The sequence below is a fragment of the Balaenoptera borealis genome (genome assembly GCF_965194805.1).
Source record: "Balaenoptera borealis genome assembly, chromosome: 10".
Taxonomy (NCBI): Eukaryota; Metazoa; Chordata; class Mammalia; order Artiodactyla; family Balaenopteridae; genus Balaenoptera; species Balaenoptera borealis.
This window is the reverse complement of record NC_138874.1, coordinates 88695237-89683999: the sequence shown is the minus strand read 5'-3', so window position 1 is coordinate 89683999 and position 988763 is coordinate 88695237. Positions and strand designations below refer to the sequence as shown.

Genomic DNA, 988763 nt, shown 5'->3' with positions numbered 1-988763 from the left:
TGTCAGTTGCTTCATTTGCAAATATTTTCTCCCATTCTGAGGGTTGTCTTTTGGTCTTGTTTATGGGTTCCTTTGCTGTGCAAAAGCTTTTAAGTTTCATTAGGTCCCATTTGTTTATTTGTGTTTTTATTTCCATTTCTCTAGGAGCTGGGTCAAAAAGGATCTTGCTGTGATTTATGTCATAGAGTGTTCTGCCTATGTTTTCCTCTAAGAGTTTGATAGTGTCTGGCCTTACACTTAGGTCTTTAATCCATTCTGAGTTTATTTTTGTGTATGGTGTCAGGGAGTGCTCTAATTTCATACTTTTACATGTACCTGTCCAATTTTCCCAGCACCACTTATTGAAGAGGCTGTCTTTTCTCCATTGTATATGCTTGCCTCCTTTATCAAAGATAAGGTGACCATATGTGCGTGGGTTTATCTCTGGGCTTTCTATCCTGTTCCATTGATCTATATTTCTGTTTTTGTGCCAGTACCAAACTGTCTTGATTACTGTAGCTTTGTAATATAGTCTGAAGACAGGGAGCCTGATTCCTCCAGCTCCATTTTTCATTCTCAAGATTGTTTTGGCTATTTGGGGTCTTTTGTGTTTCCATACAAATTGTGAAATTTTTTGTTCTAGTTCTGTGAAAAATGCCAGTGGTAGTTTGATAGGGATTGCATTGAATCTGTAGATTGCTTTGGGTAGTAGAGTCATTTTCACAGTGTTGATTCTTCCAATCCAAGAACATGGTATATCTCTCCATCTATTTGTATCATCTTTAATTTCTTTCATCAGTGTCCTATAATTTTCTGCATACAGGTCTTTTGTCTCCTTAGGTAGGCTTATTCCTAGATATTTTATTCTTTTTGTTGCAATGGTAAACGGGAGTGTTTTCTTAATTTCACTTTCAGATTTTTCATTATTAGTGTATAGGAATACAAGAGATTTCTGTGCATTAATTTTGTATCCTACTACTTTACCAAATTCATTGATTAGCTCTAGTAGTTTTCTGGTAGCATCTTTAGGATTCTCACTGTATAGTATCATGTCATCTGCAAACAGTGACAGCTTTACTTCTTCTTTTCCAATTTGGATTCCTTTTATTTCTTTTTCTTCTCTGATTGCTGTGGCTAACACTTCCAAAACTATGTTGAATAATAGTGGTGAGAGTGGGCAACCTTGTCTTGTTCCTGATCTTAGTGGAAATGGTTTCAGTTTTTCACCATTGAGGATGATGCTGGCTGTGGGTTTGTCATATATGGCCTTTATTATGTTGAGGAAAGTTCCCTCTATGCCTACTTTCTGCAGGGCTTTTATCATAAATGGGTGTTGAAATTTGTCGAAAGCTTTCTCTGCATCTATTGAGATGATCATATGGTTTTTCTCCTTCAATTTGTTAATATGATGTATCACGTTGATTGATTTGCGTATATTGAAGAATCCTTGCATTCCTGGAATAAACCCCACTTGATCATGGTGTATGATCCTTTTAATGTGCTGTTGGATTCTGTTTGCTAGTATTTTGTTGAGGATTTTTGCATCTATGTTCATCAGTGATATTGGCCTGTAGTTTTCTTTCTTTGTGACATCTTTGTCTGGTTTTGGTATCAGGGTGATGGTGGCCTCGTAGAATGACTTGGGGAGTGTTCTTCCCTCTGCAATATTTTGGAAGAGTTTGAGAAGGATAGGTGTTAGCTCTTCTCTAAATGTTTAGAATTTGCCTGTGAAGCCATCTGGTCCTGGGCTTTTGTTTGCTGGAAGATTTTTAATCACAGTTTCAATTTCAGTGCTTGTGATTGGTCTGTTCATATTTTCTATTTCTTCCTGGTTCAGTCTCAGCAGGTTGTGCATTTATAAGAATCTGTCCATTTATTCCAGGTTGTCCATTTTATTGGCATAGAGTTGCTTGTAGTAATCTCTCATGATCGTTTGTATTTCTGCAGTGTCAGTGGTTACTTCTCCTTTTTCATTTCTAATTCTATTGATTTGAGCCGTCTCCATTTTTCTCTTGATGAGTCTGGCTAATGGTTTATCAATTTTGTTTATCTTCTCAAAGAACCAGCTTTTAGTTTCATTGATTTTTGCTATTGTTTCCTTCATTTCTTTTTCATTTATTTCTGATCTGATCTTTATGATTTCTTTCCTTCTGCTAGCTTTGGGGTTTTTTTGTTCTTCTTTCTCTAATTGCTTTAGGTGCAAGGTTAGGTTGTTTATTCGAGATGTTTCCTGTTTCTTGATGTAGGCTTGTATTGCTATAAACTTCCCTCTTAGCACTGCTTTTGCTGCATCCCATAGGTTTTGGGTTGTCGTGTCTCCATTGTCATTTGTTTCTAGGTATTTTTTGATTTCCCCTTTGATTTCTTCAGTGATCACTTCGTTATTAAGTAGTGTATTGTGTAACCTCCATGTGTTTGTATTTATTACAGATCTTTTCCTGTAATTGATATCTAGTCTCATAGCGTTGTGGTCCGAAAAGACACTTGATACGATTTCAATTTTCTTAAATTTACCAAGGCTTGATTTGTGACCCAAGATATGATCTATCCTGGAGAATGTTCCATGAGCACTTGAGAAAAATGTGTATTCTGTTGTTTTTGGGTGGAATGTCCTATAAATATCAATTAAGTCCATTTTGTTTAATGTATCATTTAAAGCTTGTGTTTCCTTATTTATTTTCATTTTGGATGATCTGTCCATTGGTGAAAGTGGGGTGTTAAAGTCCCCTACTATGATTGTGTTGCTGTTGATTTCCCCTTTTATGGCTGTTAGTATTTGCCTTATGTATTGAGGTGCTCCTATGTCGGGTGCATAAATATTTACAATTGTTATACCTTCCTCTTGGATCGATCCCTTGATCATTATGTAGTGTCCTTCTTTGTCTCTTGTAACAGCCTTTATTTTAAAATCTACTTTGTCTGATATGAGAATTGCTACTCCAGCTTTCTTTTGATTTCCATTTGCATGGAATATCTTTTCCCATCCCCTCACTTTCAGTCTGTATGTGTCTCTAGGTCTGAAGTGGGTCTCTTGTAGACAGCATATATATGGGTCTTGTTTTTGTACCCATTCAGCCAGTCTGTGTCTTTTGGTGGGAGCATTTAATCCATTTACATTTAAGATAATTATCGATATGTATGTTCCTATTCCCATTTTCTTAAATGTTTTGGGTTTGTTATTGTAGGTGTTTTTCTTCTCTTGTGTTTCTTGCCTAGAGAAGTTCCTTTAGCATTTGTTGTAAAGCTGGTTTGGTGGTGCTGAATTCTCTCAGCTTTTGCTTGTCTGTAAAGGTTTTAATTTCTCCATCAAATCTGAATGAGATCCTTGCTGGGTAGAGTAATCTTGGTTGTAGGTTTTTCTCCTTCATCACTTTAAGTATATCCTGCCACTCCCTTCTGGCTTGCAGAGTTTCTGCTGAAAGATCAGCTGTTAACCTTATGGGGATTCCCTTGTGTGTTATTTGTTGTTTTTCCCTTGCTGCTTTTAATATGTTTTGTTTATATTTAATTTTGGATAGTTTGATTAATATGTGTCTTGGCGTGTTTCTCCTTGGATTTATCCTGTATGGGACTCTCTGTGCTTCCAGGACTTGATTAACTATTTCCTTTCCTATATTAGGGAAGTTTTCAACTATAATCTCTTCAAATATTTTCTCAGTCCCTTTCTTTTTCTCTTCTTCTTCTGGGACCCCTATAATTCGAATGTTGGTGCGTTTAATGTTGTCCCAGAGGTCTCTGAGACTGTCCTCAGTTCTTTTCATTCTTTTTTCTTTATTCTGCTCTGCAGTAGTTATTTCCACTATTTTTTTTTTTTTTAATTTATTTTTTTGGCTGTGTTGGGTCTTCGTTTCTGTGCGAGGGCTTTCTCTAGTTGCAGCGAGCGGGGGCCACTCTTCATCGCGGTGCGCGGGCCTCTCACTGTTGCGGCCTCTCTTGTTGCGGAGCACAAGCTCCAGACGCGCAGGCTCAGTAGTTGTGGCTCACGGGCCTAGTTGCTCCGCGGCATGTGGGATCTTCCCGGACCAGGGCTCGAACCCGTGTCTCCTGCATTGGCAGGCGGATTCTCAACCACTGCACCACCAGGGAAGGCCCTATTTCCACTATTTTATCTTCCAGTTCACTTATCCGTTCTTCTGCCTCAGTTATTCTGCTATTGATCCCATCTAGAGTATTTTTAATTTCATTTATTGTGTTTTTCATCATTGCTTGGTTCCTCTTTAGTTCTTCTACGTCCTTGTTAAATGTTTCTTGCATTTTGTCTCTTCTATTTCCAAGATATTGGATTATCCTTACTATCATTATTCTGAATTATTTTTCAGGTAGACTACCTATTTCCTCTTCATTTGTTAGGTATGGTGTGTTTTGACCCTGCTCCTTCATCTGCTGTGTGTTTTTCTGTCTTCTCATTTTGCTTATCTTACTGTGTTTGGGGTCTTCTTTTCACAGGCTGCAGGTTCGTAGTTCCTGTTGTTTTTGGTGTCTGTCCCCAGTGGCTAAGGTTGGTTCAGTGGGTTGTGTAGGCTTCCTGGTGGAGGGAACTAGTGCCTGTGTTCTGGTGGATGAGGCTGGATCTTGTCTTTCTGGTGGGCACGTCCACGTCTGGTGGTGTGTTTTGGGGTGTCTGTGGCCTTATTATGATTTTAGGCAGCCTCTCTGCTAATGGATGGGGCTGTGTTCCTGTCTTGCTAGTTGTTTGGTATAGGGTGTCCAGCACTGTAGCTTGCTGGTCGTTGAGTGAAGCTGAGTCTTGATGTTGAGATGGAGATCTCTGAAAGATTTTCGCCGTTTGGTATTATGTGGAGCTGGGAGGTCTCTTGTGGACCAGTGTCCTGAAGTTGGCTCTCCCACCTCAGAGGCACAGCCCTGATGCCTGGCTGGAGCACCAAGAGCCTTTCATCCACACTGCTCAGAGTAAAAGGGAGAAAACATAGAAAGAAAGAAAGAGGATAAAATAAAATGAAATAAAATAAAGCTATTATAAAGCAAAGCTATACAAACAAAATCTCACCCAGAAGCATACACATATACACTCACAAAAAAAGGAAAAGGGGAAAAATTAATATATCCTGCTCCCAAAGTCCACCTCCTGAATTTGGGATGATTCGTTGTCTATTCAGGTATTCAACAGATGCAGGCACATCAAGTTGTTTGTGGAGTTTTAATCCGCTGCTTCTGAGGCTGCTGGGAGAGATTTCCCTTTCTCTTCTTTGTTCGCACAGCTCCCGGGGTTCAGCTTTGGATTTGGACCCGCCTCTGCATGTAGGTCGCCTTAGGGCGTCTGTTCCCTGCCCAGACAGAACAGGGTTAAAGGAGCAGCTGCTTCGGGGGCTCTGGCTCACCCAGGCCTCGGGGAGGGAGGGGTACAGAGGAGGCGGGGCGAGCCTCCGGCAGCCGAGGCCGCCATGACGTTGCACAAGCCCGAGGCGTGCCGTGTGTTCTCCCGGGGAAGTTGTCCCCGGATCACGGGAGCCTGGCAGTGGCGGGCTGCACCGGCTCCCGGGAGGGGCGGTGTGGAGAGTGACCTGTGCTCGCACACAGGCTTCTTGGTGGCGGCAGCAGCAGCCTTAGCGTCTCATGCCCGTCTCTGGGATCAGCGCTGATAGCCGCGGCTCGCGCCCGTCTCTGGAGTTCGTTTAGGCGGCGCTCTGAATCCCCTCTCCTTGCGTGCTGCAAAACAAAGAGGCAAGAAAAAGTCTCTTGCCTCTTCGGCAGCTGCAGACTTTTTCCCAGACTCCCTCCTGGCTAGCTGTGGTGTGCTAACCCCTTCAGGCTGTGTTCACGCCGCCAACCCCAGTCCTCTCCCTGCGATCCGACCAAAGCCCGAGCCTCAGCTCCCAGCCCCGCCCGCCCCGGCGGGTGAGCAGACAAGCCTCTCGGGCTGGTGAGTGCTGGTTGGCACAGATCCTCTGTGAGGGAATCTCTCCGCTTTGCCCTCCGCACCCCTGTGGCTGCGCTCTCCTCCGTGGCTCCGAAGCTTCCCCCCTCCGCCACCCGCAGTCTCCGCCCGCGAAGGGGCTTCCTAGTGTGTGGAAACCTTTCCTCCTTCACGGCTCCCTCCCACTGGTGCAGGTCCCGTCCCTATTCTTTTGTCTCTGTTATTTCTTTTTTCTTTTGCCCTACCCAAGTACGTGGGGAGTTTCTTGCCTTTTGGGAGGTCTGACGTCTTCTGCCAGCGTTCAGTGGGTGTTCTGTAGGAGCAGTTCCACGTGTAGATGTATTTCTAATGTATCTGTGGGAAGGAAGGTGATCTCCGCGTCTTACTCTTCCGCCATCTTGCCCTATCTGCCCTGTATTACTTTTTAAAATATAAAAATAACAATAATTAGGCATACTACCTTTGACATTTCTGACTAATTTTTAAAAAAATCATATGTGAAATCTTATTTTTCATAGAAATCCAAAGATATTGACTGAGAAAGACTTGCAAAGGATAAAGCTCAATACAAATGGTCCCAGCTAAAAGTTACCTTCTTTTCATAACAAATTCTTATCATCCAGAGTGGAAATAGCCCCTTCCTAGTTTGAGACTAAACAGGCCTTAGTGGGTTGCCGCTCACATAGGCTGCCTTTCACACTTTCTGATGGGAGTGTGAAACAAACCTGCTACTGCCTTAAAATACACCAGATCTTGTGCACTACAAGCTGCCTCTTGCATGGGCTGCTTAAGAGACAGAAGGAAGGTTTAATCTAGAGAGGAAACATTGAGGCATTTATTGGAAATGTAGGGGAAAGAGTGAAGAGCTGTCAGGCATGTGATTGTTTCTGTTAAGCATTGGCAAAAAAATATTCTCACTTTGTCCTGACATTTAGATGTCTCTCCTCTCCTAGCCTAAGCTCCTCAGCACAAAGGTACCTGTTATCCTAAGGGTTCTCCCACCTCTTTTTGGTCACAGGACTTAATCATCCTTTATCAAGGATGATAAAGGATCTTTATCAACCTAACACCTTTATCAAGCTTTAGAGTTACAAAGGGATTTCATATCTATTGCTTCATACACACACACAGAGCCCTGTGAAGCAGATATAATAATAACCATTTTACAGATCAGGTGAAATGACTGGTAAAACTTCTTTGGACTCTAGGTTGATGCTCCCTCACTCCACGGGGTTGACCTGTACCAAAACAGCAGCTTTCAAAAATATTCAATTAGGAATTTAAAAACCTAAATTTCTGATATAAAGTATTACATTCCCATTGAAAATAAAGTTTTAATGCAGAAAAGCTTACATAAAAATAAACTATAACCCCACCAACCAGAGATAAACACTGTTAATATTTTGACACATTTCCTTTTTTATCTTCTACATAGATAACCGAGAAACACACACACACACATATATAATTGAATACATATTATGCATACAAGTTTAGTCTGCTTCTGTCACTTAACATATCAAGAACATTTTCCCTAATGTAATAAAAGTTCTTTCATAAACATAATTTTTAATGACTGATGCTGTTACATTATTGGATATATTATATTGACAGAGACAGAACTGTAAGAATGATATCATTTCTAGTTACACCAGCTCTATTATTAACAATGTTAGGCTTCCAACTCACTTTTCTGGACCCACTTCCTTATCTGTGAAATGAAAGACAGTTTTAAGGTCTCTACCCTTTCATGAGTCAATGAGTAAGGACTAATGTACACCAGGTGAAGATAATCTAGAGAGACTGAGTACTTTTCCTTTTCTGAACAGGAGGTTCTGGAAAAGTACTGGGTTTCCAAAGCTCTACTGTAGCTGAAAGGATTCCTGGGGACAGGTTCAGGCAGTGTGATTCTAGTAAGGAAGAGCTGCCAAAAACAGCCCCCCAGAATCTGAATGTTGACTATCTTCCTAGCTTACAAAATGAGCAAGTCCTCACTTCCCAGAGAGATGAAGGAAATGACACTTATCTTTAATCTCATGACTCTGCTATCTCAGAATGTACGTATTTAAATGCTTTTGTTTATTTCATTACCTGTTCATTCATCAATAAATACTTGTTAGTCAACAAAGGGCCAGGCCCTGTGCTAGATGTTATACATAGACAGATACCATCCTTGCCATCACTGAGTTTAGATTCCACTGAGGACGACAGACGTGAACCAGAAACTGCCTACCTATCTAATTAATTAATTACTCCCATGAAAGAGATGTCAAAGTGCCATGCAAGTATATAATCTGAGGACAAAGAGGAAGGTCTGGGCAGACTATACCCAAAATGAAATGAAATGAAAATGGAAGAATTTATACATTAGGGAACATGAAAAATATATTTTGTACCTTCTATTCTTTTTTGTAATACTTTTAAAACTATGACAATGTATTAGTAATATCCCTAATAATATAACCTGTTGACATTTATCAAGTGCTTACCATGTGCCAAGTATATTATCCCTTTTAATCCTCACAATAGATGAGAAAACTGACGCTCAGAATGGGTAACTTTGTGAAAGTCACGTTGCTGGTGGGTAGTGGAGCCCCGTTGGATACACAGTCTGAATCCAGAGACTATAGTTTAAAAAGTTAAGAAAATAATGCCAGCTAACACTTACATAAGGTTTACTATGTATTAGGCATAAGTCAACTCATTTAATTCACATAAGAACTTTTGGAAGTAGGTGTTATTATTATTTTCACTTTATATGAGAAAGCTAAGCTACAGAGAGATTAAGTACCATGGTGGCCAAGATTATGCAACCAGTGGCAGAAGCACTGCCACTATACCACACAATTTTACATGATACTGTACTATAGCTACCTGTCATATTTTTGCCCATTTACATACATCATCTTACATAGTTGCACACATAATATTCCTAAAACTGTAGTATTCTATTTCTTTTCATTCATCATTATAGCATGGTTTCCCTCATTAAAACTATTTGTGAACATGTTTTTCCTTTTTTCCTCCCCACCCCCATACTCTGTTGTTCTTGTTGTTTATTTGTTGGTTTTATCACAGGCACAAAGGATTGAGTTAATCATCTTCCTCAGTTCATGGGCTTTGAAAAGGCCTCCTCCACTCCATCCTAATCCCAATCCCATCCCCTCCCCTTTCAGGCAGCCATTCCAACTTTTTGATATGTCCTTAAAACAAGTATACAATATTGGTTTGTGTGTATTTTTTCTTTTATTGCAATATGACTCACATACCATAAAATTCACCCTTTTAAGCTATACATTTCAGTGGTTTTTAGTATATTCATAAAGTTGTGCAGCCGTCATCACTTCCTAATTCTAGAATATTTTCAGGCACCCCCAAAAGAAACCCTTACCCATTACCCATTACCATTAGCATGCTTCTCTTCCCCTGACCCAGCCTTTAGCAACCACTGATCTACTTTGTCTGTGCTTTTAATTTTCACTTGTTCTGTTTATCACATTTTCACTCAACACTATGCTTGTAAAATCTCTCCATGTTGCTGAATGTACGCCTGGTTTGATGTTTCTAAATGCTGGGTGGTCTTCCACAGTGTATAGCCATAACATTAATTTCATCCATTCCCTTAGAGATGGACACTTAGATTGCCATCAACTTCCCACTACCACCAACAAAGCCACAGTGACATCCTTACCATTCCCTACTGGACCAGTGGGGGATTCCTCTGGGATGTACCCACTGTGGGACTGTTGGGTCACAGTGTATACATATACTTAATTTCACTCAGTACAGCCAGATTACTCTCCACCAATAGTGCCTGAAGTTTCCTGTTTTCCTACATCTTAGCCTACACTTAGTATTATTCACTTTCCAAATTTGGCCAAGCTAATGGGCATGAAGTGCTATCTCATTTAAAAAATTGGAATGTCTCTGATTTCTAACAACTTTGAGCATGTCTTTATATATTTGTCAGCCTTTCGGGTGTGAAGTTGAATGGAAAGGGCTAAAGTTTGGAGCTGGCATTAAAAGTACATCTGCTCTTTTATAGGACATATATTCAACAGTGCTTCATATCTGAAAACGTTAACCCATGCTTTACTCAGCTTGAAGCCCTGGACCAACTCAGACAGAAGCATGGAGATGGAGCTTCCTGATAGAGCAAGGGTAAAACAGCCTGGACTTGTTAATGTCTACAATAAACAGTTAATTGTGGGGACCTCCCTGGTGGTGCAGTGGTTAAGAATCCACTTGCCAATGCAGGGGACATGGGTTTGAGCCCTGGTCCGGGAAGATCCCACATGCCGTGGAGCAACTAAGCCCGTGTGCCACAACTACCAAGCCTGTGCTCTAGAGCCCGCAAGCCACAACTACTGAGCCCGCGTGCCACAACTACTGAAGCCCACGTGCCTTTAGCTCGTGCTCCGCAACAAGAGAAGCCACCACAATGAGAAGCCCGCGTGCCACAATGAAGAGTAGCCCCTGCTCACCGCAACTAGAGAAAGCCCGCGCACAGCAACGAAGACTCAACGCAGCCAAATATAAATAAATTAAAAAAAATTATATTAAAAAAGCCTACACAAAACAGTTAATTGTGTGCACAGCATTTCTCAGACATAGGCATTTCTATCAGTTAATAAGAGAAGCTCCTGCCCAGGGCAGGGAGAGTTTTTTTCCCCAAAAAATGTCAAGAGCTTTTTAGGGGAACGATTACTCTTTAGCATCTGGGCAGTCAGAAGCTTGGTCCCACTTTGGTCACGAACTAATCAGTTCATTCAACACCTGAATCAAGAAATCCAGTGGGGGGTACCAGCCTGGGTCACAAAGAGTTGAAAGCGGGGGCAATAACCTCCAGTCAAACAGAAAAAAAAACCCCCACTGAAGATGTTTTCTTTACTGAGAGGGGGTGGGAATTGAAGGCTATTAATATGTAATTGGCTTGTGTATTGTTTTCCAGGATAATTTGGTTCTCAGATGGGCAGGAGAGAAAGTCAGTCTTATTAAGACAGTCTTTAATTCAGGCAAACGTTAATTTTTTTCTTTGTAGATCAATGATTCTCAAATTTTTTATGCATAAAAATCACTTGGGAGTTTTTTTTTAACAGATTCTAGAAGGATACACAGGAAACTGCTAACAGTGGTTGCCTCTCTGAAGAGAAACTGGTAGTTGGGCAACAGGGATAGAAGAGAGACTTTTCCCTTTTTTTAAAAAAATAAATTTATGTATTTATTTATTTATTTTTGGCGTGTTGGGTCTTCGTTTTCTGTGCGAGGGCTTTCTCTAGCTGTGGCAAGCGGGGGCCACTCTTCATCGCAGTGGGCGGGCCTCTCACTATTGTGGCCTCTCTTGTTGTGGAGCACAGGCTCCAGACGCGCAGGCTCAGTAGTTGTGGCTCACGGGCTTAGCCGCTCCGCGGCATGTGGGATCTTCCTGGACCGGGGCACGAACCCGTGTCCCCTGCATTGGCAGGCGGATTCCCAACCACTGCGCCACCAGGGAAGTCCGAGACTTTTCCCTTTTGATCTTTTAAATTTTGTACCATTAACATACATTTCCTATTCAAAAACAATTTACATTTAATTTTAAAATGCACATTCCTATCTCTATTTTGATTCTGTGGATCTGGAATAGGACCCAAGAATCTGCATTTTAACAAGCATCTCATGTGGTTCCAATACAGCTGACTATTGGTTCACTTTTTGAGAAACAATGATATAAAAGAGTGGTTTTTAAACTTTTTTGGATTTACACACCCCTATGAATTTCTAATGAAAGCTACGGGCCTCTCCCTAGAAAACTGCACATGTACTCAAGGACACAATAATGTGAATATGTTGTGAATACAATTGCAGGCATTCATGCCATCCAGTGGCATCGTGCCCATCCATGATCCTTATGTTAGGGGCCCCTGATATAGAGATTTTGTTCTATATAATGGCAAGGAGTTTGCTTTTTTTTTAAAGAGAGAGAAATTCACAGAATTGAGAAGATTTTTAAGTGGGTGAATGCGTGTGTGCATGTGTGTGTGGGTGCATGTGTGTAAGAAAAGAGCACAGGCAATTACTACTTTTGATGACAGGGTTCCTTCTCCATTTCTAGAACCAGTTCCTAATTAATAAAGGAACAGAAGATGGATTCCTCAACAATTCCCTTCCAGCTACATCCTGTCCACAAATATGCTAATGAAATTTGCAGATGACCCCAAAAGAGGATACGCTCCAAACACCAGGAAAGCCAAAGAAATTACATAAAACATTAGCAATATGGCAAAGGGAATGACACTCAACTTGGAAAAATTTCAAGTTGAGGCATCTGGGGAAAAGTAATTGGAAAGAAAATTTTTCATGGGGAGGGCAACACCTGGAAAATAGTAATGTCTGTAAGAGGCCCAAGGGTGATGCTAAATGGCAAATTAGATAGATGTCTGTTGTATAATATTGTGAGAAAAATATAGCAGTGACCTTTTGTCACAAAGCACGGAGATAATGGCTCTTTCTGTTTGGCCCTAGTAAGATAGCACCTGGGATGCTGTTTTTGGTTTTGGACACTTCATTAGTGGAAAATTGTTGATTAGCATTTGGGAATTTGGAGGCAAGAAACAAGAAACAATTAAAAGCATACATTTGACACGATTCACCCATTCAAACAACAGCACAGAGCGAAAGAGGAAAAATGAAACTCCGCATTTAAATTGTGTTGCTGAGAAATCAAAGAAATCAAAAGTCTCTTCATTTCAACTTCAGCATAGAACCACTGATTGTTGGAGCTGCGAGGGACTTTGGAGATGAATTTTGCTAAACTTTAATTAAGTTCCTTTAATTAAGTGTCCTTTCATTTCAGCTTAAAGAAACCACTTCAGCAATTCTTGCAAGGAAGGTCAGTGGTGATCAATTCCCTTAGCTTTTGTTTGTCTGAGAAGAGATCCATATGTATATAACAGAAATCTGATTGTATCAATCCTCTGCTTCCAATGGCTCTCTATTGCTTATGACATGGCTTATCAAAATCCTTCTCTCTGCTTCATCACCCTGCTTCTCAAGGGTGGTAAGTGGCAGAGCTGGGATTTGAACTCATGTAATTGACTTTCAGAGCCAATATTCTTAACAGCTTGCTTGCATTGTCCCAGCAGTCAGCCATATTGAATGTCCTTCATCATCTCCCATGAACTATGCTTTTTCATGTCTTTAGGCTTTGCTACATGCTGTAGCTTATGCCTGGACTTTCCTCTGTCCACTCTCTTGGCTTGGAAAACCCCTCCATATTTATCTTTCAGATCTTAGCTTTGAAGTTTCTTTAAGAAGCTTTACGTGATTCCCCAAGTCTGAGTCAGAAGCCCCTGCCCTATAGTCCTATAAATTCTTTTTCTTCCCCAACATATAACTTATTTGTTGTATTATAATTGCCAGTTTATTTACTTACCTCTTTGACAAGAATTTGAATTCTGTGATTTCAAGGACTGTGATTATTTTATACATCATTATATCCCCAGTGCATACAGTAGGCACTAGTAACATATTTGTTGTAAAAACGAACAGAAGATTCCATTCTGCAAGTTTTAGAACTTAATACTGGGGGTTGGGAAGAGAATACTATAGTCATCTTCCTGTTTGGATCTCTTGCGGGGGCGATTCAAAGCACAACCTAAAAAGAACTCAAAGGCAGCGGAGATGCTCAGGAGAGATAGAAAAAGAGGGACCTGGGATGAGTGGAACCTGGTGCTGCTTTGCTTCTATTGTTTTCCTCTCCACGGCCCTTCTTTGCAGGTGTTATCAAACCCCTATCAAACCTATTTTGGCTGGGTGGGGCCAGGTGCTTCCTCACAGCCGGGAACATCTCGCGGTGCTTCATCAATCGCGAGAGCGGCGCGCAGCCGCCTCATAGCCCCGAAGGCTTCCGCGCTGGGTCATTGAAAGTTCAGGAACTTTCCGTAGGTCTTCGAACGTGCAGTGACCTCCTAACACATGTTCCGTCTCTGCTTGACTTTCTGCGGGGCCTGGAACACGGGACTGGAACCGACGAAGCCTGCGGAAGAATGGTGGTCGCCTGACTGGAGCCCCCTGAGGGGAAGAACCTCCGCGAGTGAGGAAGAGCCGGCAGGGCCTAGCGGGCGTTGCCGGGAGTGGCCACCCCAGGCCCGATGCGGGCCTGTGCCCTCTGACAGGCGGAGGAGAAAAGGGAAAGGCGGTGTTGGGGAGCGAAAAAAGAGGGACCCAGGAGGGGAATATTTTTCTCGGTCAGCAGTGGGGAAGAGTCCCAGGGTCGATGGACAGAGGAGGCCACCGAGTCGACACACGACCCTGGGCTGCGGAACCCTGGGCTGAGGTCGGAGAGCAGCAGGCGGCGGCTCAGAAGGCAGGTGAGCAGCACCCCTTTTGAGGACTCCTGGAGGAGCTAACGTAGGAGGGGGTATCCCGAGAAAATACGGACTTCCTGCTAATGAAGGGGTAACTGAGAGCACAATATTTGGGGTATGGCCTTGAGGGGATCAGATTTATGCTCACCGTACGGGAAGACCATGGAAAATACTGGTTGTATTTGGACTTAGACATGATGCGATCGGGTGACCCTTTATGGGACTGAGCGGGTGGGACTCAGCTGAAGAAACTACTTGTTATAAAATGTAAATATAAAATCACCATAGAAATAACTCCAGCACTGGTTGCGAATCTCCAAGCTTATTTGCTTAGTCTGAGTCCAGAGATGTAGCTGTATTTATTTCTTGCTCGCCCTCATTCTATTTTGTCCCCCTTCCCTTCTTCCCTTCCTCTTTTCACTCCTCCCCTTGCTTCGTCTCCTTATCACTACCTCCTTCCTGCCATCAAACCAGGAGTTCTTAACCTTAGAATTATGGTGGTCCGCGAACCACAATGGAAAGAAAATCATATTTGTTTAACATCTAAATAAAAATTTGCGTCTTCATCAATTATGAAAGTGATCGTAAACCACAGGAATATTAGCAGTACCCATGACTCATCAATAGATGAGTGGTTGAAAATCAAGTGGTTTTGACAGTACCTGTACCTTTGCCATCAGAGAAATCACAGATATCATTCACATTGTGGTATGTAGAAATATTTTTGCTCATTGCTATAAAATTATGTTATTTGATTGCCACCTGATGTTTTATTCAGTGCATTAACACTGAAGTATACTATATCATTAACTTAAAAAAATATTTTGACAACTTAGTACAATGTAATTCATTTTCTTTGCATACTTCTTATCCATTCCTGATTTTGCTATGGTGCATAGAAGGAAAACTGGTGCTGATCTTGAGACAGTGAATGACCCAAATCACTGGGCCACAAATCTTTTTCCAATTTAGGTGGTTTCCAGTTCTTTCTTTCAACAAAATAGAAGGAAGACCTAATGTAGTTGTTAACTGATAGATAATTAAAAGTAATTTTTAGTAATAGGTCAGTGTAGGATTTTTGGCACATAACTCTGGAGATCAAAGAATTATGTGCTGTTACCATAGCAAAATAATTATTCCTAATTACTTACTTATGTAAACAAGCTTTCTCAGAATTTATATTTAAAAATAAATAATATAGGAAAGGGATTGATTTTGTACATTTACTGTCAGTAAAAGCATGGATCCATAAAATAAAAGACACATTCCTCTCACTAAGAGATATGGTGTGAATACAGTTTTTATTATGTTTAATATTTATATAAATTTTATTATGTTTACGCTGTTTTGCCCAATTGGGTGTTAATACTAATTATAATGACAGTGCAATTAAGAAGAAATTTTTTAATAGTCTGAGCCTCCAGAACTATGAGAGGATAAGTTTATTTTGTTTTAAGCCAACAAAGCTATGGTAATTTGTTACAGCAGCCAGATGAAATTAATAATAGGGTTTATAGTGTATGCACTTGTTCAGTTTTAGTAGATACTGCCAAATAGTTTTCCAGAGTGGTTGTACCAATTTACACTCCCAGTAGCAGTGTATGAAAGTTCTGGTCCCTCTACATCAAGGGTTGGGGGTTAGATATTGAAGAACCAGATAGTATTTTAGGCTTTGTAGGCGGTATGGACTTGTGGCAGTTACTCAGCTCTGCTATGGTAGCATAAAAGAAGCCACAGACAGTGCGTAAATGAATGAGAGGGGCTGCATTCCTATGAAACTTTATTTACAAATAAGGTGGTGGTGGGTCTTATTTTGCTGACCCTTGCTCTGTGTCTTCACCAGCACTGTAATTTCTGTCCTTTTCATTTTAGCCATTCTTGTAGTGTGTAGTGGTATCTCATTATGGTTTTAAATCACACATCTCTGATGACTAATGAGGTTGAGCATCTTTTCAAGTGTTGACCACTTAGATATACTCTTTTGTGAAGGATCTGTTCAAGTGTTTTGCTAATTTTTAAAATACAGTAAGTCCCCTACATGTGAACCTTCAAGATGCGAACTTCTAAAGATGTGAACGTGCCTGCCAGCCCCTGTATGCCAGCTGTTGTACTGCACTATTGTACTTTTCAAGGTACTGTACTGTAAGATTAAAAGTGTTTTATTTTTTGTGTTTGCTTGGTTTTATGGACGAATTATTTGTGTGAAAAGTATTATAAACCTATTACAGTACAGTACTATATAGCCGATTGTGTTAGTTGGGTACCTAGGCTAACTTTGTTGGACTTAAATTGGACTTACGAATGCGCTCTCAGAACGGAAGTTGTTTGTATGTAGGGAACTTACTGTACTGGTGTGAGATGTAATCCACATACTATCAAATTTGTCCTTTTTTTTTTTTTTTAAACTATGGCCCCAGAGGTCCAACTTTTTTTTTTTTTAATTTTTTATTTATTTATTTATTTTTATTTTTGGCTGTGTTGGGTCTTCGTTTCTGTGTGAGGGCTTTCTCTAGTTGCGGCGAGCGGGGGCCACTCTTCATCGCGGTGTGCGGGCCTTTCACTGTCGCGGCCTCTCTTGTTGCAGGGCACAGTCTCCAGACGCGCAGGCTCAGTAGTTGTGGCTCACGGGCCTAGTTGCTCCGCGGCATGTGGGATCCTCCCAGACCAGGGCTCAAACCCGTGTCTCCTGCATTGGCAGACAGATTCTCAACCACTGCGCCACCAGGGAAGCCCAAATTTGTCCTTTTAAAACTATACAAGTCAGTGGTCATAAGTATATTCACAGAGTTGTGTTACCATCACCACTACCTAATTTCACAGCATATTCATCACCCCCCCACAAAAGAAAACCCCATGACCATTAACAATTACTCTCCATTCCTTCTACTCCTAGCACCTGGAAACCACTAGTCTACTTTCTGTCTCTATGAATTTGCTTATCCTGGACATTTCATATAAGTGGAATCATAGAATATGTGATCTTTTGTGTCTGGCTTCTTTCACTTAGCTAATGTTTTCAAAGTTCATCCGTGTTGTAACATGATTAGTACTTCATTCCTTTTTTTCTTTGTTTAACAATTTCATTGGAGTATAATTGCTTTACATTGTTGTGTTAGTTTCTACTGTATAACAAAGTGAATCAGCTATATGTATACATATATCCCCATATCCCCTCCCCCTTGCGTTTCCCTCCCACCCTCCCTATCCCTCCCCTCTAGGTGCTCACAAAGCACCGAGCTGATCTCCCTGTGCTATGCGGCTTCTTCCCACTAGCTAGCTATTTTACATTTGGTAGTATATATAAGTCCATGTCACTCTCTCACTTCATTCCAGCTTATCCTTCCCCCTCCCCATGTCCTCAAGTCCATTCTCTATGTCTGCGTCTTTATTCCTGTTCTGCCCCTAGGTTCTTCAGAACAATTTTTATTTTTTTAGATTCCATATATATGTGTTAGCATATGGTATTTGTTTTTCTCTTTCTGACTTACTTCACTCTGTATGACAGACTCTAGGTCCATCCACCTCACTACAAATATCTCAATTTCGTTTCTTTATATGGCTGAGTAATATTCCATTTTATATATGTGCCACATCTTCTTTATCCATTCATCCGATGATGGACATTTAGGTTGCTTCCATGTCCTGGCTATTGTAAATAGAGCTGCAGTGAACATTTTGGTACATGACTCTTTCTGAATTATGGTTTTCTCTGGGTATATGCCCAGTAGTGGGATTGCTGGGTCATATGGTAGTTCTATTTTTAGTTTTTTAAGGAACCTCCATACTGTTCTGCATAGTGGCTGTGTCAGTTTACAGTCCCACCAACAGTGCAAGAGTGTTCCCTTTTCTCCACACCCTCTCCAGCATTTATTGTTTGTAGACCTTTTGATGATGTCCATTCTGACTGGTGTGAGGTGATGCCTCATTGTAGTTTTGATTTACATTTCTCTAATGATTAGTGATGTTGAGCATCCTTCATTTGTTGGTTGGCAATCTGTATGTCTTCTTTGAAGAAATGTCTATTTAGGTCTTCTACCCATTTTTGGGTTGGGTTGTTTGTTTTTTTGATATTGAGCTGCATGAGCTGCTTCTGTATTTTGGAGATTAATGCTTTGCCAGTTGCTTCGTTTGCAAATATTTTCTCCCAGTCTGAGGGTTGTCTTTTGGTCTTATTTATGGTTTCCTTTGCTGTGCAGAAGCTTTTAAGTTTCATTAGGTCCCATTTGTTTATTTTTGTTTTTATTTCCATTACTCTAGGACGTGGGTCAAAAAAGATCTTGCTGCGATTTATGTCATAGAGTGTTCTGCCTATGTTTTCCTTTAAGAGTTTTATAGTATCTGGCCTTACTTTTAGGTCTTTAATCCAGTTTGAGTTTATTTTATTTTTATTTTTTTAACATCTTTATTGGAGTATAATTGCTTTACAATGGTGTGTTAGTTTCTGCTTTATAACAAAGTGAATCAGTTATACATATACATATGTTCCATGTCTCTTCCCTCTTGCATCTCCCTCCCTCCCACCCTCCCTATCCCACCCCTCTAGATGGTCACAAAGCACAGAGCTGATCTCCCTGTGCTATGTGGTTGCTTCCCACTAGCTATCTATTTTACGTTTGGTAGGGTATATATGTCCATGCCACTCTCTCACTTTGTCACATCTTACCCTTCCCCCTCCCCATATCCTCAAGTCCATTCTCTAGTAGGTCTGTGTCTTTATTCCCGTCTTGCCACTAGGTTCTTCATGACCTTTTTTTTTTTCCCGTAGATTCCATATATATGTGTTAGCATACTGTATTTGTTTTTCTCTTTCTGACTTACTTCACTCTGTATGACAGACTCTAACTCCATCCACCTCACTACAAATAACTCCATTTCGTTTCTTTTTATGGCTGAGTAATATTCCATTGTATATATGTGCCACATCTTCTTTATCCATTCATCCGATGATGGACATTTAGGTTGCTTCCATGTCCTGGCTATTGTAAATAGAGCTGCAATGAACATTTTGGTACATGACTCATTTTGAATTATGGTTTTCTCAGGGTATATGCCCAGTAGTGGGATTGCTGGGTTGTATGGTAGTTCTATTTTTAGTTTTTTAAGGAGCCTCCATACTGTTCTCCATAGTGGCTGTATCAATTTACATTCCCACGAACAGTGCAAGAGTGTTCCCTTTTCTCCACACCCTCTCCAGCATTTATTGTTTCTAGATTTTTTGATGCTGGCCATTCTGACCGGTGTGAGATGATATCTCATTGTAGTTTTGATTTGCATTGCTCTAATAATTGGTGAAGTTGAGCATCCTTTCATGTGTTTGTTGGCAATCTGTATATCTTCTTTGGAGAAATGACTATTTAGGTCTTCTGCCCATTTTTGGATTGGGTTGTTTGTTTTTTTGATATTGAGCTGCATGAGCTGCTTGTAAATCTTGGAGATTAATCCTTTGTCAGTTGCTTCATTTGCAAATATTTTCTCCCATTCTGAGGGTTGTCTTTTGGTCTTGTTTATGGTTTCCTTTGCTGTGCAAAAGCTTTTAAGTTTCATTAGGTCCCATTTGTTTATTTGTGTTTTTATTTCCATTTCTCTAGGAGCTGGGTCAAAAAGGGTCTTGCTGTGATTTATGTCATAGAGTGTTCTGCCTATGTTTTCCTCTAAGAGTTTGATAGTGTCTGGCCTTACATTTATGTCTTTAATCCATTTTGAGTTTATTTTTGTGTATGGTGTTAGGGAGTGTTCTAATTTCATTCTTTTACATGTAGCTGTCCAGTTTTCACAACACTACTTATTGAAGAGGCTGTCTTTTCTCCATTGTATATTCTTGCCTCCTTTATCAAAGATAAGGTGACCATATGTGCGTGGGTTTATCTCTGTGCTTTCTATCTTGTTCCAATGATCTTTGTTTCTGTTTCTGTGCCAGTACCATACTGTCTTGATTACTGTAGCTTTGTAGTATAGTCTGAAGTCAGGGAGCCTGATTCCTCCAGCTCCGTTTTTCTTTCTCAAGTTTGCTTTGGCTATTCGGGTTTTTTTTGTGTTTCCATACAAATTGTGAAATATTTTGTTCTAGTTCTGTGAAAAATGCCATTGGTAGTTTGATAGGGATTGCATTGAATCTGTAGATTGCTTTGGCGAGTATAGTCATTTTCACAGTGTTGATTCTTCCAATCCAAGAACATGGTATATCTCTCCATCTGTTTGTATCTTTGATTTCTTTCATCAGTGTCTTATAGATTTCTGCATATAGGTCTTTTGTCACCCTAGGTAGGTTTATTCCTAGGTATTTTATTCTTTTTGTTGTAGTGGTAAATGGGAGTGTTTCCTTAATTTCTCTTTCAGATTTTTCATCATTAGTGTATAGGAATGCAAGAGATTTCTGTGCATTAATTTTGTATCCTGCTACTTTTCCAAATTCGTTGATTAGCTCTAGTAGTTTTCTGGTAGCATCTTTAGGATTCTCTATGTATAGTATCATGTCATCTGCAAACAGTGACAGTTTTACTTCCTCTTTTCCGATTTGGATTCCTTTCATTTCTTTTTTTGTCTCTGATTGCTGTGGCTAAAACTTCCAAAACTATGTTGAATAATACTGGTGAGAGTGGGCAGCCTTGTCTTGTTCCTGATCTTAGTGGAAATGGTTTCAGTTTTTTACCATTGAGAACAATGTTGGCTGTGGGTTTGTCATATATGGCCTTTATTATGTTGTGGTAAGTTCCCCCTTTGCCTACTTTCTGGAGAGTTTTTATCATAAATGGGTGTTGAATTTTGTCAAAAGCTTTTTCTGCATCTATTGAGATTATCATATGGTTTTTATCCTCCAATTTGTTAATATGGTGTATCACTTTGATTGATTTTGTATATTGAATCCTTGCATTCCTGGGATAAACCCCACTTGATCATGGTGTATGACCCTTTTAATGTGCTGCTGGATTCTGTTTGATCGTATTTTGTTGAGGATTTTCACATCTATGTTCATCAGGGATATTGGCCTGTAGATTTCTTTTTTTATGACATCTTTGTCTGGTTTTGGTATCAGGGTGATGGTGGTCTCGTAGAAGGAGTTTGGGAGTGTTCCTCCCTCTGCTATATTATGGAAGAGTTTGAGAAGGATAGGTGTTAGCTCTTCTCTAAATGGTTGATAGAATTCACCTGTGAATCCATCTGGTCCTGGAGTTTTGTTTGTTGGAAGATTTTTAATCACAGTTTCAATTTCAGTGCTTGTGATTGGTCTGTTTGTATGTTCTGTTTCTTCCTGGTTCAGTCTCAGAAGGTTGTGCTTTTCTAAGACTTTGTCCACTCTGGGTTGCCCATTTTATTGGCATATAGTTGCTTGTAATAATCTCTCATGATCCTATGTATTTCTGAAGTGTCAGTTGTTACTTCTCCTTTTTAAATTTCTGATTCTGTTGATTTGAGTCTTCTCCCTTTTCTTCTTGGTGAGTCTGGCTAATGGTTTATCAATTTTGTTTATCTTCTCAAAGAACCAGCTTTTAGTTTTATTGATCTTTGCTATTGTTTCCTTCATTCTTTTTCATTTATTTCTGCTCTGATCTTTATGATTTCTTTCCTTCTGCTAACTTTGGGTTTTTTTTGTTCTTCTTTCTCTAATTGCTTTAGTTGTAAGGTTAGGTTGTTTATTTAAAATGTTTCTTGTTTCTTTAGGTAGGATTGTATTGCTATAAACTTCCTTCTCAGAACTGCTTTTGCTGCATCCCATAGGTTTTGGGCCGTGGTGTTTTCATTGTCATTTGTTTCTAGGTATTTTTTGATTTCCTTTTTGATTACTTCAGTGGTCTCTCGGTTATTTAGTAGCGTATTGTTTAGCCTTCATGTGTTTATATTTTTACAGTTTTTTCCCTGTAATTGATATCTAGTCTCATAGCGTTGTGGTCGGAAAAGATACTTGATACAATTACAATTTTCTTAAATTTACCAAGGCATGATATGTGACCTAAGATATGATCTATCCTGGAGAGTGTTTCATGAGCACTTGAGAAGAAAGTGTATTCTGTTGCTTTTGGATGGAATGTCCTATAAATATCAATTAAGTCCATCTTGTTTAATGTATCATTTAAAGCTTGTGTTTCCTTATTTATTTTCATTTTGGATGATCTGTCCATTGGTGAAAGTGGGGTGTTAAAGTCCCCTACTATGATTGTGTTGCTGTCGATTTCCCCTTTTATGGCTGATAGCATTTGCCTTATGTATTGAGGTGGTCCTATGTTGGGTGCATAAATATTTACAATTGTTATATCTTCTTCTTGGATTGATCCCTTGATCATTATGTAGTGTCCTTCTTTGTCTCTTGGAATAGTCTTTATTTTAAAGTCTCTTCTGTCTGATATGAGAATTGCTATTCCAGCTTTCTTTTGATTTCCATTTGCATGGAATATCTTTTTCCATCCCCTCACTTTCAGTCTGTATGTGTCCCTAGGTCTGAAGTGGATCTCTTGTAGACAGCATATATATGGGTCTTTTTTTTGTATCCATTCAGCCAGTCTGTGTCTTTTGGTTGGAGCATTTAATCCATTTACATTTAAGGTAATTATCGATATGTATGTTCCTATTACCATTTTCTTAATTGTTTTGGGTTTGTTATTGTAAGTCTTTTCCTTCTCTTGTGTTTCCTGCCTAGAGAAGTTCCTTTAGCATTTGTTGTAACTTTTGCTTGTGTGTAAAGGTTTTAATTTCTCCATCGAATCTGAACGAGATCCTTGCTTGGTAGAGTAATCTTGGTTGTAGGTTTTTCCCTTTCATCATTTTAAATATGTCCTGCCATTCCCTTCTGGCTTGCAGAGTTTCTGCTGAAAGATCAGCTGTTAACCTTATGGGGATTCCCTTGTATGTTATTTGTTGCTTTTCCCTTGTTGCTTTTAATATTTTTTCTTGGTATTTAATTTTTCATAGTTTGATTAATATGTGTCTTGGTGTGTTTCTCCTTGGATTTATCCTGTATGGGACTCTCTGTGCTTCCTGGACTTGATTGACTATTTCCTTTCCCATATTTGGATAAATTTCAGCTATAATCTCTTCTAATATTTTCTCAGTCTCTTTTTTTTTCTCTTCTTCTTCTGGGACCCCTATAATTCGAATGTTGGTGCATTTAATGTTGTTCCAGAGGTCTCTGAGACTGTCCTCAGTTCTTTTCATTCTTTTATCTTTATTCTGCTCTGAGGTAGTTATTTCCACTATTTTATCTTCCAGGTCACTTATCCGTTCTTTTGCCTCTGTTTTTCTGCTATTGATTCCTTCTAGAGAGTTTTTAATTTCATTTATTGTGTTGTTCATCATTGTTCATTTGCTCTCTATTTCTTCTAGGTCCTTGTTAAACGTTTCTTGTATTTTCTCCATTCTATTTCCAAGATTTTTGGATCATCTCTACTATCATTACTCTGAATTTTTTTTTAGGTAGACTGCCTATTTCCTCTTCATTTGTTTGGTGTGGTGGGTTTTTACCTTGCTCCTTCATCTGCTGTGTATTTCTGTGTCTTCTTATTTTGCTTAACTTACTGTGTTTGGGGTCTCCTTTTCGCAGGCTGCAGGTTCGTAGTTCCCATTGTTTTTGGTGTCTGCCCCCAGTGGGTAAGGTTGGTTCAGTGGGTTGTGTAGGCTTCCTGGTTGAGGGGACTGGTGCCTGTGTTCTGGTGGATGAGGCTGGATCCTGTTTTTCTGGTGGGCAGTACCACGTCCGGTGGTATGTTTTGGGGTGTCTGTGACCTTATTATGATTTTAGGCAGCCTCTCTGCTAATGGGTGCGGTTGTGTTCCTGTCTTGCTAGTTGTTTGGCATAGGCTGTCCAGTACTGGAGCTTGCTGGTTGTTGAGTGGAGCTGGGTCTCCATTGAGATGGAGATCTCTGGGAGAGCTCTCGCTGATTGATATTACGTGGGGCTGGGAAGTCTCTCGTGGTCCTGTGTCCTGAACTTGCTTCTCCCACCTCCGAGGCTCAGGCCTGACACCTGCGTGGAGAACCAAGACCCTGTCAGCCATACGGTGGATATATGATCTTGGATGACTTATTTCACTTCTTTCTTCCTCGCTTTCTTAATATGATTGTGGAGGCTTGGTGAATCCAAAATCTGATGTAGTAGGCTAGTAGGCCGGAGGCTCTGGGAAGAGTTGCACCCCAAATGAAGGTTGCTGGCAGAATCCCCTTCATTCCTTTTTATGGCCAGATCATATTCCATTGTTTTGGATACACTACATTTTGTTTATCCATTCATCAGTTGGTGGACATTTGGATTGTTTGCACTTTTGGCTATTTTGAATAAAGCTCCTGTGAACATTCATGTACGCATTTTTGTGTGGACATATGTTTTTAATTCTCTGGAGTATATACCTAGGAGTGGAATTGCTGGGTCATATTGTGACTTTTTGTTTAACATTTGAGGAACTGGCAAACTGTTTTCCAAAGCAGGTGAATCATTTTACAGTTCCACCAGCAATGTCTGAGGGTTTCAATTTCCATTAAGAGAATTTTGTAAAGACCAAAATAAATGGAAATCTGAAGATGCGACGTCTGGTGAATATGGCAAATGAATCAGAACTTCCCAGCCAAGCTGTAACAGTTTTTGCATGGTCATCAAAGAAACATGTGGTCTTGCGTTATCCTGATGGAAGATTACACGTTTTCTGTTGACTAATTCTGGACGCTTTTCATCGAGTGCAGCTTTCAGTTGGTCTAATTGGGAGCAGTACTTGTTAGAATTTATTGTTTGGTTTTCTGGAAGGAGCTCATAATAGAGGACTCCCTTCCAATCCCACCATATACACAATGTCACCTTCTTTGGATGAAGACCTGCCTTTGGTGTGGTTGGTGGTGGTTCATTTCTCTTGCCCCATGATCTTTTCAGTTCTACATTGTTGTACAGTCTCCAGTTTTCATCACCCATCACAATTGTTTCAAAAATGGAATGTTTTCATTACATTTCAGTAGAGAATCACACGTGGAAATAAGGTCAAGAAGGTTTTTTTCGCTTAACTAATGTGGAACCCAAACATCAAAGCAATTAACATAACCAAGCTGGTGCAAATGATTTTCAGTGCTTGATTTGGATATTTTGAGTATGTTGGCTGTCTTCCATGTGGTATAACATTGACTGTTCTCAGTTGATGTCTTGATTTGATCTCTATCAACTTCATTTGGTCTACCCGACCATGGAGCATTGTCCAGTGAGAAATCTCCAGCATGAAACTTCGCAAACCACTTTTGACACGTTTGATCAGTCACAGCACCTTCTCCATACATTGCACAAATCTTTTTTTGTGTTTCAGTTGTGTTTTTACCTTTCTTGAAATAAAGCATAATATGCCAAAAATGTTGCTTTTTTTCTTCCATCTTCAATATTAAAATGGCTTCACAAAAAGTCATCAGTTTTGATGTCTTTTTTTTAAATGTACACTGAAATGACAGCTGTCCTATACAATCTAACAAAATTGTTTCAAATGAAGTTAAAGACAACTAAGTGCTACTAGAGCCGTCTTACGGAAAAAACGAACAAACCTTTTGGCCAACCCAGTATATAAGAAACCATTGACTAATCCAAGGTTACAAAGATTCCCATCTATATTTTCTTCTAAGAGTTTTATAATTTCAGCTTGTACATTTAGCTGTTTGACCCATTTTGTTATTTTTATATGTATGGTGTCAAGGAAGGGCCCAACTTGACTCTCTTGAATGTGGGTATTTAGTTGTCCCAACATTTGTTGAAAAGACTGTTCTTTCCCCCATTGAATGGTCTTGGCACCACTGTTGAAAATCAGTTGACTATACATGTATGGGTTTATGTTTGAATTCTCAATCCTGTTTCATTGGTCTGCATGTCTGTCCTTACGCCAGTACCACACTCTCTTGAATACAGTGGCTTTGTAGTAAGTTTTGATGTCTGGAAGTGTCAGTCCTCTAACTTTGTTCTTTTTCAAGGTTGTTTTGGTCCCTTGCTTGTCACGTAATGCAAAAAAAAAAGCTGGGATTTTAATAGGGATTGAATTGAATCTGTAGATCAGTTTGGAGAGTATTGCCAACTTAACAATATGAAGTTTTTCAATCCATAAATATCAGAACAGGGGATGTCCTTCCACTTATTTAGGGCTTTTACAATGTCCTTTAACAATATTTTGTAGTTTTCAAAGTACAACTCTTGCACTTCTTTTGTTAAATTTACTCCCAAGTATTTTATTCTTGTTAATGCGATTGTGGATGGAATTGTTTTATTTTCATTTTTAGGTGTTTATTGCAAGTGTATAGAAATACAATCTATTTTTGTGTGTTGATCTTGTATCCTGCAACATTGCTGAACTTGTTTATTCTAATCGTTTTTTATTGGATTTCTTAGCATTTTCTTAGAATTTCTTATTTATATAAGATTGTCATCTGTGAATAGAGATAAGTTTACTTCTTCCTTTCAAATATGGATGCTTTTAAATTCTTTTTCTTGCCAAATTGTCCTGGTTAGGTTAGAACCTCCAGTAAAATGGTGAATAGGAGTGGTGAGAGCAGACATATTTGTCTTGTTTCTGATTATTAGGGGGAAAGTTTTCAGACTATCACCATTAAATATTATGTTAGCTCTGGGTTTTATGTAGATGTTCTTTATCATGCTGAGGAAGTTCCCTTCTATTCCTAGTTTATTGAGTGCTTTTATTAGGAAAGGATGTTGGAATTTGTCAGACGTTTTCAACTAAGATGGTCATGTGGTTATTGTCCTTTATTCTATATATATGGTTTATTTCATTGATTTGCATATGTTTATAATATTTTTTATATGTTGCTTTTTGCTCATTTTAAAATTGAGTTTGTGGATTTTTTCTGCTGTTGTTTTTATTTATAGGAGTTCTTTATATCTTCTCTTGGTGTTATAGCACTCTTAATGATGATGTACTTTAATGAGCAAAAGTTCTTATTTTAATATAATCCAGTTTACCTTTTTTCTTTATTGTTAACACTTTTTGTGTCTTATTTGAGAACTCTTTGTCTACTTCAAGATTATGAAGATGTTTTCCTATGTTTTTTTTTTTTTTTTTCTGAAAGCTTTGTTTAACTTTTCACATTTAGATCTGTAATCCATCTGGAATTGATTTTTAGGTGTTAGAGGACAAGGTTACTTTTATTTCCGTATGGACATTCAATTGATTTTTTCCTTACTGGACTGTCATCTTTTTTTCATGAATTTGGTGGCCACATATATGTGGGTATGTTTCTGGGCTCTCTGTTCTGTTCCAATAGTAATGAAAAAAAATGTTTTTTAATTCTTTATGCATTCAGTTCACCTCTGTATTATTTCATGGCTACTCTTTCTAGTTTAAAATTATTTGTCATAATTTTAAAAGTTAAGGTGAAATTTACATAATATAAAATTAACCATTTTAAAGTGAATGATTCAGTGGCATTTAATGCAGGTGTTATGTAAGTAACCACTACCCCTGTCTAGTTCCAAAACATTTTTATCACTCCAAAATAAAACCCCATACCCATTAAGCAGATACTCCCCATTTTTCTTTTACCCTCTTCACTTGAAAACTATCAATATGCTTTCTATCCCTGTGGATTCACTTTATGGATCCATTCCAGATACTTCATATAAATTGAATTATAGAAAGTGTTACTTTTTGTGTCTGGCTTCTCTCACTTAGCACAGCGTTTTCTACTTTTATCTGCATTGTAGCATGTATCATTACATTAGTTTTTATTTATACTTGTACAAATATTACACTGTCTTAATTCCTGGAGTTTTATAACAGGCCTTGTTATCTGGTAGTTCTCTAATTTTATTCTTTTTCAAGATTACTTTACTATTGTTGGTCCTTTGTATTTTCCTACACATTTTAGAATCAGCTTGTCTATTATACAAACAAACAAAAAACTCCGAACAAACAACAACAATAAAAAAACCTGGCCAGATTTTAACTGGGGTTGCATTAAATTTATAGATCTGGCTGGGGAGAACCGACAGTTTAACATTTTAACAATTCCAACTCATGAATATGGTATATGTCTCTATTTTAGTGTGTAAGAATCTCGCATGTCTTTAAAAAAACTTATTACTAGGCATTTGACATTTTTGATGCTGTTATAAACAGCACCTTTTCTTAAAATTTCAAATTTTATTTGTTGCTGGTATATGGAGATACAATTGATTTTTTTAAAATTTAATTTTATCTATTTTTTTATACAGCAGGTTCTCATTAGTTTACAATTGATTTTTAAGATAGTGACTTTGTATCCAGCTACCTTGCTAAATTCACTTTTTTTTTTTTTTTTTTTGGGGCCGTGATGCATGGCTTGCAGGATCTTAGTTCCCTGACCAGGGATTGAACCTGGGCCCTTGGCAGTGAAAGTGTGGCACCTAACACTGGATCGCCAGGGAATTCCCTAAATTCACTTCTTTTTTTTTTTTTTTTAATAAATTTATTTATTTATTTTATTTATTTTTGGCTGCGTTGCGTCTTCGTTGCTGCACGTGGGCTTTCCCTAGTTTCAGCGAGTGGGAGCTACTCTTGGTTGCGGTGCGCTGGCTTCTCATTGCAGTGGCTTCTCTTGTTGTGGAGCACGGGCTCTAGGCACGCGGGCTTCAGTAGTTGTGGCACACGGGCTCAGTAGTTGTGGCTCGCGGACTCTAGAGCACAGGCTCAGTAGTTGTGGCACACGGGCTTAGTTGCTCCGCGGCATGTGGGATCTTCCCAGACCAGGGCTCGAACCCGTGTCCCCTGCATTGGCAGGCGGATTCTTAACCACTGAGCCACGAGGGAAGCCCTAAATTCACTTCTTAATTCTAATAGTTTACCTGAAAATTCCTTTAGATTTTATACATCACAATCGTTTGGTGAATATTACAACTTTATCATTTCAATGCTTTTGCTTTCAATCCTTTTGCTTTTTAAAACTATTTGATTAATTAACTAATTTAGTTTATTGCATTGACACTGTTGAATATTTTTAGCTGGCATGCTTATTCATTCCTGATCTCAGGAGGGAATGTTTCTCCATGCTCCTATCGGCTATGATGTTTACAGTGAATTTTTTGGATTATTATTCTTATCAGATTAAGGAAATTATTTTCTATTAGTAGTTTTCTAACAGATTTATTTATGACTGTGTATTAAATTTTATCAAATTATTTTTCTTCAACTATCAAGATAATCATATGATTTTACTTTATTCTTTTATTCTATTAATGTGGTGAATTACCTTCTTATTTGCTTCTGTTTTTATCTATGTTTTATTGAGGTGAAGTTCACACAGCACACAATTAACCATTTTAAAGTGTACAATTCAGTAACACTTAGTGTATTCACAGTGTTGTGTAACCACTGGCTCTCCCCAGTTTTAAAACCTTTTCATGACCCCATAAAAACACCCTGTAGACATTAAATAATCACTCTCCATTCTCCTCTCCTCCCAACCCCTGTTAACTCTAATCTGCTTTCTGTCTCTATGGATTTGCCTATTTTGGATATGTCATATAAAAGTAATCATACAATATATGACCTTTGTGTTTGGCCTCTTTCACTTAGTATGTTTTGGAGGTTCATCCAAGTTGTAGCATGTACAAGTACTTTTTTCCTTTTTATAGCTGAATAATTATTTCATTGTATGGCTGTATCACATTTTGTTTATCCTTTCATCCATCGATGGACATTTGGGTTTTACTTTTTGGCTATTATGAATAATGCTGCTAAAAACACTCATGTACATGTTTCTCTGTGGAAATATATTTTCATTTATCTTGGATATATATGTAGGAGTAGAATTGCCAGTTCATATGATAATTCTGTGTTTAATTTTTGGGATCCTATAGACATTAAAAAGAAAATTGAAAGATACTATGAACAACTTGATTCCAATTAGTCTGAAAAGCTGGATAAAATAAACAATTTTCCTAAAAAATGAATACTCTGTAATCAAATATATATATATATATATTTTTTTTTTAATTAATTTATTTTATTTTATTTATTTTTGGCTGCATTGGGTCTTTGTTGCTGTGTGTGGGTTTTCTCTAGTTGTGGTGAGCGGGGGCTACTCTTAGCTGTGGTGCACAGGCTTCTCATTGTGGTGGCTTCTTGTTGCGGAGCATGGGCTCTAGGCGTGTGGGCTCAGTAGTTGTGGCTCCCAAGCTCTAGAGTGCAGGCTCTGTAGTTGTGGCGCACGGGCTTAGTTGTTCTGTGGCATGTAGGATCTTCCGGGACCAGGGCTCGAACCCATGTCCCCTGCATTGGCAGGCGGATTCTTAACCACTGTGCCACCAGGGAAGCCCTGTAATCAAATATTTTTATTTCATTTTCTCCTATAGTAATCTGTTAATTATGTATTCTTTTCCCATTTCAATTCTAGAGATTACAGCATACATTATTGACTTTATATAGTCTAATTAAACTTATTGCTTTTATCCTTTTTCTAATGCTCGAACCTCTGGTAAATAACACTTCGTATGTGTTGGCACAACTTGTTGCTGGAAGAATTAGGTGTGTCTTTTGTGACTCCATGGAGAAGGTACTCTTGGGAGCTTGCACCTGGTTTCCTCTGGACGTTGCCTCATATACCATTTCTCTTTATTTTGCTTTGAATACTTCTGCTGTAATAAATTATAGCCATGAATATGACTATAAGTTGAGTCCTGTGAGCCCTTCATGCAAATCTTTGAACTTGGGAGTGGTCTTGGGGACCCTCAACACAGATGTTGAGACTGGTGGTGGCATACATGATCAAGAGGGTATGAAAAGAATTATTACTTTTTGGGGGGTTTCTAGGGGGAGCAGGGCAGGCTCCCAACAGGTCCAAAAATGACTTGAGAGAACAAGGAGAGGTGATTGTCTTTTATTTTGATTAAGGGGTTGGACTGGAGTGAGGGATCTCAATTAGCCTCTCTGCTAATGGGTGGGGTTGTGTTCCTGTCTTGCTAGTTGTTTGGCATAGGGTGTCCAGCACTGTAGTTGGCTGGTTGTTGAGTGGAGCTGGGTCTTAGCATTGAGATGGAGATCTCTGGGAGAGCTTTCGACGTTTGATATTACGTGGGGCCGGGAGGTCTCTGGTGGACCAATGTCCTGAACTTGGCTCTCCCACCTCCGAGGCTCAGGCCTGACACCCGGCTGGAGCACCAAGACCCAGTCAGCCTCTCGGCTCTGCCTGGGGGCAACCTTGGAGAGCGTCCTGCGTCCCGCACCGCCTCCCCGGTCTCCGGGGCGCCACCCAAAGCCGAGTCACCAGCCCAGCTGTGTCTCAGATGTGCGTGCCTGGCCCCAGCCGGCCTCCCCTCGGAAGACCCCCTCCCCCCAGTACAGCTGCCTGCACCCCTCCCAGACCACTGCTTCTGGGTGGCTATGCTTCCTAGCTTTAGCTTTTATTGTGGAAATAGTGTGTGGATGGGGTGATAGTAGTTACCCATGGGCCGGGGCTTCTGTGGTTTGGAACTTCATGCCAGTGCCAAAGCGGGGAGCATGCAGGCTCTCTTGCTGGCTTGACTTTTTGTGAGGCACGAAGGTAAACAGGAGCAGTAAGGCTTGAAAGCTGCCAAAAACGGAGTCAGACTTTTTATTCCAGTGGATCTTTGATCAGTTTTAGAACATCCTCCATCATTATCTCTTCAAATATTGCTTCTGCCCCGTTTTATCTCTCTTGTTTTTCTGGAGCTGTAATTACATGTGTGTTATTAGATCTTTTGACTGTGTTCTACATCTCCATGTTCTGTTTATTCTTTCTCTTTCCCTTCATGTTCTCTTTCTCTTCTCTACTACCCCCAGCAGCCTTTTTTCTTTTTGTGCTTTAGTTTAGATATTTTCTATTGATTTCTCTTTGAGTTTACTTCCTGAGTTTGGCTAGGTAAATTTACTTTTAGACACATCCATTGAGTTCTTACTTTCATATATTTTATTTTTGGTATTAGAATATCCGTTTGATTCTTTATGTAAATTTCACTTTGTTGAAATTTTGTGTCTTTCACCTCTTTGTCCATCTTTTCCTTTCTTTTATTTAATATATGAATCATTTAAAGTCCTTGTCTGCTAACTCCAATATCTAGAGCACCTATAGCTTTGCTTTTATTGGTTACCAGTCAAGTGGTTATGGTTTCATATACCTAGTAATTTTTGTTTGAATGTCAGATGTTTTATATTAAACACACACACACACACACACACACACACACACACACACACACACACCAGTAACAACTTTAGAAGCTTCAGATAATGGAATCTTTTACCAGAGAAGTAAGATTCTAAGATGGTGGAATGGGGGTTACCGTAATCCTGTTGTAAACTTATTTAGGTCAAGACTGGTTTGCAGTTTTGGTCAGATCTAGTCCACCTTTGTTTTCCTTATTCCTAGGACATGGTCCTTCATGGTTTTTCACTGAGAGCATGAGGGGAAGGGGGGAGTCCTCTGTTTAGAACCAAGATGCTGAAGAAGTTTTCACTCTACTTTCCAGAGGTATTTGGATTAGCTTTCCACCCCATGAAGCTTCAAAATATCTCACATTTTTGAGGAAGAGACTGGCTGTGGGCTTGAGGTCTCTCAAGTCTCCAGTTTTGGTGCTCTGGTCCCCCACAACTGCCAAGACTACTGGTTTTTCTATTTTCTAGGAGCAGCTTTCTGAAGCCTGAATTCTTAGCCTCTAGCTGTGTCCATGTTGGAAAATGCGATGAGGAAAAAAGTGATAGTAGATGGCAGCATTAATCTATCATTCCCTCCAGGGCTTTTACCTCTCACTGGCTATATTCAAGGCCCTTTGTCTCCTAAGTATCCACAGACACTAGAAAATTCTACTCTGCTTTCTGGAAGTTTTGGCTTATCTTCAGAATTCAGCAAATACCTTGAGGAAGAAACTGGCCTTGTGTTTGAGACTTTTCAAATCTTCACTTTCGTCACTCCATCCCAAGCAATTGTCAGAGATTTGGCTCATTTCTCTGCCCTATAGTAACATTCCTGTGCTTGCCCCAATTCCAGATCTCAGCCACTAGCTTGTGCCCAGAAGTGACAGATGCCCCCCAAACACCGTAGATCCTAAGATTACCTCTGAATGGTTCTCTGCTCTCTGAAATTTTGTCCCTGATATTCCTTATTGTCTTTGCAGCTCTTTTTTTTTTTTGGCCGCACTGCAGGGCATGCAAGATCTTAGTTCCCTGACCAGAGATTGAACCCGTGCTCCCTGCAGTGGAAGCTCGGAGTCCTATCCACTGGACCGCCAGGGAAGTCCCACCTTTGCAGCTCTTTGATGCCTTTAAGTATATGATTTTTGTAATTTATCCAAATTTTAGTTGTTGTTAACCGGTAATATTTACCTGACTCAGACTACTTCATCCTACATGGAAACATAAGTGTTCAGAGGCCCATATTTAAAAAAAAAAGTCTTTTGGAGGGCTATGGAGCAACCTTTGGAAGACCACTAAACTAGAAAGTGATTAAATAGATAATAGTGTAGTGTGGTAAGTATTGTGGCTTGTTTAAGGGAGTAAGTGCTACCTAAACCAAGGTTAAAGGAACTAGATTTGGGGGGTCAGAGGACACTTTCTGGAGGCAGTGTTGTCTAAGATGATAACCTAAGTATTAAGCAAGAGTTAGTCAGACATAGTTGAGGGTAGATTTTTTGAAAATTTTTTGGGATCTCTTACCTTAGCTAACAGACTGCATCTGGCCATTACCTCAGACTTTCTGGATAGTTAGTCCTTAGCACTTGGAAACTGTATACCATGCTTTCCAGTGTTCTGAGGTCTGGATGTACCCATATCACACTTCTATCTGCTCTTCACAGTTGACCCACCTTTCCTAAAATCCTTATTATCTGACATAAATTTAGACATAAATTCTTGGAAACAGTGCATTTTAAATTGGATCTGCCAACGGATTCAACTTTGGGTTCTAATTCCGTGAGCCTAGGATAGCATTATTTCAAAGGAACTTTACTTCCCAGTGGAGTAGTTGAGTTTTGTAGGACACTGGAATAAGGAGAGGACAGGTTTGCTAAGGTCCCTTACCTGACCTTTGCTGTGTCAGAGAGGATGCAGCTTCTTTCAGAAGTCAGAGAGAGTGAAAGGTGTTTTCATAGTCCTTGAGGCTGTGAAGTTGAATATGGTACCTGGGAAGGTTTGTTTGTAAATCGGCTTTTTCTATATGTTCAGATACCTGTGTTCATCTTTCCGTCCTTACAAGTTAACTGGGATGGCCATAGGTAAAGCTGTTAAGTCATTAGTAACTTCGATGCCAAAGACCTTCCTTCTAAATTCCTTTCTCTTCTCAGTTTTACTCTTTCACCATAGAGATCAAAGAAAGGAACAATAGCTGTCTTTACAACTAGGTAGCCCACCAACACTTTTAAAGCATTTTCATGTATACTTTCTTTATAATCATCTTGTAAGTCTGGCATTTTTCTAGTGCAAAACAGCTCAGAGAAAGTAAGGGACTGCTTAAGGGACAATGATGGGCTTTTCTCTGTGTCCTTAGTAGGCCCAAAGTGGTCTGGTGGAGTCCAGAATATTTTAGACCCCATTTGGAAGATTTACTTTCATTGTAGTTTCTCTTATTCTGCCATTCCACAGCCCAGTGTTCTTAATGCATCTCCTACTGCTTTAAACCAAAGTTTGATCTGCTATCAGTCATTTATGAATTTGAATATGCTGGCTTAGCGGGGACTATTAGAGATCTGTTCCCAGAAATTACTTGGTGAGAAGACCTTCTGTAGATTTTAAACTGTTTTATATTTGTTGGTGTTTTTATTGCAGTCATACGCAATTTTATCAATGTGGATGCAGAGAAGGCTAGGGGAATTATGATCCTCGTAATACTATGTTGCTAGTGGTTAGGGTTGAGAAGGAGGAAGTAGAGGTACTGTTTGATACACAGATAAAACCTCAGTTTGGCTGATGTGCAGATCACTTTTCAGGGTTGGCATGGTGGGGATTATCTGGATATGGGAGAGAGATCTCTTGGGCTTTGAGGCCACTGAACTAGAGAAGTACAAATGGGTTCACATAGGGAAAGAGGAGAGAGATTTGCAGCTCAGCTTACTTGGAGAGGAGGAAGAAGTACCTTGATCAAGGCTAGTAAATAATACCAAAATTCTTTCCAATTTATTTTCACCTGAATTATCTTACTTGACCTTCACAGTACAGTTGACCCTTGAACAACATGGGTTCACTGTGTGGGTCCACTTATGCGCAGATTTTTTCCAGTAAATATGTACTACATGATTTGTGGTTGGTTCAGTCTGCAGATGTGGAACTGCAGATACAGAACAGAGGGCTGACTGTAAAGTTATAGGCAGATTTTCGACTGGGGTAAGGGGGAGTTGGCACTATTTATTTATTTATTTATTTATTTACTTACTTACTTACTTACTTATTTATTTATTTATTTATGGCTGTGTTGGGTCTTAGTTTCTGTGCGAGGGCTTTCTCTAGTTGCGGCGAGCGGGGGCCACTCTTCATCGCGGTGCGCGGGCCTCTCACTATCGCAGCCTCTCTTTGTTGCGGAGCACAGGCTCTAGACGCGCAGCCTCAGTAATTGTGGCTCACGGGCCTAGTTGCTCCGCGGCATGTGGGATCTTCCCAGACCAGGGCTCGAACCCGTGTCCCCTGCATTGGCAGGCAGATTCTCAACCACTGCACCACCAGGGAAGCCCCGGAAGTTGGCACTTCTAATCCCCAGTTGTTCAAGGGTCAACTGTAATTGTAGGATTTGTTTATATTCCCATTCTACAGATGAGACTGCTCTGCCTTGAAGGAGTTAAGTGAAATGTTTCAGGTTTTCCAGCCCAAGTCTTTCAATTCCAAAGCCATAATCTTTATCTGCTCTACCTTGCTGCCTTATTATTGTTATTTTTTTTTATAAATAGAATTTTGAAAATAAAGTATATCATTGGGATCTCTCTCTCTTTTTTTAAATAAATTTATTTATTTATTTATGGCTGCGTTGGGTCTTTGTTGCTGCATTTGGGGTTTTTCTAGTCGTGGTGAGCGGGGTCTACTCTTCATTGCGGTGTGCAGGCTTCTCATTGTGGTGGCTTCTCTTATTGCGGAGCACAGGCTCTAGGTGTGCGGGCTTCAGTAGTTGTGGCATATGGGCTCAGTAGTTGTGGCTCACGGGCTCCAGAGCGCAGGCTCAGTAGTTGTGGCGCACGGGCTTAGTTGCTCCGTGGCATGTGGGATCTTCCCGGACCAGGGCTTGAAGCCATGTCCCCTGCATTGGCAGGTGGATTCTTAACCACTGCGGCACCAGGGAAGCCCCCTCATTGGGATCTGTTTTAAGTAGAAGTATGGGTGTACTTTACAGTTGTCCCTTGTTTCAAATAAAAACTTAAATACAGTATTATAATTTGGAAAATATAGAAAAGAAGAAAAGGTTAAAAACCCATCTTTAATCTTTTTTTCTTGCCTTTTTTACATAGTTCAAATAATAACTGTGTTTATGTATAATTTTATTCTTGCTTTTTCCACTTAACATTACAACATAAACATTTTCAAAGTTTTAATAAACCATTCATAACCTAATTTTAATGGCTATTTGGTAGTCCATTGTGTGGATATACCATAATTCCATTTTGCTGAGGGACAGTATGTATAATGGTTAAGAACACAGAATATGGATTACTTGTGTTGTAATCCTGGTTCTACCACCTTTTAGCTGTCTGTATGACCCTGGACAATTTAATTTAGGTACATCAACTTCTCCATATTAGATAAAGAATATCTAATGGAGTAATGGAATATACTTTTATTTCATTAAAAGGAATGAAATAATGCCATTTGCAGCAACATGGATGGACCTAGAGATTATCATAAGTGAAGTAAGTCAGGAAGAGAAAGTCAAATACCATATGATAGCACTTATATGTGGAATCTAAAATACGACACAAATGAACATCTCTATGAAGCAAAAACAGACTCACAAATATAGAGAACAGACTTGTGGTTGTCAAGGGGGGTGGGGGAGGGAAGGATTGGGTGTTTGGGATTAGCAGATGCAAACTATTATATATAGGATGGATAAACAACAAGGTCCTACTGTATAGCATAGGGAACTCTATTCAGTATCCTGTGATAGACCATAATGGGAAAGAATATGAAAAAGAATGTATATATGAATAACTGAGTCACTTTGCTGTACAGCAGAAATTAAACACAACATTGTAAATCAACTATACTTAAATAAAATTAAAAAATTTTCCATTTTAAAATTTAGAACATGGTATCCACCTGTTAGAGGATTAAATAAGTCAACACATGAAAAACCCTTCAAATATTGCCTAATACAAAGTAAATGCTATTTAAATAAGGGATATTATTATCATTAATTTTCTGCTGATAAATATTTAGCTTATTTCAGTTTCTCATCTGATAAATAATGCTGTTACAAACATCTGTTCTTATAGATTTTTGTGGGACTTTGATTACTTAAAATAGATTGGATTGGAATTATCAAGTTAGAGTATATATATTAAAGTTTTGGTAGTTTTGTTGTTTATTTATTTATTTTATTTATTTTTGGCTGTGTTGGGTCTTAGTTGCGGCACTCGGGATCTTCACTGAGGCATGCGGGATCTTTCACTGTGGTGTGCGGGCTCCAGGGCGCATGGGCTCTGTAGTTGTGGTGCGCAGGTTCCAGAGCATGTGGGCTCTGTAGTTTGCTGCACGCAGGCTCTCCAGTTGAGGCGCACGAGCTCAGTAGTTGTGGCACAAGGGCTTAGTTGTCCCGCAGCATGTGGGATCTTAGTTCCCTAACCAGGGATTGAACCCGTGTCCCCTGCTTTGTAAGGCGGATTCTTTACCACTGGGCCACCAGGGAAGTCCCCGGAGTGTATTTTTTAAAGCTCTTGAGACATCTCATCAAATTGCTTTCCAAGTGTGTTGCTAATTTACAATTAACCCTCCCACTTGCAGTGTCAGAATGGTTGTAGCTCTGTCCTGTGAGTGCTGTTGGTAAAATGTAATAAACATAGCACAACTTTTCCTTGACACACACACACACACACACATTTTTAATTAGATTTATCTTCAATTAGAAATATAGCCCCAGGAACTATCATATATATATGAAAAGCCATTCTCTTGTAGATAGACTAATGTAGAAGCCATGTTTTCTGAGCATAGACCCAGAAGAAAGGGAGTTGATGGACAAAACAAATGTTTTATGTCACTAGGCTGATATTGCCTGATATATCTATCTCCACAATGGAGATCATCATGTCAGTGGAAAAATAATGATAATAAAATCACATTGAGCGCTTACTGGGTGCAGGCCCTTTATATATGATAAGTAATTTATACCTATTGTGTTATTTGAGGCTGTCAACTTTAATAATATAATAGCTAGTTATTTTACCACCAAAAGTGAGTCTATTTGGAAATAGCCAGAAGAATTACATTTTGGGATATGAGAACTATGGGGACCATTGGCAAATCCAGAGAACAAGGAAGGGGAACTTGCTTTTATAGGAAAAGGGGGGAGTTGGGAGGGACTGTAATAGCCAAAGAGTCCATTAGAAGAAGCTAGGAGTCCAAAGTATGGAGAGGCTTCTCATTGGTTAGGCTGCTACAATCTCTGGCTGGACTGCCCTCTGGTGGAGAGTAGTTTTCTTCTTCCTGCTTGATAGTAAAGTAGGCAACACCTTCCTGTCAGAGATGTAAGTATACCTCTCTTCCTGTTTGGAGTAGTTGATGAGGGGCATGAGAGCTCCCCCTGCAGGCCAGTTCTGACTCCAATTTTTAGCTGACATTTCTTTAGTTAATTCCACAGGCCTACAACAATTTATGAGGTAATATTATTACCACTGTTTTACACATGTGTAACTGGAGCTCTGACAGGCTGAGTAACTTTCCCTGCAAGTGTAATGCCCGTATCTGTATTCTTTACCACTACCCTATTTTGAGTATTGAAAATTGTTAGTTAAGAAAATTGTTAGTTACTCTCATTTGATATAATTTAAAAAACATAATCCACTGATCAGACAGTACTGTTGCATTCACCTGAGAGAAATATCCCTAGGGGTATTCTTGCTCTAAAAAATTTTGCCAGGAGGTGAAGACTAAGAAGGAAACCTGGAACCTCATTTGGAGTTTAAGGTGTTAGCCTTGCCCATCAGCAGTGGGCCTGGACAAGTATTTGTCCAGTCATATTGGCAAACGTTTTGGCTGGTGGACTTGGAAAATCACAGGGATAATCAGGGTTTGGACTGAGAGAGTAAGACATTGTTACGTTTCTCTGATCATATTTCCCTCTCCTTTCCATCTCCTGTAATTGGCCATAATCTGGGGCTGAGGTTTAAAAGATTGTAACTGTTATATTGTTAGTTAAAATCTAATTTTCTGTTTTCTTGATCAGTTTTTCAATTATTCTTCTGTGGCTATATACGGTTTTACATTGTTTAAAGATTAAAAAATACTTTTCCGGTATCTGTGTTTTCTTTTAAAATTGGAAGCTGTAAAAAAAAAAGTTGTTTTTCACTTGAGCATGACCCTTAATTGACTCCCTGCCTCCCTTACCCCTCTTTTTATAGGAGGAACAAAATGTTCTTATCCCCTTCCCCGAAACATACTTTAGGACTGGGTACACAGTCTCCTCAGATTTTTTAAAAATACCTTTTAAGTCATGGCTTGCTCAAGTTTTCAAATTCCTATTTTTGTATGACAAAGGCAAAGTATTTTAAATTTTATTTCTATGTGCATTATTCATCTTTCAAGACACAGTTCAAGTCCCATTCCCTCAATAAAGCCTTGCCTGACTGCTCTGGCCTATCCAATATTTCTCAATCCCAGCTCAACATTTGCTGTATAATCATGCACTGCTTTGTGAAATAGTTTACATAGTTTGCGTTTTTTTTGCTATTTACATCCTACAATAGTAGCGCTATTTTATTTTATATTTGTGGCCCTTTAGATTTAATGGTGGCTCTCAGATAGGTGTTGTATCTGTGTGTGTTGGTAGTGGTGGTGGATGGTAGCTGCTTTTCAGAAGAGGGTCACATCTTGGAAAAACATAGAACTTCTGGCCTCCTGCTTTAGCAAGTAAAGTAGAGATTACCAAATGAGTGGGGATAGACAGGGAAAAGTGAAAATGGAGAGGAAATTCCTCCTTGAACAAGGGTAGGGGGGAAGTGGGAACAGGGAAGATACATATCAGAAACTTCAGAGGTATGTGAGATATTTAGGTTTATCGAAAGAAATTTGAGAAGTATCACTTTAGAACTCTACTCTCCAATAAGGTAGCTACTAACCAACCACATGTGGCTTTTGAGCACTTGAAATGCACTTGAAATGTGGCTAGAATGAATTGAGGTGTACTATAAGTGTAAAATAAACACTGGATTTCAGACAGTATGAAAAAAAGAATGTCAGATATAAAATATCAATAATTTTTATATTAATTGCATGTTGAAGTGATAATATTTTAGATACATTGGGATAATTGTATTATTAAAAGTAATTTTAACTGTTTCTTTTTACCTTTTTTTAAAATGTGACTGCTGGAGAATTTAAAATTATATATGTGACTCATATTTGTGGTTCTCATTACATTTCTGTTGGGCAGTACTGCTCTAGAATGCAAATTCTGTGAGTACAGGGGCTGTCTCATTCATCTCTGTAATACCTAGCACCTAGCACAGTGCCAAGCACATGGTGAGCACTCCCTGAATGCTTGCTTAATCATATGTCTTTCCCTCCAACTAGATTACAAGCTTCTGACAACTCAGGATTGAATTTTAATGTTTTGAATACCTCCCCATAGGCTTAGTAGAGTGTTATACACATAGTAGGTATTCAGAACATATTTATTATTAGATGAATGAATAAAATAACGCTTTCTGATGGAAACTTCCCAAATGTTCACTTCCTCTGGTATTAGTTGGTTCCCAGCTGGTTTTCAAAAATTTCCAATGTGATATGTCTGGCTACTTGCCCCTTTCCTTTCCTCTCCTTTCCCCTTTCTTCTCCTTTCCCCTCTCCCTGTCCCTATAAACTCTTCTTTTTTTGGACATCTTCCAACCAACATGGTATGTAGGTCCTGACAACCTTTTATTTATTCCTTCTAAAGCCATTTAGTCAGCCCCCTCCTGTTTCTAGATTTTATTCCTCCTTGCAAATTTCAATTAAAGTTCACTGGATCTTGCCAAGGGCTGAGAGGAGGATCTAGCTTTCCTCTCTCTCTGCCCAGACACCTGCACAGGCCTTTCTCAGTGGAGCTCACTACAGTGTGATTTACTTGGCAGCTTGGAACCCTCTACAGGCCATTATCTTTTATAAGTAAATAACTAAATGGGACTGAGAACAAGAGAGAGAAAAAGAGAGAATGTGAGCCAAGGAAGAAAATGCACACAAACACACAGATAGTCTGAAGATCTGAGTGGTGGTGCCAGCCCTAGTCCTTACTAGGCGTGTAATTTTGGGGAGATCTCTGAGTCTCAGATCTTCATTAGAAAAAATTAAGGTGATAGGGTGATTTCTGTGTTCCCTTCTGGCACTAACACTCAGTGATTCTCTAACCACTAACCAGAGAGGGCAGAAAGAGAAACAAATGAAGATCAGACCATTGTGAATTCAGGATGGGAACTCCATTGGTTGACCCACCTTTTGTGACTTTGTGTGCTATATTATTCTAACATCCATGTTGTAAGTTCTCTTACTCTTTAATCCTACTTGTTATTCTTTCCTCCCTAGTATTACTTCTGGAAACAGAATATCTATAAGAAGGGGGCTCCTCCAGGGTTCACTTTAGCTCTAATTACTTACGGTTGTTCAACAATTGCTTTTTTTCCTCTTTTTAAAAAAATTATGTTAAAATATACATAACATCCTTTTTTTTAAACCATATTAACCATTTTAAAATGTATAGTTCAGTGGTATTAAATACAATCACATGGTTGTGCAGCCATCACCACCATCCATCCCCATAACTCTTTTCATCTTGTAAATCTGAAACTCTATACCTATTAAACAGTAACTCCCCATACTCCCCTCCCCCCAGCCCCTGGAAACCACCATGATACTTTCTGTCTTAATGATTTTGACTACTCTAAGTACCTCATATAAATGGAATCATACAGTATATTTCTTTTTTGTGACGGGCTTATTTCACTTAGTATACTGTCCTCAAGTTTCATCCATGTTGAAGCATATTGCAGAATTTCCTTCCTTTTTTAAGACTGAATACTTTTCATTTTATAAACCACATTTTGTTTATCCATTCATTTGTTGATGGACTCTTGGATTGCTTCCATGTTTTAGCTATTGTGAATAATAGTATTGCTGTGAACATGGATATAGATGTACAAATATCTCTTTGAGACCCTGCTTTCAATTCTTTTGGGTATATACCCAGAAGTGGAATTGGGGGTCATATGGTAATTTTATTTTTAATTTTTTGAGGAGCCCCCATCATATTTTCTACAGTGGTTGTACCATGTTACATTCCCACCTACAGTGAACAAGGGTTCCAGTTTCTCCACATCCTCAGCAACACTTGTTGTTTCCTATATATTTTTTTAATATTAGCCATTCTGATGGGTGTGAGGTGGTATCTCACTGCAGTTTTGATTTGTATTTCCCTGATGATTAGTGATGTTGAGCATCTTTTCATGTGATTATTGGCCATTTGTCTGTCTTCTTTGGAGAAATGTCTATTCAAGTCCTTTGCCCATTGTTTTTTTTTTTTAAATGTTGAGTTTCTTTAGGAGTTTTTGTTTAAATTCCTCTACTTTTTTTTTTTAATTTATTTACTTTATTATTTATGGGTGTGTTGGGTCTTCGTTTCTGTGCGAGGGCTTTCTCTAGTTGCGGCAAGTGGGGGCCACTCCTCATCGCGGTGCGCGGGCCTCTCATTATCGCGGCCTCTCTTGTTGCGGAGCACAGGCTCCAGACGCGCAGGCTCAGTAATTGCGGCTCACGGGCCTAGTTGCTCTGCGGCATATGGGATCTTCCCACACAGGGGCTCGAACCCGTGTCCGCTGCATTGGCAGGCAGACTCTCAACCACTGCGCCACCAGGGAAGCCCCCCTTTGCCCATTTTTGAATCAGATTGTTTTTTCATTGCTGAGCTTTAGGAGTTCTCTAAATATTCTGGATATTAATCCCTTCTCAGATACATGATTTGCAAATATTTTCTCCTATGCTGTGGTTTGCTTTTTTACTCTGTGGGTAGTATCTCTTAATGTACAAAATTTAAAAATTTTCATAAAGTGCAATTTGTCTCTGTTTTCATTGGTTGACTGTACCTTTGGTGTCATATCCAAGAAATCATTGCTAAGTCCGGTGTTGTGAAGCTTTCATCCTGTGCTTTCTTCTAAGAATTGCATTGTTTTAGGTCTTACATTTAGGTCTTTGATCCATTTATCCATTTTGAGTTAATTATTGTATATGGTGTTAGGTAAGGGTCCAATTTCATTCCTTTGGATGTGGATGTTCAGTTTTCCCAAAACCGTTTGTTGATAAGACTGTCCTTTTCCCATTGAATGGATTTGGCACCCTTGTAAAAAATCATTTGACCGTATATGTGAGGGTTTATTTCTGGGCTTTCTATTCTATTCTTTTGGTCTATATGGTCTTTATTCCAATAGCACACTTTTTTGATTACTGTGGTTTTGTAGTAGGTCTTGAAATCAGGAAGTGTGAGTCCTCCAGGTTTGTTCTTCTTTTTCAATATTGTTTTGGCTATTTCTGGTCCCTTGAAGTTCCATGTGAATTTTCTGCAAAAAATTCTGCAGAAATGTCATTGGGATTTTTTTTTTTTTTTTGTCATTGGGATTTTAATAGGGATTGCACTGAATCTGTAGATTGGTTTGGGTAATATTGACATTTTAACAGTATTCATTCTTCCAATCCATGAACATGGGATGTGTTTCCATTTATTTATGTTTTCTTTAATTTCTTTTAGCAATGTTTTAACTACAAACCATTGTAGTCAAACATTGTACTAGTCTTTCACCTCCTTGGTTAAGCTAATTCTTAGGCATTTTATTCTTTTTGATGCTATTGTAAATGGAGTTGTTTTTGTAATTTCCTTTTCAGATTGTTCATTGTTTGTGTATGGAGATGTAACTGATTTTTGTTTGTTGACTTTGTATCTTGCTATTTTGCTGAATTTATTTATTCTAACAGCTTTATTGTGGCGTCTTTAGGATTTTCTATGTATAAGATCATATTAACAGCAAATAGAGATAATTTTACTGCTTCCATTCCAATTTGGATGCTTTCCTCCCATTTTTCTTGCCTAATTGCTTTAACTAGAGCTTCCAGCACTATGTTGACTAGAAGTGGTGGAAGTGGGTATTTTTTTTTCTTTATTCCTGATCTTAGAGGGAAAACTTTCAGTCTTTTACCATTGAGTATTATGTTTGCTGTGGGTTTTTCATATATGGCTTTTATTGTGTGGAGATGGTTTCCTTCTATTTCTATTTTATGTAGTTTTTAAAAATTAATTAATTTATTTTTGGCTGCTTTGGGTCTTTGTTGCTGTGTGCGGGCTTTCTCTAGTTGCAGCAAGTGGGGGCTACTCTTCATTGTGGTGCGTGGGCTTCTCATTGCAGTGGCTTCTCTTGTTGTGGAGCACAGGCTCTAGGTGCGCAGGCTTTAGTAGTTGTGGCACACGAACTCAGTAGTAGTGGCTCTCAGGCTCTAGAGTGCAGGCTCAGTAGTTGTGGCGCATGGGCTTAGTTGCTCCACGGCATGTGGGATCTTCCTGCACCAGGGCTCGAACCCATGTCCCCTGCATTGGCAGGCAGATTCTTAACCACTGTGCCACCAGGGAAGTCCCATGTAGTGTTTTTATCACGAAAAGGTGTTGAATTTTGTCAAATGTTTTTTCTGCATCAATTGAGATGATCATGTTTTTTTTCCTTTCATTTTGTTGATATGATGTATTATTACATTGATTAATTTTTATATATTGAACTACCCTTGCACACCGGGAATTAATCCCACTTTGTCATGGTGTATAATCCTTTTAATATGCTGCTGAATTGTGTTTGCTAGTATTTTGTTGAGGATTTTTACATCATTGTTCATAAGGGGTATTGATCTGTAGTTTTTTTTTCTTGTAGTGTTTTTGTCTCGCTTTTATATCAGAGTTACACGGGTCACAAAGAATGAGGTAGGAAGTGTTCTCTCCTTTTAATTTTTTTGGAAAAGTTTGAGAATGATTGGTATTAGTTTTTCTTTAAATGTTTGGTAGAATTCACTAGTGATGCCATCAGGTCTAGGGCTTTTCTTTGCTGGGAGATTTTTGATTACTGATTCAGTCTCCTTACTAGGTATAGGTCTATTCAGATGGTCTATTTCTTCATAACTTAGTCTTGGTAGGTTTTGTGTTTCAGGGATTTTTCCATTTCATCCAGGTTATCCAATTTTTTGGCATACAGTTGCTCATAGTACTCTCTTATAATCCTTTTTATTTCTGTAGAATTGGTACTAATGTGACCACTTCCTGATTTTAGTACAGTCTTTTCTCTCTTTTTTTTTTTAGTCAATCTAGCTAAAGATTTATCAATTTTATTGAAATTTTCAAAGTGTCAACTTTTTGTTTCATTGATTTTCTCTACTGTTTTTCTGTTCATGATCTCATTTATATCTACTCTAATCTTTATAATTTCTTTCCTTCTGCTATCTTTGGGTTTAGTTTTTTCTTCTTTTTTGTAGTTCCTTCAAGTTGTAAAGCTAAGTTTTGGTTTGCAACCTTTCTTGTTATTTATTTATTTATTTATTTATTTTTGGCTGCGGTGGGTCTTTGTCACTGTGCATGGGCTTTCTCTAGTTGCGTTGAGTGGGAGCTACTCTTCATTGTGTTGCGTGGGCTTCTCACTGCAGTGGCTTCTCTTGTTGCGGCGCATGGGCTGTAGGCGTGTGGGCTTCAGTAATTGTGGCAAGTGGGATCAGTAGTTGTGGCTCTTGGGCTCTAGAGCACAGGCTCAGTAGTTGTGGCACACGGGCTTAGTTGCTCCACAGCATGTGGGATCTTCCTGGACCAGGGATTGAACCTGTGTCCCCTGCATTGGCAGGTGGATTCTTAACCACTGCGCTACCAGGGAAATCCCTTGTTTTTTCTTTATTTTCTTTATTTATTTATCTTTATAGAGCAGGTTCTTATTAGTTATCTATTTTATACATATTAGTGTATATATGTCAATCCCAAACTCCCAATTCATCCCATCCCCCCACTTTCTCCCCTTGGTAAGTTTTGATATGTTGTGTTTTCATTTTCATTCAAGCCTAAGTATTTTCTATTTTCCCTTGTGATTTCTTCTTTGATCCATTGGTCTTTTAAAAGTGTGATGTTTAATTTCAAAATTTTGTGAATTTTCCAGTTTTCTTTATGTTATTGATTCCTAACTTCATCCTGTTTTGGTCAGAGAAGAAACTTTTTATGACATTTATATTTTTAAATCTATTGAGACTTAATTTGTGGCCTAATATATGGTTTATCCTGGAAAATATCTCATGTATACTTGAGAAGAATGTGTATGTTGCTGTTGTTGAGTAGAGTATTCTGTATATGTCTGTTAGATCTGGTTGGTTTATTGTGTTACTTAAATTCTCTGTTTTCCTTACTTTTGTTTGTTTGTTCAATCTATTATTGTGAGTGGGGTATTGAAATTGTCAGTTTTTGCTTCTCATATTTTGATGGTCTGTCATTAGGTGTATAACTGTTTATAATTGTTATATCTTCTTGCTGAATTGAACCTTTTTTTTTTTTAATTAATTAATTAATTTATTTATTTTTGGCTGTGTTGGGTGTTCGTTTCTGTGCGAGAGCTTTCTCTAGTTGTGGCAAGCGGGGGCCACTCTTCATCGCGGTGCGCGGGCCTCTCACTATCGTGGCCTCTCTTGTTGCGGAGCACAGGCTCCAGATGCGCAGGCTCAGCAGCTGTGGCTCACGGGCCCAGTTGCTCCGCGGCATGTGGGATCTTCCCAGACCAGGTCTCGAACCCGTGTCCCCTGCGTTGGCAGGCAGACTCTCAACCACTGCGCCACCAGGGAAGCCCTGAATTGAACCTTTTATTAACATATAATATCCTTTTTCTCTTGTAACCTTTTTGACATAAAGTCTATTTTGTCTGATATTAGTGTAGCTACTCTTGAACTCTTTTGGTTACTATTTGTATGGAGTACGGTTTTCCATCCTTTTACTTTAAACCTTTTGTGTCTTTGTGTCTATAGTGAGTCTTTTATAGACAATATATAGATGGATCATGTATTTTTTAAATCCATTCTGCCAATTTCTGCCATTTAATTGAAGAGTTTAATCCATTTGCCTTTAAAGTAATTACTGATAAGGAAGAGCCTACTTTTGCCATTTAGCTATTTGTTTTTTATGTGTTGTATGTGCTTTTCATTCCTTGATTTTTCCACATACCTCATATTGTGGAGGAAATGAAAGTATCATGGTTTTAATACATAAAAGTACTTTTGGAATGTATACACATTATATGATTCAGTACCAAGGTGAGAGAGACTAGTTATCAAATGTTAAGTAGTCTTTAAGGGAAGTGGAACGTTCTTGAAAAAGATGAAGTTATTTAAGAGTTCATTTTAAAACAACAATTTATTAGACACTTAATATTTACAAAATACAGTGCTTGGCTCTGTAGGGATATAAAATAAAATAATAATGGCAGCCTCCATTTGTTTACCAAAGACAAGCACAGCGTTAAGCCATTTAAAATGTGAGTTTATTTGATCCTTAAAATTATCTTTTGGCGTTAAGTAGTGTTATTATTCTCTTGTTCCCTCACTACATCAACCAGTCTTCTTGGCTCTACACTTCCAAAATATATCCCATTTCAGTCTACTTCTTGGCATCTTTACTGCTACTACTGTAGTCCAAGCTCAATAATTTCTCATGTGACCTGCTGATCTCCCTACTTGCATTCTTATCTCCTTGCTATGATTCTCTCGCCACATAGCAGTCATCATGAACTCCCAGTAAGTTTCTATAAGGTTATGTCATTCTTCTGCTTAAAACCCTTCAATGACTTTCTGGTACATGTAGAATAAAGTCCAAACTCTTTACCATGATCTACAGGGTCTTATACAGTCTGTTCCTTGCTATCAATCTTAATTTAAATGAGACAGACTTTTTAAATAGGGAATCAAACAGAGTCAAAAGATTTATTACTTTAATGATTTCCTTTAATGATAAAGGAAAAAAAAAAGGAAATTCCAAAGGTCTTGTTCTTACTTAAAAAAGAACTCCCCAAGTACTATACTTTTCAGAAAACAGATAACAATTCAAATATTATTACAAGGGCAATGAATTATTAAATGAAACAATCAGAAATGGAGAATTTTAGAACTTATAGGTTACATTCACAGGACAAGGGAACAATGAACTGATTTCTTATGTTTTCATGAGTGATACTTTTATAATAACAGAAAACAGATGATACTATATATTTTCAAAGTGTCACAGTAGAAGAGTAAGTTGGATATATATATTTTAAAATTTATTTATTTAATTTATTTATTTTTAACTGTGTTGGGTCTTCGTTGCTGCACGCGGGCTTTCTCTAGTTGCGGCGAGCGGGGGCTACTCTTCATTGCGGTGCGCGGGCTTCTCATTGTGCTGGCTTCTCGTTGGGGGGCATGGACTCTAGGCGCGCAGGCTTCGGTAGATGTGGCTTGCGGGCTCTAGAGCACAGGCTCAGTAGTTGTGGCACACGGGTTTAGTTGCTCCGTGGCATGTGGGATCTTCCCGGACCAGGGCTCGAAGCCATGTCCCCTGCATTGGCAGGTGGATTCTTAACCACTGAGCCACCAGGGAAACCCTAAGTTGGATATTTTTGTGAGTGTTCTCAATATAACACCTTGTTAAATATAGTAATTACAAAAATAACAACAGTGATAAGTAACTTAGGTTATGTGCTGGGCACTATTCTAACTTCTTTATATTTATTAACTCTTAATCCTTGCAACAACTCATGAGGTAGGTATTTTTTTTTTTAATGTGTTTAAAATTTTTTTTATCATTTTACAGAGGATAAACTGAGGTAGCACAGGGAACTCTACTTCATCACGCTGTACAGTAGAACTAACAAAACATTGTGAAACAACTATACCCCAATTTAAAAAAAATAAATAAAAGAAAGTTTAACTATATAGATTTTGTAATAGTTTAGAGCCTTCTTGTGGCTGTAAGGTAAGAGAGAACACTTTTCTTTATTGACTTTTTGAGACTTCCTTCTCAAGTAGTTTTGAGGGACCATAGCTTCAAGGCTAAGCACTGGAATTCCATTAGAACTGAGAGAGAAGAATCAGATAACTCAGACCTGAGAATCGTAAAACTGTTGGTACAGAAAAGGGCAGAATAGAATTGTAACAAATACTTGTTGAGTGAGTGAATGGAATCTCATTTAACAGATAAAGAAATTGAGGCTTAGGGAATTTTAAGTGCCTTGTTCAAGTTCTCAGAGCTATTAAGTGTAGGAGTTTGGATTTTGAATCCAGAGCTGCAATTTTAACAACTGCCTAGCTTGCAACATGAGAGTGGTATGCTCACAGTTAACCATAACACAAGGAGAGAGGGATGTATTACATATACAGGGTAGGTAGTGATGGTAGGGAATGGTTCCTTAATTTGGGCAGAGGTTCTTTGCTTTTATGCTTCAAATTGTGGCTGTTTCACTGTTCCCCAGAGTCTGGGAATGGTTAAAGGGAAATTTTGTCATTGTTTAACTGCTGATGAAAGATGTGAAAGAGAGGTTGAAGTAATTATTAGATAGTTGAGATTTTGGAAATGAATCTCAAATATCCATTTTGTTTCTTTTCTATATAACAGGGGACATTTGAGGCTCTACTGCAGATGTTAAATAAATACAGGTGTGTTTTAAAAGATGTGGTGGCATTCAGTACCCTTAGCGATTTTGCCAAACTTCCCTTTTTGTCCATTTCTTCCATTGTTACCCTTCTTCAGATGATCTGGTTCATTCACTGCCCTTCTAATAGAGCTTTCATTTTCCCTTCCCAGAGCTCTTGCTTAATGGAGACTATAATCTCTCTTGTGATAAATCTGGAATATTCACAAACTCACCATCTTGGAGCTGGAAGGGACTTTGAAGAAATTGTGATCCAGAAAGCTGAAGAGACTTGTCCATCCAGGGTTACACAACAGTTAATGGCAAGGCTAGTCAAGAACCCAGTTCTCCTGAACTTGCAGTCACAGGCTCTGTGCACAGCTCCACTCTGCCTCACTTCTGGGTTGCTAGGAGCAGTCTCTAAAGAATATGCTGAGAGGGCCTCTGGGTCTCCTCTGACATCAACTTCAAAATATGTGCCAGTGTGATTTTCATATACAGAGTATGGGATTTTTCAAGAAAGTCACGTCTGTTTTATTTACTCAGTGTAGTCCCTGACAGCAGTATGCAAATATAGAATTTATTTAGTCTGCCTCCTCTGGTGACTTGCCAGTCGCTGAGCGGGAGGAACACATTTCATGTTTCCCATGGGTTTTGTTTGTCATAGCCTGATTTCCCATAATGAAAAGAGCCCTGGGTAGCCCCATATGGGATGAAGCTGGAGATTATTAAATGCTTCTGTCTTATGTACATTGTGCATTCATATTTACTTATGAAGTTCCTCTATGTATTAAATTTAGAACTTGCCAAAATCTACCACTCAAAAATTGGTTTCTTGGGTATTCTGATGAACCACAGTGTTTGACAAAGGAAAGTTTGCCTTCTAGTTACAGTGTAAGCAATTGGAACCTGGGTTTTATTTGCAATTTAGGAATCTTTCTTAGCGAAGTGTACTCCCTTGGGTAAAGAATAAAAGCCTTGATTCTTATTGAGAATTATGAATATTTTTACCTCTGTTTTTCCAGTACCAGTATATTCTTTTTCAGAATGGATGTTCTTGGTCCAAAAGTCCAGCATCATCCTACCTTTCTGTAAGTTGCTTGCAGCATTTCTCTAAGAGAGCTCATTTACGTGCTATCGCTTTCTGTGGTAGAGAACAATGCAACCTTTTCATGAAAAGAAACCATTTCTTCCTCATTTCTAATTGGTTCTGTCATTTATCAAAAAGAACAACAATTGCAACTCTGTTGTTCTGAAATGAGACTCTTTTCTGATGATAAACGAAGATCCAGGGAATTTATATGAGTTCAGTGACCAGGAGAGAAATAATGGTTTTTATAAATTGTGATTTTGATGACTTAATCAGTTATCTTTGGTATTTTGAAGTCTGGAATCTAAACAGGCATTTCTTTTCTTTCTTTCTTTTTTTTTTAAAAAGGGAAATAAGTGCCTAGAACATAGTCTCTTTTAAACATTACACTATTACTCTCTTCCCCTTTTGCAGAATACCTACTTGGTACTTCAGTAAAGGAATTATCTGAACCTTTCATATATTGAACACTACTGTGTGAGAGCCACTTTTACATACTTTAACTCATTTAATCTCCTCAACAACTTTATGAAGTGGTTATTTTTGTACTGATTTTTACTGATGAAGAAATAGATGGTTAGAAAGCCCAAGTAATTTGCCTAAGTTCACATAATGTGATAGAACTGGGGTTTAAACCCAGATTTGTTGATTTCTGTGGCGGTGAATGCTAATTGCCTATTTGGTATTCATCCTCTCCTCTTTTGTATAAACAGAACCCCAACTTTATATGAAGCGGCAAAAGACTGTATTTTTCAGCCTCCTTTTCAGCTAGGAGTGGCCATGAGACATAAGTGGAAATTGTTGGATGGGACTTCCAGGAATGACTCAGCTGACAGTTGTCTTTTCGCTCTTCTCATCTTTCCTGTCTAGAAATTAGATGTGATGGCTGAAATTCTAGTATGAACATGAGGGAACCTTGAAAATGGAAGCTACTTGTCAGTGCTAAGAAGTGGAAAAACAGAGGAGTCTGAGACCCTGATGACAATGTGGTGCTACCATAACAGCTCTGGACTGCCTACCTTCATGCTATGTTAATGAGAGAGAGAGAGGGAAAGAAACCCATTTGTCAGATCTGTGTAACAAGCAGCTGAATGTAGTTTCCTAATTAAGACAGACTTCAAGAACCATTCTACATTTAGTACACTAGACCAGTATGGCTGGTCTGCCTGCCATTTTTTGAATAGCTGAGTGACTAACTTTTTAAGTTCAGTACAGTCCAGTGTCTTACTATTCAAAGTGTAGTGGGTGGACTAGAGCATTGGCATCACCTGGGAGTTTGTAAGAACTGCAGCATCTCAGGCATGGACCTATTGAATCAGAGTCTGTAGTTTAAGAAGATCCCCATTTGTATGCCTATTAAAGTTTGAGAAACACTGGTTGCCTTATGGTCACAAGAAGTTCTTAACGGAAAGTGAATTTGTAAAGTATATTTACAGATATGCCTTGATTTATGCAACAGATGTATTTATGGTAAACAGTAGGGCAATCAAAGTTTTGTAAATTAAATCATGTTAAATACACCAGGACAGAGGGGCAATTCCTTTAAAATTTTTTGGGCTTGATATACTACTATGTGACAATTACTTGCATTAGTTCTTAAAACAATCCAGTGAATATGGGTATCATCATCATCATCATCATCACTACCATTACCGTTTACAAGTGAAGAAACTAGAGATTTGAAAGTTTAAGTAACTTGCACACTCTCCAACAACTAGTTTATGGCAAAACTGGGGCTTGGATTAAAATCTGTCAGATTCCAGAAGCTGTATTCTTAAGCATTTAAAGTGATCTCATGGTGTAGTCCTTCGTAAGATCTCTCTCTTTTTAAATGAAATGCCCTTTGATCTTTTTCCTTACAGATTTTGATACACTGAAGCAAGTTATGTAATAAATATAAGAATATAATAATGCCATTATTTATTAAACATCAGTTATTATGGCATTAACAGCATTATTTCTGCCAGAACCCTTTAATTGAACTTATATACAGTAATAATGATAATACTCAAAATAAAATCTGCATTTTGGAAGTTCCTAATTATCCTTCTTTGACCTTATAATTTAAATTTTATTTCTTTAAAAAAAAAATATATTTATTTATTTATTGGCTGCATTGGGTCTTAGTTGTGGCACGTGGGATCTTTCATTGTGGCACATGGGCTCTTCTTTGTGGTGCATGGGCTTGTCTCTAGTTGTGGTGCTTGAGCTCCAGAGCACGCAGCCTCAGTAGTTGTGGTGTGCGGGCTCTTTAGTTGTGGCGCATGGGCTTAGTTGCCCCGTGGCATGTGGTATCTTAGTTCCCTGACCAGGGATTGAACCTGTGTCCCCTGCATTGGAAGGTGGATTCTTAACCACTGGACCACCAGGGAAGTCCCTAAGTTTTATTTCTTAAACGATTATTTTTTCTGATTATGTAAGTAATATGTGTTTATTATAGGATGTTTTGGAAATATAGAAAATAAAAAGAATAACATAAAAATCCCTTGTAAACCCAGAAATAGCCACGTCTACCTTTCACAGTTTTTTATTCTGATATATGTATTGTTTTACACATATTCATTGTCAAAGTATTGTGAAGAGTCTTGCTGTTCCTAGTTTATTAAGTTCGGAGTTTTATATATCAGTTTTTCTTAAAGTGTGATGCACACATATTAAATTGTATTATATGATAGACTTCTTGATGATTCATCCTCTTCTTAGGAATTTGAGAATTTATATTTCATTGTATTGTGCATATGGCATTTACACTATTAAGAGTTAGCTAATTGTTCCAAAAACTACCAGGATTCCCAAGTGGTATTTCTATTATTAAATGTCTTAGAACATGGCGAATGGGGGTGGTATCTAAAGTACCCTCAGAAGTGGAAGGGCTTGTAGGGACTCTCACCTAGTGGGGAACCAACCCCCTTCCATTATCCTGTCTTTTCATGGTTTCATCCAGTGAGACTGAGCTCACTACCTCAGAAGGCATCCATTTCATTTTTGATGAACAACTTTGCTCAGTAGAGTTTCTTTAAACTGGGCCCAAACCTTACTCTCCTTTGTTTTATACCCGATGGTCCTAGCTCTGCTCTCCACAACAAAAAGAAGTACTTCAGCTTCTCTCTGATTTTTCTCAAAGTGGGGTGCAAGCATCTCAGGAGAATGAGATGATCTACCTTTTTATTTATGTTTTTGTATGCTTTTAATGTACATTCTTTGGTACAGGAATATATGTATATAATTCATAAATTAATAATGTATATTGATCTGTTAAAATATGGTCAGAAAGTTTAGAGACCACTCTTCTATCCTTCCAATCTCAGAAGTCTCTCTTTTATAGTCCTTTTTCCAGTTAAGTCTCCTGGGGCCTTTCTTCAACTACCTTCCTAAGATGCTGATTTTAGACTTCTACCACCTGGTTTCTCTCCCCAGAAGGTCTATAGCTTATCAGTATCCTCCAGATGTGGCCTACTCTGGTAGAACAACATTTTGTGAGGATAGACTCTAATATTACATTGTTCATTACATGAATTATTTAACTATCCTTTTATTGCTAGACATTTATGTTCTTTCCAACTTATGAATAATACTCTGTGCTCATATTTGTACTTGAATTCTTATGTATCATTCTGATTATTTCCTTAGGATAGCTTCCTAATTGGAATCATTCTATTAATAAATAACTATTTTAGGCATTTGATGTATATTGTCAAATTGCTCCCCAGGAAGATTAAATCACTTTATTCTTTCACTAGAAATATATGAGAGTGTCCAGTTATTATAGTCTTGGCAAAAATTAGTTATTTCCTTGGCATTAATATTTTATTTTACTATTTTCTAATTAAATGGACAAAATGAAATTCATTGTTGTTTTATTTTTAACTTCTTTGATTCTTAGTGTTCTAATTGTTTCTGTAATGAATTTATATTGCACCAAGTTCTGTCTCTTCTGTACGTCATTCTAAAAAAATTTAAAGTATTTATTGCATTAGACAGTTTTTTCCCAAAATTGAACATTTTAAGTTATGAGATTGTTATAGCTAACTTGCTGTAATGTTCATGGCAGCTAAGTGATACAATTAGAAAAATACTTTCAAACACCATTTTCCAGAAGTCTATTTACATAGCATGAGTTTCTTTCCAGAAAGCAGTTAAGATCCCATTTGTTAAGATGTCAACCTTACCTTGAAGGTGGTATGCGTGCGTGTGTGTGTGTGTGTGTGTGTGTGCATCTGAATATCAGCTATGTGTTTGTGTGTTTTAATATATGCAACACATACACATTTAATATGGCTTTTAATAAAAGCCATGGCAGAATACTGATGGCTTTTTTTAATTACAGAAATTATCACGAAACTGGAACACTTGTTTTTTTTCTTTTTTATAATACTTTTCAAAAATTGCTTAATTTTTAAAGTTTGACAACATTAAACATGTTTGCCATAGGACAATTGCAAATCACTATGTGATATAAAACATTTTTATATTCATAACCCATGTTTCTTTTCTATCCCATTGTGACTTTTAAATTAATTTTATTGACGTATAGTTGATTTACAATATTATATTAGTTTCAGGTGTACAACATAGTGATTCAAAATTTTTATAGATTATACTCCATATAAATTATTATAAAGTATTGGCTGTATTCTCTGTTCTGAAAATTATTTGTTCTGAACATTATTCACTATTTGCTAAATACCTTTTTTCCTTGATTTAATTTTTGGGCTAACAACAAATAAGTGAAAGAGTATTATTAATTAAGGCATCTCATAGAAGTAGATTTTGTCTCTGTAGGAATAAGGAAGAAGAAGCCTAATATTTGCAGGTTTGAATCAGTTTACCCATGATTTTAAAGTGCAGATTATCTGAAGAGAAGTGCAGGAACATTTTACTGCTGTAAAGTCGGGGTTTACTTTCTCCCAGGATCCTACCTAGCAAAATTGTTTTTCCCTTTGTCACAATACCACCTTCTTCTTCTTTTTTTAAAAAAATTATTCGAGTTGCTGTGTAAGCTTTGGGTACGTGTATGTTGTGTGTGTGTGTGTGTGTGTGTGTGTGTGTACTTTAAATGCCATAAAATGATAGAGATGATTGTTTTTATGCTATTTCTCCTCCCACCTCTTGGGGGATATCTTGGTTTGAATGGGGGATAAATTAACTTCCAGCAGTTTCCCAACATGTTTGCTTTAAATATTTTCCCTGTAATTAGATAAAAACTTACCAGATGATAGTCACTATCCATTTCTCCCTCTTTGTCTTAGTCTTTCAGAACTGACTTGGTGACTTGAAGGTTATGATTCTGGGTAATATAGCACCATAATTTAATATTTCTATTCCTAGCACATAATCTTACAATCATTGTAAATGGTTGTAGTCGTCAGTTTTGGCAGGTGTTAGTACATATATCACTGTCACTGGTTTAATAACCCCTGTAGAGAATAGAACTCAATATTGTTTCTTTTCTTCCTTTACTAACAGCAGTTACCCTATTTGCCAGTTACGGAATTTTTAAGACTCTAAATACAGATCAAAAACCCCCACAGATTTAAAAAAAACTCTGGAATGCATAAATGAGCATTATAAATATAATTTGGATGAAGCTATAAATGCTCAGGTGAGAGTACAGGGGAACAGAAGGAGCTAACAGGTTAACACATACATATGTTAAAAGAATTAGTGTGTAGTGAAAAAACCTGGACTGGAAGCAAAATTCCTTTCAAAGGTATGACTAGAAATTGTGCTACACAAGTGCCCAATTATGAAATTTTAACACTTTTTTGGGGTTTTGTATGCCAATGAAATAAAGGCATTTAGTGATACATAGACTAGTTCTTGGTTTGTAGGTAAATAGGCATTACTATGAAGCACTGAGCATGGTGTCTGGGTCATTGTAGGTGTTAGTAAATGGACCTTTTATGATTATTGTTCTAAGTAGTAATATTGTTACATATATGTGATAAAATAGTTCAAAAATTAGTTTTATTCATTTTCAACAAATATTTATTAGACATTTATTGTAAGCAAAGTACTACATGTGATAATAAGATGAATAAGATACTTTATTTTGGACATACAAGCTACTGTTACTAAAAATTACTTAATAAAACAAATTTTTAGTGTCTTTTTTTGCTGTTTTTTTTTAATATCTGTGTTCATGATACCATGAACTAGTGTTCAGTCATTAACATTATGCACATAGACACACACCTTCCATCCTATAACAATCTATTCCCTTCACTTCCAGTAAAAGGGTTCTCTTATAATCTCATGTCCTGAGAGATATTCTGGTCTGATGGAGCCTACTTGGGCTGGTACCTGGGATGAGGTTGGTTGTTCTAGGGGCAACACTACAGTCATTTCTCTGGGGGAGAGAGGATGAACACCCAGGAAGGATGCTGCTCAGCTGGAAAAAGGCAGTATTTTTTTTTTAACATCTTTATTGCAGTATAATTGTTTTATAATGGTGTGTTAGTTTCTGCTGTATAACAAAGTGAATCAGCTATACATAAACATATATCCCCATATCTCCTCCCTCTTGCGTCTCCCTCCCACCCTCCCTATCCCTCCCCTCTAGGTGGACACAAAGCACCAAGCTGATCTCCCTGTGCTATGTGGCTGCTTCCCACTAGCTATCTATTTTACATTTGGTAGTGTATATATGTCCATGCCACTCTCTCACTTCGTCCCAGCTTACCCTTCTCCTTCCCCGTGTCCTCAAGTCCATTCTCTACATCTGCGTCTTTATTCCTGTCCTGCCCCTAGGTTCTTCAGAACCATTTTTTTTTTTGAAAAAGGCAGTATTCAAAGTGAATGGGCTTTACGTATCCCTGGGATGGACCCTAGGAGCAAGAGGTGGGAGATGAGGATGGGGAAGATGGAGAGGAGGGGTCATTAAGATGGGTCAGGATTAAATAAAAAAGGAAGAAAGGAAGGAAGAGGGCTGTCCCTGGGATCCTTTCTGGCGCAGAAAACCTAAGCAGGTAATTATTAGTAGGGTGACCATAATACATTACAGTTTGTCCGGAGGAGTCCAGTTTATACCTTGGTCCTTGTGTACTTATTAATAGCATTCCCTTAGCTCTAAGTGTCCCAAGTTGGGTGATAAACTATATGGTCATCCTGACTTTAGGATGCTAAGGTGTAGGTGTCAAGAAATTTCTCATGGCTCATGCCATCTACAGGACCACCTACAGAGAGAACAGAGACATACTGGGGGATATAATAACAAAAAGTTAACTGCAGTCAATAAGGTAAACTTTAAACATTTAACTTCAACTTGTCCTCATCTCAATAGGAAAAATTAATTGAATTCAAAAGTGCTCCAATTCTTCAAGAACCATAATACTGGATTTTGGAGGAACTGAATTCTAGATCTAACTCAGTCAGTAACTTGCTATATGACTTTTCCTCTTTGGCCCTGCAAAAGCCTATGTTTCCACATCTATAAAATGAAGGAGTGAATTAAAGAATTTCTTAGGTCCCTTGCATTTCTGATATTAAATGATTATTTTTTCATGAAAAGTGAACTGGAAAATAGTCCCCTTGCAGAATTTTGTTCTAGTTAAAAAAGTTATATCCATGTAAGTGATATCACTAAGTCAGCTGTTGGTGAAGTATATTCCCCAGCTGAGTGTTGTGTGGTTTGACTTTATACTATATGAAGACTTGCTTCAGTTTGCTTTGTGGAAATTGAGGAAAAAAATTGTTTTTCAGACAGTGCCATCCTTGCTAGAGAATTTCATTACCTGCATTTAGCCTCCTAAGAAGTGATCTCAGACAGAAGGGAAGCTCTGAAAACATCTGGCTGCTCCCAGAGATGTTATCTCTTGCCAAGGCAGTTCTGATGAAGGAGGTGAAAGCCCCCTTTCTGTTTCCATGTCCATTGATTGATAGATTTCAGCTCAGGAGCTCCAAGCTTCATTTCTGTTCCTGTCTCCTTGAACTTCTTGCCTCATACTGTTAAAAGGCATTTAGCTATACTTTATACAAACGGTGTCAGAGAAGTTATATGACCCCAGATTGGTTAATGATCTGTTTGCCTTTATTTTCTATAAGGGCTTGCTTCAGACTGGATCTTAGAAGTCATGTCCCTGGCATCAGATATAGTGCACATATCCTCACTGGCCAGAGCATCATGGCTTCCTTTTTGTCCCTGCCATTAATGGTTACTCCCTCTCTCTGTAGCATTCATTTTTTAGAGGGTCAGTTACTGGATCATTTATCTGACACTCCATCCATCCATCTATCCATCCACTGGCTATCCGTTCATTTGCCCATTTTATATGTGCCCTGCCTAAAGATCTGTGTCAAGTAACTCCAGGAGAGAAAACTTACGTCCTTTGTTTCTCTTGGAAACTATTGGACCTGATTCTCCCAGGTTTTAGTGCCTAGATTTGAACCCTATTTTCTTGGATTCTGTTTTCTTTGTCTATAATTTGTTAAGCATTTACCTTTAACCTGCTTTATGGTCATTAGATATTTTTTAAATTTTATTTTATTATTATTATTTGGCTGCGTTGGGTCATCGTTGCTGCGCGCGGGCTTTCTCTAGTTGTGTTGAGCGGGGGCTACTCTTCGTTGCCATGCACAGGCTTCTCATTGCAGTGGCTTCTCTTGTTGTGGAGCACGGGCTCTAGGCATGTGGACTTCAGTAGTTGCAGCACACGGGCTCAGTAGTTGCGGCACGTGGGCTCTGGAGCACGCGGCTTCAGTAGTTGTGGCATGCAGGCTCAGTAGTTGTAGCTCACGGGCTTAGTTGCTCTGCGGCATGTGGGATCTTCTTGGACCAGGGGTTGAACCCATGTCCCCTGCATTGGCAGGAGGATTCTTAATCATTGTGCCACCAGAGAAGTCCATCATTGCATATTTTAATATTTTAATTTTTTTCTTTTTAAGAAACCTTTTAATGGAGAGTTTCCAAAAGATTCCCAGAATAGAATTATATAATGAACCCCATGTATCTATCACCTAGATTCAATAATTACAACATTTTGAGAATATTTTCAGCTATCTTCCCTCTCTCTTGTTTCTTCTAGAGTATTTTAAAGCAAGTCCCAACATGAAATTTTACTTATAAATACTTCAGGATGCATCATTAAATCTGAGGATTTTTTTCGTTTTTTAAACATTACTATGACAGCCTGAGTTTTGTTCCATCTTTGATGTTCTAGTTTTTGCTTAAAGGGAACTTTCATAATGGGAAGAGTTTAAAGAAGGAATGAAGGGGAAGTTGGAGTGTATATGTGGGGGCATGGGAGAGTAGCAGCGAAGGTCAGAGTTGTTGTTAAAGGGAATTTAAATCTGTCTTTTAAAATTAGATACAGGTGATCAGATGATTCAAACCCTAACTGGTTACCTGATATCACCATGTTACAGTTATTATTTAATCTCACTTGTAAGCAGATGCTTTTCTAGGGCTTCTCAACACAGGTCCAGAGCTTGATTATATTTTAATACATATTCCATTATGTACCTCTAAAAGATAAGGTCTTAAAAAAAAGCTATAATTATATAGTTACATCACCTATAGAACGATATCACATGAAAGAATTAACAGTAAGCCATTAGTATCAGCAAATAACCAGTTTTCCAGTTATCTCATAAATACTCTGGATTTTTTTCATTTTATTTGAATCATGTTGTGATTGGTTTATTTATGTATATTTATATATATGTGTGTCTGTAATTGAAGTATAGTTGATTTATAGTTGTAAACTAATGTTACATTAATTTCAGGTGTACAACATAGTGATTCAATATTTTTATATATTATACTCCACTTAAAATTATTATAAAATATTAGTTATACTCCCTGTGCTGTACATTACATCCTTGTATCTTATTTATTTTATACTTAGTAGTTTTACCTCTTAATTTCCTTCTCCTATCTGGCCCCCCCCATCTCCCCACTGGTAACCACTAGTTTGTTTTCTTTATCTATGAGCCTGTTTTGTTAATTTAGTTCACTTGTTTTATTTTTAAAATTCCACATATAAATACATGTTTTATTTATTTTTAAAATTCCACGTATAAATGAAAATATATAGTATTTGTCTTTGTCTGACTTACTTCACTAAGCATAATACCCTTCAGGTCCATTGGATGGCGTATTTTTTGTTTCCTTTAATCTAAAGTGCCTCCCCCTTTACAGTTGTGTGTGTGTGTGTGTGTGTGTGTGTGTGTGTGTGTGTGTGTAGAAGAAACTAGATCATTTGTCCTGTAGAAAGGAAACTGAGTCTGGATTTTCCTGTTTGCATTTCCTTGATGTTTAGTGGATTCCTTTGCCCTCTGTATTTTCCTGGGAACTGGTAATTGAGTTTGGAGATCCAGGTTCTTTTTTTGTTCCCTCAAGACTTCTTCATAGATAATGCTGTGTTCTTCTACCAGGTGGCACATCATATCTGACTGTCTTTCTTCTTGTAGTGATATTTTCCCAAGGATCCATGATTCCTCTTGGTAGGGAAATCTTTGCATTAAGGGTGCTCATTCCTACTGGGTTGGTCATTGTTTCTAGGCTAGTTCAGTGGATAGAACTAGGAAATACGATCTTTTAAAAAAAGATAAAATACATCCTGAATTCTTAGTAATACTTCTAGTTCAAATTCCATACTATAGGATTTTTTACTTAACCTCATCTTTTGTTTGTCTTTTAATGTTACATGATATTCTAATTCTTTTTCCTTCTTTGCTGAGAGCTCTGGTTCTCATGAATGCTGGATTTGATAGAATAAAATAGAATATTACATGAAAGTTAATTTGCTTTATCCCACATTACACACATAACAGTCTAAGAATAATAATACCAACACTACTGCCAATGATTATGACTACTATAGATGTATAAATTACTGGGCTTTAAAGTCACTTGAAATAGTTCCTCTGTGTGTAGTTATATCCCTATGTGGATACCTTTTAGGTTGCTTTGTTTCATTTTATTTTCAGTTTTTAATGGTTGCTTAAATTTTTTCTTTTATAATTAGATAAATTATTTACATGGTTCTAAGTCAAATCAGTAAAACAAGCTAATTAAAAAAGTTAAGAGAGAGCGATCAAGATGGTGGAGGAGTAGGATGTGGAGCTCACCTCCTCCCACAAATACATCAAAAATACATCTACATGTGGAACAGTTCTCACAGAACATCTACTGAACGCTGGCAGAAGACCTCAGACTTCTGAAAGGGCAAGAAAATCTCCATGTAACTGGGTAGGACAAAAGAGGGAAGAAAAGTTAAAAAGAGAGAAAGGAACCATGATGGGACCTGAGCCCCTGGGAGGGAGCTGTGAAAGACGAAATGTGTCCACACCCTGGGAAGTCCCCTCACTGGTGGGGAGATCAGTCGGGATGGAGGGGGAGCTTTGGAGCCTTGGAGGAGAGTGCAGCAACTGGTTTGCAGAAGGCAAAATGGAGAGAGACGTGCACAGACAGTTGGTACTGGTGCCCTGCGCTCTCCAGCCTGAGATGCTTGTCTGCTGGTGCAGGCGGAGGCTGGGTGCTGAAGCTCAGCTTTGGACGTCAGACCCTGAGAGAGGACTAGGGCTAGCTGTGTGGAGACAGCCTGAAGGGGCTGGAGTGTGGTGCAGCCACAACAGAGGGTGTACGTGGAAGAAGCCTGGGCCCATCAGAGAGGCAAGTTGACATTGTTGGGGACACATGAGGGGAGGGACAGGACCGCCGTAGAGCTTCTTTACCTAAGCACATGTGCTCAAGCAAGAGGATACTGCCTACATGAGCTCCAGGGGCAGGCATGAGCTGCTGCTGCTATCACGAGCCCCAGAAGCGGGTGCAGGCTCCCACCATTGCTGAGAAAAGCAGGAGCGAGTGCCAATTGCTGCCCTAACTGGTGCAGGCCCCAGGAGCACACGGAGGCCGCTGCATCTGCACACCCCCTATCAAGGGGATAACAGCCACCACATGGTGAAGAAAGAGGTGGAAAGCATCCAAACTAAAAACAGCCCTTGTGCCAAAAATGTTAAACCCACACAAGCTATGCCAGGATGCCCCTGCATATAAATAGCCTTCCAAGACTACAGTAGATAATTGTTTCTCCTAAACTCACAGAATAAGAGAAATATAAGTAAAATGAAAAAGCAGAGGAACCACTCCCACTTAAAAGACCAAGAGAATTCCCCTGAAGGAACAAAAAATGAAACAGACCTCTTCAGTCTAATAGACACTGGGTTCAAAAAGGAGGTAATGAAAATACTAAAGGAATTAAGAAAGGCTGTCAACAGAAATGCAGATTACTGTAAAAGGAACTAGAAACTATAAGGAAGAGCCAAGAAAAATGAGAAAATCCATTTGCCAAGACAAAAGCTGAGCTCAAGGCAATGAATAGCAGAATGAATAATGCAGAAGAAAGAATAAGTAACCTGGAAGATAGACTAGTGGAAATTACCCAATCAAAACAGCAGACAGAAAGCCAAATAAAAAAATGAAAGCAATATAAGAGACCTATGGGATAATATAAAGCATGCTAATCTATGCATAATAGAGATTCCAGAAGGAGAAGAAAGAGAAAAGGGGATTAAAAATGTATTTAAAGAAATTATGGCTAAAAACTTCCCAAACCTAAAGAAGGAAACAGATATCCAGATTCAGGAAGCACAGAGGGTCCCAAACAGACCTACGTCAAGACATATTATAATCAAGGTGGCAAAAATTAAAGAGAGGATGCTAAAGGCAGCAAGAGAAAAAGAGTTAATTACAAGGCAACTCCAATAAGGCTATTAGCTGATTTCTCTACAGAAATGTTGCAGGCCAGAAGGGAGTGGCAAAATATATTCAAAGGCTTGAAAGGGAAAAATCTGAACCTAGAATACTCTACCCAGCAAGATTATAATTTAGACTAGAAGGAGAGATAAAGAATTTCTCAGACAAGCAAAAACTAAAAGAATACAGCAATACTAAAGCTATCCTATTTTCTCAGACAAGCAAAAACTAAATACAGCAATACTAAACCTATCCTAAAAGAAATATTGAAAGATCTTCTCTAAATAGAAAGGAAGCAAGAAGATACAGAAAAGAGGAAATCACAATTGGAAAGTAAATCACTTAAATAAGTCAGTATACAGATCAAAAAGAAAAAAAAAAGTATTTGTGAAAGTGATGATAAACACAAGGAACAGCAAAAGGATAAACATGAAGATGTAAAAGAGGACATCAAAATCATAAAATGTGGGGAGGAGAGTAATAAAATGTAGATTCTTTTTTTTTTTTTTATAATGTGTTTGAGCCTATATGACTATCAGTCTAAAGCAAGCAGATATAGAAAGGGGTTAACATACTTGAGAAACAGGGTAACCACAAATCAAAAACATACGATAGATTAACAAAAATCAAAAGGAAGAGGGCACAATCATAAAATAAAAGGAAATCATCAAGCCACAAAAAGAAAAAGAAAGAAACAAAGAAGAAACAATCAACTGGAAAACAAGGTTTAAAATGGCAATGAATACATATTAATCAAAAATTGCCTTCAATGTCAAAGGACTAATTGCTCCAATCAAAAGACATAGAGTGGCAGACTGGATAAAAAATGAGAGCCTATCATGTGCTGCCTATAAGAGACCCACTTTAGGGCGAAGGACGCACATAGACTGAAAGTGAGGGGGTGGAAAAAGATACTTCATGCAAAAGGAAATGACAAGAAAGCGGGGGTTGCAATACTTATATCAGACAAAATAGACTTTAAAACAAAGGCCATAAAGAAATATAAAGAAGGAAACTATATAATGATGAAAGGATCAATACAAGAGGAGGATTTTACACTTGTCAACATATATGCACCTAATATAGGAGAACCCAAATACATAAAACAAATACTAACAGACATAAAGGGAGAAATTGATGGGAATACAATAATAGTAGGAGACTTTAACACCCAACTCACATCACTAGATCTTCCAGACGGAAGATCAATAGCAACAGAGATCCTAAATGATACAATAGAACTGTTAGACTTAATTGATATTGTCAGGACATTACATCCAAAAAAACCCAGAATACACATTTTTTTCCAGTGTACATGGAACATTCTCTAGGACTGACCACATACTAGGGCACAAAACAAACTTCAACAAATTTAAGAGTATAGAAATTATTTCAAGCATCTTTTCTGACCACCACAGCATGAAACTAGAATCAACCACAGGAAAAGAAATGAGAAAAAAACAATTACATGGAGATTAAACAACATGTTACAACTCACTATGGAGAACAGTATGGAGGTTTCTCAAAAAATTAAAAATAAAGCTGCCATGTGACCCAGCAATCCCACTCCTGGGCATATATCCAGAGAAAAGCATAATTCAAAAAGATACATGCACCCCAATGTTCATTGCAGCACTGTTTACAATAGCCAGGACAATGTCTCAGCAGAGGAATGGATAAAGAAGATGTGGTACATATATACAATGGAATATTGCTCAGCCATAAAAAGGAACGAAATAGTGCCATTTGCAGCGATGTGGATGGACCTAGAGATTGTCATACAGAGTGAAGTAAGTCAGAAAGTGCAAAACAAATATCATATAATATTGCGTATATGTGGAATATAGAAAAATGGTACAGATAAACTTATTTGCAAAGCAGAAATAGAGTCACAGATGTAGAGGACAAACTTATGGCTACCAAGGGGGGAAAGGGCGATGGGATGAATTGGGAGATTGGGATTGACATATATACACTACTATGTATAAAATAGATAAGTAATTAGAACCTACTGTATAGCACAGGGAACTCCACTCAGTGCTGTGTGGTGACCTAAATGGGAAGGAAATATAAAAAATAGTGGATATATGTATACGTATAACTGATTCACTTTGCTGCACAGCAGAAACTAGTAAAACATTGTAAAGCATCTATACTCCAGTAAAAATTAATAAGAAAAATAAAAAAATAAAAAAAGACATGAGACATAATATATACATCAAATGATCTATATGGAGGGGAATTGAACTTCTAGCTTGCTGCCGCTCCACATGAATGCCACTTGTGTATAGGGCATTCATGGGCACAGGTGTCCACTGGCAAAATGAGTCCCAACCTGCTCCCCAACAGGAAGCATGTAATCTGAAAAAAAAAGGTGGAACAAAAGGAAATGACCTGAGAAAGAAGTGGTAGATAGAGTAGAAACTGGGAGACACTAAGTTAACCACAACTGCACAAAGTAGGCATTCAATAGCTGCCTGATGAGTTGATTATTTGCTGAAAGCTTCATTTTATTTTCAGGAACATTTACTCCCATTTAGTTGGTTTAAATGAGTCTTAATGTAACTGACATTAAGCTATGGAACCAGCTAGCGGAAACAAACTCCTGCCTGTGTGCTCTGATGGATGAGATGAAAAAACAGCATTCCTAATTAACATTTCAAATTCCTGAGTGAAATATTCAACAAACTGTAATAAAAACCATTAAAAGAGTTCAAATTTCTACAAGCAAATTACCTCTTCTCTTGACCCCCTCTTTTAAATCAGGAGATAATAACTTTCTGTTTTTAAAGTTATTTTTTCTTGCATTTCTCACTCTGTAACCCAATATCCAATACTTGCTTTTCTGATACAAATATTGTACAGCTCATATTGATTTTACACCAGGAAAGGCATAGATAATATTTACCAATTTGGCAAAACAAACAAACAACTGAAAACATCAGTGGAGGTAAAATGGATAGTATAACACACTCATCATGTGTCTCCTTTATTTGGAACCTAGGAATGGGCATATGCTTTAGGTTTTCTTGTAATGTTTTGTGCGTGAGGGTACTAATCATCAACTATCCACCTACTTCCATTTTTCAAATTAGGCTTGTTAATGGTTTGGTGATATATATATGTTATTTACAATGCATTTCCATATTTTGAAGAAGTGACTTGTGTCTCTTTGGAATTTGAAGTACTGATTTGAAACAAAGATTTAACTCTCTCTCTCTCAAAAAAAATGCTACTAAAAAACCAATAGGTCAATGAGGAAATCAAAAAGGAAATTAAAAGATACCTTGAGACAAATGACAATGAGAACACAACCATACAAAATCTATGGGATGCAGCAAAAGCAGTTCTTAGAGGGAAGTTCATAGCGATACAGGCCTTCCTCAGAAAACAAGAAAAATCTCAAATAAACAAGCTAACCTACCACCTAGAAGAATTAGAAAAAGAAGAATAAACAAAACCTAAAGTCAGCAGGAGGAAGGAAAAAATAAAGATTAGAGAGGAAATAAATAAAATAGAGATTAAAAAACCAATAAAACAAAATCAGTAAAACCAAGAGCTGCTTCTTTGAAAGGGTAAACAAAATTGACACCCTTTGGCCAGGCTCACCAAGAAAAGAGAGAGAACACAAACAAAATAAGAAATGAAAAAGAAATACAAACTGATACTTCAGAAATACAAAAAACAATGAGAGTATTATGAACAATTATATGCCAACAAACTTGACAACCTAGAAGAAATGGACAACTTTCTAGAAACGTACAGCCCACCAAAATTGAATCAAGAAGAAATAGATAATTTGAATAGACCAATCACTAGAAGTGAAATAGAATCTGTAAATAGATTGTATGTTTCTAGGAATTTATACATTTCTTCCAGGTTGTCCATTTTATTGGTGTAAAGTTGTTCATAGTAATCTCTTATGATCCTTTGTATTTTCTGTGGTGTCATTTGTAACTTTTCTCATTTCTGATTTTACTGATTAGGGCCCTTTTTTTATTGATGAGTCTAACTAAAGGTTTATCAATTTTATTTATCTTTTCAGAGAACCAGGTCTTAGTTTCATTGATCTGTTCTATATTATTTTAGTCTCTATTTCATTTATTTCTGCCCTGATTTTAATGATTTTTTTCCTTCTAGTAAATTTGGGTTTTGTTTGTTCTTAGTTTTCTAATTCTTTTAGGTGTAAGGTTTGGTTCTTTATTTGAGATATTTCTTCTTTCTTGAGGTAGGTTTATATCACTATAAACTTCCCTCTTAGAACTGCTTTTGCTATATTCCATAGATTTTGGATTGCCGTGTTTTTATTTTCATTTGTCTCTAAGTAATTTTTGATTTCTCCTTTGTGTTTTCAGTGATTCATTGGTTGTTTAGTAGCATATTGTTTTTCCTCCACGTTTGTGTTTCTTATAGTTTTTTCCTTGTAATTGATGTCTAGTTTCATAGTGTTATAGTCAGAAGGATGCTTGATATGATTTCAGTGTTCCTAAATTTACTGAGGCTTGTTTTGTGGCTGAGCACATGATCTATCCTGGAGAAAGTTCCATGAGCACTTGAAAAGAATGTGTATTCTGCTGCTTTTGGATGGAATGTTTTATATTTATCTGTTAAGTCCACTTGGTTTAATGTGTCATTTAAGGCCAGAGTTTCCTTACTGATTTCTGTCTGGATGATTTGTCCACTGATGTAAGTGGGGCGTTAAAGTTTCCTACTATTACTGTGTTAATTTGAATTTCTTCCTTCATGTTTGTTAACATTTGCTTTATGTATTTAGGTGCTTCTGTGTTGGGTGCATATATATTTACAATTGTTATGTCTTCTTGTTGGATTGATACCTTGATCATTATGTAATGTCCTTCTTTATCTCTTGTTACAATCTTTGTGTTGATATCAATATTTCATCTGATATAAATATTGCTACCCCAGTTTTCTTTTTGTTTCAATTTACATGAAATACTCTTTTCTATCCCCTTACTTTCAGTCTGTATTTGTCTTTAGATCTGGAATGAATCTCCTATAGGCATCATAGATATGGGTTTTGTTTTTGTTTCCATTCAGCCACTCTTTGTCTTTTAATTGGAGCATTTAGTCTTTTGACATTTAAAGCAATAACTGATAGGTATGTACTTACTGCCATTTCGTTCATTGTTTTCTGGTTGTTTTTGTAATTTTTTGTTCCTTTCTTTTGCTCTCTTGTGAGATTTCATGACTATCTTTAGTAACACTAAAGATTTGGATTCCTTTCTCTTTTTGGTGTGTATCTATTATAGTTTTCTGGTTTCTGGTTACCATGAGTTAGATATATACTTGTATTTATATTTGTATTTAGTTGATGATTTCTTAAGTTTGAATGCATTCTAACAACCCTGCATTTTTACTTCTCCCCCCTCACTCCCATTTAATGTTTTTGGTCTCATATTTTACATCTTTTTGTTTTGTGTATTCCTTACCTTCTTATAGTGGATATAGATTATTTTTACTACTTTTATGTTTTAACCTTCCTCTAGTGTTATAAGTAGTTGATCTCCTACCTTTACTGCATGTTTGCTTTACAATGAGAGTTTTCCTTGCATAATTTTCATATCTACTTTTGGTCTTTTTTTTTTTTTAATTTATTTATTAATTGATTGATTTTTGGGTGTGTTGGGTCTTCGTTTCTGTGCGAGGGCTTTCTCCAGTTGTGGCGAGCGGGGGCCACTCTTCATCGCGGTGCGCGGGCCTCTCACTATCACGGCCTCTCTTGTTGCGGAGCACGGGCTCCAGACGCGCAGGCTCAGTAGTTGTGGCTCACGGGCCCAGTTGCTTCGCGGCATGTGGGATCCTCCCAGACCAGGGCTCGAACCCGTGTCCCCTGTATCGGCAGGTGGACTCTCAACCACTGCGCCACCAGGGAAGCCCTACTTTTGGTCTTTTGTTTTCCACTTAGAGAAGTCCCTTTAACATTTCTTGTAAAGCTGGTTTAGTGTTGTGAACTCTTTTAGCTTTGTGAAAAGTAAAATTCTTTTTTTAAACAATATCTTTATTGGAGTATAATTGCTTTACAATGTTGTGTTAGTTTCTGCTGTACAACAAAGTGAATCAGCTATATGTATACATATATCCCCGTATTCCCTCCCTCTTGAACCTCCATCCCACCCTCCGTATCCCACCCCTCTAGGTCATCACAAAGCATCGAGCTGATCTCCCTGTGCTATGCAGCAGCTTCCCACTAGCTATCTATTTTACATTTGGTAGTGTATATATGTCAGTGCTACTCTCTCACTTTGTCCCAGCTTCCCCTCCCCCCGCCGTGTCCTCAGGTCCATTCTCTATGTCTGCATCTTTATTCCTGCACTGCCACTAGGTTCATCAGTACCATTTTTAAGATTCCATATATGTGCGTTGTCATACGGTATTTGTTTTTCTCTTTCTGACTTGCTTCACTCTGTATGACAGACTCTAGGTCCATTCACCTCACTACAAATAACTCAATTTTGTTCCTTTTTATGACTAATATGCCATTGTACATATGTGCCACATCTTCTTTATCCATTCATCTGTCAGTGGACATTTAGGTTGCTGCCATGTCCTGGCTATTGTTAATAGCACTGCAGTGAACATTGTGGTACATATATCTTTTTGAATTATGGTTTTCTCAGGGTATATGCCCAGTAGTGGGATTGCTGGGTCATATGGTAGTTCTATTTTTAGCTTTTAAAGGAACCTCCTTACTGTTCTCCATACCAGCTGTATCAATTTACATTCCCTCCAACAATGGAGGAGGGTTCCCTTTTCTTCACACCCTCTCCAGCATTTATTGTTTGTAGATTTTTTGATGATGGCCATTCTCACTGGTGTGAGGTGATACCTTATTGTGGTTTTGATTTGCATTTCTCTAATGATAAGTGATATTGAGGATCTTTTCATGTGTTTTTTGGCAATCTGTATGTCTTCTTTGGAGAAATGTCTATTTAGGTCTTCTGCCCATTTTTGGATTGGGTTGTCTATTTTTTTGATATTGAGCTGCATGAGCTGCTTGTATATTTTGGAGATTAATCCTTTGTCAGTTGCTTCTTTTGCAAATATTTTCTTCCATTCTGAGGGTTGTCTTTTCATCTTGTTTATGGTTTCCTTTGCTATGCTCTAGGAGGTGGGTCAAAAAGGCTCTTGCTGTGATTTATGTCATAGAGTGTTCTGCCTATGTTTTTCTCTAAGAGTTTTATAGTGTCTGGCCTTACATTTAGGTTTTTAATCCATTTTGAGTTTATTTTTGTATATAGTGTTAGGAAATGTTCTAATTTCATTCTTTTACATGTAGCTGTCCAGTTTTCCCAGCACCACTTACTGAAGAGGCTGTCTTTTCTCCATTGTATATTCTTGCCTCTTTTGTCAAAGATAAGGTGACCATATGTGCGTGGGTTTATCTCTGGGATTTCTATCCTGTTCCATTGATCTATATTTCTGTTTTTGTTCCAGTACCATATTGTCTTGATTTCTGTAGCTTTGTAGTATAGTCTGAAGTCAGGGAGCCTGATTCCTCCAGCTCCATTTTTCTTTCTCAAGATTGCTTTGGCTATTCATGGTCTTTTGTATTTCCTTACAAATTGTAAAATTTTTTGTTCTAATTCTGTGAAAAATGCCACTGCCAATTTGATAGGGATTACATTGAATCTGTAGATTGCTTTGGGTAGTATAGTCATTTTCACAATATTGATTCTTCCAATCCAAGAACATGGTATATTTCTCCATCTGTTTGTGTCTCTCCATCTTTTATTTCTTTCATCAGTGTCTTATAGTTTTCTGCATACAGGTCTTTTGCCTCCTTAGGTAGGTTTATTCCTAGGTATTTTATTCTTTTTAATGCAGTGGTGAATGGGATTATTTCCTTGATTTCTCTTTTATTTTTAGTGTACAGAATGCAAGAGATTTCTGTGTATGAATTTTGTGTCCTGCAACTTTACCAAATTCATTGATGAGCTCTAGTAGTTTTCAGGTGGCATCTTTAGGATTTTCTATATATAGTATCATGTCATCTGCAGTGACAGTTTTACTTCTTCTTTTCCAATTTGGATTCCTTTTATTTCTTTTTCTTCTCTGAGTGCCATGGCTAGGACTTCCAAAACTATGTTGAATAATAGTGGCAAGAGTGGACATCTCTGTCTCGTTCCTGATCTTAGAGGAAATGCTTTCAGTTTTCAACTTTATTTTCATATTGAGTCTTCCTCTGGCAAGAGCAGTTTTTGCCTGTTTCTCAGCCTACATGGTTTTGTGTGCTTACTCTTCCTCTTTAATTGTATGACTTTGTTTTGATTCTATCATGGCTTGTACACAGTGGGTACTAGGTAAATATTTGATAACTTTTTTTTGTCTTCATAGAGTATGAGTAGCACATTACTTGTTTTTTGATTACCTGGTTAAAGCTCAGGTGGACCATGCCTAATTTTGTTTTCATGAATCTCCTGATTTTTACCACCTGGACATTCAGACTTCTTAGCAACTGGGAGTTTTTCTGAAGCTGGTGCTGGCTGTTGCTAGGTTTGAAATTGCTGCTTCATCTATCATTACTCTCACAAAGATGCGTAGACATATCTGTATGGATTAATTTTCATGATATTTCTGATTGGTCTATTCCATATTTTACAATTGCTTATTCACCATCAGTAACAGAAACTCTGTAACTCCGTATTGCTTGTAGTGTTTACTCAATTTCTATGTTCTTTGGCTTTGGAACTTCATTTTATTAATGACAGTAGTATCGTATTTTCCTTTCTCCCTTCTTTCCATGGGCTATGTTAAGTGCTCTGTGTTATGCATAGATGAGTTTTACTAAAATTTTAAAGAACTGAAGAAGTTTCAATACTTAAACATTAAAACATAGATAAATTTAGCCAAGAGGAACAGAGCAGGGCTAGTTCTGGCAACCTGTCCTAAAATAATGGAGCTCAGGTTCTATTTGCTGTCCTGTAAAGTAATGCTTCTCAGACTTCAAATGTGAATTTTAATCACTTGGGGAACCTGTTAAAATGTAGATTCTAATTTGGTAAGTCTGGGTGGAGCCCGAGATTCTACATTTCTAATTGCTCCCAGATGCTAATGCTGCTGGATCTGTGAACCACGCTATGAATAGCAAGGCCTTAAAGCAGAAGTATGATCTTCCTAGATATCCACTGAGCTATTAAAGCAAGTTTTGCCTTCCATTTGCATTTTTATGGGAATTAATTGTATGAAATATCTTAGAGGCAGCTGATTATTTATATTAAATATAAATATAAAATATAAATGACAGGAAGATCCATTTACACTTTTTAGCTTCATTAAGGATGGATTAAGAAACATTTAAATTAGGGGTTTAGTTTAGCTGTTAAACATTTTTCTGACATTACTAAGCATTTTATTGTTACATGTACTCTACAAATTACTGTAATATCTGTGTAAATTAGATTACTGTTTTTTTTTCACATATAAAGAAATTGAGATTCAGGGAAGTTGAACTTAAGGCTTCTTAGTAAATTGTAAAGCTGAGATGAATGTAAGTCTGACCTTGAAGCTCATTTGTTTGGCACTGTAGTAAGCTGCCTTCCTAAGATTGTTTTCCTGGGAAATGCGCTTTATATAAATGTTTAAACATGTCTTACAGACCCCTCTAAAGGAGTTTATATGTTTATCTCTTTGGGAAAATTAAGATAGTTTAGCTTTGTGAGTCTTTACAAAGTTCTATGAAGCTCACAGAGGTGATGAAAGAGGTATGTGAAAATGCACACACACACATTTACCTTAAATGAAATAAAATCTTGTAAGGAGATATTTTCTAATCTCTAAATCAAGGACCTGAAATAGATGATCTCTAAGATTCCTTCAAGCCCAGATATCATATGATATGTGTGACATTTTTGTTTTTTAAAATGTATTGTAAGATAGATGGGGGACTATAAAACATTTCCACCAGCAGATGGCACTCCAACATTTCTACAGCAGGCAAGCCTTAGCTATTCTCAAAGTAGAAACTACACAATACTAGGAACAGATAAAGAGGAAAGAGGAAAAAAAAAACCCCGAAACCCCAACTCATTAAAGTATGATATATTTCAGTTATTATTATGATGGAAAATTACATATACATTAAGTAATAGACCCCTATATAAACACAAATTAATGTTAAGTCATAACCTCTTATAGTACTCCACGGCACTTTTCACCAAACGCTATTGGACTTACCAAATGGATTTTTGTTAACTTGTTCATTTTCCCAACTGGCCTGTGAGGTTTCCAAGGGCAAAGATATTCTTTGGATCCCAAGGTGGGGAGGCCGACAATACTACCTAGCCTATAGTCAGCACTCAGTAAATATTTCTCCCTTTCACTCTCCAGAAAATAGGTTAAGAATGGCCTGGAATGCAGGAGAAGGTTTGTGAACATTGGTCCATGCAAAGCCTTTTGTTTTATTTTCCTCTTTCAGTGATTACCTTATAGGCATCAACTCTAATGTGTTTGATGTATGTCCTTTTGATATTTTTGTATGCTTGTAAAATATATTGTTTCATGTGTGTGTGTTTAATTTGCACTAATGTTATAATGCTATAACTATCCTTCTGGGATTTTTTTTTGTTTGTTTCTCATGTATCATTCTGTTTAAAGCCCATCCATGTTGTTGTACGTACATTTAGTTTGTCGCTTCTAACTGCTGCCTTCCTCATTTTACCTGTCCATTTCCCTTGTGCTGGACATCTAGGTGCCTGAAATTCCTTAATATTAAAATCAGTGCTTTACTGACCATTCTCATTCAAGTCCTTTTATGAGCCTTTTATGAGTTGTTTGGGAATTTATGCCCAGAGTGGGATTGCCAGGTTGTAGGGAATACACATATGTAATTTCACTAAATATTGCCATATCACTCTCCAGAATGGCTCAACCAGTTTATACTCCCATCAGCTTGCAAGAAGTTTCCTATCTCTCCACATCCACAATTAGTCATCCAATATTCACATTTTGCCAATCAGATGCTGTAAAGTGAAAAAATTTCTTTAATGAAGGAATAATCAGTTGAGAATCCACTAAAGCTACTAGGATATATGGTATTTACTTGCATAATTTTCCCCCTTTGAGGATGGACCCTCCATATCTGAACTTGCATTGTCTAACCTAGGAACAGAATAGATTCAAAAAATTTTTTTTGAATTATTCCTTAGTATTTGAACTCTTGCTCCTCATTATCTGAAACCTAGAAATCAAATAGATTCAAATAATGTGGTATGCCTTATCAACTAAATTTACTCCCCGAAACTAGAAACCAAATAAAGTTGTATAGCAAGGTATCCAGAATATGCTGAGGCCCCACTCCAAATCAATTACCAGAATATCTGGGGGTAGGCCCAGGCATGAGTATTTTTAAAAAGCTCCTCAGGTGATTTTAATGTGCGGCTGAGGCTGAGAATCACTGACCTAAACCCTCAAATTGATTTTATATCTTTCTGAAAGGGAAAAACATTTTTAAGTTTTTAAACATAGTATTATGATGGCTAGGCTTAAGAAGGTCAAAAGAGAAAGTTAAAATTTAAGTGTCTGATGAAAATGAAACATACTTTCTAAACGTCACGGGATGTCAATGTCTCTAGGTGACCAAAAGGAGTAGAAGAATTGGGAAATTTGTTGACTGTTTAGGTGGGTAAGGTTTAGCATAACTGGCATTCAATGAGGAAGGACTTGGATCTGCTTATGTGGGGACAAAACTACTCCAAAGAATTAGGGATCTAGATGTTAGTTCAGGCAGAGGCAAAATACTCAGCTGAGTAAGTATGTATAGATAGAGTGTATCAGCTGATTTTTGATTATTGAGGAGTGAACTGAACCTGTGGTAGGCTTTCTATTGTCATTATTTGTTTAACTCCCATTATTATGAGCTAAGCACATAATAGGGTATTTAAAAAGGTCAAAGTGTGCCGTTAGCCTAGGGACAAAAGAAAATATAATCATAGCTATTTACTTATGTGACACAGTTGTGTTCCAGGCAAATGTTTTATTACCGGCTCAACTTCTCAATGTTCAGACTAAAATAGGAGGTATATTGAGATAAATATATATGATTTATGTATTTCACTTCCTTAGAAATTATCTTTAGCATTAATTCTTAGGACTGTCTCACTAAGAAAGTGGTATAGTGGAAACTATATTACTCAGCCATAAAAAGAAACGAAATTGAGTTACTTGTAGTGAGGTGGATGGACCTAGAGACTGTCATACAGAGTGAAGTAAGTCAGAAAGAGAAAAACAAATACAGTATGCTAACACATATATATGGAATCTAAAAAAAAAAGGAAAAAGGTTCTGAAGAACCTAGGGGCAGGACAGGAATAAAGATGCAGATGTAGAGAATGGACTTGAGGACACGGGGAGGGGCAAGGGTAAGCTGGGACAAAGTGAGAGAGTGGCATGGACATATATACACTACCAAATGTAAAATAGATAGCTAGTGGGAAGCAGCCACATAGCACAGGGAGATCAGCTTGGTGCGTTGTGTCCACCTAGAGGGGTAGGATAGGGAGGGTGGGAGGGAGAAGCAAGTGGCAGGAGATATGGGGTTATATGTATATGTATAGCTGATTCACTTTGTTATACAGCAGAAACTAACACACCATTGTAAAGCAATTATACTCCAATAAAGATGTTTAAAAAAACCTTATAGTTATTTTAAGTATGTATAAACAACTTATAATTAATGAAGCTATAAAACATTTGAAAGGCAATTTGAATTTTTGTCCTGGGACATTATCTGTGAAAGTTCTCAGGTATTTTCAATAACAGACGTACCAAAAGTGTAGTTTTCAGTCAGTAGAGCTGGCTTAGTCTCAGGTTCTTCAAGAAATGGCATTTTGAGTTTTTTGACTCTCAGTTTCCTTACCTGAATTATGAGGATACAGCTTGTCCTTCTATGCTATGAGCATAAAATGGGATAGTATATAAATAAGTTATTATACTATTTTGAAACCTTAGATTTCAGGTGTAGGTGTATAAATTTCTTCCTACCTTATCCATGAAAATTATATTTATTTCCACGGTGAAACCCAATTAGTGACATTGATAGTTGAGTAGTAACTGTGTGTCAGGAACTAATACCTCATTTAATTCTCACAGCACACATGGAGGGAAGTGTATTTATGCATATTTTATAGATGGGGAAATTGGGGCTCAGCAAGAATAAATGACTTATTCACCAAAGGTTCACATGAGCAGACAGTAAGTTGTGAACTGGGTTTTAATCAAAGTTGTTTGAACTCCAGAGCTGGTACAATTTCCAGTATCGCATGATGCTTTTCAGGACTTAGCTGAATGTACAAAAGGCAGACAGGACATCTCTTCAATGAGTGTGACTAAGGACATGAATAATTTTAATGTATTTTTCTGTTACTTAGTTTTTTACCTATAGCAGTTTCTCAAATATCTGTCATCCCTACCTCCAAAAATGTTAAGGGATTTCAAACTGAACTCATTAATGAGTCAACTACATCTATTATGGTTATGATCTTCCCCACATAAGTTTACTGCTTGATGGTAACAGTGGGAACAAAAATCATCCAGCTCGAGTTTCTTATATAATAAGGTAGAACAATCATAGAGTTATAAATCCTCTTCCCCTTCAACTTTCCATATGGAGAAAGTGTTGCTATCCCTTGTTCCTCTAAGCAGGACAGAGAACACAGTCTTTCTCATTTCCTAGTACTGTCCTTTTTCCACTCCTGTCTCCCCTCTCCCAGTGGAAAATTGAAGGAGGCACATAAAACCTACTTAACTTTTCTTCCTTTGTCATATGCTAAACACAGGCAGAAGAGCCTGCAGGGTTAAAATATGTGGTACATACTCATTTTATTACTGCATTTATTGACATATTAGGTAGAGTTGACCTTTTGTTTCAAGTTTATCACTAAGTTATTTATATATAGCTTAATTCTTGCTCCAGTTGTCAATTAAGGGAATATATCTGTGGCAAGTGTGGGAGAAGGAATAAGAAATAACAAGAAACAAATAGCACAACTGTATAATATTTTAGGATTTATAAAGCACTTTCTCTATGCATAACTGTATTTGATTCTTACTCTACGATATTAATTTTACAGGGTAGGCAGCTATGACTTAGAACAGTTAAAAAAAATTACCTAAGGTAACAAAGCTAGAATCTGCAAAGATAGGACTTAAACTCAGGTCTTCCAACTCCTATTCCAAGGTTTTCCCATGAAAAGTTGGAACAAGTTGACAAGTTGTTAGAGGGAATGCAGTATTTTAGCCTAACAGTAGAGTGTGGTGGTTAAGACAGACATAATCTTTGGAGTCAGACAGCCCTGGGTTTCAATCCTTGCTGCCACTTATTAGCTGTGTACCATGAGAAAGTTGCTTAACAAGTTTGAGTCTCCATTTTCTTATATGTAAACTAGATGGTAATAATGAATTATATCTACCTCTCAGAGTTATTCAAGAAGATCAGTAAGATAATGGTCCTGAGCACCATGCCTGGACCATAAGATCTCAATAAATAGTTGTCATCATGGACAAATACACAGGCAGCAGTGACACAGTGGACTGGCTGCTATAGCTTCATGCTTCCCAGTCCCAGTTATGGTGGAAGGAATTTTTTTCTAGCTATTAGACATTTAGGTATAGTTCTCTCAGAAGGGGAAAGCGGGCATAGATATAACCATGGCTTTGAATGTTTAATAGAAGGAAAGGGAGTCAATGAGTTTGTGACAAGCTAAAAATGAGAAAAAAGCATAGGAGAGTGGAAAGAAATTATTGTAGTCAAGAGGACCATCATTAAAAAGTATGTACACTGTATGCTACAAAGTAGAATTTGGCCATAAAAACAGGATATATCATTAGTCCCAGCCACCAGTCCTAGTACCCATGTTGGTCACTGGCATATTTCCACTGCTCTGAGATGAAATGATAAAACATTATAGCGATTTATCATGAAGCTAAATTTATTCAGTTTACACACTTGCTCTTTATTTTGACATATTTCAGCTTTTTTTTTTTTTTTTTTGGATGTTAAAACGTTCTTTTCTTTTGGGAAAAAATAGTAATAAGTAGTTGACAGATTTAAGGTCCTTACTAGACAAAATAAAAATTTGGCAAATATTTGTCAGTTCTTCCACACTGATACTTATTTTGAAATCCTATTGTCTAGAAATCACTGGACCAGTTAATCTTCAAGATTTCTTACAAATCTGGGAACTTAGACTCCTAGATATTAAAAGAATTTATCTATAAGGACCATTCAGTAACACCAGGCAGAACATTTCCAAGGAGACTTCAGTGCATCTAGTTCCAAATAATTCACATTTTATACAGAGGCCTGATTCTTGTCCCCTAGGAAATTACAATCTAAGGCAGAACAGAGGTACAGATTGTTGTCACCTGGCACACAGAAGATAGGATAGAAACATCAATCTAATATACACAATAATAAGCTACTAACAGAATATAATTTAGGGTTAGATGAGAGGAAGACAAAAATCATGATATGGGGAGGGAGGTCCTATTTGTAAAGAGTAGCCCAGTGGAGAACTATACCCAAACCAGACTAAAGGACAAAACAATCAGGTCATCTCAGAGTCAACCAGGGCTATCTGGAACTCCTTAAATGTTACTGAATCACTCTATTTGCCTCAATGTCCCGAGGCTGGACATGCCTATAGAATTTCAGTGGCCAGACTAGAGAGATGGTTTTCATCAGGAATTAGGAAAAAAGCACTGTTTTATTGGGTTTGATTTTTATACTACATACAGGTTCTGGTGAAGACGTTAAATACTGGTTAAAGTAACTTAACTAGGCCACCAAAAAATTACTGAATGGTTAAGTTAGTAGCAAAAACTGTGGATAAAATTCATAATTAAGCAGATTCTCATTATACCCAAGTTCATTCTTAGTCACAAGAGTAGGTATTTTTGAAAGGCACATTAATTATAGACATCTAGTGGGTGAGTGATGTCTTTATTTCATTCAGGTGGTCTTCCTCTGGTCGCAATTAATGTGGCTTCTAAAAATACATTCAGTTGTAATCCAGAGGGTGTTTAGGCCCTTGGAAAATCTGGCTCCTTGTTAAAAATATGTAATTAGTTTTAATTTTGAATATAAGCAATGAACTAATGGCTTCTGAATTTGCAAGATAAGTATTTCCTAAAGGAGATAACCAGGAAAATGCTAATAACTGGGAAGACAACTTACTGAACAGAAACCTAACAGTTTACTGTGACAAATAAAAGTATGTATTTATTGTCACATTCTTCTTGAGAGCAGTATATGATTTTAGTGTGTTGAGCATGATTTGATTTACCATTAATTTAGCTCACTGGCATTTATTGAATGCCTACTAAGTGCCTGGTTCTGGCGATACAAAGATAAATAAAAACCTTTGTTCACCAGGCTGTCACCATCTCTAGGCGGTGCTCAGTGCACATTTAAAAAATACAATAATTTCTATTGAAACTCACACCATACCACACACCCCTACACAGAAACGCACACTATTTTAGAGGATCTAGGTATGTTAGAAATTTTCAGAAATTGAAGGAAGCAGGCCTTAGGGCCAGAGCCCACATCTAATTCTTCAGTATATTAACATCTTGGTTTTAAAAATCATTAAATAATATGCTTTGGGTTTTCTTTCTCCTTTGGCCTCATTTTATGGAGACCTTCTAGAAGGTCTTCATGGCGCTTCCCAGTCTAACCCAACCTAAGCTCTGTATTTCCTGGTTGCTTAGTTTGGTAGAAGCTCCTCCAGGAACTTCAGTTGAAAGTCATCTACTCCAGTCCTTTTCAGATTCCTTAATCCTATCTGAGAGGAGGGAAGGAGAGGCAGGTTGCCATTTCAGTGTTTTTCTGTGGCTGTGATACTGCCCTTGGCTCACGAACCCTTGGGGGAAACCTTGGCTCCGCATTTTAAGAGTTTTGCCTGTTTGATATCAGGAGGCCCTGGGAGGCTCCTGCGTACCCACACTGCGTAAAGTAGTTCTCTTCATCTGCCAAGTAGAAGCCCCATTTTGTTCCAGAAATAAGCTGAAAGTGGAGCCCGACGGTGTGACTGCAGCAAACCAGGCCTGGCCTCTTTCCCACGCTTTAATTGGGGACCCAGGGCTCCATCTGAGAGGTGCTGTGGGTCGGGGATCCATGAGCTAGGGCGGGTGGTACATCGCGCGGCTCCTGGCTGTTCTCCAGCATCCAGGAGCTACGTGCGGGGCAGATTCTGGCTTCGGCTCCGGGCCGAGTTTGAAAACCTGGTCACTCTGTTCTTCTCCAGCACCAGAAAGGCGCAGTTCCCTTCGGGAGGGATAATTATGCCCAGGGTGACCTAGAGGAGGGTCTGGAGGGGTAGCTCTGCTGTTGCAGTGGAGTAGAGTGGGCAAGCAGTGGCTCAGATGGGCGCAGCGCCGCCCAGACTAGCCAAGCACAGACAGGGTTGCTTTGACTTGGCCTAAGTCAGCATGTATAGAACCCCCAAGACACTTTCGCCTCAGCTGCAGGCAGAACGGAGCCACGCGCAGCCTGGGCCCTTTGCCCCTACGGGCGGATAAACCCTTTGACCTGGTCACTCTGTGTATTCCTTCTGGGACCTATCAGGTCAGAGGCGGCTTCTGTGTTGCTGCCCAGCGTGTCGCAGATGTCCATACTTGCGTCCATGGAGTCTCCGTCTGCCCTCGGTGCTTTGGCAGGAATCACAGTCGCCACCGCAGGACCCCTCTGCAACTTAACCAGCCTTGCTCTCGCTGCTTCAACCCAAAGGGAAGGGCCTGGAGCGGACGACATTCCTTGACCGCTGTCAGGAAAAACAGGCGCGCGACTGGTGCAGACCCTACTCCAGCACGCCCAGGACTGGCGCAGAGGCTTTCGCGTCGGGGTCGCAGCTAGAACTGCTCTCCCCAGAGCCTTGCCGGGAGGGAAGTAAAAACAAGACGTCCCGCCCGGTACCCCATATGTTACAACTGTACAGTTTCGATCCCTCCCTCCGCTTCCCGACCCTAGAGGGTTAAATCGGGAGGGTACAACGCCACCCCTTCCTCCTACTCCCCCTTCCCGCGCCCCGCCTCACCTTACCTTTAAAAAGTTAAAAAATGTCTGCAGTTGAAATCTCTTAAAGGGGCGGTGCTGGTGAACGAGTACTCTTGGCACGAGTCTCTGAGAAGGCTGGCTAGGGGCGTGAGTTCGCTCCACCAGCACCAAAACACTGAAGAAAAAAAAAAAAAAAAAAAGCGAGAGAGAGGGGGGAAAAAGGAAGGGAAAAAAAGGGGGGAAAAAGGCAGACAGACATACACTTTAGATAAGGACAATTAGTCACCAGTGAGACCCTGTAGGAAGAGAGGTTTAAATCAGAGGGATTTAATGAGGGTGCTCTGTGCCTTTCCTGAAGCCATGCCCTCCAGCAACTCCCGCCCCCCTGCGTGCCTAGCCCCGGTGGCTCTCTTCTTGGCTCTGTTGCTCCATCTCTCCCTTTCCTCCCAAGCTGGAGACAGGAGACCCTTGCCTGTAGACAGAGCTCCAGGTTTGAAGGAAAAGACCCTGATTCTACTTGATGTGAGCACCAAGAACCCAGTCAGGACAGTCAATGAGAACTTCCTCTCTCTGCAGCTGGATCCGTCCATCATTCATGATGGCTGGCTCGATTTCTTAAGGTAAGGCAGGGGCTTCAATGGATCATTTTTTAAAAAAGTAGCAACCCCCACCCCTTCCTATCCCCCCATTCCAAAGGGGGAAGAAGAAGAAAATAAGCCAAGCGGATCTCTCAAAGAGAAGAAAGGTTTTCCTCCTCCTGGAATATTTGCTGTGAGGCTGTAACTGGTGATTGAGAAAAGCAGTGTTTTCTATTAAGATGCACATGTTTGCAATGCAGAAGGCATTTCAGAAACTTACCAGTTATGACTGAAAAAATGTTGTGCTTACATATATCCACAATTAGCCTCCCCGTCTACTTCCGAAAAGAAACAAGAGGTTCAGGGCAGTTACAAAAGCGAAGAAAAAGATCTCGAACAACAAAGACCCGAGAGGGATGGGTGTGTGTGTGTGTGTGTGAGAGAGAGTGCCTGTCTGCGTGTGTCTGTGAGTGTTTAAGCGGGGATCGCACGAAAGTGGAATTTTCCACGAAAGATCGTTTCGTCAGTTCTTTCCCACTCCCAGACAGAAAATGAATCTAAGCAGAGGCTTGAGTGGTGAGCAAGTTGGTTCGGATTTTTAATTTTATATCCTCCTCTGTCCTTTCCAGACTTCAGGACTTTTTAAGATACTTTTTATAGACCGAATGGTCCCCCCAGTCCCTTCTCCTTAAATCTCCTGCGATAACTGCATAGTTTAGTTTTTCTTTAAAGAAAAAAGAAAAAAAGTCCTCGCTCCGGTCATAGCGTATATAAGAAGAGCGGAAAGTGTCCTAGAAATACTCCTGGGATGTTTCGGAGATCTGAATCCAGCACTGGTGGATTAGGAAGCCGGGAGTTTTGTGATCATGGACCCTGCATTACTCTAGGGCTTGGACTCTAATTGGGCTCACTCTCTCCCCAGTTGTTACTGTTCAGCAGTAAGGCAACCACGATCCCTTCCCAACAGGGACAGAGTTGCAGTGTAAAAAAAAAAAAAAAAAAAAAAAAAAAAAAGTCTACAATGTCGAATCCAAGTGTTGAGTTTTAAAAAATTCCCTCCAAATTAGAGCCTCAGCTGTGGGCTCCCTCGAAGAGCTCCGAGCGCTCTCAGTCTCACTTTTCTGTCCTGAGGCCGCGTCCGCGGCGCCTTTCCTGAATATCTTTCACTCTGCGAAATTCGAGTTTGCTTCTCGCGTGCGCCCGCCCCTCAGCTCTCCAGGTCTCCCCTGGCCTCGGCCAGGTCAGCGGACGCGGCAGGTAGCGGGAGGCGCTGTGTGGGGCGCTTCTTCCACGTGGAGCGAGCGTTGCGGGAGGACTGAGTGGTTGCTGTGGCCGCCGCCGAGGCCGTTTCGGTTCCTGCCCGCGACTCCGCTGGGAGGGCGGGAACAGCTCTGCGCGGCCGGATTCCTCCTCGGAAGCTCTTCCGTGCAGCAGCGCGCGTCTGTGAGCTCGTCCGGGAGGTGGGGGGCGACTACACGCCCCACTTGCATCGCGCTTCTCTAGCTACGCGGACTCCTTCGGGGTTCTTCTGCTTCTCACCTTAAAAAGAACAACAACAAACTTTCATGTTCTCGCTGAATGCTTGTCGCAGAAAAGATTGTGGAAGGCGGCTTTTCGGGGAAGAAGCCTTGGCGGGGCGCATTTGCATTGGCTGTGCAGGCTTCCGGCTGGAAGGTTGTTGGAAACGCCGTTTCTGCGGGGCCGGACTCGCGCGGATGTCTCCTCGCCCGCTGTGGGCCCACACGACGCCCGATTGCGCCTGCCGGGTAACGCAGTGCCGGAGTCCTCGGCCAAGCGATCCTTCCGGCTACTGGACTTCTCCGGGCGGCCACGACTTTTGTTAGAAACTCTAAAATTGGAGTCTCTGTTTTTTTCTTTGTTTTCTCCTATCACCGCCTTTAAGATACTCTTTAGTACCATTTGGATTGGATATTCAGAACCTGAAGCAGCAAAGCGTTAAAAATAATGTAGAGACCCGGAACTTAATAGCTGATGCCCTTAGCATCTGATTGCTCCTTCTCTACCCCTTCCCGAATTAGCAGAGGTTGGCTTTTGAAAAACCTATTTATGGAAATCCTGAACCTAAGTAGGTGTAAATGGTATTCTGATGCCCCTCGAGTCTCCTACTACGCGCAGGTTCCACATTTCGGCAAACTTCATTTTCCTCAGAGCTTCTAAATGGCCCCAAGTGGGAAGGAGAAAAGATGGAGCCCAACCCGGGGGGTGGAGAGGAGAACGTTACCTTTCCTGAGATCGGGCTGAATTATTTCAGGGACCAAAGAGGCATTGCTTTTACTGTGCAAGGCGGGGCTGGGGAGCGTTCTCAGAAAGGCAAGGATTTACCCCGGGCATTTCTCTTGCTCAGGGATTTGGGAGATGCATACAGTTGTTATAAGGTAGTGGAAAAGGAAAATCAGCTTTGGCATTAAAAAAAATCAACTTGACCTCAGGTGCCTGCTCTGAGAGAAAGAAGGCGGGTTTCACCTTCTCCATGGAGGTTGCGATGCCCCTGGAGCAGAGGAGGCATATCCCGTCTTTCAGCCCAGAAGTTTGGCAAAAATCGGAGCCCGGGGTCCGTGCGCTGCGCGTCTCCTCCAGGAGAGCTTTTCGGGCAGGGGCAGAAGCCTCGCAACTGCGCCTTAGTCCCGTGTTCTCAGCAGAAGGGTACCCCCCACCTTATGCACACACTGTTAACAAACACAATCTAAGTCTTTGTAAATACTACCTTTGGTGAGTGAGCATCGTCGGGGTGCCTGAGGGAGGGGGCCACGACCAGTTGGGCGCCGGAGGCGTAGCTCCCGGAGCCCCACGGCCCAAGACTGGGCGGGCTGGGGCGCCAGGCACAACTCCACAGAGAGTGGGAAGAGGGCCTTGCTGGTGCCCCGCGCCCTCTCGCTTGTCCCCCGGATCCTTTCCATTCTTCTTCTCTATCCCTGCAGCTCCAAGCGTCTGGTGACCCTGGCCCGGGGACTTTCGCCCGCCTTTCTGCGCTTCGGGGGCAAAAGGACCGACTTCCTGCAGTTCCAGAATCTGAGGAACCCGGCAAAAAGCCGTGGGGGTCCCGGCCCGGATTACTATCTCAAAAACTATGAGGATGGTGAGAAACTTGCTCCCCACTCTTGTGGGGTGGGGGAAGTTTGGGGAGTGGGAGCGAGCAATCGATATGTGTGCGTGTGGGGTGCAGATTTGGCGGAGCGCCAGGTTGAAGCTCACCTGAAAAACTGGTAGCTGTAGGCGAGGGGAAACTGGAGTGCGGGATTCCTGACGTGATTACACGGAGGGGGCTCATCAGGTTGTCCTTGTCCAGGCTGCCGGCCTTTCTTGGGCGGCTGGGTCTCAGAGGCCAAGAACTAGTAGCCGAAACTTATGACTGGCTAGTCCTATAGGGAGAAGGTGCAGTGGGTTTCTTGAGAAAATCCAGTCAGGCTCATAAAGGGGCAGGGTCACGTTTCCTTTCTAAAATTAAAGGAAGTGCCTTTTTGTTTTTCTTATTCTTTGCTTTCCTGAGATGAGGCTACGGAGGGCTTCAGCCTTTTTTGAATCCCACTCTAAAGTTTTCTGGAATAATCCTTTTTAGATTGGTCCATTGTTGGGAAGGTTTGAAACTTTTCACAGTGGGTTCTTCTTTAGACTGCCTAATCTCATAGTCGCACTTTTTTTTTTCTCAGTTTCAAAATGGGATTATAAATGCCAGCCTTTCCTGCCAGGATCAGATGAGTTAAGTGTTGGAAGGGCTTTTGAAAATGCCAGATCCTATTCCAGTGTGAGAGGCCAATCTTTTTACATTTGAACAGTCTCATTTTTACTAGGGAAAAATGAAAGTGGTATTTAAGAAAATTGTTTAGAGGGTTTGGTGTTAATAACTATGCACTTTCTGTGTGGGTAGAGGAACAGAGTTTCTTTCAAATGGGCAAGATGGCAATTGATGGGTCTTCACCCACTGAGGTTGTTTAGATTGGGTAGAAGAGGCATTAGTGTCCATTCCTGGAGAGCTATCTCTGCCCTGTTGTCCCTTCTCATAAATGAGCTACAGTTTTATTTTTAAAGTGCTCAGGGACATGTTCTCAGAGCTTCCTGGATTTTGTTACATCTTGTCCTTATAAATCAGCAAAACGAGGAAAAGTCCTTGTATTTTCTGGGGCTTTCAATGAACGGGAATTCTGGAGAGTTTGGATCTATTTCAAGGTTGGCTGAGAAACCTTTTTTTTAAAGTGCCAGACTGGAGAAAGAGGGCAAGGCTGAGGCTTCTTGAGTTTGAATCCTGAATTAGACTTACTCTTTTACAACATTGGCTAAGAGTGTAGGTGTTTAAGGCTACATCTTTTCAAAGGTAAATATCATTGCTATAAAAATGTGGGTTGCCAGTAGATTTTGCTGTCACTCATCATAAAATGCTGAAAGGTAAAAGATAATCCTGAACAGCAGCTCTGATGGTAATTTGACCTGGGGCTTTATAGCTCCCAGGGTCACTGTCAGCTCTGTATTCGGATACAAGAAGGGAGAATATTAATGGTTTTCCTGATGAAACAGCTCTTCTTTGAGTCCATTTGAACTACTTCCTCTTTAGTTTGTGAAAAAACTTGTAAGAGCCCCAGGGACCACTGTGGGAAAAAAAAAGACTATTATAAGTTTAGAAATTAGCCTTTTTCTCCCAAACTTGTACCTAGGATTGTATTACCTATTCATTGAGAGTGGGAGATATGCTTAAAATGAAGGATACAATTTGTTTCCCTTTGTACAAGGAGAAAGTGGGCATCATGGGGAGAAAAGGATATTGGCAGAAGGCCGTGCCCCATAAAACTTCATAGAATTAGGAAAAAACCAGAAATGGAAAAGATCTAAGAGGTCATCTTCAGTCCTCCCACCACTTCAGGGTTCAGTACAGGATCATTCCATATGGAATCCTTTTCTTGTTTTGTCCAACATGGTATTAAATATCTCTAGGAGTGTAGTTTTCACCAATCCTGTGGGAGAGAGTTTTTTTGTCCCATAGGTTTTCACCGGTAAATTTTTCCTGAATTTTCCCTTTATATTCTCTAAATATTTGATTACTCCTCTTTGCATTTTTTTAGACATTTACCTTCAAAATAATTTCTTTGTTGTGTCAGCTTCAAAAAAAGGTTTCCTCATAGCTGTTCTTTATCTAGACTACCTGGATTTAATTCTTTTAAAACTTTCTTTAAAGTCAGTCCTTCCAGACACTAATCTGTTTTATTGCTCCTAGCTGAACTCCTTTTGATTTATGTCTCCTTGGTAATAAGATGCTCTGAACTATATCAGTATTTGAGGCCTTAGCACAGTTAAAGAGAGTAAGAATGCCCTGTTTCTGCCCTTTGATGCTCACATATCCTTAAATCACCCATAGTGTCTTTGTTGTTGCATGTTGCATTGCAGAATTAAAGGCAAAAATGGTTTTTGTATAGCCTCAGCAATTTTGCTAATGTTATACTTCAGTTGTCACTTTTAATCCAGTGATAACTGTCATCATATAATGAGCCTCTTAAAATAATTAGGTCTTCTCAGTAGACAGCCCTGTAATAGGCATTTTGGCATAAGTACCTTATTTTTTAAAAAAGGGATGTATTGGCTTAAACATAATATAGAATAATAACATACATTTTGAATAATTAGATACAGCTACTGGCACATTATGAAATTGAGTGACATAGGGAATAGAATGTGGAATTTGGACTCAGAAAGCCTGTATTTCAGGCCTGGCTCTATCACTTATGAATATGTGGCCCTGGGCTTGCTGCTTCTCTGTAATATATGGATGTGATAATACCTGCTCTGCATTGCTTCTGGAGGGTTCTGAGAGGTATCTGTATAAAATATTTTGTCAACCGCAAAGCACTATGAAGGCTAAGTATTCCTACTTTTATTAAAGGCAGCTTCAGGAAATTTATAACATATATGTTTAATATTTTAAAGTGGGTTTAAGGAGTGAATAAGATGCGGTAGACCAAAGTTTATATAGAAGAAAGGAGATAGAATTAGGGAATTGTTTGAGAGGATTAAGAGAATGTAGGGAGAATTTTTAGGGAGAATTGTCTTTAAGGGATGGAGGTGAAGAACATAGGGTGGCTATTTTTTTTGTGTGGTAATGAAAGACGAGACTAATCTTTAGTTTTGTTATATACTAACATTAAAATGAACTGATAGTTCCAGCTTGGGTAACGTACACTTTTCTGGTTAATTCATTCATATTGCTACCTCGATGTGATTTTTTGTTGTTGTTTTCCCCTGAATTAATAGGGCAATTAACAAGTCATGTGGCTTATATTTTCCAAAAACTTTTAAAGCATATTAATGCAGCTGCATTTTCTCTTTCTAAAGTCACTGTTTGCATAAACTTTGGGAACTTCTCTAGTTAGTCCTTTAATACAGTTACCTATTCCACTCTTAGCGTAGGCAACTTGAACTTCATATAAACATGATGATGATGGAGGAAATAAAAAATAGGATTGTTCTTCATATTTTGGAGTCTTACCCTTTGCATCTCTATGGGATGTTATGCTTTTCTTGCTCCTAACAAAGAAATCTTGGGTTAATCTTTTGTTCTTAAGTTTATTTTGCTACAGTCTGCCTCTCTTTGTTGTATATTCAGTGTGCTTTATTTGTATGCCTGTCTCTTTACTGCCATAACCATATCTTTAATCAAGACATATACCATTTATTATGCACATCAAAAGCCAGCTTAATATTTCTAAAATATCGTATTCATCATGTCACTTTTTTGCTGGAAAACTTTGATCTTTTTTGGATTGCTTACAGAAAATGTTCAAACTCCTCACCTTGGCATTCAAAGCCTTTTTAAATCTCAGCTTACCTTTTGTACCCTATGTTTTCATATAACTTTTATTACAGCCCAGCTTGATTTTCACTGTTTCCTTAAAACACCTTTATCTCAACCCCCTTTGTTCAGCCATTCTATCTCTGCTTTAAATGCCTTTTTCTTGGCTCTGTTAAAATCTCACCACCCACTCCACCCAATTCTTGAAGACCCATTGCAAATGCTCCTTATTTTCACAAGCCTTTCCTGAACAGGTCATTTCATAGTTATCTCTTCTTTCTCTGGACTATTGCCGTTCTTTCTCATTATGTTGTTCTTTTGGCCCCTTCTGCCTTGTTTTGCTTTTTAACTTTACATATATATATATATATATATATATATATATATATATGAAAAGTTAAACATATATATATGTATTTTTGTTTTACCTTTTCAATTAGAATGCAAATTCTTTATAGGAAGGGACCATATCTAATTGTTGTATATCCTAAGATGTCTAGCATTATGTATGACACATAGTAGAACTTCCGCAAATATTTTTGGCTGCATACTAGGTTAAGAGCCTGTTAAAGGCACTGGAAAAATGGAGGTTACCAATGAAGAAATGAGTAAACACATACATAAAGATTCTATTCATTTTTCACCTTCAATGCATTTTCCCACGAAGTCCATTCTTAATATTTATTTTAATGACATACTTCATTATTTTAACTATGTACTCTTTATCTTTGGTAGTCTAAGTGTCTTGGTTTCATACTGTGCATTAAATCAACTTTACCACCTGATTTAAAGCCTTGCACTGGACCCACACTATTTTTTATTGTGTCTGTTTCTTCTTTGCCTTTACTTTTGCTTTTCTTGGTTAGCCTTACATAGTTTCTACACCTAATTTTCCAGTTCCCAAATTAATAGTACCTTTTCACAAGTTTAAATGTTTTTTCAATCTTCGTCTCCTGAAAATTTTCTCTTCTGAGAGCTTCTGAAATCCTAAATAATGAATGTGGAGTACACTTTGTAAACGTTAAGGCACTATACAACTATTATTATTGTTTTCCTTTCTCCAGGAAGTTTTCCTAGTTTTAGTAGAGGTGAGGTAGTTAATTCTTTATCTTTCTATTCCCATTCCATCAATCAAGACATATGACATAAGAACAGCACAACTGCCAAAATACATATTTGCCTTGAACTTATCCACCTTTCATTATCTCACTTTATTTTACGTAAATGTTTCTTGAAATCCAATTACATTTAACAAGTGTTTATTGATTACCTGCTCTGTGTTTAGTTTCATGCTGGACAAAATGCAGATTATCAAATAAATAAAAGATACAGTCCTATATCAACATTAGAGCACAGCAGTAATCATTGCTGTAGGCAAGATCCACTAATCAGTGTTAAAATAAGTAGGTGAAGTTTAAGGCAAAGCAGCATATTTGCATAGCCTCAAAGCATCTCTCTCATAATGTTAATTAATTAATTAATTATTGTGGTGGTTTTAGCATATGACCACCAATTCTTTGATACTTTTAGGATGTGGAACTTCTGTTTTCCCCTTGAGTGTGGGCTGGATTTAACAACTTGTTTCTAAAGAAGAGAGTCTATAAAGCAGAAAATAGTAACTTTACAGTGGAGAAGCTGTCAGATACCATTTCAACAAAGTGATCAAGGTTAACATCAGCAGATAGGTCATGTTGATATCATGTATTCCCTGATATCATGTGATGAGAAGGGCACTTCACCTTTGTGATATTCTTTCCCCAAATCCATAACTCTCTGTAAATATGAGAAAACATTAGTCAAATTGAAGGATACTCTACAAAATACTTGACTTTTCCCCTTCAAAAGACACTGTCTCTGCTATCAATGATCTAATAGCTTGTTAGTGAGATAACATTTATAATGATAAAACTGAAGAGTAACACAAAGACAATATAGAATGAAGTGCTGAGTGGAACAAAATAGTTTGCCAGGATGTGACAGGAAAAGTAGAGATGAATACTGGCCAGACTTAGGTGGGAGTTAGGTTGGGCCTTGTGAAAGATACCTAGACTTTGGAGAAGTAGAGATGAGAGAGGACATTTCATTCAAGGGAAAGAGCATGAGGCAAAGCCTAAATATGTGTTTGGGCAATAAGGAGACCACCTGCCTAAATAGAAGGTATATGTTAGAAATTATATTAGTTCATGTTGCTAGAAGCATAACAGATTCTTTTTTATAGAAGCCTATTTGCATATTTTTTGTTAATTCAGTAATGTTTATAATTTTAAAATTATGAAAAGCACATATTAGAAATTATTCTAAGAAAAGCTCATATTTCTAGAATTATGTCTAATTTGAATTTTAAGAAGTGCTAATGTATTTTTGTTAGCTCCAAAATATGTAATTAAAAAAGAAGAAAGTACATGTGTGAGAGTAAAGGTTGGTTGGGTAAATCCAGATCAGATGATGAGAATGTTGAATTTTAAGCATAGTAAAATGGAATTGGCCCTATAGGAAAATAGAGGCTAAGTTCTTTTACTCCATTGGAGAGGGGAAGGACATGTTTTCAACATGGATAATGACCTTACCCTCTCCCATTCTTCTTTTCCAAATCATTGCACACATTCATATACTCTAGCTAAAGTGTCTTATAACTGAACTTGATGAGGTTTGAGTTATGAAGCATGTTTGAAGGACAGAGAATTTAAAACTAAATTATTAATTTGTTTCTTATAGGGTATATAAAATAAAGGTTTTAGAATTTGCTTGATAATTTTTGTTACCCTTCCTTTTTTTTTTTTTTTTTTTTTTCCTTCTTTTACAGAGTAAAAACAGGCTACTACTTTGTAATATTTATTCATTCATGAGTTTACTCATTGAGCAGGCAGCTAGCTCCAGGCCCGTTTGATGCTGAGGCTGGGAGGCCCAGCTATGGTTGTCAAATTACATACTCCTGACCTCTTATCACTTCAGCAGCATCAGTCAAAAGCAGTTTCTAGAGATTTTTAGGCCAAGAAAAGCCTCCATTCCAAGGCCACTATTTGGCATTTCATGATTTGTCTGCCAGCAACTTTAGAAGGATTTGACATAATTTAATATAGTATTAAAGGGTGTCAGAAATCACCTGAAGTTTTATATATGTTTTATTCTGCCTTTTGGAAACAAAGTGGGTGCATTTTCTGTAATGTTTGAAATTTGGTACCAGGTCCTGAGTGCTAGTTGCAGCTCCCTGTACCCCTGTGAATTTGAATGTGGTATCTAAAGATATAGTTATCATGCCATTTAGTCACAGTTTAGTCATTGTGGATCTATATAGTGCTGGAAGTGGTAGAGAGGAGATCTGGAAACTCTGGTCTACTGCTTGTAGAGGTGGCTTAATTAATTTCAGTGAATCAGAAAGTCTAGTAAATAGGCCTTTCAATCACAACCACATTTGTATAATTTATCACCTGATCATTGGGGCTAAAGGTAATCCACAAACAGTTATGTGTTCCTGTACAACACAAATTGTGCTACTGTTGCCAATACCAAATATCACTGTTTATCTTGCCATATTTATTTATATTCTCTCTCCTGTTCTCCCAAGGCCTCCTGGTGGGATGGGTACGTCATGGAAGAAAAGAAGTTTCTTTCAAAATTCCCTGGGCCTGTTTAGCCTGCCAGTCACATGGTCTGGGCTCGTAGTCAGGAGCCTCTTCTGAGAATCCTTCATCAAAATGGATTAAATGTTAAGACTCTTAACTTCTGTGCTTCTTAGTACCTTAATCAAGTTTTCAGCTGTCTAGGTCTATGAGGCAATGGATTGGAACTCTGAACAGTGTGTGTGTGTATGAGACAGAGAGAGAGAGACAGAGACAGAGATAGAGCATATGAATATATGAGTATGAAAGAATTTGGTGTGTTTTATTTTTCACACTTGTCCATGGTGGGTGATGTAGGCAAAGTAAATACAATTTGTAGACTAGTGGCTAATACTATAAAACATATAGATACCTTGTTGAACTCCTTTGTCTTTTGGTTTCATGATCAGTTTTCTTCACTTTAGTACAGTGAAAAGCAGTGTAATTTTGCTTAATTCAATACATGTTTTTTAAATTATAAACCAAATGCCAAGTTTAGTCTAGATACTGGGGCTACCCAAGAGGAATAGAACATGAACTGTACTCTCAAAGTGCTCTGGTCTTACATATTCAATAGAATTTCTCAGTGGTCTTGAGTATCATCACTCTACTTTAGTCAGACTAATCTTTACTAAGTCTTTCCACTTTGCTCATAGTATACCCTCTATGAGCCTATACCCTTGAACACTCATTTTCTGTCTTGAATTAAAATTTTTACTTGTCCTTCAAAGCTCTGCCCAAGTCCCCTGTTTCATTAAGCCTTCTGCTGAGCCAATCCTCATTAATCCTCTCTCATTCTCCAAATTTTTCTGAAATTCTGCTCTGAATACTTGATCTAATTTAGTCCAAGTGCCCCAGAATTTATGTTTGATTGACTTAAGCAGACATCATTTTTGTCTCTAGGAATTTACAATCAAAACACACTGGGATTGACATACACATAAAAATTCATATAGATAACCATCATCACATTGCATGGAACAGACACATTAAGTCAAACAAAAATTTATGTTATTTACAAACCTTAATGCATGTGTTTTGCTTTTTGTGTGGTGAAGAATGAAGAGTGAAAAATATAAGCTGCATATTTAGAAAAGATGGGGTACATATCTGTATCTACATGTTTGTATTGAGGGAGGTGGGGATTAAACCAGTACCTTATTTTTTACATGCTCTGGAAAGGCAAAAACACCTTGAAAGATGGAAGATGAGAATGCAAAAGTTAAATTGCTCAGATTTGGGTCATTATCTTTGAAATACTATGGAAGAATGGATGTTCCCCCTGCAGCTTAATAATAGTAATAGTATAATAATATTACCTAACATTGTTGGGTGCTTCTTATGTGTCAAGTACTATTTTAAGGAATTTACATAGATTAACATTTAATCCTCTTATCAACCCTATGAGGAAAGTAATATTTTCCCATTTGACAGATGGGGAAACTGAGGCACAGAGTGGTTAAATAACTTGCCCAAGGCCACCTAGGTAAAGAGTTGGGGAGCAGGGACTCAATGACATCACCCATTAAACCTGAAGGCTTAAGCGGAGCCTGTGTTAATGAACTTGTTTTTCTACTAACTAAATGGGTCATTGTGCAAGTTGTTAACCTTCCTGAAGCCTTCCTTATCCACAAAATGAAGAAAATGGACCACATTGTCTGTTTGTAGCATCTAATTCTGAGATTCTGTGAGTCAAAGATATCAGACATACAAGGCATGTAGGAAATAATAGCAATGGGAACAAGATAGGATATATTCAAACGTTAAAGGATGTAGAACAAGCTGTAAGGGTTATAGAAGTTCAGAGAAGGAGATTAAGTGAGAGCTGGAGTAGTCAGGACAGGTGCCTAGGAGGAGGGAGCTTGACCTGGCCTTAAGGGTAACTAATAATAATGCTAATAACAGCTACTGTTTGTTGAGTTCTTACTGTGTTTACATATGGTATCTCATTTAATTCTTAAATCAATCTGTTGACAAACGTGTGAGCATGCACGTGTGTATGTGTGTGTATATGAAGAAATAGGGACTCAGAAGAGACATGTGACTTGCTTAAGGTCATAAGATCAGTAGTTAGTACAACCAGGATTAGAACCCAGTCCTATTCTCTCTTCACTGTGCTTAGATAAGAGGGATCCAGTCTTTGGTTCATTCACTATTTCATTTATTCATCTATTCATCTATCAGGCACTCAAAAGCCCTATACTAAGTATCATGGAGCAGTAAAAAAAATGTGTGCCATAGACCCTCCCTCAAAGGTCTAGTGGGTTAGGACACAAAATAGTTGTTAGGAAAAACAGCAAAAGAATAATCACAGGGAGGCACATGAACAATTGAAAGAGATGATTGTCACACTTTATGACATTTGAAGGAATAGGACAGAAACTGATCCAATGGAATAGAACTTATTAGTTCTATCCAATGGGATAGAACTATTTTGGAAGCAGATGAATTGAAAAGAATACTAGAAATGGATCAACAGTGTCATTGATGTAAGGGAAATGGCAGGAAAAAAAGCAGAAAAATAAGAATATTTGAAAAAGTTGTTGGAAAGTTACCATTAAATTATTGGGCAATTTTAGAATTACTTTGTTTTTATTTATATACTAGAACCATACTCTGCATTTTTCTTCTTTCAAGTTCTGAGGCCGGAGAAACCCTGTGAAGGATAAAGGGGACTGATAAGGGTGAAGTTTCAAGAAAACCCTTCCTTCATACCTCTCTTCCTTATCTTTCTCTTTGAAGTGAGAGTTTGTTAAACTCAAGTAGAGATCACTTTTATAGCCATTTAAAATGAAGAAACTATGCAGCAAAGAGGTTATATATTCTACACAAAGTAAGTAACTGTGCTGGTAAGTGGCAGAGCTGTGGCTGGATCCAGGACAGTCTCACTCTGAAGCTGGTGATTTTCACCACCCCCATTATAGCATAACAGCACAATATTCCTCATTCTTCTACCAAGACAGCTTCAAAGGCCTTTCCTCTAGGGGTTTATATTAACTTGAGTCTGATTTGAAAGTTTGAGAATGGGGCTAAATGAAAATTATGATTGTTTACCTCATGGCTCTTTCCATCTGGTTTGGGCAGTCTTCGTCTCCCATCTATTCTGTCATCTCTCTCTAAGGAAAATGGGTTCCCTTTCTCCAGCCTCTCTTCATCCTCCTGCCTCATTAATCTTTCTGAAGCTCCATGTTCTCCTGTCACTGCCTAGCTAGAAACCTTCAGGGTTATCCCTTGTCTAACTTAAATCCTCCTCATTCTCCTCCAGTTTTCCAAGGCCCTCTAGAGTCAGCCCACCTTCCTTGGCCAGCTTCTTCTCTCCTCTTCCCCACAGGAACCTGAGTTTATTCACAAGCAGATGGTGTAACTTCCTGTCACAGAGCTCCTACTCACTCTGCCATTCTCTTAATTTCTAACCCTCTGGATTTCTCACTCCATCATCTGTCTGCCCACTTTTTACCCACTTCTAAATTCTTCCTGCCTTTCAGAACCCTGCTCAAATTTGTCCTCCTTCTCTATGAATTCTTCACGATCTCATTTATTCATTCATGAAGTGTTTATTGAGCCTGAATTTCCAAGGTATTTGTTGTATAAAAATCACTCTTTTGGCTATTTTCATATTCTGCCTCAATGTTCTCAGGTGTCTTTTTGTGTGTGTTCATGTAAACTTGGCTCAACCCCTAGATTATACGTCACTGTGACAGCAGTGATTTTATCATTTTTGTTGTTGCTACAACATCTAGTAGCTGTCTTTTGCCTAGTAGTTCTTCAGTGTATACTTGTTGACTGATTATTTACCATTTATTGGGTAGCTTAATACACTAAAAAGAATAATAGCTCTTCCATTCATTGTTTCTGCTTTTTAAAAAATTCATAGTCTATTTCTGGTTAATGCTTAACTTCCTTATTCATATTTTTACTTTTAAAGTTTTAGACTTTTTATTTATTTTATTAATACCAATGAAATGCATGCTCATTAATATAAATGTAATAATACATATATCATAGATAGAACCACTTTTAACAGTCTGGCATGTACCTTTTTAGACCTTTTTCTGTGCATACATATGTATATAAAAATTTAAATGTGTAAGTGGAATTGTATTTTTGTACAACTTGCTTATCTAGATAACCTTTTAGTCAGAAATTATGGGCTGTTTTTCAGTGGCTAAAGAATAATCCATATGTGGATGAGTTGTAATTTAACCATTCTTTCTAATTCATTGGTACTTTTTTGCAAGAACTTCTCTGTTTGCTATTTGTCTGTAGTTTCTAACAAAGCAATGCTGTAGAATCATATCTTTTTTGTATTGGAACTTGATCTAAATTATTTATTTTCCCCAATGTCTTTTTAACCACCCTTGTCCATTTTAATCCTTTTAGCTATAATGCATTCTTTGAGCAAATGTCAAGGAAACAGTCACAGCAAAACTAACCCTGTGCATCAAAGTACAGTTTTCTTTTGTAAAACAAGTGATTTTAAAAGTTTTGGATACAGATAGAAAGTGACACTAAAAATATTTTGACTTTTTTGTTCAAATAGTATATCACTGTGTGATTTGAAAGAAATCCTAGCTGTCACTCATCTTGTTAAAGCTACTCTGTGAATTTGAATACTACTCAGCCAAAGAAGAGACATTTATAAAGACCTCACATAATGTTTTGTGAGAAACAGACTAAAGAAGGCAGAAGTAGCCATTTTTGAATAGCTCCCTAATCAGTTTGCAGGAGAAAAATAATCACACTTTACATTTGTAATGTTCTTTAAAATTTAAAGAACTATAGAACTATAGAACTAAAGAATAATAGAACTATAGAATTATAAAAACTCCTCTGATCCTCACAGGAGCTGTGTATAGTAAGTTTATTTTAAATTTTGGCATTTCTATATTATAAATGAGAAAACAGACTCAAGGAAGTTGCTCAGAGTAATACAGCTTTTAAGTGGCAGAACTGGGATTAGAACTTAGTACCTCTGTCTTCAAGCCTGATACTCTTAAATGAGGTATACACAGCTAATGATAATCCCTCCACTCTACTTCAGTGAACCAGGTGGGTACTTGTGTTCTGCAGTGTTTGGGCCAATCTGAAATAGGAAGGCTAGAATGGGCCTGTTGTTTCTCTGTGAGAGGCTGTGTTTGCTTGTAGGTGTGCTAGGCTCTAGTTTAGTCCCAGATTCTTTTTGAACTGTTCTTTATTGACAAACTTCTGGACAGGCTGCAGGATGCCATTTTTGTAGATTTGACACCTGAAACTCAGACTCCTTTGAGACTGGAATCCAAACCCAGCGTCAGGTTAGAACTAGTCCAGAGAATGGCACAGAGGGGACTTTTGAGAGTACTCTGTGGATGCCAGTATCACTGAGGAGACTTCCAACAAAGAATTTAAAAGCCTTTTAAGTTCAGACATTCATTAGCTATCACGGTGCATCCAGTGAGAGGGTTTCATTTACCACAGAGGAGGCCCGTACTGAGTTAAGCAGAGGAGCTGGAAATAGAACATGAGCTTTTGGTGATAGTCACTAAACCATGCACACTTTAAAAAATGTTTGTAATCACCATTGAGGTGAATCTTTGTGTATCTCTCAGTGCCCTAATAGGTACACTCTTTTCATCTGGGTGTTTATTTCTTTGCAATTGTTGAAAAAAAAAAAACCAGACTGTGGACTTATTTCCCTGGCCATTATGAATCCTCTTGGAGGAGTAGACTCAAGTTAAATTCACTGAGCTGTAGATTCAAAAGAAACTGTAGTCCAGGCTTAGCCAAGTTAAAACCCATAGGTGAAACTAAACATAACTTGAAACCATTAGAAAAATAAATGCTGTTGTTTCATAGAACAATTGTAGAAGCAAATGAATGATACCCCAGTCCAAAGGTCAGGATTTTCAACAGCTTGCAGCAGAAAACTTACACTTATTAAATGTCTTCACTAGGGGTTTTTGTGTTAGTGGATGACTGAGGTCTTTTGTTTCTTCTGTTTCCCTCATGGCAATAAAGTTGAAATTTAGAAAGCTTTCAAAATGAAATTTCTCATAGAAGTTATAACCACAGGTTTTAAGTTTTCATCACCTAAATGTGGAACAGAACAATTGAAAATTTGGGGGGAGGGGAAAAGAGGTTTGAGGACACATGTGGTGTGTATCAAGAATCAGTGTAAATCAGGAAGGTGTGGTAAGGGGGATTTCCTGTGTTACAGAACTGCTGAAATAGTGCTCCCCCACCCTCCATCAATACATTCCAAATTAAGGTGCTGGCCTTTTCTGACACCTTGCAGAGATGGTGCCCCTTACCTGACACACTGTAGTTTCCTTGAAGCTTCAATCAACAGTTGGTTGCTAAGAGAGCTCATCCTGGGGATAATGAGTTCTTTGGTTGTGTCCTTTCTTTTGTACCTCATGAGTTTGGCAGGTACCTACCTGTAGGATGGGGCCAGACTAGTATTTTGAGTCTGTTCTTTTTTATCCCTGCTATAGGACAATTCATTTCCAGTTTTCCAGGTCTGATAATAATAACTACCAATTATCGAGCACTTATACATCCCAAGTACTGGGCCAAAAGCCCTTCAAAGGTGATCAGATTTTTTCCTCACAACCCCTTGAAGCAGGTATAAACTGTCCCATTTGATAGAAGCTTAGAGAAGTTAGTGATTCTGGCTGCATTCCCCTAGCTAGGGGAGCTTTAAAAAAATGTTGGGTCCTAGGCTAATTAAATCAATCTCTGGTGGAGCCAAGGCATTGTGATTTTTAAAAATCTCCCCAGATGGTCTAAAGTGTACACCATGTTAAGAACCTCTGGGTGAAGTGATTTGCCTAAGGTACTTCAGCGCGTTTGTTGTGGAGTTCAAGTCTAGACAGTCTGAATCTAGAGACCAGGTATAGCAACTCTACTGAAGTAAAGCCTAAACTTTAATATTTGCAAATGAAGCAACTGACAAAGGATTAATCTCCAAAATTTACAAGCAGCTCATGCAGCTCAATAACAAAAAAACAAACAACCCAATCCAAAAATGAAACCTTTTTGATGCAATGCTAAATGTCCTTCCTGCCTGTTTGACTGCCTTTGGTATTTCTTACTTTTCCTTTGGTCTTATTGTTGCTGTCCTAGTCTAGACCATCTACTAAAATGGCAATCTCTTTTTTTTTATTATTAAATTTTACTGGAGTATGGTTGCTTTACAATGTTGTGTTAGCCTCCACTGCACAACAAAATGAATCAGCCATACACATACAGATATCCCCTCCCTTTTGGACTTCCCTCCCATTGGCAATCTCTTAATTGGTGTCAGTGGCCCTAATTTCTTTGAAAGAAAGACAGTAAACAGTTCTTGAGCACCTACCCTCTGCAAGGCACTTTATATTATATCTCATTTAATCCTTACCAGGCAGGTTTTCTCATCACTTCAAGTTGAGGAAGCTGAAGTTCAGGGAGGTTAAGTAACTTGTCCCAGCTTTACAACTAGGACTTGACAGAGTCAGAGTTTATGATTCTAAAATCTATGTTTTTTCAACAATACGTGGTTGCTTCCAGTACATTTTAGAATTTTATCATATCTAGTTCAGTGATGCGTACATAGTGGGTGGTCAAAAATGCTTGCTTACTTGTATTGAATTCCTGTTTTAACACATCCTTACAGCATTTAAAAGCCAGAGAAGGACTAATGATCCTCTTACTATAAAATAATGATGCCTAAGGACTCACTCCACACTTCATCTTAGAGTAGACCTCTGTCCCTGGTATCTCTGCCCTTCAGTGTGTGGTGGTGTTTTTTAAAATCACTATATACCCTGTGCCGAGCACAGGCCTGGCACATAGTAGGTGCTCGATAAATATTTGTTGAAAGAATAATGAATGAGTTAGGTTGTAATGGTCTTGAATCCATCAAAATTGAAAACGAAGGTCTTTAAATCACATACCTTGAGGGTAGTTGTCCTTCCAGTGGTTGTTTCTGGATCTGTGTTTGCAATCACCCCAGAGACTACAGAGAATCTATGAATCTAATGTAATAAAATATTCACATGCAGAAAATAGAGATCTTGAGGAGTTACAGCTTGCATGTGAAGAAGGAGCCCTCACATCTTGAGAGTCTTGCTGTCTTAGAGCAAGCTTGTTTACTCAGAAGGAAAAAAAAAATACAGGGAGAAACTAAAACAGACAAAAGCTAAATGGACAACTCTTAGTAATGGGATCATATCCTGGATTCTGTTCCCAGCCTGGCAGCTGATTTACTTGGCTGCTCCCAGCCCCTGGCTTACTCCCCCAGTAGTCTCATTTGCTTTACTAGTATAGGAGAGGGCTGTGGTGGGGGCATGGAGTGAGCATTGTGAAACCTTGATGACATTGGTAGGCTGATGAGTTACCACCATAGAGACCAGTGTCATGCTCATCCTTTGGCAGTCTTGGTTTTTTGGAAGTTGGAAGGGCTCTGGAAATACCTGTGAGCATAGTTTGAAAAGTGAAATTTTCTTGAGAATGAAGGAATATAGGGTGGGTTTTTGTTTTATGAATATTAACTGTTGATCCCTTTTCTGGGGTTTTTAGTCATGGTCAGGAGTATTTGGAGATGAAGGAATGCTATTCTTTTATCTTTTGTTTGTTTGTTTGTAACTGCTTAATACTTGGGAATTGATGAACTAAAAGTAATGATTATGTGCCATTGGGCCAATACCATTTCCAGTATACCAAGGCCATTTGGGAACCAGTTGTAAAAGGCATTCCTTGAGAGACGAAATTGGACTGGGATTTGGGATTCAATCGTCAAAGACAATCTGAGAGTTAACTTGAGAGTTAAGTCAAGGAGTTTGGGTTTTATCCTTTAGATAACAGAGAATCAAGGAAAGATTGTGATTAACAAAATTATATGTGATATTTCAGGAAGATTTATTTCATATCTCCTTACAGAACAGAACAGTGGTAGATTCCTAGCTGCAGAGGGACCAAGGAGAGGCTAGTGAAGATATCCAGGAGTGAGATGTGGACAGATTACATTAGTGAAGCAGCAGTGGGAAAGAAAAGGAATAGTTAGGGAGTCATTACAAAGGAAAAACTGACAGGACATGGTAATTGATTTGATATGGATAGTATCCTTTGCATTTACTTTGTGCTGTAGTTCTAACATGAAAGGGAGACTTTTTTTTTTTTTTAAGAAAAGAGATTCATTGGGATCAAACAGTGCTTATAAACTGAGGAATTAATAGCACTGGCATGGGCCAAACTTAATTTTAAAAAATTTAGTCAATGCAAAGCAGGCTTTTGGTTGTCAGTTCAACTGGAAACAATTCCCCTTTTCACTTCTTTTTTTTTTTTTTGCCTGACTTTTCTTTCAAAAGTCAAATAAAGCCAGACAGTTGGATAGTTGAGGATGGGGTTAAAAATGTTTTCTAAGTATTTGTACATAAACAGAAAGCACTTTTGTATTTTTCAGCCTTCCCCAGGTATTTGTGATGTATCTGTGTGACAGTTATGAATCTAGTTAACGTATAGGGGGAAAATCTTTCCTGTAGGTAATCTGCGCTCTTAAACCTGCCCCTTTGTCCTACAGTTATATATTCTTGCTTATAAATAGGGACTAGGTGAGTGAGTGGATAGCTCAGTTAATTGTCATCATCGTCATCGTCATTGTTGTTATCATCATATAGCTATTTTTATTACTAATGACTTGTATTAAACATTTCATGTGAGTCAGACATTGTACCCACATTATAACTACTATTTTATTTAATTCTTATAACCATCTTATGAGGTAGGCACATTTTTATTATGGGCACAGATGAGGAAACTCAGGCTCAGAGTTGTTAAATAACTTGTTCAAGATCACACAGCTAGTAAGTGGCAGAGCAAGGACAGGAAAAAGAGATCACTTTAACTCCAAATCTCTATTATACATGCCAAAACATTTCCAAGTGCATCTCCAGCAGACATGTGGGGATCATCAGTTTTAGAGCTAAAAATCAACAGCATAATATTATTATATCTCCTAAAGAGAAATCTGGTTATAGGAGCAAGGAATTATTTACAAACTGTTTGACATCATTTTTCTAGGTGCCTATCATTTTGCTATATAATGAACCGATTTCAGTAAGTCAGTGACTAATAGTAATGAGTTACTATCTGCCCAGGTAGGATTTAAAAAAAAATGGTAAAAAACATATAACATACAATTTACCATCTTAGAGCTAATATATTTGAATTTAGTAAAGTTGAAGAATACAAAATCAACATACAAAAATCAGTTGCATTTCTATACACTAACACTGAAGTATCCAAAAAGGAAATTAAGAAAACAATCTTATTTACAGTAGCATCAAAGAGAATAAAATGCTTAGGAATAAACTTAACTAGAGAGGTGAAAGATGTTTCACTGAAAACTACAAAACATTGATGAAAGAAATCAAAGACACAAATAAACGGAAACACATCCTGTGTTTATGGATCGGAAGACTTAATATTATTAAAATGTCCGTACTACCCAAAGTGATCTGTAGATTGAATGTAATCCCTATAAAATCCCAATGGCATTTTGGCATCTATTTCTATATAGAAATAGAAAAAACTGCCCTAAGAGTCATTTGGAACAACAAGAGACCCTGAACAGCCAAAACTATTTTGAGAAAGAAAAGCAAAGGTGGAAGCATCACAGGTCCTGATTTCAAAATATATTGCAGTAATTAAAACAGTATGGTACTGGCATAAAGACAGACGTATAGACCAATGGAACACAGTAGAGAGCCTAGAAATAAATCCATGCATGTACAGTCAACTAATCTTCAAGAAGGGTGCCAAGAATACACAATGGGGAAAGGATAGTCTCTTCAACAAATGGTGTTGAGAAAACTGGATATCTTCTATCCATATGCAAAAGAACAAAGTTGGACCCCTATACTGTGAACAAAATAAACTCAAAGTGGGTTAGAAACTTCTAAGTAAGACCGGAAACTGTAAAACTTCTGGAAGAAAACATAGGGGAAAAGCTTCATGAAATTGGTCTTGGCAGTGATTTTGTGGGTATAACACCAAAAGTACAGATGACAAAAGCAAAAAGAAAAGACAAGTGGGACTACATCAAACTAAAAAGTTTCTGCAAAGCAAAAGAAACAACAGGATAAAGAGGCAACCTACAGAACAGGACAAAATATTTGCAAACCATATATCTGATAAGGGGTTAATATCCAAAATATATTAAAAAAGTCCTCACTCAATAGCAAAAACCAAACAACCCAATTTAAAACTGGGCAAAGGACTTGAAAAGACATTTCTCCACAGAAGATATACAGATGGCCAGCAGATATATGAAGAGATGCTCAACATTACTAATTATCAGGGAAACGCACATCAAAACCACAGTGAGATATCATCTCACAGCTGTTAGGATGGTTATTATCAAAGAAACAAAAGATGACAAGTGTTGATGAGGATATAGAGAAACTGGAACCCTCGTGCACTGTTGGTGGGAATGTAAAATGCTGCAGCTGCTACAGCTGGAAAATAGTATAGAGGTTCCTAAAAAATTAAAAATAGGACTATTAGACCTTCCAGCAATTCCATTTCTGTGTATTTAACCAAAAGAATTGAAATCAGGATCTCAAAGATATTTTCACTCCCATGTTCATTGTAGCACAATAGTCTAGATACGGAAGCAACCTGAATGTCTACTGATGCATGAATGGGTAAAGAAAATGTGGTATATACATACAATGGAATATTATTCAGCCTTAAAAAGGAAAGAAATCCTGCGATATGCAACAACATGTATGAATCTTGAGGACATTACACTTAAAATTTTAAGAGAGTCGATCTCATAAAAATATTTCCATCTTAAAGATATTACAAAACCCTAAAATTTATTATATGAATACATTAGGGTTTTAAAGTGTTCTCTGTGAGTATTTTGGCATCCTTACTCAATTGTAAGACCTATGAAAGTGGAGTCTATGTCTTTTTTTCTTCCATACCCCATGCTTTTAAAATGGTAGAGGACTATACAGTAGATAGTTAATATTTTGGTTAATGGCTAGATTTATTAAATATGAGGAAGGAAAAGACATTCAAACTAATGGAAACTGATATTTTCAAACATTTACTGTGTGCTAGACAGTGTGCTAAATGTTTAGTATAGTTTGTGTCATTTAATTATTTATAAAATTCAAGATGATGTTGATAATGACAGCAACAAGGATGACGGTACTGATTCTGGTGACAGTTAACATTTTTGGGTGCTTACTATGTACCAGGTCCTGTGTACTTTACAGGTATTTGCTCATTAACTTATCATAACTCTATGAGCTAAGCACTTTTATTTCCTTATTTTCTGTGTAAGGAAACTGAGGCTTAACTTGTACCATAAATCAGCTATAGTCAGGTCATGAGTGGTGATTTGGTATTTCAATAAAATGACACCATCACATTAAATTGATGATGGTAGTTTAAATTTTATGGATTTTGGTGGGGTGGGGTTTCTTTCTATTTAACTTCTAAATTTGTTTTTTGTAGTCGTTAAGAACTATAGGCAGAAGCTGATTTTTATGTTTTTAGATGTTTAAAAACATGATGATGAAAATAATTTAACTTAGAGAGTGGTCCATGAGCGTTTCTTTTCTCCCTCTTTGTCTTTAAAAGGAGAGATATATCTGAAAGACACTACCAGGAAACGTCATAGATATTCTGACATTCTGTCCTCTGTCACAGCAGCATGCTACTCTCTGGGTCTAGAGATTAAAATAGTGGACTCCCAGCTTTTTTGACAGTGTACTTCTGATAGTAAAAACTTTTGAGCACACCCACAAATTTTGTTTGTGTGTTTATTTATTTGTAAATTATATATTTGTATCATTGTATTAATTATATGCTATGCTAATGTATCATATCAACAAAAACAGAAATTAAAACCAATTAAAATGAATAAATAGATGTCACTTTATTTTATCCTCACATTCCCGGTGCACACATAATCCATTATGGAGATTTTGGTGTAGAAGACAGAGTGTTTAACTACGATTCAGAAGACTGGGTTTTATTCCTGGCTCTTTTGCTCAGCCAAGTAATTTATTATTTCTGGGCCTCTATTTATTCTTACAACTTGAATGTCATAAACTGTTTTTTTCTGTAAACAGGTTATAACTTTGCTCTTTCTTACCATAGAGTTGGTCTAGGATTGTAGGTAATAACTAGGGTACTTACTATTTGTAGAAGTCAAGACATTTGAACATAATTCTTGCCAACAGTACCCACATTTTATTTGTGATGGGTTAATTCCTTGGGTTTTTTAGCAAAGGATGTTCCCATGATCCTGAATATCTATGAAATAAAGTTTAATTGTCAAATATCTTTGTCAAACAGCAGGTTAAAGCAAGTTAAATAGGTATTTTAAAAGAGCTTTTAATATACTAGTGTGCAGTGTAAATCTCGGAGAGAGGGAAAAAATATGTATTTCATGAGGCTAGTGTTCCACAGAACATGCTTTGAGAAACTTTGGAGTAAATGTGGTATAGCAGTTAAGGATATTGACTTTTAGAGTCAGACCCATAACTGAACTCTAGCTGTATGATCTTGAAAAAGTCATTTAATCTTGCTAGGTCTTAGTTTGTGTATCTGTAAAACAGAAATAATAAATAGCTAACATTTATTGAGCACTTCATTTAATCTTCACAGAAATTCTGTAAAATAGATTCTCTCATTATCTCTACTTTATAGATGTAGAAACTAAGGAACAAAGAGATTATGTAACTTCTCCAAGGTTACTCAGCTTATAAATGGTGAAGTTAAAAAATCTAGGTCACATAGTCTGACTCTAGATCCTGTGATCTTAATTATTACTCTATACTGCCACGTTGTGTTATTGTGTATGACATGATATTATGTCGTAACATTAAATGAGATGATATGTAAAGTATTAGCATGGTGCCCAATGCACAGTAGATACGTGTAACAAATGGTAGTTACTCTCTTCTTTTACATGTGTCATTACATGATTGCCCCATTAAGGGATCTGTGGCAGGAAGGACTCTGTACTGAATGAAGTTAGAAAAAAGTCCATAGGGAGGCAAGCATTGGGGGAAATAAGGGGTAACAGAAACATCTACCTAGGCTAGTTCTCAGAGGGTTGGAGGTACTCTCTTTGCTTCCTAAGCTGGCCAGAGCATCTCTTGAGCCTTCTGTGACTAAGAGAACAGTAAGAACTCCCCATCAGGCAGTGTGGTCAGTTAATTCAGAGGAAGGCAAGACATTCCTAGGATATTTCAAGGGTTTCCCTCTATCTCAAAAAGACCCACATGCTACTCCCTTTAGAGCCATAGTCAGAGCTCATTCAGAAGAATATTTTCAATATTAACAAAATAAACAGGCAAACAAAACAACAGAAAAAATCATGCCTGACATGGAATTGGTTACCTGTACCATCAGTCAAGTCAGTTCTTTCCGGATACTAACTTAGGTTTAAGCTGCACTATTCATGTGGGTTTGATGTCATTTTGTGTATAGGCCTCACTAGGCAATCATCAGACATTGCAGCAGAGAACATTTTATTAGAATCTTCGCACAATGTTTTTTTAACAAGGGCCTCTCCTCTCCTCCCAAACATGGATCTTTTCTTCCTCAATTGTCTATCTGATACGTAGAAAAGGAAAGGTAGGTGTCTCTGCCTTTTGGGGAAATGGAGAATCTACCATTTAAACTTGCTCTCATGTGTGTTTTGCTTTCTTGGCCTGTTTATACAAATGTAAGAAGCCAGAAGCTAGTGAAAATAAAAGTCATGAAGCTATCCATGGGACATGAAGAAGCAGCCCCCCTTGAATGATAAACAAGCTCAGCTGCAGGAAGATCTGTGGTCTGATATTCATTACTGAAAAACTTCCATTGGATGGATAGTTTGTCTAGATGAGTTAATTTTAAGAGCTCTCTGTCCTCTTAGAAATATACCATTCCAGATTGGCTGAAAACGTGTTTACTTTGAACATTCGTCAGTAATTCTGGGTCAGCCACCCCACAGCTTGGTTTGCTTTGGTGCCAGCTGCATGTGTCAGAAAAGTTAGTTAGATGGCTCTTGTTGCGTTAAAAGGAGGAAAAGTCATGTGGGGGAACAGGACTCTTGAAGAGAGAAGGGAGTGTGGAGTTTTCAGTTCTCCTCAGGATTGGGATGCTATGAGGGAAGACGAGTCCATATTCATCTGTAAGAAATTCAGGGGCTTTTTCCAAGGATAGCTCCTCATCTCTGCAAATGAACTTCCATTTTGATATTCCAAAAATATTTAAACAAATTATTTCACTTGTTCGAAGGCTCTTTTTCTACCCAGATTTACTCAGCCTTCCAAGTCCTATTTGAATCCTACCTTTACTCCTAAATTTTCTCTTACTGCAGTGGCTTTGTTAAGCCTTCTCTTGTCTGAAGTTCTGAAGCAGTAGGAAATAATAACCATTGCTCTTTTCCAATGTATTGCACTATTTGCTGGTGTTTCAAGTGTATTTAGTAGGTCTCTCAATTAGATTTAGGTGAGGAATTACCTTGTGAGTGGGTAGAAAAAGTGACAGCCTTTGCAAATGGTTTTGTAAAAAATGTCTTCTTCCTGCACCTCCTCTCTATCCCCCTTTTTGGAGATTCATCAATGCTGTTCCATTTTTCAGTAGTTTGTTCCTTTTCAGTCTTTTTTTAAAATTTATGTGGTCAGTTTTTTTAATTTGAGATATTCTAGTGAATGTACAGTGGTAACTCATTGTGTTTTCATTTGCATTTCCCTAATGACTAATGATATTGAACATTGTTTTATATATACTTATTCACCTTATATATTTTGTTTGGTGAAATTTCTGTTCAAGTCTTTTGTCTTTAAATGGGTTGTTTTTCTTATTAAGTTGTAAGAGTTTTAATATATTCTGGATACAAATCCTTTGTCAGATATTTGTTTTGTAAATATTTTCCCCCATATCTAGTTTGCCTCTTCATTTTCTTAAAATGTGTCTTTTGAAGAGTAAAAGTGTAAAGGGGGGGGGTCAAAAGATAAAAATAAATAAATAAAAAAATTAAAAAAATAATAACAGTAAAAAAAAAAGCCGTGCATCCTTCAATTAGTTGAATTCAGGTACACATCACAAGGTTCCACTTTTGCCTTGAGGACAAAAGGAAGCTCAGAGCCAGATTCACTGCTAAATCATACTAAGCCATCCTTTCCTTAACTTTCTGGGATGACCCATGTGCTTTGTGAGGGCAAGTGCTGATTGTGTTTTTGTATGTATTTTCAGCATGCCTGGTACTGCATCTGGTAATAGTAGTAACATTTATTGAGTGCTTACTACATGATAGGCAGTGTGCTAAGCATTAAAAAAGAAGTTTTTAATTTGATGAAGTCCAACTTATTTAAAAGCTAATTTGTGCTTTTTGTGTTCTAGGGTTTACAAGATGCATTTTAAGTGGTCAGAATCTACTTTCAATTAATATTACACAGTTACATGCATGGTGCAAGTACCATATTCTCCTTCCTCTCCCTCATGCCATCGATATCATAATTTCATTTTAATATATGCCATGCACAAAATCTGTTGTTCCTATTTTTCCTTGAATCATTCAGGTATCTCTTAAGAGTAACTAAAAATATTTATTCCTTTTCTGCCACTCATCAACTGTTTTTTTACATCCACTTTGCTTTTTTTCCTTCTGCCCAAGTACTTTCTTTAACATTTCTTTAAGAGTAGGTATGCTGACAATGAGTTTGAGAAAGTATTTCTCCTTTACCTTTGAAGGATATTTTTGCATAGTATAGAATTCTGGGTTCTGGGTTGACCTTTTCTTTTTTTCTTTTAACACTTGAAAGATTTCAATACATTTTCTTCCACGGTTTCTGATGACAAGTTTGATGTAATTCTTGTTCTTATTTTTTTTTTGACCGTGCTGCACAGCATTCGGTATCTTAGTTCTCTGACCAGGGATCAAAGCCGCACCCCCTGCAGCGGAAGCGTGGAGTCTTTAACCACTGGACTGCCTGGGAAGTCCCCGTAATTCTTATTCTTATTCCTCTGTAAGCATTGTATCTTTTTTTTCTAACTGCTTTTGAGATTTTCTCTTTGTCTTTGGTTTTTAGCATTTTGACTTTGATATGCCTACGGGTGTGTGTGGTGTGTGTGTGTGTGTGTTTGGTTATTGTTATTTATCCTGTTTAGTGTTATCTGAGTTTCTTGGATCCAGGCCTTGGCTTGTTGTCTGTCACTAATTTTGGAAAATTCTTAGCCATTATTCTTCAGCCCTGTTGTTCCTTTTTTTGCCTTCTAGGATTCCAGTTATGCATATAATATACCATTTGATATTGTTCTTCTGCTCTTGGGTTCTCTGTTTTTTTTGTTGTTGTTATTGTTCTTTTTTTTTTTCTCTTTGCATTTAATTTTGGTAATCTGTATTTGACTTGTCCTCTCTTGCTGGCTTGCATTGTTTCTGACAAAAAGTCTGCTGTACCTAATGTGTCTTTTTGCTCTACCTTTAAGATTTTCTTTTAATCTCCGTTTTTCAGCAATTTGATTGTGATGCGCTTTGGTGTTGTATTCTTCCTGTTTCTTCTTTTTAGGGTTGTCTGGGTTTATAGTTTTCATGTAATTTAGAAGTTTTGACCATTATTTTTTCAAGTATTTTTTCCTTTTCTTCTCCCATCCTGTTTTGGCACCAGTTACTCAGAGGTTATGCTGCTTAATATTGTCTGATAGCTCTGTGATGCTCCATTAAAATTTTTTCAGTCTTTTTTCTCCTTATGTATGTCATTTTATGCCATTAATTTTTTGCAGTGTCTGAGTTACTGATAATCTAATTCATATGCTTTTCATTTCAGTTACTATATTTTTTATTTCTAGAAATTAAATGTTTCTTTTTATATCTTTTATATCCCTCATTTTCACTCCTGTGCTTTCTTTTATCTTCTTAAACATATTAAATATACTTTTAAATAGTTTTTTCATATCTTTGGCTACCACCTTAATCATCTTTCTCATTTCTGTGTCTGTTTATATTTATTGATTTTTCTCCTGTTTATGGGTTATATTTTCTTGTTTCTTTGTATGATAGTAGTTTTAAACTGGATGTCAGACATTTTAAATTTTACATTGTTGGATGCTGGATATTTTGACGTTCCTTTAAATATTATTTGTCTTTTTGAGCAATGAAGTTAAGATCCTTGGGATCAGTTTGATTTTTTTTCAAGGCTTTCTTTTAAGTTTTGTTAGGGTAGTCTATGGCTAATTTGGCTTCTCTATTGTGGCAATACCTTTCTGAGGCAGTACTTTCTATATGTATACCCTTCTTACTCAATGCCTTGTGTGTTATGAGGTCTTTTCAGTCTGGCTGCCCAGAACATGAATTATTCCTGGCCCTGTGTGTACTGTGGTGATTGTTTTACTTACTCCTTCCTGGTGGCTCTTTTCCTTGCCTTGGTAGTTTTCTCACATATGCAAGGATGGCAGGAGACTCCACTGCAGATCTCTGGAGCTCATGTTCTTTGTGTAGCTCCGTCCTCTCCGGTACTCTGTTCTGTAAATTTTAGTTGCCTTGGCCTCTCCTAGCTCTGAACTCTGTCTCAACAACTCAGGAAGACTGCTGAGTTCTGTTTGGGTTCCCCCTTCTGTACTACAGCCTGAAAGCTCTCTCCAGGTTGTGAGATCAGGCACGATAGGACTCACCTTGTTTGTTTTTCCTTCTTCAGGAATCACTGTCCTGTGCTTTATGTTTTTATGTCTGAAACCATTGTTTCATGTATCTTGGTCCTTTTGTAAAGTTATTTAAGGTAGAAGGGTTAATCCGGCTTCTGTCATTCTAACATGGCTGGATACTGAAATTTGTGATATGATTCTGAGTTTCCCAGAATGTCTCCCTGTCCCCAAATATCTTCCTTGCTGCCTTTCAGGAGGCTTATAATTCCACTGTTAACTAATCATTAATTTGGATCTTTAGGTATTTCAATATTCTATTAAGATACAAACATGTCCCATAGAAAAGGAAGCATAACAGCACAAGTAGCTCACTAAATATTTATGGGGCATCTGAAAGCATAGAAATGTTATGGAAATAGAACTCTGGGTACCTGACCTCAGTCTGAGATCTACCATAAACTACTTGTGAACACTGGCCAACTTATTTAACTTGTCTGGGCCCAGTTTTATCATTTGTAAAATATAAGGGAGGTGGATTAGGTGATTAGCTGGAATAAGGATTAGTTGGCCTCTGGCTGAGAGCAGAAGTAGGCCAGTGCCTTACTCCTTAAGGAACTTAAATATAGTTGGAGAAATACAACTAAATTACCTTAAAACTCCAGCAAATCGTAAAGGACAATGTAGTAGAACATTATCTATGCTAAGTGCTCTGAGAGTTCAGATATGTTAACCTAAAAGGTTAATGTGTAAGGTCTGAAGGAGTAAGATAAGGCTTTGTGGCAAAGGTGGAACTCAGGTTGTTCCTTGAAAGATGGATATTTTTGGATAAGTCAAAGGGGACAAAAGTAAGGGGAATAAGATGTTCACCTTTGCTAGAAAATTTTCATTGTTTAGAGAGAGTTTAATCTTCTGAGACTGGATCAATTTCAGGATGTTATTTATGAAAATGGAAGTGATTGTTCTTTTTCCTGTATCACTAAGAGATAACAACAATTAACATTTTAATAGTGGTTATAACTCGATTATTTTGAGATGGTTATAATATTTTCAGGGTTAGGAGTTTTGCAGACACTTCCTAGTGTTTCTTAAACAGATATTAGATCTAATTTGTACCCCAAATAAAATTTACTAAAGTTCCTCATTATTACTCATCCTCTTGACTTCTCCTGTGTTCCATACCTTGGTTAAAGGCATCACTCTCTACCTGGTCTCTTAAGGAAAACTTTGAACTATTTTTTGTTCTTTTCTGAGTCTAATCTCCCATATTCACTTGGCCATCAGGTATAGTAGTCCTTAACTTAGGTCTTTAACATAGGTATAGTAGTCTTTAACTCTGGAATCCTCTTTCTTGCTACTGCTGTGCTGCCAGCCCTTACCTTTCCCTTGGAATATTATGACATATTAATGGTCTCTCTACTCCCCAGCTCTACTAATACATTTTTCATACTGCTATCAGAGTTATTCTCATGAATAACCTTCAGTAGGTCACTTCTCTGATTCAGAGCCTCTGACATCTCTTCAGACTCTGGAAGATAAAGCTAGAACTTTAAAGGCACTTATAAGTTTGGTCCCACCCTGTTTTTCCAGATTTCTTTCCACCCTACTGTACTCTAGTCTTAGTATTCTAAGTATGATATGTGGAAAAGGGGGAATATTCCAAGCAGGAAGTGGAATTAGCAAAGGCATGAAAATATATTTGTACTTGGATTCTCTAGCAGATAGACTTCTACTTATCCTTTAGTCAAGACTTGGCTAAGAAGTCATTCCCCTTTATTACACACTCCTGACTTCATCCTCTTTCCCTATTTATGCAGATTATAAGTGCTTACTACGTTGTTTCAGAGTTATTTCTATTCTTACTTGTTTGCGTAGTAGGCTGTGAGTTCCATGAGGGTAGGGACCAACATTTATTCATCTTTGCATTCCTGGTGTTTAATATAGTGTGTTGAGCACATTGTAGGAGCTGATATGTTTGTGTGAATTGATCACCGACACACATAACGAACACTCTTTCTTGAAAGCCTGGTCTTTTCCAGGACTCGAGTTCTGTAGGTCCCCTGTGGCTGCCACTAGGCGGCTCCAAAGCCATCCACATGAGGAAATTTGGTTTGCTTCCAAGTTAGGCAAGGAACTGATGATGCTTGACAAATCCTTATCAAAAGTTCGGATGTCTAAACCTTTGTTTTGATTTCTTTAGAATTCTGTTTTGTTTTTTGGTTGACTTTGACATTTAGCAGCTTTGGATTACACATTACCCTTTGGAGAACTTAAACCTAAATGATGTAAGCCAAGGATATAAACATTCTAGTCCTGGTTAGTCTACCCATACCATGGGGGAAGTCAACTTTCAAAGAAGCTAAGTTAGTTTTTCCAGGCACAGAATGAAGGCAAGTGCTACTGACTCTATTCTAGTGCCTAAATATTTCTTCTCTTCATCAGAAAGCAGGCATTAAGTGTAATTGTTGGCATCTGTCCTTGCCTGTCATTTATTTAGCTCAAAAGATTTGAATATATCAGATTCCAACAGAAATTGCCATCTAAGATTATTACTGCTCAGTGACCAAATATGCCAGACCATTGGCTCTTACTGGCATCATTACTGCTGCTTTGGTGCAGTAAATTCTAAATCATTTCTTAGAAGGTTATCTCTTCAGGTGCTTCTTGTTATTGGGATAACCTTAGAGCTTCTGAGTGGGTTTTACTGTTTGGATATGAGGAGGATGAGAGGAGCCCATTTGTACAGAGCTACATTGATCTCTTCATGCACCTCTCCCTTCTGTTTCTACATCTAACTTCTGTCTGTTCTTCATGCCTGAGTTCATCTTCTATGAGGGTTTCTCCAGGATGTAACATTCTCTCTTTTTTTTCTTTTTCTGAATTTAGACTAACTAAATCTTAGAGATGGAAGAACTTTAGTTCATGTAGTCCAGTCTTCTACCCAACATGTGAGTCATACCAAGTGAGGGTAAAAATGGCCCCAGATACATTGAGTAAACCAGCAAATGTCTTGGTTTTGGCCAAGGCTGATTATGTTGCTCTTCTTGTCTAAGCCCAAGTCCTTTTCTGAGAACAACTGCTTTACTTCAAGCTGTGTGTATCACTGCTAACAGCTACTTATTATTACATAGTTCTTCCATGAGGCAATTTATTTAGCACTTTTGTGAAGAATCAGTCAGGCCAAACAAAATATCTTTGTGGATGTAATCTTAGCAATTGCAGATGAATGAAAAGTAGATGTTATATATTCTTATACTTTGTATAGATTAATATTAGATCCAGTTCTGCAGGGACTCTCACTTGAAAATAGACTTCAGGTTGATTGGGTATGAGCCCTGTTGTGCAGATGAAAAATCAGGGCTGTGGTCAATACTGTGAGGATAGACTTAGAAATATCTAGCTGATGAATGATTTATGCTGAGTTATTGTGGAAAGTCTCTGCTTCTGGGTTCAACCTTCAACCCAATTATATTGCATGTTTTCATGAACATTCTTGGAATGGAACAATGGTGTTTTCATCTGGGAATGATGTAAAACTAGAGAAACACTGCACACCACAGAGGAGGGAGACAGCTGGAGCAGAGACTTAAATATTCATGGACATCTGCCAAGTATCGATATATATTTGCATACATTTAGTAGAAATGGATAAAAATACTTGCTAAGGCAGATTCTGCCACGGTGTCATTTATTCTGTTGGGTGACCTAGTAGGAAGAGCACCAGCAGTTAGGAGGCCTGGGTTCTAATCTTTGCTTGGTATAAAGTGCTGTGAAATCAAAATGCTGGAGAAATCACTTCATCCCTGACCCCATTTTCCTTATCTGTGAAATTTGAGGGATGGGATCTACCCATTCCTCTAGAGCAGGAGTCAGCAAAGTACAGCCTGAAGGCCAAATCTTGCTACCACTTGTTTTTGTCAAGTTTTATTGGAACACAGCCATGACCATTTATTTATGTATTGTCTATGGCTGCTTTTGCATTACAATAGCAGACTTGAGTAGTTGCAACAGAGGCTGTATGGTCCACAAAACCTAAATATTTGCTGTCTGGCTCTTTATAGAAAAAGACTGCCAACCCTGGCTCTAGAGCACATTTGAAAAAATTGTTGGGGGAAGAGGGGGTTCAATCACTGAGACTAGGGATGCTACTGGTATCTTGTTGGTTGAGGCCAAGAATGTCAAATGTCCTGCAGGGCAGGACATAAAGAACTGTCTTACATGAAATCTCAGTAGCTCCCTCCTAGGGATTTCTTTCCTATTTTTGATTCTAAGGAGAGCCACTTTTGAAAGCTGTGTCTCAACTCTTTTTAGGCCACTAAGGCAGCAGTTTCCCAAGTTAAGTGGGTTAGGAATTTTTTTAACCACTTCTCATAACATGAAAAAGAGTATCCACCAAGAATCTAAATCAATTGTTATGCTTAATGGTAAAGTGTTAGAAGCATTTTCTTTGAAATCAGGAGGAAGACAACAATACCCGCAGGCCACCATTGTGCTGGAGGTTCTAGCCAGCAGAATAATGTCAAGAACTTTGAAGGTTCTGAAGTTTTAACCTACTTGCAAGCTAACAAGGTAGCCTGCCAGTTTCATGGATGCTGGCAAAAGATATGAAACTCCTGTGTCAGACACAAAGGGGTTTATTTTTTACAGCAATAGCAGTGGCCAGAGTATCAGCAAATCTTTTGCATTGCTTTCTTGAGTCCCATTTCCCATAGGACAACAGGAAGACTGCTAGGTGATACTTGAACATGCAGTGGGTTATATAACAGGAGGGTAACCCTGAAATTAGGAAACCTGAATCGTTTATAGTGAGAAGTAACAGGCCTGCCCTTTATTCTGCAGGGAAATATTATCTTTATTATATTGGACATTAAGCATGCCTCCTCTTGGCTCTGAAGGGAGGCCCTATCTCTATCTTCTAAGACTGTTTAATATACAAACATCTTTGAAAAAATAACCTGGAAAAAAGGCAGCCAGTGTCTCTGATTGTAAGGTAAGCAGAAATGCAAGAGTTCTGTGTCTTCCAGCAAATAAGAAAAGTAAATAAATAAAATATATACGAATTAAAAAGGAAGAAGCAACCTTGTTTTTATTAGCAGATGTGTAATTATTTACCTAGTGAATTCATAAACTTCAAGTCACAGATGTCTAGAAATAATAAGAGAGTTCATCAAGATTGCTGGATTCAAGCTCTATATAGCAAAACCATTTGCATTTTTATAAACTAGGTACAAAAATTAGAATATATGATAAAAATGGTACTCTTTATAAAATTAAAAGCCATAGTACCTTTGAACATATTTAAGAAATGTTGCACCAAATTTAAATAGAGGATATTGTAAAGCTTTATTGAAAAACATAAGAGAAGGTTTACATGAAGATGCAAAATGTCATGGGTAGGAAGACTAAATATCTTGAAACTGTCTCGAAATTAATTTATAAATTTAATGCAGTTTAAACTCCTAAACTCCTACAAGCTGTGTGTGTGTGTGTGTGTGTGTGTGTGTGTGTGTGTGTGTGTGTGTGGTGTCTAACTTACTTAACAGGTTGATCATCTCAATATATGTAGAGAAAGCATTTGATAAAATTTAACATTCATTCATGATATAGACTCTTGGTAAACTAGGAAGAGTAAAGAACTTCCCTAACCTGATAAAAAGCATCTATAAAAATGCTGCAGTAACATCATTCTTAATAATGAAAGACTGGAATATTATCCATCTGAGATTGAGAAGGAGGCAGGATGTTCACTCTCACCACTCCTATTCAACATCATACTTGCACATAGTGCAATAAGGCAAGACAAAGAAATAAAAGGCATGCTGTTTGGAAAGGTAGACATAAAACTGTCTCTATTTGCAGATAACATGATAATCTACATTAGAAAAACCCAAAGAATCGATAAAAAATTTCTAGAACTAACAATGAGTTTACAAGGCTGCAGGATAGCATGTTAATGTACAGAAGTGAATCACGTTTCTGTAGCAGAATGAACATTGGAATCTGAAATTTCCAAAAATACCATTTATAATAGCACCAAAAGGTATAAATCTGACAAAATGTATGCAGAATATTTATGCTGAAAACTATAAAACAGAGGTGAAAGAAGTCAAATAAATGAAGAGAGTGATAACATGTTCATGGATTAGAGGACTCAATGTTGTTAAGACATCAATTCTCCCTAATATGTGATCAATATATTCAACTCAGTATAGAAAACCAAAGAAAACTCTTCTATAGGTGTATGTGTGAATGTGTATATATATATATATATATATATATATATATACACACACACACACACACACACACATATATATATATATATAATAATCTCTTGTCTAAATAAAGCTACTTAGATTAGCTGCTTTCTTTTCCAAGCCTTTAGTGTGGTTGTGTCATTCACTGTAATAGATTCATTTGTAAATCTACATTCCATCTTTTTATATATATATATATACACACACACACACATATATATATAATATATGTACATATATATTCTAATACACATAGACACACGCAGGAATTAGAATAGGCAAAAAAATTCTGAAAAAGAAAAACAAAGTTGAAAGATTCACATTACCTGATTTCAAGATTTATTATAAAGCTATAGTAATCAAGGGAGTATGGTATTGGTAAAGGAAACACACAGATCAGTGGAACAGAATAGAGAGCTTAGAAATAGATGCACACAAATGTTGTCAACTTATTTTTGACAGAGATGCAAAGGCAATTCAAGAGAAAGGAAGTCTTTTCAATAAATGGCACTGGAACAGTTGGAAGTTCTGCGAAAGATGAACCTTGATATATATCTTGTGCTTTATACAAAAGTTAACTCAAAATTGATCCTATACTTAAATATAAAACACAAAACTTATACAATTTCTAGAAGAAAAAGTAGGGGAAATCTGTGTGGCTATGGAATTAGTGAAAAGTTTTAAAATAACAATATCAAAAGTATGATCCATAACAGAAAAAAGTTGATAAATTAGACTTTATCAAAATCAAAAACTTGCTCTGTGAAATACCCTGTAAAGAGAATGAAAAAGGGAAGCCACAGACTGGAAGAAAATATTTTTAAAAATCACACATTTGATAAAAGAGTTACATCCAGAACTTATAAAGAACTCTTAAAATTAAAAAACTTAGAGACTGAATTAAAAAATGGACAAAAGTTATGAACAGATACTTTACCAGAGAAGATATTTGGATGGAAAGTAAGTATATGAAAATATGTTCAACATCATTGTCATCGGGGAATGGAAATTAAAACCACAATGAGATACTGCTACAAATCTATTAGAATATCTAACAAACAAAACAAAGCTGACAATACCGAGTGCTGTTGAGGATGTGGAACAATAAGAACTCTCATACATTGCTGGTGAGAATGCAAATTAGTATACCCACCCTGGAAAAGAGTTTGGCAATTCCCTATAAAGCTAAACATACACTTATCATATGACCCTCTAGTCTTGCTCTTAGAAATTTACCCAAGTCAATTGAAAACTTATGTTCACAGAAAAAGCCGTATGTGGATGAATGGGTAGACAAAGAGTGGTACATCCATTCGGTGGAATACTGTTCAGCATTAAAGGAGAATGAACTATTGATTCACAGCAACATGGATGAATCCTAAATGCATTTTGCTAAGTGGATGGAGACATATCCCAAAGGCTAAATATTGCATGATTCCATTGATAAGACATTCTGAAAAAAACGAAACTATTTTGGTTTTGGGACACAAACCCAAAACCAAAAAACAACAGATCAGTTTGCTAGGGGTGAGAGTGGAGAAAGGGATTGATAATGAAGGGGTGGCATGAGGGAGCTTCTTGGGTAATCAGACTGTTCTGTGTGGTGATGTGCTAATGGATACTTGATTCTATGCAATTGTCAAAACTCATAGAAATTTTATACCACAAAGAGTGAATTTTACTGTCCTCAAATTTAAAATAATCAACCAGGATGTTGGGAAACTTAAGATGGAATGTGGATTTACAAGTGAATCTTAATTCTGTTACAGTGAATGACACAACCACACTAAATGCTCGGAGAAGAAAGGATTTTAAATAAGAAGCTTTACTTTGGATTCTGCAAGGCTAATGAAAAAAGTACTGAACAGAAACACTGTACTGTAGTTGATAAATTTGTTTTTCATAGGAGTATGGAATAGCAATTCTGAAACTGCATTTTTTTTTTTACTGCTGTTGAACAAGTAAGTAAATATAATTGACGACAAGCAGGTTTCTCACTATTACAGAAAGAAATGACAAGCAAATGGGAATTCTAGAATGAACCCTTTGGTACTGGATTGGATTTGGAGACGTCAGTATGAACTAACGTATTCCGTTTTTTCTTCCTTTTAATGGTTATACAGATAGATACAGAAATAAATATAGACATGTGGGCATATATCAGTTAGTATGTACATATACACCTCCTATCTGTGTCTACTGAGAGGACCTAGAAGTAGTGATACCCTGATAGCAGCAAGCACATGTTGTGACCAGATCTTGATTTTTAAATACTATTCTCAAAAGGAACCAGGGCTCCTTGGAGAAGTGTATGATTCCAGAACTGGAGCAGGGAAAATACAAGGTGATCCTGGAACACTTGCAGTGTTAGAAAGTAAGGAAGTGCTTTAAAAAAAATGATGGGAGGACTTGAAGGGAAAGGGAGAGAGAGAGGAATACAAAGTGAGTGGGGATCAGAGACTAGAATATTAGGAAAATATATGGTTGACTAAGTCAGGGAAATTAAAGGACAAGCCAGTGGGGAGGATATGAGGGAGGTAATGAATACTTTGGCTTGGGGCTCCAGTCTCAGCACAGAGGCTCTTCTAGCATCTGTGAATCTTTTCAAGGGAATAGTTAGGATCTTCAGAATAGTTAGGTTCTTTCTTTTCCTGCTGCTGTTTATAGTGGCTGGATTGAAGCTAGGAGGGGAGGGAGTGTCTCTAGTCTTACCCTTGGTCAGTTTGTGTGAGAACAGCCCCCATTTTTTTTTTTTTTTTGGTATTTTCTGTAAATCTCAAACTCACGTTCTTTTGCCTTTTTCTTTTTCTTCCAAACTAAAAATTGGTCAACTAAAAAAAGAAAAAGAAAGGCCAGAGCCACAGGCAGGGCACAGGAAATACACTCATCACCCCCCCCCCCCGCCCCCCCACTTCCCTCCCTCTGGTCTTGGTTTGGAAGTGGCTTCATAGTCTTGTTATGGAAGAGTCCTTATCCTGTCCATTCTGTTTGTGGTCTTCTGTTGGCTATGTCCTGGGCTGGATATGCTTGAGGGACTGGATTGTGACAAAGCTAGGCTGCTGTTCTTCAGGCCTGCACCTTACTCTTCTGGATCTGGCACTGCAATAGCAGCATACAAAATTCTATCAAAGCTGTGATATCTAAACTCATATAATCTACAGAGAAAACTGAACATGGACTATATAACAATAGCTTTGCAGTCCCAAGGTTTTAAGGTGACTCATGTTTTGTTTTACTTTTTGAAAAACCCTATGATTCTGGTTATTTTTATTACTTAAAAATTTCTAATTGTAGTAAAATACACATAATAAAATTTACCATCTTAACCATGTTTAAATGTACAATTAAATGGTGTTAAGTACATTCACATTGTTGTGCAACCATCACCACCATCCATCTTCAGAACTCTTTACATCTTGTAAAACTGAAACTCTGTACCCATTAAAAAATAACTTCTTGTTCTCCCCTCCTCCCAGTCCCCTGGCAACCACCAATTCTACTTTCTGTCTCTATACATTTGACCACCCTATGTACCTCATACAAATGGAATCATGAGAGTATTTGTCTTTTTGTGACTGGATTATTTCACTTAGCATAATATATTCTAGGTTCATCCATGTTGTAGCATGTGTCAGAATTTCCTTCCTTTTAAGCCTGAATAATATTCCATTGTATATATACCACATTTTGTTTACTTATCTGTCAGTGGACCCTTGAGCTACTTTTACCTTTTGGCTATTGTGAATAATGCTGCTGTGAACATGCTAGGGGTGGTTTTGTTGGGTTGTACAGTAGGTTTAAATTTATCTTTTTAAGAAACTGCTAAAGTGTTTTCCAAAGTAGCCATGGCATTTTACATTCTCACCAGCAGCGTATGAAGGATCTGTCTCTCTACATACTTGTTAACACTTGGTATTGTCAGTCTTTTGGATCACAGGGGTAGCACCTTGTTGTGGTTTTAGTTTGCATTTTCCTAATGACTACTGATGTATAGCTTTTCATATACTTATTAGAAATTTGTATATCTTCTTTGGTGGAATGTCTATTCAGATATTTTGACCATTTTAAATTGGGTTGTTAATTTTTTTATTAAGTAGTATAATATATTTTATTGTATATATGATTTTCAAATATTTTCTCTCAGCTGTGTCTTTTCATTTTCTTAAAATTTTTTAAAATTGAAGTATAATTGATTTACAATGTTATATTAATTTCAGGTCTACAGATAGTGATTCAGTATTTTTATAGATTATACACCATTTAAAGTTATTATAAAATATTGGCTATATTCCCTGTGCTGTACAATATATCTTTGTAGCTTATTTATTTTATACATGGTAGTTTGTACCTCGTAATCCCCTATCCTTATTTTGCCTCTCCCTCTTTCCCTCTACCCACTGGTAACCACTAGTTTGTTCTCTGTGAGTCTTCTTCTGTTTTGTTATATTCATTCTTTTGTTTCATTTTTTAGATTATTCCATATATAAGTGATATTTGTAGTATTTGTCTTTCTCTGTCTGACTTATTTCACTTAGCATAAAACCCTCCAGGTCCATCCATGTTGTCGCACTATTAATTATTAATACTGAGTTGTATAAACTACTTATGTATTTTGGATATTAACCCCTTATCGGTCATATCATTTACAAATATTTTTTCCATTCAGTACGTTGTGTTTTCGATTTAGCGATGATTTCCTTTGCTGTGCAAAAGCTTTTAAGTTTAATTAGGCCCCAATTATTTATTTCTGTCTTTTCATTTTCTTAATAATGTCTTAAAGATTAAAATCTTTTCCTTTTGGTGAAGTTTAATCCATTATTTTTTTTTCACTGTGAATTGTACTTTCGGTGTTATAACTAAGAAATCTTTACCTAACCTAAGGAAACAGACTTTCTCGTACATTTTCTAGAAAATCAATAGCTTTAGTTCTTATATTTAGACATATGTCCATTTTGAATTAACTTTTTATATGTGGTATGAGGTTAAAAAGACTAAGTTCTTTTAAAACTTTATTTTGAAATAATGGTAGACTCATAAAAATTTGTAAAAATAGCACAGTAAGTTAACTAAACTACAGACTTTATTTGTATTTCACCAGTTTTTACACGTATTCATTTCGTGTGTGTGTGTAGTTTTATGAAATTTTATTACATACATGAATTTCTGTAACCAATATAACAATTAGAATACAGAACAATTTGCACCACATGAAAGCAACAACCTCATGCTACTTGTTTATCATCTGTTCTCTATTACTATAATTTTGTCATTTTGAAAATGTTGTATGAATGGAATTATACAGTATATAACCTTTTGAAATTGCCCTTCCTCCCCTGGTTTTGATAATTTGTGTCTTTTTACTTTGTCAGTCTAGCTTAAGGTTTTCCAATTTTGTTTATTTCAGAGAAGCAGTATTTTGTTTCATTGATTTTTTAAAAAATAAATTTATTTTATTTATTTTTTACTTTTGGCTGCGTTGGGTCTTCGTTGCTGCACGCGGGCTTTCTCTAGTTGCGGTGAGCAGGGGCTACTCTTTGTTGCAGTGCGCGGGCTTCTCATTGCAGTGCCTTCTCTTGTTGTGGAGCACGGGCTCTAGGAGTGTGGGCTTCAGTAGTTGTGGCACACAGGCTCAGTAGTTGTGGCTTGCGGGCTCTAGAGCGCAGGCTCAGTAGTTGTGGCACATGAGCTTAGTTGCTCCGCAGCATGTGGGATCTTCCCGGACCAGGGCCCCAACCCATGTCTCCTGCATTGGCAGGCTGATTCTTAACCACTGAGCCAGCAGGGAAGTCCTTTGTTTTATTGATTTTTCTCTGTTGTTTCTCTGTTTTCTATTTCATAAATTTCTGTCAGAAAAGAAATCAATAGAAATATTTATTATTTTCTTCTTTCTGCTTGCTTTTGTTTAATTTTTAATTTTTCTAGCTTCTAAGTGGGAACTTACATTATTGACTTGAGATTCTTCTTCCTTTCTAATATAGGTGTGTAAAGCTATAATTTTCTCTCTAAGCATTTAGGCGCTGTTCCATAAATTTTGATATTTTGTGCCTCCACTTTCATTCAGTTCAAAATATTTTCTAATTTCCCTTGTGATTTTTTGACCCATACATTATTTAGAAGTGTGTTGTTTAGTTTCTTAGTATTTGGGGATTTTCTAGAGATTTTCTGTTATGGATTCCTAATTTAATTCCAATGCTGTCAGAGAACATACTTTGTATGACTTCAGTCCTTTTAAATTTATGAGATTACTTTATGGCCTGGCATAGGAATATCCTGATTGTTTCATGTGTGCTTAGAAAGTATGTGTATTCTGCTTTTGTTTGGTGTATTCTATAAATGTCAGTAGGTCAAATTGGTAGATAGTATTTTTCATACCTTTGATACTCTTACTGTTTTTCTGTCTAGTTCCATCAAATACTGAGCGGAGTAGTGAAATCTCCAAGTATAATTGTTAAATTCCCCTTGCAGTTTAGTCAGATTTTGCTTCATGTATTTTGGAATTCACTTGTTATGTGTATATACATTTATGGTTGTTATATATTCCTAATATATTGACTCTTTTATCACTATGATCTGTCTCTATGTGTCTCCAGTAATATTTCTTGTCTTAAAAATAATTTTGTCTTGCACAGCAAAGGAAAGCATCAACAAAATGAAAAGGCAACTTACTGAATGGGACAAAATATTTGCAAATATATCTGATAAGGGGTCAATATCCCAAATATATAAAAACTCTTATAACTCTATAACAAACAAACAAACAGAAAAACCCCCAAAAATCTGATCAAAAAATGGACAGAAGATCTGAAGAGACATTTTTCCAAAGAAGACATACAGGTGGCCAGCAGGTACATGAAAAAATGCTTAACATCACTAATCATTAGGGAAATGCAAATCAAAACCACAATGAGATATCACCTCATATCTGTTAGAATGGCTATAATAAAAAAAAAACAAGAAATAACACTGTTGGTGAGGGTGTGGAGAAAAGGGAACCTCTGCACTTTGGTGGGAATGTAAATGGGTGCAACCACTGTGGAAAACTGTATGGAGGTTTTATGAGGAAACTCCATCCTCAAGTAGCTCTTTTCCTTATAGGACAGCTTCTGTTGCTACAGTTTTCTTATGTGTAATTGAATAGTATGTCTTTTGGTTATTCCTATAATGTTTGGCTTTCTGGATTTATACAGAATAAGTCTCTTATGTATGAAAGCAGGTCTTCTTTAGTTTTTTCTTTGCCAAGGTCAACACTCTCAGTTTTTTATCAGCTATTTGAAAAATAAAATTATTTCCTCTCTTGGTACTTTTCTTTGGATGCACTCCAAATGATTAGTATACTGCTGAGACTATTACAGCTGGAAGTGAATAATACCACAAGTAGCATACTAATAACAATAATAATACCTACCCTTTATAGAGCTCTTATTATGTTGCATGCATAGTGCTAAGTCTTCTACATCTCTACAATAACAGTAGATGAAGAAATTGAGGCTTACAGAGGTGCTTTTGTCTGTCACTTTTGCAACTAACAAGTGACCTTTATGCCAGAATTTGAGCCTAGGTTTGTTTAACTCCAACTCTTCACTATGCTGCCCTTGGCTGGCATAGAATGCAGTGTGGCCATGTTACCTCCTATATTCTGGATATTCTAGTTCTATTAATTTAGTCTGATTGCACTAATCCTGATTACAGTAATATCGTATTTGGTAGCATGTCACTGACTTGTATTAAGCTTATATTCAACTAAAACCTACAGATCTTAATAAGATCTTAAATATTCAAACTTCTGTCTGATTTGGTCTTCCCATCTGTGTAATTAACTTTCAGTATAAATGCAGTACTTTGTGTTCATGTCTTCACCCTACATTTTGGAGATTTCACTCTTAGTTTCTAGGGTCCCAAGATAATTTTGAATTTTGAGTCTACTATCTATGATATTAACTCTTTTCCTGGACCTGTGGCCTTGTACATCGTTGATAAGTGTCCTTGCTTTGTGCTTATCTAGTCTTTAATACAATTTCAAACAGATTAGGGTTGAATAAAGAGTCTATAGGGAGTTTGACCAAGATGGTGGAAGACCCTGAGCTCACCTCCTCTCATGGACACACCAAAATCACAACTATTTACAGAGCAACTGTTGATGAGAAAGACCTGAATCTAACTGAAAAGATCTTCTGCAACTAAAGATATAAAGAAAGAACCACAATAAGATGGGCAGGAGGGGTGGAGTTGTGGTATGGTCAAGACCCATACCCCTGGGTGAGTGACCTATAAAGGGGAGGATAAATAAAATAGCAGAGGTTCTTCTGAAGGAGCCATGGGTCTGAGCCCTTGCCTGAGGGTCCTGTACTGGGAAGATGAACCCCCAGAATGTTTGGCTTTGAAGGCCCGCAGGGCTTACTTTCAGGAGAACGAGAGGGCTGTGGGAGATAGAAACCCCACTCTTAAAGGGCACACACAATATCCCACACCTTCCAGGACCTAGGGCAGAAACAGTAATTTGAAAGGAGCCTAGGTCAGACCCGCCTCCTCATCTTGGAGAGCCTCTTGGAGAGGCAGGAGGCAACTGGAGCTCACCCTGGGGACATAGACACTGGCAGAAGCCATTTTGGGGAGCTTGTTATACCATGTGGACACTGGTGCTGGCAAATGCCAATTTGGAATTCTCCCTCTAGCTTATTAGCACTGGGACCTGGCCCCACTCCCAGCCTATTGGTACCAGTACTGGAATGCCTCAGGCCAAGCAACTAGCTGAGCAGGGACACAGCCCCACCCACCAGGAAGCAGGCTGCCTTAAGATCCCCTAAGCCCACAGCCACCCTGGGAGAAGGCCATGTCCACCAGAGGGCTGAGAACTGGGCCTGACACACCCCTGTTGCAGGCATTAACCTTGGGACACCCAGGGCCCTGCAGCCAGAGACCCCGGGACCAAGCTCTGTCCATCAGTGGGCCAACAGCAGCCCCAGGGCCACTGCAGCCCTGCAGCCTGCGTGGCAAGACCCAGCCCACCCACCAGCAGGCTGGAATAAGCTTTGGGACACTCTGGACCCTGCAACCAGCCCCACCCACCAATGGGCCAATACCAACTCCAGGACCTCCAGGGCCCTGCTTCCAGGTATCTTGGACATGGCTCCATCTACCAGTGAGCCAACATTAGCCCCAAAACTCCCAGGGCCTTGGCCCCACCCATCAGTGGGCTGACACCAGCTATAGGACACCTGGGCCCTTCAGCCAGCGACCCCAGAACTCAGCTCTGCCTGTCAGTCGGCTGGCTTTAGCCCCAGGACCCAGCTTCACCCACCGATGGGTGAGCACCAGCTCCAGGATCCCCTGGGCCCCAACTCCACCCATCAGCAGGTGGACACGAGTCTCAGGACCACCATAGCCTTGCAACCTGCTGTACCAGGACCCAGCCTACCCACCAGGCAGCCAACCCCAGCTCTGAGACACCTGAGGCCCCTCAGCCAGCTGTCCTGGGATCTGGCCCCACTCACAAGCAGGCCACAAGCTTTGGGACACCCTGGACTTAGCCAGCTGCATCAGGAGCTGGCTGCCTGCCAGTGGGCCAGCACCAATTCCAGGGCCCTGCAGCCAGAGATCCTAGGAGTCGGCTCTGCCCATCAGTAAGCCAGCAGTCACCTCTGGACCCCCTGGGCCCTGACCCCATCAAATAGCAGGCTGATACCAGCCCTGGGATCCTCTGGGCCCCAGCCCCACCAACTAGCAGGCCAACAGCAGCTCTGAGATACCTTAGATTCCTCAGCCAGCCACTTCATTATCCAGCTCCACTCATCAGCAGGCCAACACCAGCTTTGGGACACCCTAGAACCTGCAGCCAGTTGTGTCAGGAACCAGCCCCACCCACTGGCAGGACACACTAGATCCAGGAACCCAGGTCTCACAGCTACCAACTCCAGAACCTGGCTCTGCCCACCAGTGAACCAGCACTAACCCCAGGACCCCCCAGGGTTCCACAGACAGCCATCTTGTGACCCAGCTCCTCAACCAGCAGCTAGCAACCTCCACATAAGGCAGGGCCTGGCAACCAACTGAACTGTGGATAGCCATGCCTACAAGACTGCCCACAGCAGTCAGCCCTCCACAACAGAAGGACCCATGCGGCCCACATAGGGGACATGCCTAGAGCATACGGTTCTGGTGACCAGAGGGGAGTATGCTGCTGGGATGCATAGGATGTCTCCTACAAAAGGCCACTTCTCCAAGGCTGGGAAATGTAACCAACCTACCAGATATATAGAAATAAAAACAACAAATTAGGCAAGATGAGGCAACAGGAACAAGTTCCAAATGAAAGAACAAAATAAGACTTCAGAAGAAGAAATAAGTAAAGTGGAGATAGGCAATCTACCCAATAAAGAGTTCAAGGTAATGATTATAAAGATGGTCAAAGAACTCGGGAGAAGAATGGATCAATAGTATGAGAAGTTTGAAGTTTTAAACAAAGAGTTAGAAAATATAAAGACGAACCAAACAGAGATGAAGAATACGATAACTGAGGTAAAAAATACACTAGAAGGGATCAACAGTAGTTTAAATGATACAGAGGAACAGATTAGTGAGTTGGAAGACAGGGTAGTGGAAACTATTGAAGCTGAACAGAAAAGAAAAAAAAAGAAAGAAATGAAGACAGTGTAAGAGACCTCTGAGACAACATCAAGTGTATTAACGTTCGCATTGTAGGGTCCCAGAAGGAGAAGAGAGAGAGAAAAGGGCAGAGAACACATTTGAAAACTTAACAGCTGAAAACTTCCCTAACCTGGGAATGGAAACAGACATCCAGGTCCAGGAAGCACAGAGAGACCCAAACAGGATCAACCCAAAAGGACAACCCCAAGTCACATTGTAATTAGAATGGCAAAAATTAAAGATAAATAAAGACTATTAAAAGCAGAAAGGGAAAAGCAACAAGTTACATACAAGGGAACTCCCATAAGGCTGTCAGCTGAATTTTCAGCAGAAACTCTGTAGGCCAGAAGGGCATGGCATGATATATTTAAAATTATGAAAGGGAAAAACCTGCAACCAAGAATACTCTATCTGTCAAGGGTTTCATTCAGATTTGGAGAGATCAAAAGTTTTACAGACAAGCAGAAGCTAAAAGGGTTCAGCACCACAAAATCAACTTTACAAAACTGTTAAAAAGGACTTTTTTAGTGAAAAAGAAAAGGTCATAACTAGAAACATGAAAATTATGAAAAGAAAAAGTTCACTGGTAAAGGCAAATATATAGTAAGTGTAGTAAGTCAATGACATACAAAGCAAGTGGGAAGATTAAAAGACAAAAATAGTAAAATCATCTATATCCACTATAAGTAGTTAAGGGAAAAACACAAACATGTGGAAGGTAAACAGTATACTACTAGACAAGCAATGTATCACTGAAGTAATCAAAGAAGAAATAAAAAAAATACCTGGAGACAAGTGAAAATGAAAACACAATGATTCAAAATTAATGGGATATAGCAAAAGCAGTTCTAAGAGGGAAGTTTATAGTGATTCAAGCTTTACCTCAGGAAAGAAGAAAAATCTCAAAGAAACAAACTAACCTTACACCTAAAGGAACAAGAAAAAGAAGAACAAACAAAACCCAAATTTAGTTGAAGGAGAGAAATCATAAAGATCAGAGCAGAAATAAATGAAATAGAGACCAACAAAAAATAGAGAAGCTCAATGGAACTAAGAGCTGGTTCTTTGAAAAGCTAAACAAAATTGATGAACTTTCAGCTAGACTCATCAAGAAAAAAAGAGAGAGGGCCCAAATCAGTAAAACCAGAAATGAAAAAGAAGTTTACAACTGACACCACAGAAATAGAGAGGATCATAAGAGATTGCTATGAACAATTATACACTGATAAAATGGGCAACCTAGAAGAAATGGACAAATTTCTAGAAATGTACAATCTCCCAACTGAATCAGGAAGAAATAGAAAATACGAAACAGACCAATTACCAGTAATGAAATTGAATTGTAATAAAAAGTTCAAGACCAGTTGGCTTCATAGGTGGATTCTACCAAACATTTAAATAAGAGTTAAAACCCATCCTTCTGAAACTATTCCAAAAAATTGCAGAGAGAGGAACACTTCCAAACTTATACTATAAGGCCAGCATCACCCTGATACCAAAACTGGACAAAGATACCACAAAAAAGAAAATTACAATAGTTAACTGTATGAACATAGATGCAAAAGTCCTCAACAAAATATTAGCTAACTGAATCCAACATTATATTAAAGGATCATACACCATAATCAAGTGGGATTTATCCCAGGGATGCAAGGATTTTTCAGTACTTGCAAATCAATCAATGTGATACATTACATTAACAAATTGAAGAATAAAAGCCATATGGTCATCTCAATAGATGCACAAAATGCTTTGATAAAGTTCAACATCCATTTATGATAAAAAATCTCTAGAAAGTGAGCATAGAGGGAGCATACCTCAACACAGTAAAGGCCATTTATGACAAACTCATAGCTAACAGCATGTTCAATGGTGAAAAGCTGAACACATTTCCTCTAAGATGAGGAACAAGGCAGGATGTTTACTCTCACCACTTTTTTTTTTAATTCATGTTTATTGAGGTATAATTACATATAAGGAAATTCACCCATTTTATGTGTACAATTCAATGAGTTCTGACAGACCTATATGGTCATGTAACTACCACCACATAAAAATATGGCACATTCCATCACCTCCTGCAAACTTCCCTCATATCCCTTTGTGTTCAGTAATCTCCATTTCTCTTGCAATCACTGATCTGATTCCTGCACAATAGGTTTGCCTTTTCCAGAATGTCACTGTGATGGTTAATTCTATATATTGACTTGTATGGGCCAGAAGCGTGCCTAGATACTCTCACCACTTCTATTCAACATAGTTTTGGAAGTCCTAGCCACAGCAGTCAGAGAAGGAAGAGAAATAAAAGGAATCCAAATTGGAAAAGAAGAAGTAAAACTGTCACTGTTTGCAGATGACATGATACTGTACATAGAAAATCCTAAAGACACCACCAGAAAACTACTAGAGCTCATCAATGAATTTGGTAAAGTTGCAGGATACAAAATTAATATACAGATATCTTTGCATTTCTATATAACAATGAACTATCAGGAACAGAAACTAAGGAAGCAATCCCATTTACAATCACATCAAAAAGAATAAAATACCTAGGAAGAAACCTACCTAAGACCTGTACTCAGAAAACTATAAGACACTGGTGTAAGAAATTGAAGATAACACAAACAGATGAAAAGATAATTACGTGTTCATGGATTGGAAGAATCATTATTGTTAAAATGACCATACTACCCCAGGCAATCTATATATTCAATGCAATCCCTATCAAAATATCAATGGCATTTTTTTTCACAGAACTAGAACACAATTTTAAAATTTGTGTGGAAACAGAAAAGACCCTGAACAGCTAAAGCAATGTTGAGAAAGATGAACAGATCCAGAGGTATTATGCCCTGACTTCAGACTGTACTACAAAGCTACAGTAATCAAAACAGAATGGTACCTACACAAAAACAGATGCACAGATCAATGGAACAGAATAGAGAGCCCAGAAATAAACCCACACATTTATGGTCAATTAATCTATGACAAAAAAAGCAAGAATATACAATGGGGAAAAGCACTCTCTTCAATAAGTGGTGCTGGGAAAACTGGACAGCTACATGCAAAAGAATCAAACTGGACTACTTTCTCACACCATATACAAAAATAAATTCAAAATGGATTAAAGACCTAAATGTAAGATTGAAAACCGTAAAACTCCTAGAAGAAAACATAGGCAGAACACTCTTTGATATTAATCATGGCAATATTTTTTGGATCTACTAAGATAAAGGGAAACAAAAGCAAAACTAAACAAATGGACTTAGAAAGCTTTTGCACAGCAGAGGAAACCAGTGCGAAAATGAAAAGACAATCTACTGAATGGGAAAAAAATATTTATAAATCATATGACTGACGGGGTCAGTCACATGTGAGATTATATGTGTGTGTGTGTGTGTGTGTGTGTGTGTGTGTGTGTGTGTGTATCACATCACATCTTTATCCATTCATCTGTTGATAGAACAGTGGAATATTACTCAGCCATAAAAAGATGAAATCTTGCCATTTGCAACAACATGGATGGACCTGGAGGGTATTATGCTTAGTGAAATAAGTCAGAGAAAGACAAATACTATATGTTATCACTTATATGTAGAATAATCTAATAAACGAAAGAATGAATATAACAAAACAAAAAGACACAGATATAGAGAACAAATTAGTGGTTACCAGTAGGTAGAGGGAAGGCGGGGAGGGGCAAAATAGGGATAGGGGATTAAGAGTTACAAACTACCATATATAAAATAAATAAGCCACAAGGATATATTGTACAGTACAGGGAATATAGCCAATATTTTATAATAACTTTAAATGGAGTATAATCTATAAAAATATTGAATCATGATTTTGTAGACCTGAAATTAATATAGTATTGTAAATCAACTATACCTCAATTAAAAAAGATTCTATATTGCAAATCTATGTTTTCCCCGAACATTGTTGAAATGTACTTTTTAAGTCTAGGACGTTTGTTAGGCCATGCCCATTGTTTTCTTTCCTTACTATTCTTAATATTAGGTAATTTGTTCACTTTATTTCAAGGTTCTGGCTTAAATGACGTTGAGGATATCAGTTGTAATTATGCTTCTTCTACCTTCTGCGCAATACATTTGTTACATAGGAAATAGAGAGTTTAGTAGATATTCTACCCTTTGAATTAGACTTCTATTAGAAGATATCAGGATAATTGAAACCTCTTTTTCCTCTTTGTAGTATATTTTGGTACAAGTTTTGTAATGTTTTTTGGGAAAGTATCATCCGTATTTCTTTTCTGGATAGATCAGCTGTGGCATGCTACTGTATAGTATAAAAAGGTTTTCTATTTCCTCAGTTTTACTGTTTACTATACTTTACTATTAAGTTCTTGAGTTTCTATATAGGAGTAACTTCTGGAAAGATCAGTGGATTTGGCTTTGAAAATTTCTGGATTTGGGGACTGACCATGATACGTGAACTTGAGCAAGTCACTTACGCTTTGTGGACCTCAGTTTTTCCATATATAAATTAGGGATAATAATATTACTCATTATCATTTAGGATTACAAAACAGATTAGGATTTCAAAAATAGATGACTGACTATTAATGGTTTATACAAATAGTGCCTTTATGTTACATAACAAGAAACAAAAGATAAGCAGTCTAGCACAAGTATGGTAGCTCATTAATGACGTTAGGGGACTTAAGCTCTTCCCATCTTCCTGTTCACCACCCTTAGTGCGTAAGACCTTTGCCCTCTTGCTTCTTGATTCATTGCCACAAAATGGCTACTATAACTTTGTTTGTGTTTTAGGCATAAAGAATAGGAAGGACTAAAGGGCTGAAGGAAAAAAAACTGGTCTTAGTGAAGTTCTGTCTTTTAATTTGGCCAGGGAAGTCCTACTAGGGATGTGTGCCTGCAGCTCATTGGCCGGAAGCATGTTACATGGCCACTCTTTGCTTCAAGGAAAGCTGGAGAATTGTATATTTTAGCTCTTCAGTCTCTGTAGTAGAGGAAGGCAAAGGAGAAGGGATTGTGTTTAGGATTTGGCTCAGCTAGTCAACAATGTCTGCTTTCATCGATGGTTGGAAGGATTCAATGATACACTATATTTAAAAAATTTTACGGAGTGTAATTTAAATAGATGTATACTGTATTCATTATTCCTCTTACCTTCTATTGATGATCTTATAAACTAGAGTGTATTCTTAAATTTATTCTAATTTTGTATTCAAGGCTCAGAAAATCTATGAGATTATTACTTACTTGATTGTTAAATGAGTGCACCTTATTGCCTACATCCTAGAAATTGGTATAAATATGTTTAGGCATAAATATTGCATTATTTCCAACCAGCTCCTCTATTTTTATCTAAGAGTGAGTGAGGACCATTCTTACATCTGGCTAATCTTTGTCAACCACACATCCTAATGCTCAGAAGGTAGAAGTTGTCATGGGTTTGTTTTTATATCTGATCTTCTCTTTTAGGGCTCTTTTGATGTGTTTGAAAATCTTTTGCACAGAATGATGATCAACCCTTCATGTCACATGCCCTATTTTCTCTTAGGTGTCATTGATATTGCTTAAAGAGCCAAATCTTTCCTATTGGTACCATTGACATGGGCGTTAGTTTTTCTTTTCCAAAGCCGTTGGTGTCAGTAGTGGCAGAGCAGTTTTTTTATTTTTAGCACTTTTTTTCCCTAAAATCCTTTAGTTTGTTATGTAAAACTTGAAAGTTTCTAGAGTTGTCATTCTGATTGCTGCTGATAATATCATTTGTCCCTATGATAATCAGCTGAGTTATCTTTTAATTTGTAAAAATAAACAAATTACTTCAGGACATAAAAGGTCCCTGCTTTTTGGGCAGCATTCTAGATGAATGTTTGTTTTTGAGAAGGGCTGTTTTCTGGAGAATACATATGCTTTGAGTGAAAATCATACTGAAGTGTGAAAGGCAGCCTATCACGAATAGGAAAATAATTGGGAAAGAGGCAGTTCTCCAAAGTGACTCTAGCCCTACTCTTGCTTTCTTCAGTGACCCACAAAATACTTTTATATACTTTATATATTTAAAGGGCAATTAATGAGTCTGAGTATACTCAGAGGTACATGAAAAATAGCAGTAGAAGTCCTAAGCAGTCATACCACAGAATGGCAGCTTTCATTTGAGCTGAATGGGCTGGCTGGGGGATAAATTTGAAAACAGGCCAAGTATCCTGAATACACATGCTGGTGCTATCACCCAGTCCTACAGCCTGAAGTAGAGGGAATGACCTTCATAGTCACTAGTATTCAGGCAAAGTCATATTATTTTTCCCCATGGTAAAAGATGTTAAGAAAAGGGACCAGGAGGCACATAAGTCCTGGATGTGAGCTGAGAAGGGGAATGGAGGAGTGAGAATCTTAAATGAGGTCAGAGAAAGCTAAGAAACAGAAATCTCCAGAGAATTTGGAAATGACCAGAGAAACTTGTAGGATGCATCATGAAGCAGGAGACCCTTCAGGTTTATTATTTCTGAATCTCTTCACTTTGATGAAAATGCTGGTAGTTTATAAATTCTGTCATATTGGGTGCAACAGGACTTTGATGTATATATGGCTTTTGTTTTGTTTTGTTTTTTGCTGCCTGTCTTCTTTCTTTCTTTTTTTAGACATTGTTCGAAGTGATGTTGCCTTGGATAAACAGAAAGGCTGCAAGATTGCCCAGCACCCTGATGTTATGCTGGAGCTCCAACGGGAGAAAGCAGCTCAGATGCACCTGGTTCTTCTAAAGGAGCAATTCTCCAATACTTACAGTAATCTCGTATTAACAGGTAAGGTTATTGGCGTCGGCTGGAATCTTAGAGCACTGTAGATTGATGGTCTCTATCAGTTAGCAACTTGATGCTTGGGAGACACTAAAGTGGGATTCAGATGAGCTGCATCTGTCTGTCTTTTCCCACTTATCCCTTTTAAAATTGTGATGATTCTTATATTCATATAAAATATTTATTACATTTTGCAGATGTATTTTGGCTTGAGGTTATGGGCGGTTCAGCATGTGTGTTCTCAAAAGAGAGAACCAATGAAAACCTAACGAAGCCTTGTAAAAATATGACTTTTTAGATGTGTGCCAGTAGATTTGAGAAAATTACTAAATTTGGTGTCTAAGAAGCAGCTATTTTCCTCTTTCTGTGTATGCCCTTTCTGTGAACCCAGTGAATATAAAGATGAAATGTAAAAGAGATAATGATCCACAGGCAGAGCTGAGAATGTTCTATTCTTGGTGGAGTTTGAAAATATCTAGGGAATTTGCTTTTCTTTTTAAGAACAAAGAGGCTGTGAGACTGAGCCATACTCCTTTACATCCTTGGTTCTAGGAGGGAAGTGAATATATGTGAGAGCTCAAAGGAGAAACAACTTTTTGCAGGGCTGCTGCAGACTTTGCTGGTAAAGAGCATGTGAGTTGCATGCCTTTGTCAAGCTTTGGAAAAAAATTCTAATAGCACACTCTAATGTGAGAATCATGTAGGACTTGGATGAACTAAGAAGAGCAGTCTGAGTTACCTCCATTTTCTTAAGGGAATGCAAGGCAGATCTGCATTATATTGATGCAAATAAATTTTAATAAACCAAAGTGTGTGTTTTCCCTTGTGTATGAATATTAAAAAAATAAAAAGATGGAATGCCTGACAGGCTGTGAACATCTCACACTTATTTTTGTAAACTCCAAGTTAGGAAAATTTAAAAATTTTTTACAGGCTTCCTGGCATTTCACCAGGTTGCTTCCAGCAACCAGGTTGTTTTGCTTTTGAAAAAGCACAAGTCTCTTCTGACTCTATATCTGTACCTGGTGGAAAACTCAGCAGCATGAGATGAAAGCCAGGTTTAAATGTGGCTTTGGAGAGCAGAGAAGAGGATTATAGATTTCATAAGTATAGGCCCTATATTTTGTTCTTTGATAGGTCATTAAGGAAGGAAAACTTAAAAGTGATTTATGGCTAATAAATCCTAAATTGGTTAGTGAAACTGTGTTTAAGTTTAGATGTTTGGGAAGAACATATTTTTCTCCAAATTTCTTCAGTCTACCTCAAATATACAAATAGTACATGTATATAGTATTTTCCAATTCAGTTATTGGAAATGCAGTATTTTAAGCTATCCTTATTCTAATATTTTTAGGCATACATTAGAGATGTCAGACCCTGTGTTCTTTAATGTGGCATAGAAAGAGCTTAGGGTAATTCTGATCCTAAACTGTGCATCCAGAGTGTGGCTTGAAGGCATATTATCTTTGAAAACACAAGTGCTCTATTGAGTTCAATGGAATTTTTTCTAATTCTCAGTAACATAATCCCTTTGGATGTTTATTCTCAGTTCAAACTGTTGGAGTCAACATTGTCAACTTTTACCCTGACAAGTTGCTTACTTTCTACTAAACAAACTTACCCTAGAGAAGAGCCTCTTTCCTGCTCTCACTTCTCCCAAGCTGCTTCAAAGAGCCCTCAGGCATTTTCCACATTTTTCACCCAAATGCCTGTTGCAGAGGTGGTACCTTGCTGCAGACAGAGCATTTGGTGTGCCCTGGGTTGTTTACGTGAAAGTTCAAAAGGTTTTGGTGCCAGGTGTTGAGAAGAGATGGAGTCATTTCATTTTAGCACCAATGGTAAAACTATTTTAATATCCTTTAACTAAGTCTTTGATTTTACACAGTGTAGCTTTCTAATTGTTATGAAGTTTAATCCTTGATTTCTTGTATAAATTTTGAGAACATGGTCTCCAGACAGCTAAACATAATATTTAAACATAACTAAACTAACTTCTGTAAATATTTCCCTTTTCGGTGATGAATGTATATTGGTAAGGAGGGTGAGGTTGAAGGGGCAGAGACCTCTCAAATGAAGTGACTTTCTTTACCAACATGTTCAGAACACCTACCCTAGGATTTCTGCTTGGTGATGTTTTACTTATTTTGTATAACTCTGGCATAATGTTTGAAATGTCTGCCATGAAAGTATGTGGGAACAGGATGAGGAAACTGGGCCTCCAAAATCTCAGAAAGAGATCACTTTTTAATGTCTCTGCTCTCCCCTCAACCCCTCTCCCCAATTATTTACAGAATTTCATGTATATATGTAGCAGTGTATCATGATTGTTCCCTGTTAGTGGTCAGTTAGTGGTATAGTCTTTATTTTTAAATTGGACAACTAAGTTAACAGTAGAGGAAAAAAATTAATAAAGTGATTGAAATGTCAGTATAGTAAGAAATTAATAAAGTGATGGAAATGGCAGCTGCTTAAAAGCTTATTAAAAATGATGGCTCTTGCCCTTCACCTCACAAGCAAGCCCTCATTCTTAGGTGTTCCATCTTTAGCTGATCTGACTGTCAGCATTGAGGTGAGAGGTATGCCTTCATATTCTGCATTCTAGCTTGTGATCTCTCTTAAACAGCCATCCTTCAGATGAGGGCAAATGATATTCTAGCTTTGAGGATCTTCTGAATATTTAATAAAAGGAAAACAACTCTACAGTTCTAGTGACAACCCAGTTAATGGAAACAAGTGGTCCTCATTATACAATATTTTTTTAAAAATGGATTGTATTTTTGCATGATATTAAACATGTCTTAATATCTTCATGTGAATGATTTACATGGTATTGGAAATAATGTTAGCCTCACCTAATCTGGAAGGTTTTTGAAGTAAACTCTAAGGTTATGTGAAGGTGATGGAGGAATTCCAGGAGAACATCAGTGATAGAACTGTTTTAAATATGCTGCAGTTTTTCACACTGACTCACCAACACATGCATGTAATCTTGTCCTGTAGCTTCTTGAATCTGAGAGTATTAAATGTCACTGTGCATGTTACTCAAGGGATGATAAATGAAAGGGAGAGTTTGGTAGGTGACTTTAAGAAAGAACAGTGATCATGTCTTCTGTATCTTTGTGCTCTCATGATTCTTAATGTGATAATGCTCTATAAGTTTGTTGAAAATGTTCTGCTGTGTACACATTGTAAGTTCACTCAAAGACTACTTTTTAAGGGTTAATTTGGACATCTATTAAATAACTGTTTATAGGTATGAATTTAGTTATTTGTCTCCCCTCCCCTGGCGAACACCCCTCTTTTGAGGTATAAATTGAACTTTTGTGGCAGATGCCTATACTAAATCAAATGAAAAACAGAAAATAAAAAGTTAAAAGCCAGCCTTAAGGGGCAATACACTTTCTAGGATTTTCTTTAGAACATAAACTCCCAGAAGGCAAGGAATATTATATTTGTGTTGCATTCTTCATAGTAAGTAGAACATAGTGTATGATCCTGTAATGAAGTCAACTTTTAAAAAATTTGTGTTGTGAAGTCATCTAGTCAACTCTTGTTTCCAGGTAGCCTGAACCGTATAGCCATTATAAATGGATGGCATTACTCAAGATGCTTTCCAAAATTCCTTTATGAGGACTCTTGTTATGTTATTGTCTGCTACTTATGGTTTTGTACCTCTTCTTTCAGTCATTAGATTCCAAAATATACTGAGATTCCTGTGGTTAGCTTTATTTTATTGTATTACTGTGGTAAATGAATTGAGCAAAAGAGGCTCATACTTCCCTGTTGTGGCCAATCTTTCTAACTTCAGTCGAGCAAAGGGCTCAAATAAGTGTTCTTTCAGTTCTCAAAGGACTATATCCAGGTCTGTTTAATTATTTGCATTATATTCCATAGTATTGAATGTAACATACTTTATTTTACCATTTCCCTATTAATGTATATTAATTTCTATACATATTTACACATTTATTTCTGTAGAATAGATATCTGAAAGTGGATGTCTGGGTCAAAAGATACATATTTTTAAATTTTATGAATTCAGGTTTATTGAGGTGTAATTTACATTATAGTATAAATAAATTTGGACAGGTTAATATATTATAGAGTCATATAACTGTCATCACCATCAAGATATAGAACATTTCCATCACCCTAAAAATTCTTTTGTCTCCCTTGGCAGTCACTCTCCTTTCTCAACCTCCAGTCCTTAGCTGTGTCTGATCTGATATTTGTCCCTAAGTGTCATATCAATGGAAAAATAAATTAGTTGTGTGTGTTTGATTGTTTTCACTTAGCATGATTTTTTTGAGATTCAGTCATCTTTTTGCATATATTAGCAGTTCATTTCTTTTTGTTGCTGAGTAATATTTCATGTTAAGAATATCCTACAATTTATTTATCCATGCATCTGTTGATGGACATTTGGTTTATTTCTAGCTTTTGGTGATTATGAATAAAGCCAATGTAGACATTTACTCTCAGATCTTTGTGTTGACGTATGTTTTCATTTCTCTTAGGTAGGTACCTAGGAGTGGGATTGCTTGATTTTATGGTGCCTGTTTATAAGAAACTGTCAGACTGTTTTCCAAAGTGGCTGTACTATCTGGCATTCCACCAACAGTGTGTATGAGTTCTAGATACTCCATATCCTTGCCAATAATTAGCATTGTCTGTCTTTTAAATTTTAGCTATTCTAGTGAGTATGTAGTAGTAGTGTCTTTTGGTTTTAATTTGCAATTTACCTTATGACTAATGATACTGAGTATCTCTTCTTTGCTTATTTGCTATCTATATATCTTCTTTGGTGAAGTGTCTGTTCAAACCTTTTGCCCATTTAAAAAAAATAATGACTTTTGTTTTCTTACTATTGAGTTTTGAGAGTTCTGTATATATTTTGGGCTACAAGTCCTTTATCTGACATGCAATTTGCAAATACTTTTTTCCTCTGTGACTTGTCCTTTTATTTTTTAACAGCTTTTTTCAAAGAGCAGAAACTTTTAAATTTGATCAAGTCCAGTTTTGCTTTTATGGTTTGCATTTAAAATTTTAACGCATTCTGCCAGATAATTTTCAGAAAAGATTGTAGCAATTCCCATTCCCACTAGCCGTGTATGAGAGCAGTTATTTCTTAGCATTCTCATTAGCGCTGGGTATTAGTGCTCTTTTCAATCTTTTCCACTTTAACAGGTGAAAAATATTATCTCATTGTTGCAATTTTCTGGCCATAGCCAGGGCGAGTATATTTTCACATATTTATTGGTGATTTATATTTTCTGTTTTGTGAATTACCTATTCATATCTTTGCCTTTTAAAAAAATTGGGTGTTAATCTGTTTCTTATCAGTTTATAAGTGCTCTCTGTGAGTTAGGAATGTTAATCCTTTGTCCTATGTATTGCAAACCATTTTCTTCCCTGAATGTCATTTATTTTTCAACTCTTTTTAGTTTAGAGCTTTAATCTTTTACTATGACTGGAATTTATGTTTATATATAGTGTGATGTAAGCATGTAACATTGTTTTCTTCCAAGTAGCTAGCCAGCTTTGCATACACTGTTTTTTTTAAAATAAAACATTCTTTTGCCCCTGAGTTGGAACATCATATATGTTGTATATTATACTCCCACGTATATTTGTACCTATTTCTGAACTCTATGTTATGTTATTTTTTTATTCTTTATTTCTGTGCCAGTGTTATACTGTTTTCATGTCTGGTAAGGCTTATTAACCTTTGTTTTTCTTTTCTAAGGTTTTTACAGCTATTCTCATATAATTACTTTTTGAAATGAACTTTCATTTTCTCTAGTTAAAGAAAATTCATTGCTGGATTTTGATTGGAATTATATTCAATCTGTATCCTAATTTGGGAAGGATTGATATTTTTCTGATGTTAAGTCTTCCACTTACTATGATATATCTTTTCACTTGTTCAGTTCTTGTTTTATGTTGTTTGATAATATTTTATAATTTTTCTGTACCTTTCTTGTTAAATATATTCTTTAATATTTTATACTTTTGTTGATGTTGAAAGTGAATTTCTTTCTCTTTATAACTTATTTCCAGTATAAAGAGAAACTATTGATCAAACACAAAAGTAGATTTTTTCCATTTTCTAAATTTTTACCTACTGTTTTCCTTTTATTTTCTAAAAACCTCCCCAAAATATTGAAAAATAGTGATGATAGCTGCTTTTCACATGATTTTAATGAAAATGACTTCACTATTTCATGTGTATAAGCATCTGAATATTTATCCACTAAAACCAATCCCTTGAAAGTCAAAATATATTTTTTTCAAAATGAGAATGACTTTATTATTATTTATCATTATGATAGAGGAAAGATATTTTGATTAACATTCTTCTAGGCATCTCTCTATCCATACACACACATATATATAAGCCATAAATGTATAGGAAACACACATATAATTTTATACAAACCAGATTTATACAATATACATGCCTGTTATTTTGTAACATCCTTTTTCTTTCTTTTTTTTTTTTTGGTAACATCCTTTTTCTTAACAATATTTTGTAGACGTCTTTCTATATCAAAGAACATAGGTTCATATTCTTTTTAATGGCTACATTAGAATTGCATTATTGTATGAATATTTTGTAATTGTTTAACTGATCTTCTATTGATAGACATCAGGGTTGTCCCTAATTTTTAATGATTATAAATAATGTTGTGATGAACAGCATTGCATATCTTTGTGCAATTCCTGTAAGTATGAGCGCTATGTGAAAGGAATACACATTTAAAATTTTGATGCATTTAGTAAATGGACTTTCAGAAAGGTCATGCCAGTTTATACAGCGTATGAGAGAACTGACTTGTCTTTTGCTCATGCTGATTATTTCCATTCTTTTATCTGTGTTATTGTAATAGACAGTGATTGATACGGCATTGTTTTAAATTACATTTCATTGCTTACTAGTGAGGTTAATGATCTTTTTACATTCTTTGCCATTTTAATTTCTTCTGTGAATTGTACATTTCTTTAGCCTTTTTTTAATTGCGTTATTGGTCTCTCTCTTATTCAATAATAAGATCATTTTATATATTAGGGATAGTAATCTTTTGTCATGTATATTGCCAAAAATGTATTCTTGGGCTTTTAAAATTTGTCTTTGTTGTATTAATAGTTTAGTTGTTAAATATCGTATATTAACGCATGTATGTGGAACCTAGAAAAATGGTACAGATGAACCGGTTTGCAGGGCAGAAGTTGAGACACAGATGTAGAGAACAAATGTATGGAAACCAAGGGGGAAAAGCCACGGGGGTGGGTGGGGATAGTGGTGTGATGAATTGGGCGATTGGGATTGACATGTATACACTGATGTGTATAAAACTGATGACTAATAAGAACCTGCTGTATAAAAAAATAAATAAAATAAAATTCAAAAAAACCCCACTAATACTAAACTTTCTTTGGGTTATTTGTATGGAAATATGTTAATATTAATGTTTCAGACATTACATGAAATTCCTAAAAATCAAAAAAAAAATAGTTTAGTTGTTTTTCCATTTTGTTTTTCTTTTTTCTCTCTCCCTCCCTCTGTGCTTATCCTGCCAGGCTAGCAGTTTGGAGATTGTCTCTGTCCTGCCCTTGGTGTTACTATTCTAGAACCAGGTATTATAGTGGTGTTTGATTCTGCTCTGTGATGGTATTTGGGATGTTGTACATCTAGTTCCTGGGCCACAAGGCCTGCCTGAGTCCTAGGTGTCCTGTAATCCCTCTGACTCCTTCTCTCTGCTACTTCCTATCAACTGTTGCCTCTGGCCCTAGGCCAGCAGTGCCTTTTTTTTTTTTCCCCCCATTTAGTGAATCTGGCTTTAGTCCTCCATCTCTCCCAGGGCACCTTTTTATCTGCATTCTCTGTAAGTAGTTAAAACTACTGGCTGCTACTGTGACAGTGATGAGGTTGGCAGGTTTGGAACACGGTGGTCCCTTGGTGCAGAAATGTGCAAGTGGTTAGGCAGCTTTTAATTCCACCTACTGTATTGATTCAGCATGTGAGTTTTGGAATCAGACAGTCTGAGTTTGATTCTAGAACAGCCACTTTTCAGCTCCCTTACCTCGGGAAATTTTTTTTATCCTCTCTTTAGCTTTAATTTCCTCAGGCGATTGTATCTTACATACTTCAGAGAATTGTCTGAGAGTTAAATGAGGTTTTGTACATAATTCCTTAGCACAGTGCCTGAAACACAGTAAGTATTCAATATATGTTAGATTTTATTATTGTGATTAATCTTACTATGCTTTCAAATGCAAATGTTACTCTTGGGTAGCTTAGTTGCTTTTCTGGTACTGAAATCTCTCTGCTTTAAGACCTCAACTGACACAGTGTGGTAAGATAAAACCAATCAGAAATAATTTAAAAAAATTTTTTTAATATTTTTATTGGACTATAATTGCTTTACAATGGTGTGTTAGTTTCTGCTTTATAACAAAGTGAATCAGCTATACATATACATATATCCCCATATCTCTTTCCTCTTGCGTCTCCCTCCCTCTCACCCTCCCTATCCCACCCCTCTAGGTGGTCACAAGCACCGAGCTGATCTCCCTGTGCTAATTTTGAACTCTGCTGTTAGCTTGTGGTAGTTTCATGATAAATCTCCCAACCACTGTGAACCTTAGATTTCGTAGTTATCTAGGATGTGTGTAAGAATTAGTAAAATAAAGCATAAGTCACTAAGTCCCCTGGAAAATAATGGTCTGAAAATGTGTCATGTGTGGGATGCATTGTTCAAAATTTTTTGGTCAAGCATTTTGAGTTCTTGAAGGCATGATATTAAACTAGATGAATATTAGTTGGTGTTAGAATTATTCCTGAATACCCTAAAATGAAGATCTGAGTCTGAGCAGCACGTAAATTAGATGATACTTTACATATTTAGAATGAGCCCAATGCTATTAGTAAAACATGAAACGTCTGCATAAAAGTCAGTGGCTATACACAAATGCATAGTCATGAGGTTATATAGCACATGACTAGCAGTTCCCCTTTTCTCCAACTTTTGGTTTTAAGTACAAAGATATTTACTCTGTTACTTGTAAGTCCTCTTATGAACCATCACATAAGTGAAGTTTTCTTCAAACTCAGTTCTTATTATTATATTCAACAGACATAAAATTACATTTCAGTAAACATGATCAGAAAAAAGATAACATGGGAGAAAAGGATATAATTGCAAAAACTTCATTTTGTACATTAAAATCATTGTATTGGCAATAGTATAGAGAATCACTAAAGAATATAGTTTTTTAAAAATAGTGGTCATGTTCTGCTTCTCTCAAAATTAAACTTGGGAGCATTGATTGATTTGTTTCAAGTTGACGGAATCTTTGTCTTTATGAATCACAGAATGAACTTCCTTGTTTTCAGGAGTCTTTGTGTTAGGAGACTTGGGGAGATGATGATTACTTCTTGCTTTTCACCCATACTCTGCAGAAGATGACATTGGAAGGAGTCCTTTGAATTTATTTATACTTTAGCTCTCCTGTTTTCCACTATGAGAAGCAGTTTCTCATAAGTTCCTTCAGTTAGGTTGATGACATCATATCAAAACATAATCGAATAAAAGCAATTTTTTGGACAGTGAATTAAGTGCAGACAACTCTCTGCAAGTCTGGTTGAATCCAACAGTGGATTTTAGAGTATTTAGCTAAGTGATATTTAAGGTCCATGTGGGTGTGGGAGAGGATGTATAGGCACTCCAGGAGATGTGCAAGGAAATCCATTGAGAGGAGGAGTTTTGCTGATTATTAATTAGACAGTCATCTTGTCAGAAGATTATTAGTTTTGTACATTTTTTATTTATTCTGAGAATAGGGTGAGAATTTTCCTAATTGGGAAGAACTGACAATGTACCATCATCTGTTAATTTATTTTCAGTGTATTTAAACATATTGCAGTTCACATGTGCACAGACAAGTGGACTTAGAGGGATTTTTGAAAAGAAACTGGATTAAATATAATTCTAATAATGCCAGCACAAAGGAACAACAAGAAAATTGAAAAACCGACAGTTTATCTTTTAGTAAGAAATCTCTGTCAGCCACATAATGCAGTAAAAATAATCTTACAAGATGTCCAAAAAAAATGCCGAATTATCAAGAAGACTATTTGAAAATTGAAGTTGCATGTTATTCTTAACAATGTATCTTATTGAAAGTTTATATAATGCCCAGACATTATTATTAATACTATTTTAAAAATAGGAGCCAAAAGGTTTTGAACCATTATAAACAATAAACACAATTTAAAAATATTGCTGAGTAATTTAAAATTTCTATTTTGACCTCTGTTTTATAATGTAACTAAAATATTACTGCAGTAGGTGCATATGTAATATATGTATGTATTACATATATGTAATTTTATGTTATTATACATACGAGTTATGATAAAAATATTTTACCGATATGCAATAAAAAAATTTAGGGACCAGAAACCTATGAAGTCCTTGGTTCCTCACAGCAGCGTAGGAGAGTAGATATGAGCAGGAACTTTAGGGTTCAACAGACCGAGGTTTTGATCCTACACTTACCATGTACTGGTTGTGTGAACTTGGGCAAACTACTTAATTCCATTCCCATTTGTAAAATAGAGAAAATATTATCTTACATGGTTTGTGAGGACTAGATTAACTAATGTTATGAAGGGCTTAATAGAAAGCCATACACTCAATGAATGTTAGCTATTTTTGTTGTTATTATTTTAATTATTATTATTAATAAAGAGATTGTCCTTTCGGCAACCTTCCATAAATAAGCTCATGTCGGGCTTCCCTGGTGGCGCAGTGGTTGAGAATCTGCCTGCCAATGCAGGGGACACGGATTCGAGCCCTGGTCTGGGAAGATCCCACATGCCGCGGAGCAACTAGGCCCGTGAGCCACAACTACTGAGCCTGCGCGTCTGGAGCCTGTGCTCCGCAACAAGAGAGGCCGCGACAGTGAGAGGCCCGCGCACCGCAATGAAGAGTGGCCCCCGCTTGCCACAACTAGAGAAAGCCCTCACACAGAAACGAAGACCCAACACAGCCAAAAAAAAATAATAATAAAATAAATAAATTAAAAAAAAAAAAAAAAAAGCTCATGTCTCAGGTACTATCACAATGCAAAGTGAGAAAGAACTAAGTAGATTCCAAAAAGAGGTAAGTCCTTAATTTCATGATTATTGTCAGAAGTAAAGTTTTCCATGCATCTGTTTTGCGCGCGTGTGTGTGTGTGTGTGTGTGTGTGTAAGGGTCTAGATTTTGGAGCAAGTAGAGAGTTTATTGCAGAGATATAGGGGCAAGAGCACACAAACACACTTGCCCACTTGCCACACTTCTTCCCCAGAGCAGCTCTTGTCTCTGTCAGGGTTCTGAAGAGGAGAAATGCAACCATTCTACAATTTCTTTAGTCTTTGGACCATTTCCTTTGAATGTAATGGCTTCAGCCCTTGTAGATTACCTGTTCCTTTTCTTAGTACGAAGAAAAGTTGCAGATTTGCAGGTAAAACTTCATGTATTATCTGGGTAAGTGTGGAAGTATGGTGGGAGTAGTAAGTGATAAATTGTACTATGCAGCAGGGAAAAATAACAATTTATTTATTCGAATAGACATTTGATTGTCCTGTGGCTTATATTGTAAAATATATTGCTATTACAGTGATTGATGGTTGATGTATTAGGGAGAAAATTTTAGAGTTGAGAGATCTGGATTTCAGGTTTACCATTTGCTTCATGTGTATCCAGGGTAAGCTTCATCTTTCTCATTCATAAGTTTGGAATCACAGTATCTGCCTTTTGTCAGTATTCTTTCAACTCATATCTGAACACCTATCATTTGCTAGCACCATGCTAACCACTAGGGATATGTAGATGATAAGACTTGATCTGATACCTACCCTCCCTGGAAGTATAGTCCAATAAGGAGATAAACATGCAAACAATTATAGCTCACTGTGATTAGGGCTATATTAGAGGAATAGGAGTGTGAGTTGACCTAGGGGAATCAGAGGGGCCTTTATGAAGGAAATGGTGCTAGTGATCTCTGTTTCCTACTCTTACATTAAAATTCTGGTTAGCATGTGTTTCAGAAATTAAGGACCCTTTGGCAAACTAAAAGGCATAGGCACAGGAGAAGTTTTCTTCAAATTTGTTGGTAGCCTTTGATGCCTTCAGAAAAATGATTTAATCCATTTTGAGTTTATTTTTGTGTATGATGTTAGAGAATGTTCTAATTTCATTCTTTTACATGTAGCTGTCCAGTTTTCCCAGCACCATTTATTGAAGAGACTGTCTCTTCTCCATTGTATAGTCTTGCCTCCTTTGTCATAGATTAGTTGACCATAGGTGCATGGGTTTATTTCTGGGTTTTCTATCCTGTTCCATTGATCCATATTTCTGTTTTTGTTCCAGTACCATACTGTTTTGATTACTGTAGCTTATAAGTATAGTCTGAAGTCAGGGAGCCTGATTCCCCCAGCTCTGTTTTTCTTTCTCAAGATTGCTTTGGCTATTCGGGGTCTTTTATGTCCCCACACAAATTTAAAAAATTAAAAACTTTTTTCTAGTTCTGTGAAAAATGCCATTGGTAATTTGAAAGACCTAAATGTAAGACCGGATACTATAAAACTCTTAGAGGAAAACATAGGCAGAACACTCTTTGACATAAATTGCAGCAATACCTTTTATGATCGATCTCCTAGAGTAATGGAAATAAAAACACAAATAAACAAATGGGACCTAATTAAACTTAAAAGCTTTCAGACAGCAAAGGAAACCATAAACAAAATGAAAAGATGACCCACAGAATGGGAGAAAATATTTGCAAACGATGCGACCGATAAGGGATTAATCTCCAAAACTTACAAACAGCTCATGCAGCTCAATATAAAAAAAAACAAACAACCCAATCAAAAAATCTGCAGAAGATCTAAATAGACATTTCTCCAAAGAAGACATGGAGATGGTCAACAGGCACATGAAAAGATGCTCATCATCACTAATTATTAGAGAAATGCAAATCAACACTGCAATAAGGTATCACCTCACACCAGTCAGAACGGCCATCATCAAAGTCTTCAAACAATAAATGCTGGAGAGGGTGTGGAGAAAAGGCAGCCCTCCTACACTGTTGGTGGGAATGTAAACTGGTACAGCCACTATGGAAAACAGTATGGAGGTTCCTTAAAAAATTAAAAATAGAGCTACCATATGATCCGGCAATCCTACTCCTGGGCATATATCTGGAGAAAACCATGGTTCTAAAGGATACATGCACCTCAATATTCATTGCAGCGCTGTTTGCAATAGCCAAGACATGGAAGCAATCTAAATGTCCATCGACAGATGAATGGATAAAGAAGGTGTGGTACATATATACAATGGAATATTACTCAGCCAGAATGAAATGCCATTTGCAGTAACATGGATGGACCTGGAGATTATCATACTAAGTGAAGTCAGAGAGAGAAAGACAAATATCATATATCATTTATATGCAGAATCTAAAAGAAAAATGATACAAATGAACTTATTTACCGAACAGAAACAGACTCACAGACATAGAAAACAAACTTATGGTTACCAAAGGGGAAAGGTGGGAGGGGGTATAAATTGGGAATTTGGGATTGACATATACACACTACTATATTTAAAATAGATAACCAACAAGGGCCTAATGTACAGCACAGGGAACTCTGCTCAATATTCTGTAATAACCTAAATGGGAAAAGAATTTGAGAAAGAATAGGTATATGTATATGTATAGCTGAATCACTTTGCTGTACAACTGAAACTAACATAACATTGTAAATCATCTATAGTCCAATATAAAACAAAAATTAAAGAATTAAGTAATTTATAGGTAATATTTTGTTTCTGTACACTAAGTTTAGAGATATTACATGTAGGTACCTGCAGATATCATTTAGAATTAGAATTGTTGAGCAACTTGGAGGATCTCAATCTTTCTTCATTCTTGTTCTTTTTCTTTATCTCTTTCTTTTGCTTGTATGAGGATATACATCAGGGCCTCACCCTCTGCTTTCTCCCTTCAAGTTTTTATCCACCCTTATGGCTTGAACTGTCAGTAGAGGTGGGTCCTGATTTTGTGGGCTCTGTAGGTTATAGAATTTTATTTGCCCCCCCTTTAAGACAAAGGATACAACATTATAAACTCAAAATTACACACAAAAATTTATATGGAAAGGCAAGAGACCCAGAATAACCAACACAATACTGAGTAAGAACAAAGTTGGAGGACAGATACCACCTAGCTTCAAGACTTGCTATACAGCTACAGTAATGAAGATAATGTAGTGTTGGTGAAAGAATTGACAAATTAGGTAATGGGCTAGAATAGAGAGCACAGAAATAGACCCATACAAATGTCAATTGTTGAGAAACGAGGAAAGGTAATTCAATGGAGAACGGTTGGTCTTTTCAACATATTGTGCTGGGACAACTGGACCCTTCACCTTTCACAAAAGTTAACTCAATGAATCATAGACTTAAATGTAAAATGCTAAACTATGAAACTTCTAGAAGATAACATAGAAGAAAATCTAGGTGACCTTGGGTTTGGTGATGAGTTTTCAGATATAACATCAAAAGCATGATCCATGAAATAAAAAATTGAAAAGTTGTACTTCATTAAAATTGAAAGCTTCTGCCCTTTGAAAGACACTGTTAAGAGAATGACTATGTTGCTTCAGAAATACTCTGAATTCTTTTTTTTTCAATTTTATTTTTCTTTTTCAATTAAAAAAAATCCTTATTGGAGAATAGTTGCTTTACAATACTGTGTTAGTTTCTTCTGTACAGCAAAGTGAATCAGCAATGTGTATACATATATCCCCTCTTTTTTGGATTTCCTTCCCATTTAGGTCACCACAGAGCACTGAGTAGAGTTCCCTGTGCTATATAGTAGGTTCTCATTAGTTATCTATTTTATACATAGTATCAATAGTGTATATATGTCAATCCCAATCTCCCAATTCATCCCACCCCCCACTTACCCCTTGGTATCCATACGTTTGTTTTCCACATCTGTGTCTCTATTTCTGCTTTGTAAATAAGATCGTCTCTAATTTTTTCAGATTCCACATATATGCATTAATATATGATACTTGTTTTTCTCTTTCTGACTTACTTCATTCTGTATGACAGTCTCTAGGTCCATCCACGTCTCTACAAATGACCCACTTTTGTTCCTTTTTATGGCTGAGGAATATTCCATTGTTTATATGTACCACATCTTCTTTATCCATTCCTCTGTTGATGGACATTTAGGTTGCTTCCATGACCTGGCTATTGTAAATAGTGCTGCAGTGAACATTGGGGTGCATGTGTCTTTTTGAATTATGGTTTTCTCAGGGTATATGCCCAGTAGTGGGATTGCTGGGTCATATGGTCTATTTTTAGTTATTTAAGGAACCTCCATACAGTTATCCATAGTGGCTGTATCAATTTACATTCCTACCAACAGTGCAAGAGGGTTCCCTTTTCTCTATACCGTCTCCAGCATTTGTTGTTTGTAGATTTTCTGATGATGCCCATTCTAACCAGTGTGAGGTGATACCTCATTGTAGTTTTGATTTGCATTTCTCTAATAATTAGTGATGTTGAGCAGCTTTTCATGTGCCTGTTGACAAACTCCATGTCTTCTTTGGAGAAATGTCTATTTGGGTCTTCTGCCCATTTTTTAATTGGGTTGTTTGTTTCTTTAACATTGAGCTGCATGAGTTGTTTATATTTTTGGAGATTAGTCCTTTGTCCATTGATTTGTTTGCAAATATTTTCTCCCATTCTGAAGGTTGTCTTTTCGTCTTACTTATAGTTTCCTTTGCTGTGCAAAAGCTTTTAAGTTTCATTAGGTCCCATTTGTTTATTTTTGTTTTTATTTCCATTCCTCTAGGAGGTGTGTCAAAAAAGATCTTGCTGTGATTTATGTCAAAGAGTGTTCTTCCTATGTTTTCCTCTAAGAGTTTTATAGTGTCCGGTCTTACATTTAGGTCTTTAATCTATTTTGAGTTTATTTTTATGTATGGTGTTAGGGAGTGTTCTAATTTCATTCTTTTACATGTAGCTGTCCAGTTTTCCCAGCATCACTTACTGAAGAGACCGTCTTTTCTCCATTGTATATCCTTGCCTCCTTTGTCATAGATTAGTTGACCATAGGTGCATGGGTTTATCTTTGGGCTTTCTATCCAGTTCCATTGATCTATATTTCTGTTTATGTGCCAGTACCATATTGTCTTGATTACTGTAGCTTTGTAGTATAGTCTGAAGTCCAGGAGTCTGATTCCTTCAGCTCTGTTTTTTCCCCTCAAGATTGCTTTGGCTATTCGGGGTCTTTTATGTCTCCATACAAGTTTTAAGATTTTTTGTTCTAGTTCTGTAAAAAATGCCACTGGTATTTGATAGGGCTTGCATTGAATCTGTAGTGTACTTTGGGTAGTGTAGTCATTTTCACAATATTGATTCTTCCAGTCCAAGTACATGGTATATCTCTTCACCTGTTTCTGTAATCTTTGATTTCTTTCATCAGTGTCTTATAGTTTTCTGAGTACAGGTTTTTACCTCCTTAGGTAGGTTTATTCCTAGGTATTTTATTCTTTTTGTTGCAGTAGTGAATGGGATTGTTTCCTTAATTTCCCTTTCTGATCTTTTGTTGTTAGTGTATAGGAATGCAAGGGATTTCTTTGCATTAATTTTGTATCCTGCAACCTCACCAAATTCATTGATTAGCTTTAGTAGCTTTCTGGTGGCATCTTTTGGATTATCTATGTATAGTATCATGTCATCTGCAAACAGTGACAGTTTTACTTCTTTTTTTCCAATTTGGATTCCTTTTATTTCTTTTTCCTCTCTGAGTGCTGTGGCTAGGACTTCCAAAACTATGTTGAATAATAGTGGTGAGAGTGGACATCCTTGTGTTGTTTGTGATCTTAGAGGAAATGCTTTCAGTTTTTCACCACTGAGAATGATGTTTGCTGTGGGTTTGTCATATATGGACTTTACTATGTTGAGGTAGTGTCCCTCTATGCCCACTTTCTGGAGAGTTTTTATCATAAATGGGTGTTGAATTTTGTCAAAATCTTTTTCTGCATGTATTGAGATGACCATATGGTTTTTATTCTTCAGTTTGTTAATATGGTGTATCAAATTGATTGATTTGCCTATATTGAAGAATCCTTTCATCCCTGGAATAAATCCCACTTGATCATGGTGTATGAACCTTTTAATGTGTTGTTGGATTCTGTTTGCTAGTATTTTGTTGAGGATTTTGCATCTATAGTCATCAGTGATATTCATCTGTAATTTTCTTTTTTTGTAGTATCTTTGGTTTTGGTATCGGGGTGGTGGTAGCCTCATAGAGTGAGTTTGGGAGTGTTCCTTCCTCTGCAGTTTTTTGGAAGAGTTTGAGAAGGATAGGTGTTAGCTCTTCCCTAAATGTTTGATAGAAGTCACCTGTGAAGCCGTCTGTTCCTGGACCTTTGTTTGTTGGAAGATTTTTATTCATAGTTTCAGTTTCGTTACTTGTGATTGGTCTGTTCATATTTTCTGTTTCTTCCTGGTTCAGTCTTGGAAGGTTATACCTTTCTAAGAATTTGTCCATTTCTTCCAGGTTGTCCATTTTATTGGCATAGAATTATTTGTGGTAGTCTCTTATGCTGCATTGTATTTCTGCAGTGTCCGTGGTAACTTCTCCTTTTTCATTTCTAATTTTACTGATTTGAGTCCTCTCCCTCTTTTTCTTGATGAGTCTGGCTAAAGGTTTATCAATTTTGTTTATCTTCTCAAAGAACCAGCTTTTAGTTTTATTGATCTTTGCTATTGTTTTCTTTGTTTCTATTTCTTTTATTTCTGCTCTGATCTTTATGATTTCTTTCCTTCTACTAACTTTGGGTTTTGTTTGTTCTTCTATCTCTAGTTCATTTAGGTGTAAGGTTAGATTGTTTATTTGAGATTTTTCTTGTTTCTTGAGGTAGGATTACATTGCCATATACTTCCCTCTTAGAACTGCCTTTGCTGCATCCCAGAGGTTTTTGATCGTCGTGTTTTTGTTGTCATTTGTCTCTAGGTAATTTTTGATTTCCTCTTTGATTTCTTCAGTGATCTCTTGGTTATTTAGTAATGTATTGTTTAGCCTCCATGTGTTTGTGGTTTTTACGTTTTTTTCTCTGTAATTTATTTCTAATCTCATAGCATTGTGGTTGGAAAAGATGCTTGATTTCAATTTTCTTAAATTTACTGTGGCTTGATTTGTGACCCAAGATGTGATCTATCCTGGAGAATGTTCTGTGGGCACTTGTGAAGAAAGTGTAATCTGCTGTTTTTGGATGAAATGTCCTGTAAATATCAGTTAAATCTATCTGGTCTATTGTGTCATTTAAAGCTTGTGTTTCCTTATTAATTTTCTGTCTGGATGATCTGTCCATTGGTGTAAGTGAGGTGTTAAAGTCCCCCACTATTATTGTGTTACTGTTGATTTCCTCTTTTTTAGCTGTTAGCATTTGCCTTATGTATTGAGGTGCTCCTATGTTGGGTGTATATATATTTATAATTGTTATATCTTCTTCTTGGATTGATCCCATGATCATTATGTAGTGTCCTTCTTTGTCTCTTTTAACATTCTTTTTTTTAAAGTGTATTTTATCTAAAATGAGTATTGCTACTCCAGCTTTCTTTTGATTTCCATTTGCATGGAATATCTTTCTCATCCCCTCACTTTCAGTCTGTATGCGTCCCTAGGTCTGAAGTGGGTCTCCTGTAGACAGCATATATATGGGTCTTGTTTTTGTATGTATTCAGCAATCCTGTGTCTTTGGGCTGGAGCATTGAATCCATTCACATTTAAGGTAATTATTGATATGTATGTTCCTATTACCATTTTCTTAATTATTTTGGGTTTGTTTTTGTAGGTCCTTTTCTTCTTTTGTGTTTCCCACTTAGAGAATTTCCTTTAGTATTTGTTGTAGAGCTGGTTTGCTGGTGCTGAATTCTCTTAACTTTTGCTTTTCTGTAAAGCTTTTGATTTCTCTGTCAAATCTGAATGAGATCTTTGCCAGGTAGAGTAATCTTAATTGTAAGTTCTTCCCTTTCATTCCTTTAAATATATTTTGCCACTCCTTTCTGGCTTGTAGACTTTCTGCTGAGAAATCAGCTGTTAACATTACGGGAGTTCCTGTGTATGTTATTTGTCATTTTTCCCTTGTTGCTTTTAATAATTTTTCTTTGTCTTTAATTTTTGTCCATTTGATTACTATGTGTCTCGTTGGGTGTCTTCTTGGGTTTCTCCTGCCTGGGACTCTTTGTGCTTCCTATTTCTTTTCCCATGTTAGGGAAGTTTTCAACTATAATCTGTTCAAATATTTTCTCGGGTCCTTTCCCTCTCTCTTCTCCTTCTGGGACCCCTATAATTCTAATATTGATGAGTTTAATGTTGTCCCAGAGGTCTCTTAAGTTGTATTCATTTCTTTTCATTCTTTTTTCTTTATTCTGTTCTGCGGCAGTGAATTCCACCATTCTGTCTTCCAGGTCACTTATCCGTTCTTCTGCCTCAGTTATTGTGCTGTTGGTTCCTTCTAGTGTATTTTTCATTTCAGTTATTGTATTGTTCATCTCTGTTTGTTTGTGCTGTAATTCTTCTAGGTGTTTGTTCTTTAATTCTTCTAGGTCTTTGTTAAACATTTCTTGCGTCTTCTCGATCTTTGCATCCATTCTTTGTCCGAGGTCCAGGATCATCTTCACTACCATTATTCTGAATTCTTTTTCTGGAAGGTTGTGTATCTCCACTTCATTTACTTGTTTTTCTAGGGTTTTATCTTGTTCCTTCATCTGGTATATAGTCCTCTGCCTTTTGATTTTGTCTGTCTTTCTGTGTATGTGGTTTATGTTCCACAGGCTGCAGGACTGTAGTTCTTCTTGCTTCTGCTGTCTGCCCTCTCATGGATGAGGCTATCTAAGAGGCTTGTGCAAGTTTCCTGATGGGAGGGACTGGTGGTGGGTAGAGCTGACTGTTGTTCTGGTGGGTAGAGCTCAGTAGAAGTTTAACCCGCTTGTCTGCTGATGGGTGGGGCTGAGTTCCCTCTCTGTTGGTTGTTTGGCCTGAGGTGACCCAGTACTGGAGCCTAGAGGCTCTTTGGTGGGACTAATGGTGGACTCTGTAAAGGCTCATGCCAAGGAGTACTTCACAGTACTTTTGCTGCCAGTGTCCTTATCCCCATGGTGAGCCACAGCCATCCCCCACCTCTGCAGGAGACCCTCCAACCCTAGTAGGTAGGTCTGGTTCAGTCTCCTATGGGGTCACTGCTCCTTCCCTTGGGTCCTGATGCACACACTACTTTTTGTGTGCCCTCCAAGAGTGGAGTCTCTCTTTCCTCCAGTCCTGTTGAAGTCCTGCAGTCAAATTCTGCTAGCCTTCAAAGTCTGTTTCTCTGGGAATTTGTCCTTTCGTTGCCAGACTCCCAGGTTGGGAAGCCTGACGTGGGGCTCAGAACCTTCACTCCAGTGGGTGGACTTTTGTGGTATAAGTGTTCTCCTGTTTATGAGTCACCCACCCGGCAGTTATGGGATTTTATTTTACTGTGATTGCGCCCCTCCTACCGTCTGATTGCAGCTTCTCCTTTGTCTTTGGATGTGGGGTATCTTTTTTCATGAGTTCCAGTGTCTTCCTGTCGATGATTGTTCAGCAGTTAGTTGTGACTCTGGTGCTCTCACAAGAGGGAGTGAGTGCACGTCCTTCTACTCTGCCATCTTCTCAGGAAATTTTTAGAAGACATCCACTTTACAACATATAATAGTAACTGTTTCTCGCCTGCCCACTGCCGTGCCAAGGGGAGAGGGCAGGTGGGTGGACTGGCGGTGCTGTGTGCTCTGAATTTTTCTAATATTGCCATAATAACCAAATGCCTCTTAAAAGGTAATATAGGCTTTGTTTGCTCTGTAGGGATTCAGGTGCTGTATAAGTTCTTTAATCAAAGAAGGATGACTTTCTTTCCTATGGGAAAGAAAAACATTTTATTCAAGTTTCTACAATTTATGAAAAAACACAAGTACTGGAAAATATTTCAATGTCCCCAGTATGGATTGTCCCTGAAGGCAAAAGTTTGATCAGTTAGCCCAGAAGTGATACACTAAGAAGTGTGTAAAATCTAGACTATATAGAAGGATGAATTAACAAAGTAGAAGGGAGCCACATATTAAGGGCATTCTTAGTTTTAACAAGAAAGTTATTTAGCAACGCTGGACCTTATTTTTTCATTTGTAAAATAGTCAACAAAATATTACCTACTCCACAGGATTGTTGTGAAGAGTAAATAAGTAAAACACTTAGAAAAGTGCCTGACACATATTAAGTACTCAATAAATTTTAGTATTATTCAAATTTAGTATTATTTTCATACTAAAATAATATAGTAGTGTGCTGGATAAAAGAACAATCAAATTTTAAAATTACATACTATTTGTATAATTATTCAGTGGAGTGTTTTACAGCTGTTAAATTCATGGGCTTGTTTTTTATGAAAAGAAAAAATACTTATGGTATGATACTAAGAAAAAAAGCACCATATACAAAACCAACTGTTGAATGATCTCAACTTTGCTTCAAAAGGGAATGTATATAATTTTGTGAAGATTTCAATAAGATAAATAAAAAATACTGGGTATATCTGAGTCGTACATTATGGGTGATTTTAAATTTCTTCTTTATGTTTTTGCTTATGGACTTTACTCATCCATTAAGAAAATATTGCGCCATAAGGCAAAACCACATTATGTTGTATACAAGAAAAGTATTTTAAAATGTGATTCAGAAAGATTGAAAATAATAGCATGCAAAAAGTATACTAGGATGTCCACAGAAAAACTTGTACACAAATATTCAGTAGTCATAATAGTTAAAAAGTAGAAACCAAAATGTCCATCACGGGAGGAATAGATAAACAAAATGTGTTATATCCATACAGTGTAATATTATCTGACAATTAAAAAAATGTATCATGAACTTTGAAAACATCATGCTAAGCAAGTAACAAATGGCCACATTATTGTCTGAGTCCCTATATAGGAAACGTCCAGAATAGACAAATCAACAGAGATTAAAAAGTAGATCAGTGGCTACCTAGGGCTGGAGGCTTTGGAGAAAATGGGGAGTAACTGCTCATGAGTACAGAGCGGTACTTTTTGGGGTGAAGAAAATGTTCTAAATTCAAATGTGGTGATGATTGCATAATTCTGTCAATAAACTAGAAAACCATTGAACTGTATAATTTAAATGGGTGAATTTTATGGTATGTGAATTATATCTCAATAAAGCTGCTTAATACTAGGAAAATAACAAGAAAAAATTAGGAGACACAACAGAAGTACCAGGAAAAAGGAATGTTAGGCTAAAATTTATTAAATGAGACAAAACAAACGTTATCATTCTAATAGATACAAAATGCAGTGACAGTTGTGAATGTCTATATACCAAATAACCCAAAACAGTTTTCCTAAAGCAGAAATTTAAAGGACAAGAGATTTAAGAGATAAAAGGAAAATAATCAGAACATTAGCATTCATGACCACCTTTCAGTTCAACATAGATCACATAGACACCAAAAATATGTGTGGATATAGAAATGTGTATGTATATGTATACACATACACTTTTACTTTGAAATAGAGAATATATCATCTTTTGAAGTGCCCCAATGAACATTCTCTGAACTTGATTATAAAAAGTTCACAAAGAAAATCTCAGAATAGTCCCTAAAGAATAAATAGTATATAATGCAATAAAACTAGAAATTAACAAGAACAACAACAAAACCCTGCCCCAATGTGGAAATTTAAAAAAAACAAAACAAAACCCAAGAAATCTCTTTTAAACAATTTCTCAATCAAACAGAAAATGCGACCAAGCTAAAATTATAAGATTTCCAGAAAACAATGGTAATGAAAATACTAGATGTCAGAAACTATGGGATATAGCTAAAGCCGTGCTTGTAGGAAAATTTGGAACCTTAATTATCTCAGTAAAGAAAGAATGAAAATCAATGTACTAAATACTTAACTCAAAAAATTCAAGAAAAGAAAAATATATCTATACACATTAATAATAGTATGTATTTGCATAATGAAATTAAAAAACAAAACATAAGAAACAAAAGTGATTAGAGATGGACACAGGCAGGGGCATGGGATGAATAAAAGATTGAGAGGGAAACTTTATGTGTCATTTATGATGTTTTGTGTCTTACACTATGTGAATGCATAATTTATTCAAAAGTTTAAGGAAATTTTAAAAGTTTGTGTTATTAGTCTTTTTTTTTTTTCAGGAAAATATTTTCATGTAAAAACTCTAACAAGACAACTATGATGAATAGCTAGTTAATAGATCTGAGAGAGGAATTCTTGAGAGGTGGAAAGGGCTGTACTTTTAAAGAAACATCCTTTTTGGGACTTAACCTGGTGGCACAGTGGATAGGAATCCGCCTGCCAATGCAGGGGACGCAGGTTCGATCCCTGGTCTGGGAAGATCCCACATGCTGTGGAGCATCTAAGCCCGTGAGCCACAACTACTGAAGCCTGTGTGCCGCAGTACAGATTGGAACTTCTAATGTTTACCATGTAGTAAATTCTCTGGGATGTTTTAGGTGTTGAGTCAGGGGGAAAAGGTTGCATGGTTAAGCTGGTTTGGGAAATACTGAGTTAAAACCATTTTCCACTGAAGGACTTACCAGAGCCTTCAATGTGCTTATATGCATATGAATTTCAATGAGGGGATATTGATTATGGTTTTCCCTAAACTTATTTAACCAGTAACCCTTTCTCTACCCTCTTCCTTCCCACTTCCTCTACATGTCTTGAGACTTGGATGATCTGAAGAATGTACTTTCAAAAATACCATCTAAAAGTATTTGTTTGGAAACTTCAGGATTCTTAGCATTTGAAGCGCATGCAAGTAACAAAGATGAGAGTAACTTTTGAGTTAAATTAAAGAGCCTCTAAAAGGAAAACTCATAGAGAATTAAAAACCCGTAGTGAATTTTGTTTTAAGTTAATGAACAAAGTAACATTTCCTTTATTGAAAGTGAATATGATAAAAGGACAGAAAAAAAAAGTTGATATGGCAGAACTGTGACATCAAGAACATTTGAATTAGGGGACATAGTAATGACATTCACGCCCCCATAAAAAGGTAAATTAAAAACATCTGGGGCAGAGGAATATACTGGCAGAACTATCAGGAAACATCACAATAGGGAATGGAGCACAGAATACCAAATGGAACATGTGTAGGAGACTTTGTGCCCTTCCTTTTTAAATTTTAAATTAGAGCAACTCCACTTTATAAGGAAACAGAGAATTGGGCCAAAATTATAAGCAAGTAGTTGTTGCGACTTTAAAGAATTTTGTTATTTATTGATCGATAAAATAATCATGGAGTCGGGGGTTTAGTTTTTGCTCTGCAGGTACCAGCGAAGTGATTCTGGACAAATAACATAATGTTATTTACCCTTATTTCACAAGGTTCAGGGTCAGTGAAGTAGTGAATGTGATTCTCTGTGCTACATAGTAGGAGCTTATTAAATTTAATTGTAGCTCTGTGTCTCCCTGAGTACATAAAAGTAGGTTAGGGTATTTTAAAACTTCTATTTCATTTTCTAATTTTATGGGATATTACAAGAAGCTGTTAAGGACTAATAGTTTAAACGGAACAGTTTTGTCACTGATAGAAATGTTGGTCAGTAGATAACATCTCTGAAGGATTATTACCATCAAAAGAAGAAAATATAGTTTTGGTTTTTTAATCCCTAGTTAAAGTAAAATCCAGGTGTTTGAAATAAAAGATCATCTTGATTTAGGGAGAGTGCTCTGGGAGGGAGGCTGAGACAGATGGCTGCAGTGGGTTTTGAGGACTGATGGATTAAAGCAGTAGTTCTCAAACTTAAGTAACCATAAGAATCTACTGGGGAACTTGTTAGAAAAATACAGATTTATAGACCAGAGCCCCAGAGCTCTTGAGTGGAGGCGGGAAATTCCATTTTTACCAATAAACACCTCTGATGTTTTTTTATGCAGATAGATCTTTGATCACACTTTGAAAAAACTGAGCTATAGCCTGTATAAAACTGTCATAATAATGGTGAAATAAGATACAATAATGATGTACAAGTGAAAGGATGGTTTTTAGAAAATTTATTAATATTTTTACATATTTGATCACCATGTTAAATTCTTTGAAATAGTTTTCTTATGCTACTCATCTATTTATTGATTTATGTATTTCTCATTGAAACATGTATACTTAAATTTTGTGTAGCATTTATAGATAGTTAAATTTATGCTTATGAAGGGAGATTATTCTGGTAATGATTTATTGCTTTGGGGAAGTCTCGTTGCAATAGAATTTCCCAAAGGCTCCAGGTTCTTGAGCAAGTTCCCTCATTTATTCAGAACATATTTATTAGGGATTCAGTATGTGCCGGGCACTGTTTTAATTATTGCAGAATATAACAATGACCATATTAGAAAGGAAGAGAAAATAAGCTAAATGAACAAAATATATACTCTGTTAGATGGTGATAAGCGCTATGGAGAAAAATAAAAGCAGAAGGGAGCTAGGAGTGCTGAGATAGGTATGCCATTTTAAGCAGGGTGTTGAGAGAAGAACTCACTGAGAAAGTGACATTTGAGGAAGACCTAAAGTAGTTGGGAAGCAAGTCATACAGGTAACAGGGGAAGAGTGTTCCAGGCTGATGGAGCATCATGGGCAAAGACCCTGAGCCATGAGCATGTCTCCTATGTTCCAGGGACAGCCAGGAACCCAGTGTGGCTGGAGAGGTGTGAGCAAGGGGAATGTAGTAGTAGTGGGATATGTTCAGAGAATTAATGAGAATGGAGGTTAGGGAATTAAAGGATGGGAGGGGACAGTTAATTTATGGTCTTGGGAATTTTTCAAGTTAAAATAGTGATCCTAAAATAATCAGAAAGTATTGCATCATTCTGAGTGGGTTTTAATAATCTGGTTTGCCACACAAGATCGTTACTGCAATAAAATAATTTTCAAGGGCACATAAAATGTCTTATTCCTCTTTGAAAATCTAGTGCCTGCAAAGTAAGCATTTAATAAATATTTTGTTGAGCTGAATTTCTGAAATGGATTGTCAGAAATGCAGTTTGGGATTGAGATCTCCACATGAAGACTTTTTAGAAGAAATTATTCACAAGTTGATTTTGATAATAAATGCCAAAGTTCGTCAAGTTTTGATAATCAATTCTTGATGCGAACTCCTGGTCCTCAGATGAGTTAATTCAAGGCCTGCACAACCACAAAAACATTCCTTTTGGGTAAAAGATATGTCTTTCCCTTAGTAATTTTTTTTTTAAAGCGAATTATTTATTTATTTATTTATTTATTTATTTATTTATGGCTGTGTTGGGTCTTTGTTTCTGTGCGAGGGCTTTCTCTAGTTGCGGCAAGTGGGGACCACTCTTCATCGCGGTGCGCGGGCCTCTCACTATCGCGGCCTCTCTTGTTGCGGAGCACAGGCTCCAGACGCGCAGGCTCAGCAATTGTGGCTCACGGACCGAGTTGCTCCGTGGCATGTGGGATCTTCCCAGACCAGGGCTCGAACCCGTGTCCCCTGCATTGGCAGGCAGATTCTCAACCACTGCGCCACCAGGGAAGCCTCCTTAGTAATTTTTTAAACATTGTGTTTATTTTAGTTTTTAAATTATGTATTGCACCCATTCTACCAAATAGCATGTTTATGATCACTCCGGTTTGTTTTTTTTTTAAGTCTGGAACTTAAAAAATTGTAAATAAATCAGAGCTTAATTTTGAGTTTCTAAATCTTATTGAACTTGATGAATGGGTTAGTAGAAGGACCTATGTAACTTTATTGATTTTGCAGTTTGAGACAGTTCAAATAATGGACTGTTAGATATTGCCTGAAGCCAATGGAAAGCCACTGGATTATATTCATGAGAGTATCATTATTAGATTTAGAATTTAAAAGTATCATTCTGCCACCTGTGTGAAGAATGGATAGTATTCAAGACAGGGGGACAGGAGGCCAGAACAATGAGACTATTGCAATTGTTTAGGAAACAAATGAACAGGGCTAAAGATAGTGGAGCTGAAGAAGAAGGGAGAGACTCAAGAGTTAAGGAGATAGAATTGAGATGTCTTGGTGACTGAATGCGTATGTGTTTGTGTGTGTGCATGGGGGGGAATGTGGGTGGAGATCAGGCTAGGAAGAGTAAGGAGTATAGGATGAGTCTTGGGTTTCCAGGTAGTTCCAGTTTGCTACTTTACCAGTTTGTCTCCATTTGTATGCAGTTTCATAAATGTCCTGGAATTATTAGCATTTACAGTTCAATTCAGTGAAAAATAAATAAAAAACAGGAAGACTATAACAACTTAGTAGCTAAAGACGATCAAGTTTTGGAATTGAGTGCAGCTTTCATCCTAAAACTCCTAAAAACTGTTTTTAAAATTATCAGCATTAATTGTAATCTTAGTTTTTTTCTCTTTAACTAGGACATGGGTCTGGAAACAAATCTTCCTTTGGGCTGGTCTTCAGGGTAATAGTACACCAGGGAACGTAGAGGACTTAAAATCTAGTTCTTTCCTTGGGTCAAAAGGCTACACAGGAACCCACCCGGCTCTGAAGCTCTTCATTTGATCACAGCCTTCATGCATCATTTCTGGTGTTGTGTGCACATTGAAGAGAAAGAGAGCCAAAATCAAACCAGTCTTAACAAAGAGAATTTCAGCAGTCACATTAGGAGTATGCAGAGGACCGTCGTCTGCCCTCAGATGCATACCCAGAATTTCCATTGACGTCAGTACTTATTGCTCACACGTATCCAAGGGCAGGATCTGGCCCTTAGAAATTAAATTAAATAATTCCCTGTGTGGGATGCCAGAAAGTATCATAGATCTGCAGAGAGGGACAAGCTACAAACCATGAAAGGGAACTTTTTCTGTGGTAAAGTCAACATTGATGGATTAAGATGGCCCAGGGATGCAAAATATGGGCCTGGCTCATTACTGTTTAAGTTTACAAATATTTATGATCTGTAAATGTGTTTTCAAGAGTATGCATGAGTTTTCAAACATGCAGGAGATGGCTCTAGTGAAGTTTTGATCCTTTGCCTGTTGTATGCTTTTAAATACAATGAAATTAAAATTCTAAACCCAAACATTCCAAAATCATTCTCATTTTATAATTGAATTGGAATAATACAGAGAAAGAAAACTAACCATTCTCCAAACTAGTGCTACATTTCATCTCTTGTTAGATGTATTTTCTACAATGAAGTTGTCTAGAATTCGAGAATTGCTAGGGATCTTTTGGACTCTGGGAACAAAATGGGAAAATGGTACTCTGCATGGAAAATGGGAAACTGGTACTCTGCATGATCTTCTGATTTGCAGGTTGGTTGGAGATTGAGCTCTTGTCAGTACTCTTGTCAGTACTCAGAGAAATTGTCCTTTTTTTTACATAGTAGTAAATAGAAGGGAGTTTTCATTTTGTGATACAGATACAAAATGTGGAAAACACATTTGTTCTTTGAATGAAGGATTAGATTAGGATAATTTGTTTTCTGTAAGAAATTCAATTCAAATATGTACAGAGGTCACCATTTAAACTCTTCAGATTAAAGTACTCTTGTATATTACCATATTTAAGCTGTTTAATGCTGATTAATAATACTTCCTTTTCCCCAAATCTTCAATTCAGTTAAAGAAACATTTTTTGTGTGACTCCTTTAGGCCAGTCGCAGGGCTGGTACTCTGGGCTGAAAATCCAGTTCCAGCTATCCAGGTACTTAGCATCTGTTGATGGGGCAGACACAATACACTATGCACAGAAGACAAATGTGGTAAGTTCTATAATAGACATATAAACAAAATTCCAGGACAGAATTAAGTGGGAGGGGAAAAGTTCAATTTGCCTGCTATTTTGGAAGGGCCTCAAGTAACTCTGATCATCTGTGATGCACTTTGAAAGTAAGTGTGGTTTTCACTGATGACAGAGGTGTGGATAGGATAATGAGAACAGTGTTCCAGGTGGAGTGATAAGCCTGAAAAAGGAATTATATGAGTGCTTGATATGAGTATCGGGGAACAGTGAGGCATCTTGTGTGGTTAGAACACAGGGTGTATTGAGTAGTTATAGTAGAGATGAAGTAGTTGGGACCAACCTTTGGCCCCTGAATGCCAAGCTGAGGAATTTGGATTTTGCTATGAAAGCACTTCACACTTCTTAGTGTTTTTTCCCAATCTCAGTCCATATCAGGATAAAATTCCAGTCATTTCTCTTAATAAAAATATTTCAGATGTTATCTTTAAGCCTCTTCTACTCAATCCAGTTTATATTTTCTCTTTTTCTTTTAATACTTTTAATAAATGTGATTCTCTACCCATTCAGGAAAGTTTTAATATTGAATAAACAGGCTTATGAACCAGGATGATGGATATCATAGAAGGGATTCAAGGTGAAAACAGTGATGTGAAAATCTCTGGATGAGAAAAAGAGATGCATGATGCAAGTAGAAACAGATTTCAGCTCTTATCTTCTCATTTTAGAGATGATGTAGATTACTAGCACAGGCATGCGACTAAGCTCCAGCCTGGCATACTGTGGTGCTGGGAAATAATCTTGGGCCTCTGTGTTAGCCCCAGTGCACACACTTGGACAAATTACTCCACTTCTCTGGGCTTCATGTTCCTTATTTTGAAAATGAGGAGTTGGTCTAAATATTCTCCAGGATCCCTTTCTCTGCCATGATTCAATACTGAACAGTCATGTAGCAGTCTGTGTGTATATATATAATGGTTGTTTTAAGTTGCTGGTCTCTTAATTTCAAATGCAGTTCCCATTTCCTGCATTTGTACTCTCCTCACGGTTGCTGGTTTTGAATCATATTTGTGTGTGGATGATTTCCTACTTTTACTGTATGTTTACCTTTACTGGTGAGCTTTCCCATTTGTGATTTTCTTGTTTCTAGTTGTGTTCTCTCTCTCTCTCTCTTTTTGACCCCCGCCTAGAGAAGTTCCTTTAGCATTTAATTCAAAGCTGGTGTGGTGGTGCTGAATTCTCTTGGCTTTTGCTTGTCTGTAAAGCTTTGATTCTCTGTCAAATCTGAATGAGAGCCTTGCTGGGTAGAGTATTCTTTGTTGTAGGTTTTTCCATTTCATCACTTGAAATATACCATGCCACTCCCTTCTGGCCTGCAGAGTTTCTGCTGAAAAATCAACTGATAACCTTATGGGGATCCCTTGTATGTTATTTGTTGCTTTTCCCTTGTTGCTTTTAATATTTTTTCGTTGTATTTAATTTTTGTTAATTTCATTAATATGTGTTTTGGCGTGTTCCTCCTTGGGTTTATCCTGTTTGGGACTCTGTGCTTTCTGGACTTGGGTGACTATTTCCTTTCCCATGTTAGGGAAGTGTTTGACTATAGTCTCTTCAAATATTTTCTCAGAGCCTTTCTCTTTCTCTTCTTCTTCTTCTGGGACCCCTATAATGTGAATTTTGGTGCACTTAATGCTGTCCCAGAGGTCTCTGAGACTGTCCCAGAGGTCTCTGAGACTGTCCCCATTTCTTTTCATTCTTTTTTCTTTATTCTGTTATGTGGCAGTGATTTCCACCACTCTGTCTTCTAGCTCACTTATTCGTTCTTCTGCCTCAGTTATTCTGCTATTGATTCCTTCTAGTGTATTTTTCATTGCAGTTATTGTGTTGTTCATCTTTGTTCTTTAACTCTTCTATCTCTTTGTTAAACATTTCTTGTATGTTCTCGGTCTGTGCCTCCATTCTTTTTCCGAGATTTTGGATCATCTTTACTATCATTATTCTGAATTCTTTTTCAGGTAGATTGCTTATCTCCTCTTCATTTAGTTGTTCTTGTAGGTTTTTATCTTGCTCCTTAATCTGCAACATATTTCTCTGTCGTCTCATTTTGTCTAACCTATGGTGTTTGCAGTCTCGCAGGCTGCAGGATCGTAGTTCCTCTTGCTTCTGGTGTCTGTCCCCTGGTGGGTGAGGTTGGTCCAGGGGCTTGTGCAGGCTTCCTGGTGGGAGGGACTGGTGCCTGCCCTCTAGTGGGTGGAGCTGAGTCTTGTCCCTCTGGTGGGCAGGGCCACGTCAAGGGGTTTGTTTTGGGATGGCTGTGAGCTTAGTATGACTTTAGGCAGCCTGTCTGCTGTGTTCCTGTCTTGCTGCTGTTCCTGTTGTTTGGCCTGAGGCATTCCAGCCATGGGTCCTGCAGGCTGTTGGGTGGGGCTGGGTCTTGGTGCTGAAATGGGGACCCCTGGGAGAGCTCATGCTGATTAATATTCATGGGCCCTCCACTACCAGTGTCCTTGCCCCCACAGTGAGCTACAGCCAACCCCTGCCTCCCCAGGAGACCCTCCAAGACCCCTAGATAGGTCTAGCCCAGGTTCCTATGGAAGTACTGCTTTTTGCTGGCTTCCAGTGCATGTGAGACCTTGTGTGCCCTCTCTAAGAGTGGAGTCTCTGTTTTCCCCAGCCCTGTGAAGCTCCTGCACTCAAGCCCCACTAGCCTTCAAAGCTAAATGCTCTAGGGTTCTTCTTCCCAATGCCAGACCCTCAGACTATCTTGGAGGGCTACTTTTATGTGGGAACATCCCTGTGTAGCCTGCGTGGGTTTAATTATTTTTTTTATTTGGTGTGAGGGCAGTTTTTAGTATGGATGACTGTCACCTCTTACCTCAGTGTATGCTGGCCATTATCCCCTTGATAGGGGGTTTGACTGGTATTGTGGTGAGCAGAGCCTGCCCTCCTACACTGTTGGTGGGAATGTAAATTGGTACAGCCACTATGGAGAACAGTATGGAGTTTCCCTAAAAAACTAAAAATGGAGCTACCATATGATCCAGCAATTCCACTCCTGGGTATATATCTGGAGGAAACCATAATTTGAAAAGATACATGCGCCCCAGTGTTCATTGCAGCACTATTTACAATAGCCAGGACATGGAAGCAACCTAAATGTCCATTGACAGATGAATGGATAAAGAAGATGTGGTACATATATTCAATGGAATATTACCCAGCCATAAAAAGAATGAAATAATGCCCTTTGCAGCAACACGGATGGACCTAGAGACTGTCATACTGAATGAAGTAAGTCAGGCAGAGAAAGAAAAATATCATATGATATCACTTATATGTGGAATCTAAAAAAAATGATACAAATGGACTTATTTACAAAAGAGAAATAGAGTATCAGATGTCAAAAACAAACTTATGTTAACCAGGGGGGAAAAGGGGGAAGGAGGGATAAATTGGGAGGTTGGGATTCACACGTATACACTTCTATATGTAAAATAGATACCTAATAAGGGCCTACTGTATAGCACAGGGAACTCTAGTCCATACACTGTGATGGCCTGTGTGGGAAAAGAATCTAAAAAAAGAGTGGATATATGTATATGTATAACTGATTCACTTTGCTGTACACCTGAAACTAACACCACATTGTAAATCAACTATACTCCAATAAAAATTAAAAAAAAATACTGAGCAGTCAAGGCTGCACCTAGCAAGAGAGAACCCCTTCTTGGATTTTTCTTTGCTGCTGTGGGCAGTGCTGAGGCACATTAGCATTTCACTCTGGATGCACTCACAGATCCCTGCCTCTGGCCTGCTCTGCTCCCTCCCCTTGTCTCATACCTACAGGCCAGGAAGGGTGGTGGAGGAGATGGGAATGAGACATCATAGAGAGATGATGTACTAGACATAGAGAGGAAAATTGGTAGTCAAGGTGTACTTTGAGCTGGAGGTGTGAAGGATATGGACTGGTAGAGAGAGAACTACGAAATAGTTCTGATCTTTCTCACTGCTGAGTATGTTCCTTTTTAATGTACCTTCTGTGTGTCAGGCAATATTGACAGGGGCTGGTAGTGGGGGACAGTTTGTCCACTAGCTTGTTTTTGCAGATTCTACTCTCAACTTCTTTGTATATAATCTGCTGGCAACCAAAGGCATGCATTTATAAGAGGTGCTATCTCTGGGGTTACCAGTATTTTGTTTTTGTTTTTGTTTCTGTTTTTAGTATTTTGGTCCTTGAGAGAGAAAATTCAAATGGTTGGCCTCATTCAAATCAGTTTCTAACCAGTGGGGCCAACCTGCCCAGCAAAAGTGGTTCCCCAGGGAGGCTTAGTTTTGGCTTGTTTGCAGAAATAACTAACTTTAAAAATAACCCCCTGAGTAAAAGGGAAAACCCATGCCCTGTGAACATTTGGATCCTTCTTCTGTGAGGACCTTTGACCTACCTGGGAACTAATGGGCACCAAGTGGTTTGTTAATGAAAGGGGCCAATACATATTTGCATAGAAAAAAGGCCACTTTATATCTTAATTTCCTCCAGCATTTTCCATATGGTGAAAAAAGCCTGAAATCATTGTCATTGTCCTTAGTTCTTTGGAATTAAAAATATGGACTTCAGTGCTCATAAAAGCATGGGTTACCAAGAAAAGCAAATGCTTCTCTGTGGCATTCTGTTGACATTCTAGAAACATTACTCTGCTTAGTATTTATTTCAGGATGAGGAGGAATCGAGTTTTATGGTCCTCTCTGCAAAGGGCATAAGCCAAACAAATCTCAGACTTCTGACCTGGCTGTGAATGGCAGCCTTTTCCCAATAGCTGTACCTTATGTTTCAGATTGAAGATAGGGTGACCAGACCTGAAATGACTGTTGGGAGAAAACCTTGAGCAATTATTTAAAAAAAAAAACCTTTTGCACATTCCCATACAGCTTTGCAGGTTTTTCGTTCAGACTTGCAGATGAACAATGCCTTCTGGATCACAGGCGTTTTTCAGCCTTTCACAAATGTTCTCATTGTCTTTGTCATTTGTTATTTTTCTTTCCAGAAAAAGAAAAAAATTTTTTTCATTATTGACCCCCAAAGCGTACTTTTTGGAGAAAAAGAAACTCAGGGTCCCTCTCAACAAACACCTCTTTCCAAGAGAAATGAATGACAAGATGGTTGAGAAGGGATGGAGGGCTTTTCACTGCCTTCTGCATTGCCCATAGTGCACCCAGGAATAGTGTTGTCTGGATTGAGGAAGAAAAGATCTTTACTGCTTTTTAGTGTTCTCTGTGCCCTGGTCTATGTATCTTTGCAGTCTTTGTTCTTCTCATACTCTGTGAAACTACATTGTCCCCCATGTATGAGGCCTTTTTGAGTTCCTGAATCTAGGCATATTTAAAACCAAGACTTCTTCTCTCTTCCCTTCACCCTCTTTATCCTTCAAGCTTAGGCAGGAAACCTGGGGTACCATGTCATAATAAAAATAAAGAGGTGAAATAAATGAAAGTTTGCTGTAAATTGTGAAATGCTATTTAAATGTAAGATCTTATTAAAAATTTAATGGAGGGTTTGAAAAAAATCTCCTAGACATATTGTGTGATTTACTTTAAGTACTTGGAAATGCCCTATTTTTCACAGTTGCTTTTTATTCAGAAATTCTAATAGCGACCTTGAAGTTATCTAGTTCACACTTTCCTTTGGCCAGAAATCCACTTAAGGAATCTTAGAAAGATGGATCCTCTTTTCATCAAAGCCTGTAGAGTAGAAGAATCCATATCTCTTTTGGCAGCTTTTGCCAGTGCTTCACATCCCTTGAGATATGAATTCTTATCTTCAGTCTGAGGACCTTCTGCTCTAAACTGAAGGCTGTTTCTTTTGTCCCATTACAGTGGAAACAAGACAACCACTCACCATTATTAATGTAATATTCTTTTACATTCTAGAAGACTCAGCTTCTCTGGATGAAGTATATCTATTTTCTTTTAGATTTTCGATATAGTGGCTGTTTTCAAAACTTTATTCTTCCAAACATGTTCTCAATCTCCCAAATCTTATTTTAATTGCAGAGCCCCAAAGTAGAGATCTCTAATTAAAGTCATGATGAGCGCTGGAAGATTAATTTATTTCTTTGCTGTTCTTTCATGTGTGTTTCTATGTATAACAATCATATATATATATATGTATATTTTTTAATATATATATATATTTTGCTACCAACTGATATAATGTAGTTTCTGACATTCAGATATTTTTCTATTTTTCATGTTAAGGCCTTAGGATCTAAAATGTGAACTTTGAGGTTCCTAGGAAATAGGGTGGAAGTAATGATATAACTAATAGTATTTACACTCCTGTGAATTCATTTTTTAAATTCATTCAACAAATAATGTGTATTTAGTGTGTGCCAGGCACTAGAAATTTAGCAGTAGACAAAGATGGAAAATATCTCTGCCTTCCTGGAACCAACATTCTAGTCAATAATTTCTCACCCCCCAACTTTTTCAGTTGAAATTTGTATGGGCTAAGAATATAGCTGAGACTGGATATGTAACGTGGGTGATAGCAAGTCACCTGCTCGGCTATAATACAGAATATAACACAGAATAGCTAAGGAAGCAATGTCAGTTCAACTGATTGCCCAATATTCAGGAGCTTAACTGGAGTGTTCAGCCTTAGCAAAGACATAAAATAGGCTGTGCAGTAATTCTTCAGTTTGCAGAATGATAGGCCCTGTTATTGTTTCTAGTCTTCTGAAGGGCTGTGGGAGAAGGATTAACCATGGCCTTTAGGGTCTAGGGTCCTATGAAATATGATTGATACAATTTAAAAGGAGACATGCTTTAGTTCACTATATGGAAGGGCTTTGTAATAAAGCTGTCTGAAAATGAATGGGTAGCTTTGAGAGATTGTATCATCGTCATCACCAGCACCATCATCATCATCATCATCATTATTTTTTTAAGTAGAATAGTACTCTCGTAGCTACTTATTGAATGACTGATATGTCCAGGTAGTGTACTAAGAGCTTTAAAGGCATTCTTTTAAATCTTCAAACCATCCTGTGAAGTATCTTTATCCCTATTTTACAGTGAGGAACATGAGACTTACAGATTTTGTGATTTCCCCATTCTGCATCTAGGCTACATGGCTGATGGTGATGTTATAGGGAGATTGAAGCAGTACATGGGAGGAGGTAGACCACTATTCATATTTATATTGTACAATATGAGTTTTAAATGCAAGTATAAGAGCATTTAACTTGTAAGCAGAACCACAGATAGTATATGATTTGTATTTCATAGCTCGTATATGTATATGTATTTTGATCTTACTGCAACAATGGAAATTCTGTGCAGTCCATCTCTACAGTTTTTCCTTCACTTTCTGATAATGCACACATTCTACTAACATTCTCTACCTTTGGCTTACTGATGAATAAGGAAGAACTAAAAGGAAAAAGAACTGTAGGCTGTCCTATCTTTCCCTTTCTTTCCACGTCATCATTTTCATTGTAAGTGGTTGTATGTTAATACAGGGAAGGAATATGAGAAAGAAAGGATAAAATAAGCTTCCTTTGTTAGAGTTTCTTAGAATGCCACCTCCTTCTTCTTGCATTCAAAGCAGGTTCTGGTTTGAATGAAAAGTATGACTTCTCAAGGTTGTTAGTGCCTCCACTTAACTCTATCGTAGATGTAACATGCTTACTCTGGACTCACTTTGAGTCTTCCTGAACTCCCACATATTGTGGGTCCATCTGGGTTCTGTACTTGTAGAACAGCATGAAGGCTATATGTGGGGTGGCAAGGGATGGCGAGAGTTAGGGGTGGTGTGTGTGGGTTACACATATTGTGCTCTACTCGTGCACATACTGCATTGTCCCGTGGACTTCACTTATAAAACACAAGTTCAAAGATAAAATTATTAAGAATTGGTAAGCGTAGAGGTTAAACCAACCATAAGGCCCTCTGAGTATGGGCCCTTTGTGACTGTTTAGGTTGCATGCCTGTGAAGCTAATCCCGGATTCTTCACTCGCATTTATGATTCCTGGGATGAGATGACTCAAAGGTTGAACTCAATGGGGCCTGTTGACTGAAAGCACATACATGTGGCTTCTCAATGTGAATTAGGTTTCTCCCAACATGGCTGTTGGGTACCAAGTGGTAGAGTCCTTAGAGGGACCTCTCAGAGGACAAATATTCCAAAAGAACCAGGTGAAAACTTTTTGGCCTTTACTGACCTCATCTTGGGTATCACATATCACTTCTGCCCTACTCTATTGGTAGAAGCAGTCAAAAGACTCCTCTGATTCAGGGTAAGGGACATAGAGTCCACTTATTGATGGGAAGAGTGTCAACAAATTTGGGATCATGTTTTTTTTTTTTTTTTAATTTTAATTTTTTGTTTTTGGCTGTGTTGAGTCTTCGTTTCTGTGCGAGGGCTTTCTCTAGCTGTGGCAAGCGGGGGCCACTCTTCATCGCGGTGCGCGGGCCTCTCACCATCGCAGCCTCCCTTGTTGCGGAGCACAGGCTCCAGACGCACAGGCTCAGTAATTGTGGCTCACGGGCCCAGTTGCTCCATGGCATGTGGGCTCTTCCCAGACCAGGGCTCGAACCTGTGTCCCCCGCACTGGCAGGCAGACTCTCAACCACTGCGCCACCAGGGAAGCCCTGGGATCATGTTTTAAAACTGCTTCAGTGCTTAAAATTATCAGGCGCTCAGGTGTTTTAATACTCTCCTTTTTTCTCTCCTCTCTGTTCCCATTTCTTCCCATCTAGGTCTTTCTCTTTCTTCACCTCTCCTCCTCCTTCTTTTATTTACTCTCATTGCACCACACTTTCTCTTATCGTTGAATAGGAGAAAACAATCAGAGAGTTGGAGAGAATCATGAAAGTGGGTGAGAAACTAAGAAGAAGCGAGAAAGTGGGATTAGCACTTCTCTCTCCATTTAGCTATGTGAATTTCCAGCAGTATTTTAAAATTCCAGACACGTAGGTTATTTCCCTTCACTTCATCTCAGTCCCACCTTCATTTCAAGAAAGGTTGGTGGTTACACACATTTCCATTTCTTACCATTTATTTCTCATCTTTTTGCCTTTGAATATAAGTACTTCTGCTATCCCTGGTCTTGTGTTCTCTGCACTTCACTTCTCTCTCAAGTCTAATTACATTTCTTGACTCTTCTAGAATTCAAGCAGCATGGCTTCAAATATTCTATAACTAGCATTATATAAAAGAGATAGAAACTTATTCTAAGTAAACTGAAGCAAGATGTGGCTACAAGAGGAATTTTGGCCTATAAATGTGAAAAAAATCTCATTGTGTATTCTAAAAGAATGCATTTGGCAAGAACATGGACTTCAGTGGAAACTGATAGAGCTGGTTTGTATAAAGCATCTTTAACCCATCTGCCACTTGAATGATGGCTTCTGACTCAGTCTCCTTATTTCAAAGGATACCACTTGAGTATTGCCTTAAATCTCAAACAGCACTTATAAAACAGCACTTTGATTTGCTAAATGGAACTAAATCAGAAACATGTAGTCTTGGCATCACTCAGATTTACGAAACGATTCAGCAGTATCAGGATAATGCCAAGTAAAACAATGTGATGAACTCTAAACATTATTTTCTCACATACCTAAGAGTACTTGGTTCCAGGCTCTCCAGAATCAATGCCAAAGATACCCTCTCTCTGACAGAATCTATGGCTGTAAGAAGAAAATGTATCATGGTGTTTGTCCCAAAAGCCATTATTTTCCACATGCGATAGGCCCAGTTTTTATTGATTACTAGGTAATTAAGAAGCAACAAAAGCATTTCATCTTGGATTATTGTTTTTTTGGGCCAAGATAGTTCAAACTAGGTACATTAAAGTTGTGTTCCATAAGGTACATTAGGCTAACAACTTAAAATCCCAATGAAATTTTTTTCCAATTAGAAATTATCTTTTATCTCAGCAAGCTTAGACAAGTATTTTCATTTTTGCTGTATTTAGATAATTACAATATCATGTCCTTACCATTTTGTATTTCACTTTTCCCATGGATTATAACAGTGAGAAAGAACATTAGCTTTGGAGCCAGACAGATATGGATTCAAATCTTGGCTCTATCATGTACAGTCTCTATGGGTATGGTCAAGTTGTTTATCCACTTTGGTCCTCAGTTTGTTTATCTATAAAATGAAGATGACAACTGACACCCAAATGTAACTCTAATTCCGCATGCCTAGTCTCTGTGTAGTATTCTATTCAAAGAAATAGCAATTTAGCAGAAAATTGTAACCAAAAGTAATTAAGATATTTAGTCTTTAAAATACAAAATAAAAAATTTAATGGTTTATTGATATAAGTAAACAATTGATATACAATAAACTGCACATATTTAAAGCATAAAAGTTAATAAATTTTAACATTTATATACACCCATGAAGTCATCACCACAATCAAGATAATGAATACATCTATGTTCCCCCAAAGTTTCCTCATGCTCCTTTGTAATACTTTCCTTTCGCCCCACCCTGGCTCGCCCATACCTAGGCAACCACTGACCTGTTTTCTGTCATTATACATCAGACTGCAGTTTTAAAAATTTTATATAAATGTAATCATACAGGATGTACTGTTTTTTTGTTGGCTTCTTTCATTCAATATATTGTTTTGAGATTCATCCATGTTACCTTCCACTAGTATTGTATGGAAATTCTAATTGCTCCACATCCTTGTCAATACTTGGTCTGGTCAGTCTTTGTAATATTAGGCATTCTAATAGATAGGTAGTGGTATCTCACGGTGGTTTTAATTTGCATTTTCCTAATGAAAAATGGTGTTGAGCATATGATTATTTGCCACCAGCATATCGTTTTTGGAGAAGTATATGTTCAAATATTTTGCCCACTTAAAAAATTGGGTTGTTTATTTATTATTGAGATTTGAGGGTTTTTATACATATTTTAGGTAAAAGTCCTTTATCAGATACGTGATTTGCAAATATTTTGTCTCAGTCTGTTGCTTTCTTTATATTCTCTGGAGAGTGTCCTCCAAAGAACAAAAGTTCTTGATTTTGATGAAGTCCAGTTTATCATTTTTTTCCTTTCATGGGCCATGATTTTGGTGTTTGCTACATTCTCAATGCACAGAAAAACTTTAAAAAAAGTCTTTAGACGTCTCTCTCTAAATTGCTCTGGACAAAAGTACTGAAAAACCTTGCTCTGTACTTTCCCCAAATTGCCTCAATACCTTGATATGCAGATTCTTTTGTTTCTTTACCTCTACCCCACTTTCCCTGTCTTTATTATGGACAAAATGTCCCAATCTTATTTGTCCAAGTAAGCAGAGATTTTTTTTCCAGTTTACCAAATAAAAAGCTTCTACAGTTACAGTAGTTGCAGTGTCTACCTAACCCTCTTTAGGTGAGAACAAACATGGAGAATGTGAGCATTATATGAGAAGATACATGACAGCACTGAGTACTAAGTGAATGCTTGATAAGGCTATCATTATCATTGCCATTTTATGCTAATTTAGCTAAAGACTTTTCAGTATCACAACTGTGAAGTTGAGTATTGGTACTATATACCTATAACTATGGTGTACATATAATAAATGTACACATAAGAAGGAAGGAAAGAAAAAGTTCTTTTTTTGGAACATACTCTGAAATATAAGTTTTTTTTTTAAATTGGAAAATCCCTTATTTTCCATAGATTTAGTAACCTTACATATGAGATGTCACCTAAACCAATAAGAATGTCCAAAATCTATAAAGTGATTGAGAACTGAGAGGTCCAGCTCTGGTGACTTGATCCCAATATTGCCCTGCAAGCCAAAATATTTCAGTTACTAACTTTTCAGGGCAGAGACAGGAAAAAAAGTTTTCTTTTGGCCTTTTTAGGTAGCTATTCTCAATTTCCCCATGAGATAGCCTTAAATATTTAAAGGACTTTTGAGATCCAGGCTGGTTCTAGAGCTTTCTTAAGATGTTCTTGGATGACATTTCTAGCTTCTCAGATGGCCTTAAGAATCCATCTAAAACCCAGAGGTATCAGAACTAACTGAGGTCTGTGATCCTGGGTTCTCTTCAGACCAGGTTTAGAGAGTACTCTCAGGGGAACACTAGCCTCATACAATCAGTTGGGAATTATTCCCTTCTCCTCCATTTTCTGGAAGAGTTTGTGAAGGATTGGTATTATTTATTCCTAAATCTTTAAAAGAATTCACCAGTAAATCATTTGGATCTGGTCTTTTCTGTGAGTAAAAAAATTTTAATTACTAATTTAGTGTCTTTACTCATTTATAAGTCTGTTCAGATTTTCTATTTCTTCTCAAGTCAATTTTGGTCATTTGTGTATTTCTAGGAATTTGTTCATTTCATCTAAGTTGTCTAATTTGTTGACATAAAATTGTTCATAATACTCTCTTATAATTCTTTTGATTTCTGTAGGATCAGTGGTGATGTGTTCTTTTTCATTCCTTATTCTGGTGATCTGTCTTCTCATTTTTTTTCTTAGTGGGTCTTGCTAAAAGTTTGATAGTTGTTTACCTTTTATGAGGAGCATATTTTGGGGTTTTTTTTGGTTTTATTTATTTTCTCTGTTGCTTTTCTATTTTCTGTTTAGTTGATTTGCAGTCTAAATTTTATTATTTCCTTTCTTTTCTTTGCTTTGGGGTTGAGTTTACTCTTCATTTTCTAGGTTCTTAACGTAGAAGCTTAAGTTATTGATTTGAGATCTTTTTTCTAGCAGAGGCATTTAAAGTTATAAATTCCTAAGTATTGCTTAGCTGAAAATGGACAAATTCATTGCTGGCTATTTTTTACTTCAGAAGATATAGTAGCCGTTTTTAATCTTGGTTTGGCAGAGACTATCCAGATATTTGTTCTGTTTGGACATTGGGGTTGAATATTTACTGCTCTGCAAAAGCCACAATCTTTAGGGGCATATACACTGTTGCTGGGAATTCTGTTTTGCCCCAAACATTTGTCCTCCAGAGAAAGTCTTCAAAGCCATTTCTCCAGCTGTCTTCCTATACCTATTCACTTTCTGCCCTGCATTTGTGATTTTCTGTAACTTCTCATTTTACTAGTTCAGTTGTTTGCCATGATAATTTGAAGCTGAAGAGAGGAGAGGAAGTGAGGGATATAGTGTTCCAAATGATGAAAGGAACTGGAAGTTAGAAGACTTGAATTTTGTTCCCAACTTCACTAGTCACCAGGGTCAGACATTTATTTTGGATGGATGGGGTGATGTGATTTCAGAGGTGTCAAGAAGGCATTCTTCATACATTCATTCCTTCTTCCCACCCATTTTTGTCTGGTTGATGCCCCCTTACTCTTAAATCCTTGGCTTAGATATTTCTTCTAGAATTTCCCCACCCTTTGCACTTGGTGAGACCTCCCATCTTGCAACACCGTGTCTTAAATCTATCATAGCATTGACCACACTTCAGTGTAGCTGCTTGTTTATTTGTTTTCCATGTTTTCTGAGGACAGGGCCCATCAATTTGGTTCACACTGTATACAGTACCTGGCAATACTGGCTACTCAAGTCAAACTTTAAAAATCAGTTTCTGAAATTTAGCAATTACAGCTTTATTTCTTTGTATGTTTTTCACTCATCAATGTAAATTTGTTTTTCAGATCCTTTCCTGAAAGCAGGCTTTGCTGGGAGGGAGCTTGGGGTGCCTTGGGAAGCAGCACCACAGGAGAACTGGGCACAGAAAGGGGTAAAGGGCACACTAAAGGTTCCATTTGCCTCTGAGCTTAACATGGTTTATTGGAATTCTTGTTTTTTGATAAATTTGTAACATTTTTATATTACCTTCAATGATGAAATGGAAGGTGCGTGTGTTTGCTTATCTAACAAAACTGAGCTGGTGATCTTGTTGTACATCAGATAAATATATTCAAATTTAAAATGATCTGACAAACTGAGAAGAGGGAAGATATTAAAAGAAGGGAATTTCAGTTTGGGGTAATTACTTTAGAAGACAAGTAGGTCAGAGATGGCATCATGTTCTAGGAATAATATTAATGTCTGTAATATGCTTTAAGCATGAGAATAATAGTAAAAAATATAAGAATTGCTAAAATTTACAAGGACATTTTTCTCTGATTATACCCTTTTTAAAGAGAACTATAATTCTATACTTTAAAACTAGAGTTACCACATTTTTAAGCATATGGAATGCTTGACAACTTTTGTTTTCTTGACTTGAAAATAATTTTAAGTAAGAAATTTGGGTAAGAAATAATAACACTACATGTTTGTATATCACCTTAAATTCTTTTTGGTTGATAAAGTATAACTTAAGAATCATAACATCTATAGGTTGCTTTCTAATCTGCAAAACATTTTCTTTTTTTGTCTTTAAAAATTATGAAAGAAGTTTATTTGGTTGGAGAAAATTATAGGATATACTGTTCATATATTTATTATATATAATATATATAAAGTATATATATTATATATAAGTATATATAAAGTCTTTTCTCTATGTTCTCCAATGTCACTTCCTTGGAATGGATACCATCAACAGTGTGTAAACTTCTAGATCTTTTTCTAGTCACTATTTATACATATTTACATATGTGTATATAACATATATAGCAAAGGAATAAATGTAAAACATATATATATGTGTGCACATTTATTCACAATTAATTTAGTTATTTTAATGGACATCCTGGACATATATTTTTAAGAACTTATGACAGTGTTTGTTATTGATAGCTTACTAGCAGTATGATTGCCAGAGTAAAGGTTATTCACATTTTAAATATTACAGGCAAATTGTCTACCTACAAGGTATATACTGTCTCCAGCTGTATGAGAGTACCCTTTCCCCACACCCTTGCCAACATGGGTATTATCGATCTTTTACCTTTTTTTTCAAGTGGAAAAGTGGTATCTCCTTGTTTAGTTTGCAATTTCCTGATGCCTAACGAAGTTGAACATCTTGTATTTCTTTTGTGAATTGTCTGTGAATGCCTTGCAATTTTTTTCTATGTGTGGGTCATTTGTAATTTTCATATTGATTTGTAGAAGTTTTAAATTATTGGGATATTAACATTTTTGTTAAATATTTGTAATGAATATTTTGTCTCAGTTCAACATTAATCTTTTAACTTTGTTCATAGTGTCTTACAAATAATTCATTTAAATTTAGTCAAATATTCAAGATTTTCATATGTATTCTCATACAATCCTTAAAACAAATCTATAAAGGTAAGAAGCACTATCATCATTGTACACATGAGCTAGCTAAGATTTGTAGAGCTTAAGTGACTGGCCCAAGGAGCAAGGGATTACATTTAAGCCCGTACTGCTAAAAATGCACACCACAAGGGAAACTGTAGACGATAGGTGAATAGGCTAAGAAGCCACTGAACAAAGAAGTAGCCGCAGAACAAACTGACTGCTCTTCAGGGCCCAGCCATTTGAGCAGCAATCTTTAAGAGGGCTATGCCTAAAGCAGCAGTAATAGTTTTGCAATGGCCTCTAGTTGGTTATGATGGTACGAGGTGTTTTTAATTCCTTTGGCTTAGATTTGACACCCATTTCCCTTCCTCGACTCTCCTTGCCAACTTTGTTTTATGGCTCTTGGCTCAGGTCTTGGACATTAACTTTGCTTACTTCGTAACTTCTGGCTCTGACCATTGGCTGTGCCTATGGACAGATTACTGGCTGCAATCTCAGTGGATCCCCTGGTTCCAGATCTAGGATTTTGCCCCTAGTTCCAGGCCATGGTGGTGATACTGGGCTCTTAGATCTTTATATTAGTGAATGACAGAGAGATGGAGAGTTGCATTGGGGAAAATGCAACAGAAAATACTTTATTTCAAAATGCCCTCAAAATGTTTAATGAGGAAATTCAACTACCAGGTACCAAATATTAGTGAAGAAGTGGGGGTAGGTTGGAAGTGTGGTACATTTCATTCTTCTTTCTGACTGGAGAGAGCTCATTATAGGCAGTTTACTCTCTCAGCATGGATTGAAGTCATATAAATTCTCCTTAATCATTCTGTCACCTGGTGTTTGAGAGGAACAGGGGGACTAAAAGAAACTGGCATGCACCTCCTAGCCAATCTGAAATTTAGAAAGTAAAGTAAGTTATTGTCAAACAGAAAGCAAACTATGGAACATTGTGCATAGTATAATCCTATTGTTATAAAATGAAACGCTACCTTAGAATATTAATATCAGTTAGGATTCTAACTCATAAGCAGTAAAATCCAACTCTGGCTAACTGAGGCAGAAAACCTCTTGATAGGTATTTTGGTGACAGATTGATAGAAGTCCTGGAGCAATTTCTGCCCATTTCCCCTCCCCATCCCATTACCACCATGAGCTTACTATAAGCATATACAATCACTCTCTCTCATACCCATCAATGGGGAAAAGGCAAAATTTTCACCCTAATACTTCCCAGCAGATGGAAGTTTCTATCATGTAAGTTAATTTTGTTAACAAACATTTCTATTTGTTTAGGTATTGTTTGCATACAGTGTCTCATTTAATCCTTACAACAACCCTATTTACAGATAGGGAGTGTGACACACAGAGTTTAAGTAATTTGCCCAAGCTCACACCTAGTAAGTGGCAGAGCAGGGGGCTCTAGAGTCTGCCTTCTTTACCATCTTAACTGCTAGGCTGTGCTGCCTGTAATGGGTGAAAATATGGGAAAGGGTGAATGTTTTCTTTAACAATATCTACCATTTATTATAGCTAACATTTATTGAGTGTTTATTGTATTTCAGGACATGTACTATATACTTTACATGTAAAATGTTACTTATCTTCACAACAGTCCTTTGTGGAGGCATTATTATGATATCTGTTTTATAGATGTAAAACCTGAGGTTAGAGAGGTAAAGTAACTTGCTCAAGGCCATACGATCAGTAATGTCAATGATAGAATTGAAGCGTAGATCTGTGTGATGCCAGGACCTATAATATTAGCAGTTCTTTATACTGATAAAAAGCAAAACATAAAACCTAGCTGCATTTAGTCTTCTAAGTATTGAACTTATACTGAAAGGCAACTTTCAGAAATTTCTGAGAGAGTAACAAGAATGGACACACATCACTTAAGGACTTGGTGTGGAGGCAGTGTGGTGCAATGCACAGCATACTGGACCATCTGGGAGATAGGATACTAGGGTTGGAAACTTAGGCCTGCCACCAACTCATTATGTGAATTTGTGTTAAGTTAATTTACCTCTCTGGTTTGAAGACTTATATATGAAATTAATGCATAGGATTAGATAATCTCAAAGGATCTAATATTCATTGATTATTACCACACATTGATTATAAAGAGATATTCGGCTATCTTACAGTTTGGTTTTGCTTGGCTCTCCATTTGGACATTATACTGTCTGGGTCCTTTGGGGGTTATTTTCCAACTGATGGACTCCCTTTGCCATGGGCAGGCAGATTTCCTTCCTATCCAAGCTCCCTTCCTCCATCACCCTGTCCCTGGTACACCACCCTTCCTCTGAACATTTGGGTTTCATTTGTGCTGGGCTTTATGTGTAGGGCTACTTTCTTCTGTAAACCTTTACCCTAGTCCTCAGCCTTCTCTGAATTCCTGGATTATTTGTCATCTGTACCTCTTACCAGATACTTAGTTACCTTGAATTATTTATTATTACCCATGTTTGCATTTTCTCTAGAATTTTAAACACTACAAGCTCAAACTTTTAAATTCACATTTGACTTTCAACATAAAAGTATGTCCCCCAATGTATGCTGCTAGGACACTCATTTATGTCCATATTATTATTTTATTATGTCTTTTGTCATTTATTTCTTATATTTTACTATATTTGTAATGTGTTCTCTTTTTCTTTGGGGATGGTCCTTATTTTTTTATCCATAGTTTTTTTGGGGGGTGGGGTGGGTGGGTAGGGCGTTTTTTACATTTCATTATTGCCTTTTCTGGCATTTTTCTAATTTTGTTCTTGTTAGACAGGAAGTATTTTTTAAATATATTTTGAGGGTGGGGTTTTTCCTCATATAATTTCTCAAGCTTTCACTTTATTATATCTTGTGGGACTCCATATTGCTATACATTTTCATATATACTGAATTATGTGGAGTGATGTGGTTATTATATTACTGTTTTGTGTGTCTCTTATGCCTCTACAACTAGATTGTAAGTTTTTGAGGGCAGGACCATATCCTTAGTATCAGATCCTGACCTGATACCTTTATCTTGGAATGGTCCCTTCAGTGAAAACTCTGTGAAAAGTGCTATGCCAAAACTTATAGTTATAAATGATAAACTGTTCTTGCCTATTTTTATTTGTACCCAGAAATTTTTCCTCTTTGAAAATGAATTTGTTATTCTCAGCAAATAAGTCTACAGTAGTAGAGATGCTAATTTATTTGGGTGGACATGTTAGTGTTTTCATTAAAAAGAGAGAGAGAAGAGAAAAGAAATGTACTTATACCTATATTAACCTTTATTATCATCAAAGTAAAGCACTAGTAGATAGTTAAAAATGTTTGAGATTGTTAAGAAACTACCCTTTCTTGATGCCAACAAGAATGAAAGAAGATGCATAAGAATAGGCAGTGTAGAAAATTCTTGAAAGTTTAAAAGTGGAGAAGGAATTTATTTTAGATATACATTTATTTAGACCTCTGGCATGCTATACCTGAGAATGAAAAGTTTACCACAGCTACTCATGGTAGGCTGTAACACTTCAATTTTTAAAAAATCTACTCTGAGTAAGGAATCATGTGAGATTCTTGCTGTAACCATTGCACAGTTCTGGAACTGAAACTGGAATAATGCTCTTTATTGGTATTAAACAGGGATTGGCACACTATGGCCTATGGGCCAAATTTGGCCCACTGACTGTTTTTGTATGGTTTGCAAGCTAAGAATGGTTTTTATATTTTTAAATGGTTGAAAAAAATATCAAAAGAATAATATTTTGTGGTATGTTAAAAGTATATGAAATCCAAATTTTGGAATCCATAAATTGAAACAAAGCCATACTCATTCATTTACATATTGTCCATGGTTGTTTTTATTTTACAATGACAGAGTTGAGCAGTTGTGACAGCACCTGCATGACCCACAAAGCCTGAAATAATTTCTATCTGGCTTTTTACAGGAAAAGTTTGCTTTTATACTCCTGGTTTAAAGCAAGATAGAATAGGAGACTAAAAAAAAAGTTGGTTGGGGCAGAAATGAGGATAGAAGATGGAGGCATAATCCCTTTCCTCTACCTTTTATTCCTTCCTTTGCCCTTCCTGTTCCCCAACAAGCTCTATCTCTTTCTTTCACCCTCCCTTCTCCCATGCACCCCACTTCTGTTTTCACAAACATACATGTGAAAGAAAGAAAACCAAAGCCTTTCATTATTTTGAGGGTTTGCAGTTGCTCTTAATTTTTTAAATTATATTTTCCTTTACTGTTTTACATCTGGAGTTTGGACCATCTGGGAAAGAAAACTGGGGACCTCAGTATGTAGGCTCTCCATTTGGCAACAGCTGAAAGTAGTGCTAAGACTAGTCAAGAGGAGTGAAAATGAAAATGAAGCTTTGTTGGCCTGTATTGAGAAATTTGGACCAGATCCTACAGTTGGAGCACCATTTTTGACCATCGTGCTGGGAATCCTGTTTTGTTCCACTGCACAGAAAACCTTTGGGGTTAAACTCCTACATTCAATTCTTTGTGGGGAAACAACAATGCAAAACTAGGGGCTCAGTTTGGAGGAGAAGTTGAAACTGATTCAAACAAGGTTTCATTAACTAATTTGGGGAGAATTTAGAGCTGTTCTGAGCTATACAATTACTTCTTTTCTCATCTCCACTGGCACTCTGAGAATCAGATCACCTGGGGAAAGCAGATTTAAAAAATTCCAGATGGTGTGTGCAATGCTCCAGCTGTGGAGAATCTCTCCCAGTCAGGCAATCTGCCTTTCTGCCGGAACCCTCTAAAACTGTGCTGCCCATTTGTCATGCTTCTCCAATTGCAGCCTTCTGGATAGCTTCTCTTTGCCTTGTCTGATTCTTCCTTTCCAGTTTTTATCATCCCCCTCCATGAGCTAATGTAGTAACATCTCTTCATTGGCTATAAATCCATAGAAGAACCTGATATAAAATATGGTTTTGTGAAGGAAAATTGGAAAACATCTGTTTTTTACCCATAAGATTCAGTGTTCACTTGTCTCATATGACGACGTGACTGTTTGTGCATGTGTGAAAAAGAAAAGAAACAGGAAGAGCAGAGGGAAAGGCTAGCATGAGGGTGAGCAAGAAAGAATTCATGCACATGTTTTTGTAGCCAGCTGGGCAAAGTAAGTTAATCTCCTTGTCAGCTTGATTAGAATCCTGGGTTAATGTTGAGAAAGGTCAGTCTCACTGACTTGAATGACCTTGATGGGGCTACCAAAGAAGTGAGTGCTTGTGGATTGGTCCTGGACATTGTCTTGATGATAAGCTTTGTCTGGAGTTATTCCTAGCTTATGGTAGCAAGGCCTGAAAGCTTATGGGCATCTTTTGGGCTCCAGAGGGTTCAGGTGGGCTTTCCTTGGAAGTTGGACCCTGTGGAGAGACGAAGGGAAGAAGCAGATAGCAGATGAAACTCCATGTATTTGGCTGCCTGCTCTCTTTGTTGTGTCCTTCTATAGTGAATATGCCTTTCCTAATCTGTAGAATATTAGATGGGTAGATTTTGGAACCTTTCATTATACCTATGTTATAGTTGATAACTGGGTTCAGGTAAGGTGCATGGGTCACTTGAGTTTTATTTTACTTGGTACCTCTTCAAATCTAGATGGAAGATTACATAAATTGGCAGGAACTGAAATTCCTTTTTCCCTATTGTCACTTAAAAAATTGAAGTAAAATTTATATATCATAAAATGCAAAGGTCTTAAGTGTACAATTCGATTGGTTCTGATAAAAGTATGCGAATGTGTAACCACCACCTTAAACAAGATCTGAAACTTTTCCATCATCTAGAAAGTCCCCTGTTGTCCCTTTCCTGTCAATCCCCATCTCCCAAAGGCAACCACTGTTCTGATTTCTATCACCATGGATTATTTTGCTTGTTCTTGAACTTCATATGTACTCTTGTGTCTAGCTTTTTAGGCTTAACATAATGTTTCCAATACTCATCCATGTTGTGTGTATCAGCAGTTCATTTAAAAATTTTTCTGCGTTATTTTCCATTGTATGAATATCCCACAATTTATGCTTTCTCCTGCTAATGAACTTTTAACTTGTTTTCAGTATTATAAAGCAGAAAGTTTTAATTTGGTAAGTTCAACTTATCAAAATTTTCTTATATGATTAATGTTCTCTGTGTGCCATTTAAGAAACCTTTTGTCTACTCGTAAGGCCACGAAAATTTTATTCCATGTTTTCTTCCAGACATTTTATAGTTTTAGCTTTTACACTGAGGTCTAGGATCCATTTCACATTAATTAATTGTGTCAGGGAGAGGTTAATGTTCATTTTTCCTTATGTTTATCCAGTTATTTCATTAGCGTTTGTTGAAAACACTGTCCTTTCCCCACTTGATTATACATTTGAAGAGTTGGGTTGTTGGTCTGTAAATTTTTATTTTTGTAATGACCTTGTCAGATTTTGTTATCAGAGTTAAGCTGGCTTATAAAATAAGGTGGAAGCATTCTTTGCTATTTCTTGAGTTTGTGTAATGTTGATATTAAGTCTTCCTTGATTATTGATAGACTTTACCAGTGAACCCAGCTTGGCCTGGAGTTTTCTTTATATGAAATTTTTATTATAAATTTAGTTTCTTTAATACATATAGGCCTATTCAGTTTTTTAATTTCTTCAGTCATTTTTGTTGTGTGTTTTAAAGAAATTTTTAAAAATTTTATTTAAGTTGTTGAATTTATTGGCATAAATTTTTTCATAATATTACCATATTAATGTCTGTAGGATCTGTAGTGATGCTTCTCTTTCATTCCTGATATTGTTAATTTGTGGGGGGTTTTTTTTCTCTTTTTTTCTTAGTTATTCTTGCTAGGTGTTTATTAGCTTTATTAATCCCTTAAAAGAAAAAACTTCTAGCTTTGCTAGTTTTCTCTATCGTTTGCTGATTTTTGCTCTGATCTGTATTATTTCTTTCTCATGACTTACTCTGGATTTAACTTGCTCTTCTTTCACTGGCTTCTTAAGGTGGAAACTTATAATTAATATTAAATCTTTCTCTTTTCTCTAATTTATGAATTTAAAACTATAAATTTCTCCTTCAAGCATTGTTTGCCTGCATTCCACAAATTTTGATGTGTCATTATTTTTCAGTTTGAAGTATTTTTTAATTTCTCTAGTAATTTCTTCCTTGACCAATGGGTTATTTAAAAATGTGTTATTTAAAGTCTAACTACTAAGAGATTTTCTGGATATCTCATTATTATTGATTTCTAACTTAATTTAATTTTTTTTGTTGGAGAACACACTGCATAAATTTTCAATCTTTTAGATTTACAGTTGCTGTTTTTCATTAAAATTGTCAAGTTTTGGGCCATTAATTCTTCAAATATTTTCTCTGCCCCAGTCTCCAGGACTCAATTATATGTATGTTAGATAATTTCATATTGTCCCAAAGATCCATGAGGCTCTATTAAATTTTCTCAAAAATTTCTTTCCTCCTTTGGATTGGACTGAGCATGTATATATATATATATATATATATATATATATATATATATTTTTTTTTTTTTTTTTTTTTTTTTTTTGCATTTTAGGACAAATACTCTTTTATTTCTGTCAAACTGAATATACAATTATTGTTCCCTAGGCAACCAACGTTTGCTTATAACTACAATTTAATTTCATGTTAACAAAACACAGACAGTGAAAAGACAACAAATTGGATTATTTTTATTGCTCTGTCTTTAGGTTCACTGCTCTTTCTTCTATAATCTGCTCCTTAGCCCATCTAGTGAATTTTTCATTTCAATTCTAAAATTTCTATTTGCTTCTTATTTATTTATTATTATTTTTTGCAGTTTCCATTTCTCTACTGAGGTTCCTTATCCATTAACTCATTAAAACTATATTTTCTTTTAACTCTTTACATATTTATAATAGGTGATTTAAAGTCTTTGTCTGCTAAGTTCAACATCTGGCCATTTCTGATCTGCTTTCTATTGGTTAATTTTTGTTGTTTATTTATTTTTGACTATGGATGACATTTTCTTTTTTTTATGTACCTGGTGATTTTTAACTGAATACTGATACTGTGAATAAAAATATTGTAGTGTCTGGATTCTGTTATCTTTTTCTGAATAGTATTGATTCTTATTTTAACAGACAATTCAATTACTTGCTGGTCACCTTAAACTTTTGTAGATTTTGTTTTAGCTATTTTCAGATCTGTGGAAAGTCCAGGATGTTTCTCAAGACCCTCTACCTTGGGAGGACTTGACTTTCAAACTCTCTCTCCCTTGTGGATCTCATCAGGACTTGGTTTCAGGCTTTGTTAGTGTGGGTCTAGAGAGGTCTTACACTAAAGCTTCGTTTTTACTCCTGTGGTGTGGCCTTCTGGTGTCTCAACTGAATGCCAGGGATATTATCAAAGTATTAACAGGATCTCTCCACTCTGAAGCAGCCAGGAACTCTGCTTTTCCTCCAGCATTTCTTGTCCTCTAATATCCCTAGTTCCCTCTTAACTCCATAGTAATTGCTGTCTGGTAAATCTTGTATGGTCTCACTCTGAACATGAACAGTCTCACCCTGGGTCAGAGATTTACACAGGACCTCCCAGATGGACTCCTGAGGTCTCCTCTGCACAGCCATCCTTTCCTCTGTTACCATGCCTCATAGATTACAGCTACCTCAACCAACCTGAACTCTGATTTCTGCCTCCTCAGGTCAGTGGAATCAATCAACTTGACCTGTTCAGCCTCCAGTTCTCTGCACTGCAGTTGGGAAATTATATACAGTTAGAGAGCTGGGTGATCATGGGGCTCACCTAATGAATTTCCTTTCTCTCAAGGGTCTCAGTCATGTGCTGTCTTTTGTCCACTGCCTTAAAAATGTTGCCTCAAATAGTTTGTTCAATTTTATAGCTGTTTATGTCGGGAGGGCTGATTTACTACCAGTTACTCCAACATAGTTGGAAGTGGAATTCTAGGCACACAATTTTGCTGTTTGTTTTCTATTTGTCCTGCCTTTTTCCCCTTCTCCCTTTTATCTCCTTTCCTGTTTTCTTTTGGATTAATCAAAGTTTAAATGTTTCATTTTAATTCTTCTAATGACTTTTTAGCTATAACTTTGTATTATTTTTAAATGACTTTACTAGAGATTACAATATGGATCTTTAACTTATCCCATCTTAGAGTTAATATAGTACAATTTGCAATAAAATGTAAAAGTTTGTAATACTACAGTTCCATGTACAGCCCTATCCTTTTGTGATATAGTTGTTATATATTTTTACATCTACATATATTATAATCCCCATAATACAAAATTATAATTTTTTAATTAGGTAGTCAGTTTTTTCTCTTTATTGCGGTAAAAAGCACATATAAAATTTATCATCTTAACTATTTTTAAGTGTATAGTTCAGTAGTGTTATGTATATAATCAGTTGTTTTTTCCAGAAATTAATAGAAGATGGAAAATATCATCTGTTAAAATTATCCACATATTTACCATTTCCAGTCCTTTTTATTTCTCCTTGTATGTATAAATTTCCATCTGATGTAATTTTTCTTCTGCCAGAGAATTTCTATTAGCATGAAGTGTGTGCCCTTTTGAAGACAAATCCTCAAATTTTGTTCATATGAAAATATTTTTAATTATCCTTCGTTTTTGAAGGATACTTTACCAAGCTATAGAATTCCAGGTTGATAGTTTTCAATTTTTTAATTTTTTGTTTTTGTTTTTTTGTTTTTAAAACATATTGTTTTACTTTCTTCTGGCCATCATTCTTTCTGTTGAAAAGTAAGCTTTCATTTGTATTATTCTTCCTTTATATATAATGTTTCATTTTGCTGTGGCTGCTCTCAAGATTTTTTTATTACCTTTGTTTTTCTGCTCTTTTACTCAGATGTGCCTAATATGGCTCTCTTTTATGTTTTTCCTGACTTGGGTTAGGTGAGCTTCTTGGATCTAGAAGTCAGTGTTTTTCATCAAATTTGGGAATTTTTCATCCACTATATTTAAAAAAAATTTCGCCAGAATTTCATGCTTCTGAGATTCTTATTACACATATGTTCAACTATTTGATATTTTTCTATGTAGATACCTGAAACTCATTAATTTTGTCTGATCTTTTATTCTCTGTGTTCTTCAGAGTTAATACTTTTTATTGCCCTGTTTTTCAAGTTTGTGATCTTTCTGGGGATGCCTCCAATCTTTTGGTAAGCACATCTTTTGAGTTTTTTAATTTCAGATATTGTACATTTCTAGAGCTTTCATTTGGTTCTTTTTTATAGTTTATATTTTTCTGCTTAAATGTTCCATCTTTTCATCCAATATGATCACCTTTTCCTTTAGTCCTTGATCATATTTATAATAGCAGCTTTAAAGTACTTGACTGCTGTGATTTATGTCAAAGAGTGTTCTTCCTATGTTTTCCTCTAAGAGTTTTATAGTGTCCAGTCTTACATTTAGGTCTTTAATCCATTTTGAGTTTATTTTTGTGTATGGTGTTAGGAAATGTTCTAATTTCATTCTTTTACATGTAGCTGTCCAGTTTTCCCAGCACCACTTATTGAAGACACTGTCTTTTCTCCATTGTATATCCTTGCCTCCTTTGTCATAGGTTAGTAGAACATAGGCACATGGGTTTATCTCTGGGCTTTCTATCCTGTTCCATTGATGTATATTTCTGTTTTTGTTCCAGTACAATATTGTCTTGATTACTGTAGCTTTGTAGTATAGTCTGAAGTCAGGGAGTCTGATTCCTCCAGCTCAGTTTTTTTCCCTCAAGATTGCTTTGGCTATTCATGGTCTTTTGTATTTCCTTACAAATTGTAAAATTTTTTGCTCTAATTCTGTGAAAAATGCCACTGCCAATTTGATAGGGATTACATTGAATCTGTAGATTGCTTTGGGTAGTATAGTCATTTTCACAATGTTGATTCTTCCAATCCAAGACCATGGTATATCTCCCCATCTGTTTGTGTCATCTTAGATTTCTTTCATCAGTGTCTTATAGTTTTCTGAGTACAGGTATTTACCTCCTTAGGTAGGTTTATTCCTAGGTGTTTTATTCTTTTTGTTGCAATGGTGAATGGGATTGTTTCCTTAATTTCTCTTTCTGATCTTTTGTTGTTAGTGTATAGGGATGCAAGAGATTTCTGTGCATTAATTTTGTATCCTGCAACTTTACCAAATTCATTGATTAGCTCTAGTAGTTTTCTGGTAAAGTCTTTAGGATTTTCTATGTATAGTGTCATGTCATCTGCAAACAGTGACAGTTTTACTTCTTCTTTTCCAATTTGTATTCCTCTTATTTCTTTTTCTTCTCTGCAATCAGTCCTATGGCTAGGACTTCCAAAACTATGTTGATTAATAGTGGCGAGAGTGGACATTCTTGTCTTATTCCTGATCTTAGAGGAAATGCTTTCAGTTTTTCAACATTGAGAATGATGTTTGCTGTGGGTTTCATATATGTCCTTTATTATGTTGAGGTAGGTTCCCTCATGCCCACTTTCTGGAGAGTTTTTATCATAAATGGGTGTTGAATTTTGTCAAAAGCTTTTCCTGCATGTATTGAGATGATCATATGGTTTTTATTCTTCAATTTGTTAATATGGTGTATCACATTGATTAATTTGCGTATATTGAAGAATCCTTGCATCCCTGGGATAAATCCCACTTGATCATCGTGTATGATCCTTTTAATGTGTTGTTGGATTCTGTTTGCTAGTATTTTGTTGAGGATTTTTGCATCTGTATTTGTCAGTGGTATTGGTCTGTAATTTTCTTTTTCTTGTAGTATCTTTGTCTGGTTTTGGTATCAGGGTGATGGTGGCCTTGTAGAATGAGTTTGGGAGTGTTCCTTCCTCTACAATTTTTTGGAAGAGTTTGAGAAGGATGGGTGTTAGCTCTTCTCTGAATGTTTGATACAGTTCACCTATGAAGCCATCTGGTCCTGGACTTTTGTTTGTTGGAAGATTTTTAATCACAGTTTCAATTTCATTACTTGTGATTTATCTGTTCATATTTTCTATTTCTTCCTGGTTCAGTCTTGGAAGGTTATACCTTTCTAAGAATTTGTCAATTTCTTCCAGGTTGTCCATTTTATTGGCCTAGAGTTGCTTGTAGTAGTCTCTTATGATGCTTTGTATTTCTGCAGTGTCCGTGGTAACTTCTCCATTTTCATTTCTAACTTTATTGATTTGAGTCTTCTCCCTCTTTTTCTTGATGAGTCTGGCTAAAGGTTTATCAATTTTGTTTATCTTCTCAACAAACCAGCTTTCAGTTTTATTGATCGTTATTGTTGTTTTCTTAGTTTCTGTTTCATTTATTTCTGCTCTGACCTTTATGATTTCTTTCCTTCTACTAACTTTGGGTTTTGGTTGTTCTTTAGTTCCTTTAGGTGTAAGGTTAGATTGTTTATTTAAGATTTTTCTTGTTTCTTGAGGTCAGATTATATTGCCATAAACTTCCCTCTTAGACTGCTTTTGCTGCATCCCAGAGGTTTTGGATCATCGTGTTTTTGTTGTCATTTGTCTCTAGGTATTTTTTGATTTCCTTTTTGATTTCTTCAGTGATCTCTTGGTTATTTAGTAATGTATTGTTTAGCCTCCATGTGTTTGTGTTTTTTATGTTTTTTTCCCTGTAATTTATTTCTAATCTCATAGGGTTGTGGCTTAAAAGGTGCTTGATATGATTTCAATTTTCTTAAATTTACCGAGGCTTGATTTGTGACCCAAGATGTACTCTATCCTGGAGAATGTTCTGTGTGCACTTGAGAAGAAAGTGTAATCTCTTTTTGGATGGGATGTCCTATAAATATCAATTAAATCTATCTTGTCTCTTGTGTCATTTAAAGCTTGTGTTTCCTTATTAATTTTCCGTCTGGATGATCTGTCCATTGGTATAAGTGAGGTGTTAAAGCCCCCCACTATTACTGTGCTGCTGTCGATTTCCTCTTTTATAGCTGTTAGCATTTGCCTTATGTATTGAGGTGCTTCTATGTTGGGTGCATATATATTTATAGTTTTATATCTTCTTCTTGGATTGATCCCTTGATCATTATGTAGTGTCCTTCCTTGTCTCTTGTAACATTCTTTATTTTAAAGTCTATTTCATCTGATATGAGTATTGCTACTCCAGCTTTCTTTTGATTTCCATTTGCATGGAATATCTTTTTCCATCCCCTCACTTTCAGTTTGTATGCATCCCTAGATCTGAAGTGGGTCTCTTGTCGACAGCATATATATGGGTCTTGTTTTTGTATCCATTCAGCAAGCCTTTGTCTTTGGTTGGAACATTTAATCCATTCACATTTAAGGTAATTATTGATATGTATGTTCCTATTACCATTTTCTTAATTGTTTTGGGTTTGTTATTGTAGGTCTTTTCCTCCTCTTATGTTTCCTGCCTAGAGAAGTTCCTTTAGCATTTGTTGTAGAGCTGGTTTGGTGGTGCTGAATTCTCTTGGCTTTTGCTTGTCTGTAAAGCTTTTGATTTCTGCATTGAATCTGAATGGGATCCTTGCCAGGTAGAGTAATCTTGGTTGTAGTTTCTTCCCTTTCGTCATTTAAAATATATTGTGCCACTCCCTTCTGGCTTGTAGAGTTTCTGCTGAGAAATCAGCTTTTAACCTTATGGGAGTTCCCTTGTATGTTATTTGTCGTTTTTCCCTTGTTGCTTTAAATAATTTTTCTTTGTCTTTAATTTTTGTCAAGTTGATTACTGTGTGTCTCGGCGTGTTTCTCCTTGGGTTTAACCTGTCTGGGACTCTGTGTGCTCCTGGATTTGGGAGGCTATTTCCTTTCCCATATTAGGCAAGTTTTCAACTATAATCTCTTCAAATATTTTATCAGGTCCTTTCTCTCTCTCTTCTCCTTCTTGGACCCATATAATGCGAATGTTGGTGCGTTTAATGTTGTCCCAGAGGTCCCTCAGGCTGTCTTCATTTCTTTTCCTTCTATTTTCTTTATTCTGCTCTGTGGCTGTGAATTCCACCATTCTGTCTTCCAGGTCACTTATCCGTTCTTCTGCCTCAGTTATTGTGCTGTTGGTTCCTTCTAGTGTATTTTTCATTTCATTTATTGTATTGTTCATCTCTCTTTTTTCTTTAACTCTTCTAGGTGTTTGTTCTTTAATTCTTCTAGGTCTTTGCTAAACATTTCTTGCATCTTCTCATTCTTTGCTGCCATTCTTGTTCCAAGATCCTGGATCATCTTCACTATCATTATTCTGAATTCTTTTTCTGGAAAGTTGCCTATCTCCATTTCATTTAGTTGTTTTTCTGAGGTTTTTATCTTGTCCCTTTACCTGGTACATAGTACTCTGCTTTTTCGTTTTGTCTTTCTTTCTGTGAATGTGGTTTATGTTCCACCAGCTGCAGGATTGTAGTTCTTCTTGCTTCTGCTTTCTGCCCTCTTATGGACGAGGATATCTGAGGGGCTTGTGCAAGCTTCCTGATAGGAGGGACTGGTGGTGGGTAGAGTTGGGTGTTGCTCCAGTGGGCCAAGCTCAGTAGACTTTAATCCGCTTGTCTGCTGATGGGTGGGGCTAAGTTCCCTTCCTGTTGGTTGTTGGGCTTGAGGCGACCCAGCACTGGAGCCTAGAGGCTCTTTGGTGGGGCTAATGGTGGACTCTGGGAGGGCTCACACCCAGGAGTACTTCCCAGAACTTTTGCTGCCAGTGTCCTTATCCCTGTGGTGAGCCACAGCTGTCCACCACCTCTGCTGGAGAGCCTTCAACACTAGCAGGTAGGTGTGGTTCAGTCTCCTATGGGGTCACTGCTCCTTCCCCCTGGGTCCTGGTGCACACACTACTTTGTGTGTGCCCTCCAAGAGTGGAGTCCCTCTTTCCTCCAGTCCTGTTGAAGTCCTGCAATCAAATCCTGCTAGCCTTCAAAGTCTGTTTCTCTGGGAATTTGTCCTTCCGTTGCCAGACCCCCAGGTTGGGAAGCCTGATGTGGGGCTCAGAACCTTCACTCTAGTGGGTGTACTTCTGTGGTAAAATTGTTCTCCAGTTTGTGAGTCACCCACCCAGCGGTTATGGGATTTGATTTTTTGTGATTGTGCCCCTCCTTTGTGGCTTCTCCTTTGTCTTTGGATGGTGGGGTATCTTTTTTGTTGAGTTCCTGTGTCTTCCTGTTGAAGGTTGTTCAGCAGTTAGTTGTCTGTTTGTAGATTTTTTGATGATGGCCATTCTGACCCATGTGAGACGAGACCTCATTGTAGTTTTGATTTATATTTCTCTAATAATTAGTGATGTTGAGCATATTTCATGTGTTTGTTGGCCACCTGTATGTCTTCTTTGGAGAAAAGTCTCTTTAGGTCTTCTGCCCATTTTTTGATTGGGTTGTTTGTTTTTTTGATGTTGAGCTGCATGAGCTGTTTGTATATGTTGGAGATTAATCCTTTGTCAGTTGCCTCGTTTGCAAATATTTTCTCCCATTCTGAGGGTTGTCTTTTCATCTTGTTTATGGTTTCCATTGCTGTGCAAAAGCTTTTAAGTTTAATTGGGTCCCATTTGTTTATTTTTGTTTTTATTTTCATTACTCTAGGAGGTGGGTCAAAAAAGATCTGGGTGCGATTTACATCAGAGACTCTTCTGCCTGTGTTTTCCTCTAAGTTTTATAGTGTGTGGCCTTACTTTTAGGTCTTTAATCCATTTTGAGTTTATTTTTGTGTCTGGTGTTAGGGAGTGTTCTAATTTCATTCTTAAACGTGTCTTTTGAAGAGCAAAAGTTTTTACGATGAAATCCTGTTAATTTTCTTTCTTTTATGGTGTTTATCTGAGTATATCTTTATTTCACCTTCACATTTATAGTATAGTTTTGGTGGAGATGGAAACTCTGGTTGGTAGTTTTTCTCTTCCCAGCATTTTATGTCATTCCACTTCCCTCTGTCCTCTACTGTTTCTGATTCGGGTCACCTTTAATGGTAATTTGTTCTTTATATGATGGATAGTTTTTCTCTTGATACTTTGAAAATTTTCTCTTTGCCTTTGTGTTTCAATATTTGACTATGGTGTGTCTAGATTTATGTGTTTATCTTACTTTGGTGTCCTTGTGCTTTTTTGATATTTATATTAATGTATTTCATCATTTGGGGGCCCTTTTCAGCTCTTATTTTTCTGTCCCTTTCCTCTTTACTCTCCTCTGAGGTTTTCTTTACAGTCTATTGATATGATTGAGGTTGTCTTACAGGTCTCTGAGACTTTCCTCACCTGTCTTCAATCTTTTTTTTTTCTCTCTCCTTCATATTGGATAGTTTCTAGTGCTCTATCTGCTAGTTCACTGGTTCATTCTCTTGCTATCTCAAGTTTGCTGTTGAGCCCATTTCATGAATTTTTCATTATAGTTATTATACTTTTCAACTTTAGAATTTCCATATAGCTATTTTTAATATTTTCTATTTCTCTCTTGATATTTTCTGTTTGTTGAATAATTATCCTCATATTTCTCTTGAACTTCTTGAATAAACTTTTCAAAAATCCTTCGAATATATTTATAATTGTTACTTTGAACTATCATCTGTACATGCCTGTTGGCCAGGGATATGTGATGAGTTTATGTAGCTCTTCAGTGTCTCTTTCATTTCCAGGCTAACCTTGCTCAGTTTCTGGCTAGTCTGTCACTTGCATCAACTGACATTGCTTTTGGGGGAGAGTGTTTGCTGATCTCTTTTCCCACCATAGCTGGAAGCATTACTTGTCTTGATGTTTTAAGATCCTTATCCATATTACTGAATTTATTCCATTCTTCTTTCAGTCTGTAGGTTTATGTCTGCAAGATATTTTAAAGGTTATAGTTGAGTGAATTATTATATTAGTCCATGAATATCTTCCTGTTTTATTTACATACGAATGACAAGTTGACTTGGTATAAAAATTTGTGATCCCAGTTATTTCTCCTTAAATTTTGTAACATGTGGCTGTCTTGCATTTGGTGTTGTAGAGAAGAAATATGACTTTTGTTCCTTTGTATAATTTGTTATTGCTTGAATGATTTTAAGGATTTTTCTTTATTGTTTGTTTGTTTATTTATTTATTTATTTATTTATTTATTTAGGCCATGCCACATGGCATGTGGGATCTTAGTTCCTCAACCAGGGATTGAACCTGCGCCCCCCTGCAGTGGAAGCATGGAGTCTTAACCACTGGACCACCAAAGAAGTCCCCTTATTGTTTTAATTTCAAGCTAGAATACATCTAGGTATAAGCATTTTAAAGTTAATTTCGTCTAAAATTGAAATAAATTTAATCAGAAAGACATGAAATCTAAATTTAAAGAACAATAAAGTTTTACTGAAGTTCATAAAACTAGATTTGAATAAAATATAAGCATACCATATTTTTGGAGAGGAAAACTAAATGTTATTTCTTCCCAAATGCCATGTATTTCACCTTTCACCATATTAGGTGACACATAATGATATGTTTGCCCCACCATTAGTATGACAATTATAAATCTGAATCCCAAGAGGGTTTTGGGGGATGAAATTTGGTGTGTTGATTTTAAAGCTTATTTATAATAAGTGTATGAGAGTATCTGAGAAATTTATAATGGTAAGAATTTTAAAATACCAGATAGGTGAAGAAGATCAATGGCCTAAAAGAAGAGTCTAAAAAAACAAGTAATTGTATATGGAAATTTAATATATTGAAAAGGTTGTGACATTTCAATTCAATGAAGAATGATAGAGTTAATAAATTGTACTGAATACCAGAGTATGCAACTTGAAGAAAATAAATTTAGAGTTAATTTTATACTTCATATAATGTACAAAACTAAATTCTAGATGAATTGAAAATTTAATATAGCTCCTTTTGTAGCTATAGAAATGTTACAAAAATGTGGAAGAATATTTTTACAATTTTGGGTATATCTCTACAACTCATAGAACTTATTGCTAATAAAGGAAATGATTGGCAGATTTCACTACATCAGAATACTTTTGTCTTACAAAATACTATATAAAGTTAAAAGATGAACAATAGATTGAAGAAAATGGATGTGAAATAAAAAAGGCAAAAAGTTGATAAACATGTGTGAAGATGGACACTGCTGGTAGGAATATAAATTGGTATAAAACTTAAGAGGCACATTCTTAGCAATCCTAAATCCAGGACCCTATCTTAAAGAAATAATTCCATGAGTATTTTTTTTTTTTAATTTTTATTTATTTATTTGTTTATTTATTTATGGCTGTGTTGGGTCTTCATTTCTGTGCGAGGGCTTTCTCTAGTTGTGGCAAGCGGGGGCCACTCTTCATTGTGGTGCGCGGGCCTCTCACTATCGCGGCCTCTCTTGTTGCGGAGCACAGGCTCCAGACGCGCAGGCTCAGTAGTTGTGGCTCACGGGCCCAGTCGCTCTGCGGCATGTGGGATCTTCCCAGACCAGGGCTCGAACCCGTGTCCCCTGCATTGGCAGGCAGATTCTCAACCACTGCGCCACCAGGGAAGCCCCATGAGTATTTTAATATATATTTTCTTTGTACCATAGTTTAAAATAGCAAATTACTAGTATATGCACATCAATAGAATGATTAGATAAATTTGGTACATCTATTCAGTTGAAATACATACAGCTATTAAAAGGAATGCAGTAGAACTATATGTGTTGGTACAGCAAGATGCCTGTGATATATATTTAAATGAAAAATGCAATTTGAAGAACATCTGTAAAGCATGATCTAATTTTTACAAAAAGAAAAATATATATGTGAATATATATGTATATATATATGCATATATATATTACTCAGGAAAATATTGTGGAAGAATACATATTTTACAGTTAACAACAGTTGAATCTAGTACGTGGTTTTTAAGGGATGGAGGTAGACATTTACACTTGAAAATCATTTTGAAGAATAATTAAGGATAAGTAAATATATTTAAGATATAATTAAAGTGTAAAAAGTACAACCCTGACTCTTTAGTTTTTTAGTTTGGCCAGGTCAGAAATAAGACAGCTGGTTCAAAGAGCCAACTTTCTTCCTTTTCTTTTATTCCTTCCACTCTTAGCATTAACTTTCCTTTTCTACTGTTTAATTCCAGGACTCCCAGAGCCCACTTCCATTGAACTTGCTCCTTTTTTCTGTGCTGCTGTCCCTAGCTTGAACCTGCTATAACCCATAGCAATATGATGATCTTGCTAAAGCTATAACCCATAGCAATAAGATGATCTTGCTAAAGCTAAAGCTTGCTAAAGCTATCTTTCTACTTGGAAAGGCCAAACACAGAATCATGGCCCAGAGTACTGCCACTTCAGAGAGGAAATGGGAAATATATGTATTTACTGTCTTTCATTTGTATAGATTTTACATGCACTGTCTTGCTTGATTATTCCAATAGTTCTGTGAATTGGGAAAGGTAAGTATTCCCATTTTAATAGAGGCTAGACATGGTTGATGTGTTACTTGAGACAGCAAGTAAGGGAGTGAAACATAGATCTAGATATTTACTCTGTTAGAATGAGAGAATGACTAACACAGGAGGTGAAATAACTCTGAAGAGTAGGTAGAGCACTGGCTGGAATCAGAAACCTATGGCTTTGAACATTTCGTTTTAACACTTCAGATCTCTGCTTCACACTATTTTAAAAGATTAGTGAGAGTGGCAAACTCAGATGTCTTTAAGGATTAGACAAGCATTTAAATGAATGGAGCACAGGGCATAAGATTATAAAGGAGTAGAAACTGGTGAACTAGAGCTCATATGCTCCCTCCAAAGACTTTGAAATAAAAAAAAAAAATTAATACTGTTAAATTAAAGCAAGTCTGTTGACCAAATCCAGCCCATGGGCTTCCAGTTTATAACTCCTAGATTAGTTGATTTCTTTTCAAGTCTAGTATCATCTTGTAGCATAGAAAAGTGATTGAATGAAAGATGGGGAGCAGTTGGTAGAGGGTATTGAATTTATGATATGATTTGATTTTTAAAAACCTTTCGTTTGAGAAAATTTTAGTGATTAATGATATATACGAAGTTGCAAAGGTAGTACAGAGAGGTCCTGGGTACCTTTCATCTAGTTTCCCCACTAGCTACATATTACATAACTATAGTACAATATCAAAGGCAGGAAATGGACATTGGTGTGAAGTGTGTGCATAGTTCAGTGTCATTTTATCACATGGGTAGATTTGTGTCACTGTCACCACAATCAAGGTACATAACCGTTCTATCACCACAAAGATCTCTTTGTGTTACCCCTTTATAGTCACACCTACTCCATTGTGCCACCATGGATGTACTATGGTTCGGTTAATCATTCATCTATTATAGGACATTTTGGTCATTTCCAGTTTTTGGCTATTGCAGCTAATCTGTGAACAATTATGTACAGATTTTTTGTGTGGACATAGTTTTCATTCTGGGATAAATGTCCAAGAATGCAGTTGCTGGGTGATATGGTGAGTGTACATTTAATTTTTTAAGAAACTACTGAACTATTTTTCAGAGTGACTGTACCATTTTATACTCTTAATGGCAATGTTTCTTTGCATTCCTGCCAGCTTATAGTAATGTTACTATTTTTATTTTAGCTGCTCTAATAAGTATGTAGTGATATCATCATGGTCTTAATTTGCATTTCTCTAATGGCTGGTGATAGTGAATATTTTTTCATGTGTTTCATGTTTGCCATCTATATATCTTTCATGTCTTTTTTTCATTTTTGAAATTGGATTGTTTGTTTATTTTATTGTTGTGTTCCCTTGGAACTGTGAATATGTCATCTTGTATGGCAAGGGAGAATTTAAGTTGCAGATGGAATTAAGGTTGCTAATCAGTTGATCTTAAGATAGGGTAGTTGTTCTGAATTGTCTGGGTGGACTCAGTGTAATCATAAGGATCCTTAAAAAAGGAAGACCAAAGTGCAGGTGTAAGTCAGAGAGATTAGATGTGACCTACTGTTGTTTGTTTTGAAGATGGAGGAAGGAGTTTGTGAGCCAAGGAACGTGAGTGGCCTCTAGAAGCTGGAAAAAACAAGGAAGTGGATTCTCCTGTAGAGCTTCCAGAAAGGAATGCAGCCCTGTTAACACCTTAATTTTAGCCCAGCGAGACCCATTTCATATTTCTTATTGCTAGTAATATAAGGTAATAAATTTGTATTGTTTAAGCCACTTAATGTGCAGTAGTTTGTTACAGCTGAAATAGAAAAAGGATGTAAGTGGCAAGATAATTCTTCTACATCAAAAAGTGTTCATCCCACTATAGAATTTTTAAAAACTTTTAAAAAGCAGAGACATAAATATATGTTAAAATAGGTAAACATGAATTTGAAGTAAATGGGAGAGAGAGTATGTGGGGATACTGAGGTACTTAAATGAAATTCTTAAGGTTCCATGGTATTCACTTTGAAGATTGATTTTTAATGATTAGAGAGTGGTGTGTTTTCTGCTTTTGTAAACCCAAAGTTTCTTATGTGCTGATGTATTTTTTCTCTCTGTCTTATTTTTCAAGCAGTGGGTGAACAGAATGGGGACCTCATGCTCTCAAGAAGTAATGGAACAGGTTGAAGACATTTTCTAAACATTGCCCTATGTGCAAATGTGTGTCTGCTGAATCTAGATATAACAGCTGTTTCTCACTTTCTTACGATGTGCTCCAAACTTTCAGCAGTATCTATGAAAAACACCTTTAAAATGTCTTACTTATGATGTGGCAAGTGGAGATTAAGATTATTGTGCTTATACTTCAGCCAGATATATGTGGTGTGATTGATGAAGATACTCAAACTAAGACTAAAAGCCTAGGTTGACTCGTGCATATTTTGTGAATGTTGTGATTGCTCTCATACTTAATAAGGTATTGGAAATCCCAGGAACAAAAATCACCAATACCTTGCCATATTTGAACTTCTGGCATTCTCTACATAAGCCTAAAAAATGCTGAGCCTATTCCTATTTCATTGCCAATATGTCACATTTACCTTAGAGAATGGACCTAGTGACTTAACTACAAATTGTTTAACCTTGGATTCCGGGACTTTCACAGCCTTCCCTGTTTTGCCTCCCAGTAGTACCCTATAAATAATCCAAGTATTATCAAAACTGGTTGTTTTCTGGTCCATAAAACTGGTCCATACCTTTTCCTTTCTATACCTACCTCTACTTAGAATTCCCTCCCATCCTTCCTCCATCTTAGCCTACAGAAGTTTTAAGCATTTTTCAAGTCCCAGCTGAAATTCTGTCTCCTTACATGAAGTGTCCTCTTCTTATTCTTGGAAGGAATTTGTCACAGAGAGGTTAAAATACCGTGTCATGTATTATGGAAATTTGAGTATTTATAAACTCCTTATGATAGGGACTTTCTGAATTATTTTTCTAATTTCTTTAGGACCTAGTATAAACTTTAGGTTCTCAGGAGATATTGCATAAGGTTATATGAAATAACTGTTGGAGTAGGAAAACTAGGACAACTGACTTGGTTCACCCACATGGATAGTTCTTCACATTTGAAAACCAGCTTTTGGCATCTTATTTTCCGTGTTTATATGTGTGCCTTTTATTTTGCATTAATGTATTTTTACTCCTAACACACTGGTTTCATGTTTTTGACATGCAGAGTTCAAAGAACTAGACTATTTAAGAAAAAATAGTATATTAGTTTCCTTGGTGATGTTAATTTAGAACAAAGAAGGGGACTATGACTATGCTACATCTGAACTCATCTTATAATTGAAGAATGCCCAAGAAATTATTATTCTCTCTTAAGCCTTGGACGGCTAAGAGGGGTAAAAGATGAAAATTCTTCCAAGGGTTCTTGTCCTATTATGGGCAAATTCATTCTTGTTAAACATATTCTTATTTCTTCCTTCAGCTTCTCTAATTAACCAAAAACTAGCTTTCAAGTGAAACCAGATATATCTTCTACACATAACTCTCATTACCCCACTTCTATATATTCAAGGGGAAAGAATGGAGGGTTAGTCTCAACTATATTAATTCAACAAATATTCATTCAACATAAATGTTTATCGAGAACCTAGAACAGTGTCTAGCCCATATACCAGTGACTAAGACAAAGTCCTTGCCCTCACAGACCAATCATGTTGTGGGGACCTTTTCCAGAACATTTTCTCATTGAAAGTCCATGCTCTCTTATCTTCCTATGCTTTCCAAATCTTTGCTGACTTCAGCTACCATATTGGACTTAATTCTACCTTCCTTTGTTATAATTGACCTTATTTTTGCCATTATACTGCACTTTAGAACCCATGTTATCTAGATTCCCAACACTCTGGCCTCAATTCGCTGTCATTCTTAATCTTCATTCTTCGTCACTGTTCTTCATGGTCAGAACATGGAGCTTGCTATCAAAAGAGATTGGGGACTTCTGCTTTTGACCAAGAGGGAGCAATAGGGACTGGATTTATCTCCTCACCTGAAATATCTACCGTACCAGGCAAAATACATGAAAAAAAAGTTATGAAGACATAGCACATCAGGTAGCTCAGGACAGTGATCTCTGACAAAAGAAAACAAAAGAGATGAGCTCTATAATTGCACCAGCTTACTGCTTGTAGAGAGTTTCCAGTCTTCAATAGAAGGAGCAGGAAACCTCCCTCTTTGGTTTCCCTGAGATGAGGAGATTGAACTGGGAGTCCAGGAAGGCTGAGGTGGCTAGAGTTTACATCTGTACACAGAGATAGCTTCAAAGATATTCAGAGTGTCCCCACTGAGTTTTCAGCTGATTACTGACCAGCACATGTATGTGCTGAAACTGTCAGAAGCCAGGAATATCTACCCAAAAGAAGCAGAAGGAATAATATGTGGGGTTTACACAAATCTGGGAATAGTTAGTATTCTCACCAGCCATAGTTAAAAGCCTCATAATTAATGGGACACTGGATAAATTACTCATAAGGGTATTCCCTCATTGGTGGGGTAAAATCAGTATTGGATCAAAGGTTGCTCTGGTCCTGCTCAACAAAACTAAAAAGCAGGCATCAAAAGAATCAAACTGGTTCAAAGGGAGGGGCTCAGGAGAGTAACTGAGTTATTTATGTGCTCAAAGGCTCATCGCTGAGCTGGGTATTCATGAATCTGATCCTAAACACCATATTAAAAACTATCGGAACTGAACTGAGAACTATACCGCTGATGCAGTACTGTGCTTGTCAGAGGGGCTGGGGAGGCACACATGCAGAATATATTAAATAGCACTGTAAAGGCTTTGAAAACAGAACTCTCGTTGAAACCATAACCTATGGAGGACTGGTTTGGACTCTGGCCTGAACTCATCTGTGTTGATTGACTACTAAAACAAAAATACCAGTATTTTCCATAGAACTGAACAAGACCCAGAGTCTTATATCATATTATTCAGAATGTCCAGGATATATCCAAAATTATGCGGCATACAAATAACCAGGAAAATCTCAACTTGCATCAACAGATGCAAATGACAGGATGACACAGATGTTGGAATTATCTGACAAAAACTCTAAGGTAGCTATTATAATAATTCTCCAACAAGTAAAGGTGGACACTCTTAAAATAAATGGAAATATGGACTGTCTCAGTGAAGAAATAGAAAATATAAAGTAGAAGCAAATGGAAATTTTAGAACTGAAAAATATACTGACTGAAATAAAAAACTAACTGCAGAGGCTTAATAGCAGAGTGGAGATGACAGATGAAAGTATCAGTGAATGTGAAAATAGATCAAGAGAAACTATCCAATCTGAACAAAAGAGATAAAAAAGATTGAATAATAATTTAACAGATCCTCAAGGATCTGAGGATCCCAAAGTGTTTAACATTTGTGTCATCAGAGTCTCAGAGGGAGAGCAAGAGAAGTGTAGTGCAGAAAAAATATTTAAAGAAATAATGTCTGAAACTTATCGCATTTGAGGGAAGACATAATCCTGCAGATTCAAGAAGTTCAGAGAACTCCAAACAGTATAAACATAAAGAAATCTATACTGTCTACATCATAATCAATCTGCTGAAAACTTAAAGAAAGAAAAAATCTTCAAAGCAGCCAGGGAAAAATGATATATTATTTACAGGAGAACTGCAATTCAAATAATTGCAGGTTTCTTATCGGAAACCATGATGGCCAGAAAAAAGTGGAACAACATTTTTAAAGTGCTGAAAGAAAAGAACTCTCAACTCCAAACTGTATCAGGTGAAAATATCCTTCAGAAAAAAGGTGAAATAAAGACATTCTCAAACTAATGAAAATAATTCATTTCTTGGAAACGTCTTAAAAAACTGCTACAGTGAGTTCTTCAGACAGAAGGGAAATGGTACCAGAAGGAAACTTAGAAGATCAGAAATGGAGGAAAAGCAATAGAAATGATAATTTTGTTATGCATATTTTACCACAAAAAAAGCCCTAAAAGGATGGAAAAAATTACAGTCATTCCCAGTATCTGAGTGGTTCCAGGACCGCCTGCACATGGATACCAAAATGCAAGGTTGTTCAAGTTCCTTACAGTCAGACCTCTAAATCTGCAGGTTCTGTATTCTGTAGATTCAACCAACTGCAGATTGTGTAGTATTTTCAATATGCAGTTGGTTGACTCCGTGGACGCAAAACTCATGGGTATGGAAGGCTGACTGTGTATTGTGAAAACACTAATACAAAGAAATTTGCAGAGGCACATTAATATCAGACAAAGTAGATTTAAGAGAAGAGAAAATTACCAGGGATAAAGAAGGATATTACATAGTGATAAAAGGATCAATTTACCAAGAAAATATAACCATCCTAAATTTGTATGTACCTAATAACAGAGCTTCAAAAGACATGGAGCAAGAAATTACTAGGATAAATTTATTATTTAGATAAGTTACATTAAACATGATTCTGTTTATGGAAAATTGTACAAAATGTAGACTAATTGACAGCAACAGAAATTAGATCAATGGTTGCCTGGGTACAAGAGAGTAGGATTACCAAGGGGCACAAGGAAACTTTCAGGGATGATGAATATGTTCATTATCTTGACTGTAGTAATGGTTTCTTGTATATATCCTTATTTTAAAATTTATCAAATTGTATACTTTAAATATATGTTGTTTATTGTATATTGATTATGCCTCAATAAAGCTATACAGAAACTTAAAAGAGATAGACTGGAACAGCTCCAATCTTCCACATTTGCCTAGTTCATAGACTCTATATTTCTCCCTATTCCTACTCTTCTTCCCTACCAAATCTTCTGTTTATCTTTTTTGGATCCCTGGTATCTTGACCACTTCAAGTTCCTTCTTTGCTTCTTAGGATAGCCCCTTTCTGGGCATACATCAAAGAAAGTCAAGGGACTGAAGGAAGTTCTGGAATGTCTGACCTTACCATTCCAGCTGAGAAAAGAGAACCTAATCTAAAGGGAGAGGGTATGGGAAGGACAGATTGAAAAAAATGTTTTTTTGTTTTAAGATCTTGGATCTTGAAGTCACAAAACTGCCCAGTTATTTATAAGCTTGGTCTACTAGAAGGAACCAAAAAAAAAAAAAAAACCCACAAAAACAAAAATACAAGCATATTAAAAGATGCTCAATATCATTAGTCAGTAGGGAAATACAAATAAAAACCCCAATGAAATATACTTCACATTCACTAAAGTGGGCATAGTAATAATAATTTTTTAAAATGGAAAATAATTGTTGGCAAGGATGTGAAGAAATTGGAATTTTCATACAGTGCTGGTAAATTGTATGCTTATGGTCTGAATGTGTGATGTGCTATCTCTGGGATATGATCTGTAGTTTGTTTGAGTTTGTGTCATATGTGCTTGTATTTGTGCTCATTAAATGATTGTAGAAGGACTTTGTAAATAAGTGCTGTCTTTAGGACATTGTAAATTAGGGAGTAATGCAAAACAGAGGGCCCAGACCAGTGTTAGGACTCTAGAAGAGTCCTGGAAAGGAAAAAGTCTTCATTTCAGAAGATTATAATTAATTGGAAGAGTAACTTGTATAGCATAGAATATTAATAACTAATTAACACTTATATGAATATTCTGAAATTTGAAAAGCATTTTACCATATATAATCTCACTGGTTCTTATAATATCTCAGTGATGTAAGTGGCATAATACTTATTTCACGAAGGAGAAAACTACTTACATTTTAGTGCACTTAAGGCTAACCTAACGTATTTTTTGCTGGGTTAAAAATCACTTAATGCTACCATCAACAAGAGATGATCCTTTTCCTCCTAAATTTTTTCCGTTCTTTGAAGGGTAAGGTCCCTTCCTAGAGCTTTTGCAGTTCAAGGCAAACACTTGTCCCTAACCCCTTTCATCCTTTGGGATGAAGAAGCAATTGGATAGTCAGTATTGATTTGAAGACTACAAATACTTGCAGGGAGAAAATAATGCTGAACCAGACACCTTGTGGCTCAGTGAGAGAGCTCTTCAGGATAGGATGTATAGAATTCATGGACAGGCAATTGTGTGTATCCATTATGATGTGTACTATGTCAGGTATAGAGATTTAGAGACAAAATGCTGTTGGGAAATGTGAACTTGTTGATATGGATGGTTTGATAGTAATCTTCACTCTCTGTGTAAGCCTTGGCTATATTATTCTAAGTTGATGTTTTCTCATCTATAAAATAGAGTTAATAATAGTGCCTACCTCAAAGGGCTTCTCTGGAGGATGAAAAAATATCATGTGTACAAATCATTTAATATCAGACCTGATGTGGGGTAAGCAATCGACACTTATTAGCTATTAATATTAATAAATTTTCATGATGAAGACAAAGATTACATACTCTAGTAGTAGGAAATCTTTTAGAGGACACTTGGAAATGGAAGGAAGACTGTCATAAAGAACACCTTTAGATAGACAAAAAGGACTTGGAGGAAAGAGAGACTCACCCAGGGAAATCTCCATGAATGGACATAAGGACCACCAGCAGTGCAGCCTGACCTCAACTAAAAGGTCTTGGAAGAATAAGGGAGAAAAGATCTCTACTCCTAAGCAATCATGAAAGCAATGAGGTAGAGTATTCCCTGGGCTTGGGAATGGGACTTGAAGCAAGGGTGGAATTAGGGAAGGAAGCAACAAACAACAAACATCTTATCAGTGCATTCATCTTTGCCGGGCTGATTTAGGTAGTGAGATTCTGTACTTGAAAATCATTTATTCTAGATCATCAGACACCATTGTAATTAAATAGAATCAGAATTTAAATAAACAGACGTTTATCGAGCACTTCTTACTTGTAAGGCAATTTCTTGTGTAACTTTGTTAATCTTGATATGTTCAGTATAAGACAAAGCCCATGCTCTTCAGGCCCTTGCTTAAATGAGCAGATGAGTATGCAATGCAGGTGATCAGTTTTGGATAAGGAGTACTGCGAGAATTGACAGGGAAAGAAGTTCTTCCAGCAGCATGGTCTAAAGAAGAAAAAATACCTGAAATCACTTTTGAGTGTTACTGGTAATAGAAATCAATTAGGACAAAGTGCTTGGAGTCTTTGTTTTGGGGGACTGCCCAATTTGTTTATTCATATGCTTTCTATGTTGGATATAGCTACACTTTGAGCACTATATTGGTTTGCTGTTATATAACAAATTACACCAAAATTCAGTGTCTTTAAACAACAAATACTTATTATTATTCATAAGTCTGAAGGTGAGCTGCCTGGGGATTAGCTGATCCTAGACTTGGCTTGGTTTAATCACTTCTGCTCTTTGGACCAGAGAAATAACCTGAGTATATTCGTATGGTGATGGTAGAATACAAGAGAGCAGACGGAAACATGCAAGACCTCTTAAGGCCTAGATTCAGATATAGGTCACTGTCATATCAGCCTAAGTCTGTTGGCCACAGAAAGTCACATGGCCAACCAAACCTAGGATTGACTCATGGAAGTAGAGGACAGTGAGTGAAAATTTCTGAACAGTTATCTAATCTGTCAACCATAAGCTCTGAGAACACTGGCAAAGGCTCTTCAAAAACCCAAATAGTTTGGGGCCCATTACATTGATTTCCATGATGTAAGTTATGCCCCTGGCTAAAATTGGAACTTTGAACAGAACTTTCTATTTGCATACCAAATTAAAATTCACAGAGAACTTTCACATGTGTTATTTCAGAACTGCTTATTAATATAAGAAGAGATTATCATTCCTAAATTAAGGATCAGAGACATGAAATGGCAGTCCCAGGTTAATAATCTCTAGGGATGAATTGACAGGAATGGTTTCCACCTGATTTAATACAGAAGAAATTCTGAAGCATGGGTAGTTACATACTCAGGAGCCATCTTGGGCCCTTGATGCAGCAAGTAGTCCTTTGTCTTCTGATCAAGGGCAGAGAGATTGGAAGAATGGCTTCTACATCTTTCCTTCTCTTTGTCTGGAGTCTGGACTCTAGACTTAGAGAGAAACCATGTTTTTCTTTCTTTGACATCAGATAGGTGGAAACATTATTTTGGTTGCTTCTACAGTTTCCTCTCATTCCAAAAGCCTAGAAGGTTGGAACTGATTATTATTTTGCCTTTGAACATAACTAGATTTGAAAGCATTTGTCAACTAGTATTTGGCAGTGGTTAGAAAATACCTCAGTTGATATAATTCTAGTTTCACTTAGGATTGGTTTGGGTATGTGGCAGTTACTATTAGTTTTCTACCCAACAGCCATTCCTGCCCTTCTTCTTGTCTAAAAGAACCTCACTTTTGTTTAGGAACAGGCAGCTGTATGCTTCAGGGGAAGCCAATTCCTTCTCAACCTTAGGCAGGTGGATCTTAATTACTTTAAGTCAATCCTGGTAATTCTAATCTCTTTACCAGTGATTGATTTGGGAATGGCCAATGAGGTAAAAATGGAAATCTACTGGGGGGTTTCTGAGAAAGGTTTCTTCACGTTTAAAAGAAATGCACTGAGGAAAACCGTCCTTTTTCTGCCTCCAGACACCACTGTGTGAGGAGTGCTGCTCCTCACACAGAGCTCACACAGTAGCTGCTGCAGCCATCTTGCTACCATTTAGGGATATGCCTGAAGACAAAAGCCAACACTCTAAGGACAGCCGAGCAAGAATTGGAAATGATTTACATCATAGAAAATATCACTGAGCCACGGAATTAATCAACCCTAAAAACACCTTACTTTAAGATTCCTCTTTTTATGTGAGATACTACATTTACGTAGTGTTACACTACTTTGTTCTTGTTGTTTGCTGCTGAGTGTGACCTAATTAATTGAAAGTAGGACCCTGTAGTGAGGTACTCTACATCTTGCCTTGCCCTGACCCTCAAGGAGGCAATAAATATGGTGATCAGGAGCATGAGCTTTGAGTGTATTAGACCTAGGTTTAAATCCTGGATTTTGCCTTTTATTAGCTGAAGAACCTTGGGTAAGTAATCTAACCTCTCTAAGCTTCCTTTGTTTTCTTATCTGTGAAATGGGAATAATAATATTAGCTATTTTATAGGGTTATTAGGATTATGTAAATTAATGCATTCCAAGTCTTAAAATAGTATCTGTTACAAGCTATAAGTGCTCAGTAAATTTTTCTTATTTACTAACATTTGCAAATGCAGATTGATGCCACTGTCCACACAAGGACAGCTTGCTTCTCACCTGTGGAGACAAAAATCTAAGCTGTGAGAGGAGTTATATTTATTGGAGAAAGTTTTAGAGTTTACAGGAAATTGTAAAGCTCTTAATGGAGGGATTGGATAGCTGAGAGTTCTTTACTTCCATGTCCTTTCCTTCTCCTCTGAGAAGGAGGAATTGGACTACCTGATCCTGCTACCTTGACTTTTGAGGTAATGCTTCAGAGGGTCCTGACTCTGCTCTCCTAGCCAAGAAGCATTGTCCTGTGCCATAGTTGGTTGTTCTGGTTTGCCAAGTTATGTTCATGGCCTCTGTGTTCCCTGGCCCTTTAAGCTGAGCTGAGTCACCATTTTCAGCCAGTATTTGAGAAAGAAGCTTGTAGTTCTTCTAGAAAATCACTTAGATTGCCTCCCTTCACCTATCCCCAGGTATATCTCTTTTTCCTTTGGGGCAGGTTATCCTGGTCCCCCAAGAAACGCTATGTAGGCACTGCTGTCTTCTACTTTCACTAGTGTGGTCTTGGGTGTTCTTCATAACAACTTAGGAGACCTCCATGATGATGTCGCCTCTAGGTACCCTGCCCTCAACCATGCCTCCCAACACGCAAACATACACCCTCCTTGCCCTTCCCCCAGGTATGCCTTAGCAAAGAGCAAAGCATTTTATAGTTGTAGTAGAAGGTAAAAAGCTTGGAAAGCCCTGCTCTAGAGAAGCTGCTGTGAGACTGCCTCGGAAATAGAATGTCAGATCATCTTTCAGTCCAGGGGAAGAACTGTGAAATGCACTGGGGTATGGCCCGAAAGAGAACTGGGCTGGGAGCCAGGAGACCCGTTATTCTATAAAAGACTTACTGTGGGACTTTAGGAAGTCACTCTACCTTTCAATGTCTATTTACTCATCCTCAGTTAATACCTATACATTAACTGAAGTAACTTATTTAATAAGTATGAATATTTAATTTATGAATTATACATTCATTTGAATAATTACTTAGTTAATGTTTTATTATTTAATTAAGTGCCTGCAAGAGATCAGGGACCATGTCTGGTTCTACTCATTATTGTAACTGTTAGCACAATTCCTGACTCAGAATAAGTGGTCAAAAAATAATTATGACTGAAGAAATGAATCTATAGTAGAATAGGCTCTGGAAGAGGATCCCTAAAGTCCCTTTTGTTCTATAAATAAAGGGAAAATTATATTTCCTCATGCCCTCCTTAGTGTAAAACTGAATAGTGCTTCTTTGAGAAAGAATATAAGTGCCAGTGTATTTGAGGGGGGAACCATCTCGGTCCCTGAAGCATCAAGATAACTGGGGCATTTGAAAGAACTTTTGAGGAAAATCTGGCTATTTTAACTTGACAAGAGTGAACTTGGCAGGGCTAGAAAGTATATGCATGCATGCACTTATCTTAAAGACCAAGGTAGGATCATGTAAAAGTAAGACCATTACCTTGGACTATCTGGTATCAATCAGAAATAAGAGAAAGTCCAATTCCCTATGTGTTGAAATAAATTTGGGAGCTTCTATAAGAGTAATTGGGAAACTGAAGAATTCTGTAGAAGATATCGACCCCTATATGTGAGATGCCTCTGATGCAGAGGACATCTTGAAGTAATATACAACACTGATGACACTTCTTCAACACTTAGTAGATCTGACCTTTCCTTTCATCTGTCATTTTGCTGAATCACATGGCCTAGCAAGCAGCTAACACACTGCAGCCAAACCTAACAATTGCAGGCTGGAGACATATGCTCCCTCAGATTGATTAGTGATATTACCAGTGTTTAAACCCATTTCCTGTCACCTTGGAGGATGGAGGTTACTTGACAGGAAGTCATTCTGCTGTCATCCAGCAGGGCTGCCAGTGCAATTGTTTAAATTTGTCAGTGAGTAGAGAGGCAGCCGGCTTTACTCTGGTCTAAAGCTTTTGCACATGTTGAGTAACAACATAGCATTTAGCATATCATGGAAGCACCTAGTTTTGATACTAATGGAATGTGCATTTCCTTCAGATTTCTAAGTTCTCAAAGGTTTTGGCAAATGCTGACATGGAAACTGTTTTAGTTTAAAATGAGCCTTATTTTGTGCTTAAAGAGTCATTTTGCATTAGCTGCGTCTTGAAGTCGATTTTGAAAAATCACCTCTTTGGGGAATGGGCAAAAAAGAAGTCCCAAGAGGCAGCACATTTCCTCTAATAAATTCAAGCAGTTTTTTCTTTGTATTGAAGGTATTATTTGTCATACATTTTCCTTGTCATACTGAGCATTCCCAGACCATCATTTAAAACAGATTGGTAATTTGGCCCTTAATTTTGGCACCTGTACATCTTTTAAAGCTCTGGTCTGTGTTTGGATACTTAACTACTCTGTAAGTTAATACCCTTTTAGGGCCTGAACACCACCATTAACAGCAAATTGGCCTCCAGGATTCTGGATAGAATCATTTTTTTTTAAAATATCTTTATTGGAGTATAATTGCTTTACAATGGTGTGTTACTTTCTGCTTTATAACAAAGTGAATCAGCTATACATCTACCTATATCCCCATATCTCCTTACTGTTGCATCTCCCTCCCACCCACCCTATCCCACCCCTCTAGGTGGTCACAAAGCACCAAGCTGATCTCCCTGTGCTACGTGGCTGCTTCCCACTAGCTATCTATTTTACATTTGGTAGTGTATATATGTCCATGCCACTCTCTCAATTTGTCCCAGCTTACCCTTCCCCCTCCCCATGTCAAGTCCATTCTCTACGTCTGTGTCTTTATTCCTGTCCTGCCCCTAGGTTCTTCAGAACATTTTTTTTTAAATATTCCATATATATGTGTTAGCATATGGTATTTGTTTTTCTCTTTCTATTTACTTCACTCTGTATGAGAGACTCTAGGTCCATCCACCTCACTACAAATAACTCAATTTCATTTCTTTGTATAGTTGAGTAATATTCCATTGTATATATGTGCCACATCTTCTTTATTTCATTCATCTGCTGATGGACACTTAGGTTGCTTCCATATCCTGACTATTGTAAATAGAGCTGCAATGAACATTGTGGTACATGACTCTTTTTGAATTATGGTTTTCTCAGGGTATGTGCCCAGTAGTGGGATTGCTGGGTCATATGGTAGTTCTATTCTTAGTTTTTTAAGGAACCTCCATACTGTTCTCCATAGTGGCTGTATCAATTTACATTCCCACCAACAGTGCAAGAGGGTTCCCTTTTCTCCATACCCTCTCCGGCATTTATTGTTTGTAGATTTTTTGATGATGCCCATTCTGACAGCTATGAGATGATATCATTGTAGTTTTGATTTGCATTTCTCTAATAATTAGTGATGTTGAGCAGCTTTTCATGTGCTTCTTGGCCATCTGTATGTCTTCTTTGGAGAAATGTCTATTTAGGTCTTCTACCCATTTTTGGGTTGGGTTGTTTGTTTTTTTGATATTGAGCTGCATGAGCTGCTTGTAAATTTTGGAGATTAATCCTTTGTCAGTTGCTTTGTTTGCAAATATTTTCTCCCATTCTGAGTTGTCTTTTGGTCTTGTTTATGGTTTCCTTTGCTGTGCAAAAGCTTTTAAGTTTCATTAGGTCCCCTTTGTTTATTTTTGTTTTTATTTCCATTTCTCTAGGAGGTGGATCAAAAAGAATCTTGCTGTGATTTATGTCATAGAGTATTCTACCTATGTTTTCCTCTAAGAGTTTTATAGTGTCTGGCCTTACATTTAGGTCTTTAATCCATTTTGAGTTTATTTTTGTGTATGGTGTTAGGGAGTGTTCTAATTTCATTCTTTTACATGTAGCTGTCCAGTTTTCCCAGCACCACTTATTGAAGAGGCTGTCTTTTCTCCATTGTATATTCTTGCCTCCTTTATCAAAATTAAGGTGACCATATGTGCATGAGTTTATCTCTGGGCTTTCTATCCTGTTCCATTGATCTATATTTCTGTTTTTGTGCCTGTACCATACGGTCTTGATTACTGTGGCTTTGTAGTATAGTCTGAAGTCAGGGAGCCTGATTCTTCCAGCTCCGTTTTTCTTTCTCAAGATTGCTTTGGCTATTCGGGGTCTTTTGTCTTTCCATACAAATTGTGAAATTTTTTGTTCTGGTTCTGTGAAAAATGCCATTGGTAGATTGATAGGGATTGCATTGAATTTGTAGATTGCTTTGGGTAGTAGAGTCATTTTCACAATATTGATTCTTCCAATCCAAGAACGTGGTATATCTCTCCATCTGTTTGTATCGTCTTTAATTTCTTTCATCAGTGTCTTATAGTTTTCTGCATACAGGTCTTCTGTCTCCTTAGGCAGTTTTATTCCTAGGTATTTTATTCTTTTTGTTGCAATGGTAAATGGGAGTGTTTCCTTAATTTCTCTTTCAGATTTTTCATCATTAGTGTATAGGAATGCAAGAGATTTCTGTGCATTAATTTTGTATCCTGCTACTTTACCAAATTCATTGGTTAGCTCTAGTAGTTTTCTGGTAGCATCTTTAGGATTCTCTATGTATTGTATCATGTCATCTGAAAACAGTGACTGCTTTACTTCTTCTTTTCCGATTTGGATTCCTTTTATTTCTTTTTCTTCTCTGATTGCTGTGGCTAAAACTTCCAAAACTATGTTGAATAATACTGGTAAGAGTGGACACCCTTGTCTTGTTCCTGATCTTAGAGGAAATGGTTTCCATTTTTCACCATTGAGAACAATGTTGGCTATGGGTTTGTCATATATGGCCTTTATTATGTTGAGGTAAATTCCCTCTATGCCTAATTTCTGGAGGATTTTTATCATAAATGGGTGTTGAATTTTGTCAAAAGCTTTTTCTGCATCTATTGAGATGATCATATGGGTTTTCTCCTTCAATTTGTTAATATGATTTATCACTTTGATTGATTTGCGTATTTTAAAGAAACCTTGAATTCCTGGGATAAACCCCACTTGATCATGGTGTATGATCCTTTTAGTGTGCTGTTGGATTCTGTTTGCTAGTATTTTGATGAGGATTTTTGCATCTATGTTCATCAGTGATATTGGCCTGTAGTTGTCTTTCTTTGTGACATCTTTGTCTGGTTTTGGTATCAGGGTGATGGTGGCCTCGTAGAAGGAGTTTGGGAGTGTTCCTCCCTCTGGTATATTTTGGAAGAGTTTGAGAAGGAAAGGTGTTAGCTCTTCTCTAAATGTTTGATAGAATTCACCTGTGAATCCCTCTGGTCCTGGACTTGTTTGTTGGAAGATTTTTAATCACAGTCTGAATTTCAGTGCTTGTGATTGGTCTGTTTATATTTTCTATTTCTTCCTGGTTCAGTGTCGGAAGGTTGTGCTTTTCTAAGTATTTGTCCATTTCTTCCAGGCTGTCCATTTTCTTGGCATGTAGTTGCTTTAGTAATCTCTCATGATCCTTTGTATTTCTGCAGGGTCAGTTGTTACTTCTCCTTTTTCCTTTCTCATTCTATTGATTTGAGTCTTTTCCCTTTTTTTCTTGATGAGTCTGGCTAATGGTTTATCAATTTTGTTTATCTTCTCAAAGAACCAGCTTTTAGTTTGACTGATCTTTGCTATCGTTTCCTTCATTTCTTTTTCATGTATTTCTGATCTGATCTTTATGATTTCTTTCCTTCTACTAACTTGGGGTTTTTTTTTGTTCTTCTTTCTCTAATTGCTTTAGGTGTAAGGTTAGGTTGTTTATTTGAGATTTTTCTTGTTTCTTGAGGTAGGATTGTATTGCTATAAACTTCCCTCTCAGAACTGCTTTTGCTGCATCCCATAGGTTTTGGGCCATCGTGTTTTCATTGTCATTTGTTTCTAGGTGTTTTTTGATTTCCTCTTTGATTTCTTCAGTGATCTCCTGGTTGTTAAGTAGTGTCTTGTTTAGCCTCCACGTGTTTGTATTTTTTTTACAGATTTTTTCTTGTAATTGATACCTAGTGTGATAGCATTGTAGTCAGAAAAGATACTTGATATGATTTCAATTTTCTTAAATTTACCAAGGCTTGATTTGTGACCCAGATATGATCTATCCTGGAGAATGTTCCATGAACACTTGAGAAGAAATTGTATTCTATTGTTTTTGGATGGAATGTCCTATAAATATCAATTAAGTCCATCTTGTTTAATGTATCATTTAAAGCTTGTGTTTCCTTATTTATTTTCATTTTGGATGATCTGTTTATTGGTGAAAATGGGGTGTTTAAGTCCCCTACTCTGATTGTGTTACCGTCGATATCCCCTTTTATGGCTGTTAGCATTTGCCTTATGTATTGAGGTGCTCCTATGTTGGGTGCATAAATATTTACAATTGTTATAACTTCTTCTTGGATTGATCCCTTGATCATTATGTAGTGTCCTTCTTTGTCTCTTTTAATAGTCTTTATTTTAAAATCTATTCTGTCTGATATGAGAATTGCTACTCCAGCTTTTTTTTGATTTCCATATGAATGGAATATCTTTTTCCATCCCCACACTTTCAGTCTGTATGTGTCCCTAGGTCTGAAGTGGGTCTCTTGTAGACAGCATATATATGGATCTTGTTTTTGTATCCATTCAGCCAGTCCATGTCTTTTGGTGGGAGCATTTAACCCATTTACATTTAAGGTAATTATCAATATTTATGTTCCTATTACCATTTTCTTAATTGTTTTGGGTTTGTTATTGTAGGTCTTTTCCTTCTCTTGTGTCTCCTGCCTAGAGAAGTTCGTTTAGCATTTGTTTTAGAGCTGGTTTGTTGGTACTGAATTCTCTTAGCTTTTGCTTATCTGTTAAGGTTTTAATTTCTCCGTCAAATTTGAGTGAGATCCTTGTTGGTTAGAGTAGTCGTGGTTGTAGGCTTTCCCCTTTTATCATTTTAAATATGTCTTGCCACTCCTTTCTGGCTTGCAGAGTTTCTGCTGAAAAATCAGCTGTTAACCTTATGGGGATTCCCTCGTATGTTATTTGTTGTTTTTCCCTTGCTTCTTTTAATATTTTTTCTTTGTATTTAATTTTTGATAGTTTGATTAATATGTGTCTTGGCATGTTTCAGTTTGGATTTATCCTGAATGGGACTCTGTGCTTTCCGGACTTGATTGACTCTTTCCTTTCCCATATTAGGGAAGTTTTCAACTGTAATCTCTTCACATATTTTCTCAGTCCCTTTCTTTTTGTCTACTTCTTCAGGGACCCCTATAATTCTAATGTTGGTGCATTTAATGTTGTCCTAGATGTCTCTAAGACTGTCTTCAATTCTTTTCATTCTTTTTTCTTTATTCTGCTCTGCAGTAGTTATTTCCACTATTTTATCTTCCACGTCACTTATCCGTTCTTCTGCCTCAGTTATTCTGCTATTGATTCCTTCTAGAGAATTTTAAATTTCATTTATTGTGTTGTTCATCATTTGTTTGTTTGCTCTTTAGTTCTTCTATGTTCTTGTTAAGAATTTCTTGTATTTTCTCCATCCTATTTCCAAGATTTTGGATCATCTTTAGTATCATTACTCTGAATTCTTTTTCAGGTAGACTGCCTATTTCCTCTTCATTTGTTTGGTCTGGTGGGTTTTTACCTTGCTCCTTCACCTGCTGTATGTTTCTCTGTGTTCTCGTTTTGCTGAACTTACTGTGTTCGGGAATCCTATTCGCAGGCTGCAGGTTGGTAGTTCCCGTTGTTTCTGATGTCTGCCCCCAGTGGGTAAGGCTGGTTCAGTGGGTTTTGTAGGCTTCCTGGTAGAGGGGACTGGTGCCTGTGTTTTGGTGGATGAGGCTGGATCTTGTCTTTGTGGTGGGCAGAACCGTGTCTGGTGGTGTGTTTTGTGGTGTCTGTGACCTTATTATGATTTTAGGTAGCCTCTCTGCTAATGGGTGCAATTGTGTTCCTGTGTTGCTAGTTGTTTGGCATAGGTTGTCCAGCACTGTAGCTTGCTGGTTTTTTAATGTTGCTGGGTCTTAGCATTGAGATGGAGATCTCTGGGAGAGCTTTTGCCATTTGATATTATGTGGAGCCAGGAGGTCTCTGGTGGACCAGTGTTCTGAACTGTGCTCTCCCACTTCAGAGGCACAGGCCTGACCCCTGGCCAGAGCATCAAGACCCTGTCAACCACACGGCTCAGAAGAAAAGGTAGAAAGAAAGAAAGAAAGGAAGGAAGGAAGGGAGGGAAGGAGGAAGGGGGGAAGGAAGGAAGGAAAAATAAAAAACCAAGTTATTAAAATAAAAAAATTAAAAAGTAATAAAAAAGAAAGAAAGAAAAGATCAACCAGACCAAAAAACCAATCCACCAATGATAACAAGAGCTAAGAACTATACTAACAACAAACAAACAAAAAAGACAGACAGAACCCTAGGACAAATGGTAAAAGCAAAGCTATACAGACAAAATCACGCAAAGAAGCATACACATACACACTCACAAAAAGAGAAAAATGAAAAAATAAATATATATTTTAAAAAAGATGAAGAGAGCAACCAAATTAATAAACACATCTACCAATGATAATAAACTCTAAATACTAAACTAAGATAAATATAAAACCAGAAATCAATCAGTTGCATACAGCAAACCCCAAGTCTACAGTTGCTCCCAAAGTCCACTGCCTCAATTTTGGGATGATTCGCTGTCTATTCAGGTATTCCACAGATGCAGGGTACATCAAGTTGATTGTGGAGATTTAATCTGCTGCCCCTGAGGCTGCTGGGAGAAACTTCCCTTTCTCTTCTTTGTTTGCACAGCTCCTGGGGTTCAGCTTTGGATTTAGCCCTGCCTGTGCATGTAGGTCGCCTGAGAGCGTCTGTTCCCCACCCAGACAGGATGGGGTTAAATTAGCAGCTGATTGGGGGCTCTGGCTCACTCAGGCGGGGGGAGGGAGGGGTACGGAACGCGGGGCGAGCCTGCAGCGGCAGAGGCCAGCGTGACATTGCACCAGCCTGAGGTGTGCAGTGCGTCCTCCCGGGGAAGTTGTCCCTGGATCACCGGACCCTGGCAGTGGCGGGCTGCACAGGCTCCGGGGAGGGGAGGTGTGGGTAGTGACCTGTGCTTGCAAACAGGCTTCTTGGTGGCTGCAGCAGCAGCCTTAGCATCTCATGCCCGTCTCTGGTGTCTGCGCTGATAGCTGTGGCTTGTGCCTGTCTCTGGAGCTCGTTGAGGCAGTGCTCTGAATCCCCTCTCCTCGCACACCCCGAAACAATGGTCTCTTGCCTCTTGGGCAGTTCCAGACTTTTTCCCGGACTCCCTCCGACTAGCTGTGGTGCACTAGCCCCCTTCACGCTGTGTTCACGCAGCCAACCCTGGGGTCTGACCTCTGAAGCCCGAGCCTCAGCTCCCAGCCCCCGCCCGTCCTGGTTGGTGAGCAGACAAGCATCTTAGGCTGGTGAGTGCTGGTCGGCACCAATCCTCTGTGAGGGAATCTCTCCACTTTGCCCTCTGCACCCCTGTTGCTGCGCTTTCCTCCGTGGCTCCGAAGCTTCCCCCCTCCGCCACCCGCAGTCTCCACCCGCGAAGGGGCTTCCTAGTGTGTGGAAACTTTTCCTCCTTCACAGCTCCCTCCCAGAGGTGCAGATCCCATCCCTATTCTTTTGTCTCTGTTTTTTCTTTTTCTTTTTCCCTACCCAGGTACGTGGAGAGTTTCTTGCCTTTTGGGAAGTCTGAGGTCTTCTGTCAGTGTTCAGTAAGTGTTCTGTAGGAATTGTTCCACATGTAGATGTATTTCTGATGTATTTGTGGGGAGGAAGGTGATCTCCACGTCTTACTCTTCCACCATCTTGAAGGTCTCCCCTAGGATCATTTTTTATGTTTATTTATTTAATCTTTATTAGCCAAGGGTTGTCCAGCAGCTGTAAGGGAGTGTATTACCCATGAAGCTTGGAGGCGTGTTTAAATCTTTCCTTATAACTTCAGGTTGAGGAGGGGTTTGAGCATTGTAAGTACTTTGGGCTGCTTATGATTCTAACCTTTGTTTCTAGGCAGCCTTTAAAACCCAGCCACAAGTTGTTCCCATTCTCTGGCCTGTAGGCCGAATAAGTCCTAGATTTTCATAGCTGGAGGATACCACCGAGATCATCTGGTCAAAACCATTTATTTTACAGGTAGGGAAACTGAAGTCCAAAGAGGGGAAGTTTTTAAGCTGCTGGAGTCTTAAGTTATTTCTCTTAGCAGGTATTTGCTTTTCAGTGGAAGTCGCGTAATACAAATTCTTTAAGAACCAAGGGAAAGGATTTTTATTAATGGAGTTTCATAAACTGTCAGATGGTGGGGAGCTATTCCTGGACAGGGAAGCTCTTCAAGTAGGTGCCTATTTCATCTATTGTTCCTCTTTATTGGTACTAACTCCTCCACTGCTAGGGAGTAAGACTCTTTAAAATTAAAGAAGCTTCATTCCACATAATACCTGGGTATGCATATTTCAGGAAAACACTTAAGCACAGTGCCTGGCATGAAGTAGGTGCTACAAATGTGTACTGAAATCATATATCAAAATGGTTTTGGGTTTCCCTGGTGGCACAGTGGTTAAGAATCCACCTGCCAATGCAGGGGACACGGGTTGGAGCCCTGGGCCGGGAAGATCCCACATGCCGCGGAGCAACTAAGCCCGTGCGCCACAACTACTGAGCCTGTGCTCTAGAGCCTGCGAGCCACAACTGAAGCCTGCGTGCCACAACTACTGAAGCTTGTGCGCCTAGAGCCCATGCTCCGCAACAAGAGAAGCCACCACAATGAGAAGCCTGTGCACCACAATGAAGAGTAGCCCCTGCTCGCCACAACTAGAGAAAGCCCGCGCGCAGCAACGAAGACCCAATGCAGCCAAAAATAAATAAATAAATTTATTTTAAAAAATGGTTTTAAAGATTTTAATGTAATGAAAAGTAACATTCTATTGAAGAAAGAACATTTTAATTGAGTCCAGATTCCCAATCCTAATAATAGCTTATCCAAGCATGACTGATGATTGCTGAGTTGTCAATATTCTGAAATTGTGTAATTAACATTCATCCTCATGTGGGTTTTGTGTCTATTCTGAAGTATCTGACTAATCTTTTGCTGATTCTTGGTAGGGGTTGACATGAGAAAGGAATCTAGATTCTTAGCATTAGATGACTTCTTAGAGGTCATCTAGGCCAAACGGTTATCGAAAGCTTGCTTGATTTCTCTTTGCAGTAAACCTGCCAAATTGTTAACCAGGTTTTGCTTAAAGCACTTCCAAGATAGGGTGGCTCCTCATATCATGAGGTGATCCAGCCATCTTTGAACAGACTTATTAGAAAGTTATGCCTTTAAAAATAAGTTCTTATCTTTAGCAATATTATTAATCCCTTAAAATTTCTACCCATTGATGGTAGTTCTGATCTCTGCAATCAGGATAAGAGATTCCTCTTCCACAAGACTGCAATTCACGAGTCTGTTGTTTTGCAAACTTGGAGGATGTATTGTTAACATTATTCCTGCTTCTAAGGGAAGATGAAGATTCCTAGTTAGGCTGATTTGACGGTAATTTTTCTTCCCAAGTATGTTTTATTTACCTTTTATAATATTTTGTGCTTAAAGATTTTCAAAGTAGTAGTTAATAAACACATCTAGTTTCCTTCCTAGTCTTTTGACTTTTCAAAATCTTATTCCCCCAAATTCAAACCCCACCCAAAACTGAGTTTTGGATTATTTCTTTATGGGAGAACAACTGTGGTCACAACAGAGAAAATTCTAAAGGTCTACATTTAATAACTGGTCTTTGGATAATTCCACTTTTCAGTCCAAAATAAGTGAATAAATAGACAAGGATAGAGTGTATCACTTCTCTGCTTAAAAAGATTCAGTTAGTTGTGAATGTCTTCCATTTATGTCTAAATGTTACTGAGCGTAGTGTTACTCACAGTGTGATCCACAAATGGGCATCATCAGCATTACCTAGGAGCTTATTAGAAATGAATTCCCAGGCCTCACCCAGACCTACTGGATCAGAATCTCTGGTCTCCCAAATCTGTACTCTGATAACTTTTCAGGGGATCCTTAATGCACACTAAAATTTGAGATGCATTGGTGTTAACTTCTTAGACTGACATTCAACATCTACTGAAATGCACAAACAACCTTTCTTGCTCTTTCCTTATTATCTACTCCTAAGGTTTGCCCAAATCCAAATACTTGATATTCCTTCATAGATCCTTAACTTACTTTTCTACCAATTTTTGCTCACACCATTCACTCGGTTATGTATGTCCTTACTGCCTTTTTTTTCTTAAGGCCCAGTTCAAATGTGGCCTGTTCTATAAAGACATCAGGAAGTCCCCAACTATAAGTGGTTCCTTTTTCTAAAACTTTCACAGCAATGCAATTTGCATCTCCCTGCATATTACATTCTTCTCTAAATTAGAGTTGTTACTTATCTGTTCTCCAAACCTCCATTTACCTCCCTATTCCACCCTGACCATAAATTTTTAAGGAGAGCTCTCTTTTTAAATTTTTCCATGAGCATGTAGTCAGGGATCAGGGAGTTTGTTGAGCAAATGACATAAATTGCTGTCAATGGAAAAGCAAAATACTCAGAATTTAGAGATCTGGGTTCTGGTCCAGTCTCTGCCATCAGTCAATTTGATATCTGTGAGCAAGTCTTCATCTCTCAGGAAGTCGATGTTCTCATCAGTAAAGTAAAAGGGTTGGACTAGCTGGTTGTTTCCCAAACAGTGGTCTATAGATGAACGTCAGTCAGTGTGTGATGAAGTTTTCAGATATTGAGGATGAAATGAGAAAAAAGAAAAATGTAGTGAGTTTTTAATGAGGCTAAATTTATTTAATTTTTAAGTTCCAAGTTTATGTCCTTCCCACATTTTTGGTATTAAAATATCTATAACATTATGAAATGGTGCTGATAATTAGTGGTAGTAGCTATTTTAAATGACTTTATTTTGTTAAAGCAAATGACTACGAATAAATGAGCAATCCTATTTTGGTGCCCTCAATATTTATTTTTTTTGAAACGTTACTGGACCATGAAATCTGTAAATATGTGAATCACTGGCTCAGATGCTCTCCAAGTTTCCTCCCAGGGTTAACACTCTATAGTCTGTGAATTGTAGTTGGATCAGGTTTGGACACGAAACCCCTATGGAGAACCCAGGTGCTACAGCAACTGAAGTTTGGAATTCTACAAGAGACTGGCTGCCTTTGTCTCTGTGGTCCACTGTTGAATCAGTACTTCAGGATGGTGGCAAGGACATGTGGCTGCCAGTAACCCTGCTCTGGGGGGAGATAAAAAGCTGGCCCTAATGCTCTGGCCTCTTTTAAGATCCTCAGAAAAGCTCTGAAAAACTACATAATTGAACTAAAATGTAGATTTTAATAACCTCCCCCCTCCCCAACCTTGAAAAGTTTTTAGTTCACACTTGACAGGGCAGTAAGGAATTTAACAGGTATAAGTTAAGGAAATGGTGTCAGTTAATAGTAAGGAGCAATTTTTCTAAAAAGATGTATGTTTTCAGATATAGAACTGAATTCTATTGCAGTAATGAAAGGACCATTTAAGAAAAGCTTATCAAACTGTCCTCAGAATTGCTTCATTCTATTTGCATTTCAGTCTTTATATCCATTCCAGTCCCCCCAAGCACTGAGTCTGGCTGCTTTAGTGTTCAAGCACACTGACTCAGAGGCTTTCTGTATCTAATTTTACAGTAGCATATCTCTCGATTATTAACACATTAAAGGCAATATACTTCTAGCTTAGAAATGTGATACTGATTGGCTTTGGGCTATTTTATTTAAAAAATATTTTCCAAATGGGTCTGTGAATTGTTCAGTTTCTTTATTCAGGACTAAAGAAAACATTAATTCTGCCAGAAAAAGTTTGTCCAGCAAGGCAGAAATATTAGCGTCTTGGAATTTACCTGTCAATCTTATACTTTCATGTCATTTGCCTAGAAACAAGCCTACAAGCTAATTGACTTCTGTTCCTTTCCTCTTGGCCTCTCATTTTTCTGAACATAGAGACTCAAATTAAAACAAAGATAAAATTCCAGGGGAAACTGGCATTGATCAAGATTTGGATTAAATTAAATTAAGTGCTTTTTATTGAACTCAGCAGTATTATTAAAACCAGAAGGCTTTACCCTGGCTAATGTAAAAAAAGAAAACAATGACTCATACTGCAGCACAGATTTTATTGGGAAATTAAAGCACTCATTTTCTCTTATTTAATTAAAACTTTTGCAGACAAACACATGTAAACAAGATCAGGAGTTGGAAAGCAGTGAGGAGTCACTCTTTCTGGGCTCTGGTGCTTTGTGGGTTCTAGCTTTCAATTATAGGAAATTTAGGGGAAAAAATCTTATCTGGGAAGAAAATAGGAAGGCATAGTAGGATTTTCTTTTTTGGAGAGCATAAGTCAGACGGGTTGCCAAAGTGCTCCCTTATTTCTGTAGTGACTCGGAATTATGTATATAGGGAAAGGGGAGAAGGCAGCAACATAGTGTAGCATAAAGGGCATTAGCCAGGAAGTTAAACCCCCAAATCCTAGCTTTAGGTTCACTACTTAAAGGCTGGTTGGACTTGGGTAAGACACTTAACCTCTCTGCTCCTGTTTTCTCATCTGTAAAATAAGGGGCTAGATTGGATAGTCCCTAAAGGCCCTGCTCTCATTCTGTCATCTATTTCGATGTTTTGTTTTGTGCTTTGGGTGACCACCATGACCTACACTGAATATAGCAATTAACCTAGGCTGGCCCAGGCCAAATCTGGCCTGCCATCTATTATTATTATTTTTTTAAATTAACTAAAAAAGTCCATACTTTATTCAGATTTCCTTAGTTTTTACATATGTTCTTTTTCTGTTCAGGGTCTCACACAGGATACCATATTACATTTAGTTATCATGCCTTTTTAGGCTCCTCTTGATTGTGACAGTTTCTCAGACTTCTCTTTGTTTTTGGTAACCTTGACAGTTTTAAGGAGAACTGTCCTATTTTATAGAATGTCTCTTTATTGGGATTTGCCTCATGTCTCTCTCATGACTAGATTTAGGCTACCAGTTTGGGAAAGAAAACCACAGAGATAAAGTGCCATATTCTCATTGCAGCATATGAAGACTACACACTGTCAACATGACTTATCACTGTTGATGTGGACCTTGATCACCTGGCTGAAGTAGTGTTTGTCAGATTTCGCCTCTGTAAAGTTACTCTTTTTCCTCCTCTTTCCATAATATACTTTTTGGAAGGAAGTCCTTATGTGCAGCCCACACCTGAGTGGGGAGTTTTAATCCACCTTCTTGAAGATGGAATATCTACATAAATTATTTGTATTCTTCTACATGAGAGGTTCATCTCTTCTCCCTCATTTATTTATTCATTTAGTCATTTATTAATATCAGTATGGACTCATGGATATTTATTTTATTCTTTTGATTATAATTCAATGTTACTTTATTTCATTGCTCAAATTGTTCCAGCTTTGGCCATTGCGAGCTCTTTCAGTTGGCTCGCATATCCCTTTGACATATTCCGTGGTTGAGTTTGTGTTGCTATTACTGTTGTTGTTGAAAACTTCCTTTTGCCACCTGTTTTTGTAAATAAAATTTTAATGTAACACAGCCACACTCTTCTCTGACAGATTCTCTGTGGCTGCTTTTGCATGACAAAGGCAGAGCTATGTCAGTGCAATAGAGACTCTATGGCTTGCAAAACCTAAAATAGTTACTATCTGACCCTTTACAGAAAAGTTTTCTGACTCTTGATTTAAACCATTCTCTATGTTTTCCAGTGATGCATTATAGCTGTAACTTGATGGAGTATAATTTCCAGCATTTTCAGATTTAACTTTGTGTTATGTTTTTTTACTCAGAACATGATCTTGACTCTGAAGTATAATCACTAATGGTATCATCAACAAGCCTTCACTAAACACTCATGGGTTTGGGTAGCTATGTTCCTTTGGCTATGACTGTTTCCTTACCAGGGTACTTGACTAGTTGCAAGGTGCCTTTTCTGTCAGCAATTTTTTCGTTGAAAGGAAAAATTTAAATACTGAGTCTATTGTGTCTTTATTCCTTTTACTAACGTGGACTAAAAGAATTCATATAACCAAGGTCTGAGTTATTTAAATGGCTATGTCTTTGAGAAATTCCTTGATGATAGCACTAGGTCTGCCCCCATGGAAGCAGATAGGTAGAGAATTTGATGTGAAGTGAAGAATGTTGAGTTTCATACAAGTTCATCAAGCTTATTTCATTGGTAAATTTACTCAAATTGGAACCAAAGGTTTCAGTAGTGAAATATGAGTACACTAGCTCACTTCTCTTAAGTGTTCTCTAAGCCATATGTTCTGACCTATAGTGAGAGAAAATAAATCATCAGGCTCCATAGTGGTGTCATATGTCTCAACATCTGGATTTAGACATAAATCTTATTTCAATATGGTTTTCACACTCCAATATCATCATCTCACCAAATTAGTAAAGTTGTCAATAGAGGGTGATTAGAGAAATGGGGTGATTTATTTCAAATAATAAGTATATTAAAGTCCCAATGAAGCAACATCAGTGTTATAAATTCAAATTTCAGTTCAACCGTGTAATAACACAGATGGGAGTGGAGTGGACGAGGATAATACTCACATGCTTTCTCTGGTATATTGAGACTGATATCCTATATAACACCATGCACACAGGGGATAGGATTTGACCCACAGTATAGCCTGATTCAGATTATAGCATAGTGGTGCTTTATAATAGAATTTTACTATAAAAATAAAAATAATGGACTGAGAAAGTTAAAATTCTCCCAGGTACATTAAACTTAGCACGTAATATAAAGTCCTATTTCTTTTTCCTTTCACTGCCAATCTTTTCAAATATGTAGTCTGTCCCATAGCCTCCACTTTCAATCCACACTCTCATTAGTTCTCTGAAATCTGCCTTTTTCTCTGATCACTTGCCTGAACCATAACACTTGAAGATCACTATGACCTCCTAATTGCCAATTACAATTGTTTTTTTCCAGCCTTAGTTTCCTTGATTTGCATGCAAATTTGAGAATGTTTTGCCCCTCTGAATATGTGTGTGGGGTTTTTTTGTTTGTTTTGTTTGTAAAGTCTAGTTCTTAGACATTAGCTTTTGTCACTCTATGCAATTTTTGTTGCTGATTTTGTTCCCTACTTGGCTCATGGCAGATGGTGGTCAAATCTAAATCTCCAGCTTGATTTTTTCCTGGGTGATCATCTCCATCAAACATTTTCATGTGGTGTCTTGAGTTGTCTTAAGTTCAGTGTATCTTTGACCTGCTATGCCCTTTGGGCAGAATGGAAGGAAAGAAAGAACTTGTCCTTTGATAATGATTAATGAGTTTACAAGGTTGGAGTCTCTTTAGTATCTTCTGGTGTCCAGGAGGTGTTACTACAGCCTTATATGCACTGTGAAAGGGTAGAACGCATCTTTTGCATGAGTGGACCTCTTATTGTAGTATGGTAGTCTGGATACTAGGTATCTTTATCTGGCCTTTCAAATAGTGCATGCATGACTATCAAGGGGGAAGCATTGAAATTCAAGGTACAAATCCTTATGTACTCCTGAGAAGTGATGGGGAATTTCTGGAAGGCTGAGTGATCTGGTTCAATTGTTGGGTATGGGAAAAATGATTTGAGGTCTAGCATTCAGAACAGTTTAGAGCTAAACAAAGGAGAATCTATGTTTCCATAGATGTGAGACCAAGGTATGATGGTTATTTACAGTCATGTTCATGCCCTTCTTACAAGAAGCTTTCATAGGCAGATAGCGCTGGCCAAAAGCACATGAAGAAATCTGTGGTCTTCTTTCATGTCTTCCACATCTAGAATTTTCCTCTAGGTTCAACAAAAACTAGATGAGCTTTCCATCAGGAAGATATTTGAAGGCTATCACAGGGGGGAAAAAAGCACTCAAAAATTTCTCATTTAATTTAGCAAAACTAAAGAAATAAAACCAAAAATTTCATAAAGTACCTAAAAGGAGAGTCTTTGGATGGCAATGTGTTTGTCTGTACTCCCTTAACCCAAATGACAGCTTTCTCTGTTCTTCTGGCCTGTGGTGAAATATATCCAACTAAGTGCTGGCTTGACCTTCTGACATCAGGATAAAGACCTTGTTATATTTCAGCAGAGTTAAGCTCGTGTGCAGTTTAGTACCTGCAGGAAGGAATAGACCTCAGGAAGGAATGATTTGAACATGGATAGTGGGAGCATTTTTCTTGTTGTATTAGAAATAAACCAGTGCTCCTGATGGAAGGGAAAGGTCACTGTGCTGTGGGATGTGCCTTCTGTGAGATGAGGCTCTGACCACCAACGACACTTGTGCTTTTCATTACGACAGAGGTGTTAACCACATCGTGCTGGCTGTGCTCCAGCCTACGCCATTGCAGCCTTCTGCTTCTGCAGCCTTCCTTGTCTTCTCCTCAGTTGGCTGTAGAATTCTTCACTTCCTGTCCTAAACTTTTGTGAGGTGTCATGGCTGTTAAACAGCTGCCATGTTGCAGACCAGATGTCGCTGCACTTTAGTGTGCCTGAAATGTTCCTCCTATGAAATATTAGATAGTTTAAAAATCTGTTTTGAAGGTTTGTAAAACACTTAGGATCACTTCAGATAAGAAGGCTATTTGTATATTATTAAATTGTCCGTGAAAAATATGCCAAAGTATAAAATACAAAGGGTGGAAATACTGTAGTCCCTCAGTCTCTTGATTGTGAAGATAAGTTGACAGCTATTTTGAGGGGAACGAGTAGGTTATAATCCAATTAAGACTTTCAAAAATCTATAGCAAGGATTCTAATCAAAGACCTTTAAGATATAGTCATTGCATGGTATTTGGAGTGAGAAGGGTCTGTTTAGACTGAAGAAGGGACTTTATTTAGGAATAGGAAACAAAAGGAAGGAATAATGCATACTTATGTTATTTAAAAAATTGTTTTATTGAGGTATAATTTGCACAGAGTGAAGGACAAAGATCTTAAGAGAGCAAGTTTGATCAGTTTTCACAAATGCATACCCTTAAGTAACCCCATCCGTATCAGCACCCAGCAGTTTCCATCACCCCAAGTTTCCTTATACCCTTCGCCAGTCACTGGTCATACTGTCCCACCCTCAAACAACCTCTGGTCTGATTTCTCTCACCATAGATTGAGTTTGACTCTTTTAGGACTCCATATAAATAGACTTATGCAGCATGTACTTTTTTGCATCTGGCTCCTTTCACTCAGCATAACGTTTTTGAGATTCATCCATGTTGTTGTTTGTATCAGTGATTTGTCTCTTTTACTGCTGATACTTCATTATACGAATATACTACAGTTTGTTTATCCATTATCCTGTTGACGGCTATCTGGATTATTTCCAGTCTTTGGCTACTATGAATAAAGTTTCCACGAACATTCTTCTGGAAGGCTTATTTTAGACATACATTTTCATTTTTCTCATATAACTATCTAGGGGTGGAATTCTTGAGTCAAATGGTAGATAAATGTATGTTTCATGCTTTAAGAAACCGTTGAACTATTTTCCAAAGAGTTTCTACCATTTTATACTCCCACCAATAATGTACAAGATTTCTGGTTGTTCCACGTTTGCTCCAACATTAATTCTTTCTCATTTTATCAATTCTAGTCGATGTGGAGTGGTACCTCATTTTTAAAAACTTTTTATTTTCAAATAAGTTTGGATTTATAGAAGTTTCAAAACTTCCGTAAGTTTGGCTTCGAAAGTTCCTATAAACCCTTCACTTAGCATCCCTTAATGTTAACATCTTACATCTCCCTGGTACCTTGATCAAAACTAAGAGATTAAACTATAATGTTATGTCAATTATACATCAATAAAAAAATTAAGAGATTACACTGTTACAGTACTATTAATTGATCTATAGATTTTATTTGAATTTCCTCAGTTTTTCCACTATTGTCATTTTGTTGTTGTTGTTGTTCTAGGATCCAATCCAGGATACCATATTGCATTTAATCTCATCATGGTTTCGATTTAAACTTTTCTGGTGACTAATGATGATCGTTTTCTTGATGTGTTTATTGGCCATTTGTAGATTTTCTTTTGTAAAGTGTCCAGGTGTCTTGTCTTTTTTGAGGGGGGATTATTTGCCTTTTTATCATGGATTTAAAAAAAATATATTTTATTTATTTGGTTGCGCCAGGTCTTAGTTGCAGCAGGTGGGCTCCTTAGTTGTGGCTTGTGGGCTCCTTAGTTGCAGCTCACCTGCTCCTTAGTTGCGGCTCACCTGCTCCTTAGTTACAGTACGTGTGATCTTTAGTTGTGGCTGGCGGGCTCCTTGGTTGCAGCTGGTGGGCTCCTTAGTTGCGGTACATGTACTCCTTAGTTGTGGCACGTGTGCTCCTTAGTTGAGGCTCACCAGCTCCTTAGTTATGGCATGCGAACTCTTATTAGTTGCAGCATGCATGTAGGATCTAGTTCCCTGACCAGGGATTGAACCTGGGCCCCCTGCATTGGAAGCTCAGAGTCTTAACCACTGTGCCACCAAGGAAGTCCCTATCATGGATTTTTTTAAGAACTCTTTATTTGTTCTGAATATGGGTCTGTTGTCAGATATACATGTTGTGAATATTTTTTTCCAGTCTGTGGCTTGTCTATTTATTTTCTTAATGGTGTCTCTTGATGAGTAGAAGTGAATATTTATCTTAAGAGGGAAGTATGTTAGAGTTTCTATGGATCAGAAAAAAGACTCAGATATAATATTTTAAAAATTAATCTGGAGAGAAGAACATACAGTGACTTCTTCAAAGATATAGGTTGAACTAAGTTTGTCTGCACATTGAGATATAAACCTGAAGGGGGATATTTTAGGAATGGGCCTAATAATAATAATAGCAATAGTAATTGCTAGTACTTGTTGGGTGCTTACTATGTAGCAGACCCTTTGCTTATTGCTTTATAGGCATTATTTCATTTTATTCTAACAACAATCCTGTGATTATCTGCATTTAAAGGCAAGGAAACCAAGGCTTAAAGAAGTCAAATAATTTGTTCAAATTACAGTTAGAAAATGGTGAATTCAGGTAGTCTGACTCCAGAGCCTGCAGGCTTAGTTTCTATACTATCCAGACAGAAAGAAAGAAAATCTGTGAACTTCAGTGTGTGTGGCTATGGTCATAGAAGCCAAGTAATACTGCTTCCTGATATCACTGCTGTGGCAAAAGGTGTATATTGATAATTTTCTGGAAAACACTATTTTATTCTTGGGTAAAATAGATGATGCCCTTCTACCTAGAGCACCATGTGTAATTGTTTTGGATACCAAACTTCAAAATGATGGAATCAGAAAGATCGACTAAAATAATAGAGAGAGGAGGAGAATGTAGTGATGGAGATGTTCAAGGCCAAATTATGTAGATTGGAACTGATATATGAGGTGGAGAGGGAATATAACCAATATATAAAAGCATCCAGAGTATCAACAAAATGAGCATGGTCTTAGTCCTTGAATCCCAGGACTGTAGCATAAGAAGACTATCATTGAAGCTTCTTCCATGAATGGAATCTCAAGTAAAGTAAAAGGAAGAGTGCTTTTATACAACTTATGGAACTTGTTAACTGAAGGGGTAGCAAAGGGTGAAAATACGTTCAGAGGAAAGATTGAAAGGTTCAATGAATGACAGTTCCACGGATTATTTAGGGGAACCAGGCTGTGACAGAGAAGGGACAGGGCTTTGACGCTGATGTCCAAGAGGACAACTATGTTCGCTTTTAACAAATCTCAGTGTAAAACTTTAGGACATTCTGTATGCCTGAACAACTTGTCTTTTGAAGACAAGAATATGACACTGTATTTTGGTGTATGGCTCAGATGCCCTAGCCCTCTTCATCCTTTAAGACTCAGCTTTAAAAGCACCTCTGCTGTGAAGCCTTGCCCAACTTTTCCGGGAAGTCAGTTCCTCCCTACACAGTGCTTCTTCTTCTTTTTTTTTTTTTGGCTGCACCACATGGCATGTGGGATCTTAGTTCCCTGACCAGGGATCGAACCTAGGCCCCCAACATTGGAAGCATGGAGTCTTAACCACTGGACCACCAGGGAAGTCCCACTCCCTACTCAGTGCTTCTTGTAATTTTCTCTATTTTAGCACCAATTACAGTGCTTAGGCAATCTTACAGCCTAAATTTTTACTGGTAAATTGTTGGATGGCAAATCGTGAGGTCAAAGAGATCAAAATGGGGACAAAAAGGTATAATCGTCCTATGTATCCGGAACTAGAAAACTGAATATTGGTTAACTATAGTGATTCCCACAACTATTATCCCTATTGTGAACTAAGGCTCAGAGAATTTAAATAATTTATCCAAGGTCAAACAGCTGCAAAGAAGTATAGCCAGGATTGTAACTCTTTGCTGTTTATCTTCAAACCCCATGCTTTTAATCAGTACAATATGAAGACGTTTTGACTCCTGTATCACATTTTAATTTACTCCATACCTGGCTATCATGGAGAATACTTGTAGGGAAGAAGGATGTTACTCCTTTAAGTCCTTTGTGCCTCCTTAACAGGCATCATTCTACTCTTTCTTATATATACTTTCTTGTTTAATAAGGCCCTTGAGTGTAAGACTTTTCTTATCTTCATTATTTACTCTGTAGATGTAGCACAGCCTTGCACATAATAGGTGCTCAATGAAAAATTTATCAAATTGAATTAAATCTTTCTGTGCTCCAGTGATCCAACACAGAGGCTGGGCTGTGGCTTAGAAATAAAACTCTCATTGGCCTCAGCTTCCTTATAGATTTCTCCAGTAAATGATTGGCAGCAACATAATCTCCTGCCCGTGTTCTGGAATACATTAACATTTTCTATTTTAATATGTCTTATTTTGGCTCTTTTAGAGAATTATTGCTAAAGAAGTTCTATTACAAAACAGTTACCATGAAAAAACAGCTGTTTAAATTATAGAATTGGTTCTAAAGAAGGCAGAAAGTTAAAGGGAAAGGGGCTATTCTAGTCCCCTGAAGCCCAAGGGAACAATAAAATATTTTATACAGTAAATTTTATTTTTGTCACTTTTAACATTCATTTTTAAAAAATAGCCTTGCCTTACATATGAGTTTATCCTGTATTTAAGAATATGTGGTAACATATTGTTCTGTTTTTTGAAGAAATTAAAATCTGATTGGGAGCACAAGATAAAGTTAAAAGATGCAATTGATGAAAGATGCAATTTACTTTTTTTAATATGTATTTTATTTATTTATTTTCTTAATTTTTTTGGCTGTTTTGGGTCTTAGTTGCGGCACGTGGAATCTTCTTGGAGGCAGGCAGGATCTTTCATTGTGGTGCACGGTCTCTTCGTTGCAGCGCTCAGGCTTCTTTCCAGTTGCTGCTCCCAGGCTTCTCTCTAGTGTGGTGTGTGGGTTTTCTCTTCTCCAGTTGTGGCACACCAGCTCCAGAGTGCGTGGGCTCTGTAGTTTGCGGTATGCAGGCTCTCTCCTTGAGGTGCATGAGCTCAATAGTTGTGGCACGCGCAATTTACTTTTTTCTACATGAGTGGAAAGCAATCTATGTGTCTTTAGAGAAATATCTGTGGAACTGATGAAATGGAAGAGGTGGTTGAAACCTGGAATGGTCAGGGAGGGTTTTGTAGAGAGTGGAGTTGTCTGGGTGCAGCCTGCTTCAAAACTGCTCCCAAGCAGCTTTATGTGGCTGGAGAAAAACTCACCACATTGGTAACTAGTTTCACTTTAATATCATGATTATTAAGCTGAAATAGGTTTTGTTGATGCCCAGCAATCTTACTGTTTTTCTTGTCCATTCACTCTCCTATTCTCACTTTCTCTTCTCTCCTCAAACCAACAACACTTCTTTTTCTCCCTTTATCTTTTACTTTCATTGGCCATGTTTCATACAAACATGGATCCTTTAAACCTAAGTCAGACCATGTGATTCTTCTGCTCAAAATCTCCCAGTGGCTTCCCCTGTCTCTGAGAGTAATGTCACAGTTCGTAGAGTGGCCTACCAGGCTCTGGGGTCTGACATCCACCCTCCACCCCACCCCCTTCTGCCTGGTCACCATATGACCTTTCTCTTACTGTTCTCCCATTTGTTACCTTCACTGGCCTCCTTGCTTTTGCTTGAAAATACAGAGCATGCTCTTATGTAAGGGCTGTTTCATTAGCTATTCTTTTCCTTAGAAATTTCTTCTCTCAGATGCCTGTGTGGCTTGTCTCTCAGTGTTTTCAGGCCTATGTTCAAATGTTAAAGAGATTTCTCCTGGCCACCTATATAGAGTCCCAATCCCCACTCTCGCTACGGCACTCTCCAGCTCCCTTACTGCTTTATGTCTCTCTCTCTCTCTCTTCCTCTCTCTCTCTCTAAATATATATATATATATATATATATATATATATACACAAACTTGTTTATCCATTTAGTGATTTAGTGTCTGTCACCTCCCCTTTAAATGTAAGGGACTTTGTTTTATTTTGTGTTATATTCTCAGAGCCTACATGTTGAACACACTAAATTTTGAATGAATGAATGAATGAGTGAGTAGGCATTTGAAAAATGGGTAGACATTTGATAGATGAAGGCTAGGAAAGTCATTTCATGTTAAGAGAAATGGTATGAGGAAAAAGTAGAGGTGGGAATATGCATGATCAATTGTAGAGATAGTGAGTAGACCAGTATGACTGAGGCATTGGGCTTGAGTTGGGAAATGGTAGTACAAAATTTAGAAAGTTATGCTGGGGTTCATTGTGAAAAGTTCTGAAAAACAAACTTAAGATGTTTTATTTGTATGTGAAGTGATGTCAGGTTTTAGAAGAATGGAGTGTGTTTTTCCTGCCACAGGGACAGAATCCATTTTAGGCACATCCCATGGAAGCTTAACAATCTGTCCAGTGTCCCTATTACCAGAGCTCCAGAAGCTTGCCTTATTTTGGAATATAGATGAACAGATTTTAATTAATTTTCAGTTTTGAGCTGGAAGATAAATTTGACATACTGCTCAAACTAATACATGATGCTGTAAGTACTTTTGTGGCAAGAACCATTGTTTAGCACGTTGTCTAGTGTTTAGTAGGAGCCAGTAAATATTGTATACAAACTATTTGTTGAGTGGAAACAAGTCCCAGAGAATTTGAGTGACTTAACCTTAAGGTTACCTGACAGAGTAATTCCCAACTCTAGTCTTTTGGCAACTGTTCTTCATGGTTTCTTTACAGCAAGTAATTCAAGAGATTAACCACATAATCCAGACTCTAGACTTAGATTTTTTCCCCCCCTTAAATGATTAACTATTAAAAATACAACAGGGGGCTTCCCTGGTGGCGCAGTTGTTGAGAATCTGCCTGCCAATGCAGGGGACACGGGTTCGAGCCCTGGTCTGGGAAGATCCCACATGCCTTGGAGCAACTGGGCCCGTGAGCCACAACTACTGAGCCTGCGCATCTGGAGCCTGTGCTCCGCAACAGGAGAGGCCGCGATAGTGAGAGGCCCGTGCACCGCGATGAAGAGTGGCCCCTGCTTGCCACAACTGGGGAAAGCCCTCGTACAGAAACGAAGACCCAACACAGCCAAAAATAAAATAAATAAATAAAGAATTATAAAAGTATGTGCATAAAAAAAATACAACAGTATTTGTTTTATTTGAGGTAAATAACTAAATGAAATATACTTTGGATTAAAATGGAATGGAATAGAACTGTAAGCACAAGTTACTTTTCCCTAGTTGATTGCTTGTTAGGATTATAAACGTATCTAGAATGCATAGTGAATTTTATATACCATAACTTTTATCTTGGCCTCTGCTTGGTTAGTTACTGGCAACATTGACATTAGAATGCCACATCTGTTTCTAGGTGCTTAAAAACTCTTTTCTTCTGATTCTTGACTTTCTTTTATTCCTTCTTATCAAGAAAAAATGCAGTCTATTTCCTTTGCTTTAAGATATCAGACATTCAGTGACTTTACCCTAAAAACTGAGCCAGGAATCTGTTTGTCTCTATGAAACCCATTTGTCTTGTGTTAGGAAATGTATTGAGTTCATAGAGAAAACTTACTCCATAGAGCTTCCCCCTTGCACCTAGCTCTTTCATCTGTTTTTATTGTTTTTTTGTGTGTGGTTAATTTAAACATCTTATAACTTGGCAACCTTACATCCATCTCTCTTCTCCCTGCCCCAGATTCCTTACAAGACAGTGTCTCTGTTTCTCTGTGGGTATATTCTGTAGCAGTTGAATGAGAGATTTACATCACACTATTCAGATAAGCATACATTTTCATTTTTTATGACCTTTTATCTCTTTACCAGAATTTCTGATGGGGGCTAAGCCTTTTTTCTCTAAAAGATATTTTGAAACATGTATTGGTCAAGATGAAAGAAAATCTAATTTTTGAGGAAAAAAAGGGATAGAAGAGGTATTTTATAATGTTAGTAATTTGAAAACAGTTATTTAAGATGAGCATGGAGTTAGTGACCAGTCAAGTGAACAGTTCGAGGGAAGGAGGCCAGTAAGGAGGGCATTGTATAATCCAGGACTCATGTATTAGTGTTAAGGACATTTTAGAGAAATAGGAAAGACTGTATGAATGTAAGAATAGGATTGAGTTTTTTTTGAGGAGTAGTAAGGGAGAAATAAAAATAGTGGTACACATAAGGTACTTAGGGCAAACTGGTTTTAGATATATTGTGGGGGAAGAGGAGATGGGCATAGAGGTAGAAATAGCCACCAGGTAGATGACAATATTGGACAGGAAATTAGAAGAGATGTTAATATTGAAAATAGAGTTTTGAACTTTCAGTATTCTAGTGTTCTTTTACCGAAAGACTGTTTGGATCTCCTGGTGGAGCCATAGTGAGAAGGAACAGGAGGACTGAACATTTTTTGAGCCCATCAGTAAACTGGTTACTATACTAACTTTTCATAACTGTTATTTCAATGACTCTTACACTAATTCTGTGAGGGTAGGAGCCTCATTTTCCAGATGAGGATGTTAAGGGTCTTACTAGCACGTGGTGGAGCCAGGGTTAAACTCAGTATTTTGTTTCCAAAGTCCACACTTTTCCTATATATATCACACTGATCTGACGCCTAGGAATGGGAGAACTGGAAAGCAACTTTGGGGATAGAGATTAAGAAATACACAAGGATAGTAATTTGGGTTTTAGAGGGGTAGATGGAGAGCATGAAAGAGATGTCTAAGAAAGAAAACGGGGTGTTGCTTGGGCAGTGTGAGAATCTGATTGTTTCACTAGTAATATTTTATTCAAAACCAGGATATATAAATGTGAAATTGATTCTCCTTGAGATCTTTTTTCAGTTGTCTGGTGGCTGGTATGGTTGAGTTTTTTTCTCAATATTTCAATATTTTATGTTGCCACCTAACATAAACATATTCCCATCTTTGGCTGAAGATTCCATGAGGGAAGTCTAAACATTCTCTGACATAAATTGCATCAGTGTTTTCTTAGGTCAGTCTCCCAAGGAAATAGAAATAAAAGCAAAAATAAACAAATGGGACCTAATCAAACTTGCAAGCTTTTGCATAGCAAAAGAAACCATAAACAAAATGGAAAGATGACTTACGGGCTGTGAGAAAATATATGCAAATGATGTGACTGACAAGGACTTAATTTCCAAAATATACAAACAGCTCATACAACTCAATATCAAAAAACAAACAACCCAATCAAAAAATGGGTGGAAGACCTAAATAGGCATTTCTCCAAAGAAGACATACAGATGGCCAATAGGCACATGAAAAGATGCTCAATTATTAGAGAAATATAATTATTAGAGAAAATTAGTAGAGAAATCAAAACTGTAATGAGATGTCACCTCACACTGGTCAGAATGGCCATCATTAAAAAGTCTACAAATAACAAATGCTGGAGACGGTGTGGAGAAAAAGGAAACCTCCTACACTGTTGGTGGGAATGTAAATTTGTGCAGCCACTATGGAAAACAGTATGGAGGTACCTTAAAATACTAAAAATAGACTTGCAATATGATCCAGCAATCCCACTCCTGGGCATATATACAGAGCAAACTCTAATTCAAAAAGATACATGCACCCCAATGTTCATAGCAGCATTATTTACAATAGCCAAGACATGGAAGAAACCTAAATGTCTATCAACAGATGAATGGATAAAGAAGATGTGGTATATGTATACAATGGAATATTACTCAGCCATAGAAAAGAATGAAATAATGCCATTTGCAGCAACATGGATGGACCTGGAGATTATAATGCTAAGTGAAGTAAGGCAGAAAGAGAAAGACAAATACCATATGATATCACTTATATGTGGAGTCTAAAATATGACACAAATGAACTTATTTACAAAACAGAAACAGACTCACAGACATAGAAAACAAATTTATGGTTACCAAATGGGAAAGAGGGTAGGGGAGGGATAAATCAAGAGTTTGGGCTTAGCAGGTACAAACTACTATATATAAAATAGATAACAAGGTCCTACTGTATAGTGCAGGGAACTATATTCAATATCCTGTAGTAAACCATAATGTAAAAGAATATGAAAAAGAATATATATATATGTGTGTGTATATATACACATATATATTTATGTATAACTGAATCACTTTGCTGTACACCAGAAACTAACACAACATTGTAAGTCAAATATACTTCAATTAAAAAAAATTTTTTAAATAAAAATAAGAATCCATGAGGGATAGCTACTGAAATTGTCAGAATTTGGAAAGTTTGTAATTATAATATCCCATCACACTCCAAATTAGCAGCCAAATTGCAGCAGAGGTTGAGCCATAGAGGAAGAACATTTTGATTTGTCAGCCAGAATATATAGCTACTAGATAATAATATTGCCTTAACTGTTTATTTAATGTTAAAAGTTGAGCTGCGCAATATTAGGTTCAGCCACATGAAATTGCCAATATTCCACCATTCTTAACAAGAATAACAAAATAATAAAAGCAATAATTTAATGACATTACTAAATCCTTGTGATTTAGTAGGTTGGATGGTAGCAGAGTTCATATTGTGATTGAGGTCTCTCTGACTGTAAATGCCCTGCCTTTCAGTATACTAGATTGATTCCCTATGGAGAACTATGAAAATGAAGACACTTGTAGTAATAATTACCTGTCTGTGGTATTCTTCTCACATGGAATGTATTATTTACATTTTAATTAAGCCATGCAGAAATGGATATCTTGCCTCTCTAGCTGCAGGTACCTTCCTAATGTGGCTTCAAGTTTAGAATAACTTTCTTTATTCTGAGACCAATCTAATGTGGTTTTCCCTTTTTCTTTGCCTTGCAAACTCCTTCTCTAGACATTTTTTGCTTTTGTTGCTTAAATATCCTTTTGGAAAATAGGGAGGATGTCTGAAAGAGTATATCAGTAAGAAAGGATTTCTTTCTTTTCATTATTTCTTTTTAAATAAGCTACTATAGTAGCTGGTTTTATTTTTTATTTTTTTTTATTTTTTATTTTTGGCTGTGTTGGGTCTTCGTTTCTGTGCGAGGGCTTTCTCTAGTTGTGGCAAGCGGGGGCCACTCTTCATCACGGTGCACGGGCCTCTCACTATCGTGGTCTCTCTTGTTGAGGAGCACAGGCTCCAGACGCGCAGGCTCAGTAGTTGTGGCTCATGGGCCTAGCTGCTCTGTGGCATGTGGGATCTTCCCAGACCAGGGCTCGAACCCATGTCCCCTGCACTAGCAGGCAGAGTCTCACCACTGCGCCACCAGGGAAGCCCCTGTAGTAGCTGTTTTATAAAGTTGCCAGAAACATTGAATTAGGGAACACTGAGCCATTGCTCCTGGGGGAAATAAAAGCTCCTGTGAGCTTCTGGTCACATTTTCATCAACCAGTCAACACATAGCCTTGTTTTATATGTGTTTCTGTTTAAAGAAAGTACATATTTAATATGTACTTCCTACAAATAATTGTGTTGCCAAACTGAACTCAAGTCTACTTCCCCATGCACAGCAAAGCCAATCTACTAACACGTGGTTGTGATGAAGGAAAGTACAGCATTTATTGCAGGGCACCAAGCAAGAAGAATGGGCAGCTAATGCTCGAAAGACCCAAACTCCCTCATGGCTTTTAGGGAAGGGTTTTTAAAGAAAACATTAGGATGAGGGTTGTAGGGTATGTGATGAACTCATGGGCTTTCTTCTGATTGGTTGGTGTTGCAGTAACAGGGTGATGTTTTGGGAATTTTAATCATCAACCTTCTGGTTCCAGCCAGTCTGGGGTCTGTGTATTGATACTTGTGGTCAGCATGTAGTCACCATCCTCCACCTGGGTGGGGGGCTTAGTTTGTGTAGAACAACTCAAAGATATGCATCAGATTGTTATGTAGATCCCTTGAGGAAGAACTAGGACTCTGTTTTATTGCTGAACTATTGTTTAAGCCATCATTACTTTTCTTGATTGACTTTTTCTTTGTTTCTGCATTCCCTCACTTCTCTAATTGTTAACTTCTTGTGTCTGCTCTTTAGAACTTGTAGAAGGCCTAGGAGAGTAAAACTTTTTGTCTTCAAACAAGAAACAGGGGACATAGAGGGGCTTTTGCACCCAGGAAGGCCTTACAGGATCCTGCTCAATTTCAATTGTATCGAGTATTTCTTTATAATAAAACACTAGCTGAGAAGGTTGTAACATTTTCCTGACCCTGGGTAACGTGACTGTAAATTTCTTTGGCTTTCAGCCTCACCACTACACTTTTTAAAAATTGGTTGTCATCTCATGAATCCACAAATTTACTCACTTTTCCATCTTTTCCAGAGCTTCACCACACAATATTGATACATTTTAACACTGTCCAGAGTGGCCTTTCTCTTGAGGTACTGTATTACTGACTTATTAACATTGAACTCAAGACCAACAGAACCAGAACTCACTGCCTGATGGAAGCTTATCTGCTACATGTAGTTCCTCTGCAAGGCACATCACAGCTTTCTTGCACTTAGGTACACCAGAGAGCACTTTAGCGCCATGCTTGGGGGCCATGTTAAATAATGGTATCACCAACAAAAAGCACAAGAATGAGAAAAAAATGGCACAAAGTAGACTGAGAAAAGCATACTTGTTTACAGTTTGAGAGCTGAAACAAGGAGGCAGACCATCACCTTCTTTGACCTCAGTTGGGAACGTGCCAGTGGGACATCTAATTTTTTGCCATTGTGCACATGTCCGCAAATGAACACAGGAGCACCCTGAGTATTGACTTTGGGATTACAAATAAATTTTAGCAAATAGACAAATGTGCAAATACAGAATCAGCAAAAATAGCATCAAAACTGTAACTGGATTTATCACAAACCAGTTTTTGTGCATGGCAATTTTCAGGACTTTTATGCTGCTTTGAATGAATTAGGTAACATCTTAAAGTTACCACATTCTTTACTACTGTGTATTTCTCAGAGTATCCCTGTAAAGAAAAAATTTTGAATTTATTATCAGATTACTATTAGACAATCAGAAACTGAAATAAATTAGGTGATTATTTTAAAATCACAGAACAATCCACTGGTTAGTCAAAAAGCAACTGTGGCAAAACAGCACCAGACTGGCAGGGTGTTTTTTTTGCCCACTTCTGTTGGTACTACCCTACATCTCTGTTTTTTTTTTTTTTTTTTTGAGATCTTGCTGATGGAAAAATCGTTTCTTTGAGACTATAGCCTTTTTTCCTTTATTTCTTATGCCTGCTCAAGGGTACATGTTTATTGAGCAAGTTCTCATTGAAGGCTTTATCTAACAATATTTGCAGTTTTTAACATTTGTAACAAGTATGATGTAGTGGTTAAAACTTCAGGCTATGGAATTAAGCCTGGTTCAAATGCTGGTTCTGCCTTTTACTAGCTATGTGGATTTGGGCATAATATTTATCATCCCTAAATCTGTTTCTCCATTTGTAAAATTGGTGAAATAATAATAATATATTTTTATATATAGTAATTAATATATAATATATATATAAATAATCATTAGGTTGTAAGAGTTAAATGAGATAATTTGTATACAATGCACAGTACGCTAGGTACACATAAACATTTTATAAGAAGTATGTACAATATTATTATTACAAAGAACCTATTTTAAATGAGAACACAACAGTTCTCTAAAGCAGGAAGTGTTTGTATCACCTCTGTTATTTATTATTTGTTTTATAATGAAGTCTCAAAGAAGTTAAGTGACATGCTTCCCAGACTCCACCATCATGGAGCTGTCCCTCCTGTAAATATATAGTGAATACTGTTCTTCCACTGTTAGAGTATTAATTACAGGATAATATGATAAGTCACTCAAAATGAAATGTGGGCAAGGATTATGTTCATGTCTTCATAGTTGACTGCCTGATTGCCCAATTCATTGTCTGGCACATAGTAGGTCCCCAGTGTATGGTTACTGAATGAATAGATTAAATGCCAAGGTCACAATTTTTATGTCGTAAATCTGCCTGCTATTTTCTATTTCCACTATTACTTCCCAAAATTATTGCCATTGCACCCATGCTTCTTAGGCACTACACTAGACTGAAAAAGTAAAGACTATAAAGATACGCAAAACACAGTTCCTGTTCAAGGAGCTTGCATTCTGTTGCAGATAGCAGATGGATAGTGTATTAGCTTCCTGTGACTGCAGTAATATAATACGACAAAGGAAGTGGCATAAGACAATAGAAATTTATTCCCTCACAATACTGGAGCCCAGAAGTCCAAAATCAAGGTGGTGGCAGGACTGGCTCCATTTTAAAGCCCTAGGGGATGTTCTGTCCCTTGCCTCTTCCAGCTTCTGGTGGCTCTAGGTGTTCCTTGGTTTGTGGCTGCATCTCTCCAATCTTTGCCTCTATGGTAACATTGCCTCCTCCTCTTCTGTCTGTTCTCTGTGTGTCTCTTATTCACTTCTCACTGGACTTAGGGCCCACCCTGATACTCCAAGATGATCTCATTTCAAATTGTAAGTTACATCTGCAAAAACCCTTTTTTCAAATAAGGTGACATTCATAGATTCCAGGGATTTGATGTGGATATTTTAAGGGGCTATTTTAAGCCTTTCACAGCTAGCAGCAGCTGTCAACTTTGTTTTTATGGGGGTACAAACAGTTTCTTACTTCAGGTGTGAGAAATGATTATGTTGCCAACTACAAACAGGGAGATGGCAGTATGTACAAAACACAGCTCAGCCACGCTTAAAAGTTGTCTTTTTAAAGTATATTAAGTTTTGAATATATTCCTAGCTACCCATGCTAAGTTCTTATTGAGAAATTTAATACGCAGTTCTCCTCCTCACAAGCCCCCCACAACCCCCAGGAAAGATAGTGGAATACAGGCTCTGGTATCAGATAGCTTGGCTATAAATCCCTGGCCTTACCCCCATCATTTACTAGCCATGTGACCTTTTGTAAGTCTTGCCTGTGAAGTGGGAATTATAATAGTAACCTCATTGGGTTGTCATAAGGATTAAATGAGTTAATACGTGTAAAGCATTTAGTATAGTGCCTGGCACAGAGTGAACGCTTAATTAGTTAATATATATTAACTATTATTAGCTATTGTACTTGCCTTTGTTGGGGATACAGGAGAAATGTAAGACATGGTCATTTTCCTTGAGGTCTCTAAAATGATGTGGAAAATACAGGACTAACATAGCTGGGTTCTAGTTGTAGGATGAGAGACCGGTATTAAGGAGTCTACACTAGAGATTGTTATGGTAAATCTCACGTGAGATAAGGATGCCTGAACTGGTGCTGTGGTAGGGAATGGAGTAGAAGGGTGGGATAAATGAAGAGTTTTAATGGAAACGTGGACTAAGACTTGGCAACTTAATTTTACCTTGTTATGGGGGAAAAAACAATCTTTCTTAGTTCCACTCTATTTCTAAAACCAGTATTGATTAGCCTTTTTTTCTAAGGTGAATTAATTATAAGATTCCTTTCAGATCTCAAGTTTTCTGAATCTGAACTCTTCTGAGTTTTTAAGAAATCCACCAGATCCAACAATTTGTTTAGGTGAACCAAGTGCCAGAAGCCCAACATAGTTCCAACCTCTACTGTTGTCTGATCTATTCTCTGTTGAATAATCTACCCATATACCTACTCACTCGCACTCTTGTAGCTCTTGAAACACATGAACTGGGTCTCAAATCCCTCTATATGAGAGAGGACTAACTGAATAAATTATATATGCATACATTTTTCTATAAATACTTCTCTTTCCAATCCCTTTTTCTGATAGAAATACAGAGAAATAGTCAAGAATAAAGAAGAGCAAAGACCTTATGAAAGAGGTGGCTGTTGTTTCTTTTCTTTGAGCAGTTAGTGTGATCTTACAGTAGTTTTCTACTTTGTAATTATGCAGCAAAATACATACTTATTCAGCCAGATAGATGAACATTATATCAGCAACTGTTGTAGTTTCTCTGTTAAATCTAATAAAATTTCATGAAAAGCAATCACCCAAACAAAGTGAAAAAGAAATCAATTTAGGAAATAAAGTCGAGGATAAAATCAAAATTAGAACTTTATTTTCATAGTTCAGCCTTCATATAGTTGTTATGCAGTCAAAGAAGATAAATCTAATACTTCATCTGCTATAATGAACACCAGAATAACAAAACTAATAGTATTAAATTTTCCCATTAATAAAGGTTTGATGTTATCTTTATTTAGCATCAGTTCCCTGCCTCCAAAATAGTACATCTGTAGTCAATCTTAAGTTAGTGTTTGTAGCTGGAGAGATATTTATTAACAGTAAAAGGGAACAAGGCAATAAGATTTTTATTTACTTTATAATGAGTATACTGGTGCCTAAAGTTGAATTACTGGGCTTAATATAATTCGGAATTTTTCATGACCTCTTTCTGTGATCACTAGGTAATTTTTTGTCTATAAAGTTACTTCAGGCTTTCAAAATGTCACATTAAAGATATTTTATTTGGGATTTCAAATCATTCTCTTTGCTCACTCAAGCTCCTATAGACTTTGAACATCTCTTTTGTCACTATGTATATGTTTGGTAGTGTTGGTGGTGGGGATACGGAAGATGATCAGGATGAATACAGTTTTTTTAAAGAAATTATTTCATTTTTTGTTTATTTTGCTCATTAGAGGAAATTTGCAAAATACAGAAACATAGAAAGGAAGGTTAAAGACATTACCCAAATATCCTTCTGAAAAATTCCAATGAAAAACACAAGGCCCTTATTTTTACTCTTGGCAAAATGCTACATTCTTGTTTTTAGAACTTGTTCACACTTGGTAAGGCAAATTTGAAGTTTACCTTTTGTTATTACTAAGATGTGATCAAGACCATCTAGTTCAGAAGTACTATTTATACAGCAGATGCTTTTTAAAGTTTTGTAGGCCTGGGTATTTTACTTTGGAGGCAGTATCTTTACTATACATAAGAATTTACCTTCAGAAACAAAGTCATTTGTGAGCAGGAAATTCTTTGAACATTATCAGATGGTGATACATGGGAGGGATATTCTGAAATTAGTGTATGAGTTTGGATGGCAGCTTTCTTCTGAAAGATATTTCTTTCTTTGTATCAAAGTTGTGACTTGCAGTTGATCTAGATGGAAGATTGCTTATCAATTAAGGTAATTTTGACATGTAATTATGGTTATATAGCTCAAAATGTAGAAAATTACAAACACTGTCAATTTTGTGTTACTACTTTGTTGAGGGCTTTCTTGGCAAGGGTTATTACTATAGCTACTGATTGATGGAAGGCACAATAAACCTTAAGTTTATAGTTTATTAATGTAGTTTATTATCATTCTCACTTGATTTGTACAAATTATTACAAAATTATATTGTACAGTGGAAGTCACTGGAGGCTTCGTAAGAAAAAAAATTCACAGATTTTTTGTTTTTTGGTTGCTTAGTGAAATCTAGAATATATATGCAATTCAACACAATGGTGTTACTATCACATGACTTAGGAATTAATATATAAATTTATTATCTTAAAAAAATGATCATTTGTATCAAAAATGTTTTTGATCTCTAAACAAAGAACATGCCCACATGGGGTTGTCCCCCAAAATATGTATCTAATAAATACATTAAGAGATAACTGCATTAAATGGGACTATATTTCTGGGAACTAAAATATTTTCTGTGTTGCTGATTAGGGGTAGGACTTGATTAAATAGAACTAGGATGGTTGTCTTCCTTCTGCTGGAAATAATAAGCTTTTTGGGATAGGGGTTTAGGGGGTCCTTTGAGCTAACTAACAGAAGAGAGAAAGAAGGAAAGACAGTAGCAAAGTTGTTTTATTTATTGCATGAATAATGATGCAGTGTCATATAAACAGCTCAATGGAGCAGAATAGAGATCTCAGGGAAAGACCCGTGTGTATGTGTTACTTATATGTGATAAGGTGGCACCACAAATCTATGGGCCTATATGTGAAAGATAAGTCTATTAGATTAATAGAAGAAAGTTTAAGTGAATATCTGTGTGATCTAAGGGCTCAATAAATGACTTCTTAACAAATTTTAAACATAACCCATAAAGGAAACACTGATAAATTAAAATTAAGGATTTTTGTGCAATGAACCCTCCAGGGCCAAAATTGAAAGATAATAGAAGGAGAAAATATATTGGCAAAGTCTATAATCAACAAAAGATCAATATTTTGGGTATACTCCTGGAATCAACAAGAAGAGGAAAATAAGTGAAGGTACAGAAAATCTACTTAGGAGAAAAACCTAAAAGCTAATAAACATGTGCTCAAAATCATTAGTAATTTTGAAGACACACATTGTAAAAACAATGAGCTATTACTTTCTACATACTAGACTGGCAAAGTTAGAAAGTTTAACAAAGCCAAGTGTTGGCACGTGAGGGATACAGGAACCCTCGTGCAGTGCTAGTGGGACTGTAGACTGGGATAGATGTTATGGAGAGCAAATGAAAAGTATTCTTCCTCTCTTATTTTGAAATTCCACTCCTGTGTTTTTACTCCCATTGAAATTCTCATGTGGATTCATAAAGGGGCATGTACTAGGGTATTCACTGCAGCTGTTTTTGTGGTGGAGAAAGGTGGAGTGATTTGGGTGTTCACTACTGGAAAGGTGCATAGGTAAAATGAGTACAAAGAGTATTATGCAACAATTAAAAGCAACCAGTTTGTCGTTATACATAGCAACATGGGATGGATCATAAAAACATTGTGAAAGAAATAGTGATATAACAATACCATTTATGTGAATTAAAGATACATGCTCACAGGATAATACACATTTATAAAAGCATGTGCAAAGAAAAATATATAAAACAAAATTAAGTGGTTGTCTGTGTTCAGGATAGGGGGACTTTAATGTAGTATGGGTATAAAGAGAAATAAAAAAATAAATGCAATAAGAGAGGGGCTTTGCAAAGATCCTTGATGGTAATGTGTCATGAACTGAGTATAATTAATTCTACCCTCTGAACTTGAGATCACAAGTAAAATAAACAACAAAAACAATAACAGAAATTAAAAATAAAAAATAAAATCGTCCATAATTCCCCTACAAATTATATATTGTTTGAAAGAATGAATTTTGTTGTTGTTGTTAGTCTTTGTAACTCTGGTGCCTGGCACATAGTAGTAAGCAGTAGGTAAATTTTTGTTAGTTAAATGAGTAGAATGGATGGATGAATGAATACAACTAATTATTTTTCAGTGATCTTATGTTCCTTACAGTTATCTCCATGTTTTAAACTGCTCTGAATCAGGGAAATAAATATAGCCTCTCCATTTTGGTGGCTCTGCACATCATATCACAAACTGTTTTAATTAAATCAGAGGCTTTGTAAAATACAAATTTGATTACTTCCATGACTAAATGCTTTATTGGCTCCATTTAAGCTTTTAGGGGGAAAATGACATTTTAAAACTTAACATGCACATGATTTCTTCTGACTATATCTTTTTGCTTCATCCGTTTCCTCAAGCACCCTGAGCTCCATGCCATCAGGAATTTATTTCATTTCACAAATGTGACATGTTTTGTGACCATTTGCCTCTACACATTCTGGTCCTAGAATAATGCTCTTTCACCCAAGAAATTTACAAGGTGGTTTCAGATACTTGTGACAATCAAAAAAGTCTGTTTCAAGCCAGTTATTTATGTTAAGTCCTGGATTCAAGAGATGCAATGATAAGAGAAAAGAGTACATTGCTTAAATCAGCATGCTTTTTAGTATTAGCCCACTTTGTGCAGGGTTACCAAATCGTTAATTTTACACTAATCTAACCCTATCCTTGACTTCATTGAGCCAGAGAACATCCTGTAATAATAAAATATCAGAGTTGCAAGGGGCCTTTGAGGTCACTCTAATGCAAACCCTCATATCACTCGTCAGGGGCTGAAGGCAATAGGGGGACATTATTCTGTCTTCAGAATGTCATAATGTATTCTGTCTTCAATCAACGGTACTTTCTAGAAACCACATCATGCTGCTTCTTAGTTAACCTCAAATAAGGACAAAACATAAACACTTACCTGGAAAGATAAAGACAGGAACATAAAGAAGGTTAAAGTGCAGACTTGTCCATTTGCCACCTTGAGGCTTATGGGATTTTTCCTTTCCTATGGATGGGGGAAGTGGGCAAAAACATAGTTGGTACGGGCATCAGACCAATGCAACCATTAGCTATCTGAACTACAAATGAACAGTGGATTTTTTTTTTTCTGATACTGAAGAGCAGGTGGAAAAAGGAAAGGTTAGTGCAGAAAGTCCTCGGGTTACTAAGACTTGACTTATGTAAACTTGGCTTTACAGTTTTCCATAAGCCAAGATAAATTTTTCATGGTGCATAAACATATATGTCATGCTTACCCTTGAGTAGTTTGTTGTGTGAGGGATGAAAAGACCCAACAGGAGTCTCACTGAGAAGTCATATTCTCTCTCTCTCTCTCCTCTTTTAATTGCAGATAGTCAATTGTCTAGTAATGTAAAGTGACTTTGATTTATGCAAAAAAAAAAAAAAAAGAGTTTCCACAATAGTTACTTCATAAAAGTCAGGGAGTTTTAATGATAAGAAACCCAAATAGTGTAGCTATGGGGATCCAGACAGTGCTGATTACCCCAAAGGCAAACTAAACATATGCTTAGGGTGCTAGTGAAAATAGGTGCACCAGGTTTTAAAAACTAATAATATATTTTTTGAAAGTATAAAAGTGGCCACCATGGGGGAAATCAGAAATTTGTTCAGCTTTCTTACACTTTTTTTTTCCTTTACAGGTTGGTGTTGGTTTTATTTTGAATCACATGGTGGAAGATGTATAGGGAGGGGGGGGGAGTCCATAATTTTTCAGTCCTACAAAGGTTTTAGTCCCTAATCTGAAAAAATGATTATTCAAGCCAGGAGTAAATGAATTGAGTGTGTGATAGACTTGTTTCTAGTATTCCCAAAGACCTCAGAATTTCAATCTTGAGTGGATCAGGTACTCTTTCTCATCTTGCTTCTAGCCTCTGGTCAATTTGGAAAGACACCCACCATAATTGGGTTGTTTCTGAACTCTCCCAAGTTAAAAATCTTAACAAGGCATCTATCCATAACAAGTGGCGGTTTGGGGTCACTAGTGGTTACTCAACTGAATCATCATCCAAATATTTTACTTTATTTGCTTTACCAGTTCATTATTTAAATTATTTTTTTTTCCAAACTTAGCTTAGAGTCTGTCTGAGGCTTGACCACATGTGAAGTTTGACATTTTGAAGGTCAGCTGGTTTGAATTATTTGTGTGTAAGAGTCAACAGATTTGTTTTTTTTTCCTTTTAAACAGGGAAATGTCTATTGTTTTTTCCACTTGAAAAACTAAATAAAATGTACAAATATCTCATGGGCTTTCCTCAGACTTTCCCAGAAAGGTCTGTATTTGTCCTGAGACAGAGCATAGGGAAGTTACAACCTCAGATGGTCTGGAGACAGTTCACATTGCAATACCTGAAGGGTTAGATAAGGGGAAACCTATGGAAGGAAGACTTCCAGTGACTTAAGTGGAGAGAAGAAAATATCACTTCTTTGTGTCTGTGTTATAGCGCTCTACAATGTCATAAACTCCAATACAGAACCATATTTGGGACACGGCTGGGGTGGGCCTAATATGGTAATATGTGCTAAGCTGTTTCTGGGATATTCTGTTGCCTTTTGGTTTACAACTAGCTCTAGTATCCATATCATCTTTTTGAGCTTAAGTCTCCATGGAACTCTTGGCTAAAACTCAGAAGAAACCAGTTTGGAGTCTCCCACTTTCTTCTAACTGCTCTCTCCTATAAAGCATGATTCACGTGGCAGAGGATGATCTTATTAGAATGCAAGCAAGATCATACACTCCCTTGCATAAAACTCTAACTTGTTTCTCATAGTCTGGGAGAGCTCAGCTTGATCTGAATCCCAGCCTGGAAGGATTTAAATGTCAGCTGAGATGGGGAGAGGATTAGGGAGGGAGTGGACCAAGGGAGGCTGGCCATTGGTTGATAGAAAAGCTACACTTCAAAAAAGCACCATTTAACTACTCTTTTTGTCACCCTAGCAGCTTTCATATTGCTATCTTTGAAGTCTTTTCATTGTAGTATTAACAGCTGTAATTTAATATATTATTAGTACCTTAAAAAATGGCACTTTGGTAGAATATGCTGAGGGGAAGCAACTGCTTCCCCTTTTCTCCCACATTACTGTGTTTCAGTCTGGTCTCTTTCTGTTTCTCTACCTCATCTCTTTTTTCTGTTACTTTAATGGTCAAACTGTTTCTGCCTCAGGACCTTCACACAAGCTATTCCTTCTGCCTGAAGCTTTCCCTCCCTCTCTTTGCCTCGTCAACGTCTACTCATCCTTTAGAACTCAGTATAATCCAGTCCTCATCAAAGAGGACTTTCCATAAATGATTGAATAAATGCTGAGAGATACAAAGAGGAACAATGCAGAGTAGTGGCCCTCAAGGAGCATGTAATATTGCCAGGATGATACATTCTGAGTACATGAAAAGCTTATGATACAAAACAGCTAATAAATTAAGAGACCTGAGTGCTTAAAAGAGGCAGTGACTGTTTTTAGCTGAGGTTTTTGTTATGGACTTTACAGAACAGGTAGGTTTTGAAAAGAATTTGAAGGTTGCTAATATTGGTGTAGATGTTGAAGAGGGGCACAAGAAAATGGAAGAATTCCTATTTGGGAGAGGTGAATATGGGAGTTGGACTGGAGTGGAGAGACTGATTGGGGAAGAGAATTATTGAACTTTAGAGATAGAAAAGACCTTATATTCAGATTCAAATGGCTTTGAATGCCTACTGTGTATCAAGCATATTAATATTTGTTTACCTAATTTGCATTTAACCCAGCTGTATGAAAATACTATTACTTATCTTTATATTCTAGATAAGGAAATTGAGATTCATAGAGGTTAAGTGACTTGCCCAAGATCACACAACTAGCAAGTACCAGAAACTGGAATTTTAACTCTTACTTAGATTCTAGTTCTCTTTCTACTTCCCCATGCTACTTCTTACAGACAGTCCCAAAATAATAATCTTGGGTTAGAAATAGACTGTAGAGGACCTGAATGTGGAATCTGAACTTTATTTTTTTAGGCAACAGTATCTTAAAAAATCTTTAGTGATTTTTTTTGATCATGGGAATTTCATGATGAAAGTAATATTTTAGCAAGATTATTCTAGTAGGCATGTGCAGTGTAGGTGAGAAATGGAAGAGTTGAAATAATATGTGGCCCTATCTGGAAACTGGAAACAGGGGAAGCAAGTTACGAATATTAGGAAGAGAAGCAAGGAAGAATCAACAGTACTTGGTGAGGATTAAATATAATGAGCTGGAAAGAGAAGCCACAGGTGATTCCAAGATTTTGAGTCATCTATAGGTGAATGGTTTACCTCTATTAAAAAAGAAAAAGAAACCAGGGATTGATATTGATTTTGGGGAAAGTGTCATGAAATTGGATTATTTATATGATGCTAGCAAGACATATAATTGGACATGTTCTGCGGGCAGCTTAAGAAGATGTGACTGGAATTTGAGAGAGAAGTCAGAGCTTGAGAGATTTAATTAGTAATTGACTGATAAATAGGTAGCAAATGTCATGAATGCAGAAGAATTCTCTAGTAGAAAAGATTGGATAGTGAAGGGGAGTAAAATATGCCACTTTAGCTTATTGATTATTTTGGATTAAAGTTACTTAAGAAACGGCTGGTGCAAGAAGGACACCTGAACTTCCTTTGTCCCTCTGAAAGCAGGAAATAAATCTTCCATATGAAAGGTACCCTTCCTGTACCAGGAGGGTAAAAAGCATCCCTTACCACCAAACATAGGGAATTTAGGGTCGAGAAAGCTATATAAATGAACTTTGTTACTTTTTCATTAGTTTGCTACCCCAAACCCAAACTCCTTTGTTCTCATCAGTCCTCCACAAATTTGTTTTCTTGTCTGAAATGTATAAAAGCTGGCTACTTTGGTCACTTCTTTGTTCATATTTTTATGGGCTTCCATATGTACAAAATTAAGTTTGTTTTTCTCTTGTTAATCTGTTTTATGTCAATTTAATTATTAGACCAGCCAAAGAACCTAGAAGGGAAGAAGAGGAAGGTTCCCCCCCCCCCCGTACCACGCGCACACACACCTAATAGAGAAGAACAGAGGACTGGGAACAAATCCTTGGGGAATACTAAGATCTAGAGGGAAAAAGTGCGGGGCGGTACCTGAAGTAGTGGTAGAGTGATTAGAGGGTGGGAAAACCAGACGAGAGGAATACAGTGGAAGGTGCTTTAAGAAATCAAGTGTAATTAGCAATATGGCAGTGTCAGATGCTGATACTTGCAGATGATATGGTTTCTAAGTTATTATTAAAACAATAATCAAGTTATTAGCTAGGAAAAAGGCCAAAATTAAAGTAATGCCAAGGAATATCAAGTACCTCAATCTAATTCCACTTTCAATAAACTCATTTATTGATAATGTATAGCAGCTATTTTATTCCAAAGAGCTTAGGTCTCTGCTCAGAAATTTTGAAATAGGGATTGCTTATATTACACATTCACAAGAAGGGAAATAGAAAATAACTGAAATATAGAATAAAACACACAAAATTAGAAAAGACTTGGTGGCTGAGAGAAGAGCAAAATCAAAATTCAGGAAGATGATGGTCACAAGTCCCTGGATGGGCACTGGGATGGGGAAAAACTTTCATGTGGATTCATTTTGAGCTATGCAAGTGTTCCTCATTTAATAATAGACATGATTTTCTCAAATTGTGTGAATATTCACCTGTTTCCCATTGACTTACATTATAATGTGAAATATTTAATCTCCATCTGGCTTTGAATCTAGATAATAGACCCTGCTGTTCCTAATGAGTATTCTTTGCTAAGTCATTAACTTTATCTTGACCTATGGTCTCCAGTCTATAAAGGCATTTCTGAAGCCTTTTTCTAGCCCCCACAGTCTGTGGTTCTGTGACTAATTCTTAATTAGAAACTGCCACCATTGATGTTCTTCATCTAAAGAGACATTTGACACATCTTTTTTGAAACCCCTTAATGTATCTTTTTAAGTCATGGAATCCCCTACTAGGCAAAAGGCTATAAGAGGGCATTTGTACCCATACTTATGTATTTCTTGATGTTTCTACCTTTCTAGTCATTCATGTGACTGGTACATAGAAACCAAGTACAAGACAAGGTGGCACAAGAGTGAATGTAAGGATTAGTGAGATTAAAGGCAGGAACACAATTTCATACACAAATGCATTTTCAATGCTGAAAACAAACAAAGAAAAGAGACTGGAAGAAAACACTCTAAAATATTAATAGTAGTTATATGCTGGTGTGGGAATTATGGTTTATTTATTTTTATATTTTCAGATTTTTTTTGTTCTTTTGTTTTTATTTATGGCTGTGTTGGGTCTTCGTTTCTATGCGAGGGCTTTCTCCACTTGTGGCAAGTGTGGGCCACTCTTCATCGCGGTGCGTGGGCCTCTCAGTATCGTGGCCTCTCCCGCTGCGGAGCACAGGCTCCAGACGCGCAGGCTCAGTAATTGTGGCTCACGGGCCCAGTTGCTCCACAGCATTTGGGATCTTCCCAGACCAGGGCTCGAACCCGTGTCCCCTGCATTGGCAGGCAGACTCCCAACCACTGCGCCACCAGGGAAGCCCTATTTTTATATTTTATACCTTTTTTTGCCTTTGCTTTATGTATTGTCTATATTTTCTGCAATTATCATATTTTAACTTTTATAATCACAAAAGTGTCTTGTTAGTTGTTTGTACATATCCTAAAGGGCTTGCAAGATGGAAGGTTTTTTTCCCAAATTTTACTGAGAAATAATTGGCACACATCACTGTGTAAGTTTAAGGCATATAACATGATGGTTCAATTTACATATACTGTGAAATGATTACTACAACAAGTTGAGCTAACATCCATCTTATCATATAGCTACAATAAAAGTAAAAGAAAGGAAAAAGGCAAAAAATTTCTCCTTGTGTTGAGAACTCTTAGCATTTACTCTTTTAACAACTTTCTTATATATCATATAGCTGTAGTAGCTACAGTCATCATGTTGTTCATCACATCCCCCGTTCTTATTTATCTTATAACTGGAAGCATGTACCTTTTGACTACATTCCTTCAACTCCTCCCTCCCCTTCTGCCTCTGGTAACAACAAGTCTTATCTCTTTTCCTATGAGTTTGTTTTCCATTTGTTTGTTTGTTTTGTTTTGTTTTTAGATTCCACTTATAAGTGAGACCATACAGTATTTGTCTTTATCTGACTTTTTTTTTTAACATCTTTATTGGAGTATAATTGCTTTACGATGGTGCGTTAGTTCCTGCTGTATAACAAAGTGAATCAGCTATATGTATACATATATCCCCATATCTTCTCCCTTTTGTGTCTCCCTCCCATTCTCCCTATCCCACCCCTCTAGTTGGACACAAAACACCCAGCTGATCTCCCTGTGCTATGTGGCTGCTTCCCACTAGCTAGCTATTTTACATTTGGTAGTGTATATATGTCCATGCCATTCTCTCACTTTGTCCCAGCTTACCCTTCCCCATCCCCATGTGCTCAAGTCCATTCTCTAGTAGGTCTGTGTCTTTATTCCCGTTCTGCCCTTAGGTTCTTAATGACAATTTTTTTTTTTTTAGATTCCATATACATGTGTTAGCATACTGTATTTGTTTTTCTCTTTCTGACTTACTTCACTCTGTATGACAGACTCTAGGTCCATCCACCTCACTACAATTAACTCACTTTCGTTTCTTTTTATGGCTGAGTAATATTCCATTGTATATATGTGCCACATCTTTATCCATTCATCTATCGATGGACACTTAGGTTGCTTCCATGTCCTGACTATTGTAAATAGAGCTGCAGTGAACATTTTGGTACATGACTCTTTTTGAATGATGGTTTTCTCAGGGTGTATGCCCAGTAGAGGGATTGCTATGTTGTTTGGTAGTTCTATTTTTAGTTTTTTAAGGAACCTCCATACTGTTTTCCATAGTGGCTGTATCAATTTACATTCGCACCAACAGTGCAAGAGGGTTCCCTTTTCTCCACACCCTCTCTAGCATTTATTGTTTGTGGATTTTTTGATGATGGCCATTCTGACTGGTGTGAGGTGATATCTCATTGTAGTTTTGATTTGCATTTCTCTAATGATTAGTGATGTTGAGTATCTTTTCATGTGTTTGTTGGCAATCTGTATATCTTCTTTGGAGAAATGTCTATTTAGGTCTTCTGCCCATTTTTGGATTGGGTTGTTTGTTTTTTTGATATTGAGCTGCATGAGCTGCTTGTAAATTTTGGAGATTAATCCTTTGTCAGTTGCTTCATTTGCAAATATTTTCTCCCATTCTGAGGGTTGTCTTTTCGTTTTGTTTATGGTTTCCTTTGCTGTGCAAAAGCTTTTAAGTTTCATTAGGTCCCATTTGTTTATTTTTGTTTTTATTTCCATTTCTCTAGGAGGTGGATCAAAAAGAATCTTGCTATGATTTATGTCATAGAGTGTTCTGCCTGTGTTTTCCTCTAAGAGTTTTATAGTGTCCAGTCTTACATTTAGGTCTTTAAACCATTTTGAGTTTATTTTTGTGTATGGTGTTAGGGAGTGTTCTAATTTCATTCTTTTACATGTAGCTGTCCAGTTTTCCCAGCACCACTTATTGAAGAGGCTGTCTTTTCTCCATTGTATGTTCTTGCCTCCTTTATCAAAAATAAGGTGACCATATGTGCATGGGTTTATCTCTGGGCTTTCTATCCTGTTCCATTGATCTATATTTCTGTTTTTGTGCCAGTACCATACGGTCTTGATTACTGTGGCTTTGTAGTATAGTCTGAAGTCAGGGAGCCTGATTCTTCCAGCTCTGTTTTTCTTTCTCAAGATTGCTTTGGCTATTCGGGGTCTTTTGTCTTTCCATACAGATTGTGAAATTTTTTGTTCTGGTTCTGTGAAAAATGCCATTGGTAGATTGATAGGGATTGCATTGACTCTGTAGATTGCTTTGGGTAGTAGAGTCATTTTCACAATACTGATTCTTCCAATCCAAGAACATGGTATGTCTCTCCGTTTGTTTGTATCATCTTTAATGTCTTTCATCAGTGTCTTATAGTTTTCTGCACAGGTCTTTTGTCTCTTTAGGTAGGTTTATTCCTAGGTATTTTATTCTTTTTGTTGCAGTGGTAAATGGGAGTGTTTCCTTAATTTCTCTTTCAGATTTTTCATCATTAGTGTATAGGAATGCAAGAGATTTCTGTGCATTAATTTTGTATCCTTCTACTTTACCAAATTCATTGATTAGCTCTAGTAGTTTTCTGGTGGCATCTTTAGGATTCTCTATGTATAGTATCATGTCATCTGCAAACAGTGACAGCTTTACTTCTTCTTTTCCGACTTGGATTCCTTTTATTTCTTTTTCATCTCTGTTTGCTGTGACTAAAACCTCCAAAACTATGTTGAATAATAGTGGTGTGAGTGGGCAACCTTGTCTTGTTCCTGATCTTAGTGGAAATGGTTTCAGTTTTTCACCATTGAGAATGATGTTGGCTGTGGGTTTGTCATATATGGACTTTATTATGTTGAGGTAAGTTCCTCTATGCTTACTTTCTGGAGGGTTTTTGTCATAAATGGGTGTTGAATTTTGTCAAAAGCCTTTTCTGCATCTATTGAGATAATCTTATGGTATTTTCCTTCAATTTGTTAATATGGTGTATCACATTGATTGACTTGTGTATATTGAAGAATCCTTGCATTCTTGGGATAAACCCCACTTGATCATGGTGTATGATCCTTTTACTGTGCTGTTGGATTCTGTTTGCTAGTATTTTGATGAGGATTTTTGCATCTATGTTCATCAGTGATATTGGCCTGTAGTTTTCTTTCTTTGTGACATCTTTGTCTGGTTTTGGCATCAGGGTGATGGTGGCCTCATAGAAGGAGTTTGGGAGTGTTCCTACCTCTGCTATAATTTGGAAGAGTTTGAGAAGGATAGGTGTTAGCTCTTCTCTAAATATTTGATAGAGTTTGCCTGTGAATCCCTCTGGTTCTGGAGTTTTGTTTGCTGGAAGATTTGTAATCACAGTTTCAATTTCAGTGCTTGTGATTGGTCTGTTTATATTTTCTATTTCTTCCTGGTTCAGTCTCGGAAGCTTGTGCTTTTCGAAGAATTTGTCCATTTCTTCCAGGTTGTCCATGTTATTGGCATATAGTTGCTTGTAGCAATCTCTCATGATCCTTTGTATTTCTGCAGTGTCAGTTGTTACTTCTCCTTTTCATTTCTAATTCTGTTGATTTGAGTATTTTCCCTTTTTTTCTTGATGAGTCTGTCTAATAGTTTATCAATTTCATTTATCTTCTCAAAGAACCAGCTTTTAGTTTTACTGATCTTTGCTATTGTTTCCTTCATGTCTTTTTCATGTATTTCTGATCTGATCTTTATAATTTCTTTCCTTCTGCTAACTTTGGGTTTTTTTTGTTCTTCTTTCTCTAATTGCTTTAGGTGTAAGGTTAGGTTGTTTATTTGAGATTTTTCTTGTTTCTTGAGGTAGGATTGTATTGCTATAAACTTCCCTCTTAGAAATGCTTTTGCTGCATCCCATAGGTTTTGGGTCGTCGTGTTTTCATTGTCAGTTGTTTCTAGGTATTTTTTGATTTCCTCTTTGAGTTCTTCAGTAATCTGTTGGTTATTTAGTAATGTGTTGTTTAGCCTCCATGTGTTTGTAGGTTTTACAGATTTTTTCCTGTAATTGATATCTAGTCTCATAGTGTTGTGGTTGGCAAAGATACTTGATACGATTTCAATTTTCTTAAATTTACCAAGGCTTGATTTATGACCCAAGATATGATCTATCCTGGAGAATGTTCCATGAGCAGTTGAGAAGAAACTGTGTTCTGTTGTTTTTGGATGGAATGTCCTATAAATATCAATTAAGTCCATCTTGTTTAGTGTGTCATTTAAAGCTTGTGTTTCCATATTTATTTTCATGTTGGATGATCTGTCCATTGTTGAAAGTGCAGTGTTAAAGTCCCTTGCTATGACTGTGGTACTGTTGATTTCCCCTTTTTTGGCTGTTAGCATTTGCCTTATGTATTGTGGTGCTCCTGTGTTGGGTGCATAAATATTTACAATCATTATATCTTCTTCTTGGATTAATCCCTTGATCATTATGTAGTGTCCTTATTTGTCTCTTGTAACAGCCTTTATTTTAAAATCTACTTTGTCTGATATGAGAATTGCTACTCCAGCTTTCTTTTGATTTCCACTTGCATGGAATATGTTTTTCCATCCCCTCATTTTCAGTCTGTATGTGTCCCTAGGTCTGAAGTGGGTCTCTTGTAGACAGCATATATATGGGTCTTGTTTTTGTATCCATTCAACCAGTCTGTGTCTTTTGGTTGGAGCATTTAATCCATTTACATTTAAGGTAATTATCGAAATGTATGTTCCTATTACCATTTTCTTAATTGTTTTGGGTTTGTTGTTGTAGGTCTTTTCCTTCTCTTGTGTTTCCTGCCTAGAGAAATTCCTTTAGTGTTTGTTGTAAAACTGGTTTGGTGGTGCTGAATTCTTTTAGCTTTTGCTTGTCTGTAAAGGTTTTAATTTCTCCATTGAATCTGAATGAGATTCTTGCTGGGTAGAGTAGTGCTGAATCGTCTTAGCTTTTGCTTGTTGGTAAAGGTTTCAATTTCTCCATCAAATCTGAATGAGATCCTTGCTGGGTAGAGTAATCTTGGTTGTAGGTTTTTCCCTTTCATCACTTTAAATATGTCCTGCCACTCCCTTCTGGCTTACGGAGTTTCTGCTGAAAGATCAGCTGTTAACCTTATGGGGATTCCCTTGTATGTTATTTGTTGCTTTTCCCTAGCTGCTTTGAATATTTTTTCTTTGTATTGAATTTTTGATAGTTTGATTAATATGTGTCTTGGAATGTTTCTCCTTGGACTTATCCTGTATGAGACTCCCTGCGCTTCCTGGACTTGATTATTTCCTTTCCCATATTAAGGAAGTTTTCAAATATAATCTCTTCAGATATTTTCTTGTCTCTTTCTTTTTCTCTTCTTCTTCTGGGACCCCTATTGTTAGAATGTTGGTGCATTTAATGTTGTCCCAGAGGTCTCTGAGACTGACCTCAATTCTTTTCATTCTTTGTTTTATTCTGCTCTGCGGTAGTTATTTCCACTGTTTTATCTTCCAGGTCACTTATCCGTTTTTCTGCCTCAGTTATTCTGCTATTGATTCCTTCTAGAGAATTTTAAATTTCATTTATTGTGTTGTTCATCATTGTTTGTTTGCTCTTTAGTTCTTCTAGGTCCTTGTTAAACGTTTCTTGTATTTTCTCCATTTTATTTCCAAGATTTTGGATCATCTTTACTATCATTACTGTGAATTCTTTTTCAGGTAGACTGCCTATTTCCTCTTCATTCGTTTGGTGTGGTGGGTTTTTACCTTGCTCCTTCATCTTCTGCATATTTCTCTGTCCTCTCATTTTGCTTAACTTACTGTGTTTGGGTCTCCTTTTTGCAGGCTGCAGGTTTGTAGTTCCCATTGTTTTTGGTGTCTGCCCCTACTGGGTAAGGTTGGTTCAGTGCATTGTGTAGGTTTCCTGGTGGAGGGGACTGGTGCCTGTGTTCTGGTGGATGAGGCTGGATCTTGTCTTTGTGGTGGGCAGGACCACGTCTGGTGGTGTGTTTTGTGGTGTCTGTGAACTTATTATGATTTTATGCAGCCTCTCTGCTATTGGGTGGGTTTGTGTCCTATCTTGCTAGTTGTCTGGCATGGGGTGTCCAGCACTGGAGCTTGCTGGTCATTGAGTGGAGCTGGGTCTTAGCGATGAGGCGGAGATCTCTGGGAGAGCTCTTGCCAATTGATATTACCTGGGGCCACAAGATCTCTGGTGGTCCAGTGTCCTGAACTCGGCTCTCCCACCTCAGAGGCTCAAGCCTGACACCTGGCCAGAGCACCAAGACCCTGCCAGCTACACGGAGGCCCGGCAAAGGTGGAGTTCCTCTCCCTTGTAATTTGTAGACCGAGTTCCTGAAACTTGACCAAAGCACCAGCTGCCTTTCATTTCCTCAAACTCTGCTCTCGCTGTATAAACCCGGTGATGGAAAAGGCAGTTTTCCAATGGATCACAAATAGATAGCAGGCATTTGGAAGTACAGTTTGGAATGGGCTGCCTCTTTCCTCAGTCACTCCTTATGCTCCATGTCCAGGCTCCAGTTTGTGACCTAACTGTGAGTAGAGACTGGACCATGCCCAGAAGCAGCTGAGAGGCCTTGGCTGTGGTGTGCACTCCTGGGGCTGGCCGGCTAGCCATGGGCTTGTGCATGGCCGTGGAGACCAGTGACAGGAGTCAAAGTTCGCTGTGTGCAGATGCAGAGCTATAGATGTAGCTGTGGGCACAGGCGAGAGCACAGTGTCCGGATCTCCTTTATCACTTTTAGTTTACAGTCTACTTTGTCTGATACAAGTAGAACTACTTTTTGTTTGTTTGTTTGTTACCATTTGCTTGAAATGTCTTTTTCCATCCCTTCACTCTCAGTTTATGTGTTTCTTTAAGGCTAAAGTGAGTCTCCTGTAGGCAGCATTTTGTTGGATCTTGTTTTTCTTTTTTAAATCCATTCAGCCATTCTATGTCTTTTAATTGGAGGGCTTAATCTGTTTACATTAAAGTAATTATTGCAGGTAGGAACTTACTATTGCCATTTTGTTAATTGTTTTCTGGTTGTTTTGTAGATTCCTTGTTCCTATTTCTTATTCTGCTCTTGTTTTGTTTTGATGTCTTTTGGTATCAGTATTCTTTGACTTCTTTATTGTTTTCTTTTGTGTAATTATGACAGGATTTTCCCTTGTGATTACCATGAGGCTTACATAAAATATATTAAATTTATAACACCCTATTTTAACCTGGTGACAACTTAACTTCAATAGAATTTATAAACTTTACACTTTTTCTTCTTCTCCCCCTCACATTTTAGGTTTTTGCTGTTACAATTTACATGTTTTTTTAAAAATTGTAAAACTAATAACAGATTATTATATTGAATATTTATGGTTTTTTTACTACTTTTTAAAAAACACTTTAAAATAACAGTTGTAAGTGAATTATATACCACTACTAGCATATTGCAGAATCTAACTATGACTATATATTTATCATTACCAATGAGATTTACACTACCTTTTTATATTTTTATGATGTTAATTAGTGTTGTTTTACTGCCCCTCAAAGAACTCCCTTTAGAATTTCTTGTAAGGTAGGTCTGGTGGTAATGAACTCCCTCAAATTTTGTTTGTTCAGGAAAGTCTTTATCCCTCCTTTGTTTCTGAAGGACAGCTTTGCTAGGAATAGAATTCTTGGTTGATAGTTATTTTCTTTCTATGTTTTGAATATGTCATCCCACTCTTTCCTGGCATGAAATTTTTTTGTTGAAAAATCTGCTGATAGTATTATGCTGTTCCTTTGTATGTAACTTCTTTTTTCTTATTGCTCTTAAAACTCTTTTTTTTTTTTTGTCTTTAGTTTTAGACAGTTTATTTATAATGTGTCTTGGTGTAGCCTTGATTGTGTTCAACCTATTTGGTATCCTTTGGGCACGTGGATCTGGATGTCCATTTCTTTCCCCAGTTCAAGAAGTTTTCAGTCATTATTGCTTTAAATATACTTTCTGTCCCTTTCTCTCTCTGAAATTCCTATAATGCAAATGTTTCTTTTCATTGTTTTCTATAATTCCTGTAGGCTTTTTTTTACTCTTTTTCATTCTTTTTCTTTTTGCTCCTCTGACTGTTGAATGGGCTGTGCAGTTCTCTGTGTGCTCTGGTTAGGTCCTCTGGTCAGACAAGCTGAAGGCTGTGTTCAGCAATGAGTGGGGCTACAAATTAGATTTCCTGCCTGGGTGAAGTGGGAGAAGCAGCTCTAAAGCCAGTAAAGCTCTTTGCTTGTTGTCTTAACTCAAACTGACCTGCAGCCCAAGTTTCCTGACCAAACAGGGCCACTCACTTTGCTCTGCAAACTATCAGTGCTGCCTGCCTGCCTCTCAGCATGAGTGCTCCTGGGCTGTACAGCTTTCAGGAGTTGTCTCCAGCCCTTTTGGTCAGATGGGGCTATGTCTCCACACTCTCAACAGTGGTTGGGGCTATGTGTCAGCTCCCTTGCCTGGGTGGGAGGGGGAGGGGCTATTTCAGGCTTCTCTCAATTTACCAAACAGGCTGTCTGGTTGGGAGGGGCTGGGAGCTACTCTTAGCCTTGGCTATGAATTAATCCCCCTGCCTGAGCATAACATGGAAACACTCCATGCCCCAGAGCAGCTTTGCTCTAGGGGACGATCAGCTCTGCCCACCCACCTCTTGACTTGAGTGCCACTGGGCCACACTGCTTCCAGGAGTTGTCTCCAGCCCTTTTGGCCAGATGGAGTGGAAGTGGATGGAACTGTGATTCAGCTCCTTGTCTGGGCATATGTAAACTGAGCTCTAGGGCTGGCAAAACTCCTCATTTGAGGATCCAAATTAGGCAAATCTGCACCCCACTGAGTTCCCAGGTCAGAGTGCATCCCTGACTTGGTTCTGCAGATGAGCAAAGCCACTGGTTGGGATTACTACTTGGGCACTGCAGGTATGAACTTGGTCTGCCAAGACCGTGTGCTGGTTGTTGCAAGCCCCTCCCCTCTTCTCCATCACAGTCAGATTCCCAGTTGTTGAGCCCCACAGATTCCCCTGCAATCCCTGTGGTACAAGATCAGAGTAGGGACTCCCATAAAGTGACCCACAATGCTGGAGGCAGTGCTGTTTGTACCCCTGGGTTCTCTTTTCCCACTGGAGGAACTGGGGGCTTAGTGGTGCTGCACTGGTCTGGAGGAGGGACAATGCAGTCAACATGTAGCCACTTCTTTTACCCTTCCAATACAGTCTGTCTTGGTCTCTGTGGTTCAGGGGGGTGCTTTAGTCTCACCCCCATGTTCTAGGATTCTCTCAGTAGTGTCTTGTTCTTGAATAGTTATTAGTTCTTCTTCTTGTGAGGGTGAGCAATGTCAGGAACAATCTATGTCTCCATCTTGGTGATGTTACTCTCCCATGATAGAAGTTTAATAAGTCTATCTTTACTGTTTATTGACTGATATTTAAATAAAGTAATGAAGACCATGTGGTATAGAGAAAACCTTATGCTATTTGGGCCCTGAGGATCCTTAAAGTGACTACCAGTATTCTGCAGGTGGGATCAAGGTGAATCAGGTTCCCCATTCAACAAACATTCACAGAGAAATGTACTCTGTATAACATAGAGGGGATCTACAAATATGAGCAAGACTTCCAGGAGCTAACTCTATTTAGGGAAAATGAGAAATGTACATGACTACAATTCAAAGAGGATGAATTCAGGATGTATTAGAGGCACAAACAGGGCAGTGGAACTACAGATGAGGAAGATATTAGCTCTGGCTTAGGGTAGTAGAGGGATATATTTTTAAATGTTCTGTTTGCAGATTATATAATAACTAGTATCTCTTATTTCATCATTTTCAACCCACCTTCATAATTTCCTTTTTATCTGTATACCATTTTTACAGTTGATCCATCTTTTTAACTTTAATAATTCAAATAAATGAATTAAGAAAGTAAACTTTATCTTAGTGCTATACATGGAAAACCAGTTCACTCGCCATAAAAAGACAGTAACTAAAAATAAAAATGGTATAAACAAAATAATGTTATTAAATTCTATCTAGGTAATGTTGCCTGTTCCTTGGCTCTGAGTCTAAGTCCTTATAAAAAAATGCTTAGCAAGTGTTGGAGAGATGCTAATGACATATTAGCATGGCACTGAGACTTGTTTCTTAACAAATCAGAAAATCAGAAAAAGAATTGAAAATATTATAGAATGGCTTTCTCACTATGTGATTCAATGCTAATGATTTCTCTTACCATTCTTGGTACCAGTCTCACTTTTTTTAGACGTTCTTTGGTGAAGCAACAGTCCAGGTTTTAGGTCTGGTGGATATGATCCCAGTAGAAGAGAGGCAGATTTCATGGAAGAAGCCTCGTGTTTGAGGCTTTTGGTTGTCAGAATCTAAGGCAAGGATATTCCCATGGACAAACTGCACAGAAGCATACTGGTTTCTATGGTGGCAATAGAAAGAGGAGGAGGAAGACTTGCTTCTATTTTACAGTCTTATTTTTCTGCCCCTAGAACTCATTCTGGGTCTGGAAGTTAGGATGAACTGAATGCCATTTCTCATTTCTAATGAGATGAGCTCATTTCTAATCCCTTCTTTTTAGGTGTCTCCATCTAGAGGAAGGCGTCCACCCCCAATCATGAGTCTGCTTTAGACTATAAATGCATTTACAGATGTGAGTAATGGGTGCCTTTTCAAATGCAGATGATATTTATATACTGAAAATGGACTTCACTAGTGGGGTTTGCTGGAGTTTATCAGCTTCAGAAATACAACCTCTCAAATGTAGATCATTGAACACATTAGTATCATTTCACAAAACATTCTGGGGACCAACAGTCCTTTGATGCTTTGAAATCCAAGATAAATGCTGTCAGTCAAGATAGAAAATGATATTTCTTTATGGGCTAGACCTTTGAAGAGATACGGGTGTTGAAACTTGGCAGCACATCAGCAGCCACTGGAACTCCTTTCCACTAGCCATTTTTTTCCAGAGATAATTTTGACAAGAGACTGGAAAGAAGCCCTCTCAGTTCCCTGGGGAATATGAAATTACTAGATTTATAAGATTTATCTTGTTTGCCGCAGAAGAGCCCAACTTTGAGCTTGGTAAGAATTATAATTAGCAGAATGCAAAGTAATAATGAAACGACTTCCTTAGAAAGTATGCATTCACAACTCATGCTAATGTTCAGAAAACATGATCAATATCCTAGTCACCCTCCTCTCAGAATAATAATAGTAAATTTATTGGCTGCCATATTTTTAGTGCCTTTTCTGCTTAGTCTATTCCAGACACTGTGTTCTTCACTTCACACACATTATCTTTAATCTTCACATCAACTTTGTAAAGTAGATACTTCTCCCACTTTAGATGGAGAAATTGAGGTTCCTATGGAACTGGCCAAGATCATATAGCTAAGAATGCTGGGAGTCAATACCTCCTGATTTTACAAGTCTGTGTCATTAAATTTGGCTCCTAAATTTGACATGATACTACAGGTGAGGTGTGATAAGAATATAATCCAGTAGAGATATTATAAACTTTCAATATTAATATAAGTTTACATTTTAAATTAAATTTAAAATTTACATTTTAAATTAAGTTTACATTTTTCTCTCTCCTCCTTTCTACCCCCTCTGGCATATTAGCATCATGTAAGCATAAGAAGTTGTTAGAGCACAGGGTTTAGAGTGAGACAGATCTGGTTTGAGTCCAGCTCCATCACTTACTAGTTCTCAGACTTGGCAAGAGATTTAATCTTTCCAGTACTCAGTTTCTTTAACTATAAATCAGGTGTAATAATAGTGCCTCTCTCTTGAGGTTATTATTAAATGAGATAAGGTAATTTAAATGCTTATTAGCACATTGCCTAACATGTAGTAAATGTTCAATAATTACATGAATAATAATCATTATCGTTATTAATTTATTTAATCAAAGTTTGACTTTTCCTCTTGTGCTTCTCTTTTGTTCCATAGTTCTTTGAGTGATCTCCTTTTCTGTGTATATTTTTTTAAACTCCATTATCTGGTTGGCTAATCCCTGACTTAAACTTGTTCTCTACAATGCCCAGCCAGGTTCTACAAATGTGTTAAAATATGTCATATGCCAATTACTTGGCCTGGTTTAGCTATTGTATATGTATATAAATATATACAAATGTGTGTGTGTGTGTGTGTTTGAGTATGTAAGTGAGTGACATATAGAGAGACAATGAAAGGCCTTTGAAACACTAACCTTATAGGGCATTATTTTGTTAACAGCCCTACTGATCTCCTCTTGGAAATCCAGATCCATCTTTAAACAGCTAAGCTTTCTGGAGGGTCTGTGACTCAAATTGTCAAAGCTTACAGAGAGCAAATGCTGGAAGAAGAGACAGCCCCTCCAGCTGTTCCCTTTCCCCTCTTTGCATATGTGAACACTTCCCACAAACCCCTGTATGAAATGTGGGAGAAGCAGAAGGGAAATTGTTGAGCTGTTTATTTTATTGCAAACAAAGGTTAAGATAGTCTTTTCTGAATATTTTTCTTGGGAGCCAAGAATGAAATCTTATATTACTCCACCAATATGTTTATTTTGAGGGAATTTAAGATTAAACTACCTTGAATTGTATCTCTGTTCATGACACGTCTACATGATCTTCTTTAACCCAAGCACTCCAATGCAACAGTTGGGAAAATCTGCTAAGGAAGTAGGGGGAAAAGGAATGAGACTCAAGATTCAGAAGTCACTTTACTGATGGAGCATGTAGAATCAGAAGACTACTCATGACAAGGGAACTAAGATAAATCAGATGTTTGATGGTCTCAGATCTAAGGATGACCTTGTCCATCCTTGTCACAATGAGGATGGCCCTTTCAAGAGGACTGAAAATACTCCAGTCTAAACTTATTACTCTGGACTATTATAAGGTCTAATATGCCAATCTCCTGACTTCATTCTGTAGCACCCTTTCCCTCATTCAGTTTTCGCCAATGCCCTAGTTTTCTTTTGATTTCGAAGATACACAGAGTTCATTCCCACTTTAGGGATTTTGAGCTTGACCTTCCCTCTTATTGAAATGTCTACTTCGAAATCTTTTCATGGCTGCCTTCTTCTCATCACTGAGGCTTCACGCCATGTGTTAGCTGCTCAGAGAAGCCTTCCCTGACCACCTTTGACAAGAATGCTATTTGCTTCCCAATATTCCTTTTCCCTTTCTCCCCTTGTTAAGCACACTGGCATACAGCCAAACAACTATATTACCCAGGCTCCCTTGCAGCTAGATATTGCTCTGTTCTGACGAAAGAAATGTAAGCCAAAGTATAATGTGGTCCTTTGAAAACAATCCCTAAAAGGAAGGAAGTTCATCCTTCTTTCTCCCCATCTCAGTCCTGTTCCCTGGAACAGCAAGTGTGGTGACTGGGCTCTAGCAGCCATCTTCAATCATGGAGAAAAGGACATTCAGTAGGTGTGTTGGAGCAGAGATCTGGAAAGCCTGAGTGCCTGATGAATTTGTGAGTCTCTAAAGTAGTCATGAGTTGTCTACTTCCAGGCTTCTTTTAAATAAGAGAGAAATAAAATTCATCTCATTTAAGCCACTGCTATTTTTGGTTCTTTGTATATTCAGTCAAACCTACACAAAATTGTAGATTGCCTTGGGTAGTATGGTCATTTTGACAATACTGATTCTTCGAATCTAAGAACACAATATATCTTTCCATCAGTTTGTGTCATCTTCAATTTCTTTCATCAGTGTCTTGTAGTTCTCAGAGTACAGGTCATTTGCTTCCTTAGGTAGGTTTGTTTCTAGGTATTTTATTCTTTTTGATGCGATAGTAAATGGGATTTTTTCCTTAATTTCTCTTTCTGATCTTTTATTGTTAGTATATAGAAATGCAACAGATTTCTGTGTATTAATTTTGTATCCTGCAGCTTTACCAAATTCATTGATGAGCTCTAGTAGTTTCCTGGTAAAGTCTTTAGGATTTTCTATGTATAGTATCATGTCATCTGCAAACAGTGACAGTTTTACTTCTTTTCCAGTATGGATTCTTTTTCTTTCTTTTTCTTCTCTGATTGCTGTGGCTAGAACTTCCAAAACTATGTTGAATAAAAGTGGTGAGAGTGGACATCCTTGTCTTGTTCCTGATCTTAGAGGAAATGCTTTCAGCTTTTCACCATTGAGTATGATGTTAGCTGTGGGTTTGTCATACATGGCCTTTATGATGTTGAGGTAGGTTCCTTCTATGCCCACTTTCTGAAGAGTTTTTATCATAAATTGATGTTGAATTTTATCAAAAGCTTTTTCTGCATCTACTGAGATGATCATATGGTTTTTATTCTTTGATTTGTTAATGTGGTATATCACACTGGTTGATTTGTGGATACTGAAAAATCCTTGCATCCCTGGGATAAATCCCACTTGATCATGGCATATGATCCTTTTAATGTACTGTTGTGTTCGGTTTGCTAGTATTTGGTTGAGGATTTTTGCATACTATTTACAATAGCGAAGACATGGAAGCAACCTAAATGTCCACTGACAGATGAATGGATAAAGAAGATGTTAAATACACACACACACACACACACACACACACACACACACACACACACACACACTGGAATATTACTCAGCCATAAAAAAGAATGAAGTAATGCCATTTGCAGCAACATGGATGGACCTAGAGATTATCATGCTAAGTGAAGTAAGCCAGAGAGAGAAAGGCAAATATCATATGATATCACTTATATGTGGAATCTAAAAAAAAAAATGATACAAATGAACTTATACACAAAACAGAAATAGAACCACAGACATAGAAAATAAACTTATGGTTACCAAAGGGGAAAGGTCGGAGAGGAATAAATTAGGAGTTTGGGATTAACATATACACACTACTATATATAAAATAGATAACCAACAGTGACCTATTATATAGCACAGGGAACTATACTCAATATTTTGTAATAACGTATGAGGGAAAAGACTCTTAAAAAGAATATATATATATATATATATATATATATATATTCTGTGTGTATAACTATATATACTATATATGTATTATATGTGTATGTGTATTATATATGTATATAACTGAATCACTTTGCTGTACACCTGAAACTAACACAACATTGTAAATCAACTGTACTTCAATTAAAAAAAAAACCTGCATAAAACCAATTTAAAATATCACTCTCCTGCCTGCACACACCCTGATTTATCAACCATTACTCTCTGGCCTGTCTTCTTTTTATTTCTTTAAATGTTTATTTCTTTCTTTATTTAATTTTATTGGAGTGTAATTGATTTACAATGTTATGTTAGTTTCAGGTATACAGCAAAGTGATTCAGTTATACATATACATATATTCATTCTTTTTTAGATTCTTTTCTCATATAGGTTATCATAGAATATTGAGTAGAGTTCCCTCTGCTATACAGTAGGTCCTTGTTTGTTATCTATCTTATGTATACTACTGTGTGTATGTTCATCCCAAGCTCCTGATTTATCCTTCCCCCCACATTTCCCTTTTGGTAATCATAAGTTTGTTTTTGATATCTGAAAGTCTGTTTCTGTTTGGTAAATAAGTTTATTTGTATCATTTAAAAAAAAATTTTATTTATTTATTTATTTTTGGCTGCATTGGGTCTTCGTTGCTGTGTACGGGCTTTGTCTAGTTGCGGCGAGCGGGGGCTACTCTTTGTTGCGGTGCAGCGGCTTCTCATTGTGGTGGCTTCTCTTGTTGCGGAGCATGGGCTGTAGTGCACGGGCTTCAGTAGTTGTGACACATAGGCTCTAGAGCGCAGACTCAGTAGTTGTGGTGCACGGGCTTAGTTGCTCTGCGGCATGTGGGATCTTCCCGGACCAGGGCTTGAACCCAAGTCCCCTGAATTTTCAGGCAGATTCTTAACCACTGCACCACCAGGGAAGTCCCAATTGTATCATTTTTAAAATTAGATTCCACATATGAGAGATATCGTATGATATTTGTCTTTGTCTGTCTGACTGACTTTGCCTTATTAGTATGATAATCTCTAGGTCCATCCATGTTGCTGCAAGTGGCATTATTTTATTCTCTTTTATGGCTAAGTAATATTCAATTGTATATATACCACATTTTCTTTATCCATTGCTCTGTCGATGGACATTTTGGTAGCTTTCATGTCAATGAACACTGGGGTGTGGACTGTCTTCTTCATGGCACTTTTTAACAATTGGAAATTCTCATTTCTTTCCTTCTTTATTGTTTGTACCTCCCATCTAGAATGTAAGGTCTGTGCAGGAGGGACCTTATCTTCTTTGTTAACTATGGTGTCCTCAGAACTAAAAAATGTCTAGTAGGACACACAGACATAGAGAACAGACTTGTGGTTGCCAAGGGTGAGGGGGCGTGGGGGAGGGATGAATTGGGAGTTTGGGGTTAGCAGATGTAAACCATTATGTGTAGAATGGATAAACAATAAGGTCCTACTGTATAGCACAGGGAACTATATTCAATATCCTGTGATAAACCATAATGGAAAAGAATATGAAAAAGAATGTATATAAATGTATAACTAACTCACTTTGCTATATTGCAGAAATTAACACAAAGTTGTAAATCAACTATACTTCAATACAGTAAATTTTAAAAATGTCTAGTAGGTACTCCATAAAAAAATTACTGAGTGAATGAAATCTGTCAGCTAAAACTCCTACTCAGATCTGCAGTTGTCTCTGTAATTCTGTTTCTATGGTTGACCAGTCTTCCTGTGAATCATACCTTCTTTCTTTGGATATAGTAATGTATTGCATAACTCTTTCTAGACTTGGCATACCTCATTTTATTGTCCTTCACTTTACTGCGCTTTACAGGTATTGCATTTTTACGAATTGAATATTTGTGGCAACTCTGCATTGTTAGATGATGGTTAGCATTTTTTAGCAGTAAAATATTTTAAAATTAATGTATGTTCTTTTTTTAGACATAATGCTATTATGCAGTTAATAGACTACAGGATAGTGTAAACATAACTTTTATATGCACTGGGAAACCAAAAATTTGTGTGACTTGCTTTATTTCAAAAATTCACTTTAGGGCTTCCCTGGTGGCACAGTGGTTAAGAATCCGCCTGCCAATGCAGGGGACATGGGTTTGATCCCTGGCCTGGGAAGATCCCACGTGCCGTGGAGCAACTAAGCCTGGGCGCCACGACTACTGAGCCTGCACTCTAGAGCCCGTGAGCCACAACTACTGAGACCGTGTGCCACAACTACTGAAGCCTGCGCGCCTAGCGCCTATGCTTCCCAACAAGAGGAGCCACGACAGTGAGAAGCCTGCGCACTGCAACGAAGAGTAGCCCCCGCTCACCGCTAGTAGAGAAAGCCTGCGCACAGCAACAAAGACCCAACACAGCCAAAAATAAAAACAAATAAATAAATAAATTTATTAAAAAAAAATTCACTTTATTGTAACCAAACCCACAGTGTCTCCCAGGTAGTTTATCACTGATGATTTGATCCACTGAGTATGTGATACTCAATTTAACCTTTATTTCTAATTTTTTGGGGAGCATCTATTTTAATCTCTAAGTACTTTAAAAGATCAAATTTGAATTATTTTTAGTTTCACTACTATGTAACCTAAACTACATACATTAGAAAGAAACAGGGTGGAAAATGCTGTGTTTATGTTGTATTCACTTCATGTTTATAACTGTTGCCTCAAATAGAATGAAAGGTTTTTATTTCCTTTATTTCTCACTAATGTGCTAAATGGGACAAAGTTGGTACTTTCTAGAGCTGTGCTCCCAGGATCTCAGCAACTACATGTTGCTGACTTGTGTTCAGCTTGCCATCTCTTTTGACCCTATGCAGAAAAACACAGACCTCCCTAAAAATGAGTCAAAGGCAACAAACTGGTGAGATGAGAAAATGTTTAGAATACTTTGCAAGTAGTGGGAAATCAAGGGACACTTGTTAACTTTGAAATATTTTTAATGTTTTTTTCTATTGCCTATATTTAATAAAAAAATTACAATGAAATGTTCCTTTTGGCACCAGAGGAGGAAAACGAACAAGTACCTAGGACCAATGGTATTAACATGTATACATAGTCTCTGAGGAGAGATGATAAAATACGATGCCCTATACTCACCTTATAGGATCCAGAATGAGACCTCTGTACACATTACAGTAAGGGTAGATTGTGAAAGATAAGAGATTTCACAGTTTTGTTTGAGAGAAAGGGTTGTCAAGGAGGATTATGAGAATAGAAGGAAAGGCAGAGAAAATGGAAGAGGATATTTATTACTTCAGGTACTGAGCTGGAGAGCACAGCTCTCCCCGCGAAATACTCCTTCATTTCAGTGCCCTCAGCATTCATGCAGGGCTGCCACTTAGGGGTGTTCAGCAAGTGGTGAATTGAATAGAAAAATTGTAACCTGTCTCCTCTGTGTGGGCACCATCAACGTTACACCTTATCTCACATTTCAAGATGAAAGAAGCAGTCTCATTCATTATATTCCTTCATATGAATAAATAGGCTTTCTACACCAAAGTTACAATAGCCATATTAAAATATCTATATTAAAATCAATCTGTAAATTACTTTTCTATTACAGAAAAGTAAAAGCATAGGAAATTAAGAAACTTCAGAAATGTTGGAAAGTAATTTCAACCAGTTGATGACTTCTAAAGCTTAAAGCTTATTATGTTCTTCCTAACAAGTTAATGTTGTCATTTTTTAGGAAACCTTGGTATCTTGCTATCATGTTTAATCAACAAGATTTTTAGTTACATATTTGGTGACACTAGGGCTTCCAATAGAAGGGAAAAGGGAATGAAGATTTGGGGGCCTTCTCACTTTGCTGCCTGTAGCCCTTTCCAAACTCTTAGTGCTCTTTTCTTCCCACACCAAGTATCTTCTTAATGATAATAACGACTGTTTATTGAGTGCTTATTATAGATTTGACATTATACTCAGCACTCTGCTTGCATTACCTGTTTAATCCTGGCAAAAACCATGTGAATTTAGAAGAGGGAGAGAGATGTCTCTCTCTCTCTCTCCATGCACACCCACCGAGGAAAGGCCATGTGAGGACCAAGAGAGAAGGAGACTCTCTGCAAGCCAGGAAGAGAGCTCTCACCAGAACCCAACCATGATGGCACCCTCATCTTGGGCTTCCAGCCTCCAGAACTGCAGAAAATAAATTTCTGTTATGTAAGCCACCCAGTCTATGGTATTTTGTTATGGCAGCCTGAGCTGATGATTCAACTACTTTATCATCACAGCCTTTGTCCTCAGTGTCTGATTATTTTCTTTGGCCAGAGCAGCAGGAATTCTTTCAGTTCTTAAAAGAAAAGCAAACTGGGGACTTCCCTGGTGGCACAGTGGTTCAGTCCGCCTACCAATGCAGGGGACACGGGTTCGAGCCCTGGTCCAGGAAGATCCCACATGCCGCAGAGCAACTAAGCCTGTGTGCCACAACTACTGACCCTGTGCTCTAGAGCCCATGAGCCACAACTACTGAGCCCACACACCACAACTACTGAAGCCCACACGCGTAGAGCCCATGCTCCACAACAAGAGAAGCCACTGCAATGAGAAGCCTACGTGCCGCAACTAGAGAAAGCCCGTGTGCAGCAACGAAGACCCAACGCAGCCAAAAATAAATAAACTAATTAATTAATTAAAAAAAAAGAAAAGCAAACTGATCAATGTAATTCACATTGAGTTGTGAATGACTGACAAGTTTAACCTGAGGGAGGAGGTATTTGTCATTTTAAAGTGAGATTTGTTGCAGTCCCTCTCTCACTCCTTCTGCACCCTCTACCCCCAATCCTGGCTCACTTTGTCCAGCTACACACACACACACACACACACACACACACACACACACACACACATCCTTTTGAGCAAAGAATCCTTCCTCAATGTCCTTAACTTTCTTGACCACCCTCTTTTCACACACATGGAGGTGGTGGGACATGGGAAAAAGAGGTGATCTGCTTAGCATCTCACTTGTGAAAGAGAATCCACCTCTGACAGTAGATTGTTCTTTTCTGTCCATGACATATAAAAAACAAAATCTGGTAAAACATAATCAGGAAGAGGTCACTTGTCATCCCCCTCTATAACGAAGAACAGCAATTCAAGTCAGCAATTATTTGGTATAGGGTTAAGAGTGGTTAGGCTTTGGAATCAGCTACTCGGGCTTGAATCTTGGCTCCACAGATTATAGCTATGTGAACTTGGGTAAGACTTTACCTCTCCAAGCCTTCATTGCCTCATCTATATAACATGGAGTTTATGATAACTCTTCAAAGGGATGTGGGGATTTAGTTGGATAATCTATATTAAGCTTGTAGCAGAGAATCTGGTTATCTAAGTAGTCAATAAATGTTAGCTTTATTATTATTTACTAAGCACGTCCTGTAAAGGACACTTGGAAATACACAGAGAAATAATGCTCTGTTCCTGCCTGCGGGGAGCTTACAAATATGAATAACAGCGTGCAGGATTCCTGTGTGATTAAGGGACTCTCATAGACACCAAGCCTTTTAAAACATCTTCAAAATTCCTGTTTTCCAGAAAAGCTACTGTCATGCTTTTCTGTACACTCAGTTTATCTGTCTTCTTAAGCCTTTTGATGTCAGTTACACTAGGCTTTTTTGCATCTTTACTCCTAGCCCTGTGTACAATGTGGCCAAATATTATACCTCATGTATTATTTATTTTGTCACTTCCTTGGTGCTTCTCCAAAGCCGACCCTTTCCTTCCATGCAAAGGAGGGAGACTTCCTTGGAAGAACATCTAGTCCAAAGCCTCCACGTATCACATATGCTGACTTAGTTGTTCACAAAGTTAGTATGTTATCTCGAAACAAACAAACAAAACAAAACATCTCTGTATGAATGATCAGAGTATCTTAATGGTACCAGTTAGGATAGAAATACTTTTCTTCTCTTCTGTGTTAAAGCTAAGGCTGCAGTATTTCTGTAGTCATACTACTGTTGTCCAGACAGGGTTATTGCAGTGTGCTTTTGGTTTGAAAAAGAAAAGGAGCCAGTGCTTATCTCCTCATGCATATAAAATGTCTCTTTCACCTTCTAGCTCACTTTGCATCCCTCTTCCTTCTGTATTTAAACTAGTAGTATGCGAAAGGGGCCCACCACCACTTCTTGTCACTTGTATACTTGAAGGCCTGGTTTAGATAGCCTTTATGTGAACTTTCTTTCATTTCAGTCTCTAATTTAACGTGGCATGGAAAGCTAGACAGAGGTCGGTGCATGTGTAAACAGTGATGCCAGTATTTAGAACAACTAAAGGGGGAAAATGTCTAACCCACTTCTTAATGGGCTAAAAATCACAATGATACTATGTGGTATTTGGAAGAGGGATGAAAGCATGCTCATGACTTATTTGAATTGCTTATCCTCCTGAATGAGTTATTTCATGACTTATTGAATTGCTTATCCTCTTGAGTGAGTTATTTGAGATGGAAAGTTTGATTTGTTTATTGAGTGAGCACATGCCAATATTGCACTGAAAAAAAAAGGTGATGGTACATTCGGCCATCATACACTATCATAACAAAATGCCAGTTTGATTATGTTGTTTCTGGGATTTTGTAACTTTTAGAAAATCAGTTTTAGGGAAGTCAGTACAGCCACAGAGATAGTGAGAAACATTTGGAAATATTGATTAACATATGCAGGAAAATTGTAACTGATTCTTTGAAAAAAGACATTATCATTTTAGTATCATTTTTTCTTAATTCTTTTTAATCATTCAACAAGTATTTACTGAGTCTCTCCCAATGAATCTGAGACTTTATCCATTATAAGATGCATTATCATTTCAGGTGCCACTAGATTGGCAAATAACCTCTGAGGTGGCTCTCAATGATCCCCACCTCCTAATATAAATGCCCTTGGGTAATCCTTGAGTGCGGGCTGGACCTAAGGACTTGCTTCTAAAGAACAGAGAGAAAACAAATGGGATGTAACTTCATGACTAGGTTACAAAAGATCATGACTTTAATCTTGCTAAGACTCCCTCTATTTCTGGCATTCTCCTTTGTCTTTGTGCTTGTTTGTTCTGGTAAAGCAAGCTGTCATGTTGTGATATGCTCTATGGAGAGGCCCACTTCAGAGACCCTGAAGTTCAGAGACTCTGAGGCAGAAGACCCAGTTAAGCTGCTCCTGGATTATATATATATATATATATACACACACACACATACACATATATATACACATATATGTATGTATATATATATATATCTGGTATTTTTACAGCATATTTCTCTATTTGCCATACTTCTCTACCTTTCTGTTTAATGTTTTCACTTTTTATGACTTTTACTTAGCTGTTTGTTTTTGTTCCATGGCATGTAACTTGTCTTTAAAGAAAAGATATGTGCTTTGAGGCCAAAGCTTATTGACTTTGTAATCTTACTTAATTTTTCTTAACCTTAGGTTTCCTATGTGCAAAATGGGAATAATAATATCTGATATATTAGGCAGGACCTTTTTAGTTCAAGTGACAGAAACCCAACTCAGACTACCTTAGGTAAACAATAAAAGTAGAAATTTAAAAATTTATTGTTTAGGTAATTTCAGAAGGGGTGCAGTTGAAGTTCAGGGATTACTGACATCTGGGACTGCAGTGTCATAAGAACTGTCCCTTTTCATCTATAAACTCTACTATTTTCTGGTCAGTTTCATTTTCTCAGACTGACTTCTTTCACAAAGGCTGGAAACTTGGTTGCCAGCAGCTCCTACTTCTTATATCTCTGACCCAGCTTTGCCACCAGAAAGGGACTGAATTTCTTTTCCAAGATCCAATTTAATACCTGTCAAGGAAAGGCTGATTGGCTCACCTTGGGTTACACTGGTTGTGGGAAAAGGCAGAAGCCTATATTTGGTAACTCTCAAGGAAATTACCTGGTTATAATGTGTGAAGGGGGCATTATGCCATTTTTTGAAGGATTATTATGAGTTACAAATAAAAGTTCTTCTGTCGTACCTTGCTTACATTATTGTTGTTATTTTTCTATGAGTGTGAAAAGAATAGTCTCATCTGTATATGTGTAAAATAGAGACTGTAGTACGTGCTCTAGATTCATCACCAGCCAATTTTGAGAATTAGGCAGAATGAAATATTACAATGTCAGTGGTAAATGTAAAACAAGAGTTTAGGGTTATCTAATTGTCTCTCCTTAGGTACTATTGAATGTCCTCTAAAAAGTGTTTTGACATTGAAAACATTCAATATAAGATTAAAGAAAAACTGAGGAGGGAAAATAATTACCCACAATCCCATTTACTTAAAGTATTTTTGCATATTCCCTTCCAGGTCTCTTCCACATCCCCCAAACATACAGAGTTATAACTGTATTTACCTATACTTTCTATCCTGCTTTTAATATTATGTAATAAATATTTCCCATCTTTCTAGGTAGTAATCAGAATGATAATGTAATGGCTATATGCTATTCCATTATGTTGATGGAATCATAATTTACGCTGTACTTCCTATTTATTGGTTGGAGTGTACAATTTAATTTAATTTAATTTAATTTTGGCTGTTATAGATAATGTCACTTTACATTCTTAGTGTACTGTATTAAAATAGGTTGTATGAGCATAATATTGTTCACAAATAGGCAATTACAATACTGGCTAAGTGTTTAATAAATACCTGTTGCATGAGTGAATGTGTCAAAAAATGGATTCATGGAAGTAAGTAGACTTTAACATGTAAAGAACATTTGGCTGAGGTTAAAAGGAGAGGGAAAGTTATGTACACTTGAGAATTGTGGTGAGGGAGAGATGTGCTGCAATTAAGATGCTTTCTCTGTCAAGAACATTGACTTCTGTATCTGCCTGATCTGTGACCTTGGACAAACACTTTACTCTCCTGAGCCTCAGTTTCTAGAGGATATTTAAAGTTACTTTAAAATAAAAAATTATTTGACTGCTTGATGTTTAGAGTGTATAGACAGTCTGACCAAAGAGAGTTTATCAGTAATGCTTTCCTAAAACAGATTACAAAGAGCAAACTATAGTAATTGTGAGCAATTTAACTATCTTGATGGCTGCTGGAAGCTAGTGTCTGCCAAAGACAGGATATCTTATGAATCCATTGCATGTTTGATTGATTGTTTTATGTCTAAGAGAGTAAAGAAAGAAAGCAATGAAAGAATCTTTCTGTGTCATTCACAAATGTGATAAGTAGGTAAAGCTATCAGAAGATCAAGTGTGAGCAAAATATCATTTTTAAGGGAAAGGAATGAATTCTGGAAACAATAGAGTGATTTATATGTTCCAATATATGTAAAAACAATGTAGAGAATTATAAAGCTTGTACTTTGTGAACATTTAGAAGAAAAACTGGTGATCAGTAAGAGCCAACTTGTGTTAAGAAGAAACCCTGCCAAAGTAAATTTGGGTCCTTATTGGGTGGGGTTAGTGGCTTGATATATTGGAAAATCTCATACACAAAAGGTATATTGGTTTCAGAAAATCAGTTTACAAAGGCTTCCATGTCATACATCTTGTAGCTAAAACGATGTATTTGTACCTAAGTGAGTTTGCAGTCGATTGAGCAACCATTGTAGTATGACAGCAAAACAATTTAAGCAATGTTATGCTCCATTAATAGATGTGTAATGTCCATAAAAAGGGAAATAATTGTCCCCCTGATTATTAAAATTAACAGTGCTCAGGAAGGTCCTTGCCTCTCCAGGTGCTCTTTCCTTCTAAAGACAGCACTGTGGAGAAGATAAAAGAATAGATGTGCAAGCTTAAAAAGGTCAGGGATGAAGAAACTGAAAGCTAATTTAGGATTTTAGAGATGGATGAAGGCAAGATGGATGAAGGCTACTTAAGCCAAAAGGCAGGTATTGTGATAGTGTCAGACCGGGCAGTATGAGTGTATTATGGGTTTCCTAAGGAATGCTATTGTATCTCATTGACCTTTGAAATCCATTCTCACCCCTAGAGCCTAGCACATTATGCCTGGAACAGAGGAAATAGTAAACAATTACTGAATATATGATAAATGCAAATACATGAACAGGGTTGACTTCCAGCTGAGAACATGCCCTACCAATACCCCCATCTCTCAAGACCACTGAAACAGTGTAAATTATAATTTGCCCAAGGCAGTGCTACTGCCTCTGGGATTGTGCAAAGAGAATACTCCAATGGTAGAGTTTATAGACATCTTAACCAACTCTCCTTTTTAGATAGGGAAACCAAATCCCCAAAGAGACTAAGAGGCTTGTCCAAGATCTCATACCTAATTAGAAACACAATTGGTTTAGGAAATGCTTATCTCTTGATCCTAGTCCAACAAAGCTTTCCCTGCCTCTTTCCTGCCCTGCTGCTCTCTGCCTCAGCTGCTTCATAGGCAAGTCTTCTAATACATTTTCCACTTGAGCACTTGATGTAAATGGATTCCTGTCTATCACTCCTGAGCTCGTTCCCTACCTCCACTCTTTGCCTGCTAAACTGATTTTCATTCTTATTCTTGTGCATATTTTGCCTCTTGGTAGTGGCCTGCTGAGAGGCCTTTCCTGTACCCCTCACTGCTCCCAGTCTTGGATTTTAGTCCTCAACACTATCCTAATTCTTTTTCTCTTAGAAAGACAAAGATAATTGTTTTATTAGTTATGTATTGCTGTGTAACAGACTACCCGCAAATTAAGTGCCTTAAACTACAAACATTTATCATCTCAGTTTCTGTGGGAAAGGACTCTTGGAGATGCATAGCTGCGTGGGTCTGGTTTAAGATCTCTCATGAGGTTTCAGTCAGGATATTCACTGGGGCCATAGTCTCATCTGAAGGCTCGACATGGGGAGAATCCATTTACAAACTCATTCACATGGTGTTGACAGGCCTTAATTCCTCACTGGCTGTTGGTCAGGGGCTTCAGTTCCACACCACGTGGACCTTTCCATAAGTTGCCTGAGTATTCTCATGACATGGCAGCTGGTTTCTCCCAGAGGTGGTGAACTGAGAGAGAGAAAGAGAAACAGAGAGAGGGAAAAAAAAAGCCACTGTTTTTTATAATCCAATCTTGGAAGTGACATACCATCTGCTACATGTTATTTGTCACACAGACCTTCCTGGTACAGCGAGGAAGGAGAAGACTACACAAGGGTATGAATACCAGGAGGTGGGGATCATTGGGGTCCATCTTGGAGGCTGGCTACCACAAGAGTACAGGAGTGCTCTTTGGCAATGAGGTCCAAAAGCAATTAAAATTAAAGCTATTTTATGGGAGAATACACTCACGTAGTACAAAAATCAAAATAATATAAAAAATATTCAATACAAGTCTCCTATTCTTGCCCTCGTCCTTCCCCTTCTCATGGGTAACCATTTAAAAAAGTTTCTTATATATTAATTTAGAGCAGAGGTTGGAAAAAGATTTTTATAAAGGGTCAGATAGTAAATATTTTAGGCTTTATGGACCATACAGTTTCTGTTGCAACTACTTTAATTCTTTTGTTGTAGGATGAACGTACCCAAAGACAATAGTATGGAAGAGATCATTTCTGGGTGCCAATAAAACTTTATGGACACTGAAATTTGAATTTAAAAAATTTTTTCTGTATCATAAAATATTATTCTTTTGATTTTTTTAGTCATGAAAAATGAAAAAAAAATGCTTAGCTGTGGGTTGTATTAAAGCAGACTGATTTTGCCTACTAGCATTAGTTTGCCAACCTCTGTTCTAGATTTTCTTTATGCAAATACAAGCAAATATGAATATGTAGCTTTATTTTTTCTCCTTTAGGGACATTAAACAATTCTGGGTCACTCCAGAGCAAGCCCCCTATCTGTAGTCTCTCAAATTTTGGTTGTTGGAAATTCTTCTGGCAACTACCCTAGGTCTTCAACAGCCTTTCAGCATGTATACTTCTTCACAAAGCTGGGCCTCTCCTCCCCTTGTTCAGAATGAGGAAACTTTTAGCATGTATCTTGGATCAATAGGGCCAGAGGAGACCTTGGATATTATCTTGTCAACCTTCCTAATCCTTTATCCATTTTATAGGCAAGGCATCTGAAGTCTAGAGTTTTAAAACTTTTATTCTCTTCAAGGTAAGAGCTAGTACTACAACCCTGGTCAAGGAAAGCCTTACTTTGTTATAGGTCATAAGCAGTGGGAAAATGGAAGATTATAGAATATGCAGTGTCCACTGTCATTGAAGCTTTCAGTTTCTCTGTTCTGTTGGCATAATGACAGTGTTGTGTGTTTCTGGAACTTTGTGTCTGCTATGTGTGTTTACAAGAGCACGTTCAATGTACCCTGGGTATTAATGAGAATGTGGAAGGATGTTGATGGCTGCTAGAAGGCATTAGCGTCTAGGGAGGACTCAAAGGAGGGGGGTGGGTTTGTGGTAGAAATACGATATTTAGTGGTAACTGGATAAATAAAAGCTTGTTTGTATGTCTGGTTGGCTTTTTAAAAAAATTTAATTTGGGGCCAGGCTTTCAATGTCATGGAAAGAATAAGGATGAGTAAGGGTGAAGATGTATTATAACTTTCACTTAATGTGTCTTAATAGCTGCCGTTTTTTCACCTTGTGGGCTTGGTGGAAACAGCATACCTCAGATTTAGTGGTGCCTTGAAGACATTTTGATATATTGTTGTCATGACCATTGCTGTCAATGGTGGGAACATTGGGTGATTAGGAGGGAAGGCAATGAGAAGGTATTTAGACAAATAGGTTGGTGATGATTTAAATGGGCCAAACTTTTTCCACTACCTAAAGAGCTAATATGAAGCATGCCTCCTTTTTTCATGCTTCACACAGTGCTTGCTTACCATGGGGTACACTAAATCAGGATCTGTCTCCATAAGTGTGTAATCCTAGCTGTATTACACCATTGCCTTCCCTTAGTTCAGCTCTGTGTACTTTATGTGTTACACTGTTCTCTGGTCATATATTATTTTAATTTTGTTTCCTACCTTTAATTCTTATTTAGATCTTTTCTTGACTCATCCTATCAACTTTTAAACCTCCTCCTACTGGCTAAGAACCATTAAAAAAATTAGAGTTCTTTTATTATTTCTTTTCTGAGAGCAGTCATTTTATGGCTTCATAAATTCAAGCTACAACTACCATGCAAAAAGCTTGCTCTTTTGAGCCCTGTTTTCTAGCAGGGGAAGATGGAAAATAAATAATAAACATTATTGCTGAATAAATATAGTATTTTAAAAGGTAATGTAGCCTACTTCCACTTCCAGGAAGATAAGGTAGATATATTTTCCCCTATTTCTCTTGTTAAGTACAACTAAAAACCCTATAAGAAGATTCTGTAAGGTGGCGAGAAGAAGGCAGACAAGGACCCAAGGAATGACATAGTGGTGAGTTCCCTGTTTTCTTTTGCCTCATCCATCCCAGACTTGGAGTTGAAGAAGCTAGGAACCTTGAAAATGCCAGTGAAGGCAGTCCAAAAAGACCCAGCCAGTTTTCTCTAGCCAAAGGACCAGTAAAGAAATAACCTAGCCAGACAGAAAACTTTTAGATATTAACTGCTCTACTCCACCCAAACACCACGGAATAATTGTGCCTTCCCTTCCCCACCATGTTATCAAATGCTGATTGGGGAGCCTATACTTTCATCCTTGTGAAGCTCTAATACTATTCCCCAACCCCCTTGCCAGAGTAGGGAACTTGGACTTTCATCCCTACTGACTGGTAATGAGGCACTCCTCTCCTCCTCCACTGTGGTGTCAGTGGAGACTGTGGGAAACTAGAACTTGCATCCCCACCCAGCAGCAACAAAGAGCTCTGCTAAGATGTCAGTGGAGGCTAAATGCGTAACCTGGACTTTTACTTCCACCTGACAGTAATGAAGCAGTACCCTCATTTCCCCTACCAAAATGGTGTCAAAGAAAACGAAAAACAGCTAGTTAAAACAGAAATTTTAAAGAAGAGTCAGAGTCTCATAACAAAATATGAAAGTGTCCAGGTTTCAATGGAAAATTACTTGTCATACCAAGTACCAGATCTTGAATGAGAAAAGATAATCAGTAGGAAGTGTCTTAGTTTTTTTTTTTTTTTTTAATATTTTATTTATTTATTTATTTATTTATTTATTTATGGCTGTGTTGGGTCTTCGTTTCTGTGTGAGGGCTTTCTCCAGTTGCAGCAAGTGGGGGCCATTCTTCATCGCAGTGCGCGGGCCTCTCACTATCGCGGCCTCTCTTGTTGCGGAGCACAGGCTCCAGACGTGCAGGCTCAGTAATTGTGGCTCACGGGCTCAGTCGCTCCGTGGCATGTGGGATCCTCCCAGACCAGGGCTCGAACCCGTGTCCCCTGCATTGGCAGGCAGAGTCTCAACCACTGCGCCACCAGGGAAGCCCGTGTCTTAGTTTTTTATAAGGACACTAATCACATTCATGAGGGCTCCACCCTCATGATCTAATTACCTTTGGAAAGCCCCATCTCCTGATATCATCACATTGGGGGTTAGGATTTCAACATATATATTTTGGGGAAACACAAACATTCAGTCCATTGCAGATGCCAGCACTGAGATAGAGGAACTGTTAGAATTATCTGACAAAGATTTTAAAGTAACCATGATAGAAATGCTTCAGTGAGCAATTAGGAACATACTTGAAAAAAATGAAAAATAGAAAGTCTCTGCAAAGATATTGACAGTGTAAAAAAGAACCTAATGAGGAATTCCCTGGCAGTCCAGTGGTTAGGACACTGAACTTCCGTTTCAGGGGGCCCAGGTTTGATCCCTGGTTGGGGAAATAAAATCCTGCAAACTTTGTGGCGTGGCCAAAAAAAAAAAAAAAAAAAAAATGGAATATTTAAAACTGAAAAGTGCAATAACCAAAATAAAAGGGCACAGTGTATGTGCTCAAGAGCAGAATAGAAAGAACAGAGGGAAGAGTCAATGAACTGGAAAAAAGCAATAGAAAATACTCAATCTGAACAAATGGAGAAAATAACTAAAAAAAAACCCCAGAGCCTTGGGGACCTGAAGGATGATAACAAATGAGCTAATATTCCTGTGATTAGGGTTTTGAAAAGGGAGGATAAAGAGGGTGAGGCTGATAAAGTACTCAAAGATATAATGGCTGAAAACTTGGCAAAAGGTATAAACCTAGAGATTCAAGAAGCTATGTGAACCCCAAACAGGTCTAGCCTAAAGAAATGCACATCAAGACACATTGTAATTGCACTTCTGAAAACTAAAAACAAAGATCTTGAAAGCAACCAGAGAAAAGAAACACTTAACAACTACACAGAAAATTAGCAGGGTATAGAAGAACTCACTAATACCATCACCCAAGAGGATCTAATCTGCATTTATAGAACATTCCACCAACAGCAGAACACACATTCAAATGCCCACAGAACATATACCACGGTGGATCACATCCTGGGTCATAAAGCAAACTTAACAAATTTAAAAGAATTGAAATCATACAGAGTGTGTTATCCAACCACAGTGGAAACAAACTAGAAATCAATAACAGAAAGATAGGAGAAAAATCTCCAAATATTTGGAAACTAAACAATAAACCACACAGGAAATAATTCATGGGTCAAAAAGGAAATTTCAAGATGCTCAACATCATGAATCATAAGGAAATGCAAATTAAAACCACAATGAGATATCACCTCACACGTGTCAGAATGGCTATCATCAAAAAGAATACAAATAACAAATGTTGGCGAGGATGTGGAGAAAAGGGAACCCTTGTACACTGTTCATGGGAATGTAAACTGGTGTAGCCACTATGGAAAACAGTTTGGAGGTTTCTCAAATAAACTAAAAATAGAGCTGTCACATTACCCAGCAATTCCACTCTTGGGTATATATCCAAAAAACAAAAACATTAGTTCGAAAAGCTACAAGTACCCCAGTGTTCATAGCAGCATTACTTACAATTGCCAGGATATGGAAATAACTTGTGTCCATCAACAGATAAATGGATAAAGAAGATTATACACACACACACACACACACACACACACACAGAGGAATACTACTCAGCCATAAAAAAGAACAAAATTTTGCCATTTGCAGCAACATGGATGGATTTGGAGGGCATAATGCTAAGTGAAATAAGTCAGACAGAGGAAGACAAATACTGTATGATATCACTTATATGTGGAATAAAAAATACAACAAACTATTTAATATAACAAAAAAGAATCAGACTCAGAGATATAGAGAACAAACTAGTGGTTAACAGTGGGGATGGAAGGAGGGGCAATCTAGGGGTGGATGAGTGGGAGGTACAAACTATTGGGTGTAAGATAGGCTCAAGGATTTACTGTACAACACAGGGAATATAGCCAATACTTTGTAATAAATAAATGGAAAGTTACCTTTAAAATTGTATAAAAAATTTAGAAAAAATTTTAAAAAGGAAGTCTCAAGGGAAATTAAAAAAATACATTGAACTGAATGAAAATGGAAAAAAACCACAACATATCAAAATGTGTAGCACACAACTAAAGCAGTTCTGGGAGGGAAACTTACAGCACAAAATTCATACATTAGAAAAGGAGAAAAGTCTTCATTCAATACTGTAAGTTCCCATCTTAAGACATAGAAGAAGAGCAAAATAAACCCAAAGTAAGAGGAAGGAAAGAAATAAGGAGCAGAAATCAATTAAATCAAAAACAGAAAAACAAAAGAAAAAATCAACAAAACAAAAAGCTGATTATTTGAAAAGAGCAATAAGATTGATAGGCTAGTAGAACAGAAAAAGAAAAAGAGAAACATAAATTACCAATATGAGGAATGAAATAGGCTATCACTACAGTCCCTGCAGACACCAAAAGTACAAAGGAATAATACTAATAACTCTATACACATAAACTTGACAACATAAATTAAATGGACCAATTCCTCAAAAAACATAAACTACCACTACTCACCCAATATGAAATAGCTAACTTAAATAGTTGTGTAACTGTAAATATAATTAAATTCATAATTTAAAGACTCCATGTAAAGAAATTTCCAGCCTCGAATGGTTTCACTGGAGAATTCTACAGGACTTCTATGCAATTTCTCCAGAAAATAAAAGAGAAGGGACCATTTCTCAATTCATTTTATGAAGCCAATATGCCCTGATATCAAAACTAGAAAAACAAAGTACAAATAAAACTACAGACCAACATCCCTCATTAATACAGTTGCAAAAATTCTTAAAATATTAGCAAATAAAATTCAGCAATTTATAAAAAGAAATATACACTGTGATCAAGTGGGATTTATTCCAGGCATGTAAGGCTGATTGAGTATTCAAAAAGCAATCAGTGTAATCCACCATATTAAGGTACTAAAGAAGAAATATGATATATCAATTGATGCAGAAAAAGCATTTGTAAAAATTCAACACTTTTTTCAAGGCAAAAACTCAGAAAAATAAGAATAGAGGGGAACTTCCTCAACTTGTAAAGAGCATCTACATAAAAGACACAGCTAACATTATACTTAAAGGTGAAAACTAAATGCTTTCTCCCCAAGATTGGGAACAAGGCAAGGATGTCTGCTGTTAGCACTTCTTAATCAAGATAATGCTGAAAGTTCTAGCCACTGCAATAAGGCAAGAGAAGGAAATAAAAGCTATACAGGAGAGAAAGGAAAAATAGAACTATCTCTATTTGCAGATGGCATGCTTACCTCTGTAGAAAATATTAAGGAGTTTATAAAAAAAAAAAAACAACCAGCAAAAAACTAGAATTGAAAAGTGAATTCCGCAAGGTAGTAGAATGTAAGATCAACATATAAAATCTATTTTATTTCTTTATAATAACAACGGACATGTGAACATTGAAATGAAAAATACAATACCATTTATAATTACTCAAAAAAGTGAAATGCTTAGGTATCAATTTACCAAAACATGTACAGGACTTGTATGCTGAAAACTATAAAATACACATGAAAGAAACAAGAAAAGATCTAAATAAATGGAGAGACATGCCATGTTTGTTGATTGGAAGACAACATAATAAAATGTCAGTTCTCCCCAAATTAATATACAGATTTAACGTAATTCCTATCAAAATTCCAGCAAGGATTTTTTGTAGATACAGCAAGGTTATTTTAAAAGTTAAATGAAAAAACAAAGGAAGTAGAATAGCTGAAGTAATTTTGAAAAAGAAAAGCAAAGTGTGAAGAATCAGCTTACCAATTTCAAGACTTATTAGGTAGCTGTAATAATCAAGAATGTGTAGTAATAGCAGATGGATAGACGCAGATCAGTGGAAGAGAATAGAGACTGTAAGTAGCCCCACACAAATATGCCCAATTGATTTTTGACAAAGGTGCAGAAGCAATTCAAAGGAGGAAAGAGCCTTTTCAAAAAATGGTGCTGGAGCAATCGGACATCATAGGCAAAAAAGTGGGCCTTGGTCTATCTCACATTTTATACAAATATAACTTGAAATGGATTATAGACAAAATACAAAACATAAAAATAAACTTTCCAGAAAAAAAAATAAGGAAAAATCTTCAGGATCTAGGGCTAGGCCAACAATTCTTAGACTTGGCACCAAAAGCATGATCCATTAAAAAAATTATTACATCGCAGTTCATCAAAGTTAAAAGTTTGCTCTGTAAAAGTTCCTCCTAAAAGGATAAAAAGACAAGCTACACACTGGGAGAAAATATTTGCAAATCACATATCTGACAAAATAAAATATATAAGGAATTCTCAAAATTAAACATTAAAAAACCAAGCAATGCAGTTAGAAAACTAACAGAAGACATGACAAATACTTCACTTGAAGAGGATGTATGGATGGCAAGTAAGCAAACGAAAAGGTGTTCAGTACCATTAGCCAGTAGGGAAATGCAAATTGAAAGCACTGCACACTCATCAGATTGGCTAAAATTAAAAATAGCAACAACAAATGTTGGTAACAATGTGAAGAAACATACATTGCTGGTGGTAATGTAAAATGGCACAGCCATTCTGGAAAACATTTTGGCAGTTTCTTAAAAATACTAAACATGCAATCACCACTCAACCCAACAGTTGTACTACTGGATGTTATCCAAGAAATATGAAAACATGTTTACACAAAAACGTGTACATGATTGTTGATAGTAGCTTATTTGTAATAGCCCAAAATGCGAAACAGAACTTCCTAGATGTCCTTCAATGATGCATCCAAAGTAGCATACAATACTACTCAGCATGGAAATGAGCAGATAACTGGTACACACAACAACTTGGATGAATCTCCAGAAAATTATGCTGAATGAAAAAAAGTGAATCCTCAAAGATTACATATTGAATGATTCCATTTGTGTAACATTCTTGAAGTTACAAAACTATAGAAAGGAGAGCATATTAGTGGTTGTCAGGAGTTAAGTTGGGAAGGGGATTGGCATAGAAGGGAAATGGGTATGGCTGTAAAAGGAGAATATGAAGGATCCTTGTGATGATGGAAAAGTTCTGTATCTTGACTACAGGGAGCTCAGCTTGGTGCTCTGTGATGAACTAGATGGGTGGGATGGGGGGGTGGAAGGGAGGTCCAAGAGGGAGGGGATATACATATACAAATAGCTGATTCACTTCGTTGTACAGCAGAAACTAACATAACATTGTAAAGCAATTATACTCCAATAATTTAAAAGAAACAATGGATCACTGAAGAAGTCAAACAAGAAATCAAAGTATATTCTCATCAAAATGAGAACACAATGATCCAAAAATCTATGGGACATAGCAAAAACAGTTCTAAGAGGGAAATTTATAGCAATACAGGCCTATCTCAAGAAACAAGAAAAATCTCAAATAAAGAACCTAACCTTACACTTAAAGGAACCAGAAAAAGAAGAAGAAACAAAACCCACAATTAGCACAAGGAAAGAAATCATAGTGATCAGAGCAGAAACAAATGAAATAGAGACTGAAAAAAACAGTAGAAAAGATCAATGAAACTAAGAGCTGGTTCTTTGAAAAGATAAACAAAATTGATGAACCTTTAGCCAGATCCAGAGAGAGGGCCCAAATCAATAAAATCAGAAATGAAAAAGAAGTAACAACTGACGCCACAGAAATACAAAGGATCAGAAGAGACTACTACAAACAACTATACACCAATAAAATGGACAAGCTAGAAGAAATGGGCAGATTCTTAGAAAGGTACAATCTCCGAAGACTGAACCAGGAAGAAACAGAAAATATGAACAGACCGATTACCAGCACTGAAATTGAATCAGTAATTTAAAAAACTCACAACAGGTAAAAGTCCAGGAGCAGATGGCTTCACAGGTGAATGCTACAAAACATTTAGAGAAAATTTAACACCTATCCTTCTGAAACTATTCCAAAAAATTGCAGAGGAAGGAACACTTTTGAACCCATTCTATGAGGCCAGCGTCACCCTGATACCAAAACCAGATAACGATATCACAAAAAAAGAAAATTACAGACCAATATTACTGGTGAATTTTACATAGATGCAAAAAATCCTCAACAAAATATTAGCAAACTTCATTCAATAATATCTTAAAAGGATCATATACCATGATCAAGTGGGATTTATCCCAGGGATGAAAGGATGGTTCAGCACCCACAAATCAACCAATGTGATATACCACATTAACAAATTGAAGAATAAAAATGATATGGTCATCTCAATACATGTGGAAAAAGCTTTTGACAAAGTTCAACATCCACTTATCATAAAAACTCTTTACAGTGTGGTTATAGAGGGAACATACCTCAACATAATAAAGGCCATATATGACAAACCCACAGCTAACATCATACTCAGTGGTGAAAAGCTGAAAACATTTCCTTTAAGATCAGGAACAAGACAAGGATGACCACTCTCACCACTTGTATTCAACACAGTATTGGAAGTCCTAGCCACAGGAATCAGAGAAGAAAAAGAAAGAAAAGGAATCCAAATTGGGAAAGTAGTAAAACTGACACTGTTACAGATGACATGACACTATACATAGAAAATCCTAAAGATACCACTAGAACGTCTAAAAACTAAAAACTACTAAATCTAAATCTAAAAACTAATAGAGCTCATCAATGAATTTGGTAAAGTTGTAGGATACAAAATCAATATACAGATATCTGTTGCATTTTTATACACTTAGTAACAAACTATCAGAAAGAGAAATTAAGAAAATAATCCTATTAACAATCACATCAAAAAGAATAAAATACCTGGGAATAACTCTAAGGAGGTTAAAGACTTGTACTTGGAAAACTGTAAGACACCGACGAAAGAAATTGAAAACGGCATAAACAGATGGAAAGATATACAGTGTGCCTGAATTGGAAGAATTAATATTGCTAAAATGACCATATTATCCAAGGCAATCTACAGATTGAATGCAATCCCTATCAAAATACCATTGGCAAGAGCAGCCAAGATGGTGGAGAAGGACCCTGAGCTCACCTCCTCTCATGAGCAAACCCGAGTCACAAAAATCTGCAGAAGAACCAGCATTGGGAAGGACTGAAATATACCAGAAAAGATCTACAACTAAAAACATAAGGAAGGAACCGCAGTGAGACCAGTAGGAGGTGCAGACTCACGATATGTTTGAATCCCATACCCCCTGGGTAGGCAATCCACAAACTGGAGAATAATTATATTACAGAGGTTCTCCCACAGGAGTGAGCATTCTGAGCCCCATGTCAGGCTCCCCAGACCAGAGGTCTGGCACAGGGAAGAGGAGTCCCCAGAGGATTTGGCTTTGAAGGACAGCAAAGCTTGATTGCAGGAGCTACACAGAATTGGAGGAAATATAGACTTCACTCTTAAAGGACTCACACCAAATCTTATGTGCATCAGGACCAAGGGCAAAAGCAGTAAATTTGATAGGAGTCTGGGCCAGACCTACCTACTGGTCTTGGAAGGTCTCCTGGGGGGACAGAGGGTGGCTGTGGCTTACCCTGGAAGCATAGACACTGGCGTTAGATATATTGGGAAGTATTCATCTGCGTGAACTCTTCTGGAGGCTGACATCTTGCTTGGGTTATTAGCACCAAGACCTGGCCCCACCCACTAGCTGTAGGCTCCAATGTTTGGATGCCTCAGGCCAGACAACTAGCTGGGTGAGGAAACATGCCCATCCATCAGCAGACAGGCTGCCTAAAGACTTCCTGAGCCCATAGCCACCTCTAGACACTCCCCTAGACACAACACAGACCACCAAAGGGCCAAGACTGAGTTCCTCCCACCAGGAAGCCTGCACAAGCCTCTAGACTAACTTCACTCACTGGGGGCATACACCAGAAGCAAGAAAACTACAGTCCTGCAAACACAGGCCAGACACCACCCTGGGATCAGCTGGCCCCTGGCCCTTGGGTGATGAGACGAGTGTACTGTTGGGACGCATGTATTGTCTCCTACAGAGGGCTACCTCTCCAAGATCAAGAAATGTAACTGACCTGCCACAATATAAAAATACAAATAGCAATTTAGACACAATGAAGCAACAGAGGAATATGTTTCAGACAAAGGAACAAGATAAAACTCCAGAAGAAGAACTAAGTGACATGGAGATAGGCAATCTACCTGAGAAAGAGTTCAAGTAAGTGTCGTAGGGTGATCAAAGAACTCAAGAGTAGAATGGATGCACAAAGTGAGAAATTAGAAGTTATAAAAAAGGAATTAGAAAATATAAAGAATAACCAAAAAGAGATGAAGAATACATAATTGAAATGAAAAATACACTAAAAGGAATCAATAGTAGACTAAATGAGGCAGAATAATGGATCAGTGAGCTGGAAGACAGGCTAGTGGAAATCACTGCTGCCAAGCAGAAAAAAGAAAAATGAATTAAAAGAAATGAGGACGGTTGAAGAGACCTCTGGGACCATATCAGGTGAGCTAGTATTCTCATTATATGGGTCCCAGAAGGAGAAGAAAGAGAGAAAGGGCCTGAGAAAATATTTGAAGAGATAAGAGCTGAAAACTTCCCTAACCTGGGGAAGGAAACAGTCACCCAAGTCCAGGAAGCACAGAGTCCCATACAGAGCCAAGACACCTTGTAATTAAAGTGAAAAAAATTAAAGATAAAGAGAGAATATTAAAAGCAACAAGTGAAAAGCAACAAATAAGATACAAGGGAAGTCCCATAAGGCTATCAGCTGATTTTTCAGCAGAAACTCTGCAGGCCAGAAAGGAGTGGCATGATAAACTTAAAGTGATAATAGGGAAAAAACCTACAACCAAGAATACTCTACCCAGCAAGACTCGTGTTCAGATTTGATGGAGAAATCAAAAGCTTTACAGACAAGCAAAAGCTAAAACAATTCAGCACCACGAAACCAGCTTTACAACAAATGCTAGAGGAACTACTCTAGGCAGAAAAGACTACAACTAGAAACAGGAAAATTATCAAATGGAAAAGCTAACTGCTAAAGGGGAGCATGCAGTAAGGTAGGAAATCATCTGCACACAAAGCTAATAGGGAGGTTAAAAGCCAAACTAGTAAAGTCATTTGTATCCACAATAAGCTGTTAGGGATACACAAAACAATTAGATTAAAATATAATATTATAAACAGTAATCATGAGGGGAGAGTGTACAAATGCAGGGTATCTAAAATGCATTTGAAATTAAGAGATCAGCAACTTAAAAGAAGCACGTATATAGACTGCTATACAAAAACCTCATGGTAACTGCAGACCAAAAATCTATAATAGATAAGCACACAAAAAGAAAAAGAATCCAAACATAACATGAAAGATAATCATCAAATCACAAGAGAAGAGAACAAAAGAAAGGAAGAAAAATGATCTAGAAAAACAAATCCAAAACAATTAACAAAATGACAATAGGAACATACATATCAATAATTACCTTAAATGTAAATGGACTAAGTGCTCCAACCAAAAGACATAGATTGGCTGAATGGATATAAAAACAGGACCTGTATATATGCTGCCTATAAGAGACTCACTTCAGATCTAGAGACACATACACACTGAAAGTTAGGAGATGGAAAATGGTGTTCCATGCAAATGGAAATCAAAAGGAAGACGAAATAGACTTTAAAAGAAGACTGGTAGAAGAGACAAAGAAGGATACTGCATAATGATCAAAAGATCAATCCAAGAAGAAGGTATAACAATTGTAAATATATATGCATTCAACATAGGAGCACCATAATATATGAGGCAAATGTTAACAGACATATAAGGAGAAATTGACAGTAACACAATAACAATGGGGGACTTTAACACCCCACTTACATCAATGGACATATCATCCAGGCAGAAAATCAATAAGGAAACACAGGACTTAAGTGACACATTAGACCAGATGGACTTAATGGATATTTATAGAGCATTGGATCTGAAAGCAGCAGAATACAGGTGCCCATGGAACATTCTCCAGGATGGATCACATGCTGGGCCACAAAGCAAGTCTCAGTAAATTGAAGAAAACTGAAATCATGTCAAGGATCTTTCCCAACCACAACATTATGAGGCTAGAAATTAACTACGAGAAAAAAACCTGCAAAACACAGAAACACTGGAGGCTAAACAATATGCTACTAAACAACCAACCACTGAAGAAATCAAAGAGGAAATCAAAAAATACCTAGAGACAAATGAAAACAAAAACACAATGATCCAAAACCTATGGGACACAGCAAAAGCAGTTCTAAGAGGGAAGTTTATAGTAATACAAGCTTACCTCAGGAAACAAGAAAAATCTCAAACAACCTAACCTTATGCCTAAAGCAACTAGAGACAGAAGAACAAACAAAACCCAAAGTTAATAGAAGGAAGGAAATCAAAATGATCAGAGCAGAAATAAATGAAATAGAAACAACAACAACAACAAAACCCCAAAAAGCCAATAGAAAAGATCAATGAAACTAAGAGCCAGTTCATTGAAAAGATAAACAAAATTGATAAACCTTTAGCCAAACTCAACAAGAAAAAAAGAGAGCCCAAATCAATAAAATTAGAAATGAAAAAGGAGAAGTTACAACCAACACCACAAAAATACAAAGGATTGTAAGAGACTACTACAAACAACTATATACCAATAAAATGGACAAGCTAGAAGAAATGGGCAGATTCTTAGAAAGGTACAGTCTCCCATGACAGAACCAGGAGGAAATAGGAAATATGAACAGACCAATTACCAGCACTGAAATTGAATCAGTAATTTAAAAAACTCCCAACGAGCAAAAGTCCAGGAGCAGATGGCTTCACAGGAGAATTTTACAAAACATTTAGAGAAGAGTTAACAATATCCTTCTGAAACTATTCCAAAAAATTGCAGAGGAAGGAACTCTTCTGAACTCATTCTGTGAGGCCACCATCACCCATATACCAAAACCAGATAAAGATACCACATAAAAGGAAAATTACAGGCCAATATCAGTGATGAACATAGATGCAAAAATCCTCTACAAAATACTAACCAACTGAATCCAACAGTACATTAAAAGGATCAAGTGGGATTTATCCCAGCGATGCAAGGATTTTTCAATTCCTGCAAATCAGTCAATGTGATATACCACATTAACAAATTGAAGAATAAAAACTGTATGATCATCTTAATAGATGCAGAAAAATCTTTTGATAAAATTCAACACCCATTTATGATAAAAACTTCAGAAAGTGGGCAAAGAGGGAACATACCTCAATATAATGAAGGCCATGTATGACAGACCCACAGCTAACATCATACTCAATGGTGAAAAGCTGAAAGTATTGCCTCTAGGATCAGGAACAAGACAACCGATGCCCACTCTCACCACTTTTATTCAATATAGTTTTGGAAGTCCTAGCCACAGCAATCAGAGAAGAAAAACAAATAAATGAATCCAATTGTATGGTGATAGATTGTAACTAGAATTATTATGGTGATTATTTGGAAATGTATAGAAATATCAAATCACTGTGTTGTGTAACAGGGAGTAACATAGTGTTGTAGGTTTATTTCTCAAAAACAATAAACAATGAAACTCATAAAAAAGAGATTATATTTATGGTTACCAGAAGTAGGGATGGGGGGAGGGGGAATTGGATGGAAGCAGTCAAAAGGTACAAACTTCCAGTTATAAGATAAATAAGTAGTAGGGATGTAATGTACAACATGATAGATATGATTAACACTGCTCTATGTTATATATGAAAGTTGAGAGAGTGAATTGTAAGAGTTCTCATCACAAGGAAAGAATATTTTTTCTATTTAATTTTGTATCTATATACGATGATAGATTTTCACTAAGCTTGTGGTAAGCATTTCATGATGTATGTAAGTAAAATCATTATGCTGTACACCTTAAATATATGTATGTATGTCAGTTATATCTCAATAAGCCTGGATGAAAAAATGATTAATTAATGCTATAGAAAAACAAAGTAGGGCAGGGTAAGGGGCAGTGAGAATTCTAGATTTGCAGGGAGAAAGTATGATTTTAGAGTGGTCAGATTATGCTTAATTGAGACAATGACATTGGAGCAAAGATTTAAACAAGTTGGGGAGTTAATCATGTGCCTATCTAGGAGAAAAACCATTCAGATGGAAGGAAAAGCCAGTGTAAGCAGTAGCTTGATTGTAGGATTTATAATAAACTGCTTATATATTGTCTGCCTCTAGAATCTGAGTTTCCTGAAGACTAAGTCTATGTCTTATTTGCGTCTATATTTCCAGTGCCTAACCTGGCACATAGCCATAGAGTAAATACCTTAATTTTGTTCTTAAACTTAACTTTATTTTTCATTATATATAGATCCAACTCTCCCACTATTATCCCTAGAATTTTATTTATAATATAACAAGGAGTGTTACGATGTAACTTTGTTGTTGTGCAGGCGTATTTCATTACCAGAAACAAATAATCTTACTGTTTGCCAATCATAGATGCACTAAGAGCCCCGAGGAGGGGGCAAATCATTTTTGTTCCCTTTAGTTTTCCTGTCATTTCATAGAATATGATTCAGATAGGTGCCCAGAAGTATTTCATTTGTTTTCCTCCTTCCCCTCTTTTCTTCCTGACTCCTTCTCGTGGGTGTCTGTTTCATGTTGCTGCCACGTTTGTGCTCAACGATTGTGAGAATCCTCTCCCTGTGTGTCCATTCATCCTGTGTTTCAGAGTGGGACATCTCCAAGGCAAAGGCAAACATACTTGTTTTGCTTAGCCTGATGGCCTTTTGTAGCTTAACTTCAATTTGTCAGGCTCTGAGACACCCTACCTTCTACTAAGAAGTGAGGAGGGGTTACAAAGAAGTGGATAGAGTACACTATCCTGTCATTTTTGATAATCATAATGGTTGGATGTACTTTATATGAGCAGGAACAATGTACCAAGCACTGTGCTAAGAACATGACAAACATTATCTCTAGTAATCCTCAACTGCCTTACAAGGAACATACTGTTATGGTTCCTGCATATACTGATGAGGAAATGGAGATCCAGAGAGACTGAGTGGCTTGTTCAGGGTAATAGGGCAAGTAAATGGCAGAGCTGGGACTTGAACTCTTGTCTCCATAATATCAAAATCCGGATAGGACATCTCCAGATTTTTTTGTCAAGTTGGATTCATAGTTGAAACTATAGAAGTCACTCTAACTAGTTTAAGCATCAGGGGAATTTATTAAAGGATATTAGGTAGCTCACAGAATCTCTGGGAATGCTGGAAAGGTCCTAGATTTAGCCCTTTTCTTACAGCTGATCACTTGCACTTAGCACATAAATCTTTCCTCACAAATATTCACCTTACTAATTTATAGTGACCAACCCTTACCTTAAAAGAAGAGCATGAGCGTAGGTGACAGAACATCATCGAAAGTATTTCCTTAAGGTTCTTTTGCACCCGTGGGAGGAGGTCTCTGCACTGATTTCAGAAAATTTCCTCACAGGACACTGGCTCCAACTACTAGAGAATAGACTTTGAAAAGAGAAGGTCTGTGCTGATAAGTGATGTCACAGTTGGGCAAAGGAGTATGTGCTAATGAACCATGTAAAGCCCTAGTCACTAAAGTTGGGGTTTTACAGATGTGTTTTTATGGATCCTTATTTACCATGAACATTTAGATGGTAATTGGAGCACAAAGTCTGTTAAAATGGTTATTTCAGCTTTCCCCAGACCATCATAATCTTTTGGTAATCCCTCTTCTGGCCCTCTCCAGCTGGCTGCCCCTTATTTAGAGAGAGGCCAGCTTCCCTTTTGCTGTCATGAGTGAAGGCTGGGTCTTAATGTGTGGCCACTTACATAGCTTCTTAGCTTTCTAGTCAAAAAAGAGGCCAGATCACTTTATATGGTCACTGGCTTCGCAGATGTGGAGAGCAACTCGGTCCATTCCCAGAGCAGGTTTTCCCCCTGACAAGAATGACATAAATAATAGTAACTTCCAGTTACTGATTATTCAGTATGTGCCAGCAACTGTGCTAAATGCTCTATCTGCCTTGGCTCATTTAATCCTCACAACAAGTGCACAAGATAGGTACCGTTATTGTAATCAGTTTACAATTGAGAGAACTGAGGATCAGAGAGGAAAAAAATCTTGCCTAAGGTCACCCAGTTTGTGCACCTAGTGAAGCCAGGATTTAGACTCAAGTGTGTAGGAGTACAGAGCCTGTACAATTAACTATCATGCCAGGCTACTCCCCTTGACTAGAATTCTTGTGCGCTGACTGTGAGGCAATGTCATCCAGATATTCTCCTGGCAGCTGGATGAAGCTTCTTGTAGCAGGAAAGGCAAATTCTCCGGAGAAATAGATGAATGTTGTACTCAAGGGAAGACTATGTTGTCTGCCTGAATTGCTTGTGCTCCTGGAGCTCAAAGAGGAGGCTATGATTATTTAAGTTGAGAATTCACTTGGTTTAAAATGAAATTCTTATGGATAGAGTTTTCACTATTTTTAGTTCAATCTGGTTTTTATGGGAAGTTTAATCTAATTTAATTAAATCATATGAAATGTTAGTAAAAGATGTTCTGGAAGTTAGAATGGAACATATGACCTAAGGGAGGTGGGTTAGTCATTAGGAATAAAGTGTTTGTCTGTGAGGGCTGTTCAACACTGGGCCATTGTATCATCTCTGGAAAATCCTGAGGACTAGCTACATTTCTGTCTCCTGGAGATGGGTTAGGTGTGAGATTCTCTGTGGTAGGGCCTCATGTTTTCTTGTGATTCGTATTCTTTGTTCTTATAGTGTCTTTATTTGTTTTCTATATCAAAGATATTCTAATTCTAACCTTATAAAATGAGTTGGGTTATTTTCTCTGTCTTTCTAAGCTCTGAAACCATTTCATAGGGTTTGACTTTCTGTAAAACATTTGAGTCTGGTGTCTTTCCTGGGGGTAGATATTTCATTAGTAGTTCAATTTCTTTAAAGGTAACTGATTTGGGGAATTTATAATCCTTCTTGAGTAAATTTTGGTAATTTAAATTTTTCTTGAAAATTGTTCATTTCATCTGTTTTCACATATATTGGCATGGCTCATGTTTCCTAATTAAAAAAAAAATTGAAGTATAATTGACCTACACTGTGTTAGTTCCAGGTATAATTCTTATTCTTAATAAAATTACGTAAACAATTGTCTCAGTTCAGGTCCTCTGAGAAGCAGATAACAAGAGAGGAATTAGATATGTATGAGGTTTATTTGGAGAAACACCCATGAAGAGTAAGGGCAAAGGAGCAGGAGTAGGCAGGGAGAGCCTTCAGACAGTGATGCAGGTCTGACACCTGTGAAAGGATCAGGAGAAGGGAAGAAAATTGGTCAGGAAGAACTCAGACTGCTATGCAGTTCTGAGAAAGTCTTGACCAGGCTGATGGGAGTCTTTAGGCAAACGTTCCATGTTTGAGATAACAGCGTTGGGGAGATGGCCTAGCTCTGCTGCATCTTCTGTGCTTAGTCATTGCTTGGGAGCGGAAGGTGGGGGATGGGGTTGGGAGCATGGCCTCAGAGTGAATGCTGTCATGGATTTAAAGGTGCGGCAGCTGGAGGCTGTCAAATCGCTAGGCTTCTAGCAGTAGGTTCTCTTGAAGGGAGAGCTGAGTGGGGCATCTTCATGTCTGCCACAGTTACATATTGCGTTGCCAAACTGGGGTACTTCCCCAAAATTTACTGCTGCTGTCAAGTGAACCAAAAAGCAGACTTTCCATTTCAGTGATATTTTCCCTTACTTGTAAATCCTCTGGTATCAAAGTACATTGTTCATAAAAATCCCTTCATCTCTTCCTTTCTAGACACCATATCCAACTATCTGACTTTTTAGTTTCTGAAATCTATTAAAGCTATGCCATTTTGGTATCTAATAATTTTTCTAAGTGCTTCAAGTTTCTGTTCTGGTATGAGTAGAAAGAATACTCTTGTATATACTTTTCACTTTCACTTTTCCATAAATACTGATTAATCTAGAATGATAATTTTGTCTCTTGAATATTTTTAAAAATTGTTCTTTCTCTCCATTCCCTGTGCTATTAGATTAGCTCAGATCCCTCCTCCTCACTTCCTCGGATCATTTTAGTAGCTTTTTATCTGTTCTCTCTTCCCTTGTCTTGTTGCTGTTTCGTTCACCTTCTCTATAGGTACAAAACACAAATCTGACCCTTGTAGAAAACTTGAATGGCTTACTAGCATTAAGAGGAAAAAATTCCAAGCCACCTAGCATGACAAGTGAGAGAGGCAATTTATAACTCAACCCTCCTCACCTTGCTAACCTTATCACTTTCTCTTCTCCCCCATGTGCTTTCTATTCCAGTGCTACTGAATTGTAGTTCTGCGCACTGCATGCCTGTGTAATTCTCTTTTCTTTGTCTAGACTGTACTCTTTTGTGTCCATTTGGCATACTGCTACTAAAAATCTGGCCAGGTATCACATTTTCTTTGAAGCTTTTCCTGATTTCTTTCTAGAATTGATCACTTCATCTTTTGTATTCCTACTGAATCTCCTACCAGTCTCCATGTTTTGTATTATAATTATTTGTACCCTTTCCTCAAGGGCCCAGGTTGTGTCTTATTTTTCTTTACAACTCTTGTACCTAGCACAGTGCTTGGCCCATGAGAGGTGCTCATTAAATATTGGTGAACTGAACCAAAATTGAGTTACATTCTTAGTATTGCTCACAGTGTCTACCATACAGTCTCCTTGAACAAATATTTGTATTATGGGATGTAAATGAATAAGATGAAAATGTACTTAAGGAACCATTAGAAACCTCAATTTCAATATTCATTAACTGGACTTATTGTTGATGATGTTTAAATCTTATCATTTTCATTATTTGAAAGCAGTTGCCTTACTTGCCTTGCTAAGGGATCAACACCATTCATATATGTGTCACATGTGTATATATAAATATGGTGATGCAATAGGCAAGAATTCAGGGCCTTAGTTATCTGGCAAGCATGGCCCTGACATGATATCATTTTCATTTTCATATAATCTGTACCTTAATATTAGGTTGTATCTGCAGAAAAATGTCACTAATGATGTGTGACTGCTCTTCGTTAAAATTCCTGTGGGCATTGCCATCAGAAAGACTGAAAAAAAGAAATGAAACTTCCTTGCTAGGTGCCTACTAGAGTCTGTCCTTTACAATTGTTACAGTATGTTTATTTGCTCCTTCCTTCATTCATTTCCTTCATTCATTTATTCATTCATATTTCAGCCTACAGTGGTAAGTAAAAACAATCCACCAGAAAAATAATAGTAATAATAAGACTAGACGCCAGTTACTGAGTGCTCATTCAGGTACAAACTAGGTGACTTAATCCTCAGAACAGCTTTATGAGGTAGAAAATATTATTTTCATTTTAAAGATGAAGAATTGGACGCTCAGAGAAGTTAAGTGGTGGAGCTAGGATTTGAAGGCAAGGGTTAGTGCCTTGAAATAGCCCTATTCCATGATTGATTTCAGAATCATTTCCACCTACTCATCTGAAGATTGTTTATATTATTTATATTGCTGAGGTTTTTTTCCCACTCAATCCAGGAATCTGATGATACCAACTTCTAAATTAGATAATGGCATACAAAATTAAATCCTGAATCATAATCATATTTATTGGACAGCTAATATATATATAGTTAGAACATTTGTAATTTAGCTCTTATTTTACCAACAAGAATTGTTTCTCTTAAAAATGCTAGTGATTCTTCCTCAACTTTTCCCAGTTTTCAACCAGCTAATGGTAAATTGGGGTGGTGGGGATGGTGTCTGCATTTAAACTGACAATGATAGAATAGTCTTGTGTGGGTCTGTATGTGTATAACATTTATAAATGGCTTCCTTCTTCCCTACTTCCCCCACCAAAAAAGCAAGAACCGAAAAACCTGGCACAGTCTGGAATAGTTGCCAAGTCCCCAAGTGAGGTGCTTATTTTGCTTTTAATAAAGATAGACCACAGTATACCCCAAGGGGAACTTGAGTCAGACCTATGGCAGCCTTATTTCTTCCCAGTAGGAGGCATAGCAAGGAATGTTTCTGAGGATAGATGCTCCAGAGACATAGCAATGCTAATGTGGGAAGTGCTGACTGAGGAGGGGAGCAGGGGCGGAGCTCTCTGTAGAGGCAGGGGCCAGGCCTATGTGTTAAGGCTAATCAGAATAGGTGATCTGATGATCTCCCAGAATATAAACACTCCCAAACGTAATCGTTCTATTTATGTTGAAAGAAATCAAGAAACAAACTTTGTTATGTTATTTGGAATAAATCTGTGCAGATGGTAAGCAGAACCAGAAACTGTTTGAAGTTTTGTGACAAGCCAGGGGAAATAACCTTTCCTTTTTGAATGCACTTGATTTTATCAGATTGTTTACCTATCTGTCACAATAGAGTATAAAACCTAAATGCTTGTATAGACTGATATCTGAGAAATGTGTTCCTGGTAGCTGAGAAGTAACGAGAGAGTCATATATCATTTTTCTGCTCTTTGTTAAATGCAGTAATAAACTAGTTTTTCAAAAATCACCTAACTGGTTGTCAAATAGAGTGTGACAGTGGACAATTTTATAGCAAGGGGTAGACACTGTCTTTGAAACAAATTGCTCTCTTGCACCAGTATTTCATGCCCTGTGCAGATAAATCAAAAGCAATTTGTCACATTCTCAAAAATTCACTCCCATTAAGTTGTTAAACAAAGCAAGTAATTGCAGTACAGAGTTTTCTATTTTCTACTCTTCAACCGAAGGACACCATCTAGGCCTCTGACAAACCTGGATGGTTACTGTAGCTGGAGCAGAACTGGTTAAATCTTATTCTGCCTTCCAAAAGGGAGCTAAAAGTAATTGCAAAATATTTCGTCCCCCTTGGCTCTGTGTGTAGATTTAAAATTAAATTGGTTCTGGTTAGCAAGCTAGAACAGGGCAACTAAATTGAATTTTCTGAGGAATGTTGTGAATCCTATGTGAAATACACACACACACACACACACACACACACACACACACACACACGAAGTTTGTATATTTCCTGCTGTGCTTTCTTTTATACTCTGCTCTCTCCTGTCCATTATAATCTTTCTATATTCTCCTCCCTGTTGGTAAGGCCCGCCTCAATTTTATCTCATTTGGAGTTTTATTTGCACTTTTACCCATTCATATATCTCCAAAAGTTTGTCACTCCTTCTTCACACCCTTTCCAAACACTCTTCCTCTCCTTAAGGGCAAATTTCTCCCTTTCTTTCTCTTCTCACTCACACACTTTTCATGGAATGAGATTTTTGTTAGCATTTCATCAAGTTTGCACAGAGAAAAAGCAAACACAGAAAGACCAGTGACTGGAGCATGCGAAATTTTAGGCTGTTGGTTATGTTTTTAAAGCACAATCACAGACTTTTGGTGATGCTAACTTCCAGAGTTGATGACGACATTCTAAAGAAGATTCTAAAATTATCCCCTTAGAACTAAGTTTTTCCCGTCCCTCTCATTTTTCTTTTTTCCTTTTAACATTTTTTTGTTTTTACTGTGAAACTAATGCTTGCTCATTGTAGAAAAAATGGAAAATTCAGAAAAGTATAAAATTGTATCAAATTTTATTGAGGTATATAGAAGTGTATAGAAGAAAAATAATAATCTTACCATTAAAGATGAAAACAATGAATGTTTTGTCATATTTCCTTCCACTGTTTTTGGTTTTTTGTTTGTTTTTTAGTGTATAATACTTTCTATGCTGTTGAGATTATACTGTGTATATACTTTTTGATATTGCTTTAACTTTGGAAAGTTTTATAATAGTTTTAATTGATCTTTGATGAAGGGGCCTGGCCTTGGGGTGAAGTCTGCCACAACCTCCCTTCTATTATTTTCTGAATGCTTATCTAGCAGGACATCTGGAATGTGATAAAATTGACTTCAGTTTGGCAGCAGATGGATGCCCATTTTCTAAGCTCTTCTTCCTTCGCCCTTGAGTGTAGAGGGCAGGTACCTTAGTGCTGCCACAGTTCACATTTCTCAGCTTCCACTAGGGTGCTTTTTCATAGGACCTGGGCAACTTTTCTTATTAAGCATTCATTCTGTATGTAAAAAGATACTAGCTCAGACATAACATCTGATGTTACAGGAAGTTACTAAGTGTGGCTGCCCTGGATTAAGAAATGTTTGCTATTTGGCCTTTAGGCAACATATTGGAGCAATCTTAATTTTTATTTTATGGTTCCTTCCAGGAAGATAAATGCCCCAACTGATACTAAATTGTGTGGGTTTGAGGAAATCATAGTGTTTTTTGTTTTGTTTGTTTTGCCTCTTATTTTTCTTGAAGAAATAGCACTAGGTCTCACAATACTGAAGTCCTCCATTTTCACCTACTAAAATTTCATTTCCTTAACTGATCTTTTTGAGAAAGAGGAAAAAAATATTAGATGTTTACTTTATTCTCCTCAATTATTTGTGGATTTGAGGCTCCACCAGTCATTCAGTATGGTACTTTGCTGGCTTTTATTAAGAAATCATCCCCTTCTTTTTAAGTTCTCTAAATACTTCTCTTTCAAGAAATCTGTTTAAAAATTTTGAAGATCCATCTCAGATTCCACCAGTGAGAGCTTTAATTTCATTTTATTTGCTCTGATTCAGGCATTTCCAAGCCATGGTGGACAGTCAGTTGTCCACATCCCTGGGCTTTGTCAGTGGCATTTGGGTTATTCATTTGGGAAAGTTTCAGACTAGTTTTTCTCACAAATCAAGTGTCTTTATGGTGACATTTTATGATATTTCAGAAGGAAACCAAAAGCCAGAAATAGTTCAGTCTTCTCTGAGGGCAATTCTTTGTCCAAGTATTGTTGGGTCCTCCTTTGCCTCTACTGTGCACTAACTAAAGAGCCTTAATTGTTTATGTGTCTCTTACCCCTTAAGAGGAGGGGCCAAATCTTAATCTTTGTACTATCTCCTGTAGCTCCTAGCAAACAGTTTGGCAATGAGCACCAATTAATGTGCCGCCCCTAGAAAGCTGGGAACTACATTATGTCTTGGTCAAAGAAATACAATCCAAGTCTAGAGCAACATTTGGTGAGGTCCTTTTTCCTCTCCAAGCCACTTCTTCTATACCCAATAGACTTGTTTCTCATTGTTGTCTGATACTTTCCCCTCTGTCCCTCTCTTCTTTCTTGGCTAAGCTTTTCTTGCTTTTCTTCTGGTTTAATTCTCTCTTCCATTTCTGATTCTTCATCTTCTGCATCACAAAGACTAGAAAAATATTTTCTTGTGGAGATAGAAATTTCTTCAGAATGAAGAAATGTCTGATGGAAATTTAAATCCACAAAAATTGAGATGAATAAACAGCTAATAAATATTTTTCTCTTTCTCATATAATCATTGAGGGAAATGAAATTTTAGTAGGTGAATATCAGAGACCTGGTTCTATTTCTTCAACAAAAGTAAGAGACAAAACAGTACAAAAAACACTATAAATTTCTTAATCCCACACAGTTTACTATCAATTGGGACATTTATCTTCCTGGAGGGTGGTCACATGAAGCTGAGCGGGCAAAAACTTAATACCTTTCAGTTAAGCAAGGTCATAAAGGAAGACTCAATGCTCATGCCTTAAGACTTTTTTATTTTTAAAGATTTGTGATGTGGACCATTTTTTAAAGTCTTTATTGAACTTGTTACAATATTGCTTCTGTTTTATGTTTTTTGGCTGGGGGGCATGTGGGATCTTGGCTCCCTGACCAGGGATAGAACCCGCACCCCCTACGTTGGAAGGTGAAGTCTTAACCACTGGACCCCCAGGGAAGTCCCATGCCTTAAGACTTTTAACAAAGTAACCAATGTATTTTGCATTGAATTTGGTCTATTGGAAACATCACTGGATGATCAGCTGACCTGGGTTTAAGGTCTCTGTTCTGGGTCATTCTGAGTCTTAAATGTGGTATGTAATGTAGAAGCACTTTGCAAGCTACAAAGCAATACACTGACATTGAGTGATTACTCTTCTTCTGGGCCTGTCATCAGTAAATATTATCTATTATTATGTATGAAGAGGCTTAAACTCCCCAAGTCAACTATCAGTCTTAGGCTTTTACTTTAGTATCTTAGGTATGTTTTGCACCCCTATGTGTTTGATATTGAGTTTTCTAAGCACTTTTTAAGTAATTTTTATTCACAAAATAGGGTGATCTCTATCATATAAGCTTAGCTACAGTGGTGAAAGAGATCTTCAATAAATACTCGGCGGTTGTTGGGGATACAGGAAGGGAAAGGGAATTATAGTTTGTTGAACACCTACTATATGTCAGGCACTGTTTTATACTTTTATACCATATCTCATGTAATTCTCCCAACAACTCTGTAAAGCAGGTATTATTATCCAGACTGATTAGATAAGGAAAGTGAGGTTCCGCTAATTAATTCAAGATGACAAATGCTAGCAAGTAGTAGGATCAAAACTTAAACTGGATCTGTCTCCCGTCAAAGTCTCTCTACTATTCCCGGATGCCTCCTATTTCTACCAGGATGCCTGTTGCACTTGTGATATGTTACTGTGGAATAATATACAGTGTTTAGGCAAGGCAGTGTCAGAGCAAGTCCAATGACTATTGTTAATCACCCAGAAAAGCAGACTGAAGTGAGAGTTCTTTAAGGCTGAGAGCTGCTTCTTTACTTCTCCATCATCTTTTTTTTTTTCTTCAAAAATTTTCAATTGAGAACCAGAAAGAGCTCTTAACTTTAGTTTACAAACATTCAACAAAAGTACTAGTGTTAAAAATAATGTATAACATTCTACCTCCTTACTCTGGGTGTATTGGCCACATTGCCCTGAGACCCCAATTATGAATGCATACAAAAACACAAATCCAACTACCCTTCAAAATTTTCTGTGTTAATTACTTACCTTGCTGTCCATTTAAAACTCAGTCTGGATTGATACAGAAACTTGGGGAAGTTTGAGCACAATTATCATTTAAGCTTCTTTCTCCTCTCAGTTATACTCCTACCACCCTAGGTGGGTCTCTTAACCTTACTAATGGACTGCTGTGATAACCCTATGACAGGTCTCCTTGCCTCTGGTCTTTTTTCCTTCTGCTTAATCTAGATCAGTCTGTGGACCAAATCTGGTCTGTGGCCTGTTTTTGCACTGTCCTGAGAGCTACAAATAGTTTTTATGTTTTTAAAGTGTTGGGAAAAAAAAGAAGATGTGGCAGATCCTGACAGCCAAAGATATCTACTATCTGGCCTTTAACAGAAAAAAGTTTGCTGACCCTTGATCTAGATGATTTCTGGCAGATCAATCTATGGAAAAACCCCTCACAGAGACAATTAGGTATATGACATAATGGGATGAACAATAGCCCTGGACTACGGAGTCTTGGCTTCCAGTCCCAGGCTAACCTTCCTCTGTTTTGTTTCCTCATTTAGAAAGGGAAGTGGAATAATATGATCTTTAAGTTCTTTTTGTTTTAACATTCTAATATTGGTGTTTTTTAATTTTTAAAATTATATTAGTAATTTGTGTGAGAAATGTTTAATGTAGTATAGAATATATATGTATATATGTGTATTTTTAAAAATCTAGATGAAACTTTTCAAGCCTTTTGCACACATATGTGTACATACACATATAAATATATATCTACAAGTTCTTTCCAACTGAGAAATACATTGTGGATATCCTAACTTGTCAGTGCATAAAATATTTCATTTCTAAAAATGGCAGTACTGTGGTCTATTAACCCTCCAGGTGTGTGCCATGGCAAACGGAAATCTTGCACTTGTGCCTTGAAACGAAAAACTTTGCAAAGCACTGATTTGGGTTATTCCCCAGCCTTAATAAAAAGATGGTGTTAAGTTAATCCATATGGATGAGAGTTATTCTTTCTTTTCAAAGTCTTGTCTTCGTCAAACATGCCATGCTCGTTCTTGATCCTTGTTCACGTTATTCTGTCTTGCTTAAATGACCTGCCATATTACCTCACATCTATCCTGATCCTACCAGCTCTTCATCTTTATCTCTTTCTTTCTGGGAAATTTCACATCCCATTGCTTAATCCTAATTTACTCTGTTTACAGAATTCCTACTCTTTTTATCTCCTCTGTCATCCAGAAGTATAAGACTTGCCTTTTAAAGGGATTGCATATAAGGATGTTATTTCTGCCCCCAGTTTTTCCCAAATTACTTACTCAGAACATCTTCCTCTAAGTGAATAATACTGTTTAGTTTATTAAAGGCATATAACATTCTGAAAATTTTTATTCTATTCAACAAAAAATTATAAAATCCTAGATTTTATTGACTAGGGACATCGAACAATGATTTGTCTTTCTGAATGCTTTTAGGCAAAAAATGGCATCATTATCTCTATTTGACACAAATAGCAACAGAGCCTCCAAAAGATTCTATGATTTGTCACAATCTATGTAAACTAGCCATTCTTCCCTCTGGATTAGAGAAAATTAAGCAGGTCCTATATCTTCTCAGTTTCTAACACAGCACACAATACATATACGTACACAGAGGCAGTAACTTAGAGCATGAGTTTTGGTTTTTTTTTTTTAAGATGAGTGTTTTATTTAGATTTTTTTTTTTTGATGTGGAACATTTTAAAAGTCTTTATTGAATTTGTTACCATACTGCTTCTGTTTTACGTTTTGGTTTTTTGGCCGCAAGGCATGTGGGATCTTAGCTCCCCAACCAGGGATTGAACCCGCACACCCTGCATTGAAAGGCAAAGTCTTAACCACTGGACTGCCAGGGAAGTCCTGAGCATGAGTTTTAGAGTCAGAAAGACCTGGGTTTGGATCCTTACTTCTTCATTTTCTAGCTGTGTAACTTTAGACAAGTTACTTTATCTTTGTAAGCCTTGAGAATTTCTTTATCTATAAAATGGGCATAATAATAGTACTTCCTCATAGCACTGTTGTGAAGATTAAATACTTAAATACGCTATATGACATGATCAGCATAGCTCTTAACATAGAGTGAATTCAAATTATTGTTATTATAAATAGTATTATATGAGTAATCTAACGTCATTACCAAGTTCTAATATTCTAGCACTTTTAATTATTGGCAAAATCTTTTTATGTCTAATCTATATCCTCTACACTAAAATTTTACTTTCTATGCTTATAATGTTGGTTTTCTCCCTTTCAGTTGTCTTGAAATAAATAATTCCAATTCCTATCACTTTTACTCTAATGTTCCTTTGGCACCTCTGACTCTCCAGGTTTTCCATAGCTTGATATTCAGTTGTCAAGTACTGAGTTGAAGACTGTAAATGAGCAAGAATTTGATAAACTGCTTAGTATACTGGACTACCTAGAGACCTATGATGTTCCTAATATCATAATTTATTCACAGTGAAACTGCATGGCAGTGATTCAGTATCTCCTTGGCTTGCTGGTTGGGTTTCCTAGAAAGCAGATTCTGAGATAGAGATTAACATGGACAGAGTTCTCTGAGAAGTGCTCTCAGTATCAACACTTTGTGGGGAAGGAAAGGAGTCAGAATTGGGCAGAGGGAGAGGTTGGTCTGTGATAACATTCCAAACAAAGGCTCAGCAAACTAGACCAAAGCTCTGAAGCTGGGATGGTCTTTCAGAATTGAGGTGAGGGAGTCAGACCTTCAGACCCTAACATCAACCAATCATTGGATGCAGGCTGTCTGACCTTGGAAGAAGCAGCTCTTTTCAACCAAGGACAATTCCTGGAGAGAGCAGTCAGCTGAGGGTTGTTAGCTGGCAGCACTCCCAGCAGTCAGGGAAATAAGTCCTTCAGTCCTGAAGGGGGATCTAGTAGGTGCAACACAGCATCCATTACATCTTGTTTTGTTCAGTTGTTTCTCATAACCCTGAAGGGCATTGTCTTCCATTGTCTCTATTGAATGTCATTTATTTTTAGTTTCCAATTCTGTCTTCAGCTGTGTCCTTTTGGTCTTGGCTCAGAAACTCTGCAGTGCATCTGAACACAACAAAGGGCTAAAAATCTAGGGCAGTGACCCTCAACCTACTCCTTTCCAGCCTTTATTGAATAGTACCATGTTGGCACTATTTATAGCAACTAATTGAAAAAATCTTTATAACCAGCTTTCTAATGCTAATCTAAGAGGGAGGGCCACCAAAATGCAATGGATGATAGTAGCTACCGCCATACCTATAGGCTAGATAGATAGGAATCATTGGGGCCTGAACATTTACATAACGTCTAGGTTGTATAAATGAAATGCCTCCCTTTTCCTAAGTTTAATTTTGTTTTTTGTTTTTTTTTCTCCCCTTTCATCTATCAGTTGCTGGGCTCCAATCAGAAGTACCTGTTAGTAACCATGCTAAGTATTATATAGGAATAAATGTAAACATTTAGCCCATATATGTGATTGATGTTATTTGTGGTCTCTAAATATTCCTGTCTCTTATTTTATCCAGCTAAGTGAGAACTTGCAATAATGAATTAAATGTTAAAGACTTTTTTTGAAATATCTTATATTTGTATGTCATTAAGATTGAAATATATATATATCTCAATACATAAGAGTTGGGATATTGAAATATTACATGTCAAATAGTACTATTAACTATGTTATATTACTCTATTGTTTGAGATTGTAATTTAAGTTACTTGCCTATCTTTATTATTTTTTATTTATTTTTTTATTTTTTATTTTTTTTTTAAAGAAAACATTTTTAATCTTACAATACAGTATACCTCGAAAAGTACAGTAGTACCAGCTACATCACTGCTGCTTTTACGCTTGCCTCCAGACATCCTGGGCTTGAGATAAAGATACTGTACTCTATACAATACAGTACAGTAAAGTACACAAAAGCACAACCACTTGTAGAGGATGCACGCACGTGACAATGTACACCAGACACGTGAACTAACTTACGTGATTGGACATGGGAACGCACATTGGCACTTACTGTATTTAGTGTTCTGTTATTGAGCATTAAAATTGTTCTCAATTTTTCCTATAAAACAAATACTGTTATGAATATCCTTGTACATTAATCTTTGCTCACATCTTTATTTTCTTAAGATAAATTAATTGAAGTGGAATTGCTAATTTTTTTAACATCTTTATTAGAGTATAATTGCTTTACAATGGTGTGTCAGTTTCTGCTTTATAACAAAGTGAATCGGTTATACATATACATATGTCCCCATATCTCTTCCCTCTTGCATCTCCCTCCCTCCCACCCTCCCTATCCCACCCCTCTAGGTGGTCACAAAGAACCGAGCTGATCTCCCTGTGCTATGCGGCTGCTTCCCACTAGCTATCTATTTTACGTTTAGTAGTGTATATATGCCCATGCCACTCTCTCACTTTGTCCCAGCTTACCCTTCCCCATCCCCGTATCCTCAAATCCATTCTCTAGTAGGTCTGCATCTTTATTCCCATCTTGCCCCTGAGTTCTTCTGACCATTTTCTTTTTTCTTTTTTTTTTTTATTAGATTCCATATATATGTGTTAGCATACGGTATTTGTTTTTCTCTTTCTGACTTACTTCACTCTGTATGACAGTCTCTAGGTCCATACACCTCACTACAAATAACTCAGTTTCGTTCCTTTTTATGGCTGAGTAATATTCCATTGTATATATGTGCCACATCTTCTTTATCCATTCATCTGTTGATGGACACTTAGGTTGCTTCCACATCCTGGCTATTGTAAATAGAGCTGCAATGAACATTTTGGTACATGACTCTTTTTGAATTATGGTTTTCTCAGGGTATATGCCCAGTAGAGGGATTGCTGTGTTGTTTGGTAGTTCTATTTTTAGTTTTTTAAGGAACCACCATACTGTTCTCCATAGTGGCTGTATCAATTTACATTCCCACCAACAGTGCAAGAGGGTTCCCTTTTCTCCACACCCTCTCCAGCATTTATTGTTTGTAGATTTTTTGATGATTATTTGCCTATCTTTAATACAGACAATCTGTAGAGCCAACTTACTTTTACCATTATTATTATTTTTTATTTTTGACTTTATATGGATTTATTGGTTAACTTGTTCTTTAGCTTATAATTTATTCGGTATATTTTTAAAGATAAAGGAGGGGTAGAAAATATTCAGAGAATTCACAGTTTTTACCAGAAGCCACCATTGTATAGATAAGCAAAGATTAAATCAACCAGAGAACATACTGTTCTTATGCCTGTGCATGTAGCTGCTTAGTTCTTCGTTTGTGGGAGATTTGAAGTACAGTAGAACTTTGTGCTTAAATTATTCTGGGAGAGGACATTATCCTCACTGAGATAAATTCACTGTTACCTGTTAAAAGAAAATGCATGTAACTGATAAGAGTATGGCAAGGTTATAACTCTCACTAAAATTCCTCCTCACTTTCAAAGTTCTGCCTTCAATACCATGTTTTCTACCATACCTATGTTCAGTTCAAGCTTGCTGTCCAGTTGGCCTTTGTCTCTTCCAGCCATGATCTAACGCTTTGTCCATGTTATTCTCCATCTTCTCAGTCAGTCTTGAAATCATTACATTTCAAGATGTTTCCTTTTCTTCCAGAAACTATTAAAATTCCATCTGTTACTTTCAGTTACAAGAAAAATATTGTATTTATTTTTTCTCAGATCTTAGAGCACATTACTAACTTTATCTTATTTACTAATTTACAAAGAAAGTAGATGAAGCAACAATTATTTCTAAAATATTGTTATTCATGGTGTACTAAAATATATAGTTTACAAAATATTGTCATATTATGTTTTCATTTAATTATCACAATAATCTGGTGAGGTGGGTGGCATTTTCTCCATTTTACTGGGCCTCAGGGTAATTAAGTGACTTGTTTAAGATCACAAAGCTATTAAGCTACTTCCTTTAACCCAAGTTTTCTGGCTTTAAGTCTAACAGCAGTCTGTTCTCCCTTAGCACTTTTACCTGCTTCAATTATGGTACATGTTGATTTATATCTTAATTATGTGTTTACATATCTGCCTCCCTTAATAGACTGCAAACATTTTGAGGGCAGGCACTGGGACGTCTTATTTGACTTTATACCTTAGGTGCTTAATAGAGTGTCTGACATGACATAACTGCTCTATAAATTTGTCAAATGAATAAACGGAATCAGGAAAGCCTCACAAATTAATGTAGCTCAAGAACAAAGGTGAAATAAAACCCCAAAAGAAATCTGAGGAGTAGTTTTCCAGGAATATATAAGAAAACTTAAGTGCCTCTAAAACAAAAAGGCAAGAGAAAGAGTTGGTGAGACACTTCTTGACCACAGAGCTAATGAAGCATAGAGTGGAGAAGAGACCAGAGAGACTGGATAATTTTTGACATGGTTTCTAATTTTTTTAACAGCTTTTTTGAGGTATACTTTATATACCATATAATTCACTTATTGAAACTGTACAATTCAGTGACTTTTAGAAAAATTGCAAAGGTATTCATCTACCACCACCATCAATTTTAGAACATTTTTACTATTCCCCCACGAAAACCTGCACTCATTAGCCATCACCCCTCAAACACTCATCTCATCTAGCCTTAGGGAATAACTAACTTTCTGTCTCTATAGGTTTACTTATTCTGGACATTTCATATAGATGGAATTATACAATAAATGGTCTTTTATGATTGTCTTTGTTCACTTAGCATAATGCATTCAAGTTTTGTCCATTTTGTAGTATGTGTCCATACTTCATTCCTTTTTATGGCTGAATAATATTCTGTTATATGGATATACCATATTTGTCTATCCATTCATCAGTTGAACATTTAGGTTGTTTCTACCTTTTGGCTATTATAAATAATGCTATTATGAACATTGTGTTCAAGTTTTTATATGAGCATATGATTTTATTTCTCTTGGGTATATATCTAAGAGTGGAATTGTCAGATCACATAGTTACTCTGTGTTTAACCATTTGAGGAATTGTGAGACTGTTTTCCAAAGTAGCTGCACTATTTTACATTTCCACCAGCAGTGCATGAGAGTCCCAATTTCTTCATATCCTTGCCAATATTTGTTATTGTCATCTTTTTATTAGCCTTGATTTTTTTAATACAAAGGACTAAGGAACTGTGCTGAAAAGGTTAAGGAAGAGAACATCGCCATGAGACAGGGATATATAGGATTACCAATGTTATTTGAATATGTAAGAAGAAATCAACATCATAGACTATTTTTTCTGATATTTAAAAGATTACTTAACTGCTGGTTTTTTCAACATTGTATTATGAATATTTCAAACCTACAGCCAGGTTGACTGAATTTTACAGTGAACTCTCATATACTCACCACGTAGATTGTACCATTAACATTTTTATATACTTGCTTTATCACCTTTCTATCCATGCATCCATCCATTTATCCGTCTTATTTTGGGTGCATTTTAACATAAATTGCAGAAGTCAGTGTATTTCATTCCTAAATGTTTTAGCATGCATATCATTAACTAAAGTTTATTATTTGTATATAGAGTTTTCTTTAATGTCACACAAAATTTGCATCTAGAAATACACAAATAATAAGGATATATTGACTGAGTTTTAACAAATGCATACACATGTGTAACCCAGGTTATAGGGTTTTAAGTTAGAAAAGACCTTGGAGATCATTAGACTCCCTCCTCCCATTTTACATATAGGAAAACTGATGTCCAGAGAAGGGAAATAACTTGGTCAAAATCAAGGGAGGAATAGAGCATCCCAGCTTATCATGCTTTGACTCACGTTGTCATCCAGACCTTAGGTATTGAGGTTGCTATGATCCATACGCAGCCCCCTAACCTGATCGTAATCTTAGACTTTAATCTCATGCTTATCGTACATAGGCTTAAATGAAGCAGGGCTTTATATGTCAAGTAGTAAAGTTTCTTTTCTGAGCACTTCATGAAAAGAAAATAAGTTAAGACTCTGGGAAGTCTAACCAAGATCACAAATTAAATTCTCACTTCTTTCTCTAATCAAATACACCTTTATTTATGTACTTCCTAGTCTGTAAAATCATATTCAAGTACTACTTCTGCTAGAACTTTATTCCAAATCTCTTTTCTAATCCTTTTACACTTATTGTTTGTATCAGATAATGAATACCTCTTAAGTCAGCATTTAATGATTGTGAATTGAGATCCTAAGGCATATTTAATGCTGAAAGAAAAAAATGGATGACTGTGTGGATTGTGATTACATTAACAGTATAGCATTTTCAAGCAACCTAGATGTCATGTGCTCTGTAATTAAGTCTTAACAATTGAGGTACCTGTGTTGATTAGCCTGGTTAAGAAAGATAAGGAGAGCTGGTAATAATAACTGAGGATGTGCCATATGCCAGGCATTATGTGAAGAGCTTTACGTGCATTATCTCCTTAATTCCCATAACCCTCTTAGAGCTATTATTATGAATATTTTACAGCTAAGGAAACCGAGGCCTGGCAAGGTTAAGCAACTTGCTCAAGTTCACTATTAAATGATATGGCCAGAATTAAATTCCAGACCTGTCAGATCCCAGAGCCAATGTTAAGACAGCTCTGCTGTACTCCAAGACAGGTATCTTTGAATAGTCTCAGGCTGTCAATAATATTATATTAGGGCAACTGCTGAGAGTAGAACTTGGACCAAATATGGCCATTAGAGGGAAGTATATTTAGACTCAGCTTGGGAAGTTTTTCTGACAGAGCTGTCAAGAAGTGGACGAAGTAGCCTGCGTAGCTGCAGGCTTCAGACATGAAAAATATTCAGGCAGAGGTAGGTGACTGTTGTAGAGAGGATATTTGCATACAGTTGGAGATTGGATTTGTTCAGAGATTTCTTCCCCAGTACTGGAATCACTTGGAGGAAATTTTTTTTCAAACCAACTTTATTGAGGTAAAATTAACATAACAATAAATGTACCTGTTTTAATTGTACATTTTGGACAAATTTATACAGTCATGTAACCACCACCATAATCAAGACATAAAACATTTCAACAAGTCTTCAAAGTGCCCTTGTGCTCCTCCCCAGTGAATGCCCCCTCCATTCCCAGCCTCAAGCAAACACTAATATGCTTCTCTTACCATAGGTTAGATTGGTCTTTTCTAGAGTTTCATTATGAATAGAATCATAGTGTATGTTGGGTTTGGCTTTTCTCACTCAGCATAATATTTCTGAGATTCATTCATGTTGCATGTATCAGTAGCTCATTCCTTTTTATTGCTAAGTAGTATTCTTTTGCATGGGTATACCACAGTTTCTTAATTCATTCCTCTGTTGATTTATTTCCAGTTTTTGGCTACTATGAATAAAACTACTTTGAAGATTTATGTACCCATTTTTGTATGGGAATTTGTTTTCATTTCTCTTCAGTAAATAGCTAAGAGTGGAATTCATGGGTTGTATGGTAAATGTAAGAAACTGCCAAACTGTTCTTGAAGGTGGTTGTACCATCTTACAGTCCCACCAGCCTCATCCTAAAAATGAGGGTGATAATGATACCTACTTCATAGTATTGTTTGCAGGAATTATATGAGATAATGTACATAAAACACTAGGACCAGTTATGGCATTTGATAAGTACTCAAGTCAGCTAAACCCTCCTCCCTGCTCCAGGAGAGGGGGTGGCTCTACAAAGGTTTAACACCCAAAAATAAAAGTGTTAATGGCTTTTTCAACACTGTACTTCTTACTTCTGTTACAGAAGTTAGTCACCATTCTTGGCTACAGAGATAATTAAAATCATTCAGGGGAAATGAGACTTATCATAAGGCAATTTATTTTCAATGTCAGACAATTAACCCATTGATGAATTAGTTTGTGGTTTTTAGAAGTTGGGACTGAAACTGAACTCAGCAGAGAAGGCACTGGCCCAGTTGTGAATATCTTGCTTTTTCCTAAATTTATCTCCAAAGGAAAGTGGAGGGTTCTTCTACTCAAGAAAGGTCTGAGAGTTCATAAATTGGGAAATCAGGAGATAAAGGTTCATATTTGCTCATTTCTGATAGGTTTCCTGTACTTACTCCCATGCCTTGCACATGATAAGCCCTCGATAAATATTTGTTGAATTAAGTAGAAGACTGACTAGGTGGTGTAAGGATATATTGAAGAATTTTTATTCCAAAGCTCATTTAGGATCCTTGGGATTGTGATGGGGCTATATTAGGTTGTTTGTCATATTAGGTTGTGACCTTGGACAATTGAGGATTTGGATAATGCAACAGGGATATAGTATGCCTAATCCCAAGCGCCCTGTTATTTTCTCTAGCATTTACTTTACTTAAGTTTTTCTTTTTTCTTTTCACTTAATTTTGAAAAGAATATTTTTCAACTTTTTGCTTATCTTGTTTTACGTTCCCCATCCCTAGTTTTGTGTCTGAAAGATTTGTGGCGAAATGCTAGAAGTATAAATAATTCTCTCACACTCCCCATTTAAGAATGTAACAACTGTTAATTCCATTACTTACATTCCATGAATCAGTTAGAAACGAATGTTCTACATCTATGGGCTTTCAGCTGTACTGATTCTGTATGGTTTGAATTATTTATTCAGTTTATTTTTAACCCTTCTATGCTTATGGGATTACTTTGAAATTTTGATGACCTGCTTGTCAAATGTTTTTTGTGGGCTATTGTTGCTAATTTGGATATGATTCTCTTTTTTTGTTGTTTCTAAGTTCAGTGGATATTCAGTTGCTATTGGAGCAAATGGAGTGACCAGAAGAGTTTAAAATCTAGCTCTGTCAGTAAAATAGCCATGACAAAAGCATACCTTCTAATTACCCTGTGCACACAGTGTAGAAATGTGTAGGCTATTAGGATGTCCTGGGCTTGATGCCCCTTTTACAACCCCAAATGAGCCCAAACTGTCATTTATTAATGTTATCCTTTACCTGGAAGGTTTTTTCCTTTTGTTTTGTTTTATTCATATGTTTTTATCTACTGAATTAATTTGTAAAGTGCATTATATAACAATACCACGCTAATATTGAAAAAAGTTTTTAAAAAGAAAAAACCAGGATAACTCAATTTATGCAAATATATTTATCAACTCATTTTATTTTTCTGTGTTCTTTTCTAGTCCTTATATACATGTATGCACATTATTATATAGTTGAAATCATAATGTACAAGCATTTGGATCATGCTTTCTTAGCTTAGCATTATGTCATATGCATTTTCCCATGATATCATCTAACCCTTATGATAATAATTTCAGTGGCTTAATCCTCTATCAGGTTTTTAACCACTTTTCATTTATTGAACATTTAGATATTTTGCAGTTTTTTTCCATACTACAGTCAGAATTACCACAAATTATCTCATCAAATACCTTGTTTCTTCTTTAAAATTATTTCTCAAGGATAAATCTCCAGGAGTGAGGTTATTGGACCAAAACATAATAAAAAATAATGACATATGTCTTCGGCACTTTCCATGTGCTGGTTTGTCAGTGGAGCAGGCCTCTACCTGAATTTAACCTTCACAGTAACCCCCTTCAGATAGCTATATTATTATCTTTAATTTACAGATATTATAACTATGTTAACTTAGTAGGCATCGAAATCCTGCCACTTTGGAAACAACAAAACTGCAACTTGTAACCACTATCTGAGTCTCATGTTCTGGATGTATTTTACCCAATTGCTCTTCTTAAGAGTTATATTAATTTGTAGTAGTTCTCCACCCTGTCCTGTCCACCCAAACTGTGAACCTTAGAAAACTTTATGCATTCCCCTCCCCTCTGTCCCACTCTCTACTCAGTCTTGTTAATTTATTAAAAGCAAAAGATACCCCATAGTTAATCTATAATATTAGAGCTGGAAGAGAACTCCTGGAATATAATCTTACTGATAAATAAATTGAAGTTCAGAGTGAAGTAACTTGTTCAAGTCCAACTTGGGATCCTTGATTCCCTGGGCTAGTGCCACGTGCAGTGTACTTTGCTGCCATCCAGCTGTTCATGTCTTCCTTCTGTGTTCTGTTTCTTGTTCTCACCTGGTCCATGCCCACAGATACCAGCTATAAATGTTGCAGAGTAAGCCCAAGAATAAAAGTGTAAAAACCAAAACAAATCCAGTCTGTATGACTGAATCTCATTTCCAGTTCATTTTTATTGGAGAAGGGCCATGAGAAAAAATCTAAAACAAAAATCCATGTTGTTTTAGAAAAGAAAGTGATAGATATGACTAGATATGGCACTGGTATCACTGGTGAGATTACTAATTCTGAGGATGTGGCTCCAAATGACTAATTTTCACATATCTTTTAAGCAATTCCAGATTGAAAGGCATATCAAATTTAATTGGCTTCCCACAGTTCCTTGTTTTTAGTTAACAAGAGATTTACTAAGGCCTTATGGATTATAGAGAAACACCTTTTGCTATACGAATAAATTATGTGTGTTTCAGAGTGTTTATGCCACTCGGTGTGAGGAGGAGTAAAGGAGAGGGTAATTGAGAACTTAATATGTGCCAGATTTGTGTTTAACATACCTTTACTTACATAATCCTTAAACAGAGGATGTTATCATTCCCATTTTACAGATGGGAAAACTGAAGCTCAGAAAAATTAACTGACTTAGGGTCACAACAGAGAATTAAGAGGTGAGATGATATCTATCTGATTTCCCTACGGTTTCTTCTCATTGACACTCACTGACATTTTTGCCTTAATTTCCTAGTACAAAAATTGGGATAGTCAATTATAATTATCATTTATAATAAGTAGACAAAAATATTTATCCTTTTCTGACTTCAGAAAGGTGATTTCTGGACAATGATTCTAAGAGTTATGCTGAAGCAATTTCCTTAAATATGCAAATGTAAGTGATGAGAATCCATTAACAGATTTCAATGGAAAATAATGTAGAGATAATGGAAAGAAAAATCTATTTGCTAAATTTCCTTCAGGGCTAATTACCATATACTGCTGGGCTTTCTTTACCCTGATATGTGTGTGTGCGCGTGCGCATGCGCGCGCATGAACGTTTAAAGGTCTGTCTCTATTCTTTAACTTCTGCAACTGGTCTTTTTGTGTGTTTGAACTTTCATTTTAAAATTACTTTCCTTGTATTTCCCTTTGTCAGATTGTTTTCACCAAGGCTTACATTTCCTGTTTTCTAAAGGATACATTTGCGCCAAGTTTGGCAAATGCATGTTTTTCATCTCTCCCCCATGCTGCTTCTCTTACTTTACCCTCTGTAGGTTCTCCCTTTACATCTTCAAGACTGCATTATTTCTGACCCTCCTCCCTTTTTGCTTTTTCTGTTAGTTTCTGGTTGCTGAATTGTTTTTCTTCAAAGCCCATCCCCGTGAATATTGCTTGGATTAATCCTATTTTACTTTTAAACTCCCACCACACCTCAGATGCCCTTTCTTTCCTGACCACATGGCTTCACAGTGCCTCTCTGTTTAACCTTCTTGCTCCCCATTTACTAGACTCACTGATCCTGTGTTGTCCCACATGGTTCACATCTTTTAAACCAGAAACATCTGCAAGGGGAGGAGATGCTAATAATAAATAATTAAATTTAGCTCTTTCCATGTCTTAGACCTCTTTACCAATGCTATTTAGTTCTTTTACACAACAACAGAGTGGGTGTATAGCATCAAATTTTTTCCCACAGCAGAAACAGAGAGGGCTAGTGACTTGAAGAAAATGAGGTAAATTGAGATCCAACCCTGGAATTCATGCAGTTAATTATTAAAGCTAAAATTATGAGTCCTAGCTTTGACTTGGAAAAAAAAAACCATACTGTATGATTATGTTCTATAGAGCATGAATCAGAGGTGATATAGATTTTGTGATACAGGAAAACTCATTGTTTAGTATCTTAATCATTTGAAATTTGTGACTTTTTAAGCAATTAGCGCTGAGGCATTCCTTTGTGTTATCTCTATTAATTTACAAAGGAACCAAAGCCGTTAATTCTGCTTTGCCTTCTTTAGAAAGCAGAAGATTGAGAAGGATCTGACCATATTTTTTGTCTTTATATAAATATGAATAATTGCAAATGAGACCCATTGAAATTGGAAACAATTTTGAGACAGTTAGTTATACTATTATACCTTCCAAATTCATGATTCATCCTATCACTTGCCTCCTTAAAAATACCATTCTGGCTTCCCATGCACTGCTGAATTAAGGAAGTACTCCAGGAGCCATACCTGGCTGGCTCTACATTAAATATATCAATCTTTTCTTATGCTTTTCTGATCCTCTCAAACCTTTTCTCTTCCCTAATCTCAATATTGATAAGTTTACTCATCAGGCCATTCCAGTATTTAGTAGTAATCCTGGAACATGTTAAGAAGTCATGTTCATTCAACTATCTCTTCTGTGTATGGATGAACCTCACTATCCCTTCTAATGAATCCTTTTATCCCTCTCCTTTTATCCCTCTTTGTAGTCTTTGTGTTTGAGTCATTAACATGCATCTCTTCTGTCCCCTTGTAGACCTTTAACTCCTTGTTAAGGCATTATACTTAATAGATGCTCTATAAATTTATGTGGAGTTGGGCTTTTGTGAAAATATTAGATCTTTTAAATATTTTCTACTAAATTAGATTGGCATGCCTTTTATTTAGTCAAAGCAAATGTGGTTTTACCTTATATGTTTTGGATGTATCTATGTATATAGTTCACTATGCCCACTTTACAGATGAGAAAAGTAAGTATCAGAGATTAAATAATTTGTACAAGGTGATGGATTAAAACCTAAATTGATCTAACATTCAAGCCAATGAACAATCAAAGGAAACCCTTTGAGAACTTTTACTCACAGTAATAGAATATGCCTTTTCATCCTATCCCATTTCTTAAAATGATAATATCTGAATATACAAAAGTAGTCTTTAAAATCTGATACTTCATTTATAATTATTATAAAATATTTCCTATGTTCCTCATGTTGTACAATAATAACTATAACTGGAGTATAACCTTTAAAAATTTTTTTTAAATTTTATATTGGAGTATGGTTGATTTACAATGTTGTATTAGTTTCAGGTGTACAGCAAAGTGATTCAGTTTTACATATATCTATTGATTTTCAGATTCTTTTCCCATTTAGGTTATTACAGAATATTGAATAGAGAGGTCCCTGTGTTATACAGCACATACACGTTGATTATCCATTTTATATATAGTACTGTGTAAATGTTAATCCCTAACTCCTAATTTATGCCCCCCCCCCCCACATTTCCCCTCTGGTAACCATATGTTTGTTTTCTAAGTGTGTGAATCTGTTCCTGTTTTGAAATAAGTTCATTTGTATCATTTTCTAAGATTCCACATATAAGTGACATCATATGATATATGTCTTTGTCCATCTGACCTACTTCACTTAGTATGATAATCTCTAGGTCCATCCATGTTGTTGCAAGGGGCATTATTTCATTCTTTTTTATGGCTGAGTAATATTTCATTGTATATATGTAGCACATCTTCTTTATCCATTCCTCTGTCGATGGACATTTAGGTTGCTTTCATGTCTTGGCATTGTAAACAGTGCTGCAGTGAAGATTGGGGTGCATGTATCTTTTCGAGGTATGTTTTTTTCTGGATATATGCCCAGGAATGGGATTGCTGGATCATATGGTAGCTCTATTTTCAGTTTCTTAAGGAATCTCCATACTGTTCTCCATAGTGGCTGTACCAATTTACATTCCCACCAACAGTGCAGGAGGGTTTCCTTTTCTCCACACCCTCTCCAGCATTTATTGTTTGTAGACATTTTGTTGATGGCCATTCTGACCAGTGTGAGGTGACACCTCATTGTAGTTTTAATTTGCATTTCTCTAAAATTAGTGATCTTAAGCATCTTTTCATGTGCTTTTTGACATCTGTAGGTCTTCTTTGGAGAAATGTCTGTTTAGATCTTCTGCCCATTTTTTTTTTTGATTGGGTTGTTTGTTTTTTTTGATATTGAGCTGCATGAGCTGTTTGTATATTTTGGAGATGAATCCCTTGTCAGTCGCATTGTTTGCAAATATTTTCTCCCATTTTGTGGGTTGTCTTTTCGTTTTGTTTTTGGTTTGCTTTGCTGTGCAAGGCTTTTAAGTTTAATTAGGTCCCATTTATTTATTTTTGTTTGTATTGTCATTAACTCTAGAAGGTGGATCTAAAACGATATAGCTGTTATTTATGTCAAAGTTTGTTCTGCCTATGTTTTCCTCTAAGAGTTTTATAGTATCCAGTCTTAAATTTAGGTCTTTAATCCATTTTGAGTTTATTGTTGTGCATGGTGTTAGAGAATGTTTTAATTTCATTCTTTTACATGTAGCTGTCCAGTGTTCCCCAGTACGACTTATTGAAGAGACTGTCTTTTCTCCATTGTATATTCTTGCCTCCTTTGTCAAAGATTAATTGACCATAGGTGCATGGGTTTATTTCTGGGCTTTCTATTCTGTTCCATTGAGCTGTATTTCTGTTTTTGTGCCAGTACCATACTCTTTTGATGACTGTATCTTTGTAGTATAGTGTGAAGTCAGGGAGCCTGATTCCTCCAGCTCCATTTTTCTTTCTCCAGATTGCTTTGGCTATTCAGGGTCTTTTGTGTTTCCATACAACTTAAAAATTTTTTTTATTCTAGTTCTGTGAAAAAGGCCATTGGTAATTTGATAGGGATTGCATTGAATCTGTAGATCGCCTTGGGTAGTATAGTCATTTTGACAATATTGATTCTTCCTATCCAAGAACATGGTATATCTTTCCATCTGTTTGTGTCATCCTAAGTTTCTTTTATCAGCATCTTACAGTTTTCAGAGTACAGGCCTTTTGCCTCTATAGGTACTTTTATTTCTAGGTATTTTATTCTTTTTGATGCAAAGGTAAATGAGATTGTTTCCTTAATTTCTCTTTCTGATCTTTCATTGTTTTTGTATAGAAATGCAACAGATTACTAGGTATTAATTTTGTATCCTGCAACTTTGCCAAATTTATTGCTGAGCTCTTAGTAGTTTTCTGGTAGCATCTTTAGGATTTTTTATGTATAGTATCATATCATCTGCAAACAGTGACAGTTTTACTTCTCCTTTTCCAATATGGATTCCTTTTATTTCTTTTTCTACAGTGATTGCCATGGCTAGGACTTCCAAAACTATGTTGAATAAAAGCAGTAAGAATGGACATCCTTGTCTTGTTCCTGATCTTAGAGGAAATGCTTTCAGCTTTTCACCCTTGAGTATGATGTTAGCTATGGGCTTGTCATGTATGGCCTTTATTATGTTAGGTATGTTCCCTCTATGCCCACTTTCTGGAGAGTTTTTTTTATCAGAAATAGGTGTTGAATTTTGTCAAAATCTTTTTCTGCAACTATTGAGATGATCATATGTTTTTTATTCTTCAATTTGTTAATGTGATGTATCACACTAGTTGATTTGTAGATATTGAAAAATCTTTGCATCCCTGGGATAAATCCCACTTGATCATGGTGTATGATCCTTTTAATGTATTATTGGATTTGGTTTGCTAGTATTTTGTTGAGGATTTTTGCATCTATCTTCATCAGTGATATTGGCCTGTAATTTTCTTTTTTTGTGGTGTCTCTGTCTAGTTTGGTATCAGCGGAATGGTGGCCTCATACAATGAGTTTGGGAGTGTTCCTTCCTCTGGAATTTTTTTTGGAATAGTCAGAAGTTTTAGGTGTTAACTTGTCTCTAAATGTTTGATAGAATTTGCCTGTAAAGCCATCTGGTCCTGGACTTTTGTTTGTTGGGAGTTTTTAAATCACAGTTTCAATTTCAGTACTTGTGATTGATCTGTTCATATTTTCTATTGCTTCCTGGTTCAGTCTTGGGAGGTTGTACCTTTCTAAGAATTTGTCCGTTTCTTCTAGGTTATTCATTTTATTGGCATATAGTTGATTGTAGTTGTCTCTTATGATCCTTTGTATTTCTGTGGTGTCCATTGTAACTTCTCCTTTCTCCTTTCTAATTGTATTGATTTGAGCCCTCTCTCTTTTTTTCTTGATGAGTCTGGCTAAAGGTTTATCAATTTTGTTTATAGTTTCAAGGAACCAGCTTTGAGTTTCACTGATCTTTCCTATTGTATTCTTCACCTCTGTTTCATTTATTTCAGTTCTGATCTTTATGATTTCTCTCCTTCTACTAACTCTGGGTTTTGTTTGTTTTTCTTTTTCTGTTGCTTTAGGTGTAATTTAGCTTGGTTTTTTTTTGAGATTTTTCTTGTTTCTTGAGCTACAGTTGTATTTTAGAATTGCTTTTCCTGCGTCCCATAGGTTTTAAATCATTGTGTCTTTGTTTTCATTTGTCTCTAGGTATTTTTTGATTTCCTCTTTGATTTCTTCAGTGATCCATTGGTTGTTTATTAGCATATTGTTTAGCCTCCACGTGTTTTTGGTTTTTACAGTTTTTTTCTTGTAGTTGATTTCTAATCTCATAGCGTTGTGGTTGGAAAAGGTGCTTGATATGATCTCAGTTTTCTTAAATTTACTGAGTCTTGCTTTGTGGCCCAGCATGTGATCTATCCTGAAGAATATTTCATTTGCACTTGAGAAGAATGTGTATTCTGCTGCTTTTGGGTGGAATGCTCTATAAATATCAATTAAGTCCATGTGGTCTAATGTGTCATTTAAGACCTGTGTTTCCTTTTTGATTTTCTGTCTGGATGATCTGTCCACTGATGTCAGTGGGATGTTAAAGTCCCCCACTATTATCATGTCACTGTTGATTTCTCCATTCATGGCTGTTAGCATTTGTCTTATATATTGAGGTGCTCCTATGTTTGGTCCATATATATTTACAATTGTTATATCTTTTTCTTGGGTTGATCCCTTGATCATTATGTAGTGTCCTTCTTTGTCTCTTCTAACAGACTTTATTTTAAAGTCTATTTTGTCTGATATGAGTATTGATACTCCAGCTTTCTTTTGCTTTCCATTTGCATGGACTACGTTTTCCCATCCCCTCACTTTCAGTCTGTATGTGTCCCTAGGTCTGAAGTGGGTCTCTCGTAGACAGCATATATATGGTCTTGTTTTTATATCCATTCAGCCAGTCTGTGTCTTTTGGTTGGAGCATTTAATCTGTTTACATTTAAGCTACTATTGATATATATGTTCTTATTGCCATTTTGTTATTTTTTTTGGATTTGTTTCTGTAGGTCTTTTTTTCCCCCTTCCTCTTTTGTTCCCTTCTCTTGTGATTTGATAACTAACTTTAGTGTTGTGCTTGGATTCCTTTTTCTTTTGTGTATGTGTATCTATTGTAGATTTTCAGAATGTGGTTACCATGATGTTTTGATATAGCCATCCATATATATACACACAAGATAGTTTTAAGTTGCTGGTGTCTTAATTTCAAATGCATTTCCAATATCCTGTGTTTGTACTCTGCTCTTCTCACAATTGCTGGTTTTGATATCATATTTGTGTGTGGATGATTTCCTATCTTTACTGTATGATTACCTTTACTGGTGAGCTTTCCCATTTGTAATATTCTTGTTTCTAGTTGTGGCCTTTTCTTTTCCACCTAGAGAAGTTTCTTTAGCATTTGTTGTAAAGCTTGTTTAGTGGTGTTGAATTCTCTTAGCTTTTGCTTGTCAGTAAAGCTTTTGATTTCTCCCTTGAGTCTAAATGAGACCCTTGCTGGGTAGAGTATTCTTGGCTGTAGGTTTTCCCCTTTCATCACTTTAAATATACCATGCCTCTCCATTCTGGCCTGCAGAGTTCCTGCTGAAAAATCAGCTGATAACCTTATACGGATTCCCTTGTATGCTATTTGTTGCTTTTTGCTTGTTACTTTTATTATTTTCTCTTTGTCTTTAATTTTTGTTGATTTGATTAACATGTGTCTTGGTGTGTTCCTCCTTGGGTTTATCCAGTATGGGACTCTGTGCTTCCTCACTTGGGTGACTGCTTCCTTTTCCATGTTAGGGAAGCTATTATCTCTTAAAATATTTTCTCAGGTCCTTTCTCTTTCTCTTCTCCTTGGACCCCTATAATGTGAATGTTGGTGTGTTTAATGTTATCCCAGAGGTCTCTTAAACTGTCCTCATTTCTTTTCATTCTGTTTTCTGTTTCATGGCACTGATTTCCACCATTCTGTCTTCCAGCTCACTTATCCATTTTTCTGCCTTATTTATTCTGCTATTGATTTTTTCTAGTGTATTTTTTCATTTCAGTTATTGTATTGTTCAACTCTGTTCTTTATATCTTTCAGCTCTTTGTTAAACATTTCTTATGTCTTCTGGGTCTTTGCCTCCATTCTTTTTCTGAGTTCTTGGATCACCTTTACTATCATTCCTCTGAATTCTTTTTCAGGTAGATTGCCCATCTCCACTTTACTTAGTTGTTCTTCTGGGGTTTTATCTTGTTCCTTTGTTTGGAACATATTCATTCCTTTGTTGTCTCATTATGTCTAACTTTCTGTGATTGCAGTTTCTGTTCCATAGGCTGCAGGGTTATAGTTCCTCTAACTTCTGGTGTCTGCCCCATAGTGAGTGAGGCTGGTCTAAGAGGCTTGTCCAGGCTTCCTGGTGGGAGGGACCTGTGCCTGCCCACTGGTGGGTGGAGCTGGATTTTGTCCCTCTGGTGGGCAGGGTGTGTCAGGGGGTATGTTTAGAAGTGGCTGTGGGCTCAGGAAAGCTTTAAACAGCCTGTCTGCTGATGGGTGGGGCTGTGTTCATGCCCTGTTGGTTGTTTGGCCTGAGGTGTCCCAGCACTGGAGCATCAGTCTGTTGCATGGGGCCAGGTCTTGGTGCTACTATCCCAAGCCAGATGTCAGTCTTTAGATGAATACTCCCAGATATGTTCGCCACCAACTTTTATGTTCCAAGAGATAGCCAGGAGACCCTCAAAGACTAGCAGTTAGGTCTGGCCCAGGTTCCTATGAAGTCACTGCTTTTTCCCTGGAACCTGGTGTGCAAGAGACCTTGCGTGTACCCCCCAGGAGTGGTCTTTCTGTTTCCCCCAGTCTGGTGGAGTTCCTGCGATCAAGCCCCTCGGCCTTCAAAGCCAAATGCTCTGGTGGCTCTTCCTCCCAGTGGAAGACCCCCTGGCTGGGGAGCCTGATGTGGGACTCAGAACTCTCACTCCTGTCAGAGAACCTCTGTGATATAATTATTTTCCAGTTTGTGGTTGCCCGCTTGGCAGGTATGGGATATGATTTTATCTCAAACGTGCCTCTCCTACCATCTTGCTGTGTCTTCTTCTCTGTCTTTGGGTGTAGAATATCTTTTTGGTAGCTTCCAGTCTTTTTTGTTGATGGTTGTTCAGCAGTTAATTGTGATTTTGGTGTTTTTGTGAGAGGAGTTAAGCTCAAGTCCTTCTACTTCATCATCTTGTCTCCAGCCAGGGGAGTATAACCTTGATCGTGGTGATGGTTTCACAAATGTTTGCATGTGTGAATTGTATACAACCAGACCTCGAAGACATTGCAGGTTTGGTACCAGACCACTGTTTTTTCTTTTCCTTTGTGCTTTGTCTAGTTTCACTGGCTCATAGGGTGCTGCGTACAGAGGCCTCAAACCCAACACCTTCAGACCAAAGTCTCTAGTGCAAAATGGTTAGTGTATTTTGATATTAATACCTCAAAAGAAAATTTTCAGATTCTTTTCATTCTAAAGTTTTAACAGGATACTCATAAATTGGTTCTGCTTTTTTGCAGATTATGTGGATATTAAGGGAGAGTTTATTGTTCTGTAGCTGGTCTTTCATCTAAACTTTCAACAGCTTTCAGGGTGTTTGTTCTGTCTCTGGGCTATCACCATGGGCCCAGATGTGAAAATAATTTGGATAGTTTGAATAGAAAGACAAAACCAAAAAGAAAAAACTACAAATATATCATATATATATTTATATATTAATATACTCTGCAGAACTGAGTAGGCAGTTCCCAATTCTCTCAGACCTTAGCTCTGTCAATGTTATAGTATATATTTTCAGCCTCTATTCTACATATTTTAACTTCTTTTCTTCTAACAAATTAAACCTATGTTTCTAAGTCCTCGATTTATTTTCTATACTTTGCTTTACGTACTTCAAAGCATCATGGCAAACATTTCTATTCCTGCTTTGCCACCATTTTAACTATCTTTTTAATTCCCAACACCATCCTTCTTTTTCTCGAGTACCTCTCAACTCAGCTGTTCATTATTTGCATATCTTTCAGTGGTTATGGAACCTCCCCACCACTGCTCTTAAATTCACTTGGTCTAAAGCACCAGTGAACAATGTAGACTTTGTTGATTTCCTGAAGGAGTAGAGGAGAGAGTTTTTATCACTCATTCCACTGCCAACACCTTCAAAATCCCTATTAGATATTTCTAATCTTTAAAATCTCTCCTTAGCCTTGTTACCATCAAGGATTTTCTTCCCTTATTTTTTCTCCATACATTACTTAGTTTTCTTGTCTCCTTTCTCTACCAGAATTTCCATGAGAATTCTCAGCTCCTCATCACTTTATTATGCAAAATTATTGAGGTCAGTTCTAGCTCCTGTCTGCCAATTTACATATCTAAATCCATCACAGTGCTCAAAAAAAATACCAAAGTACCTTTAGTAGTAGGATCTATGTTGCTTACAAGGCATGATCTTCTTTTAATTCTTGACGGGTTCTTGCTCCAAACTCTAAGCATATAAAATATTTCTTTCAATTAGGTTCTGTGCTCTCCCCAAAAGAAGCAGTTTTATCATTTGCTAAGAGAATAAACAATTCTCTTTATTGTTATTACACCTAATAACTCTAATAGGAGGAGGTTAACATTAACATATTTTGGAATATATTCATTGGAAAAGGAAAGATATGCAAAAATCTGCCAATACTAGAATTTTGTCCAAAGTATTAGCTGTTGTGGAGGAATTCCTTTTGCGAGTGTTAGATAAGACAACATGTTATTAAGTGCAGTGTCTGGTTATTCTTATTGTTATTTATTATTCTTGTTTATTATTTTGTTTTGTAAATTTTATTTTAATTTTTTTAACATTTTATTTTTTTAATTTAATTTAATTTTAAAAAATCTTTTGGCCGCGAAGTGTGGCGTGTGGGATCTTATTTCCCCGACCAGGGGTCAATCCCACACCACCTGCATTGGAAGCATAGAGTCTTAACCACTGGACTGCCAAGGAAGTCCCTGTTGTTGTAAATTTTATTAGATACCAAACTATGATATGCAACAATCTCTAAAAAAAAAAAAATTTAAAACAGGACTCAGGTATGATGGAAAAATTTGGGGGTGATGAAAAAATTTTGGAAATAGTGATGATTAGTTGCATAACATTGTGAATGCAATTAATGCCACTGATTTGTACACTTAAAAATGGATAAAACGGAAAATTTTATGTTATATACTTTACTACAATAAAATTTTTTTTAATTTAAAAATATTAGAACACTAATGTCTAAATGAGTTTTAATCTCTTTAAAGTAGCTCTTATTAGAGGTCAGACACATACTACAATGATATTATTATCATGCTAAACATTTTTGTCCAGGGGAATTAGCTTCAGGCAGTTTTGTTAAGCCTTCATCAGAAGAAAATCAATTTCACTATAATGTAATTAGGAATTGTTCTTTTCTTTTTACTCCAAATGTAATTAGGTCATTTAGTCACAAACTTGCTTTACTAACTTGGCTCCAACTTGCTTTTGATTTATCACCAGTGAGACTGTTTAAAACAATATGCCTCAGGCTCAGAAGGCAATGTCCAAGGAGAACCAATGGTAGCAAATTTGTAATAAATATACATTTCTTAAATACTTGTGTGATCTTGGACAAGTCATTTCTCTTTCCCTCTGGGCCTCAGTTTCCTTCTTTAGTCTATTGTGTGGGGTACTGTCAAACTCTATCATTTAATGATCACAGTAGGAAATCAATAGTATATAAAAGTAATAACCTGAGGCAACTTGAGTTAGAGCTTCAAGACAGGGAAGAGATGAATGTTTATCAGGAGTATGACTTTATTCTATACTCTTGATTGTTTTTTAATGCTATAATTTAAATTTTAACTTTTTGGATTTGGAAAAATAGTTCTTGCAACCGCCATTTTATTAGGAGAGGCAAGTCTAAATTATATAGCTAAGAATAGGTATTGTGTTACGCAAAAGGCTATCAGGAAGGAATGAACTATCCAGTGAAAAATGGTTAATTGTGAATTTGAAACTCAAGTAGAACCCAGGAATCCAATGCTGTCCTTTTTTGTTACATTGCTTTTCAGTAATCAGAACCCAAATTCATGAATATATAATTTAATTGGCAACCAAGGCACCTGAGATGGCCTCATGTTCAGAAGGGTGCATAGCCATGAAGATAGGAGCTGGCTTTCAGGATACCAGTTTAGCTGCAGCCAGAGCTGAAGCCACAGTGTCCTTGAGAATCTCTTAGAAACAGGGTAGAGTAGTGGAAAAAGTACAGGCTTTAGAGTCTGATATGATCTAGGTTTACATCCTGGCCCTGCCATTTATAGTTCAGTGACTTCAGGAAAATGATCTCACTTTTTTCAACCTCACCTCCATATCTGCATGATGGAAATAATTCTACCTACTTTGCAGTGGTGTTGTCATGAGAAAGTGTATGCAGAGCATAGAGGCTCAATAAATGGGATTTTGATTATGTACCTGGTTTATTCTTTAGGGTTCATGGAAATGTAATTCTGACCTATACACCCCCACAAGCGGTTAAGGATGGGTAAAACATAACCCTCTTGGCTACATCCTAGCATAGTTGATATGGAAAGCACAGTTAGAAGCTGCATGCAAATGAGGGCCTTATCCTCTCACAGCAGGGCTAGACGGAGCCAGGTACTTTTCTTTCCTACCTTCACAGAAGTGTTGGTATTCCTGGATCTTGGTCTTTAAAAAGAAAAAAAAAAAAATCCTGTGTACTTTTTAGCTAAAATAACTTAGATTCTTAGGCATGTTGGAATAACTTAATAGTTTATAATGTTATTTATAATTTAGCAAATATTTTAAAGTTAAGATAATTATGTTACATAATTGTATTTAAGCTCATTTATTCCTTGCTTAAACAGATATTTATTAAATTCATGCTGAAAACATGATACTGTAGCGTTTAATTGGTACCTTGAAGGAAGGATTTAGACATGCAAATTTATCAGGGCAGGTCATTCCAAGCAGAAAAACAGCCTGAGCAGAGGATTCCAGGAAACTGGCTACTGTAGACAAGCAGGTAAAATGTTGCCTATCTTTGGTACAGTTGACAACACTGTGAACAGTAATCCACTGTGCCTTATTAGTAAAATCGAGACAATTTCTATTTTGAAAATAGTCTTAGCTCTTCAAGTTGAAAACCTGAAAAAGATGGGAACTCATTGAAGATATAAAATAATAAATACAAAAATGTAAAGATGTTTATGGCCCAAGCAATAAAAATCTATGAATCTGCTTCTCTCTCTTTGTTTATTTCCCTACCTCTATTCAGGAGAGAAAAATTAAAAAAAATCTAGGACGAATCTTTTCTATCTACCATTATATCAACTATTTAGGCATTTTGTTTAGATTTCTTTGTATGGGCTAGAATTAAAGACTAGTTAGGAAAAAAGTATTCAGCCTGGATGACAAGGAAGAACTATTTTTCCCCCACTAAAAAATGGAATACAATCAAATGCCTCTAAATGTACTGAAATAAAAGGGCATCTGCTCCACTCTGTCTGCATCTCTGTGGATAGAATGAATGTCCTCGTTTCGTTCCTGTGATGGAGAGATTACTAGGCTAAATTCTGGTGGTCAACATGAGATATATAATCCCAGCATTAGCCTGAGCCAGAGTTTCCCAAACTTCTGTCATTTACACCATCTTCATGATTTTTGCCATATCTACTCAATATCTCTTTATTCGTTGACTTAATATTTTTATTTAAAGCAACTTACATTTTTTACTTAAGTACTTATATTTACCTCACTTATATCTAAAAATCTCAGGTTTGATATGCTAGTTATATTTTAAAATTCACAGTAAAATTTAAAAGTTTGCCTATTTATCACCCAGAATCATCTCATGAGCCACCAGTCGAATACATCCAACATTTTGAGCAGTGGTTATTTCAAGTCACCCACTGACATTGCTGACTGGAATATCTCAGAAAATGATACCTGAAATGCGCCAAGAAAACTACAGCAAATTCTAGATATTATTTCTTGCCATGTCAGAATATGAAGCTGTCTTGTTTATCACTGTCACTTAGTACCTAGAACGGTTTCTGGAATGTGATAGATTTTCAATAAAAATCTTATGAATGAACTTATGAATAATTGAAGACCGAAATTCTTTCTTATCCTTTTACCCAGAAAATTTTAGAGTGTGGCTTCCATTGAAAGGATACCAGGTAGCATCTGCTTGTTTCATGTAGATAAACCAGAAAGGTCGAACCCGACCACAGTTTTCTTGGTGCCATCATAGTCAAAAGGGCCCCTATTTGACCTCACTGAATGCTGGAGTTTTGTTTCCCAAAGTATAGGACATATAATTTTAGGTTTTATGTGAATAGATTTCACATGGTTCATGTACATGACATTAAGAGATTGTCATACTGATTGAAGTAAGTCAGATAGAAAAAGACAAATATCATATGATATCACTTATATGTGGACTCTAAAAAATGGTAAAATGAACTTATTTACAAAACAGAAATAGAGTCACAGGTGTAGAAAATCTATCTGGATACCAGGGGGGGAAAGAGGGGGAGGGATAAATTGGGAAATTAGGATTGACATATACACACTACTATATATAAAATAGATAACTAATGAGGACCTACTATAGCACAGGGAACTCTGCTCAACACTCTGTAATGACCTATATGAGAAAAGAATCTAAAAAGAGTGGATATATGTATATGTATAACTGGTTCACTTTGCTGTGCACCTGAAACTAACACAACATTGTAAATCAACTATACTCCAATAAAAATTAAAAAAAAAAACTTCTTTCTGGCAGTAAAAAAAAATAACATTTGAATCACATAGTGAGGAAGTTATTCTAGTTTCAAGCCTCCTTCAGTTCTGTTTACATCAAGTACATCTTCTTAGTTTGGCTAAGAAGCTGAATATAAATACTTCAAAAGTCAGGCAACAATATATAACTAGATTTAAGAGCACTGTTTTCCCCTTTGTATCTTATGTATACATAAGTATATTATGGCGGTTAGGCAGACAGGCTTTGAAGTTACTCAGCCTGGACCGAAAATATCAGAGTGTGCTACCTATTTGCTGTCAGGTCTAGGTGGATTACTTAACTTGTCTGTGTCTCTGTGCTCTCAATTCTATATGGATCTAACAGTCACCCCCCTTCGTGGGGTTCATGGGAAGATCAAAAGAGCTAATACATGTAAAGCACTTAAAATAGTACCAAGTACTAGCAAAATAGTCACTGTTAACTGTTGTATTTATCAATATTTCTGGCAAGTGATAATAGTTTTCCATTAGAGTAGGAAATTAAATTTATGTTAAAATAATATTTAAAAAGCGTCAATGTAGAGAAAAATACTAAGTAAATACCAACATAGGTAGTAGGAAGCTGTAGCTAAAATCATGAGGGTAGATGACTAAACTTTGGAAAGTAGTATGCTAGATTATTAATTACAAGTGAATTAACCAGTTCTGGTAGAGCCATCAAGAGGTAGTGCCTCCCAAATTAAATGTTCCATGGAACTACTCCTAAGTTTACTGTGACCAGTGGACTTAGCACATAGCCTGGCACATAGCAAGCAAGAACTCTATAAATATTTGCTGAGTAATGAATGAGTGCAGATAATTGGTACATAGACTTATAGAATCTCCTTGGCTAAAAGTCGTCTTTTCTGTTTTACTTTTTGAGGAATATGTTGAGCCTATTTTCAGTTAATCTGTAACCCATCTCTAAGCAAACTTAGAGTGGGCTTTTTTTCAGTTATTTTCATAATAAAATGGCAAATTTGCCAGCTGTACATTAATAGTCAAAGTATATGGATTTTCTTGCAAGCAGCAGCAATAGAATATCTTCACTGCAGGCTCTCACTAGAGAGATTTGTCCTGAAATGTCACTTACACAACTGTTGCCACATAACTTAGCTGAGATCATTACGAGTTGAAGAAGATGGGCTAAAGAATATGCTCTCTCTACTTTTCTATGAATTTTAAGTTCTATTCTCAGACCAGATAAAACCAACAGATGAAGATTTATCTGAATCTTATTTTTTATTATCCTGTATATATGCTTTCATTGAATTTATATGTTATACCTCTGGACTTTAGTGGACATGACTGTATTAAAAAGAATGCTATTGAATATTTTATAAAACCATCCTCAGAAACATTGTTTATTTTGTTGTGAAATATTTATAAGAACATACTGTATGAATTTCTTTCAGAAGATGAGTTAGCATCCTTCATTTTATTATAAAATAAAATTTATTTGGTGGACTCATTGAGTTTCCCTTTTACTCCTAAGTGATAGGAAGTTTGGAACTAAAATTAATGTTCTTTTATAGTTACATACATTAGCCTAGATTTTAAAGGAAATATATGCTTCCTATCATTATTAATTTTATTTTAAATTTCTATTTTAATTAGATATTTTGTAGATGTCTTTTACTGTAAACCATCCACAATTCTGTTTGCAAGTAGGAAGTACTAAGAAGCAGTTTAGGTAGTGATAAAGCGCACATGCTCAAACTATCTGTGTCCAGATTCTGGCTCCATTGTGTCCCAGCTGTGTTATCTTGACATTTTACTTAAGCAGTCTGTCTCAGTTTCTCATCAATTGAATGGGAATAATAATAGACACCATCTCATAAGTTTGTTGAGAGGATTAAATCAGTTAATGCTTAGTATGGTGCCTGGCAAATCATAACTGAAAATAAATGCTAGCTGTTTTTCAAAAGTAATAAATGTGTTAAATTAAATAGTAAGTAGGATTTAATCATGGTGAAGAGTAAACCAATAAAGAATTTAAATAGTTGAAAGTCAACTGTGCAGTTTTTTCACTTTTAAAACCAATGTATGAATTATTTGTAGGATTGTGATTTGCCAAGGCTTGTGTCCTACTTTAGGTTGGGTAGCAGATATGAAATGAGTAAGAATATTTTGGGCAACTTTTAATTTATTCAATGTCTACCATGTTCCACATGTTGCTCTGGGCTCTGGGGATTCAGAAATGAACAAAATAAAATCTTAGCCCAATGGAAGTTAGCATTAGGTTTAAGAGCATATCAAGGGAAGAAGGATAGCTTTGGGGGGAAATAGAATCTAAACCACAGAGAATGCTAATATGTAGTAATTGCAAAGGAAAGTATGTGAGTTCTAGTCTTTAAAACTAACCTGGAACGTCTGCTTCCAGCCAAGATGGAATAATAGGAACCAGAATTATGCTCTTGATTTAAACAAGTAAAAAGCTGGACAAATATAGATAGGTTTCAGATTTTGGACAACAGGTAGTACAGGACTATCACTGAGAAAAGGGAAACAAATGTCTCCAACTTATTGCCTGCAAGTAGTTTCTAGGTCACAGCCATGTATACAATGCTATAGGAATGTATAATAAAGGGATATAATTTTTTTCTTGGGAGTCATAGAAGGCTTCCTTGAGGAAGTGATATTTATGCTGAGATCTAAAAGATTCATTTATTCATTCAACACATATTTATTGAACATCTGTCATGTTCATGAATTGTTCTAGGTGCTAGGGTGGCAGAGCTGAACAAGATGGACAAGGTAGGTAACTTGCTCTCATGGACTTATTTCTTGGTGATGAATAAGAGGTTAGGGGTGACATAACCATCTAACATTTTAGACTAAAGAAAGAGAAGCTTCAATGACCTAGAAGTGAGAGAGATCTGAGTATGTCCAAGCAGTTAAACATTTAGTTTGATTAGAATGGAAATAGAGGACAGGTGAAGAGCTATGATGAAGCTGGAGATTGATGCAGCTTGTCTTGATGCAGGGGTCAGAGCGTGAAGAGGGTTGTAGGCCATGCTGAGAATATGATGCTTTATCCCAGTGGTAATAGGAAACCTCTGATAGGAAACCTTCTTTAAGCAAAGAAGAGATTGAATCAATTGTATATTATTTAAAAATCACTCTGTATGAATTGTAAGATTTTTGTTCTAATTCTGTTAAGAATGCCATTGGTAGTTTGATAGGGATTGCACTGAGTCTGTAGATTGCTTTGGGTAGTATAGTCATTTTCACAATATTGATTCTTCTAATCCAAGAACATGGTATATTTCTCCATCTGTTTATGTCATCTTTGATTTCTTTCATCAGTGTTTTATAGTTTTCTGAGTACAAGTCTTTCACGTCCTTAGGCAGGTTTATTCCTAGGTATTTTTTCTTTTTGTTGCAATGGTAAATGGGAGTGTTTCATAATTTCTCTTTCTGATTTTTCGTTGTTGTTGTACAGGAATGCCAGAGATTTCTGTGCATTAATTTTGTATCCTGCAACCTTACCAAATTCATTGATTAGTTCTAGTAGTTTTCTGGTAGCATCTTTAGGATTTTCTGTGTATAGTATCATGTCATTGGCAAACAGTGACAATTTTACTTCTTTTTTTCCAGTTTGTATTCCTTTTATTTCTTTTTCTTCTCTGATGACGTAGAGGGGTGGGATATGGAGGATGGGAGGGAGGCTCAAGAGGGAGGGGATATGGGGACATGTGTATGCATATGGCTGATTCGCTTTGTTGTGCAATAGAAATTAACACAGTATTGTGAAACAATTATACTCCAATAAAGATCTATTTAAAAAAAACAGAATAAAAAAAAAATGATCACTCTGGCTCCAAGTCAAGAATGAATTGGAATGGGCAAGAGGCAGGGAGATCAGTTAGCAGGTTAATGCAGATGCCCCAGTGAGTAGCTATAGAGACTGGATTACAGTATGACAGCGAGATGGAAAGAAGTAAATGAGTCAGACAGGTTGGGTGCTAGATCAACTGTCTGGGGAGGGATGAAAGGGAGAGAGGGATGTGAGGGATTACATCCCTGTTTCTGTCTTCAGCAACTGGGAGAATGATGGCTTTTATTTATTTACTTATTTATTTCTGAAACGACAACTCTGAAGAAAGTATATTTGGGGGAGAATAAGTTCAACTTTTACATACCGCATTTGAGATGCCTAAGAAATATCCACGTGGAGTTGTCAAGGTAATGAATACACAAGTCTAGATGTGTAGACTCATCTAGAGACTACACTCAAGTGTAGTCTCATCTACACTCTAGATGAGAGTGCCAGCAAGATATGGGAGACTTCAGCATGTAGACAGTAATAGAAGTCATGGGTGTTGGTAAAAGTAGCTCTGTCCCCAACAACATGCATAAGCGTCTATGGTTTTGTTTTGTTTTTACTTCTCTGTATGCTTAGTAGTTGTTTTAAGGTATTCCACCCACATCTGTATTCTGTGAGAGATGCTCTTAGTTTTTTATTTCCTTTAGAGTACTTCCTACTTCTTCCTAGCTTCTTGTATAAACTTCTATACATAGTGCATGCACCATAAACACTTTTGATAGAGAAACCAGGAAGAACTATTCCTGTGCCAACTGGTGACTGGCAAGGATCCACTTTTCTCTCTAACAGGTATATCATTCCACATTTGAGGCAATAGGCATCTTAGGAATTACAGGAATTTTGAAGGATTTTTTTTCTTCTACCATGATGTGTATCCTAGCAAAACAAATATGCATTCCCTTATTGGATCAGGAAGCCAGGAATGTAGAGCTCTGGGAAATCCCTGAAGTAATGAGCTCTGCAGTGGGAAGACCCATGTGAATCATTTTCAGGCACGTTGTTTGAGCTTGTCCCCAAATTGGCAATGATTTTATGGAGCAAGCATCTTTGGCCTTGGTGGACCTCAAGAAAATAGACTTAAAGCTGAAAAATTTTGAGTTAATACTGGGAAACAACTGTGGCTGTGTGTGTGTGTGTGTGTGTGTGTGTGTGTGTGTGTGTGTTTGCGTGTGTGTGTGTGTGTGTGTGTGTGTGTGTAAGATGCATTTCTGCAGAATTCTCTTCCAACAAGGAACATGAGTTTTACATTACGGTTGTTTGCCTTTCTGTACATGACTTTGCCTTCAGTCTTTCTCCTGCTGAAGCTTCAGTGCTGGTCTACTCTGATGTTTCTTCAGTGCAGCTGGAGGCATGTCTTTTGGCAAGGTTCTGTGTTTATTATAATCTCTGTGATGTGCAGAAGTAAATTCTTCTTTAACTTTCTCTTTAAATACTTAGAATTATGAATGCGGTTTTAATTAAGGATTTCAAATTGAAACATTTCCTTTTTCTTAGGACAGTTTTTAGTTAGAATATTTTACAGTTTTGAGAAATACTAGATCCCCAACACACAAAGTGCAAAAAAAATGTCATCAGTCCCTCCTTTAAGCTGCCATGGTGTAGCTAAGGTAATAAGGTATGGGTTTGGGTCATGGTCACGACTAAGTAACTCTTTTTTCCCCTTTAAATGACTACAAGCTCTTGGCAGATTTGGAAAATCTTCCCTAAATAATATGTTGGGTGCTCCTTTATGTAAACTCATGCCTGTTAGGCTTAGGTCTTACTCCAGGTCTGGCTTTTCAGATCTGATACTTTTCCTCTTATAAGCTTATGACCTTGACAAGTCAGTTAGCCTTTGTAAACCTCAGGAGCTTCATATGTGTAACCTAGATGTTCTGCTCTTACCAGCTGCAAAATGAATACTCAAAATTAAATAACTCTATATGCTCAGCTTCCTTTTGGTTTTTAAATCCATCTGTCTATCATCTATCTATCTATCTATCTATCTATCTATCTATCTATCTATCATCTATCTATCTATCTATCTATCTATCTATCTATCTATCTATCTATCATCTATCACCTATCTATCATCTATCCATCTATCTATCTAAATACTCTTATAATTACATTGAAATAACTCTGCAGAGCTATTACAGAATCTGAGTAACAATTGTTGCCTCCAGGGGTTGGCCAGAGGCAAGAGGGAGACTTATTTTTCACTATATGTTTATCTTTTTGTACCATTAAATTTTTTTCCATGTTCAAGTATTACCTTTTAAAAAACAGCAAAGCAAAATCAATATGAATACAAGCTTCTATCTTGTGAATTGTGAGAATTATTTTCTATTATTTTAATCTGTCTTTTCAGATATTCCTAAGATTACCCTCCCCATCCTAAGTGGTCAATCCTCTTTGCTTTCAATGGAAAGTCTGCCATGCCAGCAAAGGATTTGTACCTGCTGCTGTTGCTGCTCTATCTCATAGTGTTGCTACTTTATTAGAGGACAGCTTGTAGGACCCACTAGTTCCTGCCCAGAAGCATTGCTTTGTTTGCTTCCAGATTTGAGCCTCCACCTTTTTCTCCCCACAGTCTCATGGCCTCAGCACAGGCTGCAAGCAGCTGCTCGGGAAGAACGCAGAAAGAATGATGAACTCATGGAATTGTCAGTGTTTTCAGGAGGTCTACTCTTGCAGAAAGCTGTCAGCTCCTTTTTTATGGGTAGGGATTCCACAGCTTCCCTGGATAGATATGGTCTAGTTGAGTCCTTCCATCCTATGTTGTCAGTATAACATTTCTCTCCCTGACTTGGATGAAGATAAAGTACATGTATGACATGACGGTGATAAAATCAGGATCCAAAAATATCTGAGTAGGCTGCAACTAAACTAAATTCAGCAAGATGGACTTATATATACATATAGCCAAATGATCTATCACTTACCGGGAAGAGATGTTTGAGCACCAGTCTGTATGAAAGAGAACTAGGATATTAGGTGAAAGTGATGGGCTACCAAAAATGTTAATGCCCAGGCTCTTTTAAAATAAGAATACCTAGAATGAGAACTCTATAATAATCCCATCCTGTTAGATCATAAATAAACTGTTACTTTCTGTAGCAACATCTTATTTTTGAGGGGGATAGTAACAAACTGCATTTATAGGAGAGTAACAAAAGTGGAGAAGAACCTGAATCTTTGTGATGATGTTTATTATGATAGCTAGCATTTGTTTACCAGTTGCTATGTACCAAACATTCTTTTAAGAGCTTGTATTAGTTTTTCTTGTGTAACTGTGGTAGATAAGATTATCGTTTAGTAAATATTCACTCCTCCCTCTCCCCAAATCCATTAGGAGAGTAAACTTTCCCACCCCATTGATTTTGAGCATGGCTATGTGACTTGCTTTGGACTCATGGTCTGCAGAGTTTACTTCCTTTCCTTTTGACTTTGGACTTGGGCACATGACTTTCTTTGACCAATGGTAAGCTAGTAGATGTGGTAGGCAGAAGCCCAGCTTTTTGTGTGTGTTTTCTTAGTTTGGTTTCCCCACTTACACTCCTGCTTTTCACCGTGACATGAACATGCCTTGGGTAGCTGCTGGTCTGAGAAGGACAGGACATATTTGGAGCAGACCAAGACCCAATCAGCAGCTTTTGGAGAAAATCCCAGCTAAGACTAGTGTAGATCAGCTGAACCTGAGTCAACCTGTAGATAAGAAAGCTAGAAATAATTGCTTATTGTTGTATGCTATTGAGTTTTGGGGTGATTTGTTATGCAGCATTATTGTGGCAATAGCTGATCAGTATTGTAACAGACAACCTCAAAGTCTCAATGGATTACAACAAAAAACTTTTTTTCTCAAAAGTCTGTGAATCAATTGTGGTTCTACTGGATTTGGCTGAGATAGGGTAGGTTTGGCTTCATAGTGAAGGTTGGGTTCAAGTCTGCTTTGTGTGTTTTCTTACTTTCCTTGTATTAGTGACTCCCTGGTGCCATATTCTTATGGAAGATCATTACAGCACAAGAGAGCAAGCAAACCATGCAAGCATGTTTAAAGTTTCTGATTAAGTAACTTCTGCTAACATTACATTGGCTAAAGCAAGTCATTTTGCTAAACCCAACATCACTGGTATAGGTAAGTATGCTTCACCCACAGTACAGGCCCTGCATACATGGCAAAGAAGATGAATGTATACTTCTAACACAGAGAGGGTATGAAAAGTTGGGAAAAGTGATTGTCCAATCTGCCCCAGTACTCTGCGCATAATTTATTTTAATATTTACAACAATACTATGGAATCAATACCATTACTATTTCTCTTTTACAGGTTGGGCAAACTGAGATACAGAGAGGATATTAAGTATCCAAATATCACACAGTCAATAGGTTGTTGTTATGGGATTTGAGCCTTTGGAGTGTGATGCCAAAGACAGTACTCTTCACCACTATGATTCACCTCTTCCCAAACCTGTCATATGAGCAATGTGTAAACGAATCAGAGCTGCTTTGCTTGGTGAGGGGAAGCCATGTGTTCACCATCCTCCTAGCTCTGAAGGGCTATCATATGGAAGAGAGAGATAAGATACCTTTCATGTGTCTTCAAAATGTAGTGCCCTTGGTAGGGGTAGTGGGTAGAGGGATCAAAGGGGTATAAATTTTGGCATAATTAAAGAAAACCTTTTAAACAATGAGAACTTCTCAAAGATGGAATGTATCCAAGCAGATACCTAGGTGACTACTAGGTATGGATGTTGTAGAGAAGATTCCAGGATCATATAGAGGATCAGGTTAACTTGAGAGAGGATTGAAACTTCAGGATCCTTCTAGCCAAAAAATTCTGTAATTCTATTAAAATGTAAATTGTTCTAAAAGTAGATATTCATTCACAGTTAATAAAAACTGAAAATGTAATAAAGCAGTAGTAATAAAGCAGAATTTGCCAATGTTTAAAATGGCTAGAAATTTAAAAACTTTTTAAATTTTATATTGAAGCATAGTTGATTAATCATGTTGTGTTAGTTCAGGTGTACAGCAGAGTGATTCAGTTATACATATACATGTATCTATTCTTTTTCAAATTCTTTTCCCATTTAGGTTATTACAGAATATTTAGCAGCATTCCCTGTGCTATACAGTAGGTCCTTCTTGGTTATCTGTTTTAAATATAGCAGTGTGTACATGTCAATCCCAAACTCCCATTCTATCCCTACCCCCGCACACCCTTCCCTCCTGGTAACCATAAGTTCATTCTTTGAGTCTGTGAGTCTGTTTCTGTTTTGTAAATAAGTTCAATTGTATAATTTTTTTTAGATTCCACATATAAGCAATATCAAATGATATTTATCTTTCTCTGTCTGACTTACTTCACTTGGTATGATAATCTCCAGGTCCAACCATGTTGCTGCCAGTGGCATTATTTCACTCTTTTTAATGGCTGAGTAATATTCCATTGTATATATGTACCACATCTTCTTTATTCATTTATCTGTTGATGGACATTTAGATTGCTTCCATGTCTTGGCTATTGTAAACAGCACTGCAGTGAACATTGGGGTGTGTGTATCCTTTTGAACCATGTTTTTCTCCAGATATATCCCCAGGAGTGGGATTGCTGGATCATATCGTAGCTCTATTTTCAGTTTCTTAAGAAACCTTCATACTGTTCTCCATAGTGGATGAACCAATTTACATTCCCACCAACAGTGTAGGAGGGTTCCCTCTTCTCCACATCCTGTCTAGCATTTATTGTTTGTAGATTTTCTGATGATGGCCATTCTGACTGGTGTGAGGCAAGACTTCACTGTAGTCTTGATTTGCATTTCTCTAATATATAGCGATGTTGAACATCTTTTTATGTGCCTATTGGCCATCTGTCTGTCTTCTTTGGAGAAATGTCTATTTAGGTCTTCTGCCCATTTTTGATTGGGTTGTTTGTGTTTTTTGTATTAAGCTGTATGAGCTGTTTGTAAATTTTGGAGACTAATTCCTTGTCGATTGCATCATTTGCAAATATTTTCTCCAATTCTGTGGGTTGTCTTTTCATTTTGTTTATGGTTTCCTTTGCTGTGCAAAAGCTTTTGAGTTTAATTAGGTCCCATTTTCTTATATTTCTTTTTATTTCCATTACTCTAGGAGATGGCTCAGAAAAGATATTGCTGAGATTTATGTCAAAGAGTGTTCTGCCTATGTTTTCCTCTAAGAGTTTTATAGTATCCAGTCTTATATTTAGGTCTTTAATCCGTTTTGAGTTTATTTTTGTGTATGGTGTTAAAGAGTATTCTAATGCCATTTTTTTTGCATGTAGCTGTCCAGTTTTCCCAGCACCATTTATTGAAGAGGCTGTCTTTCCTCCATTGTATAGTCTTGCCCCCTTTGTCATAAATTAATTGACCATAAGTGTTTGGGTTTATTTCTGGTCTTTCTGTCCTATTCCATTGATCTATAGTTCTGTTTTTCTGCCAATGCCATACTATTTTGATTACTGTATATTTGTAGTATAGTCTGAAGTCAGGGAACCAGATTCCTCCAGCTCCGTTTTTCTTCTTCAGGATTGCTTTGGCTATTTGGGATCTTTTTTGTCTCCATAATTAAGAAGCTTTTGCACAGCAAAGGAAACCATAAACAAGACAAAAAGACAACCCTCATGGGAGAATGGGAGAAAATATTTGCAAGTGAAGCAACTGACAAAAGATTAATCTCCAAAATATACGAGCAGCTGATGCAGCTAAATATCCAAAAAACAAACAACCCAATCTAAAAATGGGTGGAAGACCTCAATAGACATTTCTCCAAAGTAGACATACAGATTGCCAAAAAACATATGAAAAGATGCTCAACTTCACTAATCATCAGAGAAATGCAAATCAAAACCACAATGAGGTATCACCTCACACCACTCAGAATGGCCATCATCAAAAAATCTACAAACAATAAATGCTGGAGAGGGTGTGGAGAAAAAGGAACCTTCCTGCACTGTTGGTGGGAATGTAAATTGATACAGTCACTATGGAGAACAGTATGAAGGTTCCTTCAGAAACTAAAAATAGAACTACCATATGACCCAGCAATCCCACTACTGGACATATACCCTAAGAAGACCATAATTCAAAAAGATACATGTACCACAATATTCATTGCAGCACTATTTACAATAGCCTGGACATGGAAGCAACCTAAATGTCCATCAACAGATGAATAGATAAAGAAGATGTGGCACATATATACAATGGAATATTACTCAGCCATAAAAAGAAATGAAATTGAGTTATTTGTAATGAGGTGGATGGACCTAGAGTCTGTCATACAGAGTGAAGTAAGTTAGAAGGAGAAAAACAAATACCGTATGCAAAGATGTTAAAAATAAATAGATAAATAGCTATTGTAAGTAAAAACAAAAACAAAAACAAAACAAATACCGTATGCTAACGCACATATATGGAATCTAAAAAAACAGTACTGATGAACCTAGTGGCAGGGCAGGAATAAAGATGCAGACCTAGAGAACAGACTTTAGGATACGGGGGGTGGGGAGGGGAAGCTGGGACAAAGTGAGAGAGTAGCACTGACATATATACACCACCAAATGTAAAATGGATAGCTAGTGGGAAGCTGCTTCATAGCACAGTGAGATCAGCTCGATGCTTTGTGATGACCTAGAGGGGTGGGATTGGGAGGGAGGCTCAAGAGGGAGGGGATATGGGGATATATGTATACATATAGTTGATTCACTTTGTTGTACAGCAGAAACTAACACAACATTGTAAAGCAATTATACTCCAATAATGATATTTAAAAACAAAAAGAATCTTATGTCATGGTTTAAGTCAGCTATGCCCCATTCTATTATATTCCAGATGTGTGCAACAGATAACTTAGGCATGGGTTATTTATAACTGTGAGGTATAAAGGCAGTTCACTGAAGTCACTAACTAACCTCCTTGTCCCTCGCTGGAGCTCAGTTTCCTCTTATATAAAATAGGTGGTGTTAGGCTAGATACTCTCTAAAGACTTTAAACTTGTCTCTGATAGTCAGTGATTCTATATATTAAATATGAAGAATTTAAGGATTTATTATTTGCTTATTTTAAAAATAAAAGTAATTTGGTGCATCCAAAATTTACACTATTGTTCTTTTTTTTTTTTTAAATAACCCCATTTATACTCAGGAATCTAGAACAACTGTGCAAAACAAAGTTTGATTCCGTGTCTTTCTAGGTAATACACAGAATCTATCTTTTCTCCATTTTTCTCTTCTCCTGCTCATTCCTCTTCTCCATTGGATTTGTGACAAACTTTTAAGTTTAAAATTGGTAATTAAAACTAAAAACTCATAATAAAGATAGCATTTAAAGTTGTTACTAACTGCTTCAAGTTTTAAAGACTATTTTTAAACAGGAAAATATGCTAGAATATGTGTCTGATAGCAAATTCCAAATTCTCATGGAATTCTTGCCCAGGAGTATGTTCTGTGATGTGATAAACTGTAATTTGTTGACAGGTCACAATGCTAATGTCCTCCTGGGTTGAGGCCACATGACTATTGCATATGCATGTAAACAGCGGCTGTCAGATGAAAGTCAGAGGATGTCCCAAGACAAAAAAAAATAAAGTGCTTTGTGGCAACAAAAGCCACTGCCCTACACTTTATATTTTTCAGGAGAGAGGTCAAGGGACCAGCCTGTGTAATGATATTTGAACCTTCTCTTTCTGCTGAGTGTGTTGTTTAGAGTAGAGATATCAATTTCTTTTAACAGATGTGACTTGCTATGCTTAAGTGGCATTGTCCGTCACAAAAATTACTTATTACAGCAAATTATTAGCGGGATAGCTTCCTGAATTCTCTATATATTTAAAATTACATAGTTAATTATATAATTTCCCATAGAAATAAATGTGAAACTTTGTAACTATTGTAGAAAAATTTTGGCTTTAATGGTGCTTTGTGTTCTCCTAACCTTATCTCTACATAATAAAAGTAACTCAGGAGAAACTACACTCTCCTAAATTAGCAGCATGACATACTGTGGTAGTTGTCTAACATTCTTCAAAGCATTTTATCAGATCTAATTTTCTTGAATATACTTTTAAACATGAGTTCCACTACTAAGTGATGGGATAAACTTGTTATAAGTAAAAATTATTTTAAATTGCAAAGATGGCCACTGTTAAAATAACTACACAATAGTTACCAAAACATCTTACCCAAGTTTTAATGCACATTAACACTGTAGTTCTCACCTTACTGATATCATTGGCTGGTCTGTTTACCAGCTTAAATTGCATCACTAGGTAACAAATTATCAACTGTTTATAATTCACTTGGTCTGACAGCTTAGAAATTGTGTTTCTTGACCATTTTTTTCAAAGTTTACACATCAACTGAGACTTTATTTCTATTTTTATATCAAACATTTTCAGATTTAAATAATTCGAAATGCAATGGCACTGTACCTACATGATGCTCATAAATGGATGTATCCAGTAGTCAGGTTGGGATTCTTTGCTGGAAGATCTTCTTAAGAGGCAAAAAAGGGATTTGAGGTTCTTTGGGAGCTTCAGGGTCACAGAGCTTTCCCACCTTATGTTTCACATGATGGGCTCCAGTCTAAGGTAGAAGGTAAGCCCATTTATACTTGCAGAGAGAATAGCACAGAAATCGCATTCTTATAACCAATAAGTGGATTTAATTGATCATCCTGGTTGTATAAATGACAGCTTATACAAATGCACATACTGATAACTTCTTGTTGAAATGAAATGAAATACTGATGGACACCATTTTGCAAATGAAGGTCTGGAGGCAGTGATATGGGCGTCTTCCACCAATGATGTAGAAAGCTGGAAAGAGGGTCACTTCTACCCTAATAAGAAAAGACCAAATAATATAAAAAGTCATAGCTTTTCTTGAACCCACTTGTGAGCTTAGGTTGCAAGGAAATCATCTAGTTTTAAATCTGAGAGAACTGACCTACACGCAGAAGAGGGGGCCATCATCAAGTGGGTAAGATGAATTCAGGTAAAATTCTTAACAAATGGTTAAGTGTTGAATGTGGGCTAGGATGAGAGTGTAGAATCTCTGGGAGCTTCGGACACAAGGAGAGTTCAGACTCGCTTGCTGCCTCTTCTCCATGGACCTTTAGTGAGTGCTCACAAGAAAGTTTGGGAGTGTGGTGAAGTGGAGACTGAAGGAAGGGAGAGGCAGACACTGCAAGAAAGGTAAAAATTCCCAGTTGGACCCTTTTCCCCTAAGGAACAGGAGCCTTAAGGGGAAAGGGCAGCAAACTTTGTTACCACAGGGCACAGGCTAATCATACCTGACAAATAACAAGAGGAAAAAAGATTTTTACTTTTTGATGTAGGGATAGAAACTATGTTGGGTGCAGACTTCTAGAGGTCTTCTACCATTAGGGGAAGGGCAAGATCACTGAGAATTCTTTGCCTCTAAGACCTAGGAACACAGGGCTTGCCTAAGACCGAAGCTGGACAAGGACAGCAGAGAAACCTATTCCCATCCTCTCATCACTGTGTTATTGTTGTTGTTCGCTACATTTCCTACACTTTGGGGCAGGCGTTTTGGGTCAGTTCCATTTTTTACGTCACTGTCCCTGTTCTTATTACTGAGTAATAAAACAGTATCAATATACTCCTAGGGGTAGGGATGGACCTCTCTAAAGCTGAATTTAGAGACTTTCCAGAGATTCTTTCTGAGCCATAGGAGCACAAAGAAGGCCTAAAGCCATGGGTGGAGCAGGAACATTGAGAAAAATTTTCCAGCAGATCAGCCCCACCTTAAGCACAAGGTAAAGCTGGAGTGATTTGAAACTGGTGTCACCCTGATAGTAACCACCACCACAACAACAAAATCCCAACTCAACTCAGTTCCCTATTAGATTGACTCACCCCACCCCTCACCACTCTCCTAGCAAAGAATGGCATGCTCATCTCTAAGCATAAATGCTGTTTATCTCAGTCTCTACAGTTCTGCATACAATGCCTGGAATTTAGTCAAACATTATGAGAGACACACACACAAGCGAGACCAAATAGCTCTCTGTGAAAAGACAAATCAATCAGCAGAACCAGATGCAGAGATGATTCAGATGTTTCAACTATCAGACAGGAAATTTAAAATAACTATAATTAATGTGTCTAAGTCTTGGTTGGAAATGGTGGATAGTGTGCAAAAACAGATGGGGGAATTTTAGCAGAAATGGAAACTATAACAAAGAGTTAAATGGAAATTCTAGAAACTTTAAAAAAATTCTAGAAATTAAAAAAAAAAAAATAACCATGGTAACAACAGTGAAGAATGCCTTTGATGGATTGATCAGTAGACTCCACACTGCCAAGGAAAGAATCAGTGAACTTGAAGATATGTCAATAGAAATTACCCAGACTGAAACACAAAGAGAAAAAAATGTTAATAAAAATAGAGCAGAGCCTCTGAGAGCTGTGGGATATATCAAACAGTCTAACATGTGTATAATTAAATTTGGACTGAGAAGAGGGGGAAAACAGGGCTGAAGAAATATTTGTAATGACTGAGAGTTTTCTGTACTTTCAAAGGAAACAAAGACGTTCCATTTCAAGGAGGACATTGAATCGAGAGAGAAAGGGCACTGGAACCATCAATTATATAGCTGTCTAGCCCTAGTCACTTGGATGTTTGTAGGGGATGTTTGTAAGGATGGCACGGGTGGCAAAGAGATGAGAAAGAAATTGTGGGGAGGAGCTATTCCTTGGACTGAGATGAATGCTGTAGTTTAGGCCCAAACACTTCCTCAGTTGTCCTGTTATATACTAATTTACATCTTAGAGTTACATAATTTTTTTCTCAGATACTTAAAAAAAATGGAAATATTTAAGTAGATAACTTAAAAATGGTACCCTTATTGTATACATGGCACTATACCATGACTGAAAACTCAAAGATTAATGAGCCTCAGGTTCTACCCACAAGAAGTATATAATCTGTTAGGAGGGAGAAAGCATACTAGTTTTTAATCTCTTTTCTCTTTAAGTGCTACAAGAGAAACAATAATCTATTCCACTTTTTGGATGCACACTATATACCAGGCACTTGGTTAAGCATTTTATGCTAGCTTATTTTTTTAATTGTTATAAAAATTCCCTGGGACAGATATTCCCATTTTACAGAGGAGGAATTAAAGGGAAGTGGTGTTTTTTTGTTTGTTTTTTGTTTTTTTTGGCCACACTGTGCAGCTTGCGGGATCTTAGTTCCCCAACCAGGGATTGAGCCTAGGCCCCCAGCAGTGGAAGTGCAGAGTCCTAACCACTGGACCGCCAGGGAGTTCCCAAGAAAAGAGGTTTAAATTATTTTTTCAGTGTTACACAGCTAGTGTAGAGCCAGGATTTCGATCCAGACAGTTGAATTTAAGAGCTTCACGTTTTATTCATTATGTCATACTTCTCATCTTGTACAAAACATCATGCAAGATTTGAAAGAGAGATACCATATAATTAGTGGGCATATGAAAAGATCACATAAAGAACTAATATTTGAGATGGGAACACTTCAGAATGTGACATTTGAAAGAGGTGATATTTGAGATGATCTCTGACAAGTGTACCATAAGATTTGGACAGATTGGGGGGATTGGTTTGGAGGGAATGCCACAAACCAAAAGATGGAAGTGGGAAAGTACAGATCTTGTTCAGTGATTGGATGCTGGGCAGAGACTTATGATACACTTTCCTAAAGGACAATGCCATTAAGAACACTGTACAGTTATTGGGGTCTATAATGTAGAGGGTCTTGAATGCTACCTTAAGAAATTTTTTCTTGATTTAATAGGAAACAAAAGAATCCAAAGAAGACTTTTAACTAGCTTGTGGAATTTATTGTAGTGGAGCCCAACATATATAGACATCATCACAGAATGTGGGAGCTGAAAGGGATCTTAGAGATCAGCTAATTCACCCTGTCATTTACTAGATGAGGAGACTGAGATTTAAAGAGGAGAAATCACTTGCTTTACATCTTCCACACATAACTCTCATTCATTCTAAAAAGATCTTATGAGAACCTCTTATGTACTGGGGAAAGAGACGTGGACAAAATAGGTAAAGTCCCTGCTTTCATGGAATTTAAACTCAGAGGTAGAGTTTAAATGAAGGAATGTTTATAAAGCACCCACCAGAGTGCCTGACACATATTATTACTATTATTTTGTAGCTCTTGTGTATATAGTATCTATAACCTTGTCCTGTCATCCTCCTTCTTTAACCCTAGAAAGGCAGTTGTACTCCATTTATTTATTGATCTTAGAGGGTACAGCAGGATTTTGAAGTCACTCAATACTGCATTCTCTTAATAAATAAATAACTCATTTGTGATAGCCTTTTCTTTTAAATATTGTATACTAAGAACAGTATAACAAATAGGACCTTCTATCAGTTCTCTGTCATTTCTCAAAACAAAAATATCTGAGATTGAGCTGGAGGAATCCATGCTCCCTGACTTCAGACTATACTACAAAGCTACAGTAATCAAAGCAGTAACAAAACAGACATCCTGATCAATGGAACAAGATAGAAAGCCCAGAAATAAACCCACACACTTATGGTCAATTAATCTATATAACAAAGGAAGCAAGAATATACAATGGAGAAAAGACAGTCTCTTCAATAAGTGGTGCTGGGAAAACTGGACAACTACATGTAAAAGAATGAAGCTAGAACATTCTCTAATACCATATACAAAAGTAAGCTCAAAATGGATTAAAGACCTAAATGTAAGGCCAGATACTATAAAACTACTAGAAGAAAATATAGGCAGAACACTCTTTGACATAAATCTGAGCAATATTTTTTTGGATCCATCTCCTAGTATAATGGAAATAAAGAAAAATAAACAAATGGGACCTAATTAAACTTAAAAGCTTTTGCACAACAAAGGAAACTATAAACAAAATGAAAAGACAGCCTACTGACTGGGAGAAAAATATTTGCAAACAATGCTACTGACAAGGGATTAATTTCCAAAATATACAAACAGCTCATACAGCTTAATATAAAAAACACAAACAACCCAATAAAAAAATGGGCAGAAGACCTAAATAGACATCTCTCCAAAGAAGACATACAGGTGGCCAAAAGGCACATGAAAAGATGCTTAACATCACTAATTATTAGAGAAATGCAAATCAACACTACAATGAGGTCTTGCCTCACACCAGTCAGAATGGCCATCATTAAAAAGTCTACAGGGACATCTCTGGTGGTGCAGTGGCTAAGAATCCACCTGTCAATGCAGGGGACACAGGTTCGATCCCTGGTCCAGGAAGATCCCACATGCCATGGAACAACTAAGTCCTTGTGCCACACAACTACTGAGCCTGTACTCTAGAGCCCGCAAACCACAACTACTGAGCCTACGCGCCACAACTACTGAAGCCTGCACACCCTAGAGCCCACCCACTGCAACTACTGAGCCCACGTGCCACAACTACTGAAGCCCGCACACTCTAGGGCCTGTGTGCTGCAACTACTGAGCCTGCGTGGTGCAACTACTGAAGCCAGCATGCTTAGAGCCCGTGCTCCACAAGAGAAGCCACCACAATGAGAAGCCCATGCACTGCAACAAAGAGTAGCCCCACTCGCTGCAACTAGAGAAAGCCTGCGTGCAGCAACGAAGACCCAACGCAGCCAAAAAAAAAAGAAAGAAAGTCTACAAATAATAAATACTAGAAAGGGTATGGAGAAAAAGGAACCCTCCTACACTGTTGGTAGGTATGTAAATTGGTGCAGCCACTATGGAGAACAGTCTGGAATGTCCTTAAAAAACTAAAAATAGAGTTACCATATGATCCTTCAATCCCACTGCTGAGCATATATCTGGAGAAAACTCTAATTTGAAATGATACATGCACCCTAACGTTCATAGCAGCACTTCTTACAATAGCCAAGACATGGAAGCAACCTAAATGTCCATCGACAGAGGAATGGATAAAGAAGATGTGATACATATATACAATGGAATATTAGCCATTAAAAAGAATGAAATAATGTCATTTGCAGCAACACGGCTGGACCTAGAGATTTATATTAAGTGAAGTAAGTCAGACAGAGAAAGACAAATATCATATCATATCAACTTATGTGTGGAATCTAAAAACATTATACAAATGAACTTATTTATAAAATAAAAACAGACTCACAGACATAGAAAACAAACTTATTGTTACCAAAGTGGATAGTGGGGCAGGGTGTGGTGGGGGAGATAAATCAGGAGTTTGGAATTAACATATACACACTAGTATATATAAAATAGATAAACAACAAAGACCTGCTGTATAGCACAGGGAACTGTATTCAGTGTCTTGTAGTAACCTATAATGGAAAAGAATCTGAAAAAGAATATATATATATATATATATATATATATATATATATATATATAATCACTTTGCTGTACACCTGAAACTAACACAACATCGTAAATTAACTTCAATTAAAAAATGGTTAATTGGGACTTCCCTGGTGGCACAGTGGTTAAGAATTCTCCTGCCAATGCAGGGGACACGGGTTCAAGCCCTGGGCCAAGAAGATCCCACATGCCACGGAGCAACTAAGCCCGTGAGCCACAACTACTGAACCTGTGCTCTAGAGCCCTTGAGCCACAACTACTGAGCCCACATGCCACAACTACTGAAGCCCGCGCATCTAGAGCCTGTGCTCTGCAACAGGAGAAGCCACCACAATGAGAAGCCCACGCACCACTACCAAGAGTAACCCCTGCTCACTGCAGCTAGAGAAAGCCCACACGCAGCAATGAAGACCCAACATAGCCAAAAATAAAAAATAAATAAATTTATTAAAAAATGTTTAATAAAAAATATGAGTTTACCAAGTATTTTTCATCTTATCTACAATTTGTTGATAACTATTTCACATTTTACATTATATTGTTCTTTCCCATGCTTCCATATTTATCTTCTAGAATACATTTACAGACTCAGTTTCACAGCAGAGAATCCATCATGCTCTATACAATATTCTTCTCACAAACTCTTCTTTATATCCATTCTTGTGTTATTGTACCAACTTAATATATTGTCACCGTTGCACATCAACTCTTAATATTCAACATCTCTTTCTAGATTTAGTCTATTTCCTTTCTTAAGCGCATTCATTAAGTACCTGTTTTCTCTTACTGGTTATTGGTTTTATCCATTTACTTCCTTAATCATTTTTCCTAGGGACACAATAGACTTTAATAGGGAATTTTGCAATTCGTGTGTTATTAGTGGTGAGCTCTTATATTTGCATAGAGTTTTTCACTTTGCAAAGCCCACTTCTCATACATTGCTCATTCAAGTTTCTCAGCATCCCCATGAAATGGGTATTAATAATCCCCTCCAATATCAGCCATATTCTACCATCATATCAACTCACTTACCACAAGTGGTAACAGCATTATTAGGATAAAATGGGAGAAGAAAACTCACTCTCATCACCTACCCTATCAGTTTGGAAAATTTTGACTTTGTAGTGTAGTGTCTACCTAGTTAATCTTATCTTCTTGTGAGGCCTTAGGATCTTGTGTTATGTGTACTCACCTATAGGAATATAATTGTCTCATTAGGTCTGGTATTTCCTTGGCACCAAGGATGCCACATATAAAAATAAAAAGTACAGCAAAATTACGTAAATCCTACATATCAATTAAGTCAGAGTCTCCAAAAATGTGTGCAGTGGAACAGTAACCCTATGAGATTCTCTACAGAAAGAGGTTCTTTGGCCAACTAAACATGAGACTGGCTACAAATTACATTCTCCTCTTGGAAATTCTCAATGTTTGTTCATGTATTAAAGGCTCTGAGAAGTGCTATAGTAAGAGACTAACATTTTCTTTACTCTGTTTCTTTCAATACTTTTTGACCACAGACCTTTTTCTTTTAACACAATACCTTTAACATTCTACAAAATTAATATATTAATAAATACATCTTAGGAAACAGTGAACTAAGAGAAACGTGAAGGCAAAACATTCTAAGATATGAAGGAACGTATATAATAACCACTTGACCCTCTCCAGTGATATGGTAGTTTAATAGTGGCCCCAAAGATATCCACACCTTAGTCTTCAGAACCCGTTACTTTATATGGCAAAAGGGAATTTGCAAATATGATTAAATTAAGCAGACAGGCGCTAAATGTGATCACAAGTGTCCTTAATAAAGGAGAGACAGAGGGAGATTTAATACAGAAGAGAAAGTAGATGTGACAATGGAACCATGAGGTTTGAGTGTCTTGAGGAAGAGATCATAAACCAAGGAAGGGAGGCGACCTGCAGAAGCTAGAAGACAGCAAAACAGTTTCTCCTTAGGGCCTCTAGAAGAACCAGCCCTGCCGACACCTTGCTTGTAGCCCAGTGAAACTGATTTTGGACTTCTGGTCTACAGACTGTAGAAGAGTAAGTTTGCATTGTTTTAAGCCACTGTTTGTGATAACTTGTTTCAACAACAATAGGAAACTAATACAACTGATAAGGAAAACAGGATAATAGAGATCTAGAAGTAGTCCTAACCTGGAGAGGGAGAGGCAGAGAAACATTGACCAAGGAAGCTTTGGGTCCAAATTCCATGCTTTAAACTGGGAACTGGATATACCTCACTCCAATTCCATTTTACTACACGCTTTTATAGACTCCCTCACAAAAACTCCTGCCTTTTAGACTAGTTATCTTCCCCTCCAGTTGGATGGTAAATGGAAAGCATATGTGCACAATTATCAATATTAACATAAGCAAAATAAATAATTTTATAAGGATGCTTTTAGATTCATTTGAGAACTCAGTCCCCCATTGCAAAGAATCTTCAAATCCATATTACCATTAAGTATTGTCTGTGCACTAAATAAGCAATATTCTTCTCATATAAATGTGAGAATTATGTTTTGAATGTATGTATTGCTGTGAGCATTCTGAATTCTGAGAGGCTTTTTATTATTGTACAGTTTCTCAATCAACAGAACTAAAAGTGTTCTTGGGTTTAATATCCTAGCTCTGCCACTTGCTAGTTCCATGATATTGGCCAAGTTCTTTAACTGCTCTAATCTTCAGATAGCTTATCAGTAAAATGAGGAGAATAATAATATTACTTCATGGCCTCAATGACAGATTAAATGATAAAATAGGTGCAAAATGTTGATCATGGGGCCCAATTTATAATAAATCCTCAAACATGTCAGCTACTATTGTTATTAGTCAAATAGTTAATTCTCAATAAACACCCACTAGGTACCCATATTCTATTTATTGGCATCTAACTTATAGTACTGATTTCCTGTTGGAAACCATGGACTTATGGATCTTAGCAGTGACCCTATGGCTGTTCACTAAGAATGTTCTGCAGTGTCACTTTAGCTACTTCGAAAGAACATACTTCTCCTTTATGTAATTATTTTTATAAAACTTCGACCTGCTTTTTAACAAAATATTACAATGTGGCACAAATAACAAATATAATAAACAATGTGTTCTGCATTTATTCTTTTGGTGCTTTTCAAATTAAAATTCCAGTTGGTTAAACTTTAATATACAAAATTTAATTTTTATAGAATTCCAATTAAAACAGGGTAAGGTCTGCCAAATCCTTTAGCCTTCTGAAATACTGCCTAGAAATGACTCCTTTTGGGGCCCATTTTCTAGAATACAAGCCAGTTAGAAAAATAAAAACAAGCAAACAAAAACTTTCCTGTCAATGACAATTCTCTATGTGAAATCTAAATTTTTAGAGGAAAAAACAAATCTCATCTTGAAGGATCAGTGGCCCTCAGTATCTACAAATTTATAGAAAAGAAATTTATTGGATGCCACACTTTTTGTTCTAAAGACTTAAGGCAGTTTCCCATTTAAACATTATTAAACTGTTTTCTGTTTTGTTTTTCAAATTTCCTTTGATTGCTTTCATTAGAAAAACACATACAAAACAAAACATTGCTATTTAACAAATATCTAGTAATCTCAAAGTGAGCAAGCCTTCCTAAGATAAGAAATACTAAACTACATTACTACTCCTATTAGTAAATGGTTTATTTGCTTCTTAAATTGTTTATGTATTCTTCTTACCCAGATTAAGTGCTGTTTATTCACATCTTTTAAAGAAATAGCTTTATTGAGGTATAATTGACATGCAATAAACTGTACATATCTTAGGTATCTGATTTGATAACTTTTAACATATGCATGTACCCATAAAATCATCACCACAGTCAAGATAGTCAGTATATTCATCACCCCTAAAAGAAATCAGATGGTGTTAGCCCTCCAGCTTTGTACTTCTCTTCCAGAGCTGTTTTGGCTAATTTTGGTCCTTTGCATTTCCATATAAATTTTAGAATCAGTTTATCTATTTCCCCAAAAAGCTTGTTGTAAATTTGATTGGGATTGCGTTGAGTATATAGATTAATTTGTGGAGTCTTGATGGCCTAACAATATTGAGTTTTCTGGCTCAATAAATATCTCTCCATTTATTTAAGTCTTCCTTAATTTCTCTCAGCAATATATTGTAGTTTCCAGTGCACAGATAATTTATAGATTTTGTCAGATTTATCTTGTTATGGACTGAATTGTGTCCCTCCCAAATATCGTATGTTGAAGTTCTAACCCTCAATGTGACTGTATTTGGAGATAGGGCATTTAAGGTGGTAATTAAAGTTAAATGAGGTCATAAGAGTGGGGCCCTACTCCAATGGGACTTCTGTCCTTAGTAAGAAGAGGAAGAGACACCAGGTGTGTGCGTGCACAGAGGAAAGGTCATGGGAGGACATAGTGAAAAAGTGGCTGTCTGCAAGCCAGGAAGAGGTCTCACCAAAAACCAACACTGTTGGCACCTTGATCTTGGCGTTCCAGCCTCCTGAACTATGAGAAATAAATAAATTTCTGTTGTTTAAGCCACCCAGTCTATGGTATTATGTTATGGCAGCCCAAGCAGACTAATATATGTACCTAAATATTTTGTATTTTGATAATATTTTAAATATTATTTTTAAAATTTCAGTTTCCAATTGTTCACTGTCAGTATGGATTCCTTCCTTCCTTCACCATTAAGTATATTGTTATATAGTTTATTCAGAGATGCCCTTTATCAGGTTGAGGCAGTTGCCTTCTATATCTAGTTTGTTGAGAGTTTTTATCTGGAATAAACGTTGGATTTTTGTTAAATTCTTTTTCTATGTCTATTGAGACAATATCTATGTTCTTTTTTAGTTTGTTAATGTAATAAATTTTACTGATTGATCTTCGAATGTTAAACCAGCTCTGCATTCCTAGGATAAACCCTACTGGTCATGGTGTATTATCCGTGTAATATATTGTTGAATTCAATTTGCTAAAAATTTGTTTAGAATTTTTGTGTGATGTTCATGAGGGATAACAGTCTGTACCTTTCTTGTAATGTCTTTATTTTGATATCAGGGTAATGCTGGCCTCATAGAAGAGTTGGGAAGTACTCTCTCCTTTTTATTTTCTTGAATAATTTGGCACTATTTCTCTTTAAATGTGGGTAGAATTGCTAATGAAGCCATCTGGACCAGTTTTCTAGGGGGAAGGTTTTTTTAACTAGTTTAAATTGCTTTAATAGATATAAGGCTATTTAGGTTATCTACTTCTTTTATCTGTAGAATTTGCAGTGACATTTCTCTCATTCCTATTACTAGCAATTTGTGTCTTTCTCTCTTTTTCTTCTGATTAGCCGGGCTTGTGATTTATCAGTTTTATTGATCTTCTCAAAGGACCAGTGTTTAGTTTCACTGATTTTTTCTGTTATTTTTGTGTTTCATTGGTTTTTGCTTTGATCTTTATTATTCCCTTTCTACTAGTTACTTTGTCTTTAACTTGCTGTGCTTTTTCTAGTTTCTTAAGGGAGAAGATGAGATCTAATGTAGGTATTTAATGCTATAAATTTCTTCCTAAGTACCACTTTAGTGGTATCACATAAATTCCGATATATTTTATGTTTTTATTTTCATTCTGTTTAAATATGCTTTCTAATCTCACTCTCTCCTGAGATATATACACACACACACACACACACACACACACATATATATATATATATATGCTTTATTTTTTAGAGCAGTTTTAGGTTCACAGCAAAATTGAGTGGAAAATACAGAGTTCCCATATACCTCCCTCCCCCAACAGGCACAGGTTCCCCCATCATCAAAGTCCCTCACCAGAGTGGTACATTTGTTATAATAAATCAACACTGACACATCATTATCAAACCAAAGTCAATAGTTTACATTAGGGTTCACTCTTAATATTGTAGTTCTGTGTGTTTTGACAAATGTATAATGGCATGTATCCACCATTATAGTATCATACAGAATCATTTCACTGCCCTAAAAATCTGCTGTGTTCTACCTATTCATCACCCTGCCGCCCACCAACCCCTGTCAACCACTGATTTTTTTTTTACTGTTTCCATAGTTTTGCCTTTTCCAGAGTGTCAATCATATAGTTGGAATAATACAGTATATGATATTTTCAGATTGTCTCCTTTCATTTACTAATATGTATTTAAGTTTCCTCCATGTCTTTAGCGGCTTGATAGCTCATTTCTTTTTTGTGCCAAATAATATTCCATTGTCTGGATGTACCACAGTTATTTATCCATTCACCTATTGAAGGACATCTTGATTGCATCCAAATTTAGGCAATTATTAGTAAAGCTGCTATAAACATCCACGTGCAGTTTTTGTGTGGAACTAAGTTTTCAGTTCATTTGGGTAAATATCACGGAGTGCAATTGCTGGATTGTATGTTATTAAGAAATGCTTACTTGGGTTTCCAAATGTTTAAGGTTTTTCTAAGGGTCTTTCTGTTATTGATCTCTAATTTAATTCCCTTGTGGTCAGAGAACATACTTTGTAATTACTTGAATTTTTTTGAATTTGTTGTTTTATGGTTCAGAATATGGTCTATTTTGGTAAATGTTTTGTGTGTACTTGAGAAGAATGAGTATTATGCTGTTGGATAGAATGTTCTATAAATGTCAATCAGGTCAAATTATTTGATAGTATTGTTCAAGTCTATTCTATCCTTGCTAATTTTTTGCCTACTTTTCTATAAATTATTGAGAGAGTGGTATGGAAATCTCTGACTATAATTGTGGGTTTGTCTATTTCTCATTGACATTCTGTCAGTTTTTGCTTCATGTATTTTGAAACTCTGTTATTAGGCACAAAAATGTTTAGGATTATTATTTCCCTTTAGTGACCTCCTTATCATTATGAAATCACCTTGTTTATCCCTGTTAATATTCTTTGCTTCGAAGTCTACTTTGTGTGATATAAATATAACCACTCTAACTTTCTTTGACTAGTGTTAACATGGTAAAACTTTGCCCATCCTTTTGCTTTTAACCTATTTGTTTCTTTATGTTTAAAGTACAATTCTGGTAGGTAGTATATGGTTGGTCTTGCTTTTTTATCCAGTCTGACAATCTTTGCTTTGTATTAAGGGTATTTAGAGAATTTATATTGATTATTGGTACGTTTAAGTTTCAGTCTGTCATGGTATTTTTTTTCTGTGTGTCACACCTTTGATTCCTTTACCCTCTTTCCCTGTCTTCTTTTGGATTAATTGATTTATGATTCCATTTTTTTGTCTTCGTTGGCTTCTTAGCTTTAACTCTGTTTTATTACTTCAGTGATTGCTTTCGGGTTTAAAAAATGTTACAAATGACCTTATATATGAAACAGAAATAGACCCACAGACATAGCAAACAAATTTATGGTTAGTAAAGGGGAAAGGCGGGGGGAGGGATAAATTAGGAGCTTGGGATTAATGTATACACACTATTTTATATAAAATATATAACCAAGGAACTCTATGCCAATAAAATGGACAACCTGGAAGAAATGGACAAATTCTTAGAAAGGTATAACCTTCCAAGACTGAACCAGGAAGAAACAGAAAATATGAGCAGACCAATCACAAGTAATGAAATTGAAACTGTGATTAAAAATCTTCCAACAAACAGAAGTCCAGGACCAGATGGCTTCACAGGTGAATTCTATCAAACATTTAGAGAAGAGCTAACACCCATCTTTCTCAAACTCTTCCAAAAAATTGCAGAGGAAGGAACACTCCCAAACTCATTCTATGAGACCACCATCACCCTGATACCAAAACCAGACAAAGATACTACAAAAAAAGAAAATTACAGACCAATATCACGGATGAATATAGATGCAAAAATCCTCAACAAAATACAAGCAAACAGAATCCAACAACACATTAAAAGGATCATACACCATGATCAAGTGGGATTTATCCCAGGGATGCAAGGATTCTTCAATATAGGCAAATCAATCAATATGATACACCATATTAACAAATTGAAGAATAAAAACCATATGATCATCTCAATAGATGCAGAAAAAGCTTTTGACAAAATTCGACACCCATTTATGATAAAAACTCTCCAGAAAGTAGGCATAGAGGGAACCTACCTCAACATAATAAAGGCCGTATACGACAAACCCACAGCAAACATCATTCTCAATGGTGAAAAACTGAAAGCATTTCCTCTAAGATCAGAAACGAGACAAGGATGTCCACTCTCACCACTGTTATTCAACTTAGTTTTGGAAGTCCTAGCCACGGCAATCAGAGAAGAAAAAGAAATAAAAGGAATACAAATTGGAAAAGAAGAAATAAAACTGTCACTGTTTGCAGATGACATGATAACTATACACAGAGAGTCCTAAAAATGCCACCAGAAAACTACTAGAGCTAATCAATGAATTTGGTAAAGTTGCAGGATACAAAATTAATGTGCAGAAATCTCTTGCATTCTTATACACTAATGATGAAAAATCTGAAAGAGAAATTAAGGAAACACTCCCATTTACCAATGCAACAAAAAGAATAAAATACCTAGGAATAAACCTACCTAGGGAGACAAAAGACCTGTATGCAGAAAACTATAAGACACTGATGAAAGAAATTAAAGATGATACCAACAGATGGAGAGATATACCATGTTCTTGGATTGGAAGAATCAATATTGTGAAAATGACTATACTACCCAAAGCAATCTACAGATTCAATGCAATCCCTATCAAATTACCAATGGCATTTTTTACGGAAGTAGAACAAATCATCTTAAAATTTGTATGGAGACACAAAGACCCCGAATAGCCAAAGCAGTCTTGAGGGGAAAAAACGGAGCTGGAGGAATCAGACTCCCTGACTTCAGACTATACTACAAGAGTGGCAAATATTGTACTTGTATTAATATACTTTGGGGAATGATCTAAAAATTTATGGTGTTCAGTGTTCTCAACCAATAAAGAGGTATTTTTTGCTCCAAAAAGATCATACTGTTCCTACTCCAACTAGCAATTGCAGAGCTGAATTGCCTTCACATTGAATGAGCTATTTTTCTAGCTTATATAGACGTATGAACATGTTTTATTTCTTTTATTATGTATATGTCTGGCTACAAAATACAGACATGAAATCCTCTCTACCTGTGTAAGTAAGGTACTCAACGGGAACTGTAAGTACAACAGATCATCCTGGAATAAATAGGAAGGGCTGATGAACATAATTAGAAGGTCCAAGAAAAGAAAAGAAAGTCCAAGAGGAAGAGGATGAATTAGCCCGATTCCAAAAAGGGAGCTGACCGCACATATTTGGTCTGATATCTCCTGAGAGTTGGACTCTACTAATTATAACATTTTATGATCAAGACATGGATCTAGAGATAAGAGTCAGCTGAGGAGAAACTGAGTTTGAAGAAGTGACAGAGAGGAGAAGGAGGCGTTACCTACATTGTGGAAAAGCTAGACTACTCACTGGGTCACTGAGTTTTAGCCAGACTGCAGCTGATCATGGGCTTCCTTGAGTAGCAAGGGTTCTCCTGTGGGAATAACAGGAGACATTGTACCTATTACAATGTTTCTGATTTTTCCTGGAGACAATAGACAGCTACATTGGGATGACTGTATGCTTGGTAGCTTAGTCAGGAAAGGCAAGGGACAGAAGGTTCATTCTCTGTTGTCCTGGTTCAGCCTTACACTTAGATAGGCACTGTGTTCCTGGGTCTTAGAGGTGGGACTTTCTTATCAGTGATTCTGCCTCATCCTGGGTGATAGAGAATCTATAATGGTCTGAGCTCAGGACTGTTTCCTGCCCCACCCACAGGGGTAGTGGATTATTTCTGTTCCTGTTCCTCAATTGCAGTGGGTTTTCAACTGTGCTCTAAGAGCAGTAGGGTGTGCTTCCAATCCCCTAGCAGCTTAGACCTTTGGGCTTTGTGCCTTTCCCAGAATGACTGTTATTCTCTTCACCTCCTCTCACCCTTTCCAGGCCTGAACCACTGAGGAAAGCTCCCCCTGTTCTCCTGTCTTGCCCTCCCTGCCACCCCACCTAATCATTTTCATGCCTACCCAGTGAGATCCAGAAGACCCTGAAAGTGGTTGCAAAACTCCCTGTGTATCTCAGACCCCCAGGGATTGTACACTCGCCTGCTAGCCCACATTCTGCATTTTGCAGTTTGTTTAACTTTTTAACTGAGTTCTTCTTACCAGCTTGTATGGTGTCTGGCATCTCCTGCTCTCATGTTCTGCCCCAGGTAAGCAAGTGCAGGCATCCCGTCTCTCCTTGGAAGTGCCTATCTTTCCTTAGAATTTAGGATAGTTGGTTACCTGAGATTTTTTTAACTGTCTCTGATTGGTGCAAGAAATAATTTTGTAGATTATCTGGCTTTTTCTTGTTGTTAGTGTGGGAATGAAGCTTCCTGTATTTTAAGAAGTTATCAAAAGCCCAGTGAGTTGACACCAGAACGTTTAAAGATGTGGAATAGATTAATTGCTCTCCTTTTGTTAGCTTCATTGATTATTGTAGGTGAACGTTATATATAAGGAGCCTTAGTGTTTTAGAATAACTCTTTATAAAACTAAACCTCAGGGATTTCCCTGGCAGTCCAGTAGTTAAGATTCTATGCTTCCACTGCAGGGGGCATGGGATTGACCCCTGGTTGGGGAACTAAGATCCTGCATGCTACATGGCGTGGCCAAACAAACAAAAAAACCAAAAAACTAAACCTACAAGTACAGAAAGCTTGGTTTTCTTGCCCCTCACTAGTAGCAAGTGTCTCTCCCTCTTTAGTGCCCATGGATCCTTGTTTTCATATATTTCTCAGTATGCACCTTATATGTTGTATATCCTTCCTTCTTCTCCCTACTGGAATTTCTGCTTCTTGAGGGCAGCAGTTATATTTACTTTTATCCTTCCCCACCTCCCCCTAGCATGCTGCCTATGTATAGCAGTAGGTTCATATGTGTTTGCTATATTCCAATTTTAAAAATTTGCCCTCAATTATAGATCACTAGACTACTGGGTCTTTAGAGACATTTCGTTCCCTGAATGGAAAGTTGAAATGTCATGAGTTGGCCTTGACAAGCAAAGATATGCTGACATTAAAAAAACAAAAAGACGAGTTTCAGTCTTCTCTGTGTGAGTAGTACATTTAGCAATTCATAATTGAATTTCTTATAAGTGAACCTCGAGACAGTTCCCTCTCTGCTTGATTACACAGTAAACCATTTCTCATAAAAGAACCATCAACTCATAAATTAGTCATTATGATGCAAAGCCTGCATGAAATGTGCAATATAAGGAAGGCAGTGTAGAGGAAATTAAGAGAAAGAATTGAGGACATTCAAGAAACCTTCACTTTTAAATTCTCATTCTTGCCTTTAACATCTTCGGTTCCCAGAATAAAGGAAAGGAGGCAATTTGTTATATTATTCTAGATTGCTTTTCTTAATATAATTTAAAATTATTGAGACACACAAGTCTTGCTTATTGTTTTGACTTTTCTGATGAGCGTACTTAGAAGATGAAGAAGATAATAATATTCCCTTTCACTTGTTTAGCACTTTACGGTCTACAAAACAATTTCACATACCTCATGTGTGAGGCAGGGCCTTTAGTTCTATTTTACAGATAAAGCAACTGAAGCTCAGAGCAGATATATGAGTGGCCCAAAGTCATGCAGTATGCAGTAGAATTGGACCATCTCCTCTGGCTTAGCATAAGAAATTACTTCTTTCTAACTTCTCTGTTTTTTGTTAGGATTCTTTTATATCTGTATTAAAGTTCACCAATTGAATAGTTGGTGCTAAGGAAGAGATTACTGTGCATAGGTGAGGTTCATAGCAGAGATAGCACTTTTAGTTTTTCTTGGCCATTTTACTATAAACCATGTTACCTCACTATGCCAAAACATTTTTCCTAATGATATATGTGGAAAGGAGAGGAGATGAAAAGAAAGGAGAGGTGATATGGAGATGAGACAAAAAAAAAAGAGAATGAGAAAAAGATAAAGATAGGAAGCTCAATTTTTTTTTCTGTCTACTGTCAGTGTCAAAGGCAGTAGCACTGCCTGGGAGAACTTAGATTAGAGCTCAAATCCTGGGGAGCCATTTTTGCTGAAGCACCTTGCTTCTCAGGAGAGGAATGGAACAAATTGCCCCAATACCTCATTTGGCTTTGTGACAAACATAAGAGGGAAAGCATCTCCCTTTGTCTGTGTTTTCTTTACAAGCCCTTCACAAATTCTCAGAACTTTTAGGGGAAGTTTTTCTGTTCCTCCTCATTTAGCTCTGAGAATAAAATGGTTCAGCCTTCCATAAATTGCCTATTTCATAAGAATTTTTCAAAGAAGATTAATGACAAGGATATTTATGAAAATGTCTCTGTGACTTTCATTTGTAACTATTCAGATATGTGGCTTTTGCCATTTGTATTTAATTTACATTCTAAAACTTTTGTGTTGGAGCTCATCCAGACAACATATAGCCCTGCAGAGAGTTTTGAAGCTGTATAAACAAATAAATAAGTAATCCAATGAATGTTATATGCATATAGGAAACTTTTCAGCTCTTGTTCAAGGAAGTCAGCAGCTCTCTAGTTGCAGGTGTGTAGAAAAGCTCATCTAGCTTTTCCCGATTTCTTCCATTTCTTCCTTGAGTTTGTAGGTTGTTAGAAAAGATGCAGGATTATAAGGTTTGTAAAATGAATTAGGAGATTAGGTTTGACATAAATACACTACGATGTGTAAAATAGATAGCTAGTGGTAACCTGCTATATAGCACAGGGAGCTCAGCTCGGTGCTCTGTGATGACCTAGATGGGTGGGATGGGATTGGGGAGGGAGATCCAAGAGGGAGGGGGTGTGTGTATGCCTATGGCTGATTCACTTCGCTGTGCGGCAGAAACTAACACAACTTTGTAAAGCAATTATACTCCAATTAAAAAAAAAATAAAGCGAATTAGTTTTTTGAATGTAAGCGGGGGCTACCATAGCTGGGCAGTCTTGCTGACCTGGGGAATTCATGATAAACCCTACATTTTTGGAGTCATTTTTAGTCTCTCTTTCTGGTTTACCTCTCAAGTATAGCATCTTTTTCTCCTGACTCTCTTAGGAGGCAATGTAAGGGAGAAGGATTACCAATCTGGCTTTGTCGAGGTAATTTTAGGTGATCCTGGTTTCTTAGGACACTTGATTGTAGAGAAAAGGACTCCAGAAATAGCTGGTTAGATCCCATATAGAAGTTCCTTGGAGGTAGAACTGAGCTTATTTGCAGCACAACTAAAATAAAAACTAGTTTACTCTTAATGACCTCAAGTAGCCAGCATTCTCCAAGGTTTTAAGGAGGATGAGTGCAGGATTAGAGAAATTTTTAAAGAAAGAACTCAAAATATGAAGGAATCTGGGAAATAAGACCAAAGTGCTGAAATGCCAGGGAGAAACTATAGAGAAAGTGTTGTTCTGTATGAGAGACAGTTGTTCTTTTCAGAAAGAGGAAGAGAAAAAGGATCTGGGAAGAGGCTACATGAGAGACGTGAGTTAGTTATGGGACATATTTTCTTGAGGAATACCTTCCTGGCTTTGTGTCAAACAAAAATATAAAGCCTTTTCACTTTGTAAAAACCTATGTAACATTGAGTTTAAGGACAAATGGGAATGGGGTGGGGGGAATTGAGGCATTCCAGAAAAATAGCTGCAACCACCGCATCACTAAATTTCAAGGCTTCCTCTGTTCAGCCAGGCTCTCTAAGCTTCAGGTAACATCCTGCCTCTGTCATCAAGACTTTTTGCGATTTCACTTTCAAAGATTTTATAAGGTCCAGATCACATGAATATCTCTCCTGAGATACCTCTTCTCTTCCAAATTTACCTCTACTCAACATATATGGTTGGCTGATTAAGTCATGTTATTACCGTGTAGAACAATCTCAAAATACAGACTATGTTAGTTTCAGGTACTTAGTTTTAGTTACATTTCCAACTGAGTTTGACATAGATTCACAATAAATCCTACGTTTTAGAGTCATTTCTAGTCTCCCTTTCTGGTTCACTTGCTAATTAAACATCTGTTTCTCCCAGCTCTCTTGGAAGACAAATAAGGAAAAAGCAGTATCTACCAGGTTTTGTCTAGGACAGTTATTCAACCTCTCTGAAATTTCTCACCTATAAAATGACAGTAGTATCATTCACTTTGCAGGCTTGTTGGGAGGATTAAAGTAATAATTCTAACCCATTTAGCATAATTCCTAGTTCCCTGTAAGTAAGGAGTCTACCAATTTGTTCCAGATGGTTACTTCCTCTAAAGTTGATAGGAGCTATTTTTATTAATCATTTCCTCATGACTTCTAAGCTGTATTTCTCATTTATATAAGGGTTTGGGTCATCTGTTGAACAATGTCAAATAGACATGGAATGTGCCGTCCACTCTACATGGGATGATTTGTGTGGTACAGAGAGGCCTTTTCTATCAGGAAACTTCTATCATCATTAGCTTGTATAAAACTAGCCCTTCATACAAAAGTGATGTCATTGGTATATTTGAGTTCACTTCTTCATATATTAAATAAGAACAAGTACTTGTAAATTTGTATTTCCTTATTTTTACTTTTAAAATAAGGCTAACATTGCTAATTATCACTTCTTTATATTTATCTATATATTGAGAAAGAAGAATGAGTCTTTCCAGTTTTCTAGTTCTCATCTTTCCTCTCCCTTTAGAAGATCTTATGGCTGTATTAAACTCTTGACTTTCACTTCTAAAGCCTTTGGAGAATCTGTTCCATAACTTCCTGGTGATGAATCCACTACTTTTCTACATAGGTAGACTTATTTATTTATTTGATTTTTTTTTAGACTTCTTCAGCCTGACTCGGTTTCTTGAATGGTTGATCCTGAGCCTGGAAATGTACTGCCTTTTGCAAGCGTAAGAATGGTTGCCAGATATTTCAAATCTTAGATTTTTTTTTGTTTATTTATTCTGATTCTGTGTAATAATGGTGCTGACATATTTTTGCGAGTACTTTCACATATATATCTAGTGTTGTCTTTTACACACGTGTGTGCATATGTGTACGTGTATGTGTTTTATACACATATGCAAAGTGGGTGTATATTAATTATGAGGCTATGGTGAAACTTAATAAGCTGGGAGGGGAAGAAGGTATCCTTCACTTTCTTTTCACTCATTATTTCCTTCCCTGTCTTTTCTCCAGCACCCATATTCTATACTAGAGGATCGATATTAGACAACTCACTTAATCTCTTTGGGCATCAGTATCTTTGTTTGTAAAAGGGAGATAGTAATTCCCTGCCCTGTGTGAGAAAGTGTTTTGTAAAGTGCTGTGTAGTTACAATGGATTTTTTTTCTTCCCCACTGGACTGTGAGCCTTGGAATGGCAGAGAGTGAATCTGATGCACTCGTGTAACCCCAAAGTACTTGAAATGTAGCAGGCCCTCTGCAATGTCTTGTGAGAGGAAGGAAAGGAGAGAGTAAAGAGGGGAGGGAAAGGAAGCAGAAGGAAGGACAGAAGGGAACACAGAATTATGAGGAAAGGGAGAGGATGAAGGAAAAATCTTCAGTGCATTTTGTATTTTCTTATTTTGGTTGAGTTTAGCAGGTGAGACTGTGTTGCAGCTATAGGAATGTGTTAGAGCTAAAGGAATACTAACAACCCGACTTCCCTGCCATTGTCTCAGGATCTGGGCACTCTCACCCATTTCCATGGCCTCTGAAATGTACATTCTATTCGCTGCATCCACAAGACTAACTTTGATTCATCTGTTTCGGTGCAGGGATAAAAATTACCAGATAAGGAGTAAGTAAATAATTCTTTCTTTAGAGTAAGTCATGGCTTTTATGAGTTTCAAACTTTAATCTGATTCTTTTTTTCTCTAACCTTGCTGCTTTTTGGCCTTTCTTAGTTTTTAATACCTTTACGCTCCTCCTGCTAAGTCTATTTTCTTTTACATTCTCAAATCCTGAATTAACTCTCTTGGCTGTGGACAAGTCTGCTTCATCTTAGTCTTAATCTTTTTAAGACTATTTTTTTTCACCTGAATTATTTTATGAGTGATAAGCACAGAAAACATCTAGCTAGTGCATAAATGTTTGTTAACGTTTAAAAAATTAATATGCAAAAAAAATTAATATGCTGGTTCTTATTATTCTGCCACCCAATTGAGCCACCAAATTCTTATGAAAAACTCAAGGCCAGTCCTTGTTTCCCACAAATAGTACAGTGATCATAGAGCCTGGATATTCTAATAAAGTACTAATTAAAGAAATTCTGTCAAGCTGACAGACAAAGTGTTCTCTTATTAGTCTGGAAAATATGTTCACACAGACATGACACAAGCTGGTCTACAGAGTAGATCACATATCATATGTAGAGTGATTAATACTTCATAGAGGAAGCATTACGTAGGGCACAGTTGGCAAATACCTGATATGCCTGTCGCTGCTACCACTTTTCACCTCTTACTCATAGCAGACATCAATAAATGATCATAATTTTTTCCCCACTGAGGTTACACTTTGCTTAAGAATCCAGGAATGTATTCCTAATCCAAGAAAATTGGCATATAAAGTGAAATTCAATAGCCATGCCTGGAGTAGTGGTTAAAACCACTGGCTTTAGTGTTTAGGCAAATCTGGATTCAGTCCCAGCCCAATCACTTATTAGCTGTGTAACCTCTCTTAGCCTTAATTCCCTTAGCTATTAAATGGGGATAATAATAAGTGCCTCGTAGGGTTTTATAATTATTAAATGATATAATATGAAGCACTCAACAAATACTTGACACATAACAAGTGTTCAGTAAGTGGTAGCTGCTATTATGATTAGAATTAAGAGTTACTAAATGCATTTTGGGAGGCAGTATGACCCATCCCTGACTGAAAGGCAAGGGGACATAGATTACACTCTTAATACAGCATCTACATAGCTCTGGGAAACCTTTTAATAATTTGGAGTTTATGTTTCCTGTCAACTGTTTTCATTGAATCTGAAGGTGGATGGTGAATTGAAGAGATGAATGTGTCAGACTGTCAAGGTTATGCTTGGGCTAACTTCGGCCATTAGTATTCTTATTCTGTATCTTATACTTGCTTGGAACTTCTCTGAGGTTGTTTTTTATCTGCAGATACACAGTCACTGACTTGCCCAGGATATTGTGGAATTCATCTCTTGCACTCATCAGTGTGAACCCTGTCATTGAAAATAATGTGCCATTACAGCAGTTTGCAGCTGCCTTAAAGGCAGCTCATTTATTTGTTTATTTTACATTTGCTCATTTATTTGTTTATTTTAATCTGTTTCTTTGCTTGGCTTGAGTTTCAGTAACTTTTTGATTTTCCAGATTTTATTAAGTTTTTTTCCTTGAGGATTAAGATGTTTAAATTGTACATCAGTTGAGATATCGCCAACAGATGCTACCCTAGTCCCAGGGTTTCCTAGACAACAAGGAAAAAATATACACAGGAGATGTGTAGCAAGGCATGTCTCCATGCTCGGCATACTCTCATATAGATTTGTGCTGTATTTTCAGGTTCTTTTTTTTATCTAATAATAAACTTCAAAACCCAGGTCATGAAAAAGAAGAAATATAACCAAGTGTAGGAAGTAGCATAGCATAACTAAAAGATCCAGGAGCCTTGGATTCTAGTCCCAGATCTGGTACTAACTAGTTGTCTGACCTTTCTTGCTTAAATCACTTAATCACCCTGGACCTTATTATCTTTGTCTCCTATATGAACATGTAGGTCCACAGTATTGATTCTTGGTGGCTTGAGGGAGCCTCTGGGGCATTTTAGAATGCCATGTCATATGAGTAGTCTGAAAAGCTATATTCAGTATTGTAATGTTATAATTGAAAAACAAAAAATATATCATTCCCATAAAGAAACAGAAACTAAAACTCAAAAAGCTCTTCTTGGTTGGTAGGACATGTGTTAGAAAAAAATTAAGAAACCAAATTTTGCAGTTATCTCTGACCCATTCTACATTTATTTGCCATGTTAGAGATGCCAGAATCTGTTAGAGTTGGTGTGTTCAAATGTGAATAAAACAAAATTTCTCGCGTTTAGGAGCTAGTTAATTGAACAGTAATACCCTTCTATCCTTACTTTCCAGTCTCTGCTCCTTGAACTCTTAAAATTTTTTAAATTTTTTCTTATTAATTTTAAGTGATCATTTCTAGATAATGTAACAACTGCCATTTCAAAGTTTTTTTCCAAAAGCATCCCTTAAAATAGTGCTCTATGTTTTCTATTTCAAAAATCCAAAACATGAAATCCGAACATAAGATAGCAGTTATGCTTTTAAATTTCTAACTAATGTTAAAGAATGTTCTACTTGAAAGGGGTGAAAAGTCTTCACTTAATATTTCTTAATATAACTATCAAAAGAGAAAATAATTCATATCTCACCTTGGTCAATAAAGTCATTAGATTTAATTTTCTTCATAGTCAGGTAATTGTATGTTGGATCTAAACAGATCATTTTGCTTTTCAAAGCACTTTCAGATGAATAGATCTGTATAGTGATCCCAGGAGGTAAGCAGGCAGGGCATTATACAGCTATCAAAAACTTCAACTTTGACTTGCTTCTTTTTTAAAACTCTCAAAAGCTGGTACAGGCTTTTTAGCCTGGTTTATTTTCTGTATAAAAACAAAATGAAATTTTTCTATCAGTAAGTTTATAATAATATATTTCTCTGCAGAATCAGCTATGACAAACTCCCATCTGATGGTGAATAAACTCTAGCTGTAAAAGAAAATCTGCAAAATTATCTTGCTTGATAGGAAACAGAAATCCCACACCACATGCCAGACCTAAGGCCCCTTACTCTGCATCTGTTCAAGAGGGAAATACTTGGGATGGAAAAGAATTCCTATTGGTTGGGAAAAACCACTACTGGTAATTAAAAATTCTGATTCCTTTACTGAACAGTCCCAAGGCAATCAGCAGAAGCTTGTGCTCTAAAGACTCCAGCTGCCTTTAGCCTGAAAATGACCCAGTTCCCAACATGATGTTAGTCCATGACACACCTGTGCACTGGCCAGGACACACTGGAGAGTAGACGGGAAGTCCCTTGTCCAGGCTGCTAGCAGCCACATCAGAGATACACACCAGGTGCGACTGGAAAGTAATGAGACAACTGGACCAAGAACAGGATTTATGCATTCAATTGAGGATTGTTTCTCAAAGTGGTCACCATGGAAAACATGAAATGCTGCCATTGCACATAGCACTTTTAGAATGTCTCCTTGAGAATGGCCTTTAGAGATTATGATCTTCTCAAGAAAATTTGTCCATTTCTTTAATACTCACATGTCAGTCTTTTAACAAAAAACTTTGTGATTTGCTATATAGATTTGGTGCTCAGAAAAGAGGTCTACACAGGAGATATACGCCACCAGAGATGCCATCATTGCCACAAACTACCTGTTAGAAACAACAAAAGGAGATGAGAAACTGATGTTGAAAGTCATCTTTAGGCTATTCACCCAGTCTTCATCACTGAAACATTCATTTGAGAGGAATAAAGTACTGAGCCCTCCTGCCCCAACCCCACGCTCCTAACTTACTTTGGCAAATTACTTTTTATTTCCCTTTCTCTAAGTCTTCCTCAGCCCTGACTAGATCTGAGGAAACTTCCTTGTTACTAGCCATCCCTTACCACCTTTCCCTTCCCAGTTACAACTTTAGGAGTTACCTCCATTTCATTTGGGTCACACTTGGCAACACGTTCAGCCAGTAAATTAAAAATCTTAATGGAATTTAACAACTGCCTTACCTTGCACATAATAGAAATAAATATTCTTGATTTGATGTAATTTGTTAATAGAAGGAGGTTGGGGTTATTAGTCAGAAGGTGAGAGTTAGAATCTTGGTATTCTCAAGTAATGTCACCACTCTGAGTTTCAGATTCCTCATGGGAATAGTAATACTGACTTTTCAGATTTGTTGTAAAGATTAAGTACTAGGAATATATATGTAATGTAAACCTACATAATGCCTAGAACATAGTATATATTTAATATGTGGTAGCTATTATTAAAAGTAAATGCTAAGTTCTCAGTGGCTGAGTTTCCCATGGTCACCTGACTGATTGGTATCCTGGTATGGACTTGGATTCAAGTGTGTTGTACCTCTGATTACTGCTAATCTAGGTACTGACTTTTTCATTTCACTAATGTTTATCTGTCTTTGTCTCTGAAGCACAGGTCAAAAATAGACAAATGTCTAAATTCTTCAATCTACTGTCTCGTTCTAAGGAAATTATTTTTAGACATATGGCTATCATTTAAATAATTATCAAAAGCACATAAGAATATGAATAGCTTAATATCATACACTCAAGCATAGCCCACAACCCCAAAATGTAAGCAGTTCTAAATGAAGTCGAGAGACTGACCATTCCATACACACTGAGTTGTTCTTACTGAAAGCTTTAACCATGGAGATGCCTTCTGAGGAAGCTCTTCTCTCTTTTAAACTCAGAGAATATCAGAGCTGGAAAAGACCTCAGAAATCATCTAGCCTACTTCCTCAGTTTACAGATGAGGGAACTTAGGCCCAGAGAGGGAAAGTGACTTGTCTAAAGTCACATAACTTAGAAATAGAACCAAATCAATTAATGCCTAATTTAAATGAGCACTTGCCACTGATAACTCCTTAGAAACACTGAGGAATTCCTGTCTTCCAATGAAACTATCATCCTAGGAATGAAAGAGAATCCTTTAGCCAGAATTACAATCGAGATAATAACATTTTCTAAAAATATAAGAAATATATATATATCTAAAATTAAGTCAGAAGACTCAGGATTTTATTTACCTTTGCTCACCAGATAGTAAACTCATCACTTGGAGGCTTTAGAACCAAAACATTTGAATACTCTTTCCCCAACCTGGGGAAGGAGTAACGTACTAAATATAAATATTTAGAGAGAACGGAAGATTTTTTATTTGTAGATTTGTGTAGAATGCAATTTTTTCATGAGAGGTGATGTTATGATTACTTTCAACAGTGAGAATGGGGATGGGAATAGCTGTTAGCAGGAAAAAGTTCAGGGAATTTGAAGAACTTTTCTTTTTCTACTGGTCTTTATGTTATGGTTTAATTTAATTATTGAAATTTGATATAGTTCCATAACCTCGCCATATTCAAACAAGCCAAATACAAATAACTTTTTTTTTGAATTAGCTATATCATTCCAGTTTTGTCATAATTGAGAATGTATTGTATTCTGTATTGGGTTCTTCTTTCTGTTATCAACCATTTCCTTTATATCCCAATGTAGAATTTTAAATTAGATGGGATTTAAATCTCAGTGAATCCAACTTCACATCACTGACATCACTAAAATAATGAGGCAAATTTTTGGCAAGCTCAGCTAGAACCAGTTCATGCAACTGGACACTGTCCCTTATAAAAGTGGACTTGTGGAGGCAGAGACCTTAACCATGAGGAATTTGGAGTCTGCACAGGGTTGTTGCTCCTAGGTAAGCACATAAAAAGAGGGTATCTTCTGATGACCTACTCTGTCTTTAGATCACTAATGTTTCTGTATACTAGTTCCCATTGCATCAGCGTATGTAAGTAGATGTTTCTTGACTATCTGTCATGAACCAGGCAAGGAGATACAGCATGGAATAAGGAAGACTAATCCTTGCCAAAAATCATGGAATTCACATTCTACTGGAGGAAGACGATGTATTTTTTGTCATATCCTTAACAACTCTTAGGTTAGCATATTACATGAGAATTATTGAAAAAGAAAATGATCAGGGGAGCAATTGCTGCCCCTATTTCACTCACAGCTACAATTCTGGGGGCAAGACTAAATAGGATTTCACGGATGCATTATAGCTACATAGAAGTGAGGATAAATATTAGCAACATGAGTGAAAAAAGTAAGTTCCAGAAGATTACTTAAAGTATGAGCATAAAAAGTCATGATATCTTTTTAAATGATGCTAAATTACAACCAGAACTAAGAAATATACTTTTTTTTTTAATATAAATTTATTTATTTATTTATATTTATTTTTGGCTGTGTTGGGTCTTCGTTTCTGTGCGAGGGCTTTCTCTAATTGCGGCAAGTGGGGGCCACTCTTCATCGCGGTGCACGGGCCTTTCACTGTCGTGGCCTCTCTTGTTGCGGGGCACAGGCTCCAGGCGCACGGGCTCGGTAGTTGTGGCTCACGGGCCTAGTTGCTCCGTGGCATGTGGGATCTTCCCAGACCAGGGCTCGAACCCGTGTCCCCTGCATTGGCAGGCAGATTCTCAACCACTGCTCCACCAGGGAAGCCCAGAAATATACTTTTTAAGAATATATGTATTATCAACCTACATTTTAAAATAATATTTATTTATTTAGCTGCCCCGGGTCTTAGTTGCAGCACTCAGGATCTTCGTTCCCACATACAGGATCTTAGTTGCGGCACGCTGGATCTAGTTCCCTGACCAGGGATCGAACCTGGGCCCCCTGCATTGGGAGCGCGGAGTTTAATCACTGGACCCCCAGGGAAGTCCCTCAACCTTCATTTTTAAAAAGGCTAAGGGAATCATAAACAGAAGATTGGGGTAGTAAAGATTGGGGTAGTAGTTACCTCAGAGTAACTACTCAGAGATACTATCAGAAAGGCAGAAGGAAGGGATAGGGAAGGAGCGTATAGGTAAATGTATGTTATTATCATTATTACACTTCTTGTGTTGAGTTTTGAGTTCTTAAGTGTTAATTAGTTGACTAAATAATAATTAGAGTGTGTCATGAACCAAGAATTATGATTAATTCAATACTGTGTACAGTAGATTAAAACATTTTTTCTCTCTTAAAGTTAAGTGACAGACCTTTAAATAAACATGGCTATCTTGACTTCCTCTCATTTTCTTAGTTCCAGGCTAGATGTGCTAATTTCTTTAACCACTCTCACTTGTCTCAGTATGACTGAAAGTCGACTTATCATCTTCCCAAACATTTTTTTTCTTCTGCATTTCTTGTTTAGGTCAATGACACTATCCTCCTCTGAGCCACTCAGTCTTGAAAATTTGGAGTCATCTCTGGAGCCTACTTTTTCTTTTGTCTCCTCCCAAATCCAGTCAGTTTTCAAGCCCTGTACAGTCTTCTCTGGCCCCATCTTCTCTATTCCCACTGTCATCATCCTCACCCAAGCTCTTATTATCTCTCTTACAATACTGAAATAGCTCCCAACTGCTATCTCTGCCTCTAGCCTATCACCTCTCCCATCCATTTTCATGGTGCTTTCAGACTTATTCTCCCTTTATACTTTCAGACTTCATGGCACACCTCTGCTCAGAACTTTTTAACATTTAAGTATAAAGTCCAGACTCAATAGTTTGCTCTTCCAGACCTGCAGTCTACCCCTGCCTATTTTCAACCATATTTTCTACTCTTCTCCTTTTACCCATTATATAATACAGCTGAACTATTAACTCACTTTTCCTTGTAAATGATTTCCTGCCCCATCCTGATAGGAGATTTTCTTAATTAAAGGATAATTTGTCTACTGGAATGAACAATGAACATGAAATAAGACAACTTGAGATTAAGTTCACCAGCTGTAGGATCTTGAACAAGTCACTGAATTTCTCCAAGCCTCAATGTCCTTATCTGCAAAAAAATGAAATCCAACTGAAGATTGTCATAAGGTTTAAATAAGAATATATTTTTAAATGCAAATGTATATTTTTAAAATGCTTTGTAAAATGTTTTAAAATGTAATTAGTTCCTCCCATTTCTGCTTCTCAAAGATGATCTTGAATGCCTCTCTTGGAAATTTTCTTTTACCATCATCACCTCTTCCTCCAACTGAAAGTAAGTCCTGTCTTTTTTGAACTCCAGTAGCTTTTTCACTATACTTTACTTGGGTGACTTAACCAGCATACCTTTCATTATAAAGATGTATGTTTATGTCTTATCTCTCCTAATAAATTGTAAGGATCTGGAAGACTGGGTTCCAGATCATATTTCATCTTTTTTTCTACCTCCTAGAACTTAGTATGCTGTCTTGAACATTCTGAATATTCTATTATACTTAATAGATGAATGATGAATTTTAATTTATGGTTACAAAAGTATTATTCACCTTTTTATAATGTTTCTTTTTTTTAATCTCCATCATATCTTTCAAGAACAGAATACCAGTGAGGTTTGGGAAGGGTTTGAATCTGATAAGAGTTTAGAGCCTCATAACTATTATCAAATGCAACAGCTATGTGAGTTGAGTTACTAGATGTCAGTAACAGGAGAAAATTACCTCTCCTAAGTTATGCATTCAAATTTTTAGGCTTAATGTTGCATGGCTTTGGTTTTGGCCATTTAATCTATACAGTTTCTGTATTTTAATTATGTCTAGATGAATGAAGTGAATGTTCTTTATATGGCTCATTACCTACATTAGTAAAGACACTGTAGTAAAATTTGAGTCACATATTTTTCACTGGTCTATTTCCAGAACTTATCTATTACAGTTTTATATTAACTTCTCTAGATGGTTTATGAATTTTAAATATAGACTAGATCCTAAATTTCTAAATTCCTGTAGCCAGCTGAAGACTGTATATGTGCCCCTATGTGCATTGTCAGGAGAGCTCTGCCTAAAAGGAGGTCAGCTGAGTGGTTAGGAGGCCAGTAGCATGGATAAAATAGGGGAACGGACAACTTTGCCACATTCTTTTATACTGTTGTCTCTGTCTCTGTGTCTGTCTCTCTGTTTCTCTCTCTCTCCTACTGGTTCTGCTTCTCTGGTTGAACTCTGACTGATACATACACTATAGAAAAAATTCTGCTAGGGCATCTATTTTTTTCTTTCTTTGCCCTTTCTTTCTTCTTCCCTCTCCTCTCTCTCTGTCCCTCTCTTCCTTCCTTCTTCCCTTCCTTCTCACCTTCCTCCTTCCCTTTCTTTTTTTTTTAAATAAATTTATCTATTTTTATTTATTTATTTTTGGCTGCATTGGGTTTTCATTGCTGCACGCAGGCTTTCTCTAGTTGTGGTGATAAAGGGCTACTCTTCGTTGTGGTGCACAGGCTTCTCATTGCAATGGCTTCTCTTGTTGCGGAGCACAGGCTCTAGGCACGCGGGCTTCAGTAGTTGTGGCACGTGGGCTCAGTAGTTGTGGCTCGCGGGCTCTAGAGCGCAGGCTCAGTAGTTGTGGCGCACGGGCTTAGTTGCTCCACAGCATGTGGGATCTTCCCGGACCAGGGCTCGAACCCGTGTGCCCTGCATTGGCAGACACATTCTTAACCACTGTGCCACCAGGGAAGCCCCTTCCCTTTCTTTTTAAATATTAGGTATGTTATTATTATTCAATCATTCAAAATTTATTTTGGTTTGTTTCTCTATCTCCTCTCTCTCTCTTTGAGGCTGTTATTCTTATCTTCCATCATTAAAGTGTATTGCACATAACAGGTACACAATACACATTTGCTGAGTTGACAGCCTATAGCCGTCCCTCTCTGTTTCTAATTTGTCAGGTCTAACATACTATAAGCTTATAAACCAGAGAAGCAAGTTTTTAAGAAAAGTGCATGAAGAAAGAATAGATAGGCTCTAGGTTGGAGGAACAGAATGAATGGCATGAATTTCCATGCATCTGGCTCAGAAATCTGTGAATTCTTATCAGAAGCTGCTTTAAAATTTGTCAGATCATTGTGTAATTGGTTTCCGGAGAACCTGCTTTGTGCCAGTACACTGCAAGGAGACAGATAATGGATAAAGATAGCAAAGTATGCCAGGGTCTGTGCCAGAGATTTGCATGGGATACTTCAAGGGTCTCAAGGAGGCTGACTAAACATGTGAAACATTATTTCATTTTCAAAGGTGGTTTAGGTTCCAAAGAAAAGGTGTGGGAACCCATGATTAGAGAGTTACAGGCAGAAGAACTCGAGAGGCATATAGTTAGCATTCCATTTTCTTTTAAATATGTAGTTGAAGAGTGGTCTTTTCACGTTAACACATCCATCAGTATAGCGAAATGGTTAAGCCGACAAGCTTTGTACTCATTCCTGCACTGGAGAGGATTGGGTGGTGCAGGAACCTGCCATACCTTATTGATTCTAAGATGGGCTCTTTAGGGTTTGATGAGTTATTATATGGTGAACACCCTTATAAAACCACCACTGAGGTCAAGAAATAAAACTTTTTAGTCATGCTGAATCTCTTCAGTGTGTCCCACCACAATTAACCCCCTTCCCTCCCTCCAAAGTAACCACTATAGCAATCACTTCTTGTATTTTTTTATATTTTTGTTATCCAAGTGTGTATCCCTAAATACTGTAGTTTAGCCTTGCCCCATTAAAAAAAAATTCGTGTTTTTGAAGTGTCTTTTAATAAGTTCTCTCTTCATCCTTTTCTATTCCTTACAGTTTGTCTGTGGAAGAATCCAGGGTATTTGACTTGTAGAATTTCCCATAGTCTGATTTGTGCTGATTACATACTTATGTTGCTGTTCAACATGTTCCTCTCTCCTCTGTATTGCCTGAAAATTGATAACTGGATCCAAAGGCTTGATCAGACTCGGGTTTGATCTCTTTGGTAAGACCAACAGTTCTCAAACATTTTAATTTCAGGATTGCTTTATTTCTTAAAAATTTTGAAGAGAAGAGCCCCTCAAAAGCTTTTGTTTGTGTGAGTCATATTTATCAATATTTGCTATATTCGAAATTAAAACTGAGAAATTTAAAAATATTTATGTAATATTCCATTTAAAAATAATAATAATTACACGTTAACATATAGATAAATAGCATTTAAAAATCATAAATAACTATATTTTACCAAATAAAAAAATGGTGAGAAGAATGACATTGTCTTATTGCAAATCCCTTTAATGTGTGGCTTAATAGAAGGCAGCTGGATTATCATATCTGCTTTTGCATTCAATCTGTTGCATTATGTTGTTTTATTTGAAGTGTATGAAGAAAACCTGATATTTCCAACACAGATATTGTTGGAAATGTTAGGACCTCACAGATCCCCTGAAAGGGTATCAGGGTCTTTAGAGAATCTCTGGGCAAGTCTATAGGTGGTTTTGAGATTTTTTTCATCAAGAGGGACATGATGCCCATCTTTTTTATGGTGATAGCAGCTATTGATGCTCAGTGCCCAAATGCATTAAATCATTGAAGGCTGCAAACTGGTGATATTCTATCATTTATTTTAAATTTATTGATTGGGATACTTTTATAAAAATCTGTTTCCCATATCTACTGTGTACTTAGTGGTACAGTTAATACAGAAAACATAGAATAAATGATTCTTTTCCCTTATTTACCAATTTTCAAGATAATTAATTGGTCTCTATTATCCCCCAAAGTTGATCAGTTGGTTTTTAAAATATTGCTATGGATTAATGGACTTAAATATATTTCATGTGTTCCAATAAATTGCAATTATCATCCTTTTTGAAGCTTATATTGCTCTATCTTAACTAGTTGGAGCCTCTTGAAATTGCTTCCTGAGTCCTGGTAGTGAGTCCTGTCATTTTTTCACAACCAGCATTTCTGAAATAAGTGTGTATCTTACAATTAGTTGGGTGTCATTGTTTATTTGGAAACATTATTTTTTCTTTCTGTGATATATAAAATAATTGTGGATAATACAGTCAGTATCATCTTAGATTTGCTGAAATACTTCAACACAATTAAGTTTATTTTTTGCTTAAAGTCTGATTGAGGCATGTTAAGCAGGGCATGTCCATCTTGTTATATCATCTGATGCACTGGACTCTAAGTTTACTGTGACAGGATTATAAAAAATTTGAAGATTGTACCAGATGCTTTAAAAGTCTAGGCCCCAAAGTAGTATATATCACTTCTACCCACATTCCTCATTGGCTGAATTTAATCACCTGATTGCAACTTAATTGTGAGGGATGCTGGGAAATGTAGTCTTCCATTGTGCCTAGGAAAAAGTGGTATGTTGAATACAGCAATGCCTCTGTAACATTAGGTAACTTGCTTAACATCTATGTCTCAGTTTTCTTATCTATAAAATGAGGACAATAACAAGACTTACTTTACAGGGTTATGTTAAGGATTGAATAAGTTACTACATAAAATATTTCATTCTGTACCAGACATATAATAAGTGCTCAGTAAATATTACATATTAATAACAATATTATTTCAATAGCAATGTCTTAAATGCCTACTATATTCCAGAAGTCTGAGCATGGTTATTCCTTAAAAGGTATTCTTCAGAACATGTTCAGATTTAAGAAGCACAGAAGGTTTTGGCAGATATATCCATGCTCTAAACTTGTCCCCTAATGAAGCCATCTTTTTTGAATTCACCTTGAATTGTCAGGTCAAAGAATAAAGATCTCTAGGAAGAAGACTAGTTGGTAGTCATGGCTTGATTTTTGCTTCTTCCCTAAGGGATCTTGTTCTATTTTTGTCTCTCTAAGAGCCTCATGGATTGTTAGGTGTTTGGAGAGCTGTCTGCCTCTTGACTATTTCAGTATGCTTTAAAAAGTTTCCAGAAACTGCTGTTTGTTGATAAATTGGAATAATCAGAAAGAGGAGTATTAGTGAAACTGTAAAAGTAAGAACAAGATTTTATGCAGTGGTGCCAGCTGTCATCCCACTTAGGAATACACATCATAGATTTCAGTGCTTTTCAGACATCTGCTTTCTTAGCCATATAAAACAGTCATTCTGTCAGCAAAGTCCTGGCACAAGAGCTCCATTATTTCAGGAATCACATTTCCAGGCTGGGTGCCTGTGTCTCCATGGATATGGATCTGGAGAAGTCCCATAATATTCTTTTGCGATACAGCCACTATGGAGAACAGTATGGAGGTTCCTTAAAAAACTAAAAATAGAACTACCAGATGACCCAGCGATCCCACTACTAGGCATATCCCCTAAGAAAACCATAATTCAAAACGAGTCATGTACCACAATGTTCATTGCAGCACTATTTACAATAACCAGGACATGGAAGCAACCTAAGTGTCCATCGACAGATGAATGGATAAAGAAGATGTGGCACATATATACAATGGAATATTACTCAGCCATAAAAAGAAACGAAATTGAGTTATTTGTAGTGAGGTGGATGGACCTAGAGTCTGTCATACAGAGTGAAGTAAGTCAGAAAGAGAAAAACAAATACTATATGCTAACACACATATATGGAATCTAAAAAAAAAAAAGGTTCTGAAGAACTTAGGGGCAGGACAGGAATAAAGATGCAGATGTAGAGAATGGACTTGAGGACACGGGGAGGGGGAAAAGTAAGCTGGGACAAAGTGAGAGAGTGGCATGGACATATATACACTATCAAATGTAAAATAGATAGCTAGTGGGAAGCAGCTGCATAGCACAGGGAGCTCAGCTTGGTGCTTTGTGACCACCTAGAGGGGTGGGATAGGGAGGGTGGGAGGGAGATGAAAGAGGGAGGCGGTATGGGGATATATGTATATGTATAGCTGATTCACTTTGTGATATAGCAGAAACTAACACACCATTATAAAGCAATTATACTCCAAAAAAGATGTTTAAAAAAATATTCTTTTGCGAAAGTAGTCCATGACCTAGTACTTGTATATACATTTTCTAACCCCATGGTTGGAATTCAAGCTTCTTTCTACATTAGCTAAATATGTAGCCCTAAGTCAGTGGTATATGGGCACCTTCTCTCTCTCTCTCTCTCATAATCAGAAAAGAGTAGCCACTATCTAAATCCTTTCCCCATGTGGATCATGACCACGAGTTGTCTCTAATCATCTGGTGCAGATTCTTAGCTACCTCACCTAGACTTTAGAATCCTCTAAGCTGAACTCATTTCTCATGACAATTATCTAAACCCTTAACATTTTGAGATTGAACCCAGATCTTGCAGTTTATTTCAAGCTGTTTGTCAGCTTTCACTTGAACCTAGAAACCATTGTTGTCATTTGAACTCTTTACCATCTTACGATTGAAACCAGACCCCCAAGCTAGTCTTCCAAGCTTTTTAATGACAAGAGATTGAACCCAGACCTCACTCCTGACATCCAAAACTCTTACCATTTGAGGATTAAATTCATTCTCAAATATTGTCCAAACTCCACACCATTTGGGGACCAAGCTTTAGGTCTTAGAAGTTTTATCTAAGTTCTTTACAGTTTCTGGATTTAACCCATGTTGCTCATATGTTTTCAAAGCATTGTATCAATTGGAGATTGACGCATAACAGTAGGCGGACAGCCAAGCTCTTTAGCAGTTAGATATTGAACCCAGACCTCATTGAAGATTGTCTTCCAACTTTTGTGCCAGCTGGATTTCAAGCCCCATCCATGGCTGCCTTCCAGCCCCCTTATTGATGGGGGAGAAATGGAAGTCCCCAAACCATATTAAGCATTCTATCTTAAGGGATAAAACCTATCTGTGGTCATTATCCAACCTCTTTACCAGCTGTGGGTTGGACTCGGCTATCAAAAACCAAGCAGAAAGATTGGTTGAAAGCCTATTTATCTTTTTCAGCTGCTAAAGATTTTGAATGATGATATTAGTAACTCTGAGGAGCAGTACTTCTCAAAATGTGGTTTACCACCAGCTGCATCAGAATCACCTGAGGCTGCTTATTAAAAGGCAGATTTCTGGGTCCTCTCCAAGTTCTTCTGGCTCAGAATTCTTAGACCCGTGACCATGGAATCTGCATTTTTAGCAAGCACTCCAGCTGATTCCATGCATACTAAAATTTGAGAACCATTGCCCTTCAGTAAGTTCTCCTTTATCTGTTGGAGAACAATCTCAGATCTCCCAGCTGCCATCCAGCTGCTCACCAGCTGGGTCTAAAATGCAGGTTCTCATTAATATACTCCATCAGTATATTACTTTATTAACTTGGATGTATAAGCCAAGTTATTCCTAACCATTATTCAGTTGTGCTGGTTTTATAGGATAGGACTTATTCCCCTGGTTCAATAAATATGGGGGCAGGGGAGTAAGCTGAGTTGTGGACAGCACAGCCAACGCTGCCACAGGGAGTTTATTTCCCACTCAAAGAGGACCACCAATACAGTATCCTGCCTTGGGGGAAGCATACCAGCAGCCCTGAATGCATTTCCTTAGGACCACACTATCCTGCAAATATAGAAAGGCCAGTATAACTTCTGTGAAGGTAAAAACTGGTCCTCCCCCAGCTTCATTCCAGCAGACAAGCTGGTCAAATTGGCACAGCAGGTGAGACCCTAGTTCTTGCCCACACTACTTCTTCCCTCTTTCTTGCACTCCCCAATAAAAAAAAAAAAAAAACCGGAACATTTACAAATGTACTGTTTTGTAAGGAAATGCAGAGGAGTGGAGAATGAAAAACAAACAAATCTAGATGTTAACATCTGGAGCAGACCAAATTAAGACATAAGAACTCATTACTGTAGCAATTACTTACTAAGTCTGGGAAACTTAAACCTAAATCTGGGTTGAAATTTTTCAAGCATGCCTTAATATAAAAATAACTTGGGAAAAATCTGCCTGGACTATTGTGAATCAAATTGAATTTCATGTCCACTATTGAAAATGCATGGCCTTGCTTTCCCATTGATTCTGAGGGGAGAATCATGCTCTCTAGGGCTGACGTGTGTGTTTGCTTTTAACCAAGGGATGTTAAGTTAAAGACTATTTTAAAGCATCAAGTCTTTTTCCCATACACAAGATGGATGTTTATTTTTTTAAGCTTCTTTGTTAAAGTGAAGCAAAATTCTCATAATGTTTGAAATTTGTTAATAAGCCTTTCTTGTGTCTACACGAACACTTTTACCATAGAATTAGATTCAGCAAGGGTCAAGCATAATTCTTGTAAATTCTTCTCCTTCTTCCCAGGAAGGTATTACCCCTGCGACTCAGGGTTCTGTCACTGAACCTACTATTTTCAGACTGAAGCCTTTCATTTCTGAATTGTAGGTGTCTTTTGCCCATGAAATAGAGGAAGGCATGACGCTAATCTAAAATAGTCCCTTCCTCTCCATTAAGTCCTATTCCTTATCCTGCTTTCTTTTTTCCTTCATCTTCCACGCCTCCTCTTCATTCCCCTTCTTCTCTTCCTCCCCTTACTTCTCCATTACACTTATTATTATCTGTTTTCTGTCTTATTATTGTTTTCTGTCTTCTTAGTGGAGAATGTAATTTCCATTTAGACAGGAGCTGCATCTGCCTCATTCACTGCAGTTTCCTCAGTGCCTGGCACAGAATAGACAATAATATTTATTGATTGAAAGACTACCTGATTAAATAAATGAATGAATGAGAACATGCAGAAAAGAAACAAGTTACTTTAAAAATTCCCGGGAAGGCCTCGGGGCAGAGCGGTCCCACCCACTGCGCGCTGAACAGAGCCTGCGTTTCCTCAGAGCTGGAACTCCCGGCTCGGGCGGGGTCTCTTCCCTCCGCCTTCACGGAACTGCCCCGGAGCCCGAGGGGAGGGCGACCTCACTGAGGCTGCCGGCTCTGGAGGTGCCCTGGCGGCCGAAGCCGTGACAGTCGCGGGGACGGCGGGCCGGTTGTTTCAACAAGTAACTTAGAGACAAAATGGAAAAACAAGGAGGTTTGTGCCTGAGATCATGTTGATGTGAAACCAGGGATGGCCACCTTGTGCCAGAATTTGATTATCTCCGCAGTAGCAGAAATCCAATGAAGCCCCACTTGATTTAACAGAAGTAGCATCAAAAACCTGTATATATATGGAGCTTGAAGGGGAGGAGAGAAGATGGCGGAAGAGTAAGACGCGGAGATCACCTTCCTTCCCACAGATAGAGTAGAAATACATCTACACGTGGAACTGCTCCTACAGAACACCCACTGAGCGCTGACAGAAAACGTCCGACCTCTAAACAGGCAAGAAACTCCCCCCGTACTTGGGTAGGGCAAAAGAAAAAAGAAATAACAGAGACAAAAGAATAGGGACGGCACCTGCACCAGTGGGAGGGAGCTGTGAAGGAGGAAAGATTTCCACGCACTAGGAAGCCCCTTCGCGGGCAGAGGCTGCGGGTGGCAGAGGGGGGAAGCTTCGGAGCCACGGAAGAGAGCGCAGCCACAGGGGTGCGGAGGGCAAAGCGGAGAGATTCCTGCACAGAGGCTCGGCACCGAGCAGCACTCACCAGCCCGAGAGGCTTGTCTGCTCCCCCGCCGGGGCGGGCGGGGCTGGGAGCTGACGGTCGGGCTTCGGTCGGATCGCAGGGAGAGGACTGGGGTTGTCGGCGTGAACACAGCCTGAAGGGGTTAGTGCACCACAGCTAGCCGGGAGGGAGTCCGGGAAACAGTCTGCAGCTGCCGAAGAGGCAAGAGACTTCTTCTTCCCTCTTTGTTTCCTGGTGCGCGAGGAGAGGGGATTCAGAGCGCCGCCTAAACGAACTCCAGAGATGGGCGCGAGCCGCGGCTAACAGCGCGGATCCCACAGCAACAGGGGCGCAGAGGGAAAAACGGAGAGACTCCCGCACAGAGGCTCGGCGCCGAGCAGCGCTCACCAGCCCGAGAGGTTTGTCTGCTCACCCGCCGGGTTGGGCGGGGCTGGGAGCTGAGGCTCAGCTTCAGTCGGATCGCAGGGAGAGGACAGGGGCTGGGAGCTGAGGCTCAGCTTCAGTCGGATCGCAGGGAGAGGACTGGGGCTGGTGGTGTGAACACAGCCTGAAGGGGTTAGCGCACCACAGCTGGCTGGGAGGGAGACCGGGAAAAAGTCTGCAGCTGCCGAAGAGGCAAGGGACATTTTCTTGCCTCTTTGTTTCACGGCGCGCGGGGAGAGGGGATTCAGAGCACCGCCTAAACAAGCTACACAGACGGGCGCGAGCCGCAGCGATCAGCGCGGGCCCCACAGACGGGCGTGAGACGCTGGGGCTGCTGCTGCCACCTCCAAAAAGCCTGTGTGCGAGCACAGGTCACTCTCCACACCGCCCCTCCCGGGAGCCTGTGCAGCCCGCCACCGCCAGGCTCCCGTGATCCGGGGACAAGTTCCCTGGGAGAACACACGGCGCACCTCAGGCTGCTGCAACGTCACGCCGGCCTCTGACGCCGCAGGCTCGCCCCGCCTCCTCTGTACCCCTCCCTCCCCGAGGCCTGGGTGAGCCAGAGCCCCCGAAGCAGCTGCTCCTTTAACCCCGTCCTGTCTGGGCGGGGAACAGACGCCCTCAGGTGACCTACACGCAGAGGCGGGTCCAAATCCAAAACTGATCCCCAGGAGCTGTGCGAACAGAGAAGAGAAGGGGAAATCTCTCCCAGCAGCCTCAGAAGCAGCGGATTAAAACTCCACAAACAACTTGATGTGCCTGCATCTGTTGAATACCTGAATAGACAACGAATCATCCCAAATTCAGGAGGTGGACTTTCGGAACAGGATATATTAATTTTTCCCCTTTTCCTTTTTTTTGTGAGTGTATATGTATATGCTTCTGGGTGAGATTTTGTCTGTATAGCTCTGCTTTATAATAGCTTTATTTTACTTCACTATATTATAGCCTCTTCCTTTCTTTCTTTCTATTTTTTCTCCCTTTTACTCTGAGCCGTGTGGACGAAAGGCTCTTGGTGCTCCAGCCAGGCATCAGGGCCGTGCCTCTGAGGTGGGAGAGCCAACTTCAGGACACTGGTCCACAAGAGACCTCCCAGCTCCACGTAATACCAAATGGCGAAAATCTCTCAGAGATCTCCATCTCAACACCAAGACCCAGCTTCACTCAACGACCAGCAAGCTACAGTGCTGGACACCCTATGCCAAACAACTAGCAAGACAGGAACACAGCCCCATCCATTAGCAGAGAGGCTGCCTAAAATCATAATAAAGCCACAGACACCTCAAAATACACCACCAGCCGTGGATGTGCCCACCAGAAAGACAAGATCCAGCCTCATCCACCAGAACTCAGGCACTAGTTCCCTCCACCAGGAAGCCTACACAAGCCACTGAACCAAACTTAGCCACTGGGGACAGATACCAAAAACAACGGGAATTACGAACCTGCAGCCTGTGAAAAGGAGACCCCAAACACAGTAAGATAAGCAAAATGAGACGACAGAAAAACACACAGCAGATGAAGGAGCAGGGTCAAAACACACCAGACTTAACAAATGAAGAGGAAATAGGTAGTCTACCTGAAAAAGAATTCAGAATAATGATAGTAAGGATGATCCAAAATCTTGGAAATAGAATAGACAAAATGCAAGAAACATTTAACAAGGACGTAGAAGAACTAAAGAGGAACCAAGCAATGATGAAAAACACAATAAATGAAATTAAAAATACTCTAGATGGGATCAATAGCAGAATAACTGAGGCAGAAGAAAGGATAAGTGACCTGGAAGATAAAATGGTGGAAATAACTACTGCAGAGCAGGATAAAGAAAAAAGAATGAAAAGAACTGAGGGCAGTCTCAGAGACCTCTGGGACAACATTAAACGCACCAACATTCGAATTATAGGGGTCCCAGAAGAAGAAGAGAAAAAGAAAGGGACTGAGAAAATATTTGAAGAGATTATAGTTGAAAACTTCCCTAATATGGGAAAGGAAATAGTTAATCAAGTCCTGGAAGCACAGAGAGTCCCATACAGGATAAACCCAAGGAGAAACACGCCAAGACACATATTAATCAAACTGTCAAAAATTAAATATAAGGAAAACATATTAAAGGCAGCAAGGGAAAAACAACAAATAACACACAAGGGAATCCCCATAAGGTTAACATCTGATCTTTCAGCAGAAACTCTGCAAGCCAGAAGGGAGTGGCAGGATATACTTAAAGTGATGAAGGAGAAAAACCTACAACCAAGATTACTCTACCCAGCAAGGATCTCATTCAGATTTGATGGAGAAATTAAAACCTTTACAGACAAGCAAAAGCTGAGAGAATTCAGCACCACCAAACCAGCTTTACAACAAATGCTAAGGGAACTTCTCTAGGCAAGAAACACAAGAGAAGGAAAACACCTACAATAACAAACCCAAAACATTTAAGAAAATGGGAATAGGAACATACATATCGATAATTACCTTGAATGTAAATGGATTAAATGCTCCCACCAAAAGACACAGGCTGGCTGAATGGATACAAAAACAAGACCCATATATATGCTGTCTACAAGAGACCCACTTCAGACCTAGAGACACATACAGACTGAAAGTGAGGGGATGGAAAAAGATATTCCATGCAAATGGAAATCAAAAGAAAGCTGGAGTAGCAATTCTCATATCAGACAAAATAGACTTTAAAATAAAGACTATTACAAGAGACAAAGAAGGACACTATATAATGATCAAGGGATCGATCCAAGAGGAAGGTATAACAATTGTAAATATTTATGCACCCAACATAGGAGCACCTCAATACATAAGGCAAATACTAACAGCCATAAAAGGGGAAATCGACAGCAACACAATCATAGTAGGGGACTTTAACACCCCACTTTCACCAATGGACAGATCATCCAAAATGAAAATAAATAAGGAAACACAAGCTTTAAATGATACATTAAACAAGATGGACTTAATTGATATTTGTAGGACATTCCACCCAAAAACAACAGAATACACATTTTTCTCAAGTGCTCATGGAACATTCTCCAGGATAGATCATATCTTGGGTCACAAATCAAGCCTTGGTAAATTTAAGAAAATTGAAATTGTATCAAGTATCTTTTCCGACCACAACGCTATGAGACTAGATATCAATTACAGGAAAAGATCTGTAAAAAATACAAACACATGGAGGCTACACAATACACTGCTTAATAACGAAGTGATCACTGAAGAAATCAAAGGGGAAATCAAAAAATACCTAGAAACAAATGACAATGGAGATATGACGACCCAAAACCTATGGGACGCAGCAAAAGCAGTGCTAAGAGGGAAGTTTATAGCAATACAAGCCTACCTCAAGAAACAGGAAACATCTCGAATAAACAACCTAACCTTGCACCTAAAGCAATTAGAGAAAGAAGAACAAAAAAACCCCAAAGCTAGCAGAAGGAAAGAAATTATAAAGATCAGGTCAGAAATAAATGAAAAAGAAATGAAGGGAACAATAGCAAAAATCAATGAAACTAAAAGCTGGTTCTTTGAGAAGATAAACAAAATTGATAAACCATTAGCCAGACTCATCAAGAGAAAAAGGGAGAAGACTCAAATCAATAGAATTAGAAATGAAAAAGGAGAAGTAACCACTGACACTGCAGAAATACAAAAGATCATGAGAGATTACTACAAGCAACTCTATGCCAATAAAATGGACAACCTGGAAGAAATGGACAGATTCTTAGAAATGCACAAACTGCCAAGACTGAACCAGGAAGAAATAGAAAATATGAACAGACCAATCACAAGCACTGAAATTGAAACTGTGATTAAAAACCTTCCAACAAACAAAAGCCCAGGACCAGATGGCTTCACAGGTGAATTCTATCAAACATTTAGAGAAGAGCTAACACCTATCCTTCTCAAACTCTTCCAAAATATTGCAGAGGGAGGAACACTCCCCAAGTCATTCTACGAGGCCACCATCACCCTGATGCCAAAACCAGACAAAGATGTCACAAAGAAAGAAAACTACAGGCCAATATAACTGATGAACATAGATGCAAAAATCCTCAACAAAATACTAGCAAACAGAATCCAACAGCACATTAAAAGGATCATACACCATGATCAAGTGGGGTTTATCCCAGGAATGAAAGGATTCTTCAATATACGCAAATCAATCAATGTGATACACCATATTAACAAATTGAAGGAGAAAAACCATATGATCATCTCAATAGATGCAGAGAAAGCTTTCGACAAAATTCAACACCCATTTATGATAAAAGCCCTGCAGAAAGTAGGCATAGAGGGAACTTTCCTCAACATAATAAAGGCCATATATGACAAACCCACAGCCAACATTGTCCTCAATGGTGAAAAACTGAAACCATTTCCACTAAGATCAGGAACAAGACAAGGTTGCCCACTCTCACCACTATTATTCAACATAGTTTTGGAAGTGTTAGCCACAGCAATCAGAGAAGACAAAGAAATAAAAGGAATCCAAATCGGAAAAGAAGAAGTAAAGCTGTCACTATTTGCAGATGACATGATACTATACATAGAGAATCCTAAAGATGCTACCAGAAAACTCCTAGAGCTAATCAATGAATTTGGTAAAGTAGCAGGATACAAAATTAATGCACAGAAATCTCTTGCATTTCTATACACTAATGACGAAAAATCTGAAAGTGAAATTAAGAAAACACTCCCGTTTACCATTGCAACAAAAAGAATAAAATATCTAGGAATAAACCTACCTAAGGAGACAAAAGACCTGTATGCAGAAAATTATAAGACACTGATGAAAGAAATTAAAGATGTTACAAATAGATGGAGAGATATACCATGTTCCTGGATTGGAAGAATCAACATTGTGAAAATGACTCTACTACCCAAAGCAATCTACAGATTCAATGCAATCCCTATCAAACTACCACTGGCATTTTTCACAGAACTAGAACAAAAAATTTCACAATTTGTATGGAAACACAAAAGACCCCGAATAGCCAAAGCAATCTAGAGAACGAAAAATGGAGCTGGGGGAATCAGGCTCCCTGACTTCAGACTATATTACAAAGCTACAGTAATCAAGACAGTTTGGTACTGGCACAAAAACAGAAATATAGATCAATGGAACAGGATAGAAAGCCCAGAGATAAACCCACACACATATGGTCACCTTATCTTTGATAAAGGAGGCAAGCATATACAGTGGAGAAAAGACAGCCTCTTCAATAAGTGGTGCTGGGAAAATTGGACAGCTACATGTAAAAGTATGAAATTAGAACACTCCCTGACACCATGCACAAAAATAAACTCAAAATGGATTAAAGACCTAAATGTAAGGCCAGACACTATCAAACTCTTAGAGGAAAACATAGGCAGAACACTCTATGACATACATCACAGCAAGATTCTTTTTGACCCAGCTCCCAGAGAAATGGAAATAAGAACACAAATAAACAAATGGGACCTAATGAAACTTAAAAGCTTTTGCACAGCAAAGGAAACCATAAACAAGACCAAAAGACAACCCTCAGAATGGGAGAAAATATTTGCAAATGAAGCAACTGACAAAGGATTAATCTCCAAGATTTACAAGCAGCTCATGCAGCTCAATAACAAAAAAACGAACAACCCAATCCAAAAATGGGCAGAAGACCTAAATAGACATTTCTCCAAAGAAGATATACAGATTGCCAACAGACACATGAAAGAATGCTCAACATCATTAATCATTAGAGAAATGCAAATCAAAACTACAATGAGATATCATCTCACACTGATCAGAATGGCCATCATCAAAAAATCTAGAAACAATAAATGCTGGAGAGGGTGTGGAGGAAAGGGAACACTCTTGCACTGTTGGTGGGAATGTAAATTGATACAGCCACTATGGAGAACAGTATGGAGGTTCCTTAAAAAACTACAAATAGAACTACCATACGACCCAGCAATCCCACTACTGGGCATATACCCTGAGAAAACCATAGTTCAAAAAGAGTCATGTACCAAAATGTTCATTGCAGCTCTATTTACAATAGCCAGGACATGGAAGCAACCTAAATGTCCATCGACAGATGAATGGATAAAGAAGATGTGGCACATATATACAATGGAATATTACTCAGCCTTAAAAAGAAATGAAATGGAGGTATTTGTAATGAGGTGGATGGAGTTAGAGTCTGTCATACAGAGTGAAGTAAGTCAGAAAGAGAAAAACAAATACAGTATGCTAACACACATATACGGAATCTAAGGAAAAAAAAAAAAAAAAGCCATGAAGAACCTAGTGGCAAGACGGGAATAAAGACACAGACCTACTAGAGAATGGACTTGAGGATATGGGGAGGGGGTGGGGTGAGATGTGACAGGGTAAGAGAGTGTCATGGACATATATCCACTACCAAATGTAAAATAGATAGCTAGTGGGAAGCAGCCACATAGCACAGGGACATCAGCTCGGTGCTTTGTGACCACCTAGAGGGGTGGGATGGGGAGGGTGGGAGGGAGGGAGATGCAAGAGGGAAGAGATATGGGAACATATTATATGTGTATAACTGATTCACTTTGTTATAAAGCAGAAGCTAACACACCATTGTAAGGCAATTATACTTCAATAAAGATGTTTAAAAAAAAAAAAAAAAAAGAATTCCCAGTGGTATTGGAGAGTAGTGAGAGGTAAAAATTTCCTAAATCAAGGTGATGTTAAAAAATAACTTTGAAAATGCAATCTAAGCCTTATAATAAATGCTGGATGGGATTTTCTTGTTTGTTTGCTTGTTTGTTTGTTTTGAGGGTTTTTGGTATTCATTTTTTAAAAATTTATTTTTAATTGTGGTAAATATATATAACATAAAATTTATCATTTAAATCATTTTTAAGTGCACAGTCCCTTAATGCAGTCCCTGTCCTAACGAAGATTATATTCTAGTGGGGAAGACAAAACAATTGCATTAAGATATTCACATTGTTGTGCAACCATTACCACCATCCATCTGCAGAACAATTTTCATCTTGCAAAACTGAAACTCTGTAGCTGTTAAATAATAATACCCCATTTCCTACTCCTTCTAGCCCCTGGCAACCACCAGTCTACTTTCTGTCTCCATGAATTTGACTACTTTAAGTACCTCATATGAGTGTAATTAAGCAGTATTTGTCCTTTGTGACTGGCTTATTTCACTTAGCATAATGTCCTCAAAGTTTATCCATTCATCAGAGTATGGGCCTAGATTGAATGAGAATGTGTCAAAGTTCATAGAGAAGGCAGGATGATACAGCACCAATAATCTGTACCAAGAATCAGATGATTATGAGTTCTAGCCCAGGCTCTACCACTTAGCAGCCTTGTGACATTGGAAGAATTCTTTAACTTGAAATTTTCCTTCTGCTACCTTTCAAGATTGTGGACATCCAATAAGAAAATACACATGAATAGTCTTTGAAAACTACAAAACTTTATGCAAAGAAGCAATTTATATTAGTAAGGGGTTTCCAGAAAAACAGAACCAATAGGGTGTATGTGTGTGTATGTGTGTGTGAATGATAAGAAAGAGAGAGAGGTTGAGAGAGATTGGCTTATTTAAAGTAATTCGCTCTCACAATGTAGAGGCTGGCAAGTCCAAAATCTGCAGGGGAGAGGCTGGCAGGCTGGAGATCCAGGGAAGAGTTGCAATTTAAATCCAAAGGGGGCTTCCCTGGTGGCGCCGTGGTTAAGAATCTGCCTGCCAATGCAGGGGACACGGGTTCGAGCCCTGGTATGGGAAGGTCCCACATGCCCTCGCACAGAAATGAAGACCCAACACAGCCAAAAATAAATAAATAAATAAATAAATAAATAAATAAAGTAAAAAAAAAAAATCCAAAGGCAGTCTACTGACAGAATCCCTTTTGCTCGAAGGAGGTCAGTCTTTTTTCCTATTAAGGCCTTCGACTGATTAGACGAGGCTCACCCACATTATAGAGGGTAAGCTGTTTTACTCAAAGTCTACTGATTTAATGTCAATTTCATGTAAAAGAAATATCTTTACAGAAGCATCTAGAATAATGTTTGACTTAATATCTGGGTACCATAGCCCAGCAAATTTGACACACAAAGTTAAACGCCACATGGTGATATAGTGGGCAGATATATTCCTTGGTGGCACCACTGCCCCAACAATCTCAAAGCAGCTTTTAACTATTAACTTTCACCACATGATAAAATATATAATTCATTCACCCTTTCATTTCTCAGTCCTTCACTACCATACTTATAACTACCATTGTTTCCCCTTTGTAACCAAATTTAAGCTGCTCTTCTCTAAGCATCTTTCTGCCCTTTTCTGTTGAAGGCTGTTACAGTTATCTATTGCTGCATAGCAAACCACTCCCAAACCTAGTGGTTTACAGCAATAATCATTTAACTCACAGGTTTTCAATTTGTTCAGTGCTTGGCAGGGAAGGCTCATCTCTGCTCCAGTTGGTATCAGCCAACTGGACAGATTGACCTGGGGGCTGGTGGATCCACTTCCAATGTGGCTGACTCACATGGCCAGTAAGTTGGAGCTGGCACAAATGCCTGCTGGGGCTGAGGGCTGGGGGCCTCATTCCTCTCCACATGATCTCTCCATGGGCTGCTTGTCTTTCTCATGAAATGATGACTGGGTACCAAGAGTGAACATTATAAGAGATATGAAGTGGAAGCTGCCAGTTTATGAAGAGGCCTAACCTTAAAAATTGGTACCTTGTAACCTCTGGGGTATTCCATTGGTCAGGTAGTCGCAGAGTCTACATCCAGTGACTGGAGACATAGATCCCACTTGTCAAAGAGAGGAGTGTCAAAAAACTTGTGGTCATGTTTTAAATCTGCCACAAAGGTACTTCCATAAAACTCACAGTTGGGTCTTGTCTCCACCCTCTTTTCAGTGTTGCTATTTTAAATTAAAAAAAAATTTTAATGTAGTAAAATTAGTGTAAAAAACATTAGAAATAGAGTCAGTTTGTTTTAGTTGCTCCTACACAATGTGGACACTTAAAATCCTTCAGAGTGTTCTCATGTATTCATTCAACAGATATTGATATTTAATGAACATCTACTATGTACTTGGCACTATTCTAAACACTTTAAATACAATGGTGAACAAGATAGACAAGGTCTTTGCATTCTTTGGATCATGTATTTTAGTGGGGAAACCACATGAAAATCAAATAATGATAGATACTATTCAGAGAATTAAACTACAATAATGTGGTAAAATGACTGGAAATGAAAGCATTCAGCTGCAAGTAACAGCTTGTAATTTGCTAAGAGTAATTTAAATAATGAGGAGTCTGGAAGTAGGGTAGTTCTGTCTGGTTAATTTAGTGGTCAGAGACATCATCAAGAACCAGGTGTTTTCCCTCTTTCCCTTCCCATAGTCATAAAATGGCTGCAGCTGTTCTAGCATCACATTCATGACTATGTCTGATAATAGAGTTAGAAGGAACGGATGTGCATGCACATCTTCTTTCTTTTCCTTTTGCATAAGTGAGGGAAATTTTCCCAGAGTTAGGTTTCCTTCATGTCTCATTGGCTGGGATTGTGTTACGTGCCCAAGTTTAAACCAATCATAGTGATGGACTGAGACCACTATACCTGACTTAGACCATAAGATTCATCCCTGGGGATGGTGTTTGTCTCCCCTCAAGCACCAGTCTGCTCAAGAGAAAAGGAATAAAGTTAGAGCTGGCTTTAACTTCAGTGACTAAATTTTAAATTGGGAGGTTAGGAAAGACCTTTCTTGAATGGGTAACATTTAAGCTGAAATCTGAACGACAGGAAGGAGTCATCCTTGCTAGAGGAAAAGGAAACACTTAAGGAACTATTGGCACCTTACCTAGTTTTCCAGTCTCTTCTCAAATAGTTATCCACATATTCATTCCAGCCTTTGCTATGACATTCCTTGTGGCTGTATGCTTTCTCCTTTCTTTCATAATAGTAGTATCTATTTTTCTTTCAGGTAAGCTCAGCTCAAGTATTATTTCTTCAGTAAAACCTTTTTTGCCTCTCCACCTCACATACATCCAAACACCAGATCAAATCTTCTTGGATTAATAAACTCTAAAGAACCATGTATCTTTTGTAAGACACATGTATCTCTCTTTTGTTGTAATTATTACAGTGGAGCTTTTTGAGTACAATTACTTGAGTAACATGTGCTACTCCTACTATGCCTTTGACTTCAAGAACACAGACACTATATCCATTTTTCCTTTTTATCATATCCCTAATGCCTAGCACAAAGCCTGACACATACTAGGTGTACCATAATGTTCTTGAGTGAATAAAAGGGAGGGAGGGAACCCCTACCCTTAAGAAACATACAGACTACTAAGGAAAATAGAGAAATAAACAATTTTAATGTGGCCTGCTGAAAGCTTATAGTAGAAGTAAGATATTAGAAAGGGTTTTAAGAGCCAGCAACAACTGACTCTGCCTGATTGAAAACAAAGCTGATTCATTAAGTGGTTTTTATATTCTAGGCAATTCCCATCACTTAATTCTGTCTTCAAAATGGCCCAACTGAATAGCTTGAGGGAATAAAGTAATTTTAGTATGAGAATCAGAATGTGACTAAATCTTTCCCCTAGTTTAGAGAATCATAAAAGATTAGAAATGAGATGGGCATCTGATGTAATCTAAAGACTAACTCCTTCATTTTAAAGTTAAGGTAAATGAAGCTACATTTTGTTAACCTTGTTAGTTCTCTATAATGATAAGAGGCATTAGGACAAATGCAAAATCTTTAAGTACCACAGGAAGTAAAAAGGAAGGAATATATTCTGAGTGATTTTTAATAAAATTTTATTGAATTAAAACTTAAATGCAGAAAAGTACACACAGTATTAGTGAATAGCTGGATGCATTTTTACAGTGAGCATAACTGTATAACAATTACCCAGGTGAGGAAGTGGGTCATTACTACCACTGAGAAGGTCTCACCATGACCACTCTCTCACTAATCTCAATCTTCTTTTTGAAGATAACCACTGTTCTGACTTTTAAACACCATAAATTAGTCTTGCCTAGTTTTGAACTCTATATATATGGAAACAGAGTATATCAGAGTAAATACTCTTTTATGTTTGGCTTCTTTCACTCGCAATTATTTTTGTGAGATTCATGTTCCATATAGCTATAGTTCGTTCATTGTCATTGCTCTATAGTATTCTATTATTTGAATATACCAAATTTATTTAATCTGTATATTGTTAATAAACATTTGGATTTTCCAGTTTGGGCCTATTAAAAATAACACTTCTGTATAAGAATGTCTAGAGACATTTTCACTCCTAAGCATGTCTAGAGACATGCTTAGGAGTGAAAATGGTAGGTCATAGAATAAATATTGCACAACAGTTTCCCAAAATGATTATCCAATTTATATATCCATTGGCTGTTCCAGTTTTTCTACATTCTCATCAACACTTGGTATTAACAGTCTTTTTCATTTAGCCATTCCGGTGGGTGCATAGTGTTATCTCATTGCATTTTCCTGATGACTAATGAAGCTAAGCACCTTTTCAAATATTTAATAACCATTGGTTATCCTCTCTGAAGTGCCTTTTCAAGTACACCCAGTTTCTATTACCTGTCTTTTTCTTATTGAAGAGGTGTTCGGTCTTTATATATTCTGAATACACTCCCTTTGTGGATTATGTGTATTACAAATATCTTTACCCACTCTGTTCACTCTTCTGTTCACTGGCTTAGTGGTGTCTTTTGATGAAAAAAAGTTTTAAATTTTATTGTAGTTCAATTTATCAATCTTTTCTTTTCCTGGTAGTGCTTTTCTGTTCAAGAAATTATTGCCTATCCCATGTAATAAATAGTATTCTCCTGTTTTATTTTTGAGAAACTTTACTGTTTTACCCTTTACACTTAGAGCTACAATATCCATTGAGTTGATTATTTTGTATATGATGTGGGAATAGGGGACTACATTAAAACTTTTTCTATTCGCATATCCAGTTGACCAAACACCATTTTTGAAAAGATCATCTGTTCCCTGCTTGTCTTCAGAGTAGCCTTTATCATAAAGCAAGTGTCCAGATATTCTTCTTGATTCTCTGTTCTGTTCCATTGGCCTATTTGCCTATCCTTATGCCAATATCACATACTCGTAGTTACTATAGATTATAAGTCATGATATCTGGTAGAATAAATTCTCCAACTTTGTTCTTCTTCATAGTTGCCTTGGCAGTTCTTGGCCTTCACAATACCATATGAATTTTAGCGTTTGCTAATCAGTTTCTGCAAAATCTTGCTCATGATTTGATTGCAAATGCATTCAATCTGTAAATCAGTTAAGGAGAATTAACACTGAATTTTTCAGCCCATGAACATGATGTATCCATTCATTTATTTATCTGTTATTTTCAGCAGTATTTCATGGTTTTCTGTGTAGATGTCTTATACACGTTTAAGTTTATTCAAATTTATTCAAAGCAATCTGGTTTCATATGCTTTATGCTATTGGAAATAGTCTCATGTTTTTTTGAATTTCATTTTCTCATTATTTGTTGACAGAATATAGAAATACAATTGATTTTTTATATGTTGACATATATCGTTACCCTGCTTAATTTACATATTCATTCAAAAATTTTATCTGCAGATTTTTTTGATTTTTCATGTACACAATCATGTCATCTATGAATAATGACAGTTTTGTTACTTCCTTTCCATTTCTTATACATTTATTTTTAATTCTTGGCTTATTAGATGATTAGGACCTCCAGTACAATGATGATAAGAAATGGTCCTAATGGGCATACTTATTTCATTACCAGTGTTGAGGAGAAACCTTTCACTTTTCTATCATTAGAATGAGGTTTGTTGAAGATGTCTGTAGATACTCTATCATATTAAGGATATTTATTTCAATTCTAATTTGTTCAAAATTTTTATTGTAACTGAGTGTGGAATTTTATCTAATGCTTTTGCTGTGTCTATTGAGATCTTCACATAATTATTCTCTTATATGGTGAATCACATTGATTTTTGAATATTAAACTAACTTTACATTACTGGAATAAACTCAGTTTGATTTTTATGTACTATCCTTTTAATATATTGCTAGATTTTGTTGGCTAAGATTTTATTTAGGATTTTTACATTTATATTCATGGGAATGCCTGACCTGTATTTCTTTTTGTTTCTTGTAATGTCTTTGTTAGGTTTTTGAATCAAGGTATGCTGGATTTAAGAATATCAAGGTTATGCTTTATCAAATAAAATGGATTGGGAAGTGCTCCCTCTTTATTTTAATTCTCTCAAAGACTTTGTGTAAGGCTTATTTCTTCCTTAAATCAATGGGAGAATTTACCAGTGAAGCCATTTAGCTATAGAGATTTTTTGTGGGAATATTTAAGATTAAAAATTTTGATAAATATTAGTCTACTCATAATTCTATTTCTTTTTTTCTTTTTTAAATTGAGGTATGATTGACATATAAGACTATATTACTTTCAGGTATACAACATAATGATTTGATATTTGTATACATTGTGAAATGATAATCACGGTAAGTCTAGTTAGCATTTGTCACCTTACATAGTTACAAAAATTTTTTTTCTTGTAATGAGAACTTTTAGTACTGTCTTAGCAACTTTCAAATATGCAGTACAGTATTATTAACCATAGTCACCATGCTGTACATTACATTCTCATGATATATATTTTAGAACTGAAAATTTGTACATTTTGATCCCCTTCACGAATTTCTCTCATCCCCCTCACTCCATCTCTGGCAGCCACCAATCTGTTCTCTGTATCTGTGAGCTTATTTTTTGTTTATTTGTTTTGTTTTTATCACATATAAGTGAGATTATATGGTATTTGTCTGATGTTTCACTTAGCATAATGCCGTTGAGGCCCATCCATGTTGTCACAAATGGCAAGATTTCATCATTTTTATGGATGAATAATATTCTATTTTATATAGAATATATATATACACAGAGATATATGTATATTAATATATACACACCACATCTTCTTTATCCATTCATCCATTGATGAATAATTAGGTCGTTTTCCATATATTGGCTGTTGTAAATAAGTCTGCACTGAACATGGGGTGCATAAACCTTTTTGAGTTAGGGTTTTTGTTTTCTTCAGATAAACACCTAGAAGTGGAATTGCTGATAGTTCTATTTTTAATTTTTTGAGAAACTCCATACTGTTTTCCACAGTGGCTGCACCAATTTACATTCCCACCAACAGTGCACAAGGGTTCCTTTTCTCCACATCATCACCCACACTTGTTATTTCTTGTCTTTTTGATAATAGCCATTCTGACAGGTGTGAGGTGATATCTCATTGTGGTTTGATTTGCATTTCCCTGGTGATTAGTGATGTTGAGCATCTTTTCATGTACCTGTTGGCCATCTGTATGTCTTCTTTGGAAAATGTCTATTTAGATCTTCTGCTTGTTTTTTAATTAGATTGTTCGTTTTTTTTGCTATTGAGTTGTATGAGTTCTTTATATATTTTGGAATCACCTCCTTTATCAGATATATGATTTGCAAATATTTTCTCCCATTTGGTAGTTGTCTTTTCATTCTGTTGATGAAAACCACCTGTTGGTGGTTTCCTTTGCTGTGCAGAATCTTTTTAATTTGATGTAGTCCTACTGGTTTATTTTTGCTTTTGTTGCTTCTGCTTTTGGTGTCAGATTCAGAAAATCATCACCAAGACCTATGTCAAGGAGGTGTCAAGACCTATGTCAACCTGTGTTTTCTTCTAGGAGTTTTATAGTTTCAGGTCTTTTGTTCAAGTCTTTATCCCAATACCGTTTATTGAAGAAACTTCTTTTTCTCCATTGTATATTCTTGGCTCCTTTGTCATATATTAATTGACCATATATGTGTGGATTTATTTCTAGGCTCTCTATTCTGTTCCATTGATTCTATTTATTTTTACGTTAACTCTGGTAAATTGATTTTTATTGGAATTTGTCCATTTCATCTATAGTTTCAAATCCATTGGGAGAAGCTATCATTCTATCCTCATATGTTACTAATGTATGCAGTATCCAGAGTGATGGCCAGTTTAAATTCCATATTGTTATTTGTGTGTTCTCTCTTTTTTATTGTTCAGAGCTGCCGAGAGTTCATCAATGTTATTAATGGTCTCAAAGAACTAACTTTTGGCCTTGTTGATTTTTTTCTTTTTTTTTTTCTGTTTTATATTCATTGATTTCTGCTTTTACATTTTCCTCCTTCATTGTACTACTTGGGTCTAATTTACTATTCTTTTTGTAACTTCTTAAGATGGAAGCTTATCTAATTTCTTTTAGACTGTCTTTTCTAATACATAAGTGTATTTAAGACTAAAAACTTTCCAGTCCTTCTGTATACTGCTTTAGCTACATCCCTTGAGGTTTTTTTATATTTTATTTTTATTATCTCTTAATTCAAAATATTTTCTGACTTCTCTTTTGACCTATTTCTTGACTCGTGGATTATTTAGAAGAATGTTGCTTAATTTCTAGTTATCTTTTAAGGTATTATTTTATTTTACAGGACACATTCTTAAAATCCTTTGGAATTTCTTAAGAGTTACCTTGTGACCTAACATATGTTTTATTTTGGTAAATGTTCATTGAAAAGCATGTGTTTTTCTGTTTGGGTTTCTATAAATATTTATTATGTAAAGTCTGTTGATTGTGCTCTTTAAATATTGTATATCCTTGTTGATAGTTTTTACCTGCTTCTGAAGGTTACTATTAGAGATATATTAAAATCTCCCACTGTGATTGTGGACTTGATTATGTATGCTGTTAGGTCTGTTAACTTTTGCCTTATACATTGAAGCTATGTTTTTATAGTCATGAAAATTTAGAACTATTATATTTCTTGGTGGATTTCCCCTTAATCATTATTTCTCTTTGTCTATAGTAATCCATCTGTATTAGTGTCTATTGCTGCTGTAACAAATTACCACAAATTTAATGTCTTTAAACAACATAAATTTATTATCTTGCAGTTCTGGAGATTTGAAGTCTAAAATGGGTGCCCCCAGGCTGTGTTATTTCTAGAAGCTCCAGGGGGAATCTGTTTCCCTGCCCTCTCCAGGTTCCAGAGTCTGCCTATATCCTTTGCCTTGTGGTTCACTTCTATCTTCAAAGCCAGCAACATAGCATATTCAAATCTCTTTCTATCTGTCACTCTGTTGCTACTGTCACATTGGCTACTGTTTGACTGCTATTGCATCCCTATTACAAGGAGTCCTGTGATTAAATCTGGACAATCCAGGATATCTCCCCATGTCAGGATCCACAACTTGATCATGTCTTCAGAATCCCTTTTGCCATATAAACTAACATTCACGGGTTCCTGGGATTGGATGTGGACATCTTGGCAGGAGGAGCCATTATTCATCCTACCACATCATTTTTAAGTTTTCATTGTCTGACAGAAATACATAGGTACATAATAACTTTCGTTTCTTAATTCCTTTATTTTGGAAATATAGTTGATATGCAATATAATGTTAGTTTCAGGTGTACTACATGGTGATTTGATATTTGCATACATTATGAAATGATCACCATAATAAGTCTAGTAACCATCTGTTCCCATACAAAGTTATTACAATATTATTAACCATATTCTTTATGCTGTATATTACATCTCCATGACTTATTTATCATATAACTGGAGGTTTTTATCTCTTAATCCCCTTCCCTTATTTTGCCCCTTTTCTTTCTTTTAGTTAGCATTTTCAAGATATACCTTTTTCACCTATCTCTTTTATCCTTTCCCTGTCCTTATATTTAAAGCTTGTCTCTCTTTAGTTATATACAGTGGGTTTTGTTTTTCATTTCAGCTAACAGTGTTTGTCTTTTAATTGGAGTTCTTAATCCATTTCCTTTATATGTTTTTATTTATATATTTGGGTTTACATCTGTACCTTATTGTTTATTTTCTAATCATCTTGTCTCTTCTATGTTCCTTTTCTTTCTTACATTTTAAAATTCACAACTTTTATTATTTCATTTTCCCCCTGCTGGCTAGTTTTATAAACATTATTTTACAACTCTTTAGTGATTATCTCTGTAATTGTAGCATGCATTCTTGACTTATGATATAAATTAGTACTTTCATAATTTACTGGGCAATGCAAGGACTGCAAAATACTTTAAATGCATTCAAATAGTTCATCTTTTGTGCTGTTGTTGTCATGTGCTTTACTACTGTGTGTGTTCTGAGCCCCACACTCCCAGAAAGGAGTAAGCATAAGTTGGAACGCACTGGGCACCTTTATATCTGTCAATAACCACTTTTCACCATGAAAAAAATCCTTTAGCGTGTAATGGCTGTTGCTTACCTTCTGCCTTTCAAATCTTCCATTAATTCCTTTTTGGCCAACTCTAACCCAGAACTATATGGGGGAGGAGATTTGGGAAAATGTTTCCAACTTAACCAAGTTAGCACAAAACAAACATCACACTCAGATTGTCATTTTCCTCCAGAAACTATTTACTTTTGTTGCTGTCAGGCAGAGTAGGAGCCAGTTACCTTAATTCATTTTGGGACTGAGCTGACTTGAAACTTGTTTCAATCTTTGTGAGGACTTCTATTTCTTGTTAATTCTTACAACTAGGATGCGTCCTTTCAGGGTCCCAACAGAAAGCTCCGGATAAGTGTTACATCCCAGCACGGTGAGACTGTGCTCAGGGTCTCAGCCGTTTAGCTGCTGCTTTCTCCTTGACTCTGCAACTTCTTATCTCTGCACTCATGTGAATCAGCAAATGCTTTGAGAGGAAGGCCATGAAAGAATATTCAGCTAGCCTCAATAAGACGCTCTTCTTTCATAGATCTACATCTCAGGTCCTGACTTTTCTTGATAACTCTCCAATGCCTTCAAACTGATTTTTTAAATCCAGTTTTTCTAGCAACAGGAAGGGTAGTCTGATACAGCATGACTCTTCATAATCAAGAATGGAAGTCTTGGAGTTATTTTTAAATTTATTGGCCCCAAGGGTATAATGTAATAAGTTATATTGGGTGATAAACAAGAAGAGGCAGAGATAGCATTAAGAAACAATAAATAATGGTTATTTTACTGGCTGACTTCCCTATTGCTAAAGATAATTGTTTACAATAGTGAAATAAATAAATCTCTGCTGCTTCTCACTATGGATCATTATAATACATAGAGTTGCCCAAATGAAAAGCAGGTCATAAATTGCAGTTTAGTATGTCTGCCCTTAATGTGCTCCTTAATTGGTTGTTTTCTCTGTCCCTGGTATTTTAATAAGCTTGGCCTTTCCCTTTGGTCGTTTTTGGATAGATTATTAGTCTAGTCCAAGTCATGGCCTCCAAATTTGGTAAAAACCCATAAGGTCATTTTTACTTGACATAGAATAGAGAAATAAACAGACAATTAAGTTTATATGAATTGGATCTGTATAATCTCCAAAAATACTGGCAGGACTAATGAGTGAATTTAGCCGAATTGTAGGCTATATGATGAGAATACAAAAATCAATTATAGTTTTACATACTAGCCACAGACAACTGGAAAATAAAATTTAAAAAATACCATTTTCAATAGCATCAAAAGAAAATATACATAGTAACAAATTTGATAAATTAGATCTGTGAAAATTTACATAAAACATTTTCATTAACTTGTATGAGCTTTTTGGGTTAAACAAATCCAAACCCTGCCTCTTAACCAATTACTAGCAGGGTAATATTAGGCAGGTGTTTAACCTCTCTAGACTTCGGTTTTCCCTTTTGTGAAATTAGGATAGTAAAAATTACCTCGGGGGTTGAAATGAGTCAACATATATGGCACATAGCAGGTGCTTAGTAAATGTTAGTGATTTCTCTCTTCTCTGCATAATAATATAGGGACCATGCTCTACTTCTGAATTTAAAATGTTTTACCTCAAATATGGCCAAATTGGCTATCTTAACTTTTTCAGATACTGTTTGATTTGTTAAAACAAAAACACATGGAAAGAAAGAATACCATTAGAAAATATAATGAATACGACAATTTGTATATCGATTAGTTCTCAAAACAAAGGCCAGGGAATTGTCATATGGAAAATACTGCCTTATAAATACTGATAGTGACAAAGAAGGTTATTTATGGAGAGATGATAGTAATTTGGAACCCATAAGATAAAGTAAAGCATTTTCTATTTTAATAGCAATATCTAATAAAGTGGACTTAATTATCTTAGGGGTATCTATTACTCCTTTAGAGAAATAATAGCTTTTTATAAACTTTAACTCTGTCAGGCCCAAAGCATATTATTATAGCATTATGTCCCAAATTACCTAAAATATTTTTAGTTAACAATTGATTTCTAGGAAAGCTGATTGTGAATTGCAGCATGAGGACAGGACCAGATATAAGATAGCTTGCAGTAGGTCATTACATCCAATAGATCATCTGGCTTCTTTTAGACTGGTGACTATGTGAGAACCTCAAAACACAGTAGCTATAGTTATATATTTTATTTACATATGTATATTTATGTAATTTCTATAAATATATAAATAATTAACTAAATCTTATAAATGATTAAATCAATAAGTAATCCTCTTTATATAATTTGTTTCATTATATACTATATATAATTATATAAATATGTTTTATATGTTACAAATTATTTAAATAAATATATTTTTATATTTGATACATATAAACATTTTATAATTAATAATATATAATAATATGTATATGATATGTAATGTATATGATAAATATTTTCTATATATTTATATACAAATATACATAATATATTTATGTAATTATGTAATATATAGGTTCTATATAATATATAAGTAATATATTTATGTAAAATACATATGTGATACATTTATATAAAATACATATGTGATGAATTTATATATAAATATATAAATATATAAATATATATATATATATATATATATATAAAATTTACCTCTCAACAATCCTGCAAAGCATTTTTCAGTTGATAAAAATGAGGCTTAGAGAAATAAAGAAATTAGCCTAGGTTATAAGCTGCTCAGCAGTGGAGTTGGGACCTAGTCCCATGCTGATTGATTCTAGAATCTGTGTCTTTAAACATTATATTTTACTCTTGCTTAGCATTCCTTTAATTGATCTGGTTCTATTAGACTCTTGCAGGGGCAGAGCCACTTTTATACCTAGATGAAGAAGGAAGTGAACTTAAGGATTCTAAGATCAACAATTCCCCCTCTTCAACTTCACAATGCTTTGGAGCTAATGAATTGAAGCTTCTTGTTAAGGTGACCATATTTAAGCTAATGACTGGGACACTGCCTAAAAAAGAGACATCCTGCTTTTACCTAGGGGATGATATAATTTAGAGACCAAAAATGCTGGAATTTCTGGGCCTTTTCATGACTTGTAGGAAGAGAATATTTAAAGTTCTGTTCATGAGTTTGATCCAGGTTTGTGCTTAGGTGGCTCAGGTCTCATGCTGAGTGACATTATTATTTGTTTGTCTCGATAGGAATGATAGATCAGAAAGCAATTTTCCTTGGAGGAAGAAACCCCAAGTTTTCATTGGGGTAACAGAAATACCCTTGAGGTAAGGGGAAGTAAACAGAATTGGGAGGCTGGAGAAGGCCAGGACTGACCACCAATTCTTTAATGTTCTGGGATCTCTTTATCATGTGTTTGGCCCCATCTAGCCCATAGAGAATATTTGCCTGAGTGTGCATGTGAGCTGTGGTCCATGCTCTGATGCCATTGGGTCCCAAACACCCCTGAAAATAAGAATCACCTGAAGTGGCACAAATTCTTGGGGTTACCCACACAAACCTACTGAAGTAGAATTTTCAGGGGATAAGTTTATTAATTTATATATGTAATAAGCATTCAAAGAAAAAAAAGAAAGAGAAAATGCAAGGTGACTGTCATCATCAAAGAAGTTGAGAAACAGTGCTTTAAATCTGTACTGTTCTACACAGTTGCCACTAACCATGTGTGGCTATTGAGTGCTTGAAATGTGGCCAGTACCACATGTCAAAATAATAATATTTTGGATATATTGGGCTGAATAAAATGCATTATTACAATTAATTTCATCTGTTTTTTCTGTTTTTAACTGGCCTACGAAAAAATTTTAAATGAACATATGTGTCATGTATGATATTTGTTTTTCTGGACAGTACTGCTTTAGAGAGCACAGAATAGTGATTCTCAAGTATGGCTCATGGACCACCTACATCAGACTCACCTAAGGTGGCTTGTTAAAATGGCACAGTCCTGGGTACTAGTGCAGGAATCTCTGAGGGTGGGCCTCAGAAATTCCTGGAGAAGTCCTTCATTTCTGTTTTTCTCATTTCCAAATCATAAAAGTCAGAACAATTCATATCAATTAGGGATTACTACTGTATAATCTCCAATTGGGTAACTCTTGATCCATTCATAATCCTCTGTGAACAATATTCCTTGTGGATTGAGGTTGAAGCAAGAGTTACCCCTAAGATTGTCCTGTGATTGAAACCTGTCTGATATTAATGTAGCATTTTCCTTGGCTAGTGCTAGATAAATTTAAAGAAGAAAAATTTAAGCCTAAAGTATGAGAAAGAAGGAAATAGTGACAATAGTGATGATAAGAACAAATATCAGTGAAACTGAAAGCAGAAAAACAATAGAGGAAATCAATGAAACAAAAGCCAGTTCTTTGAAATCAGTAAAATTGACAAACCACTAGCCAGACTGACCAAGGGAAAAAAAGAGATTAGACACAAATTACATGCCCCCAAATTTGAGAACTTAGATGAAATAGACAAATTCCTTGGAAGACCTGAACTAACAAATTCACTCAAGAAGAAATAGGTAACCTGAACAGTACTGTATTTATTAAAGAAAGAAATTCAATTGATAGTTTAAAATCTTTCAACAAAAAAACTCTGGCCCTTATTGTTTCATTGGCAAATTCTACCAAACATATAAGAAAAAGATAATACTGATTATATACCAAAACTTCAAGAAAATAGAAAAGGAGGAAACACTTCCCAACTCATTTTATGAGACTAATATTACCCTGATACCCAAATCAGACAAAGTTATTAAAAGAGAACTACAGACTAGTGTCCTGCGTGAACATAGACTCAGAAATCCTAAACAAAATATTAGTAAATTGAATCCAACAATATGTCAAAAGGATCAAGTGGCATTTATCCTGAAATGAGGCTGGTTCTACATTCAAAAATCAATCAATGTTCTTCAGACTAAATAAGAAAAACCAACAGATGCATCAATAGATGTAGTAAAAACATTTGACAAAGTTCAACATCCATTAATTATGAAAACACTCAGCAAACTAGCAATACAAAGAAATTTCCTTACCCTGATAAAGAGCATCTGCAGAAGCCACTGTTATTAATGGTTAATGGTGAAAGACTAAATGATTTTCCCTTGAATAAAGAACAAAGCAAGGATATCCACTTTGGCCACTCCTATTCAGCAGGACAATAGGCAAGAAAAAGAAATGAAAGGCATCCAGAGGAGGAGACAAGATGATATAGCGTAGAAGGATGTGAGTTCACCCCTTCTTACGGAAACACCAAAATCACAACTAATAGCTGAACAACCACTGACAAAAAAATGCTGGAACCTACAAAAAAAGATACCCTACATCCAAAGACAAAAAGAAGCCACAATGAGACAGTAGGAGGGGTGCAATCGCGATAAAATCAAATTCCATACACACCAGGTGGGTGACTCACAAACTGAAAATAATTATACCACAGAAGTTCTCCCACAGGAGTGAAAGTTCTGAGCCCCATGTCAGGCTCCCCAGCATGGGGGTCTGGCAACGGGAGGAGGAGCCCCCAGAGAATCTGGCTTTGAAGGTCAGCAGGATTTGATCTCAGGAATTCCATAGGACTGGGGGAAACAAATTCCATTCTTGGAGGGTGCACACCGGGTCTTGTGTGCACCAGGACCCAGGTAAAAAAGACCTCTCTTATGAGGTCTCTTATGATCTCATAGGAGACTGGGCCAGACTTACCTGCAGGTATTGGAAGTTCTCCTGTGGAGGCAGGAGGCAGCTGTGGCTCACTGTGGGGACAGGGATACTGGTGGCAGCAGTTCTGGGGAGTACTCATTAACGTGAGCCTTCTTGGAGGCCGCCATTTTCTCACCAAGACCTGGCCCCACCCAACAGCCTATAGGCTCCAGTCCTAGGATGCCTCAGGCCAAACAACCAACAGGGCAGGAACACAGCACCACTCATCAGCAGACAGGCTGCTTAAAGTCTTCCTGAGTAAACAGGTGCCTGATAAACACACCCCTGACACAGCCCTATCCACCAGAGGGACAATTCCCATCTCCACCCACTACTGGGCAGATACCAGTCCCTCCCACCAGGAAGCCTGAACAGGCCTCTTAGACAGCCTCAAGCACCAGGGGGCTGACAGCAGAAGCAAGAAGAACTACAACCCTGCAGCCTGTGGAATGGAAACTGCAATCACAGAAAGTTAGACAAAATGACATGATAGAGGAATATGTCCCAGATGAAGGAACAAGATAAAACCCCAGAAGAGCAACTAAGTGAAGTGGAGATAGGCAATCTACCTGAAAAAGAATTCAGAGTAGTGATAGTAAAGATGGTCCAAGATCTCGGAAAAAGAATGGAGGCACAGACCAAGAAGATACAAGAAATGTTTAACAAAGACCTAGAAGAACTAAAGAACAAACAAACAGAGATGAAAAATACAATAACTGAAATGAAAAATACACTAAAAGGAATCAATAGCAGGATAATTGAGGCAGAAGAATGGATAAGTGAGCTGGAATACAGAGTGATAGAAATCACTGCCACAGAACAGAATAAAGAAAAAAGAATGAAAGAAATTAGGACCATCTAAGAGACCTCTGGGACAACATTAAATGCACCAACATTCACATTATAGGGGTCCCAGCAGGGGGAGAGAGAGAGAAAAGACCTGAAAAAATATTTGAAGAGATACTAGTTGAAAACTTCCCTAACATGGGAAAGAAAATAGTCATCCAAATCCAGAAAGCACAGAGAGTACCATACAGGACAAACCCAAGGAGGAACACACTGAGACACATAGTAATCAAACTGACAAAAACTAAAGACAAAGAAAAAATATTAAAAGCAACAAGGGAAAAGCAACAAATTACATACAAGGCAACTCCCATAAGGTTATCAGCTGGTTTTTCAGCAGAAACTCTGCAGGCCAGAAGGGAGTGGCACGATATACTTAAAGTGATGAAAGGAAAGAACCTACAACCAAGAATACTCTACTCAGCAAGGCTCTCATTCAGATTTCACAGAGAAATAAAAAGCTTAACAGACAAACAAAAGTTAAGAGAATTCAGCACCACCAGACAAGCTTGGCAACAAATGCTTAAGGAACTTCTCTAGGTAGAAAAGAAAAGGCCATAACCAGAAACAGGAATGGATTAAAGACCTAAATGTAAGGCCAGACACTATCAAACTCTTAGAGGAAAACATAGGCAGAACACTCTATGACATAAATCACTGCAAGATCCTTTTTGACCCAGCTCCTAGAGAAATGGAAATGACAACAAAAATAAACCAGTGGGGCCTAATGAAACTTAAAAGCTTTTGCACAGCAAAGGAAACCATAAACAAGACAAAAAGACAACCCTCAGAATGGGAGAAAATATTTGCAAATGAAGCAGCTGGCAAAGGATTAATCTCCAAAATTTACAAGCAGCTCATGCAGCTCGATATCAAAAAAACAAACAACCCAATCCAAAAATGGGCAGAAGACCTAAATAGACATTTCTCCAAAGAAGATATACAGATTGCCAACAAACACATGAAAGAATGCTCAACATCGTTAATCATTAGAGAAATGCAAATCAAAACTACAATGAGATATCATCTCACACTGATCAGAATGGCCATCATCAAAAAATCTAGAAACAATAAATGCTGGAGAGGGTGTGGAGCAAAGGGAACCCTCTTGCACTGTTGGTGGGAATGTAAATTGATGCAGCCACTATGGAGAACAGTATGGAGGTTCCTTAAAAAACTAAAAATAGAACTACCATACGACCCAGCAATCCCACTACTGAGCATACACCCTGAGAAAACCATAATTCAAAAAGAGTCATGTACCAAAATGTTCATTGCAGCTCTATTTACAATAGCCAGGACATGGAAGCAACCTAAGTGTCCATCAACAGAAGAATGGATAAAGAAGATGTGGCACATATATACAATGGAATATTACTCAACCATAAAAAGAAACGAAATTGAGTTATTTGTAGTGAGATGGATGGACCTAGAGTCTGTCATACAGAGTGAAGTAAGTCAGAAAGAGAAAGGCAAATACCGTATGCTAACACATATATATGGAATCTAAGAAAAAAAAAAAAAAGGTCATGAAGAACCTAGGGGCAAGACGGGAATAAAGACACAGACCTACTAGAAAATGGACTTGAGGATATTGGGGAGGGGGAAGGGTAAGCTGTGACAAAGTGAGAGAGTGGCATGGACATATATACCCTACCAAACGTAAAATAGATAGCTAGTGGGAAGCAGCCGCATAGCAGAGGGAGATCAGCTCGGTGCTTTGTGACCCCCTAGAGGGGTGGGATAGGGAGGGTGGAAGGGAGGGAGATGCAAGAGGGAAGAGATATGGGAACATATGTATATGTATAACTGATTCACTTTGTTCTAAAGCAGAAACTAAGACACCACTGTAAAGCAATTATACTCCAATAAAGATGTTAAAAAAAAAAAAAAGAAACTTAAAAATGGGAAAGCTCACTGGTAAAGGCAAACATACAGTAAAGGTAGGAAATTATCTACACACTAATATGGTATAAAAGCCAGCAATTGTGAGAAGAGGAGAGCATAAATGCAGGATATTGGAAATGCATTTGAAATTAAAAGAAAAACTACTTAAAACAGTCTTGTTTACATATAGATTGCTATATCAAAACCTCATGGTAACCACAAACCAAAAATATAAAATGGATATACACACAAAAAAGAAAAAGGAGTCCAAACACAACACTGAAGGTAGTCATCGAATCACAAGAGAAGAGAACAAAAGAAGAAGGGAAGAAAAAACAAAGCCAAAACAATTAACAAACTGGCAATAAGAACGAACATATTGATAATAACCTTAAACATAAATGGATTAAATTCTCCAACCAAAAGACATAGACTGGCTGAATGGAAACAAAAACAAGACCTGTATATGTGCTGTCTATGAGACCCACTTCAGATCTAGGGACGCATACAGACTGAAAAGGAGGAGATAGAAAAATGTATTCCATGTAAATGGAAATCAAAAGCAAGCTGGAGTAGCAATTCTCATATCAGACAAAATAGACTTTAAAATTAAGACTGTTACAAGAGACAAAGAAGGACACTATATAATGATCAAGGGATCAATCCAAGAAGAAGATGTAACAATTGTGAATATATATGGACACACCATAGGAGCACCTCATATATAAGATGAATGCTAAAAGCCATAAAAGGAGAAATTGACAGTAACACAATAATAGTGGGGGACTTTAACACACCCACTTTCATCAATGGACAGATCATCCCAATAGAAAATCAGTAAGGAAACACAGGCCTTAAATGACACATTAGACCAGATGGACTTAATTGATATTTATAAAGCATTCCATCCAAAAGCCCCAGAATATGCATTCTTCTCAAATGCACATGGAACATTCTCCAGGATTGATCACATGGTGGGCCACAACAGAAGTCTCAGTAAATTTAAGAAAAGTGAAATCATATCAAGCATCTTTTCCAACCAGAACACTATGATATTAGAAATCAACTACAAGAAAAAAACCTGTAAAAAACACAAACACATGGAGGCTAAACAATATGCTACTAAGCAACCAATGGATCCTGAAGAAATCGAAGAGGAATTCAAAAAATACCTAGAGACATATGAAAATGAAAAAAAACAATGATCCAAAACCTATGGGATGCCACAAAAGCAGTTGTAAGAGGGAAGTTTATAGCAATACAATCTTACCTCAGGAAACAAGAAAAATCTCAAATAAACAACCTAACCTTATACCTTAAACAACAAGAGAAAGAAGAACAAACAAAACCCGAAGTTAGTAGATGGAATGAAATCATAAAGATCAGAGCAGAAATAAATGAAATAGAGATTAAAAAAACAATAGAAAAGATTAATGAAACTAAAAGCTGGTTCTTTGAAAAGGTAAACAAAATTGATAAACCATTAGCCAGACTCACCATGAAAAGAAGGAAGAGGGCTCAAATCAATAAAATCAAAATGAAAAAGGAGAAGTTCCAACGGACACCACAGAAATACAAAGGATCATAAGATACTACTACAAGCAACTATATGCCAATAAAATGGACAACCCAGAAGAAATGGACAAATTCTTAGAAAGATACAATCGCCCAAGTCTGAACCAGGAAAAAATAGATAATATGAACAGACCCATCACAAGTTCTGAAATTGAAACTGTGATTTTAAAACTCTCAACAAACAAAAGTCCAGGACCAGATGGCTTCACAGGCCAATTCTATCAAACGTTTAGAGAAGGGTTAATACCTATCCTTCAGAAACTATTCCAAAAAATTGCAGAGAAAGGAACATTCCCAAATTCATTCTATGAGGCCACCATCACCCTGATAGCAAAACCAGACAAAAATACCAGAAAAAAGGAACTTATAAGCCAATATCACTGATGAACATATACATAAAAATTCTCAACAAATTACTAGCAAAATGAATCCAACAGTACATTAAAAGGATCATACACTTTGATCAAGTGGGATTTATTGCAGGGATGCAAGGATTTCTCAATGTCTGCAAATCAATCAATGTGATATACCAAATCAAAAAACTGAAGAATAAAAACCATATGGTCATCTCAATAGATGCAGAAAAAGCTTCTGACAAAATTCAACATCATTTACAATAAAAACTCTCCAGAAAGTGGGCATAGAGGGAATGCACCTCAACATAATAAAGGCTATATATGACAAATCTACAGCTAACATCATACTCAACAGTGAAAAGCTGAAAGCATTTCCTCTAAGATCAGGAACAAGACAAGGATGTCCACTCTCGTCACTTTTATTCAACATAGTTTTGGAAGTCCTAGCCATGACAGTCAGAGAAGAAAAAGAAATAAAAGGAATCCAAACTGGAAAAGAAGTAAAACTGTCACTGTTTGCAGATGACATGATACTATACATTGAAAATCCTAAAGATGCTACCAGAAAACAGCTAGAGCTCATCAATGGATTTGGTAAAATGCAGGATATAAAATAAATACACAGAGGTGTGTTACATTTCTATACAAAAACAACAAAAGATCAGGAAGAGAGATTAAGGAAACAATCCCATTTACCATCGCATCAAAAAGAATAAAATACCTAGGAATAAATCTGCCTAAGGATGCAGAAGACCTGTACTCCCAAAGCTATAAGACACTGATGAAAGAAATTGAAGATGACACAAGCAGATGGAAAGATATACCATGTTCTTGGGCTGGAAGGATCAGTATTGTCAAAATGACTATATTACACAAGGCAATCTACAGCTTCAAAGCAATCCCTGTCAAATTACCAATGGCCTTTTTCACAGAACTAGAACAGAAAACCTTAAAATTTGTATGGAGACACAAAAGACCTCAAATAAACAAAGCCATCTTGAGAAAGAAAGCCAGAGTGGGAGGAATCAGGCTCGCTGACTCCAGACTATACTACAAAGCAACAGTAATCAAAACAGTATGGTACTTGCACAAAAACAGAAATACGGATCAATGGTACAGGATAGAAAGCCCAGAAAGAAACACATGCACCTATGGTCAATTAATGTACAACAAAGTCTCTTCAATAAATTGTGCTGGGAAAACTGGACAGCTACATGTCAAAAAATGAAATTAGAACATTCTTTAACACCATACACAAAAATAAACTCAAAAAGGATTAAAGAACTAAACGTAAGACTGGATACTATAAAACTCTTAGAGGAAAATATAGGCAGAACACTCTTTGACATAAAATGGAGAAATATCTTTTTGGATCCACCTCCTAGAGTAATGGGAATAAAAAGAAAAATAAACAAGTGGGACCTAAATAAACTCAAAAGGTTTTGCACAACAAAGGAAACCATAAACAAAATGAAAAGACAACACACAGAATAGGAGAAAATATTTGCAAACAATGTGACCAACAAGGAATTAGTCTCCTAAATTTAAAAACAGCTCATGTGGCTCAATATAAAAAAAAAAAAAAATCAAAAAATGGACGAAGACCTAAATAGACCTTTCTCCAAAGAAGACATACAGATGGCCAAGAGGCACATGAAAAAATGCTCAACATTGCTAATTATTAGAGATGTGCAAATCAAAACTATGAGATATCACCTCATACCAGTCAGGATGGCCATCATCTAAAAGTCTACAAACAATAAATGCTGGAGAGGGTGTGGAGAAAAGGGAACCCTCCTATACTGTGGGTGGGAATGTAAATTGGTACAGCCACTATGGAGTACAGTATGGAGATTTCTTAAGAAACTAAAAATATAGCTACCATATGATCCAGCAATCCCACTCCTGGGCATATATCTGGAGAAAAACAGGGTTTGAAAGGATACATGCACCCCAGTGTTCATTGCACCGCTGTTTACAATAGCCAAGACATGGAAGGAACCTAAATGTCCATTGAAAGATGAATGGATAAAGAAGATGTGTATATATACAATGGAATATTACTCAGCCATTAAAAAGAATGAAATAATGCCATTTGCAGCAACATGAATGGACGTGGAGATTATCACACTAAGTGAAGTAAGTCAGACAGAGAAAGACAAATATCTTATGATATTGCTTATATATGGAATCTAAAAAAAAATGATACAAACGAACTTATTTACAAAACAGAAACAGACTGACAGACTCAGAGAATGAAGTTATGGTTATGGGGGGAAGGGTGGGGGGTGGGATAGATTGGGACTTTGGGATTCACATGTACACACTGCTATTTTTTTAAATAGATAACCAACAAGGACCTACCATATAGCACAGGGAACTCTGCTAAGTATTTTGTCATAACGTAAACGGGAAAAGAATTTGAAAAAGAATAGATACATGTATATGCATAACTGAATCACTCTGCTGTATATCTGAAACTAACAAAACATTGTTAATCAACTATATTCCAATATAAAATAAAAATTTAAAAAAAGAAAGGAATCCAGTTTGGAAAGGTTAAGTAAAATTATCTCTATTCACAGACAACATGATTGCATAGAAACTTTCAAATAATCTACAAAGACATCACTGGAACTGATAAGTATGTTTAGCAAGGTAGCAAGATACAAGGCTGATATAAAAAATTTGTATTTCTATATTCTAACAATGAACAATTGGAAATTGAAAATTTAAAAATAATGTCACTTACAGTAGCACCCCAAACCATGTAACTATTAGGTACAACTCTAGCAAAATACGTGTTTACATAGCCACGCCATGGAAGCGTGTGTAAGATTTGCATGCTGAAAATACAAAACTGCTAAAGTACATTTTAAAATACCTGAATAAATGGAGATATTTTTTGTGTTCATGGTTTGCAATACTCATTATTGTTAAGATGGCAATCTAATCTTTAGAGTGATCTGTAGAATGCAATCCCAATCAAAATCCAGTGGGATCTTTTATAGAAATTAACAAACTGATTCTAAAATTTACTTCTTTATAAGGTTGTTCTGAGGATCAAATGAAATAACTACATATAAAGAGTTTACTACAAAGCCTAGCATACAGAAAGCAAGAAATGTTAACTATTATTACTCAATCTTTTTAACCATTTTAAATTGAAGTATAGTTAATTTACAATATTGTGTTAGTTTAGGGTGTATACCAAAGTGATTAAGTTACACACATATCTATGTGTATATATATGTGTATATGTGTATATATATATATTCTTTTTCAGATTCTTTTCTATTATAGGTTATTACTAGTTATTAAAATAATTCCCTATGCTATACAGTAGGTCCTTGTTGTTTATCTATTTTATATATATGTGTGTATACGTTACAGTCATTTCATTGCTCCTTTTGGCCAGTGGATGTCTTTGATCTTAAACACCACATTTTCTTCAGTATATACTGAGAGTTGTATTCTTTTGGGCATTCATTATCATTCATTCATTTTTTTCTTTCATTCTACAAATACTTACTGAGCACCTACTCTGTACACAGCATTGTGGTAAGCTGGGGAAACAATGAATAAATAGGCAAACTATGACTGCTACCTTCATGAAGTTTTCATTCCAGGGGCAAAATAGATATTAAACTACTTTTTACACAACTCTTCAATTAAACTGTGAAAAGTGTTTTGAAGAAGTAGGGAATATTATGAATGAGATGACTGGGAGATTTAACCTAGACTGGAAGTAACATCTGAACTGAGATAGGAGAATAAGAAGAAGGATCTAGACAGAGGGGACCACCACAGACAGGTCCTGAGGTGATGAGAGAAAGCCAGAGTGGCTAGACATATAAGGTAAAGAAGAGAGGTGTTCAAGAAGCTATTGGAGAGGAAGGCAAGGGCTAGATTTTACAGTAGGCTTTTCTCTTAAAAGTAATAGAAGGGTTTGTAAAAGGTATTTGGTAAAAGAAGGATTAATACATCTATCCTGCTTTCACGCATCACAGTTTTATTTTTGAAGACCTAATATGTCTAGGACACTAAGCAGATTGCTGAGAATTCAGCAGTGAAGACCCCAGACATAAATTTATGGTGAAGTTACTGAAGCTTACACTTTAAGATCCATCACCTGTTAGTGTGTGAGTACCAGTAATGGGAAAGGAAAGCCAGGTTGCAATCAGGATGCATTTCTAAGTAAGCATTTCTAGTAAATTGCTTAAAGAAGTCTCAGAAGAGAGGGATCTTAAGCTCTAAAGCCTCAATAATCTGTTGTGATTTCTTTTCTCATTCTAGATAATATACATATTTATACATAATTTTGTATATTTTGTATTTATAATTTATATCCTTCTCTTAAAGAAGGCTCCCTAAGTTGCATTAGTTTCAGAATCCACGAAACCTGGATCTACCCCTGGTTACAGCTCTCTTACAGTCTTACAGGGGACGCAGTTAAATAAACAATTTTAGTATAATATGACAAGTACTTTGATAGAGGAAAGCACTAGACCCAGACATGGGTGGAGAGATAGTGGAAGGCAGGGAAACTAGGACCTGAAGGTTATAAGAATTAGTAGGTACAAAAACAAGGAGAGGTGCAGATCCCTGAGTTAAAAGTAGAGAAGGAATAGTAGCGTCTTTGGGCCAAGCACAAAGTTAGTAGCTACTGGTTGCCATGGAAATCGACTCCGATCATGATTTTGAAGAAAATTATGAATTTGGACCAGACTAAAGAGCAAAAAACTCTTTTATGGCTTTCCTCCATCTGTTCTGCCTATAACAAGGGAAGATCAAAGAAGTAAGTAAAACCTTGCCAGGAAGTAACAGAAGGCAGTCCCAGATAAGGTTGGTAGGGAAAGCATTTAATTAAAGTCAGTGCCTTGAGAGAGTAGGTCAGACAAACGGATTGGATTTTACCTTCAACATGTTGCATGCTTTGAAGTATAGACATATACCTCTAGTATTCCTCAGTATTTAATACTCCCAAGAATATAAGCCTGTAGGTCCCTGTAGCACTAAAGATTTTAGTTGTTAATATTATTATTACTATTATTATTTTCTTTATTTTTCAAATTTACAGACGCTGGTAAAAATTCAAACCTTATTGCAGTATATAGAGTAAGACATGATCATCCACTCTTATCCCTCCTAATTCTCAGGGTTATCTGTTAGTTTGGTGGGTCTCTTTTCAGACCTTTATCTGTGGATATGCAAATATATATACTCATAAACATACAGAGAGCTTTCAAAATCCTAAAAAGGAGCCATAGTATACTTATTGTTTATTAACTTGTTCTTTTTCACTTAACAGTGTATCATAGCTCTACTTCTGTGAGTACAGATCAACCAATTAATTGTTTCATGTTACATTATATTCATAGTAGGTTTATACCTTAATTTAAAAAATTTTTATGGAAAGAATTTAAACATATGCAAAAAAGCAGAGAGACTTGTATAATGAAACCATCACTCAATTTCAACAAGTAACAACTCATGGTAATTTTGTTACATCTATATACTCACCCACTGTCCTACCCACTTATGAATAGACACTAAGGTTATGTCTAAGACTTTACTAAACAAATGGGACTATAATGTGTATTTGTAATTGTATCTGTGCATGCATATTATAAAAACTTTGAGCCCCAGAGCACCAGTGAGTGAATGTCAATTGGGGTATTCTCTGATAGAAGAGCAACCTGGGAAGGTGGATGTTTGGACTGTACTAAACTGCCTGAGAAAAACTAAGTAGAAAACTAAAATCTGGAAGTTAGCTGTTTTGTATAGCTGGGGGCTTGGAATGGAAACCAGTCATTAGAGATAAATGCTTTCACTTAAGATAAGCTCTAGTTTACATGTTAAGCTAGTAAACTGGAACTTCAGAGCTATGTAACTAGGACGCTAATTGGAGATTATCAAGACTGGAACTTTATGGCACCTTTGAAGGACTCTCTAAATGTAATAATGGGAATATAGGTTTTTATGTAGAGACTGTAAAATTAGGGAAATGTGAGCTGTATTTAAGAGCGCCCAGATTGCACTCAGATTTTGTTAGTGTGATTTCTCTGAAGATTATCAGATGTTTGCATTATTCAGACCTAGTTATAAAATAACATGCTTTACCAATAAAGAGAACTTTGTTTTATCTGGCTCAGAAAAAGGATTTATGTCTTTTAAACTCTCCTAAGTGTTAGTTGAAGGGTTGCTGAAGCATGATTGATTTCTAGAAGAGTTCAGAATTCTGATTTCTTGATTAAGCATTATATGCTAGAAATCATATATGATTGACCACATGAGCTATTGCATTAATTAGGTTGTGAAGTTGTAATGTTTCCAATTAGTGGAGTTGAGAAAAGTGTGGAGCAACTAAAAGATAGGTCATATACAGAGTTTTAATTTAGTGCTAGGTCATATACAGAGTTTTAATTTAATTTCTGGATACCATATTTTAAGATAGGCATTGATCAAGAGCAACTAAAAAATGGAAGGATGAGGCTTTTGTTTAAGACAGGATGACCAGGAGAGTGATGGTACCATTGACAGAAACAGGATTTCTGGGAGGGAAAAAAGAGTTTGGGGGGTGGGGGATGATGATGAGTTCAGAAGATTCTTGGAGTCAGAGAATTGTGGGCCAGAGATGTTCATTTTAGAACGGCTCATATAGAGCTGTAGACTGAAGCCATGTAAATGAGTCATCTGTTGGAGCTTGTAAAAGAACTCAAGGCTGAGAAGTAGTTCTTAGAATATCTCCCCATTTAGTATGCAGAAAGATAAAGTGAGGCTGAGAAGAACCTGTCAGAGATGAGAGAGCCTAGTCACAGCTGTGACCCAGAAAATGGGAGTCAACGCTTTCCTGTGTCTTCCACAGTGACTCAGTCATTAAAGGGAAAGCAAAGGTGTTTTTGATTTTCTCATCAATACACTTGAATAAGTTACTGCACTGAGTTGAGAAACTCCTCATTTAGGCTACTGGAGCTTATTTTATTACTCTTATAATTAAATACTATCACCAAGATATAAAGAACTTCTTCATCACTTTTCTACAGAGACAGTTATCATATTGGAAACTCAATTAGGTTTATATATCCCACCTAGACAGGGTACAAGGGAACAATGAAGAAATATCAAGAAAATATTCCAAATAAAACTTGAGAATTATCACATATGTGAAATGGGATCCATTGTGTTAGCAGTACAGCATCGCTAGGATCAGTCACACCGTATGAATGGTGTGGGCAAGTGAACTAAGTTATTGAGTGCCTGCTATGTAATAGTACAATGCATCCTTTAAACTTCACAGCAACTTTGAGAGAGAGGTGTTATGATACTCATGAAGGGGAACTGAGGATTAGAGCAAAAAAATTGCATGTGAATTTGGACGGAAATTGAAGTGTTAGATGTCTGATTTAAAACGTGAGATTCTCATATCATGGAGTGAATAGGTGGGGAGTAGGTGCAGGTTTAGGTGACATAAGAATGGCAGACACAACATGTGAATGTACTTATTGCCACTGAACTGTTCACTTAAAAATGGTTAAAATGGTAAATTTTATGTCTTGTGTATATTACCACAGTAAAAAAAAAAAAGAATGGCAGAATTTTAAAGATATTGATGCTGTGTGAAAGATACATGGGGATTTGTTATATTCTATTCACTTTGTATATGTTTGAAATTTTCCATGATCAGAAGTTTAAAAATTAGGATTCTTTAAAGTCAGATTTAAATGTATGCAACATCTTTCCTGAAGCATGGGGATTAAGGATATCCCCATAACCACCTACTTACTTGAAAAACATTACATCTTTTTAACCAAATTGTGACTATGAGATCATCATTATAATAATACATCCCAATAGCTTTAATATTTAATGTTTTTTACAAACCTTTTTTTACATTGAGTATATGTGACATTTTTATGTGGCAGGTCTTATCATTCCATTTTTACAGATAGTTGTAGTGATTGCCCATGGTCTCATAGAAAGTAGGAGGCAGGGATTCAAATACAAGTTTTCTGACTCCAAGTCCAGTGCTTTGTTCCCTGTGCTCCCTGGGTGGTGTTATTTTGGTAGTGGCTTCTTCATGATGTCTTCTGGGGTTCCAAACCTGAACTGTTTGCTCACTAGTAGTATTACTGTTGGATAATTTTGGGCAAGTCAGTTAACTTTAATCACTTCATTCTTCTTATTTGAAAACTGAGGAAACTGAACTAAATGACAGTCTTGGTTCTGCTTCATCTCTAAAATTTCACAGATTAGGTTCGATGGTAATTTAGGCACTAATAGAATAGAGGTGTAGAAATAAAACGGGAAGCAGCAGTCCTGTTGTATGTGCTAGGTCATATACAGAGTTTTAATTTAATTTCTGGATACCATATTTTAAGATAGGCATTGATAAAGAGAACTATAACCAGAGAACAATCCTAGTCGATGCCCTCAAGGCCCTTATGATGCAGCAGTCTAATAGCTCAATTCATGTGACAGTACTTCTTGCTCAGTGTCTACCACTCTCATTCCTTATATTTTCTATACAGACTTTGGATTTTCCAGTCTTTTCCTTCTCCATCATTCCTAGTGACAAACTACCCCACCGCACCTTTCTTGTTTGTTTGCTTTTAGTTAGTATTTGTGGCAAAATAAACTATACTACACTACAATTGAAGGAAAGCTACACTACAGCGGAGACTTTGCGATTGCCACTGGGTGGTCTACACAAATTTCAATTTCATAAATGCTTAACAATTCCTTTTCACATTACCTATGTAAAAGCACTTATTTATTTACCTAAGTATTTAGTCTATTTTATTTAAACTGTATAGATTTATATTCAGTCACAGTTATTTTTATTTGTTTGAAGTTTGTAAATGTATCTTTGTTCTTATTAATAACTCACATTCTGTTTTCCATCTCATTCTTCCTTAATTTTTTAGTGACTCTTGAGATTTTCCTAAAGCTCTGTATTCAGGGTTTTGAACAAGTAAGGAAAGCCTTCCTGCATTTGCATCTAATTCATAGGATTTGTCCACATTATACTTCTATTTTTAGAATTGACATTTTTGCTGCCATCTGAAGGATAAACATACATTGATCTCTCCCTAGCAAAAGATACATTTTTTCATCCCATCCGCCTTGCATATTAGCAATGAAACAACTGATATTCTACATTGAAAGGACAAACTTTTTATAACCTGTATAACATGAATCTAATCTCAAGGAATCATCAGATAAACCCAACTTAAATACTACAAAACAAATGGCCAGTAGTTTTAAAAATGTCAATGTTGTGAAAGACAAAGAAAAGATGGGGAACAGTTCCAGATTAAAGGAAACTAAAGAGATGTGAAAATTAAATGAAATCTGTGATCCTGGGCTGGATCAATAAAATTTCTATAAAGGACATTTTTGGGGGGCCATTAGCAAAATTTAGGTCTATAAATTGGATAATAATGTTGTTATCTAATTTTTGTTAATGTTATTCTCTGATTTTGATTATTATTGGTTATTTTAGTGAAAATTTCCTGATTTTGATAATTATACCTTCATAATTGTCCTTGATCTTAGGAAAAACACACAAAAATACTTAGGAGTTAAAAAAAACTTTACAATTCTTGAGATCCCTCGCATATAACTTCTTCATGATTTAGCAGTGTGGCACTTCAGCACCTCACCTCAGGGCAGCAGTCTCTGACTACTCAAACAAAATAGTTTTTCACCCAGTCTCCATTACATTAACCTGATTTCTTTTCTTCATAGGACTTACCACCATCCGAATTTATCTTGTTTATTATTGCCTATCACCTCCTCACTCCCACTCTTCCTTTCCTACTTGTTTAGAGTATAGGTCCCTGAAAGCAGGGACCTTGTCTGTCTTAATGATTGCTATAAACCCATTGTCTAGAACAATATCTGGCACATAACAGGTACTCAGCAATATTTGTATTTGTCAAATGGATGAATGCATTTATATGTACAAAGACTAGAGATGAATAGCAGCAGGAAAAAAATCGGTTGTAGGGAGTGATGTTATGGATAACTAAAAATTTTATTGAATACCACTAGCCGGTTGATTTTATAATAGAAAGTGCCTGTGACTCCAAAATAGTTTATACCTAGAGTGCTGTCTGCTGTAATGGTAGCAGTGATGGGTTACTTTCTTCCTAAAGCAAAGGCCTGAGGAGATAGGACATGGTATAAGGATTAGGGAAAATAGGGTTACCAAACTTAACTGGGGAGAACATCTGACTTCCAAACTATCCTGGGCTGTTTGTGGAGCAGTAGATATGACCCTGAGAGAGGAAGAGTCTCCAGGCTGATGGAAATAGAACATTCACACACTTTGAGAACAACCCAGTGGCTTGAGGGCCCATCCTAACGAAAAATTTCCCATTCCAAGTTATTTTTTTGTCTGTGAAGTGAGCATGTCATTATTACTTTGCCACATTTTGAGGTGCTGGAGAAGAGCTAAGGCAAGCATTTGTTTAATACAGGCACTAAGTAACAACATTCCTCATTTCATCTTCTTCCGACCTTTGCAAAGCCCTTCTTCAATGCTGTTCTCTTTGAGGCTGTATTTACTCCATATTAAATGTCTCTCTGAGTAAACTCTTTGGGTAAGAGCCAGTCTTCATGGTGTTCTTGCTAATGCAAGAGTTTGGAGCTATCTATAAATGACAGGTCTCCTTTGTACAGTTGGTTGGAGCAATACCACCACTCTGACCCCCGAGTGGCAGAAACCATTTCCCATTCTTCATTATTTGTAGGAATTTGTAAGGAGCTGGGCTTCATTGGACTCTTTTAAATGCATAAAAATGCCAACCACACTTTGCAGACATGATGTTTTCAGACACTTGTGAATTCAAAAATACCCTTTATTCTTTCCAACTCAATAAGAAGGCTGTTCCTCCATGGAGACCTAGCCACAAAGCAAGTTTGAAGTTTTCTTTTGTTTGGCTTATATGGAATTATAGGTGAACTAGCTATAGAAGCCCCTCCACCCTTTTTTATGTTTGAGGTGGGGGAGGTGAATGGTAGAAACAAAGCTGAAGTTGTCTTCATTTCACTCTTCTTTATGTCTAAAGGGTTCAAACAGATTTAGATACAAATAATGTTTTCACTTTGATGATCAGAAAAAGATAAAAACAAATAGCTAATGATTGGTTTATTGGCTGAAAGGAAAACTGTTTTGGATTGTTTGGTAGGACTGTATTCTAGCAAAAGTATACACCTGAACCAACAGGCACAGGATTTTACCTCTTCAATGGTACATTAATTTATAAGTTCTTCTTTAAAGTTCAGCTCAAGGTTATACTCAGTTTTGTAAAAAATCAGAGATGATAATGAACATATTTTCCCATACTATTCTGAAGATAGGTAATTTTTAACTGTTACATATCTGGTATAGCATGGGAAATATTCAAAACAGCGTAATTTCAAAGAGCCATTTTCATTTTATGCATGCCAGAAAAATAAAATTAGATAAGTGGAAAACTTGAAATAGAAATTGAGTGACAGGAAGAATAATTCAATAGAAGGGGTACAGAATTAGGCATCGGAAAACTGGCCCATGGTTCTGTTTCTGTGCCGTGTTAGTCAAATCTTGTGATCTCTCTAGGCCTCCATTCAAACATTCACTCTGTGGGCAATATAATATGACAAATAGATATGAAGTTATTTTGAAAAGAAATAAGTGCTATAATATTGGGGGACCAAAGGGGTTATTTAGTTAAGTAGATGTATCTCTGCAACACAAATGCATTTTTTTGTAGAGATATTATTATATGAGGTCAACTGCTATTTAATAGGTATTTCGGTCAAGTATTTGAAACTTATGAATAAGGCAAACAAACTCTGATTTGGGAAGTAATTACCTATAAGGAAAAAGTCCACCTGTCTTCCATCCTATGTTTCCCAGCAGATGTGCTAAACACATAGTCTCTACTTTCTCAGCACGTTATCGGTCCTCAACACTAAGCAATCTGGCTTCCATTTCTATCTGTATTAGTTTTCTTGAAGCTCATCAGTCTTCGTTTGATGGCCAGTCCTTTTGTTAAGGCTTTGTACTGAGTATCTGCTATAGCATTACATTTGTTCCTTCCTCCAGGTTCTAATGCCTCCCCCACCCCCACTCAATTCTAGCATTTATTATGTCTTCATATTCTAAAGGGAAAAACAATGATAAGCTGTGGAAAAAATGATAGAACATGAAACAGAAGGTTATATGTAAGTTTTGAAACATAAGATATCTCTTTGTTCTATGACAAAAAAATTTTGCAAAATGTTTATTGATAGAAGCTCAGAAAAAGAGGAACTATGAGTGCCATCTTGTGGCAAGGCATGCCGTACCACAGCTAATTAGACATGTCTCACTCGCCCCTCTTCCCCCCAGATATTTTAGCTGTGCTCTGCATGTCTGTGTCATTTGATACTGGGGTCCATTCCTTTTTGAAGCTTTTTAAATCTCTGGTCTGGGAGTCACTGCAGTAATTCTCAGTCTTTATCTTCCTTTATGTATCTTCTTTGCTTTTCAAGATTCGATATTATATTACCTTATTATTTTGAAAATCACCTTCTTCGTTGGATCTCATTGCTATTCTTTCATCTTGATTCTTGGATCATTCTATGACTTTCTCTTATCTCTTCTTGACAATTCCACTTACTTCTCTCCTGACAACTGTGGCTCTACTCTAAGACTCAGCCCTTAGTAGAGTTGTCAGATAAAATACAGGACCTCCAATTAAATTTGAATTTCAAATAAACAATGAATAATTTTTAGCATAAGTGTGTCCCAAATATTAATGGGTCATACTTGTATTAATGCAGTAGCATTATTTGTATTTATATTTGCTAAATCTGGCAATCCTAGCCATTAGCTTTCTGTTCTTTCCTTATTTGTGATAGATACAGAGATGTATTGCTCAGATTTCCCTTCAAAGAAATACTTGCTGCCCAGTGGTGGGGAGTAAAGTCAGCAGACAACAGCCTCCAGCTGTCATTTCCTTCAGGATCTGTCTGCCTAGCTTCCACTAGAAATTCCTCTGTTCTTCCAGTTTCTATTGAATAGTCACATATGACTCCCCAATATTATTCATTCCAAAATGAACACTTAAGGCAATAAGTAGAGTATTTGAATGCATTTAACAGCATGTAGTAATAGACATAATCTCGAGGGAATTTGCTACAATGAATAATGGTAATTCAGGTTGGGTTATATATAGGGTGCAGACAGATTGCAAGTGGTATTGAATGGGCCTAAATAACACCTGCAGGAGTCAGACATTTATTAAGGCTTATTGTGTATTGGATACTGAAATGGATGCTAAAAAAGCAGACATGGTACCTTCTCTTTGGCAAATGCTCCACTCTGCCTTTAGAGAGGGACGCAGAGCTGAACAATGATAGCATGGTTGTCTATTGCTGTAGCAGGAGCCAATAAAGAGCTGGGAGAGATGAGAGGAGGGAGCCCCAATGTCTCTACCTTGGAGAATCAGGGAAAACCTCACAGAGAAGGCCATAGGCCTAAGCTATGAAGAATGAAGAAAAGAGGAGAAAGGATATTCCAGGCAGAGATAAAAAGCTTAGAGCAACGAGAGCCATGGAATAATGTGGTTTGTCAAGGAATGGTGAGGAGTTCTAACATGACCCAAAGTTCATCACACTAGTGTTTGAGAAACGTTTTGGCCAAGTCTAAGCAAGTATCAGGCAGAAAAAATAGTTTACTTGTTTTAAGGACTCAGTCCAATCTTATTCATTTCTAAATTGGCAAAAAGGACAAAAATACCCCTTGGTAACTATTTGTTCTTTTGAAAACTTCATGTGAAGGGAGAGTGCTTTTTCTGTGTGGCTAAGGATTTACACATGTGTTTCTTACTCTTAGCTCTTAGAGGACAGTACTGAACTTCAAAAGGGGAGATGGGTGCTGAGTTCAACAGCGTACTGTCAGCTTATTCTAATTGTGAGCACATGAAAATATGAACAGATTATCAAATCTCATGAAAAACAAAATGTAGAAATGGGACATACTTGAGCAGAGCTCAGGTGATACTTTGACATCCTCTGAGGCAGCTGCCTCCTGCCCCACCCAACCCCTCCAAAGAAAAAAAGCACTTAATGGAAAGGGGCCTGTTTGGGGTAGAGTTAATACTTGGGATGCTTTCCTAGGTATTGAGTTCTGAAGAGACTTTAATGCCTCATCTTGACAGAATTCTGGGGAAGCACACATTGGAAGCCAAAATCACTTAGCAAGTCACTATTTAATTCCCAGGTGACATTTGTGCCTCCGTAATTTCTATAGAAGAGGAGTTTAGAGGTGGCTATCAGTTAGGAAGGTGAGGGATGAGGCCACCTCTATAAGATTTGTTCAGACAGCACTTTACATAAGATTAAGAAAATGTTAATTGTTCCTGTAAAATTAACAGGGGCTGGGATACGCTGCTTTGAGGACAGTGGTTATCTGGAAATCAGAAAATCCCTATGACAGTTCCACTCTCCCTCCTTTGTAGCTCTGTGTGTCTCCCAACCTTTCAAAATGTTTTGCTTAACCGGATTTATATCTTCAGTCAAAACTTCTCCCCTTAACTCTGGATTTGTATATTCTGATCACTCAAATTCTTTACTTATGTGTCAGTTAGGCATCTCAAACTTAATGTAGCCAAAACCAAAATTCTGATCTTTGCCTTCCTCTCCTTCCATCTCCCAATCTTCTACACTTCTTTCTTAAATGTCAGTTTCATCTTTCTGTTGCTCAAGTCAAAAGCTTGAGTTTTCCTTGACTATTTTTTTCCCCTCAGACCCCATATCCAATCTTCAGTAAATCTTCTACCTTTAAAACATCCCAGGAATCCAACCACTTCCACCACTCTGCTGCTACCACCCAGGTCCAAGCCACTATGATCTCTAGCCTGAATTATCACTATAGATGCCCAGCTACTTTCCTCGCTCTCACCTTTGCCCTCTATTCACCCTGTAGTCTCTTTTTGGCTCAGCAGCCAGGGTGATGCTTTTGAAATGTGAATCTGGTCATGTTCAAAACCATCCAGTGGTTTTCAGTGTCATTTAAGATAAGAGCCAAGGTCCTTACAATGGCCAGTAAGGCCCTACACAATCTGACCCTGCTGCCACTCTGACCTCATCTCCTATTTCTCTCCCTTATGTTCATTCTGGGGCAGCCATACTGGCCCCATTGCTCTTCTTCACAATCATCAGTCTCTTACCTGTCTCAGGCCTTTGCCTTTACTATACCCTCTGCCTGGAATTCTTTCCGTAGTTATCCCCTTGACTTGCTCCCTAACCTCCGTTGGGTCTCTGCTCAAATGTTAATCTTATCAATGAGGCTTATTTAAAATGACATACCACCCCCAGTGGTTCTACTATCCCCTACCCTGCTTTACAGACTCCATCAACCCCCACTACAGGCACATTAGAGGTAAACTCCGTGGCGCAAGGACCTATTTTCTGTTTTGTTCATGGCTATAACCCTGGAGACTATAATATTTCCTGGCATATAGTAGGTACTCAGTAAATATTTGTTGAATAAATGAATGAATCCTACTTGAAATTCCAGCCATCTCGTTGCTTAGATTAATGGGAGCCCTATTTTTTGTTCTTTGGATTGTTGTTTGTCTATTTTGTTTTTAAAGTGCCAAGTGCTGAGGAAACTGAGAAAAATGACCATCATTTATATCTTAGTGTGACTTCATTGACCTTATCCATTTGTAATATAGAGCTGAGATTAGCCTCATTGAAAAAATGGTTTTTGACAGATTGCAGTCTTGGTTCTTGATTTTTTTACTTTAACCTATCTCTGGTACTACTCTAGTCATTATTTTGTTTCTTTTCTTCCTTTTGTTGCCGCAGAACTTCAAGAAGTAAGTTCAGTGTACCAGAGTCTATTCTTTTTTCTCTACCATTCATTCTTTAAGTTCACACCCCAACCTAAATCTAGAGTCTAATCTCATTTTTTGATTAACCATAATAAGTTTACTTCTTCTTTCTCCTTTTTCTCCTCAATTTCTCACCAACATCTACTGTAATTGACCAGCACCTCCTTGAAACTGTCTTCTTTTGGGTCCCTTAATTCTACATTTCTGGTTCTCCTCCTTATTCTCTGTCCCCCCCCTTTTTTCCTTCTTCCTGACCTTTATATGTGGACACTTCTTAATGTTTTGTCCTACCATTTTGTCCTTCAAAACTCTCAAGAAGTTTCACAGCATCAACTTTCTCAGCACTATATAGATGACTCCCAAGCCTCTCTTTTCCATCTCTCTAAGACTCCAGCTCCTCATCTTTAATTGCCTGCTAGACAAGACTCCTTAAAATTCTGTTCCTATGAGATGCCAAGACAACCTGACTATAGGATATAAAGGCATTGGCACCCTCTGGTGGAGAGAGTAGAAGTCATCTTTAAGTATCTGCTTGCTTGGATGGAACCTGACAGGAGATGTTACAAGGAAGATTACATTTGTTGAGCATCTACTGAATGCTCTATATTCAAATATATGTCATTTAAAAAGAAACTTCAGGGTATATTTCTTGAACTAGCAATAATAATTATTATACATATCTTTCATTGGGAACTTTCAGTTTCTTACTAGACCATTTTTATGCAACAAACAGGATTTGGGCTGTGTGAACTCCTAAGCATGATTTTAAGGCAGGAAATTGTTCTCTGATAGATGCTGTGAAGGATATAATGAGATACAGTACCAGCCTTAAGGAACTTGACAGTTTAACTGGGTAAACATGCCATTCACTCTGGAGAAGTGACTAAATCAAGAGGTAATCCCAAGGTAAGACAATGTCACAGGCGCTCAGATGCCAACAAATGGTGTAAACCCTGAGTTTAAAGAAGGCTGAGGTCACTGTAGGTGGATTGGTGGGTTCACTGAGGAATGGCTTCACGGAGGAGGCGGGACTTAAACTTATCCTTCACAAAGTATTTCCCAAACTTCTAGCTCTCTAGTTCTCAATTTTTGCCATATTAACAAACTGTCTATATTGTTATTTTTCCACATTTTTCTTTATACTGACACTTTTTTGGTAAATACCATTTTCCTTGTCTTAAACCATCAAATCCATAAAATCACAGGTTTGATGTGCTTTTGTGTTTGATGTATGTTTTTCTATTACATATGAAACAAACAGAGATAATCCTCATCATATGGAGACAATTAGGTCTAGAAAAAGGCCACTTAAAGGGGATTAATCTACCTAAAAAGAATATCATTCATATGAAATTTTGATGCAAAAGTCTGATTAGGGTTTTAGTTTATAAATAAAACTAAAAATTATGAAAATAAGTGTATTTCATTTTATACTTAAATTATAAGCTGTTATTGCAGCTATGAACAATTTGAATGAACTAAATGATATTTAATTGAATATTGAGTATTTTTCTGATAAAATAATTTAACTTTTGTGGCACAGTCATAAGTATTAAAAAACATCAAAGTAGACCTCATATGATCTTTTAATAAAATTATTTTTTGAGCAACCTGTTTTATTATCACTCTTGTGAGGTTTCTCTTGTTCAGTTAACTGATAAAATTCTTCTAGATCCTTACTTATTAGTGGATTTGCATGTGATTTAAGCAATTATCAAACATTATTTTCACTGATCTCACGAAACCCTGTGTCTTTTTCTCACATTTGCAACTTGGCTTTCCAACAGATTTGTACTGAGTTTGCCTTATATTGGAGAAACTGAAAACATCATTGCTTTGATTAGTGAGGATATTGCCAAGTGGAAGGAATGTTTAAGTCAGTTCTCAGCTCAACAGTGAATATTTTAGTGTTAGGATTACTTTTATTTTCCTATGCATCCTTTAATTCTAGGACAGCCTTCTCAAACTTTATATCAGAGAAACACTTGAAATATTCTCAAGTCTCAGGGAACTTCTGGATAAAAATTATATATAAAGCTCATGGTATGTCAGTGTAATCATTTAGTTGTAGATATTATAATCCAATAATAATTGCCAATGCTCTTTTAAATAGAGTGATATTTTCCTGAGAATCTGTTTAGTTTGGCTGACATTTTAGCCTATTCTTTTGTGGGTTCCCCCAAAAAGGTCAGTGGTATGGATAGAATAAACTTCAATTTTTCTTTTTAAAATGTTCTACTTGATTTTTTGGTGCCTTACCCATGTAAGGCTAAAACATTATCACAAATTTCTATCATATAAATGCTGTTGAGGTATGGTACGTCATATATGGTAAGCTGTAAGCTTAGTTTTTTTTCCTTCCTATTTAAAACCGAAAATGACCTTTTAGACAACCTTTCTAGAAAAGAAAAAGTAATTAACTTTCATTCTTGAAATTAATCCCTTTTTTCCTTTTTATGAATTTGAAAAATTATAAGGCAAATATAGTATGTTTTTGTTAAGTAACTGGTTTAAGCCAAAATGGGATATAATTTTTCTAAAGATAGGCTTGTTAGGTTATTTAAATAAGGTTTATGAATTTATGTTAATGTGGTTTTCAATATGAAAATAAATTTACAGTATTGAATAGTAAAGTTACTAAAACTATATGTCAAAGCAATATGAATAAAATTATAGCCTAAGAAAACATTTTCTATGAGACTTTGGAAGAAACCATTTTCTTACTGAGTGGCATGGTCAGATTATGTAGATAATTATAAGATCAGTATACACATGTGTTGGTTTCATGATCATTTTAATAGGCCTAAAAATGCATTTTAATTTTAATTGCTATTTTGGAAATAAAAATAAATAATTAAGTTTATTTCCTTTTCTTTTAATAATAAGTTTATTTCTTTAATGTGGAACTATGCTGTTTGTTGTTGCTTAGTTACTTGATTCTGGGTTTAATGTGAGTTAAGTTCCCATGGATTTTATTTTCAACTAAAATGAGACAACTTCCATCCTTTTTCTTGATGCTTCTTAAAAAACACTTTCTTGTACATGTATGGGGATAAAAATGGCAGCAACCCTGTATCCCATTTCAAAAACTGATAATGGATTCAACCAAATGATCATGGTCCTGCTTTGTAGGACTAAAAGACCTATAACAGCTGCTATGAGACACCTTGGTCACTCTGTGTCATCTTTTGCAGAACCCCCTAATGATATTTATAGACCCCCACATGGTGTTTCACAGAATCCCATTTGAGAAACCCTGCTCTAGGGACTTGGATAATGAGTCCTAAGATAATGTGAACTCCTGTACATAATTATTAACCTAAAAATTTTTTCAATCTGTATACCACTTAAAATCATGTCATCCATATTTTGTGAAACACTGTATAAAAGGACAAGTAAAATCTGGATATGTTTAAAAGAGAAAGAAAAGGCACGACGAATGAGAATAATCAGAACAAAGGCCAGTGGGGCAGGGGATTCTATAATAAATAGAACTGGATAACACCTGCAAAGAATTCTTTGACAGTAATAGAGTGACCTGAAGTTGGGGAAAAATTATAGTTGAGTTGTAGGGGCCTTGAACTAAAGAAAACAAAGGTCTTGCAAATCCACTAAGGTTTTGAGGAATAAGTGAAACTAATGAAATTGATTGGGAAAAGATGAATCTGGCAATCTGGGAAGAATCTAGAGGCAGACAGGCAAGTACATTCTTGTAATAATTCATGCAAATGGAAATGAGAGCCAGAACCAGAATGGTGGCAATAGGAGTGAAGGAATGGGATGGATATGGGACATATGGTAAATAGCATTCATGGTATCTGGGATCAACCTAACAATGAACATATTTCTATTAGTAGTTGTGGTATTTCCATTCTCAGAAATATTAGAAATGTGAAATTGAGTGAGATTTGTTTTGGAAGTGCTGCTAGGTTGAGCTATTTTCTGACTCCCCAGCCAGTCATTGTTTCCTGGCCTTGTCTCCTGACACTATTCCTATCATTTCATAAAGGAGTACAGATCCAGCAGTGCCAGATTTTCTGATTTTTTGAGAAAAACTATAAATCTAGCTAGTTTGTGATATCCTCCCATTTCTAAATGTTAGCAATTCAATTTTTTGTTAACAGATAAAATATACTATAGACTAGATTTGGTTGTCAATTTGCAAACTTTATCTGGAGTTGTGTGTGCTGCTTTTGAAAATCACCTTGAAATGTACCCTGAACCAAAAGGTAATAGTCCCTTTTGGAAGCCTCTGTGTAATTCCTATCAGCAGGAAGCTCATAGAAAGGCTTTTTGTAGTAGCTAATATTTTCCTTTTGTTGGGATGTTGATTTGAAAGTTACAAGCCTTTCTCTGCTTCTTCCCAGCCAGGTCTCTAGACAAACTTTATAACTTTGCTGATTGCTCTGGACTCCACCTGATATTTGCTCTAAATGCACTGCGTCGTAATCCCAATAACTCCTGGAACAGTTCTAGTGCCCTGAGTCTGTTGAAGTACAGCGCCAGTAAAAAGTACAACATTTCTTGGGAGCTGGGTAATGGTAAGTAAGGATGTTGTTTCCTCTGAATTGACAAGATACAGGGTAAAAAATAAGATGGCTCAGACCATCTCTAGTACAGTGGCCCAGAAAACACTTGGGTTGTTTGACCACTGAGTTGACCTTCCAAATAGTAAAAGACCAAACAGTTGGAGAGTAGATTTAGTGAAGCCCACCATTTGCGTCTATAGTTATCTCTAGTTACCTTATCCCAAACAGAGGGGAAATGCCAAATGTGACTTATGATTAACAAATTGATATTAAACCAGATACAACCTATCTGCTCAGCCTAAGCTGAAATTTACAATCTTCCATAGAACACTGGTCCTACAAGATGACCCTTATAATAATTCAAAAGAGTTTGGTCAAGTATATTTGGGAACTGGTCTACAGTATATGTACTTCTTGAAGGTTCATAATGCACATTAGCATGTAAAAGGCTTGAGAAGTCCTGTTGCAATAAAATCTGTATAACATTTTTTTAACCCAGCATTTCTTAAATCATTTAACCAGGGTTGGTCTCAGGGGCATGCAACCTGTGCAGTCACATAGGAGCTCATGCTTAGAAGAGACCCATGCTTGGTTTAATGCTCTGCTATCGCCATCTTAATTTTTAAATAAAGGGATCCATGTTTTCATTTTGCATGGGGCCCTGCAAATTATGTAGCCAGTCCTGTTTAATCATTGCACTGAGTGTGTGTGGGTGTGTGTGTGTGGGAGTGTGTGTGTGGGAGAGAGAGAGACCTATTATCATCTCATGGAACAATGTTCCATGGAACACACAGTGTTCCTAAATCACACTATTTTTCCTAGTGATATACATGTATGTATGATACATATGATATTCTGTAGATTCCATGAGTCTCTAATATTATTGAGTCAACTACTATGGGTTATAGTTAAAATTATGGATAGTATAAATTTGAAAATATTCTGATTCCTAATAAAAAGACATTTTGCTAAACCTTAGAACAAAAAAACCAAGAATTCTCTTACAATTACTGTTACAAATTGATAATAATATTTTTGTCCATGGCCATGTATACCTGTAGCTAACCCATGTTTGTTTGGAGCACCGTGTGTGTGCGGGGGGGGGGGGGGCGGCAGTGTACACATACACAAGCACATGTGTGTATTTATGCACTCCACTCTAGAATTTGAAGTTCTCATAAGGTAGCAAGTGATGAGGATCTTATAAGAACAAGTGTCTTTTTTCCTATCACTTGCCATTAACTGGAATGTAGCTCTCTCTTCCTTCCCTGGAGTGGGGGAAATTGGGGGAGAGTTAGCTACCAAATGGAGACTTGTGCTGAACTGAAGATAATTTGGTTACAGGGGGCATAACTAGGGTAGCCTGAGATTTTTCATCTTCCCAACCAGTCTAGGTATCATACATTCTAGGACAAGAGCAAGAGTGATGTGATCAGCTTAGAACGAGGCAAAATTATTACATAGTAGACAAAGCCATTTACTGATCCCTCCCCGTCGTATCTTCTATTTCATGCTCCTTGACATTCTTTGGTATTTTATGTTGTCTACTCATGACTACCCCACCTAACCTTACCCTGCTCCAGTGTCAGACTCCACCCAGCTTAGCTCTTTTCTCCAAACCCAGCAAAATATTCTTCAAACAATTCAAACGATGCATTCCCCAAACAGGGCATTATACATGTCATGAGGGACCAATTAGGTGTAATGTTTAAAACGGGTGAGTGTAAGACAGTAAGGAGTGGTAGGGCCTCTGATGAGCTAGAGAATACATGCTGTGCCTAAAGTGTTTGTTTTCTTTCTAAAATATTTCTAAATAAAATTGGTTTGTAAAAGAATCTCAGGTGGTTGTAGATAAGCCCAAAGCAATTAAAACTTACTTACAAATGACTGATGGGAATAATTCCTTCAGGGTTTGTGGCATCTCTGAATTTGGGAGCTTATTAAATTAAATAAATCTTTAATTGGTATAACTGACGTGATTTGGTGGAGGTGGGGAGAGTATAGGCATCTTTCTGTATATATGTCTGTTCCAAATAACTGAGAGTCTGCCCCTTTCCATCCTTCCCCCAAATTATGCTAAACAGTTTAGAGACGGAGCTAATTACATTTTTAAAATGTTGTTTAGTCACCTTAGCCACACAACACTTGATTCCCATCATCATCAATCCATCTTCAAGGATTAACAAAAACAAAGAATCATTTTTGAGGAGGAGAAAAGGCACAGTCATAGATAAGAAAATAGATAGGGATATAGATAGCAATAGATAGAAAAATAACCAAATTTATGAATTTAAAAATTCAATAAAGTAGAAAGTATCTGGTAATGTTCCTGTGAGCGTTTCTATCAAGGTAGATATAGATGGTTTTTGAGTCTCTAGTCAAGAAGACTAGAGTTGGTCTGTTTCCTCACCCCCTTGCTTTTATTTTAAAAATTGAATTTCTATTTTTTGATATGACAAATAAGTAGTTTGCCCAAATAAACACACCTTTTAGGGTTTGAAGATTTATTTTGCTGATTCTGTAAAATGATAATTCATTTTACAACTACTGATAGTTTTTCTTGTGCTAGCATCATATCCCTTAAGATATCCACTGTATTCTGTTCACAATGATTCTGTGTTGTATATTTAGGCCCTTGCCCCTCAAAAATTATCTGATCATCCTCCTGGCTTGGACTTGTCTCTCCAATCTTTTATCCATTTTCTCTTTGGTAACCATATCTTTTTGGACAGACATAATAGTTGAACTATCATATCCACATTTAGGGAGGGACAATAGAACTGGTCAGTTCTCTAATCCTCCCATATACCCACATCCTGTTAACAAGTACTTTATCTCTAGAGCAAATCTGGCATTGGAAAAACTAAAATAGATATTTCTTTGGTTGTTTCTCCTGGAGTATCTAAACTTAAAGTGACTAAACTTTTTTAAAGTTTAAAGTATCTAAACTTTTTTCTCCTTTAAAATCAGTGAATAGTGTGGGCTACAGACCATGAAAGCAAAATATACCCAGTATCAAGAGGTGAAGTTTAAGAAAGTTTTAGGATGTCAAAGTCAAAGAATGACTTTCTTGATACAAGATTTTTAACAACTATGTTTTGTAGATATAAATGTTTCCTTAAATGTCATAAATTGTAAACTCTATATTTGATTAATGCTAGGTGATGATTGTAATTATTTGCATTTCTATTAATCATTGGTGAATCTAAAGTAAGGAAGAGCAGGGGGGAATTTTGAAGCCAAGACTCAAGTCTTGGAAGTGTAGAATAAGAAATTTAATCCAATTCTGCTCCGGAGAGATGGTGTTTGTTCTATAGAGGGCTATCCTTAACAAAAATTTTCTGAAGATAATGCAGCATCTCTAATTGAACACTACATTATGAATTGCTTCCCAAATTAGGTGTGTTCCCCAAATTGATCTGCCCACTTCTGAGAACAAATAAAAGCCACTGTTATCAATTACTGAATCAGTGTCATATATTTATACCTATGCCTGACCTATACATTCACCAATTATTCTTGTTTGATTTTAGTTATATGAATCAGTTCCCTGGAACCTGATGTCTGCTGAGCAATTTCATAAAATCAAAATTATGACCTTATAAAACTTAGCCCCTTAGAGATGATGATTCTGGCAGCCCAGCTTTATTAATTCATTCATTAACTCAATATTTATTAAGCTTTCAGTCTGTGTTTGTGTGGATAAATGTATGATGTATTTATGTATAGCCATTTATACAGTTTTATTATGTATATTTGTGTGTATATAACAGGTATAGTCTTGTGAGGGCCAAACACAGGGTTGAGCCACCGTGTTCAGACACACTTCCAATTGTTTATGAGGCTAGATCATAGCCCATAGCTTTAGAGAACTGTATTTTTGTTGGAGAGAGTTTGGTGCTTAGGGAAGGAGAAGAGGGGGAAAGAGGAAGAGAAGAGAAGATGAGAAAACATATATAGTTTCTTTACCTGCTTACTTTTCTCCTTTCCCTCTCCCTGCCTGCTTCTCACCTTCATCACATTTATCTTCTCTATTCTTTCTCCACATACTCCCATCTACATAATACTCTCATGCTGTTTAGTAAGTTTATAGACTTGTACAACCATCTCCACAGTCCAATTTTAGAACATTTCCATAACTCCAAAAAGATCCCTCATGCCAGTTTTCAGTCAGTCTCTGTAACCATTCCCAGTCCCAGGAGACACTAACCTGCTTTTTGTCTTTATAGATTTGTCTTTTGTGGACATTTCATATAACTGGAATCATACGATATGTAGTCTTTTGCATCTGACTTCCTTCACTTAGCATGTTTTTGAGGTGTATCCATTTTGTAGCATGTAAAAGTAGTTCATTCCTTTTAATTGCTGAATAGTATTCCAATGTATGAATATATATATATATTCATATATATGTGTGTATATATCTCTCTATATATATATCTACATAGAGATATATCTATATCTATATCTATATCTATCTATATATATACATATATATCTCGCATTTTGCTTTTCCATTCACCAGATGACAGACATTTGGATTGTTTCTACTCTTTGACTGTGATAAGTAATGCTGCTGTAAATATTCATAGACAAGTCTGTGTGTGGATATATACTTTCATTTCTCTTAGGAAGATACCTGGGAGAGGAGTGGAGTCGCTAGTTTCTATGGTAAATTTAAGTTTATTTTTAAACAAACTACCGCACTACTTTTCAAAGTAGCTGTACCATTTTACATTTTCCCCAGGAATGAATGAGGATTACAGTTTTTCTACATCTTTGGAAACACTTGTTAATGTCTATTTTTTTGATTATAGCCATTTTAGTGGTTTTGAAGTAGTATATTAATATGGCTTTAATTAGCACTTCCCTAATGACAAGTGATATTGAGCATCTTTTCATGTGCTTATCAGCCATTCTTACATCTTCTTTGGTGAAATGTCTACTCAAATCTTTTGTCTTTTTAATTGGGTTATCATATTATTCAGTTGTAAGAGGTTTAAATATATTCTGGATACAAGATCTTTATCAAACATATGACTTGCAAATATTTTCTCCCAGTCTATAGCTTATTTTATCATTTTCTTTATGGCATCTTTTGAAGTTCAGATGTTTTGAATTTTGATAAAGTTCAACTTACCAATTTTTTATTCTACTCTTTGTGCTTTTGGTATCATATCTTTGCCTAACCCAGGATCACAAAGTTTTTTTCCTATTTTTTCTTTTAAAAGTTTTGTAGTTTTTGCTCTTACATTTGGGCATAAGATCCATTAGGAGTTAATTTTTGAGTATGGTGAGAAGTAAGAATCTAAATTCATCTTTTTGCATATGGCTACCAAATTGTCCCAGCATTGTTTGTTTAAAAGATTATCCTTTCCTTACTGAATTCTCTTGACACTTTTGTCAAAAATCAGTTGACCACAAATGGGTTTATTTCTGGACTCAAGTCTCTTCCACTGATCTGTATGTCTGTTCTTGGACTACTATACTAGGACTACATTGTCTTTGATTTTTGATATATGTATTTATTGCAAAATGATCACCATGATAAGTTCAGTTAATATCAATCACCTCACATAGTTACAAATACTTTTATCTTGTGATGAGAACTTTTAAGATCTACTCTGTTAGCAACTTTCAAATGTACAATACAGTATCGTTAACTATAATCACCATGATGTACATTACATCCCCGTGACATTTATTTGATAAGGTAAGTTTGTACCTTTTGATCATCCTCACCCATTTTGCCACCCTCACACCTGCCTCTGGTAACCACCAATCTATTCTCTATGTTTTTTTTTTACATTGTCTTGATTACAAGTTTTATAATGAGTTTTGCAATTGGGAAGTGTAAGTCCTCCAACTCCATTCTTCCTTTTCAAAATTGTTTTGGCTCTCCTAGGTGTTTGCATTCCATGTAAATTTTAGGGTCAGTTTGTTAAATTTCCTCAATAAAGCCTGCTGGAATTTTAACAGAAAACATTGAATCTGTAGATCAGTTAGGGAAAATTGCCATCCCAATAATATTGACTGTTCCTATCCATGAGCATAGATTACATCCCATTTATTTAATTTTAAATTTCTCTCAGCAATGTTCTGTAGTCTTCATTGTACAAGTTTAGCACTTCTTTTATTAACTTTATTCTAAGTATTTTATTCTTTTCGATGAAATTGTGAATGGAATTATTTTAATTTCATTTTTGTATTGTACCTTGCTAGTATTTAGAATTGATTTTATATATTGATCTTTTATCTTGCTGAACTTGATTTTTAGATCTTGTTTATTTTCCCCTACCTGTGTGAATTCTTTAGGATTTTCCGTATACAGGATATGTTGTCTAAGAATAAAGACAGTTTTACTTCTTCCTTTCTAATTTAGATGGCTAAATTATTTTCCTTGCCTGATTGCACTGACTAGAACCTCTAATACAAATGTTGAATATAAATGGTGAGAGCACACATCCTTGCCTTGTTCCCAGTCTTAGGGAGGAAAAATTCAGTATTTCAATTAAGTATAATATTTTGCCATTAAGCATTCAGTATTTCACTGGTAAGTATATAGATTTTTCTTAGATACCGTTTATCAGATTGAGGAATTTCCCTTCTATTCATAGTTTGTTGAGAGTATTTATCAGGAATGGGAGTTGGATTTTGTCAAATGGTTTTTTGTTTTGTTTTGGTTTGATTTTTTTGCATCTGTTGCGATGATAATGTGGTTTTGGTCTTTTATTCTATTAATACAGTATTTTACATTAGTTGGGTTTTGGTATTAAATCAACCTTGCATTCCTGGTGTAAATCCCAATTGGTCATGATATTATAATACTTTTTATATATTGCTGGTTTCAGTTAGTAAATGTTTTGTTGGGTATTTTTGAATCTATATTTATGAGAAATATTCATCTGTAGTTCTCTTGTGATGTCTTTGTCTGACTTTGGTATCAGGGGAATATTGACCTCATAAAATAAGTTGGGAATTGTTCCCTCTTCCTCAATTTTCTGGAAGAGTTTATGAAGAATTGTGCATTATTTCTTCCTTAAAAACTTGGTAGAATTCACCAATTAATCCATCTGAGTCTGGGCTTCCTTTGTGGAAATAATTATAATGGCTAATTAAATGTTTTTTGTTGTTATAGGCCTATTCAGATTTTTTTTTTGAGTTGGTTTTAGTAATTTGTGTCTTTCTTGAAAATTTTTTCATTTCATATACTTTGTGTAACTTATTGGCATAAAGTTGTTCATTGGCATAAGGTTGTAGTCCCTTATCCTTTTAATTACTGTGAGATCCTTAATGATGTTTCTTTTCATTCCTAACTTTGGTCATCTGTGTCTTCTCTCTCTTTTTTTTTTTCTTTTTTGGTCAGTCTAGCCAAAGGTTATATCAATTTTGTTGATCTTTTCAAAGAACCAACCTTAATTAGTTTTTCTCCATTTTTTATATCATTGGTTTCTTCTCTAATTTTTATTATTTCATTTTTTCTTCTTGCTTTGGGTTTAGCTCCCTCTTCTTTTTCTCCTTTCTTAAGATAGAAGCTTAGATTATTGATTTGAGATCTTCTTTTCTAATATAGGAGTCTAAGGCTGTAAATTTCCCTGTAAGCATTGGGTTTTTTTTCCTAAACAACAAAAAAAAGCTAGCAGTCTAACATATAGTTATCAGCAGATCTTTTTTTTTTTCCTGAGGTCTCTTTTCTTGGCTTCTTGGCTCACTGTGTCCTCACATGGCCTTCCCTCTGTGTGTGCATGCCTAGGTCTCTTTGTGCTCAAATTAACTTTTTTAAAGACTTTTTTAAAGAGCGGTTTTAGGTTCACAGCAAAATTGAGAAGGTATAGAGATTTCTCATATATCCCCTGCCACATGTGCACAGCCTCTCGCACTATCAACACCCCTCACAGAGTGGTACATTTGTTACAACTGATGAACCTACATTATACATCATAATCACCCAGAATTTATGGTTCACATTATGGTTCACTTTTGGTGAGCACATACTATGGGTTTGGACAAATGTATAATGACAGGTATCCATCATTATAGTATCACGTAGAGTATTTACTGCCCTAAAAATCCTCTGTGCTCCACCTATTCATTCCTCCCTCGTCTCCCTAACCCTTGGCAACCACTGATCTTTTTACAATCTCCATAGTTTTTTCCTTTTCCAGAATATCATATAGTTGGAATCATACAGTATATAGCCTTTTAAGATTGACTTCTTTCACTTAGTGAAAGACATTTAAGTTTCCTCCATGTCTTTTCATAGCTTGATGGCTCATCTCTTTTTAGTGCTGAAAATTATTCCATTGTGTGAATGTACCAGAGTTTGTTTATCCATTCACTTACTGAAGAATATCTTGCTTGCTTCCAAGTTTTAGGACTTGTGAATACAGATGCCATAAATCCATGTGCAGACAAAGTGAGGACATAAGTTTTCATCTCCTTTGGGTAAAAACAAGGAGCATGATTGCTAGATTGTATGGTAAGAGTATGTTTTGTTTTGTAAGAAACCACCAAACTTCCAAAGTAACCATATCATTTTGCATTCCCATCAGCAATAAATGAGAGTTATGTTCCTTCACATTCTAGCTTGTATTTGGTGTTGTTAGTGTTACAAATTTTAGCCATTCTAATAAGTATAGAGTGGTATTTCATTGTTGTTTTAATTTGCATTTCCCTGATGACATATAAAGTAGAGCATCTTTTCATATACTTGTTTGTCATCTGTATATCTTCTTTGGTGAGGTATCTGTTAAGTTCTTTAGCCCATTTTTTAATCAGGTTGTTTATTTTCTTATTAAGTTTTAAGTTCTTTGTATATTTTGGATAGCAGTCCTTTATTAGATATATATTTTGCAAGTATTTTCTCCCAGTCTATAACTTGTCTTCTATTCTCTTGACATTGTCTTTTGCAAAGCAGAAGTTTTTGATTTTAATGAAATCCAGTTTCTTAATTATTTCTCTCATGGATTGTGACTTTAGTGTCATCCCATACATTTTTATATATTATAGTTTAATTTTCATTTCATTGAAAATATTTTCTAATTCCCCTTGTGATTTATTCTTTGATTCATGGATTATTTGTTTGATTTCCAAATACTCATAGATTTCTCAAATTACTTTCTGTTGTTGAATTCCCATTTAATTTTGTTGTGGTCAGGGCACATACATTATATGAGTTAATCCTTTTCAATATACAAGACTTGTTTTATAGCCTAGCATAGATGGTCTATCCTGAAGCATATTCTATATGCATTAAAAAAGAATGTGTTGGGTGCAGTGTTCTATAGATAATTCAATCAGGTCAAGTTAGCTGATGATGTTACTCAAGTTTTCTATATCCTTACTGATTTTCTTTCTAGTCATTCTATTCATTATTGAGAATGTGGTATTGAAGTCTCTTTCTGTTATTGTTGAATTTTCTATTTTTATTTTCAGTTTTGTTTCATTTATTTTGGTGTTCTGTTGTTGGTAGGTATATGTTTGTAATTGTTATATCTTCCTGATAAATTGGCCCTTTTATCATTATAAAATGCCCCACATTGTCTCTAGTAACATTTTTGTCTTAAAGTCTATTTTGTCTGTATTAGTATAGTCATCCCAGCTCCCTTTTGTTTACCATTTGCATGGCATATCTTTTTTAATCCTTTTAACTTTCACCCTCCTGTGTCTTTGACTTTAAAATGTGTCTCTCTAGTTGGATCTTATTTTTTTATTTAGCCTGATAATTTCTGCTTTTAATTGGAGTTTTTAATCCATTTACATTTAATGTAATTGTTGATATGGTTGAACTTACATCTGCCATCTTGCAATTTTCTATATATTTCAGTTTTTTTTATGCCTCTGTTTCTCCTTTACTGTCTTTTCATTCAAAAGGGATATTGTCTAAGGTACCATTTTAATTTCTTTTTGTTTTGATTTAGTTATTTTCTTAGTAGTTTCTTATTATAATACATCTTAACTCATTACAACCTACTTTAGGGTAACACTAACTTAATTCCAGTTAACTGTAGAAACTGCTCCAATAAGACTCCATTTCCCCCTCCTTTGTGCTATTATTATTCTAGGTATTACATCTTTATATGTTATAAGCCCAACAATACAGTTTCATAGTTTTGTTTTATGCAACTGTCATTTAAATTAGTTAAGAGCTGAGTAATGAATATTTTCAACTGTCTTTTATATTGATCTGTGTAACTATCTTTACTGGTGTTCTTTATTTCTTTGTGCTCTTTTGAATCACCATCTGCTGACATTTCCTTTCACCCTAAAAGACGTTCTTTCTTATTTCTTGTAAGGCAGATTTTCTCACAACGAATTCTGTCCTTTGTTCTTCTGGGAAGGTCTAAATTTTGCTTTCAGTTTTGAAGGATAGATTGCTGCATGTAGAATTCTTGGTTGACATTTTTTTCAGCATTTTGAATATGTCATCCCACTGTCTTCTTCTGGCCTCCATTATTTCTGGTAAAAATTCAGCTACTAATTTCATTGTGTTCTTCTGTATGTGAAGAATCATTTCAGTTCCAAAGTTTCCAATTGATAATTTTTTATAATTTCTATCTCTTTATTTATATTTGATTAGTCAGTAAAATCATACTTTCCCTTAATGTTTTATTCTTCCCTTTAGTTCTTTAAACATATTTATACTAACAGTTTTGAAGTCCTTGTCTGCTAAGTCAAACATTTGGGTCCCCTAAGAGAAAGTTTCTTTCTTTCTTTCTTTTTTTCTTGTTTATGGGTCACACTTTCCTGTTTATTTGCATGTTGTAATTTTGTTGTTGTTGAAAACTATACATTTTAGATAATATGTTGGAGCAAATCTGAATTCCAAATCCTCCATTCCAGAGGTTATTTTTGTTTTTTCTTTTCTGTTCATTTGTTTGTTTAGTCACTTCCTGGACTAGTTCCATAGAGTCTGTCTCCCTTGCATCATGTAGCTGCTAGTATCTCTTAAGTTTTTTATTTTTAAATTTTTTTTTTTATTTTTAAGGCCAGCTTCCTAGGGGTTGGCCCTGAATCAGCATAGCTTAATAGTGAGATGATGATTGATCAGAGGTTGTGTTTACCTTGAGCTAATAAGGCTTTCACCCTTTGCCAGTAGATCTGTGTGTGAGTTTGGGAACACTTTCAAAATTTAGGCAGTTTACAAGTCTGATTGGTTTTTACTTTTTGACATGCCTTCTCATGTCTCCTTTATGAGTGTACTAGGTTTCACATTCATCTGGGAATGCATGGATAGCTAGTGCCCTCTCCAGTCCCTCCTGAGCATGCACAGCCTTCCAGACTACAGGGGGTATTTGTGGGCTTATCAAAATCCTCAATGGCTTTCTTATTCCCCAAATCTCCCTGTTACATTTCTTGCAAGTCTGCTGGTCTATTTCTTGCCCCTACCAGTGTCAAAACCTGAAGCTAGCCAAAATGTTGGCCTTGCCTGGGGTATGTGCTTCATTACGAATCAAGTTAGCCCCCTCCAGCAGTGGAGCTGCTGGTTTTTAGGACTTTACTTGTCTATTTAGAACTACCAAGTTAATAGAAACTGGGGGAGGGGATTTTGCTCTAAGTTATTTCACTCAGCCACTTTGCTATTATTGAACATTAAGGTTTTTCTAACTTTTTGATACAAGGACCATCTTTATGAAGCTTTCCTTTCTTACCATTTGTATTAGTTTCCTAAGCCTATCATGACAATCTCAGTGACATAAAACAACAAATATTTTTCAATCACAGTTCAGGAAGTCTGAAATCAAAGCATTGCCAGGTTTAATTCCTTCTGGAATCTCTAAGAGAGAATCTATTCCATGCCTCTCTCTAGCTTCTAATAGCTGCCAACAAGCCTTGGCATTGCAGTATCCCTTCAATCTTTGCCTCCATCGATACATGGCCTTCCTCCCTGTGTGTCTGTGTACCTGAATCGCCCTCTCCTTTCTCTATAAAGACACCAGTCATTGGATTTAGAACACATCCTAATTCCATATGACCTCATCATAAATAATTACTTAAGTAATTACTTCTTCAAAGATCCTATTTCCAAATAAGGTCACATTCTAAAGTTTTGGGTTGACATGAATTTTGAGGGACACTCTTCAACTCAGTACACCATTTATTATAAAGTATCATTTGAAAATCAGTATGGTTCTCTGTTGTGGATTAGGTGATCTTTTGCGAAGATTAGTTTGAAATTAAATAGAATGGTAAAATGGCACTTGACTTTTTAGTTGGGATAGTTTCTCAAGTTAAGCTAGCTTGCACCCTCTTTTTGGTTATTTTGTTTACATTGTTAAGAAAAAGTCAGAGAGATCTGTGGACAGGAAAGGGTTGGCAGAACCTCACTCTTCTCAACTCTGACTTGCATGTCTGCTTTTAATCTAGAGCCAAATAACTATCGAACCATGCATGGCCGGGCAGTAAATGGCAGCCAGTTGGGAAAGGATTACATCCAGCTGAAGAGCCTGTTACAACCCATCCGGATTTACTCCAGAGCCAGCTTGTATGGCCCTAATATTGGGCGGCCCAGGAAGAACGTCATCACCCTCCTAGATGGGTAGGTCAGATTATTTAGCAGTTTTTAAAACTTGTTCATTAAATGTAATGAATTAATGTATTTGTATTTTTCCTGGTTATTTCTGGTCTTAAGAAGGGCAGAGAGACTTTTTCATAGTGACAGACATCTCCCACCATAAATCAGGGATTCTCTACCAAACAGTGGAAGAACTTATCTCTCCAGGCCTTCCACAGTCAGCAGAAGAGGGTGGGATTGGGAGGGATATCACAACATCCAGAACAGGTTGGAAAGGATGTGTTGTTTTAAAAAGCACATTTAGGGGCTTCCCTGGTGGCGCAGTGGTTAAGGATCTGCCTGCCAATGCAGGGGACACGGGTTCGAGCCCTGGTCTGGGAAGATCCCACATGCTCGCGGAGCGACTAGGCCCGTGAGCCACAACTACTGAGCCTGCGCGTCTGGAGCCTGTGCCCCGCAACAAGAGAGGCCGCAACAGTGAGAGGCCCGCGCACCGCGATGAAGAGTGGCCCCTGCTTGCCGCAACCAGAGAAAGCCCTCGCACAGAAACAAAGACCCAACACAGCCAAAAATAAATAAATAAATAAATAAATTTAAAAAAAAAAAAGCACATTTAATATTACAGCATTGCATAACATCACTTAATATTTTTTAAAAGGCAAAATATTATCTACTCTATTCTTGGGACCTCTTACAGAAGGTAAAACTTGACAAAATCCTGGACAGTGGATCTGGGTTAAAAAGTTGAGAAACACTACAAATGCTTGTACATTAAAGCACAGCTTAACAGATAGATTTATTAGGTATTCTAGAGAATTGCTATCATGTGATTTATTTAATTTTTACTGAATCTAACAATCATTTTTTAAGCAGTGGTTATGGATGCAGCACTATGTTAAATGCTCTCTTCCCCAGTCCTGCTGGTGGGCCAGGCCCAGATTAAATAAGTGGAACATACATGCATGTTGGGTCCAGTTATGCAGGGTTGGAGTGGATGTCTGAGGGAATAGCATGAGGAAGACTGAAGATATATGTTGAATCAAAGACTCAAAGAGGATATGTAACTACAACAGAGAGGGTAGGAACAAGGAAGTTGGGAGAGGCAGGAGTTCATGTGGCATACAGAGTATGCACCAAGGCACACCTTTTGTGCAGCATCCTGTCATATTCTGGGACAGGTATGGTTATTCCTACAAATTCAAAGACAAGTAAGATGTTTTCCAGTGAAGTGTACAGCCCAAGTGAGGTTAGATAAATGCTGTACAAGTATAGACAGATACGTTCCAGTAGAAAGAAACTTCTGGCCAACCTCCTGAATGGCCCCTGTGGCTTGATGGCTCTTATGACTCTCTCTCTTCCCTTTTGTGGTAGCTTAGTCTTAATCTAAGCTAATTAACATAGCAGACATTATTGAAGGCTTGGGAAGCTGGAATGATTTACACTGTAACAACATTTACAGCCTGAAGTTTAATTTTAGGCATTTTCGTCTTTAGAGAGAATCCCCAAGCCCTTATTTTAATTCCTATCCTTTCCCCATCCTTCTTTTTTCTCTCCTTCTCTCTCAGTAGGAACTTCCGTTTTTTCTTGCAGAACAATTTTCTGACCTTGACTCCTACCTACAAATGCAGCACTGGGCTTCCCTTTGCATACTTTTGCTGAACTTTGAAATTACTCTGTGTGTGTGTGTGTGTGTGTGTGTGTGTGTGTGTATGGGATGGTGATGGAGAGGTTGGTTTTATTTTACATGTTTTAATTAGGGGATAAGAATCACATGTGTAGAACATTTTCATAGTTCATAATACACAGTCAAGCAAAGCCAGTAACTATCACTTAAGTCCACATAGTTATTCTTTTAGATTATACCTTTTCTTTAATGATTTGATTAATATATTTTCATGGGACTGACAGTCTTCTCAGTAGCATGACCCTGTATCAATCATTCATTCATTCTGCAAATACTTGTTGAATAATTGCTATGTTCCAGGTACTATGTTAGGAACTGGGAATGTAAAAATAAACAAAAATAGATACTTTCTCTGCCCTCATGGAGTATATAATATGGTAGGGGAGACATAGACAATAATCAACTTATCTTAAGACTAAAACAGTACCAAGGAGAGGTACATGGTACTATGAATGACTGTAAGTGCTGGGATTTGACTAAGTTAGGTGGTTGGAAGGGTTCCCTAAAGGAGTCACACTTAAGAGGAACAAGCACATGAAAAGATGCTCAACATTCCTAATCATCAGAGAAATGCAAGTCAAAACCACAATGAGATATCACCTCACACCTGTCAGAATGGCTATCATCAAAAAGACCACAAACAATAAATGTTGGTGAGGATGTAGAGAAAAGGGAACCCTAGTAGACTGTTGGTGGGAATGTAAATTGGTGCAGCCACTTTGGAAAACAGTATGGAGGTTCCTCAAAAAGCTAAAAATAGAGCTACCATATGATCCAGCAATCCCACTTGTGGGTATATATCTGAAGAAAATGAAAATACTAATTCAAAAAGATACATGCACTCCAATATTCATAGCAACATTATTTACAATAGCCAAGATGTGGAAGAAACCTAAGTGTCCATCAACAGATGAATGGATAAAAATGTGGAATGGAATATTACTCATCCATAAAAAAGAATGAATTTTGCCATTCACAACAACACGGATAGACCCGAGGGGTATTATGATTAGTGAAATAAGCCAAATAGAGAGAGACAAATACAGTATGTTATTACTTATATGTGGAAACTAAAAAATAAAAAAAGAATGAATATAAAAAACAGAGTCACAGGTACAGAGAACAAACTAGTTGTTACCAGTCAGTGAGAAAGAAGGGGGAAGGGGCAAGATAAGGGTAGGAGATTAGGAGGTACAAACAAACTACTATGTATAAAATAAAAAAGCTACAAGGATATATTGTACAGCATGAGAAATATAGTCAATATTTTACAATAACTTTTTAAAAAACTTTTTCAGTTTTGACAGTCTAGGGTTGTATTTTTTAAAATTAATTAATGTATGTATTATTTATTTTTGGCTGTGTTGGGTCTTCGTTGCTGCGCGAGGGCTTTCTCTAGTTGCAGCAAGCGGGGGCTAATCATCGTTGCGGTGCTCTGGCTTCTCATTGTGGTGGCTTCTCTTGTTGCAGAGCATGGGCTCTAGGTGCCCGGGCTTCAGTAGTTGTGGCACGCGGGCTCAGAAGTTGTGGCTCGTGAGCTCTTGAGCGCAGGTTCAGTAGTTGTGGCCCACGGGCTCAGTTGCTCCGCAGCACGTGGGATCTTCCCAGCCCAGGGCTTGAACCTGTGTCTCATGCATTGGCAGGTAGATTGTTAACCACTGCACCACCAGGGAAGTCCTACAGTAACTTTAAATGAAGTATAATCTATAAAAGTATTGAATCACTATGCTGTACACCAGCAATAATGTAATATTCTAAATCAACTATGCTTCAATTTTTAAAAATTCATTAAAAATAAGTAAAGTGTAATCTGAAGAATGAGTAAGGTGTTAACTAGACAAAATGAGAAGTAAACAGTATCAGTGTTCTTGGAAGAAAGATAAGCATGTGCAAAGGCCCTAAGGATGAAAAAAGGGCCAGATTGGCTAAAGAAAGGTATAGCTAGAGAAGTAATTAGGAGTCATATTATATTGGGACTTACAGGCATAGTGAAGGGCTTAGAATTTCTTCTAAGTGCAGTGAGACAAATATTGAATGTTTTTAAGCTGGGGAGAGAAATAATTTGATTTATTATACAAAAAGAATGCTGTGTCTCCTCTATGGAAAATGGATTGGAGAGGAGGCAGGGAAATCGGTGAGAAGGCTGTTGTAGGAGTGCACATAATGACGGGAACCTGAATTGGGTTGTGGCAGTGGAATATATTGTTGGAGGTAGAAACCACAGGACTTGGATATATTGGATAAGTGTATGGTGATGCGACACAGGGATGTGTAAGTAACTGGGTGGATGTTATTATCATTTATGAAGATGGGAAGATTGGGGGAATAACTGGTTCTGGGGGAAAAAAATCATGAGTTTAGGTTTCATGTTATGTTTATTGTGCTTCAATCTAAATGGAGATGTCAAGTATATCCTTGAATACGAGTCAAGGGATCAACGTCTCTGCTAGAGACCTAATATTGACTTTGGTGGTCATTAGCATGCAAATGGGATTTAAGGCCATCCATGGGAATATAAGAGATCTGTTAGAATATGGAAAGAAAAGAGACAGAGGCTTAGGAGAGTGCCCAGAGGAACTATCACATTTAGAGATGTGAGAAAAGAGGGATAGCCTTAGAGGTAAGAAGAAAGGGAGAGATTGAGGTGTAGGAACCAAGAAAAGAGAGTTTTTAATAAGGAGGGAGTGCTGCTAGAAGTCCAGGAGGTCAAGTAATAGGAAGACAGAAAAGTGCCATTGAACTTGGCAACATGCAGGTTGTTGGTGACCTTGAGAAATATAGTTCAGCGGAGTGGTGGAACAGAAGTCAGATCACAATAGTTTGAAGAGTGAATGGAGGGTGAGATATTGGAAACAATAATGTGGACAACTCTTAGGAGAATTTTTACTGTGAAGGAAAGTAGAAAAATGAAAGGAGATTTGGGGTCAAGGAAGATAATGGCATTTTTTCCCCTTTAATTTAATGTGGGAGACAGCAGAACAGGTTTGTATTTTGAGACTTATCCAGGAGAGAAGAAGAGCTAGATGATACAAGAGATCAAGGATATAACCAAAATGAGAAGTTCTTTAAGGCTAGAAGAAATGGAATCCAGAGGAATTGGCCTTCATTAAATGGAGGGACAATTATACCAGGGTAACAGAAAGTAAGAAACAAATATTTTTCTATGTCAGAGATTAAAAAGTCATACTGAGGAGACACTTCTACCCAGTATATAAGGTATAGTTAAGGCATCCCAGTTTGTGTACATGGTGTAATTTTGGGCACATAGATGCTAGTTTGTTGTGAATAAGTCAAGAACTTGGACACAATAGTTGGCAACAGATGAAAGAAATCATCATGTGACTGGGTGGTGTGGTGACAAGTGGTGAGGCCTACTTCCCCATAGATCCGAAAACTAATAGCACTCAAGAGGCTAGGAAAAAATTACATGTGGCAAGAAGGAAAGGTACTGATGAACATTTTTTTTCTTTTATGTGCCAGAAAAAATGGGTATTTACCTTTCTTAATGTATATGTACTAAATATACAGTGAAATATAACTTTAAACACATAAACATTCCCAGTGACTCAACCAACAATAACAAAAATGTCAGCACTCTAAATTACCAGCTCTGTAGTTTTTCCAATCCTCCTGGTTATACAGATATAATTTTACTTAGCTGTGATCATTGTATATGCATCATTTTGAATTCTGCATTTTTTGCTCATTGCTTTATATTGCCCCTTCCTTATTTCTACATAGTTCTCATATTTGTCATTCTTAATACCAGTAAAATATTCCCTTGCATTAATGTACTGAATTCTGCCTAAGCATTCCCTCACTGCTGGGCATTTGGGCTGTTTCCAGTTTTTGTCTGTAATATATAGCACAGCTGTAAACATCTTTATACAAATAGGTTTTTTAAAAATTTCTTTTGAATTACAACCTTGGGCTATATTCCAAAAAGCTGGGTTTCTGGGTCAAAGTACTGTATATAATAATTTTTATGGCTTTTGTATTTGTTGCCAAATTTCTTTTCAGAACAGTTTCACCAGGTTGAAGGGCAGCAATGTATTAGTGTATCTTTTTCCCAATACTCTACAACGAGTATTATTTTTATTAATTTACTCTATTTTAATTAATGCAAGATTGTACCTCATGGTCGTTTAAATTTGAATCCTGTTAACTGCGAAAAGAACCAAACATTTTCCAAAACTTTATGTTGTCTCCTTTCCCCTTATTCCACATTTGACTAATGACACAATAACCATTTTGCCTGAGACACAGACCAGGAGGTCATTTTAGATTCATTCCTCTCCTTTGTTCACAGTCTCCATTAGTTAGTTATTAAGTTTTGTTATTTCTGACTTCTTAGTATCATTCATATCCCATCTTCCTTTCATTTTTATTTTAAACCTTATCATTTTTCCTCCTAAACAATTTCTCCATATCTAGTCTCAGACTCTAATTTCTCCTTACAGATTTCTGAGTAATTTTTTAAAAATGCAACATGTGGTCAAGTCACTCTTGCTTGAAATCCAAACCCTTTCACATGTACCCCTGGCCTTTAGGGTCCAGTACCTGCCTTCTTTGCAGCTAGTCAGTAGCTACACACCCTTGCACAACCTGCACTTAGTACATCAAAGTATATGTCCATCTTAGAAGATGCCACCTTTTTTACCTTTGCACCTTTTTATTTTGTGTCGTTTTCTTTGGAATACCACTCTCTTCCCTTATTTTTCTTCTTTCCAATAGATCTTCTCTGACATCTTCAGGCAGGATTTCTTATCACCTCCTCTGTCCTTATATGGTACTTTATTTTTCTGCTATAGCACTTATCAAATTGATGATAACTTACTTATTTACCTATCTGCCTCCCCTAACAGACTGTAGACTAAGGTCAAGACTCGGTCTATGTTTTATTGATTCTGTAGCCTTCAGAATCTAGGAATAGCTTTAGTTTTATAGAGCCAAACTAATTTTTAAGCTTAAAAAAGCTTAAAACTACTTAGGTATTTACTGGACTATATAGGACTATCTTCCCAGTTAGGATATGAACAAACAGAGAGAGAATCTTCATGTTTATGTCTTCAGATACTACCATGTTGCCTGGAATATGGGAAGTACTTAATAAAATGCTTGTTATATTATTTCCATTTCCTCATTCAGGAACTGGCTTTTCCCAGTTATTGATTTTTATCTAAAGGCATAAGTAGTGTTCTTTAGGGTTTTATTATTTTCCTCTGCTTTTCTTTTGTAAACTTTTATGCATCATCTATGTAATGACAATTTTATCTTAATGTATTGCTTTTCTTATTACTTTGAAATATGTTTTTATTGCTTCAGAAGTTAACTTTTTATTATAGTTGTTCTTATCCATTTTCCTGTTGGTTGTCTTTTCTGTTTCTTTCCTTACACAGTTAGGATAAAGTTACTATTTCATTTTCACATAGCCTTTTAAAAATGTTTTAATTTTCAATGTTAGGCTCTTTAACTTATTTGGAGTTTGTTGCTGTATGTACTATAGAGTAAGGACCTAATCTATTTTTTGGTGATGTGACAGTGTCAAGAAAAGCAGGTATTCATTGAAAGCATGTTTACTGAGGCTTTTTGGGGGGCTTTCAAATCATAGGGAGATGAATACTAAATTATCTCTCAATAAACATTTATTGAACAGCTATTTCATGTTTGATCCTTGCTTAAGTGTTGGGTTTATATTGATGAATAAAACCAAAGTAACTCTTATCCTCTTGGAGCTTAGCAAGACAGAGCCACAGTAAATAAGAAAACAAATTATCCCAAATTGTATATAATTCTGTGAAGGAAATGATCAGGATACCTGGAGTTGGAGGATTTATTTGGACAAGGTGATCAGAGAAGACTTATCTGAGGAACAATTTATTTAAGCCAAGAACGAAAGAATAAGAAGAGGCCAATTGTTCAAAGATCAGAGTGAAAAAAGTTTTAGATAGAGGTGGTAGGTCGTGTTTGTCAATGTCCTGAATCAGAAACAAGGTTAAGGCATTTGAGCAATAGAAAGATGAGAATTATAGTGAGCAAAAGGAGAGCAGTAGGAGATGAGAATGCATAGACAGGCAAGAACCAGATCATTACTGAACCATGTATACCATGGAAAAGAGGTTGTGTATTTTATTCTCTGAGCAATGGAAAGCTATTACAGAGTTTTTATAAGGGCAGCAACATGTACCAGAGTCTACTCTGTTTTGTGTGCCAAATAGATTTTAAGGTGCAAAAGTAAGAAATCAAAAGAGTTCAATAAGGAGGGTTTTCACTATGAGGTGTGTGTATGATTGGGTTAAGATAATGGCAGAAGAGATGGAGAGAAGTTAAGGTAGACTTGCTTTGTTGATGGATATCCCAGCAAGGTGGGGGTGAGAGAATAGGAGGAATTAATAAAGGATGACTTCCACCTTTTGAACGTTAGCATCTCTCTTTCAAGAGCCATCACATGCAGAAAAGGGAGGTTTTCAAAAGGAAGTTACACCAAAATGAACACATATTCATACTCAGGAAACAGTATCTCTGGAGCAACAAAAGATGACTTTAAACTACATTGGCGGGCTTCCCTGGTAGCACAATGGATAAGAATCTGCCTGCCAATGCAGGGGACACGGGTTCGATCCCTGGTCCAGGAAGATCCCACATGCCGTGGAGCAACTAAGCCTGTGTGCCACAACTACTGAAGCCCACGCACCGTGCTCCGCAACAAGAGAAGCCCGCGCACCACAAGGAAGAGTAGCCCCTGCTTGCTGCAACTAGAGAAAGCCCGTATGCAGTAACGACGACCCAACACAGCCAAAAATAAATAAATAAAATAAAAATAAAAATAAATAAACTACATTGGGTGTGCTTCAAGTTCAGGATAGTGATCTGAGCACAAGCTCCATTTCCTTCTGGAACATCATCCCAACTCCTATTAAAAACTGATAAAGAACAATTCTGTAATAACAGCACACGAAAGAGGGATCATTAGCAGATGAGAGACTTCTGAAAGATTTCTATAAGACAGTAAACAGATGGAAGCCTGTTGACAGAGTAATCAGAGTGAGGAAGTGGCAACCCAGAGAACATGGGCTCTGAGAAAAGATAGAGAATCTGTCTTGCAGATAGGCTTAGAAGCCAGAGAGGGTGAGGTGGGAAAGGGGGACCAAGCCAAGGGGTTAATATGAAAGTCCGTCTTCAGAGGGACTACACCCACAACTCAACTCTCCCCTCCATCATTTTAAGTCCCCTACCCTGCCTACAGAGCAAAGACAGCTCTGTCTATCATCTACTAGCAAATGCCAAACCAATAGTTAGGAACCTTCACCAAAAAAATACTGCCGGAATACCTGGGGATGAGCTAGTATTGCTAAGGTGGAGTTGCTTCTGCATAGTAAAATGCTGAGTAGAGCACTGTGGGATACCCTAGCCCAAAGGCTGTGTCCTCCCTCCTCCCTCTCTAAAGGGAAGTGTGTTGGTCAACAAGCTGTGACCACAAAATAGAGATCCCAAGGAAAGGAGAGACTTATCAAAAAAAACCCCATATATTTAACAGCTTAGAAAAATCTGCACCTACTACCTAGAAGAATCTATTTAGTCCCCAATTTTAAAAAATAAATAGATAGGCAAAGATCACAAGATGTAAGAAGGAATCAAGTAACATAAAAGAGAAAAAACAAGACAAATACATTTAAAAAATTGACCCAAGAAGAATTATAATTCAAGATCAGAACTAGAAAAGTAAAAAGCTATAGTTAGTATCCTTATAAAGATATAGTAAGATACTGTATTTATATATACTGTATTTTGTATACAGAGCAAAAAAATATTTTTTTAAACTAAATATATAATTGCTGAAATTAAGCCCAATAAATGTAAGGTAATGATTTCTTAGATATAACACTGAAAGCATAAGTGATAAAAGAAAACACTGATTAGCTGGATCTCATAAAAATTAAGAACTTTTGTGCATCAAATGATACCATCAAGAAGGTGAACAGACACACATAATAGGAGAAAATATTTGCAAGTCATACAGCTGATAAGGAATTTATATCCAGAATATATATATATATACACACACACATATCAATTCTTACAACTCAACAGTAATATGACAACCTGTTTAAAAATGACCAAAAGGGATTTGAATAGGCATTTCTCCAAAGAAGACATACAAATGGCCACTAAGTACATGAATAGATGTTCCACATCATTAGCCACTAGGAATGTGCAAATCAAAACCACAGTGAGATACCACTTTACATCCACTAGGATGGCTACAATCAAACAGACATACAAAAGCAAATGTTGGAGAGGACGTGGAGAAATTGGAACCCTCATACACTGCTGGTGGGCATATAATATGGTACAACTACTTTGGAAAACAGACTGGCAGTTACTTGAAAGGTTAAACATAGAGTTACCATATGACTTAGAAATTCCATTTCTAGGTATATACCCAAGAGAAATGAAAACATATGTCCACACAAAAACTTGTAAACTTATTTATTGTGGCATCATTCATAATAGCCAAAAAGTAGAAACAACCCAGATGTCCATCAACCGATGAATGGATAAATAAAATTCAATAAATCCATACAATGGAATATTACTTGAAAATAAAGAGAACTGAAGTACCAACACTTGTTGTCAGAGATGAACCTTGAAATCATCATGCTAACTGAAAGAAGCCAGTCACAAAAGCCCACACAGTGTGTGGTTTCCTTTATATGAAATGTCCAGAATAGGCAAATCTATAGAGACAAAAAGTAGATTGGGTTGCCTAGACTGGTGCAGGTTTCAGGGAAATGGAGAGTGACTGCTCATGGGAATGGGGTTTCTTTTTGAAATTAAATATTCTAAAATTAGATTATGTTGATAGTTGCACAAATTTGTAAATATAATAAAAACTATAGAACTGTACAGTTAATGAGGGGATTATATGGTATTAAATTTTATCTCTGAAAAGCAGTTAAGAGTCCAATAAAAGAATTATAAGATAAAATCAAGGAAATCTCCCATACACAGAGTGTTGGACAGAGACAAAAAATTTGGGATGAAATCTTACTGGTATAAAAGATCAGTTCAGGATCCCCAACAGCTGTCTCACAGGATATCCAGATCCAGAAACAAGGAAGAAAATTATGGTTACAGAAAAGATTGAAAACCTTATCAACCTTTACAATGGAAAATTAAGGGGACAGTTGACAGAAAATAGGCGGTAAAAATGGAGAGAAGAAATATGACCCACACGGCTGATATCCTCTTATAATATGTATGGAGTTGGAAAATATTGTTTAAGCCATTGAAATAATAAATTGAGATGTGGAGAAGAGGAGGCCCAGTAAACCACGCACATGGAGTTAACCCTTGGTTAGAATGAATTATGGCAGCATTTCCTTAAATGTGTTCTGGAAAATATCAATTCTGCAGGATAAGAACATTATGTGGAGGGGGAAAAAAGTAAAAGGTTCCATAGTCAAGTAAGTTTGAGAAATACTGGGATATACAAATGTACTGAAACACTTTCCAGCATCTTTATTACATTAGCTTACATTCTGAATCTCCAAGAAGGGGATTTAGCACGCAGAATTTAAAAAATTTATTTGACCGTAGTCTTATTTTCCGAGACTATCTTGAGGGACTAGTGTTCCACTAACATGTTTGGACATCACTGACTTGGAATATGAGCCCTGCTTCAGGTGAGATATGGCCATAGAGCAAACAATAGCAAAAGAATTACAATTTGGAGAACTCAGGACTTGGACCATTTCAATAGCCCCATTACTGGTCTATTTGCTTCCATTCTTGTCCTCTCCAGTCTGTTCACCACTCAGCTGCCAGAAAATCTTTTACAAACATAATTCACATGATGTCAGTCATTTGCTAAAGACTCTTTAATGACTTTTCATTGCTCTTAGAATAAAATTTAATCTCCTTACCACATCCAACAAGGCTCTGCAATGAGCAGTCTGGCTGCTGCCCAGCTCTTCATTATCTTCTCCAGATTTCCCTTTCCTTACTTCACTCAGGCCTCACTGGCTTGATATGTGCTAAGTTTCTCTCTCTCTCTTTTTTTTTTTTTTTTGGTGGGGGGCGGGGGTTGCACAACACATGCTTTTCTTTCTACCCAGAGTGTCCTCTCAGCTTGCTGCATGGCTGGTTTCTCCTCACCCATCAGAGTTCTTTCTTGAATAGCCTAGCTAAGTGATTCTCTATCAGCGCACTCTGTTATTTCTCTTTATGGCATTTATCACAAGTTATAACTGCATATTTACTGTTTATTTTTTGCTTATAGATCATAAACTCCATGAGAGCAGGAAGTTGTCTGTTGTATTTACTAATATATATTCAGTGCTGGCAAAAAGCCTAGCACACGGTGGGTGCTCCAATTTGTTGAATGAAGAATGGAAGTTATACTAATATTTTAGAGAGTTGCTAGTGGCATATTCTAACCTGAACCTAGGTTAGAACAGAAAGCTAGACAGGACCTTTAACTCCCATGGTGGCCCAGAGAGCTATGGAAAGCATTCCAATTTGGGCAAAGAGGATAAAAGCAGGAGAATTAGGAAGGAAATAATGGTCTTTTCCATCACAGCAGACCACATTTTGTATGCTGTGTGCTCAATGATCTACAAAACAGAAACAGAAAAATTGCCTTTTTATATCCAGAATTTCTATCTTTAGTTCTGTCTAATTACCAAAACTTCTACTAAGTGCCTAATGCTGATTTATAGACTCCACTGGTACTCAAAGCATAGACGGCAGTGAAAGTGGTATGGGTGGGTAAGGATAGAAAGTTCACTATGTTCCTATACACAGGCTCTCATTATGACTTTTGTGGGCCCTGGGCATTCTTGACCTCATGGGTCCCTTCCTCCATAAAGACATTAAATCAACAGCCTTCTGTGTTGTACTGTAGTAAGTCAATATAGCAGGATTGGGGGCAAGGGTGGAAATAGCAGGAATGTGAAGAGCATACACTTTAGAACTAGATGAGACCCAGATCAGCTTCTAGCTAGGTCACCTTGAATTATTTAACCTCTCTAAAACCTCGGTCTCCTCATTGGTAAAATGAGGCTACTGAAATTATCTATTTCTTAGGCTTGTTGTGAAGTTAAATGAGATAATGAATTGAAAGTGCTTAGTGTAGTTCCTGGCACAGTCCACACCTAAAGAGATGTCAGCTACAATTGTTAAGGACAAGTGAATTTCAAATTGAAAAGGCAGGGTTTTTTTCTGACTTTTTGCCTATTACTCAATGTAGCCTTCTAAGCAGTTCAGAGAACTGAATGAGATTGAGAACTAGAAAGATTAGCTACAGTAACATTGCATTATAATGAGGGTGATCACAGCTCCTGCCTACAAACCTACTTACACCACATTCTTGTTTGGAGTGGGAAATTGCACAGCCGGGAACAATTTGGTGCACAGAGGAATCATCACAGTGTTTTTCCTAATAATTGTTATGTTTTATTTCACCTGTGAAAGAGTATATGACTTAAACTACAGGAGGCGAGAACAATTTATTCCTCTTAGTTTATAAGAAGTTTCCTTCTCCGCCTGTAGAGAGAGGCAGGGCCTCCCAGCAGCTGTTCAGTGCTAATTAACAAGGAAGCACTGGCTACTGTAAAGGTCTGCTCCCTAGCTGAGAATTATGCTAATGACTGCTTACTTCTAAACTTGCTTTTTTTTCTTTTTATTTATTTTTTCCTGGACAGGACTTCTTTCTTGATTAGAGAGACAGCCTAATTCCTGACCCAAGCCCAAGGATATCAGTTATGGCTATTATGATGAAGGATGTTTCTCTCTTCTTCTGTTGTCAGAGAAGTCAGATGGGGGTTAGAAAGAACATTGGAGAAGGAGACTGGTGTCCTGGGACATAGATTTAGGTTTGACACATACGGTCTTGGGAAATATCTTCCTCACTTTCTTTTTTTCCACTCCTTTCCTCCCTTCCCCATTCTACTTTCCCTAAGAACCCTACTTTTCCTCTAAGAATGACCTACTCTAACAGGTGCTGCTAAGATCACAATCTGTAAAAGGTGTGGCCCATGGTCCTCCCTCAATGGAAGTACCTGGAGAGCTTCTTTAAAATGCAGCATGAGATATAGTACAGAGAGGTCCCAAGTCCCCTTTATCCAGTTTCTCCCAACAGTGACATCTTGTGACACTATAGGACAATATCACCACTAGGACATTGGCATTGATACAGTGGAGATACAGACCATTTCTGTCACCACAGGGATATCTCATGTCACTCTTTCATCCTTCTCATTCTCGCTCTTTACTTAAAACTCCGGCCAACCACTAATCTGTTCTCTATTTCTATAATTTTGTCATTTCAAAAATGTTACATAAATGGAATAATATAATACGCAACCTTTTAGGGTTCGATTGTCCACTCAGCATAATGCCCTGGAGATTCAACCAGGTTGCTGCATGTGTCTATAGTTTGCTCCTTTTCATTACTGGTAGTGTTCCATGGTGTGGGTAGACTACATTTTGTTTAACCATTCTCTCACTGAAGGACATCTGGTCCTGTTGCTGTTTATTATGAATAAAGCTGCTATAAATATCTCTGTAAAACAAAATGCAGCATGATTCTTAGGCTCCAGCCCAGACCTACCCAACCAGAATGTGTGGGGATGGGACATAGACATTGGCATTTGAACAGGGACTTCAGGGATTCTTTGCACCCCAAAGTATGAGAACTACTGCCCTATAATATAGACAGAGCAGGTCTTATTATCTTATTTTACAGATTAAGGAATGGAGGTACACAAATGCTAAATTATTTACCAATCTCACATTTATTGAGTGCCAGCAGTGTGCCTGGCAGTACCCTTGTTTCTTCATGTATGTTATCCTGTTCATCTTCACAGTGCCTTTGGGAAGTAGGCTCTCTCCATTTGAAAACATTCAGGGAGGTTAAACAACTTACCCAGGGTCACATGGCTAATATGTTGTGGAGCCAGGTCTTAAATCAAGTATCTATCTGACTCCTAGGCCCATGCTCTTTCTACACTGTGGTGCTGTTTTCCTGAATTTTCATCTTTGAGTGAAGCCACATGGTCCAGCATACTGGAAAAAATATATAATACTCTTCACCTTAGTTCCATAGTTTTCACTCTCATAGACTCAGCTTCATACTGGGACTTGACCTTTTGGAAAGTCTGCTTTTCTGTGTGAAATTCTTCACGATATCTTGATGCATTTTTCCTCCTTCCCACCTGGCTCCACAGCCAGGACAAATCATATCAGGTCAGTTATAGCCTTCTTTGCCTGAATCCGGCAGCATTTTAGACTGTCGAGACATGTCTGTCATAATATTCCCCTAACCAGCACCTTCCAGCTCCAGCCATAGCCTTCCAGATCTGTTTCAACATCTTCTTTCACCATCCCTCATCCCCCTGCTATTTGTCTTCATTCTAATCAAGCAAACCTATTTTGTCCTTTCCGTATTATTGTCTCACATCTGCCTCCATTTTATTCCAGACATTGTTCTATAGCCTCCCTCCTCCCAAGTCCCCATTAGCAGCATGAAATAGCCTTCATCTTGGGGGCCAGTTCCAGGTAATAGTGCTTGGCACCCTATCTTGAGAAGGATTCTTAGGCCAATTCTGAGATTAGGGAAAGAGTATTGAGATCTATTACCGAAGTCTACCATGGGTTCAGAAAAAGGGAGCACATATCATAAATTTGCCATCTCTGCATGGTTAAAGCAAGGGATTTAAAGTCAGAAATGGATTTGATTCTTAGCACTGCAACTTATTAGTTGGGTGATCTTGAGCACAGTTTCTTCATCTATAAAATGAAAGTAATAATACCTACCTTATAAGATTGTACATTATGTAAACTGCTTACCAAGTGCCTGTCAATCAGTAAGTGGTAGCTAACTTATTTTTTCCTTTCTTCATTAAGATCCTTCTTAAATTAAGCCTCATGGATGTAACTTTTATTGGCAAGAGAGATTCTATGGAGAGTCTCACCCCTCTCAAGTCCCTGTATGTTAAAAACTCTATAAATCTATCAAATTAAGGGAATTATAAGCTAGAAGAGAAGCCTAAATAGAGAGCTGCACTAGCTATTAAAGTCAATGAACATATAGCCATGCTATTTATCAGCCTACTGCAAGTGTAATAGTATATATAAATAGGGGTGGGGAGAGAAAAAGGAAGAGAGGGAGGGAGGGAGAGGGGAAGGGAGGCTTGAAGGGAGGAATGGAAGGAGAAAGAGAAACGGAGAGAGTAAAAAGAGAGAGAGAGAGGGTGGGGAAGAAAGAGATCAATATTTTATTTCTTCTAGAGCTTAATATATAGTTAACCTAGTATAGCTTAATATATAATTAGCCATGGAAATGTAAGTGACTTTGGACCAAACAGAAGATGCCTGGTTTGCTGTAACTCAAAATGAATGATTTCCTCACAAGTTTTTCCTAGCTTTTGTGTAGAATGGCTGTCACATCTTATTCATGTTAGTTACATAACCAAAGATCCTCCTTGTGGACAAGGAAAAGGATCAGGCTGCCACACTCTTACTGAAGTTTGTAGTCATTTGGACGTGCAGTTCCCCATGAAGGGTTTATCCTCTTTCCTGGGAGCAAAATTCAGAAACCAGTTTTCAGGGTTGCACTCTGTGGTCCAGAAGCAGAAATCAAACCCCAAAGACCATGAATAAAGATGTGCCTTATTATAAGAGAGAGCTGTGATATGCACTGGGAGAGAAGGCTCCACAACATTTCAGATGCGTCATATGTGCAGGTGGATAACAAAGGAAAGAAATTCTCCCAGATTTGGGGTCCCTTGGGGGAGGAAAGGAACTCACAATGAAAGGGAATATTTTGTTCTTTTCCGTAGCAGCATATTTGCTCCAGTGGGAAAGATTCCCCAGTACTGAAAGGTCTGCCTGGCACTGGCCAATTTCCTTAGGTACAGGTCCTTGCCACTTCCCTCTCTTATCCTTTTTTGAATGACTGGATGTCAGCATGAGGACAGACATCTTCTGTTCTCTGAAATAATCATCCAAGATTTCTGTCTTCATAATTCACGTATGGAGACATCCAACCTTGGAAAACCAAGATCTTTCCTTTCTGTCATTATTCACATCCTGGGTCATCTTTTACTTGTTCATTCACAGACCTAAATCTAGGGATTAGAATGGAGGTGGATGGTTGAAAACGCTTGGATAATACTGGACCCTAAACAGAATTTCACTTTCCCAATGGTATTTCACTCCTGACAGCCCTAGTCTGTGTGCATGTTATTCCACCTCTAATATTACTGTTGCTGAGCATTCTGCAGCTGTGTGGAAGTTATTCATTTATGTGGTTTGGGCCAGTTTCTGAGAAACAGGCAAAACTAAGGAGCAGAAGAATCCATCAATGTTAGACTTGAACAAAGAAAATTATAATCTTTTTGGACTTGTTCTCCTCCGCAGTGCCAATATAGATATAAAAACAGGGAGGGTATGGGGGCTTCCCTGGTGGTGCAGTTGTTGAGAATCTGCCTGCCAATGCAGGGGACACGGGTTCGAGCCCTGGTCTGGGAAGATCCCACATGCCGTGTAGCAACTGGGCCCGTGAGCCACAACTACTGAGCCTGAGCGTCTGGAGCCTGTGCTCCGCAACGGGAGAGGCCGCGATAGTGAGAGGCCCGTGCACCGCGATGAAGAGTGGCCCCCGCTTGCCACAACTAGAGAAAGCCCTCGCACAGAAACGAAGACCCAACACAGCCATAAATAAATAAATAAATAAATAATTAAAAAAAAAACAAAACAAAACAGAGTATGGAAATGATATAGATACACGGTAGATACAGAGAGCCCTAGTGTTCAGAGAGGGAACATGGGGCTGGGGAGAATTCACCAAATTCACTGGCTATAATATCTATTCCATGGAGTTTTGTCTAATCAGTTTCCTTTATGTGTTATTTCTGTCATTTGTTTTTGTTTTTCTAGTTTTTTTTTTTTCAATCATTCAAAGACTTCTGAAAACAGAACATTTGCTCCATTTTAGATGAGTTTTATACACTTCTCAAAAAAACAAAGGTATGGTTAGTCATCCTGGTAGTATTTGGAAATGCATATTTTGTTTGACATTATTCCTGAATTAGATTCTTCCTCGTCAGAATAAGTGTAGAAATGCTTCCATATGTTTGAAGTTGTTCTCATCATTTTGCCAAGAGGGAAAAAGGAAGAATGTAGTTTACAACAGTTTTCATATGAACATATATTTAATAATTTTTTCCCATAAAGTTAGCTAAAACAACTTTTCTACTGCTTAAATATGCTACTAAAGTTAAGATAATAATATCATTGGTCTAAACATATTAAATAGTGATTGACAAATTTTTTAAAATATTAAAATGAAATGAAAGTATATTTTACTATTTTGATTTCTTTTACAAAATAAGGCTTTAGGTAAGGATCTGACTTTACTGTTTTCCCAAATAGCTACAAATCACATAGCACTATTAAAAACATGCTTCAGTTTTTCACATACTAAATTCTTTTCCATGTAATAAATTCTTATATATAAATTTTTGTAAACAATCTCTTCTGTTCCATAGATATCCTTACTAATTCCTGATCTCTTTACTAAGATCTCCTCACTAATGCCTAGGAATGTTTTAATAATTGCAGGTTTTATGGTATATTTTAATATATAGTAGATCAAATAAATGTCTTTTCAGTATTACAGTTTTTTTCAGACCATTCTTGGCTTCTTCCAGATGAATGTTAGAATGATTTTGCAAAGTTTCAAAAATAGAATGATTTTGCAAAGTTTCAAAAATAGAATGATTTTGCAAAGTTTCAAAAATATCTGATGGGATTTTTTTTATTACAATTTCATTAAACCCATAAATTAGGTTAGGAAGAATAATTGATTTTCCTATCCAGGATCATGGTAGGTCTTTTCGTATATTCAATTTAAAAATATTTCTCTGTAAACTATATAATATTCTATATATGGGTCCAGTATATTTCATATTTAATTATAGATATTATAGATTTTCTTTGCGGGTGGGGGAGGGGTGTGGGGAGAAAACATTAGCATTACTTTAAATGTTCCTAACTCTAGTTTTCCCATTCTTTTTATAATGTAACTTTTGATAATGGAAGGTTATTTAAAGACTTATCACCCTGTAGCAGAACAAACTATTCAATGCATATGAGGATTTCCAGATTATAATATCATACATAACAAGTTTCCAGCTTCTAAGACACCAAAGTAGATGTGTTCTTAATTGCCTGTCCAGAGCCTTTTAGCCAGGCAGGGCATTGATGATTATTTTTTCCTCCTAATTTTCTTGTGAATGTGTAACTGTTATCATCAATGACTATTTACTTCAAGTTCTTTGAGGCATTTTCAGAAGGATTGGAGTACATTCACCAACACCAGCATTAAAGTCTATTCCTGGATTGCCCATCTTAGGCAATGGCATTACCACAGTTAAAACTTTGGGGTTCTCTCTTACACCGCTTCCTCACTTAAACTCACCTGCCAAGTCCTCTTGAGTGCTCCAACAGTGTTTTTTTCAACTGTGTCTTTTTTCGTTCCCACATTTCAAAGCCTCCCATCACTCTGCGGTCATCTCCCTCCAGCTTGTCCACACCACACTACCTTTCACCTTTACCATAGCCAGAGTGATCTTCCTAAAACTCAAATCTGATCCTGACACACCCTCACTTGCTTAAGCACAGGATAAATCCAACATGCAGGAGGAGCTAGCTGTATTTTACAATATTGTGTTGGGTGCTAATCATACAAAGATAAATAAGACCTCGACTTGTACCGAGATGTTAAGGAATAAAGGCCAGATGTGTTAGCATCACAGGCTAGCAACTAGTTATCTGACCAGGCTGACTTCCTACCACTCCCTTACCTGTCCCCTGATATCCAGATATCCTGGACTCCTGAGAAAACACCCACCTTGACTCTATCGTGCTTTGCTCAAGCTGCTCTATGCCTGGCTTGCTCTTCATGGCAAAATCCTACCCTTCTTTCAATGCCAGATTCAACCTCTTGTGAGATGTGAAGCTTTACTCAATGCTTATCCCTCTTCTAACACCACAGAAGGTAGAGCTAGCTACTCCCTTGACTGCTCTCCCACAGCAGTTAGTTTGTACCGGTAATGCAACACAAAGAGACTAATTTGTCTCAGTGTCTGTCTTCTTGGCTTTACTGTGATTGTCTTATAGCAGAGGCCCTGAGTCAGTCACCTTTCGACACCTGCTCCAGCACCTAGTCTTACAAATAATACTGAAATGCTCAAGTCTGTGAGAGGAAGCCACAAGCAAAGAAGGTGCTGAGGCCTTTTATTCTTTTTCTAAAAAATAGGGTAGTGTTTTCTCAAGGCAAAAATTCAACTTATTTTTTGCATCTTAATAATTCTTGGTCTCAGTGAAAACAGCTTGAAGGCAACATAGGGTTTGGAATCAGAAAACCTGAGTTTAGTCTGCACTACTCTATGAATCTGAACAAGTCACATAACCTCTATGAGACTTACCAACCTCCACTATAAATTAGGAATATCTGCCTACCAGGGCTGTTTTGAGAGTTATGTGAAATTTTATACATAAGAAGCTGAAAAAAAATTTTAATGAGAAAGCACTCTAAATGTCAGTGTAATTTTTATTATGGTTATTTTTATATGTAAATGGAGGCAGTTTTACTTTTCAGAGATTTTAGAAATAATTTTGGAGGAGTAAACCCATGTAAATATATTTTAATATATATATATATTTTAATGACACTTGTATCTAAGTTTGCCTAGGTTTTCTAATTTTTAAAATATCCTGGGGAGGGGGTACAAAATTTCATTTCCCCCTCTTAATTTTTGGGTTATCCTACTTCTAAGATTACCATCAGGTTTCCACAGCTTAGAGTGCTTATGTGGCAGGTATAGTATTTTGGATCCTAATCTGTTTTCCTTCTCCCTGGACTTTTCCATTTTTCTCCTGTCTATTCAAGCAGATAGCTGGTTGTGTGCTTATTGACTCAGGGGTGGCACATGACAGGATGGAGAAGAGAATGCACAGCTTTTCCAGCTTTTGAATTTTAAAGGAAGAATCCTGGGCATAGGGCTAGAAATGGTGAGGAGAGTGGAGCTACCCTCCCAGAGTCAAGAGATTTTTCTGGCCTGGAGAAAGGAGAGGAGAAGAGAAAGAGAAGTCCGTGCGCTCCAAAAGCAGAGGGTTCCTATGTCCTGCTTCCTAAGAAGTACTGCTAGGAGGGGTGGCATGATCCCATAAAAATGAGCTGGTTAGGGTGTCTGGAAATACTACTTCTCTAGCCAGTAAGGAAGTTAGTAACCTGTATAATGTGATTAATAATATCCACCTCACCAAGCAAAGCAATTTTGAGAATTATTTGAAGGAAATACATGTGAATACCTGGTACTAAATAGGTATTCAGTAAATGTTATATTCCCTCCAATCCCCATTTATGTTTTGGTCCTGCTCAGCAAACCACTTTCATTCCTCAGTCAACCCTATGCTCCATTTCCCACGTTCTTGCTCCTGGACTGCTGAGTGGTACTAGACAAAAAGAGGCAAAACCATACAGGCAAGAGCCAAGCTGCCTCCCCCTCCTGTTCTTTCCCCTTCCCCTCTCCCTCCCCCTTCTCCTTCCCCTCTCCCTCCCCCTTCTCCTTCCCCTCCTCATTGTCTCCCTACTCTCCATCCTCTTCATCTTCTTTTATGAACATCACTCTGCTATTAAACAGTAGTCCTGGTATCCCTTCTCCTTCTCTCACCCAGTCCCGCAGAGACTCACTCCTCTTCCACCATCAGGGCAAAACAGAGCCTCTGTCTGGGCAGCGCAAGCACGCCCTTTGCCCATGTGTCCTCCTGGCAAGGTTAGGCTGGAGTAGGGCAGGGGTAGGGCATTCTTGACAAAATACCGTCCTTCTCCCTTCTCAGTGGACAAATTCTTTGTTTATGAAGTACTGATGGAAGATCGTTTCTGTCTGAGGAGAAGTTCCCTTCCAGGGTCTCAGGAAAGAGAATTGAAAGTAAGATCTGAAAGAACTGAGATGTTCCTTTTGATTTCCTGTGTCTGAGTGGTAACTCTCTCAAATAGTAACACGAGCCATGACAGCACATGTCCTCAGAACATGTGGATGGCTAAAAGGAGGCAGGTAGATAATTGAGTTATTCACAGACTTGCAGTTTATGATACCCTATGGAATCTGTGTGGCCTTGGATGCTTTCTCCGGTCACTGTGTTTCTGGTGGAACCCCAAGGGGCACAGGAGGGTGGCAAATTGCTAGCAAGACTTTGCTGAGTGCTTTGCAGGGAAACAAGTCTGGTTTCCGTTTTGAGCTGAGCATCCTGGTCGAGACACTCAGTCCTCTATTTAGCTGCTCCAGAAATGGTTAAATTTCTCTGTGTGGTGCTCAGGTTTCTACACTTAGACAGGTGTGGCAGCCCATCACTAGGGCATATTTGTTAGTGCTTCATACTTATATACTTATATAAATAAATTGGGTTTTCCCATGCTCTCTATAGAAGGAGAGGCCTGAGGTTTTTCAAAGGCATATGTTGTGTTGTCATCCTTGGAAAATGTTATCGTTTGTCTCCTAGTAGATCTCAGAATCCTTAGAGAATAGGAAATGTGACAGATAAGTTTTGATCACAGGGAAGGTGATGTGGGAGCCATCAGGCATGGGATTGGAAAGACAGACGTAGGTATAATGCTGTCTTGGGGTCTTGATTTCCAGATGATAAAGGATGTGTGGAGAGCTGAAAGTGTGATTACTTTCACCTTCTGTACCTTTTAACTTCCAATACCTATGGATAGACCATGGCTGTGGGCCCTCTCAGAAAGCATAGTTGCCCAAGGATTGGCCTGATCTCTGTCTCAGCTTATTTTATTTTAACCCTGGGGATATGGTTTACTTTAAGTTGCAATATCTTTGTTCTTTCTGTTTCCTACAGATTCATGAAGGTGGCAGGAAACACAGTGGATGCAGTTACCTGGCAACAGTAGGTATTCACCATTTTTGCTCTTACTTATTATCAGATGCTGTGAAATGAAAGATAAGTAGTTGTCATAAAGTTATAACTGAAATTTAATAAACTGTCTTTCGTGCTCCAAGAAAAAAGTTAAAACTAACTCCAAAATTAGTTGTTGGCAATCAATAACTTTAATCATAATGAAAAATATTTTATTCTGCATTTATACTCTTAGTTTCTATAAACAACAAGTTCCAAATATTTCCAGAAATTCTTATCCTCCTTCAGTTTGTCATTGTGAGTCATGGATTGAGTGGGTCTGAGGATCTTGTCATTCCCTTGCTTAAAACCCCTCAGTGCCTTCCCTTTGCATGTAGACCACAAGCCAGACTCTCTACTCTGGCCTATAAGGCTCTTTGTGTTTGGCGTCCGCTCTCGTCTGATGCCCCCCTGCCCTTACTCATTCTGTCCCAACACACTGGTGAGGACTTTCAGTTTGTAGAGGGTTCACATGCATGTCTGCCTCAAGAACTTCGTATGTGTCATTCCCTCTGCCTGGAATGCTGTTATCTTCATATTTTGTGTAGCTTACTCCTTCTCATCTCTTAAGATTCAGCTTACATGTCACCTCCTTCAAGAGGCCTTCCCTGATGATCCTATCTAAAGTAGACCCTCTATTTAATTCTCTTTCTTAGCTCGTTTTTCCATAGCACTTACCATAACTTAAAATTACTATTTATTATACTTGTTTTTGTAATTTGTGTGTTTTCTCTTTTACCAGAATAGCACTTATTCAGTTCAACAAGTGCTTATTTAGGCAACTGTTAATTGGGCATTTACTGGGGGGGAAAATAATGACAAGGATAATAATAACAATGTGGCAGGAACCTTTACGTGTCTTACCATATCTGATCCTCAGAACAACCAAATGAGGTCAGGACTGTTTTTATCTATATTTTTCTACAACTTAGAGGAAGGTGTATAAAATCCAAAGATTACACAGAAAGTGGCAGATTTTGGACTTGAAGTTGGGTCTGTCTCACTCCATGGGCTTCTCTTAACTGTTACTGCTTTGGTAACAAGACAATGATCCTATACTGGAAATATTACATTCTACTGGTGGAATTCAAATCCTCTTCAGTGTCTTCACCAAAAGCTATCTGGATAATGTAGCATAAAGACAAAAGACCAGAGAATTTATAGTGTTTATAAAGAGAAGTAATGAGATCAGTGTACAAAAATTAGTGGGTAAGAATGTAAGCATTGCTCAATTATCATGGCTGACAGGGAGGGATCAGAGAAAGTGTTTTTCCCCTACTCAAGTACTCTCCATAGTACAAATGCAGTGAAGTGAGCACAGTATTTTTTTTTATAAAGGAGAAATACATTTTTGTAAATGCAGTTTGTTTATTAGCTATTTAAAAAAATATTGGCCATCTCTCAAGATAAATATCATGTGTTTGTAACTACTCTAAAAATACGCCCACAGCAGGCATGGGGTTGTGTTTCTTTTGGCTGCAGGATCAGCACTCATTTGAGGACAACAAGTAGCACCTGGGCGCTAGCATTTATTCCTTACAGTCTTAATGTTCAGGCCAGACTTGGAATAGTCATGGAACAATTCCAAGAAATCTTGGCCAGGAGGACTCAGCGAAAATTAAAGCCAAATGCCATGTTTCTCTAACCCTGAGAAATGCTGAGGTGAAAATTTCTTAATAATGTAAAGGAAATCAAGAATCACTGTCAGGAAAAAAAAAGGAGACTAGAATTTGTCGGTATACATCTAGCCAAAAGAATCAATTCAATACTAGGATATTGAGCTTGGAGCTTGAACAGCCAGAACTCTGAGTCTGAAGTCATAAATAAATAAATCTATATAGTTAGACTATTTTGATTTGGACTTTCATGCTCTTGGATTTTCAGGACCAAGATACACGACTTGATGATTGGCCCTGCCCACCAACCCATGCAGAAAACCCAGAAAGAGTTAGTGAGATGAAGTTCCAATTACAGGAATGGTGGAATAGCTTGTATCAGATATCAGTGATAAATCTGGACAATAATTAAATACACACACACACACACATACACACACACACAAGAGTGATCAAAAGGCAGCAAAAGCTAGAGGAAGTTATTCAATTCCTGAAAGAAGTGAATGGCACTGGTGAGATCTGTGGTTACTTAAGAATCCATACAGTATGAGGTGGCTTTAAACTCAAAAGAAATACATGGTCATATTGATTTGAGGTGTCAGAAAAAAAAGTCGGAAGGTGGAAATCTCAGATGGAGCTATGGGGCAAAACACCAAATATGCATATAAACTTCCTTTCAAATCTTTGCCTGATTCCTGAACTGTGCATATTTAAGGGAGACTTCAAGGAGCCTGGCAGAAAACAACAGCTGGAAGCCTGAAAAATTTGAACAGAAATTTCAGCTGCTGTCTGTCACATGAGGGACAGAGATTGGAATTTGAATCTCACAAACTGAGGGGCTTGATAAACACCTTGTGCTTTCCAGTGAAAACTAAAAGACATGCCTCAGGAGTAAAGTCTGTGTCCCAGGACTAAGGATTTGCCTTAAGTCTAATATGTAACCACAACAGACTCACCCTAATGAAGTCTGAACTGCAGCTGCCACAAGAACAAGATGACCAGACGTTCATCCAACTGCCTGCTAGATCCCAAACCAACACTCTTCTGTCTCTACAACATATCAACCACACTTTCCAGTATACAATTTAAAAATTACTAGACATGCAAAGAAACAGAAAAATGTGGCCTATGGCCAAGAGAATGATCTATAACTTGAAACCCTGAGATGACCCAGATAATAGGATTAGCTGACAAGGATTTAAAAGAAGCTATTGCACATATATTCAAATAGTTAAGGGAAAATGTCCATATTGAGTGAATACATAGGGAAATATCAGCAGTGACATGGAAACTATATATATATATATATATATATATATATAAATAAAACAGAACCAAATGAAATTATTAAAGAAAAAATAGAAAACTGAAATGATGGGAATTCCCTGGTGGTCCAGTGGTTAGGACTCCATGCTTCCAATGCAAGGGGCACAGGTTCGATCTCTGGTTGGGGAACTAAGATCCCACAAGCCATGTGGTGCGACCAAAATAAATAACTAAATAAATAACTGAAATGAAAGACTCACTGGATGGGCTTACTAAGAGATTGGAAAGTACAGAAGAAAGGGTTAGTGAACTTGCATACAGATCATTTGAAATTATACAATTAAAGAACAGAGAAAAAATATTGGGAAGAAAATTGTCAAAGTTTCAGCAACCTCATTGCCAATATTAAGTAACATCTGTGCAATTAGAATCCAGAGGACAAGAGAGAGAGAATGAGGCAGAAAACTTTTTTTAAGAAACCAAAGCTGGGGACTTCCCTGGTGGTCCAATGGCTAAGGCTCTGCACTCCCAATGCAGGGGACCCAGGTTCGATTACTGGTTGGGGAACTAGATCCCGCATGCATGCCACAACAAAGAGTTTGCATGCTGCAACTAAGAGTCTGCATGCCGCAACTAAGATGTCCATATGCTGCAGCTAAGGAGACCACATGCTGCAACTAAAGATCCCACATGCCACAACTAAGACCTGGCACAGCCAAAATTAATTAATTAATTAATTAATACATTAATAAATAAATATTTTTTTAAAAAAAGAAACCAAAGCTGAACTTCTCTCAAATTTGGTGAAAAACATTAACTTATTGAACCAAGAAGCTAGGCAAGCCCTAAGAAGGATAAATACAAGGAAAATCATACCTGGACATAATATTTAAACTGTTGAGAACAAAAGGATGGAGAAAAATCTTCAAAGCATTCAGATACAAATGACACTTTACATAGAGAGCAAAGACACAAATGATGGCTAACTTGACATCAGAAAAAATGGAGAACAGAAGACAATGGAACTGCATCTTTAAAGTGCTAAAGAAGAAAAAGTCAAACCAGAATTCTCTGTCTAGAAAAATATTCTTTTAAAATGAAAGAGAAATAAAGGTGTTTTTGGTAAGTGAAAGCCGGCAGACCTGTGCTACAAGAAATACTAAAGGAAGTTCTTCAGACAGAAGTAACATCAGAAGGAAAGTTGGATCTCAGAAAGTAATGAAATGCTTTGGAAAGTGTAAATTTATAGATAAATATATTTTTTCTCTTAATTTCTTTTAAAAAACCTGACTCTAATACAAAAATATAACATTGTATTATGGGGTTTATAACATATAGAGTTGTAAAAATATATGGCAATAATACCACAAAGGATGATGAAGGGAAGAGGCTGTAAATGGAGTTATACTGATCCAAGTTTTTTTAATGTGAAGTAATACAATATTTACTCTAAGAAGACTGTGAAATTGTATTCCTAGAATTAAGGTTGCGGATAGAATTAAGTTTGCTGACCTAAAGTAGGGAGGTTATCCTGGATTATCCAGATGTACCCAACGTAACCATTAGAGTGGAAGAGGGAGTCAGAAAAGAGGAGGCATGGGAAGATTTAACCACAGAAGAGGAAGTCAGAGTGATGTGATGTGAGAAGGATTTGACCCACTATTGTTGCATTTGAAGGTGGAAGAAGGGGGTCATGAGTGAAGGAATAAGGGCAGCCTCTAGAAGCTGGAAACTTCAAGGACATGGATTCCTCTCTAGCACTTCCAGAAGGAATACAGCCCTCCTAATACTTTGATTTTAAACCAGTGAGATCCATGTTAATTTCTAACATACAGAACTATAAGATACTAAATTTGAATTGTTTTAAGCCACTGTTTGTGATAATTTTTTAGAGCAGCAATAGAAAACTATAGAAACAATACATAATAACAGAGATTCGAAATACCCAAAGAAAACATACCCAAAGAAAAAACTAAAAGAACAAAAGGTGGAAAAATAGATAAATCTACTTTCGTAGTTGGAGATTTAAAAGTGTCTCTTTCAGTAATTAATAGGACAACTAGATTAAAAACAGAAAGGATATAGAAGATTTGAATAACACTATCAATCAGCTTGACCTAATTGACAGTTGTAGGCTGAGTGAACATACATTCTTTTCCAGTGCCCATGGAACATTCATCAAGATAGATCATATATGCTCAGCTATAAAACAAGTCTCAATAAATTTGAAATGATTGAAATCATACAGAATTTTTTAATTGAAATATAGTTGATTTGCAATATTGTGTTAGTTTCAGGTGTACAGCAAAGTGATTCAGTTATATATATATTTTTTTTTTTTTTTTTTTTTCAGATTATTTTCCATTACAGGTTACTACAAGATGTTGAATATAGTTCCCTGTGCTATACAGTAAATCTTTGTTGCTTATCTATTTTATATACAGTGGTGTATATCTGTTAATCCCATACTTCTAATTTATCCCTCCCCCTTTCCCCTTTGGTAACCATAAGTTTGTTTCCTATGTCTGTGAGACTGTTTCTGTTTTGTAAATAAATTCATTTGTATTATTTTTTAGATTCCACATATAAGTGATAGCATATAATATTTGTCTTTGTCTGGCTTACTTTACTCAGTATGATAATCTCTAGGTCCACCCATGTTGCTGCAAATGACAATATTTCATTCTTTTTATGCGTGACTAATAGTCCATTGTGTATCTATATATATACCACATCTGCTTTATCATTCATCTGTTGATGGACATTTAGGTTGCTTCCATGTCTTGGCTATTGTAAATAGTTGCTGCTATGAACATTGGGGTGCATGTATCTTTTCAAATTAGAGTGTTCGTCTTTTCTGGATATATGCCCAGGAGTGGGATTGCTGGGTCATATGGTAGCTCTATTCTTAGTGTTTTAAGGAATTTCCATACTGTTTTCCATAGTGGTTGCACCAATTTACATTCCCACCAACAGTGTAGGAGGGTTCCCTTTTCTCCACACCCTCTCCAGCATTTATTGTTTATAGACTTTTTGATGATGCCCATTCTGACCGGTGTGAGGTAATACCTCATTGTAGTTTTAATTTGCATTTCTCTAATAATTAGCGATGTTGAGCATCTTTTCATGTGTCTGTTTTGATGACAAAGAAATTAAGTTAGATATCAGTAAGAAAAATATCTATAAAATACCTAAATATTTTGAAATTAAGTAACACACTTTGAAATAATCTATGGATCAAAGAAGAAATCATGAGGGAAAGTAAGAAATATTTTGAAATGAGTATGATGATATATTTTATCAAAATTTGTGGAATTCAGCAAAAACAGAGCTTAGAGGGAAATCTATATTCTAATATGCTTATATTAGAAAAGAAGAAACATTGGTATCAATGACCTTAGTTTCTATCTTAAGAAACTAGAAAAAGAACAAACTAAACTCAAACCAAGTAAAATAAAGAAAATTACAAAGGTAAAAGCAGAAAGCAATAAAACATAGAATAGACAAGCAGTAAAGAAAATTTACAAAGCCGGAAGTATTTCTTTGAATAGGTGAACAAATTTGAAAACTTAGAGAGAGAGATTGAGAGACAGAGGGAGAGAGAGAAAGAGAGAATGGGAAAGAAAAAACAGAAATTGCCAGTATCAGGAATAAGAAAGAGATTCTCACTATAGATCACATAGATATTAAAGTATAATAAGGGAACATTATGAACAACTTTATGCCAACAAATTTGACAATTGAAATGGACAAATTCTTTGAAAATATAACATCAAAATGACACATTAAAAATTCTTGATATCATTATAGTATATCTGGTTCATTTTGGAATATCTGGCAATTTCTTATATAAATAAAATATACCTATCCTATGACAGAGCAATTCCCTCACGAGGTATTTACCCAAAGGAAATAAAAACATGCCACACAAACACTTTTATAAGAATGTTCATAGCAGTTTTATTAATGATAGGTAAAAACTAGAAACAGCCCAGGTGTCCATCAGCAAGAGAATGGATTAAACAAATTGTTGTATAGTCGTATAAAGGAATGATACTCAGCAAGATCAAAAAACAAAGTAATGATACACTTCACAACATAAATGAATCTCAAAATCGTTATGCTAAGTGGAAAAAAAGCCTTATATAAAACAGCATATTTGTGCTTTTCCAATTATATGAAGTTCTGGAATAGATTGTGAACATTAGAAAATTGCCTCTGTAGGTGTAGGGGGTAGAGACATGGATCAAGAGCGAAAGGCACAAGAGGGAATTTTCTGGGGTAATTGTAATGTTCTACACTTTGATAAGGATTTGGGTTACACAGAATTATGTATGCTTTTGTCAAAATTCATCAAATGATACATTTAAGTTTTGTGCAGATCATTATATGTAAAATTTACTTAAGAAAAAGAACCATAACAGATATTAGAGAACTCTATTAAAGAACTCTAGTTAATAGTATGATTGATGAAGTGTTTAGGATGAAGTATACTAAAGTCTGCAACTTATTTGAAATGCCTCAAAACATAAAATGGATCAATGGATGGATAGAGGGATAGATAGATTGATAAATGTGTGATGAAGCAAATGTAGCAAAATGTTAATGGTAGAACCTAGGTGGTGGATATATTTTTTTCACTATACAATTCTTTCCATCTGCTTCTGTTTGAAATTTTTCATAATAAGATACAGGAAAAAAGCCTAAATTGTTACACCTAAATATATTATATAATATTAAATAATATATTGTTGTGAAAATAGTTATGAAAAATAAATAAGAAAATGCTTTTAAGTGAATCAAATAAAATATAAAATATACAATTCATACCTCAATAATATAAAAATGCACAGAAACTCAAAGAAAAGTCACTAATAGGTTAATAGTATTAACCTTTAGATGTAAGGAGTATAGGCATGTTTTTATGGGCATCTTTACTTTTCTATAGTTTCCAATTTTTCTGTAATAAGGATGTATTTATTGCATCCTTGTTACATCCTTATTTTTGTTTATAATAGAAATCATCAATACCCAGCTCCACCCTTCCCAACTCCAATTCCCCCTCCCCAGAAACAATCATCACAATATTAGCCACTTCTTATATTTGTTTCCATATTTCTAAATAACAATCTGATGGTATTTTAAATATTTTTCCAATTTAAATATTATCTATTAATTTCCTACTATGGAAGATAAGAATTTAGCTCTCATACCTCCCTAACTCATCACACACTGAAACATACTTACATTTCCCCATCCTCCAATATTTTATATCTTAAGTATTGGTTAGATCAGAATTCAGTGCTCATATTTTTATTCCTATGTAAATATGACTCGCAGAAGAGAATGTGTGTGTAATGATTCCATTTTCTTTCTTCCACAGCTTTTTGTTTTCCCTGCAGTTAATAACTTTTTCATTTGCTTAATTCCTTATTAGTCTTTCCCTAAGTCATGCCTAAATTCTGTACCAGAGGAGTAGATCTCTCTCTTTGTGCAAACACTCCAGGTAGCCATCAGTTTCATCTTGTCCTTGGAGATGTTCTCCTGGAGCAGTCTCTCCTCTGGTCCCATCTGGACTAATTGATCTCCGTGCTTCCTGCACAGCTGTTGTCCCTGGGATCTCCCTTCGCCATCATCCTAGGGATTCCTTTTGGCTCTCTTATTTGTTGGATCCATGCCTTTTTATGAAGTTTACTCCCTCATTTTGGTGGAACATTTTTTTTCCAAGAATTTCCTGAGAAAAGATAAATGAGAGGTAAACTTGTTGAGACCTTGTATTAGAATTTGATTTATATTTTGGATGCATACAGATTTCCCTTGGATTTTGATGCTTTGGCTCCATTTTATTCTAGCTTTTCTTGTAACTATTGAGAAATCTGATCCTTTTAAATTTCCATTCCTTTTATTTGCCCTGTTTTTTCTCTGTTGGTACTTTTAAAATCTTCTTTTTGTCCTCAGTGATCCTTTGTGTGACTCTCTTTTTATTCTGTTTACTAGGTATGTGGTGGACCCTCTCAATCTGAAACTCATACCCTTCAGTTTAGGGAAATTTTTCTGAATTTTTTTCTTTGATGATTTTCTTCTCCTTCTTTTGAGTGCTCTCTCTCTCTCTGGAACTTCCATTAGTCAGATATCAGAACTCCTCAAACAGTAGTCTAATTTTTATATATTTTTCTCTCCCTTGTTTTTTCTTCTGTTTTCTACTAAATCTCCTTAATCATCTAAGTTTTCTGTTGAAATTTTCATTTCTGTTATCATATTTCTAATTTCCAAAAACTATTTTTCAAAGCTTCCTTTTTATGGCTTCTTTTCTTGTTTCTGGATGCAATATCATTTTTCTCTCTGAAGATATCAATTTTAGTTGTGTTTGTTTATTTTGTTTCTTTTCTTATTTTCTCTTCCCTCCCTCTTTCTCTCCCTCCTTTTTCCTTCCTCCCTCTTCCTTCCTCCCTTCCTTTCCTTTCCTTTCTTTCTTCTCCAATACTTTTCTTATGATTTCTTCATTAAACTTTTTTCCCTCTATGTTCTTCCCTCCTCCCCCCATTTCTTTCTTTCTTTCTTTTCTTTTGTCTTTCATATTAAAGATTTTCCTCAAATGTCAAATGATCCTTAGATCTCTATTCCTATTTAAGAGAGAGACATGAAAAACTGATTGGATGTTTTTTTCCTCATGGACATTTCTTCTCAACTAGTTGAGGGTCTATGTAGGGTGATCTGCCTGGGTTATTACATTAGGGGATTCCTAACTGTCCATACTGTTGGTCTTTTCTTATGTGCAGTTTAGTTTTTCCAGAGAAGAATTCTCTCTTCTGCCAACTTGGAAGTATAAATCTGCTAGCATCCTCATATCTAAGAAAGGAGCTGGATATCTCATTGTTTAGTATGTAGCCTTTCACTTAATCCTGTTGTTTTCAGTGTGGTTGCCCCCACCTCAACTATGTTTGGTGGCCCTGACTCTAGCTCAACCTCCAATGCTCTGCTCTCTTGGAAATAGGACAGTTTCTCAACTATGTAGGGTACTGGATCATATTTATAGATACCTACTGTATTAGAATTAAAACAGAAATTTTAAAAACGTTTATTTTAAAATAATAAATTCATTACATTTTACCACAAATAATGTATTTTTATAAAATAACTATATTTTCCAAAAAAAGGTTAGTGAGAAGAGTGGCATTATTTTATATTCTTGAAAATCTCTTTAATACCTAGCTTAATTGAAGATATGTGGATTCTCATATCTTCTATGTTTTGTGGCAACATATTGTTTTGGTTTAAAAATATGAAGACGATTTGCCCTCACGGAGATATGTAGCTTAAAAAGGGAGGAGTATTTAAATAGTCTTTTTCAGTTTATTGTGGCTATTCTTCTCAGATACTACACCAAAATTCAACAAGTGATAGCTTCCTAAAGGTTAGTTGCAATATGGACTATGAAGCCATATCTATGAACTTTTCATACTCTGATGCATTAAATTTTTTGGTTTTGCATTTTGAATGTATCTTTTACCCATGCATGATTTTAACATCATGCATTGATCATTTGGAAAATATTGTTTTATTGAGTTGTGAGTTATGCAGATCTTCCAAATGTTGATACATTTTATTATGAAACATCAAAAAAGCACATTTATTAATATCACCCCTGACCTAATCAGAAAAAGTCTTTAAGTTTTGGGAAGCTGACAACCTCATGGTGGCAGATACAAATATTCTAAAATTCTAATTTTCACTTAACAGTTCAAAATTTATAATCAGCAACAAATTCTATCAGTTGTTATCCTTGAAGTGACAGGCTTATTTTGTTCATTTTTGAGAAAAATGTCTTCCAAATACCCAAGTCTGAATAACCATAATTTGTCTGTCGGTCATTCTTTCAAGTAAAAATTTTGCTCATGAAAAAAATGACCAATTCAGTTTGCAACTCAAACAATCATGTAAGTGTTTATTCTCAAGACAACCATCATCGTACTTTGCTGTGGAAGTGATGTCTTTTATGTATATTTCTCATTTAGTCATGTAGAATATTTTTAAAATGTGTACTCAGGGGTTAAAATTTAATAAAATTTATAATTTTTATTACTTTATCAAGGGAATTATTAAGTAAAACTGACATTTTTGTTTTATTGCCAGTATGTGACATGACCACCAGCACAGTTTGACGTTCCTGCCTTGATTTGTGTTAAGCTCTTTTGCCCACTGTTGCTTTGGTACCATCAGTCCAAATGTCAAATAGTTTTTCCAAAACAAACCATGAGAGTCAAATAAATTATTTAACACTTTATGTATTTCATCACCATTTGTATTTAGTGCCAAGCATTTGTGTTTAGTACCAATACACCAAGTGTATTTTACTGCTATTCACATAAAAGATCTTTATCAGTGGTTAGTTGGTGTTTATGTTGGATGGATACAAAAAAAACCTATGTCTGTAGATTTATCAAGATATTAATATCCTGAGATATTAACTTTGTCTTCATGTTTGCAGCTAAATCTTTAACAAGTTAATGTATTTTTGGGAAATGGTCCTGGGGTGATTTCTTTTAGTAACTTTTACTGACCTTTCATCCAGCAGACATTCAGCAATGTCAACTGTAGAAGCCTCTATCATTCTTTGAGCTACCTTGTGTACCTTTCTAGCCAATGCAGTATGATAAGCTACTCTATAAGATGCTTTTCTAAATTTAAAATTATTTTGAAGAGTTTTCTAGATTTTAAATTTAGAAAAGCCTTCAGAATAGTTTTAAAATGTTACTTGCAAAATAAGGCAACAAAATGTTCTTACTTTCATATAGGCATAAGAAAATCATTAGAATTTCAAAATAACTTATTGGATGATTTTAAGGTTATACAGATCATAGTAGGTATAATAAAAATAGCTTGTAAGAACACAGTAGAAGTATTGAGAACAAACTGAGTTAAGCTTTGAAAACATACATATTTATACCCCAAAAAATCATACCTTAGAAAAGTCTAGAAAACAAGAATATACAAGCATACATTCCATTAGTTGTCAGAGCAATGACATTGTCACATGTTATATAGACACTGGGAAACCCAACTGTACACTTGTGAGAAAATGAGAGTGAAAATGGCAAATAATTGTCATAGTATTATTATGAAAATAGCTTTGATCTTATGGACTCCTGAAAGGGTCTTGGGTATCCCAGGAGTCCCTGGACCACACTCTAATAACCACTGATATAGAGTGAGGGTAGGGATCTGAGGGTCTAGTTGTTTCTCAGTTATCTTGTTTCAGCCCCCCTTTCTCCCCCATTCACAAAGGCACCTGGTGCTTCCAGCTCCTGAGACTTTCTGGGGTTCCACAGCAAGAAGCAAACTCCTTTTAGGTTTCCCTAAAAGGATTCATGGGTGTAGAATTCAGCCTCTTCTGGTCAGCTAAGGCAGTTATCACTCTTCTGTTTTCTAATATCAACATTTTTATTCTGGTGTTTTCCTATCCTATTCTCTTAGACCTTCTGGGTTAATGCCTTTTTTCTTTTCTCTTTTTTTTTTTTTTTTTGTCCCATTACCATTGTTTTAGTGGGGTTTGGGGAGCGAGCTTAGTAAATGCCTGTTTTTTAACCACCATATTTAACCTGAAATCCTGCTGTCTGCTCTTTTGTTCTTCTAGGATTATTTTTAATAAGACAAAATTTAAAAATTAATTTTAAAATATGAAATTAATGTTCATATTTATCAATTTAGGCAAACCCAGGTGTTCTCAATGCCTGGGCCTCACCAGAGACAAACAGAAAAAAAAACTATAGCTGTGTAGCCCAGACATCAGTATTTTGAAGAAGTTCATTATGTGATTCTGACATTTAGTGAGGATTGAGAACTACTGCCCTGGAGCCTTCTGACTGAGCATCAGTAGCCCCTCGGCACTTAAACTCCAGAAAGCACACTGAGCATACAGCTTCTAGACCACCAGCAGCAGCAACAGCATCACCTGGGAGCTTGTGAGAAATGCACATTCTCAAGTCCCATTCCAGACCCACTGAATCAGGACCCAACAATCTGTGGTCTGACACTCCCTCCAGGTGATTCTGATGGGCTCTACACTTGAGAACCACAGCCATAGAAGATGACTGCCTTTTTTCTAAGAATACATTCATCACTGAATTTTTTGGCATAAAACTTTTTTCAGTAGCTTCTCTTCTGACATGTCAATGGGAGAAAAGATGTAAGAAAAATTGCCCTGGGAATTAGCTTGGCACAGTGGTTAAGAATCTGCCTGCCAATGCAGGGGACATGGGGCCGATCCCTGGCCAGGGAAGATCCCACATGCCACGGAGCAACTAAGCCCGTGAGCCACAACTACTGAGCCTGCGTGACACAACTACTGAAGCCTGCACACCTAGAGCCCATGCTCCGCAACAAGAGAAGCCACCACAATGAGAAGCCCGTGCACCGCAATGAAGAGTAGCTCCCACTCGCCACAACTAGAGAAAGTCCTTGCACAGCAATGAAGACCCAATGCACACAAAAAATTAAAAAAAAAAAAAAAGAGAGAATTCCTACCCCTTGTAGTCAGAGTCAGAGCTTCAAGTCATCTAATTTTCAGTTAAGTTTTTCTCTTATATAAAAGTCAGCGCTTTTCTCTCTTTGGTCTTAGTCTGCACTTATATACCTCATTCCTCACTTCTGCTGTTGCAGAAAAACAAAATATGGTATGTATACTACAGCTGTAGGCTTAAATAGATCAATTTTAAAATTTAGATTTTTAGCTATATTTAAAAGCATAAAAATGAACATTTTTAAGAAGTCATTGTAAGGGCAACTATGGGTTTGCCCACAATATAATTAAATGTGAGCAAAATGACTCTGAGAATAGCATCTATTGGAAATTCATGAATGTTTCCAGGGGTGACCAGTCATTAGAATGACTTGTTAAGCAAAAATTCTGCTTAAAAGAAAAAGCCGAAGGAATCTGTCACATAGATAATCAGTTTTAGAGAAAAGAGTGCTGACGAAATGTGGACTTTATTTGGAAAAAAAAACTTAATGTGATTCACAAGAGTGCTAAAACTTATTTAAAACACTATTTTGGAAGGGAAGAACCTATAGAGCTGCACCTTATGGTTTGGTAGAAAGAACAAGGGCTTTGAAGTCAAACAGGCCTGGACAGAATCCCTCTGACCCTCAGTAGGTTTGTGGCCTTGGGAAGAAAGTAAATCTTTCAGGGCTCAGTTTTCACATCTATAAAGTAGGGTTAGTGCCTACTTCACAAAACTATTGTTAAAACTAAATGAGGTAATGCATGAAAAGCACTTTGTACAGTACACACAATATATTGAGCCCTCACAAAATGTGAGTTCCCTTTTTCCTTCCCTTTCTGTCTTTCTGTGATCCCTCCCAGTCTCTCTGTTTGAGTGTCTTGCTATGGAATATACAGACGTTTAGCACATATTTTATTACTGAGCATTTTTATAGTACCGTGTAGATGCTTCAGGTCTTTTGCTTGTGGTCTTTTCAACCAAAGGAAGAAACCGGATGGTTCTGTGGGGTCACCCTGTTATGTTTTATATTCATTCAAGAGATATTTATTGAGCACCTATTATATTAGGCACTGCGCTAGATGTTAAAGATAGACTAGGGAGAAAAAAGAGACAAGAGCCATCCCTGTGGGGAGCTTAGTGGGCTTCTGATTAGCAAAGAGTTTATCCCTATAGTGATCACTTCTATAAGTCATGCCTACTCTTCATCTGGAAGAGAAGGTAGAAAGGGAAAGGTACTCCTGGTGGAAGAAATAAGGATGACAATAGGAAGACGATCTCTGTGGGCCCCAGAGAGAGCTATGCCTAGACAAATATCTGCTGCAGATGATTTTAAAAGGAAAGGATAAGGAGGGAAGGGAGCCACAAATGACATGGAGCTTGGCTACAAAAGAATTAGAGAAAAAGAAAGAGAGAAAAGAAGAACTTTCTAAAAGACAGTTGAAGAATCAAAGTGCTCTTTATTTTAGGAAGACGAAGATTGGGAATTCCCCAGCAGTCCAGTGGTTAGGACTCCATGCTTTCACTGCTGGTCTGGGGTTCAATCCCTGCCCGGGGATCCCACAAGACGTGCAACGCGACCGAGAAAAAAAAAAGTGAAGATTATACACACACATCTATAAGAGTGTATTTTCTTTAATTGAGCACCTTCTGGTGTCAAGCTCTGTGCTAATAAGTTTGTTACAGAAGTGATTCCAGAGCATGGGTTTGCTGTCTAACAGACTGAGTTCAGGTCCTTAGCGCCTACTGTCTGTGTGACCTTGGGCAAGTTGCTCAGCACCTCGTTGAGCCTCAATGCCTTCTTTTGGAAAGTAGGCACAATAATACCTGTGACCCAGGGGGTAGGCACCTTATCATTGGCCCAAGGGGTGTGCTTATAGCTTTCTGCTCAGCCTAATTCTGAAGGCTGCGTAGTCTCCATTAGTGGCTCCCTGTTACCTCAGTCACTACCAGGAAAGCTGTCTCAAGTGTCTACTGTTTATTTGGGCAATAGAGAGTGGGCTACACCCTTCCCATTTCAGAGCATACACATATACAGAAAACCCCAAAGAAGGCTAGATCTGGCATTATCTCCAGGTTCCCTAGGGGGTTTCCTCTGCCTAAGGAGGGAGAGTTTGAGAAATGATGATCTAGGGCCTTGCACATAGCTGATAACATCTGCCATTCATTAAAGCTACCCAAGCATGATGTACATTATATCAAGGGTATCTGCTACATGTATGGATGTTAAATGGGCTGCATTTAGGGACTTACTAGGCTTGAAATTCTAAGATCACCCCCTCTATCTTTGTGCCAAGTTCCAATTGTCCTTGTCTCAGTCACCCTGAAGCTCACCCTGGAGAGGTGCTGGTTGGTTCTAACTACCCATCCTGTAGCTGCATGGGAAATCAAAGGGTCTGGGTACCAGCTTAGACTTAGAAATTCCTGACCCTCACTTTCTTTACTCTTCTGTTAAGCAAGTGTTGCACTAGTCTGGAGTCAGACTGCTGGTTTTGAATTCTGGCTCTAATGCTTACTTGTCTTGTACAAGTCATTTAACTGCACTATCTCAGGTTTTGCATCTGTGAAATAAGTACTCATTCAAAAACAATTTACTTTCTGCCAAGCACTGTTTCAGGTTCTTGGGATAGATCAGTAAACAAAACAGACAAAAATCCCTGCCATTATGGAGCTTAGATTCTGGCAGGGAAGTGGGGGTTGGTGGGAAGGAGATGGGTAGGTAGAAAGACAATAAACAATAAGTATAACAAGCAAATTATATAGTATGTTAAAAGGTCAAAAGTTGGAATAGGGGCTTCCCTGGTGGCACAGTGGTTAAGAATCCGCCTGCCAATGCAGGGGACATGGGTTCGAGCCCTGGTCCGGGAAGATCCCACATGCCGCGGAGCAACTAAGCCCGTGTGCCACAACTACTGAGCCTGCGCTCTAGAGCCCACGAGCCACAACTACTGAGCCCACGTGCCACAACTTCTGAAGCCCGTGCACCTAGAGCCGGAGCTCCGCAACAAGAGAAGCCACCGCAATGAGAAGCCCACACACCGCAATAAAGAGTAGCCCCTACTCGCTGCAACTAAAGTCCGTGTGCAGCAACGAAGACCCAGCACAACCAAAAATAAATAAATAAAATAAATACATTTATTAAAAAAAGAGTTGGAATAAAGGAAGTACTATAGGGAGGAGGCAGACTGCAGTATTAAATAGAGTGATCTTTGAGAAGGTGAGCTTTGAGTAAAGATGTAAAAGAGTTGAGGGAATTAGCAAAGCTGATACCCTGAGGAAGTGTGTTCCAGGCAAAGGAGGAGCTAGATCAAAGGCTCCAAGATGGGAGTGGGTCTTAGGTGTCATATTCATTCCCACCACATAGGGTTATTGTGAGGATAAATGAAATGATGCATGTAAAGCCTTTAGCTTAGTACTTACAATCACGAGTGTAAGTTGAGTGTAAGTGTAAGTTTGGTTATGATTATTATTTATCATTTTTATGGAAGTCACATTTCTAAATATTCAATATGTTGTAAAATCTTTCAGAATGATCAACATAGCACATGAATGGAATGGTGCCTCTTTGCAATTGCTGTTTTCCTCCCTACATATTCTTGACTTCTATACGTATTACTTTGAGATAAAAAATATATTTATTGTCTCTGAATAATTTCCTTCCTTGGCAAGAGTCATGAAAAAGGTGTAAACTGTGTTATATTAAAATTTTTTTGAAGCTAAATGGGAGCTGTGACCACTGTTTCCATGTATTCACTTGCTTTATTAGTCTCTCAGTGGTTACTGTCTGAAAGGTTGCTATGGTCAAAAGCACAACCATATACTAGGGAGGACTTTCCAATATTCCCAGCCAGTCTAACCATTTTTTCTTTCCGTGTCTCTTTTCTTGTTAGAAGAAAAGAATGGGAGATTTTATGTTATTAGAATTCTAGTTTGGCTGTCTCAAACTGCACATCCTCAGAGGAATCAGTGCTCTGTTTACATAGTGTTTTATGTAATATATTGTGTGGGGTAAGGATGATGAAAGTAAAAGGGAAGAGCACTAACTGAACGCCTTCCATCTGCCAGATATCGTTGTAGCTGCTTTATATAAAATTAAATCCTTGAAAAACCTGACTACTTTGCTATTCAAACTGTGGTCCAGACCAGCAGCATCAGCACTGTCTGGGAGTTGCTAGAAATGCAGACTCTTGGGCCTCACCCCAGACCAGTTATTGAGTCAGAATCTGCATTCTAATAAGAACCCCAGGTGTTTCACATGCACATTAAAGTCTGAGAAGCACTGCCCTGACAAGATAAATATCACTAGCACCATCTTTCTCAGATGAGAAGAGTAAGCTTCAGAGAGAGCAGGTACCTTGTCTAAGTACCGCAAGTAAATGGTAATCCAGGATTTAACTGAGGTCTGTTTGCAGACTCCAAACTCTTTCCACTACATTATTTCCCTCACAAGTTCTTTTTAATAGGTATTTTTCATAGCCTATGTTATAGAGAAAAAAAAATGTTAGCTTCTATTTGAGCCTACTTTGAAAGCATTTGCCCAGACAGTCTGAGTGTAAACAACTGGTCCAAAGAAGCAGGCCTAGAAGATGATAACGGAGTTTGTGTGTGGCTGTGGGTAGATGAGTCACATGCCCCCTGGCTCTTCAGAGGTTACCTGCCTTTTTGTTGAATTAGGGAACCCACGTGTAATTGTTGGCAGGATTCTCCCCAACTCCTATTCTGATGAGCAGAGACAAGAGCAAATGGAGAAAGGCAGACCATGGCCTGAGGAGATGAACAATCTGGTGTACGAGTCAGGGAATGTCTTATTTTATGAGCAAGGAGGTATTTATATGGTTTGCCTTGAGTGAATCGCCTCTGATGTTGGGAAAACAGACCGGGAACAGCTGGACCACACTTTGGATCAGTTGCCACAACAACGTGATACATTTGTCTCTGGTGTCATTTGATCCCTTTGAGTGCTGTTATTACCTCAGTGTGGATGTTTGACTTTCAGGCTTACTTTGTGCAGTGAGTACGTCTGTTTGATTGTGTTCCTCAGATTACATGGAGTGTTGATTATATTCATTTGGGAGTTTGGATTCTAGGATTGCAGAACATGGCAACCTCATAGGTGACTGGATCTGAGGATCTCATAGAACCACTGTTATATTTACCACCACCAGAACTCTGATTTCCAGGGGTAAACCATACCTGATGGCATCCGAGAAAATTATACAAATATCCAAATTTCAATTTCTGGTAATATATTCCACTTTCTCCTCTCAGATGATCTTTGTGAGCAACACTCTGCAAACTTGATCTCAGCACAAAAGTTATGGTTATTACCATTATTTAGTATTTACCTTTTTCTTGGAAAAATTAAGCAAGACAGTCACCATTTGGAGGTTTGCAAAGTAAAATTGAATGCACTTGTGTGATTTCAATAGCTGCTTAAATCTTTCCTCCTAAGGAGTTTAGAAATGACTGGTCTCTTGATAGATTGAAAGTGAGCCCAGCTACTGTCACCAAGAAAGGGCTGAGCACTCTGCTTGAATCATTTACCCTGACAGACATTTGTTCTCCTGAAGAAAATTGGCTGTTTTCTCCTTTCTGATAATAAATGATCCAAGCTCCCAAATTTATGGCAGCTGAAACTGAAGGTCCTGATAAACTTATATTACCAGGCAGGTGCCCACCATCACAACTCTGAAAGTCATAGTTAGGCTTCTATCTAAGGAACAAAATCTCCTCAGAGTTCAAGAAAGCAAAGAGAAAAAAAACATTACGTTGTTAGAAGCTAGGGAGGATGGTTTTGAGCATGTGCAGGATGTAATTTCATTATTGTCTAGATTTACATGGCTGTTTCTGGAATCAGGGAGTTTCCTAAACAGAATATATTGTTGTTAGATGGCAGCATAACTGTGGTTTCCTGCTGGTATTTTAGTGCGGAGGTGGATAGCTGTTTCCTATATTTCCCCCCAACCCCGGCCCCCCTTTTTTCTCTCTTCCACTTCATTTCGTGTAAGTAAAAGGAAACGAAGTTAAGAGTAACGAAGGAAGCAGCACCAACAAATGCTTCTGTTAAAGTTCTAAACTTGGCCTATAAAATTCAAGGAATTCAAATTTTCTATCATTTGAAAAAATTCATTTACATTGTGTGTAATTAGTATAGTTTTTTCAATGCTTGTTCAACTTTTACATAAGATGCTTTAATGTGAGTCACATGAAAAATGTGGCCAAGTATTATGAGCACTTTAACATTTGCATTTCCTGTTTTGTGTGGGTAATTTTGTAAATTTGGGGTTAGCCTAACAGACTGGGAGGGGGCAAAGAGGAAGTTGGCCAGCTGGGTTTGGAAAATGCCCTTCCTTATTGAATATTTGGCATGCTCTATGTGAAGGGATGGTGATTTCCCTGTGGCATGGGGGACTTTTTACTTCATGAAGAGCCAAGTTTTGCCATAAGGAGAGCATAAAAAGCCTCTGTTCCAGACAGGGCAGTATTAGTAGTGTCATCAACAGCAGCAGTCTTTCAGTGCGTGAGAAAACCAACATAGTGAGTGGGCAGACCATGGACTGGTGGGACTCAAAATTACAGGAAAGATCTCCAGGTCTTAAGAGATTTCCTAGATCCTTATCCACTTACCACAGAAGCCAAACCTACAGTGCTATTTCTTTGTGCTTAAGGCACTTTTAAGGTAATCAATCCTTTTACAATTCTGATGAAGACTATTGATTTTTTTAGAAAAATGCGCATGTATATGCAAAAATACACCCACACACGCACAATTTTACCTGTGATTTCAAGGTTTTTATGGATCCCCTGAAGCCCATCCATGAACCTAAAGGAATCCAAAGACCCTGTGTTAAGAACTAGGTTTGGGCAGCCTTCCTCCTGCCTTCACACCATACTACTAACTCCCATGCCCCCAAGTCCTCTTTTAAAATGCCTTTGAAGTAGAAAACATAAAGGCCCAACAATCTTAATATAAATTAATTTATTACTGTATAACAAGAGGAGAAAGGGGTTGTGGGTACCAGAAGAAAGAAATCTTTCTTAGTCTTCCCTCCATTACTTCACCCGATGTTTTGTATATGACTAGCGTTCATTAAATCACTGTACAGAGAAATGGAGATGACACACAGAAAAAGACACGAGAATGTCTGAAGACATTTTATTTTGATCTTATTTTATTTTTCCTGGACTTATATTTGTCAGAGTTTGGGTGTGAGAGAAAAAGAGGCAGTGAAATGTTTGTATAATCTCATGATCCAAACATTTTCTATGAATTCCTCCCTTATAGATTCATGGAACATTGCTGGTTGGCATATATTCCTACCCAGAACTTCTGGGGACATCTGTAAAGACAAGCATTTTTACTACAATTGTACTAAGAATTTTAATTAACAGAAAATAATGCACAACCCATATATAACAGACATTTAGTGGGCAGATTGCAAAAAGCTGCTGATTATTCTGGCACAACATCATTTTGCATGATCTATAATTAACAATTGCTTTCTGCTCTCTTGCTTCTGTGATTCAGCTTTGGCTTTTGAATTTGGCGGATAGACAGGAAAGTCCTCTTGACTCTACCCCAGTCTCATTGCTGTCTCTCCTCTCCACTCAGTGCTCTGTCTACCTCCATTACTCAGATTATGATCACTTACTGCCTCCTGGGAACCCTCAAGTCACGTGGCAGCTGTCGCTGGCCTCCATGCTCTCTGCCCAGGGCACATACATAATTGAAGCTACAATTCTAGTGTCTCCAGGTGGAAGGGAACTGATACATTTTTGTCGGTAACTGCCATTTTATTTCACTTCCCTACTTCTCAACTTTTTTGGAGCCTCTTAGGGCTTCTCAACTCACTCAGTCTTCCCAACGCACCTGCCCACTTTCATTTCTAAACACTGTCTTTTTAATTTATGTGTTGTCTTGTAGTATAGAAGATATGCCATTCTTCTTGGAACACAGAGATCTTAGGCTTCTATCTCTAATCTGCTATTGACCAGTTGTAGGGCCTTAGGCAAGTCAATTTAATTTTCTGAGCCTTGATTTCTTCATACATAAAATGAGGGTAATACCATCTACCTCACAGAATAATTGTACGAGAAAAGGGAGTTAACATACGTTAAAGTGTAGAGTTGAACCATATGAAATTGCCAATATTCAACTATTTTTGGCCCACAAGAAAGGCAATTTCATGTGGTTCAACTAATATCGAGCACAGACCATTGTAAATGGGAAATAGTCAATAAGTGTTGAATCTGAATCTGTTTCAATTGGGGGAAATGGAACAATGATTACAATTGGGGGAAATGGAACAATGATTCAATTGGGGGAAATGGAACAATGATTGCTTTTCAGTTATCTTTCCTGGTCATACCAAAAAAACACATGTGAAGATTCCTGAAGAACACCCTTAACAATGCTGTGGGAAGACAATTCAGGTCTATTCTATATCACAACTCTCCCCTGAGGATAAAATACGAAAGTTTCAGGGCCACAGTGTTAGGTAACAGGAGGGTTTTCAGACCCTTTGGAAAAGAATAACCTTAAATACAGTACTTCTAAACTTTTCAACGGTCTTGCCAAAGTTATATTGTTATTTAATTAATAAAAATTATGTTACAGCACATGTACTAAGAGTATCGTTCCTGGAACTATGGTTTTGGTCAAAACAATATTATTATTCAATTTTGTACATGATGAAAAGAGGTTGAAAAAAATTAAATTTAATCAATTTATCTTTGTTATAATATGATAATTAATCAATTAGTATATTTAGTTAATAGCAAAACCTTTACTAGAACCTAGATTTCTAGAATTTCATGTCTTCCTTTCTTTACTCAACTGGCACATATTGAGTACCTTCTATGTGACAGGATCTGTGCTCCTTCTTTTTAGTCCTGTGGTGTGGTTTATTGGTTGGAACTGCCAATCCTGCTCTCCACCTGTCCCTGAATTCACCCTGGGCAGGTCTATCTCTCTGAAGTTGTTTCTAATTTATAAAATTAGGTGCTTAAGTGGAGTCATCTCCAGGTTCCATTTTAGTTCTAGATACAATTCTATTCTTAATTGAAACAAGGCAAATAATTGTCAAATATTTATGTAATAATAATGCTGGTGCTGCTTTTTTATACATTGCCCAAAGAGGTGAATTAAGCATCTGTAAATAGACTGGAAACAAAATTGGTCCACTGTCAAATCCATGTTGTGGTGACACAATGTGGCACTTTGTAATCAGGTATTATATTTACATTGGATATTAATATATAAGGAGGTAAAATGGAAGAAGATAAAGGTGCAGAGGAACAGGAACAAAGATAGAAAACTGACCATTTATGATGCTTTTTCTTTTAGAAGATGCTTTTCTTTTTTTTCAACACTCACTAGGAGGACAGTTAAAGGAAAATGAAAGCTGGGAGTGCTGAACACAGGCTTATCCCATAAAAGTGACCAGTTTTCTCAGGGCTGGGCCTGCCTTTAGTATGCACATTAGGAGATGTTGGATTTGGGGAGAAATTGCGACATCAAATTAGTTGGAAATGCACCCACCTCAGGTGGTCCCGAATAAAAGTTTTACATGTCCTAGAAGGATATTAAAAAATGAAATCAGTGGGTTACTTTCTGTCTTCAAGTGGTAATTTAATTAACTAAAATGTGAAAAATCAAGGAGGCAGAAAAACAGCTAGTGCCAACCCTTCTAATGTCAATTAGCCATCAACTAGCCTTTCAGGGCCAGCTGGCACTGTGACTAGCTCCTCTATGCTATGTATCTCAAGACTCGAGAACCTTCACAGTTAATTGACATGTTCCTAGAATGCTCATTGCCAACACCCCATGCTTGTACTTTTAAGAGCCTTAATACGTGAATTTTACCACTTGAATGCCAACATGGTTTATGCCTTGCAGGGCTGGCTACATGACTGTGTGACCTGTGCAGTTTCACATAGGGCTCCATGCTCAGAAAGGCCTTGCACTCGGATTAATGCTCTGTCGTCATTGTCTTGAGATTCTTAATTATTTTTTAACAAAGGGTCTTACGTTTTCATTTTGCACTGGTCCCTACAAATTATGGAGCCAGTCCTGATTCCTTATAATCACTTTAAGGCTTTTTTTGCTCTGTTTTAAAATTTTCATGAAAATGCTTAACTTTGTTGGGAAGATCATCAAATAATCTATGTAACCTGATGCAGTAAGGGGCATGAAAGATTAAGAAATGAATAGCGTGATTCAGCGTGATTCTGCTGTGCTTCCAAAATGTCAAATACTAAAATTCCCCTTTCTGACTATTACCTCAGGTTAACCTTTCCCAAGTCCTTTTTACTACAGAACTAGCCCTTTGCCTTCTCCCTGATTGAATTAATAGCTATGTGTGTCATATACTTATTACGTGCTTTGTACTTTATATGTATCATCTCATTTAATCCCTCATAAAACCCATGGAAGGTTGATAGTATTATACCATGAGGTATATTGAGGAGGAAGGCAAAGCTCAGAGGGCTTCACTAATTTGCTCAAGATTTAAAGCTAAGTCTGTCTAATTTTTGGTTGGTTGGTTGTTTGCATCACCAGCATCTATTACCTAGTTACACAAAGATCCTTTTTTATGTAAGACCAATGTTTATCTCCTTTTGAGTCCTTTCTAAATCTCTCTCAATCCTGACCCCTTTCATTTCCTTTGTGTCATCTCCTGACTTCTCCCATATTCTCATTCCTTTTTTCCCTTGGTTCTTTCTCCTTCTAGACCTAGACTCCCCTTTCTCTCTGGTTCTCTAGTCTTAATGCAAATTCTCTTTCATTGTAAAGAAATTCCTACTCATCTCTAACCTTTTCACAAACTACCCCTTTGCCTTCTTGCCTTTTGCAATTTTATGACTTTTTGATATCATCTTGTAAATAAAAATTATGTAAACCAGGCATCACTGTAGGAAAGCAATAACTATTTTTGCATACATCATAGAAAATATTCTTTTCCAAAGTAAACTAATCAGTTACAGCAATTTTGTTATCGTTATCTTTGCATATTGATTGCTCTCTCAGCAAACAAAGCAGATTAGATACTGTAGAATTAATTAATGCCTTTTCTACATTAATTTTACAAATATTTACTGAACACCCCTGCATGCTAATATTTTTAAACAAAATACAGTTGTTATTAGTACTCAATTATTTAAATTCTATTCAACAAAGTTCCTCTTGATTATAATAAAGACCATTGTATACCTGGCCTATTTTGTCTCACCTAGACTGTCAATAATCAGTTAACTAACTGGTCTCCCTGTCTCCTGTCTGTCTCACTTCCCAGTCCCTTCTCATCACCATCACCAGTTATTTTTCCAAAATACACATCTAATTATATCGTTCTCCTGTTTAAAAATAGTGATTCATTTAGTAGCTATTTATTGAACTCCTATGTGCCAGGCATGTAATGGCCCCTAGGAATACAAAGGAAAACAAGATAGGCATAGGACTTGCTGTCATGGTGATTACCTTCTAAGGATAACTTCCCATTTTCTCCTTGGTAATATCAACACTTTAGAACAACATGCTGGGTTTATCATAATCCTGATGTCACTTATTGTTCCAGTTTTATCCTTCTCCATTCTTCTACCTCCCTCACTCCTGGACATGCTGTGTTCCAATTGAGATAATGGTTCTTTTTCCACAGCATGCTCTTTCATGCCAGTGCTATTTCTTCCCCTGGAATGCCTTTCTTTCCCTTCTCTGTCTTACAAAATCTTACCTGTCCTTTAGAGTTGAGCTCCCATGTCAAACTTGCAACTTCTAAGTTTTTCTTAAGTAATCTACCTACCTCAAAATAGCAACCATTGAATTGGAATTTCCTTCTTCTTTGCCCTTCCTTTCTTGATCTTTGAAACTGAGGCTTGTTCTTAATCACTAAACTTAAAGATTCACAAGAAAAGTAAAAGAAGTAGTGGAGGATGAAGAATTACAAAATTCATTAGTAAACTGAATGCAGGGTACAATTCACATAGGTTTATTACCTGAGGATTGGTTATTTTCAATCAGTTGATAAACACTGGATGATATGTAGGGATATTAGACAAAGTCTCAGCCTCCAAGAAATTTACAATATAGTTCTTTACATCAAACTAAGTGCATAGTACGAGTAGATAATTACATGCTAATTTTGAGGCACAGATTAACCAAATTTATAGAGCTTACAACTGAAGGCAATTCATGAGATCATTTGACTTGGCCCTGTAACTCCAAGCAAGAACTTAATGACCCCATTTTACAGTGGGGTAAGTAATAACCAAAGGGGTATGTAGCTTGCTCAAAGTCACATGACCAAATGTAGCAAGAGAGACCAGAACCCAGGATTTTTCCCTCCTTGTGCAGATCTCTTGGCCCTACACTACCATCAGACAATTCATCAATAAATTCTGTTAGTTCTACCTTGAAAATGTATCCAGATTTCAAACACTTCTAACCATTTTGACTACTACCATCAAAATTCAAAAGAATTTTCATTTCTTAACCAGACTATTGCAATAGCCTTCTAACTGATCTCTTTGCTCCCACCTATAGCCTATTGCAACAAGCAACTAGAATGATACTATCATTCCTCTGCTCAGAATCCATCAATATCTCTTCATCTGGCTTAGAAAAAGAACCAAAGCCTGTAAGTTGGCCTATAAGGACCTACATTAACTGGGTCCCTGAATTCATCTCCTGCTGCTGTCCTCCTACTCACTGTCAGCTCTACTCCCACCTGCTTAATATTCCTTCTCCTATCTTTGGTCTTTTCATTTGCTTTTCCCTTTGCCTAGAATCCTCTTCCTCCAGAAATCTGCATGACTCTCTCGTTTCAGGATTCTGCTCCAATGTCCCCTAACGAAAGTGGCCTTCTCTGGCCACTATTTTGTAAAAGGGCAATTTCCCCCAGCCCAATACTTCTTGTGTCCCCTTTTTCCTGCTTTATTTTTTCTTCATAGCATTTATTCCCAGTCTGATACATTTATTAGTTTATTTTTATTTTTTTCTCCCCCTTCTAGAATGCAAGTTCCATGAGAGCAGAGACATTGTCTGTCTTACTTACTGCTGTATCCCCAGTACCTAGAATGGTGTTTGGTACATAGTAGATCCCCCATAATGAATTGTTGAATGAGAGAACTAAAGGAATCTTGGTGAAGATTGGAGGCCTAATCAAACTGGTTTCCATTATGCCCAGACCATGCCTTCTGTTTTCTTGACTCTTGGAATGTCTAACCCTCACACCTCTGCCATTGAATCTGTTCATTCTTTGTGACCCATAGTAAATCTCACTTCCTCTATAAATGTTAAGTGACCCCCTATAAATGTTAGGTGATCTCTAAACTCTCATATTCAACATGGGACAATTTTTTGATAATTCATCATACACAATCTTAGTCACTTCAAGTTCTTCTTTACTTTCTTTAAATCTTTTAAAATTTATTTTACAAATCTGTATTATCTTCCTATCCAGATCACTGTGTAAAACAAATCAAATAATATTTGTTGAGCTATACTGATCAAGCATGTGTTAGATGCTGAACATACAACCTTGAACCTCTCTGATTCCATAGCTGTAAAATAAGAGGAGGTTGGACTAGGCTCTCTTTTCTCAAAGTGTATTTTAAGGAACATTAATTCCACAGCATGTTAACAGTTGGTTGGTCCTTATATTAATCAGAACCAACAGGATGTGTATAGATACGAAAAGAGATTTATTATAAGGAATTGGCTCATGTGATTATCGAGACTGGCAAGTCTAAATATGCAGTGTGGGCTGGCATGTTCAATACCCAGGAGAGCTGATGGTACGGATGAAGTCCAAAAGGCATCTGCTGGACTGCCTCTTGCTCTCTTTCACTCAGTGAAGCCAGTCTTTTTGTTCTATTGGGTCTTCGACTGATTGGACGAGGCCCACCCACGTTATGGAGGTCAATTTGCTTACTCAAAGTTCACTGATTTAAATGTTAATTGCATTCAGAATTACTCTCCAAGTGGACACATAAAAGTAACCATCACAGACTCTGAAAAAAAATGACCCCATTATGAAATAAATTTGTGAAAGCCTGGATTAATTAATGTTTGTTTGCTGTGGTCTTCTCAGACTCTAAGGTGTACTACTAATTTTCAGGGTGTGCACTCTTTGGGACTAGTGTTGCATGCACATGCTTTGGAAATATGCTAGAGCAAATGCTCAAGATCCTTTTCATTTCTAGAAGGTCAAAATCCTTGAATTGCCCAAGGCCACAAGGCTGAATAGTATTAGAGTTTAGACTAAAACTCAGTTCTCTTAGACATCCACTGCACAGGATTATTTATTGCAACTTTGTAATAGCAAAAGATTGCAAACAACCTAATGCTTTATTAAGAGGGAATTGGTTAAATAAAAATCATGTTATATGTGCATAAAAGAATACTATGCAGCTTAAAAAGAAAGAGGAAGCTCTTTGTGCACTAATATGATACAATCTCTAAAATATATTATCTAGCTGAAAAAGGGAAAGTCAAGAACGATGTATATAGAATATTATCTTTTGTGTAAAAATGTGTGTATGGCATGTGTGTGGGGGAAATATATGCTTTAGTTATACATGCTTAAAGTTATCAATAACATTTTTTGCCTCCAAGGAGAATAGGGTCACTAAGACATAGAGGTGAAAAGGAGACTTTTCATTATGTACCCATATACTCTTTTTTCCTTTTGATTTTTTGAAACTTGAGAATCTATTACTTATTCAAAAACAAAAATTAAATAAATAAAAAGTAATCTCAGGGGATGCTAATGAAGCAGGGATTTGGAAGCCACTGGACCATATGTTGTCCTCCTATATCAGAATCCTTTGAGACTTCATTAGTCCAGTCATGCTACTTCTGGTGACTTTCCTTATGCATTCTTTTTGAAAAAGATAATCATGCCCCCTCCCTTCTCCTGCATCCCCAGCTTCCCAGCCCTCAGGCAGGCTTGTGATTCTCAGGGGAGCACCAGTGCTGGTTATTCTGTATCGGCCAGGCTTAATACAACCTGGGAGGAAGGCGCTGTCAGGGCAAGGAGGGGCCCAGATTCAAGGTGGGCTGCTATGAGTCCTGGCCTGTGGTGCCAATTTAGCGTACTGCCTTTTTGCATTTCAACTTTCTCCTCTGGAAAATTGGAATAACAAGGTCTGACTTACTTGTGTCAGGGGGGTTTTGAGGTTCAAATGAAATTATAGATGAAAATGTATTTGGCAAACATAATGGATTCCATATATATGGAAGAGGTGGATTTGTTGTGGAGCGTAAATTGCTCCAGGTGCATCCACTCACATGACAATAAAGCAGTATTGTTCCTGGTGCTGCACCGCCATCCCTCATAAAGGCAGCAGAAAGCAGCCATATTTTCTTCAGTCTCTGGAACCTCACCCTGAGTATATAAGGGACATTATGGGGAAGCTGAAGTCCAGAGACCCAGCTGATGGCAGGCATTACCTCCCCTGTTCAACTGGGCTCACTTGCCAGTCCTTTGCCAAGGTCTTTCCTGTGTCCAAGAGAGGCTATGGTGTGTCAAGGGTGCCTTTAAAAGCTGACTTTTTAATAGGGATGGAATAATTTTAGAAGTAGAACATGGAATTATTTTCAGAGGCATTGGAAGGAGACCCAGTAATGAGTTGTATGATCTTGGACCAATGATTTCTGGGTCTCAGTTTCCAAGTCTGTAAATGAGAAGGTCCTTAGGACCATGTAGACCCTTCCAATTCTAAAGTAAGAAAACTACCCAGCACAACTGGAAGAAGGAAAACAGAAATCCCAGGCATTTGTGCAGTTCTGTGCTCAAACTGTCATCAAATTTAGAAAATAAATTTGCAGTGAGACGACTGTGCTAAGAACCGCTCCAGGATCAGTTCCCTAGTTCTTTAACACATGAGCATTCTTTTCCTCTCACGTGTAGTTCAATTTGATCTGCCTTACCAGCAGCACTCCCTCTTTTCATTCAGACAAACAAATAAATAACCAGCCTAGTAGCCAAGAATGAAATTAGTAGCAGGTGGAACAGCTTAGTTTTAACGACGCTGCAACCAAATTTTAATTGAGCAAAGACTCATAACTTTCCTGTTTTTAGCCCATTAAAGCCTCACAAGCACTCAGTGAAGTCGGCCACACCTAGCTCCCAGGGAGGAAGATGCTAACACTATTGACATCTATTGTCAGTTCTCCTTTCCACCTCTAGAAATGAACCCATTTCCCTGTAGAGTTTCCATTTCTCTTTGGCCTGGGTTTTGTTTGTTTTCTTTATCTTTTAAATTTTTTGTGTGGAAATTTTTTCAGAGGAAACTCTTTATTGACTCTTTTCCTGAGGTAAGAGGGTGATTTCAAAAGAACCATCCATAGAACCTTCTTTCTGACTTGTTTTATGAGAAGTCAAAAATGGCCGCAGAAAGAATTATATAAAAACATTCATGTATCCACACTCGTAATTAATGTTTTAATATTTTTTAGGTTTTGCTTATGATATTTTTATATAAAACAAAATATCATAGATATAAAGTTGAAGTCTACTTGTCCTGCCTTGTCCCATTACTTCCCTGAGATACTTATGTAACTTTAGATTGCATGCTTCCAGTCTATATTTTTTTATAGTTTTACTAAAGCCGTGAGAATCTTTATCTTTTGTATTGCTTTGTATGCTTTAAACATTTACATAAATTAGGTAATTGAAAATTTATAAAATTACATAAATATAGAGTGATAACACTCTACATGTTCTGTAGATTGCTTTCTGTGCTCAACATGTTTTTAAGATCTATGTATATTGTTAAATATAAATTTATTTAATTTATTTTCTCTCCTATACAGTATAATAAAAAACATTTCCTATTATAAGATCATAAAGATATTCTATTTTCTTTCCTTAGAGTTTTAAAGATTTTTTTTTAATACTTAGGCCTAATTCCATCTGGAATATATTTTTATTTTTGGATATAAATTAAAAATCTGATTTTTAAATTTTCTTCATATAGTTCCTGCACATTTGGATAAATTTATTCCCAAGGATCTTACAGGTTTGCCACTGTTGTGAATGTCCTATTTTCAATATGTTTTTTAATTAGTTGTTTTTAGTGTTTGGGAATGCTATAGATTTCATATATTCATCTTTTAAGTTACTATTACCATGATAAATTTTCTCTCTAGTTTTCAAGAATTTTCTATAGTTTCTTTTAGCTTTTCTGTAGACCATCATATTGCTTGTAAATAATGATAGATTTGTTTCTTTCTGATAGCTATGTGCTTTTTTTTTTTTTTTTTTTTGATTTTTGAACTAGTTAGGATCTTCACTATACTGTTAAATAGTAAGGGTGATGGAAGACATCCTTGTTTGTTCTTGACGTGAATGGGAATGACAATTTTCACCATACAGTATGATATTTTCTCTGCTTTGGTAGATAGCTTTTATCAGCTTAAGAAGATCTTCTTATCTCTGTTAAAGAGTTGTTTTATTACTTTTTAAATTATATTTATTTTATTTTTTTTGGCCTATCAAGGAATAGAGTTTAATGTCTTTGAATAAATGAACAAGATTTAAAGAACCTTTGTTATAATCAAAGGATAATGAATGATTATCTTTTGAGGGATTCATTTGGAAATCGTTGAAATGACAAAGCTTTCTACTAAAAACAGGAATATTGAAGATATTTATTTTTAAATGATGAGGAAATGCCATTTGATAAACTGTTTTGAATCCACTTGTTTTTGGTGCAATATCATTTCAGCATTCTCATTTAGTCAAAACTTATAATTCTAAAACTCAAACTAGGTTTTCATATAAGTAAATTAGCATTATTTTGTTTATTTAAAAATTTTTCCTTTTATGCAAATATGACACAAGTATAATGTTCATATTTCTTTAATGAACTGTATGTATGATAAGTCACCAGTAATTTAGCCTGTGTATGGAATATTCTTTCTTTTTGGTCTTTTAAGCTTGCTATAGTATTTCCCTTGAGCTGTTTTTTTTCTTTTTTTAAAAAATTTTTATTGGCGCATAGTTTATTATTATTGAATATTATTATTTTTTAAGTAACAGAAACTGTCAAATTTTATCCAACTTCTTTTCTGTATCTACTGAGATGATCATGTGATTTTTCTCCTTTAACCTGTTAAGATAGTATATTACATGGACAGAGGTTTTGGCATTGAACTATGTTTCTATTTATAGAAAACGCTATCTACACTGGAATATTTTTAATACATTGAGGGATTCTATTTCCTAATACTTTATTTTAAGATTTTTGTTTACATATTCATAAGGGAAATCATTCTATAATTTTGTTTTCTTTTTTTAAACATCTTTATTGAAGTATAATTGCTTTACAGTGTTGTGTTTCTTTCTGCTGTATAACAAAGTGAATCAGCTATACGTATACATATATCACTATATCCCCTCCCTCTTGTGTCTCCCTCCCACCCTCCCTATCCCACCCCCTAGGTGGTCACAAAGCACCAAGCTGATCCCCCTGTGCTATGCCACTGTTTCCCATTAGCTATCTGTTTTACATTTGGTAGTGTATATATGTAAATGCCACTCTCTCACTTCCTCCCAGCGTACCCTTCCCCCTCCCCATGTCCTCAGGTCCATTCTCTACATCTGCGTCTTTATTCCGGTCCTGCCCCTAGGTTCTTCAGAACCATTTTTTTTTTATACATTCCATATATATGTGTTAGCGTACAGTATTCGTTTTTCTCTTTCTATTTACTTCACTCTGTATGGCAAACTCTAGGTCCATCCACCTCACTACAAATAACTCAATTCCATTTCTTTTTATGGCTGAGTAATATTCCATTGTATATATGTGCCACATCTTCTTTATTTCATTCATCTGTTGATGGACACTTAGGTTGCTTCCATATCCCGGCTATTGTAAATAGAGCTCCAATGAACACTGTGGTACATGAGTCTTTTTGAATTATGGTTTTCTCAGGGTATATGCCCAGCAATGGGATTGCTGGGTCCTATGGTAGTTCTATTTTTAGTTTTTTAAGGAACCTCCCTACTCTTCCCCATAGTGGATGTATCAATTTACATTCCCACCAACAGTGCAAGAGGGTTGCACTTTTCTCCACACCCTCTCCAACGTTTATTGTTTGTAGACTTTTTGATGATGGCCATTCTGACCAGTGTGAGGTGATACCTTATTGTAGTTTCAATTTGCATTTCTCTAATAATTAGTGATGTTGAGCATCCTTTCATGTGTTTGTTGGCAATCCTTACATCTTCTTTTGAGAAATGTCTATTTAGGTCCTCTGCCCATTTTTGGATTGGGTTGTTTGTTTTTTTGATATTGAGCTGCATGAGCTGCTTGTATATTTTGGTGATTAATCCTTTCTCAGTTGCTTCATTTGCAAATATTTTCTCCATTCTGAGGGTTGTCCTTTCGTCTTGTTTATGGTTTCCTTTGCTGCACAAAAGCTTTTAGGTTTCATTAGGTCCCATTTGTTTATTTTTGTTTTTATTTCCCTTTCTCTAGGAGGTAGGTCAAAAAGGATCTTGCAGTGATTTATGTTGTAGAGTGTTCTGCCTATGTTTTCCTCTAAGAGTTTGATAGTGTCTGGCCTTACATTTAGGTCTTTAAACATTTTGAGTTTATTTTTGTGTATGGTGTTAGGGAGTGTTCTAATTTCATTCTTTTACATGTATGTAGCTGTCCAGTTTTCCCAGCACCACTTACTGAAGAGACTGTCTTTCTCCATTGTATATTCTTGCCTCGTTTATCAAAGATAAGGTGACCATATGTGCGTGGGTTTATCTCTGGGCTTTCTATCCTGTTCCATTGATCTATATTTCTGTTTTTGTGCCAGTACCATACTGTCTTGATTATTGTAGCTTTGTAGTATAGTCTGAAGTCAGGGAGCCTGATTCCTCCAGCTCCGTTTTTCTTTCTCAAGATTGCTTTGGCTATTCGGAGTCTTTGTTTTTCCATACAAATTGTGAAAATTTTTATTCTAGTTCTGTGAAAAATGCCATTTGTAGTTTGATAGGGATTGCATTGAATCTGTAGATTGCTTTGGGTAGTATAGTCATTTTCACAATGTTGATGCTTCCAATCCAAGTACATGGTATATATCTCCATCTGTTTGTATCATCTTTAATTTCTTTCATCAATGTCTTATAGTTTTCTGCATACAGGTCTTTTGTCTCCTTAGGTAGGTTTATTCCTAGGTATTTTTATTCTTTTTGTTGCAGTGGTAAATGGGAGTGTGTCCTGAATTTCTCTTTCAGATTTTTCATCATTAGTGTACAGGAATGCAAGAGATTTCTGTGCATTAATTTTGTATCCTGCTACTTTTCCAAATTCATTGATTAGCTCTAGTAGTTTTCTGGTAGCATCTTTAGGATTCTCTATGTATAGTATCATGTCATGTGCAAACAGTGACAGTTTTACTTCTTCTTTTCCGATTTGGATTCCGTTTATTTCTTCTTCTTCTCTGATTGCTCTGGCTAAAACTTCCAAAACTATGTTGAATAATAGTGGTGAGAGTGAGCAACCTTGTCTTGTTCCTGATCTTAGTGGAAATGGTTTCAGTTTTTCACCATTGAGAATGATGTTGGCTGTGGGTTTGTCATATATGGCCTTTATTATGTTGAGGTAAGTTCCCTCTATGCCTTCTTTCTGGAGGGTTTTTATCATAAATGGGTGTTGAGTTTTGTCAAAAGCCTTTTCTGCATCTATTGAGATGATCATATGGTTTTTCTCCTTCAATTTGTTAGTAAGGTGTATCACATTGATTGATTTCAGTATATTGAAGAATCCTTGCATTCCTGGGATAAACCCCACTTGATCATGGTGTATGATCCTTTTAATGTGCTGCTGGATTCTGTTTGCTAGTATTGTGTTGAGTATTTTTGCATCTATGTTCATCAGTGATATTGGCCTGTAGTTTTCTTTCTTTGTGACATCTTTGTCTTGGTTTGGTATCAGGGCGATAGTGGCCTCATAGAATGAGTTTCGGAGTGTTCCTCCCTCTGCTATATTTTGGAAGAGTTTGAGAAGCATAGGTGTTAGCTCTTCTCTAAATGTTTTAAAGAATATGCCTGTGAATCCATCTGGTCCTGAGCTTTTGTTTGCTGGAAGATTTTTAATCACAGTTTCAATTTCAGTGCTTGTGATTGGTCTGTTTATGTTTTCTATTTCTTCCTGGTTCAGTCTTGGAAGGTTGTGCTTTTCTAAGAATTTGTCCATTTCTTCCAGGTTCTCCATTTTTTTGGTATATAGTTGCTTGTAGTAATTTCTCATGATCCATTGTATTTCTGCAATGTCAGTTGTGACTTCTCCTTTTTCATTCTAATTCTGTTGATTTCAGTCTTCTCCCTTTTTTTCTTGATGAGTCTGGCTAATGGTTTATCAATTTTGTTTATCTTCTCAAAGACCAGCTTTTAGTTTTATTGATCTTTGCTATTGTTTCCTTCATTTCTTTTTCATTTATTTCTGATCTGATCTTTATGATTTCTTTCCTTCTGCTAACTTTGGGGGTTTTTTGTTCTTTCTCTAATTGCTTTAGGTGTAAGGTTAGGTTGTTTATTTGAGGTGTTTCTTGTTTCTCTAGGTAGGATTGTAATGCTATACACTTCCCTCTTGGAACTGCTTTTGCTGCATCCCATAGGTTATGGGCCATCGTGTTTTCATTGTCATTTGTTTCCAAGTACTTTTTGATTTCCTCTTTGATTTCTTCAGTGATCCCTTGGTTGTTTAGTCGTGTATTGTTTAGCTTCCATGTGTTTATAATTTTTACTGTTTTTTTTCCTGTAATATATCTAGTCTCATAGTGTTGTGGTTGAAAGGATACTTGATAAGACTTCAATTTTCTTAAATTTACCAAGGCTTGATTTGTGACCCAAGATATGATCTATCCTGGAGAATGTTCCATGAGCACTTGAGAAGAATGTGTATTCTGTTGTTTGTGGATGGAAGGTCCTATAAATATCAATTAAGTCCTTATTGTTTAATGTGTCATTTAAAGCTTGTGTTTCCTTTTTTATTTTCATTTTGGATATCTGTCCATTGGTGAAAGTGGGGTGTTAAAGTCCCCTACTATGATTGTGTTACTGTCAATTTCCCCTTTTATGGCTCTTAGCATTTGCCTTATGTATTGAGGTGGTCCTATGTTGGGTGCATAAATATTTACAATTGTTATATCTTCTTCTTGGATTGATCCCTTGATCATTATGTAGTGTCCTTCTTTGTCTCTTGTAATAGTCTTTATTTTAAAGTCTCTTCTGTCTGATATGAGAATTGCTACTCCAGCTTTCTTTTGATTTGCATTTGCATGGAATATCTTTTTCCATCCCCTCACTTTCAGTCTGTATGTGTCCCTAGGTCTGAAGTGGGTCTCTTGTAGACAGCATATATATGTGTCTTGTTTTTATATCCATTCAGCCAGTCTATGTCTTTTGGTTGGAGCATTTAATCCATTTAAATTTAAGGTGGTTATCGATATGTATGTTCCTATTACCATTTTCTTAATTGTTTTGGGTTTGTTATTGTAGGTCTTTTCCTCCTCTTGTGTTTCCTGCCTAGAGAAATTCCTTTAGCATTTTTTGTAAAGCTTGTTTGGTGGTGCTGAATTCTCTTAGCTTTTGATTGTCTGTAAAGGTTTTAATTTCTCCGTCGAATCTGAATGAAATCCCTGCTGGGTAAAGTAATATTGGTTGTAGGTTTTTGCCTTTCATCACTTTAAATATGTCCTGCCACTCCCTTCTGGCTTGCAGTTTCTGCTGAAAGATCAGCTGTTAACCTTATGGGGATTTCCTTGTATGTTATTTGTTGCTTTTTCCTTGCTGCTTTTAATATTTTTTCTTTGTATTTAATTTTTGATAGTTTGATTAATATGTGTCTTGGCATGTTTCTCCTTGGATTATCCTGTATGGGACTCTTTGCACTTCCTGAACTTGATTGACTATTTCCTTTCTCTTACTAGGGAAGTTTTCCACTATAATCTCTTCAGATATTTTCTCAGTCTCTTTCTTTTTCTCTTCTTCTTCTGGGACCCCTATAATTCGAATTTTGGTGCGTTTAATGTTGTCCCAGAGGTCTCTGAGACTGTCCTCAATTCTTTTCATTCTTTTTTCTTTATTCTGCTCTGTGATTTTTATTTCCACTATTTTATCTTCCAGGTCACTTATCCATTCTTCTGCCTCAATTATTCTGCTATTGATTCCTTCTAGAGAATTTTAAATTTCATTTATTGTGTTGTTCATCATTGTTTGTTTGCTCTTTAGTTCTTCTAGGTCCTTGTTAAACATTTCTTTTATTTTCTCCGTTCTATTTCCAAGATTTTTGATCATGTTTACTGTCATTACTCTGAATTCTTTTTCAGGTAGACTGCCTATTTCCTCTTCATTTGTTTGGTCTGGTGGTTTTGTACCTTCCTCCTTCATCTGCTGCGTATTTCTCTGTCTTCTCATTTTGCTTAACTTACTGTGTTTGGGGTCTCCTTTTCACAGGCTGCAGGTTCGTAGTTCCCCTTGTTTTTGGTGTCTGCCCCCAGTGGGTAGGGTTGGTTCAGTGGGTTGTGTAGGCTTCCTGGTGGAGGGGACTGGTGCCTGTGTCTGGTGGATGAGGCTGGATCTTGTCTATGTGGTAGGTAAGACGAAATCCGGTGGTGTGTTTTGGGGTGTCTCTGAACTTATTATGATTTTAGGCAGCCTCTCTGCTAATGGGTGGGGTTTTGTTCCTGTCTTGCTAGTTGTTTGACATGGGGTTTCCAGCATTGGAGCTTGCTGGTTGTTGAATGGAGCTGGGTTGAGCATTGAGATGGGGATCTCTGGGACAGCTCTTGCCAATTGCTATTACGTGGGGCTGGGAGGTCTCTGGTGGTCCAATGTCCTGAACTCGGCTCTCCCATCTCTGAGGCTCAGGCCTGACCTCAGGCCGGAGCACCAAGACCCTGTCAGCCACACGGCTCAGAAGAAAAGAGAGAAGAAAAAGAAAGAAAGAAAACATAAAATAAAATAAAGTTATTAAAATAAAATCTTTTTTAAAGTATTAAAATTAAAAATTTAAAAAGTAATTTATAAAAAAGAAGAGAGCAACCAAACCAGTAAACAAATCCACCAATGACAGCAAGTGCTAAAAATTAAACTACGATACACTTATAAATCAGAAACTAGTCAGTAGCATACAGAAAACCCCAAGTCTCCAGTTGCTTCCAAAGTCCACTGCCTCAATTTTGGGATGATTCGTTGTCTATTCAGTTATTCCACAGATGCAAGGTACATCAACTTGATTATGGAGATTTAATCCACTGTTCCTGAGGCTGCACAGAGAAATTTCCCTTTCTCTTCTTTGTTCGCTCAGCTCCTGGAATTTAGCTTTGGATTTGGCCCTGCCTCTGCATGTAGGTTGCCCTCTGACGTCTGTCCTTCGCCCAGACAGGAGGGGGTTAAAGGAGTGGCTGATTAGGGGGCTCTGGCTCACTCAGGCTGGGGGGAGGGAGGGGTACGGAATGCGGGGCAAGACTGCAGTGGCAGAGGCCAGCGTGACGTTGCAACAGCCTGAGGCACGCCATGCGTTCTCCCGGGGAAGTTGTCCCTGGATCACGGGACCCTGGCAGTGGTGGGCTGCACAGGCTCTGGGAAGGGGCGGTGTGGAGAGTGCACACAGGCTTCTTGGTGGCTCCAGCAGCAGCCTTAGCGTCTCATGCCTGTCTCTGGTGTCTGCGCTGATAGTTGTGGCTCATGCCCGTCTCTGGAGCTCGTTGAGGCGGTGCTCTGAATCCCCTCTCCTCACGCACCCGGAAACAGTGGTCTCTTGCCTCTTAGGCAGTTCCAGACTTTTTCCCGGACTCCCTCTCGGCTAGCTGTGGCGCACTAGCCCTTTCAGGCTGTGTTCACGCAGCCAACGCCAGTCCTCTCCCTGGGGTCTGACCTCCGAAGCCGGAGCCTCAGCTCCCAGCCCCCGCCCGTCCCGGCAGGTGAGCAGACAAGCCTCTCAGGCTGGTGAGTGCTGGTCGGGACCAATCCTCTGTGCAGGAGTCTCTCCGCTATGCCCTCCGCACCCCTGTGGCTGCGCTCTCCTCCGTGGCTCCGAAGCTTCCCCCCCGCCACCCCCCGTCTCCACCAGTGAAGGGGCTTCCTAGTGTGTGGAAACCTTTCCTCCTTCACAGCTCCCTCCCAGAGGTGCAGGTCCTGTCCCTATTCTTTTGTCTCTGTTTTTTCTTTTTTCTTTTGCCCTACCCAGGTACGTGGGGAGTTTCTTGCCTTTTGGGAAGTCTGAGGTCTTCTGCCAGACCATCTTGAAGGTCCTCCTATAATTTTGTTTTCTTATACTATTCTTTAATGCTTTTAGAACCAGGGTTCTACTATCATAAAATGATTTGAGTAGTTTTTGTTCTTTATCTATTCTTTACCTATTCTTTGCAACAATGTATTTAATATAAGGATTATTTGTTCTTTAAGGGTCTTGTTATACCGGTTGTAGAGAGCTTCTGGTCTGGCCATGATGGAATACTTTATATTGGACTGACCCTCCCACCAAAAACAACTCTAAAAGGTGGTCAAATAATAAAATAACCTTTCGAAGGTACTGGAGTATAATCAACACAGGGAGACTTGAGGGGCTAGGATCCTTGAAAGAAGGGAAATCTATGAAGTAAACCACATATCACCACCATCTCTAGATTTTTCCCTAAGGGCATTTTCCAGATTATCACCTAGAGGAATAGAGTTTAAACAGAAACAGCATTCTTTTTGTGCTGGGGAGACAGAGTCAGATTTGGGGGCTGCCAAAGTGGCGTATTAAAGGGAAAATCCCAGAGAAAAGCAAAGCACAGAGAAGGAGCCCAAAAATATAATACAAATTCCCCACAAGTGATTGGCCAACTCCTCAGCTGCATGTACAAGTGGTGAGACCCCTAGAAATGAAGCAAAAAACAACAGCTGAGAGGCTAGAGTACTGAACAAAGATTTCAGCAACCACATAATGATAGAGAAACAGATTAGAGCTCAAGTCCTGTCAGTGGGTGGGGGCTTTAATAAATGCCCCTGATTTTCAGTTGAGACTCTGCAAGGCTTATACCCTAGGAGTAATGACAATGCCCTAGAAATAAGGACAGTGTCTTAGCAGTAAAGGCAAATCTGAAAAAGACCAAACCTACCAAAGCCTTAAACCAAACTTTAATAAGATCAAGGTGATCTGCTGGTATTCTCTGTTCTTTCCAGAAAAAGCAATAACTGTCTTTGGAGAATGGCAAATCGTCCATAGCCTTTACAATTTTTAATTCACAATGTCCAAGATCCACTTGAAAGTTATGAAGCATGCCAAAAAATAGAACTAAGTTGTCAGAAGCTAAGAGAGGAGAAACACACACACACGTGTGCATGTGTACACTCCCGTGATTCTGGCATTTGGGTTATCAGACAAGGAACTTTAAATAACTCTGATCAATATATTCAGGAAAGTAGAGGAAAATATGAATAAAAGGTGAAACATAGAGGATTTTAACAGAGAATTGGAACCTATTTTACAAAAATCAAATGGACTCGTGCAAAAATATCTGAAATTAAGAACTCTCTGGATGTGTTTAACAAAACAGACAAGATATAGCAAAAAAAAAAAAGGATTAATTAACTTGTAGACAGGTTAATCACAAATATCCAAAATGAAGCACAGGAAAAAATAAAAAGAATGGTAAAAATTAGTATATGGAATATGTGGAATAGAGTCAACTTTTACTGAGAATTGGAGTACCAGAAGAACAGAAAATGCAACAGAAGCAATTTTTGAAGACAGAATGACCAAGAAAATGCCACAAATTGAAGAAGCTCACATTTTTAAAAAGTTAAACTTACAATTAGCATATGACTCAGCAATTCTACTTAGAGTTATATACCCCAAAGAACTGAAAACAGGTATTTTTTTAAATTGCAAACAGGTATTCTTTTCCATGAATACTTTTCCAAATATTTCCATGGAAATACTTTACCATGAATATTCATAACAGCACTATTTACAAAAGCAGCTAAAAGGTGGAAGAAGTCCACCTTTTGAATGTATAAACAAAATGTGGTATATCTGGAATAAGTACTGATATATGACATGACATGACATGGATAGACTTTGAAAACATTATGCTAAGTGAAAGAAGCCAGTCACAAAGGACCACGTATCAAATGGTTCCATTTATATGGAATGCCCAGAAGAGGTATATCCATAGGGACAGAAAGATTAGTGGTTTCTAGGGGCTGGGGAACAGGAGGATGGGGATTGACTGCTTAATGGATATGGGGTTTCCTTTTCAGGTGAAAATGTTTTGGAACTAGATAGTGATGATGGTTGCACAGCATTATGACTGTACTAAATGCCGCTATTGTAAACTTTAAAATGGTTAATTTTATGTTACACAATTGAAAAACATTTATAGAAGAATCTCAGCAAATTGTAATAAGGATACATACAAAGAAAACCACACCTAGATAAATCTAGTCATACTGCGAGAAAACAAAACTAGCTGTTGAAAAAAAATATTTCATTATCTTCTACCTTCTATAGTTTGTATTGATAAGTCAAATGTAAGTAATATGATCACTCTTTTGAAGGTAAAGTCTTTTTTTCTTTGGCTGCTTTTAAGATTTTTGCTTGATTCATATCTCACACCATAAACAAAAATTTTAATTAAATAGATCACAGAAAGATAAAACAAAGCTTCAGAAGAAAACAGCATATTCTCATGACCTTGAAGTAGGCAAAGATTTCTTAAATAAGACATAAAAATCAGTAACTCTGAGAAAAAGATTGATTAATTGAACTTCTTGTCAATGAACAATATTCATTAAATTTTTAAAAAGACACCATACACAAGTGGAAAGGCAAGTCACAAACTGAGAGAAGATATTGGCCATGTATATACAACAAAAGTTTTGCATCCAGGATATATAAAATATTACTGCTAGTCAATAAGAAAAAACAGGGGATTTGATCTTAAAAAGGGCAAAAGACACAAACAGGCACTTCACAAAATGTCCTGTTTTGTGTATGGAAGAGCCCTCTGAGATTTCTGGTATAAGTTGTAGCTCCCAGTCCCCATTCTTGAGGCCTATGCTTGATCCAGTTTCTCTTGATTCTACTCAGTTACCATTCTGATTTTGAATCTCTATTTATTTCTACTATTTAGAGATTTTTCTTCATTTCAGAAAAGTTTAGCTGATATTCTTTGTTTTATTTGTGCAGCATTTCTACATCTTTAAGATTGGAGGCGGGATTCCTAGCATCCACTCAGTCATGGGTGTTTACTTAGAAGTCCAAATTCCATTTTCATGAAGTCAGTTTAAATTAGAGTGGGTGATATAACCTGGATTGTTTCTGGATTCATGACTATATTACTATAAGTCATTGCGGGCACAGTAAGTTAAAAGAGTTCACAGAGCAGGAAGCTATTTAGAGTAGGAAGAGAGAAACAGAGGGATCTGGAGGTTTATACAACCATTGGAAACAAATGTTGGCAGGCCAGTGTACTTTTAGCACTTTCTTTTCTGGTTGACCTTATTTTGAGCGCTTGCTCTTTATCACTAGGGACCTGGTGGGGTTTTGTTTGTGTGTTTTATACAAGCAAAGTATCTAATAATTTACAGTGATCCAGTGATTCTCAAGGATTGGGATCTATTCACAACTCGTATCACCTGGGATGCTGATTAAAAAGGTAGATTCAAGAGCTCCACCCAGAGCCAGGGAATCTACATTTAACATGCTTTCTATGGTGGTGATTCATATATTCAAGTGTGAAAATCATTACAGATAGGTACTAGAGATATGTATGTTAATTAACACTTCGAGTAGTGGTTGTATATCAACTGTGGGAAATCTGGCAGATAATGCTTTAATCCAAGAGAATAAGTGGTAGTTTTCTAGCTTTGGAGAATTTTAATTGTTTAGAGCATCAGGGACTGGCAATCTATAGCCTGTAGGCCAAATCCAGCCTATCGTGGGTTTTTGTTTGGCCACCAAATTTTACAGAATGCTATTTGCATTTGTAAATGGTTGGAAAGAATCAAAAGAAGAAAAATACTTCGTGACATGTGAAAATTCTATGAAATTTAACTTTTAGTGTCCATAAATAATGTTTTATTGGAACACAGCTATGCTTATCATTTATGAATTGTCTATGGCTGCTTTTGCATTATGATAGCAGAGTTGAGACGTTGCAGCTGAGACGATATAGCCCCCAAGGCCTAAATTACTTATTATCTGTCTCTTTGAAGAAAAAGTTTGCAGCCCCCAGGCAAGGCTGTAGGCTTTCACCATACTGTGCAGGCCTGTTAATCTCCTCATAACCCCAAGGCTGCCTCCACTTCTGTACCTCCCCTGGTAACCACTCCCATACACACACATACACACACATACATTCACACACACACACACACACACCCTGACTGAATGTCCAGCAGTGAAGCCCCGGACTGTCTTTTTCATTGTGAAAGAAGAAAGCAAAACTGCCCTGTTCTCATTCAGAAAGATTCTTTAAGTTTACCTTTGAAGTATTCTGTGATCTTTGGGATATCTGTTCTGGAAATATCAGTAACTCTCATTATATTAATTCAACCCTTAGTAATTCTTGGTGCCACTTAGAAGGGCCAATTCTAGCCCCAGGAAAACATAAAAAATGTCTAAAAAGTCTTAAAAGGGGAAATCCATTTACAACAAGCTAAAGGTTAATGGATTCATTATTCAACCTCAAACTGCATTGTATCAAACAAATCATTTGATATAACAAAGAAAAGAGTGTTTTTAAACTTGATAAGAGAATAGGGCTTCCTGAAGCTTTCCCAAATGTTTGATAAGATAAAAGATAAATTTTGGAGAAAAGAAAATAAAGCAGGAATTAAAACTAAGGAGCTTTTCTTTTCTTTGTGTATATAGAGGGGCAGATATATAGTCTGTGAATTACTGAGTGCCTTTTTTTTCACAGCTTCTCTCAACCTTCTTTCTGGTCACTTTTCTGTCCAGTAACAAAATGATAAAAATAAATAAATGAGGAAGTAAGAGTAAATGGTAAACGAGGTTAAAAGAATAATAAAGCAGTGGGAAAGATTAACACTCTAATGTATATCAGCTGGTTTTATTCTCTTGTTAGAGATAGGCTACAAATTTGATTCTTTGCTTCAAGTAGCCAAAGCAAAGTGGAAAATAAAATTTAGTGTCCATGAGTCAAAAACCAAACTAATTTTTGATGAGAAACATTATTTTCCTGTTACTAAATCTTGAGATAAACGTTTCTGGTAGGTCCTCATAAAAAGTCTTACTATATGATGACATGGATGCTCTTTTACACACACACACGCACACACATGTGTAATACAGACACTTTTTGTCTATCCTATTCTTTCAAAAGTATGGATACAAAATGCACATTAAGGAAAAGGCATGGTATAGGGTCTGAGTGCAAAATAGCAGTAATTTCTAGATCTCATAAATAAATGACAGTGTGGAAAATTAAACTCAAATAGGAAACATACGTGAGACCTTTGGGCAAGTCATTTCGTTTTACTTTCCTCATATGTTGGATTTACTCCTGTGTGCATCTGTTGGACGACGTAATACGCAAATACAATTTCATTAATACCATCTGAAATGTAGTAGTTTCACACATATTGAGGGGACACCCAGTGGTATCATTTCACTTTGTGTCAAAGAGGAGACCTTGAGCCTTGGATCTGGAAAGGGCCTTAGAAATCATCTTGGTCAAATATGGCAAATGTGTGGCATATGTGCCTACATTCCTTACTCTCATTACCATGGCAGCCATTACTAATTGATTACATTAATACACGGATGGATAATACGAAGTGGAGATAAGGCTATTTCTCAACACAACCCTTAATACAAGTACTACCAAAAGATCAGTGCTGGCATGCCCAATAAGAATGCTTTTAATGGATTTCTGGTTTTAGTCCCAACATGTAAAGAGCTTGGAAGTTGTTACTCTCATTCATTCAACTAGAAAAAGCTGAACAATTTGATAATGAATGAATTTTCTTAGACCCGTCAGAGAATTAAGATTGCAGGGCAAACCATCACCAAGAAATCTGGAAAGACAGGTGAATCCAGAGAGTCACCACCAAAATTTGCATACCTGGAACAGAAAATATTGAAGCCATAAACTGATAGGAACATTTAAGTGGTAATTTTGATGAATTACTAGAGACTTAGTGTGGACTAGCTTGAGAGGGAGAAACTCCTGGAGGCTGCAGTCTTAGGCCCTCCCTACACACACTTTTGTAGAATCCAAGAAAAATCCCCTAGCAGCCCTTGCAGGGAGAGGCTTAGGGTAATCATTGTAAAATATGACCTAAGCATTCTCTATAACAAAGGCCAACTCTCCAAGGGAAAAGACATAACCAGAGCCTTATCCCATCTGGGGAAAGGCATTCCTCCCACTCTAACCCCCTCCAGACTTCCTATCTCACCTAGGGGGGTAAAAGCTATACCACTGGGAAAAAATTGTGAAGCTTATAACCCAGAGATATAGACCCACTAAAAGACTGAAATTCAGTCATAAAATTATGGAACACTTCTCTTCCTCTATAACCAACGACTACACCTACAGGGTTCTAATATAATAACAGTGAATTACAGCTGAAAGAGTTGCAAGACACAGACTCTCTCTCTGAGGAAGAGTAACTAAGGAAGCCTAACGTTAAGAGAGGAAACATAAAGACATTAGAAAAATTTGAAGTCTCTGGTACTTAAAGCTTTAACAAACATGAAACATACCCCAACTTCTAGCCCAAATGTTCACACTAGTGGTATATTTATCTCAGTTTCATTACCTGATTCAGCATATTGGTTTTCAAGAAAAAATTACAAAGTTTACTGAAAGGCAAAAAAAAAACACAGTCTGAAAAAAACAAAGCAAGCATAAAAGCTAGATTTAGATATGACACAGATGTTGGGATTATTAGACAGGGATTTTAAAATAACTATAATTAATATGTTAAGGGCTCTAATGTAAAAAGTACACAACATGCAAGACTAGATGGGTAATGTAATCATAGAGATGGATACTCTACAAAAGAATCAAAAGGAAATACTAGAAATGAAAAATACTATAACAGAAATGAAGAATGCCTTTGGTGCACTCATCAGTAGACCGGACACATCTAAGGAATCAGTGAGCTTGAGGATAGGTCAATACAAATTTCCCAAATGGAAATGAAGAATGAAAAAAACAGAATATGCAAGAACTGTAAGACAGTTTCAAAGTGTATAACATACACATAATTGGAATACCTGAAGGAGAAGAAAGAGGGAATAGAGCAGAAGAGTAATGAAATAATAATGGCATGAACTAATTCAAGTATTGAAGTAATATTGGCTAAAAAGCACTCCAAGACTAATGATATACACAAAAACCACAGGTCCAGGAATCTCAGAGAATACCAAGCAGGATAAATACCAAGAAAACTACACCTAGGAATACTATCTTATTCAAACTACAGAAAACCAAAGAGAAAGAGAAAACCTTGAAAGAAGCCAGGGGAAAACAGCACTGCTTATAGGGGACAAGGATATGAAGTACAGTGATATGAAGCAATATAAACAAAGATAAGAAACCATGCAAGCATGAAGAGAATTGAGTGGAATAAAGTTGAAAGAAAAAAACTCACCTAAGTAGAGTTTTATATACAGCAAAATTATCCTTGAAACGTGAAGGGGAAATAAAGACTTTCTCAGACAAAAACTGAGGGAATTCATCACCAGCAGACTTGCTCTGCAAGAAAGATTGAAAGAAGTGTTTTAGAGAGAAGGAACAGGATATAGACCAGAAATTCAAATCTGCATAAAGAAAGCAAGAGTGTCAGGGAAGGAATAAATGAAGGTAAAACAATATCTTTTATTTTTCTTATTTTTAATTTATCTAAAAGACAGCTGTTTGTTTAAAGTAATAATAATAACAATGTATTGGGTGATCATAGCATATGGATAAAGGAAATGAATGACAGCAATATTGTAAGAGATGTGAGTGAGGAATTGAGGATAATATTTTATAATGTACTTGTACTGCATGTGAAGGGGTATAGTGTTAGAGTAGTTTAAAACATATATTGGAAACTCTAGGACAACTACTTAAAATTTTTTAGAAAGATGTTTAATTGCTTGCTAAGAAAGGAGATAAAATGTAATTATGTACAATGTTTAGTTAAAACCAGAGAAACAGAAAAGGAGACAAAAGAGAAAAGAACAGATGCATGAAATAGAAAATACTTACACAGCAAATATTAATCCCAACTATATCCATCATCATTTTAAATGTGAATGGTTTAAATACACCAATTAAAAGACAGAGACTGGGGCTTCCCTGGTGGCGCAGTGGTTGAGAATCTGCCTGCCAATGCAGGGGACATGGGTTCGAGCCCTCATCTGGGAAGATCCCACATGCCACGGAGCAACTAGGCCCGTGAGCCACAACTACTGAGCCTGCACGTCTGGAGCTTGTGCTCTGCAACAAGAGAGGCCGCGACAGTGAGAGGCCCACGCACCGCGATAAAGAGTGGCCCCCGCTTGCCACAACTAGAGAAAGCCCTCGCACAGAAACAAAGACCCAGCACAGCCAAAAATAAACAAATAAAAAATAAAAATAAAGGAATTCCTTAAAAAAAAAAAAAAAAAGAGACTGGCAGAGAGGATAGAAAAACAAAACCCAACTATATATTGTCTACAAGAAACCCAATTCAAATATAAAGACTCAGATAGGTTAAAAGTAAAGAGATGGAGAAAGATATACCATGCTAACATGAATCAAAAGAAAGCTTGAACAACTATATTACTTTCAGTCAAAGCCAACTTTAGAACAAGGAAAATTATTAGGAATGAGGAGGGGCAATACATAATAATAAAGGGGTCAATTCTCCAAGTTATAACAATTCTAAATGTGTATGTACCTAATATCAGAGCATCAAAATACATGAGGCAAAAACTGACAAAGTACTGTTAGCTATCCTTGATTTAGGCCAACCAACTACCTTGATAGATAAGATGATAAAAGAGGTTAAGTGACTTGCTTACGGTCACAAGACTAATGATTGGCAGAACAGGGGTCTCCTAATTCCTTGTCCAGATCACTATCTAATAAGTGAAAATTTTGTTTGAGGAGCTATTATCTTCACTTAGTTAATACAAATGTAGACAGGATTAAGAACCACTGGGATAAGGGATAGAGTCCAGGTGACACATTAGCCCAAGACACCATTCAGTTAAGCCTGGGCTTTGTGTGGAGAAGGCTGATCAGGTAAAGGCCTCCAAAGACCAATTGTGTAGGTAAACATTGCAGTTTTGTCAAGAATGGTTGCACAAGATAGGGAAAAAAATCAGAGGCTGAAGCTTGGTTTGCTGGTCCAAGTGATAGATCATTCAGGAAGTTAGGAGTAGGGACTAGATAGCAGGAGACTGGGGAAGGAGGGGGGGGGGTTACTAAAAACTGCACTGTTGTGGTTCATTGATAGAGGTGGAATTGGACAGGTGATGGTTAGAGTTAAAGGAGCAGGAGAGGTGGGTTTAGGAACTAATGATAGGAAGAAGCAGGTGTCTAGAAGTGTGTACGTGGGGCTAGTTGTTGAGTGGTGAGGCTTGGTAGGCTGTGCAGAGATAAAGAACAGAGAAGGAGGGTGAGTTGAGTTTTGGGGAAACCAAAAGATCCCTGACAGGGAGATCCAGCTCTTGCTCATTCTTTCCCCCTATTTTCCTGTTCTTATTTTCTTTATACAGTTGGCTCTCCATATCCATTGGTTCTGTATCTGTGGATTCAACCCACTGTAGATTGAAAATATTTGAAAAAAAAATTCCAGAAAGTTCCAAAAAGCAAAACTTGAATTGTCATTGACTGGCAACTATTTACACAGCATTTACATTGTATTAGGTATTATAAGTAATCTAGAGATGATTTAAAGTATAAGGGAGAATGTACGTGGTTATGTGTAAATACTGCACCCTTTCATATAAGGGACTTGGACATCCACAGATTTTGGTACCCCTCAGGGGCAGGGGGTAAGGAGGAGGGTTCTGGAACCAGTCCCCCCCAGATACCAAGGGATGACTGTATACTTCCTTCTACTCTAATTGTCCAAATATGTAAACAGAATATATTAAGTGAAAATTTACCATTTTCATTCTTAATTTAGAACGCCAACTATCATTGAGTCTCTCAAGAAAAAAAAGAAACAGAACTTATTTGCTTTTTATTTCTGTCTTGTTTAACTCATGATTGATTAACTCTTTAAAATGTAAATAATTCTTTAAAAGGGGGCTGTTTTTCTAAAAATCTTTGCAATGACAGCAGTCACTTTGCTTATTCTTCATGTTCAAACACATGTTCTTAACCACAGGGAAGACAACATGCTGATGTTTACCCTGGTTCTCAGGCCCTTTTGAGGTCAATAATCAAACTGAATTTGTAGGAGATTCCAGGGAAGAAATAGGATATTTTAGGGTACCATGAAAATTTCAATTCTTTGAAATTTTTTAAAGGGAAAGATGGTAAGAAAACATTCCTTTGTGGAGAGATATGTGAAATTTTACCTTGAAATTATGACATTAAAATTTCTATTAGCTAAATAAGTCTAATCAAACCCTCTGTCAGTTACAAATAATGTAATTATACATTCTGAGCTCTAGTCCAAGGAATTTGAATTTTATTTCATGGTACTGATGTATTTATCATATCTACTCAGCTGTAAAGTAAGTATATGTTGTGATTAAACATCATACAGATCTCACTTCAAATACTGGCTGGTGCCATTTTACTAGTAAGGTATTTAACTTCTCTGAGACTCAGTTTCTCTGTATGTAAAACATGAACACTAATAGAACTCTACCTAGAATCTAGAGTATAGCTAGCATATAGTATGCACTCCATAAGTGTTTACTGGATAAATAATTATCTCATAATACTATGTGAAGATTATATAATGTATGCAATGCATGACACATACTAAGCATTCAGTAGCTGTTAGTTTTATACTATCATCATCATCCTTATCATTAATTTCTCTATTTGAAGGGGGACATTCTGTTAAAATGGTGGAGGGAATTTTATTGTTTCTAGGAGAGTGGTATCTAAGTATTTCTCCTAAGCAATCATAACTAGCTGTCTTCTGGTTATAATCTTTAATGTAGTCAGAGATACTTAAAATTGAAAATCTGATATTTAAGCTCCCTCATTTATTATGGAAGACTCTTATATCATCCTATTCTATGCACCTGATTTGTCAAAGGGAGCAGATAGCAGTTTTCAAGCACACAGAAACTTAGGGAAAATTTAGTTATGCATGAGGCTTTGTAGAAAAGTCTACTTGAAGATGAAGCAGCCAAACAAAAAAAGGAGTCATGATGGAGAAATCATGATAAAAGGATTGGTTGTAAATATCAAATGAATTTTCTATATTTAAATATTAAGATTAAAAATTGCAATTCAAATTGTTGGAATTACAGTTAAAGATGAACATAAAAACTTTCACTTCAAGAATGATGGAGTACACATACTTTTCCTTATTCCTCTGATTAAGTACAACTAAAAGCCCTAGCCATTATTTATAAAACAAACATGAAAAAATTCTGAAAGGTGGAGAGAATAAGGTAGACTGGGAACCAGGGAACAAACAGTACAGTGGAGAGCCTCCTGATTTGGGGGTTTTTTTGCCTCATATATCCCAGAGTTGGTTCTAGAAAAGCTGGCAACCCAGAAGCACCAACAGATACAAACAAAAAATGCCCCAACAAAAGCCAGTTCTCTATAGCCGGAGGACCAGAAAAGGAACAACCTAGCAAAACAGAAAACTTTTATACAATAACCATTCTATTCCAGTCACACAACCACTGAAAAAAAAACTGTGGTACCATCCCCACCCCTACGCCTGCCAGCAAAAGCCAAGCAGGGAGCTGAGACTGTCCCCCTGGCCAGGCTATAATAAGGTATCTCAGTGCCCCCATTTGTGAAGACCTAGTGAGGAGTGCCAGGACTTTCATTCCTGCTAGGTTATAACAAAGACCCTCCCCACCATCCCCACTCATTGTTGGTGGAGACCAAATGGAGAGCTGGGATTCCCACCCCCAGCTGTTAGAAATGACGTGCCTCTTCCCCTCCCCCCTGGGATGCTGTCAGAGGATACCTAGTGGAGACTCAGGACTTTTACCACCACCCAGAAGTAATGAGGTTACTCCCCACGCACGTGAGTGGAGGTCACATGGGGAGAAGTAACAAGGTACTCCTACCCTTGAAGTCAGGTTAGTATATCAATGGAGGCCTAGTGGGGAGCTGAAACTCCTACACCCATACAGCAGTAAGGAGGTTCCCTAATCCATGAGTGTCAACGGAGGCCAAGTAAACCAGGCCTGTCAAACCAGGCAGTAACGAGGCAGTATTCCTTCCTTACCCTGCCAGAGTGGTGTCATAGGAGGCCAACCAAAACCTAAGATTTAAGACCCAGAGTCTTATAATGCAATACCCCAAATAACCAGATGTCATGTGAAAATCACTTGTCATACCAAGAACCAGAGAAATATCGACTTCAATGAGAAAAGGTAATCAATAGATGCCAACATTGAGATAACAGAGATGTTCAAATTATGAGGATGTTAAAGCAGCTGTCATAAAAATATTTCAATGAGCAATTACAAATACTCTTGAAACAAATGAAAAAAATAGAAAGATAGCAAAGAAATAGGAAGTCTCAACAAAGAAATAAATGATATAAAGAAGAACCAAACTGAAATTTTAGAATTGAAAGTACAAAAAATGAAATAAAAAATTCATTGGATAGGCTCAACAGCAGAATGGAGGAGACAGATAAAAAAAATCAGTGAACTTGAAGATACAATAACAGAAATTACCCAATCTTAGCAACAGAGAAAAACATAGACTGGATTTAAAAAAAAAAAAGAATGAACAGAGCCTCAGGGATCTGCAGGACCAAAACAAAAGATCAACATTTATGTTGTTGGAGCCCCAGAACGAAAGCAGGTGAGACTAAAAAAATACCTAAAGAAATAATGGCTGCAAACTTCCCATATTTGGCAAAAGACATAAACCTATAAATTCAACAAACTGAGTAAACCCCAAACAAATAAACTCAAAGAAATCCATACCAAGATACACCATACTCAAACTGCTGAAAGCTCTGTAAAATCTTGAAACCAGTAAGAGAAATGGCAGCTTAATTATAGGTAAAAAGCAATTCAAATGACAACAGATTTTTTTCATCAGAAATACTGAGGCCAGAAGAAAGTGGCACAACAATTTTTTAAGGGCTGAAGGAAAGAATTGTCTACCTAGCATTCTATATCCAGCAAAAATATCTTTTGGGAATGAAAGGGGAATCAAGACATTTTCAGATGATGGAAAACTAAGAATTTGTTGACAAAGACCTACCTAAAAGAATGGGTAAAGTAAGCTTTCTAAAAAGAAAGGAAATGATAAAAGATGGAAACTTGGAACATCATTTAGGAGGAAAAACAAACAAAAAGGCAAAAGGCAAAAAAAGGCAATAGACTTTCTTTCTCCTCTTGAGTTTTCTAAATTATGATTGATGTTTGAAGCAAAAATTATCACACTGGCTGATGTGGCTGTCAGTGTTGTAGAAAAATAGGAGTAATACCCTTATCTTTCACAGAGGCAGTTGATATATACTGTCTAAAGTTGAACATAGTTAAAGCAAAAGCATAATGACTCCATCTTTTAAAATTTTTTATAAAAAACATTTTAAGGAACTAGTATCTGATATATCAGATAATGTTGCTCTAAAATTATTGATAGCAGTACTTTATTATGCATGTATGTATGTATACATGTGTATGTATGTATATAGAGATATATGTATACAGACATACAGAGCTGAATGGCATGATTTTCTCTGAATGTTGATAAAGGTGGTGCATTGAGATTTGGTTTAGTTACTAAATTCTTTGTACTATTTGTTATCATGTTTAAGTTTTAAAATGAGTATGTATTTTTGTAACAGAATTATTTTTATTGTATTTAAAAATTATGAATCAAAAGAATATAGCAATTAAAAATAATCTGTTTAAAGGAAAACTGTAAAATATTAATGATACTCAAATTAAATTACACAAAAATGCAAATACTGAAATTTAAAATATCCTACCAGAAATGGTTTCTTTGGGGGCTCAATTCACGTACCATACAACACAAGAAGCAACGTTATATTTACCCCGATCTTGAAATCTAACTAGTAGATGGATACCTCTCTCCGTCTCAATCTCTGTCTCTGTTAACACATATATACACACATACACACACATGCATGTGTGTACGTACACATATATTCATGATATTGATAAATAGTTCCTTTTAACGCTTTATATGGTGAGAGCTAGCCTTTCTTTTAAAACGAAGACATGGCAATTGTTGTGAAAAGAATTATATTGATGTAAGGTTTTTCTCCAGGTGAAATATTCTACACAGTGAGTATACTTCAAGGAGGTGTAGCTCTACGATATTGAGTTTGCTGGGAATAAAAGTTAGATGCAGGAACGAAAATATACAGAGTATTGGTGAATGTAGCTAGAGAAGCAGTTTGGGGTGTGTGTGTGTGTGTGTGTGTATGCACACATGCACAGTTATGAGTGCTGGGTGCCTAGAAGTAAGCAACATCATGCAGGGGAGAATTGAACCTCTGGTTTTCCTGCTTGTCTGATACATGCAAGTTAGGACATATGATTTCATTGACAATGATGATGCCTAAATGAATCTACCTCAAACTATGGCTATCCCTCAGAGTTAATACTCAAGTTTACACCAGAGGCCTAGTGGAGAATACTGGGTGTAGAGTCAAAAGGCTGCCACCCACTGATATGTGACTTCCATTAATTGACCTCCCTTCCAATATTCTAGATTTCATTGTCCTCTCTGGTCATTAGTAATCACCTTAGTCATTGTGTTCATCCTGGACTCAGTTTGCCTAGATATAGAAGAATAAGAATGATCTCTCCCCTCCTCAGCTGTCCTTGCATGATATTAGAATTCAGCCCACTGTTGACAGTTACCCAGTCAATTCAAACTAGAATTAACTAGAGTTCTCTGGGTTAATCTTTTTATTTTCATACCAGGGACCATTTCCTCTCAAAGGAAAACCTTTTTATTATGCACTGTTGGTCAAACAGATCAGTTGGTTGAATGGAGTTTTGTTATAATGAATACCTATGCACTAGGAAATCTAACACTAATTGCTTTTATAAATAAACCCCCAAATCTCAGTGGCTTAACAATAGAAGTTTGTTTCTCACTAATGTCACATCCAATGCTGAGGTACCTGGTGGATGGCCTTTTATGTGATATTCCAGGACCCAGGTTTTTTCTGTCTTGTGGCTTCTCCTTGGAGACTCTTCCATTCATCTGGCAATGGAGAAAAGAGACTATAAGGAAGGACATGGCTTCTTAATTTCTGTTCAGAAGTGATACACATCTCCAACTACTTCAGCCTAACGTGACACATTACTTCTGCTCACAATGCTTTGACCTGTTTAGTCTTATGGGTACCCCTCTTGTGATGGAGGCAGAGGTATAGTAGGTTCTGGCTAGGCAACTGATTCTTGGCAACAGCTCTGCAATGTGGAAGGGGGGCACAAAATTTTGGTGGTCAATAAATTGTCTCCACCCTATCCAGAGGAGCAAGCCCAGGTGAATGCGGGGCTTACCTCGTGTACCTCTCCCCTCTCAAGGATCACAGCTTGAGTTGGCTGCTGTCCGATTCCTTCAAACATTTGTTTTATATATTTTGTGTTGGATTTCAGGTTGTCTATGACAGGAGGGTAATTCTGATCTATTCCATGATGGCTAGAACAGGAAGTACTACTTAACTTGGTTTTAACCTAGCATTTCTTAAACTTATTTGACCATGGAGCCCCTTTTCTTCATGTAACAATTACTAATAAAATACTTTGAAAAACATTTTTGCAAGGAAAAGAGTAAAGTTATACCACCTCCATTCCTTTACTTATCTCCCCAGGTTTTTGCTTTTGTTATTGTTTTGCTTTTGTTTTTATTTGTTGTAATTGCTTTGTTTTCTTGAGAAATTTGAGTTTAGCTCAGTATTGTTTAAGTGGTCGAGATAGTTGAAGTAGGCAAGACTAAAGGAAGTTGAAAAGCACCTGTACTTGATTACAGGACAAATGAACTAAGCGCAGTAGTCGGCATAGCTCTCCCACTTGGCAGAACAGAGAGGAAAGTTTTCGGTATCTGTCGCCTAGTACCTACTTGGTCTCTGGTTTCCTAGTTACTGTAGGAGCCACAGTTTATAATCTGCAAACAGAGAGTGTTCAGGAGGTTAAATGAGACACTATATGTAAAATAGCTAGCAAATAAGAAGGAACTTAATACATATACGGCTCCTCCCCTTCCTCATTCTCCTTTCTGTGTTCTCCTAGTTAGTAATGCACTAACCTAATTATAGTTAAGTTAGTTGTGCTATTCAGCTACAATGACAATTATATGAAAAGAGGTCAGGGAAAGGAAGTGGTAACTCTATAAGCTCCCAATTTACAAACCCTGAATTAAAATAAATACTGCACATAGATGGTTAGATTCCAATGACTTACACCCTGCCATTCCTATTATTGATGACCCACAATTAGACTGACCATGAAGCTAATGACTTAAGCTTCAAGCCCTTCACTTGCATTGGTTCCTAGGAGTGCTGGGAGTTGATGAGAATTGCAGAATGTTCTACGTGGTGAGGGGGAAGCATTGCTGTGTAGACATTTCTGGTAAATTGCCTAAAGAGCTCTGAGAAAAAAGGGACTTGAAAAAAATTTTCTGGGAATTTGTTGTGATTTATTTTGTCATTCTAAATAAATATTTACTTTTGTACCTAATTTTGTGTTTTGATTTCCTTTTCTTAAAGAAGGTCCCACAAATTGTTTACATTTCAGACTTGAAACACACGGATCCACTCCTGCTCACACTTTTGGTGCCACCACGTGCTGCTACCCTTAAAATTCCCAGAGGTGCCCTGCTCAGAGCCCACTCCGATAGCTGGAGCTGCAGATGGCTTTCCTATCCCTCTCCTTCCCTGCTCCCCTAGAGCTCTCCTCATCACTGCTAGGATTAAGGGCCAGCTGCTTGAGCCCCTGCCAAGACAAAGTGTCTCTCCACATGCACTGGGGAGAATGATTAGGGCCCAAAGCTCAGGACCCAAAGTGTGCAAGGAATTAGGAGAGAGAAAAGTTCAAGAAAATGGGGCCCTTGGGACAGTACTTGAGCCTCAGGGCCACCCTTTTGGCTCATTGAGGGTTAGATTATACAGATACTCATGCTTTCATTAAATATATTTTTTGAGTACCCATTATGTGCCTGAGGGATTGCCCACCACCCTGACATTTACTTGTATAATTTTTCAATGATAACATTTTTCCAGGGTACAAACTCTTTGAAATTCCTTAACCACAACCCTTTAGTCAGCTGGGTGGCTCCTGTATGGATTATATAGGAATTGGTTGAAGAAAGCCAAAGAAATATCTGTATTTTGTAGGATTTTTTTTTTTCTAACAGTATTCATTTCATTCAAGCTCTACCTGCCCAAAGTAGTTCTGAACACAAGATGGGAAGACTGACCCATAGCAAAGAAGATGAAGACTAGTGTAGCCTCAGAAAGAAAACCTAAAGGCATGTGTGAGAAGAACGTGCTCAGTAGGAACCCAGAGTGAGGGCTTTGGAGGAGGGGCAGATACAATTTATAAAGCTTTGGAGAGACTAGAGTCAGCCTCTAGTCTGACTGATTTCAAGGTGTCAGAATAGCTTTTATAGGTCAACAGCGCTGTTCTAATGATTATCCAAGCTTCTCCTCATCCAGTGGGGAAGGCCCCAGTTTTATGGAATTACCTGCCCAGGCAGGAGGTTGGGTGTAAGAACTCTCAGCAGACTGCCCCTCCTCCCTGAAAGCAGCAGGCAGCAAAATAGGTCCGGAAATTCCTGAGCATTGGGAGGCCAGCACTAATGCAATTACCTGAAATAAAAGAAGAGGTCAGATAATAAGGGGCAAAGGTTTTTCCTTTTAAAGTAAAGAGCCCGGTAAACAAAACCAGCTGCCCCTGGACAACAAACTCTCCTCATTAAATGTTTTAAGAGGCTAATGGGCATAAGTGGCTAATTGGAGTACAATCCTGAAGACTAAATCTAGGGGCCTAGAGAAAAGGGGGAGGGGAATCAGGGTTAAAACCTGGCTGGCAGAGAAGAAAGGAGATGAGACCTGCCCCTGGCAGAAGATCCCTAACTGGCCAGAATGGAATTAAAATACGAGCGAGATGATTTCACCTGGAGTCTCTAATATTTCTGGCAGTATCTCTGCGATATGGGCTTGGGAATCTCAGCTGGGACAGTTTTAAGTTTATACACTAGTGGAATAGGATCTGGAGTAAGTTTTTAAAATAACTAATTATGGGAAATTTTATGTGTATTTACTATGGAAAGTCTGCAAGGGTACAAGGCAAACTGTTAACAAAGTTTCTCTACGTGTTGGGTTTATCAGTGATTTTTCATTTTCATATTTTAATTTTGTTTATGTGCATTTTCTAATTTGTCTATAATGAGCACTTGTTTCTTTTATAATCAACAGATAAAGGGAAAAAATTTAAATACAGTAAGTCCCCACCATACAAAAGAGTTCCGTTCCAAGAGCATGTTCATAAGTCCAATTTGTTCGTAAGTCCAACAAAGTTAGACTAGGTACCCAACTAACCCAACTAACACAATCGGGTATAGAGTACTGTACTCTATACCTGTACTCTAAGGTTTATAATACGTTTCACACAAATAATACATAAAAAATAAACAAATACAAAAAATAAAGAAAACATTTTTAATCTTACGTATAATACCTTGAAAAGTACAGTAGTACAGTACAACAGCTGGCATACAGGGGCTGGCATCGAGTGACCAGGCAAGAAGAGTTACTGACTGGAGGAGGGAGAGGAGGTGGGAGATGGTAGAGCTGAAGGATTGTCAGCAATAGAAGACGGAGGGCAAGCTGCAATTTCACGTGAACTAACTTACGTGATTGGACAGGCGAATGCACAGTCATATCTTTGAAAGTTCGCAACTTGAAGGTTCATATGTAGGGGACTTACTGTAAGATGAAAGGTATTAAACTAGAAATAAAATTTAAAACTAAGAAGAGCAAGAGAGTTGGTGAATGAATTGGTAAGTAGTTCTGTTTACCTTGTATACTCTGCCATCTTTGCCACCTCCCCAGGTATGTGCTTGATATGACCTGCCAATCTAGAGGCCAGCCGAGGAAGGAATGATGGTTGCCAGTACTGATCACAGGCTGTTTGTCCACACACAGAGGTTTCAAGCTCATTGCATTGGTAGTAATAGTTCACAGAGAGGTTATTTCTGCACAGCCTCTCCTGGCTTCAGCTTTTAGTTGAACAGCTCAGCCACTTGTGGTGTGATCCTAGGAGATGCTGAAATTTCAAGAGAGCTTAGAGGAGGACTATGATTTACCTAAAATTATCAGTCTAAGTGTTTCTAGAGCCAACCATTCTGCCAGGGTTTATGTGGAAGATGCCAAAACACCTCTAATCGGCAAATTTCCTTCCTCTCTCTTTCCTTCCCTCAATCCTTCCTTTCCTCTCTGATTTGTTTGGTCTTCTGATGCCTTTATATCCATTACTAAACTAGTTAACTCTTCAAGAGAGACCAGTTGGTAGCTCAGAATCATCTTTATCTTCCCAGTGAAGAAGACAGAGGAAAGCAGAGAGAGTTGCCCCCAGGTCACTGGACAGTCTGGTGGAATCCAGTCCTACTTCCTCTTACCCAGTCTTGGTTAGAAATCACCATCTTTACCATTTTTAACAATTTATTCCTACCAAATGTCATCACAGGCTATCATGTCCAAATCTAAATGATGTATTGAGCCCTTTACTACAGGCAGCCACTATCAGAGAATCAAAGCTCTGTAACAGGCAGGAGTTTTTCAAATAACCACAGACTGTTGACATTGAATGTTTTCTTAGAAGCTTCACATTTACGAAGGGTAAGTGCAGCAAGCTAATTGTCCAGGGTTACCCATGAAAAAGGCTCAGGTATTTATCAACTCATACTTATGGTTAAATTATCCCCTCTCTTAAAAAGGAATACTAAATTCTGGAAGACCAAAGTTCTTATTTCCATAGTACAATATAAATGTGGGTTTATGTTTGCAAATAAAGTGGCTGAAACTTCACAGTATAATATGGGAATTCCTTTGGCATCCAAGTGTGAATCTGACTCAGACTGAAATTATTAAAAAGACACTGTGATGGCCAGGCTGGGGAAGGAAGGGACTCTTATTTGGGCCAAAGATAGAGGCAATGTCCAGGGCCGTATTTGAGAATTTTAGAGGGTCTCTGCCATATCTGTTAACTTCTCTGATTCTCTTAGAGAGCTCATCTACGGCCATGGCTCCATTCATTACTTACAAACTGAAGAAAACAACCGGGTGAACATTTTCTGTCTCAATTTTTCTCTGTGCTGACTTCTCACATCTCCAAGTACCTGTTGCATATTTTCTCTTTGATATTCTCTGGGTCTTTGGTATCTCAAACAGAATAATTTACCTCCTTTGACAAACCTAAAACCGAGTGTGACTAGCCTACGTGTCCTTGGCACCAATGTTCTCGAAGACATTCTCTCTCATTAGCTCGTGGTCATCATTGACTCCCTTCCTGTCTCTCTTATGCTCTACAGAAGCTTTATTTTATTAGTTCTTCACAGGCTCTCACTTTTACTTTTTCCATGATCTCCCTTACTTAGACCCAGATTTCTTCTTGCCTGCACTGTTGAGATAAGATAACCTTGTCACACTGGTTTCCTGCCTGGAGCTCTCCCTGCTCCAGTCTAATTCATAGCCCACAGGAATAGCCTGAAACCAACTGAGAATGATTGAATCCAGCTTGTTAGGTTAAAATTGGGGCCAAGAATAGGCTCTAAAAAGCTTAAACCAAAGTTTTTACTGGAATTCCTCCCCCACATGTCACATGAAGGAGGAATTGGACTATTCCCGGGTCCAAGAAAACAGCCATTGAGTGAACAGTAAGAGGGAGCCAATTTTAGACCCGTGGTAGAAGAGCCTTCCCTGGATCCGAGCTGTGGTACAGTGGAACAGTACTAGTAGTGTATGAGAGTGCGTCCCCTGTCCTAGGTAATCACTTCTCAGGGATGTTGTCACAGGCTTACCTACTTCAGACCACATGACCACTAAGGTCTTTTCAAACTCCCAATTTTTGCAACATAATCACAGCCCTCTCCATCTCTCTCTCTCTCTCTGCCTCCCACCTACTGGAAATCCAGAGTCCGTTTTTGCTCCTCCATAATTCCCTAATTCCAAATCCTACGGTGGATGAACATACTGTCTTTCTCCAGACAGATGTTCCCCTGCTCACCCCATCCCATGGCTTTTCAGTCTAGGTTGCTGCCAGCTTGGGTACTTAAGTAACCTGGAGGGTAGTTTTGGTTATTGAATACCTTTTATGTGCCAGGTTCTGTGCCCAGAATTTCTTCTCATTTTTATCGGTACAGTAACCCTGTGAAAATACTGTAGGGTTGGGGTTCTTTTTAAACTGATTTTAAAGAAGGGGAAACCCAGTATCATATAGGTAGTACGTGGCAAAGCTGGGACTGAACCAAGGTTTTCTAACTCCAAGTTTCGTGTACTTGAGAAAAGAGACCAAAGGAAGGAGGGGAGGAGTGAAGGTCCCTCAACCCTGGGCCGTGGATTTTGTGGGATAGGAAGCATGTTCACGGGGAATCCTACATATTGAAAAAGTACATCTGGCACTTTTATCTCAATGAGCATTAAACTATATGTGTTGCCAGCAAAACTTATAAACTCTGCTGTTTAAAATAGTTACTGGGAGCTAACAAAGAAAAAAGAGGAAACTATAATATATTTGACTAGAACATAAAAGAACACTAATTACAGTACATTTTTATCATATGCGTAATCATCATGTAATATAGTACAAATGTTCATGTCCTTCAATGTGTGTTACATTAACATTTCATGAATTATTTTTAATTTGAACACTACAGTGTTTTAATATGCCTAGCTTTCAGGTAGTATACTATCTAATCACAACTTTAAAAAAATTGGAGGTGCTGACAGTGGAGCACTAATAGAAAGAGGTTTGTGAGGTAATGGACATGGACATTACCAGCTCTGTGTGTTGCACATAATAAATGTTTATTGGATCTAAGTCTAGTATCTGTACCAGGAATGAGGTGAAAGGTCATGTCATTGGTTTGTTTTATTCCCTAATATAAGTAACCACCCAGATTTTCAAAAGCATGTACCCTTTGATACAATCATCTCACTTTTAGAATTCTATACACACAGTCAGGCCCCTATTGTTTATGACCCCATCTTTTTGAGCTGAAAATTAGAGAAATCAGAAAAGAACTAAGAGTTGTTGAGTGCCTACTATATGCCAGACACTTGAGGTTTATCTACTTTATCTTCAAACAATCCTGAGTAGTAGATATGTTACTTCTCTCTTAAGAATAAGAAAACTGAGGCCCATCAAGGCCAAGCATCTTGCCCAAGATCACATAGGTAGTAAATACCTGACTTGGAATTTGATCTCAGATATCTCTGGCTCCAAAACCCATACTCTTTCCAATATACAAATGATTTTATTAAACATTGGATTCTGTGGAAATGTGTGAGGTGGTGAGGGAGGCCAAGGGGAAGGCTGAGTGGGAGGAACTCATCTCCCACCCTCACTTCAACCAGAGCACCTGGTTGAAAGTGCAATTACAAAAGAATTTTAACCATTCCTCTACATCACATGTTAGTATGGGAATTTAACATTAAAAGGAATTTTTAGTACTAGAATTAGAATTATAGTTCTATAATACGTACTGAGAGGTTGGTGTCTTACTAAAAATGACATAATCTATCATTATCCATCAGCCAAGGAGACCTAAGTGGATTGGAAAAGGCACCCAGGAGTCATAAGCATTGATTTAAATTAAATCAATTTAATTTGGAATTTTGCAAAGATGAGTGTTGGGAGGTTTGAGTTAATGAAGGTCACCTAATCCTGGGCTTAGCCTTCAGAGTAAAGATTCACACAGAGTCCCCACAGAGCCAGATGGACCTGTTTTGGTTAAATGTTAACAATGTAGTATCGGCACAACTTGATGTTTCACTTAAGCTACCTAACAAAACTGGAGACACCACCACACTGATGTGTGCCAAACTTGTTGCTATTTTAGGAAAGGGCACCTGGACTTTAATCTGTCTGACTTATTTATTTGTTTATTCATTTATCCGTTCATTTATTCTGGAGGTGGAAGGAGGTTGACTACAAGGTATTTTGCCCAGGGAAGTGAACTGGAGATGAACTCTTTGAGACCTGCTCACTGCACTAAATCAGATTTTTGTGGTTGGTGTTTTCTTATTTAAAGGTGTAGAAACCTTTCAAAATGTTTGAGTAGTCTTTCAAACCTCTCACATACCTTTATTACTTTAAGGTGGGTGTAGGGATGGTTTGGGAGGGGTGTTAAATTACTTTCCCTAGGGGGGAAAACAACTAAGCTTTTCCCCATTACCCAATTGTGTTACAGATTCCTATCAGTTCCTATAGAGCAATAAATGCAGTTTCAATGGACAAAGGCTGAAAAAAATCACAATATTAGCCCACAGATGGAGGTGAAAATAAAGAGGATAAAAAGTATATTATTTGTTTGAAAAGTACCCAGGATCAAAACTTCTTAGAATGTAAGAGCTCAAGTGAACCCTGGGCTCTTTCCCCAGGCAACAGAGACCTGTGGCTAGAGAAATATATTTGTAGTCTCCTGCTCGAGATTTTCTCTGATTCTTATTTATTTTTATTCCAGTTGCTACATTGATGGCCGGGTGGTCAAGGTGATGGACTTCCTGAAAACTCGTCTGTTAGACACCCTCTCTGACCAGATTAGGAAAATTCAGAAAGTGAGTAAAAATCTCTGGGGAAGAAGAGGAGTGAGTTTGGGGGTAAGGCGAGGAAAATGTCACAGGGTTCTAGCTGGATGTTAGCACTGTGGGTAGAAAAATAGTGCAGTCTGGATTTGCATGGCCAAGAGGTACCTCTCACAGCTGATGATTGCCATTTATTGCTTTTCAGATTAAGAAGGGTTTGAATGTACCATATCCAAGTTTAAAAGCTTCTCTATTTTAATAACAAACATTTTGTAACAGTTGGCTTCTAAATTGTGAGTTTCTTAAGGGAAGAATAGGTTTACTTTCTTTTCGCAGGAGTTTATTTTGGGTTAGTTTAAAGAGAGAATGATTACATTCATTCAGTGGAATTGTGGTCTGGGGTATTGGCAATTCTGAGCCACATTTACACTATTCCTAGGTGTCTTAGAATCAGCCAGGTAACATCTTACTTTTGTAGAGATGTTGGGGAAGATAAGATTAAATTAAGCAATTGCATGTAGGTCCTACTGGCACGACACCTGTGGTTAGTAGTCCTCAAACTTGAATACAATCAAAATCACCAGAGGTTGCTTGTGAAGTTTCCAGTCTCACTTCTGATGTTCTGATTTAGTATGTCTGGAATGGATCCCAGACATCTCTATTTTTAATAGTTATCTGTCAAGTGATTCCACCCAATGCAGGTCACGTTTTGAAATACACTAGATTAGTTAATTCTGAACTGTGAGGATATTATGTCTACAATTTCCATCTGCCTCTACAAAATGGTGATATCTCATCTTTAGTTTCCTAGTCAGGTCCTTTTCCAGGGAATGAGGACCTTTTGAACATTCAGCTTTCTTTTGAGCAAATTAAACACATCTTTGCAGAAAAATAGCAACAGGTAGGCCCCCATTAATACGGGATGAATGAGGGGAGTTCCCTGGTGGTCCAGTGGTTAGGACTGCATGCTTTCACTGCCAAGGGCATGGGTTCAATCCCCGGTCCAGGAACTAAGATCCTGCAAGCCGTGAGGTGTGGCCAAAAACACAAAATATATATGGGATGAATGAATAAATGAATGGGCAAATAAATGAATGGCTCATTATAAAATTAGTTGTGAAAAAAAACTATTTGGAGCAATCATAGAAAAGCACTTTTGATTGCTAAAGGGGAGGTCTGTACACTTTTCTGTATTCATACCAATGCCATACTCAGATTACAAAATAGCTTTTTGAGTCTTTAGAGGCTGGGAGGCCTCAGGACTTCTGAATTTCTACATCCCAGTCTGATCCCTCTGGGGATCAGGTGCACTGACCAGCACCCTTATCTGTCACTGTCTCCTACTAGGCAAAGTCTAGGAGAACTAAATGATTTGAAATATCTCTGTCAGTCCCTTTGACATTCACTTAGTTTCTAATATTTAAATATTTAATATTTACTGAGCTTTTAGCAAGTACCAGGCAAAGTGCCAGGTGCTGAGGATACAAAATGTAATAAGACATGGTCTCTGCCCTCAAGGAACTCACAGTTTTAAGGTTTAATACTTACTTCGAGCAGGTTGAAAAACATATTACCTAATGGAGTAGAATGTCAGCCTGTTGAACACTACAGTTTTCTAAGCACATTATGCTAATCCAATATTAGTTATTGGTCTCTAAAAAGAGGGGAGGAAATTTCTTTCATTCATTCATTCTTTCATTCAGTAGATATTTATTGAGTGTTTACTGTGTTCCAGGCACTATACTAAGTTTCTGTATTACAACAGTGTACAAGACAACAAGTCCTTATATTTTTGGCTTTTCCAGTTTTGAGCCTAATGATCTGATCAAAGGATTGTCATTGGAAGTAAAATGATTCAGTGGTATCATGGCACTGTGAGTGAAGGTTCTGTGTTCATGTAATTCTTTAAGTAGAATAGGTAGCTCTAGGTCAAAGCCAAGACAAGTGGATTAGGAGTTAGGTTCTTCCCTTTCTCCCCACTACCCAGTACTCTCCACCACCGCATACACCTTCACCATCACAGAATGTTCAGAGACTGAAATAAGTGGCTAAACTCACCTCCTGAATTGGCCAGGCAAGGCCAAAGAAACTTAGAGTAAAGGGCTCAAACCCTGTGCTCAATTGAAATTCAGACCTTTAAAAACATGTTTGCTGGACTTGGAAGGAGAGAGCTAAGTGCGGTTGCAGGGAGAAGCAGTGGAGTCCCCAAGAGAAATAACCTGTATCCAGAAGGCACCTGGCAGGGGACGGCTAGAATTAGCAGTAGGACCTGGAGTCACCTTTTGGCTGTTGCAAATACAACATGCTCAGAGGTCCCCTCAGGCTTATGTTCCTGTTCCGGTAATGTCTTGCTGTGCAACAAATTACCCCAAAACTTAGTGGCTTTAAACAATCATCTATTATGACTATGAATTCTGTGGGTCAGGAATTCCCATAAGGATAACTTGTCCTTGCTCCATTAGCTTCAGCTGGAAAACTCAAAGACTGGGGTAATTCAAAGGCTGGCGACTGGAATCATCAGAAGGCTCGTTCACTCATGTGTCTGGCAGTTAGTTGATGTCAGTTGTCAGCTAGTACCTCTGTGGGGCTGATAACCGGAATGCCTCTTTGTGTAGCCTGGGCTTCCTCCCAAGATCTTAAAGTCAGATGCCCAAGAGAGAGAGCCAGGTGGAAGCTCTATCACCTTTTCTATCTACCCTCAGAAGTCATAGGGCATCACTTCAACCACAGGCTATACATTGAGACAGTCACCAAGACCCATAGGGATGTAAAACAAGAGGAAATAAACTTCTCTGGATGGGGGCGTGGCAAGGTTCTGGAAGGGCATATAAGACCAGAAATATTTTTTCAGTCATTTTTGGAGAATACTGTCTGCCAAAGTTCCATGCTCCTTGTTTCATTTAGTAGCTCATTCAGTTATTTCTCTGACTGGTTTTCTTTTTCCAATTCTCTTTTGCAAAGCTCTTGCCAGATATTGCCTTAAACGGGTATCTGCTAGGGGTGTTGCTGGATCACAGATTCCTTGAGGTTTGATTCATGGGCTAGACCTTCTATTGGCTACAGCAGCCTGGACCCAGTTGTTAGGGCCTCGAGGATGAGAGTCTCTACCACAGCCCAGGATATGCCAGGTACTGGCCTGACTTAGGGAGATGAGGGCTGGGAGACCAGAGAAGGGTCACCAAGATTTTCCAGTTGAAAAGTTACTTTGGCTGTTCCTGAAGTCCCCTGTGGATGGGTGGGGGTTTGGGGAATTAGATTCCAGGGTACAAACTGGGGCAGAGTGATCAAACTTCTTTCTTTCGAGCCCCCAAAACCAGTTTGGAGATGGACCAAGTAAGATTTTAATATGTATATACCTGGAACTCTCATCCAAAAACTAGAAATGGAATCTTTGTTTCTTTTCTATTTTGAGAAGTTCAGAGAAGTCCTAATGACCTCTCCTTAGGTCCACAGTAATGGAAAAAAGGGCAAATTTCCCACCAAAGCAGATTCATGTGAGATTGGTTAGATAAACCAGTGGTGAGGCTGTTTGAAGAAGAGATACAATACAGAATTTGAAGTCTAGTGGCTTGGGTTGTATGACCTTGGGTCATTCACGTAACTTCTCTGATTTTGTTTCTTCATCTGTAAAATGAGGATGCTAAAAATACAGTCAGCCCTCTGTATCTGTATCCATGTGTTCTGCATCTGTGGATTCAACCAACCACAGATTGAAAATATTCAAGAAAAAAATTTTCAGAAGGTTCCAAAAGGCAAAACTTGAATTTGCCATGTACCGGCAACTGTTTACATAGCACTTACATTGTATTAGGTAGTATAAGTAATCTAGAGATGATTTAAAGTACATGGAAGGATGTGCATTGGTTATAATACAAACACCATACCATTTTATATATGGAACTTGAGCAACTGCAGATTTTGATATCCACAATTGTTCCTGGAACTAGTACTCGACAGATAGGGACCACTGTACTATCCTCCTTCCCTCTTAGGGAGATTAGGAAGGTCACATGAGGCCCTGTTTTGTTAATTGCTAGTGAATGCTAGTTCTTATTGCTATTATTATTGTTGTTTCAGTTATTGTGGTTATTTTTAATAATAATTTATGTAACTGGAGAAGCTTCATGTTACCTTTATCCTCAACTTGTTCTTTGCTTTTTTCCTCTTTCCTCTTTCTTTGAACCCTGGAGAATATGATAGGTGATATTTTTGGCACCTGAAAGGCAGTGCTAAAAACAGTTGTGGTTTCCAAATTTGGACTGCCACTTAAGAATTTTCAGTTTTCTGAGCAGTGGGTGAATTCTGGTTATGTGAGAATCTACATGATGCATTTGAAAGCCTAACAGAGACAATGTTTGGACAACCCACTCCTTTGGATGATCCACACACTCTCTCCCTTCCATTAGAATGAGGATAATCATCTGTACTTTGGGAGATGAGTCAAGGGAAAGAGTTGAGAATCTCTCAGTGCAGGCAAGAGTCAGATGGGAAAGTGAGAGATGTTCAGGATACAGTGCAGATGGTAGAGCGTGGATAGCTGGGCTGACTCCAAAACAATAACATAAGAACCAAGATGAACCACTTCGGCTTAAGTCACTTGGACTCTATGATTTGTGTCTTCATCTCCTAGAGGAATCAGAGGAGGAAATAACACTTCTTGATATTATTTTCAGCAATTCAATAGGCACAGGAAGGAGTTGGTGAAATCCCAGTCATAAGGGAAGTATTTCCAAAAGTACTGTCCTTATGATTGCATTTTGAATACTAACTAAACTGAACAGTTGGCTTCCCTAATATTTGAAAATTTCCTTCCTTCCTCCCTTCCTTCTTTCTTCCCTTCCTTCCTTCATTTATCAACTGTTTATAACATTCTTGTATCTTCCAGACTCCTGAGGATAAAATGAAAAGCAAGACTGATGTGGTGGTTATCCTCAAAGACCTTATGGTCTAATGGGAAAATAGTTAATGAAGCAAGCAATGATAGTAAGATGCAATGATTCCTATAACAGGGGATGTTTAGGGTGCTACAGGAGCCCATGGTGAGATGTATCTACCTTAGTTTGTAAAGGAAGGGAAATTGGGCAAGTCTTCCCAGAGGAAGTGACATTTAGGCTGATTCTGAAAGGATAGACACCTTCTAATTTATACAGTTCTTCTTAGGGTGTGATCAGAGGACTCCTGGTGGTAGATGTATATGGTGGAGGGAATGGTTTACATGATTTATAATATGATCATGATCATTCTTTTGTTAATATCATCATTGCTTATGATTGCTTATAATACTTAATAAAGATTAATTCTTTTGAAATCTCAATAAATGCAGTAACATTATACCCCTTTTTCCAATATATCCTAGTTGCAGTATCATGGAAGTAGGTAAGGCAGAGGAATATTTAATCCTTTGGAAGTAACAAATAGATTAAAAGGGAAACTTTTTTCTCAGCCAACTGCTGGTTTACCTACTTATTATATCAAAGTATATCAAAGGGGAAGAGGGTAAAAGAATAACAGTTATTCTTGAGGATCATAGAATAACTGGATGCACAACTAAAGGAAAATGAGGACAATGACAATGTTAACCTTCTCTAATGAAGAAAACTGGAAAATGAAAATACATTAGTAGGGTAAGAACAGTAGTATCACTACTGGAAAAAAATCACTGTTTCATTGATTGATTCATTCATTCACTCATTCATTCATTCATTCATTCAATAATGTTGATGGCTTATTTCAATGTGCCAGTGCCTACCATGGTGCCTGTCACTTGGCAGGTGCTCAATCAATATTGCAGGGAGGCAGTTAGGGAGTGGAAGGTGAATGAGCAGAGTAAAATAGTGGGAGAAATGTAAAAGAAGCAAAGTAATGTCTATGTCTCAATCGCCTTTGGTTCTGCTATCTCGGCTGTTCACATGCAAAAGAATCTAGTCTGCTACTAACTTTGTAACATACTGTTGAATAGATAGATATTGATTTAGGCAACCAAAAATGGGCTATGCCTATATGTAGGCACAGTAGGAGAGTATCTTCTGGGTATATGCTTAAGGGTGAAAGAAAGTTCTCTTTGTGGCTCAAAGTAACATTTCAGTCAGTTTGCTAATGCCAGATATTTCATTTTAGAAAAATAGTTTTTCATTCTACATTAGGGGGAGGATGCAGAATGTAAATAACTTGAGAAGAGGCAAACTACACTGATTTAAAGTCACACTAAGGTGTTAATATCAAATAATCCTTTCCCAAGAGCAGGCTTTTTTTCTTTGCAATAATTTTAGTTTACTTAAAAAAATTTTTTTTAATTGAAGTATAATTGAATTACCATGTTGTATTAATTACTGCTGTACAGCAAAGTGACTCAGTTATACATATTTGTGCATTCTTTTTCATATTCTTTTCTATTATGGTTTATCACAGGATATTGAATATAGTTCCCTGTGCTATACAGTAGGACCTTGTTGTTTATCCATTCTATATATACCAGTTTGCATCTGCTAATCCCAAATTCCCAACCCAACCCTCTCCCACCCGCCTCCCCCTTGACAACCACCAGTCTATTCTCTATGTCCATGTTTCTGCTTCTGTTTCATAGATAGGTTCATTTGTGTCATATTTTAGATTCCACATATAAGTGATATCATATGGTGTTTGTCCTTTCCAAGAGCAGGTTTTGATGGAGGGGAAGAGAAACACAGGGCAAAGAAATACTTAAGAGAGTCGGAGGACCCTAAACACAAACCATGCCACAGTAATACCTTAGGTGAAATCCAGGTGTGAGTCTAAGTTTTATGCGGCTGGAAGCTTATACAATGGGGACCTCTTTAAGAAAAAGAAAAGAAAACAAATTTGCATGTTTTAGAAATATATCTGACCATATTAACACATTATCAGGGCCCTTCCCAGGACATTAGTAGAGGCCTGTGAAAATGGGGAGCTGGAAGTTGATGAGCTTCCCAGTAAATTAGCCTCTGTGACTCAACTTGGCTATCTGAAAATGGGAGAATATGTCCCAAGGGAAACTTTGGCTCTTCTCTTTCAGATATAAGACGCTGATTATAAATAGGGGAATCTAGCTGGAAAGGTATGTTTACCACAAAAGAGCTCCAAAGTTTTGGTCAGTGTCATTCCAAGAACCACATTTCCTTGATTCTTAAACACAAACAATTACAAAATGTAGCATCAATTTAATAATAGCTGAGGGGAGAGAGTAAACAGCTGGCAAGTTTCTTTTGATGAAAAACATTCTGATTTCAAAACCATTCAAATGTGGAAAATGCATCATCAACTGACAGAAATATAGTAATTGTATCACCTTTTAGGCTACAAATGCCATCTATTGAGTGCATCATATATTACTAACCCATTGAAGAAACCAGTAATTTTTTTCAAGGCCACACTTGCTAAGTAGTAAAATTAGAACTCCTAACTCCAGGGCCCACATGCTATCCAATACACCGTTCTGAATCTCCCATGCTTGTTAACCATTAATTTTGTAGCCCATGGAATATTTATATTCTTGACCATCCAGGATTAGGAAACTTTTTTAAAAAGAAGAATACTGAATGTTCCTGGTGAAAGAATACCAAATTGACCTCTTGGCCAGTTGATATAATCTGGGGTGGGTGTCCTAGAAGTGAAAGCTGAATGAAAGTTGGGTGCCACAATCTTAGGTGATATCTAATATTATCACAATATTAGATTGTGGAAGCTGACAAGGATTTTCAGGGAGTGATTTGCATTCATTCATTGGACTCCATTCGTACGTTTCATGTGCACATGTATAGTGAGGTCCTGCTGTGTGGAAGGCAATGACCATATGAAGGACATATTGGGGGAAGGGCCCTGAGAACAAACTGCTACTTGGGGCAAAAATCTTCTTCAGGAGGAAAAGGCAGCTTGGGGTGACCTTCTAACATTTCCACATGGAAGTGGGGAGATTACAGGGTTTGTCTTGAACGAGAGGAAATTGCCTCTGAGGCTGGTGGAGCCTATGACTCGTCAGTAGGTAGACAGTAAGCCTGAGGGGTTGGTTAGTCATAGAAGAGGACTGGAGAAGGGAAGAAGAGTGTTTTCTGTCCAGGTAGCTGCTGTCCAGTCTTTCCCTCCACCAGCACTTATCCTTGAACATAGTCATTGCTTTGGGACTGTGAAACTTTCTTCCTCATTTTCTTGCATATGGTCATAATTTCCTTGCCTCCCCAGTGACTTTCTTTTTTGTGTATTTTCTTATTTTAATTTTATGTTTAGTTGCAATTACACTCGATTGCTTTTCTGCAGTTTGAGATAACAAGAGCAGAGAATACAATTTTAAATCCTAAAAATGACACAGAAACAGAAGCCACAAATTAAAAATTGATCTGATACCAAAAGAAAATGGGCAAATATGGCACTCCGGAACAGGAAGATGATAAAAAGAAATTATACAGAAAAAATTAATGAAACTGACAGGAAGTACATTAGACAGAAGAAATAAATCAGGAAGAATGTGATGAGATATTGGAATGGCTGAGCTCAGAATAGCTTGGCTTGTCTAACCTGAGAAGGACATATTAAATATGGAGGCAGTTTAGTGAACCAGAAGCTTCTAGGTCTCCTCAAACAGGAAAATTCAATTAGAAAGTGAACAGAGTCCCAAAATGGAACTGTGAGGATTTGATGTTTGCTCTTATGGTTTTGAGGGAATTAGTTATCTTCTCTGATATCTACTCAACATTTCCATTGGTAAAATATTACCTCTCTCACTTATTAACAAGTAAACTACTTCATTGTCTCATTATTTAACAAGTTTTTAACAAGCAAAGTGGCTGACAAGCATTTTATACGGCATGCAAAATGGAAAAAAATGTGGCTTTCTCAAGCTGCTTATGGTGTAGGAGGGTTAGGCAAACAGAAAATTACAACTCAGTATAATAAGGTAAAGGATAGCGATAGGTTCCAAGAACTTTGGAGGCCAGAGGAGATAATTAATTTTCTGAAGTTTTGAGAAAAGTTTCACAGAGGAGGTAACATTTAAAATAAGCCTTGAAAAAAAAAAATCAGACAACATGGATGAGGAGTGAGTAAGGGAGAAAGTGATCAGCAAAAACCTAAAAGAAAATCATGTATTTGAAAAATGGTGAGTCCATTTTGTGTGGTGAACCTCAGATCTTGTGGGGACGGAGAGGAGAAAAGGTAGCCAAGGGGTAGTTATGAAAGGTCTTAGATACCAAGTAAAGGAGTCGGTATCATATCCCATGGATCAGTGTTTATCACCACGATTTCACCATGATTAACATGCTCCCATGGACAAGTGGATAAAATAGACTATGGGGCTGTGTGTAGTTTACTGGCTCCTTTGCTTTTTTTTTTTCCATGTTAAGGAAACATTTCATAATTCTGGCGAATGAAAAGAATGTTATTGTGATAACATTGAATCTACTTTCTTTTATTTTTAAGTAAATCATTTCCCAAATCACTGCTTTCAATATTATCTGAAACAAGTCATTCATAGCACATCTGCCAGCTAGTCGCACAGACCACTCTGTGAGCACATCATTGAGTTCTGCTGCTGGTAATGGAAAGCCACAGAGGTTCTGAAGCTAGGGAGAAACTTGTCAAGTTAACAGACAGCAGCGCTGTAGAGGATAGTCTTGAGAAGGATACACTTTCAGGAAGACCAAGGGAGAAATGATAAGATCCTGAACTCAGGAAGGGACAGTGAGTGAGAAAGGAGAGGGCAGAATGGAATGATCCTGTCCTCTTCTAATATAGTAGGTAGCTTAGAGTCAAAAACACACAAGAAGGATGGAAAGAAAAATTGGACCATTACTGAGCTCTCACCTGGACCTCTTATAAATACAATAAGGAACAAAGAGGCAGGGGCACCCCCAAGAAGAGCTATGTGCATGGGTAAGGTTTAAGAAGCTCCCTAAAGCTATTCAGCTCCTTTTAACCAGTGACATAGGGGACCAGTTCTGGCTGCTTAAAGAGCTACTGCTCTTCCTGAAGTCCTGGGGGAAGTTGATTTCCAACTATATGAGATGCTGGAATTAATGGACTCCAGCGTCTTTTGGAGGGTGGGCCTCTTGCCAGGGCTGATTAGCCCCGCTGGCCTATCCACTATTCCTGTTTTATTGCTTCCTTTCTCATTAAGGAAGGTGCTGGGTTTGGATAACCATAAACAACATGTCTGCTGCTACAAGGCTACCATCGCTTGCGCACTGAAACCAGGCTCTCAGGATTCTTTTTAAAACAGATCACAAATTGAGAGAAACAGGAAAAGGAAGCCCAGGTTTGAAAATATGCCACAAAAATGTTTATTTTCCTATTTTTACTGTTTTCTTTTTTTAAAAATATTCAAAGTGGTAGGGAAAATAAAACTTAAAAAAAAAAATCAATACTGTTTTTCTCTCTCACCCCTCCTCTCTCGGTATAGCCACACGAAGCAGTCCTGATGTCCTCAACCCCTGAAATGAGAGGGAAGGGAGTTTGAGGGTTTCCCTTCATACCACCCTGCCCCCAGCTGGCCCAAGGATTCTGAGCAGCCACTGGCAGCTTGCTAAGCTGTTCTGTGGATGCCTCAAAGCTCCCTTGTCCACGTGGGCCCAAGGGCTGAAGTCTGCTGGGGACAAAAGAACTGCTAAAAGGGAGCCAGCCACGCAACTCCCCTCGCCCTTCACTTCAGTAATCTCAGCATTTGTACTTCTTCTCCCTCCCCAGACAATGTGTTCCTTAAAATAACCTTCATTGGCACATCATTTCTCACCAGGAACTGTACCCTTGTTCTTTCCAGTCCTCCAATTTTCTCTCTTCCAGCACAGGGGGAATCATATTTACTCAGAAAACCACAGTGCTGAACTATAGCCCTCAGCTTCTTAGAGTTTCGCTTTCTAAGGGAATTTTGCAGCTGGTTCCATCTGTTTTTCCTGATTTTTTCTGTTCTCTTCTGCCCATGCTAATTTCCTCTACAGTCCCAACCAGCACCCAGCCTCAGTACCTCCCCTACACGTTACTATGATGGTCTTCTCTGCTCATAGTAGACACACAGTTCATTAAGCATCTCACCATGTCCCAAACAGTCAAGGCTCAGAAAATCCTTTTTGATTCATACCAACTACTCCCAGAACTTTTATCATTGATACTTTCTAGGAATCTCTACCCCACATAACATTTCATATAACTGGTTTGGTTTTGTATCAAAGTACTACCTCCCTGTGTTTTTTGTTCATGTGGCTTCTCCAAAAAAACAACAAGAATCGCTCCTTTGCTGAGTGGATAAACGAATACTCTGAATGCTAATTACATTAATGTGAATTATACATGTGCATTTTAAATTCGAAATAGGCCTTTCCCTGCTACTTAGCATACATCTGGTCTATTACCTCCCATGACAAACGTATCCAAAAGAAAAGCAACCAACTGTAATGTTTGATTGATCCAAACACAATCTCATGTGCTTTGGACGAAGAGAGTGGTCTAGGTAACATTTGCTTTACTTTAAGCGCAAGAGGGAGGAGATATGGGGATATATGTATATGTATAGCTGATTCACTTTGTTATAAAGCAGAAACTAACACACCATTGTAAAGCAATTATACTCCAATAAAGATGTTAAAATAAAAAAGAGCTTACCATATGCCAGACACCTTTCCAAATGCTTTACAAATATTAGGTCACTTAAATATCAGAAAATGCTCTCTTTTTCTAATTTTACAGCTGAGGAAATTAAGGCACAGTGAGGTCAACAGAGAGTCAATGATAAAACCAGGATTCAAACACAGGCAATGTGTGTAGAGCCCATGCCCCTAACCACTAATCAATTCTGCCTCACCAATTACAAGAAGTTTTAGACTGTTTCCTTCCAAATCTTCCTGCAAGTCAGAAGACAATTCAGATGAACTTTATTTACACAGAGTCTGTGTCCTTGCTGAGTCCTGTGTACACAGTAATTTATAAATCCAACCATTTTCTGGAATCAAGTCCTCGTTTAAAGGAACTAGACTTTGAAGTCCTTATATAAGGAGCTAGAGGGATCTTTCCTGACCACTGTCTAAAATATCAACCCTCCCCTCCTGCCAAGGCACTTTCTGTCAGATTACTCTGTTTCATTTTCCTTCTAGCACTTATTATTTCTAAATTTATGTTTGTGTGTTTATTGTCAGTCTCCTCCCCTTGACTAAAATATAAGCCAATGAGAGCAGAGACTTCTGTTTCGTTCACTGTCTGCCCCTAGAACTCTGCTTGGCATATAGCAAGTGCTCAGTAAGAATTTGTTGAGTGAATGAATAAATGCATTCGATAATGCCTTAATGTTTTTGGATGGACATCCTTAGCCCTTTTTTAGTCTAATTTTAAATATTCCCCTTAGGTAATTTCACCTACTCCTGTGGTTTTTTCCACCACTCTCAATATTTACCTCTGGCCCAGATCTTCAGGTCTTTGTTTTTGAGATGACCAGCTCTGACCAGCTCTGGCTTTTTTTTTTTTTGGTCCCCCATATTTGTTGTTTATCTAATTTTGATTTCCATAATCAAATTTACTCTTGACCTTTGAGGAATAGGAGCCAAGGGGACCTGCATAAGCATTACAAAATACTAATACATTTTAACATTTTGTATTTGGAAAGGACTTAGATTTCATCTACTTCAAATTTGTGGCTTTACATGTTGGTGAAGAAATTGAAGTCCAAGATAATGATGAGCCAAAAGTCTCACAGCTGCTATGTGGTAGAACCCCAGATTTCCAGGATGTATTCCTCTTTCCACATCAGTTATCTGCCTATTAGAGTCTACCTCTCCTTTTGCTAATGATACATACACACAAACATACACACACACACGGCTTTATTGAGGTGTAATTCACATACCATAAGATTCACCCTTTAAAAGTGTGAAATTCAGTGGTTTTTAGTATATTCACAGAATTTTGAAACCATCACCACTAGTTAATTTTAGAACATGTTCATTACCCTCCGGAGAAACCCCATACCTATTTGTAGTCACTCCCCATCCTCCCCCCTCATTCTCCCTCCCTTTTTCCAACCCTAGAAAACCATTAATCTACTTTCTGTCTCTATGGATTTGACTATTCTGGACATTTCATATAAATGAAAGAATATAATATGTGGCCTTTTGTGTCTGGCTTCTTTCACTTAGCTCAATGATTTCAAGGTTCATCATCTTATACTAGTTACCTTTTTATTTTGTTTTGTTTTGTTTAACCAAACCACCTTTCTCTAACTGCCTCAATCATTTCAATATCTTAGAGCAAAAATTAATCTTTGACTATCCTGGAAGCCAAAGGCAAAAAAGAAAAACACAAATATGTTACTCAGTTCCAGTTAGTCACAGCTCCAGGGCCTGTCCGGGCGCAGCCTCTCTGCACACGGCCTGCCGTCGCTGCCTCCATCTTGAGTTGGGAAGTTGTGCAGCCACTTTGCGCTAGAAACTCTGGTCTGAAAGTGCTGGGTTTGAGGCCTCTGCCCGCCACACCCTATGAGCCAGTGAAACTAGACTAAGTGCAAAAGAAAAGAAAAGAAAAAAAGTGGCCTGGAACCGAACCAGCAATATCTTCGAGGTCTGCCTGTATACAATTTGATGAATTTGGACATATGCAAACACTCATGAAACCATCACCATGATCAACGGAGAAGATGGCGGAAGAGTAAGATGCAGAGATTACCTTCCTCCCCACGGATACATCAGAAATACATCTACACGTGTAACTGCTCCTATAGTTCCAGTTAGTCATAAAGGAAGCACAAAGTTTATCAAAAGCATGGATGTTTTAAGGGGAATCATCACTGTAGGCCTTTAATTTCACCATATGCCATATGACTCTGTCTTCTGATCATTTAAGGTGTTTTTCTCGCTTTCTTATTTATACTATTTCCAGCTGCCCTTGGGTTGGGCTCTCTGAGCAGTGTCAAGAAGGGGGAGAGGACCACCTTGTGGTGTCCTCAATGACTCTGGGTGCAAGGGGAAATTCTTATTTAATCTTTAACAGTTTCCAGTTTGACCTCCACTATTAATTTTTTCTTCTATTCTTGATCATAATCCTTACTTACATCTCAAATTTTTGAAATATATTTACTTCAACCCTGAAAGGGTCAAATACTTTACCAACCCTGATTTTAAAATAGGTCTCAAATAATGCATATTCTCTAGTAGATGCAGGGGAGAGAGCAGAGGGCAGGGAGCTATACATAGGGAGAGATGAAAAGAGGAATGTGATTGCTTGCTAATGTCTGCCCACGGGTCTGGGAAAAGGAAAGTTCTGGCATATATGTTACAACATACATATTTTTTTTTTTTTTTTTGGACCTGAGGTGCAGAGAATTAATTACCCTCCTCAACTACAGCAAACTATTATCAGTTTATGCAAAGCCCTCCTTTTGTTTTAATTTTCACCTTCATCTCTAATCCCCACTTACATTCACCTCCCTTTTATACATGCCTTCCTTATGTCTGTGATATATGTCCTTAACAGAGATGTATCTTTATATACTTTTAGTGTTATTGGGTATGAATGAGTAATTACATAAATAATATTGTGCCATAAACCTCATTCTGTTTCTATTTTTTAAAAGCTCACTAAATCTTTAAAGCCTGTTCATGTTGCTGGACTTACATTGAATGTATTGCTCTAACTGCTGCATAATATTTCATGTATGTATTTTACTTTTTCATTCCTCTAGCAATGGACACCTGCCACAAACAGTGACATAGTAAACATCTTCATACTTGTCCCCTTAGAGACCTGAGGCAGAATTGCTTTGTTCTATATGTCTAGGAGAGGAATTGGTGGGCCGTAGGACCTAAATACACTACTGTCTTTATCCAGCCCCTCTTGTGCACAGCCCGCATCCTCTCGGTCCCACCTTCTACTCTAGCCATCTCTGCAGAGACCAGAGCTAGGCAGCTGCACAGGCTGCAACCAGCTTGGTGCTGGTGCGGTGCGGGAGGACCTCTCATTTTCTGCTCTGGGACTTCTCTAAGGCAGAGTGTGGAATGGTGGGAACCTCCTCAGCACTCATGCCTGCACAATGAAATGGGGTGATAACAGTCACAAGGCTGCTCTTGACCTTTGGAGAATAGGAGCCAAATGACGAATGCTTCCCCTGGTCACACCCCCCCCACCCCGCCGCTTGGGGGACACTTCTGAGACACAGTTCTTAAGCCTTTTACCAAGATCCCTGTAGAATTGAGTATAAGTTGCCAGTAGTTACCAACTTGAAAACTCATTCTTGTACTGTTTTTTGCTTCTTCCTTTTCACAGTCCCCAGTTCCTCATTCCTGCTCCCTGTTATTTCTTCCCAAATGAACTATGTATAGACAAGCCTTTGTCTTAGACTCTGCTCTCAGAGATTACCCAGCATACAACATTATCCCTAAGTACTGCCAGATTGCTCTCCAGAGACTCTGAGACCAGATCTAGATAGTCTGGCCAGTCTCCAGCTTGTGGATCAGAGACGAGGACATTTCAAAATTTCAGAGGGCCACCTTTTGACAAGAGGCTTTGTGTATGCTTAGAAGGCAGCTCCCTGTGTAGGATCTTTCACGTGTGAGTCAGTGACTTTTCTTTTTACACTTACTGCAGTTATTTTCAAAATGTGGTTGTAATATACATACATGCCTTGGTAATGATAATATACCTCTCCCAAACATTGATCTCTGCCCTCGCTCATGATTCACAACTGCTGATGCGCGGACAGTATACTCATTCATGGATGTGCCTTAACAGAGTATTAAGAAAATTTGCTTCTCAATACTTGTTAATATGGAAACGTCATACCACCTGTATCTTCCAGTGAAGGGTGTTGCAGTCAACTTAAGTCCTAGATAAGGATGCACTGTTCTTCTGTCACATTGTCACTTGGGTTTTCTTAGGGGAAAAAAATGATCATTTCTTTGAGTGGACATGTATCAATATTAATTCTTTTGTGTGTGTGTGCCAGCTATCTGTATGGGGTGCATCACCATGAAAAAAGCACAGGTCATGACCACCTGGGAGCAGGGGATGGGAGGAACTTCTTTAAGGGAATGTATGTTCCTTCTCATTTGGGAACAGCTTTTAAAAATCTCATCATCTCCTTCTGCTTTTGTTGTGTGAACAGGTGGTTAACACATACACCCCAGGAAAGAAGATTTGGCTTGAAGGTGTGGTGACCACCTCAGCTGGAGGCACAAACAATCTGTCAGATTCCTATGCTGCAGGATTCTTGTGAGTAACACTTGCAATTTCACTCCCAAGGGCTTTGAGGAAAGGACAGTGAAATTGCTCATTATTCTGCCCATTGGAGGGGGTGGGGGTTCATTTCCCACTGAAAATTCTTCATCCATTTCTTTGTAAATGTGTTTAATCACTCGACAAACAGCGATTAGGGACTTGTGTAGTTACTAAGATCTCAGGTACAAGCATTAGAGCAAAAGTAATAATAGTAGTAGTAATCATGATAGTAATAAGAGCTTTATTTTATGTCTTCAGTGCAAAATACAGTACAGACAGCATATATTTTCTCTTCTAATTTTCACCTGAGTCCTGGGAGATAGGTAAGAGTAAGACAGGGGTTTTGCCCTTTAGAAACTTACGATTGGAGGAATGGAGATGGGGAATAAGAAAAGCTGTAGGAGACAAGTGTCATAATAATAAATTTTAACTGCATAGTGCTTACCATGTGCTAAGGACTATCTGATGTGCTTTTTATGTATTTAATAATTTAACAACCAGTGTATTAGATACCCTTATTATACCCTTATACCCTTATAAGAACCCAGTGAGATAAATGTGATTATTGGTTAGTGGCAGAGCTTGGACTCAAGCCAAGGCAGTCTGCTCCAGAGTCCAGCCTTTTTGCCACTACAGTATGCCATCTCTCTTTCTGCCTTACATGGGCTATCCACAAAAGGGGTAGACATGCAAAAGAATCAAGAATTTCTGAGTGGGAGGATCAGGAAGGGCTTTGCGGAGGAAGAGGCATTTGAGTGGAACATAGATTTCTCTAATTTCTATAGGTGAAGATTGTTGCTGATGGTAGTGGGGAGCATAGAGGCTGAAGGAACATTATGAGGGGAAACGATTAGTGTGAGAAAGGCTCAGTATCTGCAGGGGTGTAGTGAGGGCTGTGATTAAGGACAGAGTTTTACCACCAAATCATGGAAGACCTTGGAAACCAGGCAGGGGAAATGAGGCCTTGTTCTATACTCAGTGGCAAGCCATTGATGATTTTGGAGGAAGAGAGAGACCCATCTGACCTGTATTTAAAACGTTGGCTTTGATAGTAGTATGCACAAGAGTTTGGATAGGCAAGAGGTAGGGAAATGAACTTGAAGGCTACTGCAATCGTCTGGAGAACAACTTAAGCCAGAAGCATGAGGGCCTCTGGCTGGCCTGCCATTGTCATGGACCACAGATTAACCAAGTGACCTGTTCCTGGTCCAGTCTAGTCTGTGGTCCTGGTTTTTTGTCTGAGCAAGGTTCTCCTAAGAACTGCAGCTCTGCCCTCAACTATGCATTTCACTACTAACAGCTGCTCCTAATTATACAGCTGTAGATCTTCTCCATTAAGGCAGCTTCTTCAATACAGTTGTGAAGGACAAATCAGGCTGGTCAAGTAGATTGTCTTTAAGATGGCATCCTGGCAGATGCAGATGAAGATAATGAGTCAATGTCTACATGATGGTGGCTGGGGTCTTCCAGCCCTGTGTCCTCACATGAGAGGCACAGAGAGGTTGTTCAGTGAGCATGGTTCAGTGAAGGAAATGGAGTGAATCAGCATTTGCTACAGTGTTGCTGAGGGTCTTCTTTCAAAAATACTCTCCTCACGGGGTTTCACTGTGAGAGACAGGTTGACAGTCCGTACTGCAGGAGGCCTCTGGAATCAGAAGAAGAATGGCCTTTGCTCAGCCTTCGCAGAAGGACTCCTCTGCAGGGCCCAGCAAGCAGCCCTCTTGTACTGTTTTCGTGAACATTCTTCCCTTTAGAGAGTGATGTGAAATGAGAAATACCACAAACCTTCATGAAGAGAGCTAGAGAGAGACCTGCCTTTTCATGAGCATCAGCCAAATATCCATAGATCTCTGCGTCGCTTTGCAAACACGGATTAACATTGTTGTTTAGATTTTGGTTGTAGTTCAGATGTCCAATGCTTTGTTGACAGATCAAATGACAACCAGCTCATTCTGCCCCTGGTCTTCTCTCTTACCTCTTTATCACCCATTTCCTCTCAACCCCACTGGCAGTACCTAGATATATGCCCTTTGAGTCCAGTTCTCCAAGGCGCATAAATTGCTTCCTGGGAAAAAAAAAATGTAAAGCATTCTAGGAAGCTCCAGAAAGCTAGCAAGGAGTTGGAAAGAAGGCATCTTACAGCCCTTTTTCAATATATGGCATAACTATAAGCTTACCAGGGCATATACAAATGCATGCACAAATTAGGATTCTCTGCTGCCCAGTATTCAAGGGTAGTTTTCCCAATCAGGGCTTTGAGATTCTTTGATGCCCTACCCTTGGCATACTGCTGTGTCTGCAGCACCTAGTAATGTCTGCCACGTAGTAGATATTCAATAAAGTTTTGTGCATGAAAGATAATGGCTGCAGAAGCATCCTTGGTGAGATATACCAGTAATCTTGCCACTTTTCTCTACTTGAACATAAAAGGGAGACCTGGAACATCATTTATTTCCCCTACTCAGGAAATATATTATTACAGGAGGAAGATGAAGACAACTCCAGAGCTAACCATCTATTCTGAAAAGCCATGGGGAAACAAGGGCTCTGGCCATAGTCATTAATTAGCAATGGTCTTCATGTCAGTAAGGTCACTGGTTTGGAACTCCATACGGTCTCAGATTTGGGAAATCATAACTATGCATTATTTGTCCCTAGTATGCTGAATGGTGATTCTCAAAGTCCTAGAATCTAATTTTATCCAGATCAATTTCAACTTAGAGTATTGAGCACCTATAGCGTGCCAGGAACTGTGATGGTTGTTTTGGGTACAAAGCTAAAATGTGTCTATTTTTGACGAGCTCATACCAGCTGGGAGAAGACAGAGAAGTAAGTAATTATTATTCAGTGGGCCAGCAGAGGGTATGAATAAGAGTTCTGGGGAAGTACAGAGGAGAAAGGTACTACTATTGGCTGGGGCAGCAGATTTAGAAGGAAATGACACTTGACTTGGAGATTAACAGATGAGAAGAAATTTGCCAGGTGAGGTGGGTTAGTGGAAGAGAGGAAGGAAATTCTAAGGAGAAGTTAAAACATATAAAGGCTCAGGTAAGTATGTGAGAGCAGCCAAAAGTAGTTTTATGTGGCTTAGAGCCTGGGGAATAAAGTTTAGGGTGAGAGAAGAGGTGATAGGTGAAGCCAGACAATATATTCTTAGGAAAGATTGTGAAGTGCCTTATCTTTTACACTGAGAAGACTGAAGCTCTAAGTCACCTTTCTTACACACATACATTATTACAATTGGAAGTTTCCTTGCATTTCAGAATACAAAGAAAGAAAATGAAATCAATTCACATGAATGAATGAGTTAAATGTGTAAATGATGAAGGCAGAGTTAGCAGTAGGTGTTGGAAAAACCATGAGGGCAGTATTTTTGAAGGATAGCATGCCCTGAGTGGGTATTTGGCATGATGGGGTATGTAATAAGTGTGTGAGCAATGCAGGTCCTCCACTGCAACATGTGTGTGATGGTAGCATACTCCAATCCCTGTATAGTTAGTTATAGTGCCAAGGGAAATTATTACTGCATTGCCTACTGACAGTGATATATGAGGGATGCAAATGACTGGACCATAGGTCACAGGAGTATGTGGGTCAGCGTCACATGTAAAGTACATGCACAGTGAATAGGTGCAAGCAGGGGAGTTTGAGTGATGGAAAATATAGTGTGTGTGCTTCTGTGATTGTGTGTCTTGTGGTCAGGGGGATGACTTTAGGCTTACAAGTGGCTAGGGTGTTCATTTTATTTGTTAGTTTTATAGGAATAAGGGATAAGTCATTAGCAGCGAGCTATTTTATGACCAAGGGCAATTCATTTTACTCCCCTGGACCTCTTTATTTTCTTATAAAATGAAGAGGTTAGATTTGATAATCTCTAAAGATCTCTTCCATCTATGTATTTAAGGAAACTTAAAATAGTTTCCTCTAAAGTACTAGGTAAATTTGATGGGTGTGGGTGGTGGTGTGTATGTGTGTATGTTGGCCAATTTTTATAGAGCTTGTTATATGCTATTTTTAAAATGTATTGATGGGGCTTCCCTGGTGGCGCAGTGGTTGAGAGTCTACCTGCTAATGCAGGGGACACAGGTTCGAGCCCTGGTCTGGGAAGATCCCACATGCCGCGGAGCAACTGGGCCCGTGAGCCACAACTACTGAGCCTGCGCGTCTGGAGCCTGTGCTCCGCAACAAGAGAGGCCACGATAGTGAGAGGCCCGCGCACCGCAATGAAGAGTGGCCCCTGCTTGCCGCAACTAGAGAAAGCCCTAGCACAGAAACGAAGACCCAACATAGCAATCAATCAATCAATCAATAAATAAATCTTTAAAAATAAATAAATAAATAAATAAAATAAAATGTATTGATGTAGCTTTTTTCCCCTGCTTTTCAGATGGTTGAACACTTTGGGAATGCTGGCCAATCAGGGCATTGATGTTGTGATTCGGCACTCATTTTTTGACCATGGATACAATCACCTCGTGGACCAGAATTTTAACCCATTACCAGTAAGTGTAAGATAAAGCTTCCCAACTCCTTTTCCATGTCCTTCAGTTCTTTTGATCATGCTTTGTTCCACACTGGTAGAATTTTTCTCCTCCTTCTGTTACCAGTTAATTTCATAAATTGAACAGAAGAATTCTTGACCCATTTTACAGACTCTTGGCTTCACCTCCCACACATACCCCAATATATACACACACGTATGTACATATGGGTTTATGCATATACACATATATACATTTATATATATTTATATACTTACCACTATTATTTTAACAAACCTTGTGCAGTTGAGATTCCAAATCTACTTGTGGCCTGTTTGAACTCTGCTTGAGAGTGAATTTTTCCAGATTGTTTTCTTTTAATGCTACTAGGAGACATTAGTGAATGTCAGATGCAACATGTTGAAAGCAGATGGGAGAGTGCTGGCCAAGATCAGATACAGTAGGAACCCATCCCTTGGAGAGTGGCTGAAGTGCACTTACACTAGATGCTGATCCCTATGTGACAATGAGGGGATTTGCCCAGGGTATCACCTTCTCTAGGAAAGCAGAGGAAAGGGAAGGCTAAAGAAGAATGGCAAGAGCAGAGATCTGGGTTTGTCCAGTGACTTTATTGACCAATCAAAGAAATCCCACTTAGTCCAGAAAAGCTGTGCTTATCAAAAATATTACGTGAGTTATCCTTCTCACAGGAGGATCATCTTAGTCATGATAAAAGGTCAAAGTCCTCTCATTAACCCATAGAATGTCAGAGCTGGCATTCCCCTTCGGGATGATCCAGTTCCACCTCCTATAACAGAGGGAATGAGAGCCTGGGGTGGGGGCAGGGGCATGTAGAGCCAGCGCTAGAACCTGCTCCTGTGCCCTGGTCCAGTCATCTTCCTACAGAATTACTGCTGCCCTGGGGTCCACAGTAAACAAACCCAACTGGAACCAGTGAGTGTTCCTGCCATTTGCTTCCCTCTGCCCATTTCCACCCCCCGATTCTTCTCACTACCCAGGCCTCCAAGCCCAGAACAGAGAACATCTTGGCACTCAACAGCACCATGTCCATGTCTCAAAAGAGTCCCTCTAGTTAGAGTACTAAGTAATTATTGTGTCCCTGATTGTACATGACTCCAATTAAGTCACAAATATTAAAGCTGACTGGCACAGTTGCTTTTATTCACAGGGCCAGGATACCTCTCTCTCAGTGTATGTGGGGCTGGGGTATGGAGGGGTGAGAGGGAATTTTCAGTTTGTAACCGCAGGGGGTTCATTTGTTTGTTGTTTGTTTTGAGCTTATAAACTTGTGGTGATAAAATAAATAATAATTAGAAAAGCATCTATGAAATGTAAGCACTGAACAAATATAATGTCACACAAATGTAAATGTTTATTGACCATCAGGCACTGGGGAGGAGACTAGTAGTAGATACCTGAATAAGTAGATAGTGGATTACTATAAGAGGGGGTCAGTGAGGGCTCCTTTAGAGTATATACAAGGAAGGCCTCTCTGAGAAGGTGACCTTTAAGCCAACAGCCCAGTGACAAGAAAGAGCCAGACATGCAGATTTTTGCAGAAGAGCTTTCCGGCCGGGGAAAGGGCTGGCACAAAGACTCCGAGGCAGGAACAGAGTTGGCATGTTTGAGGAAACATAAGAACACCAGAGTGCTGGGGGCCTGGCAGGGAAGGGGGAGACTGGACATGAGGCCAGCCCGGGTCAGATCACGAAGGGCTTTGAAAGCTAAAAGGAGTTTGACTTTTATTGTAAGTAGTATGAAAAGCCATTGGAGGGTTTTCTACAGGGCAGTAACATGATCTAACTTACATTTTTTAAAGATCACCCATGTATAATTAAGGCACCAAATATTATTTATATTTTAGTATGTGTATAATACTTAACAATTTACAGACCACTTTCATATACCACACATCAGTAAAACTCCAAACACTGTCCTTCCTTTTTCCTGTCTTTCCTTTATTCCTTCCTTCACACATTCAAATCTCTTTCACTCCTCTTGATCATGTACTATATGCTGATCACTATTCCTGGCAAACAGCCACTGTGATGAACCAAAAAGACAAGGTCCTTGAACTCCTGGAGCTTATAGTCTAGTGAAGTGAACTGAGAAGTGGAAAGTATATAAACACATAAATAAGATTTAAAAATTTGTCATAATTGCTCTGAAGAGAGCCTGGTGAGATGAGTATGGCGATTTATACTTATTTTGCTGAAGAGAAACTAGGGTTCTTTGAAGTTGTTAAGTGACTTATCCAAGGTCAGACAAGTAGTAAGAGCTGGAACTCAGAGTTTTTCAGTTCTAAATGCTATTTTCTTTTCACCGTGCCACACTACTTCTTGCAGTACTCTCTTTGGTGTCTGTGCTGTGGTTTGAGGCCACTGTTTCTCTCAGAATTGGGTCTGGAGGTGGGAGCAGGCATCTTGAGGAACTGGAGAGAAGAAAACCTAGGCTAGAAGAAAACCTATGGTCTGTGGGTGACTAGACAGGTGTGATTTCCAGAGCTGGACAAACCTGGATTGCATATCAACTCTCTCTGTACCTTCGCATGGCCATGTGTTAGGTTAAAGATGCAAGTTCTCATGGCTTTGTTCTCCCCAAATGAGCGATAATACAGGTGACTTTCTTTAAAAGCTTACTTACCATGAGACACCTTGGTTGATAGGTAGTAGCAGCACAGAGGTGCATTGGAAGCTAAAACAAGTCCTATTGATTTAGTACAAAGGCTCAAATGTTCTGCACAGCTGTATTTCTGGAAATGCCAAGCTCTAGTAAAGAAACTGTATGTAAAAGCACTTTAAAAGGTAGCAGGCTTTCTTTTTCTCTTTCTTTGGGCTAATAAATTCTGTACCTTATAAGTAGAGAACTTTGCAGCTGGGAGAGTGTGTCCTAAGTCTCCAGGAAAGAATTTACTAGTCTAGACCCAGGCACCAATCTGACAGACCTTTCCAACAGGCCCCTGAGATGTGCAATGGTCACAGACCTAGGATCATACTGTTGCCACTTCAGAGAGTTGTACAGTTGATATCCAAACACTGCCAATAAAAACTTGTGGGTTTTACACTGTGATTAAATCTTCAAGAGTGTTAAGAGTTTAGGGCATTAGTGAGTTATGTTTTAGTTGCCACCCAGAAAAATTAGTATTTTCTATTACAGTCCCTTCAAATTCAGCTCAGTGCATTTCAGGAAAAGATCCTATTAGCAGATACTATTTTTTTTTTCTGTTGTTGTCGTTATCGGGTCTTAGCCTAATGGCACCTCAACCCATATCCCATATTACCCCTCCACCTACCCAGTCAGCTTTTGATTCGAGTTTATAGGATTCCAGTCCAGCTCTGGCAAGGCCATTCCAATCTAAGATAAGAGAGAATATTGAAGGTAGTTCTTTCAAAAAGAAAAATTTGTCTTGAGGAAAGATCATTTTCAACTACAGCCCATGTTCTTTCTGGCTGTTCCTCTAGAAAAGTGCCAACTCTCCTCCTGTTGTGAGATTTTCCTTCTCCTGGGAAGAGGAGAACATTTAGTCCAGCAGTGCTTCATCACTCGACTCCCACCCCTTTCCCCTGACCCGCTCGCCATTGGGAAAGAGGGAACATGTGAGTCTCCACAGCCTGTCGGCTAGTCATGGGCTCTCTTGGGAGTAAGGGATGTTTGTGCAGAAGAGATCTGCACATTCAGTGGACATAGTCCAGACCCCACCAGCCGTGGGCATTTCTCCTAAGAGAGGGTTTTGGAATTTAGCTTGCTGCTTTTTTTAAGAGCTTGATTTACAGAGCTTTCAAGGAAAGGAATAGTGAATTACTAGTCAACATCTTCTTAACTCCCACACCGGCCTAGCAAATATAATTCAATTCAAAAAACATTGACACTTCAAATGTGTCTGGCTCTAGGCTAGGTATTCTGGGGACATGAAGATAAATAAGATTTGGTTCCCTCATCTGTAGAGCTAACAATCTAGTGTGTGTTTGAGGGATTACAATTTAGTCCTTTGCTTAGAATAAAATAGAAAGCTAGTTCACATTGGATAGCCTTTTCTATACTGGGCGTAGTGGCAGGGATATTTATATTTGCTGGCAACATTCTTTTTTGCTGACTGCCCCTTATGAATAACTATAAACATTCAATTCAGCCCAGTGCACACTTATTGAACACTTGCTGTGTACGTTGTTCTGGAATACAGTCAGTGGTCATAGAAAACTCACTAGTCTATGGTGGGATTGAACCTATAGCTGTGGTTCCCGTAGCAACATGCTCTGAGCCAAGCCATCACTGTTCAGACGTCATTTGGTTATTGGAAAGAAACTCTGCATCTTAATGATATCTGCGTAGCTCCACTTCTTAGGCTATCACAGGGATGAGATCCTAGGTGCTCCATCCTTGTTTCCCTTTGAAACATTAGACTCTTTATGCACTACACAACCATGATGTGGAAACAGGATCAGCTTAAATCTGTCCCTTTCCTGAAGAAGAACGTCCAGTTGCAAACCCATGTCCCATAGATGCTGGATGTTGCACACTCTCTTCTTGCAAGAAGAACACCACCTAATGAGGAGGCCTCAGGGGAGCAGCAGGAGCCTGGTACTGTGACAAGATTCACCGATTCTAGTCCTAGCTCTGCCATCCATTGATGTGTATCTTTGGGATCCAGTTTTCTCATCACTCAAATTGTGATAGAAATGTCTCCTCTATCTGCCTCCAAAAGATACTGTTATAATCCTTGAGAAAACTAGATATGACAGTAGGATTCTGATTTCATATGTACATGTACACATAGAAAATTACTGGAAGGGACTACATCTAAATGTTAAAAGTGGTTTTCTTTGGGTGGTGGGATTACAGATAGTTTTTATTTTCTTCTTTGTGGATTTTGTATGAAAAATTGCTGCAATCGGCATTATTGCTTTCATAATCTGAAAAAAAAAGGCTATTTTTAAAAGAAAAAATAGAGTGTTTAGAAAGAATTAAGTGCTTTATTACACTTGTGCTTTGTGCTCGATACTGTGCTGGACCCTGGAGACAGTGTCCCTGCCCTCAAGGAGCTTACAGGGTGGATAGGAGATGGATCAGTCAGCAGGGACGGTGGCAGAAGTGCTTTAGCAGGACAGAAGAGGAACAGATGCCAGCCTGGGTAGAAGGCAGGCATGGGGCATCAAGGAAAGCTTTCTGGAGGAGACATTGCCTGAGCTGGATCTTGAAGGAGAAGGGCAAGTTAGCCACAGGAAGAAGAGTTTGAGGTCTGGGGAGAATCTTCCAAACAGAGGCAATATCATGTACAAAGGGTCAGAGGCTTTAATTTTCCAGAGTCATGGTGGATGGATTATGAAAAATTACTTAGGAAAGCTTTTCCCATCGCTCTCTGTTGGCCACACAGGCTGTGTAAAAGCTAAGGAATCTCAAAGTTACAATCCTGGAGGTGGTGGGGCAGGGGTGGTACAAAACCTGGCCAAATTAGCCTGTGACCTGTTTCTTGGCGTAGCTTCCTTTCTCTTTCTTTTCTTTCCCGTGGGAGCCATCAGGAAGATGAAAGAAGCAGAGAGTACCTGTTTAGGGGTAGCTGTGATGTGAAACCCAATCCTCTCATTAGAGTCCCGGACAAAGACTTCTCCATGTGCAACCTTCCTTTGTGGGAACCTGCGGCTGCTGAGAGAAGGACATCCTCAGCTGCAGGATCAATCACTGGGACTCAGGCCGGCTCCATGTCAGTGGCTGAAGCGCCTGGGCTGCATGCCCAGTGGGCATGACTTGCTTCTTTCCTCCTCTGTGCCTCCGAACCCTGGCCTCTCAGATCAGAGCCTGCACCTGCGCCATGTGACCAGGCGCGCAGCTCTTTTGCTCCTGATACTTTAAAGAGAAGCGCCTCTGATTTGTAGTTACCAGTCTTCATCCGTTGCTTATTTATCAACCTGAGTGGTGCGCATGGGATGTCAGTGACACATGTCCGCAGTTGAACAGCTCGCCCTGGTGGAAGCTGTCTCGGGAAGTAGAAAGAGCTCTGCACCTGGAATCAGAAGATGTAGGCTCCAGGGCAACACCACAGTGTTCCAGTTGCTTGAGTTTGCATTTCCTGCTTTGTAAAATGGGGCTAACTGTGCTGGGGTCAGGGAGTGGGGAGTATCTGAATGTAGTGCTTAACAGTATTGGCACTGGAATCAGACTGACCTGAGTTTCAGACCCAGCTCTGTCATTTACTACTGTGTCCCTGGGCGGATTACTAAACCTCAACAACCATCCATTTCCCTTCATGAAATGGAGACAATAATGGTGTCTATCTCAGAGCATTGTTGGAAAGGATGGAATGAACCAATGCATATGTATCTTTTACCACATAGTAAGTACTCAGCAAATGTCAGCAGCTATTATTATTTTATAAAGTCACTTTGTAAAATTCTGTAAGTCAGTAATATCAGTAATTATCATTAATAACGAATATAACTGTGGCAAGATAATATACATTTGAATATTCATACAGATACCTGGAAACCAACCAAGTAATGATAACTAAAGTATGAAAAGTACATTTTTTTGCAAAAATTAAGTGACTGGAGAATTAGAAGAACAAAAGAGGAAAGCTGTGATTCCTGCACTTGAAAGGAATTGACTGCAAATGGTTAAAGACAAACTAAAAATTACATTTTATTTTCCTCCAGAGAAGATGCTGCCAACCTTTCCCACTGAAGGCAATTAAGACAGTAACCACTCTGCAACACGAGCTCTAATACCTTCATGCGGTATTTATAAATGGCCCAGTAAGCCCTGGAAACCATGATATGTCACTATGCTAATGACAGCACGTTATATGAATCACTGAGAAGCAACAATTGAAAATCTCACTCTACCGTCAACCATTTATATTGCTCCCAGATTGCAATACTGAGGGATTACAGTTACAGTAAATTGTGCAGCAACCTAAATAAATCAGGGAGAGGGAGAAGAAGCAATTGCAGCCTCACTGTGCTTGAGCTTAGGAGGATAGTGTGCCATCCTCGAAGCAACCTTCAGATGATGGAGGGGCAAGGCCAGCCCTGGAAATGAGAAAAGCTGCACCTTACCTAACTCCGTCGGTTCACCTAAAACACTAGACTATTATCTAAAAATAATCTGACTAGAAAGAGAGGAAGGGAGGGAGGGAGGAAGAAAAAGAAAGAAAGGAGAGGAAAAGTGGAATGCCCTTTGGTAGGTTGGAAAGATCTTTTGCGAGTGCCACAATATGACAAACTTGAAGTTATTTCACCTTAAACATTATATTTGCAAACATTAAGGGCACAATGATGTCTGGTTATGACATTTAGGAACCAAGAAATAGGCCTCTGATAGAAGTGACCATGAGAGCCAAACATAATACATTGTCTTTTCTAACTCAATTTTGATTTTTTTGTTTGTTTAAATAAAAGCAGAAGTCTTTAAAAATAGAAATAGAATATTGTTTTTAATTCTTATTTAAATGCACTACACTATTTATAAAGTTTAAAAAATCTATCAGTCATTAGGTACTTCACTCACTAACTTTCAACTATTATCAATCTCTGTTTATTTCATCTCTGATTTGGTTTTAAGCATTGAAAGGGTTGAATGGAACTCGTCATTTTGACTCACTCTAAACCTGACTTGAGCAGACCTGCCTTCTGCTCCAAGTTCACTGCCCTCACCTTAGTGTCAAAATCCTTGTAGTGTTTCTTCATTAGAGCAGTGATTCTCAAGTCTATGCACATTATAGTCACCTAGAGGGCTTTACAAAAATACCTATGCTTAGGAACCACTCCCCAGGGATTCTGCTTCAGTTTGTCTATAGAGGAGGGCAGGTGTTTGTATTTTTTAAAACTCCTGGAGTGATTCTAATGTGCAGCCAGAATTGAGAACCACTTAGTTAGAGGGTGCCATTTACCCTGATTAAATTAGAAATTACCCTTTCGTTTTCCTGTACTCTTTTGTACCCAACTTGTGCTTCAACAATCAAGATATTAACAAAAATTTAAAACTGTCTATCATTAATTCATTTGCCAAATATTTATTGAGTATCTATTATGTGTCAGACACTTCTAGTTTCTGAGGAGATAGAGGTAAAGGAGGAAGACAAGATCCCTGCCCTCATTGGAGATTACAGTCTAGCAGGGGAGACTAAAAATAAACAAGTAAATTAACACTAACATAATTAATTACAAAATTCAGAATGGTGTGTAGGAAGCTGAAGACTAATGAGGAGAGGATACCTCTTTAGAAAGTGTGGCCGAGGAAGTCTTCACTGAGAAAGCAGCCACTGGAGAAGCTGGTGGAAGAGCAGAGCGTCCTAGCAGAGGCAGCAGCATCTGCAAAGGCTGCGGTGGGGAGAGGCTCCGTCACACATCAGAGGCTGCGCGGTGTCTCTAAGACTACCCTGAACATGCACCAGGCACAGAGGCAGCCAGCCAACTGCTGGGTACAATTCATCTCAGGCTCCCACACCTGACTCCCGACCCTACCTGTGTCACCAGCACTTGGCAAACTGCTTTGCTTCCTGTCTCTTCGTGTGAATGATGGTATCCCACTGCCTGCCCCTACGTCTGGGGTCCTTGACCAAGCCTGATGCCTACTGCGTTTCCCTGTCACCAACCTGGCCATTTCCATGTGCACCCTCTGTCACCTCTCAGCAGGCTTTGAAACAAGAATGGCAGAATAACAATACTTGTGGAAGCTGGTGATGAACATTTTGGAGTTTGTCATACAATTCTGTTTTTGTGTATGTTTAAACATTTCAGTGATTTTTTAAAATGTCTTCATGCTGGTGTGTTGTGACATACAATAAAGCGAAGCACTGTTTTGGTTGTTCTGGGACATAAAAAATAAAAGTCAAATTCCTTCTCTCCATGTTCACAATCTCTTTGGGTTGACAAAACATAGAGCCTTTGAGAGAGAGCTAATAGATGATGCCCTAAGGTCTGTCTTGTTCACTCAGTATCTCCAAAGCCAGACCTCCGAGTAGGAGATATTACTGTTGGCTGGAAAGAAAGCGCTAGAGGGGAGAATCAGGGAAGGCTTGTACAACAAGATGTCATTAGTGGACACTTGTAAGATTAGTTACCCAAAGAATACATGTTCCTGAGAAAGCTCCTTGCCCCAGGGCACCCTCTGCTGAGACAGTGGGAAGGAAGGAGGGCCTTAGCATGGAAGGAAGACCAGGAGTTCTGTATCTGATCCCAGTTTTTGCCACCAGCTCACTCATCCCGGGGCACTGGGTACTCTGGGTTCACCTCAGATGTGGGTGTTGAACTCGACCATTTGAGGTCCCCTTCAGCTCTGATGTTTTCTTATTCATTGTCAAGATTTCTATACCAGTATCTTCAGACATACCTCCCAGCTGAACTGACACTAATAAAACTTTAAAAAATAAAACTAAACCACACTTTTACTTTTAAATCACACAGGGAGTAAGTCCTCTTTTCTCAAGGCTCTTGTAACCCTGTTACAGCAGCTATCACTTTCGTTATTAGAGTTGCTTGGGTACATCTAATTTCCTCTCTCTGGCGGTAAGCTCCTTGAAAACACAAGCCATCTCTCATGTCTTTGTATCTCTCACAGTGCCCTGATCATAGTCAGTCCTTACTGAATTCTAAAGATGCTCAGTGACTGGGAATCTGGGGGCTGCAGTGCACTACTTAGTAACGGAAATATGGAAGGCAGGTGTTTATTGTCAGGTGTTGCATGCACACTGTGTAAAAGGAGATAGTTAGCTTGGTCCTTAAGAGACTGGGCTCTGGAGTCAGATCTGGATGTGAATTCATCTCCACCGTCTACTTGCTGTGTCACATTTGGCAGATTTTCTCATCTTCCATCATCTGTATAATGAGGATGCCTATAGTTTGTACATCACAGGGTCCTTGTGAATGCTTAAGAAAGTGCCTGACACTAAGTACATAATAATGTGACTGTTATTCTAAATATATGAAAATTATTCTTTGGACATAAATTGTAGTAATATTTTCTTAGGTCAGTCTCCCAAGGCAAAAGAAATAAAAGCAAAAATAAATAAATGGGACCCGATAAAACTTATAAGCTTTTGCAAAGGAAACCATAAGCAAAACAGAAAGACAATCTATGGACTGGGAGAAAATAGTTGCAAATGATGCTACTGACAAGGGCTTAATTTCCAAAATATACAGATACCTCATAGAGCTCAATATCAAAAAAAAACAGCAAACAACCCAATCAAAAAATGGGCAGAAGGCCTAAATAGACATTTCTCCAAAGAAGACATACAGATGGCCAGTAGGCACATGAAAAGATGCTCCCCATCTCTAATTATTAGAGAAATGCAAATCAAAACTACAATGAGGTGGGACTTCCCTGCTGGTCCAGTGGGTAAGGCTCCATGCTCCCAGTGTAGGGGGCCTGGGTTCAATCCCTGGTCAGGGAACTAGATCCCACATGCATGCTGCAACTAAGAAGCCCACATGTCACAACTAAGAAGTCCACACGCCACAACTAAGAAGTCCACATGCTACAACTAAGAAGCCCACATGCTGCAACCAAGAGTCCACATGCCGCAACTAAAGACCCCACATGCTACAGTGAAGATCCCACCTGTCGCAACTAAGACCCAGTGCAGCCAAAATAAATAAATAAATATTTAAATATTTTTTTAAAGAACAATGAGATATCACCTCACACTGGTCAGAATGGCCATCATCAAAAAGTCTACAAATAATAAATGCTGGGCAGGTTGTGGAGAAAAGGGAACCCTCCTACACTGTTAGTGGGAATGTAAATTGGTGCAGCCACTATGGAAAACAGTATGGAGGTTCCTTAAAAAACTAAAAATAGAGCTACCATATGATCCAGTAATCCCATTCCTGGGCATATATCTGGAAAAGATGGAAACTAATTTGAAAAGATACATGCACACCAATGTTCATAGCAGCACTATTCACAATAGGCAAGATATGGAAGCAACCTAAGTGTCCATCAACAGATGAATGGATAAGATGTGGTATATGTAATACAATGGAATATTACTCAGCCATTAAAAAGAATGAAATATTGTCATTTGCAGCAACATGGATGGACCTAGAGATTATCATACTAAGTGAAGTAAGTCAGACAAAGACAAACATTATATCACTTATATGTGGAATCAAAAAAATAAATAAAACAAATCAACATATTACAAAACAGAAACAGATTCACAGACATAAAAAACCAATTTATGGTTACCAAAAGGGAAAAGGGAGGGGAAGGGATAAATTAGGAGTATAGGATTAACAGATACACACCACTATATATAAAATAAATAAATAACAAGGACTAAGTGTATAGCACAGGCAACTATATTCAGTATCTTGTATAATAACATTCTTCTTTGGCTTCTTTGAATTTATTCTTTATGTTCCACCATAAGTTCCACAGTTTATTTCCACCCACTAAATCATCTGTCTTTTCAAGCTCCCTGATAAGGCAGGTAGATAGCACAGATAAATTCATCCTGTTTGGCAGAGAAGAAAACTGAGGCTCAGAGAGGTCCAGCAACTTATTCAAGGGGACACAGCAAGACTGAGCCAGTTGTTCTGAGTTCTGTGATTCTTCATTACTACTTCATCTCCTCCCTCTGGTTGGTTCTGCCACAGCTTTGTCAAGTTAAGAATTCAGGTTAACCATATCCACTACCGGCCAAGGCAGATAGAAATGGCAATGAGGATGCAAAAAAAAAAAAAAAAAGCTGGCTTCAGGGTAAAATAAAATGATTCAGGAGATAAAACCTGGGATTTAAGTGACTGACTTATAGATTTACATTTTTACTGAATAATGAAAGAACAAAGGAAGAAAGGAACAAATTTTTAATTTCATGCAGCAGCAGGTTAGTTTCACTGCTTATAGTGACTATATTATAGAGATATAGAGTTTACCTGTCTTACGGCAGCTATCATTTTCCTCATTATTATTTATGTATATGTCTACCTCCTTGAAAGTGGGGCTACTTTAAAACCTTTCCACCAATGCAAGAGCTGAGCCATCCCCTGATGTTTAGCCGTCTGATGATGGATGGCAGATCCAGTTCCAGAAGTCAATTAAATTGTTTGGGAGAGCCACAGCAGGGCATTTTCCTAAGGAAAGTTCCAAGGTGGCTCTGAAAGACAAAAGATAATTAATGTCCCTTCATTAACCTTACCTCCTGAGAAGTACTGCAAACACATATTTGAAGATTTGCCATGAATGCAAACTGGTCTGGACCCTTGCCCTTGGGGGCAAGTAAAGGAAAGGTGTTGTCAATGTCCAGGACAGCATACCAAGTGCCATCAGTCTGTGCAGTGGATTCAGCTGCAGCTACAATGTCTGGAATAGCGGGGGCTGCAGGAGTAACAACTTAATTCAGTTGGTGATAATCTACCATAAGTCTCCAGTTCCTGTTCCTCTGGACCTACAGAGCTATAGTATTGAGATATTACATCTCTTAGTATCCCTGCTACCTTTTAGACCTTAATCAAGACTGTGATTTCCCTTTCTCCTCCTGGGACCACCTGGAGATAGAATAGGGAGGTGGGCTGGGAAGTGATTAACATGTCCCACTAGATGTGAATATTCCCACTGCATGTAAACATCCTAATACATGTCTCATTACTTCTCTACATGTGACTCTTCTAGATCAGGCGAATCCCCTCTGGATATTATGAGCATTCACAGCACAAACATGTAAAACATCAATGCCAATACACATTCTATAGGGAATATACATTGGAAGCCACAAAAACAAGACATTGAATTGGTCCAAAGGGCCTCACCCACAAGATCACTTTAGATTTATTTTTCCTACTGGAAACCCTGCCCAAACCTTATTAGTTGACTTCAGGAGCCTCCTCCCCAACAAAATGGGTAGAATGGTGACTTGGGCACCTGTATCTAAAAGAACCATAAGAGTTTGAGTTCCTTCCTCCCCAAAGTTTCCCAACTTACTTGAATGGATGCATATGGTCTTTGGTCCTCATGGAGAAAGGGAGACCTCAATTCTACCTCTAGTCATCTTCCTCCTTAAAACAGTTAGAACCGGGATAGAGGGGAAGGGAAGGATCAGGGATGCTGAGGAAGAAAGCAGCCCCACACCAGTAAGCAAGACTTTGCATTTACATTAATTTAGGCATCTTAAAAATAACAGCTTTTTGAGGTAAAAATTCACCTACCAGAACATTCACCCTCTAAAAGTGTACAGTTCAATTGTTTTAGTATTAATATATTCATAGAGTTGTGCAACCATCACCACAATCTATTTTAGAATATCACCCAAAAAGGAAACCCCATGCCTATTAGCAATTACTCCCCATTCTCCTTTTCCCCCAGCCTCTGGCAACCACTAATCCACTTTCTATCTCTGTAGATTTGCCTATTCTAGATATTTCATATAAATATGATCACACAGTATGTGACCCTTTGTGACTGGCTTTTTTCACTTAGCATAATGTTTTCAAGTCTCATCTGTATTGTAATATGTATCGATACTTCATTCCCTTCTATTGCTGAATAGTATTCTGTCGTATGGCTATACCACGTTCTATTTACCTACTTGTCAGTTGATAGACATTAGAACTATTTCTACATTTTGGCTATTATGAAAAATCCTGCTATTAAACATAAGTGTACAAGTTTTTATGTGGCATATGTTTTCATTTCGCTTTGGTATATACCTTGGAGTGAAACTGCTAGGTCATGTGTTTAACTTTTTGAGGAACTGCCAAACAGTTTTTCAAAGTGACTTCACCATTTTTTATTCCCACCAGCCATGTATGAGGGTTCTAATTTCTCCACTTCCTCACCAACACTTGTTATTGTCTGTCTTTTGATTATAACCATCCTAGTGAGTGTGACATATCTCATTATGGTTTTGATTTGCTCTTCCCTAATGACTAATGATGTTGAGCATCTTTTCATGTGCTTATTGGCCATTTATGAATCTTCTTTGGATAAATGTCTATTCAAATTCTTTGCCATTCTTTAAGTGGGGGTCTATTTGTCTTTTATTGTTGGATTGTAAGAGTTCTTAATAATACAAATGCTTTATTGGATATGTGATTTGCAAACATATTTCCAATTCTGTGTGTTGTCTTTTCATTCTCTTAATAGTGTCTTTTAAGCACAAAAGTTTCTAATTCTGATAAAATCCAACTTATGTATTTTTCTTTTTGTCACTTGTGCTTTTGGTGTCTAATCCAAGGCCACGAAGATTTACTCCTATGTTTTCTTCTAAGAGTTTTATAGTTGGCTCTTACATGTAGATCTCTGATCAATTTTGAGTTAATTTTTGTATATGATGTGAGATAGGGATTCAGTTTCATCCTTTTGCATGTGGATACAGTTGTTCCAGCACCATCTGTTGAAAAGACTATTTTTTTTCTCATTAAATTGTCTTGGCATCCTTGTTGAAAATCAATTGACCATAAATGTAAGGGCTTTTTTCTGTACTTTTAATTCTTTTCTGTTAATCTAAATGTCTGCCTTTATGCCAGTACCACACTGTCTTGAATACTGCAGCTTTGTAGTAAATTTTGAAATTGAGTATGAGTCCCATAAAGAAAATGTTCTTCAGTTACAAAATTGTCTTAGCAACTACTTTCAGTTTTGAGCATTGTGTCAGCTGCTCATAGCTCAACCAAATGAACTTCCAATGTTCAGTCCACCCAAAGACCCATATTGGGTGGCAAGGTCATCATTACTGACATCACCTATTTCAGCTTTAGGAACCCCTTGGCTCAGTAACCTCAGCCACATTGACTTTAGGTTGGGGTAACAGGACTCACTGCCCCATTGTCATGATAATATCCTTTCCCTCACCCACCTGGGGAGAGTGAACAATAGTCATGGTACAATTTTGGTGGCTTGTTTCAATCCTACCTCTCACTGCTCAGCCTCTAAATATTAATTCAACTTTTGTTCATTAATAGGCAGGACACTGGGGGACCTTTACTCCCCAACCTCACCCACCATTTGGGTGAGAGCATTCACCACCAGATCCTGGGAAGGCTTCATATATCCCTAAACCTGGCCTGCAAAGCCCTTGTCCTTCCTCTTCCATAATATCATGCCACTGTCAGCATCCCATCCTCATCACTATAGCTGTCAAGAACTGTGAAAGGCCTGAGATTTTACCCTACTTGCAAACTATTATGTTTGCCTTTGCTGCTTCATAGATGTAGGCAGAAGACACAAGACTCCTGGGTCAGCAACAAAAGACTATGTACTCATGCACAGCAAGCATCATGAACATTAGCGTATTGGCAGTGGTTCTTCTGGCCACCAGGTCCCACAGGGGCAGTGCAGTGGGCCCATGTGTATGCTCCCCATGCAGTGGGTTTGAGTTGCAGCTGAGGAATTCAGGACCAAGGACCCAGCGTTTTTTGAGCAAGCAGCAAACATTGTAGCAAACAGTACACAAACCAATGTTCCTCCCCCCAGAAGCATGCATGGTAGTTATATACTGTGGTCACTGACCCATTTTATTGCCTATGTGAGTAGCTACATAAACTGCTCTTTATCAGAATACAGATAAACCTTGTAGACTGGCACACTCACCAAGAACATGCATGACAATCAGGGCTGGTGGCCACCAGGTTGGTGGCCTCTCCCAAAATTCCACCCCTTGGCCCTATATGTTCTTGGCTGAGCTCAAATTTACATCTAAGTGTGACAGTCTGTCAGTCACTCTGGTTAATCTGACTGACAGAAGTCTGGGACCAAATTTGTTCAATTTGTCTCATACAGTATGATGGTTAATTTTATGTGTCAAGTTGGCTAGGCCATGGTACCCAAATATTTAGTCAAACATTCTAGATATTTGAGTTAAGGTATTTTTTTAGATGAGATTAACATTTAAATCAGTAGACTTCAAGTAAAGCAGATTGTCCTCCATAATGTGGGTGGGCCTCATCCAATCAGTTGAAGGTCTTAATAGAAACAAAACTGACCTCCCCTGAGCAAGAAGGAATTCTGCCAAGGAATTCCGACTCTAACTGCAACATAACTCTTCCCTAGGTCTTCAATCTGCTGGCCTACCCTACAGATTTTAGACTTGCCAGCTTCCACAATCATGTGAGCCAATTACTTAAAATCATCTCTCAGGTAGGTAGGTAGATAGGTAGATAGATAGATAGATAGATAGATAGATAGATAGATAGATAGATAGATATAGATAGAGAGAGATATACACACATAACATCCTATTGGTTATTGGTTCTGTTTCTCTAGAGAACTCTAACACATATAGCATTTAATTAAAGTTACTATCAGAAGGACCTTTATAAAATACTGACCGTATTGTATTACAATTCACCTGTTCATCTTTCTTTCTTCTTCTTTCCCAGGAGAGGAGAAACATTTGAGTTGAAAGAGATTGTGAAACTTTGGGTACAGAGACTCTATTTTAGTAATCTCTCTGTTCCTCAAATATAGTAGGCACTCAATGAAGGTTTGTTGAATGAGAGGGACTGAGTGTGTGAGTACATGATTGGAGTTCTTCTATTGCCTATGGTTGGCTTCCCTAACATCTCCATCCAGCAAAAATGTCTAGCTATCTTTCAAGCTTCATATCACTGATCAACTCTTACTCAGAGCTTTTCTTGAATTCTTCTAAGTGAACGTTTTCTCTCCTGCTTCTAAATTTCGTTAACATTTTATCTGTATCCCTTTATGCATTTAGTAGGTATGATGTTGTCTATAAATATTCATAGTCTTTTACAAACTTGTCATATTTCCCTCCCTAGAGTATAAGTTCCTTGAGAGTAGGGACTTGGTATACTGATTCTTGCATCTCCTCCAGCACCTAGTACACAGTTGGTACCTAATAAACAGTCAAAAATTGTCTGCTGACTTGGGCTGTCTCAAACCAGAGTCGGGAATCAGTGGCACAAATGTGTTAATTATCCACATCTGGTCTTAAAGGTGTTTCTGATTATTAGTTAGCAGTTCAGTTTCCCTTTAGGAAACATGGCCCTTTTGCTAATGATCACTTTAACTACCACACATCTCTGTAATGACTGGTTGCCTTTAAAATGAGCCAGTAACTAGATGTTTATGGAGAGCATACATGTGAAAGACCTGTGAAGAGAATACACAAAAGGTTCAGAGACCCAGTAGAATGGGTGGTGAATTTTTCTAGAAATCCTTCTTCATATATCTCATTATCATCTTCATCTTCTGAGCTACCATGAAATCAGAGCCTGCTATATGCCAGGAACTAGGTCATTTCATACCATGTTTTTTAATCTTTAAAACAACTGGAATTTTTCTTTAATTGTTACTTCTTAATTTTAGATTTATTTTTTTATCAAGGTAACATTGGTTTATAACATTGTGTAAGTTTCATGTGTACCCTATTGTATTTCTACTTCTGTGTACCACACAGTGTACTCACCACCAAAGAACTGGAAATACTATCTTTAATCTACTATTGAGGAAACGGAGGCCTAAGGACTTTAGGTAATTTACCCAGAGATCACTCACAGCCTACCTAATCTTCATATCCTGCTCATATCTAAGCTCTTTGAAGTCCATCTCAGCAATATTTCTCAAAGTCAAGACATCCACTGTCATTACTCCAGTCTCTCTGTCATTGTTTAGTCCCTCTTTAGCTCTTGTCTGGGTCATCACAGGGGGCTTCTCATGGTTCCCCTGCCTGTAGTTTCTTCTACTTCCAATATGTCTTCCACAGTATTAGACAGAGACATAGTCATGTCACTCACCTTCTTCAAAAACCTTTGTTAGATTCCCATTGCCCTCAACTCCTAAGCATGGCATTCAAGGATTTTTGTAACCTGGACTTGCCCTCACTTCCTAGTCCTAGTTTGAACCAGTTACTCCCAGATTAATATCCGCAATAGGAATCCCTCACTCTGGTTCTCTAGTAGCACTTTAATTATGTTGCACCTGGTTCTCCAATACTGTCTATCATAGTTGTAAATACACAGGTGAGTCTCTCCTTTTAGACAATGAACAAATTTAAGGCAGAGAATATTATGACTTACTGTGCCTAGCACATAATAGGTGCATAAGGAAAGATTATTAAATTGGCTGAATTAAATTGAAATGAGCTTGAATAAGCCATTAGAAGCCATACCACATTTTGAGGAACAATTACAGCTGTGGCCTAAAGGGACACTGATTATAAATTCTTAAATCGCTCTCTATACTGTAAGACGCCAACCATTCAGGCAGTTGTGTATCAACTACAGTATGGACAGAATGGATCTCAGATACATTTAGGACAACTTTTCTAAGTGTTTTGCTAGCTCTGAAAAGAACCTGGGTGCAGTGGTTCCTTACCAACTCAAATAAGACTTGAGAGGGGATTTGAAGGATGAGAGAGAGGTAGCTTGCCAAATGAAATGTCTTAGAAACACCAATTTAATGACTTACATATAAATTAATCATAAACACATGGATTAAATATCCACAGAAAAGGCATGTTTTGGCTCTCCGTGGACCACAAATGATTGAAAAATGGTTGGAGATATTTCCTGAGCCCAAAAACGAAGAGAGAGCAGGTCTATACTTCTTTAACTATGAATATTAGTGCAATAGATAAATTATCCAGGGGGTCTGGGGAAGGTAGAAATATGGACAGGAAATAAGAAAATGAGATTCAGCTTGAAAGTATGCTCCAGGTACATCTGGGGCAAAATAATCAGAAACAGAGAGATTTTGTTTGAGGGAGAACCCAATAAAGTTATGGAGACTACAAGACATTCAGGGTAATTTCTAGTTGGCATGGCCATTGTGCTTTTTACCTGGCAGAAGAAAGGTTTTGCTAAAATTGGACTAACTCTTCCAGATAACTCAAGGAAATAAATGAACAAAGTCAAAACTGTACTCTTTGAGCATAGAGTCCAGAGGCAAGATGGAGTCCGAGATCCAAAGCAAGAGAAAACTGAAGTTCAAGTTCAAATGAGATACCTTTGCTAGGAAAGGACACAATCTTTGTCTGAAGCCATGAACACATTATGGACCATCAACAGGAGACCTTCCTAGAGGTGTTTATCCGTCCTTATAATTTGAAAACACTTTTTGAAGAGATCAGACATCTGAATAGGCCAAACTAAAGCCCAGTCATGATAGGCAAGTTCTGACCTTGGAAACTGGGCCATGCAGTGTTATACAGGTACACTGAAGTGAAGACCAAATGCTCTAATGACAAGCAAATACAAAGATGTTCTCTTCAAGTCTAGAAAAGAGTGTTGAAGAAAATAATCTATTGCTTTCTAGGAGGCAGGATATCTTGATCTTATAAAAATCTCTGGATGCCCAATCAAGTATGAGAAAAATAATAATGATCAATAATAATTATAATCTTTTACATTTGTACAATGTGTTGCCATTTACCTGGTGCTTCTTACTCATTGTCCCATAATCTTCTCAGTAACCACCAGACAATTTCATTTTCACAGGTAAGAAACTGAAGCACAGAAATGACAATTTGCTAACTAGTGGTAGTGTCAGGGACTCAAGACTGGTTCTTCTGAGCCCTAATTCAGTATTCTTTTTGTATCTAGATAATTTCATAGCTTATTGGTATAACTCTGTAGGGAAGATTACTATAGCTTGTTGAAAGTTTCTTTACATAGTTCATATCTCTTGTTGATTGAATTGATTGGATGGTCTAAGCATTTTACTATACTAACTCATTTAATATTCACAGCAATACTGTGAGGTAGACCTTATTATTACCCTCATTTTAAAGATAGAGAAACAGGTAAAGAGGGATTAACTTGCCCACTGGTTAGTAAGTGGAGGGGCTGGAATTCAAATCCAGGCAGTCTGGCTCAAGGACTTACTCTTTACTACATTTTGCTGAATTTAGAAGCTACTTTATCATAAATATCATTTTTCCTGGTGAGGGGAAATCCATAACAAAAAAGAAGTTGGCATCTAATTCTGGGTGTATCTAATCCTGAAGTACAGATTTCAATTAACTGCATGGTTCTGTACTACAGAAAAGCTAATGTGACATGCCTATCAGCAGATGACACACTGTGACTCCAACCTAGACATGTAGCTCTAGTCTCAGCCACTATTGTGACTGCTAAATCCTGGGTGGAAAGAGAATTCCAAAGTGTAAGAATAAGGAGTGAGAGTCTGTGCGAACCCATTGAGAGAACGGGCTGAGACAAAGCAGTAGCCAAAGGTCCCTGAGACAACAAGGCCCAGAGGATCTGAACTGGTTTGGAAACCGCGGTGAGCCACAGCCAACCCCCATCTCTGCGTGAGACCCTCCAACACTAGCAGGTGCTGCTGCTAACATCTGCAGAAGATTTGGACTGCACTCCTCGATTTCAGCAGGAATTGTTCTATATCAATCAGCCAGCAGAATTTATCGAGGACCAGGCAATTCTAAACTGGTCTTGGTGCTCTGGCAAGGTGTCAGGCCTGAGCCTCAGAAGTGAGAGAGCCGAGTTCAGAACATTGGTCCACCAGAGACCTCCTGGCCCCTTGTAATATCAATCTGCAAGAGCTCTCCCAGAGATCTCCCTCTCAACGCTAAGACCCAGCTCCACTCAACGACCAGCAAGCTCCAGTGCTGGACACCCCTGCCAAACAACTAGCAAGACAGGAACACAACCACACCAATCAGCAGAGAGGATGCCTAAAATCATAATAAGTTCATAGACACCACAAAACACACCACCGGACTTCATCCTGCCCACCAGAAAGACAAGATCCAGCCTCATCCACCAGAACACAGGCACCAGTCCCCTCCACCAGGAAGCCTACACAACCCACTGAACCAACTTACCCACTGGGGGCAGACACCAAAAACAATGAGAATTACGAACCGGCAGCCTGTGAAAAGGAGACCCCAAACACAGTAAGTTAAGCAAAATGAGAAGACAGAGAAATACGCAGCAGATGAAGGACCAAGGTAAAAACCCACCAGACCAAACAAATAAAGAGGAAATAGGCAGTCTACCTGAAAAAGAATTCAGAGTGATGAGGGTAAAGATGATCCAAATCTTGGAAATAGAATGGAGAAAATAGAAGAAACGTTTAACACGGACCTAGAGGAAATAGAGAGCAAATGAACAATGATGAACAACACAATAAATGAAATTAAAAACTCTGTGGTAGGAATCAATAGCAGAATAACTGAGGCAGAAGAATGGATAAGTGACGTGGAAGATAAAACAGTGGAAATAACTATGGCAGAGCAGAATAAAGAAAAAAGAATGAAAAAAATTGAGGTCAGTCTCAGAGACCTCTGGGACAACATTAAATGCACCAACATTCGAATTATAGGGGTCCCAGAAGAAGAAGAGAAAAAGAAAGGGACTGAGAAAATATTTGAAGAGATTATAGTTGAAAACTTCCCTACTGTGGGAAAGGAAATATTCAATCAAGTCCAGGAAGCGCAGAGAGTCCCATAGAGGATAAATCCAAGGAGAAACACGCCAAGACACATATTAATCAAACTATCAAAAATTAAATACAAAGAAAAATATTAAAAGCAACAAGGGAAAGGCAACAAATAACATACAAGGGAATCCCCATAAGGTTAGCAGCTGATCGCTCAGCAGAAACTCTGCAAGCCAGAAGGGAGTGGCAGGACATATTTAACGTGATGAAAGGGAAAAACCTACAACCAAGATTGCCCAGCAAGGATCTCATTCAGATTCGACAGAGAAATTAAAAACTGTACAGACAAGCAAAAGCTAAGAGAATTCAGCACCACCAAACCAACGTCACAACAAATGCTAAAGGAACTTCTCTAGGCAGGAAACACAAGAAAAGGAAAAGACCTACAATAAGAAACCCCAAACAACTGAGAAAATGGTAATAGGAACATACATATCAATAACCACCTTAAATTTAAATGGATTAAATGCTCCAACCAAAAGACATAGACTGGCTGAATGGATACAAAAACAAGACACATATATATGCTGTCTACAAGAGACCCACTTTACACCTAGGGACACATACAGACTGAAAGTGAGGGGATGGAAAAAGATATTCCATGCAGATGCAAATCAAAAGAAAGCTGGAGTAGCAATTCTCATATCAGACAAAATAGACTTTAAAATAAAGACTATTACAAGAGACAAAGAAGGACACTACATAATGATCAAGGGATCAATCCAAGAAGAAGTTATAACAATTGTAAATATTTATGCATCCAACATAGGAGCACCACAATACATAAGGCAAACACTAACAGCCATAAAAGGGGAAATCGACAGTAACACAATCATAGTAGGGGACTTTAACACCCCACTTTCACCAATGGACAGATCATCCAAAATGAAAATAAAAAGGAAACACAAGCTTTAAATGACACATTAAACAAGATGAACTTAATTGATATTTATAGGACATTCCATCCAAAAGCAACAGGATACACTTTCTTCTCAAGTGCTCATGGAACATTCTTCAGGATAGATCATATCTTGGGTCACAAATCAAGCTTCGGTAAATTTAAGAAAATTGAAGTCATATCAAGTATCTTTTCTGACCACAACACTGTAGGACGAGATATGAGTTACAGGAACGAAACTGTAAAAAATACAAACACATGGAGGCTAAACAATACACTACTAAATATCCAAGAGATAACTGAAGAAATCAAAGAGGAAATCAAAAAATACCTAGAAACAAATGACAATGAAAACACGATGGCCCAAAACCTATGGGATGCAGCAAAAACAGTTCTAAGAGGGAAGTTTATAGCAATACAATCCTACCTCAAGAAACAAGAAACATCTCAAATAAACAACCTAACCTTACACCTAAAGCAGTTAGAGAAGGAAGAACAAAAACACCCCCAAAGTTAGCAGAAGGAAAAAAATCATAAAGATCAGATCAGAAATAAATGAAAACAAAGTGAAGGAAATGATAGCAAAGATCAATAAAAGTAAAAGCTGGTTCTCTGAGAAGATAAACAAAATTGATAAACCATTAGGCAGACTCATCAGGAATAAAAGGGAGAAGACTCAAATCAACAGAATTAGAAATGAAAACAGAGAAGTAAAAACTGATGCTGCAGAAATACAAAGGCTCATGAGAGATTACTACAAGCAACTATATGCCAATAAAATGGACAACCTGGAAGAAATGGACAAATTCTTAGAAAAGCACAACCTTCTGAGACTGAACCAGGAAGAAATAGCAAATATAAACAGACCAATCACAAGCACTGAAATTGAAACTGTGATTAAAAATCTTCCAACAAACAAAAGCCCAGGACCAGATGGATTCACAGGTGAATTCTATCAAACATTTAGAGAAGAGCTAACACCTATCCTTCTCAAGCTCTTCCAAAATATAGCAGAGGGAGGAACACTCCCAAAATCATTCTACGAGGCCACCATCACCCTGATGCCAAAACCAAAGATGTCAAAAAAAAGAAAACTACAGGCAAACATCACTGATGAACATAGATGCAAAAATCCTCAACAAAATACTAGCAAACAGAATCCAGTAGCACATTAAAAGGATCATACACCATGATCAAGTGGGGTTTATCCCAGGAATGCAAGGATTCTTCAACATACGCATATCAATCAATACACCATATTAACAAATTGAAGGAGAAAAACCATATGATCATCTCAATAGATGCAGAAAAAGCTTTCAACAAAATTCAACACCCATTTATGATAAAAACCCTCCAGAAAGTAGGCATAGAGGGAACTTACCTCCACATAATAAAGGCCATATATGACAAACCCATAGCCAACATCGTTCTCAGTGGTGAAAAACTGAATGCATTTCCACTAAGATCAGGAACAAGACAAGGTTGCCCACTCTCACCACTATTATTCAACATAGTTTTGGAAGTTTTAGCCAGAGCAATCAGAGAAGAAGAAGAAATAAACGGAATCCAAATCGGAAAAGAAGAAGTAAAACTGTCACTGTTTGCACATGACATGATACTATACATAGAGAATCCTAAAGATGCTACCAGAAAACTACTAGAGCTAATCAATGAATTTGGTAAAGCAGCAGGATACAAAATTAATGCACAGAAATCTCTTGCATTCCTGTACACTAATGATGAAAAATCTGAAAGAGAAATTAAGGAAACACTCCCATTTACCATTGCAACAAAAAGAATAAAATACCCAGGAATAAACCTACCTAAGGAGACAAAAGACCTGTATGCAGAAAACTATAAGACGCTGATGAAAGAAATTAAAGATGATACCAACAGATGGAGAGATATACCATGTTCTTGGATTGGAAGAATCAACATTGTGAAATTGACTATACTACCCAAAGCAATCTACAGTTTCATTGCAATCCCTATCAAACTACCAATGGCATTTTTCACAGAATTAGAACAAAGAATTTCACAATTTGAGTGGAAACACTAAAGACCCCAAATAGCCAAAGCAAACTTGAGAAAGAAACGGAGCTAGAGGAATCAGACTCCCTGACTTCAGACTATACTACAAAGCCACAGTAATCAAGACAGTATGGTACTGGCACAAAAACAGAAATATAGATCAATGGAACAGAATAGAAAGCCCAGAGATAAACCCACACACATATGGTCACCTTATCTTTGATAAAGGAGGCAAGAATATACGATGGAGAAAAGACAGTCTCTTCAATAAGTGGTGCTGGGAAAACTGGACAGCTACATGTAAAAGAATGAAATTAGAACACTCCCTAACACCATACACTAAAATAAACTCAAAATGGATTAAAGACCTAAACATAAGGCCGGACACTATAAAACTCTTAGAGGAAAACATAGACAGTACACTCTATGACATAAATCACAGCAAGATACTTTTTGACCCACATCCTAGAGAAATGGAAATAAAAACAAAAATAAAAAATGGGACCTAATGAAACTTAAAAGCTTTTGCACAGCAAAGGAAACCATAAACAAGACAAAAAGACAACCCTCAGAATGAGAGAAAATATTTGCAAATGAAGCAACAAAGGATTAATCTCCAAAATTTACAAGCAGCTCATGCAGCTCAATATGAAAAAAACAAACAACCCAATCCAAAAATGGGCAGAAGACCTAAAAAGACATTTCTCCAAAGAAGATACACAGATTGCCAACAAACACATGAAAGGATGCTCAACTTCACTAATTATTAGAGAAATGCAAATCAAAACTACAATGAGGTATCACCTCACACTGGTCAGAATGGCCATCATGAAAAAGTCTACAAAAAATCAATGCTACAGAGGGTGTGGAGAAAAGGGAACCCTCTTGCACTTTTGGTGCGAATGTAAACTGATACAGCCACTAAGGAGAACAGTATGGAGGTTCCTTAAAAAACTAAAAATAGAACTACCATATGACCCAGCAATCCCACTACTGTGCATATACCCTGAGAAGACCATAATTCAAAAAGAATCATGTACCACAATGTTCACTGAAGCTCTATTTACAATAGACAGGACATGGAAGCAACCTAAGTGTCCATCGACAGATGAATGGATAAAGAAGATGTGGTACCTATATATAATGGAATATTACTGAGCCATAAAAAGAAACAAAAGTGAGTTATTTGTAGTGAGGTGGATGGACCTAGAGTCTGTCATACAGAGTGAAGTAAGTCAGAAAGAGAAAAACAAATACCATATGCTAACACATATATATGGAATCTAAAAAAAAAAAAAAGGTTCTGAAGAACCTAGGGGCAGGACAGGAATAAAGACGCAGGCATAGAGAATGGACTTGAGGACAAGGGGAGGGGGGAGGGTAAGCTGGGACAAAATGAGAGAGTGGCATGGACTTATAAATACTACCAAATGTAAAATAGATAGCTAGTGGGAAGCAGCCGCATAGCACAGGGAGCTCAGCTTGGTGCTTTGTGACCACCTGCAAGGGTGGGAAAGGGAGTGTGGGAGGGAGAGGCAAGAGGGAGGAGATATGGGGATATATGTATATGTATAGCTGATTCACTTGTTAAAGAGCAGAAAGTAGTACACCATTGTAAAGCAATCATACTCCAATAAAGATGTTAAAAAAAAAAAAGAATAAGGAGTCATATTTAAATTGTACAGTATTTAAATGATATGGCCCTGGAAGCATAAGCAGAGATTCCCATTGGCAGGATGGTTGCTTCTTCCTTCTTAATGGGGAATGGAGAGAATGTAGTTCTCTTTTTTTGATTAGGAGAAAGGGGAATAGGCTTTTGGGATTTGATGTTGGGACATGCAGATACCCCTTGCCTTACTCTCTTATTTTTCTATTCTTGCTCTGTAGAGAAGTGTTGACCAGGGGACTTGGACCCAATAGCTGACCATCTAATTCAGCTCCTCTTTGTTTAAATCTACCAGCTTAATGGAGACAAGGCAGGGAAAATCGTGAACATCTGGATAGTTGACTCACAGCGGACAGAAGGCCTTTTCCTAACAGGCTGAATAAATTCTGCAGTAATTCCATAAGAGGTTTAAGTCAGAGATGAGGATTCAAAGGGAATGAAAAGAACCATTCCAATCAAGGCTGAGGTTAAAAGTGTAGTGTTATCAAACAGTGACATGCAGCAGTGTGGAATGAGTGTGAAGGGAATATAGACGACTTGCAAGGCTTCTAGGCAGAGCCATCTGGATGCTGAAGGGACTCCAAGTCGTATAATATGAGTATGGGTTGAAAGTCCTGGAGAAAGAAGGTGAAAGAAGGGCAAACTCACAGGTGATGTGACGGTTGTCTTCCAACATCTGAAAGGCTGTCATGTAAGAGAGTTTAGATTTCTTCTATGAGGCATAGATTTCCTGTAATGCACAGGACTGCACCCCTGGGTGGAAGCTAAAAAGAGAAGGATTTCAGCTCCTGCCAGAAGTGATGAGCCAGGATTTGAAGCCCAAGTCTGACCCCAGAGCACTTCATCTTTTTTTTTAATTTAATTTTTATTTTATATTGGAGTATAGTTTATTTACAATGTTGTGTTAGCTTCAGGTATACAGGAAAGTGATTTAGTTATACATATACATATATCCATTCTTTTTCAGATTCTTTTCCCATAAAGGTTATTACAGAATACTGAGTAGAGTTCCCTGTACTATACAGTAGGTCCTTGTTGATTATCTATTTTATATACAGTAGTATGTATTTGTTAATCCCAAATTCCTAATTTATCCCTCCCCCCAGCCTTTCCCCTTTGGTAATCATAAGTTTGTTTTTGAAGTCTGTGTTTCTGTTTTGTAAATAAGTTCATTTGTATCATTTTTTAAGATTCCACATATAAGTGATATCATATATTTGTCTTTCTCTGACGTACTTCACTCAGTACAATAATCTCTAGGTCCATCCATGTTGCTGCAAATGGCATTATTTCATTCTTTTTTATGGCTGAGTAATGTTCTGTTGTATACATGTACCACTATGTTAACCACTATATTATTTTAACAGCAGGGCTTGAATTTATACTCTACAACTCAGATATTTTAAAAAATCAAACTTTATTTTACTAACTGATCCTTCTGAGCCGCTGCTTGGGAGTAATAGAACAACAACCAAAAATCAACTTGCCAGTTAAAGGTAGCTCAGTCTTTTCTTCCTGGTAATTTTGCAGACTTTTCAGAGTTTCTATCTCTTGCTCCTCCTTCCTTTCTTCCTCCTAGATGCCATCAGAGTAGAAAGGGATGCTGGCATTTTGTTCTGGTAATGGGGAGGGGCAGCATGGTTCATGTGCTATCATCTGGTTACTCAGTCATCCCCCCGATAACATGACGCGCTACCCTGGTATTTACTGAGGTGTAGGGGGTGCTGCCATTGGCTTCATGTTGGCACTTGCCATTGAGCATGGGCATTACCATTGCTCCATGCTAAGTTCCCCATACTTTGGGACTTCCTTGTACTGTCACCAAGATTCTTCCAGACACCAGTCGCCTCAGCAGTTCTCCATGACCTAGCAGAGCATAGGGGAACTTGTGGGTCTCCTGCAGCCAAATGGAAGCCAAGGCAGACAGGAAGCACTGACTCAGCCTCTCTTTTTGCAGAGTCTCACTAAGCCACTGTTTCTGTGCCACTGTAGCTGCCCATGTTGGTATGTGAAGCCTCCCTCCAGAGTTCCATATGAAAAGCGGAACACACTACCGTCTTCTTTCAGTTTCTCCTTCCTGGCCTGAGAACTAGGGGATGAACACAGGGTCTCTTTTCTGTGATCTAGGCAACTTCCTAACCCTGGTCTCTTTACCTCCAAAATTTCCATATGTCATATTCTCAATCCTCTCTACAGTAAGAGCTCCGGTGAAACTTTTATGTTCAGACCTCTGACCTTTGCTATGTCAAGACTAGCTTTAAGAAATTAGGTGGGGGGGAAAGAAATTAACAAAATCTGTTTTCCAAGACTTTGCCTCATGAAGCTTTCTTATGCTAATTTGAAACTCAAAGCTGAGCACTGACCCTGTTTTAAGTGGTTTTTGACTTTCTAAAGAAACTTGAATATCCTTGATTCAATATATAAAGAGTTGAATCAATATATAAAGATTTATAGGGAATGAAAGCTAAAATTGGTTATAGAGAATGAAAACTAAATTGGTTATTTTATGTATCCTCTGTTTCAAGAAATATTTTATAATAAAAAATTTAAATACATTGGTTTAATCTTAAAATATCATTCTCATTATAATTTACTGCCTTCTATAGTAAAGAAAATCAACCCAACAACCTGTTAGCATAAGTCTTTTTTCAAAAATGCCAGGCCAGAAAATGTTCCACAGGAGCTAACTTAGGGAAGAAGGGCAGAAGTTTTCCATAGGGCTTTAGCAAGAGAGGCTAGCCGAAGTTCAGCTAATTTCAGGAATAGTTGGATCAAGAGAGTTCTCAGAAGAGGGAGGAATTGCCCTTGTGAGTTAGTAGCCATTGCTTGGGCAATTTGAATTTATTAAGAGTAGAGAGGAACAGCTGTGGGAGACAAGGACACACTAGGGTCATAGTGGAAAATTCTCTGGACTTAAGTGTCTCTTAATTTGCAAAATGGAAAAATATACCAGTTGCTCTTTTCAGCATGTAAAAGGCTGTTTTCTGAGCAACTGTTCTAATGATGTGACCATAACCCACCCTGAGTACTCTGTCTTTCAGTAACCAAATTTGCAAAATTTCTCCAGATAATGCTATGGTTCAAAAGCTTTGAACACAGTAGGCTTTCAATCAATGTCTGCTTTGCTGGGCTGAAAAGAGGCCCTGCATTTCAAGAACTCACCAAACAACAAGTGAGACAGATGTAAACAAATTATTCTATCAAAATGAAAGAATATTCAGAGTATTGTGATTTCAAGGAAGAAAGTGGCATTTTTGCCAAGCGAATGACATTTGATTTACACCTTGAAGGATGGTAGTGATAATGATGATAAAGATAATAATATTAATGTAAACTACTGTTCATTTAGACCAATCATGTGCTAGTCACTCTATATATACGTTATCTCAAATCTTCAAAATATTCCACTCTCTTCATTCATTTTGGCTGCTATAACAAAAATCCCATAAATTGGCTAGCTTACAAACAACATAAATTAATTTTTCACTGTTCTGGAGGGTCAGAAGTCCAAGATCAAGGTACCAGCAGATTCCACATCTGATGAGGCCTGCTTTCTGGTTCATAGACGGCTGCCTTTTCTCTGTGTCATCCCATAGAGGAAGGGGCGAGGGATGTCTCTGGGGTCTCTTTTATAAGGACCCTGATTCATTCATGAGGGTGGAACCTCCCAAAGGCCCCACCTCCAAATACTGTCACGTTTGGGAATTAGGATTTCAACACATGAATTTTGCTGGGGGGAACATTCAGTCTGTAGCACCCACTGAGATAGATCTTATATGCAGTACTTAATAAGAAGTAAAAAGTAAGCTCACAGAGGTTTAGTGACTTGTCTAAAGCCAAATTTACTAATGGCAGAGCTCAGACTCAAACCCAGAACAATCTACCCCCAAAGCCAACCATTGTTCTCAATGCACCAATGTTCCCAAAGTGGGGAACAAGCATCAGTGGTGATGAGGGAGATAAATCTAGGTGTGCTGTAAAACAAGGAGAAACAAGGCATAGGAGAAACAACGCATAGTATTACAAAACATTGAATCCCATAGTGGGGGAGTTATTCCCATTTCATTGTTCTGTTAAAGTCTGGGAGGAAGTTTCAATTTGATGGAATATGTCCTTACAGCTCTTTAATCTTTTTTTTTTTTTTTAACATCTTTATTGGAGTATAATTGCTTTACAATGGTGTGCTACTTTTTGCTCTAAAACAAAGTGAATCAGCTATACCTATACATATATCCCCATATCTCCTCCCTCTTCCGTCTCCCTTCCACCCTACCTTTCCCACCCCTCTAGGTGGTCACAAAGCACCAAGCTGATCTCCCTGTGCTATGCGGCTGCTTCCCATTAGCTATCTATTTTACATTTGGTAGTATTTATAAGTCCATGCCACTCTCTAACTTCATCCCAGCTTACCCTTCCCCCTCCCCTTGTTTTTGTTCTTCCTTCTCTAACTGCTTTAGGTGTAAGGTTAGGTTGTTTATTTGAGATGTTTCTTGTTTCTTGAGGTAGGATTGTATTGCTATAAACTTCCCTCTTAGAACTGCTTTTGCTGCATCCCATAGGTTTTGGGCCATCGTGTTTTCATTGTCATTTGTTTCTAGGTATTTTTTGATTTCCTCAGTGATCTCTTGGGTATTTAGTAGTGTATTGTTTAGCCTCCACGTGTTTGTATTTTTTACAGTTTTGTTCCTGTAACTGATATCTAGTCCTATAGTGTTGTGGTCAGAAAAGATACTTGATATGATTTCAATTTTCTTAAATTTACCGAAGCTTGATTTGTGACCCAAGATATGATCTATCCTGGAGAATGTTCCATGAGCACTTGAGAAGAAAGTGTATTCTGTTGTTTTTGGATGGAACATCCTATAAATATCAATTAAGTCCATCTTGTTTAATGTGTCATTTAAAGCTTGTGTTTCCTTTTTTATTTTCATTTTGGATGATCTGTCCATTGATGAAAGTGGGGTGTTAAAGTCCCCTACTATGATTGTGTTACTGTCAATTTCCCCTTTTATGGCTCTTAGCATTTGCCTTATGTATTGAGGTGCTCCTATGTTGGATGCATAAATAATTACAATTGTTATACCTTCTTCTTGGATTGATCCCTTGATCATTATGTAGTGTCCTTCTTTGTCTCTTGTAATAGTCTTTATTTTAAAGTCTATTTTGTCTGATATGAGAATTGCTACTCCAGCTTTCTTTTGATTTGCATTTGCATGGAATATCTTTTTCCATCCCCTCACATTCAGTCTGTATGTGTCCCTAGGTCTGAAGTGGGTCTGTTGTACACAGGATATATACGGCTCTTGTTTTTGTATCCATTCAGCCAGTCTATGTCTTTTGGTTGGAGCATTTAATCCATTTAAATTTAAGGTGGTTATCGATATGTATATTCCTATTACCATTTTCTTAATTGTTTTGGGTTTGTTATTGTAGGTCTTTTCCTTCTCTTGTGTTTCCTGCGTAGAGAAGTTCCTTTAACATTTGTTGTAAAGCTGGTTTGGTGATGCTGAATTCTCTTAGCTTTTGCTTGTCTGTAAAGGTTTTAATTTCTCCATCGAATCTGAATGAGATCCTTGCTGGGTAGAGTAATCTTTGTTGTAGGTTTTTCCCTTTCATCACATTAAATATGTCCTGACACTCCCTCCTGGCTTTCAGAGTTTCTGCTGAAAGACCAGCTGTTAACCTTATTAGGATTCCCTTGTATGTTATTTGTTGTTTTTCCCTTGTTGCTTTTAATATTTTTTCTTTGTATTTAATTTTTGATAATTTGATTAATATGTGTCTTGGCATGTTTCTCCTTGGATTTATCCTGTATAGGAATCTCTGCACTTTTGCACTTGATTGACTATTGCTTTTCCCACATTAGGGAAGTTTTCAACTATAATCTCTTCAGATATTTTCTCAGTCCCTTTCTTTTTCTCTTCTTGTTCTGGGACCCATATAATTCGAATGCCGGTGTGTTTAATGTTGTCCCAGAGGTCTCTGAGACTGTCCTCAATTCTTTTCATTCTTTTTTCTTTATTCTGCTCTGCGGTAGCTATTTCCACTATTTTATCTTCCAGGTCACTTGTCCGTTTTTCTGCCTCAATTATTCTGCTACTGATTCCTTCTAGAGAATTTTAAATTTCATTTATTGTGTTGTTCATCATTGTTTGTTTACTCTTTAGTTCTTCTAGGTCCTTGTTAAGCATTTCTTGTATTTTCTCCATTGTATTTCCAACATTTTGGATCATCTTTACTATCATTACTCTGAATTCTTTTTCAGGTAGACTGCCGATTTCCTCTTCATTTGTTTGGTCTGGTGGGTTTTTACCTTGCTCCTTCACGTGCTGTGTGTTTCTCTGTCTTCTCATTTTGCTGAACTTGCTGTGTGGGTTTGGGGTCTCCTTTTTGCAGACTGCAGGTTCGTAGTTCCCGTTGTTTTTGGTGTCTGCCCCCTTTGGTAGGATTGGTTCGGTGGATTGTGTAGGCCTCCCAGTGGAGGGGACTGGTGCCTGTGTCTGGTGGATGAGGCTGGATCTTGTCTTTGTGGTGGGCAGGACCGCATCTGGTGGTGTGTTTTGGGGTGTCTGTGACCTTGTTATGATTTCAGGCAGCCTCTCTGCTAATGGGTGGGGTTGTGTTCATGTCTGCTAGTTGTTTGGCATAGGGTGTCCAGCACTGTAGCTTGCTGGTCGTTGAGTGGAGTTGGGTCTTAGTGTTGAGACTGAGATCTCTGGGAGAGCTTTTGCCGTTTGATATTACGTGGAGCCAGGAGGTCTCTGGTGGCCCAGTGTCCTGAACTCGGCTCTCCCACCTCAGAGACTGAGGCCTGACACCCAGCAAGAGCAGCATGACCCTGTCAGCCACACGGTTTTGAAGAAAAGGGAGGAAAAAAATAATTAATTAATTAATTAAAATAGTTATTAAAATAAATTTTTTTAATTATTAAAATTAAAAAATTAAAAAGTACTAAAAAGAAAAAAGAAAGAAAGAAGAGAGCAACCAAACCAAAAAACAAATCCACCAATGATAACAAGAGCTAAAAACTATACTAAAAAAAAAAAGAAAAACAGACAGACAGAACCCTAGGACAAGTGGTAAAAGCAAAGCTACACAGAGAAAATCACACAAAGAAGCATACACATACACACTCACAAAAAGAGAAAAGGGAAAAAATATGTATATCCCAAGTCTACTTTTGCATATCCCAAGTCTACTTTTGCTCCTAAAGTTCACCGCATCAATTTTGGGATGATTTGCTGTCTATTCAGGTATTCCAGAGATGCAGGGTACATCAAGTTGATTGTGGAGATTTAATCCACTGCTCCTGAGGCTACTGGGAGAAATTTCCCTTTATCTTCTTTGTTTGCACAGCTCCTGGGGTTCAGCTTTGGATTTGGCCCTGCCTCCGCATGTAGGTCACCTGAGGGCATCTGTTCTTCACCCAGACAGGAGGGGGTTAAAGGAGCAGCTGATTCGGGGGCTCTGGCTCACTCAGGCTGGGGGGAGGGAGGGGTACGGATTGCGGGGCGAGCCTGTGGCGGCAGAGGCCGGCGTGACGTTGCAGCAGCCTGAGGCACGCCATGCGTTCTCCCAGAGAAGTTGTCCCTGGATCACGGGACCCTGGCAGTGGCGGGCTGCACAGGCTCCTGGAAGGGGAGGTGTGGATAGTGACCTGTGCTTGCACACAGGCTTCTTGGTGGCGGCAGCAGCAGCTTAGCATTTCATGCCCATCTCTGGTGTCCGCGCTGATAGCCGTGGCTCGCACCGTCTCTGGAGCTCGTTTAGGCGGTGCTCTGAATCCCCTCTCCTTGCACGCCGCGAAACAACGGTCTCTTGCCTCTTCGGCAGGTCCAGACTTTTTCCCGGACTCCCTCCCAGCTAGCCGTGGTGCACTAGCCCCCTTCAGGCTGTGTTCACGCAGCCAACCCCAGTCTTCTCCCTGGGATCCGACCGAAGCCCGAGCCTCAGCTCCCAGCCCCCGCCCGCCCCAGCGGGTGAGCAGACAAGCCTCTCCGGCTGGTGAGTGCTGGCTGGCACCGATCCCCTCTGTGTGGGAATCTCTCCGCTTTGCCCTCTGCACTCCTGTTGCTGCACTCTCCTCCGTGGCTCCGAAGCTTCCCCCCTCCACCACCCTCAGTCTCCACCCGCGAAGGGGTTTCCTAGTGTGTGGAAACCTTTCCTCCTTCACAGCTCCCTCCCAGAGGTGCAGGTCCCATCCCTATTCTTTTGTCTCTGTTTTTTCTTTTTTCCTTTGCCCTACCCAGGTACGTGTGCAGTTTCTTGCCTTTTGGGAAGTCTGAGGTCTTCTGCCAGTGTTTAGTAGATGTTCTGTAGGAGTTGTTCCACATGTAGATGTATTTCTGATGTATTTGTGGGAAAGAAGTTGATCTCCACGTCTTACTCCTCTGCCATGTTGAAGGTCTCTCTCCAGCTCTTTAATCTTGCCAACCTCTCATTTTACAAAGAGCCTCAGGCTTAGAGCATTTGGTAATTTTCTATCTAGAATTTAATAATGCATTTTTTCATAGTGCTTATTTTTATGGTTAACCTCTAATTATGGAAAATGTTGCTTTTTAAAAATTTACGTAATTTGACATGAAGTTTCCATTTTATACACTTAGTTAAGAAGTAAGTAATTTTTAAAATATTGGGAAAGTGCTAGTGGAGATGGATGGTGAAAATGTGATAGTGGCCTGTCGCTCACACTGAGTGACGTTTGGGACACTAAGGCACTGTATCTTACTGAATGAGATTTCACTAGATAAGCAATGATTGTGGGAAATAGCTGCTAGTGGTAAAGGGAAAAGAGCCCTCCAAGAAGAGTTAATGACTCATACAATGAGGAGTATATCAAAATATGATGTATTTGGAAATAGTGAACAGTTTGGGAAACTAAAATATGTTATGGTAGAGATTGAGGCATGAAACTGGCAATGTTATTGTTACATATGAATCCTTTACTTTATAATTTCACAATAGAGATGTGACTGATATTAAATACCATCCTTGTCTTTCTTATTGTCTATTGTGAAATCTCCTTTCCTCTTTTGTAAGAAGGTACCATAACCTTGATTAAAAATTTGAAAAGCTTCATTCTATATAAGCAGGTAATAGATGAAGATGAAAGGAATCAGAATATGCCACGCCAAAATATGCCACTTTAGCATAAGGATTGTTTTGGGCTAAAGGCAGTTCAGAAAGAGAAAATGCAGAAAGAACTATCTGCCTCCCTCTATTGGCCTAAAAGCAGGACATAAATTTTCCATTATGAAGGTCTACCCCCGTCCCATCTCCCATACCAGGAGGAAGAAAAACAATGATTATCACTGAAAACAGAACATCAGCACAAACAAACTTTACTAAAATAACCCTTATCTTCTGTTACATATAGTTTCCCCTATATATTTACCCTCCCACAGTTTACCACTCCTAGAAGCCCAATATCCTTTTCCTTAGTCTTACTCCTTCCCCATAAATCTTTCACCTTTTGCTAAAATGGTATATAACCTCTGAGACTAACTGCTTCTTTGGGTTTTCACTTCTTTTCTATGAAGACCTCCATGCATGTAAAAATTAAAATATTAACATTAAATAAAATATGTATGACTTCTCTCCTGTTAATCTATCGTTTGTCAGTCTAATTCACAGGCCCCAAATGCTGAACCTAAGACGGTAGAGAAAAAGTTTTTTTCTCCCCTACAAGGGCCTTTTAAGCAAATAAGCCCTATCACAAATTTCTCAGAAAGGAGTGTGGGGGAAGAATTAGGCTGTTTTTAGTTTGAAAAATATGCCCCCATAGTGAGGTATACCTATCTCCTTGAAAGAAATGCACTTTAGGAAAATTCATGACATTTTCCAATCCTCTGCCTCCAGTTATTTCAAGTAAAATAATAGTAAAAGAAATATGTGGTAATTTATACACAAAGTAAGATTATACTCATTTCCAACTAAATAAGTTGAATAATTTCTGAGAAAGACAAAAAAAAAAAAAGGAGTTTGGTTACAGTTAAACACTCTTATGTCAAAAGCAAAGCCTGAGAGACCATTATGCTCCCTGAAGCAAACTTCCCTCTTTCTCTTTGTTTCTTCTCTCATCTGTGACTTGTACAGAAAAGAAGGAGAATCTTTGAGAGAGGGGAGGTAGGAAAGAGAATTGAGGCTTAGGTGAGGTGAATAGAGAAATACAGAAAAGCCATAAATGACAATATCCCTATGTGTTGTATTACTGAGCTGGCCTTAAAGGTGAGGACAAAAAGGACAAGTAAAGCTTAAGGTGGAGGTATGTCTTTATCCCAGGGTGGTGGCAACTTTTGCCCTCCTCGTTTAATCATTGTCGCTTACCAAAAATATACCTCTTTAATATAAAACATTAAGCCTCAGATTAACATCAGGCAATCATTCCTTTTAAAAGACACCACTTAAGAGAAACTTTTAAAGCAAAGAAATGCTTATGGTATAATTTGGCACCATTTTTTACTGATGATAACGTTCCATGTAACGACTAACCCAAGATTCAGGGCAAACTGTATTACTTAAGGCATTCTAGTCATGGCTTTGTCACACTACCACCACGTGTATAGTAACAGACCAAACTGCAGGGGGTTTTTTGAGTGATTAAGTCATTAAATTATTGGAACTCTCTAACAGAACTTGTATTAGATTTAAATTTTGTTTTCTGTGTTTGCTTTTCTCGTTTTACTACCACAGTTTTTTTTACTGTCACAGTATTTTGTGACTTTTTAAATATTCTTCTTATTAATACAGGAGGCTTTTACTACTCATTCCTAGGCAGGTCTGGCCTTTCAGGTAGGAAGACAAGACACTGTCTACATACGTACTTAGGGTTGCTGGCTTCCTTTCACAAATATCCACTGTTGAATGCTAGCTTTCCAGAATATCTCCAAAGTATCCCATTGATAAGACAAAACTGAGTTTGTTTTAGCTGGTAAGGAAAACACTACCTAAACTGAATCTTGGTATACTAGTAAGGACAACATTACCTAAACAGAGTCTTGGTAGCATGTCATAGTGGGAAGGGCAAAGTCGGGATATGTGTGAGACTTTAGAAGTCTGGCTTACGGTGGGTCTTTCAGTGTGGGAGCTTGGTTAAGACTGGGTAAGAATCATGATATAATAGATCAGTATTGGTGGACAGACTGTGAAGATTTTGAGGTGAGGAGTTCAAAGGAGTCTTGGGGAATAAATTGTTGTTTGCTACTTTCTGTTGAAGGATTGATGGGTCTTCCAGGAAGTTCCTGGAATGCACAATTAAATTATATCCAACTTCTATCATTCATCTTGGGCAAGAATTTCCTGGTGTAGTAAAGTTATATTGATAACTGGTAAAGTCAGGTTACTGTGGACAGTAAGCTGTGTAGGTATAGTTTCACTTCTTACCGCCCAACTACCAATTCCTTATTTCGGCCCTTACACTGCTGAAGATTCATTGAGGCTTTTTGGTCGTCAGGGTAGCACACTGAAAATTGCCCAGGATTAGGAGTTAATGTATTTTGTATAGCCCAGTGCTCAGCAGATGTTCCTTTCTTTCACCCTTCCTTTCCTCTTCCTGCTTCCAAAGGCTTCTGTTAAGATGTGGACCAACTGGAATGCTCATATATTTCTCGTGGAAATGAAAAATGGTGCAGCGACTTTGGAAAACATTTTGCAGTTTCTTTAAAAGATAAACATAAACTTACAGTACAACCCAACAAATCTACTGCTAGGAATCTATCCAAGAGAATTAAAAACATGTGTCTGTGCAAAAGCTTGTGCACGGATGTTCATAGCAGTGTTATTCACAATAGCTAAAAAGTGGAAACAACTCAAATGCCCATCAGCATTTGAATGGATAAATAAAGTGTTATATGTCCATGCAATGGAGTATTATTTGGCAATAAAAGGAATAAATTATTATATATGCTACAACATGGATGAAACTTGAAAACATTATGCTCAATAAAAGAAGCCAGTCACAAAAGACCACATATTGTATCATTGCATTTATATAAAATGTTCAGAATAGGTAAATTTATAGACACAGAAAGTAGAGTAGTGGTTGCCTGGGGCTGGCAGGTGGGAGGGAGAAGATGAGCTGGGGGGAATGAAGACTGACTACTGATAGTCATGGGGTTTCCTATTTGGGGTGATGAAAATGTTCTAAAATTGTGGTGATGGTTGTGCAACTCTGTGAACATAGTAAGAATAGGATGGTACATTTTAAATGGGTGAATTTTGTAATATGTGAATTACCTTTTAATAAAGCTGTTTTTTAAAAATGTTCCCATAAAATGTAAGTATTCTTTAGAGAGACTCATGCTGTAAAAGAATAGAGCATGAGTGCTGAGAGTGAAATTTCAGAAAAAGAATCTTGGATTTGGTGAAAAATGGGCTGGGGACTGGGAAGGAACAGGGCCTGAAAGAGGAAATGCCTGTGGAGCTAATGAACTGGCACCACCAACCTCTCTTGGTTCAAACACCGCCTGGACCTGCCCGAGCGGCCGGCCAAGTCACACAGCAGCGTGCTCCATGTGCTTTGGCGCTCAGAGGAGGATCATTTTTTAAAATCCTCATTCCTCAATATGACAGTTATTAGTAGTGATAATCAATAATAGCATTATTTTCTTGATTCTTTTTTTAGTATTAAAAAGTTGACAATGTAAAAGAGTGACTATATTTCTATTTTAAAGATTTTCTATTTAAAAAGATTTTTCAAATTCAGAAAAGATTTTAGTATAAATTAAAATTTGCATTTATCAAACAGGAATAGTACACCTTACAGCTTGTATTCTGTTTTACTGTTTAAATTTTAAACAAAAATCTCCAAGTGGTCACATAAAATAACAGCATTGAAATAACTCTAGTTATGTTTTTTTCATCTTTAAGATCACCATGCAGTCGCTGTTTATTTAGTATCTCTAGTTTAAATGTAGGAATATGTAGTACCACAGGAGTTGGAGATGTGAAGTTCTGGCTGAAAAAGAGTTTGCACAATTCCGAACAGCTCCCACTGTTCTGAACTGATTCTCAAAAGGAACATGTGTTGCCAACTCCATGTGTGTAGGGAACCCACTGAATACTGAGGGCTCTCAGAATAACTTCCATGTAGAATACAATGTTTACTGACAGTTAAATTATTAAAATGTGATAATTTGAAGCTTACCACATACATTATTAAAATTCATCAGTAACCATTGTGGTTGTCTCAAAGTTAGGCCAACAAAAGACTTTTTCAGGGAAGAGTACTTTATCAATGGCAATGTTTAGAACTGTTGGCACATGGTGATAATAAAAAGCAGACTGACTTTTAGTTGGTTTTATCACTGTTTTTGAAATCTCTATAAATAACGCACCCCCCTGGATGCCTGTACCAGGGCAAACTGCCCCCACTATCCTACACTGGAACACCACTGATGTTTTTGCGTAAGTCTGAGTAGATGTAACTGTATCCATGGTTAGTGATGGCTTATGTATTCTAACAACTATAGTTACTGTAAATAAAATATGTAAACCTAAGAGTAAAAAATTGTATCCTTTAAATCTAAATTTGCTGTAGGACTGTTATATAAGCCTAGCACTGGAATTAAACGGTTAACTTTTAGCAAACCTCTGAGCTCATGGAGGTTCTAAAGCCCACACCAAGTTGTAATAAGTTAAAATGGATTTCCCAAGGTAAAATTTGGTTTTGTCCATTAAGAAGAAAAGACTGACTTTTTTAATTTTATTTTTTTATTGAAGTATAGTTGATTTACAATGCTGTGCCAATCTCTGCTGCACAGCAATGTGACTCAGTTATACACATATAGACATTTTAAAAATATTCTTTTCTATTATGATTTATCACAGGATATTGAATATAGTTCCCTGTGCTATACAGTAGGACCTTGTTGTTTATCCCTCCTATATATAATAGCCTATATCTGCTAATCCCAAACTCCCAGTCCTTCCCTCCCCCACCCCTCTCCCCCTTGGCAATCACAAGTCTGTTCTCTATGTCTGTGAGTCTGTTTCTGTTTCATAGATAGGTTCATTTGTGCCATATTTTAGATTCCACATATAAGTGATATCATGTGGTATTTGTCTTTCTCTTCCTGACTTATTTCACTTAGTATGATAATCTCTAGTTGCATCCATGTTGCTGCAAATGGCATTATTTCATTCTTTTTTATGGCTGAATAGTAGTCCATTGTATATATGTACATCTTCTTTATCCATTCATCTGTCAATGGACATTTAGGTTGTTTCCATGTTTTGGCTATTGTGAACAGTGCTGCTATGAACATATGGGTGCGCGTATCTTTTTGAATTATAGTTTTGTCCAGGTATATTCCCAGAAGTGGGATTGCTGGATCATATGGTAATTCTATTTTTAGTTTTCTAAGGAACCTCCATACTGTTTTCCATAGTGGCTGTACAAACTTACATTCCCACCAACAGTGCAGGAGGGTTCCCTTTTCTCCACACTCTCTCCAGCATTTCTTATTTGTAGACTTGTTAATGATGGCCATTCTGACCAGTGTGAGGTGGCACCTCACTGTAGTTTTGATTTGCATTTCTCTAATAATTAGTGATGTTGAGCATCTTTTCATGTGCCTACTGGCCATCAGTATGAGAAAAGACTGACTTTTACAAACTACTGTTGAGATACTGGGGCACCCGACACACATTTTGTTTTTAAATGTTGAAAATATTTTAATATAAAAAATAGCTAGAACATGAAAAGAAGAAAATAATAAGCAAACTATTATAACAATGCTGTATAAGAGCATTTAACATAGTAATGACATATTGTCTGGATTTACCTCTTTTTCAACGGAAAGGTGTATGAAATATAAGATAAATATATACACGGAAAACAAAACCAGTTGACCCTATACCCTGAATCATTAAGACTTCTAGAGACTTCTTATATAATTTACTCATATATTAGAGATCTAAAGTTTGTTTAGAGAACTAAAATATCCCATCAACCTATCCATCTATTCTTTTTCTTACCTGTCTGCCTTTCCGCCCTTTTTACTTTCCATTTTTTTAATTCTTCATTCATTCAGTTCCTCTTATATTCCAGGCACTATGCTAAGTCATGAATCACAAAGATGAATGTTATCATTTCTGCCCTCAAAACTCTCTCAGTCTGGTGGCAAAGACAGACAGACAAACAACTTATTATCATTCAGTATGGTTAGTGCTGCAATATAAGAATGTACAGAGAGCTGCAGGAGCATCAAGGAAGGGTTAACTAGCCCTATATGGGCATAGAGAAACTCTATAAGAGGTGACATCAAACTGAGTGTTAAGGGCTTCAAGAGTTCTCCAGGTGGTGTACACATGTGTGATGGGAGGTGGTGGTGGAGCAGAGGGAAGACATTCTGCGGTGAGAGTTCAAGAATTGTTTTGCTTTCTTCTCATGTTCCTCAATTTTATATTGAAGTAGTTTTAAAACTAATTTATCCTCAGTGTTTTACTGAGCACCTCATATGGGCAACATTCAATTAATGGGAAATTCCTGGATTATTGACAGCTTACAAGACATTAACTGACTTTGTAGAACAGGTTGTCAAGCTCACTTAAATAAGACCTTCACAAATTTGAATTTTTACTCTAAAATCTTTTCTTTCTGCTCAGCTCTATACACAAGAGTGAGTTTGGGATAAGCAATACTTTATAATTTTTCCCCATCTCCATTTTTCAGGTTTAAGAGGTCCTATTAATTCTAATAGTCCATAACAAAACCTGCTTACACTGGTTGATTCCCTTGAGAACAAGGTTAGGGAAGCCATTACACCTCGCCCTGAGAATTCCTTTCCTCAGAAATCTGTTTTAGGGTGAGAGGCCTGCTCAGCCTTATTAGAAGAAGTGCCATCAGGCCCATCTAAGGGCTACTTTCTCCAGCCCCGAAGTTCCCAACCACAGCAAAATCAGACAGTCGAGAAAAAGCTGCTTCTACTCAGAAATAGAGCTTCTCCCATATGGATTTAGGTCAATGAAAATTCACTCAACTAAAACCCTAGATGTATGCTTGAGCCTTATTATTTTCTAAACTACCACAATATCATCCATCCCACATGTTCTTCTTATACTGTGACCTTGACATTCCACCTGTAAAGTAGAGGGCACTGTGTTCCCTCTTTTAATCTGGGCACACCGCTGTGACTGCCTCCACTGATGGAGTACAGTGGAAGATACACCACGTGACTAACAAGAATAGATCACTAAAATACGAGGGCACTCTGATTACTTCTTAGAACACTTACTCTTGTATCCCAGACTCCAGGCTGTGAGGAAGCCCAAGCTAGCCTAAACAGAGAAACCACGTGGAGAAGCCACATGGAAGTGCTCCAACCACTGGCCCATCTGAGGTCCCAGCCAACAGCCAACTCAGTCAACAGATAAGTGACTAAAAATGCCTCCAGATAGCTCTAGTCCCCAGCCTAAGTACCTGTAATTATTTTGTTAACATTTTATTTTCTAAATTAACCTGATACCAATAACCTATAAATCCATTTGACCTAGTATGCTAAAATAGCCTAGTGTATGAATCTACCATGACAAACATTATACTTGTACGTTTGTGTTGGGTTAATTTAAGTAGGACACACTATAATGGGAAATGTCACCTAAATTATTTTCTTCATGCCTTCCCTGTTCACATCTGAGGGGAAAAAAAAACAAAAACAAAACCAAAAAGCTAGTCTAGCTATTCTGCCCCCACCTGAGATTATAATGTTTTCATCATGGCTGGGAATCTGAGAGCTGCAAATGGAATCTAATGTGAATGATTTAAGGTCACCCTTCCTGTCATACTATCAGCCCAGGATTTGAATTGCACTCTTCTCTACCTCCCACTTCCTGGCTCTACTCAGCAGGATATGTTGTCCCATTATCCACCCAGTTTCAACATAACCACACAGTCTCCTATCATTCTGTTTTTCCTGTTGGTCAGCCTAAGAGAATGGCCCAATACATAGAAGTTTCAGAAGCTTAGAAGAGAGAGAAAATTGGCATTTCTGCAGTTCTGTGAATATTAACAACCTACCTCAGATTTGTCTACCTTTTACAGTTTCAATTGCTTTATATTGCTGCTGAGGATGCAGAGAAACTGGATCTCTCACACCTTGCTGTGAAATGATACAGCCACTCTGGAAAAAAATTTGGCAATTTCTTGAAAACTAAATACACACTTCCCATGCAACCCAGCAATCATACTCCTAAGCGTTTATCCCAGAGAAATGAAAACTTAAAACTTACATACTGTTGTTCATAGCAGCTTCATTAGTAATAGTTAACAACCTGTTAACAACCAAAATGTCTCTCAATAGGTGAATGGTTAAACTGTGAGACAGCCATACAATGGAATACTACTCATCAATAAAAATAAATAAATAAATAATGAACTATTGATGCATCCAACAACTTGAATGGATTTCAAGGGCGATATGCTGAGTGAGAAAAGCCAGTATCAAGAGGTCAAATAATATATGATTCTATTTATATAACATTCTTGAAATAGCAAAATTATAGAGATGGAGAACAGATTCATGGCTGCCAGGGACTAGAGATGCTGGGAGGTTGTGAGGTGGGTGTGACTATGCAGAGGTAGCATGAGGGAGATCTTTGTGGTGGAACAGTTCTATCTCTTGATTGTGGTGGTGGTTGCACTAGTGTACACATGGGATAGAATGACATATAGCTATACACATAATACTTATGTCAAATTCCTTGTTTTGATATTGTATTATCATTACATTAAGATGTAACCATTAAGGAAAACTTGGTGAAGGGTACATGAGACCAATCTGTACTATCTTTGCAACTTCCTAAGAATCTCTAATAATTTCAAAATAAATTATTTTAACTGAGTTTTTGTCTCACTCTCTTAAAAATCCTTTCAGACATACAAGCATTTGATCTTTATCCCCACCCCATTTTACAAATGAAGAAACTGAGTCTCAGAAAGGTTTCGAGTTTCCTAAAGCCACATGGCTAAGATGATTCTGGAACTGGGTCTTTTGATTCCAATTCCAGTGCTCTTTCATTCAGGTTTTAGTAGAGCCAGCTTAGCTCTAAGGATCAGAAGCTTAAGGCTTCTGTTCTTATTTCACAAATGCTATATTAAGTAAACTTCTCATGGTTTATTCAGTTGAAAGTTTTAACCATCTGAATTTACTAGATAGTGTGTCATTTTATGAAATGGCCATTTGTAGCTCTGTAAAATTAATTCCTTATTTATATGAGTGGCAACGTCACAGAACCAAAAGAACATGAATTATCTATTTGAGTACTAAGATTGAACTCAAGATCTTTTTTTAAAACCTATACTAGATATATTTGGAGCTTTAGGGCTTAGAAAATAGAAGATCTCAAAATATTTGGGAGTTTCTTTCTGCAAAATGGCAGGTCAAAGTGCATTTGCCCATCATTTTTGTAGTCTCAGTATTTATACTACTGAAAAAAGAACACAGAAGTCGCTAATCCAAAATGTATATAACTTCATATAAATTTTAGGATTATTTGTTCTACGTCTGTGAAAATGCCATGGGTATTTCAATAGGGATTGCACTGCATCGGTAGATTGCTTTGGGTAGTATGGACATTTTGACAATATTAATTTTTCCAATTCATGAGCATTTATTTGTGTCATTTTCATGTTCTTTCATCAGTGTCTTACAGTTTTCCCAGTATCGGTCTTTTGCCTCCTTGGTTAAACTTATTCCTAGGTATTTTATTCTTTTTGATGCAGTTGTAAATGTGATTATTTTCTTCATTTCTCTTTCTGACAGTTTATTAGTATATAGAAATGCAACAGATTTCTGTAGATTAATTTTGTATCCTGCAACTTTATTGAATTCACTTGTTAGTTCTAATAGTTTTTTGGTGGTATCTTTAGGACTTTCTGTATATAGTATCATGTAATCTGGAAATAGTGATAGTTTTACTTTTTCTCATCTGATGTGGATGCCTTTTATTTCTTTCTCTTGTCTGCTTGCTGTGGCTAGGACTTTCAGTACTATGTTGAATAGAAGTGGTGAGAGTGGGCATCCTTGTCTTGTTCTTGATCTTAGAGGAAAAGCTTTCAGCTTTTCACTGTTGAGTATTGTTAGCAGTGGGTTTGTCATATATGACCTATATTATGTTGAGGTATGTTCTTTTTATACCCACTTTGTTGAGAGTTTTTATTATAAATGGGTGTTGAATTTTGTCAAAAGCTTTTTCAGACATGAAAGTCTAAAAAGCACCAGCTGTGTAGCAAATTTACAGAGCAGATGGTCCAGATTAGAGCCATTGGAAGATGGAGGACTCCAAGAGGATGGTTTCAGGGGAGAAAATGGCAATTTGATGAAACAGGCAGAATGTTGGAGATTTTAGCAAAAACTGAAGAAAGGTCTTTTAGAAACTCTGAGGTGGAGAGGAAAAGTGAGGAGAAAGGAGCGAACCAAATGAGAAAGTCATGATTCAAATATGAGCAAACTACGAGTTGATATGACCTTCAGCAGTTGATATTCAGTGTTTAGAATACACCAATAGACAAATAATAAAAGACAATCATGGTTATAGAAAAGACCGTAAATATTGTTGGCCTTGGAAAAATGAAAAAAACAAAGGCCTGGCTGATAGAAGTTGGAAAGTGGAAAGTGAGAGGAGAGATGGAGGGAAAGATGAGAGAACTAATGACATTCTCTTACAAAGTGGAGTTGAGTGTCCTGCAGATACCACCCAAATGACCTGTTGATGTGGCAAAGATAAGTATATTGCTTACTGCAGTAATGGAGAAAATGGAGAACACTACCTTAGCAAATCTTATTCTGTTTTTGTTCTCAAACTCTTTTTTAATATACAGTGAGGTATTGATGGTCTGGCAACAGGACTCTTTCCCATTCTAGATTTTGGTTGTGTATTAAATCCCCTTTTTCTGGCTTAAGGCTATTCACAAAAAGTGAGGAGAGAGATAGAGTCACCTCTGCTTCAGGATCTACTCCTGAATGCTGTCTAAAGGTGCTAAAAAGCTTATCCTTGAAGTTTCAGATAGACTCATTCTTTCTTTACTTATAGGACTGAATCAGAGCTTACGATGCAGTTCTAGATCTTTTTTTTTTTTAATTTAAATCCACTTTATTGTTATTTACTTTTCCCTTTTTTCAGTTCTAGATCTTTTAGGTCATCCTCAGAGTCTTCCCATTCTGCCTTCTCCATCTGTTTGTTTGCCGCTGAGGTCCCCACTAACAAATTAAATATTGGGTGTGGATTTGGGAACCCTAGATTATGCACAACCAAAACTACTCTAAATTCCTCTGCAAATTTCACTATATCTTGTCTAGACTTTGGAAAGTCTTTTAACAATGGCTGTCAGCTCAGGTTGAGATCAGGAACTAAAAGCTGGGGATTTTCCCTGTTCTGAAAAGGGTTTAACTTTAAGGAGATTTGAGCGTTTCTGGCCAGCAAGGAGAGAAGTAGAGTGGGTGAAGAAGAGATAGAAACAGAGGTAAATGGAAGAAACTATGGTGAAATTATGACATTTACAAAGTAAGTTCATGAATTTGGACTTTGCATAAGTACATGTAAGAAGCAGGAGTATAGCCTGGAAGGTTGAATCATTAGATTTAGACTGAGAGAAACACATGAGAGGCTAGAAACAGTTGGTTATAAGTGTCACTGTGCTCCTCATGACCTAGGTCCCCATCTAAACGGCTGGGCCATTGCCATTGGAAAATTTGATGGATTTCCAGTTCCCAAACAGAAAGTTTGAAGAGGAGATCTCTCCCAGAATCAGAGTCTCACAGACAAAATAGCAAGAGTGAGAAAATTTCTTATAAGGTTATGAAAACTTACCTGAAGCATAGTTTACCCAAAGGATGGTGGTCAAGAAGAAACTGCTGGGGTTCAGGACACATTACCTAGAAATACGGCACCTTGGCATGTTGAATATTTTAAGCTGAAGGAGTTGAAGACCACAACAGAAGCATAAAGGTCACTCTGCCCTTTCTCCCTCTCTCCTTCTTTCCTGGAGCAGGGAAGCCAAGAAGAATTCAACAAACAGGACTTGCTAAATTTCCCCACTTTACTACACTTATCTCATACTCTTTGACCAATCACATTTCTCCATGACTATCCACTCTTCATCAAACCCAACATAAAAATACTCAGGTTTTAATGTTTCCATGGGTCTTCATTTCTTTATGAAGGCCCATGCGTCATGCAAAAACTTACATTAATATATTCATTTGCTTTTTTCCTGTTAATCTGTATTTGTCAATTTAACTTTTAGACCAAAACAGGGACCCTAAGAGGGTTGAGGAAAACTTTTTCCTCCCTAACAGAACCTCCTGAACTTCTTAGTTCTTGGGGCCAGCTTGAGGAACAGACTCTGAGTCTTTGTCCTGTCCCCTCTGAACTTTCATCTTAAAGATGCCCAATAAAAAATGGGAAGGACAGAACTAACTGCTGAAAAATCATCGACAGGAAGACACTGGAACTCACCAAAAAAGATACCCCACATCCAAAGACAAAGGAGAAGCCACAATGAGACAGTAGGAGGGGCACAATCACAATAAAATCAAATCCCATAACTGCTAAGTGGGTGACTCACAAACTGGAGAACACTTATACCACAGAAGTCCACCCACTGGAGTGAAGGTTCTGAGCCCCACGTCAGGCTTCCCAACCTGGGGGTCCGGAAACGGGAGGAGGAATGCCTAGAGAATCAGACTTTGAAGGCTAGCAGTATTTGATTGCAGGACTTCGACAGGACCGGGGGAAACAGAGACTCCACTCTTGAGGGCACACACAAAGTAGTGTGTGCATCAGGACCAAGGGGAAGGAGCAGTGACCCCAGGGAAGACTGAACCAGACCTACCAGCTAGTGTTGGAGGGTCTCCTGCAGAGGCGAGGGGTGGCTGTGTCTCACCGTGAGGACAAGGACACGGGCAGCAGAAGTTCTGGGAAGTACTCCTTGATGTGAGCCTTCCCAGAGCCCACCATTAGCCCCACCAAAGAGCCTGGGTAGGCTCCAGTGTTGGGCCGCCTCAGGCCAAACAACCACAGGGAGGGAACCCAGCCCCAACCATCAGCAGACAAGCAGATTAAAGTTTTACTGAGCTCTGCCCATCAGAACAACAGTCAGCTCTACCCACCACCAGTCCCTCCCATCAGGAAACTTGCACAAGCCTCTTAGATAGCCTCATCCACCAGAAGGCAGACAGCAGAAGCAAGAAGAACTACAGTCCTGCAGCCTGTGGAACAAAAACCACATTCACAGAAAGATAGACGAGATGAAAAGGCAGAGGGCTATGTACCAGATGAAGGAACAAGATAAAACCCCAGAAAAACAACTAAATGAAGTGGAGATAGGCAACCTTCCAGAAAAAGAATTCAGATTAATGATACTGAAGATGATCCAGGGCCTCAGAAAAAGAATGGAGGCAAAGATCGAGAAGATGCAAGAAATGTTTAACAAAGACCTACAAGAATTAAAGAACAAACAAACAGAGAGGAACAATACAATAACTGAAATGAAAACTACACTAGAAGGAATCAATAGCAGAATAACTGAGGCAGAAGAACGGATAAGTGACCTGGAAGACAGAATAGTGGAATTCACTGCTGCAGAACAGAATAAAGAAAAAGGAATGAAAAGAAATGAAGACAGCCTAAGAGACCTCTGGGACAACATTAAACACAACAACATTTGCATTATATGGGTCCCAGAAGGAGAAGAGAGAGAGAAAGGACCCGAGAAAATATTTGAAGAGATTATAGTCGAAAAATTCCCTAACATGGGAAAGGAAATAGCCACCAAAGTCCAGGAAGCACAGAGAGTCCCATACAGGATAACCCATGGAGAAACACACCGAGACACCTAGTAGTCAAATTGGCGAAAATTAAAGACAAAGAAAAATTATTGAAAGCAGCAAGGGAAAAATGATAAATAACATACAAGGGAACTCCCATAAGGTTAACAGCTGATTTCTCAGCAGAAACTCTACAAGCCAGAAGGGAGTGGCATGACATATTTAAAGTGATGAAAGGGAAGAACCTAAACCAAGATTACTCTACCCGGCAAGGATCTCATTCAGATTCGATGGAGAAATCAAAAGCTTTACAGACAAGCAAAAGCTATGAGAATTCAGCACCACCAAACCACCTCTACAACAAATGCTAAAGGAACTTCTCTAACTGGGAAACACAAGAGGAGGAAAAGACCTACAATAACAAACTGAAAACAATTAAGAAAATGGTAATAGGAACATACATATTGATAATTACCTTAAGCATGAATGGATTAAATGCTCCAACCAAAAGACACAAGCTTGCTGAATGGATACAAAAACAAGACCCGTATATATGCTGTCTACAAGAGACCCACTTCAGACCTAGGGACACATACAAACTGAAAGTGAGGGGATGGAAAAAGATATTCCATGCAAATGCAAATCAAAAGAAAGCTGGAGTAGCAATTCTCATATCAGATAAAAAAGACTTTAAAGAATGTTACAAGAGACAAAGAAGGACACTACATAATGATCAAGGGGTCATTCCAAGAAGAAGATATAACAATTATAAATATATATGCACCCAACATAGGAACACCTCAATACATAAGGCACCTGCTAACAGCTGTAAAAGAGGAAATCAACAGTAACACCGTAATAGTGGAGGACTTTAACACCTCACTTACACCAATGGACAAATCATCCAAACAGAAAATTAATAAAGAAACACAAGCTTTAAATGACACAATAGACCAGATAGATTTAATTGATATTTATAGGACATTCCATCCAAAAGCAGCAGATTACACTTTCTCCTCAAGTGCACATGGAACATTCTCCAGGATAGATCACATCTTGGGTCACAAATCAAGCCTCAGTAAATTTAAGAAAATTGAAATCATATAAAGCATCTTTTCTAACCACAGTGCTATGAGATTAGAAATCAATTACAGGGAAAAAAACGTAAAAAACACAAACACATGAAGGCTAAACAATATGTTACTAAATAACCAAGAGTTCACTGAAGAAATCAAAGAGGAAATAAAAAAATACCTAGAGACAAATGACAATGAAAACACGATGGCCCAAAACCTATGGGAGGCAGCAAAAGCAGTTCTAAGAGGGAAGTTTATAGCAATACAATCGTACCTCAAGAAACAGCAAACATCTCAAATAAACAGTCTAACCTTACACCTGAAGGAACTAGAGAAAGAAGAACAAACAAAACCCAAAGTTAGTAGAAGGAAAGAAATCATCAAGATCAGAGCAGAAATAAATGAAATAGAAACTAAGAAAACAATAGCAAAGACCAATAAAACTAAAAGCTGGTTCTTTGAGAAGATAAACAAAATTGATGGGCTTCCCTGGTGGCGCAGTGGTTGAGAGTCTGCCTGCCGATGCAGGGGACATGGGTTCGAGCCCTGGTCTGGGAGGATCCCACGTGCCGCGGAGCGGCTGGGCCCGTGAGCCACAATTGCTGAGCCTGCGCGTCTGGAGCCTGCGCGTCTGGAGCCTGCGCGTCTGGAGCCTGTGCTCCGCAGCGGGAGAGGCCGCGATGATGAGAGGCCCGCGCACCGCGATGAGGAGTGGTCCCCGCTTGCCACAGCTGGAGAAAGCCCTCACACAGAAACGAAGACCCAACACAGCCATAAATGAATAAATAAATAAATAAAAAAAAACAAAATTGATAAACCATTAGCCAGACTCATGAAGAAAAAGAGAGGACTCAAATCAATAAAATTAGAAATAAAAAAGGAGACGTTACAACAGACACTGCAGAAATACAAAGCATCCTAAGAGACTACTACAAGCAACTCTATGCCAATAAAATGGACAACCTGGAAGAAATGGACAAATTCTTAGAAAGGTATAACCTTCCAAGACTGAACCAGGAAGAAATAGAAAATATGAACAGACCAATCACAAGTAATGAAATTGAAACTGTGATTAAAAATCTTCCAACAAATAGAAGTCCAGAACCAGATGGCTGCAGAGGTGAATTCTATCAAACATTTAGAGAAGAGCTAACACCCATCCTTCTCAAACTCTTCCAAAATATTGCAGAGGAAGGAACACTCCCAAACTCATCCTATGAGGCCACCTTCACCCTGATACCAAAACCAGACAAAGATACTACAAAAAAAGAAAATTACAGACCAATATCACTGATCAATATAGATGCAAAAATCCTCAACAAAATACTAGCAAACAGAATCCAACAACACTTTAAAAGGATCATACACCATGATCAAGTGGGCTTTATCCCAGGGGTGCAAGGATTCTTCAATATACGCAAATCAATCAATGTGATACACTGTATTAACAAACTGAAGAAGAAAAACCATATGATCATCTCAATAGATGCAGAAAAAGCTTTTGACAAAATTCAACACTGATTTATGATAAAAACTCTCCAGAAAGTGGGCACAGAGGGAACCTACCTCAACGTAATAAAGTCCATATATGACAAACCCACAGCAAACATCATTCTCAATGGTAAAAAACTGAATACATTTCCTCTAAGATCAGGAACAAGACAAGGATGTCCACTCTCACCACTATTATTCAACATCGTTTTGGAGGTCCTAGCCACGGCAATCAGAGAAGAAAAAGAAATAAAAGGAATACAAATTGGAAAAGAAGAAGTAAAATTGTCACTGTTTGCAGATGACATGATACTATACATAGAGAATTCTAAAGATGCCACCAGAAAACTAGTAGAGCGAATCAATGAATTTGGTAAAGTTGCAGGATACAAAATTAATGCACAGAAATCTCTTGCGTTCCTATACACTAATGATGAAAAATCTGAAAGAGAAATTAAGGAAACACTCCCATTTACCATTGCAACAAAAAGAATAAAATACCTAGGAATAAACCTACGTAAGGAGACAAAAGACCTGTATGCAGAAAACTATAAGACATTGATGAAAGTAATTAAAGATGATACAAACAGATGGAGAGATATACCATGTTCTTGGATTGGAAGAATCAATATTGTGAAAATGACTATACTACCCAAAGCAATCTACAGATTCAATGCAATCCCTATCAAATTTCCAGTGGCATTTTTTACAGAGCTAGAACAAAAAAATCTTAAAATTTGTATGGAGACACAAAAGACCCCGAATAGCCAAAACGGTCTTGAGGGAAAAAAACGGAGCTGGAGGAATCAGACTCCCTGACTTCAGACTATATTACAAAGCTACAGTAATCCAGACAATATGGTACTGGCACAAAAACAGAAATATAGATCAATGGAATAGGATAGAAAGCCCAGAGATAAACCCACGCACCTATGGTCAACTAATCTATGACAATGGAGGCAGGGATATACAATGGAGAAAAGAGAGTCTCTTCAATAAGTGGTGCTGGGAAAACTGGACAGCTACATGTAAAAGAATGAAATTAGAACACTTCCTAATACCATACACAAAAATAAACTCAAAATAGATTAGAAACCTAAATGTAAGACCAGACACTATAAAACTCTTAGAGGAAAGCATAGGAAGAACAATCTTTGACCTAAATCACAGCAAGATCTTTTTTGATCCACCTCCTAGAGTAATGGAAATAAAAACAAAAATAAAAATGGGACCTAATAAAACTTAAAAGCTTTTGCACAGCAAAGGACACTACAAACAAGACGAAAAGACAACCCTCAGAATGGGAGAAGATATTTGCAAATGAATCAACAAAGGATTAATCTCCAAAATATATAAACAGCTCATGCAGCTCAATATTAAAAAAACAAACTACCCAATCCAAAAATGGGCAGAAGACCTAAATAGACATTTCTCCAAAGAAGATATACAGATGGCCAAGAAGCACATCAAAAGCTGCTCAACATCACTAATTATTAGAGAAATGCAAATCAAAACTACAATGAGGTATCACCTCACACCAGTTAGAGCGGGCATCATAAGAAAATCTACAAACAACAAATGCTGGAGAGGGTGTGGAGAAAAGGGAACCCTCTTGCACTGTTGGTAGGAATGTAAATTGATACAGCCACTATGGAAAACAGTATGGAGGTTCCTTAAAAAACTAAAAATAGAATTACCATATGACCCAGCAATCCCACTACTGTGCATATACTCAGAGAAAACCATAATTCAAAAAGGCACATGCACCCCAATGTTCATTGCAGCACTATTTACAATAGCCAGGACATGGAAGCAACCTAAATGCCCATCAACAGACGAATGGATAAAGAAGTTGTGGTACATATATACAATGGAATATTACTCAGCCATAAAAAGGAGCGAAATTGGGTCACTTGTAGAGACGTGGATGGATCTAGAGACTGTCATACAGAGTGAAGTAAGTCAGAAAGAGAAAAACAGATATCGTATATTAACACATATATGTGGAACCTAGAAAAATGGTACAGATGAACTGGTTTGCAGGACAGAAATTGAGACACAGATGTAGAGAACAAATGTATGGGCACCAAGGGGGGAAAGTGGCGGGGGGCGGGGGTGGTGGTGTGAGGAATTGGGAGATTGGGATTGACATGTATACACTAATATGTATAAAATGGATAACTAATGAGAACCTGCTGTATAAAAAAATAAATAAAATAAAATTCAAAAAAAAATGGGAAGGACAGTCAGAAACAAATAGTAGTGTTTTTACTAATAAGGCAGATTTCCACGAAGTATAAAAGTTTTGCCAATCTGATCAGGTAATCAAAGGATTCTTAAAATGGATTTCTTAATCCTGGGATACAACATAAACTCAACATTTGAGGAGCTCAAAGAAATGAAATAAAAAGAAGTCAGAGTCAGTCCAAATGCAAGACTTATAAACTTCAGTGTTAATATCAAAGAGACCACAGCAGGAGGCTGAGGGGGTCTGGGAAACACTGTTTTTGAATTGAGAGCCTTGGGTCCTGATGATGAAGAAGTCTCAATTGGATTTCAGTGGCAGTGTCAAAATTATTGAATGCTGACTCCAAAATACCACCAAATTGACCTGTTGGTAAGGCAAAACTTGAGTTTATTGGTTATCGTGATAAGAGAGAAAATACCTTTACAAAGTCTAGCAGCTTCTCAGAAGAGCAAGGACAAAGTCAGGATATTTATGAAGATTTTGAAGTCTGGTTTAAAGTAGGTCTTTCGATGTGTGAGCTTGCTGAGGTTTGGGTATCATGACATAATAGTTTAGGATTGGTGGATACAGCAAAGCAAGGGTTTTGAGGTGAGGGTTTCATAGTGTCTTGGAGAGTTAACAATCATTTGATACTAACTATTGAAAATTTGAGCAGTCTGATGTTCCTTTAAATGGGTTTTCATAAAGTTACTGAAACAAACAAACTTTTTTCAAGTTGTATCTGCCTGGGCAAGAGCTTCCTGGAGTAGTAAAGTCATGTTGATGAAGACAGTAGTTGGTTTCCTTTCTCAGTGAGGTATCAACAGATAACTGTGTGTGGTTGCTAACAAAAGAATTATCCGCTTAAATGTGTTGTTGGAAATTACAGAGGTGAACAGAAGAGGAAGCGAAAATATAATTTAATCCTATTGATAGGAGGAAGGAAGGAATGGTGGTGGGGGTGCTTTTAAAGACCTAAACCCTTGGGCTTCCCTGGTGGCACAGTGGTTAAGAATCCGCCTGCCAATGCAGGGGACACGGATTTGAGCCCTGGTCCAGGAAGATCACACAGGCCACGGAGCAACTAAGCCCATGCGCCACAACTACTGAGCCTGCACTCTAGAGCCCGCAAGCCATAACTGTTGAGCCTTTGTGCCGCAACTACTGAAGGCCATGCACCTAGAGTTCATGCCCCAGAAAAAGAGAAGCCACTGCAATGAGAAGCCCGCACACTGCAACAGAGAGTAGCCCCTGCTCACCACAACTAGAGAAAGCCCGCGCACAGCAACAAAGACCCAACACAGCCAAAAATTAAATAAATAAATAAATTTATAAAGAGCTAAACCCTTATCTTTCATACAAGGAAATCCAGGATAATTTCCAAAATTGATAATTAAGAAATGGTAGTATATTTGGTGGGAGAGGCAGTACTCTTCATTATGAACCTTTCGTTTTTTTTAACTATGTGAATATATGTTACTCTGGTAATTAAAAAATAATAATAATGAAGGAAAGGCTAATTAGCAATTGATTGTTCAGTAGAAAGACTAGAGAATAAGGGCTTTGGTTAGACAAGGGGTCATTGAATATCTTCTCCAAGTTTGCTCAGAGTGGTGAGGGGGGAGTGTTAGGGAGAGCATGGGGGAGGGGAAGAAAGTAGAAGCAAAGGGAGTGCTTGAGAAGTTTAGGCAGCAAGGAAACAAAGAAATGGGAGAGTCAGGAGGAGGGCACTCAGAGAGGGAAGGAGGTCTGCTTGTGACAGATGCAAAGGTGGCTGGGACCCAGCTGAGGATCCTCTTTTCTGTCCCCTGCACTCCCTCCCTCTTTGCTTCTCCTTTTCCTCTTTCACCGGCTGTAACATGGGCCTGGAATAGTTTTTATTACAATTTTTGGTGTATTTATTGACTATAGTTTTATGTTTCCTGTTCATAATTGAAAAAGCAGATGAGTTAAACATTTTCTGTTTCTCACGAGAAAAAAAAAATCAAACTAAATTGAGTTGCTTTTTATTTCTCTGTGGTCTTCAGTTGACTTCCTTCTGTGGGTGACTATTCTTCAAAGCCTTGCCCCTCCCCCACCCCTCAGCCTACACTATCCCCTTTGGTAAATGTAATCTGCCTTCTCATATGCCAGAATGTTTATTGTTTCCCTGGTGATTTGTGCTCTTCTATGACACTTTTCATTATTTTAACCTACTCTAGGTTTTATCTATGAGGTCATAAGTTGGTCACTTTGTAGTTTAGTATATAATATTCAAATTATTTCTAAACTTACTTTTGACCTTTGCATATATTTTCCCAGTAAAAAAGTGAAGCAGGGGTTTCATTCCACTTAGAAACTCAGGAGTCAATTTCAAGTTTTAGTTAAATAGTGATAATAAACACTTAGATTTTAAGTGTCAGCATATGAAAATCCTAACTGGAGGTTTACACAGGATGAGCAAAATTCCAGCAGTTAATTATTTACTAAAATAACCTTTTGTCTTTATCAGATAAATTTAGCTCAAATATACAGTTAGAAATGATGAGAAAAGATTAAGTAACCTGTATTCAATTTGAAAACTTCTAAGGAATTAAAGATTTCAGTGGTTGTAGGAGGCCTAGGGCAAGAAAGTCAAGAATTGGCATCATGGCGCAGCAGGGGTCCTGGACTGGAGTCGGAAGACATGAGGTGTACGTCTAGCCTCTTATGAGCTGTGTGACCTTACTGGCTAGCGAACTACTTAATCGCTCTGAGAATCTATTTCTTTATCCGTGAAATGGGAATAATGATACCATCTACATCATAGAGCTATTGTGAGGATTAATTGAAATAATGAATATGAAATGCTTGGCATAGTGCTTGGCACATAGTAAGTACATAATAAATATTAACTTCAGTATTATTATATATGTATAATATTTATAATTTATTATATATAATATTTATGTTATATATTTATGTATATGGTGACCTTTGAACAACATGGGTTGGAACTGAATGGATCCACTTTTATGTGGTTTTTCAATAGTAAGTACAACAACAGTTGTACACGCACGATACGCAGTTGGTTGAATCTGTGGATGCAGAACCACAAATATGGACAAAGTGCATATAAAGAGGGCCAGCTATGAGTTACACATGGATTTTTGACTGCATGGGGGGTTGACACCCCTAACCCCTGCATTGTTCAGGGGTCAACTGATTATATATTATATTTAATATATTTTAATATTTTATTAAAATTATGTTCTATGAATATAATTAATAGTCTATCATCAATGTTACTATGCTGCTGCTACAAATTCACCATTTCGCTTCAGGCAAATGATTTTACCTATCTGGGTGTCTGTTACAATAGATGAGTTCTCTTATCTCTGTTTTTATGTGACACTCCAATTCGGCTCTCTTCTGCCTAAGACCACCCATCATGTGGTGACCTGTATTCTGCCCACAGGTAGGGAGATAGCAGACATCCCTTCTAAGGTTATTACATAAGCAAATTCAGTTATGCTTAGGTCTTAAGCAACATCAGAGTCTGTTGACAACAAACCTAAATTCTTTTCATGATCCATACATAATTAGCTGCTGAAACCCAGGATCCTATCTGAGGTCTTTTCCTTGTCAAGGCTGCTCAGCCTGTTTTCCCCTATTACTAGCTGCAGAACTAACCTGCCCAGCTTATTTCTTTCCTGCTATCCCAGAAAACAGTTAAAAAACAAAAAGAAAAGAAAAAAGTTCCCTTCCTCTTTTTGTTTTAAGAGCTATTCCACTAATCTCTGTGGAGACTCCTGAGGTTGAGGTAGTTCCCAAGGTTCTAGCAATTGGGTCCTGGCTTCTGTGTAATTGTCCTGAGAACTGAGTTCCTGCCCCCCTTGTATTTCCTGGATCTTGGTGGTTTCTCTCAGTGCTCACAGTCCCCAGTCTCCCACTTCCCTTTAAATTAGTAGAAAACTGAGGACAACTTGGGATTGTCCTGAGGTTGAAGTAGACCTTGTTCCTGACTCCCATGCTCAAAGGAGAGCATCTCATTCTGGGCTTTGCTCTGGGTCTGAATGTTATCCTAGGAGTTGTCTGCACATTGGGGCAATTGAATGGGTCTCTGACGTCAGAATGGTTCCAAGTTCTTCAGGATGCATCAGCGCACCTATGACTTCCTGTCCAGTTTCTGAGTCTTTCCAAGGAAAGCTCCCACTTCTCTCTCTCTCATTCCTAACATTCTCTTTTCCAGTTTTTGTTCTCTTTGCTTTTCAGTTTTTGAGGATTCTGTTGAGATACCCTCTAGCTCAGAGATTCTTTCCTCAGCTAGGTCCAGTCTACTAGCAAGCCCATCAAAGGAATTCTTCATTTCTTGTCACAGTGTTTTTGATCCCTAGCATTTCTTTTTGGTTCTTTTTTGGGATTTCCATCTCTCTACTTACATTGCTATCTATTCTTGCATGCTGTCTACTTTATCCGTTAGAGCCCTCAGTACATTAATCATAGTTGTTTGAAATTCCTGGCCTAATAATTTCCAACATCCCTGCTGTGTCTGATTCTGATGCTTACTCGGTCTCTGGTGTTTTTTGCTTTTTGGTACTCCTTGTAATTTTTTATTGATAGCTGGACATGATGTACTGAGTAAAAGGAACTGCTGTATATAGGACTTGAGCAATGTGGTGTTGAGGTACGGGTGGAGGGGAAAAATTCTATAGTGCCACGATTAGGTCTCAGTCTTTTAGTGAGCGTGTGCTTCTGGACTGTGAACTTCACAATGTTTCTCAATTTTTTTTTCTCCTCCCCTTAGGTGGGACAGGATGCCCAGGGTGGGTTGGAGTTGGGTATCTCCCTTCCCCAGGTCATTTCAGCTCTGATAATACCCCAGTAGAATAGGCACTGGTTAACTAGTTTCCCCTGAGGGTAGGCCTTGTTAAGAACAACAGTGTAGGGGCTTCCCTGGTGGCGCAGTGGTTGAGAGTCTGCCTGCCAATGCAGGGGACACGGGTTCGAGCCCTGGTCTGCGAGGATCCCATGTGCCACGGAGCAACTGGGCCCGTGAGCCACAATTACTGAGCCTTCGCGTCTGGAGCCTGTGCTCCGCAACAAGAGAGGCCACGATAGTGAGAGGCCCGCGCACCGCGATGAAGAGTGGCCCCCGCTTGCCACAACTAGAGAAAGCCCTCGCACAGAAACGAAGACCCAACACAGCCATAAATAAATAAATAAATAAATTTAATACTTGCTACTCTAACTAGCTCCTCTGACATCTCTCTGTATTCACTATAAAAAAAAAAAAGAACAACAGTGTACTCTGCTCTATTTCAGTATGGTTCCTTTTCTCCTCCTCCTGCTGGAAGCATGAGAGATTTTTCTCCATTATTTACTGTGGAAACCTGGTCGAGCTCCTGGTGGTAAATCTCACAATATTGGGGGTGGGGAGGGGGGAGCCGTGACTGGGCCCCCCTGGAGTTTTGTTTTTGTTTTTACATCTTTATTGGAGTATAGTTGCTTCACAATGTTGTGTTAGTTTCTGCTGTATATGAAAGTGAATCAGCTATATGTATACATATATCCCCATATCTCTTCCCTCTTGCGTCTCCCTCGCTCCCACCCTCCCTATCCCACCCCTCTAGGTGGTCACAAAACACCGAGCTGATCTTCCTGTGCTATGCGGCTGCTTCCCACTAGCTATCTGTTTTACATTTGGTAGTGTATATATGTCAGTGCTACCCCCTAGAGTTTTAAACTCTCAGAGTCAATCACAGTTCAGGTTTCCCTGCCCAGGTACTGGTTCCCAAGATGGTTTCCATTCCCAGGTCTCTACTCCAGTTAGCGGTAATGACCTGTATTTGCCTGTCTGACTCTCCAATCTTGGGAGCAGTAGTGTGCACTGTGTCCTCCCCTCTCTTATAGATCCAAGAAGAGTTGTTGATTTCTCAGCCTGTTCAGCTTTTTACTCATAGTTAGGATGGGATGGCGACTTCCAAGCTCCTTACATGTAGAACTGGAAACTAGAAATCTAATGTTCTCTTTTTAATTAATTCTTAATTATAAAAGTAATGCATGAATAAACTATCCTTGAAAAAAATTAATATATTCCAAATAAGAAGAGCCTTCTTTGTATTCCATCCCCAGTCTTATTCCCATCTCTTTCTCCTTGGAGGTTTCCACTTTTATCATTTTGATGTGTATTCTTCCAGATTTAATATGTATGTGCATATACTGGAGACCTTTATTAATATATGTAGATCTACCTAATGTTTTAAAGTGCTACAGTAATCCACAGTATGGCTGCACTCTGCTTTATTTAGCAATTTCCCTTCTGACAAACTTTGATGTTACTTCTGCCTTCAAGAAATAAATTAGTGCTAAATGAAAGAAACCAGTCACAAAGGACCACATATTGTAGGATTCTGTTTATATGAAATATCCAGAATAGGCAAATCTATAGAGGCAGAAAGTAGATTAGTGGTTTCCTGGCTGGGGGTGGGAGGGAGAGCAATGTTGGGAAGTGATGGCTGAGGGCTACAGGCTTTCTTTTCAGGGTAATGAAAATGTTCTAAAATTGTGTTGATGGACACACAACTCTATGAATATACTAAAAGCCATTGAATTGTACACATTAATTGATGAATTATATGGTATATGCATTATATCTCAATAAAGCTATATAAAAGAAAAAGAAATATATTAATAATCTCATTAGACATGCTTCTTCAGGCCTGATTGAATCAGAGGCCGTCTCCAAGGACTGCCTACTGGTGCTGCTGGTTTTTAACCTCAGCTCCTCATCTATACAGGTAGCGTGTTCTGTGATAAGCCTAGTCTCTTTAGCAGTTAAAGTGTTTTAGGTTTGAGCCATGACCTATGTGACCTGTGACCTTTGTGGAGAAGTGAGGAGGGGGTAGACAGGGACTGAGTGGTGCAGAGCTCCTGGCGCTTTCCATCATCTATCCTAAGAGCAGGAGTCAAGCGGGAAGCTTGCTCTCACCCCATATCACTTGTGAGTCTAAAATGGAAGGCAGCAAACTCAATGTCCTCCTCATCATCCTTGTGAGCCTGAGCAATAGACAATACTTCCCAGAGTGGGCTCCCCAAAGAGCTCTTCAATACCTCCTGGTAAAAATGGGCCCTTTCCTTAGTAGTACAAAGATGTTCTATATGCCAGGCTCAACAGTCAGGCTTACCAAAGAGGCTGGAGCAATTTCTGTCTCCTCTGTACTAAAGGCCTCTCTGTGAAGGCTTTTCTACAATAGAAGTGGGTTTCAGATCTTGTATTGCTGACTCTGGGCACTAATAGTAAACACTGCTATTATATTAGAAAACATTAAATAATCAATCACCACATGTTGAATGCCTAGTATATACCACTCGCACTAGTAAATTCTCACAAGAAACCGTATGACAAAGGTATTATCTCCTTTCACAATTGGGGAACATAAGGTTAAGTAGCTAGCCTGAAGTCATGCAGATCTATTGCCCCAAAGCCTATGCCCCTTCTACTACATTATGCTGTCTTCCGTGTATTTTAGCCTTGAATATCATGCTAAGGACCTGAGAACACGAGGTCGGAGGGCTTACTCGATTAATCCCTGTCTCATTCACCACCTCTCGCAGGCTGCTCCACACACAGCTGGTTCCTGGTACATGTCAGTGGAAATGTACTCTTAGTACCTTCTGCCTTACATCGTCTGTGCAGGCCTTGTCTGAGCATGGCCATGTACTACCTGAGGCATGAGCTCCCTATCGGGTTCACACAGGAGGCCAGGTGGAGCCTCTGACTGACTCTGAGAAGGGGATTTTTTTTAAAAAAGAGGATGTTAAGAAGAGTCTAAAGGGAAATCTTAGGAAATTAAAATCTGTGGAATCAGCATGAAGGCTGCCTACGGATTGCATTAGTCATGGAAGGTAAATTCACTCTCAAGAAAGCAGAAAAGTGGAGAGATAGGGAGGATGCAGTTGGCAGGATGCAAATGATAGGTACAGGAGTTAACACAGTACCTTCAGAAGGAAGAAGCCCAACCCCAGTCCTCCCTAATGCACATGAGCATTTGTGGGTCAGATTAGGAAGGAGAGAAAATTAGAGGATGGCCAAAGCAGAATGATGCACATTGAGAATGATGCACATTGAGATATGGTTACATGTTCATAGAAACAAATAAAACTGACCTCTGGAACACGCAGATGCTATCTCAAGACAAAAAGAAAAATCATCCACTAGAGTGTCTTGCCTCAATGGAAGGGAGATACTACTGTATTTGGAAGGTAGTTTTGTTTTGAAATTAGATGTAAGGCCAGATAAGAACAGAAAAGGATTAAAGGAATCTTCTTCCTCTGGATTAGAACTTCAGGACTTGGAGCTCAGAATAGATAGATAAAAGTCCTTGTGAGACAGACAGCTTTGAAAATAAGGCTGGCCTAACTGCCAGTGCCAGAAATGAATCAGGCTGGACTTGAGGACCCTTTCTTGCCTACCAATTATTTTGTGTGAGATATTTTATATAACTTTGTTTTAGAGGGACTTTTGAATGCCCTCTATTCTGCTTGTAATTTCTTCATCTCATGAAATAAGTCAGCGGTCCATGAACATTTTAGCTTCAAAACTGGAGTCGGGTCTCTGGAGTAAGTAAATCTTTAATTCACTCCTAGGTCTACTATGGACATGTTAGGAGACACGAGTCAGCTCCTCAGTTGTTCCTCAATGTCTCCTTTTGTAACAGAGATAATGTAGTTTTATTGGTCAGTGACCTCAAGATAAATGCTTTTAAAAATGTAAAATTATTTTACTCCTTTGAAACCCGTTCAACAATCATTCATTAAATATTGGTCTCCTTTGTGCAAGGTACAGGCCTAGAGTCTCCGGAACACAATCCCATGCTTAATCCATAGGATTATTGTATCAGGCAGCAAATGGACCAAGCAGTGACATGCATTCGGTCTCTTCTACTTTCTTTTCTAGAAATATTTCTCCTGGAGTCCGCCTCTGGTATTTCCTGAGTTTTCCAAGTTTAGATAATAAATCTTCCATTGCACTAGGATAACTTAATGCCTTTATTTGCCTGAATTATATTTTTAAAAGAGAGTTGTATATTCCTGCTGCCCTCAGTGAGGCCACAATAAGCATATTTCATTAGATTTATACCCTTGAGATTTTATACTATACAGTACCAAGAACTTTAAACATACAGTAATTAACACTATACAACTGAAAACAGAATCTGGGAAGGAATAGTATTTATTGAATTACGCAGGATAGATTATTTCAAGCCTCAAACTTCGAGTCAGAAGATCCAAGGTACAGTTTGGTCAAGATCCAGTTGACCAATGCTGGTTAGTTGTCTACCCCTGGACCCCTCATCTCTGGCCACAGGGTCACATTGTACAAAGGGCTGCTTCTATAGTAACCATCAGATGGCTCTGTTTTAATTAAAAAATTAAGGGAATTTGTAGATGGGGGCTGAGCAGACAAAACAATGAAACCAACTACCAGGTGACCACTAACTGCTGGATTCCTGTTCTTAGCACATGGACAATTAAGAGCTAATTATTAATTAACAGTTTATTTTAAAAAGCAAAACAAACTTTCTCATAGTCCAGAGGGAGAGCTCTGAAGCAGCCAGGACATATTTCTTAAAGAAGAAAAGTCAGCAAACATTCATTCGAATACCTACTGGGGACAGTGTATCTTACTGTGTGGTGAGGGCACTGGAGTGATAGAAGCCATGCCACATAGACATTAGCAGCTAGGGCAAAATAATGGACCATAAGCTGAACAAAGAAAGATCAGGTAAGTGTGGAATAAGGCTCCTTAGGGGAGGACTTCCTTCAAGGAGAAGGAATGTTCAGACCTGGCTTTGGAAAGAGGTGAGGGTCAAAGAAGGGGCAGCTTGGAGAAAGGATTCCGCCTGCCAGGAAAAACCCTTTGAGACAACAAGCGGGTATATTGGGAAGTGGCAGTAGATGCCAGCGAGATATAAAACAGCTGGTCCAGAGAAGGCCTCTTAGCACTTAGATGGACACAATTAGCAATTGGGGCCATGTTGGGCTCTCAATTCAGAGAGGAAAGTCAATGGAAGCGGTGTTTGAGAAAGCTTCTTTTGCAGCAGCTCTTTGGGAGTCAGTGGAGTAGGAGAGTCCAGGAAGCAGGAAAGTCTTCTGGGCGTCAGCCCGGGTCTGAGTCGGAGATTGGAGCTCTCCTGGAAGAAGTGAGTGGGAGAGACTTCTGGGTGGAGGAGTCTCCAAGAGTGATCCTGTTAATATCCTCCTTCACCTCCTCATCTTTACGCCCCAGAGCCTGGTTCCACGCGGACCAGACAGGAGTAACCACGCACAGGTTTTATACTTGATTAGAGAGAGGAGACTTGCTGGTGGAGACCAGGAAAGGCTTTCTGGGATAAATTTGGAAAGATGAATTGAATTTTGACAGGTACATGGTACTTGATGAAGAGGAGAGAGAGAGAATGAGAAGGAATATATACTTGCAAGAGTAGAGGTAGTATTTTAATCTTGGTTCAAAATGCTACATGGTATGTTATGGCTCTTTATAATTTAATTAAATTCGTATTTTATAATTTAAATTTGTAATTTAATTTTATAATTAGATTATAATTTATATTTCAATTAAAACTAGAGAGAGAAGAATGGAAAGCTAGATAGTCTGGACTATTTTATTTATAACAGCTTTATTGAGATATAACTCACATAACAGAAAATTCACTTTAAAGTGTACAATTCAGTGGTTTTAGTATATCCACAGAGTTATGAAACCATCACCACTCTCTAATTTTAGAACATTTTCATTACCCTAAAAAGAAACCCCATACCCATGAGCAGTAGACGGACCTATTTTAATTTAAAACTCACGAACGCAATGAGAATGGAGGTTCTGATTGCCAGGAATTCTCTTTCTTAGCTGGATAGATACCTCGAATGACTCTCATTAATCTTTGAGTCCCATGTCACGGCTGCTCTAGGGAAAAACATCCTGATGTGACCAGGCTGCAGGGATGAAGAGGAAAGGGCCTGGAGCAATGGAGCCCAGAAAGGAGGGACAGGTAAGAGAACCCGGGGAGAGAAAGGGAGCTGTTGGGCCCCGAGGGAAGGAGAAGCCAACCTGGGTTAAGGTTGTGGAGCAGAGAGCAAGGCAGCACTTCCCAGCAGCCCTGGTAATGCAAGAATCTGATAGGACGATTGTGCAACTGCTCTTGCCCCGTAGACCTCCCGGGGCTCACCTGAACAGGACGTTATTTCCCTGTTGCTGTGCCCCCTCCCTTGGAGCCTTTGAGCGTGCTCATCTCCACCTTTCTGCCCTGGTGCTGCTAAGTGCCAGGCCTGAACCGGGGACCGTCTCTGAGTTATCTCCCAGAGGTAATTAATCCTCACAACGGCCCTATGAAATTGAGATGGCTGTCCCTCTTTTTGAGAGATTAACAAACTGCAGCTCATAGAGTTAAAGTAACTTGCTTAGAATCGTATAGCTGACAGGTGCCAGAGTGTATTTCAAACCCAGGACTCCAACCAGGACTCACTTAGCTTCTAGGTCTTTAGTGTCACTGCCTCAGTGGGGTCAACGTCCTTATGAAACCCTCTTGACTCCCCAGGACAGAGAACCAAGGTATAAGAAAAAGTCTACTACCCAAGACTGATAAAAGCACTGTGGTGACTAAGGTTAGAAACATCTTTGAACCCCTCACTCATGTTTTTGAGAGCGATGTGATCTTCCCAGCCGTGTCTTTTCTGTGTTAGCCCTTTGCACATCTGGCATGCTAGATCCCAGATGTGTGATTTTCATCCCATGTGGTGGGGCCATAGTACTGGGGATCCCGCCTGCTCAGCTGTGCTCGTGAAGGCCTGTTTCTTTGACAGGGCCTGCAGGAGGTGGCTAGTGGTGCTTTTGTAGCCCCTGATTTATTACTGTCTCCAACCAGACACAAGTGCTACACAATTTTGTACACACGTGTGCATGCTTGTACACACACACTCACACTCACACCCCATCCATTTGGAGAGGAACACAAAGAAGGAAACATTCACAAGGCATCACTGTTGATTTCTCTTTTCTCCCAGATCAACTGGTCTGACTTCTCCCTGTTGCCTCCTTTGCCTGTGGTCTGTCAGCTGGAGGTGATGACAAGGAATATTTCAGACTCTTTCCCCATCTGCTCCAAACACCAGGAAGCTGCAGGCCTGCTTCCCCCCAGGCCAGCTTAGAAATCCTGGTGTCAGGATAGAGCAGCCTTCCAAAAGCCAACCACAGAACATTTAATACCTGTGCAAACCCCACAGAGAATTCATGTGCCATGGGGTCATGGCTTTATGAGTGTTTCCATGACATGGTATTATTACACCCCAGATCTCTCACCTCATATGTCACTCAAGCATTCTCTGTCAGGAAACCAAGGAATAAACATCCAAAAAGAAGATTAATATTAGAGAGACTAAAAGAGTAAAGTTCACCCAAACCATATGGTTCAGCTCAGAATGGATGTGTATCAGCCCTACTCTCTCCCCTCACCCCTGCCTTCCACCTCATCTCCTCTCACACTCCAGACAGGAACCCCTTTACAGCAGTGTTGCTTGGCTACCTGTGTCAGAGTCAGCAAGGAAACTTGTTAAAAATGCAGATTCCTGGGAATCATCTTTATGGGGAAATGGCCACAAGAAGCAGACCATCTACCCCTGTTTTATGTACAATAGAATTCACTATGCACTTTCATGCATTTTGTCATGTACAATAGAATCCACTACTTCCTTGGGCAGCTGAGTTTAGTCTAAGATAATTGTAATGAGGGGAAAGATCTCTTTCATTGGGCTGAATTTGACCTCCTATAATTCTCACCCACTTTTCTTCCCATTTTTCCTCTTCCCTCTGGAGCCACAGGGACTAAGTCACCTCGCTTCAATGGGAGAGCCTCTAGCTTAGACCCTTCTGAGTCCCGGCTCAAGAAGGAGAGAACTGAATCCACTCACTGGACTGGTATAGCCAGTCAGGGTAGGGCACTGAAGCAAAAATCTTTGACCTTCCGGGGTCTTGCAGAGGCCTGGAGCTGAGTGTCTTTGTTAAAAGCCCAGCCTCTAGACTCCTGTTAGGGGCAGATCCTGGATGCATGCCCTTGGGTAAGACGTTCCCTCTCTCTGTGGCCCATTTCTTCACCTGCAAAAACAAGGATGATGATGATGATGATGATGATATTATAAGTTTTGTGAAGGTTAAATAAAATAATACATGTAAAGCTCTCACAAGAGTGTCTGGTATATATTAAGTGCTCTATAAGTATCATTATCATCATCATCATCGAGTGGGAAGACAACAAGGAAAAAAATTCTTCCAGTTTTCCTACTTAGGTTTTCTGCTTCCTATTTTTCCATTCCACAAATTGACAAAAAAGGAAAGGCTTATGAATATAAGGCTGTTACGTAGACCATGGGAACCAGTTGTTCTGCTCCACTGAATATCAAGTAAAATGATGTGGGCAGCACTCCTAACGGGAGGGATTGCCCTTAGTGGGGTGACTGCAATGCCCAGCAGTTTGCCCAGAATTGCCCCCCTTTTTCCTGTTGTAATTATTAAAACCCTTAAAAATGTCCCAGTTTGGATGATAATTGTTGAGTCTCCCCAAACATTAGATTTTCAAAAGACATTCAATGTAGGTTAGAAGCATTAAGACAGGTTACTAAGAGAGCTTGTGAAATCTCTTCCTTGGAAATATTTAAAACATGCCTGGCTGGGATGATTTAGAACAACTGCAAATAAGTACTCATTTATAAACCCCTAAAATGCTTTGTTTGGTTTGGTTTAACTAAACTGCCTTGCCCTGCCCCCAGGAGGTACGTAGGTAGTAAAATTAATGTAAACAACATTCTTAACTACTCAATTTGCCAAACAAAAATTTCTCTGTGCTATGGGCTAGTGGATGTGAATGAGCAACCATTATGAGTTTAGAGCCAGTGACACTCTGCCTCAGATTGTGGAAAACAGATACTGTAGGTTTGGAAATTAACAAATTCTTGGACAACTAAACATTTGAAATAAGAATGCAGACTACTACTTGGGTAAGCATATTGTAATAATTAACAACATGCCAGGTAGTGTACAGATATTAACACATTTCATCCTCAAAAAACCCCATGAATTTAGTACTACTATTAAGCATAGTTACAGATAAGAAAACTGAGTCACAGAGAGATAAGGAACTTGCTCAAGTTAACGGCAGAGTCACAATTTGTCCCAGGCGGTTTGGATCCAGAGCCTATGCTCTTCACCACTGTACTGCAAACTTCCCGGACAGATAGAACGCTTCCGTTTAAATGAAGTGGGGACAATAGTACTGAGGGAAACAGACTGGTCTTCGCTGAGGAATAAATGAAGAAAAATTGTATTTAATCCTCCTGACGTTTAATCCTCATGACATCCATGGAAAGTAGGTATCACATTTACATTTCACAGTTAAGGAAAGTTAGGGCTTAGAGAGGTTAAGGAGTTTGCCCAGGCCTCATAGCAAGTTAGAGGCAGAAGCAAGATTCTGACTCAGGAACCTATTATGGACAAGTACCTATTATGGACATTTCATTTAGATTTGATCATACAATATATGGCCTTTTGTTAATTGCTTCTTTCACTTAGCATAGTGTTTTCAAGGTTCATAAATTTGTAACATGTATTTGTACTTTTTCTTTTTATTGCCAAATAATATTCCATTATATGTGTGTATCACATTTTACTTATCCACCCAACAGTTGATGAATGTTTGTGTCCAATTTTTTGTCTATTATGAATGTTTTTGTACAAGTTTTTTGTGTGCACATATGTTTTCATGTTTCTCTTAGGCATATACGTAGGAGTGGAATTGCTGGGTCATATGGTAACTCTATGTGTAAACTTTTGAGGAACACATGTATCCTTTTAATTTTTTAAAAAGCCAGGACCCCCGGAACCACTTATATGATAGTTGGAGCACAGAAGATTATCTTAAAATTAGTTGTTCCATGTCAAGCCTCTTATAAAATCAAATAACAAAGAGAAAAATAGAATAAAAAATACGAAACTCATCCTCAAGAGAGATTGAAATATACATTGAATAATTTGTTCATATTACAATTTTTTGTGTGTGTATCTATTATATACAAGAAAAGACCAGTGGATTTGAAGTTAAAAGATCTACTCACTGCCTTTCCAAGCTCTCTTGAAAGGTGTCTGTGAGGCTCCAATGGGATCGGGTGCTTAGTATACTGTAAATGGCTGTTCAGTTGTGAAGGAGTTGTAGTTGGAGTGTTCTCAGGGAGGTGAAGTTCTCCTGAGGTGGACCAAGAAAATGCATTCAATAGAGAAGAAAAGGCCTGAGAGGCAAAGAGGAAGGTGGACCCTACATGGAGACAGGACTAGGCTTTTGTCTCAGGCTGCTCAGGGCTTATCAGGAGGCCCCAAAGAAAGGGGCAGGGCCCAGAACCACCTGTGAGGTGCATCTCAGGGCAGAGACAAGTCCTGTGTGGCTTCGTCCCTTCCTCTGCCTGCTCTTTATCCCAATAAAAACTGGCTGGGAGAAGAAGGTAGCACATGACCTCATACTTTAGGAGACTGCAGTCTCACTAGCAAAGGAATAGGGAGAAAGAAGCAAGTTGTGACCATCATTCCCAGTACCTAGGACTGCTGTGGTGGTTGGGGGAGGAGACTTTCAAGGAGATTTAGGGATGCAATTGGGAGTAATGATAGGTAGAGCTTCAGCTGTGGCCAAGGGATTTAGAGAAAACGAGAGAAGTGAGCATGGATGAAACAGATTCTTTATAACCCCAGCTCTGCATTCCATTTTTCAAAACCTTTCAATAGTCTGAACTACCTATAAAATGAAGTCCTTAGTGAGACATCCATGACCCTTCAAGGTCTGACCCCAGCTTTATTTTCCAACCTTACTTCCCATTGCTCCCCTTCAGTACCTCTAGGGTACTTACTCTCTCCCAAATAAAACCAGAATCTAGCCTTTGTCTGGAATTATCTCCTTTAGTCTCTGTGTAGCCAAATAACTGCCAGTTCTTCAAAGCTCAGCTCACAAACTATCTTTTCCACAAGCACTCTCCAAAATCTCCACACCCTCCTTCCCAGACAGAATTAATCTCAAACTTTCCAGGATACATATAATGCTTTTCCTGCATAATGACACTAACAGGTTGTCTTTATTTCTCATCAGAGGGTAGGCCTATCAGGGGCAAAGACTGTCTCTTAATTCACCTGTCCCTGATATAGGGTCTGGCATGTAATAGGTATTCAATAAATGTTTGTTGAATCAGTGGGTGGATGACAATGAAATAGAGATGTGGATAAGGGGAGCAAGAAGGGAGTTGGGGGATAGGAAGCTGGACATAATCAGATAAGTGCCAGTGCAGGCCAGGAGAGGAGGCTTCAGGTGAGATGATAAGAGATATGCTAAGGTATAGTCAGCTGGGAGTGGAGATTGGCGGTGGAGAGCACAAGTGGGCAGAGGAGAAGGGAGTATTCAGGGCAAAGAGGAAGCTCTATCCTAGGACTCAGACTTGAGCTAAAGAACCAACTGACAGAATGGCTTTTAATCTCAGGGATAAACTCAGATGCCTACAGAGGCTGGACAGGGAGCATGGGTGAGTGAGGTGAGTGGGGAGCAATGCGAACCTTCTGTGATGGGCACAGCCTCTGCTTAGCCACAGTGGGTTCTTGCAGGTGAGCCACCATGGATAGATCTTGAAACGTTTTCAAGAGAAGCCAGAAATATGTATTTTTGGTAAAATCTCCCCTTTGTGAAATATTAGAAACTAATTAGAGTTCTTAAAACTTTTTACTGGAACATAATATACATATATATATATATATATATATATATATATATATATGTAGATACAGAAATGTACACATATCCTAAGTGAATTTTCACAAACCAAACACATCCATGTAACCAGTACCCTGATCAAGTATCCGAATATTATCAGAAACATGCCTCAGATGCTCCCTTCCAGTCCTTACTGTCTCTTGACTTCCAATATCACAGAATAATTTTGCCAGTTTTATATGCTATATAAATGGAATCATGTAATAGTTCATTTTTTGTGTGGCTAGGTCTTTCATTCAACATTATGCTTGAGGGTGTAGTTGTAGATTGCTCATTCTCAGCTGTATAATATCCCACCGTGTGAGTGTGCCACAACTTATACATCTGTTCTACTGCCGAAGGACATTTAGTTTCAGTGTTTTAACTACTACACACAATGCTACTAGGAACATCTAGTAGATGTCTTTTGGTAAACATATGTGCACATTTCTACTGAGTATATACCTAGGAATGAAGTATAACGGTCATAAAATAGATATATATTCAGCTTTAGTAGATACTTCCAGAGTGTTTGTATAGATTTACATTCTCACCAGTAATGTATGAAAGTTCCAGTTTCTCCACAACCTTGTCAACCGTGATTTTTTTTTCATTTTAACCGTTCTCATGCATGTGTAGTGGTATTGCATTGTGGTTTTTATTTATATCACCCTGATGAATATTGAAGTTGAAAACCTTTTCCTATGCTCACTGGCCATTTAGATAGCCTGTTTTATGAGGTGACTGTTCAAGTTATTTTCTCATTTTTCTATTGAGTTATCTATCCTTTTCTTTCTATATTCTGGATGTGAATCCTTTGAGAGACAAATGTACTCGGAGTATCTTCTCCCACTCAGTCACCTGCCTTTTCACTCCTGAGTGTCTTTTGATAAACACAAGTTCTTAACTTTAACATCATCCAATTTATCAATTTTCTCTTTATGTTCAGAATTGTTTGTGTCTCGTTTAAGAAATATTTGCAGACTTCACTGTCACAAAGATGTTATCCTATGTTTCCTCTAAAAGTTTTATTGTTTTACCTTTCATATTTAACTCTGCAATCCATCTGGAATTGTTTTATTGTATGATATAAGGTAGGGTCAGTAAATATTTTTCCAGATGGATATCCAATTGTCTCAACACCATTTACTAAGAAAGATCATCCTTTTCCCAATGCTCTACAATGTTGCCTTTGTCATAAATCAGGTTATCATATATATGAGGGTCTGTTTCTGGATTCTGTATTACATTTCATTTGTTACTTTGTCTATTCTTGCACCAAAACCTCAGTGTCTTAATTACTATAGCTTTGTAATAAGCCTTCATATCTAATGGTGTAAGTCTCTTCCAGGTTTGTTTTTCTTCTTCAAGGTTACTTTAGATATTTTTGGCCCCTTGCATTTGGTCTTTTTCATGTGAATTTTAAAGCCAGGTTGTGAATTTCTGCAAAAAGAACCTCCTGAAGATTTTTTTTTTTGGTTTTTTTAAAATAACATCTATGCAAGGGTTGAAATTTAATAAAATCAATAATTTAAAAAAATTTTTATTTTATATTGGACCATAGTTGATTAACAATGTTGTGTTAGTTTCAGGTGCTCAGCAAAGTAATTCAGTTATACCTGCTGAAGTTTTGATAGAAGCTGAATTATATCTGTAGTTTAATTTAGGGAGAATTAACATCTTTTCAATGGTGTGTCTTGCATTCCATTACTATGGTATATGTCTTCATTTATTTAGATTTCTTAGTTCCTCTCAATAATTTCAGTTTTCAGGGTAGAGGCCTAATATTTCATTAGATATATTCCTAGATATTTGATATTTGTTTAAGTTATATCTTTTATAAAGTTTTTTCTATGTAGTTGTTGCTAGTATATAGCAATCAAATTGATTTTTGTATGTTGACCTTATATCTAGTGATCTTGCTAAATACACTTAATTCTAATAGTTTGTAGATTCTTTTGGATTTTCTACATACACGATAATATTATCAGCAAATAATGACAGTTTTATTTCTCCTATTCTGATTATTACTCATCTTTGATTGGGGCCATCTCTTTCCTGAAGAAGTATGTTTATGGGGGTGATCTACCATTCCTATTGGGATTCGTTGTTCATACCTCCTTCTGCCAAGTTCATAGTTCCTTTGCTCTGGAAGTATGCTCCTTCCTCTGTTCTCTGCATCCCAGGGGTCAGTGTAGCTCACAGTAAATTCCTTTAGATCTAGACTCTCTTAATATCTGGTAAACTCACCCTTCCCATTATCATCACCAGTCTCTTTTGGCTAGAAGCACGTGTGGTAAACAATAAAAGTGAGAAGTCAGCATGGTTTATTATTCACTCAGTCTTTTCTGGTTAGGGAGCTAAGTCCCTAGTAGGAACAGTCTCCACTTCTCTGGTGGCCCACCTGTGCCCTTAGATTTCTTAGTGCTCACAAGAATGTACTTTCAAGACTGTGACTTTATTCTACCTCAAGCAAACCAGCCTAACGTTTGTAAGGATGCTAATTATGGTGTATGGTACTAATGATGAATTATTGTGGTTGTTTCCTTGTTTCGTTGATTATGGGCCTTTTTCTTTCTTTTTTTTTTTTTTTTGTTTAAAGATGAAAGTTACTTTAATTTATTTTTTTTTAATTTATTTATTTTTGGCTGTGTTGGGTCTTTGTTTCTGTGCGAGGGCTTTCTCTAGTTGTGGCAAGCGGGCGCCACTCTTCATCGCGGTGCACGGGCCTCTCACTATCGCGGCCTCTCTTGTTGCGGAGCACGGGCTCCAGACGCGCAGGCTCAGCAGCTGTGGCTCACGGGCCTAGTTGCTCCGCGGCATGTGGGATCTTCCCAGACCAGGGCTCGAACCCGTGTCCCCCGCATTGGCAGGCGGATTCTCAACCACTGCGCCACCAGGGAAGCCCGGGCCTTTTTCTTAATGCTGCTTTTCACTCTGTTTTTGTTGGTGGGTTTTGAAGGAGGGTAATGAAGTTAAAATGCCTTTATTACATCATCTGCAACCAGATGTCCCCTTCACTTTTCCCTCTTCACATTTTTAAAAACTAAAATTTATAGTTTTTTATTATAAACTTTATAGAAGCTCATTGTAGAAAGTATAGAAAATAAATGGAAATGCACAGAAGAATCGTTAAGAACAGAATAATAAGGACTTATTTGCCTGAGGCGAGAGCAGCAAAGACTGGTATAACTGCAAGACAAGAGGTGTTAATGGACAAAAGAATCCCTTAGAGAGCTAGACTGTGCCAAAATATACAGCCCTCAAAGGGGAGTTTAGTTAGACAAGTCCACAGGACAAGCCGGGTGTGCAAACATAAACAGCCCTCGGAGGAGAGATCTGGGCAGGCAAACACAGACAAGACCCTGCAGGAAAGGGGAAGCTGCAGAAAAGGTAGTATGTGCAAACAGCATCGCTCAGAGGGGAGACATAAAGGGTGGAATCCCAGGCATTAGAGGTGCTGGAAGTCTTATTAAGTTACATTCCATTCCCTGGGGCTAATGCTGAATCCTTCCTAAAGATTCATTTAATGCATTTTGCTAAATGGCTCAAGAGGGGCATGACGTCCCCAGAGAAGACAGAACTGGGAGGGACCTCAGGGAGAGTTTAGGCCAATACCTTGTAAAGCGTGGTCCATGTGCCACTACTGGCATAAGAAGTTATTTTAATGGTACACAGTTTTTTTTATTTTTATAGTTATATTTATTTTAATTTGTGTTAGAAACAAAGTATAGCTAATACAATGAAACCACAATTTCACAGATATCCTTATTTAGGATAAGGCTAAAGTTGGTAGTAATGTTAGGCCTGGGTTGATTTAAAGATAACTAATAAACAAATAAAGCACAGGTATTGTGCAGATATTGCAAAAATCAAGATGGTCTGGGAAATACTGAGCTAGAACAACCCCCTCATCTCAACTGTGAGGAAACTAAGCCAGAGAAGAGACAAGGCAGAACCAAGACAAACACTCAAGTTTCTTAATTCCCAGACCAGTGTGCCTTCTTTTGCAACTGACAAGATTTCCTAGTTAATTTAAGATAATTCAAAATTGGAAGAGTTGCTAGGTATTCAACTTACCCTTCTGCCTACTATTTACCCTTATGATACTTGTTTAACTATAAACAAACTCTCTGTCTTTATGTAGTCATTGACTGAATAAACATTACAAAGCATTGTGGGGAGTAATATAAGAAATACTGAGATAGGAAGATGGGGTTCCTGACCACAAAGAATGTAATTTTATGGGGAATTAGATGGTTAAGTAAAAATAATTATTCAAGATACAATAGAATAAGTGTAGATACAGCAATACAAGAAAAGAGTTGTAGAAGAACAGAGGAAGAGGCAGTTACTTCCAGGTGGAAACTGAGAGACTTCATGAAGTAGGTGCTACTTAAGTTAGGCTTGGCATGATGAATGGATTTCAATGGGCAAAAAGGAGGGAGAGGATCTCAAATAGATGTTTGTACATCCATCCATGTTCATAGCAGCATTATTCACAATAGCTAAAATGTGGAGGTGACCCAAATGTGCATTGACAAATGAGTGGATAAACAAAATGTGGTATATGCATACTATGGACTATTATTCAGCCTTTAAAAGGAAGGAAATTCTGACACATGCTACAACATGGATGTTGAGGACATTATGCTAAGTGAAATAAGCCAGTCACGAAAGGACAAATATTGTATGAATCCACTCATATGAGGAAGTACTTTGAGAAGTCAAAATCATAGAGACAGAAAGTAGATGGTGGTTGCCAGGGGCTGGGGGAAAAGGCAAATGGGGAGTTATTGTTTAATGGGTATAACATTTCCATTTTACAGAATACAAAGTGTTCTACAGATGGATGGTGGTGATGATTGCACAATTTGAATTGTACATAGTACCACAGAATTATACATTTGAAAACGGTTAAGATAGTAAATTTTATGTTCTATGTATGTTACCACAATAAGAAAAGAATTGGAGAAAAAAAAAAGAAGGAAGTAAGAAAATCCCAGGCTTAAGTAAAGAGCAGGAACAATGTCTGCAAGATGCCTGAGTACATGGTGAGTTTGGGAGGCCTATGTAGAGGAGTCAGTGTGTAGGACGTTCTGAGAAGTAAGGCTTGAAGGACAGGATGAGTCTGAGTCTTGGTGGGCATTGGTTGCAGTGCCAAGAAATTTGAATTCTACTCTGTAGATGATGAGACAAGGTAAATGGGACTGAGGAGTCACATATTCTCATAGTGACCATTACATGCCTATATCCCCATTTGCTTAACACTAAGAGTACCTGAAGTACCTGAATCTTTAGTGAGTTCTGAGGAGGACGGAGCACTAATGAACAAGGTCATGATGCCCAATTGTACTATAAAAAGAAACAGGGGCTAGAAGACCGACTAGACAGAGACACAGTTGGCAGTCCACCTGGTCAAAAGGAGTTTCAGTGGGACTGAAAAGCAACTCAACTAGCACAGGAAGAGCCACAGAGAGAAACAAAATAGCAATCATTGTGAGGACAAGTAAGTTCCTCTTTTCTGTTGTGACGCTAGAGAGGCTTCAGCAACCTAAGGCCTTGGGAAAGAAGGAAGGCTAATGACTTCATGCGATCTGAGGATCCAGAAGGTAAGAGGTGAAATCAAGGCTTGAGCAATGGGAAGGCAGGGCTAGAAGTGGTAGAAAGAAGGCTGGTAGAAAGATCAGCTGGAACAGACCAAGAGAATTTACCCAGCCATTCCCAAAGCTTGAAGTTTGCTCTGTGCAACGGGTAGGTTTGGGAGAGAGGTGAGCCCTTTACTTCACTTAAGGATGCATGTCTGAGCATGTAATTGACCCCTGGGGATCCTGGGAGACTGAACACACAGGTAAGGGCCATCCAAAGTCCCACATCTCAAAAAGGAAAGGAATAAAGCTTCATTAACAGAAAGAACAGACAATGCAAACTGAGATCACTCAGAAAGAATAAGCATCTACTACAATTACATAATTAATCATTAATATCTGTGTGAACATTGTACTCTGTTCTCAATATAACTTTGTGGTAAGATTTCTGGTCCTATCTTTTAAATTCCTAGGAATGACAAGAATATGTTTTCTTGAAATAGTTCATATAATCAGCTACCTATGGAATTCATGTGACAGATGCTTTGAATCAGGTGCAATGTTAGTAATCTGCAAATAAGTGTGTTTATGCATGTCAAATTAAAGGATGGGAACAGTGATGAGGCTAATTGCAAAATATCAGAAATTCTAAAAATATTGATATCCTGCTTTGTAATCCAGTTTAATTCAAGTATTTTTATTGTTGTCCTGCAGGCAGAACCGTTTAGTGTGTCCTTAGAGAAACTAAAAGGAGAATCAGGGTTTTCTTGATCCTTGGGGACCTCACAGTCTAGTAGTCAACAGACATCTCTAATATAGGAAAACTAAAATAAATGTTATAGGGGAAGCTCATCTAGTATGTCTTGAAGGTTCAAAGAAGAGAGATCATACTCCTTATATCTCATCAAATCTGGATGCTGTCAATTGAGAGACACCCCACTATTTTATGCCCCACTAAGAAAAAAAGAATTCTGATAATTAAATTAATTAAATTACGACATGTCATTGATTTTAAGAGGCATTCCTTTTCAGGAGATGTTAAATCACTTTAGAATTGATGAAATATGGTCATTGAAGAATTCTGACAGGTTGAAATACGAGAAAAAGCCCACCAAGCAAGGGTTCTTCTGTTTTTTTTTATATTACATACTTTCTTTGATCATTCACATGACTTCAATCACTCCCTATAGGATCATAACTCACAAATATTCATCTCCTGCCAGAATTTCTCCCCTTAAATGCAGATCCTTATATCCAACTTTATTTCATTCATTTATTTAACACTCATATAGTAGTACCTATCATGTGCCAAGCAGCATTCACATTTATACTGTGTCATAAAAACTCTATGAATAAGAATTATTATTATTATCCCCATTATAGAAGTTAAGTAACTTGCCCAAAGTCATACAGCTAGTAAGTGGCAGAAATAGAAAAAATGGACATGAGAGACATTGCAAATCCATAGAATTTAAATCTACAATACTTGTCAGCTGAGTGGGGATGGAAGCTGAGAGAGAAGGAAGGTTTTAAAAGGGGATAACAGGAAAAATCACTGTCATAGTTCAGGCTGCTATAACAAAATGCCACAGACTAGGTGGCTTAAACAACAGAAATTTGTTTCTCACAGTTCTGGAGCCTGAGAAGTCCAATATCAAGATGCCAGCAGAATCAGTTCCTGGCGAGAGCCCTCTTCTTGGCTTGTAGATGGCTGCCCTCTCACTGTGTCCTCACATTGGTGGAGAGAGAAGGAGCTCTGGTCTCTCTTCCTCTTCTTTTAAGGACACTAATCCCATCATGGGGCCCCACTCTCATGACTGTCATCTAAATCTAATTACCTCCCAATGGCCCCATCTCCAAATACCATCACATTGGGGGCTTAGGGCTTCAACATATTAATCTGAGGGGGACATAAACATTCAGTTCATAACAATTATCAACAGGGATAAGGAGGTCAAATAAGAAAATTTCCCTTGGAAGGAAAATATTTAAACTGGACAAGTTGAGTTCTTAAGTGCTACAAGAAATGCAGGTGCAAATATCCTCTACTCAGTTGGAAACACTAGTGTGTAGATTTTGGCAGATATTGGGCCAGGGGTATTGATTTGGGAGTGTGGGAGTAGATGATATTGCTGGTAGAAACAAGCTAAGGACAACTTGAGAAAACTCCACATCTAAGAGAGATAGAAGAGAAGGCTCAGTCTGAGGTAGGAAGAGTACTGAAACCGTAGAAGGTCTCAGAAGGCAAAGAAGAGAGTTTCAAGAAGGAGGAGGTTGTTGGTCGATGTTAAATTGACGGTGTTAAATGCAGAGGTGGAGAAGAATGACTAAGTGAAACCCTCACATTAGGTAATGAGAATCTCACTGGTGATGAGAAAGAGCCCTGGCTTCAGATGGATTAGATGGAAACTAGTGGGTAGGTGATTTTAAAAGGAAGCAGGAGTTGCAGATATTTTTTCAAGAAGTTTGTCCATGCTGTGAGGAAGAGTCACAGTCCTATAGCAGGAGTGAGGAAACATGTTTTTAAAATGAAATTTTGATGTAGTGGGGGAATTGACTTAATGGAAATAAGTCAAGATATAAGATGCACATAATTAGAGGAGTTGAATTCTGAAGGAAGCCAGAGGAAAGGGAGATCCTTAACAAGGAGGACACTTCATTCTCTGCAATGGAGGAGTAATAATAATAACAGTATTATTATTTTGAAATTTAGCTAAGTATCAAGAATTATTCTAAGAAGTTTATAAGTGTTTAATCTTATCTAAAATTCTGTGAGGTAAGCACTATTATTTTCCTCATTTTACAAATGAAAAATTTGAGGCTTAGAGTTTTAAACAACTTTTCTGAGGTCTCAAAGCCCGTAAGTGGTATATGCAAGATTTAATTCCAAGTAACTTGATTCCAGAATCTCCAGCCTAAACCAGCACACTGTAAGATAATAAAGATTTTGAGGTTGCTAGAATGGAAGTTTAGGATACTTGTGTCAGATGGCCTAAAACTATGTAGTAAAATAGAACTTGAGGCCATCTGCTGCAGTTGGGCGAAAGAAGGTAAGGTTGGGGGCCTCTGTGGGAACAGAGATAACTTGGGAATCTACTGTAAGGAATTCAACAGAGAGCTATCAAGAGACGAATAACAAGATTCATATCCTTCTTACCCGCCATAGTGAGAGAAGTGATTATCACAGGACAATTAATGTGTTTATTTTTCTTGACCCTTCCAAGATGTATCCAGATGCTAAAGTACTTGATTGTAGAATTAAGGGTGGGGGAATGGGCCTAATGTCTTAGCTTCTCAGTGTGCTAAACAGGATTCCGACAGTGGTAGGCCCGTATCAGTGTGCAAAGGAGCTCTTGCACCCCCTTAACTGAAGGTTAAAAATAGTAAGTATCCATCTCTGAATCTCTGAATTTCTACAGGAAGATAGAGGGGAAAGGGATTTGTCCACCCATTGTCAACAATATATTTTTTGTTGACACTGTTCACTAAGTCAGAGAATCAAGATGATGGCAAAAGTTTTATAAGAGCTATTAGATGTGAGTAATATATCTTTCTTCTCTGTGGCATTAATGCTTTGTCTTATAGAATGTATAACTTTCATTACATTATACTTTTTTGTGGGAATTTTTTGTCCCCCTATGAGACCATCAGCTTTGGAAGGCAGGGACTATGTGTTGTCCATATCTGTATTTCCAGTGCCTAGATTCTCATAAGTGCATAATAAGTCTTTAAATTGAATTACTGTAGGGGAGAAAGACCTCTTGCCCTACTTCTTGGAAATTATGTCTGGTTCAAATAATTCTGAACTTAAATGAATTCTTGGACATGGACATGTCAGTTTCAATATCCTCACTTTAGTTATTATTTAAGTAATCTGCAGAGACAGTTGCAATGTTTCAGTAAATATAATGCTTCTGTATGGTTCAGAATTTGACACATGCAGCATATTTCAGGGGAGTAAAGTTCAACTTCGAAAAACTAAATTTTAGCAATTAAACCCTGCTGTAGCAGTATAAGGATATTCTAATGTTAAAGCCTTTTAAATTATGAAAAGTAGAAAACTATTTTCCAACTGTAATGACTCTAAACATTTATACCACACTAAATTATTACATTGAAACACTTTTTTAAATTATATGAAGGGAATTAATAAAAAGTTCTCTAAGTAGTCATCTGATACTAAATAAGGATTATTTCTAAAAGAGTAGCTATTCCTCTTCTTCACATTGTTCTTGCTTCTCCTTTATAATTTGATTCAGTTTATGTTACAGTCCTTAAGTCTATACAACCTTAAATTTAATTATCCTGATATTTCCTTTTTACATCTAGAATCCAATTATATCATGGTGGATGTGTTTGAAATGGCTGTGCATTTCAAACTTGCTGTTTCCTAACTGGATTATAAGTCTTAATGAGCTATGCTTTAGTTGCTTTTGTTTACTTAATTTTCTTGCCGTTTAACTTTTGCTCCATCTTGCAAACTATATTTTCAGAGAGAAAACATTATCTATTTAAGTTATTTATGTGCTTTTGAAGGAATTTATGTTTTATATCATTGTTTTATTGCTCCAAGATCCTTTGGACTCTGTTCTCTATTCATGTAGTCTAAAAAGATTCTTTTGCTTTCTTCATATGCTCTTGATTTCCTCAAAAATGTGTTTAAGGCACACTTGTAAATGGTTTTAGAGAATGGTCAAGCCAACCATAATTGCATTTGGCCCACTCCGTCTTCGTCATGGTCCAGTGATGGTCAAGGTCACAAGCCCTTTACCACATGGGCCAGTTTATATCGCACCATTTACAGCTCACAGCCCTTGCTCATGACCTTGTTCAAAATTCACACAAATGTATATTTTTAGGCAGAAGAGAAACTAGGGGAAAACATATGTATGAATAAATACAAATCCAACCCACTGCTTAAAAAATGGTTCAATTATGTGCTCTACCATTGATGGCCTATTCAAGCAAAAAATTTATTCATTTATTCAACAAAAAATTATTAACTTCTTTCTATATTTCCATGTACTCTTTTAGCTACTGGAGATACACAGGGAACAAAAGGGACTATTCTAGCCCTCATGGAATTTTTATAGCCCCCTCCCACTGTATATAATAAACATGATAACTAAGTAAGATATATAGCATGTAACATGATTTCTAAAGAAAGTAAGTAAGATGGTTAGAAAGTGCTAGTGAGAAAGGTAAAATTTTACAGAGTGGCATCTCTGCGAATATCTTTTGGACACCTGCTCTGTTCCATGCATTTGGTGAAGAGGCAGACACAGTTCCTGCCTTCAGGGAGCTAACAGTCCAGTAGGTATGACAGATATTGAACAAGAAATTACAGTCTGATAAGTGTCCTAAAAGGGGAGAGTACAGCTAGTTATTATAAGGGATGCCAACCTGAGGGTCAGGGGAAATCCATTTGAAGAAGTGGCATTTAAAAAGAAACCTAGTGGATGAGGGGTTAGCTAAGTGATAAGAAGGGCAACGTTCCAGGTAAATCAGTAGGGTCACCTTGAAAAGCCCAGTCAAAATTATAGAATCATAGAATTCAGGGGGCCCTTAGATATCACTCTCTCCAAATTCTTTATTTCATGCATGGGAAAACTAAGCCCTAGGAAGATCCAGTTATTTACCCAAGTTATGCAATGAGTTAGGGACAGGATTAGGACTAAAACCCAAACCCCCAGAAGGAAAGCTCCACAGAAAAGGGATTTTCATCTGTTTTCTTCACTACTACATTCCTAGTACTTAGAACAGTAAACATTTCATTGAATTAAAGAACCAGTGAGTTGCCTGATTGGTTTGTCAGTGTTGTTTTTTTTCCCACTCTATCATAAAGCTCATACATAATGCTGTACTAGGCCCATAAGGCTGAGTGTGATGCATGAAGTTAAACAGATATATTTCCTGTCCTCCAGTAGCTTGTCGTATTAGACAGCAGGTGTCAACCTTTTTGATCTCGGGTTCCCTGTACACTCTTAAAACTAATTGAAGAACCTAAAGATATGTGGGTTAAATCTATCAATATTTACCTTGCAGAAATTAAAACTGAGAAAAAAATTTAAGTATTTATGTATTAATTCATTCAAAGATAATAATAGGGCTTCCCTGGTGGCGCAGTGGTTAAGAATCCGCCTGCCAATGCAGGGGACACGGGTTCGAGCCCTGGTCCGGGAAGATCTGACATGCCGCGGAACAGCTAAGCCCATGCGCAACAATTACTGAGCCTGCGCTCTAGAGCCCGCAAGCCACAACTACTGAGCCCGCGTGCCACAACTACCGAAGCCCGTGTACGTACAGCCCGTGCTCCGCAACAAGAGAAGCCACCGCGATGAGAAGCCTGTGCACTGCAATGAAGAGTAGCCCCCGCTCGCTGCAACTAGAGAAAGCCCGCGTGCAGCAACGAAGACCCAACGCAGCCAAAAATAAATAAATAAAAATATATAAATTTAAAAAATAATAATAATAAATTCCATTATATGTTAATATAAATAACACATCTTACGAAAAATAGCTCTATTTTCCAAAACAAAAAAGTAATTAATGAGAGGAGTGGCGTTGTTTTACATTTTTGCCTATCTCTTCCTGTCTGGTTTAAGAGAAGATAGCTGAATTTTCATCTGCTTCTGCATCCAGTTTTTTTGCCATATGTTGTTTTGGTTGAACCATATGAAGAAAATCTGTACTTACACAGACATGTAGTTGGAAAAGGGAGGGTTATTTAATAGGCTTTTCAGGTAATTCAGATATTCCTGTTTGATACTATATCAATTAGCAGTGATTTTTCAAAGGTTAATTGCAATGTGGAATCCACACCTCACCAATGAACTTTTTAATACTCTGTTGCATTAAAATCCATAGTCTGTCTTGTAATTCGAATGGATCTTTTACTCATACATGATTTTGTAACATCATTCATTGGTCATTTGGAAAATATTGGTTCACTGAGCTATATGGATCGTCCAAATATTTTTTTATTGAATTATACAATATCCAAAAATCACTTTGTTGATATCTCTACCAATCTCATCAGGAAACTCTTTAATTAGTGGGAAGTTGTCACACTCACAGAGGTAGATTGAACTTTTCTACAATTCTGATTTTCACTTGAAAGCTCAGATTTTTATTTTTGGCAACAAGGGCTATCAGTCATTTTCCTTGAAGTGACAGACTCAACTTCATTCATTTTGGAGAAAATGTCTGTTAAAATACCCAAGTCTAAATAATCATAGTTTGTCTCTTAATCATTAATTCAATCAAAAATTATGTTCCATGAAAAAAGCAGTTAGTTTAGCTAGGAGTCAATCACATTAACTCTTCTCCTTGAGCTCTTCTCCTTGTGCTTTGGTACACAGTAGAAGTACTTTATGCGTACTTATTTCATCACATGGGATATTTTAAAAAGACATGCATTTAAGGGTCAAGAATTAATAAATTTTTTTTACTGCTTCTTCAAGAACATCCTTAAGTGAAACTGATTTTGTTGTTATTGTTGTTCACTGCGAGTGTGTGGTGGTGAAGAATACGACTGCTAGTACAGTTTGGTGGCACTGCCTTGATTTGTGCCAAGGCTCTAGTAGTTCTACCCTCTGTTGCTTTTCCACCATCAATCCAAATGCAACATAGTGAATGAGGCAAGTAATGTCTTAGTATTGCAGAAATAGTTTTGACTTCACAGACCCCATGAAAGGGTCTTGGATCCCTTGGGGTTTGCAGACCATCCTTTGAAATCTGTTGAATTAGACGATCCCTAACCGTTCTTCTAGTGTCTCTGTATCAGTAGTTCTATAAAATTGAAATTCTTGATTTTTTTTCAACATTTTAAACTTTTTATTCATGTTAACATTTCTGATTGGCACTTAGATTAGTGCTCTACCTTCTCATTGAAGTTTTCCATGCGCATATCTTACTTCTTTTCTATGCTCCTTTACTGTGTGACATTTGCTTCATGCAAGTCATTACTGATGTGGTTAAATTAAATGTGCCTTCCAGCCGATCCTTTCAGACTCCTTTTTAATTGCATCCTTAGTGCTATTTGCTCATCCCCATTTGTTCTCACTCAGCCTTGAAAACCTAGAACCTTGGAACTATGAAATTGGAAAGCTTCTCCAAAGCAGAGCCAGAACTGATAATAGGCAAAAAAAGATGGGACGGAATTTTGGAAGTTCTGAGAGCAATCTCCTTATAACTCTTTAGGCAGAGGAAAGTGAACCTGGCAATGGTTTCATCAGCACATATTTTGATTTCACTGATCTGGAATGTGACACTGACATTGGAATTTGTTAAAAAGCTTTCCAGATGATTCTACCCTATGCAGTTAGGGTTAAGAACAGATGAGGAAACTGAGGCTTATCAGTGTTTAAGTGGCTTATTCCAGTTAATACAACTGTCAGGGTGGAGGATGAAATCCAGGTTTCATACTCCTCCACTCAAGGTCTTTGCTGCCATAAAGCCTCCTCTTAAAGATGTAGTGAGACTTCAAGGGTCCAGGGAGAATTGTGGAAGGCAGAGCTAAAAAATATGTGCTTAACAGTGGGTAAAACCAGGAATGAATATGGAGGTTAAAAGAGAGAGAAGAGGCAAAGAGCTTAGGGTAAAGTGCCAAGAAACTGAAAGAAGCAGATGTGTGGGAGACAGAGAAGAAAAGAGAAGGAAGTGGAGGGAAAGAGTAAAGAAGGGAGGTATGGAACAGACAGAGCCGGGATCAAAGAAAGAAAGAGAGTGGTGACAAGAAAAAGGGAGGTGGAAACGCTGCTGAAGTAGAATGCCACCTACACTCTTCTGAAAATATGAGTAAAATGTTAAAAGTAGGATCACATATCTTTCTTAACATGCCTTTTAAGGATGGGTAAGCACCATGCCGTGCACTTAGCAGACTGTTAAATATTGTGGAGTTGATTTGTTGATAAAAGGGTTGGACAAGAGAGGGCCATCAATTTCCTGAGCCTAATATTAAGCAATCACTTATTGCTTTCCCTATGTAATGAGTGAGTAATTCTAGAGAGCAATATTCTAGTTCTCTGTTTGGTGCTGCTACTAGAGAGCCACTCTATGTCGCTTCCCAACAATGGACAATTTAGACAAGATATGTCAAAGTACTTGGCATTTCATAAGAAACCATCTGCTGTGGTCCCACCAATGTCTTCGCTATCCCCAGAAATGGGTATGCTCACTCCCTTCACTTGCATTCCTGAAAAGCCTGCCCAAACTTTTCACTTCTTCCATTAAGCTAAACCAAGCAGTTCTCTAGAGATTAATGCATGTCCTTTATTGGGAAACACTGATGCAAGATCAGAAACCATCTTAATTAAGGTCAATTGTTCTCAGTCTTGGCTACACATTTAGGATCACCTGGGGAGTTTTTAAAAATTCCGATTCCTAGGCAACATTCTAGACCAATTAAATCAGGGAGCAACGAGTAAGACCCATTTATCAGTATTTTTTTAAACTCCCCAGATGATTCTAGTTTACAGCCAAGGTTCAGAACCTGGGCCTTCTTAATGAGATATACTGGGGGACATTACAGAGACCTAGAGAATAAACAGTCTGCCTTGTTCGCTCCCAGCTGCCCCAAGAAGCAAACGTAAAATTGTAATAAATACATTCCCAAATCTACTAGTAATATTAGGCAAACCAAGTTTCAGGAAACTTCATGACTGTCAGGACCCACAGGAAGATGATGAAAGCCCCATGGAGGAGAAGGCTGATGGTAGATGCTTCACTTTGAGACACCATTCTTTCCTAGCTTCTTGCCTACCTCTCTGGCAATATTTCATTTCCCTTTGCAAGCTCTTCTTCCTCTATTCATCCTATAAACATCAATATTCTTTAGGGTTCTTTCCTTCTCTTACTTCTTTTCTTATTCTACACATACCCTGTGTAAGCTCATCCACTCACGTAGCTCCAATTATCATCCATTCATTGCTCATTCATAAATGCACATGTCTAGCCCATTTCTCTCTCCTAACTTTGAACTTCCTACTGGATATATCTGATTGGATGCTTCACAGGCATGTCTAAATGTAAACTCAACATCTCAGCTCCCCTACCTCTCCACTCCCGTGCTGTGAGTTTGAATGTCCTCCTGTGCCACATCTAAATGAATGGCACCAACACCCACCCAATTGCTAGAAATGAGCTAGAAATCTTGACTTTGCCCTTCATCTCACTCCCCAAGTCTTCTTAATTTGTTTGTCTTTCTGCTGTGCCTCTCTTCAATCTATTTTCTATAGTGCAATCAAAGCTATTATCTAAAACACAATGTCTGTTAAAACTTTCTTAAAAACCCTTTAACTCATTGCCTCAGGAATAAAATTCAGATTCATTAAAATGGTGCCCAGAGACCCACATGATGTGGTCTCTACTCATACCTCTATTCCCATCAACTGCCATTATTTTTCTTGCCCTCTGTGCTCCAGCCAAATTGAATTTCCTTTAGTTCCTTGAATGTTGTATTTCTCATCCCTGGGTAAAAACTCTATCATGTTCATTGCTGCAATCCCAGTGCCTCCCACAGTACCTGGTACAAAGTAAGCACCCAAGGAGCACTTGTGGCTTGTGTGTATGTGTGCATGAGAGACTGAATATGTTTTCAGGCACTCAAAGCCTTAGAATGTTCTCCTCTCTGATAATGGGCTAATTCACTAGCACTAATCTATTGATTCAGAATAATAATGCTCCTCTTACCCTACCTGATCCTGATCTCTGTTTTTCTTAGCCTCGGTTTAGCAAACCTGACTCTGGCCTCTTATCCTACTGACCTCACTTCTTGATGTTTTACCACCAACCCTGACCTTTCCCTTTCTTCCCCCTCTCTGATAACCAGGTCCATCTCTGCTTAATTCTGCCTTAATAGTTCAGTAGGAAGGACATTAATATTCGCTGTTCACATCAGAAACACTCTCTCTTTCTAGGATCACCTCAAAGTTTCCTACCAGAACTGCTTCTTTAGCAGTTTTGTTTGGGTTCTCTACTAACCCAAAATAAAGCAATAAAGAAATAGTTATGTCTGAAATGATTTTCCTTTTCATAAACTGAAAATATCCTTTCATTCTGCCTTGGCTCTGATTCTCATTGTCCCTCTTCTTGTGTAACAAATGGGACTTTTCTGTTGTCCATTTCAGCTGAGACCCCAAAGCTGAGGTCAATGGGTATAAAGTGCCACACGTCTTAAAGAGAGATTAGAGTTATTTAGACAATCCATGTAGGACCTCCTACAGGATAGCCCCAAACGAGTTCTGGACCCAAACCAAAAGGGATCCATTGTCCATATCCTGTCTACATGTAAGAAGAGGCTAGGAGGTTGATGAGAGAGAAGATTATTTCTGTGTATGAAGAGAGTTTTATCAGCTCGGAAGTAGGGACAGGAAGAAGGTTCTTCCTCTCTACCCCAGGTCAAGTGAGAGGGCTCTTCGGCCCCAGATGTGTCCTAGAAGAACTAAAAGGAGAATTCTTAGGAGGACTTGACATGTGTTCTCTGAAGTTTGGCAGGCACAGAGTCCAGAGCCTGGTCCTCCCCTGGAAAGGTCTAATGAAGAGGCTGGCTGGAGATGTCCTTGACAACTGAATGAGGTGAGAGAGCTTGGACTACAGTGGACACCACAGAAAGCAACCAAGCTTCAGCTGTCTTTAAAGAATCACACCCCAGCAGAAAGAGGTTGTGAGAGATATATCATCAGGGTAGAAGCTTAGAGGAGTTTTAAGGGGTTAGTCGTAAAGCCTATTGCCTGTATAAGAAAACAGTATAATGTGGAGGGTCCCAGCAGGAAAGCATTGAAAGAACCCACAAAAATGTCCCAAAAGAGAAGGATCCATTACTTGGGCATCTCCCTACGAGAGTGCACCAAAGCCAGATTACTATAACAGTAGTCAATAAAGCATTTTTGCCCCCATTTTACCTTTCTTCTTTACCTCTACTCCTTCAGGAATTACTGGAGAAGAGGATTAAATAAAAAACAAACAAACAAACAAAAACATGTATCCCCTTCCTCCACTACAGTTTCTGATTTATGTCAAGCCTACACTGGTCAAGATATGAATCAAATTAGATGAAAAACTAAAGTTTTGATATAAGATTAGGCGGGTATTTTTAATACCTGAAAAATGAAATTATTTATTAATATCCAAAAGCTAAGAAATAAGCTTTGAGATGAGATTCAGGGTTAGGAAACTGGCTTTGAAAGGCAGTGGTTAAAAAAAAGCATAAAGGTGTTTGCTGTGGGTATTCCACCAAGTTGAGCCCTTTCAATAAACCATTACACTTGTACTCTTAATGTCTAATAGGGCGGGAAAAGGGGCATATGAAGTAAGCTTAGTAGATAGCATGCTAACTTTTTATCAAACATGCCAGAACTAATATACCCAAATGGAGTTCTCTTCAAAAGGGATCACTTCAGAAGGCTCTGCAGTTCTTTTACTGATATTGCCGTTGCTCAAAGTATCTCTGAAACATCTCTTTACGAATCGCTTCCTGGGTTTATGGCACATTCTTTTGTATCTATCCATGGATAATCTTTATCCTGTAGTGGTGGGCTGGATTTTTTGAAATAGCTAAATGTTATTTGGAGCCAAGACTAATGACTAGAGTGGATAATTTAGCTGAGAAATTTCACTTGCAGTAAAAAAATTCCCAGGTTATGATTATGAAGTGGATTTCTTCCATGACTTTTACTGGCTGAAAAGAATTTAAGTATCCAAATGGTTGTGAGTCATGGCAGTGTTATTTGAAGCACCAAGTGACCAAGTTGGTGTCCAACTTTAAGAATCAGATTGTCCCCAATCTCTTGGTAGGACAAAACAGGTGGTAGTTTTCAGATCTTCAGAGCAGATGCCACCCATCCCTCAGTATGATGGTTTTTGTCAGTTCTTCTAATTGTGATATCCTGGAATTTAAAGCTTTATGTCTGACCCTTATTTCTGTTACTTTTTAAACTATAAATTTCTTCTTGTCCTGAAAAGCTAAGTCATCTCACAGCCTCCTTTTCTTTAGACAAAACAACAAGCACAGTCGTTGGACACCAACGAAAAGTCTGGTTAATTGCTCTCTGAGGACTGAGTAAAACTGTTTCACATCATTAGAAAAAAATGAAAATGGTCATTTTGAAATTCAGAATGACTATTAATGACCAACAGAATCAGTATGTTCTCCATCTGCAGTTAAAGTCCCCATGAAAGGGTTTACACATTGGCTTTCATTGTTCTGTCCAATTTTGAAATTTCCAGAACCTACCAAAGTCTGCCGGACAGCTTTGTAACTCCCTCCATTCCTCAGAGTGAGCAATATTCACTGAGCTATCCCAGACCTTCATGCTTTGCTTCAGGAGGTACCTTTGCAATTCCTTTGCTGACCCTGTTGCTGGAGTGATCTGAGGAGTTCTCCCCATCTTGAATACCAATCAGAACCACCACTGAAAAATCAGACCCTAACTTCATCAAAGAGTTAACTGGTGCTTGGAACCATTCAGGTCTATTCAATATAAAAAACATATGTTTAAAATTGACATTTGGACCAATTTTTGCATTCATTAGATCCCAGATTTAGAAGAATTGCATGTGATTAACATTATGAAACATAAACACTGTGTTCCAGTGATTCAAAAGAAAGCCAGGAAATTTTGTATTACAGTGTTTTTATATCTTCAGAATGTCCCATTGTGACTCCCATAAATATCTCCCCAAATCTACCTTATTCTACAAAATTCTACTTTACACTGTTTGAGCCGCAAATTATAGTGATGCTTCTTGACATCACAGCAGCTTCATTTGCAGTCTAGCCCATTGGCTGAAATCTTTGTTGCCCACTCTGCCTTTGAACGCATCCAGCTTTGTGGCAGTCACAACCAAATACCCACTGGAAAAGGGTACCAGCTGAGGTTTGCAGACTCATAAAACACTGAAATTAGAAGTGTTTAGAGATCATCCAGTCCCTTCAACTGAGAATACTGAGGCTCCAAGAAGGGGCATATCTGGTCCTAGGTCTTCAGTGAACATCAAGATACCAAGGGATCAGAGTAAGTTCAGAGTGTCTGAAAAAACGGAAACAGACTCAGACCCATGAAGAGAAAGAACCAGATTAGCCCTTGTCCCTGAGAATCAATAAGGTCAGAAGCAATAAATGTCAAAATAGACAAACAAAGGGAAACTTTTCCAGGGTCTGCAGTCTGTTCTCTAAATACCAGAGAGAGAAGGCTATATTGTTCCACCCTCTAAAAGGTAAGATGATAGGCTAAAATCAGCTGATTAGACTTGGGAAGAATCTTTTGAAATCATCCTCTCCTGATCCTTTATTTTATCTTTATTTTATTTTTTTTAAAAATGAAACTAAGGCCCCAGGAGGTTGCCTAATATCATAAAGATTATTAGTGGTGCACCTGGACTAAAAATCTATTACTTCAACTTCCAGTATAATCTTTCCATTATGCTACAAGACCTAATACTACTGAGTGCTTGTTATGTGCCAAGCTTTACCTAAAATGTTATTTCGGTAACATAAAATCTTCCTGACAACCTCTTGAGGGTAGGTACATTTATCATCTCCATTTTTTCAGATAAGTAAAGTTGGGCAAGGAGAGGTTAAGGTACATGTCCAGGATCACAAAGCAGAGGCAGGATCCAGACCCACGCTGACTCAAGACTCAGTAAAGTTGCCATTCCATACTCCCTTTGGAGAAAGAGGCAGTTCAAGATTTCTGTGCTCATCATTGTGTTGTAAATTGTCCCTTAGGACCTGATGTACCTTCTCTGTTTTTTCTAACTTTGTACCTCATAAAAAGTTTGGGAGAAGTATTAAAGATATACTAGAGACTGACAACATATCAGAAAGAGGAGCGTTTTCTTCCCCCAAGCTCTCATATATCTGAAGAACTGCTCAGCCATAGAACTTAATTAGGTGCCTTCCATGTTGAAAAGGCAAACATTGCACATAGCGTGTCTAGGAAGGGCCCTTATGAAATCCAGATAGCGTTCTGAATTAAAGATATGGAAAAAAAAAGTGGAAATTGGCCCTAGAAGGGCCAATTCACCTAAAAATACATTTGCTTGGCTCAAGTGTCAATAGAAAAAGAAAAGAAAAACAACTAATAGTTATTGAGTGCTTACACTTATTAATTCATTTAATTCTTACAACATTCCTATGAGTGTAGGTATTATTATGATATCCATTTATGGATGAGGAAACCTGCACAGAGCGATAAGGCAACTTACTAAGGGTTACATAATTGGGAATTAGATAATAGAGTGGAAGTTCAAAGTCACTAGAAGGCTTTCTGTGTTGCATTTTCAATTAAATATTCAGAAAAATAACTACTCCATTTCCTATGTCACGGGGTCTAAAGAAAGCCCACGTGTCTAGTAAGGCCATGTCTGAAATGTAGATACATATTTGAAAATGAGATGTATAAGACTGATCTTGCTGTTCTACATTTGGAAAACTGGGCATCTTTCCCTAGGAAGACCCCCTTTGAGGTTTTAAACTATGAATATTAGTCACAGGCTCTCTGCCCATTTTTAGCCTACATATGCTCTAAAGTTGCTAGGCCCAGAGTAAAACAGATCTCGGGGCAGCTACAAACTTAGGAAGCTTACAAATACCCCTGGAGGGCAGAGCTACAGTTGGAAAGATCTGATGCTTTTGTTGGCACCAAGTAAAACCTTGGAAATACACTGTTTCCCATCTTCTGTTCCCCAAAGCAGACTCCTTGCTCTTCCCATACTCCTCCTGTGGCCAGCTGAAATGGCAACCTCTTTCTGAAGTCTTACTTATTTCTCCAGTTAGAAGCAATTGTTCCTACTTCCGCGCTCCTTGTTCTGCCACAGATTTGCATTTTAGCACTTGCTGCTTTTGATCTTCCGTGGTAACGACTTAGATGTCTGTTTCCTCCACTGGCGTATAAACTGTTTGAGGGTGGGGACCAGAACATCAGCATCACCTGGGAGCTTATTGGAAATGCAATTTCTTGGGCCCACCCCAGTCCTACTGAATCAGAATCTCTGGGGATGGGGCTCAGGAATCTGGGTTTTAGCAAGCCCTCCAGGTGATTCTTTATGCACCCTAAAATTTGAGAACCACTAGAGGATTTAAAGCCCTCCAAGTGGGGGATGGAACACACAAGTGAACCGAAGTAAGCTGGCTGGGCTTAGTACCTTTGAGTGGAAGAGACCACATACCTCACCCTGCCCCATCCCCACCTACATACACCCCTCCATTATGTCTGTCTATAAATACAAATGAAGCAGCCAGAAGGAAACCAAAAGAAGCCAGTGTGCACTAATGTGGTCTGCAAGTTTTCAAATCAGACAAAGCCCTGGCAATTGGTGAGGATCACGAAAATCTGTGCCAGAGGCATCAGGGATGATTCTAATCGTCTAAGCAATTTACAACTAAAGGCAACTCCGTGTTATTACTGTCAGCAGAGGAACAACGGGAGTGTTACCTGGTTTGTGGGTTTTAAATCATAAAATGTTATAAAGAGGTTAAATTTGCTCTGGTAGTGTAATCTTCCTGGCTGCCCAGATTGAACTTTTTAAGGCTCAGAGTCTTCTGTGATCCTCTAGTTCCCATCCAGTTAAGTGCAGACCACTTGCTCTGCATACAGAGTCCTCCCTGATCTGGCTACAAATCCACCTTTTCTAACTGTCACATAGAACACAGTTATTTGTAGCCACCTCGAGTTAATTTTTTGGAACAAGGCAGAGCAGGTCTCCATGAATGCAAGTGATTTCTTACACCTGTGTCCTTTACCCCAGTAGCTTCTAGCAAATGGGGACTAGTACCCCTTGGAGCAGGTGCACAATACATGGCTAAGTTTTTGTTAATTAATATATGTTTATATTTTAATTTTAAGAAGTTTTTCAAATTATAAAAGTAACACATAATTATGGTAGGAAATTCAAGTTGTATGTGAGGACATAAATGATTCCTTTAAACAAACAGAAGTATCAGCTGTTAACAGTTTCTCATGTTGGTTTCAGAAACTTTGCATGCATATGCAGTAATATATTTATGTGTATCATAAACCTTTTTAAATACCATGTTCTGCAGTTTGCTTTTTTCACTTACTTTATCTTGGACAGCTTTCTACCTCCGCAAATAGTTCCACCTCTTAGTATTATAAAGATATGCCATCATTTATATAACTTTTCACTTTTTAAGAGACATTTAAGTTGTTTACATTTTTGCTGTTATCACAATGCTATAACTAACATTCTTGTGTTCATTAATTCATTTACTCAAATATTCATCAATAGTTATTGGTCTCTTTATGTGTAACATACTGTGGGAAGGACTAGGTATACATATCTGAATAATATTCCTTGCCTTATAGAGCTTACAATCTAGCAGCAGAAATATATAGACTAAGTGAAGATATAAATATATAATTACAAATTATGAGAAGTGCTATGAGAGAAATGAAGTGTGCTAATGTAGAGTTAGCTAGGAACACTTACCTGAACACAGAACCAGGGAAGGACTTTTTGAGAAGTTGACATTTAAATTGGGACCCAAAGATGGTAGAGCATTCCAGGCATAAGGAACACCATTTGCAAAGCCCTAGATGGAAAGAAACTTAGCATTTTCAAGGAACTGAAAACAGGCCAATGTGGCTAAAAGATGATGGATGAGAGAGAGTGGCATGAAATAACATTGGAAAGGTAGGGAGAGACCAATCGTAAAATATCTTGTAAGCCATGGTAAGAAGTTTAGGTTCTATCTGAAGAGTTAAGGGAAGCCAATGGAGAATTTTATTCAGGGGAGTAATGTGATCAGATATAGATACAGATATAAGCATAGATATAGGTGTATAAAAAACTACTCAGATACTCTGTGGAGAACAGATTGTAATGGGACAAGGGTGAAGCCAGGAAGGAACCTGTTTTAGCAGTATAGGCAAGATGGTGATGGATGGTTTGGGCCAGGCTAGTGGCAATAGAGATAGACATATTCAAAATATATTTAAAAGGCAGAATTGACACGAATAACAGGAATGGATGTGCGGATTGAAGAAGAGAAACCCGGACAATTCACTGCATGGGGAAGATAAGGGGAGAATCAGTTTTGGGGGAAGGCTGAATTGAGGGTCTATTTTGAGCATGTTAAGTCTGAGATGCTTGGGAGACATCCAAATGTAGCATTGAGTATGCAGATTAATCACAAGTCTGGAGCGCGAAGGAGATGTTTGGACTGAAGATATAAATTTGTCAGTGTATTTATAAAGCCGGGTGAAAGTATGAGGATTGACGACGCACAAGAGAAAGAACAAGAGAGATAGAGACTAACCTTCTTTAGGAAAAGCAGCACTTCTGACTTGTACAGGAAGAGTAGGGTACAGAGACAACCATGCATAGATTGGGTGATGGGAAGAAAGGAGCTCCCAAATCATGATTTCTTATATTGCTTAAAGCATAACGCAAGGTCATGGACTGAGAGGAGGGAAGTGAGTAGAGAAGAGGATTTGAACAGAGAGGAAATGTACAAAATAGTCATCTCAGAGATTAGAAAATCGAGCTTGATAAAGAAACTAGAGAAACATCATAGGATTACTGGTAGCACCAAGAACACATCTGAGGTATGGAATCATATTTAAAGTGAAACCTGTCTACCTGATTGTATGCTTTTCTCCAGCTACATTCAGCTGCTTGGGTACAAAAATGAAGAAGACAGGTGGTTAAGGATGTCTCTGTGTATTGCTGTAGGTCTGTAGTAAAAATACCTGGAAATAAAGTTACTTAATAAGGGTAGGTGTATTTTGAATGTTGATAGATATCACTATCAATCGATATATTTGCAGATTTAACTGGAATTTTTAAATTTTTATTTTATTTTATTTATTTTTGGCTGCATTGGGTCTTCATCGCTGTGCGCAGGTTTTCTCTAGTTGCGGCGAGCGGGGGCTACTCTTAGTTGCGGTGCGTGGGCCTCTCATTGCGGTGGCTTCTCTTGTTGCAGAGCACGGACTCTAGGTGCACGGGTTTCAGCAGTTGTGGCTCGCGGGCTCTAGAGCACAGGTTCAGTGGTTGTAGTGCATGGGCTTAGTTGCTCCATGGCATGTGGGATCTTTCGGGACCAGGGCTCAAACCCGTGTCCCCTGAATTGGCAGGCGGATTCTTAACCACTGTGCCACCAGGGAAGCCTGGAATTTTAAAAAACAAAACAAAAACACTGTTTTCATCTCTGTCTCTTTCAACACAACAAAAACAAAAGCACTAACTGGATAATAGTGTTATGAAGACCAATAACTCAGAAGTTTCAAAACAAAAATGTTTAATATAATTTAAGGAGAAAAACAATTTACTTGCATAATTCATCTTGCGTGTATGAGTTTTTTGCTGCATGTTTGTTGGTTGAGTAAGGGTTTGGGGTATGTGTGTGTATGTGTGTGTGTGTGTGTGTGTGTGTGTGTGTGTGTGTGTGTTTGAAAATGGAAGGTGACCTACCTTGCCCTGAACAGACCCAAAGACATCATGATTGAGCCCAGAGTGTACTGTAAGTGGTTTGCGGTTACTACCACTGATTTTTCACAGTGCCTTCCCACTGTGCATGTCTATGTCAAGAAAATAGAGTGGTTTGGCTAGATATGATTAGGATTTGCTGTGAGTGGGGTGGAGCTGTCAGATTTATATGGCTTTTTCTCTTAAAAATATATGGCCTTCCTTTTTCATTCCCAGTAACTGTAAAGCTCATTTGGAGCTGTTGCTTCCCAATCACTTGGCTCCCCATGTTCTAATGAATGCACAGCACAGTTCTCAGAGGGACTACGCTTCCGGCTGACACATCAGACCGGAAACTCAGAGTGGTTTGATCCCAAAATTCTTTCTGGGTATCCACAGTTTCATAGGTCTCTCCTTTCACTTACCTGTCAGAGGTTATTGTAACTAATTGGGTGTCTGTCCTCCACTGGCTCTCAGGGTTTGATTTGCACACACTTAGCTCCACTGATGGAATCACCACGTGGCCTAGGGAATGAGCTTTGATCAAAGTACCATCCATCCTCTTGCTCTCCAACTTTTTTTTTTTTTAATTCCAGCTCTGCCTCTGGAAATGCCCTCTAAAACTCGCATCACATGTTTTTTGATAAAATGACATGACTCAGAGAATGTAAGCGTCTAGAATTATATCTCATAAAGCTCAGCTTTCAAAACTTAAATGTGTTGAATTGAAGCCAGTCAAGTGAACTAAAAGCTGGCTGGGGGAAGACAAACACAGGAGAGTGATGAGTGACTCTGGGCTGAACAGAGGGATGCCTGCTGTGAGGCTGTCAGGGATGAGCAACCATTTAATTGTTATCTCTCTCATCATCATTCACAATCTAGAAGGCAGATGTTAAAGTCACCTTAATGAGAATGTAGGTGACACTAAATTTAGAGGCATTCTCCAAGGCATAGAAAATGTTGGTGGAAAGTACACAAAAGAAAATAATGTTTTCTCCAAAGCTGCCAGTACTGTAATAGAAGGTTCAGAGGTTCAGAGATCATCCAACCATGCGTGATACCTACCTGTCCCACACATGAAGGTCCTCAGATAAGCAACTTGGGGGCTTAAAAATATGGTTAATTTTACTGTCTAAGTACGTTCATCCACTCTGTGGCTGTGGACCATAGGATTCAGAGGTCCATTTTTAAAATATGCTGGGCACTGCACTGGCTATGTGATAGGAGATGAGTTTAGTTATTCAACACATACTTATTGAGTACCAACCAGCCTTGTGCTAACACTGTGCTAGTTTCTGGGAATATAGCTCTGAAGGAAACAGGCATGATCTCTTGCTCTCAAGAAGCTCAGAGTCTATCTAGGGAAGAGACATAATAAATAAGTAACCAGATAAATAAAATAACTACTACAGATTGTGAGAAATGCAATAAAGGTTTGGGGAAATCTGGTGAAGTGGCTATTTTGGATAAAGTGATAAACATAGGTCCCTTAAGAGGGACACTTAAGCAGAGACCTAAAGGATGGGAATGAGGTGGTTTCAAGAAGAGCTAGAGGAATCCCTTTTGTGCTGGGGCCTTAGAAGGGAGCAGGTCCAGAGGATTCACAGAACAGAAGAGGAAGCTAGATGTAGTGAGGCAGGAGAAGAGTGACAGGATGTGGGGCTGGAGAGCGAAGCGGGAGCAGCTGGTAAAGAGCATGGAGAGCACCATGAAGAGCTTGGATTTTAGTCTAAGAGCAGTGAGCAGCCACTGACGGGATTTAACAAGGAGCTGATATGATCCGATTTAAGTCTGAGGAGGATGACTTTAGCTGCTCCGTGGAGAATGGATTGTAAACAGTCAAGAGCGGAAGCAGAGAAGTCTAGATAGAAGGCTTTTGCAGACCAGATGGAAACTGTGATGACTCAGACTAGGGTAATGGCAACGAAGAGGGCAGAAGGGGACAGATGAGAGAGGGAGTAGGAGGCAGAAATGAAAGGACATGTGGATGGACTGGATGGGAAGTAGTAAGGATAAGAAAAGAACGATTTTTACATTCTACCTCCTTTTATGCAAACCCCCGGCTAGTATTATCCTAAATCACAACAGTGCTGTACAAACCCCAACATGGGTTTGAACTCTCCTGAAAACATGTTTCCATCCTTCCCCAAGCAAGGGTAGACTGGCTGAAAATCTTTGCAAGGGACTTGAATTGATATTAGCACAGTTGGACACTGGTCCCTGTTCCAGAGTAGTAGGCCCCAGAAATTGATACCAGCTTCATCTCCCCCAACCCCAGAGAGCCCTGACCCTAATCTAGCCATGATCACACAAAGGCAGTCCTTCACAGTCATTCACTTTTATGGTTGAGGTTTTCTCTCCAGGCCTCTACCCTGCATTTATTCCTACTTGAATTCCTAACCCACCCTTCTTCCCATTAGTGTCATCTGTAAACTTAATGATGACCATGTTCTGTATTTTAGCCTCCAGGTCCTTTAGAAACAATGTTCTCTGTATTTATTTTTGAAGTCACGAGCAGATGCCCATGTTGGTCGAACACAGACACTGAAATCTGAACCAAGGAAATGTGATTTTGGAATGAGACTGGTTCCCCATGACTAGTGCTAAACTTTATACTATGGAGTTTAATTTAATATTGGAGTTAGTGCTGTAACCAAAATAAAACTTACATCAGAGTTGATCTGATACATCTAATAATGTGATTGTTATTATGCTACGAGAAATGATGTTTGTGTAAATGACTTACATACGTTTCTATTTCACAGTCACACCAAAGCTATAAAGCTGTAGTTTTCTTGTAAGAATTGTCGATTATTATCTCTATCACCCACGTGAACACAAACTCATAGTAAAAGACAATTTCCTTACTTCTAATCATTGTACTCACAGGGCTGAGGTTTCCCTTGCTGCACCCAGTCCTATCCTATACCTCCCTGCTACACTCCGGTCCTTAAGTAGCACACATAACTGATTCTACTCTAACCATACTAGAAGGATAGACAGAGCAGAAACTCTAGCTTCTGTGGCTGTGGAGTTTTTGCCTGAGGCAATTATAATATCCCAGTTCCGTGGCATGACTTAGGGGTATGTAATGTTGCAAAATTCCATTTTAGACAATGCATTCTTAGACAACTCTTCATGTAATTTTGCCTTACCATCGTGGGAGCATCTAACCTACAGGGTAGGTATTCTTACAGGAGAGTTATATCAAAAATTTTAAGTTGAAACATTCATAATGGATGTCAAAAGCTGCCAAATGCTACTTCTCTCATGCTGCCAAATTCCCAGATCCTTTTATGGAAGTAAAATATTGAAGGATTTTTCTACCAGTCTTTCCCTTCTGAGCTCACATGCTCCCCAGCCCACCCTATTCCTAATGTTTCATTTCCTGTTCTTCTGAGATCTGGAGGCCACAGAGGTAGGTGTAGGTCACTACAGCAGCCCACAGGCCTGCTTTGCTTTCTCTGAAACTTGTGGGCTTCACCCATCAAACCCAGTTTTCACCAGAGGAAGATCCTTCTATCTCCCTTAATTAGCAGCTGCTATCTTTTCTTCTCCTTCTATGGCTTTTCCTTTTATAGTCAAAAAGCCACTTTGGATCTGCCTTAGGCCTGTCTTCCCAGAAAGTAGTCCATCATTCTCTCTTGTGTTTTTGGACTCCCACCCTATTTTATAGTATGTGCCTGTGAAATATACAAGAAGAAGGAGATATTACAATGCTGTAGCGTTGTTAAGAAAAGTGAGGACTGATCATCCCACCTACGTAATTTGCAGGACCCCATGCAAAATGAAAATGTGGGACCTCAACTTTTAAAAAGTGCTATTAAAGGTACTAGAATGCAAAGCTTTTTTCCTTTCTGCCGGTCTCTCTCTTGACTATGGTATTTTTTATTTGCTATTTAATGTTGTTCTAAGTAAAGAAATAAAGTTTTAAATAATTAGCATGAATTTTGCCTTTCATCTTTATATTGTGCACATGAGACTTAAAAGCTAATATAAGAGCATTTAGGTTGTGTGTGAATTATCAAAATTATACAATTTGTATTTCATAGGTTGTACATACATATGTATTTTGTTCTTACCAGAACAATGGAAACACTGCACAAAATTAACTCAACTGTTTTTTAGTTCACTTCGTGATGTGTGGACATTCTACCAATATTCCCTACCTTCAGATTATTGATAAATAAGAAAGGACTGAAAGGAAAAGGAACTGTGAGTTACCCTATCTTTCCCTTTACTTCTGCTTTCATTTTCAGCAAAAGTGATTGGCTAATACAGAGAAGTAATATGAGTAAGAAAGGATATGATAGGATTCTTTTCTGTTTCATAGAATGCTATTGCCTTCTCCCTGTGTTTGAAACGAGTTCTAGTGTGAACAGAAAGTGTGGCTTTTTGAGGCTGTCAGCCCCTCTGCTCCCCACTTACACACACTCACTTTGCACTCCCACGTGTCATGGATACACCAGAATTCTGTGCTGTGGTACATCACAAACACTGTATATTAACTGGATAGCAAAGAACTATAGACACACATATTGGGTACATCTCCTCTGCTCACATGCATGCTCCCTTGTCTCATTAGACTTCATTTACAAAACAGGAATTGAAAGACAAAATTATTAAGAATTTCAAGACAGCAACAGTAGAGCATTAAGCCAAATGCAGGGCTTTTCTGAGCACAGGGCCCTTCTGAGAATGGGGACAGACAGAGGGTTATAAGATTGGGTAGCTGGGAGAGCAGGTGGAACAGAACCTTGACTTTGCCAAAGGAAATGTCTTATTATGAAAATCCCCTAACCTATTGGACTTGATGCTCCCGTTTCTGTCAGGAACATCTGAAAATTTTGTTTATATCTTTGGCTGAGAAAGTAGAGAAGATAGGAGGGAACTCTGCCAATTTTTTCATTCCAGTTGACAAGGAAACTTCTCTGAGGTAAAAGTGAGAGACCAGGTATTGAACCTATATGACACAGACTTTAATTCCTAATTATAAGGGAAATTTTAAATGCATTTTCAGTGTCCCACTTATACTTTTAAAAGACCTGTTGTCACTTAAAACTAAGAAATGGTTATCAGAGCAAAATTAGAATAAAATTTTCCATCTGGCTTCTTTTGTGTGGAGAATTTGATTTTGTGCAATTCAAGACTATGTCAGTGTGCTTTTGCAAATGTCAGAATTATCAAATTATGTAATGAGATTTATAATAATGTCTTCATTCAGGGTTCAATAAGCTGTTTTCCAGCTGGCAGTTTCCTGGAATTGGACTTTCTTTTGAACTTTGAAAATTGTGCGCATTTCTAAGAGTCCATATTCTATTTCATACTGGGTTTCTGTGCCAAGATTGCTGTTGTTTCCAGCTTCTCCATCAACTAATATTTCTCTGTGCAAAGTCTGTAAAGCCCTGTAAATGAAGCTCTTTGGGTTTGTAATGATTGCTTTCCAACATGTGAGGAAATACCAAAAGTAATTACTGAGTAGGTACTGTGGCTTCCCATTTGCACTTACTAAGAATGGTAATATATGCTGGCAAAGTACCTACTCCAAAGCGTTCCTGTCACTAACCCTCAATCACTCCCTGAATAGTAAGGATGAGGTAATGGCTGGAAATAAAAACCTCTTCCAATGGTTCTGTGCTGTGTCCAACCAGGAGGACGGCTTGTTGTCCCTGGTCAGAGGGCAGCAACCATCAAAAAAAAAAAAAATTAAGCCCCAATCCAGAAAAATTTTGCTATACGAATGACCACTTTGGTTAATTTTGTTTCTAGTGTATTTTCTGTTGGGAATGATCCAGGTTGGCAATATGGGTTTGCTAGTTAATTACCAGATCTTCTCTTCACTTGATGTTGACAAAAATGGTCACCATAATGAGAACTAGACTCAAGGCACAGGATAGATGCAGGTCTTCTGCCTTTTCTCTCTATTGCCTCTGTCTCCTCCTCTCGAGATTCCCTGATGGAGGTGGGCTTTTTTCCACAACACCTACTTACTCCCATCCCAGAACTGCCTCAAAACCTCACACACTTCTTTGCTTTTCATAAAAAGGGAGCAAAGTACCTACCAGCTTCTATTATAGGAAATGAAGGGGAACAAAGATTCTCTGTCCCTCCCCAGCTTGATTCTTTATCTTTTTCACATGCCCTGGCTTTGGGGTAGTAAATATACTTTGGTGATTGCAAAGTTAACTATTCTTTTAAAATCACATAAAGTTTGCTGTCAATGAAAATATCCTAAAAGCCATTAGATATATAGTTTCGCCTTAAAGGATGGATCTTACCTTGCACCTTGAAGTCCACTTTACTGGGAGGCCTGGATCCACTTGAGATGGGCCTTGTAGAGCAGGGTCTGGACTCTAGACAACCTTAACGGACCCCATACAAACACAGACAGCGTATTCTATACTTAAAACAGTAAAATGTGAGGTTATTTGGGACAATTTCCTGAAAATCAGTTTTTAAATCTCTCTGTAGGTGATCCTAGGGTCTATAAGTTGTGGTGTTCATAGCAATTTAACTTCTGCCCAAGAGAAGGGGAGAGGTAGAGAGACTAATCTAGTTATCTGCAGCCAGCATTTCTTTTCCTCAGGAAAGATCTTGACCTTAGATATTTCTGAAGCATAGAAAACCCTTCTCCAGTGTTCAGAAAAAGTAAAGGGAGCTAGCCCCTTCTGCTAACCCCAGCTGAGTGTGGGGTGTATTTGTTCTGCAGAGGGTGGATTGATAGACAGAACTGCGTTGGTCATGCTTTCCCACCAGTTACACATTGTAGCCATTTCAGGTTCAGCCATGTGTGCCAGATTGAATTAAATGCTTTTTTAAAAGTCTCCAAAGCAGGAAAACATCTTTCTCCAACTGGTATTTTTTTTACATATTTGTTAATGAGTGTCTGCACAATAAAGATATGGTCTGTAGCTTGTTTTGCCAAGGAGAAATCCAATTTGGCTCTGGTGAATGTTGCTGCTAGTCAGATATAGTTTAATTCTTTAATTGAAGCAGCTTCAAAATAGCTTGTGGACAATGCAGTGTTCCACAGGCTTTCCTAGACCTGTCTGGGTGGAGACCACCTTCACTTTGTGGTTCTGAATCCCCTGAGCTTGTCAGAGTGTCTGTCAAGAAAATGTCTCCTCTGCAGCTGGTTGACCCTGCCGTTGGCCTGTTGGAGCTGTGGTTAAGTCTGTGGCTGACTTCACGGATTTTAATTCCCTCCTTGTTAGCCAGAAAGGTGCTAGCATTCTGCCACCCTGGACAAAAGAGTGAGACAGCTGCTCTCCACATGCTTCCAGGAATCTCTCCACTGGCTCAGCTACTGTAGCCTGCCCAGAAGGCAGCCTGTTATTATGAAGCCTCTATGCTCTAAGTACCTTACATGCACTTAACTTTCCTGATTTGTACAAATACTTTGGGGACAGAAAAGTTTGGTGTAAAAGAGGACAAGTTTGGGGAAAGAAAAGATCTGCTCCAGGTCACAGGTGCTTGTGCCCCTCTGCATACCAACACCCAAAGGATGAGTCAGTTAAGGAGAGAGAGATGGGACCTCAGAGTTTGCTCGAAATCTACTCAGAGACCTTACTGGCTTTGGCCAAGTAAAAGCTAAGCTCTTCAAGGTATGAAACTGTGTCTTAGTTATTTCTACTTGTCCGGTATATCACAGGTGCTCAGCAAATGTAGACTGATGATAATGATGATGATGATGATGATATCTAGACAAAAAACACATATCTACTACCTATTCATTCATTTCTAGTGAAGGCAGGACCTTGTCCCTGGCCTGATTCTCTAAGACTTTGGTGCACGCAAGTAATTGCCCCCATCTTTTTCATAAAAGTGCCACTGTTCACTTGTAACCTTTATCTTTTTTGCCCACTTTTTCTTTCTATCTTGTTTCTGAGTTTTTCTCCATATATACTTTATCCTCTGCTTGTTCTCTTTTGATTGGCTAGTTGTTTGAATTATGTCTTATCTACCTTGGGCCATGCTTTCCCCATCATTCATCCTTTCTAGAATATATTCAGATAACATACATACAAGCACAGGCATTCATAGAAGATGATTATTAATAGTAATATCAGCTGATATTTCTCTGTGTCTGTTACTCACCAGGCACTGGGCCTTTGCATTCATTATGTTAATCCTCACAACATCTTCAGAGGTAGGCACAAGTGTTATCCTATTTTACAGATGACAATCCTGAGGCTTAGAAGGAGAGTAACTTGCCCAAGGTGGTAGTCACACCCAGGAAGTGCTGAAGTTGAACTAGAACCCAAGTCTGACTTCAGTTACTGCCACCCACGTTATAGGTCACAAAAATGATGTCAATGAGGTCTCCTGAGTGAAAACAAACCTCTGTACCAGTAGCCCCCTCACTCTGTGAGGACATTCACCTTGACAAAGCCCTAGCCACTCAAGCCCAGTCTTCACTCACTGCCTCTCAACTTCTGACCAACTCCAGGTGAAAGCTGTAAGTCACACTCGAGAGCCTTCCTTGATTACCCCAGCATGACTTTGCCACCTGTCCTCATTGTGTTTTGAGAAGAGCTGAAGGAATATTCTGGGGCACTAGACACTGGGATGGAAGCTTTCCCTTACTCTACTTCCTGAGTGATAAGCACCAAAAGAAAGAAAACATTCATGGATAAGAACTGGTTCTACCTTCCAGGACTGGGCCAGGCACTTTCCCAGACCTCGTCTTATTTAAAGTTCATCATGATCAAGCAAGAAAGGTTTTCATGGTTGAGGAACTTGTGGCTTAAAGCAGTTGACTGACTTACAATGAACACAGATAAATGAAATTTAACTGGAATTCCAATCCAGGGTGCCTGACTCCAAAGCTCATGCTTTTCTGCCTCTGCTAGGATCATACACAAGTGTCTGGAAACCCAAAGTAGTCCAGGAAGCCAACACAACTGCAAAAGCAAAGAGTATAATATAAGTTTTCCATGCTTGGAAATAGTTGACTGGAGTGAATGGAAGGAAAGTTCTTAAATGATTCTTAACAAGATCTTAGACGTTCTTACATATCACCATCGAACATAAAATGTTAGGTTTAATGGGATATTATTTACTTCCACTCCACATAAATAAACAAGTATGGGTGTGTCCACACGTATATTTATGAGATACCCTATGAAGTGTGGGAGGGAGATGCACCAATATTTTCTACTTTCCACACTCTAGGTCAGTGGTTTGCCAAACGAGGAGCCCCAGGGGAGATTTGGCAATGTCTGAACAAATTTTTGGTTATCACAACTAGAGGAAGGCTGTGCTACTGGCATCTAGTAATTGTAGGCTAGAGGTGCTGCTATATATCCTGCAACACACAGGACAACCTGCCGCAACAGAGAATCATCACGCCCAGGCTACCAAGAGTGCTGAGGCTGAAAGACCCTGCTCTACATTTTAAGACGAGGGAAATGGTACACTTTCTCCCAGGTTCCTGGCATTGTGGAGAAGGGCTTATTCCTAGCATATCCCCCCTGCATCCTGGGTAAAAAATAACTGTGCCTGGAACCAGGAATCTGTTTAGGAAAAACTCACTGTTTTTTCCTTTACTCTCACACTACTGCCATACTCACAGCAATTCTGACACCGGATGTGTGGATTTTTTTCTCATACCAACCAATTATCTGACACCAGCTGGGTGTCCTACAATTCAATGTAGTTCTGACACTGTCTACCTGGAGTTAGCGTCAGATCCCACAACTTAATGGCTCAGTCTCACAAGACTGCCCCCACTTCAGATGCCAATTACAAGTCTCAGGTTGTCCCTGGTACTTTTGACCGACAACCTGGTATAAATCAGCATTCCTGTGACTTCCTCCTCAGGTTTGATAATTTGCTAGATCAGCTCACAAAACTCAGGGAAACACTTACTTAAGTTTATCAGTTTATTATATGATAAAGATACAGATGAACAGCCAGTTGAAGAGATACATAGGATGAAGTCCAGAAGAGTTCTGTGCATAGGAGCTTCTGTCCCTATGGAGTTGGGGTGCACTACCCTCCAGCACATGGATGCGTTTACCAACCCAGAAGCTCTCCAAACCTCATATTTTGGGGATTTTATGAAGGCTACATCATGTAGGTATTATCAATTATTAACTCAATGTCTAGTTCCTCTCCCCTCTCCAGAGAATGGGGGAGTGGGGCCGAATGTTCCGAACTTCTAAATATGCTTGGTCTTTCTGGTGACCAGCCTCCATCCAGGAGCCCAATAAGAGTAGCCGCATTAGAGCAAAAGATGCTCCTATCACCCAGGAAATTCAAGGGGTTTAGGAACTCTGTGTCAGGAACCAGGGTCAAAGAACTGAGGAACTGAGGGTAGATAATAATAATGTATAACATTACTTCAGAGACTCTCTCAATCAAGGAGAACCCAATGAATTTAGGAAATTTGACAATCCTAGTGAAATCAGATTTCTTATCACTTACTTTTCTGTTTGCTGAATCCCAACTTAAATTGAGATTCTGGCAGCCTGATCCTTTTCTCTTCCCTGCAGTGCTCAATTGATTATCACATTTGTCCCAGGTTAGTTCTTCATATTTCAGGCCTATTCTGGGCCTGCTCGGGCTCTGCTCAGGTCTTCAAAGTGCAGCAAAGAGGGGTACAGGGCATCTTAGGGGGTAGTTCAGCAAGGAGTGTGCTTGCCTGTACCTAATTCAGCCAGTGACGTGTGGCCTGTCTTTTACTAATTCAGAGCATTCAGAGGAGCAGAGAGGATGCGGCTGATTTTTATCTCCAGGCAGCACTAGCTCTGAATTTTTAAGGGAGCTTCAGACTGAATTCTCTAATCAGTGAGATAAGATGTTTGGCTGCGTACTGACATCTTACCCATTTGATCAAGCCAGTAGTTTTAATTCTAGCAATACTTTTGAATCATAGATTCAGAGAACTACAGTAGTGAAATTTATCTACATAATTATAGTATTTTCATTCATTAATTCAACAAACATTTATTAAGCACTGGTGCTGGGGCTATAATTCTGTCACCTCAGTACATTGCTTTATATCTATGTCTATGCCTCAGTATCCTCACCTGTAAAAAGAAAAATAACAGTGCTTCCTCATAGGATTTATTGGTGAATTCAGTGAGATAATACATGTGAAGCACATATTAAGCACTCAAGAAATGTTTGTTGACATTGTTGGAAGAAACATGGACCCTGATCTCACTGAAGTGTCTAGGGGAGAATACACTAGTAAATAGGCAATTAACAAACACTGTGGAAACTGCTGAGGGGGTTACCTCAGTGTTCACAGGATCACATACAAGAGAAACCCTAACCTGGACATGGGGCTTCAGAGAGGTTTCTAAGAGGAAATTTCACTTAGGCCGAAACCCAAAGAATGAGAAGGAGTTGGCTAGGCAGGGCATGGGCGGAAGAAGTACCCTAGACAAAGGGAACGGTATTGCTAAAGGCCCAGAGGTGTGGGAGAATAGGCCTTTCAAGGAACTGGAAGAAGGAAAGGAGTAGTACTCAGAGATAACTACTGTTTTCATTTAGGTGTATATCCTTCAAGTTTAATTGCACAGAGACACTTATTTCCCCTCAAAAATAAGATCACCCTATTTTAGAGTCTATTCTTTTTCTACACACTATAATGAACATCTTTTGACATCATTAAATATGCTTCTAAAATAGAATTTCTAGTAACTGAAAACTATCCATAGTTGGATCCACCACAATTTGCTTATCCAGTAATTTATTTATTGAACATTTAATTGTTTTGAAGCTTTTTCCCCAGTAAAAATAATGCTGTGATGATCATGGAACCAATTAAGATTCTTTGGTCATAAGAAAAAAAGGGAGAGAAGGAATCTAGGGAACTTAAGCAGAGAAGAAATGGGGTTGTTGAAAAGCTGAAGCACCCAGCTTGGAAAGGCTAGGATTCAGGGCAATGAAGAATCCAGGTGGCAGCACCAATGAACATTCAGTCCCCTCAAGTTGCCACTCCATAGAGTAAATCCAGTCCAGCCGCTCTTAATATGCTTGGCCATCCCATTCAGTTTCCAGATTCCCTGGAAAGAAAGTCCAACTGGCCTAATATGATCACTTACTCTCCTCAAGGAAGATCAGGGAAACTTGATAAACAGTATACAATCATGGCTGAACCATATCCTAAAAGAAAATCCAGATGCTGTAATCAAAAGGAGGAAGAATTGATATTAAGGCACAAAACCAACAACTACTACAACCATCTTACTGATAAATCTTTGCACATATCTATGATTATTTCTTTGGAATAAGTTACGAGAAGTGGAATTGTTAGGTCAAAGGGTATACAGCAATTTGAGGCTTTTGATGCATATTACCAGGTTATTCTCAAGAAGGATTACTTCTGGCAATTCATCCTTTCTTTTTCTTTTTTTTTATTGTGGTAAAATATATATAACATAAAATTTGCTGATTTAACCATTTTGAAGTATACAATTCAGTGGCATTAAGTACAGTCACAATGTCATGCAATCATCTCCCATGTCTATTCCCAAAATTTTTCATCACTCTGAACCCATTAAGCAATAACTCTCCATTCTCACCTTCCCCCCAGATTCTGGTAGCCTCTATTCTGCTTTCCGTATCATGAATTTACCTATTCTAGATATTTTGTATAAGTGGAACCATACAATATTTGTCCTTTTATGTCTGGTCCTTCACTTAGCATGTTTTCAAGGTTCATCCATGTTGCAGCATGCATCAGAACTTCATTCCTTTCTATGACTAAATAATATTCCATTATATGGATATACCACATTTTGTTTATCCATTCTTCTGTTGATGAACACTTGGGTTGTTTCCACCTTTTGGCTTTTGTGAATAATGTTGTAATGAACATTCACATACAAGTTTCTGTTTGAGTACCTGTTTTAAATTCTTTGGGGTATGTACCTGTATACCTAGGAATGGAATTTCTGTGTTAGGGTAATTCTATGCTTAACTCTTTGAGGAACTGTCAAACTGTTTTCCACAGTGGCTATACCATTTGGCAAATCATTCTTGATACTAAACTCTGGGAAATGTTTCACTGATATGCTAAACTTCATGACTGGACTATTCAAGATAAGCAAGAATAGTTCAATTGCATTTTTACCAAAAGTAACTCTCATTAAAAGCATGTAGTTTGGCATTTTTATAACAAACTTATCAGTTTTGCCTCAGCCATTTTGAACCCAGACAACATCACCTATCTTGTCTCAATGAGCAGGTGAAGGCAGGCCTGTATAATTCTTTGTGCAAGCTTGTGATTTCCTTCACTTGCAGCATGCCTAGAATTCTGATTTTATATTCAGTGCTTCTGGTGCCCCTTGTATGATGACCTTCTGGGCTGCATTTCTAGGTTGGAGGCTTCCTGATTCTCCATTCCACTCAGTTCTCTGGTTTGGGCATCATCCCCACTGGATTGGGCTAGAAATTTCTCACTACTACTACTGTGCACCACGGAACCCCAGCTGAGCCAGTGCTTCCTCCCACCCTTGCTCAGGTCTGGGATTGATGGGGCTGAGTACAGAAAAACTCTGTAATTTGTTTCAGAACACATTACCTGAAGTCCAGTTGTAGATAAGACTGGCTAAGAGAAGCAAGGGGCAGGGGACCAGACTGGGGGATATGGGTACCTTCAGGCCCTTCTAGTTCCAACTGTTTATTGAGCACCCTTATAGGTGTTCAGGTTCTAGGTGCTATATTAGGCAGCTGTGAGAAAACACAGTCCTATCATCATTGAATTCATAGTCTAGAAAATAAGACACACATGAATCAGAAAATCCTAGTAATAAATGTGTAAATATAAACTGAATCAAGTGTCCTAAGGGAAAGAAATTGTTTTCTGAGGACACATAACAGAAATGTGGTCCAGGAAGACTTCCCTGGAAAAGTGACCCTAGAGTTAACATCTGAGCTAAGAGTTAACAAATTTTGTGTGTGTGTGCACCCACGCATGTTGGGGAGGGGTGTGCGGGATAGGAATGGGAGATAATTAGAGAAACAGGAAGGCCCTGTCCATGGGGGAAGGGATAAAAAAAATCAATGTCCTTCATGGAAGCAACCTAAATGTCCATCGACAGATGAATGGATAAAGAAGATGTGGCACATATATACAATGGAATATTACTCAGCCATAAAAAGAAATGAAATGGAGGTATTTGTAATGAGGTGGATGGAGTTAGAGTCTGTCATACAGAGTGAAGTAAGTCAGAAAGAGAAAAACAAATACAGTATGCTAACACATATATACGGAATCTAAGGGGAAAAAAAGCCATGAAGAACCTAGTGGCAAGACGGGAATAAAGACACAGACCTACTAGAGAATGGACTTGAGGATATGGGGAGGGGGTGGGGTGAGATGTGACAGGGTGAGAGAGTGTCATGGACATATATACACTACCAAATGTAAAATAGATAGCTAGTGGGAAGCAGCCGCATAGCACAGGGAGATCAGCTCGGTGCTTTGTGACCACCTAGAGGGGTGGGATGGGGAGGGTGGGAGGGAGGGAGATGCAAGAGGGAAGAGATATGGGAACATATTGTATATGTATAACTGATTAACTTTGTTATAAAGCAGAAGCTAACACACCATTGTAAGGCAATTATACTTCAATAAAGATGTTTAAAAAAAAAAAAAAATCAATGTCCTTGAGGATAAAAGGCCAAGTAGAGAAAGGTGGTAAGGGACCAATTCATGGTAGAACCACTGGTTTTAGCCACTGTCTCTAGCCTGCAAGCAATGGGGAGCCATTTGGCAGTTTTAAGTAAGGTGGTCAAAAAATGGATTGGAGGGGATTTCATTCCCTCTAGAGAGGGCAGCAGGGAAAATTGTAGCTTTTAGTATTATTTCCAAAGATGCTTCAGTCACATGGAAACTTTCTAGATCTGCCCTGCAGCTCCCCCTCCGTGGAGGAAGTTGGAGCAGCGGGGTTCTTTCCCTTACGCGTGAGCTCTGGCCCACCGCCACATCTAGAGCAAAACTCCATGGGGATGTTCCACTTCACTTGTTCTTGGCTCTCTAAGGTCAGCTATCTAGATAAAGAGTGGCTACTGGGGTAGCCTCGTGCCTACTAGAGCTATGTTTTTGTGACTTTGGAAGTCAAGCAAGAGGCTCCACGATGGAAAAATATTTGTCATTTGGCTGTCACACTTCAGTGCATGTACACTTCCCAGAAACAGAAAATATTGAGATTAAACAAGTTTAGGCACCTGCAGCAACGCCTATCAGTGCTCAGGAAAACCATGACCTTTGAACCTTGCGAAGTTATCATTTCACTACCATTCAGCCCTGAAAGACCTCCCATCAGTTTCAGGAGGTGAATCTTGATTTGATCATTCATTCAATCAAATATTTACTGAGTACCAATATCTATGTTCACAGGCACCAGATATGCAAAAGTAAGCCCTGATCTCAAGGAGTTTCCTTCCAACCATCCTTAACCTTCCCAACACGTGCACACACACACGTACACACACGAGTTATATTTATGTTTTCAGGGCAACTTAGAGCATAATTGTGTACATACTAGAATACAACTATTTTCATGAGGCTAAAAAACATCTTTCAAGGAATAAAGAGAAGAAGAAGCAACGTTTATTAAATATTTCGATATATCAGGCACTAATAGATATTTCCAGGTGTATTATCTCATTAAATCCCTATGAGGAAACTGAGTTTTATTTTATTTTATTTTAAACGTTTTTTATTTCTTTAATGTTGTATCTGTTTTATTTATTTATTTTTGGCTGCATTGGGTCTTTGTTGCTGTGCGCGGGCTTTCTCTAGTTGTGGCGAGCGGGGGCTACTCTTTTTTTTTTTTTAACATCTTTATTGGAGTATAATTGCTTTACAATGGTGTGTTAGTTTCTGCTTTATAACAAAGTGAATCAGCTATACATATACACACATCCCCATATCTCTTCCCTCTTGCATCTCCCTCCCTCCCACCCTCCCTATTCCACCCCTCTAGGTGGTCACAAAGCCACCGAGCTGATCTCCCTGTGCTATGCGGCTGCTTTCCACTAGCTATCAGTTTTACATTTGGTAGTATATATAGTCATGTACCACAATGCTCATTGCAGCTCTGTTTACAATAGCCAGGACATGGAAGCAACCTCAGTGTCCATCGACAGATGAATGGATAAAGAAGGTGTGGCACATATATACAATGGAATATTACTCAGCCATAAAAAGAAACGAAATTGCATTATTTGTAGCAGGGGCTACTCTTTGTTGCAGTGTTCTCATTGCGGTGGCTTCTCAGCGCAGGCTTCTCTCATTGTGGAGCCCAGGCTCTCGGTGCGTGGGCTTCAGTAGTTGTGGCACATGGGCTCAGTAGTTGTGGCTCACGGGCTCTAGAGCACAGGCTCAGTAGCTGTAGCACACGGGCTTAGTTGCTCCGCGTCACCTGGGATCTTCCCAGACCAGGCAGGCGGATTCTCAACCACTGCGCCACCAGGGAAGCCACGGAAACTGAGATTTAGAGATAATAAATAACTTTCCAGGATTTGAATATATATCTTTCAACTCTAAGCAAATTAATTCTCCACTTTTGTTTCTCTGTGAAGTCTTCCCGGAATCCCTTGGTCATAAATAATTGTTTTGTCTTCTGAATTCCCTAAGTTCTATGAGTGGTTCCCACTTATGTGGTGTTTACTTTAGTCAGCCTAGTTTTACAGAGAATTGCTTACATGTATCTTGACCCCTAGGTTCCTTGAGGACAGGAAGATGTCCTGTTCATCTTAGTATCACTTGGGCTGAGCAGAATATCTGCATGCCACTAATATGTGCTCAGAAAATGCTTGTAGAATGGAAGATGTATTCGCAGGCCTCACATGGGTGGTCAGAGCCTAAGGCCACAACCCAGCACCCCTTCCCACTCCTAGTTCTGTAGTGTAGCACCACGGTTCTCATGGTCATGCAGTGTGGACCACCCAGGCCGCAAGCCCAAGCCCTGATCACATTTCCATCAGCAGCTGCCCCTTGCCACCTTTCCAGCCTAGTGGTGCACACTCCAAAGCTGCAGTCCACTCCCAGGAAGCCAGACTCCAGGTTGAGGTCCACGCAGGTTCTGGCAACAAGACTCCTTCCCTGACCATACACCCCGCCCAGACTGGGTCACATGTATGATACTATACAGTCTCATAGATTTCTCCATTACCATTAGTTCTGTTGAAATTAATTTATATTCTTGATAAGAATATAAACTTCATGATGGCAAGAACTGTATTTGTCTTATTCACCACTATGTTCCTAATGCCTAGCATGAAGCCTTAAACATAGTACACATTCCATAATTGAATTCTAGCACCTCCTATAAGCCAGGCACTCTACTAGGCATGGGCTTTAGGAATGAGTTAGTAGTCTTAGACCTTGAGGAACACATGGTTCAGTGATTAATCCAGTAAATTCTGCAACCCTCTGTCAGTTTCTTTCTTTTTTCCCATTTATTTTGGTTGAACTTACTCTATATACTGCGTTTTCCAGCTTTCAGACCACAATTGACTTTCTGACAAATACTAAAGAAAAAGAAAAGATTTAAAACCTCTGTCTTTTTAGTGTCATCTGTTATTAGTTTTCCCTCTCCTACTAATAAATGGACTCTATTTTTCTTCAACCTCTTCTCATGTCTGATACACTTAAAGAATGTTTGTTTGGGTCTCTCTTTGTCCCTTGAAAATTGCAATGCATTCCTTGCTTTGGATTTTTTTATTGTTGACATGAAAAGCTATTATATTTGCCTTCTTTCTTTATGACTGTTATTGTTTGAAAAGTTCTCTTTCTATTGCATCTTTCATGCACTGTCTTTTTGTTGTTGTTGATGTTGTTAGATATATATGTGCATTCTTTATTTTTTTCCTATCTCATCTATGCATAAAGATAATTTTTTCTGCATTTTCATGTCATTGCCTTAAGAGATATTCAGGAATTATTCCATTTGTTTAATTTTATTTGTGATTATATAAATGGCACATATTCATAGCAAAATAAAAGAAAGGAGAAAGGGAGGGAGGAAGGAAATATAATTTGATTCTGCTGGTTTACATGAGGGACAGATAAGGACAGTGAGAGAGGGAAAGTGGAGTTTTTTTTAAAAAGAGGTAGGCTAAATAGAGAACTGAGAAAAGAATAAGGGTGAGAGAGGAGTCTGAAAGTGGTGCACGGAGCTAAGTAAAGGTGCAAATTTCACATTCACTTTGGCTTTAACCTACCGTCAACTGACTTACCAACCCAAATCCTAGATTCCCCTGAGGGGAATCTACATTCTACTTTGATTAAAGACTTAACTATGAAAGAAAAAACTCTAAAAGTTTTAAAAGAAAGCATAAAATATCTTTATGAACTAGACATGAGGAAGGACTTCTTAAACAACACAAAAAGAAATAGATATTTTATGCCCACTAGATTGGCAAAAATTAAGAAGTCTGAAAATAACAGGTGTTAGCAAGGATGTGGATCACAGGGAACTCATACAGACACTGCTGGAGGAAGTGTAAGTTGGAATAATTGGAATCACTTTGGAAAACAGTTTGGCATTATCCTGTAAACCTGAATATTTTTATACCTGCGTGTAACCCAGCAATTCCAGTACTACAGTTTGTACTATAGAACCGTGCTTCTCTAACTTTGACAAGCAGCCGAATCACCTAGAGAGCCACACAATTTGGGGGCCTCACCCCTGGAGATTCTGATTCAGTACATCTAGGATAAAGTCCGTGAATTTGCATTCCTAAGAAGCACCAGGTGATGAGGCACTGCTGGTTTCCAATCACAATTGGAGTAATGCTTCTCCAGATTTCTTCACCTGGGTCTTAGGAAACAGGAACAAGAATGTTCAAAGACACATTGTTCATAATAGCAAAAATCTGGACACAACTCAAATATCTATCAGCGAATAATGGATAAATAAATTGTAGTATTTTTACACAATGGAGTATCATACAATATTGAAAATGAATAAACTGTAAGTACACGCAACTACCTGGATGAATCGTTGAAGCATAATGTTAAGTGAAAAAGGTAAGTCAAAGAAAACTACATACAGCGTGATACCACTTTTATAAAGCTAACAAATTAAATAATATATTGCTTAGGAGCAAATATATATATATGGATAAAACTAAACTATGAAGGAAGGGAATGAAAAACATAAAAATGAGAAAAGGAAGACTCACATAACTAAATGCAACAGTGTGGGTATTATGGTAGCTTTTAAGATGGATGGTGGGTTTTCATATGCTTCAGAACTGTCATTAAGTTACATATATTCTCCTGTATATGGAAAACATATACATAAGAACTTGAAGCTATATTTAAAGAAAATTCTCACGGGTTGAAGGAAGGGCTTAGTCTTTCTGATTAAAAGTAGTCCCCAAATACAGGCAAATTAATGCAGAAACTCAAATTGACACAGTCCTTGTAAAAATTCAAATATCAAGGATAAAACATGACTCCTATAAGCATCCTCGCAGGACACAAAAGATAGAAAACAAACAGGCTAACCAAACATAGAAAAGAATTCATGCGAGCTTCAAACTTCTCTGCAACAACTGCTGCAAAAAAATAATTTCAGAATTTATTTGGAAAAATAAATGAATATGACTAATTAAGGAACATCTGAACAAAGAAAGGAGAATTATAATGAAATGAACTTGAATCTCTAGATATTAAATGCTAACTATAATAATGAAAATGATGTGAAACTGATTTTTTTAAAATAGAGAGTTCAGTGGAAGAGAATAGAAAATCCAGACACAGAATTATATATAACATTTCTTATCAGTATATGTATCATGATATACATATCATAAACTATTATATATGACATATGCATATATTTATATATGTTACATATAACATGATTTTAAATATATGTTATATAATACACATATATATGTTATATAATATTATATATCATTTATATTATATATCACAATGTATATTATATTGTATATATGTGTGTATGTATTATATATCTGTATATGTATATATAGTATATATGTATTATAATATATATACACATTATACCATATCATATATTGTATAATATATACAATATACATTATAATACAATATAGTATATACAGTATATTATATATTAGATAATGACAGACATGATAATGTATAATATTATATAATATAAACATTTATATTTCATATGTATAAATTTTAGTTTGTGATAAAGATGTGTTTAGGGATAGGTTATTCACTTTATGATGCTACAACAACTAGTAGATAATTTAGACAATAGTAAAGTTAGTACCATACACCAAAATATTTTTCAGTGAATTAGAAGTTTAAATTTTTAAATGATAATATAAAAAGAACTAGAAAAAACATCAGTGAAGATTGATCTTACCCTTGTGTGAGGAAGGACTTTCTAAGAATAAAAGAAAAGGAAGAAATCAAAAGAAAAAGATTGATATATTTTTCTATAAAAATTTTTGAAATTCTTCATGTCAAAAAAATCATTAAAAGTGATAAAAAGCAAACTACAAATTTGGACAGAATATTTGTTTCATAAATATTCCAAAGGATTCTTACCACTAATATTAAAAGATATGTTACAAATCAATGAGAAAAAGGTGGACATCCCATTGCAAATACTGTGACTGTGATAATCTCTTCACAAAGATTACTTCAAATCAAAGACACAGAAATTGTAGTCAAGTAAGAGCAATGAATTTTTTTTTATCTATATGATTGACAATAATGAAATATTTGCCATTTTAAATATAAGGAAACCATATTTAACAGCCATCCTAAGTCCACTTAAAGTTAATTAAGGTAAATGGGCAAGGCTTAGTGCTCAGAGCAGATTTGGAGCTATTCTGGCGACAAATGAGCTCTGGGACTTTGTTCTGATTTATTCAATTCACCAGACATTTTTAAGCAGCTGATGTTATAGATGACCACAAAAGGGAAAAAAAAAAAAAAAAAGATTATTAAAAGATGAAGGCTGAGAAGACATGATTGATGTCTTTAAGATCTTGAATAGCATGCCTGCACTGGAGAGTATGTTCACTGAATTCCAGAAATGGGGGGAGGGGGGAAGCTCCTAAACAAATTAGGAGGCCCTATTTACATGGTGAGTTATAAACACTGAAGTCATTACCCCATAATAGGATTTAAGAGCAAATACAAAATATGTTTTGTATCCAATATAAAAATAAAACATGATAATAGCAAATACAGTAGAAATTAAGGTGGTGGTAAATAGGCATTTGTAAGTTCAAACACCTGTGTGGATTACAGATTGAGTATTTATTAATCAGTTACAAATGGACACTGGAATGTTTAAAAGCACCACATTGTTTTTAGTTTAGAATTATTGAGGATGACCAAGAATTAGCACCATGGTTTGCAGACATTCTTCTGTTTGTATTTTCGCCTCTGGAATCAGGACTCTGGTCTCCTGTCTGGAGGAACTTCATCCTCCTCCCACCACATTAAGAGTGACAATATTTGGAGGATGATATGTTGGATTCTCACATTGGTGGCAATCCTAAAGATTGGAAATCTTCCATTCTATAACGAAACAGAAGTCATAAACCAGTATGAAAGTAAAGTCATAGGAAAAGAAAGTTGAAAATTCAAGGCCCAGCTGGTTGGTCTTTTATATGTGAAAAACTGATTCATTTGCTTTGTATGCCACTCGGGGTTCACCCCACTGACATTTCCTCATTTGGCCAGTTGCAAAGGCCACTTTAGATAATGCCCACTTCATTATGAACCGAAGATGAGCGCTTCATTGGGGTGACCATACTTACAGGGTTAGGGTCTCGCTGGTCCTGATTCACCATACTCCTGGTAAGAAGTGGATTCTGGCCTGCGTGTTTGTATGTTTACTCAGAACACCCGAATGTGTGTCTATCTCTGACTCTCTGCCTCTCTATTCTCCTCAGGACTACTGGCTCTCTCTCCTTTACAAGCGCCTGATTGGCCCCAAAGTCTTGGCTGTGCATGTGGCTGGGCTCCAGCGGAAGCCACGGCCAGGCCGAGTGATCCGGGACAAACTAAGGATTTATGCTCACTGCACAAACCACCACAAGTAAGTCTGCAGAGAGAGGGCACAGAAAGCCACCCCTGGGGAGCTTCAGGCCCCTTTGAGAATTTCATACATGGGACCCCTTCAAGACTTATTGAAAACCACTTCTGGATTCACTTTACCTGCTCTTCGCAGGTTTCAAATGATTTCTGATAAACAGCTTTTTCTCCAAGTAAACCCCCTTTCTCACACTTAGAGGATTTATTCATAAAATGTTCATAAAAATACATGCCATTTGTTCATTTACTTCTTCATCCAACAAATTTTTACTGAGCATTTTCTCTCAGCCAGTTGATGTAATGTCCAGGAGGCTTATTTGTATGCCTATGCCTGAACCAAGGCTAGAGATATAAAATCTGTTCCTAAGATACACCAGGCGAGCTTGAGGAAATAAGTCTACATCTCTAAGATGCATTTTCGAGAGCTATACCACTAGAAACCTAACCATATACCAGCGCATCCCAAGCTGAGAGTGCCCAAAAGTAGTCAGGCCAGCTTTAGAGCTATTTCAGTATTTGGAAAACCTTTTCAGCTATTTTAAAGGTTAAATAAAATCTAGGCTTCCTTTTTTTAGGGGGCCGGACTTTAAACAATCAGCACGGTAACAGGTATGATTATCCTCTTTTTCATCTGAAGCTCTGGTTGTCAGAGTTGTCTTTTAAAAAATAGGAAAAATAATTAGTAAATAAATAAAGTTTGGCAGATAAAATATTTTAAAACGTGAGGTTCATAAGGTAAAAACTTAAAACTGAGCCTAAAGCAAAACCCATCAGACCAAATATGACTTTCTTACATCACTTTCTATTTAAGGAACAGAGTAGGCAGCTCTGGAAGTAAGAACTTTTCTCTTCCTGCAGAGAAACCTTGTGTGGAGTGGGAGTGAGGGAGAAGGAAGCAAGTGCCTCCAGCCAGATCTTCATTCCTGTGAGCCTGTCAGGAGCTGATCACGGGTAGTGGAGGCACAAAGAGCTCCAGTGGTCAGGTTACAACAGACGCTCCTTCCCCTTCCTTGATGACAGAGGAGCCAAGCCAGTTAATTTATCATGATAAGATTTTTCAAAGAATCACTCTGAGCATAGCGGGGTCAGGGGCCAGTTGTCTTGTCTGTAGATACAAGTGCCTATTGTGGATGAGCGGAGGCTGGTTTGGGCAGAGGCCAGAGGCTTTCAACGTCCCTTTTGCTCAACAGGAAGCTCAATCCAATACCTGACAGAGAGTGACTGCTTTATGGCCTTGGCTGGAGTTATCTGATCACCACACAAGGAAACATTGTATTCCTTGTCTCCACCCTGGCCTTGAGGTAACCACCCAAAAGGTGGACCCCCAGCTTCAAGAGAGAAAAATTACTCTTGGCACCTTTTGTCTCTTTTGGGAAGCACATCAGTATGTGCCCTTTATACTACAGGTCTGAGGACACAGGGGAAAATGTCAGTAGCCAAGCCATGGGCTTAGCAGAATTTGAGGGTCTTCACAGAGGTCTCCTCACATTGTTTCATCCCAGTGTTCATCCTGACGTTCTTTGACATTCTTGTGGGAAGTTGTCACTAATATTCTGAATATACCATGCCCTCAGGGCCAGTGCCTCATGCATTTTTGTATTCTTGGTGTCCAATAGAGTGACTGGCCTGAGGAAGGTCTCAGTGAATGTTTGATGAATGGGCGAGTGAATGAATGCAGGAATAGGGCATCAAGACATCACTGATGATTTACAGTTCTAGCTCTCTTTCCCTTTGCTGTTACCACACTGGCCAGAAGGAAGGGGTGTGGTGGAATGGTTAAGAATTCTGCCATTCACTAGTATCAAATCATTCATTGCATTCAATATTCTCTCTCCATCACCAGGTCTCCTCTGCTTTCTATGGGAAGTCACTCCAGAACCTCTCTGGGGAAACGGTGCCACTGTGCTTCTGTCAGTTCCATCCCTCTTTCTCCCTGTTACATAAAAGAAAGAAATGATTTTACTAATCTATTCCACAGATGACCTTAGTGGTTACTGGAGTGAAGGTCTTTTTGTTCCTATTAGAGAAGAAAGCCCACAGTGGATACGCTGAGCTGGCTGAGTTTGCAGATCTTCTCCATGTCAGTGGGTGTCCGGTGCCTTAGATAGGTGGGCACAAAGATAGAAGTGTCTCTGCTCCTTCTCTGTGGGAAGCCACGTGCCCTGTCTGTGCCCCCTCATCCTCCACAACAGTCACGAGGGAGCACTCCTGGTTCACTTAGTTTATTTGTGGCCTAAGAGGCCAAGGTCACAGAAATGTCCCAGAGTGGTCATATTAGCTTCACGCTGTCCAGTCTTGACCAATACTCTGAAAATATATATCCTTGGTCAGAACAGGGAACTGGGTGAAAAAGTATAAGTTTACCAGTAGAATAAACCAAAGAAGGGGTCTTTTAAAATAACTCCTGCACTCCAGTCTGTATTGAACACTTGCTACGTGCCAAGCATCTTGCCAGATATTCACATTTGTATTATCGTATTAAATTCCAAAGGTTCTATGGTATCACACGTATAGGCAAGTAGCAACATTAATAATGTAAAGATTTTTACATTTGGAAAGAACCCTTAGAGATCTTTGGCCTGGTGTCCTATATAACACAGAAATGCCCTTTACAATCTCCCTGACAGTCATGAACCTCTACTTGAATATCGCACTCCCTCTCATGGCATCTCTTACACTGTGGGTCATTTCTGACCTAGTAGAGCATTGTCTTTTATGACTGATTTAGGATAAAAGGTAGATACTCATACCAACACTAGCAGGTGCTTTTCTGCTTTCTGTTCTAGAGCCAACAAATTAGGACACTGGCAGCATAGCAGTTCTCACCCTAAGTCTTCTTATTCAGAGAACGAGTAAGTTTTGACTAGGAAACCTTTTTCTAAACCATTCTGCTAACACAATGTATGTTTCTGGGAGGAGCTGAGGTCCTTAGCCAAGTTCAGAACCAACTGGAGCCTGGTGGATACTGAAGCAAAATTGAGCCTTTTGGGGTTCAAGTTCGTTTATTATTGGCAAAGCACAACTTGCTGTTTCTCAGAAGAAGTTTTTTTAAAGACTCATAAAAAGGTTCCTGAGGCTTCTTGGACATCAAATAGCTCTTACAAAACAATATTTTGATGAGTTAAGTGTAAATGAATCAGAAACATGTGGATTAAATTTCCCTTAAAATACACAGGGGCTTTGAAATTAGGGAAAAAGATGTTTGGCAAAACATAGCCTGACTTTTACCGAACCCAAGAACTTTGAATTAGATTTGGAGACAATGGACCAACACAGTTTCCAAACACATAGACTTTCACTGGAAATGGCCACGGATTTCAAAGCATCACCCTCCCTTCCCTTTCCTAGTCTCCCAGCTTCACCAGAGACACTTCTAGAACAGGGAGTGTTTTTCATCTGTAAGTCAAGATGCCCCTCCCCATAGGACACCCTCGCCTCTTCTATCCAAGATACTCCAGTCCCCGTCCCCGCTCCTGACTCACTTCCTCCCCCTCCCACATGGCAACACAGGGATGGCAGGCAGCAAAAGAACAGCAGAAAGATGAACTCCAGATACATGCATTCTCTGCTGGTGACAAAGTCTCACCATGAGGGAGACATGGAACAAGACAGATGTTCTACCAGACAGAAGGGGCATTAACTACGAGAAGCAAAAGCCCCCTGGACTTGATGACATCAGAAGGTCGGCACTTGCCTCCAGTCCACACCTTCAGTAAGACCCCATTTCCTTAGGGAACAGATAGTCCTCCAAGATTATTTTTCTGTCGGCAGAGAATGTACATTCTTCAGGAATCTGGATTCTCAACATAGTACTTTCAGGTTGGTGCTCCATTCCCCAGCCAAGGATGTGTCTTCACAGCCAAAGGCCTCTGCTTAATGTCCTTGCCCATCAGCCAAGCAGGGAAAGGGGTGGCCGAGGGGGTCTTCAATGCCAGTTCCTACCTGAGGAGGCTCCGTGAGCTCTGTGAGAGCCTCTGCAAGTTTGGTGTCTGGGCTGGCTTTCAGTACTGGCTTGTCTCCCCCAGTGGAACTGTGTAAATGGAAATCAGACCACCGCCAAGCAGCTTGAAAAGATAGCTTTCCCTGAATCAATGGTGTGATTTCAGGTCTCCCTCCCACCCACCACTTCCCCACATCCCTCCCTTCTCCTCTGCAATCTCTAAGGGCTCATTCTGCCCCAGCTCTGCAGAGGAGAAACTCCTAAATGCAAACACGCAGCTCTGTCCGCCTCTGCTGCTAGCCTTTGAGAAGGTTGTTTGATGGGAGTTAGCAGAAGGCTTTACCACAGTCTGTGAAAATTGGTACTCACGCATGCCTGCTTTTGCTCACACGCTGAAGCCCGCAGTGCCTGTAGTTAATGATGTCTTCCTCAGTTTTGCACACAGCTAAGCTAAGCTTAAAGCCCACCTATGGAATATAGTTGGTGTTCTTTAATGTTGGTAAATGCTAACATCGGCTAGCAGCATCTTTCTTCAGATCTCTGATGACACAAGTCTGCGCAAATAAATTGGCATTCTCTTCTGACCTAACTCATTGGCTCCAAAAGCTAGTTCACATGCTTCAGGGGATTGAGAAGAAGGACCAGAGGAGGAGGGACCAAATAGAAGAGTCATTTAATAATTTATCAGAATATCAATTCAGGTATCCAAAAAACCTTGAATGCAATAATGTACCCTCCTACAGATGCAAGAAAACTCATTGGACACACAGCCGAAAGGGGATACTCTGGGAATTCTTCTCATAACCTTAATGGATTGCTCCAGGCAAGTGGTTCCCAAACCAAACTCATCTGCCAAATATCCTGGAAAGATTTTTTTTTAATATCGATTCCCAGACCCCAATCACAAATGGATTAAATGAGACCTGGAAACTGTATTCTGTATTTTTTTTTAATCCAAGTGATCACAATGACTGGCCCTTGGTCACTCAACTCTTAATTAGCACATTTAGAGGCATAGATGAGTGACCCAGAGGCTGAGGTGTGCTGTTTCTGCAGAGAATGATATTTTCCTGTGAGCACAGTTGACTTAGAGTTGCTCTGAACTTCTCCTTTGAAAGCAGGATGGGGCCATTTTTTCTGTTTCCTCTCGTTAACCCATCCAGATGGGGCCCTAAGGGACCCCTTAGAAACAAAGTCTTTTTTCCTACAGGAGAGAAGGAAATCATTATAGTCTTGTTGATACATGCTAAAAGGCTCTTGCATGTAGGCATGTACTTCTCTCAGGCTCCTGAACGTCCTGTGCTGGTTTAAAAGGATTCCAAAACAGTGAATAGTTATATAATCATGGGGTAGGTAAAGCAGCAAAAGTAGAAATCAAAAAGGTCAATAAATTTGACTGCCTAGAAGTTTTGAACTTTTATATATCAGAATACAATGCAAACAAACTGAATCAGTCAAAGAAAACTGGGAAAAATTTTGCAGTATACATGCAAACAAAGGATCACTATCTTAAGTAAATAGTTTTTATACATCAACAGAAAAATGGGCAAAGGGCATGAACAGTCAGTTTACAAAAGAAGAAATGAAATGGCAAAGAGGCAAATGAAAAAAAATACTGTGCCTCAGTGTGAATTTTTTAAAAATACAAATTAATACGACATTAAAATCCCATTATCACCTCTCAGGTTGAGAAAGATATTGTAAAAGGTTAATATCCAATGTTCTTAGGGGTATGAGGATATGGGTGCTCTCATACATAGGTGATCAGAGCAAACTGATACAAGCTTTCTAGATAACATCAATATTATCAAAATGTGTATATTAGTCAGGATAGATGAGGTTATGCTCTGATAACGAAGGACCTCCAAATCTCCATGGCTTTCAATAAGAAAATGTATTTCTCTTTCACTACTTGTCTGTCATGGCTCAGCTGTAGCTCTGCTCCACATCGTCCTCATCCCAGGATGCAGATCAATAGAGCAGCCTCTGTCAAGAACATTGTCAGTCTTCTGGCAGAGGGAAAAGAGACATGGCAAAATATGGGCTGCTTACTAAAGCCTCTGCCCCAGAGGTTTTAACACGTCCACCCATCCTGCATTGACCAAAGCCAATCGTGTGATCACTCCAGTGTTCAACAGAGCAGGGACAAAAAAATCTTCCCACAGAGAGCGGCACCAACTGGGTATGAACCAGAAGATCTGGTGAGGAATCATACACTGCATTCCCTTTGACCTAGTGTTTCCAACTTCCAGCACTTTATCCATCAGAAATAATCATGAAGTGCAAAAAGTTTATATAAATGAAGTCCTGCATCACATAATTTATAATGGCAAAAAATTAAAAACAACATAAGTCCCCAAAGGAGGAGCCTAGTTAAATAAATTTCTATGATTGAAGAACTTAATATTCTTTTATAAGTGAAGAATATATAATAACAATAACATGGCAGCAGGTTTAAGATGTTCACAAACTAAAAAAACTGGTGAACAATGTGATCCCAATTATGTAAAAACTGAGAAATATATATGTATGTGTCAAAGAACTCAGTAAATATTTGTTGAATTAATAAACTAAAAAATACTGGAAGGGTGTCTACCAAAATGGTATCATATCTTAAGACACTTGGATTATGGGGGATTTTTCTTTTTCTTCTTTGTGTTTCTCTATATTTTTCCTTTTTTTTTTCCAATCAGCATATTTTACTTCCATATTCAGAAAAAGATATTTTGTTTTCTAAAATTATTGCAATACATTTAAACAAAAACAAAAGGGGTGTGCTGGGAAGTGGGTATCTTCTTTGCAGGACACCACAGTAACAAGGCCTTCCTGTCTTTGAAGGGCTAGGATGGCCAAGAACCATAAAATAAGTGCCCTTTCCTGGGGTAGTCCTATTTCGTGAAGCCTATAAATGATCTAGAAGCATCTAACAGACCACTGTGTTTCCATCTTTCCCTCTCTCTCTCTCTCTCTGGATATCAGCCACAACTATGTTCGAGGGTCCATTACACTTTTTATCATCAACTTGCACCGATCAAGAAAGAAAATTAAGTTGGCTGGGACTCTCAGGGACAAGCTTGTGCACCAGTACCTACTGCAGCCCTATGGACAGGAGGGCCTGAAGTCCAAGTAAGTGCCGAGCCGGAAATAGCTTAGGAGCGAGTGCAGCAGGAGCTGGGTGTGGAGGGAGCTGGAGTGCCGCTTTGCTGAGGGCACCAAGGCTGCTGCTAATTCACTCAGGGACTGCTTACTCCCTTTAGGACCCTGGTCAAGCCCCTCCCTGTCTCTAGGCTTAGAGTCCCCAACCATGAAGTCAAACGATGGACAAAATATATCTCAACAAGGGCACTCTTGGATTCTGGACCACAGGATTCTTCATTATGCAGGATGATCACAGTTTAAGCTATTTAGCATCCTTGGTCCCTACCCATTAAATGCTAATAGCCCCCCAGTCATGTGACAACCAAAAACAGTGGTAGTTAAGAACCACATCCATTCCAGCTGTAACATTCTGTAATGCTGTAACTCCCTGTTTGTCTCCATCTACAAACCTTGTGGGGCTTAAAGGAAGGAGCGCTGGACAAAGGATCAGAAGTTCAGAGATCAGGAGTCAGTTCTAATGAATTAAAAATTTGGATTTAATTAAAATATTTAATTTGGGGTTAATTTGGATTAATTTTTAATTTAATAAAAAATAAATGTAAATAAAACCCTGGAGAAATAAATAAAATAAAATCACTGTAAGAATAAAAAAAGAGTCAGTTCTGCCCCTAACTTTATAGCTTTGGGCACATCACCTCTCTGGAACTCAGTTTCCTTATCTGAATATTAGGAGAGAAATTATATTCTGGGGGCTCTGTAGTCTCTTCAAACTCTGTAAGTGTATGATTCTGTGATACTCTACCTCCCTCAGTCTCTTCTAGAGACTTGGCAACACAGAAAGCAGCTCTCAGCCACCCCATCCTGGAGGAAGACCTCCCAGGAAGGGTATGGGATGCTGTACAAACTGGGAGCGCTCCCATTCCATTTTTAATGTTTACCAAGTTTAACAAAGCTATAAACTTGGAGCAGGTGGCTTGTGTTCCCACAGCTGCCCACAACTATTTGCGCTATAATTGTTTGCTGTTTCACTGCAACCTTGGTGGCTTGCATTTGGTTTCCAACTGTATGCAATGGGAACAAAACACAATCTGGGAAGTCACTTAGCCTCTTTAGCCCACGCTAGATCTGTATTCAGTCTTGTTTCACATACTGGATCTTTTTTCTGGCTATAAGTACATTGCTCCCACTTTTCTTTCCCCTCAATCCTATCTATCCCAGCAGAACTCCCGTGAGCATTTTATCCCCTCTCTCCATTTCCCAGTAGTTCATGACTGGTGTGCTGAGTTCCTGGTCTTCATTCTAGGCAGGAGACTCGGTTCTGGTTCACTAAATAACCTGGGCAAATCCTTTAATCCTAACCCCTAGGCCTCAGTTTCCTCATCTGCAAAATTCAAGAGTTGCTATATATTTGGTAAGGTCCCTTCCGGCTCTAAAATTCTCATCCTGGTCTGATCTTCTGAGGCCCGTATGTTTAAGTCTCCCACTGCCATTCAGTAATGACTCCCAAAGTCATGTCTGGCAAAGGGACTGACTCCTCAGCAGTGACTGTGACAGCTCAGGGTCCTCTAGAGCCCAAGATATTAGGAGCTGAGCCTGCCCAACGTCAGGAAGACCACGTGTGCCACGTGGCAGGAACCGACCAAATGCCTTAGTCTAATAGGCTGAGGTGTCAGTCCCAGCTCTACCACTTGCTGGCTGTGTCCTGAGGCAAGTTACATCATCTCTATGAGCCTCAGTTTCTTCAACTGTAAAACTTCTCCTGTGAAGAGAAGTAAATGAAGTCATCTACGTAAAGTTCCTGACACATAGTAAATGCTCAGTAAATGCCCATTGCCTTCCTTTTCCTCAACTCAGAACTCTAGCTGGTTGGGGATGAAGAGGGGAACAACTGCTCTAAGAATGTTCTTCAAAAGTGGCATCTTCTCAGACTTTTAAGATAATGTGTGGATAAGACATTTGTTAAGATTATGATAAGAAGACATAAGAACTGCATAAATGCAAAACCATGAAATGTGAGGAAATGATGGTCCAGGGTGGCACCATTTTATGAGCTTGTTTCTCCATCAACCAAGGGCACAGGCCTCTAACCCTATTTACCCAACTCTATGTCCCTGCCTCCAGGATCACAGCTCTGATATTTGAACCTGGCCACACCTTGGCCCCTGTCCTGCTTATACGTGTTCTTTAGAGTGACTGAAGTGACTCTCACTGGCTTACCGATATGCTGCATTTCCAATTATGCTCTCATGCATCTAACCTTGTCACCATCTTGGTGAGGAGCTATGTTCTGGCTTTGTTGACAACGTCAGAGAAGGACAGGGAAAAAGAGAATTTCATTCCACAGGGGTCCTGAAGAGGAATTTGGTAACACCCACTGAAATCATATAGCAATGTGATGCAATTAGAAGAGGAGGGAGCTGGAACCCGGAAGCCTGGATATGAATCCAGCTGCTACCATTTACCTGTGTGACCTCAGCTCCCTTACCTGTCAAGTGGGGTTATTGTGAGAATCAAATTAGAGCATATGGGTGAAATGAAGCCTTCTACAAATGAAAATTTCACACATCCATGCATACACATACATATAGAAGTATAAATACAGACACACACATATGATTTTACATATATTGTATTAAAGAGAGTTTTGGATTAGAAGTCAACAGAACTGGATTCCAGCCCTATTCCTGCCAGTACTTCACTGTGGAACTCTGGGCCCTTCACTCACTTCTCCAAGCCTGCTCCTCTTCCTGTGAACTACTGCTGATTCCACACCTCTCTCGTTCTAGAGAGAACGTGCTGAGCCGTCTCTGACCGTAAGCTGCCGCACAGGGGCTGCCGTGCACGTGCTCAGTGGCACATCCCACTCTCCCGCTCAGTAACTGCCAGTAAGAGCAGGAGCCCTCCATGGTTCTGGGATGGGGGTCTCACAGGAAGAGTGTGGTTTTGGTGCAGCAGAATCTGCAGGAAAGGATGAAAGGAAGTGCTAGGAAGTGATTTCAGCCTTTGGTGTCTCCTTCTCTCTTTTATAAACCTCTGGGGCCAGATTCTGTGTTCTGTGCCTGCTAATTCCTTGCTGTAGCCTGAAGCCATGTCAGTTCAGAAGAGGATGGAAAGCTCTGGGAACCTGTAACTGCTTCTGTCTTTAGGAACCAGGAAGAGGCTATAAAGCAGATCAGTGTGCCATTCAAGCCACCAGGTGGGCCTTTTGGCCTGGGGTTTTAAGATTAGGGAGATACCGGCAAAATTTTTGATGGGTAGAGAACATGGGGTAATTCTCTTTCTCTTAGAATTGCCATCAGGGTTGGAAGTAGTTCAGATCTCTGAAAGGGTAGCTGCACGTGAACTTGGGGCTCAGGGATGTTAGGTATTGTACAGGAAGCACCTTTGAGGCCACTCATCAGGCATAGTCCAGACATCCAGGTCCACAGTGAAGGTTCCTGTTTCTGATATCAGTGAGTGAACCAGTCATAAGACCCACCACTCAAGTGTCAACTCTTTATGTAAGAGATAGTTCTCACTCTGGGAACCAGACAGAAGGTGGGTGCCCTATACCCTATGGGACAGAAGAAGGGAAACTTTTAGAAAACTGCAGTGTGTACCAGAGAAGGGTATTCTGTGTCTGGAATATATATTCTTCAAAGATGGCTGAAGAAAATGGGGAGATTTAATTTAGACAAGAAAAATAAGGTAAGTTGTCAGGACTTTCTTCAGATATTCAAAGGGCTGCTAAGTGAAAGAAAACAGATTTGGCCCAGGATCCTCTAAAATGTCAGAAACCGGGACTACAATTTAAAAGAGAAAGATTCCACCACAAAACGAGCTCATTTTCCAAAGGCATGCCTGGCTTAACTGAGGACAGGACAGGCTTTCTCAGGAGGTAGACTATTAATCAAGGAATGAGTGGCCATGGCCACCTCAGAGGTGCTCTAAGATTCCTTACTCAGTGGGAGGTTGAGGTGAAAGATTACTGCTTCCCATCAAACTCTGAAATTCTATTATTCTCTTCCATTTCCCTCCCCCCACACCCACTTCACTTTTGGAGCCTATTGTCTCTATGGTCACCAGAAAAGTAGCTTCTTCAAGCCACCAAAAAGCCACACAAAGAAACTGGTGCTACAAGAGAAAGTGGTAGTTATACCAGGCTAGTTCTCTTCCAAAAAATCTCCAGCTGTAGGTCCCTCCCCTGTCATTTTCACTGCTTTCTCACCTTTCTGGGGGAAACACTAACCATTCACACCTAAGACAGTAATATTTCCCCTTCTAGGTAAGTCTAAGAGCACCTTTGGGGCAGCTCTACCGTCTACGAGAGAATCTGCCCAATGCCTCACGTGATCACAAATCAATGAACATTGTCCTTTAGGGAATCATCTCTACCCAAGACATAAATATCTCCAATGTCTTTCAGCAAACAGAGAAGCAACATAAAGTTGGGTCAAACAAGGCAATTTACATCAAAAAACAGGAAGACTCACTTTGTAGGGGAAAGTCAAACCAGAAGCAGGTGTCTCATCAGATCCCAGCATTCTTCCCTATGTGTCATATTCAATTCCATTTGGAGGGGAAACGATCCAAAAATTGGAAAAGAAGGAAACAACTTTCATCACACTGGCTCTTCTATTCTGATGCACTGATGCATCCTGGGGTGGAATAATGCTTGGAGGAGGTCTGGTTCACTCCCCTGCCCTCAGACAGTCTGTGGCTAGGACATCTGGACCAGAAGATGCTCTATATCTAAAGACCTCTAGGGAAGGAGTGCCCACAGTTTCAATCCTGTCTGAACATTTAATTTTATAGGAACGCTGGGGCCGACCGTGCCTGTGGCTGGGACTTTATATATAATAAACAGCACCATGAAGCATTTTAGAGTTGAAGAAACTGAATTTTAAGGCACTAAGTGACTCATTCAAGAGTCACACAACTATTAAGTGACAGAGCTAGAAAGTACCTAGCATCCAGTTCTCCTGACCCCGAGTCCACTGCACTTTCTTCAACACTGTGCTACCCTAAGAGTCCAGTAATGTAAAATTATAATGATATTGAAAAATATACATTATGTATAGCCGAGCTCTGTCATGATACTGTCTGAGTTCATTTCATCTTAGGCTTAAGAATACAATGTATTATGTATTCATGATACATTATGAATATATTTGAAAAGTATTAGGTGACCCACCAGTTTTCTCTCCTTTAGGCTAACTCATCCCTTTTCCATTAACTTTTCTTCACAAGTCCTAATTTCAGATCCTCTGTAAAAGTTCTTCTTTGAGCTGCTTCTAAGATTCCATTTCCCAATCACAGAATTTTAGGGAAAACCATTTTTTTTCTCAGCAAAATCAGGGAATTCCCTTCTGTTTCTTCTATGCTCTTCTCAAACAAAAGGATTATTAAATACCAGGAGTGCCTGTAAGTTGGTTTAACTTGAGGTCTCTAAAAATCAATCTCAGCATTTTGTATTCTGACACCATGCACACAGACACTGCCAGATCCCCTAAACCTAATGGAGCCCACCCTCAGAGGGAAAGATGCTGTCATGGGAGGATTCCCAGGGAAACTGGAGAGTATGTATCTTCATCCATTCATCAACTTGATTGAGATCCTACTTTGTGCCAGACATAACTCTTCCTCTTCAGTACTCTAACTTTCAGTGGCAATTAATCTGGCTAAATTCTTAATGAATCGTGGTCCCATAATTAATAAGAACTCGGGAAACCCAAGTAGACAAATTAGGAAAAAAGTCTGAACATAAAGTTTAATGTGATGTTTCAGATCAGAATGTCTCTTGATTGTCCTAATGCCAGGCCACGTCATCACCTGACCTTCAAGAGCTATTTAATAGGCATGTTTGGAGGGGAAAGGGATTCTGAGTTCTCTGCCCTCAAAAAGTTCATCTCTATTATTAGAAGCAAAAAAACAAACAGGAAGCAGACTGTGGGTGGTGCCATGAGAGAGGTGCAGAATATTTCTGCTTTGGGGCTAATAGGTTTCATATTAAATGTTTAAATTTCATATCTGCATGAGCCTCTCCTTCAGCTGCCATGATTTTAGCTGAAAGAACTTCAAGCCTCCTATAAACCAAGAATCTTATTGCCTGTTCTGTGAAGAAATGAACATCTTTTTCTTCTTTCTCTGTGTACTGCTTGTTTTTTCCATCTCTCTGGGATATAACTTTTGCTTTGATTTCAGCCTCATTAAATCCTATATCAAAGGAAAACATTGGCATCTAACTGCATGCCTTTAGAGAGGTGTCATTTGATGTTAGCCAAACAGATAGGTTCTGAAAATACTGAAGTAACTCCCAGGTGCTAAGACTTTAAAAATATCTTCATGTCCCTGTTGGAACAGACCACATTATGATACTTCATCTCCAGATTCAGAGCTTGGCTAGTATGAAAAGTCCTGAGGGCTGAACTGGCTACCACCTGACCCACCACAGATATTGGGAAGCATCACATTTATTTTGGGACATGGACAGATCTGGTAAAAGGAGCTTTAGGAAAAGCCTTAACCTTAAGAATTCTATACCAAGAATTCTCACTCAGAAACAAAACCTGAAGACCTGTCTTCTGGGACTGAAGGGGCCATTACTCCATATATCTCAGCAGATTCAAGACATCTAAGTGTTCAAGTTCTATACTGCTGATATTAGTTGGTACTTGGAGTTTTTGAACTCTGGTCGATCAGATGTACTCCCTGCAGGTTTCCATTATCCTCACTTGTCTGGGATCATTTAAATTAGTTTCTTCTTAAAATAAACCACTCTATAAAAGTTCTAAAGTTATTAAAAGATGACTTTATAGAGGAAAATTTTGGAAGTACTCTTAGAGATCAAGAAGTTTCTTCTATAACATCCCTGACAAAAAGCCCGTCAGCTTCTGTTTGATAAGACTCTTCATCTCATGAGTTGGCCCACTTTAGGACTAGACAGGTCTTATTGTAGGAAAGATCCTCCTTACTTGTGGCCAAAGGGTGTTTTCTTCCCATTTCTATCCTTGCTTTAGAAAAATTAAGCAGAGTAAATCTATACCGTCCTTGTAACAATTTTCCAATATGTGTTCCCTTAGAGTTCTAGTCTCCAAGCTAAACACTCTCACCTTCTTCAGCCATTCCTCAAATAGCAGGTTCCCTGATCACTCACTGTTCACCTTGGAATCCATTGAGTTATATAAACTTATCTCACATGATTAACTGTTCAATTTTCTTACCTCAGACAAGCTTAGCTGTGGAGGTCTGAGAAGGACTAGGAAATGTGAACATTTTGTTCTTACAATTTACCTCAGCAACACAACAGTAATATTTTAAAATCTTTTCCAACCTCATAATGAATAACAGTATTATTATGTTAAGTTGTATTCTTTAAGGATTAGTGAGGTTGAAATTTTTGCATCTATTAGCATTTTATTGCTTTTGTGAGTTTTCTACATCCCCTTTGTTTATTTTTCTATTGGGCTGTTATCCACTTTATTAATGATTTGTAAGCTTTTTCTAATATAAGGCAATTTCCCCTTTGCTACCTATCACATGTGTTGAAATATTTTCCTCAGCATTTTATTTGCTATTTTTCCAACTATTTCATTTTTAGGGTATTATCTTGACATACAGAAGTGTTCCCTTTTTATACAGTTAAATCTATCTTTTGCTTTGTGGTTCCTTCTTTCCATTTATATGGTTGTCTACTTATATTCCTGAAATCAGATAAATACATATCTTTATTTTCTCCTAGTTTCTTTTTTGTTTCATTTGTTATATTCATTTCTTTAATGCGTTTGGAATTTGCTTTGATGTTCTGTAAGAGGTAGGGAACATCAATAGTGCTTTTTAAGCTGAGAGTGTGTGAGGAAACCTGTTAACCTCTGCAGGGCTTCAGATGCCATTTTTAAAATGTCAGAAAAAAAGATGATGGAGACCTCTTTTTCCTGGAGGAAAAGGCCCTGCTGTTGCACATGTAACCACATCACCTGCAGGCCTTTTGAAAGGCCACTCAGAGCCCCTCAGAGGAACAGAGGAGCCGCAGAGGCTGGGAGCAAGGAGAGGCAAGAGAGATGCCTGGGATTGGGGAGATTTACGAAATGGTCGAAGGCGAACAGGAAGGTGGTACTTCTAACCAGCAAAGTTCAAGTTAGTGTTCCAGTTCAGAAAGTCTGAAATAGATGCTGTGAAAGTATAAATATAAATATATATGACTATATGTATTATAAGAATTCTTATACTTAAGGCTCAGAGTCAGTCTGTAGAAAAAATAAGGAGAAGTAAAAGTGTAGAGAAATAAGCCTTCCAATTTTTACTCATTGTACGCTTACTCAACAAGACTTAGAGGAGTTTGGATTCTTTTCACTCTTGTGCTCATTTGAGGGTTTTGGGTGGCTCCTAAAGAGATAGTAGCTATAAGCAATGCATACAGCATTATCTAAGTAATTAATTATATACATACCTGGAAAATATAGTGAGGATACTGAATGATATATTTAACCCCCTTAGTGCCTTCTGCCTGAAGAGAGCTTGAACTGCTCTTTGTCTGTGTCTGTGACACAGCCCAAGACTTGAGAGGAATCTAAATGACTTTAGCGACCTTGCCTTTCAAGAAATGCACACTTTTTCTTCTCAGTGCTAAAGAAATACAGAGTTTTTTATCTGTGCAAATGCTCCATTGGATTTGGTTCTGAATTCCTGCTGTAAAGTGCCACACACACACTTCCCTGGTACATATTGAGGAGCTCATCCAACTCACCAGAGTACTCACTACAGGGAAAACATTAAATGCAGCAGTTCTGCAGAAATAGCAGAAGTGCTCACTCTACACTATTCAACAGAAAATTTGCCTTTGAAAAGCTCACATCTTTTTTTTAGTTTAAAAAACGTGGCCTCTTACATGGTACTCCAAAAGAGTAAGGAAAGACCTGTTTATTCAAAATAAATTCAGAACGTAATGGTTAGAAAGCTATTTGGTTCCCCCCACCCCCGCCCCACCTACCACATATTCCCACTCTTCCGTCATCAGCTCCTGGTGATCAACCATGGCTGCACTTTGAATTACCTGGGGATCTTTAAAAACCCCAGTGCCCAAGCCGCACCCCAGACCAATTACATCAAAGTCTCTGGGCTGGGACCCAGACACCAGTATTTTTTAAAGCTCCCCAGGTGATTCAAATATGTGGCCAAAGTTGAGAACTATTGTCCCTCTAGAAAATGCTGGAACAAGATTCCAGCTGATTTGCATCTTTGATTTCACCCAGATTCTATTCTTCATTCAGGCACTAAGCCATTTTGCCAAAGGTGAGAACATGCCAGGAGCCCCTGGGAGTTCTCTATGACTAAGTGGAAAGATGTGTACGGTTCCCAAAGGTTTTACTGTTTGTTTTGTTTTAACTCCATTAGTAATGTACAGATCTCTGTGCAGATTAGAGGACTATAAAATGCTTTTATATTTTACAGTGACCTGACATCTTAAACCAAGATGTTTAGGAATCCAGCATTCTCACTGTTATTTTCTGAGAGATTTCATTTGCTCTCAGAATACATTTTCTTCCAGATCACTCCCAGCAGCTGGAATCTCTCTGCATAGCTGTCCATCAATACTGTGGTGTCTCCACCCCAGCTCCACTCACTTGGGGACCCTCGTTGCAAGCAGAGATTTCCATTCTGTTCCAGATGACCCAGATGAAATCCTGGTAAATGAGCACTTTAGAGTAAAGCTAACACGTTTCTGGGCAGTTGATTCTAAACTGAGGGGCAGGGAAGCAGAATACATAGGCAGTTCTGGTGGGCAGAGAAGAAATGGTCCTTGTCTTCTCCTTTCTCCACATCCTCCAGAGGCTGTGGTTTAGGTGATGGACAAACATAAGCCTCAGGGAACTGAAAAGTCCTAATCCACCTCATCCCTATAGCAGGGCCAGGGCCTTGAATCAGTATTTCTTTGGCTGCCAAGCATCGGGAACCCACAACAGGATGTGGTTCATTCAGACAAGGGGTTGGAGCACCAAACTGTGGACCAGCTGCCAAACACCAGCAATCACTTGACAGCCTATCCTCCTCCCCACTCACCTTCTCTAGAACAACTCAGAGTCACCACACTCTTTGTACTCTGACATCTGTGGACCCTGGAGCAGAACCTGTGCCACCGGGACATCTTATTTTTCCCTTTTGAGGGTACACCAGTGCACCTGATGTTATAGGGAACACTGTCAAAATCTGATCAAACTGAGCTATTTATCCCTTTGGTTTAACATATTTGAATAGGTTGCCAGGAAGCCGTGAACTTACAGTAATGGAACTCATTTTGGACATGACTAATGGACTCTATTTCATACCCTCACATATGGAAAACCTGTCTGTACACACACACGCCTGCCCTTTTACCTGACTCTCTTGATCTCACCTGTAGACTGCCTGTAATAAAGAGAATGCCTCTGATCCTCTACTGCCCCTTCCAGCTCCACACAATTAGGACTGGGGAACCTGGTCCCTCCCCACACAGGATACTTTAAGACAAGACCGACCACAGAGGGTAAATGTAGGAGAATGCATGTGTAAGGAAGGGAGAGATGAATTCTAACCTGGGAATCTGGGAAATCCTCAGGGCTGAGGACCATTGAGCAGGAGCTGTAAGGCTGAGCCATACATCTAGGAAATGCTGGAGGGAAGGCGATTCCAGGCAATGGAATGAGCTTACTAAAGGTTTAGAAGTACAAAAGTTCAAGGGCCATTTTGTTTGGGGCCATAGCATATCGTCTCATGTGACTGGAATAGAGGATGCTTTATGAGGTGAGGGGAGAGGCCATAAAAATACATTCGTGCCAGAATGCAGAAGGCCTTGAAATCCAGGCCATGAAGTTTGATTTTCTTTCTCTCTCTCCCCTTGTGTAATGTGTTAATTATAGTGCCTCTGACCACACATTTGCATATTTCTGTGTTTTCTGTCATAGTGGGTAAGGACTACATCTGTTATAATTGAATTTGTACAACACAAAGAACAGTAGGACTGTGAATAATGCCCCTTTCATACCATTTGTGGATGTCGGTGATCATGGCACCAAGTCTTTACAATGGGAGGGAACAGAGTTAACCACATGGTAAAGTCTCCATGATTTTAATAGCTGGTTCCTATTGTGGTTTGAGTGTGATATGCCTATGACATGGAGCTTTGAGATGGTCACAGAATCAAACTGTCTTCCCAAAGTGCCCCCAGATGACTGCCTCATCTGTTGGAAGTTAACAATATCAGTGTAAATGCAGGTTCCTTAGCTGGGCTCTCACCTTGTTTGCCAAGTGTGCTGTTATTTTAAACCACTAGAAGCAGATGGTAGGATCCCATGATGGCATAAGCCATTATTACACAGACTTGGATAGAACACAGATCAAATCATGACCCCCAAGCCTAACTGCAAACAGGAAAAGCTTACATCCCTAACAACTTGCCTAAAACTCCCCAGCTCTGCTTGCATAAAGGAGTCCTAGTTCAGTGATACAGAAGCTAGATTGAAACTCCTCATTATTTCAATATGCTCTCAAAGAACAGGACATAGGGCAAATGATCTTATCAGCCTCAAATTGTCTAAGTGGCCAGGAACTTCATATAAAATGCGGGCTTTTCAAGGGGTAAGGGGAAAAGGAAGCATTCACCTCCATTTTTCACTTCGTCTCCTCTCTTTAACAACAGCAGAGTAAGGGATTGGAGTGTCCAACCAACCACATGAGAACCCCTGGAGAGGTTGACTGAGTGGAACCCGACAAGCATTAATTTGAACTATTATCATGCGCAAGAAGGCACTAAACCACGTGCCACTGAAAATTTAGAAATGAGAACAATTAGCCTAGCAGGAGAACAATCCCCTAACACATAGGAGAAAGCTTCAGGACACACTTGGGAGGAAGTAGTCCTCCCAATGACCCCTCAGGAGTAGGAGCTCCCCTGAGAGGGTCATGAGCATCCTACAGCTTTTGCTTCAGCTGGGCAAGTGGGGACGAGCCAGCTGCGGCCACCTCTGAGCAGCCCTCCTCAGCGGCTAGCATCACTCACGGCCATTTCAAAGGAACCTCCTCTCTCCAGATGCACAGCCTCTCCCGGAGCAGGGAAATGGAGCAAGGCCCCTCCGTCCTCAAACCCGGCCGGGCTCCCTCCCGGCTCTAACCTGCCCCTGAGCTGGAGAAGGGCAGGGCAGCTGCACACACCAGCTTCCTAACTCAGCGAGGGGGCCTCCAGGGGCAGCTGGGCCTCGGGGGCCTGTAAAGCGCACACAGGTGCGGCTGGCGGGAGGGCGGGGCACCGGGACCCACCAGGCAGGAGAGCCAGGCGCCGAGTCGCGCGGCGGCCCCCGCCCCCTGCACGCCAGCCGGGAAGCCGCACCCCCGGCAGGAATGGCAGCCCGGCCTCGCATGGTTCCTTAATATTAGCCACATTGCGGGGGCGCGGGGGTGCCGAGTGCACCGCAACGAAGTTTCTGTCGGGACTGGAGTGATCCTGCGGTTTGTTGCTCCAGGAGGCCAAGGGCCGCGCACGTCTCCGGGCCTCGCCGGGACCGGAGAGCAGGCTGGAGGGGCAGAGGCAGGAGCTCCGCTTCTGGGGAACCGGCGCGCGCGCTCTCAGCACCGTTGTGAAGAGCAAGGGGGCCCTCTAGTGGCGCGCGGGGAAGCACGCTGGCACCGGAGTCGAAGCCAGGAGGTGGTGCGGGTTACTGAGCAGCAAAGGGAGCTGATACTCTCCCCGCCCCACACTACTCAGATTATTATACCTTCTCCCTTCTCTCCTCCTTCCTCCCTCTCTTCTGTTCCCACTCCTGCTTTCCCTCCCTCCCTCCCTCCCTCTCTCGCATTTAACAATCCAGAAACCCAGACCAGAGCCAACTGTGACATGTCTAGGCCTGCACACGTCATGCTCAGATGTGGGCTCTAACTCAAGTCTGTCCTCCTACCACGGTGTCTTTTCCTTCCAGATTGTAGTTCGTCTGCCCATGTATTTATATCCCATCCTTCTTTTACTGAGCACCTGCTCTATATGGGTTAGTGGACAGGAGAGCGCAAGATGAGCAGGGCGGACACATGGTGCTCCTGACCAGGGGAGGGGCTGGCAAGCAGTCAGCGATCCCAATGCTGTGACGAGTGCAGAGACAGGAGAAGTACTGGGTGACAGGGAGTGCTTTGCGGGCACCTGACCTGAAGGACAGGTAGGAGTTAGCAGGGCAAAGGAGGCTGGAAGCAGGGATGGAGTACGGAGAAGGTTCCAAGAAGAGTGACAACATGTACAAAAACAGAGAGGTTGTGACTGGAGAAAGCGCAACACAGAACGCAAGGAGGTGGGAGGTGGTGGGGAGCTGCAATGGGCAGCAGCTACAGGGGCCTCTACGGGCTGCAGATGGAGGTAAATGGCCTCGCTCACGGGGTCCTGTAAGGACTTTGGAGAATGTTCTAAGATCAGCAGGAAGCTACTGAGCATTTAGACAGGTGAATGTCATGATCAGATTTCTATCTGCACAGGATCACTCTGAATTTGGCATTAAACTCTGCTTCAGGCTAGCTATTAGGTTGTGGGCAGCCAACCTGAAAAATGTAGGAGCCAGAAAGAATCTTAGGGTTCATCTAGTCTGTCATACAGATGGGGAAACCCAAGCTCACAGAAGGCAAATCACTTTCTCAAAATGGCTGAGGTAGAACTAGTTATCTCTAAGTCCCATTCAAGGCCCTAAATATGCCAGCAGAAACCAGATACTAGCTCCCCAGGCTGTTCCTGATAATACGCGGGCTTCCCTTGCCTCTGCTCCCACAAAAGTCCAGCCAGGGCCGGGCCAGAGACCAGCAAAGCATCTTCAAGACTGGCAAAGAGCATGCTCACTAGACTTGCTTCCCTGAGACCTCAGAACAGCTGAAAGCTTGCTTCAGTATCCATGGCTAGCAAGAACCATAATAAGCCATGAAGACCAGAGATTGTAGACGGGTGGTGGGGGAAGGAGGGTGACCCAGCCAAGGGGATCCCACAGAGACCTGGGAAGCAGAGGGCTTGACTCCAAATTGAGACGCTGAATCCCATTTCAAATAGCATGCAAAGAAAACAAGTTTAGGAACAAAGCAATTCAGACCTTGAAAAAACAGATGGTGATAAAAACTCAGTTGTCCTAATATTTGGATAATTTAAAAGCCCTCAGCAGCTAGGGAATTAAGAGAAATAGCTCAACATAGACTGGATCATTTAGCATTTGGTTTGTAAAGTCACAGGCCAGGAAGGAGGTCCCAGAATGTGATGAAAATATGATAAGAAAGGTTTTCAAAGAAAGAAACATGATCCTAGTGAGTGCCATCTGGAATTGGGGAACAACATGAAATAGTAGAAACAGGTATCAGGAGGCCTGAATCCAAGACAGAGCTTAGCCACCTATTAGGTATGTGACCTTGCCCAGGCCACCTAACCTCTCTGACCTCATCTCAATAGTGAAGTTACAAAAATAATAATAATAATACTTGCCTATGTACCTCACAGGGCTCTTTTAGCAGTCACAAGGGAGGCCAAATAGGACTATGGTGAGGGGCTGCAGGGCAAATCTCAGCTCTACCACTTACCAGCTATGTGACTTAGGTGACTCTTAGACCCCTCTAAACTTTGATGTCTTCATCTGTAGGGATGCTAACACCTGCCTCAGCTGGTAGTTGTGAGGACTAAATGTGATAGAATAAATCACAGCATCCTGCCTTTTGCCTAGACAGTGCTCAGTAATCAGTGATTTTTATCATTAACATACTATGTTTGCAAACTTACAAGTTGTTCAATGCATAGGAGTGGAAGATAATTGTAATATTTAGTGTGATATGACTTAACTGGGTAATAGGATAAATATTAAAATTAAAATGTAAGCAGGAAAAATAGAATGGAGGTGGTAAAGCACACTGTCCATCGTTACAGTGACGGAACTTTGTAGATAAGGATGTATGAGGACTTAAGTTCTCACAAAATTAACTCATGTTGGCTTAGCTAAGAGGTGGTCATATAGACCTTTTTTAAGGATGAAAAAACGCTATCAATGATCAATGGCCACGTGTCCAGTTGGGATAAGGTATCTAGTGAGTGACTGTGAAAATCAGCGATAATTCAGGTCTTATCTAACATCTCCAGGGCCACTGAGAGCAAGAGTAATTGGTACATTAATGAAATCTGTAAAGACACTCAGCAAACCTCCAGGGAGCCTCTTTAGAGCTGGAGAAACTCAGTCCAGGAATACCAGAAATAATGTGAAAGCGCCTCAAAAGTCCATTCACTTGTTCAGAAAATATTCCATCCCAATTCTGTGGCACTCGGTTAGGCACTGAGTATTTAGGGATGAAAGGCACTATACCTTTCCTCACCAAGCTCACAGCCCAGTGAGAGGCAGAGTGGGTAAGTCCCTACAATTCAGTGAGGTGGTTATATGTAAGCTTTGGGTACAAGAGAGTCCAGAGTTGGGGCTCCTAACCCAGGGGTCAAAGAAGGTTCCCCGGAGGGGGCAACACGAGAGCAGGCTCTGCAGGGACCCAGGGCGGTTAGTCCCGCAGAGGAGGAGGACTGGCTGTGCTCCAGGTGGAGGGAGCGCCACACACAACAGCCCAAAGTGGAGCTACAAGTCATTTACTCTGGTCACGCTGGCGCAAAGGTGCCCTCAGGTTCCAAGCTTCCTTTGTAATGGCAACAAATGTCACAGCCCTCCCACACTGCAGTAATTGTCCCTTTAAAAACCTCTCGCTCGAAGAAAGCACATGATGCCCCCTTCCTCCCAAAAAATCTGTTAGGAATTTTATAACAGTTTTAAATGAACTTGTGTCTTATTAATCCCAAGTGTCTACAGGCATTAACATTTGAAAAATATTTACTTTTTTAAAAAATGAACTGGTGTATTTTATTCCCATCAGGATCTACTGACATTTTCATTTGAGAAAGATCTACCTCATTTATGGGCAAAATTTAACTGTTTTTCATGGGGAACAATCTGTTCATGATATACTGATGATGTCCTTACAATGACTGCCTACTCAGCCCAAGCCCACCCCCAGAGGTCTGTGATCCACAGGCAGCACTGGAGTAAGGGGCACTGGCAGCATCTGAGACGGGGAGGTGGCCGGGGCTTGGCTTCATCATCTGGATTAAGGTGGAAGGGATGGCGCTGTTGGAGAGTTTGAAGCAGGGACAGCAGCAGATGGCTCTGTCAGCAATGCGGCCAGCACAGGAGAGGCAGGCAAGGCCAGGGGCAAGGAGATAGGTCACAGGGCAAACTCTGAACTAAAATAATAGCAGCGAAGGGAGAGAAAGAAGCAGACCTGAAAAATATTTAAAGGTAGAATTGGTTGGATTTAGCGACTCCATACCTGGGACCTGGGGGAGAAGGTCCAGATGACCGCAGCTTTCTGGCTTAGGTAATCTTATAGATGGTGGTACCAGCCCAAAGATAAAAAGGCAGAGAAAAGGACAGAGTTTGAGAGGAAGATCTTGACTTTGGACACATGGCTATGAAGTTCCTGTGGAACAGCCAAGTGGAGATATATAAATTAGAAGAAGGATTCAGCCTTGAGATACAGGTTTGGGAAGCATCGACATGCAGATAGTAATTAAAGTCCTGGGTGTTGGTAACAGCACCCAGCTGGAGTATGTAGTGTGAGAAGCAAAGAGGTCCCGGGACCAAGCACCAGCAACCCCAGCATCTGAGAGGCAGGTATAAGGGAACAGTCCCCCAAAAAGGAAACAACATGCAGAAATGAAGGAGGAAAACGGAGGGAAAGAGAGACAGAGACAGAGACAGAGACAGAGAGAGAGAGAGAGAGAGAACACTACCACAGGAGCCAAGGGAAGAGAGGGCTTTAGGAAAGGAGCCATGAAACTCGTCAGTGCCGCAGTACAAGGACCAAGAAGTTTACCTACCCAGAATGACAATGAAAAGAGTAACAACAAAAAACACCATCTCCCACTTACATGGCTCACTATGCTTTCCAAGCACTTTCACATTTTTTATTTCATTTCGTTCGTACTACATCCTATATAGCCTGTATTCTCACAGATGCAAAACTGAGGGAAGTGAGGTAAAGAGAGTTGCCAGAGCCATCTAGGAAGTTAGTGGCCAGCTCCTGGAATTAGAGATCAGTCCACAATCTCGATCATGCTCCCTGGTTCCAACCACACCTGAGTCAGCTTTTTAACCAACCAATAAGGAAATCAGAATGGAGCCTGTTGCAGAATAACCACTCATTATTAGTATGGAAATGAAAAGGCTTACTTCTCACACTTTGTTTTGACTTCCTAGAACCCAGAGATGGCAATACTTTGGGATCATCTGAATCTAAGAGGGTGTTGCCTAACTCCTCAGGGGGAGGGCTTGCACCTAACTCCATATATAGGAGGGACCACTGAAGGTTTTCAAGTGATGGCAATTTGAGTATGCTTTGGAAAGATTAATTAGTATTATTGAACTAGTATTTGATAGTACATATGTCTGGTTGTTGGATATTCACACCACCTAGAACCAAACAATAAAAATACACTGTGAAGACCTGTCCTGGCTTTTTTTGCACCTGAACCCCCTCTCCTCACCCTGCCCTTCACTCCAATGAGTACGCTGTATTCACCAGAGAGGGTCGCAGAAGGTTCTTGCATGTTTGGTGAGGTCAACACTGACCTTTAGGTCTCAATTCTCACACCTCCACATCTTCCAGAGGCAGGCCTGGCTCTCTACCCAGGAGCCCCCTGCTTGTTCATTCATTCCTCAGTCATACCAACAAGAGAGGGGGGCTGCCCCCTGGCCTGTCAGATCTGGACTGGTCCAAACTGATCCACGTTGGGCCGGGCCTGGAGCTGTCTCTCTGCCCAGCTCTCCCCTGGGAGCAATTTACATTGCACTTATCTCTGGGGGTTCATGGCTCTACTGAGCAAGGGGTCTAATGATCTCTCTCTAAACCTGTCATTCATAGCACAGAAGGAACACTAAACCAAGACCTCTATATCAATTTCTAACAGTTTATTCTCTTCACAGCTCAGATGATACCACTGCAATGTTATCACATTGGAGGCTGGGCAAGGCCCAGAAATAGTCATCACTGTAATGCTGATTTTCCAGAGTGACTTACAGCCTTATTTCCAGCTAGTGGCCTGGTTCTGGCCTTTTCTACTGACCCATAAAACTGAGCTTCAGTCTGGGTACTTGGCTGTCCGAGTCACTCCCCCGTCAGAAACAGCTGGGAGACTGTCTGGGTTCTGCACCGCAGGCCTAGGATGGGTGATGAGCCATTCCCCTTTGCTCTCTAAGTCCTTCTCAGGGCTGAAAATGACTGATACACAGGAAGGATAAAAGCAAGCGAACTGAGATCACAAATGCCTGCTTTATCACCTACTTCTTTGTGTCTCTAAGATGTAAACATTTATTAAATATTAGATATGGAAACTCATGCTCAGATTAGAGAAAGGAAGGTTGTTACATAAGTCTCTGTCCTCCTCCAGAACTGCCCTAGACAAGTGACACAATGTCAGTTCTCTCATCTCTCAACTAAACTAATGAAAGATGCCAGTTAAATAGGAATTTCTGAAGTCACCTTAAGCCTATGCATTATTCCACACTTTAGGTAGAAGAAAATTCTTTAGGTAGAAGACTCAAACTGAACTGCTATTATGATTTAAAGAAAAAAAAATAGACATGAGACACTTTTCAGCTTCTGCCTCAGAGACATTTAACTTGTCAAAACAAATGATGTATCTCTGGAACTAGACTACCTGTGTTCAAATCCTGGCTCCCAGGACTACAAGCTGTATAGCCTTGGGCAGGTCATCTAAGCACCCTAGGTAGAATGGGACAAGGACGGTTTCTTCCTCAGAGCATTGCTGGGATGTTTGAGTGTGTTATCAAAGCACCCAGCTGAGAGCCTGGGCAGAGTAAGTATCAGTCAGTGATAGCCAGCCAGGCACGGTCAGCAGACGGGGGCAATCTGAGGCTGCCCAGGCTTTGCTGCGATGGCTTCCTTTCAATGCAATAATGAGTCCCATGCTGTTTTTCCTCACTGTAGGTCAGTGCAGCTGAACGGCCAGCCCTTAGTGATGGTGGACGATGGGACCCTCCCAGAACTGAAGCCCCGCCCCCTGCGGGTCGGCCGGACATTGGTCATCCCTCCAGTCACCATGGGCTTTTATGTGGTCAAGAATGTCAACGCTTTGGCCTGCCGCTACCGATAAACCCCCTCACACTCACAAGTCACCAGCAGGCCTGCTGGACTGCTTTCCACTCTTCTGCCCTAATGGTATCAGTATTTTTCAGGCATCTTCTGAGCAACAAACCAGTCTCTGCCGCCCCATCCTGCTGGAATCAACACTAACTTGCTCTCCAAAGAGACAAATACCCTAGCATGAGCTTAGCCTAGGTAGGTCACTTCTACCCCAAAGGAAAATGTAGACCTCATAAGCATGAAGGTATGTGTGTAGAGCTGTATGCACCCTTGTACATGCCCCATGAGAACAAGCTGACAGTGCACTTCCAGGACAAATGAAATAGCTCCCCACAATCCTGGTCACATAGCAAAATAACTACAGACCTTAGCCTGTGGCTGCTGCCCTCGGCAGACGATGAGGAAGGAAAAAAACCCGGTGGACATTTGAGAGCCCAATCCCCCCTAACTCCTTTCCTTTGTCTGTTCCCTGCTGTTGCCCTGGGTTTCATATCACCTCTCCTCCCAGAGGGGAGCAAGTGGGTGAGTCAGTGCCGGCCTGCTGGGCAAGCTGTTAATGTAATTTCCTGGCTGATGTATGAGTGTGTGCATCTGGGTTTCTGACAGTGGCATCAATCACTAGCTATTCCTCTGGGAAGCGGGTGCTTCAAAAGTAAAATTGCAGTCATACTCCAGATTTTGTAAGAAGGTTCTATTCCTCTGTGAATCCAGCTTCCCCCAGGGTTGGAATGGAAGTCAGGTGACAGTGTTCACTGAGTGGACAGCAATGTATTAGGCAGCACAGGAAGCAGTCATCACCTGTCATGTGGCTGCGAGGGAGGGAGCTTTAGTACAGAGAAAGCACACCCAACCACCAAACACGGACACACACACACACACACACACACACACACACAAACACACACACACACGTGTCCCTCGACTGAACAAAGCAAATAATTAGACCTACCTCAATTTTGAGAGAATATTAAGGGCTTGATAGGGTAAGCCCTTAATGGTTTGGTTGACCAAAACCATTTTAAAAAAAGGTATAAATCAAAGGTCATCACAACTGTAAGACACAACTGAATCTAACCTTTCTGCTTCTTCCCAAGTATCTGAGTGCTCTCAATGGCTTGTACTAGGCAGAAATCTAATGTGCTCATGAAAGATGACCAGGTCCGTGCTCTCCCAGACCAGCTTATCTGAGCATAGAACTAAGCTTTCAGTTCGCCACGTTGGGGAAGGGGGATCTGGAGACTGAGGTCTGATGGGGAAACTGTGGAATGGGAGGTGGGAGGCCCCCGAGTTGGGCAGGGGGGAGTGGAGTGGTTTAAAGTTCACGATGAGGACTCTCTGCATGATTCAAGAGGTTTGTGTGGGTCTTTGCAAACAAGCTGCAACTGAAATGACTTTCTTTTCTGTGGATATGATTTTCTTTTGCAGGATAAATGGCACAAAGGATGCTTTTTTTTAAGGAGGAGATATTAAACAATGTCACAGGGTTCCAGTAGAGAGAGATACAACTTCTGCTGATGTGAAAGGTTAGAAATGGAGGAGAGGGGCAAGGTGGCTGAGGCCAGAGGCCAGGGAGACTGCCTAAGGAGGAGTTAAGGAGCAGGGCCAGGTCTGCAGAGTGAGTGATAAGGAAGATTAGACGGGAGCAGGGAGGGACTCAGCGTGCAGAACTGGGAATTTGGGAGAGGGAAACCAACAGGCTCATTTCACACGACAGGAAGAGAGTGGAGTCAGTTTTGACCTAAGCTTCTTATTAGGTAGAGGAGGAACAGCACCAGGAGGTGTGGAGTGGGAAAGGGGGGAGACCGAGGACCGGGCTGGCCTCGCTCAGTGGTGGCTCAGCCTGGAAGCAGCTGCAGAGAGAGCAGCAGACCCTGGCACATCCCCGCAAGGCTGCCCAGAGGGGGCCTCGTCTCCGGAAGCAGGCCTCTCCCACTGAGGCTTCAGATCTGGGAGACAGGGAAGTGCCAAGACTGGGGGTAGAAAGGCAGGGAAGCAGCAGCAGAGGAAAGTGAAGAAGAGAAGGGAAAAGAGAAACAAGAGACAAAGAGGTTGTTTCCCCCAATTTTAAAAACTTTGTGCAGATAGCAAAGTCTCTTCTATATACTGGTACGGCTGCAGGCCCCTCATAATAACGGGGGTAACCAGAGGTCCCCGCAGGCTGGCCCTGGGCTAGTTTGCTTTACGTACATAGCCGCCCCTCAGGGAGTTACTATTCTTAGCTCCATTTTTCCTATGAGGCCTGGAGAGGGTCTGTAACTTGCTCAGGGTCATCCAGGGGAATGGGTTGCTGAGATCAGAATAGTCCAGAGCCTGTTCATTTAACCGCCCAGCTCAGTGGCTGCCCAGTTCACAGACTCACCTCTTTACCTCTTCATAGGTTCTGCTAATTCAGTACAGCCAGGACCTCCGGAGCTCCACTCAAACACACTTTCTCTAAATAAGTGTTGACTCTTCACTAAGCCTCTAGACTTGCAGAATATAGGCAGTCCCTGCTTCTTTTGTCTTTATATCTTAAATACTGCTCCTAAGAGGTTTAAGTTTTGGGTTTTGGTTTGGGTTTTTTTTTTTTTTCTTTTTTAATTAATAAAAAGGGAGGAGGGAATCAATGAAATTTATCTTTGGAGTCCTACAATTCTAACTTTGCAACTGCCTCATGGAAGAAGTATTTGCATTGTTCAAAGGATACAGAGAAACTCACTATAACATCACATTCTGTAAGGATTTTAGTACAGGGCATCTGTCCTGGCTTTCTCATTTAGGGGTGAGGGGTAATTACAAAGTCAGTAGGGATCCCCCCTTATAAGGGACTGTCCTACCACACTCCCCCCAAAAGACAGCTTGTGGCCAAACTCAGCATCACGCTGCACGTCAGGGGAGCAGTTTGCCAGGCTGGGCCCCAGGACAAAAGAGCTCATCAGCCAGCTTCCCCCACAACAGATTTTTCCTCCCAAAACAAGACATGGCCAAGATAGTCTTAAGACTTAAGAGCCACTTTATTTTAAACCAAAGAATGTGCTTGCACAAATGCTTCTTTGAAAGCATACTAATGTATAATGAGAAGTTTGTGCCTTTTGTTGAGATGGTTTTCTGCTCTCCCTGCCTCTAGGAATGATTTTCTTTCTCCTTTCTGATCGCAAAGGCTCAGAACAAATGCTCATTGTTATTTGAAGAGAAAGTCTCAATCTTCCAGTGCCCTGAAAAAGCTGCAAGTGTGGGATATTAGCATTATCCCCAGCTGAAGACAAGCTTGCAAACACCAGACCTGGGCTACATTGAGCCTAAGGCTGGGGACTCCCAGAACCACAAAGGCCCACTTGCCCTCCGTAGTCCCTGCCCCTCCCCAGCTGTTGGGCAGTCCCTGGGCAGATGAGTCCCAGCCCTGTACCCTCCAACTGGGCAGAGGCTGTGGGCAGATTCTGCCTGAGAGGCCGCCCCCACCACTCTCGGCACCAGGGACCCTCAACGGTGGGGAGGACCCAGCAGGACTGAACTGCTGAGCAGCCGTGTGGTCCAGGCCAGGCCCAGAATCTGCAGGTGGGCCCTGCTGCCTGCACTCAAGGCCCCTGCGTTTGGGATGGATGCAGCTGCAGGATTCACTGTGGAAATGCAGTGAGAGCTTTACTTCTGAAAACAAAACAGGAAGTGTTTCATCTCTGCAAAAGCCAAGGCAAACCAGGTGGGTCCTCGGACAATAAAAACACTGGGACAAAGAAGGACTTTAAAATTTTGAAATATCAATAGAGCAAACAAAAGTAATAAAGATATGGCTTGGAGAAGGCAAGGGAAGGGGGGCATAAACACTTCCCCCTCTCCCCAACCTCAACACCACTGCCCCAGCCTGAACACTGCCCATTGCTCTTTTCCACACCTTCTCTCCAGTTCCACAGCCCCACCTCTGCCAGCCACTCTATTCCCCAACCCAGAGCCCAGGGAAATCCGCTGTACTGAAAGGGAATTAAGTATTGATTGTAGAATAGTTCACAATCTTTTTCTTAAGATGTACCAGAATTGCAAATAAGATAGTAAGGAGGACTCAAAGAGAAACAGTTATTATAAAGCCCAAGAGCATTAGAATCACTGCCTCTGAGTTCCACCAACAGTTTCTGTAACTGCCTTCCTATGCCCTGTCCTGGTGGTGGTGGTGACTAGTTGGGGTGTTTGGAAGAACCAGAGTGGCATAACTGGAACTTGAACCCAGATCTGTCAGAGTCCAAATTCTGCCCTCATTGCACTGGGCTCACTCTTGCTGGACTGGCTGTGGCCAACTTCCTGTCACCTCTGCTGCCCACAGCTAGCCTTCGTGAGGTCCTGGGTGTGTCTACACAGAACCCTAGTGGTGCCTTCGCCCAGGAGAGGTGATCTCAGGGTTTGGAGGAACTGACCAGTAGCTCTGACGAGCAGTGAGTCGGGCTGTGACCAGCCTTAGCTGTAGAATTTTGAATCCAGGCTCACCTTGGCCTACCAGGGGCCCTCCGGGTCTGCTCCTCTCCTACGTTTGTCTGGAGAACAATTTAAAGGGCCACTCCTACCACTACCACCCACCATAGGTGATGACTCTTGGTATTTCAAAGTCCCAGAGATCAGCACCCACACAGGCACTGCCTCTGAGCACTGCTCCTCCTCCCTCACCACCCAGAGCTTTGGAAGTTTATCTTCACCTTCCCAGACTAAGCAACAAATCCATTAACTACTGCCCTAGGGGTAGTATTTGCAAGTATCACTGTAAAGCAAGAAAGCCACAATACAGCAAACTGCTTCCACATCCATTTCCTTCTAAACAGCAGAGCAACCCCAGGGGCCCTGGGAGCATCTGGGGGAGCCGACCAAGCTCCACCTGACCGGCTCGAGAGTAAACCCCATTGTCCTGTGCGCCCAGCAGCGAAAAGGGGGGCCCTTCTTTGTAGCCCACGTCAGGCACATTACTCTTCTAATCATTATTCATGAAAATAGTCTCGGATTCTTTTTCAAGTTGTAAATGTTACATAATAAATTATATTTTGGGAAGAAGCAAAAAGAAACCTTAGTTTTATTCATCTGGAAATTGGCAAAATGAGTGCAGGAACACCTCCCAGGGAAATGTTCTCTGTGCAGGGGATTTTAACAGGTGTTAATATTTTCTTCCAGGGAACGGATTATATTAAGGTTTATATGAGCCTGGTGATGGCAGAGAGTTTGGGTCCCTGAGGTAGTTCATATTTTGAGGTAATGTTCTGTAAGTAATAAAATGTGGATACTCTAACTTTCTGTTCTCAGGGTGTTCTGTGGGGAGAGGGAGGCCACTATTGTCCACACGACACCTCGACCTGAAGACTGATTGCCTGATGAACTAATATACGCTAGGGATCTTTGATTTCACGGTGTGCTATGCTCTCTCTCTACTCTCTTCCCCACAAGTGTTGCTTCAAGTACTCCAAGTGGAAATTCAATTTTATTATTCAAATTAGATGTCACTATGTTAAAGTAACCGTCAGCTGCAATACCAGGTAAACACTAGTATCTCAATGGCTAAACACAATCCAAGTTTATTTCTTGCTAACAGATCATGTAAAGTTCAGTTGGTGATAATGGATAAGGTAGGCAGTGCTTCTCTTCTATGTAGTCCTTTGGGATCCAGACTGATGTAGGCTCTCTGCCATCTTCAGCACTTGGCCTCCAAGGTTGCTATGGCATCAACATGCAGTTGCCAGACAAGGAACGCAAGTATGCAGATCATATGGGAGTATTTTAGGGGCCTAACCTGGCATAAATTCCTTCCCTTCAATTCCTTAGGCCCTAAGTCAGTCACATGGTCCCATCAAATGCTGGGGATCTAGGAAATGAAGTCCCTGGCTGGGCAGCCACTTCCCAACAACAATTATATTTCCTTCCTATAGATTGAATGTCTGTGTCCCCCCAAAATTCACATGCTGAAACCTAATCCCCAACATGATAGTAGTTGGAGGTAGGGCCTCTGAGAAGTGATTAGGTCATGAAGGTGGAGCCCTCATGAATGGGATTATAAAAGAGACTCCAGAGGGCTCCTCTGCCCCTTCCACCATGTGAGGACTTTTCCAAAAGGACATATCCTATGATCCAGAAAGCATGTTCTCATCAGACACTGAATCTGCCGGAGCCTTGACCTTGGACTTCCCAGCCTCCAGAACTGTGAGGAATAAATTTCTGTTGTTTATAAGCCACCCAGTCTATGGTATTTTTGTTATAGCAGCCTGAATGGACTAAGACATTCATGAAAAAGGAGCACAAAACTTCGATGGACAGCTAGGAGACCAGAGAATGAGCCAACGCTATTGGGTCCCTCCAGTTGATTTGCCATCAAGTGAGTGTTACACACTATGTGTGGTGATATCTAAATTCAAAGGATATTTTTTTTTTAGCATACTTCATAATGACCTACAGGAGCTTTCTTCTCCATCTCTCCCATTCCTTAAGTCCCACCTCTCCTAGTACTTGGCTGATTTTTAGCAGAAAATAATTTCTGTGTTGTTCCACTGCTATCCAGTTAGGCTGTACCTAGCACTAGACACTGTGCCCTCTACTAGACACATCAAAAATATCATTTAAAGCCTCAAATAGCAAAGTGGGTTAATGGTTCACTGGAGAATCATAGAGGCCTCAGCTATTGACCAAATGGGTGAGTTCCCATACCTGCAGATCACAAAAACACTATCCCACTGATTGAATCCATCTGAGGAGAGCAGGTAATTGAAGGAGACTGCTCTGACCAAGAGACCTTGATTCCAGTCCCAGCCCTCCACCAACTAACGGTGAGATGTCAGACAAGTCACTCAGCCTCTCTGGACTTAAGCGTCCCCATCTGTAAAATGAAGACTTTGGATTAAGTGAACTCTAGGGTCACCTAAAACTACCCATTGTCCATCTATGTTAGATGGTCCCTGTTCCAGGTGCTATTGCTATTGTCTTCCTATTTCTTCCTCATATATAACATGTATGTTTTAGATAGATAGATAGATAGATAGATAGATAGATAGATAGATAGATAGATATAGATATAGATATAATCAACTCAGATATATCTTTTTGAGAGGTTTCAAAGTTAGCCTTAAAGTTTTTGGCGCTATTTCTACATGAATGCAATGTGCTTTTCAGGATGCATGCATGTGAAATTCAACACAAACAACACATTTTGATGGTGGTTTCTTTTTTTCTAGAGATAATGTCATGATTTTTCTTTGAGTTAATGACATGACTCCTTCCATCCAAGTTCTTCCAAGCAGTGATTTAGTGCAAATTTAATGTAGATGAAGCATGCCCCAAGGTACACTCACCCTGTTATTAGTTTTTGAAAGAAACAGATTGACCTCACTTTTGAGAAATTAGGTAAATCAAACCTTAAGACACATACATGGGATTACTACAAAAGCATCTGATATAGCATAGTAGAATTTTATCATGTGTGTACCTAATGTCCTGGAATTCAACTAATTACAGGTGGAGGCAGGCAGTAGGAGATGGGAAATTGGAGGGACAATGAAAAGAAAGATGGGGGGAGCAAAAGAATGAATAATCACAGAAATGCTAAGGGAGATGCAGGAAAGAACAAAGAGCAACATAAAGGGTAAACATGTAGGAAAGTCTAAATAAATATAAAACAATAATAATAATGTCTCATGAGATTTAATATATAGAGAGAATTTTAAATGCATTACAGCAATAGCATACATATTGAAAGCAGGTAAATGGAAAGTATTCTAACGTCCTTCCATTTCTGAGGAAGAGGTAAAAGTACCAATTTATATTAAACTTTGATAAGTCAAGGTTGCATGTTTTAACCTCTAGGGCAACCACTAAAAGGATATTAAAAGAGTGCATTACTTCTAACTGAATGGTGGGGGGTGGGTGGAATCATAATAAAAAATAGTTGATCTAAAAGAAAGCAAGAAAGAAGAGAAAGACAACAAAGAACAGGTGGGACTAATAGAAAGCAAATAGTAAGATGATGAATTTAAACACACATTTATTTGTAGTGTTACTGTCAATAGAACAAATGCTCCAATTAAAAGAAAAAGATTTTCAGATGAAATAAAAAGAAACAAAGTCCAACTAAATGCTGTTTCAAAAAAACATCTAAAATATAAGAAGGTAAAAAGGATTAAGGAAAAGCTATGTCATGAACGAAAGGTAATTAGCTACACTGATATGAAACAGCAAATGCTTTTGTAAAACAAAAAGCAGTGTTAATAATAGAAAGGGATATTTCATAAAGAAGGAAATTTAACAGTAAAAATTCTAAATTTGCATGCACCTTATGAAGTACCCTATATGTAAAGCAAAACCTCACAGAAATAAAAGGAGAAATAGGCAAATTCACAATTATAATAGGAGATTTTTAACATACTTCTCTCAGAAAATACAATAAACAAATTTCACCTAAGTAATATATATATAGACCAGCAGAGCCAACAAATGAATACAGAGCATTTTTTTCAAGGGCACGTGGAAATGCTTACAAAACTTGACTATATGCTGTGACATAAAAAAAGTTTCAAAAAACTTCAAAGAATGATAACATATAAAGTATTTCTCTGACAACAGTGAAATACAGGTGGAAATATTTTTAAAAAGACAACTGGAATATCTACCTATGCTTGGAAATTAAGAAACAGACCTGTAAATAATCCATGGATCAAAAAAAAATCAGAAATCACAATAAAAAGTAGAAAATATTTCAAATTCAATGAAAAACACTACATATCAAAATGTGCAAGAACTCCCAACTTCTGGTAATTAACATTATTTTATCAGACTGACCCTTTTGCCAACAGCAATTCTAAACTGCTGACAAGATACAAAAAAACAAAAAAACCAGACACACACACACACACACACACACACACACACACACACAGCTCTTTGAAGGCAATAGCAAACAGCTGAACAGCTAAAGCAGGCAGAAACTACAGGAGACATGACCCTTGAATGACAGGAATCAAACAGGGTAAGAACCACGTTTATCTGGCTTTTCCCCTGAAGGAATTCCCCGAGTTCACAACAAAAAGGGGATTGAGGTCAAGCAGAAAGCAGCTGTGTATTGGACTGTGGAGTAAGAGACTAGTTTTCAGGAATGACAGAGCAGCTGAAAATGAAAGGGGGTAGAAAAAGGAGAAATAATGGGAGAAGCCAACAAAGCCGGTACCAAGTGCCCTCAAATATTTGGCTGACCTCTGAACTATGTATGCACAGAGACTCCAAAAACCCTGGTAGAAGGAAAGAGCCGGAAGGCTGAGAGAGCAGCAGAGATATAAATTGCTGCCTAGTGGGAGAGAGTTTGAGTTCAGGTCCTACCAAGTTAGAGGAGCTTGGTAAACACTTCAGACTTCCCACTGAAACCCCAAAAAGGCCACACCTTAACACTAAGGATCACACCCTCTTAGGATTAAGGAAGAAAACGAAATACATCCACTCTAACAAAGCCAAAAATCAAGCCTCCACAATCAAAATGAACTGCCAATAATTCAACTGCCACCTAAAACAAAACTCAGCACTTCAGTGGAAGACAACAGAATCCAGAGTCTGTTCAATGCATCACTTACAATGTCCAGTATAAAATATAAAAATTAATAGACTCACAAAGAAGCAGGAATATGTGACTCACCATCAGTAATACTGTCATGCTGAGCTATACTGAAACCTGAGGCAAAAGGAAAAATCAGAAATAATGATCATGTTTATATTTAAAATTTTGATATTTTATTTATCATGGATTTTTACAGGAATTTTGATTTTAAAAACATTAATTCATATAGTATTTATCTTGATTACTAAGTTTTTTGACATCCCTTTAAATTTTGCATTCAAGGTAAATATCTCATTCTCACCCAGTCCTAGTCCTGAAGCCAACAAAGGATAGAAAACAGAATCATAAAAATACTCAATACATTTCTTGAAAACGCATTAAAAAGATGAAAGAAGGAACAAAGAAAAGACAGGACAAATAGAAAACAAATAGCAAGATAAACTTAATAGCAAGAAAACAAATAGACTGATAAACTTAAACCAAACCATAATCACATTATATGTAAGTTGTCTTAACATACAATCTGACAATTTAGTCTGACAGAGATTGTCAGTCTGCATAAAAAATTAGATCCAACTACATGCTGCCTACCAAAAACTGCACTATAAATATGAAGACAGAAGTAGGTTAAATATAAAAGATTGGAAAATTACATATGTAGGGGAGGTAAAATTTCTCCTCAACCCTCTTAGGATTTCTGGCTAGGACTGACATAAAACAGATTAATAGGAGAAAAGCATACAAGTTTTATTTAGTAATTTTTCACATGTGCATGGGAGCTCCCATGAGAAAAATGAAGACCCAGAGAAGTGGCAGGGCCTAAGTGCGTATATACTAGGTTCAACAAATTGCAGCAATTGTGGAAACGTAAACTGTTTGGGGAGACTAAAGAAAGATAAGAATTATTTTAAGGAAGTCTATTTGTACAGATTTCTCTCTGCCTGGACTCCTCATCTCTGGTAATAAGAATGTTTCTTTTCTCCTGGTATAAGGAGGGTATCTTTCACGTGGGAGTTTCACGCCTGCTTTCAGGAAGAAAAGGGAAGGTCAGAGCACCCTTCTTGCATGCACCTGCTGTTTTTTCAAGTGCCTTTAGCTCAAAATAATCAATATACCAAAGTGGCATGTTTTGGGGTGGCGTGTCCTGAACTCCTTCACGTGCCATGTTAACACTAATCAGAAGAAAGCTGTAGTAGCTATACTATTCTCAGACAAAGTAGATTTAGTGCAATAAATATTGCCAAAGATTAAAAGATAATTTCATAATGGTATGGGGTTAATACACTGAGAGAACATAACAATAATAAATGTTTATGCTTCAAAATAATATGAGCTTCAAAATAATATGAAGCAAAAGATGACATAACTACAAGGAGAAACAGACAAATCCACAATTATGATTAGAGAGTTCAATACCACTCCCTCAATATTTGATATAATAACTTCACAGAAAACCATTAAGGATATAGAAAACTTGAATACTGCCATCAACCAACTTAACTTAATTGACATTTATAGATCCCTCAACCCAACAAAAGAAGAATCCATATTCTTTTCAAGTACATATGGAACATTTGCCAAGATAGAACATATCCTAGACCATCAATAAATGTAAAAGTATTCAAATCACACAAAGCATATTCTCTGACCAAATGGAATTGAAATAGAAACCAATAACAGAAAGATACATGGAAATCCTCTGAATGTCTGGAAATTAATAACACACTTCTAAATAACTCATGGGTCAAAACAATCAAAACAAAAGTTAGAAAGCATTTTGAACTAATTAAAAATAAAAAGACAACACATCAAAAGTTGTGGGTGCTGAGAAGGAGTACCTTGGGGGAAATTTACAGCAGTAAACTCCTTTGTTAGAAAAGACAAGAAGTCTCAAATCAATGGGTCAGTTTCTACCTCAAGGAACTATAAAAAAAAAAAGAGCAAATTAAAACCAAAGTAAACAGAAGAAAAGAAAGAGTAAATATCAGTGCAGAAATTGGTGAAATAAAAACCAGGCAACCAATGAAAACTGTTGAAACCAACAGCTGTTTCTTTGAGAAAATCAGTAAAATCCTTGGTGTGACCTGAATCCCTCTAAATTTATTGAACAGAATAGAGTCCAGAAATACATCCACACATATATGGTCAATTGATTTGAGACAAATGTGTCAAAGTAATTCAGTGATGAAGAGATACTTTTTCAGCAAATGGTGTTAGAAAAACCGCACATCTATATGCAAAAAAAAAAAAAAAAAATCTGAACCCTTCTCTCACACCACCTACAAAAATCAACTCAAAGTGGATCACCAACCTAAACGCAAATCTTAAAACTATAAAACTTCTGGAAGAAAACACAAGATAAGATCTTTGTGACCCTGGCTTAGGTGAAGGCTTTTTATCAATAGACAGTACACAAAGAAGCACAAAGATTTCTGTTCTTCAAAAGTCAGCATAAAGAGAATGAAAAGACAAAGCCACAGATTGGCAAAAATAATAAAATAATAATAAAGCAAAACAGATATCTGATAAAGAATTTGTATCTAAATACATAAAGAAACCATATAAATCAGAAGAAGAAAAACGATGCAATTTAAAAACGGGCAAATGATTTGAATGCTTTACCAGAGAAGAGATACAGATGGCATATAAGCACATGAAAAGTTCAACATCATTAGTCCATTTTCCATTTTCCAGGAAAATGGAAATTAAAACCACAATGAGATGCCACTATATACCTACTTGAATGGCTAAAGTTAGAAAAGGACAATATCCAGTGCTAAGGAGGCTACAGAGCAGCTAAAACTCTTAGTATTGCTAGAGGGAATGTAAAATCGTTCATGCACTTTAGAAAAACAGTTCAGCAGTATAATATAAACTTAAACATACACTTACCATACAGCCCAGCCACCCCACTCCTAGGTGTTTACCTAAGTGAAATAAAAATTTATGTTGACATCAAAGCCTGGACATAATTACAAATAGATAAACTGAATTACATCAAAATTGAAAACTTTTGTGCTACAAGTTGATACCATTAAGAAAGTGAAAAGACAAACCACATAACGGGAGGACATTTTTGCAAATCTTATATCTAAAAATGGATTGTATGCATAATATATAACAAACACGACTCGATAATAAAAAGACAATTAATTTTAAAACAGGCAAAGAATCTGCATAAACATTTCCCCAAGAAAATGGTTAAAAATCACATGAAAAGATGTTGAACATCATTAGTCTCAGTATCAAATCAAAATCATAATGAGCTATCACTTCACACCCACTAGGATGGCTAAATTATAATAGACAATAACAAGTGTTGGTGAAGATGTGGGGAAACTAGGACGTTGATGTTGCTGGCAGGAATGAAAACTACTAGTAACAGAAGTGAGTACGTAAACAGCAGCATACCATTTGATGGAATTTATTCAACCACTGAAATTCATGCTCAGGAAATGTTCGACACAGAGAAACATGGTGAGTGAAAAGAGCAGGGTAAAGAGTGTGCAGCCAGAATGATCTCAACTGTGGGCTGCAGAGATGCCTGCAGAGGGGCTGTGTGCTGTAGATGGGGAGCTGGAAGGTCTGGGGCTTAAGGTGGGCTGGGAGGAGTGGGCGGTGAAGGGGGGGGTGTGGAGAGTGATGCTTTGTCTGCAGGTGGTGGAGGCATTAATTCTTGGCCCCTGCCTTGCCCCAGGTGGCGTTCAAACTGCTGTACCCCAGCCAGTCCTCGAAATTCATCCCCTGCTGGGCTGTGCTCAAAGCTTGCAGGTGGCACCAGGGCACTAAGGGGTGGCTTCGGTGGGAATTTCATCCCTTCCATTATCTTCATCAGCTCCCCCCACCTTCAGCCACTACAAAAACACATACAATTTAAGAGACTAGAAAACACAGGTTCAAAACAAAGACCCTGATGTGCACCCCCATCCCCAAAATGGATTGAGAACCCTTATAAAGAAAGTCCAGCGTTGGTACTCTGGGGGTAACTGCGTCCTTCTGCAGGTTGCGTCCCCTCCCAAGGAACTCAGGGAAACCGGTCACAGAAGGGCAGCTCCCACCCAGAACTGCAGCTCAGCAAGAAAAGCCAGAGGGTGGGGAAGAGCCCAGCGGGGCGCCAGGAGACCTGCGTTCTGATCCTAACTGGGCCCCTCAGCAAGTTGTTTCTTCTCTCTGGGCGTCAGTTTCCTCTTCTGTAAATGGAGACTTTCCTAGTACCTCGGTGGGGAGTGGCTTGAGCTAAGGCAGGTTGCAGGGCCGGACGCAGCAGATGCCTCTGACGGCTGCCTGCGAAGTCCCCCACACTGTGGGCCTCGGTGCCCCCCTTGTTGACGGGAGGAATGTGGCCACCGCCCGGCAGGAGTCAAAGCGCAGGAGTCAGAGCTCGCTGAGCCCGGCCGCCGAGCGGAAGCAAACCGAACGACAGGCAGAGGCGTAAGCCAGGCAGGGGCGGGGCGGGCTTGCAGTTCCTCCCCGGGCGGTCACGTGGGCGGTCACGTGGCCACACCCGGAAGCGCGCCCGCAGGCTCCTGGCAGGCTGGCGGGTGTCTGGCTACTACGCGGTACGTGGGCGTCCCGCACTGTCCAAGGACCTCGGTAGTCGGTGGGGCTTCCTCCGGGACCCCGCGCTGCCGTCCCGGAAGTGGGGGCGTTTCCACCTCCAGCCTCACCCACCCGGCGTGGCGCCGTAGGCCCGTCGCCTAACCTCTCGGAGCCAAAGTTACTGCAGCTACGAAGTGGGGCAGTAGTCACAAGCCGGACCCTCTTCCCAGGGTATCTGTGAGGTTCGGGGGACTTGGGGGTGAAACTGCTGCATAAACTGTAAAGTACAGGGCAAACTGGAAGGCTGCCATTGGGCGGGCGCGCCCTGCAGGTCCTCACTCCTGCGTCCTGCAGCCCATCACGGGCAAGGACGAGGCTCTGAGGGAGTGGGCTGCTGGCAGGCAGGGGCGGCGGCCATAGGGGCAGTTTGCTGGGAGGATGGCGAATATGGGCGTGGGGGCGTTTCCCCAGGTTGCCCCGGCGCCATCTGGGGCTCCAGTGAGTCCTGCGTTCCCTCAGAGCAGGATAGAGAGAACAGGGAAATCAGAAAATAACACCGGTGAGGTTCTCTTTCCACCAACCTTGTGGAATAAAAGTAGAACATAACGTCCACTAAAGAGCATTTCCATTTTTCTGGGAATATGGCGTTAAGGTCAATCATGCCGGTGATGTAGTGAGTCTCATGTTGCGCAAGATGCTGAGCCCCTAACAGCCCTTTCTTGTCTCTTGTTTGTTTACAATGTTTGGTTTCCTAATTAAGCTAAAGCTTTATATTGTTCCTGCTTTTTATCATCAAAATATGAGTGATTCTGAAACCAGTTTAGTTCACCTGTTATTTGAGGAGGGGAAGCTGGGAAATAAGAATAACGGGCCCCCACCTCTGTGTAAGAAAGTTTGCTAGGGGTGTGTCTGCACTAGAACCCTGGAGGGAGGTGGAGCCAGAGGGTGAGGCTCAGAGAGGTTTAAGTGTCTTGGCAAAGACAAAACTGGAACCGGGTCTCCCCTGCCTGTTGTATTGCTTTACTGCCATTCATTGCATTACCCTAGGATACCTCCTCCCTTCCCCAGGACTGCTTTTCTGTCTCCCTGGGATGTGCTATGCTGTTTCCCAATGGTCACTCATAGCAGGCTTCCCAGGGCTGCTCAGGGTGGGTTTGCTGACCACACCATGGCTCAGAGTGACCCACGGGGAAGTGAGAGTGCTCAGAAGGAAACAGCAGGTGAGAATTAATGTTTGTGGACACCTGCTGTGGCCAAAGGACTGTGCTTGCCGGGTTCTTGTTCTCCATTGTGGGAGGGCAGGGGTGGGCAGAATGTGGGGCACTTGGACACCTCCTGGCCGAGGGGAGTATGTTCTGAGCAGAAGGCCTTAGAGCCAGAGAGAGACCTTTGACCACTCCGTCCTCCTCCAGCTTCCCACTCCTGGGAACAGGCAGCAGCTGGAACGAGAGCCTCTGCTTGCCCTCATGACCTCCCTGTTTTAAGCAGGACCTGGGATGCTATGCTGCTTTCCATGAACTGGTCACCGAGTCTGTCTACCGCAGCCCTTTCTGAATCTTTGGCTGTCTGGAAGCTCCGCTGTGCTCCTTGCTAAGGTAGATGATCCTGCCTGAGATGGAGGCAGGCAGCAGCACCCACCCTGGGGCTACTCGGGCTCTGGGAGGTGGACAGGGTGAGGTAGGCAGTAGACTGAGCTCTCGCGGGCTGTGCAGAGTCATCTCGTCTCCATCCCCTAGCCCAGCTCTGCATCCTGATGTCACCTTTGCCTGTTCTGTCCTTCCTTCCTTGCATCCAGGAGGTCATCATGGCCTACCAAGTCTCTAAGCTACACCTCTTGAATCAGCCCCTTCCTCCCCTGGCCTCCACCAAGGAGTGGACCCACATTACCCCACACCAAGACAATAGCCTCCGTAACCTTGACCCCACCCATCCATGATCCACACCCTCACCAGCCTATGGGGGCTCCCTGCTGTTCACAGCCTCCATTCTACAGCCCACTGTTCTCCAGCCCATGCACTCCCTTCCCGTCAAGCCCACCTGCCCTCGTCCAGCAACCTTTCCTTCACACTCTGTTGCTCTCCCAGTCTCTGCCTAGTGTTCAGCAATTCCATGGGAATAGGATACATTCTTTGTTTTTCACTGTGCTGGAAACACCATCAAGCTAGGTTCTCTGAGTTTAAAGTTGATAAACCAACTAGAGATTTGGGAGGAATTCGGTAAGTACCACTAAGCTGGTCACGTAGGGGATCCTGAAGAATGTTACTGAGTCTGAGACCTCGAGATGCCATGATCCTGTTGAGGAAACTGGGCATCCACCATGGAAGAGTTAGAACAGAGCTTCCTCATCATTATCGCGTCCTAGCACGTGGGCAACGTGCTCATATCTGTGTGACGTGCTGAGGTATAGGAGAAGGTTGGAAGCCCTTGACTGGAGCAAGCAGCTGGCCTGACAGCTCTGGCTTCACCAGGCATGGTCAGGCTTCCCTGAGCGCTGAGAAGATCAGTGTCTTGCTGCACCTCACAGGGCCAAGGCCCAGCATGGGAAGCTCTGGATTAAGAATCTACCAGTTGGTGAATATGAAAGCACATTGTATATAGTCAAGCATTATAATGTGTGGCACAGAGGGTGCATGTGTGGGTGCTGGGGAAGGAGGTCCGGAAGGGCAGGAGATACTGGTGGAGGTGGCTGAGGAAGCAGCAGCTAAGCAGGAGTGAGAATGAGCCGTGGCCAAGGTCACATAGCCTCTGTGTCCACCAGAGCAGGAGGAACTTGTGAATGAAACTCCTGTAATACTGAACCCGCTGCCTGTGGGCTTTGAAGCTCGTCCTCTGGAGCTATTTGCGACTTGAGGAGAAGCACATTTTTTCTGGACTTCCTGGAGGGAGGTGCACCAGCCGCCCTCCATTCCAGGCCAGGCCCTGACTGCCTGCCCGCCTTGTACAGTTGACCCCGTGTTCAGATCAAGAGCTGGGTCCTTCCTTGCCTTTGGTCCCAGTAGGCTGGTGGTGGGTCTGATGCTGTGTTAGAGAGGCCGGATAACACAGGAAAGAGCCCCAGCCTTGGCATTAGACAGGCCTGGGTTTGGATCCCACTTCTGTCACTTAAAAATAGGAGTAACTGAAGATTCCTGCTTTGTCCAGTTGCTGTGAGGGTGCCGCAGGGTAACACCAGGAAGGCCTTCGTGGTGCCTGGCACACACACTAAAGGCCAGTAGGTGTTTGCGGGATTATGATCCTGTTCATTACTCAGGCCGAGCCTATGGATGTGGGACTGGGAGGTGACCTTGACCTTGCTTCTCCCTGGCAGATGAAGTGCGTCTTGGTGGCCACAGAGGGCGCGGACGTCCTCTTCTACTGGACGGACGAGGAGTTTCAAGAGAGTCTGCGGCTGAAGTTTGGGCAGTCGGAGAATGAGGGAGAAGGGGTGAGTGCAGGATAGGAGGGACGGATGGGAGGGAACAGCACAGAACTACCAGGAGGCAGGAGAGCCTGTCCCCCCGTCCTGGCCCAACCAGAGGGATGAACAAGGCATTGTGGGTGGTCCAGCGCCCCTCACACCTGCGCACCCTTAGAGGTCAGCCCTTGATGCTCTCCAGGGCAGTGACCCACCCCCACCCTATGAAGAAATTTTCATTTCCTTCATGACTAATGATTTTGAGCATCTTCTCATGTGCTTATTTGCCATCTTTTTGTCTTCTTTAATGAAATGTCTGTTCAGATCTTGTGCCTAGTTTTCATTGGGTTGATTGTTTCTTATTATTCCTACTGAGTTTAGAGAGTTTCCTAGATATTATGGATATGTCCTTTTGTAGATCTATGTTGTGCAAATATTTTCTTTCAGTCTGTGTCTTGTCTTCGCATCTACTTCACAGTATCTTTCAAAAAGCAGAAGTTTTTAATTTTGATAACTCCATGTTATCCATTTTTTGCTTTTATGGATCACACTTTTGGTGTCATATCTAAGAAATCTTTGCCCAACCCAAGATCACAAAGAGTTTTCCCCAAATATTCTTCTGGAAGTTTTATAGTTTTAGGTTTTATATTCTGTCTAATGATCCATTTTGAATTTTGGTATGTGGTGTAAAGTATAAAGTTTATTTTTTTGCATATGGATATCCATTTTAACGCTTTAATATCACAACTCAGAGACAGTTGTCATTTTCACTTAGATAATTTCTGTTCTACATTCTAAAGGAGTAATTTATTTTGAAATTTTTTCCAGATTAATTTTGGATTAAAAACTTTTTTATCAGGGATGCAGTAGACAGTCCTTGCATTTCTGCAGCCGCACAGACTGGTTGCCTCTCAGTGCCCTTCCTGCGCTGGTGAGCCTGGTCACCAGCCGGACCAACTCCACATCAGCACGTCAGTTCACCTCGACATCACTGATACTCTTTAGGAATGATACAACATATCAGAGATCATAGACATTTAAGCCGTTTTATTTAAGCTAAGAACAGATCTGTCTGTTAGGCTCTTTTATTTTTTAGCAGTCAATATATATAATTTTTTAAATTAAGAATTTTAAAGTATTTTAGTTCTTAAACCACTATATCAACTTGGTCAATTTAAGAGGCAAACTATTTGATAGTGTTTCTCTTCCTCTTTATTAAAAACCTCATAAAGGAACAAACTCCTGACTTTTCAGTTCCTAAATGACTAAGGTAAAGAAAAAAAGTCTTCAAAGTTTTATTTTTCAAGTATCCAACACTTTTTTATCCTGATCCTATAGATAATGTGAACTAATTGTAGAAAATTTGGGAAATAACAGAGAAATCGTTTTTAAATGACCCATAATACTACTACCCTGAGCTATTAGCTCTTCAATATATTTTCTTTGGTTCTTTATCATTTATAAATAGTTGGGATCGTACCACGCTTACGTTTTATTCCTGTTTTTTTTTTCACTTGCCATTATAGGAAAAGCATTATTCCATTTTGTTAAATATTCTCAAAAGCATAAATCTTAATGGAAACATTATATTCAGTATATGAATAAATGTAGCATCATTTATTTAACCATTTCCCCAGTACTGGACATGTATATTGCTTTTAGTTTGCTATAGCTATTGCTGTAGGGAACATTTGTGCTTGAATTTTATCCCACATCTCATTATTTCCTTAGGATAAATTCCTAAAAGTAGAATCATCGATTCAAAAGCCATTCAAAGATACTGTACCACTTTATAATCGCACCAAGTAATATAGGAGAATTCTCTTTACGTTCTAGCTACACAAAGATTATAATTTCCCCCCAACCAAAAGAATTCTTGCTACACCTATATCCCTACAGAAAAAGCTACTACTTTTTTTTTTTTTTATAGCTATTTTATTTATTTATTTATTATTTATTTTTGGCTACGTTGGGTCTTCGGTTCGTTCGAGGGCTTTCTCTAGTTGCGGCAAGCGGGGGCCACTCTTCATCGCGGTGCGGGGACCGCTCTTCATCGCGGTGCGCGGGCCTCTCACTATCGCGGCCCCTCCCGTTGCGGGGCACAGGCTCCAGACGCGCAGGCTCAGCAGTTGTGGCTCACGGGCCCAGCCGCTCCGCAGCATGTGGGATCCTCCCAGACCAGGGCTCGAACCCGTGTCCCCTGCATTAACAGGCAGACTCTCAACCACTGCGCCACCAGGGAAGCCCCCAAAGCTACTACTTTTAAAGTGAGTTGCTATTTACCATCTAGGTTTTTAAGTGACATTTCTATTAATATAATTGGTTCGTGATGGCTCAAGAAAATTGTCGTACATGAATAATTCTACCAACGTTTGCCTGTGTGAAGGGATATTCATTCAACGAATACTAATCGAGAATGGACTATTTACAGTGAACATAGCAACATGACCCTGCACTTGTGGGATTCAGAGTCTAAAGAAGATGAGCCAGATGACAAATAAACACCATGGGTTTATTTCACTGGGGTGTGGGATGGGCAGGCTGGGGTGGTGTGGCCTGGGGGTGGTCAGGAGAGGAGCTGCCTGAGCGGGGATCTGTCGCAGGTGACTGACAGCCTCCGCAGCAGTGGACACGGCGCTGGGCTCCTGAACGTTGAGTCTGTGGGAGGAAACGACACCCCTCGTGACGCGGACCCCCTCGTATTTTAAGTGCCGCACAGTACCCCTGGCTGCTTGCCTGTTCTTCTCAAGGCAAAGTCTTACTCAGCTCCTGGTGTACAAGTTAAAATTAGGACTCCGCTTTCTCCCTGTTTCAGCCAAGGCTCCTGAGATCAGCGTGGGGAAGGTCAGCTGTCTCTTCCTATCTTTACATTCCAGTGTTGAGATCTTGAGTTATTACCATTCCCCTGACTTTATCCCATTTTTATTCCCAGACCTTCAGCAAATTTGTCCAGTTTCTTTTTGGTTTTGTCTGTTTGTTCTGTTTCTTATTTGGAGGTCAGAGAGAATGGATCAGTGAAGAGATTATAAAAGTAAAGGCATGCTTGTTACTGAAATAGGGAAAGTACAGAAAGATGTAAAAACTGGGGGGAGAGATCATTCCTGATCCTTCTCTTCAGAAGCAATAACTTTAATAGCGTTGAATTTCTCAATGGTTTTTCAATACTTTGTTTTTTTTATCATTTGAAAATACAGAGCATTCACAACCATTTTGTTAAACATTACGTTGTATCATAGGAATTTTCCATGTCACTGAAACACTCTAATATTTTAAGTGCTATATATTCGCGCATCATTCAGATGTACTGTTGTTTATTTAACTCTTCCTGGTACTGGACATTTACATTCTTTCCAGTTGCTTCTACTATAAATTACGCTGTAGGGAACATTTTTGCCCATGTATCTCTGCCTCATCTCTGATTATTGTCCTTAGGATACATTCCCCAAAGGAAACTTAACTGCAGCAAAGAGCATGGACTTTGGTACACATACTGAACTTTCTTAGAGTTGGCCAGCTCTCTATTAAATGCCCCAAGCATTCCTCTGTGGAAATGTGGCCTAATTCCTTAACATTTCCTTCTAGAATCAGAGCCTGAGCAGCACAATTAGCTGCCTGACCCTTCCCAGCCTTCCTAACTACTCCCCAAGTGTCTCCCTGTCAGGACAGTGATGGCCTCCCAGGTGGGTCTAAAACTATGGAGCCCTTGATGGGAAGGCCTGGGTCTTGTCCATCCCTTTGTCCCAGGGTCTGGCACACTAAGCAGTATTATTCTCTATCCCCTTTTGCAGCTTCCCGCCCTGGAAGACCAGCTCAGCACCCTTCTGGCCCCAGTCATTATCTCCTCTATGACGATGCTGGAGAAGCTCTCAGACACATACACCTGCTTCTCGACGGAAAATGACAACTACCTGTACGTCCTTCACCTGGTGAGTGTGCGGCCCTGGGGCCCGTGTTCCTCTTCCCTCGGCTCCTTGGGCAGTCCACACGCCTCTTCCTCATCTTGAACCTCAGGCTCTTTTAGAAGGCAGAAGCTGCATCTTAACAAAATCCCCTGGGATCTGAGCCCCCTCGCTGTCCCCAGCGATCAGGGGAGGTGAGGGGGTCCCGTGGGGCTGGCTGACATCCACTGACCGCCGTGCCTGCAGTTCGGAGAATGCCTGTTCATCGCCATCAATGGAGACCACACGGAGGGCGAGGGGGACCTGCGGCAGAAGCTGTGCGTGCTCAAGTACCTTTTCGAGGTGCACTTCGGGCTGGTCACCATGGACAGCCAGCTCATCCGAAAGGAGTGAGTCCCCTGGGTGCTGTGCTGAGCCCCTCTCAAGGCCAGGCGGTGTGCGCCCAGCCTCAGTGAAGCTGCCTGTCACACTCTGCCCCTGGCCTCTTCCTGGGTCTCTCTAGCTGGCTGTTGTCGTTTGTGTGTGTGGGAGAGAGGTTGAGAAGTGAGGCGATTTGCTCAGGCGCCCACCTCTTGGTTCCGTGCCCATCCCACTTGGCTCCACAGAGAGGGCAGAGCCCGACACGCCCCCTCTGTGCTGTGTGGGCTCCCGCAGGGGTTTGGTCATGTCACGTGAGCTTGCCTGGCTCTGACGGTGATGTCAGGCTGCTCCTTTGGTTGAAGCTGGGGACAGCCGGCTTTTTTATGGGTCTCCCCTGCTCTGCCCCCAGGCTGCGGCCCCCAGACCTGGAGCAGCGTGTGCAGGTGTGGGAGCACTTCCAGAGCCTGCTGTGGACCTACGGCCGCCTGCGGGAGCAGGAGCAGTGTTTCGCTGTGGAGGTGACTGCTGGGCGCGGGAGTCCTCGGGCCACAGGGGCGTCAGGTCAGAGGGGCCGGGCAGCTTTAAGACCATGTTTTGACGCCACCCTCCCCTCCATGAGTGAGGGCACAGGCAGCCCCTCAAGCCCATGCATTTCAGAGGGTTGCTCTTTCTGGCCACACGGTGGGCTGGGCACTCTGATGGGCCTCCCTATGTTAACACAGCTAGATTTTGGATAAAACGGACTTTTTAATGCAGTTTTTGGGCTCTCAGTAAATTATGGAAATCTCTGAAGATAGCCCCCTCAACTCTGATCACCCCCCAAATTATATTGAGCTGAAACTAGAGTGGAAAGTAGTAAAAAATAAGCAGGACTAAAGGCAAGATTGCCTGAGTACAGATGATGGTACAACACTACAACCAGAAAACTAAGCCTTAGGCCAACAGCAACAGGAGAGCTGAGCCTGCAACTCCTCCTTAAGCCCAGACCTGAGGAGTAAGGCGGTCGTCAGCAGCACCCCCTTGCTCCTTATATAGACAAACACAGATTCTCTCTAAATCGGTGATTCTCACACTCTATGTGCATCAGAATCGTCTAGAGGACTTGTTAGATGTAGGTTTCTGGGCCTCACTTTTCTCATTCACTGTGGGGGTCAAGGGTGGGAGGCTCTACAGTGTGCATTTCTAACTAGTTCCCAGGTGATGCTGGTTTGGGAACTACATGTTGAAAGCCATTGATTTTGAGGACAGATTAAGAGCAAACAAATACAAGCTCACAGTTAACAGTTGGTTTCACAAGAGAATAAGCCACCATGAGTAGGAGTCAGGGAAATCAATCACCAGCAGATGTAGATCCCAAGGAGCTTGATATACTAGAATTTTTAGGTACGAACATAAAATAACCAGGAAATATTTGAAGACATAAAAGCTAGGGAGAAACCCCATATAGATGTTTTAGAAGTGAAAACATAATTGTTAAAATAAAAACCTTAAGAGATGGGTTAAATAATAGATGAGACATAGCTAGAAAGAGAATTAGTGAACTGGAAAATAGATCTGAAGGAATTCATTTTCACACCCCACTCATTCACTCTTCCAGTAAACATACAGTACCTCCCATACGCTAAGAGGTGTGCCAGGCCCTGGGAATACAGAGATGAATAAAGTCTCTGCCCTTGAGGGGAAATCAGCCATTCATATGTACTAAAAACAGTAAAGTATACTGGGTGCTGCCAGGTTGGGTTTCTCAAAATCCATGATGGCACAAAGGTTGGCATGGTCAACTCCTTCTGAGGCATCAGCAAAAGCCTTTTGTAGGAGGTGACCTAATGCAGTTAAGATAAAATCCACAGTCCTTACCAAGCCTATCAGGCCCTGTGTGATCCACCACTGCCTGTCTCACACCAGCCTCATCTCATGCCTCTCTTGTCCTTACTCACCATGCACTGGCCACCCAGGACTTCTTCCCATTTCAGGGGCACTCTATGTTTAACTCTGTCCAGTGTGGTAGTCATTAGCTACATGTCTCTGTTGAATATTTGAAGTATAGTTAGTCCAAATTGAGTTATGCTATACCTGTAAAATATGCACTGGATATTGATGACTTAGGACAAAAAAGGAATGTCAAATGCAAAAAAAAAAAAAAAAAAAGGGTGGTACCAAAAAAAAAAAAATGTCAAATAGGATTAATTATCCCATTAATAATGCTTTTACACCTTATGTTGAAATGATAATATTTTAGATGTATTAGGTAAAATCAATTATTAAAATTAATTTCACTTATTTCTTTTTACTTTTTAATGTAGTTACTAGAAAATTTTAAATTACATGTAGGGGTTGCCTTCGTAATCAATTAGGCAGCACTGCTCCAAACTCTGTCTCCACCTCAAGGCCTTTGCACATGCTCTTTCCTGGGCTTGCGGCATTCGCCCCCTCCCTCCTTCTCTGATGGGGTTTCTTGTTCTCTAGATATCAGTTTAAAGGTCACCTCCTCAGGGACATTTTCTTTGAACACCCTACCCACTTAGGTCTCTGCTTTTCTTCTCTAGTCCAATACTGTATATTTCCTACACAGCAGTTGTTAGCACTTATTTTATCTCTCTCTTTGCATATTGTCTGTCTCATCCACTAGAGTCTAGTGACCACACTAAGCCCCAGAAGGGCAGGCTCTGTGCTGGTCCGAGCCTCCCTGTTCCCAAGCATCTGGCACGTGGTGTGTGCTCACTGTGGCCTGAGTGAATGTAGTGCCAGCCTGGGGCTGGAGCGGGAGGGGTGGGGGTGATGTCACTTCCTCTCCCTGCCCACATGCCCAGGCTGTGGAGCGGCTGATCCACCCTCAGCTGTGTGAGCTGTGCATCGAGGTGCTGGAGCGGCACGTCGTCCAGGCCGTCAACTCCAGCCCTGGGCGGGCCGGCGAGGAGGCCCTACACGCCTTCCTGCTCGTGCACTCCAAGCTGCTGGCTTTCTACTCCAGGTGAGCCCAAGGGCCCCAGCATGGGGTGACCCGGAGGCCCTGGGTCCCCTCACCTTCACCCTTTCTTATTCCCCCTACCTGAAAAGCACCACCTCCTGGGCCAGGGAAACCTTCCAGACCCATCTCTTCCAGGAAGCCTTCTTAGATTCTTCAGTTCTTCTCCCCCTCTCAGCTCACTTCCTTCTCTGAATTATTTCTTCCTGGAACACTGTCTCAGAATCTTCATTTAGGGTTTCCTGATACGCTGTTACTCGTCCCTGGTGGTTTTCCACTAGTAATTTTTATTTTTCAACACAACCAAGTTTTATTTTTAAAATGGATGAGTTAACTAATTTTGTACATACCTTGTCTTTCTCCAGAAGGGATGAAGTCAGCTGGCACATTTGTAAGCTCCTTGAGGGCAGGGATCATGCTCCAGACTCCCTTAACTTACTTGCCCCTGTCCACTGCCACCTGTGGGCTGGGGGCAGCGGGCACATGCTGACCTGCTGCCTGTTCTCTCCGCAGCCACAGCGCCGGCTCCCTGCGCCCAGCCGACCTCCTCGCCCTCATCCTTCTGGCGCAGGACCTCTACCCCAGCAAGAGCACGGCGGAGGACAGCGACACCCAGGTCTCGGGGCAGCTCTCTGGGCAGCGGGAGGCCCTCAGGAAGGCGACTCGGGAAACCAGTCTGGAGAGTGCTGGGCAGGCTGCTGGGGAGACTGGGGTTTCCACGTCACAGTCCTGGGCGTGCGGTTGGGCGTGATTTTTTTCCAGCTGCTTTCAGATGTAACGGGAATTCTAGAATGCATGTAGTTTAGTGGGTTAAAAGTGCAGATTTTTGGAGTCCCAAAAATAGTCCCAACATAGTCCCAACTTTACCGATTAGCTGTTTACTGTGCAAGTACTTAACCCCATCTGAACCTCGATTCCCTTATCTGTGCAATGGGACAACGGTGGCATCTACCTCTCAGGGTTGTCATGAGGAATAAAGGAGACAGTTTACCTAGAGCCCAGCAGTGCCTGGGGTGTAGCAAACACTCTCAGTAAGTGCTGGCAGTGGTTTGGGTGCCAATGTGTTGGACTTTCTGGAACTTCTAAAATTGGAACATCCCTGGAAAGTGAGGGCGCACACCCAGGGCTGCACAGTGGAGTGCGCGCAGGGGCTGGTGGGCCCCCCCCCCCCCCACCGCCGAGGGCTGCGCTGTGAAGTGCAGGAGGCAGAGGAGCCAGGCAGGCAGCTCTAACTAGCATCCCCGGGCCTGTTGCAGCCTTCCCCACGGAGCCCCCTCCGCAGCCAAAGCATCCCCGTGCAGCAGGCCTGGAGCTCTTGTACTACAGACCCGACCAGGAGTTCTGCAGGGACTGTATGTGCTGTGTTCCGGGGGGGGGGAGGGAGAGGGGTGGGCGGGGAGGGGAGGGGGGAGGGGAGGGGCGGGTCGGCTTCTCCCCAGAGAGCAGGGACCAGGGTCGAGCACCCTGGGAGAGCCTCTCTGAGCCCTCAGCCCAGCTGCCCCTTCTCCCTCCCAGGAGACAGACAGCCTCTCCCTCCCTGAGGAGTATTTCACACCAGCTCCTTCCCCCGGGGAGCAGAGTTCAGGTGAGACCTGGAGAGGAGGAGGAGGGGCACGGGACAGGGACGGGGAGGAGGCGGCAGCCCGAATCTGTCTTAGGGTTCAGTGGATCCCGACGCCCTGTAAGGGCCCAGGCACAGACACCCAAATTCCTAGAGCCCAGGACACTGTCTGCAGCAAACCCTCTGTGTACCCTCCGGGCTCCAGCCGGAATTCAAGGACTGTTAAGGCCACTCAAATGATCCCTAAAATTTTTTATGACAAGTTGATTTCATTTAAAAATTCATCTCTCATATATGTGCTCTCTGCCTTCTCTTTCTTTTTTGTAATTAATAAGTAATCAAATAAGTAATAATCATTTTATTTCTAGTACAGTGATTTAAAATATAAATATTCAGTCTATATGGTTTATAGCTTACCTGTTTTTCCAAAGTATGTGGGTAAACAATAAAAAGAAACGAAAAATGTGGGAAATATTATTAACAAAACAAAAAAGGAGCCTGGGACCCCTGAGACCATGTGCCAATTCATCCCTGCTTGTCCATTTCTCTGCGGCCAGGGTCATAACTGTCCTGGGTTCTCTAAGCTCCCCACGAGCCCAAAACACGTCAGAAAGCACTGCTTTGGGGTAATGGCTGAAGTTCCATTTTCTTCTCACTGCTCCCTTCCCTCATTCCTCCTCCTGGCCCCTTTCTCTCAGTAGTTTGTTTGTTCATGCCTCAAAGCTGTAAATAATGCCTGTTCCACAGTGCACGGAACTCACTGCTTACAAATGGGTGGAGTTGCATTCATCCATTCGTAAGTCAGGTGTTTGAAGCACAGACACATGCTTCCCCAGAGAAACATGATTATAAATGATAGTTATTTGTAATGAAATATACGAGAGAGCGCTATTACAAGCCTACAATATTTCAAATATGCGGTCGGTTCAGCTGGTTTTTGTGAGCTGACCTAGGAAAGGAAATCTAGTTCAGTTCCCAGCACATAGTAGATACTCAGTTAAAGTTTGCTGATTGACTAAACAAATGGGGAACTGTAGACAGTGTGTGCTGCCTCCCAGTGAAGAGGCACTGTTATAGCCAGGGAGGGGCCTGAAGGGTTAGAGAGGGCAGAAACAAGGAGGGGATTGGGGACCGAGGAGGGGGTTCAGGGACACCCCCCCACCACTGCCAGGTACACATGCAGGAGCTCCCCCCGCAGCCCACTGGGGCGGCAGGGAGCCTCTCTTCCCCGGCCCAGGCTGCTCTAGCTCTGGTACCTCCAAGCTAGCCCTGCACTCGCCAGCTTGGGATAGGATGAGAAGGGGAAGTCTCTCCAGCTCACACTAACGTGCTGTGAGCTGCTGATGGCATGGGGCCGTCTCTGCTCCATCCTCCCCTGCTGGCAGGCTGTTGGGCCAGTACTTACATTTTGCCATTATTTATGTTGTTATGTTATTACCTATGGCCTGCAGGTAGCGCAGTCTGGCTGGATGGGGGTACCCCTCCCACTGATGCTCCCCATGTCCAGGTGAGTCTCTCCTGGGGGGCTCGGGGGGTGGGGGGGGGTTGGCCGGGGCACCAGCTGATCTGAGATGCTGCAGTGAGCACTGGGGACTCGGAGGGCTTCTCCTGGGGTGACTCTCCAGCCACGCTGGCCTTCCTCGTGCCCTCTCGCGGCTGGCCGGCCAGTGCAGGGGCGGGGGGAGTGGTGGATGAGGGTGACCGCCTCCCTCTTCCTCCTCCCCCTCCCCCAGACACCTGGCCTCCACTCCTGAGAAATCCCCACCCTCACTGTTCTTGGGAGTGAAAGTCCAACTTAATTGTTAATGTTTTCTAAAATGAGAAAGTAAATACGTTCATTGTAGAAAAATTGGGAAACACAAAAGTAAAATATGGAAAAGGAAAAAACTCACTTTCAAATCCCAGCCCCAGATGTTAGCTACTATTAAGCTTTCGGAGTGTTTCCTTCTAGTCTTTCCTGTGACTTTATATGTGCATTGACACATACACACACGACATATGTATTTTTTCTTTTACCAAATTTGAATCCTGATGTACGTCATTATTCTTTTTTTTTTCTTTTTTTGAGCATTTTCCCATTAACTAGGCACTCCTCGGCCGTGTGGTGTTTAACAAGACTGTTCAGAGTGCATTGCATGCGTATGTTATTATTTATTTAGCAAATTCCTGGAACAACCAGTGTGTTGTATGGAGTCTCCTGCTGTTATCGTAAGACTGCAGTGACTTCCTTATAGAGAAGTTTCTGTGGCATCCCTAATGATTTCCTTAATTCTCTGCTTTTGCCCGTAAAGACTTTCTAACTCAGAGCCCTCGTAAGGCTGGAGTCTTGCTTGTTTAGCCCTGTTACGCCTCACTTGCCCCCCTGGAATGACTGTCAGGATGGCCTGAAGGTGGTGAAATGACAGGTGTTAATCAGCTTTAAATGCTTCGTGTACATAAAGCTGTAGAGGAGCCTCCTCCCCTTCATGCCACCCCACCCCGGCTGCTTTTCCCACCTTTCCTGTCCCTTCTTACCACCCGCCACCCCTGTGTGGCATCCAGTCCTGACTCCCGGCAGAAGGGCCCCGAAGATGTTGAGACAGAGAGGGGCAGCAGGACGGGAGCTGCCAGGGCAACCGCAGCAGAGCGCAGGGATTTAGGAACTGGGATTTCTTGGGGCTAGAAAAGTTTATGCCTCGTGGTTCGCAGGGAGGATGGCAAGTGGGCAGCCGTGGGTGCACCCGACGTGGGGAGGAGGCCAGACGGCTGCCCACCCCTTCCCGCTGACAGCTCCTCTTCCTCCGCAGATGGCTGAGGACACCCTCCAGACGCTGGTCCCTCGCTCCCCAGGACCCTCCAGCCCCAGAAGGATTTTCCTGGATGCCACCGTGAAAGAGAGCTACTGCCCCATGGTGCCCCACACCATGTACTGCCTGCCCCTGTGGCCAGGCATCAACATGGTGCTCCTGACCAAGGTGCGAGCACTCCCGCCTGCCCTGGCAACGCCCTAGCCTAGATGCCCACCCCACAGCTGCCCCTGTCTGCCCTGCCCTGCTCTTCTTCCCTTAGAGCCCCAGTACGGCCCTGGCCCTGGCCCTGTACCAGCTGCTGGATGGGTTTTCTCTACTGGAGAAGAAGCTGAAGGAGGGGCAGGAGGCCGGGAGTGCCCTGCGGTCCCACCCCCTCATGGGGGACCTACGCCAGAGGATGGACAAGTTTGTCAAGAATCGAGGTGGGCAAGAGCTTCAGGTGAGACGCAAGCCCTGGGCACCCCACCTTAGGGAGAGGGGGCAGGGCCCATTCTGTCCACACCAGGTGAGGCGCCCAGGCTCTGGGCCCTGCCACACCCCACCATGGGCTTGTGGTCCTTGTTTCCCCCATTAGGAAACAGGAACAGAAACTTACAGCAGTGGCACTTGACATTTCCAAAACGTTCTTGTGTGACAAGTTATAGCTCCCATTTTTCAGACGGGGAAACCTGGGCTCAGATAGATGGTGATTTGGCCAAAGTTACTGGACTGGTGAGCGGTGGGGCCAGAGCCCAACTCGCGGGCTCAGTGACGGCCAGCGGTCTGCCCGCCGCACCCCTCACCACCTGGCTGGTCTCAGACGTGCCGGACACAGGGAGACCGCTGCACCCGCAGGGGGCATAGAACCCAGGTTGGGAGATGAGGCCAAGACCCTGGGACAGTGCGCGAGCAGAGCAGGAAACGGGGCACAGCCCAGGCCGGAGCCTGGGGGGGAGCTCTCAAGGGTAGAACACTGGGCTGAGATCTGAGGCCACTTGTGTAGCTGGCAGGGCTCGAGGAACTGAGGTTCGTTGTGCACGGAGTTTGCACTGGTCTAAAAACGAGCAGAGGGATTAGAAGAGGCAGAGCAGCCAACTGAAGCCCAGACGCAAACTACCCATCAGTCCGCAGCGCTCAGCATCTCTCCGTGCCCAGCGCACTCCAGTGAGCACATGTTAGGATGCAAAGCTCCCCTGAGGGGGGCGCACCCCAGTTCTTGCCTGCGTCCGCCCCTCCCTTGAGGCACCTGCCTGTCACTCTGACAGCATTGGTTTATGGTGTCTGCCAGCGAGGCAGTGAGCCCGGTACTTGGCACACAGAAACTGCTCTTTAAATAAATTCCTGCTGAATGAGTAGACTGGTGTACAGCGGGGTGCAGGGTGCTGGGGGACCTGCCAGAGACCTAGTTTGGCTGTGGATGGCAGGTGTGTGCTGGGCCTAAATAAGCCATGGAGGCAGGGGGCCTTTTGGAGCCTTTCAGAGCCCAATGTAGGGTGTCCCCTGGACCTCGCTGTGGGAATGTTGTCAGGAAGCTGCCTGTCACCTGTCCTCCTTACAGAGCACCTGGCTGGAGTTCAAGACCAAGGCCTTCTCCAGAAGTGAGCCCGGATCATCCTGGGAGTGAGTGGTGGGCTCTGAGGTCAAGGAGGGGGGAGTCGTTTGGACAGAGGAGCAAGTTTCCTCCAGGCCCAGAGGGAGAGGTTGCTCAGGAAGGCGCTTCTGAGGGCAGAGGGGGTCCTGGGAGGGCGGGTCCAGCCCACGGATGCCGAGGGGAGGCTGGGAGCAGAGAGGACAGAGGTTGAGGAGCAGGGCCTGAGGACCCGACACGACCAGCAGAGGCCCGGCTTCAGCACGGACTCACTGTGTGACCTCGGGCGAGTCACTGCCCCTCGTTTCTCCATGAAATAAACCATGAGTTTGGATGAGATTCTAAGTGCTCAGAGCACACGTTGGGGGGAAACTGGGGAGCTGCCTCCTGGCTCCGTGAGGGCTGGGGTGTGGGGCGCCAGCTGTGCTGTACGTCAGTCCAGCAGGAGAGTGATCACAGGGGATGGGCTACCGTCCTGGGCGTGCCCTCCTAGGGCCCTTCCGGCTGTGACATCTCCCCTCTCTGTGCCCAGGCTGCTCCAGGCATGCGGGAGGGTGAAGAGGCAGCTTTGCGCCATCTACCGGCTCAGCTTCCTGACCACGGCTCCGGGCCGGGGAGGCCCCTACCTGCCCCAGCACCTGCAGGACCAGGTCCAGACGCTCATGCAGTAAGTGTGGGTGTGGCCCCTCGGTGGCCAGGGCAGGAGCTGGGGCGCACCTGGCCCCAGCCCTGTTCCCCCTGCTTCCTCGGCAGAGAAAAGCTGGCAGACTGGAAGGACTTCCTGTTGGTGAAGAGCCGGAGGAATGTCACCATGGTGTCATATCCTGGTGCCTGGCCCTGAGCAGGCCCAGGAAGGCCCTTCGGGACTACCTGCCTCCTCCACCCACTCACTTGAAGGACTGCGGCTTTGGGGAAAAAGAGCAGATATTTCACCACCTCAGCTTCCTTTTTGTGAAGAAAAATGATAGGAGGTAGTGTCCCAGGGGCCTTGTCTGTAGGGATGCTCCACAGCTGGAATTTCAGAAGTTCCTGCTCTCCCACGGTTACTTCTGAGAGCCGTGGGGATCGTTTATGTCGGCGTTGTCCAGCCAGCTAAGGGGCGGTGGGTCTCCCACGAGCGGCAGGGGCCTGGGGTTGGGTAGGTTTGAGGGGCCACATCCTCCTTCTTAGAGGTCACAGTACACAGTGGCATGTGAAGGATCTGAGAAGGCCTGCAGTAAATGTGTTTATTTGTCCCCATTTAAAAAGCCACCTCCAAGACTTACCCTTTTATTACAGAACTAATTTTACCAAATACTGATTTTCCCTGGAACTTTATATGAAACAGCTTTTTCTGTATTAAAATCTCTAAAGGGTGTGGCCTCCTGTCTCCGGAGACTTCGGTCTTCAGTGCTCAGGTGAGAAGGCCTTGCTAGCCTCCAGCCACTGCCCTTCCTCTCAGATGGGAACCTTCCAGCCTCTGGAGATGAAGCGTAGAGGTGAACAGGATCACGGCGAGACGTGTGGGTGGGCGGCCAGCTATCCCCACTCTTTAGCTCTATAGCTCTGCTCTCATACCAGCCGCAGTGTGTGGATCATTTAAACTCATCCCGCATGAAAATGGTAAAACATGAACATACCGTGTTCCTGTTGGGACCAGAACTCCCTGCATTAAATGTGCCAGAGCCAAGGATCCGTTGTACTTGCATCTTAGACCTTCTCAGCATTGGGGGTTCGACAGTAAAGAGAGACCTGAGAAAGAGGGGGATCCTGGGGGCGGGGGGCGGGCCTCGCTGGAAGCCTAGGTCGAGGACAGAGGAGCTCCTTCCCTGGTTCTGGCTTAACGAACACCTTAACTCAGACCCTCACCTACCTGGAAGACTTCCCAGGCCTGGTGCATTTCATCTACGTGGACCGCACCACCGGCCAAATGGTGGCCCCTTCCCTCAGCAGCACTGAAAGGATGTCATCGGAGCTGGGCAGGGGGCCCCTGGCCACCTTCGTCAGAACCAAGGTAACCTGGCCTGGCCCGGGCCCTCGCGCATCAGACGGGGCGTGCTGACCCCTGCCCAGAGGACTAGCCCCGCCCTCGGGCTCCCGGGGGGCTCTGAGCACCCCCGCCAGAACCCTTTACGGCACTCCTCCTGGTGTCTGCACCCAGCTCTTCAGGCTCCTAAGGATAGTGCCCACCTTCGTCGCCCCAGGATGCCGGTCGGCACTCAGGGCCGCCTTCCCGAGTGTGTCAGTGTGCCTGGAGCAGCGGAGTCTGGGCAGCGAGTTCAGGGGAGGAAATGGCCAGGGCCTAACTCAGTGCCTGGCATAAATAAGTGCCTGATAAGTGTTGGCTGAGTTCACTAAAACAGAAAGAAGACACACGGGTTAATCAGCTTGAGTATCAGAATGTAAAACTAGGTGGTTTCTACGAAGAAAACAGTCTCCAGGGGTCCTCTTCTTTGATTCATCTTCATAGCAAACTAGTATTTTTGGTGGGGAGAACGGAGGACCTCTGCTACTTTCTAAAAAACTATACATTTTTATATACATTGTGTATCCAAATAAGGTGTATCATAATGGTTAAAACAAGATCCTGACAAAAGGCCCGTTGGAGACCCAGCTCTGCCCCTCACTAGCTGTGTGGCCTGGGGTATTACGAAGTCTAAGTTTCAGTTTTCTCATCTGTAAAAGAGGATAGTAACACTAGTGACATCATAGAATTGCTGCAGAGATTACAAATGTATGAGGTGATGCATGTAAAATACTCAACACAGCATGTGGCACAGAATGTAGCTGGAGGTGGTTGAGCATTTCCTGGTACCACCCATACCGGCATCTTCATCTCTTCTGGAGATAATTGGGGTTATCTTGGTACATTTCTTTTCATTGTTTTTCTGTGCAGTTTGTTATGGTTGAGATCATTCTGTATAAGCAGTGTGTTTACCACATTTTCACTTCACCTTATATCTGGTGCATTTCCTCATGTCATTAATTCTTTATCAACGTGATTATCATCAGCTCCACAATAGTCCATCATGTGAACGTAACATCATGTACTTAGCCGTTTCTCCAGTGTTGAACATTTAGATTGTTCCCAGGCTCTTGCGGTTGTAAATAATTCTGCAGCACATACCTCTGGGCATACATCCTTGTCCTCATCTCTGATTATTTTCTCAATATGGAATCCCAGAAATGGAATTACAAAGTCAAACGGAAGGAATGTTTTTAAGGTTATTGATACATGTTGTTGAATTGCTTTCCTGAAAAACAGAGCAAACCCATGTATTTGTTTGCAGATTTCATTAGACATTGCATTGTGGTCAGGTTTGAAGTAGCTCCTGTATGCCTGCCGCTAAGCTTTTTCTAAGCTCTTTGGTGAGAGCGCAGCAGGCCTTTCCAGGCCCTGGGAGGTGGGGGAGCAGAGCCTCCCCTGCTGCCAGCTTCCCTAGGGCAGTTCACAGGCAGCGTCAGAAGTCCTTGAATTAGGCAGGAGAATATCGCAGAGGGGATCTGAGGCGCGTTGTCCCTCGGTCACTGTGTTCCCATCGGTGCCCTTGGTGAGCGCTCGTTCAGACTTCGCCCCGGAACAGAGGACGTTCCTGGACCAGGGCACTCTGTGCGTTCGAACACTTTTCCAGCAACTTTCTGGCATAGAGCCTGTGCCAGAGATCCTCAGTCCTGAGGGGCCCAGGTGAGTGGCTGGCCCTCGACAGCAGGAGGGTTCCAGGTGGCCACCCCCTCATCTTCGCTTAGGTCCCTGGCTCTGTTCTGGCCTGAAAGATGAATCTACTCTTTATGGCTTGTGTGTATAGTCAAGGTACCTAAAGTGTTTATACGTATATTTTGTCGTCGCAGTAACTGGAGGGGTGGGTAGTCCATCCATGCATCCATCCCTCATCCATGTATTATTAAGCTCCTGCTTTGAGCCAAGGCTGGGCCCGGACACTAAGGAAGAAGATGAGCAGGAGAGGCCCCTGGCCTTCCAGGAGCTCCTCCTCTGAGTGCTTTTCTCCCCTTGGGATTTGAGAGCCTGAGCCCAGCCCCTGCCGTGGGGAGAGGGCCGCCCCACAGGCTGCAGAGATGAGCCCTCTCTCCTCTCCCCAGGTCTGGTCTCTGATCCAGCTGGCGCGCAGATACCTGCAGAAGGGCTACACCACGCTGCTGTCCCGCGAGGGGGACTTCTACTGCTCCTACTTCCTGTGGTTCGAGAACGAGATGGTGGGTGTGGCCAGCCCGGGGCAGGGCAGTCCTGAAATGCTTTCTTTCCCTGTGACTCTTGGATCCTTTTCTTCTGGATTCTGTTCAGTCTGTGTCTCCAGCTCTCCTTGTCCCTGGTGGAGCTGACAGCTAAGCCCAGCTGGTTGGCACCCAGAACTCAGGTCCCATTTGCGCTCAGGCCCCTCCACCCCAGTCTCTGAAAAAACTCATGCCACTGATCAAGGCAGCATCCCGGTGCCATGTGAACAGACGTGCGCCCCGCGTGAGCCAGGCCGCTCAGCCCACGCTTCCTCAGTGGTGCTTCAGTGTCATCAGCTGCACTTACAGAGCCCGGCTCCCAGTTCCCATTGTAGAGGCTGATAAACCGAAGCTCAGAGCAGTTAACCAACCTGCCCAGGGCAAAGCTAGCAGGAAGGCTCAGATCTCTTGCGTCCGGCCGTGTTGGCCAAACCTCACTGTTGCTGCAGTATGAGCGCAGGTCACGGGAGTTTATTATCTATGTCCTCCCACCCCCTCTCGCTGTTGCTCTGTCTCACTGTCTCGCTCTGTGTCTCCCCTCTTTCCTCTGCTTTCGTTTCCTTTTTCTTTTTGTTTCCTCCTCACTGGTCACCCTTGGCCATCATTCCAGCTCTCTGAGGGCCATTGCTTCTCCGTCCCACATTCCCTTGGACCGCTGTCCTGTCCTCTCCCCTGCTCGTGCCCTGCCCTCTCTCGGCCCCTTCCTGGACGGCGCAGTGCAGCCGTCGGGGTCTCTCACTGTGTTCTCACGGCCTCACATCCACACAGCCCGTGTGATGGTCGGGGCAGGTGTCACTGACCCCATTTTGCAGATGGAGACACTGACGCCCTGAGATCAGACACCATGGCCAGGGCCACCGAGGTCCTAGGTGATGATGTCAGAACCCAGGCTCGGCTCTCCTGACCTGCAGGCTCCCATCTTTGCCCTGTGCCCGCCTCAGAAGTGCCCAGGATGTGAGCGTGACCATCACCTTAGCTTCTAGGGAGGGACAGGGCTCCGTGAGTGTGTGGTTAGCCCCACAGGGCAGTAGGCTGTGGTGCGGGGAGACCCAGGTGTGAAGTCTGGCTGCACCTGGGCCGCCACCAAGTCCTCCTCCTCCCCCGCGGGGCAGGCCCGCGAGCCCGGTGAGCACAGTGCCGCAGGAGCCCCGTGAGGGCGCCTGGCACACAGTGGGAGCCCAACAGAGCTTGAGTCCCTTCCCTGCCGTGTCCTACCCTGGGAATACCCGTTGCTTTCAGGGAGAGACTTGGCCTTTGGTAACGCTTTGTTCTTCATGACACGTCCCTGGGTCGTCCTCCCTCACGTGTGCCTGTCGCTGACCCAGGTCCAGTGGTTGATGGGAATGAGCGCTACCAGGTGCCGGGCACGACGCTCGGAACTTTATATCCATGTCTAATGTTCTTTGGGAGTTTATTCTTCTTGCCGCTTCACAGGTGAGAAGACAAGGTAAGAAGAGGCCAGTGCATTTTCCCAGCACCACGCACACGCCAAGCAGGGCTGAGCCCGGCCTCAGACTGAGTGTGTCTGACTCAAGCCCACGCTCTTCCCCCCACACCCACCGCCTCCCCACTCAAGACGCCCTGCCTCCTTCCCCAGGGGTACAAACTCCAGATCATCGAGGTGCCTGTCCTGTCCGATGACTCGGCTCCCGTCGGCATGCTGGGAGGAGACTACTACAGGTGACGCCGATCCAGAGGGCCCTGGGCGCAGAGGGGAACAGATGATGGGCGATCAGTGCCAGTCCCCACAGAGGGTGCAGCCCCGTCCTTCAGGAACGTCCCCCTGAGCCTGTGCCGCCTTGTTAGAAGCTCCTCACAGCCAGGCATTCAGTGAGAGGAAGAGAGTGGGGCGCTCGTTGGGGTTCTTGCCCTTCTTCCTGCTGGCACATCAAGGCAGCATTTGCAGGCATCTCTTCTGGGCTCCTGAAGACCTTCCCTGCCGGCTCTGTGTGCCCCATAGATGGGGCCCTGCCATCTAGTGGACCCCATTCCAGGATCAGGAACCCAGAGGGTTGGGCCGTGGCGGCCTGGGGCTGAGCCTTGTAAGGTTGGGTCAGCGAGGGGCAGGGAAGGCCTCTCTGGCCTGGTGCCGGGGCCTGGTGAGGTGACCTTATACCTGTGCAGTGCCGGGAAGGTCCCTGGGTTGGCTCCCTCCTGAATCCTGTCCTCCTTCCCCCTCCCTCCCCCAGGAAGCTCCTGCGCTACTACAGCAAGAGCCACCCGGCTGAGGCTGTCAGGTGCCATGAGTTGCTGACCCTCCACCTGTCGGTCATCCCCACGGACGTGCTGGTGCAGCAGGCCGGCGAGCTGGCCCGGCGCCTGGGCGAGGCCTCCCGTGTCCCCCTGCTCTAGGCCAGGGTGGGCTGCCCCCGTGCATCTGCCCGTGCACCCAGTTCTCCAGGCCCACCTGGCTTGCAGACATCCCCATGGTGAGAGCCTCCTGCTGTGCACAGCAGCCTCCTGAGGATGGCACAGTCCCCAGGGCGGCCCCAGAGCTTCTTAAAGAAACTCCACTTAGACCAGCCTCCATTCCGGGTAACGAGCAAACCCCCAAATCCTTCCCTCTGAAGGGAGAGGAGGGCCAGAGGGTTTCTTTCGTCTCTTTAGAACAGCAGTGGCTGTGAGCTTAGACCCGGGGCAGCCCCTCTTTCGGAGCTGCCTCTCGGTTTACCCCTAGGAGACAGAGGAAGTCCCCACTGCCTGTGGGTGTCTGCTGTTCTCAGAATAGAGAATGCTTCCCAGGAAGCCGTTCCCCTCCCCAGGTGAAAGGGGCTCTCCTGGCCGGGTTGAACTCCAGCTCTGCCACGCCCCCTCTGCGGCTCTGGGCAGGTTTCCCCACCTCTCAGCCTGTCTCCCCACATTCAGCGAGGCGGCACCCGTCTCTCAGGGTGGTCGTGGGGCTGCCGGCTGTGCGGCAGTCACTCAATAAATGCTGGTTATGGTTATCGTGACTGTTCAAGCCCCTGGCCCTTCTCGGTGCCCTCTTTGTGCCCTTCTTGGTTCTTGACTCTTGCTCCAGCCTCGCCCCAGAGATTCGTGTCACTCGGTCCAGTGGATCCCAGGCTTTAAGGTTTTTCAAAGCTTCTCTGGGGGTCCTGGTGTGCCCTGGATTGAGAGCACTGCCCCAGGGGTACAGCCCTTCCTCTAGCCTGAAAGTCCCCCCCCAAACGGACACAAGGACAAGAGGCCGTCAGAGCCAGGGACTTGGGAGCGTCCACCGCTCTGGGGCCGAGAGGCCACAGCTGGGACAGAGGGAAGTGAGGAGGCAGAGGCACAGGGCGCAGCGAGGCGGTGGGTGCGCGTGTGACGCCAGACAGCGGCCGGGCCTTCCGGGCCTTCAGTCTCGAGCTGAAATTCATGAGAGCACACTGATCTTTCCTGTTGAGTGAACAGCTTGCCGGGACGGAGGTACCGAAGGAGCTAGAACAACACCGCGGGCTAAAGTCCGCAGAAGGTGGTGGTGAGGGACAGAGTCACGAGGTGACTGGGACTGCCTTGCTCCTTAATATCATGACTTTCTGGACAGGAATTATGACATGATCGTGGAAAGTACGGAGGAGCAGAAGGGGAAGACTAAGTGTACAAGCCCACTGCTGTTTAGGATCCTCACTCCTGTCACCTAATGTTTTCCCTTCGCTTTTAGCAGCTGCATGATGTGACATGTCTAGTTTAACCAGTCCCCCTCGTTTTTCAATATTATAAATAACACTGGAGGGAAGATGCTGACTCAGATTTTAGCAGAGACACACACGGTGTAAACTTTACGTGGCGTGTGGAGGGGTGTCTGAGTCGAGAGTAGAAGTGTCCCCAGAAGTCCCTCTTAACCTAGAAGCAACATACTCTCCTAATTTTGAGATGTACTTCTAATAATGGGTTTCTAGATGTCAGAGCAGTACAGAAACTCCCAACCCCTAGGGTGCTTTTTCCTATAAGAGGAATGTCCTAACCAATGGGCAGGGAGCAAAAGGGGCTCCTAATTCAGGACAGGCCAAAGGATAGTAAGCACTAAACCAAAGATATTTACAGGTGCGGTCTTTAATCCTTGAGGATTCTTGGAAAATGGGAAAGGTACCAAAACACAGAAGAGAAATGGTCAGGCCTTCAAAAGAAACAGGCGAACCCCCAAAATCACGAGGACTGAACTGGCCCCCAGACCTTTCCAGCTGTGCGCCAGCCTGTGAAGTGGATGGCATTTAAGCATTTGGGCAAGGACGTGTGGCTCTCTGGGGGCCCCAGGGGCAGATGCCCCCCCCCCCACCGCAGTGTTGCTGAGGCCCTGGTGTCGACAGTGCTGAGGGCCCGCCCCAGAGGCCTTCAGGCAGCGGGTCCCTGAGCCTGCTGTGGACATAGAGCAATTACCCCCCTACAAGCTGGAGGGACGGGAAGCTGGAGCAGAGTCTGACCCAAGCTCCTCTCTTTACTTGGATTCCCACCCGCAGCTCATCCCGGACCTTTAATTCCTTAACCAGAAGCAGGACAGCACAGGGGAGGAGACAGGCCTTTGGAACACTCATTTGCACGCACACACACACACACGCACGTTCTCCGAGCCTCAGTGCCCCTCGTCTGGGGCTTACACGAGGGGCTGCACGACTGTGGTCAGCACAGGGCCTGGCACACAGGAGCCCTAGAGAATTAGCAGCACGGTGATTACTCTCCGGAGGCCTGGAGACGCAGGACTTCTGCCTGGTTAACAGGTGACCTCCCGCGACTCGGCCTGGTGTGGACGGGGCCAGGCTGGGCTGTGGGCAGCTCAGCGTCCCCTGTTTAGTCATGGCCCAGGGCCAAGTACGGCAGCTGGGCTGCGGCTCCTCCTCTCTTCCTGCTTTCTCCCTGCTCCTCCCCCTGCCTGGAGAGGCACGAAAAGCTGCTTGCAAGCAAATTCTTGGCCTAGCCCGGGGCAGAAATGGCTGCATGTGGCCGAGGGCTCTGCAGGGCCGTGGGCGCCTCTCCCTGCCCGGCTTGGAGACGAGCTCACTCCGACGCCAGGGGACGTCTGAAACCGGAGTACGATGCGGTGGTAATAGGAGCAGGTAAAGTGGGCTGGGCCGGAGCTGAGGGGCCGAAGGGCGGCCCCGCTCAGAAGCCCCTCGCGTCCCTCTACCCTGGCACAAGCTGGCCAGGAGTTGGGATGAGAGCAGGTGCTGGTGTGGAAAGCGCATCTGTCTGCGGGCAGATGCCAGGGTTCTGGGGTTGGCTTTGCTGTCGACTCACTGTGTGGCCTGGGGCAGATTCTTGCCCTCTCCGGGCTTGGGTCTTCCCATCTAGAATGACCAGGGAGGACTAGGTGAATTAAGGGGTTTCCATGTATCTCCTGTGAAATTAGCTAGTTGCCACCATATTCTTGGAAAGCATATGGTACGTAAGGTTTGGAAGGAAAGAGCCCTGGGACAACAGACGTGTGAAATCCAGCTGCCCCAAGTGCCCTGAGTTCTGGTCACCACCACCTGACCACTGAGACTCCCCCCCACCGCCCCAGCCGAGGACACTGCAGTTGCTCCATAAAGGGGAGCATAAAGGAAAAAATAGAAATGAGTCCCAGAGATCCTCCTGCCTATGCGCAGAGGGTGACAGCCCCTGTTGCCTTGCCTGCCTGGGCACGTGGGAGACCTGCTGCAGGGACCCCGCTATGCTTTGCTGAGCCCCAGGCTGCAGGGCACCTGATTCCACCGCGAGTGTGTGAGGCTGCGGGCCAGGACCAGGCTGCTTTCCTCGGGGCCCTCCACTCACACTCACACAGAGCCCCCAATTTCAGCTTCTGACATTATTTCCAACTGGGTTTATACAGAGCAACCGTGACAGGCCTGGAAGGACATGCTCGTCACACAGCTTTAAAGCTGCGTCCCTGTTGGGGCATTTCTTCATTTTTACCCCTACAAAGAGCAGCCGTGTGCTGGCAAATGTTTACCAGTCACCTCTCCAGGGAAAATGTGTGCATACATATCCATACGTAAGTTTATTATAAATATGGAAGTAAAAGAAGTGTAGCACACAGTTTTGCAGATAAAAAATACAATACCCTAAATTCCAGGTAGCCAATCCATTCTTACCAAGTACATGTGACTTTTGCCAAACTCAGTAACCAACCTGTGGTTGCAATTTGACAAATGAAAATAGTTCTGAAAGGAATGTTGTTTGATATTTGTATTTACTTTAAACAGAAAGAAAGTGGAACAAAGATTTATGTCTGAACTTCACTCCTTCCTCAACGATGGGAATGACTTTGCTCAATCAGATAATGTTTTTCGAACACTGGAAGAACAGTTCCTCGATTTTTTGCACCATCTCACAATGTAACAGCTACAGACACAACTGCCGTTAAGTTTAATCTACATTATTAGCAGGTTCTCCATCACTTTCTTAAGTCTGACAACCAAAAACATAATAACTCAAGCCCTGGTGTGTAATGTTTGCAGATTTCCATAGTGTGAATACTCCCACTGTGGCCTTTTTCAAAATTACCAATATGATGTCACCAAAGGTGAATTTGGGAGAGAGATGCAGCCAAGGATCATCATGTAGCATGGCCCCTGTATGGGTCTATAGAGGGGAATAACCGTGAAAGCATAGCCAACCGTTAAAGCAAAGTAAAACAATTAGGAAGTGACAAGCTTTGAGTGTTTATTACCTTTGTTTTTAATATAATTATTTCATTGTAAGTTGATGTAATTTAATTTTTTACCAGGGGCTGCATTTGACAACTATCTCACCAACTTCCAGGGCTGGGGGACTCCTGCTCCAGCCCCCACTGACTGGGCTCAGGGAATGGAAGTGCCTCCCACCTTTCCTGCCCTTGGTGACAGCCCAGCCCTGCTGTCTCTTGGCAGAGAGGGTTGATCGTAGGTCCCCAGATACCTGGGTGAATTGCCACAAGTGTGTGAGTCTCAGGCCTGAGTTTTTCTTTGACATTGCTTCTCTAATTGCTGGTTTGAAGGCATTTCCAGCCTGAGTGAGGAACACAGTGGCATCTTCTAAGATAAAGATTATCTCTGCTCCGTGAAGTCACACTGGTAACCTGGGAGCCCCCTTAAAGAGGACCCTGATTTAGTCATTTGACTAAATTTGCCTAAGAATGACCCAAGGAACTTGTTAAAATGCAGTTCCTGGGCCCCCTACCTGGTGATTAGGATTCTGAGGAAGTCAGCACATCTAACCAACACTTGGAATGGATCTGATGGAGGCGTCTGCAGCCCACACATTCAAGAACCCACGTTCAGACAGCCTCTCTCCAGAGCTCCCCCGTGCCTGCTGCATAAGGAACCCTGCAGTCTGGCCTGGAGATAAGCTGAGCCCGAGCCCACCCCTTAAGACTCCTTCAAGGGGAAAGGAGAGGTCACCAGAAGCCGCAGGAAGGCTCAGCCAGGACTGGGGGTGGGGGAGTGGGGGAGGGCAGAGGAACTTGGGCTGTTGGATCCTCGACCTTTGCCCTTTGAGGTCTGTTTGTGCATTTGTGGGCTTACATGTGATGATTGAACTGGACCTTGTTGTCTGGAAGCCTTTATTAGTTTTCCAAGATTTATGATCAGCACTGATGAAAAGGCAGCTACGTTTTATTGTCTGCTAAGGGACAGGTGCTTTACATGCATTACTGCTTATCCTCCCTTCAACACTGCAGGTCCGGCAGGCCCTCTGTTTTTACACGTGAGGAAGACAGCAGAAGCCAGGATGAGCCCAGGACAGTCTGCCTTTAATTTGTCATATGTATTTGAGAGCAGGACTTTCCAAATTTCAGGTTGCAATCCATGCATTCATGATTCCCTTTCGTCATATTTTTTAAACTTTCTTAAGAAAATTATCAAAAACATATTAAAAATAGTACTATATCAATCAGCACTTTTAAATGAAATATAATCAAGTAGATCATCACATGCTTATCACATGATTTAATATTAGTTCCTGAAACTTTTGTTTCTGTGAAATACATTTATTTGGAGGGGGGTGGTGTCAGGTCACAGAGTAAAATGCATTTCTTCCTCAGATCATGGTCAAAGAGGTTTAAAAAACTCCATTTCAGAGATTCCTTTAATGGATGATAAATTGGCTCAATGACCTCGAAAATTCTGGGGGTCTCTATGTGGAAAGTGTAAAACAAAACCAGTTCAGCCATGAGAAATCCATCATGTGGGTCATTGCTGCCTCCTATTTGGGGATGTTTGTCAATTTAATGGCTGAGCCTTTTATTAGAGTCAACGCTGGGTTCAGGTTGGCGCTCAGAGAACATAGTTATCTTCTGGCATCTTTGAAGACTCAGAGTGACTTCCTACCACCAAAGAGAAGCATGTGCCATGTGTCCCTGGGGAGGCCTGGCCCCCCTCCCTGAAAGCAACCAGGGCCTGTTCTCTGCCCATCGAGGACTTCTCCAGGCTGCTGCATTTTATTCTGAGACTAAGGAAAGGGCAGGCCCCAACCCCAGGGCCTCATGTGCTCGGCCTGTGGGTCTGAGACCACCTGCATCAGAATGACCAGGGAGCTTCTGTGAAGTGCGTCCTGGTCCATGCCCCCAACCTGCTGAGTAGATTCTGGGAGGGGGTTGGGGAATCGGTGTTTACCTGAGTTCTCCTGTGATCCTGAAGCTTCTCAGAGCTGGAGAGGCACTTGCTGGCAGTGGGCTTGGTGTGGAACATGGGATCCCAAGCCAAGTTTCAGGGCTCCTACCCCAGGGGCAGCCTGCCTAAAATTTTTGGAGAGAAACTTTATAATAGACAAATCTGCCCAGTCAGCTGGCACCCCTGAAGCGCACCGAGCTCCTCTAGCGCACGTCAAAGCCGTATGTGTTTCATTCATTCTGAGCTTTTCCTGTTTTATTTGGGGAACGCTGGGAATTGACAGAGACGCCCCTTCTGGGGCGCTGTTGTGAGCCACACTTGGGCACAACAAGCCGTGCCTGGCGGCAGCTGTCCACAGGACCGGCACTCACCCGGACGGCCGGTGATTCCATGCCAGCCACGGACATCCGGCATCACCGTACAGCCTCGCCTCCCCCTCTTCCCTGCAAGTCAACTGTCACACTCCCTCTGACAGTCACCCGCTCATCCCCAAGTGCCAGAAGTCCAGCAATGTGAGGCTTCATGGGATAGTTTTCATCCAATGACTGTGGATTTCTCCCTGTCCACACTCCAGCATGAGCCACTGGCCAAGCCAGGGTGACAGGACTTTTTTCAGTTCAGGGCAAGAACCAGGGTTTTCTGACTCCCCAAAGACTGGTGTCTTACAGCATTGAGCTAGATGCTGTTCCAACATCGAGGTACAGGTGAGGGGGTCCCCCAAGTTCTGCTACCTCTCCAGGATCTTCATGGGCATGGGGACGGGGTGGGTGGCCACACTTCTCAAGGAATGTGTCTGTCTGCCCACTGACCACTGTCGCTTTCCTCCCCCCTCCTCCTTCTCGTTGCAGGACACAACGGGCTGGTGGCTGTGAGTCCCTCCCACTCTGCCCCTCTTCATTGGTCCCTGGGTGTGTGGCCCTCAGCAGGAGTGTAAGGAAGCCAGCAGGATGAAGGCCGAGGGGGAGAAGGAAAGGCCGGCTAGTCCTCGCGCCCTGGTGCTGACCAGCGGCTGGCTCGAATGGACATCTGCAGTTACTAAGGAGGATATCAGGGGCTCCCTTGTTCTCCTCTCCTTAATGCTCATAGGTTTCCCCCATGACCTTTCAAAAGCGAGGTGATAAATAGCTGGGAAAGTGTGTAATGGGCATAGCCTGGGAGGCAGGTTGGAGCCTGGAGGGTCAGGTAACTGGGGCTGGGGGGCCTTTGACTCCAGATGGTGGGCTGTCCTTGTGTACAGACCCCATGTTCCCCAGCTAGGTTTAGGCCAGGTACCAACCTGGGGAACACAGCAGCTATACACGGTCCAAAGTGTGCCCTGGAGACAGCGAGGAAGCCGACCTAGCAGAGGAAGCAGGGCCCTGCCCCAGCACAGGTGACTTCTGGGTCCCAAGCTGAGCCAGGCCAGGGTTACCCTAAGGCTGTGCTTCTCAGACCAGAGTCCACGTACCCCTAGGAGGCCACAGTGTGTGCTAGAGGGGTTCAGGCCACAAGCCTAACATGGAGCATCTTCCTGAAGCAGCGGCCGCTCTAGAATATCAATGCAGGGGGCTCAGCAACATGGAGAGCCAGGAGACCTGTGTTAAATCTTAAGACTTTCCCTGACATAGCAGTTTTACTTGAACATTTCACAGGGGACATTATTTAACTCAACCGATCAGTAATTTAAAACATTGATTTTGTATTAATACCAACGTGCGTTTGTCCCCAGCTCTGCCACTTTCCATTTGAGAAGGTTAAGGCGAGTCAGTTTATCTCTCTGAGCCATGGTAAAATGAGAATTAAAATGCCCACCCTCACCGAATTGAGGTGAAGGGAATAGACGATGTGCCCCAAGGACCCAGCTCATAGAGCCTTACACAAATGGTGAGCATGGGGACACCGTGGGGCGTCCCAGGATAAGAGGTATAGGAAGAACTTACTCTAGGACGTGCACTTCTGTTGGCTGATTTGGGGAGAGCCTAAGGAAGTAGGGGTTGGCTCTAGATTGGATACTGTCAGAGTGGGGGCAGCCCTGTGAGCAGGCATCTCAGTAACCGTGTGTGCGGGGAGAGGAGACTAGGGTGAGGAGAGCAGTCACGGTGTACACGTAGCGTCACTCACCTTGGCCGAGAGAGGGGGCATTTGGTATTTTGTGGTGGCCCAGTAGACCCTGTCTCGTTTGTGCTTAGACACAATTGTGAAGTGGGCTTGCTCTGTCCCATTTTGTCATGGTCTAGATTATCCCTGTCTGCAGTCATCATTGTGAGATTGTTCACGTCTAATGGGAGAAACAGGGCTTACCTCTGAGGGCCAGGCCACCTTCTGAACGTCATGTTGGGCTGCTCTTTTCTCCTTTCTCGTTAGGATGTGTCAGGAGTGTAGATCCTGGGTCCAGACCGCCCGGGTTCAGTTCCTGACACCTCTACTCATCAGTTCCGTGATCCTGAGCTATTAGCCTCACTGAGCCTCGGTTTCCTCCTCCGTGAAATGGGGAGAACCATGGTGCCGACCTCTAGGGTGGATAATATGAGATGATGCTCGCACGGTGTCTGGCACATTGTAGTCGCCAAGCGAACTTTCTAAGAAGTCTGCCTTCAGCGCTACACCATCCCTGTTGTCACCTTGGGGGTGGTAGCTGTCTTGGTGTGAGGACCAGCATTTTAGGTCTGTAGACTCAGGACTAATTCAGTTCAACAAATATTTATTGATTTTCCACTAAGTGCTAGAGAAAAATTAATCCCCCCCACATCATTTGTTCCCCGAAATAAGGCTGTGCTATAATCATGGCTTCATTGATTGGACACGTCCCATGTGCCAGGGACCCCGTGTAAGCCCCTTCTAGGGACCAGCTCAGAGAATTCTCACAGCGGCCCCATGAAGCAGTCAAAGTGGGTGTTATTATCATCAGCCCCATTTTTGCACATGAGGAAACTGAGGCTGGATGGATTAGGTACTGAGGCCGCCCCAGCAGAAAAGAGAAAGGGGAGTGGAACCTGGGCGGTCTGGCTCAGCACTCACAAGGCAAGGTCACCGTACTGCCTGCCTCAGGCCAGTGAGGAGAGCGAGGCTTGCCACCCCACCTCCCCAGGAGATGGGCAAGAGTTCACAGAGGCACTGGACCTTGCAGGAGGGAAGGTCACCTCGGGCTGGGAAGTGGAGGGGCAGGGGCAATTATGTCAGGTCTTAGAGAACATCTGGCGGGAGGGGGGGGGCGGGGAGTGTGAAAATTTATGCGTGGCAGGGGGAAGGGCATCTCAGAGGCAGGAACAGCTTGAGCCAGCCCTGTGGGGAGGACCCTGAGAGTGCGGGTCAGCCCCCAGGGGTAAAGGGAGGGCCCTGTGTGCCCCGCCCCAGGCGGCATACCTGCAGAGACTGGGGGTGAACACGGCAGTCTTCGAGCGACGCCACGTGATCGGGGGTGCAGCTGTCACAGAGGAAATAATCCCAGGTGAGCCATGGAGGTGGGTGCGGGGCGTGGGGGGGACCACTGGTGACCCCCGGTTACTGTCTTCATCCGATTCGTTTTCAGGGTTTAAGTTCTCCCGAGCATCCTACCTCCTCAGCCTGCTACGACCGCAGATTTACGCCGACCTGGAGCTGAAGGTAGAGCGTGTGTGTGTGTGTGTGTGTGTGTGTGTGTGTGTCCACCTGCTCCATGGCTTGGAGGCTGGGGAAGTGGGCAGTTGCTATTCTTCCCTCCGAGGATGTGTCTATCTCCCATGGTCTCCGTAGTGCCTGCCCACAAATGGGCTTTGTCTGGCCCACCCAGTGTCTTAAAGATCAGGAAATTTCATACACAAATCAAACCTCTCGAAGAACAAGCTTTGTCAACATCAGGCCCATGTTCCTACATGCTGTACCGGCTGGCCCTTTACATGGATTCGGTCCCAGCTCTGCTTTGTCACATCACTTCCCGGGGTCTGTCCGGCCCCCATAGGAAACCTGCTAGGACCCTTGGGCATCTGAGTTTGCGAAGCTGCCTTAGGACCTGAGCTGATTTCTGCCCTCATTACACATGAGAGCCTGTCACCGTCCTCAGCAGCTTGAGCAGGAAGTCGGCCTCGGGGACTTTCACCTCTCTGGGCTCCTGGGCCATTTTGAGGGCATCCTGAGAACTCACAGTCTGCCTCTGTCGACTCCTCTTAGCCTCACCTTGGTCCACAGTCTTGCCCCCCGCTCTTTCAGATTCCTTCACCCCCTCACTGCCTCTTTGGCAAACTTGGTCATGCATTCCGGGAGCCCACTTAGCTTTACCTGCTCGGTGCCTCTGTCACCCACCGCTTGGAGAAAAGGTCCCCTGTGCCATCTGTATATGACGCTGACGGCACTTCAGCACCAACTTTGCCCTAAATTTTAAATTAGTAAGACATTAATCCACTGCCACCCATTAAAGAAATTATTCTTTGAGCCCCTAAGAGAGACACAGAGAGAGAACACACACCTGTCACCAGCCAGGACTGGATGAAACCCTGCCAAGGCCTGGGAATGGGTCTGTGGACTTCCGTGCAAACCAGACAATAGCTGAAGGCAATTTTCAGACACACCAATTATGCAGAGTGGCAAGTGTGAGGGGAGGGGTGGGGGTAGACCCTTCTTTTGAAAAATCTAATTTATGAAAGCTGAGGATCACAGAACAGAAATTTTCACGTAATTGTTCTCTTTATTTTTTTAAAAAAGTTACTGATTTGAAAATGGTATTCTCATAGGGTTCCTTTAACTAGCAGCTCCCAAGTGAATTGAGTATATCCTTTGACCTCTGATCTTGGGCTGCATTAATAGGAGAACAGTGCTCAGATCAAGGGGGGAAGCAGTCCGGCTGCATGATGCACAGAACTAATCCCATCCGGAGTGCGGGGTACCTTATTTTAACAGGACGTTGACAACTCAGAAGATACCTATAGGAAGGCAACTCTTCCTCTTTCTAGGAATATTCTGTTTCCAAAACAATAAAAAAGAGCATTTATTTTACCAGTGTCACATCTTGGGCTACGAGCTTTCATGCTCTGTCACTTGGTCCTCGTCTGTGAGACAAGAGCAGGTAGTGTCCCCATTTTATGATGAGGGAACCGAGATTCAGGGGGGTTAAGTTCACACACTAGGAAGTGACCAAGAGCTTGAGCCAGGTCTAACTGACTCCTCCTCCTTGTTCTGTGAGGTGCCGCCGCCGTGGGCACCTTGATAGCCACTCAGCTCAGCCTCGTGCACCTCCAGGCACTTTGCCGATGACAGTGGACCAGGTCACAGGCATAAGCTCTTCCAGCAGCTCCGGCCTCGGTACAGCACGGGACTGAGATTGCAGACTCCGGAACCTAACTGGTCGGTTTTGAATCCCTGCTCTGCTGTTACCAGCTGTATGACTTAGCCTGGTGGTGCCTCATCTTTCTCATCTGTAAGATGGAGATGTAATAGTACCTGCCTCATAAGGCTGTTGTAGTGGTTGGTGTTTGCTAATCATTAGTGCAGTGCCCGGGGCATGGTCAGTGCTCGACAACTGTCAACTAGTATTATTGGGTTGGCCAAAAATTTCATTCGTTTTTTCCATAAGATGTTATGGAAAAATCCAAGCGGACTTTTTGGCCAACCCAATATTACGCCCATTTGTCAGTTGAGAAAACTGAGGCTCCAGAAGGACCTGTGGCCTGCTACTTCCTAACAGACCTTCCCACTGTGGGCCTGTACCCGATTAGACTGAGCTCTACTTGAGCCAGAGGATGACTCCGCCAACCTGCTTGGGGCCTCACTGGGCCTGTTTTCCAAGTCTCAGTTTCCCCAGCTGTCGAAGAGATCATCTCCCAGTTCTATCCACCTGGATAGTAAGCTTGCTTTTACAGTGGCCCCACAGTGAGTCATGGGATCCAGACAAGGAGCTCTTGCCCTGGGAGTATGTGTTGGAGGTGAGGGGGTGTCTTTCATCCTGTATCAGCCAGCAGCTGCCTTCCCCAACTCTCCCTGGACCAGCCTTGACCTCATTCAAGTGGCACCCCCTTGTCCTCCCTCCCGCCCTGCACTCACCTTCTGGCTCCCGACCCCATCCCTTTGCTCCTGCTTTCCTCGGAAATCTCTCTAAGGCAGGGCTCTCAAATTTTCAGGTCCCTCAGAACAATCTGGGCAACTGGTGGGAAAGTGGTTCTTGCTCAGAGGAACTAAGGGTGATTCTGTGGGACTATGGTGGGCCCAGGAGCCAATGATTCTGAAGCAGGAGGACCCCAGAGCACAACTCTGAGACCCACACCCCTTAAATCTCCCATTTCTCTGGTCCCTAATACACAGCTTGTCCCTTCCAGCAATTTCCAGCCAGCATGGCTGTAGATGCTGAGAAATCCCATGGGTAAATCAGAAGCGTTTTGTTTTTTACAAGAGGGAAACTGCGTGATCTGAGCACATCTAACGGGGATAATCTAACAGTGGTTTAACAGCCCCTTCTTATTCTGACACCACATCATCAAAACCATCAAGAATAACAACGGCTCCCTTTATGAGAGAAAGTCCTGGAATCAGATAAATAAATTAATCCTGTTCAATTATTGAGACTTGAAACAACCCTTGGGATCCTCTTGGGTCCCTTTTTCGGTGGACGGAGGTTACTGATTCATTCATTCATTCAGCAAATGCTTCTGAGCACCTGCCCTGTGCCAGGCCCTGGGAGAGGCGTGTGGGGAGACGGTGGTGAGGGAAGGGGGCAAGGCTTCTGCTCTTAGTGAGAGGACTTCAGGGAGAAGTAAGTGCCACCTAAAGAAAGGAAAATAAAGCAATGTGACAGTGAGGAACTGGAGGTCCAGCCTGGACTGGTGACCAGGAAAACCTCCCTGAAGGGGTGACGTTTGAGCTAGCATTCGAATGCCAAGAAGTCACCAGCCCTGTGGCCATCTGAGCAGAAAGCGTTGCAGTCAGAGGGAAGTGAAGGTGGACAGGCCCAAGGGAAAGGAAGGTCATGTGGCCAGAGCAGACAGTGCCCGGCGGAGAGGCAGCAGATGGTGTGAGAGAGGGGCAGGGGCCAGAGGAGACAGGGCCTCGCGCGCTGTAAGGAAGGGCCTGCGCTTTATCCTGAGCGCAGGGGGCAGACAGCAGAGGTGTTAAATCGAGAAGTGGAGTGATGGGATTTATGACTTTATGAAAGGTCATAACACCTGCTGGATGGTGTGGATTGTGGTGGAAGCAGCTGTGGTCGCAGGGCGGTGGCTCACGAGGTGGTGGCTCAGGCTGAGTCAGGGCGGGGGGATGTGGACCAGGCCTGGAGGCTGAGCTGTGAGACTTGGTGACGGATGGGATGCCAAGGGTGAGAGACACAGAGGAACTAACGACGCCACCTGGGTAGTAAAGAGTTCACTGTATCAAGAAGAACCAAGCTGGAAGTTCCTCCAGTTTGGAATCAAAGGCATTCCCCATCTTAGTGTTAGAAAGGATCCTGCGGGTCTCCCAGCCTGCCCCTACCAACGCTCAGACTCACCTCCGCAGAATGCTCAACCGTGGAGATCCTGCCACCTGGAACAGCTGTGGTTTGGGGAAGCTTCTGCTGTAATTATTGGAAAGATCTCTTTTGGTTTCCTCGTGTTTTTCTAAAACTTCTGCTCATTTCGGGGGCAGGGGATGGGGGTGGGGAACTTGCTACTCAGGTGACATTTGAGCAAAGACCTCAAAGAGGTGAGGGAGCAGACCAAGTATCTGGGGAAAGAAGTCTCTAAACGCCAAATTCGTCAAGTTGCACACATTAAATACATACAGCTCTTTGTATGTCAATTATACCTCAATAAAGTGGTTTAAGAAAAAAGAAGTCTCTAGCGGGAGCAGTAAGTCTTATTTGTGGAGGTAGCACAGGCCCTTTTTGTTTTATCTCCACCTTCTTTGAAGAAGTAAATGTACTCTTGGAAAGTTCTGTGTGCTAGTCAAATATTTGTAAATCAAATCATATTTTCAACGCATCAAGGGAACTTCCATTTAAAGTGACCCTGGAGTAAATGAGTCTGCAAAGTAAATAAGTTGTTTCTGATGTGAATGATTTATCCACCTTGTAAATACGGATTTTCACATGACCGTGGCTTTCTTGTGTCTTTCTCAGTTTTAATTATTTATTTCTGAAATGGGGGCATTTAAAGACTAGCCCTGAGAGCCAGGGCTTTGGAGTCACAGGGGTGTGGTTTCGAAACCAGGATCCACCTCCCCATGTGACCTTGGACAAGTTATGTCACTTCTCTGAGCCTCTGCTGTTGCATTTGTACAATGAGGATGATATACTTACAGAGCTGTTGTGATGTAACCATTGTAAACCCTAGCACAGTCCCTGGCACTGGGTGGGGTGGCGTGGTATGGTCTGCCATAGGGTGCCTGCGCAAGAGGGCTTTTTATACACTTGTATCAAAATGGGAACCAGGACCACAGGCCTTGGGAACCTGCATGCAGGTACCTAAGTGGTCACACAAACACAATCAGAGAAGGGTCATGGGCAGATCCCTTCAAATGTTACCTGTGCTATCTGTGTTCTGCAGAAACACGGGCTGAGGCTTCATCTTCGAAACCCCCACTCATTCACACCTATGCTGGAAGAGGGCACAGCGGGCAAGGTGCCCAGGTCCCTTCTGCTGGGCACAGACATGGCAGAAAACCAGAAGCAGATTGCCCAGTTCTCACGGAAGGATGCCCAGGTAGGGAAGATGACCAGAGACTGATCTCCTCCATCTCAGCCCAGTGGCTGCTCTTGAAAAAAAATGGGCTTGGTTGGAGTTGTCCTAGAGCAGGTTGTCAAAGGCCACAAGGGCGTGGACAGGCCACCTCATCCGCCCTAGGAGGGCTCCAGTCTGTGCCAGCCTTTGATCTTGGGCACTGCAGAGAGAAGGGGTGGAGGACAGTGGTTAAGACCAGTGAGCACTGGAGACCCTCAAACCTGTGTGTGTTCAGCCTGAGGCCACTGTTCAGGTGGCCTCCGCCTGAACTTCAGAAGGGAGTCCGCTGATATGTCCTTATGCTCTATGTGCTTTCTACCTCTCCTGCTTTCGGACAGAATTCCAAGTGCTCATCAATATTAAACCACATGAAGGCCAAAAAGAAGAAGGGGAGATCAGAGACAGTTAAGGATAGAACACACCGGATCAGGAATTTAGGACAAGAGCATCGTAATAAATATTCATTTATTTTGGCATCATCCCCTGGCAGCCCAAGGCAAGCATGTGTCCATGACGGCGAGCAGGTCTGGTGAAAGGGAGCGCACACATCTGATGGAGAAGGCACATTTCTTTTCCTAGGATTGCACTGTGAGGAATTTGCTGGATAGCTTCGTCTAGATGAGTTGTTCAATGTAACGGGCCCGGTGCGATTGGTTTTACAGATATAAAAAGATTCTTTGAATGGCCATTTTTTGTACCAAGCCTAGATACAAGCTGAAGGCATAGCATTAACTCATATCTTGGTGGAAACATTTTTATAAGAAGAACCTGGGTTTGGTTTTTTTTTTTTTTTTTTTCCATGTGTGTTTCTTTTTGTTGTGTTAATCTAGTACTGGGTAAAACCGAGAAAACCACAGACACAGCATCTCTCTTCAGCCAGTGGTTTCCAAACACTGGCTGATGATCAAGTCAACCAAAAAAAGTGCTTTTCGAGTGATTCTTTTGTGCAGTGAGTTGGGGTCCGCTGCCTACACCCTCTCTTCCAAGTCCTGCTTGTCTCAGATGCACTAGAGAGGATTCAGGACAAGGCCAGGTCCCTGGGCCTATAGAGCAGTGGCCTTGGCCGTGTGTGGCCGTGGCCCTGTGTGCTGGTGACCACAGGAGCAGGAGGCAGAGGCCACATCCCACTGTGGAAAGTAAGGAGCTGAATTCTGGTTTTGTCTTTGCACGTTGTCACATTAAAGACCTGCTGCAGAGAAAGCTGTTTACCTTCATTTTAATCAAGATTCTCCAATGTACTTCAACACAGAGCTTTTCTTTATGTAACAGTTGTTGAAGTTCCATGGGTATATCCATGAGTCTAGATGAACCAAAAATTAAAAGCTCTCGGCTGAGAATTAAGACAGGGCCTCGGGTAGCACGGGTGTCCATCCTTGCTCCTGTCGCCCATCCAGGGAAGGGGGTGTGGGGGTCATAACCAGGCTGTCAAAATGGATTCTGTTGCGGGAGGTTGTGGGGTGAAGGGATGCAAGTTTCTGTCCCTGCTGATGACAAGAGGATGCGGGAGACTTGCAGCCCAGGAAGGAACAGTCAGCGTGCTGGAATACACGCAGAGAGAGCTTACTTTTATCAGTAAAATATAGAAAGACAGGACAGAGAAGGGAAACTTTTAAGTGGTTTTTGGTTTATCACAGAGACCACTTCCTAGGATACTTGAGGTTTCCGTGGCTGACGACTGGTCTTGGCCCGCATCAACCCCCTTGTCCCTGCCACTACATGGTGGCCCTCCTACTACCCAGGCTCTCTCTGACCTCCCCTAGTGTTGACATCAGCGCACAGACCTAGAACTGGGAGTAACCCAGCACAGCCAGGCTGAGCCACGCTGGGCGTGAGGCTTGAGGAATCAAGGCTCAGCTGGGGGGCAGCAGGCCACATGGGGCAGCTGGAGGGCCAAGCATGGGGACAGTGTCTTTGTGGGATTCTAGGCAATGGGGCCTTGACTCGGAGCTCTGTTCCAGGCCTTTCCCAAATATGAGGCCTTCATGAATCGCTTGGCGTTAGCCATTGACCCTCTGCTGGACGCAGCCCCGGTGGACATGGAGGCCTTCCAGCGGGGCTCCCTGCTGCAGAGGCTCAAGTCGCTCTCCACCCTCAAGCCCCTGTTGCAGGCGGGTAAGTCCAAGGGCAGGCATCTGGGCATGATGAGAACCTTCATGTGACTGAGCCCATTTTCTCCACAATTGGACGTAAGCCTGGACCTCCAAGGCAGGCTGCCAACTGCCATCGATTAATAGGGGCCACCTGGAGCACTTTAAGTGACATAGTTTTAGGATGCCGTGCTCTAAAAATAGAGCCTGAGCCAAAGGCTTATGTGCAAGTAGTTCATTTTGAAAGGGGATCCCAGGGAAAGGAGGAGAAACGGGAAAGAGGGAGAGTCGATACCATGGTGCGTTACTGAGCTGGCCACCACTGTGGTTGATGAGGTCCTTCTCAGAGGTCCTTCCCTCTGAGAAGCCTTAGGAAATGCACATGAGGACATGCCCAAGAGAAGAAAGGGGAAACATTTACCCATTGGGTTCTGTCCCCCAGTGGTCAGAGGTTGCCCCCTGGGGTATTAACTCCCACATGAGGCATTAACTTCTGGGTTGTGCATCCATGGGTGCCAAGCGGGTTCCCGTGGGTGTCCTGTCGTGGTGCCAGAGAAGCCCCAGGGAAGAAATGAAGAGGCGCATCTTCAGGTCTGAGGCGGGATGCTGTCAGGTTGCACTGTGTGAAGCTGACCAGAGCCTGCACGGAGCTCGTCAGCATAGGCAGGGCTGGAATGAGGGATGGGGCCAAGAGAGTTTGAAGAGATGCCCCCATACAAGAAGGATGCTAGGTTATTGGGCTCAGCCAGAAAAATATCTGTGATGAATTAGTGATGTCTGCCGTGGGTATGAGAATGGAAGTTTCACCAAACCTGCTATTATTTTCTACCACTCCTCTAGGGTACAAAAACCAGTTTAGCTTCTATATTCTAGAAAAATACTGCATCACTTAGCTGTGGTCACAAAATTGCTGCATAACAGACTACAAAATTCCAGTGGCATATAAAAATAAACATTTATTTCTCAAGTGTCTGCATGGCTCAGCTGATCCCAGCTGGGCTGAGCTGATCTGGTCTGGTCTCATGCATGTGTCTGTGGCTGGCGCAGCTCTGTTCCTGGTGCCTCTAATCCTCTTCTTGGAAGCCACAGGTTAGTCCAGGCGTGGCCTTCTTATGTCAATGACAGAAGCACAGAGGGCAAGCCCCAATGTGCAGGCCAGTTTCAAGCCTCTGACTGCATCACATCAGTAAACATTCCACTGGCCAAGCAAATCGTTTGAGCCCAGAATCAAGGGGCAGGGCGGTCAACTTAGCTAGGGAGGGAAGCAGTGCAGAGTTACATGGCAAAGTGTGTGGACACGGGGAGGGGTGAAGGGTCAGAGCCAGTAGAATCTACCCAAGATGCCAAAAGTAGACATCGCCTCCCAGATTACCAGTCCAAGGAGCGTCATACAATAAACATTCATGTAGTAAATATTTATCGAGCATCTGCTATGTGCCAGGCACCAAGCTGGGCACTGGGGCTACAATGCCTAGGGTTCATGACCTCTGCCTTCAAGGTCCTAGTGCCCAGTTACTCTCGGAGATAGTTTGAATCAGTATCAGAGGAATGGATTAGCCAAGCTGCTGCTTCCCAGGGTGCGGCCTTATAGAACTCAAAGTAGGGGAATAAGATACAAATTAAAAATTGCCCACAAATAATTCTAACAGGTAAAATGTATTAAGTGCCTATGGAAATGCTTTAGAAATGCTCTGCATACCTCGTTTAATCCTCCCAATAGCTCTTAGGGGTACAGGGTATTTTGTACTCCCAGTTTACAGGTAAAGAGACAGGTGCAGAGACATTATGGATGAGTGTTCCCTTCTTGCCTGTCTCAGTTTACATTTCATGGATCTCCTCCTTTAGGTCGCATCCTGGGAGCCCAGCTGCCCCAGTATTACCAGGTCTTCACAGCTCCAGCTGTCAAGGTGAGGGGCTCCCCAGCCTCAGGCTGGACCTCGCAGTGAGGGGGCCTCTGCTCCCGAGGTAAGCCCTTCTCCTGGCTGTCTTGCTGTCCCAGGTGCTGGATCAGTGGTTTGAGTCTGAGCCTCTAAAAGCTACTCTAGCAACGGATGCTGTGATTGGAGCCATGACAAGTCCCTACATTCCGGGGAGTGGGTGAGTGTGGCAGGTGAGGTGGGGCAGCAGGCGTGGAGCAGATTCCCCCAGGAGAGCGATAACTATCGTTCCTTGAGCTCACCCAGTGAGCCAGGCAAGAGCCAAGCACTTCACACAGGATTCATTTAAGCCTCAAAGCAACATCTGAGAGCCGTGGTTCAGAGGAGGGAAGTATCCCTCCCAAAGTCACACAGCGAGTAAGTGGCAGAGCTGATTTCCAGCCCAAGTTGTCTGACCTCCCCCCAACCCCAGCCCGAGTCTTTCTTCTTAGCCACTACCCCCTACTGCTTCAGTAGAAACACCTCTGTCCTGCTTCCTGTGATATCTCAACATGCGTATCTTCTTCCCTATCATCTATCTATCTATCATCTATCTATCTATCTATCTACCTATCTACCTACCTATCTATCTACCTATCTACCTACCTATCTATCTTTCTATCTACCTATCTACCTATCATCTCTTCCCTTCCCACAAAGCCCTGTTGCCTGTCCCTCTCCCGCAGACCCTTTCCCTGGCTTCCAGGACTCGCACACACACAGATACCTTCACATGGATGGGAAGCTGCCTTTCTCCTTGTGAGCGGGGGGTGTGCTGACAGCCTCATCCGAGAGGGGGCAGTCAGACACAGTGAAGTGTGTAGTTGTTGTATGATTTAATGAGCCCCTATAGGAGCAGGAATGGAGGGGTGTGTGTGTGTGTGTGTGTGTGTATGTTGTGTGTGTGTTTTGTGTGTGTGTTGTGTGTGCGTGTTGTATGTGCGTGTGTGTGTTGTGTGTGCGTGTTGTGTGTTGTGTGTGTGTGTTGTGTGTTTGTGTGTTTTGTATGTGTGTTGTGTGTGTGTTGTGCATGTGTTGTGTGTTGTGTGTGTGTGTTGTGTGTTTGTGTGTTTTGTATGTGTGTTGTGTGTGTGTTGTGCATGTGTTGTGTGTGTTTTGTGTGTGTGTTGTGTGTTTGTGTGTTTTGTATGTGTGTTGTGCATGTGTTGTGTGTGTTTTGTGTGTGTGTTGTGTGTTTGTGTGTTTTGTATGTGTGTTGTGTGTGTGTGTTGTGCATGTGTTGTGTGTGTGTGTGTGTGTGTGTGTGTGTGTGTTGGGATAGAGGATGCTGCCGAGTCTTGGGCCATTTCCCGTGCACCACCAGAAGATGCAGCTAGAAGCTGTCAGTGTGGCTTATCTCTGAAGGGATGAGAGCACACTTTGGAAGTGGTTTTTCAGCACACACTAAGCCAGCCCCAAATTCCCCAGGGCCATGGAAAAGTGGGAGTTGGCAGCAGTTGCAACATCTTGGCCAAGATCAACCAGCCAATTTAGATTTTCCAGCTGGGGCCTCTGGTCCTTTTCTCTGTGGGTATTCAGGAGGCTTAGCTACTGCCCAGTTTGTGAAATGGGCCTTTAAGTCATTTGTTTTTTCATTAATTCTTTCAATAAATATCGATGGAACACTTGCCTTGGGACTAGGTCCGGGGACACGGTAGTGAATGGGGTTGAAATCCTAATGGGGGAGGTAGACACAGAGCAAGGAGTGGAATGGAGAGAGGAAGAGATGTTTCATCTGAGACTCTAAGGACAGCAGGAATTAGCCAAATAAAAGAAGAAGGAGGAAGGGGTTTCTAGATTCTGGAACAGCATGTGCAAATGTAGGAGCTGCAAGTGGATTATATGATCTATTCAAGGCACTGAGAGGTTTGGCTTAATAGGAGTGCGGGGTGTGGGGGAGTGTAGGGAGGGACGAGGCTGACGAGCAGGCAGGAGCCCTGAAGGCCAGTTTTGGAGACTGGCCATCGCCCTCAGAGCACCGACAAGCCAGTGAAGGCTTGAAAAGAGCTGAGTGACAGGAGCATAGCTGAGTTTTGAGACTGGGCTCCAGGTTCTACGTGGAGAAAGGCCTACAGGGAAGAACGAGTGGGAGAAGGTGGTCCAATTAGGAGGACGTTACTGCAGCAACTTAAGAAAGAGAAGAGAGTGGCCTGGACCCGGGAGGAAACAGCAGGGAGTGGGGCCTTGGAAAGTTCCTTGGGAGGCACTCGACGATGTAGGTGGTGAGGGCCTAGTAGGAGGCAAGACTGACACCCAGTTTTCTGTTGGAAACTGAAGGTGCCATTCACTGGGATGGAGAAGACTGATGGAGAAACAGGTCGGGGAGTGGGGACAAGGGAATGGGTTTAAGACGCCTACCCAAAGCCACGCCAGTGGAGATATCTGTGGGTAGCTGGGCGTACAGGCTGGCGCTCAGGAGAGACCTGGAGAGGCGGGTTTGGACATCGCTGCCACATTGTTGGAACCAAAGCTCTGCCCCCAGATGTTTACAGGGGGAGAGGATGCAGAATGGGAAGCGAAGGGCTCTTGCAAGAGTCTCGAGCTCATTTAAAGGATAGTCGGACAGGGCTGGATGGGGGCAGGGAGGGGCTGAAGATACAGGAGGGGAAGGACTCTCTGCACCTAGAGCTCTGACGAGATTAAACCCCACCTCCAGCCACTGATTCTGATGATCTGTCCTCAGGTATGTGTTACTCCATCACGTGATGGGGGGTCTGGAGGGGATGCGGGGGGCCTGGGGCTACGTCCAGGGTGGCATGGGTGCCCTCTCCGACGCCATCGCAAGCTCAGCCACCGCACACGGAGCAAGTGTCTTCACTGAAAAGGTGAACAGCCCCTCTACCCCACCCCAATTTTTGGCAAGGATCTTAGAATAGAACAAAGTCTCGGAGTTGGAGGGTCCCTCATTTTACTGATGGACAAGGCTGGGCTCAGAATCGAGGAGCTCGGGCTCTGCAGCCCGTACTGCTGTCAGCCAGGTCCCAGTTCCTCTGCCTACCCCCTTTGAATTCGCAGCCACTATCCCACATTTGGGCTGAGCCTTTGCGTTGGAGGGGTGGGCTAACGCCTCACCAGGAGCTGCAGAAAATCGGGGCCGGGGTTGAGGAGGCGTGAGTGCCTAGGAGCAACATGGACAGCGGAAATCCTCCACGACTCAACCTGCATTTCCCTGCCCGGGGATCCTGGGGGCTCCTTCCCGTGGCTTTAGACAGTGGCTAAGGTGCAGGTGAGCAGTGGAGGGCGCGTTCAAGGAGTCGTGCTGCAAGACGGCTCGGAGGTGAGGAGCAAAGTGGTGCTGTCCAACGCGTCGCCACAGATCACCTTCCTGAAGCTGACGCCACTGGTGAGGCTGGGGGTGGCGGTGAGATGTCTGCCTGGGGTTGGAATGTGGAGGGATCAAGGGGACCAGGGCTGCATCAGGGTGGGAGATGCGAGTGCCAAGTCTCTCCGCATGTGGGGAAATCTGTCTTCTCTCCTTACCTAACGGGCAGGGAGCAAAGAGCAAAGAAGCCTCACAGGTGAGGGGAAAGGTCCGGGGAGGTGAGGGGACCGAGGCCAGGCAGTTGGCAATTGGCAGAGCCAGAGCTAGAACTCAGGTCTGACTTTCAACCCAGAGTTACTTCTACAGCTTTCCTACTATCCTGATTTCTCCCCTCTAACCAGCTCTAATTCCACTGTTTGTGTCAGTGATCTGTTGCCACGTGAATGTTGCATAACAACCACACAGCTTCTGGGCATATAACAAGAAATACGGATTTAGCACACAGTGCGGGAGAAATCAGTTGATCTTGGCTGAGTTCAAGTGATCTGGGCTAACTCATGCAATCCTCCAGCAGCTGCGGGTCACTAGCGGGCCCTGCTGATGGCTGTGGCTAATCCAGCGGTCTCTGTCAGAATGTCCAGGATGACGCAGCTCTGCCCCATGTGTCTCTCATCCCCCGGCACGGTAGTCCAGATCTGGCGAAAGGCAAAATTGAGCAAACTCAATCACGCAAGTGCTTCTGTTTGTATCCTATTTGCTAACATTAGCTTTGTCTCATGGCCAAGCTCAGTCACAGTGGGAGGGCAATAAAAAGGGGTGTGCATACAAGGAGGGTTGGGGACTTGGGGCAGTTTTTGCAATTGATCACACCTTCCCTGTCCCCCAAAGATATGATAATATGTGTATGAGCATGGAGCTCCCAGCGATTTGGGGATTATTCTTGGGGGCAAGGCACCACTTTTTCTGAGTGATTCCACTAATCAAATTCAGCAAACATCAGTTCAAAAGCATCTTGAGACAATTTTGAGATCATCAAGACTTCCAAGAGCTTACAGACCAGAGGTGAAAGACGCTGCAGCCCACGGGCCATATCCGTAGCAGGAGCTGGTGTGGGCCGTTTACAGCCAGGACGCTGGCAGACTGCAAAGGAAGAAGTGGTTAGCGCTGAGCGGGAGGGGTCCAGGAGGGCTTCACAGAGGAAGTGGTTTGGCCGAGCTCTGAGGGAGGGAGAGGGTCTCCAGCAGTAGAGGTTGAGGGACCAGTCTGAGCAAAGGAGGAAAGCAGCCCCCTTGGGGCCTTGGCCACCCCCAGGGTAGAACCTTCTTCTTTCAGGAGTGGCTTCCTGAGGAGTTTGTGGAGAGAATCTCCCAGCTGGACACCCAGTCGCCTGTTACCAAGATCAATGGTAAGAGGCACACCAGATTGTAGAGCTGTTTCTTTTGAGGTTATCTGAGTGAGAAATCTCCATGTCTGGGAAAGACTGGCCTGCATCGTCATCTCTATCCCCTGCCCCACAGCCTGCCCCCCAGTTTGAAGGTGAAACACTTTTTCATACTTTTTCTTTCCAGCCCACCATGTGGGTGAGCAGGTGATGGGTAGAGATAGAGGAACCTGGGGGGCTAAGGACACAGGCCTTTGGGCCCTGACCCTCCTCTTTGGTCCCTCAGTGGCTGTCGACAGGCTGCCTGACTTCCTGGCGGCCCCCAATGCTCCCAAGGGCCAGCCGCTGCCCCATCACCAGTGCTCCATCCACCTCAACTGTGAGGACACCCTCCTTCTCCATCGGGCTTTTGAAGACGCCATGGATGGCCTGCCTTCCCACAGGTGGGGGCCCTGGAGACACTTGAGTCCCTGGTTAGAGCACAGGAGGTGTGGTGGGACGGCAGGGACCGCTGCTCATTCACCGCCCTGGCCTGGGAGGGACCGGAGAGCCCGGAGCCTGCAGGTCTGGCCGGGGACAGGGGCCTGGAGATGAGGGAGCTCCCCGTGGGTGGTCTGGACTGTCCTGGTGGTCACCGAGCCCGTGCAGGCAAACACCACCATGACCTTACAGAGATCATCGGCCCCGCCCCGGCATCCTCCCATCTCAGGCCTTCATTTTGTCCCGTCATCTCAGAGTGGCTCCCCAGCCCCTTCCCTCGGGCAGGTGCTGCTCCGCAGGCCCCACCCTCTCTCCTCCCCGTGTCGCACGCAGACCTATGATTGAGCTCTGCATCCCTTCCTCGCTGGACCCCACGCTGGCTCCCCCCGGCTGCCACGTCATCTCCCTCTTCACTCAGTACACGCCCTACACGCTGGCTGCAGGCAAGGCCTGGGACGAGCAGGAGAGAAACGCTCACGCAGACAGAGGTAAGGAGGGCTGGGCCGCCCTGGCTCCACAGTGACAGCTGGCCGAGCGTCCCGAACGGCCTCCTCTCCTCCTGACTGCCCCATTCAGGATTAGCACCTGCAAGTTCTGTGCCAAGGAGAGAGGAGTACGCAGGGAAGCCTAAATCAACACAGTGAGTACCTGCTGGGGTCAGGCCCTGGGCGAAGAAAGCCAAAAAGACACAGTTCCTGCCCTCAGGTTGCTCACAGACCAGCGGGGGAGACTAACAAACCAACCTCACAGTACAAGGGACTGTGGGAACCAAAGGAGGAAGCTGTGAACCAGAGAGACAGGAGAGCTTTCCAAAGGAAGGGACATTTGAGCTGGGTTTTAAAGGATGAATAGGAGTTGACCAGGCAGCAAAGTGCATTCCAAGCAAAAGAAATAACTTGAGCAGAGCAATGAGGTGAAGAAATTTTTGCATGTTCAAGGGGAGACAAGTATTTAGGGTTGGAGTAAAAAGGTGGAAAAGAGTGGGAGGCTCGACTAGCCTGACACCCATTGGCCTCTGTAATGAATTGTTTATTTGCCTGTGGACTGTTTTTGTTTTTTTGCTTATTGAGGTATAATTTGCATATGAAGAAATATCCATTTTAGGTGTAGAGTTTAATGAATTTAGTAAATATGCCGAGCTGTATAATCGTAACGCCTCTTCTTTCTCCTAACACCATGTCGTTTCCCTGTGTTTGGCACCCAGTGTGTGATTGCATTGAGGCCTACGCCCCTGGCTTCAAGCGCTCCGTGGTGGGCAGAGACATCCTCACACCCCCTGACTTGGAGAGAGTCTTTGGGCTTCCTGGGGGGGTGAGTACAGGACTGGGGTCTCTCGTCACACTCTCCCTGTACCCCGACTCCCTGGCATGCCCGCTCGGCTTTATCTTGTCCCTCCACACCCAGCCTTCAGCAGGAAGAGAGGACAGAGGCAGAGACCACAGCAGAGAGGGGACAGAGACACGGTCAGATTTAGGCAGTGAGGGAGGAGTGAGGGGAGGCAGCACCCGCTGAGCAGGTCACCAGGACTGCGGCCCTTCCGCCTGGATGTCCATGTCAGCCCCTCCCATCTGCCTCTCTTCAGAGGGACCTCCCCTCCCCCAGGCGGCATGTGCTCACACTTCTGTTATCAAAAACTCACTGAGCCTGGAGGCAGGGGGATGGGGCAGGAGGCCAGGTCAAATACAGCAGTGACTAGCTTCGTGTGGCTATTGAGCCCTTAAATGTGGCCAGGCCAAAGTGAGATGTGCTTCGAGTATAAAGTGCACCCCAGATTGCAAAGACCGAGTACAGAAAAATGTAGCATGTCTCATCAATAATTTTAATACCAACCACGTGTTGAAATGATAATACTTTGGATCTATTGGGTTAAATTAAATATATCATTTAATTGGGTTAAATTAAATATATTATTAACATTAATTTCACCAGTTTCCTTTTAAGTGTTAATGTGGCTACTGGAGAATCTAAAATTACATGTGTGGCTCCCGTTATATATTTACTGGACAGCGCTGGGCCGGATAGAGAGTGAGGGAGGCCAGGCAGTGGGAAGGGAGGGGAAAGGGTGGAGGCGGAAGGCTTGGGCAGGTGGATTGAGAAGTCTTGATAAATGTGCGTGCAGAGGACGGGTGGAGGGGACGTAAAGGGTCCACCTGAAGGCCAAGGAGGGGGAGGTGACGCCATCCACGGAGGCAGGGAAGACGGGACAGGAGCCGACTCGAGGGAAGAGGACGAGCTCAGTTTGGGACACGTTGATGGGGCAGGTGAAGGCCATCCCCACGGTGATGTCCAGCAGATGTTGGTCTTCTTGTCCAGACCTGCCCCGCAGGTGTGCCCTTCCCCTTCCCCCACACCTCCTCCCTCCTCGGCTGGTCTGACCCAGGCCAGTGGGGCAGAACCGCGCTCAGCTCCCAGTATCCATCTGCCATTTACTGTGACCTTGGAACCCCAGGGCACAAGCTCAGCTGGGTGTCTTGGCCAAAGAAACATGTGCCAGCAGTCAAAATAAATCAACTTCCTCTGTTTTTCAAACAGAGTGAGGGGGATTCATAGTCCACAGCAACATCTTTAAAATTTCCATTTTCTTTCCCATTCAGTTTCCTTACCCTCTGAAGATGCTCCCTACCCTTCTTCCTTCTTGAAAAATGCCTCTAGGAAACTTCACCCCCAGCCCTAGGACTTGTGCCTATTCTCTCTCTTCCCCTCCTCATTCTGCATCACAAGAGCCCGAGAAAACATCCTGGAAGGAGAAGAACCTTCCTTGGAGAACAGGGGAGGGGAATGGGTGGAGACTATAACACTCCTATGTTAACGACTGTGGCCCTGCCTCCTGCAGAATATATTCCACTGCGCCATGGCCCTGGACCAGCTGTACTTTGCCCGCCCTGTGCCCCTGCACTCCAGCTACCGCTGCCCTGTCCAGGGCCTGTATCTCTGCGGAAGTGGGGCCCATCCTGGTGAGTGACCCTCGGTCCCACTACCCTGTGTGGGAGTCGAGGGCTGGCAGAGGCTTGCAGACAGGGGAGCAGGGTAAACAAGAGCGGAGGTGAGAGGGAGGGAACTCCCAGGAGAACAAGCCATCACCCACGTTGAGAATTCTCCGGCCACAACCCTCGGGTTAACTCGCCCCCTCCCCACGAGGCCTGGGGATACGTCCCAGTGGAGGCATCTCTCCAAGTTCCCACGGTGGGTTGTGTAAGACGCACGCCTCTAAATTCCCCATCCGTATTTGAGACCAGTAAGGATCGGCAAAGTTCAGTTTCTCAATTTGAAAATTCTTCCCTGCTCCCCTCCCAGGCCTACTGACCCCACGGAAGCTCATCTCATATAGATGCTTCCTCTGAGCTATGTGGGCCCTGGCCTCCCAGACAGGGTCCATACTTCCATGACTTCCTCTCGAATCCTTAATCCCTCATTCTAGTTTCACGTGCTGGGAGTCTCGCCATCTGGCCCATTGGCTCTCAGGCTTGGGGGGCAGAGGGAGGGGGCCACTTGCTTGGACCAGGCACCTGGCCCTTCCTGCACTGATGCAGGGGAGTCCAGGATCTGTCTTAATAATCATCCCAGGTGGTTCTGATACCCACGGCCCCAGCATCACCCTTTAGGCGTCCCTGCTCTGCTTTGTGGCTGGTGCCTCAGCAAGTCCCGTGGGGGGGCGGAGGGGTGGGAGGGGGGTGAGCACAGCTTTGTTTCATGGGAGACTCCCTTCCAGGAGGAGGTGTCATGGGAGCCGCTGGACGCAATGCAGCTCACGTGGTCTTTAGGGACCTCAGGAGCATGTGACCCCAAACCAACTCTGACCCAGGAAGATGAATTCACCCTTGAGATGTTAAGTCTCCATTGGGTCAGCTTCCCAGGATATGGCTTGAGGCAGGCAAGTCCTCAAGGCTCAAGCCACTACTCTAGAGAAAACGTACAAGTTACATTGGGTCCTAGTTAACCTTGCATCTATGGCTTCTTGAATGAACTGGTTTTGTTTTATATCGATAGTTTGCATTTTTCTGTGTATTAGTACAATAGGTAATATGTAATAACCGGATGGGATAAACTTGTCTGGGATACTCAGTAATCTCACAACATCAGCTCCAAACAGTCCATCTGATCAACAAGCATCCTCTCCACACTGTTGGGCCCCCTCTACCAGCTGATTGAAGGACTGCCCTGGGGAGGCCCAGTCTACTGCCGTCACATTTCTGGCAAACTGTATAAGAAAGGACACAATTCCCCAGTGCCCTACAAAGTCACCCACAGGGGCCTTGGCCTGAGCAGTGCATGCCTCTCAGGCCGTCAAAACCGCCAGAGTCAGAGTGAGTGCGAGGTGGGTGTAGCTGAGGGTCATCTGGGGACCCACATTCCCAGTTCTGGAGATTCAACCTCTTACTTCCCATGAGCGAGCCATACCTGTCACATCACTAAAATCTTTCCACATAAACCTGTGTTATTCTGAAGTGAGTTGTGTTGTCACTCTTGATCAGAAAGTGTCACACAAATGTCCCCATGGTAATCCAGCTTCTTCCATCCCAGCAGCCAAGGCTGTGGTCCAGAGCCCCCATCAGCAGAGGAGGTGCAGCGTTCCCTGGGGCATCACCTCCCTCCTTTTCCTGGGCAAATTTATACAGACTAACAAATACCTGCCTTATTACTTAACCTCGATAAACCCAGATTTGTCATCTGTAAAAGAGTTGTTTTAAAGATCAGATAAGACAATAGATCATGGTTTAGTCCACTATCTGGCACAAGATAAGCATTTGGTACACGGTGGTGGTCTTGCTGCTAATATTGTTGGTGGAGATATTATTGTCATTTCTGGATTCTGCAGAAAACAGTCTTTTTGACATCCTTTTTTTAACAAGGCACCAGATTGAAACCAGCCCACTAGAAGCAGTGTGACCAGGGCAGAGCAGAGCAATCTTTGGGTCCACCAAGCTCTTCCCACAATAAGGGCTGTCAATCTTGTCCCCTACCCCTGCTTCATGCAGCATTGGTACAACTAAATTTTTGAGCTTGTTGAAAATTTGGTTTTGGTCTGGTTTCTAAGATTTGCTTTTCTCAAAAGACTTGCCAGGGCCCAAGAGGGGGAAAATGTAAGGAAGAAAGAAAGAAGGAAGGAAGGGTGGGAGGGAGGGAGGGAAGAAGGAAAGCTATGGGGTGAGGGCAAGCACATCTATCCCTAACACTCGCTTAAGGAGAGCAGAATTAAATAACAAATAGGAACTTGTGAAATCCCAGGGGCCTGGGGCAGATCACGTCAGACTTGGTCTTTCAAAATATACTTTTTTTTTGTAAATAAAAGTTACAAATGCTTAGTGTAGGAAAATTTTTAAATATAATAATCAAGAACATAAAACTCAAACCTAATCTTACCTGCAGAGATCATCAGTCACCATTTTACAATATTTCCAGCTAGTCTTAACATAATCGGAATCATATTTTATATTCTATGGGTGGGTTTTACACCTTTCTTTCCTTCATTTTACTTCGTGTCATGAGCATTTTTCAGTCTCATAAAAATTCTTTGACAACGTTCTTTTTAGTGGCTGCCTAATATTCTCTTGTAAGGGTTATACCATGACTTACTGGGCTGACCAAAAAGTTCGTTCAGGTTTTTGTACGTGCTTACAGTAAAACCCGAACGAACTTTTTGGCCAGCCCAATATTTGGGGACATTGAATGCAATCTTGGCCTTGATTGCTAAATAGCACCAGCCGAAAGCTGGAAAGCCTCTCTTTTGTCATGTCCACTCCAACTCGAATGACTCACTCTCACACCTACCAGGGTGCAGCTGCGTTCCGGCAAACATTCCCTCTGAAGGAGGAGGAACTTGGCTCCAGGAGGCTGGGGGTGTGAAAGAACAGTGTTAGCAGTGAGGGGGAGAAATTCCCGCTGTTTGGTGACTTCCTGTCTCTGTCTCGCATCTCTGGAAGATAACATTTGGTTCCAACTGAGATACAGGATCGGGTCTGGCCCAGCGGGGTGCCTCGGCTCCTGCATGCCCCCTGCATGCCACCCAGCTGAGCAAGGGGATTGAGCTTTCCCAAAGTGACGACTGAAAATTGGCCGTGGATCGGCGATGGGTCCCCTGCTGACTTCAGAATGTAAAACTCTTACAAGGATAAATAAGTCAGTGCCATATTGTTACCTGATTTACAGTTGCCTGTTTCCCCAAAGCAGTAGGGAACACTCCCTCTGAGGCACAATCATGCACACGTGAACCTCACCTGGTTAAGTCATTAGGCACCGTGGCCAGCCCCTCCTGCTCTGACGGTCCCTGGGTGAAGGTCCAGAGTCTGGGTGAGATGTGAAGTTTACAGCTCTGGGAGGGATTCGGGGATCCTAATGGGAGGAATGACAGATGTGGCTGGCCAAGCCACCTGCGGGCCTTGTGAATGTGCATTTTTCTGACACATGTTCTGTTTGCAAAGCATTTGACCATGCTGAGTTCTGTGGGACACTAATATGACTCCCGTGGTAAAGGCAGGGATGCAGCAGGGAAAGAGGCTTGCCCGAGCACAGGGTGGCATTCTGTGGAGGAGTGGGAAAACACATGGCATAGAAAGGAACACAAGGGGCTTCCCTGGTGGCGCAGTGGTTGAGAATCTGCCTGCTAATGCAGGGGACACGGGTTCGAGCCCTGGTCTGGGAAGATCCCACATGCCACGGAGCAGCTGGGCCCGTGAGCCACAACTACTGAGCCTGCGCGTCTGGAGCCTGTGCCCCGCAACGGGAGGGGCCGCGATAGTGAAAGGCCCGCGCACCGCGATGAAGAGCGGTCCCCGCACCGCGATGAAGAGTGGCCCCCGCTTGCCGCAACTAGAGAAAGCACTCGCACGAACCGAAGACCCAATACAGCCAAAAAATAAATAAATAAATAAATAAAATAAAAGTAGCTATAAAAAAAAAAAAAAAAAAAGAAAGGAACACAAAATGCAAAATAAAGAGAAACGCAAATGGACAGCAAGTCTGAAAAAATATTTAACCTCACCAGGAATCAATTAAAGTCAAACAATCGTGTTTTACCTATAAAATTGAGAAAAATTATTTATAATAGAAAATTACCAGGGTGGGCAGAAAAGACACTCTAGTACACTGTTGGCAGCAGCATAAATTTAAATTTAATAATGAGACTCAAAAGTCAACATCCAAAAGCCAACCCATTTAGTAGGTTATTCAACATCTTGTCATTTAGCCTAAGGAAAATATCAGGGATGTCCCCAAGGATTTAGGTACAGACATATTCATGTAGTGTTTTTAGCAATGGCAAAATATTAGAAACAGCTTAAACATCCCCAAATAGAGAATTAGTTAAATTAATCATGGTAACTGCATGTGATGGAATATCAAACAGCAATATTTTTTAAATCATGTTTTTGAAATTACTTTTTTAATCGCATGGAAAAAATGGTAATAAAGAAGTAAGATACCGTGGATCCCAATTTTGTTGACAGAGATAGAGATATAAAGATAGATGTCTTTCTGTCTCTCTAATATATATGTAGATATTACACATGTATATATACGGGAGATATATGTATATGAGAGAGATTTGTATGGTATATATATCATACATACACATACAGAGAGAGACAGAGAAAGAGAGACAGAGATGGAGAAGAACAGAAACAGACAAAGGGGAAAGAACCTAGTACTCCCACATGTAAGCAATAGCCTGAAGTCTTTCTGGCCACTTGGTGGCAGTTTGGAAAGTGTTCCTTACTATCTTCTTATAACCTATCTTAGTTTAAGAATAAGCCCATACTAAATGGTTGGGGCTTTGAAATTTTGTTTGAAAAGATGATCTAGGTCCAGTCTGAATGATTTGTGAATTACTTATGCATTAATGTATATTTATTGATCATAAATCAGAGGATTTCAGACAGGGTCTGGGTCTTAGATTTCCTTAGTGGAGGGGTGGGGATCTCCATCACCTGGAGTTCCCTCACATCACAAGGGGAAGGACAGCAGACTGTCAGTGTTTCCACAGCCCTGCAGAAACCCTGTGTTCTTGTAAGGAGGCTACAGAGGTGAACCCAAACCAGGACTTCCTTTGTCTTTGTCTGAAATTATATCAGTTCTGTTATACATGTTGTTGGATCAGCCACACTGCAGCTGGTTAGATATGTCTTTGAATAATAAGAGAATTGGAAGATGAATTAAATGATAGTGAACAAACGACATTTGCTTGGTAGCTTGATGTGCAGAACTCTTCCAAAACGATGGGTCTCTTAAAAAAAAGTAATAAAGAGGGTTGCCGATAGTGAAAAAGCATTAGAGCCAGACCTACAATTTCTCCACTGTGCCTTTCCTCCAGTCTAATCTTTCAGGAGCTCTGGAAGAAGTGCGGGTCTGGCTCAAATGTTGTCGTGCATAGTGGGGATGATGATGGCTTCCTCACAGAGGGGATGTGAGGATTCTATATAGAAACATAGCCCATGGAAATATGCACACCCTACGACCCAGCAATGCCACTCCCACAGAGACTTCCAACAGAAGTGCTTACAGGTGTTCACCAAAAGGTACGTAATACACTGCTCACAGCAGCACCATTTGTAACACCTCCAAACTGGCAACAACTCAGTGCCCGTCAACAGTGGGACAGATAAGCAAATTGTGGTATATTCACACAAGGGAATCCTGTTCAGCCATGAGAACGAACAACCTAGAACCGCATGCCACAGCACTATGTTGAGCCAAGAAAGCCAGACACAAAATAATACAGGCTGTAGGACGCCATTTACAAAATGTACAGAAACAGGAAGAGAATCTATGCTGTTAGAGATTCACCTTTGAGGGTGTAGGGACTGGAAGGGAGCTTGCGGAGGGCCTTGGGGTGCTGGTAATATCCTGCTGTTTGATCTGTGGGATGGTTACACGGGTATGTTCGGTCTCAAACAAATTCATCGAACTCTCCACTTTGGATGTTGCAGATTTCTGTGTGTATATTATACTTTAAGAGAAAGTTAAAAAGAAAACTAGCTTGCTGCAAAGTCATATTACTTGTTAACGTCATTGCTGTAAAGCTCTTACTTACTGGCAAAGCCCTAGGTCTGAATCTAGATGGGGATGATGGTGAAATGAAGAAAAAGAGAAAGAAAGAAGAACAGGGAAAGGACAAGAGGGATATGGTGGGCAGACCCCCAAGGTGCCCCCAACCCATGATCTCTGCTTCTTTGTGTCCATGCCCTTGTGTGACTCTCTCCCCTTGAGTGTGGGCAGGACCTGTGACTTGATTCTAACCAACAGACTATGACAAAGGTGATAGAATGTATGTGATTATGTCACAAAAGATGGTAGCGCCCATCTTGCAGGAATCTCTCTCTCCTGGGCTGGCTGTGAGGAAACAGGTGGCCACACTGGGAATCCCCACATGGAAAGCAGCCTCTAGGACCTGAGAGCAGCCTCCAACCAACAACCAGCAAAAAACAAGCTCTCAGTCCTACAACCTCAAGGAACTGAATGCTGCCAACAGGCATGTGAGCAGGGAAATGGATCCATCCCCAGTCGAGCCTCCAGAGGAGAGCCTCCAGTGCAGCCCTGGGCAACATCTTGATTGCAGCATTATGAGACCCTAAGCAGAGGATTCAGCTAAACCTGCCTGGAGTCCTGACCGGCAGAAACTATGGGATAATAAATGTGTATTAAGCTGCTAATTTTGTGGTAGTTTGTTACACAGCAATAGATAATACAAGGAAGGGCAAACAGCCATGCACATGGTGGGTATAAAATATGTCTGATGATATGAATGGAAATTGTGACCCTACATTTCAAAGTATTTCTATTTAAGGTGACCCTGTGATCTAGATGGCCCTCCTGTAATGGCTGGCCATTTGTCCCCCAGCAGGGCTAAGCTTGGAGTCTGCCATCACTGAGGTCATCACTCAGACACACCTGGGCATGGATCCTGGCTCTCCTGCCATTTGACCTTGGGAAAGTTCCTTAACACCTCTGAGTCTCAGGTTTTTTTGACTGGTGGGGATAGTGATGTTTTGCCTGGCACAAGGCACACAACGAAGACTAGGTTTCTTCCTTCCTTGCAAAATGACATGTTACTGCACTCAGAGACAGAAGGTCAGACAGAGTGAAAGGAAGTCTGGAACATTCTGGGCCCACCTGAAGCAGACGAATGAAATTAAAGTTACCACATGAAGAAATGGAGCAAGAGACCTTCTCGTTTCAGGTTTGGCGATCCCTCAGACAGAGGGCCCCCAAGCCAGGAGCTTCCATCCTGGGACAGCAGCACACACACACAGACCTCTACAATAAACTGCACCAACTCACACATACAGATCAATATATCAGAGCAAGAGAGAAGGAAGCAGGCAGGGCAGTTTGCCAAAGGCAGATTCTGTGCGTGGGCTGTTGAGCTGAATTTCTGGTCCAATAAATCAACCTGCCTTAAAAGAGCTCTTCCAAGTCCATGACTGTAATTGGAGCTACCTTCCTCACGGGCTGTTTGTTATGTTCAAGGTCAGGTGACAAGTACAGGTCTTCAGAGTCACACATAGTCACTCTTCACCTGCCTCTGGAAAAACTCTGCAATATCTGGAGAATCAGCTAAGAGCTAGTCTGTCTGCAGGTGGTTGAAAAGTTGGGAGAAATAGGGTTGGGTTAACCCCTGATTTCTCTCCTTATTGGATCTCCAGGCCTCACTTCAACATTCTCACTAGGATGCCTCCCCTAAAACCAACATCTCCATTAATTTGCTATTTGCTGAGTCTTGCTGTAGCAGAGATACCTGGGCACCAGCCCAAAAAAGAATCAGATAATAATAACAGTTGCTGTTTATTGAGACCTGATTCGGTGCCAGCCAATGCACCAACCATGCATTTCACATGTGTTACTTCGTTTAAATCCACAACAAGCCCGAGAGCCAATTCCACTGGGTGTCTGTTTTCACAGATGAGAAACAAGCCCGATGAAGTTAAATAGCTTGCCTAAGGTCATAAAGCTGGGAGTTGACACAGTCAAGATGAGAAGTGAGGTCTTTCTGACACCAAAAGCACTTTCTAAGCAAGAAGCTACACTCTGGATCCGACTAGTAGATAACTGGTTGTATCATCATCAAGTCTCACTCATTGTTGGCCTACTTATGTGAAGGGCTGTGCATGAATGTGAAGCAATAGTCCCTAGTCCCACAGTATCCACAGGGTACTGGGGGAAGGCAGAGAACATGCATGTAAGGATTATTAACATCTCCAGTGCCATATGAACCTGTACCGAGCACACTAGTGGAATTTGATGGAGAGAGAGCTGCCTGCGGACAGGTAAGGTCAGGGAGTATTTCTCCCAGCAGAGGGGACCTGAGCTAGAGTGAGGTCACTCCAGACTTGATGGTTGAAAAGGATGAGGAGGGCATTCTAGTCCTCCAGGGTGCCACGCGACAAAGGCAAGGAGGTAGCAATGGGCAGAGAGCTCAGGAGCACGCTGTTGGGTGGGAAGAGGATTTGTGAAAAGCAATGATGGGCAATAGGCAGGACAGAAGGCTCAAGCCTGGCTGAAGGCTGATTTCATTCTACAGCCAACACGAGGTTTATCTGAGAAGACACCCGCGATTGTATACAAATTGGAGGGTGACCAGTCCCTTCACTTGTTTAAGTGACCACATTCACGTGTCGGCAGCGCCCCTCCAAGGCAAGCTTTGCGGCTGCCTTCTCTTGGCTTCTCCTTGGCACCCAAATGAGCTGTTCAGAGATGGAAGGGACTTAGGAATGGGGCGGTGTCTCCAGACGGCTAGAACCAGATCTTCAGACCACCACCCCCACTGTCTGCTCAGGCCAGGAGCTCGCTATGGGGGTGTCCCCAGGGGGCCAGCATGGATCCTTCTGTTCTCAGTAGAAGAGCCCTGTCACCAGCAGCCTCAATGCCAACAGTTCCTTGCTCACCCCTACCACAAGAATGGTGAAAGACCCTGGCCAGGGGACCTTTATTGTAGAAGCGTTAGTGAGCAGACCCTGCTTTTTAGAGATGTTTTTAAAACCTGGTAAGTAACGGCCCCCACAAGCTCTTTATTCTAAGAGCAGCCCGGACACCTTGGCCTTGAGCGCCTGCTTTGGGACTGTGCAGCTGACCTGCATTTCATCAAGGATGGAGACAGGTGAGAACCCAGGGGCCGGGTTTGCGCTAGAGAAGGTGGAAAGTCATCTGCACACTGTATAAACTGGAGCAGCCCACACTTGGAGGGGGGAAGAAGTTTAATAATAGTAAACAGACTTCCTTGGAAAGGGGTGACCTAAAGGGGAACCGGTTATTAGGGGGAAAAAAACACCACCACTGCTTTTATAGTAACTCTCCTCAGTCTATAATGAGAAAACCTCTCTTCGGTGTAAACAACCTCCTAACATGAGTCACCCCAAGACCAGCTCCCAACCCTCAGCCCAGGAAGCAGGGCACAGAGAAGCAGTCAGGTGTAAATTATAGGAGCCCTTCAGGGCAGGAAGCAAGGGGAGTTATAATAGTAAATTAATTTCACATAAGTGGTATTAGCAGTTAAATAAATAGCAGTCCCACTGCTAACCCTGCCTGGAATGGTGAGTGTCTGTCCCTTGCCAGGAGACAGAAAAACCTTAACGGCTGAGCAGGAATCAGGTCACAACACTGTCGCCTACCCGCGCTTAAGGACACCTCTGGAAATATAAGGCAGAGAAATGTTTGTGTTTGAAAAGACATTGCAAGTTGGGAAGAAATGTATGTGGGGGGAAAGCAGCCTCCCACCCACGGTTCGGCCACCTTTTATGGTGGCCATGATGCCCCAGGAGCCAACGGAACCCTAAATGCAACCGAAACAGTGGCAGAGGGGCCGCCCAGGGCTTGGGGTGAATCGGGGGCAGTGAGTTCTAAGGACGGACCCATCAGGAGCTTCCATTCCAGGCTCAGTATGTTTTGTTTTTATTTTTAAATTGTCAACCTCTTGTTTGTTTGTTTGAGCTTCTTAAGGCTTCTGCTCCTTTCACAGTTTGAGAGCAACCTCTGCTCAGGCGAGTGGAGTCCTGGGTTCTTTGGGACCCTGGGGACTACGGGGCACAGTGGGGAGACCAGGGTTTGAGGTATGTCAGGCCAGCTAGGTTCCTCATCTGCAAAGTCGGGTTAGTCAGACTTCATAGAGTTGCTGCGAGGACTAAAGTAAATTAAGTTAGAAGCAAAAAGCCCCTAACCCGAGCTCTGCCATGCTGAAGGTGAACACATCAATTAATAACAGGGCCCTTCCCCCCACCCCTGCTTCCCATAAAACAATGGACCCAAATAAGAGGATCCGTACTGGACACTATCCAAGGAGTCTGTCTCGGTATCAAAATCTTCCTAAGGTGGTGAGAATCGCCCTCCCTTGAGATAATTCTCAGTCAGGACCTCAGGGATACTTCACGAGGCTGTGATTCTCACTCTGCCTTTGCCTAGAACCTTGAGCTAAATCAAGGTGGATCTGCAACCCGAGGCAGCGGGGAGGAACATTCTTCTGAGTCCTTTAACCAGGAGTTCCTAAACTTTTTCGACTATACCCACTTGGGCAGCTCCAAAGAACACCAACGTCCCACCTGTTTATTCCATGCCTCTCCTGCGTTTGGTAATTGGGGGAATGAGATTAAAGGGAAGGAGGTGAGAATCGCAGAGGAACCCAATAAATTTGTTGCACTGAACTTCTTGAACATGTGACATCAGACTCACTTCCCATTTGTATTAAAAGAGAAGAGGCTGACATACACTGGATTTTACATCGTGAGTGAATGGCCTCTGGTCTCAAAAACAACCCTACTTAGGTTTATTACGTGAATCTAAATTGCAAGATGCAAGTTACTAGAATAGCATAAATCCACAGGCAAGCAAGACACTAAGGAAGTGTGCCTAGAGTGTGGCCAATGGTGCCAGGTTGCCCAGATTTTCCCAGTTTTAGCACTGAAAATTCCACATCCTGGCAAAACCCTCAGTCCTGACCAGACTGGGATGGCTGTTCACTCTACCATACAAGCAAACTGTAAGGGATTGTGTGTCTATCCCCTTTAGCAACTGGGATATATAAGGGATTACTTACTAAACTACAATTCATTTATATCCACGTCTGAATGGTGGACTATTTTATAGGACCAAAATACCCACTCTAGGACAAACCAAAATCTCTCATCAGACTAAAATGGATAATGAGGGCACAAAACCAATAGTGACTTATACATAAAAAGTATGAATAACAGCTATTGGAAACCACAACAACTCAAACGAATGCTGAACAACTAACCAAAAAGCATCCTTCCAAAAACTGGAGAAATTCCACCTGTGTATAGCCTGGAATAACAAATTTGAGTCCTTGGTGAACCCTGCGAACATTAATTTTAGCTTATGAATACCAAATTCTTGAGGGTTACTGTCGAGCAGCCTTTAATTGTACATGAGAAGGAAAGTGTGTGAGTCGCCTGCAGGAACCAGGAGAAAGACTGGCATTCCTGGGTCATTAATAGTCATCAAAACAACACTTAGTTCCCACCAGTGTCATGGCCAATGCCTTCAAAGGCACTGCATTAACTCATTTAATAAATGAGAAAACTAAAAGACCCAGGGAAGTTAAATGACTTTTCAAAGCTATGATTGTCATGGAGACCCCAAAAAGATTTTCTGAGTATTATAGAGGTGTATTGGAGAGCAGAGTTGTAGGATTTTCAGATACTTAATCTGTCCTATTTAGTCACTCCCTCCAGATACATCTAAATAGTGAAAGAGGATTGATTCAGTTGGTCCCCAAAAAGATATGTTATGGTTCTAACCCCCAGTATCTGTGAATGTGACCTTGTTGGGAAATAGGGTCTGTGCAGATGTAATCCAGTTAAGACGCAGTCATCAGGGTGGGTCCTAGTCCAGTATGACAGGTGTCCTTATGGGAAGAGGGAGAATGAGACACACACACAGGAGAACACCACGTGAAGACACAGACACAGAGGGAAGACGGCCATGTGAAGACAGAGGCAGAGATCTGAGTGATGCTGCCACAAGCCAAGGAACACCCGGGGCTACCAGAAGCAAGAGGCAAGGGAGGATCCTCCCCTAGAAGCTTCAAAGGGGGTACAGCCCTGCCCACACTTTGATTTCCAACTTCTAGCCTCCAGGACGGTGAGGGAATACATTTCTGTTGTTTTAAGGCACTTGGTTTGTGGTACTTAGTCGCAGCTGCTCCAGGAAACTCATACAAGACCTCTAAGTGGCTCTCAGCCCCCAGGGGCTGGGTGTCTGGGGAACAAAAGAGGGAGGGGCGGTTCCTCACCAGTGTCTTCACTGTGTTTCCTGTCTCTGTGCTAGCAGCATCAGAGTGCTTTGGAGTCTCCCTCCCTGGGGGGGTGGGCGCACAGCACAGGCGTGGAGAGGGTGGATGATGTCTGGGCAGCAGGAGGGTGGGGGGGCCCTGGCAGGCACGCTCCCTTGCTCACTGAGGGTGCTGTTCTTGGTCAAGTGCTTCCAGGAGGACCCCTTGACATTTTCCTGTCCACACGCCATTTGGCAAGGGCACTGGATTCGATGAGCCATCCTGCCCTTCTGTTTTTTTCTAGGACAAAAGCAAATTGCTCATCAGATTACTGGGGGAGGGGCTACCTCTGTGGAAACTAAGAAGTTGCACATTATTTTGATTTCAGGTTTAACATCTTACAAAGCAACATACAGACTTGGTTGGGTTACAAACTGCTCTGTGATCTGACTGCCTGTGAACTTCCACCCAGAGGAGAGAGGAAGCTTCCCAGGGCCAGGATGGCACCAGCCAGTGCAAGGTCGATGGTTATAAATATTCACCAGACACAGTATGATTCTAATTTTATAAAATAAATGTACTTACATATGTATCTGTATATGAAAATACCTGGAAAGGAAACACCAAATGCTATCTATCCAGGGTAGAATTAGGAATGTTTTTATTTTACTTTTATCACTTTTCTAATATTGCTACAATAAACTCTAATGGAAGGAAAGTTGTAATAAAACTAACAAAAGGAAAACCACCCATAGTTACAGCTCCTGAGCACAAATGCTGTTATTATTTTGATGCCTGATGGACAGCTGAAAACAAGCAGAGAGCTATAATGATGTAAGTACACATAATACGTAACGTTAACCCTTTCTTACTCTGTAAAGGAATACAGAGAACTTTTTCCAGTGAAACACTTTTTTTCCTAGTTGGAAACACATTATCCCGTGTTTACAAAACTGTGGTTTCACTTGAAGTCATCACAAGCATCTCCCCATGTTGTTCTAAACCCTTCATTCTTAATAATAATAAGATTTAATAGGTGCATAATAGTCCCCTAAGTGTATAAACCTTCATTTACTTAGTCCCTATAATTGGACATTTTAATTTTAGGTTTGGAATTTTAAAATTAGGAATTTTGTGTTTCACTTCTAACATCAAAAATTCAGAGCGCCAGAGAATTTACAGGTTGTATTATGTCTTTTAATCCCTTTGGTTTATTTTTATTAATAAGCAGTAATTTACTCCGTAACTCTCTGTGGCTCATATGCATGTGTTTATTTATGTCTCATCAAAGTGTTATCCCCCTTTCTTTAAATTACAACTTTTTAAACGTCTCCAGCATTTTGTGTCCCAGGATACACTTTGATTTGCCCTCGCCTGTGGGATGGCAACTTCCCTTCTGCTGAAGCTGAAAGAGGGTTTGCAGAAATTGCTTTAGAGCTGAGATTCTCCTAACATGTCTGGTCCATGAAGTCGGCTGCACCTGGTCCGAGGGAGGTGGGGCTTTGCTGGTCTGCCACTGCCCTGTGCTCCCCCCAACACTCACGATCTGGAAATCAGCCAAGTTGCAGCTTTGGTTGTTTGACGGAAGCTTGGGTTTGGGCCTGTTTTGCCCCATACCAGCTGGGTGGCATTCATGCCACTGTTTTGCCCTTTGCTACTAGTCTTGTTGGAATGAAAGTGATTTTGAATATCAGTTGATATTGAGTAAAAGAATACTGTTTCTGCCACCATGCCTCCACTTTCCTGAAACCCCAGGGCTATTTTCAACTTGAATCCTGCCCTTCCTTCACCCATATGACTCCCCTGCCTTTCTGCAAGGAGGCAGATATGTGACATATGTCACTCCTCATCCCGTGCCTGTGGCCAAATCACTGAATGGTCACTACATTTTTTCCGGCGAAGCCTGGACACAGCGCTGGTTGGCAAGACACCTGAGGAAGAAAACTGTGTGATCCTTGGACTCAGTGATGTTTTGTGTCTCTTCCAATGATGATATTCTGTGAAACTTTATCCAAATCTTTCCACTTTCACCTTTTTAATTTAAAATCTGGATTGTGTAGGATTGCAATCAGAACACAAAAAGTCTCTGCAGTGACACAAGTCTTTACATGGGGAATCCTGGTGCAGGGAGCAGAGCGTCCCAGGACCGTGCAGTGTGAAGCAGGAACAGTCTGGAAGCTGGAGGAAGAGGATCTGTGAGTGGCACGCTGACAATAAACCCAAACCAGGTGAAGCAGGCACATTTCCTTAACCACACTTGGCTAAGGATTGTCACCAATCCTTGGTAAGGAGCGAGTGGAAATTAATATCAGAATCCCACTGTATATCTGTACTTCACAGTATATAATTATACTTGTTTACTTTACAGTAAGCTCTCTAAGATTCTCATTCCAGAGTGAAGATTCAGACCGTCTCAAACAATTCTTTTGCTGTCTTTAGAAGTCCTACAGTAAAAACGTTATTGGATATCATTATAATTATAAATCTGTAATGGAGGGTCCCCCAGTTGACTGACCAAACAAGATTCCAACTCCCAAAGTGAGACAACGAGGTTAACAGAACCCTTTCCAGAATGCTGCTTTAATGATGCTTAGTTTCGAACCAGGGGTACTACATGTTACAGCAGCGTCAGAGGGCTTATCCATGCAGGCATGGCCTGCATTTATTGAGCATTTATTGAGCACTTACGATGGGGTGGGCATGTGCTGGGTGTTAGGGATACAGACGAAAATAAAACCGAGTCCATAACCTCAGGAAGCCTCTGGGAAGTAAATAAGCAATAAAAATGTGAGTGGGAATAGGATTTTAAAAAAGAGAGGGTCCGGAATAGTCACTAAGGGACAAGGATATGGAAGACAATGAGAAATTAATAAAAAGACTATGTTAGACCAAGCCCATCTTGTGACAGACCAGGTCCGTGGAACCTGTATGAAACATTTAGAATAAAGAGATGAGAGGGCTGCTTTCTGTTTCATGTTCCGAGGGCATAAATAGCACAAGCAGTGAGATTCCAGAGGATTTGGATGGTTTTGAACATCAAGATGTCAGGTGGCAAGTGTCCTGTAGTGCGTGCAGATGGCTTGAAGTGGGGCATGTAAGCGAGGAGAGGAATTCACGTCCCCCTGGAGTAGGGGGAGATGAGGCTATTAAGGAGAGACAATTGAAATGTTCATCTTGGAGCACAGCTGCAGGAAACACGGCCAGCGAGATACAGGCAGGCGATGGAAGAGGGAGTGTTTTATCAGCTTCCATCCTTGCATGATGCCAACCTGTGGGAGGCGAGGAAGGGAGTCTGGAGGCAACCCAGCTTTGTTAATGCTCAGCCTCAAGAAGCTTAATTGCCAGGAAGGCTTTCGCAGTTAGGGTCTCAGTAAAGGAGACAGAGCTTAAAACAGAGCTGTTAAAATTACTGGTGGAATTTATAACTCTACCCTCAGGCCATTTGGCCTTGGGATGTGTGACGGCATCTAGTGGAGCCTCACCTATTCATAGCACTTGATGTTGAGAAGAATCGGAAAGCCTAGATGATTGCCCTCTAAGCTCCCATCCTCCACTCCTCAAACTTCCCCTCAGTTACTGTGGTTTCCAGCTGCATTTCCTGCCTCTGTCCACTTATTCAAGCAGCCTGGCCTCACTTGATAATAATGAAAATTATAGCATGCTTCCTTGTATCTGTATATAGCTCACAGCTTACAAACTCTGACAATTTTTATTTCATTTGATAGAATGACATGTAGATGGAGGCAGAGTACATGTTATTATCTCCCCATTTTACAGCAGAACAAACTGAGATTCAGAGAGTGTATAGGTATTTTCTCAGAGTCTCATAACTGGTAAGTAGTGCTAGATGTCCAACTCAAGTCATTTGACCATAAAGACCACTGCATTATGAGTGGTCTTTGTAAGACAGTGTGTCTACACAGTTGATTGTAAGTCGCTGATTGGTCTACCACCTTATAGCTGGATCTTATGTTTTTGGATGAGGACTACTTCCTGAGAGAAGAAATGCTCCCCCCCCCCCAGCAGCCAGGTTTGGAGGACGTAGGGGCCCAGCCCATCTTTCCTAGATAGAAGGAGATGGTGGTAATGATGGCGGCCATCCCAATGTCATGAATAAGACTCAACCTGCAGGGCCCTGCCCCAGCCCTAATCCAGTTTGGGATGGCCAGAATCTTAGTCCCCAACACCTAGAAAATTTTGGCGCAGTAGTCATTTGTCGTTTGGGCACTCAGCATCCGTTTCTCCTTGATTTGCTAACAGTGTGTAGAGAGTTAGATGTCTCCCCTGCACTGTGTGCCATTTTGGGGTGCTTCTCTTTCCTGGCCTAAGGTACACAAGTAGTCCTAGTACAACCAATCAGGCTGTCTCCTGGGACTTCGACAATTGCTCCAAGTGAGACAGAAATTGTGGGAGCAAATTTGTTCCAGGGACAGAGCCCCAAGGCAGCTATTAATTAATTCGTTTCTCCTGCCCAGACCCCAGTACACTCTGGCTCCTGTCCTTTTCGAAGCCCTATTCTTGGACTTGCCACTGGATTCTGAAAGCCACCTGGTGCCCCTCTAAGAAAATCCTTTCCCATCTCAGCTAGATGTCAGTTTCTGTCGCTTGCAACTAGAGACAGACACCACCTCCCTTCTCTTCCCTACGTCCTCCTTCTCCTCTGTCTCCCTCTTAGGGGAAGAACAATAGCATAAAGGGAAGAGCCATAGCATCAAAGTAAAAATCTGAGTTTGCATCTAATCTATGCCAAGGTCTCAACTTAACATCAAATTAAGTGATTTACATGCACACGGGACACTTTTAGTGGTGCTTTTATCAACAGATCATGAGACATCGGGTCAATTAAAAATAGCTTCTAAGATAAGTAAGAATAAGGAAGGAATTCATAAAGCTGAGGGTAAAGCCGTTTATCCTGGGGGAAGGCACGGAACCGGATCAGGAACCACAGTCCTCCCTCCATCTGTAAGGGGAGCTTTGTCCTAGATAGGGTGGGAAAAAAGAGGACGGGCCCAGAAATATTCTCTACCAAGAAGAGTAAACATTCTGGGGTCCCTGGGCACCAAGTGAGACAACCGTCCCTTTTCACTTGGGATAAAGAGGGCACTGAGTTGGTGAGCGCGCTGAGGGCGAAGTCGGAAATTCCGGCGACATCAGGCTGGCCCCGACTCAGAAGGTGTGACGACCCTTTCCTGTCGTGCATCATCTCCCACTTCACGCTGCGTGTGCAAAGAGGGGTCATGGGGCTGTGCGTGGGCCTCCCTGCGTTACCCAGAGGGATGTGTGTGTCCCCCCCCCGCCCCAGGGGGCTGTAATTAGGCTTCAGGAAGTCAACAGGCGGCTAAAACATCACGGGTTGAGTCAGGCTTTTGAAATGTGAAGGCAAAGCCCAAGGCTGCTTTGCTTCAGCCCCGCCCGTTCTGGTTGCTTGGAGCAGTTCCTGCTCTGTGCTCAGCATTCGGAGTCCCCTTCCGTCAAACTTGAAAGCAGCATTTTTGGGGTGTTTTTAAAAAATTTTTTGGTCTTAGATGATAATTAAGCATTGACTTCGCTCCACGCAGCTTCCACCAGACCCGGAGGCAGGAGCCTCTCCTGCCCTGACCGGCCCCACCTTTGTTTGGAGCCAGAATTCAGCTCAGATCCCTCGTCCATCAGGTGATTTGAGTGCCTGTTCAGATGCCTGTGCCCAAATGAGCTCTACAGGGTGGGCCACATCCATAGGCCTCCTGGGATTTTCTATCAGATGAGAGCTGTCTGAACTAGGCCCTCTGCGTGGCCTATCTAGAGTTGAGTTTATAGCCCGGAACTTTCAAAATTGTTAAAAACCTGTGTCTGAAGGTTTTGGTGACCAGTGATTCCTCAGAGAGCCAAGCCTGACATTGGACAGGGCAGGAAAGAAGAGGTCTCCTTCAGGTCCCCTCACTGCAGGGGTGTCAGCTCTGGGACACTGGTGCCAAAGGACACCTTGCTTCCCTTCTCCCTCTTTTTTCTCATCACCTCCAGTAATGAGAGTTGGAGAATCCTGGGCACCCATGGATACCATTGCTGCTGGCTAATGTCTGCCCAGAGAGAGGCTGTGCCTTCTTAGGTGAGGAGCTGGATCTACTTGGTAGCTTCATTCACGTGTTTGATTGAGATGGACTTCTGTGTGGTCTTGTGGCATCTTTTCACTGTGATTAATTTGTATTTCTCTCGGGGGTCAGGTTCCACCCAGCTCCCCAGCTGTACAGGTTTGAATCTCAGCTCTGACATTTGCTAACTGTATGGGCAAGTGACTCAATATCTCTGAGTGATGCTTCCTCAGCCCTAAATGGAGATACTAGTGCTTAGAGAATTGTGGTGTTTAAATAAGATAAAGGTTAAAGCATTTGGCACAGCCTCTGGCATATAGTAGGTGTCTAATAAATGTTAGTTTCCTTCCTGTGGTTGATTGATGGTAGTTACAGCCACCATCTCTTCCCTGGGATCAAAACAGGTCAGTATGAAAGAACATCCTGATGGATTAGTGATGTCTGCATGAGCACAGGAATGGCAGCATTCTGACGACAATTTACCATCTTCAGCCTAGATGATATTTAAAGTCCCTTTGATCTTTAATGGTACATGACTAATGGCATTTGTTTCAAGACACAGCCATGCCACCCAGAGTCTACGTTACTTAGGGTGGTCATGGGAGAGGGAAGATGGGTATTAGACTTTTCTTGTCTGGATTTTTCACCCAGAAACCTGAAAATGGTTAGTCTGGTCTAGAATCCTCCCCACTGCAAACATGCTGGCCACCATGGGCAAACAAACAAACAACCAGAAACCTTAGAAAACAATAGATGGAAAGAAAAGTAAAGGAAGGATTAACATAAAATTCAGAGTTTCCTTTGGGAAAAGGAAAAGAATTCCACTGGAGTGAGTAATGTTCTTGGTAATATTCTAATTTTTAAGCTGGCTGGTAAGTGCTTGGGTGTATAGTATGTGAATATTTTTAGGATATTCACAGAGTTGAGCAACCATCACCATGAGCAATTTTAGAGTATTTTCATCACCCCCAAAAGAAACCCCATAACCGTTTCTCCCCATTTCTCTCTAAGCCCCCCAGTCCTAGACAACAAGTAATCCACTTTCTCTCTGTAGGGAGTTACCTATTCTGGACATTTCATGTAAGTGCAATCATACAATGTGGTCTTTCACGATTGGCTTCTTTCACTTAGCATAACGTTTTCAAAGGTCATCCTTTTGGTAGCATATATCAGTACTTCATTCCTTTTTAGTGCTGAATAATATTCCATTGTGTGGAGAGACCACATTTTATTTATCCATTTATCAATTGATAGACATTTGGGTTGTTTCCACTTTCTGGCTGTTATGAATAATACTGCTATGAATATTCATGTTCATGTTTTTGTGTCAACCTGTGTTTTTACTTCTCTTGGGTATGTACATAGGAATGGAATTACTCAGTTAAATGGTAACTATGTTTGACATTTTGAGAAACTGCCAGACTGTTTCTCAAAGTAGCTGCACTATTTTACATTCCCAATGTATACAGCAATGTATAAGGGGTTGAACTTCTTCACATCCATGCCAACACTTGTTATTGTCTACCTTTTTTATTATAGCCATCCTAATGGGTGTAAAGTGGTATTTCATTGTGATTTTGATTTGCATTTCCCTCATGGCCTGTGATGTTGAGCATCTTTTCATGTGCTTATTGGCCATGTGTATATCTCCTTTGGAGAAATGTCTATTCACACCCTTTGTCCATTTATTTGTCTTTTTATTATTGAGTTATAAGTGTTCTTTATATATTCTAAATATAAGATCCTTATCAAATATAATTTGCAAAAGTTTTCTCCCATTTTGTGGGTTTTATTTTCACTTTCTTGATCAAGACTTTGGTCCTGAAGCACAAAAAATTTTAATTTTGATGGTGTCCAGTTTATCTATTTTTTCTTTTGTTCTTTTGTGCTTTTGGTGTCATATCTAAGAAACCATTGCCTAATCCGAGGTCATAAAGATTTCCCTAGGTTTCTTCTAAGAGTTTAATATAGTTCTAGCTCTTACATTCAGGTCTTTGACCCATTTTGAGTAAAGTGTTTGCATATGGTGTGAGATAAGGATCCAACCACAATCATTTGCATACAGATACAATGTATTTTATGACCTAATCTCAGAAGTGACTTTCCATTATTTCTGCCATATTCTATTGACCACACAGGCCAATCCTATGCAATATGGAGAGACTACACATCCCCCTCTAGTCATGAAGACCAGGAGTCCCTGGGCATCAACTTGGCAGCTGGTTACCATACCACAGACTTTCAATATTCATAAATCAGAGAAATACCTTTATATTACCCTTACTGAATAACAAAAACGAAATTACAAAATATTCCCTCAGCTATAAATGATAGCTAACCTCTTCCTCTATTATTGACTTACTTTCTTATGTGTCCTGGTAATAATAACATTTATCATTTCTTGGGCAACTACTTGGTTCTTGGCATAGCCAGTTTTCCTAACCACTATTTCTAGTCCCCACCTATTACTGGGTATTAGAAACAAGGGATTTTTATACCCCTTTATTGATAAAGGAAACACAGGAGATGTTAAATGACATGTCCAAGGTCACCCAGCCAGGAAGTGGTAGTCTAGTTCTAAAACCTTGGCTTACGAGACTTCAGAGTCCTTCCTTACCCCCTCCCCAGCTGCTGTCCAAAAGGCTCCTGGGTGTTTACATCAGGGCTGGGCCCTGCCTACTTCTCTGCTCTCTCCATGCCACATCAACCTGCTCATTCTTAAAATCAGCCTCCTCCAAACACTCAGACGTGGACACTGAGGAGCCCTCAGCGCTAGTTTGCTTTAGATCAAGCTGCAGGATGCGGGGAGTGGTTGCCATGGTGATGCTGGATGCTAGGCCCCGCGGGGTCTGCTCAGTTCAGCAGCCATTCTTGTTGCCACAGCAGAGCTCTAAGGTATTGGTGCCAAAATGCAGAGTCCAGGTACATTTCTGTTTGCATTTTATAGTTTATTTTGAATAGCTGAACTCCTTAATAGTCATCCAAAGTGTATTATTTTCCTTTAAAAGCACACTATAAAATGTTTCACAACATCCAATATGATTTTAATTACATCCTGGAATCAAAGTGTTTCCTAAAATTAATGTCTCATTTTATGACTCAAGACTATCGGAAAATAAGCCGAGTTACACATTCAGAAATTACATTACTGGATACTTTTATGTGTAAGAGGTATGCTATGCTTCTCTCTCTCTCTTTCTCTCTCTTTCCTGCATTTCAAGGAGAGTCAGAGACCAACTGATGGGCATACAGACAACAGGACTATTTCTGGTCCCAAAAGAGATTGGAAACCATTTTCAAACATTAAGTTCCTGGTACCTTTTTAGTAGGATGAGATATTGCAATCTGGGGCTTTTTCACTGTTTAAGCATTTGCTAGTAAAAAAACAGCTGCTGTTTTTCTCGTTTAAAACACACACAGCAAACCACACAGACGGGGGTTCTCGGCTCCATCCCACCTCCTAACCCCTGGGGATTTTATGTTTCTGGGGAGGGGCGGCACATTGGAGATATAATTCACCTAGCAAAGCTTCAGAAAAAAAGCAAACATAGCCATAAAAGTGGCTCATTTCTTTTGCTGTATTTAGTTGCTTCATGCACCTCAGGTGGCTCTCAAGTCCCTCCAGGTCACAAAAACAAGCTTGTCGCTTCAGAGGGTTGCCCGCAGCTCCAGTGGGCCTTCTGAAATGCAGACACGAAGGCAGCCCTTGTTTACAAGAGATCATCTGCAAGGCTGGAAGGCAGCAGCTTGCTGAGATCACTGCAGGAGCTTCCCAACTGGCCGGCCTGCCTCCAAGTCTCCCTAACTCTGCCCAGACTCCACTCTACAGAGAGCCTTTTCTGAAATGCCCAGCATTTCTCTTCCTGCATAAAATCATGCTGATGGCAGGAAGGGAGACGACCAGGCATTATGACCCTCCTGAAGTAGTCTCGGGGGAAAAAAAAAACAATCAAACCTGAATCTGATGACATCTCTAGCTCTAACTCCCAATTTACAGGAGACACAGATAGAGGCACATGTTAAATGACACCCTGGGCACACCTGCAAAATCCAGACTGTGAAAAGCTCTGCAGGACAAATGACCAGGTTTCTTCAACAAAAAATTGCAAGAGGAAGAAAAAAAAAAGAGAGAGATGAAAGGGGAGCCTATGAATTAAAAGAGACTTTAAAGACCAATTTACAAGCTTTCTATGGATCCTGAATCAAATAAACAAACTGATAATAAAAATAAGGGAATGTGAACACTTGACTGGATAGTTGATGATATTAAGGAAATATTGTTAAACATTTTAGATGACTTAAGCTTGTGGGTTTTTTTTTTTAAGAATCCTTATCTTTTGGATACATACTCAATGTTTACGATTGAAACAATATGATGTCTGGAATTCATGTCAAATTAATTTGGGAGTGTGGGAAGAGGTGGAGGAATAGCTGAAAGAAGACTGGCCATGAGCTGGTCATCACTGAAGGTAGGGCATTTTGAGTCCATTATATGGGGTCCATTACTTCTGGTATAGTTGGAAAATCTCTATAATAAATAATTTTTTAAAAGTTCTGATGGGTTCCCCTATGGTCTAGATCAGCAGTGAGGTATCTCACTGAGTCCCTGATAAAATGTATAGTCTCCCCTTAAAAAATGCACGTACGCTCAGATATTTCCGTACCGTATGGGAGATCAGACTCCTGGTGCCCTTCCCTGGCCGTCAGGTTTGAGTATTAACCAGTGCTCTTTGTGGTCTGGTCCCAACTCCCTGTCCAGCTTCTCTCCCCACCTGCCACAGGCTGCCTGCACCCGCTCCTCTGTGCCTCTTCTGTCTGAAGACCTCCTAAGAAAGCCCACTTCAAGTCTCTTCTCTGTAGTTCTCTCTAACCAGCAGCCACATACAGCCCACTAGTCCCTGTGGAAGGAGTTCTCCCGCCGCCCTGCCCTGGAAGGAATTCTCCCTCGGCCCTGCCCTCCGGCAGGCTGCTCATTCCCCAGACCCGCCCCGCCCGCCCGGTACTGGAAGCCTGGGCTTGCAGGTTTGTTCCTGTTACACTGGGAGTTCCTCCGGGACCAATTCACCATTAGCTTTTCTGTGCTGAGCCCAGAGCTTTGCACACAGCCAATAAATGTTGGTTAAAATGAATTCAATGGAAAATGTAAAGCCCCAGGGACACGGGAGAGCTAATGGGATCTCACAGCTCAAATACTACATGTCACAGCAGGGAAATAAAACGCTGAGCTCACTGCGAGCGGGTCTTGGCCACATTTGTCAGGTGAGAAGTCTGTGCCCCAGGGCGGCGGGGGCGGATGTGGGCAGCTCAGCCAGGTCCCCTGGCCCGCAGGCCTCCGCCCTTAATCTCAGCTAAAACGTTGAGGCCGCCAAAGACTGGGGGCCAACACGAACCCCACATCCAGTGCTTCGTCCTCTCCCCCGAGCCTGGGGAGAATGTGTCTGTGAGTGAGGAGGGGTCTTCTCGGGCCAGCGGCAGTCATGCTGCTCCTGAAGGTGTGTGCTGGCCTGCAAACCTGGTGACCACACACCCACCCCTGCACACCCACTCCTGCAGCCCTCACCCCTCACCCCACCTGTACTCCTGAGCTGCAAATATATTCATGAGTTCAGCCTCATTCGCCCCTCAGTGTGAATTAGTGCAATCTACTAGGCCGAGGTGAAATGGAGGACTTTTTCACATTCAGGAGACAGCCTGAGACCCAAGGCTTCTAGGACTACAAAAGCGGACGTTAGAGAAGAGTTCAGAGGGATGGGGAAGGTTTAATCCAGGGCAGACAGAGTGGCTGAAACTAGGAAAGAAGCCACCAGGCCCCAGAGGAGCGAATACAGGGCAGAGGTGGATCCCAGGGGCTAAGACCCTCACCCGCCCACCACGATATTTGCCTGGAACTTGGTATTTCTTTTAAACAGTTTGCCTTTCCTGAGTTTTAAAAGGCACCCCTGGGCTTGAAAAAGATGGGAGTGGGACAAAGGAGAATACAGTGACTTCTCTGAGCTTGCCTCAATGGCTAGATGACAATGTTAGGTGCAGTCTGGGCAGCTGCAAACTAAGATTCTATTTGCCTTGGTTTCCCTGAATGTCCTGGAAAGGAACCGCTTTCTTGAACACAGTACTGCGGTGTAGCCCTGCGCACTGCACCTGTTATCTTAGGTCATCTACTTGATCATCCTCTGGGGGACATAATGTCATTCCTGTCTTATAGCTGAGAAAACTGAATCTCAGCAAGTAAACTGAGTAGTTAAGTCCCTTTCCAAGGAGACAAGTTTAGCAGGTAGGGGCCCCAGGATCAGAAGCCAGGTCTGACTTGCTTAGAAGCCCAGGTCCTGTCACACCATTCTTTTCCACGTGTGGTCCTTGCGATGAGACTCCAAGCTTCTTCAGGGAACTTTCTATGCCTCGAGAATCACTCCCTCAGCTCTCACCATTAATAGTAATGTGGCTCAAACACCAGCTGGCGTTAAATACAAATTATTGCAAATGTTACATGGTATGGACCGGGAACTGGCCTTCCAGGCTGTAAGGGGAGCTGGCAGGGAAGCTGATCCCAGGAGCTGAGTGGGGTCACGCCTACCACTGCAGGTTTGGTCAGGATTTGCTCTCTTCATCCCTCTTCCTCTCTGAACAATGAGGTGAGAATTGCGAGGAGAAAGTTCTTTGATATCTGTTCCTGAAGTGGTCCTTCCCCTCCAGGGCAAGGTTTCTGATCCTAAAATCCCCCGCTTCCCCTTCTGTCAGTAACATCTTAGAGGGGACCCCTAAATCGTGTTCCAGCCTTAGTCACGCCCACATTCTCCGACAGATCTGGAAATTGCTCTTATTAACCTCTCATTGTCTCATCAGCCATGTGGTTTCGACTTGCCCCGTTTTGTCCTTCAAAGCTGTGCACTGCCCCTCCCTCCTTCCCAGGGCGGAAGAAGGATGTAATGAAGGATGTATGTGCAGGGAGGGCTGGGGTTGTTTCCTCCCCTCCCTTTCTTGTGTGCAGAACTTTAATTCTCGTTATTCATTTTCACATTTCTTCTTTAATCATAGATCTCTGTAGCCTGACGTGCATACTTACCATTTTTCTTCTTTGCTCTTTGAAGGCTTTCGTGGTCACTTCCTGAGTCTCCTGAACCTGTTCCGTCCAGAGCTCTTCCCGTGTGTATTTTCAGTTATTTTCCTTGTTGCAATTTTAACTCCTATACAACAACTCCAGCATCTGGAGCAGAACCCACTGTCCTAGCCTCTTTACCCCTTCCTTCTCCCAGGAAAATGGCCCCAAACTCCAAAACCTCTGCTTCTTCATGTCATAATAGCAATGCCACCTGCCATTGGAGAGGTGTGTTACAATTTTCAAAGCCTGTTTGCTGTCCCAGGTAATCTTCCTAGTAACCCCATGCCTGTTTCACAGAAGGGGAAACTGAGGTTTAGAGACTATGGGAGGTTGCACTGCTGTGGGAGGAGGCTACCCTCCGGGGTCGGGCCTTCAGGACCTGGGGAGAGCCCTGCTCACACAGCGAGATATTCCTCCCTGACCCAGGATTCTCCCAGTACAACCTTTCCTCTTGTCCTGGAGTTTGCCTGAGAAGTCAGAGCACATGAGGTGCGTGTCTCGTTGCAGGTAGGGCAGGACTGGAGGAACTTCCTGTGGGAGTGACACACCAGGGAAGTAGCCCAGGGGAACGTGGCTCCAAGACAGTCTCCAGCAGAGCCAAGATGAAGGCTGAAGTTGTGTGTCTGAGAGATGGTAATATATCCTAAACCGAGGGCCATGGTGATGGGCAAAGGAGAGCAGGCAGCAGGGTCAGCAAACAGAGTTTTGCAGTTACAAAGTAGGGCAGTTAAGGAAATTAAATCTCCAAATAATAAGCACCCTATTCACAGCTTTTCCCACCCCACCTCTTTTTTCCCTTTCTGGTCTGGCATTTGTTTTATCTTGAAATAACTATAGATTCAGAGGAAATTTCGAATTTAGTACAAAGATGTATAAAGCTTCATTTTGTAGGTCTTCATTTCAAAAGATAGTACAAAACATCACCCAGTTTCCCCCAGTGGTTATGCAACTATAATACAATATCAAAACCAGGAAATTGACACTGGGACAATGTGCGTCTATAGCTCTATGCCATTTCCTCACATGTGTAGATTTATGTAACCACCACCACAATCAAAATACAGAACTACCCCATCACTACAAGGAATATAGCTTCCCCTTTTATTGGGTCCTAAAGATGTTCCAATTACTATGCTAAGCATGATCTCCTTTACTTCCTGTAATATCCTACCAGACAGGGACAATAATTATCTCCATTTCTCACATCAGAAGACTGAGGCTCAAGATGGTCATGTTCCTCACCCAGGGTCTCACAGCAAGCAAGCAGCAGAGAGAGAGGACTCGCTTGAGTGGGGTCTCTGTGTCCCCATCACATACCCAACCATGTGGTATCGCCTCCGGGCACGGGTCAGGAGGCCCCTTTAGTCTAAGCCAGTTGGGTGTCAAGCTGAGCTGGACACTCTGAACCCAGGGACAAAGGAGAACATCATCCGTGCACCTGCCTTGTCTGATTCCATCACCAGAAACTGACCCCCTTCTGGTTCACGTTAACAAACCTTTAGTGAGGAAAGTGGTTTGTGGCAGACAATGGAAGAACTACACAATTTAAGGAGAAGTCTGGAATATCAACTCTAAACAAGAGAGCGAATTTGGAAGGGAACAAAATTGAGCAAGAAGAATGTTTTCTCCAGGACAGCAAGGAAGGGCAAGCATTAGAAGAGATGTGAGCCAGAGGCTATCACAGAAGAAGGGCGAGCCATGTAGCATCGGGGTTGGGAGGGCATTGCCAAAAGTCTCTGGGGGAGGGGTGGGTGGGAGAGCTGGAGCCCCTGCAATGCGTGCTCAGGCAGGGGCCATCGATACACAAGGTCCTGCAAATCTCAATGTTTCTCCTACCGCCACAGCAGTGATGCGGCTCAGAGCAGACTCTTGGAGTACTTGCCCCAATTTCTGCCTCAATGACTCTATTCTGTAACAGAAGAACTTTCCACCTGCAGCATCATTTGCCTTGGAGTTATCAAAACTGGATGCCATGTTTCACCCCTACTGGGTCTAACCAGACAAAACTGCTACTGGACCTAAAGGAAGACTCTCCTGAGCAGTGAAAAGTGGGATTTGTTTTAACTCATCATATACAGACTTATGGATTCATCATATATTTCATAGTATGCACGCATGGGTTCATAATATGGATATGGATTCACACATATGGACTTATGGATTCACACATATGGACTTATGGATTTATTCCACCCTACCCAAGCTATAAGCTTCAGTCCTTAATTAGCATAATTACAGAGAAACTCCCTTTTCTAGAAGGTGAAATCCCCAGGCTATTATTAGACATCCTAGACCCATTTGGTGAACTTCCTCCCTTTTGTGAGTTCCCTCAAGAGGCAAGCGGTTTTTCTCTCATTTAGTTGATCACTGTTGTGGTCTTTGTTTCCCCTTTAATAACTTCTTTCTCTCTCCCTCTAGGAAATCAGTTCAAAATGTAAGTGAGATGATGATGTTTAGTACAGAGAAATCTCAGGTATGTTTTCTCTCTTTTTCTTCCCAGCATGAATTCTTTACTTTCGAAACAAATGAGTTGTAACATGTCACACCTGATTATGACAATGCAGTTTGAGAACCAACCAACCAACCCGCATCATTTTTCCTGCAGGATGCGTCATAGTTTTTAAAGTCAACTGCAAGGACATCGGAGACTCTAGCAAATTGACTGTGCTCAGAATCTCCGTACAGTTAGTGTGGCTGCTGGCAGAATGGTACTAATTTTGAGATTCCTTAAGGCAGTTTCCACTTGGCAAACAAGATGACTGCTCTTTGGTGAGATGCAGCTTTTGGAAGCGGCTTGATGTGGCCATTCACACAGCCATTACTTACGCATAACTTCTTTCCCTTCTCTTTTTATGGCTGCAACATTTTATAGTTACCTGTTAATCACATTTTCTACTTCCTTCTCCACTAAGCTCAGCCAAGGCAGTGATCTGTTTAAGAGCTTCCTCTCAGCACGAAGCAAGGATGCCTGAATTCTTGGTTGACAGCAGCTTGTGGACTTGGAAGCTTTCCCTCTGTTATCCTGGAGAATGTGGGCTTGTTTGAGTTCAGGATGCAGGAAGTGTCTGTGTTGGCCGGACCTGCTGGGTCCCCGGGGAGCCATACTTCAACAGCAAGAAAAATGTATAGCTCTTGCTCTTACTTGGGAGTCCAGATGTGCACACTCTGATGAGACGGCACGCTGAGAAGTGTTCAAGGCAAGCACTCAGGGCAGCTGCTCCTCAGAAGCGAGGCCTGTAATTCGGCACCAAGTACCCTCTCCTGCCGTTTGTCTGGAATTGACATTGCTGTCCAGGGTGTTTTGAGATAAACTATAAATCTCTCCCTGCCTCTGATTTGATCTAACAAGCTGCCAATGCTCATGGGCTGAGTGAGTAGGTTGGCTCCTCAGTGGGGGACCTCCAGGTGTCCTTCAGGGGGTGGCCTCAGGGAATGAATTATAGTCCCGGGGCCATGATCGTTACTTGGAAATTGTGCACATGGAATTATGACCTATGTCTGCAGGGCTCAGGAGGGCAGGAGAACGTAAATGTTCCAGCAGACTGGTTGATTCACTTAGCTGTGATTCCAAAATTCTATGGAGAGGAGCACATGAAGGACTTCTTGGATGTGGATGTTAGGAGAGGCTGATGTTGGTAGACGATGCACACTCTTCCACCAACCCAAAGAGTAACTGATAAACAAGTGGGAACTTCAAGTTCAATGTCCAGAGGAGGCAGCTTTGATGGGGGCAGGTGGTTTATGTCATGGCTGTTGTTTTTTTCTTCCAAGGGATCACACCAAGAGATGCTCATGCCTCAAGACAAGGGTATCTTCCTTTAAATCTAACATTTTCCTAGGTAAAGTTTTACTGTGTCCCACATACCCTACATAAGACTCCTCCCTTAATCCTCGCAGTAGCTCTCTATGATAAATGTTGAGATCCACATTTTACCAACGAGTACACTGCGGCTCAGAGAGAAAAAACAATGTACCCAAGGCCCCCCTGGTAGTAAGTGGCAGAACTGAGGTTCAAATCATGCCTTTTTCTTGAAGTTAGTTTACCTCTAAGAGGGTGTATTCATCTTCTTGGTCTGCTATAACAATATATCATAATGGCTTAAACAACAGAAATTTATTTTCTCAGAGTTCTAGAAGGTGGGAAGTGCAAGATCAAGGTGCTTGGCTGATTCAGTTTCTGGTGAGGACTCTTCCTGCCTTGCAGACACCTACCTTCTCACAGTGTCCTCACACGGGAGAGAGAGAGAGAAAGAGAGCACGAGTGATCACTTTGGTGTCTCTTCTCATAAGGACACTAATACTATTGGATCAGGGCTCCACCCTTATGACCTCATTTAACTTTAACCACTTTTTTTAGAGGCCCCATCTCCAAATATAGCCACATATGAATTTAGGGTTAGGGTTTCAACATATGAATTTTGGCGGGACACAAACATGCAATCTATGAGGGCTACCAAATCCCACTCGGTATGAGTATTTTTAGGTCATACATGAAAAGCCCCTCTTATGAAGCAAATAGCTGTCTTGCTTATACTGAAGGCGAACAGGTGGAGAGCTGCCCCTAGGACGGTCTGATGGGAGGGGTGACTAAGGATTGAGGTGACTGGAGCTGAGGGCTAGACTCAGGCCATGTGACCCAGCGAGAGGCGTAGATCTGGCTGGAGAAGGAGCATGTGAACCACGGGTTGTTCTGAGTTGAGTGTGGGTGGTGTCTGAGGTTCCCCAAGGGGGACCTGGGATTGCGGATGAAAAAGATTTTCAAGGAAGCAAATAGCAGAGGTCCCCATGTCTTCCCCTCCTTTCCCTGCTCCCCTTTCCTTTCTTTCTCTTTCCCTATTATTTTATATTATTTATTTATATTGGACTTTGCCTCCAGAGCCTTACAGGCAGGATTAAATAGGGCCATGGATGCCATCTTATATCTCATCTAACAACATAGTAACTCATCCACCTACGATGTTAGTTCCACAAATACATCCAGCCTCTTCTTGAATACCTCCTCTGACAAGAAACTCATGCCTCCTGGGCCAACTTATTTTCAAATACCTTTAACTAAAACAAACTCCATCTCTCTGCAGGTCCCTGTCTACCTTCTGGGTTGCCCCAGAAGGAGTCAGCCCTTTAGGAGACATTTAGGACAAATGTTTTCTCTCTACTCAAAATTCACAATTCTCTTACCTGTTCCTCATGCTCAATGTTTCCATCCATATTTCCATCTCTAAGAGATCTGGTCGCTTTCTAAGGTATATTTTCGTTTCTACACCAGCAGCAAGCTCTAGTTAGGTAAACATGCATTCACAAGAATTAAGCCCATTTTAACTACTCCCTCCATTGCTTCCCTCTGAGCCAGAAAGCTGTCATTCCTCCACTCCAAAAGTACTTAATGACATTATCAATGTACCAAAACCACCCAAGGCATAAGGACTACAGCTCTGAGTTAAGATGGTCAGAATTCCTGCTGTCATAGAGCTTTGAGTCTAATGGAGGAGACAGGTAATAAAGAGGCAAACAGATAAGAATGTCAGGTACAAAATGCCATGAAATAATAGCATTTTCTTTCACAATCAAACTACAGTTCTAAAGTCTAGTGAGCGCTTATTTTAAGCAAGGCACTTTGCTAATTATGGAACTAATAATCTTGTATGCAAGCATAGTTTTTTTAATAGGCTTCATAGAACTTTACGCTCTTTGATCCTCACAAGAACCTCATAAAGTAAATAGGATGGGCATTGTTTTTGACTCTTAAGCCCATTTTGCAGAAGAGGAAACTGAGACTTATTCCAGCAGCAACACAGCCAGTGAGTGTGTGAGAACACACAGCCCTCCAACACCAGCACTCTCTTCATGGTGTCCAGGTGCCACAAATTAACGAGTTTGCTAATAGCTTATCTGTGTTTCCCCAGCCAGCTCTGATTCAGTCACTAGCAATATTGTGTGCCAGTTTTTAACAAATGTATGCATTCATATATTTATGCAATGCCTTTGGTGGTTTGAGAAATGTGTCTTGCATCTTACTGTCATAATCAGCCTTTGTAGGGAGGGATCGATGTGGGGAGCCAGGAAGAGGTTTGCCAGTATCAAGAGACCGCAGAGCAAGAAGGCTGGTTTCCGAGTCAAGAAGTGCAGGGTGAGACATCTGGGGAGGTCACGCGGCCACTCGTTTAATAGCCAGGACTCAGGGGCAGCTGGGGTGCCCCGGGCAGGTGCGTCACGGTGCACGGCTGCAGGGGGACAGCCGAGCTGGGCCAGCAGGTTTTTGGGGCCGTGGGCATGAGCAGGATGAAACGTCTCCCAGCAGCTGAGGAGGTGGCTGCCTTGGAAGTCTGCTAAACGAGGTGGCCCAAAGTGCTCCGGCTCCACTGCCCGCCCTCCCCCGCCCAGCGCGCTGCCTTCCTGGGACTCAGCACTTCCTCCCTCCTTCTGCTCGCTCGAAAAAGGACAAACCAAAACAGAATGTGCTCATCTTTCTTCGGGTTTCTCATTTTTAGTCTTTTTGTTTAAAAAAAAAAAAACCCACACAGGACATGTTTTATTCATTCTCAGATCGGTTCTGTAATCATTCGCTATGTAACCTCTCTATGACATACACGCCCACGGCTACATATCAATCCCTCGTGTTTGCGGTACCGTTCGGTTAGACGAACCAGCGCCCAAACAGGGAAGCTCAGGTGGATTTGCCATCGAATTGGGGCTGAGCTCTGTCAAGACATCAGGTAAAATGGAGGGGTGGCAGGAAGCAGGCTCCAGGCAGGAAACCAGACAGAATCGAAGGAGACTCGCCCTTGGGCAAGAGAGAGCTCGGTGATGCTGCAGACACGGGGCAGCAGAGGCTCTTTATTTTTTCCTCCTGCCTTGACCAGTGGGATGCAGACCCTGCAGACGGTCATCCTTTCCAAAGTAGCCTGGTCAGAGCAGCAGAGAGTCAAAGGGGCTGAGCTGCGGTAATTATTATTACTAGGAAGACAAGAGGTCTGGGGGCTGCTGAGTGAGCTTCTCTGTCACACACTCGATAGTTAGACCCCATTTTTCTATAGCAATCAGGATGTCCTTAAAATGACACGTGGGATGAAAGTAAAATGTAAACTAGGGGAGTAAAGAACAAAGCAAACCTTTAAATTAGAAGAGTCCGATGCTGACAACCTTTGATCAGTTTGATACCATCTGATTCGTTGCTTTTTGTTTTTTGTCTTTTTTGGCTGCGTTGGGTCTTCATTGCTGCGTGAGGGCTTTCTCTAGTTGCAGCGAGCAGGGGCTACTCTTCGTTGAGGTGCGCGGGCTTCTCATTGTGGTGGTTTCTCTTGTTGCGGAGCACGGGCTCTAGGAGCGCGGGCTTCAGAAGTTGTGGCATGCGGGCTCAGTAGTTGTGGCTCGCAAGCTCTAGAGTGCAGGCTCAGTAGTTGTGGTGCATGGGCGTAGTTGCTCCGCAGCATGTGGGATCGTCCCAGACCAGGGCTCCAACCTGTGTCCCCTGCATTGGCAGGCAGATTCTTAACCACTGTGCCGCCAGGGAAGTCCTGATTTGTTTTATAATTAGCCGCTTGTGACTGAATCTCTTGAGCCCATTTCCTAGTCTAGAACAGGACGGGAACGGGCCAGAGGAACTCCAAGATCCTCCATCTCAGAGATACTGGGTTCCTGGGAATAAAACTGCAGGAGAGGGGTGGAGGCAGAAGAATACTTGTAAAGAATTCTGCAAGGTCACTAGATGCGTTCAAATCTTGCTAATTCGCCTTTTCTCTGCATTGCATTTCACAGTGTTTTCAAATATATTAGCTCCCTCATTAAATCCTCACACTGACTAGGGGCCGCCTCGTTTCACTGATGAGGATGGGGCTCACTGGGTGGGATTAACTGAGTTACCCAAAGGGATGTGCATCACAGAACAGGACACACATGAGCCCAGGGAGTCTGACTTGGCCGCCCTTGGGCAATGTCTGGCCCTTGAACCTCTCACACGACCCTCCTTGGCTGTACATGCCTTCATCTGTTCCTCGTCTCACACACTCTCAAATTCTTACCTTGACTCCTGCCTACGGCTCATATTCCTGTCCTTGCCCCCCACTCCCGTCCTTGGGGTACATTTGTTATTGTTGATCCAGACACTCCTCAGCTCAGAACCCGGGGCTTACCCTGGTGACACGCATAAAGTGAAAGGGTCTTTCTGCCACATCTCTGAACGGGAAAATCAATTCAACGAATATTTATTGAGCACTTACTCTGTGCAAAGCACGGTCTGTATATTAAAAAGAAAAATGGTATGGCCTTGGGGTAGTGGAAAAAATAAAAACATGGTTCAACCAACTTGTAAATGTCTGGGACGGTACAGGGAACAAGGGGGGCTCCACAAAGTGCTTGTCCAATCAGACTAATCTCTCTATTTATTCCAGAATAGGAATAATGACATCTCGAAGGATACGTCATCCCTTTGGATGGCACTATGACTTCCGTTCCAGAAGCCATACAAGGAGCTACATCAGGGAGTGGTCTGTGCCTGGGGAAGCAGCTGGGGTCAGAAAGTGAGCGGCCAGAGGCAGCGGGGCACACACACCGGGAATGGAGTTACAGCAAAGTAGCTTCTAGGGTTGAAGGTGAGATTAGCAGGGAATGTTGTGCTGTTTGCTTCTCCTTAGCTACTTTTCCAGGATCCCTTCTTCTTTCCACTTTTAGTACCCAGTTTGGATCCATATACATCTTTTTTTTTTTTTTTAATTTTTATTTATTTATTTATTTATTTATGGCTATGTTGGGTCTTCGTTTCTGTGCGAGGGCTTTCTCTAGTTGTGGCAAGGGGGGGCCACTCTTCATCGCGGTGCGCGGGCCTCTCACTATCGCAGGCTTTCCTGTTGCGGAGCACAGGCTGCAGACACGCAGGCTCAGTAATTGTGGCTTGTGGGCTCTAGAGGGCACACTCAGTAGTTGTGGTGCACGGGCTTAGTTGCTCCGCGGCATGTGGGATCTTCCCAGACCAGGGCTCGAACCCGTGTCCCCTGCATTGGTAGGCAGGTTCTCAACCACTGCGCCACCAGGGAAGCCCCATATACATCTTATGTGTGCTTTTTTCCTCGCAGAAGGATCATCATCCATAACCTTCTTGGCACATGAAACTAAGAGATTAATTCAAGGCTTCTAGAAATGCATTTGACTGATAGAAATTGGAGGTAGAAAAGAAAGAAAGCAGACAGTGACTAAGGCTCCTGGAGAAAATCCCCTTAGCAGTCAGGCTAAAAAAAATCTGCCTTCTGGGGCATCACGTGGAATCACAGAACTACAGGAACCCTGAGGGCATGTGACACTCAAGTCCCTGACACCACTTCCAGCACAAGGCACCCAGCCTCAGCCCAAACACCTGTCCTGGCCGTCACCACCCATGCTGGCCAACCAGCGAATCTTCGGGCAGCTCTGCTAATGCAAGCTCCCTCTTAAAGCTCACATCCCCTATCACTTCCACTCTGTGATCCCAGCTTCTGCCCTGTGAGGCCATAACAAACGAGCAAAATTCCTCGAATTTTCAGTGTCTAGGACCCTAATGCAAGATTAAGTGCTCCTAGCACGTAGGGACCAAATTAAACATTTGAGATCCTTTCAAAATCATGAAAACAATACAGCTCACTGTAGAAAATTCCAACCACACAGTAAAAACATTCAGGTCCTCCTGCACCCCTTCCCTGGGGACACCCACTATGAAGAGTTTGGTAGGATAGGTATGCTTCCAGATCTTTTACTATGCATTTCTATTAATCAAGGGTGTGATTTGGTCCAATTTCCACTTTTGAAAAGCTCTCTCTGTAAATAAGATCGTCTAGACAATCTTATTTACAAAGCAGAAATAGAGACACAGACGTAGAGAACAAACGTATGGATACCAATGGGGAAAGGTGGGGGGGGGGGCGGGATGAATTGGGAGATTGGGATTGACATATATACACTATTGATACTATGTATAAAATAGATACCTAGGGCTTCCCTGGTGGTGCAGTGGTTGAGAATCCGCGTGCCAATGCAGGGGACACGGGTTCGAGCCCTGGTCTGGGAAGATCCCACATGCTGCGGAGCAACTGGGCCCGTGAGCCACAACTACTGACCCTGCGCGTCTGGAGCCTCTGCTCCTCAACAAGAGAGGCCGCGATAGTGAGAGGCCCGCGCACCGCGATGAAGAGTGGCCCCCGCTCGCCGCAACTAGAGAAAGCCCTCGCACAGAAACGAAGACCCAACACAGCCAAAAATAAATAAATAAATAAATAAATTTTAAAAAGAAAAGATGACTATCTTAAAAAAAAAAAAAAAAACCCAAGCACTCTCTAATGATTTAAAAATAAATAAATAAATAAATACCTAATGAGAACCTACTGTGTAGCTCAGGGAACTCTACTCAATGCTCTGTGGTGACCTAAAGGGAAGAAAAGCCAAAAAAGAGGGGACATATGTATATGTATAGCTGATCCACTTGCTGTACAGCAGAAACTAAGCAACTATACTCCAATAAAAATGTTTAAAATAAATAAATAAAAAGCAAAACTGTTAAAAAAACAAAAAAAAAAGGAATGAAAAACTCTCTCTGGCTGCAGGATGGAGAATGGACTCTTGGAGGAGCCCCCAGTGAAAACAGGAAGTCCACTTAGACAAGGTGAAAAATAATGGCCTCCTGGACAAATAAATATGGCAGCAAAGGAGATGGAGCCAAGTGGGTAGATTCAATGTATTTCGGGCAGTAGAACCAGTAAATAATCGTTAACTGACTCACTGAACCAATGTTTGAGGTGACCTTCCTTTACTGTGCTCCTCTTTTGTCCACCTTCTCCCTGGCAACAGTCAGAAAACCAGAGACCTTTAAAAATAGACCCGCGCTTCCCCTCATCTGTCATCAAAACCCAATCCCTGGAGAGCGGAGCAAACAGCAGCTCAGGGAACCGCCACCGCTAGACATGGAGGAGACTTTTCCTTCTAAATCCCTATTTTTATAAACACTGAGTGCTTACTAGAAAGTGACCCTCCAACGTGCATGTATATTTAGCTCATGATGGTTTCCAACCCAACGGTAGAATTCAAAGAGGCCGGATATTTTGGAAAATAACCAACTTGCACTACCTTTTGAATTACCCCCAGGGTTATCCCTGGCGTGTGAACCTATTTGCAGATTTCTTTTCTCTTCCCACTTGTTTTTAAGTTGCTGAGTCGTCCCTATACATAGCTAGGGAAGAGGCTGGCTTTGCCATGAAAATAGCTGCTTAGAGTAACAGAGCAATTTGGAATAAGCAAAAATAGCTCTTTGTGGTAACTTGAGTGTCTCATTTTCGATACTGATTTCTGTGCCCTCTCAAGTGTGGTTTTCTGGAATCCCATGTGGAGGCAGGTGATGGCACCACCCTTGTTGATTTCCTGGTCCACGCAACACTAGGTGACACTCTGGTCACATATGTTTAGAGTGCTGAAGTAAGCCCAGGGAGCAGATTTCTTTTCACGTGTGGTCATAAAACCTGTAGATACCACATTCATGATGCCCCACAGATGTCTTACAATGTATTTCAGACACTACAGAGCATCTCATTTTTTGTCTGTGAAATGTGATTCTTACCACTAGGTGCTGCCCTAATTCCCTCCCTTTTGCTTTAATGTTTACTGCCCAGGTGACTTTTGGAAATTCGTGCCATTACTTGAGAACAGCGGTCTTCAACCACACCACCCCTCAGACCTATGAATCCTGGGGATGGGGTCTGGGCACGTGTCATGTGAGAAGGCTGCCTGGTTTGTGCCCTTGAAGTCCTGCTGCATTTGAGCCACCTGCACTTGCCTGCTACTGGGACGCAGGGAGCAACTGAGTGCTCAGAATGCAAGTGTTAGAAACCTCAGGCAGCCGCAAGCGTACGCCTAGAAACCGCGGCCAGGACCTTGAGGAGGAGCTCCACTGGTCCACATCTCTCGCCTGGAAATACTTTGTCCATCATGTGAGGGAGAAAATGACGACCCCCCCCCAAAAAGAAACAAGTCAATAATAAATAGGATAGATGAATCTCAAAATAATTACGCTGAGCAAAAGAAGCCAGACAAAAAAGCAAGTGCATGCAGTAGGATTCCATTTATAAAAATTCTAGAAAATGCAAGCTAATCTGTAGTGACAGAAAGCAGATCAGTGTTTGCTGGGGGACAAGGAGGGAGGAGGCGGGGTGGATTATATGTTGTTTTTTTTTTTGGTTTTTTGGCCTCGAGGCATATGGGATCTTAGCTCCCTGACCAGGGATCGAACCCACGCCCCCTGCATTGGAAGGCAAAGGACCACCAGGGAAGTCCCCAGCGGGGTGGATTATAAAAGAGCACAAGGAAACTTTGCGGTGCGATGGATATGTTTATTATCTGGATTGTGGTGATGGTTTCATGGGCATATACACATGTCAAAACTCATCAAACTGTACACTTTAAGTATGTGCAGATTATTGTATGTCAGTTATACTTCAAAAAAATTGAAGGAAAAACAAAAGACGACTTCAAAAGAATGAGATTGGGAGTATTATTCGTGAGCCATAGGAAGAACATTAGACTACAATAACAGTTCTTCTGCAACACCACACCATGCCCACGCTAAGCCTTCACAGGCATTATCTCATTTAATCCTCATAACAGACCTAGGAGGAAAGGGAGGTGTAGGAACAATGAGTAGTTTGCTCAAATTCCCTCAGTGAGTGAGTGGTAAACCTGGGATTGGACCCACATCAAAACAATCCCACAGGCCAAGCTCCAAAGTCCAAAGAAGTATTTAGTCCTGGCTCTGCCACTGAACAGCCATGGAACTGAGTTGAGAGGGTCCCCAGCAAATATCCTTTTGGGGGCTTGAACATCCTCCAAGCCATATTTCTTTATAATAAGATTTTCTTTTGGGGGGAGGTCACCAAATTGTCCTCTAAATTAGTCAAAGCCTATAGGTCTTACATAAAGAACTAGCTGATGCCATTTCTTGTAACATGGCAATATGAATGTAGAAGACACTATGCTTGAAATGTAAACGTGCACGTTACTTGCAGCACTATGCTTTTAAAGGGTGGTGATTACCTGTGCCTGGGCAGCCCAGCCACTCAGTGGGAGCCCCTGAGGGGCACGCTTCTGGGGCAGCTGAGGTAGCAGGCCATCCGTGGGTTGACACTGCTGATGTTGGCCTTCTGAGCTCCACAGACAGAAGGGCTGCTCCTCTCCTCACCAGAGGAGAAAGTACCAGAATCTTAGAGCCCTTTCAGCCCTTCTCCACACCCCCGTGCTCCAACCTGCCGGAGAAAGGATTTGAAAGTTTTCTTCCTCTCTTATCGGATCTTGGGCTTATTTCGCCCACCCCTCATAAGCCTCCAGTGTCCTCCAAGTCTCAGCTTTCCCCCTTTCTTGGGAAAAGAACCTGCTGCTAATTCCCCCTTGAAACTAAAAAGCTATCCCTTCATCAGACTAATGCCGTGACCTTGAGCAAGTCACTTCAGTCTTTTCTGAACCAGTGTCTTTGAATGTAATAAAAATAACAACTAATCAGTTAAATGACCTTGGGCAAATCATCTAACCTCTCTGTGCCTTAGTTTCCTCATTTGTAAAATGGGAATAATAATACTTGTATGTCATATGGTTAGACATGTGATTGTTGTAAAGATTAAATGAAATAATGTAAGCGCTCAGAACAGAGCCTGATACATACATAATACATAACTGTTAGTGGTGATTGAATGATTGTTGTTTACTTTGCTATTTACAAAGAGCTTTTGGTGTTGATTTTACACCCATTTTATAGAAGAGGGACCCCAAAGTTCAGGAAAGTTAGTGAGTGAGTACAGTTAGAACTTGAGCCAGGAGTTGCCTAGATAGTGAGAAAGCTTCCTCCTGTTCTAGCACTGGGTGGTTTTTCTTCTTTCTGACATCAGCAATGTTAACTTTGCAGTATCCTTCCTAAACGGTCCCCCAAATCACTAACAATTCTTGGATGGTATGGGAGAGGAATGGGAGGGAGGAAGAGGAGAGTGGGCCGGAGGGACCCCTCCCCCCCCATCCCCGCTCCCCTGCCCCCTGTTGGCAAGTCAGCTAACCCTGGGGAGCTTCCCTAATTAGCGGTCTGCTTTTGCTCACCTGGGGCCCACTGCCTCCTGTAAGGGGGGTTAATTTTTACTTCTAAAAGTTATCTCCTGCCAGCGAGTCTGCAAACTTTTTCTGATGTGAACTCTGAAGTTATTTGGAATTGGATTTAAAGCATGTCCAGTAATCTTGAATCAACAGTAATCCTGAAGGACACTCAGACACTTGATTTAGAGGGCATTTTCGTGAACCAGACTAAAAATCTGGGGTAGTGATGCCAAAACTATAACTTCTGATTCTTCTTTGTTTACTGCTGCAAAATCCCAAACCTTATCTGGCAATTCAGTGGTCTAGTTAAGAGGAACATTTTTTCAGGGACAAAAACGTTGAGCTGAGTTGGCCTTCAAAATCGAAAGAAAAAAAATAGCTAGTGTCTGCTCATTGTCAATGCTTTACTACTCGGAGTTCTGGCTTCTTGGTGCAAGACTCAGAAAGCCATTTGGGCTAATTTAATTAAAACAGTAATGGAAAGAGCAAGGAATATCTAAATCCTACAAGTTTATATACTCGTATCCATAATCTTTTTCTTAAAGCGGACCCCCAAGTTGTAAGAGCGCCATGCTCCACGCAAGCTGGACCCATGCCTATGCTCCTCGGCTCTCTCTGCAGACTGGCCACCCACCTGCGTGCAGTGGCTGCCACGTCATTCAGCACAAGCCCCAGCTTTGTTGCCTAGAGTCCACCAGCTTCGGCTCAAGTCATTGATAGAAAGGACTCAACCATCTCACCAATTGTTGGCCAACCAATGCCTTGACTCTCTCCCATCCAGTCACCTGGAAGAGTGGGAGTCCTTTAGTATAAAAATAGGTCCATCCCTTTAGCATAGCCTAGGAGTGAGGGTGATTCCCAAAGAATGTGGCCCCAGACTGGAATAAGTACAGAGGGAAGCAAGACAGAACGATCCTGAAGAAAATAACCAAGTTCACAAATTCCTCCTCCTCATCTTCTTCATCCTCCTTTCTCTTTCATTCCCTTGGAGGTACCAGTATGGCTGGGGGCTGCTAGGCAGCAGGGCCAAAGAGGTGATGCAAGGCCCTGGACCCAGGAATTTGCCATGGGCTGAGATGGTGGTGACAGGGCTGGAAACTCTGCAGGGTACAGAAAGGGGAGTGAGTGAAGAAGTAAGTATTTTGAGGCTAATTGGAGCCAAGTTTTTCACTGTGGGAGAAGGAATTTACAAATATGGAAGAGGGAAAGATTAGAAAGAATCCTGAGGTGACAGACTGTAGCTGGAAGTGTTGATATAAAGTTGTGGTTAGATAGATAGATAGATAGATAGATAGGTAGATAGATAGATGATAGATGATTAGATAGATGGATAGATAGATATAGATGATAGACAGATAGATGGACAGATAGATGACTAGATAGATAGATAGATAGATGATAGATGATTAGATAGATGGATAGATAGATATAGATGATAGACAGATAGATGGACAGATAGATGACTAGATAGATAGATAGATAGATGATAGATGATTAGATAGATGGATAAATATAGATGATAGATAGACAGATAGATGGACAGATAGATGACTAGATAGATAGATAGATGATAGATGATTAGATAGATGGATAGATAGGTATAGAAGATAGACAGATAGATGGACAGATAGATGACTAGATAGATAGATAGATGATAGATGATTAGATAGATGGATAAATATAGATGATAGATAGACAGATAGATAGATGGACAGATAGATGACTAGATAGATAGATAGATAGATGATAGATGATTAGATAGATGGATAGATAGATATAGATGATAGATAGATAGATAGATAGATGATAGATGATTAGATAGATGGATAGATAGATATAGATGATAGATAGACAGATAGATAGATGGATAGATAGTTAGATAGACAGAAATAGACAGACAAGTAAACCAGAAGACGTAACTCTTCTTTACCACAAGATGTCAAAAAACAAATGTAGAAGGAATGATGGAAATCAATTTTCACTGTTCGGCAACCATCTTAGAGGTCGTTGGTACAGGCATGCACAGATGCTAAGTCTGGGTAGAGGTTTGATGAGGAATAAGATATGGCATAGACTTAGACTATCTCCCCACAAAATACTTGTCAACCACAAAGGGGAACTGGTGAGCTTACAGTAGAGAAGTCTGGCAGACACCTCCTTGACCAGATGACAGAGGGTCTATCCCAGTGAGGTGAAGGGTTGACATCGTGAGCCTCTGATGAGATGCACTGAGAAGACCTCAGCCTCGTTTCTGTGGTTTTCCTGTCAAAATGCATGGCTTGAGTCTACACGTGAAGAAGCGTTGGAAAAACCCAGTGAGAGAGCTGTACTCTTTTTAAACTGCCAAGGTCAAGAAAGATAGGGAAAGACTGAGGAACTGATCCATATTGAATGGAAATAAAGGAACGTGACAGCCAAAACCAACGTGAGCTCTTGGACTGGTCTTGAACCAGAAAAGAAAAAAAACAGTGTTGGGACATTTGGCAAATTCTGAGTGAGATCTGTGAATTGGAGGGTCCTGTGAATTGGATGGTCCAATGTCATCTCCTGATTTGGAGGATTTGTGGTTGTTACCTAAGATAGTGTCATTGATTTGGGGAAGTTACACACTGAAGTATTTAAGGGTGTGAGGGATCACGTCTGCAACTTGTTCCCAAATACTTCAGAAAAAGAATAATGATAATGGGTAGATACACACACACACACACACACACACACACACACACACAGAGAAAAGAATGGAGGAAATGAAGTAACGTGTTAACAAATGGAGCATCAGGGTGAGGGCGTGATGGGAATTCTTGGTACTCTTCTTGCAATGTCCTTGTTCGTTTGAACGTACTTCAAAATCAATTACAAAAATCTGTTTCTTAAATAACCAAGCCCTGCAATTGCTATCCATGGCCCCCAAACCTTTGATAAAGGGAAGGGAGATCTTCACTGTGATGGGCAGAGCCTCTTAAAAAGGTCCAGCCATTATCCTCTCCAGTGAAGCAAGTCCAGTCCCCTCTTCTGCTGACCAGTGCAAAATGCCAAAGCAAAATAAAATAAATTTAAAAATCTCTCATAAGAGTAAATAGGAAACCGGTCCTGCTTTGGGAAAACACTCTGAAGTGACCCTTTGTTTACAGTCTCAAAAGCAAACAACTGATCCATGGCAGAAATAGAAAGCCTTTACAGTTTTCAAAACAAGTGCTTCTGGGACTTCCCTGGCGGTCCAGTGGCTAAGATTCCACACTTCCACTGCAGGGGGCGTGGGTTCGATCCCTGGTCAGGGAACTAAAATCCCACATGCTGCGAGGTGCAGCCAAAAAAAAAAAACAAAACGGAAAAAAACAAGTGCTTCTGGCAGATAGTTGGAGCTGACCGGTGCCAAGACAAGAGCACTGTCCTAAATATTCTCATCTACTTTTGTCATATGATAAATATTGACACTGAAGGAAATTGCATGGCAGAGTCAGACCCGTGTGGGTTCAAATTCAGACTCCTCTGCTTTCTAGCTGTGTGTCTTCAGGCAAGTTCCTCAACCCTTCTGAACCTTAATCTCTGCACCTATTGGGTGTGGGTAACAACAGCTCCTTCTTCTGGTTGTGGTGAGGCTTGATGAGATATCACATGCAAAGCATCCTGCATTTGGGGGACCCTCAATAAATACCTGTTTCCTTGTTTTCTGTGAAATACATGGGAAACCTTCACGGCCCACCCAGATCCCTGGGCCATACTTTAAGAACCATCTCAACAGACAATGAGGCACTTGGCCAGCTTCATTTGTGTCTTGCCAAGCCCAGGACTCCTGTAGTCTGTGATTTCTTGCCTTCTCCCTAATGACATTTTTCCTGCCTGTCTTTATTTCGACCAGACATCCCTTTCATCTCATGACCCCAAGTCCAGACAACACTTCTGACATGGCCAAATTTATTCTTTCCCTTGAAGACATTTCCCTTTGCTCCTCATGGCTTATAAGCTAGGGAAAGCAAGTGGAAAAATGTTCGTCTGTCTTAGCCTGTCTGCAAAGAGGAGAAACACGGTAAGAAACTGGACTGAGATGAATTTTTCCAAGGGCTGAACTTAATAGCAAAAAGCCAAATAAATCTCAAGGAGTGTATACACAAGACACAGGGGCACTGCTTTTGAGTCCTTGTCTCTGAGAAGCTGGTTTATCCTGAGAAGAACATGCCATCTTTTAAAAGCCAGCCTGATGTCAGGGTCAGCAATTGTTCTTGGTCTTTCCTCCTGTCATTTCTCACACACACTGCAGTAGGGTGCTTCACCCAGAAGCCGCTGTTTCAGGACAAGCCTCATAATCATCTCCTACCTAATCCTTTACCATCATGTCCGTTGGGATGGGAAGGGAGGAGAGAAGGATGGACCCGCTGGGCTTTCAGGCTCTCACATTAATTGCTTCAAGCCAAGGGAGGACGAAGAGGAAAAAGCAGAGGAGATAAATGGCCTAGAGATGCTGGGATTCTATTCAGCTCCAACTTCCTGTCCTGAAGCCAGCAAGCCTGTTCCAAACATGCGTCTTACAGAGCGTCACAACACGAGAGATGTTCCTCTCGTTTTCCTCCAGAAAACAGAACTATGAAATAGTACTGCTTTGAAAAGAAAAGCTTTCTTCCCCTTTTTTCTTCTTACCAAAGAAATACATAGTCGTACTAGAAATTTTAACAAATACAGATAGGCCAAAAATAGGGGGAGGAGAAAAAAAGGAAAATCGTCTATAATCCTTCTGAGATATACATTTTTCCTTCTTCCAAAAATAGAATGGTCCCTGCAGTTTTCATTTAACAGAGAACTACAAAGCATCATCCCTTGCCATTAAGAAACCTTCCAAGCTCTTCTCTGTGATGGTTGTATTGTGTTCCTTAGGACCACAGTTTATTTAACTAAATCTCTAATGGTGAATATTTAGGTTGTTCCCCACATTTTACTATTTTGGTAATGCTGTCAGGGATATTTTTACAGTGCAGTCTTCGCGGGTAGCCATGATTATTTCCTTAGCATAAGTACCCACAGGTAAACAACAGGATGCACATTTTTGAGACTTTTGCCATGTATTGTGGGCTTTCCTGCCAGAGAACTTGTACCAAGGAAATAACCCATTCTTATTTTCAGGAGATCACAGCTATCGAGTTCTTCCATTATTTTCTTTACCCCATTGTGAAACTAACACATGTGATTTATTTACACAATTTGGAAAGATGGGTTAGGTTTAGTAGCTTGTGGAGAATCAGAAAAAGAAAGAAGAGAGTGCTTTAAGCATCTGCTCAAGAAAACATGGGTTGCTGCTGGTGATAACTCTCCACCACTTAGAGACCTCAAAAACCAGGATTTAGAAAATAAACCTTTTCTTTTGTCGCTCTTATTGTAAAAGTTACACAAGGTCAATCTAGAAGATTTGAAAAGTAAAGAAAATCATTAAACATCCTCCAAATGTCCACAACCCAAAGGTTAGCACTACGAACATTTTGGCAGATTTCCTTTCAGTCTTTTTTCTTTACATATATGTTTTGTTTGTGTAAATGAATAATATATTCCATTTTGTAGTCTGGTTTGTCTTCTTTTGTCCAAGGGCTTTCATGACCTTCCCCTGCCTTGCTTATCTCTAATGCCTTTGGGGGAACGGGCAAAGCGGTGTCCCAGACAAGGTGGTGTCCCAGGCAAGGGGAGTGCATTCTCAGTCTGGCCTGCAGGAGGAAAGCCACACATCTCTCCAAGTATCTGACCTCTGCCTCCAGACTTTTAAGCACTCCTAACTGGACCTGCCTCTACAACAATCCATAAGCCATTAGCTGGGGCTATATTAAATCCAGAAGGGTTCATCCCTAAGACCTTAGCTTTTATTCAGGGTCGATATAATAAACGACCATCTGAAGGATGTTTCTGCTTCTTCTGCACAAGTCTTTGGAGGAAATGTCTATTATGTGCCTCACTGTCCTTATATTGAGATTCTCATGATGAATTTGTGCTTACATTGAATGTCAGGGAAAAGTTTGCCTCTCCTTACAAATGGCTATGCTTCCTTTTATCCAATAACTCATCACATTTCCCCATTCGCTTTAGCTCAATTTAATGCACAATTGTAGTAACTATCTTCTGCTGGGTTTCTGGTTTAATCATTTCCTCCCTTCATCCATATGACTTTGGAGATTTCATCTTTAATTTCACTGTCCTGGGGCCTCTATTTTTAAGTGTCAATCATCTCAAATTTGTTTGGAAGTTAGCAGCAACACAAATCATAAATAAATAAATGACCATCTTGACCCCTAGGCCATGTCTTTAAAGTCATAGGTGCCTTAGTAATTAATAATTCCTTTCATTAATTCCGAGTTCCTTCCTGGTATTTCAAGGCAACTGTGCCCAGAGAGCTATTATAAGATGCAGTTGAAGATATTAGGCCTGACTGAGAAGAATGGGATTTTTTTAGGAATGAATTGCTATATGCTGGTGTCACTTAGTCCTTTTCCTATATAGCTAAAGTCCTGGTAAGCCTCTCCGATCGAACACGGCCTCTTACTGATATAACAGTAGGTTATTTCCCCGCAAGGATGATAGCCACGCCACTTCCATGCCAGCCCACTTGGCAACTGATGCAGTGGAATGGAGAGAGGGGCTTCTTGGCAGAGCCCACGGACCCATGAGAGGGGGTGTTCGCTGCCTAAGAGACTTACTCCTTGCAATGGAGACCAAAGGTGGGCTCTGTTTCTGGTTGAGAACGCTTCATCTATCTTTTATCGATTTCCTGGGAGCAAGGAGAAGAGAAGGTCCCTCCATTCACATCTTTACCCCCCGCACTCCCATCCATCCCTCCACACTGATGACCTACCCCAGGTCCCTCTCAGAGAGGGAGGCCGAGATCAACCCAGGAAAGTCCCCAGAGGTCACCACCCAGCTGTCTCTCGGCAGAGACGTGTGTTCTCACTGCCTTTCGACAGGTCTGGCGGGGCGGACAGCCTCGTGGTCTTCTGTCTTTCAGAGCTGCCCTGTGCCTCTCTCACCTCTCCTCTGGGGGCTGTAAATTGGTTCACAAATCCTGCAATTCCTTTAGCTCATGCTCCACTGAGTTTCCTCGGTGATTTTCTGGTTTATTTCCCGTTGCCTGGTTGCTAAGATTCCTTGTAAATTGCATTGCCCTCTGCTTGGCTCTGCTCTGCCGTTCGTCCAGGCTTGCGACGTGGAAGCTCTTGTCCCGGCATTTGCCATGTACCAGTCATGAATCGATCTAAAGCAACGGCTCTGCTGCAGGCAGTTCCCCCACCTGCACGGCAAAGAGGCTGCACAGCAAGGGGGCGGCACAGCGGACAAAACCCCAAGGGCACAGAGCTAATTTATGCCACCTGGCAGAACTCATCTTTCATGCCTGTCTCATTCCGGAGGAGGAATCAATATATTGAGGTAGTGGGATTGCTCAGCGCTCTTGAAATGTTTCTTGACACCACCCCATCACACCCTGGGGACTGCAGGTGACTGAAAGACAGACAGACGGCCCTCCTCTAGCGCTACAAAGACAGATGAGAAGATGTGAGTGGGAAGAGGTGAAGAGTGCAGGCCCTAGTCAGAAGATCTAGGTTCAAATGCAAACTCTGCCACTTCCTGGCTGTGTGACCTTGGAGAATTTCCTTAAGTTCTCTGTGCTTTAATTGCTTTTCTATAAAATAGAAATAACAAGCGCACCTACTACATTGGATTGTTGTGAGGTTTAAATGAGATATTTGTAAAGCATAGTCCCTGGCAAAAAGTGAGTGCTCAATAAATGTTAACTATTATTACTATTATCATCATCCACATCATCATCCCAGAGCAGCATGCCTGCAGCCAGTGAACACTGCACCCTCCGCAGCCCTTCGCCCGGCTGATCTGTCTCCGTGCAGCAGCACCGTTATTCTGACCACACCTTTGGCTTGGTGTTTCTTGTTAGTTCCCTCCCTTGTCTGTCTTCCTCTCCAGCTCCCTCTGGTTAACACGGTGGCTTTATATTTTCTTGCACCCTTTAATTGGGAGAGACGACGAGCCACTCATCATAATGAAAAGAGGGGCCCAGGCTTTCTCAGCAGCCACCAGTGGCCAATGTGTTGATGGAAGCATCATTCCACGGTGACCTTCCTCTTAGCTATCTTTACAAAAGAGCGTTGCAGACCTTGGGGGCTTAGAAGCCTCTACTTTTGCAGAGACCGTCATGGAAACTCAGAGGTGGAAGGAACCTTACTGGTCATTGAATCCAAACTCCTACCATGCCTAGGAATGCTTTTCCAGCAACCATTAGTCAATGGAGACTGCAGATCTACAGAGGAAGAGCCTGCTCCGTTGATGGGAGGGCAGGTCAAGATGTTAGACAGTTATTTTTCAAGTTGAACTGAAATGTGTCCCTTTACCATTCCTCATCCTGTACCTCTTGGACAACACTGGAAAAGACCAGACCTTGTAAACACAGCAGGCTTTTCAACCATTTGAATCTGCCCTCCCATCTTTCCTTAGCCTTCTCTTCTCCAGGCTAAATAGCCCATATTCGCTCATACATTCCAGGCGTGGTTTCCTGCCTCTTCTCCATCCCGGTCATTTCCCTCGAACCACACCCTGGTGTATTAATATGCTCCTTAGAATGCAGAGCCCAGCCTGGGATGCCTTCTTCTACCTGTGGTCTGAGCAGCCCAGCAGCTCTCCCTGTCCCCCACCAGCATGAATTTAGATTGCTTCTGGAATCTAGCGTTTGGATTGGCTTTTCAATTGTAGCTTTGACAACTAAAGCCTCTTCACAGCTTCCTCTCGGGGACTTGATGGTAAGCCATGACTCCCCTAACCTGTGCTTGCAACCCTGATTTTTTTTTAATGTAAAAGTGGGGCTTTACATTTGTTCCTTGTGATCTTTGGCTCAGCATCTCCGTTTCCTCAACCAAGCCCGGATGCATGAGAAAAGGGGGTGGACTCAACCACACCAAACACTTCGAGAAATATGAATCTTTACAGTGATCTTGGGCCATTTGTTTCTCTTGCACCAGCATCTCTCATGGCGCTGTGTACACAGTAGGCACTCAGTAATAGCTGAATTGGCATCTAGCCTGCGGTGTCACCCCCGCAAAGTGTAAGCTCACATATGTGCTGCGTGTGAAGGTGCTTTGAATATCCTCAGGAACTGTGCAGACATCAGTTATTTGAATATTGCTATTCTTACGGCTGCTAGAAGCTTATCGAAGGCAAGAGTCATAGGTTGTTTTTCTCCATCTCCATAGGAGCTGGAAGGACGTTTTTATACAGTGGGCACTCCACGAAAGCTGTTGGTTGAACTGAATTGAAGGAGCTTGCCCAGCATCTCAGACACAGAAGTCCAAACGTGGGATAGAAGTTTCTGGCTAGGGTGTGACAGGAGATGAGGGCACAGCACAAAAGGGGAAAGAAAGATGGGAGGTGGGGGCTATGCTGAACCTAAAAGGCATCATTTCCTGAGTGTCTACACTGCATCAGCTATGCCTACACAACTAGCCACTCCATGGCTAAATGGCTTAAAGCAACAAGCATTTATTACTGCTCACTAGACCACGGGTCAGCTGGGCAGATCTAAACCAGGCTTGGCTGACCTCGACTGGGCTCAGTCTTGCATCTGCGATCAGTTGGTGGGTCAGCTGGAGGCTCTTCACACACATGCTGGTGGTTGGCTGGCTGTAGGCTGAGATGATGGGGTGACTGAGCCATGTGTCTCTCATCACCCGGAAAGCCAGCTCATGCTTATTCGCTCAGCCGCTTAACAGAGTCCCAAGAGAAAAAGCAGAAAGGCACAAGATGTCTTGAAGTCTTGGCTTATCACTTCCACTGCATTCCGTTGGCCAAGGCCAGTCACAAGGTCAGCCCAGATTTAAGAGATGGGGGAGGAAAAACCTCCACCTCTTCCTGTGAGGAGCTGAAAGTCACATTGCGAAAGGTGTGGCTACAGAAGAGTATGAAGAATTGGGGACATTTAAATCATCAGTTTATCCCGTCCTCACTGCCTTCCCTGCTTCAGTCTATTCTTCCCTCCCTCCCTCCATCCATCCAATACACATTGACTGGACACCTACTACACGACAGGACCATGCCAGGTGTTGGAGGCGTGGCTGGAGAATGTATAGGTTGGTGACATGAACCCTACCTAGACTTTGGAAGAAAACCACCACAGAGGCAGATTAAGAGGAGGACTACTGGTAGCCACAGAGCTGCTTTCACAGGCATGAGTAACCTCTGTCTCGCGGTGGCCACAACAAGATGGTCCTTGGGCAGCTGATTCGTCCATGTGCATTTGCTTTTGTGACCAGGCTGAACCCAGATGCCTGCCCAGGATTGCTGCTGCTGCTGCCAGAATCCTGAACAATTTACGAATTCAGCCTGTCACTGCACCCTGCCACGCCACATGTCAATCCAGCCCCAGTGAGGACATAAACAACCTGATGGGCCTCTGGAGGACTCAAGAAGCCTGGCAGCTTTCATCGGCCACAGAACTCTCCCAGGGTGACTTGGGACAAGGCTGGGACTGCTGGGTCAGGTGCAGCCCAGGATAGAGAGCCCCGTGCAGAGCTGTTGGCAGGGCACTGTTATAGCTCAGTTTTATGAGCCCTTAAATCTCAACATTTACTAAAATGATGGAGTCCGGCAGGAAGATTAAGCACTGCTGGGCCCTTTAAATCATCAGCACCAGCCACCCTGGGGGCTAGATTTGTTTTAGGTCCTGACATGATCTCTGTGTCCGAGACCGAGGGAAATGAGCAATGGTGAAGAGCTTGGGTTCCTCGCCAAGTTCAGTCACTTACTAGCTGTGTGACCTTTAGCAGGTGACGGAACTTCTCTCTGCCTCAATTTCCTCTTCTGTAAACGGGGCTGTAAGCACTTGAAAGAGAATGCCTCTCGAGGTTCAAGCACACTGTTATAGAATCCAGTGACTCTGGGGGCTCGTGGTGGCTTCCAGTTCCAAGAAGAGCCCCTCCACTCCCAGCTCACCCTGCAATGACTTGGAACTACCGGAGGCCTGGGACTCAGGTTTCTGTAGGAGCCAGAGTCTTAACTCTTAATCAGCCAGAGTCAGAAGAGATGCCCTGCTCCATACTTAGACGACCCCGACTCTGGAATACTCTATAGTCACTCAGAATTGCCCTGGGGCCGCTTCATGCTGCTAACTTGCCAGGTAACTCTGGACAAGTCATTTAACCTCTCTGAGCCTCTACGAGGTACCATAATGCTCCCAGGGGCTTTGGTGGAACAAATAGTGCATCAGGGATGAAAATCCTTTAGCAATTGTGAATCTCCGTGTAATTTACTCATTTGTTCAACACACTTTTACTCAGCACCACGAACCAAGCACTCTGCCAGGCCCTGGAGAGAGAAAGGTGAGTGAGTCTCATCCTAGCCAGGCGCGCACAGCCATGTGGAGAAGCAGGCAGTCGACAAGCTCCACACAGGCACAGGGTCTAGAGGAGCCGAAGGAGAGGTAGCAGGTGCGCCTGCACGTCAGGGAGGCTTCACGGAGAAGGCAGGAGCAGTTACAACATGATGACCCGAAGGGGCCAGCCAGGCAGAGACGCCTGGAGGCAAGCGTACCCCCAGTCAGAGCAGTAGGGCAGGTGACAGTGTAGCCTATGTGGCCATGATGGGCAACGGCAAGCTGTCTGGCTGGGACCTTATCAGCAGTGAGGAAGGAGGTCAGGATGGGAGAGGAGAGGGCCAGCTCGCAGAGGGCCTTGTGGGCCAGGCCGAGGGGGCTGGGGTCTAACCTGAAGGTCACAGGTGTCCATTAGCAGCCGCAGCAGCTGCTCTTGTGGGATCTCACTTGTGCTCACCAGGCGGGAGCAGCAGAGTAAGCAGTGAGCGCTTACTCTGTGCAGGACGCTGTGCTACGGGCACACCTTGCTTGGCAAGTTCACCTAGAAGGTAGGGTGGCGATTATCTGCATTGTGCTCACGAAGCGACCTTTTATTTTGCCTGAGGCCATCCAGCGAATCAGAAGCGGCTCTGGCTCTGCCAAAATGTTTTACCTCCTCTCTGGGAGCCTGGATGAAATGCAGCCTCCTCCGCTTTCCCGGGACCCCCAGGACAGGTCTCTGTCTGCTCGGGCCGCCAGCATGGGCTTCTACATCTACACCTGCAGTTTCACACTCCCAGCCTGCCCATCTCCCTCACCGAGAGCAGGCACCTCCTGATCTGAATTTAACCTCCCCCGCAAGGCCTAGACTGGACCTGCCAGGAAACCCTGTCCCCGGAGAGCGCACCTTGAAATCCTCTTCATTAGACTCCTCGTGCAGGAAATTAAAACTGTGAGCTTGGGCGGAGATATGGGGATATATGTATATGTATAGGTGATTCACTTTGTTACACAGCAGAAACTAACACACCATTGTAAAGCAATTATACTCCAATAAAGATGCTAAAAAAGAACAAAACTGTGAGCTTGAAGCTTTTCAGGGCAGCAACTATTATTTACGGTAATACCATTTTAGAAGATCAAATATTTATAATAGAGTAGACTCCATCATGCTACCCGTTGTCTGGGCTTCTGGGGTTTCTGGAGCTGCATTATGAATGGGCCCAGTCATTAAAATGCTTTCAAAACCATTTGTGCTTCTGGTAGCTCCTCTGCGAGGGGCATGGTGTGACCCAGTGTGAGAAATGCCACCAAGGGCCATGTAAGGCACGATTCCATCTGTACCAGTGACCATGGAGACGTGCACCCCTATGCCTATCCCCTGCCGCCTAGGGGAGATGCCCCTCCTTTGTTCAGATGCTGGGTTTCCCATCATGACCCTTCCCATCATTACACCTGATGTTGTAATTACCACCTTTCTTCCTGGATTCCCATCAGGGAGTTCATTTCTTAAAGGGCAGACAGTGTCTGCCTTCTGCATGGCTGTCTCCCCAGGGCCCAGCACAGGACCTGACACATGGTAGGGACTGAATACATTATAACTGAATGAACAACATGCCCTAAACTCATAATTTTCTGTAAGAGCCAATTGTGAATCCATTGAAGAGGGATTTTCCTGAATCTTTTTTTTTTTTTTTTAAGCTGTTCTCTGTGTATGCTTTCTTGTAATCTACTCCAGGTTACAAAGGAATATTTTTTGTCCGCTTGATTTCAAGTCACCCTTTCTAAGTCAAAAGTGTATCACTTGCTTACTTGCTTTTTCTAAACCATCTTCTTCTTTCTCATCCTCATCTAATATTAATAAAACAAGAATTTTATTATTTGCATGGTCTAATTGTTCTGTTGATTTTTCTGTCCTTCACAGTCCAAATCACTACCCCGTTGGTCTTCCAGAAACTTCCTGTTTGAACTGACTCTGATGTGGGCGTGGCCAGTGACCAAGATGCATGCCACACTCCCCTGTGGTTAGTCTACTTCTGGGTTCAGAGGGAGAGCAATGCTTTCTGGCAAGAGGTCAGTCAATGTCCAGGCTTCTTGGCCTTTACAGAATGTTTTCTTAACAATAACGGCTGGGCTTCCAGGTCCCTTTTCTGGGTTTTATCTGATAGCTCAGTAGAATACAACGCAGGTCAAGGAGACAATGGCCCTAATCCCAGGAGATTGCCTTCTCTGGAGGGTGCTTCCTAAATCAAGGATGAGAGGTGGGGTGTGTGGGCTGTGAGGCCGGGGACCAGTGCCTGTGATGTGGATTCTACACCTACAGCGTCTCTCTGCACGGACTGGCGGGGACGGACAAATCAGAGTGTGGCCAGGAAGTCATGAGACTATGTTTGGCTCATGAAATAAGGAGACTGATTTTCCAGCTTAGCTCTGAAGGCCGAAAGAGGTCTTTGAGAGGGTTTCGTATCAATTCTATTAGACATGAAGTCTAATCAAATACTCTTTGAAAAATTTAAATAACTTACATTTGTCAGTTTGCCTGTACCCGTATTCAGTTTCCACCTCCCAGAATGCTGATGGATTAGTGACAAATGGCTTCTTTCAAACATCCTGCTTACTGTGTGCTCAGTGATTTTACCCTTTATTATAGATCAGTTGTTCTCAGACTTGTCCCTGTGGCTGAGCACCTGGAAGTTACGGGGCTCTTTGCGGAACACCATGAAATACTGACATATTTAATCCCATTATATGAGCCAGCAGCAATTTTACCAGCAGAAAATATGACTATATTAATGTGTGCAGTATAATAGGTAACCACAAACACACGTGTCCTAGAAGAAAAAAAAAAAAAAGCTGCCAAGCTGAGATTGGCTGTGTGCGCGATTTCCCTTTCATATTTGTTTGCTGCTTGTTCATTCATGCTGTTGTCCCCTGAGGCTGCCCAGCAGTCAAGGAGCAGTAGGTACCAAAGTTTTAAGAAAAAAAGCGAGAATTGGGATGAGAATACTGAGCAGGGATGAGCAGGAATCTGGGCCATGAAGGTCAGAAAACCCCTTCCAGATGCCCAGACATGGGGCTCTGATCTCAGAAGTGTCCCAGGGACTTGGGCAGCCCCCAGCACTGTCCCAAAGCCCTATAGCTGCTGACACATCTGGTTGAAGCACTAGATTCCAGGGTGATTCGGCTGCTGCTGGGTTGATATTGCTGCTACTTTACGTTCTCAGCATCCTTAAGTCACCCGGGCAAATCTCTTCCTTGTGACCATGACAAGCCAGGTAGACACAACTGAAAGGATGGAGAAGCAGGAATCAATGGAAGTCACCACCTGACCATCCATGTCACCCAGGAGAGGCCCTGTCCATTTAATACAGCATATCTCACCCCTGTCCTAAGCTTGTGCTGCCTGAGGAAGAGGATAAGAGGCTCTTGATCTCTAGTCCCTTCTTTCCCTCGACAACCCTGCCTGGGCCCATTGCCTCTAAAGGTCCTACCGTGATCTTCATGGGTTCCAGTCTTCAACCAATGTTTCCACCACTTCGTTCTGTACCCACTGTATCAGTTTCCTAGGGCTGCCATAACAAATTACCACACACTTGGGGTCTTAAAACAACAGAAATGTATTCTCTCACAGTTCTGGAGACCAGAATCCCAAAATCAGTATCCCTGGGTCAAAATCAAGGTATCAGCAGGCCTGCACTCCCTCCAAAGGCTCTAGAGGAGAATCCTTGCCTCTTCCAGCTTCTGGTGGTTCCCAGTGTTCCTCCAGAACACATGTAATCAGGTTACATGATTGTGATATCTGGCCTTCTGGCTCTTATAAGGATTTAGGACTCACCCAGAAAATCCAGGATGATCCTTAATTTGACCACATCTGCAAAGACTCTTTTTCCAAATAAGGTCACATTCATAGGTTCTGGGGATTAAGACGTGGACATATCTTGGAGGGGGTGGGCCCATTCAACCCACACCCCCCAAGACAAGATCACCCTAGTGGGAAATCTCAAACCAGGCACGATGCTAGTTCACTTAAATACCCCTCCTGGATTCCCTTTCCTCCAATCTGCTTCTTCATCCTCCTCTTGCCCACAGGGTATCGGCTAAACCGTATTGTCGTGTCTAGATCATGCCTGGACACGACAGTAGCCACTTCAGGGAACCAACAGTCCTGCCAGCAGGCAAACCTAAGAGTTACATTTACCTTCATTCCCATCTCATCCTAAGACCAGCACACCTGACCTCTTAAAAGGAAGTAGCTTTTCCACACAGAGTGTGATTTATCCCCAAATGATAATTTTTTAATAATTAAAAATTTAAAGCTAGCTCCTAAAGATGATCTTTTGGGTATAAGGTTGACAATACGAAAGAAAAAATTTAGAATTGTTTATTTTCTACAATTAGGATCAGAGAGTGAGATTCTCACAAGTTTAATTAAAGCTGAGAATTTCTGGGGCCCACTGGAAAGGGTTGTCTCCTCTGCCCCTGGAGAAATATTGTCCTTAAGATCAAGAATATAATAAAGCAGGTGATACTTGAGAACAGAGTGACACCTCTGGGTGATTCTTCCAGGTGCAGCAAAATGGAAAGACAAGCCCCCTACCAAACCCAGCCGGCTGACCCAACCCCCATCCCCAGAGGAATTCCGCTAGGCCCGGGAGTGAGGGTCCCCAACTTTACCCCACTAATCCCTTTCTGCTTTATCACTTCTGAAATGCTTATCATCTGCCAGAGGATTATCATTTCATGTGTTGCTTGTCATCAGGCTGTTAAACTTCTTGCTATTATATATTCATTTTGGCCATTTGGATTTTCCATCTCGTTGTCTCTTGTCTGCAGTGCAGAATTAATTGTCAAGTATCCTCTGCAACTGTTTCCAAACCCAACGCGTTTTTTCTCTCCTTTCAGAAGGTGAAACTGAACAGGAGTAAAGGGGCGAGGCTCCCTGTCCTGGATCGCCCGCAGGCACCCCACGGGCTCAGCGTGGCGGCAGTGTTTGCAGACGGATGCATCTCCGGAGCGAAGCACAGAATAGGACCTCAGGGCATTTCGTAGAGAGCAGGGAAGCAGGAAATTCTGACATTGCTACTTGGTGAAACTCAGCCTCACTTCCTGGCCCGAGTCATTAGGAAATTATCTGTTTCTTTTCATGTCTGTGTCTCACCAGACTGTGAACTCCCAAGGACAGAGATAATAATAGCACTGATAGCCACCATTTATACAGCTCTTACCTATGTGCCATGCACTGTTCTAAGAGTTTAATGTACCTAATCTCATCTAATCCTCCATTGCGGCTTGGTGAGCTGAGCGTTGCCACTGTCCTCAATTTGGAGAGGAGGAAGCTGATACGCAGTGAGGTTAAATGACTGGCTCAGGGACGGAGCTGGAATTTGAATTCAGTCCAACGTGCTCCAGAGCCTCTGTCTCTTAACCCCGGCACCAAGCACGGTGCCTGCGACACAGCAGGCGTTCCGTACAGTGTGGTGAGAGGAGCGAGTGGGTGAATGAATGAATGCCTGCTCCTGGCTTCCCGCTTGGCCCAGGCTCACCCTGTACGAGTATCCCCCACCGCCCGGTCCCGCCCATCAGCTCTGCCCAGCGGGGCGCCGCAGCCTGGTGCTTCCACCCACGTCCCTGATCTCTGCTGCAAAGACCTGGGCCTGGTGCCTTCTGCATTGCTATGAGGTACCAGTGGGAGCGTGCGGTTCCAGAGAAGAGGGGCTGGTCATGACTCTGCCCCATGAAATGCCCAGAGGATGCAGGAAAGAGAAACCTAAATCCTCTGCTGACGCTCTGGTGGGTGTGGCATCGCGGGTGGAAGGCAGATGATCTGGTTCATCCCACCAGGGCTTTTCTCCCTTTCATGGTTACGCTTTTTTTCCCAACCATCTACCCTTGGGTCTGGGCTGCGAGGAAAGAGGTGGAAAGTAGGTGTGAGCCGAGCCCTGGTTCCCTGAGTGTCCCACTGCGAAGGACACGGTGCCCCTGTGTCTTTCGTGGACTCAGAGCCTCAGAGAGCAGAGGGCGCCTAAGGGTGACCAAGGTGTAGAGGGACGAGGTGGGCTTTGGAGCCAGCCAGGCCCGGCGCCCCCTCCTCGCTGGGTGGCCTTGGACAAGCCCCTACACTCCCTCATCTGTAAAAGCAGGACAGTAAGACCTACCTTAATCCTGCGGATTAATAAAATGTCAATACGTAAAGGGCCCACCCGGTTCTCTCCAAGCCTGGTTAGGAACTGGCTGTGTTTCCCCTTTGGCCCTTCAGTGGGTGTGAAGCAGCAGCATTACGCAGAGTGGTGGTGAGAGGCAAAGGCCCTGGAGCGGGCGTCCTGGCGTGGGTCTCAGCTCTGCAGCTCACTAGCTGGGTGACGGCACAGGTTTCCTCTGTACCTCAGCGATCCCAGCTATATATAAACGAGGAGTCAGTTGCCCTTCCTCACAGTTGTTGTGAGGACTGAACAAGACAAAGGGGTCAATCAACGTTCCTGTAAGCAGTAACCTCCCAGCAGAGTAAGCGGCAGTGCCTTTATTACGACCGCTCCCCCCCCTCCTCACCAGGAGATGGGAAGTACTGTCACCTGCAGGGCCAGAGTGAGAAGAACCCTCCTCCCTCCCCACTCCTCGCCTTGGGACACCTGACCAAGAAACCTCAGGAAACAATATGAAGCCCTTAGAACCCTGTGCCCTCCTAGAATGTTCAGATCCCTGTCCCCCCCCTCAAAGAGATGCCCCAACAAAGATTCAGAAACTGAGGTCTGGGGCTCTGCATGGACACACCTGAGTGGGAATCCCAGCTCCATTACATGTAACCTTAAGCTAGTGACATAACCTCTCTGGGTCTCAGTTTCCTCATCTGTAAAATGGAGAGAATCTTAGGATCTCCTAAGGGAGATTGCATAGGGTTTTGAGGCTTAAATGAGATAATACATGTAACTCAATTAGAACAGACCTTGGCAAAGAGTGAGCACTCAGCAAAGTTTAGCTATAACCCTTTCTACTGTACAGCTCTTTACAGTTTATGAAACTTTCTCACATACATTCTCTTCTTGACAATCCAATCATAATGGCAGACCCGGGGCGGGGGGGGCCTTCAAATTCATCAAGCGCTAGACATGCCAAGGCAGGAATTATCCCTGTTTGACAGGAGAACCCCAGGCTCAGAAAGGTCACATGACAGTCCCAAGGCAGGGCCAAACCTGCATAACACCGAAGAGCATCCTTTTAATCACAGCACCAGGGTATTTTCCCACCAAGGAAAAACGGCACCACACCCATGAAGGCATTTAATTTTGTTACAGCCCTAGGCATCTAGGTCACTTCTGTGCATGCACTGGCTCTGCTGGGTAAACAACTCTGCTACGTGCCACCCCCAAGAAGAGGCCACTGTTACAAGGCCAAGGGTGTTGACATGCTGGAAACAGTTGCCCACCTATTTTCATCCTGCAAATAAATGCCTGGATTCTGGCCAGGGACAAGGTGACCTCAGTATAGATGAGAGCAGAGCCCTGTTGACCAACCCCCGAAGCTGGAGGCAGAGGGCCCCTCCTCGGTTGTTTTCCAGTATGTTCTCCTTATTAAAATGCAGGCTGTGTCAATCCCTTGTTGGAAATTGTGCTCTTGCATACGTTATGAAAGCCGTGACCGTACTCATGTTCCCCAAACACTTGTTTCCAACCCAAGAGATCCCTTTAGCTAAAAGGCACAAAGGCTGAGTAATCCCTCAATTTCAAAAGACACACTTTTAAGAAAGCAGCCAAGTCCAAACTCAAGCAGCTGCAGACACATCTTCTCCCCAAGAGAGCAAAGAGTGAGAAAGACCAATAGCCCCAAAAGGTAGAACCTTCTAGTTTATTTTAAAAGATGAGAATGTGTTCATCAGCCTCCCAGCCCCAACATGGAGCTGCCCCAGGCCACCCACTGTGTCCCAAAATGTGTTCCATGGAATATTCTGAGGATGTTAATAAATAATTTACCGGCGTAAAGAGAGCATTGGGGGAGGGGGCTCCATTGCCAAATAAGTTTGGGAACCTCTGGACTAAAGAAAGTTAAACCAATGTCCTTCCTTCTCAAGCCTTTGAAAATGCTGATGTGGATGAGCTACAAGAGAAGGGTCCAGAACGCAATGCTCCCCAAACATGTTTTAAGACCATCACCCAAAGACTCCATTCAATATAGTGATGCCAGAATTGCCCCCCACCCCTCCCCAACCCCCTCCCCCTCCAGAGAACTCCATAAAATCAGAGACCTGCCTTATTCATCTTTGCTTCCCCAAAGCACCAGGCCCAGCACCCTGCCAGGAGTAGCAGTAATAAAAGTTTGTTGAATTGAATAGAATTCTAAAGCCCCTTAATTCTAAAGCTGTTTGTCAGCAGCTTTTGAAGGACTCTGTCCTTGGAATTCTTGACACAGATTTTAATGTTCTCAAGTGTCCCTGATTTCTTGGAACAGTTTCTACTTTTGCCTCAGTTAAATACAGCTTAGATTCCTGCCCAGGATGTTACTGGTTTCTGAGAACTCCTCTCTGGGATACCAGACCCTTACCCTTAGAGGCAGGAGAAAGGCAATCAGCCCCACACAAGTGCAAGACCCAGCTCCTCCTTTCCGTGGTGTAAGGTCCTGGGCAAGTCTCCATTTCCCGTCTGAAACCTGGGCTTGATTACGTCTCAGGCTCACGCAGAGGATTTAATGAGAGAATGGAAGTGACATACCTGGTGCGTGGCAGTCCCTTCCTCAATATTAATTCCCTTCCCTGTCACACTTCTAAAGGCCTGAGTTACAGAGACAGGTTTAGCCTAAAGGCCGGGGAGGGCCCTTGCGGAGGGGAAAATGCAAACGTTTAATGGACAATTATTACCGATGCCAAGGAAGAGCTTAGGAACTTCGACTCCACAAACAGCAAAGTTATGCACGTCTCAGAACCCACAACTCAGACCTGGATTCCCAGCCAAGGAAGCCCAGCTTACAAAAGCCCTCTACTCGAGGGAAGGCGTTTACACTTTGTCAAAACCACAGAACGCCTAGTACTTAGCCTGAGGTTTTAGCAAATAATTCATAACCCCCATCACCAAACTCGGCTTCCCGTTCAGAGCACTTCCGCTTATGCTGTACAGCCTCAGCTCACAGCCAGCAGAGGGTGATGGGGGGGGGGTGCATACCTGGCCCAGGGTCCCTACTCAGCCACTGAGTAGCTCTGTGATTTGGGATGAGCTAATGTCTTTGAGCCTCAGTTTCCTCACCTATAAAATGAGAATCTTAATATCTACCTCCTGAAAATGTTATTACAAAGATTAAACGAACTAGAGCAAAATGAAAGGACTTTACACACTGCATAGTGTTCAGCCGAGGCGGTCTTGGCCCTGCCCTGCTGACAAAGACTCGCTCGGAGAACCTCTGCTTTTCCCTGGCCTGCTGAGTGATTCTGAAAGGGAACTTCTCGCCCATCCAACCTGGGCACGTGGAGCAACCTTCCCTTTCACATTCAATTCCACAAGTGCTACACGAGCACCTACTGTGTGCAAGGCGCCTGGCCAGGCTTGGGGATGACCAGGACCCAGCCCCTGGCTCTCAGGAGCCCCGTTCCAAAGGCAGAGACAAGGCACATGCATTCTCCAGAGGACCACAATGCCAAGGCAGAAGAAAAATGCCGAGGAAATAATTTTAAAAGAAGAAAAGTCTACATGCACAAAATCATTCTTTGAAATGACGTGTTCGGTTAGATATATAGTCATGAATTTACCTCTGTAATTTTTAAGTGTTTTAAAGCACAAAATTTTTTTCCAAATAAAATCTGTCCCAGAGCAATGTATTACAATGACAACAAGAACGACAAAGAGGCTGTGAAAAAGATAAAAGCAGAGTCCCTGGGGTTGAATGAGAGGTCGGATGTCACCCCTTGGACACCCCTAAACCCAGATTGAGAACTCCCAGTCTATATGACAAGAAATCATGCAGCCGTTACATTGTTGTTACAGGGAATAGGTAGTAACCAAAGAAAATGATCCTATAATGATGAAAAATCAAGAACAAAATGCCAGGTGCACCTTGGCTCCTACTGAGGGGCTACACATCTAGGTGCGAGTAGTGGGGTTTCAGGTTGATTTTAACAGTAATTAATTGTGTCTTGTCAGTGGGGACACGCGCCCGCTGTTTGGGGCGCGCAGTGGAAGTAGGAAGTAGGATTTCCCAGGTGGGACTGGAGGTGCTTCAGGGCAGGAACCAGCATTTGCAAGTAAAGGGACTAAGTGAGCAGAGACCTGAGGACTGCTGAGTCTGGAGGGTTTAATGGAGCACAAAGTAGGAGGAGGGAAATTGGGAGGAATAAGAGGCAGGGAACTGGAGTGTAGAAGTGCTCCCCCATCACTGGTGTTTTTCTTTGATTTCCAGGTAGCAGAGAGCTGTGTTGGGGGCCGGGGGTACGTGGAGCTGTCTCTGTCCCCTGGTGGAAAGGGGGTCCAAGGGTTATCCCCAACATGGTCCCTTGGAGAAGGAGCTCTCCCAGCTCCCCTCTCTGAGGGTGGATTTGAGCCCTCTGTCTCTCCTAGGAGCCAGGGCCCTGGACATCCTTGCCAAGGTCATTGGTGAACCCCGGGGAGCCCTGTAGCAGAGACTGGCTCAGGGGTGGCCATGAGAGGGCAGGAGAGGGCTGGTAATGGGCTGGCACGCAGCCCCTGCTGGTGTGCTGGCCGGGCCTGCAGCTGGAGGCCCTGGGAACCTGCGCTGGCCTGGAGTCTGGGTATGGGTGGGGTGTGGGCAGGAGAGGGAGAAGGGAGGAGGAGTAAGGCTAACACTGCCCTCTGGGGACAAAGGCCATGACAAGAACTGGACAACGTCAGACAGACCTGGGCTGGATTCCCAGCTGAACCGCTTCCTGGCTGTGTGAGATTGGATGAGTTAACTGACTTCTCTGTGCCTCATTTCCTCTTTGGCAAATTGGGAGATGTTAATAGCAAAGTTACGGAGGTGTTCACATGAAAGAAGGCGAGGGACAGCCTGCATTAATCCTAATGCACTGGCAGTGGTTGTCCTACATACGTGTGCATAGACTGAGGGTTGAGTGTGGTCAGGGCTGGAGTTTCTCTCGCCTTTACTGGAAGAAAGTCCCCTGGGGGCCACTCGCCAGCACCTGCAGCCTCCCCAGAGTCTTTCTCTGCGGCTGGACCACACTCCCCTCGCCCTCTTTCTCTCTCTCCACCCCCATCACTTTCCCAGTCAACACCAGGAAACAACTTGCCCACCCAACCCCCTGACTGCTAGGAACCTAGCCACCAACCTGCCGGAATGTGCTACCAGGTGTGGGGTCCCCTCCAGGGTTTCCTCCAGCCTTAGGGCCCCACCTGTGACCTAAGAACCCTGCATGGGTCGCTTCCCCAGAATAAGTTCAGAGTCCATGGAATGCACGCGTGCACGCACATACGCGCGCGCACACACACACACACACACACACACACACACATACACACATACACACAGGGTCTCCAAGCACAGACCCCAGAAGGAGGCCTCTCCAGGGAGTTGCCTGAAACAATCAAGACCCCAATCTTATCTTCCTCTACCCCTACCCTTCCCCACTTTGTCCCTTCAGGACTTTGCTCCTTAAAAACTACAGGGTTAGGGAGATGGGCACTGGATCCCCCTTCACTGACTTCCCCAGGGCATGGAGGTGAGGACCACCCTGCGTCACTCTCCTTTGGGTTCCCAGCCCCTAGCAGAGGGTCTATCTCTCAGTTCACACTTGATATATATTTGCAGGCTAGAGATCATCAGATTATGCTCCTATTACCTTGTGACAACTGGGGACCGCTAGCTTCCCTGAGTCTCACACAGATGCACCAGCTGCTCAGGCCTCCTCCCCTGCCCTCACCCCAGATCATGCAAACAGGAGCAGCCAGCCCTGGGTCCTCTCTAGGTCCTTACCATCAGGGGGTCATGGACCCCTTTGAGAATCTGGCGAAAGCAATAGAACTTCTTCCCAGAAAAAGCCACCATTCTTTTCTACATGCATTTTTAGAGAATTTAATGGATGTCCCCACCCTCCTGCCCCTGCAAAGGCCACTCATGAGCCCTCCTGGGCAAGATTCCCTGCACCAGCTCCTAGGATAGCTCCCCTCACGCTGAGAATCAGATCAGGACTAGAACTGACTCTGCAACCCTAAGCAATTTAGTTTGCCTCTGTGGGCCTCAGTTTCCTCATCTGTAAAATGGTGGTGAAGATAACCACAGTGGCAGCCTTATGAAGCTGTTTAAGGAGCAGATGTGCTCACATGCAGATCAGAAGCACAATGGCGTATTCTTTGGGGGCAGCCTCCCTTCTAGGCTCTGAGGTGGGGTGCATAGCCCTTACCCTTGCAGAGCTATTGTTAGACGTCCAAGCTTCTCATCTAGGACATTAAAAGAAGGACTATATCCTTGTCCCCAATTCCCCCTATCCCTTGATCTCTCTACCTCTAGGAATGCCACAGTCCATCCAGGCTAGAAGCTTGGGCTCTTTTCTCCCCAGCCCCCCGTAGCCTCTCCATCACAGACGTGCCTGTTTTACCCCTTAGATATCTCTTAATTCTGTCCTGCTCTCTCTCATTCTCTTGTCTGGATGACTCCAACCATCCTCTGTCCTCAGCCTGGCCTCCCCAATCGATTCTCAAAAGAATATCAGAAGGTCTCCCTAAAACACCAATAGGATCAGGTCAGTCCCTTACTTAGCACTCCTCAGTGGCTCCCCACCACCCTCAGAATAAAAATCACACAGCTTACCCACGGCCCCTGAAGTCTGTCCCACCTCACCGGCCTCATCAGTCCACATTCCCTAAGGCCTTGAGGCTCATGAATGCTTGCTGCTTTCTCTGGGCCCTGGACCTTTGCACATGCTGCTGTTCTTCCCAGCATGCTCGTCCCCAGCCTTCCTGCTCTTCCTCGTCTCCTCCCCACCTTCTCCAGCCAGCTCCTAGGTGTCCATCACCTCTCCACTTAAACCTCACATGCTCTGGGAAGCCCTCCTGTCCTCTCTCCCCAGGGCTCAACTAGGAGCTTCTGCCCTGTGCCCCTCTGCTTCCTCTGTCCCCCTGCCAAAGTACCAGCCACTCTGGTTTTAGTCACCCATCAGCCCACTCAGTCACAAGCTCCACAAGGTCAGGGACCAAGTCAATACTGTGGCAGCCTCAACCCACAGCAGTACCTGGCTTGTGGTCGATGGATGTTCCTGAAGAGGGTGCTGAATGATGCATGAACAAATGTACACATGGGGTGAGAGAGATACACGGAACAGAAGCCATGGCCTTGGAGAGCCATGCTCTCCACCCTGGAATGCTCAAGGGCAGTGCAGTTGCCTGTCCCCTTCCCTGCTCTCCTCTGTGGCACGTTTCTTGTCCTATAGAAAACCCCTATCCCAGCACCGAGCTGCAAAGAATCTTGGAATCCAATTAACTGATGTACTAAAAATATCCAGAGCTAACATCTAGATGCCCCAGGCATTGTGCTGAACTCTCTACAGGGGGCACTCTACTCAATCCTCAACAAAAGCTGTATGAGGCTGCTGTCCCACTTCACGGATTAAGAAGCCAAGGCATGGAGGAGGTAATGGGTTTTGCAGCAACACCCCGCTGGCTCCCACAGCCTGGCTGTGGATCTGAGAGCCCAGTGCTTGTCCCTCCATTCACTCCCTGTTCTTATCCAACCGTGTGTTTCAGATAAGGAAACTGAGAGCCAACCCCTCCAGGGCCACACAGCGGATTTACAGAGATCTGGGATTTGCAGCTCAGACGTCCACACTCTGGGTCCAGGACTCCCACCTTCGCCACCCTGCCCACTCTGGGCAGCCCCCAAGCCCAGAGGATGCCCGCAATTTCCTTCTACTAGCCTACCACCTGGACACCCTGAGGTGCTCCCTGAAAGCTGTGCTCCTCTCCAGACCCTGCGAACACCACAGGCACGCGCACGCACACGAGGTCCCGCACGCCATCCCAGGTTCCTGCCCGCAAGACTGCCGCTGTCCTTGAGCTGCAACTCACGACGTAATGAGCTCAGTTCTTCAGGTGGCTTGACTGGGACTGTTTCACAGCCACCAGGATCTCATCCCAAACCCCTCTCCATCCAGTGGCCCTGTTTTGAGCTGCTTCCCATCCCCCTGTCTTTGTGCGTGCCCCCTCCCCCCCCAGCTCCGGCCTGCACACTGTCACTCCCGAGCATGGGCTAGAGGTTTGCCAACTAAGCCCTGGGAGCCTGGGAAGGTGCCTGCAGGGGTGGGGGCAGAGAGGGGCCCTGTGCCCCTCCTCCACTTCACTCAGGAGGCTCCGCTGTGGATCTGTTCACCGACTAGAATTCCCTGCATGCTTTTGTTTAAACAAAGGATTCTTTCCGACTGTGAGAAAAAGCCTTCAAGCCCTCAGCAGGTTCTGTACTCCCTCCAAGCCTCCAGTCTTCACATTAGTGCCCAGCGAGACAGATTCCATCCTCTCTCCCTTGTTGTCACCTTGCAGATATTTATAGCATTACCGTGTCTACCAGAGAGCGTAATGGGCTTTTTAGGCTAAACCAATTAAACTCTCCTCCCGTAAGTCATGTCTCCTGGATTGCTTCTGCTGCCCTTCTCTGATCTTGCTCTATCTTCATTATCTAGGCTCTTCACGATGGGGGAGGGCAGGGCCTGGGAGTTCACACATTGGTTACTGGAGAATGTCTGCCTCTCTTTCCAGCCCCGCCGGCATCTTTCTGCCCCAGCTGCCACTTCTCATTCCCTGGTGGTGTGGACAAGCTCCAGACCTGGGCAATGCTGTCAACCCCCTTGCAAACTGGGAAGCAGAATATACTCAAAGAGGGGTCATTGATCTCTCCCTCCTTTTTATCTTTGCTAGCTCCAATCCACAGCTATCCAGCATCTAAGCCTACAGCAAATGCACTGGGCTGGCACCACAAAGGGTGAAACGTGCAAAGATGATTGAGCTCTGGGATGTGCCCCAGGCCCCGCAGTCTGATGGAAGCTGATGCAAAGCATTTCCCAATGGTTGGTTGTGATCCCAGGGGCTCGTGAAGATAGTGCAAGGGATCCACGAGCTTAAAGACAATGATACTATGTTCCCCTTTCTTTTCTTTTTTTTTTATTTGACTTTTATTTTATTTATTTATTTTTTATACAGCAGGTTCTTATTAGTTATCTATTTTATACATATTAGTGTATATATGTCAATCCCATTCTCCCAGTTCATCCCACCACCCCACCACCCCGTTTCCCCCCTTGGTGTCCATATGTTTGTTCTCTACATCTGTGTCTCTATTTCTACCTTGCAAACTGGTTCATCTGTACCATTTTTCTAGATTCCACATATATAAGTTAATATACGATATTTGTTTTTCTCTTTCTGACTTACTTCCCTCTGTATGACAGTCTCTAGGTCCATCCACATCTCTACAAATGACCCAATTTCATTCCTTTTTTTTTTTTAATAAATTTATTTTATTTATTTCTTTTTGGCTGCGTTGGGTCTTCGTTGCTGTGCGCAGGCTTTCTCTAGTTGCCGCGAGCAGGGGCTACTCTTTGTTGCGGTGCACGGGCTTCTCATTGCAGTGGCTTCTCTTGTTACCGAGCACGGGCTCTAGGCGTATGGGCTTCAGTAGTTGTGGCATGCAGGCTCAGTAGTTGTGACTCGCGGGCTCTAGAGCGCAGGCTCAGTAGTTGTGGCGCACGGGCTTAGTTGCTCTGCGGCATGTGGGATCTTCCCGGACCAGGGCTTGAACCCATGTCCCCTGCATTGGCAGGCGGATTCTAAACCACTGCACCACCAGGGAAGCCCCAATTTCGTTCCTTTTTATTTTATTTTTATTTTTTATTTTTTAACATCTTTATTGGAGTATAATTGCTTTACAATGGTGTGTTAGTTTCTGCTTTATAACGAAGTGAATCAGCTATACATATACATATATCCCCATATCTCCTCCCACTTGCATCTCCCTCCCACCGTCCTTATCCCACCCCTCTAGGCGGTCACAAAGCACTGAGCTGATCTCCCTGTGCTGTGCGGCTGCTTCCCACTAGCTATCTGTTTTACATTTGGTAGTATATGTAAGTCCATGCCACTCTCTCACTTTGTTCCAGCTTATCCTTCCCCCTCCCCATGTCCTCAAGTCCATTCTCTATGTCTGTGTCTTTATTCCTGTCCTGCCCCTAGGTTCTTCATAACCATTTTTTTTCTTTTTAGATTCCATATATATGTGTTAGCATACGGTATTTGTGTTTCTCTTTCTGACTTACTTCACTCTGTATGACAGATTCTAGGTCCATCCACCTCACTACAAATAACTCAATTTTGTTTCTTTTTACGACTGAGTTAATATTCCATTGTATATATGTACCACATCTTCTTTATCCATTCATCTGTTGATGGACATTTAGGTTGCTTCCATGTCCTGGCTATTGTAAACAGAGCTGCAATGAACATTGTGGTACGTGACTCTTTTTGAATTTTGGTTTTCTCAAGGTATATGCCCAGTAGTGGGATTGCTGGGTCGTATGTTAGTTCTATTTTTAGTTTTTTAAGGAACCTCCATACTGTTCTCCATAGTGGCTGTATCAATTTACATTCCCACAACAAGAGGGTTCCCTTTTCTCCACACCCTCTCCAGCATTTATTGTTTGTAGATTTTCTGATGATGCCCATTCTAACTGGTGTGAGGTGATACCTCATTGTAGTTTTGATTTGCATTTCTCTAATAATTAGTGATGTTGAGCAGCTTTTCATGTGCCTCTTGGCCATCTGTAAGTCTTCTTTGGAGAAATGTCTATTTAGCTCTTCTGCCCATTTTTTGATTGGGTTGTTTGTTTTTTTAATATTGAGCTGCATGTGCTATTTATATATTTTGGAGATTAATCCTTTGTCCATTGATTCATTTGAAAATATTTTCTCCCATTCTGAAGCTTGTCTTTTCGTCTTGTTTATAGTTTCCTTTGTTGTGCAAAAGCTTTTAAGTTTTATTAGGTCCCATTTGTTTATTTTTGTTTTTATTTCCATTACTCTAGGAGGTGGGTCAAAAAAGATCATGCTGTGATTTACATCAAAGAGTATTCTTCCTATGTTTTCGTCTAAGTGTTTCATAGTGTCCGGTCTTACATTTAGGTCTTTAATCCATTTTCAGTTTATTTTTGTGTATGGTGTTAGGGAGTGTTCTAATTTCATTATTTTACATGTAGCTGTCCAGTTTTCCCAGCACCACTTATTGAAGAGACTGTCTTTTCTCCATTGTATATCCTTGCCTCCTTTGTCATAGATTAGTTGACCATAGTTTCCCCTTTCTTTCCTAAATCAATAAAATATTTACTTTTTAAAATGGGATGGTGCGAGTGCTCTGAAGGCATGCCATGAGAGGGCACCCACCTCGAGTCCACTGAGATCAGATAAGTCTGCCCATGACTCAGTCTCCAGACCATTGGCTCATCACTCAGCCGATCGCCGAAAACCGTCCTGGTGGTTTTCACTATCATGCAGTATTAAATTCTTTTTATGTTTAGTCATACTCAGTTTAATTTACACCCAGTATGGACCATTGGTTTAAGACAAGAAGCATAAGGAACTCTGAGATGGAAATACAATATCAAGTTAATGAGGAACATAAAAAACAGAATAATTCTCAAAATCTTCCTAGGACTCCATAAACCAGTGCTAAAAAGGGAAAACACACAGTGGCAATTATAGTCAATTTGGTTTTTTATTTATTAAGAATAAAGATGGGGCTTCCCTGGTGGCGCAGTGGTTGAGAATCTGCCTGCTAATGCAGGGGACACGGGTTCGAGCCCTGGTCTGGGAAGATCCCACATGCCATGGAGCAACTAGGCCCGTGAGCCACAACTACTGACCCTGCGCGTCTGGAGCCTGTGCTCCGCAACAAAAGAGGCCACGATAGTGAGAGGCCCGCGCACCGCGATGAAGAGTGGCCCCTGCTTGCCGCAACTAGAGAAAGCCCTCACACAGAAACGAAGACCCAACACAGCCAAAAATAAATAAACAAATAATTAATTTAAAAAAAAAGAATAAAGATGATCCACTTCTATAATGTGTTTTTGAAAAGTGCTTACAAATAGCACTTTCAAACTTTCTCTTTCATCTCAATATCCAATGGAAGAAAACTCTTTACATTTAAAAAACTAGCTGATTTTTCAAAACACAAAAATTTCAGTAACTCCAAATAAGAGGTCCTAAGAACGGTTTTTTATACTGCAACTATATTTACAACCTGCATTTTAAAATATATTTGGTCCCCAAATGAAACATATATCAAATTAAAATTTGTCAATAAATCACCTTTTCACATAATTAAAGTAAATTAAACAACATTTATCACTGGTTCAATGGGGAAAATGCCCAAACATACCCAAGCTTTAAACATAATGGATATAATTAAAGAGTGATTAAAATAAACTTTATAATACAACCTTTAATAATACACTGAACTAAAATTACATTATTACATTTAAAAATCACTCTCTTATATATCACAGAAAAATTACAAAATGATTTTAAAATATTCGTTAGTGTTTTCTCTAAATCTTTATGTTTTTCCTCTTCCTGCTTCCCATGGGAGAGTTGCACTTTTTGGGCCCCTATGGTTGAATAAGGTTGTGTGCTTACTTCTGGCCAATGAGGACTGAGTGGAAGGTTCTATACCTTCCAAAGCTCCCTTCCCTCTGGCACAGTGACTGGCAACATTTGAGTTAGTGGCTGTTGCATCAGCCCAGCTCCCTGAGCCAGAATGATGAGCATAACATCCTGTTGACCCGTAATGGACATGCTGACCCAGCAAGAAAGAAAACTCTTTTAAGCCACTGAGATTTTGGGGCTTGTTTGTTACTGTATCTTAATCAAGCCAATCCTGACTAATATAATTCCCACGTGGGAATATGTTAGCTAACCTATCACCTTATTCCTAGTGATAGATAATCTCTATCACTAGGAATAACAAGGCAATGGGTCAAGCTTGGGCCTTGGGGGAAAACACACCTATGTCTGAGTCCTGGACTAACTACTTACTAGCTATGTGGCTTGGATAAGTTACTTAACTTCTCTGAACTTAGATTCCTCATCTTTAAAAACAGGGTGCACCACACCCGCTTTGATTGGCTATTAAAAGGATTAGAAATAGCAAGTGGAAAAGGTTTTGCACCAAGTCTAACACATAGACACTATAGAAATAGAAGCCATTATAAGATATTTTAGTATACTTCTTTTATCTGCCCAGCACCCCTTTTCCATGTCCCTTTCTTTGGCAAACTTCTCCTCCCCCTCTCTGATCATGTGATTCTAGTGAGGCTGCCAATAACAGTGGCCTGTGCCTGGCTGAAAGGATGTGCGTGTAACCAAGGCCTCATCAATTCCCTTCCCCATTCACAGTGACTGGTCAAAGGGTTGGGCATGTGACCCAAGAAGGGCCAATTAGGACACTCTGGGGGATGTGATATAAGGACAGTGGGAGAGAGGTTCATCCTCCATGGACAGTGACTGATGATGCAATAAGCCTGGCAGTGACAGTGGTCATATTCCCATATTCCCTACCACATAGAGAAAACTCTTCAGTGAAGAAGAATGAGGTTCCTGTGCAGAGAGAAGAGCCAAGAGATGGAGTAATGAGGAGAGGGGTGGAGAAGAAAAGAGAGATGTAGGAGAGGAGAATGAGAGAGACAGAGGGACAGGAGAGAGAGAGAAGCGCTCCCCTCATAGTTGCCCTGTATCCATCCAGCCAAGTCCAATGCTAGCACCTCCTCTTTATTCCTAGTTACATGAGTCAATAAATTCCACTTGGGTTATGTTAGTTTGCATTGAGTTTCTGTTGATTGCTATCAAAAGCATCCTGATGAATTCAGAGATGCACAGATAACACATAAGACATGTGCACACAAATGTAGCACAATCCAGGCAGAATGTAGTAAGCACCACAGAAGACATACCAAAGGTGAGAAAAAAATACAGGCGAACGAGCAGTCATGTCTGACTGGCTAAGGTAGATGGTGATCAAGGAGGGCTTCCTGAGAGAGGTAGCGTTTCCAACAAAGCCTCGAAGAAGAGTAGCCTGTCAATGGATGTTGTATTATTATTCTACCTTTTAAGGACCAGCAAGAGCATACCTCTTTTCCCGCACGTCTTCTCTTTCCCATCCGGACAATAAAATCAGAAGGCGATGTGAACTTTCCCTACTTTCCCATGACTGAAGATTGAATTCGTGTGAAAGAAAATGTTTCAGAAAATTTCCCAGAGAGGTTTTTCCTCAGCCTCGCAGCTTCCCCACATCCCCCACCTCCCCGGATACTAATCAGGTGCCAGCAAAGTGGGAGGTGCTAAGGATATACAGGTAAACAAGACTGACTCACCCCCCCAGCCTCACGGAGCTGACAGTCCATTGGGAGTGGGCGGGGGCAGACCTCACAAATACTGGTGAGAGCCATGAAAGAAAGCAACGAGGAGAGAGACGGAAAATGGCTGTGGGGTAGAGAGTGCAGGCAGCCACCTCAGACAGGTGGTCCAAAGCTTCGTTCAGGACTGGAGAGAGAGAAGGAGACTGTCACTGGCTCATCAGGGCAAAGGACCAGCGTGTTCAGAGGCTCGGAAGTGGGGAGGAGCGTATAGTGGGGGAACTAAAAGAAGAGCAATATGGATACAGCAGGACAAGGATGAGGAGCCTGAAGGGGGATGAGGCCCAAGAGACAGCCAAGGGCTCGATCACGCAGCGTCGTGACGGTCATGGAAGATGACTAGTTTATTCTGTAGGTATAGGGAGCCCCTACAAAGTTTTAAGTGGGGAGATGACACTTCCAGCCCCAATCCTAACTTCTGCTCCATCAGCCCCATGTGGCGGGATCTGAGGACCTCGCTCACCTGGCAGGAGGCACCTCTTGGAGGCCCAGTGCCACTGTCCTGGTGGCCGGCCCCTGTCTGGCATCCCAGTGCTCCAGCTCCAGACTTTACTTGACCCAAAGCCCATTTTCTCCAAGATTCGGGCCTTCCCAGCTCTCATCACTTCTCCTGGACTGGAGTTTCCAGAAGTATTGCCATCCCCCGCCACCCCCCTAAGCATCTGAATCAGAATCACCCAAGGAGCTTGTGCAAAACCAACTCTAGAACCCTCTCCCCAGAGAGGCTGATTGGACAGGCCTGGGGTTCTAAGTTTATAGAAACTTTTGAAGCTTTAGAAGACTCCCTAAGTGTGAGGCGGGGCTCCCCCTCCTAGCATCCCTCCCCAGGGCCGACCTCTGCTTGCTGGCTCACCTGTTTGCTGTCCTGCTAGATGTCCAAACATGGACGACCTACCCAGGGTTCCCCCGCCTCTCCAGACTCCAGATAGCCGAGGCCATCTGCCAGCCCCGTAACCTGGTTATTTCCTGAAGGACATCCCCCCGAGTGCTGGACATCTCTCTGAGCCACCAGCACCTGTCATCACTCTGTCCTCCTCTCCGTGGCCCCTGGCTGCTCAACTTTCCCTCTGCAGCTTGGGATCCACAAGTGCCACAGGCCAGTCTGCTCCCCTCACCGCCAGGTGGCTAAGCACGTGGGCTTTATGGCTGCACAGATAGGACTTGGAATCCTGGCATCACTACGGACCAGCTGGGTGGCTGCAGACAGTTACTCTCTTTGAGCTTCCATTTCTTGTCTGGGAAATGGAGCTAATAATAACAGCTTATACTTTTGCTATGAAGATTAAGTGAAAAATACATTTAACAGTTCCCAGCATATAGCCAGCACTCACTCAATTTTAGCTACTATTGCTACTATTACCATGATTACTATTATTATTCCCGGCCAGGGGTGGTCTGCTTGACAACCATTCTCTTAAATAGCGATAGGAGCCTTCCTCCTGACAGGAGCTTCTTCTCCCTGTTGTCCCTCCCTGAGTGAGGATGCTGGTCCATGCACTGTCATATCTGGTTCAGGAGATGGGAGATGGCAGGAAACTATTGCTCCAGGAAGCAGATGTCCCCTTCCCCTGGCTGGGGCACATGCCCTGTGATGAATTTTCGGGAAGGAGAGGGTCTGAGCCCCTGTTCCCTCCTCCCATTTCTGATGCTCTGGCTAAAGTCTATTTTTATCAGACTATTCTGTAGTCCCCTGAGCTGAGAAGTTTGGCTGCAGAGAACAGCTTCTCCAGGGAAAGAAAAAAAAACACATAACCTCCAAGCTTCTCTCTAAAATCAGTTGCTTGAGTGGTTCTGCTGCCCTGGCACCTCTGTGTGCTCCGGCTGGGGGACCAGCTGTCTAGGAGCGGGGGCCACCGAGCTGGGCTGAGGCATGCCTGGCCCTGGATGGGAGGGGAGTGCATTTTCTTCCAACCCAACTGCCTGAGGGTGGCCACAGAGCTCCAGGGACAGGGCCAAGACAGACACAAACCCACATGTGAGCCATCCCCTTACCTGGCACCTACAGGCCGCGTCAGGAAGAGAGCTGCCCAGAACCACACCTATTAGAGTTGGCAAGGACAACAGAGATCATCTTTTTCAACCCTTCCATTGACCACCTGGGGAACTAACATCCAGAAGGGGAAGGCACTCTGCGTTCTCAGTGAGGCAAAGCCACAGCTCCTGTCCTTACAGTGACCTCCCTGGGGACTCGCTGGCTGGGCTGTTCAGCCGGGTCATCTGTTGCCTGGAGTAAGAGCTCCACACTTGGCTTGACCGGCGCCCCTTTGCAGCCATATGGTTGGCCCCTGGTCCCACTCTGTTTACTGTCAGCATCGCCTTCCTGTTTGTTTTCTTACGGGAAGAGCCACAGGGGCCAGGCAGGGCCACAGCTACTGAATGGCTCTTCTGAAAAGCTGACTGTTATTCCAGCAGCTCTGGAATGTCTAGAAGGATGAAATGGAACTGCTGTTTGCAGCGGTGGGGAGTGATCTGGCCCCTGCTTCAGCTCTGTGTATTATAGGGTCAGAGTTTTTAGACAATGCCAAACTCCAGATTCCAAAGCACGTGCGTGTCATTTTCATGCCTGTGCCTCCCAACGACCCTGGGAGGTTAAGGTCAGTGGGCTTTACAGCCACCACAATCTGTAGATGATCAGCTGAGTTTTGCCCAGTCAAGCGAGCAGCCCGGTCTACAGCTCCCATACTTCCTACACTGAATTGAGGGTTTGGAAACCAGTTTAGTACCACGTTCCCAGGGCCAGACACAACTGGTGGAGTGAGATTTTCTCTATGCATGATGCAGCAAGTCCCTCAAAATTTATGGGGTTTCCAAATAGAGGATACTCCAGCCTACACAGCATCCTTGTGCAAAGTAGAAAATAGTTCCCCTTCCACGACCTGTTGAGAATTGTGGTAACATATTGATTTTGTTAGTACAAGACACCTGATTGCCAGGAAACTGTCGTAATTCATTTACAAATCTGCAATGTATATGATATGAACGGGGCCTCCACAGTTGTGCGACGCATCACCTGCGCGGCGGTGTGAGGTGGCCTGGGCTGATAGCTCTGCTTTGCCTCTTATCTCAGATCCTCCCAAACTGGCCCCGTCAAGACCTTTGACTGTCTCCTTCCATTCCCTGAACAGCTGGCTCAGCCTGGGATGGACAGCCTGCAGTGCCCCATAAATTCGGACAGTCTATTGATGGGGCCCTAAGTGCCTCCTCCACCCTCCCCAGCACAAAGAAATGGCCAGAGGCCCCAGGGCAGAGAAAGGAGCCCAGACCAACATCTGCTTGGAACCAGAAGAGCTGGGCAGGAGGCTGAGTGCTGCCCCTGGCAGTGTAGATAGAGGATGCTGTTGGGGGTGATAGGTATAGGGAGGCAAGACAGCGTGGGAGAGAAAGAAATAGAAGCACAAAGCCAAATGCGTCCAAAAAGCATCCAGACCCTGCCTCCAGGGTCTCTCTGTAAGCTGGGAAAGGAAAACTCTAGCTAACTTCCCCTCCAGAGGGAGAACATGAGAGGGGAGGGCTGGGAGAGCTGACTCCTGGGTCTCATCCTCCTACACAGGCTGAGGAAGAATAGCCTAAACTGTTGGATACTCTCCACCAAAATCTCTCCAAATCTGGGGAAGAAGAGAAAAGTCAGACTCGGGCGGGGGTGGGGGGTGCAGTGGTTAGTTAATTTTCCCCTTGCTTTAGGAGCCAGAAAGACAGCTTTGCTCCCACTTCCTCTCATTCACCCCACGCCTCCCCTTCCCTCCATCTGGGCCCTCACCCTGGTCACCGCCTCTGGGTTCATTATCTGCCCATTGATATTCAGAATGATTTCATTAACGTCATGGCAGATGCAGTCATGGAGAACTTATTAAGGAAGTTTGAACTGGCCAATGCTTCCCACAAAAAGCCAATTTAAATACCAAGCAAAGGATCCATTCATGGTGTCAAAGAAAACTACCAATGCATAGGGTCAAAGACATATTGTTGCTCTTGGTTGATGCAGATGGTGCTGCCAGAAAGCTGCAGGAAAATTGTTAATATCTATTTTGGGAAAACGTGGATTAAAAATAAACAGCCTTAGCTGAGGGCAGACATGTGACGATGGAGCAAATGTGAAAGGCAAGTGCAAGGATGCTCAGTCACAGATTCCGAGCCTGAATGATCAAGCTTTATTCGTTCCCTGTACGGCTCGTAATTTTATTATACAAAGCAGCCCGTTTGGTTTTACACTGCCAAAGAAGGCTTGGCATGATTAACAGATCACATTTGCCAATCAATTCATCTATGAAAAGGTGGGTTAGCTTGAAAGAGATTAAGTTATTTTCAACTCTTTACACATGGAGACATGGGCAGCCTAAGTCGTCATTCTCTCCCAAAAGCTGATGCAGAGAAACACTTACGGTGCGTATGGGAGTGCATGGGCTGACCCAGGATAATCCCTGGGGTCCTGAGGAATAAACCCTCCCTGTGTATGCCAGTGAACAGCCTTCAGCATCCAGAGGTTCACGACAGAGGCTGAGCTACCGGGCAGAAGGGTTTAGGCTTTGTTGGTCTTTGGGAGCTCTCCAGGGTCCTGGACAGCTTCTGCTAAAACTCTTTCTGACCTAGTGGACCCTCAGGCCTTGAGCTGGGTCCACCGCCTCTGCCTTCCTGGCTTTGCCCTCCAGATACCAGCTACACCGAATATGAACAGCTTGCCAGTGTCTGCATCCTCCTTAATCTCATACCACATGAAAAAGCTGCGAGGTGTAGTTGAAAGAGGCTAGATTTTCAAGTCAGACAGACATGGGTTTGAATCTGTTCTCCACTCATTGTGTGAGTTGGGAATGTTATCTCTTCTCCTTGAGCCTTGGCTCCCTTTACTGTAAAATGAGATAATAACATTTGTCTTTTAGGGTCGTTGTAAATATTTTAAAAGTTGGTGAATATAAAACACTTACCTTGTGTCTGGCATACAGTAGGTGCTCAATAACAAATGCCTAACATTATTATCCAATTAGCTTCAATGCTGTGCTTAGGCTGCGTTAGCAGCCTGTCAATCCCTGGGCCGGTGACCCCTTTCCCTGTTCATGAGGTGGGACTCAGTGGTGGCAAGGAATAGAAAATGGGCATTGGCTTATGTAAGAAGAAAAAAATCGAGGTTGCATTACAAGGACGTGGTAGTGTCTGATGGAAGCCAAGAGCCTGATGCACCAACCTCACCAGGACGCGCCACCATCTCCCATCTCTGCTCCTCTCCTTATTCCATCTGTAGGCGGTTGTCTCTGTTATTCCATCCACCTGGCAGAATATGCCCTCCATTGTTCATGAGTATTCACTTTGTAGGTCCAGAGTAGAGACTGGGCCAGACAGGATCCATTCTCTCAGTCCCAATTCTAGTTTATTAGAGGGGAAAAAAAACCGGATCGGACCAGTTTGGAATGATCCTTGACCCAAACAAGCCAGACTAGGGGCAGGTCACCCAACAGGAAGATGCCTACTGGGCAGGGAGAGCCATTCCCAGGGGAGACAGGGTGAATGCACATCCAGTAGCATCATTTGGATTTCCAGTCCAAACCATTTTCAGATGCTGGTTGATGCATTAAAGCTGTTAAATTGTTGTACCATAGATACATAGATAATAGATGATGATGATGATAGATAGATAGATAGATAGATAGATAGATAGATAGATAGATAGATAGATAGATAGATGATAGATAGATAGATAGATAGGGCTTTAGGAGTGATAGACACAAAGGTACTTTAGTCACATATATTTTACTTGTGTTTTTCTTATCATCAGACACATGCAAAATAAAAAGCTAATGGTCTTGTCAAAGCGGGACTTACCAATGTCGTCTGATAACTTTCACTGTGTAGGGGCTGCAGTGGGAAACACTGCAAACTTGAACTTTCACAGAAGACCCCAGAGTCATCCTGTGTCCCTGGCAGGGAGGACGTCAGAGTGACTGGGCCTCTGTCGGTGCTCCAGAGGCAGCGTAACCCCAAACGAGACGCTCCTGACCAAGAAGGGCTGGTCATAGCTAGAGAGACCCGAATCTAGCATCTGCCCCCATACAGCCTGTTCTAGGAGAAGCGTTCAGCCCGAAAGGGCCTAACTGCACAGCCTCATCCTCCAGGTTCTTCAAACCCTTCCCTGCATCCTTTTTTCCTACCAATGTGTCCTAACAGCCTTGCAGCAGCCTCTGTTATTTGTCTAGGCAGTGCTTCTCAACGGCTGAGCATCAGAATCATTTAGAGAGTCTTTAAAATATAGAGATCCTAAGACCACCCACCCCTCCCCTTCCCAGGGACTGTTTTGAAAGCTCAGTGGTGCCGGGTCAGGGGGTAGGGGGACAGAAACTTATTTTTAAACAGCTTCTCCAGTGATTTGGATTTACTTCAGACTTGACAGCCCTGAACTAGGGTAAACAGTCTCACGGCACAAACATTAAGTTGAGGCTTTATTGTGCTATGCCCGGGTGTAAAAGCTTTAGATGTGATTTCTAAGAACTGCCTCTGCTTCACTCCTCAAAGGGAATGATGGCTTTCCTTTTTCTGCCCTGGCAAGCTCGCCAGAAAACAATGCCTTGGGGAGCACCCCAGGCTGATCCACAAGATGATGGCATCTGTACTCTTAAGGGTGTCATCCCATCTTCCCAAGAACCTTCAGAAGAATGGTACCCACAAGCCTGCAATTTGAGAAAAAACAGTATTTGAAGAAAAGACAGCTAAATCAATGCCCATGGGGCAGCGGGGCAGGGACTTGCTGTGATTATAGGGTTATACTCTGCGTTGAGCCACTGTTTACATAACCCAGCAGCCAAGACTAACTGCTAAGAGTTCATTGGGAATGGGAAAGAGAGAGCTCCCAGCCCCCCTACGAGGGACAGAGAGGCCTGGGCCTGGGTGGGAGAGGGCAGTTAGGACCATCAGAGAATCAGGAGAGCTGCACCAGAAGCAGAGAATAAGAAGAAGCTAGAGGGACGGGGAAGCTCAGAGGAAACTCAGGGCTAAATCAGGGGAAGGAGAGCACTAGATAGAAAATGCTAATTCTCAGGGAGTCTAGGAGAGAAGGATACTGCACAGAAACAAGCTAAGCTCAGCTGGCCTGCAAAGACTTGCAGGCTAAGTAATTTCAGTGTAGCTCATGGAAAGACCTTGGAACTCCCCCACATAGACAGAGAATTTGGTCTTAGCCATGGGCTCGTCTCTAACAAGCTGTGTGACCTTGGGCAAGCTGCCTAACCTCTCTGGGTCATGGTTTCCCCATCAGTAGAACGGCAGGGTGGGAGCGGTTGGTCCCTATGTTCTCTTCCAGCTCCAAGACTGTGGATGCTGTTGCCGCCAAGCTGGGAAAAACTCATCCCTGGCTGCCGTGTGCGCTGGAATCTCCCCCTCAGCCCCAGTCTGGGCCCTGTGAGGACCCTTCCACCACACCGAGGGGACCACCTGTAATGACTGAGTAGGAGGACGGAAGGTGGCAACCTGGGACGGAGCCATGGGAGTCTCGAGCCTGGAGGGGTGTCACCGCCATCTGGGGAGCAGAGAGGTCTGCAAGAATCAGGAGACCTGAGTCCAGATCGATGTTCCCATCAGGGTCTTCCTCCCCCACCACTCAACCCCCCACCCCAAGGATCTCAAGGGACCCTGCAAAAAAGCCTCACTACTTCTAAAGACAGAAGGGAACACATACTCTGCTCATGACCAGGTTACACAGGCTGACCAGGGCATCGGGTTTTTCCGCTTTGGGCTGGAACGGCCTCATTGCAGCGTGGTAACTGGGTAAGCTGGCAGACACCTACGCCTTTGATGGATGAAAAATGAGTGAATTACAACTTCCTCGTGTAGTCTGTTGGCAGCCGTGGGGTCTGTATCCGTCAGTGTCTGGTCCGGAAAACAGAAACCACAGCAGTTATTTTAACAGAGAGAATTTGATCTAGAGAATTGCTTAAACAGGTATTGGATGACTGAAAAGGGGGAGACAAAAAGGAGGGGAGACACATTGAGAAAACAGAGTGAATAAGTGCAAGAGTAGCTGCCACCCCAGGGCAGGAACAAGGAAGCTTTGGGGGTGTGGGGATACTGAAGCTAAAAAGAGGGGCTCAGGGGGAGGAGCTGGGCCCCGGGCTTCTGAGGAGGGGTGCTGCCCGGCTGGCCCGGCATATCTGAGCGGGCACGCGGAGGCTGATTCTAGAAGTGAGCCAGAAAAGCTGCAAACCGGAACCCACTTCTGCTGCCAGGATGTGAACCACCGTTGGGGTGAGGGCGACCAGAACAAGAAGCAAATCCAGTCCCGGAGGAGCAAGTCCCAGCTCCCTCCTCCTCCTGCCTCTTGTTTCCCCGGGCCTCCCCATCAGCAGAACCTACCAGGGACCCGCTGGTGTGCAGGGTCCCAGCCTGGGCGCCCCAAAGCCCCATCTAGAAGAGGAGGGTTGGGCTGAGAGCCTACATTTGGCAGCCGTGGGGTCTGCGGCAGGTGGGGGAGAGTTAAGAAGGCCCGGGGTGCCGTGTGAACACGGAGCTACAGTCTGCCGGGGGCCCGTGGGACGGCAAGGGCCCCCCAGTTGCTGGGTTTGGGGTGAGGCTCAAGCTCGGCGTGGCCATGGGCTGCTAGCCGGCGCCCCTGGAATTCAGGGCCAGACAACCCCACTCTGGAGACAGGAGACCAAGGAGAGGCCGGCTTGCAGGCTCATGGCCTTCACTTCCAGCACCTCTCCTTCCTTCCTGTGGAGGAAGAGGAGCAAACTGAAGCAGCTGACGCCACGATGCGGACGCAGGGAGAGAGGAGCGAGCCCCGCTCCAGCAAAGTCTCCCCCTGAACAGCGTCCCCTCGGGGGAAGGGGCACCGCCTCTGCCTCCACCAGCTGCTGCCCTTGCTGGGCCTCAGCCTCTCGGCCCACTGGAGGGAGGGAGGATGGGAGCTCTCTTTCTTGTCACAGAGAGGCCAGCAGCGTGTCGGGGGCGTCGGCCCATTTTCAGCACTGTAGCAGTGTCAGCCTGGGAAGCGGCTGCCTGCATGGGCCAGGCGCAGAGATGCAGCCCAGTGGAGCTGCCACACTGTGCCAGGCCGCTGCCCCTCAGCCTCCACTGCCTCCGAGCAGGCAGCCCAGCCCCCACGGCTGCCAGCACCGCAGCCTGCTCTGCCGTGGAACACGGAATCGCCCTAACCAATGCCTGATGGAGCATAAATGCCCCAGTTCCCTTGGTCCCCGAGGGGCTAACTCTGAGCGGCCGGTCTGTGCTGTTTCCCAGCAGAATTCAACCCCAGATGCCCACGGTAGTAACTCGCTCGGTCATCCTGTCCTCCCTGCCGTGCCCCCTTCCTCCTCCGGCAGCAGTGTTTCCTGGGACCACCTCCAGGTCTGCGGGAATGAAGAGACTGGAAAATGGGAAACAAGGAGAGGGGCCTCGTGTCCAGACGGAAGCCAGCCCCAGGAGAGGAGCCAGCCGGGGACAGTGTGGTGGGCTGTAAGCCTCACCCTCTGCAGGCGGCCCCAGAGGCCCCCTCCGCAGCCAGCCTGCCCTCTGGAGTCTGGCCTGACCCTCAGGCGTGAAGTTTCTCTGAGCAAGGCTGCAGCTGTGCCTGATTGCTGTGTTTTCCCCAAGACTCTGTCATGCCCGTATCTACATGACACCCGGGGCTTTGAGCTCTGAGCGTACTTTTGAAAAGGGAGAATCTGGGTCAGGCAGTCACCATCCAAGTGAGGTTTCAAAGGACTTTCTATCCCCCAAGGCTTTCCCTTTGAACTTAGCCAAAAGTTTCCTCCCAGGCTGATATTTCTGCCACAGAATTGTAGCCCAAAGGTGAAAAATGCAGGGCCTCATTCACCACCAGCGGGTGGGGTTGTTTTTGAGACTGATGAGTAAGCGAGGAAAAGTACTGGCAGCTGAGAATCCGGCGGCCCAGGCCTGCCTGGGGTTGCCCTACTCTGTGCCAAGGCCTTGCCTTCATTCATGACACGAGCTGCCTCGCACGGAGCCCCCGTCTTGGAACCACAGCTGGTTAAAAGCACCACCTCGGCCTTTTCTCCTCATGCTTCCAGTACGGCCCTGTGGTATGTGGGTCACCCCAAGGGCTCCAGCTCAGACAGGGCCAGAGGGCACTACCAATGTCGGTGTCACCACCCTGGGGGCCCTGTCCTGCATCCTCGGGTCATCTGTGCCCACGTGCTCCGGTCTCCTGGCTCGGTTGGCCAATCCAGGCTAACTTGATTCTGGAAGGCTTTTCCCATTAGTAGGGTGGAGTGACTGGGAGTTGGTGGCCCTGTGTATGCGTGTGATTTGGGGGTAGGGAGTAGGGTGGAGAGTTGGCTTCCTTTCTCCAGGACCCCAGCAGGGCTCAGAGGGACAACAGTATGTCAGTCACACCTCAGTCCCCACAGCCACCCAGCTGCTCCTCAACACCCAGAGGAAAAAGGGCCTTGGAGCTTCTTGGCCAGTCCAGAGAAAGCCTCGGGGCCTGCTGCCCTCACACCACCCCAACTCCATGAGGAGGAAGGAGGTGGACACTCCTCCGAGAGCTGAGGGGAGGGCCACCCAATAGGTCAGAGCCCAAAGCAGAGTCAGAGCCGGAAGCAGGGCTCCGTCCTGCTGGTTCGGAGAGCAGAAAGGCAGCTTCCACGAGGATGCCCCCAGAACGACCCTCCTCCATGTGAAGTCCCCCGTCCTGTTGCTGTCAGAGCTGGATGTGTTCCAGCAGTGGTGGATCTTCTTTTTTATTTTCATTTTGTTTTGTTTTGGGTATAGAGTTCTATGAGCTTTAGCACATGTATAGATTCACATACCCTCACCGCTATCAGGATACAGGACAGTTCCAGTTCCCCCAAATTGGTTCTGCCCTTTGTAATCATACTCTCCCTGCCATATCCCCTGTCAATGACCTCCTGCCAAGGTCAAGGTAGGGAGAGGGGAACCCAATAAACGGAAATGAAAAGGAAGTCTAAGAAGGAGTAACGTGGTGGGCCGGGGTGCTTGTGAACCATCTGGGACTTTCCACTAAATCCCAGGTGTGCTTAAGGCTGAAAACACCTCAAGTTGAGGCTTCAGGCGGGTGCAGGTGGATGTGAGCATCATGGGGAGAGACTGGGCTTGGTCACAGGAGCCCTGGGTCTCAGCCTGGACTCGGCTGTGTGCCTGTCGTCAGGCTTCTTGGCTTCCCTGAGCCTCAGTCTCCTGGATCGACTCTTGTAGGTTTGATAAGGGTGCTTCGATTGTGAAGTGGCCAGGCTTTGGGCTGAGCATCAGAAGAAGGTCTAAATAAAGGCTTAGGCCCCGCAAGTAGCTGACCTCCAAACCATGCTGAGGCAAAGAACACCTCCTGGAATACTGAGTAAAAGTTGCTTTGTAGCTACACAAAAACTGTGCTGCACGGCTCAGAAGTCTCTGGTGCTGTGGGAACTGTTCTCAGACTTAGGGGACAGGGAACCCTAAGGGGGACAGATGTGATGCAGAGGATGGAGACCCATTCTGGCACAGGTGGCGAGTGTCTCTATGGTTGTGTCTGGACTTTCTCTCTGGACCGTGCCACGCCTCTGCCCTTGCCTGTCTCCCTAGGTCTGGATCTCAAGAATCTAAGCCTCCACCCCCTCCCCAACTCAACAACAGAAGGCTGAGAGCTTGGGCTTGGCACCAGGGGGACCTCATTCAATGCTGAGCCCCTCTCTGGCTGGGTGACCACGGATAAATCACTCACCTTCACTGGCCTCAATTTCCTTGGTTGTAAGTGGGGTAGTAACTGTGCCTCCATTGTAGGGCTGTTCTGAGGGTCAAATGAGGCAAGGTCAGTTTTGTTTGTTGCCTGGTTTTGGTTACTGTTGTTTTTTAAACTTCAAAGATGGATGTTGGACCTCAGATCTCTAAACTCTCTCCCAGCTCTTATGTTAATTAAAACAGACTGGGTCCTACTTCAGCCATTCTAGAAATTTAAAGTTATGCAAAATTGATTTACTGGAAACAAGAGCTGCTCCAGAAGAAGGGCTAGTTCTGGCCCCGTTTTAACCACTGAACCCAAACTGACTCAGCATCAGTTTTGTTGACTGTAGAAGACCAGGAATTCCTCAGCTCCTCCTCCTCCTCGCAGGTGGAAATAGTCACTGTGGAGAGGTCAGGGGCCCAGGGCAGGGGCTTCTGGAGGCTGAACGAAAGAGCAAGAGGGGAGCTGCATGTTCCTATCGCCTCCATCCCCCATCCGCGCATGCATCTATCCCTCATAACCCACTCCGTTCTTCAGTGACCCTCCAAACTCATGTTTTAAGTCACAGAGGTTTGCTTCTGGACGTTGTTTCGGCCACATGAGGTGAGGGGACATTCAACCACCCCCGATCTTGTAAATATACAAACAGACTCCGTTTTGTCTCAACAGGTACCCGAAAACTGCATAATAAAATGGATTGTAGTAAAGCAGCCCACATTTTCCCAGAGGCCCAGGGTTGTAATTGGTGGTCACTGGTCTGATCAGTGGTGACTTGGCAGCAAATTTATACCACCACCAGCATCATAAAAGCAAACACTGTATGTCTCCATAATCACCTGCAGTACTTCAGTTATGCTCCAAGTCCTATAAAATGGGCATAAATATACCCAACACTTTATTACGTGAGAGGAACCAATGGTCTATATGCAATATATGTGTAGCTATAAAAAATACAACCATGTCATAAATTTGAACTAATATTATTTAAACTAATATTATTGAACAAAACCAATATTCCGGCCTTAATGGGCATCAATTAAATATTTAGTTAATGCCAGTTTTCCCCCACTTGCTTTGAATTCCAAATGAATTTGGGAAGGATGATTTCGGTAGCTCAGATCTCTTTTAAAAACTGCCCAGGGAAGTTTGAGTGGTTACCTTTGTCCCTCAATATATATGAAGGCCCCAGAGGCGGCAGCGGCATCCAGCTCAATGCAATCGGCTCGGAGCTGAGTGACTTTGGTCGTTAAGAATGGTGTTTACATGAAAAGATGCTCAACATCCCTAATTATTAGAGAAATGCAAATCAAAACTACAATGAAGTATCACCTCACACCAGTTTGAATGGGCATCAACAGAAAATCTACAAACAACAAATGCTGGAGAGGGTGTGGAGAAAAGGGAACCCTCTTGCACTGTTGGCAGGAATGTAAATTGATACAGCCACTATGGAGAACGATATGGAGGTTCCTTAAAAAACTAAAAATAGAATTACCATATGACCCAGCAATCCCACTACTGGGCATATACCCAGAGAAAACCGTAATTCAAAAAGGCACATGCACCCCAATGTTCATTGCAGCACTATTTACAATAGCCAGGTCATGGAAGCAACCTAAATGCCCATTGACAGATGAATGGATAAAGAAGTAGTGGTACATATATACAATGGAATATTACTCAGCTATAAAAAGGAACGAAATTGAGTCATTTGTTGAGACGTCGATGGACCTAGAGACTGTCATACAGAGTCACGTAAGTCAGAAAGAGAAAAACAAATATCGTATATTAATGCATGTATGTGGAACCTAGAAAAATGGTACAGATGAACCGGGTTGCAGGGCAGAAGTTGAGACACAGATGTAGAGAAGAAACGTATGGACACCAAGAGGGGGAAACTGCAGTGGGGTGTGAATGGTGGTGTGCTGAATTGGGCGATTGCGATTGACATGTATACAGTGATGTGTATAAAATTGATGACTGATAAAAAAATTTAAAAAAAAAAGAATGGTGTTTATCCCACTGGAGAGTATGTGCCAAAGGAAGGGTTGCCCCACACAATACTCCCCTGGTCTCTCCACCTCTGAAGGGGAAGCCACCCTGCCCAGTTCCCCAGCGAGGCTGGGGGCCAAGCGCCCAAGCTACAGGAGGGAGGGCAGTTTTACAGAGTTGCCCCGGGAGTGTTGCGAGGGACAATTGGCATGAGAATCATGGGAAGATGGGTAAAATGCAGATGTCTAGGCCTCACTCTAACATCCTACTCAGTATGGCTGTGCTGGGGCCAAGGAACCTGCATTAAACCAGACCCTTGGTAACTCTGGTGCACAGCAGGGTTTAAGAATCCCTGAAACGGGGGTCATTCTCATCTCACCCCCTCCCGGCCATGCATTGCAGGCCACCACTGTTCCCCAGCTCTACAAAAAAAAACGGGGCGTCAGGGCCCTCCTCACACCGTGCTGTAGCTACCCTCCCTTCCCTGGAGGTAACCCCATCAGTCATTGGCTGTGCATCTTTCTGGACCACTTTTTAAAAATGTATCTGCACACTCACATATGACAAGAGGTTCTTACCATGTACACCAATGGCATTGTTCCACAGGCATTGGTATGAAACTTGCTTTTTTTCACTCTACGAAGTGCAGGGAAACCACTCTGCATCAGTGCGTGGAGATCGGCCTCATTCTTTTTCTCTTGCATCATATTCCACACCAGGGCTGTGCCATGGGTTATTTCATCTTCCCTCCTTCCTTTCCTGGTAAACTACCATGTTTCTCTGCACAGGTCCTTAGGTTCATTCACAATGTGTCACCTCCCAGGCCTGGGCCCTGGGCCGGGGGCAGGAGGAGGGAGCAATGGCCCACACTATTGATGATCCACACGTCAATGAAAAACCTTTACATAATCACCAGGCCATTAGCTCAGATGTTAGCTTCTCTCGCTGACTTGCCCCCGCCTTAACTGAAGGTCCTCATCACTTCATACCTGGGGTAACCTCCCAGCTATTTCTCCACTCAGGAGTCTCCAGCCTGTGCTGCCAAACTGCTCTTCCTGACCCACCACTTGATCGTTGCATCCCCACTAAGCCTGCAGCTGGGGGCAGGGGCCCGAATCCACACCCGGGCTGTCGTGCTCCCTCAGCCCAGCACTGGACCCTCCTTTCTAGCCTTACCTCCCTTTGGTCCCCTGCACTGATCTGATGCTCCAGACAGGCCGGGAGTCTCTGTGTTCTCAGGCCTGGGTGGGAGGCTGTGGAGATGCCCGCCCGCCCAGTTCGTATCCGCATGGGAACCCCTCTGGGATTGCTAGTAGTGCAAGACTCCCCTCCATCCTTCCCAGACACTCCCCAGACACTCATGTCCCCTCCTCCACTGAAGTTCTTCCCTCCAAACAGGGCTGCTCCCTGCGTGCAGGTCTCCTCTTCCCAGCTGGACGCAGCCCCTCAAGGGCAGGATTGCCCCGTGCTGCAGACATCAGGGCTAATTCAGCACCGTGCAGATGCTCTGGGCCCCAGAGAGCAGGTTCTGAAGGACTCGGATTCTGCACTCAGCTCCTTCACCCCCTCCCACTTCCCCCGCAGGACCTAAACCGACTTGCTGACGAGTAAGTACATCTCCGGCCCTGCATCTCCCAAAGTAAAGACGACACTCCTTAGCTGGCTGCTAGAACTATCTATACAGAGGTCTCCGTGTGCCTGAAACAGGATATAGAACCTGCTGCACTCCCCAGCCTCTGTGGTCTCTGATGCAGCAAACGAGCATGGCCGCCCAACCCTCTTCTCGCCCAGCACAGGCCTCTGGAGTATTTTTATTCTCAGCCTCCGCTGAGCCTGTCTCAGTGGGAGTGAGGAGGCTCTCAGCCTACTGCATCAGCCTTGCCAGGGCACTCAGCTCACCCAGAGCAAATCCATCAACAAACGACGAGGTGCTCACTCCCGCGGCAGTGGTTCTCCACTGTAGCGTGCATGAGGCTCGTCCAGGGGATTTGTTAGGACACAGGTGGCTGGGCCTCGCCAGAGTTTCTGATTCGGGAGGCCTAGGGTCGGGCCTGGTAATTGGCACTTCTACTAAGTGCTCAGGTGACGTTGAAGCTGTTGATCTGAGAACCACTGCCTTTCAGGGTTTGGAACTGGTTCCTGCTGCCCTAATTTGGGGTCAGAGGAGCCTGAGGCAGATCCCTAGTTACTTCACATCTGCCTCCAAATCTTGTCCTTCTCTTTTTGCAGATGGTTTCAAGCAGCTGATAGAGAAGCTACCCGGCAGGGCTGGTGGCCAGGCTACCTGGCTGCTGAGCTAAGGGCGGAAGGGCAGTTTCGTGGGGTCGTGATAGGAGGGCTTCAGGGACTCCTGGCATCAGAATCACCATGGCTCGAATCCCCCCTCCTCTTCCCTGGCTCAGGCCCTCTATCCCCTTTATTTCAGTGCTCTGTGTCCTTTGCAAGGTCACAAGACTGTGAGAATCTGATGAAAGCAATAAATTCCTCTCCCTAGAAAAGCTTATATACAGATAATTTTGCATCAGGGGACATCAGAGATACCCCCAAGGCCCACCAAAGATCTCAGGTTGAGGACCATGCTAACTCAGTGATTCTTAACCTTCGGTACTCAATAAAATGTCACCGGGGAAGTTAGAAAATACAGATGCCCTGAAATGCCCCCCTGCCCCAACCACTGCTGAGATTCTGATACAGCGAGTCTGGGCTAGACTGAGGCATGGGTCTTTTTTAACGTGCTGCCAGGTTGAAACGCTGCAACTTGCCTCCTTGCTTCGACCTAGCCCTGCCTCCCCTTTCTACACTGCCTGTACCTGTGGCATCTCCAGGCCTTCTGTTCAGTGGGGCTCCTGGACAGGCCTGAGCCCCCGTTGCTGCCATGATGATTATGGGTGGATGGCGTGACCTGGTGTCTGTCCAGGGTCACTTCTTCTCAATTGTCATCCTCACAAGGGTTCACGGCCAATCTCTAGGCTGCATCCTGTCTCTTCTCTGCGAGGGCATCTGGAACAGCCAACCCCATCCTTCCCACCTGGGAACATCTGTATGCACCATTAACTGGGCCGCTCCTTCCCACTTAGATTAAGATTAGCAAGAGGAGCTGCTATTTTGTCCTGTCGTCAGAAACAATTAAGATGAAAAAGTATCTCAAGCAACCGCATGGAAATGTTGGCTTCAGCACAGGGTGTTCACACGCCTATGAGACCCCCAGTGTCTGTGGTAGCATCCCAGGAGGACGCTCTAAGATTTCCAGAAGGCAGGACTCTATAATCAATACCTGGAGACAGCATAGGCGATTGTCATTGATTAAGTGAAATGCTTAAATAGACCGATCACAGTCTAATTGTCGCTCATCGCTGACTCGAGGTATCCTCTGAAGCTATAAAAAACAGTCTGTGGCTTCTCCTTACTCCTTCTGAGGAACGGAGCAGGAAGGAGTAGAGATTGGGGGAGGGGAATCAGGGTGGAAAGAGGAACAGGGAGCTGGCTCTTGCCCCTTGCCTGGGCAGCTGGGGTTCCTGCCTGCCTAGTGCCCTTTCCCCTTTGTGGCATCAGCGCTCCAGTTTCCCTTTGAGGAACTACTCGCCCCCTCCATCCCATGATGCCTTGGTAGCACTGTCAAAGTGCCCCCTTCCCACCCCCAGCCCCACCTTGTCCCCGAGCAAGCTCTGGCACAGAACAGCCTCAGCCCCAATCAGACCTTCTCGGGCTGAATTTACACTTGAGTGAGATGACCTGAGGCCATTCCACGGGCAGCAACCGGAGTCAACTGCCCTTCAGTTCCTGCTAATAACCAGGTCCCCCTGAAGCTGTTAGCCTGCCTTTTACCAGCCTGCGTTATTTAGCTTTTCCTGCTTCTTTCCAATAAGTCCCTTTCTTGTTTAAGTTAGCGGAAGTTGGTGTCTATAGTCTGAAAGGTCAGAAGGATGACAGATAAGAGGCTGTATCCCATGTCTCTGTCAGGGCAGGGCCTGGGCAACTAAGCCACTTCAGGGTTACCGAAAGTGGGGTTGCCATGCAGGTCAGGGCCATATTGCCTCTGAGTCCTTCTGGGATTTTCTTTTTTTTTATTCAAACAGAAAGTCACAAAAATTATAATCATCCTCATCAGTTCACTCAGTCCCATGTAATTAATTTTTTTTCATCTTGATCTTTTGTTAGCACTTTTATGAGTTCATCAGTTTTCCATTAGAGTTCTGAAAATGCTTATTCATTCAGTTCAGCAGTAGAGTCAGTTACCAGAAACCTGTACTTGTCAGAGTCTTTTCCATGAATTCCTTGAAGATGAAACCCTTTTATAGGAACATTTTTGCAGGTCAAGGTCATATTGAGTGGGTACAAAGACCACAGATATGGCCAGCTGAGTCACATCAGGGATGAGGTCCATGAGGCCAGCAGACTACAGAGTGGCCGCGTCCCAGCAACCAGAGGTGACACAGCAATGGGGTAGCTGCTACATCTTTGGGGTACTTGGTCGTCTCACAGCAAAAGTTTCAGTCCGTGGCTGGTGTGCTAGCTTCCCGTGGCTGCCGTAACAAATTACTACAAACTAGATGGTTATAACAACAGAAATTTATTCTCTCACAGTCAGAGAGGCCAGAGGTCTGAAATCAAGGTGTCGGCAGGGCTACACTCCCTCTCAAGGATTCTCAGGAATCCTTCCTTGGCTCTTCCAGCTTCTGGCAGCTCCGGTTCCTTGACTTGTGGCAGCCTAACTCCAATCTTTGGTTTCATTTTCACATGGCCTTCTTCCCTGTCTGTGTGTCTCAAATCTCCCTTTCCTTTCTCTTATAAAGACACCAGTCATTGGATTTAGGGCCCACCCTGAATCCAGGATGATCTCATCTCTAGGTTTTTAACTGAATTGCATCTGCAAAGGTTCTTTTTCCAAATAAGTTCACTTTCATAGATTCAGGGAGTTAGGACTTGGACATATCTTATTCGGGGCCAATTTCACAGGATACAAGGTCAATATGTAAAAATTGATTGTATTTTTATATGCCAGCAAGGATCAAGCGGAAATTTAAAAAATTTTAAGTGCCATTTACAATAGTACCAAAATGTGGAATACTTAGGCATAAATCTAACAAATGTATGTTATATGTGGGATCTTTATGCCAGAAACTATAAATTACTGATTAAATAAATAAAAGGAGAAAAATAAATGGAGACCTATACCGTGTTCATGGATTAGAAGGCCCAATTTTCTTAAAATACCGCTTCTCCTTACCGACTTATAAATTCAGCACAATCCCAGTGAAAATTCTGGCAGGCTTTTTTTGGTAGAAATTGACAAGCTGATGCTAAAATGTGTACGGAAGGGCTAAGGAATTAGAATAACTAAAACAATTTTGAAAAAGAACAAAGTTGGAAGAGTCACTATCTGTTGTAAGACTTACTCTAAAGCGATGACAACACAGTGTGATATTGGTGAAAAAATAGGCCAGAGGCCAGGGAAACAGGATAGAGTACAGGGAACACAGCACAGCCCCATCCGGGAGAGGCATTGCCTCACTCTGAGGGCAGGTAGCACGACTCTGTGCCTTGAGAGGAGGCGGCTTTAGAAGCATCAACAAGTAGCCCCTCTGGCTTGGAGATCAGCATTTTTGGCCCATGAGCACTAGCTACAAATATGTGAAAAGTTTTTCTAGAAGCTTCTTAGGTAATGGACATCAGTGGTGGTGGTGGGCAGGGTGTAAAGCTGGGTGGAAGATTATGGAAGATGCTGCAACCTAACTGTAGCTTACAGCCTGCTTTATGAGCGCATGTTGACCACACATTGAAAACTCCTAGATGTAAACTGAAGTGAGATTGGGTGGGGGGGGGGGGGCGGTGCTGAATGTGTTACCGGAATAATAGAGAGAAGAACCTGGAAAATATGGCCTTTACTGTTACTGTGACCCCAGTAGTACCCTGGAGCCTGGGAAATAGGGTTAAGTTTACTTTTCTAGATTTCCCAAAGTGGCTACATAAATAATAGGTGCTCAGTAAACATCACTGAACAAATAAGTAAATGAACCATCTCATCCACACAAACAGATTGCACTGGCTGATGTAATTCACATAACTCACATAAGGATATAAATATAATTCATGACTTATATTGAGAGCAGGAACTGGGTCTTTATGCCTTTGTGTCTGCCCCTTGCCTGTACCTAGCAATGTGTTCTCTGTGCAAATATGACAGATCCATGCCTAATATTTCGTACAGGATAACGCTCCCATCTGAATGAAACATTCACCAATTAGCTCCGATTTACAGATCCTTGCCCAAAGCATAAGGCGTTAACACCAAGTTCCCGTCACACCACCTCACCACAGTGACAGTAATTCAAAGAGGGCTGGTGGGCAGAATCATATGCTCATTAATTGGTAATGAGGAGAGGAAATTATTTCCCCTAAGAAGTTAACTTTCTGCTGATATCATCTTGGTGGAATTCCTTCTCTCCCACCTTGTTTACTAGCACTCAATGCTAAAAGGAGACATCATTTATCTACATTTTTTCTGGATAGTTCAGTCAACTCTTTAGGGGTCAAGCTGTCCTAAGAAGAGTGGTTTTCAGTTAATGGCTAGGAAATGAAGCTTTTGTTGTACTTTCTGGGCAGTTTCCTTTGTGAACAAATCAACAACCTTGTAACTGTTTAACTCCTCTTTAGACACTGGTGTATCCAGAATGGTCCAGGACTAAGAATTGTTCCTGCAACTCAGGATTCACTGTGCATTATGAGAGCCAAGACCTACAAGGGGAAGAAGAGGGCATTTGGACGGGGCTCCGGGTCCCTCTGCCTGCCCAGAGCTGATGGGTGTCAATGACACCTGTTGGCCAACCCCAGACATTCAGTCTATGTTCACCACGGCGTAGATTTTTGTGGGGTTAGAGAGATGTTGAACTTCCTGTCATGGAGGAAGATTCTGCCAGAACCTAGATGCTGGCCTGACCTCCCACCCCTGGCCCAGCACACGTAGGGCCTCCTGAGGACAATAACGAGGAATCCACCACCACCACGCCAATGATGTGCCCCTCAGGGACACGGGGGTTCTGGTAGAACTCTACATAGGACAGACGATATGGCCCTCCCACCCTACCATGAAGGGATTGAAATCCCTTTGGGAATAACTGCGATATAGAAGACTGTGATCCTCAAAAATCAGCCCATCGTACAAGGAGGGGGTCCTTCATAATGCAGGAGGGCCGCTGAGAGGGCTGACCCACCAGACAGGTCTGAGACTCTTAGGAAAATGGCATCCACAGGGCTCCAGACTCCATCAGGCAAACATTTTCTGAGGGTGTGGTCTAGAGAGGTGGTTCTCAAATGTTAGCAGGCATTAGAATTATCTGAAGGACTTGTTAAAACACAGATGTTGGGCCGCATCCAGGGAGTTCCTCATGGAGTGGGTCTGGGGTGGGGCCTGATAACTGGCATTTCTAACAGGTACCCAGGGGGCGCTGATGCTGCTGGTCTGGGACCACACTCGGAGCACTGCTGGGCTGGAGCTGAGATTGCCAGCCTGCTTCCTGCCCCGTCTGGTGTTGTCTGAACAAGCCCGTCAGATTAGCCCTGCCTTCTGGTGCGGCTTGTCTCTCACCCTAGGCCCCCAGACTTGGCCTTTGACTGCCCGTGTCACCTCTGGCTCTCGGCCCGGTCTTGGCTCAGCTCCTGCTTCATCCAGGGATTTCCCTTGACCTCTGTCATGGCAGGTCCCACCCTCTGCCCTGGGGCAGGCCTGGTCAGGGAAATTCCCCACCGGACAGCTCCTTGCTGCCCCCTCCTGGCTCCTGGAAGCTGGACATTGGCTGGTTGCATGGAAAATTAACCCTTCATCGTAGTCTGTCAGTCCCAGCCTTGATCTTACATTCTAGCTCGGGAGATAAAACCAGTTCTTCACAAAGAACCTTAAAAACGTGTGCAAAGCTCTAGATCAATAGAGTCAAATGCAAGAGAATACAAAACCGTGTTTAGGTTGCGTGTACCTCTCTCTGATCAATAGCTCTGTTCCAGAACTCATTCATATTTCTCACTGACGGCCTCAATTAATTCCAGAGATAATTCACAAATGGTTGATCTGGGGCTGTGAGTGGCTCCTAATACTTTCGTGTTCAGTTTGGCTCAGCCCCCAAGTAGTCAACGATCTTCCCAAAGGGGCCAAGAAGAGGCAAGGCCCTGGGTAAGGGAGTGTTGTGCAAACTGTGAGGTTCCCAGTCTAGCCCACTAAGGCCAGCTGACCTCATCTGCCACAGGAAACCTGGCAAAGCAATGAGGTTGCTGTATTAGTCATTTTAAGAGATCCAGGAAAACAGCACGGAATAAGAAATAGTTTTTAATTTAACTTGTCTGGTGTCACTTGAGGAAAAAGTGGTTCAATTACTGGCGGGTGAGAAGGTCAGCGTAGTAGACTTGCGTGAGATTCTGAAGGGACCTCGGGGGCTTCGGGACCGTGGCACTGAGTCTTCATTGCATCTCATTTCCCCCAGAACTTATGACTTTCATTTACCTGAGTAGAAGCACGTCCAGGCACTGTGCCCATGTTTAGCTGCTGAGACAGGGAAACCTGGGGTTTGCAGGTGGAACTGGGGGGAAGAAGGAGAACGGGAGGGGGGCATATTCTTAAGGGGCCTGGAGAAGACCCATCCCGGGCCCTTGGCGATGAGAGCGTGGAGTCCTAACCACTGGACCGCCAGGGAATTCCCTGGGGGAGAGTTTAGAGAGGGGTGTGTGGCTGAAAGGGAAGAGACAGGGAGAGAAAAGGAAAGAGGGGAGCGGGGTGTGGGGAGGGGTCTAGAGGGAGAGGGAGGGAATGATGATGGGTGGGGAGGAGGAGGAAGACGAGGATGACAACCTACCTCAGCCTAGGACTTAAACCTGAGACACGAGGTAATGAGCTGAGAGCATGTATCTTCCTGGTGAGGGAGGTGGCAGAAAAAAGGCTACGGGGCAAAGATGAGGGAAAGCTATTGGTATCAAATCAAATGAACAGCCAAACATCTGTGGGAACTCAGGGCCTTTGTGCTGGGGAGGCAGAGGTGGAGGTGGGAACGGGGGAGTCTCAGTCGGGCTCTCTGCCTTTTAACAGCTTACTGGTTACTAAGATCTCCTCTGTCCTCGCCCCAGCTCCCCGCCTTTCCCGGGCCCTACCCCCTCCCACCAAAAGATACAAATCCGTGAAGAGTTATACCAGCTCAAGATAGTACCGGAAAGATTAAGGTTGCTATGGCCCAGTTCTAATCAAACCCACCCCAGCCCTCCTGGGAAAGCTTCCATGGCCCCATACCTGCGGGGGCCCACACCTGGCTCTGGGGCTGGATGGCCCGAGGCTTGCTTTCTATCTATCTATCTATCTATCTATCTATCTATCTATCTATCTATCTATCTATCTATTTATTTATTTATTTATGGCTGTGTTGGGTCTTCGTTGCTGTGCGAGGGCTTTCTCTAGTTGCGGCGAGCGGGGACCACTCTTCATCATGGTGCGCAGGCCTCTCACTGTCGCCGCCTCTCTTGTTGTGGAGCACAGGCTCCAGACGCGCAGGCTCAGTAGTTGTGGCACGTGGGCTCAGTAGTTGTGGCTCACGGGCTCTAGAGCACAGGCTCAGTAGTTGTGGCGCACAGGCTTAGTTGCTCTGAGGCATGTGGGATCTTCCTGGACCAGGGCTCGAACCCATGTCCCCTGCATTGGCAGGCGGATTCTTAACCACTGCGCCACCAGGGAAGCCTGGCCCGAGGCTTTCTAAGCAGAACTTGAGTGACTTGATACCCCATCCGCAGCCTCAGAGCCCACCTCGAAGCCACATCCCCGCCTCCTCATGGCACCTCCTCCCCGACGCCAAGACTGTCCTTAGACTGGGCATGGACTCCCTGCTTCAGGGGGCATCACTGTGGCCCTTGGCCAATCATGGACCCCCAGAGGACGTGGCGCTCACAGGGCCAAGGGGATGTGCCCACTGGAGCCCACACCCAATTTCTAAACCCATGCTCAGGGAATTCTTGCCCAAGAGGCCCGAGCCAGCTCCCAGCCCTTCCTCCTGAGGGTAGACTGCACCTCCAGGCTGTGCACCCAGGCTCAGAGGGCCAAAGGGCCACTGCTGCAGAGGTCTGGACAGGGCCTGGTGTGCTCATGTTTCTGTCACAGCAGAAGGACCCTTGCTGTGTGGGATGGAGCAGAGGGTGGGAGAGGGAGGCAGGGGGGCCACGCCGGGGCTCAGGGCCAGGGGTAGATACTCCTTGTAATGACATGTTTGACACAGAACTCCAAGAAGTAGAAAGTTCTGGATTCACACCTGGCCTTTCCAGGGCTTTCCAAAGGTGTATCTGTCAAGGCAGGAGGACAGACCATGTTTTATTTGACAGTGAGTGAGTTTGATTTTTAACTCTTAGATACGTGGACATACGGTATGAGGCCCCCTTTGACTCATGCCCAAGCCCTGCAAATGTTACTGAGTAACAGATTTTTCGGAAGTTTTCAGAGGAACAGGGAGGAAGATGACATTACATATCACAAAGCAAAGCTTGCTAACGTTTCCACTGAAGCAGCTCTTCCCTCACATGTCCTCCCCTTACCCAGATGACCCCTCGCTCCTGTCTCCCCAGGGCCCATCTCCTTGGTGAGCCTCTCCAGCCTGGCTAGGTCCACCTCCTCACTCCCCCATCCGCAAGATTTCTTAAGGTCCCCTCAGCTCCCACTCCCCAAACCCCACTCTAAACACAAGCCTAATAAACAGCTCTCAGCAAAGGGAAAACCTGTCCTCTGTTGAAATGGTCTCTCCTCCTCCGTCTGTCCTGCTTTGTGTTATCACGGTCTGCTCTCCACCACTGCTGTGTCTTCGAATCATCTCTCCCACTAGGCGGTGGGCAGAGACTGTGTCTGGTTCAGCTCCGTGACTCGGCCAGCACCTTATATTTTGAGACCATTTATGCAAGGTTTCATGGACGAATTCGTGAAGGAGTTAGAATTGGAGTTAGGCCTGAAGAACAGGTAGAAGGTGGAAAATGAAGTCGGGGGAGAAAGGAGGAGAGGGAACAGGAGGAGCAACAGTGGAGTCACTGTACCCTGTGGGCAACAGTGAGCCACGGAAGATTCTTGAGCTAGGGCATGACCACACATTAGGAAGGTCCATCTGCGCAGGATTTACTGGTCAGGGTCAGCCGAGATGCAGGGAAGAGAGGAGAGCAGTTTGGCCCTGGGATGTCAGAGCGCAGGAGTGCAAAGGCAGGACCAATGGATGCTGGAGGCCGTACACTGGCCTCAGCAAAATGGCTTGCCTGACGCCACATGGCTCAGTCAGTCAGAACTAGAATTCAGGTCCCCAATTCCCAAGATGTGCAATTTCCTCCATACTGAGTCTCAAAGGAGGTGGGGCTGAGTCCCAAAGTCTGCTGAGGAGGAAGTTCTGCCCAGCGGGCATGGCACTGGGTACTCTAGCCAGGGTCTCCCCGGGGGCTGCTGGCAATGTCCGAGGTCACAGCTTTGTGCAGGAGATTCGGGCCTTCCCACTTGGGAGGAAAGGCCAGGCTCTGCTTTGGGCAGGGGTGAGGAACACCCCATGGGGAAGGGATTCGTGTTAGCTACTGTTTAATCTCTCAGCTCCTCACTCAGAGGGGCGGGCAGATGGCAATGCTTACACCTGGGGCCCTGCGGGACTGGGTGAGGGGTGAGGGGACATGGGAAATTCCTGACATCTGTAAAGTGCTCCATGACTTCCAAAGCTTTATTCATGACCACCCCACTTTCCCACCTCTCTAGCTAGTGAATCATATCCATCCTTCAAGGCTCTTCTTCCATGAAGCCTTCAATCCTCAGACGTCCCTCCTCTGTAACCTCACAGCCCTGTGCTTAGGCTCCAATCTACCACTTGCTACCCTCTGCCAATAGGAGCTGTGTGACTTTGGCCAACTCACTTAACCTCTCTGTGCCCCAAGTTCATCATTCGTAAAAGGAGGGTAATGAAAGTATTGTCCACAGGGATTTTAAGATTAAATAAGATGATACATAGAACAACGGCTCCACACCTGCAAGCTGTTATGATGATGACGTTGATGCCTCATCTGTTTGGTTGACTGTGGGTCTGTCTCCCTCACCACTCTGCAAATTCCTTGAGGACAGGGATCTCACATCCAGCTTGTCTGCTTCTCCACCAGGTCTGGCTCAAAAAGCACAAAGCAGCCCATTTATTCAATCCATCAGCACTTATTGAACACTTGCTATGGGTGCTAAGCCCTGTGATAGAAACTGCGTTTAGAGATAAATAAGAAGCTCAAGGGGAGCCCCAGAGTCGAGGTGGACACAGACCTGTATATCAAGAGTGCAGCAGAGGGTCTCGGCGGCAGCTGAGGCTGTGAGCACAGTCAGGCACGAAGGAGGAAGCGGACAGTCTCCATCAAGTCAAAGCTTATTGAGATGAACTGAATTGTCCCATTTGACCCCCAGAGCAACAGCATTTAAGGATGAGGAGATGGCCACTCAGCTGAGAAAATCCCACCGCTAGTAAGTGATGGAGCTGGGCCTGGGACCCGAGCCCCTCACTTCTGAAGCAGGGGGCTCACAGTGACCCCTGGGAAGTCCCTCCTTCCACTGCTCCCCAGCCTCAGCCTCTGCCCAGAGACTCGAAGGTTAAAGGACTTCTGGGCAGCATCCGTTCACTCCCTGGGCTCTAGCCCAGGCCAGCCCCTGGCCTCCAGGGTATTTTTAGTTCTGGGCGGCCAGGCCTGGGCGGGTGATGGGCAGCAGATGGAGCCCATGTTTTTCGAGCTTCCCGTGTTGTTCCTGGCTCAGCATGAGAGGTGGCTGGGCATGGGGAGGGGGCCGAGGCATACCTGGCACCCCAGCCCACAGCTGGCTCATTGTCCCTGGGGGAGGGGCTGGGCCACTACTGCTGCCACTGACCAAGGCTGGAAGCATTCTTTGCTGTTGATTCATCACAGGGTCCTCTTTGGGCCCAGCTGGGGTGGGGCAGGGCACTGGGGGGACATCTGGGACATGGGCGGCCAGGGGTGAACACTAGTCCTCCAGTGGCCAGGTCAGTGTGACCTGGCTGTCACCCAGGAATCAAAAAGGTCTACCGTGCTACCCTAGCCCTTATCACATTCTGCCTTACAGTGATGTTTGCTTATGTGCGTCTGCCTCCGGGACCAACCAGGAAGCCCCTCCCATCCGCCCCCTGTCCAGCAAGTAGGAGAAAATCAAAGATGCGCTGAATGAAGGAGCCTTTGGAAGACAGTCAGGCAAGGTGGGGGGAAGAGGGGGAATCAGACTGCACTGATCTGGGCCTAGGGAGGAAGCTGGGAGGCTGGAACTCTGACCATTTTACAGACCCGGGCACTGAGGAACTGGGAGGAACCAGGACTCGGGGAAAGAATCTGGACGAACCAGGCTGGGATTCAGGAGTCTGGGTGCCCCCCAAAACTGATGAGACTCCCCTCTGTCAGCCCCTCCTACTTTTGTCTTATTCCACCATCTCCCCGCACCCCACCCTCCACATACACTCTCCGCCTACGAGCCTGTCAAGGGCCAGGGCTGCCTCATTCAGCTCTGTAAGGGGTTGTAGTGGAGAATTTCAGCTTGCTCCATTACGGTTTATTACATTGGGGAGCAAGTCGTGTCTCTTGGGGCTCAGTATTCCCAACTGTACAAGGGGCCTCATGCCCCCGCAGTACTCAATAAACTTCGAGGGACCAGGGCTATGGAGAGGACCGCCTGTTACCCCAAAGACAGCACACCTACACCCCACCATCCCGAACTCATCTGAACAGAGCCCCCTCACCCCCCTGCCCGCCCCCGCCGAAGGGAGCCTGCGTTGTCCTAAGTAACCAAGCCGGTGGGACAGTGAGGCGCTACCACGTGAAGGGCACTGCGCGCCTTAGGGACCCACTGAATGTAATCCCCAGGACAACTCTGGGGGTGGCCATACCACCTGGCTTTGCAGAAGAGGAAGCTGCGCCTCCGACAGGGACTCACGAGGCCACAGCGGCACTCGGGCAAACGCAGCCCGCTGGCGCCGAGCCGCCGTCCTTTCCCGGGAACGCCGATCCTCCCACACAGTCCCTCCTGCTGCAGCGCGCCAGTTTCTTCCACGGAAAACAGCTGCCGCGACCCCGGGACTTCCCGGGCCGGCGGGCTGCGGGTGGGCGCCGGGCCGCCCCGGGCCGCGTGCCGGGGACGGGGGCGCCGGGCCCTCCGAGGGGCGGACAGGGCGGGGCGCCCGCAGAGTCCAGGTCCGCCCGGGGGCGGGGCCTGCGGACCTCCTCGGCGGCCGGAGGGCGGGGCGGGGTGCGGACGCCCGCGGGCCGCAGCTGGATAAAAGGGCCCCAGGGTGCCCCAGGAGGCCCGTTAGCGCTGCCCGGCCGCGGAGCCCCGGCCCCAGCCCCGCAACGTCGCACTCCAGCTGGTGAGCCCCTGCCTGGCCCCTGGCCAGGTCTGTCTCTCGCTGTCCTGTCTGTCCGACTTTTGTCTCTCTGGGGGTCAGCAAGTCTCTGAGGGTTCCTGAAGGCCGGGAGTGGCAGGGATGGGGGTCCCATGAACAGTTAGCCTAGACTCCTAGTCGCTCACCAACCTGCTGCCAATGGAAGTGACCGAGTTGGGGAGCTTGGCCCCATGCCCGCCCAGGGTGGTGCGTCGTGGCCTCGGGGTGCCTGCGTGTCTTGTTTGTGGACACGCTGCGTGTAGTGTAGCCATTTCTCTGGCCTCTCCTGGGGGAGGGGAGGGGGAGGCAGGGGAAGGGGCAGGTGGGTTCAGGCGTCATTCCTGTGACAGGGGACAAAGAGGCAGGGTGGAGCCGGGGTCTCTGAAAAAACAGACCAAAGCTGAGTATGCTGGGGGCCGGGGGGAGACTGGGAACAGAGATGGAGGGTGGGCAGAGGCCTTCAAACTCTACATGTCTTGTGCCCGGACAGGTGGACATTTGCCGGCACTGTGTCAGGTCACCACAATCAGTGGTCCCAGGGAGGCGATCAGGGCTGAGAGGGGAAACCCCACCCCCACCTCAAAGAGCTAGAGAGAAGAGGCTTCCAGTGATTCCCGAGCCTGGTTCCCACCAGGACAGCACCCCAGCGCTCTCTCCTGAATACCCTTGGGCACTTCCAGCCTCTCTAGCAAGGCCAGGTCAAGCCAGGTGCCAGAGTCCCTTGGCAGCACCTGGATCAGGTGCCTCTCTCCTCCAAGCTGGCAGGATCCTAGATCTGTCACTTGGTTGCACTCAGCGCTGGCATCCAGCCCAATGCCCTCACACCACGGCTGGGTCATAAATCAACCAGCAACAGGGTGGAATTTCATTCATCTCCCTGCCTGCCTTCCATCTTCCCCTCCTCCCGTGTCCATCTCTCTCCTGACTGGGAGCCTGGCGCTGGAACCAGGCTGCCTGGGCTTGAATCCTGGCTGGGCAAGTTACTTAGCTTCTCCGGACCTCGTCTCCTCAACTGTAAAGTGGACATAAGTATTCAATAAATATTTTTAAATGTATAATAAACTTATTATTAACCTGCCCTCCTCCTCAGCCTCACTCTATCCCTTTCTCCTTCACTTTGGAAAAGATCCACTTTTGAGGCTGTTTCCTTCTCTGAGGGAGGCTTCTCAGCCTGGTCCTCTTTTCTGCGCTCAGCTCTGGGGGAACAGTTATGGGAGACACTCCACTGGGTTGTGGAGACAGGAAGCAAAGACACCAAGTGCTAGGAAGGTGGGGGTCTGGGCGGGGGACTTAATGGAGGGGGTGGCATTTGAGCTGGGTGTGGAAAGATGTGTAGGAATTTAACAATCTGAGATTGAGGGAAGGGGTACCCCAAGTAGAAGGAGCAGTGAGAGCAAGTGCTTGGAGGCTGGGAACTGAAGGATGTGTTTGGGGAACGTGAGAAGACAAGTGTGATGTGAGCGAAAGCTGCAGAGGGACGTGCAGTGGGCAGGAAGGCTGGGAAGAGGGCTCTCCCTACATGTGACTCGGTTCCTGCTACCGCCCATCCACCTCCTGGGCGGCATTCATAGAAGGGAGCTGATCTAGCACCAGGATCCTTCAGCAGAAGGCCACCCCTGTCCCCACGGAGGCCCCTTGGAGGGGAGGGAGCCTGTAGGCCCAGGAGTGTCCACAGCCTCTAATAAGACCGCCACAGTGCTCTGGGGATGTCATCCACAGCTACACAACTGACCTGCCCAGCCCACCCCCTGGCCCATCAAAGCATATCATAGATGGGGGACCTCCAGTGCCACCCCCTCATTTTAGAGGTGTTGCACCTGAGTCTCAGAAGAAAGCATCTGAATCATGTCACATAATTTGGTGGCAGAATGAGGAGCATCCTGACTCCTGCTGACAGGGAGCGGGGTCATCTCTCAGCCCAGACCCAGTGTGACCCCTGGGTCCTAACAGCTGGTGGGCCCTGAGCCCAATCTTTCTATCCTCTCTTGTCATCTGGGGGAGGTCTCTACCCACAGTGACTTTGGGTTGGCTCAGTCCCTAGCTGTCCACCTCCTCTTTAGGGGTGCGGGGAGGAGGGAAGGGGGACATCCCAAGCAGCAGAGAGCACTCTGCGTGTGGTGACAGCCGGCAGGGAGCCCCCACCGGCTCCTGAGTGGGGAGGGACATGAAGAAAACAGTGCTTAAGTCTGAGAAGGAAGTGTGGCAAAGAAGGGTGGCAGTACTGGGGACTTGATGTTGAGTTGGGAACGTGGCCTCCATTCCTTCTTTATCCAAAGAGAGGCTGGGACCAACCTAGACCAATGGTTCCGTAGTAGCTGTTTCAGTTGCTGTTAATAATAGCTGTCAGATGAGAGCTTGCTCTTCTAAGGGCTTAATGCGTATTCATTCATTTGATCTTCACGAGAATCTTACCCCCATTTTATAGAGGGGATAAACTCTATGAGAAAACAAAATCACTTGAGATTGAGAAACTAAATCACTTGCCCAAGACCACCCAGAAACCAATTGGTGGAGGCGGGATGTGAACTCAGGCAGCCTGACCCCCAGTCTGTACGTTTAGGTGCAGTGCTATGCCACCTTGCATCCACGCATCTGCAGATATTTACGGGCACTACTCTGGGCACTGGGGGCACAATACAAAGTGTCTGTTCCCGTGGAGCTTCATTCCTGAGCTCCTCATGTGCACTTCTAGGAGCCTACTGCCCGCAGCCCTGGGCTCACCAAAGCAGGCGGATTGGTAGCTGAAGGGGGTGGGACTGGGTGCGGCCAGGAATAAGGACCGATCCTCAGCCAGAAACCAGCTTGTGGGGAAGGGAATGGCAGGGGGCCCTGTAAGACACTCCCTACTGAGACTGACCAGCTAAGGAATCCCCCCAAGAATAGCAGTGGCCATGGGAGAAAGGGGGGGTCTCCCCAGAATGAGCCCTTTTAAGACTCAAGCACCGAAGAGGAAGCCAAGGACCCAAACTTTTTCCATCCACTCTTCTGGGCCAGCCTCAGCTTCCCATCAGCAGTAGAGCTGGCCGTGGAGGAGCTTCAGCACTGGTGGCTGCAGATACTCTAACAGCTCTAACCAGGGGTGACTGTCCTCTGTGCTCTTCCCAACCCTGCTGCTAGGAGCAAGGCTGCTAATGTATGAGGGGGAGAGGACCAGCCCCCAACTCGTCCCCTGTAAGGACCCAGAGAGCATATGACGACAGCTTCCTGGAGATGGGAGCCCTCTCCTGTGTATGGTCACTGCCTAAAACCCTTCCAGGGCCCTTTACTTCCTACAGGATGAAGGGCAAACCCTCTGCATGGTGCACAAGGCCCTTGATTATCTGGCCCCAGCCTGTCCCTCCACCTCAGTCCCCTCCAAGCCCCCAATACTGCAGTACAGGGTTAAGAAAGGGCACTCCCTGCTCTTGCACAAACTCACCTCTTTCCCTGTTTCCTTCTTTCCTCATCCTGTTCTCTCTACCTGGAATTCCCCTTTCCCACCCAAGAGAACTCTTATTCATCCAACAAGGCCCTGGTTAAGTGTCCCTTCTCTGATTCCTCATCTCTGAGCTTCATGAGGGCAGAGAGTAGTGTCTGACGTGTTCACTTCTGTGTCCCTCCCAGCACCTGGCCTAATAGTTGGCCTGAAGCAAATATTCCAAAAATGTTTGTTGACTCAATGTACAAATTATGCATGGAGGTGGACCTAGAGGTGGAGCTTGCTGTGTGGCTTGGGCAAGTCTCTTAAACTCTCTAGATCCCAATTCCTTATTTCTAGAGTCAGGAAGTTGATCCAAATATCATCTATCTCCTCCAGTTCGGACCGTCTAGTCCCTGGGGGCTCCCCAGGACTCAAAGTGTAGGCACCCCCACCTTCTACATATAAGATGACATCAAAAACAGCTGTTCATTGAGCACTTACCATGTGGTAAGCTCGTGATAAGCACTTTACGTAGACACTTTACATCCATACTTTATTCAACACTCACAGCAACACTGGGAGATAAGGATTACTACCCCCACTTTACAGATGAGGAGACTGAGACTCAGGAAGGCTAAACTTAAACTTCCTCCAGGTCATATGGCCAAGGAATGGTGGGTTTGAACCAGATCGACTAATCTCAGAGCCCAGACTCAATCCATGCCACCACAAACACACACACACACACACACTCGGGGGGACCTGTGCTACTCTTTGTCTCTGCTAGCAGAAGAGACCCGAGGTCAGGGGTACACGTGGTGATCATTGTCACATTTACTCGTTCCCAGGTGCCTTGACCCCAGCAGCCCTTGAAGTCACCACTATGTGGTCCCTACCAGCTGCCTTCCCCCTGCCCCTGCTGCTCCTGATGCTGGGCCAGATCCCGCCCAGCAGGCCGCAGTCACTGAGCACCATGAAGCTACGGCTGGTGGGCCCAGGGAGCAGGCCGGAGGAGGGCCGCCTGGAGGTGCTGCACCAGGGCCAGTGGGGCACCGTGTGTGATGACGACTTTGCGCTTCAGGAGGCCACAGTGGCCTGCCGCCAGCTGGGCTTTGAAGCCGCCTTGACCTGGGCCCACAGCGCCAAGTATGGCCCAGGGGAGGGTGAGTGACTGGTGCTGCCCTGCAGGATGACGAGGAGATGGTAGCAGGCTTCTCTCAGGGGCTGGGCTCCCTGAGGCCCCAACAGAACCTATCACGTTCCCACCAGTCCTTTAATACCCAGCTCAAATGACCACCTCTGTGAGGCATTTCCTGAGTGCTCCAGCTGCAAATGACCTGTCCTACCCTCCCATTCTCACTTGCAGTGAGGCCACCACCATCGCCACCATCACTACCACTCGACTCTCAGTTCCTTGAATATAGCAATCACACACAATAGGTGCTCAGCAAATGCTGTTGAGTGAATGACTAGATGGATGAATGAGGGAACAGGTAGACCTAATTAACAGACCTACCTGGCATTTTCCAAAAGCAGATTCTATGGGACCTGAGGCCAAGAGGAGACACTAGGCAGGGATGTAGATACCAAGCTCCCAGGAGAACCAACTCCTCTCTCCACCCCCATTTTCTACTCAGGCTTTGGAAGAGGAAAGTTGATAACGGTGGGGTCCTATCCAGGAGGTAGAGCCCGTGACTTGCCTCTCTGTGCCTGTCCCTGAGCATCACTCGTCCCCTCCCACACAGGACCCATCTGGCTGGACAACGTTCACTGTGTGGGCACAGAGAGCTCCCTGGACCAGTGCAGGTCTAATGGCTGGGGCGTCAGTGACTGCAGCCACTCGGAGGACGTCGGGGTGGTGTGCCACCCGCAGCGCCAGCGTGGCTACCTTTCTGAGAGGGTCTCCAATGCCCTTGGGCCCCAGGTGAGGAGGCCGTTCAGGCCCTGGCTTGAGCTGAGGAGGGGGTCAGGGGACAGAGGGCCTCCAGGTGGTGAGCCTGGAGGAGGAGGGAGGGGAAGGGGAGCAGAGCGCGGGCTGAGAAGCGTCCCTGGGGCTCTGAGGCCTGCTTGTGGCCTGGAGCAGGTGCATGGGTAGAGGGCCCCAGCTTGAGAAAGGGCGGGCAGGGAATCAGAGGCTGGGCCTGCCGGGAATCACTGAAGCTGCTCCCCATGAGGGAGGCAGCAGCGGGCAGGGGTTGCCTCACCCACAAGTCCCGGCCACAGTTGCTGTCTCTTCCTGGCTGAGACAGCTCCAAGCTAAAAACAGCGCAAGCCAAACAGCAGGAGCAGGCAGGGCAGGTCTCTGACTCTACCCTCCGCTGCCAGACAGCCTCAGCCTGAGGACAGCTGGCCGTGGCCCACTGAATGTGGCGGGCCATGACAGGGGGCTTCGCACTGGTCCGAGTCATCCAGGATTAGGGAGGGGGTCTCATGGGCCAAAGGATCCTGCTGGTGGTCTCAGGCAGCTGGTCTGTGCCCGTCCTCTGCCCTCCCCAGGGTGGCGTGAAGAAGGCCCCCTTGTGCCTGGTGGAAGCCCCCCAGACTCCAAGGGCTCCCATCCTGATCCCAGGAGAGCATGGATCTGCTTGGTTCTCTCTGGAGTTGAGGAAAAAGGACCCTAAACAAACCAAGCTTCTGCCTCCTACTCACTGTGTGGCCTTCGGCAAATGCCTCCCCATCATCCCCAAGGACGGAGCCACGTGGCCTCCGTTTCCTGGCCCGTCCAATGAGGGCGCTGGGTGGGGTGATCTCTAAGTGCTCCGAGCCCCAGCTTTCCCACGTGAAGACCTGCAGCGGGCTCAGCAGGGGCAGGAATCCTGGGGCCCACGGTGACCACGCATCCCACAGGGCCGGCGGCTGGAGGAGGTGCGGCTCAAGCCCATCCTTGCCAGCGCCAAGAGGCAGAGCCTGGTGACCGAGGGAGCTGTGGAGGTGAAGTACGAGGGCCACTGGCGGCAGGTGTGTGACCAGGGCTGGACCAGGAACAACAGCAGGGTGGTGTGCGGGATGCTGGGCTTCCCCAGCGAGGCGCCTGTCGTCAGCCACTACTACAGGTAGGAGGACGGCTGGCTGGAGGGCCGCGCGGAAGGCGGGGTCGTGGAAGCGGCTGAGTGTGTGTGTGCGCGCGCGCGCGTGCACGTGTCTGTGTGTGACGTGGGACCTTGCAGACTGCAGTGAGATTGGCAGGAGTAGTGTCTGTGGGGGGACATTCAGTGGGTGCTGGGATTGGGAGGGAAACAGGCCCAGTGGAGCAATGTGCCTGGATTTCCTGGGTTATGGATCCCTCAGTAATTAAGACAAGAGTGAGGATGAACTTGGAGACCCCGGGAAATTTCTAGAAACAATCAGAAAATACACATCGTCCTGGCCAATCAGATAAAAAGAATTGACTATAGTACAGAATACTCCCCAAATGAAATGTAAATAAATGTAAAATTGTGTCGCTGATTAAAAAATTAGACCTAACTAGTAAAGTAAAGATACAGTGCTGCCCACAAGTCCAGATGGCCTGGGCTCTGGTCTCAGCTTTGCCAACAACGAGCTGTGGGCCTTGGTAGGGCATCTGGGCCTCAATTATCCAATCCGCAGGGAACTGTCTGAACTTTGTCTCAGTGAATTTCCTCAACTGTGATCCAAGCCAGGCTCTGACTGGGTTGCGTCCAAGCCAGGCGTGGGGTGGGGTGGCATTTGGGAGAGGAAACATAAAAATATTGTCAGAAACGTGACAGAACTGTCCCAAGATTGCATCAGCCCGTAAATGATGACGAGTCATAGTTCTACCAGCTCTGTCAGTGAAAACGTCGTATGTTTCTCATCAAGGGATAAACCTCCCACAAAGCATCTGAGTCATCTACCCTTGCCCATCCCCAATCACTTTTAGTTGTTCTGTCCTGTGTCTCTGACTTAGATGACCCTGGTTTCCAAGACCAGCCACGTGGCCCCATCCTTGAGGATGACTGGGATCTGGGTCGCTGACTCCCTGCTGCCCGGTAATTGCACATCTGGGCCTGGCTGGCTCGCCTACCTCCCCTGAGGAGGGCAGCCCTGATTATAGCCTCAGTATCTCTGCCGGGGCAGCCCCCACCAGAAAGGCCTTCAACTTCCACCTGTCCCCAGAGGACTTTCCCCAGGGCCCCTTTTCTCCGGTTGCTCCCTGAAGGCTGCCCTTCATCTGGACTGGGGGAAGGGCGAGCTTGGAGCTGCCCGCCCCAGGGCAGCCCGGTGCAGAAGAGACACCCACTTTGGGCTTAGTCAAGGGAACTTGCTCGCCCTGCTTTCCTTCCCTGTAAAATGGAGATCATCGTTATCTGTGGGGTGGCCACTCTCTCAGGACTGTGGTGAAGCTCAACATTGAAATAAGATTAATGAACAAGTTTACAAACTGTGAGTCTAGTACAAACTCAAGGACAGCTATGGGGAGCCAGGGTGACAGCGGGTAGGGCTTCTGCACCCACTCGACTCCCCACCTGTTTGCTCCCATCCAGGAAAGTCTGGAATTCGAAGATGAAGGATCCCAAGTCTAGGTAAGGAGCAGCCCCCTCAGGGGAGGATGCGAAGGGGTGTGGCATGAAGGGCCTGCTTCCCCTCCCTTCTCCTCCCCTCCAGTCCCCTCTCCCCTCCCCAGTGCCTTGGGCTCCCTGAGTCCTGAGCACAACCCTCAACCCCTCCCCTGCCCTCAGTCTCCCTTGTCTTCCAGACTGAAGAGCCTGACAAAGAAGAATTCCTTCTGGATCCACCGGGTCAACTGCCTGGGAACAGAGCCCCACATGGCCAACTGCCAGGTGCAGGTGGCACCAGCCCAGGGCAAGGTGCGGCCGGCCTGCCCGGGGGGCATGCACGCTGTGGTCAGCTGTGTGGCAGGGCCCCGCTTCCGCCCTCTGAAGGCGAAGCCCGGGCGCAAGGAGTCCTGGGCAGAGGTGGGTCCCATGCAGGCCTGGAGGCACAGGCCCCACTCCAGGACCCTGCCCCACGGGCAGGCACTGACGGGGAGGCAGGGGAGGAGCAGAGAACCACCCCTGTCAAGGGGGCATCGTTCAGACCGGGAGGAGGAGAGCAGCTCGCAGGACGTAGAACTTTGGGATTTACTTAAAAGGGACATTTATAACCCTACCATAAATGGAAAGCTGACATCACTGGCCACGAATAGAAGGTAACCATAAAAACTGTAATTACATTGTAAGTACATCCCGTTGAGGGCCGAAGGTATGGAGCCCGAGCCTGGCCCTTCGTTATAAAAAGCAATGAGCAAGTGCTGGTGAGGCACTGGGGCAGGGCAGCACCACGTGAGATGGTCTCCTCGATGAAATCGGAGTGGGCGGGAGGGCATTAAAACGGAAATGACTTGCCCACTGTGCGTTTCATTGACACACGTCCCCACGGGTCTCTAAAATCATTTCACGGATCTGCTGGGGAAGTGTTGCTCTGGGTTCAGCCCCAAAGGACAAAGCAGCAGTGAGGCTGGGCAAGAGGAAGGGACTCGCCTAGTGAGCAGGGGGCAGGTTGTGAAGCCCAGGGACCCCAACTCCTAAGGCTCTGTTGTTAGGGCTGGAATTTGTTATTACTGTGATTACTGTGGCCGCTCTTTGTCACCGAGGAAGGGGGAGGTCGAGAAAGACAGCTTATTCAGGGCAATAGCTATGGAAGTCAGAACTCCAGGCCTTGGCTCTGCCTGTCCTGAAGGGGCCCTCGCGGGGGTGTAGCCCCTACCCCTGCCTCCTCGGCCCTCCCTGAGGCCGGGTTTTCTCCCAGCAGGAGACGAGGGTGCGCCTCCGCTCGGGGGCCCAGGTGGGCGAGGGCCGGGTGGAGGTGCTCATGAACCGCCAGTGGGGCACGGTCTGCGACCACGGGTGGAACCTCATCTCCGCCAGCGTCGTGTGTCGTCAGCTCGGCTTCGGCTCTGCTCGGGAGGCCCTCTTTGGGGCCCAGCTGGGCCAAGGTGAGTGAGGAGGCCTGGGGTGGGGTGAGAGAGCCTGGATGTGCCACCGGTCCACCCACTGGTGGTGCTGGGGTGCCAGGGCCCAGGCCGGTTCTCCCCTCTGTGGAGGGGGAGCCGCAGGTGCGGGGCTGCAGAGCTGGAGCCTCCCATGGCCTCTCTCCCTCCCTTCTGCAGCGCTGGGGCCCATCCACCTGAGTGAGGTGCGCTGCGGGGGATATGAGCGCACCCTCAGTGACTGCCCCTCCCTGGAAGGCTCCCAGAATGGTTGCCAGCATGACAATGATGCTGCCGTGAGATGCAACATCCCTAACTTGGGCTTCCAGGATCAGGTGAGCCCCGAGCTAGGCTGGGACACTGCTTGGAGCCAGTGGGGAGCGGTTCATGAGAGGCAGCTAGTGCTCTGGGCCCCAGAGCCTGCCTGGAGCCAGCCTGGAAGGCCCTCTCCTCTGTGAGTCTCCCCTGGCCTGGCCTACTTCCCCTCAGGTCCAGGTTCTAGCCTTCAGAGATGTCAGAATATCAATGGGAATATCATGAATATCATGCATCTTCAGAATATCATGCATCTTCAGATGCATGGGCTCTCCCGCCCCACCCTCTCAGGTCCCCTGTGAAGTTGAGAGAGAAGGCGCCTAGGGCAGAGGGCCACAGGATGTCAGCACCGGGGAGGGGCACTGGGAGGCTGAGCGGGGTGGTCAGAGTTCAAGGGTCACGCTAACATGGACTGTGGACAAGTCTCTCGCCTCAGACCTTGGTTCTCTTCTGTAAAATGGGGTCAGCTGTCCCATAGGGTCATTGTGAACGGGACGATAGATACGAAAGCCCTTGGCAATAGGCACATTGTCATCAGTGGTAGGATTTCAGGTAGCGGGAGGGCAAGTACCAGAGTGGGAGCCCCGGGTGCAGGCACTCAGTCAGATTTCTCGAGCGGGCAAGGACATTAGGGACTATCTGATAAAACGGCCTCGCTTTACAGAGGAGACTAAGCCAGAGAAGGGGAGTGTCATGTCCAGGGCCGCAGGTTTCCAGGCCGGCAGCCCTCAGCTCTCCCCTCCTAAGGCGGCCCCGCCCCCTCACACACCCCTGACCATTGCAGGTGCGCTTGGCCGGCGGACGCAGCCCCGAGGAAGGGGTGGTGGAGGTGCAGGTGGACGTGAACGGGGTCCAGCGCTGGGGGGCTGTGTGCAGCGACCACTGGGGCCTCAACGAAGCCATGGTGGCCTGCCGACAGCTTGGCCTGGGCTTTGCCAACCATGCTGTCAAGGTAGGTCCTTGCTGTGCTCCCAAACTTCCTGTGCTAAAGCTGCTGACCCTTCATTCATTCACTCAACAGTTAATTATGAGTGTAACTATGCGCCAATATAATGCTGGGTGCTGGGATACTGTGGTGAACAGGACACAGTTCCTGCCTAACGGGGCGGTACGTCACCACATACAGTCAAGTGAGGGATGCAGTCGTTCATAAAACGTTCACACAACAGGCACATAATTGTGTCTGTAGGAAATATGAGTAGAAGTGAGCCAGATGAGGTGGGGGAGGAATAAAGAGCCCACGCAAAGACCTTGTGGCCGGAGAACGCCTGACTCTGTTGAGGAAATCAGGGGCCGGGGTGGAGTGCGGCTATCAAGAGGGAGTGGTGTGAAGTGCGAGGGTGAAGGAGGAGACGGGTCAGACCATTCAAAGCCCGATTTTTAAAAGATTTCTTCCTTGCTGTTCTGCAAACAGTTGGGGTGGAGATTAACATGAATACCGAGAAACACACTATTACAGTAGCCCAGCTGAGAATGGTGCTGGCTTGGACCGGGGGAAACAAGTGGATAGATTCAAAAGCTATCAAGGAAACAAAATCAAGAGGCCTGCGGGCATGGCTGCCATGGAGAAACCTCTTCAGCTTCGCCCACACTGGCCCGCCGGGCAATACTGGGCATACTTCACCCCGGAGAACTGGGCTCAACCCCGAGCACAACCGACCATCTAGGGTTGTATGAAGAACAGCTGGGGACATGGGACAGGCCTGAGTGAACAGGAAGGGAACAGGACCATCCTCTTCAAACAGCTGAGGGCCGCCGTTGGGGAGAGTGATGGGAACAGGGCCAGCGGTGGAAGCCATAGCAGTGGATTTTTGCCTCAATGCATGGAAGACGTTTCTAATACCAGAGGGGTTCAAAGTAGCATCACTAAAGATTTCAGGCCAAGGCTGGGCACAGCCGGTGTGGGTGGTCTGATGGGGTCCAAGCCTCAGATGGGAGTCAGGTGACTCTAAGAGCACGTCTCAGCCCTGACTGGGCGATGCTGGCTGTTTTCTTAGGACACCTGGTACTGGCAGGGGACGCCGGGGGCCGGAGAAGTGGTGATGAGCGGGGTGCACTGCTCAGGCACAGAGCTGGCCTTGCAGCAGTGTCAGAGGCACGGGCCGGTGCACTGCTCCCACGGTGCAGGGCACTTCTCAGCCGGAGTCTCCTGCACAGACAGTGAGTAACGGGAGGGGCCGGTGGGACAGGCCGGCCCGGGCTCCCCGAATTTTGCAAGCCCACACCTCCTGTCCTCAGGGAGGGCCCTGAGTGCTGGTCCCAGCTCCAAGGCCAACAGGGTTGGGGAGTGGAAGGAGGGCTGGATGCAGAACACCAGCTCCGCCATTTACCACGTGTGTGGCCAAATCACCTGCCACACGGGGATACAAACCCTGCCCTGCCCATCTCATGGAGTTACTGTGAGAATTAAAACAGAGAATACGTGAAAATGTAAGGATACACAACAGTGTTTTCCAATTTTTGCGTCACGACCAATAGTTTAAAAAGACAGGATAGAAAACAATGATGTGATACATTTAGTAAGGGTAATATTTTTCTCTTGGAATTATTTATGTGTGTCACAACATTAAATATATTTCTTACTACAGTCTGTAGTAAGAAAAGAATTTGAAAACTGTTGTAGAGGGTATGGAAATGTGAGGACACATGGGGCCTGTGGTGAGCTGTGGGATTTACCCAAAAGACTTTAGGTCAAGACCATTTTGAGGCATCGGTCTGCCCCACACCCCCAGATTCTTGGGGTAGAAGTATCTGTTTGACATCTGCCAACTGGGTCTGGGCCGGGATAACCGTATCCAGTCCAAAGGCTGCAGGCTGCCACCAACCTGAGTGGCCACTTGACCTTCTTCCCAGCCAGGCTTCAATGCCAAGACATCCTTAACTCTTGTCAGCGAGCTCTAGGGCTTCCTCTCTGTCCAGCGCAAACTGGAAGAGTGCCAGCCCTTACAGCACACCCTCCCCTGCAGGGTGATGGGGCTTCCCATTGGGCCTCCAGAATCAAGGCTCCCAGCGCACTGGGGCCTGCTTCCCCGTCTCTCCCCTCCCAGGAACCTGTTCCCCTCTGTTCTACTGCCTGGAGTGGCAGCTCTTCTCCTGAATGCATTTGATGCTTCACACAGCTGAGCACAGACAGCCGACCTGCCATCTCTGTGGTCATCCCCATATCTCCTCTGTAATTTTTCTCATTTCTTTCTTGCTTTTACCCTCTCTTCTTCTCTCTGAAAGCACTCTTTTCCCTCAGGAATTCTGGGGTTTGTCAGTGGGCATACCCTTAGCTCTCTCCAAAATATGCCTCAGGAATTCCAAGAGCATTTAGTGGTAGTACAGACACCATCCAGCAAACCAGCTCCCACCCTCGACACCTGTCCCCTGAAATAAACCTGGGTTCCCATCTCACCATCGTCAGTGCAAGGCTCATCCATATGATAGCTCTGCCCCAAATCTAAAGTGTAACCCAGTTTTTGCATGAACAAACATTGAGAATTGGCAAATTTCTCTCTTGACGTTACATGGCAAAAGCTGTGGCTCTCCTCATTTCTGTACTGACATAGTGAGGGACAACACGCTGGCTTCTGAGGAGGGTAAGAGCCCCTGTGACAGGAAGGGAACGGGAGAGGCACTGAGCAGCTTATGGAGACACAGGCTCTAGCATGTTGGATTCTTACCCACCAGAATGCCCACGATGCCTCAGAGGAGAAGGCACAGGATGCCCTGGTGTGAACACCCCTGATAGCAACCAGGGTAGAACAGGAACCTTGGAAGAAGCACAGGCTTAGGAACTGCAGCAGAATGCACCAGAACGGCAGAACCCAGGGGCAGGCTCAGAGCTTAACTCTTCCAGCTCTCCAGCCCTCTCCCTCTGCCCCTCGCATTGTGGGAACTGAGGCCCAGAGAAAGAGTGAGCTGAGGTAACAAGCTAGGGGTCAGCAGAGCTTACTGAGGGGTAAGCTATAGAGCTAGGCTACAGAGGCACTTATGGGCTGAGACGCATTCTACAAAAGAAATACTAGCTTACATCAACCGCATGCTTAACGTGGGCCAACCATGATCTAAGCACATTACAGGTACTATCACACTAATATTCTTCTTCTTCTTCTCCCCATCATCCAGATGAGGAAAATGAAAGACAAAAGGTTGAGCAAGTCACAGAGCTAGTTAATGGTGTAACTAAAAATCAAGCCAAGAGAGGAACCCAGGCAGTCTGGCCCCAAAGCCAGCAAGCTTAGGCTAAGGGGATAGATCTTTCCTGTTATTAGAACTCACATCTCCTGACTCCTGAACTGCCCTACTCTTCCGGCGCCTCCAAAAGAGCTTAGTCTGGAGGCAAGGCTGTCCCCTTAGGCCAGGGAGCCAAACCGGCTGCCTTCCTAGCCTCTGGGTCTCCACCGTGCCCAGGTGCTGCAGACCTCGTGCTGAACGCCCAGCTAGTGCAGGAGACGGCCTACCTGGAGGACCGCCCGCTCAGCCAGCTGTACTGTGCCCATGAAGAGAACTGCCTCTCCCAGTCAGCTGACCGCATGGACTGGCCCTACGGACACCGGCGCCTCTTGCGCTTCTCCTCACAGATCCACAACCTGGGCCGGGCCGACTTCCGTCCCAAGACAGGACGCCACAGCTGGATTTGGCACCAGTGCCACAGGTTAGTGCCTGCTCAGGCCTCGGCTCTAGGGGGACAAAACCAGGGTCCAGGGAGCCAACCGGTCTGGTCTTTTCCGGGCAAGCCTTCCTGGGAGGGGCGTGTGCTCTGGGAAAGAGCCTTCCTTCCTCGACGCCTCCCTGGCCTTGCCTCTGGGCGGCAGTGAGGAATCCCAGGAGCATTAGCCTGCCCTCTCCATCACTCCCTCGCCTGCCCAGGAGGTACCCACATGTCCATCTCCACCACAGTGTCCAACAGAGCAGTCCTTGCCAGCAGAGCTGGTCTCTGTTAGAATGATATTGGACAATTTTTCTGTTGGCCCTGAGGCCTTGTCTTTAAAAGCCAGGTGAAGTGGGAACTCCTAGAAACCTGGAGACCCAAAATAGCCATCCCATCCAGGATGCTGGCTGTGCAGAAAAAGCTTGCTGGTTTCTGCAGCAGCAAAGCGAGGCCCGCAAGGAAGAGCTGCTGGCGCTGCCAGGAGACAATGAGCGTTCTTTCCTATCAGGAGCCTCCAGCCCAGAAAGAAGGAGAGATGATGTCTGTGACAAAGGCAGAACGGAGAAGGGTGGTTTTTTCCTTCAGGACACAGCCGTGGCTGGGGAAAGCTGAGAGGAACGGGCAGTGACTTTGGGACTTGGGCCTTGCTGAGATAATAAGTACCTTTCCCCGCAGCATGAAGAGCTGTCATTAGAACTGGATTGGAAACAATGGTAGCAATTTGGGCCCAGGCTGGCAGGGAGCAGAGGACGCATCCCTCCTCACTCAGCAACCCTGCTCCTGGGCTGTTCCCTGCACGTGTCTCTTCTTTCCACCTGCAGGCCTCAGGCCTTGTGGCCAGGCAGTCTCCTGGAGCTTTTACCTCTCCTCACCCGGTGGGACCCCAGGTGACGAGGGCAGCTATGTCTTGCTGCCTGGCAGGGGTGCCAGGAAAGTAGGCCATGGGTCACACTCATCTTGGGTGCACTGCCCTGCTATTGTAACGTTCCTCTCTGGGTAATGATGGGGCCTAGTGCCTCGGTCTTCCCTACCAGCTCCTCTGTGAGGACCCTCTCCTGTTGCTGCCAGGCTGACAGCTCTGCCCCTTCTGCAGGCACTACCACAGCATTGAGGTCTTCACCCACTATGACCTACTCACTCTCAATGGCTCCAAGGTGGCTGAGGGGCACAAGGCCAGCTTCTGTCTAGAGGACACAAATTGCCCTAAAGGTATGTGGTTTCCTGTCAGAATATCCTCCTCTGTTATATTCCTCGGCCCCTTTAGGCTCAGGATCCCCTCCGCCCTGCGTAACAGCCTCAGGCAGCTGGAGACTCTGGCCTGGCAACAGTCAGCACTCAAGGCGATTCAAAAAGAGAAATTTCTTACCCTCTCTACTTCCTCTGCATTCCCAACATACCGTGTACCACTTTTGAAATGCTTAACGCTTTCTCTTTTGGATAATAGTTGCAGACCTGTTTCACTTCTGCTAAGTCCTTTGGGACTCAGCATGGACTGTCTGATTCCTATTCGCACACCCACAGTTCCTCGCCCTTAGAAATGGCATGGTAAAACACTGGCTCTTCTCAGGGTTGGATGGGCAAATGAATTAGCAGAGTAGGGCTGGAATCTTCTAATCGCATTTCCTAGGCCAACAAGAATTTCCACTAGTGCATCCAAAGAAATCATCTCTGTCACAGATGGGCTTTGCTATGGTGCTGGATTCATGCTTAGTAGGAATTCTGGCTCCGACAGGCAAGATATTTAGCTGAAGCTCAGGCCCCTAGTCTGATTGCATTTAATTGGCAAGGCTGGTGTGAGGATTAAATGGTAAAGGATGTGAAAGATCTAGCAGGTGCTTGGTGCCGAGCACCTATTCAGAGCCTCAATAACTGTCAGCACCCTCCATTACAGGAATGCAGAGGCGCTACGCATGTGCCAACTTTGGGGAACAGGGCGTGACCGTTGGCTGCTGGGACACCTACCGACATGACATTGATTGCCAGTGGGTGGATATCACAGACGTGGGCCCTGGGGATTATATCTTCCAGGTAAGTGGGCTTAGGGATTCCCCACAGGAGCTCCATTTCTTCCAGATGTTCCAAAAGCTCCCTGAGGTCAAGTGAAGAAAGAGAGCTTCATAAATAGGATCTCTGACAGGTCTGGCGCTTGAAGGAGCTACACCATAGGGGAAGGGATCAGAATCCAGGACCTAGGTTTGAGTCCTGATTCAGTGAACAAGGGGCACTGTCACAACTCAGTCCCCATCTATAAAATAAGGACCTTAATGCCTACTTCCTGGGGTGACTGTAAGGATTAATGAAGAACAGGAACACAGTTTGCAAGACTACATGAAATGTAAAGGATACCACAGCCACTGTCAACTCAGAAGCCAAGTCACCTGTTTTCAGCTGGCCCATCTCTCACTCCAGGTGGTCGTGAACCCCAAGCTCGAGGTGGCAGAGTCCGATTTCTCGAACAACGTGATGCGGTGCCGCTGCAAATATGACGGGCAACGGGTCTGGCTGCACGACTGCCACACAGGTGACTGCGGGCCACTGTGAGACCAGTGCCGTGCGAGCTCGGGGAGCTGGAAGACCCTGTGTCCCTGTGTGTGACTTCAGTGTGTGTGTACAAGGCTGGGGAGAGGACAGAGATGAATTGCCTTTGACAACTTCATAGAAGTGCATAGATTTCTGGAACGAGCTGCATCAGCCCCACCCAATAACTATTTCTACATCCCTCTTTGTCCTTAAGGTTGTTTGGATTGTAATTTCAGTCTCCCATCTGTCCTGGAATCTTTTCTGTTACTTCAGGCCATGTCAGGATCTCCCCTTGCCAGTCTGTTATTTTTCCCCTTCCTTTCATAGGGTCTTTCTTAGTTGCCTCCATCCCAGGCTGACTGCCTCACAGGCAAACGTAGAAGTCCCCCAGATCCATGTCGCTACAGCCAGCCCTGATCACTGCTTACAGGACGTGGACCATGGAGTACAGGGCTCAGGACACTTGCAGGATTGGTAGTTTCAGGCAAAGAAGCAACAATCCAGTGGGGAGCAGAGTAAGGAGGCGGTTGCCTCACTTGCCTGTACAGAAAGGTAGCAGTTCCTCTATCTTAGAGTTTAAAGTGCTTGTATTTGCTGTGGGGTGTGTGCAGTCACACCGCGCCTTGCACACAGAGGGTGAAGCAGGCTTGTTCGTTTAGTCAGCAAACATTTATTAAGACCTACCTCTGTGCTGAACACTGCCAGGCACTAGGAACATAAATAGGAGTAAAATGCAGAGCTGAGCGTCAGGTAGGGTAAGCAGACATGCAAATGGATAACCCCAACCCTACTGGGTACCCCAGCCCGCTGTGAACTACTGCTGAGCAAGCAGAGCGCTCTCTGAGCAACCACCTGGAGGCCAGCCGAGGCTTCCCAGAGGAAGGGACATCTGAGCTGGTTGCAAAGGAGAGGCACAAGTCAGAGAGGGGACGAGGAGAAGGAGCGTAGGATTTGGCTTCAGAGGGCTTCACTGGGCACCAAATCCAGTCCCACCACCTTCTGGCTTTAAGACGGTGAGGAAATCTCCTCCTCAGAAGTCTTCTCTTTTGTAAAATAGGGCTATGTAGTCACACCCACTAGAGCTCTTTGCAGGGAGGGTTACGGTGGTTCCTGCCGAGAGAATGGACTTGATCCCGTGGGCTTCTGGGAACCACAGCAAATTTCAGTCAAGGAGGCAGGAAGATCAGATTTATGTTTTCAGAAGATAGCTCTGGCAACAGATTGAAGACAGTGAGAAGAGGAATAAGGATTTGAAAATCGTGAGACTGAGTAGGTTCTGCTGCCATTAAGTGAGACAGGAGCGTGAGAGCGATCAAGGGTTGGAACCTAAGGCTGCCAGCGTGGAGGCGCAGCCTCCGTGATGCTGCTGGCAGCCTGCAAGGGGTCCAGGGCAGCAAGGAAGGAAAGAACACTACGCAGCTCTGACCCCTCCAGAGTCCTTGCAGGAAACACAGGGCACACTCAGGTGAGACTAGGAGGTTATTTAACGAGAGGACTATACTGAGGTGTGAGTAGGACTAAGGAGATGAGGAGTGTTGAGACATCCAGGGATAAGCAAGAGTGGAATGTTGTTATCACTTTGGGCCTGAAGGGGCAAAGTGTGTCCTGGAGCCAGGCGAGCGCTAGCACTGAGGAGGAGGGAGCAACAGGCGGGAGACCATCACTGCACAAACAGGGGAAGAAGTACCCCGGCCTCTCTCCTTCCATCCTCTAATCTCGTGCTGTTTCTTCCCAGTGACCTACATCAGTCAGAAATCAGAAGATGAGGGAGCCAGGGCGAGGCAATCTCTAGGGGTCAGGTCTCCAGGGCATGAGAGAACAAGAAGGGTAGAGAAGGAACCTGGGGAGGGGGCAAGGGAGAGTAACCAGCACAACCTTTCCATTCAACAGCCTATCTTCCCGATGTCCCTGCAACTACGCATCTGTTGGCATCTATTTCCATAAAATGGATTGTTTGTGCCCATGACTAACCTGATGGAAAGGCTGAGCTGGGCAGGATGTCTTGGTGTTTGTGAAGTTGTCAGGGAAGGGATGAGACTCTGGTCGGGTCGACTACTTACCTGTTCTCCTTTGGTCCACAGGGGACTCATACCGCGCTAACACAGAGCTCTCCCTGGAGCAGGAGCGTCTCAGGAACAACCTCATCTGAAGCCCCCCTGCGCACTCCCAGCTGCTGCCCACACACCAGATACCTCAGCTTACTGGAGCCATGCCCTTCACAGAGCCCTAACTCAGAGGGTAAGGGGCCAGTGCCAAGGGGCACCAAGAACCTGCTCAGGAAGCCTTTTGATGGCAAGATCACCATACCAGGATGGCACTGCTCCCTCAGGATGGCTCTGGGTCTGTCCCCTGAGGGCCTTTGGTCTCTGGACTACGGCCTTCAGGCTTTGTTCAGCTGAGCTCCTCTCCCATAGGAGACCCAGTCTTTCCTGGATCTTGCCCCAGAGTTCCTGGTTCAGGAGCTATCAGTTCCTTAGGAATGGACTATGGCCCAGCCCCCATCTAAATGGTGCTTTGCCAATGTCTTGGAGGAGGACCAAAATACACAGGAGGAGAGGTCAGCTCTCTGCTAGGAGCTCTGTGCAACACAACTTGTATCAAAGTCACAACTGGCAAAGAAGCTGGTGAATTCAGTCCCTTGCTTGATATGTCCCCATTTAGAATTCAGCTACCATACTCTCTTAAGAGTCTGTTCTTTAGTGCCCTTACCTTTATCCTACTGCACATATGTGTGTTTCTAATATCCCTGGAAGCTTAGGCCTCAAGCATCCCCTTATCTCCTGACGGGCCCAAACCACCAGTTACTGAGTGCTTGAGACAGGGCAAGATTCACAGGAGTGGCCAGATATGGCCTTCCCGCAGAGGAGCAAGAGGAGGCCGAACAGAGAGTCCCAGGGCGCTGTGGACCCCAGCTGCTGCCAGGCCCTCTGCCAAGGGAAGAACACTTGCCCTAACCCCGGCAGGCAAGGTCACTGTGCGCCTCAGGAATGGCCTAAAGGTCGGGCCCCCCAGGCTTCTGGAGTGAATTTTGCATTGAATAAAGTTTTGCAGTGGAAAGAACATGGGTCAAACAGGCCGCTCATCTCTGCAGGAAAAAGAAGACAGGTCTGGTACAGTGGAGGACAGGAGACTACGGAGAGGTCAGAAGGGGGAACATTTAATTTAGTTAAGGGCTAAACCTAGGAAAGGCCACCATCCCTGCTTGACGTGGCTGTGGTATGCCCTTGCTCAGGTGGTATAAAATCCCATGGTCTTCCCGGACATGATTCTTAATCCTGTCTCCACTAAGACACACTTGAGAGATGACCCTTACAGATCTGATGCCCTAATGCCAATAAAGGTTGCTCACTATGGACTGCTACGAAGACAAGACTGGCTGTGATTCTTGGCAGTTCCCAGCACCCTAACTCTACCCCTTTTCACTCCTGGTGACCTGGTTACTAAGATGTGTGGAGCCCACGTATTACTCACAACAGCCCCACTGCACCTCTCCGACATCAGCCTACAGTCTGCTTCGCAATTCCCTCCCTAGGCTCCGTGGTGAAACGTGGGTTGGAAAGGTTAAGGGATGAAAAGTAGGAGGAAAGAAGGAAAAGTCCAAAGATGGTAAACTTTTTACAACCAAGACTGCAAGGCCAGAGTGAATGGTGGTAGATGGGGCAAAATTACAATAGTCCTCCCGTCCTCACACATGAGAGCTGCCCTTCCTTAGCCAGTAAAAAGGGACCCGCTCTGGGGTGTCCTCTGTGAATACAAAGAAGTGCGCTTTTCCTTCTTCTCCTCTACCATCCCTCTTCTCAACTCCCTCACCTCCTTCATCAGGGCAGAGGGAGCACTATACTTTGGCATGGCAGTTTAGGTAAACAAGGGAAGGACTGATTTCCTGTTGGATCCAGCAAACATCTCCCAAACAGTAACAACGTTATACTCGCACATGCACCCAATGGTCTGTGAAAGAATGTGTAGCTGGCGGGGGAGCGTGAGGTGACTGATGACTAGATTCAGGCAGGGAGGTTACCCACAGCTTCTGGCTGGATCCAAGTTTCCAAGAAGGCCAGAAAAAGCAGGCCAGGCAGCCAGCCACCGGCTCTGGTCTCAGTCTTGCTGCCCACATCACACATTTGATAGGTGCAGCCAGTTCTAATTCTTGGAAAAAGCTATACAAGGGTTGTGCTGTAACACCTCTGACTTGAAAGGGAAGGATATGGGAAGATGCGGCTGGCATGACTTGTAACTAGATGAGGAATGTTAACAGAATACCAACCACCAAATTCCAGACAGAACCAAAAATGTCTGATGATTTTCACCTTGGCATTCTTGTCTCAGAGAAACTGAAGTACTAGGAACCTCAGCTTACCATTCAGATGCCTAATTCATTTCTATTCCACAAAGACTTCCACTCCATGAGGAATACACTGGAACTCAAGGGGAATGTATTTACTATAAATTCCAGGTGATACTGGGATTCAGAAGTTCAACATACAGGAAGCAACATACAACACACAGAGTGCATTAGCTGTCTTCTCAAGTATCTACCAAAGGAGCCAGTGGCAGCTACAGGGTGCTCTCCAGTCAGCTCAGTGTGCAAAGGCACGGTGTAGATATGACCAAGGATCTGGTTCCCGTCTGGACAAGCTCAAGTAGTCCATGCTGGGTCAGGGCAGGTCCTCTTTCTTACCTCCAGCCAGTATACATCAATTCCAGCTACTGGAAAAATACAACTAAAAAGCACATTCTCTACTAAGGGCCGAAGCAGAAGCACTCCATAGCTTTCAGTTTTGGCTAAAAAAATCCCTTCTCTGGATCTACTTATAAGGATAAATCTGGCTGACTGTTATCCGACAAAAAGTGTAAGTTACTAGCCACCAAGTACACAGCATTAGAATGAGGACAAAAGTAACTTCTTGAAATTATGAGTACTACAAGAAAACTGGGTAATAAACACGGGACTACACGTTACCATTAACAATGCCCTTAGAAGCCAAAATGCTGCCAGAAAGGGAAGCACCCTCAAAGTCAAGTGATAGGAACAATCACTTTTTTTTTTTTAACCGCCCAAGGCCATTCTCAGCCTTGAAGAATCAAAACAGAGCAAAGGTCTACCTCAGAGGTATACTGTTCAGTATGAAACCTGGCTAGTTTCCTGCATTTCCTTTCAAATGCAGCCATACTGTTCAAACAGACTTCCCTCTGTTCTATGATGACAGCACAAGCTGTACAGCCAGAGCCAAAGAGACGGGCCCTGCCCTAAGTAGTACTGGGGCAGAGGGTCAAGAGGACTTAATGACCCCTCCAAACTTGGAATGGAGGTATTGAACATGAACAAGGGACAGTTTCAGAACAGACAAAGGATGAGAAAAACAATGCTGAGGAACTGTAAGAGGGCTCTAAGACCGGAACAGCGGCAGGGATCAAGACCCAAGGCCAGTGTCATTTGAGGAACGTTTGGACGGAGCCCCACTACACCATCTTCTAGGCAATGCTAATAATCCATCATTGTCATGGGCACTAAATCATACAAAAATGAGGCTGCTGCCCTCACTGAAAGCACAATGAGACACCATTTCTTGCTCTCTCAGCATCTGGAGGTCTACCACTACGATTGCTTCAGAAACATTGAGAATGCAGATATAAGGATAAAGCCTGAGCTGACTGCTCTGACTTGTCCATGTCTTTTAGGAATTCTCTTACTGCCCAGAGGTGTGTGTTTGACTCTGGCTGCTCTTCACTATAATGGACGATCTGGTGTGGCTTGCCAAATGCCTCTGGCAAAGGCAGAGAAGATCATACCAAGAACATGCTGTGTGCCAGATGCTTTCTGCAGGATGTCACACTGGACAAAAATGGCAAAAGGCAAGAGGGTGGGGTGGGGATGTGCAAAGAGGACAAGAAGGGGAGAGGAGCCACCACACACCAATCCCAGGAGAGTATTTCTGTAGTATACTCTGGGGCGCAGAGATGATCAGCAGTCTACTCAGCGGGATCCGATAACACCAGCAGATCCACCGAACCCACGCACGGCATTACAGGGTTGAAGATACGGGGAGAACTGCTCTCCAGTTTCTTTAGGGGAATGACAAAACTGACAAACAGCAGAGTGATGTATGTCATAAAATGGGCTTTAATGTCTTTCTCTTACAACATGATAGTACTGCTTAAACTGGAACTGGCACACAGCTCCCAACACCGGCTTCCTATAAGGAATGAAGCGGGCACGCCCCTGGCTGCCATGCAGCTGGAGCAGCCCCGGGCACTCAGCTTAGTACAAGCTCTGGAGTCCCAATACCTACACCTGCTGCAGTTCACCAACTTTGGGGTTCTGGAACCGGCAGTGTAGATTCTGGGAATACCAAGTACACCAGATACTGTTCCAGCTCCTTGTACTAACAGCTCCCTCCCCTCTGACCGCCCACTTCACCCGCTCCCTGCAATATTGCTGTTCTCAGCTTTGTGAGGTACTAAGGAACACCCTGCCTTGCGGTGCCTTAATCTCCCATCATCACAGGTTTGAATCCTCTGTTTTGCATTTGCTTAAAACATCTTGGAAGTGTGACTTGCCCTGTCCAGAGGACTCTTGGAAGTCACATCTTCCAAGTTTCTTCCTAGCTGATGGCTTCCTTCCACGTCCAACACAGTTAAGGCAGTTCCAAAGAACTGCATTTAGGAGTGAAGACAAACAGGAGTCTATCTTCTTCCTATACCTAGTCAGCCCTTGTCTTGATTGCTTATCTCTTTCTTTCATTAACATGCACATCTGCATGTACACAGAGCTCTGGAAAAATCCTCTGAAGACTGGAAATATTTTCTCAATTCCTGGAATTATCCCTGTCATCAAGTGATGTTCAAACTGCAGACTGGTCTCTGCCTTCCCAGATGTCTTCCCGTTGCTTGGCTTCCAATTGTTTTCTCTCTGTAAATAAGGGCAGTGTTAAGATGGTAGTAAAACTTCACATAGCCAGTGACTTTCCCTTAATCTGAATTACAAGGCAAACTTTAATCATGAGACAGGTGAATTCCCTGGTTTTCTCTTACCTGATTCCAAGAGTTAATATTTTTAACTTTCCAAGTGTTTTGTAAGTGGGAACGTTTCTATTACTATATAATAAAAAGAGAAAGATCTGTGGCTAATAGAAATAAAAAGCATATGGAATAAGTCAGAACCGAGCAGGATCCAGATTTTTGTCTTGCTGATAATATATTTATTTTAATTCTCTTTCTAAACTGTGTTAGTGCTTCAGTAAAACTGCCCATTATTCCCAGTCTACTGATCTATATAAATATTTCAATAGGCATCAAGAATATGTTTCAATATTTTTCTTCTACTTTCTTGCTCAAATGGAAATAGTAGCCACTGGGCTTTAGTCATATCTCTCTACTACAATTCTACAAAAAAAAAAAGCAAAAAAAAATTTCACAGAAAAATCAAATTTCAATATTTTCAGAGCACTTTCAGGAGTCAGAAATCTTCTGGAATACCAATTCCAACATGGAAAAATGACCACATATAATGGAGGGAAACTAAGAACTATTTCTAAAAACAAAAAATGCACAAATCTGGGCAATCCATCTTCAAATTTTAACACAGAAGCTTAGTTTCCATTTAACACTTTCACCAATACGTGAGACAATAAAGACCATACACGGTTTGGTGACCCAAGTACTTCACTAGGTGCCACAATACCAGTTCTAATTTCATGGCTAGTCAGTCATTGATCTTGACACCATAAAATGTAGATGATTAAGCCTAAGTGCTTCTTTCCAAGGGCAATTATTTCAGACTAAAAGATTTTGCAAGTCATGAACCAGGAGGATTACAGAAATCAAGGTGAGTTTAGAGTTAATTCTTGCTATTCTGACATATCTTTCCAAATCAGCAGAATCCCTTATGAAATTCCTGTACTATATTTGACTCAACTTTAAGGGCAAAGAACTTGATAAGGAAGCTAACTGGCACTTGGAAATGTGAGAAAGAGAAATTTGCTGCTATTTGGGCACCATCTTGTGGCATTATCTGAAAATAGCAGCAAAGTTACAAGAGGCAAAAAATGGGGGTCAGTAAATTCCAAACTGAAGGCTCAGTGTCATGTGACTCAGCTTTAAGGCAGGTTTAAATTGGGTTGGGATTCTCCAGGGAGATAGCACAAAGGATAACTGGCTTGTCTAAAGGATTCTGGGATTTCTTAGGAAGGCTGACAGTGGTTCTGATTCTCACAAACAGAGAAAAGTTAGGAGAGGATCTAAAGGCAAAGGCAACCTTGGATGAAAACAATCAAAAAGCGGTTCTGGGTTCCAAGAAAAAGTGAAGAAACTAGAAAAGTGAATTATTAGAACTCAGATTTTTCAATAAACTCAGAAACTTAAACCAGAAAGGCAATTTGGAAAGCTTTAGGAAAAGAAATCCAGGAGCAGTAGAAAAACAGAATGACTGGTCCATAATCCATGATTTCAAAATCGAAGTAGCACTGAAAAAAAAGTCTTTTGGTTTTTAAAAAGTCTGGGGTCAAAGCTCCTTTGGTGGTAAATATAACCTGAAAGGACATAAGGCCACAGAAATATTAATGCTAATGTGTTCGATTTTGGTGTTACGAAACATGTATTAACATATTATCTTTCTAAAATTGGAAAAGTTTAGAATTCTGAAACGTTTCCTACCCTAATGCTTTCCAACAAAAGACTGTAGATCTGTATTACCAAATATATGTAAATATAAGAGGAAATTCTGGTGGTAAACCATATGATAAAGTCAGCAAGAATAGGGAGACAAACTGAGAAGTACAAAGAAATAGTGAAAATGTGAGGCTTAACTTTATAAATATAGAACATGAACAGAATACAGAAATACAGGTTAGGATGAGACCTAAAAATATTTTCTTCATTTTAAAGAAAAAAATGGAAGCTTGGAGGTGTTAGGTAACTTGCCTAAGATTACATAATCAGTGAAAACCTGAAGCTGGAACCCAGGTCCTTAATTCTTAAATCAGCATACTTTCTACTGTCCTGACCTCTGAAGAGAGGATCTGAAAATATTTACACAGAAAAGGAACAAATGTGGGGGAAAAAAATGTATTCTGCGAAAGATAAAGAATAAACATGTTGCCCCTTTATCAAAGAGAAAAGAAAGTAGGTAATAGCTGATAGACTGTATTTAAAAAGCTCCTATTAACTTTAACTCCACCAATTAAAAAAAGTAAACTAAGAGAAAGTCCAACAGCAGCCATGAGGGCAAGGAACTAAAGAAGAATATAGTGTTAGCATGAAATGATTAACCTAAAGCACTAACATAAGCTGGCCCTGAAGACTTATATTTCTCAGTATAATAAATAAATTGGCAGAAATGATTACATTAAATGAGTTGACTTCTCACTGAGGGAACAGAAAGTGCTAAAGATGAAAAAGGGGCCAGTTTGGTGTCATGTTTAAAAAAATAAAGAAAAGGGATGGAAATTAAAACCTTCAAAATTTACTTCTACACCTAAGAAAATAATGAAGAAAAATCATCACGAAATCCACTTGTAGCCACCTACACAGTAATAATCAACCTGAAGACTTGAAGTACAAGTCTGGTCAAACTAATCTAATTGCCTTCTTTTATGGATTGACAGACCTGGTAGATCAAGGAGAGGTAACATAAATAACCTCTTCATTTTAGCAAGTTTTAGATTTCAGGCTTACCAAGTATGTATTAATCATTAATATACTGGGAAAAAATAGAGTCTGGCTCACATAAGTGTTAAGGGAGCATTTAACTCTAGAGGGTGGAATGATTATCAATGTATTAAGTATAACACGTGTTATTTACTTAGCAATAACTGGTGAAATGGTCAGTCAGTCCATAAACATTTTCATCTCTGATCTAGGCCAGAGATGGAAGTTTACTAAACAGCAGGTGACACCAAAAATATGGATAAATACTGCAACCCACAGAAAAAGGTCAGATTAAAATGAAAGGAAATGTGGTTAGAAATGAAGGGAACTTCACGTCCGGGGAGAAAAGACACCAAGAAAATGCCGTAAGACCTAGATTATGAGTTCACTGTCACTGAGTCATGTTCTTGAAGGCAGAATAATGGAATTCCTAAAAAGGATTTCAGAAGGCAGCTGACTGTGATTAAATTTTTATTACAGTTGACTAAGTATCCTATAGAGATGATTTTACTTTTAAGTTCTCAGTGATTTCATTAATCAAACTAAGGGATCAAATTATTGTTTACTTAACTCTGCCTCTCAGGCCTATGACCCAAAAGATGGCCTTTTAGAACCAGCCAATTAATCATATACCCCCCAAGAATAAAATGGAACAAAGTTATGAAATAAAATTATGGCAGGCTTTGAAAATGAGAGTAGCTTATTCTGAAAACTTTGATTCCAACTTTAGGTGGGAATCAAATGTTCTGATAAGTGGAACATGGGGAAATTTTACACGTATTCCTGAGTTTGGTCTTTACAATGTGGTTTTATCATTTAGTGTGAATCCTTGGTTTAAAACGTGATTAAGTCAAATACAAAGTACTCAAGGACGATCTATGTTTTCATTTCCCACTCTTAGTATAGTTCTAATCTGTCATGCGTTCTGCTAGACTAAAAGATCTATCTGTTCCTCACACTCAGAGACTTGTGACTAAAGCTCTTATCTTCCAGATATATAAAATATGATTTGCTTAAAATGATTTGAGTACTTCCTTTTTCTTGATTCTCCCCAGAGTAACTTTAATTTCTTAATCTCCTTTTTAAGGATTAAGACAAAGACTTCTCAATAAAAGGGTAAGAAGACCAAAGTAGGGTAAAGGAAGTTATCAGGAAAGTATTTATACCTCAAAATCCCAAATTCCAAATTCATTAATTAGAAGGGTTCCATATGCAATGTTCAACTCTGGATTTTATAAAGAAAATCATGGAGGACTTGAAAGGGTTCAGAGTAGAATCATGAGTGAAATAAGACTTATGAAGAAAAATTAAAGTAACAAATGTCATTCATGTATTCAGTCAATGAATATGCACACTGAGTATCTCTTTATGAACTAGGCACTGTGCCAGACAGCAGAACTCTTGAAGTGGGAAAAAGAAAGGCTAGGAAATTATTCTATAGTATTATTAATAAAAGCAGCTATATCAGGATGGCACAAAGATTTTGATTTCTATTTCTATGCTAATTCTGGTCTATTGGCTATGGTCAAGTCAAAACTCACCAAGAAAGAGTGTCATGACTGATTAGCACAGTCTGCCATGGATAATGAATGGGGAGCAACAGTACATAGTACACAGTTGTCATTACTGGCTTATATTATTATAATGAATACTAATTTCCCAAAAGTCACATAGATAATAGTATTCTAAATACATAAAGCACCTTTCTAAACATTTTTATACATGTTAACTTATGTTGCTCAAAAAATTCTCCATGGTTAGGTAAGTCAGGCATTGCTTTCACTTTGTTGGAAACTGGGGCACAGAGAGGTATAAGAAACTTGCCCATGGCCACATAGCTAGTTAATGGCAAAAACCCTATTATAGCCCAGATCCTCTCACTCCTAAATGATCTGCCCTGATCTTTACAGTTAAAGGCTGTTAGAACAGAACGGTGTCCAGATGTTCCTGATTTCTACTAAATAAAAAAGAAGAGGAAACTGTTTTAAACTATTGTACAGATTTAAGTTAGACCTATGGAAGAATTTTCTGACAGTAAAAGCTCTAACCATTGGAACAGATAACTAAAAAGAAGCCTGTCATATTTTATTTTCTGAAGACCTTAAAATTTTTTTCTTTTGGAAAAAAATGTTAATTACCCCAAAACTCCTTCAAATGGGATTACAGTATTATAAAAGGAACATGGGTTTTAATTAGAGAGGCCTAGGTTCAAATGTCTCCTTTCAATTTACCAGCTGGGTGACCTTAGGCCAGCTACTTCACCTCTCTGGGCCAGCTCTAAACTGGAGATAATACCATCCCCATCCAGAGTTATCGTAACATGTTATATTGCCAGGAATTTCCTTCCAATCCTTTTAATTGCAAAAACCTTTATGTGGCTTTTAATCTTAAAATCTTCAGAACTGAAGAGAGAGGAGAAACAACTGCTTAAAATATCAGGTTCGGGGCTTCCCTGGTGGCGCAGTGGTTTAGGATCTGCCTGCCGATGCAGGGAACACGGGTTCGAGCCCTGGTCTGGGAAGATCCCACATGCCGCGGAGCAACTGGGCCCGTGAGCCACAACTACTGAGCCTGCGCGACTGGAGCCTGTGCTCCGCAACAAGAGAGGCCGCGATAGTGAGAGGCCCGCGCACCGCGATGAAGAGCGGCCCCGCTTGCCGCAACTAGAGAAAGCCCTCACACAGAAACAAAGACCCAACACAGCCATAAATACATAAATAAATAAATAAAAATTAAAAGTCACATTGTTCTAAAAAAAAAAAAAAATCAGGTTCATATTTTCTTTCTTACTCAAGGCAGATATCCCCACCAGACTGCAAGTCTTAAGGAGAGGAACAACATCTTGCCGTTTCTCTAACTTTCCTAATTAGGGAGCACAATGCCTTGCACAGGGTAGGTACACAGTGAATTCCAAATGTAGTTGATAGTGTATCACAGGCAATTGAAAATAAAAAGAGTAATGACAAGATAAAAGTATGCACTGGCATCTGTGCTGGACTCACCATAAGATGATACTGTTACTACTACTACTAAAACAGCAGCAGCTCATACGTACCACACACTCACTACAGGCCTAGAGAAACAGGAGGGAGAGTGCTCCCATGGGTTTTAAAGATGACTAAGTATCTTTTGTGGGTTATCTCACTTGATTTCCATTTTATGGATGAGGAAACAGAGGCCTCCAGAGAGTAAGTAATTTGCTTAAGGTGACATAGCCAGTAAATGGCAGAGCTTAGATGTAGACCCAGGCAGTCTGATTCCAGAGTTTATAATGTTATTTCATATGCTGTACTGACCCCTTTCCCTCCAGTGGAAGAACTGGAACAGAAGTATCTGTTCTGTTTAATACCTAAACAGTACTTTTAATTTCCACAGAAAAAAATCTTTAAGTGAGAAGTCTTGGGCTCCATGCAGGCAATTACAAGAGTATATATATGCTCAATGCATAAAGAAGCCAGAAAGCTATATCAGGAATTTTCCATACGCATTTTCTCAGATATAAAGAATGGGAGAGTTCTGAGACATAATAAAGGAAGAGTCCTCTATAACCTGTATAGATTCAGGACCAATGGATAGGAGAAACTTACCACTGTGGGTCTCTATTCACAACTAAACGCCTTCTTTAAAAAAGTAAGTAACAGGGTACCCACTGAGCCAACAGCCTCATTTTAATTTCATCACTGAAATGTCCTTTGTATAGCTGAGCATTTAAAACAAATTCAAGTGGAACAGTATGCTGATGTGCCTACAGAGAAACAGAGGGGGATACTCAGGTGACAGCCATACAAAACTATTATTGCAGTACCTGTAGAAATACGGGTGATATTACACGCATAGGGAAGCAGGATACATTGCAAAAAGAATCACATCTCCTTTTATAGATACCATTGTTATTACCCTCTATTGATTTTCTGAGATAACTGTGGTTATCACAGAGAAATCATCTTCCTCAGAGATAACCAATTAATAAAGGGTTAAGGACACTGCACATTCTACTTTAATCTAGCTCTGACAGTGCCATATATAAAAACCAGAGGAATCCTCCCCTGTTTCTATAGTCTGTAGGAAGCCTTTGAGTCAAGAATGCATGGAAAAAATCAAAACTGCCTCATTATAATCATTAAGGTTTCAAAAATTAGTTGGGTTCAACTCTGAAACTCTAGCACCTGCCATGACACACTCTGTCACTGGTTATCTGGCCAGTGCAGCTGAGAGTCTGCAAGCTGCCTGCTATCACCAAAGCAGAGTGGACAGGAAGTATTAATGGCCTTGTTAGACCGGCAATAAACAAGGAGTTTGAAACTTCCATTCGTTTAATGGAAAAATGAAGTTACTTTTCGGTAAGTGGAATTTTCAGAATAAATTGCCTTCACAGATTCCACAGATGGAGGGCTAAGGCAATCAGACTGTCGAAAGCCTGAAGGTTGACAAAAAGCACTTAAGTGCTAACCAGAGTCCCAAACCTTTACGTACAAGTCAACAGCCTATAAAGGGGAGAGAGATTTAACCTCAACTACAAACTATAGGGAAAGAAAAACCCTGCTTGTGGATCAGTTGAAATATTCTGAGGACTCTTAAGTACTGGAAAATAATCAGAAGATTAGGCTAACCTAGATGTGCTCTAATGGAGCCACTCAGGACTGTCTTTAAAGAAAAAATTACCTTCTACAGTTATTATCATCAATGTCAGATGCTGGCTTTTCCTTAATTTGTCTTCTATCTAAGATCTAAACCATTTGATAATATCATGGCAATCATGGCCCAGTAAAACCACAGCAAATAATGTTTTCTGCCTGGGAGACTATTATGTCTTCATAGGAATATTTTTCTGAGAGTCGGGAGCAAGAACTATAGAAACAGCCATGGATAAGCTGAAAGGACTGAACCTATCTCTTGGAAAACAACAGTAGGAACATGGATTAGGATGCCTTGGTGTGTGGAACAGGCAGACAAATTCTAAAATGTCTTCCTCCTAAATATAAGGCATGAAAACAATTTCAATATATGTAGGAGGTTTCTAGGAAATGGAAATGCCAAAATGGAATGGGCTTCATTCTTTTTTTTTTTTTTTAACACATGCCTTATAGTGAGCTCTAAAGGGACTAAAGAAGAACACCATCAACTTCAACTCACCACGGGCTTCTTGCAGTTTCTTAAGTTCTGCTTCCCGTTCGGTTTTGCTCTGCTTACTTCGAACCCCAAGGGCACTGATGACTAACCTTCTGGCTAGGGCTGCTGAAGTCTCAGGACGCTCCTTTGCTGGCTGGAGAAACTCTGAATGGGAGAAAGGGAGGGAGTAGGAGGGAGTAAGGAAGAGAAAGCACTCTAGCTCCAAGTGATTTAACTCAGTAATTAACATACCAAATAGACTAACAAGGGCTGCATCAGCAGTAATTAATACAAGCCTGATAGATGAAGAGCAGAGGAAATTAACATGGCAAAGCACAAACAACCCTGCCTTCATTATCTGTATTAACACAATTTCTTACAGTGACTCTATCAAAGCTAAACACTGAGGTAAACTAGATAAGGATGTCATCAGAAAATGGTTGCTGCATTGCTTGCAGTTAGTATCTCCCACTCTCTCCAAGTGGCTACTCCAGTGCTATATTTCCAACACAGCCTTTTCTATTTTCTTTTTTCCTTCAAATAATATTTCCTTTAACACTAAAAATAAAAGTGATATGTCCTTAGAACTCTGGATGCTATACAAGTGCTGGAAAAAACAATATCACCACTATCAACAAGAAAAAGCTCCTGAGATTATATAGGCTTACCAGCATAAGCTCTAGCTTTGGCCTTGGCTGCTCTCGTGGCCTGCGACAAGGGCCGGATCTTCACCATGGTATGTTTACTACCCAGAGCATCACGAGCTGTAAAGAGAATAAATATAAAGAAGTAGAAGACATGAAGAAGAGTGATGCAAAAATTTAAGGCTAGTTCTTAGAAAGTATTTCCTAGATGTTATGCTTTATTTTTCATCATGAGCAAAAGAAATGGTAAGCTCTAGAAAATCCGTAAGGAACAAAATGGCAGTGATTATTTTAGAACAGGGATCAGTAAACTATAGCTTTGTGACCAAATCCAGCCAACCACCTGTTTTTGTAAAGTTTTACTGAAACAGAGCCATGCTCATTCATTTGCATACTGTCTAGGGATGCTTTCTGGCTACAACACAAGAGTTAATAAGTAGTGACAGAAACCTTATACCCTAAAATATCTACTATCTGGCGCTTTACAGAATAAGTTTGCAGACCCCTATTTTAGGTGATTCAGACAGGAATCAACATCTCTAATTTCTTTGAATGCCTCTGCATCAGATCTATCATGAGGCCAATGATATAAGTGAAAAGGCCAAATCATATATTCAGAAAGTAGGTATTACAAATGCTCACTGGACAGGTTAAAGGGCTACTGCAAATTCATTTGTCGGGGAGGGGGGTAGAATCAAAAATATTTTAAGATTTAGTCATACTGGCTTCTTAAATCTTTACCTATAATCTGTTTATGCACTATCATAACTGACAGCTATGCAGCAAATAACCTTGGAAGGAGCTCTCTCTCCAAATACCACTGGATTAGGATAAAAAGGGAGAGGGGGAGCAAATGGGTACCAAAGTAACATGCCTCAAAAACCTCTACCTGCCAATTATCTGTACTGACTGAATAAAATGTCAGGTGGCTGGAACAGAAAGCAAATAAGGACAAGTAGTAGGAGAAAACAGACAACAAGCACATTGAAATCCATTGGGTGAATACCTGTAATCGGACTGGAGAATACTCCTAGGGCGTGTGTATCATCCACCCATTTAATATCAAATCCTTTCTTTCTGCAACAAAAGAACAGAATTTTATTCCTTAAAATAAAATTTACTTTTCAAAAACATCTTTCAAATAGAGTCTCATAAAGCATTTCATGATGAGATAGAAACACTCAACAAGCACACATGTGGAATGGGGATAATGACACACAAAATGGCTTGGGGTACAGAAGAAGCCACTGAGTTTTAAAAGCAATAATACCATCATAAAGAACTACCTGGGAGCATTTTACATTGTCAGCCAGTTTATAGACATCAACTAATTAATCCTCACATGTTCCCTGGGGAGGTAAAGTATTTATCACACTTTTTACAAGGGATGTTTTTAGGGGACTGGAGCTAGAAGAGGTGGAACGAGGAAGCATGGGAGGGGCAGAAGATTATTAGAGGAGGAGGTAGGCAGGGAAGGTCACCTGGATTTAATGCAAATGTAGGCTCAAGGACAGAGACAAGAGACAGAGAGGAAGAGGGAGACAGGTCATTCAAAGCAAAATCAATCAATCAATCAAATAAGGGAGAAAAGGGACAACTCTAATCAGAGAGGCTGACCTATTCTTTCTTTCCAGTTGTAGAAGTGAAGTAAGAAAGGGAAACTCAGGTTCTGCCACCTTCAGACCATGGGCAGGTTTAATCTCTCTGTAAGCTAGGTCTGCTCATCTGTAGAAATGGGTACAGTTCCTTCATAACAGAGTTGCTGCGAAAACGGAAGTGAGATCATCCATGACAAGGCAAAGGGCACGGTGTTGAGCACTTAGTGGACATCTAATAAATGAATGGTGCCCATTATTTTTTATTATTAATAGCAATATTCATCAGGAAGATGATTAATATTGATGAAGATGTGATTAAAATATGAAGTTGACTCTGGTGTTTGACTCAACAGGCATTATTATTATATGCTTTTGCACCATGACCTTTTCTTTTTTTTATAAAGCACTATAAAGAAAAAAAAAAAGGCAACTGCTAAAATATCTTCCCTCTTTAACAACTAGTCAAGAAAAAATTTCCTTTGAAGGAAAAAGGCATAAAGAGGCTTTGAAGGTTAGTTAGACAATTTCCTGAATGTAAGGGTCAATTTGACCATGGCATAAAATGACCACAGGGGTTGAAGACTATGAGAAAGTTCAACAGTGGAAGTCTATATTATAAGACAGTTGACAAAAGACAGAGAAAAACTTAGATGGGCTCTGGAGGGCCTTTTAGACTTCAGAATTTCATAACCCTTTAAAATGCTTCCCCCTTTTGAGAATGTTTTCCTGTTTCATAGAAAAATGATCTGCAGGTAAGATTAGGAAGAAACAAAGCAAGGGAAGTTAATAATTCTTAAGAAATAACTGATCTTCAGGAAATTCCAGACATTAACAAAATCAATCCTTGGTCTTAAAAAATCATCATTATTAGTGACAACCTAAGGTAGTTCTAATTTTGGATTTAATCTCATTGACTGCTTTTTAAAATCTATTATGCACTTTATCTGGAACAGACCCTGATACTGGGTCTTAACATAATTGTAATGAATTAGACTGACTGATCTACACTATATGTTTAGTGTAAGATCTATGGCAGAGAGTGTTAACTGTCCTCCATGATCTAGTCACTCCTCCTCTCTTTTAGTTACTTAACTGATAAGTGCTGCCCCTGTCCCCTCAACCAACAAAATTTAAGTGAGATACCTGGCTGCTAGTTTTGCCTGTTCTAGAGCTTTACAGAAAAACAGGGTGCTTGTTTTTGTACATAAAGTTTCAATGAATACAGCCACACTCATTGTCTGTAGCCACACCTATTGTCTATGGCTACTTTTCTGCAACGATGGCAGAGTTGCCTAAAATAATTACTATCTAACCCTTAAGGAAAAGTTGGGAGCTATACTCTAATTCAAGATGTACATGAATTGAATTTTAAGTTTAAATTTGTATGTCAGACAATAGACCTGGTTCATTGTTAATGTCAGGATTGGAGCATTAAAGTATAATCCCTTCTTGGTAATGACTTGCTTCCAGACCCTGAAAATCTTTTTCTTAATAACTTATTTTCGGGATTATTTCTTTATTCCTGAAGCTTATTTTTTCTTATAAGCTAAAGATACAGAGGTATACTTCTGACTCTTTTACCTTCTCATACATATGTATGAATTATATACATATATAAGAGGTAGTGCAATTATTCTCAAACCCACTTATATCAGTTTTAATTTATATTTTCACTACATAATTTAATTTATTAAATAAAATTAAAACGATGAAATATGAGTGTGAAAAAGAAAAGTTGTGTCTATGGTTTGGAAGACTAGAGAAAGATAAAGTCACTAAAAAAACCCAAACAGCTATTATTAATTATGTTTGGGCAAAAGAGCTTAAAAAAAAAAGAGAGAGAGAGAGAGAGGGAATTCCCCGGTGGTCCAGTGGTTAGGACTTGGCACTTTCACTGCTGTGGCCTGGGTTCAATCCCTGGTCAGGGAACTAAGACCCTGGAAGCCACGCGGTGCAGCCAACAAAAATTTTAAGAAGAGAGAGAGAGAGAGAAAACATTTTAACCTATAAGGAATTTGCACTCAGGTGACTCTGAAGGGACATTAAAGTTCTTGCTGGAAGTCACAGGTGATATCAGGGTGACATATAAGAACTCAATAGAAGATAGTCTGCCATCAACATACTAGTTACTTAAAAAAAAAAGGCCTTGGCACCACATCAAAGACTGGCAAGTAAATGGACATTTATATGTACTGTTAAAATAAACTGGTTGAGACATATAACAATCATTTTTTATCATTCTCTACTTGACTATTTCTATCTCGGTGGTCAGAATAACCTCAAATCAATAATTTAATTTACAGCTCTTTTGGACTGTTAGGGCCCTTGGTGCCTGGCAGAAGAAAACACATATCCTCTCAGGAGATATCCTCTTCTTTTACTGTAAGCCTCAATTCCCATAAGTAAAATTCCAAAGGAAATGGTCAGCTGTACAGATTTTTTAAAAAGTAACTAAACCTCCAAAAAAGAAGCAAGGCACTATGAGTGAGAATTTGCAGAAAGAGAATTAAAAGGACTTCAGGTAAAGAAATTACCAGACATAGACTATAGAAGGTCTATGTTCAATATACTTCTTGAAAATATTTGGAGAAAAAAAAGAAACTAATGACCATGCAGATTTGAAAAATAGAGAACTTTGAAAAATGAGAAACATAAAATGAAATTTAAAAATTCAATGGACAGATTTAACAGCAAATTAAACACAGCTGAAGAAATCAGAAAGTGGAAATTAGAGCTAAAAAAATTACTCAGCATGTAATGGAGACAAAGAAATGGAAAATATGAAAGAGATAACATGAGGATTAAGTGAGAAGGTTTAATCTACTTTTAACTGGCATCTTAGAGAATATAAAAGAGACTAGTACAGAGGCAATATTTGAAGGGAGAATGTCTAGTGTTCTCCAAAACCAATGAAAAATACTAGCTCAATAATAATAATAACAAAAGAAACACAAAGCCACATCATACTGAAAATGCACAATACCAAAGACAAAGAGAAAACGTTAAGAGCACCCAAAGAGAAAAGAGAGATTACTCTCAGAAGCAATAGTTAAGACTTTCAGCTGGCTTCTCATCCTACACTAAGAAAGCCAGGAGAAAGCAGAATAAAATCTTCAAGTTTCTGAGAAAAACAACTACCAACCTAGGATTCTCTACCCAGCAAAAATGTCTTTCAAGAATGAAGTTCGGGGCTTCCCTGGTGGCGCAGTGGTTGAGAGTCTGCCTGCTAATGCAGGGGACATGGGTTGGAGCCCTGGTCTGGGAAGATCCCACATGCCACGGAGCAACTAGGCCCGTGAGTCACAACTGCTGAGCCTGCACGTCTGGAGCCTGTGCTCCGCAGCGGGGGAGGCCGCGATAGTGGGAGGCCCGCGCACCGCGATGAAGAGTGGCCCCCGCGTGCCGCAGCTAGAGAAAGCCCTCGCACAGAAACGAAGACCCAACATAGCAATCAATCAATCAATCAAAAAAAAAATAATAATGAAGTTGATCAAAATGGATTAAAGACCTAAATGTAAGGCCAGACACTATCAAACTCTTAGAGGAAAACATAGGAGGCAGAACACTGTATGACATAAATCACAGCAAGATCCTTTTTGACCCAGCTCCTAGAGAAATGGAAATAAAAACAAAAATAAACAAATGGGACCTAATGAAACTTAAAAGCTTTTGTACAGCAAAGGAAACCATAAACAAGACCAAAAGACAACCCTCAGAATGGGAGAAAATATTTGCAAATGAAGCAACTGACAAAGGATTAATCTCCAAGATTTACAAGCAGCTCATGCAGCTCAATAACAAAAAAACAAACAACCCAATCCAAAAATGGGCAGAAGACCTAAACAGACATTTCTCCAAAGAAGATATACAGATTGCCAACAAACACATGAAAGAATGCTCAACATCATTAATCATTAGAGAAATGCAAATCAAAACTACAATGAGATATCATCTCACACCGGTCAGAATGGCCAGCATCAAAAAATCTACAAACAATAAATGCTGGAGAGGGTGTGGAGAAAAGGGAACACTCTTGCACTGTTGGTGGGAATGTAAATTGATACAGCCACTATGGAGAACAGTATGGAGGTTCCTTAAAAAACTAAAAATAGAACTACCATACGACCCAGCAATTCCACTACTGGGCATATACCCTGAGAAAACCATAATTCAAAAAGAGTCATGTACCAAAATATTCATTGCAGCTCTATTTACAATAGCCAGGACATGGAAGCAACCTAAGTGTCCATCATCGGATGAATGGATAAAGAAGATGTGGCACATATATACAATGGAATATTACTCAGCCATAAAAAGAAACGAAATGGAGTTATTTGTAGTGAGGTGGATGGAGTTAGAGTCTGTCATACAGAGTGAAGTAAGTCAGAAAGAGAAAAACAAATACAGTATGCTAACACATATATATGGAATCTAAGGAAAAAAAAAAAGGTCATGAAGAACCTAGAGGCAAGACGGGAATAAAGACACAGACCTACTAGAGAATGGACTTGAGGATATGGGGAGGGGGAAGGGTAAGCTGGGACAAAGTGAGACAGTGGCATGGACATATATACACTAACAAACGTAAAATAGATAGCTAGTGGGAAGCAGCCGCATAGCACAGGGAGATCAGCTCTGTGCTTTGTGACCACCTAGAGGGGTGGGATAGGGAGGGTGGGAGGGAGGGAGATGCAAGAGGGAAGAGATATGGGAACATATGTATATGTATAACTGATTCACTTTGTTATAAAGCAGAAACTAACACACCATTGTAAAGCAATTATACTCCAATAAAGATGTTAAAAAAAAAAAAGAATGAAGTTGAAATAAAGCCATTAAGAAACAACAACGACGACGACGACAACAAAACCCAACTGAGTGTGTTACCAGCAGACTGTTACTAAATTAAATGCTAAAGAACATGTTTCATGCAGGAGGAAAAAGATTTCAGATGAAAGATATAAGATGCAAGAAGGTATAAATGAAGAATACAGAAAGTGGATGAATCTGAATGCTGATAATATAAAACAATAATGTAACATCAAATGGAGTTTAAAAAGAAAAAAAGATTCAAAATACTAAATCACAATAGCATATTAGCTGGAGGTTGGGGAGACATTGGAATGGAATTGGGGAATGGAGTTTAAAACCCTTAGAATGTTTGGAAAGAGTGTAAAAATATTAACTTTAGCCACTGATAAATTAAGCAGGCATTTTATAATTTCTAAAGTAACCACCAAATAATAGACATAGGATCATTTCCCAAAAATATGGAAGGAGAAAAAAATACCTCATCAATCCAAAAGAAGGCAAGAGAAAAGAGAAAAAGATGGGACAAGTAAACACACAAAAAAAGATGGCAGGCATACATCCAAATATATCAATAATTACAATAAATATAAATGGACTAAATGCACCATGAAGACAGATTCCAAAGTCATTATTGATGACATTCTTCTTAAATGCTAAAATGGGGTCTAGAAAGACTACTTAGCATTTTTTAAAGGAACCGAGAAGAAGAGTGGTTTGATACGGATTTCTAATGGACTTGGAAAAGACAATAAACAAACTTGATGCTAAAGTAAATGCCGAATAGAAACGGGAATAGAAAAACAAAAAAGATGATCTTTCAAAAGACATTTTAAGAAAACTTCATTCCACCTTCCCTAACATCCCCAATCATTTGCAAGTACTTACTGATAAGTGCAGAAAATCCGTAGGAGATCTTCAGTACGAAATTCTTGGGGGAAGTCATAAATTTCAATGACATGTGGGAATTCACAATCACTGAGGTCAATATCAGGAACTTCATGGTTGTAATAATCAAATATAGGTTCTTGGATGCTTTCTCTATTCTTCATATTCCCTGATAACTAGAGAGGAGGAAGCATATATGTGACTGTTACATCAAGCCAGAGCATTGTAAAATATCCTCCCATATATAAACAATCCTCTTTGTCTCCATGTTCCTATTCCTTAACCTTTATCATTTGTCTCTGTTCATGAACACAATAATGACTGGGCTCTATCACCCAGCTTATATTATACATGTGGAATACTTTGATTAATGTGGTGAGTTATAAACAACACATCTTAGAAAATGAATTTCAGAAAATAGCTGAAGAGATGAATTAATAACATTTGTTTTATTTGAGCTTATTGATCAGACCCATAGTTTCGTTTCTGAAAGTGAACAAAAACAAAATTTTTAAGAATAAAAACACTTTGTTAGTCTACCTTTCGTTGACAGTAGCTTACAAAGAAATTTGTTATAACAAATGTAAGTGGCACAAGTAATTATATTTAAGTTCCCTAGCATTAGAGCTACCTAAAGGAATTTCCACACAGCAGGTTAATACAGGAATTAATAGTAATGAAGAATACTTAAAATTCTACTATTCTAAGAAAAAACTGAAGGCTAATAACTATGTCATACGAGATGCAGGAGAATGGAAAAGGAAAAATGGAAAGTGGCAGCAAAGCCATGACAGTCATTTTGTCATTCACCTAGAGCCTAGTACTGACCACCCAGAGCCTTCAGACTCTAAAGTGTGTTCTCTCTGTTAATCAAAAGTCCAACTAGAGACCTTCAAACTTTCTCTCTTTCATACTGTGCCTCTTTTCCCATCAAATGAGAAAATGAGAATTTGCAATGTCAAGGATGTATCTCCTTTCCTTGGAGAAGTGAAAATGGATTTAAGAATTTTATTTGGGAGGGAGTGAGGGAGGAAGGCGATTTAGGTAAAATCGACAAAAATGTTTATTTATTGCTGGGTCTCTAGTTCCTTTTCTCCACTAAGCTTCAGTTTTACATCTTAAAAAATGGGAATAATAACAGTACCAACACTTTATAGATAGGTGTGCAGATTAAATGAGATGATGCAGTAAGTGCTAGCACACTACGTGGCACCTAAGTAAGAATTCAATTTCAACCCAATTTAATTATATTTTAACTAGGTGTTAAATCTATTATAGGTCAAGCACCATGTTATTTCCACCCTGCTTAGGATGTAGAAATCAGGAAGAGAATATTCCTCACACCGTAACAATGAGAAAAGACCAACTGACCTATAAAATCATAACTTTTCTTGAGTTTACCATACAGCTGAGTATGCAACACAGAGTACACAAGGAAATTGAAATCCACAGGATGACATGTCCCTCCAAAGAGAAACAGAATATATAAACTGTTTTGCCTCTGGCAGATCATGGGAAGAAGTGGCCACCACATGAGTGGGCAAGAAGATATCAGCTAAATGTTTAACAAATTCTTAAAAGCCTAGAGTGGACTGGTGTATCGGTTTAGAATAATTCAGAGCCCCAGAAAGGAGGGTAATCTGCAATTACTTGCAAGTCCATCCTTATGCCAGTGCCACACTTTCTTGATTACTGTTGTTTTATAAGTTTTGAAATCAGGAAGTTTGAGTCTTCCTATTATGTTCTTCTTTTTCAAAATCATTTTGGCTATTCTGAGTCCCTTGCATTTCCATATGAATTAGAGGATCATTTTGTCAATTTCTGCAAAAAAAACAGGACAGCTGGGATTGAGCTGGATGTGTTAATCACTTTGGGTAGTATCTTAACAATATTAAAGAAGATAAACATGGGATGTTTATTTAGGTCTTCTTTAATTTCTTCCAAAAATGTTTTGTAGTTTTCAGAGTACAAGTTTTATACTTCTTTTGTTAAATTTATTTCTAACTTTTTTATGCTACTGTCACTGGAACTATTTTCTTCATTTCATTTTTGAATTTCTGGCATGGACTTTTTGAGTTACTTTGCAAAAACCAAACCAAACAAACCACTGCATGTCCATGCATTTATAAATTGGGGCTAAATTATGCATTGTGAGAGGTAAACAATGCCTAACTACAAATACCTTGGAACTATAAGAACTGATTATAATGAGGAAGAAAAAAGAGAGGCAGGATAGTCTGGCAAGGAAATTTGATTATGGCCCTTTGCTCTAATCTGGTCAGCAAATTTGAACTTGTATACTTACATCCCATTTTTGAGGTAACTATTAAGCATTTCAGCTTCTGGCACTGATTAAACGCAAAGTGTAAATAATAGCAAAACACACAATTCCTACTCTACATTTCATGGGAAAATAGATATAAAGCCTACAAGTAACATACTCCTGACTAGTTTTTCCTATAACACTCAAGACTCCACTATTATCAGGGACTCCTAACTTTTCTTAAGAGGAGAAGAACTTTGTTTCATACTCCCATGGTACTGATATTGTTAGAATCAGCTTACATGTCTACTGGCAACACATTTTTGGGGGAGGTAGGCTGATAGGTAGCAGGCCATACTATTAATGGTGTTTTCTCCTGAGAATTTCAACAAAACATTCAAGGGGGCCTTGACAGGGTAAAGGAGAAAGGAATATGTGGCACAGAAGGGGGAAATGTCTAAGAGAAGACAATATGGTATAAAGTGAGGATCAGAGCATGATTGTGAGAGGGGAGTGGGGGCGGGCAGGGTAGAAACCACTATCAGACAGGGGTTAGACACAGTAATACAGATGTATTTCAGGAAAGGCCCTAAGATTTGATGCAATGACTTTTTTGCAGTAGACCTGTATTGTCCAACACAGCAGCTGCCAGCCACATGTGGCTACTGAGTACTAGAAACATGGCTAGTCTGAATTGAGATGTGTTTTATGTATAAAATACACATCGAATTTCAAAGACTTAATACAAAAAATAAAAGATCTCACTAATAATTTCTTATATTGATTACATGTTGAAATGATATTTTGGATATATTAAAAATACGTTCTTGACTTTACCTGTTTATTTTTACTTTTTTAAATGTGGCTCATAGAAATTTTAAATTATACACCTGGCTCACATTTGTAGTTTGCATCATATTTTTACTGTAGACAACTGAAACATTTACTGTTAAGAGTCACATGTATTGAGACAATACTTGTCACAACTGTCAATGTGAAACCTTCATATTTTATGACCAACCTTCATATATTTTTCTTTCATATGGCTAATAAATGTTTGATAGAGCAACAATAGAGGGGAAAGGTTTACAATTTGATTCATTCTAATCTATTACAGTCCACGGGAAAGGAAAGTTTGCAAACAACTCAGCAAATAATTTTCAGTTATGAATCACAAATATTTTATGATTTTTACCAGTGGCCTGTCTTGCTGTTTATAAAACATAAGTGAAATCTGAGTATTCCTTCATATGTAGAACCAGCTTCCACAAAACCATTCAACTAAATTAAATTATCTTCCCAAAGTGAGGGTTTTAAGACTCTTATAAGCCTAGTAATCTGCTTTTGAAAACAAGTCTAAAAAATAGTACTTATTCAGAGTTAGGAACACATACAGACTGAAAGTGAGGGGATGGAAAAAGATATTCCATGCAAATGGAAATCAAAAGAAAGTTGAGTAGCAATTCTCATATCAGACAAAATAGACTTTAAAATAAAGACTATTACAGGAGACAAAGAAGGACACTACCTAATGATCAAGGGATCAATCCAAGAAGAAGATATAACAATTGTAAATATTTATGCACCCAACATAGGAGCACCTCAATACATAAGGCAAATGCTAACAGCCATAAAAGGGGAAATCGACAGTAACACAATCATAGTAGGGGACTTTAACACCCCACTTTCACCAATGGACAGATCATCCAAAATGAAAATAAAAAAGGAAACACAAGCTTTAAATGACACATTAAACAAGATGGACTTAATTGATATTTATAGGACATTCCATCCAAAAACAACAGAATACACTTTCTTCTCAAGTGCTCATGGAACATTCTTCAGGACAGATCATATCTTGGGTCACAAATCAAGCCTTGGTAAATTTAAGAAAATTGAAATTGTATCAAGTATCTTTTCGGACCACAATGCTATAAGACTAGATATCAATTACAGAAAAAAAACTATAAAAAATACAAACACATGGAGGCTAAACAATACGCTACTAAATAACCAAGAGATCACTGAAGAAATCAAAGAGGAAACCAAAAAATACCTAGAAACAAATGACAATGAAAACACGATGACCCAAAACCTATGGGATGCAGCAAAAGCAGTTCTAAGAGGGAAATTTACAGCAATACGATCCTACCTCAAGAAAGAAGAAAAATCTCAAATGAACAACCTAAACTTACACCTAAAACAATTAGAGAAAGAAGAACAAAAAAACCCCCAAAGTTAGCAGAAGGAAAGAAATCATAAAGATCAGATCAGAAATAAATGAAAAAGAAATGAAGGAAACGATAGCAAAGATCAATAAAACTAAAAGCTGGTTCTTTGAGAAGATAAACAAAACTGATAAACCATTAGCCAGACTCATCAAGAAAAAAAAGGGAGAAGACTCAAATTAAGAGAATTAGAATGAAAAAGGAGAAGTCACAACTGACACTGCAGAAATACAAAGGGTCATGAGAGACTACTACAAGCAACTATATGCCAATAAAATGGACAACCTGGAAGAAATGGACAAATTCTTAGAAATGCACAACTTCCGAGACTGAACCAGGAAGAAACAGAAAATATGAACAGATCAATCACAAGCACTGAAATTGAAACTGTGATTAAACATCTTCCAACAAACAAAAGCCCGGGACCAGATGGCTTCACAGGCAAATTCTATCAAACATTTAGAGAAGAGCTAACACCTATCCTTCTCAAGCTCTTCCAAAATATAGCAGAGGGAGGAACACTCCCAAACTCATTCTGCAGGGCCACCACCACCCTGATACCAAAAGCAGACAAAGATGTCACAAAAAAAGAAAACTACAGGCCAATATCACTGATGAACATAGATGCAAAAAATCCTCAACAAAATACTAGCAAACAGAGTCCAACAACACAGTAAAAGGATCATACACCACAATCAAGTGGGGTTCATCCCAGGAGTGCAAGGATTCTTCAATATATGCAAATCAATCAATGTGATACATCATATTAACAAATTGAAGGAGAAAAACCATATGATCATCTCAATAGATGCAGAAAAAGCTTTCAAAAAAATTCAACACCCATTTATGATAAAAACCCTCCAGAAAGTAGGCACAGAGGGAACTTACCTCAACATAATAAAGGCCACATATGACAAACCCAAAGCCAACATCGTTCTCAATGGAGAAAAACTGAAACCATTTCCAGTAAGATTGGGAACAAGGCAAGGTTGCCCACTCTCACCACTATTATTCAACATAGTTCTGGAAGTCCTAGCCACGGCAATCAGAGAAGAAAGAGAAATAAAAGGAATCCAAATCGGAAAAGAAGAAGTAAAACTGTCACTGTTTTCAGATGACAAGATACTATACATAGAGAATCCTAAAGATGCTACCAGAAAACTACTAGAGCTAATCAATGAATTTGGTAAAGTAGCAGGATACAAAATTAATGCAGAGAAATCTCTTGCATTCCTATACACTAATGAATAGGAATAGATGAAAAATCTGAAACACTCCCATTTACCATTGCAACAAAAAGAATAAAATACCTAGGAATAAACCTACCTAAGGAGACAAAAGACCTGTATGCAGAAAACTATAAGACACTGATGAAAGAAATTAAAGATGATACCAACAGATGGAGAGATATACCATGTTCTTGGATTGGAAGAATCAACATTGTGAAAATGACTATACTACCCAAAGCAATCTACAGATTCAATGCAATCCCTATCAAACTACCAATGGCATTTTTCACAGAACTAGAACAAAAAATTTCACAATTTGTATGGAAACACAAAAGACCCCGAATAGCCAAAGCAATCTTGAGAAAGAAAAACAGAGCTGGAGGAATCAGGCTCCCTGACTTCAGACTATACTACAAAGCTACAGTAATCAAGACAGTATGGTACTGGCACAAAACCAGAAATACAGATCAATGGAACAGGACAGAAAGCCCAGAGATAAACCCAGACTCATACGGTCACCTTACCTTTGATAAAGGAGGCAAGAATATACAATGGAGAAAAGAGAGTCTCTTCAATAAGTGGTGCTGGGAAAACTGGACAGCTACACGTAAAAGAATGAAATTAGAACACTACCTAAAAACATACACAAAAATAAACTCAAAATGGATTAAAGACCTAAACGTAAGGCCAGACACTATAAAACTCTTAGAGGAAAACATAGAAGACTCTATGACATAAATCACAGCAAGATCTTTTTTGACCCACCTCCTAGAGAAAGGGAAATAAAAACAAAAATAAACAAATGGGACCTAATGAAACTTAAAAGCTTTTGCATAGCAAAGGAAACCATAAACAAGATGAAAAGACAACCCTCAAAATGGGAGAAAAGGGGCTTCCCTGGTGGTGCAGTGGTTAAGAATCCACCTGCCAATGCAGGGGGCACGGGTTCGAGCCTTGGTCTGGGAAGATCCCACATGCTGCGGAGCAACTAAGCCCCTGCAGCACAACTACTGAAGCCCGCGCACCTAGAGCCAGTGCTCTCAACAAGAGAAGCCACCACAATGAGAAGCCTGCACACCACAACGAAGAGTAGCCCCTGCTCGCCGCAACTAGAGAAAGCCCACGTGCAGCAACGAAGACCCAACACAGCAATAAATAAAATAAAATAAATAAATTTATCAAAAAAAAAAAGAATGGGAGAAAATATTTGCAAACAAAGCAACTGACAAAGGATTAATCTCCAAAATATACAAGCAGCTCATGCAGCTCAATATCAAAAAAACAAACAACCCAATCAAATAATGGGCGGAAGACCTAAATAGACATTTCTCCAAACACACACAGGAGGAATTAGAGAAATGCACATCAAAACCACAATGAGGTATCACCTCACACCGGTGAGAATGGCCAGCGTCAAAAAATCTACAAACCATAAATACTGGAGAGGGTGTGGAGAAAAGGGAACCCTCCTGCACTGTTGGTAGGAATGTAAATTGATACAGCCACTATGGAGAACAGTATGGAGGTTCCTTTTAAAAAACTAAAAATAGAACTACCATATGACCCAGCAATCCCACTACTGGGCATATATACCCTGAGAAAACCATAATTCAAAAAGATACGTGTACCACAACATTCATTGCAGCACTATTTACAATAGCCAGGACATGGAAGCAACCTAAGTGTCCATTGACAGATGAATGGATAGAGAAGATGTGGCACATATATACAATGGAATATTACTCAGCCATAAAAAGAAACAAAATTGAGTTATTTGTACTGAGGTGGATGGACCTAGAGACTGTCATACAGAGTGAAGTAAATCAGAAAGAGAAAAACAAATACCGTATGCTAACACATACATATGGAATCTAAAAAAAAAAACCAAAAAACAAATGGTTCTCATGAACCTAGGGGCAGGAGAGGAATAAAGATGCAGACATAGGGAATGGACTTGAGGACATGGGGAGGGGGAAGGGTAAGCTGAGACGAAGTGAGAGAGTAGCATGGACATATATACACTACCAAATGTAAAATAGCTAGCTAGTGGGAAGCAGCCGCATAGCACAGGGAGATCAGCTCGGTGCTTTGTGACCACCTAGAGGGGTGGGATAGGGAGGGTGGGAGGGAGACGCAAGAGGGAGGGGATATGGGGATATATGTATACATATAGCTGATTCACTTTGTGATACAGCAGAAACTAACACACCATTGTAAAGCAATTATACTCCAATAAAGATGTTAAAAAAAAATAGTACCTGACTTGCTATGACATAATTGCCTGATTCCTATTTGTAGAGGGGGACAAAAAGGGTGCAGAGAGTAGAAGGTCAACTAGGCATGGATCACTGAGCTTTTTATTTTTTGTTTGATCCTAGGTTCTTCAAGATACAAAAGGAAAAACAAAAAGTTCTGAAGTCACAAGTTACTCTCTACAAACAAAAAATAAATATATGCTACATTATTTTGGGATAAAGTTATATTTATATCTGTCAGATGGGCATGTTGGATCAGCTGTTATTGTTATCCCTATTATAAGGATGGAAAATTGCATCACAGAGAGACTAAAGGACACCCCTAAGGTTACAAATCAAATTACTGATAAAGTTTGAATCATAACTCAGGTCTCCTGACCGCTAGTCTAGTATTCCTTCTGTAACATGATGAAATGGCCTTACAGTGAACAAAATCAGAAACGGTGGCTATATCAATGTTCAGGACAACTAATTCCCTCTGATTAAGGATTTATGGATACACGCAGTTCTAGGAGGAAAGGAGGGAGGGAGGGAGGATCAATGGCAAAGCTGAAAAGAACTCAGGGGTACTGATTTCTTTCCAGTCCTATATTCGAGATACCATATAGCTTATAGATTAAACTTCCCAAAATACTGTTTTGATCATGTCATTCCTTTGATTAAAAATCTTCAATGGCTGTATTTAAAGTTCATAACCTGGACCCAACAACCTACCTGTGGTTGGCAGAATGACAGCCTCTCAAAGATGTCCATGTCCTAATTCCCTCAACTTATGAACATGATACATGGCAAAGGAGAATTAAGGTAGCAGGTGGAATTAAAGATGCTAATCAGATGACTTTAAAAGAGAGATAATGCCGGATTATCTAGGTGGGTCCAATATAATCACAAGGGTCCTTAAAAGCAGAATTGTTTCAGAGACAGAAGAGTCAGTGTGTCAGAGTGAGGCAACATGAGAAAGACTTGGCTGGCCACTGCTGGCTTTGAAAACGGAAGGGGGCCATGAGCCAAGGAATGTGGGCAGCATGTAAGAGAAGCTGAAAAAGGTAAGACAATGGGTTCTCCCCTAGAGTCTTCAGAAAGGATCACAATCCTGCCAATACCCTAATTTTAGTCCAGTGAGACCCCTTTTGGACTTCTGACATCCAGAACTGTAAAAGACAATAAATTTGTGTTGTTTTAAGACAGTAGTTTGTGGTAGTTTATTACCTCATTAACAGTGTACTAAAATATATACTACCTTTCTAGCTTTATGTCATGTCATCCCTTAAAATATGCTACATTCCAACCAAAGAGTAATACTATGCCTAAACACATCTTGCTTCTTCCTGCCTATTGCTTTGATCACATTATTTTTGGTCACACGTATAATCTGATTCTTCCTCTAGACTTCTACAGCAATTACCTCATCTGCACTACTTTTACAGTACTCACTGTATAACACCCTATATTAATAAGACCTGTCTCTTCCTCCAACCTCAACCTGACCACCTAACCAACAAACATTTAATGTATGTTGAACATAACATTAGAGAAAGAACTTGAACAAAGAATTTTAATATGTAATAAAGTTATAAGAATGAAGAAGGTATTACCAGTGGGTAGAGGGGAATGAACTTTGTTTCCTTCACTGCCCAAGTAAAGAAATTATACAGAGAAAAGTACCATAGGCAGAAGTGTACAAAGGCATGCAAGGAGTGTGGTATTCATTAAAGAGTTCAGTGTGGTTACACTAAATAATGTGAGGGCTTGGGGGAGTGCTTTGGGCTTAATTGTGTCCTCTCAAAATTCATGAGTTAAAGCCATAAACCCCAGTACCTTAGAATATGACTGTATTTAGAGATAATGCCTTTAAACAGGTATTAAGTTAAAATAGGGTAGACCCTAATCTGAGTGGTATCTTTATAAAAAGAGGAAATTTGGACACAGACACAGAGGGAAGACCATGTAAAGACACAGGGAGAAGATGGCCATCTACAAACCAAGGAGAGAGACCTCAGAAGAATCTAATCCTTGCTGCCACCTTGATCTTGGACTTCTAGCCTCCAGAATTGTGAGAAAACAGATTTATGTGGTACTTTGCCATAGTCAGTCTAGGGTACTATGCTCTGGCAGCCTTAGCAAACTAATACAGGGAGTAAGGCTGGAAAGAAAGGCTGGAGTTTCAGTCTCCTCATCAATATTCTGATTCTATAATTCAACTACAAGGGACATGTCATATTTATCCCTATATTGCCCCCCTGCACACACTATCTTGCACAAACTAGGCATTCAAAAAATACTTGTGGAATGAATAAAATGCACAGGCCCCAAGTTAATTACTTTGTCCAAATGCATGCTTATCAAGACTGATTCTACATAGAGCCTCCATCAATAAGAATTTGATTTATGCAACATATATTTTTTAAATGATTCTGGATGGCATTCTGAAATTTGGGGGGGAAAATGACACTTTTTTAATTTCCCTTTGCCAATAAACTTTAATTGTTCTGGTTATATAAATCATGCAGAAAATCCAATTTAATAAATTATAAAAGGAAAACAACAACAACAAAAACAAAATTTCAAAATAGATCATCTAAACTTCTGATAGTGACAAATTCAGGACCTAAACCTGGGAACATTCCATATTTTTTACAAGCTCTCACAGCCTGGAATGCCTTGTCTGCTCCTGATCCTTCTCTTTTAAGACCCAGCTTCAATCTTTATCACCTCTTGAAGCGTTCCCTATTGACTCCATTTTGATGGTTTCTCCATTCCCTATACTACCATATCATAACCCTTGGCAGTTGGATATATACCGTATTTCATCAATTCTAAGATGCACATTTTAACATCTCCAACATCAGTATGCATCTTAATCATGCATATTGTCACTGCTTGTCTGCATATGAATGAGCACCACAAGCACCAGTACTAAAATTTGCAGAAAGGGTGGTCAGCAGGGTGGAAGAAAATCTGAATATAAGAATAGCCCTATATAAGTGCAAAGATGGCTTAAGAATCGAGCAACAATGATTTTTGCTTCTTTTATGTATTCTTTTAAGAAATGCTGTATCATCAAAGTTCTTGATGGCACAGAAGATGGTAACAGGATGGAACGACATCAGTATCAATGACTGAGTCAAAAAATTATTAGGACTTCCCTGGTGTTCCAGTGGTAAAGAATCCACCTTCCAATGCAGGGGACACGGATTCGATCCCTGGTCGGGGAACTAGGTTCCCACCCGCCATGGGGCAGCTAAGCCCGCGCGCCACAACTACTGAGCTCGTATGCCTCAACTAGAGAGCCCAGGTGCCACAAACTACAGAGCCCATGTGCCCTGGAGCCTGCGCGCCACACGTAGAGAAGAGAAAACCTGCACATCACAACTAAAGAGCAGCCTGTGCTCCACAATGAAAGATCCCACATGCCTCAAATGGAGATCCCACGTGCTGCAACTAACACCCGACGCAGCCAAAAAAACAAATAAATAAAATTAAATTTAAAAAAAAAGAAAAAAAAGGAACACTTGGGTTCTAATTCAAAAAGAAAAAAAGAAATCATTAGAAAGAGTTGGACTATAAACACAAAGTTTTAGGAAACGAGAACCAATTTCTTTCACATTTTCTTTATGTAAGAAATGATATGTGATAAAAAATTTATGTCTAATTAAGAGCTCTTTCAGTATGTATAAAATAAAAATTCTAAAGGGTAAGCATTGTGTAAAAGTTTAATTTCTTTCTTAGTGATACATAAAATAATGATATATTTCACAATCAACAGCATTTTCAATTCAGTGAGATAGAATACTTCTTTATTTTTTTCTAGACATTTCTGAGAATAAGTTTCATCAGCTCCACAAGACTATAAACTCCTTAAACATTCTTATCCTTCTCTTTTATCCCTCATATCACCAATATCAGAGCTGGGCACAGTATAGCTGTACAATGTCTGTTGATTGGCTGAGAGCTTTAGGTAGAGGCAAAGGCTTACTGTCATGGAAAGAGCCCAGGGTTAGAAACCTAGAATCCCAGGAGACTGGGATTCTAGTGCCAACTCTGGCACTAACCTTAGCTAGGTCAGTAACAACCTTTCTGGGCCTTATTTGCCTTATCTATAAAGCAAGAGGTAAACATAAAACATTATGTTACAGGTCCCTTTCAATGCTAACATTACACTTTTTTAAAAAAGATGTACAGTTTTCTCTCTTAGGTTAAAGTTCCAGGTCCTAGTCCTTATTGTTCAAGGCCTATGTTATAATCCTGCCTCTGATCTTGGAAGGCAGGAATAAGAATACTTCCGTAGGTACTTTTAATTAAACGTAATAAACCACTTTAAACTATAGTTGTGGCTATAACAAATTTAAATATTGGGGATATCAGGAGGTTACAGGGACATGGACAACAGAGACTTGACCAGGAGTTAATGGTATAACATTACTGCGGTTACTTCAAATATCACCATGTCTATTTACATAATTACTTACAGAATTAACCCATATAGCTAATTCTCAATTTTGTAGGTTAGGTTATTCAAACCTTTTGTTTCTATTTTCTCTTCCACTGTTATCCTGTAGCTACTTAACTGCTTACTAACTCAGTTTCTACTCTTCAGTAGATACTGAAGAAAATAAATTTTTCATGTTTGTCCATGGTAATGTGAATAAATCAAAAGCTAGAATTAAAATGTTTTACCCATTTAACTTCCTATCTTTGGCAAATAGGGAAATAACACTATTTTTTTTTAAAGTATTTCAAACCTTTTCAAATTTTTCATGACCTAAGTTCAAACACATCCAAAAAGAGTTCCCTTAAAAGATAATAAAACTACAGTGTATAATATACAGCATAAGTTATGGCTTCCATCCCTTTTCTATACTGCTTTGGGCATAAATCCTTTATAACAGCAGAAGGATAAATTCAGACTTTTAAACTCTAACTTTTTTTAAAATTAATTTTTATTGGAGTATAGTTGCTTTACATAACATTTTATATATTAAATATAAGCGTAGATAATGTCTTCAGTGGTGTTCCCTATCTGCAAATGAAATTATCTAATATATCTAGGCTATGCCTCCACTGACCTTATCAAGAAACCAAGGCCAGAAATGCAAACTTTGACTTCATAAAATTTATTAACACAGAATGAGTAGAATGCCATTCAAGGTGCCATCTAAAGATTTCTCTAGGGACTTCCCTGGTGGTCCAGTGGTACAGAATCTGCCTTATAACGCAGGTTCAATGCGGATTCAATCCCTGGTCAGGGAACTAAGATCCCACATGCTGCCGGGCAACTAAGCCCGCGTGCCACAACTACTAAGCCCGCGTGCCACAACTACTGAGCTCGTGCGCCTCAACTAGAGCCCACATGCCGCAAAGTTCACAGCCCACTCGCTCTGGAATCTGCGTGCCACAAACTACAGAGCACATGCACCCTGGAGCCTGCGTGCCACAACTAGAGAAGAGAAAACCCACATGCCACAACTAGAGAGAAGCCCACGCCCTGCAACAAAGAGCCCACGCACCACAAGGAAAGATCCCGCATGCCTCAGTGAATATCTCATGTGCTGTAACTAAGACCTGATGCAGCCAAAAATAAATTAAATAAATAAATAATAAATAAATCTTTAAAAAAGATTTCTCTAGAATAGGTATCAGCAACATCTCAATATCACTGATTATCATCAGTGAGAGAAATCCATGGCCATAGCTTTGGATTAAGGCATAGTAAAAGAGAAGAAAGGGCAAAAGTGAATACGAATGCAGAAAAGGAAAACAAAAGGAAATAAGAAAAAAGAAAGCTACAATAATGAAGCATGTCAGATGATCACTTACTGACCCCAGTGCCAGAGGACACATTTGAGAGCTCTAGTTTCCTCTAATGAATAGTAACGTATGGTACATGAATATATGGGCAGGGACCAAGTGAATATCCTGAACCAACCTGGACCTGGCTCCTATTTAGACAGTACAGAAAGGTTAATGTGGCAAACTGATGCTGGCATTCTTGGGAAGATGCTATCCAGACTGAACAGTGAAAACACTGTAGTCGATTAAATTTTAGTCAAGGGGAAGACTGAGAAAGCCGGGGAGACATATCTGGATTTCCTCATCTTCCCAGCATGACTGGGAAGACTAGATGGAAAGATACCACTGATGAAGTATGAACATGAGTAGGCACACACAGAAGGAAGATGGTTTGGGAATGAATGGTGTTCCTTTTTCTCTTTTCCATGGTCATACATTGTTAGCAACCTTCTATAACAAAAGGAAACTCCTACCTAAATATTTACCGCTACCTAAAAACACACATCAGGACCAGAAATGGCCAATGAAGGGACCAGATGTCAGTGTCTATCAACATCAACGTTATGCTGCTGGTATCTTACTAACCCTCCTACCAATAGGTTTGCTGATCAGTACAGGAGGCATCAGAGGAAGTTTTATCTAGACAACAATAATTCCTGTGTGCTGGTACCAAGATCTCAAAGGGTTAAAAGAAGTCATGCCAACATCCTTTTCTTTATCAATTATCAACTTCAATTTCTGGGCATCCCATACCACGGTTTTAGGAGATGTGTAATCTTTGGAGACTCATCAAGAGTTGCAGTTCTGGGAGCTCAACAATGACCTAACCCCTTCAGGCAGTTTTAGAAGTTCAAATGTCATAGAAAACTGCTTCACATGCCAATGGCTACCACACCCTGCTCTAGAGCATACTTCCCTGCCTATTAGAAGTACTAGGTATACCTCTATGGCTAGCCATTGTCAACAAAGAAATAGGCCAGCTGGGAAAAGAGCCAAAAATCTTTGGTTGGAAAGTTTTCAAGGTAGGCAGACACTCTGGTTTAGCCTTTAATAACGTACATTTGGAACAGTATAAATAATAAATTAGGAGTAATAGTCACCAAAGGGCTATTAATGTTCTTGGATTTGTGACATCTTTTAATAACATTATTATTATTACATCTTCTAAAACCCAGAGCACAGGAGGCAATAGCTTGGAGTTGGATCCACTACTTGCATTCTCAATCCAACTTCTTTCTTGCTCTCATCTATCTTCATGCCTCAACACAGACCCCAATCCCTACCAAACACCTCAGAAGATATCCAAATGCAATACCCAGGCACTGGCTGTCTTCAGCTTAAAACACTACCTGCTCCGTTTTCCTGCCATTCCCAGCTTTAGGTCAGGCTAGCGTCCTCTTTGGCTATATTACTATGCTCCTCAAAAGACTCAGTTGCCTAAATTCTTTTGCACCTAAACAGTGTTAAGAGCTGAACAACAGAGTTGCACACCTAAACCTCCCTCCCGCCAATACAGAAGCCATATCCCTAAGCTACCACACAGAATCCAAGTTCCAGCAGCAATGATGTTTTGAAAGTTCCTGGAGGCTAACCTAAAAAGGCAGAAAGCAACTCTACCCTACTGCCTACATCCATTCAGTAAATATTTACTAGGTCTACCATGTACAAAAGGCCCTGTGTCCCATGCCCTTTTTTTGTAGGAAGCTGTTTCTTCTCTTCCATGTACACCTGTGCTCTCCTACCCACCTTAAGCAGTCCCTTTGCCAACTCCTAAGAACACTGCTTCCTTCCCCAGACTAAGGCCTTCTCCCAATGCTCGGATCCTTAATAACTTCTCTATATTCACCTAACTTACCATATTATTAGTACATCTTAGCCTGATTTGGGTCTAAAACCTCTGCTGAACAGTGTTTTGCTTTCTAATTATGAGCTGACAGCCACTTCTGGTTACCACACTCACATCTTGATATAAGTTTGTATGTTGTCTTTCAGCAGTGATTCTCACTTTATGTGCATCAGAATCACTTGAAAGTCTCGTAAACATAAAGACAGCTTGGCTGAAGAGTCTGCATTTCCAACAAGTCCCCAGGTGCTGCTTACGCTGCTGGTCCAGGGACCATACTTTGGGGAACTATCACCTTTGAGAATCTGATAAAAGTTATGAAAGACTGCACTTACATATAAAAGTGTGCATGCAATTTCAAAGGATTCATGAATGTTAATTTGTAGGTGCCTTCTGCTCTATATTCTTTTAAGAAATGTTTAAGACCTGCTGTCTCCTGACTTGACCACAGGAAGTACTAACTGTGGTACAAATGAGCATGCAAACACCTCCTAAGAATAAGGAGGAAGTGCTTGGTACTGGAAAGTCAATTCTGTCCAATGGGCTGCCCTCTTCAGTCTCACATGTCTCTTTTATACATGCTTGTGAACATTTTTCCGTACTTCTGGTTCAACTCTCAGAATCAAAAGACTCATCACTTAGTATTTAAAAGGCTCTATGGAGTCACTCAAACAAAACTATTTTATAGGGGAGGAAGTGGTCTGGTAGAAAGAACATAAATACTGGATTAAGACAGAAGTAGATTGAAATCCTGATTCTGCTTTTCTTAAAGATACAACCATTAACCTTCAATTTCTCCATTTACAAAACTGGAGATTTTATAGGGAAAATCATTTTTTCCCCTTCTGGGCAAAGGTATAAGGAATAAAAGGGGGAATGATTCTACTATTCAAAACCAATGATTCTTATTTATGGTAAGGAATTTAAATGCTGGAGGAGGGAATGTCTAAACTAAGAAAATGAAAAAATTGAACTAAATAATTTCTAAGATGCCTTCAAATCCAATATTTTGTATTTATGAACTCTAACTAGCCAGCATATTCAACAATCATTTACTCTTCAACTCAGCACAAACTCCTTAAAAAAACAATCATACCTTCTTTTATTACACCCTTCCCTTCCCTCTATAGTGTCTAACATCATTCCAACATCTGCTGGAAAAATAAAATAAATATGAATAATAAATTATTCTTCTCCCCTCAAATAGGCCAGTGTAAAATACATCTTGTCAACACAGAAAAGCCCTTTGGAAGAAGTTTCCCTCTGTATTTTCTCAACAGTTAGCCAGAATCCATTAAATTCATCTTTAACCTATTCAGTAAGATCTCTCAGGATTTGGCTATAATACATATAGTTCAACACTGTATGCTTTGTTTCTTAAAGATCTAGCAGATATTCGTTTCTCAATCTACAATCCTATTACTGGGTTGGCCAAAAAGTTCGTTCAGGTTTTTCCATGAGATGTTATGGAAAGACCCGAACGAACTTTTTGGCCAACCCAACAGTTCGTTGCAGAACTGTTACATTGGATGTAATGTGTGTGAATGTACAAATATGTCTATCAAAATTACCCCCAAAATCCTAGGTCCTATGAATTGATGAACTACCTAAGAGCCAAGCAATTTCCACTAAAACATACCTCTTGTAGAAGACGTGGGTCCAGGCAGTCACCATCATCATTAAACATAGACTCCCAGCTCTCCTCAGTAGCAGCACTTGCTTCTGTGTTAGACACATCAGTTGCTTTCAATTCCATGGATGTTTCCACAGATACTGATTCTGTATCAGGAAAGGTTACATCAAATTCTATAGTCTCTGAACCATCTTCTTTTATTTTGAACTCTTCAGCAGTTTTAAATTCATGCAATGCCTCTGTTATATCACCAGTACAATCTTGATCACTGCCCAAGGCACCGTCTGAAAATACTTTTGTCCCATTTAACATACTGAGTTCAGAGTCCAAAAAAGTGTTACAATTACTACCAGCAATCTTCTTTATAGGTAAGGAGGAAGCACAATCTGACAAGCTCTCTATCAACTTTCCTGTTGACTCTGTGAAACTAGATGAAATACTCTCAGCATAAATATCTGAGCAAGCAGTCAGGTTGCTGAAATGTTCAGTGTCATTCCCCCTTTTAGCTACATGAAGAGGGGCTGTATCTGCAGTCATTTCTAAATAGTCTGAGAAACTACTTGTGTTGCTACAGGCCTCATGAGCTACTCTAACAGCAACTACAGTTATCTGATCAGATATGGTATCTGTAATGTCCATCATACATGTCTTATTGGTAATGTCACCTACACTCTTAGACCCATTATTTGTATATGTTTCATGAGCAAGGACAGCCGTATCAGAAGAGTCACGCTTTACACATAACTCATCAGCAGTGCTGTCATTCTCCTCACACTCTCTAATCATTGTTGGATCAAAAACGTCATTTGTGCTCTCTAATTTGCTGACTATAGTCATCTGATGAGAGATGTGACCCATAGTCTCAGGAATGGAATCTACACCTTTCTGACCCAAGATGAAATCTGTACTGTTCGCTGTATCACCAACATTCTCAGCATCCAAGTCTATGCAAGTCTGATCAATGATACCAACTGGACTTCCAGGAACAGAATCAGTGGTGATGCCTCCGTTGCTGCGCTTCAGCATTCCACCCGATGTCTGCTTGCCTTGTTGTACGATTCCAGAATCAGAGCTTGGTTTTACTGGTGCAATCATACTCTCAGGTTTCACCACAGAACTAAAATCTCCAGGAAATTGGGATAGTATGTCTGCAACCCTGGCATCAGTTTCCATTCTGCTTTCCAAATTTCTATCTTCAAATGTTTCCCCATTTAGTTCATGCCTATTGAAATCACAGAACTCCACATTTTGGAATGGTTTGTTTGGAACCTGAGCCTTACTGATTTCTGAACAAGACTGAGATTGAAGCAACCCATCCTGTTCTGTCACATCTCTGGTTTCAACCTCCAAACACTCTATCTTCTTTGGTTTAAAATGTCTTTGTAAAGGTAGGACAGGTATAATCCCAGGATTTGGGACTCTTTGCTGATGTCCTTGGGATAATACTTTTTTGGATTCTGTGGTTGCCCTCTTAGTACAAACATTATCTTTATTTCTTTCTTGAAGCCACGCATCTTTATTAAATTTTGTTGAAGCTTTCTTTCCTTCCCTACGATTGTGCTCCTTTTTATCAGGATTAATACTTAGTCTTTGAGCCTCAGGCTTCTCTCTAATGATCTCCTTTTGAGAGAAAGAATCTTCCTTCTGTTCTTCTTTCACCATGGAGTTAGGTGGACCACAGCTTTTTCCCTCATCACCTGATTCGTGCACTACTATACCCCTTCGAGCTTTGGGTACATAAAGCGCCATGTCAGGCCTCCTGACTCGAACTCTGCATCTCTCTGCTTCTTGCTGCATGGCACCACCTCAATCTGCAAGAAAAAAGAGAGAATGATTCAATTACCAAAACCTAATTACAATGTATTGAGCCAAGAGATTTTTAAAGACTAGGTAGAGGGCCTACTAATCCATCCTATAGAAACCCTCAAGTTAAAAAAAAAGTAAAACCTGCCATAAAATAATTAATGCAATCAGGTAAGCAACTAAAGAGAGTAAATTCCAAAATAACTCATGAGTCCATGAATTTTATCCATATAGCCTCTTTCTTCTACCTTCCAAGTCCTCTCTACTTTTTTTTAACAAGTAGCCTTGCCTTCAGCTGAATTAAAACAGATGAGAAAAGTGATTACAGGCTATCAGGTGCTCATAAAACACAACCATCTTAGGAGCTCAAAATTTACACTGAAGAATACATTCAAGGAGAACCCCTAAAAGCACATTTGTTCAACATAAATATATATACATAAATATGATTTTAAGAGTAACATATGAATGAGAGTAACTTGAATGTGGGCTAGAAAATGAGACAACTAATCATGGACTGCTTTCTAGAAGATGCTGCTTGTGAACTATGATTTTTAGGAAAGAAACAGGTAGTGGGAAAGAGAAAGTCATCATTCTATTAACACTATTTAATCAAGTGACCTACTATAAATTTTTCATCCTTCTAGTAGCAATAAAATGGGTCTGGGTAGGATAAAGGAGGGTGGAGGCCAAGGAATGTGAGGGGAAAACCCACCGGTAACTCCCTGACAACCTCTACCGTGGTTGGTCGATGGAATTTCACAAGGAGAAAAAATTTAACAAAGGTTAAATAAAACTTTATTTACTATCTACAAAATACAAGGAAATGTACTAGACAATTTCATACTGAGTTATTCTTTTCATCTTCAAAATAATACTGTGAAGTATATACTAGTTTGCCCAGAGCAAAGAGAATAAGAAGGTCCTACACATAGCAAAGAAACACCCATATACACTCAGAAGCACCCACTGTTAATATTTCACCACATACCTTTCAAAGGAAAAAGACAGTAAGAGGGAAAGGCTAACAAATCCTGTCCACTCTATTACAGATCCCTAAAATTTCACCTGATCAGAATACTTCCTCAGTGAAGAAGCTCCACTTTCATGGCCAGGCTATTTTCTTTTCAGCCCAGGGATATACCATGGCCCTGATCATCAAGTGTCTCCAGTGATCCACCTGTCCCTGTTCTCTTTTGATGTCTTAATTATTATCTAGCTCATCATTCTGCATGGATTTTCTATCTTTCCATTTGTGGAAGAATATGACTTCAACATTTAGCCACGCCAACTCTTTTTAAAACATCTATTTTTCAAAAATAGAAGTACTAAAGTATATTTTTCATTGGAGGGGATGCCATAGACACAGTGTATCTTGATCTCAGGTAGCAAAACATCTGACAAAATATATCATGATGAACTGTTAAGATGGTAAAATATGGGCTACTAAGAACTGGTAGGTGGACTCACAATAAAAAGTAATGATAATGGGTAGAAGCAAATTTAGAGAGCGTTATGTAATGGAGAACTATGTCCCCATTGACCTTTAAAATTCAACATTTTAAACCATAATTTGGATGCAAACAATGAACACTGAGTATTTATCAAATGTGAACCGACACAAAATCGACAGGATTAATAAATAACAAAAATGATAAAATTACAATTTAATATCATTTCTATAATCTGAAATGCTGTGCTGAAAGCAATATGAAGACTAAGAATGAATAAATACAAAGATCTGCTTTGGGTTAATAAAAAAAAAAATCAAGCAACACAGAATAAAATGTATAATTTGCACAGAAAAAAAAAAAGATCTGAAGGCTTTTACTTCATCTACAAAGTCAATAAAAGCCAAAAGATAGTGATGTGGATGTTTAGAAAGGCAACAGTCTTAGATTACAAAGTCTAGAAAATATACAACACAAGGTATGGTTAAAGGAACTAAAGGTATACTCCTTGCCCAAAAAGGTCTAAATGGAAACATCCCAGCTACCTTTATACCTGAAGATTGGTTGCTCTACAGGATTGGTTGCTTCCATATTTCTTCAGAAGTCAGTTACCAGAACCAACTGGTAGAAATTAAAAGAAAACAAAGTTTACCTCAATATAAAAAAGGACTCTACTTTTAGAGTTCTCCAACGCCATTATCAGGTATTCTGTCTCTAGAATAATTTAAATACAATCTAGACGATGGACTAATACTAGAGAAAGAATTCCTATCTGTATGGCAGATTGGTCTGGATTAATTTTAAGTGTTCTTCAAACTCTAAATTATGATTCTATTTGTCATACACAACAGACATATATCAAAGGCTTCAAATTTAAAATTACTTTGTGCTACAGCAAATGGCTTTTAAAACTCAACCTTCTTTTTTTCTTTTTTTTTTCTTTTTTTTTTTTTAATTTTATTTTTATTTATTTATTTATTTATGGCTGTGTTGGATCTTAGTTTCTGTGTGAGGGCTTTCTCTAGTTGCGGCAAGCGGGGGCCACTCCTCATCACGATGCGCGGGCCTCTCACTATTGCGGCCTCTCTTGTTGTGGAGCACAGGCTCCAGACGCGCAGGCTCAGTAATTGTGGCTCACGGGCCCAGTTGCTCCGCGGCATGTGGGATCTTCCCAGCCCAGGGCTCGAACCCGTGTCCCCTGCATTGGCAGGCAGACTCTCAACCACTGCGCCACCAGGGAAGCCCAACCTTCTTTTTTTCTTAGTTAATGTCTACACATCATCATGGTTATTTCAAAAGCTGAATAACAGTATAATAAATTTATAATATTATCTATTTCTTACCAAAGTACTGAATTCAATTATACCCTGTCCAGCACTGTGCTGGTAAATGTTTAGCAACTGGCTTTCCAAGTGTAGTTTGGAGTATTATTTTCATTTACATCAATGATGTCACCAATGTGAGTGATGTGACTTCTTTGTGGAAGTGGATAATCATTTTTGAATGAAAGAATATATTCTCAATTTTTTGAGCTATGCACAATAAATAGCTAAAGACATAGCACTTTTGTAAGTCAGCATTATTAGCATTTCTCCATCACTTTAAGTCTAGAAAATCAATAAGCAATAAATCAAACCCTGATTTATGGCATTTGCTGATCTCTGTGATGTAAATATTCCTACCGTGGCTAATTTCAAGCTACCAACGTGGTGTTATCAATGAACCTGGAGTTGGGAAAAGGACACACAGTAGCCCACCATGACACAGTATTTCAACCATAAAGGTACACTATACATAAATAACTTCAAGAGCACAGATCATAGTAAAATGAAATAATTAGGAAGTGATGAATTTTAAATATTTATTAACTTTTTATAAATGTCACTTATTTAATAATGAGCTATAATTTAATTTTTAATAATGGATATGTTTAATAATCAGTTTGAAAAATTCCTAAACAGTTAGCTCTTACACCAGTAGAAGATGCTCCAATACACCACCACTGGCTGTTTTGTTAAAATCAGTATCCAAAAAGATCTACACACTGCATTGGTCTTTCATAGGTGCCTGTCACACTGGCTTTGTTTTTGTTTTCCTATCCTGCCATTCATTTGTTAAAGAAACTGGGTTATATGTCCTTTAGAATTTCCCACATTCTCAAGTTTGCTCATTGTACTCTTTAGCATTAATAAGTTTTTATATATAATCTCTGTGCTTCCTAAAAAGTAGTGGTTGATCTAGAGTCTTGATAGAATTGGGGTTTAATTTTTTTATAGCAAGAATATGTCATATATAGTGCTATGAACTTCCTACTGCATCACATCAGATAGCAATAATGTCTGATTATCTCCTTTTTGTAATAATACACATTGATCAGTGGGTTCAGGTACTGTCCATCAGCCTGAACCGTCCACTATAAAGTTCCCTCTCAGTCTTTTACCCAATGGTTTTAGTAGCTTTAGAGGAATACTGCCAAGATATACTATTTCATCAGGGTTTGCAAAATGATTACATTCTAATTCTGGCATTCACTGTGCATTTGTTAGCTGGAATTCTTTTACAGTGAACTTTCCCTCATCAACTATTCTGTGATTCTGAGGCACATTTTATATAGATAAGACAGAATATTTGATTATTTATTTACCAGTTTCTGAATGAATTGGTTCCATGACCAACATTTTTTTGTTGTTGTTGATTTTAACAAAACAAAAAACCTCACAGATTTTCCTTTATTTTGTTTCAATCCAGTGCAATAATTATTCTTCTTGAAGCTCAAACTACCTTTGGCCAATGGCAGCCCCTTCAAGGTCCTTTTTACACAAGCCCAAGTTATCCTTGATAGTTCCTTGCTTTGTAGTATGACAGCTTGTCATACTAGACCAGAGCTGGAATCAGTCGCTTTTTTCAAGAAGCCCTAGTTCACTTTAGTGAAAAATAGTATTTTAACATGGGCACTATAGGAATTCACTGCTTCTTGGTTAGTCACTGTGTCTAAGCCTTTTCAGATCTCATAGTCAATCTCACATTGATTTTTGCAATGAAATGATAATGAAAATACATATTTCCATGCTTTTTTCATCTCATAAGTTATTTAGAAGTGTCTGCCAAATGTATATATATATTTTTAAATTACTTTTAAATTGATTTCCAACTTAATTACACTGTGGTATAAATGAGATCAAGTCTTCAAAATGTGTTGATTTTGTTTCATGGTCTAGTAAATGGTCAATTTTGGTAACTGTTTCATCTGTGCCTAAAAATAATGTATAAGAGCTAAATTTTGGGGTTCTGTGTATGTGTATTCATAAAATCAAGTTTATTAAAGTATTGTTCAAATCATACTACTTACTGTCTGTGCTTAATCACTGAGAAGTATGGATAAAATACCCACTGTGTTTGTGGATTTATTGATTTCTCTAAGTTTGTATATTAATTTTTATATAATTTGTCAAAGTAATGTTATCAGATATTTATATTTAGGATTGTTCTATCTTCCTGGTAAATTGTTACTTTTGCCATTATGAAGTGATCCCTTCTACTGGTGACCCTAAAGGGGATCTCTTCTATTGGTGGGGGAAGGGGGGGACAAACCAAAAGTCTATTTTGTCTGAAAGTAATATAGCTATAGCAACTACATTACTTAGTTAGGTATCTCTTCTTATCCTTTTACTTTCAGACTTTCTGTGTCATCATGTTTCAGGTGTCTCTTGCAAACAGTATACAATCGAATTATGAATTCTTTAATGTCTGTCAAATTGTCAATCAAATTTGACATTCTGTCAATGTCAAACTGTCAAATTTAGTCAATTAACATTATTGTGATTATAGATACATCTGGAAGCATTTCTACCTTTTTATTTTGTGCTTCCTTTCCATTTATCCTACTCTTTGTAGTTTTCTTCTTTTCCTGCTTTCTTCCAGGTTGATGGAGTTCTTCTTCTACTGCTCAGAAAGCTCTATACTATATTCCTAGTCTGTTCTTTATAATTTTATCAATTAACTTGAGTACTTGTCTAAATATCTCAAGTTGATCATTATTTGTATCTGTCTCCTAGACAACTGTACAATGATTTTATTTTACAATTCCTTCATACATACTCTTAGTTTTTGTCTGAAAATATCTTTACATTGCTCCCATTCTTTAATGGATTTTGACTTCTACTGTTACTGTTAAGAAATCTGTTGTCAGTTTGTCACTGATTTGTAAGTGATCTCTCTTTCCTCTCTGATGATTCTCAAGATATTCTGTGTTTGGTGTTCTCAAGTGTCTACTATGTGTTTTAGTTTGTGTTTAGTATTATTTTTCTACTGGGATAACTATGCTTTTGAATTTTACCAGTTCTATTTATTCAGGGCAGTATCTTCAGATCCATCTTCTAAATCACTAGTTTTCTCTTCACATTTGTCTATTTTGCATTCTATCCTATCCAATCAGTTTTTTTTTTTTATTTTAACGACTAAAGTTTTATTATAGAAGTCCTATTTATCCTCCACCCTGCCTCTGATCTCCCTGGCCTTATGTTTTTAACAGTTTTGTCGTTCTTCTTCTATTTGTTTTCTTCTTTTATCTTTAATCATGTTTAACATTTCTATTTTATTATTTAATGTTCATTATTATAAATGTGGCATTTACCTTTAAATTAGTTTTATAATTAGTTTTAATTATTTAATATTAAATATTTATTATTCAATAGTTCTACTTTGTGAAGTTCCTGAGGATTTAACTCTGCTGTCTCTTTTGTCTCTGACTTTTACTTAAAGCACTGTCTTCTTTTGTTGGTGGTGGCGGTGCTGTAACTTTGGGTAGTGAGTTCAACATCTGTGCGCCTTTATCAGTGGGAATTCCATACAGCCAGACTATAAGTATTCCTCTATACAGTGATTCTTCATTAATGTGAATTTTTAAGTTTGAAGTTTTCTGAAGGATGCAGTAAATATAAATATGAAACACAAACCCAGATGAGAGTAAAACAGTAGCTATACAATCTCAGGAAACGTTCCCCCCTCACTCAGAACCCAGGTGAAAACAGACAAGCATCCTTATTTTCTTTCTGTAACTCTGAATAATTTTTTTTCCCTAGTCTACTCTTTGAGTGAGGGTATAACACTTTGAGATTTAAGGCTTTAAGTGGTGAACTCAGTTCCAACTCATCTCTCTCAGGCCCAATGCCTCCACTCTTATTTCCCACAGGGCTATTAAAATCCAAGCCTCTTAGTTACCAAGAACGTCAACATTAGTAAAATAAAAAATAAATAAAAACTGTAAAGAAAATCGAAATAGGGGAACTTTCTTAAAATTACAGCCCATCCACATAATGGGTTGATATCCAAAACATAATACTAACTGAAACAAGAAAATTACAATCCAATTCATTTTTTTTGTTTGGTTTTTTTTTTTGCACAGAAGTATACAATCAAGTATAGGCTATGGTTCCCAGCCCAACGTTTGACTAGCCCTTATATCAGACAAATTACTTAATTTCATTGTGGCAAAAGTTACCACTTCAAGCCTTAGTTTACTCAAAGTATAAAATGAGACCTATTTCATAGACACATTGAACAGATTAATTAAACGATGCATACATAGAAACTTGCCAGTCATGTTAAAAGTCTCAATAAAAGTTAGCTATTATTTAAATAGGCAGTTGAGTTCCTTAAGTTACAAGTTTACACAAGGAATCAAAAGTCCTTATAATACAATAATATTCAAAATGTGCCTTGATCACATATAAAATCCATTTCTACTTGACACTAACATCTACTGGAACTATGTCTCCTGGCTTTGCCCATCAATCTCTCACTAATAGTCTAATGTTGTAAGCATCCAATAATACAAAGTAAACACAATGCAATTCAACTGTAAAGTGAAAATACAAATATTGAAAAGAATGCAAGATTTCATGAAGTCTATAAAAATACTGAAGGAAGTACTCATCTCAGAGCAAAACCCTTGGGGAATGAAGATCTGGCAGAATCAAACCAGTGAACAACTGAAGAAGGGAAAATCTAACAAGGATGATGACAGGACAGGAATCAAGAAAGGAAATGTCAAGGGCTAAAGAAAAATCTCTTGAGAAACTGTTAAAGCTCTCCACAGTTTTGGTAAAACTGAAGCTCTTGTCTAATCTATATGATAAATACTAAGAAAATCAAAGTAAAGGATGCTATCAGACTATCACACAATTTTAGTAAAAAAAAATTATACCAAGAAAGTACTTATATCATTCTTTGTTAATTCTAAGAATTAGCACAACTGTAATTACAACCTAAATTTTATTAAATATGTGGTAAAATAAACATTTTCATGTCAGAAAATTGTCCCTAACAGGTTTTTTTTCATTAATAACTATGAAACTTTAGTCTCCATTTTAAATAGGTCCACTTTAAGACATATTTTCGAAGTACCAATTTTCTCATTTAACTAAGTTTTCTCATAAATATATATTCCTAAGGGGAGAAAGGCTATCATCTAAACTGTTAACAGTGGTTACATCTGGGAGAGCAGAAAATGAGAGAGGGAAAAGAATTAAGAATTACTATCTTTTTATACATTTACCTCAGTTTGTTTGAATTTGTTACAATAAATGTAGTTATTTTTGTAATTAAAAACAAAATCACTAAAATTTAAAGATATGTTATTGCTTTAGTATAAGAGGCCATTACCATAAATTGGTGTAGGAGAAAGCAAAGGCAAGGAAAACTGACAAACAGATCTTTATTGGACAAAATTACTATAAGTAGGAAAATGATGAATGGAGAAAAGGGCAACTCTTTAATATACTTCATAGGATAATAAAACAAACAGCACAGAAATTACTTGACGTTGGAAAGATAATCTCACAAATGTTGCAGAATGCCGAGCAACCTCTACTTTTTGGTCTAAGAATAATCTAGAACTACATTGTCCAATACACTAGCCACTATCCACATGCAGTTACTGAGCACTTGAAAAGTGGCCAGTCTAAATTAAGATGTGCTGTGCTTGTAAAATATGTCTGGATTTCAACGACTTGGTATAGAAAATAAAAAGTAAAATGCCTCATTAATATTCTTAAATTGATTATATGTTTAATAATACTATTTTGGATATAATGGATTAAATAAAACACATTAAAAGTAATTCCATCTGTTTATTTTTATATTTTTAATATGGCTACTAGAGAATTTAAAATTACATATGTGGCTCATATTTGTGGCCTGTGTTATATTTCTAACGGAACAGCACTAGTCTAAGATCTTGCCATGTCCTTAATGCCACAAGAACACAGTCTGGCTTTTCCTCTTGTGTCTTGCCTGTTTCAGATTTTTTCACTTTCAGCAAAAAGGGAATGTACCAAACCAAGGAATCAACTAAAACATGAATGCATAGATAAGCTTATCTTGGCACAAACAATTTAATTTTCCCAAATTTCATAATGATAAAAAAAATAAAGCATCAAAAGAAGTAAAGTCTACTTATATTTCATAAATCAGAAAATAAGACTGATTGGACGACATTCCCATGTGGTGAAATCTACCCTCAATCAACCCAGTAGTTCAAGCCAGAAACCTGGAAGTCATTATCTATGACATTTCAATCAATTAACAAGCCCTGTTCATTCTACTTCTATACTGCTTCCCGTGCTTTTCTAAAATACAAGTCAGATTTGGTCATTTCCTTGTTCAAAACTCTTCAGTGGCTCTTTATCACGTACATAAAGTATCTCACATAGCAGATTTGGCCCTACATGATCTAGCTCCATTGCCACCCTAAAACTGCCTAGCTGCCCAGTCTCATCTCCAGCCGCTCCTAATATCAGACTTTAGAGTCCATCAATTCCAACTCCTGATAGTACTAGAAACATGCCCAGCTGCCTTCTCACACCTCTGTGATTTAAGACACGTTATTTTCTCAGTCAGATGTCTGCCTGATACTCTCCTACCTGCCCTTCAAATCTCACCTTAAAGGTTACCTCCTCTAATTTCATCACTGACTCCCTGATATACTACGGTCCTACCCATAAGTTCCCACTACATATCATTACAAATACCTTCATTAAAACAATTATCATATTGTTTTACAGGTATGTGTTTGCATGTCTGGCTCTCTTCTAAACAGTAAGTTCCTTCAGTGTAGGGTTAGTGTCTTTTTGTCTCATAGCACTGCATTTGGCACTAAATAAATACTATCTGTTAATACATGGCAAGTGAGACTTCTCAATAGATGATGCTCTCCCAACCCCTAGTTGAGATTTGGGGTCCCATTCACTCCACAAACATTTATTGAATACCTAGTATGTGCTAAGTCCCCTCTTAGACACTGGGAACACAGCAATGAACAAAACAAAGTCTGGCCTCATGGAGCTTACACTGTAATGGTGGAGATAAAAAATAAACATTTAAATATATATTATAATGTTTGACAGTGGTAAATGTGATGGAGTAAAATGAAGGAGGGACAAGAATACAGAGTGATGGGGTGTGTGGCTATTCTAGGAGGGAAGACCATATGGAAAAGTGGGGAAGACCACTCTGAGGATTTAATACCTGAGTTTATACTTGAGTTGAATCAGTGAGTCACAGAAATTATCTGGAAAAGAGAATTCCAGGAAAAAAAGAAGAGCAAGTACAAAAGCTATGAGGCAGGCCAAGCTTGAAATGTTCCAGGAATAACAGGAAACAAGTGCGGTAACAGAGTAAAAAGGGGCACCAAAGTTGGTAAGACAGCTAAGGGCCAGAACAAATAGGGACCTGCAGGCCAAGACAAGGTCTTTGGATTTTATTTTGAATGTGTGGGGAAATCACTGGAAGGTTTCACCAAGAGAATGACATGATCTCACTTAAACTTTGCTAAAGATCATTCTAGCAAAAATGTGAGGAATTGACAATAACGGATAAGAACTGAGGAGGAAAATCTGGAAGTCTAACAATAGACATGCAGCAAGTCCAGAGTAGTAACAGAGGAGGTCACAAGAAAAGGTTGGATTAATGATATATTCTGAAGGCAAAGCTAACAAAAACTTGGTGGTATGGTTCTATGGGATGTAACGGGAAGAGAGGAGTCACTTTGAGAGTTTTGGTCTGATCAACCTGGGTGATGACGGTTAAATTTACTAAGATAGGGAAGACTGGGGAAGGAAATAAGAAAAGAGGAATCAAGAGTTGTGATTTGGACACTTTAAATTTGAATGCCTGTTGGACATTGTACGGTTGTTAAGGAAGCAACTGGAAATATAAGTCTGAAGCTCAGGGGAGGTGTAAGAATTGGAGATAAAAATTTGGAAGTCATCACCATAAAGATTCAAACCAAGAACAGAAATAAAACTACCCAGGGAGTGACAGAGAGAAAAGGCCGGGGGAACTGAGTCATGGGGGAACTACAACTCTAGAGGTCAGGAAGAGGAGATGCAGCCAAGCACAGGAGATGGAGGAAGAAAATAGGAAGAAAACAGAAGCATGTAGTATCCCAGAGACCAAATGAAGGAAATTTCTTTAAAAGGCAAGAGTAATCATTTGCATTAAATGTTGAAAAGTCAAGTAGTAAGAACTGAGAATTTTCTACTGGATTTGACAGGATAGAGGTTGTTGGTGACATTGGAATAGTTTCAGTGGAGTTGGGGAGATAAATACCTCACTGGAATGAGGTAAGGAAGAATGATCCAATAGGAAGGGAGAAACTGATGATGAAAATAGGAGATGGGGAGTTTAACTGTAATAAAGGCATATTTACAATAATTTTTAAATCCTGTAACAAAAAGTTAGCAATTATAAGATTAGAAATTCTATCAATACCAGCTTTGTCATATTATTAGAAACACAAGGGGAGTATTAAATAGAATATGATACTCTGAATTGCTCAAATATTTACCTCAGGACAGTTAAGGTACTTTGAGCCTCAGTATTTCATATATAAATTAAGCTTACATACTCAACATCTTTCTTTAAAGTTATTTTTGCCTTAGCAAATTTCAGGATTTATTAAAGCCTATTGAAAATCAGTCCTTCAGTCATTTGAATTCAGTCTAAGAAACACAAACAAATGAATTCTGCTTCTTTAGCAATGGCCACTATACACATACATACGTTTTTGGAGTATGGGTAATCTTGTGAATGTAGCAGTAAATATTCATTTACAAACTTTTAGAGAGTGTTCAGTGTTCTGCTGACAAAACTAGATTACAAAGTTCTTTTACTTGGCCACTATGGCCTGAAGTCTCCAGGTAGGAAAAAATGGCATTTCTTTAAATAGGCCACCCTTTCTTAAAGGATAATAGATGGCTCAAAGGTCTATAAAAGAGGGGAAATCTAGTTTTAAAAAAAAAATTTAATGAAGTGTAAAGCTAACCAAAAAAAGTGATTTTTTTCCCTTAATACAAAAGCATCATGCAATAAACCTAAAAATAAATTTTTAAAAATCTGTGTTCTCACTTTACAGAGATAAGCACTATAAACATCTTGCTATATATGCTTCTGGATCTTTTTATATTTTTTAAAAAGCTTTGTGAATGAAACTGATCGGCTATGAGCACAGATTCCTGTATAGAAAGACTTTCTAAGCCAGTTTTTTCAAACTTTTATCTGCACTCCAGTTAAAAACATTTCACATCATGACACAGTACACACAGATTCACGTACTTATATGCGACTGAAAAAAGTTTCATAAAATATATATTTACCCTTACTATTCGCACTGCTCTTATTTTTTTTATGTTTATTTATTTATTTATTTGTTTTCTTATTAGTCATCCGTTTTATACACATCAGTGTGTACATGTCAATCCCAATCGCCCAATTCAGCACGCCACAACCCCTACCCCCTGCCGCTTTCCCCCCTGGGTATCCATACGTTTGTTCTCTACATCTGTGTCTCAATTTCTGCTCTGCAAACCGGTTCATCTGTACCATTTCCTAGGTTCCACATATATGCGTTAATATATGATATTTGTTTTTCTCTTTCTGACTTAACTTCACTCTGTATGATACTCTCTAGATGCATCCACGTCTCTACAAATGACCCAATTTCGTTCCTTTTTATGGCTGAGTAATATTCCATTGTATATATGTACCACATCTTCTTTAGCCACTCGTCTGTCGATGGGCATTTAGGTTGCTTCCGTGACCTGGCTATTGTAAACAGTGCTGCAATGAACACTGGGGTGCATGTGTCCTTTTAAATTATTGTTTTCTCTGGGTATATGCCCAGCAGTGGGATTACTGGGTCATATGGTAATTCTATTTTTAGTTCTTTAAGGAACCTCCAGATTGTTCTCCATAGTGGCTGTATCAATTTACATTCCCACCAACAGTGCAAGAGGGTTCCCTTTTCTCCACACCCTCTCCAGCATTTGTTGTTTGTAGATTTTCTGATGATGTCCATTCTAACTGGTGTGAGGTGATACCTCATTGTAGTTTTGGTTTGCATTTCTCTAATAATTAGTGAAGGTGAGCAGCTTTTCATGTGCTTCTTGGCCATCTGGATGTCTTTGGAGAAATGTCTTCTTTGGAGAAATGTCTATTTAGGTCTTCTGCCCATTTTTGGATTGGGTTGTTTGTTTTTTTAATATTGAGCTGCATGAGCTGTTTATATATTTTGGAGATTAATCCTTTGTCCGATGATTCATTTGCAAATATTCTCTCCCATTCTGAGGGTTGTCTTTTCGTCTTGTTTATGGTCTCCTTTGCTGTGCAAAAGCTTTTAAGTTTCATTAGGTCCCATTTGCTTATTTTTGTTTTTATTTCCATTACTCTAGGAGGTGGGTCAAAAAAGATCTTGCTGTAATTTATGTCAAAGAGTGTTCTTCCTATGTTTTCCTCTAAGAGTTTTATAGTGCCCAGTCTTACATTTAGGTCTCTAATCCATTTTGAGTTTATTTTTGTGTATGGTATTAGGGAGTGCTCTAATTTCATTCTTTTACATGTAGCTGTCCAGTTTTCCCAGCACCACTTATTGAAGAGATGTGTCTTTTCTCCACTGTATATCCTTGCCTCCTTTGTCATAGATTAGTTGACCATAGGTGCGTGGGTTTATCTCTGGGCTTTCTATCCTGTTCCATTGATCCATATTTCTGTTTTTGTGCCAGTACCATATTGTCTTGATTACTGTAGCTTTGTAGTATAGTCTGAAGTCAGGGAGTCTGATTCCTCCAGCTCTGATTTTTTCCCTCAAGACTGCTTTGGCTATTCAGGGTCTTTTGTGTCTCCATACAAATTTTAAGATTTTTTTGTTCTAGTTCTGTAAAAAATGCCATTGGTAATTTGATAGGGATTGCACTGATTCAGTAGATTGCTTTGGGTAGTATAGTCATTTTCACAATATTGATTCTTCCAATCCAAGAACATGGTATATCTCTCCATCTGTTGGTATCATCTTTAATTACTTTCATCAGTGTCTTATAGTTTTCTGCATACAGGTCTTTTGTCTCCCTAGGTAGGTTTATTCCTAGGTATTTCATTCTTTTTGTTGCAATGGTAAATGGGAGTGTTTCCTTAATTTCTCTTTCAGATTTTTCATCATTAGTGTATAGGAATGCAAGAGATTTCTCTGCATTAATATTGTATCCTGCAAGTTAACCAAATTAATTGATTGGCTCTAGTAGTTTTCTGGTGGCCTCTTTAGGATTCTCTATGTATAGTATCATGTCATCTGCAAACAGTGACAGTTTTACTCTTCTTTTCCAATTTGTATTCCTTTTATTTCTTTTTCTTCCCTGATTGCCATGGCTAGGGCTTCCAAAACTATGTTGAATAACAGTGGTGAGAGTGGACATCCTTGTCTTGTTCCTGATCTCAGAGGAAATGCTTTCAGTTTTTCACCATTGAGACTGATGTTTGCTGTGGGTTTGTCGTATATGGCCTTTACTATGTTGAGGTAGGTTCCCTCTATGCCCACTTTATGGAGAGTTTTTATCATAAATGGGCGTTGAATTTTGTCAAAAGCTTTTTCTGCACCTACTGAGATGATCATATGGTTTTTCTTCTTCAATTTGTTAATATGGTGTATCACATTGATTGATTTGTGTATATTGAAGAATCCTTGCATCCCTGGGTTAAATCCCACTTGATCATGGTGTATGATCCTTTTACTGTGTTGTTGGACTCTGTTTGCTAGTATTCTGTTGAGGATTTTTGCATCTATATTCATCAGTGATACTGGTCTGTAATTTTCTTTGTTTGTAGTATCTTTGTCTGGTTTTGGTATCAGGGTGATGGTGGCCTCGTAGAATGAGTTTGGGAGTGTTCCTTCCTCTGCAATTTTTTGGAAGAGTTTGTGAAGGATGGGTGTTAGCTCTTCTCTAAATGTTTGATAGAATTCACCTGTGAAGCCATCTGGTCCTGGACTTTTGTTTGTTGGAAGATTTTTAATCACAGTTTCAATTTCATTACTTGTGGTTGGTCTGTTCATATTTTCTGTTTCTTCCTGGTTCAGTCTTAGAAGGTTATACTTTTCTAAGAATTTGTCCCTTTCTTCCAGGTTGTCCATTTTATTGGCATAGAGTTGCTTGTAGTAGTCTCTTAGTATGCTTTGTATTTCTGCGGTGTCTGTTGTAACTTCTCCTTTTTCATTTCTGATTTTCTTGATTTGAGTCCTCTCCCTCTTTTTCTTGATGAGTCTGGCTAAAGGTTTATCAGTTTTGTTTATCTTCTCTAAGAACCAGCTTTTAGTTTTATTGATCTTTGCTATTGTTTTCTTTGTTTCTATTTCATTTATTTCTGCTCTGATCTTTATGATTTCTTTCCTTCTGCTAACTTTGGGTTTTGTTTGTTCTTCTTTCTCTAGTTCCTTTAGGTGTAAGATTAGATTGTTTATTTGAGATTTTTCTTGTTTCTTGAGGTAGGCTTGTATAGCTATAAACTTCCGTCTTAGAACTGCTTTTGCTGCATCCCATAGGTTTTGGATCATCGTGCTTTCATTGTCATTTGTCTCTAGGTATTTTTTGATTTCCTCTTTGATTTCTTCAGTGATCTCTTGGTTATTTAGTAACGTATTGTTTAGCCTCCATGTGTTTGTGTTCTGTACGTTTTTTTCCCTGTAATTCATTTCTAATCTCATAGCATTGTGGTCAGAAAAGATGCTTGATATGATTTCAATTTTCTTAAATTTACTGAGGCTTGATTTGTGACCCAAGATGTGATCCATCCTGGAGAATGTTCCGTGCACACTTGAGAAGAAAGTGTAATCTGCTGTTTTTGGGTGGAATGGCCTATAAATATCAGTTAGATCTATCTGGTCTATTATGTCATTTACAGCTTGTATTTCCTTATTAATTTTCTGTTTGGATGATCTGTCCATTGGTGTAACTGAGGTGTTAAAGTCCCCCACTATTACTGTGTTACTGTCGATTTCCTCTTTTAGAGCTGTTAGCAGTTGCCTTATGTACTGAGGTGCTCCTATGTTGGGTGTATATATATTTATAATTGCTATATCTTCTTCTTGGATTTATCCCTTGATCATTACGTAGTGTCCTTCCTTGTCTCTTGTAACATTCTTTATTTTAAAGTCTATTTTATCGATATGAGTATTGCTACTCCAGCTTTCTTTTGATTTCCATTTGCATGGAATATCTTTTCCCATTCTCTCACTTTCAGTCTGTACGTGTCCCTAGGTCTGAAGTGGGTCTCTTGTAGACAGCATATATATGGGTCTTCTTTTTGTATCCATTCAGTGAGCCTGTGTCTTTTGGTTGGAGCATTTAATCCATTCATGTTTAAGGTAATTATCGATATGTATGTTCCTATGACCATTTTCTTAATTGTTTTGGGTTTGTTTTTGTAGGTCCTTTTCTTCTCTTGTGTTTCCCACTTAGAGAAGTTCCTTAAGCATTTGTTGTAGAGCTGGTTTGGTGGTGCTGAATTCTCTTAGCTTTTGTTTGTCTGTAAAGCTTTTGATTTCTCCATCGAATCTGAATAAGATCCTTGCTGGGTAGAGTAATCTTGGTTGTAGGTTCTTCCCTTTCATGCCACTCCCTTCTGGCTTGTAGAGTTTCTGCTGAGAAATCAGCTGTTAACTTACGGGAGTTCCCTTGTATGTTATTTGTCGTTTTTCCCTTGCTGCTTTCAATAATTTTTCTTTGTCCTTAATTTTTGCCAATTTGATTACTATGTGTCTCAGCATGTTTCTCCTTGGGTTTATCCTGTATGGGACCCTCTGCACTTCCTGGACTTGGGTGGCTATTTCCTTTCCCATGTTAGGGAAGTTTTCGACTATAATCTCTTCGAATATTTTCTTGGGTCCTTTCTCTCTCTCTTCTCCTTCTGGGACCCCTATAATGTGAATGTTGTTGCGTTTAATGTTGTCCCAGAGGTCTCTTAGGCTGTCTTCATTTCTTTTCATTCTTTTTTCTTTATTCTGTTCCACAGCAGTGAATTCCACCATTCTGTCTTCCAGGTCACTTATCCGTTCTTCTGCCTCAGTTATTCTATTGATTCCTTCTAGTGTAGTTTTCATTTCAGTTCTTGTATCGTTCATCTCTGTTTGTTTGTTCTTTAATTCTTCTAGGTCTTTGTTAAACATTTCTTGCATCTTCTCCATCTTTGCCTCCATTCTTTTTCCGAGGTCCTGGATCATCTTCACTATCATTATTCTGAATTCTTTTTCTGGAATATTGCCTATCTCCATTACATTTAGTTGTTTTTCTGGGGTTTTGTCTTTTTCCTTCATCTGGTACATAGCCCTCTGCCTTTTCATCTTCTTTCTGTGAATGTGGTTTCTGTTCCACAGGCTGCAGGACTGTAGTTCTTCTTGCTTCTGCTGTCTGCCCTCTGGTGGATGAGGCTATCTAAGAGGCTTGTGCAAGTTTCCTGATGGCAGGGACTGGTAGTGGGTAGAGCTGGCTGTTGCTCTGGTGGGCAGAGCTCAGTAAAACTTTAATCCGCTTCTCTGCTGATGGGTGGGGCTGGGTTCCCTCCCTGTTGGTCATTTAGCCTGAGGTGACCCAACACTGGAGCCTACCTGGGCTCTTTGGTGGGGCTAATGGCAGACTCTGGGAGGGCTCACGCCAAGGAGTACTTACCAGAACTTCTGCTGCCAGTGTCCTTGTCCCTTGGTGAGAAACAGCTGCCCCCCACCTCTGCAGAAGACCCTCCAATACTAGCAAGTAGGTCTGGTTCAGTTTCCTATGGGGTCACTGCTCCTTCCCCTGGGTCCCGATAGGAGACTACTACTTTGTGTGTGCCCTCCAAGAGTGGAGTCTCTGTTTCCCCTAGTTCTGCCAAATTCCTGCAATCAAATCCCGCTAGCCTTCAAAGTCTGATTCTCTAGGAATTCCTCCTCCCATTGCCAGACCCCCAGGTTGGGAAGCCTGATGTGTGGCTCAGAACCTTCACTCCAGTGGGTGGACTTCTGTGGCATAAGTGTTCTCCAGTTTGTAAGTCACCCACCCAGCAGTTATGGGATTTGATTTTATTGTGATAGTGCCCCTCCTACCGTCTCATTGAGGCTTCTCCTTTGTCTTTGCATGTGGGGTATCTTTTTTGGTGAGTTCCAGTGTCTTCCTGTCAATGACTGTTCCCGCACTGCTCTTATTTTTTAAAATCTATTCCATTTCACTTTTTTAATTTAAAAAAATTTAGATTCTTATAACTTAAAATCAATTTATTCACTAAGTTGTTTCACTTGATTGAAAAACTATTCTAAAACAGCATATTCAATGTCAGAAATTTTTACAGCAGGGATAGAAAACATGCTCTATTTCAACTGATTTGCAATTCTGGCTGTGGAGCAAGATAAAAAAAAAAGTAAAACATGAGTAAAAAATTAGCCGATTATATCACCTGACCAGAAGTCTTTAGTAAAATAATAAAATGAGGGATATACCCAATCTTTCCACACTTTCAAGTTCCCACACTCCCAGTGTCAAGCACATTTCTACAAACAAGAAACCAAGAAATGTCCTCCCTTTGCAAAAGGGCTTCACTTAAAAAACAAAAAACAAAACCTGATCCAAACACAACAAAGAGACACTTGTGTGTGATATAATAACATGATAAATTATACTTGGACAGCAAAGAAATGGTTTCATATTTTAAAAACTATAAAATCTGTAAATGAACCAGAACTGATTCTGCTGTAGTTTTCTTAATGCATCCTTCCATAAATGCAGTTGCACTAGTTAATACAATGACATATTTCGCACTTGAAAACACAAAATAATTTCTACATCCACTTGGAGGTTTATTCTTACTTCCATTCAAACCAGGTTTATAAAATATATGCTGTGATTTAAATTAACAGAATAAAGACAATAATGTGTGACATTAGTGAATTGAGGCCTTCTCTTTAATAACATACCTGGATTGAAGAGAAAAAAAGTTTTAAACCAGGTAGACATTCATTTAGAGGCCCTTACTCAAAGGTAAACAGATTCACTAATGAGAAGCAAATGAGGAGTCAAACAGCCCTATTCAAATTGCTAAACTGGCCACTTGTTGAGTGACACATCAAGGCCTTATTCATTGTGAAAGAATGTGTTCTCACCTCACAGACAACACAACTATATTACGACCTCAGTTTACTATTTTTTAGCAGAGTACAGGATTTTTATTGTCTCTGTCTCTTCACCACCTGTCACTTCTTGCCACTCTAAGCATTTTTATTTCTTTGAATCTAACGGGTACTGTAAATTCCAGTGTGTTCAAATGATATACAAAGTAAGAATAAAAAGGCTTCTCAGTAAGGATCTGAGATGCTTCTTATTTGAGCAAAGTTTATGAACTTTAATATATGAACTTTATGATACTTATTTTGGCCACTTACCAAATCTTATGTAGCTTACTTGATGACATTTGAAATAGTTAAACACCCTCACTGAAGCCTCCCAACAACCCTACAAAGTGAGATTACCAGTCCAATTCTACAGATGAGAAAATGAGGCATAGGATGTTAAATAATACGTCGAAGGCCAAGGACCTAGAAAGTGCCTGATTCTAATCTAGATAATATAACTCCAGCGTTTGTGCTCATAACTGCCTTACAGCAATATGAATACAACAGTGTTTAATGCCCTCCACTTTAATATCTTACAGTGCTCTGGGAAAGAAAAATATTAGGAATAACTGCATCAATTAGTTGATGTCTCGGAAATGAGAAACCTTAACCACCCTCCTTTCTCTTCAAAAGCTGCCCCAAAAGACATAATGGAGCCATGGAAGTGAAAAGCCAGAGGAACACCAGTGGGTCAACAAAACTGATCAGAAAGTTTTCAGGGGTCTAACCTTGTTTAGGATTACACTGTGCCTGTCCTATAGTGAATCCAAACCCAATACTGCCCATTGCCATTTGAAGACCTACTTGCCTAGGATGGTTTTGGACTGTTCCTTTTGAGATACAGCCCTAAATGATCTCTGAATGCCTGCTACATGTTGTATATTTCAATAAATATTCTTTGAGAAAATATGGGTTAGGTATTTTCAACTCCCTACTGCCATACCAAACTGTTAGCTTGTCTGACTCCAATTATACCTTGAACTCCTTGAAAGTAAGAAATGCCTTATCATTTTTAAATCCTCAATGCACAACACCATTCCTGGTACATGGATGTCATTCAATAAATGTTTGGTAAAAAAATGAGGATAAAAACAAATGTTCCTAACACAAAGTAATATCAACTCAGGTACTTCTCCTTAACCTGAGACTGTGAATAGATGAAAGGTATGTGTATTCTTGATCAAAGTTAAGAATTCTTTACCGTTGTGTATTTTTTTTTTATTTCAACTCATTAGCTATTTTCCTACTAATATAGACCCTTCTTAACTTGTATATGTGACACATGATATAAATATATTTACAGAAAGAGGCCTTATGTGCAAACTAATGGTGAGAGCAAAATCAAACTATAGCCAGATTAAAGGCCTGTCCCCTGTACCTGGTTCATTCTTGAAAACCACAATGTCCTGCCACCATTAAAGAAATGATGCTCTACATTTTTAAGTATTACCCATTTTTACAGGTAGATACAGAGACATATCCCAATCACAAGAAATACTGGAAAGCACTAAGACTATGAATATTTCTGAGATTATAAAAAATCTTATAGTATACTGGATTTTAAAAACTACAGAGTATTTGTCCTGCACTAAAGAAGTCAATGAGTGGAAGCACTGTGCCAAGTGCTCATATATTATCTCATTTAACCATCATAACAACTCCTTGAGGTATGTATAGTTATTATTATCATTTTACAGATAACGTAACTAAACCTCTAGGTCACACAACTAGCTAATAAGTGTAGGAGCCATAAGTGAAACCAAGTTTTGACTGCTTACAAGTATGCCTCCCATAGTATATCCTCAACAGAACAACTCTGAATTTTCTGAATCATAGATGCCTAACTTTAACACTGTGCTAACATACCATGGTTATTGTTAACTTCATCACTTTGAGAAGTAAAATCGTTTACCTTTATGAGCTCCACACATACCATCCCACCTTAACCACTGAAATGTTGAATCATAGGGGGGCTGTTTATCACTAACTTTCCCTTCTCTGAGAATTAGACTTTTCTCCTCCTATACCAGGAAAACACTGTTGGCACCCACCACACTGTTCTGTATAAAACTTGCCACAGCTATTAGTGGTGCTGGTCACTACCTCAGATAACTCTGGAGTCTGAGAAGACTTGAACTCTCTAACACAGTTTCTAAAATATCCACCACTATAAATGCTGAGTAAAAACGTCTGGGAAAAACAAGGAAATTATGTGATTAAATACAGTAAGTTTCTCTCTGCATGGACCAGCTCTTTGAGAAGATCAATTGTATGCTATTTTTGTTCCAGAAGAACAAGAAAGCCAGTTTGCAGATTTTATTTGTTTATATGCCAACAGGCTAAACATCAAAACTGAAGGTATCAAACTGCTTCTGTTTTTCTCAACACTTAAAAATGACCAGGGAAGAGAATTTTATTTGTCATGACTTAGATATTATTTAGATATTGTTTCCTTTTCCCCTTTTCTGACTTACTTTCACCCAAAATCTCAATGAATGTGGAATCATGCATGGGCCATGAATGGTGGTATTTATTAAAGCAAACCAAGGATCTTTTCTTCTACTCTCCCTCTCAAAAGAGGAAGAAGATTTGGAGGTTCTGCAGAAACATATCAAGACTTACTGGATACACTTCAAGTCTTCCCTTGCCCTCACCCTCCACATTCAATCGACAAATTCCACTGATCTTCATACCTGATTATCTCTTTAATCTGTCTAGTTTTCCCTATCCTAACACTACCCCAGGGTAAACCAACACACACAAATGCCTCGATAGTATTAAAACTGGTCTCTCTGTTTAGCTTCCTGTCCACTCATTCCTCACCTTGCATCTAGAATGACTCTTTTAAAACAATTAGCCACTCAGACATCCCCCTCCCTAAAACCTTTCACTACCTTCCCATTATTCTTATGAGAAAATCAACTTTTTAAACATGGCTTACAAGATTCTTTCTAACCTAGCTCCAATCAATTTCTCTTATCTTTTGTCACTTTTGTCCTTATATGCTATAAGATCACATCAAACTGCTCTCAGATTCTTGAATTCTCCATGTTGTTTCTTTTGTGGATTTTTTTTTCATCTTAGCTCCTACAGAGTCTCTTTCCTCTGCCTAGTCTACTCCCTTACAGCCTCCTAATTACCTTCACCTAACTAATTTCAATACAACCTGTAAGTCTCCATCATAGCCCTTTCTTTGAGAGCGTTACCTAATCACTCTAGATTAAAGTGGGTGCCTCTGCCATATACTTCTTCTATTTCAGCTCTTATATTTAATTGTAATTACTTCTTTAATTATCTGGTCTTCCCCCACTGAACTATATGCTCATTAGAGGAAGGATTGTATCTTCATGCTTATCACTGTAACCCAACACTGGGCACATAGCATAGACTCATTTTTTTCTGAATGAATGAATGAACACATGAACAAAAATAATTTGGGGATAGAAACTGAAAGGGACAAATTTAAATGGTATTCTTATCAACAAAAATACCATATCAAAATCATCAAAATCACATCCTCAAGTAAGTAAGTGGGACTTCTGGATTCTGCCTAGGATGTAGAAAGCTGGAGAATGTCCTTCCCACCCTCAAAACAAACAAAATAAAACGTGGACAATGTGCAAAATCGCATATTTTTCTGAACTCATCAGATAAATTAACAAGCTGACTCTAAAATGGATATAGAGAGGCAAAGGAATTAGAATAGCCAAAACAATTTTGAAAAAAAGAACAAGGCTAGAAAATTCATACTACCTGGTTTCAAACCTACTGTGAAGTACAGTAATCAAGCCAATGTAGTACTGGAGAAAGGGTAGAAACACAGATCAATAGAATGGGTGGGGGCAGGAGAAGAGTCCAGAAATAGACACAAACATATATGATCAATTGATTTTCAACAAAGGTACAGAGGCAATTCAATGGAAAAAGGATAGCCTTTCCAATAAATGGTGCTGAGATAATTACAAATTCATACGCAGCAAAAACAAAAGGATAAATTTTATCCATACGGCACACCATATACAATAACTAGCTCAAAATGAATTATAGACCTAAATATAAAACCTAAAACTACAACACTACTAGAAGAAAATATAGGAGAAAAAACCTCTGTGACTCTGGGTTCAGCAAAGATTTCTTAAATACAACACAACAAGCATGTTTCATAACATTTAAAAAAATTAATCAATAAACTGGACTTCAGCGAAATTAAGACCTTCTGCTCTTCAAAGACACTGTTAAAAGAGAATGAAAAGACAAACCACAAATGGAGAGAAAATATTTGCAAACTGCATATCCGATAAAGAACTTTTATGCAGAATACATACTGAACTCTTAAAACCTGATATCCGAAAACAAACAACAATTTGAACACTACTTCACCAAAGAACATATAAAGACCAAAAAATGCTCAACATCATATATCAGTAGGGAAATACAATTCCATTTATATGACTTCTGGAAAAGTCAAAACTTTAAGGACAGAAAATGTATCTGTAGTTGCCAGAAGCTCAGGTTCAAGTAAGGGGTTGACTACAAAGGGGCACAAGGGAATTTTTTGGATCGATGAACTGTTCTGTATCTTAACTGTGTGGGAGTTATATGACTATGCTTTTGTCAAAATTCACAGACTGTACTCTAAGAAAAGTGAACTTTATATAAATTATATCTTAATTTTTTAAATGAAAAATATTCACATTCTCTAGAAATTCCTACCAAATCATAGCTAACCCCACTGGCTCTTTAATTTCTGATTCTTGCCTTTAAAATATACCTATTTTATACAGTGAGTAAGCAGTGCAGCCTCAATGATGTTATATTAGCATGACTAAAGATCAATTTCCCTCTTAGAATTTCAGGCTATAGTCTTTCCTAATTTAATTATGCAGTCATTATTTAAAACTTCCATTGTCTTCTCAACTTTGCATGAGTAAAGACTATAAAACTTGGTCTCCTTTGACTGTCAACTCTATTATTTACTCCATATATAACCAAAACACAATTCTATGCATTGCATTCAGGGAGATATATAAATCTGGATATTCTGATTCTGAACAACCTTAGAAAAGAAAGGAGTATTCTAAGATACTCTGGCAATTCCAAATGACATTGGCACATGAATATATAATAATTTTTTCTAAAACACCTTTTTTCATAATTCCTTGCTCAAAAACCTTAGTGACTCACTAGAGTCACTAAACTTAGCCGGCATTCAAGGTTCTCCATGATTTGGTGTCAATCTGCTGTTCCAATCATATTTCTACCACTCTCAGACACAAATCCTCCATTCTGTACCAAATGGCCTCATGATCTGTTCATTCCAAATTCTGAAATATTCTCTGTGAATTATCTCAGCTTAAACACTCCTAGTTACTATTCATTCAAAAGACTTATATCTTTATTTGAAGACACATTGATTTTACCCTTCTGTGAATTCATGTACATTCATTACCTATGGTATTCATTTGTCATTATGAACAACCTTATATTCCTGTTTTACTTATGAATGTCATTCTCATACTCTATCATAGTTTCTTGAGGGCAGATACTGTTTCTCAAATGCTTCCTGTATCCTCAGGAACACAAAAGGTACTCAACAAATATTTAGAGAAAAAAATTAATGTGGAAGTTAATTATAAATTAATTTTAAATCCCTTTAACTTCAGATTAATTTTAAATTAATTTAAAATACTTACACAACGTTCTGGAAAAGCTTACTTTATAGCTTGAGAAACTAAAGCTAGGGGCACTAGACTTTGCTCCCTGAGATCTGCTGCTATATCACATTCATCTTCGTATTTCCAGAGTTGAATACAATGTCTGACACGTGAAAAACGCTCAAATATTTAAATATTTAACTAAATTTCACTTTCTAAGGCCACAAAGTAGGAAATGGAACCCTGGAGTTCTATCCCAATCCTCCCAAGATTATATTAGTGCTTTGAAATGTTCTCTAATTTCTCATATTTCTTCAGATTCTCCCTGAACAGACTACAAACATCAAAAAGACAAAACTGTGCTTTCTCCCCTCTTTAAAGCACACAGAGCAATTATCACAGGACATGCACAGTAGGCAGGCAATATTTCCATCAGATTTCTTAAAAGTAACAGAAAGGCAGCTTATATATACTTCTCTGCCCCATGAAAAAACACACCAGTTACTACTCTTCTTACTAGGAAGATTTATTTTTCATCATCTTTAGCACAAATTCTAGAATGCTATCTGCCAGGTCCCATGCCCCAATAAATACGCATCCACAAGCAATTATGGAGATAGATAGCTTATGCAGAGGGGGCACTCTTTGGTCAGGTCCCAATGCTGGCCTGTGGTTAGGTGGAAGCGTAAGTGGGGGTGGGGGGGTGGGGGGTGGCCCTGTGATAAATCACTGCCCACTCTGCTTAGGGGTATTTATCACAGCCCGCTGTCAGGTAAATCACTGGAAAAACACCTCTTCGGTAATTAATGTGAAGTGACGGATGGACAGCCCCTGGGCCCATTAATCAGGAACATCAGCAGCCTACTGAGATTATGAACGTCAGGATGCATAAACTGCCGGTGGATCAATAGGCCCAGGAATTCATCCAAGGCTCTCATTTCCGAGGCATCTCCGGTACATTAGGCTCCCTTGACCCCTCCCCCAATCTAAAATGAAAAGCAAGGCTTCAGAACAAAGAGCAAGAGCTGAGGTCTAAAGTGACCACTGCAAGAAAACAGTCAAGGAACCTGGCCATGGCTAGGGAAGTCACCAGGACAGGTAACAAGGGCACAGAGCTATACTGACCAAGAGGCTCTCAGAAGTCTCAGTGCACTGGAAAAGCAGGAAGATAACAGTTAACATTCAATACTCAGAGCCTGATTATCCATTTTAGGGGTAATCCAGCTTCTTGCTTCTAATCTTTTACCCTTTTTCCTGTCCACATTTTCTTTTCTTTCATATTGGCACCACTAATACAGAGTAGAGAGAAATAAGCAATTTCTGCTCTCTAACAACCTAGGTAAAAATTTCAATTTTAGAGGAAAAAGAATCTGTACAAAATAAAATCATTGAATTATCCTTGAATTTAATTTAGCCTCATCCCTCATTACCATGACGAACTGGGAATTGCCAGCAGAAGTACCCATAGTGTTTACAATTGAGAAAAAGGTGGTCTTCCTGATTCATTAGCATTTACAAAGCCGCCCGCCAATATACGACATGGGTTAAAGGCTAAACTGTGTGGTAGGATTCCAGAGAAATTAAATCAGCTCTTAATTCTATTTCTTCTCCAAGTCAAACAAAACATTCTCCATCAAAAGAGTCTGCTCAACTTGTAAAACAGAATAGACCTGAAAGAGAATTACTGTTTGCTCGTCACCCAAAGTTTAGTCAAATTTTGTATGGGAGATTCGGCTGTGCTTCAGCCTCGTATTGAACACACTCTAGGCTGGCAGTGGCGGGAATGAGACTGCACTTGCTGTCACATCCCGCCAAACCCCAGCGCAGTGCTCTGTGGTCAGACTAAGGCCAGGGCTGCAAGCGTTGGTTAGAAAGCGTCTCAGAGTTACAGCTGCCTGTTCCACTAAATCTCATTTCATCCTACTGATGGATGGATGGACAGATGGCTGCTTGGTGAAAGCAGCATTATCAAGCAGCTTCTATGGAGCCTCTGAATGATGGATAGCCCTCTTTCTACTTTCTCCAAACCACCATCGATCCAAGCCGTATTTCAACGGTCAGAAGCCCAGTAATATTAAGACACGCAATCAGGTTAAGTTACTTGCAGTGTAAACCTTTAGAACAGAAATTCTAACACCTCTGCTTTGCTGTCAGGAACTAGGCTGAAAATGTTACAGTCCGTTCTTTCTAGATGCTAACCCAATGAATTCCAACAGCTCAAGGCCCAAAGGGAAGAGCTGGGCTCCATTCCTAGGAGCACTTGAAAAGCTAACTTGCCTGCCAAATTTTTTACTAGCCAGTTCTGTGAAATGAATTCTGCAGTTGTAGCGAGCAGATCTGTGACTATGCGTATCCAGTGGAGTGTGAAGCTATTAGAAGCATACAAACCATGCAGAGTTTGTCAGTGATATATAATCACTAGCCTCAAATGTGTGGCGCCCTGGATATACCAAGTAGGCATGACTACCAACATCAAGGAGGGTGATTAAAACCAGGATAGATTAAAATTTTGTCTTTTGCACATAATCCTAAAACGCTGTTTCTATCTAGTTCGCCTGGCTGGCTTCTACTCTCTTGTGTACATATCAAATCATAAGTACTAATCCTTGCCTGTTTTCACAAGTACACTTCTGCATCCACTTGTCTGTCACCTTCTAGACACTTAGCTTGTTTATTTGGACTACATGCCCTCTTTGTTCCTTCCATGTTATCCTGTGCCCTCAGACTCATACAACTGGACTCTATATCAAAGTTACTTCCATTCATGTGGTTAAAGAAATGGACTCTGAATCCAGCTTTGTGATATAGATTCCTAGACCCCACATGCCCTCTCTTTCTAAGCTCACGCATCCCCAGATGACTTCTCTAAATGCTTCACTACCAACTATACCCCAAATCAGCTTGGCTTGGCTCCTGGTCCTGCCCTTCTTGACTGACTCGCTGTCACTCTGAGCCAATGTTCAGAGAATTTGTTTGTATTTGTTTTGGGGGTTAGAAAAATGTCTCAGTGGAGTGGTAATTGTCGTTCTTCTTGCCATAATGGTAGTTTACTTTAATACTTTAATATCTGTACCTTAAAAACACCTATAGTTCTATTCCTAGCAAAAAGAAAAAGAAAAAAAAATCATGTGCTATTTTTATAAGATATTGCTTAATTATAATGTCTTATCAAGAATAGCACTGTCCTTCACATAAACATTAAAGAATTTTTACAGAATCTTAAATTACATTATTGAAAAAGATTGTATAGGTCAGAATTCAAATAAGGAAATTGAGGATCTGAGCTTGTAATGTGCATGGTTAGATAGATACTAAGTAGCAAAGCAAGACTGGAACCTAGATTTCAATTAAAAGTATTGTGCTTATTTTATTATATTTCTCAGACATCCCACTTTCATCCTTGGGATTTCAGAGGGAGTGAGGGTAATAAGGATTGAATGTCATTTGTATGTGTGCCTGTGTGTTTGTGGGGAGGAAGGTGTCCACAAGTAATTTAAATTTAGCCACTCATACCATTGTGCTTCCCATCAAAGTTGCCAGTGGGTCATCTGAGAGTCACTCTCTACCTTAGAGAACAAAATTAGATGAATCCCTGACAACTAGAAACCGCTACCTTTCTCTTCTCCCTTCTTTATCTAGAAGGTTGAAAAGAAAAAAAGCAGAAAGATGTCTAATTCAAGTAGAATCAGAACAGCAAGAGGCTCCATAACTTAAATTAAATGGATAGAGGAGCAATGTGTCCTCTTCATTTCCAAGGATGTCACATACTGGTCAAATACAGAGCACAAGCTGACTGATTGGACTTCACCCTCTGTTGGTCAAAATGTGTCACTGCTGCATTTTCTGATTGTCAAGCTACCTCCATACAGATCTTTATACCTTACAGCTAGCTGAAAAAGACCTTGGAAAATCGTGTTGTATAACCTCCTCATTTTAAAGATGAGGAAACTGTTTGAGGAATTTACTTAAGACTTGTAGCTATCTGAGTGGTAAGTGAGACCAGAATCCAGATCTCCCATCAACTAAACTAAGTAGTTTTATCACCATCATAGCTGCCTTAACCAGTTTTCCACCTAGTATATATACTCAGGATATACTAGCTGAGCAAAGTTTAATCAGGAAGTCAATTGTGCTGCAGAAATAACCACATAATACACATCAAAACCAAATATATTATCCACACTAATGCACACCTTCATCAATGTAAATGATCAGGATGACTTTCCCCTCCCATTCCCACAAAAATGTCCTCAAACATTGGACAAGAACTCTACTACAACTATTCTTAGGACCAGACAAAACATTTCTCCTAGGAATTCAAAAAAAGGCACCTCCTCAGAAAAAATAACTGGTGCTAGGTGAATAATAAGGAATGACAATTCTTTAAACCCTTATTTTATTTCTATATACTCCCTAAGTTCATAGAAAAGCTGTTTTATTTGCATTAACCAAATACACTTTAGAATAATCAATTGTTTTACAAGTCTATCTCAAGCCAACACAAAGATCCTTTCCTTTCACTAAAAAGTCTTTTTATAGAGTTTCTATTTGGTTAAGAAAGATCTATTAAGCAATAGATTAAGCAAGAGAACAGTGACATATTTTTCAAAATCTGCTGCTGTGAATCACATCTAATTACGTTTTCTGTTCCATTAAGGTTTAGGCTCTACAAGCAAAAGTGAAGTAGTGGCAGAGTAGTACCAATAGTAGTAGCAGAGGAAGAGAAAGAAAAATTAAACAGCTACCTACCATTCAATGAGGACTTAGATGTGACAGGGACCGTGCTACATATTTCATATATCTACTTTCTCATTTGATTCCAACTATAATACTATGAGGTAAATATTATTACCTCAATTTTACAAATGAGAAATCTGAAGCTTAAATAACTCAAGATCACACAGCTTCTAAGTGTTGGTTAGGATTTCAAAGTTCCTGCATTTAACTACTACACTAGACTGCCTGATATTCAGCAAGATGATCTCTTACAATCATCTATTAATTTCATAAATATTAACAATTTGCTTAGAATCTGTATAAAGGCATAGCAGCCAAAGAGAGCTCAAAGACTGCTGCAGTAAAACAGGAAAATCAACTAGGATAAGAATGAAAGATTAATGCTTTCATGGCATGACTATTCCCAATAACCTTCCAGACTTAAAAGTGCTGACAATAATAATCTACTACTATCTCTGAAACTTCCTCATTCACCTTGCCTCATCCTCAAAGCCATATGGTGAAGAAACTCACCAGGTGTCAGGAGAGGAACTCCCTCTCTTCTCTATTCCCCGTAAGAATAATCTCTATACTTCTTTCTGCCAACTCCCCTGACCATCTGAAAACATTACCCTTCTCTACATACTTCCCTTTCTCCAGAGGCACATGGGAACATGGGAACAATGACCAGTGAAACTGATAACACAGTTCCTAGACTGCAGGAACCTTCAAAGCAGAATATAGAGTGCACTTTCAAATCTGAATCTAAAGAGAAAAGAAACTTGTACATAAAATACCTGCTGCAGAAGGTATTTTCAGATGTCATCTTAAACAGAATATAAGTTACAGTATTTTAATATTAGTCTGCTTCAGACATTTACAGCCTTCGCCTCTGTGCATGCAGTTGAACAAAGAATATAGCTTGCATAACTGGAAGAAACATTTCACAAAAAATCTGAGTATCAAGACAATGAAAGACACTGGATAGACTAATTTCAATGGGATCTTGAGGGCCCCAAAATATGTAAACAAACTGGCATGAAAAGGTTTTTCTTACAACATAACACAATTCATGCTCCACTGGCCACAGTCGCCATGCATCGGCACCAACTGATTTCATGCTTTACAGGCTGGGAAACAGTCCGCAGCTTAGTCTCTTTCACACTCCACTGATGTGGTAACCCCATGGTTCACCAACTTAACTGTTCCAAATTTAATGTTTGCACCTACTATTGACAACCTCAAAAGGTAGTCAGATCAAAGCTTTGATATAACTGAACAACAGCAATATAATATGTAACAGAAAGGTAGAGAGAAAAGTCTGCTACCTGCTCTGTATATATACCTGGTGGTAGGGAGGAGAGAGGAAAACTCCCTCCTAAAATTTCTTCCCCTCACTATACATCTGGAGGTTGGTCTGTGTTTCTAGACTTATTTGAAATTAGTTCCTCTCCTGGGTCTATCCTGGGTTGCATTGATATCCTATACTTGACAATAAAAGAGTTGAAACGAATAAGGCTTTCAGGGCTGTGCCTCAAACCTGACATACATTAAGCTTGATTTTTTTCCCCTTTAGGATTCACAAACTAAAGCTAATAAACCACTAAGTAAATTTTGAAAGTAGAGACTACTAGGCTTAATCTGTGCTAAGTGTCTTATATATGTTATCTCATTTGACCCCAAGTACATACTAAGGTAGCTATTATTTTCTCAATTTTACAGATGAGAAATCTGAAACTTACTTAAGATCACACAGCTTCCAAGTGTTGGTTAGGATTTCGAAGTCCCTGCACTTAACTACTACAGTAGACTAGAATACATGCCTTCTAAAAAATGGGGTAAAACAAAGCATAGCATAGTTTTAAAAAATAGAAATGCCAAAGTGCAATAATAACAAAAGAGAATAATTGTAAAGGAGATGGAGTATTTATGTTAGAGACATAGTTACAACAACTCTATGTCTCCTTCCTCTTTGTAACTACAGTACCAAGTGTGAAGGCCAAATGTGGCTAAGAAAGACACCGAAAGAAGCAAGCTTCATTTTAAAGCAGGCAAAGAAAACATCAGATAATTAATAAAAGCTTCTCTTATACGCAGATTAAAAGTTTACTAATTAGAGTTTCAAGAATAACAAACAATTATCTTAGAATACAGTGGTATCTTCAGAGAACTGCCCCTTTAAGGATCAGGAAGACTGTACAGAGTGCTACAAAAGGCCTTCAAAGTACAATAATCTACTGAACAAACATGGCTCGGGTACTAAACCGTATTCTAATCTATTATTTTTATGATACAAAAAGCAAGATAAATGTTAAAGGTTGGTAAAAGCTAACAATAGGTGATGGTATTTTCTTGCAGCAAACAAATATTTATTAAGTGCACATACTGTACTGAGACCTATGCTGGGACAGTGGAAACTGTAAAGTTGGGCCACAGGTAAGAACATGGTTTGAACCACATGAATAATGTAGCCTCCTCTTTAAGTTATCTCTACCTAATTGGGAAGATAAGAAATCTAAAAAAAAACAAAAAGAGTTGTTTTAAGGTAGTATATAACTGCCAAACAAAGAGAAAAGTTGTAAATGATAAAAAGAGAGCTATCACTTAGGGCCTGGAATAGCTGAAGAAGATGTCGTAAGGTAAGAGGAACTGGAAGCTGGTATGTAGACTGAGAATTGAAGGGAGATATTCCAAGTAAAAGGAATAGCCTGAACAATTTGAAGAGGCAGTAAGTTAAAAAGCATTATTTTGGGACTTCCCTGGTAGTGCAGTGGTTAAGAATCCGCCTGCCAATGCAGGGCACACGGGTTCGAGCCCTGGTCTGGGAAGATACCACATGCTGCGGAGTAACTAAGCCCATGCACCACAACTACTGAGCCTGCGTTCTAGAGCCCGCAAGCCACAACTACTGAGCCTGTGTGCCACAACTACTGAAGCCCACACGCCTAGAGCCCGTGCTCCACAACAAGAGAAGGCACTGCAATGAGAAGCCCGCGCACCGCAACAAAGAGTAGCCCCTGCTCGCGGCAACTAGAGAAAGCCTACGTGCAGCAACGAAGACCCAACACAGCCAAACATAAATAAATAAAATACATAAATTTAAAAAAAGCATTATTTTGGAGACAGCTATAGAAACTACTAGAGCCAAAGGTTCAATATAGGAAACTGTGGAATATTCTGCCAGAAAGATTATTTTCAGCCTGGAGGGCCTTCAACACTAGGTTTAGACATTCAATACCCCAAGCAATGGAGAGTCAAGTCTAGACCCTACAGACAATTCCTGAGAAATGATACTATTACTGTGTCTCTAGTTCTCCATACCTTCCCTTACACCATCTGCCCATTCATTTACCCTGTCATCTTTTTTAATAGGTACCATCAGGTAAAGGTGGTAAGATAGCACACAACGTTAACACTGACATCTCTCTTATGCTTGCTTAACCCGATGGTATCGATGAGCAAGTGTAACATTTAACCAAAACCCAGAAACAGGATCAACAGGAGGGATGGGCTCCAAAACAATGTGCCCCAAGTCTAATCCCATACTCAGTAACAAACATTACATCTAGGGGAGCAATCAAATACACTTATTTTGTATAACCATTCTCACAATCAGAGAAAGAACTGAACCAAAGCTTGCCCCACATTATATTCTACTGCACAATCCAAATAATACCCAGAAACTCATGCCTTGATACCTGATGAAGACCCCTATAGTTGGCCAAGTGTTTCTGAAACAAATAGCTGGTGATATATGTATATGTGTATAAAATCTAATAAACAAATAAGTAACAGGATATACATTTGTCTGAGATAAAAGCCCAGTCATTTTGGATCTAGATATGGTAACTGGCCTTACTACCACTGCAACAGTTCCTAGAAAAAAGATAAGACCCATCCCCATTACCCTGATTTTTATAGTTTCATTTTCTAGCATGAAGTGATATTTCTAGTCTCTTCAAAACTTTTCCATCTATCCAATCCCTACTCTCATCAATAGAACATCTAACCTTACAGTTTTGAAGACAGAATGAAACGATAACAGCTTGAAAGGAAAAGTGAAACACACTACTTCTACCCCACCAAAACCAACTCCAGCTGTTCGTTTCACAGTTCTATCAGCAGAGCTAACAAGGAGAATAGCTAACATTCTAATTGCCCACAGAACCTGAGTTGCTCTGCTCTTCTCTCATTTCTCCCCCTTCCCATCTCCTCTGTAACTTGCACACGACCACCTCACTCTGCTGTCCATCCTCCCCAACTGCTGCCCAACAATTCACAGGCTGCCACAGATTGTCAGTACTGTGTTTGGGGACTTGAGAATTACCCCTGTGGGACAGCGCAGTGTGTTAGGACAGCATTTGCCCGGACACAATGTCGCTCTTTATAGCCAGTTGCAAATTAGTTTCTTCTTAAAATAAATAATACTCCCAATAAGACAGGTACAAGGAGATTTTAAATAACCAAGATTAAAACTCACTTGGTTTGCTCTGAGATCTGGGCTGTTTCAGAGTCAGGTACAACAAAATCCCATGCCTCTACTCACATGAGCCACGCACATCATCTAGGAACATCTGAAGTCAGCTTTCCGATGCTAACAGAAGCAAAGAGGCTACCAAAAAACATATCAAAGGAGAATCTTCCTTCCCCTTTTTTCTGTGCCTATGGCTCCTCATCCTTAAATTTTATTTGACAGTACTTTGTTTTAAGCTCAGCTCTCAATATCAACATTTACCTCTCACTATGTTTTGCTGTGCAAAACCATTTAAAAGGAAATTCTGGAAATCACCAGTATCGTTTCATTATAGTTTCCATCCAATTCTTTGCCATGTGCTTCAGCAGCACACAAGTACAGTCATCTTCTGACAGTTGCTGTGACTGACCCTCTGAAAAATCCTTCATCTTATATATCAGCTTCCCGGTTGCCACTGGCTACACATGAGAGTCAGAAGCTGGAACAGACTGAAAAGATCATCAGAGGATGTGGGGAAGAAAAACCTCTCACAAAACAGCAGGTCATATCAACTTAAGTCTTCTTAGAAAAAAGAATTAATTAAAAATAAATACCTACAGAGTAATATTTTAAAAATTAAAATCAGTTTCACTAGTTATCTAATTAGTTTTCATTTCTAAGTTCTTTGATAGCATTACTCATTCTGCTTTATTATGCTTTACTGAGGATTTAATTGCCCATCTAGTCTTCCCAAATCAGTTCATCAAACCCCTACAATAAAACTGCATCTTTGCTGCTCCCTATCTGAACTACAGGGAAGCTACAGCTGGACAGGACGGATGTTAATTCCCAGTTCTTACAGTAGAAAGAGACTGAAAAGAGCAAAGATAGTAATTCAACTTTGAGAACCAATTCCAATATTTAACCAGCCCCTGTTCTCTCTACAACAAAACCAAAATTTAAGAAAGACAGTGAATAGAAACAAGAAAATCTTCAAAAGACCCTGAACGTCTTTTAGGATATTGCCACTTTCAAACTTGTTTTACATGAGAGTTACAAAATAAAACGACACTTAAAAAACAAACTATAAGCAAACAAATAGAGTAAATAAACAATATTTCTAAAATATGCATAAGTATAGTTAACTGACTTACCAAATAAGTGACATTTATCTTTTGAATAATAAAACTCTAGAACGTGCAGATAGACTGTGTCTGAGGCAAATGGTACAAAAAGTCCCGTTCTGACAGATAGCAGCCTCACCTGGAAAATAATAGTAATAAAAGTTATTTTTATAAAAATATGTAGTTATCACTTCTTTGACACCTGTCTGTGCATTGAACTTTCAGGATCTCATTTCAGGAATACTAACAGTTTAACACAATGATTTACCATAGAATGTGCAATGAAAATAAACACACACACTTTTTAGAAGCTCAACAACAAAACAGAAAAAGGAAATGTCATCTTCTCTCATTCTCAGCCCTCTGAGAACTAGTCTGAGGGGGACAAAACATCTACTAACTGCCATCAAAAGAAAAGAGAGAGATAAGAAAATAATACAAATGATCAAAACACAAAAAGATGTTCAACTTCTAGTCATTACTATAGTTTTAACTTTTAGGATGGCACATGGTGGATGTTCAAAAGAATATGCTGAGTGGATGGCTGGCTGGATGAATAAAAAATAAACCTTATCAGTTAGCAAAGAAAAAATAAATCACATCAGTTAGCAAAGAAATCCAAAATAAATATATTTTTTTACCCATCAAACTGGCAAAGATGAAAAAAAGAGCAATAAGGTCCTGTTTTGGTAAGTACAGACTGAATAGGACTCCACACTGTTCATGGAGGTACACATTTTATTAATGTAGAAAGCATTTTAACAACATTTCAAACTCTTTTATATATCAAAAGACCTTTGGACCAGACAATTCTCCTTCAAAGAATTTATCATAAGGAAATAACTGGATTTCTACAGGATACTTATTCCAGAACTATGTATAATAGTGAAAAATTATAAATAATTTAATGTCCATCTATATGGGCCAGGTTAAATTATGGTACGTTTATACTATGTAAAACAATACAGACATTAAAAAGAATAATGTGGGGCTTCCCTGGTGAAGCAGTGGTTAAGAATCTGCCTGCCAATGCAGGAGACACGGGTTCAAGCCATGGTCCGGGAAGATCTCACACGCTGCAGAACTAAGCCTGTGTGCCACAACTACTGAGCCCGTGTGCCACAACTATTGAAACCCACACGCCTAGAGCCTGTGCTCCCAACAAGAGAAGCCACCACAATGAGAAGCCTGCACACCACAACGAAGAGTAGCCCCCACTCACCGCAACCAGAGAAAAGCCCGCGTGCAGCAACAAAGACCCAACACAGCCAAAAATAAAATAAATTTATTTAAAAAAAAAAAAGAATAATGTAGTTCTACAAATATTGGCATAAAAATCTACAAACCATATTAATAAGTTTTTAAGAAATGGAGAATTTAACAAGAAGTGTTCAAAAACAATATAAAGAAAACTTTAAAACATTCCTGAAAGACAAAAAGTAGATTTGAACAAATGGAAAGATATTCCTCATTCTTGGATGGAAAACTCAACATCATAAAGATGTCAGTTCTTCCTAATTTATAAATTTAATGTAATCCCAATAAAAATCTCAATATGAACAAGCTTTTTTACAGAGACAGACAGCTGATACTAAAATTCAACAGAAAAATAAACTTGTAAGAATAGCCAATAAAACATTAAAAAATTTTAAAGTTAGCCCTTGATATACTATCAAGCCTCTATAATTAAAACAGTGTGATAATGATGCAGGAATAGGCAAACTGGTGTAAAAGAACAGAAGTCCAGAAATAAACTCAATGGAAACTTAATATAGGACAAAGGTGGCATCTCAAGATATTGGGCAAGATTGTACTTTTTAAAGAAAATATGTTGAAACAACTAATTAGCATCTAGAAAAATATTATTAACTCATACATTATGCATTAAAGTAATTCCAAATGAATCAGGGATCCAAATGTAACAACTAAAACCATACAAGTACTATAAGAAAACGTGTGTGAATTCCTCTTTACCCTGGGTAAAGGGAAAGGTTTTCTAATTATAACCCAAAATTCAGATGCAACAAAAGACTGAAAAATTGGACCACATAAAAGCTCAAACACATGCACACACGCACAGACACACAGACACACAGACACACACACACACAGTAAAAGATAACTGACAAACTGGGAGAAAATATGTGTAACATATATCACTATAAACAGCTAATATACCTAATATATACATATATATATATTTATATATATATATATTTTAAAAGACCCTTAAAAATTGAGGGAGAACACATAAAAAACCTGATAGAAAAATGAATTTAAAAATACAAGACAATTCACACAAAAAGATATTAAAATGGCCTTTATATATTCTATGAAAAGACCATTAACTACTACTAAGTGAATATTAAAACTATATCGAGATACTATCTAACTATAAATAGGTTAGCAAAAATTTTAAAGCATACCAACATACTCTGACCTCTGATGAGGTTGTGGGAAAACTCATGCATTGCTGGTGGGAATTCAAATTCATACAACCCCCACAGAAAGGGATTTAGCAATACTTAGGAAAACTATATTTGCTTTTAAACTTTTGACCCAACTCTCCTATTTTAGGGATTTACCCAAACATATATTTCCAACGTACAAAAATATATATAAACAACGTTAGTACTGCAGCAATGTTTATAAATTCAAAATACTGGAAACGGCCATAAGAGAATGGTTAACATCCTCACAATAGAGTACTATGCAACCGCAAGAGGGAGGAAAAGACAAAGGGAGGGAGGGAGGGAGGGAGGGAGGGAGGGCGAGCTCTACAAATTTTTCTACAAATTGATATGGAATGGATACCAAAATATATTTAAGTGAAATGTTAAATTAAAAAAGCAAAGTACTATCTATAGTATGCTAAATTTTGTGTAAAAAGTTAAGAAATAAGAAAATAAATGTGTATCTCCTCATTCCTGGGGGAAAAACACAGAAGAAGGATAATTCAGAGAATGATAAGATTGGTTACCTATAGAGGGTGGGTGGAAACAGGGTGAAAAGGAAGAAGAAATGGGTGACAATGCTTTGAGTATATATATATATTTTTAATACAATTCTGACTTTTGGAACCATATTAATGTTTCACATGCTCAAAAATAAATAAGATCAATTAGGATAGGGAGAAAAACTTAGAATACAATAGAAATGAACTGTATTTCAAATAACTAACATAACCACGTTATAGGAAGAATGTTGGGGAGAGAAAACTAATCCAAGTAACTTTTGAACATGGTTTCTTGCTCAGTGATGTCCAATAGAAAGACAATGGATGCCACATATGAAATTTAATATTTTCTAGTAGCCACATTAAAATAAAAATAGGTAAAATTAATTTTATTAATTTATTTTACCTAACATATCTAAAATATTTCAACATATAACAACCATATTATTTAAATATTAATGAGGTATTTCACATTTCTTATTTCATACTAAGTTTACAAACTGTGTACAGTTCACACTCACAACACATCTCAATTCATGTGGTTAGTGGCTACTTTATTGGCCAGTGGAGATTTAGACTATATGCCCATAGGCTACAGGAAAAAACTATAAACAAATATTGAACTCTACTTACTAGGTGTCTTTTAAGTAGTGGTATGAGTTAGCAATTCTTAAACTATTTTCTAGTATTCCAGGATTAGGCCAATAAGTAAAAACATGAATAATGGGGGCAGGTTTCTCACTTTTGGAAGAGGGAGTTATAAATACAGAATGAATAAACCCTGTAGTGTTGGACTGGAATCAGAGGTATCAATATAAACTCATTGCTTTCAGGAGACAGATAAAGATGTATATGAGCGTGTGTGGACACACACACATATCACATATTTCTATTTCCTAGATGCCTACTGAAAGGGCCTAAAAGCAATGATACTGACACCCAGCAGCACTGTCAATGGACATCTAGAGTCCAGATCCTGGCTTATAGAGCCATTCTCTACTAAAACAAACCAGAGCTCTTTGAGGAAATAACTTATTGTAGGACTCAGGCTGGGAGAGTGCAAGATAAGCCTAGAACATCTTGTGGTAAAAAGTGAGGAAGTGCTCCAAGAATGACAAGGGCAAGGCGAAAGGAGACAGGAATCAGCTTGAATGGGGCTCCCACTGACCAAATCAGGAACAGCGTCAAAATAAATAATGAAATAAAGTATTATAAATAAGTGTAGAAGACATGATGGAATTAGAAAATCACCATTTAGGAACCATCATGAAAATGATTCAGGCAGAAATCACCAATGGATACTAAAGTTAGTGAGCAAAAGTTCAAGGAGTAACAGGATATATATAAAATCTCGAAGTATTTTTGCAAAGATGCCTCAAAATTACAAACAAAATGTCAATGCACTTAATCCCACTGAACTGTACACTTAAAAATGGTTAAAGTGATAAAATTTTATGTTATGTATATTTTACCACCAAGAAAAATTATAAAAGGAAAAATAGTGGAAAACCTGGCAGATACTACCTTAATGAAGTGATCCAAGATCACAATACTAATATTTCAACATCCTGTGCCTCCTGACATGATGCCCTGAGAAGCATAACATTACTTCTGTGGTACTCCTGCCAGAAACGGATAACCTGAATCCAGTCATGAGAGAACAGCAGATATACCCAAATTACAAGCATTTTACAAAATAACTGGCCTGTACTCTTCAAAAATGTCAATCTCATGCAAAAACAAAGACCGAGGAAATGCTCCAGATTAAAGGAAACTAAAGAGACATGACAACTGAATACACTTCATGAGCCAGAATTTTCTTCTGCTATAAAACAGTACATTATTGGGACAATGAGTGAAATGTGAAAAAGTCTGTGGACTACATAATAATATTAAATCAATGTTAATTTCCTGATTTTGACACCTGTACTGTGCATTCATACAAGAATGTCCTTGTTTTTAGAAAATGCACTCTGAAGTATTTAAGTATACAGGGGAATAGGTCTGTACCTTACTCTCAAACAGTTCAAGAAACAAATATTGCAGGTTGGGGGAAAGAGAGGGAGAAAGGAAATACAGTCAAGTGTCAACATTTGGGGTATCTGGGTACATTTTTTGTACATTCTTGTAATTTTCTGTAGTGTGAAATAATGTCAACATAAATTAAACAGAAAAAAGATGTTAGCACAGTACCTGGCACATAAATCAAGTACATAAATCAAAACAAAGAAGACACGGGATATGGAAAACAGGATATCCAACACAAGAGAGAAGTGAAGGAATATTGGTGAACGGGAATTCCAGGATGCTAACTGTGAGCTAGAAGTAGAACGCAACCATTTCAGATGAAAGCTCTGTGACAGAGACAGGCATGTTGAAGGCAGTCATCCCCAGGCTCTCTGCCATAGGACCATATTTTTAATACAACACAACTACTAGAGGATGTGCTCCACTCAAGCAAGAGGGTAAATGAAAAAGATAAGAGTTCTAACAATATTGGGAATCATACCCAAAACAGAGAAAAGTCTAAGGACGACAACAAAGGAAAATCATCCCAGGAAAAGAGCTGTGCAGCAGGCCCAAATAGTAGGCTCAGACAAGAGGACAAAGAAAGTCTCCAGAAGAGAAATTTCCAAGAATTTTTTTAAAAAAGAAAGAAAATTTGAAATGACAGATTACTGTCACTGACCTTGTGGAAAACTGCACTTAGAGGCCACTATTTAAGACACTATAAGCAAATAAAATTTGCACAGACATAATAATGTAAACACAACATTAACTATTTGATTTAACCAAATATTGTAACAGAAACTGGGAGGCCAGGGGAGGAGTAGCAGTGGTGACTGTGGTTTAAGAACAATAAAACTGGGCTTCCCTGGTGGCACAGTGATTAAGAATCCGCCTGCCAAGGCAGGGGACATGGGCTCAAGCCCTGGTCTGGGAAGAACCCAACCTGTCACGGAGGAACTAAGCCCATGCGTCACAACTACTTTATCTGCGCTCTAGAGCCCGTGAGCCACAACTACTGAGCCTGCATGCCACAACTACTGAAGCCCACGCGCCTAGAGCCCGTGCTCCGCAACAAGAGAAGTCACCGCACCACAACGAAGAGTAACCCCCGCTCGCTCCAACTAAAGAAAGCCCGCGTGCAGCAACGAAGACCCAATGCAGCCATAAATAAATAAATAAATAAATTTATAAGAACAATAAAACTTTCTCTATCATAATAGAAACACAACATATAATGAATAAATTGGTGAATCAAAAGACAGCATTACACACATATTATTTTAAAATATGGAGATATGTAAATGCAAGAAGGAACAGCTTAAGGAATTGAAAGTGGTTACCTTTAGGGAGAGGACTAGAGAGAGTGGGCAGGAATGACACAGTAACTATTCACTATATTTTGTTATAAACCCTTTCAAAACTACATCTATTTTAAACTATATGTCTGTTGACAAAATATAAATAGCAACATATGAACTTCTCATCTTAAATATATGGTTCATCATTCAAAAATATATAAATAAAACATTTTCAATTGAAAGGGACAAAAATCCTAGGGAAAACATATCCCCCTTTTTGTTAGAAGACCTTCATATTTCCAACACTAAAAGAACATAAACATACAAAATATGGAAGCTTTAAAAATAAAAAAAAAACTCTAAAGCAAATAATTACCAATTTAGTGGATAGAGATAATTCAGTCATGGTAATACTAGGAAGATTGTAGGTCTGACCTTACTTACAAATTCATTAATGATCAGGAGAGTGCAAATAACACATTTAATTAAATATGCTCATTTATCTATTTTGGGAAGTATTAACAGCAGTGAGAGAGAGTGGTAATATAAAAGGACAGAGACAGATTAAAAACAGTGGCCCAAAACAACCAAATTGGAGAGTGGATAGAAGACTAGGTAAAATTAGAAGCTTAAAACAACTAAAGAAAGATATCAGAGGCTTAATTATCATCAATTTTACTGCATGCTGCTGCCATATGAAGAAATTCTGGCAAACACTAATGTTAAGTGAGAAGATATATATATTATATATATAATATATATGTATATGTCACACATGCATACATATATATACATACCCATAATCTTTTTCGTTATAAGAGACTGATAATCCTAATTAAGTAGGGATTCATGAAGGGAGTACACCCTAAAAACAAAGTACTGTTGATGCAATTTGATAAGAGTAGTTTCATACTCATAGTTTTGCCAAGTACTGAAACTCTTATCAAGGATTACCAATAATGAATTAAACTATCCTAAAGACAATTAACTCTGTTATCTACCCAATAATCCTCATCTAGCTACCCTTGGATTATCCTTATTGTTCCTGTTTTTTCTTCCCAGGCACTGACCATTCAAAATAGCTTACATTTCCCAACCTCTCCTGCAGGAAGATGTGGCTACATGACCAATGGAATATGAGCAAAAGTGGTACATATAACTTTCAGGAAGTATCCTTAAAGGGAGGGAGATATGTTCTTCTCTTCCTCCTTTCTGCTGGTTCGAACGTGGATGAAAAGGCTGGAACTCCAATAGCCATCTTAGACCATCAAGTGAATCCATGCACAGTGGAGCAACAACATGACACCATGATAAACCACAACAGTCCTAGACTACTTCTGGAATTCGTGACATCGAGAGAAATGAAATCTATCATGCTTAAGTCTCTGTTATTTGGTTGCAAACAAATCTAATCCTAATTAATATAACCTCTATACTAATGTACACTCCTTGTTTTCTTTCGTTCTCTAAACAATCTTCCACTGCCCTTCTGCTGGCTCGTTTTCTGCCTCCCACTCCCTTACTATGAATATTCCCCAATATTCCATCCTTGGTCTTTTCTGCTCTTCTCCCACTAAGTTCTAGATCAAACATTCTAAAAAACCTCATCACTATATGTCTGATCATTTATCTGGAGCTCTACTTTTATCTCCAGCTGTCTATCATTCCATTTGTACAAGACATAATTAAACAGGAACACAAGTGATTTTTAAAACAAAAAAGATAAATAGCCAAAGTGGTGGTGGTAGCAGTAGTGGTAGTTGTTGTGATGGTAATAAACAGCTAATATTTACTGAGCTTTTAATATTTGCCAGGCATTGTTCTAAGAGCTAACCCTCACAATAATCCTATGAAGTAGGGCATATTATCACCATCCTCATTTTAAAAATGAGGAAACTGAGACCCAGACAAGTTAAGTAACTTACTCAATACACAAGACTAATGTACTAAAGAGATCATTCAAATCTAGGCTTCCAGAACCCACCCTCTTAACCAGCGTGCACTAGCACCTTTTCTAAGGATGCTATCACAGCTTTTTAAGGTTGTCCTCAGCAACGATGATAGTTATTTAAATATCTACCATGGTAATAAATTTCATGCCTCTGCAGATTAACTTTTAGGAACTGTCAAATATCACTTAGAAATAAAAATGGTAAATAAGATGAGTGATCAAGCAAGATAATACTCTTGGGCACAAAAGATATGACCATAAAGTAATGAGACCGGTTTTCTTATATGGTTCTATTGGTTCTGAAAGCAGTTCCAAAAGACAAATTCCAAAGAATATTTATTTGCTAGAATAAATGCATGGTCTTAAAAATGGATTACTTTCAAAGGGACAGCATTCATTTATATTATTAAGTTCTTTATTTTTAAAGCACCAGATTTTTTCAACTACCACTCAAATTATCTAATACCTAAAACTTGTATTAGAAGTTGAACTCATTATCTTTCTCCCTAGACCTATCTGAGATCCTTTCTCAGATAATGTCATTATCAAGACACCATAATAGGGACTTCCCTGGTGGTCCAGTGGTTGGGACTTCGCCTTCCAATGCAGGGGGTGCATGTTCAATCCCTGGTCGGGGAGCTAGGATCCCGCATGCCTCGAGGCCAAGAAACCAAACATTAAAAAACAGAAGCGGGGCTTCCCTGGTGGTGCAGTGGTTGAGAATCTGCCTGCCAATGCAGGGGACATGGGTTCGAGACCTGGTCTGGGAAGATCCCACATGCCGCGGAGCAACTAGGCCCGTGAGCCACAATTACTGAGCCTGCGCATCTGGAGCCTGTGCTCCGCAACAAGAGAGGCCGCGATAGTGAGAGGCCCATGCACTGCGATGAAGAGTGGCCCCCACTTGCCGCAACTAGAGAAAGCCCTCACACAGAAACGAAGACCCAACACAGCCATAAATAAATAAATAAATAAATAAAATTTAAAAAAAAAAAACAGAAGCAATACTGTAACGAATTCAATAAAGACTTTAAAAATGGTCCACATCAAAAAAAATCTTGAAAAAAAAGACACCACAATACACTTGATTTGTCAGGCTCAAAACTTTGAGGTATTCCGACTCTTTCAGCTTTTCTAACCCCGTTCTTATTGCTCTTCCTCCACAAGAGCTATCATGTTTTCTATTTCCATATTATTCCATGATTGTCCTATTGAGATACCCTAGAGCCACTCCCTACTTGAGGTTATCCCACAAAGCTACCAGGACAACCTTTCTCAAATACTGTTTTCATCATATGACTTTCAACAAAAATACCATCATCTATAGGATCAAATCTAAGTTCTTCAGCCTAGCCTTCAAAGCTTCCCATTAATTCTTCATTATCCCCATAGACATGTAAACCTAACAAATCACATCTCTTTACTACTCACCATCATCAGTAAAATCAAACCTTCCATTTGTGCAATATTGTTAAAATACCCTTTTTGTCTCATTCAGTTCACATATATTGTACCTTTTTGCTTCTAACGTCTCATCACCCTATGTGGAATTTTCTTCTGTCCTCTCAAGTCAATTTGTCATTCTATCCCTCTAAAGTCAATTTGTCATTCTATCACTTCCTTCAAGATCCTCCTCTTCCATGAAGCCCTAATAACCTCAAATAGATACTGCTATATTTTGCATTCCTCAACATATAGTTCATCTAGTAGAATGGGAAGAATTGCAAAGATTGACCGGACTATGTAACAAAATAGAGAGCCCAGAAATAAACCCACACTTATATGGTCAATTAGTCTATGACACGGGAGGCAAGAATACACAATGGGGAAAATATAGTCTCTTCAATAAACGATGTTGGGAAAACTGGACACCCACATGCAAAAGAATATAACCTGACCTCTTTCTTACACCAAATACAAAAATAAACTCAAAATGGATTAAAGTCTTAAATGTAAGACCTGAAACCATAAAACTGCTAGAAGAAAACACAGGCAGCATGCTCTCTGACATCAGTCTTAGCAATATTTTTTTGGATCTGTTTCCTTGGGCAAGGGCAACAAAACCAAAAATAAACAAATGGGACTACATCAAACTCAAGCTTTTGCAAAGCATCAGCAAAATGAAAAGGCAACCTACTGAATGGGAGAAGATATTTGCAAATGATATGTTCGATAGGGAGTTAATATCTAAAATATATGAAGAACTCGTACAACTCAACGTCAAAAATTTAAAAATGGGCAGAGGACCTAAACTGACATTCTTCCAAAGACATACAGTTGGCCAACAGGCACATGAAAAGATGTTCAACACCACTAACCATCAGGGAAATACAAATCAAAACCACAATGAGATACTACCTCACACCTGTCAGAATAGCCATAATCAAAACGACAAGAAATAACAAGTGTTGCGAGGATGTGGAGAAAAGGGAAACCTCGTGCACTGTTGGTGGGAATGTAAATTGGTACAACCACTATGGAGGTTCCACAAAAAATTAAAAATAGAACTACCATATGATACAGTAATTCCACTTCTGGGTATTTATCCAAGGAAAACAAAAATACTAATTCAAAAAGGTATATGTACTACAATGTTCACTGCAACCTTACTTACAATAGCCAAGACATGGAAACAACCTAAATGTCCATCAATAGATGAATGGATAAAGAACTTGTGGCATTTTTACAAATAAATATTATTCAGCCATTAAAAAAAAAAAGAATGAAATCTTGCCATTTGTGACAACATGGATGGACATAAAGAGTATTATGCTAAGTAAAATAAGTCAGACTGAGAAAGACAAATACTGTATGATTTCACTTATATGTGGAATCTAAAAAAACAAAACAAATGAACAAATAAAACAAATGAACAAACACAACAAAATAGAAACAGGCTCAAAAATATAGAGAACAAAATGGTGGTTGCCAAAAGGGAGAGTGGTGGGGAGTGACGGGTCAAATAGGTGAAGGGGATTAAGATACAAAATTCTACTTATAAAATAAATGTCACAAGGATGTAATATACAGCATAGGGCATACAGTCAATAATACTGTAATAACTTTGTATGGTAACAGATTGTAGCTAGACTTATTATCATGATCATTTTGTAATGTATAAAACTGTCAAGTCACTATGTTGTACACCTGAAACTAACATAATATTGTTAGTCAATTATACTGCAATTAAAAAAAATTTGAGGGCTTCCCTGGTGGCGCAGTGGTTGAGAATCTGCCTGCCAATGCAGGGGCACGGGTTCGAGCCCTGGTCTGGGAAGATCCCATATGCCGCGGAGCAACTAGGCCCGTGAGCCACAATTACTGAGCCTGCGCGTCTGGAGCCTGTGCTCCGCAACAAGAGAGGCCACGATAATGAGAGGCCCGCGCACCGCGATGAAGAGTGGCCCCCACTTGCCACAACTAGAGAAAGCCCTCGCACAGAAACGAAGACCCAACACAGCCATAAATAATAAATAAATAAATTAAATAAAATAAAAGACAAAACTGTAGTTCCCAGAGGCTCTCATTATAAAAAAAAAAAAAAAATTTGACCAAAGACTTCTTTTGTATGAGTGATTTTCCAAGGAGTGGGTTAACTTTCATCAGATTGTCGCGTCAAATACCTTGAAAAGTTCATTTGACGGCTGACACAATGGAAGCCCAGAGATATCCTATAACCTGCCCCAGTTTTCAGTGTGGCAGTGGCAATGCCAGAATTTGAACCTGTCGCCTAGGTTCCTGCACAAAATGAATACAAATATAAAGGTCACTGTCCAGTAATATAATTCATGCTCACTCCAGAAACAGACCTAGACACTATTAATAAACATGTTATATTTTTTAAAAAGCAGAATACAAAATTTATGTACGATAGCAAGAGATTCCAATGTAAGTCTGTGTGTGTTACATTAATATACATACACAGAAAATAGAGTGGAAGGAAATAAACCTCAATGTTAACAGTTACTTCCAAGTGGTGAAAATATGGCTATATTTTCCAAATCCTTGATAATGAGCACATACTGAACTTGTGATAATAGTAATAAGAAAATACTTTAAAAATTCAAACTATCTGACATTATGGAGTTAAAGATAAATTCCTCAACCTTGAACTCAAGTGTCAGAGGCAAGGAAAAGTTTCAGACTACTCAAGGAAACAAACAAGAAGCACAGTACCAAAAAAAAAAAAAAAAAACACTATGGCAAAAAAGGAAAGAATAGCAATGTCACATTAACAATACTGGTGGCAAAAACCAAGACCTACATGGCTCCCTGGGCTCGTCAAACTCCAGTACTTACTACATCACTGGCTCTTACACCAGAAGAGTCAAGAGGCCTGGAAATTCTGAATGTATTGAAAGATGGTCACACTGAGTCTGAAACAGTTATCTGGGATGGATGCAGAGAACTACCGATCATATAAACAAATCAAGACTATTTCTTTTTCTTTTCTGGGTCTTTTCTTTTCTGGGTCTTCTCCTAAAATAAAAATGTGAAATGAAAGCAGAAAAGTTCTGGGAAGATTCATATGATAAAAAAGTTTAGAACCACTAAAGGAGGTTAATAAATTTATCTTTTCCTAGCACTAGGTTTTTAATTCCAGTCCAAAAATCCCTTATCCAAAACTCCTGGGGGTCAGACAGGCTTCAGAATTCAGAAAAATTTTTCAGGTTTTTAGAAAGGTTAACATGGTACATACTCTATGTGTTACAAAATATTCTAACCAGCGTCTGGGGCAACACTCTGTAATTAAACAAGTTGAAATTTTTGTGGAAAAAAGTGTAAATCACTATACTACATATGATAAATAAAGACTACAAATAGCCTTATATCAGTGCAGACTGGCTTTTGCTGCCAACTGAGGTTGCTACAAACTTCTTAAACACTTTCCATCTTCACAACAGTTTGAATTTAGGAACCATGGATAAGAAATTATGTACTTCTAATTGATTACATCTGAAAGGTGAGATTATAAGTTTGTTTCTTTCCTGATTTTCCAAATTTTCTACAGTATCATATTATTTACATGTAACTGATTATTTACAAAATAAGACTCCGTTGCATTTTAAAAGGGGATAGAACAAAGTATAGAAACTCACCAACTTGCAAGCTGGGTTAAAGAAAGAAAGAAGATTTTGTTCAGAGTCTAAAAGTCAAGGAAGTAACTTGAAATAGCTTTGAGTTTAAAAGCCTTTAAAAGTTTAGTGTTAAGTTTTTAAACTAAACACAATTAACATTACTAATATGCAATAGGATACTTACTCACTAACATTCAGAAAGTGATGTTTTATTAACTCATTTTTTAACTTACTATTTCCCAGTCCAGTAACTGCTTGTGACCAACCGTCTTTCCCACAGATGGCACCTATCCCCCACTTCCATTACCTCCAATGTTTTTCTTACAAGGTTGACTCTGACACTCCTCCTGTGAGAAGTGGGTTCAGTGTAACCACTGCTGCCTCCTTGAATATGGCAAGCTTGTGTCACTACATGACTTCCAAGTCCAGGTAACAAAAGGCAACACAGCTTCCACTTGGTTCTCTTGGGATGCTTACTCTTAGAAAACAGCCACCACCATGCTGTGAAGAAGCCCGATTAGTCTATGTGGAGAAACCATATGTAGGTGTTCCAGGGGACAGTCAACTTCAATCATGAGGCACATGAGTGGAGAAGCCTCCAGATTCTAGTTTCCAGCCACAAAATTACCACCAGCTTTCAAGCCTTTCTAGCTAAGGTTCAAGCCATCTCCACACTGCTCTGTCTGAATTCTGGCAGAATCCATAGTGTAATAAAATGCTTTTTATTGATACATCACTAAATTTCAGAGTGGCTTGCTACATGACAAAAGCTAACCGGAAAAAGCACCCCTTTCCTAGTTCAGTAACTTCATATTAAACACACACACACACACACACACACACACACACACACACAGCCTAAGATCAAGCTTTTCTCAACATTAAGGAAGACCAGTCTGCCGATGAGAAATTGTACAGACTATTTAAATAAGAAAGTTTCTAATTAGAGAACTTAACAATTCATCTCAAATATATTCTGAGTACTTACTATATGTAAGACACTTTGTTAGTCTAAAACACAAATACGAATAACAGATAGTCTAGTTATTAATCTAACCTAGGGAGGTAGGAAATAAAAATAGGTACACAAATACTATAGTTTATGGAAGTACCTAAGTGACAAAATAGGAATATAAAGTTAACTCCACCACAAATAGTTAATTTAAAAATGATTTTGGGGACTTCCCTGGTGCCACAGTGGTTAAGAATCCACCTGCCAATGCAGGGAACACGGGTTCGAGCCCTGGTCCGGGAAGATCCCACATGCCACAGAGCAACTAAGCCTGTGTGCCACAACTACTGAGCCCGCCAGCCACAACTACTGAGCCCGCGTGCCACAGCTACTGAAGCCCGTGCACCTAGAGCCCGTGCTCTGTAACGAGAAGCCACCACAATGAGAAGCCCGCAACAAAGAGTAGCCCCTGCTCGCCACAACTAGAGAAAGCCCACATGCAGCAATGAAGACCCAACGAAGCCAAAAATTAGTTAATTAATTAATTAATTTTTTAAAAATGATTTTGGACATATAAACAGCTTTTTGGTTCTGTTAGGAAAGAAGAAGAGCTTTAATAAATACCTAAAAAAAAAAGACTAAGAAAACATGAAAAATGCAGGCCTCATTATGTGTTGCTTAGATTGCGAGATTATGAGTTTTGTTGTTCTTTAAATTTTTCTGTATCTCCCAAGTTTTCTACAGTAAGCATATATTAGATTTTTTTTAAGAAAAAATATTTCTAAAAAAGAAAATAATCATTTTATTTCATTTTTTAAAATGTGTTTAAACTATACTATGAAGGGGTCAAGTAAGTAGTCAACAAGCCTGTAACAAAAGTTGGCTTGGTGTTTATATGTTTAATATGCAAAATAAAGTTAGTGTTTAAGGGAAAATTTTAGGGTAATAAAAACTGCATAAACATGTTACTTGATTTACTATTAATATCTGCATTTCTTCCCTTTCTTGGCTAATTACAAATGTCTACAAGATCTCCCCAAATAACAGACAAAAACTAACTCAATAAGCTCCCATCTCTGGGTCATGCCCTCCTGGTTGTTCCCCCTCACAGTCTCTCTTTCTCCAGCTCCCTCCCTGCATCCACCTGTCATTCCTAAGTCAGCCCTTCTCTCTACATCTCTGATTACCCTTCTTTCTAACTCTAAATGTCTCAGTCTGACTGCCCCTCTCAGTGTTTCCGATGTCCCCTCTCTATCTCTGACTGACGCTCACTCTCTGCCTTTGGTGTGTGTGTATTCCTCTTTCTTTTTTTTTTTTTTAATTTTATTTTATTTATTTATTTATTTATTTTATTTATGGCTGTGTTGGGTCTTAGTTCCTGTGCGAGGGCTTTCTCCAGTTGCGGCAAGCGGGGCCCACTCTTCATCGCGGTGCGCGGGCCTCTCACTATCGCGGCCTCTCTTGTTGCGGAGCACAGGCTCCAGACGCGCAGGCTCAGTAATTGTGGCTCACGGGCCTAGTTGCTCCGCGGCATGTGGGATCTTCCCAGACCAGGGCTCCAACCCGTGTCCCCTGCATTGGCAGGCAGATTCTCAACCACTGCGCCACCAGGGAAGCCCATTCCTCTTTCTATCTCTCCCTAAGTGACCCAACCCAGTGTGTGTGTTTTCCCCTCTCAGACACTGCCTTTCTATAAGTCTCTCCCCTACAGTTACCCCATTTCCAAGAAATTCTTGTTAACTTTTCCCTCTAATCTTTATAAGTAAGCAGGCTTGGTATTATTAACTCTATTTTACAGATGATAAGAAAAAACAAACAGGATTATTGGTATCAATTTGAGAGGTGAAGATTTAAATCCAAGTGCTTCCCTTCTTTCTTTAATACTCCTCTGGTATTCCACGGCAAAGAACTTGAAACAGCACAGGTGCAAGCCAGTATTAACGCTACACATATTTTTTCCTAAGAGGCAAACCTGATATTAAGGAGCACCACACACCATTTGCCCATATTTTTGCCTCTGCACCAGGTTTAACAGTCATGAACTGTCAGCCACTTGCCCATTCCAGAAATCCATTATCATCATATGCACAGGTTAACCCGTGTTATTTGGGAACCTCAGAATACTAGACACCAGAACCTGCTGTTTCCAAGAGTGCTTCTCTGTTTTTATCCCTAGTCCAAAACCAGCCATGTTTGACATTAAAAAAAAAAAAAAAAAAAAAAGATACAAGAGGGACAACAGATAGTTATGAAACTGAAGAGCAAATCTGAAGAATGAAAACTAGACAGAAGGCTAGCATGAGATCGTGAAAAATACACACCACAAACTGGGAGCAACTGGTCCATGTTTTATTGAGAGGAGAAAATCCTCTTCAAATGCAGGCTTACCGCTGCAAAGCAATACCCTATAACTTCTCTCCTATCTAAACCTCTGACAACTGGAATTTCTCTGTAATTCAATAAGCTCTTCGGAGTTACCCGGGCTTCATCCATCCTACTGGGCTCATTAACAGAAAACTCTAAATGTTTTTTTTCCCCACTAGGTAAGAGCACATTTTCTGGTGGGTGGCAATAGTAGAAGTAGGGTTCTCTTTCAAGACATGAACAGCCTAGTTCCATTTCTTCTCACTTCTCCTGTGGGTGGGAAGCCTGCAACTAATACAATTCAACAACTAAAAGAAACGTCTAAATTATAGTTCAGGTTAGTGATTGTCAAAGATCATCCTACAGGTCACCAGTTTTATACACAGTGTGAGGGCTAGTCTTGTATTACAGGTTTATAATTAAAAATCTATACTTTTACTTCTGGCACTAGTTCATTTACTTCTATTATGTCTAATGAGTGCACAAGTGCCAAATCAACAATATACCAGTCTTACCATTCATTCTGGTGAGATATTTTGTGAACACTGAGCTTATGGAGCTAATGAGGACAGGGTCACAGATTCAAAAATATTAGCCAATTAATTTTGTTGTTTTTCAGGGTTCAATGGTCACAGTCAACAAACTTAACCTTGACTAACAAAAAAATACAGTGATCATGTGAAGCATTTTGGGAATGAATATATATGTATCACCAAAATTCATGACTATAAGAAAAAATATAATAATAAAATTAAATATAGTAATAATAATAACACCATCTTTCACTAAGCCTGAAAATGGGTCTACCTTCCAAAAACTCAAGTAAAAACCAATCAAGAACAAAAATGTTTAAAATATTTAGGAAACATAAAGGAAAAAATAACACATTATAGAACACAAAGTAGATTTTAATGGAAATGACTCTCTACTGTCATAGTTTATACACAAGTCTGTAGTAAAACAAAATAGTTATCTTGCTGATTCTTAACTATATAAGTCAGGATGAAACTGGCAAAGTGGAGCCAGGGAAAACCACATCAAAAAAGTAAAGGAAACATTTGCATCTGCAGACATCTTGTAGTCAACACAGCATCTGAAGGAATGAAAAGTAAACATTTCAATTCTTAACTCTAAGACTTTGCTTTGACCAACACATCAGTTTTCTCTATTAGGCATTCCTCCTTGGTTTCTCTGAACTCTCACTCCTTGCAGATACACACACACCAGTGCCACCATCAGCACCTGTCACTAAGTGTTTCCACTTTCAAAAATGAGGGTCACCAAATCTTCTGGACACTACCCACTAGATTGAACTTTTACAGTCAAATACTCTGGCTTTAAAAAAAAGAAAGGCGGGGAGGCTGGGGAACCAACAAAAAATGCTCTATAAAACTCTGTCCTACATAAATCACAGCAAGATCTTTTTTGATCCACCTCCTAGAGTAATGGAAATAAAAACAAACAAATGGGATCTAATGAAACTTTTGCACAGCAAAGGAAACCATAAACAAGACAAAGACAACCCTCAGAATGGGAGAAAATATTTGCAAATGAAGCAACTGACAAAGGATTAATCTCCAAAATATACAAGCAGCTCATGCAGCTCAATATCAAAAAAACAAACAACCCAATCCAAAAATGGTCAGAAGACCTAAATAGACATTTCTCCAAAGACACACAGGTTGCCAACAAACACATGAAAAGATGCTCAACGTCACTAATCATTAGATAAATGCAAATCAAAACTACAATGAGGTATCACCTCACACCAGTGAGAATGGCCAGCGTCAAGAAATCTACAAACAATAAATGCTGGAGAGGGTGTGGAGAAAAGGGAACCCTCCTGCACTGCTGGTGGGAATGTAAATTGATACAGCCACTAATGGAGAACAGTCTGGAGGTTCCTTAAACAACTAAAAATAGAACTACCATATGACCCAGCAATCCCACTACTGGGCATATACCCAGAGAAAACCATAATTCAAAAAGAGACATGTACCACAATGTTTATTGCAGCACTATTTACAATAGCCAGGACATGGAAGCAACCTAAGTGTCCATCAACAGAGGAATGGATAAAGAAGGTATGGCACATATACACAATGAAATATTAATCAGCCATAAAAAGAAACAAAATTGAGTTATTTGTAGTGAGGTGGATGGACCTAGAGTCTGTCATACAAAGTGAAGTAAGTCAGAAAGAGAAAAACAAATATCGTATGCTAACGCATATATATGGAATCTAAAAAAACGGTACTGATGAACCTAGGGGCAGGGCAGGAATAAAGACGCAGATGTAGAGAACAGACTTGAGGACGGGGTGGGGGTGGAGCTAGGACGAAGTGAGAGAGTGGCATGGACATATATACACTACCAAATGTAAAAATAGATAGCTAGTGGGAAGCAGCTGCATAGCACAGGGAGATCAGCTCGGTGCTTTGTGACCACCTAGAGGGGTGGGATAGGGAGGGTGGGAGGGAGGCTCAAGAGGGAGGGGATATGGGGATATATGTATACATATAGCTGATTCACTTTGTTGTACAGCAGAAACACAACATTGTAAAGCAATTATACTCCAATAAAGATGTCAAATAACCCAAAAAACTCTGTCCTAGTAAATAGTCAATATCTAAGTCATAAACACAGATAATTGTTCTGCTACAAGCTCCAATGTGCAGAAAGAAAACTTCATTCTTACTATGGGTTATAAACGAAGCACCAGTCCAACACCACACCCCAACAACAAGAGCATTTTGGAAACCTCTAAAAGTAAAAAATAGCCTAATATAATCTTTAGATAAAATGCAATTCCTTAAAAAAATTTTTTAAAAAACCCTGCAATCTGAGCACGTCTATTTACAGCTTTTTTTTTTTAAGTTTATGAGTTAAGGATAACTATCCTCATTTTACAAACAACAAAAAAGAAATGGAATCTCAAGAAAATACTTTACCTAAAATTATCACCATCATTTTTTACCATCATCATAGTCATCAATTACAACAGCAACAAAATAATGAGCACGTACTCACTCCAGCACTACTTTATGTTCACATCTCATTTAATCCTTATAGACACCTTGTGAGGTAAATGCTATCATCTCCATTTTAGAAATTAGTAGACAGGCTTAGAGAGGAGAAATAATTTGCCAAAAGTCATAAACTAGAAGTCACAGCACCAGGATTTGAACTCAAATTTGTTCAACTTTGTACATTCAACTAAGTCACTGTACTGCCATCCTCTTTGTTTTTAGAACCACATTCAGGTATTCTTCAACCACTGACTGCAGAATAAATACAAGATTACCTCATTACTATACCTCCAAACCCACAAAAAGTTGTTTGTAAAATCCTCTCTCTCCACAAGGGGAAAAATAACAGAAAAAGCCACCTGTTTGGAGTCTCAGAGCTGAAATGCCAGAATAAAAACTAGACTGGAATATTGGCTGTTTATATTCTGAATTCTAACTATAAGGTAACACAGACTCCTAACACATATACCTAGGGTAGGTGAAAATAACTCCAATATTTCTTGTTTCAGCTAGTATACACAGGATAGTGGGACCGTATTAGAATCAGAGCTAGGTTTAGCACAAGCAGTATCTGAAAACGGGGAAGAGACACCAGACCAGCTGGAGACAGGCATCAGCTTAGCACATGTGAGGAACATTAAGCGCTGTCTGGGATACTCGTACCCGTGTAGCACGGAAGAAAGGACGCCTATAACAAAGCAAGAGGGGAGCGGGAGAGAGTGTGTGTAGACAGAAAGATAGTGAGCTTGCTGTATTTGAAACGTGCTTTCTCCCACATGTCACTTCTGCTGAACCCCATAACACCGGAAGGCAGGCAGGCCAAAGACGATTACCCCCATTTTTCGGACTGGGAAAACGAGGCTGCGGTAAATGTGCTACAAAGGATCACAGGTCTAGCAAGTGGCATACCCAAAACTCCTCCCAGGACATCAGATTCCAAATCCCGTGCGTCTTCCCTACTCAACCCTGAGAGGAGGCTTTACTGATAAAGAAAACTTTAAAAATCGGACCTGGAGTTTTCCGAGGGCGGCCCAAGAAAACCAGGAAGTACACCCTCTCTACTAGACTGCTCACTCCCAGCCGACAGCCCGGGGCTCCCTGGCAGCGCGGCAGACTCGCTCCAGAGAAATCGCCCGCAGCCCCGGGGTCGTCTCGGGCGGCCCCCGCCGTCCACAGCCCCGTACCCCTGGGGAGAGAAAGGGGTCGCCACGTCCCCGCTCAGTACCTGTTGAAACCAGGAAAGGAACGGCCCCTCCCCAGACAGTAACTGGGGAGAGGGCCCCTAGCGAGCACGCAGCCCTGGGAAGGAAAAAGGGCCTTGAGAGGGTCGCCAGCAACCCAGCGCCCGCAGGGGTCGAAGGGCGGGAGCTTCCCAGTAACCTCCGCCCCAGGAGGGGGCCGGCCCCACGCCTCAAGTCAGGAGAAAAACACCGGTAACAAACAAAGGGGAAAGAAAGCTTGTGCCAAGTGTGGAGAGAGAAGTGGAAGCGACGAGACCCAGCCTGGGGTGCAGAGAGAGGGATAGACAAGGACACGGAGCGGATCGTTACCGGCGGCAGAGTCACTCTCCGCATCCGCCGCCTCCTCAAAGTTCCAGCTCTTCCGCTCGCACCGTCGGGGCGCGCGCCAGGCCTCGGCTCCGCCCCGCCCCCAGCGCCGCGGGGCCTTCTGGGGGCTGTAGTTTCCGCGAGGCCGGCCTCCGCGGGCCGCCTCCCGGTCACGTGGGAGGAGGAGGCAGTCAAAATGGCGCGAGAGGGTAGATGTTGGCGCTCCTGTCTGCTCAACCCGTCTCCTGCCTCTTAGCTGTAAACGGGCTCAAATCTCCTCACATACAGCTCAATCATACCATTCCTCCTCTTCTTTTCACAGACAAGTTTCTTGAAAAAGTTAGTCTAAACTCGCTGTCTCCGCTTCCTTCGTCCTCTACCCGGCAGCTTCTGCCCCCACAGAAAGTGGTCTTGTTGCCATCACTCATGTCATCTAACTTAAGCTTTAGGCACCATTTGACGCTGTTGGACATTATCACTTATTTTATGACACTATTCAGGTTTTCCTTCTTCCTCTCTGGTCATTCTTCTCAGTCTCCTTCAACAATTCTTTTTCTAACCTGCTTCTTAAATATTAGTGTTCACCAGAATTCTTGGAGAACACTAATATTTAAGTGTCCCTTCGTGTCCCACAGGCATCTCAAATGTAGCAATTTCAAAGTGACTCTTCCCTCCTCCCTATTGACTAATATTCACTCCAACCTTCAACCTAGATTCCTCCGTCTCACTCCTTCATCCACTTATGTCCAAATGGGCACCAAATTGTGTAGATTCTATGTCCTGAGTATCTCTTGAATCTGCTCCCTCTTCACACCACTGCCAGAGATTTAAATCAGACCCGTCTCATTTCTTACCTGGTCACAGCGTGGGCTTCCTTACTGGTCCCAGCACTTCAGCACCTCTGAGTCCTCCCTACTGCCATCAGGCCTATTTATGCAGCCAGCAAAATTTAATCATATCACACTTTTGGTTAAAGCATTTAAAGGATCCACTTGATTGGCTTTGGGAAGAGAAATGGAAGTGAATGTCCTAAGTGGTTTTTACAAAATATGGACACCAGCCCCACTACTTACTGTCCAACCTTACACACGTTGTGGTTCAGAGAAGAGAGATTTATAGCAGATCTTATTTCAGGGTAGGTGGACATCAGTATGTTTTAAACATTCCCCAGATGATTCAGTCATTCAACAAGATGTATTTGGTTGGCTGCTATATACCAGGCTTTGTGCTGAGTACTGAGAAAATAATAGTGAACAAGACAGTCCCTGCCCTTGTGGAGTTGACGGTCTCTTGGAAGAGATAGATATTAATCAAATGATTCCATACCAAAAAAATGAAACCAACAAAACAAAACCCCACAATTACCAGCTGTGAATTATGCAGGAAAAGTAATTCCTTTCCCTTTCCCTTTGCCACCCACCCTATGGTGTGAATCAGCATACGCTCTTCAGCCTATCAAACAAAGCCTGTCAGGAGCTAATCTCCTCCCACTGCCTCCTATATACTTCTAGATTTACCAAAATGCTGAACTGCATAAATTGTTCCTCTGTTTGGAAAACCCTTCGCTTTCTCCCTTGACTAACTTCTGTCTTACTCTGCTGCATTCGAAGCAAACCAGTAGAATACCAGGCACATGGAAGGATTTTCTGAGGATTGGACTACGTCAGGTGATAACTCCCAGGCAAGCAGAGATGAGCTAGCTGAGTAGAGGAGCCAGGCACAGTTGAACATGGGCTACTGGCAGCAGGGCTGTGTTAGCCGCTTTGGAGGCAAAGGGCCTGGGCCAACATACCCAACCTTCAAAACACAAATCAAGTGTCACCTCCTCCAGGAAGCCTTTGCTGAGCTCCCCCAGGATGAACTAATTGTTCTTTCCTGGGTTCTCATTGCACCCATGCTGACCTCTCTTTCAGTGATAGGCTAGAGCCAGCTCATTCCATCTTTGAAAAGCTAACTGTTTAATATTCAGGAATATTACAAGTCAGTTTTTAAACCATTGGTAACTTGAAATCAGCTGTGATGGGAGTATTTACACCACCATGGAAATCAGCAAATGACAAATCAGGGGGGTTTTGTTTGTTTGTTTGTTTTTGAGCATCAGTTTACCAGCATATCACTGCCTGTGTCTCAAAATGCATCTCTACACTGTATTGTAGTGATTACTCCCATATGAGAGACAAATTCTTTGTAACGACTTCATTTAGCAAATATTTGTTGATATTTATCATTGTGCACCTGAGACTAGCAAAATGCTGAAGGGATTTACAGTGAAGAACAAACAAACATGGTCCCTACTGTTATGGAGCTTATAATCTAGCAGATATGACAGAATGTAAACAAAGAACTGTGTGCTTACAAATTGAGCTGGGCTGCTTTGTTGTAGAACATACTGGCAAGGAGTGGCAGTGGACATAGAATACTATGCTACTTTAACAAGGTGGTCCAGGAAGGCTTCTCTGAGGAGGTGACATTTCCAGTGAGCACTGAAGGATGAGAAAGAGATGATCAAGGGGAGAACCAGGGAATCAGTGTTCCAGCCAAAGGGATGAGACCACACAAAGAATGAGCTAGGCTGTTTGAAGGACAGTATGGTCAGTTTTGTGGAATGGTATGAAAGGTAATTTTGTGTGTCAACTTGACTGGGCCACTGAGTGACCAGATCAAACATTATTTCTGGGTGTGTCTGTGAGGATGTTTCCAGATGAGATTAGCATTTGAGTGGGTGGACTCAGATAAGTAGCTTATTTGCCCTCCCTAATGTGGGTGGGCATCACCCAATCTGCTGAGGGTGTGAATAGAATAAAAAATGGGGAAAGGGAGGAGTCCTTCCCTTCTTGCCTGCCTGCTTGAGCTGGGACATCAGTCTGTTGGTCTTCTTCTGCCCTCAAACTGGGATTTACACCATTGGCTCCCTTGGTTCTCAGGCCTTCGGACTTGGACTGGAATTACACCACTGGCTTTCCGGGGTCTTCAACTTGCAGACAGCAAGTTATGGGACTTCTCAGCCTCAATAAGATCACATGAGCCAGTTCCTCACAATAAATCTCCTTTTATATATGCATATATACAAACACATACATATATACAGCTATATAGGAGATATATATTTATCCTATTTATATACACATATATAGGACATACATATATATCCTATTGGTTCCTATTTCTGTGAAGAACCCCTGACTCATACAGATGGAAAGAGTGTGGGTTGAGTGATCCAGATGACATGACAAGGTAATTAGGACCAGATGTGCACAGTCTTGAGGACATGATGAGGACCCTGGACTAAATTATAGCCAACAAAAAGTTTAAACAAGGGGGTAATGTTATCTGGTTGACATTTTTATACAGTCACTCTTGCTTTTGTTCGGAGGACCAGAGTAGAAGTAGAAGCCCATTTGCTGCAGTAGTCTAGGTAAGAAATTATAAAATGAAGTGCTGGCAGTGAAAAAAGGTGGGTGGTAGACTTCCCTGGTGGCACAGTGGCTAAGAATCCGCCTGCCAATGCAGGGGACACGGGTTCGATCCATGGTCCAGGAAGATCCCACATGCTGCAGAGCAACTAAGCCCATGTGCCACAACTACCAATCCTGTGCTCTAGAGCCGGAGAGCCACAACTACTGAAGCCCGCGGGCCCTAGGGCCTGCGTGCTGCAGCTACTGAGCCCGCATGCCGCAACTACTGAAGCCCACGCGCTCTAGGGCCCGTGCTCCACAACAAGAGAAGCCACCGCAGTGAGAAGCCTGCGCACCACAATGAAGAGCAGCCCCCACTTGCCGCAACTAGAGAAAGCCTGCGCACAGCAATGAAGACCCAACGCAGCCAAAAAATAAAAATAAATAAAAAATTTTTTAAGTTTAAAAAATTTTTTTAAAAGACTTAAAAAAAAAAGAAAAAAGGTGAGTGGACTTGACATGTATTTTGCAGTTTGAGTCTACAAGACTTGCTGATGATTGAACGTTAGGGGAGGATGGGCTGGTGAAGGAAAGAGGACCCAATGGCAGAAATTGTTTACATTCATCTCCATATCCTCAGCCCCTAGATTAGGGCCTGGCACATAGTAGGTGTTCAAAAACTGGGTGTTGAATAAATGCATCCATTCTATGAGCTGAGCTCTGTGCCCTGTCACTATCACCTTGCTTCACACGGCCTCTACGAGCCCATATACTACTTTATGCAAACTAGAAAAAAGCGTCCCTTTCTCCAGGTGGACCCTGTCCATCACCAGGGTGCACAGATTGATGAGCAGAGTGTGGGCTACATTTCAGCCCCCACTTACCCCCTCAGTTGGCACCCTTGTGCACTGCATAGTCTGTAAAACCACATATGGCAGCCCTGGCTTAACATCCCTGGGAGATGGTTTTGTGGAATTAATCCTAGTATTCATGGGGAGAATTTGAGGTCCAGGGAAAGGAAGCTGCCTGCCTGGGGTCACCAGAGCTGCTGCTGTGACTGAGATTCAAACCTTTGCCCTCTTAATCCCTGTGGGCTCTTTAGCTTTGGAGCCACACTGTCTCTCCCAAATCACTCAGCCCATCAATAAAGAGCTAAACTCAAAATGGTAACTTTGCTTCCTTGAGTTTCTCATCTGTCTCAGTTACTATTGTTAGAGTATTTCACATTTACATAGCATCCAATATGTGCTCGGTGCCTTACAAAATACAATAAAGGAATGTGAAACAAAAGGACCTTGATTTTTTTTTAACAGAATAAATAAGGAATGGTAGGGCCCTTAGCTCTTGGATTAAAATGAACTGTGGTATATTGGTTTAAGGTGATGCTGTAAGCAATACAGAAGAAAATATGCCCACGTGCAAGCTGTTTTTTCTTTGCATCCCTGACCAGAAGAGGAGGGGATATTGGAGCAGCTGGCTTCAGAAATATAAACTAGGGGGATGGGGGGTTATGGACATAAGGAAGAGAAACACCCTAGAGCAGGAAAAGAATTCTCCCTTTAATAAATAATAGCGTTTAACACTTAAGTGCTTAATGTGTGCAGGAGCTGTGCTAAGCCCTTTATATGCCTGATCTGAGTCAATCCTCACACAACCCTACAAGGTATCATCTATTATTACCATCATTTTAGAGTGGAGGCAGCTGAGAGCCAAGACTGTGCAGCTAATAACTGACAAAACTGAGATTTGAACCAAGACAATCTGGCTCTAGAGTCTGAGCTCTCAACCACTAAATTACATCACCTCTCATTCATATTCTCCTGATGCCAGGTCCCCTCTTTAAGCAGTGTGACCCTTCGGAGTCCTTGAGTAACTAATAGAGGATATCTGGTCCTCGGACTCTTGGAGATTCCATGTGCCTGTCTGTTCAATGATTAGGGCTTGGTCATCTACAGCCTAGCTTCAAAATGGACAATTTGAACAAGACATATATAAGAGAAGAACTCTGCTGCGGACATTTCACAGTCTCCTTGGAGTTTCAATATCCTCCTAATATAATACCATAATTACCCAGATGGCATGGACGGTGGAGGAGAAATTGTTATTAGGAAAGAGGGACTAAATGAGCCTGCCCCTTGGAAATGTGGGCCCTATTGGTCCCTCCTAACTTAAGAATTCTTTCCTTTAGTGACCTGCAGCCAATAAATGCAGAAGGATCCAAATTTTATTGGGCTTTTGGGTACTTGATTCTTTCCCTCATGACTAGCATCAGTAAGTGCTACTATCTAGAACTGTATCAGTGTTGGGTATCAACTGGAGGAAAAATAAGACTTTTTAGGACAATAGGAGGGCAGAGTATCAACCAGACAGCTCCCATTTAATTCATGAGGAAAACATGATAGAGGACTCTGATGAGCAACAATGACTTCAGACCCCAAGCCTTAGTTAGGAGCCCAAAAAAATCTCCCGACTCTAATTGAAACCACCTTTAAAAGGGCATGGCAGGGCTTCCCTGGTGGTGCAGTGGTTAAGAATCTGCCTGCCAATGCAGGCGACACGGGTTCGAGCCCTGGTCTGGGAAGATCCCTCATGCTGCGGAGCAACTAAGCCTGTGCGCCACAACTACTGAGCCTGCGCTCTAGAGCCCGCGAGCCACAACTACTGAGCCCACGAGCCACAACTACTGAAGCCTGCACACCTAGAGCCCGTGCTCCGCAACAAGAGAAGCCAGCTCAATGAGAAGGCCACACACCGCAATGAAGAGTAGCCCCCGCTCACCGCAACTAGAGAAAACCTGCACTCAGCAACAAAGACCCAATGCAGCCAAAAATAAATACATAAAAATAAATACCTTTATAAAAAAAAAAGGGCATGGCAGCAACTATTTTTTTTTGGTTGACTGTCTGGGCTGTGAGGTCACACATCTGATGCTCTAATCCAACAGCAAGCTGTGCCAGTACCTCCAACACACACACACACACACACACACAACACACACACGCACACACAATTAGCTTTCCTGCACCAAGTCTATTCTACCCGCCTCTTGACCTCAAGGCTTGTCCGGCTAAACTATCCAAAACCACAATGTCACTTGGAGGGAAGGGCTAGGTGATATTATGTCCATATTCATCCTGATCTGAGGGCAACTTGACTCCTTGGAGCTATAATTGAGAAAATAGTCGAATAACTTCTGCCACTTAGAATTTCCTGGCTCAGCTCCAACTGAGCCAGATAGTTACAGCTGGGCTTTAGGTTCCAATACAACACCATCTGTGCCTTGATTTTAACATTCTCAATACCTACCTCAGGATGTACAGCAAGACACCTCCCACCCCAGGGTGCCATTGGGAACCCCTGGCACACACAGCACAGAGGCTGTGCTGACCGCTGACTTAGAAGGCAAGGCGGTGTGTGTAATAGAACAAACATGAGATCAGGATGGGGAAACTTTCTACTGCTATAAAGCATGTAACCTTGGATAGTCACTAAACCTCAGTTTCCTCATCTATAAAATGGAGACCAACCAAGGCCACCTACATCACTGGGTTATCACGAGGATTAAGTCATATAATGGATGGGAAATGGTTTGGTAAACTCTAGAGAGGCAACAAGGAAAAGGGACATACACATTACACAAAGTTTTGCTCATAAGGGACAGGGGTGAGTAGGGAACAAAGAGATTTTTTAAATTGCAACACTAATTCTTTTTTCCCTTAGCAGAGTAGTAGGGGCAGAGTGACCCTTTTACAAAATTTCCTTCCCAGCATACAGTCCCTCGGCCCCAGACTCTTTCCCACGGCCCCATGGCACTCAGAGTCGTGATCCCTTATCCACAACACCCAGCACAGAGCCTTGCATACAGTAGAACTTGCTAAATATTAGCTAAACAATCATCTTTTCTACTCAGCAGTAGAACACCAAGAATTTGGCTAGACAAGTCACAAAGAGTTACATTCTCAGGGATAACCTAGAACTGGTAACCTGGCCCCTCATCTAAGGCAGTGGGACCCCAAATCGGCTTACTCAAATCAAGAAAGCAAGAAGCCCATTTCCACATAAACAGAACTTGTTGCACTCCAAACTGCCATGCTATTTCACATCTCCCTTCTTTTGTACATGTTCTCCCCTGTGCCTGGAATGCCGTTTCTCTCCTTCCTCCGTCTCCACCAGGATCTAACTCGTGTCACCGCCACAAAACTTCCCCAACTTCCCTAGGCTAACAAGTCACTTCTGCCTCCTCTGTCCCATGAGCTCTCATACCGCTTGGTCGTAGTGCTCCCGACCCAATCATGATGATTTACGTGTGTCTCTACCCCACCAGCGCGAGTGTCCTAACTAAGCGCAATGCATGGCACATGGGCCCCGCCCTTGCTTATTGGATGAACTAGTCCTCTCTCTGTCCTTTTAGGCAGGGCTGGGAATGTGGAGCCAAGGGTAAAATCAAAGGAAATCAAGCAACCAGCAACTTTCGTTTACACTCTCCTTCCTCAAGAACACTTTCGCAGACAGCCCCTCACCCCCACCTAATTCCTTTACCTCCAGAAATAATCTTGCGAAGCATATGATGAATTGCCTGGGAGTAGGCAGAACTTCAGCAAGAGTAATTCCATTTTACTCGGTCCCTCTACCCACCCTTAGCCTGGTTCATATTGGTTAAAGGTCTCTGAAGAAGAATAGCTTGGGTTTAAATCCTGGCTCTACCAATTACTGGGCAACTTTAAGCAAGTTACTTAATCTTTCTGTGCCTCAGTTTTCTGATGCATAAAATAATGATAGTAGTGACATCACAGAGGCGGGCAAGTATTGTGAGAACTAAACGGTACATTCTATGTAAAGCACCCAGCTCTTGGCACATAATAAGCACTCCCTAAACAATAGCTGGTTTGTAACACTCCAATCTTAGACATGACAAGCCCATTCTATTTAAAACTTCAGAAGGCTGGATTTGTTCCAAGACATCCTGGGCAGAGAGGGGGCGCTGGGACCACTCTGGAGTTCCACCTGGAGGCTCAGACAACTGGTCTCATCGACCTTTGATTCTAATCTGGATCCATCACTCCCCAGCCATGGCCCTTGCCTAAGTGGCTTATCTTCCCAAAGCCTGATGTCCCCAGTAGGGCTAACAGTACTGAACTGCCTCACAAGGGGGTGCCGAAAAGATCAATTTGTGTTAGCAAAGTGCTTTGGAAATGTAACATGCTAAATATTAATGGGTCTCTCTGAGTGTCGGGAAATGTGCAATCTGAACTCTGCTCAGGGCAGCTGAAGGTGGGGAGAGCAATTCTGGGCAGCCCGATTGCCACATCCTCGGCCTAACTGGGAGGTGGTACTGATGAAGGAGTGAGTGCAGAGAGCATCTGGGGGCTGGGCTCCACTGCAGGGTGACCGCTCTGGAAGGAAGGATGTTCTGAGGAAGCACCTAATCCACAAATCGACAGAAATCCAGGGTAGGTTTTGGGCAAACCCAGAAATGTCCTCAGGCTTTCTTTACAAAGAGCAAACACAAGCTCACTGCTTGCTGTTCTCTCTTTCATGACTCAATTCTGGAGGGGACAGCACTGTGAGGACGTCAACCCTCTGAATTCTTGCCGTGCTCTCAGCCTCCCAAACCCCACGCGTAGAGTGAGAAACAGATTTTTTTTTAATCTTAGCCAGAACTCTGAGTGCAAAATCTTTAGTGTGACCAGACAGCAAAGACTCTGCCCCAGACATTGCTGAACAGCTCTGGAGTAAGGCCTCCTTTAGGACCCTGCTCAACTGTCACCTCTTCCAGGAAGACTTCTTAGATCTAACCAGGTTGAGTGGAAAGCTCCTCTTTACAGCTTCTGTAGTGCTCTGTAATTGTTCCTATAAGTGCGTGCAGCAGATACTGTCAGTGCTCTGCTCACATCCTATCGACGCCACCATTTCTACACACCCATGGCTTTCTATTGCCTAGGGACATGCATGTGCATAGGCAGAGGTCAGGGCAGACTAGAGGGTGGGAGTCAATGGGCAAATACCCCAGATTCTCAGCCTCAGATGGGGCAACACTGAGATAGCTTCCACACTAGCTGTGAGACAACCCCAGTGGGACTGAGCCCCCTTTGCCCTCAGCAGTAACATGTTCATTAACACACCCGGTATTGGTTTTCTTTACTTCCCCATTTCAGCTTCAGCTCCCATACTGGTCCTTCTCAGATTGCCACCTGGGACAGCTTCTGGGGCACCCGACTTAACACACTGTACTTACCCTGCTGTAGGAACATTATCTGTTTGTGCTTTTCTTTCTCACCAGACATAAGCAACCTAAGGGAAGAGACTGTGTCTACTTCATCTTTTTTACCCTCAATGTTTTGCATCATGCCTAGTACATAAGTGCTCAGTAAGTATTTGCTGAATGAATGAACGAGTCCAGTAAGGAATCCTGTCCCAGGGCTTGGAAGGAAAGCAAATACCTGTAATAACTGAACCTTCCAGATGTGGTCAAAACTTGCTTGCACACCTGGTGGGAGTGCCCCCAAGAGCCCTGCGTGCTTCCTGCAACTCTGGCCCCAGGGAGTTCAGCACATGCTGTAGGACAGCAACTTCTGCATATATAACAGCAAATGCTCCTTTCTCCTCATGCCAGCTCCTCAGGCCTCCTCTCTCTTTCCTGCTCTTCACATAAAAAAAAAAAAAAAAAAAAAACTGGCTGGCTATTTTTTATGAATTTTCTGCAGTGTTGCCTTTCTTCCTGACTTTTTTACTTCCTCAGTGCTAAAAGAAAGGGAGAAACATGAATATGTAAGAATACTGTCCAAAAAGCTAAAGCCAGAGAAGGAGTCAGTGCTCCAGGAAAAGCTAAAAGCAGTCAAAGGGACTCAATACCCATGTTTGCAGGAGAACATTAAGAAAAGGCTAAACCACTGTTGGCAGAAAGTGTGGGAATATGTGGGTGACAGAGACAAGGAGGTCAAACTAGTCCATGTTTGTTTTTTCTCACCTTCTCCAGTCTTTACAAAGGTGTTCAAACTAGAAATGGTATGGTAATCAATATAAGAATGCATAGAATTCCAGCAGAAGGAAAGCGCCTAAGCAATTTACAGTGAGGGCACATCATACAAATTCAACTATTGGCATTTGGGGAAAGAGAGAAATAGAGACAAAGAGAGCAAGAGAGAACGAGCAAGCAAGTACAATTTAAATAGTCTAGCACATTCTGCTTGCCTTTCCACCCACTGAGCATATGCCCCAGTATGAACATGAAATGGGAGATAATAAAATAATCCCTAACATTAATTGAAATACTATGTGCCAGGTGCTAGTCTAAGGACCTCATATACGTTAATGAATTTGGTCCTCAATATAACCCTATGAGACAGGTATGTACTGTTATCATCCCACTTTACAGACGAAGAAATGGATGCGTAGAGAGGTTGAGTAACTTGCCTATAGTCACATAGCAAGTGGTGGAACCAGGATTCAAAATTAGACAGTCTGGCTCCAGCACTCACTAGACTTGGTTCCCAAACACTTCCTATAGGAAAAGCATCTAAGGGGCTGAGAGTGATTCAGGTAGTCAGAGATCCATATTTTTCATACTACTGGGTTCCTAATGCAAACAAACCAATTCCTTGGGTGCAGAACTACAGAATCAGTGATTTGTTGCGGTGCTAAGGATATTCAAGGAAAATTCCAATATGTCACTTTTTAGCTTTCTATGCTGACTTGAGAATGTAACCTTCATGCTAGATGTGCATCCTTTGTGCCTGCAATTTGTCTAGGTCCCTAAGCCTAGGAGGAAAATCTCCCAGACAGCTGAAAGAATTTGCAGATCTCAGAGCCACCATCAAAATCTCTGAGAAATCATAAAAATTAGGAAATGCCACAGGATTTCAAATGAGAGACTGTTTGGGCTCCTTTTCAAAAAGGTTGGACTTGTTCTGAGAAACTATAGGCAAGAACACTGGATGGCACTGGGAACGGCTACTAGAATAGGTTTTCGAGGAGATTAACTCATTTGTTCACTCCACAAATATTTATTTGGTACCTGTTATGTGTCAGGCCCTATTCTTGGCACTGGGGGTATAACAGGAACAAAACAGATAAAATCCATGCCTTTGTAAGCTTACATTCTACTAGGAGACTGTCAGTTAATAAATATAAAGATAATTTCAGGTAGTTATAAATGTCATTAAGTAAATAAGGCAGGATAAGAGGATGACGACATCTCTCTGCACAGTGGCAATGGGACAGAGACTGGGTGAAGTGAGGGATCAAGCCATGGGGAGGACCAAGGGATGGGGTTCCTGAGATGGAACACCCAGTGTAGAAGTCCTAAGATAGCAACTAGCGGGTTCGGGGCAAGAAGGTCTGTGTGGGGACTTCCCTGGTGGTGCAGTGGTTAAGAATCCGCCTGCCAATGCAGGGGACACGGGTTCAAGCCCTGGTCCGGGAAGATCCCACATGCCGCGGAGCAACTAAGCCCATGAGCCACAACTACTGAGCCTGCGCTCTAGAGCCCGCGAGCCACAACTACTGAGCCCGTGTGCCACAACTACTGAGCCCGCGAGCCACAACTACTGAAGCCTGAGCGCCTAGAGCCCATGCTCCGCAACAAGAGAAGCCACCGCAATGAGAAGTCCGCACACTGCAACGAAGAGTAGCCCCCGCTCTCTGCAACTAGAGAAAGCCCACGTGCAGCAACGAAAACCCAAACACAGCCAAAAATAAATAATAAATTAATTAATTTAAAAAAAAGAAGGTCTGTGTGATCAGAGTGGAAAAGTGCACGTTCATGTGGGCAAAGAGAGGTGGCCAGTGCCAGGCCACACACGATCCTACAGCCCACAGTAAGGACCTCGGGTCCATTTCTGTGTGTGATGGGAACCTTGGAGGCTTTTGAGCAGGAAAGTAATGTGATCTGATTTTGTTTTTAAAGAGAGAACTCTGGCTGCTGTGTAGACACAAGAACAAACCATCTCTACTCTCTTCATTGGAAGTAACTACCTTTTCCTCCGTATTTGCACACCATTTAGCCCATGTCTTGATGATAGTATTTGTTTTACTCTTTTGTGTGTCTCCCCGCTGGACTGTAATTTCCTGGGAGACAAAAATATGAGTTTATTTGTCCTTGTATTGCCTTCCAGCTCCGTTACCCCTGTGGAGCGCTCATGTTCCCCGGCACACATGTGGCCGTGTACACACAATGCCTAGGACAGCGCTGAGCGAATAAAATGCTCGATAACCCCCCAAAATGACTAACATTACAATCAGGCAGGTTTCAACTGAAAAGGAGGAACTTTTGAACACAGAAGTCAAAAAATTGAATGCTCTGCCTTCAAAAATAACAAAGTTCCCTATTAGAGAAGATACTCAAGACCTCCAATCTTTTGCAGGGAATGTGGTAGCCTGGCGACTACATCTTCCAGTGGGTGATCGTGCCTTTTAAAGATCTTTGGAACTCTGAGGTTTTGTAATTCTAACAATACTGGTTAAGTCATGAAAAATAAAATGGTCTGGTCCATACGAGAGTTTGCGTGATCCACCCCAAACAAGTCATGGTCACACTTTCATAGACGTTCTCATTCTCCCTGCCTAGAGACACCTTAATGAGTCTTGTCAACTTGGCCAACTCCTTTTCACCCATCAAGACTCAACTAAATGTCCTTTTGTGTTGGCTTGTGCTCTGATTTAGTAAGATGACAGATGAAGTACTGTGTGTGTTCTGGGCACCACAGTTTAAGGGGAATGCAGACAAATTGGGGCATGACCATGGGAGACTAACCAGAGACTGAGGGGTCTGAAAAACCAAATACTATAAGAAATGGCTAGAAGCACTTAGACGATTTCCTCTAGAAAAAAGAAAGACTAAGGTGGAATGGGGGCGGTGGGATGGAAAGCATGACAGCCCTCTTCAAGTAGTGAAAGGAATGTCATAGGACATAGGGAGAGCCTTACTGTGTGTCATCCAGAAGGCAGGTATAGGACCAAAGGGATGTAATTAAAAGGAGGCAGATTTCTGTCCTGCTTAACACCCTCTCAACACCCAGCCCCAGGCCTTTCCTGTGGTAGGAACACAATGTGTTTTAATTGGATTGGAGTCCAACAACTAAATAGGCTCACAAAGCTTCTAGAGCAGACCTCTAGAAAGCCATGGAAAGTAGTCCTACTGAAATGATGTTAGACTGGATTAGATCAGAAAAGGCAAAAAGCATTCACATTAAGTCTCAGCCATGAACGCTGCTTGGCAGTGGCTGCCTGAAACCCTGGTGAGAACATTTCGAGGCTGCATCTCTGCTTGGCAAACAAGTGTGTGGATGCCGATGGGCAATGTCTGCTGTGGGTAGAGGAGTAGGGAACAGCAGCAAGAATGCCAGCCCCGACATTGAAAGACACTTTCAATGTTTCAATTGTGTGTTCCTCTGTTGCTGTAGCCTTGTATAGTGGGCTCTTGGTGGCTCGGGTAACATTGCAGATATGAAATTCAATAAAGTGTCGTTCAGTCTCCCAAATGGGTACATGTTGTTGTATTCTGCAAGATCAACATGGAGCCTCCACCCATGGGCCCCGTGGCTTTCAGATCTGCTCAGTGACCTGGGGCAGCCAGCATCGATCCTGTTTGCTTCCTTAGAAGGAACGGTATTGATCTATTGGGCTGTGAAAACTGCTCTTGGGTCGCCTAGTTCCAACAAGCAATTCCCTTGTCTTCAGCGGCCATTTCAAAGTCCCCTAGACACTCTACTTCTATTTGACTCAGCCTCCAGCTAACAATCTACTGATGCTGGCCATCACTGAGCAGCCCCCGCTTACTTATGACCCTCCTTTTTGACCTTCAAACAAAGCCACATTGAACATCTACCTCTTAGGTGCTAGGAACAGTGCTGGGCACTTGGCATAAGGCTGGCTCCAAATCTCAGTCCGGTGTAGACAGCTGAAAAACAGACAAATTACCAAGTCTGCTATAGACAATACTGGCAAAGGAAAGTGAAGTTGGGGCTAGGTGAAAGCAGAGGAGGGGAGCCGAGCTCTGCTGGGGCGTGGCGTGGGCTTGCTGGCAGCTGCTGGGTGTGCCTTGAGAGAAGGCTCAGCAGAGGAGGGCGGTGAGTCCTGAAGAATGAGTAAAGATCCCTCCTAAAGCATTTAGTACACTGTTGTAGTTTGGAAGTCACCTCCAGTGATCTGACAAGAGTTCTAAAGATTGATAAAGTGTGAAATCAGGGCCAGGGCTGGGCAAATTGTGAGGAAGATAAAGTCTGGCATTTCCCTTCCTTCTGGACCCTCTCCTGCAAACATGGACACACTTCCTCAGGCCCAGGAAACCATCCCTTCCACTAACCCCAGCCCACCCCAGAAGAGGGCACTCTGAACACTCATGCTGCCCCTTCAAATGCAGGGCTTGTCCATTTAGGGTTCTACTTGGGCCCTACCTCATGTGAATTCTGCCAAGCTCCAGAACACTTGGGTTCCTGCCATCAGAACTGATCTTCCCCACCAGGTTTGTAGCAGCGTTATTCACAATAGCCAAAAGGTGGAAGCAATCCAAGTGTCCATCTATGGATGAAGGGATAAACCAAACATGGTATAGACATACAATGGAATATTATTCAGCCTTAAAAAGGAAGGAAAATCTGACACACACTACAACGTGGGGGAACCTTGAAGACATAGTGTTAAGTGAAATAAGCCAGAAGGACAAAAACTGTATGATTCCACTTATATGAGGTACCTAGAGTAGTTAAATTCATAAAGACAAAGTAGAATGGTGGCTGCCAGGGGCTGGGGGAAGAGAGAATGGAGAGTTGTTGTTTAATAGGTACAGACTTTCAGTTTTGCAAGCCAAAAAAGTTCCAGAGATTGGTTTCACAGGAATGTGAATGTACTTAACACAACTCAACTATATGCTTAAAAATAGCTAAAAGGATAAATTTTATGTTTATGCATTTTACCACATTAAAAAATTTTTTAATTACAAAAACAAACAGAAACAAAACAAACAAACAAACAAGCCTGATCTTCTCCAGAACCGAGCACATGCTCTGAGGGAGCTGGCCTTACAAGTCCTTTCATCCCACAGCCTCTGATTCTCTGATCTCTGCCAGTTCAGCCAGCAAACGGATTGTGCTAAGTAGGTGATAACGGGATAAATTGATGCTCCTCCCAGTTA

General features: G+C 40.1%; 5 protein-coding genes and 5 long non-coding RNA genes across 33 annotated transcripts; 5 read left to right on the top strand and 5 right to left on the bottom strand.

The window, feature by feature from the left end:
- Positions 1-42744: 42744 nt before the first annotated feature.
- Positions 42745-59233, bottom strand: LOC309636105. The gene is made up of 2 exons (XR_014249237.1): positions 47169-59233; positions 42745-46856 (listed from the first exon to the last, which is right to left on the bottom strand). It is a non-coding gene; the product is annotated as an uncharacterized lncRNA (long non-coding RNA).
- A 22627-nt stretch (positions 59234-81860) lies between these two features.
- Positions 81861-89522, bottom strand: LOC309636104. The gene is made up of 3 exons (XR_014249236.1): positions 85558-89522; positions 82625-83883; positions 81861-81941 (listed from the first exon to the last, which is right to left on the bottom strand). It is a non-coding gene; the product is annotated as an uncharacterized lncRNA (long non-coding RNA).
- HPSE2 (heparanase 2 (inactive)) lies at positions 81933-696727 on the top strand (the record flags this gene model as incomplete). 7 transcript variants are annotated; one of them, XM_082408107.1, is made up of 12 exons in its annotated part: positions 81933-82386; positions 85284-85441; positions 134875-135036; positions 433483-433656; positions 446011-446182; positions 468768-468815; positions 531044-531137; positions 547189-547295; positions 551689-551803; positions 669004-669149; positions 676065-676211; positions 695181-696727. In XM_082408107.1, the coding sequence occupies 12 exons, from the start codon at positions 82097-82099 to the stop codon at positions 695344-695346; spliced, it is 1779 nt and encodes a 592-aa protein (XP_082264233.1). In that variant the 3' UTR covers positions 695347-696727. The 7 variants fall into 7 exon arrangements, with proteins under 7 accessions (XP_082264233.1, XP_082264235.1, XP_082264234.1 ...); XM_082408109.1 differs by lacking the exon at positions 695181-696727 and adding an exon at positions 688658-688784; XM_082408108.1 differs by lacking the exon at positions 695181-696727 and adding an exon at positions 676343-677792.
- Positions 674017-709266, bottom strand: LOC309636102. The gene is made up of 3 exons (XR_014249230.1): positions 709087-709266; positions 704950-708725; positions 674017-674289 (listed from the first exon to the last, which is right to left on the bottom strand). It is a non-coding gene; the product is annotated as an uncharacterized lncRNA (long non-coding RNA).
- A 76-nt stretch (positions 709267-709342) lies between these two features.
- Positions 709343-733099, top strand: HPS1 (HPS1 biogenesis of lysosomal organelles complex 3 subunit 1). Of its 11 annotated transcripts, none has more exons than XM_082408098.1 (20): positions 709343-709430; positions 710899-711005; positions 712718-712834; positions 716593-716730; positions 716950-717092; positions 717473-717581; positions 719874-720034; positions 720542-720644; positions 721285-721380; positions 721544-721613; positions 723041-723096; positions 724376-724543; positions 724638-724817; positions 725916-725977; positions 726478-726612; positions 727299-727342; positions 727805-727938; positions 730023-730136; positions 731752-731834; positions 732344-733099. In XM_082408098.1, exons 3-20 carry the CDS (start codon positions 712718-712720, stop codon positions 732504-732506), a joined length of 2076 nt encoding a protein of 691 aa, XP_082264224.1. In that variant the 5' UTR covers positions 709343-709430; positions 710899-711005; the 3' UTR covers positions 732507-733099. The 11 variants fall into 11 exon arrangements, 9 of the variants coding, with proteins under 9 accessions (XP_082264224.1, XP_082264219.1, XP_082264226.1 ...); XM_082408093.1 differs by lacking the exon at positions 727299-727342 and adding an exon at positions 726699-726764 and having other exon boundaries at positions 727794-727938; XM_082408096.1 differs by lacking the exon at positions 727299-727342 and adding an exon at positions 726699-726764 and having other exon boundaries at positions 709361-709641; positions 727794-727938.
- Positions 733100-734427: 1328 nt separating this feature from the next.
- Positions 734428-760440, top strand: PYROXD2 (pyridine nucleotide-disulphide oxidoreductase domain 2). Of its 2 annotated transcripts, XM_082408114.1 has the most exons (16): positions 734429-735187; positions 739549-739568; positions 742034-742127; positions 742209-742282; positions 747163-747318; positions 749295-749448; positions 751269-751330; positions 751423-751520; positions 754023-754164; positions 754548-754682; positions 755934-756006; positions 756269-756425; positions 756796-756950; positions 757667-757773; positions 759296-759416; positions 760172-760440. In XM_082408114.1, exons 1-16 carry the CDS (start codon positions 735061-735063, stop codon positions 760240-760242), a joined length of 1746 nt encoding a protein of 581 aa, XP_082264240.1. In that variant the 5' UTR covers positions 734429-735060; the 3' UTR covers positions 760243-760440. The 2 variants fall into 2 exon arrangements, with proteins under 2 accessions (XP_082264241.1, XP_082264240.1); XM_082408115.1 differs by lacking the exon at positions 747163-747318 and having other exon boundaries at positions 734428-735187.
- Positions 760441-853594: 93154 nt separating this feature from the next.
- Positions 853595-858300, bottom strand: LOC309636101. The gene is made up of 3 exons (XR_014249229.1): positions 858169-858300; positions 856268-856398; positions 853595-855222 (listed from the first exon to the last, which is right to left on the bottom strand). It is a non-coding gene; the product is annotated as an uncharacterized lncRNA (long non-coding RNA).
- On the top strand, positions 858294-878827 carry LOXL4 (lysyl oxidase like 4). Of its 4 annotated transcripts, none has more exons than XM_082408092.1 (15): positions 858294-858669; positions 862906-863220; positions 863803-863981; positions 864905-865110; positions 866542-866580; positions 866754-866973; positions 867809-867992; positions 868167-868321; positions 869086-869253; positions 870299-870461; positions 872697-872940; positions 874031-874146; positions 874829-874965; positions 875347-875458; positions 877539-878827. In XM_082408092.1, the coding sequence occupies exons 2-15, from the start codon at positions 862941-862943 to the stop codon at positions 877604-877606; spliced, it is 2271 nt and encodes a 756-aa protein (XP_082264218.1). In that variant the 5' UTR covers positions 858294-858669; positions 862906-862940; the 3' UTR covers positions 877607-878827. The 4 variants fall into 4 exon arrangements, with proteins under 4 accessions (XP_082264218.1, XP_082264217.1, XP_082264215.1 ...); XM_082408091.1 differs by having other exon boundaries at positions 858514-858642; XM_082408089.1 differs by having other exon boundaries at positions 858514-858642; positions 867806-867992.
- Positions 878828-881560: 2733 nt separating this feature from the next.
- On the bottom strand, positions 881561-973372 carry R3HCC1L (R3H domain and coiled-coil containing 1 like). 4 transcript variants are annotated; one of them, XM_082408073.1, is made up of 9 exons: positions 973242-973372; positions 952084-952192; positions 951212-951438; positions 915398-917202; positions 898151-898326; positions 891862-891932; positions 890880-890975; positions 890236-890376; positions 881561-882367 (listed from the first exon to the last, which is right to left on the bottom strand). In XM_082408073.1, exons 4-9 carry the CDS (start codon positions 917186-917188, stop codon positions 882300-882302), a joined length of 2343 nt encoding a protein of 780 aa, XP_082264199.1. In that variant the 5' UTR covers positions 917189-917202; positions 951212-951438; positions 952084-952192; positions 973242-973372; the 3' UTR covers positions 881561-882299. The 4 variants fall into 4 exon arrangements, with proteins under 4 accessions (XP_082264199.1, XP_082264201.1, XP_082264198.1 ...); XM_082408075.1 differs by lacking the exon at positions 951212-951438 and adding an exon at positions 888690-888847; XM_082408072.1 differs by lacking the exon at positions 951212-951438.
- Positions 963831-968521, top strand: LOC309636107. The gene is made up of 2 exons (XR_014249239.1): positions 963831-967584; positions 967910-968521. It is a non-coding gene; the product is annotated as an uncharacterized lncRNA (long non-coding RNA).
- Positions 973373-988763: the final 15391 nt, after the last annotated feature.

Excerpts from the sequence above, each read along its gene's own strand:
- HPS1 (XM_082408093.1), top strand. The coding sequence starts at position 712,718 with ATGAAGTGCGTCTTGGTGGCCACAGAGGGCGCGGACGTCCTCTTCTAC. Across the intron at positions 716,731-716,949 it reads ACCTGTACGTCCTTCACCTG|TTCGGAGAATGCCTGTTCAT; the intron begins GTGAGTGTGCGG and ends CCGTGCCTGCAG. Across the intron at positions 723,097-724,375 it reads CTGATGCTCCCCATGTCCAG|ATGGCTGAGGACACCCTCCA; the intron begins GTGAGTCTCTCC and ends CTTCCTCCGCAG.
- R3HCC1L (XM_082408073.1), bottom strand. The coding sequence starts at position 917,188 with ATGCAGCAAGAAGCAGAGAGATGCAGAGTTCGAGTCAGGAGGCCTGAC. Across the intron at positions 898,327-915,397 it reads ACCCACGTCTTCTACAAGAG|TTATCAGGGAATATGAAGAA; the intron begins GTATGTTTTAGT and ends CCTCCTCTCTAG. Across the intron at positions 890,976-891,861 it reads ATTCTCCAGTCCGATTACAG|CTCGTGATGCTCTGGGTAGT; the intron begins GTATTCACCCAA and ends TTCTCTTTACAG.
- PYROXD2 (XM_082408114.1), top strand. The coding sequence starts at position 735,061 with ATGGCTGCATGTGGCCGAGGGCTCTGCAGGGCCGTGGGCGCCTCTCCC. Across the intron at positions 751,331-751,422 it reads TCACAGCTCCAGCTGTCAAG|GTGCTGGATCAGTGGTTTGA; the intron begins GTGAGGGGCTCC and ends TTGCTGTCCCAG. Across the intron at positions 754,165-754,547 it reads CAAGTGTCTTCACTGAAAAG|ACAGTGGCTAAGGTGCAGGT; the intron begins GTGAACAGCCCC and ends CCGTGGCTTTAG.
- LOXL4 (XM_082408089.1), top strand. The coding sequence starts at position 862,941 with ATGTGGTCCCTACCAGCTGCCTTCCCCCTGCCCCTGCTGCTCCTGATG. Across the intron at positions 866,581-866,753 it reads ATGAAGGATCCCAAGTCTAG|ACTGAAGAGCCTGACAAAGA; the intron begins GTAAGGAGCAGC and ends CTTGTCTTCCAG. Across the intron at positions 866,974-867,805 it reads GCAAGGAGTCCTGGGCAGAG|CAGGAGACGAGGGTGCGCCT; the intron begins GTGGGTCCCATG and ends GTTTTCTCCCAG.